This window comes from Ambystoma mexicanum, chromosome 3p (assembly GCF_040938575.1).
Source record: "Ambystoma mexicanum isolate Mex_15411 chromosome 3p, UKY_AmexF1_1, whole genome shotgun sequence".
NCBI classification, from domain to species: Eukaryota; Metazoa; Chordata; class Amphibia; order Caudata; family Ambystomatidae; genus Ambystoma; species Ambystoma mexicanum.
The window spans coordinates 1,170,036,136-1,171,189,568 of record NC_090925.1 but is presented as its reverse complement, the minus strand read 5'-3'; the positions used below and the strand labels follow the sequence as shown (position 1 = coordinate 1,171,189,568).

Here is a 1,153,433-nt window from a genome sequence, read left to right as displayed (position 1 = left end):
TCTTGATTGAAGCTGCAATTATGCTTCCCCATGAGGAGTAATCTGGGCAGGAAACTTCATTTCAAATAGGCAGGAAGGTTGCTCGTCTTATGTAAGATAGTATTAGCATTGGTTGGCTTGCAGAATGGTGAGCTGATTAATTGACCTTCCCGTACTCTACATTTCCTGTGCAGGAAGCCAATTTCCTCAGTACGAACAGTTCGATGTGAAGGTTGGTGGTGTCTTGGAACTCTGTCATGGACCCCTTCCACATAAAGAAGAGGTCATGATCTCCGTACCTTGAACAGTGAACTACGATTCACAAAAATGTCCTTGTTCTGTGACCAGGTGTTAGGAATCATTGTTCTTCTCAATCTGGGGTTAAAGTACCTAGGGAAAGAAACTTGCCTGCTCATTTTACACGCAAAAGGCAACCCTTGGTTGATCGTTTTGCACATTGCAGACGTCACCTTAAGCTACAACATTGAGCTCCGTTCCTCGCTCGTTACCGGTTACCCTGGCAACGAGGAGGACGCTTCTGGCGCAGAGACGCTGCCGTCAGCCGGTCACGTGACTAGGGCACGTGACACGCATAGAATATAGCCGGCCCCCTAACTACTGCACGGCGCTTCTGATTGAAGTGTTTGGAACCGCTTTGTAATTCTTGATCCCGTATCCTTGACCTTTTTTTTGCCTTTTGGATTTGCCTTGTCCGTGCACTTGTCTTCCTGCTTTGTCTCCCTTTCTTTTGCCCCCGACCTTGCTGCTGCCCATTGTTTACTGAACTCAGTCTTAGTTATCTGGACTGCTTCTGCCTTGTGATTTTGCTTTCCACTGTCTGCACGCTGCCAACCCATTTCTGCCTACTGGATTGCTCCTGCCTGGTGAGTCTGACCATCTGCTTCCCATTGCCTGCACGCTGCCAACCCATTTCTGCATACCGGATTGCATTTGCCTTACGACTCTGCTTCCCATTGCCTGCACGCTGCCAACCCATTTCTGCATAACGGATTGCATTTGCCTTATGATTCTGCTTCTGTTTGCCTGCACACTGCCGACCCATTTCTGCCTACCGGACTGCTCCTGCCTGGCGAGGCTGACCATCTGGTCTGCAAATCTACCTCCTTTGGACTCCTGGAACAGTTCACAAGAAGATCCCTCAACCTTCATTGCATCGGATATCAGAGACTAGAGACACTTCTTCTTCTAGGCGTCCTCGTGCCGTCGGGGTAGTTCTTGAATATCTGGATTGTTGGGACTCTCAGGCGTCCTCGTGCCATCGGGATAGTGTCTTGGACCTTGGACCTTGGACATTGGGAACTTAGAACTGGGACCACAGGCAGACTACAAAAATACCTCATGGTAAGAACCATTCCTCCTTCCACGTAGGAAGTACGAATTGTACCTAATGAATTCTTACTCATTGATTTCTCATTAGACTCTTGTTTTGTTCATGTGCTTACTTGCTTAGGCATTCCCAGGCTCTACTGAAGAAACCTCCGCTCCTTGCCTGTAATATCAGTGCTGACTACCACCGTTCAGGTTGGTGTAGTTGATATTCTGTTACCTTTGGTCATATTAGTATTCACAGTACTGATCTTGGTTTTTTCTCTATTATTCCCAGTTGGTGTCCACGGGTGTGTGTGTCTCCTCTTCCAACAATTTGATCCTTCTGCCTGTAAACCTTGAACAGCAGAGGGTTACAATTGTAGGAAGAATTCTACAGCGACTTCCAGGGTTTTCTGCTATTCGTGCTCCTACCGTCCTTGCAATCCGGTGGTGAGTACTAACATAATCAGAAGCCTCATAATGGAGACCACTGACGCCCTGGAAAATTTAGTCCGCCTTGTCTCAGAATTAAGGGCTGACATGACAGCTGCACATGATGCCACGCATCGTCGCATTGATGCTTTACAGTCTGCGACCCAACCTAGTGGGTCTGGTACAGGTGCTCAACCGGTGGCTTCAGGTTCTGGTTTTTTCGGTGCCCCGCCAGGAACCGGTTCCTGTACTAATGTCTACCCATTTTCCTTTAGCTGCCCCAGAAAGGTTTCATGGGGACCCCAAACATTATTGTACTTTCATAAACCAATGTCGTCTACACTTCTTGTGTCGACCCGCATAATTTCCTGATTCCACCACTAAGGCTGCGTTCATGTTGTCTTATCTGGGTGGTACAACGGCTGCTTGGGCCAATCCTCTTTTGGAAGAAAACAGTTACTTTTTATACGACTGTGACGCTTTGATTAATGCCATGGCTTGCGTCTTTGACACCAGATACAAAACCCAAGCAACTGATCTAGAACTATTGAACCTCCGACAAGGGGATTCCCCATTACTCATCTATCTGGCAAGGTTTAACCAGCTGGTGGCAGAAACTAGTTGGCCAGATGATAAAAAAACAGCTGCCTTTTATAAAGAGCTATCGGAATCATTGAAGGACACTCTAGCTACCGTTCCGGTAGTACCCACTGCTTTTCCTGAACTCTTAGACCTGGTACTGCAAATTGATGCCAGAAGGGCAGAAAGAAAAGGGGAAAAAAGACCTTTACCTCCTGCAACTACTCGCCCTGAAGTATCTACTAGCAGTGAAGCTGAACCCATGCAGATCGGGGCGGTAAGGTGCCCCCTCACTCCCAGTGAGAGGGAAAACAGGAAACAAAACAATCTATGTTTCTATTGTGGGTCTTCTGACCATTTCCTTAGGTCATGTCCTAAGAAACCAACCAAGAAGGTGGGAAACGCCAGCACTCGACAGTAGACGAGGTCCGTCTGTCGAGTTCTACACCTCTGGACCTCCATGTTGGTATTGGTTTCTCTCCGTTTTCTATCAAAGTTACTCTTTCGTTCTGCGATGGGAAACCATGGTCCGCCTTAGCCATCCTTGATTCAGGAGCAATGGGTAATTATATTGATATACAGTATGCTTGAGACTTTGGAATACCTGTCACCACCAAAGATAAACCAGAACCCGTCAGTGCAGTTGACGGTACCTCTTTAGTGTCAGGCCTGGTTACTGAAAGTACTATAGATCTACAAATGGTTAATAAAGATGGGCATAAGGAATCTATTGTTTCTGACTTGATTGCTGCTCCCCAATACAAACTAATACTGGGGCTTCCCTGGTTATCGTTACACAACCTTTGTGTGGATTGGCAAACACACAAGGTGTGTTTCACATCCGGGTATTGTGAGCTCCAATGTTTTGGTGATAATGGTAATCCAGCCTGTGGTCCATGTCGTCAACTTTCTGAGGCCGCCATGATAGTGGGTTCTATCACCAACCACACTATACCAGTAGAATATCAGGCTTTTTCGGATGTGTTTGACAAAACTAGAGCTGAGACCCTACCACCTCAGAGGCCATATGACTGCCCGATTGACCTGGTCCCAGGGGCTAACATACCCAATGGGAGAATCTACTCCCTTACTCATAAGGAGAATATTATCCTTAAGGATTACCTGGACAATGCATTACGCACTGGGTTTATCCGACCATCTCGTTCACCTGCGGGTCTCCCTTGTTCTTTGTTCCTAAAAAAGAGGGAGACTTGAGACCTTGTATCGATTATAGAGCACTTAACGCAGTTACCATCAGGAATCAATATCCACTGCCTCTGATAAACACACTCCTAGATCAAATAGGTACTTCAGTCTTGTTCACAAAATGAGATTTGCGGGGTGCCTATAATCTGGTTAGAATCCGCGAGGGGGATGAGTGGAAAACGGAATTCAAGACGCGGTACGGATTGTTTGAATATTGTGTCATGCCTTTTGGTTTATGCAATGCACCAGCTACATTTCAGAATTTTATCAATGATGTGTTTAGAGATATGATTGACCATTTTGTATTAATATATCTTGACGACATCCTGATTTATTCCCCTTCACGTCAACAACATGTTGACTATGTGACCGCGGTCCTTCAGCGTCTTAGAGAAAACAGTTTATACGCTAAAATTGAGAAGTGTATATTTCATGCCACTGAAGTGGAATTCTTAGGCTATGACTTGACAAACAAAGGGGTACTTATGAATCAAACCAAAGTCAGGGCTGTTTTGGAGTCGCCCAGACCCGCTAATGTGAAGGCTTTGCAATCCTTCCTAGGATTTGCAAACTTTTATCGACGCTTTGTTCGCTCATTCTCTGAATTGGTGGCTCCATTGACTGCTTTAACCGCAACAAACGTCCTTATCTCTGGTCTTCAGAACATCAACAAGCCTTTGATGCTCTTAAAGCGGCATTTACATCTGCCCCAGTATTGCAGCATCCCCATTCCAGTCTGCCATTTCATGTAGAAGCCAATGCATCAGGTATCGCTATTGGTGCCATACTGTCCCAACAATGTAACGACACGGGACTCCTTCACCCAGTGGCCTTTTTCTCTCGGAAACTCACGCCCTATGAGCGTAACTATACCACCACTGAGTGGGAACTCCTGGCTATCCGTGACGCTTTCAAAGAATGGAGACATCATCTACTGGGGGCCTCTCATCTGGTCCAGGTCTTCACGGACCATCGAAATCTGCTTGCTATGAAGTCAGTCAAATGTTCCACTTCACGACATGCGAGATGGCATACGTTTTTCTCAATGTTTGACTTTGTCATTACCTATCGACCAGGTCATCTCCATTCAAAAGCTGATGCTCTTTCACGGATGCATGATCCGGATCAAGAGGACAAAGAACTCAGTCCCCTCTTGTTGCCCACACAAGTTGTCTGTGGTTGTACTCCTCAACCATCCTTGAAAACATCTCTTGCTGAGTGGGTCCTAACCCAGCCCAACGAAATTCATGAATACAATTTGGATATTGTAAATTCCATGCCGTATATCCAAGGGCGTTTGTTCCTCCCGAACGATGAGACCCGTCAAACAGCCCTACAATGGTGCCATGATACAATGTTTTCAGCACATCCCGGTAGGAGAAAAACTTTAGATCTCTTACAGAGATGGTGCTGGTGGCCTACTATGCGGCAAGATGTACAAAACTACCTTGAGTTGTGTGCTATTTGTGCACAGTGTAAACATGTACCTGGTAAACCTATGGGGTTACTCCAGCCATTACCCGTACCACAACGCCCCTGGACTATGCTATCTATGGATTTCATAGTAGAGTTGCCGTTAGTACAGGAATATAACACAATCTGGGTAGCTGTGGATTATTTTACGAAAATGGCTATTTTTGTACCATGTTGTGGGCTACCGTCCGCACCGGTTCTAGCGGATCTCTTTATGAAGAACATCTTCCGCTATTTTGCTCTTCCCTCCATCATCGTGTCTGATCGGGGTACGCAGTTCACGTCTCATTTCTGGCGATCATTGACGTGTTCTTTTGGCATTGAGGATCGGTTTTCTAGCGCATACCATCCCCAAACAGATGGCCAAACCGAGAGACTCAATGCCACTCTTGAACAGTATCTGCGCTGTTTGATACTCCAACATCAGGAATCTTGGCTATCCGTCTTGACAGCGGCCAAATTTGCCTACAATAACTTGTTGCATACCTCGACAGGCACATCTCCATTCTGTGCTCTTTATGGACAACACCCACGTGCCTTACCCCATGACCCGGTTTTGTCATAAAAAAATCTGGCTGCTTCTGATTGTGTGAGGGAAATGACGGAAATTCATAAGAACATTGAAGCTCGTCTTCAGGAAGCTCAAAGTCACGCTAAACTCTTCGCAGACAAACACCGTTCGCCAGCTCCTTCATATCAAGCTGGCATGAAGGTATGGCTATCGACCAAGCATTTACGAATTCCGGGTCGACGTACTTTGTTGCCTCGTTTTGTAGGTCCCTACGTAATCACTCATGTAATCAACCCCTTGGTTGTCAGATTGTCTTTACCTGTCTCTTGGAAGATTCATCCTGTTTTTCATGTATCTTTGGTCAAGCCTTTTCGTACTGGTACTCGTCTCGGTGTTCGTCCCCCTCCTATTAAGGTGCAAGGTTCTGAAGAATACGAGGTCAAGGCCATATCAGACACCCGTCTACAGAGGGGAGTGCGTATGTATCTTATTGACTGGTTGGGTTACGGCCCGGAAGATCGCACCTGGGAACCTCTGGAGAATATCCATGGCCGGCGCCTTCTGGCACGTTTTCATGCCTCCAAGGGATTGGATATTGCATCGGGGGAGGATGCTGTTAGGAATCATTGTTCTTTGCAATCTGGGGTTAAAGTACCTAGGGAAAGAAACTTGCCGGCACATTTTACACGCAAAAGGCAACCCTTGATTGATCGTTTTGCACGTTGCAGACGTCACCTTAAGCTACAACATCGAGCTTCGTTCCTCGCTCGTTACCGGTTACCCTGGCAACAAGGAGGACGCTTCTGGCGCAGAGACGTTGCCGTCAGCCGGTCACGTGACTAGGGCACGTGACACGCATAGAATATAGCCGGCCCCCTGACTACTGCACGGTGCTTCTGATTGAAGTGTTTGGAACCGCTTTGGAATTCTTGATCCTGTATCCTTGACCTTTTTTTGCCTTTTGGATTTGCCTTGTCCGTGCACTTGTCTTCCTGCTCTGTCTCCCTTTCTTTTGCTCTCGACCTTGCTGCTGCCCATTGTTTACTGAACTCAGTCTTAGTTCTCTGGACTGCTTCTGCCTTGTGATTTTGCTTTCCACTGTCTGCACGCTGCCAACCCATTTCTGCCTACCGGATTGCTCCTGCCTGGCGAGTCTGAGCATCTGCTTCCCATTGCCTGCACGCTGCCAACCCATTTCTGCATACCGGATTGCATTTGCCTTACGACTCTGCTTCCGTTTGCCTGCACGCTGTCGACCCATTTCTGCCTACCGGACTGCTCCTGCCTGGCGAGGCTGACCATCTGGTCTGCAAATCTACCTCCTTTGGACTCCTGGAACAGTTCGCAAGAAGATCCCTCAACCTCCATTGCATCGGATATCAGAGACTAGAGACACTTCTTCTTCTAGGCATCCTCGTGCCGTCAGGGTAGTTCTTGAATATCTGGATTGTTGGGACTCTCAGGAGTCCTTGTGCCGTCGGGATAGGGTCTTGGACCTTGGACCTTGGACATTGGGAACTTAGAACTGGGACCACAGGCAGACTACAAAAATACCTCATGGTAAGAACCATTCCTCCTTCCACGTATATTGTACCTAATGAATTCTTACGCATTGATTTCTCATAAGACTCTTGTTTTGTTCATGTGCTTACTTGCTTAGGAATTCCCAGGCTCTACTGAGGAAACCTCCACTCCCCGCCTGTAATATCAGCACTGACTACCACCGTTCAGGTTGGTGTAGTTGATATTCTGTTCCCTTTGGTCGTACTAGTATTCACAGTACTGATCTTGGTTTTTCCTCTATTATTCCGAGTTGGTGTCCACGGGTGTGTGTGTCTCCTCTTCCAACAATTTGATCCTTCTGCCTGTAAACCTTGAACAGCAGAGGGTTACAATTGTAGGAAGAATTCTACAGCGACTTCCAGGGTTTTCTGCTATTTGTGCTCCTACCGTCCTTGCAATCCGGTGGTGAGTTCTAACACCAGGCCATCATCTCCTCCCACCATCCCATAAAGAGTTTGGCATAGGTGGGAGCAAACAATGCATCCATGGATGGGCCTCATGTTTGTCTGCAATAACTGTTCTAAAAAAGAAAGATGTTATTTCAAGGCTAAATTTCAACATTCCCAGGAACAACTCAGTGTGCTGCGTATAGTTTGTCGATCTAAAATCCAGGAAATATTTGCACGTGGTCAATCGTAGGTCATGATTTATGCTTGTGTACAGATATATGACATCGAGAGTTAGCAAAACATATGTACGTCCCCACAAAACATGTTCAAACTTTAAGAATAAATTAGTAGTGTCTCTCATATATGAATTCACCCCTGGCACAAATGGTGCAAGATGCTAATCTATTAATTGTGATGTGGGCTTCAAAAATACCTTTCATAGAGAACACAGTGGCTCTACCTGATGATTTAGTGTGGTTCTTGTGTATTTTAGGTACAAAACCACAAACAAAGTGGGGGTGACAGGCATTTAGAAATATCATGTAATTTTGGTCCCACAAACCCAACATCCTTCACTAGTCCAACATACCATGCTACATCTTCACTTTTTATATGGGATATGCAGTTAAACATATGTAACACAAAGTATCACTTAATTGTTTATTTTCCTCCTGCAGGTAAAATGTTCTATCCCAAACAACCCGCATTCTCACCCTCCTGATCTGTGGCCCTGATTACTATTGAAGTGTCCAAATTCAAACAAGCCACTGCTTTCCTTTGGCCAGATGCAAGGTGTTCTTGCAGTTCCGATATTGCAGATCAGCAATGACCGACCATTTTTTCACAGACATCTACACTGATCTGTGAGATCTGGTAGCAAAATATTGAGATGGGTTTCAATTCACTCTTGATTGTAACATCTGTTTCTATTCTAAACTGAGCTGCAATCTCTGCACGAGTGATGTCACAATTGGGCATTTTTCCAATGGTTGTTGAAAGGTCACATGGCAGGCAGATCTTCAACCTTAAGTACACTAATGCCATGATTAACTAACTCTGCTCCAGGCTGTGTGCCCTGGCCAATTTGTATCTTTCTGATGAGCTTAAACAGATGAATTATTGTATATGTGAAATCAAAGTAGCATTTGGGAGACAAAAGTCATCTAGGTTGGAGTACAGCTTCTTCAACCACAGTTAGAACTCTATTTGAGATGAGTAATTATGCATGCATACATATATCGGTCAACATAAGTGATAATTATGTGTGTGTGTGATGTTTATAGTTAATGTGACATCAAATTTTACATACAAGGATTTACTTACCTCTGTAGCTTTTTGGTCCCATTAATAAAAGTTCACTAATTTGGACATGCAGCTCATCTGGCCAAATCTGAACACTCATGCCATATTTGGCAACATTTCAACAATATTTTCATGCTGAAAATTATTGCTGGACAAATCTTTCTTCCATGGGCTTCAAACAGAGTCTGAACAATGCCATATTTAGAGCAAGAAACCTCGAAAATCTCGACTTGGGTTTTTGAGAATGTTTGCTACACACTTCGGCCTTCTGATGAAGTAGTACATGCTGTAACAATTTGGAAAATCACAACACCCAAAAACAAGATATTCACTTTTTAAGGACACAACACTTGACGATATTTACAGAAATGCGCAGCAGGTGTGGAACTGGAAGGCCAAGTTTATAGCACCACACAGAAAGGCAGATTTGTTAAGTCAACACCCAAGATGGAATGAATAATGAATGCTTGTATGTTAAGGTTGGAGGGACACATCAAACGAAGCTAATAGCAGCAAATCAACAAAAACATCTTAAACCACCATGCCCATCACGAAACACTTGTGCAATAGTCGGAGAACTAAAGTAATTGAGGAATGTACCACACAATTTATAAAACCATCTGCAGCACCCAATATATACACAGAAGAAAGTAAACACTGTACAACAAGACAACTACACACACGGACACACACAAACACACACACACACACACACACACACACACATTATATATTACAGCCTGCTTGCACAAACAAAGGAAGGTATTGAGGAACAAACTTTAATACACTCAAGAACTGCCCCCACATAACCCTGCTATTTATATAGTTTGTTTGTTTGTTTGTTTTATTATTTATAATGCGCGAGCATACCCAAGGGTATCAGGGCGCAACCTTTACAAGAATTTGCTAAGCTTACTTACAATAATCATAAAATATACATAATTGCAGTGGGGCAAACAAGTGTTATATACATAGCAGCAATGAGGCAAACAGGCATTACATACATGTAAACAGGTAGGCACACGTGGTTACAGTGTGTGCGGGTAGCGCGAAAGGGGGTAGACTTGGCACTTAGTTGTCTTAGTGGGCCTCCGTCTGCAGCCATGAAACTACCTTGGATCGGAAGTTCTGATAGGGCAGGTCCACTCTGAGATTAGGAGGCAAAGAGTTCCACAGTTTGGCTGCTTTCACCGGGAAGCTGTTGCCCCCTATGGTGGCACGTTTGAAGTTGGGGACGGAGAGGCAGTCTTTATTTGCAGTTCTGACGGGTCTCAAGGAGGACTGTCTATGGAATCTATTAATCAGGTAGATCGGGGCAGCATTATTGAGAGATTTGTAAGTGAGTGATGCCGTTTTAAGAGAATTTTGTCTCTGATGGAGAGCCAGTTGTTCTCTTGGCTGAATCCTGTAATGTGCTCTCTTCTGGAGATGCCCAGAGCTGCTCTAAGAGCGTTGTTCTGGAGAGTTTGTAGTTTGCTAGTGGTGGCCTTGGAGGATCCCAGGTAAAGGGCGTTACAATTATCAAGGCGGGACAGTATAAGGGCTCTGCCGAGTGTAAGGCAGCTAGTGTCCGACAGAAATGGTTTAGCTGCGCGGATTAATTTACACCAATATGCCATGGAAGATGCCAGTGAGCTCACTTGTCTTTTGAAGGAGAAATTGGAATCCAGGTAAAATCCAAATGTTTTGACCTCCTGTCCGACTTTGATGTTGTTCCCGTCGATTATGAAGGAATGGTAGGCCGGGCCAAGTTTCTTTAAACTGGACGCGGTACCTAGGATGATAAATTCTGTTTTATCATCATTTAGGCATAGTCCATGAGTGGCCATCCATGCCTGGATGATGATGTACACCCTATTTAACAAGGCCAAATCCTTTCCATAATCTCCAGAAAGCGGAAGGAGGATCTGGATATCATCTGCGTAGTTAGTGTAGGTGATATCGAGATGATCCAAATCATCGAAAAGGGGCTTGGTAAATATGTTGTACAGTGTGGGGGAGACACAGGAGCCCTGTGGTACACCACAAGTGATGGGTACAGGATCTGCTGCAGCAATAGGAGAAAAGACCCTCATGGTTCTACCGTTAAGGAATGATGTGATCCAGGTGACGGCCTAGGTAGAGAAGTGCGCTGATGAGTGGAGGTGTGAACATAGGACAGAGTGATCGACCAAATAGAAAGCTGCAGATTGAGGTCGAGGAGGAGGAGTAAGGCAACTTGCCCATTGTCTCTGAGCGTGTCGATCTGAGCTTTCAGGTCAATGAGTGTGGTTTCAGTCCCGTGTTGAGAACGGAACCCTGATTGTCTGGAACCTAAGAGGAGGCGTTCTTCCAGGTACTTCTGTATTTGTACCTAGGTGACCTTATCCAGGGTTTTTAGTAGGAAGGGAAGAGTCGTTATGGTAATTTGTGGGTGTGGTTGGGTCAAGTGAAGGTTTTTTTAGTAATGGAAGTACCCAGGATTGTTTTAAATTGGTGGGGATGGAGCCAGTGGCGAAGGAGGCATTAATCAATTTCGTGATAAAAGGGGAGAGGTCGCGGGCAGCGTCTTTGATGAGCTGTGCTGGGCACAGATCTCCCTGGCAATTGGATGGTTTCAAGGATAGGATGATTTTTTCTACTTCAAGTGTATTGACTTTGGAGAACTTGAAGCGGGTGAGATCTGTGGGCGTGAGCTTGTCTGGAATTTTTGAAGGGAGAGTGTCATTTATGGAAGCTTTTTTGTTGGAAATTTTACTTTGAAGGGTCACGATCTTGTTCGCTAAGGCACTTTGAATTTCTGAGCACCAGTTTTTGTCTTTGGTGCAGGTGTCAGGAGGTACTTTGGGGGTTTCTACTTCCTTAAGGATAGAGAAGAGTTTGTTCATGTTGGATTTTGCTTGGGATATGCGAGAGTCAAAGGAGGTTAGTTTAGCCAGGTAAATTTATTTTTTGTAAAGTGCGGCTAGTTTGGAAAGTTTGAGTTTGTTCGCAGCTGAAGGGGATTTTTTCCAAGTGGCCACACAATTTCTTTTTTGCTGCCTTAGATTTTTAAGGAATGGTGTGTACCAATTTTTAAGGTGCATTTTCGGTTTGCTTGGTCTGAGTTTGAGGGGGGTGATAAGGTTCAGCGAGGTGGCCATGATCTTGTTGTATTCTTCGACCAAGGTCTCTGGGTCCAGGTTGTCGGGCAGTGTGTTGAGTATGGGGAGTAGGTTTGGGATGAGTCTTTCTATTGTCATATTCTTCTTGTTTCTAGTGGGAGCAGGAGGGGCCCTAATGATGGGCGGAGGTGGAGGTCTGTCAGTAGAAAGCGTGAACGATACCAGGTGGTGGTCGGTCCAGGCTAGTGGTGAGATATTTGTGATGTTAGCTAGGCAATTGTGGTCAGCCACCCAATCAAGTATTCTACCTTTCGAGTGAGTAGGTGCCGTACTTCTTTGCGTGAAGCCTAGTTCAGTAAGAGTGTTAACTATAGTGCTGGCAATGTGGTCTTCCGGGTCATTGTAGCCCATATTAAAGTTCCCCAGGGTGAGAACTTGAGCAGAACTTTTAAGATTACTGGATAGAATAGAGTTGAGGTCTTCATTAAAGGTGCTAGTGGCGCCTGGCGGGCGGTAGATCAAATAGATATTGAGGGTTTGGGTATTGGTGAGTGGGACTTTGACTGATAGTGTTTCGCATGAGGGGACGTTGGTACATGTTGCTAGTTGCATGGTAAGACTACATTTATGGATAATGGTGACACCCCCTCCTCTGGAGTTGGGGCGATCTTGTCTCAGGATAGAGTAATTATCTGAGACTGCCAACATGAGCATGGGGCCTGCTGCTGGGTGTAGCCGGGTCTCACTAATGGCAAAGAAGTCAAGGTCTTCTTTCAGGATCAAGTCTGCGACTTCTGTAGCATGAGCTACTAACAATCTGGCGTTGATCAAGGCTCCATTAATTTTGGGGCTGGAAGTGTTTTTAGAAGTAGTAGTATGGCGCTTTTCCTTTGTTGATTCGGGAGTGTCCTGAATGGAGGAGTTGTGAGGGGGGTCTAGGGTTGAAGTTTTGGGGTGGGTTGGATGTTTTTGTAGAAGAACTAGGTCGAGGCGGCAGCGCTTTTGACTTCTGTATGGTGGGTAGTGAACGGGCAAGGGGCTCATAAATTATGGCTAGTCTGGCTTTAAGTCCTAGGTTCCTTTCTGTGGTAGCGCGAGGGCGACTAGTGGGTAACAGTGGCTGAGGGTCGTTTATGTCTAAGTATGATGCCTGGCTGTTAAGCATGGTTAGAGGTGGCGTATTGGGTAGATGTGGAGCCAACTTAAGCTGTATTGCAATGTTTAAGAGGATCAAGAAGCAGGCCAGCAAGTTGGTAGTGAATGGACACATACTAAGTGTTAATGGCAGGAATGTTAGGAAGCCGGGGAATAGGGTTGGTTGACAGCAGTAGACAAGTGTACATTTATAATGAACCTGGGTTAGAGGTACCGCAGTTAGGCTGAGATGCGCTGAGGTTATACCTGGATTAGAACTGGATACTTTAGCTAAAAGCACTAAGCGACACCTTCGTTTGAGCAATCACAATGTGGCTAGGGAGCACTAAATAACAACACAAGGTGGTTAAAATATACGGCGTAGCACCTAGATTTGAGGTAGGACGATATAGCTAAAATGCCTAGAGTAACACCTAGATTTGAAATAAGGAGGCAGAGTTGCTAAAAATGCTAGCATATTGACAGAAGGCTGAGCAGGAGTAACACAAGGCCTCACAGCGAGGCCACTAATAGTGGCTGAAGGGTGCTGTACACTTACACAACTACTTACATTACAAGGCAGACACCCAAAGTTATAGTTCGACGAGGATGTAGTAGGTTTAAGGTTTGGCCAAATCAGCGAACACGCAACGTGAAACGTCTGTGGAAACAACAGGTTGGCTTCTCCTGCTTGGGACAATTCAAGTCTTTTGGGGTGCAAATCTCAGTCCAGGGTCACTCCCAGGTGTAGACAAACAGTTCACAGTCAGTCACCGCCCTGAGGGCTTTAGGTTTCTCTCACCATTGTGTTGTCTCCTTGGATAAATATCTATGATTCTCTGTTTCTCGTCCTTGCCTCTTGGGGTCCTCTCTTCTGAGGGCTTCTGGCTGTGGCAGATGTAGGCATCCTGTGGCTCCTGCTGCCACAGGACCTTTTTTATGCAGATGCCATGAATCATGAAAACAAGATTGCAAAGCATCCTCCCAAACCTGCCTTTTCCTAGAGATAGCAGCTTGGGACTTGGAATGGGAACCCATAGCAAAGGGGACATGCACTGCATGCACAGCAGGAGCTGGACAGGCAGCCTGACACTTATTGTGTCTTCGTATGTTCTACATTTGTGAAAAAGTGTATATGCTTTTACAATGGAGTCTTTGGGACTCCTCCTACCTTTATCAGGTGGTACATTCAGGAGGATTCTATTGGAATCCATTGCATTGCAGCCAATATGAACATTGTATGCTGCCGGTAATAGGGCAGTATTTGCCAGGGAAAGCAGTAAAAGCAGGGGGCATGTTAAGTCTATCCTCCTAACCAACAACACCTGACAAATTGAAAAAGTCCAGTGGTTCAATAAAAACGGTGGGTAAGGTGTAATGCCACCTTTAAAGCCATTTTTACGAATCCGCAGGACCTGGAAGATGCCCCCCCTGATAACTTTAAACAAGAGGAGAGCTCACAGAAATTTCGCATTGTACCATGTCAGGTAGGAAATGATCAGCCAATCCTGGCTTTTAAGCTTCCATGCCTTTTCCATGTTTATTCGTTTAGTTCTGCACCGACTCTAGGGAATCAAAACTACAAGAACTATATTGGAATGCGGGGTGTGGCTTGGGCCGCCATGGAGTAGGACGTGCTTCCTGAGCAGCTCTGGAGGATCCGACATATGATCCGTGAAAACTACCTACAAAAACGCGCTATTGGGTCCAGGACTGACTCACATGCATGGGAACGTGTGCTCTGCACACTGTATAAATATCGAGTGAATCGTGTGTGTAATTCTGGACGAATCGCTCGGCGAAGACGGCTGCTGCTCGGTTCATTGTTACACAAGATGGCCGACAACAAAGGCAACGAAACTGAAGCACCCGGAACGGCAGAATAGAGAAGGCAGCCGTGCGGAGAGAATGATGATGGCGAGCGGAGACGGAGCGAAACCCCTGCGGCGGTAAGCCGTGTGCTTGCAATTGTGTCATGTCGGCCTGCGTGCTGACCTGGAAGGCAAGAGCCCTGGGGCAGCGGGGGTGTGAGGTAAGGGGCTGGCACACAGCATCGTGCAGTCCCGTTTGCACGCAGCGTGAGCCCAGGCAGCGCATTGCTAAATGTGCGAGCGGAGCAATCCCGTGAGAAACCAGACTGGGAGCACCGGGACACAGCATTGGAGAAAGGTGCACACCCACGAAATACGAGGCAGAGCGAACCCTGCGCAGCGCCACTGGAATAGGTAGGCTGCGCCACGATAGACATATGAAGTGCTCGCTCGGCACTGACTAAGGAGCAGAAAGTCGCAGTGAGAGGTGGCGGACGGTGCACGGCGGCTGCTTGAAGAGTACTACAGTGGCTGATAAGGGTGGAAAAGATGGTTGGGGCGGCACACCAACGCTGAATCGATATATAGAGCAGCATCAAGGAGGCCGCAGAATGACGGCACGAGCGGCTGTGAGCAAGAACAAGAATAAGCAACCCACAATGGATATTTTTGCCAAAACGCAACAATCTCCTGCGGCCATCGCGCCCAAAGGCTCGATGGCGGCAGCGGAGGGCACCACAGTGACTGAAAACCATCAGATTTTAGAGGCCATCACGGAGCTGAAAGACTCATGGGGGGTTGCAATGTCAGACCTGCGCACTTCCCTGGAGGCTAAAATAGACGCAGTAGGCATAGAAGTCACCCTGCTGAGGCAAGATGTCAGGGGGCTGGCGGAACGAACGAGCAGCCTGGAAAGTGTGGTGAAAACAAACACGGACACCAGCACCAACAACGCAAAGGAGATCCATGTACTCAAACAACAGGTAGCTAACCTGGAGTCTCCAGCAGAGGAAGCGGAAGGGAGAGCAAGAAAGAACAATATCCGTGTGGTGGGCTTGCTGGAGGGACAGGAGGGACAGGACCCGACAGACTACGTCGAGAACCTACTCTTACAAGGAATTGGGGCTGGAAACCTCTTGCAGGGATTTGCAGTGGAGCATGCACATAGAGCCCTTATGAGGAAGCCGAGGCCAGGGGCCCCTCCCCGGGCGATAATCGCCAAAATATTGAACTACAAAGATTGCGAGAAGATACTGCAGTACTTCCGAAAAGGTGGAATAATCGAAAGGGCTTCGAGCAGCATCACGGCGTATCCGGACTAGACTATGTTGGTCCAGAGGCAACGGTACAGCTATGTGGCAATCAAAAGAAGGCTACGCACAGCTGGGATAAAATATATGTTTCTGTAACCCGCGAAATTGAAGGTGGTGCACAAGAGCAAAATATATTTTTTTTACACTCCAGAAGAAGCAACAACATGGCTGGATCTGCAGGGCTACCCGGAACGAGACAAGGAAGAGGCCCAAGAAGGACACGATATGTGACTGGGATACGGTATGCATACTGTTAAGGCGTAGAGTGAGCACCCCAGGGGTGCCTAGATGAAGATTAAGATTAATGGGCACGGTTGAAGGAGGCTGATATTTTGATAGGATACCGCTGACCGTAACAGACTTGAAGGACTGGAATATAGTAGCGTGTATATATACGCAAATTGTGTAGCAATGTGTAGTTAACCCGAAGTGACATAGGAGCGGCAGGGCGAAAGCACCCTACCCCCTGAATTATAGTTGTAGTAGTAGTAGGTTAACCACTAGGGCGGCCTCACCCTGCGGAGCTTCGAGTACAGGCGAGAGCCAGAAAGAGCTAGATGCGGGGGAGCCTGAGATCCAGGGATGGAGCTGGGCAACAGTTGAGGGGAGTGATGTTGGGGAAGGGACGGGAGGCGGGAGGGAGGGGGAACGGGAAGCTTGGGGTGTTTTTGGTTAAGGGGAATTTGGAATGGGAAACGAGCCTATACAGATTGGATTGGAACATAAAGTCAGATTGCACCTGTGGGAGGGGGAACGGAACTTGTACAGGCCATGGGGGACCTTAAGATCCTTACATGGAACATGCCGGGGCTCAACAGCTACTTAAAAAGGAACAAAGTTATGTTGTACCTGCGCAGGCAGAAAATAGATATTGCATTGCTGCAGGAAACCCACCTTACACGAGAGAGGATGGACACGATAGCTGGGAAGTGGAAAGGAGTGCTGGTGGGCTCATCGTACTTTGCTTATGTGAGAGGAGTGCTTATTTGGGTGGCGCCACATGTCCCTTTTCAGCGATTGCAAGTGGTGGCTGAGACAGACAGGAGGATGGTTTTTCTGAGGGGACTGGTAGAGAACAGGGAGATAAGCATTGTCAACACGTATGCCCCGAACCAGAACACAGCGGCGTACATTAGAACATTGTGTGCGAACTTGAGCCCATGTGTAGGAAGCGCGATGATCTGGGGAGGGGACTTCAACTGCGTATTGAATCCGAGGGTAGACAGATCGGATGGAAAGATGGATAGACCGGCCCCTGCAGCCAAATCGTTACAGACATTGCTGGGTGACTTTGGTTTGGAGGATGCATGGAGAGTGAGGCACTCCCAGGAAAGGCAATATTCACATTATTCTGCCCCACAGCAGTTATCCACGAGGCTGGATTATGTCTTCACAACACCTGAAATGATAGCAGAGATCACACAAATAGTGTACAAGGCCAGGGTCCTTTTGGACCACTCGCCCCTGATTCTCGCATGGCAATACTGCTCCCCGAGAGCGAGGATCCTGACATGGCGCCTACGAGCGGAAGCGTTGCGAGGCCCCTTTTTTAGGGAGGACTTGAGGGAGGAGATTGTAAATTATTTTGAAACAAATACTGGGAGCGTGGATTCGGCGGGAACACTATGGGAGGCCTTTAAAGTTGTCATGAGGGGGGTAGCCATAGTTAAATCCATGGGCCTACAAGGTGGGGTTTTAGCCGAACTGCAGGAGACAGAGGAAAAACTAGAAGAGGCTTTAAGGGGTGGAGACGATACAGCAGAGAGCCTAGAATTGACACTTAGGCTACAGCAAAAATGTGCAGAATATTGTGAGAGATTGTGTAACCTCAATTATAAAAAATACGTAGAGAGACAGAATGCGAGAGGTGATAAACTGGGGAGACTCTTGGCGTGGTTATATAAGAGTGAGACCCCCAGAGTCACAATCAGGACTATAGAAAGAGAAGACGGTAGCGTAGAGGACACCCAGGAAGGAGTTCATCAAGCGTTCGTTGATTATTATAAGGTATTATATGTAGACGACGGGGAGAGTAGTCGTGCTATGATGGAAGAAACACTTGAGGACATGGGGTTGCCAAAGATAAGCGAGGAGGAGAGAGAGGAACTAGATACCCCGATTACCTTGGAAGAATTAGGGGAGGTGGTGAAGCAGCTGCCTACTAGTAAAACCTCAGGGACAGATGGACTCCCAAGTGAGTTTTACAAAGTATACATGGAAGAGGTCCTCCCCCCACTGTTAGAGATGTTAAACGAAGCGTTTGAGATGGGATGCTTACCGGAGTCACTGAGAGAGGCCTTCATAATACCGCTCCACAAACCTAATAAACCTGGGCACAGCTGCGGTTCCTATAGACCCTTGTCAATGCTGAATCAAGACAGCAAGATATTAACTGCTGTCCTAGCAAATAGACTGAAGAAGGTTATTGGCAAACGAATACACCCAGATCAAACGGGCTATGTCCCACATAGAAACATTACCAATAATCATAGGCGACTCCAGAGAATCATTGAGGGTGGCAGAGAAAGAGATGATGAAATGGCAAATGTGTCTTTGGATGCAATCAAGGCCTTTGTTTCAGTTAAATGGCCATGGCTGCTTGCGGCCCTGAAGTACTACGGGTTAGGGCCTGGATATGTAAGGTGGGCGAAAATATTATATAGCGAACCGCTGGCTAGAGTTAGGACAGGATCTGTGATATCGGAAAGGTGGCAGCTCAGCAGGGGTACTACATACTGGCCCTGGAACCTCTAGCAATATATCTGAGGCGGCAATATGAAACCATAGGCATTGAGGTGCAAGGGGAGCGGAATCTGATCTCCCTATATGCAGATGATATGCTACTGTACTTGCGATTCCCAGAAGAAAATCTCCAGTACATCCTAGAAGTGCTGGAGAGATACGATGTGCTGTCGGGTATAGTAGTGAACCCCCAGAAGTCCAGCATGTTCCCATTAGGGGGGTACATGGGATTCCAGCGGAGTGACTACCTGTATTGCAAGTACCATGGGCGGTTAGCACATTTCGGTACCTGGGGATAGATATATACCACACCGTGGAGGAGGAGCATAGGTGCAACACAGAAGTAGCCATTAAAAAAATTGAGAAGTGCATGCAATTTTGGGCAAAGCTACCCTTGACGATGATGGGGCGGGGAGCAATGCTAAAGATGGTGGTTCTGCCAAGGCTCCTACACTACTTCGGGAACGTACCGTACCTGATTCCTAAGAAGTTCTTCACCAAACTGAATAGCATATGTAGGGACTTTTTGTGGCATGGCACGCGAAATAGAGTGGCGTTATGGAAGCTGCAGAACTTCCATGACAAAGGAGGGATAAAGCTGCCGAACTATGAGGCATACTACGTGGCAAGCCAGTTACAATATGTCGCCAAATGGCTCTCTGACGAAGAAACCTTGGAATTTAGGCTGTTTGGGCGCGATTGTGCCCCTTTTTATTTGAAAGAGATGATGTGGGTACCCAGGGCGGAAATGGTGGGGCACCCTAAAATGATGCTACTGGGGTGGAAGGTGTGGCACAGGGCATGCCAGATGATGGATAACCCGTCCCGTGCTCTCCGCAGATACCACTGGTTGCATTGACGGGGGCAGACGTGCAGCTACGAATGATACTCAGAAACCACTGGGAACCGGCTGGGGTGGCAACAATGGGTGATATTTGGCGGGAGGGCTCTAGCATTACATTTGAGGGGCTGCAGGAAGAAACTGGGTTGCACGAGGGCCAGTATATTACGTATTGTAGAATGGTACAGAGGATTAAGAGAACATGGCCTCAAACTGTGTTGGAGGAAGAATCAGATGCCACCATAGACATGATATACGACATATCTGAAGGGGGCCATGAGATTTCCAGATTGTATGAAATGCTGATGTCTAAAGTGGGGAAGGAGTCATGCAGTTGAGACTAGATTGGGAAACGGAAGTTGGAGCCCGGATGGAAGACAGGATGTGGGAACGGGTGCAGGGGTATCATAAGAAGGTGTCTAGAAACGCGAGGCTGAAACAGATTCAACTGTGCATAACGCATGGGGCATATATGACGCCTTGGAGGATATCGAGGTTTGAAAATGCAGGACGGCAAGCATGCCCAAGTGTGATGAGGAGAACGCGGGCATGGTGCATATGTTCTGGTCATGCCCGATCATAGAACGTTTCTGGAGGGGAGTGAAAGGGAAACTGGAGAAAAAGGGGGTCAAGATTGTAGTGGATACAGTGTGGGCCTGTCTGCTGGGGGGGTTCCCAAGACCACAGAAGCTCAGGCATGTGAGTAAGCTGAGGGATCTGGCTTATGTGCTTGCAAAAAGGAGAATTGCCATGGGATGGAACACATGCCACGTGCCAAATGTGGAGGTGTGGTGGAGAGATTTGCAAAAATGGGCAGAGGCCGAAACCATGGTATGGCAAGAAGTGAGTAGCACAGGGGGGGGGGGGAGACTGAGTCCCTGATGGCCTGGAAATCATTGATAGCCAAACTGTTTGGGTCAATAGGTGACCCGGCGGAGCCTGTAGAAGAGGAGACCGTACCACAGGATGCGGAAACTGAAGGTTTAAAGCAATAGACTCGTAGAGCGGGGTGGGATAAGGGAAGTAGTGGCTAGAAGTTAAGAAAGTGTAATGAAACTGTTGGAACATGCACTGTTTGTTTGGTTTGTATTGTTTGGTTGTGTTTGTAACTCAATAAAATGTTTTTTTTTTAAAAAACTATATTGGAATGCACAATAATATGAGCTAAACAACAGAACTTGCAGAGCCTTTCAGACCTGGTAGGGGACAACTTGAAAGCCTTTTGGCTGCAAATGAGTCGGTGAGAAAAGTGGGGCATCATTTTCAGTGTTACTAACTTTACTGGCCTTTCACATGTACTTACATATCATTTACATCACATGCAAGTTAGCCCCTACTTCATTAACTGGTTCAACATTTGAGGGCTCTAGGGTAAGGAACTCCCCCAATGCATTTCTGTTGCACCTTAATATATTCCAATTGGACTGTGACTGAACCTGCTTTCTGGCAGGACATTTGGACTACTCTCCAATGATGTTAAAGCATCCCAGCTAAGAGGTGGAGATGGTAGACAAATGAAATGGGAGGGCTACCAGCGTGATGGTTCCTCTGGAAGGCCGGTGGGCAGAGGCAGGGCCATTGGTCTGCCAGGTCATGGCAATCCCATGCCTGCTGGCCTTTCAGAGGCACGAGCATGACCTTCCATTTCTCTGAGGAGAGGCTGTTGGGCGAAGAGGTCGTGGTGGTGGTGGAACAGATCTTTACTTGATGGAGACTGCATACTAATTCCACTGTAACATTATATGTAGGTGCTCTGGGAAGGCTGCTGGTGCTGCTGCAGCAGATCTGGTGTTGAATTGGTGTCAGGCCAGTCAGTGGCTTATAAAATGACTCCGCCTGGCTCCAAAATGGCGATGTTATTGTGAGGTTTTTCAAAGATATGTTGGATCCCGGCAGGTGTGCCTAATCTGTACGTTCAGAATATCTTTTTATTGTAGATGGAATGTGCTGTTAAAATACACAAAAATGCAACGTTTTGCTTAAAGAATCTGTGATTCTTTGCCTTCAGTCACAGTTTTTTCCCCCACCACCCCTCTACCCTACACCGGCTCCAAGCTTTAAATGTCGCCAGACCCTTAAAATCCAGGACCTGACATTAGTCTCTGGGCCCCATTTGCACCCACATGTCAGGGGCCTGAGCAAGGGCAGAAGTTGGGCTCTGGCAGTATTAAGCCAAACACCAGAATTTGCACCATGAGGCCGGTAGTCTGAATGGCCCTAGGGACTTTGCTTCCTCTCAGCCATCACCTCCCTGTCACTGGGTCCTGGCACAGATCTCCCAGCCCTCAATGTTGCACCCACACTCTCCTGCTTGACACTCTGACATGTGCTCCTACCTCCACCTTGCTGAGGCTCACCCATTTTAGGGCTTTGGTGGATCTAATACAGATCTTCTGCCCACAGGCCTTCAAAGGTGCTCTTAGACTCTTCCTGTTCCTCCTTCTACCCTCCTTCCTCTCTTCAATGTCTCCTCCTCTTCCTTCCGGTCTCCAGTATCTCCTTCACTCGCCTGCTGATATCTCCTTCCAATCAGGTTCCACTTCTGTAATCCTACACCTGGGATTGCCTTCCAACCTCCTTTCTTGTTTCAGTATTTCCTTCAACCTTCTCTTGATGTGCTGTTCTCACCTCCTCACTTGCTACAGGCTCTATTCTAAGCTCTGCTGTCTTAGATCCTACTCCCTCCTCTGTCCTACTTCCTCCAATCTCCACCATCTACTCCACCTTAGCCTCCTCTGTTCTTCTCCTTCCAACATCTTCCTCCTGCTTTACCTGAGCTACCTCTTCACTTCACCACCAACCAGCTCTGCACTCGATATCCTCCTTCCACCCGCACTATCCTCAGCACAACCCTGGCTTTATCAGGCCAAAGCCCTCCCTTGGGTTCGCCCTCCGTCAGAGTTTTTGCATCTTTGCCTGATAAATATAACTGTATGCAGGTTGGTGTTGCAGAAACCAGAGAGTTAAGTCAGCTGTTCTTGAGCAGGAGACACTGCCTTCTGTAGCTCCACAGACCAAGCCTTCTTTAGGCTTGTCAACCATCTTGGTTTTCATACTTCTAATTGTACAGCTGCTGTAGCTGTATCGATCTTGTTTACATAGTATTTCCTTGCTGAGCTCCCACAGTATTGACACTACGTGAAACAGCTTTGTCACACTCTTGCCCACATTTAAAGATTTGGTCAAACTCATACCTTGTTTCCCCTTCCTTACGTGGCCTCAAGTGAATGGGGATACATTGGTTTATAGCACGGTCCTGATTCTCATAAGCCGGTCACTAGACATTGGGTTTACCTATCTTTATGGACAGTCTCCTGCGCAGCCCTGGGGGGTATTGGGGTGGTCCGGGATCCCCATTGTACCTTCTTTGGGCCTAGCATATGGCACGGGAGGAGGCACCAGACCACCCTGACCACCCAATCAATCATCCCAGGGAGTGGAAGAGGACCTCTTTATAGTAGTCATGTATAAAACCAAAACTCGTGGTTGACAACTTGCTCAAGAGACAGACAACTCACAGTGATACCGGCAGAGCCACCAGAACACCAAATGCAAGGTCTGTGGGCCTTCCAGAGCAACATAACACTTATGCATACACACACACCCATCCACTCGTACATGCAACACTCGCAAATTGAGCATTAAACTTACAGTTCTCTCTCTTTATTTGACAGGATATCTCACAGAGGGACCAAAGCATCGACTATGTTAAGCCGAATGCCTGCACTTGCCCAGTGCTACAAATCCATTGCCCGGCACACCTATCACTCTACTACATTGGCACATTCGGCCCTTCAAATTCTTGCTTATATGCTGTCAGCAATTCACAGGCCGACAACAGTAGGCAGACATCACCTCACGAGTGCACTGAAGTAAAATATGTAGGTCCACAGCACCTCAAAAAGCACATGCATGCATCCATTTCCTAGTAACAGGGAACCCACTCCCATAATCACATTCCACCCAATCGCAAGATCGCGTAACTACATTTAAGTGACGAATATGTACTTTTAAAAGACGTGCATCACATCTTCACAGTGTGCCAAATAACACACCGAAACATCCCACACATGTTACCAAATGTGCAATTGCAAAAGACACACGGCACAATTCCATGGTGCATCAAACAGTACGCTGAAACATCATGCGCACTAACTACATTTTGTATTGTAAAACACACCAACATGTTCATCATTCAATTTATCATTGGAAATCCTCAGGACCACCTCTGCAACACTCACACACACACACACCACATTGCAAGACCAAATTGGAATGACTCATTTATATTTTCAAAAGATACGTCACACTTGCTCGTATGAAAAAAGCACACCGAAACATCATACAATAACCAAATTCACATTATTTATGGGCCATTTATAGCACTTGAGCAAACTATCAACAACATGTTACATGTGAACAACTGCACATATTTAACATCGGCCAAGAGAAAGGTGTTTCTTTCTCCCAGTATCCAGCGCTTTCCTCGCATATTCAAGGACTGCAGTTTGTTTATATAATTATGATGGTCCTAGATTATGTTGGCAAGGCTGTTTATTGAAAGGAAAACGTCAAAGTGCTTGCAGCACCGGATCTTCACAAGCCGCGCCGGTGCCAGTGAGCCCGCTTGCCGCATTGAAGGCCACATCTTCATCTGATGAAGACTCTGGTGAGATTCATTGTTTCAATACAAAAAACACACAAATAAAAACATACAACCTAAAAATAAAATACAAACCTTCAAATGATGTCTTCAAGGTATACATGTATCTTCAAGATCCCGTGGAGAAGGGCAGGGGCAACAACCCATAAATATGCATCCTAAGCACAGACACCACAAAGAAAAACACATATACAGGAACCGGACCCTCCAAAAAGACTTTCCACCTTAAAATACATGTAGAGAAAAATTTAACAGAGTTACAAATGTATGAACTAGTACATTTTCAAAAAAATCATCCCAGATTTTTCCATGGAAGTGTAGTTTTCCCTGTCTCTTGTAAATTACCTTTTCCATGTTTGCTAGGCAATTCATTTCCTCAATCCAGTCAACAGATTTCGGTGCAATTTGAGACTTGCAGCCTCTTAAAATCATTTTTTTGCATATCGAAGCCCCTCTAAATAGAATTTCTTTTTGAGGTAAAGAAAGCACCTCGAGTAAATCATCACCCCCTAAAACCATCGTTTTGAAATCCAAATCAATATCCAAATTTAGAACTTGCAAACACATTGTACAAACATCATCACAAAATCCACGAACTCGTAAACAATCCCAAAGCATATGTTCTATACTGCCCACCTCACTCCCACAGCTCCAGCAATTATCAGAATCCAGCATGCCTCTCTTCATCAACCTTTCCGGGTTCCACTACACTCTATTGAGGATCTTTATTTGTCTTGACCGCTCACACAAGCTGATTCAACAAAGTTTTATATTTGCACACATCTCATGCCACATCTCAGAAGAAATCTCACACCCCAACCTTCTACTCCAATCATCTCTTAGATCTGAATGTTCTTTATATTTAGTCACAATTTGATTATACACCCTACTTGCATTTTACGTCTTTGCAGATGTCACTAATCCAATTTATTCCACTAATAAACCATTCTGGCCAGAATGAAGTCTTTCCTTTAACAGGGATTGCAGGATTCAATCAGATAGAAGCATCAGGTGACTTTAAAGCCACCAAGCCCAACATTTCATACACATTTTTCCATGTTTCCCTCAAGAATTCAGTTATGGGGATTTTCTTACTATGCCTGTTGGTAGTCGTAAGGACTGCCTTCGGGGCAAGTGGACCCATTAGACTCACCTCAGCTACAGCCCATTTTTCTGGAGGATCTCGCAAAAAAAGGTACAATAAAGTGACTTGAAAATGGCAAATGATACGCTCTGAAATTTGGCACTCCAAGACCCCCCTTCTCCGTTGGGACTTGAAGCTTCCATAACTTAAGCCTTGGTGGCTTATCATCCCAAATAAATGATTGTAGTAAGCCATCAATCACCTTGCAATGTTGTTGACTTATTTTCATGGGAAGCATGGTCAATATGTAATTTATTTTTGGAGCAGTGTTCATCTTCAGAGCGTTTATCTTCAGAGCGTTCACTTTGCCCCAAAGTGATAAGTGTAATATAGACCACCTTTCCAGGTTCATTTTTAGATCTCTGCAAACATCCCCCATATTCTCTTCCACCATGTCACCTGTCACCGGCGTCAACCATACAGCCAGGTAGTTAATTCTTTTCACACACCATTGCAAACCCCAGTTAGTCACCAAAAGCTTATGATATGATATGATATGATATGGCATTTGTAACGCGCCTATACACAAGTGTTTCAAGTCGCGACGAGGCAGGGAGGGGGGAACAAGAGGAAGACAGACAACGATCCTACTAGGCCAGGTGTCATTCAGATCACGCAAGTGCAGGGGTAGGGGGAAGGGAAGAAGTGCAAGGGGAAGGGGAGGGGGAAGTGCAGTACAAAGTAAGTAGAATAAAAATAAATAAATAGGGCCAGCTGGTGGCAAGTGCAAGGTAAGTGCAGACAAGTGCTGGGAAGGGGGGGGCTGTAGGGATACAGAGACAGTCCCGCAGTGCAGGGGTTGCCAGGGAGGCAGTGCAAGTGGAGAGTGGCTGGGTCCAGGACCGAGGTCGCTGAGAGTGGCCCAGTTGCAGATTCAGTGCAGTTTCAGTGAAGAATTTATCAGGGGAGAGGGAGAGAGATAGCAGAAGCAAAGAGGAAGGTTTTGAGGTGCTTCCGGAACCGGAGGTGGTTCTCCTCAAGTTTCAGGGAGGCAGGAAGGCTGTTCCAGAGGGAGGCCCCTGCCGTGGAGAGAGATCTACCCCCAGCTCGTTGCTTCGAGAAGCGGCTGACCCTGAGGGAGTTGGAGACGGATGAGCGAAGGTCTCGGGAAGGAAGATATTTAGGAAGAGAGAGTTGAAGGTATTTAGGCCCCAGGCCCCAGAAGGCCTTGTGGACAATGCAGAAGGTTTTAAACTTAATCTTTGCAGCCACTGGGAGCCAGTGTAGAGATTTTAGTCCTGGAGAGATACGGTCCCTGGGCTTGAGGCCAAGGACAAGTCTCGCAGTTCTGTTCTGGATGAGTTGCAGAGGGCGGAGAGTGGAGGCAGGCAGATTAAGATAGAGGCTGTTACAGTAGTCCAGCTTCGAGAGAACCAGGGCTCGGGAGACAGTGAGCTTCTGAGGGAAGGAGAGGAAGGGAAGAATACCTCTGAGGAGGTGCAGCTGGTAGTGTGACTTCTTAGAGACGTCAGATATATGAGGAGGAAAGGAGAGTGTGGAGTTGAAGATGGCCCCAAGGTTTTTTGCCTTGCAGGTAGGAGCAGGAAGGGGGCCAAGGGAGGCTGGCCAGAGAGCTGCATGGAAGGAGGGAGTGGGTGTGCCGATGAGTAGGATCTCAGTCTTACTAGCATTAAGGCAGAGGTCATTGGCGGCACACCATTCCTGGATAGCAGACAGACAGTCAGAGATGAGGGAAGGAGAGGAGGAGGCCGAGGGTAGCCTGAAAATGAGCTGGGTATCGTCCGCATAGCACTGGAAGTTGGGGCAGAGAGCGGCGATGCGGTGGGCGAAGAGTGCCAGATACTGGTTAAACAGCCAGGGAGAGAGATTAGATCCCTGGGGGACACCACAGGTGGAGAAAAAGATGTCAGAGAGGAAGGACCCCAGTTGGACCTGGGAGGGTCGATGGAAAGGAAAGAGGTCAGCCACGCCAGAGCCTGACCAGTGATACCCAGGTTATCACGGAGACGGCTGAGCAGGATGGCATGGTTGACAGTGTCAAAGGCAGAAGAGAGATCAAGCAGAATGAGAACACACGGAGTGTTGGAGTCGAGGTTCAAGAGCAGGTCCTCACGGATGTTCAGGAGAGCAGTTTCCGTGCTTCTGGCAGCTCTGAAGCCAAATTGATGGTCATGAAGACTACCAACAGATTCAGCATGGAGGATAAGCTGAGTGATGGCCAGTTTCTCCAGGAGCTTGCCCAGGAAGGGAGTGATGGAGATTGGGCGATAGTTAGCCTGGCAGGAGGGGTCGGAAGAGGGTTTCTTGAGAAGAGGGTGCACAAGGGAGTGCTTGAGGGGGGATGGGAAGACTCCAGAGGCGAAGGAGTGGTTGCAAAAGTCAGCCAGGGCAGGAGCCAGGGAGTCAATGTGGTCCTTGATAGTTTTGGAGGAACAGGGGTGAACCTGTTTAGACGAGACTTTCATAGATCGAACTTGTCTGGAAACCTCGTCAGCAGAAAAAAGGGGAAAGGCAGAGAAGGAGGGAGGAGGGGTGGCTGCAGCAGGGCCAGAGGAAGAGCCGGGAAGAGAGGGAGGGAGGTGATAGGAGGAGAGTGAGGACAGGATGTCCTGAGTTTTAGAGATGAAGTGAGAGGCCAGTGCAGTGCAGAGGGCCTGGGAGGGGACAGGAGAGGTAGAGACTGCAGCAGGGTTGGCCAGCTCCTTGCAGATTTTAAAGAGTTCGGCCGAGTTGTTAGATGCCGCAGAGATGCAGGCTTGGATAAGGGCTCTCTTCTTGGTGAGAACGGAGAGCCGGTTTTGCCTTTGGAGCAGGCGGCAGGCCATTTTTTCAGAGGATGAACATGAAGCACGCCATTTCCTCTCTGCCACCCTGCACTTGAGTTTTAGGGTGACGAGATCCGAGTCATACCAGGAGTTACATTTGGCTTTGGGCTTCAGGCGGATTCTCATGACGGGGGCAAGTATATCAAGAGTATCAGATATAGCAGAGTGCAGCATGGAGAGGGCTGTGTCAGGGTGGGAGTCAGCCGAAGGGGGGGGGGGGCAAGAAGGTGGCAGCGAAAGCCTCAACTGACACGCGCTTCATGGGTCGGATGACCGAGAAGGTGGGTGGCAGTGACGAGGGTGGCTTTGTCTGTGGGGTAGGGAGGGTGAGGTTTGAGGATAGGAGAAAGTGATCACTCCAGGAGAGAGGAGTGGAGAGAGGGACGGAGAGGGGAAGGTCAGAAGAGATCAGAGCATCAAGAGTGTGCCCTGCAGAGTGAGTAGGCCCAGACGGGAGAATAGAGAGTGAGAGAGAGTCGCAGAGGTCACGAAAGAGTCCAGTGGGGGGACATGAGGCATCCAGGTGGATGTGGAAGTCACCAAGAAAGAGGAGTTGAGTGGTTGAGGACAGGAGTGAGGAGGAGAGGTCAGCCCAATCAGAGAGGAAGGAGGAAATTTGACCAGGTGGCCGATAGATAGTAGCCACGGTAAGGGAATGGCTAGGAGAGAGAGAGAGTCGGCAGACAAGACATTCAAAAGAGGAGTAGGTCTGCGTAGGAGTGACAGTGGCAGGAATCCACTCAGGGAAGATAAGGGCAACACCACCCCGTGCACGGTTGGGCCTGGGCATGGGGAGGAGCTTGTAACCGTCAGGTAGGAGTGTGTCAAAGCTGGTGGCAGAGCTGGCTGTGAACCATGTCTCAGTGAGACCGAGGACGTCAAGGTCCAGTTCCTCAAGAAGGCGACAGGTATCAGAGGAATGCTTGATGGCAGAGCGAGAGTTAAGAGTGGCAATGTGGAGAAGGTTGCTATCCTTGAAGAACTTCCGGGGAGGGGTGCAGATCAGAGGTACGCCCTGCGGAGGTGGAGAAGAAGGAGGTGAAGAAGGAGCACGAGAGGGGGCAGGGAGGGAGGGTAGAGGCAAGGTAGCCGAGGACAGAGGAGGGGGGACAGCAGGAGAGGAAAGGAAGTTGATGAGGCGTGGGAAGCGTCTATCAAAGAGGTGAAGGTTGGCCTGAGGGCCTTGGACCAAGACGGTCCTATTAGCGTAGACATTAATGATGGCCTTAGAGGAGCGGAAAGGGGCCAAGAGGACATCCCAACGGGTGCCACCATTAATGGGAGAAGAGGAGAAAGGAGAGAGCACAGAGACCATATGAAGGGTCCATAGGTCAGGCGAAGGCACGAAAAAGAGGATGTCAGTGAGAGTTTCCTTGGAGCAGGCACTAGTGTAGGTGTCAGCGATAGGGAGGCCTGGGTTGGAGACCAGGATGTCCTTTTTAAACTTTTTCCTACCAGATTTAGTGAGGAGAGCAGGATAGTCAATAGAGAAGCAGTTAGAGAAGATAGGCGAGATAGAGAGCACCAAGGAGTAGGAGGGAGTGGGGGGGGGAAGACAGACGATACGAGAGCACACAGTCAGGAAGTGAGCGGCAAGCACAAGTTTACCACATTTCAAAAAAAAAAACAACAGTAAATGCGTATTAGGTACACAGTGGAGAGGCCACCTAAGTTTGAGAATCCTGCGAGGGGAGAAAAACCCTAGTTTACCACATTTCAATATTGGGTAATAGGCATTTTGTAGCCAGCCACTTCGTGAAATCTTTCTACTGTATTAATCAGTATGGGTAGCGAAGTAACTAGATCTTGTAACACTAGCAGCAGATTGTCTGCATAGAACCATATTTTTTGTTCTACTTCTTGAAAGCTCAGACATCTTACACTAGGATCATACCTCAGAGCAATTGCTAGCGGCTCAATGGCCAAAACAAATAATAGTGGAGATAGAGGACAGCCCTGCCTTGTACCTCTCTGTAAATCAAAATAATCCAACAGCAATCCATTTGTTTTGATATCCGCTGTGGGATGAGCATACAACAAGGCAATCTATGAAATGTAGTCATCTCCTAAATTCATAGCACGTAAGACCGAAAACAAATATTCCCAATTAACTCGGTCAAATGCTTTTCCAGCGTCAAGAGAGAACACTACGATGTCCTCATCCAAGTTCTGGGCCTGCGATATTGTCATCAATAGATTTCTAATGTTGCTAGAGGTTCTACTTAACAAAGCCTGACTGGTCAGTGTGCACAAGTTTTTGCAACAAGTGATCAATACATAAGACCAACACTTTAGCTAATATTTTGTTGTCTGTATTAATCAAGCTTATTGTGCGATAATTAGATGGTAGATTACTCTCTTTACCCTTTTTCAAAAAAACTGAGATAGTAGCATGATTGGTAGATGCTGGTAACAAACCCACTTCCTTAGACTAAATGAACATATCTCTTAAAAGCCTCAGTGCCGACTCTGGCAGAATTTTGTAAAATTCAACTGGTAATCCATCCGTCCCAGGTGACTTTCCGGTGTTCAGTTTGCTGATGGCAAACCTGATCTCATCGGTAGTCACTGCTTTATTAAGTACAAGCTTATCTCCATCTGTAATTTTTGGAACCTCCACGCCATGCAGAAAATGTTCTCCAAGGCCCATAATACCTGACTCATTTTGGTATAAAGCCATATAGTATTCTTTGAAAACCATATTGATTTCACTAGGATTGAACGTAACCAGTCCATTTGCTCCCTTTATAGAAGTTATCCCTCCCTCAGATTGCTGTTGTCTAAGCCTATATTCAAGCCACCGATCGCATTTCTCTCCCTGCTCTAAGTATGAAGTATGAGCATTTGATTCTATATAATTCTTTCTCAGACCTTTCTGTTAGAATTTCGTTCAGTTCTTTCTTTAATCTTTTTAATTCTTTTTTGTTCTCCATACTACTTTGTCACACACCAACTCATTTGTAATCTCCTTGATGTATGCATCCAAGTTTGACCTCACTCCCTCAATTTTCTTCCTCTAACTACTTGACAAACCCAATACAAGACCCCTCATGGTACATTTGAAGGCCTCCCATGTAATATTATTGCTCAGCTCATCTAATTGATTCTCTGCTACAAAATTATCTGTCTCAGATCAAATTTTTTCTAGCAGTTCTTCATCTTGTAAAATAGAGGTAATTATTTTCCAAATACAAGATCTGTGAATTTCAAAATCTAATGTCAGGTCTAAAAACATTGGTGCATGATCTGTGACCACAATACTACCAATCTTACTAGATTTAAGATTCTCTGTCATCTTTCCTGCTGTAAGAAACATGTCAATGTGAGAGTATGTAGTATGGGAGCCACACAGGGATCATGATTTCATAAGTGGGACTTAACAAACCCCCATTTTCTCATAACACATCTATTTAATTCAACAACCTTACATGTACAACAGACATCAAATTACCATTAGAAGTCACTTACCCTTTTTAGTAGAGAAAGTCAATTCATGTTCCACTGGTACAGTTTCACCCCCACAATGTGCATAGTGCAACGCATGTTTACAGATACTTCTATACGATCCACCCAATCACAGACACAACAGAATCAACATGAAAGCCTGAGTGTTTTCCTTGCTTAAAACAGACTCCGCATTTTATCTATACATCATCAGACATTCCAACCTCTTTTATGCTACATTGCATGAACAATATAGTCGGATTGTGTGAAAAAAATGGCCACAACCAAACAAAATAATACGTGAAAAGATAATACTCCAAACATTTCCCAAAATCATCTGCACACACATTATTGGATTTAGTTTATGTTAAGTGTTAATGGTAGTTTTATAGATAATACATCTGAATGTTGGCATTTCCAAATTTTAATGACATCAATATTTTATGGCTATTACACTTAGTTTTTTATAATTCCCCCATTGAAATATGTATATATATCTAGATATATGGAAAGAAAACTTGTACAGCAGTACAAAAGTCAATGGAGTGCACTCCAGAAAGCAGTTCAGAGTGTGTAATCCACACTAAACATTCGAGTCAGGAAGTCAGGTTGCCAGGTAAAAAATAATATTTCTTTAATTCATATAATGTCAAGGACAAAGAAAGAAACACACAAAAACGACACGTTTGGCGGCTGACACACCGCTTGATCACGTTCAGGGTGTGAACACAGAGCAAGGACTTTTCAACTGGATTACTCTCTATGGTTCCGATATATAGAATGACACATTCGTGCAGCCTGCCAGTTGACAGGAGCCACCATCTTGAAACATTGCACATAACATGGTTATCATTGTAAATCCACATAAAGATGTACAGAAAAGAAGGCATGCAAGTCATTAAAGTGGTCAATCAATATGCCACACTTGTAAACGTTATTTATGTTAAAATTGCACAACCTCAATGTCATTTCCAAAATATGAGAGATAAACCCTCGAAATTCCGGCTTGCATAAAATGTATGCTGTGTAATATCACTGCATGTGTGCTGCCTGTTTGTCATTTACATTCCCAACACGGGAAGGCATACAGCAATTAGAACATGTGTTCCTGTACACAATAAAAAAACATTAAATAAAATGGACACATAGATCAGGTGAATGCACGACCAAGGTGACCATTAGATCTAGCCCCACAAGTCCAAGAAGTTGCCATATCAATGGAAGGTCTGTGTCTTACCGTATGCCTTCTAAAGGTCAATGCTGCAAGTTTAGTGTGTTAGCTGGCCAGATGAATTTAAAGGTGTTGAGTATATTACTCATTAAATATAATACTCACAGGGTTATAAGGTGCTTAAATTGAAATGCATAGTGCTCATGGTAATGCCATATTTAGGTTCCTATGTTGAGAATTACCTCTCAAAGTGCAGTTGCCTATTTTAACTGTCCGTGCAAATATGCACTATACAGCCTAATGCTGATAAATTGCAATGTGCATATAGCAGCTAAATAATGGTATTCCCTATATCGAGAATGACCTCTGAAAGTGCAAATGCCAATGTTTACTATCTGTGCAAATATGCAATATCCAGCTTAGTACTGAAAAAGTGCAGAGTGCATTTTAGCAGCTAAATGGTAGTATTCCCTATGTAGGGATACATAAAGTGCTTAGTGCATGTAATAGCAAGACATTGAAGAACCGTATTGAACATCACCTAGTAAGCTAGATGCTATTAAAGTACATAGATAAAAGCAAATAAAAACACCATAGAAAACATTAATGCATAGTAAAACACCTTAGATATTTGCTGACCGAATGTGCAATTTAAAAGAAGGTGGACTGAATGGATAGAGTACTTTAAATAATCAAGCTTCCAGTTAGCCTGTGTTCCTAAATGTAAAAGCAAAAACATTGCTCACCCTATATAAAGAAAGAAGTTTAAAATAAGATAGCAGAAAGAGAGATAATCGAAATTCATTCAATTACTTTTTGTGAGTGAAATATTGAATTAATGATCACTCAATCCATAATGCTAATGTGAAAGCTTTCCTGCTTCAGCATTATATAAGCCAATATGTATAATTTATCAATTTCAAAATGAATTCCTTTGAAACCACCAGTGTAAGAAACATTAGACATGCTAAAAATTGTGCTAGAGATTACAAAAAATTATTCTTATGAAAAAGTCTCTGTGGGAAGAAGAATGATGATAAGAAAATGCTGAAAATTATCTAGAATCTATGCAGGGTATTTTCATAATAGGTCCCAAATATAAATACAATCTTGATGCTTAAGTGTCTAAGAAAGTATAAAGTTCTTCATCCAGATTATGGCCCTTTGGTTTCTTTGTTTCCAGGTCTAGAATGTATTTGGTCTCAGATTGTCTAAGAAGAAGCTCCCAATTACCTCCAATGGGTGCTTTCAGGACAGGGTATATGCCAACATAGGAAAAGCCTTCAAGTGTCCTTCCATGTTTTCCTGAAAATGTAGAGCCATAGGGTATGTGGGGTCAATGTTTTTTATGGCTGTTATGTGTTGCAGTATCCTAAGCTTCAATTTGCCAATGGTACTCCCCACATACCATTTGTCACACGGACAGGTGAGTACATACACAACATACACTGTTTCACAGGTGATCCTCGATCTGATGATCACATTATTGCGTAGTACCGGATGTAGGTAACTTTTGACTTTTTTGGCAAATTTACACGCCTTGCATTTCATGCATTTCTGAAAGCCTTCTGTGTTGGCACTAAGCCAACCTTGGCCTGTTAAAATGGTTTTAGGGCTCATATAGCTGGATACTAGGTTATCCTTAAGCGAGGTGGAGCGTCTAAAAGTGATATTGATGTTATTACCCAAAAAGCTTCCCAGATGTTCATCTTGTTTAAGTATATGCCAGTGTTTCTGCATTATATAGCGTATGTTATTCGAGGCTTCACTATACATCAAGATGAGTCTAGTGTCTGTTTCATCTGCGTCTGCCTGGGTTTGAACTTTAGACATCAATAAGGTGGAGCAATCTTTTTCTTGTGCTTTTTTGTACGCTCTTTCCAACACTTTCTTAGGGTAACCTCTTTGTTGGAACTTCAAAGCCATGCTTCTGCATTCCTTATCAAAGGTTTCAAGTTGGGAACAGTTGTGTCTTGTACGAATAAATTCGCCATAGGGTATGCTCCACTTTAAGGCTGTGGGATGGTTACTTTTTGTATGTAAAGGTATGTTGGAACTTGTGGGTTTTCGGTAAAGTTCAGTCACTAATGCACCTTGTGCCACAGTTACAAGAATATCTAGATAAATGATAGCAGTCTTGCTGTCGGACTCGGTGAATTGCAAATTAAATTCATTCACATTTAGTGACTTAACAAACTCCAACCATTCCACAGTCGGCCCATCCAAAATTACAAACAAGTCCTCTATATAGCGTAACCAAAGTACGATTTTATCTGTATAGTGACTGTTAATAGGGGTCCAGACTGTAAACTTCTCCCACCAGCCCATAGTTAGTGTCAGGGCTGGAGCTATTGGCAGTGTTGTAGGGGACCTGGGAGGAGGTAAGGAGACTTTTGGTGGTGCCAGCAGCTTGTCCAGGCGTGTTCTCCATCCTTTTTGCAGGAAGAAGGCCCAAGGATGGAGAACCGCCCGGAAACTACATCTCCCAGCAGGCCGTGTGCTTCACGGACCTGCTGGGAGCAACAGGACCACACGCGCACTACTGCGCATGCGCGAGCCGTGCCCAAGAAGCACCGCTCGCAATCCTGGTCACCGGCAAGAGAGGACGTGTTCTTCCCGAGCTCCAGGAGGCACGCCTATGCGGGGCACCGCCCGCCTGCTACATCCCCGGCCCCGCGTACATGAAAAGCTAAGTACACGTTTTATCTTGAGCAAGCTCATTTATTCTGTTGGAGGGAGACGCGCTACGCGCTACAAGACCTAAGTTCCTAGGCTGATTTGAAGCACGGGAAAACCTGATCGCTAGTTGCATGCAGAGCATGAATACTAACCCTAAGTTGGAGTGGGCTAGTCGGTGAAGTAACCGCACCACTTAACAATCTTAAACCCCACAGGGAACGTTCTTAAGGAATGGCTTTTTCGCACGCACGTGCATTGACTTTGTTTTACTATTCACAGCCTGTTGTTGAATCGGATCCGGTGAGACGTATCACAGCCCATCAACACGAAAAGACCAAAGGACCTCGAACTCACGCAGAAGCCACTGCTAAGTGTTTAACACTTTGTGTGCATGTTATTTGTTTGCTGCCTGCACATGGGTTAATATGGGGTATTTGTGATTTGCATACCATTCATGATTTATTAGGCAAGCATTGTGAAATCAAACGTAACACCAGAGCAAATGGTGATTATAGGTTATAGGCTCCAATACAAAAGCCTTCCAAAAGAATAATCTCTGAGCTGAGTGTGGGATACTAGGATGTGAAAGTGTGTGAGGGCGGTGTACCTTCAAACGATTACCTGCAAGATCGGCACAGGAGTCGAGGAGTACATTACCCTAATTTCCCCCTACCCATCCACAGTTATTCCCTAAACCTCTTTCCGGTCATCCTGAACTCCCTCTACCCATCCACTCAATGGACCCTAACCCTCTTTCCCCAGAGGGTTGCGGAGGCCTGCGGTGTCTATTTCCCAGGTGCCAAAACTCAATGGGGTGGGAGGCGTTTGTGCTGCTTCTGCGCCTGTCAAGAGGAGTGAGGACCTGACAGTTAGATTGGCATATGAGGGAGCAAAGATCGTTCCCATGGCTGTTCCTTGCAACTGTGTACATAATAAGGACACCCAAGATAGCGTTCTGTAGTCCATTGTTGAATATCATTAAGAAGTGACCTAACGTTGCAGCAAAAACTATAAATCAAATGACCAACAATCACGTGGGCGCCTTCTGAATGATACTGGCATTCACAAGTACAATGGAGAATCATTTCTAAGTAAGTGCTATAGCCATACTTCTCTAGAAAACTGAAAATATTTAAGAAGCAACCGTTTAACTAACTGTGTGCACGTATACATATTGTACATTTTGCCTTATAGAACTGCACAACACAGGCAATTAAACCGGCAATCAACAGGAAGCCATGCGCTGAGTAGAAACATTCAACAGGACTGCAAGTAGTGGAAATGCAGCGCACTTCCATCCGCATAGACATCGGAAATCCAAGGTAATTATCCCCACTATACAATATAGGCGTTCCACTAGATGAAAAATGTTAAATGAAATGTCAAAAAGCACTCTGTGAAATCATTGGAAGTGGAACATAAGTGGAGAGGCTGTTGCGCTGTGAACGTTGGGCTGCTCGTATCATCTCTCCTGTTTGGATTACTTTGTTGTGCCTTGCAGTCGAAAAGACGAAGTTTGCAGCATGTGTGAACACAGAAACACTTGTGTCTTTTCTGTATGTAAGACTTTAGCTGGACTCTCTTGCCCCTTGCTTTCTATAGCATGTTACATGAACGTAAGTGGAGAGGCTGTTGGGCTATTCGGCATGGTTGCGTGGAGCAACAGGGTGGCAAGCTAGGTATACTAATGTGATTTCTGAAAATTGTGAAATGTTATGTGTACTGACCAGTATTTTGAGAAAGCCTGATTTCGGTACCTTGTGAAATTAAGTCAATCATAGTCTTATAGATCTTTACTGTCAACTGTGATTGGCTGGAAACAGCACCTAACTAGATCGGATCCTGCATGTATAATAATTGCCCAAGTTAAATGGTCCGTGTAATGAAGAAGGGAAACTGCAAATTGTGTACGCATCAAAGGACAGTACCCCTCACTAGGCGAGAGACAATGGCCAAGGCACGCCCTTTTGATGATATTTTATCAGCTCCTCTAATTTTTACCCCCTTGAGGGGCACTATGAGGATGGCTTTGGCCCTGCTCTTGCCCCCTTCCCCCCATCTTCAATGGACAGCACAATGCAGAACTTGAATGACGGAGAGGGATTGGGCAATGAGTCGATCTTATTGATTGAATCGAGAGAAGGGGAAAAAATGACTGAGGTTGAGGGTGGGTTGCAAGGACCTCAGCAGGCAGTGGCATATGGGGACTCCCAATGTCAAACAGATATGGATAACTCCTTATTGCCACTGTCACAGTACCCGCTGGGAAAAGAGGCTGAATGGGAATTATCTTCTGCACAACCAGTGGAACGGGCACCTCTATTGGAGAGTGCCCAAGAGGATCGCTTAAATGCTAAAATTCTAGAAGAACTATACTTGCATACTACTCTACTTAGGCAGCTCATTACTGCGGTGGAGAACAGAAATTGCCTGAATGTAAACTGTGGGACCAGTGAGTACCATCCATTAGGCCCCATTCATACTCAGTTAGCCAACACTGGGGCAAGGGCATGGATGTTGCAAAGTTTACGGCACCTGTATGTAGTAAAGCCATAATATTGGAATTGGGTTATACTGGAGAGGTTCGTCTGGCTGAGGTAGGTCTTAATTTATCTAATTCTGGGAAAGACACGCGGGCAGTGGGGGAGCCTACAGGTCTCCCGCAGAAGCAAGTGACACTGACTGGAAAAATAAACACAACAAAAAAAAGCCTCCACAGAAGAAAAATGATCTTGGGAACAAGCATAAATATAGGAAAGCTGCCAAGAATAATTGGCGCAACCTGGTGAGAGAAGAGGTTGCATCTCCCTCATCGGTTTCCTACATGGAAGTAGAGGGAGAGGATATTATTTTGTGTCGGGGTACTAAGGGCTTGCTGGCCCCTGATACCATTCAAGCCAATTTGAAAAACAAGGGCCTCAAAGACAATAAGGGCAGCAGAATAGTGGGTACTTTGTACCAAGACCAGTTAGCAAAGTGGAGTTTATTTGATTTTTTCTTAAAAAACTCAATAAAAAAGTGTCTACTCTTGGTGATTTTCCTCCGACCAAAGCTGCATCTTGTGAGTCCCAGATGTATAAAGATCCAACCACATTGAATGCTCAGGATATTCCTTCGAATGGAGAGTTGGGGCTGGCACGATGGAACAGCCCATTGGAACAGCAATTGGGAGTGGGGGACCCGAAAATGGCATCAGCCGCCCTGTGTTGGTCAATTCTTTGGGGGAGTTAACCTCCTGCACTTTAGGTAAAGGAGAGCACCTCCAATTAAATGGCCCTGGACGGCAAAGGCATTTGAATATCCTGGCTTCTGGGGGGGGGGGGGTCAGAGGCTCGGGAGACTGTTGACCTAGTAGGGGCACCTTCTCCTAAGCCTGAGACGAAAACAATTCTGGGGGGAGAAATGGTAATGGAACGTGTCATAAGAAAGGTTATCAAGTTGATGTTAGACAAACACAATACTGTGCAATTGATAGCTGAACACCTGGTATGCCCTAACGACAGTGCAACCATTACCGTTGTGATGAATGAATACCGAAAGGATTTGAAGGTGTCCTCAGATGTTCTTTTTGGCGATGTTGATGGAAAGGATGTGTATTCAGGTGCCACTGCTAGGTATCTCTCAGATGTGCGAGCTGGGGGGAATTTATTGCAAACGGCACCCCGATCTGAGGATTTGCTGTGGGGGAGGAATACAAATGATCTCCACAAAAATGAGGGCGCTGACATTGATTTGAGACCCCCCTACCCCATTATCCTGAAAACCCTAGCATTATAATGCAGTATTTATTCACTTATGGTGGACCGGTTTCGTTAAATCGTCCAAAGATTTTGGCTCTGTTCAGGGAAATCTCCAGCCTCTCCCTAGTAACTACTGGGGATATAAAACTTGTTGACTTTGTTCACCCTCAGAGATATGATTATGTTCGGGTGGTTTTTTACTCATGGTCAATTGTCGATATGGTACTAAAAGAAGTGGATACCTTCCACAAATGTGGCTATGATATGGAGAAAGTGGTAACTGATAGGGGGCAAAGCCGGGAGTCACTTGGGGTCCACGCACAAATAACTCTGCAAGTATGAAGGGCAAGCCTAGTGTGCAGGGGGCTGACGGTGAATCTGGATGGTTAGCTGTGACATTGCGGGACTCCATCTCGCAACTACAAGGATTCAAGCCTAACAGTTAACAAGTTGAAACCTTTGACCCTGGTTAGCTGGAATTCCAGGGGCAATTGGTTCCTCAAAAATTCACCAGAGATCTGTTCCATATTTAGGGGTTGTTCACTTATTTGTTTACAGGAAACTTGGCTCATTGAGCAACATGTGTTGGATGGATATATAATGCACTCGATTTTGGCGAGCAGGCGCTCGGTGGGTCGTCCGTCGGGGGGCTTGCTCAAGGCTGTTGATGTGAACATTGCCTCAAGTAATATTAAGACATATAGGATTCATGATTGGTGCCTTGTGGTATTGATTCGTGATAAGTGTAGATATTTTCAAGGTCAGTGTGATCTTTTCTTGATACATTTTTACTGGAGCCTGAATCTGGAAATCCAAGCCTCTTTAAAACAGTTGGGATGCATTATACTGTAGTGTCAGGAAATTTTCCCTAATATGATGGTATTGCTTGTTGGGGATATTAATGTGGAAATCCCTAGAACTGGCGCGCCATTGCCGCATGTAGAAGGAGTTGGCGTGCATCAGCGAATGGGAAAACGTCAACAGGGACGTATATGGGGACACTTTCTGGACACATGGGTTTTATATAATGCCAGAGATCTTTTGACGAATGACTTAGACCATTCTACTTGGTTCAGAGGTGTCTATTCGAGTTCTATTGACCATATTTTCTTCTCTGCACCAATGGCAATGGATTACAGGTTGCTGAGGACCACATATAGTGACCACTCCTTCCCCCAGAAGCTCATGGTATCTCAAGCTCTGGTTCTCTCTAGCTTGGACTATTGTAACAGCCTCTTTCTAAATCTACCTGCCTCTACTCTCCGCCCTCTGCAACTAATCCAGAACAGGACTGCGAGACTTGTCCTTGGCCTCAAGCCCTGGGATCGTATCTCTCCAGCTCTGAAATCTCTCCACTGGCTCCCAGTGGATGCAAGGATTAAATTCAAACCCCTCTGCATTATCCACAAGGCTTTCTGGGGCCTAGGTCCAAAATTCCTTCAGCTATCCCTCCGCAAATACCTCCCCTCTCGAGCTCTTCACTCCTCTACCTCCAACTCACTCAGGGTCAGTCGTCTTTCTAAGAAACAAGCTGGGGGTAGATCTCTGTCTTCGGCTGGGGCCTCCCTCTGGAACAGCCTCCCTGCCACTCTAAAACTTGAGGAGAACCATCTCCGGTTCCGGAAGCACCTCAAGACCTTACTCTTTTCTTCTGCCTTCTCTCCCCCTCTCCCCTGCTGATCTGTTCTCTCTTGGCACCATGCACCTGGCCACCCTCTGTCTTTTGGGCCCAGGTAACTGCTCATCCTGCCACCCTCCCGCACTGCCTCCGGGCCACCCCTTGCACTGGGCTCTGTATCTGTACCCATACAGCCCCCCCTTTTTCTTCCTGCACTTATCAGACCTACCCTGTCTGCTGCCTTAAACCTAGCACTTGCAAATTGCTGGCTGCATTACCACTGTTTGTTGCCTTTATTATTTATTTATTGTTATTTATCTGTTTCTCCTCTGCTTTGCACTTTCCACCTCTCCCCACTTCCATGCACTTTTCCCCTCCCCCTCTCCCATGCATTTGCGCGTTCTCAATGTCACTGGGCCTAGTAAGATCGCTGTTTTGTTCCCCTCCCTTGCCTTGTCGCGCTCTGAAACACTTGTGTACGAGCGCGATAGAAATAAAATATCAATCAATCAATCACAAGATCATACAGATAAAATTTGTGGGGGAGTGGGGAAAGGAGTGTGAAACTCTTCGTCAATCCAACCTGCAGGTTAATACAGCAAAAACAAGAATTATATGGCATAAAGGCAATGTTGAGAAATCAAATGCTGGATTCTTGTCTGACTTTAACACCTCTAGTTATGGGAAAAAACATATACTGTACACTAACGACTCTTTTTTGTCATTATGCGGGTAATGTAATTAAGCAGTCAGCCAGTCGATTTGCAAATACTGGTGTTCGGGAAAAACATTTGCATATCCATGATCATGTGATTAGAACCCTGAAGAATAACAGATTTAGGAAGCTTCGTTCCTTAGCAAAAACAAATTTTCCATTACACAAAAATTGGAACTAAGGAAAAAGATAAACAATAGGTGGAAATATAGGATAAAGGCTCAAAGGACAGCACTTTATCAGGCAGATGGTGAAAATATCCTTCGCTCTTTCAAAGATAACACGGCTAAGTCTTTTTGGGCTCTTATGAATAATCAAACTGCTAGGAATTCTGAGGCCCTCTCATGTTCCATCTCAAAACCACAATGGTCTGGACATTTTGGGGACTCTGTACAAACCCGCTCTGGGTACTTCGTCAATCCCCAATGGTGTATGGGATGCTGAGTGGCTATTCAAGATCCAATTGGAGGATATTAAATCGCTGATCCACAAGGCTTCAGCATCTAGGGCAGCAGGACCGAATGGTCTTGCAAATGTAATCTTTAAACATCAACAGGATCTTTGGGCGAAAATCTTGTATATCCTCTTCAATGACATTGTTAGGACACGCACAATTCCTTCTTCTTGGCACATTTCCTTTGTTGTGCCCATCTATAAGAAGGGCGATCGGTCTTGTCCTAAAAACTATAGGCCGATCACCCTTCTTGATGCAGACTTGAAGATATTCTCTGGAATTATCTTAAATTATCCTAAAGTATATCCATGAGTGGATTAAGACAAAGGACATTCTGTCTCGATTTCAATTTGGTTTCAGAAGAGGTGTGGGAACGGATGTTGGTGGCTGGTTGTTGAATGTCATGCAGGCAAAGGCTTAGATTTATCAATGGCATTTGATAAAGTGGAGAGATCTGTGCTTTGGGGAAAATTACATCGTTTAGGGATGCCCTTGGATCTTCTCTCCATATTAGTTCATTTACGTGAAGGGTCAAAGCTGCAGGTTAACTGTGAAAAAACTCCTAGGAGTCGTTATGGAGACAGTGCGCTTGTTAGTACCGCCAAAGGTTATTTTTGGAAAATAATGTTTGAAAGTAGATCTGCTGCGTCGGTACACTTCCATTGGGGCCCCCTACAAAGTACCAGGAAACATGAACAGTCAATTCCATACTGCATGCCAGGAGCTGTCACCAAAGAGCCACCATACATAACATCCCAGGAGGGCAAGAAGAAATTGTTCCAAAGATACTGATTTTGAAGTAGAGCAGACACAGCTGACTAATCGTTTTAAACAAAGAGGTTATCCATTAACAACAGTGTTGAAAGCATCTAAGAAATATGTTTCGACAAAACAAGCTGAACTACTTGTCTCCAAACCATCCACAAACAGTAAAGTCAGACACATCTCAATCATCACTCAGTTCTCCAGAGACTTACCGATTTTGTTTAAACTGGCTTTGAAACATTGGCATCTCTTACATCTGGATCCAGATTTAGCATCATCTATAACTGAGAAGCCCAAATTCACTTTCACTAAAGCTAACACTCTTCGGAACAGACTCATTCCTTCCTTTTTTGATTCCCCCAATGCCAAATCATCTTCTGTTTGGCTGAAACAACCAGTTGGCTTTTTTAAATGTGGCAACTGTAATTTGTGCCAATATGCCTACCAGAATTTCTGTGAATTTGTTGATAATATCGGGACCAAAATAACAATCAAAGATGTTATTAATTGCAAAACTAAATTTGTGGTCTATGCCCTAATGTGTGTTTGTAACAAGTTATACATAGCGAGCACCATTAGACAGCTGAGATTCCGCATTAGGGAACATCTCTCTAGTCTCAACAAAACAGACTCAAATTTACCTCTGGCGATACATTGGCAAACAGAACACCAATTGGCTAACAAAACTGATATTCGATTTATAGGTCTGATCAAAGCTAAAAGTGGTAAACATGGTGGCAACCCCCTGTTGAAACTGAGACAACTTGAATCCAAGCCCATTTGCCTTTTATGATGTACTACCATTGCCCTAAATACAGACCATGAAATGCATGTGTTCTTATAAATATGATGACATTGTTTCCCTTTCTCAAGTGGTACTAGCAAATATACTCTGTTAAATACATGTACAATTCATTATCACCAACAATAATGGTATACCTTCAACCATGAGGTGGTATATATCAGCAATGTGCCATTTACTGTGATGTCAAGATATACAAATTTTGCTATGCGCTGATTCAGATCACCCTATTAGGCCTTATAGCTATACATCTGTGCCAGTTGCTTTTTCCCCCCTATTCAATTTTCCTTACAATCACTTGCCCACCAACACAGATTTGCTCAGAATGAGCTATGTGGTATTTACTCTGAAGATATAACACATTAACATTGCTATTTGTGCAGTCGGAGCAGCTCATCTGGCCCTATATTTAGCCAAACATGATGTTGATTTCTCTTTCACTCTTTATCCTTTCGCTGACTTTCTATTCACATGTCTACTGAGACACATTGGGCCTCATTACGAGTTGCCCGGTAAAACCGGGTTCATTACCGGCATGACGGAATGAGCGTGTCCGTGCACGTATGAACCCGCTAATTGCGGGTCATCACGAGTGCGCGAGCACGCCCGTTCCCCCATGCCGGTAGTGGCAATACCGCATGCCGATAAAGGGCCTCCAAGCCCCTATACCGGCATCACGGGGCCCGCCCATTGCGCTACCGCCTCCCACTAACCCGTAAATACCGGCACGGTAATACCGTCATGTTATTACCGTGTTTGCAAAAAACGGACCCGTCATCGCGCAGGAACGGGAAATGGGCCGGCGGCCATCTTTAAAAACACAATCCATTGCCATCCTCCATTACTACCACTACACCCGTGTTGTTGAGTGCCAAAACACAACCAGGATGTCAAAGGCCACTGGAAAAAGCTCACAAAGGAAGAGGAAGCAGCGCTTTTCAGATGCAGAATTGACAATTCTAGCGGACACCCTACAACAGCATGCTGACATAATCCGAAACACGGATCTGAAGCATGCGGCCCAAACGCGTAAAAAACAGGTGTGGCAGGAGGTTGCACAGAGGGTAACAGCAGTGGGGTGCACCCCAAGGAGTGTCCGGGATTGCAGAAAGCGCTGGGACGACCTCCGCCTCCGTATCCGGAAGATCCTTGCGGAGAACCGGAGGGTGGCAATGGCGACAGGCGGTGGCACACACTCCCCTGTTAAGCTCACCACATGGGAGGAGATTGCAAGTGGATTCATCGATCCAGAATCCATAGAGGGGATCGGAGAGCAGGAGTTCGGGGCAGCTACCACAACAGAGGAAGGTGAGTGAACCATCACATCCACCAATAACAAAACATGATGTGACACAAGTGAGGTGGGAGTCCGATTAGGCAAGGCAATTCCTTTACCCAAGGCAACATCAACTCACTAACAGAATACTGATTGCCACCCCCTGCACCACATGCATGCTGCGTGAAATATGTAAACCCAACAGAGGTGCAACATGACCCATCCATGCCCATGTCCCCCCCACCTAGACAATCCATTGCCACCAGCCATGCAATCATTGCCAACATGTCCCCTCAGTACACCAAATGCCACACAACAGAAATGAAATCATGCCTGAATGTATCAAGATATTACACTGCAACAAATCACAGCTGCCATTTGGCAATCTCACTGATGACGTGCATCTCTTCTATCCCCCAGGCACCGATGAGGAAGGTGGAACCCAGGACAGGGGGGCAAGCACATCCAGTGCACGCAAGGTGACCAGGGTCACCGCAACCCACTCCTCTGAAAAATTGCCTGCGACCACTCCCAGTGTGCCACACAAGGCATCATCTCTGCAGGGTGCACCTGCTGCGATAGTGCCAGCTGTGCCACCGGCCACCACGGACGTCGTGTCCACAGAGGTGGTCGAAGAGGCCAAAGAATCTTTGGGATTGCCCAGCCCAACACCCATTGGCTCCCCCTCCCCCCTGTGGAGACAGAGAGCCTGGATGACCCATGTCTCCATGACTCCGACCTAGGAGATTCGGACATCGGCATTTTCGCGGACGACAGTGCCCAGGACGAGGGCCCCATGCAGGTGCCTGCCACCACCCAGCCTTCCACCACCCTGCCTTCCACCACCCTGCCTTCCACCACCCTGCCTTCCACCACCCTGCCTTCAACCACCCTGCCTTCCACCACTTCACCAGCCACCGGTACACCTGCGACAGAAACCACCTTTGAGTTCTCTCTTGCAAGGGTGGAGGCCCGCCAAGACGAGATGCTGCAGATTATGCGGCAACAGGTCATTGCCGGTAATGAGGCCATGAAGGCCATAGCCACGGCCATTGCTGCAAATACAGCTGCCGGGGAGGCGTCCACGTCTGCATTCAGGCAGTGCATGGGGTCACTGACGAGGCCCTACTAGCCAATATCAGGCAAGTGCAGCAGCCACACTATGGGTCTGCAAGGGGATTCACAATTGACACATCCACCACGTCAACAGCTTCCACCTCTGTTCAATCTAGCCCTGTGCGCTTAACGCGCAGGAGCGCACGGCGCATGGCCATGGAACCCCCAGACCCTAAAGTCGCCAAAAAGTGACTTTCAGAAAATTGGAAAAATGTGAGGAGTAACATTGGTGAAGGCAACACTGTTTGTTGCGCACATGGGGACATTTGGGATCTGTGGGGTGGGTGAGGGAGTTTGTTTTGGGATTGTGGGAGGGGGGAGTGGGCACAGTTTTGCACTTTCATATAATACACAAGTTTTCTGGAGAACAATCCCTGGCTGAACATTGTAATTTTTGGTGTGCATCCATTTAATGTGTTACGATGTTCAGTGTCCAAATTACAACATTCCCTTTGTGCATGTTCACATTGGGCCAGTGTCTGACTGACAAAAGTCATTCATGGTCCCTGTGTCTTAAAAGTATTCGTCAATTAGTGCTTGGCGTACAGCATGGCCGTCCTGTGCATCACGTACTGGCAGGGGGGCTCCTTCGCCTCCATCTCCATCCTCTTCATCCTCACCCGGCCCATGCATGTCAATGTCAGGTGGCAGTGGTACATTCCTTCGGACGCACATGTTGTGTAGCATGACACAGGCCATGGTGATCTTTGCCACTTTCTCAGGCCTCTACAGGAGTGCCCCACCAGACCTGCTTAGGCAGCGGAACCGCGCCTTCAACAGGCCAAAGGTCTGCTCAATCACAACACGGGTTTGAGTGTGCACACGATTGTACTCCTCTTCATGGCTGTTCTGCGGGTTCCGCACAGGGGTAAGAAGCCATGGCCTCAAGGGATATCCTCCATCACCTGCAAGCAGATACAAATAGGTGTGTGTCACTCTGAACGGACACCTTCAGGGAGCACGGTCATGGCAGCAGCTATTAGGTGTGAGCATGCACATGTCCCTGTACGTGTACCAAATAGTCACCTATATGGAATGTATACTGTAAAGAGGTGTGGAACACTGGATGGGGTTGAATAGATGATGCAGGGTGTAAGCACGCATGCTGAGGCAGATGTGCTGTGGCAGTGCGACAATGTTTAGCCTCCAATTCATGCAGTATACTCTTTGCTATGCATGGTCACACTGGCCGCATTGGCACAGTTGCCATCCTATTCAGTCATGCATTGCTTGCCATCACCATGGTGGCCTGGTTGTGCCTCTTACTTGTTGTCATCCATTTGCATCATTTGTGATATGTGGCCCAGTGATGTGTCATTTTCAGTTTGGCTGTGTCAGGTGAGGAGTGTTTAGCTCTGCATTCATTCTACACTCACTGGCTATTGCCACCCAGGTGTACTATCCCCCCCCTTTCCCACCCAGGTGTACTATCCCCCCCCTTCTGCATCCGCACACATGAGTACCCCACAGCATGGCCATGGGCCTGTTGTGCAACTCACCGAGCAGCCAGGCACGAGGTCCAGCATGTCGCTCCATGTGACGGGGTAGCGTGGAGTTGCGCAGTACCATGGCATCATGTGTGGATCCAGGAAATCGGGAGCAGCAATGAGTGATGATCTTGCTGGAGTCACATACCATTTGCACATTGATGGAGTGGTATTGCTTGCGATTGCGGTACACCGCCTCTGTGGCATGGGGGACTACCAATTCCACATGGGTGCAGTCGATGGCACCGACACAATTGGGCATGCCTGCCAGTGCATGGAAGCCTACTTTGGTTTCGGCTATCTCCTGGGCAGTCCGTGGTAGGGATATGTGGGTGCTTGCGTGCTTCAGGAGGGCATCCAGCACTTGGTTCGGCATGCGTGAGAATAGTGGTTGTGAAATGCCATGCAGCTGGCCCACTGTGTGTTGGTAGGTGCCTGTGGCCAGGAAGTGTAGCACAGACACCACCTTCAGTAGTGGGGGGATGGCAGTGCGTATTTGTATGTGGCTGGCAATGTCGTTCTGTATCATGTCCACTATGGTGGTGATGGTGTCACGGTCCAACCAGTACAGGGTGTGGATCTGCTCAGGGGTTAGGTTGAATGGGCTGGGTCTGGTGCGAGAGATTGGTGGCTGCCTACGAGGCGCTGGTGGCTGCGCTGGTGGTAATTGCTGGGCCTGTCTCACCCTCCTTCTCCTCCTGCGTCTCCTCTGTGCTGCCTGTTCTTGCTGCTGTTGTTGTTGTTGTTGTTGTTGCTGTAGTTGTAGCAGTATAGGCATGTCCTCCAGCGCCATGATTGCAAATGCTAGTGGTAGCATTTTGGTGTAGGAAGGGGTGTGGTGTGTGGGTGTGCTCCTTTTGTACTGGCCCACTCTGCATTGCCTACACCTGGGGGGGGGGTTGTGGTGTGTGGGTGTGCTCCTTTTGTACTGGCCCACTCTGCATTGCCTACACCTGTGGGGGGGGGGGTTGTGGTGTGTGGGTGTGCTCCTTTTGTACTGGCCCACTCTGCATTGCCTACACCTGGGGGAGGAGGGGTTGTGGTGTGTGGGTGTGCTCAGTTCATACTGGCGCAGCCTCATTTGACTCCACCTGTGGGGATTGTGTGCACCTGTGGCAGCTGCCTTGTATCTTGGTTGCTGTTTGCGGGTGGTCCGTGATGCCTGTTTTTCCGGCATCATGCAGCCCGTTGTTACCGTGTTCGCGATGCCGGTATTTGCATGTTTGCGTGGGTTGTGATTACCCCCTATTACCGGCATGCCGGTATTTACTACCTGAAGAGGCGCGTGTACGCGCCTATGCAGCTATTAGCGGCACCGTAAATAACGGTGCCGTTCATACCGGGTTTGCGGGTCAAAATGCTACGGAATGTTAAATGATGCCGGTATTTACATACCGGCATCATTTTTCCCTTACCGGCATGACTCGTAATGAGGCCCATTACGTGTATCAGCAGGCTTATACTTTACCTGATTTCGAAACTCCTCATGCTTACATTGCTCATGCTTACATTGCTCGTCTTTCTTTAACACTTGTTTATTTACTAATATGCGTTGCATGCTGCGTTGCGCGTGTGATGTCATCCGCATAATGTGCGTGTGACGTCGCACGCACGACTCACGTGTAACATAAGAACGCTGTGATAGAGCGTTTTACTTAGTTTCTCCTACATCCTTTAACTCAGCAGACTTGGCGCTCTTTCATCTGGAGAAGGGGATTGTGCCCCTAAACTTTACTCCACAGGTAAACATACTCTGCTACATTCAGCATATACAACAGATAACCGCTAGAATATCTACAGATAGATATTTTTCTGATATTCTTTTATTGAATTTGACTGACTGACAACTTTTTTGAATCGTTCTGCATACACCTCACGACTATTTGTAACTAAGGCCAAGGCTAAGTTTCCTGGCATTTGACCAGCCAAGTAATATAGCCAATCATGATGGGAACATTAACTTTTATCCCAAATATAACCTTATCCCTATCTTTCAAGGTGGTACCCTATATGTGCTCAAAAAGCCATATCACTACAGATGTTGATGTGCTTACTAGGACACGACTCAAATCCCATTGAGACGGTATACTTAATTCTCAACATTCATTATTCCTCAAACACTTGGGTCGTGGCCTATGTGCACAATGTACTATTTCTTCTCTCCATTCGACAGTGGTCATTTACCTAATGCTCACCATTACAAGGGTACTTATATCTCCAAAGGTACACTGTTATTGGTTCTTAGTTTGAACTATTTACTCTTCTCTCAGGTTATCCTTGCCCTTGAGGTGTTCCCACTTGCTCAAATTGGACTTTTCCTGCCCTGCCTTATCCTCGTCTTTTGACTTCTTTTTCACCACTACCTTTGCCATGTTGAGATTTGTCTTAACAGACCATGGCACCTATCATCATTTTTCTTGTGTTGAGTGCTTTTTCCTATCCCTTTGCATAATCCATGCCATCAAATCAACCACCGAAACATGGTATGACATTTATTTTATTTTCTATCTGATGTCATAACTATTTTTGCCTATACTGTAACTATGTTATGAATTACCTTCCAATGATTTACAATGATGCATATTTCCAATTGATTTTATGTTCACATCACGTGACTCACGCAATTATTATGTTTATATTCATTCTGTTATTTGGTTTTGATTATTGTACAGCCTTGATAGCGACCCGGAGGGTCGAAACACGTGTTGGCTGTTCCTGTTTCAATACATTTTGATGCAAACATAAAGATTGTATCTCTTATATCACAAGACCTGATGTGGAATTTGTCAATTTAACTTTGAATAACACTAATGATAATTCCCAGGATCTGCGTGTTGGACTTACCTTCAATCTTATTATCCAAAGCTGCAGGTTAGGCTGAACAATCAAGGCTGTTTATCATCTATGATTGATGCAACGAATGGTTTACGACAGGGGTCCGTATTTGCACCAACTATATTCAATCCCTATGTCTCAGATGCCAAACCAGAATTAGAAGGATAAAAAGAATATGCCAAAGCATACAAAGAAGTCCAGGACATTGCGCCTTTATAAATGCAGATGTCTTTTATTCTCATCTGTAATATAAGAGATGCCCTTCTAATTACACGTGTTTCGGCCCCTGATGGCCTTTTTCAAATTAGGGCTAGTATTATCAAACTGAAATAAGGTTAGATTTACAGAAAAATGTATTATTGCATAAATATTAGAGAGGAATACAGAAGAGAAATCATAAATACATTGAAAGTAATATGGTATAAGCACATCAAAGTAATTGTATAGATACCAAACAAAAACCATCATTTATATGTTATAAAAGAATTGTTAACCAGGAAGGGGTACAGAGGGGAGACAGTTACGCAACAGGGCAGACTGCTTACAGGATAATGGCAGCATACCTGAAAAACAGAGAAGAAGAAACCAAGAATCTATTTACCCAGAAAGGAGATATGACACATGCATTCTCAAACCTCAACATCAGCAAGAGGATCTCCGAACTAAATTAATTCGCTTAGAAAGAATATCGAAAAAAGAAATAGATAAATACTGGGAAAAAGTCTCTTTGGAAAACTATTCCAAAAATGATCAAGTATCACGAGGTCTCAGAATCCTCATTTTCCCCAATTTTAATAACAATGAAGATGCCGATTTAGCGGAAGCTTGGGAAGCAAACTTAAGTAATAGTGCCATGAAAATGATGGACCTACTTATAGAACATGCATCAAGGGAACATAAGAGGGCAATAGAAGGTATAGAGACCATTAAGAAGGAAATAAAAGAGATGAAATCTAAGGAGGAGACCAAACTGAGGAATTATGAAAAGATGTATGACATCTTACAAATATACTAATATGAAGTCAAAATCAGAAAATTAAGAAAAAGCTACAGAGATGATCGTGATTATAAAGAGGATAGAGTTTATACCTTTCAAACAAAATACGACAACTGCATTAAATCATCTTCACGTAATTCTACACCGAAAACGTCATCTGCCAGCTCAGAGGCAGACTCAGAACCGGACGCAGCAGATACTGAAGCACCACAACACAAACAGGATAAAGGTTATATGAATCAAATCAAAAGATATAAAAAGGGTAATACAATCCAACCACAGAAAACGGTCCGTTTTCAATTATCCCCAATGGTGAACACTGCAATCTTACCAGAAGGAGGAGAGGAAGGAGGGGGGAATGCAAGCGGCGGCGGACAGGAGAACACAGCGGAAAACAAAAGACTAACGAGGGCAACATCAAAAGAATCCAACAAATCCAAATAAGCAAAGACTTGGTACTTAATCTTTCTACAAGACCAATTTCAGCAGATGAGAGGAGATTGCTTAACAAAGGATTGTCTTTTGCACCGACACAGAAGTTCAATGATATAGATATACACATTGATTTGTTTAAATTTATACGCAAACTAAGACTGAAATTTTTTTTATTGGACCTAAAATCTATTGTTAATATGATTTTATGGAGAAAGTTGTCATTATTTTGGAAACTAATAACTTCCCCCAGGGACACCTTATATGATCTTTTGGTTCTGGTCTTCCCTGTGATACAACCTCTTCAGATCACCTTTTAAATCTGAAAAACAATTGTTTTGAATACCTGAATCATCAGTATTTCTCTTGATCTGTTAATGTTCAACCCAGTAAAAGTAAAAAAAAAGATTTGAATGGTGGGATTGGAGTGCCACTACAAAAACAGTAGTGGATACATGTCTTTATAAACATCTTGTGTGCGACACTGAACAACTGGGCATTCTTGAATCATATTTAATTCTGTTTCCAGATAAAGATGTCAGTCAGAAATGTATGCGCTTTAAATTCAATGTGATACCAACTCGCAAAATCTTACATGTAACAGATATGGCGGCTGAGTATCCGTTAACATGTAGATATTGCAATGCTGTAGATGTAATTGAAAATTTAGAACATCTAATGGTGGATTGTGTTACACTTAGGAATGCACGTATACAGCACTTAAGGAAATGCGTTACTTTTATCAGACTGGTTAACCTGGATCTGTTGTGGTAGAAAATACTGCATGGGGAAGGCAAGTGCTTAGAGCTTGCAGTAGTTAGGTTCTTAGAAAATATATGTAAATTGACAAATGAACATAAACTTACCTAAAGTGGCTCTTAAATGTCTGTTCTAATTGCTCTGTTGTGTAGGAAACTATGATGTCTAGTGTGTGATATGCATTAACATTTATGTTGTTTTAAAATCTGTTCTTTTCTCATGTTTTATACTTTTCTAAAGGTTATGTTTATAACCAAAAACAAATAAATAAATAAATAATATTAATCATTGGCCATTTGTTATAGATCCGCTGGGCTGACGTATTAGATGACCTTTCTCCCTTTCCTTGATTGGTTACCTGAAAAAAGCAGAAAAACTGATCAGCTTAGGAATTGAAACCTGATGCATCACGGGAAACCCCGGGAGGAACATTCAAGCTAATTAGATGCATAAAGACCGACCAAGCTAACTGGCTAGAAATGCATGTTTATTTGCTAAACTATTTCGGTCACATATTGGTCAGCCTCTGATAGATTAGAATTGTCATGTTTATGTAACATGAGATAATAATGGCAGACCTGTGACAACCTGAGTCAAATAACAAAATAACGGCAAGGAGAAATACGTCTGTGCCGAAGTGGGATAGTAAAAAGATATCGGGCAACCCACAGCCTCTGTAGTCAAATTCCTGGTGATAATATGCAGGAGGGAAAAAGTGAACATAAACTATTTTGTATTTTTTCCACATTGTGCAATAGAAGTCACCTGTAGAAAAACGTCATTCGGGAAGTGTAAGTTCACACATCACAAAGAAATTGATGCTCAGTGTTGTGCATACACATTACTGGTAATAGAGACAATACAAGGGTAAATTTTGTTTTTAACTAGGAGCATTGTTCTGGTTCTTTACAGTATCTGATGCACATGTATCACGCATTACAAGACACGTACAAGACACGTACAAGTCAAACACGTGCCATCAACAAGAAGTGTCCTGAAGACAGGTCTGAGGGAGTACGCAAACTAGATGTATCCATTAGCGTGCGATCCAGAAACACCACTAAGTGTTGACAAGATCTAAATTTAAATAGAAAGGGTTAACATACTAAGATGTGTCCCTCACTGTCAGTTCTAACCTCACTTTCTGCCTCTGTATTAGTAATAGATGATCGATAGATGTTGTGTTAGAGAAATGCTTGTCTTTTATATGATTTTAGTATGTTGTTGTAGCAACTTTATTTATACTGATTAAAATATGTATTTTTGTACTGGACCTTGTACCTCTGTCTAAATGATTTATGACAGATCTCTATACCTGTGTATGTGGACATCTGTGACCTGGGTGTGTGTAAACTGGGCATCTGTAGTGTGGAATTTGCTTTGTGACCACAAGTCCCTATGACATGGACCATATAATGAGCATAGGGGGAGTGAAGATCAAGCTGAAACGAGGAGCAATTTTACCAACGGTAAAACAGAACCAAAGAAGCAGATGAGGGTATTTATGAGACAATCGCAGCACTGATTGAGAGAGGCATCCTAGTACCATCGGAATCACCATTCAATACCGCAGTGTACCCAGTAAGGAAGGAGAAGGGGGGTCATGGCGTTTCATACAGGATTTAAGGCCTCTTAACCACATTGTTGAAGCAGAGTATCCTCTAGTTGCAAATCCAGTGACAATTTTGTGGAGCATTCCAGCAGAAGCTGCCTGCTTCACAGCCATTGATTTGAATAATGCGTCTTCTCAGTGCCACTACACGCAGACTCAAAAGACTTGACCAGCTTCATGTATAGAAACCAGAAGTGGTCACATACTCATTTACGACAAGGGTACTGAGAGTCACCATCTATCTTTAATACAGTGATACAGATGGACCTGAGCAACATACAAATGGAAAGCACAGTTTTGCAATATGTAGATGACATTTTGATCTGCAGCACAACAGAACAGCACTGTAGGAAGGGCTCAGTGTCAGTTACACCTCATGGTAGGGGAGTGCACCTACTGGCAGTTGAAACTCATCGTGTAGAGGACACATTAATTCTGCCAAAATAACTCTCAATTGTACAAAAGGACAGATTGAGAGATCTATTGACCGGAAGATGGTGATACGCCAACGGGACAAGAACGTCACAGGAAAGCTGGCTGCAAGAGAAACACACAGTCAGGACCTTAACCTTCAATGAAAGGTAGTACCAAAAGTATGAATCGAAATGCTCACTTGTGTGTTTCAGACAGGAGAATCACGCAAGCCAAAAAGGCTTCCAGTTCCCAGTTTACTCATACGTAACCCTGTAGGCAAAGGACGATGGTACTATGAAAATCTAATAATGACTGGTGATATGGCAATCCTACACTACAGTGGTTAAAGAATCATGTCTTACCATCAGAGTGCACTGGAAGAGTCGTTCTTGTGCAGCAGTGTTGAGAACTGGAGTGGTGAAAAGGTCCCCTATCCCGCCGGCACGAGGATGCCTCAAATGGAGTCCAAAGCTCCAGGGAAAATGCCTAACACCGACGGCACGAGGACGCCTAGCAATTAGACAAGTGCTCACTCAGGAAGTCTCTAGTCCGAGCACATGTAGTTCTAAGGTCTTGAAGCACGAAGAGGGCTCAAAATTCAATGGAGTCGATGACAACGTAACTAATCTGTGAAGCAAGAAATCCGTAATCAGTTCCTGGTTCGTAACATTCCTGGCGGTGATCGTAACAAATCGTAATCAAGTGCAGTCCGTAGTGAATTCCGGGTCAGATATATCCTGGCGTCATAGTAGTCAAGGGCTAAGGCAGAATCAAAGTTGGTAAGCAAAACAGAGTTTAAAGCCAATATCAGGAAAATGAAGAAACAAGGTAACGCGGCTGAATACAAATTCAGTAGCACCGCTCGAGGTTCTGGGCGGGGTTTATATCTAGTGTCACCTAACCTGCCGTATGTGGTGCTGCCGCAAGCGAGTGACTAGGAAACGGTGAGCTGGACGCCACCATTTCCACATCAACCCCCAATGCTCACGGAAAGACAAAGAGCGCGTTGGGCTTTTGCTGAGGCAGCGGTTTACTGAGCCATGAGACAGAAGCAAAGTGGAGGCGCGGTCAGGTTTGCGATGTGTATTGGATGATAGTGACTTCCTGACTACTGATTTCCTGACACTCAGTATACATGCTGACTGTGTTAGCTGACAAGGGATACAAGGTAGACAAAGCTAAGCTACAGTATTGTCATAAGGGGGTGCTATACATTGGACAGACAATATCCCAAAATGGCAGACAGATCACCCCAGAGAGAGCAGAGACAATACGCAAGACACCCAAACCCACGACAGTGAGGGAAATGCAACAGTTCTTGGGGTTATGCAACTACTGCAGAGCATGGGTCTTTGACTACAGCAATACACAAGGCCACTGTTAGGCACTCTGAAGGAAGCACAGAAAGGAAACAAGACACTGACATGGACTGCAGAGATGACTGAGTCATTCGAGGAACTGATGGAAGCAATAAACACAGCACCAGTGCTAGGGATCCCAGACTACAAAAAGGAATTCTTCCTGTTCTCACACACTGACGTTGTAGTGATGAAGGCAGTACTGACACAGCAGTCAGGCCTGGGACACAAGCCAATAGCATACTACAGTGGGCAACTCGACCCAGTAATCAGAAGACACTATCAGTGCGAATAAGCTTTGGTAGCTGCCGCATTCGCAGTGGAGAAGTCAGCAGCGATAACCATGGGGTGCACCAGCACTCTTTACGTGGAGCACGCCCTCGGTGCAATACTGCAGAAGCCCAAGAGCACTTTGACTACACTTTGACTACAAAAAGATCATCAGGATACGAGGTGATACTATTGAATGTGGTGCTGAAGATAGTGAGATGCCGGATTGTCAACCCAGCAACATTTCTAGCACACGTCCGCCAAGTAGGAGAATATGCACACGACTGTACAGCAAACATAGAGATGTTCAGTGGCACTCGCAAGATAGAGGAGCATGCACTTGAGGGGGGAGATGTGCTCTACATTGACGGGTCATCAACAGTTGACCAGGCAGATGGAGTCAGGCATACTAGGACTGCAGTGGTAAGACTGAAGGAAGACGGGACAAGTGAAGTGGTAGTCAGTGCGCGACTGTCATCCCATTATTCAGCCCTACTACTAGCATTGGAAAACAGCATTCAGAAGGAGGTGACAATCTATTCTGACTCCGCCTATGTGACATCACCAGTACACTCTGGCTCAGGAGAGAGTTCAGAAGAGCAGACGGGACTCCAGTAAAGCACACACTTTTACTGGGCAGACTGATTAAAGTAATTGCTTATCCAACACAGATAGCAATAGTGAAGTGCCAAGCACACACAAAAGGGGCAGATCCCATCTCAAGGCCAAATGTGCAGCATATTTTGGGGAGCAACGGGAGCCTCAAACGTGAAAGAGTGCAGCAGAAATATGGCACTTGGTACTTAAGGAAGGGTACAATGTGCTGCCAGAAGGGCAGATTATGGAGTTGCAGAGAGTTGCACCCAGGGAAGAGAAGGAGCTGGAGATAGGGAGAGGATGTTCAATGTCTCTGACAGATGCCCTATGGCGGCAGGATAACACAGGGTAAGTGGTGATGCCACTAGCATTATTGAACACTGCAACACACACTGGGAAGGAGGTCATTGTTACACACATTGGAGAAACATGGTTCTGTTCCAATTTGATGAAACACATGGCTGAATTTAGGAGCAACTGTTTGACTTGCCAGCAGTTCACAGCAGGGCATACTCTGAGAGTTGTGAGAGGAGCCATACCGAGACCAGTAGGCCCATTCCAGCATTTACACGTGGATTATGTCGATATGATCCAGGTCTGTGAAGGATACCGCTACATGAGAGTGGTTGTATGCCCCTTTTCCCGATGGATTGAGGCTGGGCCATGTTCACATACCGATGCCATTAGAGTAGCCAAGTTCCTAGTGAGGGAAGTCTTCCCATGATGGGGCGTGTGTGAGGTGCTGCGGTCTGACAATGGGCTTCACGTCTCCATCAAAGTGTTTTAGCACATCACAGCCATGTTGGGCATCCAACAAAAGTTTGTCTGTGTGTACCACCCGCAAGCAAATGGGGTGTGTGAAGGCCTGAACAGTCTCTTGAAAGAGTGCATAGCCAAGACACAGCAGCGTACCAAAAGGAACTGCCTGCACTGTTTACCTCTTGCCAGAAGCATTGCTAGGGGGGCTTCAGGGGGTTATAGCCCCGGGTATTTTGGTTGTAGCCCCGGATAGAATCTCAGGGTCTACAACCAAAAGCGTGCTAGCTCCGAGTCCCGACAATCCCAACATTAGTGTGGCCCTGGATCTTTTCCAGACCTAGCAACACCCCTGCCTCTTGCCTTGTTTGCATTGCGCAATAAGCCTGGGTCCGACCACCATTTAACGCCCTGTGAGGTAGTGACTGGATGACGCATTCATCTTACCCTGGCTCCTCCCACAAGAGCACTGAAGGATTGTGAGAACAGTGCAGATGTGTAGGGCAGCAGATGAATGACTATGTTGCTTCTTTCGTGGCTAGCGCTTCTTTTATCTCTCGCCAGATACAACGACACAGGGGTGGCCCAGAAGACAGGAAAGAGAGCAACTGCGACGGTGCACCACAAGACTCTAAGTTTAAAAACCCTGTGAGTGTGGGGGACATTGTCCTCCTCAGAAACTTTGCGAGGCGCTGCAATGCCCCCTGGTTCATCGGCCCGCAAGTAGTCAAGAAAGTGGCTTACCGTGCAGTCAAGCTTGAAGGGAAGACAGTTTGGAACCACTTGGCGGATGTCAAGCCCTACAAAGCAGAGGCCTCACCTGGCAACAAGGTCACCTTGACTGACAGGGCCGACATTCAGCACCTAGGAGAGATACAAGCGTGTTCTGAATTTACACGACCGAGAGAAGGGCCTCCAATGGCCACCCGCTCCCGACCAGCAGAAGTGGAGACTGGAATACTTGTGGACATCGATCAGAGTACACTGTCTGTATGTTATTTTACTTTTATGCACACAATATAGGTGAAGGCTGATGTTATTGTTGATAATTATCCATGTTGCCCTCTACCCGTCACCCATATACTTTCTCCAACCAATTTGTTCACGCTGTAAGGAGACCTAGCAGATTCCGAGCCTGATCCCCCGGAGTACACTATCTTGCCTTTATTGAATATTTGGCTCAAACATACCCTCAGCTTGAGAACGGTGATCCCCCAGTCCTTGCCTCTCTAAAAGACCCATCAGTAAGAAAATTGTGGGAAGAAGTGTTTGCCTTTGCCATCAGCGATTATTTGGTCGGCGAAGCTTAAGAAATATTTACACAACTAACAAAATAACACATTTCTTCGCGCATTTCAGACAGGCAACTATATCTTCAAGCTGTAAGGTTCAAGCAGCATAGTGGAAATGAGGGAAACAATAAAGAAAATTATTATTATGTTGTGTCTATTATTTCCAAGTGGGATTGATGGGATTTGTATTTTGGCAAATATATCTTGTTGCTATTGCTACCGCTGTACCCTCTACTAACATTCCCCCAACCCGAGCAGGTGGAACTACCATGTCAGGTGTACAGGAGAACACTGCTGATAAGGTAAGGAGAGGTAAGCGCAGTGTTGACACAGACATGAAAGGGGTTGACATGTATCTCACCAACACTGCTCGAGTGTCTAATAACACGTGGTACAAAAACATGACAAAAGTAGGTAAGGAAACCACTGGGGAGAGCTGTTATGTCTGCTCCTTAATACCCTATGCAATGAGTCCCTCCAGAGCGTTCCTGAACATACCAGCAGCCACAGCACAATGCCTAATGTATCTCTTGATGGTGAAAACCCGAGGAAGATTTCAAGGGGAGACAGCCCCCTGAGATGGATGTCTAAAGCAACGTTCCCGTATGAAGACAATCAAATAAAGACATTAGACATGATGAACAATTATTGGCAACTAGATGAGGCTGTACAGTACATAACTGATGGACCTGACAAAGGAGAAACAAAGATTATCCCTCTGAAGTAACTACCATGTCCCTGAACAAGAGTGAGAAAGACAGGAGGAGAGACTGGTTGTTGAGGAAGACCCCAGATACTAGTGTATGGCCGAGTATACACTAAAGATGCATGGCAGGACAGAGTGGTGGGAAGCAAAGCACTGACACTAACACAATCACCAGTGAATAAGATACAGGAGGAGAATGACAAGTGCCTGAAAGAATGGGATGTGAGTGCAACCTTACTAACATGGGTGGAGAATGAAGCTGGACCAATGCTGATAATACTTCTGAAGACACGAGCACTGTGCTAGCAGAATAATGGCAAAGTTGAGGTTGGCAGAAATGTGGGGTGCTTGAGCATTGAACAACACGCAGCTATGAAAGCAGGAACCGCAGTGCTGATGGATCACTATTGGGTTGAATCGGAGCATATTAGAAGCTGCCACCCAACTGGGGAGGTGTTTGCTCGTTGGTACACAACAACATGCCTTCGTTAGTCGTGCCAAGAAAGGATGTGAAGCTTGACGATTTCCCGAAGATGGACAATAACAAAAGAAGGTGATCGATGGAAGTGACACCAACAGCCAGGGCAGAGAATGTAGAGAATCCAGTAGGATTGAGCAGAGTAAAGAGAGGGGGAAATTACTTCTCAGAAACATCAGAGGCAGCACTAGACGAAGTTCCAGCAGAGCACATGCTGTTCAGCAGGATGCAAATGTTCTTTGCATCAATAATACCCTCTGTACAGGCGTACACAAATGCAAAGTGGTTGCAAATCACTCGCTGGGAGCTGATGATGACCATTCATTCTACAGTGAATGGGTTCAACGGAATAAAGGAAGAGCTCTGAGCAATAAGGTTGGTGGCGCACCAGAATAGGTACATTCTGGATCTACTCGCAGCTATGGAAGGAGGAGTTTGCACAAAGATAGGGAGTTCCTGTTGCACATTCATACATGCCAACGATGAAGATAGCGGAAACACTATCAGATGCAGTGGCAGAGCTGGCATGGATGCATGCCAAAATGGAAGAAGCAGAGGGACAGGAAAGGACCAGAGCTGCATAGTGTACATATGGTCCTGGATGCCATCATGACTGTCAGACTAAAGGTGATAATGGGAGCATTTGTGCTGGCAGCAACATCAGTGTGTGGGATCAAAATCTGCATGGCCAAGTGCAAGAAGACGGCGGAAGAAGCTATTGGAATGCAGATTCTGATGGACGTGAATATAGGAGGAACAAAGGACGAGATTGTGGTCGACAGAGACAAGATAAGAGAAAGAATTGCACAATGTGACCTGTTGCCAACCAGCTCAATGAAGCTGGACAACCCATTTGATGCAAAATACTATGAAGAAAAGTGGGTTTGGTCGAACCCTGAAGGAGTGTGCTGTTACATGAACTGGTCGTTCGACGACCACTCAAACTAATATGGGCACCTCGGAGGAATAACAAAGATATGGCAGCCAAGAGCAAAAGGACTGTCATATAAGGATGTGGTCGACAGGTTGACCAGAGGGGGGACTGAAGAGGGATGGGGAAGCTTACTTCCCCCTCCAACTAAATTCACGACACGGAAGAAGGCCAGAAAGCACTGCAATCACCCATTCTATTTTGGACGAATCCCCAATGATTGACAAGTATGTCGAGAGGTATCTCCTCAGCCAGCCACACTGACCAAGGAACATACAGATCCATCTATGTGTGGATGAGGAGCCACAGGCCGTGATTAAGGATACCTGTATGCACAGCTTGGACTAAACACCACGGAGCCATGTTTCTGACATCGTTAGAGACACTACGACATAGCAACGTTAGATATGAAGCACACATGCCCTCCGCACTCCGGGACACAAACTAGCACTTACATGAAGAACACGAGCGTACAGTTCTATAGTTAGAGGACACATATATGTACATACTGTCATTGCTTTACATTTATTGCCATTAGCCAAATGCAGCAACTCAGAAACCGCAAGAGACAAGAGATCCTGAGCACAGCTTGCAGATGCATACACGCGAATAACCCTATGGAGCTGCAGGAGCACCTATGGGACCTGACAGAGCCAAGTGTGACTAACCTATGGAAATATAGCATAGCATGGACACTGTAGAAACCGCATTATAAGGTTTAGGAAAATTACAGCAGGCCTCAGGCCTCAGAGCCAAAGTCGAGCTGAGCTGATTCAGGATGAACAGAGAGCAAGACGTGTGAGACAGGACCCACAGCCAAGGTCAACAGATACAGATAACATTCCAATCCCCAGACAACAAAGGGACCAGCTGCAGAAAGGACTAATAAATCCTTATAATTCAGAGCTGCACAGCTCAAATTCGTGGTCTCTGAAAACGTGACGTGGCCGAAGCGGACAGTGAACAGCGACCAGCGGTGCGAAAGGAGCACTGGTCCCAGGCCACTAGGCACTGACAGTGACAAGTATGCAACAATAGGCAACAAGTGTTGCGCCAATCAGGAGAGCACTCTCATGTGCTAAGGTGGTAAACACAAGCGACAATGCAGACACATAGTCATTCTTGTTACCTAGAAGAGGTACACAGTGAGCTGAGAACCTTTGTGGGTCCCATGCCTGGGGACGTCAGTTCTAGCCAATCACAGTTTAGTACCCTACGGGTGGGTAGCAATGGGCAAGAACCAATGGCAAGTCCACCATACTGCAACAATGTTATAGTTAGTGACTTGAGGTTGGAACAGGTCAGCCACCTGACATGTGAGGGCCAGTAGAATAAAATCTATAACGTCCACTATAGTTGGTAGAGCACTCAATACCCAATCCCCTGGTCTGATAGGTTTCCTGGAGAGAGGTCCAGGTTGTGACATAATTGGGTAGTAAAACCAGCATGGTGTGCAGGCCGAGAAAGAGCGAGATGTGCATGAATATTCTCTGTTCCTGTGCTGATCCCTGTTGGTTTTGCCTGTAATAAACCGCAAATTGGAACTTGCCGTTGACTGAGTCTTCCATGTATCCTGGGGGAGGGAGTTGGGCCCTCCAAGTGCACGGATTTCCAGTGTCTCTCTGGTATACCTGGAGGTCCTCCGTCAACACCTAACAAAAAGGGAATCACCCCAGTTGTATAAAAACAGGGCCAGGGGATTCCTCTCTCCCCTCTGTCAATGACCCTATGATTATTCGGTTCCATGTAATAAAGTCCCCGCAAAAATGTCTTCTGACAAAAAAGTTGCTGTTTTATGTGGCAACATTATTACATTGAACATGCGGGGGACACCCCTGGAACTCCAGCGTTTTTTTTTTTAAAAGGGGGGCAGGGGAAACCCCCCGCAACCCATCCCCATACATAATGTCAACATATATAATGTCGCCAATGGATTTTCCCGGTGACATTATGTATGGGGACATTATTACCTCATACCTATTATTCAGCCTATAAATATCAATTTCCGTCTTGTCCTGTTTCCCCTCCCCATTTCCAACATGTACTGGGACAAGGAAGAGGCAACTGAGAGTTAGAAAGATTACCTGTAGGAACAGTACTGTGCAGAGGAAGATGACTGGAGAGGCCTACACTACACCACTAGGCTGTCCCTTTAATATAGTCAGGCAGGGTCAAGCATTTGACACTAACCACACACACCTGACTCCAATTGACCCTCAGTTAGGGTATGAAAGGTAGAGTTCCGACACAGTAAATGAGCGAGCTGGGGTTGCTGGACGGATTGTGGAAGCCATGGAACAGGAGGCTACAGCAGGAGGCGCCCGGAGGATGCGGTGGAGAACTGGACGCCAGGATTCTGACTCAGTGTATCAGAGGGGTTGTAGCGTGGTGAGGGAGCTGTGTCTCCAGGAAGCTGGATTGGGGAAAGTTGTGACCTGTTGGCCACATTCAGGCCAGTTCTCGTTCCCCTGAGATGTGTACAAGTCCCAGGAGAGTCTGAGGAGCAGGACGTGAGACCTCGGCACACACATCCCAAGGAAACTACCCACCAGCGCCAAGCAACTCAGAGAGTTTCAATGAAAGAGAGAAACTCAGTAGCGTGGGGGAGGCTGGAGAGGGAGCTTTAGAAGATAAAAGTGCAAGCGGCAAGACAGTGACAGAGTGAGAGAGGAAAAGAAATAAAGGTGCATGAGCGGCACGAAAGAATAGAAATGGAAGCAGTGTAAATTGTATAAAGAAGGAAAAAACCAAGAGGGTGCGAGCGACCAGAATAGAAAGTCAAGGGAAAGTTTTAAAGATGCAAGCGCCACAAGGAGAGAAAGACAGTAGAAGTGTGCAAGTGGCACGGAAAGGCAGAAGGGGAAAAGGGAAAGTGTGCAAGTAGCACAGAAAGACAAAAGGTGCCGAAGGAAAGTGTGCAAATAGCAAGGAAATGTAGAAGGTGCCAGAAGAAAGCAAGAAAGAAAGATAAAGAGTCTAAGGAAAGAAGCTATGTATTAGAGTGGTCGCGCATGAGGAGGAGTAAAAGCCCTGCATTCTCGAAAGTCTCTGCTATTGCCCCAGTGTTAAAAGAGAAGGTGTACAGTGCCACTTGAGAGAAGGTGGAAAAAGCGGAAGCTACACTGAGAGTGAAGTGGGGGCGAGGTCCCCAAAGTGAACAAAAGGCTATTAAAACTCCACAGGAAGGAAATGTGCTTTAAGATGTGGATCCTGGCAAGATTAACTTTTGTGTTTTGTGTTTGTGAACTTTGAAGTGAATCATTTGAGACCTGAGGGGCCTATGCTTGGGGAAGGGAACCCTGAGAGGCCCAAAGGAAACTGTGAGAGAAATTGGTGCAACGAGTAAGGCCTAGGCTTGGGGAAGGGAACTCTGAGAGGCTTGAAAGGAACTGTGAATATTTATTTAAGTCAAGAGAGGTTTAGGCTTGGGGAAGCAAATCCTGGGAAGCCCAAAGGAAACTACGAGAGACATTGTTGAAAAGAGAGAGGCCTTGATCTGGGGAAGGGAACCCTGAGTGGCCTAAAATGAATTATGACTCTTAATTTTGGGAACCAGAGGGGTCAGAGCTTGGGGAAGGGAACCCCCAAGAGACCCAGAAACATTGTAAATGGTATTGTTCAGCTGCAAGTGCCCTACCTGGAAGATCCCAATGACAACCCTTTTGCGTTGAACTATTTTTAAACTGGCAGAACTAAATCTGATGGTAAGGCTACCTGAAACCAAACTTAGTTTGCATTTCTTTTTTCAACCACCATTTTTCATTAAGAAGACCTAACATCACATTTGTTTTAAGAGTGAGGGCAAGCATACGTTTTGACACAGACTTTGCTTTTGGACTTATGGACATCGACGACACTTAGAAGCATCAGTTGAGGGAGTAACCCCATTAGAGTTGGGGCCAGTTTGGCATTACACCAACCCTACAAAATTGCACACTAAAGATTTACAAACTGTTACTTCTGAGTCTGTGTCTCTCTTGATACCATGCCTGTTACACACCCGTCGCATGCATAGTTAGACAATTAAAGCACATATTTTAGCAGTGGATTTTTCTGGAGCCTATATTTCATGAGCTATGTGCAAATTCATTCACTTTTTTAAAAAAAATATGAAGGTGAACTGGTAAACCAGGCAGAAAAGGTGCAGGTCTAAAAAAAAACGTCCACAGAATAAAAAGAAGTTGGATACCTGGCAGACTATATGAAAGCTATAATCAAGTGGATTTAATCAAAATAAGTGCTCCTCAAAGCTCAGAACCAGCGTTGAAAACATGCTGGAGCACTTACTCTGATTAAACCCACTTGATTATACCTTGCAGGCAGCGCGCCACATATCTACTTTTATTTTTTCCTTCAGAAATCATGGAGGTATGGGTTGAAAAATCAGGCCAAATTTGACAAAATTACCAGGAGTATGAACAGACTGCGCAGCAGGATTTCTTAGAATTATAAACCGTTTAGTACATCTCTAAGTTAAACACCAATAGCTCTGTTCTGAGTATTTCACTTCTGTAACCACCTAAACAATGCGGAGAACTGTTCAGCAAAAGCTTTCAAGTCCCTAGCCAGGTTCCCCTTCTTTTTGCTGCTTTTAGGGAACAGACGTGTGTTTAAAACCCACGGAGCTATGTTGGCAAAATACGATGATCCATTATTCGGGGTAGAATGAAGAAACGAGTCGAGGTGCGGTCTTTTAATGAACGAGAGAGAAATCATGTTCACAATATTCCACATTGAGTTGTTTAAATACAGGAAGCGCGCGAGACAGCAATGACGGCCATTACGCAAGCCTGCTCCAACTGTACGTAAACATGGCTTGCTTGCTCTGTTCGTTCGTGGCCACCACAGAACGCAATAGCTTCAATACGCTCCGTTCAACGAAGCCGGTGAATGTGCCCTTTCTAAAGAGGACGTCAATAGATGTACATAGCAGATTGTCAATGCGAATGTTAACGTATTGTATTTTTAGAACTCAAGTTCACAAAAATGCAGGGGTAGGGAAGGCTTATGAAATGCGGTGGATAAGGGCAAATAAGGCGGAGTACACTGGGAAGGAGTTGGGGTGGATATGGACAAACAGGGGGGGGGTGGGTGGTAGGTCGGAACAACACAATAAAGGGAAATTGTGAAAAAAAAATGAGCAGACTAGTGACAATCAGTTAACCCTTTTTTCTTAAAGAGAAAAATCAGCAGACATGCATAGATCCCTTTTAACCACCTGAAAAATGCAGTGAATTCCAAAAACAGCATTTTCAAGATACAGTCCATATGCAATGCTTTTGAAACTTTTCACTTGGAATTTCCCCAAATTGACCATTCAAGGTAATGTTTATGCTTTCAAGTTCCTTCTACTAAAAAAACTCTTTGCACAGAAGATTCACGGTGTAGACTATGTATCACTGGATACACTCCTAGCAACATTGGATGTAAACTCATTTTGTTCCACATTCCAGATCAAGATGGAATTGTTGCATGCTAGAGATTTCTGCAAAATTAAACACAAGAGACACCCCAAACACGATCATCACAGATAGCACGAGATTCGTACATAGACACAATGGGCCTCATTATAAGTTTGCCGGTCCAGAACTACAGTACCGGTAAGCTTGCCGGTACCGTAGTTCCCGGACCGGCAAACTACGAGTTGTGCTCGCGGGTGCCTTTCAGACCTGGCGGGCAGAAAGGCACCCGCGAGCACAGCATGTCGGATGCACCGGCACCGTTATAAACGGTGCCGGTGCATCCAACTCCCCCATTCCCTATGAGGCCGAATGGGAATGGGGAGCATCTTTTTTATGGCACCCGCAAATGGCCAATTACCGGGTCCGGCAGGGCCGTATTGACCCGGTAATTGCCCATTTGCGGTCGCCCGAAAAAAAATGACACCGGCGGCAGCCGTGCCTGTATTACAGGCACAGCTACCGATGATGTCACAATGAGGCCCAATGTTTTGCTTCAGTGGAAGATATTTTCTACAAAAGACCAGAAAGGCCATGGACACAGAAAATGCCACCTCACTATGCTACCCTTTTCATGGCAGACCAAGAAAGAAGCAAATTCCAACCACAACAATGTCAAAAACCACTAACATACCTGCATACACTAAATGGCTTCCACCGATGCATCAAATTCACTGTGGAATATTCCGAGAAGACGAGCATACTCTTCCTGGATATAAGAATCTCAGTTGGAAGGAACAGGTGTATGCAAGAAACCCACGGACAAGAACAAATACCTGCACAGGCAAGTTTCAATCAAAGCCACACTAAATGGTCTGTTATCTACAGCCAGGCCATCCGGTACCAAGGCATATGTTGCAGTAGGTAGAAACAGGACAATCAACTTGCCACACTCCGTACAACCTTCATGCCAACATAATTCAGCAATACAAAATTAAAGGGAATTTGATAATGCATGTGAAATACCCAGAGAGAACTTGCTACAATACAGAGGCAGCAGAAATACAGAATGAATACCCTTGCTTATCTCCTATCCTCCAGCGCTAACACAACTGAATTGGATTGTTAAGGGCCCATACCAATGTTTAGATGGATCATGAGCTATGAGACATTTTCAAAGAAGCTATTGTAATTGCATACAAGCTACCGCGAAACTTCTCATGGTCTCCGACCAGGAGTGCATTTCCACTAGATAAAGAACCAAGGAGACCTGGAATGTAGCCTTGCAATGTTAGAGGATACAAAACATGCAAACGTATATTTGCTGGATCTGCCATAAAATGCCACAGAACCAAACAATACAGATACAAATGACATGCAACTGCAGATTATCAAATGTGGTGCACTTCATCAAGTGCAAGACATGCCCAGAAGTAAAGTATGTAGGTGAGACCTGCCAGGTCCTGGGTGAAAGGATGAACCTACATAGATACACCATCTCAAACCACAAAACAGATACACCATTGGGTTGCCACTTCAGACAGGATGGGCACATACATATTGCAGGATCTTTAAGGGATGAACGGTGGCCTCTTGAATACCGCACACAGATGAATGTGAGAGCTCAAGTACTTGAGGATGATGAACCTAAAAGAAAGAGGTGTGAACATAAATAACATAAATATAGGTTTTATTACACACTATGGCCTACTTCAAGTACGGATGCAGCAAGGCCATCACATGAATAAAGCCAGAAGACAACCCACAGTACCACCACTCACCAACAGCTGTTGGACACTACTATTCAGAACCCCTAATCGATGAGAACACAGGATATTAACAGCGGAATGCTTAAGTGTCGAAGTTCAAATGGTTGGCACCATTATCAACCATGAGGTACAGTGAGATAACAGCGAATATTGCACCAGTAAAAAATGTGTAATATGTTTTGCATTTGCCACATTACATGCAAGCCAAAAAGCCATTGTGAAGCTTGAGGCATAGTGAGATAACATTGGACACTGCACCAGTTAAATTCTGAGAACATATATTGTAGTGTCAAATTGTATACCAGCAGCTAAACCTTAGCAGCTGTATTGAAATCAATTTGCAGTTCAGACAATACATAAGAGGCTGCAAACCACACTTTAAGACTGACTGATGTATGTGCCTAACTTTAAGAGCATATTACATTAAACAGTTGTGTGTGAATAAGGTTTGGTTTCTTAAAAAGCAACTATTATCCAGAAAAATTAATGATTTTCAGTGAACATTGTTATGTATATTCCTCACTTTAAGTAGTTGTATGGTTCTTTAGGTAAGGCAGCTATCCCAAACCTGCACTCCATATACTATTTCTTCACCAAATGAAGATTAAACTGAAAATGCTCTTTGTTCACGTTGGGAATCATCTGTCCAGTTTGTGCTTCTCTGCCCCTCATTTCACTCTGCACCACCTGAAGAAGTCATCTAAGGCACTTCAAAAGCTAATGTATTGTTCGATGTCTGCATAGTATTTCTAGTTTATCCAATAAAGTATGTCAAAACCGGTTGTTTGTGTGACTATAAAACTAACAAATCCTTGTGGATATGTTACTATTATTAATGAGATTCCAGTGTAAATTATTACTTGTTTTATCAAAGTTTTATATGAACTATGAAATTGATAGTGCTCAACTGAGTATAGAAATTCCTTACAGAATTAAATATGACTAGAATGTGTTTTCAAACCTATTGCAACGGTGTGGAAGGAGGAGGCTGACACACAGGTCTTATGATTGTTGGCAGAGACTTTTATTAAACAATATAAGGGTTGGAGAAACACCTTTCTGACCGTAATACTAAGAGGGGTTTCCCTGCTTCGAAATAAAATTCTAGGGAGTTTGTCAGGATTTTCTTTAATCTCAAAGTTCTGTTCCACTCGCAAAAACAAAGTTCCAAAATGGTGCCACACATAATACTCTAAAAGGAAGGACAACCTTACTCAGAGGTTGTTGCACCCTCTGAATGTTCAATGAGGGTCTTCCCCTCTTTTAGTGTTCAAGGACAACCTTACTCCCAGGTTGTTGTGCCCTCTGAATGTTCAATAAGGGCCTTCTCCTCTTTTAGTGTTCAAGGACAACCTTACTCCCAGGTTATCGTGCCCTCAGAATGTTCAATGAGTGTCTGTTCCTCTTTCCTTCTCCTTGGTTTCACTGCCCACCTGTTACAGTTTCCTGCCAGGTATTGCGACTATGAAGAGTGATTTGCTCTCTCCTCACATCTGAGCGAGTCTTAGGCTTTGCATTCGCTGTATTTTCCAATTGCGTTTTCTTGCTGGATTACTGCTGCTTTGTCGTTCACAGCCAACCTGGTATTCTCTCCTCCCAGGTGCTGTGCATCTGAAGATTGCTTTGGCTCTCTCTTCATGTGGGTCTGAGCCCAAGACTCTCATTGGCTTTAATTGTGATCTTCTTGGTTTTCATCTACAACTACTACTGCTACTACTACTACTAGTACTACTACTACTTAATTCTTTGGTCATAGCCAGTCGGTGTACTCTCCTGCCAGGTATTGTGGGTATGAAGAATGCTTTGGCTCTCTCATGTGGGTAGGAATCCCACACTCACCTTGGCCTTAATTGTGATCTTCTGCTTTTGCTACTGCTACTACTATTCCTCCATTGTTCTCAGCCAGCCTGGTATACTCTGCTGCCATGTGCTGTAAGAATGAAGATTGCTTTGGCTCTGGGTTCACATGGCGTGCCCTTCTTGCTTTGCTTCTACTACGCTTTGGCACAGCCAACCAGGTGTACTCTCATGCCAAATATTGTGACTATGAAGATTGGTGTGGAGGCCGTGATTCGATTTATGGGTGCGGGTCACAGACTCGCTTCCGTGATTCTGCCTTCTCATAGCCTTCCTACCAACTGTCCCAGTCTCTCCAATCTCTATGGAGAGCTTAACTGTGCTTCTTAGTCGTTTGCGGGTGCTTCAGGCTTCCATGGCTTCCGTTGGCTGCTTCCACGGCTTCAGGCGGATCCGCGCTGACTCCTGGCATCTCAGCTGCACATCTGGGCTTCCCCACATGCTCCAGGCTACTTGACTGGATGGGTGCTCATGTTTCTGCCTCTTGCAGAACTTTGTCTGTGACAGAGCTTCGAGAGACACCGTTACCTGCAGGTAAGCTTACCGTTCTTGGTGTTCTCGGCTTCCCGTCTCGACTACAGGTGTCAGCATTCGAATCTCCCGCTTTCTCCAAGGAGGGCCTCTCCCTTTTGGCAGTCCTTCTTCCCTTTTCATTAGATGAAGGGCATTAGCCATTAAATGTCATCTAGTCCAATCACCTTGGTTCTACGGAACCTGCCATGTGGCTCCATGCCTGTTCCTCTTCTCAGTAGTGAGGCCTTCATTACTCAATAGGTTGTATTTTTTTTATGATATAGTTTATTTCTAAACTTTTCATTTCTATACATTGCATTCATAGTTACACATTTATACATTCAACAGAAAAAAATAAAATGAAATAAGAAAGAAACAACTTACAAAAAAATAGGAAAAATATCGTTCTTAGTTCGCTACATCCTCCTATGTAATATTTCTCCAAAATTGAATAATTGTATAAGTCAATTTCTTGTTAATTCCTAGCAGTATTTGTTCCCATCGTTCTTTTGCATTCAGCTGTAGCGTGGACAACAAGAACATTCCACTATACAACATACTTTTTTCCGTCAATTCTTCACATTCCATTAGTACATGAAAAAGTGTTTCGGTCTGAGTTTGTTTTTTACAAAATCTAAAAAATGCTTGTGAACTAAAAATTTGTTTGAATTTTAACAAGCGTTTAAGTGTAGGAAGCAAGTTGAGGCATAATCGCAAGAACATATCCCTAATATACTTATCAGGAAACAGTTTCAGGTAATTTGGGAGCTGGTTGACAGGCCTTATCTCAATATCACAGTTAAGATTCATGTGATATTGCCTCCTCACTTGCATTGTAAGTATCTAGTCCTTTTACATTATTCTTTTCTTCGCATGCTGTGGGCGCTAGAGCAACATTTCCATCGAGATGTCTGCCTTCTCAAGTTGATCTTCCATTTTGTTTTTCCAGTTGCTCAGCATATGTTTGTTAACTGTTGCAGCATTAGTACGAAGTATCTCGATAGATTGAATATGTTCATCACTCATAATTTTCCGAAACAAGTCAAGATGTTTCCACATTACGATGGATTGTAATGATTGTGTTGCAATTTTGTAGCAAATCCTAGCCATAGATTGTTGTTGCACTTCCTCGTCCCAGTACTTCTTGGGGAAGGGACATTGTCTACTCTACAGACATACATATAAGTGTGTGCGGTTATGTCTTGTGCATGGTAACAGGGTGAGGGAGGATGGAGTGTAGGGGAATAATAATGTGTATCTCCCAATGTGTTGTCCCTTGTCCCATAGGGGGTTTCCTTCCCCATGAGATCCACCCGCTGAGTACCACCCCTAGGGGGACTATCGGGTAGCAGCCTCACCTCCCTTGCCTCATGGGGCGGGGCTTCACCCATGTAATCAGTGATGACATACTGAGATGTGTTACAATATGCATTAAACAACCAAGCACATCTTTTAGTACATAGAAACGGGAATCCCTATCTACACCAGAATCATCACTTTCATTGTAAAACATAAATGCAGTTAGTCACTGTTTGACAAAATATAAAATCTACATGTATGTTTTTATATAGATCAATTTGACAATTTGCATTGCAAACATCACACCTGTGATGATTCACTAGGTGTCGTCACTTCTCCTTGGGGGAGCCCCTTCTCATAAGGCTGCTACTCATTAATCCCCTTAGGGATGGTATAATGCGGGAGGACCTCGTGGGGAGGGACTCCCCTACTGGGGACAAGAACGACCACTTAGGTAATAGATGGATCAACACCCAAACCTGGCTAAAAATATTACCCTTTCACACAGAGCCCTCTGACTGATACATCCATGTGCTATTGTGACATCATGTCAGTTTCCCCAACTGTGACAAAGAAGATCATCCGAGACATAAAGATCAGCACCAATGGAAGTACTGAGAAAAGGTGGCTCCAAGGAGCCATGAACAGTCATCCATGGAATGGGAGGAAAGGTTCTAGTGCTCCACGGGGAGTGCTCACCTAAGCAACATAAAAATAGACAAAGGACTCAGTGAAAAGGAGAACAGTCCTGGGTATAAACCAGCCAAGACGGAGAGCAGCATGGGAGACTGTCCAGCCCAGGAAAAGCAAGGAAGATGTGGAGGGTTCTCAGAAGAAGCCGAAAGCCGGCCTCTGCTGGAGACCGGAAGCAGGAGGAGAAAATCCCTTGCCTGGTGGTGTGGAGCTGGTCGGGAACGTGGCTGGAAACAGAGAAATGGTGGAGCGACCTGGAAAGGTGGACAGCGCCGTCCTGGAACAGCTTATCCATCGCTGGCCTGGAGGACAAGAACGAGGCACGTGGAGCAGGAGTCATAGAGACACAGACCACCCGTGCAATGCTCCCAAAGGAAGCAAGACCCCAGGAAGAACTGGTCTAGCGTCCGAAGCCAGTGAAGGTAACAGGTGTAACACGGGAACCGGTAGGGGTGCAGGGTCGGACTGGGACAAGAAATAGGCCCGGTCACCCAAAAAAACGTGACCCACTCCTCGCCTCAAAAAAGCTGCCCACCCCTCGCCTCATGACCCTTGACCTCTGATGACATAACCAGAAGTGATGTCATTTGACCCCACCCCAAAGTGACATCCCGGGAAGCGATCAAACATGACCTTTCACCCCTTGACAAAACAGGAAGTGGCATCAAATAGCATTGTTCCTAAGTACACTAAATTGCTGTGAATCCAATGAGACGTCCAAGGCCAAATGACAATATGTTATTATATAGCACTTACGCTTAAGCTCTTTTTTATAGAACAAATATGCCTACGATATCACCCAACCTGTGCTGGTGCTCATTTATCGACCTAAGAAGGATGAAAGGCCTTTTAAAAAAAAAATATATTGAAAAAATATATCTTTTTTTTCCTTTTTATTTTCTTCCAAACTGGCACAGCATGGCCAGAAACCGGCCCCCACTCCCCAGGGCCGATTTCGGCCCGGCCACGGGCCGAAAGGCCGAGGGGCCAATCCGACCCTGTAGGGGTGTAAAGATGGAAAAGGAATGCAAGTTGATTAAAAATAATGATACCAGTAATATTCCTTCTGGCAGTACTTGGCAGGAGAGTGAACCAAGTGGGCCTAGCATAAGAGGGATAAAGGCAAGGGTTTAGAACCCGAGCAAGGTAAGGGTCTGGGACCCAAACCAGCATCAAGCAAGTACCAAAGGGTATCTCTAGCCAGTGGCAGAGATAAGTCCACTGACCACCAGGAAGGGTCAGGGACCCTGTCCACAATTGCAGTGGGAAAGAGAAGCCCACTGCCACCAGGGAAGGGTCCACCCTAACAGTAGAAACACGAAAACCACTGGTCATATAAGAAGGGTCTGGAACGAGGGGGGCGCTGATGAGCCCAGCCAAAATGGCTGTGAGCTCCTCAACACCCCAATAAATCCGAATGAAATACGGAGTTTCCCTGCATCACCAACGGAGAATTCTGCAGCTCATCTATATCAGAAAACTGGGGGAACGTCCCCAGCAGGTTTGGAGGCTCAACATTGTGTGCAACGGGTGGCCGTAGCACCGTGCTCATCTTGAGGCCCTGACTGGCAGGCACAGAAGACCTCGGCTAGATCTCCTTAAGAGGGTGGGCAATGCGCATCTCCGTTGGCGTCACCCTTAGTGTGTTGTATATATCCATGGGAAACGGCAACCAACAGGTCGGCGCTTCTGTGAAGAGGGACAGCTGCTGCGCTGACAAGCATCGTGAAGCTGAAGGCAAGTGTAGCGGTGTGCGGCGAGCTGACACCGCCTGGAGGAAAACTCTGGATACGGGAGGCTGCCCTGAAGATAAGCCGACCTCCGTCGGGGAAGCGAGCCTGAGTGGAGGTGTGAGGATGGCACGGTGAAGTGGCCGGTGACAATGAGACTGTTACTGATTGAGGAGCCCTGCACAGTTGAGACCTGAGCTGGGTGAGTGGCCTACTACTCGGTGGCAAATGGTTAGGCTGGGGGGGGTGTGGGTGGGTGCAGAGAGGGAGTCTGGAGATTAATACCCCTGCACTTATTGTTTGTTGCACTTGCACAATCGCAATGTCACAAGGCCTAGAAGGATCGTTTGTCTTGTCTTCCCTCTGCCCCCCTTCCCTTGTCTTGTGGCGCCTAGAAACACTTGTATACAGGTACGTTATAAATGCCATATCATATGTAAACAAACATTTTAATGCAACTTGAAAATACTTTGATTGCCTTTACCCGCCATGCACAATAAAAACGATTTAAATAAAAAAAATATATAAATAAGTTGGAAAGCTGGCAGGTTGTTGCAATTGTTTTCAATTTGTAAGTAATGTTTAGAATGGAGTTCCATTTGTAAAACGATGGCGGGGATAGGACACCGGTTTCAACCAGCTTACCTCTTATCCCTACCACGAGCACCCAAAAGGCGCACGCCCACATATCAGGTGTCTCATCATCCGAGTCCTCCATCCACCCAAATGCCTGCAAGGCGCACCCCGCCACAAGGCGTGCTTTGGCCCAGAGGCTTATCTGTGATCCACAAGGGCTGCAAAATGGCAAGCAGTGGCGAAAGCTGTGAAACAGCCTTGAAAAAAGAAAAATAGGTATGAACTGGAATGATATAACTGTAAGAAGAGAATCCGAGTTTTGCTGTACTGTTATTTTTAAACCCGAAACTAAAATGGTTAAAATAATGACAACGTTAAATACATTTTTAAATTATGATAATCAGTTCTTAAGACTGTAGCTACTACTACTGTAATTTCCCCAAGACTGGCTGCCTCCAACTGACTAGGCCTTATCACAGGTTGGGCTTTAGCCCTTAAATGCGGTGGTAACGGTATTACTGCCGCATTTAAGGGCTGGCCCTATCACGAGTTGGGCGCTAAATCGGCTGTTTTACCTCCAGCTTTTTTCTGGAGGTGATAATCCCTGTTTTCCAATGGACCCAATCAGGAATGGGGATTTACTGTTAAGGCCCAACCCATGATCCGGTGGTAATACCACTGGGCCGGTCAGTGCTACGGCTATTACAGTCAGTGGTATTACAGCCGGGAATACAGTCCAACTCGTGATGAGGCCCTAAGCACGTTAACTTAGCCAGCACTACCCCAAGAGGTCTCTTGGCACTAACGCCTACATTTTTTGCATTATCTTTCCAATTGAATCATCAATTTCCCTCGCAAATTATGTTTCAGGTTTGAGCATATTTCAAGTTATTGATTTTCGGGGTGGATATTTTTTCTTTCTGGTGTGTTCTTTTTTCGTTATTTTGACTGCATAACAATACAGATTATATAATTTGGTACAGCAATACCGGCATGGGCCAGCAGGAATCACAGAGTCTGATTGGGGGGTGCGCTTCTGAGTGGGAGGCGCGCTGGCTTGTAGCGGTTTGTCAGAGTGATTTTAGTCTTATTTTGTTTGCAGTTATTTGTGCCACGTGAGGGTATAATTCCTTTGCCCAAGGATTATGTCCCACATCTAGTTTGATTTTGATGTGTCTGATGGTTATGTGAACTGTTTGCAGGCACTAGGTGAGGGGGAGTGGTGGCGTTCCATTTTCTAGGAATTGGGCATTGAGTGCTTGCTGCTTCATAGTTTACTCCTGGACCTCAATATACAGTATCGTGCCTGTATTTCTTGAATTTGTTAGCAAAGAAGAATTTGAAGATTTAGCACGCATATATGCAATATTTTTTTCATAAGAGGGGGGCGAGGGGTGCACTCTGGTTCCCAGCTTAGTATACCTTCCACAGACCAGTTGATCTTCTCCTCCAAGCGTTTTCATGCCTCTTGCACTCATCAGGGCGGCAGTCTGTTCATTTGTTGCTTGTTAATGCCAAATATGGCCTCAGGGGGTTCTGGTTGCTGTAGTCAATGCAGGTAGCCAGGAACCAACTCTCCCTCCAATTACACAGTGTAAATCCCACAGTGGAGGGAGGGGAGAAAACCAGCAGCATGGCTCTCCCAAGTGGGGCATGTATCACCCCGGTGCTGCCTCTCTGGAGTCCGGTACTCTCCAAAAATAATTTCAAACTAGGTGGGACGAGGGGCAGACTCTGGTTCCCAGTTTAGTATACCTTCCACAGTCCTTAGTATACCTTCCATCATCCTTGTTTGTATAATCGTCACCTCCAACAAAAGTCCTGTCTCCTTGGACATGTGAATGTCACATTCCTGTGACAAGAGCAATACCAATTTTGAATGTTGTTTCACTAGTACCAGGCCCTGCTGGCAAATCTAACACTCTACCTGGGTTTGAACGCTGCAATTCACTGGTTAGGGCAGTGACTTTTTCTCTTCGGTGCTATGGAAATGTCACATATGCGGGACAAAGCTATGACACTGCGAACGCTTCTGCAAAGAAGAGCGACCAGATATATTTATTTTTTATCATGGTTTTAACAAAAGATCATTTGGCCCTCATGCAGCGGTATTACTGTAAGCTCCCGCATTACCACAACGCTCAGCTACTAGTTGGGCAGAAAGTTGGAGGATTCACCTCCAGCTATAAGCTACAAGTAAATGCGCCAAATGGCTGCCCAATTTCGATGGAATTACGCTGGTGTAATTACTGCTGCAGTAATTTCACCAAAATGCCCCATGGAGACCTATGGACTCCATTTAATGGGGACTAACAGCACCACCGCCACCTGTAATCTGGCGGTAACATCACCCGGCCAAATGGCAGTAACAGTAAATCCGCTTGGTGGTATATCATGGATTTATCGCTGAGATACCAGCAGATTTATAATGAAGCCTAATTGTCATTACCATCACGCATTAGTTAGCATATGTGAAGTGTAAGTAGAAGTAAGACTCTGACACAGAGGGGTCATGGTTATTATTTGAAACTTTTATTTTGATGTAAAAAGGAAAAGAAAACCCTATCTCGCCCTAACTCTAAGAGGGGTTTCCCTGCCCACACTGAAATAACTAGCGTCAGAATGTCCAGAGCAAAAATCCCATTATCCTGTGTCGAAATCCTAATTCTGTCCACGACATTTAAGTTTAACCAAAATGAAAACAAGGTTTTTCCGGCCCCAAAGGGGGTGGATCCCTTCCCTCTGGGCAAAAGATAGTTCTGGAATCTTCAAACCTTGAAGTATTGGGGACTATCTCCCTTCCCTGGCCTTGTTCAGGCTTCTTGCAAAGTTCAACAACGGTTGGGGAAAACTCTGTTCCCTAGTTGGCACTTCTCTGGCTTCTTTTCTGTCTCTGGGTTCCTGACCCTGGTTGGCAGACCTGGTTTCCTCCCATCATGCTTTGGTGTTATCTACAGACCTAGTTTACTCGCCTGCCAAGTACTGTATTTATTGTTCATTCTCACAGAGCTCTTCATATGGGTGCAGGACCCAGACTCACGCTGCGGATTTCCTCCAGTACCTTGCTAAACCTGGCCCACTGTTCCACCAATTATTCTTCACCTGACAAGGCTTTCTAAGTGTCCATTGACTTTTGTTAGGGTCCCAGACCCATTTGTGTGGCTCTATGGGTTTACTTGCCCCCTTGGATTGTCCTTGTCACTTTACAGGGCCCCCGGCACCTCCCTGATTATAAGCATACCTGGGCTTGTGGTCTGTGATGTTCTCGGGACATTCTGTTTGCCTGCCATCAGTGGTGAGGCTTCTCCTGCTTCCTTCCCTCGTCGCTGGAGACCGGCAGCTCCGCCATGCCTGCTTCTTCCTTGTCGTTGTAGGACTGTTCTCCCACAGCAGTCGACCTTCGGGGATATTAGGAGCATCCTTCTTGCTGCTCACCGCTCTGTCCCTGCACGCTGAACCAGTTGGACAGCGTGCTCCCTGTTCGGTTCCCCATTCTGCCTTCCTTCGTCCCTGCGCGTACCTGATCTCGGAGCTCCTCCAGTGTGGGCTTGACGTTATGTCAAGTCCTTCTTTGCTTTTAATTTGACTTCTTCCAATTGGCTGTCGAGAACCACTATAATGGGCAAAGTGGTTCTGCCAGGCACTATTTACTGCTCCGCCCCTCCTCCTCATCCAGGTATTGACTGAGTTATGTTGTTGCAAATCTGTAGGAAGTTCGCTCAAAAATGTTACTGTCCTGATTGTTCGGGCATGTATTTTTAAGCATACTATAATCGACCTCAACACATTTTCCTATGCATCTTACCTTAGTTCTCCTCACTTTTACACATCTGAAAACAACGGGTTGGGCACTGCCATCTTGTGCTAATCTTATCCGTTAATGCATCGCCCTAAGTTCAAGTGCCCAAGAATACAGATCGCCCGCCCCTCAAACTGACATCACTAGACACTTACACCCCTTTTCACAATGCCAATGCACGTCTCATGTCAACGTTCTCTGTGCACAAGCTATTGACGTGTCTCCATAGAAATTCCAGGACGCCACTTTCTTCAACAGGTATAAACAGACCCTTTCTGAGCAGATAACATTGCAGTTGCTTTTTCAATCGTCTCACTGTATTTAGTTTCGATCCCCCGTGACTCGTTTCTGCTCTATTCAGCTATCTTGCTAGTACAACGCCCTTCCAAAAGGTACTTACACTAGCAGAACTGATTTAACTCAGTACTGGTGTTTTATTTATAAATGTGTCATATTATGTACCAATGCCTTCACCAAACCTTATGTAATTTCAAAATGTCATAGTTTGTGCCGATTGGGCATTTATTTTCTCTACGGGTATTTTTAACATTGCAATGTATTTTCGTCTCCTTCTTTACCAGTAGTTGCTAGATACAAACAAAAACGTTTACATTTTTCTGACTGTGGATTTTGTACTCATTCAATTTTCAGGAACTATGGCAACTATGGCAACAATGCAGCCCTGTGGGTAATTTGGGAGGGAGAACCGGGTCGCAACCGTTTAACTACAGCGTGCGATCCCTAACTATTCCTTTTATGAAAGACTGACTGGACCAATATTGTAATAGTCCAGTCATCACTAGTGACCACACTGATAAATCTCTTGAAGAATGTTCACCATTTTAAGGATTATGAACATAAACATGTCGCGATAGAGCTGAAGCCTAAGGGCATAGGTGATACATGCTGAATTTTGTACACCAAGTTATAGACACCATATTGGAGACCATAAATGAGATAAGAGTTGACTTGTGTCACTATTTTAATAATTGAACTATAAATTGAGTTGTGTGCTTTGAGTAGTTACCATCACCATTGTATTGTGTATTGTTATTTTTCTATATATATTTTTTATTCATGTTTTTATAATCTAATAAAATCTTGTCTGCTATGAAACTCCTACGATCTGACTAACTGCTGCACAATACAGGCTGTCTATGCTCTACCTCTATATATAAAAACAATGCAGCCCTACCAGTATGAGCCTGAATATTCTGAAGAGGAACTAATTGAAAGCAAGACATACCTCTACTGTAAATCCAGTTGGATGTGTCGGAGGCGGCCTCTGTTTCTCGCTGGAAACTCGTTGGAAACTCTTGGAGGCGCGGCTTGACACGCTGCAGCGGGTCCTTTCCTCGAGCGCTGAGCGGCCCCTCCATTGCAGCTTCCAGCTCCCAGCTCCCTGCTCCTGCTCTCAGGAGGCAACATTGGCACTTGGGGGCAATCAATAAGCAAGCCTTTATCGTCATTTCCCATACCATCCAGCCCAATTAAGTGCCTCCTGTTGTGCTCATAAAAACCAAAGGGCAACTCAGCGTGACCCTCCTGCTTGTCTGACACATGCCGCCATCAAGGAAAGGCCAGCAACCTGCCTATAACCTGCGCAAGCGCACCAGTAAGGCCGCAGCCAGTACAAACAGACACATAATGAGACATAATGAGCAACCCTAAATCTAAAAAACAGGAGCCCCTTACCACTGGAGCAATAATTAAATATTTTCCACCTACTGAGCAAGTGGCAAAAGCTTCTTTAACTATAAATGAAGCTGCGCCGGTTATTACCAATAACTCCGTCCCGCAGGACATTCCCAACTATGGCGACATAGACAACAACTCACTTCTTGAGCTATACCTTTCTATGCAGCGCTCTATGACCCCGGCGTCCACAAATCCATCCGGGATACTTCCTCAAGCCACAAATTTTTAACTTCCGCACTCCCCAAGGGAGCAATCGAGCATACTATCGGCATCTCCTAACCTAGCCATACATCAGGATCCATCTGTTGCTAGTAGCCGCAACAAATCCAACGACACAACATTGCCTAGTCCTACAGTCATGGCTGAGCTACAATCATCTATGGCCTCTCTACAATTTGCTTTGAAACTTCTTTTAAGAATGTGCGGTCGTATCCTTGAAAATACCCTAAGATCTTGCCCTGTCGACCAAACTAACACCAACACCAGCGCTGGGGATGTTTTAAATCCTACTTCTGTAGACGACGGTTTAATAAAGCCGGTGGCAGATCATGATACCAATCCCGCTGAGCCCAACAACTCAGACATGTTCTTCTCCCGCAAGCAACGCAGGCTTGCAAGAAGAGCGGCAATGCGTAAGAAGCCCTGCGCAGTTGCCTCTCCCCTGCCGCCAACCGCCGCTGCGCGGACTCTCTCTAAGAAAGCCAAAAGGAAAGCAATGAAGGCCATGAAAGGCAAAACCATTGGCCAAGGAATGTTAAATAGCTGGCTTATCCCAGATAACGAGAAAGTGTTCCAAGAGATGCCGAAATGTCTCTAGTCTTGGGGTCTTCCCAAATAAACAATGATCTGGACAAGATCTCTTCAACTCCTAACAAAAACCCTGCTACTGTTCTCCCGACTACAGTTATAACAACGACCCTGTCTGCAACAGAGCCCAACGCAACTGATCACACAGGCAATCGAATCTGCATCATTAAGAACCTGTACCAACAAAGTGAACGCAATTGGCTCACCAGATCTGATCTTATGACCAGACGATAGTCTGTGCCTCAGTTACGTGTTCTTAGATCAGAAGATTTTGAATATGTGGAGCCTTTACACTTGAAAAACTCTAACGTTCTGCTATCCACTGAAAATTCTTATCCACTGCGCAAATGATGCGAAACTACAAGAAGAGTCTATGAGTGGCGGACGTAGAGATCAACGCTGATCCTGACTTGGAAGATCCGAGCTGGCCAAAGCCAGACAACAAAGAGCCTATCCAAACTTCTGCAGCCTCTCCGCTACCTATGAGTGACCAAGTTCAACTAATTGAAAGAGAAAGAAGCGGAAACGATGGGGAATCGGATGATAGTTGGGAAGATGAATCACCGGAGCCACAGCATATTCACATGGAAGACAATTCGAACTGGTGTACCTGCAATCGTTGCAATGTCATGTCAACCGAGGTGGAGAACTGCTGCTGCCAAGAAAACTCTGGATGCTTGCCCTACATAGCTGCAGAAGGCACACCATTGCTATACGTTACCGAGCTACATGACTTCAGGGCAGCCTGCCTCACAAGGTCCGTGTTGTGGATTATGATGGTGCTTATGCACGAACTTCGTGCAACAGGTCGCCCTCAGAATCCAAGTGATGAGTAAATATACTCTTGATTTGACGTAATTTGACCACTGAGACGACCAACATTTCATGTTGTTCTCCTACATTGTCGTAACTTCGATCAATCACTGACAAATTAATTTAGTCTGTAAATTGAATACATTTCTTGCACTTATTCCAAATCAGAGTGTTCATAGCTTAAGTGTCTTTCACTTTTGATTAGAAAACACTATTTCTCCATGGCCCAAACTGTTCTGGCTTGAATGGGTGTTCACGTTTGTAAGGTGTCGATACTTCAAAGCACAAGTCAATTTTTTCAGCAAGCTACTTTTCTAAGGGCAACTATGCCATCGAATTTAGGATACATTTTCAAGTAAAGTGGTACACATATCTGGTTCATTCAATTAAAATATTTCAGTTTTTCTATCACAGTTGGTATAGGCTGGTGGCCTACTGTTAGTTTACATGGTGGATTCATGGGAGGCTTGGAGTCTGCGTTCGGCAAGTAATACCCACCTGTGTCGTTAGAGCCATTTGGCCAAATTCCCCAGTGGCAGCGGACAGTACAGACCTGTTGTCTCCAGACTCCCCTTTCCAGACCCCGCCACAGCAATCAACATACGTTTCTGTCCCTTGAACAGTGTTCCAGGCTTTTGTGCTCACCTCGTGCCCATCCATCCCCCCTCCAGTATCAATGGCAGTTCTCACCTGTGGCCGGGCGCTCGCAAGGTGGCTGGGAGGATGGGAACGCTCAAGGTGCCAAACACCATGTACACCTCAAAGGAATCTTCAGCACAGTGACCATTTTTCTCATGGCCCCTCTAGACCTGGTGTCTCCAGACTCCCCTTACAAAACCCTGCCCCAGCAATCAACATAAGTTTCTGTCCCTTGAATTCTGTTCTGGGCCTTTTTGCGCTCGCCTGATACACATCCATGCCCCCTCCAGTATCAATGGCAGTTCACACCTATGACCGTGCGCTCCCGATTGGGCTGGGTGGATGGAAACGCTCAAGGTGCAAAACACCATGTACACCTCAAATGGATCTTCCTCACAGTGACCATTGTTCACATGGCCTCCCCAGACCCACTGTCTCCAGACTCCCCTCTTCAAGACCCCATCCCTGCAATCAACATAAGTATGTGTCCCTTGAGCAGTGTTCTGGGCCTTTTGCGCTCCCTCGTCCACATCCATCCACCTCGTAGTATCAATGGCAGTTGGCACCTATGAACAGGGCCGTACTGAGCCATAAGATTGTCATGGGAAACCAAAGAAAACCTTGCCCACAGTTGGAAGTTGCTATTAATTCCATTTCGGACACTGTTTGAATAGACCAGAGGGGGAGAATTTGGAATGAATGTTGATGCAAATTGTGCATTAAAAAAATATGTATTCAGCAACAGTGTTCACTACTACTAGTCCCATATTGAAGTAACTCATCAAACTGGCCCACATTGCACAAAGAAGTGGGCCACTTGATTAAAAGAAAACAGCACATGCAAGCATTTTGCATTTATGGTCCAGCACTGGCCCTATTGCAATCGAGGCTGAATGGGTCTCAATGAACAAATCACACATTTACATACACACCCACTTTTCTAAGCCTTCTTAAACACCTTGACATTTACCAGGAGAACACCTCTGCAATCGACAAGGTATATCGTCATCGAGTTATCTGTTCCCCGGCTACCTGTTCCACAGCTACTTCTTCCACGGCTTGCTGAATCGGCTCCTACATTCGTCCAAGTAAAGGTAAGTCACCTATTTGGTTCTGTATGTTCATTGATCCCTGCTCTGAAAGTTTCAATCAATTTCCACCTAATGTACACAGTATTCTAATTTTCATTTACCTCAAAGACTTCACCATTATCGATTGTCTGATGTATTTTGTTCTCGCTAAATAGCACATTGCATCACTGTGCATTGTAACAGAATGGAATGTTTCCTGGTCCATGTTTGAAAGCATGTTTTCTTTTGGTGCTTGACAGTTCATTCAATGGACCAGTAATAAATTACATTTTGCGGCACAGGAATCAGTTCTGGCAAAAGTGATTGCGGTGTTAATTAGACTAGGTTACACAGTTTTTCTTTCTTTATTTAAAACAAACTTCACAGACAAAGATGTGTAATAGTTGCTGTATTCACATTCATACATTATTTGTAATAATGAATTATATTTTTTCTACAGATCTTACATACTTTTCAAGAATGTCTCCATGTATCATTTTCGGTTGCCCTTATGTGAGCCATGTCAAAGCTCTGGGCACAGTCCTGCATGTATACCCAAATATATCGATTTAATAAAATGGATAGATTAAAAATTGTGGATTTCCAGTGGACGAGGTTGAAAGTAGAGTCAAGGCTGTCTTAGGAGACGTGAGGGCCAATTGATTCTGCATCTGCAGCCTGCACTTTACCAATGAAATGTACGAACAATCAAAGAACACAAAAAATCATCGACCCAGAATTCTTCGTAAATTGCTTCCAAATGCAATTGCGACTCAATTTCGGCACACGCTGGCTCAGGTGAGTAGGGGACGATGAATTTGTTATGTTTGTTCAATGATCTCTCGATTAATTTAAAATAGTGTATTCAAAAGGTAACTTCATGAACGGTTTAGAGTTTTCAGTGTTTATTTCCATCAATGTTGCATTCATCAAGTTTCTCTAGTTACCAGAATCACCCAAGTTTTAAAATGTTTCACTTTAGACTACTTTCTCTATCTCCGCTTTCAGGACTCTCTCATAAATCAGTGAAATGTAACCCTCACTAAAAACTTCCATAGTGCCCTTAAAAAGTACCCTAATGTTTTCAAAATGTGTTGGTTGACATTTCCTTCTTTACGCAGAGCTCACTGATGGAAGCACAGACCCTCACCAGTGACGAAACCATCAACACATCTCATATCCCAATGAGCCCAACCGACATGCACAGAGTGATATTTAGAGCGTTGGATGTGGCCACATTTTTAAAACTAATGTACCTTTTCCATTGTACTCTTTTCTGACAATGTACTGAAAATGAAGGAGCAAGATTCTTCATCAATGACTTTTCCAGAGTCAACAGCAACCTCACTCGCCTATCAAGTAATTATATTGTACTAGTCCTTTATATGTGACTGAACAATACATGCATGTGTTATACTTGGAATTTAAACATATTGAACATTATTATGTATAGTATTAGTTAGTTACCCAATGTGGCATGTATGAGTGTCTCTCAGTATGGTCCATCGTCTGCATCTCATATTTTCAGTTTCATTTTGCTTTTACATCCGTAGTAAAACAAGTACTATGTTATAGGGGGATGCTGGAACTTCGACTACAATCACTTCCTCATGTGCAACAGGTCTAGAGTACAAGGTATGCATACTTACAGTTTCCTTGCTAAAACGAAAGTAAATCCTATCCTACAAAAGATATACTTTGAGACTGAAATGCTTGTAACCTTGCACAGTTTCAAACTTTTCTGATTTTGGTTATAACATTACACTTCCTCCCTAATGCAGAATAGATTTGAAAGGAAACATTACAAAGCAAAGTACTTTTGAAGGCAACATTATAATCACTATGTTTTGCAGGTGATCTCAGATCAAGTCCATGTGTTATCTCGGAAAGTTATCAGGTGAAATCTGAAATGTGTATTATGACCAAATCATGTACACAATTTACTAGGCTACGTTCATACGAATGTTCTATTTGTTTAGCAACAACAAACCTTATAGTATAAGGTTTGCAATCATTTTAAACTACTTTGTTAGGGAGTGCTCTGTGCGATGAAAGATTTTACATTTAAGTTCGATTGAAATTTAACTTTTTTTATGATTCTTCCCGCCAAGTAATGAACTGAAGATGTCGAATTTGAAGAGGCACGATGGATCCGAGGTATACATAACCAAGTATGAAATGCATTTGAGCATCACATTGGAATGGGATTACATTTTTATAATGTTGTAATGTTTTGAAGTCCATCAAGTTAGTTCTGTTTGTAGATATGTACATATGTTAGTTTGAGTTGAAAAGAAATTTGCTTGATTCAAACCATATAAAAACGCTCTTTTTCAGCTTGATTTTGCGGTCGGCAAAGCGAAGGTCACGGTTTCAAAGCAAATTAAGAAAACAAGGGTAAAGAACAAACCAGTTTTTTTGGAGAAGTTTTTAAGCGGATGTTTTAGTAATAGTATGGTTTTTAATTGGAAAATTGTATCTTCTGTATGTGTGCTATACATTGAGCATGTTTTTCTATAAATCTGTTAGAGGCCCATAAAGAAGAGGAGTATAAAGACTCAGACAACAACTGAAACCAAAGATGTTGCTTGCCAAATGGATTTCACAATGGAGCAACTGCTATTTGAGGCACAGCGTGGTCCAGCCCATATTCAGACTCATGATGCATATGTCCAGTGGCTGGAAAATGAATGGCATCTCATCTGCGAACCATACAAAGTTACCATGGACCATTGCTACTTTGTGGACAATCGACCAGATGAAACTGAAGACAATGAAGATGCATTGCAATTGCTTGTAGACCCTTTGACACAATCTACAACCTCCAAAAATATTCCACCCACCAAACATTCAATGTTACCTGTTTCTCCAATTCATGCAGAAATATCACAGCCTGAACTAACAGAGGCTGAAGCATCAATGCAATTGACTGATGAATTTGCTCAAGATCTCGACTTCAGTATGCCTCGTTTGGGGGATTGTCCACCACTGTCGAGTTGTAAAACACAGTACTGCACCACGGTTGGCTAGTAAAGGAGCAAAAATAAATTGGGGGTCATTACGAGTGTGATGGTAAGGGGTTAACGGCACCGGTAAAGGTGCCGGAGCCGTCAACCCCTTACCACCGCATTACGAGTCTGCTCGTGGGAACCCGCTAAAGATGCCTGGTTTTACCAGGTGCCCTTAGCGGGTCCTGTGAGCAGACCAGGGTGCTAACAACGGGCCCGTTATTAATGGGCCCGTTGTTAGCACCCTCCCCATTCCCATTGAGCCCTATCGGTGCTCTAATGGGAATGGGGATGGGTTCCTTGAATGAGTAATTACCGTGCCCTCCAATTTCGGAATGGCCCGGTAATTCCTCATTCGATGAACCCGGATCCGGTACCCAGTTACCTCCTACCTCGTAATGACCCCCATTGTATTCGTCTACTGCCTGCTAGAGATTGTACAAATTATTAAATGTGATCATAAATTAAGAGGGAGCATATGCGGGGGAGCCATTGGTGAATTTCTCTTGTGTATTACAAAGCACCAACCTGAAAATCCAGGTCAGCTGTATCCACCTCCATAATACATTTTCATGGTCTGCTCAACCGATGCTCGGTAAAGTGCCTGCTGGAAATGTACTTTGTTCAGCAGCTTTACTGTTCAGCGGATCAACTGCCAGTAGGATTTCCCTTATCTGTCCATTTATGGGTCTTGAGTTCCTTGCCAAAACCCAGTACTACAAATATCAGAGGGAATTCTTATTCCCCGCTATTAGTCATGCCTAGAAACTCGAACAGGTGTCAATGGACAGTATGTTCTCTGCCAAAAGTGTCAGGCTAGCTGGCGACGGACAGTGTGACAGTCCAGGATTTTCTGCTAAGTACTGCACTTACCACTTTCAAGACATGGAAAGTAAAATAAATTTGAGTTCGGTCATTGTGCAGGTGTCTGAATGTACATCGTCTGTGACCATGGAGAAACATGGTTTTATTGAATCCATCGAACATCTGGAATCCAGGGGAATGCACATAGACCTGATAGCCACTGACAGGCATGTTGGAATTGCAAAGGAATTGGAACTGCAAAATTGCAAATTGATGCTGAATGTGTGCAAACTGCTCTCGAATGAGAGCAGTTTCCTCACATTCAGCATCAATTTGATTTATGGCACGTTGCCAAATCAATCAATACAAAAATAACAGCTGCTGGTAAAAGGGTTCAGCAAACCTTTTAAAGTGGTCTCAGTCTATCATCAACCATCTTTGGTGGACCTCCAAAACCTGTGATGGATCTGTAGAAATTCTACTTAAAAAATAGTGTTCAACATACACTGATGGATAGAAAACCAAAATTTCCACGAATGTGCACATGGACCGTTATCAAAGAAGCAGGAATGCAAGAGGAAGTGGTTGGTGCCATGTTCCCCTCCACACAAAGCACTTGAGAAGATCATGTACGATAAAACACTTTCAAGAGACCTGAAGGGACTCACCGAATTCTGTCATACTGGAGATTTGGAGGTGCTCCATAATATGTGTCTAAAGTACAGGCCCAAAAGGTTGCATTCCGGCATAGACGGTATGGAGGCCAGAACAAGACTAACTGTACTTGCGCACAATGAGAACGTTGGGAGGGAACAGACGAAAACTGCAGGATCTTTCGCCATGCTTTGTTATCTCATAGCCTTTACAAAACAAAGCAAACAATGGTTGGCCAAGCCAATCTACCAGGAAATGTATTTTGGATTTGTGAAAGATCTGACATTGACTGTGTTGACCATGCATACTCATGGAATGTTTTGTTCCCAGGACACTTACAATGCCACTGAACATTGCAAAGAAGCATTGTCCTCCAAAATTGGAACTTGTTGAAAGGTTGACTTCCAGATTTAAATGATTTGTAGCTGTCTTCAAAATCTGCTCACAATCAAATTTTCGATATGGTATCCAATGTTTGGATATTGTACTTAAACAATCTAATGGTATTACACTTGCAATTTCAATGCTAGATAATGTATTAAAAAGTAAGTATTTATGGCGATATAATCAGGTTTATGATGCATTAATCTGTATCATTTACCTTTCTTTCATTTATATTGCTTATCCTCTGTCTAGAAGACACGTGTCTGCGGTTGTTATTGGTACTCTTGTTCAGAAGAGAATTGCCCTAGCATTTCGGTGCTGGACTGCCCATTTGGGTGGGAGAAAGACTGATATGCAAATGTATATTCCGCATCTGTGAAAGGTACACTAAGGCTTGGTGTCTGTCAAACCCTCTGCTAGACCCAAACCCCATGCACAAATGCAATCCATGGCACTTGTGCTGATGGCCTCCCCTTAACAGACGCAATAGGTCATTCCAATAAGGGATATGTTTTTATATGGATGAAGTGGAAGTGTGTCCAGTCGACACTATACGTTTGCTGAAAGGGCAATGGAACGGGGTAAAAAGTATGTAATCGCAGACATAAAATCTATCCTATGGCTCGAGTTGGCTACATGGATCAAAATCAAGACCCTCAGCAACAATCCCAAATTGTTCTTTGTCCAGAGACCATGCAATCGCCTACTTTTCTTCCCTAAATAGTACCATCATACAGCTGTACGAGCCTTTAATTTCAACTCCATGGTCCTCATTACGACCCTGGCGGTAAGTTAAAAATGATGCCGGTAAAGGATTACCGGCATCCCTTACCGCTAAGGCCGAGTATGACCCGAGATAGTGCTATAAGCGGCACCGTAATCAACGTTAACTGCGACAAGGGCGCGGGCATGCGACCTCCCATGCCATAAATACCAGCATGGCGCAAAGTGGGGATGAGTACGAGTCAAGCGGACATGCTCTTAACGCCCTTGCGAAGGCCGTAAAGTACCTTACCGCCATGGTGCTAATACCGCCATCGTGGACCAACCGTAAACGCCCATGTGCAGTGTTCCAAAGTGACACAGGTGCACATAATCAGCACAGGTGGAGGCAATACAGACTGGCCAAGCACAAAAGGAGCACACCCCACCCCTTCCCACACCCAGTCACACTCCACAATGATTCCAATAGGACTAGCAATGTTGGGGCTGGAGGACGTGATTGCAATGGAAGTGCTACAACAACAACACAACAAGCACAACAGGCAGCACAGAGGAGACGCAGGAGGAGAAGGAGGGCAAGGCAGGGCCAGCAAGCCCCACCAGCACAGCCAGTGCCACCACACAGGCAGCCCCCAATCCCACGCATCAGAGCCAGTCCATTCAACCTCACCACTGAGCAGATCCACACCCTGTACCATTTGGACCGGGACACCATCACCACCATCGTGGACATGATACACGACAACATTGTGTCCGTAGTAGTGGTAGGTAGTGTCCGTGCTCCACTTCCTGGCCACAGGCACCTACCAGCACACAGTGGGGCACCAAGTGCTTGATGCCCTCCTCAAGCACACAGACAACCACATTACCTTACCACGGTCTGCCCAGGAGATCTCAAACACCAAAGTGGGTTTCCATGCACTGGCCGGCTTACCTGGTTGCATTGGTGCCATCGACTGCACCCATGTGGAATTGGTGGTCCCACATGCCATGGAGGTAGCGTACCGCAACCGTAAGCTATACCACTCAATCAATGTGCAAATGTTATGTGACTCGAACAGGATCATCACACATTGTTGTGCCCGATTCCCCAGATCAACCCATGATTCAATGGTCCTGCGGAACTCCACAATAACACGCTACATGGAGCGACATGCAGGGCAGAGATCCTGGCTACTCGGTGAGTCGCATGTCATAGCCATGGTAATGTGAAGTGTGTAGGTGATTGAGGTACAGATGCATACTTTACCTGGCTGATATGGGGGGGGAGAGATGCATACTTTACCTGGCTGATATGGGGGGGGGATGCATACTTTACCTGGCTGATATGGGGGGGGGAAGAGATGCATACTTTACCTGGCTGCGAGTACCAGAGGGAATGGAGTAAGCTCATACCCCAAAGCAGCCCAGACTGGAGCTGACACCTGACCACATAATGCTAGATGTAAGCAGCCCTACCATGTGAATGAAGCTGTGTCCCAACCATTCCACAGCCATCTGCATGTGCACTATACCAAATCAGACCACATCCACCCTCAACGAAATTCAGCTACATGCAATGACTTTAGCCAATACACAGCACCAAACACCATCTACTGAAAGGCCAGTCCCCCATCACTGCGTACAAAGGAGTCACATGACGGTCATTAACATCAATACACCACTACACTGACACAGAGGCCCAACTAAATAGCATAACACCATTTGAAGTGCTCAGAGAGATCATCATGAGGCTGACAGCAATGGTGCCAGGATGAAAGCATTAATATCACTGGACATCTGCCAGATCACCAAAACAACCACTGTGGACTAACACAGTGCATGGGCACTCACAAGGTACAGGACCCCCCTGTGTACACCAGTTGATGGCTTGCAAAACAGTCTATAAGAGGAATACACATGTAGCAGTCACATCGTGTGACTCCATTCATGCATTGAAATGGGGTTCAAAGTAAGAGATGAATGCATGCCATGGTGTCACTTGATGAGGTAAAATCTGATGCTATAACTAACACATACATTGTTGCCCACATACAGGTGATGCAGGCTATCCCTTGAAGAGGTGGCTCCTTACCCCAGTCCGGAACCCACAAAACTGGCACGAGGAGGACTATAATCGTGCACATACACGAACCGGTGTGGTGATTGAGCAGACATTTGGCCTCTTGAAGGCACGGTTTCGGTGCCTCAGCAGGTTTGGTGGGGCACTCCTGTACCGCCATGAGAAGGTGGCAAAGATCGTCATGGCATGTGTACTGCTACACAATATGTGCATCAGACGGAATGTGCCCCTGCCCCCTGATGCTGATCTGCAACCACCTGACGAAGAGGATGAGGAGGGTGGGGATGGTGCAGCACCTCAGGGAGGAAGCGATGCACAGGAGGGACGTGCCATGTGTCAGACTCTGATTAACCAATGCTTCTAGCACACATGGACGGGGGGTGTCACATGGAGATGGCACTTGGGGCACTGGGTGTGTCTGGGACATGCACACTGTGGACTGTTCACCAATAAAGCACACGTACGCAATGAACAATGTCCACACATGTGATTTGTGCATAACCAAAAAGTGTATTGAAATGGAAAATTTAAGTGAACACACCCCTTCCCCTTCCCCCCTCCCCCCTCAACTCCCCAACACACCCACTCCCCCCTTCCACCTCCCCCCTTAACTCCCCAACACACCCACTCATCCCCTCCCCCCTCAACTCCCCAACACACCCACTCCCCCCTTCCCCCTCAACTCCCCATAACATGGTGTGGATGTCTGTGCTCAAGTGCATCATGTGGGATCGTTCCACAGGGCGGCCTCTATTGGCACCCCCCTCTCCCGGCACCCGGTGCACCCCTGTCTGTAGGCCACAGGTTCCTGCCCGATCTGCGGACGGGGCTGGTTCGGGTAGAACTGGCAGCCGAGGAGGAACTGGACTGCTCACAAGGACGCATGTCCCTCATAGTTTGGACATGCTCTGAGAGTACGTGCCACACCGCGGCTAGTTCAGAACAAATATCCTTGGAGGTGGACTCTAGGGCAGCCTTTACTGTTTCTGCACATTCACGCATTTCCCCCCTTGTGCTGGTGCATTCTGCCACATGCTGTGTCAAGAGGGAGGCCAGTTGTTGCCGCATGATGATTTCATGCATCGGGTCCTGGGTTTTTTGGACTGTGGATGATGCTACTGGCGTGTCCATTGAGCTGCTCCCCTCCTGCACATCTGCCACTGGGCATGGAGTGGCCGGCCAAAAGTTATCAGGAGATTGTCCCTGTATGCCATCGTCATGCTGGCTGCATGGGGACAGGTAGGGGGAATGAAGGGGGGGTGTGGGGGGACCCACAACAACATCAACATCCCCTTCATCATTGTCTGAGCTGGCAGCGGTGGCATCAGTCTCACCAATCGTGCTGCTTCCTGCAGACCCAGTGCCTTCAGTAGACACCACTGGGCGGATGGTTGTCGTTGGTGGTGCCATAGTGCCTGACTTGCTGCACATCGGTGCCGTGGACTGTGATGTGCTTGTGAATTTTGGCTGCTGTGGGGGTTTGATTTTTGCACCAGAGATGGAAGGACAGTGTTTTGGGTCTTCGGGCCTGGCCTTCTTGGCAGGTGTAGTGCCAGTGTCTTTGTCGGCACTGTCCGCATGAGAGCCTGTGGTAGACCAAAGGAGGGAAAGGGTTAGTGATGGGTCTGCGGACATTGAGCAGGCATTGAGATGGCTGCATTCATTTTGATTACTAGATTGTGCACATTGGAGGCAGTGACATACAGGTTGTCTCCCTCTTAGGTGGTAGAAGCATGGAGGCATGTGGGTGGCTACAGAAAGGGTGTGCATAATGCATGTGTACAAGGTGGAGGTCAGCACTGCCTGTAGGCAGTCTTCTGCTAATGTGTCATGTTGACCCTGTTAGGCATCATTGCACTTCCCAAAAATCTGGACTTCAGTGAGTTTTGCATGGCTGGATTTAAGGCACCTACCTGCGTCGCCTGATGTCGGGGCTCCTCTCTCCATATCTCCGACCCCCTCTATGCTCTCTGTGCCTATGGTTGCGGCACATATCTCCTCCCACGGCTGCATTTTGATTGGCCACTCAGCTCCTCCGCCAGTCGCCATGCCCAGATTTCTATTCGCTGCCAGTATACTCCTGACGCGGAGGCTTAGATCGTCCCACCTTTTTCTGCACTGTCTGGCATTTCGGGGTGTTGTGCCGACTGCACTGACTCTCTGGGCTACCATGGCCCATATGGCCTTCTTTCTCATGATCGCCGGTCTGGTCATCTCTGTTAAGAAGATGCCATTGGCATGCTCTTGTAGGGTTTCAGCGAACATATTTAACTCCTCCCTAGAAAAGTGCTCCTGCCACAGCCGATCTCCGTTTCTTTCCAGAACTTTAGGCATTCTGATGATTAATGGGTGTAGGAGAAGGTTTGTGGAGGTTATGGGGGTCAGGTGTCCACTGGTTGAAGAGGATGGCAATGGATTGTGTTTCTAAAGATGGCCGCAGTGCTCTTTCCCGTTCCTGTGCGGTGATGCAACTTCTGGATCCACTTATTTGCGGTCACCCCTAATTGCGGTTCACGCTATTTGCGGTGAGCGCTATTAGCGGTGACCGCTAATATCGATAGCTAGGGTGGCGGACGTGCTATTTGCACGGCATGCGATGCAGGTAAGTGGCGTTCTAAGGACTTTAGCGGCATGGCAGTGATTACAATGCTCGTGCCCGAGATGTTGTAATGTGCCGCTTTTAGCGGTATCTGGCCAGCACAGACACTTTAATTGCGCCATGCCGGTAATGACCGTTACTTACCGCCAGGGTCGTAATGAGGGCCCATAACAGTCAAATACTTCTCCAATTTGAGAGTGGGTGGCAGGTCTCTCTCCCCCGCAGGTGCCTGCCTTCCCAACAGGATCCATGCCCCTATCAGACTTCTGGAGCAAGCTTTACAGAGCTGCAAACTGGTAAAAATGCTACACCGCTTTCCCTTCACCAGAAATGACCCAACTGCTGCAGTTACCGCTGGTCTGATCCTCATGCTTCCCACAGGTTCCCTGATCCATCCTCCGCGTCAATACTACTTGACTGTACTACCGACCTCAACTAAATTGGCAAAGCTTGGTCCGGAATGTGCCAAGGGTCGTGAGTACTTGCATCACTTACCAGTTTCACCCTGGCACAACTGATCCCTTTTACGAACAAATATCCCCTAAAGGTATTCTTCGATCTTGGCTGGGTTAGCCTACGCTGCCTAGCTATTCTCACCTTTTGAAAACTGTTCTGCCGCTGAGGGCAGATCCTACTCAAATATTGGGAACAAATTCTTCATCGCCTCAAGCCCCTTCCTGACTTCATACAGCCTTCCCAAGAAGACACACTTTTTGATTAAACTTCGCGATCTGCGCTTTTACGCACAACTGTACTGTTGATCACAAGGCTTCCCACTTCTTGAGGCTGGACTAGAAAGTTAGGGAACGACTCTGAAGAATTGTCTAATGCTCCTTGTGTGTTAACCAACCCTTCTCTTTACAGACTGTGGCCCTGAATCCTCATTTGTCGCATTGGGAAACGTATTGAATATATGCGGTCTTGCATGATGGTAGAGAGGACTGCTTCACGTGCACAAGCGAGCATAAATGGACATGCACAAATTATAGTAAGAGCTGTGCAACATATGCCAGAAGTGTAAGTAACAAACAAATAATTCAAGAGTGGAAAAGGGATATAGTAATGATAGCCAGTTGGTATTTAGCGGTTACCAGACATTTGGTCGAAAAAATTGGTCGACCAGACAAATGGTCGAACCAATTTGGTCGAAAACCAAATGGTCGAATTTTTTATTTTTTTATTTTCACCCCTTTTTTTGGGGGGGGGGGTCCCCCCGAACCCCCTTTTTTTTCTAAAAACCCATTTTTGTAAAAAACGAAAACCCGAAAAATAAATATATAATTAAAAAAAAAATTCGACCATTTGGTTTTCGACCAAATTGCGTCGACCAAATGTCATTCGACCAGTTTTAGGTCGACCAAATGTCTGGACACCGTATTTAGCACACTAGGAGTAGGGGTATGCTTTGTGACATGAAACAGTGCTGGACAAGAGAGAGGTGGGGTTTCGATTTAATTTAATTTTCTTACAGTTTGATGTATCCCCAAGGTAACAGCAACACATAATTCTATGGATTGTTCTTACATTCTTGTAGCAAAACATATTTTACACAGCTGTTTGTAACTGTCCTTGGTTTTCTGAACTACTTGCCCGATGCTAAGACCCCCTGCCAATGATGCTCCCCAGTGAGGGAAGAGGTCCTGACAGCCCACACAATAGCAGATGAATTTTTCCCATTGTTGTAATTCTCTGCTGTTCATGTAATAACAGACAGAAAGGTCTAGCAGTTGGAAGAGGAGACACGCCCACGACTCACCGGCTGTAATACAAATGATCACAATCAGTATTCTTGGAACATATACTGAAAACCTCCACAATCCCCTAAATGACAGAACCAACCTGGATACAGTCTGGTAGTGTTGTACGGTCAATCTAGGGTGAAGGTGAAGTGTCCCCTGGATGTCCCAACAGAGAGCTCTAAGCAGATGAACCAGACAATGGTAGGGAACTAAACAAGACAAAACAGAATGCTATGGACAGAGAAGACAATGCTTCCTTACCGTAAAAACTGTCTGAAGACTGATGAAACCATTCCAAGTTGCATGTACACTGTTTCTTAGAAGAGCATGTCAGCAGGGTATAAATCCAGGTAACCTACCCCGATGGCACAAGGACGCCTAGATAGTCCCAGTTCCAAGTATACCACCTAATCCGACGAAACGACGATGCCTACAGCATCAACAGCAAGCGTCCCTAGTCCATGGTGCTTGTGATATTCATACAAATAACCAATGGAAGTGTCGATGTCTTGTGCTGGGGAGATGGAAATCTCAACGTGAGCTGAGAAGCAGTCCTTGTAGCTTTCCGGGTAGGCCTTGTGCGGGCAAATGTAATATCCAAACGTTAAGCAGGAAGGAGTCCGTGTAGCGATCCGTGTAGGCAACATGCGGGCAATTGGAAATGTTCAAACGTTATGCAGGCAGGAGTCCGTGTAGCGGTGCAGGTAGGCAATGTACAGGCAATTCGAGGGAGGGTATTAGCAAACAGCAGCAGGGGTACGAAACAGGAAAAGGAAGAAACATGATGAAGGGAATTCAGAATACACGGGGCAAGGAACCAATAAGAACAAGGGTACTAATTCAGGAATCGAGGCAAAGTAACAATACAGAACAAGAACCAAATGGGTCATAACTTCAATCAGAAGCGCCCGTCAGCTAATGAGGGCGGATTAAACATCCCGACGTACGCTTCTCTGTGCGGCGCAACCCTCAGCTGTAGGATCACTTCCGGGTGAATGCCGTGATCGAGCAAGTGCATTCTGTTGCCATGACGACCGGTACCAGGCTTAGAACGGGGAGCGTCTCGTAAACAAAGAACGTGTGTATTTTACTATAGTTCTTTGCATGAAAGAGTGACCCTGAACGAAACGCCTGATAGGCATTTTCTTATGAGAGTGGATGACCCTCTTCTGATTCCTGACACCCGAAGCAGCATCTTGTCCATTTTTTGTTCTGTTTGTGGCATTCTTTCTCAAAATCGAAACCTACCCGTCTCTGGCTTCAATCACTGAAAACAGGCTGCTATTGTTAATTGGCCTTGAGCGAAAGTCAATACCCACCAAAAAATTATAACATTTACTATATTGAATGTGGACATACGAAAATTTACTTTCCATTTCTGCAATCTGTTTTTTGGAGCGGTTACTCACTGTGACATCGAGAGAATGCAACTTCCTGAAATTATGTAAGCTCAACTATGCATAATATTTGTGCGATTAAAAACGGCATATGTGCTGTATGCGTAATGACTAATTCAGCGGCGTGCGAATGTGCGATTTGACCAAAAGAATTGACACAGTATGTTATGTTATGTTGAATGATATTTATACCACACACTATAAAAAAACGAGTGGGTAACTCGCGCTTTGTTTATCTTTCTAGTGATGATTGTTAATTGTATATAGTTTAAAGAGGTGTGAACAGAGGTAGGACTTTTGGACATATTGCTTACTGGCCTTGCACACTAGTATATTCTGTGCAGAGTTATGGGTTATTGGATGGACCATATTGTGATTATTAAGCTGGAAGACCCGCAACCACAACCTGTATGCAGGCTAATGATATACACACTGCTTTGTCCCGTGGGATACCCTGCTGTCACTGTTGCATCCTTGTGCACCATAAAGTGGGGATTGAGTGGGGGCAGAACCTTTTCTATAGGCACATGGTTCTCTTTTCGATCACTAATCTTACCACTTCCATTATAATGCCATCTATCTGTGGTTCAACAGAAAACGTTACTATCTCTGTCCTTATTTTCTGCCAGGGCCTGCTATGTGAAGCTGGTGCATCGGGTTCTCCATCCCATTGGGAGTTAGCTATACCTACTTCACAGTGCTAAGCTTTCATGCATGTCGTGGTCTCAACTAGTCCCCCATGTGGTCATGTCTGTGTTCATTCTGTGTGGTTTGTGTTTATGATTAGGTTTCATCCGGTTCTGAATTATATGGTAACTTGTTATATTTGACTACAGAAAGGCTACTAAAATATATTCTTTTATTATGTTATTTACACAGCTATATTGTACCGTTCTGCGCATGTCATAGTTTGCAGCTACTGACGGATGGATTCTTCAATGAACATTGGCGGATAATCATCAACAGTGCTTATTTCATTACTGTTATGTGGGGAAACCAACAGGGACCAATGTGCTCTTTGGCGGTACCAGCAATAAGGAGCAACCTGTCAGTGTTCATGATGTAAAAACGTGCTAAAGCAAAAGTGTTCTGCGTGAAAGTGCAAAGAATCCATATCATCTCACGAACGGAACACCATGTGCGTCATTGGAACATTTTGCTGGTGTAACATAAGGACACACAAGAATTGGAGTACAGGGATTGATCAATCGCTGATCGCAATCAGCATATCATGAGGAAGTCATAAAGAACATTGGAAGCATGCGATGTTCGCTAGCTATAACTTCTATTGCAAAAAGATATCATTCATTTCATGCACTTAATGTTCTCTTGTGAAGGTTCTGTGCAAAATAAAAGCACTTGTTACATTGCAGACTATTGATGTTGTCTTAAAAATAAATGTTTTGCTCTCCTATTTGGGACAAGGTAGCAAAGTTATGCGCTGTGAGAGGATGTGCGTGTTTATATTCCTGGTTCTGCGTTAAGTAACGTTATGGTGTGGGTGACGATGAGGCACGTTTGACTGCGCTGGGCACGAATGTCAAGAAAATAGGTGGAGCATATCGTTTGGACTAGTGATGTCAGTTTGGGGGGGGGGTGATCTGTATTCTTACCGCAAGGGCCCTTGAACTTAGGGTGATGCATTAGTGGATAACATTAGTACAAGGTGGCGGTGCCCAACCCGTTTTTTTCGCATCTGTAAAAGTGAGGACAACTAAGGTAAAATGCATAGGAAAAATGTTTAAGATTGATTACAGTAGGTTTAAAAATACAGGCCTGAACTATCGGGACAATACACTTTTTGAGCGAACTTCCCCTTTAAGGATCTTCCTCGTCTCAGTATTCTTCACTTCTGTGTTACTACAGAAATACATGGCATGGAAGGGTAGGGGTGAAAGAGAGGTGGGGTGTTATAGGACTATCGCGTTCTCCCGGTAAGTTTGTCACTGGGCCCACAAGCGGTTTCCCCTCCCATGAGATCCACCCACTGAGTACCACCCCTAGGCGGACTATCGGGTAGCAGCCTCACCACCCTAGCCTCATAGGACAGGGCTTCTCCTTTGGAAGCAGTGCGACATCCTGGGACTCGTCACATACCCTTCCCCTTATGAAGGTCACTTCATCTTCTAAAGAGGATGGTGAGATCTTCAGCCCTTTTACGAAGGGTGGTTTGGTCAGTTTCACAACCCTATATTCCTGCATCTCTACTTTTGAAATCTGGGCAACCCAATGATTAAAGTGTGGTATGATACTACCTAAGACTAATTGAGTAGGCAAGTTGTGAATCACAGTCACTTTAACCCATAGTTATTTTCCCAGGATGGTGAAAGGGATTTGTGTGTGGGGGGTATCTTTCAGTATGCCCCCGGACACTGTTGGTCCTTTCTTTTCCCATAATTTTCCAACTTATAGGGAGTAGTTCGGGTCATATCGAGTACCCCTTGCTTCCACTATCTAACATGGCCCAGTTATTTCTTCTATTAATGGTGGCCAGAATTCGGTAGGTGGTGTTATTCCCTGTATATAGGAATGTTTCAGTATGTTTCTTCTTATTTTTCTTCCCTTTAATGTGAGGCTTCCCAGATTTTTCTTTCCACTGATTTATTATTTCCCCGGAGTGAGCATATAGGATGCTTGCATAGGAAAATCCTGTATTTGGCTCCGTCAGTGGTCCCTCCAGTTTGGGTTTTGGCCCTGATGGTGAGCTGGGGCTCTTCAGTCTTTTTAAGTGGCAAGGCCTCGCAAGATGACCAGGCTTTTCAAAAGAGAAACACATACTGTCTCGAGTACGAGATACAGGTATAGAAAATGATATGTCTTCATCTTCTCCTCCTAGTATAAGAGTGTTCGTAGACTGTGAGTTATCCCTGGGCTTTTATGATATTGTCGCCTCACTGGATGGCTCGGGAGTCTCCCACTCCTGGGAAGAAAAAGGGTGTTTTAATAAGATATGTGGTTCTCCCGTCTCATCTGGTTCCTCTTGGAAATTAATTTGGAGTGGATCATAAAAGGAGGCAAAAGGAGTCTCTGGTTTACCCGCTGGAAAAGATGGATCCAGAGTTTTTCCCCTGCCACATGGGAGATTGTATTTGTTTAATCGGGGTGGAACTAAGGTACATCGGGAACGTCCCCTCAATATTTTGGGTGGGCGGAGTGGTCAGAGGCCAACTTTCTTTAACCTGTACCCGTTCCCCGCCTGGAATGCATACAGGTTCCTCAATGGAGGGTAATGGCGGTACTGTGGATTTAAGGGTGTCATTACTTTCTCTGGCAGATGTCATGACCAGGGCATCATTGACTTGTAGAGTTAGTTGGGGTTTGTCCCCAGGTGTTTTAACCTCTTTAGGGTACGCAGTGGTATTCTCAACCCTAATTTTCTATTTCACCAAGTTCTGTAGTGTTGTTACTCCAGTGGGAGGGGATTGAGGATTCAACCTCTAGAGCTTCAACATTTCCCATTCTCAGGGCTGAGGAACATTTCCAAGAGGTAAGGGAACTGGTAAGGTTGTGTAACACTCACCTGGTTCCCACGGGGGCGCTGGTCTAGTCTGGATTGCTGTGGCCTCTTCTAGCGCGATGCGCAGGACCCGGAACACCGATTGGACAGGACCTCCAAATCGTGCTTGCCTGGCCCGTAGGAATATCCTTCTGCAGATGAGAAAGGGGATTAACAGTCTGCAGAATAGTGTGCTAGCTTCCCCCTTTCCCCCTTCTTCCTCTCTAACTTCCTCCAAACCCCGGTTTAAGCTCACCTTATGGTTTGGAAGGATGAACTCTCCATCCTGCTTCTGGTGCAGGGGCGCGCGTTCGTCCAGTTACTTCACTGGTTTTCAGAATGGCGCTGGCAAAATCCACTTGACTTTCCTGAGCGATGCGCCGTAAGTATGAAAGTTCAAAGTTCAAGTGAGACCCCCTTCATGTTGTCTTTCTAACCTGTGATCTGTCCTTTATTTCAGGTGCAGAATGAAGGCGATGCGTTGAGGGGTTAAACTGCCGAGGTCAGTAGTGATGAGGGCGATCCCTCTAAATGTCCTTATCATTCCCCAGAAATGTCTCTTGTCCTTCCCCCATAGGGGCCGGGGTACGGTACCTGCCAACGGGGCGGCGCCGACCCGAAATGTGGAAGAAAAGCCGGTAAGTATTATGGCTGTTAATCAGGCTTTCCTTCTGTGTTCCTTCTGCTCACCTTTTGTTTCTTCCTCTCTCCCCTAGGTGCAGAGATGTGGCGTCCGATGCTGACAGCCGCGATGGAGCCGGGAGATGTCTCGAGGACAGGTGAGTGAAGCGTGGCGCTGCAGCAAGCAACGCAATGCTTTTAAATGGAAGTCTTTCTTCAGGGATGCTGGCGAGAAGATTCCGGATGCAGGTAAGAAGTTTGAAATAGTCCTTGGTTTTCACCTTTCTCTTCTCTTCCTTTCTTGCAGGTCTTCCAGGTTCGAGGCGGGCGTGGCTGGAGTCCAGGAGCAGGAGCAGACACGGTGAGCGTTAAGCTGCAGGAAGCAGAACAACGCGAAGCATGAGCTGCTGTCTGGGCGTGGCTTAAATAGCCTCCAAAGAAGTCCCAGGTATCCTTCCCCAACTAGGTATGTATCCTTCCCTGGCCACGCCCGAGTGAAAAAATAGTCCCTATGAAAAAATAGTCCCTTTCAGGTCTCAGGGAGGCCTGAAGCGTGCAGCATGGTCTGCATCAGGTAAGTGCACAAAACACCTCCCTTTATGAGCCTGGCGCCTATGGCGCCAGGACTGATGTCCAACATGAGCCTGGCGCCAAAGGCGCCAGGACTGAGTCCAAAGAGCCCCTATAAGGGGCCGCTGGGCTTTTACCCGAGGGCATAATGCCTGCTTCCGGGGGTGCTGGGCCTGGCCTGGTGCTCCGGGGGTAGGCATCATGACAGCACTCCCCCCCAAGTCCCCTCCCAAGGTCGTTCCTTCTGGAGGTTTCGATTTGTTTGGGAAATTCCGATGGAACCTTTTTACCAGCAGAGGTGCATGTACGTGATCACTGGGTTCCCAAGACCTTTCCTGAGGCCCGTACCCTTTCCAATCAATTAGATAGAAAAGTTTTGATTTTGAGATCTTAGAATACAAAATGTTCTTCACCTCGAATTCAGGTTCCCCATCTATCTGAATCGGTTGTGGTGGCTTTGTTAATCTGGTTCCTGGGTGCACTGGTTTCAAAAGTGACACATGAAAAACAGGGTGAATCCGCATGTTACCTGGTAGATCGAGCTTGACTGCCACTGGGTTGATTATAGCTTTGATTGAGTAAGGGCCTAAATACCTTGGATTAAAAGTTCGAGGCCCCTTGAGTGATAGGTGTTTGGTAGCCAACCATACTTGATCCCCTATTTGGTATGGAGGCGCCTCTCTTCGATGCAGATCCGCATTCTTTTTGTATTTCCCTTTCGCATGTTGCAAATGTGCAGTTGCATCCTTGAAGGCTTGAGTAATCGTAGAATGCAAATGGTCCACTGCGGGCATTTCAAGGCTCAGAGGTGAGTCCAAGTCTGAAGTACGAGGGTGATGTCCATATAGGGTATAAAAGGGGCTCTGACCAGTTCCAGAGTGTATCGAGTTATTGTATGCATATTCAGCCACCCATAAAATGTCCTTCCAATTACCCTCTGATTGGTGCAACATACATCGTAGATATTGTTCAAGGGTCTGGTTCGTTCTCTCCGTCTGACCATCGGTCTGTGGGTGGTGGCTGGTCGAGAGTCTTACGTCGATTTGTGCCAGTTGACAACACTTTTTCCAAAAATGAGAAATAAACTGGCTTCCCCGATCGGAGACTAGTATGGACGGGAATCCATGCAAACGGATGATATTTTCGAGGAATTCCTTGGCAAGAACAAAGGCTGAAGGTAATCCTTTCAACGGAATAAAGTGGGCCATTTTGGAAAATAAATCCACCACGACCAGAATAGTATTGTAACCATTACAAGAGGGCAGGTCCGTGATAAAATCTAGTGACAGGGTGTGCCAAGGTGCTGGTGGAATGTCTAAGGGCTGAAGAAGACCAGCGGGTCTTGTCTTTTGACCTTTGTTTTGGGCACAAACTCCACAGGACATCACAAAAGATTTAATATCCTTTCGCCAGGAAGGCCACCAGAATTGTCGTTTAACTTTTTCCTCTGTTTTGGCAATGCCAGGATGTCCTTCCATCAGGGTATCATGATGACGGGAAATAACCAGTTCTTGCAATTCCTTTTCTGGCAAAAATAAGCGTCCTTGGAAGTAAGGTAAGCCATCCTTGACTGAAAAGTTAGACCCCCTTTTGATCCAATCCTGCAAGGCTGAAGAGTCCAGGAACTGTTTCACTCGTGCTTGAATGTCTTCAAGGGTTTGTAAAGTGGTTATCCCCAAAATTCTTTGTTCGGGAATTATCGGCACAGGTTCTGAGTTTGTGTCTATTTCTCCCATTCCAATTCGGGATAGAGCATCCGCCTTACCATTCTTATAGTCGGGGCGGTAGGTGAGTACAAAATCGAACTCAGCAAAGAACAAAGCCCATCGGAGCTGTCGAGACGATTGAGCCTTGGCAGTTTTTAAATATTGTAAATTTCGGTGATCAGTGATCACGGTGATGGTATGCCGGGCGCCGAGGAGATAATGCCGCCAAGCCTTAAAGGCGGACTTAATGGCTAATAGTTCCTTATCGGTGATCGCATAATTTATCTCCGGCGGCGAGAACTTTCTGGACCAAAATGCTACGGGGTGCAGTTGGTTGGTTTCAGGGTCTCTCTGAGACAGGACAGCTACCATGGCTAAGCTGGACGCGTCGGTTTCGACTATATATGGGAGATCGGGACGCGGGTGCTTCAAAATAGGTGCGGACGTGAACTTAGCTTTCAACTCCTGAAAGGCCTGTTCGGCTTCCTCGGTCCATTCAAAACGTTTATTTTTTCGCAAGAGTGCAGTGATGGGTTGCACCACACGTGAAAACTCCGGGATAAACCTGCGATAAAAGTTGGCAAAACCAAGCATGCTTTGGACACCTTTCACCGAACTAGGTGATGGCCATTTGAGGATGGCATCCACTTTCCGTGAATCCATTCGGACCCCTTTAGGTGTCGGGATGAATCCGAGAAACTCAACCTCGGTGCTATGGAAAACACATTTTTCCAGCTTGGCAAACAGTTTGTGCTGGCGCAGTTTCTCTAGGACGGCCCTGACATGCTTTCTGTGATCAGATTCCGAAGAGGAGTACACAAGAATGTCATCGATATACACGACAACACAGACATCGATGAGTTCCCGAAGGACATCGTTCATGAAGAATTGGAAGGCTGCAGGCGTGTTGCACAACCCGAAAGGCATCACCTGGTATTCGAATAGTCCATATTTTGTACGGAAGGCCGTTTTCCATTCGTCGCCTTCTTTTACTCGTACCAGATGATAAGCCCCCCGGAGATCTAACTTGGTGTATACGCAACCGTCCTTCACCTGGTCAAGGAGTTCAGGGATCAGAGGCAGAGGGTAACGATTTTTAACTGGTTCAATGCGCGGTAATCGATACAAGTTCTAAGGTCGCCTTCTTTTTTAGGCACGAAGAACAAAGCTGAGGATGCCGGGGACTTTGACGGGCGAATGAAACCATTGGCGAGGTATTGATCTAAATATTGTCTCAAATGCAGATTCTCTGGTTCAGTAAGGGCGTAAATCCTGCTACAAGGGGGTTGTGCACCGGGCACCAGATCGATTTGGCAATCGTACGATCTGTGGGGAGGTAACGTGTTGGCTTGTTCCTTTTGGAAGACGTCCTGAAAGTCTTGGTACTCTGGAGGTAGTTGCACGGGTCAGAGGTTACTGATGCTAGATTAATCTTTGGATTTTCTGGGTAGCAGGTTTGTGCACAATCCGGGAAGGTTATTCTCTTCGCTCGCCAATCAATACGGTACCTGCCAACGGGGCGGCGCCAACCCGAAATGTGGAAGAAAAGCCGGTAAGTATTATGGCTGTTAATCAGGCTTTCCTTCTGTGCTCCTTCTGCTCACCTTTTGTTTCTTCCTCTCTCCCCTAGGTGCAGAGATGTGGCGTCCGATGCTGACAGCCGCGATGGAGCCGGGAGATGTCTCGAGGACAGGTGAGTGAAGCGTGGCGCTGCAGCAAGCAACGCAATGCTTTTAAATGGAAGCCTTTCTTCAGGGATGCTGGCGAGAAGATTCCGGATGCAGGTAAGAAGTTTGAAATAGTCCTTGGTTTTCACCTTTCTCTTCTCTTCCTTCCTTGCAGGTCTTCCAGGTTCGAGGCGGGCGTGGCTGGAGTCCAGGAGCAGGAGCAGACACTGTGAGCTTTAAGCTGCAGGAAGCAGAACAACGCAAAGCATGAGCTGCTGTCTGGGCGTGGCTTAAATAGCCTCCAAAGAAGTCCCAGGTATGTATCCTTCCCCAACTAGGTATGTATCCTTCCCTGGCCACGCCCGAGTGAAAAAATAGTCCCTATGAAAAAATAGTCCCTTTCAGGTCTCAGGGAGGCCTGAAGCGTGCAGCATGGTCTGCATCAGGTAAGTGCACAAAACACCTTCCCTTATGAGCCTGGCGCCTATGGCGCCAGGACTGATGTCCAACATGAGCCTGGCGCCAAAGGCGCCAGGACTGAGTCCAAAGAGCCCCTATAAGGGGCCGCTGGGCTTTTACCCGAGGGCATGATGCCTGCTTCCGGGGGTGCTGGGCCTGGCCTGGTGCTCCGGGGGTAGGCATCATGACAGGTTGCCATTTTTCCCCTCAGGGTTTATAAATATTATCAGGACCAAAGTCAGAATATAGTTCAGTCTGCGCTCTTGAAAAATGGAAAACATTTCTGGTGTTCTATACTCCCTAGATTGGTTCTCAGAGGGATTGCTTTCCCTTTTTCTATGAGTCTTGTTGGAGGGAGGTTTCCATAGGGTCACATGTACCAATTTTCCCTACAACTCACCCCTTTTGATCTTAATTGTGGTTGATGAAAAGTTCAAGAGGGCAAACTGAATTTCCTCTCTGGAGGACAGGAGAGGTAACAATTATAATTCTCTTATTTGGTCACATTCCCTAGTGGGGAAATGTACCTGTAGATCCAAAGAGAGTGTTGCTTTGTTGCTTCCCGGGAAGAGAGAATCTTGTGGACAAAAAGGTTTTAACTGTTCCCCTCCACAGTTTTCCTCACCGGAAGAATGGCCCGTGAGATTAATGGCTGAAAGATAATTCACATTCTATACCTTGGTTGGTTATCAGTAGTTAATAAGGGGTTAGTGATTTGGCATTTAGCTTGGTGAATTTTAAGGTTCCCCAGTTTGTATCAACCAGGCCAGAACCCATTGCTAACACCATATATAAGGTTGCAGAAGTAAGACTGTGACACAGAGAGGTCATGGTGATTATTAGAAACTTATATTTTGATGTAAAAAAGAAAAAGAAAACCCTATCTCGCCCTAACTCGAAGGGGTTTCCCTCGCTACACTGAAATAATTAGCATCAGAATGTCCAAAGCAAAAGTCCCAATGTCCAGTGTCAGAATCCTAACTCTGTCCCTCAAATCTAATTTTAATCTAAATTAAAATAAGTTATTTCCAGCCCAAAAGTGAGTGGCACCCTTCCCCTGGGCAAAAGACAGTTCTGGAATCTTCAAACCCTGAGGTATTTGGACTATCTCCTTTCCCCGGCCTTGCTCAGGCTTTTTGCACAGTTCAACAACGGTTGGGAAAACGTGTTCACTAGTTGGCCCTTCTCAGGCTTCTTTTCCATCTCTGGGTCCCAAACCTAACTGTCAGACCCGGTTCCTCTTCACCAGACACAGTTGCAAAAACAAAGATAAAGTTAAACAATTGTGGGAAAAAGACTCAGTTCCCTGGCTGGCAGACCTGGTAGACCTGGTTTTGTCCCACCAGTCACTGTGATGAAGGAGAACAACCTGGATGTACTACCAGGCTTTGGTGGGTCCCTGACCCTGGTTGGCAGACATGGTTCCTCTTGACCAGGCACAGTTGCAAAAATAAAGTTAAACAATTTTATGGAAAAGACTCTGTTCCCTGCTGACTGGCAGACCGAGTTTCATCCCACCAGGCACTGCGAAGAAGAACAACCTTGGTGCACTCCCAGGCTTTGGTGGGTTCCTGACCCTGGTAAGCAGACATGGTTTCCTCCCACCAAGTACAGCGACGAAGAGAAACAACCTGGATACACTCTCAGGCTTTGGTGTTATCTACAGACTTGGTTTACTAGCCTGCCAAGTACTGTATTTATTGTCTCACAGATCTCTTTATATGGGTGCGGGTTCCCAGACCCGTACTGCAGGTTTCCTCCAGTACCCTGCTAAACTTGGCCCACTGTTCCACCCAATATTCTGCACCTTATTAGGCTTTTTAAGTGTCCATTGGCTTTTGTTAGGGTCCCAGACCCATTTGTGTGGCTCGATGGGCTTACTTGCCCCCTCGGCTTGTCCTTGCCACTTTACAGGGACTCTGGCACCTCCCCTATCATCAGTGTACCTGGGTTTGTGGTCTGCAATGTTCTCGGGACGTCCCATGTGCCTGCCGTCAGCGGTGGTGCTTCCCCTGCTTCAGTCTCTTTTCTGCAGAGGTTGGCGGCTCCGCCATGCCTGCTTCTTCCTTGTCAGCATAGGACCGTTCTTCCATGGCTGCCAACCTTTGGGGATATCAGGAGCGTCCTTCTTGCTGCTCACCGCTCCATCCCTGCATGTCGAACTATCGGGTAGCAGCCTCACCACCCTGGCCTCGTAGGGGCTCCCCCTTCAGAAACAGTGACAACATCGTGGGATTCGTCACAGAAGGAAGAGCAAACTTCAAGAGAATCACAGAAAACATTAACAAACATGAACGGTACCAGTAAAAAATCAAACACATTACAAAAGGTATCCAATCAGTTACTTGAGGCTGACCACGTGACTCCAATGAAATAACTTCCCAACGCTCCCTCCCTCCAACCATCCCTTGACCGCACTAAGAGTGCTCAGACACCTGGCACCACATTTCTTGGATGCTATTTTAATCTCTCTAATAATTCAGAATCTTTTACCTTTTGACCTGATTATTTGCTTCATTAACATTTCAATGACTAATGTTCAAAGGATTGCTCCTGGTTGTACAAAAGGTGCACCAGATACCTATGAGCCGCGCTGTACCTCGTCCAGAATGCAGCACTCTGCAGGAGCCCCGAAGTGAGACTGAATATCGGTTAAAGGTGAATAGTTAGTATGAAATAATAACGCCCTTCCCCCAGCAGCCAACTATGCAATCTAGCCTGTAGTCCATCTAAGACCGCCGAAGATGTTTTCCTACCATCTAAGTGGGCATTATTTGGCCCAATGCAGTGCCTCCCCAACTTGTCTCACACTTAGATAGTGTGCATTCCCATTGTGGAGAGACAAAGGGAGATTGTGCTAGAACCTCACCCCTCCTCACCACTGTCACCTACCTCCCCTACCCCTCACTCCCCCTTTGCTTAAGCAGTGCCCTGATGCCTGAGGGTTTTGTGTGCTTTATTAATGTAGAAATAAATAAGTAAACCAGTGAACCCCACACCTGGCTGCTCCCTTTTACCCACTGGACTCTAACTCAGTTCTCATAACCATTTCTGGGTCACTTGCAGGAGGTCCTAGTATGTTGTCTAGTTTCTAGCATAATACATATGTTGGGGACTAAGTGTGCGAAATGTGTGTGTGGTCTAATTGAAGGTGTTACACCAACCCAGCAGGACCCATTATAAATAGAGACAGATCATTTGGACGCATTGAGTTCACATGTTGCTGTCCAGCCTCAGGATTGTCTGCCTTCCCAGATGAGTGTGAATTGACGGAGAAAAAAGATTGTGCATCTAAACTGATTTTCTCTTTTTCATCACATATCAGTAATCAAGTCACCTTCTCTGTATAATATGAGCTGAATTTAGGCACCAATTTCCCCAGGGATAGGTGTGCAAGTGGTGGTCTGTGGCCCTCCCTTGTGGTTACAATGGGATTAGTACCTTCAGCACTGATCCCATTTCGAGGCACTGAAGGATAACCAGCATAACACAACTCAAAGCTCTTTGATAAGAAAGCCCACTTCTGATTTTAGTTTCTCTCCATCGTATCTGCCGTCACTTGCTCCTGGTCTGGTAGCCGGCTGAGCTGAAAACGCTGTCACTGACCCACAAAGCAGTCCATGATTGGGGGCTTCGGTATCATCAAACACTTCCCAGGATACACTGATTCCATATCTCTCACATTGGGGCTATTAGTACATTCTACAGCACACACCAACAAGGTTTCCTTGGTGGGGTCCTATTTTATTTATTTGGGTTTATTTAGCGCTTCCACCAAAGTGCATTAAAAAAGTTTCAATAAATTGTAAAATGGTAATAGGTAATAAAAAATAGTAGCAGCATCATTAGGTTACATCTACATTCAAGCAGCGGGGAGAAGATGCTCTTTTAGCAATGAGTGAAAAGACTAAAGAGTAGAAGCAGAGCATAGAAGCTCAAAGGTACGAAATCTAGATTGAGCACAAGAAAGCGGGGATAAGCAAGAGAAAAAAATAAGAGGGAAGAGTGTGACTAGGAGTATACACACACACACACCAGAAGAATAAGAATAAGAGGGAGCAACGCCATGGTGACAGAGGCCCTGGGACCCAGTAGCCTTTACTGGGTCCACATTCAATCCGCCCTACCTCACCCTCAGTTTGTTTTCCATTGTCCTAAGTCAAAGCGCGGAGGGAGAGCCTCCCATAAGAAGAAGCAAAGGAAGCGAGTCTATAGAAGCCTTTTCAATGGGCAAGCTGAGCCAGTCCACATGCAGCAGAAGAACAAATATACATATTCTGCCACTTTCGAGCACTGCAAAGATGGACACCCTAGTTGTAGACTTTGCAAAGAGTGGGCCTTTCTAAGCCTGTCCAATACTGGAGGAACTGGTGAGTATATCTTTGTGGATATGAATTGAGCACCTCTCTTGGTAGATACTGTTTTTACTCCTGCATAAGTGCCTTCACATTGGATACCTTTAATTTAAACAGTTTTCTTTGGAAGTTACCATAACATGCCCACAAGAAAGGCCAAGGTTATATCCCCAAAAGAAAAGGGTGACAAGAAATTGTTCTCTATCAAAACGAAGGCCTGTTTCATGTCAGCAGCCTTTATGCATGTGCTAATGAGCTGGGTTCATTGTTGGCATCTTCAGCAGGTTGCCCAACCTCTGTACTTGATAAGGGTGCTCTTTCGATTCAGCCCACCATTACGTCAAGACTGCCCAGCCCATGCCTACTATCAGATTCTCATCTTCAGGCTGCAACACGTTTCAGTCCAGAAACCCCTGTAGCATCTACATTAGGCTGGTCCCACAGATGGCTTTTCATAATGGGGTTTCTCCCTGGATCCTTGGGAATTGTTATCTGAATCCATTGAAAATATTGCCAACATTATTGCCCAAACCTATCATAAGAAGAGTCTGGCTCTATGTCAATGTAGTGGCACCCAAACTTGATTTCAGCACTTTCTACATTCCCCAGGTTTCCATCCTGCAGCTTGGAGAGAGCAGTGGTCTAGGTGTGTTCATGATCTGTTATCACTTTATGTAAAGTTTCTTTGAATATTGCAAACAAGGCTTTGATGAAATTTTCAGCAGAAATGAATCCACAGGCTTTCCAATTCTTAGAGAAAAGCAGCCGCTCGTCCAAAAAAGGGTGACCTCGATAGGCAAAGGAATTGAACATAAGGCTAATGTTAGACACCAGTCCCTCCAACATTACTTCACCGGCTCACGACGCACACTACCGCTATTATCACCGACCCTATAATCCCAATTTTCCTAATTTCATAATACACCTATTGAATGTCAGATTCCAATGGTTCTACATACATGAAAGCTCTTCCTATGCAGATTGCACGCTCACCTTCCGTGTTCAGGGTCAATTCACCTGCTGAGTAATGGTTTTTCCTGACCCTTTGGCCTTGATGCTCCTGCTCCTTTTTAGATCACACAGAATGACTAACATTCCTTCTTTTTCAAATGGTACTTTTCAGTTCTTCACAACTCACAAAAAAAACGGTGATCCATTGGATACAGTATTCCCACGGTTTCCTGTCCACGGAGGCAAGATTATATTGCTGTGAGAAATAACAAGGAGAATCCGCGGGTCACCTTACCTTGGTCCCTATCACATGGGCGGGGATAATCACAGTTCTACACCACAAGCCAGTCTTGGAGGTCTACATTCCCCCACCCCATTCGCCAAGAAGGTGAGTCCAGCCCCAAAAGCTTTAACCTTGCCCAAATCCCATGTGGCGCCTGCAGGGCAATACTGGCACATCCCCTGTCATGATGATGGTTTTCTTGCTTGGGCTGGGGGGAGTGGTTCTGTTTTGTGAGTTTCTTTTCCTCTGGTTGTTCTCTTGTTCAGCACTGTGATGCTTTTTGAAGGTGAATGTTGAGCTTTATACGTGACTTTACTGTACCATGCCTCTTACTTTATTTATTTATTTATTTATTTATTTGCTGATATTGTACCAGTTGGAAAAGGGTGCCTGCCCCAGCAATACCTCCATTGTATACCGTGTACGATATCACAACTTTATATATGGCAGTTAAGGTATCATGCACCCAGTATTCAACACTGATGAAACTTTTCTGCATTTGTAGATCTTCACTGGAAGTTTGGATTCTGATATAATCCAGGCCAACTGGCGTTGAATGCTGTCCATGCAAGCACTAGTCCCTGGATTACATTTAGGGGGCTCAAGGTGGCCCGAGTCTGAAAAGACCATGGGCCTCATTACGACCCTGGCATTAACCAATGGCGCTATTAGCGCCATGGTTAATGCCAGTAATTTACCAGATCCGCCATGGTGACATGGGTAATTACCGCCCCATTCCAAGGTTGGCGGGGCGGTAATTCCCCATTTACCATTGGCCCTTCCCCATTCCCATTTTTGCCCCATAGGGCTCAATGGGAATGGGGAAGGCGGTAATTACGGTACCGTAATCACCTTCAAGGTCCCTTTGCGGGTCCTTACCTTAACGGCTGGTACAGACCAGCCGTTAAGGTCGGGCCCCGCAAAGGGACCTCGTAATCAGGCGTTAAGGGATTACCGGTACCGGTAGCCTTACCGGTACCGGTAATCCCTTAATGCCAGGGTCATAATGAGGGCCCATATGTTACAGTTCACTATCCTTATTCAGGCACTTGTGCAAGGACGGGCACCTCAAATGAAAATGGGATTCATATAAACAAAATAAAACTCATGATGTTTCTTACATGGGATTTGATTTCTTTCCCCTTCGTAAATGGTTCTCTTGTTCGAAGTGCCTTCCATGGGATGCAGGTTCATCTGGCCTATGAGGCAATTGGCCCAGTTCATACAGTTCAAGAAAGGATTCCCTCATCCCTCCTGGTGGTGCTGTTTTAGGATGACCTGAACTCTTCTTCTTGGTTTGAACTAAATGCAGGCTTTCCGGTGTCCTGTTCCCCATGACTTACTCTTATGTATAGTCCTGTGTGCCGTCAGGTCAGTAGACTTAGCCAAGTGAGACAACTATCGAGGGGTCTCTACTGTCTGGTCTGGGCCTTTTCTTGCACTTCCTCTAAGATCTCACATTAATTTCCCTGGCATCATCTCCTCCTACCATCTGGTCCTGATTTGGGCTGACATGGCCCAATGCAACCTGCCTGCTCTGAGTAAGTGTTGGGTCTCTTTCGGCACCTCAGTCCTTCCTTCGCCACCCAATATTCTTGTTTCTGCTTCTGCCACTCAAGCTGTTACTTCCTGGATTTTCTCTGGTGTGTAGTTTTTTGTAAGCCACACTGTGCAAGTGGAGCTGGGGTCCCAGTACACTGTGTTGCCTCCTACCCTCATCGCCCTTCTACTGATTGGCTGTGACTGGGGGGTTGTAATATCGTGAGGGCTAGGATTGGTTGTTATCACTGAGTGCACCAACAGCTACTTTGTCTCCCATTCACATCTTGGGTTTTAATAATTCTCCCATGACTATCACTGGTGATGCCTGTACTGTGCTGAGCTCTTAAATATTTCCGACATGCGATTAAGAGACTGGAAACACACTGGATAAGCTTTCAAAACACTTTGTTTAATGGATAGGGCTTGGAAAAAAGAAACATTCTATCCTTGACAATCTCTTGTTGGGGAACAATGCTCCTAAAACTGCCTCTTGTGTTGAACTAACAGTGCTAAAGATGCCACCCACTGGCAACTTTGTAACAGTGGAAGCACTGACTTCACCATAGGTGTGCACTTTAAGAAATGGGGCCTTTGGTGTACTAGATGAAGCTGTAACATTATCAAAACACTCTCTACTGGAGAAAAGTGTTACCCTACAAGTACAGCATTTCATCGAACAGAATAAAACCTTAGACCACTAACAATGAGACTTCCTCCCCAAGCAATGCACAGAGTCTGCTTTAATACCCATCTGGGGCAGGATTCTTGCCAACGCAGATGGACCCTCTGTAACCTCTGAATGGATGACGTGATAGTCCCAGATACATTGTGTTACAGAAGTCACATCTGCTTGATATAAAGGGATTCACCAATGGGATCCTATGTGGGAATACAGCCAATAAGGCTAACAACCCTCCCTCTAAAGTGGACACCCCAATAGTTTTCAGCCTAGTGGAATTTAACAAGAACTTTAGTGTCGCAGATCTGGGACAAGGCCCTGGAAGAGGACGATTAAGAACAAGTAGTAGTTTTAGGATTAATGTGGCCCACCTAGTAAATGTAGAGTCTTCTGAGATTTTTGGGAGCACAGTTTTCTCCGAAAGGACATTTGGAATCCCAGGTGGACAAGAGCCAGAGAATAAAGATGGAGTGGGAATAAATAAGATTAACAGACACTCATAGCATTGGGGCGGGGCCTGATCCTCTATTCTTTAACTGAAATTAGAGTCTGGCTGAAATAACATTCAGGATATGGTGGCCTTTATGCCTGTGGTCTTCTATGGGTGTGTTTGGGTTCATTTGGAAGGCACTATTTATGAAGCTCATCTCCAGTATGTGTTATCAGTGGATTGCTGTGCCATAAACATCTTGCACAGTGTAGACTGTACTTATGGCTGCATTCCCCCACCTGTATTGGAAAATAACAATGCCAAGATTAAGAAGAAATGCTGAAGGTGTGTTCTGTTACAACCATGAATGGAATAAAGCTGGGTGCTCTATACTAAAGAATTACAGGCAATCCTGGGCAAGAGGAAATCCTTGATATCATGGACCCCCGAAAGCTTATGAATCTTTATATTAAATTCTGACTTTGACTCCTGACGGTAGACATTGTGACTTTTAGGTAGTACAGTCTTCCCTATATTGCTGCCTATTGCAATCGTGACCGAGTCTCCCTTGAAACGCGGACACATTTTTCTTCTTTTGTCCTAAATATCACCCTTTCTTTTCAAGAGAACCTAATTTAGTGCAAAACGGTTTTTTTAGGGCATTACATTATTTAATGCGATCTCGGGTGCAGAGGAAAATATTGAGAAACTCATTTACAGTATTATGAAGAATAGTTCTCCTTTTTCACTTGTCCTTGGATCTCGATATTGTATTGGAAGAGACTGTAGAGGTGCATTTCCAAGAGGTGCGTTCATGTTATCTCGGGATTTAGCATTTCAGATTACTCCCATGTTTATGGACTAACTAATCTGAATAGTTTGTATGGTATTATGTATTTCTTTAAAATTACTATGTCATTCCCTTGTGAAATATTGGTGTCTTTTTTTATGGAAAGGCTAAGCAAATGAGTAAGTTGATTGTGTATGAAATGAAGATACACAACTAAACAACACTCCCTATAAACTACCAAATCTTGGGCAATGGTGCCAAGCATCAACATGTTTCATTCTACAGTACCTTCCTGCAGACGCTGCAAAGTTAGCACAAACCAATGCACTCCATATGCAAATACAGAAAGAAAGCGATTCAAGGGGGTTCAATCAATGTACTCTTCCCTGCTGTGACCGGCTGGTAAAATGACAACCTGTCATTGTATTCCCAGAACTGAGACTCAGGCACAAAATATTATTTAAGATTTATTATCCAGACTAAAAGAGAATGTGTAGGATGGTGGCACAGCCCAATGAACAAGTGTAAGGGAGGCATGGTATCAACAGTAAGACAGACACAAGTGACCACAGTTCAAGGGTGTTCATTGAACTTCAATTGGAATGAAAAACGCCTGCTAATCCTAAATCTAAAGATGGGAGCAAGCTACGACCATCAAATAATAATAACACAGTCCTAGTGGTGTCTTGCCAAAATAAAAGGGCCTATACTAACAAACCTATTGCCAATCCTTACTTCTAAATACAAATAGTGTGGGAAACAATCTCATGCAAAAGAAAAGTGTTCAAGAAATGATATCTGAGAATATTCAAGCCGTTGGCTTCCGTTTCCCCACATTTTCAGCATGGGACAAGGTGGCACACTCAAGCTTACCACAGTCTCTGGCTTCTCTACCATGAGGGTGCAGTTCAAAACTTCAACCTCATGGCCTTCTGTGCCAAAGTCTCTTTGCCATTTAAAGTCTCTTCTTTCAGAGGGTCTGATCCAACAAACAATGAAGTTCCTTTCCTTTTTGTATCACATATACACATTTTCTTAGGTGATGTACTATTCATCTCGGATACCCCTGAGCCGGTCTCAGTGCCACTTTAACACAATGTTCTCAGGATTTTCACGTATCCAATTTCTCGGGTTATTCACGGTTCATCCAGGATCCTCCTCCGCCGGGCTCAGATCTGATTTGACACACAATCTTTGATCAGTCTCCCTCTGCCGGGCTCGGAACAATTTATCTTTTGCAACACAAAACTTGCTTTAACCCAAAGCTTGCAATTGATCTCCCTCTGCCGGGCTCGGACCAACTTTATCTACTTTGTTATAAACTTTCTTTACTGTATCAACATCGAAGCCTTTCGATTGTGCGTAGGATTTTGTTTGACCCGTCGCAGGATCACTGCGATTCACAATCCTTTGCCATTCTTTAAATTCTGTCAACTCTCAGCTCGATAACTTACAGATACCTTTGATTGAGCACACATGCGGTGCCGGGCCACTCTGTCAAAGGTATCGCATCTTGGTTTCAAAGTTCATTCACTCATCTGCTGTTCAACTTTATTTGCATTGGTTATCACATGCATTTCATACAATGTTCTTTCCGGCATTTGACATACAATGTTGCCGCTTAAAACCTTGGCTTCAACACAGATCGGTCTTGTATCAGTCTCCCCAACTCACCGGCTCTGTTGATTTCATTGATGCTGCTCTGTTGTTGGAGCCAAGGACAGTACCACAGCAGCTAGCGATTCTCCCGCCTTGATTATCGACGTGGGAGGGCCCGGGTACCTCCAACACACAATGCAGGCTCCCACAGCCTAGTTTCCTAGCCTTACACTTTCTATTCTCGAGGTTTCAGGAAAGTAACGGTTCCTTGACGAAAAGCTCAAAGAAACTTCCCTCCTCGCGATCTCCTTCTGTTTCACCATCTTTCTCCTCTTGTTAAATGGGCATCTTCGAACTGTTTCCTGGTGTGCTTTGCCTTGTTCAGTGTGCTCTTGTGCTCTGCCTTTCATCCATGTGGGGAAATGTAATGGAAGTCAGGTGTGTGTGATGGTCAGTAATTGCCTGACCTTGTCAGACCATTGTGTTGGGACACGTCAGGTATACAGCTCGGGTGTTAATCCGTTTTCTCTCGTAGAGGGTTGTCTGGGAGACAGTGTTTGTGTTGTAAAAGGGGGGGGTTGAGGTCCTAAATATCCTACCTGGTGGGCTGTGGTAAAGGTGTTACAGGGAAGGGGATACTGTGTATCACAATCCGTTGTCCGACTCCCACTCCCCGAAGACCCCTCACCAAGGTGATCCTCCTGTACTGGTCCACGCCCAGGAACTGGATCCAAAAGCGATGACCTGGAAGACAGAGCCCTGGGTATTAGTGGGGGAGACACCTTCTGGTTTCTCACACAAGGCATCACAATGCTAGTGATGGGCCAGCCTTTCTCTAATAGTGGGTTGATAGAATAGGGTACTTCCCTCATGCTCCAAAGGTAGTTTGTCAAACAAATGTTCAGTCTCCCAAAGTTCCAAAAACGAACACAAAACAATCCATGCTCGGTGATATGGGCAAAGCAATGTGTTCCAAACGTTCCCCAAAGAGCAACAAAAGGTAAATGGGAATATTAAATGCTTCTCTCCTTTGGGGGGATGCCATAGCTCCTCGCAGTGTCAGACCGATGTGGGTTGTCCAGTCCACCCAGCCTTACGTCCCGGCATAGATATTCTCCAAGCTGCACTCACGGCTCATAGGCAACCAGATGCTTTCAGGATACTTCTGCTTGCCGTTTCTCAGGGGGTATCTTCTGCACTCTCCATTTGGGCAGGCAATGACTTCATGCCGGGCTGGACCCCAAATTGGTGCTTCTTGGTGGGTTTGATGCTTCATAGTGGGGTTTGGTGGTGAAGAGTGGCCCTACTCTCACCTTTTGCACTCTGCTTCTCTCGGGAGTCTCCCTGGCAAGGCATAAAAGAAACAGTGTCGCGTAGCAATTTTCTATGCAATTCTGTAGGTTTCCTAATTAAATCGGCACTTGTGTAGCAAACCTAGCTATTTAAGATTCCCAGTTCAATGAAAGCACAGATCACCCTGCATTACTTGCTTGCCTTCGGGGCACCCTGAACCCTCTTATCCCTGTTCACTGCAAGTTCAAAAGGACAAATGGAGAGTGAGTGCAGCAGTCTCGTTCACCCTTGTGTGCCAAAGACCTGTGTAAACATGCAAGAAAGAATTATTTTCTCTTGTACAAATAATTGCAAACCAGAAGTAATTGGGATAATACCTTTATCAAGCTGACTGTATATTGTCTGCCAAAGAAAAGTATGTGTTGACGTAATTGTTTTTAAATGCAGTCATTCAATTCAATTTTTATAAAAATGTAATTTGTAACATAATGCATAATAACTTTATTCCCTCTGTAAAACATTGCATTGTCTCCATGCTTTACAGTAAAGTGTAGGTTAGTGTATCTAAATAAAATAGTGCAACTAAATTTAATTTTGTTGGGGAAGATGCATCATATTGACAAGTGGGTACTTTTGAAAATGTACATGATCAAAAGACAGAATGTTGGTTACATGCAGCCTGCAACTGGTGTTCAACTCGCGAGCTGATCCAGTACTCCTTGAAATTCTCTCTTATCACCCTGTTGCATTATACCAGCTACCCTGATAGTGAAATGGCAGCCAACTACAATATGCCACCTAGTTTTCCCAGTCCTCTGCCTGCTATCCACTCTGCTTAGTCTCTTACTTGCTATCCTCTTACATAATAAATAGACAAAGCTAAGTAGAAGTTTATGCATAGCAGTGATAAATAGTTCCATCCAGTCTGGACATCTATAGATCTATTGCACTATCATCACTGTAGTTAGCCTCCAGAGCTCTCTTTTATCTAGGATTATGATTATATTATATATTCACACCTGCAGGAGAGAGAGCTGGCCAAACTGTTTTCAGAGCCTTTTTATCATATCTATTTGTGTCTATTCATGCAGTTGATAGTTTACAGACACTCATTCAGGGCTCGCAAAGTATTTTTTGCCCACTCACATAGTCCAGTAGATGTTAAGAAGGGCCAGTACCATTTGCAGGGGATGTTTAAAACTTTTATTTAAACTTTACTTTGTTTGAAGTAAATGTGAAATAAAGGTTTCACCGTGCAGAGTTGGCCTCTGGTTGGCAGCAGGGTGCCAAACTAACGTGGGATTGTGGTGACAGGCACTATTTCACAGAAAGCACATTTATATTTGTTGTCTTTTGTTGCCATGGGTCTAATGTATTTCTCTTTGGTCGAGTGGATAAACTAAGTTATTCGACTTGCAGGTCTGGTGGTATTTTAAAGAACTTGCAAGGTCGCACTTATCTCACAGGTTCCTTACTTCAGTCGTACACAAAACTGCTGCATTGTTCATTTTTATTTGTATGGTACAAGTAACTTCAGGTGGCATTAGAAATATTTGTACAACATTGCTAATCAAATGGGTTTGTTTGCTAATCAGGAATAGTTTAATTAGCAAACTCTGCTAGTCAATTTTGGAAAACTAATGTATGCCTTGCCCTGGGCTCCTTTTCTGCGCTCACAATTCCTGGGTTCTCCCTCCTGTCCCTGGTATAATCATGCCATCTCGTTCCTCCTTCTGTCTCTGTATACTCTCCCCTGGAGCAAGCTGCTCCTACAGACCCTCCATGGTTCTGGTCTTTCATTCTTTTCCTGGCCTGAGATGACCCACCTCTATCCCCCTATCTAGCTCTTCAGTTCCTTCTGATGGTATACTTTTTCTTTCTCTTGCAAACCCTCCTTCCTTTGAGGGTATCTCTCCTTCTCTCGGTTATCCTCGCTTGTAACCACGTCTTCTTCTGTGCCCTCTGCACACCAAACTTCTTTTCCTAGGTCTTGACTCTTCTTCTCCCCAAGGCAAACTCTCTAATTCAGTCTCCTTCTCCTCTCTTCTAAGATGATTTCAATATCTCTATTGTCCTGTCACCTGATGGTATCTTTATATTATTATTATAATGGTCTTTATTGTGTGCAGACCTGGCATCAAGAAGCAACAGGGCGCTTAACAGAGGTACACAATACAGATACATAACAGAGCGCTCCTGCTATCTGGCAATGTTTCTCTCCTTCATCGCCTCCTCCAACACAACACTTTCCACCACAGTCACCTTCCAAGTAAAGTTTCTCTCCCACAAAATACTCCATTCCTATGCCTTCCAGCTGGTATTCCCGGTATTACCCACTTTTGCCAGATGGCAATTTGATCGATATTATTTTGCTGCAGTTTTTGCCACTTTTTGTTTTACCACAAACTTACAGATGGTAAGTTAGGGTAAGATATATAGAAAGGGGTGGCAGTTTGTGAGGCTCTTGGTTTTCTTTGACCAACACAAGTTTTTCCACCTTGCTCCTATGTCAGTAACAAACATATGCTGTGGATTCTCCTTGGCAGACTTTTGGATTTGCCACAACTTGTATTTACTTTCTTCTATGGTGTATATTGTTTTCCACCACCTTGCTTTCACATTGTCCATTCAAGTTCAACAACTTGTCTTTCACATTTGCTTTGTTCATCAATACTTCTTAGCGGTTTTCACTACTACCACAATAGCATATCATTCACTTTCCACTCGTGCTGTAATTTCAAATTATTTCCATATCTTCTCTTTAGTTAGGCATTCAAAATAGGTTGTTGTATCTTATATGCATCATTTTGATCGCTCTTAGCAAATGTCCAATTCCAGCCCCTGGAGCACCCTGGTATGAGTATTCCGGGTCTTGCACTCACCAGGGCTTGTCTACTCCTCTGGGCGGCTTCCTTCTGTTCTCCAGCTACCACTTCACTCCTGGGTTTTCCATCAGGAGCTCCAATGGCAAGCGCTCGCCACCTGTGAACCTCACAGCAGCGGCTCACGTCTCTTCAGAGTCTTGTGTTCCCCAGCTCCAGCTGGGAACACGCAGAATAGGGCGCTGCAGGGGGTCTGACCTCTTCACAGCCTGTTTGGGTCGCAGTGCCTCTCTCACCCCTCTGCGATGAACAGCGTCCTCTTCACCGGCCCCCTCCAGCCTGCTCCTCACTCCTCAGGTGCGTCCTTTTCACCAGGCAGGTTCCCTCATGCACGCTACTGGGCTCTCATTTTAAGCACATGTGGCCTTTCAATGGTTACAGGTGCGAGTTGTCTGCCTGACAATACGTGTACCAATTAAATGGACATGCCTGACAGCCCAGGGTCATCTTCCTCATCTCAGTACAACAGTGTTGAAATTGACTAGAAGTGTGCATCACTTCTAGTTGCCTCTTCCTCGTCCCAGTCTTAAAGTCATATCATTGTGGGACAGTGTGTGTGTGGAAGGGATAAAGACTAACAATACCCTACAAAGACAGGGGGAGCGTAGGACTCATTCTCATACTGGAAAAGGGGATACCATGTCTCCCCTGAAGACATCCTCCCCCACTCCCCGAGGTTCCTCCACCCAGGTGATCCTCCCTCGCATATCCACCCCCGGGGGGTCAGGATCCAAAAACAATGGCCTTTCCCTGGCCACCTGAGAGGAAGATCCAAGAGGAGTAAATGGGAGGATGCCCTCAGGTTCCTCACATAGGTGCAATAATGAAAATGAGGGTTGCACCAGGTATGTGTCATGACCCTTGCCCCTGGCCCTCACTGGCAAGTCAGCTTTCCAGTTAGGGCTTGGTCAAAGGCCTTAAAGCCTCATCCAAGACTCTCTTGGAGTCAGTCCTGGCGCCTTTGGCGTCAGGCTCATAACCATCATGAAGCCCAACATTAGAATGGGACTATTTACTTGGGACTATTTAACTTGGGGGGGTTCAGCCAACATGGAGGCACACACATAGCTCAGTTACAAGTAACTGAGCTATGCGGTCTAGTCTTTTGGGTGTGGCAGGCCTGGGACTACTTTGGGTGTAGCAGGCCTGGGACTATTTTACCTGGACTACTTTAGGTGTGGCAGGCCTGGTACTATTTTACCTGGACTACTTGACCTGAGACTATTTAAACCACACCCAAACAGCAGAACATGCTTTGCGTTATTCTGCTGTGGGCAGCGTAACGCTCACCGTGCCCAGTTCTTTGATGCCAGCTTACCTGAAACCAAGGACCTGCAGAGAGAGAGAGAACACTACAAAACTTACCTGGAACAGCATCGCTGACTTCAGTTCCACTCACTTAAAGGTACGAACTCCATCATCGGGCACCGCATGCATCCTGGAATGCCATAACCTGGAAAGAGGAGAAAGAAAGACAGCATTAGTAAGCGTTTACTCACATTTCCTCCCGAATGAAGAAAGCCACACAATTCTTACCTAGGTAGTCATCTCCTGGTCAGTATCACTGCTGGAACAATACAGGGCTCGGCAAGGAACATCGCAACCTGCAAGGAGAGAAAAGACACAGGTTAGCAATATAAAAGGCGAAACAGCACCACGCATTGTGCATTACTCTCCGGACAGCATCGAGCACACCACGCTTTCGCCTACCGGCCCATGCTCATCTTCAAACTGCATGACAACACCAAAATACCTTTCCATACCTAAAAGGAAAGAAGCAAGACATTATTATTCGAACTAAGAGGAACATAAGAACTGCATATAAAGACTGTAAAGCAGCAAACCTACGGAGTCACAGCAGGCCTGGATTCCCACAGTGGGGCTTGCACCAGTGAAGTAATTTCGTCGCTGCTCGCCCCCCACATCTACGCGCGGAGCAGGATGGAGAATCCACCTTTTACAATATTAAGGTGAGGGGAAGGCCCAAGGGGGAGAAAGGGATTGAGGCCAAGGGAGGTGGGAAAACAAAGACAATCTGGTATTGAATCCAGCTCTCCTTTATTGCAGACTCATCTTTAACCAGTTCCCTTACCAAGGGACCGGGAGAGGGTTCCAGAGTGCAAATCATCCAACCAGGGCTGGGTGGCGTCCCCGTTGATACCTGGTGAGCATACAGTATTGCCACGCCCCCACCCGTTCCCGAGTATACACAGAGATTCAAGCTGAGAACTGGTCTATAAACAGTTAGTAAACACTAAGAGCCATGTAGTTACCATTGAGTATAGAATAGATTTTGTGACTAAAGTAGGGTGACAGGTACATTGCATTCTGCTGCACAAACAGGTAAGGAATAATCAAATGGTGGCACATGTAGAAACGAAGAACACTTGCACATAGACATGAAGAATACTTGCACATGGGCACGAAGAACACTAATATGCTAGAAATTAGGAAAACAAGATGGCAGAGAATGAACAGAAGTGCCACCATTGCTTGGACCAAACACTGCTAGGCCTCAATGCTGAAATACTGCTGCTGACATAAACACACTCAAAACAAGTTTCCAGGCCTCATGATGCTCAGACCAGCCCCAGACACCAAGGTCATGGGCTAAGTGGAGTTCTGCTTAGCAAGCTGAAACCACAGCAGATAATGTTTCCCAGGGCACACAGTTGCAATTATTAAGGTTATTTAGTTTCAGTTGGTAGCAGTGAGAAACAGACATATCCTTGAATGGCAGGTGCAAGTAGCTGCTATGCTAAATGATCTTATTATGAATGAAAAAACAGTGCCACAAGTGGCTGCCAAAGGAAGGCGCGCACACACGTTAGAATAACAGAAAATCCAACAAATAGATTAATTTGATCTACGAACAGTGGTCCTGAACCACGTGATCCCAACAATGACCATTTCTTCCCGGCCCAATTAAGATAGTGCACCTGCCACTTCCGTAGCACATCCAGACACAGAGACGACAGCCAAGGTCATGAACAAAGTGGATAGATAAGACCTCATGCCTGGGAACAGAGGGGAGTAACTTCTTTAAACTAGATCATATAGGTTTACCCATCTCTCCTTGCCCATCATGTAACTTGGCACTGTGCAAGGTGTTCGAGGTCGGATGAAAAAACGACTGGCCAATCAAGTCTGTTCTTCTTATCAAATAGTGTAGTAAAATGTCGACCAATGGCACATTAGATTCAAATGTATTATCTGTAGAGGGTTTACCGTAGGAGGGGTTTATAAGGTATAGAAGGAGCAATTATAAGGGGGCCACTTATAGATAAATATATATCCTATACTCTTCCATCCAATCAAGTATGAGAATAGAAGTTTGGTGTGATTGTGTTAACCATATCAATTGTGATGAATTCCTCTGTTAAAAATGGTTGTTTCTAAAGCCATTTCGACATTGTCCTTTGTACGCTCTCCCAACGGCCATTTGTTTTCAAATAAAGCTGGGTTTTCATGTGCACCTGGAGTTACTCCATTTATTGGTATATTTGGGACTATTTTAACAGAGGGAGATTTCAAGGGTCTCCCATGGCTCTGCGGTACTTTAAAAAATAAATAAATAGACAAACATTAATAGATCCATATTACCGACTATCTTGTCAAAGGTGACATCCATGTCTCCGCTCCTAAACAATTCATCTCACGCTCTTTCTAAAAAGCCCCCTGCTCTCCTACTCTCCACAAATACCAATCCGCTCCTGTAAGACCACCAGCTCCTGTAATCTGTAGAAGAGGAGCCAAATACCAGTACTTAAATCTCTGCCCCCATGTTGCCTATATGTTGGGAACCGAAAATTGCAAAATGCACAGAACCAGTGAGGATGCCTTTACCGCAAAGAATCCTTGAGACATGGTATCCACTGAGAAAACCTTATATGCATTCACAAAGAAGTAATGGCCTTCTGGAAAATGTCCCGAAAATGAATGAGAAAAAAAGACTGGTGACATCACACAAAACAGAACTGACGCACCCAGAAAAAACACAAATGAAGAAAGAATATAGACATTCTATAAGATCTGAGGATGAGGTGTTGAATTGAAACAACAATTCAGGATCGAAATGAAGATGCTTGTGCAAAAGAAACACTGAAGAAAATGCAAAGTCATTTTACAACTGTACCGATCCTGTAATGCAAGTAGACGAAGTAATCCTGAGGCTGGCTACGTAGTGACTAGGATGCACAAATGCGCCAATGTATCTGGATTTTCCACAATGCACTTTAGCAAACTCGTACCCTGTGAAGGGAAAGGGCTTGAAGTGTGGCGCAGTTAAAAATAGCTGATGGCGAAGGAGAATTCAAGAAAGACTGGCTGACCCAACAACAGCTAAATGAACGTGAGAAAGAAACAAACTTCTGTTTGAGGTGAAATGGAAAAACACTGAAGGTGCCATGAGTTCATCATTTAATAGTATTGTATGCAACAAAAAGCACAAAAACGTGGTCTGCAGTCACATGGTTAGATGGAAATAGACTGTGGGTCGAGCTACACCGAAACCAGAAGATAAGACCATGCAACACTCCCTTTTATTCTCAGGCACAGTGAGCTTCTGTAAGGCCAAGTTCAAAGCCTAATTGAATGGCAGACCATAGGAGTGATGATAGATGTTGGCTAATTGGGTGGGGAGGCTTGACCAGGCCGACCCTCGCAGCACCTGGGGTAATCAGCTTGCTTGCTGCTAGCAATTTGAATATTCCAGAGGGGTACGAGCATGCCAACCAATTATAGAGGGCCACGTACCAAAGAGCCCTATAGTTTGTGTAACCAATAGGGTGTCGAGTATTAGTATGACACGGAAGACGACTTGCACTTGGGATGGGCTTAGTTGTCCACCTGATCTTAGAGACCCAATCACAACCCCTGTCAGTATGGAACGTATTCATAGATGTTCACTATAATCCTATTATATCCCCAATTAGGTTTTCTTAGTTTGCCACGCAGTATGACATCAGTAGTGATGAATATTTAGTATAAGAAAGTTGTTTTTTCGGGGGCATGGCTTGGCAGCCATGCGGTGAGGAGCATGGCTCGCGAGCTCATGAAAGATCTTGCTTATTATCAGTTGAAGCTGGTGAAATACTGGGTAGAACACCAATAAAAGCATAGATACTGGTGTGGGAACGCACACAGAGTACCCAGGCAGCTTGCTGGGAAAAACCAGTGAGGACTTCGGGGAGAAAATCGTGGGCGAAGATTCCACCCGCGCACCCAAAATGGCCAACGCAAGCTCCAAGGCCAGCTGAGAAGCTGGCGCACTTTGGAACCGGGTGCACGTCGAGAGGAAGAGAAGCTGAGCGGAGCTTGGCTGGTGGGACCCCATCGGCTGGAGAGCATTGAGCTTGGTTGGACCCCCCCGGGCAACAGTGAGCCAGGGGTTGGTGAGAGAAGCCTTGTCACTGGAGTGGGGCTGCTGGACAATAGCGGTGCCGGATTGCCGGGCACCGGAGGCTGCAGAGAAGGGATACCCCGGCAGCCCTACAAGCTGAGGACGCCCCGGTCCGGACGGCGTGGGCTGCGTGAGTTGCTTCGCAGGATCTACAGAGCCCCTTCCATGCTCCTGGGAGTGTATAAGACCTAGCGTAGCACATGTCTGGTCAGGGGCCCACACCACCTTGGTGCCCCTGGCAGGGGCTAGTGCACGGAGCATCAGAGGGGCCCAGCGGACTGGAGGGTGTGTATGGTATGGCCCGCGTCCAAAGTGAATTGAGCAGTAACTGGAGGGGCCGCCTGTGCCTCTACAGTGGCCAGGACTGGCAGACAAAGACAAACGTGTCAGGAAGACACGTGGTGGCCGCGGGCGAATGCGCTGGCGAGCACTCAAACTCGCCCCAGGTGAGGAACTGCACGGCAACCACGGTGCGGGGGGAGAAGGAGGGTCTGGCAGGATTGCAGCCATCGGCCACGGGGACATTAACAAGAGGTGCCCACAGAGACATTAAAAATATAAGGAGTGGCGTGCAACATGGGCGTAGCGGATGGAAGCCCCAAGAGGGAGAATAAGAACAGCTATAGTGTGCGGACAAAGGAAGCCAGTCCGCACGGTGGGGAAGGAGGTGGAGGGCAAGGCCTGCGCTGCGCTGCCCGGACTGAAAGGATAGGCCACACAACGGCCAAATCTGAAGAAGCCGCATGGGCTTAGATCATCCTGGGCACACGCAACTTTGGGAAGCCCTCAGGCCCACCCAGCGCTCCATGGGATCAGCTAGCATCCACAAGGTATGGGGGCAAGACCCGCAGTAAGCTGTACATGCGGAGATTAACCCACGGGCCCACAGGCTGCTTGGACTTGTACCTAAAATGGAGGGGCATAACAGGAACACAAGTATGCACAAATAAGCCAGCTGCCAAAGCAAAGAATATCAGCGACAGGAGGAAACTGTGGGGTAACCACTAGAAGGAACACACACGGCGCGCAAGCACTCAGAAGGGCCATCAAGAGCAACATTGAAGGCATAGACCAGCGGAGGTGGGAGGACATAATCCTCTAGCTGCACAAGAAGGTGAGAAACAGAAGGTGGGAGTACCGCTGGGGAAAAATAGCACTCTAGGACAGAGGAGGTACCTCAACAAGCGGACAGGGCACCCCCCACAAAACGGTGGGAGCCAACTAAGGGGGAGGGCACAACCTACTTGTAGAGTAACGTTGCAGGGTGAAATAAGGTGCACAACCCAAGGAGACCTACACAGTGGAGGGCACAAGGCGGACTGTGTGCTACAAAACATCAGCATACAACAGGCAACGCCTCGGGCGAACCAGTGACTCAATGCCAGAACGAGACCCCCACCTGTGCCTCTGGGCTAGCTGCCACAGGGTAAAGACCGCGAGCCACGGGAGTAACGGGGCGCGGCGAAGGTACAACAAGATTGGTGGACGTGGGGGTACAATCCACTCACTGCGCACCACAGCTGCATGAGAGCAAGTGAGGCACAGTTGGGAAAACAAACAGCTGAGAGTGCTGGGGGTATGCCGGTTGGAGGAGCCCACCACCAGAATTGCCGGGACAAGCCGTGGTCACCCCTCTTCAACAAGAGGCCAACAATGCAGGGACAGCTGAGGGAGGGGTACCCAAATGGGGGTGGGTGGAGTGGCTCTCAAAGCCGACGGCCAAAGGCAGCAATGACTGGTGGACGTGGGATAGCATAACCCACTCGAGGAGCCACGCAGAGACCTCCCAACAAGGGAGTGACATTGGCAAGCATTTTGCTGAGACTAAGGCAAAGAAGAAGTTTGGCGAGCCGCCCGGCAAGGTGGAGGAGGTAAGGGGCGGGGTCATGTCAAACAGCAAAGAATGCCAAGCAAATCAAAAGGGGGAAAAGGCAGACAAACCAGCATTGCACCCTTTGCCAGTAAGTCAGACAAGGGCCAGCCTAATCCATCAGACGCTGCCATGGCCTCGTCCAGCGCTGTACAAAAGGAGGAGGGTGAGAGCGAAAGCCCAATATTGTAAGCCATAGTGGCCCTGAAGGCTTCCCCTGAAAACAAGCTAGAAACGACCATAGCGGCCCTGAAGACGTCCTTGAAAAACAAGATGGATACGGTAATGGTGGATGTGGGCCTCCTCCGACAAGATGCATGGAACCTGGCTGACCAGGAGGGCACGGCAGAGCAACAAGTCCAGCAAAACACCACTGATGTGGCAACCACCCAGACCCAAATGTCAGATGTACTCCAACGGGTGAAGATCCTAGAACAGAGGGTGGAGGATGCAGAAGGGAGGGCTCGAAGAAATAACAACTGCCAGAGGGAGAAGAGGGCCAGGACCCCACGAACTATGTGGAGAACCTCCTGCTACACGAGTTCGGGGCAGGGGTACTGTCCCAAGGCTTTGCAGTGGCGAGAGCACATAAAGCCCTGACCAGAAGGCCCCAACTGGGGGCTTCTCCGGGATCAATGATCGCAAGAATTATGTACTTCAAAGACAGAGATAAAATACTGACATTCTCTAGAGAAGGAGGGGTGATAACCAGAAATTCCTCCAGAATAACGATTTACCCAGATTATACCATCCTGGCGCAAAGACAACGTGCTCAATACGGACCCACCAAGGAATGCCTCAAGGTAGCGGGGTTACATTATATGCTGCTGTACCCAGCAAAACTGAAGGTAATACGAGAGGGCAGATCGTATTTCTTCGAGACTACGGAGGAGGCTCAGGCATGGATGGACCAACAGGGCATCCCGCAAGGGAGGCCCAGAAACGTCAACAATAACGAGGGTCCACCCCGAGATCAGCAGGAGTGAACCTATCACGGGATGATGGTCCAGACACTAAAGACATTACGCAAGCCAGCAGACATATAGCAAAAGGAGCAACGAGATTCATTATTCCCGTGGATGGAGGCGAGACACGCAACCCCAAGACTTTTGTTAGTTAGGATGTCAGTTTTAAGACATCACGCTGCCATGAGCCGGTCCCACCTCGGTGGTCAGTGCAAGAGAAGCAGCGAGGCCCGAGCAGGAGGAGGGTGGATGGGCGTTTGGTTACCAGTCATAGTTAGTGAGTGGTTAGACAGAATGAGTGGAGGCACAAGTGGGGAAGGCAGCACCAAGTAACAGGAACGAAGTGCAAATGGCAGGCGGACGCCACCATATCCTGCAGAAGGCCATGGGGGAAGCACAACAAGGCAGAAAACCTGCAACAAATCCACACGAGTGAGGCACAGCGGGGACAGGGAGGATGGAACAAGAAAACCCACCAACATACACAAGCTGACAGGCAGACCCATGGGAACAGAAGGGGCACGGGATAAGGCAACTAAACGGGCCAAGAGAAAATGGTCATAACCACCTGGAATGTCAGGGGACTAAACACCTACGTCAAGAGATTAAGGGTCTATGCCTGGCTGAATAGAGCTAAAGTACAAATCGACATGCTACAGGAAACACATTTGATGGCGGAAAAGCAAACAACGATAGCTAAGAAATGTGGAGGCCAGATGTATAACTCAACATACTCGAACTATGCCAGCGGAGTTCTGACATGGATAGCTCCGGGAGTCCCCTTCAAACTTATACGACAAGAGAGGGACAAGGAAGGCAGAATGGTGATTGTACATGGAATGTTGGAGAACAAAGATGTGTGCCTGATAAATTCATATGCACCCAATCACGATGCGACAGAATTTTACAAGACGATCACACCCCAGCTAGCCCCCTACAGAAGAGCAACATTCATATGGGCAGGAGATTTCAACTGCACGCTGAATCAGCAGGTGGATAGGTCCAACAGTAAACAGAAGAAACCAGTCATGCCGGCCAGGGCACTACAGAAGAGTCTAGACCAACTGGAACTGGAAGACGTCTAGAGGAAGGTACATGCTGATACCATGGGATACACACACTATAGCGCCACACACGGCACACACACACGCATAGACTACCTATTTACAGCAGGAGTCCCTTGGGGAATTTACGGGGATACATATTAAGGCAAGAACGCTATCCAATCACGCCCTGATGGTGGCAATATGGACATAGACATACAGGAGAGCCCCTATACCCACCTGGAGACTGAGGGCGACGGCACTGACAGATGAGGTATTCCAAGAGTATATCAGAGAGACGATATAGGACTACTTTGACCATAACGTGGGGAGTGTAGATAGCAATGGCACGGTCTGGGAAGATTTTAAGGTGGTGGTCAGAGGAGCAGCGATAGGGAAAGCGGGTGGACTTTGCGGTTCTATTATGGCTGAGCTAGGGGAGGTGGAAAGGGAGATTGAACAGGCAGAAGCGCAGGCAGGGGAGAAAGGGGAAGAACCGGAGGAGCTAACAGGGCTGCGATTGCAGTGTTGCACAATCTGGGAAAAATTGGGCAAATTGGACTATGGGAAGTAAGTACAGAGATTGCATGCTGAAGGGGACAAACCTGGTAGGCTTCTAGCCTGGCTTACTAAACAAGAGAACAGGCAAAACCAATAACCGCGATTATGGATGAGCAGGGCGAGGAAGTGAGGACCCAAAACCGGAATAATGGAGTGTTCTCGCGGTTCTATGAAGAACCGCATTCCAGGAAACAGATAGCTGAGGCGGGAGACATAACTGATGCCCTAGGGGAAATTCCCCTCCCCAGACTATCGGAGGAGCAGGGACAGACATTGGATGTTCCCCTTACGTTAGATGAGCTGACCGCCGTGATAGCAGACCTCCCAATAGGCAAGTACCCGGGACCGGATGGGTTACCTGGGGAATTCTATAAGAAATATAAAGACACCTTGGCCCCACTATTGCTAGAGATGTTTCAGGAGGCATATGAGAAGGGAAGATTGCCACAGAGCCTATCAGAATCGGTCATCATACCTATAGTGAAACCAGGAAAGCCACCTCTAGAGTGTGGCTCTTATAGACTGATCTCCCTGATCAATCAGGACTCCAAAATCCTGACCGCTACCCTGGCGAATCGACTTAAGCGGGTAATATCCACCCTGGTGCACCACGATCAAACGGGATATGTACCAAGGAGAAACACAACATGGAATATGCGCAGACTCCATCATGTAATTGAGAGCACGAATCGGAAACTAGAGGACTGCGGTGGCATCACTCGACGCCATAAAGGCATTTGACTCAGTGAACTGGGAGAGGCTCCTAGGGGCTCTCGCCCATTTCGGGATAGGGGAGGGGTACCTCCGCTGGATAGGGCTTCTTTATAGGGATCCTAGAGCAATGGTGAAAACGGGTAGGCATATCTCGGAGGGGTGGAAGATTGGTAGGGGTACAAAGCAGGGATGCCCACTATCCCCGATGCTACATATATTGGCTTTGGAGCCATTTGCCATTTTCCTTAGGGCAGAGTATGGGAACACGGGAATAGAAATAGACGGGGTGGTATACTTGATTTCGATATATGCAGATGACATACTCCTCTATGTCGGGAACCCGAGGGAAAAAATTCCGGATCTACTAGAAGCATTGGGGGCATTTGTTAGACTGTCGGGTATCATGATCAACAAGGAGAAATCCTTGCTCTTCCCCCTGGCGGACTTGAGAACGGCCGGCCCTGACCAGTTACTGAGTCTGGGAATCGCATGGACACCAACCACTTTTCGCTACCTGGGAGTGGATATACACCATAGCACCACAGCAGCGCACACGGCCAATACACAAGTGGCCTTAACCAAAATAGAAAAAGCTATGATGTTCTGGAAGACCCTCTTACTATGGATGATAGGAAGAGCAGCCCTGTTGAAGATGACGGTCCCGCCCCGCTTACTGTACTACTTCACTCATATCCCATAGAACATCCACAAGCCCTTCTTCAGATGGTTACACACACTGGCGAGGAGAGAGTTCCTGTGGAGCGGGGGGACGAACAGGATAGTGCTGAACACACTACAGAGGGATTATGAGAGGGTGGGTTCAGGCTCCGAGACTTTGAACGCTACTATCTGGCGGGACAACTCCAATTAGTTGTAAAATGGTTGGGGGTGACACGTCCATAGATACACTGCTTTTTCAGCCAGCAATACAACACTATTACCTGAGGGAACTCCCATGGATGGATAAAACTCTAACTAAACAACTCCCCACTATAGTTCAACTGGGCCTGACCCTGTGGAGGAGAGCGTGGAAGATACAAGGGACACGGGACCCCTACTCTCAACAAATCCCCCTTGCGGGACTAGTTGACATCCACACAGTGTCCCAGACTTCGTACCGAACGCAGTGGGAAGACAAGGGAGTGGCACAGACTGGAAATCTAAGGAAAGAATGGCAATGAGTGGATTTTCAGACTTTGATGGATGTACAGGGCGTACACAGCTGTTCTGACTTGAGTGTCGTGTAGACCGATGAGACCTCTGTCCCCAAGTGACGCACATGGGAACTAAAGAAACCCGCTGTGCGACCTTTGAGGCCACAGGTGGGAGATGACTTCCCAGATCCACGGAACCTCTGGAACACCGATGCTGCTGTCAAAAAGGAACGAGGTTAAGTACCAGGCAATAACAATACCTATTCAGTAAATCAAAGGATCTAAAAGGTCTTACCTATCGGGTGTTCGGAAAACCCAGGGAGCCTAGTAGAGGTTCGAGACTCAGATGATGCGGCAGTCCCTGAAATAGTAGGACCGTTAGATATCGTGGATGTAGGATCAGCCACCTGTAGGAGTGAAGTGGATCCGCAGAAGGGAAATGGCGTAGGAGTTCCGTGAAGTCCCAAGGGATGATCCAAAAGGCAAGTCAGGAAGTAGTCCAAAGTCCGGCAACAGGTAAACAGTTCCAAGCAAAGGTACAAAGGGTGTCCGAAGGAGTCCGAGGTAGAGTTCCGTGATCAACGTAACAGTGGAGCAGTAGGGAACGCCAAACAGAGTCTGAAGACAGCTGAGAAGCAATGAGTGTTCTGTCTCTCAGACCTTTATACTGTGTGTTTCTGGGTCATGTGACGTCTCTGGGTCATGTGACGTCCACCAAGGTCACGTGAGGAACGCCACTCTGGATCACGTGATCGACGTGGAGACGTAACACCGCCCCTTCTGCTATACGTTCTCCAAGGCAATTGCCAATGCAGAAAGGGTTGCAATCGAGCCCGTACACCATAGCTGGTACGGAGTTTCCGGTCCTTTGGGTTCACCGAATCCCTTGAGCCTCGAACCGTGGGAGGAGATGTTGGGGAAATGTGAGCAGTGTTCTGGTGTGTGTTCTGGTGTGTAGCGGACTGGTGTGCAGAGGATCGCCTAACATAGCCCCTCCCCAATGGCCCACGACCTCGTGGGCAGGACGGATGATCCCTATGGAAGCGGGCCACTAACCGAGGGGCGTCCAGATCCAAGGCTGAAACCCAAGAACGCTCCTCCGGACCGTAACCCTTCCAATCCACTAGATACTGGAGCCTACCCCTAAACCATCGGGACCCCAAAATGGCCGACACCTCAAAGACATCAGGAGAAGCCAGGGACACCGGCGCAACAGGGGTTCTAAGACGGACAGAGTCGGGACAGGGTTTGAGGAGGGAGACATGGAATACAGGATGGATACGCCAAGAACCAGGAAGCACTAGATGAAACGCCACCGGGTTCACAACCTGAGAGATCACATACGGGCCTACAAAACGAGGCAGCAATTTCCGGCAACCCACTAGACGAAGATGACGTGAAGATAACCAGATTCTAGAACCCACCACCAAAGGAGGAGCAGCTAGACGTTTGCCATCCACACGGGCCTTCATCGAAGCCTTCGCTTCGGTGAGATGGACCACAGTACTAGCATGTATCGCAGACAGATCCCCAAGACATGTCGTGGCCACAGGATTCGATGAAATAGAAGCATCAGGGACCGGCAAGACCTTGGGATGTTGGCCGTAGAGGGCGTAGAAAGGCGAACAACCCGTAGCTGAATGAGCCGCGTTATTGTATGCGAACTCAGCAAGCCGTATAACGGCCAACCAGGAGGTCTGGTGTTGCAACATAAGGCAGCGAAGATACTGCTCCATAGATTGATTCGTCCTTTCAGTCTGTCCATCAGTCTCAGGATGATAGGCCGAAGAATACCTGGTATCAATGCCCAACAATTTAGTCAACGACCTCCAAAAACGAGAGGTGAACTGTGATCCTCGATCGGATATAATGACCGAAGGGAGCCCACATAACATGAACACGTGTTCAAAGAACAAGTCCGCTAAGACCGGAGCCGAAGGAATACCCTTACAAGGAACAAAACGAGCCATTTTTGTGAATGTGTCCACCACTACCCAGATGGAGCCAAAACCTTGTGACTTGGGGAGATCGGTCACGAAATCCATAGACAGTGTATGCCAAGGTCTGGGAGGTACCGGAAGCGGAAGAAGTAACCCAACCGGTCGACCTCTCCGATGTTTAGCCTGAGCACACACCACGCACGAATTGACGTAACACTCCACATCGCGCTTCATAGAGGGCCACCAACACCAGCGCTTGAGGAGATCTAATGTGCGCTCCTGACCGGGATGGGCATTAAAAGGAGCATCATGAGACCACTCAAGGGCCAGATTACGAGTGTCAGGTGTGGGAAGAAACAGGCGGTCATGCACGAAAGGCAAACCATCAGAATACACGGGGTCCCATTCTCGCAACTGTTCGGAATGAATGCTAGTCCAGGTTCGGACCGAGTCTAATAATGACAATGAGGGTGTACAGAGACAGATTACATGACTCTTTCCGAGAACAGTGTCAGGGAAGGTTGGCAACTCGACCCCACCCGGGGAACGTGACAAGGCGTCTGCTTTACCATGTGATGTTCCAGGACGATGCATAGTACGAAAATCAAAAGAGGAAAAGAAAAGATGCCACCGAACCTGTCTGCTATTAATGCACTTCAATGAAGCCAGGTCCTGTAAATTTCGATGATCTGAGTATACAGTGATTGGATGTTTAGCCCCCAAAAGATGATGGCGCCAAACACGAAAGGCGTCCATGACAGCCAGGAGTTCCTTCTCCGTAACGGTGTAGTGAGTCTCAGTACTGGAGAACTTACGGGAATGGTATGCCACTGGGTGTAATTTGCCTGTTGTAGGACATGATTGAGACAATACCGCACCAAGAGCAAAAGAAGAGGCATCCGCCTCAACTATGAATGGGAGGTCAGGATTGGGGTGCTGGAGCACTGGTGCGGTAGTGAAAGCGGTTTTCAAAGCCTCAAAAGCCTCCTGATGTTCCCTCTGCCAACGATAGGGTACCTGAGGACTGGTCAGGGCCGTGAGCGGGGCAACGATTGTGGAGAAGGAGGAAATGAAACGCCTATAAAAGTTGGCGAAGCCCAAAAAGGATTGCAAGGACTTGAGTGTTTGAGGTACTGGCCACTCTAAGACTGCTCTGACCTTGGAATCGTTCATGGATAATGCTCCCGGAGAAATGTGAAATCCCAGAAATTCAACAGACGTTTCATGAAACTGACATTTCTCAGGTTTGGCAAATAAGGAATGTTTTCTGAGACGGGATAGTACTTCTCGGACATGTTTTACATGGTCATCAAGATTACGAGAAAAGATCAAGATGTCGTCCAAGTACACAACCATGTATACATCCAGTATATCCCTGAATATGTCATTCATAAAGCGTTGGAATGTGGCCGGGGCATTACACAGACCGAAGGGCATGACTAGGTATTCATACAATCCGTAACGAGTACAGAAAGCAGTTTTCCGCTCATCGCCCTCGCGAACGCGTACTAGATTGTATGCGCCGCGCAGATCAAGCTTGGTGAAAATAGAAGCATGTGATAAGTGGTCCAGAAGGGGTGTGATTAAGGGAATTGGATACCTATCCTTCTTTGTGATGGCATTAAGACGTCGATAATCCACACAAGGACGTAAATCCCCCTCTTTCTTAGGTACAAAAAATATAGGGCTTGCAGCTGGTGAAGTAGAGGGGCGGATGTGTCCTAAACGAAGGGCGTTCTGTACATACTCTTTCAATGCTAGTTCCTCCGAGGGAGATAAGGAATAAATCCTGCCCGAAGGAATAGCGGAATCAGGGATTAATTCGATTGGGCAATCATATGGTCTATGTGGAGGTAGTACCTCAGAAGAGCCGCGATCAAAAACTGATTCAAATGCTTTGTACTCAGACGGAATCCCAGACATCAACCCCCCAACGGTATGAGGAGTCACAACCTCGGATCCATCAACGCTCAGCGTGAGTTGAGCTAGAGCTCCCAAAGCCCGAGAAGGGGTGTCAATTGTTTGATGGGTCGGGAGAAAATAGTTCTGACAGATCTCGGATTCGAAGAGTACAGTGCCTGATTGCCAATTAATCAGCGGATTGTGTTCACGTAGCCATGGTATCCCTAATATGATACCGAATTGAGGTGTGGTGATTAAGTCAAAACTTAAGGTCTCTGTGTGAATGTCTTGTATGGTCAACAAGAGAGGTGCAGTTTGGTGTCTAACAGGACCAGAAATTAACGCAGAGCCATCTACGGCTTGAACAGGTTCAGGTCGGGTTTTTACCACTAAAGGTAGATTGAGGGAATGGGCTAAAGCAATGTCTATGTAATTTCCAGTAGCACCTGAATCAATGATGATTGTGACTGTATGAAGAAGGCCTGTAGAGGGACATAGTGTAGCGTTTACAGAGAGGGGTTGAACACAAGCAAAGGCAAGAGGGGTACCCGGAGATAGAGACTGAACACTCAACCTGTTCTCCGGATCTAAGGTCGAGCTGTCCGAAAAACCTGACTCTTCTTGGGACGTCGAGGACACTCTTTCACAAAATGTCCCGTGATGCCACAATAGAAGCATGCATTATCCACTCTTCTACGTTCCCTCTCAGATGTTGTAATAGGGCTACGTAAACCACCCACTTGCATAGGTTCTTCTGCACTGGGAGCAGGAGTACTGGTAAGTGTAGGATGGGAAGAAACCCCCAACTCGGATCTACGTTCCGATCGCCGTGCATCTACTTGCAGTGCAAGATCAACTAGTTCCGGATACTGAGTGGGCATAGAAGGGATCACTGCTAAAGCATCTTTCATTGTGTTACTCAACCCTCTATAAAAGACAACTGCCCGCTTGCTTTCTGGCCATGATGTTTCTGCAACTAGTTGATTGAACCGGGTGATGTATTCTATCAAAGTCCTTCTACCCTGAGTTAGTTCTAACAACTCCAAATCCCTAGACTGTGCCTTATGTCGGGTATCAAATACTCGAGACATTTCTAGAACCAACAGATCGAAATCATAAATGACTGGTTTATTATTCTCCAACAGGGGGTTAGCCCAAGCTGCAGCTGTCCCGGCTAAATAGGAAAGGGCAAAGGCGGCTTTAGCAGTGGAAGTAGGAAAGGCCAAAGGTCTGCACAAGAAATGTAACTTGCACTGATTAATGAAGGTCCTGAATTTCTTGGGGTCACCTTGAAAACGTTCAGGAGCGGCCAGGGGGGTAGGGGTTGGGAGTATCACCGGGGTTGGGACTGTAGTATTAGCCAAGGGAGGAGGTGTGGTTGAGGAACAAGCATCTCCGAACTCAGGGTCTACAGGAAGGGAATGCTGAACACTCTGTATGGAGTCTAACCTTTGGTGGATCACCGTATTTGCGGCGGCCATATCTGCCCTTAATACTGTAATCGCCTGGACTAACGCAGCTATGGGTTCTTCCGTGGATCCCTGCATGGTCTAACACGACTATACGGCTTCTCAGTCTGTTCTGACTTCAGTGTCGTGTAGACCGATGAGACCTCCGTCCCCAAGTGACGCACAGGGGAACTAAAGAAACCCGCTGTGCGACCTTTGAGGCCACAGGTGGGAGATGACTTCCCAGATCCACGGAACCTCTGGAACACCGATGCTGCTGTCAAAAAGGAACAAGGTTAAGTACCAGGCAATAACAATACCTATTCAGTAAATCAAAGGATCTAAAAGGTCTTACCTATCGGGTGTTCGGAAAACCCAGGGAGCCTAGTAGAGGTTCGAGACTCAGATGATGCGGCAGTCCCTGAAATAGTAGGACCGTTAGATATCGTGGATGTAGGATCAGCCACCTGTAGGAGTGAAGGCGTGACTTGGATCCCCAGAAGGGAAATGGCGTAGGAGTTCCGTGAAGTCCCAAGGGATGATCCAAAAGGCAAGTCAGGAAGTAGTCCAAAGTCCGGCAACAGGTAAACAGTTCCAAGCAAAGGTGCAAAGGTACAAAGGGTGTCCGAAGGTGTCCGAGGTAGAGTTCCGTGATCAAGGTAACAGTGGAGCAGTAGGGAACGCCAAACAGAGTCTGAAGACAGCTGAGAAGCAATGAGTGTTCCGTCTCTCAGACCTTTATACTGTGTGTTTCTGGGTCATGTGATGTCTCTGGGTCATGTGACGTCCACCAAGGTCACGTGAGGAACGCCACTCTGGATCACGTGATCGACGTGGAGACGTAACACCGCCCCTTCTGCTATACGTTCTCCAAGGCAATTGCCAATGCAGAAACGGTTGCAATCGAGCCCGTACACCATAGCTGGTACGGAGTTTCCGGTCCTTTGGGTTCACCGAATCACTTGAGCCTCGAACCGTGGGAGATGTTGGGGAAATGTGAGCAGTGTTCTGGTGTGTGTTCTGGTGTGTAGCGGACTGGTGTGCAGAGGATCGCCTAACAACAGCGGCCAATTCCTGATGAAGAATAGTATGATACAGAGGATCAAGAAGAGGTGGAGGACATTGCCGGGAGAGGGCGACAGCGAGGGAGTACTGGACGCATGGTATGACGTAGCGGAGGGTGGACACATGATATCCAGACTCTATAACAACTCCTGAGTAGCAACAATGAGAGGACGTGGCAGACAAGAGCCAGATGGGAAGAGTAACTTCACAGGACCTTCACTGATGAGGAGTGGAGCAGGACACTGAAGTACGCCAAAAAAGTCTCTAGAAATGCGAGATTCAGGCAAATGCAGCTATACCTCATGCACAGGGCATACCTCACACCCAAGAGAATGTTGCATATGGGACACGATCAGACCCGTAGCTGCCCACGTTGTGCGACAGAAGAGCCAGATATGACACATATGTTCTGGTCCGGCCTGGTGCTACTTAACTTTTGGAACACAGTCAAAATTAGGGCGGCGGCAGGAGGGATCCAAATGCAAGCGCAGTCACTGGAGTTGTATCTCCTGGGGCTGTTCCCGAGGGGCAGCAAACAAAGGACACATATAGCCAAAATGAAAGATCTAAAGTGTACCCTGGCGAAACGCTGCAGAGAGAAGGCATGGAACACGAGCACAGGGCCATCAGTGGAAATGTGGTGGGCAGACCTGAAAAAGTGGACAATAGTGGAAACATCAGTGTGGTCCAGAGCGATGCAGAGGGGAGAGGGGGAGAGCGAGGCAAAACTGCTTGCATTGAACTATCCCATCCGGGATCTGTTTGACAGCACAGATGGGCAAGACGCGACAGGCCCTAGCGGGTTGGAGGAGGATTGAACCCCGGTGACAACGAAAGCAAGGAAACTCGATGCGAGTTGCGGACATGCCACAAGGGGCCTAAAGCGGGAGCTAAAGATGATCAAACATTGAACACTATGGACAGATAATGAGAGAGCCGCACTGATGCGCCAAGGAGACGGATGATGGAGTGCGGATCCCAACACGAAGTGCCAGCAGTTGTTGATGTTTGTCTTTTATGCGTTGAAATAAATAAAGAGTTTAAAAAGAAATAAGAATGTTTTTTCATTAAATGCTTTCAGAGAAATTGAGCTAACGTCCGTTGATGTCCGTTGTAACACCCTGTTTTAGATAATTGTTAATAAAACAGCACTAAGTTTTGCCAACTTCCTGAGTCGGTTTGATTATTGATGTGTGAGTACATTCTGCATCCGGATCCATCTCTAAGTATTGTTACCTCGTCTTAAAGGACCCCAGGCCCCGGGGTTCAAATCCAATCACACAATAATTTCTGCCTCCTTACCATGTACCATTATCTGCTTCTTCCTGTTTTCCACCATCGCCCGCTCCTGGCATGGGGGTCTCTATAACTGGATTCGGCCAGGATCTGCTGATTTCCTCTTGCAAGCTCTCCAAAGGCTTGACACCGACTAATTGGTGTGTCTGCCTTTTAAAGGTGTATCCCCCCTCTTCCTGGTTGCACCTTTGCTGTGTTGGCTGAGCTGTCCTCCGATTGGGCCATGTACTCAGTGTGGCCTGCAGGGGGGCTGAGTTAAAGTTATCTCAATGTCAGACACCCTTTGGAATTTAAAACTGGCCAGGGATAAGTAGGTGCTCGCGCTCTGAAACACTTGTGTAGGAGCGCGATAGAAATAAAATATCAATATCAATATCCCTCCTCCCACTCTCCCCCGTAGCCCTGTTTCCAATGTGTACTTTAATCTGGATCCTTCTGTTCTCCCAAGGTGGGAAAATGTATTCTGGTAAGCCTGGGAGGTGTTTTGTTCAATTTGTTACTCCTGCCTGTATTAATCACAAAGAATGTCATACAGTATCTCACGCAATGCTTGCCAGATTGAGAGGAGAATGCATATTCAATTCTATACTTGCGCAAGAGATGCACTTTTGCTTTCCCATTTCATTCTGCTCCCAATGTGCAACAATGTATTCACAAGTCTCCACAAACTGTATGGATCGCTCAAACTTTCAGCCGAGATTCCCCCAGCAGCACTTTCGGAGGGATAAATGTAACAAACCCATTGCCTGGATTTGTCCAATATTAATGATTCATCTCTACCAATGAAGCCTTCTGTCTGTTCGTCATTAGATTAGTTCTGGCTGGAAGAAGCTTCCAACTCCCTCCACCCTTTGGTAGTGCCTTTTCCTGGCTCCTCCTGACTCCAGTGGCTCTTGGGGTCGCCAGAGTGGGCCCTAAGGCATGAATGTGAATGCCCCCTGCCAACAAGCAAGGGGCTTCATAACACTGTATATCAAAAAGAACATTCAATAAGCTTGCGAACAAAGTATGAAACATAAAAACACAACATAGCAAAGGAACATTGTAAGAGCCAGAACAGGCAGGATACACTTTACTGTGGATACTGTGAACACAATAATGGAATAGGGCACATCTATTATAAACACACAATTGACAACATATGCAGGTAAGCCAATCTAAAATGTTCTATTTGAGTGGTGGTGTATAGGAGAGAGTAAGAGTGGTATTGTGATATGATGGTTATGGTGGTGATATGGTGGTTCATCCGCTCCATCCCACTCCATCCAACTCCATCTGTTCTTTCTACCCCATCCGTTCTGTCTACCCCATCCCTTCAGTCTACTCCTTTCGTTCCATCTTTTCCTTCCGTACTGTTCACTCCTTTCGTTCCATCTACTCCTTTTGTTCCATCTTTTCCTTCCGTACTGTTCACTCCTTTCGTTCCATCTACTCCTTCTGTTCCAACTAGTCTGTCTGTTCTATCCATTCCACCTGCTCCATCCACTTCCGTCCCATCCACTTCATCCGCTCAATCTACATCGTCAGTCCCATTCTTTCCATCCGTTCCAGCCACTACATCCGTTCTGGCCACTTCATCCGTTCCGGTCACTTCATCCGTTTCATTCACTTCGTCCGTTCTACTCAGATTATCTGTTTTATTTACAATGGCGGTTTTAGTTTTCAATTTTCTTGATCGGTTCTCTTTGCTGGATTGTTATTTTTGATTCAGTAACCCAGGGTTTCTGTTCATTGTGTCCGTTTATATTGTTTGTGCTAAGAATCGATTTTTAAGGGAACAGCCACGTTTTCAGTAATTTGCGGAAAGACATGAGGTCTTTGGTGAGTCGGATGTGGGGTGGAAGTGAGTTCCAGAGTGGGGGGACAAGGCTGAGAATGATGATCCACCTAACATGACTGTGTTGGTTTTTGGTATCACTAGGAGGCGGGCAGAGCTTCATCTTAGAGTGCGCAGTGGATGGTAAGGTTTTAGTTTGTCCTAAAGGTATTGAGGTCCGGTTTTATGCATTGCTCGGTGAAAGATGCATACGGTTTTTAAGGTCACCCTTCGAGCAACCGGGAGCCAGTGGAGAGTTTTGAGAGCTGGGGAGGCGTGATCTCTTGGGCCAAGTGCTAGTAGCAATTTGGCTGCAGCATTTTGTACTCTTTGTAGTTTAGCCAGGTGGTATGCTTGGACTCCGAGGTAGAGGGGGTTGGCATAGTCCAGTCTTGACATTACAATTGATTGTACCGCGGTGAGTCTGGTGGGAAAGGAGATGTATGGTAAGATGCGCTAAGAATTTTGAGTTGGTAGTGGCAGGACTTAGAGACGTTGTTGACTTGGTGCAAGAGGGTAAGGTCAGAGTCGAGAGTGCATCCAAGGTTTTTTACTGAGGATGAGGTTGTCGGGGAGTTGCCCATGGATGCCGGCCAGGGTAGAGGTTCGGTGTGGCCACACACCATTATTTTGGTTTTTGGTGGGGTTTAAAAGGAGGTGGTTTTTTTGTCATCCAGTGGTCAATGTCAAGGAGGCAGGCAGCAAGGTCAGGCTGGCAGCTGGGGATTGAGTTATGGAGTTTTAGGATTAGTTGGGTGTCATCGGCGTAGTTGTAGCACAGGATATTGTGCGAGTGGATTATTCGTGTGAGGGTGGACATATAGAGGTTGATAGGCATGCTCCTTGTGGAACATCGGTATTGACTGGTCGGGCGGCGGAAACGAAGGAGGAGAGTAGGGTTATTTGGTTCCTATTGTTGAGGAAGGATGCTATCCACTTGAGAACGTTTCCATGGATTCCTACGGAGTGGAGGGATTGAGTGGTTGATTGTGTCGAAGGCGGCGGATATGTCAATAAGGATTAGTACAGCACATCCTGCAGAGTCTGCAGTGTTTTTAAGGTCATCCCAGATTGATGCCAGGGTGGTTTTGGTTCCATGTCGGGGTCTGAAACCTGATTGAGCGGGGTCAAGGAGATTGTTGGTTTCGACAAAGGCATTTAGTTGGGAGTAGGCGGTTCTGTCGATGAGTTTGGCAAGGTGTGATCTCAGAGGTGTGGAGATCAATCGGAAGGACTGGAGCTCCCAACACTGGAAAGGGGTCAAGCACGACAGATGGTCACGTAGCCTGACAGCTAACACCCCGGTGCGGTAGACTGTGGCTGCAGTTGGGGAGGAGTGCCCAGGGCGGGCTAGGCGAGTGTTGTTCCTGTAGGCTGTGTTAGGCCTGGCCTGCAGTGCGTGATAGGCACAATCTGGATACATGGACTGGCCTGGACACTGCAATTACACTGAGCAGCTGGGGCCTGGCAGCAGCCTGATTCAAGGATTGGGTGTGAAGGGGAGGTGGCCATAGGCACGAGGCTGTGGCCGGTGGATTGACCCTCGCTGCAGGCTGACTTTGAGCATTACTGAATTTGAGTGCCGGATTATCAGGTCAGAGCAGCCATACTAACTGGGGGTAACAGTCGGTGGTACATTGAGGGCAGTATCGGGGGTACTGTTGGGGGTGGACTCAGATTGATTACTGCCCAGAGCTGGGCGGTGGCGGTCTCGCTACAAGCAGTTTGAAAGATAGTAAAGGGGGCAGGAGTAAATTGCCTAAACAGAGACCACAGATGGCTGAGGATGATCTGGTTCTGGACCCACCTGGAGAGACAGTGACAATGAAGCAACTTCTGGCAGTGATTCAGGACTTGAGGGGAAGGTCCAGGCGGTGTCTGGTGAACTCTCTCTGGTAAGGGCGGACCTGCTGCAGCCACACAAGCACTTGAGGTCTCAGCAGAAGACGCAGAGGGTCGCTCTCGAGGGAGTAACATCAGAATCTTGGGGATCGCAGAAGGGGAGGAAGGTCCCAGTATGGAATTGTATCTTGAGTGACTCTTGGCAGACATAATGAAGATTAGGGGGCTTTCGATGTGGTTTACGTTCGAGAGATCACACAGGGTCCTGGGGAAAAGACCCCCAAATGAAGCACCATCAAGAGCCATCATAGCAAAAGTGTTATAGGGACTGAGACGCTATCTTGGAAGATGCACAGAGATCAGCAGCATACAAAATGGGTAACATGCGTAAATTGGTGTTTCCGGACTGTACCGAAACAGCACACATCCTACAATGCAGTGAGGAGGCTTAGAGACCTTGAGTACATGATGTTCTTCCCCAAAAAACAGAGTATTAGTGGATGGGTGCTCTCTTTTTTTCTAACGCCCGAATGAGGTGTGGGATTGGTTGGTCTCTGAGTATGGGGACGGAGCTACAGCAGGGCGCATGACGACTTGTGGATCAAGACCAGGAAAGGAGAGCATTTCCCGCCCTATGGGGAGTCTGAAGGTGGGACCTGGTGCCGGCAGAGCCTCTGCCAATAAGGATGGAACACTGGAACTGAGAGATTAAAAGACACCTCAGAATCCTGAACATGCCCCTGCACAGGAGGCAGCAATTGATGCAAGCCTGGGACCGGAGGGGGCAGAGACCAATGGCTGAAATGTGTTCAATGATTGTTCCGGGCTTGAACGCGCAAATGGAAGTTGCCTGGACACATTGACTTGCTGTGCAGGTTGTGCTTTATTGGGTTGCTGGTGATAGGAGGGGCACTGGGAGGTGCATTGCATTGGGGTGGTTGATCTGCGTTGTCTGGACTGCCCTGCCTACAGTGTTCGACCCTCACCCTTGTTACTGGACAGCTACTTGGAAGTGAGGGTGGGGGAGGGACCTCAATGTGAGGTTGAGTTTTGGTGATTTGGGTATAGGGTTGATTGGATTGCGTCCTGCATTGGGGATTGTGGGTGCAGGGTGGGGGTATAGAGGGATGTCTGGTATGGGGCGATTGTTATATGTTGGTTGTTCACTTGTCTGCTTTCTGAGGGCTGTGGTTGGCAATCAGATCCGAAAGGCTGGGGATTATCAGCAATGAACGGTTGGGATGGCCAGGTTGAGGATGCTTAGCTGGAATGTGAGGAGGTTGAATAACAGTCAAGAAAGGGAAGGTTCGCTCGTACCTTAATAGATACAACATTGATGTCACAATTCTGCAGGAGACTCATCTAGACACACACAGTTTGCAGGGAGTACAGATGCAGTGGAAAATGGTAGTGGTTGGTACCGTCTTCTCTACTTATGCAACGGAGGGTGCTTGTGTGCATCAGGCACATTGCACTGGTTATGGTTTCGCAAACATTGGTGGATAAGGAAGATATGTGGGCATTGTGGGGAAGTTAATAGGTACGTCAGTGTTTCTTTTAGAAACTTATGCCACCAATGTTGCTCAGGCTGATTTCTTTGACCAAATACAGGAGGTAATGGTGCATCAGAGGAATGTTTGGACCCTGTGGGTGGGGGAATTTAATTGTGTGCTGAATGGCACATTGGACGTGGCTAGTGTCACGGTTAGACAATTGATTACGGGGACGAGGGCTCTGGCAAGGGTGGTGGGGGATCTTTGCCTTAAGGACGCCTGGAGGGTGGTATATGGGAATGAGTGCAGCTACCCTTATTTCTCAATGGTCCATGCATCATATTCATGGATAGCCTATGCATTTGTGGGGAGGAGAAATTTGACCGGGTGTCAAATATGGAGTACCTGGATATGTCATTGATTGACCACTCGCCTATTGTCGTGGATCTGGTGCAGAAAGATGTCTGTCTACTCATACCCAAGTAGATGTTCGATTTCTGGATGTTAATGGTGGGTCAGTGTATCACTGGGAGACAGTATATGACCCTTTACTGAGCAAAATTGGGGTACCAGGGCACGCAGGTCTAGAGTCGGAAGAACTGAATGCTTTTCTGAGTGGGCTATGCATATTCACGAGTGTGGGGGTCTCTAGGGCCCTCAGACAGATGGTGAAGAGCCTGAAACTGAAAGTTGCATGAATGGATCAGGAACTGGCAAGGGGGAGGGTGCAGGTTGACATGTTAATTGCTGCGAAAGGGGAGCTAAGCGAAGTGAGGGAACGGTTGAATACACATACATATGCTGGATTTGTCACACAACAGCATTCTGAGAGAGGTAATTTGTGGACCAGGAGGGACAGTCATTACAGATAACATTGGGATTTGTGAAGCATTACAAGATTTTTATGCCACTCTATAACAGGAGACGGAAGGGTTTGATGCCTGTCGGGCAGCAGGGTGGTTGAGAGGAGCTGAGTTAACAAGATTAACTGATCGACAGAGAGAGCAGTTGGAGGGACGTGGATTTGCAAGAAGTGGCAAGAGCAATTAGCAATCTGTTTCAAGGTAAGATGCCCGGACAGATGCGATACCATTGGAAGTGTATAGGGAATATATTGATGTCCTTGCCTGTAAGTTACTCAAGGTTTTTCTAGAGGCTAAATCAATTGGAGGTGTCCCGGAATCCATGCTGGAAGCTCTGGTAATAACTCTACCTAAGGAAGGGAGGGACCAGAGTGTGCATCATACCGATCCTTTTCTATGATCAATGTGGACGTTACGATTTTGTGTAAGGTTTTGGTGGGCTGTTTGTCTCTACTTATGCAGACTTTGGTTCATGCCGTCCAGGCTGGATTTATCCCAGGGAGATCCACAGTGAATAACCTAAAGCGGATGCTTTTGATACTGGATAACCACAGACAAACAGAGGAGAGGTTAGCAGTAGTTAGTTTGGCCTCATACAAGGCTTTTGAGTCAGCATTCTGGGTATTTCAGTGGATGGTTTTGGAGAAAATGGGCCTTAGGGTCCGATTCATTGATTGTGTGAAGTTTCTATGTGCTTGCTCTTCATCCAGGGTTCAGGTGAACAGGTTATTTCTCCGGGCGACCCCTGTTATACAAAAACACACACAATTGAATGATTATTTAGAACATAAAGATATCTAATTTTAAGTTCTATACCAATGTTAAACCCTACATAATACAATACACAAGGGGATGTATATTGTCAGTCATCTAAGAGTGATTAAATGTGTCAACTTATATGTAAAGTGATATATATGTTTTTTCGTAGGGAATGTATTGGGTTCACTAACCTGTGGCGACGTTTTCACCTATATGTAATGAACAATAATATCTTTATGTTGTAAATAATTGTTCAATTGTGTGTGTTTTTGTACAACCGGGGTCGTCCTGATCTATTGTTTATATAGAGTTTGCCTTACCTGGAGAGATCAGGGAAGTGCCAGGAGCCCCTCTTTTTCTACAGGAGATTTCTCCTCCATGGATGGTGGGAAGGGGAAAGCGGTAGGGGTGCCCACTGTCCCCTTTGATGTTTGCATTGGTCATTGAACATATGGGGAGGGTGTATAGACACAGGTATGAGCACAAGGGTCTGCTGTTAGGAGGGACCAGACACTGTATATCCATGTATGCATAGGATGTGTTATTGTACAGCCAGAACCTGCAGATGAATCTTTGTCCAGCTATGAAAACAGTTGAAGAGTTCTGTGAGTTATCAGGATGGGTTGTCAATAAGTCCAAGTCAGCCATTTATGCGCTGCCAACCGAATCTAGCAGGGAAGGGATTAGGGTTAAGTGCGGATTGGGAGTGGATGTTTAGTAAGAATCTGGAGAAATTCATTACGACAATCAAAAGTCTCACAAGTTTTTGGATTAAGTTTCCCATCTCCATAATGGGGCAGATGCCATTGGTGAAGATGATTATGTTGCCCAGATTATTGGGTTTTTTTTCAAGCAATGCTGATGGTTCGGGGGCTGCCTGTTTACGATTGCTGCAACGCACCCTTACTAGGTTACTTTGGAAGGGGGAGACCCCGAGGATTTGTTGAGAAGCAGATGTAGACATCTGCAGGAGATCCCACCCCCTACCTCCTTTGTATTGGGGACATGAGATTGTGCCTTGCCTGACACCAGCTATCGTGCCAATAAAGCAGTGAGTATTTGGAAGGAGATACCCATTGGAACAACCCTGTCGAATGCACCCTGGAAGTGATGACAACCTCCAGGAGGATCTCCCTGAAGGAATATGAGAAAGAGCAAAGAAAATGAACTAATGACGTCATAAGAATGTGTGCACGATGTTCCGAGATACTGAGTGAAGACAATGTACGGATCCTAGAGGACAAATGACGAAGCAAAGAATCGAGTGAACTATCAATGTGGAAAAAAAGAAGATTACACATTCACAAAGTGCTTCAGAAAACAGGAGTTAAATAAATGTACAAACGCTGAAATGCAAGGTAGATCAAGTCATCGTATAGGCTAGCTATGAGTAGTGAATAGAATGCAGGCAAAGCTGCCATTGCACAGAAACTGGTCATTGGTATTATGAAATAAATAAGCCAGAAACCATGAAGAGGGAATGGAAAGCTGTGTCGCAGCAGAATAGCAGGCTAGTGAAGCTGCGTTGTGAGGCTATCTGGCCTGAAGTCAAGATCTTAGAAACCGAGATTAGCCATCTACTGAAGAATGAGTGTGCAGAGGATGAATCTTCTCACGTTAAGGTGCAAGCAAGAACACAAAGGATGCCAAGTTTTCATTCATTTAGAGCATTTAAAAACTGCAAAACAGACCAGATCATGATCTCTTGTCACGCGAGATAAGGATGGAAATAGAGTTTGAACTTGGAGTTCCAGACACGATAGCGAGTGCCCTCACTCGGTATGCAGTGATAAAATCGCAGCGAAAATGTCACCTGCACAAAAAATCGTGGCAAAAATGTTGGTGGTTTGACCTGTTAAAGGTGTACCCCATTACACCATTGAAGGGGAGCAGGGGTTTCGGGGGCGTCCCCCGCTCCTCTTAAATGGTAGAATGGATGCATGGGTCGCAGGGGTGTCCCCCGCATCCTTTACATGGATTGCGGCAGCAAAACCACAGCCTTTTTGCCGTGATATTTTGTGTCCACTGCCATTTTTGCTGCGATTTTAACACATGGAACCCCTCACTCTTGTGCATTCCCAAGACAAGAATACTCTGCAAGGCCAAGTACAAAGACAATTTCATGGCAGACGGCATGGGTGATGAGAGATGCTGGTCTAATTGGGTGGTGAGGGAGCTTCATGTCCTATCTCCCTGCACCTAGGTCTGTGCTGCTAAATGAACCAAATGCCCTAGACATGGCAAAAGCGTGCCAGCCCCCCTTATAGTTTTGAAGACCAATGAAACACAATGTAACTAGTGTTTCTGAAATTACATGTTTGTTGAGATTGAATTGAATTGATTGTTTATTTGCATAGCACCTGCAAAGACAGGTAGCTACGCTTACTACGCTTGACGGCAATTGAGGTAGAGCCTGAGTTAGCAGAAGAAGGGATGGTAAAGGGAAGAAGGCGGCAACCAAAACAATCACGCGGGCAAGAGGGTTGGTGGGGGGCACAGACAAACTCACAAGGGGCAAGGGGGTGGGTGTGGGGCACAGACATACTCAAGGGGGGGATGGAGGTGTGGGGGGAGCACAGATATGCTCATGGGGGTAGGAGGCAGAGACATACTCACAGGGGCAAGGGGGTGGATGGGGCACAGACATACTCATAGGGGCAAAGGGATTGGTGGGGGCACAGACATACTCACGGGGGCATGGGGGTAGGTGGGGGTCACACATACTAACGAGGGGCATGGGGGTGGGTGAGGGGCACAGACATGCACACGGGGGACAAGGGGTGGGTACAGGCATTCACGGGGAAGGGTGGGTGGGGGGTACAGACATACTCAAAGGGGGCATGTGGGAGTGTGGGGGCACAGATACTCATAGGGGCAGGGGGTGGGGCATGGACATATTCAAGGGCGTCATGGGGGTGTGTGGGGGCAAAAGACATACTCACGGGGAGCAAGGGGGTGGGTGGGGAGCACAGACATACTCATTGGGGCAGTTGATTGAGACGTATAGAAGCAGGAAGGACGGGGGAAGTGATTTGAAGACTTGCGGCAGGGGGCTCTTGGATGATTTGTAAGTGGGTGACAGGGCTATATCGTATAGCGAATTCAAGATTGCACACCTGTTGGTTCGCCTGAATGTTTTAGGAATTTGCCACGTTGATGGCTGGAGTACAGAAAGCTTGGGGTGGGTTCCCCAAGAAACATTGATTTCAGGGGATGTATGCAACTCTCCTAGGACTAGTTTAAGTGAGGAAGAACGTCTCTGAATTATATGCAGCAAACAGGGAGGAATGTGGTAACGCACCGGTGGAGCTCAGAGGTAAATGGGAAATGGACATGGGTGAGCAATTCTCAGATAGTGAGTGGGCCAGGGTACTTGGAGCAAGTGTCATGAATATCCAGAAATGCCAAATTCCAATGGTTACAACACAAAATAGTGCGTAGGTCATCCATTACTCCAGTAAGGGTAGCTAAAATGGTGAATGGAGAGGACCTGACTTGGAGATGTAGGAAAGAGATTGGGATGTCCTTACACATGTGGTGGGGATGTGATCGGGTGGTGGGATTCTGAGAGGCCACTGTTGTGGGGGCTTCAAACCCCCCACCCCAGCATACCACCAAGATGGCAGATGCCCCATAGACCATAACTGGATGACATCATCAATGTTACCATTAAGAGCCGGCATGGCTGAACACACACACATAGATGCGTTAGACATAAAGCACACTCATTCCTGCACAAAGCTACGCAGACACTTAGACTGTGTTACTCTTAGGCACGAATAACATGCTTATAGCTCACTTAGCTAGTTGCACAAGAACACACATAACTGCTCGTTGACGCCTAAAATCTACTAACAACAACAGCCACATAAATAAAGATGGAAACACAGCTGCATTGAAGTGAATGCAAGGCCCTGGAAAACACAGGGAGAGGCCTGACACACTGATTTCCCAGAGAAACTCAGACAGGGCTGGCAGTGTACTTATTGTGCCCAACCTTGACAAGGATGCAGAGAGAGAGTGTTTCGAGTTAGCAGAAAAGATAGGACACATGCAAGGGCAGGAATCTGAAATTCTTGATAAGTTCAAGCAGAGAAACTCAAATTTACGGTTGCTACACACGTGATCTGAACCTGGGGAACAAGGCCCATTTATTTGAGGCAGGCAGAGATCGTTGTTCCCACCAAACTGAAGACAGAAGATACAAAAGGTAACAGCAGGATATTGGAAGCTAGAATGTCCTTGCTCAAGGTCAGAGAAGTGGTAACCTCATTAGGAAAAGGCGGTACTCCGAGGCCATTCTCCCCACCCTTCATTGTGCTCATGTGCGGGTAATTGTCACAGATTTCCCCCTTTCTCACCTGACTTCGATGTTTGATGGAATTCTTGGAAGGAGTCTTCTTGCATACGGATCGGGTTTTGTACAACCCTGAGCGAGCGTCTTCTGGTTCCAGCGGGCATTCAGCGTTCAACGTCTAGGGGTACTTGGAATCTGCGGGAAGTCCAGGAAACGAAGGTGGTGTACTCGGAGGCGGTACACGAGATCCGGGAATCAAGGCAGAATAAGGAGGAAGGAAAGGTAGAGGGGGGAATTGGGGATCCGGGAACCAGGAAACAAGAGATTAGTTACAGCGAACTACGGCGCACACGTCTAGCCACTGCAAGCGGTAGCGTTGAGACGCGCAGGGCCGCGGGGTGTGGTCTCTTTATAGAATGTGCTACGTCTGACGTGGAGAGCGTTCTACATTAGACGGCCATGTTGGAAGTACTAAGGCATGCAAGCCCCGTTGTGTCAGGGACCAGGAAGTCAAAAAGGGACGCGTTCTATGGATCATGACAGCATGCCTCCTCCGAAAACCTGTCCCACCAGGTTTGCCCGGGTGTATGAGATGATACCGTCTGAGTAATCGGGGGGTATTCAGATTTGAGAATGGTTTCCATGTGGGTTCACTAGGAGAATATCCTTTCCACTCAACCAGGTATTGAAGTTGACCCCGTTTATACCTGGAGTCGCATATTCTGGATACTTCATATTCCAGTTGGTCGTCCACAACCACGGGGTTGGGTCTGAAGGACTTCCGGGAGGACTGGATGTAAGATTTTATCAAAGAAGTGTGGAAAACTGGATGACTCTTCTTCCAGGAGTCTGGTAATTTGAGTCGGAAGGCCATTGGGTTTATGATTTCCTTTATGCAAAAGGGGCCATAGTACCGGGGAGCCAATTTGTTTGGTTCTAAATGTCGAGGCAGTAGTTTCGAGGACAGCCAGACCTTATCACCCACTACATAAGAAGGTCCTGGTCTTCTCTTGGAGTCTGCATAATGCTTGGTGTGAGTTTGGGCCCTTTCTAAGTGTTCTTTGGCTTCCTTGTGTACGTTGATGAGAGTTTCAATCCAGGAGTCGACTGTTGGTACTGGTGTTGGATGTGGGAGAATGGAAGGTAGAACCGAAGGGTGGAATCCCTGGCTGCAAAAAAAAGGGCTGGTCTTGATAGCCGAGTGATCAGAATTGTTGTAGGTGAATTCAGCCACAGGTATTAACAGTGACCAATTGTCCTGTACCCTGGTGGAGAAACAACAAAGATATTGCTCCAGGGTCTGGTTCACACGTTCAGTAGCTCCATTAGTCTGTTGATGATAACTTGAAGAGAGGGCACGTTGGATTCCTAGTATACGACATAAGTGTTTCCAGAATTGAGAGATGTATTGAGGTCCTCTGTCTGATATGATCTTGGAAGGGAGTCCATGAAGTCGAAATATGTGTTCCAGGAAGATGCCAGCGAGTTCTGAAGAAGATGGTTACTTCTACAAAGGTGTAAAATGAGCCATATGGGTGAATAAATTAATGGTGACCAGGATAGTCGTGTATCCTCTGGAAGGTGGTAATTTCACAATAAAGTCCGTAGCAATGAATTCCCTGGGCCTTGTCGGTAGCATAGGTTGAAGTAGGAGACCCACCGGTCTCTTGTTATCATGCTTGTTTTGATTGCAGACTGCACAGGCTTGAATGTACAGTTGAACGTCAATTTTCATTTTTGGCCCCCAAAATTGTCTTTGTATTAGACGGAGGGTGTTGGTGATGCCACAATGTCCTGAGTGAAGGGTATCGTGACAGAGGTTTATAATCCGTTGTAGTTTCTGTGTGGGAATGACCAGACCATTATCCTTGAACAGATACCCGTCCCTTGTTCTAAGATTTCATTGATTCTTCCCCAAAAAGTCCTTCCAGATCTCAGAGGACTGGGTTTGCATCCGAATGTCTTCCTGGAAGCTGATTGCTTTGGCTACAAAAATTGTGTGGGGAAACATCTTTGGGAAGGACCGATCTTCAAGAATTTCATGGTCGGGACGTCAGGATAAGGCGTCAGCAATTATGTTCTGTGATCCGGGGACATGATGGATCTGGAACTGGTACTGGGCAAAGAAGAAGGCTCAACGGGTTTGACGACTATTTCTACATTCCAGAGATTGTAGAACTTGAAGATTTCGATGGTCCGTACGGACCTGAACAGGATGTTTTACTCCCAGAAGTAGGTGACGCCATTCTGTGAAGGCTTGACGGATGGCTAACAGCTCCTTTTCCAAGACAGAATAATGAGTCTCGCTGAGAGTCAGGGTGCGTGAAAGATAAGCAATGGGATGTTCTAAATTGTCCTCGAATTCCTGCTTTAAAACTGCTCCTATGGCATAGTTGGAGGCATCCGTCTCCACTAGGAAAGATCGATTAATATCAGGTTGAGCCAGGATGGGGGCTTGTGTAAACTCTGCTTTCAATCATTGGAATGCTTTATCTTGGGCTGATGTCCAGAGAAAGGGAGTATCTTTCTTCAACAATGTAATGATCGGTTGAACTATCTCAGAAAAGGAAGGTATGAATTTCCGGTAAAAGTTGGCAAGTCCCAGGAAGGATTGAATCTGTTTCACGGTAGTGGGAACAGGCCAAGATAGTATGGCTTTTACTTTTGAGTGGTCCATTCCAATTCCTTCTGGACTAAGGACAAATCCTAGATAATTAACAGTAGAGCCATGGAATAGGCATTTCTCGGGTTTAGCCAGGAGCTTGTGTTCACGTAGCCATTGTAAAACTGCCTTAACATGTTCTTCATGCTTAAGTTGGTCCTTGGAGTATATCAAGATATCGTCCAGGTAAACTATGACGAAGAGGAACAGCATATTCCATGGACACCCTGTCCATGAAACGTTGGAAGACCGCTGGGGCATTAGTGAGTCCGAAGGGCATGACCAGGTATTCAAAGTGACCAAAGAGTGTTCTAAAGGCTGTTTTCCATTCGTCACCTTCCCTAATACGGATCAGATGGTAGGCACCCCAGAGATCCAATTTCGTGAAAACTACAGCTCCGCTCACCGCTTCCAGGATATCTGAGATTAAGGGCAATGGGTAGCGGTCCTTGAGGGTGCATTGATTTAAGCCACGATATTCAAGACAAGGCCTAAGCTCCTTAGTGTCTTTCTTGGGAACAAAAAACAACGAAGCTCCAGCTGGAGATTTGGATGGTCGTATGGTGCCATTTTCAAGGTTGGTATCCAAGTATTCTCGGAGGGCCCTTTTCTCTGGTTTGGATAAAATGAACATCCTTCCAAAGGGAATCACTGCTGAGTGTTCAGTATCAATAGCGCAGTCTTCAGGTCTGTGAGGGGGCACGGCCTGGAATATGGCTATTGAAAACACGTCAGTGTAATCCTGATAGGCCCTAGGAACATGGATGATATTTGAAACCATGAATGGGCCTTGCTGGTTTGTCAGCGTACTTTCGGAAGATGTCGACGAGGAATCCAGGAATAGACAGTGAGACATGCAATGCTCTGAACAAAGAAACAAGGATCCTGCTGCCCAGATGATGTATGGGTTGTCCATCATGATGAAAAGAAATTGGAGAACCATAAAAAACTCCAACCTAACCGAACCGAACCCCTAGAACTCAGCAAACCACCAGCATCAACCATGGAAGAAGCAGATCTAGACAAAAAAGTTGCCCTACTTCATACCTGGATCGCAACAACCCTAGACGACATCGCCAAAGAAAAGCCCTTCACCCCATCACGTGAGAAAACCACAGCAAAGTGGTTCACCCCACTAATCAACGCCATGAAAAGAAAAAAACGAAAACTAGAATCTGAATGGAGGACCAACAACACCTCCGCAAACAAATTGAAATTCCTACAACAGATCCACTCATATAAAAAGGAAATACAAAAAGCGAAGAGGAAACATTACGACAACCGAATCTTCAGAGCACCAAACGCTCAGAAAGAACTATTCAAAATCCTAAACGAACTAAAAAACCCACCGGCTGCAACAACACGCCAATTCCATCGATGAAACTCTGCGAGGACCTCGGAGACCACTTCAAAAACAAAATAACCTCCATCCAACACACCATTCAAAACAGACCAAGCGATCACAGCGCAAACCCCACCGACACCGACGAGGAACACGCAAACAAGCTACGAAACTTCCCAGAAATATCAGTTGAGGCTTTCGTCAAACTGGTAAACCAAAGCAACAAATCAGGCTCTCCTGAAGACCCCTGCCCCCCAGACACATACAAAACAATTCTCAAACAAGGAACCCCTATGGAATACCACAGGAACCTCCTCAACCTCTCAATCTCAACAGGTAAAGTACCACAGGCCTTCAAATCAGCCTACATCAAGCCGCTACTCAAAGACACAACAGGAAACGTAGAGGTCTTATCTAACTATAGACCCATCTCCAACATACCATACATAGCCAAACTGCTAGAAATGTACGTCTACCAAACAATCCAAGAATTCATGGAAGAGCATCGCCTACTAGACCAGGCACAAGTTGGTTTCAGACCTATGAGAGGAACAGAATCAGCTCTCCTCTCAATATGGGACGACCTAAAAACAAATGCAGACTCGGACAACATTACCGCCCTGATTCTCCTTGATCTGTGTGCAGCTTTCAACACTGTCAACCACACCATCCTCATAAAGAGATTAGAAGGACTAGGGATAACAGACACTGCCCTACTATGGATCAAATCCTTCCAAACAGAACAGAAACAGTATGGATGAAACCTTTTAAATCCAAACCCAGAGACTCCACGTGCGGAGAACCACAAGTTTCTTCCTTCTCCCTGCTGCTATTCAACATCTAAATGTACCTACTAATCAAACTCATCAAAAAACACAGCCTAACATGCTACAACTACGTCGACGATACTCAAGTAATCTTCAACATACAAGCTACCCGAGAAGAAAACACCACACTAGAGAATTGCCTTTGTGACATATTCAGCTGGATGAACCTAAACCATCTCAAAATCAACCCAGGCAAAACAGAGATAATGATTGTATCAAAAAATGGAGGAGACAAACTACATCCCCTGGCCAAGAGAGCTCGGCACCACACCAGAACCATCATCAACTGTAAAAAACCTAGGGGTCCTGATGGATAACAATCTCACTCTAGAACCACAAGTAAACTCGGTAATCAAGAAATGTTTCTTCCTCCTGCGAGCAGCAAAAAGGATCCTACCGTTCCTGTCGTTCACCAACAAAACACTTACCATCATCGCTCTGATCATGTCCAGAGTAGACTATGCCAACAGCCTATACCTGGGCATGCCCAACGACTTCTAAAAAAACTGCAACGCATACAAAATGCAGCAGCCAGACTCCTCCTCAAGCTACCCCGAAGAGAACACATCACACCCTCGCTAAAAATACTACACTGGCTACCACTAAAACAGCGATTAAAGTTCAAGTCCATGTGCATCATGCAAAGAGCAATACACAAACAAGACGCAGAATTCCTAAGCGACAAACTACGCCTACATCAACCGACAAGAACACTAAGATCAAGCACCGACATATGCTTGGAACCAAAACCCTACAACAGGAAAAAACTGGGAAGATCCTCTTTTTCCCACCAGGCACCCAAAACTTGGAATGACCTACCTAAGAATATAGGGAACACAACAAACCACCTAGCATTCAGGAAACTCCTCAAATCATGGCTCTTCACAGGGTAACCACAACGGAGACGCACCAGAATGTGCAGACATTACAACAACGATGAAAATAACTCCAATCCTGGCCACTCCCAATCTAGACAAACACTGAAACCAAAGAACTAACCACTCGACAGAGCATAAGATATCATGGAAAATAGCCACAAAAGGAAGACTCCAGAGACTGATCACATACTTAGACCCAGACGAAAGCCCTCAAGTGACTGACCCACGTGCACATACCGGACGCACCATATCCAGACCGGCAGACGCATTTAGATAGAATTGAGAATATTAGCATGGCCACACGATGAAATTGTGGACATTGGCCTGCGTCGCATCTAGAGGGGACTTTGAATGCTAGCATGCCCGCCCTTAGATAGAATTATGAATATCAGCACGTTTACATTTAAATAGAATTGAGAATATTAGCCTGCATAGCATCTAGATAGGACCATGAAGGCTGGCATGCCCGCACCTAGGTGAAACCTGAATGCCAACATGCCCACACCTAGATAGATTTGTGAATATTAGCCTGCGTCGCCTCTAGATAGGACTTCGAACGTTAGCATGCCCGCACCTATGCGAATCCTGAAGACTAGCACAGGCCACACCAAGAATTGTGGACATTAGCCTGCGTCACATCTAGATGAGATTGATTGAAGGACAGCAAGCCCGCGCCTAGATGAAACTTGAATGTTGGCGTGTGCCACACTTGGAATTGTGAACACCAGCCTGCTTAGCATCCATATAGGGTTGCGAATGATAGCATGCCCTCTCCTGGACAGATTTCTAGACGCTAACTTGTGCCACATCTGGATGGGACTGTGAATGCTGGCTTGCCCACACCCAGATAGAATTCTAAACATTGGCCTGCGCCGCATCCAGATAGAGTTGCAGGGGTCAACTGGTGCCACACTGGGATAGAACTACAAATGCCAACATGCCAAAGGTCAGGTAACCCAATAACCAATATAAGCTCAAACTCTGCATACTAATCTCACTCAAAAAACTCACACAACCATCTCTCGCACAACAAGCCGCACGCACTTCACAACACTGCAACAACACATAAGCCGGACCAACAGCACACGCGGCCTGTCACCGATCCAATACCCGCACCAAAGCTCAGCATCTGGTGTGTACCGAGTTGAACTGCCAACAGAACACCACTCCTCTCTCTATCCTACTCCCGCTTCACCTTACTAACCCACCCCACCCAACCTTATTTACAGATCCGCCAGAGCGCCTGGGGACCAATTCCGTTGGTGACGGTGCCCGGTACAAATACCTTTAACATTTAACATTCTGTAACCAGGTCATACCCAGTACCATTGGGTAATGAGCAGACTTTATGATGTCAAATTTGATCACCTCACGATGATGGTTTATTGATAGCTGGATCTCTTTGGTCTGTAGGGTTATGGGTCCTGAAGAAAGAGGTCTTCCGTCGATAGCCTCTACAGGTTGCATGATGCCTTGAGTTTCATATGGAATGTGGTGGTTAAAGACCCAATCTTGATCTATGAATATCCCCATGGCTCCACAATCCACCAAAGCCAAAATGGGGTAGTCTCATTCTTGGATGGCGATAGAAAGGCCTGTAATATCACTAGATTGTTTTGTCCAGGAGAGTTCAAGGATGGAATAGATGTGGAACAAACATCTCTCTCCCGAAGCCTTGCTCCATCTAGGATCGGGAGCTGGCATTTCCCGGATGCCGTGGAGGGGCTAGAGGACACTCTCTAACTAGATGTTTATCCGAGGCACAATACATACATAACCCCGTGTGGATCCTTTGCATCCTTTCTTGCAGGGATATGGGTCCACGGAAAGCCCCTAGTTGCATGGGTTCTGGATCATTAACAGAGGCAGGAGTAGGATCAGACTTCGAGGAGGTCTCTATGGGAATTTTCGGGAAGGGCAACTTGGTTTTCTTCTTCTCTGCCTTCCTTTCCTGGATACGAAAGTCTATCTGCATAGCGAGATCCATAAGGGCCTGGAATTAACCTGGACGAGCCACTCTGGCTAGTTCATCTTTGATGTCTTCATTTAGCCCTCTTCGAAAAAGAGTAAAGCATGCTTCTGAGGACCAATCCGCTTCTTTAGCCAATTCTTTAAAACGTGTTACATACGTAAGCATGTCCTGGGGACCTTGTTGGAAATCGAGAAGACGTTCCTGGGCACTATAGACCTGTTCTGGGCAGTCAAACATGGTCTTAAGAGCCTGTATGAATCCGTCGTAGTCATCCAGGAGGGCATCTCCAGAATTGACTAAAGGTGTGGCCCAGGTTAATGCATTCCCGGAAAGGTGCAACATTATAAAGCCCACCTTAGCTCTGGGGGTAGAAAAGTAGGAGGGCTTAAAGGTAAGGTGGACTTAACAGGAGTCAAGGAATCCACAAAGGGTTTTTGCAGACCCATCGTATTTATCAACTATGCCGCCCAATAGTACGTTTTCCTTTGTAGCAGAACCACGGGACAAAACTAATTGTTTTAATGTGGCATTCTCCGCTTTCAGATTCTGTACCTTGGTCGTTAATTCTTGCATGCCGTGCATGAGATCTTGAACGGCCGCCTCCATGTCCGTATCGACTTCGGTTGTTTGGCGTCTCAATCTGTCACAGATTTCCCCCTTTCTCACCTGACTTCGATGTTTGCTGGAATTCTTGGAAGGAGGAGTCTTGCGTACGGATCGGGTTTTGTACAACCCCGAGCGAGCGTCTTCTGGTTCCAGCGTGCGTTCAGCGTTCAACGTCCAGGGGTACTTGGAATCTCCAGGAAGTCCAGGAAACGAAGGAGGTGTACTCGGAGGAGGTACACGAGATCCGGGAATCAAGGCAGAATAAGGAGCAAGGAAGGGTAGAGGGGGGAATCGAGGATCCGGGCTCCAGGAAACAACAGATTAGTTACAGCGAACTACAGAGCACACGTCTAGCCACTGCAAGCGGTAGCGTTGAGATGCGCGGGGCCACGGGGTGTGGTCTCTTTATAGAATATGCTAGTCTGACGTGGAGGCTGGTGGAGAGCGTTCTACATTAGACGGTCATTTTGAAAGTACTAAGGAATGCAAGCCCCGTTGAGTTAGGCACCAGGAGGTCCAAAAGGGACGCCTTCTATGGATCATGACAGTAATCTTCTGAAGCTGAGAAGGTTCATGCTGGCCTCTTGTACGTGCATAGCTCTCAACACACACGCTTTTGGCGGGTGTCACCCGCCTTGTAAAGGGCTGAATCACCCGCCAAGCTTCCTGAACGCCCATTCCTTCCAATGGGCGTCTCACCCGCCAAAAACAAAAGCGGGTGATTTCACCCGCCTAGGCAGCACAAATGGTTGAGAGCTATGTACGTGGTCCTAGGCAGAACTACCCAATATGGCCAGACCAATTAGATCATCTTTCCCCTATAGGATGTATGTCTGTCCATACTGTTCACCCAATCTCATCTCATCTGAAGTTCAGGAATGTATCCTTTGCTTGTGATGATACTGTGTAATAAAACCCCATTACCAGCTTGTAATGAGTTGAGCGCGCATTGGAATCTGCAGAGGTCTGTATGTCTATAGTTTAACAAAGGTAGCGGGCGCCCCTCTCTCGCAAGAACAGACATGATAACCTGTTCAGTGGTTATTAACCACTTGAGAGTTCGCAGCCACTGCTTTTACTCACTGTGCCTTTCACAGATGGGAAATATCCATTTGCATATCAGTCTTTGTCCTGCCCAGGGGCAGTCCAGCACCGAAATACAATGGCAACTCCAATCTGAACGAGAGTACCACCAGCAACCCCATACACGTGTTTCACCCTTGTTGGGGATCATCAGTGAGGTGAAGCTGATGCCTCTCTAAGCACAGTGAGAGGGAGACCACGTCTGGTTGCCCCCAGGAGACCTAGGGTTACCAATCCCAGGTTCCTTAAAAAATAGTTTAACAAAGGTAGCGGGCGCCCCTCTCTCGCAAGAACAGACATGATAACCTGTTCAGTGGTTATTAACCACTTGAGAGTTCGCAGCCACTGCTTTTACTCACTGTGCCTTTCACAGATGGGAAATATCCATTTGCATATCAGTCTTTGTCCTGCCCAGGGGCAGTCCAGCACCGAAATACAATGGCAACTCCAATCTGAACGAGAGTACCACCAGCAACCCCATACACGTGTTTCACCCTTGTTGGGGATCATCAGTGAGGTGAAGCTGATGCCTCTCTAAGCACAGTGAGAGGGAGACCACGTCTGGTTGCCCCCAGGAGACCTAGGGTTACCAATCCCAGGTTCCTTAAAAAATAGTTTAACAAAGGTAGCGGGCGCCCCTCTCTCGCAAGAACAGACATGATAACCTGTTCAGTGGTTATTAACCACTTGAGAGTTCGCAGCCACTGCTTTTACTCACTGTGCCTTTCACAGATGGGAAATGTCCATTTGCATATCAGTCTTTGTCCTGCCCAGGGGCAGTCCAGCACCGAAATACAATGGCAACTCCAATCTGAACGAGAGTACCACCAGCAACCCCATACACGTGTTTCACCCTTGTTGGGGATCATCAGTGAGGTGAAGCTGATGCCTCTCTAAGCACAGTGAGAGGGAGACCACGTCTGGTTGCCCCCAGGAGACCTAGGGTTACCAATCCCAGGTTCCTTAAAAAATAGTTTAACAAAGGTAGCGGGCGCCCCTCTCTCGCAAGAACAGACATGATAACCTGTTCAGTGGTTATTAACCACTTGAGAGTTCGCAGCCACTGCTTTTACTCACTGTGCCTTTCACAGATGGGAAATATCCATTTGCATATCAGTCTTTGTCCTGCCCAGGGGCAGTCCAGCACCGAAATACAATGGCAACTCCAATCTGAACGAGAGTACCACCAGCAACCCCATACACGTGTTTCACCCTTGTTGGGGATCATCAGTGAGGTGAAGCTGATGCCTCTCTAAGCACAGTGAGAGGGAGACCACGTCTGGTTGCCCCCAGGAGACCTAGGGTTACCAATCCCAGGTTCCTTAAAAAATAGTTTAACAAAGGTAGCGGGCGCCCCTCTCTCGCAAGAACAGACATGATAACCTGTTCAGTGGTTATTAACCACTTGAGAGTTCGCAGCCACTGCTTTTACTCACTGTGCCTTTCACAGATGGGAAATATCCATTTGCATATCAGTCTTTGTCCTGCCCAGGGGCAGTCCAGCACCGAAATACAATGGCAACTCCAATCTGAACGAGAGTACCACCAGCAACCCCATACACGTGTTTCACCCTTGTTGGGGATCATCAGTGAGGTGAAGCTGATGCCTCTCTAAGCACAGTGAGAGGGAGACCACGTCTGGTTGCCCCCAGGAGACCTAGGGTTACCAATCCCAGGTTCCTTAAAAAATAGTTTAACAAAGGTAGCGGGCGCCCCTCTCTCGCAAGAACAGACATGATAACCTGTTCAGTGGTTATTAACCACTTGAGAGTTCGCAGCCACTGCTTTTACTCACTGTGCCTTTCACAGATGGGAAATATCCATTTGCATATCAGTCTTTGTCCTGCCCAGGGGCAGTCCAGCACCGAAATACAATGGCAACTCCAATCTGAACGAGAGTACCACCAGCAACCCCATACACGTGTTTCACCCTTGTTGGGGATCATCAGTGAGGTGAAGCTGATGCCTCTCTAAGCACAGTGAGAGGGAGACCACGTCTGGTTGCCCCCAGGAGACCTAGGGTTACCAATCCCAGGTTCCTTAAAAAATAGTTTAACAAAGGTAGCGGGCGCCCCTCTCTCGCAAGAACAGACATGATAACCTGTTCAGTGGTTATTAACCACTTGAGAGTTCGCAGCCACTGCTTTTACTCACTGTGCCTTTCACAGATGGGAAATATCCATTTGCATATCAGTCTTTGTCCTGCCCAGGGGCAGTCCAGCACCGAAATACAATGGCAACTCCAATCTGAACGAGAGTACCACCAGCAACCCCATACACGTGTTTCACCCTTGTTGGGGATCATCAGTGAGGTGAAGCTGATGCCTCTCTAAGCACAGTGAGAGGGAGACCACGTCTGGTTGCCCCCAGGAGACCTAGGGTTACCAATCCCAGGTTCCTTAAAAAATAGTTTAACAAAGGTAGCGGGCGCCCCTCTCTCGCAAGAACAGACATGATAACCTGTTCAGTGGTTATTAACCACTTGAGAGTTCGCAGCCACTGCTTTTACTCACTGTGCCTTTCACAGATGGGAAATATCCATTTGCATATCAGTCTTTGTCCTGCCCAGGGGCAGTCCAGCACCGAAATACAATGGCAACTCCAATCTGAACGAGAGTACCACCAGCAACCCCATACACGTGTTTCACCCTTGTTGGGGATCATCAGTGAGGTGAAGCTGATGCCTCTCTAAGCACAGTGAGAGGGAGACCACGTCTGGTTGCCCCCAGGAGACCTAGGGTTACCAATCCCAGGTTCCTTAAAAAATAGTTTAACAAAGGTAGCGGGCGCCCCTCTCTCGCAAGAACAGACATGATAACCTGTTCAGTGGTTATTAACCACTTGAGAGTTCGCAGCCACTGCTTTTACTCACTGTGCCTTTCACAGATGGGAAATATCCATTTGCATATCAGTCTTTGTCCTGCCCAGGGGCAGTCCAGCACCGAAATACAATGGCAACTCCAATCTGAACGAGAGTACCACCAGCAACCCCATACACGTGTTTCACCCTTGTTGGGGATCATCAGTGAGGTGAAGCTGATGCCTCTCTAAGCACAGTGAGAGGGAGACCACGTCTGGTTGCCCCCAGGAGACCTAGGGTTACCAATCCCAGGTTCCTTAAAAAATAGTTTAACAAAGGTAGCGGGCGCCCCTCTCTCGCAAGAACAGACATGATAACCTGTTCAGTGGTTATTAACCACTTGAGAGTTCGCAGCCACTGCTTTTACTCACTGTGCCTTTCACAGATGGGAAATATCCATTTGCATATCAGTCTTTGTCCTGCCCAGGGGCAGTCCAGCACCGAAATACAATGGCAACTCCAATCTGAACGAGAGTACCACCAGCAACCCCATACACCTGTTTCACCCTTGTTGGGGATCATCAGTGAGGTGAAGCTGATGCCTCTCTAAGCACAGTGAGAGGGAGACCACGTCTGGTTGCCCCCAGGAGACCTAGGGTTACCAATCCCAGGTTCCTTAAAAAATAGTTTAACAAAGGTAGCGGGCGCCCCTCTCTCGCAAGAACAGACATGATAACCTGTTCAGTGGTTATTAACCACTTGAGAGTTCGCAGCCACTGTATGTCTATGTCTGCTTTTAAAATCTATTGTTAAAGCAGTAATTTGTCAGATTTCTGTACTCCTCTGTTTCTTGGGCATGGGGATTTCCCTTGAGCCGACCTCTGGCCTGTTTACTCCGCTTCAATTGGTAGCACAGGATGGTTGCAAACACCGAACGTGTGACTTCCAGGGATCACAAGGTGGAGTGGCAGGCTGTGGAAGTGATGGCGGCTTCCATGGGCTTCTGCCGATCCAGAGTTTTTATAAGTATAGATCCAGAAATCTGACAAACGCAGATGGGAGGGAATTGGGGGAACAGTTATGTTTTGTTGTCGGTTGTTTTGTGTTGTTGTGAAGAAAACCTGTTTCCAGGCGTTTAGCTTAAGGTTGAAGATGAAAAAAAGAAAAATGAAAATAAAAAGTATACCTGTATTCTAGGTATTTAGCTTGGTTTATGGATGAAAAATAAGAAAAGAAAAAGAAAGGATACCTGTTCTAGGCAGACAGCTTAGTTACGGATGATGTGGGTTTGTAAATCTTGTGTCTAGGCTGTAGCGTAGCTCCCTTAGGTCGCAGAAGGTGGTTTCTTAGTTTATCTCACAGAGATGAAATAAGTTAATTAAGGAGGATTAACCTCTTTTAGTGGTGTGATCTGAGGGGCATAAGGCGAGCGCAGGGAGAAATAGATTGGGAAACCATGAGATTTGTGCTGGAATATATAGGAATGAGTTAGATTCTTATCTATAACAGGATGAAGCAAAATCTTTTTCCAATAAAAGTCTCTTCATTCAGAGGGCCTGATGCGACAAACAAACAGTACGTTATTTTCCTCTTTCAGATTAGCACAAGTACCCAAGTTCTTAGGCGATACGCTATTCACCTCGGATCCCCCCTCAGCCGGGCTCAGATACTTTCAAAACAATGTTTGTACATTATTTATGCATCTAATTCCTTGTATGGTGTTCTTTCTCGTGTGACTCATGGTTGTAAGGAAGGCATGGTTATCAGAAGAACAACAGACACAAGAAGCATAATCCAAGGGTGTTTATTAAACAATTTAAGGGTCAGAAAAACACCTAATCTAAGGCTAAATCTAAGATGGGAGCTAGTTATAACCATCAAAATAAATAAAATGCTATCCAAGTGGTGTCATGTCAAACAAAATGGCCTATGCTAAAAAAAAAAAACTATTGCCAAATCCTTACTCTATATAACAAAAAGGGTGTGGGACATTGACATGAACCACCACGTATTTGTATGAAATCCACGACTGAAAAGCTGAAGACGGCCATATACACGTTATGTTGTTTGTGTTGTTGTGTCTTGGGGTATTGCAGGATTTGAGAGTTCCCTGAAATAATTGGCATTTTCACTTAAAGTATTGGGGTTTGCATAAGGGTTGGTGACGCCACACAACAGGTCGTTAATAGGATATAGCGTATTGGCAGAAGGTTGTGGCTCACAGTGGTGCACGGAGTTGTTGCTAAAGAAAAATTGAAAAGCCCTTTGAAGTTTTTCGAAAATGAAAAGCATGTGGCACCATTGGGCTGGGCTTAAGAAGCATGTGGAGGAATGGCAGACTGGCCTTAATGGCCAGAGGTTAAAGTGAAGGCGGCTTGTTTTTATGTGTTGTGCTTTGGGTGCACCCAGATATACAAATTGTGTGTGTGCTTTTTGTCCACGCTATGTCTGTTCTGATCTATGTGCTTTTTGTGTGTTTAGCTGCGTGACTGAGATGGAAAGCCACCACTTATGTAGAACGGAAAGAAAAAACAGAAAAAGAGAGCAAAACAAAGAGCGTTTGTAAAGGGCTCCGGTGTGAGCCCATATTTATGCCAAAGACAGGAAGTGCAGGGGAAACAGGGAGAGGGACATTGAAGCCAACTCTAGCTCAGCAGACGAGAGAACATGCAGCTCGTCTTTCAACCTGTCTTGGAGTAACATGAGATAAAATTAAGCAAGCAAAAGGAAAATGTATTAAGCATTTTGGTGGGTAATTGAAGTGTGATATATGGGGTCATCCTCTCAAGAAGCAACATTTTTGGGTGGAAGAGGTATGGGAGAAGCAGCACACGGACATATGAATATGGGAAGAGAAGAGTTTCTTGTGAATGTCGACTCTGATTACATGACAAACGATGGAAATGCAAGTTTTATGCATTAGGGGAAAAAATCATGAGACCCAGGCACTGTATTGGCCAGCATTAAAATGCAAGGTAAAGGAGACCTGTTTTGCTATCAATGATTGGGTGTTAACTTACATGTGGAGTTGACATGACAAGCTTGGAAAGGTAGTTTGGGGAGAAAAGAAGAATTTAAAATGGCAGAGGCTCAGAGAAGGGAGTCTTTGGAAAAGGTGGGATTTTTGGATCTTTGATTGACAAGATAGGGAATGGCTGGCATAAAGTGTAGGCCCCTTATGAGATGTGATTTTGCGAGGCAGAAGAGAAGAGGGTAATGAAATAAGTTAATTAAGGAGGATTAATCTCTTTTAGTGGTGTGATCTGAGGCGCATAAGGCGAGCGCAGGGAGAAATAGATTGGGAAACCATGAGATTTGTGCTGGAATATATAGGAATGAGTTAGATTCTTATCTATAACAGGATGAAGCAAAATCTTTTTTCAATAAAAGTCTCTTCATTCAGAGGGTGTGATGCGACAAACAAACAATAAGTTATTTTCCTCTTTCACATTATCACAAGTACTCAAGTTCTTAGGCGATAGGCTATTCACCTCGGATCCCCCCTCAGCCGGGCTCAGATACGTTCAAAACAATGTTTGTACATTATTTATGCATCTAATTCCTTGTATGGTATTCTTTCTCGTGTGACTCATGGTTGTAAGGAAGGCATGGTTATCAGAAGCACAACAGACACAAGAAGTATAATCCAAGCGTGTTTATTAAACAATTTAAGGGTGAGAAAAACCTCTAATCTAAGGCTAAATCTAAGATGGGAGTCAGCTATAACCATCAAACTAAATAAAATGCTGTCCTAGTGATGTTATGTCAAACGAAATGGCCTATACTAAAAAAAGAACTATTGCCAAATCCTTACTCTATATAACAAAAACGGTGTGGGACAATGATATGTATAACAAAAGAGTGTAGTACAAATTGAAATGTCCAAAAGGGTTTCTATAGTTCAGAACTGCTGAACTAGTGTGCTCCCTTCCCCAGGTTACATCACGGGACAAGGCATATCAGTGGCATGACTGTGAGCACCACCTAGGCCTATAGGCATCCGGAAGCAGTTTCTTAAAAAAAGGCAGGATCCTTCGAATCAATGTCTTTTGTTTTGCGTCACAAAACTTTCCAAAGCTTTCATCGTGCAAGAGTCTCCTCTTCCCGGGCTTCCTTGTGATAACCCCTTCGTTGGGTTCACCTTTGTTTTTAGACCACTTTTCAGTCACTTTAACAAAATTTACTCCCCTCTCTCTCTTGGCATCCCTCCGTCAGGTTCACACTTGCCTTTACAACATAGTTCACTTAGCTTTACTTTACAATTGTTCACTTCGTTTCCCACTTGTCAAAGACTTTCGACTGTACAAGGATTTTGCTTGCACCTTCTTATGACCACTTTGACTTTCTTTTACTTTGGTTGGCCTCCACTAAGGTATTTGCAGTCTTTCCAATTATCTTACTTTGAATCTTAACAGTTTCACTCTAGATGCGGAACCTCTCAAGAAGGTAATATTCTATTACCGGACCACTCTGTTATTCTTAGCATATTTCAGTCTTAAACACATTTACAATGTTGTAGGCTTCCCTCGCAGTTTTCTATGACTCATGCATTTTCTCCATTCATCATTCTGGTTACAATGTACTTTCGCTCATACAATTACAATTACAATTTCACGAAACCCTGCGAGCCTCATCAAATGCTTTGGTTTCTTTCACTTGATAACGCAAGCCGGTCTCAAGGTTCACTCACCGGTAGTGCTCGATACCATTCATCCAGCATTTCCTTAAAGCCAAGGCTATCAGCACAGCACGGCTCGCCTCCTCCCAACTCTGTCGTTCACCCGAAGGTTGGCCTGTCTTCACCTTGTGCATTAGCGGGGAGGTTTCCTTGGAAAAGTCTGCACAACCTTCACTCTGCAGCTGGCCCGACCACGGCCCTTCTCTCGGCTCTTGGCCCCTTCTACACTGCTTCCATAGTTGCTCCAATTTCACAGGATCTGCTCTCCTTCCGCTTTGCTGGTTCTGCTTGCCTTTCTGCCCTTACCTCTCAGGTGCTCTCATGCTGCACCTTTTATCCCAGTAGGGAAAGGGAACAGGATTCAGGTGGCAGTCATCAAGATTAAGTGCCTGATTCTGCCTGACCCTGATTTTGGGATGTGTCAAACAGGCTGGTTGTGTGTGAGTCTGTCTTTCTCTGAAGCGCTTTGTCCGTGCAGCAGTGTGTGTGTAGGAAAGAGGGGATAAGGTTCCTAGATAGTATATAGAATGAGGGTGTTCTACAGGGAAATGGGAGTAAAGATACTGCGTGTCTCCGCCAGGTCTCCTACTCCCACTCCCCAGGGACCCCCCCATCCAGGTGATCCTCCCGCACTTATCCACCCTCGGTGTCTGGATCCAATGGCGATGGCCGTGCACCGGCCACCTGGATGACAGATCCCAAGGGACTAGATGGTGAGACACTCTTTGGTTTCACCCCAGGCCTCCCTCAGTCATGCTCAGATCTCAGATCCCCCTCGGTCAGGCTCAGATTCCTTTTAACACAATGTTTATAACACAAACTTGCTTTAACCAAAAGCATTTAGCGGATATCCCTCTGCTGGGCTTGGACCATCTTCCTATACGATTTCATCAACTATCGAAGACTTTCAAATGTGCACTGGGTGTTTGCCTGGCCCATTGCAGGACCACTTCGATTTCACAATTCTTTATCATTCTTCATATTCGTCACCTTTTATCTGAATACTTAACAGAGACTTTCAAATTAGCACCCACATGGCATCGGACCACTCTTGTCTGCGGAATTGTATCTTGGCTTCAAAGTTCAATCACTCATCTGCTGATCAATTGTGTTCACATTGCTTGCCACAGACACTTCATACACTGTTCTCTCCAGTTTTCATTATACATTGTTGCCGCTTGCAACCTTGGCTTCACCACAGACCGGTCTCCCCAACTTACCGACTGTGCTGACTTCACTGGCGCTACTTTTTTGTAGGAGCAAAGGACAGTACCACAGCGGCAAACATTTCTCTTCACCTTGACTATTGACGCGGGAGAGCCCTGGGTGCCTCCGACACACAATGCAGCATTCTTCAGCCTCGATTCCTGGTCTTACATATTCTGTTCTCGAAAGTTCCTGAAAGTAACAGTCTTTTGTTGAAAAGGTCAAGGGCATTTCCCTCCTTGCGATCCTCTTCGGTTTTGCCAACTTTTGTCTTGTGTTAAACTGCCATCTTGGAACCACTGCTTCCTTGTGTTCTTTGCCTTGCTCAGTGTGTGTTTTCGTGCTCTGCCTTTTATCCATGTGGGGAAGTTTGATGAAGTCAGGTGTGTGTAATGGTCAGTAATTACTTGACCCTGGCTGAAAATAGTTTGGGACATGTCAGGTATGCGGCTCGGGTGTTAGTCCATTTTCTCCCACAGTCAGCGTCTGTGAGAAAGTGTTCATGTTGGGAAAGGGTGTGGGGGGGTTGAGTTCCTAAGTATCCTACCTGGTAGGATGGGGTAAAGGTGTTATAGGGAAGGGGATACCCCATCTCACCATACAGTGTCCTACTTCCACTCCCTGTGTACCCCTCACCCAGGTGATCCTCCCACACTGGTCCACCCAGAGGAACTGGATACAAAAGTGATGGCTGACTCCTGGCCACCTGGATGACAGATCCCCGGGGACTAGCGGGTGAGGCACCTTCAGGTTTCTCACATACCCTTCCCCTATGTGATGCAGCCACATTGGTTTCACAAGGGAACCGAGAAAGGAAATCTACGCTCCCTTGGTCCTTGCCTTTTCAGTGCCCCACAGTGAAACAGTAGGGTTGCAGGTCTAAGAACCATCACATGACTCAAGGGTTAGAATCTTTCCGCTGGCTAATCCAAACTAGTGGAGAATGATCTGTGACGAATGTGAACTTCCTTCCTAGGAGTTAATACCTAAGATGGGTAATGCCCCACTTGGTGGCAGGGGTCTCTCATTCCAGCCCGTGGTAACAGGAGCAGAGGTAGATGTCATTTTCTGTTAAGGAACATTCGGTTTCGAGGTAAAACAAGTGAAAAAGTTAGACTATTTACCCGGGGGAAGGATGACAGAAGTTATTTAAATAGTAGATTTCCTGTGGGTTGGGTGTTTTAGCTCGGGTCATAGATGACAGTATCCCTGTAAGGTTTAGTAAGGGAGCTTACAGATTGCGGAAGGTTATTTGTCGGGATATGTCTCCAGGAGGCAGTTACTTGTAAGGCGACGCTACAGGTACAGATTGAACACAAGAACATATTGATATAATCTGCTAGGACACAGGAAGACAACTGTGGGGTTTGTGTTGGGGTTGTCTGTACTTGTGGGCAACAGGGTTCTAGCATTATGCGCACTGTCATTTATTTCTTAGCACTACCTTGTTTAGTGAATTGGCGACATCACCCGTAGGTTTGTGCATAGGACTTGGAGAACACGAGGCAGTGAGGAATCAGTGTCAGGAAGCTTGAGATTGAATTACGAGGTTGTCCAGTGGCGGTGAACGGAAGGTGCATGTTGCAAGTGTTGTGGGTGTGCCCGAGGAGGCAGAGATTGTGAAGGGGCGGTGCGCAGAGCATGCCTGATAGGTGGTTGGGGAGCCAGAGAGGCTGGTAATAAATTGAAAGCATTGCGATTACTCTGTGTTTTTCCCTTAACAGCAGAATATCAAAATCCTCGATTTGAGGAAGAGCAATGTATCAAGGGAAGTGCGGGGGTGGCACACCCTTACAGCACCTGTGTAAGACCCTCCCACCTTATAAGGATAATATTCGTAAATATACCGTAGAATGGACTATAAGCACTGAGGGTAAATTAACCAAGCAGGCCCGGGTCCAGCGGGGAAGGGAGCAGGCACGACGTGTGTGACATGGAGTTCACCATGAAGCCTAACACAGACACGACTTCTAGGAGACTGAGTTTTGTGGACGACTTTTGTTGTGATATGGCCTCTGATTCAGATGACGGAACAAGGGACAGTGGGGACGAGGGGAGTGGGCGATTAAAGCCTCAGTCCACATTGGAAAGCACCGACAAATGTGTGACATGGAAAAGGGGGACCGGTTCAGGCGGAGCTAAGGGAGACAAAGACGATCGAACACCACGATTGGTGGATGAGTTCTGCAACATGCAAGACTTGGTCCCGGACATTGAGAGACTTAGCAATCTCACAGGACAAATAAAGGGGGAGATAGCTATAGCATGTTCTAAAGCTAGGATGACAGAGAGGTCTGACAACTGTGTGCGACTGCCCACAGGTGAGCGAATAGATGTATACGCTGACATTAGGGATGCCGACAGATCGGACTGACTAGAGGAGCGAGTGGGGAGGTAGGGTTCATACAATTGCTCCTACTGGAAAAGGGAGGGGGCGACCTCAATATATACCATGGAAACACATTGACAAGGAAAATGTGAGATTTCCTTCATTGGCCGTGGGTGCTGGGAAATGGATATACGAACTAGAAAGAATGACAGCAAGACAGAGATTAGTAAAGAGACTACTAGTGGTGATCCTCGGGGAAGCTGCTGATGATGCATGGAAAAGGGCAGGGTTTGCAAATTACAGAGCTGCTATATGGCACGCTTTAAGGACACAATACCCCGACACATCAGACAGTGCTATTATGGCCCGCAAGATGGGGGAGGACGAAGACCCCTTCCTTACACTATATTCAGGCGATCCAAGAGCTTCGGCGCCTTGAATCGCGAGACAAAACAGTAGCTTTATTTTACCACATATTGTGCAAGTGGCTGCCAGAACGGTAGAGAAGCAGCTCAAGAAGTTAGTAGGCATGGAGGCAAAACCTTGGCCAGAAATACAACTTACGATAGTACACCATTGCAGGATATTGCAAGAGAAAATAAGGAAGAAGAATGAGGAAAGGAAGCAAGAAGAAGCAAAGCTAGTGCAAAATAAACTACACCTTAGAAGGGGCGGTACTGACAAGCGTAGGAGGATTCATGGGGTGGGGGAACATGCAGTATGGGTTTCGAGGAAGAGGACAGCCACCCAGGGGACGCGTGTATGGCCTGCATAACATCACAACCAAAGGGGTCTCCCAGGAGGGTTTTGAGGATATGGGCAACAGGCACAGCAGGATCCAGGGGATTATGCAGGAGGTTTCGAAGGGCAAGGGAGGGAACCACCACAGTGCTGGTTGTGCAGACATATGGGGCCCACTTCAAGAGTTTTCAGAAGCAGGGGTATGCAACAGAATGGGGGAGCGCAATATCAGCAAGCATATCAAGGGGACCAGGACGAGAATTACGCACAGGACCAAGCACAACAACAGCAAGGACCAACACTGAGCACACACCTGCAGACACACCAGCCCATGACACTGATACCAAAGTTTCAAGCAGCCATACCACAGTATTTGCAATCACCCCAGACTAGAGGCAACATACAGCAGGTACCACAGATACAGAACAGCCTGCCGCCAAGCGATGGGACAATGGCATGGATAGACTCCATAGCAACAACCCCCAGTAGGAACCTGGGATGGGTCACCATGGTTGGGAACAATCCATTTTCCGGAAATGGGATGTCCTTATACCCTCAATAGGACAGCCCACAGACGGATTTGATGTGTTCAATCCTGTCAATCACACCCAGCTATGTGGAGGAACCACTCATAGGGGTGTGGGTAGGTGTCAAGACTTTCCTTTCTTGTAGACACAGGGTCGACTAGATCCTGCATCCTAGAGGGAAGTTATAGGTTGTCAGGCAATGCCATGGATCCTCAAGGATTCTATGGGGCTACAGAAGTGGTGCCGGAAAAAATAAATGACACCGGCACAGCTACCGCTACCGCCGGTGTTGTAATGAGCCCCAATATCTTCCTTTCTATAGGGGAACACGATTCATCTTTGCCTTTACTTTACTCTTGATAGATACCTGTAAACATACTAGGGAGGGACATTATGAGCAGACTTAACATGGCAATTTCATTCACTGACAAGGGGATAGTGTGCTCTACACCAGGCACACACGTTCTCAACGTGAGGGAAATTATTAAAGCATATTGTGGACAGAAGGTACCGAGGGGGTGCCAGTGGATGAGGAGCTGTTCCGATATGGAACTGAGATTGCAAATGCATGGCTTCCAGGGATTCAAGGGAAGATGTGGCGCGTGCCAAACAAGTATGTGTTCAGACCAGAGATAACATTGGATGAGGCAGACAATAATACCACTAGAGATTGAGGCAGTGATTGTGGGAGACGATTGGGTTGCAATACATGGGATGGACAACACAGGAGGATCATGGCGAGCAGTGATTACCATAGCGGAAGGGTACAAGTTGACAACAGTGACAGATGAAGACCTATTCAGAGACGACAGATCAGACCATGAGATGGTGTTTGACATGACTGTGACATGTTGGATAAAGATACACTACACAGAGGTACCGCAGAAGATCGCAATGGCCCTGAAAGCACCACCATCCTTCTGCGAGGAGGACTTGGCTAAGGTGCCTAATCCTATGGATTACTAGTCCCTATGATGTGGGGCTTTTGAAGGGAGGGGAGGAGTAAAGATCAAGCTGAAACCAGGAGACATTTTACCCAGAGTTAAACAAAACCTACTGTCAAGGGAGGGTGCATTTACGAGAGAATTGTAGCATTAGTGGAGAGGGGCATTCTAGTACCATCATAATCAACATGCAACACGGCGGTGTACCCAGTCAAGAAAGCGAAAGGGGGTCATGGCATTATAAACAGGACTTGCGCCCTCTCAATCATATTGTAGAAGTAGAGTATCCTTTGGATCAGAATCTGGTGACAATTTTGTGCAGAATTCCAGCGGAAGCTGCCTGTTTCACGGTCATAGACTTGAAGAATGCCTTCTTCTCTATACCACTACACCCAGACTTACAAGATTTGACTACCTTTATTTTTGAAAAAAGAAGTGGAAACATACAAGACTTCCTCAAGAGTACTGAGAGTCACCCTCCATATTCAATAGGGCCCTCCAGGTGGACCTAGGCAATGTATAAATGGAGATCATGGTCATACGGTACGTAGATGACATTTTGATTTGCAGCACAACAGAACAGTGAAGAAACAACTCGGTACACATGCTGACAGTGTTAGCTGACCAAGGTTACAAAGTGGACAAAACTAAACTACAGCACTGTCAGAAAGAAGTGCTATACAAATCTCCCAAAACAGCCTACAGGTGACTCCAGAAAGGGCAGAGACAACACGCAGGACAGCAAAACCCACGACAGTGAGAGAGATGCAGCAATTTTTGGGGTTATGCAATTACTGCAGGACATGGGTCTTTGACTATAGCACTCACACCAGGCCCCTACTGAGTGCTCCGAAGGAAGCACAGCAGGGACCCAAAATAATACAATGGACAACAGAAATGACTGAGACATTCGATGAGCTGAAGGAGGCGATGTGCACAGCACCAGTGTTAGGGATCCGAGACTACAAAAGGAATTATTTTTGTTCTCACACTCCGATGGGGGTAGTGATGACAGCAGTACTGACACTGAAGACAAGCTTGTGGCACAAGCCAATAGCATACTACAGTGGGAAGCTTGACCCAGTAATCAGAGGACACTATCCTTGCAAACAAGGTTTGGGTGCTGCCGGATTCGAAGTGGACAAATCAGCAAGCATTACCATGGGGTGCAACACCACTCTTTATGTGCAGCATTCCCTCTTTGCAATACTGGAGAAACCAAAGAGCACACTGACAACACAAAGAGCATCAGGGTACTTACTAGGGTGTTACTATCAAACCCATCACTTAAGGTAGCGAGGTGCAGACTCATTAACGTAGCAACTTTTCTCGCCAACATCTTACAGGACGGTGACTACGCACATGATTGCACAGAAAACATACAGGAATTCAGTGACACCCGCAAGGTACAGGACGACACACTTGAGGAGGGAGACGTGCTTTAGATTTATGGGTCATCACCTATTGAGCAGACAGATAGGGTCACACATACAGGAGTGGCAGTGGTGAGATTAAGAGAGGATGGAACCAGTGGTCAGTGTACGATCGCCATCACATTATTCAGCACGGGCAACAGAGCTAGTGGCCAGGGTATTGGCACTGGAGCACAGCAGAAGGAAGGAGGTGCCAATTTATACAGATTCTGCATACGTGATTTCCACAGTACACTCAAGACTGTTACAATGGAGGAGGAGGGGCTTCAGGATGGCTGAAAGGTCCCCAGTACAGCATGCACTTTTGTTGGGCAAGCTAGTAGAAGTAATACAGTATCCTGAGCAAATAGCCAAAGTGAAATGCCACGCACACACGCAGGTGGAGGACCTCATCTCGAGGGGGAATGAAGCAGCAAACGCAGAAGCAAAGTGTGCAGTATATTTTGGAGAGCTCCTAGAGATGGAAGCTTCATCACATGTTCGTGACTATGCAACGACAGTGATACTAAAGGAGGGGTACAATATATTGACAGCAGCACAAATAATGGTACTGCAGGGAGCTGCACCCAGGGAGGAGACAGACCTATGGACTAAGAGCGGATGTACAGTGTCTCCGACAGATGCACTATGGCGGCAAATTAACATAGGGAAAGTGGTCATGCCACAAGCATTGTTGTACACAGCACTGACACAGTTACATTACCCAACACATACAGGTAAGGAGATGCTTGCTGCCCATATTGGAGAAACATGGATCTGTCCTAATTAGGCGGAACACGTGGTTGAATACATGACCAACTGCCTAGTATGCAAACAGTTTACTGCAGGACATACATTGAGAGTTGTGAGAGGAGCCATACCTCGCCCAGTGGAACCATTTCAACACCTCCATGTTGACTACATCGATATGATCCAAGTGTGCCAAGGATACCGCTATATGATAGTGGCTGTATGCCCATTCTCTGAGTGGATTGAGGCAGGACCCTGTTCCCATCATAATGCCCTCAGGGCAGAAAAATATCTGGTATGGGAAGTGTTCCAACGATGGGGCATGTGTGAGGTCCTGCAGTCTGACAGTGGCCCTCACTTCTTCAACAAGTTGTTCAAGCATATCACAAGGTTGCTGAGCATTCAATACACATTTTCCTGTGCTTATCATCTGCAAGCAAACGGAATGTGTGAACGCCTAAATGGCCTTTTGAAGGAAAGCATTTCAAAAACCAAAAAGAGTACAAATAAGAACTGGCTCCATTGCTTACCCTCAGCATTATTTGCATTGCACAATAAGCCCGGGTCCAACCACCATTTAACCCTGCATGAGGCGGTGACAGGACGGCGCATGTAAGTTCACCTGGCTCCTCCCATTAGGGCGCTAAAAGAAGCAGAGTGTAGCGCGACTGTGTTAGGACAAGAAATGTTCAACTACATTACTTCCTTGATTGCTAGTGCGTCTTATCTCTCGCTAGATATGACACCAGGGAGGCCCTGAAGTCATCGGAGAACACAACAGTGCAATCAACCCAAAGGATTTGTTGAAAGAATAACCCGTTTATCCTGGGGACCACGTCCTCTTGCGGAATTTTGTCTGTTGATGGGACGTACACAGATTCACCGGCCCTTATACTGTTGAAGACGTGACTGAACGAGCAGTGAAAGATAAGAGCGAGACTAAGGGAATGTCGACTATTCCCAAAAGAGACAGTGAAGTTAGACAACAAGAACTATGGAGGAAAAGGAGTATGGTGCAACCCAGAAGGAGAATGCAAGTACATGACCTGGAACTTCAATGATCATCCAAACTACTATGGGCACCTCGAAGGACTGACTAAAATATGGCTGTCAAGGATAAAGGTAGTACCATACAGTGAAGTGGTCGACAGGTGGACCAGAGGGGGGACTGAAGAAAGGGTTCCAGGAATACCCCTCCTCACCCCCAGGAACAAGACAGGATGAGGAGTCGGGAACGCTGGAAGTCGTCATCTTATTTTGGACGAATCCCAAGTGCACCATTGTACACAGAAAGGTACCCCTCAGTCAGCCATTCAGACCTAATTTAGTGCATATATTTACAGGTATAGGGGAGACAACAGAGATTGTGGATGGGAATACCCTAATGAACAGCTCAATTAAACACCAAGAAACCACGCTGCTGATGTCATTAGTGACACCACGACATAGCAGCGTTAGTCATGAAGCACACTGGCAGCCCTGCACCACATTACATGAACACACATTCACATACATGAAGAACATGCTTACACAGTTCTATAGCTAAAGGATGGATACATATACATACTGTCAAAGCTTTTATTATTTTTGTCATTAACCAAATACAGTCACACAGAAACGCAGGGCAACAAGAGATCCAGAGCATGCTTGCAGATGCTTAAGGAAAATAACCCTATGGGACAACAGGAGTATATATATGGAGCCTGGTAGGACCATGTGTGATTAATTTATAGGTTACTTAGAATAACACAAGCATGTAGAAATCATATTGTAAGTCTAAGGAAAATTACAGAAGGCCTCAAGCCACAGAACACGAGACAAGATGACCTGACTCAGGCTGCACGGAATGCAAAGCAGGCTCACAGCCAAGGTCAAAGATACACGGTCGCATTCCAAATACTAGACGACAAGGGACGAGCTGCAGAAAAGGGGAATAAATATTCATAAATGCAGGCTCAAGGGCTCGATTCTGTGGTCTACAAGCACGTGATGCAGCCGAACCAGACAATGGGCATTCACCCGTGGTGCGAAAACAGAGCCGATCCAAGCAAACCAGACAAGGAATGAAATAAGTATTGCAACGTAGGAGCGCACACTCATAGGCAAAAGTGGTATACTACCAGTTACAATACAGACACAATCGTTTGACATTACCGTGAAAAGGTGCACAGAGAGCTGAGAACCAAATTGAGTCCCAGGCCTGGGGAGATCAGCTCTAGCCAATCATGAAATAGAAAATCTGGGGCGGATGGCAAGGGGCAAAGAACCAATGGAAAGCCCACTACTCTGGAACAATGTTATAGTTTCTTGGGGCGGGACAGGCAGACCACCTGACATGCGAGGACCAATAGAATAATCTCTATATGGTATTTCCATAAGGATTACCACTCTTGATATCCAATCATTTGTGGTGATAGGTTTTTTGGGGAAGGGCCCAGGGATGACGTAATTTGTCCACAAAACTGGGACGCACACCATGGAATACAGAGAAGTACTGGAGAATCTCGATTGACTTGTATGATCCCCGTTTCTTTTTTTATTAAAACGCAGTTATTACTTGCCATTGGCTGAGTCCTCTGTTTATTCTGGAGAAGGTTTTGAGCCCTTGAGAGTTGGGTGCACCCCCAGACGACCTCTGGTATACCCGGGAACCATCCCAAACACTACGATTCTGGAATTTTAGGGGTCCCCAATTTGTTTCAATTGAGTCACATCCCATCCCTGACACGACATGTAAGGAAGGCATGGTATCAACAGTAAGAATGACACAAGTGACAACAGTTCAAGGAGGTTTAATGAACATAACGCCTATCTAATCCTAAATCTACAGATGGGAGCAAGCCACGACCGTCAAATAATAACGCAGTCATGGTAGTGCCATGTCAAAATAGAAAGGCCTATACTAATAAACCTATTGCCAATCCTTAACTCTAAATACAAATAGTGTGGAAAAACAATGAAACAATGTTATGAAAAAGAAAGAAGTGTTCACAAAATGTCAGGACGTTCAGGTCGTTGGCTTCCCTTCCCCACATTTTCAGTACGTGACATGGTGGTACACTCGATCTTAGCACAGAATCTGGCTTGTCTAGCACAAGGATACAGTTCAATCATTAGCTTCAGGGCCTTCCGTGTCCAAGTCTCTTTTCCAATAAAAATCTCTTCATTCAGAGGGCCTGATGTGACAAACAAACAATAAGTTATTTTGCTCTTTCGATTATCACAAGTACTCAAGTTCTTAAGAGATTCCCTATTCACCTCAGATCCCCCTCCACCGGGCTCATATCCTTTCAACACAATGTTTGTACATTATTTATGCATCTAATTCCTCGTATGGCATTCTTTCTTGGGTGACTCACGATTCACCCCGGATCTCCCTCAGTTGGGCTCAGATCTCGGATCCTCCTCGGCTGGGCTCAGATGCCTTTTAACACAATGTTCATAACACAAACTTGCTTTAACCAAAAGCTTTTACCTGATATCCCTCTGCCGGGCTCTGACGAACTTCCTATACAATTTCATCAACTATCGAATTCTTTCGAATGTGCATGGAGTTTTAGCTTGACCAGTTGCAGGACCATTTTGATTTCATAATTCTTTATCACTCATCACATTTGCCACCTTTCAGCTGGATACCTAACAGAGACCTGCGAATGAGCACCCACGTGGTTCCGGGCCACTCTGTCTGCAATACCATATCTTGGCTTCAAAGTTCAATCACCCATCTGCTGATTGTGTTTGAGTCGCTTGCCACATATGCTTCAAATACTGTTCTCTTCAGTCTTCATTATACAATGTTGCCACTTTCAACCTTGGCTTCAACACAGACTGGTCTGGTATCAGTCTCCCCAACTCATTGGCTGTGCTGACTTTACTGCTGCTGCTTTGTTGTAGGAGCCAAGGACAGTACCACAGGAGAAAACGATTCTCCCTGCATTTACTATTGACGCGGGAGAGCCCCTGGTACCTTCCGACACACAATGCAGCATTCTTCAGCCTCGATTCCTGGTCTTGTTTCCCATTCTGAAAGGTTCCTGAAAGTAACGCCTTTCGTTGAAAAGGTCAAGGGCACTTCCCTGCTTGCAATCCTCTGGTTTTGCTGTCTTTCGCCTTGTATTAAACTGCCATCTTGGAACCGCTGCTTCCTCATGTCCTTTGCCTTGCTCAGAGTGTGCTTTTGTGCTCCGCCTTTTATCCGTGTGTGGAAGTGTGAAGTAAGTCACGTGTGTGCAATGGTCAGTAATTGCCTACCCTGCCCGGCATTTTATTGGGACATGTCAGCTATACAGCTCGGGTGTTAGTCCATTTTCTCTCACAGTGAGCTGTCTATGGGAAAGTGTTTGTGCTGGGAAAGTGGTGGTGGGAGGGTTGAGTTCCTAAGTATCCTACCTGGTAGGATGAGGTAAAGGTGTTACAGGGAAGGGGATACCGCGTATGGCTATTTAGTGTCCTACTTATTCTCCCCAAGGTGTTTCTGTCTGCCATTCCTGTCGTTTTGCTGTGGAACATTTTTGTTTTTGCTGCATACTCCCTGGAAGTCCTCTTTCTGTCTCTGCTAGTGGAGGCAGAAACAGCACCAGCTACAAAAATTCTACTGGAAGTGCTGCTGTGTGTTTCTTTCTGCCATTCCTGTCATTTTGCTGTGGAACATTTTCGTTTTTGCTGCAAACTCCCTGGAAGTCCTCTTTCTGTCTCTGACAGTGGAGGCAGAGACAACACCAGCTACAAAAACTCCACTGGAAGCGGAGCGCAGTGGTGCACTGCAGTGTGTTCAGTGTTCGCGGGCTCACGGGTCAGTGGTAGCAGAAAAGATTCTGTTTGAGCTCCGAACCATTTGGAGGGTAAGCGCTCCACTAACATATCCCCGGCTGGTAAATTCACTGCTTTTGTTCCCTCTATTGCATATAACTGTTGTACTGAGGACACCTTTCACTGCAACACTGGTTCGTAAGCTTTACGCAGCGTGAAGCTCGTTACGGGGAATGCAGTGAGTGAGTGCACTCTGTGGCACACCGTTTTTTTTGGAACTGAACTGAGGAGGAAGATTCATTATACTGAGCAGCGGTGGAAATGGAAAAAAAATGTGAAGGGGCTGGCTGTCGTTGGTACCCTTTAAGGTAAACTCTTTGCCTCCTCGCGGGAGCAGGAATGCCTCGAGGGCAACTATTCCACCTACTTTCATACTTTTTCTGTTGCTCCGTTATCTGACTCTCCTGTACAGAACTCTTGTTAGAGGCAGGGACGTAGAGGTGCAATCGGAGCACGGTGTACGCAGTGCTTACTGTGCCTGTGGGGTGTTTCCATTTACCTGGATTTATTGTCTATTAACGTTACGTCGATTGTGGACCCTTGGGTTGGAGACGTCATTGGACTTGTATCTGACTACTGATTACTGGAGACTGAACACTTCCCCATGCAGTGGGGGCTTTAGAGTAGTTCAAACTTACTTGCGGCTGGTTATCTGAAGCTTCATATCCTAACGTGAGGTGACTGCGGGCCTAGAGCCTTTGAGCCTTCTAGTTTTTTTTTATGTAGTGAAAGCTGCACTTGCATTGCATTGTGGAACCTGTAGTGAAGTGACTTTTGCAGTCATAGCACAAACTGTGATTCTGTGTGAACTGGTCATTTCTTCTCTTTGAACTAATCCACCTGTGTGTGAGGGTACTGCCGGGTGGTGTCTGCGGGCATTGCATATTGTGCTGTAGAGGAGGTCCCAAATAAAGCCTGCACTCCAGTCGCCCATTTTGAAGTACCATGAAAATACACACCGAAATACGTGACGTATGATGAGCAAATAAACCAGCAGTAGGGCTCTGCCCAGTGCCTGTCAGAAGAACAGTACCTATTGAAGACCCAATAACCAGACAACCATGGACAGTAAGGTACCCATTAAAAAACCCTACCAGCAAATTAAACGAAACAAAGATTACTTAAGTACTGTCCAGGAAGAAACCAAAAAGTCCTTAATGGAAGATGAATTGTGGCGTCACAAGGGCCTGGACTAATGCACAGATAGAAGAAATGACGACCAAAGGATGACGCAAAAAGACAAAACGCCATGAATAAGGATATCGTGAACCTAGAAGAAGGAAGCGATGTTAAAATACAAAGAGGATTAAGCTGTAAGCAGGATGAAGATATTCAACCAGCTAACGCCTGTCCATATGCTTGTAACCGCATGAAAGCTAAGAAAACAGTGCGGCTTGCTATGCTAAGTAGAAGAATAGAGCGGCAAGCGCCAATTGTACACAATCTACCTCAAAACGAAGCATGTTCTAGAAGTGCGAGTCCACTTTGCATGAAAAGCGGAACCAACCCAGGTTACTATAGGTCAAACACAAGAAGATTCATATTCTAGCAACACGAGGAAAAAGGCTGAATTGAAACTCGGCAGAGGCAGCTTGTGCCAGGGATGCCAAGGTCACATCAATAGAAGCTCTGAACGGTAGCTACTTTTAATTGAAGCTAAGAACATACTATCCTGCCTCTGAAGGATCGAGATAAGAAGGCGAAGGCAGGTGGCGGGTGAAACGTAAATCAAATACACAAATTGAGAGAAACAAGGCAAATCCATGGTGTGGTAGCATGTGACCATCCAAGCAAGAAGCAGCACGGGTTCACACCTACGCTTGGCATCCGCGCCCAGACAAAGATTTCAGAACTTTCACGAGACAAGAAGATGCAATTTCGAAGCCAACCACAGTGAACTAATTGACACATAGCCCATAAAGTGATGATTGATTGAAGGAAGGCAGGGTGAATTGGGGGACACCCTGCACCTGGCTGACCATTCTGCGTGCTGCTAAGCAAAGTGGAAATGTATGCATGGGGTTGATGCCAACCCAATCTCAATGGACCAAATAATCTAGGGTCCTATAGTTAGTAGAACCAATGGGATGTCGTACTTTTAGTGACGTCTACAGTAGTCAATTTTGAAGGAAGGGCTTAGACGCCTACCTGATAGTGTTTACCCAATCCCCTCACACCGTTACCATATACAGATATAGCACCTGTATTAAAGTTACCTTTTCCTAACCAATAGAATTGCATGTTAACTTTTGAGTGTTACACGTCAGAGTATGACGCGGTTTGAGTATAAAAATTATTTTTTGTATGAAGTTTGAGGGAGTTGCAGCGAGACGGACTATCGCATCACTATTGATTTCCATCTTTCCCCATTTTTTGTACTTGTCATTAAACTGACTCCCCTTTGCCAAACCAGTGAGTTGTCTTTATTGATTGGTGTTGGAGTAATAAATCTGCACCCCATCCATCTCAAGGTGCAGCTATCTTGTCTTAAAGTACTTTGGAGCAAACCCTGACTCTATGGGCCGGCCGGGGTCTCCCCAGTACACTAGGTAACAAGATCGGATGGTTTATCGACTATCAATTATGGATTAAAATAAGACACCTATTGACCGTCAACGTAAAGTAACTCTAGGTCCTCGGCAATATCACGAGTCTGATGCCATTCGGCTAAGTAGACCGTGAAGCTCCTCGTAGACAGTGGTAGATAAAGAAGAGACTGCAGTCAGGGCCTTAAGGGACCCGTTTTCCCAACACATCCCTTCCCATTCCTACGGGCAGCTGAGTGGGCGAAAAATTGAAGAAGGCGGTAACAAAGGCAGTGATCCCGAGTGTCAGGAATGGTACTCTGTCAAGAGTGGCACAGGGTACCCAGGTAGGGTTTGGGTGGCTGTGCTGAGGTAAGGTAGCAGATAAGCACACACAGCAGGAAGTTCAACAAGAAAGAAGAGTAGAAAACAGTAGCTGTGAGCCAAAAGGGGCAAAAGATACAAAGGTACAAACAAACTGGATTCCCTCTTGGGGTGTCTGCTGAAATGGGAAAGAGTGTTCCACGAACCTTAGGAAACTCCAGCCTTCTGCACAGATTTATATAACAGAGGCCCACGCTGTATGCTCATGGCTGGGAACAACAGCAGTGGGTGTCTTTAACACTGAAAACGAGACAAAGGAAGGGGCAGAGGTTGCCTGTCGGAAACCAACAGGCAAGCTCTGTACAAAGGTATTACATAAGACACATGAGAAGACAAGAACAGAAATATCCAGCGAAAAGGAAGTCAATGAGCAATCTAGCAGAAGGAAATGAAGGAAAGGCAGTTAGACTGAAGTAGATAACCTAAGGTAGAGTACAGAGGACTCAAGGAAGAGAACAAGGGAGCAGCAGTCAGGAAAACAGAAGGGCTGCAAAGTAGGAAGCAGGTCTGCAGACAAGAGTGGCACTAGGTGCAGGCAAACTGTAGTGGACTGCGGAGGACTGTAGTAGGCTGCAAGGCAGGAAGTCCAGAAGAACAGGACAGAGAGAGATAAGTAGTAGGCGACAGATAGAGAGCCCAAAAGAATAGGGCCGCGAGGTAGGGAGCCCAGAGGAGCAGGGCTGTAGGCAGCTAAGTGTAAAACAGGCTGGAAGGCAGAGTGTAGCAAGCCGCAAAGCAGGGAGCCCAGAGGACAAGGGCTGTAGGCAGCGGAGGGAGACAGGCTGCAAGGAACGAGCCCAGAGGACACGGGCTGTAGGCAGCGGAGGGAGCAGGCTGCAAGGAAGGAGCCCAGAGGACAAGGGCTTGGAGACAGCAGAGGGTTGCAAGCTGCAAGGTAGGGAGCCCAGAGGACAAGGGCTGTAGGCAGCCGGAGTGAGGCAGGCTGCAGGGCAGGGAGCCCAGAGGACAAGGACCGTAGGCAGCCGGAGTGAGGCAGGCTGCAAGGCGGGCTGCAGAGGACTAGGACTGTAGGCAGCCGGAGTGAGGCAGGCTGCAGGGCAGGGAGCCCAGAGGACAAGGACTGTAGGCAGCCGGAGTGAGGCAGGCTGCAGGGCAAGGAGTCCAGAGGAGCAGGGCAGCAAGGAGTGAACCCAGAGGAGCAGGGCCGCTGACTGTAGAGGGCTGCAGAGGACTGTAATAGGCTGCAAGGCAGGAAGCCCAGAGGACAAGGGCTGTATGTAGAAGGCAGAGGAGCGTGATCGGCTGCAAGGCATGGAGCCGGAAAGGGCACTGGAACAAAACAGGATAATGCAGCAACAGGAACAGCATACAAAGTAAAGGGTCAAGGCAAACAGGAGCGGGGAGAACTCAAGATGCAAGACACTGTGCTCCTGCAGGCAGCTGCTTATATACAGCCCTGCCCTGTTCTGAGGCAGGCTAATTGACAGCACCTGTAGCAGCACACCTGAAGACAATCTGCCTCCTCCCTCTCTGGTCCTGAGCAGGTGGAAGCAGCACTGGCCGCTAGGGCTTCTGGGGATTGTGGTCCCAATGACGATGAATGAGAATAGCCAGGAATTGAGGACTGCAGCAAGGTGCATTATGGTAAATGTAGTTAATAATATAACTAAATAAAATAAGAAAGAACCAAAGTTGAGCAAATGGAAATAAAAGACCAAGGCGTGAAAAGGAGTTGTTCAAGGAGTATTAGGAGGATAAATGAGTACCAAGTAGTCCATGATGGTTGCCAATGCGTGCGCCAGCGGCGCGGGCATGACACAGAGGGTCCAGAGACGAACCATGCGAACAGTGAGTGAAACAAAAAATGGAATGCTTTGGCAAATAGTGCATGCCTTAGAACAAGTAAAGGGAAAAGGTAACGGAAGGAGGGAAAACCAAAATAGTCAGAAGTAGAGAAGACTGTATATATACAAGGAAATAATGACTCGAGAATAATTAAATAAATAAACGTTAACGGGGAGGACACCCGAGATGGGAGAGGTTACCGGGGGAGACGCTCGAGAAGTGAGAGGATTTGCATTATTCCTACGCATTAATATAGCAGCTAGAAGAAACGTGTACCCAAGGTCCCACATAATGGGGAATGAATTGGCTACCACAACGTATAAAGACGTAGTGAAAGGGGTACGTTTACACTCCATGAAGGGATAATGATTAGAGGCAGAGATATCTGTGTCCAGCTGGTGTCCGTCTAGTCTGTCAAGCATCTGTCTTACATGTTTTGTTGTGACGTCATATGCAAAAAAAAATATTTTTTTTAGAACTGATTTAAAACATGTTGCGATTTAATAGCTGAGATAGAATCGCACAAGACTTGATGGTTTTTGAGTAGATTAGAATATAAAACATTTTGTGAAAATGTGGATTGGAGCTTGCAGTGTTTGGTGCTCGCTCATATTTTCAGAAGTTGTTTAAACCACATGAAAGCATTGACAAGTGTTGTATAAGAGGAAAGGGAACAGATTTAAGCAAGGACATGACTCCATTAGCACACTTATGTAAGCAGTTGCCAAAACACGCACCCAAGCTAAAGAAATACAGTACCGAGTGGGTTAAACATACCGCCCGCAAGATGTTTCTGCCGTGGCCTCAAAATGGGTCTTCATCTAAAGCCGTCTTACAACATATGATGACATATTTGCATGCCACATATACAGGCAAGAAGTTAGAAAAACGCCTTGCTGTTCTCGAGTTGTGGAGAATGTATGGACAGGGAAATGAGGAAGAGCCACCAACAGACTGGATACTTAATGTATGCATAGAGGGGGGTGTGATGCCTACCGCGCCACCTGCCCCACCCGAAACGAGAGTTGAAGAAAGTAAGGACAAGGGATTGTACCCCTTAAGAGAGCTTAAAGCAGCCACAGGGTACAGCAACCCCACATACGAGTCACCTTCACATAGTAGGGATGAAAATCAAGGGAAAGATAAGGACAAAAAAATATTACCTCCATAGTCCCAAGGGACAAGGAGAGACGTGATGACGAAAGAAGAGGTCAGGCACAGACAAGTGCGTCTCTCAACAAGGAAAGGGAAGGGAAGAGATGGAAGGGAAGCGGAGGTAGAACTGATGAGATAGCATTCGCAAAGGATGAATGGATGGGACGACAAATCTTATTGAAAGTTGATGGCAAAGGCATTGATGACGCAAAACAAAAGGAGACGTTAGATGAGAGACAGAGAAAGGGGAAGGAGGAGGAGTTAAGAGACGAAAGAATAAGAAGGAAAGACAGACAAAGGCTATATCGCGAAGAGCAAGATAGACAGCTCAATCGCAACCCAAGAGCAGCCAATGATCAAGACAGACAAAAACAGCAAAGGTTAGAGGAAGAGCAAAGAATACATGAGAAAAAAATAAGAAGACGAAGAGATGAGGAAATTCGAAGGGCAGATGAAAGTAGATATGAAAAGAGAAAGGAAGAAGATAGGGTCAGAGAAGAGGCGAGGAAGCACAAAGAATTTGATGACGATATTGAACGTAAGCGAAGACAGAGAGCATGCGATCTCGAGTATCTGGAGAGGGAGGTTAAAAAACCCGATCCAGTTGTAGACTGGGAAGACATTGAAGAATTCTTTCCTGCATACGATTCAGAACCAGGCACGTCTAGGGCAAATATTGAAGATGACTTCGACACCAGAAGCAGCGGAGAAACAATCGATAAAATATATGATGAAATGGGGCTAGATCAAATACCCCAAGGAGAGGGGGAAGACAAGCGCTTGGAAAGCACTCAGCTGTATAACACTGAGGATGTCACCCGAAGTAGTGGGAATAGGGAACTATACCAGGACAGATTAGAAATCAGTAGATACAATGAAGACACAAGAAGTTGCGTGAATTGGGGACTAACAATGTCCGACTGCGAAAGGGAGGAGTGTGAGGAAAACGAAGAAGAAAGGCGGAGTGAAAGACGACTCCCAAAGGAAAAAGGGATAAGATAGTCAGACACTAGTGAGTCTGCACCAAGGGCATCAGAGTCAGACACGCAGTCTGACCGACATGAAGGAATACCTCATGGTCAGAGGAGGGTGTCTTCACTGCCCTATGTAGACAGACTAAGGACATTGCCAGGTAGACGGAGATGCAGGAATATTACCCCTGCAATAGACAGGAGAACAATGAGAAAAGAGAAAGAGGGCTACGCATTCCAATTTCCGCTACTAGAGAAGGGGTGAATAAGACCACAATATATTCCATGGCCACACATGGATCGAGAAAACTTGAAAAACAAGCTTCCAATGCTGACATCGGGAGCCGGAAAATGGATACATGAGTTAGAAAAAATGACAGGAGGAAACACGCTAGCTATAGGGGACATTAAGGGCCTCCTTATCGCCATACTTGGTGAAAGAGCAGACAATGTGTGGACACGAGCAGGCTACCCTGGTGTAACCACAATTAATACCGCGCACAACGGAGCGCCATTTAACAATTGTAGAGCCGCAATATGGAAAGCGCTATGAGTGCTGTATCCAGATACTTCTGATATGGGAGCTATAATGACTCGAAAAATGAACGATTCTGAGGATTGGTTAATTTATATACAGAATATCCACGCATGGGTACTCAAGTCTCATGAATCAAGGACACAATCAATACCTGTGTTTTACCATATATTGTGCCAAGGGTTGCCAGAACCGGTGCAGAAACAACTCAAGAAATTGGTAGGAGTTGAGGCTAAACCTTGGGCTGAAATACAGTTGACTATCGCACATTATTGTAGACGGCTGCAGGAAAAGAATCACAAAAAGGAAGCAACTCGAAAGGGTGAGGAAGCGAAATTGGTGCAGAAGAAATTATCAAAGTATGCCCTTGAAGGAGCCATGATAACTAGCGCAGCTGAATAAAGCATGCAGCAGGTGGGTAGTCCACAACAAAATAATCAGGGTAACGTAGGGTTTCACCAACGGGGAAGAGGATTTAGGGGAAGAGGATGGCAGAGCAATCAGGGAGGTTTCCAAAATAATCAAGGAGGCTTCCAAAACATGCAAAATGGAAACCCGGATATGTCAAATGGGCAAATAACTCGACCACCGCCAGTATGTTGGCTGTGTGGAATGACAGGGCATTTGGCGGGCACATGCAGAAATCAAGGCATGATACAGAACGGCCAAGGAATGGGAGCAGGTATGGCGAATCCACCTGCAGTTTTAAAACAGGGCGTTGCACAGAATCACACAGTGCAACAACAAGCGGCAGGAGCGCAACAACGAGTACAACCTCAGAGCATGGGAAACTTTCCACAAAGACAAACCCAACATGCACCATTGCAAGTGTCACAGGCAATGAGCACAGGGCAGACTCCAAACCCTGGAAGGGGAAGTAACAATGGGAATGGGGGAAATCCACAAGTGCACAGTGGGCCAAACTTGTATATGAACTAGGACAGCTCAATGGAAACCATGATGTGCTCTATCCCATCAGTGACACCAGACACTCACAGGGAACCTATGGTGATGTCATTATAGGGGCTAAAGAATATTCCTTCCTAGTGGACACGGGTGCAACATGCTCGTGCATACGTGAAGGCAAGTTTTCCTTGTCCGGCGTGGCCATAAATACTCAGAGTTTTACAGGAGCTCACAGTCAAGTTCCCTTTACAAACGCACTCCCAGTCTCCATAGGCGAGTGCGAAATGAATGTACCTTTATTATATTCACGTTCCACCCCAGTAAACATTTTGGGTCGAGACTTAATGACGAAGTTAAACATGACAATCTCGTTCACGGAGGAGGGCATAGTCTGTTCCACTCCAGGAATGCACTATTCAAACGTATGCAAAATGATTAGAGCATACTCAGGACACATAGCCATGGGGGCCATACCATTGGAGCCAGAAATGTTCGCATATGGCATGCGTGTGCTTATGGCAGGATTACCAGGCCTTGCAAACAAAACCCTGAGAACCCCTGATGAGTTCCCATTTAGACCAAGAATACTGATGCTTGAGGAGGAGGGACAATTATTTCCCTTGATGATACACACAGCTGCAGTGCGAGGGAAAGTGGTTTTGGTTGACGATTACGATGATGAGGGCAGACAATGGTGCGCGATAATCGCCATCGAAGAAGGATATCGAGTGACTGACGTCACTGATGATGATCTATTTGAAGAACAAACGGATATAGGAGAGACAATGGTAGAAGTAAGTCTCACCTTTTTGGTAAAGATGATCAAGAGGGAAGTACCTGAGAGAATGATGCTAGCATTAAACCGTCCTGAATATTTTGACGGCGACATGGCCCAGGTGCCTGTCCCAGTATGGACTACAGGACCCTATGACGTGGGCCTCTTAAAGGGGGTGGGAGAAGTGAAAATTAAACTAAAACCAGGAGTAATTCTACCCAAGGCACGACAATATCCCATGTCCAGAGAGGCAGATCAAGGGATTTTTAAGACAATTTCTGCCATGATGGACCAGGGCATCTTAGTGAAGTCAGAGTCATCATGCAATACAGCGGTTTATTTGATCAAAAAATCAAAGGGGGGGTCTTGGCGTTTAATCCAGGATTTACGCCCAATAAACGATATTGTTGAGGCCGAGTTCCCTCTAGTCCCTAACCCATCTACAATATTATGCAATATACCCGTTGAGGCAAAATATAGTGACTCACAAGATCGGACGTCATTCACGTTCAGACAAATGCGCCTGAAAAGCACGACGCTGCCACAGGGGTACTGTGAGTTTCTGTCTATTTTCAACAGAGTCCTGCAGATGGATTTGAGCAATATTGCACTAGAAAGTGTTGTTTTAAAATATGTGGATGACATCCTAATTTGCAGCACCACAGAAGAGCAATGCAGGCACGATTCGGTTCAGCTATTGACTATACTGGCTGAGAAAGGATATAAGGTTGACAAGGAAAATTTACAATATTGTCAACAAGAATGCTGTATATAGGCCAGCTGATCTCACATGAAGGAAAGAAAGTGACCCCAGAAAGGGCTTAAGCCATACTGAACATGGCTAAGCCACACACGATAAAGCAAATAAAGCAAATAGAGAGTTTTCTGTCATGATTCCTGCCCCTCATGTCCCCAGCCCTCCAAGATGTCAGGCTGGAGCCAGGCCACGATCACCTATATAGCCCTCAAGGGCCTCTCCATCCCTCCAAAGACCCACTTGGAGTCAGACTTGGCGCTTGTGGCACCAGACTCACTCACTCCCATAGGATAACATTGGGAATTGGACTTGTAGTACTTTGATGGGGACAAGAAGGATGCCCCCACATATTTCGGTTCCCAGAACTGCATGTGCAGTCTAGTTTTTTGGGTGTGGTTCAGCCCAGATACACATGGGATACCCAGAGACTACTTAAGCCACGCCCAGGCTAAGAAACATGCTTTGTGTTTTCTGCACCTGCAGCGTGACACTCACCGTGTTCGGATCGGTCCCCAGTAGGGCTGCATCTTTCTTCTGTGCTCAGCTCCTGCAAGAACAAGAACACTGTTAGGAACAGCCTTACCTTGCGGCGCTTCTGCCCATCATTCATCGCTTCTTCTGTTCCGCGGGCATCTTCGGCGGTGTCATTCCCATCCCGACATGCCACTTCCTAAGGAAAAGGGAAAAGAACAGAAAAAAGGCATTAGTAAGCATTCAGCAAATCTTCGCTTATTTTTAAAGACTGTACGAGCTTCAAACGCTTACCTGAATCCCAGCCGCTGTGGGGGAACTCTGTCTCTTTAACTTCTCATCCATCTGCAAGAGGGAAAAGACACTCCAAGTTAGCGTGGAAACATCTAGAGTTGCCGCATACCGCGCTTACTCACCGCATTTCTTCTTCATAACCGGCATCCACGCTGAAAACGTTGCGGCACCTAAAAGACACCGAAAAATAACTCAGTTCAATACAAATACCAAAGGGTCGCATTGCGCTCTCACTCACCTTCAGCGCTACTCATCTCAGAGGCACGTCGCCATCCCCGGACGCCGGCCATCATCTAAGGAAGGAAAGGAACGAAGTTAGAGAACTGTTCAAAAGACTCATTATACTTACCTGTCGGACTCTTGCCACTGAAGTAACTAGGCAGCAACGAGCCCGCATCAATCAACGCGCCCCTGCACTAAAAGCAGGACGGAGAGCACACTTTCCAAGAAATCAAGGTGAGCTGTGGATCAAAGGGAAGGTTTGAACCCCAGGGAAGAAGGGGTTCAAGCACACAGAGACAATAGGGAGTTAAACTCTACCAATCCTGTGTTTCAGGCCCAGTCTCCAGTCGAGTAGACTCCAGGGAAGGGTTCCAGGTCGTAAGAGGTCAGAACAGGCTGAGTGACGTCCCCGTGGATACCAGGTGAGCGTTACACTTTCTAGGCCTGTGCAACTAACTATGTTAGGGCATGGGTCTTTGACTACAGCTCTTATACTAAGCCTTTACTTCAGGCCCTAAAGAAGGCCCAAGTGATGAAAGAAAAGATTGAATGGACTGAGGCCATGGAGAAAGGGTTTGCTGAACTCAAGAGAGTGATTTGTACAGCTCCAGTTCTCGGAATTCCCAATTATACAGAGGAAGTTTACCTGTTGTCACACACAAATGGCAGCGTCATGACGACAGTGCTCGCTCAAAGAACCTCGTTGGGGTAAAAGCCCCTGGCATACTATAGTGGTAATATGGACACAGTAATAAGAAGCCACTTCCCATGTAAACAAAGTTTAGCTGCTGCAGCGTTCGCCATAGAGAAGGCTACAACCATTGTGATGGGATGCTCCATGACGTTGTACGTCGAGCACTCATTATTTGCCATTTTAGAAAAACCAAAGGGCACATTGACATCTCAGAGAGCTTCTGCTTATGAAGTGATCATATCAAATCCATCGATTAAAATAGTCCAATGTAAGATAGTAAACCCCACTATGTTTATAGCAGAGCCAGTCACTGGAGGAGAGCCGATACACGACTGCGCAAATTATGAAGAATTCTACGATGACTCCGCCTATGTGACGTCAACAGTGCACGCAGGTTTAGCGTGCTGGAAAAGGAGGGGCTACGTCCGAGCAGACGGCACGCCAGTGCAGCAGACAGCCTTATTGGACAGGCTGATCAAGGCACTACAGCTCCCAGTGGGCATAGCGGTCGTGAAATGCGCCACCCACACGAAAAGGGACAGATTTTATCTCACACGGAAATCAAGCAGCAGACACGGAAGCCAAGCGTATGGCATCCAAAAGTGAGACGGTTATGGCAGTGGAAGCTGCCCATGCCAATGGACTGATGATGTATACATGAACCGCACCAGAGGGTTACAGCAATTTGGGGCAAACACAGTTAATGGAACTCCAAGGGGAGGCACCGCAGGAAGAGAACCACCTGTGGAAATGTCGAGGGTGTTCTTTAAACCCCTCTGACAGCTTGTGGCGACAAGACAGCACTGGTCAACTAGTAATGCCTGTAGCTCTATTAACAATAACACTGGAACAACTATATTACCCAGCCCACATGACAAAAGAGAATCTAGCAGCAATGCTTGTGGAAGACTGGTTCATACCGAATTTAGCAGAGCATGTTGCATTTTTCATAGTGAACTGCATAATCTGCCAGCAATTCACCGCTGGGCACACATTAAAGGTAATGAGAGGAGTCATCCCTAGGCCAAATGGGCCCTTTCAGCACTTGCACATCGACTACATCGACATGATTCAAGTATGTAACGGGTACAGATACTTAATTGTTGTGGTGTGTCCATTCTCTAGATGGATAGAGGCAGGTCCATGTACACACCCAAACTCTACCTGTGCGGCCAAATTCTTTGTGAGGGAAGTGTTCCCACGGTGGGGGTGTGTGCGAAGTCATGAGATCAGATGATGGCCCTCATTTTGTTAATACAGTGTTCGAGCAGATCAGATTGTTGCTTGTTATAAAGCACAAGTTCTCGTCGGCCTATCATCCACAAGGTAATGGATTCTGCGAGAAACTCAACAGCTTGTGAAAGGAAAGGATAGCTAAATTGAAGCTTACTCTAAAGAGTGGATGGCTGCACTGCCTTCCACTGGCACTGTATGCTCTTCGGAACCAACCCAGCTCTGACCATCATCTTACGCCACACGAGATAGCCACAGGAAGAAGAATGAGAACTCCCCTAACACCCTGAGATAGAGCTAGATGTGATGCCCAGTCAACAGGAGAGGTTTTAGGGTCCGAAATGCAAAACTATACGAACTGTATGACATCCTAATTTCAGACCAGAAGCAGCGATGACGAAAAGGGTGCAGCGCAGCACAGAACACAGAAGGAGACACTGAATCCAATGCAGTTCAAGGTCTACGTGTTCCACTCGTCTTCCTTGGAGATGACGTCCTTGTGAGAAAGCATACAAGGAAAAGGTGGGACGAGCCCAGATTCAACGGTCCTTTCATTATAGAGGACTGCACTCTGTCCGCTGTGAAGCTACAGGGCAGGAGAGCATGCATTTTCCTCTGTGAGATCAAACCCTACATAGGAGACCCCCGGCCTGCACCCCAATGAGAGGAATCGACGAGCAACGGGGAAGAACCACAGCACATGCAGACGAGATCCATGACGAGGAAGAAGGACGCATGACCAGCAAGACAAAGAAAAGGAACTTTTGCAAATTGTGGCTTAAATGGGACAATACCTCTAAGCAAAAAAGGGGATAAGGAGAAAAAAGAAAAAAAAATGGACACTCTGTGCATCCTAGTTGCAGGGTGAAGAAGAAAATTGCACGTGTAAGTCACAACACAGTCTGCTGACTTTGAACTTTTGACTGAGGCACGCTGAAGCCTTGATGAGAAAAAGGCTATGCCAAATTTTGACCAAGGACATTTACATTGGAAGCAAATACAGTATCCCGATTAGTTCAGCACTGAGACCTTATTCGAAATAACTTATGGTATCCCACAATAGAGATATCACAAAGGACGTGGTCACCTATTTCAACCTAGTGCTAAAATCATACCCGTCATTGATGGAGAGGCTCACATGTGTCACAGACTTTCTCCAAGATCCTGAAAACAAAAAAATATTTAGACAACTGCTTACTGTCATTGCTGAGCAATGTATTATACTCCCTGAGTACAGTGAGAAAGAAGCAAATGTTCCCAACACACGAAAAAACGAATGAGTTTATCATCACTCTGTTCCTTCGCATAATTGAAGACGGTCCAACCATTGTCGGAAACATGAAAGACACACGTACATTTCTCCGAGACCAAGCAAACACTGAACATTTAAGCCATCTATTGAATAAGATCATCATTTTGGTCGCACTCCACGCAAACGGACCGTGCAGACATTGTTTACTTCAAGGAAAAAACATATAACCCTGAACCCAGCAAGACAGGACAGATGTCCCTATCACCAGAAGACAGCAGATTGGCACACAATGTCCTTTTTCGCCTAGTAACTGACTTTCCAGAGCTAGTGGGGAGACCAATCGGTGTTGACGTCCTCACATTCATCAGAGATCCAGCTAATGTTGCACAAATGGGAATGCTCCTGCATGGTATCGTACTTCAAGTGGAACTTTCCAATCATCAGAGGAGCTATTTCAGGAGATTCTAAAAACTTTCCGCCGAGGGACAGATCAAGGAAGCAGAGTCAAGAACTTCACTTGTTATACCTGTTATTTTTCTTTCCTAGTCTTCTCATACTGATCAGTGTCCAACATGTCCTCAGGACTGAAGCAGATTAGAGGGGTGGACTGGGAACATACCGACTTTGAACATGCACAGTAAAAGGACTCACTGAAGTATTATTTAATTTGATTTTTTCCATAGTCTAGCAAAAGAACTGTATCCTGAAATAAGAGACAATTGTCACTCGCAAGAGGAGGGAACTTTTGGAGCACTAGACACTCATCAACACAGAACTCGAAGGGCGATAGTGGGTAAGGATATACTAACATTGACATTTGGCGAATGATCGAGATGGGGGTCCAGAGCAGCAACCTGGTCCTCCCACAAGGAGAGAGGCATCCCCGCTTCGCTGGAAGAAAATGCTGCTGCCTAACTTATAAAACTATAATGTACCTATGTATCATATTCATTATTATTTTACTGTCATTAACGATCAGAACTGCATTCTTTATTGGTGCACAAAGCGTTCCAATTTCAGTGCACCCACCTAATGATGCACGCATGAAACCCACAAAAGCACCCAGACCGTATATAGTCATGATGGTGGAGTGAATGAACTTGAAATGGATGTAATTAGCAACAATACACGCACACTTGTGGTAACGAATGAAAAGAAAAGCCAGAGACGGGGTCGGCAAGAGATGAATGGGATAACATCACTGAAAACTACAAGCATGCAAACACGGAATGTACACAAAACAGGCCAAGCATCAATGACTGCAGAACCACAAACCAAAGCAGTAGAAAGGAAGAGACTGCCTGCCATAAGGAACTTCACAGAAACGGTCATGAGAAAACAAGAAGAGTTAAGAGAAAAACCAACAGAAGCAGTCATATCAGAAACTCTTGAGAAAACAAGGGCCAACTCAGAAAAACTCTCCGCAAGGACACAAATGTTAGTAGACTTACTATTCCCGCACATAGCCAGAGCCAGGAAACTGCATGAGGAGCTAAAAAACAAAACCGCAGAGACTGTAGTACCCAGCATATATGTTCCAACACAAGGGAGAAGTACCAGTTCCACAGTGCAGCCATATACCGGACCAGTGCCAGGCTGGTGGGTATGGGCACTTGCATCCAGCAGGGAAAGGATGTATGAAGAAAAGGAAAGAGCTGCCAGACTCCTGTCCACTCAAATGGAGCGGATGAGGAAGCCTGCACCATAGACCATGATACCTGGGAACCCTCCAGCAAGAAAAAGCCATACAGATGCATTCAGAGATGTAGTAATAGCAAACTAATGAAAACCTCAAGAATCAAGAGGAGTATGCATGACGACGACAATGAACTGAATGATTACCTGGATAGCACAGGACAGCTGGGAAACAACATTTGGTACCAGCACATGAAGGGAATTGGGAGACGAAATTCGGAAGGGGAATGCTTCATTTGTACACTCCTACCTTACAGCATGGGGAAGTCCAAGAGCTTCTTGGCTGTAAAAATTGATGTCCCAACTGCACACTGTATCTCACACATAGCAATGTGCAACACCAGAGGCCAGTTCATGGGAAGTGATGCCTCATTGCTATGGGCAACTGAAACAGCTTATCCCGATGAAGATGATTATGTCCAGGACAGTAGGACGAGAAACAAAGCCCATACTAGGAATCATGTGATCAGGTATGAGAAGCCTGGAGTTAAAGGAACAGGAATAAGATGGGAAGTGAACCCAAAACGAAATGTCCAAAGAAAAACTCCAGAAGAGGCTTGAAATTCGATAAACAGAGTCCAAACGCAGATTTGGGGAACAGTGCTTTCACCAGACGGTTGGGAAAAAGGAGTAGTGGTCTGCAGAGCATGGATGGTCCTCCGAGCCTGCAAGGAGGCAATTGAAAACTCACAAAGACTGTGCAAACCACTATGGCCTAAACTTACAAAACTACTAACATGGGTCGAAGACAGAGGAGGACCCTTGCAGATAGTACCACTTGAAAGCCCGAAATTGTGCTTCAGGAACAATGGCACAAGAAAAATGGAGGAGAATCAGAACTGCGGATGCATTTTTAAGGCTCCAGGAATGACTCATGGGACTGCAGTGATCATGGAAAATTATTGGGCATGTGGATCCAAAGCATACATCAGACTGCCGGAAAACTGGGGAGGCATTTGCACAATAGTGAATGTCAACGTTCCAGCATTAGTGATCCCGAAAAGTGACCTGAATATTGACAGTTTTCCGAAAGCAGATGCTCAACTGAGGAAGAAGAGATCTGTGGAACTGATAACCCGAATGAAGAGAGAGAATGAATTCTCTGCTAAATCAGAAGAAGCATTTCATGCAATGCCATATGAACACAGGTTGTTCAGCCTCACCTCATCAGTGTTCACAATGATTTTCATGCCTCGAATCCAAGTTGAAGTAAATACTAAATGGGTGCAGATAACAAGATGGGAGTTACTGCAAACCATCAACATGACAATAAAAGGATTCAATGCAATCAAGGAGGAGTTAAGAGCCATCCGACTGATGACTCTCCAGAACAGATATGTACTTGACATGATCACAGCTATGGATGGAGGAGTTTGTGCAAAAATAGGAGAATCATGTTGCACATTTATACCTTCACACAAGGAAAATGGAACTTTAACAGAAGATATAAGTATGCTGACAAACCTGCAGAACCAGATGATCAAAGAAACCGACAAAGTTGATGATGACAGCTGGTTTGGATCACTGTTTTCATGGGTTCCACAATGGATGGCGGATGCATTCAAATTCTTGGGAGCCCTGCTAGTGATGATATTATTAGGATTTTGTGTCATCAAGATAATAATCTCGCAATGCCAGAAAACTGCAAAGAAAGCCATAGGGATGAAGATCTTGATTGATGTCAAACCAGGATGGAAACCCAGAGATCTGACTGATGAAGAAATAAGAGACTTTGTGAAGGCTAGCAAACACGCACCACAAGGTACAAAGTTTCTCTATCCCAGGAAACACAGAAATTATGAAGGAAGATGGATTTACTGCAGCCCAAATGGACAATGTCAGCTGATGACGTGGAACAAAGACAAACATGTAAGGACAGCAGGAAGCCTGAGAGGAGTAATAAAAATATGGACTCCAAAGAGACACTTCTTCAAACCATCATGTACAGACCTAGAAGATGAAGGAATGAAGAAGGGATGAACCCAGATGACGAAGTGAAGATGAATACAGAGGAATCAAGTAAGATGAATCCAAAGGAGGAAGTGAAGGTCGTTGATGAATCGCCCCGAGGGGGGGGAATGTAGAGGAGGTCCCAAATAAAGCATGCACTCCAGTCGCCCATTTTGAAGTACCAGGAACATTCACACCGAAAAACATGACGTATGAAGAGCAAATAAACCAGCAGAGAGCCGCAGTAGGGCTATGCCCAGTGCCTATCAGAAGAACAGTAGCTATTGAAGTACCAATAACCAGACAACCATGGACAATAAGGTACCAATTAAGAAAACCCTACCAGCAAATGAAACGAAATGAAGATTACTTAAGTACTGTCCAGGAAGAAACCAAAAAGTCCTTAATGGAAGACGAATGGTGAGGGCCTGGACTAACGCACAGATAGAAGAAATGACGACCGAAGGATGACGCGAAAAGACAAAAAACAATGAATAAGGATATCATGAACCTAGAAGAAGAAAGCAATGTTAAAATACAAAGAAGCTTAAGATGTAAGCAGGATGAAGATATTCAACCAGCTAACGCCTGTACATATGCTTGTAACCGCAAGAAAGCTAAGAAAACGGTGCGGCTTGCTATGCTAAGTAGAAGATTAGAGCGGCAAGCACCAATTGTACACAATCTACCTCAAAATGAAGCATGTTATAGAAGTGCGAGTCCACTTTGCATGAAAAGCAGAACCAACCCAGGTTGCTACAGGCCAAACGCAAGAAGATTCATATTCTAGCAACACGATGAAAAAGACTGAATCGAAACTCGGCAGAGGCAGCTTGTGCCAGGGAAGCCAAGGTCACATCAACAGAAGCTATGAACGGTAGCTACTTTTAATTGAAGCTAAGAACAGACTATCCTGCCTCTGAAGGATCGAGATAAGAAGGCGAAGGCAGGTGGCGGGTGAAACAAACATCAAATACACAAATTGAGAGAAACAAGGCAAATCCATGGTGTGGTAGCATGTGACCATCCGAGCAAGAAGCAGCACGGGTTCACACCTATGCTTGGCATCCGCCCAGACAGAGATATTGGAACTTTCTCGGGACAAGAAGATGTAGTTTCGAGGCCAACCACAGTGAACTAATTGACACATAGCCCATAAAGTGATGATTGATTGAAGGAAGGCAGGGTGAATTGGGGGACATCCTGCACCGGGCTGACCGTTCTGTGTGCTGCTAAGCAAAGTGGACATTTACGCATGGGGTTGATGCCAACCCAATCACAATGGACCAAATAATCTAGAGTTCTATAGTTAGTAGAACCAATGGGACGTCGTACTTTTAGTGACGTCTACAGTAGTCAATTTTGAAGGAAGGGCTTAGACGCCCACCTGATAGTGTTTACACAATCCCCTCACTCCGTTACCATATACAGATATAGCACCTATATTAAAGTTACCTTTTCCTAACCAATTGAATTGCATGTTAACTTTTGAGTGTTGCAGGTCAGATTATGACGCATTTGGAGTATAAAAATTATGTTTTGTATGAAGTTCGAAGGAGTTGAAGCGAGACAGACTATCGCATCAGTGTCGATTTCCATGTTTCCCCGTTTTTTGTACTTGTCATCAAATGGACTCCCCTTTGCCAAACCATTGAGTTGTCCTTATTGATAGGTGTTGGAGTAATAAATCTGCACCCCCATCCATCTCAAGGTGCAGCTATCTTGTCTTAAAGTACTTCGGAGCAAACCCCGATTATGGGCCAGCCGGGGGTCTCCCTAGTACAGTGCCTTTGAGCCATCCTTCTGATAGAGGGGTCTGGAAAGTCTTTCTCATTTTGACATGAGGGGACTGCGGGCTAGGGCCTTTGAGCCTCACTGTCTTCTTGTATTAGCAAAAGCCTCATTTTATTTACATTGTCTTGTACTGTGGATGCTGTAGTGAAGCGATTGCTGCAACTACAGCTTGAATTGCTATTGAACTGAAATCCTGTGAGACATGGACATCTCTCTTGTTTGAACCAAACAAACTTCTGTGTGAGGGCATTGCTGGGTGGCGACTGCGGGCATTCTGCCTTTGAGCCATTCAGCGTGGTTGCATGGAGCAGCAGGGAGGGTGGTTAGGTACATGAATATGGTTGTCAAGATTTTCCTTATTCTGTCTGTTAAACAGATTGCTTTCTTTGAAAAAATGTTTACACTGTGTGCTAACGAAATTATCATAAGTCTGTATTAAGCATATGTTACATACTGTGTCTGGCCAGTATTACCCTAAATCTTAGACTTAGGACTGTCAACCCATTATCCTGTAAAGTAATGGTTCATGTAATGAAGAAAGGAAAGCGTGAACTATATACATATCAGAAGACAGTTCCCCTAACTAGGCGAGAGACAATGGGCGAGGTACGGCCTTTTGATGATATTTTGTCTGCTCCTTTGATCTTTACCCCCTTAAGGGGAAACTATGAGAATGGCTATGGATATGCCCTTGCCACCTTCCCCACCGTCTTCAATGGATATAGTCATGCAGAATCTGAATGACGGAGAGGGAATGATTCGATCTTATTGATCGAATCCAGTGAAGGTGATAAGATTGCTGAAGGTGTGGGGGGGTGTTAGGCTTGCAGCAGCCTTTGGTTCTTGAGGACTCCCAATGCCAAACAGACATAGACAGTTCCCTTTTAGCATTGTCGCAATATCCACTGGGCAAAGAAGCTGAATGGGAACTGTCCTCGGCTCAGCAAATTCCTTTAGGAAATCTTGGGGAATGCTCCCAAGATGATAACTTCATTGTAAAAATCTTAGAAGAACTTTCTTTGCACAAGCTTCTTTTGGGGACGCTTATTAGTGCTGTGGACCATAATAATTGTTTGAAGGCTAATCATGGGAGCCCTGTGAACCAATCAGAGGTGGGTGGTGGTCTGGCCTGAAACAAAATGTTTTGGGGAAAAAACAAACATAGGAAGGCAGCCAAGAATAACTGGCGCAATCAGGTGAGAGAAGAGGTTGTATCCCCCTCCTCGCACAGATATGGAAGGGGATATCATGGGTATCAGGCAGGTAGTTGGGGCAAGCTGGGTGGAGGCTTGGCAGGCCTGGCATACGCACACAAAGAACCAATAACAAATCCCTCCTTTCATTCCTTCCTAGTGTTTGTAGTAACTTCCTGGTTACCACTTCCTGTTGTAAACAGGAAGTGCATGATAACTCATGAGCTCTCTAGTGTTTGGGTGTGGCTGGCTATATAAGCCACACCCAAGATTCTTCCAGTGCTTCGTGTTGCTTACTGTGAGCTGTATCAGCAACACACTTGCCGTGCTCTGATCAGCCAGCATCTGCTTACCTGCTCCGGATCATCCTGTTTCTGCTTACCTGCTCCGGATCATCCTTTTTCTGCTTACCTGCTCCAGATCATCCTGCTTCTGCTTACCTGCTCCGGATCATCCTGCTTACCTGCTCCGGATCATCCTACTTCTGTTTACCCGCTCCGAATCATTCAGCTTCAGCTTACCTGGTTCTTACTCCATGCCGCAGCTATCTCCAGTCAAGAGGGGACTTCTACACCGGCACCTGGAAGAACAAAGAAGAACAGCGTTAACACGCGCACATCAGTATCGTTGCGCATACTCACTAAATCTTCACGCGATACTGGAATCCAGGTTAGTTGCACGAGCGCACAGACCCCTGTAAGAAAGAAGAGACATTATTCATTGCGCTCGCCCCAATAACGCAGACACTTATTTCACTGCGCTCTCTCTCTCTACTTGGTGCATACTTACCAAAAGCCTCTGTGCCATTTTACCTAACCACCAATTCTCCAGTAGCGCTGAACCCGGACTCAAGGCGCTAATACCACATAATGTTTCCGGCAAGGGAAAGGGAGACACATTACCAGGCGCGCTCGAATTGAAGGCGCTGCGCAAACGTACCGTCAAACAATGACAATACGGACAATTTTGGACACTCAACATTCTCCGTGCAACGTTCACTTGTGGGAAGGACTTTCTAGCCAGTGAAGAAACTGGCGCCTTGAACCCTCGGCCTCACTGTGAAGGCATAAAACAGCGTTTGGCATCTGAACTCAGCCTACACACATTGGCACCAATCACATGAGTGAATCGCGCCCCTGCGAATGCAGGATGGAGCGCACACCCTACTAAAGATCAAGCTAAGCCCATAGGGGGACATCACAGCACACAGTAAAGAGAAGGGAAGGGCCCAAGGAAATCAGGTGAATTCAGGTCTGAGTGTACACCGTGTATTTGACAGGTATTCCTCTGGGTGAAACAGGGGAAGTGAAGACTCTGGGTCAAGGGAGGCTTGTCCATTGCTCCTGCAGAGACACAGGTGACTGTGACCGGGGATGACGCTTTCTGCGTAGGGATACCGAGGGCCGGGTGGCCCCTGAGACTATCCAGGAAAATATGAAAAATAAGGGCTGGCGGCATAACAAGGGCATCAAAATAACTGGTCCCATGCCTCAGGTTAAGGGAGGCTTATTCGATTTTTTCCCCAAAGGGCTTAACAAAAAAGTGTCTACCATTGGGGACTCCTCTCTGGCTAAGGTTGTCCTAAGAGAGAGAGTGATTCACAAAGAATCAACTACACCAAATATACAGAATATCCCCCCACTGCCTCGAACATTGAATGAAGAGAGGGGGAAGGCTGTCTCAGGCTACTGTAGTAGCAATAGGGTCGGGAGGACCGGAACATACCATTAACCAACTGCCCGGGATGAACCCTTTAGAGGAGCAACTTCTGGTAATACAGGTAAAGGAGACTTTATGCAATTTAACGGCCCGGGGCGAAAAATGCATCTGAATAATCCAGCCTCTGGGGGTGTTAAGAGATTTTAGGGTTTTACTCACTAGTTAGGGTAGGGCCTATGGAGGCCACATTGGAAAAAAATGTGGGGAGACATGGTAATTGAACGTGTTAGAAAAGTTATCAAGCTGATGTTAAATGAGCATGTGAATGCGCAATCTGTCCCTGAACCCCTCCAATGCCCTAATGATAGCTTTTTCTCTAGGGCTGTTGTGAAAGAGCCCTTAAGGGACACAAGGTTACCCTGGGGTGCTCTTGCTGCTGATACTGTGGTGCTGGCTCAACATTCAGAACCCCCTGCTGGGGGACCCCCCCAGTACGCAAGTAGGGGGGAGCTCTGTGCAATTGGTATATCAAATGGACGATCACCCGTGGAAGAGTAATGTTATTGATCCCCACACAAATATGGCAGACACTGTCGCTTTATGCCCCCCATGATACCCTGAAAATCCCAGCATTATTATTCAGTACTTATTCTCCCATGATGGACAGGCTTCATTAAACCGCCCGAATATTTTGGCTATGTTTGGGGAAATTTCTAGTCTATCACTAATAAGCTCTGGAGACATAAAACTAGTCGACTTTGTCCATCCTTTTAGGTACAACTTTGTTCAAGTGTTTTTTTATTCAGAGACAGTGATGCATATGGTATTAAAAGAACAGGATGCTATCCACAAATTTGGCTATGACTTCGAGAAAGCAGAAATGGAGAGGGGACATAATTCGGGGGCGTCTAGGGACCCCCAAATAAAGAATGTTGCAAGTATGAATAATAAGTACCGTGTGGAGAGGACTGATGGAGATTCCAGCCTTAGCTGGCTGGCTCTTACATTGCGGGAATCCATCTCACAAATCCAAGGCTTGAAGCTTAACAGTTAACAATACGATTACATTGACCCTGGTTATTTGGAACTCCAGGAGCAATTGTTTTCTCAAAAATTGTCCTGAGATCTGCTCCCAACTGTCTACAGGAGACCTAGTTTACCGAGCAGTATGTGTTAGATGGATTAATTGTGCATGCTACATTGACCCGTAAGGGATCGGTCGGGCGCCCGTCGGGGGTTTGCTCACGACTATGAATGTGAATATTGGCCCTAGCATCATTAAGATCCATGACTGGTGTCTGGCGCTACTGATTCGGTTTAACAGTAGACTCTTTTGTTGTCAGTGTGATCTTTTGTTGATCAATGTCTACTGGAGCCTGAAGTTGGAAATTCAATCGGCCCTAAAACAGCTGGTTCATATCATGCTGGAGTGTCTGGAAATGTGTCCTAATATGATGATTCTGATTGTAGGAGATTTTAATGCGGAAATTCCCAGATTTAATACTGTTGTGCACAATGGAGGGAGAATAAGCCCATCCCAGAGGACGGGCAAAACACAACAGGGCCTCTTATGGGGACTTTTCTTAGCAGCGTGGGGACTTCAGAATGCTAGAGATTTTCAGAAGATTAATTCAGACCATTCTACTTGGTTTAGAGGTGTATTCTCCAAGGTAATTGATCATGTCTTTTTTTCTGCTTCAATGATGAATTTGGTAACGGACTTCAAGCTACTTACTACCACTTGTAGTGATCATACGATTCTACAGTTCAAATTTGCGGGGGAGGGGGACAGTGTTTGCAACAATTTTTTTGATGCCAATCTACAGGTCAACGTTACTAAAACAAGAGTTATTTGGCATAAAGGTAATGTTGTAAAATTGAATGCCGTTTTCCTGTCTGACTTTAACAGCTTTAGCTAGGGGAAAAAACGTGTATTGTGACTATGTGGGGAATGTAATTAGCCAATCTATGGGCCAAAATGCAAAATTTAGTGCTCGGAAAATTCATTTGCACACATATGATCTGGTGGTTAGAACCCTTAAGAATAATAGAGCTAGGGAATTGCGTACCCTATCTAAAACTAGCTTTCCATCTTTCAGAAAAATGCAACTAAGGAAAAATATTAATAACAAATGGAAATACAAGATCAAGGTTCATCGTGCCGCGTTATATCAGGCAGATGGGGAAAGTATTCTTGCTTCTATGAAAGATAACACTGCAAAAACTTTCTGGGCTTTGATGAATAATCAAATAGCTAGGAAGGCCCTCTCTTGCTCTATATCAGAAGCACAACGGGTTGGCCATTTTGGTGAGCTGTATAAATCTTCCCAGGTTAAATCTTTACTTCCGGATGGTGTGCGAGATACTGAGTGGCTATTTGAAATCCTATCTTGAGGAAGTTGAAGAACTGATTCAGAAGGCTTCAGCATCTAGGGCGGCTGGACCTAATGGCCTTGCGAATGTTATCTTCAAGCAAAATCAGGGGCTCTGGGCTAAAATTTTGTATATCTTCTTCAATGACATTGTTAAGACCCATATCATTCCCCAATCATGGCATATTTCCTTTGTGGTTCCATTCTACAAGAAGGGCGATTGGTCTTGCCCTACAAACTATAGGCCAATCGCCCTTCTTGATGCGGATTCCAAGTTGTTTTCAGGAATTATTTTGAAGTACATCCAAGAGTGGATTAAGGCACACAGTATTTTGTCTCAATTACAGTTTGGCTTTAGAAAAGGGGTGGGAACAGACGCTGGTGGTTTGCTTTTGAATGTTGTGCAGGCAAAGGCGTGGACTAAGGATTCGGCACCCATTTACATCGCCTCCATCGACTTGTCAATGGCGTTTGATAAGGTGGATAGGTCAGTGCTTTGGGGAAAGTTACATCGATAAGGGATGCCTTTGGATCTCCTTTCTATATTAATACATCTCTATGAGGGATCAAAGCTCCAGGTCCGGCTGAACAATCTGGGTCGCTTAACCTCCAGCATAATTGCCTCCCATGGCCTCCGGCAAGGGTGCCTTTTTGCTCCCACCATTTTCAACTTCTAGGTTTCTGATGCCAAAAATAAATCGGAAGAACAATCTTTTGTTCCTCCCACTGTGGAAGGAGTCAAAATTAGTTGGACTGCCTATGCGGATGACTTTTTACTCTTGGACCACATCCCAATTGGCTTACAGCGCTTACTCTGTAGATTCAGGGATTACACTGTGGACAACAGTTTTGCTATAAATGAAAAAAGACAGTAATCATACAGCTGCATCCTATACCTTATATTAAACAGTTTTCGTGGTTTCTGAATCACATAAAGCTAGTGGTGCATCCTTGTTTGAGATACCTGGGTTACCCAATTTTTGGGTGTCTTCAGAAATCTCAATATATGGACTTCTTGGAGATTAAGGTAGCGCCTCTGATTATACAACTAAAAAAAGTGGACAGTAAATTCGGAAAGTTCTCTCTTGTGCCTACGCTTCGCTACTATAAATTGAAGATTTTACCCCATTTGTGCTATGGCCTCGAGCTGTTCCCAAAATGGATGCTCGCTGAATTTCCCAAATTCGAAGCTCGCTTACTAAGGGCATCTGTCATGTGTATCAAATGTGTACCTGTGGAAGCCATTCGTTATACATTGGGGCTCACCTCCATTGTAAATGTGATTATATGGAGAAAGATGATGTTGTTTAAGAAACTAATAACTTCTCCTAAGGACACTTTGTACGATCTTTTGGGTTGAGGTTTTCGATTTGATACAACTGCATCTGATTATTTGTCAAGATTGAGAATGGTATGCGTACAATATTTGAACCATCTTGGCATCTCCTTAGATCTTCTTATAGTTAACCGCCAGAAAGTGAAAAAGAGATTTGAATGGTGGGATTGGAGTGTCACTGTCAGAAATGTAGCTGCAACAGTCTTATATAAACATCTTGTGTGTGATTTTTAAAAACTGGGCACAATTGAATCCTACTTAACTCTGTTCCCTGATAAGGGCGCTCGACAGAAATATATGCACTTCAAATTTAATGTCCTTCCAAATCGTGAAATTTTACATATGCGTCATGTGGGGGATGAGTTTCCACTGATTTGTAGATTTTGTAATTATCTGGATGCAATTGAAAATCTTGAACATCTAATTGTGGATTGCGTCACTCTTACGAATGCAAGAATACAGTATTTTGGGAAATTTGCTAACGATACAGGAGTCGTCAATTTAGACTTACTTTGGTGGAAAATGCTTCATGGGAAAAGTAAATCATTACAGCTTGCGGTAGTTAGGTTCTTGGAAAACACATGAAAACTGTATACTGAGTAATGAATATGAGATAAGTGAATAAGCATGTTAAATTGTATGTTCACTGTATTTTGTGTTTTATTGCCTTTTGGTTCTCGTCTGGGTTTGTTTAGATTTGGGAACTATGTATAAGTTATTCATCTAATTTATTTAATGCTTTTTTTATCTGGTTGTCTTTTTGTATTATGCTTGTATCTTTTGTAAAGGTTATGTCTATAACCATAAACAAATAATAATAATAATAATAATAATAATAATAATAATACTCCCCAAGGACCCCTCACCCAGGTGATCTTCCCGCACTGGTACACCCCCAGGAACTGTATCCAAAAGCGATGGCCATCTGGATGACAGATCCCCAGGGACTAGCAGGTGAGATACCTTCAGGTTTCTCACATGACCAGCTTCTCCATGAGATTGCCCAAAAAAAGTGGAGATAGGGCGATAGTTAGCCGGGCAAGAAGGGTCAGCAGACGGCTTTTTTGAGAGGGTGCACAAGAGAGTGCTTAAGGGGTTGAGGGAAGGAGCAAGTGGTAAATGAGTGGTTGCAGAGGTCAGCCAAGGCTGGAGCAAGAGAGGCGATATTGTCCTTGATGGTTCTGGAGGAGCAGGGTAGCACCTGTTTAGAGGAGACTTTCATAGATCGGACAACTCTAGAGATCTCATCTTGTGCAATGGAAGAGAAAGAAGAGTATGGGGGGCCAAGGGAGGCAAGAGAAAGGGGGGGTGCGTGGGTGGGAACAGATGACAGAGAGGATAGGATGCCCAGAGCTTTGGAGGAAAGGTGGGTAGCCAGTGCAGAGCAGGGGGCCATATGTGGTCATTATACATGGACCAGAGGGGGACAGTTGTGGTGGCCTCAAACCCTCCCCCAACCCAGCATACCACCAAGATGGCAGATGCCACTCACTGAAGCAAACCCACAGACCATAATCGGATGACATCATCGAAGTTACCATGAAGAGGCGACATGGCTGAACACGCACACGTAGATGCGTTAGACATTGAAGCACACTCATTCCTGCACGAAGCTACGCAGACACTTAGGCCGCATTACTCTTAGGCACAAAGAACATGCTTATAACTCACTTAGCTAGATGCACAAGAACACACATGAACTGCTTGCTGACGCCTAAAAGCATCCAACATGAACCGCAATATAATTAAAGATGGAAGACACAGCTGCATTGAAATGAATGGAAGGCCCTGGAAAGGCTCAACACAGGGTGAGTCATGGCACACTGATTTCCCTGAGAAACGCAGACATGGCTGGCAGTGCACCTATCGTGCCCAACCTTGCCAAGGATGCTGAGCGTGTTCTGAGTTAACAGAAAAGATAGGACACCTGCAAGGGCAGGAAGCTGAAATTCTACATAAATGAAAGCAGAGAAACTCACATTTTTGGCCCCCATGTGACCTAAACCTTGGGAACAAGGACCAATTATTCGAGGCAGGCAGAGATTGTTGTTCCAACCAAACTGAAGACAGAAAATACAAAATGTAATACAGCATGATGTTGGAAGCTATAATGTCCTTGCTCAAGGCCAGAGGAGTCAGCGAAGTGGTAACCTCATTGGGCAAAGGGGGTACTCTGAGGCCCTTCTCCCCACCCTTCATTGCGCTCATGTGCTGGTACTTTTCTCAAGCTAAAAAGGCTTACGCTGGCTTCTTGTGGGTGGTCTTAGGCAGACCTACCCGATATGGCCAGACACATTAGATCATCTAACCTCTATAGGATGTATGTCTGTCCACACTGTTCACTCAATCCAGTCTCACCTGAAGTTCAGGTATGTATCCTTTGCTTGTGATGTGTGGGATATATTGACCCACTCCGCTATGCTATGCAGCATCACACTGCCAGTTATGGGGAAAGAAACAGCAACAATGGTGGCAAAACCCTTGTGTGTGCCAAAAACCTACAAAAACTCTGTGCTTCAGCACACAAAAAGAGGGATGCACAACCTGCCACCCATGGTGCATGTGCAGTGGAATAGAGCACACCCTGCAAAAATGTGCCAGTGGGATCCATGACCAGCAAACAGAGTGCAGAGAGAGAAGCAGCACTTTGCAAATGAAACCTAAAAATGTGCCTACAAATGAAATTTGCTTTGTTGCCAAAAACTCCAAAATGCCTATAACACAACACTTTTCAACATTCACAATCTTGCCTGGTGCTAAAATTCATGTATCAAATGAAACATTGTGAAACATACAAAATATGAAAAATGACAGGCTCTATGCCAAAATCTGGGTGCAGTACCCGGGCCTGCCTGAATGACAGCTGTCATTGGAGTACTAAGGCAGCTTTAAAAAGGCCTAAAACTCAAAAGTCTGCTGAATTACCAAACAAACAGGATTGTTGCCAAAAAGGAATGCAGATTTTAGTTGTGTTTTTTTGATTCCACAGATTTTAAGGCCAAGAAAGAAATGTATTTGTATGTGATACAAAAAATGTGGGTTTTGTTAGGTTTAAGAAGTAATTAGCTTGGCTTAATTTGAAAAAAAACTTGGAAAGCAGGGTTTTTTCCCCAGAAGGAGGGCCTTCCCCTCAGCAGAAACTCACAGGGAGGTGTTAATTGCAGGGTAGGACAGAATCTGGTCGACAGAGAGTAAAGGAACAATGACCAAGCTGCAGCTCAGGAAACTGGAAGTGTGAAAGGGGTCCTACATGGCCTCTGGGAGGAACAGGCCGGGAGGGAGATGTTCCTGGACTGCAGTGATTCAAAAAGAGGCAGAGCCAAGCAACCATTTGTTGCTAAACATGAACAAAGAACACATTTTAAAAGACTTATAACTTGCTATTCAAAATGGTGAAAAATATAAAAATGACAGCGTTGTTAATTTAATTTCTGGCTGCACGGGTGAAGAGGCGGCAGAACTGTGTGACATGTTCTGGGCAGGAATGGCAAGATATGTGATTTTATGCAAAAGGTATTACTGTTAGAATTGTAAAAATGTACACGCATATCCCTATGTTAAACACGCAAACTTGTGGAAATTTGCAGATAAATTGGATATGGTGTACATAGCGAAAACAACAACATTCTGTAGAAAGTTGATACCAGATCCTACAGCTGTGAGATTTTGATGAGCAGATACTCCATGAAATATGCAATCTGTGTATGTGATTTTTTATAGAGGTTGCACATGTGTAAATATGTATTTTGCCAAAATTAGACTTTTTGTTCCAGTGACTAGGGGGTGGATTCTCAGCATCATAAAATGATACCATAAAGATGACACTCTGTTTCTCTCCTCCTATCAAGGCAGAGAGTAGACTCAGACCCAATCACCTTTCACAGGGGCAAGCTTAGCTAAGCCAGCCCACAAACCCCCTTTGTGATGTCATTCTATAGCATAAACAGCAACAGCTGACAACGCATTGGGACTCTCTGATCCAGCCACTTTCCTGATTCCGGCGAAGCACTCTGATCCAGCTTCCTAAATCCAGCTTTACATATTATACCAGATCCAGATGCCAAAATCTCTTGCCAGCAATAGAGACTATTGATTTCCAGCAAGGCCCCAAATCTTCAAATGTATCCCCATCTTAAACCCATCCTATCTTTCATTTAGAACCAGTATTGTTAGAACTATCTTTGCACGGACTCTTCTCTCATATGTGTTCCTAAACCCTAACTTCCTATTGATTGATTAAGAAAGTAATTCCCAAACCAAACTGAAAGTAGAGTATTACACCTGAACTGTTATGAGCGGCCGTGAATTACCTTCCTGTGTGGCATTCTACTTTTTGGTAGTCTTTAATATAGCATAAGAAAACCTATCTGTCAATTAAAAGTGCATTCCTTTTTTCCAGATTTCAACTCCTACTTGTAGCCAACATCAATAGCTATCCACAGAACCCAAAACAGCACTGCAACTCAGTACGATTCTCCAGTTATCACAAATATCGGACAATGAAAAGTTTGCTGCGAATTTAAAGATTTGAAAGATTTTACACGTGTAAAATAGCTCTAAACTGCTTCCAACTTGGATTTTAAGATTTCAAATGTTTTCATTGGAGTAAATAATTGCTTGTGTTTGTGTGCAACTATTCAAAGTGGCTCCCATAAGAATTTAGAGCAATTTAAGTGTTTTTGACCACATTCAGTGTTTTTGCCCAGTCAATTCTAAAGACAATATTAAAAGCATTCTGACAGCTGGACAGTCACTTCTGCTTTTCTCTTGTGTTTGATGGGGGAAAGTGGGACTGATATTTTGTATGATTTGTGCTCTTCCAATTTGTGCTCTTCCTGAATACCTGCTCTCTCCTCCTATCTCCTTACGTTGCCTATTGGGAGGTTGAGGGGTGTTGCAGGGGTAACTGTTAACCACAGTGCTATCTGATCTGAACCAACACAAAAGTATTATTTTCTGTGCTGCAATTGTTTTGCTCATTACTTACTCCTTGTGTATTAAAGATATTATTCAGTGTTCTGTCACCCCATTGGTGAATGTTGTTTATCTATTAAAACATATTGTGATTACATTTGAAATACATAAATAAATATTTACCTTTGCAAACTAGCCTGATTCCTGGTTCAGTGTGACCGGGCAGGGTTCCAGGAGAAGGGTGTGATATGAGTGGTATATCGTTCAGAATACTGATCTTTCAGACAAAAATAAATAAGGATTTCAGTTGTGTATTACATGCTGGGCTTTGACTTGGGTGTGTGCCGATTGAAATCACTTACAGATGTCACTGTGTAATTAAACTCCATTCCACTCAGTAATGAGTTGAGAGTGCATTGCAATCTGCAGAAGTCTGTGTGCCTATCCCTGCTTTTGAAATCTATTATTAAAGCAGTCATTTGTCACATTTCTGGACTCTTCCGTTACTTGAACTTGGGGGATTTCCCTTGAGCCTACCTCTGGCTTTTTTACTCTGCTTCACTATCTGTTTGGAATTGTTTGAATTACGCGACGTGCAAGTCCAATTCATGATCAAACACTGCCTGCTAGGGTTAATTCCGAGGGGGAAGGACTAGTGAGGGAAAGCTGTGGCTAAGACCTCGACACTGGGCTTTCTGCTAGCCAAAAAGACAATTGCTATTGTATGGAAGGCACAGGGTGGACCAGAGACTGGCGCAGATCATTACGCTAATGGGTGAGGGCTGAGAGAGATTTGAGTGACCAAGTGTCGCCAAGGAAAGGAATTGAGTTGCGATACACAGTGTGGCATGGGATTTGGGATAAATTGGGAGTCAAATTCCATGACGCAGCAAACTAAACAGAATACTTTTATTGCTCGAGGGAGGAAAAAGAGAAGTTGGCAATGGTGACTGCGGGGGGGTGGGGGACTGTTGCCTTTCTCCTTTTTACAGTTTTATTGTGGCATTGGAAAGTGATTCTATCAAACAAAATACCATCATATGATCTATTCTGTACTACCGAAAGTTGAATATATGACACGTGTTTGTTATGAAAACTAAAATAAACGTTTTTTTAAAAAAACACCTCCTTTCTTCTGCCAGTTCTGACACCTTTGGATACTTGTCCTCTTAACATTATTAGACTTAACTTGAAGGCTGCTGTTCATCCACTTCTCCAACTGCTTTGCAGCTCTCTTCCATCTTGTATGATATGATATTTAATTTGTATTGCGCTCATACACATGTGTTTCAGAGCACGAAGAGGCAAGGGAGGGCAACAAGGGAGGACAAAACAACGATCTTAGTAGGCCCACTGACATGGAAAAGGTGCAAGTGCAGGAGAGTAGGAAGGGGGAAAGTGCAGAGGGGAGAGGTGGAAAGTGCTGAGCGAGGGATAAAAACAACAACAACTGGTAGTGCAGCCAGCAGGGTGGCAAGTGTAAGGTTTAACGTGCAGAAAAGGCCTGTCTGATAAGTGCCGATAAGGGGACTGTAGAGTTACAGATATAGAGCCAAGTGCAAGGGTTGCCAGGAAGCAGTGCAGGTGTGTGGCTGGGTGGGCAGGGACCTGAGCCCGAAATCAGAGGGTAGCCAGGTGCACAGAGCCGAGAGATCAGCAGGGGAGAGGAAGAACGAAGGCAGAAGCAAAGAGGAAAGTCTTGAGGAGCTTCCGGAACCACAGATGGTTCTCCTCAAGTCTCAGAGTGGCACGGAAGCTGTTCCAGACGGAGGCCCCAGCTGAGGAAAGAGATCTACCCCCAACTCATTGCTAGGAGAAGCGACTGACCCTGAGGGAGTTGGAGGATCAAAGAGCTCGAGTGTGAAGGTATTTACGGAGGGAGAGTTGCAGGTATTTAGGAACCAGGTCCCAGAAAGCCTTGTGGACAATGCAGAGGGTCTTGAATTTAACTCTTGCAGCTCCTGGGAGCCAATGAAGAGATTTCAGGGCTGGAGAGATACGATTGCAGGGCTTGAGGCCAAGGACAAGTCTCGCAGTCCTGTTCTGGATGAGCTGCAGAGGGCGGAGAGCAGAAGCAGGCAGATTTAGAAAGGGGCTGTTGCAGTAGTCTAGCCTTTAGAGAACCAGAGCTCTAGAGACAGTAAGCTTCTGGGGGAAGGAGAGGAAAGGAAGAATACCTCTTCTTAGAGACGGAGAGATGTGAGGAGAAAAGGAGAGTGTGGAGTCGACGATGACTCCGAGGTTCTTAGCCTCACAGGTGGGAGCAGGAAGAGGGCCAAGGGAGGCTGGCCAGAGAGTGACAGGAAAGGAGGGTGCAGGTGTGCTGATGAGGAGAATCTCCGTCTTACTGGCATTAAGGCAGAGTAGTTGGCGGCACACCATTCCTGGATGGCAGACAGACAGTCAGAGATGAGGGAGGGAGAAGAGGTGGCAGAGGGAAGTCTGAAAAGAAGCTGAGTGTCATCCGCTTAGCACTGAAAGTTGGAACAGAGAGCCGCAATGCGGTGGGCGAGGGTTGCCAGGTATTGGTTGAGCAGCCAGGGAGGAAAGAGGTCAGCCATGTCAGGGCCTGATCGGTGATACCCAGGTTATCATAGAGATAGTTGAGCAGGATGGCATGGTTGACTGAGTCAAAGGCAGAAGTGAGATTGAGTAGGATGAGTTCAGAATGGGTGTTAGAATCAAGGTTCGAGAGCAGGTCTTCACGGATGTTCAGGAGAGCAGTTCCGTGCGTCTGGCAGCTCTGAAGCCAGACTGATGGTCATGGAGACAACCAACAGAGTCAGTGTGAAGATTAAGCTGGGCGATGGCCAGCTTTTGCAAGAGTTTGCCCTGGAAAGGAGTGATAGAGACCGGGCGATAGTTAGCCGGGCAGGAGGGGTCGGCAGCGGGTTTTTTGAGAAGTGGGTGCACAAGAGCGTGCTTCAGAGGGGAGGGAAGACTACAGAGGTGAATGAATGGTTACAGAAGTCGGTCAGAGTTGGAGCAAGGGTGTCAATGTGGTCCTTGATGGTTTTGGACGAACAGGGAAGAACCTGTTTTGACAAGACTTTCATAGATCAGACTTGTCTGGAAATCTCCTTGGGGAGAACAGAGGAAAAGATGAGAAGGAGGGAGGAGTGGAGGGTACAGGGGGAACAGAGGAAATAGAGAGTGAAGGGGTGAGGAGGAGAGGATGAGAGGGTGGACAGGATATCCTGGTACTTTGAGATGAAATGAGAGGCCAGGGCTGTGCCAAGGGCCTGGGAGGTGACAGGAGAGGTAAAGACTGCAGCAGGGTTGGCCAGCTCCTTGCAGATTTTAAAGAGTTCGGCCGAGTTGCTAGATGTCGGCAGAGACGCGGGCTTGGATATGGGCTCTCTTCTTAGTACGGACAAGGAGCCGGTATTGCCTTTGGAGCAAGCAGCTTGCCAGTTTGTCCAAAGATGCACAGGAAGCCCGTCATTTCCTCTGAGCCACCATACACTTGCGTTTAAGGGTGACTAGGTCAGAGTCGTACCAAGAGTTGCACTTGGCTTTGGGCTTCAAGCGGATCCTCATGACAAGGGCGAGAACATCATGAGTATCAGAGATAGAGGAGTACAGCGTGGAAAGGGCTGTGTCAGGATGTGAGTCAACCCGAAGTAGAGAAGGTGGTAGCGAAAGCCTCAACTGACACACACATGCTGTTCCTTCTTCCTTTGAGTGTGAAATAAATAAATACAAATGAGGCAGCGGCTTTATGCTGGCGTACAGGATCATACACACTTGTACAAAGTATGCTTCTTAAACGTGATGAATTTACATGCAGTTTAATCTAAGAGCAGCATGTAATGGCATTACCCCTTGTTTTCTTATTAGTGAGAAAACAATGAATTCATCTATTCCATGCTGCACAGTCGCTGGCCCTATGCTATAATGAAAGCATTTCAGGTACTGTTTCTTGATCAGCATTTCAAAGAAGTAATGGAAAATCAATATCTGACACCTTATCAGGCTACTTGCGGTATATATTACATTGAGATACTTATCTTTTCCCAAACTAGGGCGGATCAGTTGAATCTTTTAACACAACATGTCTTATGAAAAAAAAAAGATTTATTTAAGTTATGGCAAATAATTGGATTATAATAAGATTGAGGTTGATTTGAAATGAGTCTAAATTATGTTTGTTATTGATTGTAGATTGTCATGAAAAAACACAAGATTTGGATCTATCACATGGGTGGATCCCTTCATTGGCACTTATAAATGATTTGGTCCTGATGAAGGCCTTTGCTACTAGTGAGAGATCGAGGAATCTACGAGGCCGAAATATGTGTTTACATTTTTAGAAAGAACTGTGTGTGGTGATGTTTGTCCCCATGTACCGAGAAAATAGGTGCTTGCCGTCTTAGTACGACAACCTTTGGTATGCTGTCTGGTATCAATGATGAAATTTGTCTGATGTCTTAGAGCATATAATTTCCCCATGTGCGATGAATGTGTTTTTTGTATAGCCTTTTTTAATGAGATAACAATAAAGAACATATATATTTTTGACACAAACCACCTCATCGACTCGTCCATGTTCACAAACTTTAATTAAATTTTGATTTGAAGCACAAAGGCGTGTAGCCTCTTGAAAATATTCCAGCCCATGGCACATGTTTTGCATAAATTGTATAATTTCTCAGCGAGCCAGGGCTGAGTAACCAGGATCCCCCCATTGTTGTTGTATATGTCATTCAATACAAGCAATGTAAACTGTGAAAAATGATTTCACACTTTAAAATTTTAAATACATAAAAGTACAAGATTTTAACCCTAACAATGTTGTGTTTATAGAGCATACTTATTACCCAAAGGCATCATACCTCAGAAGCAAAGTCAGAGGTGCAGTGGAAAACAGGCTACTCAAGCAAATCCTCCCATACCATACTCAATCCTGCCGGGCCAATTCAAGCATGCCTGCAGTTCAATCCCGACTGCATATCACCGATCCTGTGTACCTGGGTCTTCATACCTATCAGATTGGGCAGCTACAAATCATCCAAAATGCTGCAAAGTGTCTTATTTTGGCCTCCAAGGAGCGGGACCAGATGTCATCTATTCTGAGTGATCTTCTTTGGCAGCCCATAAAACACTGCATTTCCTTTTTGGAGTTAATACTGGTGCAACGCTGTTTGTACGCACGGCTCCTGCTTTTCTTTCCTCTAGCCTCCCCCAATATTGTCCATACAAAAGTGCCTTGCTGCTGAACATTCCTTGCTTCGAGCGTTTCTGGTTGGGCAGTAGTTCTTTTTTTACCCTAACCCTCCTTGTGGAATTTTCTCCCTTTCTCCCTTCGTTCTGAGAATCTGCTCTCTTTTCGTTAAGGTCATACAATTTGATCCTTTCTTCCACGCAAATCGATGCCAGTCACTGTGCCAGTTGCTGCTAAAGATCCCTGGCACCAAGGAACCCATTTGTGGGTGTACGTGCACTCTATACGCGTACTTTACAACTCACCATCAGAGGAAAAAGAAAGGACATCACAGAATTACAAAGACAAGCATTCCACACCTAACATGGTCCATAAAGATCAACATTGGAGCTATGTTATCAGTGTCTTTCCTCACAGCACCAATGTTTTAAAGAGTGGCTTTCAGGACGCCACATCTCTAGCCACTGTGCGCCTCAAGACTCCAATAAGAAACTGATAGGGGCATCCAACAGGCCCATGTTATAACAATCAAGTAGTACATAAGGAGCAAGCACATTCTGGGTCTTGTTAAATGCCCGCAGCTTGAACCTGCCTCAAGCACAGTCACGTTAGCCATGTTTCATAATTGTGACGATGATAAAAGTTTTTTTTTTTTTATAAAACCACATGTCAATAAATATTTTAAAAAATTCTTCCTAAGGCCAAGTAACCACAACAGTTAGTGCACGTCATGAAACACTGCTCTGCACGGACACCTTGCCTCAGAACAGATGATCACAAATAAGCACACTTCGACCACAAACCCCACCCTCAACAAACAATGCCATCAGAACAAGCACATAATAGAAACAGCACCTAAAAACAAAGCACACGCACTGTAATAATACCTCAGCGGGTGCCTGGGTGAAGCATTCAAGCAGGACACTTCATTGTATTACCGCTTGTGACAACTAGGTCTTTAATCCCCGCGGGTTGATGCCGAAATCAGAGTGGATGAGGAGTTGGAGCTGGTTTCAGGCTGCCAGGCCGGGTAAGCATGGTGTCTGCTGGGGCTGCTGAGACCACCACCACGATTTTCAAACGCCCCTCATTCAAGTGGCAAAGAACCTGGTGGACCGCGTCTCTGCTTCCCTGCCTAGTTCAACATGTTGAATGCGTGCATATCAAAAGCTCTACTACGAATGACATCAGCAAGGAAGTTCATAAAGAGATTATGAGACACTCATGTCACCATGTCTTAAAGGGGCAACGATGCAGATAGTGTTCTACTCAGACAAGCACACACGCTCCCCTGGCCTTTGGTGGGGTAGCCCTAAATAGAAACAAGAATTTCAAACTCTTTTAAACTTAAATGTCTCTATGTCACACAGTGGAAATAGGTTACATTGAGATAACTAGATGAAATAGGAAATGAAACATAGGTCGTGCATACAGCATTACTAAATTAACTGAATGGGTCTTGTTAATTTGCAACTCATCCGAACAGCATGATCCGACATGGGCAAAACACAACCCATCCCAACCATGTACTTCATACATTATTCTTAATAATAACATTTAGCCTGTATAGACACCCTAATATTATAAATGCCTGTATTTTGCAAAGTTCTGCTTGATTATCCGTAGATGATGTTGCTCCCCACTACCTCAGTGCTTCAAGGCCACACCAATGGCAGTTAAAGGCTGCATAAAACTCGGCATCTCTACTCCTGCTGTGCAAAGTATCTTGTTTGGGAGTCCGTTTGAAACATTTGTGCTTTCCCAGTTTTAATGCAGTTCTGGCTGTGTTTCCAGGGGCATGGGAAGCAGAAGAGAGATTGCAATAGGTGTAGACTGATAGGTATCGCTCTGACTTCCATTTGAAATAAGGCATTTCCCAAATAGATCTTCCATTAATCATGCCTTGCAGAGACAGCACTGGCCTCTTCAGACTTTCGCTGTAGGTCCATCAACACCATTGGTGTAGATGCCCTCCAACTCAGCCCATTGCACAATTTTCACAGAGGTTGCAAAATGAACCCCCCAAAAAGCATGATGCATGCATGATAGACGTGTTTCTGTTGTGTCTACCCTCCATAATGTTGACAAGTATGCAATTATTCTTCATCCCACTGTGGACGCACTTGTTTGGACCCAAGACAGTAATTATCTCCATTCTCTGTATATAAATTTGGCCTAATGGATCTCCCGGAAATCTCTTATAATAATGTAAATAGATGTGAAAATATATGAAAAAATACAATAGATGTAGACCGAAACAATCCTGCAGAGTAGCTATATGTTACACCGACGGTTACATGAAGGATGGCGGTGTTGAAGGGCACTGAACAGCGGATCAATGGTCAAGTTCTAATTAAAACACTGTAGTGGGCAAAATGTGCGAACACCCCTGTGCTACTTCGGGGCAACAGCTCGCCACACACTGCTGCCACCATATTTCGTCATATTTGGGGTTGCAGTTGCAACTCCCACTGGTTTGTTGGGGATAATTGCTTGCACTACCCATGGCAGATGTAGGATTTAGAAATACCATTCGACATAACATAGTAATTGTGTCTTGAAATGAGACCGCACATTTGTTTTAACTGTTTCTTTGGCCACATCCTCATGATCGTTTTCCTCTGATCCTCTAGGCTGTTCAGCATCACGCCACAGAAAATAGAACAGAATAGGTTGGCAATCAGCACAGGTGCTAGTCCAAGCAGTGGCCATTTTCTTGGGCTTGTTCTTCTGGTGGTGGTACCGGTTGGCGACTATCCTTTTCTTTATGTGCCAGGAGATCCATTGACCCACTAATAGCACTGGCAAATGCGCACCAATGACTCAAGTCACGTGTTGGTGAACATTTAAGATTTGGTGAGTCAGCGGCCTGGTAAATGGCTTCCTATTAGCATAGTGCATGCTTCATGCATAACAGAACGGGGCAGTGCCCAGCTTAACAAAGCCCTGCATGTGTCTGCAGAGTGCCCCTACCTGCAGAGGTGCAACAGGGCCAGAGCTGTGTATGCCCTGTGCTAGCTATTTAGTCGACAATAGCACATGTATTTGCATGTCTGCTCAACACGTTTGTTACCCCTGGTACCACTGCTGAGCCTGCCCCACTTACCCAAGCCACCCACCTTGATGTGGCAGTGCTGCTGATTTTTACAGGTGCAGTGCCAATGTAATGCAGGCAAACTGGGGCAGTGTGCGGGCATTGACAGCATGAGTGCCCAACACTGTCTCCTTGTGGCTTATTTATGAAAATGGATAACCAGCATAACAGCGCCTTCATTTAAGAACAACAAGCCTTTAATGGTAGGTGAAGGAATCCACCCACAGTTGGGCACAGGCGCTGGACTGGGTGGGATCTTGCAAAAAACATTTCTACTGGAAACCCATTATTAAAGCAGATTGACTGGTCAGATCAAGTCCTAATGACTTGCCAGGATAATAGACACCACTGTTCATATGCATTTTTCCCAATCTTGAAGAGAACGAGGTGCTTTATAGTGCGTGCTTTAGAGTTTATTTATTTGTGAGAAGGCACAAACGCCCATTAAGTTCATCGAATCTTACTACTGTGACTCAAAATACTTGGTACAATTGAATCCACTCCATAACTCGCCAAGCATAGTCCTTGAAATGCTTCTGTTAAGACGTGCAGCTTGTGCTAGGCCTCTATCGCTCTCTGTCAGTGTTTCAGGCCTTACTTACTGCTGTAGCTATACAAATTACTACTGCCTCTCATCTCAACCGTATCCATGCTCTAGCCTAACCTTTACCACCACATGGAAAGTACTCCACCATCCTCTCAGGTTAATATGAACTGTTGTTTCATCTTTCAAAAATATTTCTTTTCAATCTTTCAGACACGACATTTTGGGGCTTTTTACCATTACGATCGTAGGCCTGAAGAAGACTGAGCAGTGTACATATTGAGGGGGATACAAAACAGGTTAAGCTTGCATAGTGGGGCGTGGTTGTGGTAAAAGCAGATGGGGAAGAGGGGTGCACCTCACAGACATACGATCAAGATAAACACAAGGTAGCATAACAGTTTTGGTCATGACTATGCCATACTTATTTAGAAGTTAACTACACCAGATCAAGCAGACAGGCGTTTTTGGCACAGGTAAAATCACAGAGCCTCTGGTACAGGAGGAATACCTACCACAACCTTTAAAAACGACAGAATAAATAACAACCCTGAGGTCAATGGTATCATGTCCAGCCGAACAAAAGACTACTGACAACATTATGTCAATCACAAGTTGTCTACAGCATGCAGTAAAAAAGTCTAACTCAACAACCGAGAAGTGACCATCTGCAAACAAAAGCCAGGTCTCTTTTGAAACGAACACGATTACAGGTCAATTGTTTAAGGCATGTTAACAAATAAGAGGTACACACTTGCATTCAGATAATGTAAAATGTGCATTTCTTTTTCGACATGGGATGAAGCCTAAAAGCTACTGTACTTGCTAAAGGGAACACATAAAACATTCGGAAAAGTCTCTCTTGCCAGAATGCTGTGGGAACAGGAAAATTGACGTTCATATTGGTTTCAGAATATCCTGATACAGTCCAGAGAGGAGAAAAGCATTTACAGCCCTGTTCTCTGTATTTGCAAAACACAACATGGCATATGATGTTGAGTGACTATGACAGTTAATCACACAGAGAGTGCTGAGCCACAGCATGTTCATACGTTTGACAAAAATACACACTTTTCGTGGTTTGAAAGGCTCCTAGAAATGGCAAAAGAATCTTTGGCAATTCTGTTTTCGGTTTATTTTACGCTTTACAATTTTTATTTGCAGAACAAAGATAAACGTTGTGAAGGAACACATTTGTGATTCAGAATTGCATTACACGAGATCCATCATCCACACAGGACTTGAACGAAGGACTTCTCCTCACATTCCAGGTGCCAGATTACATCATGAACTGCTCTGGTCTTGGGAAATTGTGCAACAAGGCTCGGCAATTGGGCAATGACCTTTGCACCAATTGATGGGTGCAACGGTCATCTTCGTGCTGGTTGGTCGATGCAAGTAACTTTTATACACTGGCCACTTTGTGAAAAAGTTGTTGCAATACTTCCCTAATCATTTTATAGCTGCACTTAATGTACTGTAATTTGTCACAATTACATACATTGCACCATGCAGAGAAATGTTCCAACAGTGCAAAACGCCATCTTTGGACTGGTCAGTTGATGTAAACTTCGTTCTGCAATGGTTGCTGTGTGCGAGTGTCGTTTAAAAATGTACTAGCACCTGGGCAAAACAGTCAAATGTGCAATTTGTGAAATGTAGTGTCAGATTACATAAAATGCAATGGCTGTTGCATATAAAGAATTCTTTTTTATATTGCATTTTTTAAATTAATTTGCGCAAGCCGATATTGAACATGGTGGTGGTAAATTGGACCAGTTTAAATTATCCTTAATTTGTGGGAATTTTTTTTTAAAAAAGATAGTCAAGTGAGCACACTGTAAATATACATTAAACAAAAAAGTAACTAAAAGCATGATAGGTGGAACATGCCAATGAGTGAAAAGTACTATTATCCTGGTAAATAGTGCCTTGTGCGATCCAGAATCCTTCTGCAATACCATTTTTGCGCTGGTGCAGGACAACACTAAACCACTGCAATGTTAATTAATATTGGCCAGCCACTTCATTGATTACACTTCAGTCACAAAATTATTCCTTTGCAATGCTTTTCCTTGATTTGCATAGCCCACAAAATGCCATCTTTCAACAGACGCAGGAACGGGCATGCACGTAAAGAGCGCCTGCAATAAAGTCTTTTAGTACAGACAAACGCACAGGATGAACAAACTTAATTTGAAAAAGCGCATAAACTGTCACAGGACATTTAACAAAAAGAACTGTAGAACAATGATGATTACACAGAAGCAGCAGCCTTTTCAATGAACTGAGCCAGTTTGATGTCTTTTTTGGTCACTCCGCCACAATCGTGTGTGATGAGAGTAATCTGGACCTGGAAAAACATACAATAAACAAATTAGGTATGATATATGCTGGTAAAATGGAAGAAAAAAGTATGAAAGAGTAAAGTTTGCAAACACAAACGTTGACAGACAAAAGAGAAATAAGGAAGCTACAAATAATCAGGAGGAAGAGGTCAGGGTGTTTCAAAGGAGAATGCAGAGTATGCCATAATTTTAATATTAGAAGAAAACACTTTTTAAAAAGGTAGCGGGGCACATAGGTACGAGAGTAAGGAGAAGGACAGGTCAGCAGGTCATTACTCTAAATGTACTATGGGGGTAAAGAAAAGCAGTTAGACCACAGGAAATGAGGATGGAACAAGGGGAACTCAGGTGGGCAGCAGTGGGAATAATCTTCAAATGTAACAATAAATGATAATAAAAAAGCAGCAAAACAAAAAGGAAAATTACCTTAATGGTAAATCAGGTTCTATTAGTCCTGGCTCTCCCCGCCTTCCAAACTGGTTGGAAGCGCCTGCATTTGCGGGTGGATTGAAAAAAAGCAGCCTACAAAAGATAGCCATCACCTTAAGAACTTGTTACGTTTTGGAAGCCTTTAACATCCGTGCAACACTCCGCGTACAGGCCCCTGCCCTCCACCCCACGCCACCAACCACCACACCCAGTTCCATTATGTTCTTACGCCCTACACCCATGGAGGTTGTGGCAAATTATATGCTTTACTTGGGATGGTTGGGTGGGTGTGGAGGAGGGAGAGCAAGAACTAAGGGAACCCGAATAACCATGAAGGTAATTTTTCATTTCGGTTGTCCTTCTTGCCCTTCTACCCAACCGCGTCGGGCCAGACTAGAAAGCCTTTAAAAATGGAAGGTTGGCAGAGACAGCATATACTAGAGAACCTCAAGCAAACAGGCTGCAGAGCACCTCCTGGCCAAAATAGCCATATGTTTGTGAAATGCATCCAATGAGTAGTGCTTTCAAAATGCATGAAGAGTAGCTCAAGTGGCAGCCCTATACATTTCTGAAATATGGACTTGCTTTATAAAGGCCAAATATCCTGCCTTGGATATGGTAGAATGAGGCCGAAATCTCTGAGCACGCAAATGATAAGCTTTAGCTATACAAGAGACAACCCACCTGACAATATGTGTCTTAGCTGCTTTGTTACTCGAAGAAAGACCACCATAGGTTACAAACAACTGGCCAGATTTTCTAAATGCTCTTGTATGCGCTATGTAGAACTTTAGAGCCCTTGAAACGTCCAGATTGTGTAAAGTCACTTCTGCTGGAGAAGAGTGAGGCCTAAGATTGAAAACTGACAAATATTTCCTGATTCAAATGAAATGAGAAACTACCTCTGTTACAAAGGGACTGTTCAAAGGACGACCATGGTCCTGTGGAAAATTAGATGAGGCTCTTTGTATGAAAGAGCTTGGAGCTCCTTCACTCTTCTCTCTGACGTGACTGCCACCAGGAATTCGGTTTTTCAGGTTAGCAAATGCATTTCGCAAGTAGCCATAGGTTCAAAAGGGTTGTAGCGCAGCTAACTGCAAGTTAAAATCCCATTGAGGTGGGTGCTCTCGAATGGGTGGATACATATGGAGAAGACCTTCAAAATAATTCTGAATATCCTCATTCGGTAATCCTTGTTTAGGTAAGCACCTATTGCTGAAAGATAATGCTTACACAAGTCGATCTCAATTCCAATGGGCTAGGCAAGACATGAAAGACATAATTACCTTCACTGAAGCTTGAATCGAATTGATGTTCTGATCAAGCACCCAATAGCAGAAACACAACCATTTACTCTTATACTGTTTCCTTGTGGACTCTTTCCAGGCTGCTGTCATAATCTTTGTTTCCGAAATGCACATATGAGCAAAATCGAATTCTTCAGGAACCAGGCTTTTAGGTGTAGCAATTGTGGGGAGGGAGGCAGCACCTGTGCCTTCTGCTGAGTTAGAAGATCTCGTGTTAGAGGCAAATCCAACTGAGGAAGAATCACCAAGTCCAAGGGATCCACAAACCATGTCTAATGTGGATCAGTGGAAGCAGAGAAAAAGCATAAAGCGTCTTGTTAGACCATTCTATTTGAAGAACATCTCCTAACAAATGAAGACAGTCATCTCTGCAGCGCATACTGTGGATAGAGTGTATTGAAATGTGTTGTGAACATATCCACCACTGGAAACCGCCATCTGAGCAAAAACATGTTAGCCACTCAAGCCTTCAGTTTCCATTCATGAAGCGCAGATTCCATTCTTCTTAGATTGTCTCCCAACACATTCCTCTTTGGTTGAAGACAGGACACCATCATAAAAAGGTGATACACTAAGGCTCAACACAAGATTTAGTCCACCAGAAGGCATAGGTGACAGGAAATGCCGCCTTGCTTGTTTATATGAAACATGGTGGGAGCATTGTAAGTAAAAACCCGAACCACCTTCCCTTGAATGGAGGGTAGGAAAGATTTTACGGCACAGACAATCCCTTAGTTCCAGGCCATTTATGTGATCACTTTTGTATTGGTCTGACCAAAAACCATGAGTTGTAAAATGTAGACAATGAGCTCTCCAACTGTACTCTGAGGGGTCTGTTATAAATGTGATTTGAGGCATAGGTGGTTGGAATGGGAAACCAATCAGAAGGTTGTCTGAATTGCTCCATCAAAGTAATCTCCCAGTGATGCTCCAGAATTGAAATCGTCTTGCTAAAAGGATCAGGTAACTGACTCCAGCTGCTGGCAAGATCCCTTTGAAGGGTCTACATTCTTAGCATTAGCCTTGTGAAAGGAACCAGATAAATGCATGAGGCCATCAGGCCTAGAAGTCTCTAGAACCACCATGCCAACAAGGACTGTTGGCTCATAAATAGACAAATCCCCTGTTGAATTGTCAAAACCCTCTCCTGATTAGGAAAAACTTTTTTCAGGTGGTATCCATCACTGGCCCAATAAACTGGATCCTCTCTGATGGAATCAGGTTTGATTTGGCAACATTTATTGAAAAGTCCTAGTCCAAACAACGTATCACAGGTTGTCTGAATGTTTTCCATCACCTAGCCTGGGGAATATGCCTTTATAAGCCAGTAATCTAGGTAGGGACAGGAGTGCACATTCCTCAGCCTCAAGTGAGCAGCAACCACTGACAACACCTTTTTGAAAAATCTGGGGGCGGAGTTCAACCCAAGGGAAAACAAGTGTATTGGTAATGGTTTTCCCGATTGCGAACCTCAGGTACTTGCAGTCATCTTTCACAATTGGAATGTAAATATAAGTGTCTTGGAGGTCTCATGACAGTCAATGCGCTGCAAAGCTGTCAAGATCTGAAGCACTGGTACCATCCAAACAGTTTCCACAAGAAGGAACTGAAGGTGTGGTCTTCACCTCGGTAGCAAGGTAGGTGCCAAAACACACACCCAACCTGAAGGCCCTCTTACCAACATCAGACTCCTTCCTGGTCCTAACAAAGTCTTTGCTCGCCTTGGGTACTGGTCCTAGCTCTGACATGGAAAGAAAGTGGTTACGGAGAGACCTTGGGTGAATTCTACTCCAGAACACACAGGAACTCACCGGATGATGGATTCCCAAGCGAAGGATGCACACATGACGAGGATTTGTTGCAGAGAACTGCAGAGATGCATTGTTTGAAACCCATAGTGTCGTGAATAAGCGTCAGAGAGAGACACATCATCTGTATAAAACAAACAGTAAAAATTGAAAAAAAGAGTGAACGGCTTAAAGCAACACCCAGAAAAAGGAAGGCATCACAGAGTGCAGCAAATCCTGACCCGCTTTGTAGGCAGAAAATACAGGAACTGGGTGTGGCGGTTCGTGATGTGGGGTGGAAGGCAGTGACGTTCACATGGAAGGCCTCATGCGCGTGATAAGCTTCCAAAACTTTATAAATTCCCAAAATGACAGCTATCTTTTGTAGCCAGCTTTTTTTGCAGCCTGCGTATGGATGTAGGCTATCACAACCAATTGGGAAGGAGAGAGCAGGACGACAGAGATATAAGCTGTAACTTAAGAGGCATTGCAGTGCAAAGTACACAAACAGGCTGGCATTGTAACTGCAGGAAACAATTTACCTTCTGGTTTTGCCTAGAAGAGCCCAATTAGCTTTGCACCACTAAGTACCAGGTGCTACTTAGAAGCCCCCCGCCTCCCCCCGCTGCACCCAGCCAACTGGCACCATACAGATCTATATATAAATGACATATTGTATCATATCATATAAGTCACATTAACTGTGTTCTGGACTGTGTATAAATGAGAAGTAGGACACGTCTAGAAAGATACCAGTAGGAAACTTCTAGAAAACAAGTGAAGCATAATGGGTCATATATAAAGGACTAAAGCAAAACAAAAGGACCCAGGGTACTCCTCATTGATGACACCCAGTGAGGCTGAAGCATGTCTGGAGATGCTTGTGCAGAAGGGATGTGAGGTAGCAGTTTAGCTGGTTCACCCCTTTTGGGGTGGGATCCATCCTGATTTGCATATGCTTTTTCTCCTTTCTGTAATGGCTTAGCATGCTAAATATTTATGGTTTGGAGGGCTGCCCAGAGCGTGTCAGATGTTGAGATTAATTCTAAATCTTCCAGCCATCACCTTTTGATTTGCTATACTCCTATATAAGGGACAGCACAAATATAGAGTCAGTCTGATGTGGAAGTTAGATATATAGCAATGAAGCTCCTACTTCCCCAGAAGCAGCTTAAGCTTACTAGTGATGCATGATAGCAAGGAGCCGTTTTGAGCTCTTCCTCAACAGATCCCTATTGGATCCCTTACAAGGTGTATTTTCAAACACGTTTTAGAGATTTAATTCAAACTCTGGTGTTTTCAACTAAGTTTATAAACTAAAAAAACGAAACTCTAATAAATATATTTATAGTAGGACATGTTTGGGTAAAAGTTACACTTTTACATTGAAATACATTTTAGGTAATCATTTTAAATTGGTATATTTACAGTGTTAACTTCTCCCCATCAAAAATGGCACATCAGGATGCTGCAAGGATAACTACAGTTGAAATAGTAGAACCGATAGAAAACATTCCAGGGTTGAAAAAAATGCAAATGTTAGTGTTGGAATATGCATGTTGAAGCTTAGCTTTTGTCTTTTCAAGCAATTATTATTGTGGGCCAAACCTTGTTGTGTAACTTCTATATATAAAACCACTAAATATAACATGCAAAGCACATCACTAACCTACGGCAGGACAGTACAGAAAGTTATGCAAAAGCCTTGTATTGTGAGAGCAAAGACTTGTGCGTGTAGTGTTCAAATCCACTTAGCCTGTACTCTGTATTTGCCATCCTCGTCAGTATTCATAGAAACCTCTCCCAGTGAGGTGAGTGGTACCTCTGTTCATTTAGTCATGACAGACTAATATGAGGAGCCAGGAATGAGACACAAGTAAGTCATGGTTTTGGTAAAATACTTATTTAAAATGAAAGGGGGTGGGTACATGCCTCTCGGCCCCTGCTCGAAGAGGTGTCAATGTCAGAATGTCCAAAGCAAAACCGTACTGTGTCCAAAGTACTATTCTGGCCTTCACATTCTAGCAAAATTAACTTGAAGGTGAAAAGGGTAATGTCTTTGGCCTTGAGTGGTGTATAAATGTTCAAAAAGAAAAAATACGTAACTTCAACACAAAAGTTCCAGAAGGTCTATGGTTCCTTGTTCCAGAGCGGGATTCCCTTCCCCTGGATTTCTCTCCACTCTGTTGTATATTCAAAAGGAACAAGTTACTTACCTGTAACTGTTGTTCTCCAGCATGGGTCTGGCATGGATTCACATGCTCATGAATATTCCCCGTCGTCAGGCTGGGAATCCTCGGTAAAGAAAAAACCAGTATCAGTTTCGTTTCTGATCTGTCTTTCGTAGTAATAACCAATCACTGGTCTCTGCGTCATACTGACCACAGCCAATGACTGCCCTCTACCTAAGCACCGCCTCTGGCAGCCATCTTCAGATTTGGAAGCACGTGAAGTGGCAGTATGACCAAGTGAAGAGCCGCAGAGGGGTAGGCGGGAGGGTTCGCATGTGAATCCATGCCAGACCCATGCTGGAGAACAACAGTTACAGGTAAGTAACTTGTTCCTTCTCCAGCATGGGGTCTGGCATGGATTCACATGCTCATGAATAAAGAATACATAGCAGTACACACATGCACAACCACGGGAGGTGGCAAAGGCTCAACATTAAGCATCACATCAACTCAACATTAAGCATCTTACCTCCTCACCAGGCTCACCTCAGGCGAACAGGTTGCGCAGCACTGCTTGGCCGACCCTGGACTCCTCCCTGGAATCCCGGTCGACGCAGTAGAATTTCGTGAAGGTGTGCGTCGACCTCCACGTAGCAGCCCTGCATATGTCCAGCAGGGGCACACCAGATAGGAACGCCGTGGTAGCTGCGATCGCTCTGGTGGAATGGGCTCTCGGACGGCCAGGCAGCGGTCGGTTTGCCAACCGGTGACAGCACATGATACAGCCGGAGAGCCATCTGGAGATGGAAGCCTTCGAGAGAGCCTTCCCCTGATTGACAGGTCCAAAGTTCACAAAGAGTTGTGACGTCTTCCGAAAACCCTTCGTGCGGTCCACGTAGAACTTCAGCGCTCTAGCTACATCCAGCGAGTGCAAAGTCCTCTCAGCCGGCGACGAAGGCGACGGGAAGAACACAGGTAACACCAAGGGTTCTTTGAGATGGAAGTCCGACGGTACCTTGGGCATGAAGGAGGGGTGCGTCCTGAGCACTACCCTCGTGTCGTGGAAAGTCAAGTACGGGGCCTTGCAGGAAAGGGCCTGGATCTCTCCCACTCGTCGTGCGGAGGTGATGGCCACAAGAAAAGCTGTTTTCCATGATAGAAACTTCAACGGGGCCGAGTGCAGAGGCTCGAACGGAGGTCCCATGAGCTTGGTCAGCACCACGTTGAGCTCCCACGCCGGGGCCGGAGCCTTCACCGGCGGGAACGATCTGAACAGTCCCTTCATGAACTCCTTCACCAGACGATGAGACCACAAGGACGTCCGCCCCGTGGTTCTGGTGTATCGGGAGATCGCAGCAAGATGAATCTTGATGGACGCGTGTGCCAGACCAGCTTTGGCCAGCGTCAGCAGGTACGGCAGTACTTGGGGAGCCGTAATCCGTAGAGGGTTAATCTTCTGTGCGTGGCACCAGACAGAGAACCTCTTCCATTTGTGTCCGTAGCATTTAAGAGTCGAGGACGCCCTGGCCTTTGCAAGAACCTCTCTGCAATCGGCCGGTATGTCGCATCCTCCAAACTCTAGCGCCGCAGGAGCCAGGCCTGCAAGTTCAGCGACTTCGGGTCGTGGTGGAGGATGGCGCCTCCTTCCCTGGAGAGTAGATCCGCGTCCGCCGGCAGCTTGATCGGCGGGGACGCTGACAAGTCCAGAAGGTCCGGGAACCATATCTGCCTCGGCCACGCAGGTGCGACGAGGATCATCCTGCACCGTGACCTCTTGAGCTGGTTGACGAGCCGGATTAGCAGAGGCAAGGGAGGGAACGCGTAGAGGAACAGGCCCTCCCAGGGGAACGAGAAAGCATCGCCCATGCTCCTCGTCTGGGGAAACCTGCTGGCGAACCTCCGGCACTTGGTGTTCGTCGCCGTCGCGAAAAGGTCGATCTGGGGTGTGCCCCACCGTCGGAAGAGGCGATCCACCAGATCCTGCCGTAGTTCCCACTCGTGGCACGAGCGCAGCTCCCTGCTGAGTGAGTCGGCGATGGTGTTTTTTATCCCTGCCAGATGAAACGGCACCAGAAAAATCCCTTGGGCGACGGCCCAATGCCACAGGTCCTGCGCCTCCTTGGACAGCGCTGGGGACCTGGTTCCGCCCTGTTTCCTGATGTAAAACATGGTGGTGGTGTTGTCGGTGAAGATCCTCACCACCTTGCCCTTGAGGGACGGAAGGAAGGACCTGAGGGCCCAAAACACTGCACGGAGCTCCAGGACGTTGATATGCAGGGACTTCTCCGTCGGGAGCCAGAGTCCTCTTGCGTGCAGATTTTCGGTGTGCGCTCCCCACCCTTCCAGGGAGGCATCCGTGGTCACAGTCTCCTGGTGGGCTGGGGTCTGGAAGTCCATGCCCGCCGTCAGATGCGCGCGGGTGCCCCACCACCGTATTGCTCGTCGGAAACTCTCGTCGAGCTTGATCCTTTCCTCGAAGCTGCCCGTCGTCTGGATCCAGCGCGCATCCAGGAATTCTTGCAACGGGCGCATCCGGAGCCTGCACATGGGAATGAGGTAGATGCAGGAAGACATCATCCCGAGGAGGGACTTGATGGACCTCACCTTGGCCGCGTCGGCCACCAACATCCGTTGCACCTTGCCCAAGATGGTCCTGGTTCTCTCCTCCGACGGGGAGGCCAGAAGGGACACTGTGTCGAGCCTCGCTCCCAGAAACAGTGCGACTTGCGCGGGCACCAGGTGGGATTTGGCGTAGTTCACGGAGAATCCCAGGTCCGTGAGGAGTTGGACGGTCCTTGCCGTGTGGACCACGGCGAGCTCCCTCGTCTTGGCGCGGATGAGCCAGTCGTCCAGGTAGGGGTAGACGTGAATCCCCTCGCGGCGCAGCTGCGCCGCCACCGGTGCGAGGCACTTGGTGAATACCCTGGGTGCCGACCGTAGTCCGAAGGGAAGGGCTTTGAACTGGTAATGACGCCCTTGGACCACGAATCTGAGGAATTTTCGGTGCCCCTTTAGGATGGGAATGTGGAAGTAGGCATCCTCCAAATCCAACGACGATAGGAAGTCTCCTTCCTCCAGCTGACCCAGGACGTGCTGGAGGGTGACCATCCGGAACTTCTGCGCCTTGATGAACTTGTTCAGACGTCGCAGGTCTAGGATGGGGCGCCATCCTCCCGTCTTCTTCTTCACGAGGAAGTATCGCGAGTAGACTCCGGAGCCCCGAAGCCTCTTTGGGACGAGTTCGATGGCGCCCTTTCTGAGCATCGCCTTTACCTCCAGGAGAAGTTGAGGGACGTGAAGTTCTTTCCTGGCCACGGGGGGGACGCGCGGGCACCTTCTTTGAAACTCGAGCGCGTGGCCCCGGGCCAGGGCGTCCAGCACCCAACGGTCGGTGGAGATGGACTCCCACACGCTGACGAAGCCCGCCAGCCGGCCTCCCACCGGGGTGCTTCGGTGGGGGCCCGACCCCACGGCCGGTTCAATCCTGCTTGGACGCGGCCTTGCCGCCTTGACCTCCTTGGCGACGACGGCGGGGTCCGCTAGACTTGCCTCGTCCTCTGTAGGCCTCTTGCGACGACGAGCGGGCCGCTTGACGGTAGGAAGCGAAACCGCCGCCGGAACCTTTGGAGGCGCCCTTGCCTCCGCCGCTCCGAAAGGGCGTTCGTCGTTGCTGCAGGACTCCAAGGGCCCTGGCCGTCTCAGTATCCGCCTTGATGGCCTGAAGGGAATCGTCCACTGTCTTCCCAAACAGGTTGTTCCCGTCGAAGGGCATGTCCAGGACTCTGGTCTGGACGTCCTGCCGAAAGTCCGTAGCTTTGAGCCATCCACGACGTCGAAGGCAAACGCCGTTGCCCAGCTGGCGGAACCCAGTGTCGGCGATGTCCGTCGCCACGGTGATGGCGTGGTCCGACGCCACCTCACCTTCCTGCAGGATCTCAAGGGCCTCCGCCCTCTTGTCGTCCGGCAGAAAATCCAGCAGGGGAGCTATCTTGTACCAGAGCTCCCTGTCGTAGCGGGCCACGATAGCCAAGGCGTTGGCCGCTTTAATCGTCGTCGCTGCCGACGAGATGACTCTACGTCCCATAGCATCCAATTTCTTTCCCTCGCCGTCCGGCGGGGAAGTCGATGTGGAGGCCGCACCCCCCCCCGCTTTCTTCCTGGCTGCCGCGGAGACGACGGAGTCCGGGGTAGGCTGCGCCCGGAGGCATAGGGGGGCCGTGTCCGGGACCCGGTACTTTTTCTCGTACCGGTCTCTTCTAGCTGGCGTCGTGGAAGGGTTCTTGAGGAGGGAAAGGCCCTCATCCCAAATGTCGTCCAACAGAGGCACTGCGAGGACCGTCTTCCTCTTGGCCTCGCGCCGCTGATAAAGGAAGCCTTCCTTTTTCTTCTCCTCAGGGCAGAGTTGGAAAAGCTCGGAAGCCCTGGAGATCATGGAGTGGAAAGATCCGATCTCGTCGGGCGGAGAAGCCCTGGTGGGAGGCGACGACGGAAAATCCTCGTCGTATGCCTCGTCGTCCGTACCCGTCGCTGCCGTGTCAGTCCCCGTATCATCCCCTCGGGTGGACGGGGAGGAGGGCTGGACGGGGCGCGACGGTTGAAAAGGAGGTGGTGGATGGATCCTTCTTTTCTTGGTAGGGGGAACACCAGAAGGTCCCGGTTCTGGATCCCCCGACGGGAGAGGTTCCTCCGTCGGTAACGGTAGCCTCGTCCTTATCTCGGAGCATAAGGACTGTATGGCCAACAAAATGGCCGCCGAGTTGTCTTGCGGCGCTGGCAGAGGGGAATCCGACGGGCGAGCAGGGGCCCCGTCGGTATCCTCGAGGGTCCATTCCGACGGGCTGGCCTTCTTCCACGCCTAGGCCGTGGCTTAAGACCTCGATCAGCTCCTCTTCTGAGGTTGAGGCCGAATCTACGACGACGCCCTGCCCCCCCTTCTTCTTCCCCACGGAGGGTTTCACGGGGGTCCTATCGATGGGCACAAAGGAAGACTCCCTCCGCGGAGGCAGGGAGATTCTGGGCCCTGAGGTCGCCACCACTGGTGTAGCCACCACAGGCTGAGCCAGGGCCGCCGCGACCGTTTCGATAGAGGGCTTGGTCGGATGGATCAAGGCCTTCACCACCTTAGGTGCGCTCACCGCCTTATCCTTGAGGGAGGGGGCACTGCCACGCTCCTCCTCTGCCTTAGAGCTCGACCGGGGCCTCTCCAGGAGCTTCGCCGGGTGCTCGGCCTTCCTCTTACCCGACCCAGAGCGTTGGCTCGTGGTTGATGGTGCCGGGGAGGGTGCGCCCTGCCTGGCGCCCGTAGAGCCCGACCGTTCGGCGCTCCCGGTGCCAGCGGACTCGCGGTGCTTGGCCTTATGTTGGGCCCCCGTCGCCGGGGCGCCCTCAAAGGTCTTAGAAGACCGCTCGGATTTCTTCTTCTTCTCGCCAGACGGGCTCTTACCCTCCAGCCAGTTGGCGAGACGTTGATGGCGGTCCTTCATGGTCCGTTCCGACATGTTGCCGCAAAACGCACAGTCCTTCTCCACGTGCGTCTTGTCCTCATGAAGGCAGTAAAGGCAGAAAGAGTGTTCGTCCTCCTTGAAGACGTTCTGCAGCTGGCATCCAGGGCAGACCCTGAACAGCTTTCCGGGCGTCGAGCTTCCCTTCTCCTGGGCCATCTCCGAGACCGGGCCTGAGAAGCTTCTGGAGTCCTCCGAAGCGTAGCTCGACGAAATCTTCACCCTTGAGGGGCACAGATGAATCCGACACGGGTCCCCGTTGATCGGATGTAGGATCGGTGGAGCTTGAGGCTCTTTTGACCGAAAGAATCGAAGTTTTTTGTGAAAAAGCGCGAAAAATAGCACTAACGCTCGAGAGCAATAGCACGAGGATCCCAACACATGAACGTGCGGTAAAAATCTGAAGATGGCTGCCAGAGGCGGTGCTTAGGTAGAGGGCAGTCATTGGCTGTGGTCAGTATGACGCAGAGACCAGTGATTGGTTATTACTACGAAAGACAGATCAGAAACGAAACTGATACTGGTTTTTTCTTTACCGAGGATTCCCAGCCTGACGACGGGGAATATTCATGAGCATGTGAATCCATGCCAGACCCCATGCTGGAGAAATATCAGTTCCTTGAGTTTCTCTTGATCAACAACACAACTGATACACAAAAACAACTTGGCTCTTTGTCTTTTTCTTGTTGTACCCGTTCCAGACCGGCTTTCAGCCACGGTCATCCACTACTCATCTGAATGGTGGATGTGTTTTTGCAAAGAGTAAAGCTGGGAAGGAGGCTAGTATGTATATTGCATTTATTGACTGTGTAAATCGGGCAAAGCTATGGGGAAAGCTAAAAGCTATGGATTGTCCTTACTGGTTATTGGAAATTCTTATTTTATTCCATACCAATACAACTGCTAATGTGCGTTTGAATAACAATGGGTCGATTTCATCTTTAATCCAATTGATCAGGGGAGTCAAGCAAGGTTGTGTGCTTATATTTATCAGACGTGACAGATCGTTTACACGCACATTCTATTTGTCCTCCCACGGTGGTGGGGGGGGCACCAACATCTCTTTGCTGCTTTATGCTGAGGATTTGGTCATCTTTGATAACTTATTCTGTTATGAGAAACATGAGAAACAAATTGCAAGCTTACTGCTCTGAAAACGACTGGACCATTAATTTAAACAAAACCAAAGTGATGTTGGTTGCTTGTCGTAAGATAAATAGAGTAACAATGACCACTACACAGGGTAACATTGACTACACTAACAGTTATGTTTACCTGGGGCTTGAGCTTTCCTCTACTGGTGATTACACCTTAATAATGGAAGCCAAGGAGACCACCACAGGGCGCAGGCAAGATGGATGCCTGACCGTTAGGCTCTGTTCCCTGCCCTGGTGTATTGTGGAGCATCTGCAGAGTTTGGTGCCCAGGAACCGCCACAACGGCTCCTGGGACGGTGGAGAACATGCTGCTACTATTGGGTTGGCTCACTGAACCACTGAACTTCGACCCCATACAGAGGCAGAATCGGCCCCGGGCTGGAAGGCCGGTGGGTGCGAAGCAAGTGGTGTGCGGAGCAGCCTGTGAAGCAGCCTGGCACAGTTGGGCTACAGCCGATGGAAACCGTGAAGTGGCTGCCGGTGTAGCTTGGGGCCCCATAAGAGCTGCAGGGGCAGAGCTGAGCCCACAGCCCAACAAGGAGACTGAAAAGCCCTCTCATGGAGCGGCCACTAATTGGCGGGTGGGGATAGGGGTCTTGTGAGGAGCCCTAGATCCAAGAGAGGGCACTGCGGCCCAGCCCTCCCTCCCCGCCAGTGACAGGAGGACTCCACACGGGGAGCCTGGCCTTGAAACCATCACGGGGTGGTCCCAGTGGGCAGCGCAGAGACAGGTGTGGCCCGAGTTCCCATGCACCAAGAGCCAAAGGAAGCACAGTGCACCACAGTGGCCAGACTCCAGTTGAGGCACTGGCTGGATGACCCGGGTACCAGAGTAACCCTTTACAGGTGCACATAGGAGCTTCAGATTGGCGCTGGTGGAGTGCAAGGAGCACAGAAAGCCGACAGGGTTCGGGGGCACAGGTCCCATGTGTGGTGTCCCACTTAAACAGAGTGCAGCTGAGGAGAAGCGGGGGTGACCCACCCGCTCTGTGAGGGCGCTTACAATACCAAGACAGTTGCCCTGGAGCTGGGGGCTGAGTCAAGAGGACCCTTTGGACTAGGAGAGGACACCAAGGTGTGGGGACTGTGGCAAGGCAGGGGGGTAGCTGACTGGGGCAGGACAGCCTGCGTGGATGAGTTGGAAGGAGCAACTTGCACGATATCAGTACCTGGAGAGAGAGGCAATGGCGAAAGTAATGGGGGGTGGAGGACCTCATCCGTGTACCGCAGAGATTGGCACCATCAAGACGGACATACAAGCGAACCTGGAGGAGATACAGGGTATGAGAACTGATAATGGCAACAAAGTGGCAGACCTCTCGGCGAGGGTGATCACCCTAGAGGACAGGATGGAGGGCTTGGAGGGAAATCACACCTCGTCTGTGGTCCTTGAGACGCCGGTAGGGGCTGGCTCCAAGAAATGAAAAGGCGAGGAGGAACTCCGGCTCAAGGTGGATCAAACGGGGAGCGGCGTAACAAACTGCTTCTTTGGCCTGCGGGAATGCGGGGGAGGGGGAGTCCGTAGCTAGGATTGAGCGCAAGATCCAGGAGATTATGGGGAAGTTCTAGGTTCTAAGGAGGGGGGGAATGGTACATCCGGATAGAGTACACTGTGCGGGGGGTGGAGGCAGGGGGCCCGCTCGGTCCTTGCCCAGATGCACTACTACCGAGACAAGGTGGATGTTTTGGAGAAGGCCAGACGCATGGATGACATTGAATACGAAGGCTCAAAGGTGGCTATTTTCCAGGACCCCTCCCCCAGACACTCGCAAGGGGTAAGGAATGTTGCCCCTTAACCAGAAGATTTCGAGAGAAAGGGGTAAAGTACAGATGGGGATACCCTTTTGCACTTATCTTCGAGTGGGAGGGTGAGCGTGCCAGGTAGTAAAGGAGGAGGACATTAAGCAGGCCATTGATGAACTTATGGAGCATGGACCAGAAATATGTGGACAGGGGTGAACTTCTGGGCGCGATGAGGGACAAACAGCAGGAATTACACTTGATATCCACAGGGAGGATGGTTAAGCGGATGAGGTATACCCAGCAGAAATACTATGAGCAAGGAAACGCAACAGGGGTGTTCCTGGCAAATAGGGTGAGGGGTGATAGGGTGGCGAGGAGGATTAACAGGATACAGGGAGCAAACAGGGTCATGGTGGCGAAAGGTGAAGAGATCCCAACCCAATTTGCAGAGTTTTACTGAGGGCTCTATACTGAGTCTGGGACAGTAGGGTGAGAGGAGATTTGTCGGAATTTGGAGGAGGTGGGGTTACCCAGCCTGGCACCAGAGGACAGGGAAACACTGTATATGGAGGTGACGCGGGGAGGTGTTACTGGTAAATTCACAAGCTAAAGGCAGGGAAGGCCCTGGGGGAGGATGGATTCACTGCAGATTTTTATAAACAGTATCAGGACAGTCTAGCGGGACCTCTGGCTAAACTGTTTAACTCCATAAAGGGGGAGAGGTCCGTCCCACCAATGTTTCTCCACGCTCTGATCACGGTTATCCCGAAACCTGTTAAGGAGCCAACCAGCTGTGCCTCATATAGGCCCACTCCGTTACTCAATGTGGACGCAAAGATCTTCACCCAGGTGCTAGTGTCCCGCCTGGAGTCTTATTTACTGGGGCTAATGCACGCTGACCAGGCCGGATTTATATTGCATAGGCAGGGAGCGGACCATATGCGTAAAACGGTCCATATTCTCAATGCACCGGGGGTGGCAAGAGAGGGTGCCATATTGCTGGCCTTAGATGCTGAAAAAGCGTTCTACAGGGTAAACTGGGTCTTCATGGGGAAGTTCTAACGGCAATAGCACTGGGGGAGATGGCGGCAGTGGATCGCGGCCCTGTACTCAAAACCAACAGCCAGGGTGGTGGTGAATGGGATCATGTCGCAGGCATTCTAGCTACATAGAGGCACCAGACAGGGTTGCCCTCTTTCTGCTTTACTCTACGAATTGGTGATGGAACCATGGGCCAGTGCGGTGCGGAATAGTGGAGGGGATCAAGGGAGTGATGGTTGTGGGGCGTATGCATAAGATGAGCCTCTTTGCAGAGGATGTCCTCCAGTATATTACAGATCCATTGTCTTCGGTGCCGCGCCTTATGGAAGGCGTGGCGCAATATGGGAAACTATCAGGCTTTAAAGTTAACTTCGATAAGTCAGTAGCCATTCTGGTTGGAGGGTTGGAGGGAATAGAGAGAAATTACCTAAGGGAACTCCCATTCCAGCTGCAGGAAGAAAACTTTTGGTACCTGGCAATAAAGGTGTATAAGCAAGCAGGGGATCTCTACGCAGAGAACTACTCACTGTTCTGGTTAACAGTGTGCGAGGATGTGGAGCGGTGGGGTAGGCTGGGGCTTGCATGGATGGTGCGCCTAAATTGCATAAAAATTGTAGTATTACCCAAATTCCTGTTCCTGTTTCTGATGCTCCCGGTGGTCGTCAATGCGGTCCTGTTGAAATTCCTTTGGGCAGGGGCCAAACACTGAATCGCATATAAAAACATTAATCCTCCCAATGGCGGAGCGTAGGGTGGGTTTTCTGGATCTCCCGACCTACTACAAAGCAGCCCAGCTGCGGTTGCTGGTGGATCACCTAGACCCGGTGTCAGAGAAGCAATGGGAACTGCTGGATAACAAGGTATTGTTGCCCTTTTCCTAGGGGAGTGGCTGTGGGTTCCCCGATCCCATATTCCGAGGAGGGTGTTGCATCATCCCGTCCTGGAAGTTCTATGGGTTGTATACAAATTGTTTGAAAATCCAATTGTTCGAAGCTCAATTGACCGAATTGTGAAATTGTTACTTATATGCGGGGGGAAACCCCCTGCAACCCCACGATTTTTATATATATGGCCAATTGTGCAAAGGTCAATTCGGACCCTTGACTTTCGGCCAATTTGGTCATTCGAACAATTGTGTTCGAACAATTTGGGTAATACCGTTCTATGGACACTCTGGCGAGAGGGAGGTGAAAATAGATGGTTGTCCACATGGCCATCCTCCCTGAGTTGCATTTGGGCACCGCAATTGCGGCACAGGATTTCAATTATATGAAGTGGGGCTGAGTAGGGCGGGCCAAATATGGGAAGATGGGGCCTTCATCACAATAGAGAGGTTAGCAGAAAGCCTGCAGAATGGCACACTGTCCATTTTCCGTTACCTGCAGCTGAAGGGAGTTCTATTGGAAGATTGATGGGGGGAGAATCTGCAGAGGGTTTGACAGACTCCTGCTCATGAGGGCAGGCTCTAGGGGCCTCATAGCCAGACTATATAACGGAATATTTCTAGCGAAACCGAGGGACCCACTCCCAGCCAGGATTAGGTGGGGACATGATCTAGGGAGAGAGATTGAAGATACCCTATGGGCATTAATGTGTGGAAAGGTGGCCAGCTGGACGGCCTCCTGGCACTATCGGCATCAGGCCCTAAAAATCTTTCACAGGTGGCATTACCCACCAGCCGTGTTGGCAAAGATATGCAGGGGATACGTTCCGGGCTGTTAGAAATGTGGGAGGAGGAAGTGGGACTATGGTCATATGTGTTGGGGCTGCGGTAGGGTGCAAACATACTGGCGGGAAGTCTTGTCATGGATCAAGGGGGTCGATGGAATCAATAGGGAACTGTCTCCATGGCTGCTTCTCTTCAGGGTAATGCTGGAGACTGATTAAGGGGAGGTTGGGCACATGGTAAAGGTAATGTAGGTAGCAGCTAGATGCTGCCTTGCTCAGGTATGGGAGAGTCCAAGGATACCATTTGAAAAGGACTTCGTAGCCAAGGTACGAGCCATATATGACATGGAGTTCCTTACACATCTGCTTGACGAGTCCCTAACCAATTTTGAGGGCCAATGGATACCTTTCTTCAAAAAGTACGAGGGTTGAGAGGTGGGGGATTGTGAAGTGCTGGGAGGGGAAAGACTGCTGGGTTTGATGACATCTGGCCATGAATCCTTGGCCATTCAGCCACGGGAGTGACTTGAATGGGGCAAACCCAAGTGAAGCATAACCCGATGGTGGAATGATGGTGAATTCAGCTATGGTGTCACAATAGTATACACAGGGAGGAGTGCTTCCTTAGGGGTGGGGAGCCTACTGAAGAGGGTGTGCAGGCACTGCGTGGGGAGGTGGGATCGGGGCACGGAGGGGAGTTTGTGGGAATTTTGAACGTTACCTGCGGGGCAGTTATGGACTTGAGCTTGGGGACAGCATTGCCTGTCTGAGTTTAAAGAGTGGGGAGTTTAAGTGAGCAGGTCAGGTCAATGCAGCCAAGCTCATTCAAAAGTTTGTATTGTTATGATTGAAAGGTCAATTAAGTTTAATTCTAAAAAAAAAAAAATGTAAGCCAAAATCACAAAGGCAAAACAATTGTTTGGTTTAATATATTTTCTACCCAGACTGCAGGTGAAACTATTAAAGGTCTCTTAACCGTTTATAATCAATGTTTTTGTCCGGCAGTCCTGTATAGGATAGATCATTCCGAATGAAGAATCTGATATGGATAAACCACCTAGAAGCGCACTTCTGGCGGAAGATACGCAAATGCCCCACTCGGTTCCTATGGAATATTTGCAATTGGAATTGGGTATAAATTCTCTTCGGGGATGGTCCTTAGGAAGTAGGGTGTCCTTTATATTAAATCCAGGGTCTCTCCCAAATGTCCGATTCTTTGTGTGTTGGAGGATGGCTATGGTGGAACTATGGTGGTGTGTGAGTATGAGGAGTTAATGCACTGTGTAAACTCCCCCTTGAAGAGAGATTTTGTCGGATTTGCTGTAGGAAGGACATAGGCATGTCCTCCATCAGTGTGTGTGTTTAGGCCCTGCCTGTATCAAGGAGTTAGGGACGTTAGTCCATAACTGTGATACAATAAAATCCAAGTCCTTTTGGGCTTATAGCTTGAACTCTGATTCGATCTCTGCACTTTCGGAAAGGCAGCAGTTTCAATCTTTGGTCTCCTTTGGATGGTGCTTACTCCACTCGTGGCAGTCCTAGGAAGGTGAAACTTGGATGCCTCTCGGTGGCGACAGATGCAGTGGCAGAAGTGGGTGTCAGGTTTCAGGATTTCGCAGTTCACCATCTTTTGGATCTTCGGTGCTGCAGCCGCAGCAAGGACCTCTGGACGGCTTTTGGTGACCTGGACCCGACCAATGTAATGAACTACGAACCCTCACCAAGGCTGGACCCTCGGGATGTCTTCACCGGATGTTGGTGGTAGGAAGCCCACCGGTGGACTTTCCTCTGCACAAAGCAAACTGGAAGCTTCTTCAGTGGCAAAAAGTGATCAGATGTCATGTCAGGATTCTTTCATCAAGTGGAACTTTCACAGCTTTGGGTGTCAAGCAGCACTATGCCAGGATACCCCAGACAGAAATCTGGCTTCAAGAGGTCAACAGTCATCCGGAACCTGGGTGACACAACTGGACTTCTTCAACTCAAGATGTCCAAGCACTTTTTCGTCTGAACTCACGAAGACCCCTTCTCCAGAAGACAGGCACACATTACTGGCTTGCAGGGTACTTCTGATGAAGAGTAGCAGGTGCAAAATAGTCCCTTGTAGCTCAGGAAGAGGTCTCCTAAACAGGTCTTCTCTTGGATCTGTCCTTAGGTTATCTTAGTAGTTTTCGGGTTCCTTGAAGAAATGTAGCTGCAGACTGCGCCTAGGATTCAAGCTTTAGTTTCAGCTTCAGGATTCAGCTTCAGAACAAATTGGTGAGTGAGAGGTCCCCTGTTATACACATTTGGTCCCCATTCACTCAGGCTGAGCCAGGCTCAGAAGGCAATCATTCACAAGTGCATTAATGCAGGCAGGCAGCTCAGTCTCACAGGCATTCAAGCCATTCACTCCACCAAGAAAACCATAACAAAGATATGGATTGGGGTAAGCAACCAGCCTTTCAGCACACTGCACTGCATTCACTGCAGTTTCAGGTAGGGCTATCTCAGGCACTGTGTCACACAGACTACACCCAGACACCCACAACACAGAATGTGAGTTCACTTCAGACTCCATTCAGGCAGGTCCCACCCCAAGGGTGTACCAACAGTACACAGCCCCTGATTTATTGAGTCCCTCAACTCTGTTGATGAGTTTTTGGCACTTGTTGACAGCAAATTAGTAAAAGAGAAAAGTGGCATACATGGAGATGACACCTGCCCCTCAATCTCAAATTCCATCACTGAACAGGATCTATTGATCAATCAGCTTGACCGCAGAATGGATGAACTATTGGACTATTTCTCCCAGCAGCTTGGAAATTCATTTCTTCAACGGTAAGAGATGGTCGCCTGCTGGCACAAACAATGGCTTTGGAGTCTGGCACAAAGATACACTAGCAGAATTACTAGCTGTTCAATCATCAAAACACTCAAACATTCAAGTATGTTTACAACAGCAACAGCAAATGGCTAACTTAATTCAAAGTTGAAGAAGTGAACGACAAGTTGAAGACCCATTGACCCCAACAGTAGACCCAATTAATCTCTGCCAAGGTCCACGGCATAAGCAAGGGAACAAAAGAATAAATGTAAGCCATCTCCAAGCTGTCCAAAACCCAACCGTTACAGGCCCGGACACAAGCTCTGAGGCAGCGAACACCCAGCAGTCTACGAAAATGAACGGACATTAATCGGGATGTTGCCGCAAATGTAGACCTGATTGGTGCCACATTGAAGGCGCTGGCGAGGCCACTCTGGAGCAACCGAGATTGTGGCCCGTCACAAAAGCAATCAGACAACATGTGTAATGGTTTATTAAGGATTGAGTCCCTGCAAGCAGTTGGAGCCATTAGAGAAGAGCGCATTCAAGACAAAGCTTTACTAGAAAAAGGTTTGGATTTAATCAGTGACTTAGTAAACCAAGGGAGGCCAAGATATGCCAAAACTTCACCACCAAGAAGAAGCAAGCTCATCAAAACCTGCTCGAACAGGCATGATGTAATTGTGGTACCCTGTCCCAACATAGAAGAAATACTATTCCAAGAAGGGTAACGACCTCCCCTCTTTGAGGACGCAACAAGAGACCCTGGTTACAGGAGCCACAGAGCCCACTGTTGGTCTGATGGTGAAGGGGACCCCGGGGACCAGCAAAATCACCATCTATGCAAGCAACGCAGGGCTGGCATTAAAACATCCTGAGTACCGATCGAATGTACAGAGAGCTCCCTATATTCTTAATCCAAAACCTTATTATAATAGTAACTCAAACAGAAACTCTAATAGCACTTTTTAGCGTCCCGCCAAAGAAAAAGGAAAGTTAAACCCTGGTATAAGTGCACAGCGCACCAACTGGAAGGGTGGAGAAAAAAAGAACCTAATTTGCACTTTTGAGCGGGCTTGTGCCATGGAAATAAAAACGCATACAAAAGAAGAATGGACAAGGTTCTAAAGGAAAACCTGTGCATCAAAGGGAATTCTATTAAGATGATACCAATGATACCTATACTGTCTATGTGCTGTGGCAGATGCAGTATGAGAGCGACCTTTGCAGATGCAAGCATTAGCAGTACATTTTGGAACAAACGTGAAATGTTATAGTTGCTGGTCATTGAAGTCTTCTTAGATAAGAGTGCTCAGCAATAACATTGGTATCTCCCCCATGTTTGCGCAAACAATTAAAGAAGGCAACACTGCTGAAACAGACATTTATATGGTACCTATTGATCACCCGAAATGTCTTGGTCCAGCTGAATAATGGATAGGAGTCCCTCAGCTATGGAGAGAGCCCTGAGTAACTCAACAAGACCTGCTCTCTCTGCACAGGCCAAGGACCCAGTCTAAAATAGAAGCAATATATACGTCTTACAACGTATGTCAAAACGTTATTGAGCTCTAAATGTAGTTCAGATTCCCCTACAAACACAGTGCTATGGGGCAATAATTTCATGGAAAGTCCGAAGCATGTATTATCTGTTATACATTTTTATAATGCTTCCCAGCACAGATCCTCAGGATCGGATCTGACTTCGCTGTTGATCTGTTTGGATCATTTTAGCTTTGGCAGTCACTCTGAAGGCACACCATACTCACTCGCATCAGAAAGTGGTGATTTTAAAGTAAGGCATGGCGATTGCCAACTAACGCAGGAAGCCAACAAACAAGTTGATGGTGAACTAAACATACTTGCCCCATTTATGATAGATGGGAAAAGAAACAAAACAGGAGCACATTTTCGGCTACACCTAGTAGATTGCAGTTTGCAGTCCGTAAATGGAAGGCTACTGGCGGATCGGCCATGGCGCTATATACCAATAGCTCTTCCAGGTCTAGGTCAACAATCAACTATTTCATAGTTCATGTGCTCGACTGGCAACATTTGCAGGATCTAAAAATCGACCAACGCCAAGAGAGCGTTCATGATTCTATGATTTTATTGATCCTTTATGGTAACATTAACAATATAAACTACGATCACATTAATCTAGTGTGAAAACCCATGTGACAACCAGTAAAACAGACACAAGTGATTGAACAATGAATGCAGGTTGGGAAAACACCTAATCTAAACCTAAATCTAAACCTAAATCTAAGATGGGAGCAAGCGTCCACCATCAAATGAAAAATAAGGCAGTCCTAGTGGCGTTGTGTCAAAATAAAAGGGCCTATACTAAGAAACCTATTGCCAAACCTCACAACTAATACAGAACAAGGGTGTGGCATAGTTCTCAAGAAAAGAAAGACATGTATGTCAGGATGCAGTAGCCTGGTCCTCCCTTCCCCAAGTTTTGGACAGAGGTAAGATGGCAGCGTGGAGCACACTACAGTCTCGGCCTTCTCTGCACAGATGACAGTTCCAATGGCAGCTCTCAGGACACACTCTCGAGCTTTCAGCTATCAGGGCCGTCAATGGCCAAGTCTTTTTTCACTTGAAAGTCTCTTGCCTTCGAGGACCTGACATGTTCAAACAACAAAACACAAGTTCCTATAACAAATGAAAGTTCTTCATGTAACCATCACGTATTGTATTCCAAAATATATCACAGTTCCTTTATCAATCAACTTTGGGTGATGGCTTCACCCCTGGCCCTCCCTCGGTCGGGCGCTGACAACTCTTGCCTTTATATTCTTGGGTGTTGGATTCTCCCCTGAATATCCCTCGGTCGGGCTCGGACCCTTCTTTACTTCACATACACATCTGTCCAATATCGTTGGGATTCACTTCCCTTTCTTTCATAGTGCTTGTAGATCAAAGTCTTGATTGTACAGGGATTTTGCGTGACCCTCTGCAGGAGCACTTTGACCGATTTCGGCGGCTCTCCTATGGCATTCTGATATCTGTAGTTTCTCTCAGATGGAGATACCGGCCAGTCTCTCTTGAGTTTAGCACCCACGTGGTGCCGGTCTCCCTCTATAGCTGGTCTCCCCTTTAACACTTTTACAATTCAAAGTTCCTTGAACTTGCTTCAAACTTGCCACTTTGCGGTTCTGTCACTCAGCACAGCCCGGTTCTTATCGATTCTCGTCTTGACTCACTGGCTGTGATGAGCTGCTTGGCTTTTGGCTTTCCTGGAGTCAAGGCCGGTACCACGGGCGTGGAAGCTTCCCTCTATATTGCTTATTGGCATAAGCATGCCCTGTATACCGTTGGCATCTGCTGCAAGACACTTGTGCTATTGTATCTGGTCTTAGGCTTGCTTCCTCAAAGGTTCCGCGGGTCTGGGATGAAAAGGGCAAGGTCACTTCTCTCCTTGCCACCCTCTCGATTCCTGACGCCTTTCTTCTTTGCTGAACTGCTGCGTTGGATTAGCCGTCTTGTCGTACTGTCTGCCCTGCTCGCCTGGCTGATCCTGTACTCTCTTGCTCCAACTTTTATCCCTGTGGGGAAAAGGAAGAGCCGCCAGGTGTGTGTGATCTAGGTCAATTGCCTGACTTTGCCTGACCCTTGTATTGGGACATGTCAGGTAAACAGGTTTTACATTTTTCCACTGTCTTGGATATGAAAAAGTATTTGTGGCGGTTTTGGAGTGTCCGAGTATCCTACGGGACAGGATAGGGAAGGTTTGTGTAATGGGCGATAATAACAGGGATGAAGAACAGAACATAGGGGATTGTGGTAACGGTAGTATTCGGACATAGTAGATTGGGATTTTGGAAGAAGACAATCAGAGGGACAGGATTGGTATGGTTTGCGGTATAAGCAGGAATAGCTGTGGTCGTGGCATGAGCAAAGGGGCTTGTAGGAATCATAGTGCTTTGTCTGATTCGGTTGGGAATGCGGAAAATGCAGAAAATAATAATCAGAAGGTCGGGGAAACGAATGACTAGGATTATTTGGGCTGGGACCAGGAGAACAAACCTACTGAGAGGGATGTTTTCTGAGTGTACCGGGGTTTGGGGCCTTAAAGGATTGGTTATGTACGAAGGGGTTGTTGGATCTAAGTAAGGGATATGTTTTAGGTGAAAGGAAGGTTGAGGTGGTGCAACCTATAAACTCTTCAGGAAGCTCATCTTCCTCATCCCCATCTTCAGCATAATACTGCGTCTCACCTTGGATATCCCCCCAAACATAACCCTGTGTTTCCCTACCAAGGTGATCTTGCCCCACTGGTCCACCCCCAGGAACAGGATCCAACAGCGATCACTGTGACCTGGCCACCTGAATAAGGGATTCTCGAGGTCTTACTGGGAGAATACCCTCAGGTTTCTCACATGCCCTTCCCCTATACTGGTTGGACAACAGGGTTTCATGGGGAAATTGTGGTCCAGGTTTTCCAGCAAATCACTGCGATGTCTATCGTTGGGACTTTGAACCACTTCCTGGTTGATCAGGGTTTTCGTCGGAGATGATTCAAAGAGTTCTTTTACCTCTCTTTCTCTCTCGAAATTCCTTTCCTTTCCCTGAATACCCATTAGTTCCTCTCCTATCGCTTCAGGGCAGATTTATTTTGCTTGGCCCCTCGCCCCACAAAATAGGCATGCATCTAGCTGCGGGGTTTCAGATACATCTAGAGGCATATTAGATGTTGATTTTCTCTTACTTTTATTCAAGGGCTAAAATATTTTTTCACAATGTTATAATTCTCTAGATTTTGGCTCTCCCAATTAATATAGCGTTCTTCTTGCACCTTGTCGCCAGAAGCGTAATGGGGGGCCCCTGCAGCCCCCACAGTGTGGGAGGCCTCCATACCAAGGGGCCAAGCGGGGGCTAGGGTCAACCCTAGACCCCTGCAACATTGCTGCTCTGAATGCCGGACCCTGAGTGAGGGTGACGGTAAATGGTAGACACAGGACAACAGCAAGGCAAGGTAGTCGGGCAGGGCTGGTGCCTGCCTTGAACATTTGCTGCGCATGCGTGCACTGTACCGGTGCCACAAGCGCAGTGCAGCAAAAGGCAGGCCCTGCACCTGCCCTCTCTGCCCGACGAGCTGCAACATCTGCACGAGCCCTGAGCTGCACTATCGGATGGTCCCGGAGAGGAGCCCGTCAGTCGCTGTTGATGCTGTAGATCAGGCTGCCTCCCTCATTCAAGTTGATTCTAATATAGAAGATATTGCTTGTTTTTGCAAATCAACTTGGCGCTGAAAGATTGGTCATTGCAGACAGTCCCCTCTTCAATACTCAATGCTCTTGCAGGGAATTTCCACTGGTGTCTTGCATGTGGGGCAGGTTTTCTTTTAGTTTGGCCCATATGTGCAACTTTAGCTTCAGTGCCGCCCACTCAGGAGAAAATATGAATATGAGTGTAAAGTGGAAAGATTACAACCGAGGTATGGTGTGGGTGGGGGGCAAGGGTCATCTGGGAGCAAATGCAGTGTTTGAATGTGATCGGGGACTAGCAGGGGGACATGATAAGCTGCTGTGCAGGAACTGGGAACGGCTGCCATTTCATGTTCTGTCATCAGCGCTATAAGTGTTGGTGGTGCACTGGCCGGGTCTGGTAGGCATCAGCCGCCTGGCTGTCGCATAGACGTCAGAGTGTTATGATGTGCTTGGGTTCCAAAGTGAGTTTGTACCATCTCCCAGAGCACTGATACTAGTGTCTCCGGTGAGCGCGCGTCGCTGGACCAAAATTCTAAACAAGTTGCTGTTTAGGTCAAATGCAGATAGCAGCTGTGAGAGCTGACAGGAGGAGAATGAGGCTAGCAGGGCTAAGGTTATCTGGGAGAGAGTGGAGGCACGGGGAGTATTGTGGAGGCGTGATGGTCAGAACATGGATGTTACATGATAATAACTGACTTATTATTAAGCACACACTGCTCCAACCTGACCCCCAAGAAAATAAAGCAATGTAACACATACAAACCTCCTCCAATAAAAGTTATTTAACCACCTACCTATAGTTGGCAATTTGGTACCTATAATAGATGAACTGGCAAACCACTGATATAAAGAGTGTGCGATGTGCTGTGTTTATGAGCTGGAGAAACATAAGTAAATATACGCAGAGAGCTGTTGGTCTGAACGTCAGGCAGGGTGTACATTAGCTATAAAGGAATAGGTGAGTGCCCATCCTGTCCTCCGCAAGCTCCACTCAGGTAATGTCAAGTGCATGGACTGAGCATCCATCCCCAGGGAATCTTTAACATCCATAAGCAGCCAGTCAGCTTCACTCCCGTTGACCTTGTCAGCATGATAGGGGTCATGTTTGCCTCCAGAATGAACTTTCCTTACCCGAATTCCCTGCTGAATTAGGCACACACACAGTTTTCTTTCCCAAGCGCCATGTGTGTTCTTATTCACAATTCCTCAAATATGCTCTGCTTCGCTCGAGGAGAAGCACTTCCCATCGCCACTTTGCTCCGTTGTGACCCCTACTTCGCATTTGTAGCATGGTTTTCCTCATGCTAATTAGAAATAATGCCCATTATGTTTTCTTGTAGTAATTCCACAGTCATTGAAATGGTCTGCAATGCGTGTGACCAGGTGATAATGTATTTTGGATTTGAAAGATTTATGTATGGGAAAAGAAGATGTTTACTGCCTTCGGCACCCCCCCCCCGCCTCCACAAAAGATTAAAGGCCAATGTGGTTTGACACAGCCAGATCCTGGCCCTTTTAATAAATGGACAAGTTACTTACCCCTGGAAACGTTCTTTCGACTGGATGTTCCTCCAACGTATTCCTCATCTTTGACATGTTAATGTCCAGCTTTAGCTGCTTTGGAAAAAACTTTTCTCGGTAGAGTGCACCGTGCATCGATGGCGTAGAGTCGATGTCCCTCGAAGGCCTCCGTCGAGGGTGACGTCATTGTAGAACATATATAGCACGTGCAGCGCCTGTTGGTCTCAGTTCTGTTTTTCCTCCTCCTCATGCAGCAGCGATGCCCGCAAATACGGGCATGACAGTACTCAACCTTGGTGGAGCGGAAGCTGTAACAGCATGAGAAATTCTACAGAGGGGTAGGATGGGAGGGCGATGAGGAATACGTTGGAGGAACATCCAGTCGAAAGAACGTTACCAGGGGTAAGTAACTTGTTATTCGAATGGATTGTGTCCTCCAACGCATTCCTCATGTTTGACAGACTCCCAAAGCAGTATTAGAATTTGGAGGAGGTTGTAGAATTTATATATATTAAACATTTTCCAGGGCAGAACAAAATACTGCCTGCCAAAAGCAACATCTTGAGAATGGAAAGCATCCAGAGCATAATGCTTTGTAAACATGTGTAGTGATGACCACGTTGCAGAATCACAGATGTTCCTTATAGGAACTTCCCTTTGAAGGGATTTTGATGTGGCCATGCCCCTGGTGGAATTAGCCTGCAAACCTTCAGGAGGGTCTTTCCCTGCCAGATTGTAGCACTCAGAAATATCCAAATTGATCCACCTAAATAAGGTTTGCTTGGTAACAGCTTGACCCAACTTGTGTATACCTATGAATAGTTGATCATCAAACAGTAATTTGGAAATGTAAAAGTTTAGGGCGCTTCTAGGATCCAACCTATGATGTCTTTCTTCCTCCTTACCAGGGTTAGGAGGAGGGAAGGACAATTTTCTGGTTCAGATGAAAATCTGAGACAATTTTCAGTAAAAAAGAAGGTTTGACCTTCAAGACAACTTTCTCCTCGTAGAAGACTGTAAAGGGTGGCTTTACTGACAGTGCCTGCAACTAATTCACTCTGAGGGCTGACGTGAGAGCAACCAATAAAATGATTTTAAAGGATAACAACCTTAGAGGATACGTGTGCAGGGGTTCAAAGAGTGCACATATTAGGAACTTTAAGACCAGATTTAGGTCCCAAACTGGAACCTGCAAAGGAGAAGGGGGTACACATTAGTGAGCCCTTTCAGAAACCAGAGTCACCAGTGGGATTTTGAAATAAGAGCATTCCTCTGACGAGCACTTAAAAATGGACAGCGCTGCCAGAAACCTTTAATTGTACCAATCTGGAGTCCCGAATTGGCTAAAGATAGAAGGAAGGCAATACGTCTGGTGTTTTACGCAGAAAAGGATCCACATTCTTTTCCTTGCACCAGTTGCAAAACTTGTTCCAACGGCAACAGTTCAATGATTTTGTTGCTGGTCTTCTAGCCGAAAGCAACACCTCCATAACATCATCTGGGAGGTCCCAATCCATCTTTCTCAACCTTTCAGAAAACAAGCATGAAGGTTAAGAATGTTGACCTCTGGATGGAGAACCTGACCCTCCTCTCGTGAGAGAAGATCTGCTCTTTGTGGAAGACGTATCGGAGGACAGATGGACATGTCTAGAAGGTCCGGGGACCACGTCCTCCTGACCCAATCCGAAGCAATTAGGATCAATCGTTTCCTGAACTTTCTCAACCTCCTGATCACGTGAGGAATGACAGGGACTTGAAGAAACACGTATAGGAGTGGAAACTCCCAGTCCACTACGTACGCATCTCCCAGCGCTCCTCTTGGGAGAAATTCCCTTGAGCAATATGTTTCACACTTCCGGTTGGTCCTGGTCGCAAACAGATCTACTTGAGGGGTTCCCCAAAGGGTGAGGATCTCTTGAAGGACTTCCTGAGCTAGCTCCCACTCGTGGGAGACTGTGCACTACCTGCTCAGAGCGTCCGCTGCTGTGTTCTCCTGTCCGGCCAGGTGAACTGCTGATAGAGAGATTCCTTCTTGAATTGCCCAGTACCAGAGCTGCATTGCCTCTCTGCACAGTGGTAGTGACCCTACACCTCCTTTCTTGTTGAGGTAATACATGGACACCATCTTGTCTGTCATTATCAGGACATTCTTTCCCTGTACAGAGGGCAGGAAGGCATTCAGTGCTAGTCTGATTACCCTCAGCTCCAAAAGATTGATGTGTAGTTTGGACTCCGATGGAGACCAACGACTGCTGACTGTCAGATCGTTGGCGTGGGCTCCCCACCCCGTGAGTGAGGCGTCAGTCACTACCGAAATCTCTGGCCATGGTTGCCAAAAGGGTTCTCCCTTCAGAATATTTTCCCTGCAGGCCCACCACAGGAGATCCTGTGAGATACTGTCTGGAATCTGAAGTCGGTCTGACATTTTGCCTGAGAACTGGGACCATTGTCTTAGAGCCCACTGAAGGGATCTCATTCTCAGACGGGCTTCTGGCACCAGAAAAATGCAGAATGCTATGAGGCCAAGCAACCTCAAGAAATCGAATGCAGGAAGATCTTGGGCATTGTGAAATTTGGTAACCATCTGAAGAATGTCTCGAGACCTCATCTCGGTGGCAAGCTCTTTCCCAAGGATGTGTCTAAAACATCCCGATGTACTGGAGCTGTTGAGAAGGTGTCATATGAAACTTCTTGTAATTGAGGTAGAAGCCAAACCTGTGGAGAGAGTGGCAGGTGACTTTCAGATGATTCAGGGCGTGTTCGGGAGAATTTGAGGGCTCCCGATGTTTGTCAGGCCGTTTTCCCAGGCTTGAGGGCGCGTGGGATTTCGAGCGAGACCTATCATTTCCAGCTTGCTTTGAAGGCTCGGTAGGAGCATGACCTTGCTTGTCAAAGATTTTTAAAATTTCCTTTCAGAAAGCTTCTCATCCAGCTGGGGTAGATTTATTTGTAGGACATGCAACCCTTTCGGGTGAGTTGTCGGATGAAGACGTCGATGAAGGTGACCTCCAGGGCCTCCTCTTTGACTTTTTCGCCGACGACAAAGGGTGGTGGGAGCCACTCCTAGAGCGCTTTGCCTTCTTCTGCCGAGGAGAGTCATGTTATGTTATGGGTATTTGCACAGCGCATGTACGCCCGAAGGCATCATAGCGATGGAAACGGCAGCATCCAGGGGTTTAGAACGGTTGTAGGTGAAAGGGTCGACAGCAATTGATTCGAATGCAATAGTTTCGAGTCAAAAGGATAAAAAAAAAGGTTTAATTTTTTTTGTTTTTTTTCCACCCCCAATCACCTGTTTTGGGTGTAAAAAACACGTTTTCTTCCTATACGGAAGCCAAACCATAAAAATATATTTTAAAAAAGGCATTCAACCTTTTTTTTCGGTCCTTTTGTTTCGAAACTATTGTAATTCGAAACAATGTATTCGACCCTTTGACTGGACACCGTTTAGAACAGTAGTGTCTTTAAGCAGCAGAGATAGAGGAAGGTAGGAAGGTCATTCCAGGCCTTCGCAGCCAGCATTGAGACAGCCAGGCCACCTGTACTTGCCAGTCTGATACGAGGGACAGATAGCAAAAATGCAGACTGGGAGCGCAGGGCACAAGTTGGAACATACAGTGGAAACTTTTCCTGGATATATTCTGCTCCTAACTTGTAGAACGCCCGGTGAACAATACACATGGACTTGAAGAGGATCCTCTTTTCAACGGGGAGCCAGTGGAGCGGTCTGAGAACCGGGGTCATGTGTGCTCGAAAAGGGGATGTAACACAGATCTGGCAGCAGCATTTTGGAGCAGCTGAAGCCGATTGGTAAGATACTGAGGCTGTCCAAAATAAAGTGAGTTGCAGTAGTCGGTCGAGCTGAGCACCAGTGCGGCCACCACTGGGCTGTGATATTTGACAGGGACAAAAGGGAGCACTTTACGTAAAGTGCAAAGCTTGAAATGTCTGGATATGCACACAGCCAACACTTGCTTCGTAGTGGGTAGAGAAGATGAGATTATTACCCCAGGATTTTTTACTGAGACAGCAGGCAGGGGGCACGGGCCCAGGGAAGGCGGCCAGAAATCTGATGTCCAAAAGGAAAGAGGGCAGGAATTCCGAACAACAAGCACCTCCGTCTTATTAGCTTTGAGCTTTAGCCAGTTGGCCGACATCCATGCACCCAAGTCCTCTAGCATCTCCTCAGCCAAGCCGCAGTGTCTGAACAGGTCTCCTCTCGACTCGTTGGTCAAAGGCTTAGCAGGTCGGGGCTTAGGGGATTTGGGTATTCTTCCTACCTGGAGTTTCCCCTTCCGCTCCCTCAAGGCCTTTCCTGTCATGTCAACAACTGGCCGTGCCGTGGTCCTCCTCGAGGCCCCCCCAAGCAGACACGGTGCAGGTCGGTAAGGGACATCTTGGATCCGCAGTCCCGGCATTTTTTAAAACCGCTCTTCGCTGTTGGTGGTGTCGAAGATGAAGACATATCGAAGGATTTTCAAAGAATTTCTCAAAAAGAAGTCGTTAGACTAAAAGGGGCACAGATTCTCATAGTCGAAGCAAATGCTGTCGCAGAAAAACTGAACTATAGCCAACGGGAGCAGCGCACGCTATATATGTTCTCGGATGACGTCACCCTCGATGGAGGCTTTCGAGGGGCATCGACTTGGGTGCTTGCAGAGAAAAAAGTTTTTTCCGAAGCAGCTGAAAATGGACATTAACATGCCTAAGATGAGGAATACGTTGGAGGACACAATCCATTCGAAAATTGACATACTGCAATGGTTTAACCTCTGTTAAAAGCGCTTTAGAGAGATTTACAGTAAGCAAAACATTATGTTGGAAATATCAGGTATAAGTCGAGTCACTACTGTCTGCCCTAAACATGAAACACTTAACACGCATAGGCCCGTTTCAACCCGGGTGATGGCAGAGGTCTGGAATATGTATTGCAGAGGACTGAATTTTCTAAGTATTAAGGCTGGAGTGCCTGGTGACCTCTCTGAATTAATTGTGTCCACAGAAGTTACATACTTATTGCAGAATAGCTTTAGGGGCCTATGAAGAAGATTTACAATGTACAAATACATATATGGCTGCATATCATTTTATAGGCAGAATAACTTTGAGTACCAGATTTCTTCCTGGGTTCTTCATTTACAAGCACCCATCCCTCTTCATGCATTAATGTATAAATATAATATAAATACTGATAGCTGATATTTAAATGTATTTGAACTTGGCTTTATAGAGCGCCTTCTACAAAGGGCTGTACACAGTTAAAAATGTGTTTGCAAAAAATGAGCAAAGTGAAGTACAAGTGACATTTCATTCAAGAAGGAGGAATGTAAGATTTAAGCAAAGAATGAAAGGATGAGCCGGTAGGAGCAGAACAAACAGGGAAGGGAAGGGCATTCCAGAATGTAGGGGCAAAGGGTGAAAAAGATTGAAAAACGAAAGGCTACCAACCCTACCTGGGGACTCATAAAAGCAAATCTGATATTTCAGAAGTGGCCAGAGGGGGGAGGCTCTACTGTAATGGTGAATGCACATCCTCTTAAAGGGGCCTTATCCAAGTTGCTTGCGGCTGGGTGGGGTTGCTCAATGTAAACTAGGGGATCCTACTGCCTGTGCACATGCCTTAAATTACAGATGCAATATGCGTGTGCGCCAGTTGGGAGGTGGTAAATATGCACAGTGAAGATGGACATTGTAAGGAGGGAAGGAGGCTTCCTTGGTCCCTCTGTGGGCCAGGCTACCATGGTCTGCAGGTAGAGACTGCAACTACAATTGGAGGCCCTGGTCTCCTTGCAATGCACACACATGTGGGCATGTGTTCATGCTGACAGAGCAGTTCTCGCCGGACTTACGTCATTAGCGCGTGTCAATACAGGAAGCAACTAAAGCACGCTGTGCTGCATCCTTGTACAGCAGTGCTCTACACCTGGGACAGACCAATATTTTGTGATACTACCCCTAATATGTCCAAGTCTATTCCTGTGGTAAAACCATAATAAGACCGTACTATCTAGCTGTGTCTTTGGCATAGCAATAGTGTTCCTTAATCAGATTTCTTTTTAAAATTCTGTCACTGATGTCAACCTTACTACTGCCGCTGGGGGCAGTTCCTTGCATGAACAGGGCTCTCCATGTAGGAGAATATACATGTGATACTCCTGAGCCTTCCTCAACTCAATATTTGTCTCCTGGTTCTCCTCGAGACATGTCCTGGAATATGTTGACCTACCCAGCTATATTGGGACAGCTAGAGTATTTGAATGAATCCATCTCTACTGTCCCTCCTTCTCATTGTAGCAATATTTACGAAATGAAATTGATGTTGTATTTGAGAACAGATGTTCGTCAAGGTATGAGTGGGACAAATGGCTATGAGTGGAGCATAAATGTACAAGTGGAGCAAATTGTATGGGCGGGGCATATGGTGGTGGGCGTGGTCTTTTATGGTGGGCAGGGCATAACTTTTTCGGGGTGGAGCTTAGGGGGGCCCCATTGGGAGGTCTTGCAGGGGGACCCCCACATTTTGTGTTACGCCACTGCTTATCACTCCGATTTATCTCCTCTCTCTCTTGCTCCTCCTCTACCGTCCCCCTTAAATAGTAAAGCTGGAGTTCTGAGGTTTTAATTTCAGTAGAAGGAATCTCTAGGTCTCCTCTTGATGTTTTCTCAGGGGACACTTACCCTAAGGTTTCACATACAAGACTCTCTCAGGGTGTATTCCCAGAGAGAGCATGTTAAGCAATCTGGACTGCACATCTGGAGCAAAACCAGACTTTCTTAACCAGGCAAATCTGCGCATAACTGTACTACCCACCATGGACCTACTGATGCTGTCAGCAGTGTCGAGACCTGTCTGGAGGGATTCGTACATTGCACCTTTCCCATCCTTGACTAGATTTAAAAATCTGTCCCTTTCCTCCCCCTCGGGGATATGATCCGCCACTATTGCTACACATTCCCAAATAGCGTGAGTGAATCTGGCCAACGTGGACGTAGCATGTGCTGACTTTAGGCCCATACTCCCTGCAGAGAAAACCTTCTTGGCCCAAGCATCGTAACGCTCGTTATCTCTGTCTGGGGGAATAGTTGGATATGCGCTCTGTTTAGAGGTTGATGTGGCAGCTTGTACCACTAAACTTTCAGGAGTTGGATGCTTTGTCAAGTAACTGGGGTCACTACTGGACGCCCTGTATTTAGATGTACATTTTTTATTCACTGCCGAAATCAATTCTAGCATATCCCAATTAGAACTCACTCTCCTTTGCTATGCCACATGAAAAGGAAGAATAGGGCCCTCCTGGGCTCCCTTATCTAGGATGTCAGTTATATCATCCAGTTTGTATATTGGTGTTGGTCTTTTCCACCCCATATGCTCTACCACCCTGGAAATTAACTGTTTATAAGACCCTTTAGCAAGGTCAGTAGGGTCTGGTCTCCCAAACTCTAATTCTGGTGATGTATCTAGTCCACTTGCATTCTGTAGGGACTCCTGTACATTTTGTAGTCTTGATTCCTCTGAGATCAAAGGCCCAGGTACCACAGGTGTTCCATATTGAAGACCAAAAGGTCATGCATCTTCCAAAGAATGTCCTGCCTTCTCATAAATCGAAGAAAGTGATTCAAAAAGTCATTTCTTGATAATGGTGTATAACGATGTTGACACCAAAACCTTTGACACAGACAACGTCAAGAGCTTTCATGATCCGATGAGGAGTCTTTCGGAGCCGATGGCTTCTTCCTCAAGTAAGATTTGTCTCGGGTCGAGGGATCCTTCAACAGCTCTCAGGGAGATCTTTATTTGCCTTCCGGGCCCGCAGGTGCATGGTTTTTGCCCTTATCCTTTTTCTTGTTGAGTTTGTCGAACTGGGCATGGCTTTCATGAGTTTTTAAGGCGGTTAAGACTGCATTCTGAAAAACATGTATCATTTATATTCTGAACTTCCCCCACTCAGCTGTAGAGGCCGATTTCGAGGAACTCGACGACGACGGCGACCTATGGTGCCTTTTCTCCCGACCCTCATGAAGATGACGAGTGGTGAGAACCACTGCGTGATCTCGATCTGTCTTATTACGACGAGGAGACATTTTTCTCGACTCGTCTGAAGACATTTTTTGACGGGGTCAAAGGGTATTTTGACCTACCTGCCACAAATGTTTGTCTTTGATCTTTCAGGGCTTTCGCCATCATCGATAGGCAGGCCTTACAGTCAAAGCTAGCTTGAGAGGAACCGAGGAACCACAGATACACCCAATGGGGGTCCTTAAGGGAAATCTTTGCCCCCACAATCTTGGCACTTCTTAAACCCTGATCTCGGAGTCGAAGACTCTGATGATGATGCCATTTCTCAATAATACACTCGAAGATTCTCGATAGGGAACCGAAGGGTACCGTATCCGAAGCGATAACTTTCTCGGAAAAACTGAACTGAAGCCAACGGTGGCTGCGTGCTCTTTATACCATCAATGACGTTGACATCGAGACGGAGGCCTTCGAGGGACATCGATTTGATCCATGCGCAGCGCCCTCTGCTGGAAAACATTTCCGAAGCAGCTGAAGCTGGATATGGAAATATCATAAGATGAGGATTACATTGGAGGACACAATCCATTTGAAAGAAGTGTTCTCAAATAATATGTCAGGTTGCAGTAGACTGGGCCTCCCTGCCCCACATTTTGGACATGGGGTAAGATGGGAGCTTGGAGCACAGTACAGTCTCGGGCTTCTCCAACACGATTCAACAGTTCCAATTGCAGCTTTCAGCTATCAGAGCCGTCGATGGCCAAGTCTCGTTTCACTTGAAAATCTCTTGCCTTCGAGGACCTGACGAGTTCAAACAACAAAACAAAGGTTCTGTTAACAAATGAAAGTTATCTTCCAATGTTCGCTGGGTAATGGGTTCAGCCCTGGGTCCCCCTCTTCTGAGCGCTGACCCTTCTCAATTGTTTATCACAGTTTCACGTAGGGTGATGACTTCACCCCTGCGTTCCCTTCTTCTGTGCGCTGACCCTACACATATTATATTCCAAAGTATATCACAGTTCCTTTACCAATCAACTTTGGGTAATGGCTTCACCCCTAGATCTCCCTCGGTCTGGCTCAGACCCTCTTTACTCCACATACACAATTGTCCAATATCGTTGGCATTCACTTCCCTTTCTTTCACAGTGCTTGTAGATCAAAGTCTTTCGATTGCACAGGGATTTTGCTTGACCCTCTGTATGACCACTTTGACCTATTTCGCCAGCCCTCCGATGGCCTTTTGGTATCTGTAGTTAGTCTCAGATTGGGATATCGGCCAGAGTCTCTTGAGTTTAGCACCCATGTGGTGCCGGTTCTCCCTCTATAGCTGGTCTCCCCTTTAACACTTTTACAGTTCAATTAAAGTTCCTTGAACTTGCTTTAAACTTTCCACTTTGAGGTTCTCTCACTCAACACAGCCCGGTTCTTATCGATTCTCGCCTCGACTCACCGGCAGTGATGAACCGCTTAGCTTTTGGCTTTCCTGGAGTCAAGGCCGGCCCACGGGCACGGGAGCTTCCCTCGATCCTGCTCATCGGCATAAGCTTGCCTCGTGTACCATTGACACCTGCTGCAAGACACTTGTGCTATTGTCCACGTTCTTAGGCTTGCTGCCTCGAAGGTTCGGGTCTGGGGAGAAAAGGGCAAGGTCACTTCTCTCCTTGCCACCCTCTCGATTCCTGTCACCTTTCTCCTTCGCTTCAACAGCGCGTTGGATTAGTTACTGTCTACCGCGCTCGCCTTGCTCGTTCTGCACTCTCTTGATCCACCTTTTATCCCTGTGGGGAAAAAGGGAGGGCCGTCAGGAGTGTGATCTAAGTCAATTGCCGGACTTTGCCGGACTCTGTTTCGGGACATGCAGGTAAACAGGTTTTACATTAGTCCACTGTCTTGGGTATGAAAAAGTATTTGTGTTGTAAAAGGCGGAGGGGTTGGAGTGTCAGGGTATCCTATGGGACAGGATAGGGAAGGTTTGTGTAATGGACGAGAATGAACAGGATGAAGAACAGAATATAGGGGATTGTGGGAACGGGAGTATTCTGTCATAGTAGATTGGGTTTTTGGAAGTTGTCAATCAGCGGGCTGGGATTGGTAGGGTTTGCAGGGTAAGCGGGAATAGCTGGGGTCGTGACATGAACAAAGCGAATTGTGGGTATCGTAGTGTTTTGTCTGATCCAGTTGGCAATGCAGAAAATAATAATCAGAAGCACAGAGAAACAAATGACTAGGAGTATTCGGGCAGGGACCAGGAGAACAAACATACTGAGAGGGATGGTTTCTGAGTGTACCAGGGTTTGCGGCTTTAGTGATTGGTTATGTATGGTGGGGTTGTTGATCTAAGTAAGGGAGATCTTTAAGTTGCAAGGGAGATTGAAGTGGTGCAACCTATAAATGCTTCAGGAAGCTCATCTTCCTCATCCCTTTCTTCAGCATAGTACTGCGTCTCACCTTGGATATCCCCCCAAGGATAACCCCGGGCTCCCCTACCCAGATGACCCTCCCCCACTGGTACGCCCGCAGGAACTGCATCCAAGAGCAATGTCTGTGTCGTGGTCACATGAATAAGGGATTCTCAAGGTCTTACTGGGAGAATACCCTCAGGTTTCTCACACTAGGTACATTTGGCTGCGCCTCAATTCCCACTAGGAAGCACCTAAATTGGGCAGTATTTGATAGAGACTCTTGCTATGACAAAATTATAGCGGCCTGCCTTCCTATTATTGAGCAATGTTGTGCCACTGGTGGGATATACCCAGCACTCTTAGGTATTTATAAGAGTTTTATATATACCTGTCAATCTAAAATGACTATCATCTCTCACTCTGGGAATCGAAAAAACCCAAAATTAGCATGGTATAACAAAGAATGCAGAAGCTTGAAGTCCCAGCTTCTGAAATTGGCAAAGAGCGCACATTGAAATCATGTAGAGCTGGCCCTAGTGAGACTTCTATATAAAAACGCCCTACATCACGCAAAGGAGGCATAGAAAATTAAACTGTGGCACGAATTGGAAGAAGCAGCCAAAAAACCTAATAAAGTTGACTTCTGGAAACATGTTTCATCTGGTACTCGTCCTCCATGAGTTTCCCACCTCTTTAGCCTGGACTAATCATTTCTCAAAGTTGTTCGGTCAAAGGGGTGATGAAATAGCGGTGACAATAGACAGAGGCTGCGATACACCTTATGTAATAAACAACAGATCTGTTTTGGAGCTTCAGGTAGATGAACTAAGAGAAGCTCTGTTTTTCATTGCTCCTGGCAAATCCCCTGGCCCAAACAAGGTGATGACAGATATAAGGAAGGAGCATTTATTATGGGTCCCGGTATTCACCAACATCTCTAATACATTGTCGGTTACAAGTATCTTCCCAACAAGCTGGAAAGAATCAATAATAATACTGATATTCAAAAAAGGTAATACACTTGATCCTAGCTGTTACCGGCCCATATCTTTGATCGACGGTACAGCAAAAAGGCTGGGCAGAGTGATATATCCACGTATACTGAAATGGGCAAGAGAAAATTGCATATTGTCAGAGGAGCAATACAGTTTTAGGACAAGGGTTGGCACTGTAGAGTAAATTATGAATATTAGCTTTCTTCTAGTTAAATATACCAATGGGTATGGAAGCCCAGTTTATTTAGGATTTATGGACCTTAGCCAGGCGCTTGATAAAGTAAACCAAGAAATGTTGTGGCATCTATTTCATTCCATAGGCCTGCCAGCACCTATTATGAAAGCACTTATTTCTTTACACATCAGCCTGAATGCAGTGGTTAGGTTGGATAGTGTAGGAAAACTAACCACCTCGTTCGACTTATGTGGGGTTAGACAAGGATGTGTCCTTGCCCCCCTACAATTATAATAATATTGCTTCCAGGGCAAGCGTGTTGCCCTGAGATATCCTCCCTAACCAAACCTACATGTCTGCAGTTTGGCAAATGAACTAAACAAAGTCACAAAGGATACAGCGAGAGTAGGAGGGAGAAACATTACTGTCTTGCCCTATGCTGACTATGTTTTTTTGGCGCGTACTCCACTTGCTTTACAAAATCCTTTTGTTGCCTATGCTAAATACATGAGCAGTAGAGATCTGTCAATAAACAAAGAAATACAAGGTTATGCGAGTGGGTCAGCAGACCCAAAAACTACTCCCCACTCCTACTTTCGGGACAAAAACTTGACTGGGTGAAAAAATTCACCTACCTAGGGGTGACCTTTAATAGCAGATCGAATTGGTCAGATCACATTATTGATGCCACACAAAAATTCCCTCAGGCCTGCAGTGCTTTATATAGATATGGCTTGGAGATGGGTGGCTTCACCATTAAACCAACATTAGACATTTACCGTGCTAAGCCAGTCGCAGCGTGTATTTATGATGCAGAAGTGTGAGGTCTGTGTCCTACTCTATCAATCCAGGTCAAAGAAAACTATTCCTTGTGGAGCATTTTGGGGGATGTTGGGAGCACCACAACTTACTTGCTCGATTAAGAACTAAGCCTGGATTACATTACAGACCACATAAACCTAAACCGAGAGTTGTTTTGGATGAGAATATGGGCGAAAACCTCACCTGACACATGACATTTTTAAAGAACTGATGTCCTCTGACAATGGCAGGAAGATTAATTAACTGGCTGAAGAAACTGGGCAATACTTTTGATACTCTTGGTCTTCCAGGAATTTATGCTGCCCCAGTAAACATCTCTAGAGCCGACATTAAGTTAGTAAGGAAAAAATACATGAAGCTCAGAAGGGAGCAGCATACCCTTTACTGAAATTAAGAACTGGTTGGTCTCTAAGTATTTGGATTATGGATGTAGCAGGCTTAACGCTGAATATATGCATTGGTTTTTACTAAAAGCAAATAAGGAGTGTCTTATTTCATCTAAGCGTTGGCCGTCTATCACTAATTGGGGTCTGTGGCAGTATACACATGGTCCAGAAATAAATTATTGGCGGACCTTGTAACGTGATTTTAACTCATGATATGGTTCATTTTTTATTGTTATGTCGAAAACGTTTTTAATTCCAGTCCTAAGGATGCTAAATTGCAGGTCGACTAAAGAGGAATTGCAACACATACTCTCATTACCATCTAGAGAGGTAGCGGCAGCGGTTTGCATGTTTTTAGAAGGCTCAAGCAGCTTCTTGCGGACTTGTTACAAAATAGACTATGTGCCTCATTACGAGTAGTGCGGAATGGGTTTAACGGCGTCGTTAATGGTGCCAGCGCCGTTAAACCCACTCCGCACTATTACGCCGTCCCCTCGCGGGACCCGCTCTGGACGTCTGCTTTTTCCAGACGTCCATAGCGGGTTCCTCGAGGGAACCAGGGAGCTAACAACAGGTCTGTTTGCTCCCTCCCCATTCCCATTGAGCCCTATGGGGGCTCGAATGGGAAAGGGGAAGGACCGGGCCCGGGTTCGCTGAAGGAGGAATTACCGGGCCCTCTGAACTCGGAATGGCCCATTAATTCCCCATTCAGGGAACCCTGACACGATTCTGGACGCAGCCATGGCGCTAGTAGCGCCATGACTACCTCCAAAGTCGTAATGAGGCCCTATGTCTGCAATGAGATATCTATCATGGATTTTCTTATTGGAATTTTATTGTATCACGATTTAATTATTTTAAGTACTTAAAAAATGTGAATATTTCTATATGTTGTCTTTTTTGGAGCTATGCTTCGAAATAATGATAGATTGATTGAACACACAGCCCCTAGGAAGGCTCCAGTCACTCTGCCAGGACGCAGCCCCAGAGCCATACATGGTATTTCCACTCAACAGCCAGTCAGGGAGAATGGACAGAGTCAGGGCTTCTCAGGACTTTGAGAAACAAGGTAAAAGGCAATAGAAACCAAGAGGCCACAGTGGCCATCTTGCCTTTCTTCAGGACTCCATTGATTCCTATGGCAGGGCCTGGGTATCCCAAAAATGGAGGACACTCCGAGCCACTTCCAAGTCAGCATGTGGCTACCACCAGCCCATACCAAGCTCTTTGGGCAACACACAGGTGCCCAAAACACACAAAGGGGTACAAGCGTGTACCCCCACCTATTTTGTAATTTCCTTGTCACTTTATACTGTGTACACTGCTAAGTGTCGTTTTACTTTTATAGCAGTTTGTTTGAGTAGCTCTGTGTGTTATTTTTCCACTATGCCAGTTTGTTTGTAGAGCTTGTGCCCGGTTGCTGGGCAACATTATGTGTCGCTGTTAGTCCCTTTTCCCTGTTTTTTTATAAGGCGTTTCACACACTGGTGGGTTCTTTACCCAGCGTGCACCTTCATGACTGCCTTTTCCTTATAAAGTATTTCCCACTTTTGGCCAGCCACTGGAATTATGAAGTACATCCCCCTTACTTGCGTCTTGGAGAACTTGCCGGCTAGTGCTATTCGTCGTCCTGACCAAGTTCATTGTGGTACATTCAAGCTAGATTCTGTTCTCCCTCTGCTGGCGGGGCCACCTCATCGCCAATGTGTAGTGATGCAGAGGAGGTAAGCAGTAGTTTTACCACTTATATTTAATTTAATGAGTCGTCAGTATCCTAGCCATACCAGCACTTCTGGCTCATTTCTCAACCGCCTCTCCAACCATCATCCTGCTCCATCACATTCCAATTCCCATTCTCTACCCACAACAGAAATTGCATTCCACAATACCTAACCCCCATTTATATAGGGAAGAAGACACCTCTAAGCAATTGCTGTTTCTAGACAGCGTCCCATATAGGCTGACGTACAGAAGGCCATGTACAGAAGGCTGCTTCCTGGATGGAAGTTGGAAGACTTAGGGAGCCTTTCGAGGTAAGTGGGGTAGGATGGCAGAGGTGTGATGGCATGGCTTTGCAGATGCAATGCGGAGTCCCCCCTGAAATGGAGAGGGAGATGGAGGGGGTGAGGCAAAAAGACAAGCATTGCGTGGGGAGCAGGGGTGGCCTTCACTGCTGCCATCCGCACTGTCAGTGTTTTCTGTTTGGGTTTTAGACCCCCAAACCCTAAGCGCTTGCAGTCTCTAGTGTTAACTTGCCTTTTTCGTCCGGTTGCTGGGAAAGCACAGACTTTACATGATAGTGTCAGTGCATCATTACTTGAAGTTCACAACCAAATTGAAGTCACCGATAACAAGTGTAAGCTGAAGGGCAATACGATAGGAAAATAGTGCTAATCAATTTTGTTGTAACTTTGCCAACTCAAGCAAAACAGTAACAAAACAAGAAAAGATTAAGGGCCTGTTCACAGAAGTGTGTTTTAATGGCAAACGCTCTGCAAATAAGACACCAAACCTCAGCATAAAAAGATGGGTAAATAAGCTTGAGGCAAACATTTTTTCCTTAGCTAAAAACACAGCACAACAATTTGAATTGAGATTGTGTGTTACATCAAGTGATAGGAACATCAAACACACACCATAGTACTGATAATTTTATCCATCAAGAAATCCTGTGCCCCGGGACCTGATGGCTTATGCAATGATCTCCTAAAGATGAATGCTAGTACGTGGTCCAATCTGCTATATAGGCTGCTCTTGGCCATTAGCACAACAGGTGTTCTTCCTAAGGGTTGATGGGACAGCATTATTGTGCCAGTATATAAAAGACGCCCATTTAGCGATCGACCATTTAGCGATCGAAAGAACTACAGAATGTTGGCCATGCTAGATGCACTAGCCAAGATTGTTGCCTGCATCCAACTCAAGGAATTGAATACCTGGGTTGAAGACAACACCATCATCCCCTATAACCAGACTGTGTTCTGTAACGGAAACAGCACTATAGTTCACATATTAGCCTTTGTCACACATGTGTAAAGGGCCTGGCGGAAATATGAACAATCAAGTAATGTTGCATTCATCGACTTTAGTTCTGACTTTGATACAGTGCGAAGGGCAATTTTGTGGCAGAAACTGCAACATTGGGGGACATTTAGTAGTGCCCCCAGGACTACTAAAAATGATCATTACCCTTCATACTAATACCACGGTTAGAGTAAGACTCTTGCAATCTCTCCCTAAATAACTCCCTTCTAGAGCCCTTCGGTCGTTTAGCTCTAATTCTCTGCAGATCAGACGCTTTTCCAGGCAGAGAGTGGTGGGTACTACTCTCTCCTCCGCAGGTGCCTCGCTCTGGAATGGCCTCCCTGTCCCGCTCAGACTTGAGCCGGATCTCCTTAACTTCCAGAAGCTTCTCAAGACCTTCCTTTTTTCTTCTTCCTTCCCTGACAATGTCCCTTGTCTGCTTCTTGACTGGCTGCCCGGTTCCTTCAGAGTGTTACAGGGCACCAGGCCCCCCTAATCCAGTCTACCCTTGCACTCCGTCTCCCCTGACAACCCTCAACCTGCACTTGCTCCTCCGGGCCCCTACCCTGCATTAGCCTGGCTGGGCCTGCACTCTTGCAGCCCTTCCAGTCTCTTACCACAAACTTATCCGGTGGACCTAGTTTCCCCCTGCACTCCCTGCTTTCCCCTGGCTCTGACCACCTGGCCTCCCCTGGCACTTGCTTTTCTCATGGGCCCTGCAGCCCTGACTGGCTATCCCTCCCACCTACCCACCCACCCTGCACTTCTCTTTACTGCACTTGCAAGATCCATCACAAGGCCTAGTAGGATTGTTTTTGTTTTGCTCTCCCTGTACCCCCACCCTCTTGTTTTGTTGCGCATCGAAACACATTGTGTATAGGCGCATTATAAATAAATAAAATCCAGGCTAGTCATGGTACCTATTCCTACCTATGCAGGCTTAAAACAGGGGTGCATTTTAGCACCCTCCATGTCTAACTCGTATCTTGCTGACCTCTCCTCAAAGTTGCTCACTAAAAAAACACACCCACCTAGAATAGAGAAGGAACGGGTGCAATGGCTCAGATATGCAGATGATCTAATTCTCATTGACTACACTCCGAAGGGGCTACTAGACCAACTTAGCTTATGAATTCACGCTCCCAGACACTCACTTATTCCCAAAATAATGGAGCCGACCAAAGTGCACGAAGAACCAGCTTTAATCACTTTGGCCGGTAGAAGGTAGAAGCCATTCTCAAAGAAAATCAGTTACATGAAGGGTTATGAACCAAACACAATACATTGTCATAATTCAAAAAACAATACTTCAGTTTGCTAACTGGATGTTAGGACGCAAATACCTATATCCATCTATATATTACATGGCCTGCGGTAGCAGCCATGTAGTTATGGTTAAGTTGCTAAACCCATAGGAAGAGCACATTTTGGGTGGCTTATAACTTTGCTCCCCCTGGACGAATTCTCACCAAGCTTTGCAAAAAAAGTATATGGCCCACTCTGAATTGTTTTGCAAAGGCTGGTGAGGTTTGGTCAAGTGGGGGGGCAAAGTTATAGGGGGTCCCAAAATTATTTTTTTTACCATAGACATAATATAGATATATATATGTCAAACGTTGTGTGTGGGTTTGTAGCTTGGCAAAGCATTGTTCCTTATACAATTCCACACCAATCTGCACCACATTTTGCATAGATACCTATTAGTACCCTGCGGACATTACTAGCTGCATAACATCTGGACACCCCACCCCTTTTCCTGGATTTCAGCAAAAAAGGTACATTTTTTTGTGGGTTTATGGCCTGCCGACAAAGCCTTAACGATGTTCACAGGGAAGGGTAACAAAAAATGTATGAGAGGCGAATGGACCTGAGAGGCAAAGGTGAAGGCAGGTAGCATTCCAGAAGTTTCACAATTTTTGCCGCATCAGGTGAAATTACTTTTCCAGAGGATTTTTGAGAGGTGGTGCCTGCCGACGAAGCCGTAAACCATGTTCACCAAGAAGGGAACGAAAAAATGTTGTTTCTCAACCGGTCCTGACATGAGGAACAAAACTCGAAGTTCCTATGGGACCTCGAAAACCAGGTTTAAGGCCTTAAGATGCCCGATTTCGGAGAAAGTTGCACCACAATGCACTGCAATGAACTGCACCAAGCCAGGCTAAGGCAGAACAGCGCCCTACATGACCATTCATTTTCAACAATTAATGAGTGTTATCATGTCTGTCTACAGAACCCTTTCGGACAACGGGTACTTTTGCTAGTTATTATATTTATTATAAATGATCATTGGTCGGTCCCTCATCTCTGGATCCGCCCATGGTCCTTCCCTCGGAGACGTCACTTCAAGAACATCATCAGGACAAGGTGCTCACACTATTACAAAACTGGTGCGCCATTGGTCTGTGGTTAGTCATACGCCCTTAGATGTTGCATTTGTTCACAACAACTGAAATAGAAACGCTGCTGTGGGCTCAAATAACAAACATACTCCTATCTCGATTTCTTGCGCTGGGCCCCAATCTTCCAGACAGCTTGCTAACCTTGGACAGTTCATCATGTCCTCCCTCACGGCACACACTGTTGCATGCAGGTGCATGATTTAATTGAATCACAATTGTTACTTTATCGTGGTGCTGGGACAATGTGCATGGCCTACTTCTCTCATTTATTCATCTTGTGATGCTGGGACAAATGTGCATGGCCTACTTCTCTCATTTATTCATCTTGCTACGGTGTTCTCTGTGTGCACACTAAACCTCTTGTGCATGGCCTACTTCTCTCATTTATTCATCTTGCTACTGTGTTCTCTGTGTGCACACTAAACCTCTTCCACCATGGGGAGGCACTGTGTTTTCATCTTTCTATATCATCTTTGACAATGCTACTGCGTGCACCTAGCGATCAAAGCTTTGTTGCATATCTATGCTGAAACCCTAGGAAGGCCAATTCATGCAGTTTCAGCTCCCTATCGCGTTCTCCCTCCTTTCTCAACCATGGCATCAGCAATGTAACCTCCAGTGCTGTGTATTTAAACTATGAATCCTGCAGGGCCTTGCTCACTGAAAATAGCAGTCCTATGTACCCTACCTAGCTATGTCTGCCGCCATTTACTACGTTCCTCTGTATGCATTCAGCAACCTAACATTCCCTATAGCAGGGATCAAAATTGCGATTGTACAAGCAGGAGCTAAATGTAGATCCTGGATATCCAGCATTAGTCAGTGACCAGGAGCTACCACTGGGGAATGCAGAGCTAGTGCATAGCGTTCCTCGAATCTAACTTCCACATAAGATGCAAACATATAATTTCTGCCATTATTTATGACCCCTTATGCTTTAAATGTTATATAGATATGTCCTCATTTTTCTTTATAGATTGTCCCAAATGCACAGAGTTAAATCCAACTGCGTTTTAGCCTGGGGAGCTAACAGTAGCTCCTGGTGGATGGTGTTATCAGGCTAACCAGGCTCTTGTAGGCAACACGCAGGAGCTAAATAGCTGCCAGCTCCCCTCAATTTCGAAACCCTGCTATATTGCAGGACTAATTCCATATAGTGTGGCATAAAACAAACTCTATCCTGCTTGTGTTATATTTCGCTAAATAATCATGGCAGCTGCAGCATACTATTCGAGCTTCCTTATTCTATATGTCCTTTTTGTTTGGGGACTGCCGGGGCGTGACCTTGTGGGTCACTGGTCTTATCGTCACCATTACATTCCCCCCTGCTGGTCAATTTATTGACCAAAAACCTTCTTTCCTTCATCCCGTCATATCTTTCCTTTGGAACCCAAGCTCTACAAACCCTCCTCAAGCTTCCTCCTCTTTTTACATATTGTTCTGGGTCGCAGGTCAAAGCAGCAGTCACCATCCCCTTCACAGTCCACCCAGTGTTCAGTGTGGTTCTCGGGATCAAAAGAGGGTGTAAACCTAGTTCTAGGAGGTATGATGGGCCTTCTACTGGGACCATTCTAATTTCCTCTGTGCCAAGGGAAGCATCTGTTTGCATACCAGTGTGTACCGGGAAAGCAGCGCCTCCTAAAGTACCAAGACATCATGTGTGTTTGTACTTCTTTTTTTCCCTACTACTTTACAATATCCTAATACTATCTGTAGAACACAGAGGTCTATCATTAATACAATAAGAAGAGGCACTACTACTTGAAATATTCCCCAACCCCCATGAGAACATCCTAAAGATACCAGTCCTCATCTACTACTTTACTACTCTCCTTCTCCATAGTAGTATTGTGAAGGCATCATGAAGTAAGACACACACAACAGACTTAAAATTCAAACAAAAAGGTGTTCATTAACTTAAATGCCAGGATGAAGGCCTAACTTGCCCTATGCCAAGGTGGGATTTCCCTACCTGAACAAAACTAAGGAAAGTCTGAGTCAAAGAGTTCAACTTAAAAGTCTGTCTGTGTCCAAAACCAATCCTTGATCTCACAACTACAATGAACCAATGTATAGTGATGTCAACGTCAAAAGAAATAGTGTTCCACTCAAAGTTCTGAGCTTCTTCCAGCTCGCAGCTTTGTTTCAGCTCCCTCTTCCCCAAACACGAAAAAGTTCCATGAAAAAGTCTTATGGATACCTTCCTTAGGTTCAAATTGTTAAAGTTCAAAACCAAGCCTTGAGGTTCCCTTCCCTAAGTTTCAAGTAACACAGTTCAAAGTAAAAAGGGTCTTGAGACTCAGTTCTCAAGACACCAGATGGGTTTCTTCTGCAGTGGCTTCATTTGGCTATTTCACAGTGTCCTTATATTCCAACCAGGATCCCTGGATCATCAGCCCACACAGGTCCCATGGCACTTGCTCCTGTGTACCTTTACTTAGTTCCTTTTTTTAATTTTTTTAAAAGATTTTATTGAATTTTACAAACAACCAAACAATACAAACCAAACAAACAGTGCATGTTCCAACACTTTCATTACACTTTTTTAACTTCTAACCACTACTCACACTAACCCACCCCTTTTACGAGTCTATTGCATTAAACCTTCAGCTTCCGCATCCTGTGGTTCGGTACCCTCCTCTACAGGCTCAGCTAATGACCCAAAAAGTTCGGCTATCAGTGATTTCCAGGCCGTCAGGGACTCATTCTCCTCCTCCCTCTGTGTTACTCGCTTCTTGCTATGCCATGGTTTTGGCTTCCGCCCATTTTTGCAAGTCTTTCCATCACACCTCTATCTTTGGCACATGGCATGACTTCTATCCCATGGCAATCCTTTTTGCGAGCACATAAGCCAGATCCCTCAGCTTACTTACATGCCTGAGCTTCTGTGGTCTGGGGAACCCCCCCAGCAGACAGGCCCACACTGTATCGACTACTATATTGACCTCTTTTTCTTCCAGTTTCTCTTTCACTCCCCTCCAGAATCGCTCTATGATCGGGCATGACCAGAACATATGCACCATGCCCGCGTTCTCCTCAACACACTTGGGGCATGCTTGCCGCCCTGCATTTTCAAACCTCGATATCCTCCAAGGCGTCATATAGGCCCTGTGTGTTATGTACAGCTGAATCTGTTTCAGCCTCGTGTTTCTAGACACCTTCTTATGATACCCCTGTGCCCGTTCCCACATCCCGTCTCCCACTGGGGCCCCGACCTCCATTTCCCAGTCGAGTCTCAACTGCGTGACGTCCTTCCCCACTTTAGACATCAACATTTCATACAGTCTGGAAATCTCATGACCCCCCTCAGCTATGTCATATATCACGTCTATGGTGGCGTCTAATTCTTCCTCCAACACAGTTTCAGGCCATGTTCTCTTAATCCTCTGTACCACTCTATGATACGTAATGTACTGGCCCTCGTACAACCCAGCTTCTTCCCGCAGCCCCTCAAAAGTAATACTTGAGCCCTCCTACCAAATAATACCCATTGTTGCCACCCCAGACGGTTCCCAGTGGTTCCTGAGTATCATTCGTAGCTGAGCGTCTGCCCCCCATCAATACAACCAATGGTATCTGCGGTGAGCATGGGGACGGGTACTCCATCATTTGACATGCCCTGCGCCACACCTTCCACCCCAGTAGCATCATTTTAGAGCGCCCCACAATTTCCGCCCTGGGTACACACATCATCTCTTTGAAATAAAAAGGTGCACAATCACGCCCAAACAGCCTAAATTCAGAGGTCTCTTCATCAGAGAGCCATTTGGCAACATACTGCAACTGGCTTGACACATAGTACGCCTCATAGTTGGGCAGCTTTATTCCTGCTTTGTCATGGACGTTTTGAAGCTTCCATAATGCCACTCTGTTTCGTGTGCCATGCCACAAAAAGTCCCTACACATGCTATTCAATTTGGTGAAGAACTTCTTAGGAATCAGGTACGGTATGTTCCCGAAGTAGTGTAGGAGCCTCGGCAGGACCACCATCTTTAGCATTGCTCCCCGCCCCATCATCGCCAAAGGCAGATTTGCCCAAAACTGCATGCACTTCTTGATTTCCTTGATGGCTACTTCTGTATTGCACCTATGCTCTTCCTCCACGGTGTGATATATGTCTATTCCCAGGTACCGAAATGTGCTAACCGCCCACGGTACCTGCAATACAGGTAACCGCTCCGCTGGAATCCCCATGTACCCCCCTAATGGGAACAAGCTAGACTTCTGGGGGTTCACCGCTATGCCGAACAGCATAGCGTATCTCCCAAGCACTTCCAGAATGTACTGGAGGTTTTCTTCTGGGAATCGCACGTACAACAGCATGTCATCTGCATATAGGGAGATCAAATGCTGCTCCCCTTTCACCTCAATGCCTATGGTGTCATATTGCTGCCTCAGATATATTGCTAGAGGTTCCAGGGCCAGTATGCAGAGCATTGGAGACCACGGGCATCCCTGTCTAGTACCCCTGCTGAGCTGCCACCTCTCCGATATCACAGATCCTGTCTTAACTCTAGCCAGCGGTTCGCTATATAAGATTTTCACCCACCTTACATATCCAGGCCCTAACCCGTAGTGATTCAGGGCCACCAGCAGCCATGGCCATTTAACAGAGTCGAAGCCCTTGATCGCATCCAAGGATACGATTGCCATTTCCTCATCACTTTCTCTGCCAAACTCAATAATTCTCTGGAGTCGCCTATGATTATTGGTAATGTTTTTATGGGGGATGTAGCCCGTTTGATCCAGATGTATTAATTTGCTAATAACCCTCTTCAGTCTATTTGCTAAGACAGCAGTTAATATCTTGCCGTCTTGATTCAGCATTGACAAGGGTCTGAAGGAACCACAGCTGTGCCCATGTTTATTAGGTTTGGGGAGAGGTATTATGACAGCCTCTCTCAGTGACTCCGGTAAGCGTCCCGTCTCAAACGCTTCGTTTATCATCTCTAGCAGTGGGGGGAGGACCTCTTTATGTATACTTTATAAAATTCACCTGGGAGCCCATCTGTCCCTGGGGTTTTTCTAGTAGGCAGCTGCCTCACCACCTCCCACAATTCTTCCAAGGTGATCAGGGTGTCTAGTTCCTCTCTCTCCTCCTCGCTTATCTTGGGCAACCCCATCATCTCCGCATAATACTTTATAATAATCCACAAACGCTTGATTAACTCCCTCCTGGGTGTCCTCTACGGTACCGTCTTCTCTCTCTATAGTTCTGATTGTGGCTCTAGGGGTCTCACTCTTATATAACCACACCAAAAGTCTCCCCGGTTTATCACCTCCCGTATGCTGTCTCTCTTTGTATTTTTTTATAATTAAGGTTACACAATCTCTCCCAATATTCCGCACATTTTTGCTGTAGCCTAAGTATCAATTCTAGCTTCTCCGCTGTATCGTCTCCGCCCTTTAAGGCCTCTTCTAATTTTTCTTCCGTCTCCTGCAGTTCAGCCAAAACCCCACCTTATAGGCCCTTGGATTTCGCTATAGCAACACCCCTCATGACAACTTTGAAGGCCTCCCATAGTGTTCCCGCAGAGTCCATGCTCCCAGTATTTGTTTCAAAATTATTTACGATCTCCTCCCTCAAGTCCTCTCTAAAAAAAGGGTCCCGCAACGCCTCAGCTCGTAGGCGCCATGTCGAGATCCTCGTTCTCGGGGGGCAGTATTGCCAAGCGAGAATCAGGGGCGAGTGGTCCGAGAGGACCCTGGCCTTATACTCTATATGTACAATCTCGGCTATCAATTCAGGTGATGCGAAGACATAATCCAGCCTCGTTGACAACTGCTGTGGGGCAGAATAATGTGAATATTGCCTTTCCCAGGGGTGCCACACTCTCCATGCATCTTCCAACCCAAAGTCATCCAGCAATGTCTGTAACGCCCTAGCTGCAGGGGCCGGTCTATCCAACTTCCCATCCGATCTGTCCACCCTCGGGTTCAATACGCAGTTGAAGTCCCCTCCCCAGATCACTGCGCTTCCTACACATGCGCTCAGGTTCGCACTCAATGTCCTAATGTACGCAGCTGTGTTCTGGTTCGGGGCATACGTGTTAACAATGCTTATCTCCCTGTTCTCCACCAGTCCCCTCAGCATAACCATCCTCCCGTCTGTCTCAGCCACCACTTGCAATCGCTGAAAAGGGACATGTGGCGCCACCCATATAAGCACTCCTCTTGCATAGGCAGAGTACGATGAGCCAACCAGCACCCCTTTCCACTTCCCTGCGATCGTGTCCATCCTCTCTCGTATAAGGTGGGTTTCCTGCAGCAATGCAATATCTATTTTCTACCTGCGCAGGTACAACATAACTTTGTTCCTTTTTAAGTAGCTATTGAGCCCCTGCACATTCCATGCAAGTATCTTAAGGTCCCCCATGGCTTGTTACAGTTCCCTTCCCTCTCCCACAGGTGCAGTTTGACTTAGAATTCCAATCCAATCTGTATAGGCTCGCATCCCATTCTAAATTCCCTTTAACCAAAAACATACCAAACTTCCCGCTCCCCCTCCCTCCCGCCTCCCGTCCCTTCCCCAACATCACACCCCCCAAATGTTGCCCAGCTCCATCCCTGGAACTCAGCCTCCCCCGCATCTAGCTCTTTCTGGCTCTCGCCTGTACTCGAAGCTACGCAGGGTGAGACCGCCCTAGTGGCCAACCTACTACTACTACAACTATAATTCGGGGGTTAGGGTGCTTTCGCCCTGCCGCTCCTATGGCACATCAGATTGACTACACATTGCTATACAATTTGAATACATGTACACGCCACTATATTCCAGTCCTTCAAGTCCATTACAATCAGCAGTATTTTATCAAAATATCAGCTTCCTACAGCCCCCCCCCCATTGTTCTTAGCCTTCGTCTAGGCACCCCTGGGATGCTCACATGCCGCCTTAACAGTATGCATACCGTATCCCAGTCACTTATCGCGTCCATCTTGGGTCTCTTCCGTGTCTTGTTTCCGGCAGCCCTGCAGATCCAGCCACGTCGCTGCTTCTTCCAGAGTGTCAAAAAAATACATTTTGCTCTTGTGCACCACCTTCAATTTCGCAGGGTACAGAAGCATATATTTTATCCCAGCCGCAAGCAGCCTCCTTTTGATGGTGACATAGCTGTACCATTGCCTCTGGACCAACATAGTATAATCCGGATACGCCGTGATGGTGCTCGAGGCCCTTTCGATTGTTCCACCTTTTCGGAAGTACTCCATTATTTTCTTGCAGTCTTTGTACTTCAATATTTTCTCGATTATTCCCCGTGGAGGGGCCCCTGGTCTCGGCTTCCTCATAAGGGCTCTGTGTGCACGCTCCACTGCAAATCCCTGCGAGAGTTTGCCAGCCCCAATTCCTTGTAGGAGTAGGTTCTCGATGTAGTCTGTCGGGTCCTGGCCCTCTTCACCCTCCGGCAAGCCCACCACGCGAATATTGTTTCTCCTCGCTCTCCCTTCTGCTTCTTCTGCTCGAGACTCCAAGTTAGCCACCTGTTGTTTAAGGACATGGATCTCCTTTGCATTGTTAGTGCTGGTGTCCGTGTTAGTTTTCACCGCACCTTCCAGGCTGCTTGTTCGTTCCGCCAGCCCCCTGACATCTTGCCTCAGCAGGGAGACTTCAATGCCCACTGCTTCAATTTTAGCCTCCAGGGAAGTGCGCAGGTCCAGCATCGCAACCCCCCCCAAGTGTCTTTCAGCTCCGTAATGGCCTCTAAAATCTGATGATTATCAGCCGCTGTGGTGCCCTCCGCTGGTACCATCAGGCCTTTGGGTGCGATGGCTGCAGGAGAATGTTGTGTTTTGGCAGAAATATCCATTGTGGGTTGTTTATTCTTATTCTTGCCCACGGCCCCTCGCGCCGACATTTTCCGGCCTTCGTTGTGCCTCCCCGACCGTCTTTTCCACCCTTATCGGCTGTTGTAGTGATCTTCAAGCAGTCGCACCATCCGCCGCCTCTCGCCGCAGCTTGCTGCTCATCAATGCCGAGCGAGCGCTTCCCGTGCTTATCGTGGTGCGGCCTATCTGTTCGCACCCTCGGTGCCCCCGGGTTCCTGCCTTCCGGGTCAGCACACGAGCCATTGCGACACAAGGCTCACCTCCACAGGGGTTTCGCTTAGTCTCCACTTCGCCATCATCATTCTTTCCCCGCGGCCGCCGCCTCTATTTCGCCTCTTCGGCAGCCGCCATCGTTTGCCGAGCAATTCCTCCAGAATCCCGCTTACAATTCTCTCGGTCTCTATACAGTGAGCAGAACACACGTTCCCATGCATGTGTGGTCAATCCTGGAACCAGTGGTGCGTTTTTAGAGGTAGTTTTCATGGATCATATGTCGGATCCTCCGGAGCTGCTCAGGAAGCACGTCCTACTCCATGGCTGCCCAAGCCACCACTTAGTTCCTTTTATTGCCTTTTTGGCTTTATGGGTATTCTTGCACTTGTTTGGGTTCTCCTGATAGGCTCTGCCACCATGTGTCACACCCCCTTGCCAATCCGTGGCCTTGACAGACTGCAGTCACTCATCAAAGTTCACTGTGTGGCTCTCTTTAGCCTCGGATATATTCGATTTCAAAGTTCAAGTCAAAATGTGGTACAACATACATTTAATATTGTTTTACTTTCAGTTCAGCACTTATGTCGCTCAATTGTAAGATCTCATTCAGTACGTTATTTAATATACACTTATTTGCTTCAAAGTAAATTTTCCAATTAATTTGGTATTCAATATGCACGTATTGGTTTGAACGCACGGACGACCGATATCCATTTGTGATCCCTCAGAAGTGCCCCGGTGCCCACATGCCCTTGCGACACTGACCGGCTTGATGTTCGTCTTCCCGGTGGTTCCCGCAACCTCCTCCTGACTTTGGAAGTTAGGAAATCCACCGGCACAAGTCCCACTCGGTTTCCGTGCGATTCTCTGCATATCGGCTCCACAGCTTCTTCCTGGATGCAGGCAGTGTCCTCTCTGCACCAAGCTTCTCTTCATACGCAGCTCCTGCTACTCGCACCTGGAGATGAAGGCTCCCAGACCAGGGGAAATTACTCAGCCCGCTCGTTTTGGGTCACACAAATCCTTCGGGATAGTTGCCGGCGTCCTGGCTCTGTCTCTGGTGCACCACAGCTGCCTCGTCATAAGAGTCTACTGCTCCTCCTGTTGCTCCCCTTGTCATGCCCTGCCATGCTGGGCTGGTCTCCTCTTATACACCTGCAGTCCCTTGACAGGCTGCAGGTGTGGATGTCCCATTAGCCCTGCCTGACCACAATTAAAGGGATATGCCTGAAGGGACATGCCTAACCCTCACAGCTCCCATCAGGCATCTTCTTCGTCCTAGCACCAAAGTGGTGAAAAGGTGTAATCTTCACTGCTCTCCGTTGCCTCCTCTTCGTCTCAGTACTGTCAAGTGTCATATGTGGGAATATGAGTGGAGCTGGCTTATAATAGCCCATGGAAATTGAGGGTGGGTTAGGTTGGTCATCAATTAGAAAATGGGTATACCATGCCTCGCCCAAGGGCTCTCCACTCCCAAACCTCAAAGACCCTCCACCCAGGTGATCCTTCCTCGCTTCTCCACCCCCAGGGTCTGGATCCAAGAATGATGGCCTTTCCCTGGCCACCTGTGCAGAGGATCTAAGGGGAAGTAGGAGTGAGAATGCCCTCATGTTTCTCACAGTATGTTATGTGTGCAGGGCAGTTATGGCATCCGTCAAACTGCTGTTTTCTTCATCATTTGCTGGTGATAGCATACAGCAACTGGCCCCTATTCGTGCACAGACCCCTCCCTCCATAATGTTGAGGAGGTCCAACACATACCTATTCTGGAGAGCCATCTGTGTGACCACCCTTATTTCTTCCTTAATGGCATTCAGACCTTTTCCTGTGGAATTTTCTAGCTGCAATAACTCCCACCTAGTAATTTGATGCCACTTTGAATTTGCTGCCACCTGTATATCAAAGGTCAGCAGAGATGTAAAAAAAAACAGCACCTTTGCGGAACAGCCTGTATTTGGTCGGGATTGCTGCTAATCGCTGTGCAACTGTGAGAAATAATTCTCCCTCTTGCTCCTTTGTAACCCCAAACTTCTGATGGAGGTTGTTCTATTGCCACAACATGGCTCTGAGGCAACATTAATGTCGGTAAGTGTAAGGTAGTAAGAGAACAAATACCAATTTGGTGGAAGGTGCATGTGTGCCCTGTGCCACATGGCCAATAATGGTCCATTAATACTGTGGTGCCCAGTCGCATACCTGGCAGGTCCATGATACGTTTACACCCTGTGTTATTCCCCATTTGTTCTGTTCCAATTTATCTGAAACATGAGGAAGGGCGTACAAGTCTTTGTATGTGCATGGGTTCTGATTTCACATCCACCCAGGTGAGCAACCTTGCATATTTCTTCCATTCAGCTCGACATGTATCATTAAGAAATGCAACTGTTGCTTTGGCCATTCTAATCATCGTAAACATCTGAGGGGAAAACAGGTATGTGAAGAGGAACCTAAGGAGCAAAGCTGACACTTCTTAAACGCAAAACACGGGGGGCTCCTTTGCCTATGAAAGGTTTGGATTCACAGTACCCTGGACAGTACAAGGTATATCACACTGTCAAGCCAATTCAAACAATGTCAAAGCGAAGTGCATGGAAAATACAATCGGACTTCAATGGTTATTCATTTAAAATACTTACAATTTAATTTAGATAAAGGACAAGACTTTTGTTAAAAACAAACACCTAAAACAACTTACAAAGTGACCAGTGCTTCAACAAAGTGCTAAGTGCTAGTCACCAATGGACTGACGATGTGCAAAATCATACAATAGTTGCATCTCTCCTAGATACTACAATCACATTGGATAAACAAATGTACACAAATACATCATTTCAGGATTATTCAGACCTTAATACCCGAGTACATAGAACCACACAAAATGCATAAACAGAGAATATTGGTGAAAAGAAAATCAATTGTTCTCTATTATTGATGCTTTGGTCCAGAAGTACCTATAGTGCATCCCTCTCAAAGTCTTTGTACTTTCCTTGTTACTTGACAATAGTAACTGTTAAAACCCTACATGTTTCATTCCTATAATAGTTGGAATTGCCGTTAGGAACTTCTTCAGGGGAGCTAATGGGTCAGTGCAGAGAAGCACTCAAAACCCAATGTGGTGGTGACAACAAAAGAAGCTTGACACGTCGATATTGGCGTGACTGTGTGGGATCTTGATAAGGTCCCAGAGGACAGTCGAGCAAGGTATGATGAATGTCCTCGCAACTTTGTCTTGAATACAAAGGGTCAAATCCAGGCCAAACCTAAGTTCAAAAAGCAGACCACAACCTTATTAGTAGGGGGTCATTGAATTGGTACATCATACATCATTCAGATAATCAGATGTACAAAGGGGCTTACCGTCTATTAATGTCGGTAACTGATCCTAAAGAGGCTGCATTAATTCTCAGTATAGCAGTCTCTTAGTTCCCTAAAAGCATACAAAACACAAAGACACACAATCCTGTGAGCCCAACTGGGAAGCAAATTTGTTATTCATGTATATTAGGTAGAATAACCCTAAAGTGACACTTACTTGGCAAGTAATTGAAAGTTATACAGGATGGTTATCTTGTCCTATTTATGTGACGATGGAAACAGGAGGCGTCAGCCCGGAATGGTAATACAGTCCTGTAATATGGGTAACAAAGTCAGTGGTTTAATCTAAAGGGAGGTTCAATAAATAAGCTGCACGGGTATTGATTGAACGGTATACACGCATTTCACCGCAGTATTTTTCATCGCGTTTTTTTTGGGGGGGGGGTAAAACATTAAATATATGGTTGTGGGTGTAAGGGAATAAAAAAAAGGGGGGGTTTGGGTGGCTACCCCCCCAAAAAAAAAAAACGGCGATGAAAAAACCTGCAATGAAAAATACAGCGGCGAAATAACGTAGAACCGATTGAACATGCGTTTGCGGCAAGGTTAAATGACCTGGTCTACAAGGGCGTGTATTAGCAGAGATGGAAGAAAGAGCGAATCAGTTTTACTAACCAAACGTGCAGATTATAACTGCATAGAGTCTAATCATCGCCTCTGCGCTACATCCTATTATCCCTTCTACCCACCAAACTTTTGTAAACACTTGTCTAATTATGTGTAACTGTGGCCTTGTCCAGCACCACGGTATTACTGCTCCAGTGGCATTCATGCATTTTGTGAGATCTTGTGTTCTCTATATACTTCACCTCTATATGGTTCTTGGAGTGTATAATGCATGGCTATATTCTTGGATCCCAATCTTTCCGCCATTCTCTTTTGCTTAATAAAATCATCTGGAGACTCATTTCTTTCAACCCATTTAGCATAGGCCTAATGTCCCTGAAATAGTCCCCTCGTCATGGAAAATGCAAGATGAAGTAAGCAGTGTGCTGTGTATGTTGGTACTTCTTGAGCTACAAAGAGCATGGGGGCATCCCTGACGTGAGCAATGAGCAAGCAAACATAGCAACTCTCCTTCAATCGCTCCCTACCCACTTCGTGCATGTGGCTGTACAACATACTAATTTCTGAACAAAAATCTTCATAATGATTTCTCAATGATAATGATGGAATCCAATACTACGGGCAGGTAAGAATGACCGGGACACAGAGTCCAGTTACCCGTAACATTTGTGTTTAACATTATGATTGTGTTGGCTCTGTAAATCTTCGGCAATGAATGCCCAGTAGCACCTATGCGCTAATGTGATGATTGCGTTTACCCTTTTTTTGTCTGGAAATTAATGCCCGGCACTCCAAACACTGTGCCCAGTAGCACTTATGATCTAACGCTATGAATGGGCTGTCTCTGTCTTCTACCTGGTATGCACTACGCTCTCAGATCAGGGTATGTCTCTTGCAAGTTCAGTTCTTGTAAGGGGCAATGATGCATTGTCGCTCACAACACAAACCATAAACTAGAACGGGAATAGAAAGCCATCCGCTGTAAAGTAATACCTGGGACTCGGAACCCAGGACCTATTAGCACTTATGTTCTAACATTATGATTGGGCTAGCTTTGTTTCACTGAATTAACTACACTCTTAAATCGTGTGAGGACTCTTGCAAGGACAGGTCTTATAAGTTACGACAATGAGCTGTCTCCTACAACACAAACCGTACACTACACTAGGAATACTCATCCGTCGCTGCACCTACAAATGCCAGACAGGCACAGCACTAATAGCACAGCCTGGTTTTTGATGCTGGACCTTTCAGGTTCATTGAGTACACAACCACATATCTAGGAAGTACTCGTAATTCTGACAGAACTGAACTGGATCTAACTGCTTATTGAGAAGCTGTTAACCAACAAGCAACACAGGTAGACACAGTGATGGCGGACTGTAGATATGCAATTGCTTGGCCAAGTATAGCAGCAGGACTGTTACCACCAAAATGGCCTCTAACTTTTGCATCCCTTTGCCATGCCTAGACCTAAACACTGAACTCTAAAGCAGGCCTGTGAAGCAGCCAAACTCAACTCAACATTGATAATATTGTTAAGCCAGAGAGAGGTAAAGCCTTGCATGGCGAAACAGAATTGAGTCCACACTAGACCTGGAGAACTAAAGCACCAAACCTCTATAATAGGGAGCAAAGGTTAATTTGGCAGGGACATGGTAACACTTCCACTTGTACGGATACTCGTACACAGCTACCAATATGTGGACTCTCGCCACTGCACCAAAAAACAAAAGAATGCGGCTATCCCCCATGATTAATTTTTGGCCTAGCTGCGCACAATTAAACCACCAGACACACCTCAACAATCTTCAGAACGCAGCTATCCCCACGAAACAATCAGCATAGCTGCATATAAAATCTCACATACAAGGACCACCTCTGCTAGAATGCAGCTTTGGCAATTTGGCCTAACTGCACACATACTACTGTTCTCACACAAGCTCCACACTACTCCTAGCAGTAGAATGCAGCTACCCACCACACATTTCGGGTTAGCTGCACATATGCTGAGTGCACACACGCACTACTTACCACCCTACTTTCTCGACGGACCTAGACTGCGGCCAGCATTTGAAATCATACCAGTCATGAAAGGCGCTATACAAATGCCCAATAACATAACATATTTCTTCATTAAATATTTCTCTTTTTACTCTTACACTTCTGCTACTATTTTCTACTCCATATGTTTCTTCTTCTTCCTTCTTTATCAAATGTTGACTATATTCAATCCAAAGGAAAGCAAGAGAAAACAGGAAAATGACTACACGCATTACGATCCATAATAATGTAGTCATTGCTAAGTGAAGTCTCATATCGTGGAAAATGGAGACTGAGTCTGCATTGGTCACAGGACGTACAAAACGGCATAACGTAATGTTCATCATGAATCCTCTTCCTCTACTCCTTGCTTGATATCGTCGGATGGGGGGGCACTGCTGTTGCTCTTCTTGACGTCTCTTAGGTGGAGCCATGCCTTGCGGGCACAAATCTTTACAGCTGATTCAGTGACCCACTACACATTGTGCAGTCCTGTAAAATGGGTGGGGCGTTCTTCACTTGTGCACGAATAACAGTGTCTCCAGTGTACATTTGGTACAGCAGTGTTATCAATGCTGCTGTGTCTGTGAGCCCCTTTTGTCTGTTGTTGGTTGCGACCGGTCCCCCTGTCAAAGCTTTACCTGGCGAGAAATAAACCTCAAGGCATCATGCCAGTGAAATATGCATAGTATTCATCTCCTAATATAGCAGCAGAACTCTGGGCATTCGACAGGGCATGTGCAGGAACAAGGGGGATCAGTTATTCATCGGCCAGTAACCAACACATGCGAGGTGAGGTGGTGATCTGAACCTTGCTTATTACGTAAGACAAAAAGAGGCAGAGGCAAACAGTAGAGCCAATTTTTGTTAAGCGTACTTCTTAATTTAGCAATATATTCTTTTGGCAAGCCATTCGGTAGTTCCACCACGCTGTTTGTGCTGTATCTATCTTCCCTAGTCTCTTATGCCCAATGAAAAGGGAATCTCTTTGCACAACTCATTTGCAAAGTGTTGCCCATTATCTGATCACAAAACTTCACACACTCCCCCCACCGGGGCAATACCTTGCACACAAGGAATTTTGATGCTGATTTTGCATCTGCATGAGCACAAGGACCTCCCTCTATCCAGCATGAAAAGGGAGAGACCATGACGATCATATGATAGCCATTATCATAGTTTGTATAATATCAACATAATCTATAGGAAGATGCCAAAATGGCCCACACGGGCGGTTTAATATTGCATTCACCATCCTCAATGTATGACCTGCAGTACATTGCTGAAACACTACGCAATTCACAATAACATTTGCAACATGCTCATGCAAATTAGGAATAAACCAGCTTTCCTCCCAACTCTGATGCGACATACTCTCTGGATGCATGTGTGGGACAGTGTGTTGGTCTAATGCTACTGTCAACAATTCTAAGGGCATGACAGGCTTTCCAGCGATTTTCTGCCCCCATAACAGGTCTTTGGGAGACAATGAGCAGCCCCTCCTTGTCCACAGTTCCTGCTCTTGCTATGGTGCGCATCCCTGTAACTATTCTGTGTCTTAGGGGCAATGCATTCTAGTGTTCAGTTATTTGTGTCTTATTCACCCTTTCATCATTTGATAATGCTACTAACTCTTATGTGTCTGTCAAATATGATGCTTCTTTTGCTGCATCATTACCTCATGCTATTAAATCAATTCCATTTGAGTGGGCAGTGCATTTCACAATTGCTATTGTCATAGGCAGTGACCTGCATCAATCAATCTTGACAACAATTCCATTGAGACAGTCCTGGATGTACTGCAGATGTTATGTATGCTGAATTAGAGTAGATCGTCACTTATCTGTCAACATGCATTTGAGTAATGTGGCTGTAATCCTTTTCTTCCCACTACCTCAAGATCTCCATCTTTACTGTGTACAACGGATGCTCCTGTGTGTCTTAATCCAATACTCTTATCGGTCATCGACGAACTATCAACAAACATAATTTCTCCCCCCTCAAGTTTATTCTCCTTAACTTGGGTTATGTCATCATATGAACCTGTATATGTGGAGCAGTCATGTACATAATGGCCTTCTTCTACTGGTTCGGTGATGAAGGTTGCCGGAGTCACTGTGCGGCACCTTATAACCTTATATGCAAGGTTGCAAAGTATCACTTTGTGTCCGGACACTTGCTGTGTCGTGAGCGTGGATTTTGGCTTTTGCAAAAAGGGAGTGTGCTACAGTGTCACGGCACAACCCATCGTTATCAGATTTCGCAATAGCAAAGGCTGCTGCAGCCAATGCTTGTTTGCAAGGGAAATGCACCTTTGTTACTGGATCCAAAAGACCACTAATATTCAAGGGGTTTGTACCCCTATGAAGTTTTGTGTGCGAGGACAGCCATCATCGCATACTAATTTGAATGGGTAAATAAAAAGAACTCTCATAATTCGTTGTTGCTAAAACTGAGGCATTAGTGACCACATTTTTCAGCTCAACAAATACTGCTATCATTTCTTGTGTCCACTGAAGAGTAGCTCCCTCTTTCTGGTACTTCTTATAATGCTTCCAACAGGGGTCTGATATATGTAGAATAAAGGAAGATCCATGATTGGCAATAATCGCTCAACCCTAAAAAAATGTGCATTTATTTTACTGTAGTTGGTCTGGGTGTGTTGTGAATTGCTTGTGCTCTTTTGTGTGTCAACTTTCTCCTTCTGATGATATCATTTGTCCCAAATAAATAGCTTCTTTCTGGCAGTACTGTACTTTCTCCTTGTCCACCTTGTATCTCTTTTCTTCTAGTAATGTTAGAAGCACCACAGAATCTTGCCTGTATTGCTCCTCTGTGGTACTGCACACCATTAGGTCATCAACATACTATTTGACCATGCTTTGTGTTTGTATGTTAGCCAAATCCATGTGTAATACTCTGTTAAACACACTGGGGGATTCACAGTACCCTTGAGGTAATCTTGTATGCTGAAATATTTGCCCACGACACGTAAACCTGGTGAGATATTGTGAGTCTGCATGCAATGGAATGGAAAGGAAAGTATTTTTTCATCACTGTAAAATAGGTGGCTGTGGTGTGGTGGGTATGCTACACAAAATCATGGCTGAGTTGGGAACTAATGGAAACTCTGCTCCACAATACTATTCAAAGGATGCATATCTTTAATAAATCTCCACAACCCTCCCTTTGACTTTTTCACTGGGTACACAGCTGTATTACATGGGGATTCTGATAGTATTGTTTGACGGTACTAGACCTCCCCTCAAATTGAGCACTTATAACATACTAGGCTGATCAATGGTTCCAGTATCTGAATAATAGTGCTTTTTGAAGATAAAAGAGTGCATGTGGGGAGACACATTTTTGGGGTCAAAATTACTCAGGAAGTGAAGGGTGCCTCGGTATTACACCGTCATCATGAAAATGTAAAAAATATATTCTGGAAATTGGATAGAAAATGAGTTATGCTCAAAAGTAAATAACAATTCACTGTTTGGTAGCAAGGCTGAACAGACAGGGATGATTTAAAATGGATGCCAAATACAAAATGGCGCCTTGAGTGCAGGTGTCAAAAAGGCATGAATCATGCTTACATAGTAGAAGGTCTTTGGCAGCATCTCAGAGATTAACTTTGACCCTTTTCCGGGAAAAGCAGACATGATAGATAGTAAATCAGGTAAAGGCAAGAAAGTTACCAATTAGTACAGATCAACTTAATTAGTTGGCAGCAAACAAATTAGCAAATGGGGTTTTCCACAGTATAAGCCGACAATTAAAATTGGCAGGACCTCAAGAAGCAGATAAGGACTGTTTTTTGGCAGGAGTTAAAGGATGTGTAATTGTGTTTGGCTGGGTCTAAAATAAGCTTATCAGTCTATATGTCAGTCAGTGAGAGGTTGTCAATAATGAACTCATATGGGCTTTATGAGTGACAAATAAGCCAACCAATCAAAGATAAAGAGGGCTTAGCTGATTGCATGAGCTCTGTGTGCTTCCAGTGTGTCTTTTTGAACGTGTATTAAAGATGACTGTAAACTTGTACCCGGGTGTCTGTTCTTCCTTTGGTCCAGTGCCAGTGTCAGAGTCCACAAATGTCAGAATGCTTGAGGGGATGCAGAAGGACCTTTTTTAAAGTATTATGCCTTGCTGCAATAGTGCAGCAATGGTCCAAAACACTCCTTCGTCTGTCACGATGGACATGGGGTAGTTGCGTACTTGGGGTAATATCGTCCCTTTCTTCATGTAATTCTGACCGCTCCTATGCTTTTAAGGAGCCCTACTTCATGGGAATTGCTAGCCCTTTGCTCTTTCAGTACTTTCTCAAAATCTTCCTGAAAATGCGGTGATATTATTTTGGCCAATAATTTCCTTTGGGGGACCTCTTTCTGTTCTAATTTTAATTGACATAGAATGCATATTTTAAACACAAATTTTTCGTCATCATCCTCATCCTGAAATAGTTGTTCATCATCATGCCAATCAATCGCAGTGCTGGATCAATAGCTAAAAGACTTGTTTTGCTTATACCCTAGATATTCGCAGAGATTGTATGGGGCAGACTAAGTGATACTGAGTAATATTAATTGTGGTTTCTTCATTTATTGCTTCCCAGGTGAAGGGTGGTAAGGACACTGAGAAGTCCTCTCACTTACCCCCCTAACCTAGTATACTAGTGATATAGCCCACCAGTGGAGCCAAGGGCGCTATAACTGTAAATAAAGTTTTGGCTGTTTGGGCTGTGGACTCGGGCATACTCTGCTCTATCAATTTCCCAATGGAATTTCATAAGGACTAAAACCATATAGGTAAGGAAAATCAAAACCTATAATACACACAGCCTGTGGATTCAGTGAGACTGCGGGAGAAAATACTCCTTTGATCACGTGAATCCGGGAAGCGCCATATAAGTGAATGCTGATGACTGCAGAGCTTTTTGTTTGAGCCATCACTTTTCCTTTCCTTTCTTTTCTTTTTTTCTTCCTGAGCAACCAGCCCACCGAGTTGTAGCAGCTGCCTGTGTACAGGATACACGGCTTGATTGATACAATGAAGCTCAGGAGTAAATTGAATAATTCTAAAGCAAACAAAAAAGCTACAAATAAGGGGAATCCCTTGGCTATAAGTGACAAAAGCCCTCTTGCTACTACTGATAAGGGAAAAAAGATCACATTTTTTTTTTGTGGACAGACTGACGGCGCAAATCCATTCTGAACTACTTGTAAACACCCCTATCATGAGAGATGAGATAACCTTCCCAGCGGAGTTTGATAACAATAACTCCATTAAATCTATGCTACAGTCTGGAGGGCCAAATCTCGCATTTAGAGAGTTCTGGGAATTCAGGGCCGGCAAAGATATCTGAAGTTATTGCTGATCCAGTTCCCAATATTGAGGACATCTCTATTAATACCATACCAAATACAAATAAGGAAAGACTCTCATGCTCCCCTTGTTTGTCTGGATTGGAAAATACAAAAATGAAGATGCTAGTGTGGTTCAGGATAGTGTAGCATCAAGCCCAAACCATGACTGTAGTAAATGTAATATTGACTCTAAATTCAAAGATTTGGATGCCCATAATACGGCTACAAGTTTTGCACTTAAAATACTGCTATGGCTTTGCTATACTATGGCTGCTCAAACTAGGAGTAATGCAGAAGTCTTAAAAGAATTAGTTCAGGATAATATGTCAAACAAGCAGAAGAACAAGTTACTTCTTACCTGGTAACGTTCCTTCGATGGGATGTTCCTCCGACGTATTCCTTATCTTGATAGATCAACTCCATCTTGCTGGCCTCGGAATGTTTTTTTCAGTAGAGGGCGCTGCGCGTCGACATCCCTCGAGCCGATGTCCCTCGACAGCCTCCGTATCGGCGCTGACATCATCATGCGTATAAATAGACTTGCGCAGCGTCCTTTGCTCAGTTCCGTTTTGACGTTTAACAGTTGCTTTACATGAATTGGTTATTGACACTGAAGGAGCGTGAGCTGTAACTACAAGGGAAATTTTACTGAGGGGATGGATGGGAGGGGCGATAAGGAATACGTCGGCGGAACATCCCATCAAAAGAACGTTACCAGGTAAGAAGTTACTTGTTCTTCAAAGGGATTGTGTCCTCTGACATATTCCTTATCTTGATAGACTACCATAGCAGTGGTGTGTAACTGGAGGTGGGAGTAAAATTGCCATGTTTCCCTTCAAGAATGAACAGAGTGCAACACAGCTTTGCCAAATCTAGTCTCTTGGCTAGAGGAGGAATCCAGGTTGTAAAATTATGTGAAGGTATGTGCAGACGTCCTTGTGGCAGCCGCACATATGTCTCGAATCGGTACCCCTCTTTGGAGGGCCGAAGAGGCTGCGATACCCCTGTTTGAATGAACCCTAAGATTTTGAGGAGGCTCTTTCCCTGCCAGTTTGTAACATTCCAGAATGGCCAAAATAATCCATCTGGAAATGTTGTTTTGTTATCGGTAATCCCAATTTGTGCCCTGAGTAACCTACGAACAGTTGGTCTGCTTGCCTAATCCTAGCAAGTCTGCTGATGTAAAAGCTCAAAGCCTGCCTTGGGTCCAGCCTATGCAGCCTTTCTTCCTCTTTTCCCGTATGGGGAGGAGGATAGAATGAAGGTAAGGTAATCTTCTGAGTGATGTGGAATTCAGAAACCACCTTTGGGAGGAAATTAGGCTTCACTTGTAGGACAACTTTGTCTTTATGACAAATTGTATGAGGGGGTTTACAAGATAGAGCTTGGAATTCCCTCACCCTCCTAGCAGATGTCAATGACACTAATAGGACATTTTTAAGGGTGAGAAATCTTAGCGAGTGGAGTGGTTCAAAAGGAGTACCCATCAGGAAATGTAAGACTAAATTTAAGTCCCATAAGGGAACTTGGAATGGTCTTGGAGGATAGACATTGGTTAATCCCTTCAGAAATTGTATTACTAAGGGTAACCTGAAATACGATGGTTCCTCTGCAGTGCGCTTGAAGATCGATAGCGCTGCGAGATAGCCTTTGATAGTGCCAACCTGAAGGCCCGAATTTGCCAAATTGAGTAGAAAAGATAACACCGTTGGTGTACCACATGAAAAGGGATCGATATTCTTTTCTCTACACCAGCTGCAAAATTTGTTCCAACGGCAGCGGTATAAAGTCTTTGTTGCTGGCCTTGTGGCCAAAAGCAATACCTCCATGACGTCATCTGGGAGGTTCCAATCCTTGTATCTCAACCTTTAAGATGCCAAGCGTGAATCAAGAACCTGACCTCCCTTCTGTGAGAGAAGATTCTCCTTGAGTGGAAGATGAATTGGAGGGCAGATGGACATGTCCAGAAGGTCCGGGTACCATGTTCTCCTGGCCCAACCCGTGGCAATTAGGATCATGGCTTTCCGGAACCTTCTCAACCTCCTGATCATTTGAAGAATGACAGGGACTGGAGGAAACGCGTACAGAAGTGGAAACTCCCAGTCCACTACGAACACGTCCCCTAGAGCTCCTCACGGGGGAAATTCCCTTGAACAAAACTCACTTCCTGTTGATGCTGGTGGCGAACAGATCCACTTGAGGGGTTCCATAAAGGGTGAAGATCTGTTGAAAGACTTCCTGAGCTAGTTCCCACTCGTGGGAGACTGTGCTCTGCCTGCTCAGAGCGTCCGCCATCAAGTTTTTCTCTCCGGCTAAGTGAACTGCCGATAGAGAGATTCCTTCTTGGATTGCCCAAAACCAGAGCTGCATCGCCTCTCTGCACAGAGGCAGTGATCCTACGCCTCCTCTTTTGTTGAGGTAGTGCATGGCCACTGTGTTGTCCGTCATTATAAGGACATTTTTCCCCTGTACAGATGGCAGAAAAGCCTTCAGCCTAGTCTGATTATTCTCAGATCTAACAGGTTGATATGTAGTCTGGACTCCGATGGAGACCAAAGGCCGCTGATGGTCAAGTCGTTGGCATGGGATCCCCACCCTGTGAGTGAGGCATCTGTGACTACTGTTATCTCGGGCCATGGTTTCCAAAACAGTTCTCCTTTCAAAATGTTCTCCTGACAGGCCCACCACTGAAGGTCTCAAGCCACCTTGTCCGGAACCTGAAGGAGATCTGTCAATCTCCCTGAGAATTGTGACCACTGAGTTCTTACTGCCCACTGAAGAGATCTCATTCTCAGGCGAGCCTGTGGCACAAGGAAGATGCAGGATGCCATGAGGCCTAGCAACCTCAAAAAGTCGAAGGCTGGGAGACATTGGGCATTTTGAAACTTGGTGACCATCTGCAGAATATCTTGAGCCCTCACCTCTGGTGGCGAGGCTTTTCCCAGGGAAGTGTCCAGGACCGCTCCAATGAACTGGAGTCTCTGTGATGGTATCTTCTGTGACTTCTTTAAATTGAGGGAGAAGCCCAGTTTGTGAAGGAATTGGCAGACATAATCTAGCTGGATCTGAGCTTTTTCTGGAGATTCAGCTCTGATCGGCCAATCGTCCAGGTAGGGGTAGACGTGAATCCCTTCCCTCCTTAGACTTGCAGCCACTACCGACATTAGCTTGGTGAAGACCCTCGGGGCGGAGGTCAGCCCAAATGGCAGAACTTGAAATTGATAATGAGAGCCGCCAATTTGCCAACCTCAGGTATTTCCTGTGTTTGAGATGGATTGGCACATGGAAATAAGCATCCTGAAGGTCCAGAGATACCAGCCAGTCCTGGAGCTAGAAGGCCTGAAGGATCTGAGAGAGAGTTACCATCTTGAACTTGTCCTTCCTGAGGAACTTGTTCAATTCTCATAAGTCCAAGATAGGTCTCAGTCCTCCGTCCTTCTTCGGTATTAGGAAGTAGAGGGAGTAACAGCCCTTGTTCCTCTCCGCTACAGGTACCGGTTCTATGGCACCTTTCTCCAGCAAGTCTACAATTTCCTGCAAGAGGAGTGGATCTGGAACTTTCCGAGAGCTGTTCCCCGGTGGATGACTCTGAGGAATGCGTAGAAAAGGCAGGCAGTAACCTTGGGCAACTGTCTCCAATGCCCAAGCATCTGACGTAATAGCCGTCAGATGTTGAGTTAGCCTGCTCCCTACTGGTGTCTTGTGAGGAGAGTCCTCAGAGATATTTAGAGGCGGCTGATGCAGATGCCGAGGATAAAGAGGCACCTGCTGCTGCGGCTTTTTTATTTTTACCCCGTCCATCTCGGGTGAATCTTTTTTGACCTCTTTGAACCGACTGTCCTCTGCCTTTTCCGAATGCGGAATAAAAGCGAAAGGATTTACCTCTCCAAGAGGTTCCTGAGGGGCGATATGGCGTTTGACGGATTGCAGCTCCCAGGGATTTTGCTGCTGCTTTGGATGTCTAACTTTTCTAGGCTGTCATCCGCCTTCTTACAAAACAAAGAAGAACCGTCAAAGGGCATATTTAAAAGTCTGGCTTGTACATCTGAAGCAAATCCAGACTTTCGCAACCACGCAAATCTGCGGGTTGTAGTACTTGCCGCCATGGCCCTACTGATACTGTCAGCAGAATCAATGCCAATTTGAAGGGATTTGCACATTGCATCTTTACCATCCGTAATGATGTTTAGAAACGCTTCCCTTTCTTCTCCCTCTGAGAGGCAGTCAGCCGCTGATGAAGCACACTCTCAAAGTGTATTGCTGAACCTTGCGAGCGTACAAGTAGCGTTAATAGATTTCAACGCCATGCTACATACAGAAAATACTTTCTTAGCCATAGAGTCGTATCTTTTGTCATCCCTGTCCGGTGGAACAGTAGGGTATGCCGATCTACGGCTTGATGCAGTTGCTGCTTGAACAACCAGACTCTCTGGAGTTGGATGTTTAGACAAAAATTCAGGGTCAGTAGCAGATACCCTATATTTGGCTGATAATTTCTTGTTAACACCGGGATAACCTCAGGAGTTTCCCAGTTAGCCAATATTTTTCTTTGTAATGCAGCGTGAAAAGGAACCACGGGATCCTCCTGTGGGCCTTTAACTAAAATGTCTGTAAGATCATCCTGTTGGAATGCAGATGAAGGTGTAGACCAACCCATGAATTGTATAATCATTGCCATTAAAATTCTGTAAGGGGTCTCGGCATGTTCCCCTGGGTCTGGTTTAGCAAATTCTACTTCTGGGGAAGTATCTAATCCACTTGCCTCGTGTAAGGATTCTCGAAGGTCATTTAACCTATTTTCCTCAGAGGTAAATTCCTCTGGTTCAGGTGTTGTAGTTCTCTGCAACCCAAAGGGTCTTTCTAGATCCGAATCCTCCCCTTCTTCATAAATTGAAGACAAAGGTCTGAAATAATCAGACCTTGGAAATGGCTTAAATCCCATTTCCAGAGCAGAAGGGGCCAAATTTGTCATAATTGGTTGAGAAAAAGTCGGCGTCATTGATGCGGACGTTAAAGGCTTCGAAGACACCGAAAAAGGCGTTGAGAAGATCAGAAGAGGCCTCGAAGAGCTCGAGAGGATCGGAATCCTACTCGAGGTTGTCGATGACATTCTCAAAGTCATGTTAGAGGCCCTGGGTATGACCACTGGCTGTGAGGTAGTTACGGCCGTGGGTTTGTTCTTTTTCGGCGTCGAAGATGGCGTCAATTCGATCGACCTATGCGTCGATGAGCCCTTCGATAATGGCGTTGATGATGCAGATTTATGCGTCAAAGAAACTTTTGACGATGGCGTCGATGGCACAGTGCCTTTGCTCGAGGGTTCGTGACGCTCTCGAGTAGTTTCTTTCGCCGGGTGAAACGACTTGCAGCGTTTTGATTTTTTGGGTCTTTCACCCAGGGTATCACCCTCAGCTGTCTTCGAGGGGGTCGAGGCCGCTTTCTCGAAGACGCTAAGCATCCTTTTACGGAATTCCTCCACTCACCCTGAGAACTATGTTTTGTGGGGCAGGTGACTCTTTCTGGGGCAACAGAAGACGACGAGGAAGGGGATCTTTGACGTTTCTTACTTGAATGCTTGGATCTCGAAGAGTGGTGGGAACTGCTTTGAGACCTAGAACGAGAATGTTTCCTGTGTCGGCGAGGAGACAAATGTCTCGACTCTGCTGAGGAAACTTTCAAAGGAGTTTTAACTGTCTTACCTCTCTCAAGCTTCCCCTTACGCTCCTTCAAGGCTTTCGCCGTCATGGACATGCAGTCCTCGCACTCCGAACATTGGTGCTCCGATCCCAGGCACCACAAACAGATCCTGTGAGGATCTGTCAACGACATTTTCTTTCCACAGTCTCAACATTTTTTGAAGCCGGACCGTGGAGTCGTCGGTTCGGATGAGGAAGCCATTGAGTAAGAGTTGGTATTCTCGAGGAATAATGAAGAATATATCTGACTAACGAACTGAGCAACGCGATTCCGAGGCCCACGAAGCGCAGAAAAACGGAACTGAGCAACGGACGCTGCGCGAGTCTATTTATATGCACGATGACGTTGGCGCCGATACGGAGGCTGTCGAGAGACATTGGCTCGAGGGACGTCGACGCACAGCGCCCTCTACTGAAAAAATAATTCCGAGGCCAGCAAGCTGGAGATGATCTATCAAGATAAGGAATACGTCATAGGACAACACAATCCCTTCGAAAGAAGCCAATCTAAGATTGGAAGACTAAACATTAAATACCACAACTAAAGAAACATGTAAAGTCAATCTAGAATCCACTTTGGTAGAAATATTGGCTGGGAGCGAGGAAGAGAGCGAGAATGGTGCTCCTCTGTCAAGAAGAGAGAAACGAAAGAGAAACAGAGTAATACAAAACACGGCAAAGGATGAGATCATACTGGTCGATAAGGGAAATGTAACAAAAGTAGCAAAGGAGAACCGTACAAAAAGAGAGAAAAAGGGTGGCCAGAAATGCAAGAAAACATGCTGAAAAAATGAGTGGTAAAAAAAAAAGGGCACTCTTACATCTTGGGTGATTGAAACTGATAAGAAAATAATTTGCTCCAGTAAGCAGGCTAATACACAGCCAGAGGAATCCGAGAGGGAGGATAGTAGCAATGGCTCAGTCGTTGGCACCGATGATTCATCTATGAATAGCAGTTACAGTGAGGCGGACTCGATAGATATATCACTGCCTATTACAAAATCAAAGGTGAAATTTTCCAAGATAGCTCAAGAAAACTGGGCAACGCCACGAAAAAACAGACGCAAAGTCTACTAGGTCAAATAAGGTAGAGACCTCAAATGGACCCATGCAAAAAAAGGTTTTCACCATCTCACGTACAAATAAAGAAATTCCACTGTCATTAATAGGGGAGTGCTGCTAGAAGCCCTACACCAGCAATTGCAATTAAGAATATTGAAAAGTGGGGACTTTAAATTTGTGGAGGCCTGTAAGGGCAACTATAGTCGCATTCACTGCTACTCTGAGGCGGTGGTAAATCTTGTGAGAGAACATAAGGAAGAACTAAAGAGCAATGGTTATTTTCTGGACGCTAAAGAAAGTGAGGCAGGATGCCAAGATAGTAAATCTGTATATAATAAAAGTGCTAAAAATGTTCAGCAGCCAAGAGAACCTAAGAAGGGCAATGATATAAATAAGTCGCATTGGGAATGGCTATGTTCCTTTTTGCCTCCAGTATCTAATGGAGAATGAATAGACTCTACCATTATATCTTGGAACACTAGGGGCCATTCCCACCTTTTTTTCTGAAAATGGTTCTTTTGGTTTAATAAAGGATGCACTAATTGTTTTTTTTTTACAGGAAACATGGCTTTTGAAGGGTGCTGTGTTTGATGGTTTTAAATCGTATCATAATGCAGCAAAAAACAGAGAAAAGGGCCGCCCGTTTGGAGGTCTTACTATGTTAGTCTCTAATAGACAGAATGCACAAGAGAGTATATTGTCTCCAACTAATTCAAATGTGTTGATGGTGGTGGTTGATATGCCCAGTAATTGTAAAATCTTATTGGTTAATATATACGATCCCCCAGGACTGTCTCAAACCTTTGAGAGCCAATAGACAATATTCGATGCTCTGGCTAATCAATCTATGGCAGGAGGAGAACTGAATATCATACTTGGAGGTGACCTCAATGCTAATCTACTAACAGACGATATGGGCTTATTAACTAAAGCAGCTATTTGGAGAACTTTCATCAGTGAAAATACATTAAGACTGCTAAATGGAAGCAGCTGTGATAAATCTCCCAACACTGTAACATGGACTAACAACGCCTATATCTCTACACTGGACTATATATGTCTAAGCGATAACATGTTTGATCAAACTAAAATCTTTGAAACTCTGAATAATATTTTTAGCGACCATTATCTTCTGCAAAGTAGAATGGAATTGCACATAGCACCTCCTGTAAGAGATGCAGTGGGCGAGGTATACAGCTGTAGTAATGGCACCAGAATTCGATGGTCTGATACTAACTTGGCCAAAGACAAAAGGTGGTGTGAAACAATTGATCCAGAACAGTTTCTCTATGCCTCTGTGGACAATATAGTAGTCTGGTTATCTAATCATCTCTCTTTTCTGATGCCAACTCTAGGGAAGGTGTTTCCCCTGAAGAATGAGGTAATTCATAGCAGACTGTTTGATGAAAACATAAGGGATATGAAAAGGGAGAAGCGAAGAAATCAGAGACAAATTAATAAGTTATGCTCGAGTCCTGAAGCAAGTCAAAAAGGCAGAAGGGAGATTTGCAATAAATATTCTAATGCGATCAAACTATTGGACATCAGAGAAGAATGCCACATGGCAATCTGTGGTTCGAATATTAAATGAAGGTGATGCTAGGAAGTTCTGGGCTTGCTTTAGAAACATGAACAATGCAGGTAACCCAGAGCTGTTAATTCCTATTGACAGCTATACTTGTGTAAACTTCCTAACAAAAAAGTTTAAAGGAGAATCTTTAAAGCTTGATATTTGTCCTATAACCAATATGAACATATGCAGGGAAGATATTGTGTTAATAATTAAGAAGCTAAAGAGTTCTCGAGCCCCAGGACCCGATGGTCTATGCAATATCATTCTAAAAGAAAATCCGGAAATCTGGGCAGATATTCTATTAATAATTTACCAAAAAATGATCGATACGGGAAGGATGCCTAATTCCTATCATACCTATTTTTAAGAGTGGTTTACGCAATCTTCCTGAGAATTATAGGCTAATAGCCCTTACCGATGTCCCTAGCAAGATTGTCTGTACAATAATACTAAAGGAAATCAATAAGTGGATTGCTAGTGAAAACATACTAGACAAAGCCCAAACAGGCTTCAGAAAAGGATGTGCAACGGTAGATAATATCTTCATACTAAACACACTAAATGAGCAGGCCAACCAAGATAAAAATCTACCTTTATATGTACTTTTTGTAGATTTTACTTCCGCCTTTGATTCGGTGGAGTGGGGGCAACTCTGGAGGAAACTTAAAGCCCGAGCTATGCCTGCTAATTTGCTGCATTTCAGTATGATGATATATGATGACAGTAAAGCCTGCATACGCCTAGACAACCAAGGTACTCTATATGAACCCTTTAATATCTCAAAAGGTGTAAGCCAGAGATGTTCGCTAGCGCCCACTTTTTACAATCTGTTCATGTCCGATTTCAGTAACATCTGTAAAGATAAAATGAACGCCTTTCCCAAAATCGGCTCACATAAGGTGGGGTGGATCTGCCATGCAGATGATATCATAATCATGGACAATACGTATGTGGGCATTTGTAATAGTGCATCAGCCCTGTGTGAATATGCAGATAAGAATGGCCTCACAATCAACCTGAAAAAAAAATTTATGAGCTTTGGGGCCCATCGCTGCAAAAAAAAAAACCCACCATATTATGTTCATTGGGATTAATAAGGAAGGTTAACAGCTACAAATATTTGGCCAGGAAATATGTGGTGAAAGGAAGAAAAGGAACCCACTAGTCCAAAAGAGCAAACGAACCAAGATAATGGCAACCCTAGCGACAGTTGTGAGTTTTTCTAAGAAAACAGTGGGCTTTGGCCTACTGGAAATTATTAACATCTATAAGCAAAAGTTGGTTGCAATGTTTCTGTCTGCCTTGGAAGCCTCCTTTTCTGACTAGTTTGAATGGGCGGGTGTGACAGACGGTGTGATATGGAGGAGACTATTAGGTCTCTCTAATTATACACCCATCCAGGCCATCCGGTTAGAAATGGGGCTGATTTCTCTATCTACCCAAATTGATTATAACAGAGCAAAGTTATATATCAAAATAAGGTATGCACAGCAAGGCTCATTACTGCACATAGTACATGAAGGTCTAAAGGGGGGAAATATGGGGGCCCTGAATAACTTCCAGAAAAAAATCCAGGATATTTTTGAGAGAATTGCCATTGTCCCAAAATGGGAATATGGTGAAGGGGCGGTGTTGAAGTCCCTGAAAAATGACTTGGAAAAGTGGGACTGGGCCGACAGTAATGACAGGGTTGCCGAATTTGGTTCATTAGGGTCATTTGCAAAACTCCATTTCCTGTATAAAAAACCCCAGCTCTACCTAAAGCTTATGCCCTCAAAGGTCAATCAGAAAATCTTCTAGGATATGAGGTTAAATCGTCTTAATGTTCTGGGGATACGGGGGGCTTGGCTAAAAATCCTGGAGGAAAGGAGAATGTGCAGACTGTGCTGTAATGAAAATGAGAAAGAAACTATAAGACATGTGCTCACCTGCTGTAAGAATAGGAGTTCCATCTATGAGAAATATTTTGAAAAATATTTAGTAAAATACGAATATGATCTGACCTGCATTGCCAGTGAAAGGTTTTGGCTGAGATGCCTAGCAGGGTGGAACAGGAGCTTAATAATTGCAACAACCCAGATATGTAATGTGGCGAATCTTCGCCTTAGGCAGTTCGAAGAAAATGTGAAGTTACTAGCAGAATTATACATTTTTCTTCTTTCTGAGTTGGGGTAGTATTAAGTTACAATGTTTCTATTATGGTCACCCTTTGTCTAGAAGATGAATAGAACGAGATTTAGATATACTCAGGAACGATGTGTGTTTGGTTTGTTTTATTCTACAATTAGTTCATGTAAGGAAGGTGATTAATTTCCTTTTTAATAATGTATACTATTGGTGATTAATCTAAATGCAGGTATTTTTTTTAATGTATTTTATTGACTGAGTGTGTACTTTTCTATTTCTCTTGTTTCTATTTAAGTGTGTTTTGTATGTTTATTTCTTGTGAAAAGTTATTTTGAACTAAAACACAATAAAAAAATAAAAAAATTACATTCTTGTCCCTTTGGTGTGTTGTTTGCTGTGCTTTTATCTGCAAGGCATTTGGTTGCTGTTTCTGAATGTGGGGCTGTCGCTGTACTGCTACGTTTGGAAATATCTGTTGCTGTTTATAATCAAAAGTGTTTGTCAGGCGTATGGCATCTGCTGTGCTTGCGGTGCATTGTAGGGCTACTGTGCCTAATACTGCGGGGGATAAATGGGTACAGAGTGTGATACCCTCCCTCTGTGGCCATGAGGTGCTAATCCATATGGTGTAATTACTCTATTCCTACATCCTCTCGCATAATGTCCTGTCATTCCACATGTCCAACACTGTCTTCCAAAATACCCAAAGCCCCCAAAACTAGCTCTGCCTCCATCAAATCCACCTCTGAATGCATGCCCAAATCCATTTCCCCTACCCCTTTGTGAGTAGCCCCTTCTTCCTATGTAATGCATCTTTTCTCCCCTGCCTACATTACATGTCATTGGTCCTGCTTGCTGATAACTCAGTCTTACTGGCATTAATGCAGACATCACTGGCAGCACACCACTCCTGGATAGCAGACAGACAGTCAGAGATGAGAGAAGGAGAAGAGGTGGCAAAGGGAGCCTGAAAATGAGTTCAGTGTCAACCGCATAGCACTGAAGGTTGGGGCAGAGAACTGCCATGCGGTGGGCAAGCAGTGCCAGGTATTGGCTGAACATCCAGGGAGAGAGGTTAGACCCCTGGGGAACACCACAGGTAGAGATAGAGGAGAGGAATGACCCAAGTTGGACTTGGGGGGGCGATCAGAGAGGAAAGAAGTCAGCCAAGCCAGGGCCTGATCAGTGATACCCAGGTTATCACGGAGACGGTTGAGCAGGATGGCATGGTTGACCGTGTCAAAGGCAGAAGAGAGATCAAGTAAGATGAGGACACCGGGGGTGTTCGAATCAAGGTTGGAGAGCAGGTCTTCGCGGATGTTCAGGAGAGCAGTTTCCGTGCTTCTGGCAGCTCTGAAGCCAGACTGATGGTCATGGAGAAAGTCAACAGATTCAGTGTGAAGGTTAAACTGGGAGATGGCAAGTTTTTCCAGGAGTTTGCCCAGGGAAGGAGTGATGGAGATTGGGCGATAGTTAGCTGGGCAGGAAGGGTTGGCAGAGGGTTTCTTAAGAAGAGGGTGCACAAGGGAGTGCTTCAGGGGGAAAGGGAAGACTCCAGTGGCGAAGGAGTGGCTGTAGAAATTTGCAGAAATCACCCAGAGCAGGAGCCAGGGTGTCAATGTGGTCCTTGATGGTTTTGGAGGAACTGGGGTGAACCTGTTTTGACAAGACTTTCACAGATCGGACTTGTTTAGAAACCTTGTCTGGGGAGAACAGTGGAAAGAAAGAGAAAGAAGGAGAGGTGGCCGAAGAAGGGCCAGAGGAAGAGCAGGGAGTGGAGAGAAGAGGGGGAGAGGAAGAGAGAGCACAGGATGTCCTGAGTTTTTGAGATGAAATGAGAAGCCAGGGCCGTGCAGAGGGCCTGGGAGGTGACAGGAGAGGTAGATACTGCAGCAGGATTGGGCAGCTCCTTGCAGATTTGAAAGAGTTTGTCTGAACTGTTAGATGCCGCAGAGACGTGGGTTTGGATGTGGGCTTGGTCCGGACAGATAGCCGCTATTGCCTTTGGAGCAGGCGACAGGCCAGTGTGTCAGAGGATGTACCGGAAGTCTGCCATTTCCTCTCAGCCACCCTGCACTTGCATTTAAGGGTGACGAGGTCAGAGTCATACCAAGAGTTGCACTTGGCTTTGGACTTCAAGCGGATCCTCATGACAGGGGCAAGAACATCAAGAGTATCAGATATAGCAGAGTGGAGCATGGAGAGGGCTGTGTCAGGTTGTGAGTCAGCCAAGGGGGGAGAACAGGGGAGAAGGTGGCGGCGAAAGCCTCAACTGACACACGCTTCATGGGTTGGAAAACCGAGAAGGTAGGTGGCAGTGCTGGAGTAGGTTTGGCCTGAGCGGTAGAGAGGGTGAGCTGGGAGGAAAGGAGAAAGTGATCACTCCAGGAGAGAGGAGTGGTGAGAGGGATCGGAAGAGGAAGGTCTGAAGAGATCAGAACATTCAGGGTGTGCCCTGCAGAGTGAGTTGGGCCAGAAGGGAGAATAGAGAGAGAGAGAGTGGCAGAGGTCACGAAAGAATCTAGAGGAAGGACAGGAAACATCCAGATGGATGTTGAAGTCTCCAAGAAGGAGGAGTTGAGTGGTTGAGGCCAGGAGGGAAGAGGAGAGGTCCGCCCACTCAGAGAGGAAGGAGGAGATCTGACCAGGTGGCCGATAGATGGTAGCCACTGCAAGGGAATGACTAGGGGAGAGAGATAGCCTGCAGACAAGGCACTTGAAAGAGGAGTAGGCCTGCGTAGGAATGACAGAGTCAGGGATCCATTCAGGGAAGATCAGGGCTACACCCCCTCCAGAGTGGTTGGATCTGGGTGCAGAGAGGATCTTGCAGCCATCGGGGAGGAGAGTGTCAAAGCTTGTGACAGAGCTGGCCATGAACCATGGCTCGTGAGACCAAGGACATCGAGGTCAAGTTCCTCCAGGAGGCAGAAGATGTTAGAGGAGTGTTTGCCAGCTGAGCGAGATTTAAGAGTGGCAATACGGAGAAGGTTAACGTCCTTGAAAGACTTCCGGGGAGGGGTACAGATCACGGGGAGGGGTACAGATCAGGGGTACGCCCTGCAGAGGTGTAGAAGGAGCCCGATGGGAGGCAGAAGAGGAAGGAGGAGAGGGCAAGGTAGACATGGATAAGACAGCAGGAGGAGGCAAGAAAGCTGAGGAAGGAAGAGATGGGAAAGCAGGAAAAGACAGGAAATTGAGGGAAGCGTCTATCAAAGAGGAGAAGGTTGGCCTGAGGGCATTGGACCAAGACAGTGCCATTCAGGTAAACATTAATTATTACCCTAGAGGGATGGAAGGAGGCCAGGAGGGCATCCCACCTGGTGCCACCATTAATGGGAGAAGAAGAGAAAGGAGAGAGCACAGAGACCATATGTAGAGTCCATAGGTCTGGCGAGGGAACAACAAAGAGGATGTCGGTGAGGGTTTGCCTGGAGGAGGCACTGGTATAGGTATCAGCGGATAGGGAGGCCTTGGTTGGAGACCAGGATATCCTTTTTAAACTTCTTCCTACCAGACTTAGTGAGGAGAGCAGGATAGTCGATAGAGAAGCACTTAGAAAAGATAGGAGAGATAGAGAGCACCATCACCCTTAATGCCTTTAACATATTCTTCCTACAGTTATTAAATGGCGATCCGTCATGATGGTTAGCAATTGATGTTACTCCTGCATAACCTGCTCTCCTCCAAAGATCATCTCCCTGTTCTCAGCTAAAGTAATCCCTGCCTGCACTTCTTTTTTCTAATTCATGAATCCACTTGCCTGTACCTGCTGTGAGGGACAGTAATTTATTTATTAAATGATCCTTACCGTCTCGGGCCACGGCATGCATTAAGACAATCCCGTACCCATGTAACAAGAGAAAATGTGTACCCTTCTTTCTCCGTGTTGATACTGTAGACGAGGGGCCAAATCTGACCCTCATGCCCCAGGCAACATCTGTCCACATGAAGACAGAGAAAAGATAGATGTGCCTCGCTCTTAGGCCCGCAGTCATTGATGTATCACAGGTGTGAAAACGGTACTCTTAGACAATCATTCAGACCATACCCAATTGTTGATTTGGACGACATGGTATTGACATCAATCGATCAGGTCGACTGACTGGAGAACCAGAAACCAATAACATCATCAACAACATAGCCGCGCTCTACATGAAGTACATATCCATCTATTCATGAAGGTACACAGACCTGCACTAGTTTATTGCATATAGGTACAAAGCACATGCTTATGACCCACTTAGGCAGAGGACAAACACACATACATATTTCTATGTTCATATCCTTCGCCAAAGCTGAAACCGCAAGATGCAAAATAATTTGTGTATATAGCTTGCATATGCTTAAACTGCTACTAACATGGAGAAGCCATAAGGGGCACTATAGAAGTTATTGGCCATTAGACCCAGCAAGAAAGGAGACAAGTTCGAGAAACACAGACAAACTGACATGATCGCGGCAGCTCGAGGCGAGCAGAAACAGAACACCCAGCGAAGGACAAAGGGGAAGCAGGAAAATTCCAGTTACCGAGATAGTCAGACACCTGCACCTACCATCCTCATAATTATAAATGAGAGGGCTTAATTTCGTGGTCTTGACACATGTGACCCGGACAGAGAAGACCGTTACCCGAGAACCAGAGAAAAGATGATACAAGTGCTGCCCACGTTTGGTTAACTGACTGCACTATCACAGGTTTGGGAGATCAGAGAATAGCAACATTAGAGAATGTTTTGCACCTCCATGTTCTTTCTCATTACCTCGCTCCCAGGGTTGTGGGGACACACTCTGTCCAATTTAAATTCCCTTTCAGAATGGGGGTATCATTTGTTGTGAGGGGCAATGGTCTTTCGACGACGTTGTAGATGGGTGCTTAGGAGGGGCATCTGGACATGGCCAGCCAATCCCCAAACTAACCTATACATTATTTATATATATCTTGCCCAAACTGACCAATACAAATGTTCGATAGGTTTCCAGAAGGGAACCTGTATTTGTGACGTCACAACAGAATAAAACCTTTGTTTTTCTGTTGTAATCCCTGTTTGTTTGCTTATAAACGACAGTAACTTTGCCCCATGGCTGAGTCCTCTACTCTTGTGGCTACGAGTTTCTGATGGGCCCAAGTGTATTCTCCTTTTATCTGGGGTGACTGCTAAAGGAGCCTCATCCATGCTACACAATAAGTTCCCTGATCTCTTCCCTGTTATCATAGCCATGCGGCCTGGTAGCCACTGATGTCTGTCTCTATATAGTGATTCTCTCCTCGCATTTACTGGGGAAAGTGGGAGCGGGGGCCCTGGTAACTCCTCCTGATCCTTATGCTGTTCACCTTCTTCAGGATCATCAAATTCTTCTTCCCATTCATGTTCTTCATCCCCATGTACTGAATGATAAGCAATGCTGGTAGGCCATCCCACGCTCAGGACATCCACCCTCCTCTCGGTTTGTTGACCTGCTGTGTCCCTCCCCCTTGCGCATTTGTTGCCTCTAGTAAGCTAACTTGGGCGTCATCAACAGCTCTCCTGTCTATTTTAAACATCATTTGTCCTACTCTCCATTTATCTGGGGTTACCTCTGCTCCTTGTCCATCTCTTCTCCTCATTCTCGCTCTTTCTACATCTTCTTGCCTCTTTTGTAATCGCGCTTCTAAACTTTGCTTCACCTCGTGCTCTGGCTGTCGTGCAAGTGTACTTCTTGCGTTTTCCTTTACCTGTCCTGTCACTCTATCATTGTCTTCGTCATGGGGTATCGCCTAAGAATTGGTAAGAGGAGGAGCCATAGACGGCATGCGCTTTTCATCACGCTCCTTTTCACTGCTATTGCACTTGCTTTCCTCCTCTTTCTCAAACATCTTCCAGAGATTGCGAATGCTTACCTGTTTTTCCATTTTAGTTCCCTTATATGTGGCATCAGAAGCGCTTATGTGTGCTGTAGCACCTCCTTCATGTGTGTTCCCTCTATGGGCCACAGCCTAAACATTTTGCCTGTGGTCTCACCTGCCCATTCTCTGTTTTTAACTATTTTCTCCCAATATTGGGGGATTGATTTACACATGTGGACTAATGGCGAATCCATCATATAAAACAATATTTATTACTTATCAATTATAATACACACCATTCCAGCAGCGGCTTCCAGCATATCCCCATTTCTCCCTTAAATCAAATCACTGCTACCACTGTTTATTCTAATTCCAAAAACACTTATACAACAAATTCAACTCCCACCCTTCCATACTCATCATCAATAACAAAACCGCCATCTTACTAATTCAGAAACGACTAAACACTATTATTAACACAACCAATCTCAGGCCAGCCCTCACACCGGACCAACACAATATAATCACAAGCAATAAAATACTCCCTTTTAAAACCAAAAACCAGGTTCTCATCTGACCCCTATTTCTACACAGCATGCCATTCTCTGGGGAGTATCCTCCTTATATACAAAATTCTAAACTACACAACAATGTCTTCCCTCATTACACGAGGAGTATCCCCTTCTTCAATATCTCTTTATAAAACCTCTATTCTACAACCACGTGGCTTCGTTAGATCACTGAGATATTACTCCCTAGTTCACCTAAGATGTCTTCTTTTCTCCTCTTCTTCTTGTTTCAACATTTAAAAAAGCAACAAACCATACATATAAAAAATGCTGTTATTCTTCACACATGGGTATACTCACGTTCTAGGATTTCCAGGGTCCTCAGATGTCGAACCTCCCTCAACTGCCTGCACTCGTCTGGATCCAATGTGTTGGCTCGCGTGCTCGGGCAGGACACTCACAGAACTCGGCACCTGCCAACTTCCTTGTTTGTGCACACAGGTTCTGTTCTCGATGGGCCAACACCACTGTCCAATGGGTGTTGTTAGGAGCCTTTGACCCTCCGAAAACTCAGAAAATCTCGCTGTGGCCTCCAAGTGAATTCACGCTCCCAAACACTCACTTATGAAAAATAATGGAGCGGACCAAAGTGCATGAAGAACCAGCTTTAATCACTTCGGGCAGTAGACGGTACAAGATATTCTCAAATAACTTCAGTTACATCAAGCATTCTAAACCAAGCACAATACATTGTCATACTTAAAAAAAAAAATACTACAGCTTGCTAATTGGATGTTAGGAAGCAAACACCTATATTACTCTATATATTGTAAATGCTCATTGGTTGGTCCCTGATCTCTCAATTCACCCATGATCCTTCCCTCTAACTGAGACATCACTTCATGAACATCATTGGGACAACTTTGATTGGCTGGCACCACAATGTGCTGATACTTTTACAAAACGTGTGTGCCATTGGTACTTTTACAGCCTTGGATGTTGCATTTGTTCACAACAACCCAATTATATTTTAATATCAAAATGCTGCTGTGGGCCGAGATAACAAGCATTCTCCCAACTTGCTTTCACACACTGGGCCCCAATCTTCCAGACAGTTTGCCAACCTTGGACAGTTTGTCACGGGCCCCCTTGTGGCACACACTGTTGCTTGCTGCATTATATAATTGAATCAGAGTTGTTACTTTAGCGTGGTGGGGGCCAATGTGCAAGGCCTACTTCTCTCATTTATTCATCTTGCTACTTTGTTCTCTGTGTACACACTAAACCTCTTCTACCATGGGGGTTGTTGTGTGTTCATCTTGCTATATCATCTTTGGCAATGCTACTTGGTGCATCTGGCGATAAATTCTTTGTGTATTTTACTATGCCATCAACAAAAACCCTGGGATGGCCAATTCATGCAGTTTCAGCACCCTATCACGTTCTCCCTCCTTTCTCAACCATGGCATCCTCAGCCTTCCAAACACAGTTGCCGACAAACAAAATCTCTATTCAGCAATGTAACCTCCAGTGCTGTATATTTTAACTACGAATACTGCAGGGCCTTGCTCACTGAAAATGGCATTCCTCTTTTCACGTTCAATATTCTCATATGTACCCTACCTAGCTAGGCCTGCCCCCATTTACTAAGTTCTCTTCTCTGTGTATTCAGCAACCTAACCTTCCCTATATTGTAACAGTAACAACCTATGGTGTGACTATCCTGCTTGTATATATTTTGCTAAATAATCATGGCGGCTGCAGCAAACTATTCCAGCTTCCTTATTCTCTATGTCCTTTCTCTTTTGGAGCCAATAAGGATTCTTCGAAGAGACCACAGACAAATTAGCATTAAATATATCTCAAGGAGCTATCAAAACGTAATAGACATAGTTCAAACTTTTGATTATCTAGGGGTCATGACTGACCCTAAATTAAATTGGAATGTGCAATTGGAAAATTGGTGTTATGGTGCGTCAGCTGCTGGGGCATGTCAGAGCCTATGCTTTAAAATATTGTGGCTATTCTTTTAATTCGATCATCATAATTCTTATCCACAATGTTGTATGACTTGATGGTTGAGGCTCTGAGCATATAAAGAAACTTATGATAATGGAAAGCCAAGGCTTAAAAACCCTGACTAAAATCCCACTTATTCCACATATAAATATTCAATGGGCAGATTTAGGATTAGACAGTATAAATTCTGCAATTAATTCAAATCGGGTGAACCTTTACTGGAAGCCATCTATCCCTGGGCCCAATACATTCACGTAAATACTTATCAGTGGAATGGATCGCCTAATGAGTAAGGTCTGTCAGTGGTACCAGAGCCATTCAATTGATTCCACAAGTGTTGATTATACTTATTTTACTACAGCAACAAAAAGGTGGTATTATGGTGGTATTAACAGTTTTTAACTTAACTCAACAGGATATGTTTTTCTTGCAAGAGGTATGGTTATAGAAACCTACTCATAAAATAGGGTTTGATTCTATTCTCAAACATGCTGTTAAATGTGTAAAGATTTAACCTTCTGGAGTCCTTTCGGCCGCATTTAAAAAAGAACTCTATGAATTATAGTTGGTGTAGTGGAATGTGATAATTCTGATGTTTTATGTTTAACACTGAAATGGTTTGATCTGAGGTTTGAAAGATGCATTAGTTATTAATGTCTACCCGTCATCCAGATAATACCACATACTTTTGATAGATATAAAAGACTGTTTCTCATAGTAAATTAGTTAAATATATCTTTATCCAATGAAGTTATACTTATGGATGACCTAAATGTGAAATGTTCAGACTTGCTTAACTCGGAAAATTATGAAGACGTTTTCTTCTTTACCCTACATACCTCAAGCTCAATTGTTTAAGCAAAAGTCTAATCCTAAAGGCATATGGTGGGTTAAATTACTTCATGAATGGGAGTTACTGATGCTAAATGGATGCTGTAATAAAGACGTTCCTGGGCAGTGGTCATGGACAAATGGTAAACCACTAGCAAATTTCGACTATTTATTTATTTCTGCTTCTCTATATTCTTCAGTATGCAAACTGTTGATCAAAGAGCTATTCGTTAATGATTATTGCCTTTTAAGTGTTCTTTATGACTCAAACATTAAGTCAGTTGGGATTTACAAAAACCAACAAAGGGAAAATCGTATTATTTGGTCTTCTAAAAACATAAGATGCACTGCTTTTGTAAAAAGGAATTTTCAATTTGTAGACAGATTCCTGTTAAATGGTTGAGTAGTATTTTTCCTAAAATGATTAAAGCACAGTTTTCAACTTTAAATACTAGCAATTAGTTGATATGTCTATGGATATGTCTGATGCTAAATTCAAAATCAGTGGAAAAGCATGACCATACCATCCACAGAGATAAGAAAACACTATGTTGTGACCTAAGATACCTAAATAAGAGGGGGGCCATTTTTTTTTATGTTAGTACAAGAATCTTAAACACAAAAATATAAAAAGTGGTTGACCTACTACGAGAAGACCAAGATTACAAAGCAGTGGCAACATGTGTTTGGAGGAGGACTGGACTGTTTCCCAGCCTCTCCCTCACTTAAAAGGTCATCCGGCATGGGGAAGAAGGGCCAACAAAGGCAATCTTTGTCCAGGAGCACTGCATGAGGAGGGGTTAATTCCTTTCAGCTGTTTCCTGGCCTCTCCCTCACCTAAAGGGTCCTCAGCAGCAAAGCCACGGCAAAGAGGGGCGAACAAGAGCAGTCTTTGCCCAGGAGCACTCGAGGAGGAAGGGTTAATTCTTCTCAGCTGTTTCCTGGCCTCTCCCTCACTTAAAAGGTCCTCCAGCAGTGAAGAAGGGGGACAAGGGCAGTCTTTGCCAAGGGCACTGGAGGAGGAGAAGGGGTTCATTCCTCTCAGCTGTTTCACAGCCTCTCCCTCACGTAAAAGGTCCTCCGGCAGCGAGGCCGCAGCGAAGAATGGCAGACAAGGGCAGTCTTTGCAGTCTGTGCGGGCTGCAGGGCTGCAGGCCGTGGATGAACACTTTACACAGCTCCTCTCCGTGTTCTCCTTGGAGTTGACTATATCCTGGCAGATTATTGATCATTAATATGTTGGAGGCTGTAAAAAAACAGGACACTAAAAAACGTTAGAACTTGACTGGCATGGGTAAACTAGTTTTACAAGAAGCTCAACCAGCTCCTATTATGTAAGTGGATGACTTATTATTGGGAAGTTATGTGCCATGGAGCAGGTTGAGCCAAAGATTGTAATGCATGAATTAGAGAACTGGTTGGGCTCTTTTTCTGTTGAGGACATAGTATGAAAGGAGCCTTATCAAACGTTGTTTTAAAAGAATCTCCTGATACATGGAATAATATTATGAGTATTATATGCTAATGCTACAGGTGAGCCTGCTATCCCTTCTATAGGCCAGAGAATAAACTATCATTACTTTCCTATCACGTTGCTAGACTTTACATAAAAGATTTTCTCTGTTATGATCTCTGGGCTACAGAGCTGAGCCAAATACCTGTGAGGCAAAGTGGTTTTAGAAAAGACAGTGGCACTTGTCTGAATGGTTGTATATTAAATTGCATCCAATCTAGGACTTTGACTCCACAAACCCAACTCATGGGGGTATTCCTCATGGCCAACTCAAACTATTGATCCTTTTTCTTCCTGATTCTGTCATCTGCATGAGATTAAATACTGAAGGCTGCTTTACTAAAGGAATTTGTACCCAAAGGGTCTTAAGCAATGTTGCATAAAGTACTGGAAAACGTAGGGAAATGTCACACGTAGTGCGTATACGAACCAAATGTCATATCTATCCTATGTGGCCAACATAGTAGTAATGGATCATAAGCCGACGGCAAAGACCTTTAAATGCGATATGGGCACCATTCAGAAAACAATTATTTGAAAAGTATTGTCTGATCATGCGCTTCTTCTGAGAACTATAATTAGAACATCCAAGTTAATTTGGCACTTAATGCACTTTTAGAGGAAAAGAAAGAATGGGTGTGTATCTCTGCTTTTTGATAACCAGCACTAAATCAAACAAGGTACCGCAAGAGAGACCACTTGGTAAAGTAACAACCTTTGATAGCCAATTTACAAATATGTACTTCAGATTTTGAGATTTGGGAGGGTTTTCTTGGCAACCATTAGTTACAAATTACAAACAGAAAATCGGTCCTTTCATTTTAGATGATTTAGATGCCATTCCTGTTTTTCGATTTGAAGCGACCAAACCCCCTTTACGACTACATACCTTTTTAGGACTATCTAAAGGTTTGCCAAATTCAAGCCATCCATATTGAACTTGCCCTAACTCCACTGAATGCTGAGGTAGTGATAAAGAGAGTATTGCTAAACTAAGAATTGTAGAAAATAATACTTTATACAGTATTTTATGGCTTACTGCTAGTTCAGGCATTTGTTTCGACTGATTTTGCGAGGGACTGTGAGCAATTAATGCATTTATTTTGTTTTTAAAATCAAGTTTGTCATTTCGTAACACACCTAGTTGTAATTAAACCTCATATCTTCAAACAACATATGGCTCTTGTCGATTTGTAAATCCCCCCCCCCTGTCCCCATCCCACCACATGCATGGTCCAAAAGAACAGCACATATCAATGTCACAGCCACTTTCCACAGTACCAATCTCTCTTAACTTTCCCAAAGCAAACCTATGTCCAGATCTGGTGAAAAACGAAAAGCCACGTACCCTCTATGTCCATGCGAGCCTAATCAAGCAAGTAAGTGTGTGAGATACTTCATATTGTATATGGTCAGTGCTTTCTTCATCCACTCCTGCTCTGTGGGAGCACCCCCACACTTCTAATACTGCGCCACGCAGCTTCTTGATGCTACAAGTAGGGTGCGCACCATGTGGCCCTCCTCCCAGCCTCGTTACCCTCCACAACCCCAAACAATAACAGGCTCATTCACAGCTTTCTCTGTATCCCATCCAAGGCCTTGAGCCAGGCCAGAACTTCAGTCCAGTAACGTTGTATAAGAGAGCACCCCCACCACATATGATAGTAATCCCTTTGAGGGTGCCAACACCACCAGCACCTCAAGTCCCCCCCTGCGTACATCTTAGCCAGCATTGCTGGCAGGTAGTGCGAGCGATGGATTATCTTAAACGCCTGCATTCTATATTGTAGGGACAGCGTGGACTTCTTGAACCTCCTACAAATAGTAGTAGACATATGGTCCATGATGTCTATTGCCAGGTCGCTGGCCCACCTCACTCTCACTGGTAGGCAGTCAATAAGATCACCACGCCTCAACTCCTGGTATAATTTGGGTATGTGGCCCCTCGTACCCGCATCCTGCAGTAGGATGTTTTCAAAAGAGGTGAGGTCCCTGGGTAAATTTACCCCCATCTCGAACTTGTCATTGCCCCCTTGAGCTGTAAATAACGGAAAACTGAGAGCTTTCCTATATGAAGGCATTCCTCCAGCCTGGCCAGGGGTACAAACATACCTCCCGCCCAGCCCTTGAGAGGCCTACCTCATACCTGGACTGAAAGCGTAACGGATCGTCTATCAGATTCCGCAGTGGCATTGGCCATACACAACTAAGGGGCGAGGGCCACGTTGACAACCAACGGGTGACACCAGCCTCCCGTCACACCGGTCAGAAGACTGCTGCAATTCATGTTTTTAATTGATTAAGGACCAAGAGAATAGATCATCCATTCAATTTTTAGGAAAGGTATTTAGAAGAAAATAATGTTTTAGAAGAATGCAACAAATAGCTCACATGTGGACAAATTCATGTCTATGGTTGACTAGATTAAATGTTTGCCTAGATATTACGAAATTCAACTGTAGATTTTTAGGTTTCCAAGCAAATGGACTGCTAACGTGTTTATGTATTTTCACCTCAACTTGTTGAATACAAATGACATAGGTGCTCATCCAATAATAAATAGAAAAAAGCATATATGCAGATTTTGTTTGAATTAATTTGAAATCGAATCATTGAGGCATTTGTTGATTCACTGCTGAGCACTAAGGGGCCTGAGAATTACACTATTTAGTAAATGTGTGTGTAATGTAAATACGTTGAGTACTGATAAATTTTGAATAGGATTAATGCACGGAATCTAGATCTCTCTAATGTTAGCTGTTGATACATTCTGCAAAATATTTAAATTAATCAGTGTAAATTGAACTTGAAAGCATTTTTTTTTTTTAAAATGTTACTTTTTTGGCCTGGTATAAGACTTCGTTCAAGCCAAACACCAGTAAACAGATACATTAATTAAAAAAAGAAACAATCTTGGTTAATGAACTTGATTTGTATGAGGGATCGCGCAAAAGAGAAAAATGGGAACGGTCTGCCCTTTTCTATGTTTTCTTTAACTGTTTGATCGGCCTAGCACCTAGTAACAATTAATTTTGTGATGTGGCATTTATAAGCAATTATAAATCAACATTGATATTTAGGTAAGTTCCTATTTCAATCAGCACAATACATCTGCGGTACCGCAACTGACTATTCTTCCATACAAATTCTCTGCACTTTCTTCCATGCATACTGTTCAGTCCTAGGTCTATTTTATCCTGTGACCTGGTGCGATTTGTTTTTCAGGGCATCTCTGGCTTCTCTACAAATAGGCCTCACCACATGGGTAACAATTAGATTTCTTCCATCCTTTATCAAAGTTCTTATTTCTGATTTATTTCAGCAATCTGTGCCTTAAATTTCACAATACCACCCACTGGGTCTCTGTTAGTCTCTTTATTCTCCCCCACACTGTTTTTCTGATGTATTTTTGGCTTTTAAGCAAAGCCTTCTCCTTGTTTGGAGCACTTCTGGTGTGGGATTGACCAAATGGGATCCTGGGAAGACTTGAAGGGGCAAAATTCTTAGGGACCTTGGTCTATTCCTCATACTGATTTTCAACCATTCCAGGAACTAAACATTTCTTTATTCTATCGAGATGTGTTCATGCTATTTGCTAACAATTTAAGTTATTGTAATTCCTCCTGGGGTTGAATTGGGTCCCCATCTTTTCATTGTGTTGACTATGGCTTGCCTTTATCTGTGAAGTGAATAGTAACATTTTCCCCGGGGTTTGACATTTCTGCATTTTCTGTGCTTCTGGGTCTTTATCATCCTCATCTCCATTAAATAAATCTAAGCCAGCAACCAGATAAAGAATGGCGTTAATTTGTAATAGATAAAAAAATTGGCACAATGTCAAAAGCTTGATTCTACACACCTGATAGCAAAATAAAATCATCTAAACTAACCCCTTGTTTCCCAAGCTCATTTCCCTGTTAAGCCAGCTAACTCGGAACCCAGAGAGATGCTACCTGGGGGCTTTCCGTTCTTCCCCTTAATGAACCACTCTGATATGTTTCAGTTCTAGCAGTGCAGAAGTGTAGATGTCTCCAAAATGTACAGAGTGTTGCAGGAAACGTCTCTCAAGAGAGAAGGGCCATCTCTCTTCCTGAGGATTCCTCTTTAAAAACTCTTCACTCTGCTGTCTTCGCAGATATCCCTCATCCTTCCCTCACTATTCTTTATACACTGCAAATAAGCAGCTCATAGAGGCACAATACAATTTCTTTTACTTTTACTCCCTGTTTAAGGAATTGTGCAAATTGGGGGTAAAGTAGTTAGCTTCCTTTACATTTTCAGCATCCGGAGAACAAGGAGAGGGGGTGTATTAATGCGTTATGTAAGTGTTAGCAATGAAGAAATCAACCAATTACAATGTCTATGGGGGCAGCATCACTAAAGAGGCTGTAGTGGGCTGGAGCCTGGGTTAACTTTGGCCTTTTGGGGTAGTAAATCTTAAACTCTTTCCAGTGTGCATTGTGGCAGAACAACCCAAAATGACAATGCTTGGGATATATTTTAATGTTTAATGAGGCCTATTTCTGCACAAATTAAAGTTATACACGAGCATACAAGGAGCAAATGAATTGGAAGACGACTATGTAGTGAGACTCAGCGAGTTTGTTGTGACATGTACTTTCGAAGATCTAACTAACTCCATGATCAGTAACATGGCACAGGGCACATGAACAGTGCACAACTATGAGAAAAAGTCATATGATCCTTTGAATAGGCTGTTAGGGACAAAGGATAAACTAATGACTTGAGACCATAGTACAGTTCTCTGTTTGTTTTTAATCACAAAAGAAGGGACATGGTTGGTGCGAGAAACCATAAGGTTTCTCACCAGCTAGTCCTCTGGGATCGGTCATCCAGGTGGCCAGGACACGGCCATCACTTTTGGATCCAGTTCATGGGGGTGGACCAGGGCGGGAGGATCACCTGAGTGAGGGGTCTTCGGGAGTGGGACACCTGATGGCAAGACGTGGTATCCCCTTCCATGTAACACCTTTACCCCATCCTACCAGGGAGGATATTTAGGAACTCTTCCCCCACCCCTTTCCCTTCACTAACACTTTCACACGGACATCCCGCTCTGGGAGAAAACAGACTCACACAGGAGCATTGCACCTGACATGTTCCACTACTATGGTCAGGCAATTGTTGGTAACCACTCACACCTGACTCCCATTACGCTTCCCAATATGGATAAAAGGGGGGGGTACGAGAGCACACTCTGAGCGAGGCAAAGCACACGAAGGAACAGTACTTTCCCGATGGAGCTGATTGAGGAAAGAAAAACGGCGAACTAAGTATGGGGAGCAAGGAGGGAGATACCCTTGACCTTTCCAGCGAGAAACCGTTACTTTCCAAAGCCTTTCAGATTAAACATCGTAATGCCAGGAAACCAGACTGAAGAAACCTGTATTGTGTGTCAGAGATAACCAGGGCCCTCCTGCATGGCTGAGCGAATCGGGGAGGAACAGCAGCCGCCATGGTAACGTGCTTGGCTCCAAGATCAAAGCAGTGCCAGAGAGATCAACACAGCCGGTGAGTTGGGCAGACCGATGCAAGACTGATCTGTGTTGAAGTCAAGGCTGCAAGCGGCAACATTGTATAACGAGCGCAAGAATGAAGATTGGTAACGCGTGTGATGAAAGACGCAAGGAAAGCTTAGTTGCTGATTGATGTTTGAACATTAACGGAGAAAGATACAATACCAGTGAATGAGTGGTCCGGCACCGCAAGGGTGCTCAATCGAAGGTCTCTGTAAGGTATCCATCCAAGAAGTGGCAGAAACGAAAGTGTAAGATTGGGAAGAATAAGAAGTGAATCGAAGTGGTCCTGCGACGGTTTAAGCAAAACCCATCGCATATTCATTCACACATTTCCTCCTTTGGCTTCAAAGGTTCTGTCATTAACTGGCTCTCCTCTTACCTCTCCCAATGTTCCTTTGCTGTCTCTTGGGGTGGTCGATCCTCCACTACCTTCCCTTTGGACCATGGCTTTCCCCAAGGCTCTGTCCTGGGTCCCTTCCTATTCTCTCTTTACACTTCAATACTTGCCCCTATCATCTCCTCCTTCGGGATCTCTCACCATTTCCACGCTGATGACACCCAGCTGTATCTCTCCTTCTCTTCCTTTGCCCCTGATCTACATCTAAAGCTCTCTTCCTGTCTTACCGCCATTAAGAACTGGATGTCAACTCACTATCTTTCTCTTAACACTGATAAAACTGAAGTACTATTCTTTCCCTCTAACACAATTTCTCCCCCCACTACCCCTCCTTCCATTCATTTTCCCCCTTCTAACCTTCCCATTTCCACCCATGCTCGCAATCTAGGAATTTACCTCGATCCTTCCCTCTCTTTTTCCCATCATATATCCCTTACATCTTGTGCATGTCGCTACCACCTCTTTAACATCTGTGAAGTCTGTTCCTCTTTCACCTTTCATGCTACCAAACTTTTAATCTCCTCCCTCATCTTCTCTCGCCTCTTCTATTGTTCTTCCCTCTTCCTTGGTCTCCCTGCCTCCCACCTTGCCCCCCTCAAATCCATCTACCACTCTGCTATCCGCACCCTTTGACTTCTCTCTCCCCTTGACTCCATCTCTTACTCACTTTCCAACCTAGGTTGGCTACTTTCCACTCACAACTTGAGTCGCGCCTTGAAACACTTGTGTATAGGCGCGTTACAAATGCCATATCATATCATATCATATAACTTAAATTTTACTTCTTTTGTCTTGTCTTTAAATCGCTCCATGGCCTTGCCCCTCCATATCTCTCCTCTCTCCTCTCATTCCTCCCGCTCCCTTCGCTCCGCTGATCTCTTCTTACTTTCTGTTCCCCCGCCCCCTTGTGCCTCTTCTCTTTTCAGCTTCTTTCAGCTCCTTTTCCCTTTACACTCCTCTTTCTATCCGCTCCATCCCCACCTATTCTTAATTCCGTTCCTCCTTGAAATCACTCCTTCATCCCCCCCCCGACACCCTATTCTCTCTCTCCTTTTCTTTCTATCTCTCACTCCCTCTATTACCCCATCTCAGCTCTATCCACTCAACTCCTTCCTACCTATGATCTCTCTTCAGACTATGTAATTTACTCGATAAATCTCTCTCCCTCATCCTTCCTTCCCCTCCCGCCTCCCCTTCTCCTCCTTCTCATATGCAAATTGTTCTACATACTGTTTTTTGGTCTAGTTCATGTATATTGTTTGCTTCTACTGTTCTATGTTTTGTGTATTCTTGTTGTTAAATTGTAAAGCGCCTTGGATTAAGGCGCTATATAAATACAATAAATACAAATACATTCAAAAGTCTTTGATTTTTTTATACAAAGAGGATAAATTAGAAACTTAGATTACATGGTCCGAGCCCAAATGAGGGAGACCAATTGTGAACATTGTGCTAACGGGGTTCAAGCCCGAATGAGGGAGATCCATGGTCCGGCGTGCCCCGTGCTGAAAACGTGAGGAAGTGCAGCCAACTGCTCAACTATCCTGACATATTATTTCTTGAACGCTTTACTTTGTGCATACATTATTGTCCCACACCATTTGTATTTAGAAGTAAGGATTGGCTACATTCATCAGCTAGTATTGGGTAGGATCATTATGACCCCAGTGCATATCTGTGCTTTGCGGATGATTAATGATAATGGATGTTGGAGTTGTGGGAAGGAGAGAGGTATTCTGCTATATATGTTTTGGAGTTGTGAAAGAGTGCTGAATTTTTGGAGGGATGTCATTGATAGGATCGACCAAATCTGGAACATTACTTATCCACACAATCCCTTATCAGTCATCCTGCAGCTATCAAGAAATGGTCATGATATTAGTTGGAAAACATTGTGTTGTATTAATAAAGCTTTATTGGTGGCGACTAAACAGATATTAAAGGTTTGGAAGACAAGGAAGAAACCAACAGTGGAGGAATGGATTTTAGATGTGCAAGTTCTATCAAGGTATGAAGACTATGTATTATAAACAACACAAGGAAGCGTTTTATGATGAAATGTGGGGAAGTTTCACTGAACTTTATGGGTGACCATGGATTGAACTGTGTAGTGGAGTTGGTTTGCTTTCAGACATAATGAGGGGGATAGGGTGGGTGGGGGGTGGTGTCTCAAGTATTTTGTCTTGTCATGTCCTAGTCGTTTGTTGATGTCACATTAGTGCGCATGGTTATGTTTTAGGTTAGGTCTAGGACATTTTATAGATTATAGGGCTACAGTTTACTGTTTACTTTAAATTCTGCTTCAAACTATGGTATTGTTTATAGTCCAAAGACCTAAACTGTAAATATTGTTGCATTTGTTAATCTTTGTTTTTAAATAATAAATAAAGAGTATAAAAACCAAAAAAAAGAAGTAAGGATTGGCAATGGGTTTATTGGTATAGGCCCTTTTATTTTGACAGAGAATCCACTAGGATTGTGTTATTACTATTTGATGGTCGTAGCTTGCTCCCACATCCTTGGATTTAGGTTTAGATAGGCGTTCAACCAACACTGATTTTTCAATAAGCACTCTTGAACTGTGATCACTTGTGTCTGTCTTCACTGTTTGATACCATGCCTTGCTTACTGTGGGGAAGGAAATGGTATAGCAATCAGGTAGCCAAACAGATCGATAACATCCTTTAGGACCATGGTCCTTCGCCCTCTCTAGCTACCTGCCAGGTGGCTCAAGCAGTCACCCAAAGTCTCTGATTCTATAGTGCTGGATGATTTCTTCAAAGACTATGCATCTTTCCTGGCTGGGGTAGGGTCATATGGCTTTCGCATTGGTTCTCTTGGTATTAGTTCAGGCATCCTCACCCGGTGCCTTTTGGTCATTTAATGGAGGTTGTGTTAGACAGAAAATACACAGTTGGACCCCATTGACCCTGTCACAGAGTACGCTGAGGGACAAGGTCATGGTCTTAATCTGTCATGGGGAAGCAGAGACCCCTGCCAATGGTGGGCATACGAGGCCAGCAGCTCGAGCCGGTCCTACCCCAAAGGTGCAGTGGGGAGTTGGGGTGACCCCAATCCTTGACTGTCCTGTAAGTATGTTGTGGTGAAACTGCATTGGTAGCATTGCCTCAACCACAATGCCTTGCAACTTTTTTCGGCCATGTCTCTTTCTTTTCATTTCAGGATCACCGGTCCCAAAAGCCCAAGGGCGGCAGCAGAGAGAATCCGAACTGGAGTCCTATGAGAAACGGGAACACCATGCAGCACTAACTACTTATAATCATCTAGAGGTGTCCATCCAGTACCACACAAGCAGCAAAAGGAAAAAGAATTTTGGCAAACTTATGCATCAGGGAAAGACTGCACAGCAAGCATGACTGTTCCCTTCTGGCTTAGAGACGGTAAAGAGACTGAAAAGGGGCGGGGCTTACCAGAATTGGTTAAAGCTGTACCATGAAAACCCAACCCCTGCGACAGGATAAGAGGAAATGTTGCCCCTAGAGGCAGGTGACTGCAGCAAACAGTGAGAACCCTGGTGAGGATTGAACCAGAGAAGGCTTGGCGATAAAAGCCCAGCCAAACAGAACCAGGAAGACATGTGTTTGGGTGAGGTCAGGGGCCGAGAAGGTCGACCAGGTGTTGGAGAGCGGGGGAAGAGAAATGTGTTGCAGACATTTTAACAGTGACAGGTAAGATGTTGTGTGTGTGAGAGTAGTACCAATTAAGGTAGTGCAGAGAGAGAGAGGAGAGAGAGAGAGAGAAAGAGAGAGAGAGAGAGAGAGAAAGAGAGAAAGAGAGAAAGAGAGAAAGAGAGAGAGAGAGTGAGAGAGTGTGTGTGTGTGTGTGTGTAAGTGTGTGTGTGTGTGTGTGTGTGTGTGTGGCTGGACCACGGATAGAGAAAGGAAGGGGGGACAAGAGAAATAGAGTAAGCAAGCTAGAGAATGCCATGTGAGAATAGAAGGATGGAAGGGGCAGAGATTAGCGGTGTGTAAGATGGTGGTAGTGAGCTAAGAGAGGAACCAGCGAGTGGTGGTGGAGAAGAGATAGGTATAGTAAGAAGAGAGAAGGGTTGAGTCTCAGCAAAGGAAGGAGAGAGGGAGGGAGAGAGAGAGCGAGAGAGAAGGTGGAGGAGAGTGAGTGGGAATGTGGAGGAAAGTGTGTGAGAGAGGGCAGAGGAGAGGGGGAGCGAGAGAGAGAAATGACCTCCTGAGGGAGAGAGAACGGCGAGTGGTGGTGAAGAAGAGATAGGAGTAGTAAGAAGAGGGCAGGGTCGAGTCTCAGCAAAGGAAGGAGTGAGAGAGAAGGCAGAGGAAAGTGTTTGAAAGAAGGCAGAGGTGAGGAAGAGAAAGACAACCTCCTGAAGGAGTGAGAGAGCATAGAAGAGGGGAAAAAGGAAAACAAGTGAAGGAGTAGAAGGAATTAGCAAAGGAAGGAGAGAGAGAGAGAGAGCGAGAGGAAGACTAGTAAGATCACAGGGGTAGGAGGTTAGAGAGAACACAAGGGAGAGGAGAGGCAGGTGGGAGAAGAAGAGGAGAATGTGAGAGAGAAATACGGAGCAGGAGTGAGACTGGTTAAAGATGGATAGAAGAGCTGAGAAATATTTTGTTTGGAACCCCAAAAATAAGTGTCCATTTGGAAACTCCCCTGGGGGAGAAAGGGAGAAAAGTCCAATTCTCTTAGGCCCTCTCTTAGGGCAGATTAGATCTGGGCGGGAAGTTATGGCGAATAGGGATGCCTCAGCTAGGGTGGAGGAAGCCTACGGGAAGGTGGAGCACAGACAAGTGTGCACCTTAGACTACATCCACCATAACTCCCCAAGAAGCCCAATTTCATTAATAATAAATCCTGGTGAAAACATATCCTCTTTTGTCTGCGGATTATTGAGGGCATCTGTGACAGCTGTCTTGGAGGTCATCCCAATCTGTACTCTGGCTTAGCTTTAGCACTGCTGCGGCCCGTGCCCCACCAAACTAGCAGAACTCTTCCGAACCAGGCTTGATACCTTTCTCCTTCACCTTCCTTAACTTTCTACCTTGGACCCACTTCTCATTGCTTCTCTCTTTCTTGGGGCCATCTTCCACGACCTTGTCCACCTCGGTCTCTCCCTCGCCCCACTTGTTTCTTTGCCTTTCCTCTCTGAGTTTCTCTGTTTTGGGCCCTTGTTCTAGGTCTCTGTCTCTAACAGTGGTTTAATCCTGCCTGCTCTCCTTACTTTCACCTTTAATGTTCCACCTCCTCCTCTATATCTGCCCCTCTCTGCTCTCTTCTGTCCAATGATCATTCCCTCCTCCTTATATTCCTCTCTCGTTTGATATTCCTTCAAATTCTCAACTCTCTCTGTACTTCACCTCCTCTCATATTCAGCTCATTGTACTGTCCTCCTCAACTCCTCTCTCTCTCTCTCCTGGTACTTCCGCTTGCGCTCTTCTCTCACTCTCTATGCGTTCCACCTCCTGCGCTGCTCTCTGCAACCATCTCCTAACTCCTAAACTTTCCCTTTGACTCATTGTCTCCTGCACCCTTGCAGGGTTTCCTACGTGTGGCACCTCCAAACCTACTCTGCTGTCTACAGAGCCCATGATTTGGGTCTGCAAATGTTGACAACAAGAACTCTCCAATTTTTGTATTTCCAAGTCCTAGCTATTTCTATGGGACCACAATCGGGGCATTCAGGCATGACATACAGGGGGTCTCAAATAGAGTGGAGGCCAGGTAGATCTCCCTATACTGCCCAAAGCGAGCATCATCTTCATTTTACAGTTCCCCAATGTTTAGAGTTAGACTTTGAAAGGAACAAGTTACTTACCTGTAACTGTTGTTCTCCAGCATGGGTCTGGCATGGATTCACATGCTCATGAATATTCCCCGTCGTCAGGCTGGGAATCCTCGGTAAAGAAAAAACCAGTATCAGTTTCGTTTCTGATCTGTCTTTCGTAGTAATAACCAATCACTGGTCTCTGCGTCATACTGACCACAGCCAATGACTGCCCTCTACCTAAGCACCGCCTCTGGCAGCCATCTTCAGATTTGGAAGCACGTGAAGTGGCAGTATGACCAAGTGAAGAGCCGCAGAGGGGTAGGCGGGAGGGTTCGCATGTGAATCCATGCCAGACCCATGCTGGAGAACAACAGTTACAGGTAAGTAACTTGTTCCTTCTCCAGCATGGGGTCTGGCATGGATTCACATGCTCATGAATAAAGAATACATAGCAGTACACACATGCACAACCACGGGAGGTGGCAAAGGCTCAACATTAAGCATCACATCAACTCAACATTAAGCATCTTACCTCCTCACCAGGCTCACCTCAGGCGAACAGGTTGCGCAGCACTGCTTGGCCGACCCTGGACTCCTCCCTGGAATCCCGGTCGACGCAGTAGAATTTCGTGAAGGTGTGCGTCGACCTCCACGTAGCAGCCCTGCATATGTCCAGCAGGGGCACACCAGATAGGAACGCCGTGGTAGCTGCGATCGCTCTGGTGGAATGGGCTCTCGGACGGCCAGGCAGCGGTCGGTTTGCCAACCGGTGACAGCACATGATACAGCCGGAGAGCCATCTGGAGATGGAAGCCTTCGAGAGAGCCTTCCCCTGATTGACAGGTCCAAAGTTCACAAAGAGTTGTGACGTCTTCCGAAAACCCTTCGTGCGGTCCACGTAGAACTTCAGCGCTCTAGCTACATCCAGCGAGTGCAAAGTCCTCTCAGCCGGCGACGAAGGCGACGGGAAGAACACAGGTAACACCAAGGGTTCGTTGAGATGGAAGTCCGACGGTACCTTGGGCATGAAGGAGGGGTGCGTCCTGAGCACTACCCTCGTGTCGTGGAAAGTCAAGTACGGGGCCTTGCAGGAAAGGGCCTGGATCTCTCCCACTCGTCGTGCGGAGGTGATGGCCACAAGAAAAGCTGTTTTCCATGATAGAAACTTCAACGGGGCCGAGTGCAGAGGCTCGAACGGAGGTCCCATGAGCTTGGTCAGCACCACGTTGAGCTCCCACGCCGGGGCCGGAGCCTTCACCGGCGGGAACGATCTGAACAGTCCCTTCATGAACTCCTTCACCAGACGATGAGACCACAAGGACGTCCGCCCCGTGGTTCTGGTGTATCGGGAGATCGCAGCAAGATGAATCTTGATGGATGCGTGTGCCAGACCAGCTTTGGCCAGCGTCAGCAGGTACGGCAGTACTTGGGGAGCCGTAATCCGTAGAGGGTTAATCTTCTGTGCGTGGCACCAGACAGAGAACCTCTTCCATTTGTGTCCGTAGCATTTAAGAGTCGAGGACGCCCTGGCCTTTGCAAGAACCTCTCTGCAATCGGCCGGTATGTCGTATCCTCCAAACTCTAGCGCCGCAGGAGCCAGGCCTGCAAGTTCAGCGACTTCGGGTCGTGGTGGAGGATGGCGCCTCCTTCCCTGGAGAGTAGATCCGCGTCCGCCGGCAGCTTGATCGGCGGGGACGCTGACAAGTCCAGAAGGTCCGGGAACCATATCTGCCTCGGCCACGCAGGTGCGACGAGGATCATCCTGCACCGTGACCTCTTGAGCTGGTTGACGAGCCGGATTAGCAGAGGCAAGGGAGGGAACGCGTAGAGGAACAGGCCCTCCCAGGGGAACGAGAAAGCATCGCCCATGCTCCTCGTCTGGGGAAACCTGCTGGCGAACCTCCGGCACTTGGTGTTCGTCGCCGTCGCGAACAGGTCGATCTGGGGTGTGCCCCACCGTCGGAAGAGGCGATCCACCAGATCCTGCCGTAGTTCCCACTCGTGGCACGAGCGCAGCTCCCTGCTGAGTGAGTCGGCGATGGTGTTTTTTATCCCTGCCAGATGAAACGGCACCAGAAAAATCCCTTGGGCGACGGCCCAATGCCACAGGTCCTGCGCCTCCTTGGACAGCGCTGGGGACCTGGTTCCGCCCTGTTTCCTGATGTAAAACATGGTGGTGGTGTTGTCGGTGAAGATCCTCACCACCTTGCCCTTGAGGGACGGAAGGAAGGACCTGAGGGCCCAAAACACTGCACGGAGCTCCAGGACGTTGATATGCAGGGACTTCTCCGTCGGGAGCCAGAGTCCTCTTGCGTGCAGATTTTCGGTGTGCGCTCCCCACCCTTCCAGGGAGGCATCCGTGGTCACAGTCTCCTGGTGGGCTGGGGTCTGGAAGTCCATGCCCGCCGTCAGATGCGCGCGGGTGCCCCACCACCGTATTGCTCGTCGGAAACTCTCGTCGAGCTTGATCCTTTCCTCGAAGCTGCCCGTCGTCTGGATCCAGCGCGCATCCAGGAATTCTTGCAACGGGCGCATCCGGAGCCTGCACATGGGAATGAGGTAGATGCAGGAAGACATCATCCCGAGGAGGGACTTGATGGACCTCACCTTGGCCGCGTCGGCCACCAACATCCGTTGCACCTTGCCCAAGATGGTCCTGGTCCTCTCCTCCGACGGGGAGGCCAGAAGGGACACTGTGTCGAGCCTCGCTCCCAGAAACAGTGCGACTTGCGCGGGCACCAGGTGGGATTTGGCGTAGTTCACGGAGAATCCCAGGTCCGTGAGGAGTTGGACGGTCCTTGCCGTGTGGACCACAGCGAGCTCCCTCGTCTTGGCGCGGATGAGCCAGTCGTCCAGGTAGGGGTAGACGTGAATCCCCTCGCGGCGCAGCTGCGCCGCCACCGGTGCGAGGCACTTGGTGAATACCCTGGGTGCCGACCGTAGTCCGAAGGGAAGGGCTTTGAACTGGTAATGACGCCCTTGGACCACGAATCTGAGGAATTTTCGGTGCCCCTTTAGGATGGGAATGTGGAAGTAGGCATCCTCCAAATCCAACGACGATAGGAAGTCTCCTTCCTCCAGCTGACCCAGGACGTGCTGGAGGGTGACCATCCGGAACTTCTGCGCCTTGATGAACTTGTTCAGACGTCGCAGGTCTAGGATGGGGCGCCATCCTCCCGTCTTCTTCTTCACGAGGAAGTATCGCGAGTAGACTGCGGAGCCCCGAAGCCTCTTTGGGACGAGTTCGATGGCGCCCTTTCTGAGCATCGCCTTTACCTCCAGGAGAAGTTGAGGGACGTGAAGTTCTTTCCTGGCCACGGGGGGGACGCGCGGGCACCTTCTTTGAAACTCGAGCGCGTGGCCCCGGGCCAGGGCGTCCAGCACCCAACGGTCGGTGGAGATGGACTCCCACACGCTGACGAAGCCCGCCAGCCGGCCTCCCACCGGGGTGCTTCGGTGGGGGCCCGACCCCACGGCCGGTTCAATCCTGCTTGGACGCGGCCTTGCCGCCTTGACCTCCTTGGCGACGACGGCGGGGTCCGCTAGACTTGCCTCGTCCTCTGTAGGCCTCTTGCGACGACGAGCGGGCCCCTTGACGGTAGGAAGCGAAACCGCCGCCGGAACCTTTGGAGGCGCCCTTGCCTCCGCCGCTCCGAAAGGGCGTTCGTCGTTGCTGCAGGACTCCAAGGGCCCTGGCCGTCTCAGTATCCGCCTTGATGGCCTGAAGGGAATCGTCCACTGTCTTCCCAAACAGGTTGTTCCCGTCGAAGGGCATGTCCAGGACTCTGGTCTGGACGTCCTGCCGAAAGTCCGTAGCTTTGAGCCATCCACGACGTCGAAGGCAAACGCCGTTGCCCAGCTGGCGGAACCCAGTGTCGGCGATGTCCGTCGCCACGGTGATGGCGTGGTCCGACGCCACCTCACCTTCCTGCAGGATCTCAAGGGCCTCCGCCCTCTTGTCGTCCGGCAGAAAATCCAGCAGGGGAGCTATCTTGTACCAGAGCTCCCTGTCGTAGCGGGCCACGATAGCCAAGGCGTTGGCCGCTTTAATCGTCGTCGCTGCCGACGAGATGACTCTACGTCCCATAGCATCCAATTTCTTTCCCTCGCCGTCCGGCGGGGAAGTCGATGTGGAGGCCGCACCCCCCCCCGCTTTCTTCCTGGCTGCCGCGGAGACGACGGAGTCCGGGGTAGGCTGCGCCCGGAGGCATAGGGGGGCCGTGTCCGGGACCCGGTACTTTTTCTCGTACCGGTCACTTCTAGCTGGCGTCGTGGAAGGGTTCTTGAGGAGGGAAAGGCCCTCATCCCAAATGTCGTCCAACAGAGGCACTGCGAGGACCGTCTTCCTCTTGGCCTCGCGCCGCTGATAAAGGAAGCCTTCCTTTTTCTTCTCCTCAGGGCAGAGTTGGAAAAGCTCGGAAGCCCTGGAGATCATGGAGTGGAAAGATCCGATCTCGTCGGGCGGAGAAGCCCTGGTGGGAGGCGACGACGGAAAATCCTCGTCGTATGCCTCGTCGTCCGTACCCGTCGCTGCCGTGTCAGTCCCCGTATCATCCCCTCGGGTGGACGGGGAGGAGGGCTGGACGGGGCGCGACGGTTGAAAAGGAGGTGGTGGATGGATCCTTCTTTTCTTGGTAGGGGGAACACCAGAAGGTCCCGGTTCTGGATCCCCCGACGGGAGAGGTTCCTCCGTCGGTAACGGTAGCCTCGTCCTTATCTCGGAGCATAAGGACTGTATGGCCAACAAAATGGCCGCCGAGTTGTCTTGCGGCGCTGGCAGAGGGGAATCCGACGGGCGAGCAGGGGCCCCGTCGGTATCCTCGACGATGTCGTCGTCGTCACCTGCGTCGGGGTCCATTCCGACGGGCTGGCCTTCTTCCACGCCTAGGCCGTGGCTTAAGACCTCGATCAGCTCCTCTTCTGAGGTTGAGGCCGAATCTACGACGACGCCCTGCCCCCCCTTCTTCTTCCCCACGGAGGGTTTCACGGGGGTCTTATCGATGGGCACAAAGGAAGACTCCCTCCGCGGAGGCAGGGAGATTCTGGGCCCTGAGGTCGCCACCACTGGTGTAGCAACCACAGGCTGAGCCAGGGCCGCCGCGACCGTTTCGATAGAGGGCTTGGTCGGATGGATCAAGGCCTTCACCACCTTAGGTGCGCTCACCGCCTTATCCTTGAGGGAGGGGGCACTGCCACGCTCCTCCTCTGCCTTAGAGCTCGACCGGGGCCTCTCCAGGAGCTTCGCCGGGTGCTCGGCCTTCCTCTTACCCGACCCAGAGCGTTGGCTCGTGGTTGATGGTGCCGGGGAGGGTGCGCCCTGCCTGGCGCCCGTAGAGCCCGACCGTTCGGCGCTCCCGGTGCCAGCGGACTCGCGGTGCTTGGCCTTATGTTGGGCCCCCGTCGCCGGGGCGCCCTCAAAGGTCTTAGAAGACCGCTCGGATTTCTTCTTCTTCTCGCCAGACGGGCTCTTACCCTCCAGCCAGTTGGCGAGACGTTGATGGCGGTCCTTCATGGTCCGTTCCGACATGTTGCCGCAAAACGCACAGTCCTTCTCCACGTGCGTCTTGTCCTCATGAAGGCAGTAAAGGCAGAAAGAGTGTTCGTCCTCCTTGAAGACGTTCTGCAGCTGGCATCCAGGGCAGACCCTGAACAGCTTTCCGGGCGTCGAGCTTCCCTTCTCCTGGGCCATCTCCGAGACCGGGCCTGAGAAGCTTCTGGAGTCCTCCGAAGCGTAGCTCGACGAAATCTTCACCCTTGAGGGGCACAGATGAATCCGACACGGGTCCCCGTTGATCGGATGTAGGATCGGTGGAGCTTGAGGCTCTTTTGACCGAAAGAATCGAAGTTTTTTGTGAAAAAGCGCGAAAAATAGCACTAACGCTCGAGAGCAATAGCACGAGGATCCCAACACATGAACGTGCGGTAAAAATCTGAAGATGGCTGCCAGAGGCGGTGCTTAGGTAGAGGGCAGTCATTGGCTGTGGTCAGTATGACGCAGAGACCAGTGATTGGTTATTACTACGAAAGACAGATCAGAAACGAAACTGATACTGGTTTTTTCTTTACCGAGGATTCCCAGCCTGACGACGGGGAATATTCATGAGCATGTGAATCCATGCCAGACCCCATGCTGGAGAACTTCAGTTCCTCATATATTTGTGCGTTATGCTCGTGTTCATGCTTGCCAGCTATCAAGATGCTTTCCTGAAAGAAGACTAAGTGTGGCATACCACCGAATAGCTGCGCCATTAATATTTGAAACACTGTTGTGGCTGGCACAAAGATGCGACAGAGCCGGAGCGCCACCATCAATGTTACAAACGAGATAAGATGACAAAAGATCGATTTAGGTCTGATGTTCTACCAGCAGTAAATTAGAGAGCTGAAAAAGGTGTACAGTCCAGCTGTACTACATTGGGGAATTGTTCGGCAACGGATGATGGCATACACAAATGCTGTCATACAAATCTAGCAGGTTTAGTCATATTTCAATGCTGCGATTAGGTTTTCCAACGATCATCACTATGACAGACCAATCTGAACTCATCAGCAAAGAGAATGTAACGATGTTCAGAGGCTATAAATGTTTTGAACTGGGCTTGCATTCTTCGTGTGTTGTGCTAAAGGCAGGGTATACAGTATTTTATTTCCTCTGGGTCCTGCTTCTGGGGTGGCAAAGCAAGGACAGAGTGCCAGCATTTGCCCCTGAGAATACACGTAGCCACGGAGAGGCCCTTGAGAGCATTGGTGCAGAGCGCAGCCCGCTATTATTCCAGCACCAGCTCTGCTCTCCCTGAGCAGACAGACTAGGACATTATACTCCTGCGCATAAGGATTTCCCCTTTGGCGCAATAGAGCAAACTTCTAAATTGCTCCCACCTGTGACGTCCCAGTTTATGGTAGCGCGCATGTGCGGGCCTCGTTGTGGACCCACGCATGCGCAGTAGGAATAAACTGCGTCCGTGCGGCAGTTGCCGCCGGGACGCGTAGCAAGCAACATCGCGTCCCGTGTCCTCCTTACATGAGTGCGTGTGCGTATGCATGTGAGGGCCGCGGGGCCATATGTAACAACTGGCGACGAAGATAGGATTGCCGCCACAGCGTTCGCCCAACGTACGTGGGCGCACAATCTGCAACATTACGCGAGGACACGACGCGGACCGAGCGTGAACGTCCTTTCCTCCTCAGAGCAGTAGCGGCCTGAAAAGGTGCTTGTGCGCTGCTACCCAGAGAAGAGAGGGTGGATTTTTGGAACATTTGACTGTCCCCAACAACCTGGGGATAATCCCAAAAAAAAAAAAAAAAAAAAGCCAGACACAAGGGGAAAAGGCGACAGACAACAGCAGGAGGTACGTTGAGCCTTACACCAGCCATGTTTGCCGCGGCCTCTAACACACCCAGAGGTGCCTGTGCGACCTGTGAAGATGGCCAGTAGCGACGAAGATACAGAAGTTGCGACAAGAGCGGTGAGGACACAACAGGGGTCGCTGTTGCCAATGCAGGAGTTTGACACATCGGGGCCCCCGTCCAAACTAGGACCCAGGTGGCTACTATGGGTTAAGAAGCTTGAGATGTACTTTACAGCGACCGGAACCACCAACGATGATGCAAAATGGGCGACCCGTCTGTATTCGGCCGGGCTGGACATAATGCGCATCTACGAATCACTCACCCTGCCAGTAGTTACTTACAACACTGTCAAGACGGCGCTAGAAAACCACTTCATTCCACAGTCGAATGTCGACTATGAAAGATTTTTGTTCTGCAGAGAGAAGCAAAGGGAGGAAGAATCTCTCGATCAATTCTGCGCCAGACTGAGAGTGATGGCCAGCACATGTCGCTGGGACAACAACGAGTTGATGATAAGAAACCAGTTCCTCCAGGGCTGCAGCTCAGGTAAATTGCGGCGACAAGTGCTGACAGAGCCGGGGTGGGCACTACAGCAGATACTAGATAGCGGCCGGACGTACGAGCTGGCAGAATCCAGAGGAGCGAGCATGGACGCAGCGGTTAGGCCAAGCGCAGGGGAAGAAGCTTTTGCCATAAACAAAAGGACAAAGCTGAAGGATAAGTGGGTCCCGAAGACAACGGAGGACAGATATCCTACAGCAACCTGATCACTCTGCCAAGACTGCAGATATGACCTGCCACATGTAGAGGAGTGTCCTGCTAAAACAAGATCCTGTGGACGGTGCAATGGACCGGGGCACTATGCCCGCATGTGCCGAGCCCCTGCTCCTGTGCCTACACAGAGAGGCCCCGCGAGAGCAAGGGGCAGCGGTTTCAGAAGGCAGCGCAGCATCGCAACATCTCGAACAGAAGGTACGGAGGTTGCAACTTGCAGAGGAAGAGGAAGAGGAGGAGGAGGACGAAGAAGAAGTGTTTTTCATTTCAAACATTGCCTCAGAAAGCAAACGGAAGAGATAACCCAGGGGTGTGGTGAACATACTGGGCGTGCCGACGCAGATCCTCATCGACACCGGAGCATCCGTATGCGTGCTGGCGGAGGAACATTATCTAAGACTCCCAGGCCCGCCTGCACTGGACAAGTCCATGGCGAAGATATTCACTTTTGGAGGAGACACCCCGTTGCCACTCAAGGGTGTGTTCGTGTCACCGGTATCGAGAGGGGAAAACACCATCAAGGCAAAATTCTTCGTCACGAACGTTAGCCCTCACTCGCTACTCAGCTGTGCTGCATCGGAGGCCCTCAATTTGGTTCACTTTGCATATGGAGTATACCAGATTGACATCGAAACGCTGCTGGACAAGTTCTCGGGCATCTTTGAGGGAATAGGGAAGCTGAAAGCACCCCCAGTACGCCTACATATCGATGAGTCCATCAGACCGACAGCCCTCAAGCACCGTAGGATTCCGTTCCACCTAAGGGAGAAGGTGGAGGAGGAACTCCGATCACTCGTGAATATGGACATTATTGACAGAGTGGAGGGGCGGACACCCTGGGTGTCACCGATTGTGGTGGCTCCCAAGCCGAAACACCCCGGGGCAGTGAGAATTTGCGTGGACATGCGCCTCCCAAACGCCGCAATCAAGAGGGAGAGGCACTTTACTCCAACTGTAGATGACATTATCGGAGAGCTTAAGGGGGCAAGGGTATTTTCAAAGCTGGACCTACGAGCGGGCTACCATTAGCTTGAACTGCACCCGGACTCCAGATTCAAAACAACCTTCACGACGCATGACGGCCTATACCAGTTTAAACGCCTGAGCTTCGGTGTTTCGTCGGCTGCCGAAGTATTTCAGAACACCATCAGGGGGGCGTTGGCTGGCCTTAAAGGTGTATTGAACATGAGCGACGACATCTTAGTTTTCGCGGACTCGGAAAGGGAGCACATGAAGAGGCTGGAGAACACGCTCCAGAGACTGAAGAACTTAGGGCTCACCCTACATCGACAAAAGTGCGAGTTCTTCAAGGACCGCATTGGTTTCTTCGGATTCATCTTCCATGCGGCCGGTGTATCACCTGACCCGGCCAAAGTCAAGGACATTAGGGAAGCCGCCGCCCCCCCACAGCCCCCACGGAAGCAAGGAGCTTTCTGGGGATGGTAACTCACTGCGGGCGTTTCATCAAAGGGTTGGCGTCGCTGGCAGAACCGCTCAGAGTGCTAACAAGGAACGACGCCGCGTGGAAATGGGGTGCCAGTGAACAAGAGGCATTCCAGACCCTGAAAAACGCCCTATCCGATGGGGACACCATGGCATACTTCAACCCCAAGGTGGAATCGGATGTGGTGGTCGATGCGAGTCCAGTGGGAGTAGGGGGTGTGCTGCTGCAACCCGATGAACGCGGGGACATGCGTCCCATCGCCTATGCAAGTAAGGCCTTCTCAAACACGGAAATGAGATACTCGCAGATCGAACGGGAGGCGCTGGCCATCCTGTGGGGCTGTCGCCATTTCCGTTTATACATCCTGGGCAAACCTGTCGTGGTGGTGACTGACCACAAGCCGCTACTGCCCATACTGGCAGGCGTGTCATCCAAGCCGCCCCCCAGGATCGAAAGGTGGATGCTGGCCCTGATGGAGTATGGGGTGAAACTAATTTATCGACCAGGAACGAACAACCCGGCCGACTACCTGTCGCGCCACCCCAGCAAGGAAAACTCCGTCACCGACATTGGGGCGAATGAATGCCACGGGCTGCTGTGTCAGGTGGTGGAAGGGTCCCTTCCAATGGCACTCTCAAGAATTGCAATAGCAACGGAATGCTCCAATGACGAGGTCTTTAGCATCATCAAAACCGCCGTGAGGAGCGGTGATTGGAGGGAGGTGCTGCGCAACAATTCGCGCCGACAAGTAGAGGCCCAGAGAGACCTCCAAGCACTCTGGAAAGTGAGAGATGAACTCTCTGTCTCAGAGGATGGGCTAATACTTTGAGGGAGACAAATCGTCATCCCACGGGCACGGAGGACAAGGGTGCTCGAAATGGCCCACATTGGTCATCAGGGGTTGTCAAAAACGAAGGCTCGGCTGAGACCCAAAGTATGGTTCCCGGACTTGGAGGGGAGAGTGGAGAGCTTCGTGAGGAGATGTGTGGCATGCCAGGCGGCGGCCCCAGGAGACAGAGCCCCGCCGATAAGGTCGATGGAGCGCAGTAGCAAACCATGGGGGACTGTCCACGTGGACTTCGGCTCGACTGGTCGCGGCATGTACTTTCTGGTAGCAGTTGACCAATGGTCCAGGTACCCCGAGGTGGAAGTGGTAGAGTCGACGGCGACGGAGTTCGCGACGAAGGCGTTGGACAAAATGTTCGCCACGCATGGATTCCGGACCTCCTGTGCTCAGACAACGGGCCGCCGTTCACGGGCAGCCAGTTCGCAACTTACCTCAGGGAAAGGGGGATCCGGCATCGCAGAGTGTCCCCACTCTGGCCGCGAGCCAACGGGGAGGCCGAGAGAATGATGCGGACTCTTAACAAGGTCCTAAGAATTTCCGCCAGTGGCGGTGAAGACCTGGAGAGAAAACTAGTGGAGTTTCTAAGAGAATATCGCACGACGCCCCACCAGTCCACGAGAGTGGCTCCCGCCGAAGCACTGTTTGGACGATGCCCGAGGGGAATGCTACCGGAAGAGGAGGGCCGTCTGCCAGGGATAATCAACAATGAGGGAGTCCAGGAAGAACGGGCCAGGCGTAACGACAAAGAAAGTGAACGGAGGGGTCTGCAGGAAAAGGAGGTGCGAGTAGGGGACACAGTGCTGGTCAGAACCTGCCCCCCGAAGGGAAGCTGTACCTGCCATTTGAGCCGCGCCCGTGGAAGGTAACGCATGTGAAAGGCACGATGGTGACGGCAGCCTGCGACCGAGGAACAGTCACGCGCAACCGATCGTTCTTCAAAAGACTCGAAATGCCCGCTGAGAACGGGGCTCCGGAGGAATCCGTGGGTCGGGAGGAGCCACCTGGAGATCAGGAGGTTGAGCAGAACAGGGACTCCACTGGCTCTGAACTGGAGTGTGCCACTCTGCCCACCACCTCGCCAAGGTACCCGGTCCGCCGGGAGCGGAGGCTACCAGGGCATCTCAAGGACTACGTCCTGGACTCAGGTGACTGAACTGAGAAAGTGAGGTGAGACTTCAAGTTGTTAATGCGACCGCCCACATGGTCACCAGTTGTGCAGGGGTGTGCACACCCCGAAGGTTTACACTGTTTTGGTTAAAGTTGAAAAGGGATGTGACGTCCCAGTTTATGGTAGCGCGAATGCGCGGCCCTCGTTGTGGACCCGCACATGCGCAGTAGGAATAAACTGCGTCCGTGCGGCTGTTGCCGCCGGGACGCGTAGCAAGCAACATCGCGTCCCGTGTCCTCCTTACATGAGTGCGTGTGCGTATGCATGTGAGGGCCGCGGGGCCATATGTAACACCACCTATCTCATCATTGTATTCACCTCTTGCTATCTCGCAAACACAGCATAGTCCTTCAGTTTTCATTATGGCCTGCAAAAGGGCATGATTTAAAACTAGTTCGGAAGGAGGTCAACTAGGTCCCCAGAGCGAAGGGTATAAGAAGTAAGGGCATATTGACATCAATGAGGCCGAAACAAGCGCTGTGCCTCTGAGAACTACAGCACTCCAGACGTACTCGGCTTGGGCGCAAGCAAACACTCAAACGCACTGTTGTGCGGGGTACACACATTTGTATTGCCGCGATAGTGCCTTGCTTATATATATATAGTTCCAAAACATTTGAAGCAGCGGTCACTATTTTGATGTTTTATACACCCTAACATGCATTCACTGAGCTACTACACTTTTTTTCTGGGCATCTGATTTGTTTAATTAGCAACGTACAAATGCTTAAAATGTATTAATACGATTGTATACAATTGCACACAGTTATAGAAGAGAAGGCAAGGGTTTGAACTGAGAAGGAACAAAATATATATATGCACAACCTATTTCAAACGTGTAAAAAATAATGCATACTTCCTTTCCACAAAATCCACGAATCACAATCGGACAGAACTGAATCTTAAAACCTACACGCGAAAAGCTTAAATTATATTCCGAGGTCTCTTGGACTTTTCAGACAGCCAGACCGATCGCATCACTATGACCAATTTCCACCATAAGAGTCAGAGAGCCAGACATAAAAGGCCAATCAGAAGCGCTGCCAATCATTGCCGAAGGCCAGATTGAACAGTTCCTGCTCAGTATCAACCAAAAACAAACGTGCAGATTCACGGGCAATAATTACCAAAGGAAATGTATAATGGCAAAATAGAGCAATTAAGACGCACAAGTATTTAGGCTGCAGGAGGCCCAAGCTCCTGCAGTAGGTAAGAATCAAGGCCATCAAACTCCATCAAGAAATGTGAAATGTATACCTGCAGGGTTTCATCAGGTCTATAGAAGTTTTTTTAAAAACACCAATATGCAAAATATTTATAGTATCAAAGAGTGCACCCCGTAGAAACGTTGTATATGCTACATCATATTTTACTACCAGCCCAGTTCCAGTTCGATTTCATGCCTCCATCCAAACAGTGACGAGACTTGCGATGCATAGCAACATGAAGAGATTCACAGAAAACTTTAGCAAACGGGTTGCACACATGACATAGATTATAAAGTGTTTGTGTGTGCTGTGAAGCTCAGTTTGATGCAGCGTGTTCGAAGCTCAGATGGGCAATAGATACTTCTATAGGAAGAGACCATAAGTGATAAATTTTCTTTTCAAAGGAAGGAAAAAAAACTTTTTAATCAGATAGAACAATTTTGCAAAGCCAACTGAGACCAGTATTAAAACTATTTTAAAGCATAAAACAGCAAATGGGGCTTAACAATGTGAAGCCTGCCGGTGCAAAACCGGGTTGAAAAGCCAGCAAAGGGCCTTTTTTTGTGTAACTCTGTGGCGTTGGCATTGAAGAAAGGACGCTGCCGCGCATGCCACAGGGGGAATTCATTCGCTGCAAATTTGGAATCCCCGAACACTGTGTGCTTGTGACATTACACAACATGCCACTGTTTCTCCCTTGTGGAGCACAATTTGTAGGGCCTCCACTTGTTCTCTACAGGTTGTGATTTATAAGGAAAACTTTCTTCTCCTATGTGGGGGACAGTAATCCCTCTTAAAGGGAATAGACTTATAAACATAGTAAAGGGTTGAAGGCCAAGATGGTCCCCCGCTGACTTGACTGATCAGCAGCCCTGGGAGAGTGCTGGCGCACAAGGCAAGAGCATGCAGTGGCACTTTCCTCCCGGGCACAGATTACATAAAGTAGTACCATGGTATGTCGAAATTGAGATTTGATCAGAAGGAGCTAAAAGATGCTCCTGGGTATTGGGCATCACCCGGTAGGCTGGAGCTACTACAGTAGAACCAGGAGACAGTATAAACTGCACCGCAAATCTTACTTGTCCATGGGATGCAAACATTACATTTCTGTCTATGCGTGTGCTTGTGGAAGCTGAGCGGAGCAGGGTGTTTTTGCAGAGCAGTTGAGCAGTCAGACGTGCAGGCTGAGGGCTGAAGTTAGTGGACTAAGGTTAAACGATCAAGTTGGATTTAATTGCCTGGGTGATAGACTTCAGTAATACAGTGAGAACGGTCTGAAGCCTTATTGCCAGCTCGTCTATTTACATCAGTGTCAGGGAGCCTAGGTTTGGAGACTCGCACAGTCTTCTTGAACAGTATAAGGAGATTATTTGAGAGTGTAGTGCAAGCAGGGTCAGTGTGTAAGAAGTGGATTACTGCATGACTGGATATCATAGGTGAGTGGATAAGACATTATTCTAATTCAATGTGCGACCTGAGAAGCAAAGCAAAATGAGTGACTATTGTTAAAATGGTCGACCAACTTGAGGTGGCAAGAGCTTGAGCTTTACCTCCATGCTGAATCTGTTGGAAGTCTTCATGACCATCAATCTGGCTTCAGAGCTGCCAGAAGCACGGAAACTGCTCTCCTGAACATCCATGAGGACCTGCTCTTGAATCTCGACTCCAACACTCCGCGTGTTCTCATCCTGCTCGATCTCTCCTCTGCCTTTGACACGGTCAACCATGCCATCCTGCTCAATCATCTCCGTGATAATCTGGGTATCACTGGTCAGGCTCTGGCGTGGCTGACCTCTTTCCTCTCCAATCGACCCTCCCAGGTCCAACTGGGGTCCTTCCTCTCTGACATCTTTTTCTCAACCTGTGGTGTTCCCCAGGGATCTAATCTTTCCCCCTGGCTGTTCAACCAGTATCTGGCACTCCTTGCCTACCGCATCGCCGCTCTCTGCCCCAACTTTCAGTGCTATGCGTACGATACCCAGCTCATTTTCAGGCTACCCTCGGCCTCCTCCTCTCCTTCCCTCATCTCTGACTGTCTGCTATCCAGGAATGGTGTGCCGCCAATGACCTCTCCCTTAATGCCAGTAAGACTGAGACCCACCCCCTCCTTCCCTGCAGCTCTCTGGCGGGCCTCTCTTGGCCCTCTTCCTGTTCCTACCTGCAAGGCAAAAAACCTCAGGGTTATCTTCGAACCCACACTCTCCTTCTCTCCGCATATATCCGACGTCTCTAAGAAGTCACACTACCAGCTGCACCTCCTCAGAGGTATTCTTCCCTTCCTCTCCTTCCCCCAGAAGCTCACTGTCTCCCGATCCCTGGTTCTCTCGAAGCTGGACTACTGTAACAGCCTCTATCTTAATGTGCCTGCCTCCACTATCCGCCCTCTGCAACTCATCCAGAACAGAACTGCGAGACTTGTCCTTGGCCTCAAGCCCAGGGACCGTATCTCTCCAGGACTGAAATCTCTACACTGGTTCCCAGTGGCTGTGAGGATAAAGTTCAAAACCCTCTGCATTGTCCACAAGGCCTTCTGGGGCCTGGGGCCTAAATACCTTCAACTCTCTCTTCCTAAATATCTTCCTTCCCGATCCCTTCGCTCATCCGTCTCCAACTCCCTCAGGGTCAGCCGCTTCTCGAAGCAACGTGCTGGGGGTAGATCTCTCTCCGCGGCAGGGGCCTCCCTCTGAAACAGCCTTCCTGCCTCCCTGAAGCTTGAGGAGAACCATCTCCGGTTCAGGAAGCACCTCAAAACCTTCCTCTTTGCTTCTGCTTTCTCTCTCCCTCTCCCCTGCTAATTCTTTGCTGAAACTGCACTGAATCTGCAACTGGGCCACTCTCCCCGACCCTGGGCCCAGCCACTCTCCACTTGCACTACCTCCCTGGCAACCCCTGCACTGCGGGACTGTCTCTGTATCCCTCCAGCCCCCCCTTCCCAGCGCTTACCTGCACTTAACTTGCACTTGCCACCAGCTGGCCCTCCTTATTTATTTATTATTTATTTTATTCTACTTACCTTGTACTGCACTTCCCCCTCCCCCCCTTGCACTTCCCCCCTCCCCACTTGCACTTCTTCCCTTCCCCCTACCCCTGCACTTGCGCAATCTGAATGACACCAGGCCTAGTAGGATCGTTGTCTGTCTTCCCCCTGTTCCCCCCCCTCCCTGCCTCGTCGCGCCTTGAAACACTTGTGTATAGGCGCGTTACAAATGCCATATCATATCATACCTTTACCTCCCTCACTCACTCACCTAATTCTGAGTTTGGTGAACCTCAGACTCACCGAAAAATAACTGTCAAAATCAAAATTGCATCCAAAATTACAGCCTTTTTTAAAACAGTAAACAAAGGAAATAAACCACAAGGGCATGTTAATACAAACGCCAATTGTGAAGAGATTAATGACACTGACATTAGGGAAGTTAACACCAGCATCATCGAGGATGGTCCAATTGATAGCTTCCTAGACACTACACCCATTTTTAAAGAAATGGACACTACATATTCAGAAAGCAAAGAGTCAGATATTGAATCCGTAGTGTCCGAAGGAGAAGTCTATCCACCCTAGTAAAACCAAAAAACTAAACCAAGATCATAATGTATCAGAAATTATTGGGGTGGATAATATATTAACTGAATTTGGGCACCTATATGAGAACCTTTCAGATGGAATGCAGAAAAAGACGGAACTCTTGAGTAAATTAATTGTAAAAATAGAAGGTCTTGATATTGCTATGTATACTGTGAAAGAGGAGATGAAATCGATGATACAGATGTCGTCAAATCTGAATAAGAGTGTTTCACAAGCCAATGTTAAAAAAGTGCATAAAGATTGAGGATCAAAATCATCAAATAGTATGGTTGAGGAACTAGAAGATGTAGCATTGCCTCATGGTTCTTATGTAATGGGGAATTAAAAAGATTTAGCTACACTAAAGGTGAGCACTGCCATGGTTGCAAGTTAAGTAATTCCTTTGATATGCACACCTCAGGCTTCAGTTACTGTAGCAATATCTGAACACTGTGAACCAAGTGCCCCACGTGATAGAAATCATGGATACTCAAAACGAGACCCGTAAAACTGATTGTGACAAATCATTGGTTAATAAAAAGGGCGGGAAACATCTGAAAAAAACAAGCATTTGAAAGCCAACAAAAACAGTAGCAACTCAACGAGAAAGTTCCTAAGATCTATATCTATCCAGAAGGAAGCAAAAACCTTTATGGAAGAAACACCCAGCCAGTACATAGAGCAGACTTTAAGCAATAACAAGTTAATGAATAATTCTATTATTTCAACAGAAAAGGAACAGAAGAGGAAGTGATATAAGAGGTCCAAAAACAAGAAGACAAATTACAACCATAATTGGTTCTTATTTTTTTTTTAAATTAATATGATCAACTTAAGGATTTTATTGTGAGTACCATCAAGAAAGTGCATGTGAAGAACGCATTCATTTCTTAAGATGTTAAGTAAATGGCAAAAAATACAAAGCCTCAAATGTCTGATGTAGGTATGGAAACAGATTGGGGGATCTTGGTGGTGTAGGCGATATAGGTTTGATCTCCACTTTAGAGAACAACCAGGCTTTACTATCGTTACCCTCTACTTCAACTGGAAGACTTGGTACAAATTGGAAGAAAAAGAATGATTCACTGAGTAAAAAAACATTAGGATTAGTTACATTCAATGGGAAGTCCCTGAGGACGAGTGTTGAATTGCAAAATTGTCATAGAAACTGTACTGTGAAGGAATCAAAATACCAGGTCATCAAAGCAACAAAGAAAATATTTCTCTGTCTCGCTCTCCTCTGTCTATAGTTTTATATTTTTATTTTATTGATTTTGAAACATAAATCATAACAACTTGCAAACGTATAATCATTACAAACATTTCACATTCAATTATATGTCTTCAACCCTCCTACACAACTCCCCCGTCCTCTCCAGGCCTGCGTCGCACTCTATATTCTATTTCTTTTCTTGCTCATCAGCACCTCTCGAACAAAGATCGAAGGGCACCGATATTAGCCCTGCTAGTTCCAGTAAAAGCAAATTATTGATTGAACACGTGGGGGAAAATTCAGGTTGCTTTCCTATGAGTAGAAGAAATATCCTGGCTTTGTTCTCTGAAATTACAGCCTTGCCTCCCAGAGTCTCCGCAGAGTCTTGGGTGCCTCATTCAGAGACAACTAGATCCGCTATTAATTTTGTTGACTTCGAGATTGATGTTTTCAAATTTCTTAGGAAACTCAAACTTAAGAAATTCTTTGTGACTCAGGTAAAGACCTTTGTACCCAAACCTCAATTGAAACCAATAAGCACCCTGTCTATTGCAGATGTAAACGATATTGACACATTGGTGTCACTTAATCAAGAAGTTACATCGTCCAGGGACACCATTCACGAAGATTTGGAAATTCGTGTGAGACATCTTAACATTCGAGAGCTGAGACCTAACTCCAAATTCACACCACAATTTTTGTCAGAAAATGTGTTGGACACTTTACATAAAGCACTCATCTCTGATATACACAGTCATCTTGACAGCAATAATAAAAAGAGTTGCAGGAAGAGACTTAATCTTACAAGATCTGAATACAAAGCATTAGATAACCTTGCAAACGATAAGAGTATTACCATCAAGGAGGCTGACAAGGGTGGCAATATAGTCATCCTTAACACACGTGACTATATTGCAATGGGAAGAGAGCATTTATCCACACCTAATTGTTACTCTAAACTCAAATCCAGTCCTACCAGGAAAATTGTAACGGATCTGGGAAACCTGCTACAGGAATGGTATGTTAAAGGTTTTCTTACGGATGATAAGAGTTTTCTTTACATCCCTGAACCAAATATGCCAACACTATATTTCTTGCCAAAAGTGCACAAGTCCTTTGATAAACTTCCTCCAATCAGACCCATAATGAGTGGCATTAATTGGGCCACAGGGGGTTTATCCAAGTATTTGGATGAAGCATTGAAGCTATTTGTGTTGACTACATTGTCTTACATCAGGGATAGTACTCATGTTCTTCAGGCCCTTAAAACTGTTAAATGGAAACCTGATTATTTGTTAGCCACTATTGACGTAGTTGCTTTATACACCAGTATTGACCATAAGTTAGCTGTGAAGACGATTGATTATACTTTTCGTAACTCTTCCGCCTCTTATACGCAACATGTTGATCTGTTACAGGACTTTTAGAGATTTGTACTTTCTAACAATGTTTTCATATTTGATAATGAATACTTTGCACAACAAAAGGGAGTCGCAATGGGAACAAAATTTGCACCATCTCTTGCGAATCTCTTTATGCCGCAATATGAGGAGTCACATGTTCTGAAGAATGATGCATATGGTAGTAACCTCATTCTATGGCGGCGCTTTATTGATGACATCTTGATAATTTGGAAGGGAACACTGTCATCATTTGAGGTTTTCCTGGAATATACTAACAATAATTGCTTTGGCATTAAGTTTACTGGCAACTGCAGTCCCATAGAAATTGACTTCCTGGACTTGCACATCTTTATTGAGAATAATAACCTTTACACTACAACTTTTCGTAAACCAACGGAGGTGAACTCAGTATTGATTGCCCAAACTAACCATCAAAGGGCAACAGTTGATAACATAGCGAGTGGAGAATTTCACAGGGCGAGACGAAATTGTAGTAAGACCTCGGATTATATCAAGGAATGTAATATTCTCAAACAAAGATTTGTGAACAGGGGGTACAAAGAGCATGTCATCAATAAAGCAACGTCGAAATATGTTGATGTTCAACAGGATGACTTATTGGTGGAACGAGGATCACCAAAAGACACATCAACTCACATCGCCATCATTACTAACTATTGTAATGATTCTTCAATTGGTCAAGAAACATAGGCATATTCTCCGATTGAACAAAGATTTGGCACCTTTTGCATCAGAAAATCAAAAATTCACATTTACTAGCGCACCCACCATTAAACAGAAAATATGTCGTCCTTTTCTGGACACAACCAGTGGTGCTGAAGGTGGCTGGCTGAAAGCCAACAATGGATTATTTAAATGTGGTCACTGTAATCAATGTGCATATGCTTATGAAAATTGTCAAGCTTTTACTGACATGTTTGAAACTGTGGTAAGAATCAACAGTTTCATTACCTGTAAGTCATGTTACATCGTATATGCGATTGTATGCGTGTGCGGGAATTTATACCTTGGAAGCACCATCCGCCAATTGAGAGTTCGCATTAGGGAACATTTGGCACGCTTCAGGGCTCCTGAGGCCAAATCACCATTGGCCACTCATTGGCAATTAGAAGATCAATTACAAGATAAGGCTAACCTCAGATTTGTAGGTCTTATGAAAGCTAGTAGGAGCAAGAGAGAGGGTGATACTCAACTCCGACACAGGCAGATGGAATCTAAACTCGCTTGTTTCTTAAGGTATACAGAAAGGGGTCTCAACACTGACCATGAAATGCATGTCTTCTTATAATTTTAAATATCTTCATTTGGTAATCACATGAATTTTTAATGCAATGCTACATACTGAATCTGCCAGTATTGGCATGAGCCTGTTGAGTATGGTCACATTAATCATTTGTATTAGACAATCATAGGGGTGTACTCTTTCAGGCTCATGTTGTGCTTCACAACTGCATATTACTACACTACTTTATGAGCCATAATTTTATATACATTTAACAATGTATAATTTTTCATCGTAATATAGTTCTCTAATACAATAACATCTCAGGCTATGGTTTGTCATGTTTCACTCTTTTGACAATCGAAAGACTAGAGGAAATATTTCTCTAGACCACGTGTGAACAGCCCTCTACACTATGGTACTATACAATATATTAACAGGGTCACCTGTTTCCCTTGTGCCATTCGTGTCTATTCACTTGTATATGTTTATTTTACATAGAATCATCACATACTCTTTGTTATATATCAAAAATATCTTTTTATTAGTTTCACTCTAAAACATAGAATCTTAAAAAACAATGTATACACTCTTATTCTATCTAGACTGTGCATACATCAGTCTAAAACAGACAATACATTTTCACATCATAACACTATATTATAACAATATTCTGTGATCACTTCATATCTCAATATTTATGATTTTCATATTCAATGAATTCACACCATGGATCAATAATTTGAAACCCTCTCCAATTGAGACAGTCCACCTAAGTCCATACCACTTTCACCTATCAGTGCTTACTCCACTCATTCCACTCATTCACACTGCATTCAACCATGCTCCCAACATGTTTCTTTCCTTTAGCATTGATAATAATTTCATCGGAAATTCATCAGGGGTAAAAGAACCACATTAAATTGTCATATACAGTAGTCTGTTTTCTTCTTGGGACAAATGGGGGATCCACACTTAGTCCCTTCCTTTGTTCCTCTCATCAAGTGAATACACCGAATGGATGTCCAGATCACCAATATTCCATTCATTGGTTTCTGCTTTGCTACTTTTGAAAATCTTAGTTCTCACGAGTTCTCGTCTTCTTCTAGTTATTACACTTTTTCAGCCTTCTTGGGGCTTCCTTGGAAACATTCCCAGGGCTGATGATGATCTCTACATATCACTGGGTTGTGGGTTGTCGTTCCTCCTTTAAGTTGGTGGCTTCATATGTCCCAATTTTCGCTCACCCAACTACAATAACTGGGCACTGTTTTTTCTTGCAGCGTCCTCAAACTGTCAGCGTTCCTTCGGTGTGGCGACCTTCATTTCCTGTTTTTATCGGGAACTCTCTCCGTCATGTGACCATTACGTCATGTGGTTCCCTTGGTGGTGGGGAGGTGCTTTTTTCTATAACTCCAGTGTTTAGTATGTGTTTCGCCTACGGCCCCCTTTAATTGACTTCCATATCCGAGGTCTGCCTTCCCATGCTGTCACACGGCGTTCCTCTAGACGCCGCTTCCCCTTAGCTGTCGGAGGCATCAGCAGCTCCACTATCCAACGGCATTTCACCGACGGCATGTAATTTCCATTTTGTTTTTTTGGAGTAGGGGTACTTTCTCTGTGGTGGTGCAGGCAGGCGGCTGGGCTGGTGTGATCAGTTTTGGTAGCTGATAAAAGCCCCCCGAAACCGCGTTCCTATATTTAAACCGCCGCGGGGGACTGTGTGCTAATCACATGAATTTTTAATGCAATGCTACATACTGAATCTGCCAGTATTGGCATGAGCCTGTTGAGTATGGTCACATTAATCATTTGTATTAGACAATCATGGGTGTGTACTCTTTCAGGCTCATGTTGTGCTTCACAACTGCATATTACTACACTACTTTATGATCCATAATTTTATATACATTTAACAATGTATAATTTTTCATCGTAATATAGTTCTCTAATACAATAACATCTCAGGCTATGGTTTGTCATGTTTCACTCGCCTATTCTAGTCATCAGAATATCTACATTAGGAGCCCTCATGGTCTTGCCACCCATTTTTCATGTTTGTATTTAGCCATTCATGGCTGTATTGTTGTGGCTATTGGACATTTGCCTCCTGGGGCATATCTCGCCATATTGCGCTTCCGCGCAGATGTGGGATTGGTTTTCAGTATGTTGTTTATTATTATTGCCGGCGCATACGGCATACGCGATACGTCATCACGTTTCTCATGTTACTCACGTGACATCCAATGCTTGAATACAGTGCGGAGTATCGCTCCGCGTCCTCTGATTTTCTTGCTGGGATTTGTCCCTATTACATGGAACGCCGATATACGGCTAAGCCGCATCTCGTCGATGCGTCAGTCTGTGCATATCTTGTCGTGCTACGTGCAGTTTACATAGTCTGGTTATTTTCGTTATGGACATGGATGTGATACCTTCCTTTAATTCCAGGTTTTACATTAGTTAGAGCAATCGAACACAGAATTCTGCAGTTATTGGTATTACCTCTACATTGACAACTTTGCATTCGCCAGTCACTTCACTCAATAGAATGAACCACATCTGAAATTGACAGGTATGCCTTTTTATTGTTTTGCTTACATTTGCACGCACCATTTTACGTATTATTCAGTGAGACAATACTTTATTTATTTGAAATACAGACATTATTTGAACAGGGTTTGGACGTTTGGTAAGGATTTTTAGTTTTTTCTTGATAATATTTTTTCACTATTTTTGGACCAGGTGATACACACCACTTAAGGGTCAACGCATGATGGCACTCTTTACCTGATGGTATTTCTCTAACCTCACATACTATTTTAGGATATAGAAGCATGAATTTAGAAGTGGCAATTCTCCTGTGGCTCTTTTGTAGTTCTACTAGCCCATCATGCCATTGGTATTTCATTTTGAAATGTAACTTAACCCACACTATCTCATATCCAGTCACATACTTCTACAACCACTCATTGGCTATTTTATGGATTAATCACAGGCAATAAAATTTTGTTGATCTTCTTTGTTATACAAGCCTCATGGAAAACCCTTTTGTTTGATCCTTTTTTATGTGTAATCAACATTTATTTTAAATCCCTCCCTCCGCCACTGGACTGTGGTATGTGTTTTTCATTTATTACCACTTGGTGACAATGCAATCACACAATACTGTTTGTTATTTCATTTGATTGTTGATACTACACATGTTTTGCTATTTAAACTTGAATTGACTCATTCTTTGTAATTTTGTTTATGTGATTCATGCAGCCTTGAGAACGACCAGCAGGTCGAAACACGTGTCGGCTGATCAATCATTGAATAAATCTATGTTTTCAATACATTAGTTCTTATATTTATGGAAATGTCCATTCAGATAGTATTTTCATAATTGATCACGGATTGTGTTGATGTGAGCGCGTGAGCCCTACCCACCACCTTTAATTTGGACCGCTATTAACTGACTCCAAGATTCCAACCCCCCCCTTCTTCTTGTTCCATGTTCCTACTTATCGCCTCCTGCCACACCACTGTCTCAGCATTGGCCCATTTGAGCAAGTCTCTCCACCACATCTGCACAGCTGGCCTCATTTGTGCTTTCCATCCCATCGCTATTCTGCGTTTTGCCAGTATATATGCTAGGTTCTTGAGCTTGCTCACATGTCTAGCCCGTTTGGGTCTTGGGAAGCCCCCTAACAGACAAGTTATTGGGGATCCTACATCCAGGGTGATTTCTGCTTTTTCCAATGCCTGGGCTACCTCTCCCCAAAATCTGCTGATCTCTGCGCATGCCCAAAACATATGCACTAGATCTGCATTTATCTCCCCACACTTTGGGCATGTCTATATCTCTGTGCGATTGAACTTGGCTATTTTGTATGTGGTCAAATATGCTCCATGGGTCATGTATGATTGGATCTGTTGTAGTCACGCATTCCTCAACACCTTTTTGTGATACCCTTTGGCTCTAATCCATATCTCGTCCGACACTGGCTCTTGTAAATCTACTTCTCGCTTTTGCCTCGTATCTCCTCATTAGCTTCTGACCTTGGACATCAATAGCTCATATATCCGTGAGATTTCATGTCCCCCTTCCGACACATCATAAAATGCCTCCATCATCTCATCTGGCAGTAAGGGCGTCTTAGTCTCCGCCTTAGGCTCTTCAAGAGTCGGGAATGCGTGATGTGTTGCCCACGATGTATACCCGTATCTCCCATCAGTTTCCCTAAGTCCTTGGGTCTCCCTTCCTCCATCGGATCTCCCACCATAGCTAGCCCCATAGGTTCCCAACTCCTCCTCACGTTTAGCCTTACTTGTTCATCTACCCCTTCCAGCACCACTAGCGGGATCTGCAGAGAATATGGTGTTGTGTTCCCCGTCAACAGATAGGCTCTGCGCCACATTGCGCACCCTAGGCACAACAGTAGATGCGCACAGGTCATGCAAACATCGCGTAGCCATATAACTTTGTTCAAGAAGAACAGAGTGCTCTCCGCTCACAGTAACCTTGATTCGGGTGTTTGTTCATCCCACAGCCATTTGGCCACAAATTGCAGTTGGCTAGCCATAAAATATACCTCAAAATTGGGCAACTTTATCCCCCCTCGCTCGTGTGTTCTGGAGCTTCCACAATGACACTCTGCACCTTGAATTGCGCCATATGAATCTCCTGCATATGCTGTGTAATTTCCTAAAAAAACATTTAAGTATCGCAAACGGGATATTTGTAAAGTAATGTAGGAGTCTCTGCAGCACCACCATCTTCAGTAATGCTGAGCGTCCATCATGGACAATGGTAACCTAGTCCAATGTGATATTGTGTGTACAATTTTGCTAACCGCTTTCACCGTGTTATGTATATGTTCTATGTTAGGGTCGTGGTATATGTCCACCCCTAAGCACCGAAATATATCTACTTCCAACTTGATTGGTAACACCAGCAGTTTGTGTATAGGCTTCCCTACATATTTGCCTAAGGGGTACAGACTTGATTTCTGGGGTTTAATAGTTATTCCCGACACTGCAGCATAACGTTCCATCACATCCAGGACATATTGTAAATTCTCCCCGGGGTTCTCCAGGTACAGGAGCATGTCATCCGCATATAACAAAATCACATGCCTCCCTCTCGAGGTACTTACACCCACCTCCCCATATTGTTCCCTTAAGTAAACCGCTAGTGGCTCCACCGCTAGGATAAAGAGCATAGGGGACCATGGACATCCCTGCCTCATGCCCTTACTCAGCTGCCACTGCTCCGAGATACTGGAGCCCGTTATGACCCTTGCAATCGGTTCATTGTACAACAGCTGCACCAATTTAATGTATGTGGGCCCGATACTGAATTCTTTAAGGACTGCCAGCAGCCACTGCCATCTGACTGAGTCAAACGCTTTTACAGCATCGAGTGACACTACTGCTACCTCCTGTGACTTTCGCTGGGTATAATCTATTATGTGATGCAATCTCTTCAAGTTATTGGTAATGTTCCTGTGTGGGACATATCCTGTCTGATCTGGGTGTATGAGCTTATGTATGACTGGTCTGAGCCTCTTTGCCATGACTGCTGTGAGAATCTTCCCATCCTGGTTCAGCAACGAGAGGGTCCTATACGAGCCACATTCCGTCTTTGGCTTATTTGGTTTGAGGAGGGGGTTAATTATTGACTCCCTCAGGGACCAAGGCAATCTACCCATGCCTAGAGTCTCGTTGAACATTGCCAGTAATGGGGAAAGGATGTCAGCGCTATATTTTTTATAAAATTCTCTGGGGAGCCCATCTGTCCCTAGGACTTTATTGGTCGGTAATTCCTTTATCACATTTTCTAGTTCTTCTACCGTGATGGATGTCTCTAAGCTGTCTCTCTCCTCTTTATTTAGTTTGGGAAGCCTGATCTCGGACAATGCCTCTTGTATAGCCACCTCATCCCCTTCCATGGTTTCCTTATACAGGTGTATGTAATAATCATAAAAACACATGTTCACCTCTTCTTGGGTCTCCCGCAGCTTTCCGTCCATCCCCTTCACTCCTCTAATTGTCTGTCATGGGGTCTCATTTTTATACAACCAGGCGAACAGCCTCCCCGGTTTGTCACCCTATGCATGTTGTCTCTCGATGTATTTCTTATAGCTCAGTTTATCTAACCTTTCCCAGAGTTCCCTACATTCCTGTTGTAGGCGAGACACTACCTGAGCCTCTTCTAGGGATCTTTTCCCTATTCTCATTATAGTTTCTAATCACTTTATGTTTGTTCTAGATCCCTCCAAATAACATCTTGCAACCTTTTCAACTTAGCTATAGCCACTCCTCGCACCACTAGATTAAAGGCCTCCCACAGTGTACCAGCTGAGTTTACGCTGCTAGTGTTGTGCGCAAAATAGTTCACCTCGGCTCTCAAATGTTCTCGAAACCCTGTATCTTTCAAAGCTTCAACCCTGAGTCTCCAGGTCGTGATTTAGTCTGGGTGGTGGGTGGGGGGGGGGGGATTTCAAGAGATCCTGCCAAGTAACAAACAAAGGAGCATGGTCTGAAAGGACCCGAGCTTTCGAGTATATTCAGTCTTGTGGGTACATTGTTCTACATACATCAGCTAACTTAAATGTACTCAACATGATCTTTAAAGCTTTAGCTGGGGGGGTTGGATGTGCAAATGTATCATCTGATCTATCTCTAGTCGGGTCAAGCGTACAGTCAAAATCCCCTCCCCATATCACCGCACAATCTCTATGTGGACTAATCTTAGGATAGAACGACCTAAAATAAGCTGCAGTATCCTGATTCGGGGCATACATATTAATAACGCGTATTTCTTTATTTTCCACCAATCCCTGCATTATTACCCATCCGGTATCCAGGCATTGCATCGAATACATAGTATCGAATGCAAAAGCATCGGGAAAAGAAAATGTATCGAAAAAGTGAATTTCTTTGTAGGTAAAGGTTTTTTTTTTTTACTATAATGGGTTTTAAGGGGTAAAAAACAGGTTTTGGGGGAGACCCTCCAATTAAAAAAAATAATTTTTTCGATGCGTTTTTTCAATGGTTTTGCATTCGATGCTTTTGCATTCGATGCAATCACTAGGAACCTTTCCATCCTACCGTCTTTGTCTAGGAAGGTCTGAAGGATCTTGAATGGGACTGTCGGTGCCACCCAGATTAGTAGCCCTCTCGCATACGCCGAGTATGTTGAACCCAGGGTCACTCCCCTCCATTTCTGTGCTGGTGTGTCTTGTTTATCTTTGGTCAGATGTGTTTCCTGCAGGAGCGCCATCTCTATTTTCTGGCGTCTCAAATACGTCATAACCCAATTCTTTTAATATAACAATTCAAGCCTCCAAGCCTCTCACATTCCAAGTTGCTATTTTGAGTTCACCCATAATCACCAGTCATTTCCCCTACCCTCTGACCCTTGGCACCAGAATTCTTTTCCTCCTGTTCGTATCCGTAGGCCAACTTGCCTTCAACTAACCCTACTGCATGCCCTCCCTCCTCTCCAAACATTCCCAACATTTGCCCAGCTCCAAATCTGGATCTCAGGCATCCCTGCATCACGCTCCGTTCCCGGCCCCATGCTGGTAGTCGGAGAGCAGTAGGAAGATACTGAACTACTAGTATGCCAACTATTCTAAACTAATGTGGGGGATAGTGTGATTCCTAGCACCGCTTTAACCTAAGCAGCACCTGTGCTTCCTGCATTTAGCAAACAGTATGAAATGCCTTTATCTATCAACTTGAACATCCATGTCAGATTATTCTATGCTGCCCCAACCCAACTCTAAAGTACATTATTCACACAATGCAGATTCACGTATCGCTTCCACTTCCAATCTGGTCTTGTTTCTTAACGGTATATTGAACAAATCCAACCACTTATTCACATCCTCAGGGGTCTCGAAGAAAACAGCACGGTCCTTATGTAGAACCTTCATCCTAGCCATATCCAGCAACATGTATTTCAGATTGACAGCTTGTAAGCTCATCTTGACTGCCCCATAGTTCATCCTTTGTTTTTGTACCAAAAAAGTGTAATCTGGGTATGCGGAGATGGACACTGAAGCTCGGCTGATCGTCCTGCTTTTCCGGAAGTGTTCCAGGATTCCCTCCCTGTCCTTGCTATTCTTGATAAAGTATGGCTCCCAATCCATCCAAACTTGCATCCACATGTAAAATATAGGGCAGTTGGAGGTCAGCATACGACAAGATGGGCGCACCCGTAAGTTTGTTTCTACTGTAAACTCCTCAGTGAGCATTTCAGCTCCTTTTTCCAGCAGTAACATGTCTTCGATGTAGTTTGTCGGGTTCAGACCTTATTCGTCTTTGGGAGCCCCACTATCCGTACGTTATTCCTCCGTGCCCGACCTTCTGCTTCTTACGCTCTGTTTTCAAGGTTTCGCATCTGCTTCTTTGGAGGTTTCATTGCAGCTGCTTGTATTCGCCTTCACCTCTTTTTCTAGCCCCACTGTGTGTTCTGTTAATGCGCCGACATCTTGTCTCAGGAGGTTCACAACAATACTAATTACTTCGATCTTGAATTCTAGCATTGCTTTCAGCTCTGCTACGGCCTCCAGTATTTGATGGTCGATTTTCCCTGGTGCCTCTCCTTCGCGTGTCTCTTCTGCTGTCGTCTTTGAGCTGTCTTCACTTTGCCCTTATTTGAATTAGATGTCATTGTTGCGCTCCCTTTTTCAATGGCGCTCTCTTCTGCTCAGGGCCACGTGGCACAGTCACTTGTCTATAGCTGTGCTATGTTAGGTCACCCCCCCCGGTCACTCTTAACAGTACGTAATGTTTATGCCCTATTCAGGGTCGTTCGTGAGCTTGCCCCTGCGCCTTTCCTTTTCTCAGGTGTCTACCCTCGACTTCCTTTGCAGTTGGGGATCTCTTTCATATTCTGCAACTCCTCTCCTTGTCTATGTGCCCCCCTGTGGATGCTTCTGGGCCTTATGGTGGTATTTTGGTCTCTTTAGTCCTCCACAATTTATTGGTCACAGCCCTTTCTCTGTGCTCCCCTCCGTTCAGACTGAATATTTATGGTGCGTTCCAAACTGCCCAGGCGGTTACTCCTCTTCCATACTCGACATTGTGCACCGTTGTACCCTGAGCCCTGGCCCTGCCTGGTACGTGCCCTTACCAGCTCTGGGCACACCTGCTTCGGAAGTGTCGGTATTCTGCACACTGTGCTAAGTTCCCACAACCTTTACTGTAGGCCTGCTGCACATCTCCCAGGATACTGTCTCTTCAGCACCCCGGAAAATCAACAGCCCTCCATTTTATTTCTTACTTGCAGTCTGGGTGCTGCAGGTATCTGAAACCACTGGGGGCCCTACAGGTATCGGTCTGGTTTATGCTGTTGTGCACTTGCAGGACTACGTGCTCCAGAGCCTGTCCTGTGGCATCCGTGATTGTAATGGGCCAGATGCAGCCTCCTGATTGTCTCAGGCCATTTGTGTCTTTCTAGCTACATGCTGATTCGGCCACAGCCGCCTGTGCTAGTTCCTGGAAACAGATTCTCTTTTCTCTCAATGTACTATCTGTCTTTTACAGGGCTGTGTGGGCAGGTTTTATTTCTCTGATTGATTCTTCAGTTGTTCGCTGCAGCCCCTCTTTCACATGGACTGGGCAACCGTCATACTCTTGAATTCCCTCTGCTACATGCCCTGATTTAGTCCAAGTTTTCTACTCCACTCACTGTTTGCAGTAATCCGGAGGCTGTGTCCTTTATGCACACAGTGTTTTCATAGCTCCCTCATTGATTCCCTTTATGTGGCATGTCTGCCTGTGTTATGCCTCATCTGTGCATCCGCTATGCATAGGAATTCATAGCTTCCATTCACATGTGTTAGCCCACTGAGACAGAACCAGTTTGTATTCCTGACCGCGAGCGGGCCCAGCTCTCAGCTAGGTCTGCTTGGAATATTCACTGCCATTCAGTTCTGATGCCGTAGCTCTGAGTTCATGGGCTCATGTTTCCGTGCTTCCTCCAGCATTCGCTAATTCGCGGTGCTTATTACAGCTGTGTATCCCTCTCCCATCTGGTGTTTTTCAACCCATGTTGCATTTTTATTTGGCAATGATATGCTCCACTGTAATTTCTGTGCTCTCTTGACGGAAATCTCTGCCCCCACACCGCATCGGTTGGCCTCTGTCACGGCCACCCTGCAACCTGCATGTATACCCGCCTCTCTGTACTGTGGCCGTTTCCGAACCCTGCTTCCAAGGCTCGCCTGCCGCAATGCATTCCTTGCATCCGCTATTACTAGGGTCATGGCAATCCTGAGTTCACTACAAATTTATCCACTAAGCTCTGCGGTACATTGTTACCTCAGAGCTTGCACTCTCGCTTCCTGATGCCACTGCTCGTCAGCTTCAGCTGCACATGGCTTCTGGAGCCCCAGCGCCAGGACACGCAGTGCCTTCCGTGTCTGTCCTCAGCTTCTTGCCTTTCTCTCAATCTGGACTCCAGCTTCAGCAGGGGATCCTGGGGTGCTGTCCTGCAGGTCTGATTTCCGTCTCGCTCGATCACGCCTCTCTATGCAGCAAGTTCCAATCTACTCCTTTTCGTGGCACGGTGCAAGCGCTGATCTTTGTGTGTTTCAGGAGGCCCAACGTATAAATCCTTTGTTAATCCTTTGTTACTGTCCGGCCGCCATCTTGTCCTTATGTTCGGCGGAGACGCTTTGCTGCTTCTTTTGTATACATCTGCTAGTCTACTCTGCAAATCTCTGCCGAATTGTGCTTATAATATTCCTTGCCCATCCACATGCCTGCTGATGCTTTTTCATATGTGGGTTTCTTCGTGTAGATATATCTTTTGCTCAGGATCCTTGAGGATCCGCAGGAGCACTCGGAATCCCAACCTAGTCCATGGCCCTTAACCCAAATCCCCGGAAATTGTATCAAGGATAGTGTTTGATTTAATATGGAGTCAAGTTCATAGCTCAAAGCAATATAATGTTTTGATATCTCAGAGTGAGACTGCGGGTGTGGATATGGTCAAAACTGATAATACAATCTACTACACAGAATCCCCTACGGTAGAAATTGTAGTGACACTTAGTAAGGACAAGGAACAAGAATGATATATTAACCTCTTAAGTGCCAACAACGAGCTACCTCGTCCTTGACATTACGTTCGCAGTGTCAGTGTCAAGTGTCGAGATAGCTCGTCCTTTTTGGCACTTCAATACTGAAATCCAACCCCTGGGCTATGTGAGGGGGAGGTTCCTCCTCATGGCCCGGGGGGTTGGATTTCTTTCTGTTTCACGTCGGTGTGCGTAATGCACACCGACATGAAACAAAACATTTTCACGGCGGCAGCCATTTTCGGCTGCCACAGTGAAAATGAAAGTCTCCACCTTTCTCCCCCTCGATCGGCGACACTATTGTGCCGTTCAGATCGAAAGAGGTGTCGTTGGAAAGAGGAGACAGTCCCCTTTCCAATGACACCCTTTTTGAAGCATTGCTGGGTGCGGATCGCCACACAGAGTGCTCGATCCATGCCCATCAATGCCTCTAGACCACCAGGGATCCGTTTGTGACGTGGGGGGAGAGGGGGATGCTTACAATAAAGCAGCCCTCTACCCCCGGCCCCCAAAGCATGGGGCAGCAGGTATTGGGCCCCCTGGGGGCAGATGGGTGCCCATCTGCCCCTAGGGAGGGGGGTACAAAAAAAAAGAAAAAGTAAAATAAAACAAAAAGAAATACAGGTGGGGGTGGGCCCACTAGACAACCAGGCTGTTTTTATTGATGAAAAGGGGGTGGCCATGCCCCCCACCTTAAGTGGATGGGGGCACCTCATGTAGCCCTCCCTGGGGGCAGATTTCTGCCCCATCTGCCCCCAGGGACGGCTACATGAGTTGCCTCATCCATTTGGGGTGGGGGGGGCGAGGACCACCAGAAATCTTGGTGCAGGCCCCCTCAAGCATGGGGCCGCACATATTGGCCCCCCTGGGGGCAGATGGGTGATCCTAAAAATAAACAAAAATAAAAATAAAAGGAGATTTGGGTCAAGGCCACTAGACCACCAGGATTTTTGCTACAATGAAAGGGGGGTGGCCCTGTCCCCCCACCCTAAGTGGATGGGGGGGACGCCTGCATCAAAGATGCGGTCTGGTGTGCTAATATTCAAAAGGCCCTATAAGACAAAATAGCACTATTTCAAGCCAAAATCGAGTAAAAAAAATAACAGTCTTGCACGGAGTTCTGACTCGCACAAACCGTATGACCAGCATTTGCCCCCCTGCCTCCCAGGCTAGTTCTCTCCAGTTACCACTAACCAAGTCGAAAACATCATCAATGGATTAAAACCATCAAGGTGCCACAGAGATACCTGCCCAGCATCAGTCATCAAGGAAGGAGCAAAAGAACTAGCCCCTTTCATCACTACTCTGATTAATTCATCCTTCGAAAGCTGCTCAGTCCCGAACAAACTCAAAGAGTCCTGGGTTATGCCCATCTTCAAAAAGCCCAAACTAGACCCTAACATACCCACCAATTATAGACCCATCACAACAGTCCCTTTCGTCCTAAAAATACTATGTAGAGCAGCCGATCTACAAATTCAAAAGCGCCTGGAGGATAACAACTTACTGGGATTGCGCCAGTCTGGCTTCAGACCACGGCACGGCACAGAAACGGCCTTATTGGACTTAAAAATCCAAATGGATGAAACCAAAGACAAAGGAAAGTTGTCTATTCTGTGTCTCTCCAATGCTCTATAACATCTTCACTAAGCAGCTATTGACAACTTGGGTGTCACGTACACTAATTATGTGGATGACACCCAAGTCCTCATTACGCTCACTGGTTGCTATGAAGAAGACTCCATAATGTTAAACAAACTTTACCTTGAAATCCAGGCATGGATGGCTGCCAACAGCCTGTGTTTAAACTACGACACGACGGAGCTACTGATCATAGGATCTCAAGCCCACCTAAATAGACTTGAATCTCGCTATAAGACCTTTAATATTGATAGAAACATCATTAAAGTTGCCAAGGAGGTCAAAACGCTTGGTGTCTACCTAGACCCCACTCTCTCCCTCAAAAAACAAATTAACAGTACAGCATCTACCACTGCCTATATCAACAAATTGATCAATGCTTGTAAACCCTATTTATCGTCCAACAGCTGCCTGATGCTTCCTAGAGCATTAATACTGCCCAAACTGGATTACTGTAAACACTTTATTCCTAGGCTCGTCTGAACATAACTTCAATAAATCATAAGTCCTGCAGAATAAAGCACTCAGATTAGCTTGAAATATCCCTCGCTCTAACCACATCTCTGCCAAGCTTGGGGGGGCCTGCACCAAGATTTGTGGTGGCCCTCTCCCCCCACCCCAAAAGGATGGGGGGCATTTCATGTAGCCCTCCCTGGGGGCAGATAGGGGCGGAAATCTGCCCCCAGTGAGGGCTACATGAGTTTAGAATAGTTTATTATTTGTAGTGCGCACCAAACCCTCCTGGGGTAACTGGGCGCTAAGCATAGTAAATTGTTACAGGCACAAGTGCATAGAGACAGTGGATGCATAGCTTATTGACAATGTTTGCAGGTTGGTCAATCAATCCAGCGTTGTAATGAATACACAAGGGCAATACGCACAAATGACAGGAAAACAAGATACAACGGCCTACAGCCAATGTACCATCACCAAACACATTGGCAGCACCAGAGAGCCCCTGCAGGGTCCTCTTCCCTTCCCAGGGTGAAATTCTGTAACACAACCCAGGCAGAGCTCCAGGATAGTCGGGTTATGTCCCTGGCCTTGTTGGGCCATCTCCCATATGGGGCGGCCTTCCCCAAGTGTGGCAGCTGTCCCCGGGAGCCCAGGCAAGGTCCCCATCCCTTCCACGAGGGAAATTCTTTAACGCAGCTGAGCCAGAGCTCCAGGATTTGTCGGGGGTGATGTCCCTGGCCAAAGGTGGCCGTCTCCCATGTGGGTCAACCGCCCCCAAGTCCACTGGCAGTTCCGGCAGGGTCCATATTCTTCCCCAGAGGGGAAGGCTGTAACGCAGCCCAGCCCAAGCTCTAGGCTGGGCTTGGGGATGGTCGACCCACATGTAAAACAGGTGGCCAAGGCCAGGTACATGACCCCCAAACATCCTGGTATTCTGGCTGGCCTACGTTACAGCTTCTCCCCCGGGGAAAGGTTGGGGTCCCTGCTGGGGCTCCCTAGAACCGTTGCTGGGCTTTGGGATGGTCAAACCACATGGGAGACAGCCACCCAAGGCCAGGGACATCACCCACAAATATCCTGGAGCGCTCGCTGGGCTGCATTATAGAATTTCCATGGGGGGAGGGAAGGGGACCCTGCCGGTGCTCCCTGGATCGGCTGCTGTGCTTGTGGACGGTACACCCACATGGTAAACGCATGTCCAAGGCCGGGGACATCACCCCGACCATCCTGGAGCTCTGGCTAGGCAGTATTACAGAATGTCCCTCTGGGAAAGGTCAGGGACCCTGCCGGGGTTCTCCCTGGAACCGCGGCTGGGTTTGGGGATGGTCAAACCACAGGGGAGACATCCGCCCAAGGACAGGGACATTACCCCTGACTATCCTGGAGCTCTAGCTGGCGCTCCCTGGGACTGAAGTAGAACTTGTGGATGGTCAACACTTTTTCTTTTCCACCCATGTAGGAGCACCCATACATGTGAGGTACCGTAGGACATGTGTTGTTGACAGCGTGTTTCGGTGGGTGGGCAGAGGAAAATGTCTGAACATTTTTTCTTGTCACCAAATTTCGAATTTTGCTGGGGTTTGTGGGTATTAAATTGTGGGGAGATTCACCCTATTCAGACCTCTGTGAATTCCCATGGGTGTCTTCTTTTCGGAAACGCATGGGGTTCCCCGTTTACCTTGGTGCCTTTGACATCCTAGGCCGAAATCTTTAGATTGTCCACATGAGCAAAATCCCGCAAAATCTTCTCTACCGAAAGACTTGGGGTTACCAGTGGTTTAGCCTTTTTCCTTTGCGTCCAGTTAGGTGCATCCACACGTGAGGTATCTTTTTCATCGGGACACCAGTGGGAACGCGGGAATGTAGGACAAGTGATGTTAGCAGCAAGTTTTGGTGGGTGGGCAGAGTGAAATGTCTGAAAATTGTGTTTTTTTGGCCAAATTTCAGACTTTGTCAGGGATTGTGGGTAATAAATACAGGGGTAATTCTTTTCGGAAATGCATGGGGTTCCCTATTTTCCTTGGTGGCTGTGACACCCCAGGCCCAAATCTGTAGGTTGTCCACAAGGGCAAAATTCCTCAAAATCTGCTTTGCCGAAAGACTTCGGGTTACCAATGGTTTAGACTTTACCCTTTGCACTCAAGTAGTTTCACCCACACATGTGAGTTACCGTTTTCGTCGCGACACCTTGAGGACCTCGAGATGGTACGACATTTGTTGTGTTTGCGTGGTTTTCATAACGTTTTGACACATTTGCTGCTGCACTTTGTCACAAAATTCTGCTTTAGGCACTATACGCTTTTGTAACCTGCACAAGTCACCTACCCTTCAAAAGGTCTGCCTGTGCCCTTTCAAAAAATGTATGCGTGCCCTTCCTCACCACATTTGTTTTCCTTACACATGCTAAGTACATCTGTTTAGGCCGTTAGCATGAAAAACTTGTGTACCAAGCTCAGTTTCTGACTTGTGGAATGGTTTGTTTTGTGAAACATTACAAAGAATTTGTGATTTCCTAACTGGAAGAGTAGGGGGAATGTAGCAGAGCATTGCTTTTTCTCAAAATTCACAGAAGCCATTTGCCTTACCAGGCCAACCATGTCCACCACATAGCTGTCATTTTCCCAATTTTTCCCCAAGCCAAGGAATTTTTCCCTATATAGTTTTTGCCTGACCTGCGCAAATCACCCCTTCCTAAACTTGGAATTTTGTCTACTTTTCAGAAATGTATGCCCTTCTGTCCTCCCATTTAGCTTTCCTACCCTTCTCTTCCATTCCGTCCACGCACGTCCTATTAGAAAAAAAGGGCAAAATCGCCTACCTCTCACAAAACGGCTAGTAACGATATTAAAATATGTGTTTTTTGGTTTCCACTCAACCTGTTCTTGAAAGCCTGGAAAATGGTGAATTCAGCACAGCAAACCATTTGTTCCTAACTCTTATAAGGAAAAAGCCACAAAATGATCTAGATGGGGAATTTCGGAAGGTTTGCTGAAGCTGATTGTGGGATTGCACAGTAAAACCAATATAAAAATTAGATTGGATAGTCAAGGATCCATGTCGAAAGAGATTTTAACAGATTGTACATATTGGACTTAGAAGAGGAATTTATTTGTGCTGCTTTTGCATCCCCTAAAATTGATACATTTAAATATTGCTGTATGTTATAAGGTGATGCCATCATGCTATTTGACTGTTCTTCCCATGACCTACAGGGTTTGATGAATGCTTTTGTTCTTTATGCAAAAAATAATTCCTTAAGTATTAATTCAAGGAAAACTAAATATGATTAGCTTCTCGTATCATAAGAAAACAATTAATTACACCTGGTCTTTAAATCAAGGAAAAGTAGATTGCACGGATAAATTGATCTATTTGCGATTTCCTATTTTTAACACGCCAACAAAACTAAATGCCCAGGAAGACAAATGAAGAAGATTGATATTATATGGAACATTTTCCATCCTTCCGGTAATAAAGCACTATGAGGACAGAGTTTTCCCTAAAATGCTAAATGGGATTGAGTGGATACTGGATAAGCTTGAATCTTATGAAGCTCTAATGTGGAGGAATATCTTGAATCTTACTAACTGTATGCCTGTGGCTTTTATTAGATACGAATTGGGCTTATATTCCATGTCCTGCAGAGCAAAAGGGAGGTTTTTAAGTTTAACATATACATTTTTTAAACCAGTTAAGAATTCTTTTTATGAAGATATGAATTATATTGCTGAGAAAAAAACAAAACTGTACTATGCTGCATTACCTTGAAGCCAGTTAAAAAATGTTGGAAGATTTGGGTTTTCCTTTCACTGATTTGAGCACTAGCTTCATGGTTTTTAAAAAAGCTGTTTTTGCAGACGATTGGAGAAGAACTATTGAATCGATGCATAAATAGTTATATGAACATAAGAATGTTAGAATCTTACCTGCATACATGCGCCTCTTCCTGGAAAAAAAGCGCAGACAGGACTTTTTTAAGGTTTCGTCTCAATATTCTTTCTACACGTGAGGTGTTGCTAAGGAGAAAGAAAGGTCTTATCCGAAGAATTAAATTTTTGTAGATTTTGTAGGAATGTCGACAGTGTTGAAACATTACATCTTTTATTATGTGTCCTGCACTTAGTTTTAAGAGATCGTTGTATTTTAGGACATTTGTTTACAGACCAGAATTTTTATATGGTAAAGCACTCTGGGCATATTTAATGCGCCACAAAACACATTGTGTAAAGGCGTATTATAAATACCAAATAAAATAAAAATTATGATTGGCCATTCAAATACAGTGGTTTATGCTATTCTAAATTGTATGGAATGATTGAAATTGAAATGTAATGATTTTTAAGTAAGTGACTATGTTATTTTAAAATTTCATGAAATTATAGATATTGAATTGTAATTATGTCTAAGTAAGTTATTGTAATGTTTATTGCAACCATATAAAATAAATGAAAACATTTTTTTAAAAACTTCTGTCCATGATGTATGTTCCAGTCTGCTTTACATGTCCCTTAGATGTGCCCTTTGGTCACCTTTATTCATATTACCAAACATGCAGAGGTAATATCACATATGTATGTTTGTATGCCGCTGGTTGGTCTGGCGGAGGGTCAAAAGTAGCTCCTGGTGTCATGATACAACGTTGCAGTCCCTTTTGGACTACGTGGTCCATAAGACACTGCTACATTCCTTCCAAAGTGAGTCCAACATGGCTGACGCTAGTGCACCGCTACCGCTCTAGTGTTTCCAGGAGTTCGCCAGTTCCTTGAAAAGAGACACGCCCCCGCGGCGCCGGGCGTCTCAACGCTAACTTTGCGAACTTCGGCAAGTGTGGTCGTACCTTTCCCCATGTGCTTAATAGCGCCTTCTCCCTTCCAGGTACTCCCTTCGCTTATTTACTACCGCTCCTCCTCCCCGGGCCTAGCCGCCCGTAGCACTTACTCTTTTACCGCCTTAAGTACGTGTCCTGGTTCCTTCCTGGCTTCCCTCCTCCCGAGACTTTGCAAATTCTTCCTCATCCTTCCTGGAGTTGAACGCATACTCACCACGGTCGGAATTCACCTGCACGCTCGCAATGGAGGACACACAACCGTGTCTTTACAAAACCCGAGCTGTCCGGAAGAAGGAAAAACCCCAGACCAAGACTTCGAAAGATAAACAGGTGAGATTCCAGGCAAAGTGTGACAGTTTGAGACGCCAAGGATTGAATATTGACTCTACTATGGAAGCCGCAGTTCAGGACCTCATGAGAGGCATGCAAGAACTGACAACTGAAGTACAAAGTATAAAAGCCGAAAATGCAGCATTAAAACAACTTGTGCTCTCCAAGGATTTGGCGTTCCAGGAAAGTGCCATGGTAGGGGGTATTGTGGACAAATATGATGGAACAACCAAGGCACTGCGTTCCTTCCTTGATTCCTGTTTAGTGCACTTTACCTTCACACCATACTATTTTTTAACACTCAGGGCCAAGGTAGGATTCATAATCTCCCACCTTTCGGGGAACGCATTGGCCTGGGCAACGCCCTTAGTAAATTCAGGGGACCCACTCCTGGACAACTATGAAGGATTTGTGGATGCCTTTAAAACTATGTTTGCCCGACCAGAACAGGTATACAGTGCCCAAGAGAAATTATTCCCTATTAAACAAGGCACTCAGGATATGTAGTCATACGTCCCCCATTTTAAACAATTGGCCAAGGAGGCTGATTGGGCTCCAGAAGCCCGCTTCACTCTGTTTCGTCGTGGATTGAATGACAAAGTCAAGGATGAACTCGCCCGGGTGGCCCTGCCAAGTTTCTTCCAGGCTTTACTGGATTTGTCTTTGCAAATTGATTTCCGCATCCAGGAAAGAAAGGCTGAAAAGAAAAAAACACATTCCTTGCCAGCAAGAGCCCCCTTGTATTATCACAGTCCTAAAGAGACAGCTTCTAATCCTCTGCCGGATCCTGAACCAATGCAACTTGGCTCCTTACGGGGACCTATTTCTTCACAAGAAAAGACCTGAAGGATGAATAATGGACTTTGCATGTATTGTGCATCTGACAAACACTTTGTAAGAAACTGCCCGATAGCTCCACCTCGGCGTTAGGGAAACGCCAGCTCCCGATCTTGAACGGAGCCCAGCTGTGGGAGAAAGATACGTGCATCAAGTCTTCTCCAAGCAAAACCAGTCAATCCACAAATAGCCTGGTGATTCTTCAAGTGTCCCTGTCAATCACCAATAAGGAAATGTATCCCGTCCTGGCCCTGGTAGACTGTGGAGCAATGGGCCTATTCCTTGACCACGATTGGGCGCTGAAACACCACATCCCCTGAAATGCCAAAGATATCATACAGGCAGTCGAAGGAATCAATGGAAAACCATTATCCTAAGGGCCCATAACTCAACAAACCACGGAATTGCTACTAACTATAAACAATCATCGAGAGACTTTGCACTTCGACATTATAAAAGCTGCCCAGTACCCGATGGTGCTAGGTATGCCTTGGCTTCAAAGACACAATCCATTTATCAACTGAGCAGAAGGTTCCTTCTTCCTAGGATCAGAATATTGTCTTTCACATTGCCTTTCCCAGGGGACACAACCTCCTTCTTCGGAAGACCTGGAGTCTAAGAAATCGTCCATTAGTGTGTCTAATGTTACCCAGGTACCTGAGTCTTAGCAACAATTCTTGGATGTGTTCTCTTCAGATATCTTTCAAGGCTTACCTCCCACCGACCTGAAGACTGTGCCATTAAAATCGACGACTCTGCAGTCATACCATCCAGAAGGATGTTCATACTTTCGGAACCTGAGAAGAGAGCCCTACGTGAATACTTGGACACTAATCTCTCCAACGGCACCATTCACCCATCTAAGTCCCCTGCAGGGGCGTCCTTATTACCTGGATTACCGGGGTCTCAACCAATGTACTCGAAAGGATTGTTATCCGTTGCCACTCAGCTCAGACATCTTGGAAGCAGTCCGCGGAGCTGTTATTTTTACCAAACTTGATCTTTGGGGTGCATACCTTCTGATTCGAATAAGAGAAGGCAACAAGTGGAAAACTGCCTTCAGGACACCTTTCAGCCATTTTGAGTACTTAGTGATGCCAACTGGATTATCCAATGCTTCAGCAGTGTTTCAACGTTTCATAGATAGAGTATTCCCAGACATGCTGTTCCTCTTTGTTATCATCTATCTGGATGACATCCTGGTCTATTCCAAGAATCTCGCACTACATAAAGAACATGCGTCTCTGGTCTGCAAATTCTTCCTCATCCTTCCTGGAGTTGAACGCATACTCACCACGGTCGGAATTCACCTGCACGCTCGCAACGGAGGACACACAACCGTGTCTTTACAAAACCCGAGCTGTCCGGAAGAAGGAAAAACCCCAGACCAAGACTTCGAAAGATAAACAGGTGAGATTCCAGGCAAAGTGTGACAGTTTAAGACGCCAAGGATTGAATATTGACTCTACTATGGAAGCCGCAGTTCAGGACCTCATGAGAGGCATGCAAGAACTGACAACTGAAGTACAAAGTATAAAAGCCGAAAATGCAGCATTAAAACAACTTGTGCTCTCCAAGGATTTGGCGTTCCAGGAAAGTGCCATGGTAGGGGGTATTGTGGACAAATATGATGGAACAACCAAGGCACTGCGTTCCTTCCTTGATTCCTGTTTAGTGCACTTTACCTTCACACCATACTATTTTTCAACACTCAGGGCCAAGGTAGGATTCATAATCTCCCACCTTTCGGGGAACGCATTGGCCTGGGCAACGCCCTTAGTAAATTCAGGGGACCCACTCCTGGACAACTATGAAGGATTTGTGGATGCCTTTAAAACTATGTTTGCCCGACCAGAACAGGTATACAGTGCCCAAGAGAAATTATTCCCTATTAAACAAGGCACTCAGGATATGTAGTCATACGTCCCCCATTTTAAACAATTGGCCAAGGAGGCTGATTGGGCTCCAGAAGCCCGCTTCACTCTGTTTCGTCGTGGATTGAATGACAAAGTCAAGGATGAACTCGCCCGGGTGGCCCTGCCAAGTTTCTTCCAGGCTTTACTGGATTTGTCTTTGCAAATTGATTTCCGCATCCAGGAAAGAAAGGCTGAAAAGAAAAAAACACATTCCTTGCCAGCAAGAGCCCCCTTGTATTATCACAGTCCTAAAGAGACAGCTTCTAATCCTCTGCCGGATCCTGAACCAATGCAACTTGGCTCCTTACGGGGACCTATTTCTTCACAAGAAAAGACCTGAAGGATGAATAATGGACTTTGCATGTATTGTGCATCTGACAAACACTTTGTAAGAAACTGCCCGATAGCTCCACCTCGGCGTTAGGGAAACGCCAGCTCCCGATCTTGAACGGAGCCCAGCTGTGGGAGAAAGATACGTGCATCAAGTCTTCTCCAAGCAAAACCAGTCAATCCACAAATAGCCTGGTGATTCTTCAAGTGTCCCTGTCAATCACCAATAAGGAAATGTATCCCGTCCTGGCCCTGGTAGACTGTGGAGCAATGGGCCTATTCCTTGACCACGATTGGGCGCTGAAACACCATATCCCCTGAAATGCCAAAGATATCATACAGGCAGTCGAAGGAATCAATGGAAAACCATTATCCTAAGGGCCCATAACTCAACAAACCACGGAATTGCTACTAACTATAAACAATCATCGAGAGACTTTGCACTTCGACATTATAAAAGCTGCCCAGTACCCGATGGTGCTAGGTATGCCTTGGCTTCAAAGACACAATCCATTTATCAACTGAGCAGAAGGTTCCTTCTTCCTAGGATCAGAATATTGTCTTTCACATTGCCTTTCCCAGGGGACACAACCTCCTTCTTCGGAAGACCTGGAGTCTAAGAAATCGTCCATTAGTGTGTCTAATGTTACCCAGGTACCTGAGTCTTAGCAACAATTCTTGGATGTGTTCTCTTCAGATATCTTTCAAGGCTTACCTCCCACCGACCTGAAGACTGTGCCATTAAAATCGACGACTCTGCAGTCATACCATCCAGAAGGATGTTCATACTTTCGGAACCTGAGAAGAGAGCCCTACGTGAATACTTGGACACTAATCTCTCCAACGGCACCATTCACCCATCTAAGTCCCCTGCAGGGGCGTCCTTATTACCTGGATTACCGGGGTCTCAACCAATGTACTCGAAAGGATTGTTATCCGTTGCCACTCAGCTCAGACATCTTGGAAGCAGTCCGCGGAGCTGTTATTTTTACCAAACTTGATCTTTGGGGTGCATACCTTCTGATTCGAATAAGAGAAGGCAACAAGTGGAAAACTGCCTTCAGGACACCTTTCAGCCATTTTGAGTACTTAGTGATGCCAACTGGATTATCCAATGCTTCAGCAGTGTTTCAACGTTTCATAGATAGAGTATTCCCAGACATGCTGTTCCTCTTTGTTATCATCTATCTGGATGACATCCTGGTCTATTCCAAGAATCTCGCACTACATAAAGAACATGCGTCTCTGGTCTGCAAATTCTTCCTCATCCTTCCTGGAGTTGAACGCATACTCACCACGGTCGGAATTCACCTGCACGCTCGCAACGGAGGACACACAACCGTGTCTTTACAAAACCCGAGCTGTCCGGAAGAAGGAAAAACCCCAGACCAAGACTTCGAAAGATAAACAGGTGAGATTCCAGGCAAAGTGTGACACCTGGTAACTGATGGTTTCAAGCTAACCAGACTCTCCTCAGCTAGAGTAGAGCAGGAGCTACACAGCTCCCAGCAATTTCGAAACCCTGCAAATATAGGGGGTGAGAAGGAGATCATGGAAAGTTTTCATTTATTTCAACATTACATAGTACACATACAGGCAGCCTCCCACGATCTTTAGATTGGGAAAGAGCGACCTTTTAAACACACACAGCCAATGGACATAGTATGTCCAGTCTATGAACAGAAAAACATTCCCACCACATTTCATAGTCAATGGGACTGTTTGATTCAATGGTGCGCAACACAGCGAAAAGAACAGATTGCAACCACATTATTTCATATCACATGGAACACTAGGGAGGACAGTAAAACAAAAAGGAAAAGGGTTACCTTGTTATAGACATTAAACCATTCAGGGTGGTGATTCATTTTTTCAGCTTGGAGGGCCACACGGGTCATGAAGCCAAATGCCTGGAATACCAAAAAACAATTTAGAACAACACCCTGATACGACAATTGTTGATACTGTGCTTATTTGTATAGACCTATTGCAAAAACAATTGTGCAGGTTTCAACGTTATAGCTTCATTTATCCCAGTGGCAGGGCAGATCCCCCAGGCATCACATTTATCACGGGCAGATGCGCCAGTGCCTTTTCATTGGTGGATTGCTTTCTCTTCGATATGGGTGGCACAAAGAGCAATTCTGACCCAAGCTTGCAAGGTGCTAATATTATGCCTCATTTCCTTATTAGATCAATCCAATAGAAAATCACGACTACTGTTTATTACAAGGAGCAGTCCAAAGTCAGACATACTGTATATTGCAATATAATCTAATGCCAAATATTTTTCCTGGATATACAAAAATCGAGGCCACAGTACCATCAAAACGTAAAACAATCAAGTTGGCTCTAAATACGAAGCTATGGGCTTGGGGCATCCAGTCTGCCTTAGCTATATAGACAAACCACAAATAGCACATTAGGCAAAGCTAAAAGTCACAGGGCGATTTCTGAAATTAAAGAGGGCTCTAACAACCCGCTGTATTTTCGTTTCGTTTACACCCTTCCGTTGCAATCCCCGACGAGGGGTCGTAGAGGCAGTGCCAAAGGTTGCAGGGGAGTCACTAGGCGCCACAGCTGCAACAACTGGCGCCCCCTAATGACGTTCAATGCACACTGCGGACTCCCAACAAACTTCTACGAAACTTCAACCCTTTACCCCAACCTTTTAGAGTGGCTGCATTTGCAAGTAACTGTATGTCTCTCCTTCTTCTGGTTGGCACCCGGGCAGCATCAATGTTGTTTTTATGGGACATGGAACATGCGAGAAGTGTAGGAATGTATCACTTTCAGACACATCGCCTGCTGGGAGAGCTACTTGACATTGTGACGAATGGACTACTGCTCTGCAAGAGTACTGGAACGTGTAGTGTTAAAGATACTAAATGAGCATTAGGATAACACAACTACTGAAATTGTCACAACACTAAGGCGCAAGGAAAAACGTCACATCAATTTAACTATTGTACAGAATGATAATACAGACATATCGCATAATGTAGAACAGGTACAAAATAATACAGATGTAACACAATCTATAACAATGACATTTAACCTCCTGACATACTCCACCTTAAATGTAATTTCCGGACATAATCCTTCAACCAAACCGGCACTTTCTTCACCCACCCATGTTTACTTCCAACCATCTCCTCCTTCCCATTGACACCACTCCACACTGTCCACCTGTTCTTCAAGGACTTCACCCCTCTCATCACCAACCGCCAAATCTACACCTTCCCAATCACCATACACATCAACAACTGACTGCTCTCCCATATTGTCACTTCGACTTCCTTCCATAAGGTCCACAACCACAACTTTATCCATATTCCAAATAGATCAATCTTCCAATCTGACTGTGTTGGATAACCTCTCTATCACTCTTTTCGGTTCTGAGTCTTTAGACCTCCCTTCGCTACATATGTGCTTCTCCTGATCCTTACCCATGATCCAGGAAACAACTCGAACATGGAAGAGCTCACTTTCCCTAGCCTATTGTCATAGTTTTTATTATTCTTCTCTTTTGCTTCCAGCAATCTTCTTCTAACATACTCTTTAGTCTCCTCTTCCCTTCACACCCCACATCCTTCCAAACTCTTAAGAACTTTGTTCCCCCAACTGGAATTGAGTCATGCATTTGTTTCTCTTCCCCTCATCCACTGGAATAGCAAAACCTCTGTAACACCACTTGGAGCCACCCTGGTGTTCCATAATAATGTCAAGGTTCCCGCCACATTAATCCCATTCCTAACCGCTTGTTCCACATCACCAACAACCACTCTTACATCGCTCCACCAATCCACTGGATTGTGGAAGTTACAATGACGTAAACGTCCACTTCATACACTTACTTTTGGCATACTCAGCCACTTCAGCACACTTAAATTGAGCACCATTATCATTGAGTACTTCAGACGGGTATACCGCCCATCTAAAAACTTGCTCCATAAAACATACATAACATAAATCTCACTACTAGACACTAACCTCACCAATTTCACTTCTGGACGTTTCAAGAAGTAATCTACCATTACTATCATTAACTTGATCTCTCTGCCAATGGTATTATATGGTCCCAAATTCCAACCAATTTCCATGCATTTTCTGGAGGTGCAATGGGTAACAATTCTGGTTTGTGGACTCTCTTGCTTTACCTATCCACCATCACATCTATTCCGGGCCGCCAACATTTTTCTCTTAACTTCAGTTTAGTACCCGTTTTCCTTGGATGCCCCTCATGGGCTTTCTCCACCAACATTTCCCTAACACACACTGCAGCCACGAATACCTGTCCTCTAAGAAGCAACTCATCTCTCCAGGGACAGCTCTCCTCTCACTTCCTAAAATGCTGTCTGTGTACGCTGTGTAAACAAGGCATGGTATCAACAGTAAGAGACACAAGTGACCACTGTTTAAGGGTGTTTAGTGAACTTTCACAAGGGTACATCTAAACCTAAATCTACAGATGGGAGCAAGCTATGACCATCAAATAATAATAATGCAGTCTTAGTGGACTCTTGTCAAAATAAAAGGGCCCATAATAAAAAACCTATTGCCAATCCTTACCGCTAATTTACAAATAGTGAGGGGTAATATTCATGAAAAAGAAAGAAGTGTCCACAAAATGATATGACAGGATGATTGGGGCATGGGCCTCCATTCCCCACATTTTTAGCAAGGGGCAAGGCGGTTCATTCGAGCAAAGCACACACTCTGCCTTCTTTGACATGAGGATACAGTTCTCAGGCTCTTGATTCAGTGGGCCTGATGTACAAAAATAAGATACACAGTTCTTTTCTCCTTACAAGTATTCAACACGGGTGCTTCAGCCTGGATCCCCCTCAAGACGGGTTCAGATCCCTGTTATTTTACAACTGTTATTGTGGATCCCCCTCTCCCGGCCTCAGAGCGTACTTTTTACAAACTTCAGAGAATAATCGTTTTCACAGGTTTCTCACAGTTCACCCCGGATCCCCCTCAGCCGGGCTCAGGCCAATCCCAATTCAATTAGTCTCCCTCAGATAGGCTCGGACCAATTGCAGTTTACCTTGGTTTATCGAAGATTTTCAAATGTGCACACGATTTAGCTTGACCCGTTGTAGGACCACTTCGATACAAATGTCAGTTTTACAATACAGTTGCCATTCAGTTGGAAACCTAACAAAGACCTTCGAATGAGCACCCATGTTGCGCCAGACCACTTTCTATACGGTATCTCACTTGGCCTCCCAAAGCTCATTCCCTCCTTTGGTTTCCAATTATATTTGTGTCGCTTAGCAAATGCGTTTCATACACTGGTTTCTTTGGATTTCTTCATACAATGTTGCTGCTTGCAGCCTTGGTTGAAACACAAGCTGGTTTGGTGTCAGTCTCTCCGACTCACAGGCTGTACTGCCTTTACTGGTGCTGCTTTGTTGTAGGAGCCAAGGACAGTACCACATCGGCAATCGCACCTAGCAGCCTTGGTTATAGACGCGCAAGAGCCCCGGGCACCTTCGATGCACAGTGTAGGTTTGTTCAGCTTTAGTTCCCGGTCTTAGGCTTCTTACTTTCCAAGGTTCGCGAAAGTAACAGTCTTTAAAGGTCAAAGGGCACTTCCCTTTTTGAAACAAAACTGCCATCTTGGAACTACTGTTTCCTCGTGTGCATTCCCTCGCTCAGAGTGTGCTTTCATACTCCGCCTTTTATCAGTGTAGGGAAGTGTGATGGACGTCAGGTGTGTGTGTAATGATCAGTAATGGCTTGAGCTTGTCTGACCATTGTATTGGGACATGTCAGGTATACGGCTCTGGTGTTAGTCCGTTGTCGCTCACGGTGAACTGTCCATGAGAAAGTGTTTGTGTCGGGAAAGGGGATTGAGTTCTTAGGTATCCTACCTGGTAGAATGAGAAAAAGGTGTTATAGGAAAGGAGATACCGCGTCTCATCATCCGGTGCCCCACTTCTACTCCCCGAAGACCCCCATCCAGGTGATCCTCCCATACTGGTCCACCCCCAGGAACTGGATCCAAAAGCAATGGCTGTGTCCTGGCCACCTGGATGACAGATCCCCTGGGGACTAGCGGGTGAGACACCATCAGGTTTGTCACATACCTTTTCCTTATTCGAGGTGTATATGACTGGTCTTTGTCTAGGTTATTCATTTTTAAGACCTGGGAAAGAACCGGGGTGAGATATATCCAGGTATTCTTGTATATTCCACTGATTTATTTTTCTGACGGTATAGGAAGAGGCGAGGTGGATTTATTGGTCTCTCGAAAATAACCAACAAACTGGTCACTAGGGTTTGACTCTAGTTTTATGGGCTCTTTATATTTTGTGGGGGGTACAAGGGATTCCGTCTTTTCCCAGTCCCATATTCAAGAGTTTTGGGAATAGCACTTAGAGTGCTAGCAGTCTTGGGGTGAAAACTCTCTATATGGAGGTGGGGGTTCCTGCAAAAGAGTGGAAAATGTAGGGTAATCCCGACCCACAATGACTTGCTCGTGGAGTCCAGGAATGATGGCTGAAGATATTAAACAGGACTCACACCCGATGTTAAGGTACACAGATATTTTGGGGTATACTTCATTGTCCCCGTGTACACAGGTAACTAACTAGGGTAGCGTTCTCAAGGTCGTTGTTGTGACCAAGTCAGCTCTTATGGCGGTTTGCTTGCTACCCGAGTCAATTAACGCCTACACTTGCTTCCCATTCACGCAAGCCTTTTCATATGTGAAGTCAGCGGAGGACTGACAAGGACTGACAAACATATGCTGAAGGTCTCCAGTTCTTCCTTGCGTTCTTCCCACTCTTCGCGTTTTAAACAGCCTATTTCCATCGGTTCGTCTTTTCCATTTTTCAGACAGTGCCTGGCCAAATGCCCAATTTCTCTACATGAAAAGCAGATAAGCAGGGTGGTCTGCTCCCTTTACTTCCCTCCCTTTTACTTTTGTCTCTACTTTTAGGGTCAGATCTTTCGGCTTCTATTCTTTCCTTTGGTATACATTCCTTGTTTATATACCGCCCTCCTTATTTGTCTACTCCCTGACGTTGGGGTCAGTGGGTAGGTTTGTAACCTTTCCGTTCCTCACCTCGATGTACCGAGTGGAAGTATTTGGCTGCATCCGAGTGGTTTTGTGCCATTTCAATGGCTAGGGTAAGTTGATTTAATTGTAATGCAGCCTTTTGTAAAAAAAAGGGTGTAAGGAATTGGTGAATTGTTCCAATATAATAATTTAGATTCATTCTTCTAGGGATTTGTTATTGATCCAAAGGGCTGCAGTGTTTTTAATACATTCACTGGTGTCCAGTTAATATGTCGAATCCATAATGCCATATGACAAAAATGTACAAAAAAAATTGGCTGAATTTTTTTTTTCTTGAATGTAATTTTTTAATTTACATGTTTTTTTGCTTTTGTGCGTTAAAAAAAGGTAAAAAAATATATATATAAAAAAGGGGGTTGGGTGGCCATTTCGAACAGAAAATAAAAAGAAAAAGACATTTGAAATTTATTTTTAGCCATTTTTTTCGACATTTTTGCATTCGACATTATGAAATTCGAAAATGTCCCTATAAACCACGTTCACCCGTTTCAAGGGGGGTTTCTCCGGGTTTTAATCTAATGGCCCTCAATTTTTGCCGATAAAAATTACAAGTTTGACCCAATCTCTTCAAAAGCCCTTCTTGGATGGATAAAAAGGTGGGTCCCTGGGCAAGATTGAGTAGTTGGTAGGCAGTCTGTAGTTCACTTTTAAATAGGGGCCCGAAATAGCATCTTTTTAGGTTTTCTTCCCATCCTAACTCTTCGGCTAACCGTTCGAAATTCAGAAAGAAGTTCCCTAGATCTTTGTCTTCTAGGTATGGTTGAAACATCCCCTGTGCCTATGGTAGTAGGAGTCTGGCTTGCAACTCAACCAATTTCTTCAAGTTTTCTTGAAGCCTAGCTACGGCCTGCATTTCATGGGCCGTCAACTGGGCTATGACGGCTGCTAGGCCGGCCATTTCTTACGTTGTGGTAAGGGTTCCTTCAGTGTTTTTCTCTGAATCGGAAAAAAACAGGTTTCGACTCCTTCGGATAAAGTTTCAAAGTCGTCTGATTCATCCGAATCGGATTCTGCCGAAGCGAATGATTTTGGTAGGTTGGTCTCCAACCCTGATGGCCCTGCAACTGACGTTTGAGTACCCAAAAAAAGGGTTCAGGAGGGTCAGGGAGATGTAGGGCACTAGGTCTAATGAAGGTAAAGTCTGGTCATTTTTCAACATTATTCAATCCCACTATTGGATATCATAATGCGAGAGTGGGGGGGATATCTAATAGTACTTGAGTTTTAAATAACAGGTCTTGTTGACCCGCCAGGACTCGTAGTTGAGAGAGCAACACCTCTTTCAGAGTAGATACACAGAGTCCAGGAGTTCAACAATTCTATTTTCCCATTCTGGTGGTTCCACAATTATCAGCATGGATTTTTGGATTTTCAATGTTTATCAATTGAATCAGATCCCACTGCTGACACTATATGTAAGGAAGGCATGGTATCAACAGTAAGACAGACACACGTGGCCACAGTTCAAGAGTGTTTGAACTTTCACAAGGGTGTGATAAATGCTTATATAAACCTAAATCTACAGATGGGAGCAATCGGCGACCATCAAATAATAATAATAATGCAGTCCTAGTGGAGTCTTGACAAAATAAAAGGGCCTATACTAAAAAACCTATTGCCAATCCTTACCGCTAATTTACAAATAGTGAGGGGTAATGTTCATTGAAAAAGAAATAAGTGTCCACAAAATGATATGTCAGGATGATCAGGGCATGGGCCTCCATTCCCCACGTTTTCAGCACGGGTCAAGGTGGTTCACTCAAGCAAAGCACACAGTCTGACTTCTTCGACACAAGGATACAGTTTGTAAGTAATGGCGGTGCTGAAATTAAGATGAGGTGCCAACAACTGAATGCAGTAGGGGGCAGCCCCCTCCCCCACTTAAAGCCAGGCAGATACATTTGTATGGAATGATTTAGTATGATAAACGTGTGAAAATAGACTCCCAGGGTTAAAAGACATTAGTACCTTTAATAGTGTTGTGCATAAGGTCGAAAATGCTTTTATCATGGTTTAGTAAGTAGGCAAGGTACAGAATGCATAGCATAAAAATTGAGTAGGAAAATTATATGTTTTTTCCTATACCGAGACAGAAAATAACTCTGCCATTTATGTAACCAACAATGCCTTTAACTGACAATGCCTTTATACAAGTAAAATAATATATTTGACTCACTCCAGACAGTGGCAGGACAGTCAACCGAGAGTTGAATTATTCAAGGTCGCAGTGGCCTGCGAAAAACCAGATAAGCGCTGAAACCAGACAGTTAATTGGGCTGTGTCTGAAAATTTAGCTAAGGGAAACCGCTGCATGACCATATTTGGGGTAGAATGACCGGGAAAGTCCTAGGATGTGTTCCAGAATGTATTTCATTTTGAAGGTTTAAACAGATGAGAAATAATTGCCTTGTGTGCAAATGTAGTCGGCGGAGAACTTTGCCTAGACATGTTTAGAAAAGGTGGGGGTTTGAATCCTCTTTCTCTGACAGATATAAAAGGGAGCTCAGTTTTCAGTTTGTAGAGGGGTTTGTGTACTTGACAACAATGCTGTTTGTGGTCTATGTCGGCCTGGCATGAAATAAAACCTGATGAACCTGACTCTGCCTCCTTGCCTGCTGCTTGAATTGCTTTTGCTGAGATGCCAGAGGGTCCCAGAGAGTAACAGAGAGCCCCCGAGAGCAACAAAGGGCCCCAGAATGTCCAGGAGAGCCTGACAGAATGTGAAAAAGAGCACGATCAAGGTCTTAGCACTTCCAGAACAAGTTCTATTTCCAAAAACAGGGCCTTCTGTGAGGGCGTGGCTTGGGCAGCCATGGAGTAGGACACGCTTCCCATGCAGCTCCGGAGGATCCAACAGATTATCCGTGAAAACTACCTTTAAAAACGCGCCACTGGTTCCAGAATTGATCACACATGCATGGGAACGTGTGTCCTGCTCACTGTATAAAGACCGAGAGAATCGTAAGTGGAATTCTGGAGGAATTGCTCTGCGAACGACAGCGGCTGTTCGGTCCATTGTCACACAAGATGGCCGACGACAAAGGAAACGAAACTAGAGCACTCGAAGAGGACAAATAGAGGCGGTGGCCACGGGGAAAGAATGACGATCGCGAAGTGGAGACAGAGCAAAACCCGTGTGGCGGTGAGCCTTGGGTCGCAAAGGTTTGGGTGCTGACCCGGACGGCAGGAGCCCGAGGGCAGCAGAGGTGTGAAAAGATAGGCCACACCATGACAGGCACGAGAAGCACTCGCTCGGCTTTGATGAGCAACAAGCTACGGCGAGAGGTGGCGGATGGCGCGACTGCCTGAAGATCATCACAACAGCTGATAATAGAGGAAAAGACGGTCGGTGGGACACGCGGACGCTGAATCGCGATAGAGAGGCCCAACGAAGGCCGGAAAATGTCGGCGCGAGGGGCCGTGGGCAAGAATAAGGACAAACAATCCACAATGGATATTTTTGCCAAAACACAACAGTCTCCTGCGGCCATCGCACCCAAAGGCCCGATGGCACCAGCTGAGGGCACCACAGCGGCTGATAATCATCAGATTTTAGAGGCCGTTACGAGCTGAAAGACTCTCGGGGGGTTGCGATGTTGGACCTGCGCACTTCCCTGGAGGCTAAAATTGAAGCAGTGGGCATTGAAGTCTCCCTGCTGAGACAAGATGTCAGGGGGCTGACATCTTGTCTCAGTGGAAGGTGCAGAGAAAACGTACAAGTGGAAGGTGCAGAGAAAACTAACACGGACACCAGCACCAACAATGCAAAGGAGATCCATGTCCTTAAGCAACAGGTGGCTAACTTGGAGTCTCGTGCAGAAGAAGCGGAAGGAAGAGCGAGGAGAAACAATATCCGCGTGGTGAGTTTGCCAGAGGGTGAAGAGGGCTAGGACCCGACTAACTACATCAAGAACTTACTCCTACAAGGAATTGGGGCTGGCACACTGTCACAGGGATTTGCAATGGAGCGCGCACAGAGAGCCCTTAAGAGGAAGCCGAGACCAGGGGCCCCTCCACGTGCAATAATCGCCATAATATTGAACTACCAAGACCGTGAGAAAATACTGCAGTACTTCCGAAAAGGCGGAACAATCGAAAGGGCCTCGAGCACCATCACGGCGTACCCGGATTATACTATGTTGGTCCAGAGGCAACGGTACAGCTATGTAACCATCAAAAGGAGGCTGCAGGCGGCTGGGATAAAATATATGCTTCTGTACCCTGCGAAATTGAAGGTGGTGCACAAGAGCAAAATGTATTTTTTTGACACTCCGGAGGAAGCAGCCACATGGCTGGAACTGCAGGGCTGCCCGGAACAAGACACGGAAGAGACCCAAGATGGACGTGATAAGTGACTGGGATACGGTATGCATACTGTTAAGGCGGCGTGTGAACATCCCAGGGGCGCCTAGGCGAAGGCTAAGAACAATGCGCGTGCCTGTAGGAGGGCGATATTCGATAAAATACTGCTGATTGTAATGGACTGGAATATAGTGGCGGGTATATATATTTAAATTGTATAGCAATGTGTGGTGATGTGCTATAGGAGTGGCGGGGCACCCTACCCCCCGAATTATAGTTGTAGTTATAGTAGGTGGGCCACTAGGGCGGCCTCACCCTGCGGAGCTTCGAGTACAGACGAGAGCCAGAAAGAGCTAGATGGTGGGGAGCCTGAGATCCAGGGATGGAGCTGGGCAACAGTTGGGGAGGGGGGGGTGATGTTGGGGAAGGGACGGGAGGTGGGAGGGAGGGCGAGCGGGAAGTTTGGTTGTTTTTGGTTAAAGGGAATTTAGAATTGGATGTGAGCCTGTAAAGATTGGATTGGAATTTAAAGTCAAACTGCACCTGGGGGAGAGGGAATGGGACTACAACAGGCCATGGGGGACCTTAAAATACTTACATGGAATGTGCAGGGCTTAATAGCTACTTAAAAAGGAACAAGGTTATGTTGTACCTGCACAGGCAGAAAATAGATATTGCATTGCTGCAGGAAACCCACCTTACACGAGAGAGGATGGACATGAAAGCGGGAAGGTGGAAGGGGGTGTTGGTTCGCTCATCGTACTTGGCCTACGCAAGAGGAGTACTTATATGGGTGGCGCCACATGTCCTGTTTCAGCGATTGCAAGTGGTGGCTGAGACAGACGGGAGGATGGTAATGCTGAGGGGACTGGTGGAGAACAGGGAGATAAGCATTGTTAACACGTATGCCCCGAACCAGAACACAGCAGCGTAGATTAGGACATTGAGTGCGAACCTGAGCGCATGTGTAGGAAGCGCGGTGATATGGGGAGGGGACTTCAACTGCGTATTGAACCTGAGGGGGTGGACAGATCGGATGGGAAATTGGATAGGCCGGCCCCTGCAGCAAGGACGCTACAGACATTGCTGGATGACTTCGGGTTGGAAGATGCATGGAGAGTGTGGCACCCCCAGGAAAGGCAATATTCACATTATTCGCCCCACAGCAGTTATCAAGGAGGCTGGATTATGTCTTCGCATCACCTGAAATGATAGCGGGGATTGCACACAGAGTACAGGGCCAGGATCCTCTCTGACCACTCGCCCCTGATTCTTGCGTGGCAATACTGCCCCCCGAGAGCGAGGATCCCGAAATGGCGCCTACGAGCAGAGGCATTGCGGGACCCCTTCTTTAGAAAGGAATTGAGGGAGGAGATTGTAAATTATTTTGAAACGAATACTGGGAGCGTGGACTCTGCGGGTACACTATGGGAGGCCTTCAAAGTTGTCATGAGGGGTGCGGCAATAGCGAAAACCAAGGGCCTACAAGGTGGGGTTTCAGCTGAACTGCGGGAGACGGAAGTAAAATTAGAAGAGGCCTTAAAGGCCGGAGACGATACAGCGGAGAATCTAGAATTGATACTTAAGCTACAGCAAAAATGTGCGGAATATTGGGAGAGACTGTGTAACCTTAATTATAAAAAATACATAGAGAGACAGCATGCGGGAGGTGATAAAGCGGGGAGACTTTTGGCGTGGTAATATAAGAGTGAGACCCCTAGAGCCACAATCAGAACTACAGAGAGAGAAGACGGTAGCGTAGAGGACACCCAGGAGGGAGTTAATCAAGCGTTTGTGGATTATTATAAAGTATTATACAGAGAAGGTGGAGAAAGTTGCCGGGCTATGATGGAACAAACGCTTGAGGATATGGGGTTGCCCAAGATAAGCGAGGAGGAAAGAGAGGAATTGGACACCACGATCACCCTGGAAGAATTGGGGGAGGTGGTGAGGCAGCTGCTGTCATGATCACTGCTTCCAAGGAGTCAGGAACAGCCCAACATCCTTGGAAGCAGGCCCCTAACCGTTATCTTAGGCACCAGCCGGTCCCCACTGGGACCTTTTGGACCTTGTCCTGGCGCCGGTGGCACCAGGCTCATCAAAGTCATCGGTCCCGGCACTGGAAGCGCCGGGCTCATATTATGTATGAAGATGCTTGGGTGGACTTACCTGCAGCAGACCATGCTGCTTACTTACCAGCCACTTAGAAGTCCTCTGTGAACAGGAACTACTTTCTTACCTGGGTGGGGCAAGCTCCACTCCCTGGATACAGCACTGGAACTCTTCTGGAACTGGGACTCTTTTCTTACCTAGGTGGGGCCGTGGAGGAAGACGCCTCATCACTCCAAGGCTATTTAAACCACACCCGATAGATGAAACGTGCTTTGCGTTATTCTGCATCTGCAGCAGAACGCTCACCGAGTCTGTTCCAGCCTTTCTTCTTTCGATCCTGAACCTGCAAGAATTATACTTACCATTCCTGTATCCAGTCAACAACAGCACCTGCAAAGACAAGAAACAACAGGTTAGCAAGGCAAACTTTACACGCAGTGCTTACTCACCTGATCCATCGGCTGCGGCCATTTCTTCACGCTGCACCTCCGCCTGTGAAGACAAAAGCAGTGTTATTACTTACCGGCACTCCGCGAATTCCGGATTTCTTCACGCTACATCGCCGCCTGTGAAAACAAAAGAAGAGACATTAGACAGGTATTTACTTACGCCCATTGCGCTTGTCACAATAGAACGCCTCCAAATACTCCGGCGTCTCTTCAGCACGAACTAAGTAGCAAGGGAAAAAGACAGTTTGAGCGCTTGCATTTACTTACTCATTTCCAGGCGCTTCACTCCATCTTCCATCTCCAGAGTCCTGCAAGACAAAAAGCATTATACAGAGTCCTGTTCAATATTAACGTGCCACGCACCTAAAGACTATAAAGACTAAAAAGGTGTCCGGAAACTCACCGCTCGTGCAGTTAACGACGGTAACGATCCTCTGAGTTCAAGAGGCCTATGTTTCACCAGTAAAGGAACTGGCAACGGCACCCTGCACCAGACGCAGATGGAGAGTCCAGCATTCACCTATCTAAGGTGAGCACGTTGACCTGGGGGCTCTACGGAGAAGCTAGGAAGAGAGGGAGAGAGAGAGGGACATTCAACAACCCAGACCCTTAACCCCCATATTCTTTCACCTGCAGAAACCTCACCCTTCGAGTTCGACACACAGTGAGAAGAGGTTCGACCCCAGAAGCCAATCGAGTCCTGCACATCACTTTTCAAGTCGCAGACACCTTCCTGCCAAGACCAGCGCCTCCGTGGAAATCAGGTGAGCGTTACAGCTGCCTACTAGTAAAACCCCAGGGACAGATGGGCTCACAAGCAAATTTTACAAAGTATATATAGAAGAGGTCCTCCCCCCGCTGCTAGAGATGATAAACGAAGCATTCGAGATGGGACGCTTACCGGAGTCACTGAGAGAGGCTGTCATAATACCTCTCCCCAAACCTGATAAACCCGGGCACAGCTGTGGTTCCTTTAGACCCTTGTCAATGCTGTATCAAGACGGCAAGATATTAACTGCTGTCCTAGCAAATAGAATGAAGAGGGTCATTAGCAAATTAATACATCCGGATCCAACGGGTTATGTCCCCCATAGAAACATTACCAATAATCATAGGCGACTCCAGAGAATCATTGAGTTTGGCAGAGAAAGTGATGAGGAAATGGCAATCGTGTCCTTGGATGCGATCAAGGCCTTCGACTACGTCAAGTGGCCATGGCTGCTGGCGGCCCTGAAGCACTACGGGTTAGGGCCTGGATATGTAAGGTGGGCAAAAATTTTATATAGCGAACCACTGGCTAGAGTTAAGACAGGATCTGTGATGTCAGAGAGGTGGCAGCTCAGCAGGGGTACTAGACAGGGATGCCCGTGGTCTCCTATGCTCTGCACTGGCCCTGGAACCTCTGGCAATATATCTGAGGCAGCAATATGACACCATAGGCATCGAGGTGAAAGGGGAGCGGCATTTGATCCCCCTATATGCAGACGACATGCTGCTGTATGTGCGATTCCCAGAAGAAAACCTCCAGTACATTTTGGAAGTGCTTGGGAGAGCTGTCCGGCATAGCGGTGAACCCCCAGAAGTCTAGCTTGTTCCCATTGAGGGGGTACATAGGGATTCAAGCGGAGAGGTTACCGGTATTGCAGGTACCGTGGGTGGTTAGTACATTTCGGTACCTGGGGATAGACATATATCAAACCGTGGAGGAATAGCATAGGTGTAATACAGAAGTGGCCATCAAGAAAATTGAGAAGTGCATGCAGTTTTGGGCAAAGCTGCCTTTGGCGATGATGGGGCGGGGAGCAATGCTAAAGATGGTGGTCTTGCTGAGGCTCCTACACTACTTCGGGAACATACCGTACCTGATTCCTAAAAAGTTCATCACCAAACTGAACAGCATGTGTAGGGACTTTTTGTGGCATGGCACGCGAAACAGAGTGGCGTTATGGAAGCTTCAGAACTTCCATGACAAAGGAGAAATAAAGCTGGCCAACTATGAGGCGTACTATGTGGCAAGCCAGTTGCAGTATGTTGCCAAATGGCTCTCTGATGAACAGACCTCTGAACTTAGGCTGTTTGGGCGTGATTGTGCACCTTTTTATTTGAAAGGGATGATGTGGGTACACAGGGCGGAAATGGTGGGGCGCCCTAAAATGATGCTACTGGGGTGGAAGGTGTGGCTCAGGGCATGCCAAATGATGGAACACCCGTCCCCATGCTCACCGCAGATACCATTGGTTGTATTGACGGGGGCAGACGCTCAGCTGCGAATGATACTCCGGACCCACTGGGAACCGGCTGGGGTGGCAACGATGGGCGATATTTGGCAGTCGGGCTCCAGTATTACTTTTGAGGGGCTGTGGGAAGAAACTCGGTTGCACGAAGGCCAGTACATCACATATCATCGAGTGGTGCAGAGGATTAAGAGAATATGGCCTGAAACTGTGTTGGAGGAAGAATTAGATGCCACCATGGACGTGATATATGACATAGATGAGGGGGGCCACGAGATTTCCACACTGTATGAGATGTTGATGTCTCAAGTGGGGAAGGAGGTCACGCAGTTGAGAATAGACTGGGAAATGGAGGTCAGGGCCCCAATGGGAGATGGGATGTGGGAACGGGTGCAAGGGTGTCATAAGAAGGTGTCTAGAAAAGCGAGGCTTAAACAGATACAGCTGTACATAACACACAGAGCCTATATGACGCCTTAGAGGATATCGAGGTTTGAAAATGCAGGACGGCAAGCATGCCCCAAGTGTGATGAGGAGAACGCGGGCATGGTGCATATGTTCTGGTCATGCCCGATCATAGAGAGATTCTGGAGGGGAGTGAAAGAGAAACTGGAAGAAAAAGGGGTCAAGTTAGTAGTGGATACAGTGTGGGCCTGTCTGCTGGGCGGGGGGGGTCCCCAGACCACAGAAGCTCAGGCATGTATGTAAGCTGAGGGACCTGGCTTATGTGCTCGCAGAATGAAGGATTTCCATGGGATGGAAGTCATGCCATGTGCCGAAGATAGAGGTGTGGTGGAAAGACTTGCAAAAATGGGCGGAGGCCTAAACCATGGCATGGCAAGAAGCGTGTGGCACTGGGGGGGAGGAGGAGAATGAGTCCCTGATGGCCTGGAAATCACTGATAGCCGAACTGTTTGGGTCATTAGCTGACCCGGCTGAGCCTGTAGAGGAGGAGACCGAACCACAGGATGCGGAAACTGAAGGGTTAATGCAATAGACTCGCAAGGGGGGTGGGTTAGAGGGAGTAGTGGTTAGAAATTAAGAAAAGTGTAATGAAACTGTTGGAACATGCACTGTTTGTTTGGTTTATATTGTTTGATTGTTTGTAAAATTCAATAAAATCTTTTAAAAAAATAAAAATAAAAAATAAAACAGGGCCTTCTGTGCCCAAGTCTCTTTTATCATCAAAGTCGATTGATTCAGAAGGCCTAATGTACAAAAATAAGATACACAGTTCTTTTATTCGTTCAACACAGGTGCTTCACACTGTATCCTCCTTAGCCGGTCTCAAATCCCTGATATTTTACGATCGTTACTGCGGATCCCCCTCTTTTGGGCTCAGATACTTCCCCTTTTCAATTAGTCTCCCTCAGCCAGGCTCAGACCAATTGCAGTTCACCTTGGTTTATCGAATACTTTCGAATGTGCACACGATTTAGCTTGACCCGTTGCAGGACCACTTTGATACAAACTTCCATTTTACAATACAGTTGCCATTCAGTTGTATACCTAACAGAGACCTTGGAATGAACACCCACGTGCAACGGACCACTCTGTACACAGTATCTCACTTGGCCTCCTAAAGTTCATTCACTCCTTTGGTTTCCAATTATATTTGTGTCGCTCATCACATGCGTTTCACACACTGTACTCTTTGGATTTCTTCATACAATATTTCCGCTTGCAACCTTGCTTCAAACACAAGCTTGGTATCAGTCTCGCCACTCACTGGCTGTGCGGGCTTTACTGGCACTGCTTTCTTGTAGGAGCCAAGGACAGTACCACAGCAGCAATCGCTCCTCCCCGCCTTGGTAATCGACACAGGAGAGCTTTAGTTTGCAGCCTAGGCTTCTTACTTTCGAATGTTCGTGAAAGTAACCATCTGTAAAGGTCAAGGGTACTTCCCTCTTTGAAACCCTCTCTGGTCTCGCCTTCTTTCTCCGTGTATTAAACTGACATCTTGGAACTGCTGTTTCCACGTGTGCTTTTCCCCGCTCAGAGTATGCTTTCATGCAGGGAAGTATGATAAAAGTCAGGTGTGTGTAATGATCAGTAATTGCCTGACCATTGTATTGGGACATGTCAGGTATACGGCTCTGGTGTTAGTCCGTTGTCACTCACGGTGACCCGGCCAATGAGAAAGTGTTTGTGTCGGGAAGGGAGAAGGTGGGGTTTGAGTTCCTAGGTATTCTACCCGGTAGAATGGGGAAAAGGTGTTATAGGAAAGGGGATACCACGTCTCACCATCCAGTGCCCCACTCCCCAAAGACCACTCATCCAGCAGATCCTCCCGCATTGGTCCTCCCCCGGAACTGGATCCAAAAGCTATGCTGTGACCTGGCCTCCTAGATGACAGATCCCCAGGGACTAGCGGTTGAGACACCTTTAAGTTTCTCATCGCTTCCTTAACATCCTTCTTAGTGAGTCACTCCACTTGCGTACATTTGATAACCTCTCTTAAAACAGTGACACTAGCCCTCCTTTCCAGTCTTCTTTTCCAATAACCGCATGTTGATCAACAAACTCCTCTTCTAAATAGGCAACCATTTCCTCTCCTTCCCCATCCGTGTCAACATCCACTCTCTCCAATGGTAATCTTGACAGATAATTCACAATTTTGTTCTGTTACTCCGGAACATGGTCCACTGTGAAGTCATACGCCTGCAACCGCATGCACAACCTAGCATTTATGAGCTTTGCTCTCGTTTTCACCCTCAATACCTCTACTAACGGCTTATGGTCCACACGCAACATGAATCGCTGACCCAAACATATTTCCTAAAAAACACCACACGCATGCTAACAACTCTCTTTCAATAACCGAGTACCTGCTTTCACAATCAGTTAGCGCCCTGGATGCATGGCATATTATTATTTCAATTTCTCCTTCCCCTTGGGTTAATACTGTCCCTAATCTCCTGAAGCTGGCATCACAGATTCCTCTTCCATCTTAAATCCTCCCAGATTTTTGCATTAAATATTCCACCTTTTATCTCATTCATTGCTTCTTGGCACCCCACATCCCAATCAAACTCAACTACTTCTTCAACAATCTCCTGATTGACTGGTTTATCTCAGCGAAATTCTTTATGCATTAGTTGTAAAATTCCGACATTCCTAAAACCGATTGTACCTCATCGCTATTCTTTGGAAAAGGCGCATCTTTAATTGCTTTCATTGTGTCCTCTTTAGGCTTATATCCCTTACGCTAACCACATGCCCAAGATACTGCACTTCACTTGCCCTGAACTTGTATTTACTCACCTCTATAGTCAGACCTTTAGCTATTAACCTACTCAACACTTCATGCAACCGCCTATCAGGATCCGCTACACCTTTTCCAAATACCAAGCTGTCGTCCTAATACACTAGCGTCGTTGGTACCCCATTGAGGATCTGAGTCATGATCCTAGAAAGACTACTGGCATTGACACCAACACAAATGGCATCCTGTGGTAGCGAAAAAGTCTAAAATCAGTGATGAATGACGTTAGTGCTCTACTGTCTTCAGTCAAAGGTATTTGGCGATACGCAGCTGAAAGGTTCAATGATGTAAACAAGGTAGCATCTCCGTAATCATTGGCATCAGGAATTTGTCCACTATAAAGTACTTGTTCACATCCCTTAGGTCCATACACACCCTAATCATTTGTTTTCTTCGCCAATACAAAATGGGCTAACCCATTAAGCTGATTCAATGTGTTCAATTACCTCTTCTTTCACTAGCCTTCCCAACTCCATTTCCACTTCCCCTTTAACTGAAAGAGGAATCTGTCATAGCTTGTCACTTTTAGGATCTGCTCATTCTTTCATTACAATCCTGTGAGCAGTGCCCCTTAGACACCCAATCTTATTAGTGAACACTTCTGGGAATCCTTCCTCCTCTGTTCTGTTCTCCTTTACAAACATGACTAGTTGTTCTCTTCCCGAATCCAACCGAAATCCAAGGGCAGTCTGATCACGCCACCCTAAAAGGTCAACTCTCTTCTTCGCTACATGTATGATATGAGGTGGCATTTATAATGCACCTGTACAAAGGGGTTTCTAGGCTCGGCAAGGAGGGGCAAACGAGGGAGGACAAAATAACGATATTACTAGGTCATGTGTCATTCAGATTGTGCGAGTACAGGGGAGACGGAAGTGGAGAAGTGCCAGGGGACAAGGGAAGGGGGAAGTGCAGTTAACTCAAAAGTGCAGTCAGCGGGTGGCTCATAAGTGCAGAGTGGGTGGCTGATATGCTTACTACTGCCATCCTACACTTTCTACTCCACCACTGTAAACATTCCTACCATATTGATCCTTTACCCTTCAAAACCTCACGGTTTCTAATATTTGACTTCTGCATTCCTTTCAACCCATCCTCTTGTAGTTTTCTCCATCTACTCTTTGTTCTTATCAAGTATGGTGAACAGTTATCCACCATCACCTTGATAGAAAGTCAATTTACGCTTATTCGGACATTTCATCTTAGAGTAACCTTCTGCAGCCTCTGTACAACCAGAACCCTCTCTTCTTCATCAGAACTATCCTCAACGTCCTCCTGGAGGCATGATACTTTATTTTTCCTTCATCACGTAGCTGCAAAATTAACCGTCATCCCACAATTCGAGCGCTTCTGATAGAAGGACACATTTTAGAATTTGCTTAATTTGACACACCAAATTAAGCAAATTTGGTTATGCTCTTCTCATACTGCGCCTGCGTCATGGTTCTCCTATTTTCGCCATTAAATTCGCCGTTCTTATAAATCGCTTTCCTTGTCAGCACCTCCTTTCTTGTTTTTCTTAATCACTGCATTCAGTTCACCAGTTTCAGTCTCCATTTCAGCTGTGTCAGCTTTTTTCTTTTCCTTTATAGTCTTAGAACACAATTCGGTGTGCTACACTCTCTTTGCAACAGCTATCGCATCCTCCAGTGTAGGTTTTCCACACATCCAGAACCTCGCCGGCATGACTAGTTTGTTAGTGTGGATGATTATTTGGTCATTAATGAGTTCATCAGTCCCCATTCTAGCTCTAAAATCACAAGACATAGCTAGATTACTGAAGGCACGTAGGCATTCTTCCACAGTTTCATTGCTTTCTCGCGTCCATATGTAAAACTTTCATCTGTTGATTACTATATTTGTTTTGGGAGTATAATAATTATCCAACTGTCTAAGAGCCTTTTCATAAATATTCATGTCTCCCCCACCTTGATCATCTGTGATTGGCGGAATCTCGCTATACTTATTATGCCCTTCTGGGCCCAGCAAATGCAACAATAAAGACTTTTTCTTCTCTGGCCCCATGCCCTAATGTTCAGTCGTGCTGAAATAATTCCACTAATGTTGCTTCGAATCATTCCAAGGTATGGATGGTGTACCTGGATTGGGCAGATGTTTCCTCTAACCTCCTTTAGTACATGCCATACACGTTACACATCCAGGATGGCCGCCATCTTTCCTCCTCGTACAGAGGTCCTTTCCTATCCTATGTTCTCTTACGTGCGCGTCCACACACTATTACCCGTCTAAGTCAGTGGGTCAACTAGTGTGTCTCATGCCACATGCAGCCACCCTCCCAACTCACCAAAGTTCACTCTGCTGACAACATAGTAGGGCCGCTGGGTCTCTGCTTTGTGCAGGGTCCCTGCCGACCACCTGCCGCTGCCTCTGGTCCGCCTTGATGTGGTCCAAGGCCTACCATGTCTCTAAGCAAACTTGGGATCTGTGCAGATGGTCTGCTCGCCAGCACCTCAGGTTCAGTCTACACACGTCGCCAAAATAATCGAGGCATTGACTGCAAGACGAACTGGTAGAAAGTAAGTCTTTATTATCTTAAAAGACCCCACAGCCACCTCTGCAACCTTACAGCAACTGCCTTCCTCTTCAATTGACTCGACACTGCAGGTTCCACATTCTGGAGCATGGAACCTGGCAAGGCGCCTAAGATACTACACAGTGGCAGCAGCTCAAGGATTGAATAAGCTGGGAAACTGAAGGTGAAGTAGAGTCATCGGAGCGCGAAGATCGATGGGTCTCGGATGCAGAGAAAGCGCAGATATGACTTTGGTGTGGAGAGGGCTTGACTGTATAACACAGTGATGCGTTCCGGCAGCGCCAACTGCTCAGAGATGCTGGGAGACAGACAGTCAGAGTTGAGACAAAAGACTCGAAGATCGAAGAGGTTGAAGCCTTAGAGTGCAGCAACTCAGTGTCTCGAATGATCTTGACACGACTCGCAGCAGCTTTAATATGCAGGGAGAGCCAAAGGCAGATTTTCTTTGATCCTGGGGTGCTGTGAGGCCCTATCCATGGCCTTAAAGGAAAAGGGCAAGTCCTTTTTCTGTTCTTCCCAGCTGGAAAGGTAGCCAGAGACCCTTGCAGGTCTACCCCTTCAGTAGAAGAGTCCTGGGTACCAGTGTCTAGGCAGCAGGCAGGCCTTGTCAAACAGTCTCTCCAAATGTTCCCCTGAAGTGGCTGGGGTGGAGGAGGGTCTTGCTTCTTCTTTGGAAACCCTTATCTTCACCCAAATGCTAGGGGACCATGGGCATATTGATACCCCAGTATGTTTACAGTGAAATCCTTCCTCTTGCGTCAAATCATTATTCAACTAAGGAGGGTCAGGGGGTGATGGGGGGGGGAGAGTATCTCACACCCTTATTTAGTCATTTTGCCACAGAAAATTGGCCCATTTCAAGTCTTCTGTAAAGGGCCAATCTCAGCAGTGGTAACAAGAGTTTTTGCCCTCTGATGCCAGCTCCCACAGTGCCTTGATTGCAGAAAGTTGGGAGAGGGGACAGAAAGGAAATGTAGCCTAGATATTTTCAAGATAGTTGATTTCCTCTCCTCGATGCAACTTCTTCCTGTTATACCCTATACTCTTTCATCCTTTGTATGCATAAGATCACATAACTCCAGGTCATTATTCCCCTAAGCTTCATAGAAGCATCAGCTTCCAAAGCCAAAGGCAGCTTTTCTTTGAATTGGAGGTGCTGTGAGGCCCTATCCAGGGCATTAGCGGAAAAGTTTAAGTCCTTCTGTTCTTCCCAGCCAGAAAGGTTACCAGAGGCTCTTGCATTTCTCCCCTTTCAGCAGGAAGAGGCATATAGAGCAAGGATTTGAGGCTGCCACTTGGCAATCAACTTGGTAAGCGCCCCATAGATCAATTTGTCACAGTACTCAATGCCCTCACCACTATCACTTTTTTTTTTAGAAAAGTTTAATTACTTTTATCGATTATTCATGCCGTGGGCCATGACATCATAGAGATCTGCTACTGTACAATGGCATGCTTACTTCTGTGTTTGAGCCAGGATTTGCTGTGGATGGCCTGGTCCCTTTAAAAAAAAAAAGTGGAGCTACGGTACATTGCCTACTGAACAGGATGTGATCAACTGTGCTGTATTGAGATCATGCCCTCTTCCCAATGACATGTTACTGCATGCTACAGTGTATACTTACCTTTACATCTGTGTCCGTTCCACTTGGACAACTACTGTAAATTGAGGTACCAGAGAGCAATATGTTTGCAAACTGTCTCACTGTATTGGCTATGTCTGAGCCAGTACCCCCGGACCCCACAAGCATTCAATTTGACCTCCTCAATGTGGCCAGCCTCCCCACGCCCAACCGCCATCTTTCTGAGTTTACACCTTATCGTCCTGAAGCATTTCTCTTTTGCCACAGTGTCCCATGCTAAAACATGAGGGGCGGGGGAGTTGGGATCTGCGCAGTAGTGACTTATTTACTTTTGTGGTTTTAGAATGTGTGCAGCAGTGCCCCAATAAGAAATATCAGAACAGCAATTGAATAAAATAGATTTTTCAGTCATTTCAAAATGCTTTTTATTGCAGGGCACTCACCAATCCCCACCATGCTACCCACAACTTGTTCCACACTGACCCTCGCACATGGAGGTGGCCCACCACCATGCCTCATGTATGCTCTTGAAAGCCCCACACTCCCACTGGCCCAGATGCATGACTCAACAGAAGAGGAGTGTTGGTCCGACGTTGCAAGATTTACCACTGAAAAGCATTTCAGTTGAGTATGAGCGAGCGATTTTTGATAAGTGCAACCACTGCCCAAATCATCTGGTGCAGCTACTGTTCAAACATTTGGTGGTCAGTATCAACAGTGGTGCAAGTGGGACTGATAACAAGTCTGGCATGCCTCTTTTCACCTTCGTACATGCAAGATCAAAGAGGATCATTCACAAATGTGTAGGAATTGTCCTTCGCCTGGTACACGACTCCACAGTAGTGACAATGTCCTGAATGGCATATATAACTGGTTATGGCCAATAGAAAAGCTGTATTTAGCCACAGTCTCGAAGTTAGTGTTGTAGAACTGTACCAGGGGCACCCATCACTCGTTCAAGTTACTTAGAGTCCTTTCTCTGTCCCCGACATCCACCTACTCCCTGTGGTGAGAGGCATACCTCTATGGGGTGCCACAGAGATCAACACATATTTTATTTGATTGTTAAAAGTATTGGGGGGGAGGGGGGGTGTGTGGTGGTGGTGGTGGTGGTGGTGGTGGTGGTGGTGGGGGGGGTGGGGGGGTGTGTGTGTGTGTGTGTGTGTGTATATATATAAAAATAATACATTACTCACCGTAATCGTATTTCTGATGCTTGTATCTGCTTAGATTCACATGCTGTGCCTAGGCCGACATCTAGTGGAAGCTGCGGAGTATTACAGTTTGTTTTTCGAAACTCGAAAATGGGCGTCGGCACAGGGCGTGCCAGTAATACTATCCCTAGTGTGACGTCCACTGTACCCAAGATCCCTCACGCGTCTAGGATCCTCAGATTGTATTTTTTCTGACATGAGGTAGCATGAGGAGTAGCGTGAGTACAGATAATCCAAGCAGATAGACAGAAAGGTAAGACTACAAGCAATCATGCGCCTTCTCTCGGAGGGGAGGAAGGGTGGGTCGCATGTGAATCTAAGCAAATACAAGCATCAGAAATACGATTACGGTGAGTAATGTATCCCTTCTGAGGCTTGTGGAATCTGCTTAGATCACATGCTGTGCATAGATTAGCGAGCAGTACCAGAAGAAGGAGGTGGGATGTGAGAAGGGTCATGAGCAAATAAGTGTCTTAGAACCGCTTGTCCCACTTGTGTATCTGCCTTGGAATGGGTGTCAATGCAGTAATGCTGAGTAAAAGTGTGAATAGAGCTCCAAGTAGCTGCTTTGCAAATGGTGTCAAGGGGAACATTTGCAATGAAAGCCAGAGTGGCCCCAATGCCTCTAGTAGAGTGGGCCCTTGGCGTAAAAGGCAGAGTCTTTTCAGAGAGTGAGTAACACAGCTGGATACAGTTAATAATCCACTTCGAGATGGCACCTTTAGAGATGGCACCTTTAGAGACGCGATCCCCCTCTCTGCCTGTAGCCACGGAGACAAACAGTTGATCTGTTTTCCTTCGCGGTCTTGTTTTATTTACATAGTAGAGGACCGCCCTACGTACATCTAGGGTGTGTAGTTTCACCTCAGCCGAGTTGTGCGGGTTCTGGAATAAAGCCGGAAGCTCGATGGACTGGTTTACATGGAATTTTTATATAAATTTAGGTGAAAACCTAGGGTGTGTGCGTAAAACCAGTTTGTCTTTATGGATAGTAAAGAAGGGATCCTGCACTGACAGAGCTTGAATTTCACTGACCCTTCTTATAGAAGTAAAAGCTACTAAGAAGGCCGTTTTATAAGTCAGGTGTTTGAGACTGCTTTTATGCATGGGTTCGAAAGGGGGGCCCATGAGCTTGGCTAGCACCACATTAAGGTCCCACCCTGGCGGTGGGTTTGAAATAGGAGGGTGGAGTCTCTTTACTCCTTCCATGAAGGATTTAACTACTGGTACTTTCCACCACAACACCTTGCCGAGAGGGCTGCCAGGTGTACTTTCAGTGAGTTAAAAACCAATCCTGCATCTAGCAGGTGGAGCATGTATGTAACAATAGTCCCACATGGACTCCTGGGCAGAAAACATGACAGAACACACGATAAAAAGCAGTAAAGGACAAGGATTCAGAGGCCCTGTCCCTCTGATGCATTTCCAGCATCACAGTGAATAAGTCTATAGTGGGGAAACCCCACTGAGAGAAGAGATCTTCTACGACCTCTCTGTGAAGAACCCATTCGTGTTCCTCTGGGAGGGAGTCTCTGCTCAGAGCATCCGCTAGGGAATTGAGCTCCCCTGGAACATGTTGTGATGACAGGAAGATGTTCCATCTGAGTGCCCATACCCAGATTTTCTGGGCAAGCTTGGACAGATTTGGCGAGCTAGTCCCTCCTTGCTTGTTCAGGTAGAACATGGCTGTAGTGCTGTCCGTCCGGATTTGCACTGACAGGTTTAGTAGGTGGGGCTCGAACGCCTGAAGCGCTCTGAATACTGCCAGAAGCTCTAGCAGGTTGATGTGGTTCTTGGCCACTGAGTGAGACCAGAGACCCTGAGCCGTGTGGTGGAGATGGTGAGCTCCCCACCCTGTCAGACATGCATCTGTAGTGACTACTGCCTGTACTTCAGGATCGTAAAAGGGTTTCCCCTGTGCGAGATTTTCTCTTGTCCACCAGTGAAGGCTTTGTACCAGTGTTGGCGAAACGACCACCAGCCTGAGACCACTGTTTCGCCAACCATTCCTGCATGGGACGCATGCGCAGGCGCGCGTGGGGGACCAGATAAATGCATGACGCCATCATGCCCAGTAAACGCATTGCTTTGCGTACCGTTATTTGTTGACCGGACTGATAATGCGGAATTTGCAGTAGTATATTCCGAATTCTTTCTTCTGAAGGAAAGGTCAACCGCTCCTGGGTATCCAGGATTGCTCCTAGGAATTGTTTTGAGGTGCTTGGCACCAGGCTTGACTTCTTCTTGTTGATTGAGAAGCCTAACTTGTGGAGGAGGTTGATAGTCCTTTGAATGTTTGTCCTGCAAATTCCTGTGGTTTCCCCCGTTATGAGCCAGACGTCCAGATAAGGGTACACTGGGATTGCCTCCCTGCGTAGGTGTGCAGCCGCCACCGCCAGTACCTTGGTGAATACCCTTGGTGCTGAAGCGATCCCGAAGGGCAGTACCTTGAATTGGTAGTGCCGACTGTCCACCTTGAAGCGCAAGTACTTTCTGTGCGCTGGGAACATGGAAATATGAAAATAAGCATCTTTCATATCCAAGGTTGCCATGTAATCCCCCTTTTTTAGGAGGGGGATTACCTCTTGTAGCGTGGTCATATGAAATTTTTGGGGCTTGACATACTTGTTGGCAGGCCGTAAGTCCAATACTGGGCGCATTGTCAAGTCTTTCTTTGGCACAAGGAAGTAAGTTGAATAAATACCCTTGTTTACCTGGTGTCCCGGGACGAGTTCTATCGCGTCCTTTTGTAGAAGAATGGCGATCTCCTCGAGGAGAATCTTCTGATGTTCTAAGGAGTGTACTCTTTGTCGTGGAGGATGGTTCCGGGGACGCTGCAGTAGCTCTATACAATATCCCGTGGATACTGTTGACAGCACCCATCTGTCTGATGTGATCCCTTCCCAAGCCTGGGTGAAGTTTGAAATGCGTCCCCCTACTGGGGTTGCTTGAGAAGGGACCCTGAACTGAGCGTCACTGCTTTGGTGGAGGCGTGCTGCCCCCCTTGCTGGGGCTGCCTCTGCCTTTACCACAACCTCTCCTATTACCTCTGGCGTAACCCTGGGTAGACTGTTGGTTGTTGTTCCACTGTGTACCCTGCCCCTGGGAATAGTTAGATCCTCTCTGGGAATTTTGGCCGCGTGGGCGACGAAAATTACTATTCCCTCTCTGGTTAGGGGGTTTATTGGTTAATTGGCCAAGGGATTTGAGTGTCTCGTATTCGTCCTTGGCATTTTTCAGTGCGTCTTCGACCGCCTTACCAAACAACAGATCGGCTTCCACCGGTTTGTCTAACAATGATGCCTGAGTTTCTGCCTTAAAACCAGTCTGCCGTAACCACGCATGTCTCTTGACAACAGTACCTTCCTGCTATCAATCTGCCTGCGTTATCCGCGGCGTCAAAGGTTGCTTTCAAAATGCAACCAGACACGGCTCTACCCTCTGCGGAAATCCGAGCTAATTGGCCCTTTAACGGTTCAGGAGCAGAGGCTATGAGAGCCGCGACTTCTTCCCACTGATGGCACTTGTAGCTGGCCAACAGGGTGGTGGAGTTAGCAATCCTTGCTTGATAGGCGGACATTGAGGCTACCTTCCTGCCGAAACCGTATAGTTTTTTGCTCTCCTTGTCGGGAGGAGCTTCTGACGAAGACAAGGGTGTTCCAGCCCTCTTACGAGTGTTGGTAACAACTAGGGAGTCTGGCTTCAGATGTCCTCTTATATAGAGAGGGTCAGACTGAGCTGCCCTGAAAAGTTTTTCAACCCTGGGATTGACTGCTCTGGTGAGGTTTGGGTTCACCAGGGACGGATCTATTCTCCGCTGGATGGATTTAAGGATAGGGATGGTCTGGGCAACCGGCCTCCTTTCTCCCACTAACTCTTCTGCGAAGTCCCTTTCCTCCTGTACACCGTGGGTGTCAATGTGGAAATGTTCTGCTGCGCGAGTGAGAACCTCATTTAGGAGGGGCTGGTTATCGACCGGGGAGTCGGTAACCGGGGCTTCGTTCTCTACCGGGGAATCTACTCTGTGTGTTTCCGGGTCATCCTCTTCTTCTTCCTGGTCCTCATCATCCCCATAGTAGCCCGTCCCGGTTTTCTCTTCTATCATACCAAATTTTTGGTCTCCACAAAAGGAAGCCTCTCCTTGATACCGTGAGTATGGTGTTGCGTAAGGTTGTAGCTCGAAGGGCTCAGACCTCATCGGGGTTTCAAACCGGGCTTTCTTACTCGGGGGATAGGATCAGTAGAGCCTGAGGGAGTGGCCCCTTGTGGATCATACGAGAAGAAATGTTCTGGATTTTTATCATAAAAATCAGCCAAAGACATCATTCTTGACATGACCCTATCTATGTCTTCACTGGACCATTTTTTGGAACTGGGAATGACTCTCTCAGCAAGTCTATGGGATTTATCTTGAGTAGCTTTGCTGGTTGTGGACCTATCAGCAGACCTGGGCTTGTCTGTCTATTTAGGGGGGGTGGAGTGTTTCACAGGTGTGGAAGAATGTACAGGTAGTTTCTTCTGATGTTTTCCCCCCTCCCCGTGCGTAGAAAAATGTTTTCCCTGTCCCTTAGTGGCTCCGGAGTTTTTCGACGCCTGGCGTCGAGGATCGGGAGAGGTGTCCCTGTCCTTCGAGCGTGGGGCCTCGCTGGCTTTAATTGCGGGCTCTGCCTCCTGGAGCGCGGCCTGGGGGTGGAAGTCGTCTTCGTCTTCCGACAATCGAACTTCTGTTAGCCTAGGGAGCGAGGCACTCTTGGCAAGAGTGGATGATTGCCTGGAGTCATGCGGCGATCTTGATCGAGAGCGCCCAGAGGACACCGAATCGGACCGTTCTGTCTGTGCCTCTTTCCGAGAACTCGACGTCGTCGAGTCTCGGTTGGACTTAGTGTGTTTAGTGTGTGTTGTATGTGAAGCGCTTGCGTCGCCGGGGGTCTTCCCCATAGCCGCCCTGCCGGACGACCTTCCGAGGTCGGGGACCTGCGCTCGGCTGTCTTTCGACACCGTAATGCCCTCGCCGTCCGAAAGTACGGCGTCGCTGCCATCGCTGAAGGCGCCCTCCGCTGCCATGGCCGCCTGCCTGGCGTGGTGGGCCCAACGCTTCGTCGAACGGTCCTTAAGTGTCTTAGGTTTAAACCTACTACACGCTCTGCAGTTCTGTCACGCTCACCTGATTCCCACGGAGGCGCAAGTCTGGCTTCGAGCGCTGATGCTTCTTCTATGGTGAAGCGCAGGACTCTGAAGATGGACTCGCTGGCTCGCAAGAATATTCCTCTGTGCGTGAAAAGGGAGTATTACCTACTGACGGAATAATGCTCAGGCCTCCCACTCCCTTCCAACCCTCCACGATACCCTTCCTCGATTCCCCGTGAAGTCTCACCTTAGGGTCTGGAAGGATGAGTTCTCCATCCTGCTTCTGATGCAGGGGCGCGTTGAAACCCAGTTACTTCACTGGATTGAGGTTTGATGGGAGTTCAAATAAGCTTGACTATTCAGGTAAGGCGCTGTAAGAGTTCTGTAGCAAGTTCAAAAGTTCAAGCTTAATAATAATGTTTTATGTCTTTTTTCCCCGGCCGGGGTTCGGAATGCTGGAGATATGGCGCCGACCCGAAGTGAAACGTGCAGTTCCAGTAAATGACAGGTAAGTTCTGGATGAGCGTTCGGGTAATGTCTTTGCATTCGCTCATTCAATGTCTGTCTTTTTTCCCCATAGGGGCTGGGGTCCGGAATGCCAGGAAGCGGCAGGACCCGAAATGAAATGGGAATGACCCAACAGGTAAGTCTTAGAAGGAAACTGAGCTTTTCCTATTCCCTTACTTCTCTCATCTTGTGTTCTTGTCTTTTTCTCTCGAGGCTCTGGGAAGTGGCTGCAGATCCGGATAAAATAATAATAATAATAATAATAATTAGGCTTTTATATAGCGCTACAAACCCTCAGGTATCTGAGCGCTGCTTATTATTACCCACGGTGTGTGGTGCTCATTTATCGACCTCGGAAGGATGAAAGGCTGAGTTTGGCCCCGCCGGGATTCGAACCTGCGTTAACAGGCTCTGCACGGGTGTCAAAGCGGGCGCTCTACTCGCTGTGCCACTTGACCGGCTGCTGAAGATGGAGATGCCCAGGAAAGGTGAGTGAAATGCAGTGCTGCAGCGATCGAAGCGAAATGCTTTTAAAATGATGTCTTCCCTTTCAGGATCGTCGGTGTGAAGTCTCTGTGATGGAGCTTTAGCAGGTAAGGTCTTCTTTCTCTCCAATTCTCTCTTAGCAGGTGACCCAGGATGCTGACAGGCGTGGCTGAAGTCCAGATGCAGGAGCTGACACGGTGAGCGTCCAGCTGCGAGGAACAGAACAACGCGAAGCGCGAGTTTCTGATCGAGCGTGGTTTAAATAGCTTGGGAAGAAGTTCCAGGTATGTATCCTTCCACCGATCAGGTATGTATCCTTCCCCAACCACACCCAGGGGAAAGTAGGTCCACAGGTAAAGTAGTTCCATTCAGGCCTCAAGAGGGCCTGGATGTAGCAGCATGGTCTGCATCAGGTAAGTGCACCTTAAAACACTTGAACACATGTCTAGCTTTATGAGCCTGGCGCCTAAGGCGCCAGGACAGGGGTCCAACATGAGCCAGGCGCCTAAGGCGCCAGGACTGTGTCCAAAGGGCCCCAGCTTGGGCCCGCTGGCACTTACCTGCGGGAAATGATGCCTGCCTCTGGGGTTGCTGGGTCGGACCTGGCTCCTTGGAGGTAGGCATCATGACAAGTTCGCTTTGGGGTGGACCCTCGGCAAGCAGAGATTGCACGTGGCGTGCCTGTCGAGCCAAGGGTATTTGCGGTTGCAGTTGGGGCAGAATTGAAAAGGGGTACCCTCCATACGCACCTTGAGGCAGCGGGCTGTTAAGTGTAGGAAATGTATAAGGTGTACATATATACCAAGAGTGTAGAGTATGAACCACCCCCCACTCTCCCTACTTGCAGGGCCGAGGCCAGCGGCCTACCAGGCCCGGGCCGAGGCCAGCGGCCTTCCGAGGCCCAAATCCGTCGTGCAGCAGCCGACGGTCGATTTCTTCTCCAGCCGGCGTCGAGTGTCGAAGTTTGACGTTGGGGTGGGGAAGGATGTCAATAGATTAATATTTTAAAATTTTAGCAAAAGTATGGCTAAGGCCAGGGGACTCCGCAAGATACTTCCGACCAGTATGGCGGAAAAAAACTATCTGAGGATCCTAGACGCGTGAGAGATCTTGGGTACAGTGGACGTCACACTAGGGATAGTATTACTGGCACGCCCTGTGTCGACGCCCATTTTCGAGTTTCGAAAAACAAACTGTAATACTCTGCAGCTTCCACTAGATGTCGGCCTATGCACAGCATGTGATCTAAGCAGATTCCACAAGCCTCAGAAATATATATATATATATATATATATACATATATATATATATATATAAGTAGCCAATGGTTTCCCGGTCCTGGTCCATGCAAGGGTGTACTCTTCTCTTCCCCGGACCAGAAACAGTTCCCATGAATACCACCCCCACGCCCCAGCCCGCTGGGTAGGGAGGGGCGCTGCACCTGCCAAATAAAATTGCTGTAAACAGGAGACGGGCTACATCCTTAGTTCTTTGATGATTGACAGACACAGACGTCAGAGTGATTTTTTATAGAGACCCCAATGGGGCCCTTCTTTATTTAACACATCCTTATTCTTAACACCTGGACCTTAGGATTCCGCTGGTGTGAGCTCCATCCACGTGGGGACAAGCTACACCAGTTCATCCTTCCTTAGAGGGGTCCAAGGGATCCTAAGGATTTGCTTGCCGCAACCAATCCCCTTCCTAAACTCACTTACCACCCGAATGGAGAGTGAGGCCAAAGGATGGCCTCTGTGGGTGGTCTCATTTTGCAAGGCGTCCTTGGGCAGGCCGCCAATCTATCACACCACCTCACACCAGGCTCTCTACCCGCTATTTAAACTAATGGTCATCTGATCTATTCCTACTTAACAACTACCCTACTTAACATTTCCCGAACACCCTAACACTTATCATTTACCCCCATAACATTAATCACATATACAAACCACTACTCATACATATATGCAGAGACCCACAACATATATGCAACATAAAACACTATATTACAATGAGGTGACTGCTGCAGTCCAGTCACTGCTTCACAGTACCTTGCAGGTCTGTCCTTCTGGCGCTGTCTTGGGTGAAGGACTGAGTGGTTGGTTGCAGGCTGGGGGCCTGTTCACTGATGTCGCTGGTGACCCCCTCTGAATGGCCTTCTGTTGATATAACAGGCCCTGGCCCCTTGACTTCTTTCAGGATGACCCTGCCCACCACATGGGGTCACCCCACTGCCTGCGCTCTGGACACTGTTCTGGGTGGCCCCCTATGCACATGGGGAATGCCCACACTCACTACCGCAACCCGTGGTAAAAATCTTTATTTAGGGTCGGCCCTGTTGGCTGGGCGGCCCACCCGACATCACCACTGCGACACGGGCACCATCTCCCCCACAGGTGGCGTCCCAGTTGCTATGGGGATGTCGCCAGGTGCCAAAGCCTCCACCAGGCCCGCCCCGTCTGCAATGCGTTGCTGCAGTGCAGGGGGCGGGCCATGTCTTCACCCGGGTGGCTACGCTGGGCAGCCTGCTGCTTTCTTCATCAGGGCCACTCAACGGAGCGACCCAAGACTTCACCACCGCCTCTTCACCTGGGTGGGCCTCGGATGCCCACCGGGGACTTACATCTTCAATGCTCCACCCTCTGGGGTGGAGCGGGCTTCCGCTGCGCATCTCTGCATTCCCTCCCAGGCTGCTCCTAACATACGCAGCCCGGGAGGATTACCTTCAATGACATACCCGCCTCGCTGGCCATGTGGCGGGCCTTTGGTAGCATGACCAGGCAGACAGGTCGGGCCAGCCCCGCAAATGCAGTACTGGCTGGGCCGTTCTTAACGGGCCCGGACAGCCGCTGCCACGCTGCCCAGGCCTCAATTTACCCTGGGGCCCGTCCAGACTGGCCCCGGCTGGGCCGATAGGCACCACAGCCCATTGGCGGCCGAGCTGCTCCTGACACAGCAGCTCGGCCCCCCTGGTCACAGTCTCTGCGGTGGCTCCCTGTTGCGCTGACCGGCGCTTTTCAAAGGATTGAGGCCCCGCAGCAACCCACAGGTAAGTCTTTCTCTTTTGTTTCTCATATGGGTACAGATACCAGACTCGTACTGTTGCGTTGTATACGCTTGGTTCACTCTCTTGCCAAGTATACAACTCTCTCATGTTCTTCAGGGTCCCAGGCACTCTTTTTCATCAGGGTACTCTTGGCTTCTCATTTGTGTCCCTCTGACTTTCAAAGGTTAGGGTCACAGAACCTTTCATTGTTGACTTCTTAATTGCTTCAAGGTCCCAGACCCTCTCCTCCCAACTTCCGGGTTCACCCCGCTGCTTTCCCGGACATCTGGCACCTCCCGGGCAACCTGCATACCTGTCTGAGACTTTCATGTGGGTACCAGCAGTTCCCAGACAGCTGCATCCCTTCTCGAGGCTCCGGTAGCATTCGGGTATCCAGCGGGGTTTGCAGCGCTTCTGCAGTGTTCCATTGTTCTTCCTCAGAGGACCGGTCTCGCCCTCTTGGGACTGGACCAGATCAGCGGGCTGTGAGCACTAACTTTCCTACTCAGCTAGGTGGCTATCTCTGCTTCTGCTGGGCCAGTCCCTTCTTCAAGTGTTTGTCCGGGTCCCCACTGCCTCTAGATAAGTGTCCCGGTCTCCGCTTTTCTGACTTCTCCGGACTGGCTTCACTCCATCCATATGGTTTCCCCAGGGAGGGCTCCTTTCATACTTCGTGAGTCTCTGGCCAATTGGATTTGAGGAAACACTAGACTGCTCAATGAGGTTCCTATTGGTAATCCTCATGTCACTGCACTTCTCCCTCATCACAGTGCTTATCGTATGACTCCCTTCTTCCTTGTCCAGGTACTTTATAGGGGAAGGGGAAGATGACAACAAGTCACAGGCTTATTAGGGAGGTGGTTGTTCTTAGGGTTGTAGAAAGGAGGTCTAGGGCCAGGTAATTGGCAGGGATACCACTTTCTCTGGAGAGGGCCATCCCTAATCCCAGAAGGGGTTTCCGGGGGCTTCCTCCCCCAGGGGCATTATTGTACTCTGGACGCATTGCCCTGGCCCCATGAGAAAGCCCCCCCATCCTCCACCAGGAAGAATGGATGACATCTTCAGATTCCTCACTATATATGTATGAATGATACATTACTTAGTGTAATCGTATTACTGATGCTTGTATCTGCTTAGATTCACATGCTCTGCATAGTCCAACATCTAGTGGTACTCGCAAAGTATTACAAGATTTGTTTTCGAAACTCGAAATTGGACATCGACAGGGTCAGGTAGTAATAGTATCCTTAGAGTGACGTTTACTGTACCCATGGTGCTTCACACGTCAAGGTCCATCAGATTGTTTGTTTCTGAAATGAGGTTGCATGAAGTGTACCGCGAGTACAGATGTGATAAAGCAGAAACAGTGATAAACCAGAAAACATCGCCTTCAACTCCAGTAGGGGAGGAAGGGTGGGGGCATGTGACTAAGTAGATACAAGCATCAGAAATACAATTAAGGTGAACAATGTGTCACTTCTGAGGCTTGTGGACCTGCTTACATCACATGCTCTGCATAGATTAGTGAGTAGTATCTGGAGAAGGAGGTGGGATGTGAGAAGGTACAGCGGCAAATAAATGTTTTAGAACCACTTGTGAATCTGCTTGAGAGTGCCTGTCAATGCAATAATGCTGTGTGAAAGTATGAATGGAACTCCAAGTAGCAGCTTTGCAAATGGTGTCTAGAGGAATGTTTGCAATGAAGGCTAAGGTAGCTCCGATACATCTGGTAGAGTGAGCCCTGGGAATGAAAGGTAAATCCTTTTTGGATGGAGAGTAGCAGAGCTGTATGCACTTGACTATCCATTTGGAGAAAGCGTTATTTGATATATGATCGCCCCCTCTTCCAGGTGCTATGGAAACAAAGAGCTGGTCTGTTTCCCTTAAGGGTTTAGTTTTGTTCACATAGTACAAGACTGCCCTACGAACATCAAATGTATGGAGATTTCTTTCAGCTAAGTTGGATGGATTTTGAAAGAATGTAGGAAGTTCTATGGACTGATTAACATGGAACTTTGAAATTAACTTAGGTGAAAACCTAGGATGTTCTGAGGACAACCCTGCCTTTGTGGATTATAAAGAAATGGTCTTGTACGGATAAAGCTTGTAGCTCACCGACTCGTCTTATAGAGGTGATGGCTACTAGGAATGCAGTTTTGTAACTTAGATGTTTTAGGCTGGCTTTGTGCATAGGCTCAAAGGGTGGACCCATGAGCTTGGAGTGCACATTAAGATCCCAACCCAGTGGAGGGTTAGATATGGGAGGGTATAGCCTCTTAACACCTTCCATTAATGCTTTAATGACAGGAACTTTCCACCAGGACACCTTGTTTTGTGAAGTGATGTAAGCTGACAGGGCTGCCAGGTGTACTTTGATGGAGTTGAATACTAGGCCGGAGTTTAGTAGGTAAAGCACGTAATTTAGAATGTTAGCTGGGGTACATTCTGTTGGGTTTAGAGTTTATGACCTGTACCATATCACAAATCTCTTCCACTTACTGAAATAGCAGTGTCTGGTGTTGGGTGTCTGTGCCTCCTTTAGGATATCCATACACCTTTGTGGAAGATTTGAGTCACCAAATACTATGACTTCAGAAGCCAAGCTGCCAAGTTTATTAAGGGCGAGGGTGGAGGGATGCTCCCTTGTGTTGAGTTAGCATGTTGTATGGGCACGGGAGCTTGATTGGGGCACACATCGCCAGTCTGAGCAGATATGGAAACCAGGTTTGTCTCACCAATATATGAGCAGCCAGGATTAGAGTCACTTGTTCCTAGTGCATCTTTGCTCAGGAGTGGTGTCAGGAGGAAAAGCGTAAGCAAATTTCCCTAACCAGTTCATCCATAGGGCGTTCCCGTTGGACCCTGGTTAAGGAAACCTGGATGCGAAGTCTGGGCATTGCGTGTTTAGGCTTGTGGTGAACAAGTTTAATAGGGGCTGACCCCATTTTGAGAATATTCCATCTAGGATATACTTGTTGAGTTGCCACCCGTGTTCTTCTGGTAGAGGGTAATTGATTAGAGTGTCCGCCAGAGAATTGAGTTCCCCTAGAACGTGTTGAGAGGTTAGGAACATGTTTCGCTTGAGTGCCCACTGCCATACTTTTTGAGATAGTTTGGACAGACTTTGAGAGTGTATGCCTCCCTGCTTGTTTATATGGAACGTGGCAGTGGTGCTGTCTGTAAGGACTGGCACTGTTTGACCAGTAAGATTTTGCTGAAAGGCTTGAAGAGCCTTGAGGACTGCCAAAAGTTCTAGAAAGTTGATGCGTCTTTGGGCTGTAGCACATGTCCAATGGCCGACGAGTGCAGCGTCTGTAGTTAGAATCACTTGTGCTAGTGGAACGCAGAAGGGTTTCCCCTTTTGCAGGCTTACCCTGCACCACCAGCAAAAGGCCAGCACCAGGGTTAACATCCCATAGATCGTCCCATAAATCGCTAGCCTGAGACCATTGTTTCGCTAACCATTCCTGCGCATGTGAACCAAGTGAATGCATGAGGCCATCATCCCGAGCAAGTGCACTGCTATGCCTACAGTTATCTGTCAACCGCCCTTGTAGTGAGGTACTTGCAACAGCATGTTTTGTACTCTCTCGTTTGATGGGAAGCCAGCTCCTCTTTTGTCTTGCTGGCGACTAGACTTGATTTCTTTTCGTTGCTAGAGAAGCCCAAATTGAAAAAGTCTATTGTCTCTTGTGTATTTTGTTTGCAAATTTAAGGCGATTCCCCGGTAATCAACTACTGCGAGCACCTTTGTGAATACTCTTGGCGCTGAGGCGATGCCAAAGGGGAGTACCTTGAAACAGTAGTGAACTCTCGCTATCTTGAACCACAGATATTTCCTGTGTGCAGGGAGCATTGAAATATGAAAGTATGCATCTTTCATATCCAATGTTGCCATGAAGTCTCCCCCCCCCGTTTTAAGAGGGGAATTACTTCTTGAAGTGTGGTCATGCACATTAGTTTGCAGGGTGCAGATATCATTGAAAGGTCTTTCTTTCGCACAAGGTAGTATGTTGAATAAATATCCTTGTTTACCCGGTTTGCTGGGACAATCTCTACAGCGTCCTTTTCCAGGAGTGTCTTCACTTCTTCTAACAGTATGCACCGTTCTTCTGGTGTCATTTTTCTGTGTCTTTGCGGGTGGTTGGGTGGCTTTTGTACCATCTCGATGCAATATCCGTCTTCCACGGTGGACAACAACCACTTGTCTGACGTTATCCCCTCCCATGCGTGTATGAAGTGTGAAATTCGGCCTCCTACTGGTGTGCCATTGGAGGGGACCTGCAGCTGTGCGTCATTGTTTGGGAGGGGTGGAGCCTTTCCCAAGTGAGGGTTTGCCTCTTCCTCTAGATATTTTATTTCCTCTTTGAAAGCTAGAAGAGGAAGACTGTCCTTGCGATGGGCCCCAATTAGAAGACTGTCCACCCTGAGAGTATCCGAAACCTTCTACAGTTGAGAAGCCCTGTTGTACATAGTGTCATACTCCTCCTTTGCGCTCTTGAGAGTGTCTTTGAAAGCCTTAACGAAAAGTACATTAGGTTCCACCAGCATGTTAAGGAGGGTGGCCTGAGTTTCTTGCTTAAAACCAGACTGTCTGAGCCAGGCGTGGCGCTTGTTGAGCGTGCCTTCTGCGATGATGAGGCTTGCATTGTCTGCTGCATAAAGATTATTTTTGAGAATGCAGTTTGATACCTGCTTTTTTTTGTTTGTTTTAATTATTTATTTATATCGCGCCGAAGCCCGCGGGCATCAGGGCACGCACACAAAGACACAGACAGCAAAAAGAAGACGGGACAGCAAATTAATTGTCGCAATAGGCTAGTCATTTATCTAAATAGTCGTGTTTTTAGTTTCTTTCTGAAATCCAGATAGTTTGATTCTAATCTCAAATAGTATGGAAGCCCATTCAATTTTTCTGCTGCTTTTACGGCAAACGAGTGTCGAAGCCCATCCGTTCTTTTGGCGCCTCTGTGTCTGACCAGACCTTGTGCTTCAGATTTCAAGGTAACGACCCGGTTTGAAGATGGTTATCTGTTCCTTCAGATAGGCAGGAGCTAATAAGTAAAGCCAGTGATGTACAATGGTCATAGATTTGAAGGCAATACGATCTTCTACGGCTAGCCAGTGAAGTAACTTCCTGCCCTCGGAAATATGCTCTATTCTTGTTTTCCGTCTGATGGTTCTCACTGCGTTGTTTTGGATGGTCTGACATTGTGCGATGCAGCACTTATTAGCTCCAGTCAGCAAGGCGTTACCATAGAGAGGATTGTGGCCCTAGCGATGGTGCCACAGTTTTTTTCGCTCAAGAAAATTCTAATACATTCGAGCAACTTGGATAATACGGGCAGTTTTTCTTTAAATGGGCCACGTGTGCTTTGGCCCCAAGGGATGCCTTCAGATATACAACTAGGGAAGGAGGTATAATCCGAGTTAAGTTTGTCCCTAGCCTGTGATGAACCAAAGATCACAAGCTCGGTCTTGCTTCCATTTAAGCAGAGCCAGTTGGTCTTCATCCAAGCTTCTATGATGTAAATGTTGGCAATCTTGGTATTATCTGTGTTATGGTACCCACTCAGTTCAATCGCCAATTGGGTGTCGTCAGCATAGTTGATGAAAAACACCCCTAAGTTGGTAAGAAGGGTGCAGAGACACCGTAGATACAAGTTGACCAGAAGGGAAGACAGACTTTTTGGAGGTCCCCCAGTCCATATCTTCCTGTGAGCAGCTTGCCGATTGTTCTAAGGTTCTTGAAGTTTTTGATGGTCTAGCAAATCAAAGGCCGCAGAGAAGTCCAAAAGTACCAACATGCCAATTTTTCCTCTGTCCATGATGTTAAGCATTCTAGTTTGCAGGTCAAGCAAAGCGGTTTCAGTGCTGTGCGATCCTCTAAAGCCCGATTGCGGTTTGTGGACAAGGTCGTTTTCGTCCACAAATGCTTGAGGAGTTGCCTAGTTGCTGCCTTGACTAGGATCTTCAGTAAAAAATAGCAGTTTGTTATCGGGAGGAGATTGGAGGGATTGTGCTGGTCAAGTCCAGGTTTTTTAACCAGCGGGGTAACTGACCGTTTTAATAACTACTGAGACCTTATTATCTCTGAATGAAGCATTGATCATTCTGAGATGAAAAGGTGCAAAAATGTCTATATTTTCCAAGATTAATTTAGGAGGCAAGATGTTTTCTGAACATGCTGTTTGTCTCATAGATGAGAGAAGCGTCTTCATATCCTCTAGGGAAAGAGGGATAAACTTGAATTTGTTCCTGTCTGTAGGGTTAGGGTCTGAGTTTACAAGGGTGGATTGCACTTGGGAGTAAACGTGACAGGAGCTTATAGCCTCACATGCCTTTTGGATTTTATTGTGGAATGCAAGCTGCACCTTCTCACAGTCTTCCTGAGAGGGTTGGAATGGAGGCGGAATGGAATGGAGGTGCTTTCCCTCTTCGATAGTGCTGTGATTGTAGTGGTTCTGGAACTGCTTCAAACTGTTTAAGTCATCGCACTTATAGCAGCCATAACTAGCCAGGAGTGTAATGATGTTTGCAATTCTAGCTTGGTATGCTGCTGAGGAGGCAACTTTTCTTATGAGAATGTATAGATTTTCATGCTTTCTTTATCTGGCGGGGCCTCAGCTGACACCAGAGCCGTGCCAGCCCTCTTTCTGGTAGTTGTGACTACTAGTGAATCAGGCTTTAGCTGACCCCTAATATACATGGGATCCGTGGGTGCTGGCCTGAATAATTTCTCAATTCTGGGGTTAACCGCCCTTGTGAGGTTAGGCACGAGGAGGGAGGGCTGTATACGTCTTTTTACAGATTGTAACAGTGGGATAAACTGAGTGGCAGACTATCTGTCTCCCAGAATGTCCTCCACAAAGTCCTTGTCTACTTGTCCCCCCCCCCTTGCGTGTCAATACTAAAGTGTTGGGCAGCCTTCGGTAGCAGTTCATTTTATTTTAGTAGATTGTCTATAGGAGAATCTGCTACCGGCTGGTCTTGGTGGTCAGGAGACTAGATGACTTAGATGTCATCATCATTGTCATCATAGTATAGATCCGGACTGTAAAGGTCCCCTTGCAAGCCAGGTTCTTGTGACCCTAAGAGATCCAGCCCATATATGTCCTGAGAGGGGTCTTGGTACGCGGTGAGGCCTAGGGCAAATGTGCCAGGCTGTGGGTCTAGCCAAGGTTTTTTGGCAGGGTGTTGCTGTTTTGAAGCCTCTCGCTATGAGGCATCTCCAAGGGACATTAGTTCTTCTGGATGCTCGTCTATGAAGTCCACAAAGCAGGACATTCTTTTAATAATTCTGTTAAATTGTTCAGCGGTATAGTCACATAAAGGTGAGAAGCCTGACATGGTAGGGGTGGCTTGGGTGGGTGCTTGGTCCTTATGATGCATAGCCCCTGAGAGTTTGTCTACAGGGGAGGAAGATTCAGTAACCTGAGGGCTTTTGGGGGACAAAGGCGTTGAGAACTTTTTCGGTGAGCTTGTTTTTAAGAGTGCAGTAGGGACGTTTTTTAAATTAGTTCCTGCATTTTCGGCATATGTTTAGGGGAAGCAGATGTGCCTTTCGCCGCCTGTTTTTCGGCACGTGAAAGAAGGGCCTCTTTGTGCGCAGTGTCCGAACTGACTTTAGGTGCCGGTTTCGGAGGCCTGTCGTGAGGCGAAAGCATAAGCGTTGGCCCAGAGGACAGGAAAGATCTAGAGGCTTTTTCCAGGGACACTGCATGTGCCTCGACGTGTGATGATTTGGTCGAGTTGTGAGCCGTGGGTTATGTGTTTAATGTTCCTGGACGTATGTGTGCTATGACCACCGGACGTCATCTCTGTCATACAGCCGCCGGCCTGTTTATTGGAGTCGGGGACCTGCACATGGGGTTCTGATGAACCCCGATCACCTTCAGCATCACTGAGGACACTGATACTGCCCTCGCTGGAGTCCTCCGTCACGTCGATGGAGGCTTCAGCCTGCATTGCATGGATGACCCATCGGTTTGTGCGACGCTCTTAGTGAGTTTTCGGGTGGAAAAGTTTGTAGGACTGGCAAAGCTTTTCGGGGTGATTTCTAGGGAGACAGTAATTACACACTTGGTACGTGTCTTTCCACGGGAAATTTCTTTGGCAGTTCGGGCAAAATTTAAATGGCTTTTAGTCCATTATAAATGGAAAGGGCAGTTAGGGGAGGAAACCGGAAAAAGGACGGCAGAATAAGAAAGTTACTCACCGTAGTGACTACCTTACTCCTAAGTCCATAGTCCCCTTTCATCCATACTTTTGGGACATTCTGTCCTGTGGGACGGGACCGGAGCATTTTTGTAAAAAAGCATCAAATTGAAAAATGTGTCCTCTTTTTACGCTGGGTACCACATGCGGCCATAACCCCACCCTCCTTAGCTGTGCCCTGCGCATCGCCCTTCAGTCCTTTTCTATCGCCAGGTCTGAGACCATTTAAGCAATAATAGAGGATACTTATTAGAGGGGACGGCGGGCGGGCATATGGAGGAAAGGGTATTATGGACTAGGAGTAAGGTAGTCACTACAGTGCGTAACTTTGTTATACTCCTACATCCCGTCCCCTTTCCTCCATACATTTGGGAGATTACCAAGCACTCCTCACAGGAACAACAGGTGGATGGAACTCCTTTACTGAAAGAGGTTTTTAAGAACCGCCTGCTCGAACTGAGCATCAGCTCTGGAGCTCAGGTCTAAGCAGTAATGCTTACAAAAAGCTGATGGGGAAGCCCACGTAGCTGGTCTGGCAATGGTTTCCCAGGGAACATATTTTTGGAAGGCAACGGCAGCCAACTTGCCCCGCACAAGATGGGCATGAATTCCTTTTGGAGACTGAAGGCCCTGAACGGTATACTCCTAAGATATACAGGAAGCAATCCATCGGGAGATAGTTGCTTTCGAGGCTGGCTTTCCTTTCGGTTCTCTGAAGGGCACAAAGAGCTGGGAAGAGCTCTTCAGTTTAGATGTTCTGTCCAAATAAAACTTTAGGGCTCGTCTGAAATTCAAACTATGCAATACCCTCTCGGCATCTGAGGCTGTGCCTGGAAAGAAAACGGGTAACGAAATAGACTGGTTCAGATGAAAATTGAATACCACCTTTGGAAGGAAAGAGGGATTGGTCCAGAGGACAACCTTATCCTTGTGAAAGGTGAGGAATGGATGTTCTACAGACAAGGCCTGAATCTCGCTTACACGCCTTGCAGAAGTCACCGCAATCAGAAAAGCCATTTTCCACGAAAGGAACTTCAAGTCCACCATAGCCATGGGCTCAAAAGATTTATGGCATAAGGCAGTGAGGACCATATTCAGTTCCCACTTTGGATGCGGGTTACGCAGAGGTGAATAAAGATGCAATAGACCTGCAAAGTGTCTTTTAATGACAGGGTTTGTCAATGAAAAAGAGCAAGAGTCTGCAGACAGATAAGCGGCGATAGCCGACAAATAAGTTCTACAAGACAAGACATGTATGCCTGAAGTTGCCAGATGAGAAACGAATGACAGGACTGTGTCGATTGTAGCTTCTCTGGGGTCCAGCTGCTTTGCTAAACACCAGTGACAGAAACAGAGCCATTTGCTCCTATACTGAGACCTTGTCGAAGGTTTACTAGCCGCCTGGATAATACGCATATTATCCACTGAAAAGTTGAAACTTTCTAAAGATTTGAACTCAGGCACCAGGCCGCCAAGCTGAATGATTGTGGAGAGGGGTGCCACGACTGCTGATCGCTCTGGTGAAGCAGGTCGGGAATCAGCCTAAGCCTGGTTGGTGAGCAGACTGACAGATGCTGAAGCTCCGAAAACCAGAATCTGGCTGGCCACTACAGGGCTATGAACAGGAGAGTGCAATTCGTCGTGTTCCTGAGCTTGCAAAGCGCCCGGTGAATCAGAGGAAGAGGCGGGAAGGCGTAGGCCCTCATGTTGTGCCACGGAAATTCAAGAGCATCCCCCAAGGAAGAAGCTGTGAGCCCGTTCCTGGAAGCATAAAGAGGAAGTTTCCTGTTTGCTGACGTCGCAAAGAGGTCCACGTCTGGAGTACCCCAATGGCGAAAAAGGTCAGAGAGGATCTCCGTGTTCAGCTCCCTCTCGTAGCTGACCACTGCTCACCGGCTGAAAGAGTCTGCAGTCACTTTGAGCTGGCCAGGAATGTGCACAACCAGCAGCCAAACACTGTGCTGAATGGCCCATTCCCAAATCTGAATGGCTAGATCTACAAGGGGAGGTGACCTGGTAACCCCCTGCTTATTGATGTAAAACATGGATACCGCATTGTCTGTGTGGATACGGACCACTTTGTTCACAATCACTGGCTTGAAGGCTTTGAGCGCCACGAAAATCACCAGATGCTCCAGATAATTCGTGTGAAATTGTCTGTCTTGTGGCTACCACAGATCGAAAACCTGAAGATGATCAATCGTCGTGCCCCACCCGATAAGGGAGGAGTCCGTTGTAATGGTCGTTTGAGGGGAGGGCTCCTGAAAAGCAGCACCCACCGACAAATTGCTGGAAGATGACTACCATAGGAGATCTTTCATCATGCAGGGTGGGACCGGAATCATTTTGGTGTCCGGGTCCACTGCCTGAAGCCAGGAACTCCGAAGAGCCACCTGCGTGAGTCGCATTTTGGGATGAGCAAGGGGAAGAGCAAGCACGCACGAGGCCTAGAAGCCTCTGGAACCACCAGGCCGACATGCTCTCTGACTAAATGAAAACTTGACATATGGTTAACAGATCCACCATCCTGTCCACAGTCAGGTACACTCTGCAGTCGATCGTGTTCCAACGGAAACCCAGGAAAATCAGGACCTGAGAGATCGTCATGGAGGATTTCCGCCAGTTCACCGACAGCCCAAGCCTGAACAGGAGCTGAAGGAGAGACTGAAGATTGCTCAAGGCTTTCACTGGACAGGGGCCACGCAGAAGCCAGTCATTCAAATATGGATACACATGAATACCCCGTAGCCGTAGAAAAGCTGCGATGACCAGCATCATCTTCGTGAAGACACGCAGCGCTGAGCTGAGACCAAAATGGAGCACTCTGAATTGGAAGTGCTCCTCTCCCAGAGAGAACCGCAGATATTTCTGATGCAGGCTCCAGATCAGGACATTCATATATGCGTCCTGAAGGTCCACAACGCCGAGCCAGTCACCCTTCTGAAGAGAGCACTTTATTTGGCAGGGAGTGATCATCTGGAATTTCTTTTGGGGAAGAGAAAGGGTGAACTGGAAAAGGTCTAAAATGGTGCACAGCCCTGCCTGGTTGGGTTTGGGCACCGTAAACAGATGAGAGTAGAAGCCCTCCCCTCGTTCCACTAGGGGAACGGGTTGCACTGCCTTGAGGTCTAGAAGCTTCAGGACCTCGGCTCTAAAGGAGGGCGTCCCTGATTGCTGAAAGGGAGGATTGAAAGGTAGGGTAGGGGGGAGGGGCAAGCGGCAGCCTGCCTGAGCGATGGACAAAACCCATCAGTCTTCGTGATGGTTTGCCACGCCTCCAGATGAGATGAGATTCGTCCTCCCATCGCAGTCTTGTGGGAGGGCCAAAAAATATTTTTCAGACTTTTCAGCGGAGAAACTACCTGACCCTGAAGAGGAGGCTGAAGACCGAGAGAAAAACCAACCTCGTTGCTGTCTGACGGGAGTTACCTCTCGACGGATAAGTCCTACGAGACCTGCGGTCCTGGAACCCTCTGAAGCCCAAGCAGGACCGAGACTGGGATCCAGATCTCTGAGCGTTGACTGGGGGCTTCACTAGCACCGACAGAGACTTGGCAGTTTGCGTCCTCGCCTTAGTCTTTGTAATCTCGCATCCGTCGAAGAATGAAACAATTCTGCCATCAAAAGGCAGATCCAGAACTTTATCTTGGCCTCCGTCGAAAATTTTGTTGCAAGAAGCCAAGCTTGACGAGAGGTGACCACCCCCAACATGAGGCCTCGAGCTGAGGTGTCGTCATGGTGCGCAGCAGCCTCCAGCATATCCTTCGCCTAAACCCTGGCATCTGACGAACCTCCCTTAAAGTCTTCCAGCCTGTCACCAGGAATGAACAACTGGAAGTCTGCCAAGTCCCTCCACAGTTTCATATTTGCCGCCGCCAAAATGACCTCTGTGTTAACCTGACGCAGTTGCAGCGCAGAGTTGACAAAAACTTTCTTGGCTAAGGAGTCGAACAACTTGTCTTCCTTGTCCAGAACTGGAGCTGCGGCAGCAGAGGCCGCTTGGATTGCAGAGTGGCGGCCGCAACCACCGTCGAGGAAGGGAGCGGACATGACGCCAAGGCTACTTCATCGGAGGTGTGAAACCTGTAACGGCGTCAATTCTCTTATTTATATGTAGCCCAGTGTGGGGTTTATCACAGACTTTGCGGGCCTCGGCCAGAACGTCCTTCTGAAGGAACAGGACGGAGCACACATGTGGAGACAAGGTGGGCGCCGCCGAAAGCACCCCTCAGGTACTGGTATGTCAAGGAGTGACTTCATGTCCAGAACCCAGTCGTGGAATGCTCCGACAGAGCGGGGCTGGTCCTCACTATCCTGGTCTGCCTGAGGGTCGTCCAGAACGTCAGGATCCACTAGTTGCGATGCTACTAGCGTCAAATTGACGTCTCGCTCTGCTGGAGTCTTGTCAACCAGAGACAACGGAGGCAGAGGCAGAAGAGGTGGAGGCGGGCCAGGAGGTAGAGGTGGTACCGCTGCTGGAGCGACAGGTGCCGTCACTGGAACTGCTGGGGCAGGATGCGGCACCAGAGGGCAGATCTCCCTAAAAAGGCCTTTAAAGTACTCCCTCATGGGATCAGAGTTGATAAGAGTCTGAAACCTCCCAAAAAAGTATCCTCTGCTGAAACTTTAGGAACCAGGATGGGCAGGGGCCGCTCATGATGGGGCATACCCCCACGTAGTGAGGAAGGCTGCCAAGAGGGCCCGCCACCAACAGGGTATACATAGGATGGGCGGAACTGATTCACACCATCCCGTGGGCCAGGTGGTCCACTAAAAAGAAGTCTCCCAGCACCTGCCATCTATAGCGTGGGTGTGAGGGAAGAATCCAAAACGGCCGCCGCAGACCATGCGGGAAGGCTCGCCATTTTTAGGTGACACCACAGACTGGTCAGGGGACTTGATTGAAACTTTAGCCTTGACACAAGGATCCTCGGCAGAGCCGGTATTATGGGGCCTGGGATGTTTACTGGACATCCTGTCGTGACCCTTTGAGTTAGCCCCCAAGAGAGGAACCTCTGCCAAGCTGGTAACAGAGGAGAAACAGTATGTGACCTCTCCCTGTGCCCCCTCAACAGAACCGGTAACACTGCGAGTGCGGGAAAGTTGAGGAATCCACCTCACAGACAAGACCTTAACAGGTCTCACAGTTCTGTTGGTACACACCTTAGCCTCGATAAGAGGAACCTCGGAACAGAGTCCGTTCTTTATACGCCCCCCCCCCCCCAAGAGGGGCCTTGAACAGTGGTTTGGTACAGAAAGCCTCAACAGAGGCCTCAGGGCGCACCCCAGTGTCTGGGTGGGAAGCTCCACACAAGGAGACCTCAGAGCGAACTCCGGTACCCAACGCCTCAGCACGACTAGGCTGATTATTAGCACCTGATTGGTGAGCCTCTGATCGTGTTCTGGTATTGGCAGGCCCCTCGCGGGGACCCTCAGAGAAAACCCCAGTACGCCTATTAGTCCTGCGAGGCACCTCAGGAGAAACCCTGGTAGCAGAGCTTTTGAAGCCCCTCCCGGATCTGGAGGACCTCAGGAAGGGGTACCCCTGACCGGGAGTGCCCTGAAAAGTAAGGAACTTACCAGGCGTCTTTTCTTTCCGTCGATGAAGAGTTGAAAATGCGATGTAGGAACTCTCTGGAAGATCTCCTCCCACCGACGAAGACGACGTTGAAGTGACTGGACCGAAAGGGAGTCCCAGTAGAAATACAAGTCCCAATGGTGATCCGGTCCCAGACACTCCAAACAGAGAGAATGGGGATCCGCCCTAGCAAAGCGACTTTCGCAAGAGGAACAAGTGGCAAATCCCAAACGATCCGGCATAGACGGTGGACTACGCGACCACAGAACCGGAGCAGGAGAGAAGGACAACGGGAAAAGAAAAAAGGTCTTCCCGGTGATGCAAGTGCATCCAGCCCCGACCACGCGGAGAAAAGGACTGAAGGGAGATGCGTGGGGCAGAGGTAAGGAGGCAGGGTTATGGCTCTGTGCGGTACCCTGCATAAAAAGAGGACGACACATTTTTCAATTTGATGCTGTTTTACAAAAACAGAATGTCCCAAAAGTATGGAGGAAAGAGGACGTGACGTAGGAGTATATGCATTCTCTAAAAGAAGTCAGTATTAAAGACATCCCTCCTATATCCCTACTTTAAGGGCCGAAGGCCGAAGAGGCGCGTGAAGGCTGCATCTGGTCGTCGATTCGGTCAAGACGTTGAAGGGTTGTCAGTCGAAGGCCGTCGAGCAATTGGATGACGCTGCGGCAAAAGCAGACAATAAGGACAGAGAAGTGTACGAATAAACTTTTAACTAGTCAAAGGCATCAGCCTGGAAGGAACTCTGCAACAATGGCGGAAATCTGAGGGACCTCGACGCATGAAGGACCATGGGTACAGTACACGTCACACTAGGGATAGTATTACTACCATGCCCTGTCGACATCCGTTTTCAAGTTTCGAAAATAAATCTTGTAACACTCTGACTACCACTAGATGTCAGACTTTGCAGAGCATGTGATCTAAGCAGATGCACAAGCCTTAGAAATATTATATTTTATATATATATACACACACACACACACGCACACGCACACAAAGTGAAGAAACTTTGTTAAAGGGAAAATTATGGTTACGTTGCTTTATAAAAACCTGTGAAATTCAGTGAAAGGAAAGTTATGGTTGCAGCACAAAATCTGGAAAAAACACAGTCATTCGCCAGTTAGATTAACATCCAGTGGCACGTTAAAGATGACTAAATAAATGGCATCATCAATGACACCACTGATGACATCACATATCCTGTTTAGCCATCATCAATCCAGCTCTATTTTTTATTTTTTAATTGTATGTGGTACAAAGCTTAGCATTAAAACCTTTACAATTTCATTATCGTACAAAACGTTAAATAGAGGAGAACAAAGGAAGAAATAAACGATAATAACATCTTTCCACTTAAAACCTTCAATGAAAACAATACCCAAGGTTCATGAGGTCACTGTAGGGGAATTACAGCCGCGCACTTGGCCTGGGAGAATACTACTTTCCAAGTTTCACTTAATAATGTGAGATGGTATCCCCATATGTTCCCTTTGATCTCTTCATACAGAGGGTGGCCCAGGCTACCCCGTTTTCCTGAGGATAGGACTAAACTTCGAATTCCCCACGCAGAAATGACCTTCCAGTAACAACTTCCCTTCAACTCTAGGTAAGGAGGTTCAACTCTTTCAGGATTTCTACCACCACTGCGGTAAGATGTACTTCTTGTCCTGAGATCATTCTCTCCCAGAAATGCTCCGATAGGATTCCCTCCTCCTTGTCAGTAAATCTTGTTAGCTTAGCCAGCCTCAAGGCCCAGGTCCCTTTGCACTCCATTAGGATGTGGCAGAGTGACTGTAGTCTTGGGTTGGTACAGATTTGACATAGTTTGGCTGTATTCTCCTGTTTTCATATGGCCAGGATTCCACCAGTGGGTAGAAGATTCAGTCTTACCCGCATAATGTTAGTCCTTACTCTTGGGGCAGGATACTTCTCTAAATAACGGGGGAGGGAACCTATGTTTATTTTCTGCCGTCAGGAACGCGTTGCGTGGAGTGGAACTTCTCATCTTAGCTATGGTTTCGATCCAATCCATGCGTTCTAAGTCACGTTTTACCTTAAGGGGGTTAGTGATCAGGGTCTCCAGGTCTAAAACTGTTCTATCCAGGATAGATCTTACCCTGCCTTCCAACCCTGTCAAGATGCGCGATTTTGACCTTTTTAGATGTGCTCTAATGTCCTTGAACAAGGATCCTGGGCTAGGGTTTATTATCGCTCTGTAGAATGAAGATAATTTCCACTCCACTCAGCACTTTAATGATATAAGACCTAATTCAAACTAGAGGTTCCAACCCGGGGTACTCCGGGGAAAGTTAAGAGAATATTTCCAAATTCTGCCTTCTATTTTAGCCCAATTTATATTCCAGAGCGATGTTTTGGCTTCTAAACCATACAGGATGACCGATACTATTTTGGCTATATAGTATTTTATCATCGGCAGAATGGTACATTTGCAGTACCTCATCTTGATGTTTTTCATGTAAGGTATCAAATTCTGGGCTTTAGTAAGAATGTCATGCTCCAGATTGATTGGGCTAACATGGCCGTCCAGATCACGCCTTCCGGGGCTCTGCGCGTCTCATTGCTATTGCGACCAACCAGACATGTGCTCCGTAGCTCGCGGTTCTTCTCCTTTTTCCAATCCCGCTATCCCTTCCTTGTCCTCCCCCTTCTACTTACCTCCTGGATTCATGGCTAGCGTCCTTCCACTGCCTCCTGGATTCCTGGATTCGGCATCCCGGAAACTGAATGCATTCTGGATTCGGAAGAGAATCGGGCAGCCTTCTTCAAGACCCGGTCCATCCGCAAGAAGGCATCGACCAAGGACACCAGTAAAGAAACGACTCAGGTGAGAAGTGGGGGAACTCCTTGACAGTTTGAGACGCCACCCGACCGAACTTGATATTGATATGGAGGCTGCCGTGCAGGACCTGATGCGTAGTATGCAGGAATTATCAACCAAGGTACGAAATTTAAAGGCGGAGAATGCCGCTCTCAAACAGTTGGTCCTATCCCGGGATTCTGCTACAAAAGAAAGTGTCTTACTGGGCGGCATCGTGGACAAATACGACGGCTCAGCAAAGACCCTTCGTGCATTCCTGGATTCGTGCTTGGTCCACTTTACCTTCAAGCCCTATTACTTTTCGACCCCCAGGGCCAAGGTGGGTTTTATAATCTCTCACCTTTCTGGGAATGCCTTAACTTGGGCTACTCCCCTCGTTAACTCTAGTGATGCCCTCTTGGACGACTATGATGAGTTTATACAGGCCCTTAAAAACATGTTTGACCGCCCTGAGCAGGTTTACAACGCCCAGGAACGCCTGAGACTTTCAGCAAGGTTCCCAGGATATGCTCACGTATGTGACCCGATTTAAACAGTTGGCTAAGGAAGCTCACTGGTCCGCTGAGGCGAGCTTTACCCTGTTCAGGAGAGGATTAAACAAAGAGATTAAGGATGAGCTGGCCAGAGTGGCACGACCAAGCTCGTTCCAGGCACTAATGGATCTTGCCATGCAAATTGACTTCTGTATCCAGGAAAGGAAGACGGAAAAGAAAAACACCAGGGGAATTTCTCCCCTATCATTTGAGAATACCGTCAGAACCGTCACCAACCCAAGCCCAGTCACTGAACCAGAGCCCATGCAGATTGGGGCTTTTCGTGGACCCATATCCCCGCAAGAGAGAATGAGAAGAATTCATACGGGCTTGTGCATGTATTGTGCCTCGGATAAGCATTTGGTTAGGGAATGCCCTCTAGCACCCCCTCAGCGTTCGGGAAACGCCAGCTCCCGATCCTAGATGGAGCAGAGCTTTGGGAGAGAGATGTTTGCTCCACATCAATTCCATCCTTGAACTCTCCTGGACAAAACAATCTGGTGATATTACAGGCCTTCTTATCACCCTCCAAGAATAAGACTTATTTCATTTTGGCCCTGGTAGACTGCGGAGCTATGGGGATATTCATCGATCAAGAATGGGTTACTAAACATCAAATTCCCTACGAGACACGAAGCACCATGCAACCTGTGGAAGCTATTGACGGAAGACCCCTCGCATCAGGGCCCATAAGCCTGCAGACCAAAGAGGTCCAGCTTTCAATAAATCACCATCAGGGGCTGATTAGGTTTGACATCATTAAGTCAGCTTATTACCCCATGGTTTTGGGCATGCCCTGGCTACAGAAACACAATCCATATATCAACTGGACAGCGGGTTCTCTATTCCTAGGTTCAGAGTTTTGCATGTCCCCCTGCCTATCCCTGGAACCTCCGTTAACACACCCAAAGGAACCAACAAGGGAACAACAGACCTCACTCATGGTGTCTAATGTCATACACGTTCCTGAGGCCTATCAAGGATATGCTGATGTGTTTTCAACTGCCATAGTCCAGGCCTTACCCCCACACAAACCTGTAGACTGCGCAATAGATACAGAACCCTCCGCAGTGATTCCCTTCGGCATGATGTTCATCCTTTCCGAACCCGAGAAAAAGGCCCTAAGAGAATACCTGGATACCAACCTTGAAAATGGCACCATACGACCTTCAAAATCTCCTGCTGGTGCTTCCCTATTCTTTGTTCCCAAGAAGGATACCAAGGAACTCAGACCCTGCCTCGATTATCGCGGCCTAAATCAATGCACCCTCAAGGACCGGTACCCGTTACCCTTGATTTCGGACATCCTGAAAGCCGTGAGAGGCGCGGTAATATTCACCAAGTTGGATCTCAGGGGCGCCTATCATTTGATTCGTGTCCGGGAAGGGGACGAACGGAAAACCGCCTTCAGAACACCCTTTGGCCATTATGAATATCTAGTCATGCCCTTTGGACTAGCTAATGCCCCGGCAATTTTCCAACGCTTTATGGACAGGGTGTTTTCTGACATGTTGTTTCTCTTCGTCATTGTATATCTGGATGACATATTGATCTTCTCCAAGGACCCTATACAACATCAAGAGCACGTGAAGGCAGTCTTGCAGACACTTCGAGAACACAAACTCCTAGCCAAACCCGAAAAATGTTTGTTCCATGTAACCTCAGTTCATTACCTAGGATTTATCCTTAGTCCAGAAGGAATCGGTATGGATCCTTCAAAGGTAAAGGCCATACTGACCTGGCCTGCTCCTGCTTCCGTGAAACAAGTTCAATCATTCCTGGGCCTTGCCAATTTCTACCGCAAGTTCATATCTAACTTCTCCGAGATAGTACAACCGATTGTTGCTCTCCTGAAGAAAGACACTCCCTTCCTCTGGTCTACACCACAAGAAACAGCGTTGCAGCGTCTGAAGACAGAGTTTATACAAGCTCCTATCTTGGCCCAACCCGATACTAGTCGACCCTTCTTAGTAGAAACGGACGCCTCTAATTACGCCATAGGTGCGGTCCTGAAGCAAGAATTAGGAGATAAACTGGAACACACAATTGCTTATCTTTCATGAACCCTGACTCTTAGTGAAACACACTATTCAGTCCTGGAAAAGGAATTGTTAGCCATCCGTCAAGCCTTCCCTGAGTGGCGACATTTACTTCTGGGAGCTAAACATCCAGTTCAGATCCATACGGACCACTGGAACCTCCAGATTCTACAGTCTTTGGAATGTAGGAATAGTCATCAGGCGCGATGCGCCTACTTCTTTGCCCAGTACCAGTTCCACATCACTCATGTTCCAGGATCACAAAACCTAATTGCTGACGCCTTATCTCGACGACAAGACTACGAGCCCATTGAAGACGAGGCATATCCTCAGATGTTTTCCCCCAAGATCTTTGTAGCCCAAGCAGTCAACCTCCCTGAAGAAATCCAAGCTCAGACCCAATCCTCTGATCTGTGGAAGGATATATCCAAGAAAAAACAATGGAATCTAAGGGTTCGGGAAGGGTATCTGTTCAAGGACAATGTATTGGTCATCCCTACAAAAAGGCTACAACAAAGAATAATACATCTCTGTCATGATACCCTACACTCCGGACATTGTGGCATCGCCAATACCCTCCGTCTTATACAAAGGCAATTCTGGTGGCCTAGGATGAGATTCGATGTACAGCAGTACATTCAATCCTGTATTGTCTGCAGTCAAAATAAACATGATAACAAGAGACCGGCGGGCCTTCTACTGCAACCTAAACTGCCAACCAGACAATGGGAGATTATCGCTACGGACTTCATTGTGGAATTACCACCTTCGCGTGGATACACTACCATTATGGTTACCATAGACTTGTTCACTCATATGGCTCATTTTACACCCCTGCATAAACTGCCAACCTCCTCTGAACTATCAGGAATCTTCCTGGAACACATATTCCGTTTGCATGGACTCCCTTCCAAGATCATATCGGATCGTGGACCTGAATACATCTCACAATTCTGGAAAAGTCTCTGTCAATGCTTAGGAATCCAATGCACCCTTTCTTCAGGATATCACCCTCAAACCAACGGAGCCACAGAACTTGTCAATCAAACCCTTCGCCACCTCAGGATGACTGGTCCCTCCTGATACCCGTGGCTGAATTCGCCTACAACAATTCTGACCATTCGGAACTTAAGACCAGCCCCTTTTATTGCAGTCAAGGTTTCCATCCATCGGTCCTGCCTTCTGTTCTTCCTCAACCTACACCAGTACCTACAGTTGACTCCTGGATCAAAACCCTTGTCAATATACATAAGGAGACCAAGGAATTCTTGGAGAAGGCCAGAAAACAGATCAAGAAATATGCAGATTCCAAAAGAAGACCAGGCCCTTCTTATGCAATCGGTGACCAGGTCTGGTTGTCCTCAAAATTACTACCCTGACATCTACGGCCAAGTAAATTGGCCCCTCGATACCATGGCCCATTTCCCATCAAAGAAGTTATAAATCCCGTTTCTTATCGGATCAAATTGCCAGACTCCTGGAAGAAAATACACCCAGTCTTTCACACATCTTTGCTGAAACCCTACTATCCATCCTCCTGGAAACCCTGCAAACCTCCTCCTATACTGGTCGACAACCAATTGGAATACGAGGTGTCCCGGATTTGTGAGTCCAGGTATAGAAGGGGCCAGCTTCATTATCAGGTTGAATGGAAAGGATATCCCCCTAGTGAAAGAACCTGGGAGCCTATGCCAAACATCAAGGCCCCTCGACTGCTCAGAAGATTTCATCTCATTCACCTGGGCAAACCTGGAGGGAAAGGCCTTCGGAGGAGGAATGCTGTCATGAATCACAGAGTGCGCCCCTTTTGGGCTTCTTGGTCCCTGTCACAGCGGGCTTGCACTCATTAATACTCCCAACATGGCCGTCCAGCGTAATCCCTTCGCGCTCCATGCGCTGGACGTAGCCTTTTCTATTAATAGACCACGCCTTCCGCGGCTCTGCGCGTCTCAATGCTATTGCGAAGTAGCGACCAGACGTGTGCTGCGTAGCTCACGGTTCTTCTCCTTTTTCCAATCCCGCTATCCCTTCCTTGTCCTCCCCCTTCTACTTACCTCCTGGATTCGTGGCTAGCGTGCTTCCACTGCCTCCTGGATTCGGCGTCCCGGAAACTGAACGCATTCTGGATTCGGAAGAGAATCGGGCAGCCTTCTTCAAGACCCGGTCCATCCGCAAGAAGGCATCAACCAAGGACACCAGTAAGGACACCAGTAAAGAACGGACTCAGATGAGAAGGGGGGAATTCCTTGACACTTATAGCCAAGGTATAGCAGTTCAACTACTTGCTATATTATCTGCCCATTCAAGGACCAGTTATCAAACCTAATTTTCTTCTTTGGATGTTTAAAGACTAGGTCTTTGATTTTAATGGGTTTATAACGAGGCCATTTTCCGCAGCGTTTTCTCCCATTTTGGTCAGGAGTCTTTGGAGGCCCATGGCTGTTCTATCTAGCAGTACGATGTCGTCTGCATGGGCCAGCCAAAAGATCTTGTTTCCATTAAGGATTGGACTGGCCAATGCGTCCGGTTCTAGTTCTTGCCCCATGTCCGACAGGAAAAGGTTCAAGAATAAAGGTGCTCCCAAACACCCCTGCCTTACTCCTCTCTCTACTTTCACTATGTCTGACAGGTGTCCCTTATCGTCTAGGCGAACCCTCACAGTTGTATCTCTATGCAACTCCATCAATATGGCCAAAAAGGTCTCTGGGACGCCCTTTTGTATACATTTTCACCACAGCTTGCATCTATTTAACTGATCGAAAGCTTTAGATAAGTCGATCCAAGCCCCATATAATAGCAATTCCTCCTTCCAGGTGGAGGGCTCAGACTCAGGATCACCCCATTTAGCGCTGTGGACAACCCCTGCCTGAACCCTGTTTGAAATCGGGACAACGCCCCCACCTGATACACCCAGTGTGTAAGCTCCTTCACTACCAGTCTCAAAGATCTTGCTTTCTATGTCTAAAAGGGCAATAGGAGGGTTAACAGGATCAGTCCTATCGCCCCCTAAAGAATGGGATAACTACAGCTGTTTTCCATGATGGTGGGAACTGTTTAGACGTCAAGATCTTCTCAAAAAGTTGCCTCAGAAACCCTGACCAGAATTCTGGTTCGTTCTTGAGGACCTGGTAAGTCAGGCCGCTAGGGGTGGCAGCTTTGGACATTAAGGAGCCCCTAATTTTTTCCATGATTTCCTCCTCGTCCAAAGTCCGAACCCAATCAATGTCCAATGGCTCAATCTTCCCTTCCTCCCTGAGCTTCTTCAAAATTCTTGAGAGATGTTCCACCCATTTACTTGCCGTGACCAAGTTGCACAGAGAGCTATTTGATTGAGAATCCAATTGGCCCATGACGGACCAAAATCCTCTGGAATTCGTCTCCGCCAGAAGCTTTAGCATTAGTTCCCCGTCATTTTGTATCCGACCCATTCTATAATTTTTGGACCAGTGCCTATAGTTGCTCCTAATGCTGTTTGCTTCCTTTTTATACACCTCTAGACCCAAATCAAGCCTTCTTAGGCTTGATAGCTCACTTCTTACTGCTCTTTCTTTTACCTCGACTCCTCATCAAACCTGTGTAGATGTTGTTGCTCGACTCCAATAGATGGCATTTTTTGGGGCACGGTTGACCAGATGAAGTTACCATAATTTTCTGGCCTACAATGTTCTACTATAATGAAGTTTGGGACTCTTTTTGGTTCTCTGTTTAACTTTTTACCCCAAGCCCGTATTTCACTAGCCTAACTCATCCCTTAGCCACCTCCAGTTCCTGATTGTGTAACCTCTGAGGATATCCTGGAAGGTCTGGGAAGGTAAACTCTAACCTGGAGTGGTCACTGCCCCCTCCTGTTTTTCCTTCCAGTGATGATGTTATGGAGAAAAGGCTTGGTGTCACAGGTTTCCCCCTTTCTCACCTGTTTTCGCTGCTTGATGGATGCCGTTGCAGAAGTTTTCTTCCTTATGGTTCGGGTCTTGTACAAGCCCGCTCGGCCGTCTTCGGCTTCCAGTGTTCGTTCAGCTTCTTGTCCGTTATCGATAGTAAACTCCAGGAAATCCAGGAAAAAAAATAAGGAAAGCACTCGGAGGCGGTGCACGGATTCCGGGAGAAGGTTGGGTAAGAAGGAGAAGGGATAGAATGGAGCAAGGGTCCGGGAACCAGGAAGGCAACAAAGTTCTGAGAAAGCGAAGTACGGAGCACACATCTAGCCACAGCTAACAGTAGCGTTGAGACGCACAGAAGCGCGGGCGTGTGGCTAATTTATCGAGCATGGTGCAATGAACGTGAAGGCTGGCAGGCAGCGTTCAGTGTTTGCGGCCATGTTGTTAGTACAACAGAGTGCAAGCCCCGACGTGACAGGGACCAGGAGGCCCAGAAGGGGTGTGTCTGAAGGTTCATGACAGCATGCCTCCTCCGAAAACCCGTCCCGCCAGGGTTTGCCAGGGTGTATGAGATGGAACCATTGGAGTAACCTGGGGGTATTCAAATTGGAGACGGGTTCCCAAGTGCGTTCACTGGGTTTATATCCTTACCATTCCACCAGGTACTGGAGCTGACCACGTTTATATCTGGAGTCACATATTCGGGAGACTTCATATTCCAGTTGGTCATTGACAAGGACAGGGCTAGGTCTGAGGTTAGTCCGAGAGGTCTGGATGTATGGCTTTATTAGAGATGTATGAAATACTGGATGGATCTCCTTCCAGGAATCTGGCAATTTGACGTGGAAGGCCACTGGGTTGATGATTTCTTTTATAGGAAAAGGCCCATAATATCGGGGAGCCAGTTTATTTGGCCGTAGATGTCGACGCAGTGGTTTCGAGGATAACCATACTTTATCGCCTATCGCGTAGGAGGGCCCTGGTCTTCTCTTTGAGTCTGCATAATGTTTCCGGGCTCTTTCTAGCTGTTCTTTAGCTTTTCTTTGTACATTGATAAGTGTTTCAATCCAGGAATCGACTGTAGGAACCAGTGTAGGATGGGGGAGGATGGAAGGTAGAACCGAAGGGTGGAACCCTTGGCTACAGAAGAAAGGGCTGGTTTTAACATCCGAGTGATCTGAGTTATTATAAGCGAATTCAGCCACAGGTATTAAAAGGGACCAATCATCCTGGACCTTGGTAGCAAAACATTGAAGATATTGTTCTAAGGTTTGATTCACGCGTTCAGTAGCTCTGTTGGTTTGGGGATGATAGCCTGAGGAAAGAGCCCGTTGAATTCCTAGTATTCGACAAAGGTGTTTCCAAAACTGAGAAATGTATTGGGGTCCTCTGTCTGATATTATCTTGGAAGGGAGACCATGAAGCCGGAATATGTGTTCCAGGAAAATTCCAGTGAGTTCCGATGAGGATAATAGTCCATGGTGACCATGATAGTCGTTTATCCCCTGGAAGCTGGCAATTCCAGAATGAAGTCTGTAGCGATAACTTCCCAGGGCCTTGTTGGTAGTGTAGGCTGCAGCAAGAGACCCGCTGGTCTCTTGTTATCATGTTTGTTCGGACTACAGACAGAACAGGCTTGGACGTACAGCTTAACGTCAGTCTTCATTCTAGGCCACCAGAATTGCCTTTGTATGAGACAGAGGGTATTGGTAATGTCACGATGTCCACAGTGAAGTGTATCGTGGCAAAGGTTTATTATCCTTTGTTGTAGTTTCTGTGGGGGAATGACTAAGGCATTGTCCTTGAACAAATATCCGTCCTTGGTTTTCAGATCCCATTGATTCTTCCTTGAAATGTTCTTCCAGAGTTCAGAGGACTGGGTTTGTAAGCAGATTTCTTCCAGGAGGTTGATTGCATGAGCTACAAATATCATATGGGGAAACATCTTAGGGAATGTCCGGTCTTCAGGAGGTTCGTAATCAGGACATCGAGATAGGGTGTCAGCAATTATATTCTGCGTTCTAGGGACATGGTGAATCTGGAACTGGTAATGGGAAAAGAAGAAGGCCCAATGGGCTTGACGGCTATTTCTACATTTCAGGGCCTGTAATACTTGAAGATTTCGATGGTCTGTGCGAACCTGGACCGGATGTTTTGCTCCTAAGAGTAAATGACGCCACTCGGTAAAGGCTTGACGGATGGCTAACAGTTCCTTTTCTAAAACAGAGTAGTGGGTTTCACTGGGAGTTAAGGTCCGTGAAAGATAAGCAATAGGATGTTCCAGTCTGTCGTCAAATTCTTGTTTCAGAACTTCTCCAATGGCGTAGTTAGAGGCGTCTGTTTCCACTAAGAAAGGGCGATTGATATCAGGTTGAGTCAGGATGGGAGCTTGAGTAAACTCTGTTTTCAAGCGTTGGAAGACTTCCTCCTGAGCTGTTCCCCAATGAAAGGGAGCATCTTTCTTCAACAAGGCAATAATCGGTTGGACTATCTCGGAAAAGGAGGGTATGAATTTCCTATAGAAATTAGCTAAGCCCAGGAAGGACTGGATCTGTTTCACGGTGCTCGGACTTGGCCAGGACATTATAGCCTTTACCTTGGATTGATCCATTCCTATACCTTCTGGGCTAAGAACAAATCCTAGTTAGTGGACAGTAGGGACAAGAAAGAGGCACTTCTCGGGTTTTGCCAGGAGCTTGTGTTCACGTAGCCGTTGTAACACTGCCTTAACATGTCCCTCATGCTTGAGTGGGTCCTTCGAGAATATTAAGATATCATCCAGATACACGATGACAAAAAGGAATAGCATATCCGAAAACACCCGATCCATGTAACGTTGGAAGACCGCCAGGGCATTAGCAAGTCCGAAAGGCATGACCAAGTATTCATAATGACCAAAAGGTGTTCTGAAGGCTGTCTTCCATTCGTCACCTTCTCTAATACGGATCAGATGATAGGCACCTCTAAGATCCAATTTGGTGAATACCACAGATCCTCTTACTGCTTCCAGGATGTCTGAGATCAAGGGCAACGGATATCGATCCTTTAGGGTGCACTGATTTAGGCCTCGATAATCAAGACAGGGTCTGAGCTCATTGGTGTCTTTCTTTGGAAGAAAAAACAGTGATGCTCCTGCTGGAGATTTGGATGGTCGTATGGTGCCATTTTCAAGGGGAAAGTAGTAATTCTCCTGCTTTAGTTATTAAGATAATGGTAGGATCAGTTAGGGGTAATTTAGACGGTGGACAGATTCTTTTAAGACATTCACTGATGACTGAGGAGCACCTTAGCTAGTTTGTTAGGTAGGGAACACCCCATCAAATAGGAAGAGGTAGGCATGATCATTTTCTTTAATAAATGCACACTTGAAATGTCTTACAAGAGTCTGCATCCTTCTTTTGATCCGCCACACTACCAATATTGTTAATAGGTACTATGCAATCTTACTCTCCCAATTATAATTTGTAAAATATCCACAAATAGTCACGTATTGTCAATGACATCCCTCACCGTAGGTGACATCAAAAGTATGCAAAAACAGTATTGCATTTTTGTATACAAAATAATATTTCACTAAAATAAAAGTAATACACATTTTTAAGCATCATGTCTTTTATCTATATTCTAAGTTTATAAATGTTTTAAAATTACAACAGCATGCTTAGGATTGCACCATATATTGAAGTAAACTATTTTGAAACAATTCACTTCAGCAGCTGACAGGTATTGGAAATCTGCATTTTTTTGGGTGCGCACAAAACTACTTCATGCATTCCAGTAGGAATTACTCCCCATAAATAATATGAACAATTACTGTTGGTTTATTTAAAACAAGCATGTAACTTTACTAAATACACAACGCTTCTTTACAAGCACAATTAAAAGCACTCATTTCCGGTTTAAAATCACTTTTAGAAAACACTTTGTTATTTGGAAAAATGGACTAGATATTTAGTTACAAAAATATTATTGAAATCTACATTTCCCCCAAAAATGTTTGCCCCTCAAAACAATAAGGTATATTGTTTGAAATATACATATGAATGAATGTTGTATGAATGGGATAAGGTACCCCCACCATACGTTATAAGGATATTGCAAGTCACTGAGGTGTTTTGTGAACAAATAGAGGAACAAGAACAAATGCCTAGACCCTTTACATGGTCATAGTTGGGGGTATTTCATTCCTTATTATATATGGTCACCCACTGTCATCCTCTTTAACACCAGTTCACTTGCTTACTCTAATGTAGTAGCTTTCCCACTATGTTTGGATTTAAACAAGCTAATATGCAGCTCATAATGTTTTGCAGAAAAGTAGATTAAACAGTTTAATAAAATGCATTGAAAAGGACATTTTCTTGCACTTTAAAATACATGAAGATTCTTGCTCACGTCTTAAACTCCAGCAGTGCACAAACTAAACATTGCAAATCCCTACCAAGCAGATTGACAGGAGAGCTCTCGGAGTAAAGGAGGGGTGCCCGTACAACCTTCCCTCCTACCTTGACGTCTAAGTCTTTTGTCTAAGGAACCGTTACCACAGCCTCAGAGAATCCCTATCGACAGTTTTTCCTGATAGCGTGAACTTTCCTTCACTAATGCACGACTTCTCCGCTCCTGAGTCCACCTTAAAGATGAAATGTTTATTTCCTATCTCTGCCTGCAACAGTGGTTCCTCTTCTTGATGTAAGGTCATTGACAGTACTGGACACGCAAGTGCTCTCTGTGGGCTGTCCTAGTCGGGGTATGTGTCTGTTCTGGGGAACGAAAAAGGATTTCCCCCCACCGCTGTTGCTCCCCGATATGTGGCCGCTGCTCCGTTTGGTGCAGTTACAAATGGGAGTCTGCTCTCCATGGCTTGTTTGGTTGGGGTGGGGTTCATGTGGCTGTACGGCTTGCTACTGGTGTGGTGGGTTGTAAGAGCCGGGGATTTGGGGAGGCAATTGCATATATGCCTGATTAATCTCATACAGGATTAAGGACATTCCCTGCATAGGGCCTTGGGGGCTACCAGGATGATGCTACTCATAGGGCTGCTCTTTGTAGTTCTACTTCTCTCCCCGTCTGCTGCGACATTCTCTTGAAAAGTGTCCCCATCTCCCACACGACCATCACTGGCCTGGTCTGCCATCCCTTGGTCCTAGTCCACCAACTCCCCCTCCTATTTTCCCTCGGGATTTACCTCGTCCTCGTAGTAGCCCTACTTGCCACTGGGGCCCTGAAAAGTGTTGGCTTCCTCCCCACTGTCCCTGTCCACCCACACTGCTGCCATCCTCGATTGTGTTGCGACAGAGGCACACCCTTCCTCTCCGGTCTGCTCTGAGGGAGGCACTTTTGATATCACTGCTACTTTCACTAGTTTATTTTAAAATAGTTACGCTTCCTCTGCCTGCCGCCTCTGAATAGTTTCTTTCTCTCGCTCTTTGATCCTCCTACATTGCTGTACTATAATGCTTTTAATCTCAGGCCATCCCTTTGCTTTCAGCCCACCTTTCTTATCGAGCATCTACTGCACTTCCTTGGGCAGCCCCCTTTTCACAATAAAGTAAAACAAGGACGTTGATTGATCCCAGGCGCTGTCCATTTCTGCTCTCCACATCCCTTGGACCCTGATAATGTATTGCACAGCGTCTTCCACATCCCTCATTGTGCATTGCATTATTGATTGCAAGTTTGGGGTGTCTGAGAATGTGCGTTGGGTTGCACCCCATGCTCGCGCTCTGATGACACCCCATCATGGGCATCATTACTTAATGTTACTCCCGGGTACCCAGCTTTAATCCACACGGTCGCTGCCTGATCTCCTACTGCTGCTACTAGCAGGCACTTAATGTCTCCTATTGCTAGGCGTAACCCTGCCGTGGTTTTCTCGAATGCGTAAATCTATTTCCTCGCCCCCGCTGTGAGTTGCGGGAGGGCCACAAGGAGATTATTTTTGTCCATATGTGCCCAGGGGACACATTATAAGTTACTCATCATAGTGACTAATGTACTCCTAGTTCATAATCCCCTTTCCTTCATACTGTATGGGTGTCCCTCCCCAGGGACTGGAGACAGAACCTTTTTTACCAGAAGAATCATCTTCCCCTTTAAATTTAAATGTGTGTGGAGGCACGGCCCTGGGAGCATGCGCTCCCCTGACCCCGCCCACTGGTGCCACTCCTCAGTCCCCTTTGACGCGCCGACAATATTACCATTGCCTAATGACACCAATTTTATTAAGGGGGAGGACAGTGGACATAGTCCAAAAGGGGACTATGGACTGGGAGTACGTTAGTCATTACAGTGAGTGACTTATAATTACTCCTACATCCCATCCCCTTTCCTCTACACTGTATGGGCTATACTTAGGTAAGACAGCAGAGTGTGTTCTAAGTAGCACCTTGTCCTTATGAAACATAGTATAAGGCACTGAAGCAACCAGAGCCCGGATTTCACAGATTCGGCATGCCGAGGTAAGGCCCACCAGGAGAGCCGTCTTAACGGTGACTAGCCTGATGTGTGCAGATGCCATTGGTTCGAATGGTTTATGCGCCACGGCGCCCAAGACCACGTTGAGGTCCCACACAGGGTGTGGTTTCCTGATAGGCTGGTAAAGCCTGCTCAGGCCCGTCAGGTGTCTTTTAACCACTGCATTAGAGGATGAAAACACACCTTCCTCCGAGATCCTGTAGGCTCCAATGGCCGCCAGACAGACAGGTACCTGAGACACCAGGCTGAGTATTTGCGAGAACCTTGGTCTTGCCAGCCTCCACTGAGATATCACGATGATACTTGGTGCCGGGCCTCCCGGATTTTGCAGATTACCCTGTGTACGGGGGGGGGGGGACTCATGTCATTCCACTGGATCGGCATGGCATCACCCAGTCACCCAGGGAGCCCCTGCCTTGTCCCTGCCAGGACGCAAACTGGGGGCACCTCCTGTTGTACCAAGTGGCCAAAGAGGTCCACTTGAGGATGACCCCACCCGCCGAAGATCCCCTGAAGGACCTGCTCATTCAACTGCCATTCGTAGTTGTCTGCACCCAGCCTGCTGAGCCTGTTCGCTTCCAGGTTGGAGTTGTATTGGTGTCAGGTGTATGTCGTTTAACAGAGCCCACTCCCAAATGTCGACTGCTAGGGTGCAGAGGGTAGGTGACCTGGTGCCACCCTGCTTGTTGATGTAATACATGCTGGTAGAGCTGTTGGTCTGAATAAGGATCGCCCTGCCACTGATCATCGGGAGGAAGGCTTTGAGAGCGAGCAAGATGGCCATCAACTCGAGCCAGTTGGTGTGGGCCACCTGCTCCTGACAGGACCAAACCACATGGACGCTGTGACTGCCTAAGGTATCTTTGCAGCCCTCTATGGAAAAGTCTGTGGTGATGGTGACCTGAGGCGCTGGTTGACGGAAGGGCCTGCCTATCCGCAGGTTGCTGTCTCTGCTCCACGAGACTAGGTCCTGGCGGAGATGATTCAGGATGCTGACCACCTCTGCCTGTGAACCCTTCTCCTGGCTCCAGGAGGCTGCAAAGTGTAACTGCAAATGCCTCATCCTGAGCCTCGTATGCCACCATGATGCCCAGTAGATGTGGGTACCACAACGCAGAGGTCACTGCTCTGCTGAGAAAATGCCCTTTAGCACTCTTGATAGCTGTGATCTTGTCCTCCGAGGGGAAAATCCTGTCGGGGCTCGTATTCCAGATGAGGCCCAGGAACGTTAGACTCTGCGTGGGCTCCAACTGTGACTTCTTGAGATTGATGGAAAATCCCAGCTTGTGTAGTCTATTCATAATGGCGGAGGCAGTGTGGTGGACTGCCTACCGAGAACTTGCCCGACGAGCCAGTCGTCTAGGTATGGATAGACATGGTGACCCTGGGCCCTGAGCAGGCTGCTGCCACATTCATCAGTCTTCTAAAGACCCTGGGGGCCGAATTGAGACCAAATGGTAGAACCTTGTATTGGAAATGAAAACCAATGATCCTGAACCTCAGAAAGGACCGATGGGCTGCGAGATCGGGACGTGTAGGTAGGCATCCTTCAGATCCAGGGATCATATCCAGTCTCCTGCGCACAACGTCTCTGCTATAAGCGCTGGGGTAAACATCTTGATTTTTTGAAGAGGAAGGGAAAGATTTGAGGTGGAAAGGTTCAACACAACTCTCAGGCCAGCCTGGTTCTGCTTGTGTATGGTGAAAATCCATGAATACAAGCCCAGACTCCGCTGGGAGCCTAGGACTTCCTCCACTGCCTGACTCTATAAGTGAACTTCCGCCAAGAGAGTTGCTGTCCCAATCTGTGGGAGCGGAGTAGAGAAGAGGAGGGATAGGGAGCCGGAAGCCCGTGGATAGTACTGAGAGGATCCAGGGGTCCGTGGACCTTGTCCACCAGCGTTGGGAGTGAAGAAGAGCAAGCCTGCCCCCCACCGGAGACTCGTGGATCCGGATGGATGTGCCATGCCTTTTTTTCCCTCTGAGGCTGGGGCTGAGGAGGGAGACTAGAAAAAGCCTTTGTGCTGCTTGCGCCTATGCTGGCTCGGGGAGCTGTCCGGTTGCCTGCACCATCTCTCCTGGAAGCCCCTGAACCCTCCGAAAGACCCACCGTTGTCTGAGGGCTGGTGAGTCTGGCTATATACCTTGGGGGTGGTCTTAGTCAGGATTGATAAGGATTTGTCTGTGAACTGTTTTTCTTCTTATCAAGTTCCTCGTCCGTAGTGGAATGGAAAAGATCACCCCTTCGAAAGGCATGTCCAGTATACGCTCCTGGTCATCTGTTTTGCTTTTCGAGGCTCATGTAGGGGCCTCAGATTTCTGCACTCCTTATCCCGACCAAAAAAAAACAAACATTTGGAGGCAATAAAGCAAACCGACTACTGGTTAGAAAGATGAAATAAATGGCTCATTATAGGCCCTTTGTTCACACCCAATAAACATACACATAACTAACACATAAAACAAATTCGAAATTAAATATAAACAGGAACAAAGGTCATCACCATAGCATGGGTTGCAGAAGACAACTTCATCTCAGCTTCCTCAACACTGCTTAGTCCCAAGAGCAGGTAGGCAGAGAGATCACTCGTGCTAACGGAGTCTGAAGCGGAGCATCCTCCCTCTCAGCGAGACTTCATCACCCGGGGGTCCAGTTCTATATCTCTCCACTGCAAAATATCTCAGGTCTTCATTGGGATAAATCCCTGCTGCTTCATGGATGCATCTGCTCTTGGCTGAAGAGCAGACAGCAAGCATTGGGAGCACAGAGTGGAAAAATCCAGATAGAAGTGGAAACACCCAGTTCGCTCTCCCGTCTCCGTTCCCAGCACCCCTTATCGCTGCACCTGCGCAGCCCCACTCCCTCCGACTCGTCCTTCAGCAGACGAGACAACACACATTTCTTCCCGCTAGTTCATCTGAGATCATCCTGACCTTGCAACCGTTTGCAGAATTCACATTTACTGACTGAGACCACAAAAACGTATGCTTTCATTGCGGTGATGGAAGTGAATTTCCAAAATGGCTGCGTACCGGCGGCATGTTGTTTGGCTCATTTTTCTGCACACTCACTACAACATCAGGATTGAACTTTGGCATCCGTAACCAGGCCGTCCTTCTCAGTCAGTAGCAATACATGTGGCACGCCCTGAGGTGTCAATGTGAGCCACTGTTGACTCCATTATATCCTGTGCTACAATTTTGGCTTCAGCCAGCCCAGCCTTGAAGCACGCCTGGCTCTGCACAGGGCGTTCAGGAAGGAAATCAGCGATCTCTCGCCAGAGCCTTTGGTTGACAGCAGCCAACATGGTGTCAGCATTGGCCTGCTGAAGAGGAAGGGAAGTGTTGGAATAGATTTTCTTTCCGTATGCTTCCAGGATCTTCTCCTCCTTACCCAGGAGTAGAGAGGCTGATGTAACCAAAGACAATTGTGGCTTCGAGTACAGAGAAGCTGTGGCGATCACCAAGGAGTGTGGCTGGGGTGTGCCGACAGCAAGAGAGGGTCCCCCTCCATTTACCTAAACTTGCCTTTGAGGCGCATGTTGGTAGGCTCTGTAGAATATGGCTTGAGCCATTCTTTTTTGGCAAGCGCCACCACGTCCTTTTGCATTGGAATCCCCATTCTAGCCACAGGGCGTAGAGTGAGGACCTCTGCCAAGACTCCCGCCTCTGGTTGTTCCACCTCAGGCTGTGGGAGCCCCAAGTTCTCTGCCAGGCCCGCAAGCCATTCATGAAAGGCCGTGGCCGACAAGGGCATGTCGGTGTCCTCCTCCTCATCCGTGTCCACCAATGTGTCCTGTTGGTCCAGTGCAGCTGGAGGAGTGCTAGGCGCAGGTGGCTGTGGCGTACTGACAGGCGCCAGATTGCGGCAGCAGCTGATACAGGGCTGCTGTGACTGGCAGAGGCATGGAAGCCGGTGTCGTGGGGACTGCCGCAGGCAGCTAGGTCTGCGTTGGACCTAGAGACGCTGGACCCAAAGGCGGGGTGGCCGTGGCTGCCAGCGACAGTACCAGAGGGAGAATGTCCCCGATAACATCTTTGAGGATGATGCACATCTGCGGAGACCTCATGAGGGTCAGGAATTTTCTCAAAAAACCTGTCTTCACAGGCCGGCGGAGCGCTTGGTGGAGCGGGCGTGGGGCCCTGAGGTTGCTAAAACCTGGGCACACACTGTCTTGCTGTATGCCGGGTGCATCTGCCCTGCGATGCTGAAGAATATGCCGTGGGCCACGTGCCAGGCAATGACCAGTCCCACCTGGAAACTCGTTCCCCTACCTGGTCCCGAACGGGGGATGGTGTCGGGCGAGCCGCCATTTTGTCTGGCCCAGACCCCATTTTGTCGGGCTGCGTGCCACGTGCCTGTGTCATGCTGCTTACCGCGCTGGGCCCAGCCTCCTCCAGGACTCTTGGCGATGGATGTTGAGGCCTGGCCTCCTCCAGGACTCTTGGCGGTGGAGGTTGAGGCCTAACCTGCACCTAAGGACGGGGCCTAGTAGAGGGGAGTGCCCTCAGTTGTGGCACCGGTTGTGCTACGTACAGGCACGCCCTCAGACATCTGTCTGGTATTAGGGCGCAGCCCCTCGGGTTGAAATCCGGTGGTAGAACCTTGCGGTCCCTCAGCATAGTCACCGGTAGGGTCGCAACCCCCTCAGCCTAGTGGCTGGTAGCTAAAGCAGTCTCAGTGCCTGCACTGGCACAAGGATCGGATAGGTCCCTCCTGCTCGTGCGCTTCCTGTGGAAGGAGTCGCCATTGCGGGATGCTGATGAAAACAGTGCCCCTACCTTGTGCTTGACAAATTCCTTTAAGTCTTCAGAAGGCAACCTTCCAAAAAGCTCCCTCCACCTGGCTAATCTGTTCTTCAGAGCGCGTGGTGTCAGTGTGTCGCACGTGGTGCAGTCCTCCCAGCCGTGGTCAGAGCCAAGGCAGAGAGCGTGGGGGTCGGACATAGGGAAGAGCCCCTCACAGGCTGGACACCTGCTGAAGTCCGCCGACGTCAACATGTGCCAGGGAGGAGCGTGGCGCCAGAGGACAGAGGTACCTTATTAAAGACAAGAAAAAAGAAGACAAAAATACTTCTGTGGGGAAGAGCACATTGAATTACTGGGCCGGAAGCCTAACCCAGGAGTGCTGGTGAAAGCGGCCCATTCCCATCAACGTGGAAAAGAAGACCAGGGTGTGGCACTGGTGAGTCGGAGTCAGGGGAGCACATGCTCCCAGAGCCGCGCACCGGCAAGCAGCTAAATTTAAAGGGGAAGAATATTTTTCTGGTGTAAAAGTTTCGGTCTCCCGTCCCTAGCGAGGGACGCCCATACAGTATGGAGCAAAGGGGTCGGGACGTAGGAGTAAGTGGCGTCGACCTGCACCCTTGCGTATTAGGGGCATTTGTAATTTCACCTTTCCTTTCCCGCCTTTGATTGTGCCTCCCTTCTTCTGTGTCAATGCTATCCTACCAAACCTTTCCATTAATCTTCCCTCTCATAGGCTCTCTACTCTTGTTCCCTCTGTATCCCCATCTGCGTCATCAAAGTCACTCCAATACTCCTCGTCCCCTCTTCGGGATCCCACATTTTCATACCCCAGACTTTCTGTTTCTCCGTCCCATTCTACATGGACAGTTCTTATGGGTGTACTGTCTATTCTACACAGGAAGTGACCTGACTTCCATTCGTTCCCGGGTGGCTGTGGAGGTATCCCTCCAGGCAACTTGGAACCTCTGCCACCCGCTTTTTTTTTACAGGCTGCTCTCAGCCTTGCCAATTCTGTGTGTCGATGCTAATGCTACCTCTAGGTCTCTTGCACTTACCCTGTGTTGGTCAACACCTCTGGGGGTGCGACATAAGGTGGGGGTGGGACAGTACTTGGGACGGCCATTATAGTCTCTCCGGACACATATGCAGGTTGGTGTACCCTTCCGGAGGCCGCGTAGCTGGTGCGTATATCTCCTTTTTCATTTCCCCCTTTCCCCTAGATGCCTCTATATTCGTTTTTTGTCCTTTTCAGATGTCGAGCTCCCCGCCTCCCCCCATCAACCGCCTCCGTCTCTTCGAACATTCTCCAGAGGTCTGATATTTTCCATCTACTTTGTAACTGTTTCCCCTTATACTTAGCGGTCAAGTAAGTGGACATATGGTCCAGGGCGCATCGGTCAAAGTATCCCTGCTCGGGCCAGGAGCAGGGCATTCTCTCCCATATAGTCTCAGTCACCCATTGGCTCTGATACTTTCTAATTTTCTCACAGTATAGGGGCAAGACTTTACATATATGGTCTAGGGTTGTGTCCTTCCCCATGGTCGTGTCTGGAAAATGTCTTGTGTCTGGGTTATGCTAGTACTGCTGTGCTACAGTTAAACCAGAAAATACGTCCGATAACACTTAAAACATGTACCCTTTAATTGTGTCTCTAATACCAGTCAATACTGTCAAAAATGTTCATAACAAAAACAACATCAATTCACTTTCCCCCCTCCAACATTCCCCACTAGAGCTTCTTCATTCATTCCCTACACGCTCCCCTGACGCGCTGGCACACGCCCCTCCTTGGCCTCCTCCGTACATGTTAAAATACACCAACAAAATCAACTAAAATAACAAGCTAAAATAACAACCAGTACTACTCCTTTATTCCTAAACTCTCTAATTAAAAAAAGCTCCTACATTTCGGATGTTTTCCTCCTGCACTGGTCGAGGCAGTGCATAAGTGGCGCCACCTTCTCCCCTTGCTTGGGGAGGCTCACATACTCCTTTTTTCTTATCCTTAAAATTCTCCTTAAAAAATAAATTTGAAAAAGCCCAATAAGAAATCTCCAAAATCTCCAAACAACACTCCATTTTCACTGTCATTCACTGCATGTCGACTCTTTCTTTTCACGCTTTCTTTTCACACTGCTCTACAAACCCAAGCCTACTTTGTTATCCCTTGCAGGCTATACTCGCATGTTCATGTTCTCCCGGAAGTCTCAGTTCACGAGAATCATTAACAGGCCTGGGCATCTCCCTGGGGCCGTACCCCGCTTCAACAAGCACGCAGGAATTCAGCAAAGAAGGCACCCGCAAGAGCCACTCAGCGTATGTGTTTTGGGGCTGGTCACCGTAGGTGGGCACGGTCCTTCCTAATAGGCCACCTAGATAACCCCCACAATTACGGGGGCGATGGAATCATGTCATAAGGGTCACCAAATGAGCGCAAGTCCCTTTTTACATACACTACAGAAAAAAAAGACAACCCGCTGGGGAAATGAGCCAGGAGATAGCCTTGCAAGGGTAACAAGGTTTAAGTGCACAGAATAGAAATATAAGGAAAGGACTCTGCTGCTCAAGAGCGCTCTGACTCATTCCGCTAAAAACATGGGCTTAAAAAGCTCTGAACATGTTATTACATACAGTAGTAATGGTTGCACTGATTGGAGGCACCCAACACATGGGTCTGCTCCATAGGGGATGCCGGGCTGTAATTGGTTCTCTCCCATCAGTCTCAATCCACGCGGGTCAGCAGTGAAGGTCAGGGCACACACAACCAACTTTGTTTCTCTCTAAAATAAACATGCTAAGCCAAGTTATTATATCATTGTGGCAAGTACCTGGGCGGCAGAGGAAATGTGCCAGAGGGAAGGGGAGGATAAAATACAGTCACGCTGACCCATACGGTCAGTGCTTCGTTGATACCGCAGTTCCCACACTCAAGATCTCCACCTGGGGTTTTGATCTTTAATTTATCCCTCCCTGTACCTTGTGTTACAATAGATGTGTTTACATGCTTGGAGAAAAACAGCCGTGCATGCTTAGATCTTCGTTAGACACTTGATTTGTGTTGGACCAGGGGTGTTGTGCACATATTGGGGGATGCAAGGGTGGGGTTATCATGTCAGAGGTGTGGGGCTGGCTACGGACTCGCTGGGTGGGTCACAGAACGTCAGACTTCATCTACATCGCCATCCCCTTCCACCTCTGCCCACACTCAAACCATCTCTGTGGAAGACAGTTCCTCCTACATCATCACAGCATATACAAGAGGCAGTTGACCCGTACCTCCAATGGACAATTGTCCTTTGTAGATATTGTGATGTGCTAACTTGCTGGGTTTTTATACATAAATAGCAGAATAATTCAAATAATCTTACTCCCTGTGTACTCCTCAATGGTGTCCATGGACACACGGAAAGGTCTGCAGGCTAAATGATCAGAAAACAGAGTATAGAAACGCTATCAACACAAGTACTTTTTTTACTCTTTAATAGTGGCTTTTAAAAGATCCTTTTGGGTATTGTAAGAGTGCATAACCAATATATACAAGCAACAGGTTCAGGGTTAGACCTTATCACTGTATACTGGTTATTGTGAATATGATTTTCTCAGAAAATCTAAATTTCCAAGATTTGTAAGATGTACTGCATCTTCCCGAAAAATATTCAGTGCATCATTTCAAATGTTGGCGTTTTCAAAAGATGCTATCCCAAAAGCTCAAAAAATACACAGACAGCGTTATTCGTATTGTGCCTGGCTTTTTCAATTTGTAGGTAAAATAGTGCTGACCTTTTTGTGGTTTGTTGAAAAAGACTCAAAGCTCTAAATGTATCTTTCATGGGAAACTTCAAAGATATTCTATAAGTACCCGGCGAGGATCAATGAGCTTGTTGCAATTAAGCTCATTGGCCCTTGCCCGGGGCCTTACCTCACCAACAAGGCTCTGAAGCCTCTGCTTCTCGCTCCTTCCATGGTGGTAATTTTTTTTGTTTACTGTTTTTTCATTGGGTTGAATGGCCACCATGGAAAGGGAGAAGGGACTATGCCCCAAACCCTGGCAGGTTTTAGTTTTGCTTTTTTTTCCTCGAGTCGAGAAACGTTTGCAGCGCAATTTCTCAACTCGTGAAAAATTGCTATTAGTACCCCAGTACGACGTGCCGGGGTACTAATGACAATATGACCCTAAAAGGGAGTATTAGCTGGCGTGTAATGCCCTCCGGGCTTAGATAAAACCCTTGCTTTGCTCGGGCTTCTAACTACGGCCACAGGGGCCTTACCTGACCGGTAATGGCCCCCATCCTCGGGTCATATTGCCTAAGTAACATACCTTAAGCTATTCCCTCCACAATGAACAATAATCATTTGTGGATGTTTGCAATTCACCATGTCCTGCTAACACTTGATTCCACTTCATATCACAAACTCCATACCATAGCAACTTCAAATTTTCAAAATCAAGATTAGGTGCTATAAAAATCTGTTTAGCCACATCTCCAACCAATAAACCCAGGAATTTTCAACGATCCAGTCTTCTTGTTCAGCTCCATGCTTTCAGCAATACAAACAATAAATGAAATTCTTGCTGTCCTTTCCTATGCAGTCAAACCCCTCCTTCACAAACTAAATGCCTGATTGGCTGATTCTTCCAATGTCTGCAGATATCCACAGTGTCCATGACCACTGCATTCGTCTTCGCTATATGATACAACGCGCTTAATACCCAGAGGTTTCTAAGCGCTGACCCGGGGGTTCAAACCTGTGCTGCTCCATGCCGTCTTGCTTCCAGGGCGAGCATGTTGCCCTTGAGCTATCCTCCTAAGACTACACTACATGGTTTAAAAATGTGCCCAGGTAGCATGTGCGATCGACCTGCGAACAATCGCATGTGTCCACAGACATTGGGCAAGCGGGTACAGCAGTTCTTCTTCTCTTTCTACCCATATCTCGGTAACACAGCCTCATTTGCTGCATTCAAACAGTTCCAGCCCCATGCACCAATCACATCCACAATTCCTCAATCTAACCTTCTGACCCCACCTCTGTAGTTCAGACATACCCTTGAACTCAAAGTGCATTTGTGCTGTGATACAGAGACTGTTCTATCACAATCTACTTTTCAAACTTGTGCAGATTTCTCACTCAAGCATATACAGCCATCAATATACTTTGATTTTTCAATTTTAAAAGAAAAGACATATGCTACAACAATATAGCAAATACCTTCAAAATAAATACTATGGCACAACAGTACATTTTTACTGTATGCACAATTAAGCCCATCTAAACTATAAAGTGTGATTCCAAAACAGCACTTTCTTGAAAGTGCAAATAAAAGAAAATTAGTGAAATAATAATATCTAATCAAGCATTTAAAAACTATTCTGCTTAAATTGTGACTGCCCTACTACATGTGGCAGTGTGCAACTCCCTAAAAAGCTTTATAGATCGCAAACTATAGTAGAAAAAAAGAAAGCACTTCATATATACATACTGCACTATCACAAAACTACAAAAGGCCCTCATACGAAAATACAATCTATCAGCTTGCTTACAATATAAGTCAAACTAAATCTTTTTATCTGCAATCCAAAAAATGATTCACTGCAGCACCCAGCCCAGCTGTATAAAAATGTATATTTATTGATATGTACCCATTATAATTTACCTAACGTAATTCTACTTTGCATTAACCCATCTCTTTCTTCCTTAGCCCACCACCTTTCAAAATTGTACATTGGCCCCACCTCCTGCCTCCTTGAAACTTGAGGAGAACCATCTCCGGTTCCGGAAGCACCTCAAAACTTTCCTCTTTGCCTCCGCTTTCTCTACCCCTCTCCCCTGCTAAAATTACTGAAACTGCACTGAATCTGCAACTGGGCCACTCACCGTTCTCGGTCCCTGCCCAGCCACTCTACCCTGCACTGCCTCCCAGGCAGCCCCTGCCCTGCGGGATTGTGTCTGTATCCCTACAGCCCCCCTTCCCTAGCACTTGTCTGCACTTACCTCACACTTGCCAACAGCTGGCCCTTGTTATTTATAATGTTTTTTGCTTATAACCCTGTACTGCACTTTCCCCACTCCCTTTCCCCTTGCACTTTTCCCTTCCCCTCTACCCCTGCACTTGCGCGATCTGAATGACACCTGGCCTAGTAGGATCGTTGTCCGTCTCCCCCCTGTTGCCCCCCTGCCTCGTCGCGCCTTGAAACACTTGTGTATAGGCACGTTACAAATGCCATATCATATCATATCCCTCTTCCTCATCCCAGTAATCGATTAGTAATGTGTTGCATTACCCCTGAGCTCTCTTCCTAGTATTCCATTACAAATCTGTTGCATTCCCACAACCTCCCACTTCCTCATCCAACTACCCAACTAGTAATATGTTACCTTAACCTCACCTCCGTCTTCCTCATGCCAGTGCCTTATTGGTAATCTGCTACATTATCATTACCTCTTTGTTCCTCATCACAGTACTGCAAAACTCAAACTCTCTCTTCCTCACCCAATACCCCATTAGTAAGTGATTAGATAACTCCCACCTCCCTCTGCCTCATCCCAGTACCTCATTAGTAAGCTGTGCCATTCCCGCAACTTCCCTCTTATTCATGCCAATACCGAACTAATATGCTACATTATTCCCACCTCACTCTTCCTCATCCTACTACCCTATTACTGATCTGTTACACAAGCATTACCCCATCTTCATCACAGTACTCCAAAACTCAAACTCGCTCTTCTTTATCCCACTACCACATTAGTGATATATTACATAATGCTCTCCTCCCTCTTCCTCGTCCCAATACCCCTTTAGTATTCTGTAGAAAGATCCCTCAAATCCATCTTTATTGATCCATTAGCAATAGTATTCCATTGCATTACCTTCCAAGTGGTAGTCAATTACCGCCACCCTCTGCCTTAGTCAACACAGTACCCCAATAGTAGTGTGCTGCATTCTCCCAACTTCCCTCTACCTCATGCTACTAACCCATTAGTAACATGTTACATTAAGACCAACTTCCTCTACCTCATGCCTACCCATTAGAAATCTATGGCATTCTCACGCCTCCTTCCTCATCTCATGACCAAACTACTAATATAGTACATTAAACTCAACTCCCTCTTCCTCATGCCAGTACTGTATTACTAATCTATTTCCTTATCATTACCTCAGACATCCTCATCAAAATTCTCCAAGGATGAAACAGCCTCATCCTAAGTAATTAATTAGTAATCAATTAAATAACCCCAAACTCCCTTTTCCTTGTCCCAATATCCCATAACTATTAAGTGGCATTATAATCACTGTCATCTTCCTCACTCCACTACCCCGACAGTACTTCATTCCATGACCATGGATTACCTCCAGCTCTCTCTTCTTCGTCCCAGTACCCCAATAGCAACCCCCGACACTACCTCCACCTCCCTCTTCCGCAAAACAGTATCTCAATAGTCATTTTCTTGCATTCTCATAACCCTCTATTCCTCATTCCACTATCCCATAAGTGATATGTTATATTAACCCCAACTTCCTCTTCCACATCGCAGTACTGCATTACTAATTTGATATATTAGCACCATCAGCCACGCCCTCAATGCAGTGACTAAAAACCAAAACTCACTCTTTCTTATCCCTGGACCCCAATAGTAATTCACATAACATCCACCTCCCTCTTCCTACTACCTTAATAGTACCATACCCATAGCCTCTCTCTTCCTCATGCCACTACCCAATTTGTAATATGTCACATTCATCCCATTTCCCTCTTCTTAATCCCAGTACCCTATTACTGATCGGTTACACTAGCATTACATCCGTCTTGCTCACCACATTATTCCAAAACTCAAATGCTCTCTTCTTTATGCCACTACCCCATTGGTAATTAATTACATAACCCGCACCACCCTCTTCCTTGCCCTAGTACACGATTAGTATGCTGTAGCATTATCCCCACGTCCATCTTCCTTGCTTCATTATCCAATTGCAATCTATTGCATTACCCTGGCATTACCTTCAGCTGCCTCTTCCTTGTACAAGTACTCAAATAGTAGTCTACAACTACCCCACCTATGCCTTTGTGAACACAGTACCCCAATAGTAGTCTTTTGCATTCTCAAAACCCCCTCTTCCTTGTGCCACTATCCCATTACTAATGTGTTCCATCAAGCCCAACTTCCTCATTCTCATCTCAGTATCCCTTTAGTAATCTCGAGCATTCCCACAGCCTTTTCCCACTACCAAACTATTATTATGTTACATTAAACCCACCTCCCTCTTTCTCATCGAGGTATCCTATTACTAATCTGTTACATTATCATTATCTCCCTCTTCCTACTCACGGTACTCCAAGGCTCAAACTCCCTCATCCTCATTCCAATACCCTATTAGTAATCCACTACATAACCCACACCTACATTTTCATTGTCCCAGTATTCTGTGGCATTACACTGACCTTCATCTTTCTCTCTCTAGTACCCCAACAGGACCCCACTCCATGACCATGACATTACCTTCAGCTCCTTTTCTTCGTCACAGTTCCCCAATAGTACTCTATGCAACTACCTCCACCTCCCTCTTTCTCAAGACAGTACCCCAATATTAGTATTTTGACTTTCCACCACCTCCCTCTTCCTCATGCCGTTATCTCATTAGTAATAAGTTAAATGAACCCCAACCTCCTCTTCCTCATCCCAGTGCCCCATTACGAATCAGTTACATTATCACCACCTCCTTTTGACTCATCAGAGTACTCCATTAGTAACTGATAATATAACCCCCACCTTCCCCTTGTCATCCCAGTACCTCATTACAGTACTCGCAAAATGTCCTTGCCCACTAACAGAGCATGTGCACTGTCCTCACCATTCATGGTGAGTAATTTGCCATTTATTGAAAATAACTTTTTTTTCAGTAAATATCAAATACAAGTTTCACTGTGAGTGCCTGGTCATTGAGTGGCAACATTGTGCTAAATATGACATGTACTATTGTCGACATGCGCCATTTAACACAAAGCACTGGTGATATTTTCTAAATTGCAATAGGGCCAGCACATTTCTTTGGGGTCGAGTAAGTGAACTAAGTAGCTAGTCCTGAAGGACTACGGATATTTATAATAATTTTCATGGCGCAGTGCCCTCCTCCCCCGTGTGTGCGTATTTTAATGTTATTGTTTTTTAGAATCTGGGAAGAATATGGAATCTGCATTACTAATGGGGTACTGGGATAAATGTGAGAGTTTGAATCTTGGAGTAAATTGATGAGGAAGAGGGAGCAATGATAATCTAACAGATTAGTAATTGGTACTGGGATGAGGAAGAGGACGGTGAGGATAATGTAACATATTAGTAGTTGCGTAGTGGCATGAAGAAACCATTCTCACAACCTCTCTTTTCTCTATCCCTATTCCAGTGGCATGGTAAATTGTTTATAAAACAGCATACTGGTATTCACCTATAATGTCACACAACATGGCACTGTTTTCGCTCTAGTCCTCAACATCCTAAGAGGACTGGGCTGACGATCAAGTATGAAATATGTTGTTTTAGGGTTCCAGAGGTAACACATCGGACATATTCCAAGTGCCTTTGTGATCCATTCTAAAATGGGCCTAGCCACAGCTGTGAAGGACACTCCTAAACCCAGACACATGGAGGCACTGCATGTCTTCCTTGTCATAGTGGAATATTATTTTAAGTGGATTTGGGCAAGAAACAGTATCATCCAGGTGCTGGGATGGTGAGATGGTTGGCTGTTTGGTTAGTGGTAAAAAATGCGAAATCTTGTCACTTTGTTGTGATGGTTTAATTCAAACTAAGTGTGGATGAAACTGGTTCTTGCCCAAACCCACTTTTACCTTGCCAGCACGGAAGAGCACCATCTCCTAAGAACCTTTTGTTGGCAGCGGAACATACCATTAATTGTCATGATCAGCGCAGTGATCTAAACATTTTAGTGCTCTACCCATTCTGAATATTATTTTAAGTTTGTCCAAAACTTTGCATCCAAATGCACTCCCCAGGGGTCCTTGCTAAAGAAACGAGAACGAATGAGAGACTGCAAGTAGAACACTGTCAAGGCAACCACTCTCGGGATGTTAAATCCCCATGACAGGACGATGCGCACTATGCTCACTATGGACGCAAGTAATGTGGGCCTTGGCGCTGCCTTAAAACACTGGTGCAAGAGTAATGAGGTTGCAGCAGCCTTTTGGGAACAGAAGTGAATTACTCCACTGTCGAGAAAGAGACTCATCTGTCGATGGGCCATCAAGCACTTGAAAATGCATGTGGGGCATTCCCTTCATGGTGAAGACTAACCACAAACCCTGCATGCCCTGTCCATCAGTGGTGCAGCCTCATCCTCTCCAATAATAGGGTGGTGGGCCCTCTGGTTTACACCCAAAGGCCCACGAACGTGGTTGCAGGTTGCCCATCTCGGTTGCCTTTGAGTTCTGAGGTAGAAGACAAAGACCCGCGGGTGGTGAATGACCAAGTAGCCGTGGGTTCTGTCATTACCCGAGATGTTTAGAAACAAGAGGTTGCTGCTAACTCTGAATGAAAAAAGTCAAACAATATACTGCTCATGGGCAGCTTAGGAAGTCACCTTCTGCAACAAACTGAGCCTGGCCGGAGAACTCTTGTACGGTGGAAAAGGTAGTGTCTCTGCGGTGGGGACTAGGGGCAAGGCATGTCCCCCAAAATCATAGAGGTGGTCCATTGTGGCAATTCGGGATGGAGCATGACCAAAAACAAAGTATGAGAAAGTTATTGCTGGCCCAGATTGGATGGGGAGATAGAAGATAAAGTGAAGTTCTACTTACTGTGTGCCTAAAGCGACAAGGCTCACATCATCAGTAGCAGACTCTTTGCCCAGTCCCCGTATCAGAGGTCCCACCGCAGGTGCTGGCCCTAGACATCATAGGGTCAATTTCTGGTCTGGGCCCTGACCCATGCTATGGCTTTGTGTTGATGGATTACCACTCCTCAAGTGGCCAGCATTTCAGTGGTTACAGTAATGCCATGGCCTACAGTTTATTGAATTTCCTGGAACGTGTGTTCCAGGAGGAGGGGTTCCCAGCTATCATTTTGACCAACAACTGTGTACAATTCAAGTCCAGTATAGTCGAAGACTTGTTGGCCAAGGCGGTGTGTGGCATGAGGCCACAACAATGTACTACCTTAGACAAAATGGCCTGGTAGAAAGATTTAACAGAGTGGTCGAGGGGATTCTACGGTTGGCCGCAGCCTTGCTCATGGACGTGCTTGCTCTCTCCTCAAAGACGTATTGTGAGCTTAAGGAACTAAACCCATTCCGCCACTGGGGTCTCCCCATTTGTTGCCCTAAGGGGGCACAAGCCAGTGTGTGCTTTGGCGCCTGAATAGTCGAAAAAGTCACACTGTGTGAGTAAATCAGTAGAAGCTATTGATGCAGGCTGCATACAGTACAGTTATTAAGGTTTATTATTCACATGTGTTTGTATTTCATAAAGAGCATTAAGTATATTGGAGAAAAGAAACATTCTTATTTTCATACAATAGTTTATGGTCCATTATGCTATTCCAAATACAACATTGCCTTAGGAATGGTGCTTGAAATTCCCCAACGCTGGATGTACATGCTCCATTTAGCTCCCATGGTACGATTCAAAGCAATACACTTTTGCTGCATATACGATGTCACAGCAAACAAACTGAGGTGGTGTAAATGTGGAACACTTTGTGCAGCACTGCCACTACAAAATCCCCTCCTTGCAACATTACAAACCGTGTACACCTCTGGCACTGTGTCCCTCCCAGCCCACACACATTTCAACAGTGGTTGCTCTCCTGGAGCAGCAGAATACATATGCAGTTTGCTGTGACCTCTGATGGCTGGAGGAGAAGCGATCCAGATGCGGAGAGCTACTCAGGCTCCAGCTCAAAATAACAGGTGGGGCTGCTCACGGTTGTCTCCGAGGACAAACCTTTCAAAGGGGATGTGGCCTAGCCTTCTATGGCCCTACGCACGAACCCCTTCATTCTCTACGTACATCGAGATCCAATGTGTTTTCCTACTTCCCTGGTTTCTTTGTAAAATACACTATAGCTGACCGCACAATAAAAAATACATTTAAATATATGTTACATGGCACAAGGACTCCGGAAGCCAAATGCAATTCCGTTTTAATCTAGTGAAAGCCTCTTTTTAATTGCTTCCTTGTGGTAGCGTCAAAAATGATCGGTCTGGTGAGCAGACAGGCAGCAGGAGACATCTTGCAACATAATGCAATGACAGCATATGCTCGGCGGCGGCTCATTTACAAGGCTGCTTGTGGTATCCACTTAGCCACCATTTATTAGACAAAACAGAACAACAGATGCAAGCATAATGTATGTTCCTCCCCCTCATGAAAAAATCATGAAAAACATCATTTTTAAAACATCCACGACTCATCACAGCTAGCCCACCGATCTCCTGGTATCAAAATACATACACATTCTTAAGAGGAGACACCTTCAAATTGCTTTAAAAAAACAACTTGGTTTTCAAGTCAAAACAGGTTTCTTCCAAGGACCAAAAGAGAGGCCTAAGAAGTAAATTGCTGCTTTTATGAATGTGGTCTACTGAAGATGTGATTTACAAATTACTACCCGACCCTGAAATGCAAAGCACTGCGCTCCAATGAAAAATTGCAGCCATGTGCAATTTAATGTGAGTAAATTACCCCCAAACTATAGAAGGCCCTCCATTGCGTCCCAGTTACACGTCCCAGCGGCCTGCTGCATCACATCATAGTTTCTGCAATCCAGTCTCAATCGGGCGCCTACTGCCCTATGAACAGTGTAGCCCCTGGTTTTATGGCTCTGGCCGAGGTGCGCACACTTTAAAATTAACCCAGGCCATCAAAGGCTCACACTGGAACCCCCCAACCTCCCAGACCAACTGGTGAGGTGAGGCCTTGCGCAAACTGCAAATAAAATTGATGTTACTATAGTAGATAGGCCACAATCCTGTGTCGATAATGTTAAATATAACACATAGTACATTGAGGATAGGGTGGGAGGGTTGGGGGTTTGCCCCTTTTGGGCTTTATATAAAAAACATGTCCGCCTTCTTAAACTCTGTTGCCCCTTTCATTTCCCCACTCACCGATTGTTGTGTCATTTATAAAGTAGGAGATACTCGATCAAACAAAGCCATATGAACTTGGTGCATGTTCCTATGGACACTTTCCCTGGGCTCCCATCCCCTCACCCCCCACCTTGCCCTTTTTACCCAATACACAGTGGATGGAATGCATATCACAGTGGGTGATATAGATACCAATGGCAGCTGCAGTCTGTCCTTAAATGCCAATTCCCCGCATGTCAGTCATATTGTAAGTAACATGTCACGCAAATTACATAACCCTGTGAGCATAGTCCATCTTATCTGTTGCAATTCATAACACTGCCGATCTGCCGCTGGAGGCTGCCATATGTTAAAGAGATGGGCCTTGCTGGCTGTCAGTATCACTGCTGTGGCGGTGGTGTCATTGATTGTCCGGTGGAGCCCTGTTCTTTCCTCCATGGCAGTGCTTTCCTTGAGCGGGAAAAGTAGGATGCAGCGGACTGGGCTACAGCTAGTCCCACGACGCTCACTCTCCCTGTCCCTCCCCGAGGAGGAGCAGACTTCAGGGGCCCCTCGTCATGCTCAGGCTGCCAGTGCTGGCCACCAGGCAGACCTTTCCCGCAGGGCACATACTGGTTTGGGAACACCCACTCACGCAGCCACGAGGTGGGGTGTCTTCACCGGGCCACATACACTACATGGTCCGGGATTTCTGTCCTTCCCGATCCATTGGGAATGCCCTCCACCCTCCCGCCCCCGAGCAGGCTTTTGCTCATGTGGCCCCGAGCAGGACATTTTTTCACCCAAGCTGACCCCCACAGTGACTTCTAATATGTGCCAGGTTGCAGCTTACATACGCAGCCCATCTCACCACTCTCCCGACACGTTGGGGGCCACTCAAACATAAGTTTGGTAGAACTTCAGAGAAAAAAAATACTCCCGGCATTACCCTATGTGGCTGATGGGTTATTTCAATGATAGTATTGTCCGCCCAATACTTGATGTAGATGTATCCATGAACTCAGCTACTGTAATTCGAATAAAATTAAATCGGCAAAGTGCTCTCTGGACTCATTTCCTTGAAGGTTATAATCTTAAGCTTTTAAGCAGCTTTTGCCTGAGTGATGCTAATATGGCCTTTACCCGGTCTGCCGGCAAACGTGCGACAACTATTGATTATGTAATCGTAAACTACATTGGTTTGGCCCTGACTAAGATATGGGAATTGTATGACGGAATGAGAGTGATCATTTTCCCTTGTGTATTCTACTATTCCACTGAATTTTTCCTTAGTATATGACCTGAATGGAACATATGTTTTAATGAAGGTCATAACCGCATAAAGAATGTCTGCAAAGGTAACCTAGCGGCACATCGACATTTGGGTCAATTCATTCAGATATTTGAAGACTGTAGTTCTCTCACACATGATGGGATCATTGTCGCATTTGAAAATATGATCAAAGAAATTGGCGAAAGCTGTAGCGTGAGACACACTTATAAAACAACGTATGAGCGGTCCACTATTCCAAATAGAAAAAGTGTGTGTCATGATTAAAAAATTGTCGATGCAAAGAAATGTAAGTGCAAATTGATTGCCTCAGAACTGTATTCCCTGTTAGTTGTACACGATAATAAGCAGGCCGCTATGTACGTTGAATCTGTAAAGTGTCCGTACAAAAAATGGTTAAAAATGTACAAGAAAACCTGGTGAAACTGAGATTTGAAAACAAATAGCATATTGGGCGACCAAAAGATATAACACGGAAATCTGGCACATAATACGTGACACAAAGAAAAGAGAACTGCCGATCAATGGTGTGATTGAATCTGAATGGGTAAATCATATTAAAAATACCTTGAGTGCCTTAGGCCCACGCGAAATAGTTGTGAACATCCCTAACTGCACATGCACTTTACGATACATGAAAATCAGGAAATCATAGAACGCTTGAACAGTTCCCAAGCTGCGGGCCCTGATGGGGTGTGTAATAATCTGATAAAGTGCTCAGCCAAGAGTTGCGCCTTTGCCCTTTGGATTTTGTTTAATGTAATTGGACACACAGGGGTCATCGAAGAAGAGTAACATTCTACCTGTTCATAAAAAGGGAGCTTGGAACAACCCTGCAAATTACGGCCTCTTGGCTATGCTTGACATACCTGACAAGATTTTTGCAAGAGTTATGTTAGAAGAGCTCAACAATTGGATAATCAATAATAATACCTTGCCGCTAAACCAAACAGGCTTTAGAATAAAACCATCTACTGCTCACAATATCCTTATTCTAACATCTGCAGTAGAATACTCTCGGAGGAGGCATGACTCCAATATGTACTGCACATATGTTGATTTTAGCGCTGCATTCGATACTGCGAACAGGAATAAGTTGTGGGCTAAACTAACTAAATGGAAGATCCCAATGGGACTCCTCAAGATGTTGATGTTACTCTACTCCGATACCTCTGTATGTTTCTGCCTTGATGGGAAGGGAAAACTTTCCAAATCTATTCCCACCCATCAGGGAGTTAAACAAGGCTGTATGGTTGTGGCAACCCTTTTTAATCTTTATTTGGCAGATCTCTACGATGACCTTGATGGCCTATCATTATGTCCTACAAAAAATAGGGATAATTACCATAAATTGGTTAGCCTATGCTGACGATTTATTCTTACTAGACCACACCCCATATGGGCTTCAGAATCCAATTAATGCTGTATGTGAATATGTGAAAACTAATAGCCTAAACATCGAGAAAAGTAAAATAATGTTTTTTGCAAAACGAGGTAATGGGATAAAAAAAACACACATGGTCATTTGATGGTAAATTAGTCGAACAAGTAGTCACATAAAAATATTTAGGTATTGATGTGGATGACAAACTTATTTGGCAGCACCATTGGCAGGAAATCAAAATGGTAGTTAACACTATCAGTGCGTTTATTGGACGCAATGTAGGTTTTTACCGTAAAAAACATGTTGCTCCTCTATACTGCAAGAGTAAAATCGGACCTCTGATATGCCGTTGAGATATGGGGACACAAAAACTTGCCAGAGCAAAAAAAGATTGAAGCAAGTATACTGCGTGAATTGTTAAGGTTACTACAATGTACACATGTTGAATATTTCTTATTAGACTTTGACTTCCTCTGAACTGTGAGTGACTTCAATCTCAGAACAACTATGTGCTATGAAATATTGTCTACATTAGATAATGACACAATAGCAGTTTAATTTTATCTCTGCTTTTAAAGACGTAGATAACTGCTTGAAATGGGGTACTTTGGGGAAAATCATGTCCATGTACAAAGTTTGGAGAGATAATCATGAGAGTAATTCTCTTAGATCTCTCGTATAGTTTAAATATTGGATGAAAAACATATTTGAGAATTTTAATAATGAGGCTAATGTAGTTCAACTTGCTATCCTCAGCAACAGCGGCTGTTATTTGCAATACAGAATACAACGTATCTTAGCGCCAACTTATATTTTAGCATACCCTTGTTCGAATATTATTCGTCAGTACAGTACATTCTTATGAACTTTAATCGCTGCAAGAAATTCAAGGTGCAAAACTCAGAATACAGAGAGGAGAAAGGTGGTGGCGCCTTTGTGGCGAACACAAATTGGAAACACTTAAGCATCTCTTGGTTAAGTGCAAAAGTGTTACAGATTTGAGAGAAAGCTTTTTAAAATCCTATGATAATCATTTTAACTGTCCAGATCCATAGATGTTGTGGTATAATTTTATGGAAGGTCATGATATAAATGTAATATTCTTAGAAGTTTTATTGGAAGATTATTGAAATTTGAAATCAATTATCCTACAGAGTTTTAACATGTTAAACTGTATAGATCACGGATTGCTGCTCTTATCTGTCAAAAAGAAATGGATTAGGAATCTACTAGTCAAGCTATTGGTCAAACTCTTTACTTGTTGTTGTGCTGTTTCCATGTCTTGTATAGTTTTTATATTGTATATACAAAACTATGTGGTTATATGTACACTAAATAAAATACATAAATTAAACACATTCACATTTAATAAAGATGTTTAAAACCCCACCCCCTAATAAAACAAGACAGGAATGATAAAACCAATATCTTTGGCTGATGTATAGAGATTTGTAAAGCATTGGTATCACGTGCAGAGATATTCACACTATTTGTCATCTACTGATGTATGCCCACGGTGTATCATCACTTGTCAGTTATATGTTCAGGTACTCACGGACATATGACGCGTACGGCTATCATACACCAAATATTGCCATCGAAAGCTAAGGTATGCACAGCACTGACATGTATTAACAACAAACCCCACATTCCCACACCATGCAATTCCGTTATGCCCAATTAGCACTGCATGGCCAGATCCTTCTAAGCAGAGGTAGCACGCAAGTGCCAAATTCCATTATGGCTTATTGGAAGAGCAGTGACAGATCTCATTATGCCCAGTTAGTAAACTGCGACGGGTGTCGCATGCTCAGTTAGCAGAGTAATGCTAGGTACTATCACTACAACATAGCACAGCAGTGTCAGATTTAGTTATGGCGGTTAACGTTGCAGTCTTTGATTCCATTATGCCCAGTTAGGAAAGAAGGCCTAATTCCATAAATCCAGTTACCACAAGTTCCATATATCACTATGTGGAGGCAGATTCAACTATACCTTGTTAGCATAACAATTATTACCAGACAGTTATATCTTGTTTTGCCCAGTTAGTAAAGTAATGCCAGGTTTTCTTATGCACGATTAGCATTGTAGGGCCAGATACCTTTAAGCCCACTTATCGCAGTAGTGGCAGATTCGATTATATAGACCGAGCATAACCGTGCCAGAGTCTATTTACTATATTAGGGCAGCAGTGCCAGGTTACAATATACGCAATTGACAGAACAGTGCCGAATACCACCAGGCCCAGTGAATAGAATAAGATCAGTTTCCATTATGCACAGCAGAGCAGCAGCAGATCCTGTTATTCTCAGTTAGCCCAGCAGTACTAGAATACGTTATGGCCAGTTTTACAGTAAGGCCACATTCTATTATTAGCAGGACCAAAAATGTACTTGTCACTAACCGCCAGTGAATGAAAATTGACTGTTGGCGAGTAAAAACCAACATGCTTTGTGTATGTAAAGAATTGACAGGGAGATGGATGTTTTATGCTTGGCTAGGATTTTGCAACTTGAAACCTTTAACTTACCCCCCTGCTGTTAATATGGTAAGACTAAGGTTCATAGGCTCATTTAGTACAGTAAAAGCAGATTTCAGTAAGCTCAGTTACCACGGTATGGGCAGATCCCAATTTCTTTTTTATCTTTTTATTTTTATTGTGCATATTAGCCAAACAGAATTTAGACTTTTTACACAGTATATCAAAAGAAGACTAAAACATTTCCTTGTTATAAAATTATACAATCACATAATTAACTAATTTTAAAACTTTAAGTAGTCTCACTACTTCCATTGACAGAAAAACTTCATTGCCAGCAATTATTATTTCCCAGAAGTCATTAGGATCGGGCCATCTCCCTCTATCAAAGAACCTCTGCAGTCTCCCCTGAATCAAATCCCTTGTTCCCAGACAGAATAGAATTAAATGTTTCATAGTTTGTTTAACGTTTTCATCACATTCTTGGCATAAGTCCGATGGATACACACACTTATCACGAATATGCAGTATTTCTAGCGTCGGCAAGATATTCAATTTAAATTGAAGAATCCCAATATGCCCAGTTAGCACTGTAAGGCCAGAGTCCATAGTTCCAGTTAGCACCTAAGGATGGATTTCCAAGAGACAGATTTTGTAGGTCCAGTTTGAAAAGGAAAGATTCCCAGTTAATACCATAGTTCAATTAGCATGGTAAGGAAAGATTCTACTGAATCCATCTATCACACAAAAGACGAAAAAATAGACACATTGGAATCTGGCCTTATTATGCTATTAGCAAAGCAAGGGTTGATCCCAGTATGCCTTCAGGGGAACATTAATGCTGACTTCTTAGGTCCAGGTAGTACAGTGAGAGCACTTTCCCTTGGGCCCAATAAGCACCGCAAGGCCTGTGGAGTCTGCTGTGGGAGAGGATAAGGGGTCAAAATTAGGATTTGTTTACCAGGAGCGAAAAGAAGCTCCTGGGTATCAGGCATCACCCTTCAGGCAGGAGCTATGTCTGGGAAACCAGGAGCTAGTAAATAGTGCGTGAGATGCCAACTCTAACTTTTGTCCGGTATATATTAACCAACATGCTTTAAATGACTCTTAGGTGTTTCCTTTATTCTCTTTTATACACATTCACAAACAAACACAGTTAATATTACATAGCTATGTTTGTACGGCACCACTTGCTTGGGGAGTCACAAGTACCTCCTGGTAGCTCTTGGTTTCAATCTAACCAGACTCTTCTTGGCTATAACCAGGAGCTAAATAGCTCCCAGCTCCTGTCAATTTTGAACCACTTTCCAATTGCACCCTTCTCCTCAGGCTCACTGATAGTAATCGCACCACAGAGGTGAACATGGTGAACGTGGCTGCGAGCCATGCTTGCTTTGATAAGAGGCCTCAGCTTTTTTCTCAAACGCAATCTAGGTTTGTCAGAAGTTGCTGGTATGTCTTTACCAACGGGAGCAGGTGGTGGGATGGAAAGGAGTATATCCTAATCCCCTAAGCACTTTCAGGTGAGGCAACTCCCCTAGGAGAGAGTGTGGTGCATAAGGGGGGAGAAAACCGCACTATGAAACTCAGTGCGAAAGCAATATTCCACGAACAGCAGATGCTTGGCAGTAGGAGACGCATAGAAAGAAAAGCCATTTTTTAGTTATGGCGAACACCCAGGCTTGTGTGACTGCATTGTACCAGCCAAGCTCCATGCAAGGATTTCACTAGGCCCAACGCTGAATGCTCACCGCCAGTTCCCATGGTAGTCCATTTCCCCCATGTCCCTTTATTGTTGCAATCATTTAGTATTATTCAGGGGAACGCGCCCTGCAAGAGCATGAGACAATACCAAGGTCTGTGCAGCATCCATTCATCATCACTAAGCTGCCAGCAAGCATCTAACCCCCACTCAGCCAGCCCAGAGTCAGCCCCACACCACTGACCCGACCCCCACACCTCTGCATTCCATGATATGCAAGCGACCCTCCTGTCCCACCACAAATCAAGTGTCCATAAAAGATCAAAGCATGCGCGACTGTCTTCCTCCGAGCATGAAATACATCCTTTGCAACACGAGGTACAGGAAGGGTTAAATTAAAGATCAAACCCAGAGTGGAGACGTTGAGTGCGGGAGGTGCAGTATAAATGAAGCCCTGAATGTGTGGGGCAGCATGACTGTATTTTACCCTCCCTTCCCCCTGGCATCAACTCCCCAAGTTGCCCAGGTGCATGCCATAGTGATATAGTAAGTAGAATTAGCATGTTTAGTTTAGATGCACCATTGTACTTTATGAGTGCCTCAACCTTCATAGCGAAGATGAGCCAGGAAAGAACCAATCAATTGTAGCCTGGCATCCCCTGAGGAGCAGGTCCATGTGTAGGGTCCCACCAATTAGTGGCACCAGTTTGTACTGTATGGGTTGACGGTATTTGGCTTTTTAAGTTTCTGATTGTACTAAGAGAACCAGAGCGCTACTTCTTTGCTGATATTTTGTATTCTGTACAATCTAAAGCCTTGTTAACTTTGCAAGCTATCTTTTGGCCTATTTCCCTAGAGGGTTGTATTCACTCTGTAGTGTGCGTTAAAGGAGACTTGCCTTCACAAGCTGTGGATGGGCTTTTTCTGATTCTGGAGGCAGCAAGGGTGAAAGGACAGGTGAAAATGGTCAAGGGTCTTGTCGACCGAGAGGGAGGTGCCAGAGGTAGTAAGTGTCAGGGGTGCACTACGAAGGGTCCAGAATCCTGATTCTCTGAGGGTGGGATTGGGTGGCAGGGAATGGTACCATAGGTTTGGAACTACAGTAATGGTTAACATTATGATTAGAATGTTGTACTTGGGGTACGGCAACAATGCACTCTGTCTGCATGGAATACATTTGGTTGCACAGAGTGTCTGTTGCTAAGAGTAGAATGATTTGAAACTGTTCAATTTGAGTCCTGCAAACCACCATACTACTGTAGTAGTACAATACCACTTTTAGGTCTAAATATCCTTACTAGTTCTGAGCTTCTGCAGCTACCTCAGTGCAGTTACACATGCAGGCATCTTAGAGGCACACTCTGGTGTTAGAGCAGTTCCAAAACCAAAGTTCATCTATCAGCAATTCCTGGACGGGACTACTTCACAGGGGAACCTGGAAAGGAAATCCACATTGCCTTGGTCCTTTCTTTCCTATGTTCAACTGTGAAGCAGTAAGGTTGTAAGTCCAGAAACCATTGCATAATGTGCGGATTAGATTCCTATTCCTTTCGCTGACTTATCCATACAAGGGGAGAGTGATGAGTGCTAAGTCTGAACTTCCTCCCTAATCAAGAGTACTTGAGATGTAGGATTAACCATTTTATAGCTAGTGCTTCTAATTCCAAAATAGAGTAATTATTTTCCCTAGGGAAGAGTGTTCTACTGGCAACTAGTATAGGGTGTTCTAAGCCATCATGAGTTTGCGATAGGACGGCACCTAATCCAGTCAGGGAAGCATCTGTGTGCAGAATGAAGTCTTTGGAAAAGTCAGCTACTTTTCAAATGGTGTTTTGACACAGGATTTGTTTCAAGTTGTTGTAACAAATATTATACTCATCTTTCCACTGAAGTATTTGTGGTTCTACATTTTTAAGCTCAGCGGTCAGTCTGGAAGTTTTCTCAGAACATTTTGTAATGAACCTACGATAGTACCCTATCAATCCCAAGAAGGCTCTTAGATCTCTTTTGATTTTAGGTTTTGGTGCTTCGAGGACTGCTTTTACTTTTTCCTTCTGGGGTTGTACACTTGTACCATTCCCTAAGAAGAAGTCTAGGTATTTTACAGCTGACAGGGCCAATTTACATTTTTTGGGGTTGGCAGTTAGCCCAGTTTATGGTCTTCCCACATCTTGCTGTATACTACAATGTCATCAATGTTTGCCCCACAGAAGTTGGAATAAGGCTGAAAAATTCTATCAATTAGTCTTTGGAACATTGCGGGGATACATGGAGCTGAATGGGCAAGACATTAAATTGGAATAGTCCTAGTGGGGTTGAATAGGCCTTTTTTCTCGATGAAGCCTGTGTAATGGGATCTGCCAGTACCATTTTGTAAGGTCTAGAGTCAACAAATAGACTGCATCCCCTCATTTCTCTATTACGTCGTCAATACGAGGCATGGGATTGGCATCGAGGGATGAGATGGAATGTACCCTTCCGAAGTCTATGCAGAATCGCCAGCTCTGGTCCGATTTTGTCACCAATACTATCGGAGAGGAACAGGGACAGGAAGATGGTTCAATGATGTTGGCTTTTAACATACTTTCCACCTCTTTGATGACAATCTTTTTTGCAGGCTTCTTTCTGGTAGTCCGTACAGTTTCAGATGCACCACCTTACCTACAGGAGTACATATGTAATGGTAGGTTCCTCATACTTTTTTTTCACTAAAGACATCCTGAAACTGTACAATAAAATGGGTTAGATCTTCTTTCTTATTGTTTGTGAGATCCTGGGGCATTAGATTATCTATTTCTTGTGGCACTAAACATAATAAGATGGTAGAATGAGAGGCTGAGGGTTTTTCTTTCCACTATTTTAAAAGATTAACATGGTAAATATGAGTAATTTTGCTTCTATCAGGCTGTGATTCTCTGTAATTACATGTACCTGTCTGTTCCGTTATTTCACAGAGTCTGTGCCACTTTGAAACCAACTTATTTTCAGAAGTAGGCAGGAGGACTAGGACTCTCTGTCCAACAGAGAAAGAACTCAGGTGCATCTTTTTTTTTTTATCATAGTCAGGAATTTAGTTCAGACTCAAATGGAAAAAGCGCAATGGCAACAAAAGCTTTCCTAATGCCATATGTTCTCGCAACCTTCTGGCGGTCTAAGAGAGGGGTATTGTAGTCTCTTCTCGTTCCTTCCACCTTTCCCAGAGCATGTCCAAGACATCCCTAGGTTCTCGGCCATAAAATAGCTCGAAAGGGGAAAAGCCGGTGGAAGCTTGTGGGGGTTTTCTTACCGCAAATAAGGCCCAAGGGATCATGCGATCCCAATCTTTATCAACCAGTTTTCTTGGAATAGTTTTGAGGGTCTGACTGAATTGTTCCACAAGAAAATCCGTTTGAGTGTGATAAACAGAGGTTCTTAAGGTGGTAAGATGTAACAACTCTTTTCCCTCACCCATAAGCTTACTCATATAATGTGTACCTTGGTCTGTTAGGATTTTCCTTTGGGAATCCGACCCGAGAAACAAAAGGAAGCAGATGTTTCAGTATTTGCTGCGTGGTGTTATTTCTCATAGGAAGGTATTTTGTGGCATAAGCTACAATTACCAGGACATAGTTATTACCCAACTTAGAGGTTTCAAGTGGAGCAATTCTGTCCATTCCAATCCTCAAAAAAGGGACTTCAATTATTGGTGATGGATTCAGGGGGGCTGGAGTAGGAATATATGTACTGGTCTTCTGACGGATCTCACTTGCCCTAAATGCCCCCCAGTTAGATGTTTCAGAAAACAGACACAGACCCAAATGAACAGTTTAGAAAACCTTTATTTAACTTTAACAAAGGTTGGAGACTTCGTATCTGGCCCTATCTCTATAATGGGAGTAGTCTTGACCATCAAATTAAACTAAAGGATGTCAAAATCAGTCTGTCAAAATAATAAAGGCGTCCTTGTCAAACCTGATCTTGCCCTCACTTAATTCTACAACGATAATGTGTACAGGGTTAGGTCAAAAGAGTGAGTCAATAATATCAGGATGGCAATGGAGTTAAATAAAACTCCCTTCCCCAATCTTTTGTAATAAAAGTTCATTAGGAGCTTGGGTGGCTAGTTCACACAGTACAATGAGGTACAGTTCTTCCAGGCTTCCTCTACCTGGATCAGAATTCACACAGTTCATCAGCATACAGTTCGCTCAGGCTTCCCTCACCTGCTTTGGTATCAATTTCTGAAAACACAGTTTTCTAAGGCTTCCCTCGCCTGATTTGGCATCAACGAAAAATAGTTCACAATGGGGTTCCCTTGCCCAACAGTTCATCAATCCTTCAATGGTTTACTTGACAGACACTTTTGCAAATGCACAGTATTCGCTAGCGCTGTGCAGCACCACTCTATCAATGAGGCTTTCACCCAATCCTGCTGTTGGCACCTCTTTATTTCATAGTACAGTAACAAGAGACATTTGTAAATGTACAGTATCCTGCTCAGCCCTGTGTGGGACCACTCTCTTACTAAGGCCATCTATGCAGTTTGTGCTTCTCGTATTATATTTCAATTGGTCGTGCCACCGGAACGGTCTTTCACAATCTTTACTTCGTTGTGCCCTTGGAACTGTCTTTCACAATCTTCACTTCGTGGGTCCCAGGCCCTCTTCTTAATCCTCATTCCAGGCCCCAGACTCTTCTTAATTCTCATCATGGGTCCCAGACCTGCTTCTTAACTCCAAAAATATAACAGTTCTCATTTCACTTTCGCTCGTGCTTCGAGCCATCTGTAATTCACAATCTCAAAAGTCTCTCTTTACTCGTGTAAACGTACACGCGGCCTTACGTCACTTTGTTTCTTACACACTCGTTCAACAATGGACAATTGAAACTTTCATCTTCATTGCGTCTCTTGCCATATGTGTGTCCTCGCTTTGCCACATTGTATTTCATTCTCGCATGGCGCCTTTCACAAACAGGGCTCCCTTGATACAATATACAATATGATAGGTTATTTATAACGTGCTTAATACCCAGAGGTATCTAAGCGCAGACCCGGGGATTGAACCTGTGTTGCTCCGTGTCGTCTTGCTTCCAAGGCAAGCACGTGGCCCCCGAGCTATCCTCCCTTCTTCATGGAACTCACCAGCTGTGTTTCTCTTTATCGCTGGATGTGTGTCGAGATCAGGGTCTTCTCTGCTGCCCCTCCGACAACTCCCGGGCCTTCTTTTATGCCTGGGGGAACAAGCATTTGTACCAGGATTTCTCTTGAGTTTGTTTCCACAAGCAACCCCCTTCTGGCTCTTTGCAGACATGGCTCCCTCGTCACACTTTCTGCAACCTTTTCACCTCTCAGGCCCTCAGTGTCTCTGCACTTGTTCTCTGCTGACAGATTCTGGGGTCCCCACGTGACCCAGTTCACCTGCCTGGTCATCTTCCAACTCATGTACCTTCTATGGTTCCAAATTGATCACTTTGTGACTCTATGCTCCACCTCTTATACTCTAGGGTAGCCATCAATATGTTTCAGCTGTGTGTGATTGTGACTGAGGGCCTGACCCTGCCTGGCCTCATTACCGGGACAGGACCATTGCATATTACTAGGGGTAATCTTCCTAATCTCAGTCTTCCTCTTCCTCGTCTCAGTAGTTGGGCTGACACAGAATGGAGGGGAATTATGGGAGTTGTAGTATCCCATGAAGTTAGAGGGAGTATGAGGTAAACAATTGTCGGGAAATGGGGGATAGAATGTCTCGCCTTCCAGTGTTTCTTCCCCACTCCCGAAGGGCACCATACCCAGGTTATCCTCCCTTACTTGTCCACTCCCAGGGCAGGAATCCAATAGCGATGGCCCTTCCCTGGCTCCGGAATAAGGGATCGCTGGGGCTTGAGTAGTGAAACACCCTCAGGTTTTTCACAGCAGGGTCAAAGTAAAAGAATCATTGGCGGTTCAATGGTCACCTTCTATTAACTAATGATTGCATTAAACCCATACAGAGCAACAATATACATAGAGAAAAATGAAGAGACGGTTTCTGATAGGTCAACAGTTGGGATACTTTAAAAGCAACAATACGTGGCAAAATAATTAGTGAGGCACCATATAAACAAACAGAAAGATGCAGAGTTGCAAAGACTGGAATAAGAGTATAAAATGGCACAAAAAAACTATCACACTGTATTATAAGAGAGAAGTAATGACAGATGTGAGACGCGGTCCCCTGGATACAAGATAAACATAAGAGCAGAACAGGGTTGGTTTTACACTAGGCAAGCCTTTTTGGGAGCATGGGGAAAAAGTGGGTATTTTGCTAGCGAATCGTAAAAACAAGAATGCAGACTGGAGACAGATGGGAAACAGATGATTAGGAGGATATCTGTGGAGCATTTAGGATATATTATGAAAATGTATATGATGATGGTCAAATTGATGAGATAATGTTGAAAGATTTGGACCAGGTGGGGATTCCAAGTCTAGATGACAACGATAAGGCTTTTTAGATGCGGATTTAAGAAAGCAGGAAATGGTGGAATCGATGGATGTATTTTGGGGAGAGCCCAGGTGCAGATGGACTTCCAATTGAGTTTTGAGGCTATAAATGGATATTATTAGGAAAATGACAGTTATGAATTCAATGGAATCTGCAATGATTACAGTAATTACAAGACCTGGGAAAAGTCATACAGAATGTTGTAACTGCTGATATCAAACATTTGGTGAAACATTTTGCTAGAAGGTTGAATGGGCTCCCCCTTAAACTGGTCCATTAAAATCAGACACCCTTTTTAAGTGGACGGAATAGTTATGACAATATTAGGGACCTGGTAAATAATAAGCACCTAAACAATTCTGTGGGTACGTGGGCTGAAATTAGCAATGATGCTGTAAAAGACTTTGATTGGGTGAACTGGGTTTATTTACGGAAAGTCTTACTTAAAGTAAATCGCGAGCCACAGTTTTTACAGCTTTTTATGGATTATATAGTGGAGTAAAAGCATATCTAAAAATAAATGTATTTACAACGTGTTCACTTAATATTAAAAGACATACTCGACAGGGTTGTCCATTGCCCCCTCTATTTAATCTCTTTATTGAACCCTAGCAACCTTGATTAGAGAACAGCCTGATTTTAAGGAAATAGTAAATGGTAATTCAAAAGTACTACTTTCTGCAGATGACCTTTGGTGCTACTATATGATCCCAAGTGCTCCTTCAACAGGTGTTCAACTCATTTGGAAGAGTGTTGGATTATAAAGTTTATTCTTCAATAACTGAAATCTTCCTTATTATGACCTCATACCACAGAGGTTTAATGGTGGAATGCATGGGCCAACAAGGGTTTTCGATACCTGGGCTTTGCAATTACCAGAGATGTTAATCAGCTTCTAACTAATCATATTCTGATACGGCTTGTAGAGATAATTGCATTGTGGAGGAAATGGGAAAAACTGAACTTGACAATTAGGGAGTAAAGTGATTTTAATGGCATTAATGTATCCCCTAGGTTATTATATGTATTTAGTATACTTCCAAACCCACTTTCTGGAAATCTAGTATTGGACATTGACACTGTCAAAAACAATGTATTATTAGAAGGCTGAGGGTTACTCAGCAGTCTCAGAAGAGGCTATCAGATCTGAGTCTTTCCCATCCAATAGATGCTCGACAGTAAAGGTCAAGTCCTGCATCTCAGTTCCAGAGGTGCTGACATGTTGCTTGCCACATGGGTTTTGTATTTATTTCCCTTTATTGTTTATATAAAACCTTTACATGACGCATTCATTCATCTAGGGGTCAAATTACTGAACTTTGCCAATGACACCCAAATTATTTTCCAAATGATGGGGAAATTGGACGAGAATGCATACTTTATTCAGTCCATCTTTTAAAAAATCTCACTTTGCATGGTGTCAAATAGTTTAGGGCTCAATCAAGCCAAAACGGAACTAGTTTTGATTCCATCTTCACATATTATTTGGAAACAGCCCTCAGTTTATGTAGAGCCTGCACCTAAACACTGTTAAAATTCAGATTTTTAGAGATAATGCTTGACTCATCCCTGTCAATATTTGCACAAAGAAATAGAAAAGCATCTAGTCATAAATATGTCATCAAAACCTCTTACTTCTGCTCAAATGGAGACACTAAACTTAGGTATCTCATTTATACCTACCTACTTGTCTTCCTTCTTTGAAGAAGAAGTCAACCTATTCAAATTGATCAGAAAAATTGAGTTAAAGTTGTTCTTCCACAACATCGAAGACAACATACAGCCAAAAGTCAGACCAAGTCAGACCAAGATACCTGGAGATGAAGAACAAGAGTGATTTCCATCCTCAGGTTAAACTTCCACTCATACATTTATTCAAGCAGAAAACTATGAAAGATCTGAAACGTCTCAAATACGTTCTCTCCAAAAAATGCAATATCAGGAAACATCAACTAAAACTCATCAAACAACTAGCTGAGGACAACAACTTAACCCTTAAACAAGCAGACAAAGGTGGTGCCCTTGTCTTGATGGACACTTCACTCTACGATAGGGGATGCTCCAAACCTCTGGAGGATACCTGTACCTATATACCACTATACAGTGACCCAGTATTAGGTATCATCAACACTATTCAAACAACTGTGGACAAAGCTGAAACAATGGGCTGGATCTCTGAGAAAACGGCTGAGTATTTAATTCAGAAACACCCTTTAACCCTGGTATTCTATGGACCTCCTAAAATTCATAAGAATCTGACTCATCCAGCGTTCCGCCCAATAGTTGCAGGGACAGATCGCATTTTCCAACCACTTGCTATTTACCTTGACACTGCCCTTCAACTGTTGGTACAATCTACCAGTACATACCTCAAAGACAACTCATTTTTGAGAATCCTACAATCACTACAGTTTATAGAGGAAAACCTGTTACTCTTTACAATGGATGTGAACAGCCTATATACCTCCATTCCCCACTCTGAAGGTATTGAAGCCCTGGAGTGGTTCTTACTGGCACACAGACAGGTAAATATCCAAAAAGTCTTTGCTCTGGAATTATTAAACATCATACTTTACAATAACTATTTCAGACATAACGGACAATACTATCTCCAAATTTCAGGTACCTCTATGGGGTCCTCTGTGGCCCCATTTTACGCCAATATTTTTATGTACCACTACGAGAAAACTCATGTACTAGATAACCCACTTTGGAAGAACAATATAAAAATTTGGCTGAGATATATCGAGGATTTATTTGGAATATGGATAGGCACAGAAACAGAACTTCTGGAATTTTAGAACTATCTGAACACCTGCAACCCAAGAATCGGCTTCACAATCGAAATCGGTAAGCCTCTGTTAACTTCTTAGATGTTACAGTGGAACGCACAGGTACCACTATTAAGACCAAAATCTACAGAAAGCCCACAGATGTGAACAGTTGTTTGCACTATGCAAGTCATCACCCAAAACATTTGAAGGACAATTTACCTTACAGCCAACAGTTACGACTTAAAAGAATCACTTCAGATACCAATACAGTACAGGATGAAGACAATTCTATGAAGAAAAGGTTCCTGGATAGAGGTTTCACTCCCGAAACCATCGATAAAGCCATTGTACGTATAGAAGCTCATGACAGAGATGTACTCCTTCAAGGACATCCGAGGAAGGAAGAAAAAAGCCTGATACACATGCTTAAATACTCGAGCCAGAGCTTTCAAATGAAAAGAATTATACATAAAAATTGGGACTTGATCAAATCTGATGACACCCTGTCACAGCTATTTCCTGATCCGCCGATGATGGCTTACAAGAGGGGAAGGAACTTCAGAGATCAATTAATAAGAGCTGAGAAAACCAAACCATCATCCCAAATGACTTTGAGTAAACCTAAAGTTGGATTTTTTGCGTGCCTACATTGCCAACACTGCAATAAAAGGCGACCATATCCGTCATCCACACACAGGCAAGAAGATCATGCTCAAAAACTACGCAACATCCGACACAAAGAATGTTATTTATGCCATACGCTGTCCTTGTGGCAAATACTATGTTGGAAAAACAAACAGAAAAGCCAAAAACAGATGGACGGAACACAAATCATTTAAAACTGCAAATCCCCAGTTTTCAGAAACTTCTGTGAAATGAAACACAACGTTTCTCAAATGCGATTGGTGATATTGGAAGTCCTACGTCCATTAAGTAGGGGAGGACATTTACGCAAACTCTTGGCACAAAGGGAATTATTTTGGATTAACAAATTGGATGCAATGACCCTTTTAGGACTCAATGAAGATTATTACCTGGGTCCATTTTTATAATTCTACTTAAAAACAGCAGCGGGCTGCCAAGGGCTTATTTGGCTATTCCACAGCATGGTCCACATTAGGGAAAGCACTTGCAATACCATAGATGTTTAGCCAAAGATATTTACATCAGACTGTACACCCAATCCAACTGGGGTAGACATTTGGCTCATGATTAGACAAAAATACATGTACTTTCATTTTTACATTTATTTATATGTTTGAGGTATCTATTCTGTTCTATTTTATCAGGTCATGTATTGATCCAACGAGGCAGTCTACATACACCATCTTGACTTCTGTTTTGCCATGACTTTCTCACAAAATCTAGGTTACTCCACAAATTTTCCAATTATAATATTTATTAGTGTTAATAATTTTTTACATCTATACACCCTTGTAGCAATTTATTTTTGAACATTCAAATCACTCACGCACGCGCAAGTGATGTCATGACCTCCTTAAACTACACTTCGACATAGCCACAATCTTTCCAGATTTTTTTTATATGTGACCAATACAGTGCAAAATAGTTTTTACAATTATAAGCATTGGCAACCATACCTTTGCTCCCTTTACCTGACCACCTACGTCATTCGTGTAAGCGCGAGTGACGTCAAGACCTTTTTTAGTTGCACCATGATACAGCTACGTTACAATACATGACCTAAGTCATCATGTCATGTATTGATCTAACCAAGCACCCTATCTTGACTACTGTTTCGTCATGACTTTTGTCATGTTCTCACAAAATGTAGGTTACTCCACACAATTTTGCAATTATTACATTGATTCGAGATAATTTTTTACGTCAGGCCTCTTTAGACCCTTGCAGCAATCTATTTTGAACATTCAAGGCACTCACATATACGTGAGCAACGTCATTACCTCCTTTATCTACATTTAGACACAGCCACAATCTTTCCAGATGTTAATATGTGACCAATACTGTGCACAATTGTTTTTTCAATTATATGCATTGGCGACCATACCTTTGCTCCCTTTACTTGACCACCTACGTCACTCGCGCGTGCGCGAGTGACGTCATGACTTTTTGTAGTTGCTCCTTGACACAGCTATGCGTATAAAACTTTTGCGTACAAATGTACAAACTCTCCAGATTTGTACATATGTGCCTATTATCTTCAGGTATTCTACCAGTTTTTAAAAAAAATGACGTTACAATTATGCCTCCTTATTTTCTTTATTTACCCGCTTTATACGTCACTCACGCATGCATGAGTGACGAAAAGCCTTACAATCATTGCGGGCGCTGTTCGCGCGTGCGCGAATGAGGTCACGGCACTCCGTTATATCAAAATGGACACACTGAGATGTGGTCAGAAAACAGAGCTTCCGGACCACATCTCTGTTCGTTCCTGATTTAGAATTCTATGTACGAATTCTACTACACACAAGTAAATCTTTGGATGTACCATATCCCTGAGTTTTTTATTTTTTATTTACCTTTTTGTTCAAGCCCTGTAACTTATGCTCTCGCTCTCTTTCGTTTAGGAGAACCGAGATAGCTCCATCTTGGAGCAAGATGGACATTCTTTTCTGCACAACGCTCCCTCACATCTAAGCCTGATTGGGACTTTTTCCTGTCTTTTACAGTACTCTTCTTCAACTCCTAAGAAGAAGGGTGAGTAGCCTCTATAAAGTTTCTCCTTCCGAAAGAATGGCCTACACGTCTCACATAGAGCATTTAGTCATTTTATACTCTGATTTTGGAATTATTTAATGTAGACCCTTTACTGCATTGGATGAACACATGAGTCCTGCATGAGAGTTTTCCTTGCTCTCTCAAAATTGTCATCTGTTGACATCTATAGACATACAATATGCTTAAACATTTTTTGTATCTTACATCATCTGAGTGTTCAATTTATTGGTTGTCAGATTGGCATATTTTCTCTGATAAAGATTTATATACTTACACATCTTGGTATCACTAGGATCCAATTGGTATTTGCAATGGGATGTCTCTTTATGTTACAATGCTCTTTGAAGGCTTTGTATGCATGAGTTTCTGTATACCTCAACAATTAACTATAATGACCCACTTGCTCTTATAAATTTAAAATAACATTGCAAAATTCTGATTCATTTTCCGTTTTTTGTAGATACTTTTGAAATTCTGTTGAAATGTATGCCGCTGATGAAGAGTATATACAACTCGGAAAGCGTTGGGCCAACCAAACACAAATAAAAGAAGATTGTTTTTTATAATCAAAAGGAATCATTGAATATTTTTGTTGAAATTACATTATTGAATATCTTGGTCCAAACACCTATGCCGAAAGAATTAGTATTGGTAATTGGATGCTTTTTTACTATATAGAATATCCTTTAGGCTTTTGCCTCCTAGAAAGTGTGCAGGGGACGCAGTTTTCCATAATTTGAATCTCTCTGTTTTTTTTTTTATATTCGCACATGCCAGCACAGAAGAGGAAACGTACAAGGTAGCAGAACTGGCTTAGTTCAGAGTTGGGCAATCTACAGGTAAGACCTTGCTCTTGCTTGTTCCGTGTTTTTAGCCTCTTTGCCCAGAGGAGCAGAGAATGTGAAAATGGCCACCTTCAAATGCCAGAACGCTGAGGAACACCAGCAAATCTAGATCAGTAAAGCAAGAAGAAAGAAATGACCTAAACTTCCTGGGCTTTGCATTTAAAATCCTTTCGTACAAACACCAGGTGATGTAGGTTCCTTTATACCTGAAGCCAGATCTTGTACTGCAAATGCAATGGATAAGGTCACATTAGGAGTGGGATCTTTATATGCAAAGGCAAAATAATGCTTGCTTCCAGAGGTGGTGGCTTCAGCACTTTAAGGCTTAGGGCATCAACATTTTGTCAGCGATAGAAAGATAAAAATTGCATACTAACTTCTGGCTACAGAAATCTGGTTAGGTGGTTGGGACAAATTTGCAGTCTGAGAGGCGGGTTCCCCAAAAAGGACCTAATTTCACAGTTGGGAGTCAGGTCAAGTTAAATGTGACATGCAGCTCTTGCTTCTAAAAATCAGAGGCAAGAAAGCCCTTGAAACCCTATAGAGTCACCTGCTGATTGAAGGATGGTTGGAAGTAAAGAGGTGGCAGCTAGCACCAAATACGAAGTAACGCTCCAAAAAGGCTCAAGGTAAGGCAGGCTATCTCCTTACTTCTCTAAGTCAACATGGGTGCTAGTGGAATTATCTTAATTCTCTTAAGTGCAGAGTAAAATCTTGAACAGTCCTGATAGATTCAATACAGCAGGAATTTGAAGAATGCTTTCAAAGAGATGCTTCTCAAGAAATAAACAAATGAATAACAACAAGTTCATGTCATGTTCCCTATAATTCCCACCGTTCTTTTTAGTTATTTAAAAAGTACCAAAAAGCAACATAACATAATGTACACGTTTTCAAAAGTGAATAGATAAAATAATGGATTGAAACGTAAGAATACAACCGAATGTTTCAAAACACCAACCTCATCCTTATTTACATAAATATGCTCATAGCAGAAACAATGAATAATGTGTCTCTATAAATAGTGTGGAATTCTAAATCAGAATTCATTAGAGCAAGGAACCCATCAATATACATACAAATTACCCCTAAATTTACAAATGCCATTAAAGTACCATGTGCCAACAGACGTCTTTGCTCAGTTAACCAAGTTCCAAGATGTTACATAACCCAGCTATTCTCGGATAAGACAAGTAATCGGAACAGTCTTAATGAGCATAGAAAAGTACCAAGTGCTCCCACTACAACAACCAATAGATGCTTCCCAAACACAATGTATTTACTTTTAAGGTCTACAGGCAGCTGAAAAATGCAGGAAGCTCTGGTAGACACAAAGGGCCACAAATCAGTTAACCTCGGACATGAAGCAAACATATTGAACTCCTCATCTCTTGGACAAAGGTATCCATCCCTGCTTAGGAATGCTAACACCAAGTCTCAAACAGTGTAATTATATCAGACTAAAAATGCAGATGAACCAAATATCTAGTGGTCAGTAGCATAAGCAGGGTGTGGCATGAGGCGGAAGGCCCACCATCACTGACCCAGGGCCCAGCGTGCTGTTCTGGCCACAGCTCGGAAGCCGTTTAGGTGTCTAACTTTCTACAATGCTGATGTTATATTCGACACCAAGAAAACAACATTGGGTTCTCTCTAGTGGGAAAAACGATGTGTACATTTACATTTATAGATTTGAAACAAACTATGGCATTAGCAGATATTTATACAAAAACCCCATTAGTTACTTAAATGATAATTGCGGAAATTGATAAACACAACATTCAAACATCCATTCATGTCACAATCAAACCTATCATGTATACAAAAAGCATACCATATATATAACTTCCTGCAATTTAGTGCAGACTAGACGTGTTCAGAATTGTTACTGACAGCTGGAGGACGCATATTTGTTGCACAAAAACACCAAACATTTTTGCAGAGCTTCAAACGTGCACATTATGCAAATCAACAGCAATTGACTTTCACACAAGCGCCTCTGTGATGTGCATGTCTCGGGAAGATAGCTCAGCGGCAATGTGCTCTCCTTGGAAGCAAGACGACACGGAGCAACACAGGTTCGGTCCGCGCTTAGAAACCTCTGCGCATTAAGAGCCTTATAAATAACCTATTCTATTATATCATGTTAATACATCCTATTAAGAGGGTCTCACCGCGTCGCATAACTGGTTGAGTTTTGGCTTTTAGGTTCACATCATATTGCGTTCATTGGAGTCCTGTGTGTATGTAGTGTAGTAAACTGCTCAGGAATGCAAAGACATTTGCTAACAAAGCTAAGATTTATAAAGCTTGATTTGACAGCTTGATTTAAACATATTTTTATGAAAAACATTGTGAGTGAAGTAGTAGTGTGAGAAAAGTAGGCTGTAGCTTATTTGCGCAACTAGCTTTATTTTCACATTCAGTAGTTATTTTGCATGGCTATTACGGATGTATTTATTTATTGGCTTTATATATTGTGGAATTTGTTATAAGGCTATGGAAGACTGAATGACAAAGGGGGAGAAAATATGGAGAAAACGATGGGAAGAACTAATGTAGGAGAGCCCAATTATGAGGAGTAATCCCAGATCTCCAGGTTCACGTGTGTAGAACCCCAGAGATCTTTGCGGGACCCCCCTGCCCTATATGCAGCCAATAACATGACGGCCATTTAGGTAATAGTAACATCTTTTATTTACAATGCAGTGATGAGAGCCGATTCAAGCTCAAACCATGGCCTTGTTTTAGGAGTGTGCAAAAAATAAATACAATTAAATAATTTTAGTGTATGCCGACACCAGCCGTAGCTCCACATGCATAGGATGCATGCTCGCCCTTCTGAGAAAATATGGCTACACCACTCCTAGTGAATCCAAGGTTAGGATTATAAAGAAACTCAGTTTTGGAGTCCTGGTCAGGAAAACCTGCTTCCGTTTTTCCAGCACCCGGCCAGATTCCAGGGTATCACTTTGCAGAAAAAGCATAAAATACAGAAACAGACCCTCTCCCCTCAAGTTGTTTCTTGCAAATACATATCAAACAATCACTTTTACATTATGTTGCAAATCTAAAGTGCAAAGGTGAGTGTCATTTGAATGATTAGATTTACGTCTGCTCATCCCAATAGAGTAAGCAGAGAAAGAGGACATTAAGTAGAAAAGCCCTCCGAGAAGAAACTGGGAAGTCCTTTGTTGTACCAGAAACATGTAAACTAATGAATCCTGGGTGCACTTATCAGTAACATAAGCAGGGTGTGGCATGAGACACAAGGCCCCCTCACTGACCCAGGGCCCAAGTGGTAATTTTACTGCAGGACCCGGATAGTTGCATGAGACAGGGCTACGACTCAAGTCTTATCACTCACGACTAGAGTTTGTTTCAGGGGTCACTTTCAAGGCATCAGGTAATATTATCCCCACCAATAATATTGCAATATATATGGTCGTGTGGTAAGGCCGTAGGCAATATTATTAGTGGGGATAATTTATGGGGCAATTAGGAACGGGGGATGCAGGGGTGTCCCCTGCGCCATTAAAAAAGTTATTGGGGTTGCAGGGGTGTCCCCTGCAGGTTCCATGGCTTAGTATCGCCGCAAGAATATGCCGATATTTTTGTATGCCGATATTTTTGTGGGGATATTAACACACGGAACCACTTTCAAGGAAGCAGCTTGAAGTGGTCACAAAGCGGTTTGTAATACATGGATGTGAGAATAGCGAGGGATCTTTCTAGGCGGATGCTGGTGAATGTTCCTAGGGTACCGGAAGGAGTAAGGAAGGAGATTTGAAAATAGACTTACCTACGCGTGTTGCTATGGGGTACGAGCAGGATAATCAAGATGGGAATCCTTCCTAAATTGTGTAATATTTGTAATGCCTTATCACTCCTTTTAATGGGTATGGGAATAAAATGTATCCATAAAACTCAAGGGACTTTCTTGTGCGGTGAAGGAAGGATGATGAAATTTAGTCAGTGAGTACTGCAAATGCCACAGGGAGGCTTCGTCTGAGGGTGTTGAAGAATTACCATAGGGTTTCTTTGTTAAATGCTACTAAGTAGCGGAATACCCCGGGTTGGATAAAATGGGAGGGGAATATGCTTGACCTTATAGGTTAGACAACTTACTATCTATGGGAAACTCCTTTGTAGCGAGTGCAATCCCACCGACTATTTGATCCACTACTAGATCCCAATTCAGTCATAAATTCCTTCTGCTTCCTAACTGCATAACAAAAAGCTTTACTGGAGATCATAGGTAATGACAGGCATTAAGAAGGTACCAGATGTTTGGGCAGTCCCTGTGGTGAATTGTGGTGCCACGATCCCCACAAGAGACTTACCCAAAACTGCCTGGCAGTGGCAGTGGTGTTGCCTCTGGAGCAGGATGGCGATAGAAGTGGCACAGCTCCTAACACATGGAGGAATAAATGGGCATCCACCCCTTAACATGCCTGTGCTGGAACACCAGGAGCCAGGACCGCAGCGTCCTCTGCTCTGAGGGATGGAAGTTATTGAGAGAGGACGGCGGAGAAACACGGCAGGACCGCAGAGGAAAGGGCCTAGTCTTTTCCTTCGACAGCGCCAGGAGAAGTCCCGGATGTTTGGAACTCCATAGAGCCTATGGGAGGACCCGGGTTCAAATCCCCACAGAGAAAAATGGGGAAATGCAAGAGGTACTTAAAATACAAATAAAAACCTGAGCGCCAAGGATCAGACAAATAATATTTGAAAGGAGCCCAGGATAATAGAAGAGAACAAAAAGCAAATTAAGTGAATATACAATTGTAGTAATAGAAGCCCAACTGGCCAAGAAAAAAGGGAGCTTAAACACAGCAGGACCAAAGTGGAAATACTCTTGTCAGCCAATCCTGTAAGCAGAGCTATCCATCAATCAGCAGCCAATAGGATGAGGAGGAATCTGGCTATAAAAGCAGAGCCAGCTCATTCTGAACTTGTCTCAGTCAGGTTCCCTGTACTTCTCTCCAGGCGCTGCTACATGAAGAGGAGCTGTATCCTGAAGGAGGAGTTTCTGCCTGGGTGAAGCAGCTTGGAGCACCCTGGAGCATTGCCTTGAGGAACGTGATCGGCCCAGAGGGAAGAAGCAAAGTACCCCTGCAGCCCACCTCAGCCAAAAAGGTGGAAGTGCTGATCTGCCCAAGGAGCCTAAGAAGATGCGAGGGAAGCTGATTGATCCAAGGGGAAGGAGCCCAAAGGGTAGAAAAGCTGACCTGCTTGAGAAGAGGCAGAGGAATCGGACTAACCCAGGGGAAGAAGGAGAGCACCCCTACAACCAGAAAGCTGAAAGAGCTGACCTGCCTGGGAAGAAGCTAAGGCAGAACCTTGCTAAATCCTGTTAAAGAGAGACCAGGACAGAAGCAGGACCCCTGAGAGGAAAAGGGGCAAAGGCAAAGATCCCCTGAAGAGAAGGGCAACAATCAAGGTCCACTGAGGATGTGAGGGGCACAGAAGAAAGAGAGAAGAAAGGTAATGAAGATAAGGCTCCTGAAGAAAAGGGTAGTTACGCAGAGAGAAAGGGCAAATCATCCGAAGTGTGGCGATAGAGAACCAAAGCACAGAACCCAACTGATCCCTCGACTAGAGGTCCTGCAACTAAAAGGCAACTACAAGTCCTGCGTAAGCGTCCCTGTTTGTCCATCCGAGGAAACCATAAAGGAAAACCTCTTTTGAATTGTTGGACTTTTGTTATTTAGGGAAGGACTTTAAGTTAGATATTCTACCCTCAATACCTTTCACCCAAGAGAAAAACGTTAAGTTTACATTCTTCATTACACCATTTGATTTGGATATTCTGACTGCCCACTTTCAAGGAACATTTGATTCAGGAAACATGTATTTTAAATTAAAGGATTTGTTGTGACAGGCAAGTTGTCTTTACGGGTTTTAGTACTTTGCGGCACCATTTTACTTCATAGGTGAAGTACACCTTCAGTTTGTGTTCAGGGATGGACTTTTAAGTCACTTAGGTTTGAACCTTGTGCTTTATTCTTTAAACCCTGTTTTGTATACCCCTGCTTAATAAAGTATTTTCTTTAAGGAGACCCAAAGTCTGAGCCCTTCTGTTCAGCATGTCGTCACACTCATCACAGCCCAAAGAGTAATACGCTTGAATTCATGAAATGTAAATATAAGTTGTCAAACAGGTAGGAGTATAGATGTCAACTGAGGGGTCTTGGACCCAATTTGCTTGCTGAATGATATGTCTATACAAGGAGTAGTTAATGTTCCCCAGGTGTATGAACTTCTCATGTCAGATGGATGTTTGACCTGGAGTCCTACAGTTCATGTTATTCAGTGCAGAAGAGTTACCCGACTGGGCGTGAACACTTATTGGGGACTGAGGAGAAGGTTTATCCTCTAGTATTTTGAAAGGTATGAGGTGCACTGATGAGTAGTAAATGGGATGTTAATTTATGATACACAATACAGAGATTGTGTGTACATGATTGGTTATGTCAGACTGCATAGACTCACAGGGGTGTCCGTGCCCCATACACCAGCAATAGCCATCCTTGACTACCTGGCCCAGCCCTTGCAGCTGCCCTTTCATGGATGCTGCTGGGTATACAAAGCATTGATATAAACTAAGGAAGATTTTAAAATTGTGGAAATTCACCAACAAACCAGAGGTTGAGGATACAGTGTTCTGCATGGATCTCATGGCTAGGTATGAGAAGACCATCTAAAACAGGCTTGGCAGTCTCAATGATTATGAGATGCTGGGTGTGTTTAATGAACTACAGGTTTAATGTTTGCCCACGACATCCGTTGGCATGCTGAAAACCGGAGTTGGGCGTCTCTTTGAACCCGATTATTCTTACATGCTTTTGTCTTCTCGTATATGTTGCAACTGATTAGATCATGATTGGTCCCATGCGTGGTACCAAATGTATAAATGGCTCTTTTTGAAGAAGATTGGGCTGGTCCCATCTGTTTCTGTTCCCTTCTATGTTCTCCTATGTTTAGTGTTGGTCTGCTGTGTGGGCTTTAAGAATGTGCTTATGGGTTGCATTGAGCAGGAATTTTATTTGTCCTCTCGATACATAATGTGGAGTATCTTTGCGACTATGTTTTTGTGAATAATCCGTCTGTTCATGTACTACACTCATTAAAAACAAAATTAAAAAAAGAAATTAGGATATCCAAATACAAGCCCTCAGCCTTTTGCTGGCATTCCTCAATTACATAGGCAAGATGAATCCGAAAATAGTACGCGTGGGGGCTGAATGAAAGTAATATCCACTTTCATTTAGCTGTAAATGGTGCCAGAAATCAAATTTGTGCCTCGCAGTAAGCTCATAAATTGCCCTGCAGGAATTAGGTTAAAATTAATGAGTGCCCCAAGTGGACTTGCCCTTCATATAAATCCAGAGAAAACCTAAAATCCTAGCAAATAAGAAGCAAAAGACTTACAATAGTTTATTCGGAATAACATTATTCCATAACAGAAATACCTGCATATACAACGATATTTAAAAGAATGCCATGGTACATCATCTTTTTAAGAAATGTTTTTCCACCATTTGCAAAACTTGTACCTTTGTGCATCCCCATAAAGAAGTGCCATACTTTACTGCGGCTGTAGATATTATCGTATATATCTTGGTCATTACATTAATGGGCTGCATTTTACGATAAATTGGACAAATCTTCCATATTGCTGGTCTCATCCTGACGATTTATTTTTCCCAGTGGGACTTCGGCGATGGAGAACTTTTCGAACGAATGCCCATGTTGTCAAAATTAGATAGCTTTGGAATGGAGCTGCCATTGCTGGCCATAATCAGTACTTTTTTATTGGTCCTTGTTGCTGAACACACTAGTACTGCAAATGTGGCCAGGTTTGCTTGCATATTCAATGCATTGATGTATGCTGTATATCTATTAATTGCTGGAAAGCTCTTAGGGTTCGCATAATTAAAACAGTGTCGTCCACATATGCAAGCAGTGGCATAAACATATTTCCAATCTTCCGGACATCTGGATAAGAATGAGTGGCTGAGAATAATATCTTATAGCCACCTCTGGCGGGCTTCAGGTGTGGTCTTCGACCATAGATAACAGTTTCATTCTAAGCAAAATTATAGGCAAATATTGTAGGGTGAGGGGAGGCTCTGTCTATGCAGTTTTCCTGGATTTGGAAAAAACATTTGATGCTATCGACATGTACACACTGTGGAACAAATTGGACAACTGCACCAAAGACACCTTCTGATGCACTAATATACAAAATGCAATACTTGACAAAATATCATGCCTCCAAAAGAAGATCTCACTAATGAAAAGATCTTTGACTCTACCAGACGCCTCAACCGATACAAAACCCTCACCTCCAAAACAACATTTTCCCTTTCGACTTCAAGCCCGTCTTGGAAACTGAGGTAATCAAAATTATAAAAGGGCTCAAACCCTCTAGATGCCAAGGGACATCTGCACCACCACCATAATCAAAGACTGTGCTGAACCATTCGCTCCAATCGTCTCTTCGCTAATCAACTCCTCTTTCGCCTCTAGCTTAGTTCCAGCTAACCTGAAAGATGATTGCGTCCTACCCTTAAAAAATAAAATGACACTAGACTCTGAAACCCCTATGAACTATTGCCCTATTACTACTGTGCCATTCCTCCTTAAAATCCTGGACAAAGCAGCTTATCTACAAATCCAATCTTATTTGGAGACCAACACTTCTTGGGTCTTTGCCAATCCGGATTCCGACCTGGATATGGCACATAATCTGTGCTTCTTGACTTAAAGAATCAAATGGACAAATTTAAAGATGCTGGTAAACTTGCTCTCCTTCTCCTGCTAGACCTCTCAGTTGCCTTCCGTCTGGTTGATCACCGAATCCTGCGCCAACATCTGTATTCAGCAGCCCACTTTAATTCGGAAGCAACTGCCTGGATTTCATCTTTCCTCTCTAACAGATCTATGAGTGTTCTCCTCGCTATCATCGGCCCTTCCTGCTCTGGTCACGTGTGGCGTAACGCTGGGCTCTTGTGTCGTGCCTACACTATACAATATCTTCACGAAACAGCTCTTTGATCTTCTTGACTCTCAGTGTATCTCCTACACAAACTACGTAGCCCATACCCAGATCCTTCTACCCATCTTAGCAGACTGTAGTTCTAACTCTAAGCTACTGGGAGCCGTCTACCTACCAATCCAAGCATGGATGCCACTTCACTCACTGTGCCTCAACAAAGAGAAGACCGAGATGCTCTTAGCTCTCAATTCCTGCCGAATTAACTTGATGGAGCATACCAATCACTGATGGGCTCTCCATGCCAGTCTCACAGCAAGTCAAAACTCTTGGGATATACCTTGACCGAAATTTGTCACTGTCGAAGCAAGTAAATGCAATCGCCACTTCGGCGGCTTTAACCACAAAATTAATCAATGTCTGTAGGCCTTTCCTTTCCCATGACAGTTGCATCACCATTGCCAGAGCACTTATCGGGTCTAGACTTGATTATTGCAACTCCTTATTTGCACGCACCAGTGCCCGCAACATTAAAAAGTTGCAGTTCATACATAATATTGCATTGCGAACCGCCCTGAACATACCAAAAAAGACAATATCTCCTCAGCCAGAAAGATGCATTGCCTTCCCACCCGTGAACGTATTCTATTCAAAACACTGGCAGTTACAAACAAATGCATCGCCAACACTGTGCCAAGATACTTGTCTAACAGATTTAACAAAGTTCAATCAACCAGACCTACCTGATCCATCTAAATGCATCATCTCGAAGTCCCAAAGTTTAAACTGAAAAGATCATGAGGTCTCAGTTTCACAGTCATTGCGGCACAGAACTGGAATGCTCTCCCACCATCATTGAGATCAGAGCAGTCACACTGGGTGTTCCGCAAGCAACTAAAAACATGGCTCTTTGCATGGGACTTGCAACCCAGAAGCAGCATCTAAACTTGCTGCTGCCAATTACAACTGCGATCGATTACCTATGTTGGGAAGGGGGCAAACCCATCCCACCTCCTAGGCACTTTAAAGTGAGGCGAGCCCCATTGGGAGAACTATAATAGACTAGGCGGCGTTCTGAAAGTCCCCACAGATCATAATATTGTATTTGATTTAGACAGAGTGCACGTAAACAAGCAAACTCCATTTATGTAGATATTAGTGATTATAGTTAAAGCACAGGGCCTGCACGGCAATGCAGTAGTTAGTGTGTTAGACACAGGCTGTGAGCATGAAGGGGAAATCTGGTTAGGCCCAAGTGCTGATAAGAGAGGCCCACACCGCCAACTCTCACAGAAACCCTTCTTTGTTCCAAGATAGTTGCTAATGTGTTTGCTTTGAAAAGAATGTGCCCTGCAAGACCACAAGACAGTACTGGGCGCCTTGGTGTATGTGTTCTCACAAACAGGCAGAAGCAGGCTTCCGACCCTCACCCAGCGAACTACGAGTTATAACCCCTACAACTGCCCTAAGTTCTGAGACCCCTGAATTCCAAGACACTAGTTGACCCTAGACCACGACCATAAACCAATCAACCATAAAAGATCTGAGAGCATGATCGTCCCACCTTTATTTCATAATGACATGATTTGTAATGCAAGGTATAGGGTGGGATACATTATAGTTCAAAAGCAAGGGTGGAAGCCTTGGGAGCTGAGAACGCGATCAGGAGTGAGTGAAGTAAGTATGGGTCCAGTTTAACCTCGAGTCTCCCCCTGTGCAAGCCCTGGAGCATGCCAGGTGTACTGTATATTGATGGAGTCGCACTGTTCACAAATGTAGCTAACTGCTTCTTTGGCCTTAGTTCCCTGGAGACGATGAGCCCAGCAGACCCCGCGCGATGTAAGATGCACAGACTGCGCTGGGACCAATGACCTGGCATTCCCTATGGAGCAGGCCGACAATGTATATAGTCCCACCAACCAGCCACGAGGGTTGCACTGTATACAATGGCGTGATCTATGACCCTGTGTCTCCTTTTAATCTTCTGCTTGTATACTTTTTGACAGAACCTTCCTTGGCATCATTTTCAATGATCTGCAAATATGTGAGAATTGTGGTCTGGTCGACACAATACTGCAGGGCTTTCTATACTTCTGTACAACATAATCTAGCATTAGAAAGTGTGGATTATATGTTTAGGTACACGTCGGCATCTTTTTACCAACATCTTGAGATGGTGAAGGAATTTCGTGCATTTTCACTAGCTAACAATGTGTTCCTGTTTAATGGTGCTTATTACGTCCAAAAGGTTGGTATTGCTATGGGAGTAAGCTATGCACCGGCATTAGCCAACATATCCATGCACAACTTCGAGCAGCAATATGTATTGAGCTTCCAGCATCACTTTTGTAGGGGTTATATAGATGTTGTTATCATGGTGTGGCTAGGGACTGAAACAGAACTATTGCAATTTGTGTCATACCTTAACTCCAACAATTGGGACCTTGCTTTCACGCACACGAGTAGTACATCAATATTGATTTCTTAGACCTTAGAATAACAATTACCACTACAGTTTTTATTACTCAAACCTTTAGGAAACCAACATCGGTCAATTCACTATTGCATTCTAGCAGTTGCCATAAAAAACAGTGATCAAGAATATACCCAAAGGGGAGCCAAACGCAACTGTAGTAGGGAATGTTACTTTCTGGCTTAAAGCAGCGATATTAGACTCAGATTCGAGAAGTCAATGCGCTTGACAGGAATTTTTTTCTCACTCATAAACCGAAAGTACAAGGTATCAGCCCTCGAGCTACTAGATTTATCAGCAGGTATAATGCAGACAGACAATCTATATTTCGTATACTGCAAACACATTGTCACATCCTTACACTGGATAAAGATTTATCTAACTGCATAGACACTAAACCTCAGATCATATATTGCAAAGCACCTATGCTGAGAAATATATTTGGTCCATCGTTCATGTAGGAGACACGACAGATGGGCAAATGGTTAAAAAAAATCGCATAAGGGGGACTTTCACAAATGTGGAGGCTGTTCAATGTGCCCATACGCCTTTGACACTAATGAGATCAAGTTTGGAAAACTTGGAACGTATAAAATTGAACGGTTTATCAACTGCAATTCTAAATTTGTTGTTTATTGTATTACTTGCATCTGTGGTTCACATTATATTGGCAGCACAATATGAGTCCTCAAGGTCAGAATTCGGGAACATATGAGCATGATATACAGCCAATAGGCCAAATACCCCATAGCCAACCATTGGCAAAGACATCATCAGATGGATAACATTAAAGAATTGAGGTTTGTTGGTATAACACAGGCACCTGTGCCACCTCGTGGTGGCAACCAAGAATTAAGACAAATAGAGTCTCATCTTAATTGTAAATATAGAACAGTTTATACTGTCTTAACACAGACCATGAGTTTTCTGTATTTCTGTGAATTCAAATTAGGCATGTAACTATTTGATATTAATTTATATGCAGAATTGTTGATGTATATGTACCTATTCAATAATAACACCAGTGGCATACAATTAATGTCTGCTTCAGTGTGGTTCTGCAGTTTTTGCAAGTTTTAGTTAATTATCCTGAAGGATTTTCATATTGGGTATACTTAGGCCTATGAAACAAATTGTTATCAAAATATTGGTAGTAATGTTATTTCCAGTTGTATAAACCTGTAAACCTGTGCCAGGGCACCACCAGAGTCGAGCTGTTTGGAATAACCCTGTAATATAACTTGAGTTCATACTACATTACCCTAGAAGGGACCATATATCTACCGCCAGGAAACAGACCCATTGGCTGCACATTAAAGAGCATATCTTCTTTAAAACTCTGGCACTAACTCACAAATGTGTCAATCAAACAACACCCTGTATCCAACCCAAAGATTAAAAAAATCTGCCACTTCCAGACGAACCAGAACACTGTATACCAACAAGCTCACGGTACCCAAAATGAAACGAGGCGGCGCCAGCTTCCCATTCTTGGCAGCCGCACAATGGAATGCCCTTCCACTGCCCCTGAGAGCAGAAATCTCCCACATAGCCTTCCACAAATCCATCAATACACATCTATTCATTTAAATAACGAACTGCACGCTCACTTTTTCCCCGCTATGTCTGCCCTGACTACGGATATGAAACTGTTCTCCAATGCATATAAAGTCCCGACAAATGTTCTCTACAAATGCTTGATGTATACCTTAAATATCCTAGTTCTTTACTTACAAAATGTCTGATGTATGCCTCATGTAACTAAGCTCATCACATGCAAATGTATGTTCTATGCCTCATGTAACTAAGTCCACTAACTGTAACAGCGCCTCGATGCCTCCGGCTGTTTGCGTGCTTATAAATATAAACAATAAATAGAAAGGGTCTGCACAGTTTGGGATATATTGCCCCCACTACATCTATCCATATTTGCAATTCGCAACTAGAGCTTCTGACTGAGCATAATACACACTTCAAATTTGCTATTGTATAGTGCAGTGTTCGAACTAGACCTAACAAAGATGGCGGCGGCATTTGGATATGCAGGATGTCCGATATCCGCTTTCTCATTTGTATAATGCTGATGATGGAATAAGCGAATGAGCACATGAACCTACACTAGATGTCTGCCTAAAATCAGGTAATTTGCTTAAATAATAGATAGGGTCGGCACAGTTTGGAGTATATTGCCCCCACTATATCTATTCACATTTCTAATTCGCGGGATGGATATTAGCCCCACCCAAAATGGTGCACAATGTTTCGACAGACCACAAGTCCTGTTTCCATTTCCCATAATTGCATATGGAGTATTTGTATCAGTGAACTAGTGCAGCTTAATTAGACAATGTTTACCTTGGTAAGCAGCTAGAGACACGAGGTAGGAGTGGTCTCCAACATGACCTTATGTTCGCGATACTCAAGCCAATATAATTGTTTGCCTCAATGATGAAGTCTAATTTTACATTTGTCTACTCAGGGGTGCACCTCAGATTCAACCGAGCTTGTTACTTTTTAGCGGCGTACCAGCAGCACAGCTATAACTAGCTGGACTAAGAGTTCCTTTGGAGTCAGGTACCTTGGCTCTAAGTTTGGTTTCAGGCAGCTAATGCCTTATTACTTATGACATGTGGAACATTCTCCAAGCTCGAATGTTATACACTAAGACCTATGTTCCCTCTCCCCGTTTCAAAATAGGATTCGTACTTGAACCAACTCAGGTAGGTACACATGAGCACTGTGCATGTCACGCTGGCATTAGATATCTTCAGTTAAAGTCCAGATAACAATCCCCAAATACACACAGCGTGTATCGCACAGTACTGCATCTAATAACTGAATATTCTAAATATTCAAAGCCTTGCATGTTTAAATTTAGCTTGTTTCAACCACTCAGACCTGGTGTTGCTTTCCCTGGCGCACAGTAATAGAGGTCATCCCCTGGTTAAGTGCCCTCGAATGACATGTCACATAGTGACATGGAGTATAATGTTGTTTGTGTTCTTTAGGATTGCTTTCAGTTATTTAACATTAGGAATGTAATCGCTGTCACCAACTCTGTTTATTTATTGTTACTTTCCCCCTCCCTCTCTTTTGTCTTACGTGCCATTTTGGTGACTTGACAATATAATTGGTATGTATTATATGTGACTTATTTCTTTTCCTAATGATTACTATGTCAAAACAAAAATGCTCTGCCTGTACCCCGAATCTGTGGTTGTGGACATTCCTAATGTATGTTCATAACAATGTGCTGATGACATTGGATTTAATATAAAAGGCCAGAAGAAGACCGTGTGGCCGAAACACGTGTGGCCTACTCCTGTATTAAAGAAATTGAATATACAAATTGAGATTGTTCTTCGTATTTGCGCAGTGTGGTGTTGAAACTATTTTTGTTTACTGTTCTTTGTTGATGCACCTATTTTTGTAAAAATGAACACTTGCAAGAGTTTCTTGGGCCTTTTTCCCTAGCGGGTTGCATTTTTTCTGGTGTGACCGTTTAGCCGTTTAGGGGCGTGCCTTTACTGCCAAACTACAAGTACCACTCTATATTTCAATGTAACAAATATATGCATCTACTGTAAGCTTTCCCTTGTGACCTACTAAAATGTCTGTAACCTGCGCCAGCACCTTGATGCCTTCGGGTTTAGTGTGGTCTACAAATGCCAAAATAAATAAAAGAGGGATCCCGCCAGGATTACGAAGAATGGTCCAATTATGTAATGTGGATACCATGACAGCAATGAGGTATGGAGGATTAGGAATTAACAAACCATATTTCGAGACTAACAAGGGGGTAAAGCAGGTGCGTCTCCTTGTCTCCCTGCAGTTTATTCTTTTCGAAGCTGAGGAACAAAGAGTACAGCGCACTTCTCTATGCTGATGATAGTCATTTTGGCGTTAACCCCAGGTGGCCTGAATCAAGGGCTTCGTATTACCAATGACTTTCTGGAACACCATGAATGAAAACTGAACAAAAGCTAAATTAAATTTATGATTTTTTGGAAGAAGGGGAGACCATTCAGATGAGAGTTAAACAAGGACCCAATTGAAGTGGTGAACTCTTATGTTTACCTCGGTCTAAGGTTTACTAGGAATGGCTGTTGGACGGTACAAATTAAATACCAGACAGAAAGAGCAACAGGTAGACTTAAAGGGCTCTTAAGATTCTACTACCAATATGGAGCCCTTAGGTTCGACAAGTGTATGAATGTTTTCAAACTGAAAGTGTCTTCACTGATGCTCTACAGTAACACAATCTGGGGGCATGGAAACTGTAAGCTTATGGACATGGTACAGTAAAATCTTTGCGCCTAAATTCTGGGTCTACCGCCCAGGTGGTTGCTTTAAGATTTGAATAAGGGCTCCAGAGCATTACAGCTTTAGCAAAGATGTCTGACGTATTACACCAAGCTGAAAACTGGGGCTCTCGGACAACTCAAATGCAGTGGCAGGTTTCCTGGAGATGGAGGCCTCCATGAGCAGGTACAAATATGCCTATTATAACGAAGGAAGTAAACCCTGTACGATTTTGTTATTGGAAGTGGGGCAGATATATGTATGGGCAATTTGGTACCAGTTAAATCTGCAATATAAATCTAGTCTAGACAGAGCATTATCCCGTGGATGCAGATAGATCTAAATCCTTAGTAGTATGAACTCGCCTATAGGAAACAGGCTATTAATTATGGCTCAATTAAATGTACTCCGTTCTTTAAAAGAGCATGTTGGTGTGGTGTCTCACCGAAATGCCTGCTTGGTATGGGGCTTGACGAAGATCTGGCCCACTTGCTTTTGATCTGCCCACTCTATCGCTCAGAGAATATTGAGTGGTTAAAGCCATATTATCTGGAGCGGTATAGGACGAAAAGTCTGAATAAAAATTACCATCCCCACCCAAAGACCTAAAACACACACCACAAAAAGTTCTAACTACCAAAAGTTCCAACTTTTCATGGTATGTGTTTAGGTGTTTCTGTGGGGTCGGTATGGGGCTGCGGGGTGTCCCCTGCAACATCCCACTCACTACAGTGAGCGGGGGTTGCGGGGGGACACCCCTCTAACCCCTGCCCTGAACAAAACAAAAAAAGAAACAAAAAATAAAAGCCGGGAGCTGCAGCCGTTTCCCCCACAACACCCCCCTCACTACAGTATACAGTATAGTGAGCGGTGTGTTGCGGGGACACCGCTGCAGCTCACTCGAGCAAAAATAAATAAAGGCCGGGGGCTGCAGGGGTGTCCCTTGCAACACCTCGCTCACTATACTATACAGTATAGTCGGTGGGAGTTGCGGGGGACACCCCTGCAGCTGGCCCGAGCAAAAAACAAAAAGGACCCTGTGGCGCAGGTTACCGATCACAGAAGTGAAAGGGAACCGGCGCTGCAGGGACACCACACGTCTGAAGGAAAGGTAAATAGGGGGTGGGGGTGTGTTGGGGGTGTGAGTGAGGGTATGTGTGAGGGTGTGTGTTGAATCTGTGTGATTTGTAATGGAAATGTTCGCATGGGAAATGTACGAACATTTTGTATTGCGTACATTTCCCATGCAAACATTTCCGTTGCAGTAAAATCAGCCACGTACAAATCATGTAGCTCCATCTGGAGCATCACATTAGATCATGCTTGCTGAGAAACTGTGGGAGCTGTGGTTTCTGTACAATCTGGTGAGGGTTATAGGTAGGACTCTAAATAAAATAATGCTTAAGATACATACTCGGGTAACATGCTAAAGTCATCAAGGGCGGGTTTTGCTAAATTGATTAAATAACTATTAGTATATATGTTTATTGTTGCCTCCGAACATTAAAAAAAAGATGGCACAACCCATGGAAGGGCTTTGAGTGGCTGGAAGAGTGGGCTTAGTACTCTTGCCCTTTGTTCCCGCCACCTGATTGGCTAAGCGCCGTTGCCCGCAAGTGAATTGCTGAACTACCAGCTACAAGGCATGGTGTTCGATAAATACATCAGGTAATAACAAAAACGAATCTTTAGTTTGCCAATAATTTGGAGATATGAGGAAGTAATAAATAGTTGATATCGCTCGTTCACTCTTAAAGGTGTATGCAATTGGGCGATCGTCTGGGGGTTGGTCCATTAATTGGGCACAACCCCCATTCTGTATGCCAGTTGTTACGTATTAGGCCTTTGTTGCTTACCTGGGGGTCCAGCAATTCTCCTTCTGGAATACCCGAGACTAGGTCTTCTGCAGGATCAGCCAGTTCCATGGGCAGGCCAATCCTTAATTTTATATTCAGTTCACCTCCCCATACAATCTTTGGGATACCAATAGAAAATACTGTCCTCAATTACGGATTTAATTATGGAGATGCTATTTAATTTGCTAGACCTTTCAGGGCTATTTTATATATAAAGTAAAAGCATCAATTGACCATTTTTGAACAACAGTTCCAATACTTGCACACACGTTATGGCAAGCTGCCATAATGTCTCACCGTGATTTGTTGTTCGATTTTTTGGGATATGTAGAGTACCTATCTAATATTAACTAATCTCCAATCAAGGTTTTTTGCAACAATATCAGGTCAAAGACTGAGGTTTGATATAATCATGTTGTTATCAAACGTCCCTGCAGTGTTCCAAGAAAGAATGGAGAGGGTTAAGGAATCCGGAGAGTCAGTAAAAGGACTAGACATGGGACTTAACAAATGTTTTATGTCAAAGAGGTTTCATCGGGTGGAGTTAATATAGATTCTAGAACTTGAGGACTAGGTCTTGATGAATGGACAGTTGGCTATGTGACAAATCCTTGGATGTTGTCTCTTCTTCCCAAGAGAGTGCCCCTTCCCATGAGACCAGGGACATGAGGCCAAGGAGGTTAGGCCGCTACCCGATAGTTCCCCTGGGGGTGGTACTCAGTCAGAGGCTCTCATAGGGAGAGACTGCCCCTCAAGGGGCAAGGACAACCATCCAAGGGGAAAGCGGTTTGCCAACCCTCCACTCACCTCCAACCCATCCTCCTATCCCATTACTCAGCCCTCTATAGCCCACATTTCCATTTGTTTCTGCAGCATTGAGAATCTAAGGGTAATTGGGACGAGGAAGATTAGGGATGACTGTAGGAAGTGTTCCCTAGGAGGTACTGGGACGAGGAGAACATGCAGAGAACATACAGACAAAGTACTCACTAAAGTGTTGAGCCCTCCCTGGAGGAACCGCAAGTGTGAAGACAGGAGAAAGAGATGAGAGTTTTGATGCCGGTCCAAGGAAGAGGGATAATACAACCAGTTAGCGGACGGAAGCTTCAAGTGTTCCTGAAGCTTGGGTGGTGTGGAACAGTAAAGCCGCACAACCGAGGAGAAGTCAAAGACTGCAGAGCCGCCGCAGTATTCTGAAGTTCATGAAAGCCACAGGGAACCCACGGCTGCTGAGCGATGCCCAATAGAGGCCAGTACCCACGTGGACTACGCACAAAGGTACGCGGGCTGCCGGGAAGGCTTTGGGGACCAGAGAAGGCTGGCAGATATCGAGTGGCCACAGAGAGCCACCACACTTATGCTGGGATTGCTGGGGAGGCCCAGAAAGCAGAGAAAGCCAGAAAGGGTCAGCGGAGACACCCTACCCGAATTGTAAGAAGCAAAGAGGAAGGAGGAGGCCATCTTCCACATCACAGTATTTTTGGGAAAACTGAGATTAAGGAAAAGGGCCGAAAGGCCACCAAATTAAAGCGCCTGAGAATAATACCATACTTGGCAGTTTTTGTTTTCTTTTTTTCTGAGATCAGATGCCTCCCCCCGAGGTGCTTATACCCGCCTACCCATATTCTTCCCTTAAATAGACCGCCAGTGGTTCCAACGCGACGATGAAGAGCATCGGGAACCATGGACATCCCTGCCTCATGCCTTTACTCAGCTGCCACTGCCCCGAGACAGTGGAGCCTGTTTTGATCCTCGCTATCAGTTCATCATACAGCAGCCGCACCCAGTTAATGTATGTGGTCCCGATACCAAATGCTTTCAGGTCCGCTAGCAGCCAAGGCCATCTGACTGAGTCAAGCACTTTTACTGCATCAAGTGACACTACTGTTCCTCTCTCTGGGTATAATCTATTATGTGATGCAATCTCCTCAGGTTGTTGGTAATATTCCTGTGTGGGACATATCCTGTATGATCTGGATGTGTGAGCTTATCTAAGACCGGTCTAAGCCTCTTTGCCATGACTGCTGTAACAATCTTCCCATCCTGATTCAGCAACAATAGGGGTCTATATGATCCACATTCCGTATCCGGCTTATTCAGTTTCAGGAGGGGTATAAATATTGACTCTTGCAGGGACCCAGGTAATTAATCTGTATCTAGCGCCTCATTTAGCATTGCTAGTAGTGGTGACAGGCTGTTGGCCCTATATTCTTTATAAAATTCTGCAGGGAGCCCATCCGCTCCAGGGACTTTACTGGTCGGTAGTTCTTTTATCACATTCTCTAGTTCTTTTATCGTGATGGTTATCTCCAGGCTGTCTCTATCCTCCTTATTTAGTTTGGGAAGACTGATCTCAGTTAAGGCATCTTGTATATCCAGCTCCTCCCCCTCCGTGGTTTCGTTATACAGGTGTGTATAATAATCATAAAAACACTTATTCACTTCCCACAGACTCCACCAGACTGTCCTGCCTGAACTGCCGCCACCCATCAGCTCCTGCCGCCGGCACCATGCCTGCGCCGACCGGCCCACTGACTACCCAGGTACCGCTTCACTGACTAGGTCCCCGCCTCCTGCCACGCCGGCTCCAGTGGAAGGCTGGCTGGCTTCAGACTCCTTGCCTAAGGTTTGCACCCCTGAGCCTGCATACCTTCAAGACTGTCCTGCTTGGGGCCCAACCACCTTCCAGGCACTGTACTTGCACCACCCTGGCCTGCAGGCACTTCAGGACCTCACTACTTTGTCCTGACCGCAACTGGCACCAGTGGAGATAGATGTGTGTCCTGGATGGCAGTGTCCTCTCTGCCTGCTGCCACATCCTCAACAGCTCTTCACCAGTTACCCCTGCTGCACTGTTAAGACCACCTTGTCACCAGTGAAGTAATCTGTGATTCAAGCTTCATCTAAGGTTTATTGCCCGTGACACACAGCAGGTAAGTGACCTGCAAGGTAAGTAAAGTGGACAAAGACACTGGCCCATCCACTCCAGCCAGCTTACAGATCTAACAGACACCTTCAGAATCCACAACATCACTCATCCAACAATCTATGCTGACGTCACAGTGTTACTCCAGCATTTCAATGAGCCTGCAGATGCAACCCCAAACCCAAGAGACAACAGAAAACCATCATAGACCTAGAGGACGATGCACATGCTTAATTTGGCCTCTTTCTAATTCTTAGATGCAAATCAAGCACAAATCGTGACGCGCTACAGAGAGGAAGCAAGACTGTGGTCTGTCCCCTGACATCAAGCTGGACCATGAATTTCCCATTCATCACATGGCTTCCATTTGGTGATTAGAATACACATATGGTACTCCAGGAGCCTATCATTGAGACTGCACAGTGCACTCTTAGGCGTTAAAGGGTCTGCTGGCAACATCCTCTTCAATACTATTGGCCAGTCATGGATATCGTTGATCTGTAGGAGCAGCCTGAAAAACAGCAACAATATGGCAGGGACACCAAAGGGCCCAACTTTCTCTCACTCGCATTTCTTATACTTCATCTAGACAGCAAAACAGCCTTTTAGGGATCAAGTCAGTGCCTGGAAACGTTTGTACACAACCAGCAGTTGGAATTAGGATGCATTTCCTTCAGGTCTAAGAACATCAGGAGCAGCAGGTGCAGGTGATAAGCCACTCCACTTGTAAACACAAGTGGCCATAGTCTGATAAAAGAAGATCTGGAAACAGGCTCTATAGTAACATGTTTGGGTACTGGATAGACTTTTTGAATGGTAAGAGTGAAAAGGCAGAATACTTTGTGGTGACTACACCTAAAACGTATCACTAGACCTTGTTCAGTATATTCCTCAATACTGGACAGGTTCTAGCTCTCTCTGGCCGAAAGTTAGGGTGGGTATACAGAAGGTGACAGGCACAGGCCCCCTGCTGTTATTTCTTTCCATAGTTGTGAAAGCATGGATTTTAGGCATCTCTCCTAGCTGGAGAGTCTAATATGGAATTTTATGAGGCACTGAACAGCAGTACAGACTGTATGTGGCTACAGAATCACTGTTGACACTTAAGCACATGTATAACTGGGGGATAACTTAAACGCAAACTCAGTGGACCTCTGAAAGAAAACATGGCACTAAAATGACAGCAGATGTGAAAAAAGTGGTTATTTGTAATGTACATTGGGCCTCTATGGGTTCTTAGTAGTTGTTTGAAGCCAAAGTGGGTAGACTAACAAAATTTAGGACCAGAAACATGAGAAGCCCACAATACCACCACATTTATTTTATCACACAACATGTCTCTCAAACATCTTTGAGGTTTACCATTAGAGCCCTGGCAGAACAATATCTTAAGTTCGCCATCATACCCCTGGCAGCAGGCAGAGACTGGAACATATGAGAAAGGCTCGAGCATCATTTTTCCATAGGCGCTTCTGTCTAAAAAAAAATCTTTCATTACCTGCTGCCAAAAGAAACAAATGACTCTGTCTGGTGGTAGTTAAGAATGTGTCTTTAAGTAAACTGTTATTTCCATATCAAATTCAATACGATTGAGTGTAGGGTGCAACTCACTGGCCTCTGTGCAAGTGATTGAGATGAAGATTAAGGGCACATCCTATCCATCGCAGGATAAAAACTGGGAGTCATTTTTTTAAAACAAATCACTGGTTGCCTAGAACACCAAAAGTGGACTCCCACGCTTGTCCCAAGATAAAGATGAAAAAAAAGAAAGATAAGCATCTATAATACACGTACGAGCCAACATGCCCCATGTCAGGCGGAAGATGATCACTCAGACTGGTTATTTTTATTGCATCAAGGGACTTGTAGTTATGAATTTATATTGGGGAAAGCCAAATTACATGTCCGAGAATTAAATGACATGTGGCACGTACCCCAAAGCAGGACGGGGGTAATCAGACTACTGATACTAAAGGATGATTTGCTGACTTTACTATAAAGGTTCTCAAGAAAAGAGAACAACTTAAACATACATTAAATATGGTGCGATTCTCTTAGTAGAAACAAATGGGATTCCTTTGACCAGAGTCCCTCCTACCTCTGACTCCAAAAGTTCCCTTTGTCAGAGGCTCTAAGGGGGACCAGTTTCACCCAAATCCGAAAGAAGAATCATGCACAGAAGACAGGAATCAAATGAGTTCTAGAGACAAGAAAGGATAGTCTATCATTAAAGACAGGCCACAAAGAAAGTAAACAGAAAAGGGCAGAGGATACAACAAGGACAATCATACTTGGGGCCACCTGGGGTGTACACAGAATGGGACACAGTTTCCCCTAGTGTCAGGGGAAACTCTAGCTTTCTGGACAGGTTAACACAGTGCCTCACTCTCACTTTTCATAGAAAGTGCCTGGACCCTAAGGCATGTATATGTAAACAATACTCGCAAGACCCAAATCCTGTACAAGTCCAGCAAGAACAGAACAGTGACTGCCTCCTGGAATAGGAACTAGCCTGCTGTTACCAAATATGGCACAGTGGACAAAACTGAGAATTGACAATGAAAAGGAACCAAGCTTGCCTGCTGGAAAACCTACCAGCCAAACTCTGGGCAAAGGAATTACGGATGCTCAAGTGAGGGCAAGAAGAGCAACACAAACATTCATAGAAATATCCAAGGAAGAAAAGGAAGTTGAAGTAAGCAAGGTTCCAAACAGCATACAGGGAATTGGAGAATAAGCAAGGGGACTTACTTTTTATTTTTGAATTTATAGCAGCGCACACAGCCCTGAGGCATCTAGTTACAGTTACAGGAAAAGTTACAGCAACACAGTTTCAGGACAGTTATAAGATACATGATGCGAAGGCATTACCATGAGCGAAACAACATTGAAGTTTCTTTAGCTAATTAGAATAAGACATAACCCTGCCTTACTGGGTCCAGGTATGACCGTGGTCAGCGGGGTGGCACACAGCAAGTGAGAATATTAGCAATAATGTAATAGGTCACTGAAGTATATGAGTAATGCCATACTCAATTAGGTATCCTTAAGTGATTGTTTATTAAGGATTTAAATCAGGCAGCAAAGTAGAAGACGGACACCACACTGTCAGTCTCCAGCAGCAGGAACAACTGCTCTCTAACTGTCCCCACTTGAAACATTTAACATTCCTTCCTCCCATTCCATATTACCTCACACACCTAACATTCCATACAATCTATGCATGCACCAAGCTGACTCCATACTACACATTTTCACCCCAAAAAATAAAAAAACAAATACAAATAATAAGAACAACAAGGTAAGGAACAAGTTACTTACCTGTAACTGTTGTGGTCTTGCATGGCTTCACATGCTCATGGATATTCCCCGTCGTCAGGCTGGGAATCCTTGGTAAAAGAAAAAAACAGTTTCACTTTTACTTACAAACTGTCTCTCTCCTACAAACCAATCGCTGTGCTCTGCGTCATACTGCCCCCAGCCAATGATTGCCCTCTCCCTAAGCCCCTCCTCTGGCAGCCCATATTTGGTAGCACGTAAAATGGCAGTATGACCAAGAAGAGTTACAGATGGGCAGGAGGGAGGGTTCGCATGGGAATCCATGTCAGACCCACAGGTAAGTAACATGTTCCTTCTGCAGCATGGCGTCTGGCATAGATTCACATGCTCATGAATAAAGAATACATAGCAGTACATACATACACAACCACGGGAGGTGGCAAGGCTCAACAGAAGCAATTACCTCTGGATCAGGTTGACCTTTAAGCGAACAGGTTGCGCAGCACTGCTTGGCCGACCCTGGACTCCTCTCTGAACTCCCTGCTGACGCAGTAGAATCTTGTGAAGGAGTGCTTAGACCTCCACGTAGCAGCCCTGCAGATGTTCAACAGGGGCACACCAGACAGGAACGCTGTCATCACATCGACCGCTCTGGTGGAATGGGCTCTCATACGGCCGGGCAGTGGTCGGTTTGCCAACCGGTGACAGTGCGTGATGCAGCCGGAGAGCCACCTGGAAATGGAAGCCCTGGACAAAGCTTTCCCATGGTTTGCAGGACCAAAGTTCACGAAAAGTTGAGACGTCTTCCGGAAACTCTGAGTGTGCCACATAGAACTTCAGAGCATGTGCCACATTTACCAACTGCTAAGTCCTTTCAGCTAGAACTCCTCGTCAAGATCAATCCTGTCTGTAAAGCTTCTGGACACTTGGACCCAACGAACGTCCAAGTATACTTGGAAGGGTCTGGAGGCATTCTTGGAGGCATCCGCAACCTGCAAAGTCTGATCAGGTAGACACACAACAACATCATGCCGAGCAGCGACTTGATGGCCTGCACCATGGCGATCTTCAGTGCCAAAAGCCGTTGCACCTTGCCCAAAATGGGTGAGATCCTCCCTTCCGAGGGGGCCGCCAGGCAGGAACAATGTTGGGCCTGGACCCTAGGAACAGAACGTCCTGCAATGGAATCAAGCAGCACTTTGGATAATTCACAGAGAATCCCAGATCCATCAGCAGCGGACGGTCCTGTCCATGTAATCGACGGCGATATCCCTTGACTTGGCCCTGATGAATCAGTCATCAATGTATGGGTATACATGTATCCCTTGCAGACGTAGATGGGCCGCCATGGTGCCAGGCACTTCATAAACACCCTGGGCGCCGACTTCAGTCCGAAGGGAAGGGCCTTGAATTGATACTGCTTTCCCTGTACGATGAAGCGCAGGAACGGCCGATGCTTCTCGTGAATGGGGACGTGGAAGTAAGCATCCTCTAGATCCATCAACGTTACAAAGTCCCCTTCCTACAGTTGGCCAAGCATGTGCTGCAATGTGACCATCCTGAATTTTTGGGACTTGAACTTGTTTAGTCGCCGCAGGTTGAGAATGGGCCTCCAGCCCCCGGTCTTTTTTTTTAAGAAGTATCTGGAGTAAACTTTGGCACCCCGGAGTCGCTTTGGAACTCGCTCTATCGGCCCTTTTCTTAGCATGGCCCGTACCTCCGTCAGGAGCTGAGTGCTGCTCCTGCCGGGCTACGAGGAATCTGTGGACACCTTCGCTGGAACTCTAGTGTATGTGATGAAGTGCGCCAGCTGGCCTCCCACTGGGGTACATGGGTGGGGGCCCAACATCCTGGCCGGTTCAGTCCTGTTTCGGGCCTGCGTGCCGCCTTGGGAGCGACAACGATGGTGGCCACCTCCGAAAGCCTTCGAAAAACCCTGTAGGCCTCCTGGGTCGTTGGCGCTCAGAGGACGATCCTCTGCCAAAACCCTTCGACGATCTTCCAGGTTTCCCTCCTGAGGCACGAAAGGAAGGGCAATGTTGTTGAAGCATACCTAGTGCCCGGGATGTCTCTGCGTCGGTCTTGATGGCCTGCAACGACTCATCTACAGCCTTCCCAAAGAGGTTGTCCCGGTCGAACAGCATGTCCCCGAACATTGTCGGAACTTCCTGCCGAAACGTGGTGGCTTTTAACCAGCCACAACGACGGAGGCAGACCATGTTCCCCATATGGCGGAACCCCATGTCCGCAATGTCTGGGGCCATGGTGATGGCATTGTCCGATGTCATTTTGCCCTACTGGAGGATCTCCAGCGCCTCCACCTGCTTGTCTTTGGGGAGGAATTCCAGCAATGGGGCCAACTTGTACCAGAGCTCCCTGTCGTACCTGGCCAGGATCGCAAGAGCCTCCACTGCCTTGACCGTTGTTGCCACCAAGTAAATCACCTTTCGGCCCATCGCGTCCAACTTCTTTCCCTTGCTGTCCGGGGGAACAGAGGCTGAAAACGATGGATTTAAGGACTTCTTCCTCACAGCCACCGAGACGATCATGTCTGGGGAAGGCTGCGAGCGCAGGCGCTTCTTCAGCTGGTCTGTTCGCCAGGGCGCAGGCTGGATTTTTCATCAGCGCCAGGCCCTCATCCCAACGTCGTCCAGGAGAGGCACTGCCAGAATGGTCTTCCTCTTAGCCTCTTGATGCTGGTACAGGAACCCTTCCTTTTTGGTCTCTTTTGGTGGCAGCTGGAAGAGATCAGACGCGTGGGTGGAATGAACCTACTTTGTCCGGTGGAGACGCTCTCAACGGCAGGGAAGCACTGCCGACATCATTTGTGTCCATCTTCGCTGTGTCCATTCCCGTATGCCTAGGTGGTGTAGGGTACGTGAGGTGGTTGATGAGCCGGTGTGGGGTGCCGCTTCCTCTTCTTCGCCGGTGGGCCCAGTGTCACCAGGGCCCGGAGGTGCCGTCGGCATCCTCTTCTATATCACTGACAGAGTGTGGAGAGTGCACAGGACAGAGACATGTCCGTGGGAGGTGGAGCAGGTTTGCTGGACCCAGCGCCTACGTCGTCGGCGTCAGTTCCGTCATCATCCCCCTCGACGATTCCACCGTCGTCCTCCTCAGCATTTCCACCGTCTTCGTTCTCCACGTCCTCCAGGACCCTGTCAACAGACACCATGTTGTCTTCGTCCAAAGAAGAACTATCCGTGCTCTGGAGCACAGTAGAGGCCTCCACTGCCCCCCAACCTTTTTTGTGTCCTGAGGGGTTGCCCCCGGGGTCAGGGATGGCAGCCTTTTCTCCTGTATTTTCTCCATCGGCTTGGCCGAAGCCTCCCACCTGGGAGGAAGGGCCACTCTGAGCGTTGTCGGGGTCCCCTGGACTGGGTCAACCCCTTTCGCCTTCGAGAGGGTAGCTACCACCAGCTCGATCATCGAGGATGACTTCTCCTATACGACCTGGGCCTTCAAGGATAGGTCAGACACCTTAACCGGCGCCTTGGTCCTCTCCGGCTTCTGCCGCAGTTTCCCCGGGTTAGCCGATTTTCTCTTCAAGGAGGAACTGGAACGATGACTTGCGATGGAGGCACATAGTGGAGATGAGCGTGCCCCCTCCTCGTCGTGGGACCCGCTTGCGCGGCGACCCCGGACAGAAAATGACCTGCAGTGTTTGGCCTTGTCTTGGACCCCCACAGATGGGGGGGACCTCAAAAGACTTAGAAGCCCGCTCCTCGGACCGGCTGGTCCTCGGTGAGGCATGCCCCTGCTTGCCGCACGGGGTAGAGGCCCTGGCATTGAGCCACACCACCAGACTACTGTGTCGATCCTTGATGGTGCGGTTGGTGAATCCAAGCGAAATCTCAATCTGCTTCCTTGTGATCCAGATGGAGACAGTAGAGGGAGCGTTTGTTTACCATAAACACGTTCCTCAATCTGCAGCTGGAGCAGAGCTTAAAGAGAACCTCAGTCATCATTCTCCTCCGACATGGTCCGGCGTGCTGTGTAGGCCTGATGGCCTTCTGGAATCTTCGATGAAAACCCGACGATTCTTGCCCTTGAGGGGCGATGAAAGTGCAGAAGAATTCTACGGAGCAAAACAAGATGACTCCCGACACTTGAAAGTGCGGTAAAAATCTGAAGATGAGTGCCAGAGGAGGGGCTTAGAGAGAGGGCAGTCACTAGCTAGGGGCAGTATGACCCAGAGCTCAGTGATTGGTTTATATGATATGATTTGATATGGCATTTATAACGCACATATACACAGGTGTTTCAAGATGCGACGAGGCAAGGGAGGGGAAACAGAGGGAAGACAGACAGCGATCCTACTAGGCCAGGTGACATTGAGATCGTGCAAGTGCGGTGGGGGGGAGGGGAAAAGTGCAAGGGGTGGCAGTGCATAACATGGGATGAACAGTGAATTAATGAGGATAATACATAGAATAAATAGGATAAGAAGTGCAGCCAGCTGGTGGCAAGTGCAAGAGTAAGTGCAGACATCAGGTGTCAAGTGCTAGTAGGGGCTGTAGGGATACAGAAACAGTCCCCGAGAGCAAGAGTTGCCAGGGGGGTAGTGCAGGTGTGCAACTGGTGTGGGGGGGGGGGGAGACCTGGGCCCAAGATCAGAGGGTAGCCAGGTAAACCAGTGCAGTTTCAGATTCGGCCAGGAGATCAGCAAGGGAGAGGAGGAGAGAAAGCAGAAGCAAAGAGGAAGGTCTTTAGGGGCTTCCGGAACCGGAGATGGTTCTCCTCAAGTTTCAAGAGGCAGGGAGGCTGTTCCAGAGAGAGGCCCCAGCAGAGGAAAGACATCTACCACCAACTCGCTGCTTAGAGAAGCGACTAACCCTGAGGGAGTTGGAGGCGGATGAGCAAAATGCTCGAGAAGGAAGATATTTAGGGAGAGAGAGTTGAAGGTATTGCGGTCCCAGGCCCCAGAAGGCCTTGTGGACAATGTTTTGAACTTAATCCTCGCTGCCACTGGGAGCCAGTGCAGAGATTTCAGTCCTGGAGAGATGCAGTCCCTGGGCTTGAGGCCAAGGACAAGTCTTGCAGAAAGAGGCTGTTGCAGTAGTCCAGACTAGAGAGAACCAGAGCTCTGGAGACAGTGAGCTTCTGGGGGAAGGAGAGGAAAGGATGAATACCTCTGAGGAGGTGGTGTAGCTGGTAGTGTGACTTCTTAGAGACATCAGAGATGTGAGGAGAGAAGGAAAGTGTTGAGTCGAAGATGACCCCGAGGTTTTTGGCCTCACAGGTGGGAGCAGGAAGAGGGCCAAGAGTGGCTGCCCAGAGAGAGACAGGGAAGGAAGGAGCAGGAGTGCCGATGAGGAGAATCTCAGTCTTGCTGGCGTCGAGGCACAGATCATTGGCGGCACACCACTCCTGGATGGCGGACAGACAGTCAGAGATGAGAGAAGGGGAAGAGGTGGCTGGGGGAGCCTGAAAATGAGCTGAGTGTCATCCGCATAGCACTGAAAGGTGGGGCATAGAGTGGCTATGCGGCAGAGTGCCAGGTATTGGTTGAATAGCCAAGGAGAGAGGTTAGACTCCTGGAGAACATAACAGGTAGAGAGAGAGAGAGAGAGATTGTTACGCTCACCTGGCTCCCACAGGGGCGGCGGTCAGACCCGGTCAGATTCGGTCTCCACCCACGTGATGCGTAGTGCAGCGATGACTGACTGGATCTGCCCTCCCAATCTTGTCTGCTTAACCCGTAGAAATATTCTCCTGCAAGTGGAGAGATGGATTGAGTCACTTGTGGATTCAAGTGATGGCACCCCCACAGTCCTCCCCAACTAATTACCTCCAAAATGCCCTCACAGCAATCTCACCTTATATTCTTGAAAGATGAGCTCTCCATCCTGCGTGGATTTGCAGGGGTGCGTCGATTCCAGTTACTTCACTGGTTTGAAGGCTCGGGAGAGTTCCGGAGAGTATTGACTCTGAGGTTCCTGGTGAGGACCAGTAAGTATTAAGTTCATAGAGTTCAATATGTCCGATGTTCACTCTTGTCCCCCCCCTTCCTTTCTTGTCTTGCAGCTGGCTTGTGAAAAGATGCTCTTGTGGCAGCTGGTGGCGCTCAGGTAAGAGTCTGTATTACCCGGCGCTGTCCGGTAAACGTTGCACGAGGAAAACGTGTTGTTTTGTCTCTCTTTACAGATGCGGCACGTGAAAATATGGAGAGTCACAAAAGGATGCCTCCGGTGGTACATCAGGTAAGTCTATGGTGGTAAGAATTATATTTGTTGGTTGCCTCGGCTCACCTTGTGGTTTTCTTTTGTCTCCTAGGTGCCGAAGTTCGGCGAAGAAATGATGGAGGCAGCGCCGACCCGAAGGATGCTGTGAAGACTGGCGAGAATGGCACGGCTCTGCAGCTGGAGGTGCGGCGCGTGCAGAAATTATGTTCTTTACAGGTCCGGAGACAAGATGGATCCAGAATCAGGTGTGGAATAGAAATAAGTTTGTCTTCTAACCATGTCCCTTTCTTTCCTCTTTATTTTAGGAGCTCCGTATTCGAGGCGGGCGTGGCAGAAGACTGGATGCAGGCTGCAGGCACGGTGAGTGTTACTCTGCTGGATGCAGAATAACGCGAAGCGTGTGTTGCTGGTCGGGTGTGTCCCAGGTAAGAAGTCCCTAGAACCACACCCGAGTAAAAAATAGTCCCTGTAGAAAAATAGTCCCTTTCAGGCTTCATGTTGGATTGGAGTCATTTGCAGCATGGTCTGCCTGAGGTAAGTAATGACTATGAGCCTGGGACTGATTCCTACTATGAGCCTGGCACCTAAGGCGCCAGGACTGAACCCAGATAGCCCCTAGCCGGGGCTGCTGAGGTTTTACTAAATGTCTAGATGCCTGCTCCCGGGGCTGATGGGCTTGGTCCGGATGCCTGGGGGTAGGCATCATGAACGCCCTCCCCCCCGCCCCCCAAGGCCCCTTCTAAAGTTGTTCTTCCCCTGGGCCTTGGTTTGTCTGGGAAGTTCCGATGGAATCCTTTCACCAACCGAGGTGCATGGACGTGGTCACTAGGTTCTCATGACCTTTCTTGTGGTCCGTAGCCCTTCCAATCGATTAAATAAAAAAGTTTTGATTTAGCCATCTTGGAGTCCAGGATATTTTTTACCTCGAAATCAGGTTCTCCATCTATCAAGATGGGGTCGGGTGGTTTGGTTAATCTTGTTCCTGGTTGAACTCGTTTTAAAAGTGAAACATGAAAGACAGGATGAATGCGCATATTAGAGGGTAGTTCCAATTTGATGGCTACCGGGTTGATAATGGCCTTAATAGTGTAAGGTTCCAAATATCTAGGTTTAAAAGTCTGAGTTCCCTTCAGAGGTATGTGTTTTGTAGCCAGCCAAACTTGATCCCCAATCTGGTATTGTGGAGTTTCACTTCTATGTTGATCAGCATTTTTCTTATATTTCTCTTTTGCTTGTTTCAAATGTTCTGTTGCCTCTTTAAAGGCTTGTGTAATACTAGAATGCAAATGACTAACTGCAGGCATTCCTAAATGCTGAGGCGAATCTAGTTCTGAGGTTCGAGAGTGATGTCCATATATGGTATAAAAGGGGCTTTGTCCGGTTCCTGAATGTACAGAGTTATTGTATGCATACTCATTAATCCATAAAATATCTTTCCAATTACTTTCGGTCTGGTGTAGCATGCAACATAGGTACTGTTCAAGGGTCTGGTTGGTCCTCTCCGTCTGACCATCGGTCTGCGGATGGTGACTGATAACCTCATGTCAATTTGCGCCAGTTGACAACATTTCTTCCAAAAATGTGAAATGAATTGACTACCTCGGTCAGAGACCAATACGGAAGGAAATCCGTGTATTCGAACAATGTTTTCGAGGAACTCCTTGGCCAGAATTGAAGCAGAAGGTAATCCCTTTAGAGGAATAAAGTGGGCCATCTTGGAAAAAAGATCCACAATAACTAGAATGGTGTTAAATCCATTACATGGAGGTAGATCTGTAATAAAGTCTAACGATAAGGTGTGCCATGGTGTAGGTGGAATATCCAAAGGTTGTAAGAGGCGAGCTGGTTTTTTCTTCTGACTTTTGTTTTGGGCGCAAATGCCACAAGACATTACAAATGACTTTACGTCTTGTCGCCAGGTGGGCCACCATAATTGTCTCTTAATTTTAGCTTCAGTTTTTGCGATACTTGGGTGTCCTTCCATCAGGGTGTCATGATAATTGGAGAGGACTAGTTCTTGTAGTTCCTTGTGTGGTAGAAATAGTCGCCCTTGATAATAAGGTAGGTCATTTATGACTGAGTAGTCCGGGCCTTTCTTCACCCAGTCCTGCAGGGCTGTTGGATCGAAGAGTTGTTGGATCTTTACTTGAATATCCTCTAGTGTCTGCAGAGTGGTTATGCCAAGAATTCTTTGTTCTGAAATTATAGGCACCGGTTCCGGGTTCGCATATGCTTCTCCCATCCCTATTTGGGATAAGGCATCTGCCTTGCCATTTTTACAACCTGGTCGATAAGTGATCACAAAATCGAACTCGGCAAAGAACAATGCCCATCGAAGTTGACGCGACGATTGGGCCTGGGCTGTTTTTAAATAATGCAAGTTCCGGTGGTCGGTGATTGACGTAATGGTATGCCTGGCACTGAGAATATAATGCCGCCAAGCCTTGAAGGCAGATTTGATGGCTAATAATTCTTTATCGGTAACCGCATAGTTTAACTCGGGTGGCGAGAACTTTCTGGACCAAAATGCTACTGGGTGAAGTTGACCGGTTTCAAGATCCTTATGGGACTGGACAGCTCCCATGGCTAAACTGGATGCATCAGTTTCAACTATGTATGGAAGTTCGGGGGGTGGATGCTTTAAGACAGGTGCAGACGTGAATTTCGCTTTCAGCTCTTGGAAGGCCTTTTTAGCTTCTCCGGTCGACAAGAAGCGTTTGTTTTTTCGCAAAAGTTCTGTGATAGGGTGTACAACATGTGAGAAATCCGGAATGAATCTGCGGTAGAAATTAGCAAATCCGAGCATGCTTTGTACCCCTTTAACTGAACTGGGTGATGGCCACTTGAGGATTGCGTCCACCTTTCGAGAGTCCATTCGGACTCCTTTTGGAGTCAGGATAAATATTCAACTTCCGTAGAATGAAAAAACGCATTTTTCCAATTTTACATATAACTTGTGCTGGCATAGTTTCTCAAGGACTGCACGAACATGCTTCACATGGTCTAATTCTGAAGAGGAGTACACTAGAATATCGTCTATGTATACAACAACACAGACGTCAATGAGTTCACGAAGGACATCGTTCATAAAATACTAGAAGGCTGCTGGTGCATTGCACAACCCGAAGGGCATCACCTGGTATTCGATTAACCCGTACTTAGTGCGAAAAGCAGTCTTCCATTCGTCGCCTTTCTTTACACGTACCAGATGATATGCCCCTCGGAGATCTAATTTAGTGTAGATGCAAGCGTCCTTTACTTGGTCTAGTAATTCGGGGATCAGAGGCAATGGGTATTGGTTCTTAACCGTGATCTGATTTAATGCGCGGTAGTCTATGCACGTTCTGAAGTCACCTTCCTTTTTAGGCACAAAGAACAAAGCTGAAGATGCAGGGGACTTGGATGGACGAATGAAGCCCATTAGCAAGGTATTGGTCCAAGTATTGTCGTAGGTGAAGGTTTTCGGGTTCCGTAAGGGTGTAGATCCTACTACATGGAGGTTGTGCACCGGGTATGAGATCGATTTGACAATCGTATGATCTGTGAGGTGGTAGGGTGATTGCCTGTTCCTTTTGGAAAACATCCTGGAATTCTTGATATTCCTGAGGTAACTGCACGACTGGAGTAGCGACTGTGGCCAGGCCTTGAATTCAAGGTTTTTTTTGGGTAACAAGTATGTGCACAATCTGGGAAGGTTATTCTCTTCTCTCGCCAATCAATACAAGGATTATGTGTTTCCAACCAAGGTATCCCCAGTATTATTTGGAACTGCGGGGCTTTGATTAAATCAAACAAAATAGTCTCTCGATGCCCATCCTGACCCAATAGTGTCACCTCTGCGGTGGAACGAGTTACAGGCCCAGAGGCAATTTCAGTTCCATCGACTGTGGTGATGACATACAAAGTGGTCTTTTTGCAGAGAGATAGATTCATCCTAGAAGCCAACTCGTGGTCCACATAGTTTCCTATGGCCCCGCTATCAATATATGCCCTCACTGCGTGCATACGTGATGGCTGCCTTGGATCTATAAGGACCATTGGTATGATGAAGTGCGAGGTATGAGTATCCTTCTTCAAGCTCGGCAAGCGGACCTCTACGCTTGTCGGGCGTGGTCGTTTCCCGAATCAGGCTCTTTTTGATTTTTATCAGCAACTCCGACTACTTTTTTAGATGTTTTTATAGGGCAAACCTGTCGAAAATGTCCTGAGGCCCCACAGTACAGACACAATTGCATCTGCCGTCTTCTTTCTCTTTCCTTTTGAGTTAAAGGTCCCTTGACCCCCCCCCCCCCCGATCTGCATCGGTTCTGATCCATCTGTTCCTTTGAGGGTAACATTGGGTTTAACGAATACCCGATTCTCGAACTTAGCTCGATCAGCATTTCTATTCTGAAGTTGGTGGTCTAACTGGACTACTAAGTCTATATATTCTGCACAATCCTGAGGTGGGTTCACAACTTGGGCCAAAACGTCTTTGAGTTCACCCCGAAGTCCACGATGAAATAATGTAATTCGTTTTACCTCTGGCCATCCGGTTTCCACCACTAACCTATTGAAAGTGGCGATATAAGTTAGTAGATCCTAGTTACCTTGTCGTAATGATAAAAGTTCATTATCCAGGGCCTGTCCCTGTGAATGTCTGGCAAATAGTCTTTCCATGCTCAATTGAAAACCTTGAAAATCCCGAAGAAGAGGGTCATCCTGGTTAACTAATGGAATTGACCAATCCGCTGCGCTGCCACTAAGATATGATAGTACAAAGGCTACTTTGGTTTGGTCGTTCGGAAAAGTTCCAGGTCTGGATAAAAAGTGCAAGCGGCATTGGTTCATAAACACGGCAAACTTTTTTGGGTCCCCAGCAAAACGTTCGGGTGGAGCTAAAGGAATGCACCCTGGTAGAACCACTTGCACAGGATTGCTCGTTGAAACAGGAGTTGGATTCCCCCCCCCCCCCCCACCCCCCACGAGTCCAGGTAATGGTGTTTGCCCAGCTTGGTTTTGCAGTAATTGTCTAGCAAGATCATCAATGCGCTCCTTTGACACAATCAGTTCTCTCCTGAGGGCATTAGTCTCTTGGCGCGCGGAGTGCACTTCTGCCCTAAGTTCCCCTAACAATAGGGCTAGTTGGTCGGTTTCTGAGGTTTCCATAACGCCCGGGTGGGGATTTGTAGATAGGCTTCACGTTCTGTTACGCTCACCTGGCTCCCACAGGGGCGTCGGTCGGACCCCGACAGCTGCGGTCTCCACCCACGTGATGTGTAGTGCAGCGATGACTGACTGGATCTGCCCTCCTAATCTTGTCTGCTTAACCCATAGACATATTATCCTGCAAGTGGAGAGATGGATTTAGCCACTTGTGGATTCAAGTGATGGCACCCCCACAGTCCTCCCCAACTAATCACCTCCGAAATGCCCTCCCAGCAATCTCACCTTATATTCTTGAAAGATGAGCTCTCCATCCTGCATGGATTTGCAGGGGCGCGTCGATTACAGTTACTTCACTGGTTTGAAGGCTCGGGAGAGTTCCAGAGAGTATTGACTCTGAGGTTCCTGGTGAGGACCAGTAAGTATTAAGTTCATAGAGTTCAATATGTCCGATGCTCACTCTTGTTCCCCTCTTCCTTTCTTGTCTGGCAGCTGGCTCGTGAAAAGATGCTCTTGTGGCAGCTGGTGGCGCTCAGGTAAGAGTCTGTATTACCCGGCGCTGTCTGGTAAACGTTGCACGAGGAAAACGTGTTGTTTTGTCTCTCTTTACAGATGCGGCACGTGAAAATATGGAGAGTCACAAAAGGATTCCTCCGGTGGTAAATCAGGTCTATGGTGGTAAGAATTATATTTGTTGGTTCCCTCGGCTCACCTTGTGGTTTTCCTTTGTCTCCTAGGTGCCGAAGTTCGGCGAAAAAATGATGGAGGCAGCGCCGACCCGAAAAATGCTGTGAAGACTGGTGAGTATGGCGCGGCGCTGCAGCTGGAGGTGCGGCGCGTGCAGAAATTATGTTCTTTACAGGTCCGGAGACAAGATGGATCCAGAATCAGGTGTGGAATAGAAATAAGTTTGTTTTCTAACCTTGTCCCTTTCTTTCCTCTTTGTTTTAGGAGCTCCGGATTCGAGGCGGGCGTGGCAGAAGACTGGATGCAGGCTGCAGGCACGGTGAGTGTTACTCTGCTGGATGCAGAATAACGCAAAGCGTGTGTTGCTGGTCGGGTGTGGTTTAAATAGCCTCAAAAGTAGTCCCAGGTAAGAAGTCCCTAGAACCACACCCGAGTAAAAAATACTCCCTGTAGAAAAATAGTCCCTTTCAAGCTTCATGTTAGATTGGAGTCATTTGCAGCATGGTCTGCCTGAGGTAAGTAATGACTATGAGCCTGGCGCCTTAGGCGCCAGGACTGAACCCAGATGGCCCCTAGCCGGGGCTGCTGAGGTTTTACTAAATGTCTAGATGCCTGCTCCCGGGGCTGATGGGCTTGGTCCGGATGCCTGGGCGTAGGCATCATGACAGCGATGGAGGAGAGGAAGGACCTGAGTTGGATCTGGGAGGGTCGATCGGAGAGGAAGGAGGTCAGCCAGGCCAGTGCCTGATTGGTGATACCAAGGATATCACGGAGACGCTTGAGCAAGATGGCATGGCTAAACGTGTCGAAGGCAGAAGAGAGATCAAGTAAGATGAGGACTCAGGGTGAGTTGCAATCAAGGTTGGAGAGCAGGGCTTCACAGATGTTCAGGAGCGCAGTTTCCGTGCTTCTGGCAGCTCTGAAGCCAGACTGATCGTCATGGAGAGAGCCACCAGATTTTGAGTGAAGATTAAGCTGGGAGATGGCCAGCTTTTCCAGGAGTTCGCCCAGGAAAGGAGTGATGGAGATGGGATGATAGTTAGACGGGTAGGAGGGGTCGGCAGAGAGGTTCTTAAGAAGTGGGTGCACAAGGGAGTGCTTCAGGGGGGAGGGGAAGATTCCAGTGGTGAAGGAATGGTTACAGAAATCAGCCAGAGCAGGAGCCAGGGTATCAATGTGGTCCTTCATGGTTTTGGAGGAACAGGTTTGAACCTGTTTTGATGAGACTTTCATAGATCAGCAGACTTGTCTAGAAACCTCATATGGGTAGAACAGGGGAAATGCAGAGAAACATGAAGGAGAGGTGGCCGAAGAAGGGCCAGATCTAGAACAGGGAGTAGATAGAGGAGGAGGAGAGGAAGAGAGAGAGGACAGGATGTCCTGGATTTTAGAGATGAAATGACAAGCCAGGGCAGTGCAAAGGGCCTGCAAGGGGACAGGAGAGGTAGATACTGCAGCAGGATTGGCCAGCTCCGTGCAGATTTTAAAGAGTTCGGCTGAGTTGTTAGATGCCGCAGAGACACAGGTTTGGATGTGTGTTCTCTTCTTGGTGAGGAGAGAGAGTCTGTATTGCCTTTGGAGCAGGCGGCAGTCCAGTTTGTCAGAGGATGTACCGGAAGCATGCCAATTCCTCTCAGCCACCCTGCACTTGCGCTTAAGGGTGACGAGGTTGGAGTCGTACCAAGAGTTGCACTTGGCTTTGGGCTTCAAGCGGATTCTCATGACAGGGGCAAGAACATCAAGAGTATCAGATATAGCAGGGTGGAGCATGGAAAGGGCTGTGTCAGCGTGTGAGTCAGCCAATGGAGGAGGAGGGTGTGAAAAAGTGGCGGCGAAAGCCTCAACTGACACGCTTCATGGGTAGGATAACCGAGAGGGTAGGTGGCAGTGCTGGAGTTGGCTTGACTGAGCTGGAAAGAAAGGAGAAAGTGATCACTCCAGGAGAGAGGAGTTGTCAGAGGGGAAGATAGGGGAAGGTCTGAAGAGATCAGAACATCCAGAGAGTGCCCTGCTGAGTGAGTCGGGCCAGCCAACAAAACCGCCTGTGCCGCGGGGTACTTTGAGGGCCGTACTGTAGTTCCTGCCCACTCGTCGCCAAATGAAGAATTTGAGTAATGACATACTCAATTAGGTATCCTTAAAAGATTGTTTATGAGGATTGAAATCAAGCAGTAAAGTAGAAGACCTTACGGACACCACTCGTTCAGCCACCAGCAGCAGGAACCACTGCTCTCTAACTGTCCTCACTTAAAACATAACACTTAAAACATAACATCCTTCCTCCCATTCCATTTTTCCTCGCACAGATAACATTCCATACATTCCATGCATGCACCCAGCTGACCCCTTACTACAGTCACAATGCCCAAGCCGGAAAAGCCTCACCCACGGGGCTACATCGGCAGAACGAGGCAATTAAGTCTTGAGTTGGTACAAAATAATACACAGTAGCAAGACGGTTAGGGGATGTATAGTCGAAATTAAGCACCAGAATGCTCAGGACTGGAAAAAGCAGACTAGAAACTAGAAACTGGGATCAAGGAAATGAAAACTGAACTGAAGACTAGGGACAAGGAAACTCCAGATAGAAACTCTGGACTGCGAGAACAAAGACTGATCTGCAGACTGGTATTGGGAACTAACTCTGGACTGTAATCGGGGATTGAACTACAGACTAGAAAAAAGGAAACTACAGACTGTAGCTGGATTGGAATCAAGGGGACCACAGGCAGATATTGAGGACTATTGGCAGAGGACAAATAACTACAGGCAGGGAACAAGGGAACTGTGGGCAGAGAGCCAGGGGCTGAAAGCACAGGAGTGGGTAGACTGCATACAGAGAAGCAGGGGGAAACTGCAGGCAGAGAGTGGGAGCTACAGGGCAGAGAGCATTGAGCTGCAGGACAGAGAAAAGGGCTGTAGAGCAAAGGGTATCAGAACAGGAGCAGGACCTGGAAACACAGCAACACAGCTCAGTAGGCAATCGTTATTCAAAGCAGGAGATTCTGGAAACATGCTCAATAGAACACCAATGTGCTCTGGCAGTACTGACACACACTGGCAGAAGCAAACTTCTTAGCATCACCTAGAGCATCACACCTGAAGGTAACCTGCCTTCTCCTATTCTGGACTTGGTAAAGTGAAAGAAGATTTGACCTATAGGGCTTCCGGGGAATGTAGTTCTCAGATTGATGTATAACAGTAACCAGGCTTTGAGAACTGCCGAAGAACAAGTTACTTTCCCCTGGTAACGTTCTTTCGACTGGATGTTCCTCCCACATATTCCTCATCTATGATATCTTAATTTCCAGCTTTAGCTGCTTTCCGAAAATGTTTTTTTCTGGCCGCTGTGCGTTGAGCTGATCAACTTGATGTCCCTCAAGGGCTTCCATCTCGGCTGACGCCATCTTCGAGGACATGTACCACGTGCATCACCTGTTGGCTTCAGTTCTGTTTTTTTGCCACCTTATGCAGAATTAACAGCCTTGATAAGTGCCTTTAAATTATTAAACCAAAAAAAGAGTGCAAGGTCCAAAGCTTGGATATTCTACAGTGGGATAGATTGGGAGGGCGAAGAGGAATACGTGGAAGGAACATCCAGTCGAAAGAACGTTACCAGGGGTAAGTAATTTGTTCTTCGAATGGATTGTGTACTCCCACTTATTCTTCCACTATGATAGACTCCCAAAGCAGTCTTCGGTTCTTTTGGAGGAGGGAGTAAGAATTGAGAGTTATTCTTTGTCCAGAATGGAGCATAGTACTCCCTTCCCAAATCTTTCTTCATTGTTAGAAGTGTCCAAACAGTAATGTTTTGTGAACGTGTGGAAGGTGGACCAGGTAGCTGTCTCGCAGATGTCCTTTATCGGAACTCCCCAGTGAAGGGCAGAGGAAGTTGACATGACCCTAGTGGAATGAGCCCTTAAACCTTCTGGGTGATCTTTCCCAGCTAACCTGTAGCACTCCGAAATAGCCAGTATGATCTATCTGGATAGGGTCTGTTTGGTGACTGACAGACCTAGTTTGCGTCCTGTATATCCAATGAAAAGTTGGTCCTCGGATCGAGTCTATGGAATCTTTCCGCTTCCTTCCCAGGATGAGGTGGAGGATAGAAATCCAGATGCACAATTTTCTGTGCTAAATGGTAATCTGACCCAATCTTCGGTAGAAAAGAGGGTTTGACCTTAAGGACAACCTTATCCTTGTAAAAAGTGGTAAACCGAGGTAAACAGGATAATGCCTGCAACTCACTCACCCTGCGGACTGATGTTATTGCTAATAACAAAATGGTTTCGTAAATTAGCAGTCTTAAAGGGCACGAATGGAGTGGCTCAAAAGGAGCACACGTCAAAAACATTAAAACCAAGTTAAGCTCCCAAGTTGGTAGTTGGAATAGTGTAGGAGGAAACACATTTGTGAGCCTTTTAAGAAATTGAATTATTACGGGTATTTTGAAATAGAATACCTCTGCCGAGGTTTGCGAGAATATGGAAAGCGCTGCCAGATAACCCTTGATTGTTCCAATCTGGAACCCCAGATTTGCCAAATGTAGTAGAAAAGATAACACTGTAGGTGTATCGCATTGAAAAGCGTCCACATCCTATTCCCTACACCAGCTGCAGAACTTGTTGCAATGGCAACGGTATAGGGCATTTGTTGCTGGCCTTCAGGTCGAAAGCAAAATCTCCATTACGTCATCCGGAAGGTCCCGATCCTTATACCTCAGCCTCTCAGAAACCATGTGTGAAGGTGTCTTGACCACTGGATGGAGAACCAGGACCCTCCTCTTGCGAGAAAAGGTCCCCTCTTTGTGCAAGACGTATTGGAGATGGACATCTCCAGAAGGCCCGGGTACCACGTCCTCCTGGCCCAATCTGGGGCTATTAGGATCATGGATTTCCAGAACTTTCTTAATCTCCTGATGACATGAGGAATAACAGGAACTGGAGGAAAAGCGTACATGAGTGGAAATACCCAATACACAGCCCACTACAAATGTGTCCCCTAGAGCTCCTCTTGGAGGAAAATCGCTGGAACAAAACCGTTTGCACTTTCGGTTGACACTGGTCACAAATAGATCCATTTCAGGGGTTCCCCAAAGGGTGAAGATATTTAGATAGCTCAGAGCGTCCGCCGCCCGTTCTCTTCTCCGGCTTGGTTAACTTCTGATAGAGAGACTCCTTTTTAATTGGCTAGAAGCAGAGCTGCATTGCTTCTCTGCACAGTACTAGTGACCCTACGCCTCCTCTCTTGTTGAGGTAGTACATGGCCACTCTGTTATCTGTCAATATCAGGACATTCTTTCCCCTTACAGAGGGCAGACAGGCCTTCAGCGCTAGTCTAATTGCCCTCAGCTCTAAAAGGTTGATGTGTAGTTTGGACTACGATAGAGACCAACGACTGGTGATTGTCAGATCATTGGTGTGGGCTACCCACCCCATGAGTGAGACATCCGTCAATACTGTTGTCTCCGGCCATGGTTGCCAAAAAGGTTCTCCTTTCCACAATGTTGTCCTTGCAGGCCCACCACAGAAGGTCTTGTGAGACTCTGATTGGAATTTGAAGGAGATCTTACATCTTTCCTGAGAATTGGGACCACTGTCTCCTGAGAGCCCATTGAAGGTATCTCATTCTCAGGTGGGCCTCTGGCGCCAGAAAATGCAGGATACCATGAGGCCGAGCAACCTCAAATAGTCGAAGGCCGTAAGACGCTGGGCACTCAAACTTGGTGACCATCTGCAAAATGTCTTGAGCCCTCACCTCGGGTGGAGAGGCCTTTCCCAAGGATGCATTGTTACACTCACCTGGTATCCACAGGGGCACCACACGATACTGGATGGAGGTCTAAGCGCTATCCCGGACCCCTCTCTGCTTGGTTATGTGCCAGACATTGGGTAGCGCCAATAACAGGCGAATGGAGGGTTAAGATACTGGTTCTGTGATGGGTGGACTCCCACCTCCCTTTGGTCCAAATCCCCTCCCTTGGGGTTAGTGCACACCTTAGGTTTTTGTGCGTTGAACTCTCCGTCCTGCGTTTCTGTGCAGTGGCGCGTGGTTGGTGCAGGCTTTCTGTGGACCTAGTTGCTTCACTGGTCCTTATGTCGGGTCCAGACCGGCTGTGACTCCGACTCTGCTTGCTGTCTTCCAGGTGAGTTATAATGTCGTTTCCGTGTTTATTCTGTCTCTTTTTTCCCTCCGTTTTCTCTGTCTTCTCGGCATCTTGCTCCACTACGCTGTTCCCCAACAATGTCTCATTTTGTTTTCACAGGCATGGTTGCGGTCTCGGAGCGAAGACCACGGTGAGTTAATGATGCGCGGAGTGCTGCGCTGTTTATTGGTGTTAATTGCTAACCTGTGCTCTCTTCTCTTCTTTGTGCAGGCTGCAGTGATTTTCTGGAGTGATGAGCGATTGAAGCGCTGCTTGCCCAGGTAAGTGCTTTGTTCTGCTGTTTGGTGTGGTTTAAATAGCCTAGGTAAAGTAGTTCCAGGCCAAGCAGTTCTAGGACCAGCCACACCCAAAACACTAGACCGCATGGCTTGGTTCTAAAGAACTGAGCTGTGTAATAGGCCTCCATGTTAGATTAAGGTCCAAAACTGGTATTGCTTTATTCCGGATGATGAGCCTGGTGCCAAAGGCGCCAGGACTGACTCCATGTATGTTTCTGATGGAATAGTTTTTTTTTTTTCCACTTTGTATTTATTGGATTTATCCATTAACAACAACGACATATATTCAACTCAAGAACAAGTCCAGACTGGACAATAGAGAACACCCTCACCCCCCCTCCCTGCCCCCCCGAAACACCCACCCCCCAAACAATGAGCTACGCAGGGTTCAAAGATAAAAGAACAAAAGGCACCTCATGGTTGGGAGCACGACTCGGTACAATTAATGGCTGTCTGGAATTTTAAGGCCTTTGGGGCCGGTGAGAAGGGCTTTAGCCCCACTGCTGCCAGGGGGCAGTTATACCTGAGGGGTTCAGGGGCATGGATCGTGACATGCCTCCAGTACTGCTCCAATAAACTGGAGTCTCTGAGATGGTATCATGTGAGACTTATTGTAATTTAGGTAGAAGCCCCGTCTGTGGAGGGAGTGGCAGGTGATACTGAGATGTTCTTGGGCCTGTTCGGGTGAACATGCCCTCATCAGCGAATCGTCCAGGAAGGGTTAGACATGAATCCCCCTCTCGTGAGACTTGCTGCCACCACAGACATTAACTTGGTGAAAACCCTCGGGCAGAGCTCAGCCGAATGGCAGAACTCGAAACTAATAATGAGAACCGCCAATGGTGAACCTCTGGTACTTTGTGTGCTTATGAAGGATTGGCACGTGAAAGTAAGCATCCTGAAGGTCCAATGATACCATCCAGTCCTGAAGCTGAAGGGCCTGAAGGATCTGAGGAAGGGTAACCATCTTGAACTTGTCCTTCCTGAGGAACTTGTTCAATTATCTCAAGTCCAAGATAGGTCTCAGTCCTCCGTCCTTCTTGGGGATTAGGAAATAGGGAGAATATCATCCTTTGTTCCTCTACATCACAGGTACTGGTTCTATAGCACCTTACTCTAGCAGGGTCGAAATTTCCTGCAACAGGAACAGATCTGCAACATTTAGCAAAAGGTTTCCCGGTGGATGATCCCAAGGTATCTCTATAAAGAGGAGGCACTCAGTCTAGGCTACTGTTTCTAGTGCCCATGTATCCGAAGTAATACCTCGCCATTCTTTCAGATGCTGTGACAGTCTGCCTCCCACCGGGGTGTTGTGAGTCAAGACCTCAGAGTGTTTTTGAGGTGGCAGAAGCAGCGGCTGATGGTAAAGATGCCGCTGCTTGGGCAGGCTTAGCACCTCTCCCTCGTCCACCACGAGGGAATCTTCGCTGTTCTTTTTGAGCAGCCTCTCCTCTCGCTCGTCCAACTGAGGAGTAGTAGCGAACAGACCTACCCCCCCCCCCCCAAGATGATCCGTTGGGGTGAAAAGGCTGTTGCTGCCTGACTGCTGCACTTAAGGATGTGGATGCTGCCTTTGAGGTCTGCAGCTTTTCAAGGCTTTCATCAACCTCATTTCCAAATAAACGGGAGCTGTCAAAGGGCATGTTAAGGAGTCTGGATTGTACATCAGGTGCAAAACCTGACTTCTTCAACCACACAAATCTGCGTATGACAGTGCTTGCTGCCATGGCCCGGTGTCCAGACCTGATTGTAGAGACTCACACATGGCCTCTTTTCCATCCCTTATAAGTTTCATTAATCAATCTCTTTCCCCGTCCCAGGGATGTGATCAGCCGCCATCACTATGCAGTCCCATAAGGTGAATGTAAACTTTGCCAGGGCACATGTGGAATAAGCAGACTTTAAAGCCATGCTGCTAGCAGAAAAGACTTTATTTGCCCAAGAGTCAAAGTGGTTGTCATCCCTATCGGGGGGTATGGTTGGGTACGCAGCTTGCTTGGAGGCGGATGTGGGTGCCTGTACTACTATGCTTTCCGGAGTAGGATGGATTGACAGGTAGCCAGAATTGCTACTGGAAGGCCTGTATTTATTGGGCAAATTTTGGTTAACAGCAGGGCTGGACTCTGGAGCCTGCCAGTTTGTCGCAACCCTTTTGTGCAGTGGCACATGGAATGGTAAAATAGGGTCCTTTTGAGGACCCTTGTCGAATATATCAGTCAGGTCATCCTGTTCAAAAGCAGGAGCTGGTCTACTCCATCCCAGGAATTCCACCACTCTTGTCATTAGGCTCCTGTATGATGCATCTGCATGATCAGCTGGGTCTGGACTCCCAATATCTAGTTCTGGGGAGGTGTCTACTCCACTAGATGTCTATAGGGTGTCATATGGTTCCCTAACCCTAGTCTCTTCTGAAATAAAGCATTCAGGTATATTAGTATTCTTCTGAATACTAGTGGTATCCAATTGGAGACCACATGGAGGGGTATCATAAGAGGTGTCATAGCCCTCATCTATTGAAGTCAAGGACCTGAAAAAATTATTTTTAGGTAAAGGTTTAAAAACCTTTTGTTGGAATTGTTCATATAATGGTGCCGAAGAATGTGCAATTGGCGTCAATGTTTTTTGTACCAACGTCAGTTGCATCGATGGTGTCGACGGCATTGGCGTCGATAGTTTTGATGGCTTAACCTTTGCCTTGTGCTTCCAGGGACTTTGCCCTCGACTCGACGTTTTCTTCGACGAGTTCTCGTCTAGCCAAGTACTCGAAGACTCAAGGCTCATGACCCGGGCTCAAGGGCACGCAGGTTTTCGCCTTGGCGTCATGCTTGTCTTCAACCGTAGCATGGCCACTTTTCCTATGCTTCGAGGAGGTTGGGCCTGATCCTCGAAGATTTTGCACATTTTCCTACTAAAGAGTTCCCACTCCTCTTTGGAGGAAGATTTGGTTGGGCTGACTACGCTCCTCTCCGACGAATAAGACGACCCTTCTCTTTTATTTTTTTGAAGATGACGAGGAGTGTCTGCTCCTCGAGTGGGATCGTTTCTTCGATCTTTTTTTGTGAGGAGAGGAATCTCTCGACTTGTGGGATGACCCAAAGTTAGACGGAGTGGACGGGGATTTGGGGACAATCCTACCCACTGCAAGTTTAGATTTGCGCTCTTTTAAGGCCTTACCCATCGACTGACAGGATCGACAGTCGGTTAGATGCTCGACGCCCAGGAACCAGAGTCATATCCTACGCGGGTAAGTGATCGACATCTTGGCGCCGCATTTTATACACTTTTTTAAGCCAGTCTTCGGAGCATTCAGAGCAGAGGACGAGGCCATTTTCGATACGTTTCCAATTAAACTGAAGCGCAATGTTAATATCGAAACAATTGCATTTGCGGAAAAACAAAACTGAAGCCAACATGTGCTGCACATGGTATATGTACTTGACGATGACGTCAGCCGAGATGCAAGCCCTCGAGGGACATTGAGTCGATCACCTCGACGCACAGCGCCGTCTGCAAAGAGAAACATTTTCCCAAGCAGCTAAAGCTGGAAATGAAGACATCATAGAGGAGGAATACGTGGGAGGACACAATCCATTTGAAAGGTGCATTTTGGGATATGTAGTTTGTGCAAAGTAATATTAGGGTTCCAATAATGTCCAAAGCGCATGATATACTCAGAAATATGCATGTTCAGCTGAATTTTGATAATTTATTGTATGCCCCAGCAAGTTCACGGAGGGATACTCCCACTGTTTTGGTGGCAGAATCGTTTCACCTTTAACTCCTAAGTTCTAAAGCAAACAATCTCTGGATTTGCTCGATGGTGGTTTTGTCAGAATGGCAATTCTTTGGGACCCAAAGGCTTTGAACACCTGTCCAGTGGGCAGATCTTCTTCAAACGGACTCAACGTAACACAAAAGGTCTCTTGTAGGAAAGACCAAAAAGGAAAATGTCTACTTGCAGTCAACAAAGAGAATCTTATGTTTCTCCAGGTCTCTCCCTGGCGTCACTCACTGTCTCTGGGTTTCTTGGTTCCGATGGTGCCAAATATATTTTCTGTCCTCTGGATTTTATCTGGTTCCCTGCCAGTAGTTGATCAGGGACTTCTTAGTGGATTGTCCAGTGGGTCTTGGTCCTGAGCTCTTGTGGAGTCTACAAGCTACTGTGGACAGTGGTTTATAAACATAGGCAGGCCTCCACAGCTAGAAAGGTATTTTTCAGGTGTATTAAACAAGGAGGAAGGGCTGGATGGAAGGGATCAGGGCCTGTTGTTTAATCCCTGGCACAAACTGTTCTCTCAGGAATCTGTGCTGATGGTCCTGTCTGCCCAGTCTGAATTTCCTCCTTGCCATCTTGACACAAGGTCATGCATATGGGATCTTAAATTATTTCTACTTCAGGGACCTGGATTACTTCTGGCTCCTCAAACAGCCATGTCACACTTCACCACGTATTCACACCCACCCTGTAAGTAGTGGCATATTGCTGCTGCTCTGGGACCAAATAAGTGCATGCCCCCAATTTTACTCCAGTTTACTCTAAACCTGTTAGACTGCCCATCTTCAGCAGAGTATGACACTTCACTAGATTCTGCCAGCTTTTATCGAACTATGCCCCTTCAGACCCATCGTTTCAGAGTTTGGCTCCATAACAAAAGGACATTTTCAAGTCTGTGGGGATTGGGAAGTTACTACTCTGCACTCTATTCATTCAAGCATGTTATCGTGTATTTTATAATAGCTGAATGACTGTTTCCAGGCCTCGGATGCCCAGGTTTTGGCCAGGGCAGGGTGGTCTACAGTTGAGTGCACTAGAACTACTTTTTCAGACCATTTGGTTAGATCAAAGGATCATCTTTTAGAGGGATCAATCAAATCATAAGCTGTCTGACAACTGAACATAAGTGGGGGAAAATTAAAACAAGGAATTTTTGTTTCAATGCCGATACCTGGTTTCTCGTTATCTATCGTCACCTCGTGGGAAACTATACGGGTCTGTAAAATAAATATGTCAAGCAACATAACTAGCAATTTCTGCATATGATTTTGTCAATTGGTAAAGTTTACATATGAAATATATGTAGGTGACACAGGCTCATCTTTAAAACAAAATGTTTATTTAAAATAGCCAAACCTCCTTCTCAGGAATCTAATGAGACTTTATAGCTCCTGTTTTAGCAGGGAGCATAACAGTTATGGTAAGATAACACATGCTGTACCTCCAATCAACAAGGCTAAAACGTCATTAGATGAAAAAATCACAAATTCAAATTTGGAAACGCTGCCGGGGCAGAGATGCGTCAGTAGAGTAAGCAGTGTGAGAAGGTACTAGGAACCTTCAATTGAGCTTCTTATGGTGGAATAAGTGCGACTACTCCTAGGTGGAAAGCAACAGCACTCCTCATAGCTGTGCAGTGCTACAAGCAGCTTTTATAACAACATGGTACTCACATTATTGCCGTTTGCACTATTTTCCAAAATATCCAACATCCCAAGAATGAAACTGAATAATGGGTTCAACTTACCAGCACAGCATTGCCTTTGTGCTTGTGGTTTACTCTATGAGGCTTGCCAGCTTGCAATTGTGGTAGTTTAAACAGTTTGGTAACTCCTTAGAGTTGGTTGGACTTTACCATACATTAGAACATTCTGAGACTTTCGATGTAGATATGCTGCCGTTACTTGAGCTTTTGTTTGATATATTGACTTGAAAAGTCCCACCTTGTATATAAAATTCATAGCCTTTACTATTTTAAATGTTACATAAAAAAATAACGTATGCATTATGTGGCATACTTTGCAATTGTTCGCCTGGCAACAGGCAACACTTACTGTCTGAGTGCTGTTAAAGATGCATGATAAACCCAGAAAGTTTGGCATATGCCTGCTTAGCACTGGGCAAATTCTGCAAAGATGGCCAAACTGATACTGACGGGATATGTCAGATCTTTCTCCTTCACAGCTGGGAAACACTTGTAAAGGCATCACGAAGTAAGACACAGACAACAGATTCACGTTTCTAAAATAAATTATTTATTTTTTAAACGTCAGGATGGAGTAAGGCCTAACTTGCCCTATGCTAAGGTGGGATATTCTTACCTAAAGAAACTAAGGGTAGTCTGTGTCAAAGTTCAACTCAAAGGTTTGTCTGTGTCCAAAACCTATACTTGTGCACACAACTATAGATATACAATGTGTAGGGATGTCAGTGACCAAAGAAACAGTGTTCAATATAAAGTTCTGAGCTTCTTCCAGCTCCTAGCTTGCTTTTCAGCTTCCCTTCCCCAAGTTCAATACAGCTCCACAAAAAGACCAAGTTCAACACAGCACCAAAAGGCCTTGGTGTTCCCTTCCTCAAGAAGGCACCTTTCCTGGTTTCAAATTCAGTCAATACATCTGTATCAGCTTTCAACATGGATTCCAAATTCACTTTTTAACCTTTCAGGCTTTGCAACAATTCACTTAGCTTGCTTTTCTCTTTAGTAATTTTAACACTGTTTAGGCAAAACAGCATCAGTCTCTTGACTTTCCGTGATTCACTCCAAGTAGGGCTCACTCGGTATAGGCGGAGTTGTCAGGCCATACGGTCCACCCATCACAGGTCACACAACCGATAACCCTTGGCACTTTGTAATGTTCATTGATTCTCGACACAGGCTTCCTCTCTGCCTCTAGATCAGTAGTCCATATGTACTGCTGTTCAACTTTGACAGTCTCTTGACTCTGCCAACATGTGACTTTTGCACAACTCACTTTGTGGTGTTTATTCCTTGTCACCACCTTGTTTTCACTCTATCCAATAGTGCTAATCATTTGCTTTTCACTTGCTTCACAAGCTCTCATTACTGGCTTTCACTTGCCTTGTACTTTCACAATGTTCATGTTTGAGCGCTTTGAAACACTTGCCTTGTGTATAGGCACTTTATAAATGGTACGGTATGGTAATGTTTATTTGTAAATGCTTTTTATGTGTTTTCACTTCGTTTGTAAATGCATATTACTTTCATTTTACTCATGTGGTATTTTCACATATTTTACATATCTTTTCTTTAGTTTGTTATTCAATAACACATTAAGTACTTGCAGCTTGTTCGGTATTCAATATTTTCTACTCGGTCTCAAGACCTATTCATGGCAAGTTTTCAATCTATTGGCATCTTCCTTTGCCCACACCAAGCCTCTGGAGCGCCCCAGCCTGAGTGTTCCCTCTCTGTCACTCACCGGTGTACGGCCGCTCCTCTGGGTGCTTTCACTTTCCTCTGCGGCTCTCGCTCACCCCCCTTTCTCTCGTCGGGAGCACCGGGAAGCAAATGAAATGAAATTATATTTTATTTATATTGCGCTCGTACACAAGTGTTTCAGAGCGTGATACATCTTCCGAACCTTCTTGCTGCGGCGTGTTGGAGACCTCTGTGTCTCCCAGCTCCAGCAGGGGACATGCGACTCAGGGATCTCCAGTGTGCCCGACCCTCTCGCGGTGCATTCTGGCCTCGGTATCTTTCTCACGTGCCTGCATCACTCTGCTGGCTGCAGGTGCAAGTCCGTTGCCTGACCATAATTATTTTTGTCAATGGGATATCGCTGACCATTATAGTTGTGTTCCATAATCCTCTTCCTCATCCCAATACCAAAGTGGTGTTCACAGATGGAAATGTGCATTGCTCCTAGTCGCCTCTTCCTCGTCCCATTCTTAAAGGGATATGAATGTGGGACAGTTGTTGTGTGTGACAATGGTAAAGACTGGTAATGACCTACATTGGTTGGAAGAGGGTAGAATGTACTTTGACAATTTCTTGATTTAACCAGAAGAGGTGAATGTGTGTCTAGCCTGTCCATATAATAAGGTGTTCTCCGATAACATCCGAAAGCCAATGAAAAAAATGAATTTGCAAACAACAGAGGTACCTAAGAGCGCACAAAATAAAAAAGATGCACCTCTCAGCAACAAAACAGGGCTATGGGCTTGGCTGCCGAAAGTTCTTACTACACAACGTATGAAATAGCCATCCCTGAAGGTTGGCCCAGCGACAAGCGACACAACCAAGGAATGTCCAACTCAACTCACCCTTTGCTTCTGGAATACCCGAGGCCCCTCCCATCTGACGGCGCCAGGTGGGCCTAACCTAGGGGAATTCGACATCATCTGTCTCCAGGAAACCTGACTCCAACAAACACCAATGATGGAACAAGTTACTTACCTGTAACTGTTGTTCTCCAGCATGGGTCTGGCATGGATTCACATGCTCATGAATATTCCCCGTCGTCAGGCTGGGAATCCTCGGTAAAGAAAAGACCAGTATCAGTTTCGTTTCTGATCTGTCTTTCGTAGTAGTAACCAATCACTGGTCTCTGCGTCATACTGACCACAGCCAATGACTGCCCTCTACCTAAGCACCGCCTCTGGCAGCCATCTTCAGATTTGGTAGCACGTGAAGTGGCAGTATGACCAAGTGAAGAGCCGCAGAGGGGTAGGCGGGAGGGTTCGCATGTGAATCCATGCCAGACCCATGCTGGAGAACAACAGTTACAGGTAAGTAACTTGTTCCTTCCCCAGCATGGGGTCTGGCATGGATTCACATGCTCATGAATAAAGAATACATAGCAGTACACACATGCACAACCACGGGAGGTGGCAAAGGCTCAACATTAAGCATCACATCAAACTCAACATTAAGCATCTTACCTCCTCACCAGGCTCACCTCAGGCGAACAGGTTGCGCAGCACTGCTTGGCCGACCCTGGACTCCTCCCTGGAATCCCGATCGACGCAGTAGAATTTCGTGAAGGTGTGCGTCGACCTCCACGTAGCAGCCCTACATATGTCCAGCAGGGGCACACCAGAAAGGAACGCCGTGGTAGCTGCGATCGCTCTGGTGGAATGGGCTCTCGGACGGCCAGGCAGCGGTCGGTTTGCCAACCGATGACAGTACATGATACAGCCGGAGAGCCATCTGGAAATGGAAGCCTTCGAGAGAGCCTTCCCCTGATTGACAGGTCCAAAGTTCACAAAGAGTTGTGACATCTTCCGAAAACACTTCGTGAGGTCCACGTAGAACTTCAGCGCTCTAGCCACATCCAGCGAGTGCAAAGTCCTCTCAGCCGGCGACGAAGGCGACGGGAAGAACACAGGCAACACCAAGGGTTCGTTGAGATGGAAGTCCGACGGTACCTTGGGCATGCAGGAGGGGTGCGTCCTGAGCACTACCCTCGTGTCGTGAAAAGTCAAGTACGGGGCCTTGCAGGAAAGGGCCTGGATCTCTCCCACCCGTCGTGCGGAGGTGATGTCCACAAGAAACGCTGTTTTCCACGACAGAAACTTCAACGGGGCCGAGTGCAGAGGCTCGAACGGAGGTCCCATGAGCTTGGTAAGCACCACGTTGAGCTCCCACGCCGGGGCCGGAGCCTTCACCGGCGGGAACGATCTGAACAGTCCCTTCATGAACTCTTTCACCAGACGATGAGACCACAACGACGTCCGCCCCGTGGTTCTGGTGTATCGGGAGATCGCAGCAGGATGAATCTTGATGGACGCGTGTGCCAGTCCAGCTTTGGCCAGCGTCAGCAGGTACGGCAGTACCTGGGGAGCCGTAATCCGTAGAGGGTTAATCTTCTGTGCGTGGCACCAGATAGAGAACCTCTTCCATTTGTGTCCGTAGCATTTAAGAGTCGAGGACGCCCTGGCCTTTGCAAGAACCTCTCTGCAGTCGGCCGGTATGTCGTATCCTCCAAAGTCTAGCGCTGCAGGAGCCAGGCCTGCAAGTTCTGCGATTTCGGGTCGTGGTGGAGGATGGCGCCTCCTTCCCTGGAGAGTAGATCCGCGTCCACCGGCAGCTTGATTGGCGGGGACGTTGACAAGTCCAGAAGGTCCGGGAACCATATCTGCCTCGGCCACGCAGGTGGGACGAGGATCATCCTGCACCGTGACCTCTTGAGCTGGTTGACAAGCCGGATTAGCAGTGGCAAAGGAGGGAACGCGCAGAGGAACAGGCGCTCCCAGGGGAACGAGACAGCATCGCCCATGCTCCTCGCCTGGGGAAACCTGCTGGCGAACCTCCGGCACTTGGAGTTCGTCGCCGTCGCGAACAAGTCGATCTGGGGTGTGCCCCACCGTCGGAAGAGGAGATCCACTAGATCCTGCCGTAGTTCCCACTCGTGGCACGAGCGCAGCTCCCTGCTGAGTGAGTCGGCGATGGTGTTTTTTATCCCTGCCAGATGAAACGGCACCAGACACATCCTTTGGGCGACGGCCCAATGCCACAGGTCCTGCGCCTCCTTGGACAGTGCTGGGGACCTGGTTCCGCCCTGTTTCCTGATGTAAAACATGGTGGTGGTGTTGTCGGTGAAGATCCTCACCACCTTGCCCTTGAGGGACGGAAGGAAGGACCTGAGGGCCCAGAACACTGCACGGAGCTCCAGGACGTTGCTATGGAGGGACTTCTCCGTCGGGAGCCAAAGGCCTCTCGCGTGCAGATTTACGGTGTGCGCTCCCCACCCTTCCAGGGAGGCATCCGTGGTCACTGTCTCCTGGTGGTCTGGGGTCTGGAAGTCCATGCCCGCCGTCAGATGCGCGCGGGTGTCCCACCACCGGACCGCTCGGCGGAAACTCTCGTCGAGTGTGATCCTCTCCTCGAAGCTGCCCGTCGTTTGGATCCAGCGCGCGTCCAGGAACTCCTGCAACGGGCGCATCCGGAGCCTGCACATGGGAATGAGGTAGATGCAAGAAGACATCATTCCGAGGAGGGACTTGATGGACCTCACCTTGGCCGCGTCGGAAGCCAACATCCGCTGTACCTTGCCCAGGATGGACCTGGTCCTTTCCTCCGACGGGGAGGCCAGAAGGGACACTGTGTCGAGCTTCGCTCCCAGAAACAGTGCGTTTTGCGCGGGTACCAGGTGGGACTTGGCGTAGTTCACGAAGAATCCCAGGTCCGTGAGAAGTTGGACGGTCCTTGCCGTGTGCTCCACGGCGAGCTCCCTCGTCTTGGCTCGGATGAGCCAGTCGTCCAGGTAGGGGTAGACGTGGATCCCCGCGCGGCGCAGCTGCGCCGCCACCGGTGCAAGGCACTTGGTGAATACCCTGGGTGCCGACCTTAGTCCGAAGGGGAGGGCTTTGAACTGGTAGTGACGCCCTTGGACCACAAACCTGAGGAATTTTCGGTGCCCCTTTAGGATGGGAATATGGAAGTAGGCATCCTCCAAATCCAAAGACGACAGGAAGTCTCCTTCCTCCAGCTGACCCAGGACGTGCTGGAGGGTGACCAACCGGAACTTCTGCGCCTTGATGAATTTGTTCAGACGTCGCAGGTCTAGGATGGGGCGCCATCCTCCCGTCTTCTTCTTCACGAGGAAGTATCTCGAGTAAACTCCGGAGCCCCGAAGCCTCTTTGGGACGAGTTCGAGGGCGCCCTTCCTGAGCATCGCCCTTACCTCCAGGAGAAGCTGAGGGACGTGAAGCTCTTTCCTGGCCACGGGGGGGGACGCGCGGGCACCTTCTTTGAAACTCGAGCGCGTGGCCCCGGGCTAAGGCGTCCAGCACCCAACGGTCGGTGGAGATGGACTCCCACACGCTGACGAAGCTCGCCAGCCGGCCTCCCACCGGGGTGCATCGGTGGGGGCCCGACCCCACGGTCGGTTCAATCCTGTTTCGACGAGGCTTTGCAGCCTTGACCTCCTTGGTGACGACGGCGGGGTCCGCCGGACTTGCCTCGTCCTCTGTAGGCCTCCTGAGACGACGAGCGGGCCGCTTGACGGTAGGTGGAGAAACCGCCGCCGGAACCTTTGGAGGCGCCCTTGCCTCCGCTGCTCCGAAAGGGCGTCCATCATTGCTGCAGAACCCCAAGGGCCCGGGCCGTCTCAGTGTCCGCTTTAATGGCCTGAAGGGAATCGTCCACTGTTTTCCCAAACAGGTTGTTCCCATCGAACGGCATGTTCAGGACTCTGGTCTGTACGTCTTGACGGACGTCCGTAGCCTTGAGCCTTCCACGCCGCCTAAGGCACACGCCGTTGCCCAACTGGCGAAACCCAGTGTCGGCGATGTCCGTCGCAATAGTGATGGCGTGGTCCGACGCCACCTCACCTTCCTGTAGGATCTCCAGGGCATCCGCCCTCTTGTCGTCCGGTAGGAAGTCCAGCAGGGGAGCCAGTTTGTACCGTAGCTCCCTGTCGTAGCGGGCCACGATAGCCAAGGCGTTGGCCGCTTTAATCGTCGTCGCTGCAGACGAGATGACCCTGCGTCCCATAGTGTCCAATTTCTTTCCCTCGCCGTCCGGTGGGGAAGTCGATGTGGAGGCCGCACCCCCCCCCCCCGCTTTCTTCCTGGCCGCCGCGGAGACGACGGAGTCCGGGGTAGGCTGCGCCCAGAGGCACAGGGGGGCCGCGTCCGGGACCCGGTACTTCTTCTCGTACCGGTCTCTTCTAGCTGGCGTAGTGGAAGGGTTCTTGAGGAGGGCGAGGCCCTCATCCCAAATGTCGTCCAGTAGAGGCACCGCGAGGACCGTCTTCCTCTTGGCCTCGCGCCGTTGATAAAGGAATCCTTCCTTTTTCTTCTCCTCAGGGCAGAGTTGGAAAAGCTCGGATGCCCTGGCAATCATGGAGTGGAACGAACCAATCTCGTCGGGCGGAGAAGCCTTGGGGGGAGGTGACGACGGTAGATCCTCGTCGTATACCTCGTCGTCCGTACCCGTCGCTGCCGTGTCAGTCCCCGTATCATCCCCTCGGGTGGACGGGGAGGAGGGCTGGACGGTGCGCGAAGGCTGAAAAGGAGGTGGAGGGTGAATCCTTCTTTTCTTGGGCGGGGGAACGCCAGAAGGTCCCGGTTCAGGCTCCCCCGACGGGAGAGGTTCCTCCGTCGGCAACGGTAGTCTCGTCCTTATCTCTGAGCATAAGGACTGTATAGCCAACAAAATGGCCGCCGAGTTGTCTTGCGGCGCTGGCAGAGGGGAATCCGACGGGCGATCAGGGGCCCCGTCGGCACCCTTGACGATGTCGTCGTCACCTGCGTCGGGATCCATCCCGACGGGCCGGTCTTCTTCCACGCCAAGGCCGTGGCTTAAGACCTCGATCAGCTCTTCCTCCGAGGTTGAAGCCGAATCTACGACGACGCCCTGCCCCCCCTTCTTCTTCCCCGCCGGGGATTTCACGGGGGTCCTATCGATGGGCACAAAAGAGGACTCCCTCCGAGGTGGCAGGGAGACTCTGAGCCCCGAGGTCGCCACCACTGGTGTAGCCTCCACAGGCTGAGCCAGGGTCGCCGCAACAGTATCGATAGAGGGCTTGGCCGGATGGATTAAGGCCTTCACCACCTTAGGTGCGCTCACCGCCTTATCCTTGAGGGGGGGGGGACACTGCCTCGCTCCCCCTCCGATGGGGCCTTCGAGCTCGACCGGGGCCTCTCCAGGAGCTTTGCCGGGTGCTCGACCTTCCTCTTACCCGACCCAGAGCGTTGGCTCGTGGTTGATGGTGCCGAGGAGGGTGCGCCCTGCCTGGCGCCCGTAGAGCCCGACCGTTCGGCGCTCCCGGTGCCAGCGGACTCGCGGTGCTTGGCCTTGTGTTGGACCCCCGTCGCCGGGGCGTCCTCAAAGGTCTTAGAAGACCGCTCAGATTTCTTCCTCTTCTTCTCGCCTGACGGGCTCTTCCCTTCCAGCCAGTTGGCGAGACGTTGATGGCGGTCCTTCATGGTCCGCTCCGACATATTGCCGCAAAACGCACAGTCCTTCTCCACGTGCGTCTTGTCCTCATGTAAGCAGTAGAGACAAAAGGAGTGCTCGTCCTCCTTAAAGACGTTCTGCAGCCGGCATCCAGGGCAGACCCCGAACAGCTTTCCGGGCGTCGAGCTTCCCTTCTCCTGGGCCATGTCCGGGCCTGAGAAGCTTCTGGAGTCCTCCAAAGCGTAGCTCGACGAAATCTTCACCCTTGAGGGGCGCAGACGAATCCGACACGGGTCCCCGTTGATCGGATGGAGAGTCGGTGGAGCTTGAGGCTCTTTTGACCGAAAAAACGAAGTTTTTGAGCAAAAAACGTGAAAAAATAGCACTAACGCTCGAGAGCAATAGCACGAGGATCCCAACACATGAACGTGCGGTAAAAATCTGAAGATGGCTGCCAGAGGCGGTGCTTAGGTAGAGGGCAGTCATTGGCTGTGGTCAGTATGACGCAGAGACCAGTGATTGGTTACTACTACGAAAGACAGATCAGAAACGAAACTGATACTGGTTTTTTCTTTACCGAGGATTCCCAGCCTGACGACGGGGAATATTCATGAGCATGTGAATCCATGCCAGACCCCATGCTGGAGAAGGAAGGATATCAGATCATCCTAGCCTCAGCAGCCAGGGGAAGCAAAGGGCGCCCAACATCAGGTTTGATGACAGCCTGCCGTAACGGATCCGGAGTTCTAGTAGAGAAAACAGTCATGGCAAACCAATCGATGATAGCAGTACTAGTCTCTTTGCAAGACATGACTAAGTCAAATCTAAGACCAAGCTATGTTATCATAGTCAATTTATATTGGAATCCAGCAACAATTACCGCAAAAAGATTCATCGATCTATGTGACAATCTGCTTGTTGCAGTCACGACTAAACATCCCGCCACTGCCGTCCTAATGTGTGGAGACCTAAATGCCACCTGCAAAGAGCCAACGAAAGCAACGGCAGTCCATCAGGCGTCTGTACAACGAGGCAAAGAATGGCTAAAGTTCAGCAAATCGCATGGGCTACACAACCTAGATGATGCATTTCCGGCATCAGATAGAATACTAATGTGGGAGCGCCCACCCGCGGCCACAACTATCAATTTCATTTTCATTTCACAGCCACTACTCCTCATTACCAAATCTTACAAGGTGCGTCGCACATCAACGAGCGACCACAATCTACTCGAAACTACTTGGAACTTAAAAAGTAATAAGAACATGAAATTCACTACCCAAATTGTGCCCAATGCGCAAGGCACAAGGCTAAGAATAAATGCTTCAGACATTAGCAATGTGACTAACAAGTACAATGAACACAGACACTCAGCAGCCTCTGATGGCATTGACTATCAACCATTACTGATCCCGTACATCCGACAAAAAAGGGGAAATGGGCTTGCATGAAATCAGATCACCAAACAAGTCTATAACAAAGAACTTGTCGAGAAAAGGCGTGAATACAGAAGAGCGCTACGAGCAGCTCGTGAGATCACAAACCCAGACGTGTTAAAAGATATCAAAGATATAAAAGGTACAAAGACTGGGTAAGATTTCAAAGGCACAAATTACATCAAGCAGACGCCGAACATATAACCAAAACCCTAGTCAGCAACAACAGTAGAGGTTTCTGGACACTAATACGTGACGCAGATAAAACGCTGGATAACCATATTCTAAACAACATCAGTCACGATATTTGGGAAAAGCATTTTACCAAAGTATTTCGGTCAGCTGTCAGTCCTCTGTCGCAAGAGCAACAAGAAAATGGTGTAACGTGGATCAATCTAGAAAAAGAAGAAGACATTCTTGACGCCATCAAGAAACTAAAAAACTCCAGAGCTCCAGGCCCAGATGGCATTTCAAACGCAGAATTGAAAAGCCATCCCGAAGAATGGGCAAGCTTGATGAGCGCCATCTTCCGCCGGTGCACTGAAACACAATCTATTCCACAATCATGGACCAAAGCCATAATCATTCCGATCTATAAGAAAGGTAATCTACCAAATCCCGAGAACTTCCGACCGATTGCCTTACTTGATGTAATGGGTAAGGTATTCGCTTCATTGCTCATGACCAGATTTCAAGAATGGGCAGCCGGAGCCAAATGGAACGATCCCTTTCAGGCTGGTTTAAAAAAAAATGCAGGCACGACCTGTAACATCCTGGCATGTAGCACGTTAAAAGCTAAGACTCTACAAAACAAACACCATCTGTTCGTTGTATACATTGACTTTTACTCAAGCTTTTGATCGGGTGGAGCGACAGTTGCTATGGAACAAACTAAAAGCTTGGCAGTGCCCAGAAGTCATACTCGCCCCTATTCAAGCATTACACCACCGCACTTCACTGAGAGTACGACTGAATCGAGAAGGCGTACTATCAGATGAAATTCACAGTGAACTCGGTGTAAAACAAGGGTGTCCGCTGGCATCAGTGCTCTTTCTCACCTATATTGGTGACATCAAATGCATAGAAGACTCAACTAGGGCCTTCCCACCAAAATTAGGTCCAATGCAGATCGGTCATCTACTGTACGCGGATGACTTGACAATATTTGACCAGACAGAAATAGGGCTCCAGCGGAAACTCAGTTCTCTTCAAGTGTATGCTCCAAAAAATTACCTTGAAATCAACACGAGTAAAATGAAGGTCATGATTCTCCAACACTGCGAGAAAAAACAAAAAAACAACTTCAAATGGCATCTGGGAGAAACCAGCATTGAGACCGTTACAAAATTTAAATACCTAGGAGTGATTATGGACAGCTCAGGAAAAGAGACCGCCATGCAAGCAGAACCATATTCAAAGATCAAACAATTAGCTGCCCAAGCCAAAGTCATCGATGGCAAATTTGGAAAATTTTCCTTAGTGCCAACGCTAAATTTTTACAAAATGAAGGTGGTGCCGACAGTGACATATGGCGTAAAAGCAATGCCCACGATCCCAAAACACCTATGGTCCAAACTGGAAGCACTGTTCTGGCGCACAGTGCTACACCTACCAAATTCAACACCAGGACCTGCCATCAGACGAAAACTAAGTCTACTATCATTAGAATGCACAGTGATCTGGAATTCTATTATGTTGTACAGAAAATGCAGAATGGCCCACGGCAATGAGGTTTTTAGGTTGCTAAAATGTGAAATGGGCAGCAGAAATTGTGACATGCTAAATACCTGGAGAAACCAAAATCAAGTGGTTCTAAATAACATTGCATCAAATGATGAAGAACTCTTAAGCAACCCATGTAAAATCTTAAGGAAAATAAAAGATAATGATTGGTCCTCCACGATAGACAATGCCGCAAAACTAAAACTCCATCTACCTAGCAACATATTAAAAAGAAATGAGTTGCAACCCTATGTAAAACAATGCCCAAGCAGACAAGCACGGAATATAATTTTACAAGCACGGCTGAACTTATTCAAAACGAATGAGATCCTACATATTTGAGGACAGGCATCAACTAATGGTTGCCGCTTTTGTAAAACAACAAGTTACTTTCTTACCTGGTAACGTTCTTTCGATGGGATGGTCCGACGACGTATTCCATATCTTTGACTTGTAATCACCACAGCTGTGCTGCTTCGGAAACTTTTTTCGGCGTCTGCGTCCTGTGTCGATGACGTCGATGCGCCGTCGTCGAGGACCTCCTCCGACGTCCGACATCATCCGATGTGATAAGTAGGACGCACGACGCCCGTAGCCTCAGTTGTAGTTTTTTCCCCCAGAACGTGTGACATTAGTCAACTGCCAGTCAGGCACAAAGCCTTGCGGAACGTAAGCTGCAATCGCAAAAGAAATTCTGCAGCGGGGAAGGCAGGGCGGGAGCGATATGGAATACGTCGTTGGACCATCCCATCGAAAGAACGTTACCAGGTAAGAAAGTAACTTGTTCTTCGAGGGGATTGGGTCCTCCGATGTATTCCATATCTATGACAGACTCCCAAAGCAGTACCAGAGCAAGGAGGAGGGAAAGAATTTAGAATCAAAATTTAGAATAGCCAATCAAATAGCAGAGCAAAGGACCGCCTTGCCAAAGGCCAGATCCTGTCCTCGGATGGAATCGAGGGAATAGTGACGTACAAATGTATGTACTGAAGCCCAGGTGGCTGCATCACAGATGTTGCGAATAGGAACACCCCTCTGTAGGGCAGTAGATGCAGCCATACCCCTGATAGAATGGGCCCGCAAGCCAGCCGGTGGGTCCTTACCCGCCAAGGGGTAACACTCCGAGATGGCCAAAATAATCCAGCGAGACAAAGTCTGTTTCGTCACAGCTTGCCCCAAACGCTTTCCAGCGTAACCAATAAAGAGTTGATCGTCCACTCTGGCCCGGGACATGCGTGAAACATAAAAGCTTAAAGCTCTCCTAGGATCAAGCCTATGGAGCCTCTCCTCTTCCTTACCAGGATGCGGAGGAGGATAGAAGGCCGGAAGAACAACCTTCTGGGCCAAATGAAATTCCGTCACTACCTTCGGAAGAAAAGAAGGACGAACTCTAAGGACAACCCTGTCCTTGTGAAATACAGTGAAGGTTTGTTTAACTGAAAGTGCCTGTAACTCACTCACTCACTCTGCAAGCGGAAGTAACCGCAACTAAAAACACAGTTTTCAGAGTTAATAGCCTCAAAGGGCAAGAATGTAAAGGCTCAAACGGAGCACCCATAAGAAATTTAAGAACAAGGCTTAAATCCCAACCGGGCACCAGGAAAGGTGACGGAGGGAACACATTAGTGAGCCCTTTCAGAAACTGTGAAATTAAAGGGATTTTAAAGTAAGAACACTCTTCAGATGAGCGCTTAAAGATGGACAGCGCCGCCAGGTAACCTTTAACGGTACCCACTTGCAAGCCCCTGTGGGCCAAAGAAAGTAAAAAGGACAGAACCATGGGGATGTCACATGCAAAAGGATCCACATTCTGAACTCTGCATCAGTCGCAGAACTTACGCCAACGGCAACGATACAGAGACTTTGTTGCCGGCCTTCGGGCCGCAAGCAACACCTTCATCACGTCTTCAGGGAGGTCCCAATCCTTATACCTCGACCTTTCAGAAGCCAAGCGTGAAGGTTGAGGGATCTGACCTCTGGATGGAGAACCTGACCCCCCCTCCCGTGAGAGCAGATCGTCTCGGTAGGGAAGACGACGTGGAGGGCAGATGGACAAGTCGAGAAGGTCCGGGTACCACGTCCTCCGAGCCCACGCTGGAGCAATGAGGATCATCCGGGAACCGAACAACTTCCGTAACCTCCGCAGCACTTGCGGGATGACGGGGACTGGAGGAAACACGTACAGCAGCGGGAATGACCACTCCACCACGAACGCGCCTAAGGCTCCTTTTGGAGGAAATTCCCGCGAGCAAAACCTTTCGCACTTCCGGTTGACACTGGAGGCGAAGAGATCCACTTGAGGGGTCCCCCAAAGGGGGAAGATCTCCAGGAGAATCTCCTGAGCCAACTCCCACTCGTGAGAGATCGCGCTCTGCCTGCTCAGAGCGTCCGCCGTCACGTTTTCGTCTCCGGCCAGATGAACTGCCGAGATCGAAACTTCCTGCTGGATGGCCCAGAACTCGAGCTGCATCGCCTCCCTGCACAGAGGAAGTGACCCTGCCCCCCCCTTTTTGTTGAGGTAGTGCATGGCCACTGTGTTGTCTGTCAGGATCAGGACACTCATTCCTCGCACAGTCGGCAGAAAAGCCTTCAGGGCTAGCCTGACGGCCCTCAGCTCCAACAGATTTATATGGAGTCTGGACTCCGACGGAGACCAACGACCGCTGACTGTCAGCCCGTTGGCATGAGCTCCCCATCCTGTGAGGGATGCATCCGTCACAATCATCACCTCCGGCCAGGGAAGCCAAAATTGAGCCCCCTTCATCAAGTTGCCTTCGACGGCCCACCACAGAAGGTCCCGGGCGACCGAGGGCGGCACCTGAACCGGGTCCGACATCCTGCCGGAGGACTGCGACCATTGCGTCTTGAGTGCCCACTGCAAAGATCTCATCCACAGGCGAGCCTCTGGCACCAGAAGAATGCAGGATGCCATGAGGCCGAGCAACCTCAAGAACTCGAACGCTGGGAGCATCTGGGAATGCTGAAACTTGTGCACCATCTGCTGAATGTGAAGAGCCCTCACCTGGGGAGGGCAACACTGCCCCAGGGAAGTGTCGAGCACTGCTCCGATGTACTGGAGCTGCTGTGTTGGCGTCAAATGGGACTTCTTTAAATTGAGGGAGAAGCCCACCCTGTGAAGGGAGTGGCAGGTGATGGACAGATGATCAAGGACTTGCTCGGGAGAGCTCCCCCTGATCAACCAATCGTCCAGGTAAGGGTAGACGTGAATCCCCCTTGCCTGAGATGCGCTGCCACCACCACCATGAGCTTGTTGAAAACCCTCGGGCGGAGGTCAATCCGAACGGCAGGACCCGAAACAAAGTGCGAGTCGCCAACCGCGAACCTCAGGTACTTCTTGTGCTTGGGATGGATCGGCACATGGAAGTAAGCATCCTTGAGGTCGAGTGACACCAACCAGTCCTGAAGCTGAAGGGCCTGGTGGACTTGAGAGAGAGTAACCATCTTGAACTTGTCCTTCCTGAGGAGTTTGTTCAAACCGCGCAAGTCCATGATGGGTCTCAATCCCCCGTCTTTCTTCGAAATCAAAAAATAAGGGGAATACCATCCCTTGTTCCTCTCCGCTACAGGCACCAGTTCTATGGCGCCTTTCTCCAGCAGGGCTTGAATTTCCTGCACAAGGAGCGGATCCGGACTCTGCAAAGAGAGGTTCCCCGGTGGATTGTCGCGAGGCCTGTGCCGAAAGGGAAGACAGTAGCCGTGGGTTATGATCTCCAGAACCCACACATCTGAAGTAATGGCTTGCCACTCTACAAGATGCTGCGCCAGCCTTCCCCCAACCGGCGAACCATGGGACATGGCCTCATGATTGAGTGGGAGCGGCTGCAGCGTTACCTGAGGGCAAAGAGGCAACTGCCCGAGCGGCCTTGGCACCACGGGTACCCTGTCATCCACCTCTGGTACCCCTCCGTTGGCCTCTTTGACTGCCAGCTCCTCTCGCTTTAGTGAAGGACGAGTAATAGCGAAAGGAACCACCCCTCCATTGCTGTCCCCTAGGACGAAAAGGCGGAGGTTGGCGAACTGCAGCGCCCACCGACTTCGCTGCAGCTTTTGAGGTCTGCAACCTCTCAAGGCTCTCGTCAGCCTTGCTGCCAAAAAGGTGTTCACCGTCAAAGGGCATGTTGAGGAGCCGGGACTGCACATCAGGAGCAAACCCCGACTTCCGCAACCACGCAAACCTGCGTTTCACGGTGCTCGCCGCCATGGACCTACTGACGCATTCAGCTAAATCCAAACCCTACTGAACGGACTCACACATGGCATCCTTACCATCCTGGACCATAGCAAGGAAACCATCCCGTTCGTCCCCTTCGGGAATATGTTCAGCCGCTAACGCAACACAGTTCCACAGAGTGTGTGTGAAACGAGACAAGGCACAAATGGAGTTGGCTGCCTGAAGCGCCATACCACCAGAAGAAAACACTTTCTTCGCCCAGCCATCAAAACGTTTGTCGTCCCTATCAGGAGGGATGGTAGGGTACGACGCCTGCTTTGCCGGGGCCGTGGCCGCCTGCACCACCAAACTCTTCGGAGTGGGGTGCCTGGTCAAGTAGCAGGGGTCGCTATTGGCTGGGCGGTATTTTCGCGACAAGGATCTGCCCACCGCCGGGAGACTCTCTGGAGCAGTCCAAGCCGCCGCCACCCTTCTCTGTAAAGCCATATGGAACGGCAGTACCGGGTCAGTTGGGGGACCAACATCAAGGCTGTCCGTTAGATCATCCTGCACAAACTCCCCTGGGGGAGCAGACCATCCCAAGTACTCAGAAACCCTAGCCATAAGGCGTCGGTACGAGGAATCGGCATGAGAGCCAGGCTCAGGCCTACAAAACTCCACCTCCGGAGAGGTGTCCAGTCCACTGGCATCATGCAGTGACTGCCTCAAATCGTCAAACTGACTATGGCCCGAGACAATTTCATCTGGAACCTGACTAGGAACCAGGCCATCAGAATCCTCATCCACCTCTGAAATATATTCCAGGTGGCGAAAAGGCGGCACCCGAGAGTGCTTGCTCTTAACCAGAGCCTTCCTATGGGGTTCCTCCGACACGAAAGGCGTCGATGGCGTCGAGCGAATCGGCGCCGGCGTCGAGAGAACAGGCATCGGCGCCGAGAGGATCGGCGTCGAGGAAATCTGCGTCGACGTCAGATGCAACGCCGCCAGCATCGGCGGCGTCGACACAGCCCTCGAAGCCGGAGCCCCAAGCGTGTCCTTCGACGACCTGAGCGTCGACAGCTTCGACGACTTCCTCGGAGCTGGAGCCCCGAGAAAGCCTGTCGACGCCCTCGACGCCTCAGACGTCGATGTCTTCCTCGAAGACCTCACAGGTGCACATGGTCTCGAACACGTCGAGGACCGGGACCTGGAACAGGTACGTCGAGAACGAGTCTCCTTGTCCGAACGGGACCTCTCCCGTGACTCGTGCCGACCACTCTTGCGAGCGGTGTCTCTCGACCTTTCACGACCGACCCCACTCGGGGGCGCGGATGGCTTAGTACCCTGCGACTCAAGAATTGCCAGCATTTTCTTCCCGAAGGAAGCCCATTCCTCCGGCGTCGCACGGCTGGTGGGGTAAGCGACGTGCCGGGCAGAGTCCTCCGAAGAGGACCTGAAAGACGACCGTTGTCGGCGCTTCCGAGAATGCCTCGAAGAGGCTGAGGAGTGGCGAGACCGACTCCTAGAAGGAGACCCACGAGACTTCCGACGATGACACGGAGAGTCACCCCTCGAATCATCCGTCGAAAGCCCCGCAGATCTGGACTTCTGGGGCTTGGACACCCGACCTACCGACAACTTCTTCTTACATTTGCGTAAGGCTTTGGACGTGAGCGACTGGCAGTCGATACAGTCATCCGTGTCGTGGGCCTCCCCGAGGCACCAGAGGCAGGCGTCGTGCGAGTCCGTCACCGACATCTTGGACCCACACTCCCCGCACTTCTTGAAACCCGGACGCGGGGTCGAAGACGAAGTAGAAGACATCTTCACACGAAGGATTTTCACAAAACGAACAGGTTCGAAAAACCGAGAAGAACAGAACTCCAAAGAGTCGAGGCGTTAACCGAGATTCACGAAGCAACACGTTCGCGGAAAAAACGGAACTGAGGCTACGGGCGTCGTGCGTCCTACTTATCACATCGGATGACGTCGGACGTCGGACGAGGTCCTCGACGACGGCGCATCGACGTCATCGACGCAGAAAAAAGTTTCCGAAGCAGCACAGCTGTGGTGATTACATGTCATAGATATGGAATACGTCGGAGGACCCAATCCCCTCGAAATGATCTTTCTCCATCAAAAGAAACTTTAAGGCACCTGATCATGCTCTGTCCAGCCACAAGTGCCATCAGGCAACAATATCTATCACGAATGGCAGGCTTTGACATCCTGGCCGAAGAGGGCACTTGGTGGTGCCGACTGATAGGAGGCGAGAAAACTGCATGGCAAATTGCAATGGCCAAAATGACTGAATACATTGAGAATAACCTACTAAATGACAAAGGTGGTCATTAAGTGGATAAATAATCTCAAAACCAACGTACTCAGCTGAATTGAGACACAACGTCGAAGACTGTTATGGCCTTTGCAAAGCCGTGTAAAAGTCTTAAAGTCCGGTCTTGCGCTGATCGTCCGATGAAATGCTTAAAGAAATAATGTATTGGAAAATCTCATTTTGATTAAACAATAAATAAAAAAAATAAAAAAATAAGGTGTTCTCATTATTGATCTCCTCCCTGTTCCTATATACTGATACTTTACCCGAGGGTTATTTTGAAAGGAAGAAAGGGAGCAGAGGTCGACAGTCTCATATAAAGGCTTCAGGGACTGAAGATTCATTGTGAAATGGAAACGGGAGATGCCTCGTATTAACTAATGACATCCTCCTTCCATTCTCCAAATCTCCTCCAACCAGGTGATCCTAACCTCAAATATACACCCCCAGGGAATGCTTTTAATATTGTAAAATGAAGGTTTACTTATCCAGAAGGAGAGTCCTGATTTTTGTAATCGTTTAAAAAACGCATGTTATGTGTATTTGCACATGAATGGTTGTGTGTGAAAAATGATTGCTTGTCAAAATGTATGGCTGTGCTGATTAGAAAGAGCCCCTGTGAGAAAGGGGCGGTGGGGTAAAAGAAACGATTGAGGGCTCCGGCTGCTTTGCACAACAAAGATCACTTTGCCAACATATGAATGACCACAGATCTTTGTATCTGACAAACGTATCAGCAATAACAGAGTTGTGACACAGAATCGCTAAATACCTAAACCAGACTGGTTTTGTGTGTATTTCCTTTTTTAACAAATGTCATAATAAAGAAATAAAGATTTTGCATATATCACCCAGGTTTATAGGTTTGGACAGCAAATGATATGGAAGTGAGAGTGTATGACTGCTAATCACTTAACTCGTGCTGAGAGCAGTAAGGTTGTCATTGTGTTGTTGTGGATCGACGTGACTCAGAGAAATAAAATTAACTTTAATAAACAAAGTCTAGTTGTAAATAAATAAACATGCCACCCTAGGACAAGGCCTCGTTGGCCTAATTCTAAATACAACACTGCCTGTGTGTTTGCAATGACGGGGTCGCCCTTTGTTCTTGCTGTGATTTATTTTTTAAAGTAACCATAACTGCGCAAAAACAGCCCAACACCCTCACCCCCTATCCAGATTTGTACAGTAAGGTCTGAGGGGCAAATCAAACTTAAAATATACAGCAAATTGAAAACTGTTCTGCAAAACGCACAAGATAATCTTTCACACAAAAAACGCTGCAGGGGCACCACTTTTCATGCACAGTAAAGGCGGAGGGACACATGAAATTAAAAATATACTGCAAATCACAGACCCCAACACACACAGACACACACACACGAAATTCAGTCATGCACATTAGGGTACAAGCGACAAAACAAAATTAAACTTAATTAGCAGAATGAAAATGACCCCCAAGACATAAAAACATCCAAAGTCCTGAATACTGTTCGAAACCAGAGGTTGCCTCACCCACTAGTCTTCGGGGATCTGTCATCCAGGTGACCAGGACACGGCCATTGCTTTTGGATCCAGCTCTTGGGTATGGGCCAGTGAGGGAGGATCACCTGGGTGAGAGGTCTTTGGGGAGTGGGAGAGGGGCACTGGATGGTAAGAGGCGGTATCCCCTTCCTTGTAACACCTTTAGCCCATCCTACCAGGTAGGATATTTAGGAACTCTACGCCCCACCCCTTTACAACACGAACACCTTCTCATGGACGGCCAACTATGAGAAAAAAAAGACTGTTACCCGAGCAGTATACCCGACGTGTCCCAATACAATGGTCAGTCGAGGTCAGGCAATTACTGACCATCACAAACCCCTGACTTCCATTACACTTCCCCACAAGGATAAAAGACGGAGAACGAGAGCACACTCTGAGCGAGGCCAAGCACACGAGAAAACAGCAGTTTCGAGGCAGCAGCTGAGCAGGAGAGAAAAGATGGCAAAACCAAAGGGGATCACATTGAGGGGAATTCCCTTGACCTTTTCAAAACTGAACTGTTACTTTCCAAAGACCTCGATAATAGAAAGCGTAAGACCAGAAAACTAGGCTGAAGAATCCTGCATTGCGTGTCGGAGATACCCGGGCGCTGCCGCGTTATCACCAGCCGCTGTGGTACCGTCCTTGGCTCCAAGAACAAAGCAGCTTCAGTGAAGTTAACACAGCCGGTGAGTTAGGGAGACTGATACAAGACCGGTCTGTGTTGAAGCAAAGGCTGCAAGCAGCAGTATCGTATGGCGAGAGCTGGAACGAACATTGTTAAAACCCGTGTGATAAGAGACGCAAGTGAAGTTGAACTGCCGATTAGTGACTGAAATTTAAAGCAAGCTACAATACCTTTAACAGAGTGGTCCGGCACCACGTTGGTGGTCAATTGAAGGTCTCTGTAAGGTATCCAGCTGAGAAGTGAAAAGAACAAGTTACTTTCTTACCTGGTAACGTTCTTTCGATGGGATGGTCCGACGACGTATTCCATATCTATGACAGTAATCACCACAGCTGTGCTGCTTCGGAAACTTTTTCGGCGTCTGCGTCCTGCGTCGATGACGTCGATGCGCCGCCGTCGAGGACCTCCTCCGACGTCCGACGTCATCCGATGTGATAAGTAGGACGCACGACGCCAGTAGCCTCAGTTGTAGTTTTTTCCCCCAGAACGTGTGACAATAGTCAACTGCCAGTCCGACACAAAGCCTTGCGGAACGTAAGCTGCAAACGCAACAGAAATTCTGCAGCGGGGAAGGCAGGGCGGGAGCGATATGGAATACGTCGTCGGACCATCCCATCGAAAGAACGTTACCAGGTAAGAAAGTAACTTGTTCTTCGAGGGGATTGGGTCCTCCGACGTATTCCATATCTATGACAGACTCCCAAACCAGTACCAAATCAAGGAGGAGGGAAAGAATTTAGAAACAAAATTCAGAATAGCCAATCAAATAGCAGAGCAAAGGACCGCCTTGCCAAAGGCCAGATCCTGCCCTCTGATGGAATCGAGGGAATAATGCCGCACAAATGTATGCACTGAAGCCCAGGTGGCAGCATCACAGATGTTGCGAATAGGAACACCCCTCTGCAGGGCAGTAGATGCAGCCAAGCCCCTGGTAGAATGGGCCCGCAAGCCAGCCGGAGGGTCCTTGCCCGCCAAGCGGTAACACTCCGAGATGGCCAAAATAATCCAGCGGGACAAAGTCTGTTTCGTCACAGCTTGCCCCAAGCGCTTACCAGCGTAACCAATAAAGAGTTGATCGTCCACTCTGACCCGGGACATGCGAGAAACATAAAAGCTCAAAGCTCTCCTAGGATCAAGCCTATGGAGCCTCTCCTCTTCCTTACCAGGATGCGGAGGAGGATAGAATGCCGGAAGAACAATCTTCTGGGCCAAATGAAATTCCGTCACTACCTTCGGAAGAAAAGAAGGACGAACTCGAAGGACAACCCTGTCCTTGTGAAATACAGTGAAGGGTGGCTTAACAGAAAGTGCCTGTAACTCACTCACTCTGCGAGCGGAAGTAACCGCAACTAAAAACACAGTTTTCAAAGTCAACAGCCTCAAAGGGCAAGAATGTAACGGCTCAAACGGAGCACCCATAAGAAACCTAAGAACAAGGTTCAAATCCCAACCGGGCACCAGGAAAGGCGACGGAGGGAACACATTAGTGAGCCCTTTCAGAAACTGTGAAATTAAAGGGATTTTAAAGTAAGAACATTCTTCAGATGAGCGCTTAAAGATGGACAGCGCCGCCAGGTAACCCTTAACGGTACCCACTTGCAAGCCCCTGTGGGCCAAAGAAAGCAAAAAGGACAGAACCATGGGGATGTCACATGCAAAAGGATCCACATTCTGAACTCTGCACCAGTCGCAGAACTTACGCCAACGGCAACGGTACAGAGACTTAGTTGCGAGCCTTCGGGCCGAAAGCAACACCTCCATCACGTCTTCAGGGAGGTCCCAATCCTTATACCTCAACCTTTCAGAAGCCAAGCGTGAAGGTTGAGGGATCCGACCTCTGGATGGAGAACCTGACCCCCCTCCCGTGAGAGCAGATCGTCTCGGTAGGGAAGACGACGTGGAGGGCAGATGGACAAGTCGAGAAGGTCCGGGTACCACGTCCTCCGAGCCCACGCTGGAGCAATGAGGATCATCCGGGAACCGAACTTCCGTAACCTCCGCAGCACTTGCGGGATGACGGGGACCGGAGGAAACGCGTACAGCAGCGGGAACGACCACTCCACCACGAACGCGTCTCCTAAGGCTCCTTTTGGAGGAAATTCCCGCGAGCAAAACCTTTCGCACTTCCGGTTGACACTGGAGGCAAAGAGATCCACTTGAGGGGTCCCCCAAAGGGCGAAGATCTCCAGGAGACTCTCCTGAGCCAACTCCCACTCGTGAGAGACCGTGCTCTGCCTGCTCAGAGCGTCCGCCGTCACGTTCTCGACTCCGGCCAGATGAACTGCCGAGATCGAAACTTCCTGCTGGATGGCCCAGAACTCGAGCTGCATCGCCTCCCTGCACAGAGGAAGTGACCCTGCCCCCCCCTTTTTGTTGAGGTAGTGCATGGCCACTGTGTTGTCCGTCAGGATCAGGACATTCTTCCCTCGCACAGTCGGCAGAAAAGCCCTCAGGGCTAGCCTGACGGCCCTCAGCTCCAACAGATTGATATGGAGTCTGGACTCCGACGGAGACCAACGACCGCTGACTGTCAGCCCGTTGGCATGAGCTCCCCATCCCGTGAGGGATGCATCCGACACGATCGTCACCTCCGGCCAGGGAAGCCAAAACGTAGCCCCCTTCATCAAGTTGCCTTCGACGGCCCACCACAGAAGGTCCCGGGCGACCGAGGGCGGCACCTGAATCGGGTCCGACATCCTGCCGGAGGACTGCGACCATTGCATCTTGAGTGCCCACTGCAAAGATCTCATTCGCAGGCGAGCCTCTGGCACCAGAAGAATGCAGGATGCCATGAGGCCGAGCAACCTCAAGAACTCGAACGCTGGGAGCGTCTGGGCATGCTGAAACTTGCGCACCATCTGCTGAATGTGAAGAGCCCTCACCTGGGGAGGAAAACACTGCCCCAGGGAAGTGTCGAGCACTGCTCCGATGTACTGGAGCCTCTGCGTTGGCGTCAAATGGGACTTCTTTAAATTGAGGGAGAAGCCCAGCCTGTGAAGGGAGTGGCAGGCGACGGACAGATGATCCAGGACCTGCTCGGGAGAGCTCCCCCTGATCAACCAATCGTCCAGGTAGGGGTAGACGTGAATCCCCCCTTGCCTGAGATGCGCTGCCACCACCACCATGAGCTTGGTGAAAACCCTCGGGGCGGAGGTCAAACCGAACGGCAGGACCCGAAACTGAAAGTGCGAGTCGCCAACCGCGAACCTCAGGTACTTCTTGTGCTTGGGATGGATCGGCACATGGAAGTAAGCATCCTTGAGGTCGAGTGACACCAACCAGTCCTGAAGCTGAAGGGCCTGGAGGACTTGAGAGAGAGTAACCATCTTGAACTTGTCCTTCCTGAGGAGTTTGTTCAAACCGCGCAAGTCCATGATGGGTCTCAATCCCCCGTCTTTCTTGGAAATCAAAAAATAAGGGGAATACCATCCCTTGTTCCTCTCCGCTACAGGCACCAGTTCTATGGCGCCTTTCTCCAGCAGGGCTTGAATTTCCTGCGCAAGGAGCGGATCCGGACACTTCAAAGAGAGGTTCCCCGGTGGATTGTCGCGAGGCCTGTGCCGAAAGGGAAGACAGTAGCCGTGGGTTATGATCTCCAGAACCCACACATCCGAAGTAATGGCACGCCACTCTACAAGATGCTGCGCCAGCCTTCCCCCAACCGGCGAACCATGGGACAAGGCCTCATGACTGAGTAGGAGCGGCTGCGGCGTTACCTGAGGGCAAAGAGGCAACTGCCCGAGCGGCCTTGGCACCACGGGTACCCTGTCGTCCACCTCTGGTACCCCTGCGTTGGCCCCTTTGATTGCCAGCTCCTCTCGCTCTACCAAAGGACGAGTAATAGCGAAAGGAGCCACCCCTCCACTGCTGTCCCCTAGGACGAAAAGGCGGAGGTTGGCGAACTGCAGCGCCCAACGACTTCGCTGCAGCTTTTGAGGTCTGCAACCTCTCAAGGCTCTCGTCAGCCTTGCTGCCAAAAAGATGTTCACCATCAAAGGGCATGTTGAGGAGCCGGGACTGCACATCAGGAGCAAACCCCGACTTCCGCAACCACGCAAACCTGCGTATCACGGTGCTCGCCGCCATGGACCTACTGACGCATTCAGCTAAGTCCAAACCCGACTGAACGGACTCACACATGGCATCCTTACCATCCTGGACCAAAGCAAGGAAACCATCCCGTTCGTCCCCTTCGGGAATATGTTCAGCCGCTAACGCAACACAGTTCCACAGAGTGTGCGTGAAACGTGACAAGGCACAAATGGAGTTGGCCGCCTGAAGCGCCATACCACCAGAAGAAAACACCTTCTTCGCCCAGCCATCAAAACGTTTGTCGTCCCTATCAGGAGGGATGGTAGGGTACGACGCCTGCTTTGCCGGGGCCGTGGCCGCCTGCACCACCAAACTTTCCGGAGTGGGGTGCCTGGTCAAGTAGCAGGGGTCGCCACTGGCTGGACGGTATTTCCGCGACAAGGATCTGCCCACTGCCGGGAGACTCTCCGGAGCAGTCCAAGCCGCCGCCACCCTACGCTGTAAAGCCATATGGAATGGCAGAACCGGGTCAGATGGGGGACCAACATCAAGGATGTCCGTCAGATCATCCTGCACAAACTCCCCTGGGGGAGCAGACCATCCCAGATACTCAGACACCCTAGCCATAAGGCGCCGGTATGAGGAATCGGCATGGGAGCCAGGCTCAGGCCGACCAAATTCCACCTCCGGAGAGGTGTCCAGACCACTAGCATCATGCAGCGACTGCCTCAAATCGTCAAATTGACTATGGCCCGAGACAATGTCATCCGGCACCTGATCAGGAACCAGGCCAACCGAATCCTCATCCGCCTCCGAAATATAATCCAAGTGGTGGAAAGGCACCTGAGAGTGCCTGCTCTTAGCCAGAGCCTTCCTAGGGGGTACACCCGAGACACGGGGCACCTCCGACACGAAAGGCGTCGATGGCGTCGAGCGAATCGGCGCCGCCGTCGAGAAAACCGGCAACGGCGCCGAGAGGATCGGCGCCGACGTCGAGGAAATCGGCGTCGACGTCAGATGCAGCGCCTCCAATATCGGCGGCGTCGACACAGCCCTCGAAGCCGGAGCCCCGAGCGTGTCCCTCGACGACCTGAACGTCGACGGCTTCGACGACTTCCTCGGAGCCGGAGCTTCGAGAAAGCCTGTCGACGCCCTCGACGCCTCAGACGTCGATGTCTTCCTCGAAGACAGCACAGGTGCACACGGTCTCGATCGCGTCGAGGACCGGGACCTGGAACGGGTACGGCGAGAACGAGCCTCCTTGTCCGAACGGGACCTCTCCCGTGACTCGTGCCGACCACTCTTGCGAGCGGCGTCTCTCGACCTCACACGGCCGACCCCACTCGGGGGCGCGGACGGTTGAGTACCCTGCGACTCAAGAATCGCCAACATTTTCTTCCCGAAGGAAGCCCATTCCTCCGGCGTCGCACGGCTGGTGGGATAACCGACGTGCCGGGCAGAGTCCTCGGAAGAGGACCTGGAAGGCGACCGGTGACGGCGCTTCCGAGAACGCCTCGAAGAGGCAGAGGAGTGGCGAGACCGACTCCTAGAAGAAGACCGACGAGACCTCCGACGATGACGCGGAGAGTCACCCCTCGAATCATCCGTCGAAAGCCCCGCCGACTTCGACTTCCGGGGCTTGGACACCCGACCTACCGACAATTTCTTCTTACGTTCGCGTAAGGCCTTGGAAGTGAGCGACAGGCAGTCGACACAGTCATCCGTGTCGTGGGCCTCCCCGAGGCACCAGAGGCAGGCGTCGTGCGAGTCAGTCACCGACATCTTGGACCCACACACCCCGCACTTCTTGAAGCCCGGACGCGGGGTTGAAGACGAAGTGGAAGACATCGCTGCGAAGGAATATTCACAAACGAACAGGCTCGAAGAACCAGAAAGAACAGAACTCCAAAGAGTCGAGGCTAGAACCGAGAAACACGAAGCAACACGTTCGCGGAAAAAACGGAACTGAGGCTACTGGCGTCGTGCGTCCTACTTATCACATCGGATGACGTCGGACGTCGGAGGAGGTCCTCGACGGCGGCGCATCGACGTCATCGACGCAGACGCCGAAAAAGTTTCCGAAGCAGCACAGCTGTGGTGATTACTGTCATAGATATGGAATACGTCGGAGGACCCAATCCCCTCGAAAAGCAGATACATTTGGTCCAAACCTAACAGAGGGAGACTGATTCAAAGAGCAAATGAATGTGAATCGAAGTGGTCCTGCGATGGGTCAAATAAAATCCTGCGCACAGTCGAAAAAGTTTTTGATTTTGATTAAGTAGAGGAAGTTTGGATAAGTACATGAATTTGGTTCGAGCCTGGCAGAGGGAGGCCAATTGAAGGTTTTGCATTCAAGTGGGTTTGAGCTCGACGACGGGGGACCCGGACCGAACAATAAATCACCCAAAAAGGTGTATAAGTGAAAATCCTGAGGAGAAAAGAACAATAATGTTTTGTCGTGTAGGATCAGGGCCTCTGAAATAAGAGACTTTGAATGGCAAAGAGACTTTGGCACAGAAGGCCCTGATGTTGAAGTTTTGAGCTGAATTGTCGTGCTAGAGAAGCCAGAGTGTGCTAAGCTCAGCTGACCCAACCGCCCCACGTTGGCACCACGCTGATGTCCACCAATCCTGGAGCTGCTCATCACTGCTGCGCCTATAGTTAGTCGACGCCACCCAATCCCCACGACTATGGGCCCCAATAGTGTGTAGGACTCGTGATGTGGTTTTGTAATAAATAAGACTGTCTTTGCTATTGTCAGACAGAGCGCTCTCGGAGCTTTCAGAGTCCTTTGCATTCCCTATTTGACCAGATAAAAAACCTTTTACATTCACCTGCACTTGGTCTTGGTCTCATTCCCTTCTGGGGTGTGTCCTTAACTGCCTCTCATTGTGGGGGTGGTAATCCCTTTTGGGGACGCTTCCTTTCAGTGATGACCCCGAAAGCGTGATTACATTTTTAATTTTTTCATCGTCCCCTCTGGCACGTGAAATTCCGGGCGGCAGTGGAGACGCACGGTGCGCCTGCTCAAGAGAGCTGCCCGCCTACGGCAACTGGTACGCTTAGACGTGCGCATGGAATAGGACAAAGGGTATGGGGTCCCGCTCCAGAAAAAAACCTTTAGTACCGCTCGCCGGAGCCGGGGCGGTGAGGGAGGTGGCCACTGAGTGTGAGGCAGCGCCGCCTGGACGGACCCAGTCCGGAGAATCTCGAATCAAGACGGGCACGTGAGTATTGAGTGCAAGTGATTATAAAAGGTGAAGGGGAAGGGAGCCAGATTACACAAGGTCATTCAAGGGGTACTTGCACCTATTAATGCTACTTATATTTACTTTACTTTCTCTGCATATGGCCATTAGGACAAAAAAGGTGAAATAAGGGAAGATAAGAAGGGAACCTAGCTCTGCAAGGGGGTACAAGGCGCCGCCGCATAGTGCTATCTCAACTAGTACTGGGAATAAGTGAACACTGGAGAATAGGGAGACACGGTGTATACATTAGAAATTGCTATTTTCTTTCTTCTTCTACTTCAGTCGGGGTACCACAGTGGTGAGCAAAAGATAACAACTTTTAAAAGGATTAAGGTCAAATGATGATCTAGGGTAAGGGGACCTTATAAGGGAGAGAAGTACAGGGCAAGGAAAAAGGGGAGGGGTAAATGTTATGTGTTGTATGTTAAAAGCCTATCCCATGTTGCACATGCTAAGTTAACAATGTTTTAAAGAGTTGTAAAGAGATAATGTTGAATTGATGACATTGCGTAGCTCTATGCTATGGTCATTGTAAGTGTGACCCGGTAAGATCTGAATGTAGTAATATTGTGAGCAAGTACTTTTGTATATGTCCAAGAATTGTTTAAGATAAGGGTCGGTCGGTCGGACACACGGACACACGGACACACACACACACACAGACACACACACACACACACACACAGACACACACAGACACACACACACACAGACACACACACCCCCCCCTATAATCCACAGTGTTAGACACAAAATAGTAAAGAAAGATAAACACAGAGTATAATATGGGGGCGGAGACACCCCTGGCCCACATTTGTAAAAATCTACCTGGTTATGCAGATCGTATAAAAAAGTACCACGATCAGTGGGTAACAGAATTGAAAGGAGAAGGATTACCCCAGGTATGGGTAGAAGACGGATCATTTGATAAAAGTGTCCTAGATATGGTAGCCACATGTATATTCATGAAATAGAAAGGAAAACAGTTTCATAATAGAAGAGAAATATTAGACTTATGGAGGTTATTCGAGGAAGTGCCTCCACTCAAAAAGAAAGAGTCAGTACCTACCCTGCGCTCCACCGTTGACACTCCCCTAACAGTACATGAAAATGAAAGGGAGGATACAGGAAAAGAAGAAGGATCAATAGAGGTAACACGATTGTACCCCCTCCTAAATAAACCAGTGCCGGCAGAAGGTTATATTGATCCTACATATGTGCCCACCGCAGCCCCCACAGCCACCCCACGCCCATCTGCACCGCCACCATATGAGTGCCCCAGGCAGCGTGGGCAGGTAAGTACCCCCGCAGAAGATATTGAGAAGTTAACAGAGGACCTAGATTTAGGCTCTCAATGGCAAGAGATGAGTTATCTAGAATAAGAAATATATGTGAGCAGAGTGGAACAAGTGTTGCTAGAACTGAGCAAACACCTAGAGCACAGGCACTCGACATGTCATCTGAAGAACGATGGAAGAAAGGGGAAATACTGTTCAGGATTCAGGAAGAGCCAACTCGAATAATAGAACTGGGGCCACAGGAGATGGAAGAAAACACAGGTGAAGAGGGAATGGCTGCCGGGGGAATGGAAGAACTGTGGTACGATATTGAGGATGAAGAACAAGAAAGTGGGAGGTTGGGTGTGGCGATAGGAGGAAGACCAGGTAGAGGAGAAGAGACACCCCTGGAAAAGACAATGGAAGAGGAATGGACTGGAAGATTAAGGAATAGAACGGGAAGAATGGCAACGTTAGGAAAGAAAGGAGTGAAGGCGAGTACTGGCAGAACGACAAAGAGCAAACTACGACTCCCATTGATACATAGGGGAGGTGGGAGACTAAATTACATACCCGGGCCCAGATGGATAAAGCCAATTTATTAAAATCATTGCCCCCGCTATCAGGGGGGGCAAGTAAGTGGATATATGCATTTGACAAACATACCGTGGGAGTTCCATTGGCGGTAGGGGATGTTAAAAGCTTGCTAGTGTCGGAAGTGGGTGACCAGGCAGACATAGTATGGGCAAAAGCTGGTTTCCCGGGAGTAACACTGGATTGTGATCGCCATGATGGAGCATCCTTTAAACACAGTGCGTGCAAGGGTGTGGGATGCACTAGGGGAAACATTTCCAGACACACCAGATTTAAATTCAGTAATGCAGTGTACAATGAATGATGGGGAGGATGCTATGGATTTCATTTTTCGGGTGCAGTCAACATCCCTATTTTACTTTATAATAAAGAGAGGGATCCCAAAAGAGGTACAGAAGGCACTCGACAAAATAGCAGGGATCGAAGAAAAAGGGTGGCCAGAAATACAAAGCATAATAGTGCACCACTGTAAAAGAATAAAGGAAAGGGAGAAAGAAATAGCTCAAAAAAGGTTGGCGGATGATGCAAAGTTAGTACAAACGAAACTGGTGAAGGTCGCTGCAGCTGTAGCAGCACTCCCCCAAGACAGGGAGGGGGAAGAGGAGGAGGGACTGGTAGCAATACAAGGGAGGATGGCAGCAAATTGGGCAGGCAACGGGCAGCCACAGTGGAATGGGCAGGAGCAGTATTGAGGACCGCAGTGGCAAGCGTGGGCCCTGCGCGGAGGACGAGGTGGGCACAGGGGCCACAGAGGGGGTGGTCAGGGATACGGGGGAAATTGCAGGTATGGAGGACAAGGTCAAGGGGAGGCTAAGGGAACTGTTGGAATTGTGGTAGATGGGGACATTTCTCACGAGAATGCAGAAGCAGACCAAATATTGTGTATCAAGACGATCAACCATGTGGTCATCCTCACCCGGGGAGCCCCTTTGGGTACAAGGGCAGCCAGAGCAGGGGTATGTAGAGCAGCTAAGAGAACCTCCTCACAATGTACAACAGCATCCACAAAGCCGCAATCATATGCAATACACACAAGGTAACCCCTTTGCCATGACTGCTAACGGTGCACCTGCACCATACGGCGGGGTGGCAGTGGTATCAGGGAATGTCTTTAGTCAAGGGGAGAACACAAGACATCCAGCATAGGACAGCCTACAGGGAGCACTTGCGTGTCCTGTACTATCTACGACCTACAATGCAGCAGAGGAACCATTGATAGGGGCGCAGATAGGGAATAAACAGTTCATATTTGTGGTGGACTCTGGAGCTGAAAAATCATGTTTACGTGAAGGCCAGTTTCTGCTATCTAATCGTAAATTGGAGATGCAGGGGTTCTCTGGAGCTGTTGTCGAAGTTCCTTACACAGAAGATTTAGATGTCACCGTGGGGGGTAAGACAGTGAGGGCAACCCTACTGTATTACGAAATGTCCCCAATTAACTTGCTTGGAAGGGACCTTCTCAGTAAGCTTAATATGACTATCTCCTTCACAGAGAAAGGGATAGTTTGTTCAACCCCAGGGATCTGTCCCATGCGCGTAATGCTGGTGGTGCATGCACGAGCAACAGCACCAGAAGTGCGTGGCATACTGGTAGATCCCGATGTGTTTATTCAAGGATGAAAACATTTGCACGGGTAGTCCCCGAGTTGAAAAAGCTAGAATGGCAGGCACCCGCAGAGTTCATCTTCCGACCAATAGCACGCCCAGAGATTGTGCCAGGGACAGTGATGTCCTTAGATTTGCATGCAGTTTAAATCTCAGCTAAACGAATAGCCGTCATTGCAATGGATATACATAGCTGCGAGTGGCGCACAGTGTTGTGCATCAATACCGACATTGCATTGCAAGACCTGTCAGAAGATCTTTTCTCAGATTCAGAAAGTGATGGTGAGATAATAATGGACATAGCAATAGCCTGTGACATCATGATACAAGAGAGGCAGGTGCAAATACAGCTGATGGCAGTGGTGGGGGCACCGCCTTCCTTCTTTGATGATGATATGAAATTAGTGCCCAGTAATTTGTGGACCACAGGCCCCCATGACGTGGGATTATTGCATGGAGTCACCCCAGTTAAAATAAAACTCAAACCTGGAGCTATTTTGTCAAGGGTAAAACAGTACCCCCTGTCCCGGGAAGCAGAAGAGTAATAAAAGAGACAATAAGCGCATTACTGCCCCAAGGAATAATAGTACCTTCAAAATCACCATGTAACACTTGCATTTACCCAATCAAAAAAGCAAAAGGTAGGGCATGGAGGATGATCCAAGACCTACGCCCCCTTAATGACGTCATTCAAAAAGAGTTTCCTTTGGTCCCTAATCCAGCATCCATATTGCGCCGCATCCCCAAGAATGCATCACATTTCACAGTAGTTGATTTGAAAAATGCCTTCTTCTCCATCCCACTGGCAGAGGAGTGCAGGTATCTAACAGCCTTCACACTGGGGGGAAAGAGATACGGACATTGCAGGTTACCCCAGGGATACTGTGAGAGCCCCAGCACATTTAACCGCATCCTCCATGAAGATCTAGGGAACATGACAGCAGAGAGCATGATTATTCAATACATAGATGATTTGCTCATCTGCGCACAGAATGAGGAAGAATGCAGGAAAGATTCTGTCGCTCTCTTGACATTGTTGGCCCACAAGGGCTACAAGGTTGACAGAGGGAAGCTCCAGTACTGCCAACAACAAGTGTTATATCTGGGACAGCTAATATCACAAGATGGCAAGAAAATAATACCAGACAGGGTAGCTGCCATCACAGCAGTAAGATGGCCAAACACAGTGAAAGAAATGCAAAAATTCCTCGGCATGTGTAATTACTGCCACGCATGGATATTAGATTATGCAGCATACACGAGGCCATTATTGCAGGTACTCAAGGAGGCTCAACGAGAGAACACTGAAATACAGTGGTCAGCAGAAATGGGTGATGCATTTACCTCACTCAAGGAACTGATCTCTAGCGTGCCAGTGCTCGCGAACCCTGATTACGAACGCAAATTTTACCTGTTCTCCCACTGCAAGGCGATCCTCATGACAGCAGTATTGACACAAACAACATCCCTGGGGCACAAGCCCCTTGCTTACTACAGTGGCACATTAGACGCAGTAATGCAAGGACATTTCGCTTGCGAGCAATCCCTTGCAGCCGCAGCGTTCGCCATTGAGAAAAGTGCAACAATAGTGATGGGTTGCTCTGTGACACTATTTGTGAAACACTCAATATTCGCTATATTGGAAAGATCAAAAAGCACACTGACAACACAAAGAACAACTGCTTATGAAATAATCTTGTCCAGTGCAAAAATACACATCGTCCGATGTAAAACAATGAATCCAGCAAGATTCATTACAGAACCATGCACACTAGAAGACATGCAGGAACACGACTGTACTACTTACAAGGGGGAGGAAAAGGAAGGCCCGGTGGTAAGGGAAAACGCCCTAAACGAGGGAGAAGTATTCTTCATAGATGGGTCAGCATCAGTAAAAACACGGACACGGAAGAAAAACATGTGGGGGTGGCAGTTGTGAGATTAGAAGAAGGGGAGTACGAAGTGATAGTACAGCATCGCCTGCCATCCCATTACTCAGCCCAAGCAGCAGAACTTGTAGCACTCATCGAAGCATTACGTGCGGCAAAAGGGTGCGCAGTCATAAATTTACACAGACTTAGCTTATATGACCACAACAGTACACAGCGGGTTGGCACGGTGGGGACGGAGAGGGTTCCACAGAGCAGATGGGTCACCAGTACAACATGCAGAGCTCCTGAAGGAACTGATTGAAGCATTAAAAGAGCCCACCATAATAGCCATAGTGAAGTGCCAGGCCCATACGTCTATTACAGACGTCATCTCTTTGGGAAACGCAGCAGCGGACGCTGCAGCCAAGGAAGCCTCCTATTTAGTAAAAGAACGAACAGGTGAGTATCTAATGCATCAATATGTAGAGGAAGATCTCCCAGACGGATACAACACCATGCCCATGTCACAAATACTGGAGTTATAAGAAGGGGAAAGCAAGGAAGAAAAAGGGCTGTGGGAAAAGAGAGGTTGTAGCCAATCAGCAACAGATCTCTTGTGGTGACAAAACACGGGGAAGGTGGTTATGCCACTCAAACTCTTAGAGATAGCATTCCAGCAACTACACCTCCCAGCCCACAATGCTAAACAGCATTGAGCAGTACAGATTCAGGAAGACTGGTTTGTGCCAGGCCTCCAGGAACATATATCTAAGATGGCAATGGAATGCATGACATGCCAAATATACAATTCAGGAATGACCCTAAGGACACTGCGAGGAACAATACCCAAACCAGTAGGCACCTTCAGAGAAGTACATATTATTTATGCTGATATGGGAGAAAGGTGTAATGGTGCACGTTACATGATAGTGGTCGTTTGTCCATTCTCCAGATGGGTTGAAGCAGGGCCATGTGCACGACCTGATGCCAAATGCGCTGCAAAATTCTTAGTGAGGGAAGTATTCCGCGCTGGGGAATTTGCAACGTGATTCGCTCGGATAATGGCACACATTTTGTTAATGAACTTTTTAAAGCAGTAACAGCTCTGTTAGGAATTAAGCATAAGCTTTGCTCGATTTATCATCCGCAAAGCAATGGCGTGGTTGAGAAGATCAACGGCCTTCTGAAGGGTAGGCTGTCAAAATTGTGTTTTTCCTTCAAAAAGAACTCGGTGCATTGTCTGCCTCTGGCCTTATTCGAGCTGAGAAATCAGCCTAGCAAGGACCACCATTTGTCACCGCACAAGATCGTGACGGGAACACGCATGCACACAGCACACTCCCCACTCCGTACACATTCAGATGCACACAAAAGCGCCACGATACTAGGAGAAGAATTTAAGGACTATCTGACAAAACTCACCAGAGCAGCCCGCATGATATCAAGGCAGCTTGCACCACCATTTACACGAGAAGAAGGGAATGAGGCAGTAGCATTTGGCAAGGAGAACCCACAAGGGCAGTTAATGCCGGGAGACATGGTTTATGTACGAAGTTTCGTACAGAGGTGGAATGTCCCAAGATTTCATGGTCCTTATGAGGTGATATTTTGCACACCGACTGTGGTGAAGGTAAAGGGCTTGAGAAATTGGATACATTTGACTGACGTATGTAAAGCACATGACAGTGTCAGAGAGGAACAAGAAGAAGCACAGACGACAGCAGAGATCGCACAGTAAAATGAAAAGCAAAACGATCAATATTAAAACAAGTACAGAGTAAAAGAATGATAGCAAGAAAATGTACATTGGCGAAAATTGTTTTCTGTGCCAAATGGAAAATAAAAATGAAAATGTAAATAGGTTGAATTGTAATTATGAAATATCTGTCTGTCTCTCTCTCTCTTTCTCTCTTAATAAAATGAAGAGTTCAACTGTTTAAGTATGCTTAATGCACTTTTATGTTTTAACATATAGGAGTAACCATGGCAACGAACAGGCAGCCCGCAACGAATAACATTAGGGTAGTTGGAAATGTAAATAATGTATTCGACTTACGAAGATATTCGTATGAATGTGGCCTGTGTGGGTGTGCTGTTTTATTCTTTGCAATGATGTTTGGACTTATTACTTATTAATTCATTTCATTCATCTTTATCGAGATGAATGAGGGGGGAGGGAATGAGACTAACATGGAAAATGGAACCAAGGTGGTCAAAGAGGGCGATTCCTTAATATGGAACGGATTCCAGCTAGTATGGGGCTATGGTACAGTCCCGCCCAATGCACAGCCCTCAAATAACATCAACAGCAGCCTGAGTATAAATCCAACTCCACTCTCAAATGTCTCAGAATATAATGTTTACAGTCTAAATGATCGTAACCCCTCTGTCATATCATGGTTGTACGATACTACTGCCACACTGCCCTCACCAGAAGTTACCCCAACAGCGGAAACTAGACCACTGATAGGCGGAAAGGAAGAGAATGAAGAAACTGCAGAGTGGTTTCTGTCTCTATATGATGAATGGGAAATGGGGGGCGCGGGGAAAAGGGGGCCAATATCACATATAGCCCGAGAAGCAAAGAGCTACCTTAGAAGCAGTAGGAGGAAGAGGGAGGTGGGGAGGAGAAAATATGACTAATATTCTGGCCTGGGTCTAGACACAATAGAAGACCCCAGACATCCACACCAGTCAAACAAATGGTATGCAGACATGAGTTCCACCGCAAAACAGACAACTAACGAGAGTTGTTATGTCTGTTCCCTGATCCCCCACGCCTCGGGTACACCTAAGGTTCTGTTGCCTAAAAAATTGCCTCTTGCAGATGCCCAATTTCTCCTTCATCTCACTTTGTGCAGAATTAAGAACACCTTTCAGGCACAAGAAGTATCTTTTGAAATGCTGCAAAATGAGAAAACCTGTTCCTCAAGAGCCAAAGGAGTGATATCTTCGAAAGAACCTTTTTTCGTGATTAAAGGGACATTGTTTTTGGACAATAAATGGAAAGATGAAGAAATATCATGCAAAGCTGAAGCGCTGCGAGGACTGACGGTTTAAAAACTACAGTGGATCGAAAAAACGTGCACACCAGTTTGGAAGGAGCACATCATGAACTTGACCTGGGTGACCACCACAGAAAAGCCGTTCAAACTGCAGAAAGAAATATCATATGATCTGTGTTTCCAGGGTGAAGGGAAAAACTCAATGGGTGTAAATAAGAACTGTAACCGGACACTCACTATCCCAGAATAGAAGATAGGAACAGCAGCGCTTATGGACACTTACTGGGTCTGCGGCAAACAGGCGTATTTGCACCTCCTGCAATCCTGGAGGGGTACATGCTGCTTAGCAACGTTGCATTCAGCATTGATGGTGATCCCGGGGAGCCATATCAATGGGGGAAAAAGAGTGCCAGATGCCCACCGTGAGCAAAACACCCAGCCAACAGAAGAGCCACAACTGTATGCCCTGTCCCCCGGAAATGTGCAAGAGGTGTTATCAAGGCGGCGAAGATCATCCAACTACATATCCAAAGCCTCCTCAGAATTATTGGCGCAGATTCCAGACAAGTATTGATTGTTCAATTCTGCAGAAACGTTCTTCGCCTCACTCGTTCCAAGCATTCAGGCGCGGGCAAACGCAAAATGGCTCCAAATCACACGCTGAGAGCTGATCCAGCTAGCTAACAGCACTGAAGAAGGGTTTAACGTGATCAAGGTGGAGCTAAGAGCCCTGCGGTTAATGACCATGCAGAACAGGTATGTCCTACACCTGTTAATGGCGATGGACGGCAGAAAAATCGGGAGCGCATGTTGCACATTTGTACCTTCTGAAGACGCAGATAATGGTACACTGTCACATGTTATCGCAGCAGTGCACAACCTGGGGGAACGAATGAAAAACGAAGGTGGAGCAGACGCCAGCACCTGGTTCGACAACCTCTTCTCCTGGGTACCATCATGGCTTGGATTGACGGTCATAAAGCTAATGCCTGTCATGGTAATTTTACTTTTGATTTTTTTCGTGTGCCAGCGATGTTGCGCAAATGCAGTGCCTAATGGCGCAATGATGATGGTGACAATGGGCAACACTAGAGAAGTCGCACAGATCATGCAAGAAGCTCAAGTACAAAGAGGTGAGGACCCTGAACCAAAGTATAGAATGGTGACTTTATATTATGATGGGGACATAGTAGATCGGTTATATCACACCACAATAAAGGAGCACCAAGAACGGGAGTGGTATACAGAAGTATGGGTGGACTTGGAAGGAGATGGAGGATGTATAAACATGACCTGCACACCAGATGAATATGCTAGGAGGAGGGATATCCTGAGGGGGGGTGTAGAGCCTGGATGCCAATAAAAGGTACACTGGCATGGGACGCAGCTGTTGCAAATGAAAAAGAGCGTCAGAGGTTGGGCAAGTTACAGTATTCATTACTTAAGTAATGAAAGGGGGGAAATGTATGGGAGGATAGGTCCATGAGACACCCTCCCCAACATGCACCACCTACGTGAGGTTTGTGCCTCGTCAGGGCCCCCACCCCCTGTTACCGGTGCTCAGGTGACGGGTGGCTGCTGATCGACACACAGGTCCAATCGAGTTGCACTGTAACAGACCATGGACTCCATTTTGGGAGCGTCAAGACTCCATTTTAGATAGTAGTGACCTAAACCCCAATGAGGCAGCCTGCCTGTGAAAACTGCAGCTTGGCCCCCGCTCACTGTGCACAGAGAGCCATACACTCCCCCGGTGCCTCCACCCCATGGCAGATCCACTGAAGGCCCGTTCTCACGAGCAACCAGACACGAACAAGCATCAGAACAAACACTATCATTTACCTTCCACAGTACATCACTGTCCCCGAAGTGACCTGACTCGCGGTTCAAGTCTGGAAAATAACAAAAACTATCCCAATAGAACAGGCCTCGACCCAGCAACTAACCCCTAACATGTAAAATATATTGTGTCAACACCCTCCTCGTATGAACCCCTGTCGATGTTCCCCAAATGAAGTGTCACCCACACACCAAAGCCCAAAGATTCATAGGGTTGCTATGTGAATTATAAAAATAAAAGTTCATAAGTATTGGTAAAGTAAGAATGACCTCAGCCTGTGTAAGATACCATGTGCCTAGAAGACTCAATGAAAGGGCTTGATACAGCCCACCTAGTGCAAACTAACGAATGCTGCTAAGTACAAAGGAAGGAGGAAAAAGCATTACCGAAAATATGTGTGTGTCGTACAGTGGGACACGTTTAAATGCATGAACAAGAATGTAAATGTACTATCACCTCTGAACGTATTGCTTCTATGCTCCTGAGTACACAACCAAACCTAATGCTACCTCATATGTTATCCATCTGCTACCGTGTAGGATGTATTTAACCGATGTTCTGTGATGTATGAAACACTGCTAGACTTTCGTAGTTATATATATATGAAATAGTACATGAATGTATTAACATTAGAAATGTGTAATCATCCTAATATTACTAACTTTATTAACCGTCCCCCCCTCATGCGGTATAGTGTACAGCCCAGGCACAGAGAATCGCGCAGAGCCACAAGGCCATCTCCCCCTCCTCCTGCCAAGGTCCACCAGGGCTTGCTGGTACACGGGAAGCACAGCCTCACCTCCCCACATTCTGCTGCACCCGCTTCAAGTATTCACCTCCCCCATGTCCAAGGCCGCCATGGTCGGCCAAATGAAGTATTTACAACCTGGTCCTATACCCCACCGCCTCAAGGGGCCAAAGGTGCACCTTCACTGATCCAGTAGTATTCCAGCTCACCCCAAGTTAATGGGCCTTGGAGAATAGATATTCAACCCTGTACTAACATATCAAAGTAATTCTTCACTACATCAAACAAGACCAGAATGACATGGCAGCTCACCTCATGCCCTTAGACCAGACACCCAAGTTTATAACACCCGGTCAACAGGTCAGAAGTAACAGTGCCCTGATGTATTGGTAAAGCCTCACATTGCATGTGTTTCTCCAGTATCCTATTATCCCTTAGAGTAACATATTGCAGGATTTACAGGAGAACTGGAATCGTCTAAACGGATGATTGTGTGTGTGGCCACAAGGACAGAATGTTAGGGCAACCATCTATCAACGAAACTGACCGTGCCTGGCCTGGCAGCCCCACCCCGACGAGCCCAGCTGACGCATCCGCCCCACGTTGGCACCACGCTGATGTCCACCAATCCTGGAGCTGCTCATCACTGCTGCGCCTATAGTTAGTCGACGTCACCCAATCCCCAAGACTATGTGCCCCCTATAGTGTGTAGGACTCGTGATGTGGTTTTGTAATAAATAAGACTGTCTTTGCTATTGTCATACAGAGCGCTCTCAGAGCTTGCAGAGTTCTTTGCATGCCCTATTTGACTAGATAAAAAACCTTTTACATTCACCTGCACTTGGTCTTGGTCTCATTCCCTCCTGGGGTGCGTCCTTTACTGCCTCTCATTGTGGGGAGGGTAATACCTTTTGGGGACGCTTGCTTTCATTAGTATAGGCCCTTTAAGTTTAAAAGACTCGACTAGGACTGCTATATTATTATTTGAGTGTTGTAGCTTGCTCCCATCTTTAGATTTAGGATTAGATAGGTGTTTTTCAAACCCAATTGAAGTTCAATAAACAGCCTTGAACTGTGATCACTTGTGTCTGTCTTACTATTTGATACCATGGCTTCCTTACAATACATACACCCATTCAATCATATGCACTGAGAAGGGAGGGATACAAAGAAAGTAAAAATATGTTAAATGAAATGAGTCCAAAAAAATATTAAAAATAGCACAGTTACAAACACACATACATACATACGGGTCAGTTATGTGCAGTAGCAGCAAACTGACAAAATGTAATGGAAAACATTCTGTGAAATAAATATTATTCAGTAAAATGCATAAGATTATCTGACAAAGTGGCTGCTGTAAATGACAGTAGGGTCAGAGGACAAAACGCAATAAATATTCAGTGAAAAGTAGTCTGCTAAACACAAAAGAATCTGCCACATCGAACATAAATTGGTCAAAATAACTCAAATAAAATCATTTAACACTCTTTAACAAATACAAATCCGTGGGAATTGTTTTTTTTTAAATGTAAGCTTACTGTCCATAAGAGGTTCAAATCTATAAATGTTCGAAAGGTCACCTTTTAGGTTTAGTGTATTAATAGACACTAAACATACAATAAAAACCAAGAATAAAACCGACGCTATTGGAACCTAAACACACACTTGCAAATTAGAAGTAAAAACATAACATCAGCACACAGATTTATTGTTACAACGTACAACAATATACATTACAAATCTACAATACATTCTATTAACACACAAAATTAACCATTTAAATAGGCATAACAAACTTTGTTAAATGATCTCAATACATACACCCACAATCACACTGTATATTAAATCTACTCAAAACATACACACATTATTACTAAAATACTAGCTCACAACAATATCTACTCTTACTAACATCTTCAAACCACATTTCGTGCCAAACTAACATTCACAAGCAAAGTGTAAACTAACACACATAAAACAAGCGTAATACAAACCAAACAAAAAATACTATTAACATATTATGAACAATACAAAAGAGGAGGTTGAGTTAAGGTTTCAGCAATGTTGGTTTTATTGTATGTGTAGTGTTTAAAAATATGTTAAAACTAACATTGGCATTGCCAAAGTTTATAAATTGTATATGCTTACAAATGTTATATATTTGATAGTTAGTAACCTTAACATTTTTCTATTTGTATATAAACGAAGCTTCTTGACAAACAACAGGGCTATACCTCTGCCATATGATAGGACCAACTAACAACTGAGACTCTATGCTTGGGGTTATGTGACATCACATGGGAAAATGTAAACATTTTTTCTGCTTAACTTTTCTTTTGGTCCATGAAAGTTTACTAAAGTTGACAAGCGAGCAGTCTGTTAGTTCAAGCACACATTGCAAATGAGGTGGAATAGAAAGCACGTTTTTGGATAGGAAAGGAACGTTAAAAAGGGTGTTCTTTTCCACTAGATTTACCATAAGCTCACAAAAACCTTTTGGGGTGCAGATCTCGAAACCCCCACTTCTGTTGGAGGTTCTAGACACCTACCAAGTGGTCCATGACTCTACATTTTTGAAAATCGCAAAAGCTACATTTGAAATACATTCATGAATGCCCAGTGAACGCATTGTAGAAATCATACACACAAGGGATGTGAAACCCAGGACCAATAATTACACTCATAATAATATGCCTGGAATAACATGCAGGCAATAAAATTAGCACAATAGTCATTGGCAACTGGACCTGCATACAAGTCCACACCATGACCAATAAAAATATGCGCACAATAATATGCTCTGAATTAAACAGGCAATTACTATTCAGCACAACAGCCATTGCATGCAAGCCCCACAACATGACCAACAATAAGATGCTTGGAATATTACGCTTTGGAATGCATATGCGTACACTGGGGTCGCAGGGGTCCCCGCAGTCACTACAGTGCAGGCTTCCCATCACGCCATGTCCTGGGGGAAGGGTTGGGTGCGACAAACTTCTGAAAAAAAACCTTTCTTCCTGAAGTCAGAACGCACATACTCCGACTTCAGATAGAAAGAATTTTTTTTTTAAATCGGAGTGTATGCACTTCGACTTGAGAAAGAAGCATACATTTGTGGTGTTGCGCTGCGGCCTCACTGTGTGACAGGAACCATGAAGAGCTTCCTGGAGCCTGTCTGAGTTATGGAGGCTGGAGCGCTGAAGCTGGCTGCCGGAGCAGAGGCCTTCCTATGGGAAGACTGATTCGGGTATGGTGAAGGCAAGAAAACATTTGCGTGTGCATGCATATTAATGATGTATGTATGCGTGCTTGCATGCAAGGGTGTGTATGGGTTATGAAATGTGTGTGTAAATGTTACGCTCACCTGGTATCCACAGGGACGCCACCCAGCCCTGGTTGGATGATTTGCACTCTCGAACCCTCTCCCGGTCCCTTGGTAAGGCTCTGGTTAAAGATGGGTCTGCAATATAGGAGAGCTGGATTCAATACCAGATTGTCTTTGTTTTCCCACCTCCCTTGGGCCCTCTCCTCACCTTAATATTGTAAAAGGTGGGTTCTCCGTCCTGCTTCTCGTGGCAGGGGCGTGTAGATGTGGGGGGTGAGCAGCGACCAAGTTACTTCACTGGTGGAAGCCCCCCGGTGGGAGTCCAGGCCTGCTGCGACTCCGTAGGTTTGCTGCTTTACAGTCTTTGTATGCAGTTCTTATGTTCTTCTTAGTTCGAATAATAATGTCTAGCTTCTTTCCTTTTAGGTATGGAAAGGTATGTTGGTGTTGTCATGCAGTTTGAAGATGAGCATGGGCCGGTAGGCGAAAGCGCGGTGTGTGCGATGCTGCCCGGTGAGCAATGCGCGATGCGCAGCGCTGTTTCGCCTTTTATATTGCTAACCTGTGTCGTTTCTCTCCTTGCAGGTTGCGATGTTCCTCGCCGAGCGCCGTAATGTTCCAGCAATGATACTGACCAGGAGATGACTACCCAGGTAAGAATTGTGCGGCTTTCTTTATCCGGAGGAAACGTGAGCAAACGCTTACTAATGCTGTCTTTCTTTCTCCTCTTTCCAGGTTATGGTATTCCAGGATGCATGCGGTGCCAGATGATTGAGTTTGTACCTTCAGGTGAGTGGAAATAAAGTCGGCGATGGATTGAAGACAAGATACTGTTCCTTTTGTAGTGTTCTTTCTCTCTCTGCAGGTCCTTGGTTTCAGGTAAGCTGGCATCAAAGAACTGGACACGGTGAGCGTTACGCTGCCCACAGCAGAATAACGCAAAGCATGTTCTGCTGTTTGCGTGCGGTTTAAATAGTCTCAGGTAAAGTAGTCCAGGTAAAGTAGTCCCAGGCCTGCCACAGCCAAAAGACTAGACCGCATAGCTCAGTTCCTTGTAACTGAGCTATGTGTGTGCCTCCATGTTGGCTGAACCCCCCCCAGCCCCCCAAGTTAAATAGTCCCAAGTAAATAGTCCCATTCTAATGTTGGTCTTCATGATGGTTATGAGCCTGGCGCCAAAGGAGAGTCTTGTATGAGGTTTTAAGGCCTTTGATCTGGCCCTAACTGGAAGGCTGTCTTGCCAGTGAGGGCCAGGGGCAAGGGTCATGACAGTGAATGAGTGAGTGTATGATGTATGGGTGCACGTGTGAATGAGAGTATGGTGTGAGTAAAGGAGTGAGTGAATATTGTGTGAATTGGTGTCCGCGTGTGTTTGTGCTGGGCCAGCCTCCGGGGAGCTTATTTTTGTAGGCGGGGCGTGATAGGTGGGAGCACTACTATGACATTGTTTAATGGGCATCCATCCATGATAAAGCAAGCATGTTATGTGTTACTATGTGGCAAAAGCGACATTTAGTGAAGCCAGTCTAGCCGTTTCATACTGTGGGCATTTGTTACTGGGAATGTATAACATAGCAAACAAAATGGTTATTACCTCGCTAGATTGGCATTTTGGGGCAGCCAGTCTAGCCATTTCTTACTGTGACATGGCGTTTCTACTGGGCATCTCTAATAAAGCAAGCATGATGTTTTCTTAACATGGCTAGACTAGCATTTTAATGCAGCCAATCTAGTGGTTTCTTATTGCGACATTATATTTTATTATGGTCATCTATGATAAAGTAAGCATGATAAGTGATATTAGGCTAGACTGGCATTTTGGTGTGGCCAGTTTCTAAATGTTTTTCTTACTAAGGCATGGCATTTTTAATTAAAAAGCCAACAGCAGCATATCCATACACGGAGATACTCCCATATTTTGGCAGAGTCAGCCTTGACATTTTTTCGCATAGTATTATAACTGGCATTATGCACAAAGCAAACATGAGAATTTTCTAACATTGGAGCACCGACATATATTGGTGCAGCCATCATGGACATGCATGGGCACAGACAGCTGTAAAATGTTTTTATGCTGGCGTATATTGTGGGTAATGGCATCATTAAAATAAGTTGGGAAATGCTCCTGTGGACTGTTGGTGAGTTAATCTATTGCATTTGTGGATTGGAGTTACCCTAAAACAATTGCAAACTGTCTGGCTTTTTACCAATTTTTTTTACAAAAAATATGTGCAGCATAACGCACCATTTTAACCCATCATTCAAAAACATTTCTGTGAGCGTTTAAGTGGGGAGGAGAAATCCCTGTTGGGCTAAGCTCTGTCCCATTGGCATATTTGTGGGGAATGTTTACACCACGCCAACTAAAAAAAGACGCCGATGGGTGGTGGTAAGGTGAATGGGTATGAATGGTTGCATGTATGGCTAGGACCCAGATAAGGGGCAATGGAGCATGGACGTTTTCTTACACGTTTTAGTGGTATTTTAGGCAAAGCCAATTTGATAAATGTTATTACTTGGAGGAGGGCTTGGGATGGGTGGTTAATAGCACAGTGGGGGTGGCAGAATGGGCATTTACTCTTTGTGACATGGCATTTTTTTAACTCACATAAGAGGCAAGGCCAATAGGATGTCTGTTCTTAGATTGGAAGGGTTGGGGCACTTTTGCAGTCAGCAAGTACATGTGTTCTTACTGTGGCATTGCATGTGTTACTGGTGTTCAAGGCAAACTGAAGGAGTGTTCTTAAATAGTGGGTGGAGGCATTTGTGCAGCCAAACAAGGAAATGGTCCTTATTTCAGCATTTCATATTTTAATGGCATTGAGGGCAAACTCAACATGCAGAGTATTCTTTCATGGTGGCATGGAGGTTAGGCAAGAATTTGTGCAACAGCAATAACATTTTCTTCCTGTGGCAGGAGATTTTTTATGGCATTATGGGCAAAGCCATCAAGAGAATGTTCAGACATGGGGATACTGGAATATACCGATAGAGCCAGCATGAGCATGTTTTCTTGCGGTATCATTCCTGTGTGCAATATTACTGGCCACGCACACAGTTACCCTGGCACCTAAATGGGTGTAAGGGCAGGAGCAGGGCACAGCTCCCTTGCTTCTACACTAGGTGAAAGATTAAAACCCATACTTACATCTAGTGCAGTGCGGGGGATGCCTCTGAAGCAGCATGATCATCATGGTTGTCCATACCGGCACGGAGGGCGGTGCGGCCTGTGCTTTTGTTGATGAATGGGGGACTTAATAGGGAGTGAGAAGGGCCCTCAGCATGACTCGCAGGGGGACCTACATTTTTTGTTATGCCACTGCTTGGGCTAGAAGGTTTTGCAAACCCCTCAAATGAATTGCTGTCAGGCTCCCACGCAGTTGCTCATTTACTGCAGCATACAGCCTGCATTTGACCAGGCGTGTGTGACTGCTTACATTTACGATTCACCGTAAATGTAAGCAGTGGAATGAGCTTGAAGAGGGATCAGAAGGAGGGTTGGGCACAGGTGGGATGACGCTCTGGGGGAATCGGCGCTAAGGGCAAACAAGGGGTAAGGAAGGACCCTTTGCTCATAACATGAGTGCAGCAGCAAAGTATTTTAGGTCAATCATGTGCATTTGACTCGAAATATTTGGTCAACCCACAAAGAGAATGCAAAATAGAAAAATCAAACAAGCTTGTTCGCTGGGCCATTTTTTCCGTGTAGGGAATCGGCTAAGATAAAGCACCGGAACCAGACCAGCTAGAAGTGCCTGTCCTTCAGCATGTGGGGTAGCCTCTACCCTCACCTCTGGCAGGGGAGGCAAACTCAAAAGGGTAGTTGTATAACTCATTGGTGTTGACAGAGTATGCGTGGGCTCGAAAGCCTTTTGCTTGCACTCATTTGAACTAGTATAAATGCATGTAGTTGCTTATATATTCATACATGTAAAGCACTTTGATCAAAGAAGCGCACAAAAAAATGAACTGAAATGGAAACTTTGTAGACTAAAGAAATCCTGAGCACACCAACTGAAGCAAAGGGAGCGAAGTCTGTAAACGGCAAATAAACAAAACATGCATGCTGGATTTGCGAATTGGGAGAAGGGCTTTTTCTATGAAACAATTTGAGGTGAATGATGCGGGCCAAGGATCACATTATAAGACTGCATTAATGAAAGTCACTGGAATGCAGCTTCCTGAAAACTGCCTTTACTTATTTTCACTGGGATGCTTGCTTCCTAAACCTTGCTTCCCTTTATTAGGAATACAACGTCGCTAGCAAAAAGACACGTGTAAGCACTTTGCCAGCAGTTATAAAGTTCATTTCAGATAAAGCCTGTAGCTGATGGACTTACAAAAAAGGAGTGATAATCAGCCATTTTACAGTACATTTTTTTCCTATCCATGTATTCTTTTGCATCCCCAAATTCTGCTGTGTATAACGAATCGGACAAAAAAACGGCAGCTCTGGCCGTGTTTGTTAGGGGGGTCCTTCTTTTAAAGTCTTACTTTTCCGCACAGTAGAAATTCCGGCTCTTTTTAATTGCTCTACTTTTGGCAATTTTTAGTGGACATTTCCAAGAGTAACGGCCTGCTCGAAATCAAGTGTTGACTATGTTACTGACTGGATCTTGCTCATACACGAAAGAGACCAATAAAACAAAAGTAACATTTGCTGTACTTTATCAAATAATGTGTTCACCCAAAAATCTTGGCCACCGCTCTTCTCTGAACTCCGTTGCCTAAAGGTTATCCATGCCACAACAACGCAAGCAAGAGGCACAGCGCAGCTTGCACAGATCGTCAATGTACCCTACAGAGCACGACACTAATTTATTTATACAACACACTCATTTATTTTTCTTACAACTTTTGCATGTCAAGCACAATTACAGCTGTCACAACCAATCTGTGGTTGAGATTTGCCTTCTGTAGCTGTCGGCTGTCGCATTACAGGCATGGGGCAGCAATCCTGCTTATCTCATAGGACAACTCACTTTCGTGGAAGTAAGGTCCAATCTCCTCATTTCCCAAAGCGTAATTGAGTGCAGAACAGAAGGTATGTGCCCATAGGAGCAGGGTAGAGGTAATTGTCCCATTGCAATCTCCATTAGGCCTCCAACAACTTCCTTTAAAAATCAAATACCTCAGTGTCTCGTTCTCTGCGAAGCACCTTAGACATGAATGAGGCCGTCAGCCCCTTCCTAATAAAATACAATTGCCAATGGGAGGAAATGATATTTAGCTTTGATTATATAATCCTGTTTTCATTTCTAATCAGGTTTGGCATTTCTTCACGTCTTGAAACACGATCGAAATTTTACTCTAATTGGCGATCAAGGAAACTATCTGCTGATCAATTAGCGTAATTACCAGATTCCGGCAGCAGGGCCTACGTTATTTTTGTCTGGGGTCTGCACTATTTCAACCTCAGTTAAAAATAATTAAAATCACTTAACAGTCCGAGAGGCAGCATCGCGGTCAGACGTGGGTGTCACATGGCGACATGGTTGTTCAAGTTTGGTATACAAGTGTCCACATTTCTATCTGGAATAAAAGTCTACCAATGTCCATAAAGCGCGAGTTAGGACATGGTGCTGAAAGATACAGGTTTTCATATATTTCTTTTCTGTGTTGTACAACAGGCCAAGGCCAGGAACATTCACTTCAGAGCACCGAATCTACAAGTGTTTTCAAGAACGGAAGAGTTGGAGAACAAGCCTGTACTAGGACACATTGTTGCGAGTCACACAAATCAGTGCCTTGCATTTATTTTAGTTATGTGATATAGTGAGGACCTGCCAAACCACTTCATCAGCCGTGCTTGAAATTGTAAGTATATATCACCAGGTGATAATACAGAACTGCAAAAGTACAAGACTGCACTCTGTGTAATTTTTTATTTACATCTATTGTTTTTCACATTTGCTATATAGTTACAATTTCAAGCACACGTGATGAAGTGGTTTGTCCAGAATAAAAAAAATGGTGTTCAAGTGGAAAAGCTGAAATTAAAACCCCGGTATTCACTTTCCATGGTCAGTCACCTGGATATGAAGGCCTAATGCGTGTTTATGCTAATTTGGTTCAGGGTCCCTAGTCTCAATGTACTTGCTGCTGAGACAAGGTGTATTCATCACAGATTCCTTTTGTTCAACAATATCCACATAATTCGGTCTAGTTGGAATTCAGAATTACTGTGCTTTGCATATTTAGTCAACACACAGAAAATACAAAATCCTGTCATTATGCCACTTTCTGCAACAATCCAATCATGTTTCCAGCAAATATGGTCAAATGTCCATGTGACAGAATAAAGTCAGATGTCTGTATTCTGTTGCATAATTATATAACATTTTTGCAGAATATTTCAAATTGTTGTTTAAAGATAGTTTGCTAAATTCCCACATGAGTACCAGGATAATTGTGCTATAAAAAACGTTCCCCAAGAGCACGGACCAAAAATAAATGAATGAATACAAAACTGATTGCCGAACAACATACTTAAACATTTCTGATTTACAAGGGCTGACAGTGTTGCTTTTGGTTAACTAGCAGGTAACTCGCTTTTCACCACACAAACGAATTCCCAATACCAAGGTCTCGGAAGAGAAGGGGGTCAGAGAGGAGAGAAGGTTCGTAAGGCCTGTGAAATAAAACGTTTGTTACTCAAGTGATCGGTTGACATTGAAAAAGTCTGCAGCTCAAAGAAAAAAAAATATGCAATTAGTGCTTTGGCAATGCAGATGCAGCAATTGCCTGTGCACACCACTCAGCACACCTTCTTGCCTCACTCCGCCCCTCTGATGTCTAATTATTCATTAAGGTTTGAAAGTTGTATTGTGCCCAAGGAGAATACAATTTCACAATTCCGTGTGAGTCGGCCATGAGCATCCAGCTTCCACGCATCATTTAACACAACACATAACACACCAAAAAGGGGTAATGCGCGAAGGCCTCAAGAAGCCTCAAAGGATGAGGAAAGCCACTGTAATCAATCCAAGAGGAGGACATCCCTGGGTGGTTGATTTATCCCAGAATGCAGTGTGGCTGCATGAATAGCTGCTGACTGCGTACTGTAAGCACTCCATCAAACTTACACATGGAAGAGATAGAGTTTTATAGGCCTGTAGCATGCGGCCCATATCACACACACTCCCAAGACTACATCCTCAGTCTGTACCAATTAAGCAAACCATGATAGGCTTGGTCCTTCTTCAGACATGTCATCAGTGCACACAACGGACTACTTCAAATTCAAAGACAACGGCAGCCCCTACTCACCCTTACCATCCACGACATTCAAAAACAACAACCAGCAACTGCTCATTTAAAATATCTAGTAAGCTCAGCATGGTCAGCTCCCAACCCCATCCCAGATCCTTCCTCTTCATAATACATCGCTTCCCCAACCCTTGGTTGTGCCTTTGGAGCTATTCCGAGAAAATATGAACTTCTATTCCCACAAAAGAATGTAAAACCTGCTCCTAGGCAAATTTCGATTTCTGCCCACGTAACCGTTTGTCACCCATAGTCCCCATGTTTCCATTATGTAAAATACGCAGCCGTCAGCCGCAGCCCCTGCTCTAACACAAGAACCTTCCCACCATGATGCAGCCACAAAAATAAAGGAACTCTCCACCAGCCACTGGCCAGCCCAATAGAGCGATAACCCAAAGAGCCCTTCTCTACATCTACCACAGCTCAAAAATCCAGACTTTAACCCCAATGCCACGAACATGTCACTCTAATCGACAGTTGCACGGCTGCAAACTGTAAAAAATGATGAATATGTACTTCATGCCTCATTCTTCTAAGCACTGTAATAACAGGTGTCACTATTAGCCTATATTATGGTGCTCCATTAATTGACCTTGGGAGGTAGAATTACAATGATGAAAGGCAAGCTGCTTATTTAAAAGACCAGAGTTTTGCTTGTGTGCTATCCAGCCAGGCACTTTCACTAACCCTGCATGAACGTCCTCTGCAAGGCATACAAACAGGGCATCTCCCATCTTTAGGCCAACTAACTAGAACACATCTCACATCAAACCAAGGCAAGAAGGAACAAGTTACTTACCTGTAACTGTTGTTCTCCAGCATGAGTCTGGCATGGATTCACATGCTCATGAATATTCCCCGTCGTCAGGCTGGGAATCCTCAGTAAAGGAAAAAAATCAGTTTCAGTTTCGTTTCTGAACTGTCTTTCTACTAATAACCAATCACTGGTCTCTGGGTCATACTGCCCCCAGCCAATGACTGCCCTCTACCTAAGCCCCTCCTCTGGCAGCCATCATCTTCAGATTTGGTAGCACGTAAAGTGGCAGTAGGACCAAGAGAATAGCCGCACGGGGGGTTGGAGGGAGGGTTTGCATGTGAATCCATGCCAGGCCCATGCTGGAGAACAACAGTTACATGTAAGTAACTTGTTCCTTCTCCAGCATGGGGTCTGGCATGGATTCACATACTCATGAATACAAGAATACATAGCAGTACACATATGCACAACCACAAGATTGCTCCTGAGTTGTCCTGTGGCATAGGCATCGGTTGCGAGAGGAGCGACGGCTGAGGCGCGGGGACATCCGTTTCCTCTGCGGCCCGCTGCTCCTCATCGGCCCCACCGTTGCTCTCTTAGTGTGGGATCCCTCCCGTAGGACCTGACTTCCTCGAACTTCTTGTCCAGGATCTTTTTGACGCCAGCCAGCTCTTCTTCGGAGGTGGTATCTGTGTCCGTTATGGCTACCGTGCACCCCCCTCTCTTTCTCGTCCTGGGGTTTCAGAGGGGTCTTCTCGATAGGCTGAAAAGATGATTCCCTCCGGGGTGGCAGGGAAACTCTAGGCCCGGAAGTCGTCTCCACTGGGGTAGCCTCCACAGGCTTCGCCAGGGCCGCCACGACTCCTTCAACCGAGGCCGTCGCTGGGTGATTCAGGGCCTTCACGACCTTGGGTGCGTCTGGGGCCTTCACCTTTGGGGGAGGGTCACTGCCTCGCCCCCCCCCCCATTGGCTTTCTCAGTCAGGATCGACCGGGGCTTCTCCCAAAGCTTACCTGGGTTCTCCGACTTCCTTTTCCCTGAGCCAGAGCGTTGGATCGTGGTTGATGGTGTTGGGGACATCGTGCCCTGCCTGGAAGCCGAGGAGCCCGAACCAATGGCGCTCCCTGTGCCCGAGGACTCACGGTGCTTTGCCTTTTGTTGGGCCCCCGTCGCAAGAGCACACTCAAAGGTCTTAGAAGACTGCTCTGACGACTTATCACATGCCGCTGGGCTCTTCCCCTCCAGCCAGTTAGTGAGTCGAGTCTGACAGTCCTTCAATGTACAGACGGACATGTTCTTACAGAACGCGCAGTCCTCTTCCACATGCGACTTGTCGTCGTGAAGGCAGTAGAGGCACAGGGAGTACTCATCCTCCTTGAAGACATTCTGTAATCCACATCCTGGGCAGATCCTAAACAGCTTGGATCCAACAGGCGTTTTTGTCTCCTTTGTCCTGGGCCATGTCCACACGGGGTAGGCCTCAAAGATCTTCCGGAGTCCTCCAAAAAGAGAAACTCAATGAAAATTCGCCCTTGAGGGGCGCAGAAAAATTCCAAAACGGGTCCCCGTTGATCGGAAGAAGAATCGGTGGAGCTTGAGGCTCGAATTGACCGAAAAATAAGAGTAAACTCTTAGGAAAAAAGCAAAACGTAGTAAAAGCTCAAGAGCTAGAGCACGAGGACTCCCCAACACGTGAGCGTGCAGTAAAAATCTGAAGATGGCTGCCAGAGGAGGGGCTAAGATAGAGGGCAGCCATTGGCTGGTGGCAGTATGACCCAGAGACCAGCGATTGGTTATTAGCAGAAAGACAGTTCAGAAACGAAACTGAAACAGATTTTTCTTTCTTTACCGAGGATTCCCAGCCTGACAACGGGGAATATTCATGAGCATGTGAACCATGCCAGACCCCATGCTGGAGAACTGTGCTGATCACAGCAAAAATAAAGGAGGACTCTCCAGGCCGCCCCAAACCATTATGCTAGTTAACGTTCACACTCAGCTCAAACGTACATACATTCCAAATGACCCACTACCTTTGTTCAGGATAGACAATGGATCCCGGTAAAAACCATGGCACTAGGTTAACAAAAGAAAATGAGGCAAGAGAGATAGGCAGGAGTTGCCAACATGGTATACCAGTTGCTGAGAAAGAAAATAAACATGTGCCATACCTAGTAATGAAATATCAAGAGGTTAATGCTTTGGTGCTCACTGATGGAGATTGGAAAGTACCATCTCTGCATCATTGAGTTATGAAGTGTAGTAAAAGCTCATGTTTAATCTCACACCAGTATAGACGGGTGCCACTGTGCTGAAGAGTCAGTGTGTGCTGGTGGAGTGATTCCCAGGGATATGCGCCTGCCCGGGAAACAGCACAGATGTGGGTGGAGAAACCAAAACGGCATCAATGTTAGAGTTGGTGCTACCCAGTGGCACAGTGATCTGTAGCGATTCACAAGTAATGGTAGCTCAAGGACTTGGGACCACTGATGGGGGCGCTCCTGTCTCCTGGTGAAAGAAATTCTGGAGGCTTTAAGAGTCTTCTGGTAGCATCTGCCACCATGTCCTTGACGGGAGTTCTCTCAGCCACAGCTCACAGGAGCGATGCTCCAAAGCAGACAATTACAGAGTGGGCCCTTAGTGCCTGAGCCCACAGCACTTTTTGCGGGAGGCCCTGAAGGGAGACGGAGGAGGTGGTGGCTGCGCATGTAGGAGGACCGAGGCATAAAGGGGATGCAGTTGCAGAATGGTCTTGCTGCTCCAATAAAATAAAATCTAACTGCATGTTATAAAGGCATTCTTGAGATTTCATTTTGGAAAATAATTCTTTAGGAATAATCATTAAGGAATTTGAAGGGTCACTTGGATTTTAAAACATTGATTATGGAGAATGTTTTAGCACGCTATACATTAAAGGTGAAACCGTTCTGATCAGCAATAACATGATCCCCTACATACTCAAACCCACAACCCATATATTTTTTTTTCAAAAGGCTATAATTGCCAAAATCAGTATTTATAGCATGGCAAAAATTGTGTTATACTTTGACAGAGTTTGAGGTGCAGGGAGATTCTAGCCAAGACCTTTATTTAACCACAATAAAATTCCCAAGGACATATCTAGATACATGGTTGTTGATCCTTATTTGTAAACGCAAAGAACTCACCTGAAGGTGACAGACACACGGGAACATGACAAGATCTTCATTTTCACCACTGTTTCACTGTTTTTCCATTCATTGCATAGGTACCACCATGGTATGCAAAGGCCAGAAAAATCATTTTTTCTCAAAACTGCACTATAATCGCATGGCATTAGGGGAAGTTTCTGCCAGGTTGACAAATGATCTATGACCAAATGTACCATCTTGTTGAAATAATAAAAACACCTTGTGCAGGTCATTAACTGTAATAACGTCCCTGTGGTAGCTGTAATCGGTGTTATGAACAGGCTCTTAAGTATGAAACATAGAAACCTTGTTTTAAATTTACACATGGGCCCAAACCATAGCATACCAGAGAAACGCAATGGCCAAGCATTTACATTGGGTATTTATAAAAACACATACACTATATTTTACCGAAATCTTTTTATTCACATTAACATATACCAGAGATCACACTATGGAAAAACTAAATCTGCAAAGTGTTGATGGTTAAAACCCTAAGTGGACAAAGGATGATCACGTCAAGCACGAGGTCAAACTATGGCACACTACATGTAAAATCTCCAACTGCAGGCATTTAAACTTCAATCCTGGCAAGCTCCATATTTTGCAGGTCAATTAATACATAGCCACAAGCCGGAGAAACATTAACAGACTGCTTGTGACAGCCGAAAACCCACCAATATCCCAACAAAAGGATTGCAAGAGTGTTCTCATGAAGAGCAGCAGACAGGGGTAGGTACCACGGGCAGATGTGCATCACCACGTGGCTTAGCATATCCTCCGACTATGCAGCACATAACAGAGAATGGTCTTTGTGGACTGAATGGAGCTGAAAATATGGCTTGCCACTAGGTCCTACCGAATTACCCCTCATAGCCCAGTACACCTAAACCTACAGCTCTTGCTTTATCCTCTGACAGCTGATACTGCCTCAGCCTAGCTTCCTGCCCCATCCTGTCCAGCACTTGAGAACCTTGCACTTCCCTCCACCCCAACTGCCCCGCCCCAGCCACCCAGCGTTACCCAATTTTGTATGCACTATTGTAGTACACCATCTGTTGCATAGCATGAATGTACCACCTCTGCACGGCACAGGTATATTGTACTTACCCGTCACCATGCCGCAGGTTTGTGTCGTGCTCTTCTCCACTTCTACCACACTTCATGAGTTTCTTCTTGCATTTTTAAACCCACCGAAACATTGATGCGGTTTGTTAAACATACCCAGGGATGTCAGGCTATACCGCACGGTTTATGCCTAATGAAGGTACAACGAGCATGCGGTTGACGGGTGTCTGTGTTGGGTTTATAAAGCGATGTATAAAATAGTATAAGACGTGTTTCTCGAGCAAAATGAATTCTTTTGAGCTAAATTGCATACCCATAATGTATTGCTCAATGCCTCTGATTTGAAGGTCATCTTGCAGGCATAGCTACTGGGTGTTGCTATGGCATGTGCGACTTGTAAGCAGAAATGGCCTATTCTCTACATCTCCCTTTCTAATGTATAAAGTATCAAAAGGTAGCCGTGTTGAAGGCAGTGACATGTTTGGGATCTGAAACACTCCCTGTGTTTGTGTCCCTGTGATGACAATTAAAATAAAATATAAAACGGGACACATCATTGACGACTCAGATGTTTTCTTCCAAGTACTAATTGGTTAATGCTAACTAATGGCTACCAACTTGCCCTGTGTCATGGGCAACACCCCAAGACTGTCCTGTTTTTCGTACTTCATGCTGGGACGTGTAATTGTGTTTTTCCCATTGTTAGTATAGGCCTACAAATCCCAGGATGCAACGGGGCAAACTAGGCCTGGCTCCTGGTGTCAAGCATGGCACAGGGCAACTTGTCAGCTCTGCTAACTGCAGCAGTCTTCTCGGGCTCTTCCGGTACACCTCACGATTTAGGAGTAGGGCGACACTAGATAACTGGTTCACTTCTTCCAGGAGCCGCGATTGCAGCTTCCCTGCAGCGTGAAGGTGAGCGCTGGATCCCGTCGCCATGTTTATGCTGCTTACGGTAAATCCACATTGTCAGGCAACACAAATACCATACCCCCCCACAAACGCTGTCAATGACTTAAAGTCTTCGTCTAGCATTTTTGCTAAGAATCCCACGAAATATTCTACATTGGCCAATAGTTGAAATGCTGCTGTGCACCCAGTGAAGGATTCTCGATAACCTGAGCGAATGAATCGTTCCCACTCAGACTGTCAGGCACAGGCGAAATCAGAGATTACTACCTTCCACAATGGAACTTGGGCAAAAATCTTCACTCAAAACTGCATTCATATTTGAAGCAGCAGAAGTCCTATGTTGATGTCTTCCATACCTCTCAAACTAAACATGTTCTCAGGTAGAGACGATTCTTCCACTAACAGGTGAACGTGCTCACACTTTCAATACCAGAGAGAACTGGATGCACATTACAAAGAAACGGAATTGTCTGAGAGATTCACATTTGATCAACTGCCTCCTCCTTCCGGGTCACGCACAAAATATGTTAATTATGTTACACCTAGGGAGAAAGAAGGGTCTGCCATCTTGCCTCACACCTATCTCTAAGAGAATATATGCATTCTACTAGGTATAATTAGTATGACATACCAGAGATGTTGCTAATGTTGCAGCTAAGGAACAACAATCATACATGCCAACCCTCCCGATTTAGACGGGAGACTCCTGACTTTGCCGTGAAAAATGTTGCTACTTTTCACCTTCTCCAGCCTAAATTAATTCTAACCCTAATGCTTTCATATGGAAAAATGTACGTCTCCCGATTTCTCTGATGAAATCAAGTCCCAGGTGCGCCAGAATGTTACTATGTTTGCATAATACACATTTTTTTTGCTCAATGACACCACAATCATGTTGTAGTCCAGAAAGCAGTACCAGATATTCTTTCTCCATTTAAATGTTCTTTCTATCCAGATTTAGCAAAGTTTTATGAAGAAAATAAACGGTGAAATCATAACAGCAGCCCCGTTCTAAATCTCCAAAGAAATGCATGTTTCAAAAATGTATTACCTTACGAGAACATTTTGTGCGGGCCAAAAGAAATATATAATACCAGCTTGCGTTGACATTCTCAATGTTTCGCGATGCTCACACCACAGAATGGAACTATCATTTAATCATGCCATGTCAAAATGACTTCCACATAAAAAAAAATCTGCCATTCACAGTGTGCAGATCCTTATACTTAAGGTCGCTGGAAAAAACGGTGCTTTAGTGTTAAACGGATCCGTGCACTCTGCTTTAACTAACTTCAAGTAAACGTTCTATTTCTCTTGAACCTTTTGACAAAAATGATTCTTAAGTATTGTATGCCATTTGCAAATATTTATCTATATTTTAAGGAATAGCAGGCAATAGAAGTTCATGTTAAATTTCATACTCTAGTTACCATGCCAACATACAGTGATGTGCCTATAAAAAAATGATCCCAATTTGTTGATCTTGCAATGGATGAAACATACTGTAACGATCTTTATAATTTATGTCCTGTTGGGACACAATGATTTAAGTAACATAATGCAGACCAGCACCACCGCTAATCCAAACCACCTGACTAGATAAACAACCGTTTCCCTTCTCTCCACACTCCTAGCATTTCTGTTTATTGTCATAATTTGGTAATTTTGAGAACCAAATGGATACATGTGACCGACCGGCATGTTTGGGCTGGGGGTTTGGGGTGCTGATCCCGGTAGGGGAAACAGATAATGCACAGGTATGGGGAAGATATTGCAGCGCTCGCAGATCCAAGTCCAAGAATTCCCCATGCTCAAAAGCATTCGCTGTCAAAAAAGCTTGGAGCGAGGGGGCACACATTTTGAGTTCATCCACTCCAAATCAAACCAGGTGCAATGTCATAAACTACATAGTCCTGCTGTTACCATAGATACTGTAGAGCTTTAGAAAATAAATGACTAAACCTAAAACAGACACAGGTTATGCACAGAACTGGGCGCTTATGTAGCATGCAGATGCTGAATTGGAAAGCCAATCAATGCATACCTATGGCAGAAGCGAGTTCAGCTTGAGTCCACCAGCCAATCTACTTCGGTAAACAATATAGCCTGACTAGAAAACATACATCAGAAACTCACTTTTGAACAAATATTAAACTTTAACCATATGGGAAACGTATTACAAATTCAAATACACTATTGATTTCTTTGTATAAACCCACCCACATTTTGACTGGCTCTAAAATTGTTACCAACACTAACCTATACTGACTGGAATGATGTGCTAGACCTTGTAACGGCGGGCTGTAAGCTGTGTTACCAGCCCTAATTGGAGTTAGAGGCCCAAGAGTAGAGAGGAAGACATGGATATTGAGACTTCCAGAAAACTCCACTTCTGAAACAGAGTAGAGGACACTACCTTCTCATGAGGGGTAGGGCAAAGCCAGTTGAGGCATTTTCCCTGAAGGCCCAAGACCCGAGTCAAGTGAGAGGCTGAATAACCTTTCTTGGTAAAGTAGTCACTTCAACAACTCCACTAATGCGGGAAATCTGGGAACAGTTAAATACATGTTAACTCTCCACCCCACACTTTTTGAAAAGGACAAATTACTCACCTGTCCCCCTTCCTGGAAACTCCAAGAATGGATTACAACAGTCACAATAAACGTCTGCACAGCACAAAGCTTATTGCTTAATGATAAAGAAACCTAAAAATAGGGTCTGCTATATAAGCCTATAGCAGACCCTTTCTTTAGGTTTCTTTATCATTATCATCATTAAGCTTTGTGCTGTCCAGACGTTTATTGTGACTGTTGTAATACATTGTTTGGTTGTCAAATATGATGTAATATTTAGCAAAACTGTACACAGGCAAGACAACGCAGCACAAGTACAGAAGTGTGTTGGCAACACACTGCACTAACTTTGTAAAAGTACCTCTTCGTTGAACCTCTCGTACATTTCAAAATGTCACTTTAGAATTCCGGTTTGTATGGACTAATATAGGCTAGATTCAGTGACCACCTGTCACCATTGAACATGTAATGTCATTTAATATGCACTGAATATTTGCAATACATGTGTCCTCTTTTACACTACTTGCCGAGCTGGTGACAAGGTTTATTTTCTATTTTCTATTTTCTACACTTGATTTTCAATGTCTAAACATATGGCCTAATTAAAAAAGGACACTAATTGTTTTTCCAGTATTTGGATCAGAACCTTCCTCCAATGATGCATACTTATCTAGATGTATTGGCACTAATATGGAGGTCTGTTAGAATCACCACTACAACAATCTATTCTAGTACAAATGTTTGAGGACAGGACTACCCCCCTGTACAAAGTATCAGCCAAGCCTTTCCGTCCTGCCCGATCACAGGCTATCCCTTTTGTTACAAAGAAACCCAGGCGCACAGCTTATACAATACTGAACTTAACAGGGCTGTTGGTCGTTGCTTAAAAAATGGTGATCCAAGGAGCCCCCAAGCGAACAAGACTGGTGTTACGCTCACCTGGTTCCCAAAGGGACGTAGATCGAACCCAGACAGCTGCGGCCTCCACCAATGTGAAGCGTAGGGCAAAGATGACCGTCTGGACGGACCCCCTTAGTCTTGTAAGCTTGACTCGTAGAAGTATTCTCCTGTAGATGGAGAAAGGGATTTAGCCCCGTGGGTGTGAATGCAGACCACCCCCTGTTCCCGCTCTCCCCACTTGCCACCTCCGATATTCCCAATCAGTGTCCTCACCTTATGTTTTTGATTGGTGAGCTCTCCATCCTGCGTGGCATGCAGAGGCGCGTAGATACCAGTTGCTTCACTGGTTTTAGGTGCTGGAGTTCTGGACGATTATTGACTCCGGAGTTTGCCAAGATTAAAGAGTTCAAAATGTCCAATGTTCACTCTTGCACTCCCCTGTTGATTAGCGGCGACAAATCCTGTCTGGAGGTTGCTGGCGGCGTTCAGGTAAGAGTCTGTATCACCCAAACTATCCTGTAAAGTTGCGTGAGTTTAGCTCATTGTCTTTTCCTTCTTTCCTAGATGCGGCGTATTGAAGGATAAGCCTCCAGTGATAATCAGGTGAGTCTCGTAATAAAAGTGATTGTCTTTTTTGTCTCTTTAGGCTCACCTTGCTATTTTCTTGTCTTTTCCCCAGATGTAGAAGATCACCGAAGAAAATGACGGTGGCAGCGCCGAGTCGGAGATGCTCTGGGATGGTGAAAATGGAGCGGCGCTGCAGCTGGAATACGACGTGTGCCGAAAGAATGTCCCTTCAGGCTCGGAGTGATGCAAGATCCGAAATCAGGTAAGGAATAGATTAAAATCCGTAATCTAACCTCTTCTCCTATTTTCCTTTCTCTCCTAGGAGCTCCGTGTTCGAGACAGGTGTGGCAGAAGACTGGATGCAGGTTTGCAGGCACGGTGAGCGTTACGCTGCTAAATGCAGAATAACGCGAAGCGTGCGTTGTAGATCGGGCGTGGTTTAAATAGCTTCAAAAGTAGTCCCAGGTAAGAAGTCCCTAGAACCACACCCGAGTGAAAAGTAGTCCTTGTGGAAAAATAGTCCCTTCCAGGTCTCATGTTGGCCTGGATGCATGTGCAGCATGGTCTGCCTGAGGTAAGTGATGACTATGAGCCTGGCGCCTTAGGCGCCAGGACTGATTCCTACTATGAGCCTGGCGCCTAAGGCGCCAGGACTGAATCCAGATAGCCCCTAACCGGGGCTTCTGAGGTTTAAACAAATGTCTGGATGCCTGCTTCCGGGGGCGGATGGGCTTGGTCCAGCTGCCCGGGGGCAGGCATCATGACAACTGGATCACAAAAATCTGGAGATCATTCTAAGTTTTCAACCGAGTGGGAACTAGTACTGTCCTTACACAATGACTGTAGGGAATCATACTGGCAACAAAGACTATGTATAATGGGAATTAACTGAACCTCTTGCACTTAAGTATCTTGCCTGTAATGTCGCAACCGAAAAGGAAGGACGAGAGGGGTTAAGAGGGTGGGGGAAAGGGGCTGTTATGCTTAATGTATATATATATATATATATTTGTGAATGTTTGTTTCTATGTTCGGGCTTGGTTCCAGCCCCATAACAGTTGGTGGGCTGAAGATTTAGCCCGAGGTCGGGATACCAGTCTGGGGTCTACTGGCGATAGTGAAATCTGACCAACCCCACCCATTCGCCCTGAACTGGGCGGGGTCCGGCCCTGTGCCATCAGTATAGGTAATTTTGGGAGATTGACCATGTTGCGACTTATTCAGAAATAGGAAGTTAGGACACAAGGGTGTACTGGCGCGGGTGAAATTTGACGAACCCCACCCTTGTGCCCTGCACAGGGGTGGAGCGGGGTCCGGCCCTGTGCTATCAGTATAGGCAATTTCGGGAGATTGCCGATTTTGCCATTTTTCAAAAACAGGAAGTTAGGACACAATATAATATACAAGGCTATAGCAGACCCCCATGTGCATGTCAGCTACAGACTCAGACAACACCGGATGGGTAATACTAGTGTTTTTATATATGAAAATGCCAATAAACACACGTTTAAAAAAGTACATTTTAAGTGGTCTTGCCCAACATACAAATAGTTTTCCTATCATCACCTCATTCTTTTTAACTTACCATTTGTGTATACTGCCCACTGTAAATCAAATCATTGCTATATTTACCTTATGAGCACTAATCGTCAAAATTGCTGGGGACCAGTCAAGCACTAGGATGAAGTTACGCTATCAGACACAATTTCCAATTTCCTTGTTCACTTGTGTGGTTTGCCAGTGCAGACAGGGAGAGGGAGGATGGCGCATATTATACATAGAAATAGAATCAGGGGACTCGCCAGGGATGTGGTTGGAAAAAACACCCAGACGAAAATCAGGACACATTTCGCATATTTAAATAGATACATTGCTTTACTGCAAGAGACATCTTTCCGAAGTTTGTCACTTTAACTTAGCTAAGAACTGGGAAATAGCCTTTCCACCTGATAGGCTGAGTAGTGTGGGCTCGCTTTGCTCTTCTTACCAGAACCCTACCTAAATAATAAATCACAGACCAATTATGATTATGGAAAAGTTGTAGGCTGTAGGCATTTTATTTTCTTACAGAAAATACAAAACAACAAAAATCAATACACTGCCATATGCTTTTGGGCACCTTGTGTCCAGTCCCGAAGTTGCCCAAGGCTCCTCCTGAGTCCTTGTTATCCCTGGGCCTTCGTTCCTGGGCACATGCCGCCTACGACATGCTTTGGACCGTGTACCGAAAGAGTACTCGGCGTTCCCACTTCTGCCTGCTCCTTCTTTTTGGACCGTGTACCGAAAGAGTACTCGGTATTCCGGCTCCTGCCTGCTCCCTTCTTCTTCCGTTATTCTTGTAGGGTGGGTTGGGTGGCAAACGTTTTTCCTTCCCCTTATCCAGGCACTAAGAGCCTACCCGAGAGAGGTGAGCTCTTTACCTGGTTTGTGCCGCCTCTCCTTTTCTTGGCTTACTTATACACCCCAGGCCTTTTGTTCCTTCTTGGGGGCCGGGTTTCCCCCCTGGCCCCTTGCTGTTATATTTAGCACCTTCCCCAGGTGCTGCTTCCTGCCCTTTCCTGGGCTTTTGTTTCTTGTGGCGCCATTCAGACGCCCCTCCCTACGCCTACGCTTTCGCGCCGTTTCTCCCCACCCCACGCCTAAACTCCCAGGCCCTACATCGTCCAGCATTTCATGCGGCCTGGGGCAAAAGTCATGCATGCCACAGCGTCACCATGTAGCCATCACTGGAAGTTCCCCTCCAGTTCAGAGCCATATGCGCAATGCATTGTGGGTATCCAAATAAGCTAATACGTATGCTTTTAACTCCAGAAAAATGTCGTCATTTTATGGGGCAGCGCTAGGTTTTAAAGGACTTTTTCAACCGAAGTTGGACATCTCTCAAGGATGCAGATTAATGCATACGCGAGTCACCATTGTTAGGGATCATGAGTGCAGTATAGACTGACATACTTGTGATTGGAGCTTTGGGGAATGTTAAACAAGTACTAGGATTCAGGCTATTTCCAAACAGTATTTGGGTGTTCATATTGCTAGGCTTATCGCCAGGGATTGGCACACTATCAACGTCATTATGTACGACTACTGCAAAACAACTGTCACAAAGTGGACAGATGGATTAAGCCCCCCATTTCTCTTGCAGGCAGGGTGGCTTTGATCAAAATGGTCGTCCTGCACACACACCTGTATCTTTTCACAAACATCCTGCTGAAACTACCAAGCTCCTTTTTATAAGTTTACTCTTGCAACTGGTTAGGGCGATTTTGGCTGTGGGCTCCTGCTTAGCATTCGGGATACGCTAACATTTATGCCAAAGCTTAGAGGACTGGCATATGATATGGCATTTATAACGCGCCTATACACAAGTGATTATTATGGAAACGTTGTATCTTACAGTGCAAACCGGCAATGGGGGCCTGTGGTTCTGCCCTCATTCAGGTGCACAAAATGTGAAACCAGAGCGAACATTTGTTGCCCCCAACAATCTTGAGATATATCGTCTGAGCAGCCCCGAGCGGCACAAGGGTGAAATAAACCCTATGGCCACCACAATCTGGGCATGTAATAGGGTACACGTGACATTCTAAAAGCCGCTACTGAATACCTCACTTTTCTACTCCGAGAACTTCCTGGGGCACACCTTCACATGCAGCCCTGCAATAGTTACAGAAGTGTATAAATTGGAATTGGTGGCTGGACAAGAACAGGGAATTTATTACTGCAGCTTGGTTACTGCACTTATGACTAGCACTTGTGCCTCCTGGCCACATTTAGCCATTACCTAACAGCCTCCACTTTTCTTGCCTTGGCCCTGCAAAAGGTTAGCTGACTTGTTTCTACGTCCACTTGTTTGATGTTTGTTGTAACATGAATGACCTGCAGGTGCCAGAATTTTCATAACCAACAGTGCCTTAACAAAAGCATTAACCACATTGTGTAACCCATTATCATCTCAGATCTCTGTTACCAACTGTAACTAAGCAAACAACTTGGTGAGACAGGGTCAGTGGCTTGACTCTGTCAAGGGGAATGAGGGGCCACTCCCAACAAGCGGTAAGCGGCCTACCAGGTTGTTTGCCAGGGCTGATCCTAATCGAGGGGTAGGCTAAGGGGGAGGGCAGTCCCCTACCTCCCTGTGTGCCTTTTTTGCTCCTGTTGGTACCACAGTCCATCACCAGAAAAAGAGTGAGAAAATAAATATGCGGTGGCAGGAACCATCTTAAATAGCATTGATCAAATTGTGGGTCACCAGGAGGTTAAGGAGTCCTTAGCAAGTCCCAATGGCAGCAAGATATACAAGGGCCTTGGCCTTTAGGCCCTCATCACCAGATTAGGATAGATTGATAGTAGGGGTTACCAATTTCAAGTTTTCTTACACCACTGGGGAGTAGTGAATCCTGGGCTAGCATGGAGGGAGCCCATTGACCGCTGGGGGATCAATCAGAGACACCTATTAGTTAGATCAACCTGCAACTCTTAAAACCAAACTTGTGAAACCAAATAGAAACCCTTGGTGTTTCTGTGTTTTCCGGAATTGGTTGAATAATTAGCCTTCTGTGATATTGGGCAAGCAATCACATCCCATACATCCGATTTCTTCCGTACACAGCACATCTTTCTATGTCATGTTATGGTTTTCGCAGGCACAATTTTCCTAATTTCCCAAAACTCCAACTTGTATTCGAAAATATTGTTACAGGTTCAGGGACCTGCCCTGTCAAGGGGCGTGGGGAGCCTTCTCAACCAGTAGAAGGGGGCCTACAACTGTTTGCCAGAGCGAGTCCTGCCTCAGTGGTGGGGTGAGGGAGTTAGGCTGGCCTTAGCCTCTGTTAGTTTCTTCTGTGCCATATTGCAAGTGGGAAGCACCTCTTTTTTATCATGCCAGAACTGCCATATACAACATGCTGGCCTGTGTTTTCTCTCTCCTACTGCAGAACTCCCAAGCGCAGAAACTCGTACAGTGAAATTCAGAACATGCAACCCACCGGTGAGACATGCAGCGGCGAGCATAGCGGAACGTTGATCGCCGCAGACTGGTAATACAGACGCTCCTTCACAGGAGAAAACAAATTCTATCATTGACATTCACTGCACCGGGAGCCATTGCCAAACACCGGCAGAGCCCCATTCAGGAAGGGGGCGGGGCTTATGGGGTGCTTTGTGTACCTTTGTAAACTGACCCCTGGGTGAGAGCAAAGCCGAGATTGACCCTTGGAACCCAGTAAGCCAGTAAACCAATTGAAGGGGGAGGATGAGCCTAAAAAGGCACGAACAGCCGGGAGATTGTGGGTTGTTCGGGTGAGCTCAATGGAGAAGGAGGTGTACTAAGAGACCAGGCGGGGATACAATGGTGGGGCGGCGCATTGAGGCGACTAGGGGAGAGAGTGTTGAAGGTGAGTTACTGGTTGGTGAAAGTGGTACTTGGGTGTGTGAGTGCCTTTGGGTTGGGTAAGGTGAGTGAGACTTAGTGGAAGAGTAGGGAAATTCGTGAGATTGGGTGAGCCAGCTGACTGGGAGAGTGAAAGAAGGGTGTGTGGAAGGCAGAGTGGAGTGCAGACACTAGTAGAGAGTAGTGGGAGAGGAGAGTGGAAAGTAGAAGGAAGGAATAGAGGTGAGACAGAAAAACATCAGCATACAGAGGAAAGGCAGGTGGATAGAAAATAGAGTGGGAGGAAGAGAAGGGGAGAGGAACATCAGGATGAGGTCGTCAGAAGGGTAAGAACATGTGACAACTGGGTGGTCGGAAGGCATCAATTTCGCGTTCCTAGATTATTACCATTCTTGTGGGACCCTTGCTAGGATCCACCTACAAGACCCTGCCATGAGACAGATATATAAGGCTGTTGCCTTTAGGGTCTCAACATTAGCTAGTTGGAATGTAAATAGTAAGGGTTACCGATCTCTAGTGAACATCTTGGGAATTCTGGAAGAGTGGGCTAAGGGGCAGGAAGCCCATAGGACAAGAAAGGACAGCCCCGAGGTGGCCCCTTTTAAATTGATAATAAAAACCCTTGAACCTTTTCTGAGAATGCGTGTATTCTTGAGGCCATCCGTGACAATGTATCATCCAAGTTAATAACAAATGCAAGAACATATCTCTCTGTATAAAATGGGAGGCAACTTGGGAAGCGACCATTGAAGATGATTTGGAATTTGATTTTTGTTCAAAAGCAACATCTCTCTTTGAATAGCAGGTATACATTTCTACATGTTAAATGAATACATCAACAGGCCGATTCATGGAATTAATGTGCGCCGATAATTTCAGGGCAAGCGTGCGAAAGAGTGCGAATCGCAGTGCCAGTGCGAAAATCGCAGCGAAACCCGCGCACAGCGATTCATGGAAGTCTGTGCGCGTGGAAATCCATGGATGTGCGCCAAAAAACTGTTCGGCGCACGCTGGCGCACACGCCTTCAAACAGCGTGCGCTAAGTGCACAGCGAAAGCGCACATAGCGCGGCGCACACAACAAAAGTAGGCGTAACACGGGGCGTGACACACGGAATGGGGAACAACGTGTGAAAATATGGGTATCACGGGGAAGTACAGGAGGCAAGTGCGCGGAACGCCCACACGCTCGCCTACAACACGTATTCATGGAATCAAACGGGGCTAACGCGTGCGCCAAAAAAGATGCGCTAATCCGGAAACACGTACGCCAGCAGGAAGCAGGCGTACGTGGACCCGCGCAGCATAAAAGTGCACGCAAACAACAAACCAGCACAGACGCCAGAATGAATATACCGTTCCTAGCAGCAGTGGTCGTGGGATACCGCAGGAGGAGGATAGTCAGGCCCAGAATTTTCACACCCAGCACCAGCCTTTTTGGGATGCCTGATGACCAGGTGTATGGGAGGTACAGGTTTCCACCTCACATAATACTCGACCTGGTGAGTGAGTGGGAGGATGACCTCACATCACCCACCCTGTGCTCCCAAGCACTCAGCCCCCTGGAGAAGGTCCTCAATGTACTGCACTTCTTGGCCACTGGATCATTTCAGCGGACAAGTGCCATAGTGGGGGGGGGGGGTGTCACAGGCCACACAGTCACGCTGCCTGCACCAGGTGTTGGGCATTATGACTGCACGCCCATCAGTCCGCAGGCACATATACCTGCCCAGAACACCAGCTGAAAGGCAGGCTGTCGTCCAGGATTTTTACGGGGTGGCACACTTCCCCCAAAGTACTAGGTGCCATTGACTGCACCCATGTGGCTCTACGTCCTCCCAGGGCATCTGAGCACATCTATAGAAACCGCAAGCACTGGCATTCCATCAACATCCAGGTAGTATGTGATGCCAAGGGAATCATCACCTCAGTATATGCCAACTATCCAGGGTCCACCCACGACGGTTTCATTTACAGAATGTCAACCCTAAACCGGGACCTAGAAGCTGGGCGGCATGGCGATACATGGCTGCTTGGTGAGTATAAATGCCACAGCACATGCACGCATGTCAGATACTGAGTAATGTCACAACCCCACAAATGATACCCATCACCACCTCCCAGGGGACAGTGCCTAACCTCTGAGCACCCACATGACGCCGCCAATTCGGAACCCCACCACGCCACCCGAGGTAAGATACAACACAGCCCATATTGCAACCCGGGGCATAGTGGAGCGCACATTCGGAGTGCTCAAGTCACGCTTTCGCTCCCTTGACCGTTCTGGTGGGCAGCTGTTATATGCTCCCCCAGTAGTCTGCAGGATCATAGTGGCAGCATGTGTCCTGCACAACGTTGCAACACGCCGGGGCCTGCCAGTGGACATGGTGGTTCCCCCACATCCCCAACCACATGCACGCCCGGTGCGCATGGGAGGGGAAAGGGCACGGGGTGAGGCAGCCCATACGCAGCTGGTGGCTAATTACTTCACCTAAAATCACACCCCTGTGGAGTGCACACAGCCCTGGTACACACCAGCTGACAATCAATGATGAGGACATAAGGGACAGTCAACTGTCACAACCATACCAACCTGAGATTGGTCACCTGGAAGTGTTACATTGTGTGCATCCCTACCTACACAAACACCACCAATGCTGTGTCATCAAAAGACACGTCTATGCTGCTAAATTCATGACCCCCTTGCAAAATACAACATGATAACAGCGCCAGGTCACCCAACCCCTCCCCAGCTCCGCCACCCAACACACCATGGCATGCTATCTGAAAGCAAACAAAGCAATCCCCAAAACCTGACACAAGTGTCACAAAGTACACTGTCCCTAATGGAAACTGGCCACACACAATATGCTCCCAGTAATGTAGAACTAACAACACACATGACCAAATACTTACCAACAATACAATGCAGCAACACAACCTCAAACATAGGAAAAACATGACAGTACTAAGTTAAAGTAGTCGTAGTCTTCCAACCTGAATATGCCACCACATCGACCGCTTCCAACTGTAGTGTTGCAGCCTTCCAAATTTGTCAGTGTACTGCATAGAACATGAACTCCATCTCCAAAGTAGATGACCTTGTGAAGACATGAGGAATGAACCTGCAAATTTGGAGGAAGACATGGAAGCACATATCAATACACCATGCAGTGTACAATACAACAACAATACCCACTAGGCATGTATACACAGTATTGACTACAGACTGCCCCACAGCTCATGGGAGTCCAACGTCACTGTGTAATTCAATGTCACTTGGGCACACCCTTTGCAAGCCCATGGAAACGGGAAGCAGGAGGGGGGGGTGTCGCACGAACCCAAGTATCTAACCCAAACTCAGGACAAGCCTGCATGTGCCCAGCTGGAATACAGTGGATGCCCACGGGAGCCACACAAGGCAACACACTGTAAAAAAAAATTAAAAAATCAAAAATGGCCATGTGGGAGGCAGGGGGGGTGGGGGACCACCCAGGAGGTCTGAGGACAGGGTGCGCACCAACAGCCACCTGTGTGGATGTTGGGGAAAAAAAACACCTCCATGGGCTCATGGCCTGCACGGCTACGCTATTGTGGGAGAATTGCTACTGTCACCCTCATCACCCTCTGCTGCTGCATCAGGAGGTGGTGGTGCTATGGGAGGCAGCCCACGCAAAGCCCTGGTATGGTCCTCCATGGCAGCAAGCATGCGGGTGTTGAAGGTCTGATTCTGGAGGATTAAAGTGCGGAGATCCCCATGCACCACCTCACTGGTTGCATGCATTTCTGCACGCATGGCCTCCCGTGATGTCCGGATCTCCTCACGTGTTGCCTGCATCTCTGCTGAGAGCGAACGTGTGAGCCGCTCCAGCTGCTGTTCTGTCCTGAAATTAGTGGAAGCCTCAAGGTCAAGAAGAGTCTCCCTGAGGTTATGGAGTTCTTCCCTCAGGGCTTCCCTGTGGGCCTGGGACTCTATTGAGATGGATTGGCGCAGAGTCTCCAGTGCCGCCCGTCGGTCCCTTTTGGACGTCAACATGTCTTCCCTGTGTGATTGGCAAATGGAGTCTGTTGCCTGCTGTAGTTGCTCCATCTGCCTTTCAGGGGGGACAATGGAAGTGGCCACCCTCTCCATTGCTTGAGCCATCATCTCAACTGATGCTGCCTGTTGGGTTGCCATACAGTACATGGATTGTTCCCATACGGTATTGCCTGGTGGCATACGGCCACCGTGTCGGCGGGCACCACACCTGTTTGGGGCAAGGCGATCTGCGCCTGGCTATGCCAGCACTGCCTGAGGCTGCAGGACTGCATTCTCCCTCTGATCTGCTGGCCCAGGAACAGGAACAGATGTTGTGGAGTGTGACCCTGCATCCGTAACCGCCAAAGGCGGACTTACCAACACTGACATCCCCATAAAGGGTTCTACCCCTGGTGCAGGTGGGTTGGACAGAACAGAATCCCTGCCAGAAAAACTTACCTGCGACGGCACATAGGTCTCATCATCCGAATCAGCACCTGAATAGAGGTCTGGGGAGGTGCACCCAGAGACACCCCTGGACAAAATGGTCTGCAGCAAGATTGGGTTCTCACCCACCACCACACCACGTCCCCCACTGGTGCCCGGTCGTGCCTGAGAATCCTCCTTGGTCTGCACCATCTCCTCAACCTCAACAGCATCAAGTGCGTCATCCCCTGCAAAAACATGAAAGACAAAAAATGGAAACAGGCATTAGCACCATAGCACACAAATAGGCTTGACAAGCTACAGAACCAGTACATAATTTACACATGTCCCACATGACTATAACCCTCCCATGCATGCACTGTCACTGAGTTTGAAGGGGAGGCAAAAGGCAGACACTGATGACACCAAGATGGAAGAGCAACACATTTGCTGCATGCTGGGTAGCACTGCCATCACACATTGGCCTGTGAGTGGCATGTCCAATACACATACATGACACCACATGCCATCACACAGATGGCATGTACCATAGCCATGCTACATTCCACAAGTACATCCATATGTCAGTGAATGAGTACTGTCAGCCATCCATGTGAGATGGACATGATGAGATGAAAAATGCTACATAGTGTGACAAACTATGCATGTGCCACACACTGCAACACATCCAGTGTACAAAAATACAGTGATTGCAGGCCGATGTACACATCAATGGTTGTGCACTTCAACATGACAGGAAACAACTATCATGTTCCACATTTAAACAGGCCCCAAAAATGTATGTGATCAGGCCAATACTCAATCAGCCTGAATGGTCAAATCATTCACCTAACAAGGTAACACATGTGGGCCAATGTGGGGTTCATCAATGACAGAAGCAGGTCACATATGTGACAATAGGGCTGAGGAATGCGTAGCAAAAGTGGGAGAATTGAAACAATCAGCCTGAACGAACACTGAAAAATACAAACAATGTTGTTGCAAGATGCCACTTCAAGGGCAACTGCTGTAATGTTGCGCTAAATTACTACTGTGGGCAGAAGGGATACTGTCACACCCAAATCCAAGGCCGCTGAATGTTTTGGATGAAGCACATGGGTGACCCATACCACTCAGGCACACACACCCTCACCTGGCACTCAATCAGAACCCGTCACCCAAAACAACATACACATGGATTACACACACATGCATGGGCACTCACCGGACAATGCGTCGTAATCGGGTAGTTCTCCCACACCTTGGATCTGTTCCTCTGTGACGAAGGCCCCAGCAACAGACTCATGTTCAGTGAGTTTGTTGTCCTCTGGTGGAGACCCACTGCCAGTCACCAGAGTAGCGGCATGATTTGAGGCCAGCTTATTCTTTGCTCTGCGTTTCAGGTCATTCCACCGCTTGTAGCAATCATCAGCTGTGCACCTCACAAATCCAAGGGCACTTATGCGGTCTGCGATGGTCTGCCAGTGTGCCCTACGTTGACCAGGTGTGGTCTTGCACCCTGGAGTCACCAACATTTTGCGGCTATGTGCTGACACATAGGTCACAAGTGCATCAAGTTCCGGGTCATTAAAGCTAGGCTTCCTTGACGTGCCGGAGTGTGTAGCCATGTCTGGGGTCTCAGCCTGTTGTGCCAGAGCACCCTTCTTCCTCTTTTTTGAAGGTGGAGCGGAGCCAGAGTGGCTTACGCCACTGTGGTCAGTAGGGGCAGTAGCACCGGTGGACTGGGTAGTAGGAGTGTGGGAATGCACAATGACCATAGGTCTTGGTGCAGGCATTGGTTGCAAGGTGTTGTTGGCAGGGGGAACGTCAGTTTGATGGACCTGGACCCACACTGTCCTGGCTGGGAGAGTCAGAGCTGGGGCGGATGGAGCTGCAGCTGCCCCTGCAGCCTCCCCACCCTGCCTACTTGGGGCAGCAGATGACATAACTGCCCCAGATCCACGTGGCTTGGTGACAACAACTTGCACCGCCACACGTGGCCTAGACTTGCTGACCTGGAAGTCAGCCTGGGAGTCATCCAGTGCCAGGTCAGGTGCCACAATGGGCTGGTCCAACAAGGGATGAGCTGGGATGGTCTCAGCCACGTTTCCCTCAACCATGGGAGAGGGGCATGGGTGTCCCTGATAGGTCCTCCACACATGGGGGTATAGGGGCACCCTGCAAATCCCGGCCACGTCCCCTACCGCGCCCACCACGTCCACCTTTTGAAGGTCGGCCACCTTTGCCTCCCTTACCGCTTGGTCGCCTCCCAACCATGGCACTGATGTTGTGCGAATGGGAGGAGGAGTAAACTATTGTCCTGGGAATTGGGGGTCAAACGGGTAGGATACTAGATGGAATTCGTACCCTAGTGCTCTAACAAGGATGTCTGTGACCTCTGGGGGAAGATGACGGGTCACGCAAAGCACAGGCAGCCCAAAAACAAAAACTAACGTGCACGCAACCCCTCGTAGACCACGTGCTTGGAAAAATGAACCCGCACTACGCTGTGGCACCCAGAAACACAAAAATAAGCGTACGCGTAATACACGCAGCCTACAATGACCCCTGAAGGGGTACGCGACACACGGGGCAAGCACAGTTGGTAAATACGTGCGCGACTCACCGTCTGCCTGGAAAAAGAACATGAAAAAGAAGCGCATGTGCACGTTGGCAACACCCCCGCCAAAAGAAGAATCGTACGCTGTCTGAGGGGACAGGACAAAAGGAGAAGTGAACGCTGTTTGAGGAAACAGGCCCAAAAAATGAAGAAAAATGAAAGCTGTCAGAGGTAACAGGGAGTACGAACTAGAAACGCTGTGAAGTAATCGCGTGTGAACCGACAAGAAGTACAGATTTCACTCACTCGCTCTCCACGAAAAGCACGTACAAGGAAATGGCGTCCTACACGTAGCTTTTAAACCGGCCCACACGTACATGTCACATACGCGTGTACGCGGGCCCTTTCCTCTAATTACACACGATGACACTCGGACGTGCAGTTTTTCCACGTGGGCTCTGTCATCACATGCTATGAGGGAAACACCCCCGCGCGTTACGTCACAGACGTGCTTACGCACTAAGGGCCTTTGGTCCAATGAAACCGCGTACGTGTGCTGACGCGCTTATTCGCTAAGGGCCTTTCCTCGAATTACATGCAGACGTGCAAGATTTTCACGTGCCAAATCACTCCGTATCAAGCTGGCCACGCAACAACACACGGAAGACCACGCTCCTGCCCAGAAGGCTGAATTACTGCCCCCCAGAGCCCCGAGCACGCTCCCACCTGCCATCTGCTACTGCCCGACTGCCTGCTGCCCACGTGCCCTGCTATTTGCTGCCTGCACATCAGCCAGGGGTGCAGTTGCTGTGACCACCCCTGTTGGAACCAAAGACTCCCGACTGGTATACCATCGCTCCACAGCCCAGCCCCAGGACCCAGTTGCCCACTCACTCCTGCCTCTGGGGTTGCCATGTCGGGCACAACATCATCTGGCACCACTGGCAACCCCCAGCCAGAGAGGCAGAGGGCCACCAGCTTCACTGCCACCGAAGTTGGTGTCCTGGTGGAGCAAGTCCTGGGGCAGTATGATGCCCTCTTCGGAAGTTCGCGCGCCGACAAGGAAGGACGAACCAGGATATGGATGGACATCGTGACTGCCATCAACACGGAGGGGGTGGCAGTCCGCGATTTACAACATGTCAAGAAGCGCTGGGAGGACTTCAGGTCCAGGACCCTCAACAAGGCCCGGCGCCTCTTGAAGGCAGCGGATGCTAAGGGGCGCCGGGGCCACCTGTCGGAACACCAAATGAGGGTCCTGGAACGCATATACCCAGTGCTCCACGTCCAGGTCCTTGAGAGGCAGATCCGTCTGGAGTTGAGCGGTAAGTGTACATGCATACTGATTGTACGCTGTGCGTGTCGTTGTGTGCCTGTAGTGGGCAGGTTGCACATGTGTTTTTGTATGGCCATGTATGGATGTGTATGTACAGGGGGGTGATGCCGACACATGCGAGTCCTCTCGTGTGAGACAAATGGATGGTGTATGTGTGGGTAAGCATGCAAGCCAAATGCAGATGTGGGAGCACACATGTTTGAAATTCTGTGTATGTACGTTGGCATGGTAGTGGTGTCACACATGGATGGTGGTTCCTGCTGCATGTATCTGCATTGTGTACATGTGCATGTGTGTGTGTATTTGACAAGTGTGCAACTGTGATGCAACTTGGATGCATGTGACACTGGCATGTAGAAGGCTGAATGCCAGATGTGACATGGATGGCGATCTCATCACTGTTACAGTTGGTGGACATGTACACATACATGTAAGTGTGGTGGCGTGTGTGCATGTGTTGTGCACGTCCCGTGTTTCATGTGACGTCAGGCTCACCTTCGGATGCTCATGCTGTCGTATGTGTATGGATGGTGCTGGCTGGTGCGATATGGCTGTGGAATTGCTCATGTGTGTGAGTTGAAATGACATGTGTGTTGGGGATTGTGATGCCATGTCTGACGTTTGACACTGCCACTCATGTGCAACTGTCATGTGTGTATCAGTCCATTGTACAGTGCCCTGATGCTTGTGTTCTTTCTCTCCCTGTCTGCGGCGTCAACTGATGAAGACGGCGGAGAGGGTGCTGTGGAGCACAGCAGCAGGGATCGCAACGCCAGCTGGAGACGCAAGGCCCGGCTCCCCTCCCAAGTTGTCATCTCATCAGGGAGTGAGGAGTCCGGTGCCGCGTCCCAGGCAGCAGCTGCCGAGGGTAGGTCCAAGAGGCGGCGGTCGGAATTGGACTCCTCGGCAGCAGAAGGGGCACCTGAGACCCCACAGGGTCCGACGGAGGAAGATGGCACGGAGTCATCCAGGTTGGTGGGGGGTTTGGTGGAGGAGGAGGCCGTGGAAGGGACAGACACGGGGTCTGAAGGTGGGGATTCCACTGGTGCTAGTGGTGCAGTGCAGGGGCTGGGACAGGAGGCAGCACAGGCCGCCGCAGAGGTGCCTGTGTGTAATCCTGTCCCCGATCCTGTGACTGCATCATCCTGCACCAGCAGGGATGCCTACGTCCAGACACGTTTTCAGGGAGGGGATCCGCTTACAACAACTGGCCTTCCTCTCCCTGCGGACGTGGCTATCCGGGACTGGGTTGAGCCTGTCCTGAGTGGGATGGCGTTGCGTCAACGGGGCATGCGAGGTGACCTGCAGTGTTTTCTTGAGGACACTGCACGTCATCTCGAATGTCTTGTTGGCCGTGTTGACCTACTGGGGCAGGACACCAGGGCCGGATTCCTCCGTTTGCTGGACCTTTTTCTGACCCCCTCCTCACCTGAACCCCCTTTGCGCCAGTCGTCCTCCATGCCACCTTCCCACCCATATATCAGCTGGGTACCCTGTGGAGCTGCCTCTGACCCTGCGGCCAGTCTGGTGGAGGAAAGATCACTGCCACAGTCGGGAGTCGGACGTCCAGCAGGGGTGGCCACCTCAACAACTGCACCCCAGCCGGAGGAGGACGTGCAGGCAGCAAGAGCCAGGGCACAGGCACAGCAGCAGCAGCAACAAGGTGGGAGCCATGATGGCTCGGGGCCTTCAACATCAGAGGGGCAGGCATCGGCCAGAGGGACCCAGGACTGGAAGTGTCTTCCGTGTGGCAGCGGTTAGGCCATGTTATAGATGCGGAGCGGCAACGGGCGGAAGAGGCACGGCTCATGATGGTCAGGGTGGAGAACTCCATGCGTAGGGCTGTGTGGCGGGCCGAGTGCCTGTAGGCAATTCGCAGGGACCTGGAGGTCCAGATGTCGTCGTCCCTGCGAACCCTCGGGGCCATGGAAGAGGACCACCTCCAGGACATCGAGCAGGAGTTTGATGATGCCCTGGCCCGGGAAATCGGGAAGTGAGCCGTCGGACTAGCCCGCTGCCATTGTAAATAGTTTTTAGAGTTAGGTTTCCTTTTCGTTTTCCTTTTATTTGTGGTGAATGGACAATGCCACACAAATTTGTAAATAGTTGTATTTATAGGTAGTTTGTTAGATCGGTTTCATTTGTTTGGTTGGGCTCATGGACCCTTTTCATACTCCAACAATGGATTTATTTGAAATATTTTTTTGGAGTTTGCACATGGATTAATGTTTTTTTTTTCCACATTGGAATGTAAATAGTTGGACTATGGATTCATTTGAATTTTTTTTTTCATCATGGACATGAAGCAATTAATTTTCTTTTCCTTTCCTTTGGATTTGCGTTGGTGGAGGGAGAGTTTGGACTGTCTTTCCTGCAAATGTTTTGGGATTGGTTATGATTTTCATTCACTCATCTTTTGCACATGCTTTTCATTTAATTTTTGCTATTTTGGTATGCTTTCTTTTCATTGATTTATTTATGTACATAATACATTTTCAAATTTTAGTTCCATGTGTGGGATTCCCTCATTGGGTTGATGCATGTGGGATCCGTGCGCGTTTGTGCTGCCCCCTGCCCCCTCCCTCCTCCTCACTTCCTGGTCCTCCTTCCCCTCTCCCTTCCCGCCTCCCTTCCCCCCCTCAACCCCCTCCCCTTCCTCTCCCCCTGCCTTATATCCCACCCCCCCTGGGCAGCCCCTCTGCCGGCAGCCCCCTCGGCTAAGGGCACCCTTAGGCAAAGGGCGGCTCCTACGACTGCGGATCCCTGCGTCTGCAGGTGTCCGCAGGGGACGCCAGGCGCCAGTTTCGCCTTCTATCTCCAGCTTCTGCCGGCCCACACCACCTACACCTGTTCACCTCATGCTCATGGTGCCTTCACCTCACTGTCTTCCCCAGTTGTGGCTACTTGCGTTTCTTCTCCCCTCTCAGGCTTCTCTAACTTAGGTGGCCTCTCCACTGGGTGTACCTAATATGCATTTACTGTTGTTCTCTAAAATGTGGTAAACTAGGGTTTTTCTCCCCTCGCAGGTTTCTCAAACTTAGGTGGCCTCTCCACTGGGTGTACCTAATACGCATTTACTGTTGTTCTCTAAAATGTGGTAAACTAGGGTTTTTCTCCCCTAGCAGGTTTCTCAAACTTAGGTGGCCTCTCCACTGGGTGTACCTAATACGCATTTACTGTTGTTCTGTTGTTCCCTAAAATGTGGTAAACTTGGGTTTTTCTCCCCTCACAGGTTTCTCAAACTTAGGTGGCCTCTCCACTGGGTGTACCTAATAAGCATTTACTGTTCTCTAAAATGTGGTAAACTAGGGTTTTTCTCCCCTCGCAGGTTTCTCAAACTTAGGTGGCCTCTCCACTGGGTGTACCTAATACGCATTTACTGTTGTTCTGTTGTTCCCTAAAATGTGGTAAACTTGGGTTTTTCTCCCCTCGCAGGTTTCTCAAACTTAGGTGGCCTCTCCACTGGGTGTACCTAACATGCATTTATTGTTGTTCTCTAAAATGTGGTAAACTAGGGTTTTTCTCCCCTCGCAGGTTTCTCAAACTTAGGTGGCCTCTCCACTGGGTGTGCCTAATACGCATTTACTGTTGTTCTGTTGTTCCCTAAAATGTGGTAAACTAGGGTTTTTCTCCCCTCGCAGGTTTCTCAAACTTAGGTGGCCTCTCCACTGGGTGTACCTAATACGCATTTAACGTTGTTTTTCTGAAAAGTGGTCAACTTGGCCTTGCCGCTCACTGTCCTCGTGCTTTCATATCGTCTGTCTTCCCCCCCACTCCCTCCTACTCCATGGTGCTCTCTAACTCGCCTATCTTCTCTAACTGCTTCTCTATTGACTATCCTGCTCTCCTCACTAAATCTGGTAGGAAAAAGTTTAAAAAGGACATCCTGGTCTCCAACCCAGGCCTCCCTATCGCTGACACCTACACTAGTGCCTGCTCCAAGGAAACTCTTACTGACATCCTCTTTTTTGTGCCTTCGCCTGACCTATGGATCCTTCATATGGTCTCTGTGCTCTCTCCTTTCTCCTCTTCTCCCATTAATGGTGGCACCCGTTGGGATGTCCTCTTGGCCCCCTTCCGCTCCTCTAAGGCCATCCTTAATGTCTACGCTAATGGGACCGTCTTGGTCCAAGACCCTCAGGCCAACCTTCACCTCTTTGATAGACGCTTCCCACGCCTCATCAACTTCCTTTCCTCTCCTGCTGTCCCCCCTCCTCTGTCCTCGGCTACCTTGCCTCTACCCTCCCTCCCTGCCCCCTCTCTTGCTCCTTCCTCACCTCCTCCTTCTACACCTCCGCAGGGCGTACCTCTGATCTGTACCCCTCCCCGGAAGTCCTTCAAGGATGGCAACCTTCTCCACATTGCCACTCTTAACTCTCGCTCTGCCATCAAACATTCCTCTGATATCTGTCACCTTCTTGAGGAACTTGACCTGGATGTCCTCGGTCTCACTGAGACATGGTTCACGGCCAGCTCTGTCACCAGCTTTGACACACCCCTACCTGACGGTTACAAGATCCTCTCCGTGCCCAGGCCCAACCGTGCAACCCTTATCTTCCCTGAGTGGATTCCTGCCACTGTCACTCCTACACAGACCTACTTCTCTTTTGAGTGTCTTGTCTGCCGACTCTCTCTCTCTCCTATCCATTCCCTTACAGTGGCTACTATCTATCGGCCACCTGGTCAAATTTTCTCCTTCCTCTCTGAGTGGGCTGACCTCTCCTCCTCACTCCTGGCCTCAACCACTCAACTAACTCCTCTTCCTTGGTGACTTCAACATCCACCTGGATGCCTCCTGTCCCCCCTCTGGACTCTTTCGTGACCTCTGCGACTCTCTCTCACTCTCTATTCTCCCGTCTGGGCCTACCCATTCTGCAGGGCACACTCTTGATGCTCTGATCTCTTCTGACCTTCCCCTCTCCGTCCCTCTCTCCACTCCTCTCTCCTGGAGTGATAACTTTCTCCTATCCTCCCACCTCACCCTCCCTACCCCACAGGCAAAGCCACCCTCATCACTGCCAACCACCTTCTCTGTCATCCGACCCATGAAGCGCGTGTCAATTGAGGCTTTCGCTGCCACCTTCTTGCCCCCCGCTCCTCCTTCGGCTGACTCCCACTCTGACACAGCCCTCCCCACACTCCACTCTGCTATATCTGATAGTCTTGATATCCTTGCCCCTGTCATGAGAATCCGCCTGAAGCCCAAAGCCAAATGCAACTCCTGGTATGACTCGGATCTCGTCACCCTAAAACGCAAGTGCAGGGTGGCAGAGAGGAAATGGCGTGCTTCATGTACATCCTCTGACAAACTGGCCTGCCGCCTGCTCCAAAGGCAATACCGTCTCTCCGTTCTCACCAAGAAGAGAGCCCTTATCCAAGCCCGCATCTCTGCGGCATCTAACAACTCGGCCGAACTCTTTAAAATCTGCAAGGAGCTTGCCAACCCTGCTGCAGTCTCTACCTCTCCTGTCCCCTCCCAGGCCCTCTGCACTGCACTGGCCTCTCACTTTGTCTCTAAAACTCAGGACATCCTGTCCACACTCTCCTCCTATCACCTCCCTCCATCTCTTCCTGGCTCTCCCTCTGGCCCTTGTGCAGCCACCCCTCCTCCCTCCTTCTCTGCCTTTCCCCTTTTTTCTGCTGACGAGGTTTCCAGACAAGTCCGATCTATGAAAGTCTCGTCTAAACAGGTTTACGCCTGCTCCTCCAAAACTATCAAGGACCACATCGACTCCCTGGCTCCTGCCCTGGCTGACTTTTGCAACCACTCCTTCGCCTCTGGAGTCTTCCCATCCCCCCTTAAGCACTCCCTTGTGCATCCTCTTCTTAAGAAACCCTCTTCCGACCCCGCCTGCCCAGCTAACTATCGCCCAATCTCCATCACTCCCTTCCTGGGCAAGCTCCTGGAGAAACTGGCCATCTCTCAGCTCAACCTCTATGCTGAATCTGTTGGTAGTCTTCATGACCATCAATCTGGCTTCAGAGCTGCCAGAAGCACGGAAACTGCTCTCCTGAACATCCATGAGGACCTGCTCTCGAACCTCGACTCCAACACTCCGTGTGTTCTCATTCTGCTCGATCTCTCTTCTGCCTTTGACACTGTCAACCATGCCATCCTGCTCAACCGTCTCTGTGATAACCTGGGCATCACTGGTCAGGCTCTGGCGTGGCTGACCTCTTTCCTTTCCAATCGACCCTCCCAGGTCCAACTGGGGTCCTTCCTCTCTGACATCTTCTTCTCTACCTGTGGTGTCCCCCAGGGATCTAATCTCTCTCCCTGGCTGTTCAACCAGCATCTGGCACTCCTTGCCCACCGCATCGCCGCTCTCTGCCCCAACTTTCAGTGCTATGCGGACGATACCCAGCTCATTTTCAGGCTACCCTCGGCCTCCTCCTCTCCTTCCCTCATCTCCGACTGTCTGTCCGCTATCCAGGAATGGTGTGCCGCCAATGACCTCTGCCTAAATGCCAGTAAGACTGAGATGCTACTCATCGGCACACCCACTTCCTCCTTCCCTGCAGCGCTCTGGCCAGCCTCTCTTGGCCCGCTTCCTGCTCCTACTTGCAAGGCAAAAAACCTCGGGGTCATCTTCGACTCCACACTCTCCTTCTCTCCTCATATAACTGACGTCTCTAAGAAGTCTCACTACCAGCTGCACCTCCTCAGAGGTATTCTTCCCTTCCTCTCCTTCCCCCAGAAGCTCACGGTCTCCAGAGCCCTGGTTGTCTCGAAGCTGGACTACTGTAACAGCCTCTATCTTAATCTGCCTGCCTCTACTCTCTGCCCTCTGCAACTCATCCAGAACAGGACTGCGAGACTTGTCCTTGGCCTCAAGCCCAGGGACCGTATCTCTCCAGGACTGAAATCTCTACACTGGCTCCCTGTGGCTGCGAGGATTAAGTTCAAAACCCTCTGCATTGTCCACAAGGCCTTCTGGGGCCTGGGGCCTAAATACCTTCAACTCTCTCTTCCTAAATATCTTCCTTCCCGAGCCCTTCGCTCATCTGTCTTCAACTCCCTCAGAGTCAGCCGCTTCTCGAAGCAACGAGCTGGGAGAAGATCTCTCTCTGCGGCAGGGGCCTCCCTCTGGAACAGCCTTCCTGCCTCCCTGAAACTTGAGGAGAAACATCTTCGGTTCCGGAAGCACCTCAAAACCTTCCTCTTTGCTTCTGCTTTCTCTCTCCCTCTCCCCTGCTAATTCTTCGTTGAAACTGCACTGAACCTGCACCTGGGCCACTCTCACCGACCTCGGTCCTTGGCCCAGCCACTCTCCACTTGCACTGCCCCCCTGGCAACCCCTGCACGGACGGACTGTCTCTGCATCCCTTACAGCCCCCCCCGCCCCAGCACTTGTCTGCACTTACCTTGCACTTGCCACCAGCTGGCCCTATTTATTATTTATTTTTTTATTCTACTTACCCTGTTCAGCACTTCCCCCTCTCCCCTTCCCCTTGCACTTTTTCCCTTCCCCCTACCCCTGCACTTGCGCGATCTGAATGACACCTGGCCTAGTAGGATCGTTGTCTGTCTTTCCCTCCTGTTCCCCCCTCCCTGCCTCGTCGCGCCTTGAAACACTTGTGTATAGGCGCGTTACAAATGCCATATCATATCATATAATATCATGTGAAAATGTGGGTTTACACAATCAATTCCAACCAGTGTATGTGTGTGATGGACATGTGTTGATGTACATAGTTGATTTTTGGTTTGTGTCTTGAGATAGGCATGTCAGTGTGGAGTGGATTGGGAAATCATTGCGTCTCAAGAATGGGGTGGCGTGAAATGTTTTTTTTGGTGTAGAAGTGGGCCATGATTGTGCATCATTATTTTGTGTAGGGGGGACATGGATGGGGGCCTGCTGGCAGGTGCCCCTAACTGCTGGGGGGTGGGGGTTCAGGGGGACATGGGTGGGGCCTGCTGGCAGGTGCCCCTGACTGCTGGGGGGTGGGGGACATGTGTGGGACATGAGTGGGGGCCTGCTGGCAGGTGCCCATGACTGCTGGGGGGTGGGGGTGCAAGGGGACATGAGTTGGTGATCAGTGGTGCAAGCTGACATGTGGCTTGGCTGGGGGACATGACCAGGGGTGCGGGGTAGTCCCCTGTGGTGTGGGCTGCCTGCAGGGGCCGTGGAGGGAACACCTGGGAGGACCCACACTGCCAATTCACGTGTAGGACTCCCCGCGCACCCCTGAAATAAACGTACCCCAATCGCACAGGGCCTATCGCGTGTGAAACTTCCCGTGCACCCCAGAAATACATGTACCCCACTTGCACAGGGCCAATCGCGTGTGAGACTTCCCGTGCACCCCCGAAATACACGTACCCTGCTCAAATCGCGTGTGAGACTTCACGCAAACCCCAGTTATACACGTACCCTGCTCAAATCGCGTGTGAGACTTCCCGGGCACCCCCGAAATACACGTACCCTGCTCAAATCGCGTGTGAGACTTCACGCAAACCCCAGTTATACACGTACCCTGCTCAAATCGCGTGTGAGACTTCACGCGAACCCCAGTTATACACGTACCCCACTCGCACAGGGCCAATCGCGTGTGAAACTTCCCGCGCACCCCTGAAATACACGTACCCCACTCGCACAGGGCCTATCGCGTGTGAAACTTCCCGCGCACCCCTGAAATACACGTACCCCACTCGCACAGGGCCTATCACGTGTGAAACTTCCCGCGCACCCCCGAAATACACGTACCCTGCTCAAATCGTGTGTGAGACTTCACGCAAACCTCAGTTATACACGTACCCCACTCGCACAGGGCCAATCGCGTGTGAAACTTCCCGCGCACCCCTGAAATACACGTATCCCACTCGCACAGGGCCTATCGCGTGTGAAACTTCCTGCGCACCCCTGAAATACACGTTCCCCACTCGCACAGGGCCCATCGCGTGTGAAACTTCCCGCCACCCCTGAAATACACGTACCCCACTCGCACAGGGCCTATCGCGTGTGAAACTTCCCACGCACTCCCGAAATACACGTACCCTGCTCAAATCGCATGTGAGACTTCACGCAAACTCCAGTTACACACGTACCCCACTCGCACAGGGCCAATCGTGTATGAAACTTCCCGCGCACCCCTGAAATACACGTACCCCACTCGCACAGGGCCTATCGCGTGGGAAACTTCCCGTGCACCCCTGAAATACACATAACCTGCTCAAATTGCGTGTGAGACTTCACGCGAACCCCAGTTATACACGTACCCTACTCGCACAGGGCCTATCGCGTGTGAAACTTCCCACGCACCCCTGAAATACACGTACCCTGCTCAAATCACGTGTGAGACTTCCCGCGCACCCCCGAAATACACGTACCCTGCTCAAATCGCGCGTGAGACTTCACTCAAACCCCAGTTATACACGTACCCTGCTCAAATCGCATGTGAGACTTCACGCAAACCCCAGTTATACACGTACCCTGCTCAAATCGCGTGTGAGACTTCACGCAAACCCCAGTTATACACATACCCCACTCGCACAGGGCCTATCGCGTGTGAAACTTCCCGTGCACCCCTAAAATACACTTACCCCACTCGCACAGGGCCTATCGCGTGTGAAACTTCCTGCGCACCCCCGAAATACACGTACCCTGCTCAAATCGCGTGTGAGACTTCCCGCGCACCCCTGAAATACACGTACCCCGCTCAAATCGCGTGTGAGACTTCACACAAACCCCAGTTATACACGTACCCCACTCGCACAGGGCCAATCGCGTGTGAAACTTCCCGCGCACCCCTGAAATACACATATCCCACTCGCACAGGGCCTATCGCATGTGAAACTTCCTGCGCACCCCTGAAATACACGTACCCCACTCGCACAGGGCCCATCACGTGTGAAACTTCCCGCGCACCCCTGAAATACACGTACCCCACTCGCACAGGGCCTATCGCAAGTGAAACTTCCCGCGCACTCCCGAAATACACGTACCCGGCTCAAATCGCGTGTGAGACTTCACGCGAACCCCAGTTATACACGTACCCCACTCGCACAGGGCCAATCGTGTGTGTGAAACTTCCCGCGCACCCCTGAAATACACGTACCCCACTCGCACAGGGCCTATCGCGTGGGAAACTTCCCGTGCACCCCTGAAATACACGTACCCTGCTCAAATCGCATGTGAGACTTCACGCAAAGCCCAATTATGCACGTACCCTACTCGCGCAGGGCCTATCGCGTGTGAAACTTCCCGCACACCCCTGAAATACACGTACCCTGCTCAAATCGCGTGTGAGACTTCCCGCAAACCCCAGTTATACACGTTCCCCGCTTGCCGTGTGCTGTGTGGCAGCCCTGTATACTGGAACAGAGTTAGGGCAGCCCTTTGCGCTGGATTGGAGATTTTGATGGTTTTTCCTTGCGCGAGGGGCGTTCTTGGGGGCGTAACTGGCGCTGCTGCAGGGTTGCTGCGCCACTGTGCGGCAAGGCTGGTTTTGGTAGTTAAAATCCACGAATACGCTGTGCGCGGAAATGGATTTTAGCGCACACGGGTGGCGCAGAGATTCGCACGCGCACACTGTGCGCCAGCCGCGTGCGCCACTTGTGCGCTAATTTCTATGAATTACCGTGCAAATGTACTATGTAAATGCACTATACCTCACTTGAAATAAAAACACGCAATCCAACCTCTTCTTGCGCATTCCCAAGATATCATAGGGGTGACACAGATTTCTTTCTTTTAGCCTGGTCATGTCCATCAGTTCAAGATTAACTGGTCCTACGTAATTCAGAAGTTGTTGTCTATAACTGGTGAAACCCCAAGGCTTAATCCTCTTCTGTGCTTACTTGGTTTGACATGTACCTTATTGCAAGAAAAACAGTTTGCCACCCTCACATTACATAGTGCATACAAACATTGCAGTTTGTTCGCCGAGGCCAAAGTCTACAATGGGTAGTAGCTGGTTTAAACAATATTGGTTAATGAATCTGAACTAACTGAATGTACTGTCAACGTTCTCCACATGGTTAGCAGCCAAAAACCCTCTTCTTCTCATTTACAATTTACTCTTGTCAGTGGAGAAGGCAAAGGACAGCACAGTAAAGATGCCACAGATTTCTCATTCAAGTAAACTGGTGGTACCAGCAAAGGTATTTATGGATACTTTAGTGTTTATTGTTGCACACTTGTAGCTCTGCCCTTCACGTGTATAAGTCATACTCATACTCTTCTATTGCCTACAGTTGCAGTATATCTATATGTTGCAATAATTTCAATAAACTGATCTGTCGGAAAACAACTTGGAGTAATTGCAAAAATCATCATACCCATTGTCAATTCAATCCCACCACCTGAAACACTAAGCACTGTATTGCTGTACTGTTCATTCAACTATGATAACCGCTGACTTGTACATTGGTAAACACAAGAAAGGGGTGCGAACAAAAAGCGTGGCCAAGGCTAGGGCACTAAACAACCTAAACTAGGCCAATAACACACAAGAAGTACAATGCCCTATAGCCATGTTTTACAACATTTTCAAAAAAAGCAATATTTCAATGGATATAAAACACAAAACATCTTTATTCTTGTCTGTATTGTTATTCAAAGAAATTCAAAGTAACATGACATAATTCACCTAAAACAAAATGTTACAGTACTAATTAGCAATGTAAATTTGACACTGCGAGCCTTCCATTTATCAAACACACCTACTGCTTTCACAACACTCTTAGATACCAGACACAAACATAACATAACCAAACATAATCAAAGAAAGAAACATTAAAATCATATAGAGTTTTACGTAACTAAACAAACTGGATACATAGGACCACAAAGTTGTCTGCAAATTGGTAAAGGCAAAAGGACACTCGAGAAAGACCACAAGTGCGGGGCCACGCTGTGTGCAACCAGCTAAAATTGCACATTGGTTTAATGTTATGCAAACCGCATGCAACCTCCGTGTTGTAGCACGATTGCAACCAAAACTATGCATGGAATTTAAGAAACGCTGCATCTATTGGCAGTGCATTGTGAAGGGCAAGATAGTATAGGCTCTTCATAATAGTTTGTTCTGCAGAGCCGCGCTGCCAAATGAAGCAAAGGGAGACTTCGGGGGATCCCTAATTTGAACTCCCGTAGCCAATCCCTAAGTGGAGCGTGGCGTGCACTACAGCCGTTTCATATTGGCAATTCGCAGACCCAGGCAAGCGGGTCAGCAGGAGAATAATACCTTCGCTGCCTGCAGTTTCAGCTCAGTGTGGCCGGCATTGGGAGGGTGGCAGCGGTAGATGGGAGCGGAGACGAAAGCATGCAGAAAATCTGAGCGAACCTGTGTGAGCGTCAGAGGCTGCTGGAAGAGCGAGGTGGCTAGACAGACTGGGGCGGGGGGGGTAGGGGGGTGGAGGGGTGGGGGGCGGGCGGAATGTCACATATAGCCCTATAGTCAGCAGAATAGAGAAGGTTGGATAGACCTTGAGGGGAAGCATAAGAGCCAAGAATGTGATATACATCTGGAGGTGCGAAGAGATAAAGAAGATGAAACAGACCAAGAGAGAGGTGGGAAAGACCTAGAGAGCCAAGGATGTGGTAAAGCTCTTGCGTGGAAAGGAGGAAGCAGTAGAAGCAGGAAAGTCCCTGTTAGGGTAACCAGAGACAAAAGAGGTAGAACTCGAGTAGAGGGAAGGAGATAGAACAGAGACAGTGTTATAGGGCAGAGAGATCCAGAAACTGACAGAGAGCAGAAGGTAAAAAGACTCAAAGAAAGACCTAAGCATGATACTAACAAAAACAAAACCCAATAATTTTCTCTGAAGTACCAAATATGGATGGAAAAACAGGAATTTTTGCAGTTATAATAATAATATCTTAATAGAAATATCCCTTTTATAGAGCTTTGCAGTGGATTTCTCATACTTCTAAGTTCTGTAATAATGAGCGTTAATACCCAATTTAAGGTCCACAATGTATCGAATGTTGAATGGCTTACGTCTTCATGGGATGGAAACCCATGCAGAACTTAACTTGCTGAGCTATCTTTCTCACATTTATCTCATGCAGAGGCAGAACCTCATCTGCAGATCTGACGAGATATGTACCAGAGTAGCTATCATGAAATAATGCTCTGAAGTGAAGTGTTGTAAGAGATTCATATCCAGAATTGCGCAGTATATAGAAATCTAGTATTCATGTTCACTGAGAAACAAAAGCCCTTGGTCTATCTTTATTGGGAGACAAATATATGGTTCAAGCTCTTGGAATAGTCTTAGGTTGAGGGAATAGTCAAGGGGCTTGCCCACTGCAGACAGAGCGCACATGTTCTGTGCGATCGGCCTCCATGCCTCGAAAGGCAGGTGTAATTAAAGCCTCTTGTGTGGTATGTGAATTTTTTCACGTTTGCTGACCAGAAGGTGGCGAAGCCAAAGTCCTATGAAGAACCATGCTACTTATGTCCTTAGCCGTGTTGAGGGGGTCAGGAAGGGACCCCATGATTACAAAGGGTTAATGTTGTGCGTACCATATTGAGGACTGGGGGGGCAGCGCCAAATTGGGCACGAGGTTGCAATTTTATATGCATACAGTGTAGGTAACTATGGATAGTATATGTTACTTCAGTGTTATACAAAGTGATACATATGAGCTTGCATGCCATAAAATGTTAACCGCACTAAATGTAAAAACATACATGCGCAAAATACAAATACATGGGGAATTAATGAATCTCGCAAATGAATCAAAAACCACTGTAGTTGGGGCTCTTTTGCAAAAAGGCACTTTGACTTTTAAACTAGCTTTGCCAGGTTTTTAGAATTGTAAGGAAGGCTAGGTATCAACAGTAAGGCAGACACAACTTACCACAGTTCAAGGGTGTTTATTGAACTTCAAAAAGGGTTTGAAAAACGCCTACCAAATCTACAGATAGGAGCAAGCTACGACCATCAAATAATAATAACGTACTCCTCTTAGTGTTGTGTCAAAATAAAAAGTGCCTATACTAATAAACCTATTGCCAATCCCTACCTCTAAATACAAATAGTGTGGGAAATAATGTTACGAAAAAGAAAGAAGTGTTCACAAAATAATGTGTCAGGATGTGTTCAGGCCGTTGGCCTCCCTTCCCCACGTTTTCAACATGGGACAAGGCGGTACACTTGAGCTTAGCAGAGTCTCTGGCTTCTCTAGCACGAGGATACAGTTCAAGACATAAGTATCAGGGTCTTCGGTGTCCAAGTTTCCTTTCAAAGTATCTTCATTCAGAGGGCCTGATGCGATAACAAATGATAAGTTATTTTCCTTCTTCAGATTATCAAAAGTACTCAAGTTCTTAGGCGATTCGCTATTCACCTCGGATCCTCTCAGCCGGGCTCAGATCCTATCACCACAATGTTCGTACACTATTTATGTATCTAATTCCTCATTGGTCCTCTGTTCACTACAAGCCCAGTCCTGCTGTGGCTCCTTGTGTTTCTCACCGTGGGCCTGTTTCTTCCCTTGTGTTTCTTCAATTGTGGGTTTATTTTCTCTTGCAAGGTCTCTTCTACTAATGTCTTTTGTTGTCCTTTAACATTTGTGTTGTCTTCCTTTGCACGTTCCCTTCCTTGTGTTTGTTAATGTCGTTATCGCTTGTTAACATTCTTCTTTATCTTTGCTGGTCGTTCCGGTGCTGGGACCGTGTGCCGATCCAACTCCGACACATGTGATGAGTGTTGAGGCTGTCGACGCTCCGATGCCTGGTAAGTATGCTTTTGTTTCTGTGGGTGCGAGGCTTTTCTTGGAACGCGGCTTGGGGGTGACCCCGTTCTCTGGTGCTAACTAACCTTGTTCTATTCTTTCCCGAGGGGCCAGGTGGACGACTGTGCAGTATGGAGCTGGAGGCTTACGTACAATGGAGCAATGCAGCGCTGGAGGGAGTCCCGCTGCAGGCTGCAGCCTAAGGCTTTCTTTTTAGGTAAGTGAGAGCGGGTCCGGATCCTAATGCCTTCTTTCAAGTAAGCACGCCAGCAGGGTGAAAGCTGGGTCCAGATGCTAATGTCTTCTTCTTGGTGGTTGCAGATCGCCGGTCAGCACTTGCTGCCTAGAGGCAGATTAATGTGAAGCACAGCGTTCAGGAGGGGCGTGGCTCATATAGTCAGCCACACCCGAGTAACTCAGCCACACCCCAAACACTGGCCTGCATAGTGCAGAGGTTCTGGGCCTTTTCCGGCCATGTTGGAAAACAAGAAAGTACGATGCTAAGATCCTGTGCATTTCTCATGAGCCCGGTGCCAAAGGTGTCAGGACTGGGCCTAGGTGGGCCCTCTTGACTGTTTGGAGGAGTTGGTTTTCTGGCTGCGTGCCGCATATCGCGCCATTGCCCCTACTGTTGTCTTGGGGAAACAGCTGGCTCTGACAACCGTTGCAGGACACTTCGATTTCACAATATTTTATCACTCTTCACATTTGTCACCTTTCACTATTGCCCCGTACCCTTCTCCTTCTGTTACCAATTCCTGCTCCATCTTCTGATGTTACAACCTCTTTATTCACCCTCTTAGCTCCTACCAACACCTATTGGACCCTCTCTCTTACTGAGGTTACAGACACTTTCTTCACCCTCTTAGCTTGCACCAACTCATCTTGCTGTCCACTGAAGCCATTTTGACATCTTCCATCTCTCCACCCACTGCTTTCTCCAGCTCTCTCTAGACCACAGCCACCTCCAAACTCTAGCCTCCAGCTACTGATAGGCACACAACCTTGGGTGTATGGGGCCAGACCAAGCCTACAATTGATTGGTCTGTCATTTTAGAATTAATTCTCCTAATCCTAACCATTTCTTGTGATGCATGTGCTGAGCGGTGTCTCCGACCCCTCAAGTGTGTGTATTTAATGCTGGGGAAACACTTGGTAAGCAGTTAAATCACGCTGGGGCTTATTTTTGGGTTACCCATAATTACACGTCAGGGACCTATTACGTTTACACTATTGTGTAAACATCTCTGTAATTTTCTGCATTTGCACGAGCAAGTGCAAAAAGGGAGTGTAAAATGGTGGTGCACCAGCTTGTACACTGGGACATGCAAATGGAGTAAACACTGCAGGCCAGGTATGCATGGAAGGTACATTTACAATGGATCCCTATGGGTTTCCTAGTGTAAAAAGCAGACACGTTTGTAAGGGTGCAGGAGTAAGAGATCAACACAATGGTGGCATGTTTATTGCTATTAACTGTTATGAACTAAATGACGGTTGAGGAAAACATAACAATCCCTAATAAGAGAGGTTTCCCTGCCTTAAAGAAAAATCTAAGGAGTCTTGTCAAGAGTCCAGAGAAAACAAAATCCACTGGCGTGTCAAACCTATTTCCAACCCTTACACTAGGAATCTAAACTAAGCTGCAAGGTAAATCTTTGGCCCAAAAGAATGTCTTTCTTCTTCTGAACGTGGGTTTTAAAAGTTCCTTTTCAGCTAGTAAAACTAAGTTCAAATGGTGCTAAAACAAACTTCCAAAGGATATGCAACCTTATGCAAATAAGGTTGCCGGGTCCTCACAAGGCCAAGAGAATGTCTCCCTTCTCTTGGCTTTCCAAAATGTTCCGAAACAACATGATTTCTCTTCAGCTTCTTCAAAGTGCCAAGAGAGCGTCTCCCTTCTCTTGGCTTTGTACACTGTTCACAAACACCAGGGGGGATGATTCCTTTCCTCTGGTTCCAGCTTCTCTCACAGCCAACCAGGTTCACAAACCTGCCAGGTATTGTTACTATGAAGATGTCCATTGATTCAATCCTCATATGGATGCGAGTCCTAGACTTGCCTTTCTGACTTATATTCTGTTTTCTGCAATACTGGGTATACTCTCATGCCAAGTGTTATAAGGCAGTTTTGTAAATGTTAAAGTTCTCTTGCCCCTGTAAATGCCCCAGACCCTGTCTTCTAGATTTTGCTCGCCCTACTAGGTTAACTGCCCACTTCCTGGGACCCCTGCATCTCCTGACAAACAGTGTACCTTTTTTCCCAGTCCGCAATGGTCTTGGGTATTCCCGGGCACCTGTGGTCTATCATGGGGCATCCTCGACCTTCGTGGTCGTTATGCAGTCTGCAGCAACTCCACAGGTGAAATCTTCCTCTGGGGAACGTGACGTTTCCCTCTCGCGTTCTCCAGTCTGCTGCGGTGCCAGGAGTTTCTCCTCCCAGGTTTGTGGAGTGGTCCTTCAGCTCGGGACCTGCTCCGCTACTGCTTGCCCCTGCCTCAAGCGTCTCGGTCAGAGTACTTCCTTCTCTCGGGTCTCTGCTTGCTCTCGCGGCTGCTCCAGGAAGGGCGCAACGCCATTCCCAGTCCTTCCCCTTTTTTATACTCTGTTGTATTTCAGATTGTCCAAATGAACTAGACTGCGATGTTTGGTCTTGCACAGTATTCTGTATTCTTCATCTCAGTTTCCCAGTCACAGTATTGACATGGGTAGTTGGTGTTCTCCCTCGTCTCAGTTTAAGGTAAGAAATTGGTATTTTCTACCTTGCAATAATGCATAGAGATGGGAGGGACAGGGTTGCCATGAATAGGGTAAGAGGGTAAGGAGTGGATAATGGGTTATTTACATACCGCATTCTCCCTGTATCATCATCCCATAAGGGATTTCCCCACTCATGAGATCCTCCCATTGCGCACCACCCCTAGGGGGACTATTGGACTGTGGCCGCACCGCCCTGGCCCCATGGGAAGGGGCCCCACCTAATGGGAGAAGGGACGAGGTACAAGGACTCGTCACAGATTGCATGGGAATCCACAGCATATTCGCGAGCAAGAAAATGCATTCTGGCAGAAATGCTTGAGTATTTGTATGGCAGAGAGAAAAGGGGAGGGAGTATCAGAACCTACAATCCGCTCACTCTCTTCTCCTGTTGTGTATTATAGTCAAACAGGAGGTAATGCGTCTAGGACAATTGAGCATTATCACAAGCCATGTAGTGGTTTTATACACCACCATGTTAGTAAATAGCTACTTTTGAAATATATTATTGCTTTGAGCAAATATTTACAAATATAAATGGCTTTTTAACCAGCTCCTGTGCAAGTCGGAATTCGAGCCAAGCAATTGGATGTTTTGGAACATGGAAGGACATTGTCAGTACTGTAGCTCCTAGGATGCGATCCAGTGGCTGTTTTGTTTATATCAATAGTACCCGATGTTCTAATAAACAATAAATAATGCTCTAAAAGAATAAAACTGAAGCTTGATGTGGCTTCTGTGGCTACCGGATGAGACTGCAGAACATTATTTATAATTTGATAACTGCGCTCATGGCGAATCAAGAGAAGTCTGATCGTGCCGCATGTATAAAAAAATAGAAGTAATTTTGTTTATAATATTCCCGGGGAATGTCATGAACAAACAGGCTAGAAACTATAAAAGGCCAGTTTCTGGGCGGAAAGCTCAGAGCTGTTCAGAGATCCTGGGGAAACGCTGTCAGATTGAATGCACACAGAGCTAACGACTTGGAGAAGGCAGAAAAGCCCTTCTTTTTTCTTCACTGGATTTTGAAGCATTGGAATTGCATATTTCTCTCCAGGGGCTCAGAAAGCCTTTTATTTTAGGTTTTTGATAACTCTACTGCATTTTATCTTAATAAACATTTTTTCTTGATTTTTTTTAGAAAAAACAATAGAGCAAAATAAAAATTCCTAAATAATTACTACATCATAAACAACAGCGGGAATACTCAGTGGTATCTCTCTCTTGCCTCCCAGTCTCCCTTCACCTGATTCTCTCCACCTCATTTTCTCATTCCCTCCACTTGAGCAGTGTACATGTTTCCAATATAATAACCCCCTGTATTATGGGCCTCATTACAAGTATGGCGGTGTGGGAAAACATTGTCGGTAACAGAATTACTGCCATTTTTCCCGCACCGAGTATGGCCCTGGAGTGGAGGATTTACCTCCAGCACAATGCTGGAGGTAAAAACCTCCTGCTTTCTGCCAAAAATCGGAAGAATCGGCGGAATTACTGCCGCAGTAATTCTGCCAAAAATGCCCAATGGACTCTATGAGAATGGGGATTAACTCCACCACTTGTAATCAATTGGCAGCAACAGTAATTCAGTTTGGTGGTATTTTGGCAGATTTACATCTGGAATACCGCCTAACTTGTAATGAGGCCCAAAGTTCTTTTCAATAGCCAAGTTTTGTTTAAAATACGAAGTTCCTTTCCTCTTTGAGGGTTTCACTTGGCAATTGGATTGTCTTATGATTAAACAAGAGTCGTCACTCTTCAGAATAAAGCTGAAACCCTCAAGGATGGATAAAGCTTTCCACAAGCTCTTGTTCATCAAACGAAAAAATCTTTGTCTTCACTTCTCCAGTGAATATTTCAATATAACTCCTCTTCTTTGAAAAGGCAACTACTTCACACTTCTTTATAAACAACAATATTTTCATCAGCATGGTTGTACCACAGTTCATTAAACTTATTAGTGGCCTTGCCACTTTCTTTCCACAACAACCTTTCACCACAATGCAGTACTTAAATATGATATTCCTGGTCCACTAACCTGCCAGGACTACCACTAACAATCCCTTTCTTGGTGTACTCTCCTGCCAGGCTAAAACTCCCAACTCTACTACCAGTACTTCGTGATGAGGTTTACTTCACACAACAGCAAAGTCTTTCACTTTCAACAATATTGAGATTCGCAACAACTTCTATATGGATAAAACCCACATTGATGCTGTTTGTTCAACTGATTGGTTTGCCACAGGCAATGCAGGTTATGTTTGTCTCCCCCTTGACACTTTCCCCAAGGAGGGCTTCTCTTCTGCCACCTCTAAGTTTCTACGATCACACCAGGTAATTGCTGGTAATGTCTCTTATTCAAATTTCTCTCTTCAAGAAAGTGGTTTCTCTTGTTATTCACAATGGCCTTCCTTTGGCTTAGGCAATGCTGGTTATAATCTGGTTTATATATTGCCTTCTCTTGACTTGGGCAATGGTGCTTATAATCTTCATTCAATATTGCCCCCTCTTCACTTTGGCCAGAATGGTTACAGTGTTGGTTCAATATTACCCCCTCTTTACTTTGGTAATGCTGGTTAGAGTCTTTGTTAAATATTGCCCCCTCGTTACTTGGGCCGTAATGGTTACAAACATTCTTCTCCTGCTTCCTCTCAATATGAATATTGTGCCAAAAATATTCGCTTTCATTAGTTTGGTATTCAAAACGATTATATGTAGCAAGCAGTTTAATATGGAGCGCTCTGGGGTCACCTATCAAAGGCCAACTCACCGGTTTCTCCCTGCGCCTCTGTGTAACCTGCTGCAACTTCTTTAGTCTTCAGGTGGTATGATATGATATGATATGGCATTTGTAACGCGCCTATACACAAGTGTTTCAAGGCGCCACGAGGCAGGGAGGGGGGAAAAGGGTGAGGACAGACAACGATCCTACTAGGCCAGGTGTCATTCAGACCACGCAAGTGCAGTGGTAGGGGGAAGGGAAAAGTGCAGTACAAGGTAAGTAGAATAGAAATAAATAGATAAATAAATAAATAGGGCCAGCTGGTGGCAAGTGCAAGGTAAGTGCAGACAAGTGCTGGGAAGGGGGGGCTGTAGGGATACAGAGAACAGTCCAGCAGTGCAGGGGTTGCCAGGGAGGCAGTGCAAGTGGAGGGTGGCTGGGCCCAGGACCGAGGTCGGTGAGAGTGGCCAAGTTTCAGATTCAGTGCAGAATTTTGTGAAGAATTAGCAGGGGAGAGGGAGAGAGAAAGCAGAAGCAAAGAGGAAGGTTTTGAGGTGCTTCCGGAACCAGAGATGGTTCTCCTCGAGTTTCAGGGAGGCAGGAAGGCTGTTCCAGAGGGAGGCTCCTGCCGCGGAGAGAGATCTACCCCCAGCTCGTTGCTTCTAGAAGCGGCTGACCCTGAGGGAGTTGGAGACGGATGAGCGAAGGGCTCGGGAAGGAAGATATTTAGGAAGAGAGAGTTGCCGGTATTTAGGCCCCAGGCCCCAGAAGGCCTTGTGGACAATGCAGAGGGTTTTGAACTTAATGCTCGCAGCCACTGGGAGCCAGTGTAGAGATTTCAGTCCTGGAGAGATACGGTCCCTGGGCTTGAGGCCAAGGACAAGTCTCGCAGTTCTGTTCTGGATGAGTTGCAGAGGACGGAGAGTGGAGGCAGGCAGATTAAGATAGAGACTGTTACAGTAGTCCAGCTTCGAGAGAACCAGGGCTCGGGAGACAGTGAGCTTCTGGGGGAAGGAGAGAAAGGGAAGAATACCTCTAAGGAGGTGCAGCTGGTAGTGTGACTTCTTAGAGACGTCAGATATATGAGGAGAGAAGGAGAGTGTGGAGTCAAAGATGACCCCGAGGTTTTTTGCCTTGCAGGTAGGAGCAGGAAGAGGCCCAAGAGAGGCTGGCCAGAGAGCTGCAGGGAAGGAGGGAGTGGGTGTGCCGATGAGTAGAATCTCAGTCTTGCTAGCATTAAGGCGGAGGTCGTTGGCAGCACACCATTCCTGGATAGCAGACAGACAGTCAGAGATGAGGGCAGGAGAGGAGGAGGCCGAGGGTAGCGTGAAAATGAGCTGGGTATCGTCCGCATAGCACTGAAATTTGGGGCAGAGGGCGGCGATGCGGTGGGCAAGAAGTGCCAGATACTGGTTGAAAGGCCAGGGAGAGAGATTAGATCCCTGGGGAACACCACAGGTGGAGAAAAAGATGTCAGAGAGGAAGGACCCAAGTTGGACCTGGGAGGGTCGATTGGAAAGGAAAGAGGTCAGCCACGCCAGAGCCTGACCAGTGATACCCAGGTTATCGCGGAGACGGTTGAGCAGGATGGCATGGTTGACAGTGTCAAAGGCAGAAGAGAGATCGAGCAGAATGAGAACACACAGAGTGTTGGAGTCGAGGTTCAAGAGCAGGTCATCACGGATGTTCAGGAGAGCAGTTTCCGTGCTTCTGGCCGCTCTGAAGCCAGATTGGTGGTCATGAAGACTACCAACAGCTTCAGCATGGAGGTTAAACTGGGAGATGGCCAGTTTCTCCAGGAGCTTGCCCAGGAAGGGAGTGATGGAGATTGGGCGATAGTTAGCCGGGCAGGAGGGGTCGGCAGAGGGTTTCTTAAGAAGAGGGTGCACAAGGGAGTGCTTGAGGGGGGATGGGAAGACTCCAGAGGCGAAGGAGAGGTTGCAAAAGTCAGCCAGGGCAGGAGCCAGGGAGTCAATGTGGTCCTTGATAGTTTTGGAGGAACAGGGGTGAACCTGTTTAGACGAAACTTTCATAGATCGGACTTGTCTGGAAACTTCGTCAGCAGAGAAAAGGGGAAAGGCAGAGAAGGAGGGAGGAGGGGTGGCTGCAGAAGGGCCGGAGGAAGAGCAGGGAAGCGAGGGAGGGAGGTGATAGGAGGAGAGTGAGGACAGGATGTCCTGAGTTTTAGAGATGAAGTGAGAGGCCAGTGCAGTACAGAGGGCATGGGAGGGGACAGGAGAGGTAGAGACTGCAGCAGGGGTGGCAAGCTCCTTGCAGATTTTAAAGAGTTCGGCCGAATTGTTAGATGCCGCAGAGATGCGGGCTTGGATAAGGGCTCTCTTCTTGGTGAGAACGGAGAGACGGTATTGCTTTTGGAGCAGGCGGCAGGCCAGTTTGTCAGAGGATGAACAAGAAGCACGCCATTTCCTCTCTGCCACCCTGCACTTGCGTTTTAGGGTGACGAGATCCGAATCATACCAGGAGTTATATTTGGCTTTGGGCTTCTGGCGGATTCTCATGACAGGGGCAAGGATATCAAGAGTATCAGAAATAGCAGAGTGGAGCAAGGAGAGGGCTGTGTCAGGGTGGGAGTCAGCCGAAGGGCGGGGGGGGGGGAGAAGGTGGCAGCGAAAGCCTCAACTGACACGCGCTTCATGGGTCGGATGACCGAGAAGGTGGGTGGCAATGATGAGGGTGGCTTGGCCTGTGGGGTAGGGAGGGTGAGGTGGGAGGATAGGAGAAAGTGATCACTCCAGGAGAAAGGAGTGGAGAGAGGGACTGAGAGGGGAAGGTCAGAAGAGATCAGAGCATCAAAAGTGTGCCCTGCAGAATGAGTAGGCCCAGATGGGAGAATAGAGAGTGAGAGAGAGTCGCAGAGGTCACGAAAGAGTCCAGTGGGGGGACAGGAGGCATCTAGGTGGATGTTGAAGTCACCAAGAAGGAGGAGTTGAGTGGTAGTGGACAGGAGTGAGGAGGAGAGGTCAGCCCACTCGGAGAGGAAGGAGGAAATTTGACCAGGTGGCCGATAGATAGTAGCCAAGGTAAGGGAATGGCTAGGAGAGAGAGAGAGTCGGCAGACAAGACATTCAAAAGAGGAATAGGCCTGCGTAGGAGTGACAGTGGCAGGAATCCACTCAGGGAAGATAAGGGCAACACCCCCCCTGCATGGTTGGGCCTGGGCACGGAGAGGATCTTGTAACCGTCAGGTAGGAGTGTGTCAAAGCTGGTGACAGAGCTGGCTGTGAACCATGTCTCAGTAAGACCGAGGACGTCAAGGTCCAGTTCCTCAAGAAGGTGACAGATATCAGAGGAATACTCGCAGGGCAGGACTTCTGACAGCTCCGGTTATATTTCTGTGACCCACTCCTTTCACAACAGGAGCCTGCGTTGCTCCTCGTGTTCCCCGGTGCTCGGCAGCCACCGGAGCAGGACACAGGATGTGGAGAGCTTCTCTTTCCCGCGGGGCAGCCTGTCACAGCACTGGATCCCACTGCGCGACCTCTGCAGTTCAGCCTTCTCACTTCTATGAATCTTTTTGTACCATTATCAGCTACACACGCAGCGGTGGTCCTGGCGTCTTCCTTTCTCTGCCTCTGCTGCATACATGGTGTCTGAAACCTTCTCATACTGCTTCTCTCGGTCCGGACCTGAAGGGGGTTTAAGTAATCGAAATTCCCACTCAGGTGTAGATCACCAGATACACTAGACTGTATACAGCAGTTCTGTGCCCCCGAGCCACTCTTCCTCGTTCCAGTACCTATGGCATTATGGGACTTGAAGTACTAAAAAGTTATTTTTCTCCTTTTTATCACAGGTTTTGATTTTGCAATAGGCCATTAAGACTTTGATCAGGGGTTCTCCCAATTCTCCTGACCTGGGTCTCTTCCCATGTGATCCTCCGACAGAACACCAGCCCCAGGGTCAGGATCAGGAAGCGTCTGCCTTTGTCTGGCCACATGAGAAGGGTCCCAGGCCAGGGTCTTTGGGATGATCACCACGGATTCAGCACAGCCCATAGTGATCTGCAACAGGGAGTTCTCTGGGATCGCATCAGCCCCTTCATTTGCTGGTGCAAACACTGATTTATTCCAATTTATCCAATTTATGTTAAGACCGCTGTATTCCCCAAATTCCTGCATCATCTCTATGGCTCTAGGGCCTGTGCGCCGGGGGGGTTCCAAGATTTATTAAAAGGTCATCCATGTATTGGGATATGCTGCCTTCCCAGCCCCCTGGACAACCAAAGCCCTTGTGGTGGTGGTCTGCCCTGATTATTTCTGCTAGCGGCTTAATCGCTAAGAGAAATAACAGCGGAGACAGTGGGCACCTTTGCCAAGTTCACCTTTAGGAAGCTGTGGGATGTGAAGCCATTCACCCTAACTGTGGTCCCTGTGGTTCGCATATAGCAACTTCATCCATGCCATGTATTTTGCTCCAAATCCGGCCTTTTCCATAGTTTCCCATAGACATTCCCACTGTATTGAGGCAAATGCCTTCTCTAAATCCAAAGGCATAATGGCAAACGGGCCTTGTAATGCTTTCACCTTTGCCATCGCATTGTGTAACCTTTGCATATTAATTCTTGTGGCCCTGCCAGGGACAAAGCCACACTGATCTGAGTGTATCAGAAGGCCTGTTACCTGAACATGTCTATTCACCATAATTATGGCCAGGATTTTCGTTTCGCTCTTCAGCAAGGATATCAGCCAATATGAGGAACATAGCTCTTTCAGTTTCCCTTCCTTACGGATAACCACAATAGTGGCCAACCTCAAATCATCTGTTAGCTCTCCTTTATCCCTGCTTTCTGTAAAGATTTCTAGCATCAGTGTCGTAGCACCTTTACCCATTTGATTCCAGCACTCGAGTGGGATCCGATTCGGCACTGGGGTCTTCCTTGCCTACAATTGAGCAATGGCAATTCCTCTCTTGCTCGCTATCCTATCCTCGGTAGGTTCACCCTTCCCAAATATTCCCTAGTCTTCCTCTTATCTGGCCCCTCTACTTCCCGGTACAATTTTTGGCAGTAGCGGGCAAATTCTTCTGCTATCAAACTGCACCACATGTGGCTCTCTTCCCCGCTTGTTGCCATCTCTCCAATACATCTCAAGTCTTCCTCTCGTCTCTATAACCATGCCAACATTTTTTCTCCTCTTTGTCACCTGCTTTGTACACTCTGGCCTTGGATGCCCAGTAGGCCCGTCTAGTCTCATTCATTGCCACCGATTTATGGTGTGCTGTGACCTGCAGTAATTTTCCCTCTTTGCTCCTATTATTTTTTCCCCTCACATATTTCTATTTTTTCTCTTTGTTTTCTTTTTCCAGTTCCACCAGTTTTGCCAACTTCGTTTTCCGGTGCCCTAACCCTGAGGACTGCTTTATAGGCTTCCCAGAGAGACATTTGCTGTTCACTGTTCCTTCAGGTATTGCAATTTCCTTTTTTATTGCATTTATTTATTTACCCCTCAGCTCCCTCCCTTCAGTCCCTTCATTATATCCTCATTGCACAAATACTACTCCACTCCCTCAGCCCTCTCATTTCTTTTCCTGTTATCTTCACCAATAGTGGGGCATGATCCGAGATTCCCATTTGTAGGTATTCTGCATCTGTGGCCCGACACAGCCCTGTACATGGGAGAAAAGAAACCTGATCTATGTGGGATAGTGATGCATGTGCCCCGGAGTAGAACGGGAACACTTTATCCCCCGGGTGAAGTTCCCTCCAGACGTATCTCATCCCTGCCTCTTCGGTGAATGTGGCCAGCGTGATTTGATTTGAAGGCTGGGGAACCCCATTCACATGCGTTGTCCTGTCTAGGTCCCTGAACATCACATCGTTGAAGTCTCCACTCAGTATTGTCAAGTCTGCCCCTTGAGTTGCAAATAACGACTGAATCTCTTTCAGGAAGTCTGATGTGGGGTTGGTGTGTATATATTCAGTATTGCTACACTTTCCCCCCATAATTCCACTGAAATTATAATTATAATTGGTTATTTATAATGCGCTTAACACCCAGAGGTTTCTAAGCACGGCCTCAGGGATTAAACCTTTGTTGCTCCGTGTTGTCTTGCTTCCAATGCAAGCGTGTTGCCCCTGAGCTATCCTCCAGAGACCTGGATGTATCTCCCTTGCGGGTCCCTCTTTACTCTATCCACTTCTAGGGGGATAGTGTGCTTAATCATGATGGCCACTCCCTTGGAACCCCTGTAGTATCCTGACTGTTCCATCACCATGTACAGTCCCCTGCCCAGGAAGACGAATGAGGCGCCCATCAGATGCATTTCATGTAGTAGCACTATATCCGCTTTATACCTGTTTAGATATTTATAGAAAAGACCCATTTTTAGTTTGTCATTGGGGCGGTTTACGTTCCACGTGAGGCAATTCAAATATCTCCATTCCTTTGATCACTTTCAGCCATAACCTATATGCGTCATGTCCTAATACTGCATTTCTCCCTTGATTAACGTTTGTTTGGGGACCCTGGGAAGGGTGAGACCCCTCCTGTGATATAATTCCTGCCATTTTAACATTTCCAACAATCAACAATCTCTTTAAACCCCCTTGTGGAGAGTTAGATATGCTTATGGCCTCGGAGCTGTCACGCAAGCCTTTGTTATTGTTCGAAATAGGGAAGTCGTGTGAGAGCAGAGGAGGTTGGAATACAGAGCGAGAGGCCGCGTTTCCTCCTAGCGGGCTTGCATATATAAAAGTATTTCAATCACTTACTGCATCAGTGATTCCTTACAGTGGCAACGAGGGGAACGGTGAGCCCGCCACAGAGGGGAGCTGGACAGCAGGCGCGGACCACGATCGAGCAGATTCCTCATTGGGACCACAACCAAACGGGAGGCTGCAGGTGCGCTGTAGGGGCCTTCCGTCATCACAGCTTGAATCGGCCAGCTTGAATGGAGTTGGAAGGCACTGTGAGGTGCGTGGCATGGAGCTGCAGGGGGACAGTCTCCCGGGCCCTTTACTGAACTTCCAGCAGTTGCCGCACTGCTGCAGACAGGCGATCATGCCTTGGACCCGCCCATCCCTAAGCTCCATTGGCTGCCAGCCATCAAGGTGAGGAGGAAAGGGGGAGTGTGCAGGAGGGCACATCCAATGGGGGTGGTCCATTCATTTTAAGGTCGCTGGGTACTCAACTTCAGACCACAACAAAATCGAACTCTGAATCTCATTGGCCACTGGTTTTCAGCAAGTAATTTGGGAAAACAAGCCCAATCGCCACACAGTACTGAATAAGGAAAGAGAACAAGACCACAAAAGGGTCCCTGTAAAGGTTCAGCAAAAGGAGAGATACTAGTGAAGAGTACGTTGATAATTTCATTGCAGCTTTGAGATCTCTCAGCCATACGTGTGAGTTTGGCCCACTGACAGACTCATCATACGTTATCAGCTAGTTTGTTGTAATAATGACATGAAAATACAGGAAAGACTGTTATCGAAGGATGTGACACTGGAGACGGCAGTAGAAACAGCTATGAGCATGGAGCAGACCCACAAGTATATGACAACTATGAAAAGTGACAAACAAGAAGGAGAAGCAGCGGCAGTGAGAGGATTCAGAAGAACAAATGTTAATAAGGAAGTTAAATGTTATAAGTGTGGTAGCAGCCACCATATATCCACCAGTGTGTTTTGTCCTGCGAGGAACATTTCCTGGTTGAAGTGCAAGAAAAGAGGACACTTCACGAGGGTCTGTCGTGAATCTGGCAAGTACAAAGCATTGAGTCTGGCGGGAGAGTACCAGAACAGGAGGAGAATGTGGTGATACCGCAAAGTGGTCAAGCCAGACGTTTCACATAAGTGCACCAACGGATGTGTTTTTGATCAGCGGTAGGGTTGTTACAATGAAGGTGGACAGCTGTTCACTTTGGACTCTGATGTCAAGAGGAACATTTGAAGGTGGATTTCAAGGTGATGTGAGCAAATAAAGGAACACAGAATAGAACCATATGCTTATGGTATTGTGAGAATTGAGGTTTTGGGAGAATTCCAAGCATTCATTAAATACAGAAGTTGTGAATCGGAAGTGTATGTTACACAAGAGGGCTTGTCTCTTTTAGGATGGGGTGAACAGCGTAAACTGGGAATTAGAATACAGGCAAATGCTGAAGAACCAGTCGCAGTTGCGGAGGTCAGAGACAAATGGGACAAGAAATTTCCAATGGTCTTCCAAGAGGAATTGGGGATGCTGAAAGGAGTTGATCATGAAATTTGTTTAAAGACTGGGGCTATTCCAAAGGTGCACAAGGTGAGGCCAGTACCTCACGACCTCAGGGGTAGACTGAAACTAGAAATTGAAACATTATTGCAGAAAGGGATCATAGAGGAAAGTGAGAGCTCAGAGTGGTTGTCACCAGTGGTGGTTGCTGCAAAATGAAATTGAGACATAAGGCTTTGCATAGATTTAAGAGACATCAACAGAAACATCTTGATAGACAGATCCCTTGACGATAATTGGTGATAAGTTGTCGACTCTCAAAGATGCCAAGATATTTTCAGTGATTGACCTCTCTCAGGCTTATCACCAGATTCCCCTGAAGGAAGACTGTCAGCATCTGACGGCGTTTAGAACAACGTTCGGAATTTCAAATATTGTAGAATGCCGTTCGGACTTGCCTCGGCAGCAGCGGTATTCCAAAGGGTGATGGACACTATTATGGATGGAGTAAAAAGTATAGTGGTGTTTCATGATGATATGTTAGTCTATGCTAACTCTAAAAGTGAACATGATGAAATTTTGACACAGGTGCTTAGCAGGTTGTCTGAAGCTGGTTTGACAGTGAGAAGAAGCAAATGTAAGATTGCGGTTGACAGAGTGGAGTATCTGGGGCATGAAATTGACAAGCAGGGGGTGAGACCTAAGAGATGTTTGGTGGAGGCAGTTAAGTGTGCACCGGTGCCAACAGATAAAGACCAAGTAAGATCTTTTTTAGGGTTAGCCGAATACGATCATAAATTTGTAAAGGACTTTGCTATGGTGTCCACTCCCCTGAGGATGCTTCTCAAAAAGAGATCGAAGTATGTATGGACTCCAGAGTGTGGTGAGGCCTTTAATACTATTAAAGAAGCTGTGAGCAAGGCACCTTCGATTGGAAGGTTTGACCCCAAGGACAGGAGCGTGTTGGTGGTGGATGCAAGTATGTTGGGATTGGGGGCAACTTTGGTACAATACAACAAGAACAACCCAGAGAGAGTTATAGCGTTTGCATCAAGGGCACTGAGAGGTGCAGAATGTAAGTACTCGGTTATTGAGAGAGAAACGTTAGCAATGTTTTGGGCCATTCTCCACTTTAAATACTTTTTGTGGGGGAGGAGGTTCATTGTTAGGTCTGACCATAAACCCATGATGCCATTGTTTGAAAGTGGAAGATGGGCCTTGGGATCACCTAGGATAAATCGGTGGGGATCAGGGCTCCAAAATTATAACTTTGATGTGAGCTACCTACCTGGGAAAAGGAATGTGGTGGCGGATTGCCTTTCTAGGCTTCCAGTTGGAGAAGAAGCAGGATTCAAGAATGAGGATGCGGATGAGTCGGTTGTAGCAGTGAAAGGGGCTGTTGGTCAGGAAAGGTAGTTACAGGAACAGGATTTGGATGATGAACTTAAATTGAAGAGTGGACAGTAACTGGATGGCCAGAAAGGAAGGGGTTAGCTAGGAGGTTCGATGTGTGGTGGGACATTAAGGAAGATTTGAACATTTATGAGGACAGGCTAAGGAGGGGAGGGTGTGTGGGTCCTCCAGAGTCACTCAGACCTAGTTTAGTAGAACTTGTGCATCAGGGGCACCCAAGGGAAGGCGCCATGAAAAGGAAACTTCGGCAGAGTTACTGGTGGCCAGGGATTGACAAAATGGCAGAGAGACATCTGAGGGATTGTATGGCCTGTCAGACGAGTGATAAGAGAAAAATGATAAGGGAAACTCCATTGGTTCCTAATGTCATACCAGATCAGCCATGGACCAAGTTAGCAGTGGACATCATGGGTCCTATTGCGGGATTAGGAGAGGGTCTGAGATTTTTGTTTGTGGTGGTGGACTTTCACTCAAAATGGATTGAATGGGACGCTGTCAAGGAAGTCACGGCTAAGGATTTGATTGCATTTCTAGAGAAGGTCTTTCTTAAAGAAGGAGTGCCCACGGAATTAGTGTCAGATAACAGGGTACAATTTGTATCGGAAGCAATGAGGTGGTTTCTGAGCAGTTATGGAATAAAACACACTAGAACTGCGTTGTACCATCCTAGAGATAATGGCCTTGTAGAAAGAGTCAACAGATACTTGAAAGGGGGTTTGCAAATGGCTATGAGGTTGAAACAACCATGGAGAGAAGTGTTGAACCTGTTAACTTGGAACTATGAAACTACGCCACATTCGGTGACAGGGGTCTCTCCGTTTGTGTCCATTAAAGGCAGAGAACCTGGGACAAGACTTTGTCCAGGGTGGCTAGGGCTAGGGATGGCCAGAGTTGTTCAAGTAGATAAGGATCAGATTATAAGACTCATCAATATAAGTCAGGAGAAAAATAAAGAGTTGTTTGATGCCAGAGAAAGGGTGAAAGATCGGGAGTGGAAGGTTGGGGATATGGTCTATGTCAAAAATCCCAGGTTGGTGAATAAATGTGTAGAAAGTGGGTTTTTGGGTCTGAAGAAGATATGTGCGGTGAGAAAGAGTGTGGTCATCTTGGAAGGAGGAGAGGTGTGGTCAAAAGGAAGAATTGCAAGGGATTTTGATCCGAATGCTGAGAGGGGGCAGGGAGGCCTGTTAGCAGATAATGGGAGTGTGAAAACTGTTGCAGAAGAGAACATGAATGTAGTCAGTTCTCAAAGGACAAGATCAAAGCCTGTTTGGCTGAGTGACTGTGTATTAGGGATATATCATGATTTTGGGGGTGAGGTAACTGTGATGAGTTTAGGCATCTTTATTTTAGTGCCGTTCATAATGCTTTTTTCTTAGAATGCAAATTTAATTTCTATTTGTACTTTTTGTTAGTGGGCTCTCTTCATCTTTGTTTCTACTTGTGTGTAAAGCTTATTCCTTAGGGTGTAAGCTTATAATTTTTTTGTTTGAATTGTTGTTATTGTTTTTTTCTAAAGTTTTAATTGTTTGCTCCTTGGAGGGGGAGATATGTGGAGAGTTAGATATGCTTATGGCCTCGGAGTTGCCACGCGAGCCTTTGTTGTTGTTCAAAATAGGGACGTCGCGTGACAGCAGAGGTGGTTGGAATACAGAGTGAGAGGCCTTGTTTCCTCCGAGCGGGCTCGCATAAATAAAAGATATTTCAATCACTTACCGCATCAGTGATTCCTTACACCCCTCCTCCCTATGCATCTTCCCCAACTTGAAGCATCTGTCGTCCCTATTAAATAAAAGACCAGTCATCTCCACCCGAGGGTCAGGGTCAGACTAGATGGGGGGCTGCGCAATCGTCTGCTCTAATCCAACTTTGCGCTGCCATATCTTTCTTTAATTATTTCTTAAAAAGCATCTGATCCAGTACGTATTGGCCTCCGATTTACTTCTGCATTGTCCAAGCGCTCCTTCCTATATGATGTGGTATCTCGTCATTTGTCCTCATGTCCTTCCTTGTCCTGTGTTTGATTGTCCTCTGGCAACTTGACATCCTTTCTCTCTCTTCTGTCCCCCTGTCCCCCCCCGGTTTTCCTACTGCGTTGGGACCTATAACCTTGAGTGTTGCTGGGTACATTATGGCGTATTTGATCTCCTTTGCCCTCAGCTTCATCCGCACCATATCAAAACAACTGACACACCTTTTGGACTGCTTTGCTGAAGTCAGGGTATATAGCCACTCTCGCCCTGTTAACTTGTATTGTACCTTTCTTCCTCGCTGTCTGCAATATCATGTCTCTGTTCCGATAGTTCCGCTATCACCTGCCTAGTAGGGCTTCCCGGAGGAAGTTCTCCATTCAGCACCCTGCGTGCCCTTTTATGGAAAAGAAACGGCATAGCCCTGGGGCCAGTCCATTCCCTTATCCAGCCTTCCAGAAACAATTCCATGAAGGGCCATTCAGTCTTTTACAGGAGGCCGTTGATCAGTATATTACTTCTTTTCACTCTTCCCTCGGCATCATCCATTCTTTCCTCCAACTGGCACGTTTTCCTAAAGTAACTGTACCTTCGACTGTATGGGTGTTTTATCGTCGATGTCATAGATTCTTCTTTTCGTCTCCGCTACTCTTGCTGATACTTTATGATAGTCCTGTCTCAACAGCCTGCCATCCAACCCTACAGCATCAATTTTGTGCTGCAGCATCGTTCTTGCAACTATTCCTTTTTAATTGAGCTGTATAGGGAGGCACCCTTCAAATACAGCAGCTCAATACTCATTTAAGTGTTTTATTCATTTGGTTTATGTATGCATCATGGTCATATTCAATTGACACCAAATCTCGTTCAAGGCAAGAATCGTGTTCCCCCCTCCAAACACCTCGTCTATATGCATGCATGACCTAATGTACTAGGATGAGTAAGTTCGCCCCCGCCTTTTTTGTCCCCTTCCCAGGCTTGGTCACAAATGTAACACTGCACTTGCACTAGGAGAAACGCTGTCAGGCCTAGTAGGCTAATTTTTACTGAGAGATCATTGGAAAACTTCAAGGCCTAAGAATGATTACTGTACTCCCCTGTTACCTTCCCACCTTGAAACACTTTAATGCACTCCACCTGTGTATAAGTGCTATATAAATAACCAATTACAATTACCATGGCAGATTTTTTGTTATTTGTTTTACCATCGGATTTTCATTTTGCAGATTTGTGTGATTTTTGGATTGTACAGACAAGACCTCCTCCAGCTTCAGCTCTCAGCTCCCTATCACAGAGGACTGCAGCGAGTACGAGGGATGGTTTTACCCATTTTTAATATCACATTGAGAAAGAGGAGAGGTATTGAGAAGGCAGTTCATTTCATGAGGCTTTTTAATGAGAATTGATGAACATACAATTGTTTTTAAGGAGCTGTTATGGTTTGAGATGGATGACTCATCTTGAGTTGACGTATAGGGTAGATAATGATAACAGTGTCTTCATTAATAGCCTTGTTCATACTCAGTTTGTTATGTGTTGTTACAATAATAGTGGCAATGCTTTATCACTTATTTCGCTTAATAAAAAGAAATGCACTTCGCAGAAGCATGTGAGTTCATTCACTGAGTGTACTTTGAGAATCAATGAATTTGCATTTGTGCATGTGTATTAAGTGTTGGATATATATATGATACATTACTCACCGTAATCATATTTCTGATGCTTGTATCTGCTTAGATTCACATGCTGTGCATAAGCCGACATCTAGTGGAAGCTGCAGAGTATTACAGTTGTTGTTTTCGAAACTCGAAAAGGGACGTCGACAGGGTGTGCCAGTAATACTATCCCTAGTGTGACGTCGACTGTACCCATGATTCCTCAAGCGTTGAGGTCCCTCAGATTGTTATTTTCCTGACATGAGGTAGCATGAGGTGTAGCGTGAGTACAGTTGTATCCAAGCAGATACTATCAGACAAGCTCATAAGCATCCATGCGCCTTCTCTCCGAGGGGAGGAAGGGTGGGTCACATGTGAATCTAAGCAGATAAAAGCATCAGAAATACGATTACGGTGAGTAATGTATCCCTTCTGAGGCTTGTGGAATCTGCTTAGATTACATGCTCTGCATAGATTAGCTAGCAGTGGAAGTAGGAGGTGGGATGTGGAAGGTTCATGAACGAATAAATGTCTTAGAACTGCTTGTCCCACTTGTGTATCTGTCTTGGAATGAGCATCAATGCAGTAGTTCTGAGTGAAAGTATGTATTGAGCTCCATGTAGCTGCTTTGCAAATACTGTATAAGGGACATTTGCCATGAAAGCCAGACTGGCTCCAGTACCTCTTGTGGAGTGGGCCCTTGGCGTAAAAGGCAGTGTTTTATCTGATGGGGAATAGCACAGTTGGATACATCTGACTATCCACCTAAAAATGGCATTCTTAGAGATGTGGTCACCTTCTCTGCCTGGCGCTATGGAGACAAACAGTTGATCTGTCTTACTTAGCAGTCTGGTCTTGTCTACGTAGTAGAGGACCGCTCTCCTCACATCTAGTGAGTGGAGTTTTACCTCAGCAGAGCTCTTGGGTTCCTGGAAGAAAGCCGGTAGCTCAATAAACTGATTTACATGAAATTTGGAGATGAATTTAGGTGAGAACCTAGGGTGAGTACGTAAAACCAGCTTGTCCTTATTTATATTAAAGAAAGGATCCTGCACTGACAATGCTTGGATTTCACTAACCCTTCTTATGGAAGTGATGGCTACTAAGAAGGCAGTTTTATAAGTCAGGTGTTTGAGACTAGATTTGTGCATAGGCTCGAATGGGGGTCTCATGTGCTTAGCGAGTACGACATTGAGGTCCCAAACTGGCGGTGGGTTAGAAATTGGAGGGTAGAGTCTCTTTACCCCTTCCATAAATGCTTTGATGACCGGTACCTTCCACCATAAGACCTTATTATGGGAAGTGGTGTAGGCTGACAAGGCCGCCAGGTGGACTTTTAGGGAGTTGAGCACTAACCCTGCATCTAGCAAGTGGAGCATGTAGGTTAGATTGTTAGATGGAGTACAATCTATGGGGTTGATCTGCTTAGTCTTGCACCAGATTACGAATTGTCTCCATTTGTCATAATAACAGTGCGTAGTGTTTGGTTTTCTTTGATTCTTTCAAGATATTCATGCATCTTTGTGGTATATTGAGATGCCCGAACTCTATGACTTCAGGAGCCAAGCTGCCAAGTTCATTGATTGCGGTTGTGGGTGCACTGTTAGACCCTTGTGCTGGGAGAGAAGGTTGTACTGGCACGGGAGCTTGATGGGGTCGCACATCACCAGTTTGCGCAGATGTGCATACCACGGTCGTCTTGCCCACATAGGAGCAACTAGGATAAGCGTCATCGGTTCATTGTGTAACTTGTTCACCACCTTCCTCATGAGAGGAGTTGGGGGAAAAGCGTAAGCAAATTTCCCTGACCAGTTCATCCATAGGGCGTTTCCCTTTGGGCCTGGCTGGGGGAACCTGGACGCGAAGCCTGGGCATTGACGATTTTCGCTTGTGGTAAATAAGTCTATAGCTGGGGAACCCATTGAGAGAAGAGGTGTTCTAGGACTTCTTCGTGTAGACGCCACTCGTGTTCCTCTGGCAGGGGAATCACTGCTCAATGAGTCTGCTAGAGCATTGAGTTCCCATGGAACATGTTGTCATTAGAGGAACATTTTCCATCTGAGTGCCCATTTTCAGAATTTCTGTGCAAGTCTGGATAGATTTGGAGAACTTGTACCCCCCTGTTTGTTGACATAAAACATTGCTGTGGTGCTGTCTGTTAGGATCTGCACCGTCAGGTTTGTTAAATGGGGTTCGAATGCCAGAAGTTCCAGCACATTGATGTGGTTCTGAGCTGCAGTGTGAGAACACAGACCCAGCGAGGCATCCGTTGTGACCACTGCCTGTATCTGTGGGTCGTAGAGGGGTTTCCCTTTCGTTAGGTTTTCTTTCGTCCACCAGCGAAGATTTTGTACAAGTGTTGGGGAATGACCACTAGATCGTCCCACTGACCGCTTACATGAGACCACTGTTTCCCCAACCACTCTTGTATGGGACGCATGTGCAGGCGCGCGTGAGGACCGAAGTATATGCAAGATTCCATCATGCCTATTGCTTTGCGCACCCTTATCTGGCAGCTGGCCTGATAATGTGGTATTTGCAGTAACACATTTTTTACTCTTTCCTCTGAAGGAAAGACCAATCCTTCCTCTGTGTTTAGGATAGCTACTAGGAACTGTTAGTGATTGGCAGTAGGATTGATTATTTCTCGTTGATTGAGAAGCCCAATTGAAAGAGGAGGTTGATTTTTGTTTGGATATTTTGTCTGTAAATCAGAGGTGATTCCCCTGTTATGAGCCAGTCGTTCAGGTAAGGGTACACTGGGATTGCTCCCCTGCGCAGGTGCGCTGCCACTACCGCCAGTACCTTTGTGAATATCCTTTGAGCCGAGACTATTCCAAAGAGCATCACCTTGAATTCGTAGTGCTTGTTCGCTATCTTGAAACGCAAGAATCTTCTGTGTGCTGGGAACATTGAAATATGAAAATAGGCATCTATCATATCCAGTGATGCCATGTAATCCCCCTTTTTAGTAGCAGGATTACCTCTTGTAGCATAGTCATGCAGAACTTTTGTGGGTTGACATACTTGTTTGCAGGGCGTAAATCTAATACAGGGCGCATGGTTAGATCTTTCTTTGGCACAAGGAAGTTGAATAAATACCCTTGTTTACCTGGTTGGTTGGGACCACTTCTATGGCGTCCTTTAATAGAAGCGTTGTTCTTTATTCTAGAAGGATCCGCTGATGTCCCTCGGAGTGGACTTTCTGTTGTGGGGGGTGGTCGTGAGGACGTTGAAGTAGTTCTATGCAGTAGCCCCCTGCTACCGTGGACAGCACCCACCTGTTCGAGGTGATACCCTCCCATGCGTGGGTGAAGTTGGAAATGCGTCCTCCTACTGGGGATGCATGGGAGAGTACCTTGAGCGGAATGTCACTTGCTCTGAGGTGGGGTGCCACCTCGACCTGGGCCCCTGCCCCGACCACCACGACCTCTGCGTTGTACTCATGGGTAGCCCTGGAAGGCTTGTCCTTGATTATTGCCATAGGAGCCTTGGTCTTGATTGTAGGCAGATCCTCTCTGCGAATTGTGGCCCCGAAAACGGCGAAAATTACCGTTACCCCTTTGACCAGTAGGCTTGTTTGTGAGCTGACCTAAAGATTTCAGATTTCTACGAGGGGTTTCCTCACCTCAACTAAAGACTACAAAGGGGCTGTAAGAAGGTCAGTTTAACTTAAATTATCACTGTCATGTGTCAAAATCCCTAGTTCTATCCTTCACACTTATAACTAAAGTAGATATGGCTAAAGGGTTTACTTCCAGAACATCTCCCTTCCCCTGGTTTTGGTATTATCAACCCAGCAAAGTTCAAACAATGTTCACCGGGGGGAATGACTCCCTTCCCCTGTTGCAAGGTTCAAACAATGTTCACCAGGGGGGCATGGCTCCCTACCCCAGGTTGGCGTATTCTCAACAGAGCAAAATTCAAACAATGTTCACCAGGGGGAATGACTCTCTTCGCCTGGTTGCAAGTGTCCACAAATCAACAAAAGAAAAAAAAGCCCAACAACCCTTCTCTTGGGTCGTTGACGTATCCGGGGGAATGTCTCTCTTCCCCTGATTGAAAGGTAGCTTTAACACTTTGTAGGCAAAGGCCAGGGGGAATGACTCCCTTCCCCTGGCTGGATGCTTGTCCTTACTTCCTCCACTTGGATCAAAGGGAATACCTCCCTTTCCCTGCTTTTTTTCAAAAACTGATATCAGGAGGATGATTCCCTCCTCTTGATGCTTCTCTTTACAACTTGCTAATGTTGGGTGTCCTGACCCACGTTTGGACTATTATGCTGCAACATTTGGTGCTGTGGGCTTAGGAAATCCAAGATGGCGGAAAAGCCCACATTTGCGCCAGAATCCAGGAGAACCGTGCAGTTTTGCTCACACCAAAATGGCCCCCTGACCTGCCACCCACCAGTGCAAAGAAAGATGGTTCTGTTCAAAACCCGTTTTTAAGTCAAAAATTGCTAAGATCATGGGCTCGAAACCACCAAACAAAAATCCAACTATGGTTGAGTGTTTTACTTTACTCTACTACAGATCCACATCAATGCCATGTCAAGCAAGGATCATATACTATCAAGTAAAATCCTTTCCTTTTGAAATGTATTAATTCAAGACAGCTGTCAAAAATAGGTGCAGTACCGGCATTGGACACTGACCGGCGCTGGCGCTCTATAAATCCTGACAGGAGAGCTGTCTTGCAGAACTGTGCAGTGAACAGAAGGGAGTCTTATGTAATTAAAAGTTCAAAAGACATGCCTTTCCTGAGAACTCAACACCCCAGAGACCCACACCAGGAGGCAGGATATCACATGGCCCTGTTGATTGAGAGGGAGGGGACTTCCATGCAGCCTGCTGGACCCAACACAATAGACCCTTTCAATTGAATAGAAATGCAGATTAGGGTGTAGCTGGCAACAGCTGCCCTGCCAAGAAGGAGAGACATGTGATCCCTGACTCCCCCAGTTCCTAGGGGTGGGCCAGACAGGACTGTGGATTCATATTGCAGCAAATATATGTTTAAGTTAAATGCTTATAAAATCTTGTATTAAGCTCACAGACATGTACAATTTGGGGATCCTGAAAATGAAAAATGCCCTCACGATTTGAGCCCAAATTCCACTTTGTACGGTGTTCTGGGACCGAACCCCACTATTTATTAATATTGCAGACACTGTGTTTAGGATAGAGACAATGTAATTTCCAGTAATATGCTCAGGGAAGGGGTGCAGGTCTGTGTAAATTTTGAGGAAAAACCAATATGGTGAAAGTCACTAAAAAGCACAAAATGTTGCCATTTGTGAACCCAGGCTCTGAGAGGGATCAGAGTTGGGTGAGAGTGTATCTTAAATTAATCTGTAAAATGTGTATGTAATTTCAACGACGTGTGTATCTGGGAAACCTGTTAGTTATGAAAAATTCATTTTCTAAGTAAAAGCAAAGGGGCGTTTCTTCAATAGACTGTAAGACTCTGACTCACTTTGACACACTATCACTTCTCAAATCAGGTCACAGAGAATCCTTGACCTATCAAATCATGAGAGGGTTGGGCATGCAGAATGAGCCGACCCACCCACTTTCAAAACACATAAAAAGAGACTGCTTGGACAGGCAAGACATTAATTTTTCCATTTTCTTGCGGAGCATTTTGCCAGACCACACAACATCTAGAAGGAACATCCAGAACTTAAACTCCAGATAGACTACAGAACTTAAAGCAACGGCCTAACCCACAAGCTGAGAACTCTTCTCAGCAGACCTTCAGAATCCAGCAATCCAACCAAACTATTCTACAGCCGGGCGAGCTGTTGGATTCTTTGCCAAGAACTTTTGCCAGAACCGGTAGCAGACCCAGAAAGCAATGCTGTATCCAGAATCCACTTGATCCAGACCAGCAGAACCACAGACCAGACCGCTGTGAAGTGCCGACAGCAGAACCACTGACCAGACCAGACCAGAACCAGAGATCCAAACCAGAGAACCAGTACCAGAAACCGCCCGGAGTCCTTTCCAAACCTGCTGACCAGACCCTGACGGCCCATTTCAAATTCATAGTGTGAGTACTCAGCCAGAACTGTGCAAAACCAATCTCTTAGTTTAAAATAATCTAATTCAAACTATTTTAACCTATTTAGAACTGCATCATAAGAAATTGTGTGTCCATTCTGCAAAACTGTCATCTGTCATTCTGAGCTTTACTTTTATTTTGAGAATCTACCTCCATTAAATCGTCCGTATCGTTGGACGCACTCGGAAAAAAGTGCAGCGAATTCACAGTTTGTTTCATTTCAACCACGTCTAAAAATATCTGTCTTTTGCTTCCATTACTGAATCCCGTTTTCAACCTGATAACCATCCCTGAATCATTGGTGGAGCTGACCTGAACTGATTTAAAGTATCTCTCACTCACACAGAACCTCTAGAGGGAATTAAAAGCATTTTCAGCATATTTTTCACTTCATTGCCACCACATTTAAAAGGATCTTGCCTGCTTTAAAATCATACCTGTTTTCCTCTAAGCTCGCTGGGGTGAACTGGAAATTTGTATTGCATTTTGTATTCCTGAGAATTGTGTGCTCTCCTTCCATCTCCTTATCTTGCATAGGGGGGGAGGGAATTGTCAAAGAAAAAGTGATCATATTATCTTTTGTTGAAATCATATCAAGTTTATTTCTGTGCTGCATTTTTCCCTCATTGCTTTTCCTTGAAACCATAAAAGTATTTTCTGCTACCTTATCCTTCCTATACTAACTCCTCATTGATTGTAAAGAAGTGTGCTAGTGTCAGATTATCTATTGTTGATCAACATTATATTCATAAGGGTGCTATCAAATATTAATTTATTATAAAAGTGTGATATATATATTGTTTAATTTTTCCAATAAATCTTTTAAATTGCAAAACAAACCTACTTCTTGGCTCAGTGAGATCAGGGGGATTCATAGAGAGGGGTGTCATACAAGGGTTTATCATCCAGGGTATAACTTGCTATAAAAATATATAAATAAGGGCTTCCCTTGGGCGTCCCAGACAAGGCACTGGGATTGCTTGATTGGAGTCACTTAACACTAATCACACTAGAAGAAGGGGGAAGTAACTCCTTTCCCCTGGACACTCCAGTGTCTCCTCTATTTAATACTATAAAAGTTAAAATTATGCTTTGGTCCGACACCCAGGTTCTTCTTCTTTGAGTCGGCAGTGCTGCTTCATTAAACTGCTAAGTACTGCCACGAGGAATATGATTCGGTCTCTGTTTGGGCTTGGATCCTCCACCCGGGTTTCTCTGATTGTCAGTGGTTCTGTTCCTTCCACTGACATGAGTAAGATTTCCTCTGATGCACAAAAAGTCCTCTGGACTCTTGAGTCCCTGACCCTTCTCTGGAGTTAGATGGAGATGTTTGTATATCTATTGTTTTTTTTTGTAGCTCAAATAATGTATTCTCTGATTTTTTATAAAAAAGCTGCAGTGACCCCCGCCCCCACCAACATTGCCTGAAAGGTTGTGCTACATTGAGACCACCCTTAACCTGGGGAGTTCCTTCCCACCCCCAATCAAGGAGTCCTGCAATATACGCTTATGTATTTTTTTAGCGCTGGCCTTAAAGAAGCCTCATATAGAGTCACACAAATCTCTGCCCCTGTGCCCACGGTGAACCATGAACCAGGCCGGGTATAGGAAATATATTTGTATTTATTTGAATTAAAGGTAATAGAAATCACACTAAACTACACACGCTCCCTTCTTTGTGGCTCAAAATGAACGTCTTGTTAAACAAGTGAATCACATCAATGGGTTAGGAATAACAGATTACAATACTTTTCTTTCTACAAATTTCACTTCAAGAAATAATTAAACTGATCTCAATAATCAAAAAGAAAACAATTACGTATGCAATGCTGAGCCGTTTTGATTTTCCTGCACGCTTAAAGGGCTAGCAGTTTAGTTTTATATATTTGTGCAAATGCATATGGCAATTATTATTTCACTCACATTTTCGTTTTAAAATAAACCCAGGGTGATTTAGCAGTTTTTTTTAGACTCCCCCCTACTTTGGGGAAGTCTGACAGAAAAGTTGGGTTGATTGCAGAATTTTGGATTTCAGACACCTCTCCCCTTAAAGAGAAGTTAGGGATTTCTTTTTTTTACATTAGGGACGTCATCCCACTTCCTTTACGAAGTCAGGGTCAACATGACAAACAGGATCACCCAATTAAATTACAGTCTACAGTTTTCAGCGCACACCAGGAATGAGCTTTGTTAATTTCGAATTTTAACAAAAATCACCTTGCGGTGTTCCACAAAGGGGAATGAATTAAATTCATATTTTTAGTTAATTAGGTTAAGGATCTACACTGTTTTGCCCCCGGCCCAATATAAAGGGAAAGGTTTTAAGGCAAGCATACTCCCCCACAGTTTTGTTTCCCAGGGATCAGTTCTACTTAATTAGAAAGCCTCTGTTTAAAGATCAGGAAAGCCAGCTGCACTTCCGGAGGAGGGGGCAGGGGTATGGTCATGGCCACTGCATTCTCCAGGATGGCCCCCAGCACGCCACCAGAGGACCCAGTCAGATTTTATGCCTCCCTAGCAATAGACAGATCCACCCAGGTGCAATCTCCTTTGATGATTCCTTGCAGTTGTAAGACGGTGAGTTTTAGCATCTCTCCCCTTTCCTCATAGTGCATCCACTTTACATAAAAGCGATGGCACCATCAAGTTTACGATCTTGGGGAGTACCGTGCAAGAGTTCTCGCAAATAGGACTGGACAGTTATGCTTCTCTCTCCTACAAACTCCAGCCCATCTCTAAGGATTCGTTTAGGAGTCTGGAACAGACATATCGCAATTCCCATTTTTAATCGCATTTGTTCTCATGTCAAATGTTTTGGCAAAAACTAATTATGTATCAAAGACTTTGTGATTTATTAGTAACTGCCATAATATATATATTTTTACTCATTCAGCTAATCAGGATGAATTTAATAAAACAGCAGCGAGGGCTGCGCCATGTTGCACAGCCGTTTGGCAATTTCCTGCCGTTTTTACAAAAAGCATAATAGTTAGGAACATGTCCTTTATTACCCATATTCCTAATTTTACACTCCGTCCATGTCATGGGCCACTGGGCAAGAACCACAAGCTCCACTACATAAAAGGTCCAGTTGTACCCAGTCCTGGCACCTTTGGCACCAGGCTCACGAGAAAGTGTGCTCTGAACACTTTTATTCTGGTGCATGTGCTGTTTTTTTCCCCTGCAGGGCCTATGCGTGCCTCCAGGTCGGGCGTGGCCATAGGAGTGAATGGGGCCGCATGTGCAGCATTCTCCAGGAGTGGCAGGGTGGGGCCACAAGTCAGAACAAATGGGCGTGGCCCTGACCAGGCTATTTAAGCCTGCCCTGCCCACATACAAGCATTTCGTGTTAGTCTGCTTATAGCAGCGTAACGCTCACCACCGCCTGAAGCGCATCCTTACCTGATTCCAGCAACAATTGCAGCCTGAAGCGCATCCTTACCCGATTCCAGCAGCAATCGCAGTCGGAGCGCATCTGTCACGCTTCGTCCCTAGAAGCATTGGCATCAGTGGAGGCTGGGGGGTTTGTTCACTAACCGGCTGCAGGGGTCTAGTTTAACCCTAAGATGGCCGCCGGATATAGGCGGTTACCTCGGATACGCTTCGCGTTGTATCCGCCTAACGCCCCACGCTGCTTGTGCGTCTTGTTCGTGCTAGCGCTTTTGCTTTGGCTTGCTTGCTTATACTTTCTTTGCTTACACACTGTCCGTTTCGCTACTTCATCTACTTCTCGTTCTTTCTGATCTGTTGCTTTCTGTTCTTACGATTTCTATCAGGTACTTTTTTACTTTCATTTTGTGTGTTTTCCGGCCATGCGGTACTTCCGGGTTCTGTCTATCCACTACCTGACTTCTTTCTTATTTATTATTTCTATCCGGTCGCTGATCGTAGCTATCTACCCTATGCCACTTTGATCACAGTGCTTTACGCCATCTCTGTCTTTCCCTATTTTTCTTACCTGTGATAATCTTGACTCCATTTCCTACGTTTTCTGTCATCTCCTTTTCGGTGGTTAGGAATCACGTTCTAAAGCGCTCTCGCCTTCGTCCTATTGGTTCTGTCTATCCGTTCACCTTTCTTCAAGGTACTTTTTCTTCGTGCTCACCTCCGTACCCTCATTCTATTATTGCCTTCCCGCATTCAACTTCCTGGATCCAATATCTTGACGATCCTACACCTGCGACGAGATTCTGTAAGGGAGGTTTTGGCACGGCTGTACTCACTTCTGTTAAGAGACCGGAGGACATTCCCTTGCCACTGTGTTTCAGTGGTGGAACTTTGGAGGAATCTCTACTGTAGGAGGAAGGAAGCTTACCTTTCTCTCCTGGTTCTTAGGAATTCAAACATCAAAGGCATCACCTCTTCTGTCAACCCAGAACTGTTGGCATACCCAGGGTTTTTTCTGCCACATCGGCTTTTTCCCTGGACATTTTTGGGGGCTTGCTCCTTGGGGTCCCCCCTGATCTTGTTTCCCTGCAGGTCAAGGTGGCCTCCGAGGGAGCTTGCCATTATTTGCACTAGAAAAAGGAAAGAAAGACGAAAGAAACTAAAAAGAACCGAAAGAAAGAGGTATTGGACATCTTTAAAGAAGACTCAGGTGAGGAGAGGGAATGGGGAGGTACCACGGACATTGACAGCATCCTTACCGGAAACCAACAGCAACCGCAGTCAGAGCGCATCCTTACCTGATTCCAGCAGCAACCGCAGTCGGAGCGCATCCTTACCTGATTCCAGCAGCAACCGCAGTCGGAGTGCATCCTTACCGGATTCCGGCTCCCAGCCATAACACTTACTCGGGAGTCCACTTTTGGCCCGAACCATTGCAGATCCAGGCATCCTTCACCCGCCGGCAGATCTTCGAATAACAGTATTCCAGTCCAACATCACCAGACAATCCCTGCAAGAGAAAAAGACAAAACAAGGTTAGAAAAGCGATAAAGAAATTACGCTAAGGTCGCGCTTAGACCAATCCTTGCGCTTGACCTTAAAACCAAACTTACCACCAATGGGACATTGTGAACTCCCTTTTCTTCCATTGGGGCTCGCTTCTTGCACCACAACCACCGCTGGGCCTCATACCACCTATTGGGGAAAAGGGAAGACATTACAAAAAGATACGGACAACAACCAAGGAAAGACATTACAAAAGGATACGGACAATCATTATTATTGAAAGGATTCTTACCTTTGGAGTGGTTCAGCCACAGCCGGTCTTGGCTGCAATGCTCATGGACCAGTGAAGAATGTCGGTGCATTGAGAAGCAGGACGGAGAGCTCGCCATCATAATTAAAAAGGGGCAGTGCCAACAACCATCGCAGTCCACAACACAAGAGCAGGGGAAGAAACCTCACCAAGGAGAGCCAGTTCCAGGGAGGGCTACAACCGTGCCCCAACATCCCCGCACAGAGACCAGTGAGCTTAACAGTCCAGCAGGCCAGCTCTCACATTTGGAACACTTTCAGATCAGCCAGAAACACAACTTAGATGACCATTACAGTTCCCTGAGTCGCAGGTGGATGAATTTTATATCACTAAAATCGCCTGGAAATTATCTACAAAATGAAACCTACATGTAATTGGTATGACTTATGGTTGCTGAGAAAAGCGCCTAAATTATAATAGTCCTTTTAAATTAATAGTAAATCTTCATGTTGGGCAAATGGTAGCTCTCCTGCCTCCAGGCCATTTGTCTCTCTGGGGTAGCCCGTAGTCAGAGTTTGTATTAGTCTCTTTGGGTTTGAAGTTCTGCTGTTTGATGTTGGTGGCTACAGATCATAAATGGGAGATGCATATGCTACACTGAGATCCCCCACTGTACATAATGAGCCGTGCCGGCCCTGTGACGTCACAAGGCTTGTTTCTTATCTGAAGAGGGCCATCATTCCGATCTGACAGAAATCTATTTCTTGTATTTCTTTCAAAGTTCAGCTCCCCTTAATTGTAGCCCCTGTTTTCACACCTCTCCTCTACATTCCGGGCATGCACCAGCCAAGGCCATTTGTCTTTGCACAGATCCCCACTTTCAGGGACAACACCTTTCAGGCAGGCCACATTTTATTGCAGTTGCAAACAGCTGGGATGCAAGCCAGGCTTTCAGTGGGGGAAGTTCTTTGTGAGGTTTGACATTGTCTGACCATTTGTCCTAGGCTGAATGGAAGTCACAGATTGTAATTTCTAACCTCAGCCTTTATTCTTTGACATAGAGGACCTCATTACGACCCTGGTGCTGCCGGAATGAAGGGGGCCGATACGGGACCAGCCTCCTTCATTACGGGAGCGCCGATTACGAGCTTCCCTTTGCGGGACCCGGATCGGACGCCTGGTAAAACCAGTTGTCCTTTCCGGGTGCTGCGAGGGGAAGAGGGAGGTAATAACGGGCGAGTTGAATCTGCCCGTTATTACCTCCCTCCCCATTGAGCCCTATGGGGGCTCAAATGGGAATGGGGAATGGTTCCTGCAAGGAGGAATTACCGGGTCCTCCTATGTTGGAATGACCCGGTTATTCCTCATTGCAGGAACCCAGTAATGGAGCTCCATGGCTGCCTCCAAACTCGTAATGAGGCCCACAGTGTTTTTTACTGATCTGGGTTCACTTTGCTTTTGCGTTGAAAGTGCAGGGCTATCTGTCATTAATAAAATACACTTTTTATAATCTGCTGTTAGTTTTTCTGCAGAAAAATGGGTCTGAATTGTCACAGTGTACCCCCTTTTGATAGGTGACAGTTTCATAGAAAAATGATGCATTTTTATCTCAGCCCGCAATGTGATGTGCTTTTCCAATCTGCACTACATTTTGATTTTGCTTTCTCTGGATTTCCCTTGCGAAAAAGACACCCACATAGTCTGCCTAAATAGGCCTGATTTTGCCTGCAGGTTTCTGAATGCTGGCAGGTCATTTGCTGTGGGCCCTTCAGTTCCGTGAGTTGAGGCCTCTGATTACACCCCACATGTCTCCCCCCAACCCCTCTTCTTCCATAATTCTTATGTGGGGAAGAGCAGGGCAGAGTGGGGTTTCATCCGATGTCCCCTTTTTCTTTTTCTAATATTTCTGTTGGAACCAGTCCAGCTCAATTTCCTTCATTAGGGAGTGGCCACTCCAGCATCCCCTTCCATCTTTGGGTTGGGGTGTGTGGCACGGCACCCCATTTGTTACTTCTTTCGGGGGTCCTTAGGGTCCTCCCCTCTTGGCTCCAGGCTGGAAGTTAAGTAAGTTAGTTATCTAACAAAAGAAAGAAAAATAGGTTGAGGGGGCGCTGCTGAGCAGCCTACGTCATGGCTGCATTTCGTTGAGCCTCCGTGACTGCCCAGACTCCTTTGACTTGCCTGCAATCCAAAAGGAACACCTGCTGTCTGGAACATACATTTTTCTGCGCCGGAAGCCATGCAGCACCATCTCGCAGGAAGAGGAGGGGTGCCCGCATGGCCCAGCACTGAAGAAATTGCTGTTATGATCTGTGCAGCCTCGCAGGCTGACAAAGAGTGCAGCGGTGGCCTGCATTAGAAGTGTAGCCAATACCACGGTGGGAGCTGCAGGAGGCTCCTGCAGAGGGAAGCGGGGAGAGAGCGCAATGTTCCCGCTGCTGAGAGAAGACTTCTGGACACCGTGGCCGCACGCCACATACGAGAGCTGAAAGGCAGGCTTGAATGGGTGGAACAGCCTGGTATCAGTGGACGCTCAGGAGCTTGGCCCAGTGTCGGAGCGGCCTGAGAGCTGTAGTTTCCTGGTACGACGTGTGCAGTAGTGGTGCAGCCACCATGCTGCTGTCTTGGCCCTGGGGCCTGTTGGCAGGAGTGCATCCAGGCTGTAGACTGTTGAGGACCAGGGGGCTCTTGAAGAATAGTGGATGTGCCCCTGATATGTTGTGCCTATTCACTTGCTTGGCTGGTGACACTGCAGTAGGGGGCTAGTGGTGCAATTTGACACCTTGTTTTCCTTTCTTCTTTTCTGAATCTTTAAAACGGAGGGCCCCACGCTCAGTTCATATACAACCTCAGGAGCCGGTCACTGAAGTGTACGCTGCTGGCATGGACCCCCTGGTGGCACAAGTCAGAGATAACAAGTGGTGCACTGAAGACCTTGCTCAACAGGGGTCAAATTCCTTTCCATTATGCCCCTTGGCAGTGCGGGCGAGGGCACTTACTTTCCTGTTGCCAAAAAGAGAGAGTATTACTGAGTGTTTTCTTGCTGACCTGCTCACTGTTGTCAGTCACTGTCTGCTCTCGTCCGGCTGTCGCCATGACAAAGAGCGGGGGCCACCAGAAGAAGCAATCCAACCTGGAGGCATTTGCATGCCAGTCTAATAGACCCCGAGCCCAACTGTCTCCTGAAGTGACTGCGCAGGCAGGGCAAGATGACCGAGTCGCCCCGAACATTAAGCAGATCATTGAGAGCATGAAAGCTGGGTTTGCCACTATGACTGACAAATTAGATGCAACAACAACTAACATCAACACCCTAAATGGTAAAATGGAGATGGTGAGCTCCAGGATGATGGAGGAGGAGTCACGCATTTGGGTGGCATAGGACAATATTAGAAATCTAAAGACTCAAGTAACGGGAATGGCCAAAGATTTGAAGAGAGCCCTGCTCAAATGTGATGACCTGGAATCTAGATCCAGGAGGAATAACATCTTCATAGTGGGGCTTCCTGAGGGCTTTGGCCATGGTCCTATCGAGGAGGCAATGGAGGATCTCCTCAAAGTTGTGCTTGGACGCCAGGCCTTCTCGTCCACATTTGTGATTGTAAGAGCGCACAGAATGCCACAAATGAGGCAGAAGCAGGAGGCCCCTCCTCGGCCCATCATTGTGCGGCTTTTGAACTACAGAGATCGGGACACTGCTGCGATTGGCAAGGGAAAAAGGCCCACTGCGGCACAAGAACACCAGGATTCATGCCTACCCAGACTTTTCCCCTGATGCGCAACTGTAACGCAGGTCTTTTTTGGGCATCAAAAGACTGTTGAGAAAAAGGGTGGTACCGTATGCAATGCTTTTCCCAGCGCAATTGCGTTTACAACAAAGGGGAAAAGTCCTGTTTTTCACGGTTCCTGAGGAGGGTTCCTGAGGAGGCGGTGGCTATCATTGAGGCCAACATACCTATCCCTGTTCCGTCAGATGTCAACGAAGAGTCGGAGATGGTGGCCAAATGCAGGAATGCAGGGCGTGTAATGAAGGCCGCGTTGTAGGCTGAGTGTGATTGCGGTCAATCCCAGAGTTCAGTAGTGGCTCACTCCTTAATGGGGGTGCTTGAAAGGCCAGATATGTTGTTCAGTTACATGGGGCGAGTGTATGAATCTGTTGTTCTTATCTCCTAGATATAGTTGGGCGGATAGCATCAGTAGTGTCCCCCAATGCAAGGTTGTTGGGTTTGTTGTGGGGAGATGGTTGGGGTTAGGGAGGGGGCATAAGAGGTGGACTACATGGCCCTGGTTGGGGGGGCAATGAGAGTTGGGGGACGTGGGGGATGGTGGGGTAACATTTTTGATTAAGTGTTTTGGCAGGTGCACAATGCAGATCATTGATGTTTGCAAATGTGTTTATAAAAAAGATACGGCATAGGTTGCAATGCAATAATGGGCTCTTTACCTTCGATCGATATGGCCACTATTAACTTTGTGAGCTGGAATGTGCAAGGGCTAGAACTACTCCAAAGCCAGGAGGATAGAGTTGTATGTAAATCGGCATAATGTTCATGTTTTGTTTTTGCAAGAGACCCATATTCGGGGAGGTGAGAATGTGAGCTTTGCTAAATGGTGTGGGACCAAAAGGTTTTATACTAACTATTCTATGCAATCCAGAGGGGTCCTGAACCTAATCCAATTGAGGTCTAAGTTTGAGTTCCTGCACTCACATGTTGATACAGATGGATGCTATGTGATAGTGCACAATAAATTGATGGGAAAAGTGGTATTGTTGGTAAACTCTTATGTGCCCAACGTTGATGTTTTATGAGGACCTAGCCAATATTCGCATGTCTTACCCACTGAAACCGATTATATGGGGGGTGCATGAATACTATCTTGGACTAGTAGCGCCATCGCACCGGTAGGGCTCCCTGGCCATTGTCTAGAGCGGCAGGCTGCATTCTGTGTGGCATGACAGATCTTTGAATGTGTGACGCATGGCAGACATTGCATCCGTCGGGGCATAGATTCTTCTATTACTCATCGGTGCACAATATGTCCTCCTGGATAAATCTTTTTTGATTTCGGACTGCCTGGTGGGGGAGGCAGTGCTAGCGGATATCCTACCCCGCACGTATTCGGACCACTTGCCAATATCACTCACTTTACAATGGGGTTTGTCCTGCAGGGATCGCACAGCATGGCGATTTAAGTCCTTAGCCTTGCAGGATTTTGTGTTCCGAACAAGTATAGAAAAGGACATTCATACCTTCTTTCAAACCAATGATGAAAACGGAGTAACACAAGGCACGCTGTGGCAGACCTTCAAGGTATTCATAAGAGGGATTGCCATGTCTCGAGAGTTTGGGTTCCTTCGGGTCATTTGGAGGGATATAGTCTGTAGTGTGGATACACTCAAAACCTTGGAAAACCAATATGTGAGCAAAAGTGGGAGGGAAGTGAGAGGCAGTCTGCAGTCATTCACTGCCTGGAGGACCCATGGCTGTTGATGTGCTGCAAGTGGCTCCGCTCCCCAACACTTTTCAAAATCGGCATTGCACCGCGAAAGCAGCTGCGAACGTGGGAGGCAAGTGAGAGGCAGTCTGCAGTCAAAGAAGGAGACTGAGAAGCCCCAACAACAGTCTTCGTGTCTGGCAGGTGAGACCGGCTTGTTCTGACCTTTTGACGAGTGAACAATATTCATATGAGGGGGGAAAAACCAAAAGGTATACACTTCATTGCGGTACAAATCACAAAGTGCGGCAGCGACAGTCACTGTAGGTCTGGTAGCAGAGGGAGATGGAAATACGGATCAAGGGCTAATTACTAAGTTCTTTCCCCACCATCAGAACAGAAAACAATACAGTGAAGTGGCTGCCACGGCTGCAAATGTAGGAAAAAACGTAATTGACTTGGTAACGTCGGCCTCAGAGATGGAAGACGGGGTAACATGTGAAATCTCTGGGCCAGTACTCACAGAGATGAAGCGCAGACTAAGCTTACAGCAAGCTGTGCATTCGATAATCTTACAGAAGGAAATTGAGAAAAACACATCAATCTAACTGAAACTTTGAGTATGTCATCAGGTTTGTTCAATACTCAAGCACCCAGCTTTTCCAAGTATTCAGCAGACTGTGACTCTAAACTAGATAAGTAGGAATTAACAAAGAAGGACTGCTCCAACCTCCCCTTTGATGATAATGGTCTACCTGGTGAAGAATCTTCCAAAGTGGGACCTACTTTTTTGACGGCCTTAGACACTGTACTGCAGTTGTTCATTAGAATGTATGATACAGTGGTCTTGGAAGTATTTGTATTTTATTGAATTTATATAGCGTTTTAATCCAAAACGCTTTACAAGAGGAACAAAACAAGATACAACAAACATTAGAAACATCAAGCATTAGGTAACAAATTGAATCAAACCAGAAAACAGTACAAGAAACAATTTACATTATAGATGAGTATTGGTGAGAGAGAAGAAGGAATAAGGCATGAGAGGGAAAAAGGGATGAGTAGTGGTAAAAGCAGAAGTAAAGAGGAAGGAGGCAGTGAAAGGGAGAAGAATGGACGAGATAAGGATTAGAGATGCTGGAAGAAGGGTAGGAGGGAGTAGAGTGGAAGGATTATGGAGGTGAATGGAAGAGAAGATTTTAGAGAGGTACGGAAGATAGGGTAGGAGGGAATGGAACAGATAGAGAGGGGGAGGCGGTTTCAATGGAAGGGAGCGAGCAATTGGAAAGAGCTAGCGCAGGAAAAGGCGCAGGGAGAGGAGGAGGAGAGAGAAGAAAGAGATCAGCAGATCGGAGAGAACGAAAAGGAGTGTGGAAAGTAAGGAGGGAGGATAGGTAGGGCGGGCAAAACCATAGAGGCATTTGAAGACTAGGCAGAGGAAGTTGAATTTGAGCAGAGAGTGGAAAGGGAGCCAACCAAGTGAGGTGAGAGAGGAAGAGATAGAGTCAAGAGGTCAACTCTGTGGCTCTTGCTGAAATAAAGACCTTACTACAGTCTGAACCAATAAAACTCCAGGAACTTTCTTTAATAGGCACAATACAGGACACAAACAACAAACAAGAGAGCTACTACATGAGGAAAACTGACCCAAAAAGTGGGTATGAACCAAGAAGAAACCTGACTGTTACCTGCCACTTTGAAAAGGACCATTGCAGGCACCCCTACAGGAATTCAGCTTCCTCAGGTTGGGAATGGCATGCAAATTAATTCCCAGAAGTCCCCTGCCAGAGACCCAGATTCCAGGATTAAGATTCCAAACTGGAACTCTCGTGACTTTTTACTCCTTCATACAAAATCCTCACGTGGTACTTAGTCATGACTTAGTGTTACTGCAAGAAACTTGGTTGTGTAAGACTACAATGCTAGATGGATTCACGTTAAGTGTGCAGCCTGCAAAGAAAGGAGATAGAGGTCGTCTGATGGGGAGGTCAGGGGGGTTACTTGCAGCCATAAAATCCAGTATAGGGCGCTCCACAAAGAATTGGTGCTGTAAAACAGAGGCAGTTTTGGCAACATAATTAATTGACAATTGTTATGGAAAATTGGTACACACTATGGTGATTAATGTTTATTTCAATCTGGTATCCACTGAACTAGACATGGTGGTGGATGAAATTGAAAAGATTCTGATGAAGTGGCAGCGATTGCATTTGAATAGCCTGATAATTGTAGGAGGGGATTTCAACACTGAATGTAATTGTGAAATTGCTAAAGCTTGTTTATTTGAGGAAGAGACAAATACCATTTTCATCGAAGATGGCCATGTAAACAAAATAAGAATGCATGGGAAGATTTTGTCAGCCCTTTTTGCAATATGGGGTTTTATTCAGTGCAATCAGCTATTTGATGAGAAACAGTTAACCACACCAACATGGCATAACTTGGTTAGAACCCCTATCATAGATTATCTGTTTGTCTGCAATGTATCTGTTGCAGAAATATCTACATTTGCAATAATGCACTCGAGTAAAAGTGATCACAAAATGCTGCACGCACTGCTTAATGTGGGGCAGCATAAGAGTGAAGTAGAGGGCGGTCCAATTAGTCTGGTTGTAAAGGGAAAAGAAAAAATGGCAGAAGAAGTACCAAGCATTTAGCAAAATGGTGGCCCGATGAGTTAAAGGAGGACGTCACAAATCCAACGAAATTTCAATTGGTGCTGGGAAAACTGAGACCAGTAGAAAAGAAGAAAAAACAATTTAAGGGAGTACTGACACCTTGCAATCGTAACCTGTTTGATAAGGTAATAAATGAGGAAACAAAATACTGCAGAAGGCAATCAAAGAGCTTATAAGAAATAAAAAAGTTTACCAACAGTGGAAGTGAAATATAAAGTAGAAGGTCTTAAACAGGCTTATAGAAAATGGCTGAAAATGTATACATTAGAAGCTCATATTAGGAAGAATCAGGACCTTTTCAAAAACATTATCAAAAAAGATATGCATGAAACATGGAGAACCTTAAACAGAATGAGAGAGAACCAAGCCATCAGCCAAAGTTGTTGTGTCTCAGAGAAACACTGAATCGACTACCTAACCACAAAATTTAAAGTGGATATGGATGAAGGGGCCCCATGCGTAGATAATCATTTAAAGGGTTTGGAGGGGTCCTTGAGATTCGATAGAATAGATCTAGAAATCATCATTAGTCAGTTGAAAAATTCCCGAGCGAGTGGTCCAGATGGAGTTCCAAATTGAACGTATTAAGAAAATCCGATTCTGTGAGCTGCCATATTGTTTAGACTCTTCTCACAGATTGTTAAGAGTGCTACCTGTCTGAAGTCTTGGAAAAGCGATGTGACCGTACCTATTTCCAAGAAAGTGGACAGACAAAGGCTGGAAAATTACTGGCCCATTGCTCTTATAGTCTCAGCAGCATAGATCTTTGCAAATCTGTTGCTAAGGGATTTAAATGCATGGGGAGAGTCAAATAGAATCCTAAGTCGGCTTCAGAATGACTTTCGGAAAGGGACCGGGACTGGTATCAGTGCTCTAACTCTAAGTGCGTGTATACCTGACATAGGTGGCCAGTTCGGAAAGTCACTGTTCATAGCAGTGATTGATTTGGAGGCAGCCTTTGGCAATATCAACATCAAGAAACTGTGGGACAAACTAACAAAGTGGAATATCGATAAGGGCCTTCTGAAGATGCTTCAATTATTATACTCTGGAAATTCAGTAAGCGTAAGACTTAATAATCAGGGTACTATCTCTAGCTCAATACGGATTGGAAAGGGGGTGAGACAGAGCTGTACCTTAGCCCCCACCTTCTTTAATCTGTATTTGGCAGATCTTTGGGAAGAAAGTAAGAACTAGGAAAGTTATTCCCCTAGATGGAAAAATCTAAGAGTACATATATTGGCATATGCAGATGATCTGGTACTTATAAATTATATACAGGAGGGTTTACAAAGATTGTTGGGGGAGTGGGAGGCTATTTTAAAAACAATAATCTGATGGTTAAACCTGTGAAATCCTTTATAATGACCTTCATACAAAAACGCAACCCTAAGTCCTTTACATGGAAACTAAATGCAATGCTGGTTGCTACTGTGCAAACAATTCGATATCTGGGCTTCCCAATATCCTCCAAATGTTCCTCTATCATTCAGAGACAAAAAATGAAGGAAAAGGCACTACCATGTATATCCCTAATGAAAGTAGTGAGATATAAACTTTGCATGTTTTCACTAATCCCCCTAATTGAAGTGTATAAATTAAAGGTGACAGCAATGCTTCTTTATGGCTATGAAATGGTATCTTTTAAAAATCATAAATTGCTAAATTCACTTGAGGGAATGATTTGGAGGGCGGTCTTGGGTATCCCAAGTTCTATCCCAATCAGTGTAATTCGCCTTGAACTGGACATAGTATCTAGGTGGGCTCAATGGTTGTATACTAATTGACCTTTTCACAATTGACCTCGGGAGAAGTGACCTAATTTAGAAGGTCAATAAGGACATATATGCGGTGGGGAACCCCCCGCAATCCCACACCCAATCCAAAAACCCCTGCAACCCCCCACCCAATCCCCTTATATTATTTATAATCCAAAACCAACCCAATACATATATAACATAACTAAAATAATATAAAGGTCAATTGTGCAGAAGGTCAATTAGGACCACCATAATTAGGTCAATTGTGCAAAAGGTCAATTGTAAAAGGTCAAATTGGGTAATACCGGCTCAATACATGAAGCAAAGTTTGTCACTCCTATACAAGTTAAAGCTGTCAGAGATATCGAACATGGGTTTCTATTTGTTCAAGTCCCTAACACATGTATTGAATCCAAGCCCTTTTTAAAGGGATTTCCACTAGTGTTGTACAAGGTTTAAAGAGATAACGACGATTAAATGTACGGACTCCGATTATGTATAGAAGAAAAGATCTGGCCATGGGACAAGAGCACAGATGTGACGGATTTGGAAAGATTGAAGTTGTACAGGACCAAACAACTACTCTACATCCCTAAGTCTACTCTGAGATCTTACATTAAAAAAATTCCTTCACAAAAGCTAAGGGACTAACACCTCAAATTTAGACTAAATGTGTTACCAACGTTAGAGGTAATTGGACCTAAATTGGAAGTATCAAGAAGTTTACATGGTTGTTGAGCGTGTGGAAATGGAATCCTTGTTCCAGCTAGTACTTGAGTGCCCTGTTTTTGAGGATGACAGAATCAGATTTTTGGGCCCCTTTGTGCACTCAACAGAACAAGTTGTTATGCCATTGCTATGGGAAAGGTTAATGACAACATCAAATCAAACTTTGATATTAGCCTGGATTAAGTTCTTATTAACAATCTTTGGTACATTGAAATTGATTGTACAAGAGGGGGAGAATGATTGGCGAAGATACTGGGATCAAGCTTAGGTAATTTAAGTTATTCTGAAATTATTATGTAGAGTTGTCTTAATGAATTTTAATGCTTTTCTTTCCTTCCTTTTTCTTCCTCCGATTTCTTTTTTGTTTTATATATCAATTGTGGTGATCTTAAGGAGTGTGTTAGGAAATAGAGTGTAATTCCAGCAGCACCAGAGTAATTCAGTATTCTCATTCCAGAGTAAAACAATAATTCTCATTCCAGCAGCACCAGAGACCAAGCAGCCTGCATGCAGCCCTCCTCCCCCATCCGCACAACATGGTGCCTGGGGGGAGAAACATGGCCGCCGCCATGTTCAAGAACAGCGTCTGCACCAGGAAGGCCCTGGAGAGCCCCCCAGCTGATTGACTGTCCGTCGCAACAAGAGGAAGCGTGTCCCCAAGCCGGAAGGCGCAGCCGGCCCTGCTGTAAGGCCATCATTTAAGGTCACTACTGTCTCTGTCGGTCTCTGCTATCGAAGCGGAGACACAGAGAACAAACCTCTGCCCACACCACAACATGTTCCCGACACGATGGTAGCAGCCCTTGCATTACCATAGGGCCTTGGATCTGACTGCCCCTCTTCTGATATTCTATATGTATTCAGGAGCTGTTCGATATCGACAACTCTCTCCGGTGAGCACTCTTCTGTTTACCAGCCATGGGCTCTGCCTCTCCTCTAGTTTGCTCCGTGACTCTTTCAAAGTCTGTCTTGCCGCCTAAACCAACAGGGCATTGCATTGGTCTTTCAACAGCCATGCCCCATCTGTGCACTGCTCTATCTGTATCGATTTCTGATGTTTTGGCCTAATTCAAATCTAGGTGTGCCTTCATATTGACTCTTGTGCTTCCCATGCAAACCAGAACCATGTATGCTTCCATCTGTGCAATCTACAGTTGTACTGTATTAGTTATCTGTCTGATGCTTCTTATCCTGCACCTGTTGCATAGTTTTTGCCTCTGGGTAATTGTGACTGACTGCTAGTCTCCCTGTACCCTCTGCACTCTGCGCTCTGACCTACCTCGTCTTTCCCCATCATGCTTTTCCTTTCCCCTCTCCCCTCCCCTCTTATCTTTCCCTCATGTCTGTTTAAGTGCTAGTCTGTACACCTGCACCTATACTGTCCTAATGTATGCATGCCTGAAGTAGCTGCCTGTAACTTAAGGCAAGACTCTGCCAGTCTGTACACCTGTACCTATATTGTCCTTATGATGTATGCCTGCATGATGCAGCCCCCTACAACTGGAGGCGAGGGATGTCAGAGTATGCTCCCAACAACCTCCACTATGCTGTAATCATAATACGTATTAATACCTATGTACTTCAACATGCACTTACTGTAACTAGCGCCTAGATGCCTCTGGGCTTTGTGTTCTGAAATAAATGCAAAAATACATAAATACATTTCAATGTAAACTGAAACTCATAATAACAAAAATATAAAATTAAGAAATATGTGAGCACACCCACCCACAATATACTGGCCGAAATTAAGGCCCAATTGGAGGTAATTCAAATCCATGCTGACCAAGAGGTGAAGTATTATGAGAAACCCGTGGCGGCCAGGAGGTATGGGGAAGGGGATAGACCGGGCACAACATTGGCCAACCTGGATCGGTTGGAAAATGATTTGAAATATGTGACTGGGGTTCGAGATGAATCCCATGTGCTGCAACACTCTGACCAGGTGTTAAATGAAGCGTCACCTGGGCGCTGTGTACCTGATCTTCCTGGTGATTGACATGAAGAGGTAGCCAGTCTGTCAACAAATGCCGAAGCGAAGAAGTAGTAACATGGTGAACCAACCCAATAACCTCCTGGTGATCCAACAGTTATGGTCTGGACCAGCTCCCAACGCCACGGGACTGCACTTCTCTGATTAGTGTGACGTCATGACAGTACAAGCACTGGCAGGGAAGGCCACACGTTCTCCAGTAGAATTGCGTGGGTACCACGTAGGTGCAGAGCGCAGGTCTCAGGAGGCAGGGCGCTGGTCACAGGAGGCAAGGTACCAAACAGAGCCGCTAGGCAAGGCAATAACAAGGTCTCCAGTAACAAAAAGGTGGGCAACAGGGGCCCAGCAGGCAGGGAGACTAGGAGGCAGGGAACCAGGATAAATTGGTCTGGAAGGAGGGGTCCAGACAGGAAGAGAACCCCAAGAGAACCCAGAACAGAGAACAGGACCCAAAAACCCACCAAGAAATAATGGCAAGACCCAGGGCAGGAACAGAGACCCAGGGACAGACCAAGAGACCAGGCAGGAAAAAAGGCAGCACAGCAGAGTACCAGGCAGAACAGGAACACTGAAGAACCAAGGAACAGGAAGTATTCCAAGCGTATCCGCGATCAAAGACCTGAACGCATTGAGACACAATGGGCTATGTAAGTGGGTCCTAATAAGGGTCCGGGACTTAAACAAGGCTTGCAAAGCAAGCCTGTATTGTACCAAGGCCAGGTGGACTGCACATGCGCAGACATCTGCCCATGTGCAGTACTGTGAACATAGCTGCACTCAGAAAGCCAGCGATCGGGACCAAACGCGGCCGCAACACGCAGCACCGAGGCTAGACCCTGCATGTTGGAGCCCGGTGACCGCACCTCCCAACCCAAGTAAGTGGCGTGACACTATGCCCTCTCTCAGAAAGACCAGGAGCCCCTGGCTTCCAGGGATGCCTGAGAAAGAATTCACAAACCAAACGAGGGGCATGCAGAAAACTACAGGGCTGCCAAGGGTGATCACAAGCCGGGTAGCCCTTACAATCCACCAGAAATTGGAGCACCCAACGTCAGAACTCAGAGGTTCCTCGATCACTGATAGAGGCAAGGCGGGAGCAGGAGAGACCTTAAGTGTCCGTCACATATGGTTTCAGAAGTGAAACATGAAACAACTGGTGAATATGACAGGTGGAGGGTAACTGCAAGTGAAACGCCACTGGAGACAAACGCTTGGTGATCTTGAAGGGTCCAAAATAGCAAGGTGCAAGTTTGGTAGGCAGATTGCATACTGGGAGGTTTTTCGAGGGCAACCAAACCATGTCCCCAACCCAAAGCATGGGATTGGGGGAATGACTCTTGTCAGCCTGTGCTTTCATGCGCTTGCACGCCTCCGCAAGCGTACCAGCTGCCAGATTGTGTTGGTTCTGGATGTAAGTCACCATTTTGTCAGCAGATGGAATGATGCTGGGTAACACTGGGCGGAAAGGCAGCAGCTTAGGAAGCTGTCCAGAGGAACAAACAAAAGGACTAAGACCAGTGGCTGCATGTACTATAAGGAACTCATGGTGGCAACAGTAAAGACAGACACAAGTGATCACAGTTCAAATGTGTTTATTCAAATGTATGGGTAGGTTGGAAAAACGCCTAATCTAAACCTAAATCTAAGATCGAAGCAAGCTACTACCATCAAATAATAATAAGGCAGTCCTAGTGGCGTCTTGTCAAATAAAAGGGCCTATACTAAGAAAAACCTATTGCCAATCCTTACAAATAAATACACAAAGAGTGTGGGATAAGGTTCACAAGAAAGAAAGAAGTGTTCACAAATGGTAAGTCAGGATGTGGTAGCTGGGGGTCTCCCTTCCCCACGTTTTGAGCATGGGAAAATGCGGGACTCCGGAGCACAGCACACACTCAAACCTTCCCAGCACGACACTACAGTTCCGGTCTCAGGTATCAGGACCTCCGGTGGTTAAGTCTCTTTTCTACACAAAGTCGCTTGCCTCCGAGGACCTGATGTGTTCAAATTAACAAACAAAAAGTTCCTTTCCGTATGCATGTTGGGTGATGACTTTTCACCCTTGAATCCCCCTTCTTCCAGGCTCAGATCCACAAAAAGCTCCTAGCGATATCAGGACCTTCGGTGGTTAGCGCTTTTGCTTCCGAGGGCCTGGTATGTTCAAAATTATGAACTAAAGTTCTTTTCTGATTATACTTGAGTGATGATTCTTCACCCCTTGGCCCCCTTCTCCCGGGCTCAGACACTTCTTGAATGTTAGCCTCCCTTTGTTAGGTTCATTATGGCTTGGTGTCCAAGACAATTTCACCTTTTGTATTCACAAATCTTTATGCCTTTTTAAACAGTCCACTGTGGACATCCCTCTGTCGGGGTTTACTCCTGTCAACACACTGTTCATCAGGACTTCAGACTTTGCCCCTTTTCATCAGCATCCCTCCGCCGGGTTCACTCTTGCCAATCACACAGTTCTTTCTCTTTTCTCACTATGCAGGATTCACCAGTGTCTGTGTCAGAAAAGGGGGAGGGTGGGTAGAGTGTCTGAATATCCCATGTGGTAGGCTGGGGAAAAGGAGTTATAAGAAGGGGGATCCCGCGTCTCACCTGTCGGTGTCCCGCTTCTACTCCCTGAGGACCCCCCATCCTGGTGATCCTCCCGCACTGGTCCACCCCCAGGAACGGAATCCACTACTGATGGCCGTGTCCTGGCCATCTTGATGACAGATCCCCGGAGACTAGTAAGTGAGACACTTTTAGGTTTCTCACAGTACTGAGTTGTTATTTGCCACCCTCTGCAGCATCCAGATGTGCCAACCAATTGTCCTGAGTGGCATTGGCATAACACCACTGTGAAAACCTGGGATATACAGAGGCGATAGAACCAGACTACATACATTGGGTAAACCATAAAACAATAAGCGAGGACTTTGAAGACACAGAACCAACGCAGTGGGACAGGGTCATAAAAACAGAAAACCCATCCGAAGAGCCGACAGGTACTGATTTTTCCGACCCGAACTACAAAGATGGTAATGTGCGGGAGGACTGCAGTGGAAATACAGCATCAATGGTGTTGCTGAGAAAATGTGATAACCACATCACAGACCCGGCCAAGGAGGAAGTAAAACTCAGCACACAGCCACATGAAGATTTTGTGAGGGTTAAACGGCCGGGACGCCGTAAAAGCACCGGAGCACTGGGCAAGGTGAAAACTCCATATGAGTTACCCACAGAACGGCGTTTGTTGAACCAAAAGGAAAAACAAACACTAAGTCATGGTGAAGAGGTTGATGAAGCATATTTTAACTTACCCAAATCGCCAGGACAAGGAAATTCAAAAGGCAGCCTTGCCGTGCTGGTTCCATTATGGCGGCCGGCGTTCGAGAACGAAATGGGTGGGGCTTGTGGGGGGTTTATCTAACCTACGTTGGGTGGAGGGCCCTGATTGGACAATGAGACACCTGCCCCAATTTAAGGCGAACACAGAGAAGGGACTGACGGATACTTCTCCCTTCTATTGCAGAATCGAGTTGGAACCGAAGAAGAAGCCACTCCGTTACGTTGACCATATGAGGACTAATTCCAGGTTCCTGCCCTATCCATCAAGGAACCAAAAAACTAGATTCATTCTGGACTGAATTAAGGATATTTGAAATCCAATGTTTTTTTTATTTTATTTAAAAGTCAATAAAGATACCACTACACCATCTGGTTGGTTCGCTCCGTTTGTCCGTTGGTTTTGGGGTGATAACCTGATCTCAGTGCTCGCTGAATGGCAAGATTGGTACACAACTGTTCCAAAAGGAAGAGACAAACTGGGAGCCATGATCAGACAATATCTTCGATGGTAAACCATGGAGACGATATACCTTGTGAAGAAAACTGCGAGCCATCTGGAGGGTATTGTGGATCTTTGGGAACGGGACAAAGTGGGCCATTTTAGTGAAACAGTCCACAACCACGATGATACAGGTGTGTCCATCGGAAAGTGGTAGATCAACAATAAAATCAGTGGCAATGGAATGCCAAGGATAAGGTGGAACTTCAGTAGGTTGAAGGCGGCCCAAGTGTCTTTTCCTTGGGATCTTGGTTTGAGCACAAATGGGACAGGATTCCACATATTTTTTCAATTGACTGGCCCATCCTTGCCACCAAAACTGTCCGGCAATCAGTTCCTGGGTGGCTTTTACTCCTCTGTGACCACTGACAGTGGAATCGTGAAAGCTATGCAGAATTGCAGTTCAAAGGGTGGCAGAGGGAAAGTACAATTGATCCCAAAAGAACACCAGTCCATTACGTTCACATATGTGGGGCTTGCATAATAGCTCTGGCCTAGCAGGATCTAACAGGGTGTCCCACAAGATAGACCATAGATGAGGAGTAAGAGTGAGCAAGAAATGTTTGGGAGCGATCAGCGGAGCACCCATATCGGTTCTTTCAACATCACTCTCCAACGAGCGAGACAATGTGTCGGCCTTCAAGTTTTGGGCACTGGGAATATATGTAACTACAAAATCGTAATGGTAAAAGAAGAAGGCCCAACAAGCCTGTCCGGAGGTACGACACTGTAAAGAACGTAGGTACTGAAAGTTCTTATGATCAGTGCGTACCTCCAAAGGGAACCTTCTCACCCCAACAGGTGATGTCTCCATTCTTCAAACACAACTTTTATGGCCAGGAGTTCTTTTTTCAATTAATGCATAGTTCCATTCACTCGGGGATAGCTTGAGGGAATAATAAGCAATAGGCTGTTCAGTCCCAGAAACCAATAACTGTTGTAACAACACTGCCCCAACGGCAAAATCTGATGCGTCCTCCTCAACCATGAAAGGTATCTCGTTATTAGGATGCCGAAGAATAGGTGCTGCCGTAAACATCCTTTAGGTTCCTGAAAGCTGCATCCGCCTGGGAACCCCAGTAAAAGGGTATCTTGCTGCTGGTTAAGCGGGACAAAACCTCAGCCAAATGCGAGAAATTAGGTATAAATCTTCGGTAAAAATTGGCAGATCCCAAAAACCACTGAAGAGACTTCAGATCATGTGCTTGTTTCTAGTTTCGAATAGCTTTCAACTTAGCGGGATCCTTAAGAACACCCGTATAATACCACCTGTACTGCTAACCGCATACCCTACTCCATTCTTTCCAGATGAAAAATACACTGTTCTGCCTTGGCAAACAGATAGTTGCGGGACAATCTTTGCAGCACTTCTTTAACATGGCAAACGTGTTCCTACAGGTTCGTGGAAAAAATAAGGATGTCATCTAAGTACACCCAGCCAGTCATTTCAATCAAATCAGAGAAGATGTCATCCATGAACGTTGGAAGACGGCCGGAGCATTACACAGTATTCATAATGAACAAATGGAGTATTAAAGGCCGTCTTCCACTCATCCCCTTCCCTGATCCGCACCAGGTGATAGGCCCCCCTGAGATCCAACTTAGTGTGATTCCACGATATTGCAGATCAAGGGTAAAGGATACCTGTCCTTCCGAGTAATGTCATTTAACTGACGATAGTCAACACATGAACGTAGTGTTCCCTCCTTATTTTGCACAAAAAATACAAGAAATCCTGCTGGAGAATTGGAGGGTATGATGTATCCTTTCTTGAGGTAGTCCTCGATGTAACCTTGTAAGATCTCTTTCTCAGATGAAGATAGCGAATACATCTTCCTGTGGGAAATCACAGCATCAGGCAACAAATCAATGGCACAGTCAAAATGTATTTGAGATGGTAGAGGGATATCCCCAGGCTCTGCGAACACACTGAGTACATTTGAATAGTCGTCCTGGGGTACTGTTAGTAAGGAACAGAGATGGGTTGTCTTGTTTCCCAAGAAAGGAGTAGCAATCAAGGTAGTCTGAGACATACCAGAGGAACAGCAGTCTTGGGTGCAGCGTGTGGATGCAAACACCAGGATTTGCCTTCCCCAATTGTTGTGGGGATTGTGGTACAACAGCCATGGTAAACCCAGCACTATTGGGTATGAGGGTGACTTGATAACATCTAAGGAAATACTCTCTCGATGTTCGTTGATCCACATGAGCAGGGTCCCAGTGTTCTGACGGATGGGACCGGAAGATAACTGGGTCCAATTGATAACTTCCGCCACAGTAGCACTTTCCTTGTGGTTTAGCGGGATACTGATGCTAGCCACAAAAGTAGAATCTATGTAGCTGCTAGAAGCTTCACAGTCAAGGAGGGAGGCAAAAGTGTCTACACACCTGTTCTGCCAAGCAATCTGTATCTTCAACACTAACAGGGCGACTGGCTGCATGGGTTGAAGGATCGAAACGGGATTCAGAAGGACTGGAACAGAAGAAGGGCCTGTTGTTGCCTTCCCCATACACGACAGACCTGTTAGTTTTCCGATTTCCTTGGAGGACAGAAACCCAAATAATGACCAGCGGATCTGCAGTATCCACACAAACAAAGGCTTCTCCATCGCTTCTCAGACAAAGGGCCCCTTATTGCTTACAGTTGCATAGGTTTCCGTAGGACCTGGTAACCCCCGAAGAAACGGCTGGAGGTCTAGGGTATGTTCTCTCAGTTCTGCCCGTTCTCCTCGTCTTTCTGTCAGCCTATGGTCGATACGGAGCACTTGATCCACGAGAGTTTGTGGGGTGTCTGGTTCTGGTATGTGTAATAGCTCATCCTGGTTCTCCTCTCTCTGGCCTCGAATGAACAAGGTCTTCTGAGTGACTTCTGGCCATTATGAGTTAGTCACCAATTGTCAAAATTCGTATGTAGACTATAATGTCGCTAGAACACTGTCGAATGTCCGTCAACTGTCCGTCAACTGGTTCTGAGCTGCTGAGGCCAGATTTGGGGATTTGAAAACATCCAAAAACGCCTTTTCAAATGCTGTCAAGTTGTTAACGGTGGGGCTGTTTGCTGAAACTAGAGGAGCGTCCCAAACAAGCGCATTTCCTGTTAAATTGCCCAGGATGTATCCAATCTTGGCCCGAAATAAGTGGATCTAAACAGAAAGTGAAGTTTACAATGATTACAGAATTCAGGCACCCATCTAGGACCACCGTCGAATTTTAAGGGGGAAGTGTATGCCATGGCACTCTTGGCCTGAGGAGCGGTTCCAGCCTGTTGAACCACCAATTGCTGTCAGGTGTAGTTTTCTAGTTGTAGAGTGGTAATTTCCAGACGAAGAGCCAGTAATTCATCCCTGAACTCTTGGACCTTATCCATGTCCAGACTGAGAAAGAAGGCGTCTCAATCTGTTAAATGAAGCATCACGTGGGCGCAGCGTACCTGATCTTCCTGGTGATTGACGTGAAGCGGTAACCACTCTGTCAACAAATGCTGAAGCAAAGAAGTAGTAACCTGGGGAACCAACCCAACACCCTCCTGGTGATCTAAGAGGTAGGGGCTGGACCAGCTTCCAACGCCACGGGACGGCGCTTCCCTGACTAGGGTGACGTCAAGACAGTGCAAGCACTGGCAGAGAAGGCCACACGATGTCCAGTAGAATAGCTTGGTACCACATAGGTGCAGAGCGCACGTCTCAGGAGGCAGGGCGCTGGTCTCTGGTGACAAGGTGCTGGTCACAGGAGGCAGGTTACCAAATAGGCAAAGCAACAACAAGAATTGAGGTCTCCAGTAAGAAGAAGCAGGGAACACGGGCTCAGCAGGCAGGAAGGAAGACTAGGAGGCAGGGAACCAGGATAAAGTAGTCTGGAAGGAGGCGGCCCAGACAGCAAGACAACCCCACGAGAACCCAGAACAGAGACCAGGAACCAAGAACCCACCAAGAAATCAGGGCAAGAGCCAGGAACAGGCCAAGAGACCAGGCAGGTAAAAGGGCAGCACAGCAGAGTACCAGGCAGAACAGAAACAGGAAGTATTCCAAGCGTTTCCGCGATCAAAGAACAGAACGCATTGAGACGCAATGTGCTATCTAAGCGGGGCCCTAATAAGGGTCCGTGAGCCAAACAAGGCTTTCAATGCAAGCCCGCGTTGTCCCAAGGCCAGGCGGACTGCGGATGCATGAAAAGTGGAACACGGATGTCCGCGCAAGCGCAGACCCGTGAACATGGCTGCGCCCAGGAAGCCAGCGATCCGGACCAAACGCGTCCGCAACAAGCACCACCAATGGTAGACACTCCATGTCAGGCCCGGTAACCCTGCCTCCCAACCTAAGTAAGCACAGGGACACTAGGGTGTTAAGGAGGTATTTGCAAAATGTTATAACATGCTATAGCAGGAACAGGGAGGGCAACACCAGGTGGGCCTGCAGGTTCCCTTAGAGTCTATTCTGATGTCGATCCTTCGAAAAGCGCCAAGGAACAAACACCCCTTCTACAGTAGAAGAAATATTGCAGGTGATTAGTGACTTGCATAGGAATATATCCACGGGCCACGACGGGCTGACTGCAGAGTTTTATACTGAGTATGGGGCTTACAAGGACCCTACTGCTAAAAGTATGGGAAGAGTCTATGCAGGAGGGACAACTTCTGGGTCACTTCCAAAAGCTGCCATTATAGTTTTGTTAAAACCAGGTAAGCCCCGTGAAGAGTGCAGGATTTATAGGCCGCTCTCCCTTATAAACATAGATACTAAAATATACACAACAGTTATAACCAACAGATTGCTCCCCCTGAAGCCCTCATTGGTACATCGGGACCAGGCTGGGTTTCTCCCTAGTAGGTCCACTGCTTTGAACATCAGGAGGCTTTTTAATATTATGTCCTGCATTTCACCCAGTGCACAGGCTGTGGCGGTTGCCCTGGATGTGCAGAAAGTGGACATGGTGGCCTGGCCATATCTGTTTGCGGTGCTACGTAGGTGTAACCTGAGTGAACAACTAATTCAATACATCCGGCTCCTCTACACATGGGTCAATGCGACACAAGATAAACAGTTTGCTCTAGGTAGGGGCACAAGACAAGGCTGTCCGCTATCGCCCCTACTCTTCGCGCTGGCGATTGAGCCTATGATATATGATATGATCGGTTATTTACATGAGCCTATGATATATGATATGATCGGTTATTTACAGCGCACTTAAAACCCAGAGGTTTCTAAGCGCGGACCCGGGGATCGAAACTACGTTGCTCTGTGTCGTCTTGCTTCCAAGGCGAGCACGTTTCTCCTGAGCTATCCCCCCGAAACAATGTGGCCTATGTGATTCAGCATCACCATAGTCAGAGATATTTGGATTGCGGGCGGCCAGAGATCATCTCCCTGTATGCGGACGATGTGCTGTTGTACATCTGGGATCTACAATCTAATTTAGACCCTAATATGGATGACATAACACGGATGGTTTACTGTGAACTATGGTAAATCTGAGATGTTCCCCCTGACTAACAACACATTGCAACCTACTGGGACATTTCCCCTGAAGTGGGCGCTGGATAGATTCAAATACATGGGTGTTGGTGTTTCCAGAGACTGCGACCTACTACTGGCAGACAACTTTGTCACGCATGTTGCTTATGCGCATGCGAAACTGGATCAATGTGATAGGGTACTGCTATCCTTGTCTGGCCGGTTGGTGCCAATTAAGCTGATCATAGTATATGATATGAGAAGTCATTTAGAACGCGCCTGTACACAAGTGTTTCTAGGCGCAAGTTCTAGTGCCCAAGTTCTTGTACTGGTTTGTTAACATGCCAATGTGTCCGGCAAAACAGTACTTCAAAGACCTCCAAAGTGACATGTCTCGCTTCCTGTGGAACTCGGGGGCGGTGCGGAAAAAATTGGTGGACATCGTTAGGCCCTATAATAAAGGAGGGTTTTCTAAGCCGCACATGGAACTATACTGGCTTGAAGCGCAGGCGCAATATGCTAGCTATTGGTACGCAACTGAGGGACTCGCACCACACGTTAAGCTGGAGAAGGCAGCAGTGGGGAAAGGCAAAATGAAAACCTTGGTACTGGATACTAGCTACAGGGATGACTACCCATTTGATCCAGTGCAGGTGACGTTATTCGCCTGGAGAGCCCCATTACAGATGGTTGTCATTATGGCACCTCCCGGACCGCTCCCCGATGTGGGACGCTTCCCTGCAGGTGCATTACTCCAGGCTGGGGTATCAAGTATTGGGGGATCTGTTTCCAGGAGGGCAGTTCCTGACCCCCCCAGACCTGCTGGGAGGGGCACAGGGCACGCCTCCAGACTGCAGAGCGGCTCCAGTTTTACCGGTTGAGGGCAGCTCTGCAAAACACTTGGGTCTGTTGCCCAGTTGAACCGCCAGAGAATGCACTGCTTGTCTACATATCTGACTCCTACGGATGCTGTGGTCTGGTGGCTGCCTTGTATAAGGCTATATTAGACAGAAATCCACTGGAGGAAGATAAGTCTCGTGGGAGGTGGGCGGTTTAACTGCAGCTGGAGATAACAGATTAACTCCAGGCATCAATGTGCATGCTCACCAAAGCAATGCCACTGAATGCGAGCCTAAAATCTATCCAGTGTAGGTTTTACATATGTTAACAATACACACCACGTAAGCTGCAGAAGCTGTATCCCGAGCAGGATGGTGTTGCGGGGGAGGTTATATGTGCATATTTTGTGGGTCTGCCAAGAGCTGGAGAGGTTTTGGGTAGGCACTTTGAGAAATTGCCTATGAGTATGTTGTTTGGGAAGAGGCAGGGTGTTCCGGAGAAGCAGATGAGATCCTTTTTGAATGTGGGATGCATAGAAGCCAAAACGGTGTATACTACGCAAGTGGAAAGACTTACAGCCAGCCACTGTGACGACTGGCTAAGGGAGCTAACATGGATTAGTGCGAAGATGCATATGTCACTATGCAGCTGCTTGTATCAAGACGCAAAATACACATGGAGAGCATTTCGGTCATACTTGGCCAAAGATTCAGAGAGAGATGCAGAATACTATTGGTGTTTTACATAGCTATTGATATGATGTCTTTACCTGCGTTCACTGTTATCACGATTTGTTGCAAGTTGTTGTACCTGCCGAGCGTACTTTTTTTTTTTTTTAAAGAAAAAGAGGTTCAGTACCTTTTTAAAACATATTTCCCCTGAAGATGTACACAGAATTGACAAAAACAACAACAGCATACAATTATAACTCACTACATTTTCACCATTTCACAAAACCTTATTTATTTTCTTTCTCTTTACAATGAGCACTACATTTCTCTCTCTCTCTCTCTCTCTCTCTCTCTCTCTCTCTCTCTCTCTCTCTCTCTCTCTCTCTCTCTCTCTCTCTCTCTCTCTCTCTCTCTCTCTCTCTCTCTCTCTCTCTCTCTCTCTCTCTCTCTCTCTCTCTCTCTCTCTCTCTCTCTCTCTCTCTCTCTCTCTCTCTCTCTCTCTCTCTCTCTCTCTCTCTCTCTCTCTCTCTCTATATATATATATATATATATATATATATATATATATATATATATATATATGCACTACAAAAAAAACTTTGTAGAGGGGACGTTATGGTTAAGCCGCCCTAACAAAAACCTGTATACTTCACTAAAAAAAAACTTTCCACCTCCCCTTTATGCTTTAAATTAAAACCGAAAAAACCCTGAAATTCGACAGTTATGGTAAACTAAGCCCCCAACCCTGCCACCACCCCTGTGCACTGCTAACACTAACACCCAGACCATGAAAGATGTCATCTCAAATGTCAATGATGACATCAATGACATCACTTGTTTAACCCCTTTCTTTTCCTTCCCTGCCATACATATATATGTACAATCAGTAAAGAAAATGTCACTAAAGAAATGTTATACTTCACAGTGCAACCAAACACCACTGCACATTCCCCCATTATAGTAAGCTAAGCAACCATAACTCGCACCATCTACGTGCATTGCTAAGACTAACACCCAGGACATCAAAGATGGCATCACAAATATCATTGATGACATCACATGTGAAAATAATATTCCTAAAAAGTCCCTACCTACAAGGGGTTCTTTTTATTATGTTGGTAGCAAGATGTCAGGGGTGATTGGCCCAAATATGGCTGCGTTCTTCTGCGTTTGGTCCACAAATTTGCAATATTTGGGCAATACGGGAAAAAAGTATTTGACAATTTGGAAACATGTCCATGAACTTCGCGAGTCCTTCCTTCATTGCAAATTGCAAAAAAATTCCAGATACATGGCCTAAACTGTTTCCTCCACAATGAATGATCAGTATATCTGGAGGACGCTCTGTCAGTAAAGTAACACAAAAAGGTACCAAGTCCAGCCATCTCATGCCACGCACGCCATGCCAGTGCACTTCCGCATGTGGAAATCCGAGATTTGTAGATAAACTGCAGCTTTCTGCATGCACCTTCAACCAATGTATCCATGAGTCCCCAAAATCCATATAGTCTGTTTTCGAGCATGGAAAGCCATGGCTGTATAGTCTCCTGTGAGGGAGAAGACAGTCTTATTAAAGTACGTCAGTCAGAGCACACCTACTGAAAATTATAGATCAATCCCTAGCGCCGCTCATTCTCATTTACATGCGGCTCCACCCTTGAATCCTTGGTGGTGATATGTGTTGGCTGCTAACTACCGCCATGTTCGCGGACATGTACAGGATCAGAGCGTGACGACGGTCCAGTAAAGTACTATTCCCCTTTTTCACTTTTAAGGTAGGCTCTGAAAAGACCCGTTTATTTTTATTTTTGGCCAGATACCGTACAGACATCTGGTATTTTATGTATTTTTTTGTATTTTTTGTCCTTGCTTTACTCTTGCAAACATTACAGAACCTTCTCTAAAGCAAGCCTTACGTTCCAAAAGAACATCGCATTTCCCAAAGACAATAGCGCAACACCATCTCCTTCAAACTAATGCGCATTGCTTGGAGCAATGTTTTCGTGGCTGCAAAAAAACATACCAACTCGTAGCATGAATGCACGCATGCCGCGATTGATGATACACCTCCCGCTGCTTTGATCTGGACAGAAAACAGAAGTGTTGTTCCATTGTACTCTCTGGAGTAAAGCAGACAAAATTACTTTCGTTGTTGGGAAGATGGTCACGAGTGCTTCAACCAACTGTGCCAAATCTGCCAACAAAGTACGTGAAGTCAGGTATCCCAAATGGCAAGCGCCGTAGTGCAAAATAACCACATGAGAAGTGGTCATTCTACGCATGTCTATACAAACTTGCAGAATTGCCGCAGCATTGACATCAGTGTCAGCACTCCACACCACCTCCACTCCTCGCACATCGAAATGGTGTGCCACATGCCTACTCTCGGCATAGTGTTGTAAGCCTTGCACAAAAATGTCTCCAAGCATCAAAACCCTGACCCTCTCCACCTCTGCCATCTTCAGTGTGCGCACCGTCTTTCCACACAAAAGAGTAATGTGAACATCTGATTCGCTGATGCCTACAGTCGCCTTTCCATGCAGGATTTGCTGTAGAAACCCGTATGTGACATGCCCTACCAGCGGACAAGCGTTGCCTTTGTGCGGCACGTAACTCTTACCCAGTCCTTCCACCCTTTCTACAGCGGTACCAAAGCGAGTCCCTCATTGGACACAACTAAGCGGTCGCACAATCATCCACCAATCACATAGAACATTGCTAATTTTAACTCTGTCATCATCATTGCACACTTCAAAATGACTGTCGATGATTCTGAATGGAAGTCGCATACCATTGCAAAGCACCTACTTCACAAGCTACTGTGCAAGGATTGCAAATTACTACATACAGCTCCATACATGTCCACATGCATCAGTATAGAGCACAGGTATGTATATTTTAATCAGAACATGTGGAAGCCTTATGATTTAAATTAGACAAAATAATGCCGCTAAATGTCCATAGGGAACACATAACAACGCTCCCCCTTTAAAGTGCAAGATTGCCGATTTGTCATTTACAAATCGCACGACTGCTTACTGTCTTCCGCATAACCTGTACATACGTTGCAAGCATGCCTATTTAGGGCAGACCTCAATTTTGTATGTGAAAATGTCAGAGTTCTGTACGGCCTACAGTAATGCTACTTGCAATGTGATCGTATGAGAATAGTAAGCGCTCCTGATTGTAGTGCTGACATTTCCTTCTGAGGGTCTCCCGATTTTTCGACATCGTGCTTTTCATTAACAAGTAAAAAATGTTTCCCCGTCTAGTATTTTGCCCTTTCGCTTACAAACCTCTCTCCTATGCATAGTACACTTTGTAAAGAACAAGGCATTTCCATACCCTTAAAAGATTTAGTTATTTTGAAGGACTTACAAGTACCATATTGCAAGTACTATGCCAAGACTTCACAGAGTGAACTTAAATGTGCACGTACACTGGGTTGAAATATGAAAGTTAAATCCTCTGACGAAAGAAGCACAAGTAATGTCTGCAGTATCATCACTGCTGCAAACACACAAAGTAATTGATTTTGTTTTTTTAATTCGCAGTGAAGACTACTCTCCTGAGAATCAACAGCATCTACACTGCAGACGACTTATCCGAAGAAACCTGGTCATCTCTCACAAAAAAGTAAGTACAGTACAACCTTCATATTGTAACTACTCGTTAGAGAGGCTGTGTGGCTCATTTGTTTATTTTGGGCACCAAAGCAAGCACTGATTTGTAAACCATTCTACCTACAAATATCCATTTATTGAACAAATAATAACAGGCAGAATGGCTGACAAATCCCTGTGTGTTTGGTACTGAAATAACATAGGTAATCCTTAGAAGGTTAGATTGTGAAAAGAAGTTGCTGTAGCAAGTTTTTGGCATTTTGGTTATTAATAATGGATCTCGTCACAAGTAGGCCACTTTGTACTCTCATCTGAAGCACATTATAATAGTATACAAACAGTAAAGTAGCCTTACCAAATGATTGTTAGAGTTCACTGTACGTTGGCACACCATGACAAAGAGCTTCCCCATCAGACGTATGCACACATGCACACTGCACACATACATTGGACAACAGACCAAAGTATATTTTTTTTCAACTGACACCAAAGAATGCCTACCAAAAAGCAACTCCGTAGAAAGGAACGCAGAATTAGAGCAAAGAAAAATAAAGGTGCCCAATGTAAGCATTCACCTGTTGTAGAGTGTGTAGAGAATCTTGGTACAAACCAGTTAATGCAGTTGGGTAACATAATAAAGGAAGTCTCAACTACCGAAACTGTACCTCCTCCATCAAAAAGTGTCACAAAACATAGAAATGTTGGCAAAGAAATGGCTGCCATTACAGCTAACAATGTTCCTAATAATCCTGACAGTGTAAGAAGAACCCACAGTAAAAAAGGTATTTTAGCAAAAATCTTTCGTCACAGAGTCCTTCAGAATCTACTAAGAGGACCAAAATCATCCTAACCCCTTAAAACCTACCGTAGAAAGTTAATCCTACAAGCTCTCATGGACAGTGCAATCCTTCTCAAAAGGAAGTTGTTCATATTAGTGTTAAATAGGATGAAAGCACTAACAAAACTAAGTACCAAACTACAAAAGAAACTCAGCAACAGACAGAATGTGAACAAAAAAAATTTCTTGCATGTTTGTCGTGATGAATGAAGTCACACAACAACCACAGAGCCATTATTTTAATGAAGAAGCATACAAACAAAATCAAACAAACACAATTGCCATCCATAGCAGTGGACGAGGGTATGAGAAAATCAATACTACCATCATGGAACAAGAAACACTACTTACAAAACTATCTCCTGAAAACTCAGAATTACCTCTCGATTCAGTAGAACCACACCGTCCAGTATACAAATGGCCGTGCACATCAATGTGTGCCATTCCAAACAAAGCTTTCAAATCTTTACATCAGTTTCTCAATCAATATGTAAAAGATAAAGACATAAGTAAAATTAAAGTGCTGCAAAATATGGATATTTGTGCAGTGCGGAAAGTCACAGGACTAAAAGGACATTCATTAGCCTTCATTTCTGGGCCTATTTGCAAAAGTATCTTCCATGATATCAAAAGAATATCAGTACATCATTCCAATGTAAGAAATTTAGTGTATAAAATATACTATGCGAAAAGTCCAGCTTCAGAATTAGGCAATTTAAATACCACTCTTCTGCATGGTACACCCAAATACTTATAAGAAGAAATGGAGCGTATCCAGAAAAAGTATTTTGGAAGTGAGAGCCACGTAGAAAATGCAACAGTTTTAGAACATAATAGCGACAATTCTGCACATAGCAACCTTCTACTACACACATACAGAAATGAAATAGTAAAATGTAAAATGTCATCGGCTGAAGTACCAAACCACGTGTGTCTGTGTTGCCGCAGAACGTTTTACAAAAGGAACACAAAAAATGTGGACACAGCATACAAAATAGAAAAAAATGAAGACTCTAAATGGTTTGAATTAGCTTTGTAGCTTTTAGCTGAAAACAAATATGAAATAACTGAACGCCTAATATGTTGCAGTTACTGTACTGCAAAATTAGACAACAACCACACTCCTTCACGTGCTATTACAAATAATTTGGAATTGTTTCCATTACCAAAACTCCTGCAATAGCTCAATTTGTATAAGAGCATAATAATTCAAACAGTTCACCCATTTCAAGCAATTATATGCCTTCATCCAAAAACAGCAAAATTACCTTCCTCTGAATTGGTGAAAGGCATTTGTGGCAAAGTATTTTACTTGCCATTAGATCTAATGGAAAATGTACGCACTCTAGGAGTGGAATGTTCAATAGAGCATTCTTTAATAGTCTTGGTAAATGGAGTACCAACAAAGGACAAAAGAAATTGCCAACAATTAGTGGACTTAAACAAAGTTAGACAAGCATTGCCATATCTAAAAGACAATAATGAGTACTACAAGGAAATAAATATTGATGAAAGCTTAAGGCAAACAACTGAAATAATTCAAGAGCCATCAGAAACTGAACAATTCGAACTTCTAGATCCAGCTACATATTCCACTCTTTTGGACCATTACACAATTCATCCATTGCATTCCAATGAAAGCATAGATGATGCACTAGAAACTTACCAAATGCGACAAACCAAAGGGTCACCAATGAGTATTTGGGAAAATAGTATAGAAGCATGTGCTTTTCCACTGCTATGTCTTACTGGCAAAGGTGGGAGATACGATGATAGACCCACTCAGATTGGGGCGTCAGAACACTGCTCATTACGAATGTATTCGCAAGATCCCAGATTTAGACAAAATGTGGAATACATATTCCACTTACTCTATGAAAGTGAATTAGCAACACTATGTTATGGAGTTGCACACATTCTTAAATCTGGAACGCACTTTCAAAATATGTCAGCTACGCAGTTAATACAAAAAGTACAAGAAAAAGATGAGGTTTTACAATCAAGTATAACAAATTTGTTTGCAAACATGCGTGGTACAAAGGAATACTGGTTCACACGGCACGGAGACATGCGTTGGATGATCAGAAACCTTGGTTTGTTACGGTAAATTGTGCAGAATATGCATGGGAAGATTTACATGAGTTCCTACGCATAGCAAACAGCAACAAAAACAACATAGATATATTAACACCTCGAGAACTTTGCTCTCTAGATCGAGTTAATGTCTCAAGATATTTCCATCATCGTTTCATTGCAATGCTACACTTTATTTGCAATAAAACTGTTCCTCTGCTTGGAGAAGTGCAACACTTCTTTTGGAGAAAAGAATATCAAGCGAGAGGAGCACCACATATTCACATGCTGTTATGGTTCAAAAGGTGCACCGAAATTTGGGCACGACAGTGATAGCACTGTTTTGCAGTTTATCCAAAAATATGTCACATGTGAAATCCCTTCACAACAGACACATAATGAGCTGCATGGGCAGTTTTTACAATTTCAAAGACACAAATGTGGCAAATATTGTACCTTTAAATACAAAAACAAAGATAAATACTACACCAATTGCCGCTTTTGTTTTCCTAGACCAGTTACAGACACAGGTGAAGTAAACAACTTCATGTCAATCATTGCCTATTATGGAACGCAAACATAGATGTGCAGTACATTGCAGACAATTCAACTGCTGTTGCACGCTATGTTGAAGCCTACTTAACAAAAGCAGAAAAAACAGAGCTTCAAGACCTCTGGGATGAACTAGCATCAGACAAAACATTATCACAGAAATTGTACAGCCTAGGAATAAAAATGCTCTCTCATAGAGAATGTGGGGCCTATGAAGCAGCAGATCGTTTAACCGGCACTGCTTTGTATGGAAAATCAGACAACATAGTATGGCTCAGTCTTGGTCCTGCAAAATCTAGAAAAAGAGTGCTAAAATCATATGAGGACATAGAAACAATTGCCAGAAATGATCCCAACAGCCAAGACATTCTAAAAAACAATTTACTGGACACATACTATCCGAACAGGAGTACCACTCTGGAAAGTATGTGGCTATCACATAGCTCAAAACTTTGCATACAAAAATAATGTAAAACCCGATGAAAGCAAACGTAGATATAGAGTGACCGATTGTGAAGGGAGTTTAGTGAAACTTAAAGCAAGCTTAATTAATCATGTGAAATTGTCATTAAAAACTCCTCAACAGAAAGAACTATATTACATGTCGCTGTTACAACTTTTCAAACCATGGAGAAAAGAGGAAGACATACTAGATAATTATGAGTGCTATGAAGATGCTTTCAAAGCAAATGAAAGCACTATCACTGATGTGAACTTTACGCAGTACAAAACAATGTTACACAATGAGCAGTAACAGGAAGAAGAAATTCAGGCCCAACTAGACAAAAACTCTTCCGACAGTAGTCAACCTTCTGTAACAGGAAGTCAAGAACCATTAGGACAACCACTAATAGCAAATGAGGCTGAAGTTGCTATGGCAGAAGTAGAAAACAACATGTATCAGTATCAAGAAGATACAGAAGACTTAACTGTACAACAAGCAAAACTTAACAACGATCAGCGCACCATTTTTGAAGACGTAACAAAACAAATTGTACATGGTGTACAACATGAAAATAAAGAATGTACCTGCCAAAATTACAAACCTATACTGCTGTACGTCAGTGGTGAAGCTGGATCAGGGAAAACATTCTTAATCAAAATTATCAGCAGGTTCCTTCAACAATTGACAAACAACATACTGTCAGCTGTTGTAACAGCCCCCACAGGTTTAGCTGCCTACAACATAGGCAGTGTGACTTTACACCGATTACTACTGCTTCCAGTAGAGCATCAAAATGAATTAGACTACTACAAACTTTCTGCAGAAGCTGCAATGAAATTATGTAGAGTATTGAAACAAACGAAAATGCTACTAATAGATGAAGTCAGCATGGTCTCCAACTTAATGTTGGCTTTGATTCATCTCAGATTGCAAGAAGTGCTTAAATGTAATAACGAAGAACTCTTTCCAGGGAAACACATCATCGTTTTCGGAGATCTTCTACAATTGACACCAGTGAAAGGTGAACCGATTTTTAAAACCTTAGGCCACAAACTCTGCCGGAAAAACTGTTGGTAGCATAGGTAATGTTAACCTTTGGCAGCATTTCCAATACAGAGAGTTAACTGAGAACATGCGGCAATCTGCAGATCTAACTTATGCCAACATCTTAAAAAGTATTAGAGTTGGTGTATTATCGCAAGAAGCACAAGCTGTATTGAAAAAGCGGCATATACATGCACTTTATGGCGATAATGCATGTGCAACTGATGTTATAGAACAAATAGCACACAAAAATGTCACTTGTATGGCCTTAATGCCAACTCTTGCAAGCTGTTTCAAAATCAATGAAACAATGTTAAAGAAAGAAATGCAAGCAATAATAGAAATTAGCGCCACAGACAAACTAGACGTACATGGTATGACAGTACCCATGTGTGAGCAAGCCACAACAAGACTAAATAGTTTAGAAAATTCAATCTCCAACACAGCTGGGTTGGAAAAAATATTGAAATTATCATTACATTGTAGAGTAATGCTTAAACGTAGAGCAAGGGCTAGTTAATGGAGCACTGGGCACAGTTGTTGGCTTTCAATCATACCCACGTGATAGCAACATTCAGTTTGTAAATATTCCCTTTGATAAAGTTTCAGAAGTGAAAAGGATAGGGAGCACTCAATTGCTCGATTCCTTCTCTTCAAAGACATGTATGTACGTAGAGAGCAATTTTCTCTAACTCTTGCATATGCAGTTACCATTCATAAATCCCAAGGTCTTCCCCTAGAGAAAGCATTGATAGATATAGGAAAAACAGTGTTTAAGGAAGGCATGAGCTATGTAGCATTATCACGCTTACGTACACTTGACGGTCTATTGCTAATCTATTGCTAATAAACTTTGATTCAAGTAAAGTCAAAGCTGATAATCCTTGCATTCTAGAATACAATAGATTGCGTTCACTGTAAACCCCTCATCTGAAACAATACCCTGTTCCAGATAAAGTGAAACGTGGTAAAAGAAAAGTAAATGAAAGAGAAATGCAACAGAATGCAACAGCAAATTCCGCAAAGAAAAGAAAAGAAGCTAAAGTTTCATCAATTGCGGCGAACATAGAAGAACCCATTAGGGAATGTAAACCAGGCACGTCGCCAAAGAAGCAACAGAAAAACCGAAAAATGCACTCAGATACAGAACTTGCTGGCCCATTCAAATTTACAAATGAATGTGGGGTAAGTTGCTATGCAAATGTAGCAATGAATATTCTATTTCAATTGCCACCAATTGTTAACAATATTTACCTGCACAGCATAGACCAATTGTGTTTGCAAATGTTAGTGCTGCATAGAACTGCAACAAGCAATCCTGACAACACATAGTGTTCATGTAGTAAGGCAACAATTGGACGACTGTGCTGGAATGGTGAGATTCACTATGAACTCACAAGAAGATCCACAAGAATTTCTAATGTACATACTATTAGTATTGGAAAACAAAAGCATACCTGTAAATGAAATCTTCCAAATTTCATACATGTGGAAACAAACATGCACTCTCTGTAAGAAAGTCATACAGGAAGAAATCCCAAATGAGCGATTTGTGTATGTTTCCATACCAAATAGTGAGAGCATTCCATTTCAGCAACTTGTACAAAATGCAAACCATGGCAGATTATGTAGTATTTGCAATTCAGACAATCGCTCTACCTTACTGATACAATCACATAGTGCCTACATAATACTTTTGCTTCTACGTTATACTGCAGATGGCACCAAAAACAACTGCAAACTGACTGGATTCACACACGGTCAAGTGTCACTTGGAAAGGAAACCTTTACAACAGTAGGAATAATCTACCATGCAGGAGCTACAACCAATGCAGGTCACTACACTGCATACATTAAAAAGAATGGATGGTTTTAATGCAATGATAGCACCATTACTCTAAAGCAGAGGTTGTCAGCTAACCTGACAAATGTGTATTTAATGTTCTTGAAGCCAAAATTTTATGAATTAATGTGTACTTCAAAATTGTCAACAAAGTATGTGAAAGACTACAAACAGAATACGCCCACAGGTATCTAACTACCCAACAGGATGGAAGAATGACATAAATAAATGATTATCACAGATCATTGGAAACAAATGCACAGGTAGAATACGCCTTTAGCTATCTAACTGTTGTTAAAAATCGGCAGGAAGGCAACAAAGAAAACATTAATGGGAAAGATAAAGGTAACAGGATATGACAATGACACAAATGAATGAGTATCATAAATCTGTAGGAACAAATGCACAGTTAGAATACGCCTACAGGTATCTAACTGTTGTTAAAAATGGGCAGGAAGGCAACAAACATAACATTGATCAGAAAGATGAAGAAAACAGTGAAAGGAAAAAATGAAGTAGTTAGTACCATATGAAATGAAGTTTTTTTTTAATCCAACAAGGATTTGTTTCCCCAGACCCAAGGATTACAAAAGCAAACACAGAAACTGAGCACAATGGACAGTACACTGGTTTGTACACTAAATATGAGGGTAAAAAAAGTGGTCTATTATGCAATGTAGTAAATTTAAAAAAAAAATGCAAACACTAACACACCTTTTTCTTTCATCACAGAAATGGAAAAAGTGATACTTCCGCCAAGTACGATAGCCAATTAAAAAAAAGTATGTGAATCTGAACAAAGTAAGGAGTAAGTATATTGGCAGGCATTTTCTACACATGGGAATCTACACGTCTCATCTATGGTACTAATATGCTGCAGTGCCTGTAGACTGCCCTTCCATCTTTGGTGAGTAACCTACCACCTACGCCTTACAACCAAGGTACAAGGAGTAGAGTTCCTATCCACAACCATCGCTGCATATGGAAACCATGGTCCTTGTAAATGAGCTGCTTATAAATTTACTTTTCGGACCATCGTCTACAGCCATGAAGTTAAGACACTAGGGCATCAACACAACTAGCACATTCCACCACACCCATATTGACTTGTAACTCCACTGTTTATGACTTCATTCTTGAGTGCATGGGCTTTAGCCATTAACCCAAGCGTGCAGGGTCTCCCCACAACCGCCTCGGTGATGTATGGTAGTGGGGGTTATTCTATAGGTGTGTTATCCTTCAGCACCTCTGCCCAGAGGCTTCCCTCCTAGCTGTATGTCTGTAGATCTTACATGGGATGGGTGTGCAGTGTCTTCCAAGTCTAGTACTTACCACTTTGTTCTTGGCCATGCACCCAAGACTGCACGCACTCCCCACAACTTGCCAATCAAAACGCAACACTGCAGGTGTATGCATGGTTGGCACATGCGGCGGTGGTTGTGGCCGACGGCCATGCATCCAAGACTCTAGGCCCTGGCCACAACCACCGCAGCATGTGCCACCCATGGCGGCGTACTAATGAATATAATAATAGCCATTCGAAAAAATAATACATTCACGGCATGTTGTCAATTCCAATGTTCCCCAACACGACACGTGTCCTTACAAATGTAACAACTCCCCCGTGCACTGCACGGGCTGAAATACTGGCCTTATTGGACCCCTCATTTTCTGTGCATACAAGGAGGCCATAGAACATACGTCATTAAGTAGGTATAAGTGTACTGTGCGTACAAGATGTCCATAGAAATTACATCATGACGAACGACCCCCAGAACAAATGCATTGACCACCCATATCTTAAGACTCTAGCCCCTGGCCACAATAGCCATTGGAAAAAATAATGCATTCACGGCATGTTGTCAATTTCCATGCTACCTACCAATACGCGTGTGCTTTGAACAGTTACAAATTTCCTGCCCACTACATGGACTGAAGTGCTATCGTTATTACACCCCACATTTACTGTGCCTACAAGATGTCCATAGAAATTACATCATGACGACCGAAGAACAAATGCATTGAACACCCATGTCTTACTGTCTAAATCCTTTCCCAATGCTCTGTGACACAGCAAAATAGTTTCATGAAAAAAGCATGTGTACGCTGGTTGTTGCTCCGCTTTCCGTGGATCCAAGATGTCGGACGCATCCAAACCATCTTATGCAGAACACGTCTCGCAGCAGCCAATGGGCAGAGACGTTGCGCGTCCGCGGTCATGACGCCAGCCCCTTAGCCAATCGGTATCTTGTTCGTCGACCGAACAGGGAAGTGTGGCCGCGGAGCGAACATAGCTATCACTAATTATTACTACTTTTTGATAATTATAAAGAAACATACTGCACGGATGATTACCAAATTTACAAAAGCACGCTTTCTGGACCAAGCCCCTGTACCTGCCGCAGATTTTGTCAAAATCCGTCCGGCAGTTTCACCTGTAGCCGTGCGCAAAGTTTTTCCCCCATTCAGTCTATGGGAAAAAAAGAAGTTTTGGGACCCCCCTATAGCTTTGCCCCCCCTGGACCACAGATCTCCAAACTTTGCAAAAATATTCAGAGTGGCCCATATACTTTCTTTGCAAAGTTTGGTGAGGATTCGTCCAGGGGGAGCAAAGTTATAAGCCGCCCAAAAAGTGCTCTTCCTATGGAAACAGCAACTTAACCATAACTACATGGCCATGGTAGTGGCCATGTAATATATATATATATATATATATATATATATATATATATATATATATATATATATATATATACACATATATATATGTATATGATACATTACTCACCGTAATCGTATTTCTGATGCTTGTATCTAGATTCACATGCTGTGCATGGCCATCAAGCTGCAGAGTATTACAGTTTGTTTTTCGAAACTCGAAAATGGGCGTCGACACAGGGCGTGCCAGTAATACTATCCCTAGTGTGACGTCCACTGTACCCATGATCCCTCACGCGTGTAGGACCCTCAGATTGTATTTCTTCTGACATGAGGTAGCATGAGGAGTAGCGCGAGTACAGATTATCCAAGCAGATAGATAGAAAGATAAGACTACAAGCATCCATGCGCCTTCTCTCAGAGAGTAGGAAGGGCGGGCGCATGTGAATCTAAGCAGATACAAGCATCAGAAATACGATTACGGTGAGTAATGTATCCCTTCTGAGGCTTGTGGAGTCTGCTTGGATCACATGCTGTGCATAGAAGCGAGCAGTGTTAGAAGGAGGTGGGATGTGAGAAGGGTCATGAGTAAATAAATGTCTTAGAACCGCTTGTCCCACTTGAGTATCTGTCTTGGAATGACTGTCAATGCAGTAGTGCTGAGTAAAAGTGTGAATAGAGACCCAATCTAGCTGCTTTGCAAATGGTGTCAAGGGGTACATTTGCAATGAAAGCCAGAGTGGCCCCAGTGCCTCTAGTAGAGTGGGCTCTTGGCGTAAAAGGCAGAGTTCTTTCAGAAAGGGAGTAACATAGCTGGATACAATTGACTATCGACTTTGAGATTGCACCTTTAGAGACGCGATCTCCCTCTCTGCCCGTAGCTCCGGAGACAAACAGTTAGTCTGTTTTCCTTAGCGGCCTGGTCTTGCCTACATAGTAGAGGACCGCTCTTCGCACATCTAGAGTGTGTAGTTTCACCTCAGCAGAGCTTTTGGATTCTTGGAAGAAGGCCGGAAGCTCAATGGACTGGTTAACATGGAATTTAGAAATGAATTTAGGTGAGAACCTGGGGTGTGTTCGTAGAACCAGTTTATCCATATGAACAGTAAAGAAAGGATCCTGCACTGACAGAGCCTGCATTTCACTGACCCTTCTTATGGATGTAATGGCTACTAAGAAGGCGGTTTTATAGGTCAGGTGTTTGAGACTCGCTTTATGCATGGGTTCAAAGGGTGGGCCCATGATTTTAGCAAGCACCACATTAAGGTCCCATCCTGGTGGTGGGTTTGAAATTGGAGGGTGGAGTCTCTTTACCCCTTCCATGAAGGCTTTAACCACTGGTTCTTCCCACCACAAAACCTTGTTATGGGAGGTGGTGTAGGCTGACAGCGCTGCCAAGTGTACCTTGAGTGAGTTAAATACTAACCCTGCGTCCAGCAGGTGGAGCATGTATGTGACAATATTGGAAGGAGTGCAATCAACCAGGTTGATTTGCTTATTCTGTCACCAGATAACAAATCTTTTCCATTTATCAAAGTAACACTGCCTCATGTTAGGTTTCCTAGATTCTTTTAGGATGTCCATACATCTCTGTGGTAAGTTGAGATGCCCAAACTCTATGACTTCAGGAGCCATGCTGCCAGGTTCATTGAGCTGAGTTGAGGATGCACTGTTTGAACTTGGTGCCGGGACAGTAGGTTGTACCAGCACGGGAGTCTGATGGGTTCGCACACCGCTAGACCGCATAAGTGTGGGAACCACGGTTACCTTCGCCCACATAGGAGCAACTAGGATGAGCGTCATCGATTCCCTGTGCATCTTGTTGACCACCTTCCTCATGAGAGGGGTTGGTGGAAAAGCATAGGCAAACATCCTTGACCAGTTCATCCACAGGGCGTTCCCCTTGGAGACCTGCTAGGGAACCTGGATGCGAATCCTGGGCATTGCATGTTTTCGCTTGTGGCGAATAGGTCTGTAGTGGGGAATCCCCACTGTGAAAAGATGTCTTCTACGACTTCTCTGTGTAGATAGCATTCGTGTTCTTCTGGGAGGGGATCTCTGCTTGACGCGTCTTCTAGTGAATTGAGATCCCCTGGAACATGTTGAGATGACAGGTAAATATTCCGTCTGAGTGCCCATGTCCAAATGTTCTGGGCAAGCCTGGACAGATTTGGCGAACGAGTCCCTCCATGTTCGTTTATGTAAAAGATCGCTGTCGTACTATCTGTTAGGATCTGTACTGACAGGGTCAACAGGTGGGGTTCGAACGCTCGAAGCGCTCTGAAGACTGCCAGAATCTCTAGCAGATTGATATGATTCTTAGCCACTGAGTGAGACCAGAGACCCTGAGCTGTGTGGTGGAGGAGGTGTGCTCCCCACCCTGACAGGGACGCGTCTGTAGTTACTACAGTTTGTACCTCCGGATCGTGAAAGGGTTTCCAATTTGACAGGTTCTCTCTTGTCCACAAGTGAAGACTTAGTACAAGTGTTGGCGAAACGACCACTAGATCGTCCCACTGACCACTTGCCTGAGACCACTGTTTCGCCAACCATTCCTGCATGGGTCGCATGGGCAAGCGCGCGTGGGGGACCAGGTAAATACATGACGCCATCATGCCTAGCAAACGCATCGCTTTGCGCACCCTTATCTGGCGACTGGGCTGATATAGAGGAATTTGCAGTAGTAGATTACGAATTCTTTCCTCTGATGGAAAGGCTAACCCCTCTTGAGTGTTTAGGACAGCTCCTAGGAACTGTTTGAAGGTGCTTGGAACCAGGCTTGATTTTTTCTCGTTGATAGAGAAACCCAATTGGAAGAGGAGGTCGATCGTTCTTTGAATGTTTGACCTGCAAATTACTGGCGTGTCCCCCGTGATGAGCCAGTCGTCCAGGTAAGGGTACACTGGGATTGCCTCCCTGCGTAGGTGTGCCGCCGTCACCGCCAGTACCTTGGTGAATACCCTTGGAGCTGAGGCTATACCGAACGGCAGCACCTTGAACTGGTAGTGCTGACTGTCCGCCGTGAAGCACAAGAATCTTCTGTGCGCTGGGAACATGGAAATATGAAAATAGGCATCTTTCATGTCCAATGTTGCCATGTAATCCCCCCTTTTTGGGAGGGGGGATTACCTCTTGGAGAGTAGTCATGCGAAATTTTTGGGGCTTGACATACTTGTTTACACGGCGTAAGTCTAATACTGGGCGCATTGTCAAATTTTTTTTGGCACAAGGAAGTAAGTTGAATATACCTTTGTTTACCCGATTGCCCGGGACGAGTTCTATCGCGTTCTTTGCTAGAAGATTGACAATCTCGTTGAGGAGGATCTTTTGGTGGTCCAGGGAATGTATTTTTTGTTGTGGAGGGTGGTTTTGGGGGCGCTCGAGCAGTTCGATGCAGTATCCTGCAGACACTGTGGACAGCACCCATCTGTCCAATGTGATCCCTTCCCATGCTTGGGTGAAGTTGGAAATGCGCTCCCCTACTGGGGATGCGTGAGAAGGGACCCTGAGCGGAATGTCACTGCTTTGCGGGAGGCGTACCGTCTCTGCTGGGGCTGCCTCTACCTCTACCACGGCTCCTTTTGTTCCCCTGCCGTCACTCTGGGTAGTCTGCTGGTTGTTACCCCATGATGTACCCTGTCCCTGTGTATAATTGGAGCCCCTTTGGGAATTTTGGCCGCGTAGGCGACTAAAATTACTATTCCCTCTTTGATTAGGGGGCTTATTTGTCAATTGTCCCATGGACTTCAGAGTATCATACTCGTCTTTGGCAGTCTTTAATGCGTCCTCTACCGCTTTGCCAAACAGAAGATTAGGTTCCACCGGCATGTCAATTAGGGATGCCTGGGTCTCGGGTTTAAACCCTGACTGTCTTAACCTAGCATGCCTCTTAATGACAGTGCTCTCTGCTATGAGCCGACCAGCGTTATCTGCGGCGTCAAAGGTTGCCTTAAGGATGCAACCGGGCACGGCTCTTCCCTCCGACGCGATCTGGGTCAACTGACCCTTTAGTGGTTCCGGTGCGGAGTCAATGAGGGCAGCTACCTGCTCCCACTGGTGGCAATTGTAACTTGCCAGCAGAGTGGTGGTGTGGTACACGGAAGTGGAGGCTACCTTCCTTCCCAACCCGTAAATTCTCTTGATCTCCTTGTCTGGGGGGGGCCTCCTATGATGATAGAGGAGTCGCCGCTCTCTTTCTGGTGTTTGTAATTACCAAGGAGTCGGGCTTCAGTTGACCCCTTATGTAAAGTGGGTCTGACTGGGCGGCCCTGAGCAATTTCTCGATTCTGGGGTTTATGGCTGTGGTGAGATTTGGATTGAGAAGGGAAGGATCAATTCTCCGTTGGATGGACTTGAGAATTGGGATAGCTTGAGCAATGGGTCTTTTTTCTCCTACTAGTTCTTCTGCAAAGTCCCTCTCTTCCTGCGCCCCCCCGAGTGTCTATGTGGAAGTGCTCTGCAGCTCTAGACAAGACCTCATTTAGGAGGGGCTGGTTATCTACTGGAGAGTCAGTAACCTGAAGTTCTTTGCGAACAGGAGAGTCTATCCTGTAGACCTCTGCGACATCTTCTCCTCCCCGTCCTGGCCCTTGTCATCTCCATAATAATCCACCCCTGTTTGGTCATCCAACATTACTAAATCTGGATCCTCATCATACTGTTGAGGATCTTCACCATACTGTTGGTAGGGTTGTATGTAGAAAGGGTCTGAAACCAGGCCCTGAGTTGGAGTCTCAAACCGAGGTTTCTTACTAGGGGGCTGACGGTCCCTGGATCGTGAAGGAGTAGCATTTTCTGGGGCATAGCCAAGGAAATGTTCTGGGTTTTTAGAGTAGAAATCAGCCAGGGAAGACATTTTCCTCATAACCCTGTCTATGTCTTCACTGCTCCATTCACTGGAGCTGGGAATGACGCCTTCCTGAGAAGTGTTTTCTATAATGGTTTTGGACTTAGGGGCAGAAACAGGGGTCTTGGATTTTTGTTTATCTGAAGACTTCTGTTTTTCCCTATGTGTCTGTGGTGCAGAAGTGGGTTGAGAAGACTTTTTCTGCTGTTTACCCCCATCCCCTTGAGAAGAAGAGTGCTTCCCTGATGTTTTCACCTTCTCTGAGTTTTTCGACGCCTGCCGTCGAGATTCGGGGGTACTCTCTCTACCGAGTGTGCACGTCGGGACTCGGAGGCAGATGCTGCGTGGGCTGCTGGAGCCGACTCTTGGTGTGCGGCCTGGGGGTGGAGGTCGGACTCGTCTTCTGACGAACTTACCTCCGTGACTTGGGGAAGCGAGGCACTCCTGGCAACTGTGGATGGTTTCTTGTGTCATGAGGCGATCTCGACCTCGAACGCCCAGAGGACACCAATTCCGTGGACCGCTCTCTTTGTGCCTCTTTCCGAGAACTCGACACGTGGGTCGAGTCTCGGTTGGACTTCGAGTGTTTATGTGTAGTAGTTGTGTGTGTAGCGCTCTTGTCGCCGGGTGTGTTCCCCATAACTGCCCTGCCGGACAATCTTCCGAGGTCGGGGACTTGCGCTTGGGCGTCTTTCGACATCTCTGTGCCTGCGACGCCCGAAAGCACCGCATCGCTGCCATCACTGAAGGCACCCTCCGCTTCCATGGTCTCGAGTTTCCTGGCGTGGTGGGCCCAACGTTTGGTCGAGCGTTCCTTTAGTGTTTTCGCCTTGAACAGGCTACACGCTCTGCAGTTCGCCTCGGGGTGATCCCTCGGCAAGCAGAGGGGACAGGTGGCGTGTTTGTCAACCCAAGGATACTTGAGGTTGCACTTGGGGCAAAATTTAAATGGAGTGCTCTCCATATGCACCTATGGCAGCGGGCTGGTGTGTGTAAGAAATAATAAGAGTGTAGAGTATGTCTCCACCCCCCACTCTCCCTACTTGCGAGGGCCGAGGCCAGAGGCCTTCCAAGGCCCGGCCAAGGCCAGCGGCCTTCCGAGGCCCAAAGTCCGTCGTGCAGCTCTCGACGGTTGTTTGCTCTTCGGAACGGCGTCGATCTTCAATTTTCTCGACGTGGGAGTGAAAGAATGGGGAAGTTAATATTGATTTTTTGCAAAATGGCTGAAAGCCAGGAAACTCTGCGCAATGCAGCTTCGACTAGATGTCGGCCTATGCACAGCATGTGATCCAAGCAGATTCCACAAGCCTCAGAAATATATATATATATATATATATATATACACACACACACACACAAAACACATGCAATACCAAACTTTAATAATTCAAATAAATTAGGCAACTTGATTTACATCCGATTTTTCATTCCTCTGATGGTTCCTCTGCTCATCTTTCATTTGGCTCCTCAATCATTTGTAAAGCTGGTCTGTGATGACAGCTTTTCAACTGATTGATATGGACCCAAATAAAATAGGGAAATACCAAAGTGTTGCAAAGGGAAAGTAAAGTCAGAAGTATTAATAGGTATTTGTCCAGGGCAGATTGAGTTGATGAATTTCGAGTCCCAATCAGTCCACAAGGGGTGCCACTTGGAGTTCTAGCGGCTCAGTAGTGACCATCAGTTACAAACAGAAACACTTCATCAATGATCAGCCTGGGTCTAGCAAACTGAAGTTTTGAAAGACACACTAATTATCAAATGCCTTTTGTGTGAACAATGAAGGCTAGAATGAAGGCTAGCATCTGCCAGCCACACGTGTTCTGCTCTCTCCATTAATCCTTGGCCTGAATGGTTGGTGATCAAAATGAATACAAGGGATTGTGGGAAATGCAGTCCTTGGCATGAAAAGACATGCTGGCAACAATCTCAAAATACTCTGGGATCGAAAGAGAAATGTAAAATTCAATCCCAAGGTCTAAACACTGGAAAGGCCGGAAGACATAGCACCTAGAGGTGGGCAAAAGGATCTAACGTAGCCAATCGTGACAGTCTACCCCAGAAAGGAGCCCAAAATCCTGAATAGAGGGCATGAAGGAATGGACGGCAAATCTTCTCAATGCAAAAAACAATGACCGTTCAAGGAGAAGTACGCCCTACTTTTGTGTTCTGTGAAAATAATTTCACACAAACATTATTTAACATTCAGAAAGATTTCTACTCACAGCAAGCGAGACACTGCGGTCTCAGTCTCCCACATAACCACAATATGGGAAAACGAGAAGCAACGATGGAGAGAGGGGGGTGATATTCAGAAAATGGATTCTAGCTTGATACTTTTATGGAAAGCAAATGAAAACGCATTCTTGCCTCAAACCAATAAACCGAAAACCTGCCAGTGGCTTTCAGAGCACATGTAACATTTCAGAAAGCGTGATTGTTTGTGAAAGCAACGATTCTGATCAAAAAAACGAAATTGCAGCCAGTGCGAGCTCTGTACTTTCTCAATGTAATCCGTTCTGACAGGAAGCAGTAAGTGGAGATTCCTACTGTGAAAGGAGCAGATGTGAAAGGTCAGCGTCGGCCTACAACTTCAAACCCGTTAACGTGTAAAACAGCGCGCATTAAAGCCTGAAAAAGCTAACTGCTGGATTAACGTGCATCCACTAAGTGGGTTTGATGTGCTCTCGGCAAGTAATGCTTAACATTCATATATGTCCGCTGCAAAGATTTCACATTTTGCCTTTTTACCAACTCATTGTTTTTAAAATTCAAAAGACTGGTGTAAAAACGTCTTTCATTGAGCCGGGGACGACTCGCTAGTAGGCCCACATAATTTACAGTCTGTAATAGGTTGCTCCTAATGGAAACCACGCATACTGCCGCTATCCGATCCTGGTGCCTCTGAGGGCCTCCACATCCCGAATATGTCCTCAAAAGTGCCCGCTGAATCAGCGGATGTGAAAAAACACAAAATGGCCTAAAAGGAAGCCTCTCGTTTGAAAACGGTGCAATTCTGAGGGCCGCCACCTGGGGCCGACTTTCCAAACATTCTTCAGATAAACTGGGCAACATTCATGTCAAATTCTGTTCTAAACTGCTATTACCACTGCATTATCGCTACGCCCAATACCGAGTTTGACCGGAAGGTTGGAGATGTACCTGCAGCTTTGGAGGTAAATCTCCAGCTTTCTACCCATTATTGGCACTATTACCGCCGGCAGTAATAGCACCGCAAAACCCCATAGAGTCCAATGTACTCTTAAAAAATGGTGACTTGCAGCCATACCTCAACTCGGGATCCAACGCTAATAGCGCCAGACCGAGTTGCAGTAACACTATTTACGTTGGCGGTATGGCAGCACAATTACTGCCGGGATACCGCCAAGGCTGTGATGAGACCTATAGTCTATAACACCACCCTGTGTGGTTACCCCAAAACAAATAGTGCCATGAGAAAACAAAAATCACTTGAAGGGTAGTTGGTATATAGCAGGGTTGTCCAACTCTAGGCCAGGAAACATGTCGGATTTGCAGGATACCCCTCATTAATATTCATGAGATAAATGTGCATACAATGATTCTAAATGTATGCACATTTCTCTCATGAATATTAATGAAGGACATCCTGGAAAGCCATCAGGATTCTGGCCACTGAGGCCTGGAGTGTTGGACAACCCTGCTATATATACTATATATGTTATTTTGACTGAAACTGGAGTGCCTACCTCTTGTTAAAAAAAATCTGTTTTCCCTCCGCAGTGTCCGTTTATGCAAATATTTATCCTCTACTAATCCCAAATTATGTCACAGGGAGAGGGAGAGTGTAGAAAAAAAGACCATTTCAGCATCAGCAAATTTCCATTAAGAGGAATTTGGACCAAAACTAAGCCTTAAAAAGATCACTTTTTATAATCCATTCCTTACAAGGTTATTTGTGTTTATCCTTTTCCAAGCCATGACCACAACCAGTGATTTTGCTAACCTTCCTTCTATAGCAATTGTACACTAAAAGCTTTGCACGAGATAGAGGCAGCGCTGACAATGGGAAAAAATACTGTGGAGTGGGAGGGTGGGGCTGGGGCGAGGATAGTGCGATGAGGGTGTGGATGGGGATGTAAAAATAAAAGAACACTCAGTTATACGTGACTTAAAACGTGCACAAATCATACAATAAACCAACCTTACAATGTTTAACTCTTTAACAGTAGTGTATTGGTCAAAGAGCATGACTGCAGTATCCCCATCAAGAATGGAAGCCTACAATTACCAGCATGCAAATTAATGCGGGCCTACAAACATCTAATATGGGTTTTAATCCAATATCAGGACTGAAACAAGCACACCGACAAATAATGCATGCTACCAATACCTTCTCTGGTCATCATTTCAGCAGCATGCAGCGTTATGCACCACACCCCTATCTAACCCCCAGATACGGACACCTCTAACAGGGACAATAGGCTTCCAGTCCCCCATTGGCTGATGTGCATGCATCCATATCACATTAATCACACTTTGTTTTGCATTAAAGCATATGAAAGAAAAACGTTAATTTCCTCGGATTCAGAATTTGTGGGACAGAGGCAGTTTTTGACAGTTTCCAAATCCTGAAAAATCAGACCCAACTCTAGCACTGGCTAGGGGAGGGGGGATGAAAAAAGTGCATATGAGGAATCCATTTGGTGGCCTCATTTACAACCACATCTCTTTTCCAGTGAGTGAGGAACTCCACAGAGGGATAAAATCCCAATGTGAGTGAAGAACACCACACAATATTATTGGGCATTTGGTATTACATATAGATAGCCATAGAATGTCAGCGCCAGGGGCTGACCAGTTACTTAGCTAGGGCTATCAAAAGCCCCAAACAGAATTCTGAATCTGCCAGGGAAATTGCAACAGCAGAGACACCTGAAGTAGAGTCAAAGAGAAAAAGAAATTTACTGCAGCGAATAAAGCTGTGCTGCAGCAGGAGCCAAACCGGAAATGTCATCTGGTTAACCAGATAACACAAGTCAGACCAAAAAGGCGCCGGTAGCTGTATACTCTGCTAGGCTTGCACTTCCAAACTAGGGGATTCTGAGGTTACCAGACTGTAAAGACACAATCAGGGATATATAGGAGACTCAGGGAAATGAGGAGACATTTTCCCAGTCAGAATAGATGGCAGAAGAAAACGACTGAATCAGAGACCAATCTGTCCATGCAAAGAGAATGCCACAGGAATGTATGGCCATGACCCATCTCCCAAAGATCAAAATGGTAAAATATAGGTCTCCCGATTCCAGCCCCTATAAAATAAAAGCAAGATTAGACAAATTAGCAGAGACTGGACATTCATTGGTCAGGCAAATTTAGTAAGTTTGGCAAGTCTTTCTAGTCATTCCAAAACATAAGAAGATCAACAAGTATGGTACCGTTTTTGTTCAGTTACAGCTGCCCATCCGCTTTCACTGAGGAACAAAGAATATATATATATATATATATATACATACATATATATATACATATAAAACGCTTAGGTATGTTTTTGTACCCAGTTGATGAAATGCATCAGTGTTAGGTTGTCCTCTGCTGTCCCCAAAGTGCACCCACTTCAACAAGAGCTACCATTCCAGTGCACCCACTTCAACAACAGCTACCATTTCAACAAACAGATTGAGCACGGTTCTACGTGGTCACCTTCCACTATCGCAAACATTCGGCAGTTACTTCTTTCCCCCAAGTCTCTTCACAAAGGCCACGGCGGTTCCAGTGTCAATGAACAGTTAATTACCAGCTCAACGTTTCAGTCTCTAAAAAGCGAAACGCTGTAGGACGAATACCTGCTCCCAAGCTAAAACTGAAAGTAGGTACTGTAATTATGCTACTGTGCAATCTTATGCCATCACAGGGACTCTGCAAAGGAACAAGGTTGACAATTACATGTCTACAAAGGCACAACATAGAGGCCTGTGTGATCGATGGAACGTAGATACTGTCCCTATACTGGGCATACCTCTCCTTCCATGTGATACATTTAGCCTTTTCAATGCCCATTAATAAGTCACAGGGACCTACACCCTCTTCCTGGAAGCTTTCAGTGGTAATTCCGATATTTAAGAAGAGGGACACAAGTGACCCTATGAATTACCAACCGGCATTGCCCTTTAAGATATGCTAGAACACCAGAAGATCCCTAGGACACTGGAAAGTTGTTAGAAAATATCGGTAGATTACCAGAATGAGTATTTTGACTGTATGTGATCACAGATTTGTATGCATCAATTCCTGAAGACAAGTTGTCGAACTCAGAGGGGCAAGTTGACTTGTATTTTAAACTTGCTTTTCATTTAGTTCATAAATATTCATGACAGTTTTAACTTTGTTTCTCAATGCTTTTTTATCAAATTCCGCTCCTTTCAACATGGCACTTCATTCGCTTTCCACTTGTGCCATAATTTCAAATGATTTCCATATCTTCTCTTTAGTTCGATATTCAATATATGCCATTGTATTTCCCAAAATACATGCCAACTTTTTCATGATTCCTTATTTCTTCATTTGGGTTCCACGGTGGTGGAAGAAGACATACACCACAGAATAAGGTGAATACAAGTTGTGGCAAAGCCAAAAGACTGCCAATATACAAGTGGTGAGCAAGCCCCAAAACTGTCAAAGAGAAACCCCAGCACGTTAAGTACGGACACTGGTGCTAGGTGGAACACAGGTGTTAATCAAGTAGAACTATGAGCATCACAAAGTGCCATGGTTTATCGGTTGCTTGACCTATAATGAGTGAACCATGTGGTCCGACAACTGTGCCTAGACCAAGTAGCCAGACTTGGGAAAGAGCAAAGAAAAACCCAAAAGCAAAGGCTGCCTGATACAAGTGCTGAAGCATCTGTTTTATATGAGTCAAAAGGAGTGTAAACTGAAGCGGACTATATTGATAAAAATCAAGAGACTTGAACCATGTGGAACTGTGTTGAACTTGGGGCAGGGGACCCTGAGATACCCTGGAACTGTTTGCACTTGGGGAAGGAAACCTTGAGTCCTTTTGTTTGTGGAACTATTTGAACTTGGGGAAGGGGAAGCTGAAACAAACCTGAGCTGGAAGAAGCTCTGAACTTTATTTTGAACACTTTCTTTTGGTGCTGCCATCTCTACACATTGTGTATCTTAAGTTGTGAGGGCAAGTATAGGTTTTGGATACAGACAGACTTTTAAGTTGAACTTACTGACACAGACTATCCTTAATTTCTTTAGGTAGCGAAATCTCATTTTAGCATAGGGCAAGTTAGGCCTTAATCCATCCTGACATAAAATAAAGTCCCTTTTGTTAAGAAAGTGAATCTGTTGTCCGTGTCTTGCTTCATGATGCATTCACAGAGGATTATGGCATTGCCCTCCTTACCATGTTCAAAAACAAGAGAATACTGAAAAGCAGATGCACAACCATAAACCCACAAGGTTAGATCAGTCCCATCAGGGTGAGGGACAAACTCAAAATGAGTTGGAAAGAGTGTATAATACCAATATCAGAGAGCCTGTCAAGCCATCAGAGTGGCTGGCACCCATAATTGCCAGGAAAGCAAGCAATACAATTAAGATGTATGTAGACCTTTGTTTATCGCCACAATGTTGTGAATGAAGAGGCTGTACACATACAAACACACTCCGCCTATGTTTTGGAGATGTATTAAAGCGGCCAGTGGGCATTCAGCGGGCCCTTCAAAAGGAATGTATATAGAGGGGTGCCAGCATTCTGGCACTGAGATTCATTCATGCTAGTTTCTAGTCAGCAAAACACTGATCAAAAACCATGGTTGTTTTCCTATCATACACCATAGCGAGAGGCAACAATCAAGTTTTGTATGAGGGAAGGTAGTAGCTGCCTTCTGGCCGACTTCTGGCAAATAACGCTATGATTAAATGTGCCAACAATTCTTTTGCCCCACAGAGAATGTGCACACCAATACACTGCAACCCAAGCACCAGGACATTTTTACAAGAGGGCTAATTTTCTCATAAAAAAAGGTGTGTGCATTGGTGGTCCGAAGGAGGTACTAAATAATGGTGTCTGGCTTGAGATCGGGGAAGGAAATGGGGGTACAGCATGGGAAGGTGCATCAATGTCCTGAAAGAGGGATAGACACATTGGGGTAGAGAAGGTCCAATGTTGTCCAAGTGCCAAAGGGCCCAAAGCTCTAGGGTACTTTTTTCTACAATACATTTTCTCATTTGGGGGTGTCAAGATTGTAAATAAGGGAGTCTCAGTGATCTTTTGCTGGAGGGCATCAGGTAATGAAAGGTGTACATTGGACTTGAGAGGAATAAGAATACTGAAATGGGTTGGGGAGAAATCAGGTTGGTTGGAATTCTGGGACTAAACCTGGTGGGCAGATATCAGGCTGTTACATGTATGAGGAGTAATATCAGTGTGCTTTATTTTTTTTAAGATACTGAATTTTTGACAGCTGCACCATGCAAAAAAATGTGAAGTGCATGCGTGATTGGAATGCACAACACCCGTGTGTCACATAAGGTTATGTCACTTGCCTGTGAATGCCCGTAAATGTGGTGGTGTGCTTTAGACCACAAAACCTTCTCTTGAAATCTGCAGTGTAGACATGTGTGGGGATGCACTCACTCTATTAATCAATCCATGCTATATATGTTTGCGTTTTCATTTATCCCTCCCTCTTCCATCAGAGCCTCCCATAGCCATAACATGTGATGACCCGCCCCGTTCTATTAGAGCTTTTCACAACCCGATGCTGGGTATGATGGCTTTGCTAGACATCCCAATACCAAAGACCTCAGCTCCACAAGAGGGGGTACTTTCTGGGACTAGAGCAGAGGCCTCCACCTGCTCCTCTACACTCTTATGGGTACATTTCTAGAAAACGTGGTCGTCATACAGTGAAACCGCATTATCCTGAGAAAGAATGTTCTTTCCCCTTGTCAGTCTGGCTTCACAGATGGGTTTGGAACCAAGACCACTGCCTTGAATGGTTTATATAATATGGAGATGGGGTAAGGATCTGGACTGGTTTGATTCCTTTCTAGTCAATCAGTCTAAGTAGGTACAGCCTTTCTGGGTTCCTAGTGAGCTGATCCGGTTGTGCATACTATTTATTCTTTATATGGAACTGTTGTATCTGGGAGCTAGCTTAGTATGTAAATGACGCACAACTGTACTTGCAGGTGCCTTCCAAAATGTATTCACCCGCCTCACGAGTGGTTTTCAGGTGATTGGAAAATATATTTCTTCTCACTTCTCAAAAGTCAACATGTTTAAAACTGAAACATTTTTGTTTGTGCCAGATAATCCTTTATATACACTCTTGCCTGAATGTAGCAGTGTTCTAGGGTGCTTCCTCGCAACAACTTTTGTGCTCCATTCTTCTTTCTTATGTGCCACCTTAACTTGCTGGTGAAATCTGCTAATTTTCACATACTTGCATATAGAGAAAAATAAATATTTTGTCACTAGTTCTAACTCTAGTGACAACAGGAATGCAGTGATTTCAGGTTTTCCTCTGCCCACTCTCCTCACCTGAAGGTGGCCCATCATTTCCTGACCAGCATGGTCTCGGGGGTTAGGAAATGTGATAATGTTTTGTCTGTTCTTAATCAACTTCAATGGCTTCCACTTAAAGAATCCAGTTCGCGATGGCCAATAAAGCAAGCTCTCTAGACCCTAAATTGTACATTTCTGGAGGATCAAGGACCTTCACAGCCATGAGATCATGTGGTGTAAGGTTGCAGGATTTTGTAAGACTTACACTTTAAAGGAGCTGTTGTCTGTTAGAATGCTCTTCCAGCCAACCCCCCTTTCAGACAAGGCAGTACCTTATTGTCTTTTTGTAAATCTCCAAAGACCTGGCTCTGGGCACAAGCCCATTAATTCTCTAAGATGTAGGGTACATTTATTGTATTTAGTGGGTTGTACAGCACTCAGTCACAATACAGAGTTTGAACTATGTAAGAATTATAATCAAACAAATCTTAAAACATGCTGAGGGTTTGGAATATTTCCCTGCTGATCAAAAGAGAAGTAAACCTCAATATTTTTGTAGGACACATTTGTTTAAACAGCAACACTATTTCCGCATATTATTACATAACTCCTGCAAATATGAAGGTGAATGTACTTTTATGAAGGTGAATATATCAGACTGCCACTGTATTATCTAGTAACACGGTCATCTGCATAGCCCAACCACTGCCATTTGGATAAGACCATCTTAGGAGGATATAGAGCATAAGATTCTAGAGCAACAGCGAGATCTGCCAGATATAAATTAAACCGGGTAGGGGCAAGTACGCACCCCTACTTCAGCATAGTATAAGTAGCCATTGAATTACTTAGTTGTCCTGTTTTGCTGAGGCGCACAGCCATAGTGGTATTTGTATTTAAAGCAACTATCATTTTTGATAAACCTTCCAGTATATTCCTGGTTTGCAATTTAAGCCACAACAGGTGACGACAGACATTGTCAAAAGCAGCACTGAAGTCAATAAATGCCACATATGCTAGTCGTTTATGAGTCTCTGGCACACTCAATAGCAGTAACTAGTGCCAGGATATTAGTTAGAGTAGACATCCCTTTCCTAAATCCAGTCTGGTTAATCAGCAGAATGTTATTGCTCTCCATCCAGATACACAGCACACTTAAGACAAAAACAAATGCTTTAGCAGGAGCATTCAGCATTACAAGTATGCTGTAACTTCTAGGAGTTGTGCTTTGTCGTTTATAAGGCTCGGACACAGTGGTAACATGTTTCTCTTTTATTAAATAAGAAAGGGGTGGAAAAAGGTCTCTCTGTCCCTAGGGTTTCCCTGCCTCAAAGGAAACAAATGAAACTGACAGGATGTACGAAATTATGTGTCACTCATGTCCCAAAATCCTACTTCTGTCCCTAAGTTTAACAATCTGAGATAACTGTGGTAGGATGCTCTCTTTTCAAAGCACAAAGTGCTCTTCGTGTTTTCAACCAACAGAAACTTCCCAGTTCAATGACAGCGGAAAGAAATTGATGCAAACACCAAAATTCCAGCGATTTTTCACACAAATTTCCAAAATATATGGGGTTCTTCTACACACAAAATTCCAGTTTCGAAAATCAAGACCAAGAAAATAACTCATATCTTGGTTATGCTTAATCTCGTTTAGGTATCTTGCTAATGTCTCTCTTTGTAAGGTTACTATTTTCTACCCCCTTTCATGCTTCCCAGTTCGTTGTCGACTTGATCCACTCTCCTGCCAAGTACTATCTATTGCTCAAGTACTGGGACGAGGAAGAGTGGTGCTGCTTCCCTGCATTCAAATTCAGGGTTGTCTAATTCTTTCCATTGCTTTCCCAGATAGTCTGGGTGTATTCTCCTGCCCAGTGGCATCTTTCTTGTTCCGTGTTATCACAGATCTGGAAAGGGGGGAATCCCCGCCCCTGGGGAATTACTGCACCCCTTTGTTTCAGCTTCCAGAGCCCCTCTGGTCCTCTGAGCCTTTCTCTCCAGGGAAATACCTTTTTTGGGGTCTCTCTCAACCCTTCTCCCGTTTCCCATTGTGCTCGGTATGTACAGGACCTAGGGTGCTCTGCTCTGCCTTTTCGTGTCGGCAGCAGTACCACCTAGCGAAATGCCAGCTGTAAACGCCAACCACGTCCGTCTGTCGGCTTTCCATCTTCCCCAGAAGGCCACGGAGTGGTCTATGGCTTTGTCAGCTTCACAGGGCTAATTGCCTATATGCCATGGGGTTCCCGGCTCACATTACTTGCGAGGTTTCGGTGTCCAGCCTTGGATCGACAACGCCTCCACTTGCGTCCAGATCTCTTAGGAAAACCTTTTGCATCCCCAGCCCACTCTTGCTTGTTCAGACGTCCACGAACCGAACAGCGAGATTATGGTTCATTTTCGGGCACCCTCGTTGCGGCTCCTGCAACTCTCTCCCATATGTCACGCCTTCCAACTCCTCAGCTGCAGGACACTTCCACAGCTTCTCTGCTTCCAACTGCTGCTATAGCTTTTCTGCTTCGCACTGCTCTCTGGATCTAGTCCATCTTCCCTTTTTATTAGAAGTGGGTCTTTGACTGACATAGTCTAGACCGCTGATTGCAGTTCTCGTGTTGATTTGTTACATCCATATTCTGCTTCCACGTCTCAGTTTGAACACCATTATCCTCTATGGGATCTCCTCTGTTCTTCCTTGTTTCAATACTATTCAAATGTGTAGATGAGTATATTCTCCAGGAGAACATGGATTTCCAGGGTAACCGAGTTAATTGAGGATTGGAAAAAGAGTTCCCACCGTTACAATAAGGGACGATATCCTCAGAATCGTCACAACAGGTACAATTACATTGTGCAACCAACTAGCTGGTAGATGGCCAGTGGCACTTATAGAGGTAAATCATTTATCATGTGTCCTCATAAGATTCAACCCCTCTTGAGAAGTGCATTGCATAGACCATCAGGTGCTGGGGCTGTCAAACCTTTCAGGGACTTTAGCAGATTAATTAACTCAACAGCATTACCAGTGTAGCCCCACCTTGATGGAACTATTATCAAATATGCAAATATGGTGTGGGACATTACACCTAAAGTGGCAGCAATATAATGCTCCCAACTGTCTTTTGACGCACCTTCCACGAGAAGAAATTAGGGCTCATCACGTAATGATATCTATAATTCCTTGCCATTCATTGTTTCTGTTCACCCCTTTATGCTGCTTTAACCATCTTTTGTATTCATGTTTATTTAGATATTTGTACTCATATATATATTGAGGTTCTTTCGTAAGAGCCCTTTTTACTTTTACAACTTCATAGTCAAACTTATGTCTATGCAGTGTGTTAATCATGTTACTTACAAGTTACTCTCATCTAGATCATCTGTACTGGATGACTAACTAATCTCAAGCCACAGTCATCTACAGTCTGCTGTGGTCTATATTTGAGGGTTAAGTCATTAATGGAGCCCCAATCATAAAGTACCTTTTTGCTGGCTTCTTTCTTTATAAGGAGGTGCACCTCTAGCAGTCCGACTCCTTCCATTTGTATAATCCGTGGTTCAGTGCCAACTCTGAGGGGTCAGAAATGAGAGGCGGACACAAAATTGTACTATTTTAATTATCTGGCATCTTTATTAAAACAAATGGTTGGATAAAGGACTCTCTGTCCCTATCTTGAAGAGTTTTCCTACCTATGAAACTAAAACTAAAGATCAGTCTGTGTCTAGTTGTCAAGGAGAAATCCTCAGATCCAGAGGGATCCGGGGGGTGGGGGTGGGGGGGATGATACCCTTCCCTTGGATATTTGAACAAAAAAAGATAGATAGATTTAAGTGGGATGACAAAAATGTCTTTTTCAAGCAACAATTCCTTAAGGATGGTCCAAGTATTTCCTTCAAACAACAGTTTCCGATGGATGGCAAAAGGTGTCTCTTTCAATCAACAGTTCCTTGAGTATTTTAATACTAAATTCAGAAAAGTTCTTATGCAAACAATATGTTCCAGCTTTGGATTGAGTTCACAAACACAAAGGATCTTATTCAAACGAAAAACTTTCATGGATCTCCTGGTATATTCTCCTACCAGGAATCCCCTTATGCGTGCTTCAGATCCCTGGTGTACTCTCCTGCCAGGTATCTTTCCCACATTGGCTTATAGCTTCCATATACTTTGGGGGGAGGGCCTGGTATACTCCCTTGCCAGGAAGTCCCCCCTGGAGTTTTATAATTCCCCTTTAGTGTTCTCTGCCTGATGTACTCCTTTCACCAGGACTACTACTTTTATGTTTCACTGTTCTTTACTATAGCACAGTTTTACTACTTCACTATGCTTCTACTTCGGCAAACTGCACTCCGAGACGGGTAAAGGAGATTTATTAAAGCCTCACTCAGACTCTTTGATAAATGCAGAGGGAACAGAGGGGACACAGGCTAGTAGGGACACAATGGCTAGAGGCATTAAGAGGTCAGTGCCTCTATGGAAGCTATTATTTTGAAAGTAGAGAAGGTCCTCTATTGAGCCTCCATTTTACTCTATAGAACCCTAGCTTTGAGAAAGAGAAAGATCTTCACAAAACGAGTGAGACCATTGGGGCTTTGGATACAAGAGCTGAAGAGACTGATGGAAACATTGAAGATTTGCAAAGTTTCTGTGAAAATGTGGTCGGGCCATGATGCCACTTGGCACAAAGCTACGAAAAAAAAGTGAAAACCATAGCAGAATGACCAATTGCAGTGTTTGGGGGAAGCCTTCACTCCACCACAAGGCAAACATGTACTTGGGCTATCATTCAACCTTAAGTGAGAATCAAGTAAGGTCTGTATCGAACATTAAGACATCTTTCAGAGTACCTTTGAAGTCTAAAAGGGCACTGGACTCAGGGGGAGAGGCAGAGTCGCATTGGTATTTGGCATTTATATAGCACCATATATATCAGTGGTATGATCTCAAAGTGCTTGTAGGTTGAGCGCCCTTGAGGACAGCAGTGCAGTTCAGTCGAAAGAGTAGGGTAGAATACAGTGCTTGGGTGCACTCAGTATGTGTGCAGCCGGTGCGATTTGCGTGATGGTGGCGGCATCTGAACACTAGGTGTGGAGGTAGTGTGAGATCAGTCAATTGTGTGCAGTCAGACAGTTGGTCTCAGACTGCATTCAGGCAGCATTAGGCCTCTGTAGGAAGTTTATGTGTGCAGCTAGGTCCATTTATTCGTGGGGTATAGCTGCGTTCTAGCAGGTTGTTGAGGTGTTTGTGTAGAATTGTTCGTATGTGTGCAGCTAGGCCAAAATTGATTGAGGGATATAGCTTCATTCTATTGCTTGTTGGTGTAAAGTGAAGAGTGAGCATAGAGGTAGGAGTGGTGATTGTCAGGAGTGGATGGTGTACTCCTTAGAGCCCACTGGACCTGGTTACATTTTGGGTCAGGATGAGCTAGCTGTTTCATGGTAGAGGTACTCAGGTTGGACCGGGGTATGTTATGATTTGCACGATCACTGGGATATTATTCTCAGGGTCAGCATTAAGTGTTGGAGAGCCTGTTTTCATTAAACTCATGATTCTATAATTGCAGTGCGCTCCGGCGGGCATAAATCAAGGTTTACGGAAAAAGGCAGGTTTTTAGAGCTTTACAGAAGGCCATGTAGTCTTGGGTGTGTCGCATGTGAGGAGGGAGTGAGTTCCACAGAGTTGGAGCCAGGGACGAGTATGCAGAACCTCCAAATCTGGTTGAATTGGAAGCTGGAATCACTAGTAAGAGGGCAGTGTTTGACCTTAGGGTGCGTGATGGGCGGTAGGGTATAAACTTCTCTTGCAGGTATGCTGGGCTGGTTTTGTGCACTTCTCGGTGGGTAATGCATAAAATTTTGAAAGTGGCCCTTCGTCCAACATGCAGCCAGTGAAGGGTTCAGAGAGCGCAGGAGATGTGATCCCTGTGTCCCACTGTAAGGAGGAGTCTGGCGGCAGCATTATGGGCTCTTTGGAGTTTAAGTTGGTATGCGGGGTATCCAGATATAAGGAGTTGGCATAGTCCAGTCTCGACATAACAGTGGACATAATAGCGGCGAGTCTGTTGGGGTAGATGAGGTATGGGAAAATATGCCTGAGGAGGTAGTGACAGGATTTTCATACATTGTTGATATGATGGGAGAGGCTTAGGCCCGAGTCCATAGTGCAGCCAAGGTTTTTGACTACTTCAGAAGTAGGAGGCCGGTGTCAAGAGAGGGGGGGCAAGGGAGTGGTAGTGGGAGAAGGGCACCATGATCTCAGTTTTATCAGGGTTCAGAAGGAGGTGGTTTCTTGTCATCCATTGGTCAATGTCTATGAGGCTAGCATCAAGGTCGGGTCGTGGGTTGATGCTAGTTTTGGGAAATCTCAGGATAACTCGGGTATCGTCAGTGTAGTTGTAGCAGGTGAGGTTGTGCGCACGGATGATACCTGGTAGCGTGGTCAGTTAGAGGTCGAAAAGGAGAGCAGAGACGCAGGCGCCTTGTGGTACACCAGTGATCATGGTGCGTGTGGTTGAGAGAAAAGGGGAGAGGAAAGTGATTTGTTTCCTGTGGTTGAGGAATGAGGCAATCCATTTGAGTGGCGAGCCTCAGATTCCAAGGGAGTGCAGTCGATCGAGAACGACAGAATGGTTAACGGTGTCAAAGGCGGCTGACCAATCAAGGAGAATCAGTGCTGCACAGCTCTCCGAGTCCGCCAGGACCTTGAGATCATCCCAGATCGAGATCAGAGTGGTTTCTGGTCCATGGCGCGGCCTGAAGCCTGATGGAGTGGGGTCCAGGAGTTTGTTGGTTTCTACAAAGTGGTTGAGCTAAGAGTATGCGGCCCGGTCAATGAGTTTCGCCAAGAATCGGGTGTTGGAAATCGGCCTATAGGTCTTAGGCTCAAGAGAGTCAAGGGATGCCTTTTTCAGAAGTGGTTTGACATGCACTATTTTAAAGGCCTTGGGAAAGATACCAGATTTGAGGGAGTTATTTATTATGGACTTTGCTTGATCTCTCTCACATTTGGAGGAGAATATTTCTTTCAGAAGAGAGGCTGGACACGGCTCAAGCGGTGATCCAGAGGGTCTGCTGCCGGATAGTAGATCAAGGAACTCGTCACTCGAGATGGTGTTGAAATAGTCGAAGAATGGTATTATGGCAGTCGGAACAGTTGAGTTGGAAGGAGGAGGTGTTGGCCAGGGGGTGAGGGTGGAAAGTTTGGTATTAAAGGTTGCCATCCCGTCTAGAGCTGTGTTGCAGAAATGAAGGGAGATAGTGTTGCAGAGCGTTTGCATGGGCGTGTTGTCGGGGTAGATGTGCAGGAGGGTTTCACAAATTTGGAGAGCATCCTGTGGACCTCTTTGCTGCTGTTGTGACAATTCATGATTTGTTCACTGCACTAGGCCTTTCTGGCCTTTTGGATCTCGGATTTGTAATTGCGGTGGTGGTGAGCGAAAATAGATCTGCTGAGAGGTGTTTTAAATGTTCTCCATTTGCGCTCAAGTGAGTTGCTTTTGCTTTGAAGGTCTTCAGTTGGGGCGTGAACCATTTGGGGAACAGTTCTTTGCTAGAGGCTGTGGGGCGTGAGGGGGTGAGAGGAAGCAGTGATTTGTCGAGCCAGGAGTCAACGGATTCGGTAGTTAATGGTCCATGCAAGGTCGGCGGTGCTGGAAGACTGAGCAGCAGGTCTTTGTTCCAGCATTTGTGATCGTATGTGTAGGCAGGGTCGGTCTTGGGTAGAGGGGGTGGAGTGAGGACAGAGAATGGGATGGCAGAGTGGTCTGTCCAGGGTATCAGGTAATAATATCCCTATATATATATACGGTTGCCATATATATAAAAAGGTAGTGCAGACTTTATATAGGTGACCATATATGTAGGGACAGGGGAAGTGAGGGTTGCGGGGGTGGAAAAAAGGGAGCGGTTGAGTGGTTCTAGACTGTCGACCAGGGGTTGGATCATGGAGTACCCCAGTAGTGTGAGTGTTGAGTGGATTACCTGAATGGTAGCTAGTGAGGAACAGAGATTGTAGGCAAAGTCTCTATCATATCCAGGGGGGGGTGGTCTATATATGAGTAGGAAGCTATGAGTGCCTAATGGCAGTAGAGAGAATTTTGTGAGTGAGATGGAGAAGTGAGACTTATAGAGGATCGCTACTCTGCTACCTCTGGACGGTCTTTTGTAGGAGATAAGCGAGTATTGGTGCAAAATCGTCTGAGAACCAGGTTTCAGTGATTAAGCGGAGGTCAGGGTTGTCAGAGGATAGGAGGTCAAAAATACTGTGTCGGTTTCTCGCCACGGAGCGGGCATTGAAAAGGAGACAGGTGATTTCACCAGGCGTGGCCGTTTTCCGCTCATGTCAGGGATGGCTCGGTTGGATTGAGAGGCAGTGTGTAAGGTGTCAGTCGTTGCGATGTAAGGTGTGATCTGAACAGTGAGGGTGGCTGAGGCTGGCCGGGCAGTGGTAGCGGGGGTTTAGGACATAGGTGTTCTTTGAGGTGGCAGTGGGAGGGCTACGTTGATGGCGAGCGGGAAGACTAAGCGGGCGGTGGTAGGTATTAGTGGGATGGTGTTGGGTTGATCAGGAGGGGGATCGTGGGGGTGAGTGGTGCTTGTGTGGTGTGTGGGGTTAGGCGAGATGTTGAGAGTGACTCGTGTCTGGATGGAGTTAGGGTTTTAGGATTGCTGGGGAGATGTGGTGTTCAAAGAGGTGAAGGCGGGGAGTGGTGGGTGGGGTGGTGCTTACGGCAGGGTTGGGAAAGGATGGGAGGTTGGACTCACAAAGGAGTGATGAGGTATGGAGACTCTGGGGAGAGGGCCTGTCACCCTTCAAGGTGTTTTGAGAATTTGGCTGCAAGGGGAGTATGAGAGTGTGTCTGTGGGGAAAAGGGATGAAGTGATGGTTTTAGATAGGGCACAACAAGCTAGTTCGAGAGACGGAAAAGGGCCTGAGGGGTGAGGTCTGCGGGAGGGGGTCGAGGAGGAGCAGGGAGTGAAGAGGGGGCAAGGGCTCCATAGGTAAGGCAAGAGATTCGCCGAGCTGTGGGGAATTTGGGGGGTGCAGAGGTCTTAGAGGGGTTGTGCTGTCAGGTAGACTTTGGGATAGTGCTAGAGTGGTACTTCTGGTGAGGATTCATGGGATTGAGGAGGAGGGGATGGATGGGATGCATATTGGCTGTTGGATGGCGAGGATGGTGTGAAGTGGAGCTTTGGACGAGTGGGTAAATGGTAGCACAGGGGTAGAAGGAGTTTTGGCAGGAGCTCAGGGGTAGGAGAGGTGGGTAGAGCTCTAAATGAGTGGGTAAATGGTAGCTCTGGGGTAGATGGAGTTTTGGCAGGAGTAGGTAGGACAGAGAACAGGGGCAGGTCTGGGGGGGTTCTTACCAGACCCCACCAATGCCGCGGTAGTGGCAGGGGGGGTAGTGGTGGGTGGCTCGTGTTGTTTGTAGGGCCAGAGAGCTCCACTGGCTTGCGAGTTGGAAATTGCACTGCATGCAGAAATGGGGGTAGGAGATTGATCTCAGTGGAAGCCCGGGGGATAGGAGAGGTGGGTGGCTCGTGTTGTTTGGAGCGCCAGAGAGCTCCTCTGGCTTGTGAGTTGGAAATAGCGCTGGGTGTAGGAGTGGGGGGTAGGGGATTGATCTCAGTGGTAGCTCGGAGGGTAAGAGAGGTAGAGACGGGGGTGAGCTGGGGTGTGTGGGAAATGGGTGGGGAACAGGAGGTATTTGGCACGCCAGTGTGCTCCTCTGAAGAGTTAGAGGGGGTATGGTGCTTTGGGAGAGGGCAAGGGTGGTTAGAGTGTTTGGGTGGTTGAGTGCAGAGGTTGGAGATGGTGGGGTGAAGTGGCACATACGGGGTTTTATGGAAGAAGGTGCTAGTAGAGAGGGCAAGAGCCGGGCGGAGTGCATTATCGTTTGGCGGCAAGTTGGCGGTTGTGCGCAGAGGAATCGGGGCCGATACGTGGTCCTTGTTGTCGTGGAATTTTTGTCAGGTTGGACAAGTCAGCCATGGATGAGGGGTGGAGTACACCTAGATAGTAGGAGAAAGGCCTAGGTTTCACAGAAAGGCAGGCACTAAAAAAAATATACCCAGATTTGAGACACCTAGATAACGGGAGAAGGGCGTAGGTTTCACAGCAAGACAGGCAGTAGATAAAATATACCCAGATTTGAGATACCTAGATAATGGGAGAAAGGCCTAGTTTTCACAGAAAGGCAGGCAGTAATATAGCACCTAGATTAGAGAGGCCTGAATTTCATGATACGGTTTGGAAATAATGTCTTTACAGTGGATTCCCTGTTCTAGGTGATGGGTGAGAATGGTTGGTGCACTTCAATCTGCTGATAGTATTGTATGGTGCCGAGAATGCTAAAGTGGTTATTGGTACTAGTGTGACTGTGTGAGAAATTGGCCTATCTTATTTGTTGGTGCTGGTTGATGGCAGTCTGTCCTTTGTTTGACGTATCTGGGTACTGCAGCCGGTTGGTGCTGCCTGTTGGAAAGTGGAATTATGCCATTGCAACCACCTCGTAGAATGCGGTTGCAGGTGGGAGGAGGGTGATAGCTGTTGTTCGAGGGAACGTTAGGGTTTGATACTGTACACTGGGACTCTAGTGGGAGCACCGCTGGTCCTTTCCCTTGAGCTCAGCGTGGTCTACGAGCTAGGTGATGGGGTACAGTGGGTGTGTTTGGTTATACGTGTCGTTGATTCATTGGGGTTAGTTGCTATTATAGGTTTTTTGTGATGTTAGCGGGTGACTGCTTCCTCCTGCTGACACCTGCAGACACTGTATGGATCTGACCTCTTAGGAGCTGCCCTTTGCCTCGGGCCCTTAGCCGCAGGGCTGCTACGGGCAGAGGGCTGCCCTAGGGCTATACTATTAATTTGATCCTATGAGCCAATCAGGGGAGTGGACAGGACACAAGGCTGAGAGAGAACACGGAAGATAGGCAGATGGAAACAACAAGGTGCCAGAGCGCTTTTAACAACAAAATGCAGCAAAATGAAATAAACTGCAAGAGAGGTGCGGGGGGCCTCACCTTCACGTTGCCAGGAAGCAAAGTGGCATGATCAGGTGGCTCGGCAAGGGACTAGGTCCCCGGCGCGAGTCGGTGTTGGTGATACTCAATCAGGGGAGGGGCCGGGATACAAGGCGGGGAGAGAACGCGGAAGGGAGGTAGAGGGAAACAACAAAATGCAGCAAAAATGAAATAAATTGAAAGAGGGGCGCAGGGGGCCTCACTTTCACGTTGCCAGGAAGCAATATTGGTATTCAAGGATACAGATGCTACAGAGGGAGTGCTGAAAAAAGCATGAGACATGAGGAAATGGGCTATATTTTCAAACAGTGCAATGTTTATAGAAAGGAGGAATCTAAAAAATATTGAATCCTATCTGGTAGTCTATTTGAACAGGAACTATATTTTTCATGTTTGTCAGTTAGTGGGTTTCTCTCAGTGACTGTATTCTCTATTGAATGCTAAAGACTTAGCGGGCCACATCCTTAGCCCATTTACTAATTTCCTCGTCTGGCATTGTAGAGGGAATTCATCTGGCACTAAACATGTTAAGTGCAACTTCTTTTTGTTTACAATCTTCTGTTTCAAAATTGTATTTCTGCCCTAGTAAAGTTTTTTACAGCTACTATTTTCATAATGGTGCCTACAATGAAAACCACGAAATGTTGTAGTCATGGTTTGTTTACTTATCTTGTAAAGGTAAACAGCTTATTAAACACGTGGGATCAATCAAATTGGTTCTCAGATCTTCAACGTCAAACTATATACAGCAATAAATAAATAGCTAATTACATGGAGCAACATGCGTGCTGTGCATTTTGATTGTTCAAAGGGGTGTCAAGCTTAGCAAACAATGAGCCAGATTCATAAATATTTGCACTGGAGCAAACGAGGAGATCCCCATGGGCCGCTCTGATTTGTATTTGCTATCTTATATCAGATTCACAAAGGCAAAACCCGGAGCTGCCTGGACCACTTTTGAGATGTTCATGTACAAAGGCAATTCTATGTCAAGACCGGAGGCTCACATTATGCTTCTCTTTCTTTATTTCAACATGTAAAGAAAGCTCAGCAGCAAGATATTTTTGTGTACCTGACTGCATTAGATAATTTGCATAAAGAAGGTGCACAAAATATATAACAAAACCCATCATAATATGTCCATAAGTCTATGAGGAAAAAACAAGAAACTCCATTTCCCAGAAGACTTCCCTAAAGTTCATCCAGACGTCACCAACATGTGACCTTAGTCCTCCAATAGGTATCCGGAGATGTAACTTCCTCTTTCTTTGCTGCTCACAGCAAGAGATAAGTACATCATGTTCTAGGACTGTATTTATAGTCTATATTTATGTATTTTTATTTTCATATTATATTAATGGTCTTTACAGTACTTTAATGGTTGATGCCCGCATGCCTGCGTGCTTATTAATGTGTTTCAAGTGCTTTAATATGTTGTTTCTCTTAGGGACGCCTTACGCGTCCTCTTCGGCTTCCATGGTCGGTCTCCGACGCCAGCTGCTTCCTGCTAGCGTCGGAAGACAAAGTAAACAAAGATATTGCTTTTCTCCTTGTACGCCGCGTAGGCGTTCAATTTCAAGGGTTCGCTTCTGCGAACCCTCACGTGTAACAGTTCGCTCGCTTCCCTGGCCCAGCATGAGTCTCTGGAGCCTCGGGGAAGCAGCACTGACTCCTGTGTTTTGCATCTTGGGTCCTCTACTCAGTTTTCTGGCGCTGGCGAGTGCATTTCCGTTATGTGTTTATAACGGATTTGCGATCGCGAGCGTCAGAAGCTAAAGCCATATCTACTCTACATTCTTTTTCTTATATTTTTTTTTTTAAAAAGACAGATATAAACAACATTGAGCTAAGGACCCCATTGAAGCTCATTATATCTGCACAGTGGGCTAGAGAGAAGGCGTTCTGTGCCCACAGAGAATCCAAAAAAAAAATATAATAATAATAATTATATATTACAAAAAAAAAAGGAGGTGAGAAAGGTGCATTATAATTATAATAATGGCAGCTCAGTACTCCCCTCGTGCAGGCCAGGATTGGTCTGAGTTTGAGAAGGATACTTATCAAATAGATGAAGTGGCAATGGCAAAAAGCCTAAAAAAGTGTTGGGATCTTCTGTTGAAATCAGCATCAAAATAGCTGTATCAGAAATGCTCCTGCCTATTCAGCAGCGCCTGGACAGCATGGAGGAGCACCTACAAGAGGCCTCCCTACCAAGAAAAAAAGACACAAAAGAGAAAGCACCTTTCAGATGGGGGATGTATTCCAGCTTGCTTGACTAAAAACTCTCCGACCCCCCGCGAGCCAGCCAGAACCAGCCACTGCTGCCCTATCAGACGCCTTCTCCAGGCTGAAAAAGGCCTTTTTGGATAGGAAGGAAACCCCCCCCGATGGATCCTTTTACCCAGAGGAAGACAACAGGGGTACCAGACCCTCAAGCCCAGAGGGATACCGACAGGGCACTGATCAAGAGGGATATGAGATCGACAATCTCCCACCTCTTCAGATGAAGATGTGGGAACAATAGGGTCACAACCCTCAACTTCGGGGATTGCGGCAGCCCCCATCCCCAAGAAGCTAAACGGGAACATTCTCCTTCTAAGGGGATGTTTACGCCGGAAGATTTAGTACATCCCAGATCTACTGACTGGGAACCGTCATCGAGAACAATGGAATACATCAAGGCCAGGCTACGCAAGCCTCTAGATAAGGAAGTTAGAGCCAGACTCAAGGCAGAATGCCCACGTCCAGAAATTCAGGGCAAGGTGGCCCTGACTCCGGAGTTAGACTCTAAGAGGATTACATTCCTGGGCAAGAATGTAAAAGATCCATGAAAGGCATTGATCGTGCCTAGGTCCTGCCAGGACAGAGTATTAGACGTCACTGGTCCTCTGGCGAAAATGATAGACCTAACAAGCAGCCATCGATACAGGCGACCCCATTGATCCAGTGATTCTCTCAGGTTGGGCCCAAAGAGCCATCTGTTTGCTGGGAAACGCCAGCTGTGCCATATCTTCGTCGGCACTTTTACCGCTCTAGACAAGGCTCGAGCCTCCATCAAAAGAGTCTTCCCTCCCAAAATGTTCTTCAGGGCCGGACGAGGTAGAGGTCGCTCCTCCGGCCGGTACTCTTTTCATCGAAGACCTCAGCAATTCAGGGATCAACACAATACCTGGCAGGATCGCTAGAATACCTTCATTCCTTCAAGGGGGCGAGGAAGAGGTTGCGGTTAGAGAAGAGCCACTAGATACCCAGCCCAGCAACAAACCACAGGTCAGTGTGCTTATAGCAGCGCCAGTGCCGCAACCGCCTATAGAAGGGAGGATAGCTCTTTTTGTGCATGCATGGGATTCCTTATCAGGGGATGCATGGGTCAGAGACGCAGCTCGTGGTATGCGCCTAGAATTCTTCGCGCAGCCCTTTCAAATCTGTCGCCCTGCCCAATCACAATGTCCAAAGCGATGAGGAAGCACTAGACATGGAAATACACAGCTTAGCTTCAAAGCAGGCAATTCGCCCCTGCTCAAGCCAAGGCGGTTTCTTCAGCCCCATATTTCTAGTCTGCAGAAAGTACGCCCAGTAATAAACTTAAGGGCTCTCAACGACTTCACTGTTTACCGCCATTCCAAGATGGAAGGGATTCATATGCTCAGGGATATTCTGAGACCAAACGGCTGGCTTATGCGTCTGGACCTGATAGATGCGTACCGCGCGGTGCCCATACATCAGGATCACACAGGCTATCTGAGGTTCTCCTGTAAACACAGACTGGGAGTTCACGAGTTTACCATTCAGACTCTCCTCAGCACCTTGAGCTTTCACCAAGCTTCTGAGGCCTGTAGTGGCTCATTTAAGAGAACAAGGTGTGAGGCTGATAGTGTACCTGGACGACATTATTTTCATGGCCCAATCCCAAGCTCTGGTAGAACAACAGACCAGGCTGGCCATAGACCTGCTACACAGTCTCGGGTTCCTCATAAATTGGGAGAAATCGATCCTTTGTTCATCCAGGAACCTAGAGTTTCTAGGATTTGTAGTGGATACCCAAATTGCTCAGCTCTGTCTCCCGATGGCCAAAATACACTCCACCCGACGGGAGATTCTCAGACTCCTACAAAAGGATCTCATATCTCTTCGAGAGCTAGCGAGAGTAATAGGTCTTCTATCCTCTTCCATCCAAGCTATATCTCCCGGGCCTCTTCACTACCGGGAATTGCAGAGGCTGAAAGGTCAACATTTAAGACGCAGCCTCTCTTACTCCCAGCGTCTGATGCTTTCACCACAAGCGAGGATGGAACTCAACTGGTGGCTCACACACATGGAACCCTGGAACGGCCAAGCCTTTTTCGGATCTGCTCCAGATATAGTAATCAAGTCAGATGCCAGTTGCTCCGGTTGGGGAGCGAGATGCGGCCCAGTGGCCACAGGAGGGACTTGGTCGCCACAGTAACTGGAGATGCATATAAACTACCTAGAGCTCCTCGCAGGCTCTTTCGCAGTATGCTCCTTTGCCAGAGGCAGAGCGAGTTGTTGCATCTTGCTGGAGATACACAACATTTCCGCAGTAAGATACATCAATCATCTGGGTGGCACCAAATCACAGCCTCTAACGGAACTAGCCAAAGACTTTTGGCGTTTCTGTCTAGAACACCGGATCTCAGTCACGACAGAGTATCTCCCAAGCCTCACAAACATAGTGGCGGATTGGTACTCCCGCGATTCAGTCGATTACAGCGACTGGAGGCTCAACAGAGACATCTTCCTCCGCTTCCAGCAGGTTTGGGTCCCCATGTCCAAAGACCTTTTTTGACTCATGCCTCAACACTCCGTTACCAGTGATTTTCAGCTGGAAACCAGATCCAGCAGCGACCGCGACAGATGCATTCCTGCAACATTGGACCAAGGGGATCCACTATGCCTTTCCTCCTTTCAACATGATTGCGAGGACCCTGGCGAAGGCCCATTAGGAACAAACAAAAGTGGTTCTCATAGTGTCAGGACCACTGTCAGGGGCCACAAGCTGTGCCACAAGCAAGCTCCCACATTTACTCTAAGGGCCTCAAGACTTCTGCAAAAAGGCTCCTGGAGATAGTCCTGGCGCATCTGGCACCAGGCTCATGTACTGTAAGAAGATACTTACCAGGCTTACTTTCAATTGACTACATGGGTCTTTAAATCCAACATGGAAGCAACCACACAGCCTAGTTCTTAAGAACCAAGCCATGCGGTCTAGTGTTCTGGGTATGGCAGGTCTGGAACTACTTTCCCTGGTACTACTTTACCTGGGCTATTTAAACCACACCCTGACTGCAGAACACGCTTTGCGTTATTCTGCAACTAGCAGTGTGACGCTTACTGTGTCCAGCTCCTGGTCTTCAGCATCTTCCTGTAGTCCTGGAAGAACAAGATTATTCTGTCTTACTTTAGAATACACCATCCAGCACTCAGCATCTCAACTGGGCTGCTATCTGTGGAAACCGACAGAAGAAGAAACATCTCTCACCTGTGAGTACTAGCTTAAGGACTTCCGGCGAACCGCTACCACAGCTGCTGCTCGACATCGTGACCTGCAATAACGAGAAAAGGAGAAAACAATATTAGAACGCGTGCGCTTCCAAAACATTGAATTCCGTCAGTCTCACCTGAATTACATCGCGCTACGATCCAGAGCACCACAGCAACATCCTGCAAAGGAAAAGGAGACGAATTCAGGTTCGCTTTAAATATTTAACAACCGCACAGCGCTTTACTTATCTTAACGGATTCCAGGGGCCAGTTTTTTCATCGCACTCTCATCCACACACAGCACCACAGCAGCCTGTGAGTAGAAGAAGAAAACACAGGTTAGCTTTCTCTTACCTAAAAAGGTGCCTCTCCATCCAGCACACCAGCATCAAGACCTTCACACCTGAAAAGAAGGTGATAAAGACATTAAAAAATTCCTACCACAAACAGAACAAAGACTTACAATTAACAAACCTACCTGCCTACCAGCAGATTCGGGGTCACAGCAGGCCTGAGCCCAAGGAAGGCACACTGCACCAGTGAAGCAGCTTGGGCACCTCGCCAACAAACGTCAAGCACCCCTGCACAGGAAACGCAGGACAGATAGCTCACCCTACAAATAACTAAGGTGAGAAAGACTCATTGGGAAGGGGATCAGTCAGAGGGAGGTGGGAGATTCGCCCATTAGAGACAGTTATCACAAATCCTCGCTTCTGTAATTATAGATTCATTATTCAGCATTGGGCAACTACGCATCCAGGGTTACAGATCTCAGAGCCTTTCAGACGCCCCCGGGGATATCAGGTGAGCGTAACACATAGCCCCGGTCTGGACCTCTCAGACCTGATATCCAGTTCTTCAGGAACTTTCTTTGGATTTTCCAATCCTTCTACCCCGGTTTCCAGATCTCCTACTCGATCCATGAGGGCAGCGTCACCCCCTTCTCAGCAGATCCCGGATCTTAGCAGCCTGGAGGATTTCAGGTCAAGATGGAGAGTTCCCGGCATGTCACGCATGGCGGTCAGCCTCAATGAGGAGCGCTGGGCCCCTGCTACTCTCAAGAGATACTCCAACTCTTGGAGTACCTGGAGGACCTGGTGCCGAAACAGGATTACATCCAGTTTCAGCACCTATAGAGGAAATTCTAAATTTCCTGGCATCTTTAGTTGAAAGAGGTCTCGCCTACAAGACAGTTAACGCCTACCGCTCAGCTATTTCTGCAGGTCACAACCTCGTCCAGGGGATCCTAGCAGGAGAGCACCACCTAGTTTGCAGATTGCTCAAGGGTATCAGACTTACAGTCCGCCTCCGTCCCGCTATGACAAGCTTTGGGACGTTAAAAAAGTGATAAATCTTTTTCTGTCATGGCCGCATAATGAAGAGTTATCCCGCACTGCTCGATCCGGCACACTGACTACACTGCTCTGCCGTGTCTCATGCAGGAGGATTTCTGACGTCAGAGCCCTCGACCTAGCGGGCAGGACCTTTTCTCCTGATGGTATTGTGTTCCATATACATAGGAGGACGAAATGCAACTCAAGGGTGATTTCTTACCCCTGCTTTTAGGGACCAGCCCAAGCTCTGCTTAGTCAGATGCCTGAAGGTTTACGAGGAAGTTACAGCTCCTCTTAGGACCTCTCCTAATGGGCAGATATTGATAGCTCTGCGCAAACCGCACAAGGCAGTTTTCGCCCCAACCTTAGCATGCTGGGTGCGGTGGACTATAACACAAGCAGGAATCTCTGCACTTCGGAGCCAACTCCGTGAGAGGAGCCATGGCTTCCTAGGCCTTTCAGATCGGAGTCTGCCTAGAAGACATCACAAGGATGGCGGACTGGGCAGGCAAATCTATATTTAAGCAATTCTACCTGAAAGCGGTAGAACAGCCGGCATCCATTGTGGTAAGTAAGCTTCAAACAAGCATAATGTGAGCCTCCGGTCTTGACATATAATAAAGATTTTCCATAATAACTTACTAGAAAGTCTTAATTCTATTAAAGACATGGAGGCGAGCATTAGCCCACCCGGCGAGAAAATAGCGGCGTGTATTACGCTTGATAGTAATTATATGCATTACTATGGATTGTTGATAATTTGGAATTTATATATGTTTTTCAGAATAACTCACTGAATTTTCTCTCCCACCCTGCTAACGGAACTAGGGCTGTAATATACATGAAGTAATTCTACTCCTTTATCCCTCTCTTGACAGCGCCTGCAGACAAGTCCGCCTGATCGGCAGCTCGACCCAGTCTTCTTCTATGAGATGGCTACAGTTACAATTCTACTATGGATAGCCAAGTTTGCAACCTCGAAAGAGGAGTTACATCATGTTCAGGACTGTTTATGAGAGGATCCGGATACCTTTTGGAGGACTAAGGTCACATGTTGGTGACCTCTGGATGAACTTTAGGGAAGTCTTCTGGGAAATGGAGTTTCTTATTTTTTCCTCAGAGACTTATGGACATATTATGTGTTTTGTTATATATTTTGTTATATATTTTGTGCACCTTCTTTATCCATATTATCTATTGCACTCAGGTGCACAAAAATATCTTGCTGCTGAGCTTTCTTTACATGTTTAAATAAAGAAAGAAGCATAATGCTCGCCTCCGTGTCTTTAATAGAATTAAGACTGTCTAGTAAGTTATTATGGAAAATCTTTATACTCAAAGATGTACTCCGGGTCATCACAAAGGAGCTACACGCAGCTCCAGGTCTTCTCCATTTATATGGCTTCGTAAATCGTGCAAATCTGACATTGTCAATGGCAGCTCCTTATTTTCTCCACTGAAAATCATTGCGAATCAGCCCCAGTCCATGTAAACTGACCAGATTAATGTTCCAGGCATGTCATTGGTTGAAATCCAGCATCCATGGATTTATTCCCATTATTTTCCATGAATACGCTGGAATTACAGTATTCCAGTGGATTATCGGGTTCAACACCACTGCTATTTGTGCAATGAACAATACAAAACAAGTAAACATATAAATGGCCAGAGAGACACATATGTAGATAATGCAGAGAGACAGACAGGTAGATAGATCCAAACTTCTTGCAACTGAAACAATAAGCCTTTATCCGGAAATAGGGGGTTGGAAACACATACACTCCTGTCTAATTTGGTATTATAATGTAAACAACCTTGAATAGTAATAACTGGGAGAGCAATACATAGTGGAGGACCCTTGGCAAGATCTACAAACGAGATCTAGGACAATAAAAAAAGCATATGGTTGCAGCCGGCATAATAGCAATGGTAAGGAACTGCCACATTTAGAAAATACCCTTGTTAGCGCTGGGCATATGTTACTGTTGAAGAAACGTTCAAAGTTGTGTGTTGCAAATAGTATAAATAGGCTATGTTTTTTTATGGTGCTATGAACTACAGCGTATGGATCTCGTTATTCCGAGGTTGCGCACTGACATGGCACCCACACATGAAACTAATCCAGACCGAAGCTGAGAAGATTCACAAGCGGAGACCGCGTTTATCACAAAGGGATTGGTTTCGGGGCTTAATGTAGCCAGGTTGCTTTTGCTGACCTCCATTTAACAAATCAACTTAATGGGCAGTGGGAGTGCTATTAAAGCGAACAATGGGGTGATTTTTACTTTTAAAATATAGTTATGAAACAAAACATTGGATAACTTTGACAATACTGGAAATCAAATTAAATCTAGACATTTCTGAACAGTCCTGACAGGCATAATCCTAGTTACCATGTAAATTTATGGTAAGCTGCTGGGATATTAGCCGCAGGTGCTACTTTTAATATATGGGCCGCATCTGGCTGGGAATAGCATTTCTCTGAGGACTTAGAATGACCTCACTATCAGGCAATCGAAAAAACGACAAGGTCGGTACGGCAAATAAAAGGTAAAGATGTGGTTAATATTGTGCATGGACATTTTTGCAACTGTACACATCGCAATATATAGGGCAGCCAGCGTGTGGTAGGTATTAAAAAAACATGAAAACATTTCAGAGAAAAAAATTCTAGATTAAAAAATGGCCACACGAAAGAGCCGATAGCAACGTAGAAAGAATGGCAGGGAAAATATTGTATGGCCAACCAGTATTAAAGTGAAATAACCAAATTTGCAGATTCGAAAACCATGTGCACCCTTTTCTATTAATGAACTGGTCTGCAGCAATAACCCAACCATTTATAAATTGGTTCCTTGGTTCAGTAAAAGTAGTAACGAGACACGTGAGCAGGGGCGTTGCTAGGGGGGGGCTAAGGGGGCTATAGCCCCTGGTCTTTTGGTTGTAGCCCCGGATAGAATCTCAGGAGCTACAGCCAAAAGATTAGCTAGCCCCCAGTCCCAACAGTTCCGACATCAGCTTAGCCCCGGGTCTTTTCCAGACCTAGCAACTCCCCTGCGTGAGTGTGATTAAAGATAAAACTAAGACCGAACGGTATCGCAATTAAACATAAAACTAATACTGTTCCTTCCTAAGGGCGGCTAATACAGTTGTCTCGTGGCGGCAGGAACTGTCAGCCATCGGCAGGCTGCGCCTCAAAGAGCACAAAAAAGGGGGATTCGTTTAAGCAAGCTTTTCCCTATTCAGGATTACTTGAAGGTATGTCAATTCAGTATGATGCAGCTAGATTTTCTTTAAATGGCAGTAGCAACACAGCACGCTGTAAAAATATCCCCTGGATCCCAGATAGGATTCATTACAAATGTCTCTGCTTAAAGATTTCATCGATGGAGGTAATGGACACCTCCAATCGGGAGAGGAACACCGAGTAAAATCAGAGCACGCACATTCAAAACTAAACGGCAAACCGCCCACGGACAATAGGTTAATATGGCTTTAACAGCTCGGGTGTTTCTCCCTAAATCAAAGGAAAACGCACCACATTTAAAAAGTAGACACACGCCTCCAACAGGACAATAAATATCCGACGACACAATTCAAGCTGATATGAACTGAAAACGCTCATCGCATTTAAAAAAACGAATCTCCTTTAATTACGTCCATGTGCAATGATGCTCCCTTTGCAAAAGAAAGTATATCCAGTTTGCAGGGGTGGACTGGGAACCAAAAGAGGCACTGGAAATTATTTTCAAAGTGGCCCCATATTACACATTTTTAGCAAGCCCAAACATTTTCCTATGACAAAACGTGGACATAAAATAGGTTCCCACACAAGTGGTGTAGAGGCCTACTGGGAAATCTCCAGAGTTCCCAATTGTCCAGTCCAGCCTTGCAGTTACGGTTGGCAGTATGTATCCTGCGTGAATTAATGTTTGCAATGGGGTTTCAGGCCGTAAACAACAGCCGTAAGTTAAAATTGCTTTAAAAGAGGACGTGGAAGGAAGGATAGTAGCATTTTAAGACGCAAGGTAAATTAAAAAGCAGGTGGAGGGGAAATGAAAGTGTTTTTTTCTTTTTACATGAAAAAGATGCAGTCCATCACACATACCACCAAGGAATGAGTCATATCCCACTCTTGTCATTATCTCATGTGGGAGTTTCCTAGTCACATATTTCAAATGCTGAAGTGTAAATCTTTTATTGAATGCTCTTACCATAGAAGACTAGATGGAAAAAGTAAATTTTTCTTAACTCTTGCAAAAACCTGGATCTACTGGGTGTGGCTGATCTACAGGAGAAAGGAAAGGATCTAAATCATTGGGCACATCATAGAAGGCTTCACCCAGTACGCCACATTTTGGCGCTTGCTGTTTTGGTGCAGTGCTTTAGCCACGGCTTTAAGTGGGCCGGGGCCTGCCGGGGCCCAACGGGGCCCTGTCGGGGCCCACTAATCTCCCCTGGCAGCCCCGGCCACTACACGAAAAGGCATTTTTTTCTACAGCCTGAAGCTCTCGCTCATGTGCGAGAGCTTCAGGCTTCAGGAAAAAATGCATTTCAGCCATAATGGTGGCGCCGCACCTGCGCGGCATCCCTTTAATCAAGTGATGCCCGTGGGCCGGCGCCACCATTATGGAGAAAACGTGAGGCCGCTGTAAGCAGAGGCCTTGCTTTCTAAATACTGAAGCTCCCGCAGATTCGTGGGAGTTTCAGTCTTCAGGAAAAAGGCCTCTGCTTCCAGCGGCCTCACCCTTTCAGCCTTAATGGTGACGCTGCCCATCCCCAGCTGGCGAGGGGCAGCGCCACCATTAAGGCTGAATAGGCGAGGCACTGTCCCCTGCCAGGCAAGCCTATACAAAATAAATGCTGAGATCAGCACCCTCTCCCCCATAGGGGAGAGGGTGCTAATCTCTACAAAAGGCTGCCTGGCAGGGGTGCCAGTAGCCCATTGAGCCGGGGCTCGTCGAGGGAGCGTGGGACCCCCGTTGTTAGGCCACGCCCCCTCGATGAGCCCCGCTCGATTTGTAGTGCCACTTAAGGCACGGAGCCACAGAGCACCTTTTGGCACAGGCAGATTGGCTCAAAAGCCAATTCGGGCAGGCCATTTGGCGGGACCATCGTTAGACGGGGCTGACTTTAATTTAATTTAATATTTATTGTGCTATAGTTTAAACTATAAACTTTACACAAATTTAACACAACTAACATAATAAAAAATCTAATATACTTCAAATACAATTTTTAAATATACATGAATTGCAATACAAAATACTATGTTAAAAGAACAAATAATTCACATTATACACAGATATATATAAATTTCATACCATCTGTATGAGAATTGTTTCATAAAACCTATTCCTCTACAGAGTTATACCCAATCTTGTTTCGATTTGCAACCAAACAGTATACAGCGCTATTAAGAGACGTAGACTGTTGGAGTTGAGGCAGTAATGCCAAAACAGAGCTTCCCCAATATATGTAGTTTCATGCACATAACTGCCGAGAAGGGGGATAAAAGTGCCAACCATCTCCGAGCACTCAGTCAGCAAATGTTTTGCAGTCTCGAAATGCTTATGCACTTTACATAATCGGCAGATGCGTTCCTCGGCAGCCATGCTGTCTTTTCTCCCCGTATTGCTAAGGGTAGGTAGTTGTTCTAGGCGAAGCAGTAATATAAACCGTCTAAGCTTGGTAGATGGACAGATATTCAAGTATCTCTGGGGTTTCCTAAATTCAAATAGTCTATATTGCACAAACTGGTAGCTGCTCAAACTCTTAAGATGTTCAAAATTCTCCAGCCAATCCCAAAGATCGATACGTTTACTCAATGCTCTGTTTACTTTATCTGAGTATTTACCATCTCTGGATTGCCAGCCTATTTCAGAGAACAGATTGTTCACCTGATCAACAATTGAAGAGGTTGTTCCTTCCTTTATTATTTCCTGGTGTACCGCTAGTAATATGTCGTTACTTGTATCTCGAACCATTCTGAGATATAACGCGGCTCGCTTCTTTAGCACCAATGCCTTTAGGGAGGTTAAACCCAATTCTAATCTAAGGATGGCCATCGGAATTGAGGGAGGTAGACCAAGCACACGTCGCCAGAATTTACCCTCTAATATCTGAAGCCATCTAAGATCAGACTCTAATAGTGCTTCCAGGCCATATATTATCGCCGGAGCGAACACCTGTATATAGAGTTGCCTTATACCCCATAGAGTAAAGCCGCTATGGCTGATCGTAAATCTATGAAATAAGGCAGTCAACTGTGCAGCTTTAATACAGCGTGTTTTTTTGCATGCCAAATAATCCCCAGTATTTTCAAAGTCAATGCCTAAATAACGATATCAAGGGACATATGAAATATTCACAGCCCCTACTGTGAGTTGCACACGGGAGACCTTTTTTCTTGTGTATCTCATAATCTTTGTTTTTCCTAGATTAATGCTTAAGCCATTCTCTTCAGCGTATTCCCATAGTGCAACCGCAGATCTTCGCATCCCACTGATGGTGTGATCAAATATCACCAAGTCATCTGCGTATGCTAGTACTGGGCAGCTAGCTTTCCCAATTACGCATCCTTGCTTGACACCCCTGTTTTGTACAACATTTTGAGTTGTATGGCCATCTTGATCTAATTTCAGTTTAGCTGAATTATTTGAATGCAAGAGTTTTAAATAGTATATTAGGCCATCAGGACATCCCATTGTATACAGTTTGTTCCATAACCGACTACGGGGTATGGAGTCAAACGCCGCTGTGAAGTCTATATATAATGCGTAAAGCGGGACCGATCCAGTTCGTAAGGCTCTGGTTCGCAGTATGTCCATAATCAAGATGTTGTGGGCAGTGGAGTAACCTTGTCTAAACCCACTTTGGAATCTGGACAGTACTCCTCTGCCCTCTGCCCAGGATTGTAACTCCTTAAGCAAAAGTGAGGCAAATATCTTTCCAGTGGCATCAAGCATGGAAAGCAACCTATAGTTGCCTGGGTCGAGTCTATCGCCCTTTTTAAAAACTGGGATTAATATTGCCGTCTGCCATGAGCAGGGAATTTTACCTGTCTTTAGTATTTTCTGGAACAAGATGTTTAGCAGACTTGCCCAGAACTCTGGGTATGCTTTCATGACAACATTAGCCAAACCGTTGGGTCCCGGTGCTCTTGATGATTTTAACTCTTTGATTTTATTCAAGATGAGCTTGTACGTTACAGGGAATGGGGCCTCACAAGGCGGCCTACCCAATATTGTTGTTTCCTCACCCACCATGTTTCTGTTTTCTAGATATGTGACCCACACTCTCGCTTCAATAGGATTGACCAATGTCCCCCTCTGTGTACCCTGAGCCTCGCTTAAGAGAGACCAGATATTACGGGTCTTCTTTTCGCATACAGTCTTCACTAATTTTTGCCAAGTAAGAACCTTGTCCGCCCTTTTTTTCTCCATAATGGCCGATCTATATCTATTTTTAATCACTCTAATAGTCCGGTAATAGGCTTCCCCTGGGGCCATTGATTTCTTGACTCTGCGAAGCTCGGCTCTAAGATTACGCTTCATGTCTCTGATTGTTTTGTCAAATGGTAGTTTATTCCCAACACTATTTATCATACACCCCATAGGGGCCACAGCATGTTTGCCTGAAAAAGCACTAATCCAGTCTTCTATGGAATTGATGGACATATCATTGAATTTATGCGTCTCTTTAAGCACTACTATTCCCAAAGTTTCTGCCGCAAGTGCTATATTCTTATCTGACCAGGAAATCCTGGTTCCTGTCTTATTGACTTTTACAATACCCGTATTGCTAATTAAGGGCTGCTTTCGAGGAATACTCATTGTACATTTTAATACGGCATGATCGCTCCACACGTTGGGCATAACTATCAGATCGTCAATCAGCTCTTGAAGCCCTGGACATATATATATATAGTCCAATGTGCTGCTAGCAGCACCGTTGGACCAAGTATATTGTCCAGGGTGATCACTAGCTGTTCTGCCATTAAGCATTATCATGTCCAATAATTCAAACAGGGATTCCCAGGTACTGCCCTCAATATCTATTTTGTTATGCAGCATAATGCACTTCTCTTTCAATTTAGGATTTTGCATTTTGCACACCCGTCCACTCATATGACAATTGAAATCGCCCACAACCATTACTCCCAAATTAGTAGCTATAGGTGACCAGTTTGCCAACACATCCTGTAAAGAGTCTTGTAAGTGTTCGCTTAGTATAGCTCCAGGCGGATTGTAGAGATTTACCAACAAAAAAGAAAACAGAGTCTATGCCCTCAAGCATCACTTCAACTGCGAGTAAGTTGTTTCCGCAGTTAGAACCAATCTGCCTGGAGCCCAAGGTATTGGCCACTCCTATCACCAGACCACCAAAAGGCCGGCCTTTGTCACCTCTTTTAGCAGCAGCATGAAACAACGTGTACCCATCTAATACCAAAGGGTCCAATGTCCAAGTCTCTTGCAGGCAGAAACAGCTAGATTTATCAAACAATTTCACAGAGCCCTCTGGTGTAAGTAAATGCATAAAACCCCGACAGTTCCAGGATACAACCGATAGTTCTCATGATTGTTTTAGGATCTCAGGAAGGCCGTCAGCCAGCCATTTCAAGACCTGTTGGACATCAGACGCTTCTATTTTCTTATCCAACTGTATTTTGGGGCAGGGTGCTGTATTCTCAGCAACGGCAACCTATTCCTCCCGGCAGCTGGGGTCAATTTCATTTAAATCAACATCCACATCCACGTCTACTGATTTTAATTCCTCTTTATACTTTCTTAATAAATCTGCCGTGGCTGCAAATTTACAGTGGATGGCTGAGACATTTGGATTCGGACCTTTCAGTGGTTCAATGAATTGGAAGTCAGCTGAAATTAGTACCCGCAGTTGAGGGACTGAATATAATCTTGTCAAAAACTCTGATTGCGATAGCCATTTATTAACCTTGCGCTGATATAGATTTTTAATAAGGCAGATTTGGCTTCCTTTCTTCTCTTTCTTGTTGATCAAAGTGCCTGTTACTTCAAGGGGTAGATCTTCCTGTGCCGTCGGTTGACTGACTACCATGGCTGTATCTACTGCACTGCCATGGCTCGCCTCCGGCCCTTCCACGATCTCTGCACTTTCTTCATGGTCCACTGTCGGTCCCTGTTTGGGGAGAAGCCAGCTGGTCAGGTATCCATCGCGAGTTGCCTTTCTTTTCTTGGCTCTCGCGGCTCTTTTCCTACTCTTCTTAGTAGTCATTTCCCTCTCTTTCATCTCTGTCGATGTTGGTTGTGTAACACTAATTTTTTTGCCCTTGTTTGTTTTTCTTGCTAAACGCTTTTGTTTTTTGGAAAAAAATGGATCAGGTCTGTCTGACTCCTCGTTGGTCTCCAAGTTTTGTTGCTTATCCATCTCACTAGTAGCATGGATTGCCTCAGATAGGTTAGCCTCCACATCTTCAACCGAAATCGTTCTCTCCTTATTTCCCCTGATGAGGATGTCCATATTGGCTAGGATCCGCCCCGACATTTTCAGCAAGATCTTAAGTGCAAACTGCAGCGAGGCTACCGATGCCTGAATCTCCGCTATTTCGGCTAACCCTGTACTAGATTTGTCAATGCGGTCTATTACTTCATCAGGGTCATCTTCCATTGAGGCTAACGCCAAATTAGGAGATGCGGAGAGTCTCTCTGGTCGATCTCTGACCATGGAAGACCCTGAAATTATGTCCATAGGTTTACCTGTCGATAGACAGCTACTGTTATTAAATCTTACTTCCGGTTGTGGTGTCATGTTTCTCTGGATATTTAAGCAAAGGTCTAATAGTGAGTTATTATCAATGTCTTCAAAATTAGATATACTCAATATAGGATTGTCCCGTTGGTCGAGTGCAACTTCTTCAATTGTAGTTGAATTTATTTCACGAGGGGGGAAGAAAGAGGTAATCACACCTTGTTTGATCGGAGAGCTTTTTTTTGCTTTTATTTTAGGCATCAAGTTGTCCATCTCAGCCTTCTTGTTGGCAGGACCCCAAGCAACTGTTCTTGACTTGGTCTTCCTTAGGTTGTACACAGGATAATTAAGATTCTTGTCTGATTGCATTAGTGACGTCTCGAGTGGACTGTCTATGAGTGCCAGGACCACACACTACGACAACTCACAGTTTGCAGGGTAACGCCCACTTTATCTTCCCACTAGCAGACTGTTATTGTACTATCTCTGGATCAAAGGCATCAGCCCACAGTCTCCAGGTATTGTCCGCTTGGATTGCTAGCCGAGGGCTAGCTATTCTAGTAGGTCCACCTAACTTAGCACTATTAGTGTGTTGCACTGATTATTGCTATACTGGGCTAATTAGCCTCATGTGCTCAATGGGCTAAGTTCAGTGATTCTGCCTACTCTCTATTCATCTCCAAGGTTATGTGCAGACAGGTCCAGCGTAACCAGACCCCACCAGTGGGCAGCCAGGCTCCAGGCTGCTGCACCAGACAACCAGCGTCGAGAAAGACGTGAGGGGCAGCAGGCTGCAGTCTTGACCGGGATGGACCTCAGCCAGACCAGCCAAATACGGCCGCGGGGACCCGCCCCAGAGGTCAATCTGGGCCCACAAAGACTCCAAGCCCCCGTCCAGTCCACAACCCGGTGGGGCCGACCCCCACACTGCTCCCCAGCACGTCCAGGGAACTCACCACCACTCAACTGCGTCCCCCGAAGCTCCACAGCCCCGCTCTGCCGCTGCAGCTCCACGCCACCGCAGCGCTCGCCGGGCGACCAGGGCAGCACCTCAGTGGAGCCACCCAAGACCCTCAGCCCTCAGCCAAGCCGTATCGGCCACCCGGCCGAAACTCCGCTCCTCGCTCTTCGCTCTTCGCTCTTCGTTCCTCAGCCACCCGGCTCGGCTCGTCTGCCTCCTCGCTCCGCCGGAACTAGAGGAAAGGACCTCTATGGACGTATCAAGCCGCACCTCACGCTCGCACTCTGATGCGTACGCCAAGAGAGAGAGGCCGCCTCCGATACGATCTGTAAGTGAATCCTAAAAGTAAAAGTCTCCTGTGCCAAATGGGCTCTCTGCCACCCATTCTATCCATTTTACCCATGTAAATTGGATCACATGAGTGTGAAAGACAGTCGCCCCTACTTGCTCTTTGAAGCAGGTCTCAGCAATGAGTGAGGGAGGGAGCCTGCGAATCGAACTGTTACAGGAGTATCAGGAATTAATGTGATACGGCAGCCTGCCAGGTGTCCCGGTTTCGGAGGAGTCTCAGATATGAATGTTATGTGGGAGCCTGGAAGATGGCTTGTTACCCAGGAGTCTCACATATGCCTTCTAGGCAGCAGTCTGTCATATATCTGCTGTGCCGGAAACTGTCAGATGGGTCGGCTGGGCAGGAGTCAGATCTGTATTTTCTGCTGCAATATGTCAGTGAAGTAACCTAGGTGGGGATCTACCACCAGACAACAAGCACGAACCAGGTAAGTTACTTGTAGTTTCTTGGGCCCAGTTGTACAGGTACGTTTATAAGTACAAAGAAAGAATTCACACTGGCCCATCCACCCAGCTCACTCTCTATCTCCAACTGACACTATGGAATCTCTACACTCAAAGCTCCACACTCCACACGAACATTCCAACACTAGAGATTCCACAGCACCAACACTTTACCCCAGCACATTATGACACTTCTCACCCCGTTAGTTAACCCAACCCCCGGGCAGAACACTGAACAGAAACTGTGAGCCAAAAGCAACACACTGCTGCAAGGCACAAACCCGAACACAGTTCCTGAAAGCACAAACTGCACCCAACAATCTGCAAACCAGCCTACACCTACAGCACACAATACATAGCCACAAAAAACAATAGCAAACAACTACAGAGACACCCTGAACTACCTTCGTAGACAGATTGCACCAAGACAATAGAACCAGCTAAAGAGGCACCCTGAGCTACCCCCAGGCACACTGGAAACATAGCACAGCCCCTGCACTGGCAGAACGTAAAACTGCATCCAACAACCCACAACCAGCCTACGCCCATGGCACACACAATTTCACAGTCAAATGTACCATGCACTGCACTACCAGCAGAATGTACAACCAAAACACAATTCCTGAAAACATAATCTGCATCCAGGCACTTGCACATCAACCTACACCTACCGCACACCATTGCACAGCAAACATAACTGCACAAGAAATATACCTACTGCACAGCAAACAACTGCACAAAAAATACACCTACCGCACAGCAAATACAACTGCACAAGAAAAGTAAAATGCACTGCAACTACAGAAGTGCCCCGTGAACTGCCATTGTCGCCAAAGCAAAAGCACCCCAGCCACACTGAAAGGTGATGTCCACCGACCCCCACCGCCTCGACTGTAACCAACAGTCAACCGGTACAATGCACCACTCTACCAAACCACAACAGTAACCAACAGTTGAACAATACCAAAGGTACCATGCACCTCATGCACCTCACACAGCCCTATACCAAATACCCCGACTGTAGCTAACAGTCAACCGGTACCATGCACCACACCACCATACGCAGCCCTATACCGAATGCCCCAACTGTAACAAACCGCAGTCAACCTAAACTGCGGTCAACCCCCAACTGTAGCCAACAGCGAAAACCAACCACACAAACTACAAAACTCAGTCAACACCCACTACTTCGACTGTAACCAACAGCTAACCACAGTCAACCTAAACCACAGTCAACCCCCAACTGTAACCAACGCCTAAAACCAAGTGCACAAACCTCATGCACCTCACACAGCCCTATACCAAATGCCCCGGCTGTAACCAACAGTCAACCGGTATCATGCACCTCACACGGCCCTATAACAAATGCCCCAACTGTAACCAACAGTCAACCGGTACCATGCACCTCACACGGCCCTATAATGAATGCGCCGAATGTAACAAACAGCCAACCGGTACTATGTACCACACTACCAAACCACAACTGTAACCAACAGTTGAACAATACCAAAAGTACCATGCACCTCACACGGCCCTACACCAAATACCCCGATTGTAGCCAACAGTCAACCGGTACCATGCACCTCACACGGCCCTACAACAAACAACAACTGTTAGCAACATCACCCTGACTGACCGTAACCAACCGTTAAAACCCTGGCTGTAACCAACAACCCCTAACCTGCTGTAACCAACAGCAACCGACCAACTGTAACCAACAGCCCCAATACATCAAACACACAACCACACACGCAACATACACACACCCGCACCACCGACTGTAACCAAAACCAAGAGTCAAACACACCCAACACCTCCATCTATATAATGTGTTCATTAGTGTTTTTTGTGATTGTTTTTCCTGGTGGATGGAATTGTCGGGAGTGTGCGACTGTTTTGTACATATATATATATATATATATATATATAATGCAGGAACACCTTAGAACTATTGAAGTACCTTAACTACCCCAACTGCATGTCCCAAATGCCCACCTGTAAACAAACACTGTTAACATGAAACAAAATAACATTTCTGTCTCACTTGATAAAATGTATTCCCTGCACCCACATGTCCAAAAGCACTTGCAAAGATAAAACCCTGACACAGGTCCAGGTAAGTACACGGTATGCCAGGTTAGTACACCGTATGGCTTGAACCATACACAAGTGCCCCACCAAATACCCCAGCACCCTCAAGTCCAGATCCCCTTAAGCAAAGAAACACTGCAACATAACCTCAGAATAAACATAATGAACATCAATGGGGTATCCAGGCCACCACATGTACGCTCGCACACACGCTAAAAACACTAAACAACATAACAACAAAATCACTGGCCTCCCCAACACCTACCTGTCTCAGTCTTCATACGAAGTGAGGGCCTTCTTCTGCACATAGAAATCCCAAAGACCCAGGTCCAATTCCTTCAAGTTTTTCACCAAACCACTGCACCCCTCACAAAACTCCTCTCGAACGGCCTCACCCACTGCGCAGATGGAAGACATAATTGCCTCGGAAACATAACACCTTCTTTTCCCATGCTCCGGACCGTCATCTGCAGATTCACTGTCCACCAAACTCAAGCATTTCCTCCTCGTACCAGCTGGACCCTTAACATGCTCTGACATGACCAGAGACACCGCGTGACTGCTACAGACCCTGCCGTGACTGCCCCTGCCGCCGTGACAGTGGCTACTCACCCCTTTGATACTGTTCCAAGCCCGGCTGAGGCCGCTCCTGCCTCCTGCTCCCCGTCCCAGCTGAACCAAAAGGAAAACACATCTCGTTTCTCCTTGACTTCTCCCGGCGCCACCGTAACTCCACCATCCTCAAGTACCCTGAGTAACCAATCCGGAATGAGAACGCTGCGTTCCACAACGTCCTCATAACACACATTGCGCTCCAAACCAACATTGCGCTTCATCCGAATTTGCTGGGACGCCGCCGACATCATCATTACGGTTGCCGGCCCCTGACAACAAGAACCTCTGCCCCTCAAATGTACACCACATACAGCCAGGTCCTGCCGTGCCCCCTAGCCTGAGGACATACTCCTTTCTGTACCGCCCGGCACAGAAACCCCAAAAGAATGCTGCTGCACCTCCAATTAAAACAGCAGGGAACCTTGTTCAGGCGCCACTCGGCCCCAAGGCTCCTCCGAGGCTACCTCTGCCACCCTGTCGACTCCTTCGAGGATACCTCTGCCTCCCAAGGCTACCTCTGCCTCCCTGCCAACACTTTTTAACGAAAGGGATAGCCCCTGCTGTGGAAGGATAAGGGCTATAGTATAATAGAGAACGAAAAAAGCTCCAACCACAGATATATTTCTAAACACTGTCCTAATGGCGGGGTGTCTGTATGATTCTATTATGAAAACTTCAGGGTAGTGCTTCAAGTAGTAAGCTAAATATCCTTTTACATATATAGTCAAGTCATCAAGTATGGCAGAAGGCGGCGCAAATCCCTCATTCTTAGTTGTAATTAGATTCAATTTATTGAATGTTCTTGTTCACCAAAAAATCATGTACCATAGCTGGCTAGTTTGTGAAAAGAGAAATAAGACATAAATACAATGTTAAGAAAAGTAATTTCACAATGGATACTCTCGCTGTTCAATAATCACACAGTGAGTGGGTTAGTATCATCTAGGGGTGCAAAAAAACATTTGTGCACAATAAATGAGAAAAGCAAAGAGAGGAACAAGGTCTTTGCAGTTGTATCGACAGGATGTTTAATATTTGTACAACACTATTAGCAAGAATATACTGGCCAATTGTTTGGTCCCCATGTTGTAGCAAAGGCTGACTAGTAACCCCGCTTTCGGTTGGGTGCCCAACAGGGTAAATCTCACGGGTTAGACTAAATTTAGTCAGGGCAGAGCCAAATTGGTTTATTCAAAAGATGTATATTAATAATACACAGAAAAGGGGAAAATATTAGTAAGAAGGACCGATTTGTTGGTTCACAAGCAAGGCAGGGTGCACTAGTAGCCCAGCTATACTTAGAGGGACGGAAGACTCAAATCAGGGTGTCAATTGAATTGCATAAACAGAAGACCAAAACCATCGGTCTACGCCAGGGGGAGGGGCCCCCTATCTAGTTGCAAAGGTCAGTGGGGCACGTAAAGTGCTTGGCCTTGGGGCGTTTCGGCTGGAAAATGGAACGCCTTTGTCTGGGCCTCCGGTATGGGGATCTCTGTGGGTGGGAACCACTGGACTTCGCTGTGACGGGGCGGGATCCTGTATGCCACTGAAACTCAGGCATCCACATGCAGGGTAAGTCCGGCTGCCACGTTGTGGATGTAGCTACAGGGGGGTAATCAATTTTCCCGTCTGTGGTAAAAGGAATCACCTCAGGGGGTGAGAGTCTTTGTGGAAATCATAGTGGGTTGATTCCCAGTCAGGTGGCGAAGTGTGAGCTTGCTGGAGTACTTTTGACTGGCGATATCTGTCAGCATGCCTTGCATTTCACAGTGAAAAGCTGCGGTGGAATCCGGCCTCAGTAGTTAAGAAATGGTCCGAGGGTCTCTGTAGCGACTGGTACGTGAAGCTCTCCTGCAGCCGCAAGGCAGCTGTACTAACGAATGGTACACCAACACTGACACCAGCAGGGGAACCTGTTTCGTCACCCGGCCCACAGCTAGTCCAGCCGTGCCCTCGGGCTCAGGACTCACCCTCCGGGGCTTACGTCCGCACTGCTATCTGCCTGACAACACCTCTGGCGCTGCTCCAAGCACCGTTGCTAGTCCGGTATTCCTGAGCTGCCTTTTGCCTAGTTGTCCGCCTGAGAATGCCTCTTCACACTGCCCGGCCTGCGAGGTACCCTGCGCAGTGTAGCTGGTGAATGGGAACCTTTGGGGGCAGTGTCTTCCGCCTGCTGCTCCCACCACACAGCAGCTCCTGGTGCTGGCAAAAAGATTCTCGTCGCCAGTGAAGTAACCTAGGTGGTGTTCTACCACCAGATAGCACGTAGGAACCAGGTAAGTTACTTGTAGTTTACTGGGCACAGTTGTACAGGTAAGCTTATAAGTACAAAGGAAGAATTCACACTGGCCCATCCAATCAGCTCACTCTATCTTCAACTGACACTTTGGAACCTCTACACTCAAAGCTCCACACTCCACACCAACATTCCACCACTAGAGATTCCACAGCGCCAATACTTACCCCAGCAGATGACGACAGTCAGAACTCTATGCCGTAGACAATACAACATGTTTATTATGAAAAGTCTTTTTTGCAAAAATGGGCCTGTGCCAACATATTTCAGTTGGAGTTCTGTAGGAGTCTGTCAGATGGGCATTTGCAGCCTTCAGGGTCCCTAAGTTTGGCCACTTGGCGTCACTTGAATCTGCGGAGTGTAGTCCTCCCAAAAGATCAAGCCTGTATATGCCTCTCTTGCTGCACAGCCCCTTTGGAAGAAAATGTTCACCCCCCTATCAGATATGGGGCAGCATGAGCAGGGCTCTTCTCCACTTCAGTCTTTGCACCACCCCAAGGCCCAATGCACTCACTGCCAGGCAGCCCAGCTAAATGGCTGGATGTGGAGTCTGTTTCCTTTCCCCTTCCCCTGGGGACTGCAGGTAAAACGTTCCAGTAGATGGCAGTCACACCCCAATCACAGCTGCCCCGGGCGTGGCAATGGGCCCAAGCACACACATGGCTTCTCCACGTAATTTCCTTTTGTTTTCCCCTTCTCCAGGGACTGGCTTAGCGTCCTTTTATTTATTTCTTCTCGCCGCCGCTCGGCCCGGCATGGAGATGGACTCAAGAGAGACACGAGACTCCTTGTGCAAGCGCCTGCTGGCGTACCGCAACTGCGGGCTGCAGGCCCTTGTTATATCCGCCTTGCGTCCCGCTATGCGGTGACGCAAGGCGCTCAAATGAAAGCCACGCCCCCGCTCCGCGGAGGCAGTTCCGGAGCAGGACAACACCACCAGAGTGTCCGTGTCATTTACTGCTGCGCAGCCCGGCCCAGTTGTACGGGCCTACTCTCCCTGATTCCCGCCGACGCCTCGGTCGGATTCAGGGACGCAACACTGGCGACGAGGAAGCGAACACAACGGCACACGTGACGCCGCCGCCCTAGCCCTTCACAAGGGCGAAATTTTTGGAAACACGGTGGGGGCACCCAAACCCCGACCCCAAAAATTATTTTTTTAAAAAGTTTTTTTTGTGTGAAAATTCATCTTCTCTCATCTGTTGTCCTGGAACAACCTCAACCACACTGCCAAACTAGTCCGGGTAGCGCCCACACCACACTGCTTGAGTTTTTGGATGGGGGAAAAGGTGCAACATCACACCCAACACGTGGACACACACAGGGGAAACCGAGAACACTCCCAAGTGCGCCACAAGGGGAGAGCATGGCTGCCACAAGTGCACACAGAATATCAACATGGAGTGAGGCACGTCCACCCCCAGCCCCGGCACACCTTCCAGAATGGCCGCGAACCGGTCACTGTCTACGCCGCAGGCCCGCCCGCAAGGTGGATCAACTGTTGCACCATACCCTTTTACCCATACACTGACCCATCATCAGTTGGCCCACGATGGCAGTTGTGGTTACAGAAGTTTGAGATGGCAATGGAATGCAAAGACATTACTACATCGAGCAAATTGAGATCGCACCTACTACTGAATGTGGGGGATGAGGTATTACGCATCTTCAATTCACTGGCAATCACAGATGGCCTTGACATCTACCAGCAAACGAAGGACGCCGTGACGGCTCACTTCATGCCCCAGCTTAATCCAGATTACGAGACATTTATTTTCTGCACAACCATCCAAATGAAAGAGGAAACGCTGGATGCTTATCACACCAGACTCCGGAAGCTTGCAATCTCATGTGAATTCATGCACATAGAGAAGGAAATCTGACGCCGACTCATAAACGGGATTCACTCAGAAAAACTATGGAGGATGGTGCTGAGCGAGAAGGGAATATCACTGACCCGAATCCTTGAACTTGGCCGCCAGAGGGAGTTAGCACATGCCAGGGCGGTTCACATGGGCACGACCCTAAAGAAGTTACAGCCGGCCCTCACAACGGCAACCGTGGCCCACATCACAAATGGCCAATTCACGAGGGATGAGGCCAGTGGAAACAACACATAACCCGGAGGGCAACACCGAATGCCAGGACCCATGTAATGTGGGTTGGGCTGAGGGCCTCGCCACAGACGACGCAACTGCCCGGCTCAAGGTACCACATGCGGCGCATGTGGCAGGAAAGACCACTACGCCAAGGTATGCAGATCTTCAGGAGGGCCACAGCAAACACTGCAAGCACCCCAGGACAAGAGTGCAGGAAAGAAAAAGAAACTGGCCAGCGCCCGACGTGTTGAGACCACCAATTCCTCGACAGAGGAGGAAGGGGACGACGCAGCACATATCCAACAGGAAGCCACAAGTGAACACTGGAAAAAAGGAAAGAAAGTATACCTAGTTTCAGCTCTCAACTACGGAAGCACTACACCAAAAAGGAAACTGAGAAGACGAAAATGCCAGGTAGCGATCTTGGGCCAAAACATACTTATGACTATTGACATGGGGACATCCGTGAACGTCATGCCACTGACGACGTTCAGAAAACTACAGCTCCAACCTGCCCTGAAATCGACAGACACGCTACTATTCGCATACAGGTGCAAGACCCCACTGCCCAAGGCAGATTAAGGACCATCATCAGCCAAGGGGAAAAGTCACTGCAGTCAAAAATCTACGTGGTAAACGCAGGCATCTAATGCCTCCTGAGCGGTGACGCAGCAGAGGACCTGGGGTTGAAAAGCTTTATTTGCGAAGTGACCGACTCACAGGAAGTCGACAACATTCTTGAGAAATACCCGAACCTCCTCAAGGGATCGGATGCCTAAAAGGAAAGTCAATCAAGCTACACACCGATGAGTCAGTCCAACCGAGAGCAGTGCGACACAGAAGGACGCCATTTCACATACGCAGCCAAGTGGAAAAAGAACTGAGGGCGTTGGAGAAAGCGGGCATCACCGAGGAAGTAACCAGGCCCACGCCATTGGTCTCTCCCATGGTTGTCACCAAAAAGCCCAAACAACCACGGAAGGGGAGAATATGCATAGACATGCACCTCCCCAATGCAGCAATAAAGCGGGAACACCACATCACCCCGACCCTCGATGAGATAGTGGCAGACCTCACAGGATCCAAAATATTCTCAAAGGTCTACCTGAACACCGGATATCATCAGCTGAAGCTACACCAGGATTCCCGGTACATCACGACATTCTCAATGCACATCGGCGTACGCACGTACAAGCGTTTGAGCTTCGGAATCTCCTCGGCAGCTGAGGTCTTCCAGCAAACAATACAGGAGGTAATACGCGACATTCCAGGAGTTCTAAACGTCAGTGATGACATTCTAATTCATGCAGACAACGAAGAAGAACACATACGAAGGCTCCACATGCTACTCAGCAGGTTAGAAAATGCTGGTCTGACAATCCACAAAGAAAAATGAAGGAAGAAGTTTCTGAAGGAAGAGATCTCCTTTTTGGGTACACATTCAATAGCGCAGGAATCTCGGCGGACCCCAAAAAGTGGCAGACATCCAAGCTGCCACACCCCCCACCACAACAACGGAGGTGTGCAGTTTTCTAGGAATGGCCACCTACTGCGGAAGGTTCATCCCAAACTTGGCCACACTATCTGAACCTCTTCGAGAACTCACAAAAGGCAGCACGAAATGGGAGTGGGGACCCACCTGCCAAGAGGCATTCGAGCACATCAAGGCATCACTCTCGGCAGACACCACCATGGCCTACTACGACCCTGCACTGTCAACCAAATTGTACGCAGATGCCAGCCCCGTGGGTCTGGGGGCCATCCTCATACAAGTGGCCAAAACAGGAGAATCAATGCTGATTGCCTATGCATCCAGAGCACTGACACCGACGGAGCAAAGATACTCCCACATCAAAAAAGAGGCGATAGCTGTGCTGTGGGGTTGCCGCCACTTCCACCTGTACCTAGATGGCTGGAAGTTCAAGACCTACACAGATCACAAACCACTGCTCTCAATCTTCATGGGCACCTCGTCTCACCCCCCTGCCAGGATTGCCAAGTTGTTGCTACATCTCCAACAATACGACTTCGAACTAATAGTGGCAACCCGGCGGACTTCCTGTCGAGACACGAGAGCGGCAACACTGAGGGAGATACATATAGCGGAAGAGACAGAAGAACACATCTGCCAAGTGATACACACCATGAAGCCACGAGCAATCGGGCTTGAAGACATAGTAGAGGCCACGCAAAGCGACCCCTGCTGCAATCTGATAAAGGACACGATTATCTCGGGGGAGTGGAAGTCGTTCCTACGGAACATCCACAACAGAACAGTGGAAGCCAAAGAATTCCTCACGGGAGTCTTCACAGTCCGGCAGGACCTTTCCATCACGGAAGATGGACTCATCCTACGAGGAACCCGGATCGTCAACCCCCCCAAGCCTACAGGACAAAATAGTGGCGTTGGCACACGAAGGCCACCAGGGGATAGTGAGGACCAAGGCCTGGATAAGGCACCGCATATGGTTTCCCCATATTGATGGAAAAGTCGAGCGGCTAGTCAACACCTGCCTCCCATGCCAAATAACGGGGCCACCGCCCAATCCGGAGCCCATCCAATCAGCGGCGCGAGGGTCCGCGAGATGGGACACCATAAGCATAGACAAATACAGGAAGCAACCTACCTATTGGTGGGGATTGACGACCACTCCAGGTACCCGGAGGTCGAGATCATCAACTCCACGGCAGCAGAGGCGGTTATACACGCGATCGAAAAAAAATTTGAGACACACGGCCTCCCAAGGAGAATAAGGAGCGACAATGGCCCACCGTTCCAAGGAGAAGAATTCAAAAAAGACCTCATGGAACTCTACATCCGCTACCACCACATAATGCCGAGATGACCGCAGGCAAACGGCGATGTGGAACGCTACATGCGCACAATCAACAAGGTACTGCGTCTGTCGCGCGTCAACGCGAGCCCATGGCAGGTGGACTTATACCGATTCCTACGGAATTACAGAGTTAGACCCCACAGAACAACGGGAATACCGCCGGCAGACCTAATGTATGGCACAATCATTAACTCCTCCATGCCACACCATCCGAGCAGAAGCACAGACACGTTTGACCACAAGCGCACCGAACTAAGAAGAACAGGGGCAAACGCTCACATGAGCAACAAAAGGAATGCCAAGCGGTCCGACCACCGAGTTGGTGATCAAGTGGTCATGGTGAGGAACCCATCAAAATCTAAACTAGACACCCGATATTACACTGCCCCATGGACAGTAAGCCGGAGGCATGGCACCATGATAACCGCCAAAAGGGGGCAAAGACAAGTAACGAGAAATGCGTCATGGTTCAAGGCAGTGCCAAAGAATCTATGGACGGATGGTGAGTGTCCCCGGGAGGAAGAAGAGGATCTGCCTAGGGACGAGAGACATGAAAATCCGGAGGAGGGAGAGATCGTGGATGACAGAACAAAGGAACCACAGAGTGAACCAGAACTGGGTGAGCCGAACAGTGAAGGTGAGCAACCCGAGGGGAGATAGGGGGTTGCACCCAGGGGTGGAAGATATAGCCTAAGAACTGCGACCCGGCCCCCAGGCAGACTCAGAGAATATGAGTGGTAGAAGACCCCACTGAGAGACTAGTTGGCTGAGAAATGTTTAATTGTTATTGTTCAGTTAAAATAAAGGAGGAATGTTATATCCGCCTTGCGTCCCGCTACGCGGTGACGCAAGGCGCTCAAATAAAAGCCCCACCCCCACTTCGAGGAGGCAGTTCCGGGGCAGGACAACACCATGAGAGTGTTTGTGTCATTTACTGCTGCGCAGCGCGGCCCAGTTGTACGGTCCTACTCTCCCTGATTCCCACCGACACCTCGGTCTGATTCAGGGACTCAGGGACGCGACAGCCCTCACGTGTCTTACCCCTCAGTCCGGGGCTGCCTGCAGCGCTTCCCAAAGCTCCAGTATGGAAGCCTTCCAAGGGTGGGTGCCCCAGGCCACGTCCACTCACTGTTCTCAGCCGACGCCGCCTCGCCACACACGCGGCCAACACTGCTCCTCTCCCTGGCCCCGAGCAGCCCTCGGGCAGGCCGCACCCCAAAAGGCAAAGGGGCTTGGAACTCCTTGCTGCCAATATAGTGTCCCGAACACAGGGCACCGGAGCGGGATACACAAGATACCGGGATCACCCGGTACGTCAATCCAACTGCGATCACACAGCGGGCCAGGCCGCAGGGGGCACCCTGCAGGATCTGGAGCACCAGATCGCACACCAGTGCTGGGGGCACCAAGCAGACTTCAGCCTCGGCTCTGTGGGTACACAGGCCTGGGCTGGAACACAGACCGTGATCACACAGTCAAGTTGCCACTTCCTGGGTCTCTGCTGCAGTGCCTGCACATGCATGCAGAGGACCTTTTTATTAGCACGAGTCATGATAAAGTCATGACTCGTATTCTTAAAGGGGCGACACACAACACTGCCGGACACGTATTTCATATGGCATCTAACGCGCCTGTAAACAGCTGTTCGTCCGATGTATCTGTGCTGCAGGAACCCGTCAGCTATGCATTTGCTGAATGAATCAGTCAGATGTGCAGTTCATTTTCCACAGGTGTGCTCTGCACGTGCTTATCCCTCTGCATGAGTCAGATGTGCATTTTAGCCGGATCCCTCTGTACGAGTCAGTCAGCCTGCTCTGCCGCCACATTCAGAGGCGATGAACTGTCAGTAGCAGCTGCTGTTTTTAATGCACATGGGTTCATTATAAGAACATCAAAGCCACTGAGGCAAAACATGCCGGCGCCTAATAGTTCCTAAGGGTGTTAAGTGAGCCGGCGCTAGCCATGGCAGAGCCCCGTTGGGTTAAAACATCTCGTTCTGAGGCGGGAGGCCTGCCTGGGCTCACTAATGTCCTGTGGCAGTCCCGGCCACTACAGGACAAGGCTTTTTCTAAAGTCTGAAGCTCTCGCTAATGTGCGAGAGCTTCAGGCTTCAGAAAAAAATGCCTTTAATCTATAAAGTGGCACCACACCTAACATGGTGTTCTCACTGACACCCAATTGCCACAGATACTGGCTAGCTGCTGGAGCCACAGTATGCTTTGCTGCCTATTGGCTGATGGGAAATTATGGGGTTTGTCTCCTTGCCTTCCCTGGAGCAAAACCCAGAGGTGCACTGATGGGGAGGATGAAGTGCAGGCCGCAGACCCAAATGTGGACTCCAGTCCGTGGTGCATGGTATTTACATTTAGGTACAGACAAGGATGGTAGAGTCCAGTTCCAACAATGCTCATTTTACCAACCAGACATATAGCAATTTAAGATGCTGGTTGGCCTGTAACAAAATGGCACAGACACATGACATGCCATTTGCAACACTGTTTTATGCTCATGTCTGATGTCCTTGCATGAGCCCTATGATCAGCGATTACGTCACCGAGCTAGTATTAGAAGAGTCAGATAATGGTGGCATCCAGAAACAAACACATGAGATGACCAGCTGCAAATAACTCTACCGTACTTTGTCTTTTCAAAATGCCACAGTGTTGGGAACCAATTTGCAAGAATTACTGAATTTTTAATAGTCTCAAATTTTAAATAGGACAGAGCGAATTGGTAAATACATTTGCTCAAGGTTGCCCCCTCCTGTTTGTGACTACTATGGGTACACATTGAAAAAACAGAGACAGACAAGCCCTAACTGGGTGAGTGGGGAGAGTCTAGCTCAATATCTGACATATGGATATCAATATATGCTACCAAAATGACTGGATCCCATTTGCTTTCTTTTGGCAATATAGTAGATTGGTTTGATACATTTTTCAGCAGTGATACCACATGGGATTCTTTATAAAAGACTCTCACATTACTACAGAATCCAAAGCATTTGTTCATCATGGAGCGCATGTTCATTGGTCTATGCACATAAACTGTATTATAGGATCCGACACAAAGAGGACCAACAGTCCTGAAAAATGCAACTAATAACAAAGTGTGCAGAACCAGGTCAACCTTTTGACATGAACATCCAAGAACTAGCTGCATGCTCATTTTATTTAAAAAAGTGATCACAATCATTTTACATAAATATGCACACTCTGAGGGTAGGTGAATAAAATAAGTAGATTTCATTTGAATGTATAGGGTATAGAAGCATGCAATAAATGTATTTTAAAAAGTGGTGGTTAGGCTTTGTTTCGTTCCCTATTAGATAGGGGGCCATACACCGTACCCTATGGAAAGCAAAAGAATGTAAGGATAGTTGAGCTCTACCTTATGCCTGAAAGTGACTGACTGAATAAAGACATAGTTTCAGTCCCCTCCCCCCGAGGCAAGGCAAAGGGTATAGTATAATCTCAGCATGGCACGCTTTATTGTGTCCTTCTGAGGAGAACTCAGACTCCCTCTGTGCTATGCTACAACGTAATAGAGCAACCTGGTCCATAGTAATTTGAAATGTTTTAAAGGAGACACAGACTAGTCATCGGATGGCTTTAAAGATCCTGAGCACCTAACAGCAAGCACAACTCAGAGGTTGGCATGGCTGATCAATGGCAGCACGCCATTGTACTTGCTGTATTGTTATGGCTGTCTAAAAAAGGTATAATGATGAACGCACACCTCTGTCTTCACATTAACATGGGTGGTATTTTATGTGCAACAGTTTAAGATAGTTTAATTAATCTTAGGGGGAGAATATTGCAACGCTGGCATAATAGGTTGCTCCTGTAACTAAAACCAATTAAGTGCCCTCAACTTCAGGACACTTAATTGTTTTTTGTTATGGGTGTCTGTCATCTGCTTGATTCTCTCCTTCGGGAGGCCCTCACAGCAGGCACAGCAGGCACTGGCCCGGTCTTATGGATGTATAAGATTTGTAAAGCACAAACCTAGCTGGGAAGCAACTGTGCATAGGGGATGTGCCCAGGGGATTGCAAGTAAGGGTGTGTGAGTGGCAGAGGAGGTGGGACACAGAGGGAGCAGGCAAAAGTAGGGAGCTCAAGATAGGGAGATTTAGGGTTGGAAAGAGCAATCAGCGATTGGAAAAATGTTCTTTGAAGAGCAGGGTCCAACTATAAACTACAAGTGGATCCCCTGAATAAAGACAAAAAAACACAGGTTGGAAGTGAATTGAGGGACAAACAGCTCCTGGATAATGCACATACAGATGAAACAATCAACATGTGTCGTTAGGAATAGGGGTATTCAAGAAAGATTGCAAATCGTTCACAAAGGCTTTGTAAGGTTTCTCATAATGTTCACAGCCCACCTGGTGTACTTACTCTACCAGGTACTGTGAATATGAAGATGACTTTGTAGGCAGTCTGTTATTTGGTATGAGTCCCAGACCCGTTCTTTGCGATTACGACTCTTCTGACCTTTGGGGTTCCCACCAACCGCTCCAGCAACTCAGACATCTTCAGAATTCTTACAGGTGACCTCTGGTTGTCTGTGGGCTTCTCCTCTCCATTCTGGCTTCTCACTGTCTCTCCAAGGGTTACAGGGTCCTCGCTACGTTCCTCTGCTCCTGGGCTACGCGTTTCCAGCTCTCTGTGCACGGCAGCCCTCCAAGTCGGCTGGCTGTCTTGGTCTCTACCTCGCTCTTGGGTCCAATCACGGCAGAGCTACTGGGGATGCCTCTGGCGGTGGGCAAGCGTCTCAGCCTCTGAATTTGCAGCATCTCTGTTCCGTCAGTTCAATTTGAATCTCCTGGTTCCTACAGGACAGATCTGACAACTTGCGAAGTCCCTTTTCCCTTTTTATCATCGACATGAACTTGCTTGTTCCACGTTGTCTAGGCTGCTCATGTTGGTTCCGCAGGGCACTCTGCATTGCTCTACGCCTCTTCCTCTTCTCGGTATTGATGTTCTCACTCTCAACTGGATTACCTGTGTTCTTCTTCATCCCAGTTTCTGCATATGACTCACAGAGGTAGTCCCTACCAGTCCTCGTCAAAGTACTTTCAAGGGAGGTCAGGTCATTTACCCTACAGAGGTACATGGAAGTGTGTGGCCTTATGGGACTCTGTGTAGGGTAGGAGTAATGCGGAGGTGGGGATATGCTTGGGGCATACTGCATTCTTCCTGGACCGTCGTCCCAAGTCCCATGGGGGGATCCCTCCCCATGATATTCACCCGCTGAGTGCCACTCACAGGGGGACTATCGGGTAGCAGCCTCACCTCCCTGGCCTCATGGGAAGGAGCTGCCCCTGGGGAAAAGGGACGACATCCAAGGATTCATCACAATAGCCATGTAAAAAACAATGGAAATGTCAGATTGTTTGAAAATATTTCAGAGGAAAATCACTTGCAGGTCATTGAGGTCAAACTGTTGTGTTTATTAAAAGGTATGTACCTTCGCTTTGGAAGCAGTTTTCCAAATAGTAACCACCAAATCTTGTCAGGCCTTCCTATTACAATCCGTGTCAACCCACAAATATTTACAAGTTATTTGAGGCACTTTAATCTTTCTACAAATGGGGTTTGTCATCTTGCAAAAGCTTATTCGTGTTAGAAACAGTATTTCTGCCATTTGTAGCATGAGCTAATATTTTTTTTTCAAAAAGAAATCAAGCACACTCTGTTTTAAAAAACTAAATAATTTTGTACACACTGCTGCCCCCTTTTACCTCAGAGCTTTGACAAATATTACCAAAACGTACACATTCATTTCTTTCTTTCTTTTTTTAGATCACCCGAAACAACCACTTGAACATCTCTGCACTGTTTTGGGCCCAATTTATCTCTGCTACATAACAGCTGCAGCCTTCCAAGACATAATTACACAAGATGGATCCTTGTCTTTCAGTGGGGGTTAAATGGCTTGTGCTAGACCTGCAGGATTGAGCTACCTTGGTGTACCCGTGGGCAACTGGTGATCAGTGTTTGAAGCTGGTGTGCGTCTCATCAACTGGCAAGTGGATGACCCCCCCAAATTAAATGGTTTCCAGGTTTCGATCCAGTTCACCACTGTTATTTTGAATTGTTCATTAAACAGTACATCTTACACTTGTGCAATTCTTAAATTATTGTTTAATTTATTCCCCACCTTTACGTGTTTATTAAATATTATTTGTCCCCTTCTGTTTTTCAACACATATTGTTATTGGTGTGTTTTTATTACTTGTTTTTATGAGACACAGACTTTCACAGATTCAATTTTATTTTTCCAATTGGAGGACCGCATGTCCAAGAATACAAGGGGCAAAATGGTATGCAGTGCATTACACATAGCAAAGGCAGCCTGAGCTGCCGTGCTCCACTTCTTGATGAACATCCCCTTTTCAAAAGCGCCGTTTAGCTGAAAATTCCCTCTGTGATGAACTCCATTGTTTTTTTGAATGCATTTGGTAATGGGTACATTTGACCTCTGAGGTATTTAACACATGCAGCATTTATTAGTTTGTTTTAATGCATTTCATATTTTTTTTTTAACAGGTACCAGGGAATGTGTGCAGTATGGCACAAGTTATTTGCCTGTAACTAGTGTTCTGCAGCATGGGTCTGGCATGGATTCACATGCTGAGGAATATTCCCCGTCGTCATGCTGGGAATCCTCTGTAAAAGAAAAACGCAGTTTCACTTTCTGGGTCATACTGCCCCCAGCCAATGACTGTCCTCTCTCTAAGCCCCTCCTCTAGTAGCCATCTTCACATTTGGTAGCACCTAAAGCTGCAGTTTGACCAAGAAGAGCCGCAGAGGGGCAGGAGGTAGGGTTCGCATGTGAATCGACGAGAGACCCATGCTGGAGAACAATAGTTACAGGTAAGTAACTTGTTCCTTCTCCAGCATGGAGTCTGGCATAGATTCACATGCTCATGAATAAAGAATACATAGCAGTACATACATACACAACCACGGCAGGCGGCAAGGCTCAACAGAAGCAATTACTTACCTACTCACTAGGCTCACCTTCAAGCGAACAGGTTGCGTAGCACTGCTTGGCCGACTCTGGACTCCTCTATGGAATCCCTGTCGATGCAATAGAATTTCGTGAAGGTGTGCATTGACCTCCAAGTATTTATTTGCATTTTTAAAGCGCCCAGGGGCATCGAGGTGCTGTTACAGAATATTTTTCAGAGGTTTCAAAGCACGGACTCGGGGTTCGAACCTGTGTAGCTTTGTGTCGTCTTGCTTCCAAGGCGAGCACGTTGCCACTGAGCTATCCTCCCGGGACACGTAGCAGCCCTGCAGATGTCCAGCAGCGGCACACAAGACAGGAACTCCGTCGTAGCAGCAATCGCTCCGGTAGAATGGGCTCTGGGACGGCCAGGCATCGGTCCGTTTGCCAACCAGTGACAATGAGTGATGCAGCCGCAGAGTCACCTGGATATGGAAGCCTTGGACAAGTCTGTCCCATGGTTCACAGGACCAAAGTTCACAGGGGAAGGATCCTGAGGCAAAGGAGTGGTTGCAGAAGTCGGGAAGGGCCGGAGCGAGGGTATCAATGTGGTCCTTGAGAGTTTTAGAGGAACAGGGATGAACCTGTTTTGACGAGGCTTTCATAGATCGGACTTGTCTAGCGACCTCATCAGGGGAGAAGAGAGGAAAGGAAGAGAAGGAGGGTGGGGGGGTGGCTGGAGGAGGGTCAGTGAGTACCGACGGAGAGAGGAGAGGGGGTGGAGGACAATGTGGACAAAATGTCCTGGGTTTTTGAGATAAAGTGTGAGGCCAGGGCATTGCAAAGAGCCTGAGAGGCAAGGGGAGGGGTAGAGACTGGAGCAGGGTTGGCCAGCTCCTTACAAATTTTAAAGAGTTCGGCCGAGCTGTTAGATGCCGCAGAGATATGGGCTTGAATGTGGACTCTCTTCTTGGTAGAGACAGAGAGACGGTATTGCCTTTGGAGAAGGCGACAGGCCAGTTTGTCAGAGGATGAGCAGGAATCCCTCCATTTTCTCTCAGCGGCCCTACACCTACGTTCAAGTGTAGCTAGGTCAGAATCATACCAGGAATTACACTTGGCTTTGGACTTCAGGCGAATCCTCATGACAGGGGCAAGAACATCAAGAGTATCAGAAATAGAAGAATAGAGAGAAGACAGGGCTGTGCCAGGGTGTGAGTCAGCCAGAGGAAGAGGGGGTGGGGAGAAGGTGGAAGCAAAAGCCTCGACTGACACACGCTTCATGGGCCGGATGTCCAGGAAGGTAGGTGGCAGTGTTGGGGTAGGCTTGGCTTGGGGGGGAAGAGAGAGAGAGAAGAGAGGAGAGGAGGTAGTGGTCACTCCAGGAGAGGGGAGTGGAGAGAGGGATAGATAGGGGGAGGCTAGAGGAGATCAAGACATCAAGTGTGTGCCCTGCAGAGTGCATTGGGCCAGATGGGAGGATAGAGAAGGAGAGGGAATCGCAGAGGTCGCGAAAGAGCAATGTTGTGGGACAGGGAGAATCAAGGTGAATGCTGAGGTCACCAAGGAGGAGTTGAGTAGTTGAGGCCAGGAGAGAGGAGGAGAGGTCAGCCCAATAAGAGAGAAAAGAGGCGATTTGACCAGGGGGCCGGTAGAGAGTGGCAACAGTAAGAGAGTGGCTAGGAGAGATTGAGAGCCTGCAGACGAGGCATGCGAAAGAGGAGTAGATCTGAGTGGGAATTATACTGGCAGGAATCCACTCAGGAAAGATCAAGGCTACATCCCCTCCATGGCGAGTGGATCTGGGTGCGGAGAGGATCTTGTAGCCATCAGGGAGGAGAGTGTCAAATCTCGTGACAGAGCTGGCTGTGAACCATGTCTCTGTAAGACCAAAAACGGGAGGTGGCAGATGTCAGAGGAGTGTTTGACAGCAGAGCGAGAGTTGAGAGTGGCAAGATGAAGAAGGTTGCCGGTCTTAAAGATCTTCTGGGGAGGGGTACAAATCAGAGGTACGCCCTGCGGAGTTGTGGAGGTAGCCAGAAGATGGGCAGAGGAGGGAAGAGTGGGCAAGGTAGCCAAGGAATGAGAGGAGGGGACAGCCGGAGAAGAAAGGAAGTTGATGAGGCGAGGGAAACACCTTTCGAAGAGGAGATTTGCCTGGGGACCTTGGACCATGACAGTGCCATTTAGGTAGACGTTAAGGATGACTCTGGAGGAGTCAAAAGAAGCCATGAGGATTTCCTAGCGAGTGCCACCATTTATGGGAGAGGAGGAGACAGGACAGAGCACAGAGATCATATGGGGGGTCCATAGATCAGGCGAAGGAACAACAAAGAGGATGTCGGTGAGGGTCTGTCTGGAAGAGGCACTGGTATAGGTATCAGCAATAGGGAGACCAGGGTTGTAGGCCAAGATATCCTTTTTAAACTTCTTCTTTCCAGACTTAGTGAGAAGGGAAGGATAGTTGATAGAGAAGTAATTGGAAAAGATGTGAGAAACAGACAGCGCCATGAGTATGAAGAAAGGAGGCAGGGGGAGGAGAAAGCAGGTGCAGCGGTATGGAACAGTCACTGGGCTTGCAGGATTACAATCAATGGGCAAAGTTAAATGCAGAATTACACCCAAGTTTGACTTTCAAGTTAAATGCAGAATTACACCCAAGTTTAACATACAAGTTAAATGCAGAATTACACCCAAGTTTGACTTTCAAGTTAAATGCAGAATTACACCCAAGGTTGACATACAAGTTAAATGCAAAATACACCCAAGTTTGACTTTCAAGTTAAATGCAGAATTACACCCAAGTTTGACTTTCAAGTTAAATGCACAATACACCCAAGTTTGACTTTCAAGTTAAATGCAGAATTACACCCAAGTTTGGCTTTCAAGTTAAATGCAAAATACACCCAAGTTTTTATCTGGTATTTAGCTTTCTTGAATATGAGATGTTGCATTTGTTCAGGAATGCTTTTATTTGTGTTTTCGATCACTGGAGAATTGTGGAAATTGGGTGTTTGGGTTTGGTCTTCGTTTAGGCCAAGCAGAATATTTAGCTTCACCTTTGATTTGACCAATTGTGGTCTATGGCACCTTTTCAGGACTTTTCTATGCTGACTTACTTAAGGGAGGAGGTGGGGTAGTCCCTTTCTGCGTGTAGCTGGAAGGGATGTTCTGGAGGGTTGGGTGGTGCAAGCCCAGGAGTGTTTTTTTATGTTTTGTTTTTTACCTTGACTATAGGTTTAGGTAGTATTGCGTCATGTGAATACATCGCAAGGATTGGGAAACGAGATCTACTCATGTCTTACACTTATCAGAGGAATTTCAGGGTGGTATCTTGGAATGTGAACGGTGCATATTGTGCTGTCAAGAGGAAGGTGATTTTGAGTAAACTAGGGGAGATGGGAGTGGATGTTGCGATGCTTCAGGAGACTCATCAGTTAGATGCGGATATAGATAAGTGGAAAAAGGAGTGGGTTGGTGATGTTTATGGTTCGTCTTTCACTACTTGTTCTAGGGGCATGTGTATTCTTTTTAGAAGGAATCTACAGGTCACTGGAATGAAGTGTGTGAAGGATGGGGATGGGAGGATTGTATGTGTCACTGCACATATCCAGGATGTTCCGCATTGTTTCTGCAATATATATGCTCCGAATGGGGGTGATGGTAGTTTTTTTGTAGCTTTAGCGCAAATGTTGCAGAATGTACATGCAATTAATGTAATTGTGGGAGGGGACTTTAATGTTGTTTTGGAACCTGAACTTGATAAAAGTGTGGGGGGTGCGGACAGTGGCAATGATCTGAAAAGAACAGCATTGAAGAGGCTAATAGCTGAATGGAACCTCTCAGATGTATGGAGATTGCAGAACCCTTCATTGAGACAATATACATTCTTCTCTGCAAGGCATAATGTTTACTCGAGAATTGACCCTCTGGCCTCTGTACGCAATCATTCCGAAGGGGAGACATCAAATCACTACTTATTTCGGGTCATGCTCCGATCTCCATAGACTTACAATTGACCTTCCCTGTTCCTAAGTCTAACACCTGGCAGATGAATGTCACCCTATTGGACGGTGATGACGTTGTGGACAAGATAGTTCAAGAGGCGAGATTCTTTATATCTGTGAATTGGACTGGTGAAGTCAGGGTGGAGTTTGTGTGGGAACCCTTTAAATCGTATTGAGAGGTTTGTTGATTGGCTTGTCAAGCAAGAAGAAAAAAATAAGAGATGCAGAAGTGAAAAAGCTTAATGATGACATTCAGGATCTCGAGAGGAGTAATATGCAAAACTTTTCAAGTGAGACTTTAAGAGTTTTAAAGCTGAAAAAGGAGAGATTGGAAGATTTGTATTCTTCAAAGGCTGAGTGGTTACTTTTTAGAACCAAAAGCAAATACTTTGAAAAAGGTGAAAAATGTGATTGGCTTCTTGCACGTCGGTTGAGGGTTATGGATAATGGCAGATCTGTCAATGCTGTGGAGAGACAGGATGGGGTGGTGACTTTTGATCCTATGGAAATTAATGCAGCGTTTCTGTCATACTACAAAACCCTGTACACTTCAGAAATCGACTTATCTGAGCGTGCAATTTGCCGATTCATTGAGGACTGTCATTTGAAGAAAGTAAGTTCGGAATCTTTGGAGTGTATGGAAAGAGAATTGTGCGTGGAGGATCTCAGAACAGCAGCTTGTGTGTTGAATTCTGGGAAATGCCCAGGTCCGGATGGACTACCAGCAGAACTTTTTAAAATTTACCCGGAAGAGGTTTTTGAATTAATGCTAGAGATGCTATGTGCCTCTTTGAGGGATGGGTGCCTTCTAAGTTCAACAAGGCATGCTTCAATCTCTGTTTTTCTGAAGGAGGGACAATCACCGGTGAAAACTGGCAGCTATAGGCCAATCAGCTTACTGAACACTGACAACAAGATTTTCGCCAAGGCATTAGCTTTGAGGATTGAAAATGCTCTGATGGATATAATAGATGTAAGTCAATCTGGGTTTGTGAAAGGAAGGCATGTTTCAGATAATATGAGAAGACTGTTGCTGACTCTATATGAGAGCAAAGAACACCATAATGATGTAGTGACGTTATCCTTGGATGCTGAGAAAGCTTTCGACAATATTGAATGGACATATCTATTAAGTACATTGATAGGCTTTGGATTTGGGGATAACATGATCGGATGGATAAGACTGCTGTATTCGCAGCCAACTGCTTGTGTTCGGACTAATGGCATGAGCTCTGGCGTTTTTGAGTGTCATGCATGCTGGACGTGGTCCTACCTCCCACGCTCGTAGAACAGCTAGACCGTTCTATTCCAAATGGCGGTTGTTCGACACGTTGCCAGGAAAACGACGTTTGCACTTTTCACGTCGCTAACATCACGTGTATTCTGCTTCGTCACGTGAACTACGGCATTACGTATTTAAGCAGCGTGGAAACTTCACTCGCTGCTTCTGATCGAATCATTTGGCATTGTGTAGCTGATCCTCCGGTCTGCATCCTTGCAGGTTACTACAGCTAACTTTTTGCCTTCTATAGCGTGTTTTCCGCCACACGCTGATTCCTGGAGCTGTTTGGTTGCGTGTAATTCCACACGCGCACGCAATCTTCAAACGCGGCTGGCCTGGGCTGCGTGAATCCTGTTCGCATGTAAATCCACACGCGCACGCTATCTTCAAACGCGGCTGGCCTGGGCTGCGTGAATCCTGTTCGCGTGTAAATCCACACGCGCACGCTATCTTCAAACGCGGCTGGCCTGGGCTGCGTGAATCCTGTTCGCGTGTAAATCCACACGCGCACGCTATCTTCAAGCGCTGCTGGCCTGGACTGCGTGAATCCTGCTCGCGTGTAAATCCACACGCGCACGCTATCTTCAAGCGCTGCTGGCCTGGACTGCGTGAATCCTGTTCGCGTGTAAATCCACACGCGCACGCTATCTTCAAGCGCTGCTGGCCTGGACTACGTGAATCCTGCTCGCGTGTAAATCCACACGCGCACGCTATCTTCAAGCGTTGCTGGTCTGGACTGCGTGAATCCTGCTCGCGTGTAAATCCACACGCATATGTTGTCTGCAAGTGCTGCTGGCCTGGACTGCGTGAATCCTAATCGCGTGTAAATCCACACGCACACGCTCTTTTCTTCGCGGCTGTCCAGAACCGCGTGTACTTTGTTTATACCTTAAAAGGAGCTCTATTTCCAACTCCTGCACCTGTGTTGTTAACAGGGGGATTGATTCATTTCTATACTTTACACTACGTGGGAAGGAAACTCTTAATTGGAAGGTGACAGTGAACAGTACTTTGGACGCTATCCTGTGGTGCATTCAACCCGGTATCTAGCGTGAGCCTCGTTCCGTTCGGGATAAGTCTCCCTTACTAATCTTCCCTTCCTTGTCGTTTGTTCTACCTTGGATTCCTCAATAGACTCTGCTGGATTCATCTGCCCCAGACTCAAGGTCAGTGTGTGCATTCATGACATTTCCTATTCCACCATACCCAGGTCGGGGCAGTTATTCATGATACTTTATTTTGTTCTAGGCTGACTTCTTATACCTTACCCACGCCCTTTCCAGTGATCCATCGCTCTGCCTGTTTTACCAGTCAGAGAGTTGTATCATTGGGAAGGTCTTAACTTGACTTCACAACTATCAAAACGCATGAACAGGGATCCGGAAGACCCTACCACCTGTATCCTTTTAAGTACCGTATCCTTTTCAGTTAATACTTTGGTGCTTTCTGACATTGAGCTTGAGAGAGGCACGAGGCAAGGCTGTCCACTGTCGCCGATTTTGTTTGTGATCGCCATGGAATTGTTGGCTGTGAGGATAAGAGATGAGGATAGAATTGAAGGAGTATGCTATGGTGCAGCCTACCAGAAAGTTTGGCTATATGCGGATGACATGTTGTTGGTGGTTCACAATGTGGAGAGCTCCATTCCTGTGCTGATTGAGTTGATTGATGTGTTTAACAGGGTTTCCGGATACAAGATCAATTGGGCCAAGTCGGAAGCGCTGCCGGCATCAACCGCTTGCACTGTTTTGAGGATGAGAAGCTTTCCATTTAAGTGGTGTGCGAGTAAAATGAGATACCTTGGGATTTGGCTACACCACGTATAAATTATTTGCTTAGTGTGCTTCCCCTGGACGTTAAACAGGGTAATTGGAAGAAAATTGAGAGTTTGATCCAGTCTTTTCTCTGGGAGAACAAACAGCCACGCCTCAGATTGTGGAAATTGCAGCTGCCCTAAGACTGTGGGGGTTTGGAGGTTCCGGATTTAGAAAATTATCATTTAGCCTTTGGAGCCAGGCATCTGGTTCCATTTATTGAAAATTCTGAGGATGTCTGGACGCTTGCGGAATCAAGTCGTTCTTCTCCGTTGCCGCCTAGGGCCATGCTGTCCACAGTGGATGGAACTGGATATCGGTCATTTCCGCCGACAAAATTCCTGAGAACTTGTCGGAGGGAACTTTGGAAGAAGAGTAAGCGCAAGGTATGTGATAATGATTTCATCCCGATCTGGTTGAATCCAGGAATATTGCTGAATGGGAGGCCGCTATTGTGGCTGAACTGGCTCCTGAGTGGTGTACTATGGCTGAGCGATCTGATAGAAGACGGCAAATGGATCTGCTATAGGAGACTTGCACAAATTAAAGTTCTCAGGGATTGTACAATGGGAGAATACAGGAAATTGAGAGGTTTACTGCGGAACCAAGGTACAGCTAATGGTGGTGGTTGGCAGTTATGGCTGCCTGAATATAAGGCAAAAGGTGGTATGGCGTCCAAGGTGTATAGGCCTCTGGGCCAACAATATACGCCAGCAGAAGGATTATTATCTAAGTGGTCTCAGATCCTTGGCTCTGATATGTCTGTGGAGAGGAGGAGGTTTATTTGTAAAAACGTGACCCTGACTTCCGTTAATCTGGGAGAGCAATGCCGACAAATCAAAATTCTTAATAGAGTGTTTTGGACTCCCCAAATACTTCATGAGAGGGGATGATTGATTCAGAGGCTTGTTGGAGGTGTAAGCATGCAGTTGGCTCCTTTGAGCACTTGATCTGGGATTGTTATGAACTGAGGACATTTTGGAGGAACGTCACTGAGAAGATTAATGAGGTTCTATTGTTGCAAGAGGATTTTGATTACAACACTATCATCTTGGGTGAAGATGATAAAGTGGAAGAACTCACTTATTCACAGAAATGCTGGTTTTTCAGGGCTGCAAATTCAGCGAAGAAAATCATTTTGAGAAAATGGAAATGTGATGAGAGGCCGACCTGTTCAGAATGGGTGGAGGACTTGAGGCAGGTTGCCAGGATTGAGAAGGTTATTCTTCGCAGAAACAAAAAAATGAAATTGTTTGATCAAATATGGGGGGGATTTTTGGCATGCATGTCATAATAAATTGGTCTGTTTTGCATTTTTAATGCGAAGGTTGGGGATGGTGGTGGGGGTGTAGATTATTTGCGATTAATTCTACAGTTACAATGCTGATGAGTTTGATGTTCTGTAAGTTTTCTGTAAACTTCAATAAACTTAATAAAAAATAATAGAAATAAAAATAGAGGGCTATATAACGAAGCCCAGACAAACCAACTGAAACATGTGTCGACTAGTATCATCTGTTCTTGAACAGATACACATCTGTACAAGAAAGAGGTGTAAAAATACATTGCAAATAATTTGTCATATGGTTATATACATTATGAAACCAATTGCTTATGGAACAATAGGAGCACTGTATGAATGATTTGAGTGTGTATGCGTGATGGAGGGAATTGAATGGAGCTTTAATTTGTTATGTAATGGATACATGATTGGTGGAAACCTATGTCGGTTTAGTACCACTTAATGATTGTTAGAAACTGAAATAAATATATGTTTGTGAAAATATTTATTGACCAGTCTCTTATCATCTTCGATCTAACGGTCCATTTTTTGTATATACTCTATTCTTACCTGGAGGACCGTACAGTATATTAGGTACCCTTAAGTTTTGAAGTTGTTGAAGAGGGCCTGCCTCTAGATAATCAGTGTGAGCACCCAGCGCTGGAGGGTCATTAGCATGCAAGCAGGGAGTAGTAGCCTGCACAAAATGAGTTGATTTCCTCAGGATTGGTATGAATAACTCCACCTTTATCATTGATTGCAGTGATTGCGCAGTGATTGCCTAAGAGTCTTGGTCGCTGTGCAACAACCTTGCTAGAGTTCAGCAAGGCCTATCACTTTCACCATACTTTCTAGCGATCAGAGACTGCAATAAATACAATATTTCTGTCTGTCTATCATGGAGGCCAAGAGGGAAGTACAAATGACTAGACAATCCAGGTGTGTTTTCAATCCTTTAGTCTAATACACTAAAGCATCCAGAGCAGTAATCAAACAAAGGTTGTCCCTCCCAAAATTAAAGCAAACGCCACAAGTCCCACCCCACAAGGGGTTCTCCTGGACAAATAGAAAAAGGTTCAGGCTTTAACCCTCTTGACCCCAAGTTGATCAGTGTTTCTGGTTCAGCTATCTAGATGCAGTTTTTTCTGGGTCCCATACATTTATCACGCAGATTGATGTACACCAGGACCAAGTTCAAGTCAATTCCTTCCTGGCAGTTACTCTGGGTTATCTTCAACAATTGCAGATAGCATTCAAGCTTCTCGTGGACACAGTTCAAACCAGGACTTGTCTATGCCACCTACTTCTCCCACAGCCCTTCCTCTGCCATTCCCGATAAATCCCAGGTACCACTGGCATCTAGATTCCCCTTTACTCTGACCTTCCGGCGTGTCTCCTGCCTCCTCCTGCGTCTTCGACCTGCCTTAGGCTAATCAGGCCTCGTTTCTTCCTGTTCTTACAGGACACGCCACCTGATTGAACTCTCAATGCCACAGCCAACTCACTCACCTCTCTTTTGTTACCTCATCCAAACGTTCTCGGATTCTCCTCTTTCCACAACCCCTGTAAAATCATCCCTTTTGCCTCCAGTTGATGGCTCCGGCTCCAACTTCTCTCAGCCACATCATATTTCCACCGCCTCCAGTACTTTAACCCCTCCATCCACATGTAATATCCTTCACCACTTCTTCACAACCACTGCCTACTGCCACCTCCTCCGCTCTTATCCTCATCCTACAGATGTAACCTCCCAAAAACCTCATGTCACTGATGTATCTTCTTTCACAAGCTACGTCCTGTCACCTTCACTCCTCCAGCAACTCTTTACAAACACCTCCTGATGCTGCTTCACCACTGTCTTACCTCCTCCTCCTCCTCCTCCTCTCTCTTCGCTCCTTCTCCTCCAGCAACTTCCTCTCCTCTCTTTCACAGTCCTTGTAACATCTTTGCAACTGCTCTCACCACCAGGCACAACCTACTCCAGCAGTCCACATAACTAGGCTGTGCCAGCTGGGTTTGACAGCCAGATTCACTCTACATCTGGGTTGGATTAGGGCAGAGCTGTAGGCCTGGAGTGTTTTCACATTGTGATTCACTGGGTTCCCTCCTTTCTTGCGGTTGGCAAGGAGCTAGAGGAGGCCATCCTAAAATATCAGCTACTCTGGCATACATTTTGGATCTGCTATGTGTATGGGACTGGATAGAAAGAAGGCATTGTTTTTGCAAATTGGCTGCTCTCATTCTGTCCGTAAGTGAATTAACATTTGTGGTGTCTGTTGTTCCTGGAGCTGTCCTTTAGTTCTTCTGTGTTTTGTAGGCTGTCACTGTACTCGTAGGTTTGCAGACTGAGTAAAGACCTGAGGTTGCTGCAGGTGTGTTCAGGAACCTTCAGAAGCTTGTGGACTATATGGAAGGGCCGGCTGTGAACATGCAGGGGCTTATGAACTGCATGGTATTTGCGGATACCTTTGGAGATATTTTGGGGAACCCAAACTGTACCCTGGAAGAGGTTGTTCTTTAAAAGGGGAGAGGAGCAGGTCTCCCCAATTAATGGCATACCTTGGGAAGGAAGTCTGATATGTCCAATGTGACTGTCCCCTGTCACAATTCCCCAACAATGGTAGACAGCCCGGGAGCCCCTCCCTATTCTGCCCCGAGGCGCATCATCCTCTAGCACGAGGAGGCACTTAGCCCTCCAAGACCACTCTTCCATTTGTCTACATAATCAACAGACATCACAGTATGAGAGAACAAAACTCATCTAAACTTTGTTCTAATTGCATGGAGAATACATGCACGTTGACAAGTTAGATTTCTCATGAAAGCACCAAACCCTTTATCCTGTGAAGTAAACAGGTAATGGTTTTGAGAATCCCTTTCTCTGCCTCAATGAACATTCCTGGCAGTAACACATTGGGCTTCATTGCAAGTTTGGCAGTCTGGAAATAAGGGTGCCGGTAGCAACGTACCAGCTCCCTTTCCGCACCGCCAAACTAAGAGTCTGCCGGTAGGGGCACGAAACGCCCAGCAGACCTAAACTGCTGGGAGTGCAGGCCCCTACGAGCAGGCTTTTCACTGAAGCACCGGCACCGTTACTAACGGTGCCAGTGCTTCAGGTTTCCCATTCCCATGGAGTTCTATAGAACTCCATGGGAATCGGAAATAACCGTTCCGCAGCCACCTATGATATCCCAGTGGCACCGGGATGTCAGGCGGCGGAAATGGTGTTATGGGTCGGCGGTAGCTGCTGCCTACTGACGGGTTTTACTGCCAACCCTGTAATGAGCCCCACTGAAAGCCACCCATAGACTTGACTGCAATGGGAATGACCCATTACATATTTGACAGCCATATAATATAATAGGAAATAATTTGCGATTCCAGCTCACTCACCAATGAAAGGTCAGAAAGAGCAAGAGGCTCGAAGCACCAAGAGCTGGAAAGGATCATTTGTAAGTGGACAGCACTATCAAGCATGCAGGCCACCATATTAGTAGACGCCTAAACCAGGTGAATTCACAAGTGCTATTAGAATGAGTTCTCACGACAGTTCAGGTGAAGAACTCTCCAAAATTCTATAAGACTGAGGTGGGGCAAGGACGGACTCATGTCAAGGTAACCATAACTTGTCGCTGCCACACAATGTGCATGACGTTTCACAGAACATTAGAGATGCCATAACAAATGTCACCATTAATGGGATCCCTAATAACACATATGACCTATGGGAATGCTGATCTTTGATATTTTCAGTAACTAGTTCATCATCCTACTTGCTTTGGGATATGGATTTGGCATAGTTATCACCTTTGTAGTCTGCAGCAATGCCACTTTGCCCACATGGTGGTTTCACTTTGCCATGGGTGTGGCCTTTTACCATACCCTGTACACCCTCAATAGGCATAGCAAGTTTCTGAGCTATAGCTAACCTGCAGACCTTGTCTCTCATTAGAAATGGCCACTGGGCACAGACTGTGGCTATGCCCACTGGCTGGGCACGTCAGTAGCCCTAGTGAGTTCACAGATTACTCTTCACCCGAGATGCAATACGTGGATTCCAATAGCCCTGCAGGATGGCCAAACGACCCATGGTCCGGTTTCTACAAGTCCTGTAAAAATAAAAAAACACTGGATGCTGTGCCATTTTTGGGGCATGTTGCGCCCCTTTATGTCATTCCTTAGTCTTTGCCTAGGGTTGGGGCAGCCCAGAGGCAATATGCTAATTAAGAAAAAAGTGCAGCATGGGGTGTGAAGTGCGTTGCAAACATGGTGGGACTTTAGAAACATTTTCTTGGACCTTAACCAGTCACATTGGCTGTTTTTAAAACAGTCAATTTTGTTATTTCATACTAAAATATTACTTACTTTTGACAGGTGCGCAACGCAGTTTACCAATAAGTGCCCTGAAAACGACCCAGTAGGTCCTCGAACACTTTAGGCGAACCCATATATTACTAACATGATTTTACCCACCTTTTAAAGCAACCTCTGAACAAAGATGCACCAAACCACAAAATCCTCAGGAAGTTTTGCATATCAAGTCCAGCTGTTTGGGATGTAGTTGAGGGAAAACAGTGGTCAACCAGAAAGTGCATGGGAATCGCAGGTTTTGGGTCCCCCCATCTTCCCAACAACCTTGCCCTCCCTTGATAGAACAAGGTTTTGTGAACATTCGTCAAAAATATCAAAAATGTCTTATGGGAAATCCCACTTAACCATAACTACAAGGTCGTGATCTTTATCCCTATAATATATACAGGGTGACCAATTTCAAGTTGCAAGCCACTAGAAGACATGAATACCAATTTTCAATATGCACAATAATACATCATTTTGTACTTGTCAAGAGTGAATTATCAGCTTTAATCACAGATGTCAATGCACGACTCACTGAATCCCTCGTCGTACAATTGAAGTGCCGAATTCTGTATAATCTGAATTACATGGCAGTTTAAGGGATTTGCCGCACAGTCCGATGCCATAGAGTTTCTGGTGTCTTATTGGCGGCCGCACTTAGATGCAAGATAAGCCACAATGGCACAGCAAAGAAGGAGGAGTGAGGAGAGTAAAGTGGCAAAGGCCGACTCTGACTGGGGCAGGGGGCCTTTTCAGGGTTAAGTATGAAGGGTCCCATCTAGAAGAAAGAAAGCAGCACGAGACAGGGGTGGAAAGCAACAGGGACTCATTGACTTCCAACTGTCTGTCACTTGGAGATCAGAGACCATGGAGGGCAGAAAAGTGGATACAAGTGGAATGGGGTAAGGCCCACACATTTCTGGAGCGGCTACCATCAGTAGACCAGTGAGCCAGGAAGAGCACAGGTGCTGGAGGACAGGAGTGGGAGGTGGGCAAGATACCAGAGGGCGAGCAGGAATCAAGTAAAATGCTTCAGCTAGTTAAATCACTCATTGCGATCTGCAATGAATAAGGATTGGGCAACAGATAGAAAAACATTATCAGTTGCCAATAGCTAATGGCACATGCAAATTTCGTTGAATGATATATGTATATGTGTATATATGTATATGTTACATTTTTTAATTCATCCATAACACTGGGAAGTATAAACACTCACTCCATACCACTACAAATCCAACCTTAACACTCACTTCAACTATTGTATTGAAATAACCTGCCTGATACTGGAAGTGGGTGTTAATGTTGGATTTAAAGATGTATGAAGTGAGTGTTTATGCTTCGAAGTTTTATAGTTGAATTTGTAGGGGTATGGTCTATAGTGTATGAGTGTATGTTGTATACGTGTATGTAGTATAAGTGTTTGCCTTATGAAAGCATCAAACCAAGAGCATATGCTGCATAAGACATAAGGTTTATATTTCATACATTCCTGCCGTTTCCATATTGTATATTTCTTCTGTACATATGAAAATTAACATAAGTCAGTTGTGACTTTGATGTCAGTTTTTATACATATAGATATGTAAATGTACTTCATGTAAATTTCATGTACTTACATCTACTTACATGTTGAGTTAGAAAAGAACATGTCCATTAATTCAGCGCATCGCTTCTAGCCCTTCTATATGTAGACAACTGGTAGGCATAAGTGTGTATCAGATGTGCGTGTGTCGCAAGTGTGTGTGTGTGTGTGTGTGTGTAGGAAGAGTGTGTGTGCGTGTGTCCCCTAAGAGTGTGTGTTGTTAGATCATCTGGCATAAGTACCTGTGGCATAAGAGCATGTCTTGTAAGTGTCTCTGTAGTGTGTGTGTTGTACGTGTGTGTGCATAAGAGCTTGTCTTAAAACTGTGTGTGTCCTTAGAGTGTGTGTGTGTGTGTGTGTCTCATAAGTGTGGTGCAAGAACATGTGTGTCGCGAGTGCATGTGTCATTTGCTTATGCATTTTTGGTGTGCGTTTCACACTTTCGTAATATTGTACGAGTGTTTGTTATAAAGTTAAGAAATGCACATGCTCTGTACACCTCCTATACATAGGAAATCTCACATTCAAGTCAGGTTTGACTGAGTTTATTTGATGGGTTCAATTCAAATATAATAAAGGACGCATAATGTTTGCAAATGCTCTTTTACACACTTTCTTTTCCAAATCAGAGTTTTAAAAGGTGAAGAAAAATAATTTTTGAGACCCACAATGGCATTCACTACAGGTGTTAAACAAAAAGATTGCAAAACAATTATTAAATGGGCAAACGCTAATGAATTAAAGATATTTACGTACAACAGCATCAGTAATCGTCAAAAGGTACAATTCACAAAGTCATAAGATAACATTGCGAGAGAGGCGGATGTTATTTTAGGCAGAGTTGTGCGTCATATTAACCAGTGAAATTCTCCACAGCTTTCATAAGAATGCAGGTTTGATAAGGAACTGCGGTGGAATTAATAAGATATTTGCGAAACAGAGTGGCGTTATGGAAGCTCCAGAACTTCCATGACAAAGGGGGTATAAAGCTGCCCAATTACGAGGCGTACTATGTGGCGAGCCAGCTGCAATATGTTGCCAAATGGCTATCTGATGAAGAGACCTCCGAATTTAGGCTGTTTGGGCGGGATTGTGCACCCTTTTATTTGAAAGAAGTTATGTGGGCACCCAGGGCGGAGATGGTGGGGCGCCCTAAAATGATGCTGCTGGGGTGGAAGGTGTGGCGTAGGGCATGCCAATTGATGGGCAACCCGTCCCCATGCTTGCCGCAGATGTCATTCGTGGTATTGACAGGGGCAGATGCTCAGCTGCGACTGATACTCCGGACCCACTGGGAGGCGGCTGGGGTGGCAACGATGGGGGATATTTGGCAGGGGGGCTCTTGTGTGACCTTTGAGGGGCTGCGGGTGGAGGCTGGGTTGCACAAAGGCCAGTACATCACGTACCACAGAATGGTACAGAGGATTAAGAGGATGTGGCCCGAAACTGTGTTGGAGGAAGAACTGGACGCCACCATAGACGTTATATATGATATAGCTGAGGGGGGCCATGAGGTCTCCAGACTGTACGAGATGTTGATGTCTAAACTGGGGAAGGAGGTCACGCAGCTGAGATTGGACTGGGAAACGGAGGTTGGGGCCCAAATGGGGGATGGGATGTGGGAACGGGTGCAAAGGTATCATAAGAAGGTGTCTAGAAACGTGAGACTGAAACAGATACAGCTTTATATAACACACAGGGCTTATATGACACCTCGGAGGATATCGAGGTTCGAGAATGCAGGTCGGCAAGCATGCCCTAAGTGCGACGAAGAGAACGCAGGCATGGTGCATATGTTTTGGTCTTGCCCCATCATAGAGAGGTTCTGGAGGGATGTAAAAGAGAAACTAGAAGGAAGAGGGGTCAAGATAGTAGTGGACACGGTATGGGCCTGCCTGCTGGGGGGGTTCTCCAGACCACGGAAACTCAGGAATGTAAGCAAACTAAGGGACCTGGCTTATTTGCTTGCAAAGAGAAGGATTGCCATGGGATGGAAGTCATGCTATGTGCCGAGGATAGAGGTGTGTGGAAACCATAGCATGGCAAGACGTGCAGCAACGAGGGGGAGGAAGAGAATGAGTCCCTGATGGCCTGGAAATCACTGATAGCCGGATTGTTTGGGTCATTAGAAGACCCGACTGAACCTGTTGAGGAGGAGACCGAACCACAGGGTGTAGAATCTGATGACTCAAGGTGATAGACTCGCAAGGGGGGTGGGGTAGTGGGAGTAGTGGTTTGGGAATTTAAAAAGTGTAATGAAACTGTTGAACATGCACTGTTTGTTTGGTTTTATTGTTTGTTTGTTTGTTTAAACATTCAATAAAAACTTTAAAAAAAAAATGAATAAGATATTTATTCTTGAAGCAATCCTGGTGAGTTTACCGTAAAGAACCAAAAGCTTATGAAAGAGTGAAATGCAGCAGAGAAGCTCACATAATAAGAAACATTTTCCACTTCATTAGTTTGAGGAACTTTATTCTTTAGATACTGACAGAAAATGAGATGACAGGTGTGAATAATTTTGATGAATACATACATTGACATCGCAAACTACTCTGCCTTCCCTCTACTGTCTTAAATAACCTTTGAGGATATTACCAACGAACGGAAACTGTTTCAAAACATTTCACTCAGTCTTGCCAATTACCAAAATAAAATACAAAAAGGTTGAGACAACCTCCCAAGAGAGTATATTTATGAGAAAAACATGTCTGGTGTTGTTGCAATTGTTTGTGTAATTTTTGTGGCGTCGTGCAATACAAGAAACAAAGTACACCGGCACTTACCAAGCAAGACTCGCCATTCCTACTGTACACTCTTCTGATGAGCGAAACATACTATTTAGAAGATCACACACACCCCAAGCAGCCTGCTAAGAGGCCCTACATCAAGTGCGCAGTTCAGACCAGAATTTATATTGGTAGGACCAGCAAAGAACCCCATGATGCCACCTGGCTGGTGGCCCACAGGTGCCAGCCTACCATTTTCACTGTATTCCTCTTGCACTGGCCCTAATGAAGCAACCTCCTCTAATCCCTCACCCAATGCCCGATTCAATGAGAAATCCTTGAGGGTGTACACATTACGGGGAAGAACTACTGCTTTGCTTCGATGATAAAAATTACTGGCATACTGTAAAGAAAGGGACGCATTAGACTCTTAAAAAGGGCATCCCTTGAGGAGAGAATCCCTTGGGGCTCCAGGGCAGTGATTTGATAAGCAGACAGTGGGGAGCATGTCTGCATGAACCATTACTAGAGGCGCGAAATAGAAAACAGGAGGACTCAATCAATGCGTATCCTGTTCTTTAAAATGTCTTTCATCCAATCTCCAATGATTAAAGATGGACGCCACACTAGATAACCAGAAGCAGCTTCATAGGGAGTCAGGAGGCAGAGGGTAGCAGTTTACTTGTGCTTTGCCCCTGACTTTGCTTACCGGGATTAACAGATTGTTAAAGTAAATACCATGGGTTGATGCTCTTTAACAATACCTTTCTTGCAAAAACCTATGCAATAAAACGAAATGAGCTCTGAGGTAAAGTAAGGCCTATTACTTTAGGTTAGTCTGAAAAATCCAGCAGAGATGTATCTTTAACAAATATTAACCCTCCATGGTTCCCTCTTTAATTAGTCAAAGGTTTTGCATTTATAAAATGTTTGCTTGGTTTAACATATTTAATTTCCAGTTAAAGTTAGTTATCATTTGCTCCATTATGAACAGAGTCAATTCAAATCCATCAGTCAATTACAAATGCCTTATATGCATCTTCTCCATATCATCAGATAATCAGATCTAAAAAAACTAAATCTTCATAACCAGACCATTTTAAGAAACAACATATCTAATAAAATTAAATTGAAATGACAAGTGTTCACTTGTAATACTTTGATTCAGTATTATAAAGTCCCAACAGCATTTAGTCACTACATTATCTGATTTTTTGAAGTAATTAGTTTATTTTTTTGGCATTTGTTTATCTGGGAATGCAGAGAAGAAACTGCATATATACTTGATTAATAGATTTTAATTGTCTGTGTTAATCAAAGAGAAAGTGATTTATAACTGTAACTGAAAACCTTGGTTAAGGTGATCAGATTTAACGCAACAAAACCCCTGAAATTCAGCAATCTCATTTAGAGCAAGTCCACCTTATCTATGTGCCCCCTGTTGCACAGCGTATGACCATGATGATGGCCTCACTGATGACATCACTAATTACATCATACATGACACAACCAATGAGATCAATAATTACATTAAATGTGACATTACTGATTAAATAAGTAAGAATATTTTTGTTGACCTCTTCATACATATTTTATATGGAACAAGTTACTTACCTGTAACTGTTGTTCTCCAGCATGGGTCTGGCATGGATTCACATGCTCATGAATATTCCCCGTCGTCAGGCTGGGAATCCTCGGTAAAGAAAAAACCAGTATCAGTTTCGTTTCTGATCTGTCTTTCGTAGTAATAACCAATCACTGGTCTCTGCGTCATACTGACCACAGCCAATGACTGCCCTCTACCTAAGCACCGCCTCTGGCAGCCATCTTCAGATTTGGAAGCACGTGAAGTGGCAGTATGACCAAGTGAAGAGCCGCAGAGGGGTAGGCGGGAGGGTTCGCATGTGAATCCATGCCAGACCCATGCTGGAGAACAACAGTTACAGGTAAGTAACTTGTTCCTTCTCCAGCATGGGGTCTGGCATGGATTCACATGCTCATGAATAAAGAATACATAGCAGTACACACATGCACAACCACGGGAGGTGGCAAAGGCTCAACATTAAGCATCACATCAACTCAACATTAAGCATCTTACCTCCTCACCAGGCTCACCTCAGGCGAACAGGTTGCGCAGCACTGCTTGGCCGACCCTGGACTCCTCCCTGGAATCCCGGTCGACGCAGTAGAATTTCGTGAAGGTGTGCGTCGACCTCCACGTAGCAGCCCTGCATATGTCCAGCAGGGGCACACCAGATAGGAACGCCGTGGTAGCTGCGATCGCTCTGGTGGAATGAGCTCTCGGACGGCCAGGCAGCGGTCGGTTTGCCAACCGGTGACAGTACATGATACAGCCGGAGAGCCATCTGGAGATGGAAGCCTTCGAGAGAGCCTTCCCCTGATTGACAGGTCCAAAGTTCACAAAGAGTTGTGACGTCTTCCGAAAACCCTTCGTGCGGTCCACGTAGAACTTCAGCGCTCTAGCTACATCCAGCGAGTGCAAAGTCCTCTCAGCCGGCGACGAAGGCGACGGGAAGAACACAGGTAACACCAAGGGTTCGTTGAGATGGAAGTCCGACGGTACCTTGGGCATGAAGGAGGGGTGCGTCCTGAGCACCACCCTCGTGTCGTGGAAAGTCAAGTACGGGGCCTTGCAGGAAAGGGCCTGGATCTCTCCCACTCGTCGTGCGGAGGTGATGGCCACAAGAAAAGCTGTTTTCCACGATAGAAACTTCAACGGGGCCGAGTGCAGAGGCTCGAACGGAGGTCCCATGAGCTTGGTCAGCACCACGTTGAGCTCCCACGCCGGGGCCGGAGCCTTCACCGGCGGGAACGATCTGAACAGTCCCTTCATGAACTCTTTCACCAGACGATGAGACCACAAGGACGTCCGCCCCGTGGTTCTGGTGTATCGGGAGATCGCAGCAAGATGAATCTTGATGGACGCGTGTGCCAGACCAGCTTTGGCCAGCGTCAGCAGGTACGGCAGTACTTGGGGAGCCGTAATCCGTAGAGGGTTAATCTTCTGTGCGTGGCACCAGACAGAGAACCTCTTCCATTTGTGTCCGTAGCATTTAAGAGTCGAGGACGCCCTGGCCTTTGCAAGAACCTCTCTGCAGTCGGCCGGTATGTCGTATCCTCCAAACTCTAGCGCTGCAGGAGCCAGGCCTGCAAGTTCAGCGACTTCGGGTCGTGGTGGAGGATGGCGCCTCCTTCCCTGGAGAGTAGATCCGCGTCCGCCGGCAGCTTGATCGGCGGGGACGCTGACAAGTCCAGAAGGTCCGGGAACCATATCTGCCTCGGCCACGCAGGTGCGACGAGGATCATCCTGCACCGTGACCTCTTGAGCTGGTTGACGAGCCGGATTAGCAGAGGCAAGGGAGGGAACGCGTAGAGGAACAGGCCCTCCCAGGGGAACGAGAAAGCATCGCCCATGCTCCTCGTCTGTGGAAACCTGCTGGCGAACCTCCGGCACTTGGTGTTCGTCGCCGTCGCGAACAGGTCGATCTGGGGTGTGCCCCACCGTCGGAAGAGGCGATCCACCAGATCCTGCCGTAGTTCCCACTCGTGGCACGAGCGCAGCTCCCTGCTGAGTGAGTCGGCGATGGTGTTTTTTATCCCTGCCAGATGAAACGGCACCAGAAAAATCCCTTGGGCGACGGCCCAATGCCACAGATCCTGCGCCTCCTTGGACAGCGCTGGGGACCTGGTTCCGCCCTGTTTCCTGATGTAAAACATGGTGGTGGTGTTGTCGGTGAAGATCCTCACCACCTTGCCCTTGAGGGACGGAAGGAAGGACCTGAGGGCCCAAAACACTGCACGGAGCTCCAGGACGTTGATATGCAGGGACTTCTCCGTCGGGAGCCAGAGTCCCCTCGCGTGCAGATTTTCGGTGTGCGCTCCCCACCCTTCCAGGGAGGCATCCGTGGTCACAGTCTCCTGGTGGGCTGGGGTCTGGAAGTCCATGCCCGCCGTCAGATGCGCGCAGGTGCCCCACCACCGTATCGCTCGTCGGAAACTCTCGTCGAGCATGATCCTTTCCTCGAAGCTGCCCGTCGTCTGGATCCAGCGCGCATCCAGGAATTCTTGCAACGGGCGCATCCGGAGCCTGCACATGGGAATGAGGTAGATGCAGGAAGACATCATCCCGAGGAGGGACTTGATGGATCTCACTTTGGCCGCGTCGGCCACCAACATCCGTTGCACCTTGCCCAAGATGGTCCTGGTCCTCTCCTCCGACGGGGAGGCCAGAAGGGACACTGTGTCGAGCCTCGCTCCCAGAAACAGTGCGACTTGCGCGGGCACCAGGTGGGATTTGGCGTAGTTCACGGAGAATCCCAGGTCCGTGAGGAGTTGGACGGTCCTTGCCGTGTGGACCACGGCGAGCTCCTTCGTCTTGGCGCGGATGAGCCAGTCGTCCAGGTAGGGGTAGACGTGAATCCCCTCGCGGCGCAGCTGCGCCGCCACCGGTGCGAGGCACTTGGTGAATACCCTGGGTGCCGACCGTAGTCCGAAGGGAAGGGCTTTGAACTGGTAATGACGCCCTTGGACCACGAACCTGAGGAATTTTCGGTGCCCCTTTAGGATGGGAATGTGGAAGTAGGCATCCTCCAAATCCAACGACGATAGGAAGTCTCCTTCCTCCAGTTGACCCAGGACGTGCTGGAGGGTGACCATCCGAAACTTCTGCGCCTTGATGAACTTGTTCAGCCGTCGCAGGTCTAGGATGGGGCGCCATCCTCCCGTCTTCTTCTTCACGAGGAAGTATCGCGAGTAGACTCCGGAGCCCCGAAGCCTCTTTGGGACGAGTTCGATGGCGCCCTTTCTGAGCATCGCCTTTACCTCCCGGAGAAGTTGAGGGACGTGAAGTTCTTTCCTGGCCACGGGGGGGACGCGCGGGCACCTTCTTTGAAACTCGAGCGCGTGGCCCCGGGCCAGGGCGTCCAGCACCCAACGGTCGGTGGAGATGGACTCCCACACGCTGACGAAGCCCGCCAGCCGGCCTCCCACCGGGGTGCTTCGGTGGGGGCCCGACCCCACGGCCGGTTCAATCCTGCTTGGACGCGGCCTTGCCGCCTTGACCTCCTTGGCGACGACGGCGGGGTCCGCTAGACTTGCCTCGTCCTCTGTAGGCCTCTTGCGACGACGAGCGGGCCGCTTGACGGTAGGAAGCGAAACCGCCGCCGGAACCTTTGGAGGCGCCCTTGCCTCCGCCGCTCCGAAAGGGCGTCCGTCGCTGCTGCAGGACTCCAAGGGCCCGGGCCGTCTCAGTATCCGCCTTGATGGCCTGAAGGGAATCGTCCACTGTCTTCCCAAACAGGTTGTTCCCGTCGAAGGGCATGTCCAGGACTCTGGTCTGGACGTCCTGCCGAAAGTCCGTAGCTTTGAGCCATCCACGACGTCGAAGGCAAACGCCGTTGCCCAGCTGGCGGAACCCAGTGTCGGCGATGTCCGTCGCCACGGTGATGGCGTGGTCCGACGCCACTTCACCTTCCTGTAGGATCTCAAGGGCCTCCGCCCTCTTGTCGTCCGGCAGAAAATCCAGCAGGGGAGCCATCTTGTACCAGAGCTCCCTGTCGTAGCGGGCCACGATAGCCAAGGCGTTGGCCGCTTTAATCGTCGTCGCTGCCGACGAGATGACTCTACGTCCCATAGTATCCAATTTCTTTCCCTCGCCGTCCGGCGGGGAAGTCGATGTGGAGGCCGCACCCCCCCCCGCTTTCTTCCTGGCTGCCGCGGAGACGACGGAGTCCGGGGTAGGCTGCGCCCGGAGGCACAGGGGGGCCGTGTCCGGGACCCGGTACTTCTTCTCGTACCGGTCTCTTCTAGCTGGCGTCGTGGAAGGGTTCTTGAGGAGGGAAAGGCCCTCATCCCAAATGTCGTCCAGCAGAGGCACTGCGAGGACCGTCTTCCTCTTGGCCTCGCGCCGCTGATAAAGGAAGCCTTCCTTTTTCTTCTCCTCAGGGCAGAGTTGGAAAAGCTCGGAAGCCCTGGAGATCATGGAGTGGAAAGATCCGATCTCGTCGGGCGGAGAAGCCCTGGTGGGAGGCGACGACGGAAAATCCTCGTCGTATGCCTCGTCGTCCGTACCCGTCGCCGCCGTGTCAGTCCCCGTATCATCCCCTCGGGTGGATGGGGAGGAGGGCTGGACGGGGCGCGACGGTTGAAAAGGAGGTGGAGGATGGATCCTTCTTTTCTTGGTAGGGGGAACACCAGAAGGTCCCGGTTCTGGATCCCCCGACGGGAGAGGTTCCTCCGTCGGTAACGGTAGCCTCGTCCTTATCTCCGTGCATAAGGACTGTATGGCCAACAAAATGGCCGCTGAGTTGTCTCGCGGCGCTGGCAGAGGGGAATCCGACGGGAGAGCAGGGGCCCCGTCGGTATCCTCGACGATGTCGTCGTCGTCACCTGCGTCGGGGCCCATTCCGACGGGCTGGTCTTGTTCCACGCCTAGGCCGTGGCTTAAGACCTCGATCAGCTCCTCTTCTGAGGTTGAGGCCGAATCTACGACGACGCCCTGCCCCCCCTTCTTCTTCCCCACGGAGGGTTTCACGGGGGTCTTATCGATGGGCACAAAAGAAGACTCCCTCCGAGGAGGCAGGGAGATTCTGGGCCCTGAGGTCGCCACCACTGGTGCAGCCTCCACAGGCTGGGCCAGGGCCGCCGCGACCGTTTCGATAGAGGGCTTGGTCGGATGGATCAAGGCCTTCACCACCTTAGGTGCGCTCACCGCCTTATCCTTGAGGGAGGGGGCACTGCCACGCTCCTCCTCTGCCTTAGAGCTCGACCGGGGCCTCTCCAGGAGCTTCGCCGGGTGCTCGGCCTTCCTCTTACCCGACCCAGAGCGTTGGCTCGTGGTTGATGGTGCCGGGGAGGGTGCGCCCTGCCTGGCGCCCGTAGAGCCCGACCGTTCGGCGCTCCCGGTGCCAGCGGACTCGCGGTGCTTGGCCTTATGTTGGGCCCCCGTCGCCGGGGCGCCCTCAAAGGTCTTAGAAGACCGCTCGGATTTCTTCTTCTTCTCGCCAGACGGGCTCTTACCCTCCAGCCAGTTGGCGAGACGTTGATGACGGTCCTTCATGGTCCGTTCCGACATGTTGCCGCAAAACGCACAGTCCTTCTCCACGTGCGTTTTGTCCTCATGAAGGCAGTAAAGGCAGAAAGAGTGTTCGTCCTCCTTAAAGACGTTCTGCAGCTGGCATCCAGGGCAAACCCTGAACAGCTTTCCGGGCGTCGAGCTTCCCTTCTCCTGGGCCATCTCCGAGACCGGGCCTGAGAAGCTTCTGGAGTCCTCCGAAGTGTAGCTCGACGAATCTTCACCCTTGAGGGGCACAGACGAATCCGACACGGGTCCCCGTTGATCGGATGTAGGATCGGTGGAGCTTGAGGCTCTTTTGACCGAAAGAATCGAAGTCTTTTGTGAAAAAGCGCGAAAAAATAGCACTAACGCTCGAGAGCAATAGCACGAGGATCCCAACACATGAACGTGCGGTAAAAATCTGAAGATGGCTGCCAGAGGCGGTGCTTAGGTAGAGGGCAGTCATTGGCTGTGGTCAGTATGACGCAGAGACCAGTGATTGGTTATTACTACGAAAGACAGATCAGAAACGAAACTGATACTGGTTTTTTCTTTACCGAGGATTCCCAGCCTGACGACGGGGAATATTCATGAGCATGTGAATCCATGCCAGACCCCATGCTGGAGAATATTACACTTAATACTAACAATGTGACATGGAACAATACACTGAACCGAAGTTTGATACGAGTGCGTGTGGAGCATTCATTTGTAGTACTTCTCAACTTATAAACTTTAAAATAAAGATATGTAACGTTATACAAACGCTTTTAATTTCATGTATTCGTAAACAATTACAATACTTCATTGCAGGGAAAGTACCTGATTCTGGTAAATCTATTTCAGGAATTATAAACATAATATATTCAGCATATGTATTAGTAAAAATAAAATAAGAATAGTTAGAAGCAGAAACATGTTTAATAGCAACTGTTATGAAAATAGTCAAAGTTCACATTTAAATTTACGATTCTTCTTAGTGTAATAACATTACATAAAAACATTATTTTCTAAATGACAAGGTTTATAAAATATAATCACATACAAAAGAAAGTGCATGTGATGATATATAATCTAAGAATTCCAAGATTGGTTAATATGCAAAAGAAATCAGTTACTTATGCTACATAATAAAGATTTTCCATAATAACTAGAAAGTCTTAATTATATTAAAGACACGGAGGCGAGCATTATGCTTCTCTTCCTTTATTACCACATAAATGTGAAAGCTCAGCAGCAAGATAAATATATATATTTTGTTTTTGTGCACCTCATATAGCAACATGCTCATAACGAAGGTGCGAGTCAAAACATATATAATAAACAAATAAACATTAAAACAATCCAAGTCCATAGTATTTCCTCAGCTGAAATAGGAACTACATTTACCTGTGATGCTCTCCAAAAGGTCAGGTAGCATCCATAACCATGTGACCTTCTCCTCCAATGAACGTGGGTATATGTCCATAAACAGTCCTGAACAAGAAGTAACTTGCTCTTTCGAGGCTGCGAACTGGATTGTCCGTTCGTAACAACAGGCAATACAAATGCAGTCAACTGGAAGATGAGGAGTTGCACAGCTGATTAGCCGGACTTGTCTGTAGAGGCTGTCAAGAAACCAAATAGAGAAATACAATTACTCCTTGTGAATGGTAACCCTAGTTCCCTTGCGGGGTGGGAAGGAAAGATTATTGCATTAGAATACAACTATGCATGAAATCTCATTAAACAGCAGTCTGTTGCAATGCTTAATAAGTACTGGAGCGCAATGCGCAACCTCTTTCCTTCGCTGGGTGGGATAATGCTCGCCTCTGTGTCTTTAATAGAATTAAGACTTTCTAGTAAGTTATTATGGAAAATCTTTATTCTATGTCAAGACCGGAGGCTCCCATTATGCTAGTTCAAAGCTTACTTACCACAATTGAAGCAGGCTGCTCAACCGGTTTTAAATAGAATTCTTTGAACACTGATTCTCCTGCCCAATCTGCCATTGTCATGATGTCCTCTAAGGGAACACTAGCCTGGAAGGCTTTGGAAGCCATGGCACCTCTTATAGAGTGGGCGCCGAATTGAAGGGTGTCTATCCCTGCTTGCACTAGGGTCCAGCGCACCCAACGTGCTAAAGTAGGGGCTGATACTGCTCTGTGAGGCTTACGAATGGCTATCAGAAGCTGACCATTGGGTGAGGCTCTGAGTGAAGCTGTCACCGTCTCATAGGTTTTCAAACATTGAACCAGGCAAAGTTTGGGCTGTTCCTTAAAAGCTGGGTAGGAAATCACCCTTGAGTCGCACTTGGTCCTTCGTATATGGAAGACAATACCATCTGGAGTAAAAGACTTTCCCGCTAGGTCCAGAGCTCTAACGTCTGAGACTCTCCTACAGGAGACCAGACATAGCAAGGTAGTGAGCTTGCCCGAGAGAGCTGTACGAGTTAGCTTCTCGTTAGACGGCCAAGAGAGAAAGCGATTAAGCACTTGATTGACGTCCCACAGCTCATCATAGTGGGCTGGGGATGGAACCGTAAGCCGGACGCCTTTAAGCAATCTGCAAACGAGCTGATGCTCTCCAGCCGGAGCCCCTTGAATGTGTTCGTGACCCGCGGAAATTGCAGAGCGGTATGCATTCACTGTTCTATGCGCTAGTCCTCTTTCTACCAAAGAGGCTAAGAAATTGAGAATTTTCTCTAAAGGCGCCAAAACTGGGTTGAGACCCTGATCTTGACACCAGATTCTCCAAGCATTCCAGGAATTGGAATATCTCTTGAGTGTTGCGGGGGCCCAGCTCTCCTCAATAAGGTGAACTGCCTTGAGGGACATACCCGGGGTCCTCCATCTCGCCCTGAAATCCTCCAAGCCGCTAGAGTCAGCGACCCGGAGAGGAGCAGGGGGCGAGGTTGGTTCCACAGATCCAAAAGAAGATCTGGAATTTGGGGTAGAAGGATTGGAGAATCCAAAGAAAGTTCCAGAAGAACTGGATACCAAATCTGAGAAGTCCATATTGGTGCTACGAGGACTAGTTCTGTTTGGTCCAGACGGGCCTTCGCCAGGGTAGGGTGCTTGCTATCATTGAAAAGGGTGGGAAGGCGTAATGGAGCCCCTGTGTCCACGTTTGTAGGAAAGCATCCGTTTGCTAAAGCATCTGGGTCTGGTCTCCAGCTGTAGAAAACTGGGAGCTGCGTGTTCAGCCGGGAGGCAAACAGATCCTTGGACATTGGACCCCAGATCTGTTGCAGGCGGAGGAAAACCTCTCTGTTGAGCATCCAATCGCTGGAATCGGCGTAATGGCGAGAATGCCAGTCCGCTATCACGTTCCGGAGATCCAGCAGATATTCCGCTGTGACGGAGATTCGATGATCCAGGCAGAAATGCCAAAAATCCTTGGCCAGCTCTGCTAGGGGACGTGATCTGGTACCGCCCAGATGATTGATGTATCTCACTGCGGATATGTTGTCCATCTTTAGTAAGATACAGCAGCTCACTTTGTTTCTGGCAAAGGAGCGAACTGCAAAGGAGCCCGCAAGAAGCTCCAGGCAATTTATATGCATCTCCAATTCCTGTGGAGACCAGGTCCCCCCTGTGGTTACTGAGCCACTGTCAAAGGCATAACGGCCGGAAGAGCGACCCCGACCTCGACCGGCCCTGGATATTTTTTTTGAGGCAAAGACCCTCTTAATGGAGGCTTGGGCTTTGTCTAAAACGGTAAAGGTATCAACAAATTTAGCCATCTCTTTGACAAAAGGGTCTCCCAAGAGTAAACCCTGAGCGGCTGCACCAGACTCTGTATTTGCCAGTTCAGTGAGCTTTGAATCTATCTTGTAAAGGATGCCCTTCCGACATTCTGTGGAGATAGCGCAGTTTGCGTTTCCTAACAAACAGATCGCTCTCTGGACCCAACCAGAAATGATCACTGGATCGATAGGGTTGGATGAGTTAGAAGCCTCTTCCGCTAGGTCTAGAATTTTCGCCAATGGACCTGGGATGTCTTAAAGTTTATCTTGGCAAGACTTCCAGGCCCGGACGATGCCTTTTCTGGGATCCTTCACTTGCTTGCCCAAGAAGGTGATCATTTTCTGATCGAGTTCTGGAGTCAGAGCTATTTTATTTGGAATCTCAGGGCGTGGGCATTCTGCCCATAGCTTTGCCCTGACCTCTTTGTCCAGAGGCTTGCGCAGCCTGTGAAAGATGTAATCCGTTGTCCTGGCCGATGGTTCCCAGTCCGAGGATCTAGGATGTACCAAGTCTTCGGGATCGAACATCTGCTTCTCAGGAGGATGCTCACTGGAGCCTCTGGGGATGGGGGCTGCCGCAATCCCCGAAGTGGAGTGCTTGGAACCCTATACCTGGGCGTCCTCATCTGAGGTAGATAGCGATATCTCATAATATACTACTGTCTTTCGGCTGTCTTCTGTGCCCGGTTGATACCCCTCTGGGCTTGAGGGTCTCGTACCCCTGTTTTCCTCCTCGGCGTTAGAGGGTCCTTCAAAGGAAGGGGTAACCTTCCGATTCATAAAGGCCTTTTTCAACCTGGAGAAGGCATCAGATACTGCAGCGGTGGCGGGACTCAATTGGTTCGGGGGAGTCGGAGAGCTTCTGCTCTTGCGAGCCGGACTACATCCCCCTTGTGCAAGGTGCTTCCTCTTGCGAGATTTCTTTGCTCCAGGGGGAGATGTGCTCCACAAGCGTTCCTCCATGTCATCTAATCGATGTTGCATTGGCAGGAGCATGCCAGATACAGCTTTCTTAATACTGTGTTCAACAGTAGATCCCAATGCATTTTGCAGGCTTCTTTCTATATTTCTTTCTTTCGATGAAACATGAATCCTCCTCACCTTCTGACCAAGCTTGGTCGGACTGGGGGGAATACTGTGCTACCATAATCAGTAAAAGCACCTTACACCTTTTTTTGGTTTTGTTTTGTTCTGGGCTCACTGATGGCTCCTCTCAAAGCCCAGTTCTTATCTTTTGCAAGTACCTTAGAGAGATATATATATTTTTTTTCATTTATACAGGAGTGCCCCAATGCACTCCTGTCTCAATCTGCACTCCTAAGCAGTACTCTCAAGTAGTGTCAGGAAGTCACTTTCTGCTTGACTTTGCTTGGTTTCTCTCTCTCTTTTTTTTTTTTAAATATTATGGGCAATTTCTGAAAGGATTGAGAAGACTCCGGTGCTCGTGCAGCAACCATTATGCCGGCGGAAATGCTAACGGGAGCGCCGGAGTCACGAGAAAAGGACCAGGGAGAGCTGGAGCTCCCCCTGGTGGTGCGCGGACGGCACCGCGCTCAGAAGAGGCCGCACTGCTTTCCCTGGAGCTCACGTTATCTATATCGGGGAAGCAGCGCGGCTTCAGCACTCGTACATGCGGCACCCGCTGTAGCGTTTGGAAGACGCTGCAAGCGGATAGGTATGAGCGAAAACGTTCACGCTTGAGCCTCCGACGCCAGCAGGAAGCAGATGGCGTTGGTGAGGTAAAGGAAAGCACTGTTTCCAAGACAATAATTAACGGCAGGTACTACGCTCGCACTGAAATAATAATAATCATTACAAGCAAAGAAATCGGTGTCATATGGCATTAAATTTGATGCAACAATCACGTAAACAGTACTGAATAAGAGGTAACTTATCTCTTGCTGTGAGCAGCAAAGAAAGAGGAAGTTACTTCTTGTTCAGGACTGTTTATGGACATATACCCACGTTCATTGGAGGAGAAGGTCACATGGTTATGGATGCTACCTGACCTTTTGGAGAGCATCACGGGAAATGTAGTTCCTATTTCAACTTAGGAAATACTATGGACTTGGATTCTTTAAATTTTTATTTGTTTTTTATATATTTTTTAACTCGCACCTTCATTATGAGCATGTTGCTATATGAGGTGCACAAAAAAAAACAAAAATATATATATATTTATCTTGATGCTGAGCTTTCACATTTATGTGGTAATAAAGGAAGAGAAGCATAATGGGAGCCTCCGGTCTTGACATAGAATTGTATACCACACATTATATTTAAAGAAACAAGGGCAGAATACATTGACTGTGTAAGTATGCAATATGTACATATGTGTGATATTAAAAACAGAGTTGTCATATTTCAAAATGTAATTAATCAAGCCAGTGGCATAAGTGACGTCATGCATGATATAATTAGTGATGTCAACAGTAATGTCATGTATGATGTAATTAGTGATGCCAACAGTGATGCCATCTGTGATGTCATCAATTTGGTCATACGCTGCAAAACGTGGGGTGCATAGTTAAGGTGGACGTGCTCGAAATGCAATTGTTGAATTTCAGGGGTTTTGTTGCATTACATCTGATCACCTTAACTCTCTCTTAACCAAGGTTTTTTCACTGAATTTCAAAGGTTTTGTTGCTATGTATTGTTCACGTTAAGTCTGATCACCATAAATCTCTCCCAACAAGTTCCTTCTCTGAATTTGAAGGGTTTTATTATACTATAGTTTCTTTGCTATTATCGGCTAAAGGCCATGGCGTGGGCCAGTTCAGGAAAACAACTGGAGCAATATGTAGAGTGGCCACGGCGTAAGGCCATGTCTAGGAGGTCTGGAAGAAAGGGTCACAGCCAAAGGCCAGGGACAATGGTCATGGGCGAAGGCCATGGCTAGTGAGGGGGAAAGAAAAGTAGTGTTTTAAAAGATACAGTGGGCATGGCCAAAGGGCGTGATCACCGGCCACGGCCTAAGGCCCTGGCTAGTCGGCTCCAAATACATGTATAGTGGCCACCTAGTCGGTCCAAAAGAAACATATAGGGGGAACATGTACAGTGGACAGGACCGAAGGCCATGGCTAGAGGCCTGTAAAAAAAAAAAAAAAAGAAAAAAAAACCTATAATAAAACCCTTGAAATTCACTGAAAAAATCTTAGTTAAGGTGCAGTTAAGTTGATTTTACGCAACAAAAACCTTGAAATTCAGCAGATGCGCAAGTAATGACCAGCTTAACTGTGGGAAGCCCATAAGAACATGCATATTATAAGAAAAGGGATTCACAATAACATACAAAATGGCATTATGGGGGACATGGCATTACGGGAGACATCAAACGGGAGCGCACCGAGTTAAGCTGGTCATGACTTCTGACATACACTGAATTTCAAGGGTTTTGTGTTAAATCTGCGCTATATATATATATATGGGATACATTACTCACCGTAATCGTATTTCTGATGCTTGTATCTGCTTAGATTCACATGCTGTGCATAGGCCGACATCTAGTGGAAGCTGCGGAGTATTACAGTTTGTTTTTCGAAACTCGAAAATGGGCGTCGACACAGGCGTGCCAGTAATACTATCCCTAGTGTGACGTCCACTGTACCCAAGATCCCTCACGCGTCTAGGATCCTCAGATTGTATTTTTTCTGACATGAGGAAGCATGAGGAGTAGCGTGAGTACAGATAATCCATGCAGATAAACAGAAAGGTAAGACTACAAGCAATCATGCGCCTTCTCTCGGAGGGGAGGAAGGGTGGGTCGCATGTGAATCTAAGCAGATACAAGCATCAGAAATACGATTACGGTGAGTAATGTATCCCTTCTGAGGCTTGTGGAATCTGCTTAGATCACATGCTGTGCATAGATTAGCGAGCAGTACCAGAAGAAGGAGGTGGGATGTGAGAAGGGTCATGAGCAAACAGGTGTCTTAGAACCGCTTGTCCCACTTGTGTATCTGTCTTGGAATGAGTGTCAATGCAGTAATGCTGAGTAAAAGTGTGAATAGAGCTCCAAGTAGCTGCTTTGCAAATGGTGTCGAGGGGAACATTTGCAATGAAAGCCAGAGTGGCCCCAATGCCTCTAGTAGAATGGGCCCTTGGCGTAAAAGGCAGAGTCTTTTCAGAAAGAGAGTAACACAGCTGTATACAGTTGATGATCCACTTCGAGATCGCGCCTTTAGAGACGCGATCCCCCTCTCTGCCTGTAGCTACGGAGACAAACAGTTGATCTGTTTTCCTTAGCGGTCTGGTTTTATTTACATAGTAGAGGACCGCCCTACGCACATCAAGGGTGTGTAGTTTCACCTCAGCTGAGCTTTGCGGGTTCTGGAAGAAAGCCGGAAGCTCGATGGACTGGTTTACATGGAACTTAGATATAAATTTAGGTGAGAACCTAGGGTGTGTGCGTAAAACCAGTTTGTCCTTGTGGATAGTAAAGAAAGGATCTTGCACTGACAGAGCCTGAATTTCACTGACCCTTCTTATAGAGGTAATGGCTACTAAGAAGGCCGTTTTATAAGTCAGGTGTTTGAGACTACTTTTATGCATGGGTTCGAAAGGGGGGCCCATGAGCTTAGCTAGCACCACATTGAGGTCCCATCCTGGCGGTGGGTTCGAAATAGGAGGGTGAAGTCTCTTTACTCCTTCCATGAAGGCTTTAACTACTGGTACTTTCCACCACGATACTTTGTTATGGGATGTGGTGTAAGCCGAGAGGGCTGCCAGGTGTACCTTCAGAGAGTTAAAAACCAAACCTGCGTCCAGCAGGTGGAGCATGTATGTTACAACGTTGGAAGGAGTGCAATCAACTGGGTTGATTTGTTTATTCTGGCACCAAATAACGAATCTTTTCCACTTGTCAAAGTAACAGTGCCTTGTGTTTGGTTTCCTGGATTCTTTTAGGATGTCCATACACCTCTGTGGTAAATTGAGATGGCCAAACTCTATGACCTCAGGAGCCATGCTGCCAGGTTCATTGAGTTGGGTTCTTGGTGCACTGTTTGACCTTGTTGCTGGGACAGTAGGTTGTACCAGGCTGGGAGTTTGATGGGCTCGCACACCGCCATCCTGCGTAGGTGTGGAAACCATGGTTGTCTCGCCCACATGGGAGCAACTAGGATGAGCGTCATCGATTCCTTGTTCATCTTGTACACCACCTTCCTGATGAGAGGAGTTGGTGGAAAAGCGTACGCAAACATCCCTGACCAGTTCATCCACAGGGCGTTCCCTTGGGAGTCTGGCTGGGGAAACCTGGATGCAAATCCTGGGCATTGTTTGTTTTCGCTTGTGGCGAATAGGTCTATAGTGGGGAAACCCCAATGAGAGAAGAGATCTTCTACGATATCTCTGTGAAGGACCCATTCGTGTTCTTCTGGGAGGGAGTCTCTGCTTAGGGCATCCGCTAGGGAATTGAGCTCCCCTGGAACATGTTGTGATGACAGGAAGATGTTCCGTCTGAGTGCCCATATCCAGATTTTCTGGGCAAGCTTGGACAGATTTGGCGAACGAGTCCCTCCTTGTTTGTTCAGATAGAACATGGCTGTCGTGCTGTCCGTCCGGATCTGCACCGACAAGTTTAGCAGATGGGGCTCGAACGCCCGAAGCGCTCGGAATACTGCCAGAAGCTCTAGCAGGTTGATGTGGCTCTTGGCTACTGAGTGAGACCAGAGACCCTGAGCTGTGTGGTGGAGATGGTGAGCTCCCCACCCAGTCAGGCATGCATCTGTAGTCACCACTGCCTGTACTTCGGGATCGTAAAAGGGTTTTCCCCTTGCGAGATTCTCTCTTGTCCACCAGTGTAAGCTCTGTACGAGTGTTGGCGAAACGACCACTAGATCGTCCCACTGACCACTTGCCTGAGACCACTGTTTCGCCAACCATTCCTGCATGGGACGCATGCGCAGACGCGCGTGGGGGACCAGGTAAATGCATGACGCCATCATGCCCAGTAACCCCATTGCTTTGCGTACCGTTATTTGTTGACCTGACTGATAATGTTGAATTTGCAGTAGTAAATTCCGAATTCTCTCTTCCGAAGGGAAGGTCAACCCTTTCTGAGTATCTAGGATTGCTCCTAGGAACTGTTTTGAGGTGCTTGGCACCAGACTTGACTTCTTCTCGTTGATAGAGAAGCCCAATTCGTGGAGGAGGTCGATAGTCCCCTGAATGTTTGACCTGCAAATTCCTGGGGTTTCCCTCGTTATGAGCCAGTCGTCCAGATAAGGGTACACTGGGATTGCCTCCCTGCGTAGGTGTGCAGCTGCCACCGCCAGTACCTTGGTGAATACCCTTGGTGCTGAAGCTATCCCGAAGGGCAGTACCTTGAATTGGTAGTGGCGACTGTCCACCTTGAAGCGCAAGTATTTTCTGTGCGCTGGGAGCATGGAAATATGAAAATAGGCATCTTTCATATCCAAGGTTGCCATGTAATCCCCCTTTTTTAGGAGGGGGATTACCTCTTGTAGCGTGGTCATACGGAATTTTTGGGGCTTGACATACTTGTTGGCAGGCCGTAAGTCCAATACTGGGCGCATTGTCAAATCTTTCTTTGGCACAAGGAAGTAAGTTGAATAGATACCCTTGTTTACCTGGTGTCCTGGGACGAGTTCTATCGCGTCCTTTTGTAGCAGAATGGCGATCTCCTCGAGAAGGATCTTCTGATGTTCTAAGGAGTGTATTCTTTGTCGTGGAGGGTGGTTCCGGGGACGCTGCAGTAATTCTATACAATATCCTGTGGACACTGTTGACAGCACCCATCTGTCTGAGGTGATCCCTTCCCAAGCCTGGGTGAAGTTGGAAATGCGTCCCCCTACTGGGGTTGCGTGAGAAGGGACCCTGAACTGAGCGTCACTGCTTTGGTGGAGGCGTGCCACCTCCCTTGTTGGGGCTGCCTCTGCCTCTTCCACGACCTCTCTTGTTACCTCTGCCGTAACTTTGGGTAGACTGCTGGTTGTTGTTCCATTGTGTACCCTGTATTTGGGCATAGTTGCCTCTTTGTGAATTTTGGCCGCGTGGGCGACGAAAATTACTGTTCCCCCTCTGGTTAGGGGGTTTGTTGGTAAGCTGGCCAAGGGATTTGAGAGTCTCGTATTCGTCCTTGGCATTCTTAAGTGCGTCTTCGACCGCTTTCCCGAACAATAGATCGGGTTCCACCGGCTTGTCTATTAATGAAGCCTGGGTTTCTGTTTTGAACCCCGACTGCCGTAACCACGCATGTCTCTTGATAACAGTACCTTCTGCTATCAATCTTCCTGCGTTGTCCGCGGCGTCGAAAGTTGCTTTTAATATGCAACCAGACACGGCTCTCCCTTCTGCCGAGATCCGAGCTAACTGGCCCTTTAACGGTTCAGGAGCAGAGGCTATGAGCGCCGCGACCTCTTCCCATTGATGGCAGTTGTAACTTGCCAACAGGGTGGTGGAGTTTGCAATCCTTGCTTGGTAGGCGGACGTTGAGGCTACCTTCCTGCCAAACCCGTACAGTTTTTTGCTCTCCTTGTCGGGAGGAGCTCCTGACGACGATAAGGGTGTTCCAGCCCTCTTCCGAGTGTTGGTAACCACTAGGGAGTCTGGTTTAAGATGTCCTCTTATATAAAGAGGGTCAGACTGGGCTGCCCGAAAAAGTTTTTCGACTCTGGGGTTGACGGCTCTGGTGAGGTTAGGATTCACCAGGGATGGATCTATTCTACGTTGGATGGATTTAAGGATAGGGATGGTCTGAGCGACCGGCCTCCTCTCTCCCACCAACTCTTCTGCGAAGTCCCTTTCCTCCTGTACACCGTGGGTGTCGATGTGAAAATGTTCTGCTGCGCGAGCGAGAACTTCATTAAGGAGGGGCTGGTTATCAACTGGCGAGTAGGTAACTGGGGCTTCGCTCTCTACCGGGGAATCTACTCTGTAAATTTCCTGCTCATCTTCTACCTCCTCCAGGTCCTCATCATCCGCATAGTATTCAGTCCCGGTTTGTTCCTCCATAATTTCGAACTCCTGGTCCCCTTCAGGGAAAGGCTGTCCTTGGTATCTGGGGTGTGGAGTAGAGTATGGAGTAGAGTAAGGCTGCACCTCGAAGGGTTCAGGTCTTTCGAACCGGGCCTTTTTACTTAGGGGGATAGGATCAGAGGAGCCTGAGGGTGTGGCCCCTTGAGGGTCATACGAAAGGAAATGTTCTGGGTTTTTGTCATAAAAATCAGCTAAGGAAGACATCCTTGACATGACCCTGTCTATGTCTTCACTGGACCATTCTTTGGAACAGGGTATGACTTTAGTAGGCAACTTAGAGGACTTATCAAGGGTACTCTTGCTGGATGTTGATGTCCCAGTAGATTTGTGTTTGTCTGTCTGCTTAGGGTGGAAGGATGGTCTTACAGGAGTGGAAGGCTGTGCTTTCCGCTGTTTCCCCCCCTCCCTGTGCGTGGAAAAATGTTTTCCCTGCCACTTGGAGGCCCCAGAGACTTTCGACGCCTGGCGTCGAGGGTCGGGAGAGGTATTTGTGTGCTTCGAGCGTGGGGCCTCGCTGGTGTTAACTGCGGCCTCGGTCTCCTGGAGCGCGGCCTGGGGGTGGAAGTCGTCTTCGTCTTCCGACGATCGAACTTCCGTTAATCTAGGGAGCGAGGCACTCTTGGCAAGAGTGGATGATTGCCTTGCGTCATGAGGCGATCTCGATCGAGAGCGCCCAGAGGACACCGAGTCGGACCGTTCTATCTGTGCCTCTTTCCGAGAAGTCGACGTCGTCGAGGTTCGGTTGGATTTAGTGTGCTTAGTGTGTGTAGGGTGTGTAGCGCTTGCGTCGCCGGGGGTCTTCCCCATAGCCGCCCTGCCGGACAACCTTCCGAGGTCGGGGACCCTCGCCGTCCGAAATGGCCGCCTGCCTGGCGTGGTGGGCCCAACGCTTTGTCGAACGGTCTTTAAGTGTCTTAGGCTTAAACCTGCTACACGCTCTGCAGTTCGCTTCGGGGTGGTCCCTCGGCAAGCAGAGATTGCACGTGGCGTGCCTGTCGACCCAAGGGTATTTGCGGTTGCACTTGGGGCAGAATTGGAAAGGGGTACCCTCCATACGCACCTTGAGGCAGCGGGCTGGTAAGTGTAGGAATATATAAGGTGTACCTATATACAAAGAGTGAAGAGTATGTACCACCCCCCACTCTCCCTACTTGCAGGGCCGAGGCCAGCGGCCTACTAGGCCCAGATCCGTCGTGCAGCAGCCGACGGTCGATGTCTTCTCCAGCCGTCGTCGAGTGTCGACGTTGGGGTGGTGAAGGATGTCAATAAATAATTTTAAACTTCAATAATTAACAAAAGTATGGCTAAAGCCAGGGGACTCCGCAAGATGCTTCCGACCAGTATGGCGGAAAAAAACAATCTGAGGATCCTAGACGCGTGAGGGATCTTGGGTACAGTGGACGTCACACTAGGGATAGTATTACTGGCACGCCTGTGTCGACGCCCATTTTCGAGTTTCGAAAAACAAACTGTAATACTCCGCAGCTTCCACTAGATGTCGGCCTATGCACAGCATGTGATCTAAGCAGATTCCACAAGCCTCAGAAATATATATATATGCAGGCGACTCTGTACATTGCATGCTAATTCCCACTGCAGTCCTAGTTTGAAGTTTATTGAATAAACGAATATAGACGATGATGATGTGCATGGTTGTTTGCGTTACGTATATAACAAAGCATGGAGGTGACCACACATCATTCCTTATGGGGAGTTTGATTTGTACGGCCAGCCCCCTTTGCCTACTGCCGTCATTGGTATACTATGATCCCGAAACCAATGCTTCTTTGTAGACAATATTCCTAGTCTTTCCTGGAGGACATGGGTGCACAACATACGGCCCGCGGGCCAGTTGCGGCCCGCCATGCCCTTTTGACCAGCCCGCGAGGCACAAAGACTTTCCTAATGGAGGGCGGCCCGCGCGGCCGCCCTCCTTTAGCAAAGTCTTTGTTGTCTTCCGGGCCGGTGAAAACACTGGCCCTCATTGGCTCAGCACACACACGCATCACGTCGCTCCTACGAGCCACGTAATGCGTGTGTGCTGCACCAATGGAGGGCCAGCACTACGGCTGGCGTGGTCCATAAGGCTTGATGCCGGAAGGCATTTCAGCCTTGGACCACGCCAGTCGCAGTGCGATTCCAGCGTTCCAGCTTACCTGCCCTTACCTGCCTGCCTTCCAGCACGTCTCCGGTAAGTGGTCTGTTTGTGTTTGTGTGTCGGGTTTGTTTTGCTTTATGTTTGTGTGTGTATGTTGGGGGAAGGGGTGTCGGATGTGTATGAATGTTTGTGTTTGAATGTATTTTGTGTGTATGTTGAGATGCGGGGGTGGGAGGGTGTGTCGGATGTGTGTGAATGTTTGTTTGAATGTATTTTGTGTGTATGTTGAGATGCGGGGGTGGGGGGGTGTGTCGGATGTGTATGAATGTTTGTTTGAATGTATTTTGTGTGTATGTTGAGATGCGGGGGTGGGGGGGTGTGTCGGATGTGTATGAATGTTTGTTTGAATGTATTTTGTGTGTATGTTGAGATGCGGGGGTGGGGGGGTGTGTCGGAAGTGTATGAATGTTTGTTTGAATGTATTGTGTGTATGTTGAGATGCGGGGGTGGGGGGGTGTGTCGGATGTATATGAATGTTTGTGTTTGAATGTATTTTGTGTGTATGTTGAGATGTGGGGGTGGGGGTGTGTGTCGGATGTGTATGAATGTTTGTGTTTGAATGTATTTTGTGTGTATGTTGAGATGCGGGGGTGGGGGGTGTCGGATGTGTGTCAGATGTGTATGAATGTTTTGATTTGAATGTTTTTTGTGTGCTGAGTTGGGGGGTGGGGGTTCGGGTCTGTATGGGTGCTTGTTTGAGAGTTTGCTGATTTGGGGGGTGGGGGGTTCGGGTCTGTATGGGTGCATGTTTGTGTGTGTGCTGAGTTGGGGGGGTGGGGGGTTCGGGTCTGTATGGGTGCATGCTTGAGTGTGTGTGTGCTGAGTTGGGGGTGGGGGTTTGGAGTTGGGGGGTGGGGGTTCGGGTCTGTATGGGTGCATGTTTGTGTGTGTGCTGATTTGGGGGGTGGGGGGTTCGGGTCTGTATGGGTGCATGTTTGTGTGTATGTGCTGAGTTGGGGGGGTGGGGGGTTCGGGTCTGTATGGGTGCATGTTTGTGTGTGTGCTGAGTTGGGGGGTGGGGGGTTCGGGTCTGTATGGGTGCATGTTTGTGTGTGTGCTGAGTTGGGGGTGGGGGTTCGGGTCTGTATGGGTGCATGTTTGTGTGTGTGCTGAGTTGGGGGTGGGGGTTCGGGTCTGTATGGGTGCATGTTTGTGTGTGTGCTGAGTTGGGGGGTGCGGGGTTCGGGTCTGTATGGGTGCATGTTTGTGTGTGTGCTGAGTTGGGGGGTGGGGTGTTCGGGTCTGTATGGGTGCATGTTTGTGTCCTGGGGTGGGGGGTTCGGGTCTGTATTGGTGCATGTTTGTGTGTGTGCTGATTTGGGGGGTGGAGGGTTCGGGTCTGTATGGGTGCATGTTTGTGTGTGTGCTGAGTTGGGGGGTGGGGGGTTCGGGTCTGTATGGGTGCATGTTTGTGTGTGTGCTGAGTTGGGGGGTGGGGGGTTCGGGTCTGTATGGGTGCATGTTTGTGTGTGTGCTGAGTTGGGGGGTTCGGGTCTGTATGGGTGCATGTTTGTGTGTGTGCTGAGTTGGGGGTGGGGGTTCGGGTCTGTATGGGTACATGTTTGTGTGCTGGGGTGGGGGGTTCGGGTCTGTATTGGCGCATGTTTGTGTGTGTGCTGATTTGGGGGGTGGGGGGTTCGGGTCTGTATGGGCCGCATGTTTGTGTGTGTGTGTGCTGAGTTGGGGGGGGTTCGGGTCTGTATGGGTGCATGTTTGTGTGTGTGCTGAGTTGGGGGGTTTGGTTGGGTTGAGGGGGCCATGGGGCATAGTGTTTGGTTGGGGGTGAGGGACATGGGGCATAGTGTTTGGTTGGGGTGAGGGGGCCATGGGGCATAGTGTTTGGTTGGGGGTGAGGGGGCCATGGGGCATAGTGTTTGGTTGGGGGTGAGGGGGCCATGGGGCATAGTGTTTGGTTGGGGGTGAGGGACATGGGGCATAGTGTTTGGTTGGGGGTGAGGGGGACATGGGGCATAGTGTTTGGTTGGGGGTGAGGGGGACATGGGGCATAGTGTTTGGTTGGGGGTGAGGGGGACATGGGGCATAGTGTTTGGTTGGGGGTGAGGGGGACATGGGGCATAGTGTTTGGTTGGGGTGAGGGGGCCATGGGGCATAATGTTTGGTTGGGGGTGAGGGGGCCATGGGGCATAGTGTTTGGTTGGGGGTGAGGGGGCCATGGGGCATAGTGTTTGGTTGGGGGTGAGGGGGCCATGGGGCATAGTGTTTGGTTGGGGGTGAGGGACATGGGGCATAGTGTTTGGTTGGGGGTGAGGGACATGGGGCATAGTGTTTGGTTGGGGGAGAGGGGGCCATGGGGCATAGTGTTTGGTTGGGGGTGAGGGGGGCATGGGGCATAGTGTTTGGTTGGGGTGAGGGGGCCATGGGGCATAATGTTTGGTTGGGGGTGAGGGGGCCATGGGGCATAGTGTTTGGTTGGGGTGAGGGGGCCATGGGGCATAGTGTTTGGTTGGGGGTGAGGGGGCCATGGGGCATAGTGTTTGGTTGGGGGTGAGGGACATGGGGCATAGTGTTTGGTTGGGGGTGAGGGACATGGGGCATAGTGTTTGGTTGGGGGAGAGGGGGCCATGGGGCATAGTGTTTGGTTGGGGGTGAGGGGGCCATGGGGCATAGTGTTTGGTTGGGGGTGAGGGACATGGGGCATAGTGTTTGGTTGGGGGTGAGGGGGCCATGGGGCATAGTGTTTGGTTGGGGGTGAGGGACATGGGGCATAGTGTTTGGTTGGGGGTGAGGGACATGGGGCATAGTGTTTGGTTGGGGGTGAGGGGGCCATGGGGCATAGTGTTTGGTTGGGGGTGAGGGTCATGGGGCATAGTGTTTGGTTGGGGGTGAGGGGGCCATGGGGCATAGTGTTTGGTTGGGGGTGAGGGGGCCATGGGGCATAGTGTTTGGTTGGGGGTGAGGGTCATGGGCCATAGTGTTTGGTTGGGAGTGAGGGACATGGGGCATAGTGTTTGGTTGGGGGTTAGGGGGGCATGGGGCATAGTGTTTGGTTGGGGGTGAGGGACATGGGGCATAGTGTTTGGTTGGGGTGAGGGACATGGGGCATAGTGTTTGGTTGGGGGTGAGGGGGCCATGGGGCATAGTGTTTGGTTGGGGGTGAGGGACATGGGGCATAGTGTTTGGTTGGGGGTGAGGGGGCCATGGGGCATAGTGTTTGGTTGGGGTGAGGGGGCCATGGGGCATAGTGTTTGGTTGGGGGTGAGGGTCATGGGGCATAGTGTTTGGTTGGGGGTGAGGGGGCCATGGGGCATAGTGTTTGGTTGGGGGTGAGGGACATGGGGCATAGTGTTTGGTTGGGGGTGAGGGACATGGGGCATAGTGTATCTAGGGTCAATAAAATATATATAAGTTAATTAAACAGGCGAGATACAATAACTAAATAGAAATAAATTATAACAATGGAAAATGTGTAGTACAAAATGTAAGTTTGAAATGCAAATAAAAATCGTTACCCCTCAAAAACATTCTTTTTCCATGTGTTTAGTACAAATTGGGGGTTTAAAAAGCCTCCTGCCACGCCCTGCCTACCGCCCCGCCCACATTTACTTTTCGGCCCACTATAGCCCTCATGTAAGGTACTTTCGGCCCTCTGTCAAAATCAGTTGTGCACCCCTGCTGTAGGAGCTAGTGTGAACAAATTGTCTTTGTTCCTAACTCTGGAGCAAGCCACATAAAACTGACCATGAGAAAAGCATGTATCCTGTAAATCAACTCCAGCTACTTTGAGTTGGAGCGTTGAGATTGGGTAGCAACATTATTGGTGTCCCGATCTACAGCCGAGGCAGCAGCGACCTCACCATAAGTGCTGTACATGTAGGGCCGAAGCGTGTAAGCTTGAAGTGCAGTCCTCATATGTGGACGGCTGAGGCATGTAAGCTTCATACTGTTGAGATGGCCTACACGTTTCTGTAATTATCATGAGAGATTTCAAACGATGCGACGGACAACTTAATTGCAGACACTATTGAAGAGACATGCACTGTGTCACACGCATGACTTCAAAAGTGAGCGCCGCTAATGTCAGCTAGAAGGCTGATAGCGTGGAAAGTTTGGGTACAATAAACTGCTAAAGTGTATGTAGAACAAAGGCAGAACTACGGTGCGAAGAACCATATGGCAGTGGTTAGCATTGCAGACACTTGAAAATAAAAATTTGAAAATGTATATTTTATACTTTTTATATTGTCTACACCATGGAACCTACCCACATGCCAAATTCCAGGTTTATAGCATGTTGGGAAGTATGCTGCATTTTGAACAGACACACACACACACACATATGGCAGAGGTAAGCATTGCAGACCACTTTTATACCTTTTACATTATCTATATCAAGGAACCTACCCACATGCCAAATTTCTGGTTTGTAGCATGTTGGGAACTATGCTGAATATTTCAAACAGACACACACACATATATCTCAACATATGGCATGAGTAAGCATTGCACACCGATTAAAAAAAGAATAAAATAGAAAAATGTATATCAAACTTTTTTTACATTTTCTACACTACAGAACCTACCCACATACCGAATTTTAGGTTTGTAGCATGTTGGAAAGTATGCTGAACATTTTGGACACACACATCCACTTCCACATCTGGCACAAGGGTAAGCATTGCATACCGCTTATCTTTTAGACTTTTTACATCGTATACACCATGGAACCTACCCATATGCCACATTTCAGGTTTGTAGCATGCTGGGAAGTATGCTGAACATTTCGAACGGACACACACACACACACATATCCACATAAGGCAGGGGTACGCAAACATGTGAAAAATTTATATCTTATACTATTTACATTGTCTATACCATGGAGCCTACCCACATGCACATTACAGGTGTGTAGCATGTAGGGAAGTATGCTGAACATTTCAAACAGACACACACATTATCCTTTTTATATATAGAGAGATATGGCATACATTACTCACTGTAATCGTATTTCCAATGCTTGTATCTGCTTAGATTCACATGCTATGCATAGGCCGACATCTAGTGGTAGTCGCTGAGTACTACATGATTTGTTTTCAAAACTCGAAAAGGGACGTTGAATGGGCGTGTTAGTAATACTATCTCTAGTGTCACGTCTACTGTACCCATGGTCCTTCACACGTTGAGGTCCCTCTGATTGTTTGGTTTCTGACATGAGGTTGCATGAAGTTTAGCAAGTAAGCAGAAAGGTAGCTAGAGAAACAGCTATGCACCTTCGACTCCAGGAGAGGAGGAAGGGTGGAGGCATGTGAATCTAAGCAGAAATGTGATTACAGTGATTAATGTATGCCTTCTGAGGCTTGTGGATCTGCTTATACCCCTTGAATCCTGGTTGGGGAAAACTGGATGCAAAGTCTGGGCACTGTGCGTTGAGGTTTGTTGCAAACCAATCTAGCTGTGGATATAGTCCCACTGGGTGATGATATCGTTTAAAATATACTTGTGAATTTGCCACTCGTGTTCCTCAGGGAAAGGACTTCTGCTTAGAGTGTCTGCTAGAGCATTGAGTTCCCCTGGAATGTGTTGTGAAACTAGGAACATGTTCCTCTTGAGTGCCCACTTCCAACTATCTCAGGCTAACCTAGACAGACTTAGAGAGTGTGTTCCTCCTTGCTTGTTTAGATAAAGTATGTCTGTGGTGCTGTCTGTGAGGACTTGCACTGTCTGACCTACTAGATGCTGTTGAAAAGCTTGTAGTGCCTTGAGTACTGCTAGAAGTTCTAGAAGGTCTACGTGGTTCTGGGCTGTAGTCTGTGTCCACATGCCATGTGCTGTTTGATGAAGGTAATGGGCTCCCCCAACCTAAGAGTGAGGCATCTGTTGTTAGAATCGCTTGTACTAGTGGATTGCAAAGAAAGGGTTTTCCTTTTAGCAAGTTGTCATTGGACCACCAGCAACTACTAGATCGTCCCACTGACGGATTGCCTCAGACCATTATTTTGCTAACCACTGCTGCATTGGGCGCATGCGCGCGTGGGGAAGCAGGTAGATGCATGAGGCCATCGTCCCAAGCAGGCGCATTGCCTTGCGCACAGTTATCTGGCCAACGGCTAGATAATGAGGTACTTGAAACAACATGTTTTGTCCCCTTTCGTTTGAGGGGAATACCAACTCTTCTTGAGTCTTTATGATTGATCCCAGAAATTGTCTTACTTCACTGGAGACGAGACTTGCTTTTTCTCGTTGATGGAGAATCCCAATTGGAATAACAGATTGATTGATCTTTTGCTGTTGAGTTTTCATATTTGTGTAGTCTCCTCGGTTATTAGCCAGTCGTCCAGATATGGATACACGGGGATTGATTCTCTGCGTAGGTGCGCCGCCACCAATGCAAGCACCTTTGTGAACACTCTTGGAGCTGAGGCTATGCCTAAGTGGAGTACCTTGAATTGGTAATGTTCTCCCGCTATTTGGAAGCACAGATACTTTCTGTGCGCTGGTAACATTGAAATATGAAAGTATGCATCTTTCATATCCAATGTTGCCATGAAATCCCCATTTTAAGAGAGGGATTACCTCCTGCAGTGTTGTCATGCGAAACTTCTGTGGTTTGGTATATGTGTTCGCTGGGAGCAAGTCTAGTACGGTGCACACGGTTAAGTCTTTCTTTGGCACTGTTAAGGATTTCAATCAGGCGATACACACCTTGGTCTCGGCCTAGTACGCAGCGCACAACTGAAATGCTTTTCTCCTTATTTTATGCAGATTCAATTTGAGTTGGTACACCACTCGTGTCACACACCGTTTTCAAATACCCCGGGTTACGATGGATCATGAACCAGGCTGGTTGGTTAAATAAAATATTTATTTATTTAAACATTTTTAAAAAATCATAACATTTTTAATATGGGGCAGCAATCACCAATGGGGTGATAATTACAATGAGGATGTAAGCATTACACTTAATTAAACATTCTAGTGGAACATATACAAAACACCAGGGAATAGGAGCACTTTTTGATTTAGGAAAGATAGCACCCAAGTTAGGATTTCCCTCTGCAATGTTCACTCAACCCACAAATCAATTCTGAATGGAAAGAAAGGCACAGCAGGTAATCAGGAATAAGATGCAAAAAATGGAATCCAAATCCGACCTTCCCTCACCAAATAAGAGTGGAAAACGGATTTTAAACCTCTTGCAATGTTATGAAATAACACTTGAAAATGGACAAATAATTAATGTGCGGTTAAAACTTTAAGGTAAATACAATTTCTCACTAAAGCAACAAGGCATAGACACTAACAATCACCAGCAATGGATTACCAAACGCATACAATTGAAAACTGAGTGAAAAGTTTAAAACGGATGGCAGCAAAATGACACATTAAAAGTTGCATTTCCTTTCGATTTCCGTGTAACGTTACTAAACCGGTTTTTAATACAAACGGGTGAAATACTCTGATTTGGAGTGCAGTTTTTGGGTTGGTACAACGTAGAGGTGAGAACAGGTCTCTAGCTGGTGAATTGAGAGAGATTTGGAAGGTAGAGTGAGGTTCGTTTTTAGGACAATATAGCAGTGAAAAAGAGAAGATCGTTTTTTAAAAGTGAAAGGCAAAATTTACTTAAACTAGATTTAATGGCTAAGAAAAGAGGAACGCCACCCGTGAATATCAAAGTTACGCTGCAGTTGTAACCCTTCACACAGTGTACCCCTTTTCTTTAGGGAACATTTATTTATTTAAACACAATATCGCTAATGACCTATGATTTATGCAAGACAGAAATGAAGAGAAAAGTGGGGCTAGGAGATCAAGGGCAAGAACACAGAATTCTGACAGTTTTGACAAGTTACCAGGATAAGGATAGGATGGCTTAGAGATTGGGATAAGGACAAATGCAAGACAAAGCAGACTATGGATTTCTAAGGGGTAGGGATTATACTTACAGTCCACTTTTAGTTTGGGATTTTGGACCGTCAATGGCTCTGGTCACTACCCGGCAGCACCTAGCAGAGGGGAGCTGGGCAGGTCGGGTCACTGGATAGTAATCCTGGTCACTGGATGGCACAGGTACCTCTGGATGCAGTTAGTGGGCAAGCACTTAGTGAGCAGCAAGCCAGTCTGGTCCAGGATGCTTCCCAAAGAATACCACAGCTTTCCCCTTTTTAATGGGAATTTAGTGGGTTGATTCTGGACCAGTGGCCTTGCTGGGAATAGGATCAGCACTGCCTGGGTTTTGCAGTGGGCCCTGGAGTAGGGTCAACAATGCTTTCGCCTTGTAGTTTGGATCTGGACTCAGCAGGATGAATGAAACAGGAACGGAACGCCGGCGCAGGAAAATCAGGAAGAGTGTGGGTCTAGAGTCTTGTCAGGGACTCTTATTTATAATGCACAGTGACATCCTCCAAGTATATGACTGGGCAGGCTTAGCTAAGCACACCTCTAACTAATGGGATTGGTCAGGGGTGCTAGTCTCCACCTCGCTTCCAGATTTATGGTGTGAGTTTACAATGTTCCAAAACCTCCCACAGTTATTTTAGCCAAAATCTGATTTTGCCACAAACGGTACATTTATACATTTGAAATCTCTTAGCAAATTACATACATAGGTTACATATTTTGTGTAGAGCATAGCACTCCAACTCTGCAATCCGTGAGACATTGTTTCGCCCTTCTAAGACTTTTTGGTAATTTTGAGTATGAATGATTCAGCCTAAAATTCCAAAACTTTATACACATGTGTGGATTAACATAAGGGATGTAAGTATAAAAAAATTCACATTGGCATCATGGATACTTTCCTTGTAATCCCCAATTCTTTGCCATTTCCATTCCCAAAGGGTCAGTGAATTTTACCATGTCTTAAATGAAAGCCCAAAAAAAAAATCACTTATAAACTGTGAACCTTTTACATTTTTACAAAGTCTTGCTGCAGAGATAAACGTCTTTACCTTTTTATTCATAAATAGTCCTTGGAAGCAAATGGCAGTCCTTTGTCTGTCACTGGGCCATTTTTTTCTTTCTTTAGCTGCCACCAACGGTCATTTCCTCCATAGAAAGGTGGGCTTCATCTGGATTGAAGGTTTATTGCCCCTCACTTTGTACTTCCTTGTTCCTGGAGGTCCCATTGTCAGTGGGTTCAGCCTAGACTAGATTCTGTCCAACCTAATAATTATCACTGGGGTGTTAGTATCTGCTGAGAGAGGCCCTTCTGCGGGTAGCATCCCCCCAATCAGAAACCTATTTTTCTTTTGGAACTTCCAGAATCCAGCCAATATAGGCTAGCAGTTTTACTTTCTTATATTTTGGTCCTGAATTTGTTTGTTTGTTTGTTTATTTATTTATAATGTGCACCAAAGGTAACAGGGCACAGCAGTAAGAAGATGCAAATCTTACAAAGTTTCAGATAATTCCCAACAATGTCTCAGGTAATTCCCAAAATAAGCTCCTAGAAGTACAGGTAAAGATATGTTACAGACAGAAGAGATGACAAAAAGTTAAGATTATATACAGTTCACGTCTATACAATACCGTTCCAGCCGATATTTACAATAATAGGCATCATTGGCTAGGTATAATTTGTATGGGCAGTTGTTAGGGTTTGACTAGCCTTTAGTCAGATTAAGATGGGTGATGTATCTCTTTCTGAAGTGTAAATAAGATTGATCAGCTCTTAGCTCATAAGGTAGGGAATTCCAAAGTTTAGCAGCCTTCACAGGAAAACTGTTACCACCAATCTTGGTGAGCTTAATTCTTGGTACCACAAGGCAGTTAGACTTGTTGATTCTTGTTAGCCTGCTAGAGGTTCTTCTCAACAGTTTGTCTATTAAGTAGCTAGGGTCAGCATTATTTAAGGCTTTGTGGGTCAGGGAGGACATGTTTTACTGAATTCTATTGTGGGTGGAGAGCCTCTTGTGTTGACGTCTAGTCGAGGTAATGTGTACTCTTTTACTCATGCCCAGTGCGGCTCTTAGAGCATTATTTTGCAAGATTTGTAACCTCTGAATCGTTACTTTGTTGACACCACTGTAGAGGGCTTTGCAGTAGTCTAACCTGGAAAGGATTAATGCTCTAACCAGGATAATGCAGCTATCATTAGAGAGAAATGGCTTACCAGCTCTGATGAGTTTGCATGTATAAGCTGTGCTAGAAGCCAGAGCTTTCAGTTGTTTGTCAAAGGACATAGTAGAGTCGAGGTAAAAACATAGAGTTTTTACCTCCTTGGAAATCTTGATAAGGTTTCCATCAATGGTGAATGATGAATATTCGTGACCTAATATATTAATGTTGAATTGGGTACCTAAAATTATCAACTCTGTCTTGTCATCATTCAGGCATAGTCCATGAGTGGCCATCCATGCCTGGATGATGAGATATACCGTATTCACCAGCGCCAAGTCCTTACAATGATCCCCAGAAAGCGGGAGGAGAATCTGTGTATCATCTGCATAGTTAGTGTAGGTGATACCCAGAAGATCCAGATCGTCGAACCAAGGCTTGCTAAATATGTTGTATAGAGTAGGGGAGACGTAGGAGCCATGAGGTACACCGCACAAGATGGGGGTGGGGTCTGCAGCTGCCGAAGGGGAGAACACCCTCATAGTTCTCTCATTCAGGAAGGATTCTATCCATTTGATAGCCTCTGTAAAGATGTGGGCTGCTGAATCCAGGTGCTCACAGAGTACCTTATGATCCACCAAGTCAAAGCAGCTGAGAGATCAAGTAGTAAGAGTAATGCTCAGCTCATCAATCTGTGTTTTCAAATCTATTAAGGCAGTTTCTGTCCCGTGTAAGGGGCGGAAGCCAGACTGTCTGACCACTAAGAGTTTGTGCAGCTCAAGGTACTTTTGAATTTGCGTGTAAGCGACTTTATGAAGTGTTTTAAGCAGAAATGGTACCGTCGTGATGGGGCGGTAGCGATCAGGGGATCTAAGGTTTGCTTCTTTAGGAGTGGGAGAACCCAGGATTGTTTAAATTAGCCAGGATAGTACCAGAGGAAAATTAAGCATTGATCAGTTTGGAGATGAATGGGGAGAGGTCTCTGGCAGCGTCTTTTATGATCTGTGCTGGGCAGATATCCCCTTTACAATTAGAAGGCTTAAGGGATAAAATAATCTTTTCTACCTCTAAAACAGATGTTTTGGTAAAGTGAAATCTATTGATCTGGTCGGTGGGTGTATCACTGAGTGGAGGGGTATTGGCAGACTGTGGTATGTTCAGGGAATCTTTATTTAGTTTTATTTTATTTTGGAGAGTATTTATGTTGTTAGCTAGTGCTTGTTGAATATCTGAGCACCAGATCTTGTTTTTGTTACATACGTCAGGTATAGGTTTCAGGGATTCAAGTTCTTTTAGTATGGAGAATAATTCCTTCATACTTGAGTTAAATTTGGCAATGCGTTCATTGTACGAGTTCCATTTTGCCAGGCAGACTTTATTTTTATAGTGCGCAGAGGTAGTTGTTAGTTTCTTTTTGTTCTCAATGGAGGGGCACAGTCTCCAATCCGTTTCACACCCTCTCTTCAGTAGTCCTAGGTCCTTTAGTTGTGGAGTGAACCACTTGTTAAGGTGGGCTTTGGTTTTACTTGATCTTAGTTTAAGTGGAGCAATTTTATCTAAAGTAGTGAGCATAATTTTATTGTGTTCATGCACCAGGGTACTTGGGTCAAGGTTATCTGGCAGAGCGTTTAGAGCGGGGAGGATTGCAGGAATCACTTTATCTGTAGTAATATTCTTTTTATTTCTAGTTAGACACAGTGGGGCCTTGTGTGACGTCATTTGTTGGGGTCTAGTGATTAATGGTGTAAAAGATACAAGAGAGTGGTCAATCCATGGTTGAGGAGTGACGGCGGTAATGGCACCTGTGCAATTAAAATCATGCTTGTCCGCTGTTTCATTGAATCCTAAGTTAAAATCACCTAGCAACAGTAGTTGGGAGGTGAGTTTCAAGTTGTTAGCAAGTATACTATGCAAATCTTCCTCGAATGACCCAAGGGGTCCAGGAGGTCTGTAATTAGGTGCATAGTGAGTGATTGGTAATTGCTTAGAGGGAGTTTTACTGTGAGGCTTTCACAAGATTGCAAAATTGGGTGTGGGATAAGTCTCAATGATAGGCTTTCTCTAGATATCATGGTTATTCCTCCAACTCGGGTTCGATCTCTATCTTGTCCGGAGATAGTGTAACCGCCTGGTATGGCTTGTAGCAGCGCAGGTCCTGCAGCGTTATGAAGCCAGGACTCAGTGATAGCGAGGAAGTCCAGATTCCCTTCTGTGATTAGATCAGCTATGTCTATGGCATGGGCCCTGAGAGAGCTCGCATTTACAAGTGCTCCCTTGCGGGAGTGAGCCTCTGGTTTAGCTGATGTGTGAGGAGGAGTAGGAATATTGGGGATCTTCAGTCTAGAGTTAGATGTCCTAGTGTGATTCACCGTGGTATAGTGATCAGATAAGGGAATAGGCCGGTTGGTAGTATTATTTTCCATACTGGTGTGACAATTTGTTCTCTTATTTGTAGATGGTCTAGTTCTTGTGAGTGGTTCATACAATTTAGAAAGTCTAGCACGAAGTTTAAGATTTCTATTGGTAGTAGTACAAGGTATAGTATCATAATCTCCTGAACCCATGTCAAGTAGGTATTTAGGAGTGGCAAAGCAGGGGTTATTGACGGTCATATTTTGTAGACTATGCTGGTCTATTTCCGGGATGATATGCAGGGTCTCATTAAGGTGATATAAGGTCCTAGTGGCATGTATTATTGTCGCGACCATAAGGAAATAGGTAAACATGCTGGGGATAGGCTAAGTATAGAACTAAGTACAGTGGTCAAGTAATGTGGCACAGAAGCGATAGAGCGTTGTAGCACAGTATGCTAGATGCAGATCATAGTTTTAAGGCACAATAGTCTGAGTACAAGTCTCAGGAGATGGGGCACAGTGGTTAGATGCAGCTCTCAATTATTAAAAAAGTTAAACAAGCAGTTGAATAAAATAACCCATGCATGTATTTTCCTCAGCAACAAACCCCTTCACATTGCTAGATAATGGCAGGCTTTTATTCAACAGTTTACTTTTAAAACAGGCCTTTCTCCTTGAGTTTTCAAAGCCCATTTTTCATGTGTGGTGAAAAGCTGGCATTTCTTTTTTTGTAAATTCGGTTTTGCATCTCCCTCCCGATTCCCACACTATCTTGCAGCTATACTTGTTTCCTTGTATGGAGGCATTTGGTTTGAAGCACAGATACATTGAAAGTGACATGGTTCAGATAGCTAGTGTTTCTTTGAACTACTGAGCTTTGACACATTGTAAAGAAAATGCAAGCGTTTTCCCGTGCGGGTAAAAGTGGCATTCCTTGTTGATTTTTCTCAGAGTTGATATGACAGGGCCTGTCATTCAGAAATCATGCCTGGTTTTGCTGAAACACAATGAACATATACTCGCCTTGGCAGGGCCTTATTAATCACGGTAGTTTAAGGAAGAACAGAGGGAAACAGCGTCAGAGCAGCATCTTCTTAAAGGTGAAAAAGATTCCTTTTTAATACGGATTTTGGGCTTGCAGCAAGGCAGCGCTGCTTTTTCACTTTAATTCATCTGTATATGTCAGAATACACTGGCACGCTCCCTAAGAATGTCTCATTGTTCCATCCTGCCCAATGTGTGCTTCGCAAGACGGTGCAGGCATCTTTTTGTTGCTGCAAAACGCAGTTTTAAGGCCATGGTGCTCACAGGAGCCAGCGCAACCATTTTGCTGTTTCTGCGCAAATGCAGGTTGGTTTGGCATCCTTTTCCAGCAGAGGCTTTACTTCTTCTAGTGGTTTGAGTCTTTCTTTTGGTGTCATTTTCCTGTCTCTTGGTGGATGGTTGAGTCGTTTCTGCAGAAGTTCTATGCAGTACTTTCCTGCTTGGTGGGCAGCACCCACTTGTCTTATGTGATCCCCTCCCATGCATGGGTGAATTGAGAGATGCAACCTCTGACTGGAGCAGCATTGGGGGTGGGGACCTGAATCAGGAAGTCATTGTTTAGAGCTAGTGGAGTCTCTAGAGTCTCTAGTGGCGGAGGCCCTACCTCTAATTCTGGATCATTTGTATCCTCTTTGAAAACCGCCAGATGACTGTGCCTGTGAGTTGCCCCACAATGGTGACTGGCTTTCCTGATTATAACTTGAGGAGCATTGTGGACCTTGTCCAAGAAGAAATCTTCTCGTGTTAAACGCCCTTCTTTGGACAAAAGGCTTATTAGACAGTTGTCCTAATGATTTTAAGGGGTCATTTTCTTTTTTGGCACTTTTGAGTGCATCCTTAACTGCTTTGCCAAAGCGTTAGGTTTGATGGGCATGTTATGGAGTGTGGCCTGCGTCTCCACCTTGAAGCCCAATTGCCTTAACCAAGCACGACGCTTGATTAAGGTGCCCTGAGCTATAATGCAGCCTGCATTGTCTGCAGCGCCAATTCCTTTTTTTTTGTAATGCAATTAGCAGTTTGTTTGCCTTCTGTAATAGTTTTTGTGAGCTGAGATTTAAGCGGCTCAGGGACGGCTTCAATTTGCTGTTATAGTGAGTCCCAGACATGGCAATCATAACTAGCCAGAAGAGTTGCAATTGTTTGCAATTCTGGTCTGATAAGCAGCTGAGGATGCCACTTTCCTGCCGAAAGTGTAAATCGTTTTACTTTCCTTATCAGGAGGTGCTTCAGCGGAAGCTAGGGGTGTTCCTTTCCACTTCCTGGTTGTGGTGACGACTAGAGAGTCAGGTTTCAGTTGTCCTCTGATATAAAGTGGGTCAGTTGGTGCTGGCTTGAAAACGTTCTCAATGCGGGGGCAAGGGGTAACCGCCCTTGTGAGGATGGGTGTTAGTAGGGGGAATGGATGCGCCTTTGTACAAACTGAAGGATGGGTAGGAATTGTGTTGCTGTGATTATAGTTCGTAATTCTTGCAATGTCTTTTCCCTCCTCTATAGGTGTGAAGATGGCTGCCCGGAGTCGCGGTGTTTGGAGCGAGTCCAGTGATTCCCCAGAGGATGATGAAGCCTTAGAATTAGTTGGTAAGTTGGCTTTTAGGGTAGAACGGTAGGCTCAAGTATGGCGCAGCCGAGGTGTTAGTTATTTATGCGACTTCTAACCTGTTGTGTTCTTTTCTCTTGCAGGAGAAGTCTGGTGACGTCGAGCAGAGGCTGACTGTTCGGAGGCCAGTCCGCGGCTCAGGATGGAGGATTCCGCGAAGATGAAGAATAGAAGGTAAGCTCCCGCATAAATGAGCGTCCCAGAACAGGTGAGGAAGCACTCGAACTCCGATGACAATGGGAGTCAGGTAAGATGCGATGCGCTGCAGACTATGGAGAGCAGGAGACAGTTAAGATGCGCGTACAGCGATGGTGTAGCTGGAGTCAGGTAAGATGCGCCTTCAGCGATGAAGTATCTGGAATCAGGTAAAATGTGCCTTCAGCGAAGGAGTAGCTAAAGTCTGGAAGATGCACGACGAGGTGATGAGCAGGAAAACAGGTAAGGACGGCAGTAAGCGTTATGCTGCAGAAGGCAGACTGTAAGTGACTTCAATCCAGCACTCCAACTAAGTCAATGCTTAGTCTGGGATGCCCAATGGAAGCCCTTATTTATATATTTTTATGTCAGTTTTTAAAATCTGGATGATGAACCGTTATATAACGCCCCTCTCTTTGAATCTCCCCGACCTCACTGAGCCAAGAAGTAGGTTTGTTTTGCAAATTAAAATGTTTATTTGAAGAATTGAACAATATATATATATATATCACACTTTTATGAATAGAACAATATCTGAATAGGACACTTATGAATATTAACAGTGATCAGCAATGGGTAATATTACAATATCAACAATCTCTTTAATCAGTTAGGAGTAGGAATAGGAGAATAAGGTAGCAGAGAATACTATATATGAATTCAAGAAAATGCAATGATGGGAAAATGCAACACAGAAATAAACTTGATATGATTTCAATCAAAAGACAATATGATCACTCTTTCCCCTGTGACTACTCACTCCCCCCACTATACAATATGGAGAGATGGAAATTAGGGCACACAGGTTTCAGGAACACAATCAATAATGCAGTTCATCCCAGTTCCCCCAGCAAGCGTAGAGAAAACAGGTATGATTTTAAAACAGGCAGAAATGCTTTTGAATGGGATTGCAATGGATGGAAAAATATGCTAAAATTATTTTCATTCACTAAAGGAGATTCAGGATTAGTGAGGGTTACTTTGGATTGGTACAGGTCAACACTAGCAATGATTCATGAAGGATTATCAGATTGAAAACGAATTTCAGCAGTTGAAAACAAGGAACAGCTATTTTGATTAGTGGTGAAATTGAGCTAAATGGCAATTCACTGCAACTTTTCCGCGTGCGTGAAATGCGATTATGGAAAAACTATACTGAATTGGAATGTCGTTTTAGGTTTGTTGAAAGCTTAGGATCTTAGCTTCAAAATGACAGTTAAGTTCGGTTCTAGGACGTGCGGTTCAAAAGTTAGAGGTTTTTGTGAAGGTAGATTTTTCAGAAATAAAGTCAAGATTTCAAAAATGACAGATCGCGCTTTCAAGATTTAGCAACAAGGATAGGCTTAGACTAAGGAGCTATGAAGAAGCAAGACACTCAACGGGCAGACACCAGAACAGGGCGCCTCCGCTCTGATCTCTGTCCGCCAAAACACTTGTCCCTCTTCAGAAAATATCAGCGCGAAGATGATTATTGCTACAAATATCACAAACAATATAATAAGAAGAATTCAGGATGGACAGGTTTCTATAATGCAGTTCTGGATAAGTGGAATGGATGGAACAGTATTACTTTAAAGATGACTATGGACAGTTCTAGACTAAATACTCACTCCTAGGCTTTGGACTGGAATGGGCCTCGTCAAAGATCTGGTCAAGGGTTTGGCTTCACTCGTCACCGGATGGGTCTCAGACACTCTGGGTTCTGCTCTCAGCACTGCACTGCGGTCTGGGTGGCCTCTTAAACTGGATCTGATGGGTTCTGGATACAGCGCAGCTTTCTGGGTCTGGATCTTGGTTCTAGCACAGGGTTCTTAGCTAGAAGCAAAACAGCTCAGCCAGGATGTTGGATTTTGAGATGCCCCTTGGAAGCTTAAGGGTTAGAATCAGGTTGCTAGGTTCTACAGGCCTGCTGCAAAGAGTTCAGTTTTGGGTTAGGCCTCTGCTTCAGGGTTCTAGAGTTTGGTTCTAGATCCAGAGTCTTCCTGCAGGGTGCTGCCCCAAGAAATCAGTTGAGTAGTGGAAAAGTGTGTGTCCTATCTGTCCTCACAGTCCCTATTTTGTATTTCCAAAGTGGGTGGGGAGGCCGATTCTACAATGCCCAACCCTCTAAGGATTTGATAGGTTAGAGGCTTCCCTGTCCCCTGATTGGAGAAAGGATCAGTGTGTCAGAATGAGTCAGAGTGATGCTGTGTTTATGGTCCAAAAGAAATCCCTCCCTTTTGCTTTTACATAGAAAATCTATTTTTCCCGAAAAACATATTTCCCAGATACAAGTTGTTGAGAATACATAATTACATGACAGATTACTTAAGGTACATTTCTGTTCAATTCTTATCTTCCTAAGAGCTTTGGTTCAGAAATGACATTTTTTTTCACTTTTGGTGAGTTTCCCAATATTATTTCTGCACCAATTTTTAGACATGCCTGCACACCCCACCTGGACACATTTCTATCATTTTTCCGGTTCTTGGCATAAATACAGTAGCTACAATATGAATAAATTCCAGGGTTTAGTCTCAGAGCATCGCACAAAAGTCCAGCTTAGTCTTAAATTGTGAGGGAATTTTTCATTTTACAATCTCAAAGTTTCACATTTTTGTCAGTTCGGTACACTTTGTTATAAACATTTTTATAAAACACACATTTGCTTTCAATTCAATTTACATCTCAGTCTGGTCCGCCTCCTAGAGCTGGGCTGACTCAGAGGGTCACATGTCTTGTTTCCTGCCAGCAGTTTGTGGTCAGTTACACCCAAATTAGCATTCACTATTCAGTCCAAGGAATCTATTGTTCCTTTCTCCGGGCTGCAGAGAAAATATCCTCCCCTCTTGATTAGCATGCCAATGCGACATCCTCCTTCTGGTGGGAATGACAAGGTGTGAAGGGTTGTCAGGGGAAGCAAGCCTTTTGAAGTTTTAACTGCATCAGGTTACTTTCCGATTAAATTGTAACATAGTTCCTTGTGAAAAAATAACATTTATAAACTTAAAATAAGCAACATATCTTTAAATCAAGTCTTTTTCAACATGAAATCACTGTGTGGCACTCTTATATGGCATATTTAACTTCTGAAACAAAAACAAATTTATAGCAGTTCTCCTGTTAGAATTTTAAAATCGCCAGCACCTGACAGAGGCGAGTAACGGTACTACACCCATTTTGACAGCTGTCTTTCCATCAAGTATCTTTAAAATAGGATTTTGTTCTGAGAACATATGATTCTTGCTAACATGGTATTGATGTGGATTCTTGCAGTAAATGATGTGGAAAGAGGTTGGATCTTTTAGGTGATTTGTCAACCATGATTTTAGCAATTTTTGACAATCAAGAAAACGGATTTTCAAACAGCTCTGTGTTTCTTTTTCAATCAGCATTGCTATTTCCAAGTGGTTTTAGACTACTTTGTGGGTAGCCCAATGGTGGTTTTTGGCAGTGATCTCCTGTGCTCACTAAGATAGGCAAAAGTGGACGGTGGCCTATTTTTCAGGTTTTCACTGCGCAATTTCTGGTGATTTCTAGCAAGCAGCATGCTGTAACGCTCACCTGATTCCCGTAGAGGCGCCGGTCTTGACTGGGCGTATACCGTATCTTCAAAGGTGATGTGTAACACACGGCTGGCTCTTTGGGCTGGACCTCTGTGCACTGTATGTCTGACTCGAAGGGTAAGATGTCTTAGGTAAGTGAACGCCGTGCTCTCCATCTGCCTCGGGGCAGGGTGCTGTAACCAGTTTCTTCACTGGATAAGGGGAGCAGGCCTCTTGACTTCAGAGGACTGCTGTCCGTCGTTTACTGCACGAACGGTAAGTTTCGAGTAATTCTAATGTCTTTAAAGTCTTTAGTAATGATGTTTCTTGTTTTGCAGGGTTCCGGCGATGGCGGATGAGGGGCTGAAGTGAGTTGAAGATGGAGCCCGTGTGATGAATAGAAGCGCCTGGAAGCACGTAAGTAAGCGCTTGTTGCCTGCTTCACGATGCGCTCTAACTGTCTTTTTATTTTGCAGGTACAAGTTCGGAGTGGCTGCAGGGTGCCGGAATACCCACTGGGTTAGATGTGGAAAGGAGTAATGGCACGTGAGTATTAAAGTTCCCCAATGTCTTTAAACGCACCTTGTTTTGTCTTTCAGATGCGGGATGCAGCGCCGAAGGCCTCCGGAGCGTGCGAAGAGTTGGTAAGCTTTTGTCTTTCAGATGCCGGAATGCAGTGTGAAGACCTCCGGAGCGCACAAAGAGTAGGTAAGCCTTTGTCTTTCAGATGCCGGAGTGCAGCGCGAGGCGTTGGTGACAGCCGATGGACCAGGTAAGTGAAGAGCTGTCACTGAAGACCGTAATGCTAACCTGTTCTTTCTTGTCTTTATAGGTGTTGCTGAAGACTGGATTCAGGATGGTAAGCCTTTTTCCTTAGGCCCAGGATCAGATGCAGAAGACACGATGAGCGTTCTGCTGCAGAGGATGCAGAATAACGCAAAGCAAGATTCATCCATCGGGTGTGGTTTAAATAGCCTCCTGTAGTGCTTAGGTGTCTCCTTCCACAGCCACACCTAGGTAAGAAAAGAGTTCCTGCTTTCCAGAAGAGTTCCAGTGTTCTGAATCTAGGGAGTGGCTCCTGCCCCACCCAACAGGAAAAGTAGTTCCAAACAGAAGAGGATCAGAGGCTCAACTGGCAGGCAAGTAAGCAGCATGGTCTGCTGCAGGTAAGTCCACCCAAGCATTATGAGCCCGGCGCTTCCAGCGCTGGGACTGGGCATATTTATGAGCCTGGTGCCACTGGCGCCAGGACTGGGTCCAAAAGGTCCCAATTGGGACTGGTTGGCACTCGGAACCTGGGTTATGGATCTGCTTCCAAGGGAGTTGGGAAAACCCTGACCTTTTGGAAGCAGAGATCATGACAGTACCCCCCCTCAAGGCCCCTCCCAAACCGGGCTTCTCCGGGGGTTTTGGCTTGTAAGGAAATGTTCGGTGAAATCTTTTGATTAGGCGAAGAGCGTGGACATATTCAGCAGGTTCCCAGGATCTCTCTTGGGGGCCGTAGCCTTTCCAGTCAATTAGGTAAAATAGTTTAGATTTGGAGATCTTGGAGTCCAGAATGCTTTTGACTTCAAACTCGAGTTCTCCATCAACTAGGGTAGGTTTTGGAGATTTAGTTAGTCGGGTTTGAGATTGCACGGGTTTTAATAGAGAGACGTGGAAGACCGGATGTATCTTCATGTGCGCGGGCAAGTCCAACTTGACCGCTACTGGGTTTACTATGGTAGTGATGGAATAGGGACCAAGGTATCTTGGGTTGAATGTGCGTGGCCCTTTTAGAGGTAGATATTTGGTGGATAACCAGACTTGATCCCCTACATGATATTGAGGGGCTTCCTTCCGATGTTGATCTGCTCCTTTCTTGTATTGTTCTTTAGCCCTTTGAAGGTGAGAAACAGCTTCCTTAAAGGCTTGGGTGATTGTAGAATGCAGGTAGTCTACTGCTGGTGTTTCAAGATCTTGGAGGGGATCCAACTCCGAGGTTCGAGGGTGACTGCCGTACAAAAGAAAAAACGGGGTTTTCCCAGTTCCCGAATGGACAGAGTTATTGTAGGCATATTCGGCTGTCCAAAGGATGTCTTTCCAAGTTTTTTCAGTTTGTTGCAGCATGCAGCGTAAATACTGTTCCAGAGTTTGATTGGTCCTCTCGGTTTGTCCGTCGGTCTGAGGGTGGTGACTGGTCGATAGTCTCACATCAATTTGAGCCGACCGACAGCAACTTCGCAACTTCGCCAAAAATGAGAAATAAATTGACTACCTCGATCCGAAATTAGAACCGAAGGAAAACCGTGCAGTCGGACGATGTTTTCGAGAAATTCTCGGGCCAGAGTTGCTGCTGTTGGCAAGCCTTTGAGCGGAATGAAATGCGCCATCTTGGAGAATAAGTCCACGATTACTAGAATCGGATTGTATCCGGAGCATGGAGGTAGATCGGTGATGAAGTCCATAGAAAGCGTATGCCAAGGGCGAGGTGGGATGTCAATAGGGCGTAAGAGGCCTGCTGGTCTTTCCTTTTGACTCTTGTTTTGGGCGCATACTCCACAGGACATTATAAAGTCTCTGATATCTTTTTTCCAAGACGGCCACCAGAAGTAGCGCTTGATCTTTTCTGAGGTCTTGGCCATACCGGGATGTCCTTCCATTAAAGAATCGTGATAACAAGAGATTACTTTTTTCTGTAAATCTGTGCTGGGTAGGTATAATCGTTCTTGGAAATACAATAAGTTGTCCTTTACTGCAAAGTCCTTTCCCTGCAGATGCCAATTCTGTATGTCTGCTGGAGTTACAAGTTGCCTGGCTTTGTCCTTAACTTCCTCTATGGATTCTGTGGCGATTACACCCAGAATTCTTTGTCCGGGAATGATTGGTACAGGTTTAGGGTTGATCAAGTGTTCTTCCACTCCCATCCGAGAAAGGGCATCAGCTTTACCGTTCTTTGTACCAGGTCGATAGGTAATTATGAAGTCAAACTCGGCAAAGAATAATGCCCAACGGAGTTGTCTAGAGGATTGGGCTTTTGCGGTTTTCAAATATTGCAGGTTTCGGTGATCCGTAATCACAGTAACGGTGTGTCGGGCCCCCAGCAGATAATGCCGCCAAGCCTTAAAGGCAGACTTGATAGCCAGAAGTTCCTTGTCAGTAATTGTGTAATTGATTTCAGGAGGCGAGAATTTGCGGGACCAAAATGCCACGGGATGCAACCGATTGGTTACCGGGTCCTTTTGTGATAGAACTGCCCCCATGGCAAGGCTTGAAGCATCAGTTTCCACGATGTAGGGGAGTTCGGGGCGAGGGTGTTTTAAGATTGGTGCAGAGATAAATTTAGTCTTCAAATCCTGGAAAGCTTGTTCCGCCTCGGTAGACCATTCAAAACGTTTGTTTTTCTTTAACAAGGCAGTGATGGGCTGGACTATTCGAGAGAATTCGGGGATTAACCTGCGGTAAAAGTTAGCGAAGCCTAACATGCTTTGCACACCTTTTACGGAGGATGGTGATGGCCATTTGTGAACTGCATCGACCTTCTTTGAATCCATACGCACTCCGCCAGGTGATAATATGAATCCCAAGAATTCAACTTCAGTCACGTTGAAAACACATTTTTCCAACTTAGCGAAAAGTTTGTGTTGACGCAATCTTTCGAGGACCATTTTCACGTGTTTCCGATGTTCAGATTCCGATGAAGAATAAACGAGGATGTCGTCAATGTAAACAACAACACACACATCTATGAGCTCTCTGAGGACATCGTTCATAAAATATTGAAAGGCGGCCGGGGCATTGCAAAGTCCGAAGGGCATGACCTGATATTCAAATAGCCCATACTTGGTGCGGAAGGCCGTCTTCCATTCATCGCCCTCTTTTACTCGTACCAAGTGGTAAGCTCCTCTAAGATCCAGCTTTGTATATATGCATGCTTTTCTGACTTGGTCCAGGAGTTCAGGGATCAAAGGTAACGGATATCTATTCATAACGGTGATCTGGTTCAGGGAGAGATAATCTATACAAGTTCTAAGGTCTCCTTCCTTTTTTGGAACGAAGAACAAAGCTGAAGAAGCAGGGGACTTGGAAGGACGAATAAACCCATTTGCCAGGTATTGATCCAGGTATTGTCGAAGGTGAAGGTTCTCAGGCTCGGTGAGGGCATAAATTCTACTACAAGGAGGAGTAGATCCAGGTATCAGGTCTATCTGGCAGTCATAAGACCTATGAGGAGGTAGAGAGTTAGCCTGATCCTTCCGGAAAACATCTTGGTATTCTAGGTATTCGGGAGGTAACTGGGGAGTCTCTGAAGAAATTGCTGCCAGTGCAACACCAGGTGGAGGGTGACAAGTAGAGACACATTCTGGAAACTGGACCGTTCTTGATGGCCAATCGATCAGAGGATTGTGTTTCTCTAACCAAGGTATTCCTAGAATAATCTGAAACTGAGGGGCCTTGATCACATCGAACACAATCTTCTCATGGTGTCCATCTTGACTTACTAGCGTCACCTCTTGAGTGGTATGCGTTACTGGCCCGGAGGCTATCTCCGTACCATCCACCGTAGTAATGACGTCCTTTACAGCCTTGGGACAAAGAGTTAGATTCATCCTCAAAACCATTTCATGATCCACATAATTGCCGATGGCACCGCTGTCGACGTAAGCTTCAATTGCATGTAATAGATCCGGATTATCAGGGCTAATGAGGACCATAGGTATCACAAAATGCGAGGTCACGGAACTGGTTTTCACGCTCGGCAAGAGGACCTCTATTCTTGTCGGGCAAGGTCGTTTCCCTGCTCAGAGTTTGTAACTTTGGTAACTGCAGCTCCTACTGCCTTCTTGGCAGGTTTCACCGGACAGTCTCGAAGAAAGTACCCTGAGTTTCCGCAATAGAGGCATAATTGCAACTGTTTTCTCCTTTCCCGCTCCTTTTGTGTTAGAGGACCTTTCAGACCCCCTATTTGCATGGGTTCCCCGGAGTCTACTCATTTGGAAGGAGTTGGCGGTTTGGAAAATACTCGAGCATCAAACTTGGAACGATCGGCCTTCCTGTTCTGCAGTCTGTGATCTATTTGAACGACTAAGTCTATATAGTCCGAACAATCTTGTGGGGGATTCACTACTTGGGCTAACACATCTTTGAGCTCTCCACGTAGACCTCTATAAAACAGCGTAATCCTTTTGTCCTCAGGCCATTGAGTTTCCACTATCAGTCTGTTGAAAGACGCAATATAAGCCAAAAGGTCTTGATTACCTTGTCGCAACGAAAGAAGCTCATTGTCCAAGGCCTGCCCCTGTGAATGTCTTGCGAACAGTTTTTCCATACTGAGCTGAAAAGCTTGAAAATCATGGAGGACCGGATCATCTTGATTTACTAGAGGGATCGACCAGTCTGCCGCATTGCCACTAAGGTACAAAAGCACGAAAGCTACTTTAGCTTGATCAGTTGGAAAGGCTGCTGGCCGGCATAAGAAATGCAACCGGCACTGATTGATAAATACTGCAAACCTCTTTGGGTCACCAGAAAATCGTTCGGGCGGAGCCAGAGGTACATTCCCAGGTAGGTTGATCTGCACTGGATTCATAGAGGATGTAGAAGGAAGATTTCCCCCAGATGCGGGTAACGGGGTCTGTCCGGCTTGTGACTGTAGCAATTGTCTAGCGAGATCATCTGTTCGCTCCTTGGAAATAATCAGTTCCCTTCTTAGAGCGTTCGTTTCCTGACGGGCTGCATGCACTTCTGCCCTTAGTTCCCCAAGTAACTGGGCTAGCTGGTCGGTATCCGAGGTTTCCATAGCACCTGGACGGGAGTTTTGTGGTAGGCTTTGCGTTCTGTAACGCTCACCTGATTCCCGTAGAGGCGCCGGTCTTGACTGGGCGTATACCGTATCTTCAAAGGTGATGTGTAACACACGGCTGGCTCTTTGGGCTGGACCTCTGTGCACTGTATGTCTGACTCGAAGGGTAAGATGTCTTAGGTAAGTGAACGCCGTGCTCTCCATCTGCCTCGGGGCAGGGTGCTGTAACCAGTTTCTTCACTGGATAAGGGGAGCAGGCCTCTTGACTTCAGAGGACTGCTGTCCGTCGTTTACTGCACGAACGGTAAGTTTCGAGTAATTCTAATGTCTTTAAAGTCTTTAGTAATGATGTTTCTTGTTTTGCAGGGTTCCGGCGATGGCGGATGAGGGGCTGAAGTGAGTTGAAGATGGAGCCCGTGTGATGAATAGAAGCGCCTGGAAGCACGTAAGTAAGCGCTTGTTGCCTGCTTCACGATGCGCTCTAACTGTCTTTTTATTTTGCAGGTACAAGTTCGGAGCGGCTGCAGGGTGCCGGAATACCCACTGGGTTAGATGTGGAAAGGAGTAATGGCACGTGAGTATTAAAGTTCCCCAATGTCTTTAAACGCACCTTGTTTTGTCTTTCAGATGCGGGATGCAGCGCCGAAGGCCTCCGGAGCGTGCGAAGAGTTGGTAAGCTTTTGTCTTTCAGATGCCGGAATGCAGTGTGAAGACCTCCGGAGCGCACGAAGAGTAGGTAAGCCTTTGTCTTTCAGATGCCGGAGTGCAGCGCGAGGCGTTGGTGACAGCCGATGGACCAGGTAAGTGAAGAGCTGTCACTGAAGACTGTAATGCTAACCTGTTCTTTCTTGTCTTTATAGGTGTTGCTGAAGACTGGATTCAGGATGGTAAGCCTTTTTCCTTAGGCCCAGGATCAGATGCAGAAGACACGATGAGCGTTCTGCTGCAGAATAACGCAAAGCAAGATTCATCCATCGGGTGTGGTTTAAATAGCCTCCTGTAGTGCTAAGGTGTCTCCTTCCACAGCCACGCCTAGGTAAGAAAAGAGTTCCTGCTTTCCAGAAGAGTTCCAGTGTTCTGAATCTAGGGAGTGGCTCCTGCCCCACCCAACAGGAAAAGTAGTTCCAAACAGAAGAGGATCAGAGGCTCAACTGGCAGGCAAGTAAGCAGCATGGTCTGCTGCAGGTAAGTCCACCCAAGCATTATGAGCCCGGCGCTTCCAGCGCTGGGACTGCGCATATTTATGAGCCTGGTGCCACTGGCGCCAGGAGTGGGTCCAAAAGGTCCCAATTGGGACTGGTTGGCACTCGGAACCTGGGTTATGGATCTGCTTCCAAGGGAGTTGGGAAAACCCTGACCTTTTGGAAGCAGAGATCATGACACATGCTTTCCAGTGGCCATTATGATGATTCTGCTGCCAGCAATGCACAGTGATGTTGCAGGACTTGGATGAGTGGGTTGATACATCCCACAAGACTAACGCGAAGGGCCAGTATATGGGCGGGTTGGCCTTAAATAGGCTGTTCCCGGCCCCTCCCTTTGGCCCCGCCATGTGGCTCCACCTTGCCACTCCCAGAGGTTCTTGCACATGCTCCCCGATGGTCCTCTATGGCCACGCCCGGCCCTGATGCACGTGCCAAAGCACACATTTCTATGAGCCTGGTGCCACAGGCGCCAGGACTGGATCCATTTGGACCCTGTAGGTGATAAAGACATAGGCCCTTGCCCAATGGCCATGACAGCACTCCCCCCTCAAGGCCCCTCTCACGGGCGTTCTCTATGGTTCTGGTTTGGCAGGGTTATTACAGTGGAACTGTCTGATTAGTCGAGGTGCATGGATAAATTCAACAGGTTCCCAAGTGCGATCTTGAGGTCCGTAACCCTCCCAGTCAATTAAGTAGTACAGTTTTGATCACACTATTTTGGAGTCCAGGATGTCTTCAATCGTGTTCTCCTTCGATAATTTCAGGCGCAGGTGGTTTTTAAATTCTAGTCTCTGGCTTCACAGGTTTCAGGAGGGAAACGTGAAACACTGGGTGAATCCGCATATAGGTGGGTAGATCTAATTTTACAGCAGCAGGATTGATGATGGCCTTGATGGGGTAAGGTTGCGAGATATCTTGGACGGAAGACCTGAGGTCCTTTTAATGGTATATTCCTGGATGCCAACCATACTTTAATCGCCAATTTGGTAATGCAGAGCTTCCCTTCTATGCCTGTCAGCAAACTTTTTCTGTTGGTCCTTGGCTTTGGTTAGGTTCTTGGTTGCTTCATTAAGAGTTTAAGTAATGGTCTTATGTAGAGAAGTGATTGCCGGCATTTCTAGTTCATCAAGCGGATCAAAGGAGGACGTCAGAGGATGTCGACCATTCATGATATAGAATGGTGTTTGTCCAGTACTAGTGTGGATGGAGTTATTGTAGGCAAATTCAGTCAACCAGAGAATGTCTTTCCAAGATCCTTCCGTCTGCTGCAGCATGCACCTCAGGTACTGCTCTAGCGTCTGATTGGTCCTTTCAGTTTGACCATCGGTTTGGGATGGTGACTGGTGGATAGGCGAAGATCGATTTGGGGTATGTTACAACTCCTCCAGAAGGCTGAGACAAATTGCGTTCCCCCATCTGAAATCAGTACCGATGGGAAACCATGTAGTTTGATTATTTATTCTAAGAATACAGAAGCCAGAGTTCCAGCAGTAGGAAGCCCCTTTAGTGGAATAAAATGCGCCATCTTGGAGAATAAATCTACCACGACTAAAATTGTGTTGAAGCCGTCACAGGGTGGTAAATCTGTAATGAAGTCCATGGAAAGCGTATGCCATCGCGCTAATGGTATAGCCAATGGACGCAATAATCCTGCGGGGCTTGCCTTTTGGGATTTTTGTTGCGCGCAAACACTGCAGTTGCAATAAACTGGACCGTGTCATTTCGCCAGGTTGGCCACCAATAGTTCTTTCTGATTTTGGCCCGTGTTTTAGTAATTCCGGGATGTCCCTCCACTAAATGACTCGTGGTAATTTGCTATAATTTTGTTTTGTATTCCTTTGTCTTTAATGTATAGTCTCCCCTGAAAATAGGGTAAATTATCCTTGATGAGTACTGGTCCCCTTTGTTTAACCATTCTTGTTGGGCTGTTTGGTCCATTTGAGACTGGAGGTCGACCTTCAAGTCTTTCCAGCAGGCAGTTACTGCGATCTGGTTTTGAATTCGCTCCTCAGGAATGGTGGGTACTGGTTCTGATGGTATAAATGCATCCTCGTCCTCTCCCATTCGCGACAGAACATCTGCTTTTCCGTTACGCACTCCTGATCTGTATATAATAACAAAATCGTACTCTGCGAAGAAAAGAGCCCAGCGAAGCTGACGTGAAGATTGGGCCTTGGCAGTTTTTAAATATTACAGATTAGGGTGGTCCGTAATACCTGTGACAGTATGTCTAGCTCCTAGAAGGTAGTGTCTCCAGGTTTTAAGAGCGCCTTTAATTGCTAGTAACTCTGTCAGTTATGGCATAGTTAATTTCTGGTGCAGTAAATTTACGGGACCAAAATGCTATGGGGTGTAACTGCCCTGTGTCCGGGTCCTTTTGTGATAAAACTGCCCCCATGGCCATGCTGGAGGCATCTGTTTCAACTACATAGGGCAGGTCAGGTCCGGGATGCCGAAGAACGGGTGCTGAGGTTCAAGCCAATTTTAATTCCTGGAAGGCTTTTTCGGCTTCGAGAGACCATGAAAACTTTTTATTCTTTCTTAGTAAAGAAGTGATAGGATGAGGTTATAGGTCAAAGATTCGAATGCAAAGGATCGAATGACAAAAGGGTCAAATCTAAAGGACCTAAAACAAAAGGGTCGATTTATTTATGATTTCTTTTTACATTTTTTTTTGTTGGGGTCCCCCCAAACTCCTTTTTTTTGTAAAAAACACTTTTTTTTCCAAAACGGAAACCCAAAAAATTATTTTTTTTAAAAACTAAAATAAATTCGACCCTTTTGTTTTAGCTCAAATTGACTCGATCATATGGCATTCGATCCTTTTGGATTCGGATCTTTGACCGGACACCATAGGATGAACAATCTGAGAAAATCCCGGGATGAACCGCCATTAAAAATTGGCAAATCCGAGTACGCTCTGCACTCCCTTGGTCGATGTTGGGTATGGCCATTGAAGAATAGCTTCCACCTTGCAAGTGTCCATGTGAACCCCTCATGGGGTAAGCATGAAGCACAAGAACTCGACTTCCGTGACATGGACATTTTTTTTTCCAATTTGGCGAACAGCCGATGCTTACGAAGCTTTTCCAGAACGGCCCTTACAAGGCCCACATGATCTTCCTTGGATGCTGAGTAGATGAGAATGTCGTCGATGTAAACGAGGACAAAGACGTCCAACAGTTCGTGAAGTACATCGTTCATAAAGAACTGGAATGCTGCTGGACCGTTGCATAATCCAAAGGGTTGTTGGGATACCTACCACGGGCAGATGCTTCCGACCCTGGCGGTTGTACCCCAGATTCCGGCTGGCAGGTGGAGTGGTTCCCCGACGATCATCCGTGCTTGTTACCAAGAGACACGGACGCACGCCGGGGAAACCCGACATTGGCAGCGTGGGCTTGCTTGTCGAGCCTCGTTCTGCTGTCGAGGGACGTCGGCGCATGCGCAGTTCAGCATGCACTTCAAGCCTCGCTTTCATGGCAAGAGCTTCTTATTGCACTCGAGTACAGGAACGAATCGCGTCTTAACGCCGTTCGTTCCTGACACGCCGCTGCGCTCACCTTGCTGTTTGTTCCTGTACCTGCTATTTTCGTCCTTGGTCCGGGTTCCCTGCTGCCTTGTGTCCTGTCTGGCTACCAGTCCCTGTGCCTTACTTGTGCCCCGTTCTCCATTGGGATTCCCTCTGCCCACAGGGGCCTACCCTTTTGCCCCCCGGTTTCCCTTGGGGTCCTGCTTCCTTGGGTTCCCAGTTCTTGCAGGTTTTTTGGTTTCCCCTTGGGTCTTGTTCTCCCTTGGGTCCCGGCCATCTCCTTTTGGGTTCCTGTTTTCCCTTGAGTACCAGCCTTCCCAGGGGCTTCGGCCTTCCTTGGATCCCTGTTTTGTTTTGTCCCGTGATTCTCTGCCTGTGTCTCTGGGCCGGGGTACCAACTCCTGCTTGCTGCTGTTGTCCAATCTGTGCACCTCGATACTTCTGGCCATCCTTCTCTGCGACATCTTAAGGACTGTGTACTACAGGCAAGTTTCATCGTTGTACAAGGAGTATCCTTTCTTCAGTCTTCAGACCTGGACATTCCTGAGTCATCAACCTTCCCCGTCAGTGCTTGCACTGTCTTGGCGTCACGTTAATCCGCAGGGAAGTGTTTCTGTGGCGTCAATAGGCTGGCCCGGCCCCTCCCTTTGGCCCCGCCTTGTGGCTCCACCTTGCCACTCCCAGATGTTCTTGCACGTGCTCCCCAACGGTCCTCTGTGGCCACACATGGCCCTGATGCACATGCCTTAGGCACAAAGTGTGCAAAGTTCTATGAGCCTGGTGCCACAGGTGCCAGGACTGGTTCCATTTGGACCCTGTAGGTGATAAAGACATGGGCTCTTGCCCAATGGCCATGACACTTTTAGGAGCAGCTTGTTATATTGGAGCCGATTATATATGGGGGAGTCAGCCAACGGCTGATCCTGGTTGGCTCACGGCTGGATGACGTAAATATCGGGGTCATCATCATCATAGTATCGGTCCTGGTATACACTATACTGATCGCCCTGAGGACCTGGATCCTGTGAGTCTGGAAGGTCCACAATATATAAGTCCTGTCAGGGATCTTGAATATGTGAGGTGACAGGAGTTTGGGTAGAAGTGCTGGGTTCGGAACTGTCCAACCATAGCACTTTAGAAGGTGGTTCACCAGCAGACACCCTTTCACCATGTGCAGAACCCTGAGGGCTTCTAAATTCTTCTGTGTGGTGGTCCCTGAAATCTACGAAGCAGGATATCCTTCTCATCATCCTGTCAAAGTTCTCAGGTGTCCATTCAGTGGACCTTGGGAAAACAGGAGGGGCAGGTGTCTCTGTAAGGGATGTCTGCTTTTTCTGATGTAGTGCCCCTGATAGGAGGTCTTCAGATGGAGTGTAGCCACTGTCCTGTGAAGGATGGTGTGTCCATCGAAATTTTGGTGTTTTTTCTAAAAAATGTTTCGGGACATGTTTTTTAATGAGTTCTTGCATTTGTGACGCGTTAGAAGAGGGCGTCGAAGGTTTTGGTTTCGAAGCGTGCCCTTCGGCATGCAAAAGGAATCCTTTTTGGGCACAGTGTCTGAAACAGGCCTACTCATCACCTGTTTGGGAGACTATCATACGGCACAGAGGACAGAGATGATTTGGAATGAGACTTCTCCTTAGACACAGCATGGCCGTCAACGGTCGATGACGTGGTCAGTGTTCGGCAGGTGGTTTGTCTTTAGTGTGGCATTGAATGTGTATGCTCTTGCCGCTGGGTGTTTTCGCCATGACAGAACCGCCGGCCTGCTTAATGGAGTTGGGGGCTTGCAGCAAGGGGTTTTCCAGAACCCTGACCGCCTTTGACATTGCTAAGAACATCAACGCTGCCATCGCTGGATTCAACCACCACATCTATGAAGGTCTCGGCCTGCATGGCGTTGGTGGCCGAGCGGTTAGTGCTGCGGTCCTTTAAGGTTTTTGGTTGAAAAAGTTTGCAGGATTTGCTGTGCTTCTCGACGTGATCCCGGGGAAGGCAGTGGTTACACACCCAGTGCGTGTCCTTCCAGGGATATTTCCGATTGCAAGATGGGCAGAATTTAAAGGGCATATTTTCCATATTTGATGTGAAAGGCACACAGGGAAAAAGGGGAATAGAAAGAATCAAAATAGGCATTCTCTAAAAGTAAAGAAGTGTATGACCTTCCCCCACTCGCTCTACTGTAAGGGGGCTGAGGCCTGGTGAGGCCTGTGTAGGCCGCAGTCACTGTCCGTTGAGACGGGCTTGTCGTCGACGATGGGTCCGTACGCCGAGAGCCACCAAAGTTGTGTTTGGAAGTGGCAGGCAATGGCCAGTGTGAGAAACCTAGGGGTATTCTCCCATGTAAACCCTGAGAACCCTCTATTCAGGTGGCCAGGGGAGGGCCATAGCATTTGGATCCCAACCCTGGGGTGGACAAGTGAGGGAGGATCACTTGGGTAGGGTTGTATTCATGACGGTGCCCCAGGCGAGACAATAAGAGCAGAGGAAGAAGTCCTGGGGTATTCTGATTCTCTTATCCCTGATCCAGGTCGCATTACTCCAAATTCAAAGCCCATTATTCATGGTCCAAGTAAGAGGAGGAAAAGAGTTAAATACATGAAATCGGATGAGATGAAAGATCAAGTCCAACGGAGATAGGACCACAATATTAATATATGTTCATCTGTGGCCCATCCTGACCCAAGGGAATAATGTCAAGACCCAGGCTCACATAAGAAAACATCAGAGGGATGGAATACTCTGTCACAAAGGAAAGCCATTTTATTGAACAAAAACAAGGCTAGAGAATGTTTCCATCTCTGCTGTCGATCTCCCAATAGTATTCTGGTAAATGGAATTAACCATCAAACCCAATTGAATTTCCCCTCGTCCCTTTTTCCATCAGAAACCCTTTCCTCAGCTTTCATGGGATATTTGCAATCCAATTCCATCTCCCCATCCCCATTTCCGACAAATACTGGGAAAAAGAGAGTACATCTGTGAGGATTACCTGCGCAAAAAACCTGTGATAAACAAAAGGAAGACTGCCACCTACTACCAATAGGTTGTCCCATTAATAGGGTCAGGCAGGGTCGGGCATTTCATATCAACTACTCAGACCTGTCTCCACTTGACTCTTGTTTTAAGTAGAAAAGGTATGGTTTTGCACAATCAAATGAGTGAGCTGTGTATCCGGAAAGGAGCAGAGAAGCCAAGGAGCAGAGAGCTGAAGGGAGAGGGGCATGGGGGATCCGGAGGAGAGCAGCGTGCCGAGACACTGGCAGGATGCTTGTGAGGGGCTGCAGCGTGGCTAGAGAGCCGTGTCTCCAAGGAGCCGGAGTATGGAGAAGTGCTTGGGACATGTGCCAGTCGCAAGGGGGTCTGAGGGGTAGGTGGTGAGGCCCTGACCTCGATCCCATATGCACAGAGAACACTGCTCGCCAGCGCAACGCTACCCAGTGAGTTTCAAGCCTGAAAGCAAGAGAAACTCAGGAGTGTGCGGCTAGCTGGAGCAGGAAGGGAGAAAGACAGAATTTGCAAGCGGAAAGCAAGAGAGATAACAGAAAGTGAATGGAAAGCGAGAGAAATGCACTGACAGAGCAGAAAGGAAGAAAAGGACTTGAAAGTAGATAAGTGTGCAAGTGACCCAAAAGTAAAGGAAAGGTGCCAGTGAACACTGAAGCACTAAAGAGATCGGAAAAGAAGCAAAAAAACTTGAAAGTAAATAAGAAAGGCGTGAGACCCAAAAGTGAAGGAAAGGTGCAAGTGAGCACCGGAGAGCAAAACAAGTGTGCAAAATGCGCAAAAAGGAAAAGCACAAGTGCAAGGGTGCACGAAAGCAAAGAAGTGAATGTGCAAGAGGCACAGGGAAGAGAATGTGAACCCGAAGGAAGGTGCCAGGGGCGCAGCAAGGCGAGAGAAGAGAAAGGCAAAGAAGGTGCAAGTGTGCACGGCAACGTGGAAGATAACAAAGGGGTGCAGAAAGCACCTGAAAAAGGAAAGGATCAAAGAATAGCAAATACAGGAAAAACAGAGAGGGGCCAAAGATCAGAGTGGTAGCGCTTAGGAGGAGCAAAGAACCTAGCGTTTTCGAAAGTCTCTGATGTTACCCCATGAGAAGGTTGTGTATGAAAGGAACTTTAAATAAGAGAAAGGCACGTCTTGACAAGTTGAATTTTGTGTTTGGAACTGAAGGGGCCTGAGCTTGGGGAAGGGAACCCCAAGAGGCCTAACAAAGGAGAACCCTTATTTGGAAAAGCAAGGAGGCATAAACTTGGAGAAGGGAACCCAGTGAAGCCTGCAAGAAACTGTGTTATATTTTTGTTTTGTCTGCAACTTGGAAGGATTGAAGCTTGGGGAAGGGAATTCCCAGGAACTAAAGCCAATGGCAGTTGTTTGAACAGAGTGCAAGAAATCTGTGGAGAAAAGCTAACGAACAACGGTTTGCAAATATCACCGTCTCATTGGTTTAAGTCCTCTGCTGACATAGACAACGGGTAACCTTGCATTTGCTCTATCGACCTGAACTAGCGTAGCGCTTAACCCTATTGAGCTTGTGTCCTCCAGGATTTCTGAGTTCCTAATGAGGTAAAAAAAGAAAAACACTTATGTCCACAACCAATGCTTACTTTGTTTAGTCAAACATGGTTTGCTCTCGATCACTCTACACCCAAGGGTAGCCTATTGCGCTGGGCTGACGCAATGGATTTTTCAGAGTTGCAATGTCCGGGATGAAGCTCCCACAAAAAATCAGCATCCCCAAGTATATGAATACCTCTGATGGTAATGTGTGTGTTGAGGCCCCCTTGATGTTGGCAACATTTTGCGGGTCAACCGATAACCCTGTTCCCTAGGAGACATAGACAAATATTGTGAGGCCATGTTCTCGGATATAGAAAAATATTGGAGCCATTTGGGTGAGGTGCTCCTTTTCAGATGATGCATATCTTATTATATCATTGCTTACTTTCAGCACACCAGGTAATCCCGGTAGCATGGCTCATATTTTCTGTTGCTGAAATGATTCTTGAAGTCTCATGTTGGGAAACCTGGTATTGAGGTCTACCTTTGAAAAGATGATGGCCCTGAAGTCTATGATAATGTCATCCAGAATAGGTGTCGGTTGGTGCTCCCTCTTTATTGCTCAATTTGGCAGACACTTGTCTACACATAGTTAGCCCCTGTTCTCTGGCCCTGTCCTGTGGAAGGGTGTGCTCTTCCCTTTCACGGACAAGCGACAGTTCCTGTGGATACCAACATACCCAACGCCGTGGTTGCAGCATCAGCGTACACATGCAAACTAATTACTGCGTGCAGGCCCTTCCTCACAGCAACTAACAGTATTACCCTTGCTAGAACCCTAGTCATGGCCAAAATTGACCATTGCAATGCCCTCTACCTAGGGACCAATCAAAGAAATATCAACAAGCTCCAAGTAACCCAGAATAATGCCATTAGGGCTGCCCTCAACATCCCGAGGAAACTTCACATTTCTGACACAAGACAAACCCTTCAGTGGCAGCACAGAATCTTCCTTAAAACCTCAGCACTGACGTACAAAGCCTGGGCGAACCTCGCCCCAGCATATCTCACCAACCTGCTCTCTGCCCACACATCTACAAGATCCCTTAGATCAGCTCAAGCGCACACCCTATCCATTCCTAGATTTGATTTAAGCTCCAAAAAGCTGGAGGATCTAGTTTGCCTGTCCTAGCGGCCACGCTATGGAACACTCTACCTCCTTCCCTCAGAGCCGAACCCTCCTTCCAACTATTTAAAAGTAAAACCAAATGTTGGCTTCAGGGGTTGGACCATGATGCGCAGCACTCAGCCTAGCTACCTCTTGACCCGGTGATCTGGAGGGCTCTCCATTCTACCCTGCCCCTACTGTTACCTTACCTTAATGTGTAACCTTCCTTGTTCCTCCTTGGTAACCTCATTGGTACATTCACTTGCCTCTACCTTGTAATGTACATGTCCGTACTGTGCTGTGTACCAGCTGAATATTCCTCTGTATTCTTTGTCAACCTAGCCTTCAGCTCAATAGCTTATATGACTAATGGACAAAGACACCAGAGCTCATTTTTATGGGGATCCCAACGGGTCCCCTCTTAATTAAAACACCTTTGATCTTAAAACCTTCACCCTAGGATTCCATTGGTGTGAGCTCCATCTAAAACGAGACCAGCTACGTCAGCTCACTCTTCCTTGGAGGGGTCTCAGGGACCTTACCGTTGAGCCCCTCATTAATAAAGACTACTCCCTAACTCCCCCTACTTAACATTTAACATACCTAGCGATAATTAACTACACACACTACATTCATATTTATATTCACATACTACACAAACACAAAAGACACTATGTCACAATGGGGTGACTGCTGCAGTCTGCCACCCCCTCACAGTACTTTGCTGACGGTTCACTGAGTACAGGCTTCATGCTGCTCATTGTGGGTAATGCTGGTTTCCCCACTGGCTGATGACATGTCCTCTGCAGACTGGGGCCTGACCTCATAGATTATGCCTGGGGACTGACCCCCTTCTCTGGATTGGGTTTTGCCCCGCAGAGGATGCCTGGGGCCTAGCCCCTCCTCTTCTTTCAGGGTGGCCCGTCCACCATGTGGGACCACCACATTCACTGTGCAGCCTGCGCTTGTCGAACAGTCCCAAGCAGCCCCCTGTGCACATGGGGGACCGCCCACACTCAAAAGCGGTATTCATGGTATTTCAGGGTGGACCCCATTGGCAGGTGAGCCCACCGACATCACTGCAGCAACCCGGGTGCCATTTTTGTTGTCAGCGGCATCGCCGTTGCTATGCTCACTGCCACCCCAACGGCCTCCTCCTGTCCCATCCACTCAGCCATGCATCGTTGGACACAGGGGGCGAGCAGCATCTTCACCTGGGCGGCCCAGGATTTCTTCATCTGGGCCGCCCAACAGAGCAGCCTGGGACTTCACTGCCTCCTCTCTACACCTGTGTTGGCCGGTGAGGCCAACCCAGGACTTATAGGTTTACCGCTCCACCCTCTGGAGCGTCTCTGCTTCCCCTTCCGGGCTGCTCCTTGTATATGCAGCACGGGAGGACTTTGATGAAAAAATTGCCTCCCTCGTTAATCAGGCGGGTCTTTGGGGGCATGCTGGGCAGCCGGGTCGGCGGCGACCCCTACACGCAGTCCTGTCCGGGCTATTCTTAATGGGCCCAGGCAGCCACCGCCATGCTGTCTGGGCCACAAATGCCTCTGGGCCCGTCTGGTCTGGCCCCCACGTGGGTTGGCAGATGCCGCAGCCCCAGAGCAACCGAGCTATCCCTGGCATAGCAGCTCGGCTCCCCCTCCTCCTTCCCCTGGAATCAGTCTCTGGGGTGCTCCCCATGCACAGCCCAGTGCTGCTAGATGGTTTGAGGCCGTGGGGCGGCGCTCAAGGCAGGGACCCCCCACACAGGTAAGTCTCTCTCTCTACTTTCCTTTTCCACTCTCAACTGTCTTAACTGTCTTTTCTTTTTTAAATCCTCAGGATTCCTCTATGCCCTGCCCAGCCCATTCTTGGGCAGGGGAGTTATTTTCTATTATTTATTTCTTTTTCTTTTCTCCTGACATTCCATCCAGCCCCATGCTGGGCTGGATGGTTTCTCCCAAACAAAGACACACAAACAGAACACATAAAACACACACTACACTTTTCTGTGTGTGTACCATCAGATGGGAAAGCATGTAGCCTCACTAGCCGGACCCACAGGGCCACAGGCCACATCACTCCCCCCTTCGGGAAATCCCTGTACCCGGGAATGCCACTCACAGACACGCTAGGGGGCATTACTATCAAGACACCCCCGGCCCCTCAAGGGCCCAGACCATCTCAACTGTACCTCCAATGTAGGCCCTGTTTACTGTCAATATCCCATGCAAGGGTGTGCACTTCTTCCCTTTCCCGGACAAGCAACAGTTCCTGTGGATAACAGCACGCGCATCCATCAGTCCACCTGCAATGGGAGGGGTTCTGCACCTGCCAAATAAAATTGCTGTTCACAGGAGATGGGCTACATACATGCCGAGTTCTTAGATGACTAATGGACACAGACACCAAAGTGAATTTTTATAGGGATCCCAACAAGGACCCCTCTTTATTGAAACATCTTTGATCTTAAAACAGTGACCCTAGGATTCCCTGGGCGTGAGCTCCATCTAAACGGGGACCGGCTATGTCAGCTCACCCTTCCTTTGAGGGGTCTCAGGGACTGTCAGGATGAGCCTGCAGCAACCGATCCCCTTCCTAACCATAGGCAGCACCCACATGGAGTGTGAGGCCAGAGGATGGCCTCCGCGGGTGGTCCCATGTTGCTAGCTGGTCTCAGGCAGGCCACCAACCTATCCCGCTAATTCATGCCAGAGTACTTCTCCTCTACCCCCTACTTAATATAATGGCCATCTAAACGTTCTATCTCTACTTAACTTTTATCTATCTTAACATACCCCCTAATAATTACCTCAACTGCCTAACTCCCCCCTACTTAACATTAAACCTACTTAGCGATAAATAACTACACACATAACATACACATATATATATGTATTCAAACAAAGAAAACATTTAAGCGAATTGCAGCTTTCTGGGCGGCACTCTCCTCAATAATAAAGATCACCCGGATGCGAACAAAAGGATCTCCATCAAACGTCCTTTATTTTAGCAAATATAGTGGACAAGTAGCTAAAGAGAAAACAAAACAACAACGCGTTTCACCCTTACGGGCTTCGTCAGATTGTAGACAAACAACAGGCTTCTCTTTTTAAACACTTTACAAATAGAGAAGTCCTTCTTTGCTTTCCATTAAACAAAGTCATTGTTCACAGTTCATATTTGCCTGAGTGCCATCTTGGAATAGTCAAATACAATGAGAAATGTTGACAGAAAAATAGGTGTCTTGTGCCTAACTCCCCCTACTTAACATTTAACCTACTTAGCGATAAACTACACACATATACATATTCACATACTACATAAACACAAAAGACACCATGGGGCTAATTAAGACCATGCCAGTCTGTAAGAAAAGTGCTGGTATTTCCATATACCAGCACTTTTCCAGACCGGCAGAGTACAAGTCTTGCGGTGGGGGTGAACTGATTTACCTGCAGCAAACAGCTGGAGGTATATCAGGCTCCCACTGGCAAAAAACAGCAGGTATTTTCAGCACCAATGTTACCATTGCCGGAAATACCTTGCAACTCCCCCCATGCAGTCCTGTCGGACTCCATGGAATGCAGAATGACCGCTGTTCCTGGCACCTGGAATTACCGGGATATCCGGCACCAGTAACAGTGGGAATTACCGGCGGGATACCGGGAAACATAAAATTACCCGCTAAGTCACAATGGGGTGACTGCTGTAGTCAGCCACCGCCTCAAAGTACCTTGCTGATGGTTCATTGGGTGCAGTCTTCATGCTGCAGGCTGGGGGTAATGCTGGTTTCCCCACTGGCTGATGACAGGTCCTCTGCAGATTGGGCCCCGACACCACAGATGATGCCTGGGGCCTGGCCCCTCCTCTTCTTTCAGGGTGGCCCTGTCCACCACGTGAGGCACCCACATTCACATGCAGCCTGCGCTTCTCAAACAGTCCTAGGTGGACCCCTGTGCACATGGTGGACCACCTGCACTCACCGCCACACCTGCACTCACCGCCACACCTGCAGTATTTATGGTATATCAGGGTGGGCCCCATCAGCTGTGGGGCCCACCCAAAATCATTGCCACAACCCGGGCACCATTTTTGTTTTCGGCAGCATCCCTATTGCCATGAGGATGCCGCCAGGCTCACTGCCGCTCCGCGGCCTCCTCCTGGCCCGCCCCCTCAGCAATGCGCTGTTGGACACAGGAAGCCTAATTCTTCCGCTGTGTCACCACGGTGCAATCTTTCTAAAGCATCCTGGGTCACATAGACATGGCAGACATGGCACGCATCTCTTCGTGTTCAACATAGATCAGGCATTTGCCATCAACCTGCAACAAAAGAGAGCCATCATAAGTTAACATTCTCACCTGGGGTATTTCTGATAGAGGTCGCGATGACAAGTGGTTGAACTGGGATGTCGGCATGGCATTGACATTAGCTAATGCCCCTGTGTTAACGAGAACAGGATCTTGTTCGGCTTGTTTCTGTACCGTTTATTGCTACTGCTTTATTTTGGTTCTCTTGCCTTAACAGATTGCTGAAACAAATAACATTTCTGCCAATGCATCTTCTTCTTTCTGCGCGCTTACCTATGCCAAATCTCTCTGGAACTATTGTCTAATTTTCGTGTGGACGTGGGTGGTTAGTCATTGTTGGCCAGGGCGCTCTCAACACTTGCGCAAAATAATTGGGTTTGGCCCACTTTCCGCAGGTTAGTCCTGCTGCTGGTCATCCTTGTGTGAGTCTAAAGGGCCGCTGCAGATGCCACATGCAGTTTTTTTGGTGAGTTTGCCTGCCTAAAAATATGTTGCATGATTGATCTCTCCCTTTCGTTCTGCCTCTCTGTGGAGATTTGACCATATTTACTTCCTCAATGCAGAGCGATTTCATGGCTTCTTCAATGTGGGTAGCTTTGGAGGATGCCAATTCATGGGGCATACACAGCTCGAGGATCCTCTGCAATGATATGCCAGGTTCTCTTAATATTTGCCCAGGTAACTGGGTTGAGGAGTATTTTTGTATAAGTTGTGCCCATATTTCGTTCTCTCCATCATTTAGTGTGCAGGACATGGCCCCCTGTCAGAGTAGTGCAATGACATGTGGGCCACACTGACTGGCTTGACGCAACTGAAAACTCTGTTAATCCATTATAAAAAAACAGGCTGTAGTAGTCAGTTTAGAGCTTTCTTAGTTACAGCATAGGGTCCATCATCTGCTGGCAGAGTTTTGAATATTTTGTGTACTGCCTCTCCGGTGAAGAAGAGCAACATGTATTATTTTGTCTTCAACATCCATTTCACAGGTTGCCGTGAACATTTCCAGCCGTTGCCCATAAATCTCATCTTAGCAGGGTCACCACTTAAGTCCCTCTGGTACTGGCGATTCTTGAAATGTAGCATGTGCCCAGTGGTGTTGAGCTCTGATGGTCTGGCTCCCTTGCATGTAGGGGATAATGCTAAAAAGGATGGCACTTCATTATCGTCTTCATATGTGTCCCATCCAATCCAGAGACCGTCTCAGGTAGCTGTTGAAAACAATCATTGCATCTTCAGTTACTGTAAATTGGGTTGTCCAGTTGCCTGCCTTCTCCAGATGGAGAGGTGTCTTACACGGGTTTGTATCTGTGGTATGGCCCTCTTTTCCAAGTGCCTTTATGAAATTGGCATGCTCTCCAGTGGACCTTTAGTTTAAGGGGTCCAGCCCGGTGTCCCAACAGCATAGATGTGCAAGATTATGGAACGATGTAGCGGTTTCCAGTCGTTATTCTCATAATGTCAGGCAAGTCGCACGTGCACCCATAGGACGGCCAGCTGGCCATCACCCGATAAGCTCACACAGTGTGATAATCATGTAGTGGTCTGGGTAGCCATTGCTGCTGGTTCAGTGTGCGCAAATTCAATCAGCGGTGTTGTGGGCGCAGAATGGAGCTCTGCACCAGAAAGTTTCCTTTTTCCCAAATTTGCTTCCTGTTGCTTTAATGACCAGCGTGGTCAAGACCAGCCAGGTCTCACACACTCGGTCATCAGCCCATAGAGCACTGCTAAGCTCGGGAACAAGAAGAGACAGGAACACAGTGTGCTGGATAACTGCTGCACCCGACAGAGCAGGCTTTCTTTGGTTAACTCATGGCTACACACGTAGCTGGTGACAGAAGACCAGTTCTGGAAATGGGCACAATTTATTGGTGGAACCCGCCTTGCCCCGTTCGCACACACGGGTGGGGGCGGATTGTCAGTGGTGTGGGCGGGACTGAGGGGTGGAGCTAAGTGTCAAATGATGTGCATGCCCTGAATATAGGATGCTGGCATTCCTTCAAATGTGCATTCCTTCTGAGCATGCAATGCACACTTGGTATTGTGATGAATCTGATGATGTCATAACTCCTTTCCTGGAGGTAGCCTCTCCTCATGTGGCCAGGATTTGGCAGCCGCTACCTGATCCTGACCCTCGAGGTGGCTATTTGAGGGAAGATCACATGATGGGAGGCGGCCCTCAGGGGGAGGGGCAGAAATCATTAGGTAAGACATGATACCCCCCATTCCCTTTTAGGGACACCCCTTCAGTACCTCAGGCTCTCATGTCATATTGTGGCAGTAATCCAACACTTATTCATATCTTTTAAACATCACGCAATATCAGTAATAAAGACTGACACGACGAAGAGAGCAAACAGAATGAAGATTGCTCAGCTAGACCGAAGTGAGCAGTCTAGTGGCTGGAGAAATCTGATTGGCTCCAAACGGCTCCCTTTAGTAGCGTGGGAGTTCAAATATGGAGTTGTGGAGAAATGCAGAGAAATCTCACCGGCAGGACACTGCCGGGGAGCGAAGCTGTCAGGTGGACAGGCGAGCACAGAGATGCAGCAGAACCGTGGAGAAGACTTCCCAGCTCAGGCTGGGAATCCAGGAGGCGGTGAGCGAGTCAAAAAAGTGTCACAAAGAAAGAGGGAGGCAGCGTCTGGATCAGAGACGCATTTGCGCTGGCAGGGGAGACACTGAAGCGGGACACAAGGCAAAGGAGCTTTGGACTGGCAAGAGAAGCCAGAGGGACGCGTAGACCGCCACCAGCCACAGAGAAGCGCCGGCCAAAGTGGTGGGAGAGCGGAAGCTGAGAAGGACCCGAGCGGGGTCGGAGAAGACAAAGGAGCCGTCCTAAAGACAGTGGAAGTTTGGGGCTCCGGGAGGGAGCTGGAGAAGGCATTCCTGGTCCCTAACTGCAAGGTGAGGCAAATTCTCTATGGCCAACATTACAAACGAAGTTTCATAGTGACTATATTTGGGGAGATACAAATACACCAGTGATGAGGAACTTGGAGGAAAGCATATACCCTCCGATCATTAAAGTGAATGAACATATGAGACAACCGGGCAGAAGAGTACATCAGGTGTTTTGCGAGCCTGGGACCCGCAGCCAAATTGTATCAAGAAAATATATGAGAGAACATGGAAGGAGAGTATACCAGGTATTTTGCAAGTCTGGGACTCGCACCCAAATTGTATCAAGGAACTATGTGAGAGAACCTGGTAGGAGAGTATACCAGGTGTTTTGAAAGTCAGAGAATCCAAAGGAAGATTCATGCCCTTAGGATTTTGAATTGCATTGAATGTGGAAAAGACCTGGGGAAGGGAGTCATTTCCCCTGGGGTGAATTGCAATACCAAGAGGGAGGGGTTATCCTATTGGGCTACTAAGAACTTGCTTATTCTTTTGAACTTTTTGTTTTGGTGGAGAGGAACCCGGGGAAGGGAGCCATACCCTGGAACTGTGAACATTATTAATTGGGAACTTTTGTTGGATGTATACCTTTTTGTTGAACTTGAACATTAGTGAACTTTTCAAGCCAAAGACAATACACTTAACACCTTAGAGTTACTTTTAGAATGAGAGGGCTAGGATAGGATTTCGGACACAGGACATTTTTACTTTGGACATTTTGACACAGGATAGGCCCTTAGGTTTTGGGTGAGGTAGGGAAATACCTCCCAGATTAGAGACAGTGAGGCATTTTCCAACCCCTTTATTACTTAATAAAAGTTTATACCAATCACCATGTTTCCTCTGTGCCTGTCTCTCATTCCTGGTTCCTCACAGTATGGTGCTCATTGCTTCTGTCAGAATAGTCACCCTGACAGCAAAATGTGTGCAACGCACGAGACATATATACAGCTTTGGACAGTTTCATTGTCTAAGTTTGGGCTGTAGAGCAAAAGACGACTTTCAGATGAAGACTGTAAAAATGTGCACTTCTCAACTGCACGAGACACAGCCTCCGGGAGACTCATGGCAGTCAAGGGTAGAGAGCTTCCTCAAGTTGGGGGTGGGGAGGGAGTTTGGGCCTTTTGTCTACACGGACAGGCTCTCCAGCATGACAGTTTTGCTGGAGCGCAGTTTTGTCTTGTTCCGGGCCAATTCCTCCACTGCAAAGGACGACTTTCGCAGGGACGCTGTAAATCGCAAAAGTGCAAGCATATATTTGCAGCCATAAGGTTAAAAAAAATATAGTTCGACTAAGAGGTTCAGGCATTATGGAAAAGAAAATGTGGGCTGCGAATTAGAATCTCAAACTGCACTGATTTTATTCATGACCTGAACATAGCGTGTGTGGACCAAGCTTACAGGTGTTACACAATTTATGTCTGCCTCCTGTGTCTATGCTTATCATCTAGACGCCATTGTCTGAAACACATTACGATTTCCAAGAAGAAATTGAATTGTTCGAATCTGTTTTTTAAAATCTGTGAAATATTTTCTTCATATTTACAACATGCACGTTTATTTTCTCACAGTCTTGCAACGGTCTTGCCAGGACTCACCTGGTGAACGTTTGCACATGCACAAGGCAAAGTACATTAGTCTCCTGATGTGTATGTATGCGACCTGGATTCATTGGCGACTTTCTTTCGGTACCTAAAGCCCAGGCAACACTTTGTTAGAACTTTGTATTGCTAAGCTAAATAATCGTATGTATGTATAGTTTAAAATGTAGCCTTTAATCACTGAACCTAGGCACGAACATTTTTAATATGGTGTCGTTTTATTAACCCCGTGTACTGATCGCAATATTATTTGTAAAATTTAGAATAAAAAGAACAGTCTTCCATAATTTAGTGAATATATGAAATATACATCTTATAAGAAACATAGCCCCGTTAAACGTGGTCAAAAAAGATTCCGTTAACTGGTGTACATTTCTCTTAATCCTTGAAATTGGTTTTTCCTGATCCTTTTTTATTTCTGCAATAATGAAAGCTGTAAATTCAGAAGACCTTTTTCACCAGGTTGCAGTGAAGGTCTTTCGCCATCCGTGGATTATTAATAAACCACTGAGCTCGTTTGAAAATGATACCCTGCTGCAGTGCTAGGGGGTTTAAAACACATTGACCCCACATTCTGGCAGATGTGGAGAGCCAGTGGGAATAAATGTGTTAGTTTGGCTTGCAGGCCAGATCCATATTTTATAACTACTGGAATGAAAGTTAATCTAGGAAACACTGTCTTGAATAATCCCAATTGTGTTTTAGCCTTAATGTTCTGATTTTAGCTACTGCTGCAGATTGAGCAGAATTCATCACTTCAAGTAGCACAGTTTATAGGTGGTTATTACTTAGCAGGCATTACTTCTTTTCACGTTTCCTTTGCCTACTTTCCAAATATAAGCTCTTATAAAATAAATGTGAGAGAATCCATGACACCCCACACACACTTATCCTTCCCATCATTCTCTATTTGCCCTTTCATTTCACATGACTGTTTGTGGCAAGTGGATTCATATAATGAAAACTAGGGCCCGATTTGTATCCCCCTGAGAACACAGCTCACAGGTGTCATTTTAATGGGCAGGTCACAATCCTAGTGGGAGGCGCCTGCACCTCATATTGTGGCTCTCCATGGGTGTGCCCCTGACATTTGAATACTCACCGGCTCCTAGCACCCCTGTAGGTACCAACGGTTCTGTGCATGACGATGGTGAAATCCAGGGCTTAACTTTAAAAGGCCTTGCGTGGTGCATGAGGACTGCTGCGCTACATGTACAGAAGTACACTCATAGGTTGCCTTTGTGAATCTGTCTCATGCTTATTTAAATAATATATACGGTTGTGGATAAACACTTACTTTAATTAGGATTTGAAAGTAGAAACGTCTTTTGTTAATCGCTGTAACTGATCAAAACGACAATCCTTTTCTGTGTAAAGCTTTTCTGGCTGTTCTTAGTAATTCTTATTAGACAGAATCAGCTTTAAAATCAGTTTAAATCTGTAATAGTTGGTATGGTCTTGCAAACGCAGATCTCTCTGATCTAAATCGAGGGAACTCAGTTGGACGAGGGAGCGAAGCACAATCTATGGAAATGTTTCCAAGTACCAAGGCCACTGTGTGGCTGACACAGGTGCTGAAATTCAGGGACTAAATTTAAACTTCATAATGTAGACATTGTATACACAATATAAAAACAGTGAATAATATATTAAGGTTGTGAATAGTGCCCACATCTCATGAATTACGTTGTATACAAAATTACTATAACCTAGGGTTTACACAGTCAGTGCGTTGAACAGGAGAAGCGATGCAGGTAACTCCTTTCAATGCAATGTTGTCGATCCAACTGCAAAGACGCATGTTGAAAAAGGATGGCAGCCCACCACCAATGACTCATGAGATCCTAAGATTATATGAGGTCTTATTATGGAATGTGACAACCACTGTAACCCTTCTTTTGTAATCGTTGTATAGGCACAGGGCTGTTAGGTCTGGAAAAGATCAGGGGCTAAGCTAATGTTGGGACTGTCGGGACTCGGGGCTAGCTGTAGCTATATAGCCTTTTGGTTGTAGCACCTGAGTTTCTATCTGGGGCTACAACCAAAAGACACGGGGCTATAGCCCCCTCAGCGCCCCCCTAGCAAGGCCTCTGCATACGTCCCTTGTGGTGTGCAGTTATAATGTCGACTGCAAAAAGTCGAATGACAAAAATGTACAAAAAAATGGCTGAATTTTTTTTTTCCGAATATGTCATTTTTTATTTTACGTTTTTTTTCCTTTCGTGCGTTTAAAAAAAGGTTTAGAAAAAATGGGGGCATGCGGGTTGGGGGAACCCCCCCATTTCGAAAAGAAAAGACTTTCGACATTATCACTATAAACCGCCCCTTGCTACTACAGTAACACAACAAGATCTGCGCAGGTAGACTCAGTCCTATCCTCAGTATCGCATTTCATCCCCACTAGTTTTTTTTAATGTACATTTTACCGAAAAATTAAGATTAAAAAACTTGTCGAAATATATAAGGGGGATAAAGGGATTAAAGGGGTAGGGATGGGGTGTTGTAGGGATATAAATATAGGGAACAAAAACACATTTGATGAGTTTTGTCAATGTACATTTTTGGTAACATTTTTATAGAAAAAAACTACCGGCAAGTACATAGAACTCCTATGCACATTTGTGAAACCTAACTCAGTAGTCCTGAAAAAGCCCAAACTTTCAAATTGGTTCTGTTTCACGAAGACTACTCCCCTGTAATCTAACACAGAAATAAGAGACTCTATTTTGGAAAATAGTTGGGGAGCTGGGCAACAAGAAGTCTGTCCCCTGTGCACCAGCCTCGATTTCGTTGTCTGGATGACAGTCTCACCAACATTTGAACCACAGACACAAATGCTTCAAAAGAGCATTGTATTTGTCATGGGTCATCACGGATGATTCTGTTCATCCTAACACAAGTTGCAGTTGTCTTGGAGAGCATCTGGTACTTAGCTGTCCAAAACGAGCTCCATCTCCAGATAGAGGCTAGGCTCAGAATGTATTATTAGGTAAATAGTAGGCTAGTTATCAGTATTTGTATTTTATGTATGTGCCATTAATATAGTCTCTCTAGGGATCTGGGCTGTCGGAAATCTGGTTTTCTCATGATCGCTGTATGAATAGTGGCGTTTGCACTGTTCTGTGCGCTGGGAGTAGTTGCTTGGTGGTCTGCACATTGGTTACTGTCCAAAACCCTGCATGGATAGTGGCTTTTGCACTGTTCTGTGTGCTGGGAGTAGTTGCTTGGTGCTCTGTGCATTGGTTACTGCAGCCTAATATAAGCCCATAGTGTGACGTTCTGCAGGGTAGAGGGCTTACAGGCTTTGCTTATATTCCACTTTGTGTACTCTTAGCCCAATGTGAACAATGTCGTGAATCGCTAAAATATTAGAACTTTTCCTTCAATAATTAAAGTGATTGTATCTCATCAGATGGACCAACCATGATGAAGTTACAGGTAGGTTGAACCAGTTTGTCCACCAACGTGATGCAATTTGTGGAATTATTTACTTGGATTCTGCTATTTGTTTTGAAGTCTGCCTGTTACCTACCCCAATTAGGAATCCTTAGGTTTACCTGATCATCTTAAGCTAGCGTGTCATCTTCTGTCCTAGTTCCTGTTTTAAAGCCATGTGATCACTGAAATACCAAGTGCGTGCAGTGGGAACATGAACATAGCAAAACGGGGCAATAGTGTCACCAGCCTCTCTGATCATACATTTGTACTTTCCCACACAGTCCTCAATAGTTGTACTTTTGACATTCTAAGATAAATGGGTGTTTATAGACAATGTACTGAGTTCCATCAAACCATTCAACTGGAAGTTGACCCATGGTAATATTTTAGAGGGTTTGTGTGCCTGGGATATTCTGCAGAATCCCTCTCGGTCCATAGAAGATATGAAAAAAAACAATGTGTCCATTGGTTACAAGCCTTGCTACAATTATTAATACAACTGTGCCAGGAGGTAACCAATTGAATGACAGTGACAGTCAAGTGAGTGGAGTAGAAAAATAAAGAATGTAATGTGACAAATGTGCACAATACTACTGCAGCATTCTCTATTTTTCCCAGGAGCAGTAAGATATGCCTATTTGTGGATTTGAAGCAAGGAAGCCTTGTGCAACTTGGAAATATACAGCAGGTATTGTTAGATTTGGAATTGAAGGTTTTGTGGCTGTGCTTGCCGTTTGGCCATGACTAGATATTTAGTATGAAACTGTAGGTTATATAACAGCTTCTTGTGCTCAAAGAATACCATGACAACCAATCATTTTCAGCTTTTGTTCTTAAAATGGGTACATAAAGCAGTTGGGGTTCCCAGTCTAGGGGTGATCCTTGTAGCTTTTCCCTCTCAATCTCAATGGGTGGTGCCACCTCCTAGCCCACGCTCACCACTCCACAACTGCTTTTTCAGAGATCAGTTGACTACACCTGGGATATCCCTAATGTCACATTTTCTCCCTCGCCGTTAGGCAGGTCCAAAGGCCATGGCCTTATCTAGCAGACTGCCCAGGGGACTTGCTATGGGACCTAGCGGGTTAATTCCGTTATTCTGCTGCACTTCTAATGATGTAAATCTCTTAACCCACTCTGAACAAGCCTGCCTCCTCTCTTCCCCATCTTCATCCCTGTCTCTCTCTCCCTCCATCTCACTGTCTTCCTGCTCCCTCACTTTCTCCTGTCTCTGCCCTCCAACTGATAGCTCCTCATTCCCTATACTATTTTTGCTAGTCTTCACTCTCTCTTCTCACTGTCTCTCTACATGCCGTTGCCTGGCTTTACCACTCTCTCTCTCGCTTGACTCCTGCCTCTGACCACCAGCTGCCTTATGGTCTCTCCCTCCTCCAAATCTCCCCACTTCCAGCACCACCCTAGCCTCTAATGTCCTCTACCCTTCTGCCTCTCTCTTTCTTGCACTCTCTCTCTCTCCCTCTCTCTTTCTCTTCTCTCTGTCTCTACATGCCGTCATCTGGCTTTACCACTCTCTGTTGCTCGCTTGTCTGATCTCTTCACCAACCAACTCCTGTCTGATCTCTCCTTCTTCCAAAACTCCCCACTTCCAGCACTAACCCATCCTCTCCTCTACCCTTCTGCACCTCCCTCTCTCTAGCTATCTCTCCTGGTCTCTCAGCTTCCCTCAAATCTACTCTCAGCCTCCAACTCTACTCTACTATCCCTCTAGTACACGCTTCAGTCAGACTCTCACTCACAACCAAATTGTTACCACCCTCTAAGTGCAAACATCTTACCTTCCCTCTCTCAAAGCACGCATCAGTCTCCTTCAACTCCTCATCCACCTGCTACACAGGGATGCCATTTGAGGTTCGCCAAGCGCTGCAGCTGCGACCCCTGAGGTTTCCCTTTCTACCCCTAAAAAAACGAAAAGAAACTTTCTTTTTTTTTTTTTTTTTTTAAATGTGAGCTGCTGGCCTGTGGCCAGAGCAATGTGGCTCTTTGTTTCTGGAGTGGCTGGCTTTCTTGTTCAGGCCTCTTAAAAAAAACAGGGGTTCCAAACTGTAACACTTTGAGCAGTTACCCTAAATAAGAAGGAATAGGAATAACAAAAATGTTGTCTTTCTGGAATTCTGTACAATAATTGTTGGGCAGTCCACTCAACTCGGGGAGTCCCCAAGCCCCACCCAAGCCAGGTGGCGCACAACAAAGCGCTTTGCAGATTCAACTTTAGTGAGGCCTCTAACATCTATAGTACCATATAGAATACCCTCTTTACCACCAATGAGCTAAGAACCAGGCTATTGTATAGTAAGAATATATATTTCTTTAGGCTTTTACAAAGTATAATAGAACAGTCACCAAAACATAAGCCACCAACGCTGTGGCACTACACAATATCACAATTTCAAATTACTTGCACCAACTGAATGACATATTTCTAATGGACTTTCAAATACAACACACAGGTAAAATTACGAGATGGGCAGTCATCACTTTACATCTGATTTTTTGCAATTGAAACCCATAGAAAAATATAACTCACAGAGTTATTGCTTAGTTTGTTACCAGGCTCTTTTCTCCCAGCAAGCCCCATCCCAGGCATTCGTTATATCCGACCCCTTAATTTGAAGGCAAGGTACAGGGACTGGGAATACAGTAGGAACATTGGGCCTCATTACAACCTTGGTGCTAAGTGCACCAACTTTACCACCATGGTGTAAACTCCGTTTACACCATGGTGGATGGCGGATTTACCGCCCCATTCCAAGGTGAGTGGGGCGGTAAATCCCCATTTCCCATTTTCCCTTCCCCATTCCCATTTTTGCCCCATAGGGTATAATGGGAGTGGGGAAGGCGCTAATTACGCCGCCGTAAATTACGGCGGCGTAATTAGCACCATGGCAGGTTAGCGCCATGGATTTTAACGCCTGCTAAAAGCAGGCGTTAAAATCAGAATCAGGCGTTAAGGGTTAACGATGGCGTTAACCCTTAACGCCTGAGTTGTAATGAGGCCCATTGTTTTGGCTTTTTATTAGAAAGGCAGGTTTTGGGAAATAAACCCAATGGGAAAATCGTTTTGGCTTTTTATTAGAAAGATAAGGTCTGGGAATGAACTCTCTGGGAAAAATCGTTTTTCAACAAAAAGTGAAAGCAAGGCTTTGGGGATTTTGGTTCGGGAATACATGGGACATTTCATTTTGGGGATACTTGTTTAAAATGAATGGGAAGAGTCATTTTACACCCTCTACATTCACTTGAAAGGCAGAGATTTAGGGTTACTTCTTTTTGGGATTAAGGACATCCCCATCTCTACCGAAGTCAGGGGTTTCAGAAAAATGGTCACCCAAGTACTTATTGTCTATGCCGGCTCTAACACACTGGGCATGAACTTTGTTAGTTTCGAATTCTAACACTCATCCTCTGATTTTTGTATGTTTATTTATTTATTTGGTTATGTATATGACGCACCTAACCCAGAGGTATCTGGGCGCAAGTTTACAGGTTACAATTATGGAGCAAGAAGTTTAATTACATGTAACAAGGTGAATACATAATTTAAGCAAGGAGACATATTGTAATACATATACATAAAACAATGAACAGTACTGTTTACAGTGTGACGCTTGGATCTGCCTCTATGTAGGTACTACAAAAACAAAGATACAGTGTTAAAGCGATAGAGGTATGAAAGTTACAGTTGTGGTCCAGTGGCAAGGAAGCAACAACATTATCACTCCTGTGCGAATAGCCATGTTTTCAGTTTTTTGTGGAAGGCCCAGAAAGCTGGCTCAGCTCTTTGGTCTGCTGGCAAGGCATTCCAGAGTTTGGTGGCTAGTACTGGGAAACTCTTAACCCCCACTTTTTCTAGTTTGTACTTGGGTATAGTTAGTAGGATGACCTGAGAGGCTCTGGTGGGTCTGTTGGTTTGCTTGTGAACTTATTGTTTCAGTATTTTGGAGCTTTATTTGATAGGCACTTCTGGGTTAGTGAAAGAGTCTTAAAGGCAATTCTGTCCTTCACTGGTAGCCAGTGGGCATTTTGTCTGGCAGACGTGATGTGATTAGCTCTGGGGATGTTAAATGCTGCTCTTAGGGCATTGTTCTGTAGCACTTGAATTTTTTTTTTAGGTTACGACTTTTAGTCCCTATAGATAGGGCATTGCAGTAGTCCAATCTAGATAATATAAGTGCTATGGCCAGGGTAATACAACTTTCGGTGTAGAGGTATGGTCTGCAGGCGGTAATAAGTTTAGAGGTGTAGGCCACTGCAGATGCTGTTGCATTGATTTGTTTAGTAAGAGAGAGGGCTGAGTCTATATATATATATATATATAGGAATTGATTTAACTTTTATTAAATGTGCTAAGGGTCTACACAGTTTCATCCCATCCCCCACAATTTAATGGAAAGGATTAAGGCAGGCAGTTCCCAACACAATTCAATTTAAATGGATAGGGCGGTTTTCTATGGGGGATTTAATTAGATTTATATCCAATAACATGTGCCAAGGGTCTCTCCAGTTCCATCCCCCTACCCGCTATGCAAGATGGAGATTAAGGCTGGCAGATTCCATCCACACCTTTTCATGGGACCCCTTGGTTATGGGGCATCCAGGGAAACAGCAGGGCTCCTCTGAGGACAGCACAGATCGGTCAAAGGCTTCGGTCAAGGATCGTCCCCCGCACCCAGTCCTCCTCTGGCTCCTCAAATTGCAGGTCCAGCTAGCTTCTAGATTTCCCCCGTCTGTGTCTACCATGCAAAGTTTAAGTCCTTGCAAGTAAACAGCTTTTCTCCTGGCAAGGTTTACCCTGATGGCCTTGGTAGCTCTCCTTGCCTCTCTGCTAGTTGTTCCTTGCAAGAGTCCAGAATTAGACTACCTCCAGGAAAAGAGTGGAGAAGTTAAATGGAAAGTCACTCTCAGATTGAAAACTGATCTCTTATAGGACAGGTGACACTCGCAAATTATAATAATTCCCACATTATGGATTGGCTAGCTCTCACCCTCCCCTTCCCACCATATACGCCCACCGCCTGATGATAGGACGAAGGAGTTAGGAGGTGTGGATGATGGAGGCCGAGGGAGGAGAAAGATTCATCATCCCAATATGCCGGGTGGATTTACCTTTTCAGTGTTCCTAAAAATCTCACAACATGACAGCTACCTTAATTTTTCAGATAACTGCAAGCACATATATATTTTTGAGTTCTATATTTTATGGCGAGTAGGAAAATACTAATCTTATTTCGCTGCGTCCTTCCTGGGAGGAGCTACTGTTTTTTTCTATTTGCTCTTGAGCCGAAACAGTTACAAATCTGACACTTCAAGATTCAAAAATTAATTTCCCACTCATCTCACCAACTTTCAATTTCCTCGGAATTATGAGAAGGCCGGAATCATATCTTTCTTGATAACACAAATTGTATACATCACACAAAATTCATAATTACATGATACCAAGATGCTTCTTATCCCCTTTAAGCCCAGGATGAGTTCGCTTGGACACACAATTCTCTTTTTTATTAAGGAAAATGTAATCCTATGTTAATCAGCCAATGCTTCTCATGAGCCCTTCAGTTTCATAAAAGCCCCCACCTTTTTTGAAGTTTAATTTCTCTTCTGTGACCCGACACGAACATCTGTTTATCAGCAGGGTTTGTTTCTACACAGTATTTCAAGATCCATTAGTGGCTACAACGGCCATTTCTTGATGTTGAGTAGCCCTAAAAAGGTAATTTCTGTTGGCCATGAATGCACAGATAATGGGGAGACCGGACCTTAACTGTCATTTGTGCTGGCCAGCTTATCTACCCCATCACAAATCTGATCTAATTCCGAGCATTTACACTAAAAACCAGGCCTACTTTTCCTGGTGGGCCCAGCCCAAAGGTCTTGAGGTCAAAGTTTCAGAGGCACTGATCTTTCAGTTCAAAAGAAGCTACACACATAATTCTAACAGAATAGCATTTTAAATTGAAAAGATGTGTTCAACATGATCTTTTGTATCTGGTCCTGCTGTTTACAATACAATATTTCTTTACATACTATTAGAACAGGTATAAGTTCACTTTTGGGTATTATTCACACATAGGCCACAGTTACATAAGGAACCAGTGTTCAATTTTACACAAAACAAAACAGACCTTTCCCTTTAAAGGTTGTCATTTTATATGATGAAACTAAGTTTTTATTATGGGCAAATGCAAAATGCTTGGCTTCACTTTGGATTTCTAGATCACTGTCTTGTGCTGTATAGAAGTCAATGTCCTATGCTGTCTCTTTAAGTTGAAATTCTAACTTTTCGTATTTTAGGAAAACCAGCATTTCCAGCCACACATCCTTTCCCATTCAATGGGCATATCCAGCAGTTTTAAGCTCTCAGGTAGATTCCCTTTCACTTGAGCGCCTGTCCGTTTTAACACAGTGGAAGGAAGCTACTTCTTTCATTTCACTAGGCCATATGTCGGAAATCAATGTTTTGTACTGTCTTTTATATTTTTATGGGACTCTACATCAGCCAGCTTCACTCTCACAATAGGGGTCTAGGATGGCCTCTCAATCTCTGTCACTCTGTGGCTTTATTTTCACCCAACAATTGCTAGACTCATTAAAGGTTTATTTCAGGCACACTTCAGTGGGTATTTCACTGATCTAGTCTGTTCTTAAACACCTTCACTCAGTCTTTCATGCTTCTGAGGTCTATAAATGAGTACCAACACAGGTTGGGTGAAATTGTTTGTATATTATTATTATTATTATTATTATTATTTGTTCTATATAAACCGCTTAAGTATATGTGGTTTATAATTACACATCATTATCATTTGGCCTTGGACGTCTGCTTGCATTCACAATAATTTGGTAATATGGGCCTATACACACTGATATTAACGATACATATGGTGATCCATTTTTGTACGAAATGGATATCACATTATAGTGATGATAAAACCATATTTTTCGTAGTGTACTTCGGAACAATGCTTGTGATGCCACTTCCTGTTTTGTCAAGGGGTCAAAGGTCATGTTCCATCGCTTCCTGTGATGTCACTTTGGGGTTGGGTTAAATGACACTCCCTGTGATGTCATCAGAGGTCAATAGTCATGTGATGTCACTTCCGCTACCCCTGGCATTTTGGTGAAAATACGTCCCTGCTTGCTGATCTCTTTCTTAACCTCCTCCTCTTTGACCTCACCTGTAAACCTTTCACTCTCAACTGAATAAGTAGGTGTGAGGATGTGAGCAGGGTGGCCGACGGGATGCAGGACGCCTGGGCAGAGGAGCCCGCTGTACCGCGGGCGTGCGCGGCACAAACGCTGCCAGGAGTCGCGCTGATGGGGGGCATCGGGAGGTGTCCCTGTCGACGGGAACGCCTTGTCGGCGTTCCGCAGCGGTGCCGGCGTTGCGCCACAGCGCCGCGTACTCCCACGAGGACCCGGGCCACTAGCGCTGCGGCTGAGCAACCCGGGAACACGGCGTGCATCGGCGGCCTCTGGCGGCGAGCGGCGGCGGGGCTTGGGGAGTCGAGAGCCCGGCTCGTGCAGACCGCTCGGCGTCGGAGGAGCGCCGTACACGTGGTCAGGAACCAGACAGTGGGCGCAAACCAGAACCCCCTCCTTACCTCGAGCAGGACGGGCCTCCGGGGATCATGCCTCAAGGGAGACACCATGTTGGGGGGCGGGGTCTATGGAGAGGGCGTGTGTCAGACACGACCCAGGTGGGATAGCGACCAGGGAGTGGCTGACAACAGGGAGGGGGAGCCGGGACCAGGCAGCCAAGGTAAAGGAGGAGGAGGGGAGGGGGCAGCTCTACTCATAGAGGGTGGATGCTTAGGGTCCCCACCAATCAGAAAGGGGGGGGGGAAGTTGTCCCTGATTGGCCCTCTTTCCCTCCAAGCACCGGGTATAAAGGGGACTGGCCTAATGGCAGTTTTGTTGCTTTTTGCAGGGAGAAGGAGAGGAGAGTGAGAGCAACTGGTGGGCCTATCCGTGTCCGTGAGAACAGGAGACACTTCAAGGGCAGAGGAACTCCTGGTGCCTTTTACTCACAGTGAAGTAACTGTGGGACAACCTGGAGTCCAATCACCGTGGTTAAGACATTACATTTAACCAGTGTTCAATAAAGATCTGCAAAAACTCCACATCGGCTACTGTCCTGATTTCCACAGTAGGCTTTTTATAGTCCTCCTCTTCCTACTTGAGTGCTCCCGTCAGTCATCATTGGTTCCATGGACCAGCTGCTCCCCTGGCCCCATCTCTGAGCTACACCCTTGAGGACCAGTGCTTACCTTGGCAGTCTTCAAAAATCCCTCTAGTCGGCCCTTTTCAGTTTCCATTTTCCTCCAGCCAGCCATGTTGTCAGAGAGGTTGTTGGCTCTCTGTTTTTCTCCTGTCCTTAGTGATTCACTGTTCAAATAAGATTGGGGGGAGTATTCCCCAGTCTCCCCTGTTGCCGACCAGTGCTTTGCCAGTTCCAGTTTTGCTGCTGCTGTCCAAGTGCTCCCCTGCAGCTTGTCGGAGTTGTGGGATGGGGTGCATTCATCTTCTGATGGGGAGATCCCAGTCCATTCCCATTTGGGCAATGAATCAGTTTCTCCTGCTCGGCTCTTGCCTGTGGAGCCCATGTGCATTGTAGCAATCACGCCCCCAGTTTTCATTTTCTTTCTACTGCATCCCAGGATCTATGATCCATGCCAGGTTTCTGAGGAGTTTGGTGCATGCTAGTCATCCTTTTCTCTGAAAGAATTGAAAGAGTCCTGACCAAGACAGAGACTGATGGGAATTGGGTCAGAAAAAATGCCACCAATTGGCAAACATGGCTGTGGGTATACTGGGGTGCCGGGGACAGCGGTTCCCCTCAAGTCCTTCCTCTAACTTGACAGGATCGTACCCATGACTCCATCACATCACCATGCTCCTAAATAAGTGGGCCATTAGCGCAAAGAGAACGCACTGGCAGACTAACGCCAACAATGTAATACTTCTAACAAATGCCCCCAGAATAGGAATTCCGGCTGAGGCTTCACAAGAAATTAAAAACGCTAAAGAGGTTTGCACCCTAAGTATACAATGAGGGATATATTGACATATTCAACAGTATTTCCCCACATTACCAAGCTGCATTTGTGCAGAAACAGCAAAAAGGCTGTGCTGGCTCCTGTGAGCGCCATGGCCTCAAAACTGCATTTTGCAGCAACAAAAAGATGACTGCACCTTTTTGCCAAGCATACATTGGGCAGGATGGAACAAGGGGACACACTGAAAGAGCATGCCAGTGTATTCTGACATATACAAAAGGAAGAAAGTGAAAAGGCAGCACTGCTTTGCTGAAAACCCCAAAATCCCCACTGAAAAAGATTATTTTTCCACCTTTAAAAAAAATGTTGCTTTGACGCTAATTCCATCTGTTCTTTCTTAAACCAGTGTGATCAATAAGGCCCTGCCATGCCCAGGATATCTCATTGTGCTTCAGCCAAACCAGGCACGATTTCTGAACGACAGGCCATGTCAAACCAACTTTGAGAAAAATCAACAAGGAGCTTCACTTTTCCCGCACGGGAAAACACGTTAATTTCTTTACAAATGTATCAAAGCTCAGTAGTTCAAAAGAGACTCCGGCTATCTGAGCTATGTCAGTTTCAATGCATCTGTGCTGCAGACAAAACCCCTGCACTCAGGAAAATATCCATGGCTGTAGGACAGAGTGGGAATCTGATGGAGATGAAAAAACGAACTAAAGGAGAAACATGCCTGTTTAAAAAATAAACTGTTGAATGAAAGCCTGCCATTACCTAGCAATGTGAAGGAGTTTTGTTGCTGGTGATAATACACACATGGGCTATTTTATTCCACAGGCTTGTTTTAATTCAGGACCAAATATCAGAAAATAAAGGTTTTAAACCGCCATGGGTGAATTTGCAAGCTGTCAAAAACAGGTTATTCTGGTTGGCAGAGTTAAAGCTTCCAGCTAGGAAGGGAGCCACACCATAAACTCTCAGCAGAGACTAACACCCCACTGGTAATTACTAGGTTGGAAAGGATTTAGTCTGGGCTGAACTCACTGACAATGAAACTTCCAGTACAAGGAAGTGATAAGTGGGGAGGGGGCAATAAACCATCAATCAAGCTGCAACCCCCCACCTTGCTCTGGAGGAAGTGACAGTGGGGGCTACTGAAGAGAGAAAAAAAATGGTCCAGTGACAAAGGATTGCCATTTGCTTCGAGAGCTCATTTCATAAAGAAACTTTAAGGACTTTTATCTCGGCAGCAATTTCATAGTTTAAGTGATTTTATGGGCTTTCCTTTAAGACATGGTAGAATTCACTGACACTTTGGGGACAGAAATGGCAAAGTATTGCGGATTACAAGAAAAGCATCCATGCTACATATGCAAAGTTTTGTATATACATCCCTTATCCGCACCCATGTATAAAGTTATAGAATTTTGAGTAATATAAATCCCATTGAAAAGCGTGAAAAACTGGTAGAAGGGCGTAACAAGGTCTCACAAACTGGAGGATTGGACTGGCATTTGCTGCATAAAATATGTAACCTGCTTAGGGAAGTGTTTAGATGTTTCCACTGTATGAAGGTGCCATTTAGGGCAAAAATGGATTTTAAGTAAAGTAATTGTGGGAGGTTTTGGACATTGTAAAACTTGCATCATAAATCTGACATTTTCTGGAAATCCAACCAGCTGAGAGTGAGGCAGAGACTATCACCCTTGTCCAATCCAGTAGTTGTTCGAGGCATGTTTAGTTAAGCCTGCCCCAGCCATATGCTTTGATGATGTCACTAGAGCCCCTGACAAGACTCTAGTCAGACACTCTTCCTGAAGTTCCTGCGCCGCGTTCCTGTTCCATTCATCATCCAGATTCCAACTACAAGGCCAAAGCATTGCTGACTCTACTCCAGGGCCCACTGCAGAACCCAAGCAGTGCTGATCCTATCCCAGCAAGGCCTCAATTCTGAAATCTCACTAATCTCCCATTAAAAAGGGGAAAGCAGTGGTACCTTTTGAACCTGAACCAGCCTGGCTTGCTGCCCCCTAACTGTATGCCCGCAGCAATCCTGCCATCCAGCTGACCTTTAGTATCAAATGACCAGAATTGCCATTCCAGAAGTGCCATCTGGTGACCAGAACGGCCCAGCTGTTTTCCTTTGCCAGGCGCGCTGCCGTGTAGTGACCAGAACCATTGACGGTCCAAAATCCAAAAACTAAAAGTGTACTGTAAGTATAAATCACCACCCCATTGAAATCCATAGCACACCTTGTCTTGCCCTTTGTCCTTATCCCACTCTCTAAGCCATCTATCCTTATCCTGGTAACTTGTAAAACTGTCAGAATTATCTGTGCAACCCTGCCCTTGATTTCTAGTGCTAGCGCCATCTCTTAATTTCGTCTTATGTAAATCTTAAACCATTAGTCATAGTTCGAGTGATCGGACTGGTTTCCGCCAGGGTTGGACGCTGGGGTGACAGCGTTAAAGTCGCTAATCAACCTTGGATCTTACTGTGTCCATCTTTGGTGGTCTAGCCTGAATACTCTAGAGTAAAACCGTTATTGTCACAACTGATTTCCTTTCCTATTTCATGCCTTAATTTTACTCAAAGTGCACCCTTTTAGATCTTGCATAATTCATCCAGTTTCATAGCAAGAGACCTAGTTTCACTTCTAGAATATCCCTGGGATATACCTCTATCCACCAGCCCAAAAACCGCACTCCAAAACCGTTTGGGGTAATTTAAGGCAGGAATTGAAAAAAATGCAACTTTTACACGTGTCATTTTGCTGCAATCTGTTTGAAACTTTCCACTCATTTTACAACTGTATGCTCTTGGTAATCCATTCTTTGTGATTATTAGTGTCTTTGCATTGTTGATTTAGTGAGGAATTATATTTGCTTCAAGATTTTTAACACACATTCATTATTTATTTGTCCATTTCCGAATTTCATTTCATAACATTGCAAGGGGTTTAAAATCCGTTTTTCTCTCTTATTTGTGGAGGGAGGGTCAGATTTGGATTCCGTTTTCTGTTTCTTATTCCTGATTACTTGCTGCTTCTGTTTATCCACTCAGAATTCTTCTGTGCTCCAGAATTCTTCTGGAGTACCTTTAGATTTTGGTGGTCAGTACGTACCTGAAAAGGATGAATGGTTCCTTGTAATAGATGTCTCCATTCTTTGCATGCTTGCCTAATAGCCAGGAGTTCTCTTTCCAAGACAGAGTCATTTTGTTCACTTGGGCTAAGCGTACAAGAGTAGTAGGCGATGGGGTGTTCCAATCCATCCTCCTTCCTTTGCAATAGTGCTGCCCCAATTGCACCGCCTGAAGCATCGGTTTCCACAATGCAGGTTTTTGTTGTAGTAGGGATGAGTTGAAAGGTTGTATCCAGATGCATGCATATCATCATGACTGTGGGATGTAAAAATATAATAGACCACTCTGGTTTATGCTACAGTATATATGATTGCAAATAATTATGCAGGATAATCAAAGAGTTTTTTTTTATAGGCCTGTTGCAATCAAAACACACACACACACCATGAAAAATACATCAGTATTCCATTATCATTAGGCCAGCCCTTTTTCTGGGCTCATGTGCCCTGATTGGTAAGACTACAACAAATAATGACGGTCGGCTGCAGAGTATCCATCTGCCCATTCATCTGCTCCGTCTTGTAAATTTGGTCTCTCAACACCATACGATAATCAAAGCATTGCTGGAGGAGAGACATGAGCTGGGTGTTCTCTACCTTCTAAGCCAGGGCTTGCAGCTCCTTATTCTCACAGACCAAAGTGGAGGCAAGTGAGTCTCGCCAATATGTTCCAATGGCCTTATCGGCAACATGGCCTTACTGTGTTCCACCTTGTCTACTCAACCCATCTGGGTTCAGCGTCTCCTCATTCAAATTGTGCAAGGGGCATCGGTTTTTATGGCAGTTTTCTCAAGACTAATATGGCTTGCCTTCATTTCTCCAGTGTTCTCTCACAGTAATGGCTGTCTTCTTGACAGAGGAAACCCCATGTTTTCCGATGACTCCTCTATTGCACCCCAGCCCGTCGCGTGTTTCAGATAGTAGCAAGGCTCAATGCTGTAATTTTCAGGTACTCCATTACACAAGGGAGAGCACAAAGCACCAATATTTGCCTCCTTCAAATGTCCCAAACAGTCACTTCGTTAGTAGGAATGATCCACTATCGCTGGGACTAGGGCTAAGTCCCGGGAGTCGAACTTCCCAGAGCCTGCAGTGGATTCCATCATCCCACTCCTGATTGCCCCTTGATCCAGCATTTCTTTATTTTTTTTTTGTTCAAATCCTCATCTTTCTTGAATATTGGACTTCAGCACGATTGCACACCTATTTTTTCCTTAGCAAAATCGTTAACTTTCGTTAGCCAGCATGTTTCAGGGATTTGGAAATCTGATCCCAGATCATATTAACCAGATCTTCGTGTGTATCGTTGGTCTTCTGATGTGATAGAGTATAGGTGAAATTCTCACTTGTTCTTCAGTAGTTTCAGGGCCTATATTGGCTGCAATTTCTACTGCAGGCAGGTATTTGAAATTGTCAGTATCCCCGTATTTTCATCTCAGTGAAGTTTGTTTGCAGCCCTCAGATCTCACTCTTGTTGGCCAAGATGCCTCTCACTTTACTCCGATGTCCCACCCTCTTTTCCTCTATACTGATAGGAGCCTGTCCCACAGGGACAGAACTGGAGCCTTTTGCATCGCTAAAAACAACTTCCTCTTTAAATGTGGAGCACAGGCATGGCTGGGACTGGCCACCCACCCAAGCATACTCCTCCCATGGGCCTCACCCGCCAGTCCTTTTTACCGCTCACCGAGAATTGACGCTCTACACAAGTGCTTTTGTCACTTCATCTTCCCCTCATTAAAGGTGTTTACTTTTGAATTCCTTACACTGTTGCACCTCCTGCTTCAACGCCACTCCTTCGTTGTATGCCAGTGATAATAGGATTTGCCTCCTGGCCAGGACATTTCTGGCCTTGGAAACGCACAGTCTTTTTGAGTGGCCTTGGCCACCACTTCGACATTGCGTTCGGATCTTGGTTCCAAAGCATTTCGTTGACTAGTTAGTTGGTGAAGGTATCTTTTTGGCGGCTCCCCACTATGTTCTGTGAAGGAGTTCCTCAGGGGGCTTCGCGCTCAACTGAGGCAGGAACCTTTTTTTCACAGGCACCTCGGTGTCAAGGTCGTCTTTCCGCCGGCGCTGCATACCTAGTCTTTTTCGGTGAGCCGTCTTGACTGGACTGGATATGGACATCATTTAGAGCGTGGAATCGGTGTGGCACCCCCAGGAGAGAAAGAGAGTGAGAACCTGGTGTTTTGCCCCGACTCCCCAATTCATTGAGCGCTTGCCCTGTATGACTAAGGAGTTAGGAGAGTGTGAACACTGACGGGGCAAGCGAGGCGTTGGTTTGACCGCAGGTATGTAGACCCCCCAGAGATGTCCCAAAGATGGCGGGCTTGAACCTGGAAGGGACCAGGCCAGTAGGAGGATTACACAAGGTAAGGGTTGGCAAGTCGGGAGGCAGACGAAAGGCCAGTGGAAAGGATGGCCAGGCAAAGGATAACAAGGAAGGCCAGACAAAGAGGCAGGACAGGGCAAGAGCAGACAATACTAGACAGGCAGGACAGAGCAGGTTCAGGTAGGCAGAATGAGTAGGGCTAGGCAAGCAGGACAGGGCAAGTTCAGAGAGAAATTGCAAGACATGGCAGGGAAACCAAGGAAGGGCAGTGACACAATAAGATGTGTTAGGCTATCAGAAGAACAAGTTACTCTCTTACCTGGTAACGTTCTTTCGATGGGATGGTCTGATGACGTATTCCATATCTACGACAGTAGTCACCACAGCTGTGCTGCTTCGGAAAATCTTTCGCCGTCTGCGTGCTGCGTCGATGACGTCGATACGCTGTCCTCGAGGGCCTCCGTCGAGCCGACGTCACCAGATGTTATAAGTAGGACGCACAACGCCCGTAGACTCAGCTGTAGTTTTTTCCCAGAATGTGTGGCACCAATCTTCTGCCAGTATGATCACAGAAAGCCTTGCGGAAACGTAAGCTGCAATCGCATAAGAAATTCTGTAGCGGGGAAGGCAGGGAGGGAGCGATATGGAATACGTCGTCGGACCATCCCATCGAAAGAACGCTACCAGGTAAGAGAGTAACTTGTTCTTCGAGGGGATTGGGTCCTCCGACATATTCCATATCTATGACAGACTCCCAAAGCAGTACCAACGTAAGGAGGTGGGAAAAGAATTTAAAATATACAAATTTAGAATACCCAAACAAATTGCAGAGTAAAGGATCGCCTTGCCAAAGGCCAGATCCTGCCCATGGAAAGAATCTAGGGAGTAGTGACGTACAAAAGTATGGACCGAAGCCCAAATGGCTGCTTCACAGATGTTACGAATAGGAACACCCATCTGCAGGGCAGTAGAGGCAGCCATACCCCTAGTCGAATGTGCCCGTAAGCCCACCGGAGGGTCCTTACCCGCCAGGCGGTAACATTCAGAAATGCTAAGATAATCCATCTAGACAAAGTCTGCTTAGTCACAGCTTGTCCCAAACGCCTTCCACCGTAACCAATAAAGAGCTGATCGTCCACTCTGACCCGGGACATGCGTGAAATGTAGAAACATAAAGCTCTCCTAGGATCCAGCCTATGGAGCCTCTCCTCTTCCTTACCAGGATGCAGAGGAGGATAAAATTCTGGAAGAATAACCTGCTGGCTTAAATGAAAATCCAACACCAGCTTCGGAAGAAAGGAAGGACGAACTCGAAGGACAACCCTGTCCTTATGAAACACAGTGAAGGGTGGCTTAATTGAAAGTGCCTGTAACTCACTCACTCTGCGAGCGGAAGTGACCGCAACTAAAAATACAGTTTTCAGGGTCAACAGTCTCAAAGGACAAGAATGTAAAGGCTCAAATGGAGTACCCATCAGAAACTTGAGAACAAAGTTCAAATCCCAACCTGGCATCTGGAAAGGTGACGGAGGGAACACATTAGTGAGCCCTTTTAGAAACTGAGAAATTAACGGAATTTTAAAATAAGAACACTCCTCAGAGGAGCGCTTAAATATGGACAGCGCCGCCAGGTAACCTTTAATGGTACCCACTTGCAAGCCCCTGTGGGCTAAAGAAAGCAGAAAAGACAGAACCACAGGAATGTCACATGAAAAAGGATCCACATTCTTAACCCTGCACCAGCGCAGAACTTTCTCCAACGGTACAGGGACTTAGTTGCCGGCCGCCTGGCCGAAAGCAACACCTCCATCACGTCTTCAGGGAGGTCCCAATCCTTATACCTCAACCTTTCAGAAGCCAAGCGTGAAGGTTGAGGGATCTGAACTCTGGATGGAGAACCTGACCCCCCTCCCGTGAGAGCAGATTGTCTCGGTAGGGAAGACAAGGTGGAGGGCAGATGGACAACTTGAGAAGGTACCACGTCCTCCGGGCCCGTGCCGGAGCAATGAGGATCATCCAGGAACCAAACCTCCGTAACCTCCGCATCCCTTGCGGGATGACGGGGACTGGAGGAAACGCGTACAGCAGTGAAGGACCACTCCACTACGAACGCGTCTCCTAAGGCTCCTCTTGGAGGAAATTCCCGCGAGCAGAACCTTTCGCACTTCCGGTTGACACTGGAGGCGAAGAGATCCACTTGAGGGGTTCTCCAAAGGGCAAGGATCTCCAGGAGAATCTCCTGAGCCAACTCCCACTCGTGAGAGATCGCGCTCTGCCTGCTCAGAGCGTCCACCGACTCGTTTTCGTCTCCGGCCAGATGAACTGCCGAGATGGAAATTTCCTGCTGGATGGCCCAGAACCAGAGCTGCATCACCTCCCTGCACAGAGGAAGTGACCCGGCCCCCCCTTTTTGTTGAGGTAGTGCATGGCCACTGTTGTGTCCATCAGAATCATTTCAGACATTCTTTCATCGCACAGTCGGCAGAAAAGCCTTCGGGGCAAGCCTGACGGCCCTCAGCTCCAACAGATTGATATGGAGTCTGGACTCCGATGGAGTCCAACGACCGCTGACTGTCAGCTTGTTGGCATGAGCTCCCCATCCCGTGAAGGATGCGTCCGTCATGATCGTCACCTCCGGCCAGGGTAGCCAAAACAGAGCCCCCCGCATCAGATTTCCTTTGACGGCTCACCACAGAAGGTCCTGGGCGACCGAGGGCGGCACCTGAACGGGGTCCGACATCCTGCCGCAGGACTGTGACCACTGGAGCTTGAGAGCCCACCGCAGAGATTTGCAACCTGGCGTCTGGCACCAGAAGAATGCAGGATGCCATGAGGCCGAGCAACCTCAAGAACTCGAACACTGGGAGACTCTGGGCATGTTGGAACTTGTGCACCATCTGCTGAATGTGGTGAGCCCTCACCTGGGGAGAAAAACACTGCCCCAGGGACGTGTCGAGCACTGCTCTGATGTACTGGAGCCGCTGAGTTGGCGTCAAGTGGGACTTCTTTAAGTTGAGGGAGAAGCCCAGCTTGTGAAGGGAGTGGCAGGTGACGGACAGATGATCCAGTACTTTTTCGGGAGAGCTCGCCCTGATCAACCAATCGTCCAGGTAGTGGTAGATGTGAATCCCCCCCTTTCCTGAGATACGCTGCCACCACCACCATGAGCTTAGTAAAGACCCTCGGGGCGGGGGTCAATCCAAATGGCAGGACCCGAAACTGAAAGTGCGAGTCACCAACCGCAAACCTCAGATACTTCTTGTGCTTGGGATGGATCGGCACATGAAAATAAGCGTCCTTGAGGTCGAGAGACACCAACCAGTCCTGAAGTTGAAGTGCCTGGAGGACTTGAGAAAGAGTAACCATCTTGAACTTGTCCTTCCTGAGGAGCTTGTTCAAACCGTGCAAGTCCATGATGGGTCTCAATCCCCTGTCTTTCTTTGAAATAAAAAAATAAGGGGAATACCATCCCTTGTTCCTCTCCTCTACAGGCACCAGTTCTATGGCGCCTTTCTCCAGCAGGGATTGAATTTCCTGTGGAAGGAGCGGATCCAGACTCTTCAAAGAGAGATTCCCTGGTGGATTGTTGTGAGGCCTCTGCCGGAAAGGAAGACAGTAGCCGTGGGCTATGATCTCCAGAACCCACACATCTGAAGTAATGGCCCGCCATTCTACCAGATGCTGCACCAGCCTTCCCCCAACCGGAGAAGCATGGGCCTCATGACTGAGCTGAAGCGGCTGCGGCAGTGCCTGAGGGCAAAGAGGCAACTGCTCGCGCGGCCTTGGCACCTCGAGTACCTTATTTTCCACCTCTGGCACTCCTACGGTTGCCCCTTTGACTTGCAGCTCCTCTCGATTTACTAAAGGACAAGTAATATCGAAAGGAACCTCCCCTCCATTGCTGTCCCTTAGGACGAAAAGGCGGAGGTTGGCGAACTGCAGCACCCAACGACTTTGCTGCAGCTTTGGAGGTCTGCAACCTCTCAAGACTCTCGCCATCAAAGGGCATGTTGAGGAGGTGGGCTTGCACATCAGGAGCAAAACCCGACTTCCGCAACCATGCAAACCTGCGTATTACGGTGCTCGCCGCCATGGACCGGATGACACAATCAACCATGTCCAGACCCGACTGAACAGATTTGCACATGGCATCCTTGCCATCCTGCAAAATAGCAAGGAAACCATCCCGTTCCTCCCCTTTGGGAATTTGATCAGCCGCTAGAGAAATATAGTTCCACAGAGTGTGCGTGAAACGAGACAAGGCACAAACGGAGTTGGCAGCCTGAAGCGCCATACCCCCAGAAGAAAAGGCCTTCTTCGCCCAGCCGTCAAAACGTTTGTCGTCCCTATCAGGAGGGATGGTAGGGTACGACGCCTGTTTGCTGGGGCCGTAGCCACCTGCATCGCCAAACTCTCCGGAGAAGGGTGCGTGGTCAGGTATCAGGGGTCGCCACTGGATGGACGATATTTCTTCGGCAAGGACTTGCTCACTGCCGGGAGACTCTCCGGAGAAGTCCAAGCCGCCACCACCCTTCTCTGCAAGGCCATATGGAATGGCAGCACCAGGTCAGTTGGAGGACCTTGGTCCAGGATATCAGTCAGGTCATCCTGCTGAAAATCCCCAGGGGGGGCAGACAACCCCAGGAAATCCGTAACCTTTGACATGAGGTGCCGGTATGAGGAGTCGGCATGCGTGCCAGGCTCCGGCCTACCAAACTCCACCTCCAGCGAGGTGTCTAGACCACTGGCGTTGTGCAGCGACTGACGCAGGTCCTCAAGTTGACTATGACCAGAAACAATGTCATCAGGAACCCCTGCAGGAACCTCACCTTCCTCAGACCCCTCATCCACCTCAGAAATATAAGCCACAGGCTGGAAGGAGGGTACAGAAAAAGGCACGAAGACATGTTTAGCCTTGGCCAGCGCCTTCCTGGGGGTTGCCACCGTGCCATGGGGCACCTCCGACAAAGCCACCTCAAAAGGCGTCGATGGAATCGGCGTCAACGTTGAACGCGGCGCCGACAGCCTGTGGCTTCGACACAGGCCTCGAGGGTGGAGCCCCGATCATGTCTCTCGACAGCCTGGGCACTGATGGCGTTGACGACTTCCTCGGAGGCGGGGCCTCGAAAGAGTCCGTCGACGACCTCGGCGGCGTCCATGTCTTCCTCAAAGACTTCACAGGTTCTGGCGGTCTCGAGGGCGTTGAGGACTGGGACCTGGAACGGGCATGTCTAGAGCGACCATCCTTGTCCGACCGGGACCTCGAAGGCGCCCGGTGGTCGCGACGACTGCTCGAGCCCGAAGGCGGATGAGCGGTGTCTCTAGCATGGCCACGACCGGCATCCTCAGATGGCGCGGACAGACCGGAGCCCTGCGATTGAAAAATCGCCAACATCTCCTTTCGTAAGGAATCCCATTCCTCAGGAGTGGAATTCTTGTTGGGACAAGCAACCCGCCGACGGGCGGAGTCCTTGGAAGAGGACGGGGAAGGCGACCTGTGACGGCGCTTCCTGGAGTGCCTCGAAGAGGCCGGGGAATGGCGGGACCGACCCCCAGACCGAGAACCCCCGGACTCATGACAGCTTCTGCTTACGCTCCCACAAGGCCTTCGATGTGAGCGATTGGCAGTTGAATCAGTCGTTCGTATCATGGTCCTCCCCGAGGCACCAGAGGCAAGCATTGTGCGTATCCGTCAGCGACATCTTGGACCCACACACCCGACACTTCTTAAACCCGGGCCGCGGGGTAGAAGAAGCTGAAGACATCATACAATAAGCAATGAAGAAACAGGCTCGAAGAACCGAAAGAACAGGATACAGTAGAATCAAGGTGCGCCCGAGATCTCCGAAGCGAACACTTTCACGGAAAAAACGGAACTGAGGCTACGGGCGTCGTGCGTCCTACTTATAACATCCGGTGACGTCGGCTCAACGGAGGCCCTAGAGGACAGCGTATCGACGTCATCGACGCAGGACGCAGATGCCGAAAGATTTTCCAAAGCAGCACAGCTGTGGTGATTACTGTCATAGATATGGAATACGTCGGAGGACCCAATCCCCTCGAAATTGGAGTTTAAATGCTCCTGAGGTGTGAGATTAAAGCTCTCTGGTGCTTGATTGAGTTTCCACCAACCAACGCAAGTGTCGCTGCACCATGCATGCGCCAAACCAGAGAGCCAAGCCACTGCACATGCACGGTAGAAACATGGCAGTGCCCATGAAGCGCTGGCAACCCGGTCTGAGGTGCATCCCCAACCATCCAGCACTGCAGTTAAGTGTGTGTGGATCGATGTATGTCAATGTAAGTGTCTGTTGTGTGTGTGCGTGCTGTTTGTGGAGCAGGGCGTAAGGCGCGCAGCGTTGCGGAGTGATGATAGGTGCACAGCTGGCGCATGACACTCAACAAGGCAACTCCTTCACTGGGACCGCCACGAGCTGGAGAGCCCGGTCCTATATCTTGATATTTCACCTTTAATCTGCTGTTATCTCCATCTAACAACTCAATGTTGAAACTGCAATAACCCTGGATTTAATAGGATGCAGATTTAACAACACCCTCCGTCAACTGTCCTAGTACTATTGGAAGCTTGCAGGCATGCAATATTCTCAGCCAAAGTGCACTCTCTTGCTCTTAATCTTTTATATAAGACCCCCACGGCTTTTCTTGGTATTCCAATGGAGTAATGGGGTGTGTCCTACAGAAGGAATGCAAGTGCAAAATCAGGACCCACACAGTGACTCAGTTTGCCTGTTCTTCGCTGCATAGCAAACCATGAACAATTACTGACTGCATTCCAGGGTAGACTAAATGCACGCAAGCCAGGACAGCAGGCTAACTGGGACACCTGTTTTCAGGATGGTCGACAACCTTTTAAACTATTACCCACGGATTTGCAATATAGTAATCAGTAATACAAACACTAGAGGATGCACATTGGGATGCGGTGGGACAAGCGCTGGTGGAAGGAACGACCATGAGAGTGCTGGAAGGAGTAGGAAGGCAGTGGAAAGAGAGGAGCTCAAGGTAGAGAATAGAGAGCAGCAAGAAAAGTGGGAAGGATGAAGTCATAAGAGAAGGGCTGAAGACGGAGGAAAGTCGTGGAGGACGACAGAAATGGCCAGTGAAAATTACCAGCATTGGCCAAGCCAAAAGAGAGAAACGTTCTTAGAGGCATTGGGCTACACCAGCGAGACCAGAGATGGGAAGCAGGCAAGGTAGAAGAGTCCAATCACGAATGATGAAGAAAAAGAAGAAATAGTGGCCAGTTTCTTCAGTTCCTGCCTTATGATCTATGGCAGAAGGGGTGCCATAGCCCATGAACCTTGCACTTTTATTTATATTTACAGGGTATTTATAACGCGTCTAGACACAAAAGTGTTTCAACTTTGTGCTTGGAGGGGTTGGACTTTGGACTCTGTGCCTGATGGCATGGTCAACGACAGTTAAAGGCACCAATTTTTTTATTAGCCACCTGTGACAGAAGTGGGGCTTGCGCTGAACACTCTGGACTGTGGATCATGGTCTGTGGATTGTGGCCCCACCCAGGGCCACTGAGTATGCCGATACTTGTTTTACATGGAGCATTGTGGAGCACTATGAATCACCCTGAGGAGATTTGAGGAGTCCTCTATCACTGTCCCCGCTCCTAGATTATCTACTGTAGTGGTCAGATCCCAGGGTATAATGTGGCTTCTTTGTGGGCGACAGGGGGGAATTTCCACTATACGCAATTATGGTGGATTACCAACATCATTTAAACATTATTTAATATTACCTAATTCTGTGTAAACAAAACGTTTGCAGCCAGGAGGGGGAGTCGGCCTAAGGGTTCTCTCTGAGACAGTTGTGCTTCCATGGCTGAAACAATCGCCACTTGGGCAATGTGTGATCTGGGCTTTTTGGGCCTAGCTGGAGTCACTCAAGTCCTTGGGAACAACATAGTAGCTTATTCCATTGGACATGCTTCATTTGTATCCTTAACTGATATAATCCTACATCATTTAACCTATTCTGTGCACTCAATAGCATTTGACATTGCTAACAGTCAGAAGAGGGTGTCAGACTGGAGGGTGTACGCTGTGAGCCATAGGGCGTGCCTCACTGGAGTAACCAGTAGGCTGCTAGGTTTTTGACGCTATTGGAGTCATTTGAAAAATGTGTTTTAAATTGTAAAGCATATAGAAAAAGGAAAGAAATGTAAAGGAATTCCAGAAATATTTTTGGTTATTCTTGAGTAAAACATGTAGTATAAGAGTGAAGGATGTGCAGGAGTCCGCTGGGTTACTTGGGACGGCATCCACTGCGTTCTCCTGTTGTGGGGATGTTAGGGCACAACAAAAGGGATGCTTGAACATGAATAATAATGAACAAATCACACAAGAGCTTATTTTTAATATAGATTGATTTGTCTTTTTAGACAAATTTCAGATTGTGGCTGACAATATGTTAGTGGCTTTGTACATATGTTTGATTATTGACCATTTCATTTTATATCCATTCATGTATGTATTGATTAGATTAGATCATACTATTTGTGTCATGAAATATTTTGCTGATATTCATATATAGTTTTGTATTTTCAGATCAAGGACAACTAATATTATCAATGTACATTTTGCTGACACATTTTTTAATTTAAAAATTGATAGATAGCTGGCCACCAGGGGGCGCACAGGTACCATGCTCTCTGTGTGAGCTCCACTACTTCGGCCCAAGAAATGAATTGAGCCCCCACTTCTGGACCCCCCCATGGACAAAATCAAGTGGCCGATGTGTGAACACCCCCCCTCAGCAGGAGAAATCCCAGCGCGAATCAGGGTGAAATTCCCGACAAAATCACCATCCGAAGATTACGGCCTGCCAGACCCGGACTGGAGAAAACAAAACTAGGCAGGCACACGTGAGACGAAGGGTCCGGCAAAGCTGAGAAGCCATCCTGTGGCGCCGCGGACGCTTCGCCTATGTTCGACACCTCGCTTCGGCTTCGTGTGCAACACGGACTAAAGAGGATATTCCACCAGACAAGGAGACAGAAGAGGCGGGTGAGCCCAGCCGTCAAGGCAACTAACCTTCCGAGGTCCCTGGTCTGCTCAGCGCCATAATCGCATTGAGGGATCGCTTCGGAATCCACTCCTACTCAGGCACCGCACTGTCCTGTGTCTCGGGGTGAGCAGTACATACCACAACACCTGACTGCCTCACCGGCGTGGACAGAGGCTCCCTACTCGAGAAAGACCAGAAGTAGAGGTACTCAAGACGCATCCAGCGCCCCTAGGCGCTCCCTTGCCTACACAGCAGCTTTGACGTCCGGGGCTCTATGTCCGGAAGTGTCCCAGAAACCCAGTGGACGCGTGGGACTCCTCGAGTGAAGACGTCTGTGAGATGGAGCTCGATGGCGCAGCAGGTGTTTGAGCGGTGAATCACGATCAGTAGAGCTCGCACATCTTTACACTCCCACAGCCCCACGGCAACAGAAGAGGAATAATCACCCCACATACTCCCCTGCCAAACACTGGAGCATTCTGAGCACCTAGTAGGAGCCCCTACATGCAGGGATATTATATGAAAACACCCAGCTCCAACCCACCTCACAACGCCCCCTATGCAGACACAAAGGGGACAGAGCCCGGAGCACACCAAAGGGGCAACTGCATAAATTTATAGAACTTGATGAAACAAGAGCCGGAAGCCCCAACGTCTGCGCCGGAACAGCCTACACCGCCCTAAACATTTGCAGACCATTACCCAGCAGTGCCAGGAGAGGACAAACTTGGAAATACTAGAAACGCTCAACCTGGGGTTTCAGAAGACCCCTGTTAACCTAATAACTGAAACCTAGTTCATGGTACACAGTCCCACAACTGGGAGGACGTTGGTGGCGCACAGCGATTCCCACCCTGTACAGCCTCGAAGGAAGAATAAGGAGGATACTCTGCCTAAATCGTGAAAAAACAGCCATCCCCCCTTCCTCAGCAATATGAACAACTTATAGAGGGTAACCACACCCCAGACTAAGCACACCCAGGGTGAACTCAACAAAGGCCCCCTCCACCTCGATCCAATCCTGGAATCAGTCTGAAGGTATCCTTTCACAACCCAGAAGTTGTAGGATATCTTGGTTGGACACTCCTCTAAAAAAGCGGTATCGTAATTAACCCAACACACCATATAAGCAATTAAAGAGAAAAGAGGTGCAGGGAAGCTTGGCACTACACCCCATACCACGGAGACATTAGTAAACCACCTCTGTCCTAGCGCTTCCGACACCTACAACAGACATCCCACCACCAGCAACACTGGCAAATCTCTGAAGAAGGCAAAACTGACCGCTCTATTTCTGAGTATTCAGCAAGACTGCAATCTTCGCTCAAAACTCCTACCAGACCTTCTGCCAGTTTTGCCTTAACTAGAATGCTTAAGAATCACTATCACGTCTGTTCAAGCCTATATGAGCGTGAGACAAAAACTAGCCCTCTTCGCCTACCTTCCAGCACCTCCTCGCTTTGATAACCCTACCATGGCAACAATGGGCACCACAGGAAATTAATCGGTCGCCACAAGAAGAGACATTGCAGCCCTTCTGGGTGAAATCAAGAACATGGGGGCCAGCATAGGAGGCAAAATAGACAAAATCACACAACGTTTAGACAACATTGAAGAAAGACTCAATGGGGTGGAGAACAATCGAGCGTCAATAGATACCCTTGAAGCATAGCTCGAGCATGGGATAACGGACTTGGAGCAACGAGAAGAGGACTTTAAGCTTAAAATGGATGATTTGGAAAACCGGGAAAGACGGAACAATCTGCGCTTTTTTGGGATCCCGGAACGGGAAGGAGAAACTGAAAGCGATCTCAGGAAAACGCTCCATGACATCATTAAGCTCCTAGTCGCCGACGATGCGATAGACAAACCCAAGACAGAGCGGATCCATAGAGCCGGGGGCTCCCAGGGAGGACCAAGATAGGTCCTTGCCCAATTTCATCGTTATCAAGATAAGGCCAGGGTGCTTGAGAAGGCAAGAAGTGGCGAATTGATTACTCTTGGAGGCGCATAAATAACAATCTACCAGGACTTAGCCTCCTTGACATTGGCTCTCAGGCGGATGTGTGGCCCTCTCACAAAATGGTTGAAGGAACGGAACATTCGATACAGGTTGGGCTACCCCTTCTCCCTCTCCTTTGAACATGAAGGAACAAAGATACGACTAAGATCAGAGAAGGAAATTAAGGCATGCACCTCTGAACTAACTGGACCACGTGAGGAAGGAGGAGATCGGGAAGAGCCGAGACGAGAGGAACGAGGGTGGCGCATCCAAGGTCCCAGCAGAAAGCGGGTGAAAGGCTTGAGAAAATACCGGAGAGGCAATGTCTCCCCAGAAGGGGATAATTAAGTATGGTTGGACTCAATAAGCTTGAGACACCTTATTGCAAAAAATGTGGCCTGGTTAAGTGGCCAATTTAGTGACTCCAATATGGCCACATTTCCGACTTGTGAATTGGGGGGAACACAATGGGGGCTCAATTAACACTGAGGTTTTTCTTTATGTCAGGGGCTGTGCAGTAACGGCCCCCAATGGTGGTTCGATGCAGGGCTGGTGCTATCAACTTGGCTTGATCGGACGCCACCCACTGGGAAATGGGAGGGAGGGTGGAGGGAGGAGGGTAGGGAAAGGGGGTAGACAAAGGGGCAGGGTTGGAGCAACATCCCCACAGGTTTAAAAGGCGAGATATTGTGTGATGTATAACGGCCAGACGACTTACTGGTCGCAGAAAGAAAAGTCATTTCCCCCCAATATTACTCAATGGCAATGACATCTGATACAAGGGGAAGGGACTCCCTAAGGGTGGGAACGCTTTATGTAAAAGGCCTCAACTCACCAACTAAGAGATCACTGGTGTCCAGAAGACTCCGTAGGGCTAAGATAGATATTCTCCTATTACAGGAGACTATATATGTAAAAAGGGAAGAGCCACAAATCCTTGGGAAGCGTATGGGTACAGAGTTCTGGGGATCTGGACCACTAAGAAGAGGGGGAGCGGGGGTTCTCATTAGAAAAGGAATAGAGTTCATGGTAGCTAAGACATGGTCCGATGTGCCCTATTGGTGACGGGGACTATTGGGAAAACGCATGTAATGATCGCTACAATCTACTCCCCCAACTCGGAATAGGCTCGATTCCTTACTAAAACGATCCCTAAAATAATGCTCAAGGCCACAGGTCATATCATCCTGGGTGGCAAATTCAATCAAAGGGCGGATCCCACTATGGATCGGAAGAACAAGTTACTTACCTGTAACTGTTGTTCTCCAGCATGGGTCTGGCATGGATTCACATGCTCATGAATATTCCCCGTCGTCAGGCTGGGAATCCTCGGTAAAGAAAAAATCAGTTTCAGTTTCATTTCTGAACTGTCTTTCTACTAGTAACCAATCACTGGTGTCTGGGTCATACTGCCCCAGCTAATGACTGCCATCTACCCCAGCCATCTTCAGATTTGGTAGCACGTAAAGTGACCAAGAGAAGAGCCGCAGAGGGGTAGGAGGGAGGGTTCGCATGTGAATCCATGCCAGACCCATGCTGGAGAACAACAGTTACAGGTAAGTAACTTGTTCCTTCTCCAGCATGGGGTCTGGCATGGATTCACATGCTCATGAATACAAGAATACATAGCAGTACACACATACACAACCACGGGAGGTGGCAAGGCTCAACATTAAGCATCTCTTACCTCCTCACCAGGCCCACCTTCAGATGAACAGGCTGCGCAGCACTGCTTGGCCGACTCTGGACTCCTCCCTGGAATCCCAGTCGACGCAGTAGAATCTCGTGAAGCTGTGCGTCAGCCTCCACGTAGCAGCCCTGCAGATGTCCAGCAGGGGCACACCAGACAAGAACGCCGTGGTAGCAGCGATCGCTCTGGTTGAATGGGCTCTCTGACGGCCGGGCAATGGTCGGTTTGCCAACCACTGACAGTGCATGATGCAGCCGGAGACCCATCTGGAAATGGAAGCCTTCGAGAGGGCCTTCCCTTGGTTCACAGGTCCAAAATTCACAAACAACTGTGATGTCTTCCGAAGGTCCTTAGTGCGGTCCAAGTAGAACTTCAGCGCTCTAGCCACATCCAGCGAGTGCAAAGTCCTCTCAGCCAGCGACGAAGGCGACGGAAAGAAAACAGGTAGCACCAAGGGCTTGTTGAGATGGAAGTCCGACGGCACCTTGGGCATGAAGGAGGGGTGCGTCCTCAGCACTACCCTCGTCAGGTGCGGCGGTTTACACGAGAGGGCCTGGATCTCTCCAACTCGTTGTGCGGAGGTGATGGCCACAAGAAACCCCGTCTTCCACGACAAGAACTTCAACGGTGCAGCATGCAGAGACTCGAATGGCGGTCCCATGAGTCTGGCCAGCACCACGTTGAGCTCCCACGCCGGGGCCAGGGCTTTCACCGGCGGGAACGATCGGAACAGTCCTTTCATGAATTCCTTCACCAGGCGATGCAACCACAGAGATGATCGTCCTGGAGTTCTGGTGTAGCGGGAGATAGCCGCCAGATGGATCTTGATGGAGGCATGTGCCAGCCCCGCCTTGGCCAGCGATAGCAAGTACGGCAGCACTTGCTGGGCTGTAATCCATAGAGGGTTAATCTTCTGTGCACGGCACCAGACAGAGAACCTCTTCCATAGCACTTGAGAGTCGAGGACGTCCTGGCCTTTGCAACTACCTCCTTGCAGTCCGCCGGAACATCGTACCCTCCAAACTCTAGTGCTGCTGGAGCCAGGCCTGCAGGTTTAACGATCATGGGTCGTGATGGAGGATGGCGCCACCTTCCCTGGCGAGAAGATCAGTGTCGGAGGAAGTTTGACCAGAGGGGATGCCGACATGTCCAGAAGGTCCGGGAACCAGATCTGCCTCAGCCATGCCGGTGGGACGAGGATCATCCAGCACCGGGACAGTCTGAGTTGACTGATGAGTCATAGCAGCAATGGCAACGGGGGAACGCATACAGGAACAGGCCGTCCCAGGGGAATGAGAAGGCATCGCCCATGCTCCCCAGCTGGGGAAACCTGCTGGCGAACCTCCGGCACTTGGCATTCGTCGCTGTCGCAAATAAGTCTGTCTGGGGATTGCCCCATCGTCGGAATAGGAGATCCACCTGATCCTGCCGAAGTTCCCACTTGTGGCACGAGTGTAGCTCCCTACTGAGCGAGTCGCCAATGGTGTTCTTTATTCCTGCCAGATGGAAGGGTACCAGGAACAACCCTTGAGTGACGACCCAGTGCCACAGGTCATGCGCTTCCTTGGATAGGGCTTGGGATCTGGTGCCCCCCTGCTTCCGGATGTAGAACATCGTGTTGGTATTGTCGGTGAAGATCCTTACCACCTTGCCCTTGAGGGACGGGAGGAACGACCCGAGGGCCCAGAACACAGCTCAGAGCTCCAGGACATTGAAGTGTAGAGATCTCTCCTCCGGGAGCCAGAGGCCTCTTGCGTGGAGATCGCCGGAGTGCGCTCCCCATCCCTCCAGGGAGGCATCCGTCATCACCGTTTCCTGATGCGCCAGGCTCTGGAAGTCCATGCCCGCCGCCAAGTGCGCATGGTTGCCCCACAACCAGATTGCTTGTCGGAAAGTCTCGTTGAGAGAGATCCTGTCTTCGAAGCTGTTCGCCGCTTGCCTCCAACTGGCATTGTGGAACTCCTGTAGGGGACGCATCCGCAGCCTGCATAGGCGCACCAGGTAGATGCACGAGGACATCATGCCGAGTAGGGACTTGATGGACCTCACCCTGGCCACGTCCATGGTCAACAGCTGTTGTACCTTGCCCAAGATGGCTTTCGTCCTCTCCTCCGAGGGTGAAGCCAATCGCGCCACTGTGTCGAGCCTGGCTCCCAGGAACAGGGCGACTTGCGATGGTACCAGTTGTGATTTTGCAAAGTTGATTTAGAATCCCAAATCCATGAGAAGTTGGACGGTCTTCGCTGTGTGATCGACGGCAAGTTCTCTTGACCTTGCTCTGATGAGCCAATCGTCCAGGTAGGGGCAGACGTGGATCCCCTGCAGGCGCAGCCGCGCTGCCACTGGTGCTAGGCACTTGGTGAACACCCTGGGTGCCAACTTCAATCCGAAGGGAAGGGCCTTGAACTGATAGTGTCACCCTTGGACCACAAATCGCAGGAATTTTCGATGTCCCTTTAGGATGGGGATGTGGAAGTAGGCATCTTCCAAGTCCAGCGACGATAGGAAGTCGCCTTCCTCCAGCTGTCACAGCACATGGTGGAGGGTGACCATCCGGAACTTCTGGGACCAGATGTACTTGTTTAGACAAAGAAGGTCCAGCATGGGTCGCCACCCGCCGGTCTTCTTTCGGATGAGGAAGTTTCGCGAGTACACTCCGGAGCCCCAGAGCCTCTTTGGGACGAGTTCTATGGCTCCCTTTCTTAACATCGCTCGTACCTCCAGAAGTAGTTGTGGGACGTGGTTTTCCTTTCTGGCCACGGGTGGAATGCGGGGACACCTCTTTCGGAATTCCAGGGTGTGCCCGTGAGCCAGGGCATCTAGCACCCAACGGTCGGTGGAGATGGACTCTCACACGCTGACAAATTTCGCCAGCTGGCCTCCCATCGGGGTGCTTCGGTAGGGGCCCGACGCCACGGCCGGTTCAGACCCGTTTCGCCACGGCCTTGCCGCCTTGGCCTCCCTGGCAACGACGACAGGATCCTCCCGTCTTGCCACGTCCTCTGTAGGCCTCCTGCGACGGGGAGCGGGCCGCTTGGCGGTATGACGAGGAACCGCCGCTGAATCCTTTGGAGGTGCCTTGTTTGCTTAAGTGCTCCGAAAGGATGGCCGTCGCTGTTGAACACCCAAGGCCCAAGCCGTCTCGGTGTCTGCCTTGATGGCCTGCAGTGACTCGTCCACTGTCTTGCCGAACAGGTTGTTCCCGTCGAAGGGCATGTCCAGAACCCTGGTCTGCACGTCCTGACGGAAGTCGGTGGCCTTCAGCCAACTGTGCCGGCGAAGGCAAAAGCCGTTGCCCATCTGACGAAAGTCAGTGTCGGCGATGTCCGTGGCAACCGTGATGGCGTGGTCCGAAGCCACCTCGCCTTCCTGTAGGATCTCCAGGGCCTCAGCCCTCTTGCCGTCCGGGAGGAAGTCTAGCAGGGGAGCGATCTTGAACCACAGCTCCCGGTCGTAGCGTGCCACTATCGTGAGGCCGTTGGCCGCTTTGATCGTCGGCGCCGCCGATGAGATGACCCGTCGTCCCATGGCATCCAGCTTCTTCCCCTCGCCATCCGGTGGGGATGTTGAAGTTTACGCCGTCGCCACGCCGCTTTCTTCTTGGCTGCCGCTGAGAGCACCGAATCCGGGGACGGCTGTGCCCTGAGACACATAGGGGCGGAGTCCAGGACCCGGTACTTCTTCTCGTACCGGTCTCTCCTAGCAGGAGCCGTGGATGGGTTTTCAGGCGCGCCAGCCCCTCGTCCCAGATGTCATACAGTAACAGGATTGAGAGGACAGTCTTCCTCTTGGCCTCCCGCCGTTGGTAGAGGAAACCTTCCTTCTTCTGTTCTTCAGGGCAGAGCTGGAAGATCTCAGATGCCCTGGCGATCATGGCATGGAAGGAGCCAATTTCGTCGGGGGGCCCGAAGAGGTGGTGAAGGGAGGTCCATTCCGTCGTCACCACCGTCGTCATCCGTCCCCGTCGTTGCCATCTCCGTTCCTGTCTCATCCCTCAGCTCATCCCTCAGAGGAGGGGATGGGGTGAAGGTTGGAAGGGGGAGGAGGATGGACTCGTCCCCCTTGCTAGGCGGGCTCCCCGACAGACCAGGCCCTGCTGGGTTGTCGGTGGGGGGTAAGAGTATCGTTGTCCTTATCTCCGTGCACAGGTTCTGTATCGCCATCAGGATAGATCCTGAGTTGTCCTGCGGTAAGTGTACCGGCTGCAACGGGACTGACGGTTGGGCCGCGGGGTCCTACACGGTCCTATCTTCCTCGTCGGCCCCCTCGTTGCTCTCCTCGTCGGCCTCGTCGGGATCCTTCCTGTGGGCCCTGGATTCCTCGAACTTCTTGTCCAGGATCCTTTGGACGCTCGCCAACTCATCCTCCGAGGTGGTATCTGTGTCCATTAAGGGTATCGCGCCCCCTCCTCTTTTCCCTGCTGGGGTTTCACGGGGGTCTTCTCGATAGGCAGAAAAGATGATTCCCTCCGGGGTGGCAGGGAAACTCTAGCCCCTGAAGTTGTCTCCACTGGGGAAGCCCCCGCAGGTTTCGCCAGGGCCGCCACGACTCCCTCAATCGAGGCCTTAGCCGGTGTGAATCAGGGTCTTCAAGACCTAGGGCGTGCCTGAGGCCTTCACCTTGGGGGGAGGGTCACCGCCTCGCTCCCCCTCAGCTGAATCCGTCAGGATCGTCCGGGACTTCTCCCGAAGCTTACCCGGGTTCTCAGATTTCCTCTTCCCCGAGCCAGAGCGTTGGCTCGTGGTTGATGGCATCGGTGACAATGCGCCCTGCCTGGCAGCCGAGGAGCCTGACCGATTGGCGCTCCCAGTGCCAGCGGACTCGCGGTGCTTAGCCTTTTGTTGGGCCCTCGTCGCCAGAGCACCCTCAAAGGTCTTAGAAGACCGCTCGGATTCCTTCCTCTTCTCACCCGTTGCTGGGCTCTTCCCCTCCAGCCAGTTGGTGAGTCGAGTACGACGATCCTTCATCGTCCGTTCGGACATGTTCTTACAAAACGCACAGTCCTTCTCCCCGTGCGATTTGTCGTCGTGAAGGCAGTAGAGGCACTGAGAGTGCTCATCCTCAAAGACGTTTTGAAGCACGCATCCAGGGCAGCTCCTGAACAGCTTGGCTCCAACAGGCGTCATGCTTCCCTTGTCCTGGGCCATGTCCACGCGGGGTAGGCCACGAAAGATCTTCTGGAATCCTCTGAGAAGTGGAAACACAACGAAAAATTGTCCTTGAGGGGCGTAGAAAATTCCAAGAACGGGTCCCCGTTGATGGGAAGTGAAAACCGTGGAGCTTGAGGCTCGATTGACCATAAGAGTAAACTCTTTGGGAAAAAAAGCAAAACACAGTAAAAGCTCGAGAGCTACAGCACGAGGACTCCCAACACTTGAACGTGCGGTAAAAATCTGAAGATGGCTACCAGAGGAGGGGCTTAGGTAGAGGGCAGTCATTGGGTGGGGGCAGTATAACCCAGAGACCAGTGATTCAATTCTGAACTGTCTTTCTACTAGTAACCAAACTGAAACTGATTTTTTCTTTATCGAGGATTCCCAGCCTGACGGCTGGGAATATTCATGAGCATGTGAATCCATGCCAGACCCCATGCTGGAGAAGTCTAGCAACCCCGAGGTGAGAGATCGGACCAAGGGGGATCGCACAGAGTTTGCTGACATGATGGATGTATATGGAATGAGAGATGTGTTGAGAGGAATGCATCCAGATGAACGGGGTTACACCTTTTACTCCACCCCACACAACACCTTCACTCGGATCGACTATATATACTTCTCCAAAGACCTTTATAACATCACAACACAGTCAGAGATAGTCCCAGTTACATGGTCAGATCATGAACTGGTCGTAGCTGACACTCGGTGGGAGAACCTACCAGTCACGGGAGGGAAATAGAGACGTAACTAGAGTCTCTGGAAGGACCCTGTCTTTAAGAGAGAGTTGGAGACAAAGATTAGCGAATACCTTAAGTTGAATAATACCGGGGAGGTATCCAAACAGGTAGTCTGGGAAGCGTGGAAAGCTACCTGGAGAGGTGTCCTAATAAGAGAGGGGTCCCGTAAGAAAAGGGAAAGAAAATGAATCGAAAATAGACTCAGAACAGAGATTTGTCAGTCTGACGGGGAAGTTAGAAGAGAAGGGTTGATCCCAATAAAATCAATGAAGCAAAAAAGAAGAGGGAAGAACTGCGACTCTTGGAACATGAGCAAACAGTGGGCAAGCTCCGACTCCTGAAGCAGACATTTTATGAAAAAGGAGACAAAGCTGACGTACTGTTAGCTGCCAGAGTTAGGGAACAATGGGCTGAGCGAAAAGTGCTCTAAATAGTTGAGGAGGGGCTTGCCCCAGCCACGACCACTCGTACCATTCCTGTGTCCTTTGCCGCTTTTTACGAGACCCTGTACACCTCGGAAACAGACCCAGACCTATCGGATACTGAAAACCTATCTGTCCTCTATTAATATGCCTAAGATATCAGGTCTGGACTCCGAGATCTTAGAATCCCTATAACCGAACAAGAAATCCAAAATGCAATAAAGAGGCTAACTCTGGGCAAATCCCCAGGAGTGGATGGTTACACGGCCGGATTCTATAAATCCTTTAGTACACAACTCGTATCATTTATGGTAGAACTTTTCAACGAAATTCTAGATAGAGGTAGCCCCAGACTCGTTCATCCGAGCCCTTATTACGGTAATTCCCAAAGATGGAAGGGACCCCAAAAATGCTGGCCATACCGTCCCATCTCCCTGCTCAATGTAGACGCGAAAATCTATACTCTGGTTTTGGCCTCCAGATTAGGGACGCTAATGCCCCAACTCATCCATCCTGATCAGGTGGGCTTTATACTGGGTAGGCAGGGGGCTGATACAATGCGGAAGATCCATGCATCCCGGAATATGACCAACAAGCCTGCCCTTCTCTCGATTGAAACAGTGAAGGCCTTTGATAGGGTAGAGTGGGGATTTTTGAGGGTGGTCCTGCGCAAGGTGGGGATAGGCCCAAGGTTCAGAAAGGGAATACAGGCGGTGTATACATCTCCCAAGCATCTATATTTGTGAATGGTGAATACTCCAGATGGTTTGAACTAGAACGAGGTACTCAGCAAGGAAGTCCTCTCTCTGCAAATCTCTTCGCTCTTTCCCTGGAACCCCTGGCACAAAAGATGAGGGAAGACCCCCGGTGGAGGGACTGCAGCTGGGAGGGGTTGAATACAAGGTGGCCCTTTATGCCGATGACATACTGCTAATCCGATAACATCCATCCCCCGGGCCCTTAACCTCCTAGAAGACTATGGTCGACTCTCTGCTTTTAAAGTGAACAAAGCCAAGTCCATTCTGTTCCCCCTATAGGGCTCAGAGACAAACAAAGTTAAATTTTCCTTACTGGGTCTCAAGATTGAACACTCTAAGCTGAAATACTTAGGTATACAAATCACTAGAGACCTAGTTGACCTATATGAAGCCAACTTCCCTCCGCTTCTACAAACGTTCCAGGCAGATCTTACTAAATGGAGCAAGCTGACGATCTCTTGGTTAGGACGACTCAACGCCATTAAAATGGTCTGTCTTCCCCGGTTCCTGTATCCCATTCAAATGCTCCCTATCGTGATACCAGGGAATTTCTTCATAGAGGTCAAGAGAGCTATTGTGGGATTCCTCTGGCAAGGGAAAAAGGCTAGAATAGCATACGACACCCTAACACTTCCCAAGGACAAAGGCGGTGTAGGTCTCCCGGATCTTAAAAAATATTATGAAGCGGCCCAATTACGAGTGCTAATTCCCCATCTACGCAACCACAAAGAACCCCAATGGATCGCAATGAACAATCACTACTTATCACCGGCCACGGTTTCAGAGTGGCTATGGGCCCCCAGGAGAAAGCTCTATAATACTTAAAAACCACCCAATATTGAGCACCCTATGGGAGATTTGGAGAGAGGGTACAAGGATGCAAAAGGTCTCCACGTGGCAATCCCCATTGAGCCACTTATGATCCCCGGGAATTAACAAACACATTCCTAATGTGAGAGATTTCAAACATGGTATGAGGCAGGTCTGGAGAGGGTGACTGCTGAAAAAGGACTCCTTTGTCACACTTCCAGTACTGAAAGAAGCCCTACGTATAGGCACATTATCCATCTTTCAATACCTGCAGATTAAAGGTATTCTGACAAGAACAGAGTGGAGGGACAAGCTGAAGAGGGACCTTACCCCCTTTGAAATGCTATTGGACTCCAGGACAGAGATGAAGGGTCCAATATCCGCCATGTATAAGGAACTCGTAGAAGCGGGAAATGGGACTACGGAGCCACTGAGAGGCAGATGGGAGAGAGACCTAGGTGAACATATAAGCCCAGACATGTGGGGGAGAATGTGTAGAGCTGCCTCCCAAACATCCATATTGAGTCAATACAAATTACATGCCATCAAACTATTACATAGATGGCAGTACGACTCTCATAGGCTCTCTAGGATGTTCCAAACGGCTAGACCACGATGTTGGCGTGAATGTGGTGGTGTTGCTGATTATTGGGACATGTGGTGGGGATATATCCCCGGATAAAGGTATATTGCGACGAGGTCCTGGGTTGGATCAGAGACATAGACGGCATCCACAGAACCGCAGACCCCAATCTCATTCTATTTGGTCTCGAGAAATGTGAAGATGACTGGAGAAGGATTAAAGGTCTGGTTCCTCAGTTATTGCTAGCTCCCATGCCATACTGGTAATGAAATGGAAGTCCAGAACGGTCCCGAGTGTGAGCTAATGGGTTAATGTGGCCTCAAATATATCCATAATGGAAAAGATAACATCGTTCCTCCGTGGGAGATCTACACAATGTGAGGTTTTATGGATGGACTTCACGAGTAAACACATGTCAGGCGTACTAAAGTGATGGATAATAGTACTGATGGTAGAGGTCCCCACCTTCTAAGCTGATCTAGGCTGACGGACGCACAGGGTCAAATTGTAGAACATGAAATAGGAAAGGTTATGAAGACGGCATAAGAAGACTTACCCAACAGGGCAGTCCCCCAATGTACAAACTGTGACCACCTATAGACTCACACACACATGTCTCTAACGATGCTTGCTCGGGTCTTGGGGGGGTTGGAAGGGAAAGTCATGTTGAAGACTTGCAGTTCGAAATTGTTTGAACTTATGAGATAAATGTGTAGATAATAGTCTGAAAAGACTCTGATTCTGTTCTGTAATTTCTTGTTTGTATTTTCTGTTGTGACAAGCATTAATCAGAACTTAATAAAATTGAATTAAAAAAAATATATATTGATAAACTGCTGATGTTATGGCTAATCGCAAAGCCCAGAGCGAATCCAAAGCAGGTGATGCTAAGAAACCCTGTATGCACCTTTAATCATTTGAAGTATTTTTAAACAAAACCCCCAGTGCTATAGATGCCCACATAATTCAAGCAGAATGTACTCTTGGAAATGTAACGCCTGAACAATCTAGTCCTCCACTTACTGATGGAAGAAATGATATATGTGCTCCTCTGCCTCTGGTTCCTCCAAAGGACGTTACACCAACCTTGGAGAGAATAGGCCCAAAGACTAGTTTGAATAATGTAGTATGCCAGGATCAGAGCAAAGTAAAGGGAACGATTATGGTGGATGAGTGAGTACACTGGTGGAGTCGCCACATTCATTGGCACAAAAACGGTTTAAAGGAACATGATGGTGTACCTGTTACTGAGAAAAAAGAAGGATATAGGGAGAAAAGGGGGGAAGAGCTTTTGATATTGTCAAAAAAACATGAATAGAAATGTATTTGCCACACGCTCTAACAGTATGATGTCACAGTTTCTTGGATATTTCACAATTAGATTTCATTAGGTCAACTCTCTTGGGAATGTTATCTTTTATTTTTTTTCATTTTTTTTATTTCTTGTATAGCGCCCACACCCTGGGGTGCCAAGGCGCTTTAACATGAAAGGTTTCAGTGATAGAAAAACAAACATTAGTAGAGTACAAGGTCATAGTTAGTGGGCAGAAGCATGGTGCCAGCCACATATTGCATGGCGACAACTGCACGTATATGCGAGTTCATAGTCAGATGGCACATATATGGTGCCAGCCACATGTTGCATGGCGGTAGCAGGACATATAAATGCAGGCTCTTAGTCAGAGAGCAAAACATGGTGCCAGCCACATATTGCATGGCAGCAAACTATGCATGCAAGCTGGTCATAAATAGGTAAAGTACATGGAGACTGCTGTCATTACAACTTATCACTCTTCATACTAACAAAGTGAGAAATCTACATATACAGTCAATGTGCCGATCCCATGATGCAGGTGGCAAGTACATACAGATATATAGTTTTAATCAAATGGTATAAGCAAGGAGGCGAAGATAATGAAGTATGGCGGAAATTACTCACATGCATGTGGTCAGGTCCCTGGGGGCCCTCGAACCGACACACCTCGCCCCGCTGTGGGGGTAGGGGTTCAAGAGGGCAACCATGCAACCTAGGGGAGGGAGTGGGGTGCATACACACACACTAGCGACCGGGGATGGGATGCATACACACACTAGCAACCAAGGGGGAGAGGGGATACATACACACACACTAACGACCAATGGGGGGTGGGATGCATACACACACTAGCGACCGGGGGAGGGGGGAGATGCAATCAGAGGCACGGGCACGCAGCATACCGTGGTAGACAGGGGTAGACTGGGCCTTAGGAGTGGGCCTTGAGAGGAGGACCGGCCTTCCCATTGGGCCAGATGACATAGGCTCCAGCCAATCTGTGTCCCCAAGCAGCACAATGCCCAGCACTCCGGTGCAGGCAGAGGAATCCACCGTCTTGGAATGGCGATTCCACAAATGTAAGGCTGTTGATAATAGTGCAACATGGCACTGAAGTGGAAAGATAGCAGAGTTCCAAATGTTGTAACACTTCCCAAAACCAATACATGGCTGAGCAGGCAAAGTGAAAACAAAGGTCAATACATTCAGAACGCCGTTGCACGACTTCCGAACAAGCCCAATGGAGAGGGGCTTACCTTGGAGTCTGTAACATGGGAGCAGGAGAATAAAGAAAGACATGAGGAAAGAAGGCTGCAGTTGCCAAATGGCTCTATGTTGCCAAATACAAATAGAAAGCATAACAGCAAAGTACATTAGTTATTGATCACAGAAATAATCTTCTGACATCTTAAAAGTGCACCAACCTTTCACTGGGTGGGGTTCCATTTTGTGCCATAAAGCTAAATACCACGTTCACTTCAAATTAGGCTTGAAAACCCTGCTGCATTCAAAGAGAGCTAATATTTATCTTCACTAGTCTGAATGAAAATGTGCATATACTATAGATACAAATCAACTTACCTATAGCTCAAAATAAACATCAAAGAGAATAAATAATATATCGGTGAATACATCTACATTACCTCCACAGGCAACACTAATAATGCTAGTACTAACAAATGCATACAGGGCTGGAAAGTAGGATTTCAATAATGCTAAAATGTACTAATTACTTAACAGGCATTTTATACCAGGTTTGAGTGCAGAAACAGGTTTTGTAAGCAAGAAGGACACGTTGGATGGGCCCAGGCTCAAAGCAAAGGGCGGAAGATTGTATTACAGTCACTTTCGCAAACTCTGATATAGTTCATATATCCTGGGCCTAGTAGAAAATCAGAAGATCAAAAATTGACATACTACCCCTGTAATATTTATATAGACTGAATTCGACCAGGTCCTGTATAGCTATATAATAAAATGGAAAGATGACAAAGGAAATAAAAGCTATGAGGGTCATTACGAGTTTGCCGGTATCCAACCGGTGATTCTGTGGATACTATCAAACTGACCCTCTGTTTCCACCACCTGATATCCCGGAATATTACAGGTGGCGGAAAGAACGGTACATCCCCATTTCATGGAGACCCATAGGACTCGATGGAGGGGATAGATGGTATTTCTGACACCGCTAATGCCGGTGCTGGAAATACCAGCTGGTTTTTGAGCGGGGGCATGATTTACCTCCAGCTCCTGGCTGGAAGTAAATCAGTGTTCCCCACCGGCAAACTTGTAATTTTCCGTTCTGGAAAATTGCTGATCACGGAATTACCAGCAATTTTCCCGGACTGGCAAACCTATAATGGCCCCCTATTCGTCCGGTACATACCGCTTAAAAGTCTCACTTCATAGCAAGCACAAGCAAGTTACAGTACGATGCCCCCCCCCCGCCCACCCCTTGAGTTTTGGAAAAGGCAGTTTGATAAAGACCAGGGGACATTTCTTCTGTTGATGAACAGTTTTGAGGCACTATCATATTTGGATAATTTTTAAATAGGTGTAACAAATGCATAACTTTAAGAAGGCGAGTGTTCATATATGGATTTTCAAAATGGGGCACTACCCGAAGAGCGGGAAATAATGTGTTAAATGATAGAGGATGTATTGTGAATTTCAATTCTACAGCTTCTACAAGAACTTTGCTATAGAAAAAGGTAGTTACCCTTAAAGTTAGGATGTACAGCCGTCCGCTCTTCACCAGATGTAACAAATGTGGGGCTGGTATGTGTTATACTTATGTGGGATCCCCAGTTTGTGTCAACTCAATCCGATCCATACATGAGGAGTTAGAAATGAGAGGCGGACACAAAGTTGTAATGTTTTCTACATCAGACATTTTTTTAATAAAAATAAAAGAGTTGCATGGATTCCAAGATGGCCGCCGAGTGGAGAGCACTGTGACCGATGCTCCCCTGAACCCTGGGGCCTCCACAGACTATTCAGTGCTTCAGTGCCCTCCTCAGGCATGAAAATAGGAACATGGAGAAGCCCAGGCAGACGGGGGCCACAATTCCCACACCTCGGACTTAAAACATGTGCTCCAGAAGTTGCGAATATCGGTGGACCCCCTGGAGGCGGTCTCGTCGGCACTGGATGTTGAGGAGAGAGCGGATCGAGGTGACGGAACCAGAGGTGGTGGCGGGAGCCCCGCAGCAGTAAAGAAGGGAGCAATAACAGAAGAACGCTTCAAGTGAGCAGACAAGTACCCCAGCGCTCAGAGGCTTTGCGAGACACGACAGGGCGACAACCCGAAACTCCCCAGAAGTGAGCATAACAGTCCGGTATGGAGTAAACTGCGAGTGGCCACGGTCTGGGGCAGACAAAATTTCAGAAGGAATTACCTGGGACCTGCGCTCAACCTGACGGAACGTGTGGAAAGCTTGTAGCGGTAAGGAGCACAGGGAGAGGAGGCACAGTCATGCCCCTGAGAGCGGCGGCAGACCTTAGACAAAGCAAAACAGGTGAGTGCCAGCGGGGAGACCCCCGACTGGGTCTGGGGGGAAACCAGGGGTGAATCCAAGTCGAGGGCCCAAGCCGGACCACGCAGAACGAGGAAGGGGCCAGAGTCCACCTTGGAGGAGGCGAGGAGTCCAGACCAGGTAACCCGGAGGGCTGGGGGTTTCCACCATAAAAGAAAAGCTGTGAGCTGGCTACGACAGCAAAGAGAGGTCGGAGCACCATGTGTGGGAGCAGTTACCCTTAAGAGGGACAGGCAGAGAGGAAAGGCCTAACCCAACAGCCTGGGCTGGGGGAGACCTAGACACTCTAGCGGCACCAGTATCATACGACATAAGAGGCCAAGACCTCTCCTACTCCCGGAGGTGGAGGAAAGTGGGGATAAAACCAAGAGCAAAGGGGGGGGCGATTCAGGGAAGGCCCCCCCAACAGGCAAGTTGGCATAGAGTGGTGGATCCTTCCAATAGGACAGCATTACTCCACACCATTACAGGCACTTGGAAGGAACATGCGTAGACAAAAGCGTATCCCCGCCAAGCAAAAGAGGTGAAGAGTGGTCCCCACAGGGCTGGGGCCGGGAGAATAGAGAGCGCCATCTCCCTGGGAAAGGCTGTGCCTATTGACAACGTCTAAAACCTGATGGAAAGAACAGCCCTCACCCCTGAAGGGCCCCCGAAAACCTATGGAAAGTAACCTCCAGAAAATGTGGAGTAAAGAAGCGACCTCCCCCTAGGGAAACCCAAGAGGCCAGCAGCAAAGGGACCAAGGTGAGCTCCAGGAGAATGAAGGACTAGATCAACAAGTGACGGACTCACTCCTCAAGCAATATATCACAGAGTTTGGAGACAAAATCACGGAAACAGTGCAAAGACAGATGACTATAATGAGGGAAGACCTTGCCTCTGTGCTCCAAGCGATAAAAAGATGTGAACAAGATGGAGGAAAGGGTTGATACAAACGAGAGAGCCATACACAAGAGCCGACAGAAGATTCTAGGAAGATTGAGACCTGGTTAGAACAAATGGCAATAGCAACCCATAACCTGGAGCTTCAGACGGAAGATCTAGAGAACAGATCCAGGAGATTGAATATCCGAGTCAAAAACATGCCGGAAGAGGTGCCAGATAAAGACCTCGAGGGAGTGGTAAAGGGCGTCTTTGAGGACCTACTAGACACGGAGGAGACACTAGAACTGAGAATAGATAGGACCCACAGAGTCGGACCTTGCAGAACAGAACCAGGGGTGCGCCCCAGAGATGTACTGGCACCTCTACAGGATTACAGAAACAAGGAACAGATCTTACAACAGTCAAGAAGAGCCAAACAAATAACCTACAATGGGTCAGATCGGTTACTCTTTCAGGACCTATGCCAGACGACTCTGACTAAAAGGAGAAAAATTGTCCCGATCACCCAGGCACTTAGACAACAGGATATCAGGATATAAGTTAGAGATGGACATTTCAATTTGGCATGGTGTTTGAATGGCAGGGCAGGCAACATCGGCTCACCACCACGGAGGAAGGAGCAAGGATTCTGGGGATAGAGGAGGAAGACCAGGAGACAAGGGCTCCGTAAGCAAAGAACCAAGGAGGGGTGCAAAAGTTGGGAATGGTCAATGGTGGCAAAAACAAAAAGAAACAAGAAGGGGGATAACAACCCCAATTGAAAGGCCCTGCAATCCGAGGTAGTGGAGGAGAATAGATCTGCTAGGGCAGAATAGATCTGCGAGAAAAGGTTGTAGAGGTGCAAAGGGCTAAACAAGTACTATGCCTGGGGAGGGCGATAAGAGGGAAAAAGGAGGAGGACCCGAGGGCAGGGGGTGGGAGGGGAGGAATTTAGAATGGGTTGGGGGCTCTAGGGGACTCAACTCCCTTGGGGGCGATTTGGGGGAAGGGGTGGGGCTAGAGGCCGGTTGAGTTCCTCCAGCCAAAGGGAGGGGAGGGGAGGCAGGAAGGTGGTCGGGGGGGCAGGCAGGGCTGGGAGTCCAACCAAACTTGGGAAAGGGAACACAAGGGAAAGGGAATAACCTACAGAGATGGGAAGCTTCAATAAGCTAGGCTTGATATCCCTGAATATAAACGGCCTGAACTCCCCGGTGAAGAGGAAAAAACTGGAGGGGTATATGTGGAGGGAGGGGCCAGAAATAATTACACTGCAGGAAACACATGTACGGACACGGGACAGGGACCATCTGAGGGTGAAGGATTCTCCAATATTTTTCAGTCTACGGATAAGAATAAGAGGGCGGAATGTTGATAGCTCTGCGATGCATCCTGGACCTTACAGTAATGGACAGGGACGCCCTAAGGAGGTAGATAGCCCTACATTTGAAAGGGAGGGTTGGAGGGATTTACTCTGGTGACTATGCCCCAAATAAGGGTCAGGACACCTTTATTCAAAGTATCTTGGTTAGGCTGGAGAAATTTGCGAAAGGCCCCCTAATACTAACGGGGGACTTCAATATGAGTTGGGACCCAGGAAAAGAGATCGACAAAAAACAAAGGAACCCAGGGAAAACCCTCAAAGGAACTAGTAGAAAATGTTAAGAGGTTAGCCTTGGTGGATGTATGGAGGGAGAAAGAAGGGGACAAGGAGGGGTTCACGTTCTACTTGCACGTCCATCACTCATCTTCAAGAATAGTCTACATGTGGACCTCCAGGAAGCTCCTAGGTCGGGTAAGGGTCATCAAGGTAGGGGGGATCCTTTTATCTGATCACGCTCCCATATTGGTGCAAATAGCTAGAAGGCCAGGGTCCCCGAGTCTATGGAAATTGAGGTACCCGGGGCATCTGTTTAAAGATAGGATGTTGAGGAGGGAATTGGATGGGGAGATGAACTTCTTTGGAGACAAGGAGGCGGAGACTTCGGGGCAATTGAGATGGAATGCCTTTAAGGCTACTATTAGGATAAGAATCATGGCAATCAAGTGTTGTAGAGACAGGAAGTTTAGACTATTGGAAAGAAATCTAGAAGGGAAATTAAAGAGCGTAATGGCCAGGATGGGTGTGGGAGCCAGTGGGGCCACGAGAAGGGAATACAGAGCAATACAGGCCCAGTTGGAGATCATACAGGCAAGGGCAGCTGAGAAAGCATTGGCGTTCTTAAAACAGACATTTTACATAAAGGCCAAATAAGCGGCTAGACTGCTGGCTAGGATGCTAAGAAGGGAGGAGAAAGCTGGATTGTAGGGTGGGGGGGGTCCAGCACAGACACCAATGACATAGATCAGGAGTTCTTGAAGTTCTACACAGATTTATATAGTTCAGCTAAGCTTTTAGAACAGAGTCAAAAGGATTACCTAAAGGCAAAGGAGGTGGCCCAAATTACAACTCAAGAAAAAGAAGCACTAGAGCTAGATAACAGGGCAGAGGAAGTGCAGAGGGTCATTATGGCCCTCCCCATTAATAAGTCCCCGGGACCAGATGGTTTCAACACAGAATTTTACAAAATATATACAGAACTTTGATTCTGTATTTGGTCCCATTGTTCAACGACATGGGGTGGTAGGGAAGAATAACAGCTACCATGGAGGAAGCGAAAGTGGTCCTCCTCCCTAAAGAAGGCAAAGATCCGATGGTATGCGGCTCGTACAGGCCAATAGCCCTAATTAATACGGACGCAAAGATCTACACAAAATCCTTGGCTAATCGCTTGGACCAATTACTTCCAAACATAATTGGCCCCGGCCAGTCAGGGTTTATTAAGGGTAGAGAGACTAACTAGAGATAACACCAGGAGAATAGCTCACCTTATATGATGTAGATGAGATATACTCTTCAATGTTTACTCATAGACAACATCCCAAATACATCTGGGTGGATTTCTTAAATTATTTACAATATTTGTAATGCCCAATTTGATGTGCTGCAATGGGAACAGGGACTTGATGTTGCTGTCAGGCTTTCGTCCCATTGTCGCCTTGCTGTGTTGTCAGCCTAATTTGGCAGATTTTGTATGCTTATATATTGTCAGGTGCGCAGTGTGTTTTGGTGAGCCTGAGCCTGCCCAGGCTCTTTTCTGCTGCTACTGCCTTTGTGACTTTGGGAAGTCTGTTCTCTAGCTCTACTACTACTTCCAGGAGGAAGCAGTACATAATCCCCAGCACACGCGGAGCGCGCGGTGTGCGCAGTGTGTTTTGGTGAGCCTGAGCCTGCCCAGGCTCTTTTCTGCTGCTACTTCCTTTGTGACTTTGGGAAGTCTGTTCTCTAGCTCTACTACTACTTCCAGGAGGAAGCAGTACATAATCCCCAGCACACGCGGAGCGCGCGGTGTGCGCAGTGTGTTTTGGTGAGCCTGAGCCTCCCCAGGCTCTTTTCTGCTGCTACTGCCTTTGTGACTTTGGGAAGTCTGTTCTCTAGCTCTACTACTACTTCTAGGAGGAAGCAGTACATAATCACCAGCACACGCGGAGCGCGCGGTGTGCGCAGTGTGTTTTGGTGTTCTGGTTTCGGGCGAGGGCGAGGGCCTGAGGGCCCGTGTGCCTGCCATAATGGATGGTTCTTTGCACAAACGCGAGAAAATAGGTACCTGCGGAGACCGCTTGCCCTCCCCTCCACACACAAGACTGCAACTGCGACGCTGGAAGTCTGCCTCCGTCTCTGCCTCCATATCTAACCTGACTGACGCGAGCACTTGCCCACGTGTAAGTACTAAACTGTCTAGATATAATGAGCACTTGTCACACAATCTGGCCTCTGATGCGAGCAAGCAGACACTGAGTGCGACGTCACAATGCATGGCGAGCGATGGGAGTGCTGAGCTAGAGGAGAGTGAGCGAGCGCCTAGCGGCCATCGGCATAGTGGCCTCATGGACGACCGCGTGAGATTGGGGATCCCCTCCCACCTAAGAAAGGGTGAGTCACCCCTGGGTGGTGTCGGAGTTGCTTCTGCTCCGGGTTATTCTAGGGATAGCCCCTCTCCCCCCAAGTCCCTGACTGCCGCTCTAGTCAGCTGGACGGTGCTCGACCACACGGGCAGCTCCGTGAGCTCCGTGAACATTGAGAGCGACGCAAAACACAGACACGGAGTGCCCTTATTTGTGGCCGCTCCCTCACATGCTCCTGTCGTCATGCCTGTTGATTCACCTGAGGCCGACATCCGCAATACTGAGATTGCAGAGACTGAGGTCGCGGCAAGGCTGAGCCCAAGCTCTCTGAATGCTGTAATTCCCACTGATGCCCACTTCCTAAATTCCCCCTCAAACAAACCACCCAAACTGATGGTTTTGGCGTGGCGTGTCCACAATAAGAGAGGATGCCCAAAAAACGGTAGCGGTGTTGACAGCTCGGCCATAACCTGGAAAGAGGCCTTTTCGTCAGAGCTATGCTCTTCAGCACTCCCGTCCACTAAGAAAGCACATGGTCCCTCCTCATATGGAACGGATGAACTAGACTCTGCGAAGATGAACACCGTGCTGGAAGATGAAGTATTCTGCCCCCTCGACAAGCACTTAGCTGACTCCGACAACGGATGCGGGTCGCCAACATCCTATAAAAATAGAAGAGTCTCGATAGAAGTCGCAAACAAAACTCCACAAGACTTCTCTCAAACAAACAAAGCCTGCATCTTCACACCGAGAGGAGACCGGAGTCTAATTGATCAGCAGACTCAGCGGACGCCCTTGGCTCATAGCCATGAGACGCAGCCAGGAGACGTCTGGTCTACCACAAAGCTCGATGCTCTGCATAACTGGAAAATTGCTCTCCAAAATGAAGAAAATGCTGCCTGCCCGGATTCACCCCGTATAGCATGCTCTCAGGCTCGTGCTTCACAAAGACAGAGAACTGCAATAACACATTCAACTAATTCTAGAAGTGTCAAACAAAATCTGGCATACAACACTCGTGTACGGGACACTCATGTCTCTAACTCATCTTCCTCTGAGTCCTGTTCAACTGCCTCCTCAATCATAGAACGTGACTTTCCAAAAGTTAGGAGATCTAAATCTCACTTACTCAAAAAAGATTGCAACTCAAAGGTCAGGCTCGATGCGGACATCACAAAAGACCTACAGTCGGTCTTAATGTCAGCAACTGGAATTTCGCTTGCTCCATTTCTAAAACTGTACGAGCAATTAAATGACAATGTGAAGGATCTAACAACATTAGTGGCGCTCATGAATTCTAAAATAATCAACATGGAGAAAGATTTGCGCACCGAAAGAAAGGATAATGGAGCAATAAAAACAAACTTGACCTCCGCCCTGCAAACCTTAACAGAACAGAAAGAAAGCAATAAATTGGATAAAAAGCTTCTAGCAGAGGTCGCGAAAGAAGCCCTTAGCGTGCTAAGGCATCGACACTCGATGACACAGGACTCAAATCAACAACCTAGCAGGGACCACTTAGCTGCTCAAAAAATCACTAAGGTTCATTTGTCCACGGAAAATTCCGCTCACATTATAATGAATAATCGCTACATAGACCCTGGCGCACTGGTGCTCCATCCCAACATGGGCGTCACTGATAAAATTAATAACTCTGAAGAAACCACGGAAATACAAGAGAAAAATGACCCAATAACGCAGACCTGTCGGGAGGCCACCATTCTGAGAAGCGAAAAAAGTTCGCCGGATCCTTTAGTTCCCTATTCTCGGAGCATCCAAGGCTCACAACTTGAGCTTGAGAAATCTACGAATGAGGGCTTGGGCCCTAGCCTTGGAAGCATAAACACCAAAGCATCTACCCAATTGAGCTTTGCCAGTGTCCTGCAAAGCAGTAAGGCCTCTAACACTTTGGCGACCTTGGACCCGCAAAAACCCTCCTCGTCGGTCTCTCTGCCTGACACGTGTGACTCTCGCACACCTGAGGTGATTTTAATTCCGGACACCACGGAGCCCAAAATTCAAATATTCGACATATTCAAGGGGTCTGTACCCCAGAAACCTGACCATAAGGCGCTCCCATTAGGACCGCTGAAAAAAACTAAAAATCAAAGAAGTAAAAATCAAAGAATTGGCAACAACTCAAGAAAATTTCTTCGAAATTTAAAAACTGTCAACGTAACTGTTAACAACACTCGGACACAAGACAGAGTTCCAACAAAGAAAAAAGACCTCCCCATCGCAAATACTTCTGCAAAACATATAGACTCTGGCCTCCCCCTGGAACCTACGGAGGCCGATTCTATAGACTTAATCAACTTGTCTGTGTATGAAGACGCAGATTCAGCGGATAAGGGTCCTGAAACGGGTGATGAGGATGCGGTACTTGTGGATGCACAACCGGAAGCTCCAAGCGACGGAATCAACGCAGTGCCTATCCGAATTCTAGCGGGTGCGGCAAGAATATGTACATTTATCGAAAAGAAGCCTAAACAAGACGTGCCTCTTAAAACTACTTCAAGCCCCATATTCAAAACTTTGGAAGAAAGGCGAAAAGTCCTTGCCCAATCTCAGACGCTGTCTAATCCACTTCCAGAAAGGAAGAATGACCTGGAAGTGGGTCCGTGGCTTCGTAATAAATCAAAAGTCACACTTTCGGATGATTCTGCCTACAACAAAGACAACATAAACAGAGCAGGACTGGCCAGAACCGAGACCCTTGACATACGGTCTGGCTGTGAAAGAAATGAATGGCGCAGAGCGAACAGGGATGCCAACAGCGCTGGCGTCAATAGTCAAACATCTCACAAGCTGAGGCTTGAACGCATTGAAAATGGAGAGAATCTTATCCTAAATCGCACAAATGTTCTATGTCTCTTTCAACATGTGCCATCTCTCAGAACGATACGCTCTGAGGACATCAAGACGGTGGAATTCAAAAACGAGGACCAAAATGATAAAATCATCCTCCATTTCAGATCCAGAATTGTTTTGAATATTGTTCTGGCTGCAGGACCCGCTCTTATGTCTATGGGTTTCGATATCTTAGAAGTGTTAGAGCAAGCTAAACCCGAGCATAGAGCCGACACTCACAAAATCAAACGTGACTCGTTCTGTCAAGAACCGCCGATTGCAATCAAAATCATGGATAATGAGGCTCCCCGAAATATGAAAGCATTGGCAGAATGTGATCTGTATCCCAGCGCTGGAAGCCTGAAAAAGACAACGGACAGGAGTCCCCCTGAAACCATATCAGGGAAATTTCACATAGAGGATTCCATCAAAATTACTATTAAAGGAGCTGAACTGACTGACCCGACTTTTGTTGATGCACAAAGTCCACAAGAACAAAGTGGAACACAAAAGGATTGGTCTTGGCTGGCTGAAGCTTTGGGCAGACCTTCAAAGCGGTAACGCCAAATGGCAGAGGAGCCACGGGACCTTAAGATCGGATCCTGGAACACCAGGGGTTTCTCCCACCTACTAGAAGAACCCTGGCCGGACGCTCTAGATGTGGTCTGCCTTCAAGAGACGTGGATGACGAGTTGCCCAACTGCGGATGCCTACGAAATAGCTTTCAACCCAGCCTTTAAAAAAAGTAGAGGAAGACCAATGGCAGGCTTGTTGACTATTGTAAAAAAGAGTTCAGGCTGCCGTATTACAAGCTCTTTAATTCTATCACCTTTCATACTATTGTCAACCATAGCCCTGGATGGGTGTCAAACTGACAACTCGACTCTTTTCCATATATTCAATATATATTGGAATCACACTCAAGCCGGGTCAAGCTCCTTCATTGATACAGTCTCATGGAAAATCGACGACCTCATTCTCGATAACGAGTCAATAAATATAATAATATGTGGAGACTTAAACATCAACTGCCTGGCAACACGAATGAAAAATAACGAAGTCGTGCACGCACCTAATAACGTGGCCTCAAAATGGATGGGGGAAATGGAAGCCAGAAATTTAGCAATGCTCAATGGAAATTCTGTCGGCGACATACCAGCAAAACCTACATGGCGACGAGCAGACCAGAAATCTACCTTAGACTACTTCTTCGCCTCAGAAAAGATCCAACAAACCACCAAGACACTTGAGGTAATACCTATGATGCAAAGCGACCATGACATGGTAATCCTCACCTTGTCAGCCGCAAAGCAAACATCCCAAGAAAGATGGAAACATCGGATACTAGCTGAGCCAAACAGAGGTAGGCTAACACTGCTCCCGGCTGAAGTCTCCACATTTTCAGAATCTTTCATCAAATTAGATTGTGGAGTCGAATACGCACACTTATTACACCTGTTTGTGGAAAAAAAGCAGGGCCTGAGAAAACTTGGCTTTGCTAACAAACATAAGTTTGACGTCGAGATCATGAGAAGAAAGAGAGAACTACGCGCCTCCATCAGACTCCTGAGACTCAGAGATCCTACAGACGCAGAGCGAGGAAAACGTGTTGCAAAACAGAAATATAAAAATTGGATAAAATCTCACAAAGCTCTCATGTTCCAAAACGACGCCGAACTAATGATGCAAAAAATGAACAACAAAAACTCGGCAGAGTTTTGGAGACTTTTAAACAACGAAGGTGCCCCTCAATCTGCACTGATGTCAAACATGGTACCAGCAGCGAGTTGGACATCACATTTCAAAAATTTGTACAGCAAACAAGGGACCTGTCAGGCCCCTATAACACCAATTCTAACTAAATGGGACCTGACATTCCTCAAAGAAGACATTCTTCAGATAATCAAGAACGCCAGTAACTCAAGGGCCCCTGGCCCTGATGGTTTGACCAATGTAACCTTAAAACAAAATATGGAGCTATGGGCGGACTTTTGTGAGGAACTCTTCATTCGTATTTGCAGAAGACAAGAATCTCCAAAGTCTTGGAAGCAAGCAATAATTGTGCCTATTTTTAAAAAAGGAAACCGGCTTGAACCAAAAAACTATCGACCTATTGCTCTTTTAGACGTACTGGGCAAAGTGTATGCAACAATGCTGCAACAGAAACTTTCACAATGGATTGTCGAAAGTGGCCACCTGGATGAAAGACAAAGAGGTTTTGTAAGAGGGGTCGGCTGTGGCCTTAACCTCCTGTTGATAAACTTGCTGAAAATGGAAGCGATTAGAGCTGGGAGAAAGGTCTATCTCGCTTTGATAGACTTTTCCCACGCTTTCGACACCATCGATCGAGAGCTACTTTGGACGAAAATGTCTAACTGGGGGTGTCCCGAGAGTCTGCTAGCTGCCATCAGAGAAATCCACTCTGCTACCACCATTAGAGTGCGCCTTGACCAAGGAGGTTTGCTTACAGAAGAAATTAACACTTCTCGTGGTGTCAAACAAGGCTGCCCCCTGGCGGCAATCATTTTCAACCTTTTTCTCTCAGACATTGGTGTCGCAATAAACGAGCCACGATCGTTTTCTCCCATGATACACGGTTCTGCATTAGGATGGATGTTGTATGCTGACGATCTGATCTTGTTGGATTCTACCCCAATCGGCCTCCAGCGTAAAATAAATGCAGTCGAACGCTACGTGGAAAACAACGGTTTGATCATTAACAACTCAAAAAGTGAAATACTAACACTACAGAATTTGCAAACTGGATGCCACCAGAAAAACAACAAATTCAGATGGCACCTGGGAAAGGAAACACTAATTACGGTGGAAAGCACCAGATATCTTGGGATGCAAATTAATACAAATATAAACGATAGCCCCTGGATGGAGCTCACAAAGATGAAATGTCGACACTTAGCCTCCCAAGCCTCAATCTTAAACAAAAAATATGGAAAGTTCTCACTCAAGCCTGTGATAGCGTTTTATCAGCAGAAGGCTGTACCAGCCTTGATATACGGTGCAGAGAATGCCTTTGGATGCCCGGCGGACTTTTGGTCAACCCTGGAGCATATTTTTTGGGTAAAAATTTTACACCTACCAAACAGCACCCCCACATCCTGCATACGTTATGAGCTAGGCATGATCTCGCTTGAAGCCCGGATCATGTGGAACACCTTGGCCCTTTTCAGGAAAACTGTGTTGTCTGTAACAGCACCTCAATTCAAAATACTACGCAATCCTGGTAATGCTAGCCCAGACAGTATCCTAGCGTTGTGGTACAAAAGATGTCAAGTCCTGCTAACCACTCATGGAACGAATATTAAAACTCTTCAGGACAACCCAGATTTGGTGAAGAAAAAGATCTGGGAAGCTGACTGGATTCAAACTAGTGAAGACAGAAGAATGACCAAATCAATGAAGGACGCTCCAGCTGAGGCACGAGCATTCAACACACTACAAAACTACGTAGTTTTGTTTCCGGATAACGTTAAAAGGGCAACATACATGAGATTTCGCCTAAACCTTTTCAGAACTAAAGATCGGACAAAGAACTGGACAGGAAACGTCGTCGCAAACACTGTTTGTAGATACTGCAAAACCTGTGATGAATCACTTAAGCACCTTGTCTTATTCTGCCCATTCTTTAAACTACAAAGAACTAAACACCTGGGCCAACTAGTATCTGAGCACTCAATAAGGAATGCAGAAGAATGGTGGCAGTTGATGTTCTCTGGCTCCAACACACAACTGACAAGGTTGCTAACCGTGTTTCTGCAGGAAATTGAACGAAGCCTAGAGTTGAGGGACATCGAAGAGGAAGGCTGATGGTATAGGCCCGTATGGATTCTTATCAGCTCATCCGACGTCACATATGAAGACCTTTCTGGCCCTAGTTGTGGATGACAGACCTCTCATGATTGTATCCTGAAATATGATTTCATGTATGTTTCCGAAGGTGGAAATGGATGATGTGTCTCCTTATCTCCTTCTTCTTTTTAAAGGTTTGAATAAACCAATAAAAAAAAATAAAAAAAAAAATTGTCAGGTTGCCTCCTCTGTGAATGTCTATAAATCCAAGCCTTAAATAAAGTTTACAAAAAAGGTATCTTGTAAAGTTAGATGGTTGAAGCAGATAGTACACTAAACTATTATTGACCACTGGAGGGCACTGTGTATCAATTAGTCATAGAAGAAATATTTGGTCCTGGTGAAGGCATGTCAGTCAGGTACAAGAGCCAAAACATCCATGTCGACCTGTCAATTAAATCAACAATCAATCTTTTTGAAATCAAAACCCTTCATCCCCACCATTTCTCTATTTTTTATTGAAAGAACCTTTCAAATAAATTATATTTAAGTGTATAAACATTAATGGAAACAGTCTACCCAAAAAAGGATAGCATGTAGTCGACATATGTGTAGTTGTGCGCTTGTCTAGATTATGCTGATCTCTACCAGTTTTTCTGACTAGGCATCTCTTTTAATGAATGTATATGCTGTGGGTTGATTAATGAAAACAAAGAAGAATTCCCTGAGTACATGTTACATTTCCAGATACTTGACAAATTGGATTTATTACTGTGATGTAATGTAAACAGGTATTGTATAGAGCGGGCTCTGCAAATTATGGAGGTCTCTTTGTGTCTTACAAGCCCAGTAAACTGGGTAGGATTAATGTGTTGAAGATGGTGGTTCTCTCACAATTGTTGTATTATTTTATGACTCCCCCCATTCAAGTCCCAACCTATTTCTTTCGAGCAGTTAAAAAATACATGGGCAGATTCATTTGGAACAATAAAAAAACCAAGGATAGCTAGGAGGATGATGATGTTCCTGAGAAACAGAAGGGGGTGGCGGGGACCGTATCTGACATCTTGTTTTAGGGCAGCTCAGATTAGGATACTGAGGGACTGGTTGAAAGATGATCGGGGGAAATCTGGAGGGCAATGGATAAGGCATTAATAGGGAAAAACATTGAGGAGGTACTGTGGAAACCGAAGGGAGATCGAACCAAAAAAATGTACTACAGTCAAATATTGTCTGTGGAAGGCGACTCTTGGGAAGAAGCGATAAAAAGGGCTCAAATTACCACATTCGCTTCACCAATTACCCCAATTTTTGATAATCCAGGGTTTAGCCCAGGTCAAGGGGAAAGGGGTTTTGGAGCATGGCATGAGGGCGGTTGCCTTTAAGTTTAGGATATGTTCAGGGGAACAGAAATCAAAACGTTCCCCCAGTACAAGGAGGACTTTGGGCTGGAAGGTTTGATAGCTCCAGATAAGACACTGGGTTATGCATCCTTCAATCAAAGGGGCAGCTACGCGAGATTTAACCCCCAGTAAAGTGGGGGAATACCTTTCATAGCTAAAGGCAGGAGGTACAGAACGAAGCCCAGCACCTCACCTCCTCGAAGAGGGCCAATGATAATGGAAAAGACCTCAAATCCTATCTCCCTCTTTGGTGCCGGCATGGTTCTGTCATATCATTGGAGGAGTATGCCCATTCTCACACTGAGCCAAAGATGGGTGTTGTATCTCCTGGCACAACTGGTGTAAATACAATATTTGGCGGAATATTTCAACCTGGCTAAATTTCTATTTAGATACGATTTATGGCTGCCATACTTGCTTCACTGAACTGGAACGATTTCCTGTCTGCTATGCAGCCCATGTTTCTACTGGGCATACACAGGATCCACTTGCATGGAAACAATCTCCGTGAATTGTAGACTATGGCAGAGGGGGTTCTAAAGCAATGGAATATTGTATGCCCCCCTCAGAACAGCATGCAAACCCTAAAGCTTTGAATTTCAGAAGACTGTTGAAAAATGCAAGACTGGATCCATTATTTTAGAACTATCTTTGTGACAGGGAGGGAGAGCCACCACAAAACAGCATGGCCGGTTGAATTCGCTAGCTGGGTTTACCGAACCTAATCTGGGATTGGATGTTTACACCTCACCTGTTTGAATCTTCACCAGGTGCACCAAATTGTTTCTGAACATAGTTAATAAAATTAAAATGCAAAATGCAATGCAATTTGATGTGCATATTATTTTGAGTTCAGAGGCAGTATCTGCACATGCCCTTGCAATCTTTTTTTTTGTTAAAGCATCTTTTTTCCACATAATAGGGCAGCTGCTTTTCGAAAAGCCATAAAAAACCCATTGAACGTATAAATCACATGTGAAACGTAAATCTGAATTAATGTCGGTTCAACAGAGTTTTATTTTTTGTAGTTTTCCTTCTCGCGTACACGGGATTTGTTTTACATCATCTCTTGGGAGGAAATGATTTATTGTTAACTGCTTCGCTTTTTTGCCTGCTCCAGCTTTCAGTTCTGCAAACAATCAAAAACGATGATGGGTGAAGGGGTTTCAAGACAGGGCAACGTTACGAATGCATCCTAGGGAAAGTCGCAGGCAAGGAAGGTTCCTACAAGGAAACGTGTTACACGGTAAAAATAGAGAGGACGTGGGAGGGGCTCAGAGTAAGTGGAATAGTAGACGTAGGACTAGCTGCACCAAAGGCCGGAGGGACTTGCATGAAATGACAATTCCCCCAAACTCTAGCACCTGTTAATGCACAGTCATTTCTCCAAAACGAGGGTTGAACCGAGTAGATTAATGGAAGAGTGGTCCATCTTTGACGGGATTGAGGAAATTGCGCAAAAAAAGCGAAAATCAAAGTCAAATAAAAAAAAAAAAAGGTTTTGTGTAGGCATCGAATATGCATTAATGGCAGCAGTTCTAAAAGGTACGTGTGCTTTGATGTATAATAGCACACGCCAAAACTGTTACCTTCGCCAATTCTTGCGTTTTACAAGACTTCAGTGAAGGCAACGCATACTGCTTATAAATCAAGTGGCTGAAATTACACTTGGTTAATATATTTTCAGGGCTCATGTCGAGGTACACGCGGGGGGATGGAGTCCACGCACTTTATTCAGAGGGGGGACTCAGTCCCCCCCTAGGGAAAACAGAAATATTGGTTGTCCTCTTTGAATTTATGAATTATAGCCACCCTCAGGGATCAAACCACAGTCATCAGGTTTGTAGGCTGGACACTTCACCACTGCACTACATTACCTGATGAAAAATAACAAACTAAAGGGGAAATATCCCATTTCGGTACTGCAAGTCCCAGGGAAAACATTGGTACTGGTTCTTGGAGTTTAAAACATGGACACCTTTTAACATTTTCAAAAAAACTACTAGACGAAAATATCCTCTCTTGGTTTTGTATTTGTGTTGATTTTATGCCATTCGTCCTGTTCAATTTGGGTGGTTATGTAAAGGCAATTAAATTAAATTTGCATATTTCATCTTGATATGCACATTTCTGGCGACGTCACATCCCATTGCGTTTGCTGATGAGTCCCCCCCACTTTAATTTTTAGGACTTGACCCCTGGATATTTTTATTACAGGAGCAGCATATTTAAATCTTAAATTCAGCCATTAATTCTGCTGGAAGACTAGTTTGAAATATCACAGACAGGCATGTGGAGCACATAATTGGATATTGCTGCTTGAGAAAGCTATCTAAAAGAGATCCCAGGAGGATGTTTTGGGGGAAGGCAGGAAGTGGGTCGAAATTGCCATGGGCAGTAAATGGGTGAGCAAACAACACCTATAAGCTTTGTGCCCATATTCATATCCCATCTCCCTCTTAGCTTTACTCCCATGTAATAGTGTCAACTTGCAGGTGGGGCTTTAGCACAACTTAAAAGCCAAAACTTTAAAAAAAACGAACATAGCAAGGAACGTAAAGGCGAATGATAAAGGTAAATACTGGAAGTAAAACAACTGTAGGACTAAAAGGTCAAAGGGTCACACAGTACACGAAGGCAAATGATATTGGGGGAAGGAATAAAGGGGAACTAAATAAGGCTGCAATAATAAAATGCAAAGCAGAAAACAAAATAAATCGAATACATTGGAATTTACATGTCCAAACCTGCAGTAACAGTAATACAAAATAGAATGAAATACTAGATTTTCATACTGACATTTTCAAACTTGAAATGAGGTATTTCACAGTCAAGGATTTCAAAAATATGAACACAATGAGATTGACAATGGATTATTCTCGGCGATGCCTTTCAAATTTAAGTTGTCATTCTTAGGAAAGCAAAAAACATGGAATATTTCACCAATGGCAACAGATAGATACGCAGCACAAGCCAAGCTCCAGTGGCGATGTAGACCTGGGCCCAGTAAAGGAGCCTGGGTCCCTAGCAATAATAGAACAGGTCTCATAAAGATGGTCGCTTATGCGAGCTCTTCAACATGGGGGCGCTCTTTATATCGTTGGGATTCAATATAAAACAGGTGATAACTATTCAAATACAAAGGGTAACAAAAGGTCATCATGCTCTATATCTAAGGATAGCCAGCCTTCTACTTCGGAGTTCTCAAGGGTTCATATTCATCTGATACTACGTTTCAAAATATTTTTTAGTATGGGATGGTCGAATACCGCCAAACTCAAAACGAGACCCAAAGAGATGTAGTAAAAGGGGTGATATGATCCAGAATGTACCCTTCATGAAATTATCAAAGAGGTTACAGTTCTGGATACTTTGGAAGCACAGGAAGAGCATAGGAGGAGGATGGAAAGAGCACAAGCTGGCTTCAGCATGCAGAGACTAGCACCCTGGCTAGTCATTTCACTGCCCCTGTACGAAGCTATATTTTACAGGAGCTAACCATGAACGTCGACTCTTATGGCCCCAAAGGATAGGGAGTTACCAGGTAATAGTGGCAATTGATACCAGGCACCTCATGCCCCCACTCCTCTCCTCTGCACCTATGGGCTAGAAGGCGTCCAATGAGAATGCAAACCAGGTGGAGCGGACATATAAGCTTCTGTCCTGACCTCTACCAAATCCTGAGCCCAAAGACCTGAAAATCTCAGTAGACCATCGGAAGATAGAGAGGATGGTCTGTTGGCCAGGCACCCCACCTCCCCAACTGTCAACCTATTTTTGTTGCCCGTCTTCCAGCTCTGCAGATCAAACCTGCAGCTGACGGTAAGCACAGCAGGGGCTAAGAGCCTCCCAAGTTTTAGGGGGCATGTCCCGCACTTCAAGCCCAGAGCTTGTATGCTGCGGCTCGGGATAAACCCTGTGGCTTGACCTGGCTGAATAGCGTTAGACAATGTCGTGGCTACCTACCTCCTGTCCTGCTTCATGCCGGAACAGGAAGCAAGGGGAGCGCATGCCGCACTAGTCCATAAGCCATCACTGACCCCCCTCGCTGGGGAGGTCTGCACAGGAATTGTTCTATGATCAGTGCTATTATGGACTTACTTTTTGCCGGTAGGCCATGGGGCTCCTTGCACCTGCATCCTTAGGAGCCAACATCAACAGCAAGAAGCACAAAGTACTGTCAATAAAAAACAAATTCGAGGAATCTACCTTTTTTGACCGTCAACTGCACACCAAGGACAGTCACTTTGGACAATTGCTCAATCACACAAGTTAGGCTAGCAGCCATTTCTACCGAGCGTTCTGCAATTAGTATGGCCTTGTACTAGCATAGTCTTGACGGGCGAGGCAAGCAGTGGTGTACATGTCTGGGTTCCAGCAGACTGTGGTCAGCATGCATGGGTGGAAGGTGTGTGGTTGGATTGTAACTTGTGTCATGAGGACCAAAGATGTGCTCTAATAGTGGTACTGCGTTCTTTCCCCACTGCTTTCTGTGTCAATGTTTATGAGAATAGTGAGCCATACATGCAATGGAAAATGATATGTTGCTTTGTGCCATGGTCAGTGATGACAAAGCCGAGGTATACAGACAGAAGATCAAAAGACTGATCTCAGCACTGGTCACTAACGGAGAAAGTTCCTGATGCACTCTCCAAAATGATCACATTGCCAAGAGCATTCAAAACAATTGACCATGGCAATTGCCAAACAGTTATTTGGTCAAATGACTGGCCAACTCGTACTGAGGCTGCAATGCTCAAATAATCAGCTCAGCTAATTTAAAGCCATCACAGGAGGTGTAAGTGGCTGTGGCACACAACCGCAGGGCCTCCTGCATTTCTGCACAACTGCAATCAGGGCAGTACTTGGAATGCAAAATCGAGGGCTGGCTCTAACACAGAGACATTGCCTGATTTGCAGCATGTTCTCTGTTGGTCTTGCTTGCATCCAGTCTGCATACTGTTAATGCATCGGTCTGGATCGGGTTGTAGATAAATCATTAACTGTAAATAATACACTCTCTGACACAGTATATCAAGAATTCAATCAGCAGGTAAAATCACTTCAGCCGACAGTACAAATGTGGGATTCCGGCTGCTCTACATAAAACCAAGTAGCATTTTGGAACCATTTGCATGACCACAGATCTTTATATTTGACAAATATGTCTGTAATAGTGAGTCATGCATGGAATCCGCCTGAGCATGTAATGTACACTGGGCTTGGTGCTCATTGAATGTGTCACAACACTCAAACTAATAGTAAAGTGTCTGAAAACCGCAAACCTTATATACTCATTTGGACAGCCTCTGCTTTTGGGTGTGAGGCTAAGGCTGTCCTGCTTGAGCAGAGGGTGACTTCTTATTTTCCTAAATTAAATGCATTCCTTTCACAGCGTGTGAATTAATCAACGGGCCCTGCAAGCCTTGACTAGTGTAAGTCTCCTGAAACTCACTTTCGACTCCTGAAGATGGCAGAGGAGAGATCACCATGGGCGATTATTAGTGGTGGACAGAATGAAGTACAGCAGCACCCATGCTCAAGAGCAGTTTTTGGAGACTGCCGGTGCACCGCCACACCTTACCTTCACCCACTTTTAGCACAGACTGCAATATATGGTTCCAAGGTTTAGATATGTCACCCAGGATTAGGTCGAGCTCTGTGGTGTAGTGATTGAAGCTGCTGGAAGATATTTAGCTACAGGTAGTAGGCTGAAAAGAATCTGGTAGCTTGACACCAATAGCTGCCAGGAGGACTTATGACTTCCAGGACAACTGGTGCTATTTAAACATACCTACGTCTGTTTGGGAACCTGTAATTAAGGACTTTAAGGATAACTCTAGAACTCAATTTGTTGCTTACAATGTCCGATACCCAGTACGTGCTTTAATCTCCTGTTCAACAAATCTTCATTTTGATGCCTGTGGTGAATCCTAATGTTTCATTGAAAGTGTGTTTTATGATGCATAATTAGACTGGTTCCCTTCCTCAATATGTAAGCTGATTAAAAAGCCGTGGGAAAGAACGAAAATGGATGTTGTTACATTTCTGATTCTGCATTTCTTTGGGGTTTCTTTGAGATTCATCAGATACAAACGGACTGGCCTAAAGACTTGCCTAACATCTGAACACCCGCGATGTCGCCAAGCAGAAACAGCCCCTCCTGAGAAGTACACAGTGATGACGCTGCTGGCTGAAGTCCCAAGACTGCCAGAGGTTGCCTCGCAGAAACAGCCTGCTGTTACAAAATATACTTTCTTCCCCCTCTTCAGCAAAATTACCTTTGTTAGGATACGTGCTGTTAAAGGGTGGTGGATCGATGCAGCTATTACATCTTACATAAGGATGAGCCAGGGCTGGGAAGGGCAGAGCAGAAAGCAGCCCTCCTATGCACTGGTGTGTGTCTGCATTACAGCGCTTTTCACCCCACTTCTGGTCTCATGTGTATTATTTGTGACCGAGTGACGAGTGCCTGGAATGCAGGAAGTGGCGCGAGGGAGCTGGATGAGCACTGGTATCAGGGGGAGCAGGACGAGCCTGTAACAGATGTCAACAAAGAATCAGCCATGCCAGAGCCACTGCTGAGGGGGAACCCATAAACCTGCCAGAAAATTGGACATCCAAATGTGTATTAGGGGGTCTGATCTACTTGTCTGAATTTAGATGGCAGGTGTATGTCCTTTGATATATTCTGATAAAAGAGGCACGTAGCAGGAGTGGACTTTATGGCGTCGGTTAGATTTGGTACCCTTAATTCGCAAATCATGAATGTTTCTAAATATCTGAAAGAACCAGATGTGCAAATTAATAAAATGTCCTTACATTAGTGGATGCCGATAGGTGTACGGCTGAATCATATAAAGTAAGTGTACCAAAAAGGTGGCGTACTTGCCAGAATCATAGACCAAAGGCAACAAGTATATAAGAACTCCAAGTGATGAGTGTGATGCTGGTCCAGCTGAACACTAAGACCCTCTCACAGAAGGCATGCTCTGAGCTACTCACTGACGCTGTTTTAGGTCAGGTTTGAGTTTTGAATTTTTCAGTGTGACTGGCCGCACTACACTGTATTGGCTGTTACAGCAGCTCGGTTTTCATCAGGTTAGAGTACAACAAGCGCTGTTCAGATGTAGACACTTACTGATCAGGCTATTTTTATTTATAGAGATATATTATTATATATATTTTCTAGTGGTTGCTTCACCATGGTTCTGAAGGTCCTTTTCCACGCTGCACGGTTCTCTTTTGGGAGTCACTCACCCACTTGTTCTGGAATACAAAGCTGTTGTAGTGGGATCCCTATGTGCTAATTTTTATTATGGTATGTATGGTCCTAAATCGTTTTTAAATATTTAGGCTGCTAGCAGTAGTCTTTTTCTTTCTTTTTTAATTATTAGTTGCAGACAGTCGGCAATATTTGGTCTTTTCATGTAGTAGTTTATAGCCGTTTTTCTTGTGTGTTCCTTTACAGAATGGTAACATTCACCTCCTGAGGAAGACGTTGTGTTTACTACCACTACACATCGAAACCGGTCGAGAGATAAACTCTACAGGGATGCAATCTTTGCACTTGTTCCTCTGATCCAACCTGACAATAGATTGTCTAATAATTATTTCTATTGTTTGTAAACATTACAATAATGTGTGTTATTATTGGGACGAGTTATGAATTCCTTTTCCCCATAGGTTTTTAGTATGTTTCTTGTGTCTTTTAGCATTTTGGATGTATGTCACGGTATGATGAGTTGTGTGAGAATGAATGCACCATGAACGGCTTGTATGAGTGATGATGTTTTAGCTGACTTTTGTCATATTGTTGCTGCTGTTTTGCTATATTAAAGTGATTAGTGTATAATTAATTGTGATTTATTCACCAGTTTTCAATTTTGTATCACCTTAAATACATTTTGATACATTATTTCTAATAATATCCTTCTCTGGACATATTCTTTCTGTTTTTCTGATTCAGGAGGCCATACATAACTTTTCGACTAATGCATAAAACACATAAGAATAGATTGTCCCAGGTGGGAGGTAAATATAAATGTTAGAGACATTTTGGTTGAGAGTCGAACCTGTGTTGCTCTGCGTCGTCTTGCTTCCAAGACGAGCATGTTGCCACTGAGCTATACTACCTGCGCCTAATGCTGAAAGAGAATGCAGAGTCATGGAGGAAGGAGTACAGCCTGGGCCGTCTTCTATGATGCACTTGGACTTCCAATCTAAGCCGATTCCTCCCTGATAGTTTATACAGGGTTACAATGTCAATAATATCCACTATGGACGGTGGTGTTGGGGGGAGTAACCTTGCGGTATGGATGAATGTTTTTGCTTCGTTGCTGTACTATGTTGTGTCAGTATTACTATTGATAAGTAAGGGATACAGACGTTATAAGTGGTTCATTTAATTACTCTTGTGATCCTTTACTTAGTTTATAAAAAAAACCTCAATAGATAGTTAAAAATATGAAAACAAAGACAACACATAATCTCAGTAAGAACCCTAATGAATCCCAGGACAATGTAGGTATTTTGGTTTAGAAGAACATCACCAATGATCAGGAGCACAGTTTTGCAACTACCAAAATGATGCATCCGTCTCATCTTTCTGGTGCACGATGGCAGTGTTGACCTCGGTACTGGGAATGTCATTCTAATCTTTGCACAATCTTTCAAGTGAATCAATACATTCATGAAGGATTTTTCTGAAGACTTCTCTGATGGCCTTGTCCACCTGACAATCGGTGAACACAAAGCACATGCTAAAACAAGTATGCAGGCAGAGATAACAGACACGCACTCGGAAGACCACGAAGGACTGACTTTTCAGGGTGAAGGACAGGACCGGCAGTGTTATATAGCCAGGGACTAGTGTCCTTAATGAGCTCTGGACATAAGCAACTGCAGCTTAGTGGTCCTTGGAGAATCTGTGGAACAATTCCAGTTTGCCCGGGCCAGAAGAAAAGAAAATGGGCTGGTCATGCAGAATACCTACTTTGTTGTGAAAAGAAGGAAGGGCAACTACACTGTCGCTAAATGTTGTGTTGACACATTTTCAGAACATCTAACCCAATGCAACTGATGAAATCAGTAGAGGAGACTTCCATGTTAGGCAGATGTTGGGCGTACCCGTTGTTATTAAATATAAACCTCTTCCTAATAAGCTGCCAAAAGCCCAGACGAGCTAAAAAGGGTTCACTTGCAAAACTACTTTAAAAAAGCACAAGTGGCTACTACTGTGCAGAGTAGCCACTTGGCTCTGAGTCCAAATTATACTGGAAAGAGTAAAACAAAATGTCAGTGACAGGACAATGCTTTTTTCATTAGAGTATTCTTAAAGAGTGTGTCTTGGGGGTCGCTGTATAGATGATCGAAACATAACCTTGTCTGAAGACTGCCACATAGTCCATAGGGACCATGGATGAGGAAGAGTCTGACCATGGGCAAGAAACAGATTCTACATCTACATCAATGTAAAATCAACAAGAGGTTGCGAGTGCAGGACTGGTTCGTTGAGATGAGCAAACTAAGGCTTTAGGAAAGAGTAATTCTTCAATCTCGAAGTACAAAATATATATTTCATGAAATCGAGAATATCTTACTGGAGTCCTGTGAAACCTGAAGTGACAGCGGGCATGGATAGCCATCCAACCTCAGACGGCATGGTTTATGGTCTATTTGATAAGACATTTGCTTCATGACTTTCAGTCAGAATGTTGATAGCGGAAGGTAAAGTCATTCTTTGTCAATAGTTTGCAGGTTCTTATTCTTGAGAGGTGGTGGGGATGGAGGGCATGATTCTTTACGATCTAGTGATTGTTCTCATCTCGAAATGCTATTCATTCAAATGGTTCACGTTTATGGTTTGTGATGTTGTCACCTTTAGGGAAAACCCTGACAAAATTGATGCCAGAACCTAGCCTGGGGGTCTTCCAATACATGAAGTGTCCAATGGAGGCAGTGTAAGGCGGGTCAGTCTGGGGAAATATGCTTCATGGGAGACGAGAGTAACACCAACCCCTTCAGCTCAGAGCACAACCCCACACACACTGTGGGAAAACCCTGAGAAAATGGATCCCAGAACCACTGTTTGATATTCACAAGCAGGTGCTTTAACATATTGTGCAGTGCACAACCACTCTATGCACAGAGTGAGATTAAATAGACAGCACACATCAGGTACGTTTTTTCCGGCATGGACCATGTCCAGGAGCCAATTAGAAAATGTACAGCAGACCAAAGACAAACATGCAGCGAAAGCTCATCCTCTGCACTGAGCCAATGAAAACTGTAAAATAAACGGACAAAGGTACTGGGAAAACCAAGTGCCAGAGGTCTGCGGGCCACCATGACGTCACAGTCTGATCTCAGCATAGCGGTCAAGGGTCTTATAGCCATGAGCTGCGGAAGCCAGGACATTGCCTGTGTGGGCCAGGACAAAGGCTGATTTCCAGTCAATAAAGCAAGCACAACAATTGCGGACAAGTGAAATCACCTGCCATGCAACTGAGGAGGCGAGGGACCAATTAGGGAGATACCCATCACGCAGCCCTAGAAGTAGAAAAATAATGGAAGAACAGACCACAAATCAAGCTACTCATTGACACAGTCACTCAATCAGCACCAATATAAAAAGCACACGCTGTCTGTATTAGAGAGTAGAGAGTGAGAGGACAGTCAAAATAGCAGACCCAGTGTTGGCCAAGAGGCTACTTAGTAACAGGAAGAAAGGGAAGGAGATTGTTGGGCCAGTTAGGCCAGAGTTTAAGAGAAGCCAGTTTTCCAGGATAAACTAGGTTGCCTGCTGAGAACCTGGATCAAAAGACTTCCAGGGGCCAAACGTTGATGAAGTGGGATGCTCCAGCAAAGACTCCGGGGGCATTAGCAAGCCCAACCTCTAAATAGAGAAGCCTTGCACAACAGTAGAGAACCAAGGCGGCAGGGGGAAACACATTCTACCTAAAAGTAACCAACCAGGGAGGGGAATTCCTAGCACAGAAACATCTAGGGCAAGAGGGGCCCAGTATAGAGATTGCCCCCAGTAGCAGCTTTGAGGCCATTATAAAAACCAGAAGAAAACCAAAAACAAGGCAAAGGCCAAGGACCAAGCGCAAGGTAAAGACAACGTGAGGAATCTGCCACCTTAGGTCCTTTAGGTGAAGCCTTTACAATACATATATATTATTCTTTCTTCCTTGCACGGTTTTGCTTAGATTATCCACTTTTATGGTCAATGCTTGTCATGCAGATACTCCTACTAACCCTATTCCTGCCCCAACGGTCGAGAGGATGAACAGGAGTCTGGGGAGATAATCGCCAGCACTGGACGTCCAACCGAACCCGGGGACAGACCAAACCTTTCCTTGGCCACAAAAAAGCCTAGTGGTTAGGAGATACACATTTTGTTAATATCAGACAACATCAAGTAGGACTCTCAGTTAATAACATGTACCCTTCATTTTGAAGGTCAGAATAAAAGTGCTCGAAACTAGTCTCCACAATCTTAATGTTCTGTTCCCCCCCCCCATGAAAATATAGATCTCATTTTGAAATCCCAACGAAATAATGTATACATAATATGCAGCCTACTCACAAACAACTCTTCTTTGTAGAGTATCAGAAATAATTCTTTTCTGTATTGAAATGCAGCCTGCTCACATCTTCCTACAGCCACACAAATTATTTGAGACACGCAATATTAGAAACTCACATTTATACTTCTATTTTCTGTAAGGGTGGCATGGTGGTTGCTACAGACGTTTAATCACCAAGAAAATAAAGAGAACATCTACCTTTCCCTACTTCTATGAGGGGTTTCCTGCCTCAATTAAAGGCTAAAAGGGTCTTGTAAACTAAAGAGTCCATGTCTTCTGTCAAAATCTCTAATTCTGTCCCTGACACTTATAACTAAAGTAGAAGGTTGTGTCAGGAGAATGACCCCCTTCTCCTAGACTGGGTGGCACAGTTCTGGTTGCAAGTTCTTAACCAGGGGGAATGATTCCCTTCCCCTGGTCTCAATAGTTAACAAACAAATGACGGACAATCATATAACACTCTGTACCATAAAGTTCCCGATTTCTTCACTCCAGGGGGAATGACTCCCTTCACCTGGATCGCTTGTTCCAAACATAGTACTTGTCTTGCCAGTGGGAATGACTCCCTTTTTCTGGCCTCAAGGTTCTGTATTCAGTTCTCTTAATTGTCAAGAGAATACCTCCCTGCTCTCGACTGTGGCTTTTCTTCAACCTGAGGCAATGGCTCCTTTCCCTAGGCTTCTTGGCCCTTTCCCTGTGGATGTGGCACTACCAGGAGAATTACTTCCTTTTCCTGGTATCTTGGTTTTCACAGTCACTTTACTCTCAGCGATACTCAGGGGGAATGACTCCCTTCCCCTGACGATCCTGGTTTCACTGTTTTCCCCATTTCACAACAGTTCATGGACACGTAAGATCCTTGACCCAGGTTTCCCCACTGTAGCCCACAGGTTTATTTTCTTGGGTTGTGGGTGCTTCATCGCAAATAACACAACGTACAAGTAAGCATGACCACTAGATCTTTTGGGGTTACAGATATAGCACGTTATAGCAGTTATGCATGACTGAGCAATACAGTTCAAAGTTCACTTTTAATGCATAGTGGCTGGACTTTTGGGGGTGGGGAGGTGCAGTCCTTATAAAATTACCTATATGGTATACATGTTACTGACAATGTACTGATCCGGTCTGGGGTGTCATGTATACATTATACAGGCTTTCAAGGCCCAGTGAGCAGCAAGGACTTCTATGGGTAAAACCTTGCTTAAGGATGCATAGAAACACTGGTTGTGTGTCTAATATGAGAACTACATTTCTCTGCAACATACATATATTGGGGCACCAACACAGATATTAAGGTTTCACAGTATGGGGAAACCGAGTTTCCTCAGGGATGTATGGAACACTGGTCAGCCTTTTACCACTCCTCATGGAGAACGGTATCTCTGTTTAAACACTGAGATTTCATAAATGCACACCAGCGTGCCAACATGCTTTTGAGGTCAGTCCATGCTACCATGTTTTTCTAGAGCAGGTGCTAGGATTCTTACAACCCTCCATTTATACCTAAAAGATAGCGCACAGAACCATATTCGCACACTGCTTCTCTGGTGAGCAACGAGTCTGCGTTGAAACGGTCTACAGTCGATACCTTGAAGGTTCGTAATTGCCAGGAGCTGGGAGCTATTTAGCCACGTCTTCTAGCCAATGGGAGCCTGGTTAGCTTGAAACCAGTAGCTAGCAGGAACTACATTTGACTCCCAAAGCAAGTGTGGTATACACACCTAGCTATGTGATATTAACCGTGTAGGTGTGGGAAAATGTTTGAAGGAGAATAAAGGACATGTCTAAGGGCATTTTAAAAGATATTGTAGAATATGTAATGGACACAAAGTTAGAGTTTACATCTTGTGCAGATGTTAGATTCACTGCATGCTATGAAATGGCTCCCGTTTCCCCAGAGGTAGCTCCTGCCTAACAGTTGATCCCTGACACCCAGGAGCTGCTTTTTGCTCCTGGTCCTCAAGTCCTAATTTCAATCCCGGTTCCTTTCTGAAATTACCTCTGGCATAGGGCTTACTAGGAGTCTCAGAAGCCATCAGTCTGAAACCAGTGCAGGGTGCATCATTGCACTCATCCAATTACTCCAAGAGGGCACACTGGCACCATGTCACTAGGTTGTCTCTTCTGGCAAAAACGACAAAACACTGCAACCAAAAACAAATGAAAAAGTCCTTGTAAAAACTGCTGCTTCAGCTAATTCAACATTCGGTCCCTACCTTTACATAACTCACTTTTCTCCAACTGGCGACTTTGCCTTTACTCCCTGCTCTGAGCGTGTTTGCCCTCCTCTTTGTGGCTCTCCTCCTGCTGCTCCTACTCTCTGTACTTTATCCCCACTTCTCCCGCTGTCTGGGTCTCTCCTTTTCCTGCTGTCAGGAGTCACTCGTTCAAAAGATCTCAGTGCTATTTCTTCCGCTCCACATCTACCCCATCAAAAATAGTCTGAATGTCTTCTGTTCCATGCACAAACCATTTGGGACTCAAGTAAAGTGGCTGTTAGGTAGATTTTCCTTCTTGAGTGAAATGATCCCCACTTTGTGAGTCCCCCAGCATTTTTGCTGGACTATTGGACTTTTTGACTGAGTCTCCTGAGTGAGTGGGAGCCTTTTTCCACACTCACTCATTCTTTTACTCTAACCTTGAGAACCCTTTTTACCTCTTTTTGGTACTTTTTAATGGAGTTATGCTTTCTTCCATGTTGTCTGGTATCTACATTTTATTATTGCACCACGCAGCACTTTCTAAGCAGTGTTGCTGGAAGCTCCTTGAGCTTTCCTTTTTATTTTACCTGTGTTAACATGTGTTACTAGGGTAGGGTTACACCCTTTTGTCCCTCCTGTATTTTATTTTGTGAGATGAGCACACCCCACCTTATGTGGAGTGCTGAGGGGAAACATGTTCTCCCTTTTCTCACTGTTCCAGTAGCTTTTAGTTACTGTTACAAGTTCATCCCAAAGGCTGGTGGCAGTGTACATTCCTGCACAACTTTTGGGACTTTTATAGCAGGCTGCCTTCGCAGCTGCGGTAAGGGACAGTGGTGACCATTTGCCTAAAATGGTAGCTGTACTTTTCCATGCCCTGTTCATGAGGTCTTGCTCTTACTCGAGCCTTCTTCTACCTGCCTGGTTGGGTGAAGTCTTGATGGATCTTTTGTCTTTGGCGGGCTTCCCTTGGAAAGCCCACCAATACTCTGAGTACCTGAAAGGACAGGAAGTGGGGAGGGGAGGTGACCGAAACTCACCTGGTCTTTGTCCTGCAGTGTTTCTGCCTGAAACCAGTTTGTGCTGGGAGGCTGGCTGTCCTCATTGGACTGCCACCGCTCATGTTTGAATGAATGCATGTCTGTTGGTTGGTGGCCTCTGCAAGTTTTCCTGCATAAAAAAGGAGGGTACTGGAGCAGAAACAAAGTCGACAACAGGAACTGAAGATCTGAAGAAGAAGGATGTTCGTAGCCACTTCCAGCGACCGCCAGAGCCGCCCGAGTAACCGCTGCAGTCCCGACATCAACGTCTGAGCAACAGGGATGCCCCGAAGCAGACGACCTCCGCCTTGAACTGGTGGACCTAACCAGTCCCAAGATGAACTGCATTTTGCGCGCATGACCTGCAATTCACTAATGCCCAGGGTCCTTTGCTATTTTGCGGTGCAACCTCTTCCGAAGCACGGTTTTGTCTGAAACTGCAGGAATCCTCCTGGAACTCCAGAGAATCCCACTCCTGAAAGTACCCTCAGCCGAGAACCGTGAACCAGAAGAAAGTCTTCCGCATGACAACCATCCTTCAACCGAGCCTTGAAAAAGGCGCCAACGAGCCAGTGCTGGGAAGATCTCCTGGGCGTCCACTACTCGAGAGCAACCACCAGATCCATTGCACGTTCTTTTCTTCAGTCGCCAAGTCCAAGAAGCCCGAACCAGGGTCTGCTGTCGCCTCTCCTTGGGGACCGTCCTGCTGCACAAGCTTCTTCACTCAAAAGGTACTGTTCAGACCCTAACACTTACCAGGGCCCTACTTTGTTGTTCCTGTACTTCGGAGGGTAGCAGTTAAGCTGTTCCTTGCACCCCCCCCCCAAGGCCTACCTTGAGCTACATGGTGGTGTGGGGGGGCAACCCTTTGTGCTCTTTACTAAAGAAAGTTAGCTGCTACTCACCTGCAAACTTGAAGAAACCTTAAGAGACTGTGCCTTGTCTACGGCTTACCGGTCTTTCCTTCCTCAGCCCTTGGTCACTGGTTCTCAGTGCCACCTTGACTCTGAGACTCAGCTAGAATAGTGTTGTACTTCTTAAGATTGTTTAAGCAGGGGTTAAATAAAGTTACACAAGTTGGTCTAAAGTTTGCATACTTGTTTCAGAAGTGTCTACCACTTTTGTGTTACTTTACAAGTGTTATAAAGTATTCTTTATCCTTTTGATACTGCATATATTATGTATCTAATGCTACTGCGTGATAGTACGTACCTTACTTAAAAGTAATAAGCTTTAGTGTATATAAAATAAATGCTTATTTTTATATAACTTCTGGTGTATTAGTGTATCTCCAACTAAGTCTATGCTCAGAGTACTGTGTGCCTCACTACAGCCCACATCCCTCCTAGACTAAGCTGGACTGCCAAGCCATTGCTCCCAAACCTTTGAGTAGTTTAGGCTAAACCTAAGGGGTGTCCCCCTGTTCATCCAAGGTGGGCTTTCTAAAGTCGTGTCACAGACGGGACTTTGTCAAAATCCCCTATTAGTGGCGCAGGATTTGTTACAAGGTTTCTAAGTTGTTATACTTTGGGCAGGACTTGGGACCTCTGTGGGCCAGAGGGAGCCACCTGCTACGTGCAGCAATCCCCAGAGATTCCTCAGTCCTCCCTGTAGTATGTCCATGAAGTTGTGGAAAGTACCCAAGTGAGCCAAGTGACCAATCATGAAGGTGCCAGTAAAGGTCCAGGCCGGAGAGAAATAACACAGTGTGGGAAAGAGTCATTGGCACGGGGCCACAAACTAAGGCAGCCCACAGACCATTCTCAATGCAACAGTCTAGCCCCTGTGCGCAAATGAATCAGGAGCCATGACAAAGCATACACCAGCTCATGATACCCAAAGGCAATCGCGGACTGGTGCTTGTGGTTAAAAAAAAAAAAGAACTCTTTGCAAATTAACTACCTTGAGCATGCTCGTGAATAGCGCAAGACTGCTCCTCCAGCCTTCGGAACATGCTTGTGTACAGAAACACCTCTGAGGAATGCAGGGGTCATCATAACCGTATTGGCAGAGACCAAAACAGTGTACAGGATTTTTATAAAGTCTGACCACAGGGCTCGGGGCATGGGCCGACCTCCAAAATCAGGCAATTCTCTACAACTTTTCCAACGAGAGGAAAGACATGTATAGATGCATATGAGGTGGACACAATCACAAGGGACCAATACCAATCTGGATGGGGAAATCGACCTGTAAATCGGGACATTACACCAATCTTGCCATTAGAAACCCCACAATAAGGAGTCTGAAGCCTCTGAAGGTTGCAGGAGTTTGGACACCGTTCCAAAGGCAGGCATCCGATTTACAGAAAGGAGTGAGAGACGGAGTCAAAGGCAGAGCAACCTTTGCTTGTCCGGCAGCGTAGGCCGGCTACTTCGAGAACGACAACTGGGCCCTATAGTGAGAAAGGGCAGGATTAGGGCAGAAGTAAGGCTAAGTAAGCCTTACACAAAACAGTGCATAGAGTGTGGAATGAGCAAGTCATTGATTGAGAGCTCTCAGAAATGCAGCTGAGTTAATTGCCCAGATTCAGGTGAAACCTGCAAGCCCCACCGTCATAGCTCAAGAAGCTTGCAGTGCTAAACCTGGTTCTATGTCTTAATCCCGCCCATTGTAGTCTTCTCCTCCAAATGACTGCTCTGTTTTGGACGTTCCAAATCGACCTCCACAAAGAACATGATTATTTCCCTTTGGGGGGTTGCACCCCCCAGAAGCCGCTTTGTGCTGGTATTCCACACCAACTCCACACACACAGCAAACACCCCCTGTTGCTCCCCACACTCACCTGCTACCATGCTGGTAGTATTTTCATTCCATTGGGGTTTTCACACACCCCGAATTACCCTTTGTACTGCTCCCCCATACTCTCTTCCCCCATCCCCTGATCCACTCCCCCAATCCTCTGTTCCCCACACAAAATTATCTGCTCCCCTACGCCTGCCATCTTCCAGGACACTTCCTTTTGTGGTATTTGCTCATTTAGGCCGCACTTACTGGGTGGACATTTGAAAAGGCAGCCCAGGAAATGCAGAATACACTAAGATCCAGATATTGAGGCTTAAAAATACTACCCAGAAGTACCTGGTGCGGAGAACACCTATCCAGCACAGAATGTAAACCTGTAGGGCAAGTTGGGGGAAGGGAGCTACAAGATGTGCCCAGAGAACGCCTTCCTGACCTTCACTCCTGCCAGGGAGAGGCGTCATGAGACATGTGGCCCACAGTAAATTCGTCACTAAAGGCCAAGGGCACAATGTAAGACACATACCAGTCACCACCAGAAGACAGACGTGAAACAGTTCAAGCAAATCCGACGTGGCAGTCTAAACCTCCCTGGGGTTATGAGTGACTAATTGAACATCGTACTGGGTGGACACTCGGGATCCTTTTTCGAGACTATTGATTGAACTCCGGAAACTGGGTAAATATAGCTTATGTTTTCACTGGACTGTTTTCCCCCACTTTTTACTCTCATTGTACCCTTTAGAAACGTCCTCTTGTTTTTTGCACCCTTCTCATAGGCTCACTCACACCTCCCCCTTACGTCGTGATTAACCAGGAGTAAACGTTCCGACAGGAAGGCAAAATTATTGTTGGTTAAGCGCCTATCCAAGAGAGCTAGGCTTCATTTGATTTATGCCGATTCCGTTGTCCCTACTTTATTTACCTCTTAAATTAAGTTGTACAAATAAACCTGGTTGCCAATTCTATGTTGTTGTGTTCTGTCTCTCCTTCCTTAGTGTCCCAAAGACCCAAGGAACAACTTAAGAAATATAGCACCTCTAAGAAAAAAGGGATATTTACCTGCTGCAATCGCTATTCGAGATCCTTCACCATCATAGTCAGGCCTCCATAGTTTTCTCAGAAAGAGAAAGACTTCACAAAAACAGGATTTCTGGAAGTCTTTAATACCAGTCACACATCCCATGTCAGCTTTGGCAGAACCGATGGCTTTTGCTTCAGCTTAAAATAATGTTCAATATATAGACTCTGTGTTCCTTACATAACTGAGTAGGCCCAGGCGGTAAGGATGTGCCACTTCTGCCTTTCTACTCAAGCCATTACGATTTCCTGCAATTGGCACTCAAAGGACTCCTGGGTGTAACATTTTGGAGCCAGTCGTTCGTTTTACTGTTCTTAGGTGATAGGCCCCTCAAATCGGTCCTTTTTGGGCTAGTATTGGGGTAAACGCCTCTGGAGATTGCTCTTTGGAGACTGGCTCTGGGCTATAGGAAATAGGTCACAACAGAAAAAGGCAAGCCTCTGTCAGAAAATCAGAGATGACAGGGCAAGGCTTCATTTTGCTTGAGGTTTTTAGCAAAATAAACCTCCGGTTAGAACTTTTGATCCGTTTCCTCAGAATGAACAAGTAGTTAGAATGGCAGAGATGCTACAGGTTAACTTTGTTGCACGCATTTGTCTCGACTTAAGCAATAACAGTGGAAAAGAGGGCCTTTACCAGGCAGGAACGGATTGGAGACCAAATTAAAGGCCCATGTGAAGCCAGGGCATATAACAAATACGTTGCTAAACGGGAAAGACGCCCTGCAAGTGTGTTACAGCTTTCAGAAGTCGGGCATTTTACTAATAGACCCGATTTTTTAGATGAGCAATGGCATGCAAAGAGAGTGCAGGTCGTTTCACAAGTAAAAAAATAATGAAGATGATAACTGCCATAAAAATAGGGTAGGGAACCACTAGTAGTCCCGTCTATAGATCAACGGTCAAGGGAGGTGTGCAGCAAGAACAGGTCATGAGTTAGGTTGACTAAACTTACTGGGGTTGGTGGAGACAAGGAGTGGGGAGAAACACTAAGTGTAGGGGATCCAGAGAGAATGGAGCACCGGGTCTGGGAGCAGGTTTAGGGTGGATGCGTTGCGCACATGTGGCAGGCTGAAACTGGAAAGTCTAGTAAATCTGAGGGCTCAGACTTCAACCCACAGCATGAGGGAAGGACTAGATTGACAGGCCTCTAATTTACGAGGCCTAATTATGATGTCAGCAACCATTGACTAGGCCTGATTATTTCTCAGCAACCATTTACTGATTAATCAATAAAAGTCGGCAATGAGGGCAGTACCAGGTGGTAATGGCCAGGCTCCCTGAGGTAATACCCAGGGGTGCTAAGGGCAAGTTAAAAGTTAAAATCACACACCAGGGATGAGCATGCGAACTCAGGAGTCTTACACAGAAAAAAGATGCCCGCATGGAGATTAAAAGCTGGATTTACAGAAGCCCATCCTCGATTTGCATGGCATGATACGGTGGTTTATGCATGGAGTCAAAGAGTGGCTGCACAGTATCTAGATGTTCTCTCACTAGTCCTCCTGTGAGATTTGGTACACCATGGGCATATCTTGGCTGAATTAAAAAAAAATCTAAAATTGGAGTGAAAAGAGTAAATGGAAAACATCTCCGAAACGTTAGTCCTTTAACCCGTTTACTATTTTAGCTCCAGTCCTTGAAGGTTTGGGATTTTAAGACCCGAGGATGAACAACATGAATTCCCCCAGGGGCACTTTTGAATGAACACTAAGATATAGTGCAAAGGCGGCCTGGCGTCCGAGGCAGGTGCTGCAAAAAGTGGTGGTCCGGAAGATAAGGCGTTAAGTGTCTTGGGTCGGGTCACAGTCCTTCGGGAGGCAAGTCTTGGATCACAGATATGTGGCAGACGGGGCTTGTGCCATAACCAGCGAGGAGGCTGTCTAAAGACTTAACTGTGTGTCTGGTGTCAGTTATGCCTTTTAGTGCTCATTACAACAATGGCTAATGCTAATTAAAACAAGTGCCTATGCTGCACAAAGCATAGGGAACAGGAAGGTGCCCCATGCGTTGGAATAGCCCAATCTGCGGAACACTCCCATTCATTAAGTGGCATGATATTACTGCACTTTCAACTTTCGATTGAGGTTAGCCTATATGCACCAATTGAAGACTAATCTTACATTTTAGAAACCACTGCCTAAAATAACCAAAGCAAGTGCTTTCTTGTGTGAAAAATGTGCATCGTATACAACTATACTGCATACAACATATATGCCTTAAGAACGCATAAGGCATTACTCTTGTAACAAGGTATGCAGCCTCTGCAATGTTTACACTGCTAAAAACTGGCATACATCCCTGGCCTGCGACATCAACTGAAGCCGAACTTTTGTTATAGTTGTCCTTTCCTTGTCACTTGCCCCGAACATGAAAGAATAGAGGCAACCCCAAACAATCTTATCAGTGCCAGAAAGCCGGGTGGATTGCTCACATCTCACCTTTAAGGCTCAGTGTGGTGTACCGGCCAGAAACGTGCCTATTTGCACATACATACAAAGTATGTTACTGTAGTGCCTAACGCCCTGACAGGGGGCACCTAGACGCGCGATTTCACGAACGAAAGATGTCAATTACATTGAAAACAGTAAAGATTGGTGTCGCAGCACAATTATGAGCGTGGGGGAGCAAGTGCACACACTCACCTGGTTAAATGTTTTGAAGAGGAACTCTTTGTAAATGGCATCTCTTTGAGATAATTCGACCCATCCGGAAGTTTTGAGGTCGCTTAAAACTTGGGCTCTTTCCTCGGTTGTCAACCAGTGGGCCTCGGAAGTCTGCATTGCAAAAAAAACAAAGAACGTTTACAAAATTACCCAACAATAAATCACAACGGTTTATTCAAGGGGCGGATATTTAAACAATATACAGATTACCTATATTAGGACACCCCCAACGAGGTGATTCTCTAACATTAGATTGGCTCCGTGCAATGTACACTAAAGGTAATCCACTGAAAGCTGTTAATTGACATGGAGGGTTCAAGATCCAAGCCTCTAAACCGTGAACCAATCTCTGGATTTAATGGAGGTACAATGAGCTGGCGAATGCAGAGCGGTCTGGCATGAGCAAAGACTCAAACTAATAGCCTATCAGCTGAACTGAGAGGCGCGGCCATGAGCAGAACATACCATTTTAGAAGCGAGGCATGAACTCAAATCTATCAACAACAAACAGACGGCTAGATGTAGTCCTTGCTGTTTTCTTGTGCAATTTTGCAAATCACTGGAACGCTGCCTTCTTAATTGTACTGGGTGAAGTGTTTGTTAATTGGGTACATTTTAATAGTTGGCAACACACCCACTTTGAATAAAAAGGTATGGATACTGGTGCAATGCACTACATTGGTAGGGAGTGGTGCTGCATGGAAGTTTCAGCGCAGTCAGAGACACAAGCTGGGTTACAGGTGAAATGCACACAGACACATGAGCATTAGCTGGACCAAGAAACAAGGGTGTTCCCTCCTCCTTCCATTTACACCTGGGTGTACTAATGTTGTTAGGGTGACTGCTTCTAATGTTGCAGTACGTCTTTGTGCCTCACCCTATCCAACCTCAGTAAATTCAAGTCCCTAATCTCTGGCCTTCTGTGCAACAACAAAGGCTGAGAAAACTCTTAATAAATAGGCCAAAGGTCGATCCTAACTTCCAGGAGTATACCCAAGTAACTCAGATTAATTGCTTGAGGTGCTTTTCTGGGGTCTCCAGGTCCATTCGGATACACATTCAATTCTTCTAAATTGAAGTGAGGCTGAATGGTGACAACAGCTGGCGACTCGAAGATTTTCAAAAAGCTACTGCATCAAGAAATCTACCCACATACGAGGCGCGGATGTGTAATCGGGTGTCGCTTCTTCATTTTTTATCCATATTAACACCTCTGGTTTGATGATGGTCTTCCCAACAGGTTTTCCATAAGAGTGTCTACCTCTTTGGGTCCTTCAGTACTCCAGTTCTTGGGTCAGCTTTTGAATGATACCACCATTTGTTTTTTTGCCAAATTAAGGACGATTATGGCAGTTTACTAAATATCAGATTTTTTAAACTTCTTCAAATTCGTGCCTACTTACAGCAAATAGAGATTGGCGTTGCTCTCAAAGAAATCTCAAGGGAAGAGGCATGACATTTCAATATTATTAGCCTTCTAACCACGACATGGCTTAGACTCCGATCCTGGGTTGAAAGAGGGAAAACACATTTTCTCTGAAATGGATGGAAACGCAGAGGTCGAAATCTTTATTTGGTTACTACTGCAGGTCTGTTCCAGTGCTTCCAGATCTCACACACATCCCCATAAATCAGTCTGTTTCTGACAACGGCCAAGCTGGTTTGGCAAATGGCTTTTTGCCGGCCTCCACTTAAGCACATCTCAAGCCCATCACACACCTGCTTACAGTACTTGATATGCGAGAACCAACCTTCTGACACCAAGCTATAATAGCCTCTATTATTGTGTGCCCTGGTATTGGGTTACTTCTCCACACCGTGTCACAGATGGCAAAAGAATCACCACAAGTCTCAGAGATGATTAGTGAGTTTTTACTGTTTTCTTTGCTGGCCCTAGGGCAGTGCTACTTTCTCATGTCATACACTGACCCTTCACCATAAATCAGGCATCCCTCATCCCGGATGGTTAACCCCTACAATCTAAAGTAGTCTTTTCCTGGTGGTCAGGCCATTACAGCAGAACAACCTTTTCTATTTAAGGCTCCCCGTTAGACTTTCTAACTGCCCTTCTCTATCCAATGGGTTGTGTTCTAATGGGGATTGGAATGGCGCCTTGCAATTAAGCTAGTTTGATTGAGGATTTTTCTAGCATGCTCACGCGCACCTCTTCCTTTCTACTCTAATTGTTCCATCTCACTTCCCTGCCTCTCTTCACTGCTCTCCCAACCCTTTTTCTGTTCCTTGGATGTTTCACTCCTCCTACGTCTTGACCCCACCCTTTGATGTTACTCTTCCTCCAACAACTACTAGTCCCTCTTTGCTGCTACTATCTCCTCCACACTGCTCCTGTACTCCCCATTTCTACACCCCTCCCCCACACTCGTACTCCCCTCCCCCACACTTCTACTCCCTTCCCCCCACTACTCCCTTCCCACACACTACTCCCTTCCCCCCACTATTCTATTCCCTTACCCCACACTTCTAAATGAACCCAAATAACAACTGGGAGGAATTCACACCGCCAGGAGAGTTAGCCAATGGGGTCTCGAACCTTGAGAATAACTTTGAGAGAGTTGAGACAACCAATCTTAATTTTCCCAGCAAGTCTGTGTCTCAAAGGTTAGAGTCTGAGCGGTTCCACTCCGTTGAATCAAGAACACCAGACTCGAGAAGGTCGGAAAAGTGTGGGACCCAAACCCTTCTCAGTCCAAGGATGGGAATAACCTTTCATCCTTTAGTGGCCCAGGCCATTCTTCCTATATGAAAAACAGTGGAATAGCCATCATCTGTTCTGTCCCCAGGAAGGGGTATTCCCAGCTAGAGAAAAGGTCCTTAGACCTCTGGGTGGAGCCTCCGTCTAACATGGTTACAGACAGAAAGAAAGACTTGAAAATATTGCCTCTGTTCTCGTTTGAAAATAAGACTAGATTTTGTATAATTGAATTTTTCCTCCAACCCAATTAAAATCCAAAAGGGTGACTTGATGGGATGCCTTGTCTACAAAGCTATAGAAGAAAAACTTCACCAGACAAGCCCAGAAAATATTTGTAAAATCCAGAAAATAGAGGGGATGAGGGATCCAGATAAGAATTAAACTCTCTGGAAGACCAACAGCTGTAAATGACTTGTATTGTGTCTTGAACCTGTATGTATTTGTACAGCACTGTAACCAAGCTGAAAATGTACTTGTAGTTCCTTCTGCGCCCTGATACTTTCAGGTCTGGTGCGCACTATAAAAAATAAAACAAACAAACATTGAGGGGAAAGGTCACTCCACTTAAAGGGATAGTCCAGTAGAAAATGTTATTTAAAAAATAGATAGGCAACATTAAAAAAAAAAAAAAACACTAGCACTTTTTTTTAAAAAACTTCCTATGTAAAATGTTGAGCTATTCAAGCTCAAAATTCGCAAAAGCAAGCACATGGGCGCATCCATTTTGTGAAATGGATGCCCGCCTGTGCTGGCTTTTGCGGCACTAATGAAGGAATAGCCAGCCAGCTGTAGTAAACAAAAGCTACCGCTGGGTGGCTTTTCCTTCATTGGTGCTGTACGCGGAGGACGGGGACCGGAGACCAGAGTAGGAAAGCTGCAGCTGAATCTCGGTAAGTACTATTTATTTAAAAAAAAAAATAAGCACTAGCTGCGTTTTTTTTTCTAAGTTTTCTGGGCTGGAGGAGCCCGGAAAACTTAGAAATAAAACCGCAGCTTTAAAAATGTATTTATGTTTGTGGTCGCTTTTGAAAACAGATTTAGGCAGAAACACTGCAGCATTTAGCATTTCCCATTTGGGGCTCTCGGGCCCCCCGTGGGGAGCCTGAGAGCCCCAAATGGGAAATCAGATTTAGGCAGAAACACTGCAGCATTTAGCATTTCCCATTTGGGGCTCTCGGACCCACCGTGGGGAGCCCGAGAGCCCCAAATGGGAAATCAGCTGTAGGCAGAAACACCGCGGCATGTAAACACAACCGCGTTGTGTTTCTGCCTGCCTTGGCTTTCACTTTGGGTCTCCGGTGCTCCCCTGGTGGAGCACCGGAGACCCAAAGTGATAGCCACAGCAGGCAGAAACACAACGCGGTTGTGTTTGAAAACGCTGCAGTTTTTCTTTCCGAGTTTCTCAGGCTCCTCCGAGCCGGAGGAGCCTGAGAAACTTGGAAAGAAAAACCGCAGCGTTTTCAAACACAACGTTGTATTTATGTTTGCGGTCGCTTCAAAAGCGACCGCAAACATAAATACAACGTTTTTAAAGCTACGGTTTTATGTCTAAGATTTCCGGGCTCCTCCAGCCCGGAAAACGTAGAAAAAAAAACGCAGCGAGTGCTTATTTAAAAAAATAAAATAAATAGCACTTACCGAGATTCAGCTGCAGCTTTCCTGCTCTGGTCTCCGGTCCCCGTCCTCCGCGTACAGCACCAATGAAGGAAAAGCCACCCAGCGGTAGCTTTTGTTTACTACAGCTGGCTGGCTTTTCCTTCATTAGTGCCGCAAAAGCAAAAGCCAGCACAGGCGGCATCCATTTCACAAAATGGATGCGCCCATGTGCTTGCTTTTGCGAATTTTGAGCTTGAATAGCTCAAAATTTTACATACGAAGTTTAAAAAAAAAAGTGCTAGTATTTTTTTTTTAATGTTGCCTATCTATTTTTTAAATAACATTTTTGACTGGACTTTCCCTTTAAAGTAGGAGATAATTATATCACAGCCTTCCCCGCAGACCTTAAAATGGGTGAGTCAAAAGTGGAAGTTCAACCCACTTTTCATCATTTGGTTGCAAAACCTAAAAACCTATGAGCAAGGAACTTCCAACCCTAGTACCACCCCGAGACTTAGACATCCCCACTGAATCCATCAATGAATATCCAAATGGGGGTAAGTACAGTAGGAGAGAAGGACATCAAGAAATAACCTCCTTTGAATCCTCCTCTCCATTGGGAATCAAAATAGAAGATTGGGTGCTTTCCACCGCAGATCGAAACCCCTGTAGGGAAATGGGCGATTCAATACAACAGTGTCCTTTCATTAAGAAGGATCCCCTGTCTTTACCTCTTTACCATCTAGGAAGAAATAATTAGTGAAGAGAGAACCAAACCCTTTGTTGCCAATGACCTCTGCGTCTAATCTAGAGATGTGTCCACAGATGGAGAAGACATGGGAGATTTCCATTTTGACAAAAAGAAACAAATACCATCCACCCCAAAAATACTAAATCTCGTAAGAACTAGAGTAATTCGATGGTTCTGAAGATAGTGATCCCGAGGTAAACATTATGAAGAGAAGGAGTGAGAGTCCCTTTTCTTGCCCAGCATCATTAGATGTTGAGAGCTCCTGTTATTCATGTGGAGAAGTTAACCACATAGATGAATCATGATTGGCTGCCTGCCTGCTGAATGCCCTTCTGAGTGATTGGTTGCCTGAGTGTGACCCAGCAGAATGAATGAGAGTCCAAACAGTATATCTGGGGGCCTCTCACTGCTAGAAATAGTTCAGAAGCCGATGTCGAAACGATGCTTAATCTCGACTGAGCCCGAAAAAGAAGGCTTACTGCTGTTACCTTCACCGCAATCCGAAAGCTGTTGTGCTGTCGAAAATGATCCAAGAGAGGCCCTGGCTAGGAGACCTCTCCCCGAGCTACAAGGGAACATCGTGCACCGCTAACCTTCACCGAAGCTCCTTGGAAGTCAGACCCTCGACAGGCTGCCTACCGGAGACTGCCGAGGAGAACGAAGAGAAGCACCGGACATTCCGTCCACCGTCGTCGGCCAGGGTTCGCAAGTTTGCTACAACCGCTGGTGGCCCGCCAAAACTGTGTTGCCCAGAAGCAGGGACCGGTTGACGCTGTGCCGCTGACGACCATGGCTGCGACGCTCCACCTGATTAAGACACTTTGAATCCAAGGACGGTGGGTTTCCTGCCTTGCTGGGCCAAAGTTCTTCATAGACTCTTTGCAGTAACTAACTATCATCGTCGAGGTGCCCAGCATGCCTCATCTTCGCAGGATGTCCACGATCGATCGTCGAAGAGCATCACCAGGACCGAAGCTGCCGCCTCAACACCTTTGTTCATCCTTTCTTCGAGAGATCTCGACGATCTGTGGCTCCTGCCTAAAGGGAGCCGCTCAAGAAGAACCGGCAATGAACCGACGTCGAACTCTGCTATTCCAGGTACATGTGGTAGAACTATTTTAGAAGGAAATAAGACTCATATAAACAATATATGGACTGAGCTTGTATTATCTCTTTATTTACAGGTTGCCCAGGTGGGGGGAGCCTCATCCAGAACTGTACCTGGCGGTAGGCGGCCCAGTATTCTGCCTGTTGTTTGAACCAACCTGCTTTACTCCTATGCCTATTGTTGGTTCACATTATTAATTGATTTGTATGCTATTTGGACTGTCTACAGTTGATGCATTGTATTGGAATCAGTGCAATTGTGGTACCACATAGAAACTGTATATATTTACCATTTTAGATTAACTTGAGCACAAAGTGTGTTATTGTGAGTGTGTATATAATAGAAATCTTATTTAATTAAAGATCTGTGTTTTCACTAACATAATGTGGACATTCCTTTGTGGGTGCTTGGGGACTATACTGTACTTATGAACCAGCCTGCATCACCTCCTGAGAGCTTAAGCATTGATTGCTCATCCATAGCTACCATATAGAGAATCTTGGCTGGGGTCCTCTGTGCTCCCACTCTGCCATATAGAGAGCAGGAGTACAGACACCATCCTCCAGTCTTTACAAGGGTCCTTGGGGATTAGGAGTGCGGTGACCACAGGCGAGACATGGTATCCCCCTTTCCCTATTGAAGACCAACCTAACCCTGCCCCAGTCTTTATATGCTATTGTAAAACCTCTCCTCTCCTGTCCCCACATTTTACCTCCGACAGTACTGGGACGAGGAAGAGGCAACTAGGAGTGATGAACACTAAAACCTGATTTCACCACTCTAGTACTGGGATGAAGATGCCTGTGGAGTGCTTTAAAAAGGTCAGGCATTTTCCTTTAATTATAGTCAGGCAAGCCCAATTGAGAGTCTGCACCTGCAACCTGTCAAGTGGTTGCAGGTGTATAAAGAGACCAAAGGAGTAGCAAGGGGAGCAACAGGGAGCCCTGTGTGGGAGATACCAGTAGGTAACCCTTCTCGTGAGGAGGCAGTCATGATGGGACCTGAGAGGAAGCCAGGATGCTGGCCAAAGCCCCAGAGGACCTGTGGAGCCCAGGACGAGCTGGGCCGTTAAGCTGCCACAGGTGTCGAGCCTCCGTGTTGGAGAGAGAGTAGCCAGAGCTGCGAGCAAGGAAGAAAGAAGAAAGGGTGCCGTCCGCATTTGTGCCAAGGTAGCGGAGTCGCTGGCGTGTGGAGGACAGCATCCGGAATGCGGGCAGGGCTCGCAGAGGCCGGCCTGCCAACCTGAGAGGCAGAAAGGAAGAAGAAAATCCACTGGAAAGGAACACAGAGGACCGGTGACTGTTGGGGAGAGTCACTCAACACCGGGGCACTCCTAGAGGCCTAGGCACAGACAATTAAGTGCTGTATGAGCTATATTGAATCACAAAATTAATGAATACTTGAAACAGAGCTAATTGAATACCGACCTGAATGAACTTTGAAACAAAGCTGAATTATATATATTGAACACCGAACTGGATGAAAAGTTTATGGGCAAAGCTAATAGCGGATGAAAGCTAAACGGAAAAGTGCCCACTTTGAAAGCAACTTACGAAAAAAAGGCGCAAGTGTGAAAGAATGGTGGGGCATGAAAAAGACCAGAACAAAGTGAACTTTTATGAGTGAGGCAAGGCTAAAGAATGGCAAGAAGTGTGTGACAACATTATGGCAAAGCCAAGAGGCTAACCAGGAGAAGCCAGTAGGGTGTGAAATTGCACACAAAGCCAAGAGGCCGACAAAGAGAAGCTAAGTGAATGCTCATCTGTACATAGGGACAAGTACAGAAGAACCTGTGGGTGTTGGAGATCTGAGGGTTCCTGGTTGCGCGACCTGTGATGGGTGGACCATGATATGATATGATATGGCATTTGTAACGCGCCTATACACAAGTGTTTCAAGGCGCGACGAGGCAGGGAGGGGGAAACAGGGGGGAAAGACAGACAACGATCCTACTAGGCCAGGTGCCATTCAGATCGCGCAAGTGCAGGGGTAGGGGGAAGGGAAAACGTGCAAGGGGAAGGGGAGAGGGGGAAGTGCTGAACAGGGTAAGTAGAACAAAAAAAAAAAAATAAATAGGGCCAGCTGGTGGCAAGTGCAAGGTAAGTGCAGACAAGTGCTGGGAGGGGGGGGCTGTAAGGGATGCAGAGACAGTCCCGCAGTGCAGGGGTTGCCAGGGAGGCAGTGCAAGTGGAGAGTGGCTGGGCCAAGGACCGAGGTCGGTGATAATGGCCCAGGTGCAGGTTCAGTGCAGTATCAATGAAGAATTAGCAGGGGAGAGGGAGAGAGAAAGCAGAAGCAAAGAGGAAGGTTTTGAGGTGCTTCCGGAACCGAAGATGGTTCTCCTCAAGTTTCAGGGAGGCAGGAAGGCTGTTCCAGAGGGAGGCCCCTGCCGCAGAGAGAGATCTACCCCCAGCTCGTTGCTTCGAGAAGCGGCTGACCCTGAGGGAGTTGGAGACAGATGAGCGAAGGGCTCGGGAAGGAAGATATTTAGGAAGAGAGAGTTGAAGGTATTTAGGCCCCAGGCCCCAGAAGGCCTTGTGGACAATGCAGAGGGTTTTGAACTTAATCCTCGCAGCCACAGGGAGTCAGTGTAGAGATTCTGGAGAGATACGGTCCCTGGGCTTGAGGCCAAGGACAAGTCTCGCAGTCCTGTTCTGGATGAGTTGCAGAGGGCGGAGAGTAGAGGCAGGCAGATTAAGATAGAGGCTGTTACAGTAGTCCAGCTTCGAGAGAACCAGGGCTCTGGAGACCGTGAGCTTCTGGGGGAAGGAGAGGAAGGGAAGAATACCTCTGAGGAGGTGCAGCTGGTAGTGAGACTTCTTAGAGATGTCAGTTATATGAGGAGAGAAGGAGAGTGTGGAGTCGAAGATGACCCCAAGGTTTTTTGCCTTGCAAGTAGGAGCAGGAAGCGGGCCAAGAGAGGCTGGCCAGAGCACTGCAGGGAAGGAGGAAGTGGGTGTGCCGATGAGTAGAATCTCAGTCTTACTGGCATTAAGGCAGAGGTCATTGGCGGCACACCATGTGGTCTGATAACTACGCCTAAGTCAAAGACATTGTGAAATACACCAAGAAGAAGTACTGTGAGTGAACTGTTAAGGCAAACCAGAAGGAAGGTCAAGTGGACATACATTTGAGTTGAACTTTGAAAGACTGAAACAAATATCAGTCGCAACATTGAAATCTTGGAGAAGGGAACCCTGAGATTTGATGACCTGATAATACTGCCTTAAGGACGGAGCTTCAATACCCTTTTTCATTTTAACTGTGTTGCCTGGAACTTGGGGAAGGGAACCCCAAGGATTGTGTGGAACTGTTTTGATCTGGGAAAAAACAATCCCAAGACTTTTGTAGAACTTTCTTGAACTTGGGGAAGGGGAGCTGAAAGGGAAGCTAAAAGCTGGAACAAGCTCAGAACTTTGTGTTTATCACCATTATTGACATCCCTAAACATCATTAAGCGGTAGTTGTGAGGGCAAGCATAGGTTTTGGACACAGACAGACTTAAATTGAACTCTTTGGGCCTCATTACACGGATGGCGGTAAGGATTTACCGGTACCGGTAAAATACCGGTACCGGTAAATCCTTACCGCCTTACTACGAGGTCCCTTTGCGGGTTGGGGAATTTAACGCCTGCTTTTTGCAGGCGTTAAAAACCAACCCGCAAAGGGACTTTGTTGCTAATTACGGTACCGTAATTAGCGCCTTCCCCATTCCCATAGAGCCCTATGGGGCAAAAATGGTAATGGGGAAGGGCAATGGTGGAAGGGGGAATTACCGCCCCGCCAACCTTGGAATTGGGCGGTAATTCCCCTTGCCACCAAGGCGGTGCCGTTATTTTACCGGCATGAACCATGGCGCTAATAGCGCCATGGTTCACCGCCATCCGTGTAATGAGGCCCTTTGACTCGGACTTTCCTTAGTTTCGTTTAGGTAGGGAAATCCCACCACAGCATAGGGCAAGTTAGGCCTTCTACCATCCTGACATTTGATTTAATAAACCATTTTGCTTTGAACTTTGAATCTGTTGTCTGTGTCTTGCTTCATGATGCCTTCACATTGTCTCAGTTATCTGTATGTCTCGCCTTAAAGGGACAGATCTTCCTCCTTGTGCATAATGGAATAATTTAGTTTTGTCTTCAAAGTCTCTGGATCTTATAATGTCCTTCATATTGGATAGTCCCAAAATGCCACTATGGTGGATGGTCTAGGGAGTTCCTCACAGGAACGGGAGTCCTTGTGCCATAATGGACAGTCTCTCCCAGTAAGGTCCCACTTGCCCAGACGCCTAGGGAGGGTCTTGCAGAGTGGGCTCACCTCCCGAGCATCAAAGGGGACGGCTCCCCCATGGGAAGAAAGGACAAATACCCTTGATTCATCACAGTAGATAAGTTGGGGTATATGCAAATGACCTGATTTTGGGGCAAATGCATCCTTACTATAAAGCTGTTCAGTGCTGTACACATTCTTTTCCTGAACCCTGGTTGCATGTTTGATAACCTCCCAGAGTCCAGAGCCCAGTGTTAAAGCTCCTCAAGCAAAAGAGATTAGCTTTGTTGAGTCCAGCAATGCTATAGGACGATAGTTGTTAGCATTGGTGTGTTTCCCTTTTTTATAGATGGGTACAATAAAGCACTTATGCCATGATGATGCAAGACAAAGAGGGAGGGGATTTTGAAGAATAGTGGATATAAAAATGCCACCCATAAACCAGGATTACCTTCAAGCACCAGGCCACAGATTCCATCATGACAACTAACACTAGAGACGTTGGCTGTGCTCATTTTTTGTTCACTAGCTGAGCAAGAAAAGGAGTAACTCCATTTCCCCAATGATTCCTTAATAAATAAAGGAACGGAATTAGATGCAGAGCAGAATTTGCTTGCATAGAAAGTTGTACATGTTGATTCCAGGATGGGGTTTGCCTGGACATGATCTTGAAATAGATCTACATTATTCACGCATTTCCAAAATAGTTTTTACCAAAAACATTGCTCAACATACGTTTACTATTCAAGTGAATTGTGTCATGTTTAATCGAGTTGGTGCAGAATTGTTTGATCTGGCACCTTCTATGCAGGAATTCTGGAAACAAAATAGTAGTGTCGCTCTGCACTTCACTATTAAAGAGATTTTCCTCAAAAAGTATGTGTGTGGGAAAATCTTATTGCTGGGTATCGTCATGTGCTGCCAAAATTTCTGATATCTTCTCATATTATTGAATATTCGTCTTGATCCTCCCGAGATATCTAGCTCACTGCCCTTGATTATTTCCAGCAGTGAATCATTATATCTTCTTACATTACGAAGAGAACAAGATAGTCAGTTTCCAGAATTGTTAATTTCCAATACCATGAGCCCCTTAACGTAAGCACACAAGCAAGGAGCATCCCGACTCTAGTCTGGTAGGCAATCTATGAAACGAACAGCCGAAAATGTTGTCCACACCAAGAATGAGTCTCCCCAAAGGGACAGCCCATATGTCCTTTGGCTGCTTTTTTTCAGAATGGGCGAATACTCATGTTAGTGGGGTACGCTAGTTAGCCACACCTCTTGCAGCATAAAAATGTGAAACTGCAACAGGAAAAAAAAAAGTTCTTTATATTCCAAAAGAGGGAGTGACCTCGGGAATTCAAAGATATTTTTTTCAAGAAAAGATTCACCTCCGTGCCAATTTTACGACATCCTTGCCCAGACCTCCCCTATGCAGTGGAAACTGATGCTTTCAGCGTAGCTATGGGACCAGTACTCTCTCAAAGAGATCCAGAAACAGGCCAATTACACCCCGTGACCTTTTGGTCACGTAAATTATCACCACCAGAACTTAACTATGCAATTACAGACAAAGAATTGTTGGCAATAAAATCAGCCTTCAAAGCCTGGCGGCAGTGTCTAGTAGGTGCCAGACATACCATCAAAGTAATCACAGATAACCGAAACCTTCAATACCTAAAGTCAGCAAAACCTCAATTGTCACGACAATTGCAGTGGGCTTTATTCTTTGCAGAATGTGATTACGTAATAACATACCGACCGTGAGTTCGGAATGGGAAGGCTAATGCCTTGTCTCGTATGGGTGTTGAAGAAAAAACTAACAGTACCCTGGACCCTGTTGCCATCATCCCAAGTGATAAACTACTGGGACTCACCACCACATAGACTCTAAGTGAACTTCAAGATAAGATTCAAACCTTAATGAACCCTCAGATCTTGCAAAAATGGAATTCCCAAAATGAACATCACACGGTTCTGAATGGATTACCCTACTTCAGGGAACAACTATATCTATCAAATAAATATCTGCAAGAATTGGTCATGTCTGGTTATCACGGATCCCTGATCGAAGGCCATCCCGGAATTGCTAAGATTCAAGCCAAGGTTACGCTGAATTATTGGTGGCCAACCTGGCATAAGGACATTGCTCAATTCATTCTATCCTGTGGGGTATGTGCACAGAAAAAATCACAAAACCAGAAGGCCTTCTACAACCATTGTATATGCCACCGGCACCATGACATACTCTTTCTCGTGATTTTATTACGTGCTTACCACCCTTTCAAAGTTTTAATACCATCTTGGTGGTGGTAGGTCTGTTCTCTAAAATGGCACATTTCATTCCGTTCACAGGACTTACTAACCATACTAGTCTGGCAAAGGTATTTCTCGGACAGATCATAAAACTGCTGTAACGCTCACCTGGTATCCACGGGGACTGTTCTGACCTCTTACAACCTCAAACCCTTCCCTGGAGGCTATTCGACTGGAGACTGGGCCTGAAACACAGGACTAGTAGAGCTTAACTCCCTATTGTCTCTGTGTACTTGATCCCCTTCTTCCCCGGGGTCCAACCCTTCCCTTTGTTCCACAGCTCACCTTGTTTTCTTGGATAGTGTGCTCTCCGTCCTGCTTTCAGCGCAGGGGCGCGTTGATTGATGCGGGCTTGTTGCTGCCTAGTTACTTCACTGGCAAGAGTCCGACAGGTAAGTATAATGAGTCTTTTGAACAGTTCTCTAACTTCGTTCCTTTCCTTCCTTAGATGATGGCCGGCGTCCAGGGATGGCAGCGTGCTGCTGAGATGAGTAGCGCTGAAGGTGAGTGAGAGCGCGATGCGCAATGTACCCCTTTTGTATTTGCATTGAACTGAGTTATTTTTCTGTGTCTTTTCGGTGCCTCAACGTTTTCAGCGTGGATGCCGGTTATGAAGAACAAATGCGGTGGGTAAGCGTGGTATGCGGCGCCTCTAGATGTTTCCACGCTAACCTGGAGTGTCTTTTCCCTCTTGCAGAAAGGTGAGAAGTTCCAGAGACAGAGTTCCCCCAGAGCGGCTGGGATTCAGGTAAGCGTTTGAAGCTCGTACAGTATTTAAAAAATAAGCAAACATTTGCAGAATGCTTACTAATGCCTTTTTTTCTTTTCTTTTCCCTTTTCCTTAGGAAGCGGCGTGCCGGGATGGGAATGACACAGCCGAAGATGCCCGCAGAACAGAAGGAGCGATGAATGATGAACAGAAGCACCGCAAGGTAAGGTTGTTCCTAATGGTGTTCTTGTTCTTGCAAGAGCTGAGCGCAGAAGAAAGATGCAGGCCTAGTGGAGACCGATCCGAACACGGTGAGTGTCACGTTGCAGGTGCAGAAAACGCAAAGCATGTTTCTCAGCCTCGGTGTGGCTTAAATAGTCTCTGGGTATCCCAGGTGTCTCTGGGCTGAACCACACTCAAAAGACTAGACCGCACATGCAGTTCTGGGAACAAAAATATGTGGGGGCATCCATATTGTCCCCATCAATGCACTACAAGTCCAATCCCCAATGTTAAGAGGAGTGAGTGAGTCTGGTGCCACAAGCGCCAAGTCTGACTCCAAGTGGGTCTTTGGCGGGATGGAGAGGCCCTTGAGGGCCATGCAGGTGATCGTGGCCTGGCTTCAGCCTGACATCTTGGAGGGCTGGGGACATAAGGGGCAGGAATCATGACAACTGCATGGTTTCTCCTCAGTCCTAATCTCAGATCGGGGAAGCCAATTTGAATCAAATTTCTGGAGGAAATGCTGTACAATGGCACAAATCGATGTTCGATTACCCACTAGCTATGACCCTCAAACGGATGGACAAACAGAAAGAACAAACCAGACATTAGAACAATATCTACGTTGCATGCTGCATCAGGTGGAAGAGAGTTAGAAGGACTTATTATGGATAGCAGAATATGCGTACAACAACTCCATACACACCAGCACAGGACAAAGCCTGTTCTACACAATATATGGAAGATATCCATGTAACTCTGAACTAGACGCCCCCACGACCTTGGAAATGCCAGCGGTAAAGACGCTACACACTAGTATAACCCAAGCCTTCAAAAAGGCAAATGAACAATTACAGCAAGCCAAAGACAGACAGAAAATATTTTCGGACCAACACCGGAGGAAGGCTCCCGATTACCAGATTGGCGACAAAGTCTGGCTAGCATCAAAACATGTGCCCATTAAAGGAACCCGGACCTTTCTTCCAAGATATCTAGGACCCTATACCATCAAATCTGTGATAAATCCAGTAGCCGTCAAATTGGCCTTGCCACCAATCATGCATATTCATCCGGTATTCCATGTATCACTTATAAAAACCTGTCCAACCCGAGTCATAACACCACCCAAGCCTGTGCTAGTTGATGGAGAGCCTGAATTCGAAGTTAAGGACACCCTGGATTCAAAACGTACCAGATCTAAACTATACTATTTAGTGGATTGGAAAGGATATGGGCCTCAAGACAGAACATGGGAACCAAGTGAACATTTCCATGCACCACGTCTGATTAAGAAATTTCACCGGAATAATCCCACCAAACCAGGACCGGACAGGAAGAATACCATGAGAGGGGCCTTAGGAGGGAGTGCTGTCATGACCACTGTCAGGGGCCACAAGCTGTGCCACAAGCAAGCTCCCACAGTTACTCTAAGGCCTCCAGACTTCTGCAAAAAGGCTCCTGGAGCCAGTCCTGGCGCACCTGGCACCAGGCTCATATGCTGTAAGGAGATACTTACCATTACTTTCAATTGAGTACATGGGCCTTTAAATCCAACATGGAAGCGACCACACAGCCTGGTTCTTAAGAACCAAGCCATGCGGTCTAGTGTTTTGGGTGTGGCAGGCCTGAACTACTTTACCTGGGCTATATAAACCACACCCTGACTGCAGAACACGCTTCGCGTTATTCTGCAACTAGCAGCGTGACGCTTACCATGTCCAGCTCCTGGTCTTCAGCATCTTCCTGTAATCCTGCAAGAACAAGAACAAGATTATTCTGTTTTACCTGAGAACACAGCATCCAGCATTCAGCATCTCAACCGGGCTGCAATCTGTGGAAGCCAAGAGAAGAAGAAACATCACGCACCTGTGAGTACTAGCTTGGGGAATACCGGCGATCCACTACCACAGCTGCTGCTCGAACATCGCGACCTGCAATAACGAGAAAGGGAAAAACAATATTAGAAAGCGCGCGCTTCCAAAAGATCAAATTCCTTCGGTCTTACCTGAATTCCACCGCGTCAAGCCGTGCTTCCATCCGGAGCATCACAGCAACCTCCTGGAAAGGAAAAGGAGACAGGCTCAGGCTCGCTTTCAATATTACGAACCGCACAGCGCTCAAATTACCTTAAAGGATTCCTGGGGACAGTTTTTTCATTGTGCTTTCATCCACTCGCAGCACCACAGTGGCCTGTGGGGGTAAAGAAGAAGGGAACACCGGTAGACAGTAAAGGTGCCGCGCTTCGCGCTTTCACTTACCTCAAACACGTGCCTCTCCATCCGGCACATCGGCAGCAAGATCTTCACGCCTGAAAAGAAGGAGATAAAGACATTAACGAAATCCACCATAAACAGAACAAAGACTTACATTAAACAAACCTACCTGCCTACCAGCAGATTCGGGGTCACAGCAGGCCTGGATCCAAAGAAGGCGCACTGCACCAGTGAACCAACTTGGACAGACCGCCACTAAACGTCAAGCGCCCCCTGGACAAGAAACGCAGGACGGATAGCTCACCCTACAAATAATTAAGGTGAGAAAGACTCAGAGGGAAGGGGATCGGTCAGAGGCAGGTGGGAAATTCACCCGTTAGAGACAGTTCTCACAAATCCTCCCTTCTGTAATTGAAGATTCATTATTCAGCACTGGGCAACTCTGAATCCAGGGTTCTAGATCTCAGAGCCTTCCAGACGCCCCCGGGGATATCAGGTGAGCGTAACAGGTATGGCATGAGGACAGGGCACTTCAAATTATTTTCATGCATTTCAAGGTTTACGGTGAGGGCGGGGTGGGAGGGGTTGTAAAGGACAGTTTCAATCATGCTTGGGCCTGACCTGTTCAGTATTCAAGATGTTGGTATTACTGAGGCATACTACGTGGGAAGGGGGGGCACAGTTCAGAATTGTTGGGATAGCATTTGCATGGATATGATGCAAATGCACAGCTGGCATGCCGCAGTCAGTGAGGGGAGGTTGGTACTACACAGGCCCATCTGATGTTGCTGTGCCCATGCATTGGATGTGTGTGCTATGGTGCTTGCATGTGTCCAATGGTTGCCCTACTCGCTACTCTGGATCCCTGGTGTCGCCTACGTGCACTGGTTCAAGGTTGCAGTCGTGGGTGGCTGTGCTGTGGTCGATCACACGTACCGTACCCACTCACAGTGCCCGGCTGTCAGACATTCACACTGGAGATGCACTGGTGGCCTATTTACAATGCTATTTGTAGGGGGGTGGGTGGTGACTCACCTCCAGCCTCATGGGTGCCTGTGCCTGCCTCCACTCCTCCCACTTCCTCAATGGGTGACATCGCCATGGTCTCACTCCTGTGCTGTGCCAGCAAGCCCCAGACACGCAGGACGTTGAATCGCTTGCGGCACTCCTCTCCATCCCTGGGGACACGGCTCGCCGCAGTGACCTTCTGCTGATGTCTGTCCAGATGTATTTACGCCAATGTGAGCCTGTCTTTTCTTGTAGTGGGCCATAGAAATCATCCTGGTGGGAAATGACCTCCTCCACCAGTACTCACAGTTCTGAGTCTTAGGTTTGCGCACTGTGTCGAGGGCAGACTTGCCCCTCACATTCTCCTGAGACATTTTTGGAGGGTTGTTGGTGTGGATGGCTTCCAGAAGCTCCGATTTTGGGTGGATTGTGATTTTCAAAATGGGCAACGTTTTTTTCCCCGTTACGGTGATGACACATTTCCCGCTGCGCTAATAGCGCGTGACGCCGACGGTAACGCAGCCAGTACTCCCCCACTGAATGCTATATGCATTAACGCCCCTGGTCCGTGTGCACGTGCCCGCCAACTTGTGATGGGGTGTTTGCGCCACAACTCACGCCGTTAACACAAATACCGCTCGGGGGTATATGGGCCCGGATAACGCCAAACTTGTGATGAGGCCCTATGACCTTTTGAATCCATTTTCTTTTTGTGTTTCAGTACATCATGCTCTATTCACAAAGTAGATAACACAAGTTAATACAACAAAAGATTAAAATTGTACACATATAAGAATAATTAATACAATGCATTTCATTACTCGATCATTAAAAGATATAAAACAAATACAATCCACCTGGAAAGGAAACCACACTTCAATCAAAATCCAGAACAGGACACCAGATTAACAATCAAGAACAGAGGGAAGCTTGCATGCCTTATTTTGAGTTCATAGATAAAGGCTTGCCAAACCTTTATAAGGGCAATCGATCTGTTCAAGCTGCAATCCGAAGGACAGTTTAGCCAACACAGTTCATTTACGCACGTCGGCTAGCTCATCCGCAAATTGTGTGCAGTAGCCAATATAATATTTTAACAGAGTTGCACGAGGTCAGCGCATGTCTTAGTGATTCAATTGCCTTTTGTTCATCACATAGACTACACTTTCGCTCTTCATCAGGCAAATGCGACCAGGCACCTTTAACTTCCATCACGGCTAGTTTGTTTAATCGCATTAGCATGAAAATGCATCTAAATGTCGGGCTAAGAAACTGATATATATATTTTTGTGGTTTCCTATAAGGGAAGTACAATTTGGACAATGTGCACAAAGAAGATAGCCCCTCTATTTAGTTGTGATTCTCTGGCAGTCCCTCTCAAGGGCATTCTTTTTAAATGAGTAAATTAAGGCGCCCAACCCATCGGACCAGTCAGGACAGAACATCATTGTCTGAAAAAAAACTCTCATTGCTGGATCTAAATTTAGTTAACACTCGGCAAGATCCCTTTAACATTTCGCTCTTGAGCAGCAGGAGAACCCACTGCTTGTCTACACACATTATTTTAATAAATAGATAACCTTTATTTATGTTTATATACATATTCAGCGAAGTTAAACCAACCTCGACTCTAATGGCTTGTATCAGGGTCGCCATTTGGAGACCTAAAATGCATTGCCAAATATGACCTTCTAGGATACTGGCCCATTTTTCATAATCTGAGTAGGAACACTCCGTGGCATATGCAGTCCTAGTCATCAGTTTCTGACGACAGAATGTTACAATGCCAGGTAAGCGGTACCCAACACTGGTACTTACAAAATTCCTTATGGACATGATAGTTGCGATGGCCCTCAAGTGTCGTTTCTCAAATACCGATGATTCCTTAAAGTGAAATCCACCCTTATAACCAAGATAACCATAACTCTGAACTCTATGCATCAATCTTCATAGAGTCTCGATTCTCGCTTTATCTTTCAGGACCTTCCCAACATGCATACATTTAGATTTCTCCATATTGATTACCAGGTTGTCTCTAGTACATTCGTAAACAGCTCTTGCACTTCTACATATACTTACGTACGTGGTATCAAAGATAGCCAGCTCATCTGCATAAATCAGATACAAGATCTATGAAGCACCTAGCTGAGGGGGGGGGGGGGGGAGTTATGGACTTTAAGAAGGCTTTCTCCAATATCTGAGATAAAAAGGTTAAAGAAAGCAGCGTCTAGAATGCGCTCCTGCTTTACTCCCTTACCTATATTTACGGGAGGTGATAAATCGCCCATGCTATTTAGCTTGACCCAGGCTATATTATTTTCGTGCAACAGCTGACAGGCGTATAGTAGGTCCGGCGACATATTAGCTTTGTTAATTTGTCCCACAGCTTGCCACGGTCAATAGTATCAAAAGGAGATGTGAAGTCCACAAACAATATGTACAATGGGACCGCCTGTTAATACCTTGCCTGACGAATCATGAAGTATACAATAAATATTGTATAATTACAAGATAGAGCTTTTTTAAACCCCATCTGAAAGTGGCTTAGTACCTTTTTTTTCCAAGTATCCACGACTCGATATTATGTAGGATACATGTGAAGAATTTGCTGGGGCTGTCCAATAGTGATAGAATTCTATAGTTTGCAGTCATTTTCTTTACCTCGCTTAAATATTGGGATGCAGTGGGAGGACCTACATGAATCTGTAATAATACCAGACCCCCTTATCTGAGTCCCCTTAGGACTATATCACCCCAGAGTTCTGGATTTGCTAACATCACCATATTGGAGACCCTGTCAGGGCCGGGAGCTCTTGATTTCTTTAGTTTCTTAATAATAACTATTCGGTTCTCCCTATCAAAACCCAGACAGATCATTGGGCGAGGGTTCCTACTAGATGGTGTTGGCGCACTAAATTTTTCCACCAGGTATCTTTCCCAAACTTTTGTGCAATGGGATTAACCATAGGCTTCAACTGCTCTTCATCTCTGGTATTAAAGTTAATCCACATCTGCTTGTTATCGCCCTTTCTAATTATATCGTAAAGAGTTCTCCAAGCGGCATTGCAAGAAGACAAATTGTACGACTTCAGCCAGTTGCGGAATTTGTTTTTTAGTTTCCCGACTCTCACATGCATACTCTGGATGTCAAAGGCATTCAATCTCACTTTCCTAGTATCTTGTTCAAAGCTTGTCTTGCCTGGATTATAACTTTATCGTATGGATGGGGGATGCTTGCATCCTAATTTTACCCCCAGACAGCAACTCCTCGACACGAATGGGGAAGTGATTGAACTGATCCAATTGATAATTTCATTGGGGCAGGTGACATTTTCATACACCATTGTGCTGGTCCATATGAGTTGTAATTGTCTCAATATTTTTATCTAACAGCCGATTCAATTACGATCATTATTCAAATTAATTTCCCCCAGCCTTTCTTGGTCAATCTTCCCAACCTCTTCCAGAGCGACTGTAATATTCAGAATAGCGTGGTTGTTAAAATCGTTAAATGCCACTGACAACACTTCTAACATGCTACAAAGGGTACTACTCCCATATAAGTAGTCTAGGGTAGATTGCTTGGCCCCCATTCTCCATGGCATTGCTGCAGGGATATCACCTTTTGATGCTATATTGATCATCTGGAGGGTACGACATTCATTTATCGCCCATTGTTTTCAGCAGTTGTTTGCTGAAAAATGTCAGCCAAAAAAATCTCATCAATAAATAGGGGGGTGTGGGTAAGGGCATATAGGGGATAGGGGGAGTGGGAGGATATGGAATAAATAAAAGGGAAGGTGGAATTCGGGGGATAACCCCCCAAATAAAACAAATAAAAATTCAATGAGTTTTTCAGACAAAACATTTCAGCAAAAAACCCTGTGGAAACAAAAACAGGGATGATTGAACCTAACCACCTGGAGTTCCAAATCAAGAAAGAATTCAACCGATTAGCATGCAGTTCTCATTGCACACTCCTGTCTTTTCCGTAGTGGGGGTTGTGAAATGGCACCTTTTCGGTAACTGCGCACGATGCAGGGGGAGTTAAGATCACCCCCAATGAGCAGATCAAAATCTTGGTGATGTTTTGTATATGATGTGAGAAACCTCAGGGTGTCTCCCTAGCTAGTCCACGGGGATCTGTCATCCAGGTGGGCAGTTGTACACAAACTTGGGAGCCCTAGGCAGTTAATGGCAGGTAGGGCCAAAGGAACTAAAAGATTAACAAAAATAATCCTGCCTGCCCCCAAGGTATGATACAGGATTGGTTCTTAATTTGACCAAACTGTGTCAAAAATTAAGACATTTGTGTTCTTACATGTTTTAACCATCACTATGTCTCATGAGCACTCCAGTACACTGTGTATAAAATGTTAAGAAATGTATTTCTGTTGCCAAGAATATTACATTAGAACTTGCCGATGTACAAAAATAGAAAATAAAGAGTAAAAACATACAACTTCAAATGTCATGAGAAAATTAGTAGAGCAAGAACAGGAAAAGGGGCAGGGGGAGACCCAGTGAGGGGGTTGTAGAAGAGTAGGGAAATAAATAGATATCTTTAAAAGGAACCTGATTCAAATGTCCGGGTCACACATTCTTTATCATCCACTTTTTTCTTAAAGACACTTCAGAAGTGATAATGTAGTTCGCTAAATATTTTCAAACAAGAACAAGTAAGTGTAGGTAGAAATAATTTCTTTAAAATCATGCAGAGACAAGAAACAAAAATAGAGACATCTCTTATCGTTCACCACTTGCTCTTATGGTGAGGAGGGAATGGTCATTCTTCCGGTCTTCTGGGAGATTCAATCAAACTGTCCCTTTTATTTTTAGAGGACTGTCAAAGGTACAGAATCCTTGGGTCTGCCAGGAAGCAAGGACACGGACATGGCTATTGGATCCAGTTCCTGGGGGTGGACCAGTGAGGCAGGATCACCTGGATGGGAGGTCCTTGGAGAGTGGGAGTGGGACACCGACGGGCGAGACACTGTATCCCCCTTCTTTCAACACCTTTTCCCCATCCTACCACGTAGGATATTCCAAAACACTGTCCACCCACCCCGTTTTCCACCCAAACACTTTCGCACGACACAAAACGGACTAATACCAGAGCCGTTTACCTGACGTGTCCCAATACCAGGGTCAGGCAAAGTCAGGCAATTGACCAGAATCACACACACCTGACAGCCTTTTCCCTTCCCTACAGGGAAAAAAGGTGGAGCACAAGAGCACAGGACGAGCAAGGCAAAACGCACAACATAAGAGCTAATTCAGCATAGCAGTTCAAGAGGAGGAGAAAGACGGTGCAGACCGAGAGGGTGACAAGGAGAGTCGACCTTGCCCTTTCTGACTAAGGTCTGTGGAACATCCGCAGAGGGAAAAAAGTCTGCAAACAATAGCCAATGTGTATTGCAACAGATGTTAACGGTACACAAAACCTTCCTCCGCTGATTACCAAGCCAGGGAGAGACGCTTGTCTCTGTGGTACCAACCTTGACTCCAAGTAGAAAGAATGCCAAGCCGTTCATCATAGCCGGTGAGTCGAGGGGAGTGTCGATAATAAACCGAACTGTGTTGAACAAAAAGTAGTTGAAGGCTAAGTTGAACTTTGAAAAGCTAAAGATACTATTAACAAAGGAGGGGGTAACCAACAACAGAGAAGTCCGGCACCACGTGGGTGCTCACGTAGGAATCCCTGGGCGATTGCACAACGGTAAAACCTACCATAACCAGAAGACCCTGGCAAGAAGCGAAGAAAGGTCAAAGTGGTCATACAGGGGTCTTGTAAAATCCTCTGTACCGTTGAAAGTCTTTGACAGGCAAATAATTGTGAAAGCTAAGGGGAGTGAATCTTGCATGCTGAAGATTAGTACTTGAACAGTGTGTTACTAAGGTCGGCGAGAGTGAATCTGGCAGAAGGAAGCCGACAAACAGGGGCAAAGCCCAAAAAAACTGTTTAAAATGACATTAAGATTTGTGAAAGCGAGAAGTATTGCAAGAAAAGTGGAAAGGAAATATCCCCCTGGTCATCTGGGGTCTGAGCCCAGCCAAGGGAGGTCCAAGGGTGGAAAGTTATCACCCAAAGTTCATTGAAAAAGGAACCGTTTTGTTAATTTGTGGAATACAACTTCTGAGGGGTCTGTGCCCAGAAGAGGGACAATCAGCGGTAAAGCCATCACCCAAAGTGTTCGTAGAACAGAAGTTTGTGTTTGTTTGTTGAGAGCATCAGGCCTCGAAGGCGAGAAACTTTTATTGAAAAGAAATTGAACTATCGAAGAATCTTATAGCTGACAGCAGAACATCAGCAGAAGACTTTATAAAATGGTTGAACCAACAAAATGCTTACCTCAAAGTTACCCAGGAGATAAAGGAATTGGAAATTAATTTTTGGGATATTTCCATTTACTTTTCATTTTTCATCAAGCAGGAACTTTGAAGGTTAAACCATACAGTAAAAGTACGGACAGGAATGCATTGGTACATTTTGAAAGCCATCATGCTAAACACATCAAATGCAATCTCCCGTTTGGACATTTCTTGAGATTGAAAAGAAATAGCAGCCTTAAAGAACATTATGAGGACAGTGCTTTCACCCTTCAGGAAAAGCTTCTTGGCCAGGGGTAGCCTGAGAAACTAGTTAAAGCCTCTGCTAAACGTGCTTATAATAACAACCGGGAAGCACTATTAGAACATATCCGAAATTAACCTAAAAAGGATACTCCTCTAGTCTGTGTCAATACGTTTTCGGATTTGTCATACAAAATCAAAAAAAATGTATGAAAAAAAAGAGCAACCCCCCTTATTGCTTATAGAAAAAGCCAAAACATAAGGAATATCCTTATTAGAAATGACATTAAAGAAAAACCTGAGAAGACAGTGAAACAGACTATGCTGTGGGGTTTTCCAACAGTTACTGGACTCCACCCGTGCAGACAATGCACTATGTGTCAATATACCAGAGTCACTAAAGAAGTTGACATTGGAACATCTACCAACTGGATTGTCTCTGATTTTTGTAATTGCAACAGCACCAATGTGGTGTATATGATCTTGTGCCTGTGTGGTTTACACTATATAGGAAAAACCAACCGTAAATACAAGGCCCGCTTGATAGAACATAGGAGTTGCATTAAGACAAAGGTGTTTCAAGCTCCAATGGTAAAACACTTAATCGAAAAAAATCATTCCCACAAACGTTTTACATGGGTGATTCTGAAACGAGTACACGGTCGAAATAAGGAAGAAACTGATGAAAAATTGATTAGCCTTGAACAAAAACTCATCTTTAAAACCGAGAGTCATATTAGGGGTTTAAAGGAAGATATCGAATGGCATAATATAGGATCATTACATATCTAATTAGACATTTGGGGTGTTATGCCGTTTGTACAATGTGTCTATGCAAAAAAACCTTTTCTAAGAAGAGTTTGTTCCTTGTTTTTTGAATGATAATCTGTAAACAAAGCTATCTTGTGTTAGGCTATACTTGAACCACCTATGACTAGATGACTGTACCGGTCAGAAACATGGGGGTTATGCCCTTAATGCTGGACAGTCGGCTGAAAATATGGGATATTGTGATGCTGTGTAATTGCAATACTCATGCAAAGCATTTGATTCACAACCATGTACGGTGCCAGTCATTATTGTTAAAGAAAAAATAACTTGTTTGACCTTAGGGATTAGATGTGGCTTTTGTAAATTCAACAGAGGGTCCATTTGGTAACAATGTATATCTAATAGGTTTCTGTGATTCGAGACCTCTTAGAGTCCTTTCACCATCGATTATTGGGCCACAGAGCTTTTTTCTGACTAAGATCTTGCTAGTCCTTCTTCAGTCCTCATGCGCGTTGCAGTCCTTTTTCTATGACCACTATTGTCGTATGTGTGGGCTGGAATGAGGTATGTTCCTCATCTCCTGTGGGAACTTGTTAGTCCTTTTTCAGTTTTATAGAAGTCCCATTTCTATGACTTATTTTGCCGTCCTTTCGGAGCTAACCAGGTGCGATTCTTTTCACTGTGGCGGGCGTGCAACAGAGTAAGCTATATGCGGTATTACACTACGTGTTAACCATTGAGGTGTGGGCTACATTCACGAACATAAACACGAGTGAAAGAGGAGCACGGCTAGTGATACAGAAGTTTTGGAAACGCTCCAGTTGTGAACAGTTGCAACTTATGGTAAGCATTCTGTGGATGCCTGCATACATTTCTTGGTGCCGCTAATGGGGAGTGTTAAGGTAAAAATATCAGTTGTGGAAAAGTCGTTCAAGAATGCAACCTCTGGCACAGCTTGACTTTTTGAGTTTTCTGGCTCATCACTTCTTAGTCCAGTAAGAAATTGTCACCAGGTGATACGTAGTTAATAATTTTCCCCATTAATTGCTTGGTGGCTTGTGCTCGTTTTCCATAGACCACATTGCCAACAGAGGATTTTTGAATTTTCCAGCACTGCCATATATGTGAAGCTTGGTCTTTGGTGTGGGGAAACATCCCCTTTATAAGGTATGTGTGGTGGTTCTACTACCTGTGTTGTTTTTATAAAAAGTCAACATGCATGTTGAAAATCGTTAGAGATGTTTTTAATGGAATTGAGAGACTTCATAGTTGAGGGTTATGGTGTATCTTTTGATACAGGTCCATTCATCATCTACTCAAGTTTGAGGTATTTATGAAACCGTGCAATCCGAAGTAATAAGGATAAGAAAAGTCGGCATTTTGACACCACTCACAGCAGGTAAAGGTGCTTGTTCAGCCATTTTTCATGCTGATACACCAAATGCTGAAAAGATAGTTGTTGGATAGTTGTTGGATTTATGATAACAACGTGTGTAAATTGATGTAATGAATTTGTGTCTTGTTAGTGCAAGGAAGGTGACTTAGTTTTTTATCTGGTTTTTTAATAGTGGTTGAAAGATTGATCACCCTCAAGAGTTTGGGACACTGAATTGAAGAAAAGGATTCCCCTGATGAATGTCGGACGCAAGTTGGTCTCTGACAGAAACATGTTGGGTCTAAATTGGAGAACACAACAGATTTTGTTTATAAATTTTTGAATAATTGTAATGTTGTGTTGATGAAACTCACGTTTACTAGGTGGTGTCTATTTGTACATTTAGGGTAGTATATGTGTCCTTAATCCTGATCCTATGACAACAGTGCAAGAAAAAGAAACCTTTGTATATAAAATGCAACCATATTTTATGAAAAATATTTTTGTGTGGACAACAAGAATTGTTGTGTATTGAATGTTTAATGATCAAATTAAATAAAAACTGTATTTTCGATACTTAACACCACTGTGTGTATGTTTATAACAACCAGCGGTCACCAATAATGATTAGATAATGTATGTGTTTGATTCCATTTTTGGTAAAAATGTACCAAGTCAGTCCCTAGACAGTGGAATCAAAAAGGTGTACACAATTGAACTTGTGTGGTTAGGGATTTCTTTCCGCTTTACCTATATTGAAATGATGGTCTTGATTTATCAACACAGGTATTACTTTACAGAGTCTGTTTGCCAATATTGCTGGAAGGATCTTACTCTCTTGGTTCAGCAGTGATAGTGGTCTGTAGGATCCACAGTCCGTGTCTACCTTGTTAGGTTTTAGTAGTGGTATTATTAGGGCTTCCCTCATGCTATCCGGGAGGATTCCTTCCTCATAAGGCTCATTATACACCTTGGCTAGGAGTGGCGCCAACGTGTCCGCGTAGGCTTTATAAAATTCCCTTTTAAGCCCATCGGTGCCTGGAGCCTTCCCGGAATGCAACGTTCTGATGGTGGCTAAGACCTCCTCTGGGGTTATGGGTACCTCCAGTATGTCGGATTGTTGTGTATCTAGATGTGGCAGGACAATAGGATCTAGGGCATCCCGCAGGTCCGTCTCATTATCTATCTGGGGATATGCATGTACTGCTTCATAATACTCTGAAAAGACTGCACCTATGCCTGTCTGCGTATTTACTTCTGCTTGTTCTGTACTCCAGAAGGTGCATTTTGGGGATCTTCTTTCCTTTGTGTTTGTCCTAACGGGTTTATCACCTTGTGCGTGACTCCTCTCTAGGTATCTCACATAATTACATTTCCCCAGCCTGTCCCACTGCACCAGGCATGCTGGTCTCAATCTGATTTCCTCCTCTACATGTTCCTTGTCTGCTTTCGCCTCCTTCTGCAGTTCCAGTAATTTCTCTTCTATTTGTTTAGGTCATTCACAATAGATTTCTGGACTCCCCCTGACTGTGCTATAATTTCTCCCCTGATGACTACCTTGTATGCTTCCCAGACCATGCTCACCTTTTGCACACTTCCCTCATTTACTGCGATAAAATCTGCTGTACTTTTCCTGATGTGCTCATAAAAAGCTCTGTCTAATAACGATTTGCATCCCAACCTCCAGGTGGGTATGGGTGGTCTTGGGGCAAATACTCTCCATTTTACTGTAAGTGGGAAGTGATCCGAAAGGATCCCTGCCAAATATCCCGCCTCAGTGAATTCTGATGTGTGTTCATCTCCTGCAAACAAGTAGTCTATTCTTGTGTACATTTTATGTGGGGCCGAGTAATGGGAATATTATGTTTATGTTTATTGAGTTTATATAGGGCTTTAAGCCAAAGCGCTTCCCTATTATCACCATGTTGTACCCTCCATAGGTCTCTAAACTGTAAGTGTTTCAGGAGTGAGTTTAACACTTTGGCTGGAGGAAACAGACTTTTCTGTTTGGTGTCAGATCTATCCCTGGTGGGGTCCAGAGTGCAATTGAATGTTACGCTCACCCGGTCTCTGCCGAGGCGTTGGGGCATGGTTGCAGCTCTCACGGGGGTGAGGTAGCTCGGGTCCGACTTGGCCCTCTACGCTTATGTGGTGACTGGTGGTAATAGGTGATGCTGCTCGGGACTGCTCCTGCGTGGAGAATAGGGGGCGTGAGTATGCCAGCTCGTGCGCCTGATCCCCTTCCAGACCCCTTCTCCCAAACACTGGTACCCGTGGGATGCGCTGTCCCTGGAAAGCTCACCTGTTGATTAGTTTTGGCGAGCACTCCGTCCTGCTGCTTCTTGCAGGGGCGCTTGTATGATCTGGACCGAGTTCCTTCACTGGTCCCTTGCACGTGGTAGTCCAGTCCTGCTGCGACTAAGCCACTTTACTTCAGGTAAGTGTTCCTGTTTGCCTTTGTCTTTCCTCGTCTGTTTTTGTTGTATTGTAAAGTTTGTTGTCTTGTATTGCTATCCGTTCCACTTTTGATGCTTGCTCTTTTGCTTTCTTCTCTTGCAGGTGATGCTGCCGGCCAGGCAGAAGCTGCAGAGCTCGAGGCGACAGCCGGAGGGAATGAGGAACGAGGCTGCAGCGGTGCAATAGCTGGTAAATTGTTAATTAGGGTGCGCACAGGGTTCAAATGTGGCGCGGCCCTAGGATGGATGTTCTAACCTTGTCTTTCTTCTTCTTCACAGGGTCCGAGTTCGTGGATGCCGAGTACGGTGCTGCAGCGTCAGGATCAAGATCACTGAATGTCAGGAGATGAGTATGCAGATGAAGTGATGAAGCACCGGTTTCCTGGAGACGAGTATGCAGGAGAACGCCTGGTTTCAAAGGTAAGTAAACTGGTCCAAGCAGCGGTGAGCATCACGTTGTGCACAGTAACGCGAAGCACCGGCCTTAAGGATGGAGCAGCTTATGTAGCTGAGCTTCTGAAGCTATGCCCACCAGGTTCAGCCTGCCTGCCACACCCTGTCACACCCGATGAGTCAGCACATGAGGATTTTCTCTAGAATAAAGGCTTTCAGCTCCTGGAAAGTTCTTGTAAAATAAAAGCACTCCTGCACTGAAATAAAGTGTTCCTGCTCACATCTCTATATGAGCCTGCGCCAAAGGCGCCAGGACTGAGTCCAGCCAGGGCCCCTGTGTTTATAGGTCCCAAAGGGACATAAGTGAGTCAAGTGACCCATTGCCCCCATCACTAGATGGTGTGGTTTTTGTGTTCTGGGGCCTGTGGCCATGACATTGAAGTCCCCTCCCCATATCACTATGCCGTCTCTATATGGACTCATCATTGCATGCAACGATCTGTGCCGTCATGATTTGGAGCATAGGTATTCACAATACATATTTCTCGGTTCTCCATGTATCATGGCCATTCTCCCTTCGTTGTCCATCCTAGTGGTCAGGACTTCAAATGGTATGGACGGGTCTCCCCAAATGAGGACTCCCCTGGCATATGACGAATATGTGGAACCTATCGTCACTCCTCCCCAAGCCAACGGCAGGTTCTTTTGCTTCTGTGCATCTAAGTGCATTTCCTGCAATAGTGCAATCCTGACTTTGTTCCCCTTTATGTACATGCTTACTCTTCTGCGTTTAACATAGTTGTTTAGTCCCCTGACATTCCAGGTCATGATTTTAACCATTTCAGCCATTTTGTTTCCATACCCAGGGTAACCATGGGGCTTCCAGTCTGATGCGAGCTGTGGTAGTAATTACATGCAGTGTATAGACATATATGCCAGGACTCCCCCCGCCCCTCCCCGGTCCACCCTCAACTAACACCAAACCAAACTCAAACATAACTTTTCCAGCCATGCTAGGCACGCGAAGACTTCCCTGTTTCTGCTCCATTCAACCTGGTCGATAGCCCAGTCGACTGACGCCCTACGGGACGGACACTGTTCAGTAGCCCTAAAACCAACTTTTGTGTGAGTAGTGGGTCTGCACGTAGCATTCCCCCAATGGGTTTCTCTGTACTGCTACTACTTAAACTATCCATCACTTCTTTTCGTCTTGTTGGTGACTTTCCAATCGAATAGGAGCATGTCGCCCCTGCATGTATACGTCAGTGCCTCTGCAGGAGTGCAATGGAGGTCTACTCTGGATCTTCTGGCTCTCGTCTAAGTAGTGTAGTCTCTGAGATCTGAGCATTGTCCATCCAATCCTTTGCTTCCATCAGTGTCCCGGAGAAAAGTACTGTGCCATTGTGGATTACCTTTAATTTTGCTGGGTATATTAACATATACTTGAGGCCTGCCTTCCTGAGCCTTGCCTTCGCCGTGATGTATTGAGCTCTTCTCTTTTGGACTTGAAAGGTATTATCTGGGAACACCAAGATCTTCGCTGAGGCTCTTTATATTGTCCCTCCAGTCCTGGAGAAGGCAAGGATTTCTTCCCGATCGTTATAGTTCAAAGCCTTAGCTAATATGGGCCTGGGTGGTGCACCTGGCAGCGGCTTTCTGATGAGGGAGCAGTGCACTCTTTCTATCGTGAACCCTTGCGTTAGTTCCTCAACTCCTATTTCATGTATTAGTAGGTTTTCCATGTACGTGGTGGGGTCCGACCCCTCTGTTCCTCCGGTAGCCCCACAATTCTTATATTGTTGCAGCATGCCCGAACCTTCCGCATCCTCAGCTCCATCCTCCAGAAATTTGACTTTCTGTAGGAGGATGTCGATGTCCTTCATTGTTTGCACTCTGACCTCTGTGTTTTCTTTAACTTGTTCCTCCAATTTTCCGGTATGTTCTGCTATGGCCTGCATGTCTTGCCGTAACAGCCCCACGTTGATGCCCACCACATCAATTTTAGCTTCCAAGGTCGCTTGTAGCGCCGCAATAGCCTCTAGGATCTGTTGGTTTCCAAAATCTGCGGTTACCGTTGGGGAGACCCATGTTCTCTCTTTGTCTCCACTGTCCCTGTCCTGTCAGTGTGCTTGGCCTTTCGTGAAGGTTTACATTGTAGTCTGCTTTTCTTGGATTTATTTCCTTTGGTTGCCATTTTACACCATTAGCTTAATTTGGACTGCCTATATTCGTTTCTCCTGGGAGGACTATCTTCCTTTGTGGTCACTTGTCCTTAATCTTCAGTCTTGCGATGGGATGCGTGTACCCGTGCCCTTGTGTGGCCTGGGACCCCTTCCGTTGGTGGCCTAGTTCCGTTTCGCCAGCGTAGGTGGCTTCCTTGCAATGTGCCCAGCTGTATGTACTAGCCTCAGTGTTTGTTGTCGCCTACAACTCACTTGGAATCAGCATTTTCTCCTCTCCTTGCAGCTTGCTAGCCTGCTCCTCTGCCTGGTTTTGTGTTCTGAGTACACTGGTCTTTCAATGATCTGCCACAGTGCTAGTTGCGATAATGAAGGGTGCCTGACCTTGGTGCACTCTTCCAATATGTCCTCTGTGCTTCTTGTGCCGGTTCAGGCGGCGGATATTGGGGACGGCTATGATGGTCTGCGCCATTGTGCGAGCGCACTCTGCATTCTCTTGCATGTTTCAACCCTCACGTCACCTCCGTGGTCCCCCAATCCACTTTCTATCCCAGACTAAAGCTGTATTAGGGCATGCGTGTCTGCCTTTGGTCCAGGCTGTATGTGGCCGTTTCCTGTCTTCGCGTGCTTTCAGCGCCCAGCACCCTTTTACTGATAGAATTCTTATGATGTTGACTGTGTGTGATAATGCAACTCTATGGCAGTTCTTCTGCGTGGTGTTTCCCACCGAATTTGCGCCGTCTCAAAGTACGACACTATATTGTTTTCTCACTTGGGTGCCTTATTTCGTTTGTGCACTAGGGCTTATCTCGTATCACAGCGTGTGCACCGTTCTTTGCTGGCCCTCCTTAGCTGCGGTCGGGGTGTGCCGTTACTGGCACTCTGCCTTTACTCCACCACTGTTCACTTCTGAGGAGAGGGGGGGGGGGGGAGTCTACGCCTCCAGGGAGGTGTTCTTCCTTCTGGTCTATTCCGTTTAGCGCCTTCATATTGTGGTGCTAGGGTTTTAAGGGTGAAAGGAGCGGGGCCTCTTCAGACCAGGTTATTGTGCCAGCATGTGCCCCAAGCGCCTCCAGGCCCCCCTAATACCGGACTCCTTACAGCTGATCTTTTTTTTGTCTGTTTTCTTCCCCTCCTCTCCGCTCCGCTCCTCACTGGTCTCACCTTCAGCAGTCTCCTCCGTTGTTCTCCGGGGAAGGGTCACTGTCGCACGTGCCACTTCAGGTATTTATATGCTCCGTTTGTCTTGGTGCGCCTGCTTGCAGCCTCCTGGTACCATCCGGGTCCCCAGGTTATACTACCGGTCATCTTCTGTGCTGTCGGCGTATCCGCAGCAACCGCCTCTGCTTCTCCTTCACAATGCGTCTGCTTCGTCCCGGCTGCACCGCTCGCCAGTTCTCCGGTCCCCCTTTGTCCTTCTTAACTTCAGCTGCAGCCTTGTTTCCTCCCAGCTCTGCTGTTCCACGTAGCTGCTCGCTTTTTGGGTCTCACAGGCGTCCGTTACACATGTTCACAGCGTAACTGCTTCCCGTCTTTGTTGGTGCCACCCGGCTGAGTACATTTTGCTTTGCAGCCGCTCACTCGCTCTCCGCCGCCATTTTCTCCATGTCTCCCGCGGCTCAGCTCTGGCTCAATGTTTCTCGCTTTGTAGAGGCGTTTGAGGCGCACAACTCGACCACTAGCCTCTCTGGTGTTATTAGTAGCCGCTGGTCTGTTTTTTTAGTTCTACATTTATTGTATAAAGCTTCTCATTGGTCGGATCTGCAGGAGCCTCGAGTGAGCACATTTGCCTCACATGGCTGCTAGTCACGCCCCCTTGCCATTACTTTTCATAACCAATTACCCTTTCCACAGCCGTCTCCCGATTCCTGTATCGAGCGTCTGTTCTACTGAGGATGTCCTGAAGTCTTACCTTCAAACAATTCTGCTTAAAACCCCGGAGTTCTTTGGCCTTCACCAATAGTTCCAGTTGTATTCAGGTGGCTAGATACAGCCAAGATAATATTTTTCCTTGGGCGATATTATTCAAGCCAAATAAATTGGCTATTACTTTCGATAGCTTGAATAATTTAAATAGACAACAATCCGGAGTCCGGCAGTGAGTCCAGTCTGCCAAGAACTCTGGTTGCTTCGGTTGAACTTTTCTAAGAGGAGCTGCACCAACTGAATCCGGTGTTTGGAGTCCCCTTTCAGTGTTTACTACAAATACTGCCTCACCGCGCGGAGCGGAGTCCGGCAGTGAGTCCAGTCTGCCCAGAACTCTGGTTGCTTCGGTTGAACTTTTCTAAGAGGAGCTGCAGCGACTGAATCCGGTGTTTGGAGTCCCCTTTCAGTGTTTACTAAATACTGACTAACCGCGCGGAGAGCGGCGCGGAGTCCGGCAGTGAGTCCAGTCTGCCCAGTCCGCCTCAGTGCGCCTTAGAGCGTTCGAGCGTTCGAGGCTGATCGGCGTCTGGCGTCTGGTGCCTGGTCAGATGGAACTGCCCTCAGGCGAGGAGACCTTAGGTGTGGGGGCATACACGCGAAATCGTCTGCGGAAGCAAAATTCTAAAATGGAGCGAGGTAAGCCAAATTAACTTCGCCTTACATCGAACGTGTTGCCTCAGAAAGTAGATTTGCGTGCCTTTGACTGCTTAGCGGTGGAAACACAATCAGGGACTCTGTACGGAGCCGATGGGTCTCCCAGCATGATACAAATTGCATCACCCATCAGACAGACACTGTCCTCGACCGTCGTATTGCCACCATCAACGGCAGCCGCGCAGCCCGAGTTAGCCGGGTTAGCCGTGGTTGAGGCTGTAGTCGTGGCAGAGGCGGGAGCGGGGGGGGGTCGATGCAGCCGAAGCCGCCGACATCCCTCTTGCATCGGCCTACCTCGAGGCGAACAATAAAAATCAATTTGTCTGCATTGGCACTAAATCTGAAGTGGCTTTTCGCCAAACTGAAAAATCTCCAGTGCTGCTTGTAAAGAACCCGGCGTCCGAACCAAATGTACCAAAAACTTTAGAAGCTCAAACTGAGCATTCATTAAACAGCGGGACTGAATATACAACGCGCTTGCCTGTTCTCCCTGAAATCGTGTTAATCGATCTGCTGGAGCTTCCAACAACAGCATATTTAGACGCCTCCGAGACCTTCTCATTTGACATTACCGATGCTGATTTATTGGCATTGCGGTCTCCATCAGTCGGAAGCCTAAAATCTCCCGAAAAACAAACTAGCATCATGCAGTCCGATGCTATGTCAAAAAATACTGAGACGCAGCAAGGCTACACCAGCACATGGGACTCTCAAAAAATGGCCAATCCGTCTGACACGAGGCTTCACATTCAAAAAGGAGTTTCCCAACTGTACGTAACAACACAAGCATCAACATGCACTGCAAACAAGGTGGTTGGACGTGCACCAAATGACGTTAAAAACTGTGTATCGTCAGATGCTTGGGCAATGTCCGAGAATAAAATGCCCAAGTCAAAATCACAGCTGATACCTAATGCGAACACATCCATGTCTTTTGACGTTGTCGGGCGTGAAGCACGGCTAACTGCCCGACTCAAATCAGACTTTAATCTAATGCGTGAGCGCTTAAACGAAAGCTTCTCAACTAACAATGTCAATGTGCTAACTCCTGGTTGCAAGGCAAGCACTCTTCGCAAAGAAGCAAAACATACTTCTCAAAAAATGCTAACTCCATTACACCCTGGTCCCATAGTAGGTCCTTTAAACCTGGATGCATCTGATGACCACCAACGAAAAAATCGACAGAAAAAAACGGAGAATGAAAAACATGATGACCACAATGCCGATCAAACTGCAAACAACTCGACAGAAAATGGACCATTGGAATCAAATGAAAGTAAAGGTCCCGAAAACTTCATGAATTGCAAAGGAAACATCTCTATCGCGGCTGGAATTCAGATTCACAATAATGTCTTAGCGGCCACCTCAATAGCATTAATGCCATTTATGAAATTATATGAGACATTAAATGAATCTGTACGCGACCAAAATTCTATCTTGGCAGTGTTAAACAATAAACTGTTGACACTGGAAAAAGGCAACGAATACTTAAGCAATCGTTTGGACCTTGAAGCTGCATCAACTCATCAATGGCACTCTCGTCTAAACGAAATCACACGAAGGGAGGCACATGAAAAATTAGATCTCGCTGAAGCCCTAGTAGAGTGCACAAAGTGGCTTAGACATAATGTCGCTGTACAACCACTCAGCTATTTAACGAGGGAGCCTGTAGCCGGCAGTCGGTACCATTCTGATCACGGGCTGATGCCTACGCAACAAGGGAGCTGTGATCACCTACGGATGCAATCAATCGACCCTGAGAAAAATCTCAGACACTGAGATCAGCGGTGCAAAAACTGTAAACAAGAATGAGAAAACCATCCCACTCGAGAAAGCCCTGCCCTCTGTCGTGGAATCTACCATCGAAGTAAACAGTACAGCAGGCTCCTCTACCTCGACCGATGTTCAAAGAAGGCCTACCACAAGTAAAGAGGCATCAGATGTGATAGTTGGAGCAGGGCAAATTGAAGTGCTCCCAACATCACAGATTACACCGGCGAATCAAGCAGTACTAATAGAGAAGAAAATCTCCTTTCACAGGTACAGCGAAAACAATACAAACCATAAAAACATCAGATAAATTGAAGGTAAAACAATCCAATGCCCTGAAAACTGTAAAGAGAGGTCCGGCTCCAAAACGTCCACGAACTAACGAGGCAAAAAAATTCATAAGAAACTTGATCACACCGCCGCGGCCAGTGGCACCAAAAACCACTGTTGCGCCGAAAAAACCTGACGCCCAAGAAACTGTCATGGCGGGAACAGTTCGCCTCACAGATAACAATCAAATATCCACCAAACGCAGAAGAGATGACATCAGTCCATCAGTTGACCAATCCATAGAAGGGTCAATTGAACTTTGTGATTTATCAACCTACTAAGTTGATGACGAGCAAGAAACCGACGATGTCTCTAATGCGTGCGATTTGTCGGAAAGAGAACGGGTCAGTTCAAAACCATCTACTGGAGAAGAAAGAGATGTACATTCGGATCGCTATCCTTTAGGCCCTTTGGGTTATGGCCAAAAGAAGCTGAAAAACGGCGGGACATGTTTGGTATGAATAAGACAGAAATAAAGAGCAATCCCAGAGAATGCCTGAAAAATCGTTACTGAAACTAAACCCGAAATATACAAAGGTCCATACAAAAAATCTAAATAAACATGGCACTCAATGCAGAGTTGATCAACAGACATTATCTATAGGAAGTCTGTATAAACTGGAGCTCGAAAACATACTTGAAGATAAAAACGAAATAAACCTCAACAGAGCAAACGTGATGAGATTGCTGCACAACATACCTGCCTTGAGGAACATCCGATCCGACGATATCAGTATCGTAGAATATAAAAACGAATCAAGATCAGATTGGGTAATCTTGCATATGCGGTCTAAAACAGTAGTGCGCCCAATTCTTGATGCGAAAGATGACTTACTGTTCTATGGCTTTAATCTAACCACCGCGATAGAACCTCTAGTCCTTAATAAATCGACACACGGAATTGGCCAATGTTAAAAGACATCTGCTACAAAAAGGGAAGATCTGAGAAACCAACGTAAACAACAAACGACACAGGTCTCTGACGCAAATAGACGAAGAAACAACACATAAGATGACGAGGGGTCTAGGCACATGACCCAATTATTAACATCATGGAATACCAGAGGCTTCGCCCATCTATTTCACGAAGGAAGAGCTCATGACATCAAAAGCTTGTTTATTTGTTTTCAGGAAACCTGGCTTAGAAAGACGCCCTCCTGTGATGGCTATACAACATATCTAAATGAGGCTGGCAAAAACAAACTGGGACGGCCTTTCTCCGGTCTTCTTGCCATGATAAAAAATTTGTCAGGATGGGAAGTAATCGGCATCCAGAATCCGAATTTACTTGTTCAAGCAATTACCCTTGAAGCGTCTTCCCATACTCTACAAGGAATAGAAGAAAAACAACACTTGCTGTTGGTAAACACCTACTGGAATCCCGCAATGATCACTGATGATGACCATCTGCGATCAGTAACCACCCAAATAGACAGTTGCTATGCATCATTTGCTGCGCCATTCATATTAATCTGCGGTGATCTAAACTTTTCTTGGTTCAATAAATCCAATCAGCCCAATCTGGACGACACGCAAGTGATTCCAGCCGAAGGTTCTGATCGTAGTATGAAATGGACATACGAAATATCATCCCGTAATTGTGTGTTGTTGAATGGCTGCACAAAAGGAGATATTCCAGCTGCAGCAACGTTGCAACGTGATGACCTATCCAAAACTTTGGACTACATATGGGTATCTGAGAATTTGCATGCTTTGATTTCTGACCTACAAGTAAGAAATGCGTCCAATAGCGATTAGAATCCACTTATCTTATCTTGGTATATAGGCCCTACATCAACGCATCAAAGCTACCCTACTCAATTGGACATTAACTCTTCTCAAAATCGTTTAAGAATAAACAACAAGCAAATTGACATCATGACTTTGGCCTTTATGGAGGCTTGTTCTACAAATCTATATACAGAATATTCTCCTCTCCTGGATCAGCACAGAAAAACAAACAAGAAAACGATCAGAGACCACACCTATCCTTTTAGTCCAGAATTAAGCGAAGCGAAAAAACTACTCGCTAGTGACTTAAAAAAACTAAAATCTATCGGAGGGATTAACTTACCACAACAACTAGCCACCAGGCGTCAATATTATCGGAACTGGCTTTAAAATCATTCGAAAACAGGAACAAGCGGAACTAATGCTGCGCCTCCTAATCCAAAAAGACAGTTCCAACATATGGAAGATAATAAATAATGGCTGTTTGACTCAACCCAATTATCTAGCAAATGGTGTGAACGCAGCCTCTTGGACACTTCCCTATGGCGCAGTCTTTAACAACAATGGTGATGACACTACTTCAAAATTAAAAATAGAAGAGTGTAACTGGGATGTAAAAGAATCACTTGAGAACATTATACACGGAATTCAGAAGTTAAAGTCATCACGCGCCGCTGGCCCGATGGAGTATCTAACGTCATGTTAAAAACAAATAAAGCAAGCTGAGCAAACTTCATCAAGGTGCTATTCGATCAGACTGCCCATACATCTAAAATTCCTTATTCCTGGACAAAAGCAATAATCGTTCCAGTGTTTAAAAGAGGAAACAAAGAAGATCCAGCAAATTATCGCCCCATAGCGTTGCTCGACACTATGGGGAAGATTTTTGCCACATTCCTCCAAGAGAAAATTGGGCCAAATTGAACAAGATCTATGACGCGAGACAAACCGGGTTCACCAAAGGAGTCGGCGTGGAACTTAATCTGGTATTGCTAAACCCGGCTAAACTAAACGCAATAAAACAAAAAAAACGGTTGTTTTTAGCGTTTATTGATTTAAAGCAAGCCTTTGACTGTATAAACCGGAACTTGCTGTGGCAAAAATTAAAAATGTGGGGATGTCCAAATGACTTACTTGCCCCACTGATGGCATTACATGCCAAAACCAGCATCTGCGTACGTCTAAATGCAGAAGGAGAACTAACTGACGAAATAAAAACCACACATGGTGTGAAGCAGGGCTGCCCGCTTGCAGCCTTACTGTTCAAACTTTTCATTTCAGATTTACCCGAAGCCTTTTTACTAACAAGGTGCTTTCCTCCGAAAATCAACGGCATGCATGTAACGCATATAATCTACGCGGATGACATAGTGTTGCTTGATAGTACCGAAATAGGCTTACAACGATCACTGGTAGCACTGCAATCCTACGTAACGGCAAATCATTTAATGATAAATGTAAATAAATCTCAAGTGATGGTTTTTGGACCAAAAAACAACTCAAGAAAAGCGAGGTTCAACTGGCACATCGATAAAGAAATACTATCAAGAACAGAAGCCATCCGATATCTGGGTGTTTCATTCAATGTATCAGAGAATGGAGTTGGACAAATGAAATCATCTCGCATATGCAAATGTTTGCTTTGCAAGGACGCAAATTGCATTTAAACTATGGGAAATTCTCCCTTCAACCAGTGACGACTTTCTACCTCCAGAAAGTGATCCCAGCAATATGCTTTGGTAGCGAAACAGGGTGGAACATCAGGGCATGCCAATGGGCCCAAGTTGAGGGCTGCTTTTGGCGTAAAGTCCTCCAGCTACCACAATGTGTCTCAATGGTGGCCGTGAGACACAAATTGGGTCTTGACTCCCTGCACTCAACAGTATAATGGAAATCCATACTACTGCTGAGGAAAATGAGACTGCTGCCGGTGACAACGGCTTACACAATCTTGGCCAACAAAAAAAATGATACATCTGCTTCCATGCTAAATAGCTGGGAAGAGAACCTACTAGGCATCCTGGAAGATGCAAAAATAAAAATGCCTTTGGTTCTACAGTCGCCGAAACTGGCAAAAATAAAATTCATGCAATCCAAGTGGATTAAAAATGCGGAAAGGCAAGCAGCATTATCCACAGGCTTAGACCTCGGTATGTGTGAACAGGAAAGAGGCACTGTACCGAAATACCTGTCTTAGTTTCCGTCTCATTATCACCGGAATCAATTTCTAAGGCTTCGCCTTAATTTGTCCAACAATAAGCTATGCAAGAGGAGAATAAAAGATCCCATGATTACTGATGCTAATTGTCGCTTTTGTAAGCAGGAACTCGAATCCATCAAACATCTCATAATCGAATGCACACAGATCACTGAACAGCGCTCCCTCCATCTTGAACGTTGTGCCCCTAAAAATGGCAATATGGAAGAGTGGTGGTCATATTTGATAACGGGAAGAAACGTGCAGTTAACCTGCAACGTGATCAACTTCATGGACATGCTACTGATATAATTATTGTAAAACATTGGTTCAGCAGTAGAAGGATACTATCTTAGACGAATCATTATGCCCACGCTTGCATAACCCGAACGGAAAAATGTATTAATGCAATGACGTGGGCTGAGGATTATAAATGTATTTGACAAAAAGTTTGTTTTTCTTTACGAAACTAAAAGTCTACAAATAAATAAAAAATAAAAAAAATTACCCTATATTCCAAGCTGGGAATATAGCTAAAGAAGACTGCCATTACCATCGTAAAATGGACAATGCCATGTGTCTCATGGGATGGATACCCTGGTCGACCCCATTCAGCCCTTCACTCTCAAACTCATCGCTTCACCCGCACTTCACAACACTGCAATAACGAAAACAAACCACACATAATCTCAACCAACACCACATGACAACTACCGACCAAAAAACACACCTCCGCTCAGTGAAAGGTTGCTTTGAATGGAAGCTGCCAACAATACATCATAACTCTCTTGCTCTTTTTCCCACCCACTCCTACTAACATACCCAACACCCCCCCTTGTATTACAGATCTGCCAGAGCACCAAAAGACCACGATGGTGGCAACAGTGCACGGTGTAAGAACCTTTAAAGTAACATAGCATGGGGGCGTGGCTAGAGGCCATGGCGAGAGGTCGCACTCCTGAGAGGCTCCTGCATGATTCTGAAAAGACGGCGATCCTGGCACTGGGCAGCCACGACACTGAACATGCCTGGTGAAAAAGGGAGGGACAGCACACTGCATACAGCAGGACCGCCCGCAGAGGAGAGAGGACCGCACGGAGCACACACGCAGTGGCAGGACCTACCAGTAAGGTGAGGCAGCAGCGGACCCTCCTGCCCCCGCCCATCCTTCTCTACCCCCCCACAGTGTCGCCACAGCGACCTGAACACAAATGCAGGGAGAAAGGGAAAGAGGGCCACTGAGGAGCAGACTGAGACATCCAGAATAAGGATTGATGCCGGAGCAGACCACGGCATACAAGCCCTGGGCAGGCACCAGGTCACAGCAGGAACATGCCGGAGAGTAGCCTGAGCAGCTCTGAGGATCAGGACCACCACCTGCCCAGCCTCAGGCATAAGCAGGGGGTGGGGGGGCGTGCACCACCCATACTGAATCCACCCTCCCTAGGGGCCACTAGACATGCCACTGATCCGCAGCTATTGCTGCCATAAAGCGGGGGCATACAGACGCAAAGCTCCTGCGAGGACACAGCAGCGCAGCAAGGGCGCAGAAGAGCTGAAACTGGCAGCACAAAGTAGCGAACAGGGAGAAGGGCAGTGGGACTGACAGAGTGTCCGGTGACTCAAAGGAACTTGAAGAGGCTGCGCGCAAAGAGCGAAACGCAGCTGGAAACAGCTGCCTGAAGGGAAGGACATCTCAAGACCTCTGCGAAGAAAATGAAGAGACTCAAGACCCAAGATACTAGCAAGTTGGACACGTCAGTGGCGCCCCAATGGCAGAGAAGGCCAGAAAGGGAAGAGTCGACAGACAGTCATGGAGGCCTACACACAGAAAGAAGACGGAACGTGAAACAAGAGGAGTTACAAGCAAGCTCATCTGCACACATCAGGTGGGCGCACAAGAAGAAGGCCCCATTCTGGCGGCCATAGCAGCGTTAAAAACAGCACTGGAATACAAAATTGATGCAGTCATGGTAGATGTGGGCCTACTCCGACAGGATGTCAGGGCGCTTGCGGACCATCTGGAAACAGCAGAACAACAGGTACGAGATAACACAACACACACAGCTAGCACCCAGACCCAAGTGGCGGAACGGATAGACAAGGCGAAGGTTCTGGAGCACCGCGTGGAGGATGCGGAAGGAAGGGCCTGACAAAACAATATCAGAATACTCTGACTCCCTGAAGGAGAGGAGGACAGAGACCCCACGGAATACGTCGAGAACATGTTACTGCAGGAAGTGGGCCCAGGCACGCTAACAAAGGGATTTGCAGTGGAAAGGGCGCATAGATCATTGACGAAGAGGCCAAATCCGGGCACTCCCCCAAGACCAATCATAGCCAGCATCCACAATTATAAAGATGGCGAGACGATACTTGCCTTCTCCAGGAAAGGAGGAACTATCACGAATATACTGCCCTGGTCCAGAAGCAGAGGGCACAGTTTGGCCCGACCAAAGAACGGCTGCGGAAACCGAACTTCCACTACACATTGATATATCCAGCTAAAACGGAAGATATTGCATGATGGACAATCGCATTTTTTCAACAGCACAGAAGAAGTGCAATCCTGGATGGACGACCGGGGGATACTGCAACTCTCGAGAAGGAACAACAATGCACCATAACGAAGAACACTAAGCACAATATGAAACAGACTCTGGGGGCCATAGTGAAATGGTACGTGGGAGCAAAAGAAACTGAGACACCACAATACTAGCCAGGTGTCTATGGGAAGGTCGCCACAGCGGCAGCCGCATTCCCCAGTCGAAATTCTTGATGTCAGTTTCAAGACGTCAAGCTGCTGCACGCTGCCTGATGGAGAAGAGCCGGGAGCGAGAGAAGCAGCAGGGCCTGAGCGGAAACACTACTGTTGGGCCATTGTTTGGTTTGGTAAAGTTTTATTGGGAAGGGGGTTGAGGGGGGGGAGTAAACGGGGGAAATGTTGGGGGGGAACCGTTATGTTAACAGACAAGTGGAACCATGAACATTAGACATGCATAACTGTGAGATACAACAGGGAAAATAATCACCAGGGTGTGCAGAAGAGACACAGAGAGCCATTAGATGGCTTAAGCGGGTGGTGAGAACCAAGAGGCCCAGAAGCCAACAATAACCACGAGACCTGAAGGTGTGAATATAGTCACCTGGAATATAAGGGGCCTCAATAATTATATCAAAAAACTATGAATATAAGCCTACTTGTCCAGGAAGTGTGCACAGGCAGTGATGTTGCAGGAAACGCACCTAACAGCAGACCACCCGGCCACACAAGCGAGAAAATGGGGGGGCAAACTGTATGGCTCAGCTTTCTTGGCCTATGCACGAGGGGTCCTTGGCTGGATCGCCCCAACAGTTCCATTTCAGCTGTTAAGAGTTGAAAAAAGATGACGAAGGGAGAATGGTTGTTGTGCAAGGATTGTGGGAGGGCAGGGAGGTCTGCTTCATAAACACCTACGCCCCAAACCACGATGCCACAGGGTTATTTAGAGCACTGTATTCCAGAGTGTCCAAGTATAGACAGGGGACATGGGTGTGGGGAGGGGAATTTAACTGCACTCTCAGCCCAGTGCTACCTAGATCAGGACACTAAACACAAGAAGCCAGCACCGCCGGCCAAAACCTTTAGTGTCCTAATGCGGGACTTCAGAGTGATTGGACATATGGAGCGAGAGACACAGGAAAGAGCGAAGCTACTCGCACTTCTCAGCCCCCCACCGCAATGCACACGCGATAGACTACACGCTCACAGGGGAAGAAACATTGAGCGACTTTGAGCACATAACCTACAAAGCCAGGACACGCTCGATCATGCTCCGCTAATAGCAACATGGCGGAGCACAGCCCCGAGACCCTGAATACCCACCTGGCACCTGAGAGCAGAAGCCCTTTGGGACAAACTGTTCCATGGCTACTTGGGAACCCAGATAGAGGAGTATTTTAGAATTAATACGGGCAGTGTAGCACGGATGAGCACCATATGGGATGCGTTTAAGGTAGTGGTATGAGGAAAGGCAATAGGGAAATGCCTCAAGTCAGAAATACAGAAGGCCCTGGAACATATCGAAAGCGAGATAGCAGGCCTGGAAAGTACAGAGGGGGGGAACTAGACGAGACGACTGGTAGAACTGAGGCAAACATGTATGGGGGAATGGGAAAAGCTAGTGCGCCTTGACTGTGCAAAATACACCCAAAAAACCTACATGCACAGGGGGACAAACCGGCGCGACTAATGCCATTGCTATGCAAGCGCGAAGAACCGAGACACGGAATTGATGCCATCAAAGCTGCTAAGGGGGGGATCTAGTTCAAACCCAATATGGAATCAACAAGGTGTTTACTAGGGTCTACTAATCTCTGTACGCAGATGACAGGGTAGAAGGAGACAGTGATGTAGAGGAAGCACTGGGACAAGGAGCCCTACCAAAACCCAGCGAAGACCAGGTAGATGCGCTACTAACGCTAAAGGAAATACACAAAGTAATAAGAGACCACCCGACCTCTAAAACCCGGGACCAGACGAACTCTCACAGAAGTTCTATAAGGCATACGCAGACGCACTGGTGCCCAGACTACTGGAAGTCTTCACAGAGGCATATGAACTGGGTATGTTACCAAGCAGCCTGAGAGAGGCGACGATTATACCAATCCTCAAATCGGACAAACCGCTGCAGCAATGCAGATCATATAGGGCCCTCTCGATGGTGAACCAGGATTGCAAAATTCTAACGGCAATTCTGGCCAACAGGCCAAAAAGAGTAATAGGAGACCTATTACACGTAGACCAGACGGGATATGTCCGAGAGCGAACCACCACATGGAACCAGAGGAGGCTATACCATGTTATAGACAGCACAAACAAGCAGTCCGGGGACAAGGCTGTGGCCTCGCTAGATGCAGTCAAGGCATTAGACTCAGTCCTGTGGGACTGGATGATGGGAACTCTAGCACATTTTGGATTCAGCAAAGTCTTCCTGCAGTGGGGAAGATGGTAGTGCTCCCCAGTCTCCTGTATTGCTTTGCCAATGTGCAATATAGCATACCGACGACCTTCTTCCGAAAGCTGGACAGACTGACGAGGGAATACCTCTAGGAGGGAGGATATGATATATGATATGGCATTTATAACGCGCCTATACACAAGTATTGCAAGGCGCGAAGAGGCAAGGGAGGGGGAACAAAGGGAAGACAGACAACGATCCTACTAGGCCAGGTATCATTCAGATCGCGCAAGTGCATGGGAGAGGGGAAAGGGAAAAGTGCGTCGGGGAAGGTAGAGGGGAAAGTGCAGGAAGAAACAAAATAGCCCTGAGCACACTGCAGAGAGACTACGATACAGGTGGGAAAAAAGTTCCCCACTTTGAGGGCAACTACCTAGCGGGACAATTGCAGCACATGGTGCACTGATTGGGAGACGAAGCTACACAGGACAACCTGTTGTTACAGCCGCTGCTAAAGTTTCTGAAGGAAATACTGTGTGTGAAGGAGCAGCTGGCCTTGGAGAGACCCTCCAAACTATTGCAGCTGGGTAAAGACACGTGGCGCAGGTCTTGGAAATTCCTGAGTAGCCCAGAACCCTACTCTATACATGTACCTTTAGCAAGGATAGTCCGCGAACAGCGGGGTGCACTAGGACAGTACAGGAAACAATGGGAAGAAAAAGGCGTGGCCCCGGTACGGGATCTGGTAAAAGAAGGGGAGACAGTACCCTTTCAGACCCTGGTTGACGAACATGGCATTCATGAAGGCTAGTTCCTATTGTACTTAGGCATGGTCAAGAGAATTGAGAGTCGGCAGAATAAGGAAGGAGCCAATGAGAAATTGGACACCATGTATGATGTGGAAGAAGGCGGACATATGATCGCCAGAATATATGACCTCTTTCTGAGTAGCCTGGGGACAGCAGAGCTGAAGGTGCGTGGCAAATGGGAAGCAGATATAGGGAGAACCTTTACAGATGCAGAATTGGAGACCGCACTGCTTTACACAAAAAAAGTATCAAGGAACGCCAGATTTAAACTCACCCAACTGTACGTAACACAGAGCATACAGGACTCCACATAGGTTGTCTCTTGTGCGGGGGGAACAGACATGCCCAAGATGCACACGAGAAGGAGCGGACCTGATGCATATTTTCGGGGGGTACCCGGTAATCCAGAAATTAATTGGAGACATAGCAGAGAAGGTACAGCGAGGAGGCATGCAAATATAGACGCGGTCATGGGAACACTATTTGCTAGGCCTGTTCCCCAGGAGTGGGAGGAAGGATACACAACTCACTAAGATGAAAGACCTGGTCTGTATATTTGCGAAACGTAGGATAGCGATGGCGTGGAAATTAGCAGAAGGCCCTAGAATGGAAATCTGGTGGGCGGACTTGTCAAGATAGTCATTAGCGGAGAGAGCAGTGCGGCACAGAGCACTACAGAGAAGAATGCACGAAAGAAGTGAGGGAATCCGGGCATGGAACACTATGACGCAAACAATTTTTGCCCCGAAGCAGAGGAGGCACACCGAAAGTCCATGTTTAGGCTAGGTGGGTCGTCAGCGATAATGATGCATAATTTACTACACACAAAACTAAGAGACATTTTGCACAGAGGAAGGTGTTTAACCCAATAGCTCCATGAGTGCTCCATCTAAAGACTAAAAGTGACAGGAGGAAGCCGACACCCCAGAGTGATTCTCGAGGCGTTGGTACTGACCTGGTCAAATAACGATGTAATGATATGACGAAACTTGTCTGGTATTTATATTTGTTTGTTTGCTTACAAATAAAAACATGTTTAAAGAAATAACATAGCACATCACAACAAATCCTCCAAGTTGATCTCTTCAGTATCACACGGTGGGTAATAATGATGGTAATAAGTTACATTCTCTAAAAAGCCTTCTGAAACTGTGTTCCAGATGACAGTTGCGCTATATAAAACAATCTACTTATTATCTTCCTTCCAGTGTTATTTTTCCTTTGAGCAAACGGTTTGACTAGTTTGATTTTTTTGTAATTTGCTATCGATTTCTTTATGTCCACCAACTGATCAGTGTTGTTACCGGGCACGTCATGTGGGGGTCGCATGGTCGCAATTTGAAACCCCTGGGGACTCCCTTGCCACCCCAAATATTTAAAACAATAAAAAATAAATATATTTTTACGAAAAACCAGAACCTCCTGGTGTAGCGGGGGCCCCTGCAGCCCCGGCAGTGTGGGGGGGCCCACCACACCAGGTCTGGGGTGCCCCCGGCCCAGTCCTCACCCATCAGGGTGAAGGTTGGTCCGGGAGGTGCTCAGTATAGGTTGGCATTGGAGCCGACTGACATGTGGCACATGGTAACTCCAACCCCTTCTCCCTCGGCTTCCTCGCAGTTCGCATACAGGAACCTCTTGAAGTTTCCTGGTTCCTGTTTGTGAGCCGCACGGAGAAGCTGAGGGTGGCTTGGAAGGACAGACCTAAGCTGCAAGAAAAAGGTAAGAAAACCTTTTTTTCAAAATATGGTGGGTATTTTGCATGTGTGAAGTGTGTGTCAGAAGTATACATGTGGATGAATGAGAAGTAATGTGTGTTTTTGAATGTTCTGGCTGGGTGGGTGTGTGCCTGTCTAGAGAATGCAATGAGTAGATGTACCCACCCGCACTGTCTCCTGGCACACCCTTGCACTGGGGCCTGTATCTGTAACCATACAGTTCTCCCCCTCGCCCCTTTGTCTCTCTGCACTTACCAAGCTCACCCTGACTGTTGCCTCAAACCTAGCACTTGCCACCTGCTGGCTGCACTACTACTGTTCGTTGCTTTTTATTATTTATCTGTATTCCCTTGCTCTCCACTTTCCACTTCTCCCATTTCCATGGACTTCCCCCATTTTTCCCTCTCCCATGCACTTGCGTGTTCTCAATGTCACTGGGCCTAGTAAGATCGTTGTTATTATTCACCCTTGTTACCCTCCCTTGCCTTGTTGCGCTCTGAAACACCTGTGTACGAGCGCGATATAAATAAACTATTAATCAATCAATCAAGAGAAGGTGTGACTGAGTTACTGGTTGGTGAATGAGTATGAATGCGATGGTTTGTACTTAAATGTTGTGGGGGGTGCGTGCATCTGTAGAGAATGCAATGAGTGGATGTGAGAGAAGGTCTGAGTAAGGGACTGGTGGGTGAATGCGGTGTGAATGTGGTAGTGCATGTTTGAATGTTTGAATGTTGTGGGTGGGTGTGTGCCTGTGTGGTGAACGCAGTGTAAATTAATGTGAGAGGGGAGGTAAGGGCGAGTGACTGGTGGGTAAAAGGGGATGCATGTGTGCATGTGTGTGTAAGGCCCTGGGAGACCGGGGATCACTAAAGCATTTTTAACACATCTTTTATTGACTTTGCATGTTTTACTGGTATTTCCAGGCAAAGCCAAGTTCATATTTCTCATTACCTGGGTAGACTGGCATTTTGGTGCAGTCCGTCTAGCCATTGCTTACTGTGGCATGACATTTATTACTCAGCATCTTTAAAAAATGCAAGCATCATAAGTATATAAGTACATGATAAGTACATAAGTATATAAGTACTGTAAAGCCCTATATAAACTCAATAAACATAAGTAGTGTTACCTCGCTAGACTGATGTTTTGGTGTAGCGGACTGTATATATTTTTACTGTAGCATGACATTTTATTAACTGTGCATCTATGATGAATCATGCATGATGAGTCTTCTTATGTGACTAGAGTGGCTTACAGTGGAACCAGTTTGGACATGTTTTCATATTGTGACATGCCCCTTGTACCCCAGGAGCATGTTCTTACATAGGAGTACTGGCATACATTGGCAGAGCCAGTTTTGTACCCAGTGACTATACTATAAAAAAACATCTTAAAGCGAACATGAGTATGGTCTTATATGGGAATACTAGCATATGTTGGTGGAACCAGAATGGAAATGTACGGACAGAGCCAGCATGAAAATGTTTTTTATACTGGCATATATTGCCGGAACCGGTATGATAACGCATTGGGAAATGCTCTGTTTATTTTTGGTGACTTGCATCTACTACCCTACACTCTAAAAAGCAGATTGTTGGCGATTTACCCAAATTGTTGGCCTTCTGACAAAATGTTCATAGAAAGTGTGCTGTGTAATGCACCACCTATTATTCAAAACATTTTCTCAGGGGAGAGGGAAGAATCACCCTTGATCCCCTTAAACCCATTTTCGTTAATTCGGGCTCCATCGATACGCTCGGTCGCAATCGCATACTTGTGGCTAATATTTATACCCTCCAAAAAAACAACTCACCAGCCACCACTGGTGGCTGGTATAATTAGGACCAGGCACCACTGGCTTCTTTCTACGCTACGTGAAACACTTAAGCTTTGATTAAAACACATATTTACTTCTTTCACTTGCAGTAGTGCATGCCCCTGTAGCGGCATAATCATCATGGGCATTGCACACACGTGGTGATCTGGGCCAGGGTGGGCCCTGTGCTTTGTTAAGGTGCTTGCGGCCCCCACAGCATGGCTCACAGGGGGGGCCCCAAATGTTATGCTATGCCATTGTCTAACAAAGTGTTGTGTGCAGTGCGCGCCTTGAAGTCTGCCAACGAGTCCCCGGGTGAGAAGCAACTTGTGGGTGTTTTCAATTTAAAATAACTGTGTGGTGCCACGGATTTTTGTGTGCAGCAATGATATTACATTAAATGGTGGGGGCTTTTTAAATACTCTGGCACTCAGCATTATGCTTAGATAAACTACGGGCGGTCTTAGGTATATTGAAAGAACCTTTCCTAGGTATTATACCCCAGCAAAGATAACTTTATCAGGTGCATGCCCCTTTGTGCACGCAGAGCAGTCTAATAGGTCTCATCAATCGTAGTGGTAGCTGATTTATAGATACATTTATAACCAGGGGATTTTGTTGATACTAAATCCTGGTCAATTATTTAATTTTCAGGCCTTGCTCGTGCACAGGCATGTCATTTGGAGGTCTCCCCTGCTACCCCTACAATAACCTTGCTGCCCCTACAAATGTAAACAAACTTTCTTTTTTGCATATATGTAAGCTCCTGGGATTTGGCCAGTGTCATGTGGCTCTTTTTTCTGGAGTGGCTAGCTTTCTTGTTGAGGCCTCTTAAAAAAAAAACAGGGGGTTTCACAAGTTTTACACTTTCAGTAGTGACCCTAAATAAGAAAGAATAGGAATAATGCGCCCAGATACCTCAGGGTGAGGCGTGCATTATAAACAAACAAACAATACCAAGTAATTTGTATTTCTGGAATTCTATACAATAATTGCTAGACTCATTAAAGGTTTATTTCATGCATACTTTAGGGTGCGAGTCACTGATTTAGCCTGTTCTTAAACACCTCAACTCAGCCTTTCATCCTTCTGAGGTCGATAAATGAGTACCAACACAGATAGGTGATATTGTAGGTATATTTGTTCTGTATAAAGCGTCTAAGCGTAAGTGCTATATAATACCACATCTTTATCATTTGGCCTTGGACATCTGCTTGCATTCACAGTGGTAATTTGGTACACCCTTGTGCGAGATAATTAAATACTCCACTTTAAATAACATCATGGATTTTGAAAGTCAGCCTCTGAGCGCACCTGGCTGAAAAGTCTTGTCAACCGAAAATTACATTTTTTCCCGACACTTAACTTGTGCAAACATTATGCCACTAGATGGTGCTGCAAGACAAAGTAAAAACGTGTATTTTACGGTGCTAGTTCGCTGAAAACTTAGTACGAAAAACAGGTTAAAATAATCCAACTCATGCCTAAAACCCTTGCCACAGACGCACCAGCATAAACAACATCGAATTGCGATAGTGTGTCATCTTTGTGCACGCCATATTCGTCTTTCTGAAGCTATGGTCTGAAAATATAGAAGGAGCACTAAAAGCAAGCAATAGCAAATCTCCCTCGGTGGCATGCTAGTCCGATTGGTCAATAACCTATGAATCCCCACTAGTTTAGGGCCTGCAAATCAACTCTGGGGTCAACTTCCCCACACAGCCCCTCGCAGTCAGAGCGCTGATCCTGTCAAGAATAGATCACACTAACAGAATGTTCCTTAGAATCCCGGAACATTTTAATGAAGAAACTGCAAAGAATTCAGGACACAGCTGCAAGAATGACACTAAGGGCCTAATCCACAGAAGTGTTTTATAATGGAAAAACCAAAAACGAAAACACTGTGAATACCGGTGTTAGACTCAACCGGCGGGACCACACAAAACCAGAACACTACACTGGTAATGGATAAAGAAAACAATCACATTACACGCACTGTGCATTCCCCAGCTTGCCCTTGAAGGCTGTGAAGCTGAATTCGTCAAAAGGAAAATCGCACTCAAAGACACCATGCAAAGTCCAGCAGTGGCGCGCGCGCGCGCGCAGCAATATATGAGATGGAGGTTTACATTTCTTTAGCATGACACCAAACTCATTTCGGAAGGGAATTAAACACTTCAGGACCGCCTGATCTACCAGAAATCACTAACGATCCCATTACTTACTAACCTACAACTAGTGATGGAAATTGATGTTTTATTTTACAGGGGGAACCCTCTCATCCTTGGAGGGGCGCCCCTATGGGCGTTGCCCAATGCCAGCTCATGCAATATAGTATCTCTTCATAGTACCCAATTTGCATAAAATCAGAGCATTACTGGAACAGAACAATGTCCATATTTTTAAATTTGAAACATATCTTATAGTGATTCAGTAAGAAACACTTTTAAGCGAATAATGGAAGTTGGTCTCTGCCGTTTTCATTGGTCATACTAGTCAACACAAGAAAAGCAGTCTTTGCATTGCAGGACATATATACCAGTTTTGACAGCTGCAAAAAGTATGTGAGGCTTTCTCTGTTTCTATTTTCAGTTTCCAGTGCCCAGTCTACTGAAAGTGTCAGCTTGTTAAAACGTGGTGTTACAGGCTCGCCCTGCTCCCTCACGGGGCACTCGGACACAAATAATACACAGGAGACCAGAAGTAGAGAGAAAGGACACGTTATGCAAATAGACCCGCGCATGAGAGGGCTGTTCACTAGTGTACACCCCCACCCCTGCCCCCGAGGCGTGGCTCATCCTTATATACAAATGGAGTGGCTAAACACATTTTTTTATTTTTCCAGTTTATTACAAACTTTTTAAAAAATGTTTTACAAAATCTAAAATTGTTACCTTGACCTCATTACATTATCATCACCATTGTCATTGTTTCCCCTTTTACTGAAACAGCGTTAATTTACTTTGACGTTACTTTCTTTCTAACTGCTAGAATATATTGTTTCATTTTTATCACGAGTGAAAACTTTCTCCTCATCATTTCAACCATAATTTGTCAAGGTAGTCAATGAATGCACAAGTCAGCATGCAATTATTGCCAGACAAAAGAGCTAACCACCAGTCCTCTATATTTCCATTTAGTGGGGCAAACTTTCCTAGAAAGACATTTCTTTCATTCCTTGTAGCCAAACAGTCATTGACCAGATGCTTTAGGGACTCAACTGCAAGGTTACAGAAACGACAACGGTTATTTAAAGTATTCCCATCATGTTTTAGAAGTAACATCTCCTTGGTTGGTAACAAATTTAGGCGAAGTCGCAAGAACTGGTCTCAATGGTATCTTGATAGAAACTTTTGCAGATACTTCGGGATTTGATTTGCTCCTCGGGCTTCACCATCTAAATCTAATCCGGACACAAGTTTAGATCTATTCTTGATAGTATTGATCCAATCACAGTTTATGATCTTTTTCTTTACGACACACGGGTTGTCCTGGAGAGTCTCAATATTTGGTCCGAAGTGCTCCAGATATGTAGAAAACCTTCCCGACCACACCTTCAGCAGGCCTTGGTAAGGCTTTTCCAAGGTCGGATTTAGTTTTTGATACAGTGTTGCTGAAGGTTTCAATGTCATTTTTCTCATCATTGACAATGATTTCCAGAGCACTGTAGAGAATAGGGACTGTAAGCCAAGTTCATAATGAATAGCAGAGATTGATACACTGTTTGGTAGTCGAAGGACCTTACGCCAAAACTGTCCTTCCAACATGTTCCAAATCGCACTATTGATGTTAAAGCCAGCTTCACTGCCAAAGGTTATTGCGGCAGCTACCTTTTGACGGTAGAACACAATCCCTGGATTAAGTTTAAAATTACCAAAATCCACATGCAGTTTTGCAGCTTTAGATTCTTAGCTTTTGATTTCAAGTCTTCCGTCCACTGCCATTCTCTTATTGATTTATTAAAGAGAATTCCTAGATATCTGATAGTTTGTTCTTTCGAGTTGTTTTCCCGCTATGTACCATTTATAGTGTTTGCCCTTCTTTCCAAGATTCGAGCCAAAGACAACAATTTTTGACTTTTTTTGACATTTATCTCCATGTCATTTTTTTGCAATAAGCCTCCAAGTTGTTCAGTAGGCGCAGTAGGCCTATTTGTGTGGTATCAGCAAGCACCAAATCATCAGCGTATGTCGCCCAACTTATCTGATGTCCGTTTATTCTAGGTGGAAAAGAATTGCACTCCGATAAGGCTTCTGACAGGTCTGCAATATACAGTTTGAAAATTAATGCTGCTACAGGGCAGCCCTGTTGGACACCCCTTTCAGTTGTTATTTTGTCTGTCAGTTCTTCGTCAGCATTAATTCTCACTAGAATCGATGTATTAGAGTGGAGTTGTTTAATGACTTGGAATAAGTCTAGGGGACAATCCAACTTACTCTGTTTTTTTCCACAAGGTAGTTTCTATTCACCCTGTCGAAAGCCTGACGCAGATAGACAAACACCAAGAACTAGTTTGTATCACTTTTCATAGTTTCGAGTTTCAACAGATTGAGCAGTGTGAGATTCAGCTCAACCCCAACACCTTTGGTAAGGCCTGTTTGTCGGGCAACTATAATTCTTGCTTCGGTTACCCATTTTGCTAACCGTGACTGCAAAAAAGAGGAAAAGATCTTCCCAACGACATCTCTAACAAGGCAATCGGCCGGTAGTTGATTGCATCTGCTCGGTCTCCCTTTTTAAAGATTGACACTACTACCTCTGATTGCCATGATGTAGGGATTTTCTTTGTCAAAGAGATTTGGCTATAAAGGAGGCCCATTGCTCTTTGGTCTTGTTTGGCAATATTGGATAAACCGCCCGGGCCAGCTGCGCCAGAATTCTTTAACTTTGAAATTGCATCTTCAATTTGATCTTTGGTATGACTTACATTCCAGGAAACTGTGCTCCATACATTGCTCTTCATCTTGTGATGTAGGGTTTTTAAACACATTAGAAAAATTATTTACCCACGTCCCTGCATTGACTCTGACACTAATATTTCCTTTCTGAGTTAGGGAGCCTGCGTTTATTATTGCCCGTTTCTCTGCTCCTTCGTGCACATATTAGTTTTAACATTTCTTCCGCTCACTCTTGATCTCGAATTAATATAAATGAGATCAGCCAGTTCCAATAATGTTGCCAGCGTTTTTTCTTCTTTTCATAGTACGTTTGCATTGAACTGCCGATCTTGAACTTCTTGATGTCATTCAGCATTTTTGTCTTCTCTTCAGCTACTTTTTTACTATATGCATATTTGCGTTTGTGATGTTCAACTCTAAAACCACTTTCTGTTCTTTTAAATTGTGATAATAGCGGCCCATAGTCGAGGGTTTTTTCACCATTTAAGTCACCAGTTGATAGTTTCGTTATTACGTCTGCGATATCTTTCCGACTTATTCTTAGACGGTTTAAGCTTTGATTTATCTCTAGCTCACCCACATAATGATCTCCAGCTGGTATTTGTTTGATTTCCCAAATCAAATTTACAGCGTCATGATTGCGGTTTACCATGTTAGTTATAACCAGTTTTTTGATTTTATGGGAAAAATTTCTTGAAGCCCAAATGTAGTCGAGCTTTTTGTGGCAGTCATTCCTGTGCAATGTGTGTCGCGCCGGGATGTCGCTGCTTGTCTGGCCATTCAGCATTTCGCAATTTCTATTGGGCAATTCATTCATCCAGCGTTTCCCTCTACCATCTTTAGAGTTTCTATTCATATCTTTAAATTGTCCATTAGCACCGACCCAAGAAAAGTCGCCACACACGATAATCCATGGATCATGAAATTCCAACATACTGTTGTCTATTAATGACAATACTGATGACATTTTATTTCCTAGAAGATATTTTAGCGGGGTTCCAATATGTGTTCACAATCAGCAACTGCATCCTTAGACTGTTTTCGTTATAGGTCATTTGTATAGTTGTCCCCTGGACAAATATGTTTGGATTTGAAGATTTGATTACAGCCCAACTTGCATTATTTTTTACCATGGTTAGAAGGCCAGAAAACGGACGGCCGGTCACATATTTCATTGCTGCTTTCAATAACATTGTGTAGCCTTCACAGACTGGGGTTTCTTGCATACAAGTTTCCTTGAGGCAAATCAATGAATGATTTCCTTTCCTTAGCTCGTCATCTTGAAATAGATGCATGAAACCTTGCGTGTTCCAAGATATTAGTGAACACTCCTCATATGTTTCTGTTATGTTCAGCTAATGTTGTTTCAGACGACTTTCTTTCAACACGTCAGTCTTTGTGACTTTTCGTCTTCAAATCTGTTGGCATCACTATCGTATATTCTTCTCTCATATCTCTCTTTCAGAATGATTCTCCTTTGTTCATTTCCAGACAATCTGTTATCATTCGATGTCTTTCCGCCTCAAGCTTTTCCTGGCTGTCGCTTTTCAGGATCTAAGTATTCACTTATCTCGTAACCAAACATTAGCAACTCGTTTCTAGCAGCTCTTAAAGCAGTTTCTACCAATTGAAAATGTATGTGGAGTATCACCCAGTCGGAATGATTTTCTGACATGCATTCCACTATATCGATGTCTTCGGTCTTAATTGTTCTCAAGGGCACACAGTGAGAGGTATTATAGTGTTCCGTCTGTTGAGATTCACCTCGTTCTTTTTGCAAAGGACATTTTCCAATTGCAATTTTCTAGAGGAGTAAGATTTCTCTCTGTAGACAGAGTTTTCCTAACATATTTTTACTCCTTTCATTTGCGCCTGAGAGGAGGTGAATTTTAGATTTAGTTTAGAGATGGAATCATTGGACCTGACATCGCCTTGGGTAGTTTGAGCTGTCTTCCTGTGATCAGGCAAGGTCTTACCATTAAAAATTTGTACTTCATGTTTTTGGTTTCCAACCCCAAATTTAATGCGGGGAGAATTATCTTCTTCTTTCTCTTTGATGGATTCTAATGACACTTCCATGGATAAATCATTTATCACAGTGCCATTTGGCAATACTTCAGCATAAGTATTACACTCATTCTCCACCCATGAAACAGCACGAATAACAAAAAGGTACATTTTGGAGAAAAGGAGTATAGTCGCAGTTACGAAATGCCAACAATACCATGCATGAGAGATTCCATATTACAGGTCAGTAATGCAGGCCATCAAAAACCAAGTAAAAGGGCACAGCAGGTTAATTTTTCACACAAAACAAAATGGAAGTCTAGGGTACATCAGCATGTGAGGCTCCTCCAACCTTCCTTAGGGCAGTAGTCCTTAGTACTTCCCTCTCCTCTTCATGGCAACATTCACTCACAGTCTCTGGGCTCAAAGTACCCGCACGTCTTTCCTTGTTTCTCGTAGAGTCTTTCTCGCCCCATACTGGATCTGTCACGTTGCCCCACTGGTCTTCCTGGACTTTTGAAATACCTGGAACCACCAAACATAGTGCTCTCTGTCATCTGTGCAGGGGTTAGGCAGGCTCTTTCACAGGTGATGGCACACCAGGGTTATCAGGCATTTCCGTCCTGCCCATTTAATCCGTTTGGGTGCCCTGACCTCCTCTTCCACCACCTCAAGAGTCTTCACCAAGCCCATGGTCTTGGCCAGTCTCTCCTTTGTTGCCCCTTTTCTGGGGCCGCACCTCTCATTCTTGCTGTCATAACCCCTCACCAACCTCTACTCTGGTGTCTCTGGATCTCTGCTCTTCCTTGTCCCTTTTTTTCCAACCCTGCGGCTTCGCCATGCTCTACCTTCGCCTACTTCGTTTTCCATCACTCTATCCTTTGCAGTTCTAAGAAACTCACAGTCTCCTGCAAAGTCCCCCAAGGCTCTATGCTCAAAGATCCCGATACAGTCATTCAAGAATGTGCATACGAAAACCTGTTATACAGGAGAATAAAAAGCCTCCAGGACATTGGTTGTTTCCACTATAGCTTAGCCATCCTCTGGTCCTGGATGTCAACTGCCTATCTCAAACTTAATCCCTCAAAGTCCAAATTTGTCCGCATTGGCCCCCTGCTAAACAACACTTGTACAACAATATCTCAATAGAAAGATTTGATTTACAACTCTCGAATTCAACAAATTCCTTAGGCTTCACCATCGACTGTAGCCTGTCCTTGCAGAAGCACATAGCCAAGAAGGCCCACATCTCCACCCATCACAAAATCAAACCCTTCATCCCGTCGCAGGGCGTTTGGACCGTATTGCTGACCCTTGTGTTCTCCAACATCAATGAGGAAAACAGTCTCCAATTGCGCTCCCAGCCACTCAGCTTGCTCCCCTAACAAGCAGTCCACCACGTTGCAGCACACCTCATTGCAAGTGTGTAGAAATGTGACTGAATCACCTCCATCCAAATGCAAACTAGACTGCCTTTCTCTACAGGACAAGATAATGTTCAATGCTGCGTGTATCATCTACAAAGCAGTCATATAGAGCACACCAGCGTGCATGGTGGCTAAATTCCACATATCTGGTGACACACGCTCTCATGCAGCAATCAATGAACCCGCTCAAATTAAAATTCACCCACAAACGGAAGACACAGAACCAATCCTTCTCTTGCCTCGCACCCACCCATCTGGAACTAGATCCCTGTATTAGCTCAGAATGCCCCCCCAATTCTCCAGCTCCACAAATCTATCAAAATGTGGCTTTGTCAACAATACTGGACCATGGACTAATCCCAAAGGACGCGCAGATGCAACTCACATTAATGCACAATAGTTAAAGGATGCCAGCCCAATAGCTGGCTACCAACACCACGTACAGCGCTCTGCTGCTCTTAAGCTAGGTCTGCGCTTTACTCAATAAAATAAAATGTACTTTCCAGACCCTAAATCACAGAGCAGGTCGTGATCCCAGCCCCATGCTCTAGCTTCAAGTATGGGACTTTATCATTGGTCCCAACAGTATACTGAATGTTGGGGGCGGGGGGCAGTGTCTCAATTAATGTAAATAATGTGTGCATAAAAGATAAAATTTTCTAATGTGCTTGCTCAATAAGATTATCTCTCCAGAAAGTGGAATAAGCCTAGTCAAGTATGCATATCGAATTCTATGTTAGTAACACATCTCCGCATCTGAGTGAGGACTAGAACACGGATTATTCATATTTCAACTGCTTACCCCACAAGGAACACCAGAAAACGACCCTTCTGCCTTGTTTCATAAATAATCAAGTTATGTTTAGAGATAAACAAAGTATAAAGGAAAGAAATGAAAAAACGAACCCTAGATAAGCACAGTGCTCCCTAGCCTCAAATGTCCACACACAAGACATCCCCTCTTCACAAAGTTAACCAATAACTCCTGCACCTGTGATTCCCACTTTCCTCCGGGATCCTATTCACACTAGCATCTCAATGAATCTGGACCCCTGGTGCTCATTCTAATCAGCCGAAGGAGTTCTCAAAATGGGCAGTCTTATTTCAAGAAGCTAAGGACAGAACACTTATCATTGTCTAATTGTTCTATGAATTCACAGTGCACACTTAAAGAAATGTTAAAGATGCTAGTGATGGCATTTACATTTGTTTACCATGAGGAACAACTTAGACCTAGAGAACGAAACAATGTTTTGTATGGATGTCTATGTGCTTATATTGGGTATCTGCATATCTGTCCCTGTCCAAGAGAGAAAAATAATGTTTGGCATGCGTGTCTACATACCTAGCATGGAGTATCAGTGAATGAAAGCAATCTGCCCCATAAAAAGATAGTTAAGTAGAGAGGTTTAGAGTAACTTTCCAATGCACACAAGCTGAAAGGCATTTGTGTTCTTTTATTCTACGACGCTTGTGACATCTTTAGTTCGTCCACGTCCTGGCATCCTGCTGCTTATTTTTATTATTGTTTTGATTTATTTTAAACCATTTTAAACATACTTAAATCGTGTTGATTATTTTACAGAATATTTCTCGTGTGCATTATCTCTGCTCTTATCCTACGACGAAAACTACAAGAAACAACATTTCCCAGAGTCTCTTTAGTTCTCTCCGTATTTCTTCAGTCCTCAGGCACGTTCATTAGCGCCTGCGCGTTAGAGGCAAGCCGGTTAGTGACGGTTTATGTCCTGTTTGTACTAGTGTTTGGCATTTTTGCTTCAGTATGTTAGATTTTTCAATATCCCCAAACCCTCTTGTGGGCCCAGAACGTTCCCACACGACACTTGTTAGGAAGTGTATTGACGATGGTCTGTATTCCAACTCAGGTACTTTTTGATACTTCCCTTGCCCATGATACGGCGATAGAAAGAGCATTGCCAGAACACACTGTAACTAGTGATAGTGTCTATGCTGATTCTACCAATGTTTCCTCTTGCCAACTTAAAACACTGTCAGGGTTCCGCCCCGCCTGACAGACCTGTGCTCTCTACTCAGGCTGAAATAGACTGTGTAGTCTCTGAAGGCACATCTATGCAGACTACCCAGGCTCATGCTAATGCTTTACTTAACACCCGTTTCCCCAATAAACATGCTATAAACATGGGATACATTACTCACCGTAATCGTATTTCTGATGCTTGTATCTGCTTAGATTCACATGCTGTGCATAGGCCGACATCTAGTGGAAGCTGCGGAGTATTACAGTTTGTTTTTCGAAACTCAAAAATGGGCGTCGACACAGGGCGTGCCAGTAATACTATCCCTAGTGTGACGTCCACTGTACCCAAGATCCCTCACGCGTCTAGGATCCTCAGATTGTATTTTTTCTGACATGAGGTAGCATGAGGAGTAGCGTGAGTACAGATAATCCAAGCAGATAGATAGAAAGGTAAGACTACAAGCAACCATGCGCCTTCTCTCAGAGGGGAGGAAGGGTGGGTCGCATGTGAATCTAAGCAGATACAAGCATCAGAAATACGATTATGGTGAGTAATGTATCCCTTCTGGGGCTTGTGGAATCTGCTTAGATCACATGCTGTGCATAGATTAGCGAGCAGTACCTGAAGAAGGAGGTGGGATGTGAGAAGGATCATGAGCAAATAAGTGTCTTAGAACCGCTTGTCCCACTTGTGTATCTGCCTTGGAATGGGTGTCAATGCAGTAATGCTGAGTAAAAGTGTGAATAGAGCTCCAAGTAGCTGCTTTGCAAATGGTGTCAAGGGGTACATTTGCAATGAAAGCCAGAGTGGCCCCAATGCCTCTAGTAGAGTGGGCTCTTGGCGTGAAAGGCAGAGTTCTTTCAGAGATTGAGTAACACAGCTGGATACAGTTAATAATCCACTTCGAGATGGCACCTTTAGAGACGCGATCCCCCTCTCTGCCTGTAGCTACGGAGACAAACAGTTGATCTGTTTTCCTTAGCGGTCTGGTTTTATTTACATAGTAGAGGACCGCCCTACGCACATCTAGGGTGTGTCGTTTCACCTCAGCCGAGCTTTGAGGGTCTTGGAAGAAAGCTGGAAGCTCGATGGACTGGTTTACGTGGAATTTAGATATAAACTTCGGTGAGAACCCAGGGTGTGTGCGTAAAACCAGTTTGTCTTTATGGACAGTAAAGAAGGGATCCTGCACTGACAGAGCCTGAATTTCACTGACCCTTCTTATAGAAGTAATAGCTACTAAGAAGGCCGTTTTATAAGTCAAGTGTTTGAGACTGCTTTTATGCATGGGCTCGAAAGGGGGGCCCATGAGCTTAGATAGCACCACATTAAGGTCCCACCCTGGTGGTTGGTTAGCAATAGGAGGGTGAAGTCTCTTTACTCCTTCCATGAAGGCTTTAACTACTGGTACTTTCCACCACGAGACCTTGTTATGGGAAGTGGTGTATGCAGACAGGGCTGCCAGGTGTACTTTCAGTGAGTTAAAAACCAATCATGCATCTAGCAGGTGGAGCATGTATGTAACAATAGTGGAAGGAGTGCAATCAACAGGGTTGATTTGTCTACTCTGGCACCAGATAACGAACCTCTTCCACTTGTCAAAGTAACAGTGCCTTGTGTTTGGTTTCCTAGATTCCTTTAGGATGTCCATACACCTCTGTGGTAAATTGAGATGCCAAAACTCTATGACCTCAGGAGCCATGCTGCCAGGTTCATTGAGTTGGGTTGCTGATGCACTGTTTGACCTTGGTGCTGGGACAGTAGGTTGTACCAGGCTGGAAGTTTGATGGGCTCGCACACCGCAATCCTGCGTAGGTGTGAGAACCACGGTTGTCTTGCCCACATGGGGGCAACTAGGACGAGCGCCATCGACTCTCTGTTCATCTTGTTGACCACCTTCCTGATGAGAGGAGTTGGTGGAAAAGCGTACGCAAACATCCCTGACCAGTTCATCCACAGGACGTTCCCCTGGGAGTCTGGTTGGGGGAACCTGCATGCAAATCCTGGGCATTGTCTGTTTCCGCTTGTGGCGAATAAGTCTATAGTGGGGAAACCCCACTGAGAGAAGATATCTTATACGACCTCTCTGTGTAGAACCCATTCGTGTTCCTCTGGGAGGGAGTCTCTGCTTAGAGCATCCGCTAGGGAATTGAGCTCCCCTGGAACATGTTGTGATGACAGGAAGATGTTCCGTCTGAGTGCCCATATCCAGATTTTCTGGGCAAGCTTGGACAGATTTGGCGAACAAGTCCCTCCTTGCTTGTTCAGGTACAACATGGCTGTCGTGCTGTCCGTCCGGATTTGCACTGACAGGTTTAGTAGATGGGGCTCCAACGCTTGAAGCGCTCTGAATACTGCCAGAAGCTCTAGCAGGTTGATGTGGTTCTTGGCGACTGAGGGAGACCATAGACCCTGAGCTGTGTGGTGGAGATGGTGAGCTCCCCACCCCGTCAGACATGCATCGGTAGTGACTACTGCCTGTACTTCGGGATCGTAAAAGGGCTTTCCCTGTGCAAGATTCTCTCTTGTCCACCAGTGAAGGCTTTGTACTAGTGTTGGCGAAACGACCACTAGATCGTCCCACTGACCACTTGCCTGAGACCACTGTTTCGCCAACCATTCCTGCATGGGACGCATGCGCAGGCGCGAGTGGGGGACCAGGTAAATACATGACGCCATCATGCCTGGCAAACGCATTGCTTTGCGTACCGTTATTTGGTGACCGGACTGATATTGCGGAATTTGCAGTAGTATATTCCGAATTCTTTCCTCTGAAGGAAATGTCAACCCCTCTTGAGTATCTAGGATTGCTCCTAGGAACTGTTTGGAGGTGCTTGGCACCAGGCTTGACTTTTTCTCGTTGATTGAGAAGCCTAATTCCTGGAGGAGGACGATAGTCCTTTGAATGTTTGTCCTGCAAATTGCTGGGGTTTCCCCCGTTATGAACCAGTCATCCAGATAAGGGTACACCGGGATTGCCTCCCTGCGTAGGTGTGCAGCCACCACCGCCAGTACCTTGGTGAATACCCTTGGTGCCAAAGCTATCCCGAAGGGCAGTACCTTGAATTGGTAGTGCTGACTGTCCACCTTGAAGCGCAAGTACCTTCTGTGCACGGGTACATGGAAATATGAAAATAGGCATCTTTCATATCCAAGGTTGCCATGTAATCCCCCTTTTTTAGGAGGGGGATTACCTCTTGTAGCGTAGTCATACGAAACTTTTGGGGCTTGACATACTTGTTGGCAGGCCGTAAGTCCAATACTGGGCGCATTGTCAAATCTTTTTTTGGCACAAGGAAGTAAGTTGAATAAATACCCTTGTTTACCTGGTGTCCCGAGACGAGTTCTATCGCGTCCTTTGCTAGCAGAATGGCGATCTCCTCGAGGAGAATCTTCTGTTGTTCTAAAGAGTGTACTCTTTGTCGTGGAGGATGGTTCCGGGGACGCTGCAGTAGTTCTATACAGTACCCCTTGGATACTGTTGGCAGCACCCATCTGTCTGAGGTGATCCCTTACCAAGCCTGGGTGAAGTTGGAAATGCGTCCCCCTACTGGGGTTGCGTGAGGAGGGACCCTGAACTGAGCGTCACTGCTTTGGTGGAGGCGTGCCGCCTCCTTTACTGCGGCTGCCTCTACCTTTACCACGTCCTCTCCTATTACCCCTGCCGTAACCCTGGGTAGACTGTTGGCTGTTGTTCCACTGTGTACCCTGCCCCTGGGAATAGTTAGACCCTCTCTGGGAATTTTGGCCACGTGGGCGACGAAAATTACTATTCCCTCTTTGGTTAGGGGGTTTATTGGTTAACTGGCCAAGGGATTTGAGTGTCTCGTATTCGTCCTTGGCATTCTTCAGTGCGTCCTCGACCGCCTTACCAAACAACAGATCGGCTTCCACCGGTTTGTCCAACAATGATGCCTGGGTTTCTGCCTTAAAACCAGACTGCCGTAACCACGCATATCTCTTGATAACAGTACCTTCTGCTATCAATCTGCCTGCGTTGTCCGCGGCATCAAAAGTTGCTTTTAAAATGCAACCAGACACGGCTCTACCCTCTGCGGAAATCCGAGCTAACTGGCCCTTTAAGGGTTCTGGTGCAGAGGCTATGAGTGCCGCGACTTCTTCCCACTGATGGCAGTTGTAGCTGGCCAACAGGGTAGTGGAGTTTGCAATCCTTGCCTGATAGGCGGACGTTGAGGCTACTTTCCTGCCGAAACCATATAGTTTTTTGCTCTCCTTGTCTGGAGGAGCTTCGGACGATGACGAGGGTGTTCCAGCCCTCTTACGAGTGTTAGTGACAACTAGGGAGTCTGGCTTCAGATGTCCTCTTATATAGAGAGGGTAAGAATGGGGTGCCCTAAAAAGTTTTTCAACTCTGGGATTGACTGCTCTGGTGAGGTTCGGGCTCACCAGGGACGGGTCTATTCTTCGCTGAATAGACTTGAGGATAGGGATGGTCTGGGCAACAGGCCTCCTTTCTCCTACTAGCTCCTCGGCAAAGTCCCTCTCCTCCTGGACACCGTGGGTGTCAATATGGAAATGTTCTGCTGCACGTGCGAGAACCTCGTTCAGGAGGGGTTGGTTATCGACAGTGGAGTCGGTAACCGGGGTTTCCTTTTCTACCGGGAATCTACTCTGTGGGTTTCAGGGTCTTCCTCTTCCTCTTCTTGGTCCTCATCGTCCCCATAGTAGCCCGTCCCGGTTTGCTCTTCTATCATGCCAAAATCTTGGTCCTCACTGAAGGAAGTCTCTCCTTGATATAGTGAGTATGGTCGTGAGTATGGTTGTACCTCGAAGGGGTCTGTAGACCTCATCGGTGTCTCAAACCAGGGCTTCTTACTCAGAGGGATAGGATCATTAGAGCCTGAGGGTGTAGCCCCTTGTGGATCATATGAAAGGAAATGGTCTGGATTTTTATCGTAAAAGTCTGCCAAAGAAGACATCCTTGACATGACCCTATCTATGTCATCACTGGACCATTTTTTGGAACTGGGAATGACTCTCAGAAAGTTTTGGAGATTTATCTTGAGTAGATTTGCTCTTTGAAATATCAGCAGACCTGGTCTTGTCTGCCTGTTTAGGAGGAGTGGAGTGTTTCACAGGTGTGGAAGAGTGCAGAGGCTGCTTCTTCTGCTGTTTTCCCCCCTCCCCGTGAGTGGAAAAGTGTTTTCCCTGTCCCTTTGTGGCTCCGGAGGTTTTCGACGCCTGGCATCGAGGATCAGGGGTAGAGTCCCTGTCCTTCGAACGTGGGGCCGTGCTGATCTTGTCTGCGGGCTCCGACTCCTGGAGTGCGGCCTGGGGGTGGAAGACATCTTCGACTTCCGACGATCGAACTTCCGTTAGCCTAGGGAGCGAGGCACTCTTGGCAAGAGTGGATGATTGCCTGGAGTCATGTGGCGATCTCGAACGCCCAGAGGACACCGATTCGGACCGTTCTGTTTGTGCCTCTTTACGAGCACTCGACATCGTCGAGTCTCGGTTGGACTTCGTGTGTTTAGTGTGGGTGGTGTGTGAAGCGCCTGTGTCGCCGGGGGTCTTCCCCATAGCCGCCCTGTCGGACGACCTTCCGAGGTCGGGGACCTGCGCTCGGCTGTCTTTCGACGCCGTAATGCTCTCGCCGTCCAAAAGCATGGCATCGCTGCCATCGCTGAAGGCGCCCTCCGCTGCCATGGCAGCCTGCCTGGCGTGGTGGGCCCAACGCTTCGCCGAACGGTCCTTAAGTGTCTTAGGTTTAAACCTACTACACGCTCTGCAGTTCGCTTCGGGGTGGTCCCTCGGCAAGCAGAGATTGCACGTGGCGTGCCTGTCGACCCAAGGGTATTTGCGATTACACTTGGGGCAGAATTGAAAAGGGGTACCCTCCATACGCACCTTGAGGCAGCGGGCTGTTAAGTGTAGGAAATGTATAAGGTGTACCTATATACCAAGAGTGTAGAGTATGTCCAACCCCCCACTCTGCCTACTTGCAGGGCCGAGGCCAGAGGCCTTCCGAGGCCCAAATCCGTTGTGCAGCAGCCGACGGTCGATTTCTTCTCCAGCCGGCGTCGAGTGTCGAAGTTCGACGTTGGGATGGGGAAGGATGTCAATTAATCAATATTTTAGCAAAAGTATGGCTAAGGCCAGGGGACTCCGCAAAATGATTCCGACCAGTATGGCGGAAAAAAACAATCTCAGGATCCTAGACGCGTGAGGGATCTTGGGTACAGTGGACGTCACACTAGGGATAGTATTACTGGCACGCCCTGTGTCGACGCCCATTTTTGAGTTTCGAAAAACAAACTGTAATACTCCGCAGCTTCCACTAGATGTCGGCCTATGCACAGCATGTGATCTAAGCAGATTCCACAAGCCTCAGAAACATGATTACATTATTGATCATAGGATTGACCTTATGTGCCTAACTGAACCCTGGCTGAAAGACTCGAGTGGTCCAATTATTGATCTTCTAACTCCTAATGACTATAAATTCTATCGTAAAAATCGTCTAACAGGGAATGGTTGTGGGGTTGCGTTCATAGCATGTGAAGATCTGGATCTCTTTACTTCTCCAATTGATTGTGAAGACAGCGATGTGATGCACCTGAAAGTCACTTCCTCTGCTAACACTTGCACTGATTTTATTTTAATATACCGTACTCCGAGGAAACACACCAGATTTTTCAGAAACAATCATGAATATCTTAACCTCCTTAGATAAACCCAATCGGTCTAGCCTGGTTCTAGGTGATTTCAACAGATGGTGGAATAATTCAGAAGATTCTGAAGCGCTCACCTTGGAACACCAGTTTGAATATAATGGTATGACAATACACAACAGTGCCCCTACACATATCTTTGGCAACACCCTAGTCTGGGTTATGTCATGAAACATTCATCTGGACACCTTGGCGATTACTTCCCGTTTATGGTCTGACCACTTTTTTGTTACCATTGAGTTACACCTACCCGGGAAACCTGCTCCAAGGGCTAAAATCTCAAAAAATGTCGCCTTCCGTAACTACTGGGGGACCTCCACAGTTGTCTTAATAGCATTATGGCTGACACTCTGGACTCTGAGTCCCCCATTAGGCTAGCCTCATTGTATAGCGACCACCTGAGCTCCTTCCTGGATCAAGTGGCTCCTTGAAAATCGACTGTCATAAAAATGACTCTATACCCAAATCTTGGTTTACTCCCCTACTAGCTAGCTTAAAAACAAACAAACAAAAAAAAGACGCGCCCAAAGACTTTGGAGTAAAGATAGCTCTGCAGGTAATTTGCAAGCCTGGAAATCCTTAGGAAAAGTATACAGACAACAAATTATCGATGCCAAGGAAGATTTCTTTAACAATGAAATAGAGAAAGCTTCTAATTGTACTAAGCAACTCTTCTCTATTTTCAAATATTTAGAAAAACCTCACATACAACCTAACTTAGTGTGTCATACAGCTAGTGAGTGCCAGAATATTCAAGAGGCATTCCTTGATAAAATTAATGTTGGCAAGAGCTAGAATTGCTGATAATCTGCCCCCGGATGTCACACATTTCATTCCGGCTCCAATCCCAGAACCAATCTGTGATACAGATGATATGTTTAATTTCAACCTTGTCTCACTATAGGAAATGGAGATGATCTTAAAAAAGGTGCATCCTACATCATGCCCTAATGACATTATCTCCTCCAAATTTGTCATGGAAAATCCCAGTATCTTTATACCATTCTTTACCCGTTTCATGAATGCATCCTTCCTCCACTGCATAGGACCGGACTCCATCAAACAAGTGGTGGTACCACCTCTGATAAAAAAGATTGGGGTGACCAGTCTAATATTGGGAACCTTATACCCATTACTAACATTCCCTTTTTATTATAAATTATAGACAAAGTGGCCACCGGTCAATTTAAAAAATATCTTGAGACATCTAATACATTACACTCTAGACAATCTGGATTTCGGGGCAATCATGGCATGGAAAGCGCATTGGTTAATCTGCCATCACAAATGCTGGATATGGTGGACCAAGGTAAATCTGGTCTTTTTATACTTTTGGACCTATCCTCAGCATTCGACCTTGTAGATCATAACAGACTTATCAGATTTACAGGTCAATGCTGCATGCTCTCAGAATGATTCCATCATATGGTTTAAATCTTTCTTAGGTGACCGCATGTCCAGTATAGTCATGGGTAAAGCATCCTCTCCTCAATCCCGAATCACGTGTGCTGTGCCACAGGGTGCCTGTTTATCACCCTCTTTGGTCAATGTATATATAAGCTCCTTATACAAGCTATTGGAGGACTCTGGGATTGCATTTGCAAACTACGCATATGACACTCAGCTCCTCATAGAACTAACAGGGAATTACCTACTGGCGAGGCATAAAATAAGCAGTGTCGCATAGCAATTTGCTATGCAATTCTGTAGGTTTACTAATCAAATGAAAACTTGTGTAGCAGAGTTAGCTATTTAAGTTGCCCTCTTCAATGAAAGCACAGCTCACCCTGCATTCCCCTTGCCCTCAGTGCTCTCTTTGCCCTCTTTTCTCTGTTCACTTCAAGTGCTAATTGAGGGAAAGTGCACCAGTAATCATCTCCTCCACTTTTAAGTGCCAAAGGCATGTGTAGGAGTGCAAGGCCAGAATTTCTTTTATTTTTATTGTAAACCAGAAGTGATCGGGATGATACTTATTAAAAGCTTTTAAGCTTTCCATATCCTGTCTGGCAAAGACCAGTAGATGTCAAATTTATATCTTTTAACATGACAGTCATGCAATTCCATTCCTAAAATGAAAGTTGTTACATGATGCCTAATTACAGTATAGATACTGTAAAATACTGCATCATCTCCATGGCTTACAGTAAAGTTTAAGTTGGCATATCTGAATTTCATAGTGTCAACTTTTGAAAATGTACATGATCACATGCTTTTGATAGCAAACCTAGATCAGTAACCTGCAGGTTGCATACATCTTGCAACTGGTGCTCAACCCCTGGCCAAACCCATACTCCATGACATTCTATATTATCACCCTGTTGCTTTATACCAGGTACCCTGAAAGTGAAATGACCATAAACTACAATATTCCACCTAGCGCGGCCAGTTCTCTGCCTGCTATGCAATCCACTCTGCATAGTCTTTCTTTCCTCTTACATAATTAATACACAAATCGAACTAAATGCTTATGCAAAGTAGCGATCAATAGTTCCACCCAGTCTGTACATCTACAGATCTACTGCAATACCAAATGCTGTAATTAGCCCTAGAGCTTGCTTTGCTTTTTGATTGTGTTATATATTACCACCTTCACGAGACAGCTGGACAAACTGTTTTCAGGGCCTCTTTAACCCATCTATTTATGTATGTCCATTCATGCAGCTAACATTTTATATTTTACAGACACTCGTCTATGGCTTGCAAAGTCTTTTTTCCCAGTTGCACAGTCAAGTAGATTTTATGAAGTAGCATTTACATGAGATGTTTGAAACTTTTATTTAACATTTACTTTGTTTGCAGTAAATGTCAAATACAAGTTTCACTGTGAATGGCTGGCTTCTGAGTGGAAACAGTGTGCCAAACAAAGCGTGTTTGTAGTGACATGCACCATTTTACAGAAATCTAATTTTAAATGTGTTGTCCTCCGTTGCTGTGGGTCGAATTAATTTGTTTTAGGTTGAATATGTAAACTAAGATACCCGACCTGTGGGTCTAGCTAATGTTTAAAGAATTTGCAAGGTAGGACTCCTCCCACTAATGTCTTATTTCAGGGATACGCAAAACTGCTGTATTGTTGCTTATTTCATGTCTTTGGTACAACTAACTTCTGGTGACAATATTAGTACAACATTGCTAATCAAATAGGCCTGTTTGCTAATCAAAAATGTTTTAATTAGCAAACTCTGCTAATCAATTTTTGAAAACTCATTTATGCCTTGTACTGGATTTAGATAAAGTACAGTAGGTTTACAGCGTGATAACAAATTGGATGACTACCAACTTGTTATGTTTGAACAGCCCAAAGACAGAGTTTTAAATCTTTGGCACTTCCCAGGCCGGTGAAAAGTTAGACCTTCGATTTTCTAGCTTTCGGATTGAAGAAAATCTGATTAAAGTGCAAGATGTCTTTTTCGAGGCATCTTTGGGAGCTGAGGCCCAAGTAGACAGTGTTGTGAAAAAAATCTCAATATCACCTGCGGCTGTTGAGGCTTGTAAGGCCCTTTATTTCCCCTAAAAATGGCGAAACTCTCGTAAGGGCAGTAATAATGCTTAGATTGGATTACTGCAACATTCTTCTCTGCAGTGCCAATAAAATTAATTTACACAAAGTTCAGGTTCTTCAAAACGATGTGGTTCGTATTATAAAGCATGTCCCTAAAAAAGAGAGCATGTGTCCTGCTTTAGGAAGGATCTTCACTGGCTCCAGATTCCTGCCAAAATCACGTTTATATTTAACACCCAAGTGCACAGGTGTGTTTTTGGTCTGGCCCCACGCTACCTGAAAGAATGTGTTAAGCTGTAACAATCCTCATGCTCAACCAGATCTGCAGAAACGTACAGATTGATATGTCCTAGAGTCAAACGGACAAGAGACGGGTGGCGGTCCTTCCCCGTGCATGCAGCCAAGGCTCGGAATTCACTTCCAGCCAATCTTCGTACGGAACAGAGTTCTTCTGTATTTCATAAAAGGCTAAAGACCCTGCACTTTGCTTAACATATTTTCCTCTAGCTCGTCCTATGAGATTCTTGATTTATGATGTGTATGTCTGCGCATTGATGCCTATGGGCTTAAGTGCCATATAAACTTGTAAACATAAACATTAGGGTCTATCCACCTGGTATCTGATATAACATACAAAAGATTTTGTATATCACAGTGAAAAAGCAAATAATGTAAGTGTGCTATAGTTATTTAATAACTTTTCACACTATTCTTACAAACGTTAAAATGCCATATACAAAATGTGCAAAATACAATAGACTACAAATCGTCATGTTGACCAAGAAATTTCATACGTTTCATTGATAAATAAAGTCGGCCATTTTACCCTTTAAAATACTTTTTTACGATTCCAAGATGGCCGCCGGTGTGTGAAGTCACACTTCCCAGAGCTCCATGCCGGGCCTAGTAAAGGAGACTTTGAAGCAGGCAGATTATGCCGCAAAAAACATGAAATTCTTCCTTGACACCGAAAATCACGACAGAGAACAGTAGCGCAAGAGATGGAATAAGCCAAGGTGCACGCCAGAAAACGCTGACACCAGATCGGGTGTACTACAGGGGCGCCAGTGGAAGGTTTGGATACAATCCGCAAACCAACATCCACAAAGAGCCATATCCCGGAGACAAAGCACTGGCCTCGGTTGGGAAGGGGCCCCGCCGACATAGCAGAGGTCAGCTCTGTACTGAGGCAGACATTGGGCTGAAGTGAAACAGCCACCGGCTACCGTGGCCGCTCTGGAGGGAACAAAGGCAGAGCGGGAAGCCCGGACACTAAGCGGGAGGTGAGCCTTTGGCGGGATGCACACTTAAAGAGGGGTGGCGGGGGCCGCCAAACAGGGTGAAGGTGGGAACACAGGAAAAGATCTAATGCGCTCGAGACTCTGGGTCTACACATCAGAAGATCGTTATCCGGAAAGTAAAGGGAGATCCGAGCACCCCGAGCGGACTCTAGAAAATAACAAGCCTAGGTCCCCCCGGCGGCGGCCTACACAGCGCTGACAAGAAGATTAACAACACCTCTAGACTCTGCAAACTTAGCCCCTGTCGCAAGCTATGGCAGAGGATTAGGAGAGCACAACCTGAAATAAAAAGACACTGGTATGACTGAGGGGCTTCAGTACAGTCTGTGTGGCATATAAGATAGTAAGAGGGTGAAAGACACATAAGCATTGAGGCTCGGAGTCATGTTTATTGGCCCCTCATATGAAGGTAAAAGCCCACACAGATAGGGAGAAGCTCTCTAATTCATGTGCAGCACATGAAGTTCCTTTGGGATATTTACAGGTTCCAGGGAAACTAATGCGGTGAGCAGCGAATAAAAGCCTGATTCAACATAACTCTGGCTTCCATACACCAGCTTCGTCCAGAGACAAACCTCACCCTAGAGCGCCCTCGAAAAACACCACAGGAGGGGCATGCACAGTAGAGGAGCGAGACGATACCCGGGTGAAACAAGAAACCCAATATACAGCAAATAAGGTGGCAATACGGGCCGGGGTGGGGCCTGGTAGGGTGAGGGTGAGAACGGAAATTTGAAAAGAGAGCAGAGATCCTCTCCCCAGATACTCGTGCTCAAATCTGGCCCAAGAACAACGATAAAAACAATAAGAAAGCTGCAGGCAGTGCACCCCCCCCCACGTAACTCCTCCCCTCGACAAGAGTGCAATACCATACTGAGGCCACAGGACATAATATACGACTCCCAAGACCAGTCGAAGGCCAATTAACCCCTTCCAAAGCCATGGACGAAGGGGATACTGACCCCAGCACTACAGGGAGCAACTCCAGATGCTACAGATGCTAAAGGGGGCCAACTAGAGCAGTGCTGGCATTACCTCGAGGAAAACCCTTCAAGTGGGACAGAGAAGCAACACAAAGGAAGAGAGGGCCCCCAGGAGATCAGCGATATGGCACTCGATAGGGAGGATCTGGGGGATTGCATTAAGGGCCTGGAGGAGAGGGTGACAGCAACTTTCCATAATCAAATTTCAAGCCTCAAGGAAGAACTAAACAGTTCCCTGAAAGAGGTCAGAGAAGAAATCAACGTCCTAGGGAACAGAGTAGATGTTACGGATCAAGGCCTGTCAGAAATCTCCAATGATGCGCGGCAGAACTCAAATCTTTTAGAACAAATTGCTATGGCAACACACAATTTGGGAATTCAGGCGGAAGATCTTGAGAACAGATCCAGAAGGTCTAACATTAGAATCAAAAGCTAAAAACTGGAGTGCAACAATGCTTTGCGAACCTTCTGTCGGAACCTGCACCAGAGGACATTCGAATAGACCGCATCCACAGGGTAGGTCCAAAAAGAATGGGACCCAAAGATAGACCTAGAGATGTGCTGGTGGTGCTGGCCTCATGTGAAGTAAAAGAAAAAAAATCCTCTCTGCAGCAAGGGGTCAAATATCTATCACAGTTAATGGATAACACATTCTTCTGTTTCAAGACTTGGCTACGACTACGCTACAGAAAAAAAGAGCAAATTTCCCAGTGACAAAAGCACTACCCGACAAATAAATTCCATATAAGTGAACTTTCCCATTTGATATAATATTCCCATGGGACAGGAAACAACATAGCGCCACCACTTGCACTGATGAACTCTGAATTCTGGGGCTGAAGGAGGAGGAGGAGGAGGAGGCGGCCACTGTGGAGAAACAACGAGGCCCCCCCCAACCCCCAGGCAAGGAATCAAGCCATGGGATTGGATTATCTCACGTGGGAGGAGAGGAGAGAAACTACAACATCCTCTCACCAAATGGAGAGGAGAAGACGACCGATAAAGAGAAACGAGGGCTGAAAATCCGAGGAACAGAGTCGAGAAGATGCACTTTGTGCACACCAGTACGGGGTGTGGGAGGGAAATGTGTTCTAGTGCTTTGAGGGGGGGAGAAAAGAGCGAGCCTGGTTAGGGATAGCCTGACCTGGACGGAGGCAGGTACCTGGCTGCTACTTGGGATCTTCAGTAGGATTGTTAAACCTCATTATTTCCGGGATAGAACTTGGGCTGGCTCCCAAGTCTATTGGGATGAATCGCTGGATAACAGGCCTAGACCAGGAGTGGGAAGGAACAGAGTCGAGAAGATGCACTTTGTGCACACCAGTACGGGGTGTGGGAGGGAAATGTGTTCTAGTGCTTTGAGGGGGGGAGAAAAGAGCGAGCCTGGTTAGGGATAGCCTGACCTGGACAGAGGCAGGTACCTGGCTGCTACTTGGGATCTTCAGTAGGATTGTTAAACCTCATTATTTCCGGGATAGAACTTGGGCTGGCTCCCAAGTCTATTGGGATGAATCGCTGGATAACAGGCCTAGACCAGGAGTGGGAAGGGAGTGAAAAAGGGTTTTTGGGGGGTCAAGAGGGGTGGAAGGTAGGATTTGAAACACAAATGCTCCAAGAGACTCACATTAGAAGGGGAGACACCTACACCAATTTTCACAAATATAAAAAGCAAATGCAAAAGGGAAGACAGCTGGGGTTCTGATAGGCCTCAAAAACACACTGAGAGCTAAGGTGCTCCGCACCCAGCTAGACCCAAATGGTAGATCTGTTTTTATCTGAGTAGTTCTTGGAAGCAAGGAACTAACCATAGGAACAGTGTACACCCCCAACTCAGGACAAGAAACATTCATGCACTCTGTCCTTGGGAAGCTGGAAAACTTTGCGGAAGGGGAGACACTCCAGATAGGGGATTTTAATTCGGTCTGGGACCCCGGGAGGGATAGGAGTGGCCAACGATTACCAGAGGCCAGGGACCATCGAACACACTACGGGAGAAGTTTACAGACATGTCGTTGAAGGATTTCTGGAGAGTTAAAAAGGGGAGCGAGGTTGGATATATGTGTTTTTCCCCACATGCACCGTACTTTCTCCAGGATCTACCATGTATGTGGGACTCGTGGGGTGCTGGGGTCGCTAATGGAAATGGAGGTGGATCCCATCTCACTATCTCATCATGCTCCCAAAAGAGTCATGCTAAGGGCTGGGAAACGGGGCAGCTCACTGTGGTCTTGGACACTACCAAGGGAAACATTATACGATTCAGTTTTACGAGAAATGCTGAGAGAGGAGATTAGAGATTACTTTGAGATAAACACACAAGGAGAACCCATGGATAATGTTTGGGAACCTTTAAGGCGGTGCTCAGAGGGGAGACAATCTCACTCAAAGCACAGAGAGATAGGTTGGAAAAGGACAGAGGCCCAACTGGCCAATGCCCAAAGAGAAATTAGCAGTGAATAAGAACAAGGAGAATTATAAAAAGATAAAAGATGTCAGAAGACAGTTAGAACTGCTTCGGACGGGCAGGGCAGAGAAAACCCTGCCTAACCTAAAACAGTGATACTATATTAAAGCAAACAAGGTGGCCAGACTGTTAACGAGACAACTAAAACAGCGAACCTTTAATCATATTGACGGAATAAAGCAAACACATGGTTCAGTATTAATAGAAACTGAGGACATTATAAACTCCTTCTCGACATACCATAAACATCTATACTCCTCAAAGCGATCTGACCAGCCAACAATACAGGAACATCTACATAAGCTGCATATGCCAAAAGCAACCCCAGAGGATAGAGAAAGGCCAGAGGGAGCAATAACAGAAGAGGAGGTGGAAAAGATAAGGCTACTCCCAAGCAATAAAGCGCCGGGTTGATGGGTTGCCAGCAGTTTTTTTTAATAAAATTCTAAGTAAAGACCTTACACTGTTTCTAACGAAATTATACCATTCGTTCTGGCACAGCTTGAGTAGAACCGGCTCAATGTCGGAGGAAAAGGTGATCCTCCTTGATAACCTAGCAAAGATTTAACAATTTGCAGCTCCTACCGGCCCATAGCGTTACTAAATCTAGATGTGAAAATATACACAGGGATCTTGGCTGCCAGAATGAAAACCATACTCCATTATGTGATAGGTCAGGAACAGTCAGGCTTTATATCGGGCAGACAAACCTGGGATAATACTAGAAAGGTCATACATCTTATAGAGAAAACTGAAATCAAACAGATCCCTGCGACACTGATCTCCCTAGATGCTGAAAAGGCATTTGATAGGGTAGAATGGCTGTACTTGTTTGCGGCAATGAAACACAGAGTTTGGACCCAACTTTATACGAATGGTAGGCGCGAATTATAAAAAGACCCCTCAATATGACTATCCATAAATGCGCATTTATCCAACAGAATACAAATCGAGAGGGGGACAAGGGAGGGGTGCCCCCTATTTCCCCTCCTATATGCAAGATATTTAGAACCACTGCTATTCCCGATTAGACAAAATCAACCTATAAAAAGGTATCCCGTTCGGAGGGGGCAGGGGAATTCATAGGATACCTGCATATGCAGATGACATGCTGATGACATTGGTGGAACCAGAAACGTCAATCCCATTGCTGGTGGCAGTACTGGGGGAACAGGAAAAAATCTCAGGGCTGAAAATAAATATGACTAAGCCAGAACTGCTAGAACTGGGCCTATCAAAGGAGCAATCCACTACCCAGCGAAATTGCTCTCCCTTCAGAACTGCCGAAGGAAGGATAACTTACCTAGGGGTAAAGCTAACCACTAAAATTTCACACCTATATAAAGCAAACTACCCGGACATAATAAAGAAAACACAAGAAGATTTTTCCAGATGGACTCCCCTTCGAATATCATGGTTGGGACGTCTAACAACAGTTAAAATAGTGACTCTGCCCAGACCTCTGTATATATTTCAAAACCTCCCAATTGCAGTCCCACAGAAATTCTTGAAAACAACAAAATTCACCGATATCAAAATTGGTTTGGCAAAATAAACATCCTAGAGTATCCCTGGAATTACTAATGACTGCGAGGAATAGAGAGGGGTTGGGGCTGCCTAATATGAGCAGATATTACTAAGCGGCACAGTTAACAGTGGTGCGAGAATGGTTCACAGAAAGTAGAGAGGAAGGTCTGGGCCTGAATGGAGAGGGCGGTGGCAGGTGGACCATTGGCAGGTCTATTATGGCTGCCAGGGAAGGATAGGCCCCAGAGTGCCAGACTTAGCTCAGTGCTTTGGAAAACGTGTGACATATGGGACAGATGGCTAAAAAAAGGGTCATCCATCATCATGCCCCTTCCCATTTACAAGAAAAAAGGTCCACCTTGTTCAGGGGACAACAACAGGGCACACTATAAGCTGACAATTCAACAGAATTTAAGTGAGGTCAATATAGTATTTCACACAAAGTAAATAAATGTAATAGAACATAGTGATTATGTGAAGATGTAAATCAATCATGACAAAATAAAGAAATGATACATTGGATAATCATTACAATGACTTATAAAACATAAGAATGTGCGCATGTTTTTACACAAATCATGTGACATTGACAAATGAGAAGAGTCCTTTATACATGTAGGCAATACACAAATACGTAACTAAATAACACTACTATCTCCTTCAAGGATCACAGAGTACTGAAAAGGGTATGTAATGTTCAGTACCACTCCTCGTGTACATACTATATATTCAAGTATAATCAGTTGAGACACTGGCTGGGACAACCTGAGACATGACACGCTGCAACAAGACAACTGACTAGATTTGAAACATATATAATTACACACTCCGGGGACAAACAGTTAGTGTTGAACATATACTCGATACTACAGGACGGAAATACTCATAAGATCTGGCTTTACCAAATAGCCTGGGAGGGGACATTAGAAGAAAGTATCCCACACGAACACTGGGAAGAGCTGTGGAAGAAAATTCCAAAACTGACCAGGTCCATACAACTACGAGAGGCGTGGTACAAGATGATGCTACAATAACACTACACACCTCGTAAATTACACAAAATGTATACTACAGTATAACAAGCGTGTTGGAGAGGATTTAAAGGGGAAGGGGACTGGAAGCATATATGGTGGGACTGCACTAACATCAAGAGATTCTGGGATGACATTAAGGGACAGATAGAGCGCATGATACCGGAAGTGCACACCCTCTCTTTGAGAGACAAAACATGTGGGCTTTTGGACCCAGAAAAGCATTCAATTTCAAAACCACTAAAGAGCGCCCTGATGACACTAATAATAGCAGCTTGGCTGGTGATAGCCAAAAACTCAAAACAAACAGACCCCCCCATTCTGTGACAGATTGGCTACATAAACTATGGGAGATAGTGGCAATGGAGTGTTTCACATACAAGATACAAGGAGAAACAGATAAGTTCAGGAAAGATTAGGGAGAATTATTATTAGAGTACCTGAAGAGAGATTACATGCAACAATGGTGCCGGCAAAACATCAGAATATAGGGCGTAATGTGAACTCTCATGGGAGTCAGCTCTCATTCCAATGGAGCCTAGGACATGTCTACGACTACTGGAACTTATATTTAAGGACACTGCAAGTGGTCTACGGGTGCGTGGGGAGTTCTGAGATTGGATTAGATGTTATGAGTTGTTTAAAAGAAAATGGCAATAAAAATATATTTAAAAAAAATATTTTACAACCCTCATCTATCATAGTGAGTAATCGACAAAGAATAATTATTGCTATGATCCGTGACTGCTTAGTGACCATCTAACACTGACCTCAGAACATATCTGTCCATCTGCCCAAGAGAAGAACCAAATCTGCCCAGTATTGCTTTTCTCTTATTCTCAGACTGCTTGCAATGCATAAGAAGATGCCTTGCAGTTTCCTGTACAGGTGCTAAACATACATAATCCACAATACAACAACTCCAAAAGGAATATTTATTTAATCAGGGTCCCACTACCACCAAACAAGGAAGAGGATTAAAAAGGAGTAGCACAAATTCCCTTCGAATCATAAGACCTGTTGCATCTCCCCCAGGATATATGGTCTAGCTATTAAGTCCCAAATTAGTTTATATATCTTCTGGGTTTCTAGGCTTTCAGAGAAGTCCCACACTTTGGCTCTTGGCTGTAGTCTCTTATACAATGTAACAGCATCCACTTCCCAATTGGGGACCCAATCACTAGCTTCCAGAAATGCATTGCACTTGGCTCAAAAATGTTTTAGTAGCCCATTTTCCTTCTCATCTAGTTCCCTTCCAAGTAGTGCATAAATAGGAATTTATCGTTCCTTAATAATGTTCACATAAAAGCCAACGTTTCTTATCTTCCACATGGTATATAGGGAAGTGAAGCCGAACTCAAGCCGAATTGTGCTCACAGGCACATTATTAGGAATTTTCAATATTCTCCACAAGAGGACTCCCTCTAAGCACGTTATTTGATCTAAATTAAGGTAATCATATGCTTGCAATCCATACAATACAGTTGTGACGATGTATTGTGTATACACCAGAGCAAGACCCTTAATAGTGAATCCTGCCTGTGACTCAAGTAAATAAAAAGGAGTCAATTCTTTTGAAAATCTTACAAAGCCCAGTTGCTGTGGGGGTTTTTAGCTTGCCTAAATTAAAAGAATATCATAGAGCATATCCCCTTAGTTCTCTTAATGATTGGTTAACTGATGGCCTAGAGACCCTAATTGGGTGAAAATAGAAAAATCATGTATTCATCCAATTCCTCTTTATTGCTCCTTTTATATGAATAATATGTGGAAAATTGCAGTTACGCCTCCCTCAATTAGTCATGTCATAAAAGAATGGAAAGAAGGTTTTATTTGTGGGGGGAGGAGTGGACTATCTTTCATCCAAAGATTTCTGTCATTCAAAAAACCCAACTTTATTAATAAATAATTGGATGATCTTTTGTAAATAATGGCAAATGGCTATGTTTTGGATGATATTAAATTGCTAGAATTTGTTTTTTTTAAAATTTAAATACAAGCTGAACATGTTTGAGATTCAGAGCTATGTGCTATTAGAAATTGTTTTTGAGATTGGGTTTACGACTCTGAAAGCTATTGTACCTGATCCACCAGAATTATATAGGCCTTCTAGAGACAGGCTCCTCTGTCTGCTTACTTTATATACAGCTTTCTTACACCCACTAGAGAGAGGGAAAAAATGGAAATTGAACTACAGACAACAGTCGGATGAACAATGGACATTTGTTCGGAATTGTTAGACATTGTCTAATTTCTCCTCTCGCACTCTGCACCTTAACAACTTAGTGGAAGTCACGGTCTCACTCCACACACAAATATGTACATCACCTCTGCCAAAAGAATTAAGATACTTTTAAAAAAAAAAATTTGAACTTTAGTGTCCCACATAGCTTTCTATCTCCTTAAACACAATACCCCCTTTAGTCCATAGTATACGTTTGCTTCGCCCATACACATTCCATTTAGAGATAGGCGACTAGCAGGGTCTTGGTCACACTTAAACGGCTGAAATGCGCACACCCATAAAAGCACATCCCAAATTCTTCCAAATATTTGGACTCCTGTCCCTCCGTGGGCATTTAACCAAAAGCGAATTGGGACCATAATTATGGTGAAAGACTCTATACCGAATGGCAACATGAGTGAATTCAAAGGATAATACATTACCTACACTGTTCTCCTTGGAACATGTGGCACTGTAAATGACTGGATACGGATAAGTGTTGGAAATGTAATATCGAAATTGGAACATCTTTTCATATGTTTTGGTCCTGTGACAAGGTTGAACCTTATTGGAATGAAGTTTTGCAGCGCATAGATATACTATTGAATATTTAATTCCCGATATCTCAAATTTGCTGTGTTTGGGTTTGATACCACAAGCCATGGGTTTCACAGTTGGGGGCCCGATGGGAGGAGAGGGTGTACAGAGCACTCATTGTGGGCAAAATAACTGATTATAAGAGTATGGAAGAGTCTAATTAGGCTGTCTCTTGAAGACTTGATTATCAATATGCTTAGTCTCTCAATTAGAGAAAATATGTCTTTCCTTAAGAAGGATAAATTAGAAAACCTTTGAGAAATTTGAAATGCTTCTATTGAATTTTATGTTTAACATGGATGGACCAAATCCTCCCCTTTTTTGTCTTCTTTCTCTTCTCCCCTTACTATTATGTATACTGTTGTTGTATACGTTTTGTAAATAATTCTGTTTTTTAAAAATGGAAATAAAATGTGTTTAAAAAGAAATTTCCCACAGCACCCAATTTTCTCATGGCCTTCAGTTTTAGATGCTCATTTAGGGCCACATCTGACTTTTTGTTAATTATACAAGAAACCACGCTATATATATTCAGACACCCTTTCTATTATACTGGAGTTAAAAACAATTTTTCCTATTGGCCTCAAAGTACATTGTTTTCGTTTTTTTATAATTACTAGCAATTACTATAAAGTCTAGCATACTCGGTAAGTGCTGTGAGAGATCTGCAGAGTCCTACCCAGGTATGATAAAAAATGACCACATCATCAGCATACACCATCATGTTTAAAGGCTGGAAAGCTCCTAACTCCATCTAATGCACTTTTCAAGTAAGCAGTATAAAGGTTGAACAACCATGGCACCAACACACATCCTTGTTTCAAGCCAACATTGGTGTCCACAAGTTTGGTGAAAAGTCCACCGCTGTCCAGCCTTACTCTGACCTGCGAGTCGAAGTATAGCTGAATTAACATACTCAGAAAGCCAACGTCAATTCCCCAGTTTCTCAGTTTTCCCCAGAGAGTGGATCTGTTGACACAATTGAAGGCCCGACTAAAGTCTATGAATCCCACATATAGTGCTGGACCTACTCCTGTTTTTGCTCATTTTTTGTGTGTTGTCAGGATCAGTATGTTATGCACTGCTGAGCAATGTCTGTTTGACATATGTCAAGCAGGTCTTGCGTAATGGCCCAGTCACTCAGTTCTTTTAATAAGGTAATGGCCAATACCTTACTGATCAAGTCCAATAGAGCTAGGCTTCTATAGTTATTAGGGTTCTCCCTGCCTCTAGACTTATAAACCAGGATCAATAGAGAATGTTGCCATGATCTAGGGGTCCTATTGTTTGCCATTATACTTTGAAAGTAGTGATGTAACAACTTGGCCTAGAAAGCTGGATGATTTACCTTCAACATTATATTAGTGAGGCCATACATCCCAGTGTCCATTTATTTTTTTAGCGCTTTAATAATTTTCTCAATGTCATCTATATCTTATTTGTTTATATTGCAACGGGCATTAGTCTGCAGGGCAGGTTTTATCTTTTCTTTTTAGATTAGAATCTTTTATGTGTGCTATCCATTGTTACTCTTGTTTCTCATGGACATTGCCAACATTTATGTGGGTCTTTGGTTACTAATGCCCTAAGTAGGCATTTCTTTGTTTTAATTGATTGTTTATGTATTTTCAACCGTTTTGTGTGCTTACATTTCAAATGATCTAGGCTCCCCAGCTTCTCTGCTGTTGTGTAGCAGGATTTGTTATGTATTTCTCTGACTGCTAAAAGGAAAGGAGCACTGAGACACGCAATCAGAATGTCATATGTCCCCAATTTGGGAAAGTTCCGTTTTTGCACTCTTTTCAAGCACCAAACAGTTAACATCCCTGTTAGCCATCCTTCTGTTTCATAAGCAGTGTTTTCCCCCAGGCAATCCCTTTCCCAATTGAGGCCTATGTTCGTATTAAGGTCTCTTATTGTTATTTAACCAGCGAATTTGATTCCAATATTAATACTGATATCACCTTCCAATAGTTTCATTGCTTCCTTATGCAGAACTTTTAACCTTATGCACAGAATAGCATGGTCACTCATTTCCGTATCAGAGGTGTTGTTGCGTTATATTGAGACCATCCTTAACATGGGGTGTTCCTTCCCACTCCCAATCAAGGAGCCCTGCAATAATCACTTACGTTTTTTTGCATTGACCTTACTGAAGGTTCATATAGAGTTACACAAATCTCCCCCACTGGGCCCACAGCGAGCCGAGAACCAGGCCAGGGTATTTATTTGAATGATAAACAATAGAGATCACACTAAAACGACACACACCACCTTCTTCGTAGCTCACAATTAAACTTCTGGTTACACAAATAAATCGCACAAGTTTGTTGGGAAAAACACAAATCATAATACCTTATTTTATCCCATATCCCAATTATGACAAAAGCAATTTACATCTATAGTGCTGTGCAACTTTGATTTTCCTGTGTGCTTGAAAGACTAGCAGTTTGGTTTATAGATTGGTACAAATCCTGCCACAGCTTCCTATCCATGAACAAATCTTCCGTCTTTCTCAATGTTAAACAGTTCTTATCTGCTCTGCGCTTCCCGGAATTCCTCGGACTTCACTCGGCAGCCTTGTCCACTCACGGCATTCACAAGGCGAACCTCCCCCTTCAGAGCTTGTTCTGACAGCGCCTCCAAGAGCTTCCTCGGTCCACACTGCAGCTTGCTTCCATCGGATTGCCCGACTCGCATCGGGAGTAGCAAGACCCCATCTTTCTCAATGCTTGGTGCTTTTGAATGTCCCGGCACCTATCGCATTCTCCCAACAACTAGAGCGTGTTTCTTGCTTCTCGGCCTCTGCAATCTTCATCGCTCTAGTCCTCCTCATCGCAATATTGTCAGACATTTTCAAATAAGGATATGACAAAACTTTGCTATTAGTCATGTTCTCGTCTAACATTGCAATATGCCATGGAGGATTGTGGAGTTACGGGGGTGTTGTCTGGTTATAGGGTGGTACCATTTTCCACATAGCTAGTCCACTTCACTCCCATGAGGGTCGTCTCGCCTCATGTGGTCCTCCCCCAGTTTTACCTATTGTTTTACCCAGATAGCGGTCTTCAGGATCATGTAGCTTCTACCTTTTCCTAGCTACATGCGGAGAGACTTTCCCCGGGGAGGCAGTGATGACATTGCTAGATTAATCACAATACCGGCTTTTAGCTCTTGCTGATCGAATCTTATTTTCTATTCATGCACTCTCTTCTTCAAAACTATACACAGACTTGCCCAACCCTACCAATCGGCTGATCTCACTTCTTTCTCTTCCCCTCGCTCCCTACGATCAACCTCGGCTCACCTCTTTGCCACCTCTCCTTTCTGTTATCTCCCTCTTCTCAATCTCCTTACTATGGAATTATCTTCCTCTACTCTCCGCACTACTCCGACAATCACTATTTAAGTGCAACCTCCTAGCTTTCTTGCTTTCTGAAGAACCACTTTTATAGTGTCACGAGACCAGGAGCATGGAGGCTTTTGAACCGCTGGAAAGGCATCCGCCATCGAATGTGCCATCACGTTTCGCCACAATGTCTTTTGCGCAGTCTAGTCTTTTCTAACATGGCTGCCGCCGGGTTCCTTAATTCAGTTTGAATCCTGACTAGCGCACGTTGCAGCTATAGGTGATGTTTTCGCTACTCTTTGTTGCCTGCACTCTGGTGTTTTCTCCTTGGCAGTGCTCTGCCTGTGCTTTCCTTGCTTACCATTTCTGCCCTTCTTGTTTCTGTTTCTCCTTTGCTTCCTCTGACTTCGGCGCTTGCCGGTCTCTCTGTTTTCTTCTGCGCGTCTTTCTTTTCATGTGCAGATCTGCCCGCAGTGCTTCCCCGCTGCATTTCTGTCTTTCCTTTCTCGCCCATTCCTCATTGGTCCTTTCCGCTTACCTTTTCCTACCTGCTCCTTTCCGTCTTGCACATCGGTCTGGTTTTCCTTCAGTCCGGAACATCTATTCGCTTGTTTGTTTACCGCATTCGCGGTCATGTGTATAATTCACGGACAGCCTTCCCGTGTTCCTTACCTGATCTTCCTTTCTCCTTTTCTTTGTATCCTTTGGGAATACGGCTATAGTTCATTATCACTCTATTTCCTGGGGAGTCTCAGGAGTCCTATTTCAAGACCCTTTTTACCAGCCTTCCATGCGGACCAGTGAAACACCTACCTCCAGCTTTTTCCCTTACCTCATAAAAAAAAAAAAGAGCGGTTCCAGTTTGGAGAAGGAAGAAGGAAAGAGAACCGAAGAGAACCGGAGCCCGTCACTTCAGGTGAGGAGGAGGGAGGGGATTTCCTTACTGAAACCACCTCTTCAGAAAAAGGGGAGAGTGAAGTTATTGACAATCGTGACACATAGCATTCCAAGGCAGCAGATCTCCTAGTTCTCCTCTCCCCTACCTCTCTACGACAAACCCACAGCACTTATCGCTCACCCCATCATCCTAAACTAAGAACTTCCCCCACCATCCCATACCTAGATCATGCTCTACTGTCCTCGTCCCTGGTTCATGTTTCTACCTCCCCTGCATCATCTGGTCTTATAGCCATCTTTTCTCACCCATTATGAAGGACACTGGTCCTCTACTCTGTAAATCAACGTTAAATATTTTATAGGCATTGTTGTGTCAAAACAAACATTGCTTTCCCTTTAATTTCCATGAATAAATATTATATTTTAGACTTCTGTTGCGTTTTTTAAATATTTTTTGGAGCGCCTATATTGGTCTTAAATCTCTGGCTGCAATTTACACTAGTCATTTTGCAATACAACGCACATTACAATAAGATATTAAACGCATGTGACAAGTTAAAAAGCACTAATGTACACAAAGAAAAAAATCCTTCAGTAAACAAATGCCAACACAGAAATCAGCGAGCATGTGATCCAGAACAATGCTCTGCAAGCCTCATTCAACAGTTACAAACAAGCCTTGCTCAAAGGAGTAAGCAATCCCCTCTTGGGAGATGTTTTAGTGACTAATATTCAGTATACCCAGGACCCTACTCATGGAAACGGAATAGGAATGCTGGTCTGGGAGTGAATTTGGAGGTTGGCGAGAGAACTTCATTAAATTAAATAACCTGCATATAAATGAGATTTTCTCTCTACAAAGCACAATGTTCCAGTAGCAACAGGGTAAAACCACGTAATCACCTGCAGGATGCAAGCCAATGTGCACGGAACTGCAGTGCTCAGCTAAACTAAAACACATTTGTTGAAATAAAAGTGTTTTTTTTTTTTGCCCGCTCAAAGTAGAAGGAGGGTAAAAAAAAAAAAAGAAGATTCCTGAACGTTGCAAACCGAACAAGCATTAGCAAAGCAAGCCACGTTGGCTTTTGTGTAGCCTTGCGATAAGCATTTGCCAGGCATTGCCCCAATGGTTCCAATTGGACATAAGATGGCAACAGCTGAAATATGGTGCGATTACCTGGGCATGCCAGAGCTGTGTCTGGCAAATGTTTATTTAATACCTATACACAAGTCAAAAATGTTGGTTTTGCAAATGCTCGTTTTAACAGGACTTTAGGGCAAGAAGCAGACAATTAAGCCACTGACTCTCAGAAGACAGCTTAGAAAGAACATGAAGGCCAAAGTATGAATTTACTGCTTGGAATATCTAGCCCAAAGATAGCCAGGAAGGAAATTTAGTGGCTGGTGAGGGGTAGATAGTGGATGGAAACGGCTCTAGGGATTAGCATGGACAAATAACCAAACACCCAGGAGCTGCGTGTCCCTCCTCACATTCAATCCCCCCCCTCACCCCTCCCCAGAAGTATGCCAATGCAATTGTTTTGGTTTATAGGTGGCGCTGAAGTGTCACCTAATGGCTAAAACAAAAAAAAAAGTAGACATGTGTACCATGATAAATTCATACAATTATTTGGTCCGTCCGTCATGTTGTCAGGAAATCCAAAGTGTATAATCATGCAAAGGATTGTGGGTATGCAACCGTTTTAGATGGCCGTAGCCTGCACTGATCCATCTCTTCCTATCGTACTGTTCACAGCCCGATCGCATACATTAGTCTTCCTCCACACGGATATAAAAGTGGCCACTTGAGAGATCAACAAATCAGAGTCTGTTCTTCTGAATTCGCACATGAGCTGGGTATGGTTGGGGAGGGGAGCTTTGGTCAGGTCAGAGAATATAAGTCCTACAGAACAGGAAGCTATCGTGAGTTATGCTCAAAGCAAATCAAGTGTTGCTATATAGGTTACCAGAAAGGCCTCTCCTCATTTCATTCTTGTTCCTCCCTCCTTGTGACAACACTACTTTTCTGTGGCAATTAGGACTCTTATTCCTACAGGAAGGCCCTCCAACAGGCGGATAGCATTACCCTCTGCGTTTACTTACTTGTGTTTAGAAGGGTTTGGGGTGTTATATTGAGTACACTGGCTATACTCTGCGTATCATACCCCAATCTCCCCCATCCCCATCAGTGAGAGGTGGGATGTGTGCGTTTGCTAGAGCCACCACAGCCGCTGCCAAAAGTTACGAGACCAAAGGGTGGAAAATATCTTGAAATGGGGGATGTCTTATTTGGGAAAGCAAAATAAAATTATTGCATAAAGTTCATTTCCAATGATCCACAATAACAATGTTACACTGGTCTTACTGAACAAAGCACATTATAAAAACCTACAATAACCATATCATACTGGAGTCGATCTCCTACAGTCCGTATCCTGAAAAAATAATGCCAGACTCCCAAACACACCAGATTCTTTCCATAGGAAATATATGACAATGTGGGCTTCTCTCCACTGCAGGGGATTATACGTATATGGTGAAAAAGCTTGCTGAAGAATACTTTGCCCTAAAAACATGCCACGCATCCAAAATGCATGCGGGGGTATCAAGAGGGTATAACATGCCCGGTGTTACGCCAGCTGTGAGCTCAGCTAGCCTTTCTGGTTTTGCTGCTTCCATAGCAGACCAGAAAGAGGTTGGAACAGGTGGGTGTTGGGGGAAGAAGAGGGTAAGGGGTGTGAGGCAAAGGAAGGGGCTATGCAGGGCTCTATCGTCGGCATGACGCCGGCTTAGTGATGTTTGTTAGGCAGAAACCTGTGCAGTTCCCTCTGGGACCACTGCAAAAGATTTAAGACTACAGGTGTTTGGCAGTAAACCCACTTGGTAGCAGTCTGTACCACACAGATTCACTTGGTAGCTGTGGCTGAGCAGTCAGACTTCCCTCAAGAAGAGTTAGGCAGTATACAGAGTATTCACAATAGGTCAAAAGAACACAGTAGAACAAGTAAACACTGACCAGAGCTTGGTGTAAAAGAGATATAATTATTTATTTAAAACCACATCTAGTAAAACACACAGGCACTAATGTTAAGCAGTTCAAAAACCCGGTCACTAAAAGATATACACTCCCTTAAAAGAATATTAGACAAGTCTTAAGTAAAGCCCCACTTATTTTTAGACAGCGGTGAGCGCTTAATGCAGATGGCACTCTAATAATTCGTTTTAAAAGGGAGAGAAAAGCAGAGTATAATTTGAAACAGATCCCAACACTTTCACAAGAACACAACAACAGAGGAAGGTAAAGTAAAACCGTGAAGTTAGAGTTCAGAAGGCCGGGTCCACTTTAAGAGAATCAGAACGAAATGTGTCCAAGGTCACACGGTTGAAGTGCACAAAAGTCTCGAAAAGGTTCAGAAAGAGTTGGACCAAAAGAAAGGGACCAGTTAGATGATCAAGGCGGCCAGCCCAGTCCAGAAGGTTAAGGGATTATTATTACCTTGTAGCAATCTTTAGAAAGGGAGGCCTGGCGGACACAGTACCTTAAAGTGGTGAGAATGCTCCAGCGGGGGCAGTTGTTCCTGGCAGCGGATGCAAGTCGGTGCTTCATCCGGGGGAAGAGAGGATCTCGTCGGGGAGGAAGACAGGAGTCCGTTGCACTCCAGGGAAGAAACCAGCCGCAGAGTTCTCAGGTAAAAGGAGCGTTCCTTTGGTTCGCGGTCCAGTGATAAGTGGCTATCCGGTTGCCGGGGTGCTTGGCACAGGCAATTCGACCACAAGACGTCCTGCGATGCGAGGAAAAGAAGGTAAACTGGTTGTGCCCACCAGTCAGGGGAAGAAGCCTCTCCAGCCGGGAGATCTTCTCTGTCGTCGGAAAGTGGCGAGTCGGTTCTGCAGGGCTCCACCGGTGGTGTCGTCATGGCAGGTCGGCTCAGCTTCTCCCTCGTCGGATTCTCAGGTCCTGTGGCGACTTCTGAAGTTCCAGTCCCCAAAGCCCTGCTTTTATGCAGCACACCCCCATTCACTCAGCCTAGCTGTCAATCAAACATGCTAAGTGGTGAGCCGGCCGGCTCATCACTTGGTCCAATCACACCAGAGTGCGACTTGAGTTACTAAGGTAACTCAGTCCAGGGTGCCTAAACCCCCTTCCACACCCCCTGTGGTACCCAGACAGAGTGGCACCACTTTTGGAGGCTTCTGTGGAGAAGCCCGCCAAAAAGTGGAACAAAGGGCTTGACTTGGGTTGGAGTCACAGAAGAGAACACACACGCCATTTTAGAATCGAGTCCTTGCAAAAAATACCAACCGGCGAATTAATATTAAATAAATAAACCGGCGGTATGTTCGAGGCTATGAGAATTAAATAATTAAAGTTGGTAGCCTCGAACAATGGGAAAATCCCATAGGGATATATTCGCGGTCAAATATAAAAAGTAGTATCCACTGCCACCAGCCAGAACTCGATCAGGGGGGACGGAGACGTGCCCCCTCGACTAACAGACCCCGGGGCAATCGAATTGCCCCAACCAGTACGTCCACAATATGATGGTTTGTACCGGTTACTGTTAATAATTTGGGACTAGTAAAGCCAATGGTGACTTTACATGCCCTGGGAGACAGTAGTCAGTCCCATGGTATGGAGTCTATGGTGGGGTGTCACTATGACACCCGTGTCACTGCACGGAGGGTGCTGTGTAACACACATAGTAAAAACACATGAGACCCTATGGAGTAAAGGACCCCATAGCCCATAAAACACATTAACATTCAAAGGAACACCAAAAATCATGTCCAAGAGTGTGAAAAAGAGTCTCACTCTTGGCAGGAGAGAAAAAAACAAACTCCAGAAATCCAGCAAAGCTGCTGGGGGACTCACTAGGTTAGGAAATTCAACCTAAACAGAGAATTCTCCCCAACAATGTTCAACTGCATCAAGCCACTATCTTGATATTTACAAGGGACAAAGATCCCATTACCTCATCTGCGGAGTCCTTGTACAAGATCGATATATTTATTATCAAGCATATTCATTAAACACATACCTCTCTGCACTTACTGAGCCACCACCCTGACAGCACTTACAGCGTTATTGCCACTGCACTCTCCCCTCACCCACCCCCTCGCACTTCTCTTCTGTCCCCCTAGCATTTGTACGATCTGATGACACAAGGCCTAGTTAGATCGTTTGTTTTGTCCTCCATCCGTCTACCCTTCCTGGTCTTGTCGCGCAGAGAAATACTTGTGTACAGGCACTTTATTAAATTACTTATCATATCATATCATGTCTGTCACATTTGGAAAAACAAGTTTGACATTTTAGGAATCATTTTCAGAGACAGTAATGGAATAATCCTAAACAAAAACAAAAAAAGGGAAACCTCTTCAGGTGTCCTTATTCTCATTTGTCCTATCCAAACCTTTGTTATGTTGCAGACTGAGGAGAGTTAAATGCAATCTATGCCAGCCTTATGCAGAAAGGAAAGCGCTGCTAGAGGGGCAGAAGGAGCTGGCAAATTAACCTTGACTGCAAGTGAAGAAAGACAAGACATGACGGCATGGATTGCAACCAATGCTATTCAATCAGCAACATTACAAAATCAGCTAAGATGGTTGCATTTCTTTCCCAGTCATAAAACTGAGCTCCTCCGTTAACTTTTTCCAATAATTCATGCTTACCTATTTGCCATGCAGTTTCAAACCCAATTGTCTGCATGAATTGGTCCTTTACTTTTGCAAATTAATTTAACTGCATGGAACTTCCCAAATTAAAGGCATCTCTACAAATTCCACAAAAGAGCCTTTCTGTAAATGTTAAATTAATTATTGAGAATGATCTCATTCACGCAATGGTATGTAAGGAAGTTAAATTGAGTTCTAATTATATATATTCAGTAAGGGTAACCTTACGGATAGACATTGCTGGGCTCCTAAGATATCCCTCTACAGGAGGAAGCCAATTTTCTTTTACGACCACTTGACTCTCAATGCCCTATACAATAGATGGCACAAACTTTTTAATATCATCTAATTAGTAGGATAAGAGAAGAAAAACGTGCTGAGAGTCAAAACGGCATAAAGCACACATTGTTTTTGTAGCTTTTTGCTGTTAACATCTCAGTTTGAATCCTCTGCGACATAATTTTACTCCTAGATAATTAAAAGAACACACACGATCTAGAATCTGACAACCTAGACTCAAGGCATAAGACAACTGCTTCTTTGTTGTAAAACCACTTTTGATTTCTTGGTATTTGAAATTAAGTCATGTGCAGAAGCAAACTCATTTAACTTACTACTCTGTAAACCTTTTTGCAGTGTGGTCCAATAAGGCAATATCATTAGCATATGCCACATGGTTTAAATGATAGGTTCAAATTTTAAGAATATATAGTCTTCTTTTCTGATTGTTAATGCATGCGCTGGACTGAGTTTCTTGTCTAGATTAACAAGCTTTGAAACATTTTACATGATTAAATTGACTTTTCTTTTGTCTGTCAGGATGGTGCACTCAATATTTTAGGTTTTAACAATTTTCATCACGTTATGTGGCCATGTTATTGGGCAAGTAGTTTGGTCATAACATCGGGAATCGGTACCAGAACCTGGTGTAAGGGTGTTGCGAGTCGGACATAAGTTTGCCATGGTTTTGGTTAAAGACTTTTATTAAAGAAGGGGGGGGGGGGTGTCTGTAGTCCTGCTCTCTATATGGCAGAGGAGAGGCACAGAGGACCCCAGCCAAGATTCTCTATTTGGTCAAACGTGGGCGAGCAATCAAGGCCTAGCTTCTCAGCAGGTGATGCAGGCTGGTTCTTAAGCACAGTGTAGTCCCCAAGCACCCACAAAGGAATGTCCACACACTGTATTAGTTAAAACACAGTATTTAGGGGCGTGGCCTGGAGCGCCAGCGATGTGGCTGCTCCTCTAATGGCCTCTTCATGGGGACCGCAGCATTCATTGCTATGGCCCGACCTTGTAAAGGCTTGCCCTGGGTTGCGGAAAGCCGGAAGCCCTGTTAGCAGCAATCCAAGCTCGTAACGCGAGCAGGAACTCTGAAAACGCAGTAGGGGTGCCTGCCTGCGGCGACCGCCAGGCAAATCCAAAATGGCGGGCGCGCTGCTTTGGCCCCGTCTCTGTGGCCATCCATCAGTCCTCGTTGGCTCTGGAACCACGCTGGGGAGCCAGTTTACTAGATTCCTTCCCTGCTCTCCTGCAGATCCTGACGGCGCCAATTCAATATGCTGTGCCTTAGCCGCAGACGCAGCACTGATGGAAGCTCGGCTGGGAGCCCAGCCCGGACCCGGCCCATGTGGGTTGGACCTGACCGGGGCAGCGCCTCCAACCCAGTGCCTTCAGCCTGCCTCTGCCCTCCAGGTACCCTGACTCACCTGCCAACTCCCCGGGGGAACAACTTTGGGATGGGTCCGCAGCCCGCGGAAAGCACCGGTGACAACCTCCCGCCTCACCAGAGCCTACCCCCCACCCCCTCGCCCACGCTGCAGCAGTCTTTATCAGTGGGGCGACTGGTCTCCCCCCTGGATGCATGAGGGGTGAGGTCGTGGCTACGCAGCATTGCTCCTGGAGGGGGGCCCCCCAACCCCCAACCACCATCTGCAGCAATCTTGGTCTGCATGAAGAGGCCTCAACTCTGCTAATTTACCCCCTGCATGTTTGGGGAACCGCGGGGGGCACTCTATAGCCTTGCCGTTCCGTTGGAGGACCAGACAGTGCAGGGCTCCCATGCCACCCCAGCAAGGACAGTCATCGCTCTGACGGAGCCCCTGCTCTGCCCGCACAATGCGAGTGTAAAGGAGGTCCCAGACATGGCCTGCACCCCTTCCCCTCATTTCGAGCTACCAAGAGGGTACTCGCCAAGGTATGTGACGTATGAGGAGCAAACGAAACAACAGAGAACCGCACTGGGACTCTGCCCTGTGTACATAAGAATATCCGTATCAGTTGAAGCACCCATCACCAGACAACCCTGGGCAGCACGGTACCCTATCAGACAGCCATACCAGCCGCTGATACGAAATGAGGAGTACCTACACACGGTCCACGAAGAGACCCGAAAGCCTTAATGGAAGGCCAGTGGAAATGACACAAGGGCCTGTACAGATTCGAGAATGAACAAGAGCAGCTATCGAAGATAACACGCCAGTGCGAGCAACTACGAAATTGAATGGAATAGGCACAGAGAGGAGACAATGTTACAACGCCAGGAAACAGTGTTACGAGACGAGATGGAAGCAGCAGTCCTGTTAAACATGTGTAAATAGGCTTGAAACGCAAGATGCTAAGAAATCGATATTGCTTGCAATGCTTAGTAGAAGATAGAAGATAGAAGATAGAGCGGCAAACGCCAACCGGATATCTACCTCAATAAGGCACATTATTACAAGTGCGACTCCATTTTGTAAAAACAGAAAGGTACCCAGGCGGCCACAGGCCTGTCATGCCAAGTTTCGAAACCCAGCCAAAGACAATAGAAGGAGTCGAATCGAAACTCAACAAAGAACGGCTCATGCCTAGGAAATCGAGGTCAACCGGAGAAGGGGTGGAGAGCGTCAGCTCACAAGACTCCAACTTCAGAGCATACCAGCCTGCCTCATGAAGGTCAAGATAAGGGGGGCCCATGCAGTTGGCTAGGCCGACACAGAATTAAATACACTAAAAGCTGGAAACTGAAGCAGATTCATGGTGAACACACACGTGATCAGCCAGGCGCGAAGAAGTACCATCGCCTGATGGCATACAGGACCCGAGGATGCCATAACTTTTCCCGATAAGAGACTACAGTTTCGAGGCCATCCTTAGCCAACTAATTGACACGTCGCCCTAAAACACTGATTGATGGAAGGGAGGCAGGGTGAAACTTGGGACACCAGGCACAGGGGTGTCCATTCTGCATGCTGCTCATTAAAAGTGGAAATGTATGTCTAGGGGTGTAACCTGCCCAATCACAATGGACCAAGTTATCTTAAGTCCTATAAATATTGTAACCAATAGGACATCGTAGTTGTAGTGACGTCTATCACGCGTGATGTAGAGGGCTGGGCGTAGACGCCCACCCGATAAGCATTATCCAATCCGTATGCCCTATTATCATATACAGATATAACACCTACACTTAAGTTACCTTTCCTAACCAATTATATTGCATGTCGAGTTTTGTAAAGTTAGACGTCAATGATGACGAACATTGCCTATAAGAATCTCTGTTCAATTGAAGTTCGAGGAAGTCGGACCGAGACCGGTGATCGCACTACAGCTCATTCCCATTTGTTTCCCTGTTTGATGTAAGTATCATTAAATGGACTTTCCTTTGCCAAACTACTGAGTCCTCGTTATTGAGTCGTGTCGGAGTAAGTGAATCCTGCACCCTCTGTCCTCACATGATGCAGCTATCTTGTCTTACAAGTTCTAGAGGGTGAGTGCTGACCAATGGGCCCGTCAGCGAATTCCTCTCCTTGTGAACACAAGGCCTCCCCCCAGCCACACGATACGCACAGCACTGAAGGATCCACTAATTGAGGCCTGGATAATGGGTCCGGAGCAGTGACCACCCCCCCCTGCGACGCTTGAGCCACCTGAGGACTTCACCAGCGCGGGGGAATACCATCCGCCTCTGCTCCCCCACCCGTGCTGCAGCCTGGGGCGGCGCCCACTATCGCTGCTTCCCCCTCACATTAAAGAAGCAACCATCTCTGGCCCGGAGCCCTTCAGACACATCAAAGAGCCGCCCAGCCACAGCACAGACCCCCCCCCCAAGAGGATCCCGCCACTGTGGGTCGTGGACGAGACTCTCAAGGCCCAGAAGACCTGCCCCCCATCCCTCCAGAGCTCAAGCTACTCTTTCCCTGGAATCTTGGACCTTCCAGAACATCCGCAGCAGTCCTGCCTGGCAACATCATCTCTGTCAGCTTCCTGGGGCACCCCTGCCCACCTCCTATCATCACCACAACAGAGAGGCCTGACTCCCCTGCCTTCACTCCGGGAGCTCTCAGCAATCGGTGAGTAGAGCACCAACTGCCATCATAGCTTTGGATCCCCTCTCGCCCCCTGAGCCGTGCGCTGAACACCACCCCACCGCAGCAAGGGACCCTACGATCACTAACCTGACTGGCCACTTCCTAGGGTGCCCCGGCCCACTTCACTCCCCCGCGGCGATCAAAGTAAGATAGCGTGGTCCATCTTGGGACTTTCTACTGGTAAATTAGTGTCTCACCCACCAGCCAACAACCGTACCTTTGCACAAAACTCGCTGGGAGCTGTCGCTTGGCCTGGAACTATGGCTAAATCCCTGAAACCTCCCAAATCTGCAGATATTTCCACCATGCTTCTAGCAGCGGAAAAAGGGAAGAAAGCAGACCCTCCAAAACTCACGCCTCAAAAAACGCCATATGATAAAGGGACCCTCGTGACCAAAGAAGACCTCCAAGCTTTCATGTCCGATATCAAAGCAGAGTTCAGATCCTGCATGTCGGAGCTTACTGCAAAGCTAGAACAAAAAGAGCAAAGGGTCAGTGGCATCGAACACAGGATGGGGGAATCTGAAGACTTAGCCCAAGAACACTCCAACACTCTGGTTGAAGTGCAACGCACAATCCAGACCTTAAAGGAATGATGGTGCGCTCAGAAATGATAATTTATCAAATGATTGGCAATAGTCTAAAACATAGTTTAGACATATTTTGAATGGAATGCTCAAAGTGTTTACATGGGAGCATCCATTTTGTGATTTCAGGCAGCCTCTTCAGCTCTGTCCTTGCGGCACTAAACAAGCAGCAAAAGCCCCCTACTAGGAGCTTTTGCTTACTGCAGCCTGAGCAGAGCTGAGGAGGCTGCCTTCGCTTTCATTTTATGTTTTCTGTGCACCCCAAGCCCAGAGAAGCACAGAAAATGTAAAATGAAGGCAAAAAGCTGAGGCACACCAGGCGCACCAATAAAAAATAGAACGTTGTGGTATTTGTGATTGCTGTGGTTGGAAAACCATAGCAATCACAAATACAACAACGTTGTTATTCTGACAGCTGCAGCTTTTACGTGGAGTCTCCTGGGCTCCCCCAACCCTGAAGGAGTCCAGGAGACTCCCAGCAAAAGCTGCCGCTGTGAGAATAACAACGTTTTTGGATTTGTAAATACTGCGGCATTTGCAAATCCAAAAACGTATTTCTCGCCGCTGCAGCTTTCGCTTGGATTCCTCTGGACTCCCTCAGGGTTGGGGGGAGCCCAGGAGACTCCATGCGAAAGCTGCCGCAGTGAGAAGCACTGCAGCATTTCTAAACACCTGCGTTGGGTTTCTGCCTACAGCAGCCTTCACTTCGGGGCTCTCAGGCTCCACGTGGAGCCCGAGAGCCCCAAAGTGAAAGCTGCTGTAGGCAGAAACACTGCGGCATGGAAACACAACCGCGTAGTGTTTCTGCCTACTTTGGCTTTCACTTTGGGTCTCCGGTGCTCCCCCGGGGGAGCACCGGAGACCCAAAGTGATAGCCACGGCAGGCAGAAACACAACGCGGTTGTGTTTCAAAAACGCTGCGGTTTTTCTTTCCAAGTTTCTCAGGCTCCTCCGGCTCGGAGGAGCGCGAGAAACTTAGAAAGAACAACCGCAGCATTTTTTAAACACAACAACGTTGTACTTATGTTTGCGGTAGCTTCAGCTTGGAGCCCAGGGGGGCTTCAAGCTGAAGCTACCGCAAACATAAATACAACGTTTTAAAAGCTGCGGTTTTATTTCTAATGGATGGAAGGGAGGCAGGGTGAAACTTGGGACACCAGGCACAGGGGTGTCCATTCTGCATGCTGCTAATTAAAAGTGGAAATGTATGTCTAGGGGTGTAACCTGCCCAATCACAATGGACCAAGTTATCTTAAGTCCTATAGATATTGTAACCAATAGGACGTCGTAGTTGTAGTGACGTCTATCACGCGTGATGTAGAGGGGTGGGCGCAGACGCCCACCCGATAAGCGTTATCCAATCCGTATGCCCCATTATCATATACAGATATAACACCTACACTTAAGTTACCTTTCCTAACCAATGATATTGCATGTAGAGTTTTGTAAAGTTAGACGTCAATGATGACGAACATTGCCTATAAGAATCTCTGTTCAATTGAAGTTCGAGGAAGTCGGAGCGAGACCGGTGATCGCACTACAGCTGATTCCCATTTGTTTCCCTGTTTGATGTATGTATCCCTTTGCCAAACTACTGACCAATGGGCCCGTCAGCGAATTCCTCTCCTCGTGAACACTTGGTAGCAGAGGATGGTTACGGCCATCGATTATAGATTATCGATTATATAGTGTAAGACACCCTTAGACCGAAGGCACGAAGTAACTCTGGGCTTTTGTTAAGATCACAAGTCCTTTCGCCATTCCGGCTGAGTAGACTGAGAAGCTTCCCGTGGACAATGATAGAGTAAAAAATTGCAAAAAAACTGCAGTGGGTCTGAAGAAACCCGCCTTTCCAAGCATAACACTTCTCATTCCCACAGGCAGCGGATCGGACAAAAACCCTAAAAGCAGGAAGAGGAAGGGGTGGTGATCCTGAAGTTCCAGAGAGGAAATGATGCGATCGGTGAGTAAAGCAATAAAACTTGTTACTTTGGCAAATGTTGTGTAGGCATTAGAGCCAGTAAGGGAAAGGTAATGGAGGGTGGTGGAGAAACAATAAAATAGTTAGAAGTAGAGAAGACTGCATATATGTAGGGGGTAATGACTCGAGCATAAGAAATAAAACAAATAATATCAGGGGGGGACCTGAAGTAAAAACGTAAGGAATACCGGGGGGCACCTGAGCAAAAACGTAAAGATTTGCCTTGTTCCTGCGCTTTAAAGAGTGGTCAGAAGGAACGTGAACCCAGAGCCCACAGAGCGGGGACATTTAGGCTACGATAACGTTTAAAGATGTAATTAAGGGGGTTCGTTCAAATCCCATGGTGGGGTGGTGATTAGAAGGCAAGTATATGTATAACCAGCTGGTGTCTGTCTAGGCTGTCAAATGTCTGTCATATATGTTCTGTTGTATGTCGAATGTAAAATAATTGTATTGGTGATTGTTTTGGATTTACGCGATTCTGTAACTGAGAGGGAATCGAAATTGAATTGATGAGTTTTAAGTAAATTGTAGATACTAAATTTGGCGGGAAAAGGTTGGATTGGAGCTTGCGTGGAGCTTGATGTGGTGCTCACTCATACTAGTGGAAAGCTTAAAGAACTGTGTGAATATTTTTGGTGACAAAATTAAGAATGGAGGAAGTTAGCCACTTGCGCATTTATGCAAGCAACTGCCTAAGCATGCAACAAAGCTGAAGAAATATAGCCAGGAGTGGGTTAAGGGTACCGCAAATAAGATTTTTATGCCGTGGCCCCAGAACGGGTCACTCTCTAAGGCTGTTTTACAGCACATGACCACCTTTCTACATGCCACATATACCGGCAAAAAGCTAGAGAAGCGCCTTGCCATCCTCGAAATTTGGAAAATGTTCGAGCAGACGAAAGAGGAAGAACCACCCGCAGATTGGATATTAAATGTATGTACAGAGGGGGGTGAGATGCCTATCGTGCCACCTGCCCCGCCTGAGCCAGTGATCGAAGGGAGTAAGTCAGAGGGTCTTTACCCGCTAAGAGAACTTAAGGCAGCCATGGGGTACAGCAACCCGGCATATGAGTCGCCTACATACAGTACTGACGACATCAGAGAAAAGGAGCAGGAAAGTCATCTTGCCTTTGTCGTCCCGAGGGACAAGGAGAGGCGCGGCGATGGAAGAAAGGATCAGGCACAGACTAGTGCACCTCTCAATAGAGAGAGAGAGGGGAAACATGCAGAAAGGAAGTGATGAGTTAGCATTCGCAAAAGACGAATGGATGAAAGGACAGATATTATTGAAATTAGATGGAAAAGGAAGTGATGACGTAAGACCGAGTGAACGGTCTCATGAGGCGCAAAGAAAGAAAAAGGAGAAAGAACAGGACATGAGAGACGAGAGGGTAAGAAAGAAGGATATGTTGAGGCGAGAACAACTATATCGCGAAGAGCAAGGAATACCGCTCAGTTGCACACAATACGCAGACTACGAAAGGTACAGGCAGAACATGCTAAAGTTAGAGGAAGAAAGGAGAGTGCAAGAAAGGAAAGTAAAGAAGCGAGAGGACGAGGAAAGTAGAAGGGCAAAGGAACATAGAAATGAACGGATGAGGGAAGTAGATAAGGCTAGAGAAGAAGCAAAGAAGCAAAAGGTAATAGATGAGGAAGCAGAACGTAAGTACAGACAGAGGGCACGAGATCTAGAATATTTGCAATGGGAAGTTAAAAAACCCAATCCTGTAGTAGAATGGGAAGACATAGAAGAATTCTTTCCTGCAAGCGATGCGGTACCAGGTACAAGCGGGACAAATATTGAAGATGACTTCGACACCAGAAGCATCGGGGAAACGATTGATAAAATCTATGATGAGAAGGGGCTGGAACTAATTTCCCAAGGGGGAAGGGAGGATGAGCGCTTAGAGAGCACTCAGCTATATGACGCTGAGGAGGTCACCCGAAGTAGTGGGAGCAGGGGGCTGTCCCTAGACAAGCTAGAGATTGGGCATAACGAAGAAGATGCAAGAAGTTGTGTAAACTGGGAGTATTCAGGATCTGACTCCGGTGAGGAAACAGAGGAAGTGGCACATGACGAAGGGAGACGGTGCAAAAAACGTCTCCCAAGGGATCGAGAGGTACGATGGTCGGATGCTAGAGGGTCCACAAGTAGGGCACCGAAGTAGGCCGGACAATCCAGCCGACATGAAGAAACACCCCACGGTCAGAGGGGGCGTCGGTGCCTGCCAATGCGGACAGGTTAAGGGCATTGCCAGGTAGACGGCAAGGCGGGAACGCAACCCCGGCAATAGACCCGAGAACTATGCGGAAAGAGAAAGTGGACTGTGCATTCCAATTCCCATTGCTAGAAAAGGGGGGAGCAAGACCACAATATATTGCATGGCCACACATGGACCGAGAAAATCTTAAAAATAAACTTCCAATGCTGACATCGGGAGCCGGAAAGTGGATACATGAGTTAGAGAAAATGACCGGGGGTGTCACCTTAGCTATAGGAGACATAAAGGGACTCCTAATTGCCATACTTGGTGAAAGAGCCGATGATGTATGGAAATGGGCAGGCTACCCTAGGGTAACCCTAACTGACACCTCCCATGATGGAGCACCATTTAATAACTGTAGAGCAGCAGTGTGGAAAGTGCTGCGTATGCTATATCCAGACACATCTGATATGGGAGCTATGACGACTCAAAAAATGAAAGAGTCCGAGGATCCGTTGCTTTATATCCCGAATTTTCAAGACACGTGGGTGCTCGAAACGCATGAATCTTGGACGAAATCCATCCCTGTATTCTATCATATATTGTGCCAAGCGTTACCAGAACCGGTGCAAAACCAGCTCAAAAAATTAGTGGGAATAGAAGCTAAACCATGGGCCGAAAATACAATTGACAATCGCGCACTATTATAGATTGCTACAAGAAAAGAATCGGAAAAAGGAGGCAACGCGTAAGGGGGAGGAGGCAAAGCTGGTGCAAAGGAAGCTATCGAAGTATGCTCTCGAGGGAGCAATGCTCACCAGCCCGGCTGAACCAAGCATACAGCAAACGACTAACCCCTCGCAGAATAATCAAGGTAGCACAGGATTTTACCCGAGGGGAAGAGGGATTGGAAATAGAGGATGGCAGAGTAATCAGGGAGGGTTTTGAGGTAACCAAGGAGGGTTTCAGAATGTTCAAGGTGGTGTCCAGAACGCACAGATGGGCAGTCCAGCTACATTAAATTGACAAATGGCCCGACCACCTCCAGTTTGCTGGCTGTGTGGAGTGACAGGACATGTGGCACGCATGTGCAGAAGCCAAAGCATATGGCAAAACAGCCAAGGGATGGGGGCAGGCATGGTGAATCAACCTGCTATCCCGCAACAGGACAATGCACAAAATTATACGTGTAGCAGCAGGCGGCAGGCTTGCAGCAAGGTACACAGCAAGTGGTTCAACCACCGAACATGGGGAATTTGCCACAGGGACAACCCCAGCAGACACCGCCGCAAATGGCTCAGGGCACTAATTCCGGTGGGGGAATTAACCCTGGAAATGGGGGAAACCCACAAGTATACAGTGGACCGAACCTGTATATGAAATAGGACGGCTCACAGGATATTCCGATGTGTTCTATCCTATCATTGACACCAGACCCTAACGGGGAACCTAGGGTAAATGTCACCATAGGGGGGAAAGAATATTCCTTCTTAGTTGACACGGGTGCAACGCGCTCGTGCATACGAGAAGGCAAGTTCTCCTTGTCCGGCGAGGCTATAGATACCCAGAGTTTTACTGGAGCTCATAGTAGAGTTCCCTTTACTGATGCACTCCCAGTCTCTGTAGGAGCGTGCGAAATGAATGTACCTCTATTATATTCACTCCAGTCCCCAGTAAATATCATGGGTCGGGACTTGATGACAAAGTTGAATATGACCATCTCGTTTACTGAGGACGGTATAGTGTGCTCCACCCCAGGAATGCATTATTCAAACGTGTGTGAAATGATCAGAGCATACTCTGGACGTGCAGCCATGAGAGCTATACCGCTGGAGCCAGAGGTTTTCGCATATGGCGTACGAGTGCTTATGGCGGGATTACCAGGCCTTGCAGACAAAACTATGAGAACCCCTGATGAGTTTCTATTCAGACCAAGAATACCCATGCACGAAGAGGAGGGACAAGTATTTCCCTTAACGATACAACCTGCCGCAGTACGAGGAAAAGTGGCATTGGTTGAAGGATATGACGATGAAGGTAGACAATGGGGTGCGATTATTGACATTGAAGAAGGGTATCGAGTGACTGACGTCACCGATGACAATCTGTTCGAAGAACACCCTGACCTAGAAGAGACAAGAGTTGAAATGAGTCTCATATTTCGGGTCAAAATGATCAGAAGGGAGGTACCACAGAGAATGAGGTTGGCACTAATACGTCCAGAATACTTTGATAATGACATGGCCCAAGTGCCTGCCATAGTATGGACTACAGGGCCCTATGATGTAAGTCTCCTGAAGGGGGCGGGTGAAGTGAAAATCAAATTGAAACCAGGAGCAATTTTACCACGAGCGCGACAATATCCCATGTCCAGAGAGGCAGAGGAAGGAATCGCGAAGACAATCTCCGCCATGATGGAGCAGGGCATCCTAGTGACGTCAGAATCACCTTGCAACACAGTGATTTACCCTGTCAAAAAATCAAAGGGAGGGTCTTGGCGTTTAATCCAAGATTTACGAGTATTAAACGATATTGTTGAAGCAGAGTTCCCTTTAGTCCCGAACCCCTCCACAATTCTGTGCAACATACCCACCGAGGCAAAATATTTCACGGTGATCGATTTGAAAAATGCATTCTTCTCAATCCCATTGCACCGTGACTCGCAAGACTTGACATCATTTACTTTCAGACAAATGCGCCTGAAAAGTACGAGGTTGCCGCAGGGGTATTGCGAGTCCCCGTCTATTTTCAATAGAGTCCTGCAAATGGACCTAAGCAATATTGCGGTGGACAGTGTTGTTTTGCAGTATGTAGATGACATCCTGATCTGCAGCACCTCTGAAGAGCAATGCAGGCGCGATTCTGTTCAACTATTGACTATACTGACTCAGAAGGCATACAAGGTTGACATGGAAAAGTTGCAGTACTGCCAACAGGAGGTGTTGTACATAGGGCAACTGATCTCACATGAGGGAAAGAAGGTAACCCCAGAAAGGGCTGAAGACATCATGAACACGGCCAAGCCGTGCACGATAAAACAAATGCAAAGCTTCTTAAGCCTGTGCAATTATGTCCGACCATGGGTCTTTGACTACAGCTCGTATACCAAGCCCTTGATGCAGGCCCTTAAAAAGGCCCAGGCAACAAGAGAAGAAATTGAATGGAATGAAGCAATGGAGAAGGGGTTTACAGAACTCAAGGGGGCAATTTGTAAGGCCCCAGTTCTCGGAATTCCTAGTTATGCAGAGGAATTCTATCTGTTCTCTCATACTGATGGTAATTTTATGACGGCAGTGCTCGCACAACGAACCTCGCTGGGGTACAAGCCCGTAGCATATTACAGCGGGAGTCTGGACCCGGTCAGGAAGGGCCACTTCCCATGCGAACAAAATCTAGCTGCTGCCGCGTTCGCCATCGAGAAGGCGTCATCCATTGTGATGGGGTGCTCCATGACATTGTATGTTGAGCACTCACTATTCGCCATACTAGAGAAGCCAAAGGGCACATTGACGTCACAGAGAGCATCCGCCTATGAGGTGATTATCTCCAACCCATCGATCAAAATAGTGCGATGTAAAACCGTGAACCCTGCTACGTTCATAGCTGAGCCAGTCACTGAGGGAGAACTTGTGCACGACTGTGCGAACTACGAGGAATTCTATGATGAGATCCCCAGGGTAAAGGAAAATGCCCTGGCAAGTGGAGAGATCGTCTTTATTTACGGGTATTCGAGAATTGACCAAGAAGACGGACAAAGGTATACAAGTGTGCCCGTGGTAAAACACATAGCAAATGGAGAGTTTCAAGTACTCGTTAGTGCACAAATACCATCTCACTATCCAGCACAAGCTGCAGAACTATTGGCATTGATACTTGCCATTGAGAATCATGCAGACCAGGAAGTAACAGTGTACAGTGACTCCGCCTATGGTCTACAGTTCACGCAGGACTAGCGCGCTGGAAAAGGAGGGGCTACCTCCGAGCAGACGGCATGCCAGTGCAACACGCAGCCTTATTGGACAGGCTGATAAAAGCACTACAGCTCCCAGTGGGTATAGCGATCGTGAAATGCGCCGCTCATACCAAGGGGACAGATTTCGTGTCACGTGGAAACCATGAAGCGGACACGGAAGCCAAACGCATGGCATCCAAGAATGAAACAATCATGAACGTGGAGGTGGCACGTACCCATGAAAGAATGATGGTAGCATGAGCCACTCCAGAGACCTATAGCAATATGGGGCAGACCCAGTGTTACGCTCACCTTGCTCCCACAGAGGCGTCGATCGGAACAGGACAGCTGCGGTCTCCACCAATGTGACGCGTAGGGCCGAGATGACGGACTGGACAGGCCCACCTAGCTTAGTTTGCTTGGCCCGTAGGAATATTCTTCTGCAAATGGAGAAAGGGAATTAACCACCCGTGGAGTTGAGCGTAAATCCCCCCACCCCCGCTGTTCTCCCCACAGATCGCCTTTGATGTCCCCTCTTATAGTCTCACCTGATGGTTTGAAAAGATGAGCTCTCCAACCTGCATTGAGCGCAGGGGCGCGTTGATAACCAGTTGCTTCACTGGCTCGAAGGAATTGGTGAGTTCCAGAACAATACTGAAGCCCGAGTAAAAAATAGTCCTTAAGTAAAGTAGTCCCTTCCAAGCCTCTTGCAGCATGGTCTGCATCGGGTACGTTTTAATCTATGAGCCTGGCGCCTATGGCGCCAGGACTGACTCTCTATATCTGAGCCTGGCGCCATAGGCGCCAGGACTGGACCCAAATAACCCCCAGCAGGGGTTGTTGGGCTTGTTTAGGATAACTTGATGACTGCTTCCGGGGTTGCTGGACGTGGTCTAGGTCCCCAGGGGTAGGCATCATGACACCCAGCTAATGGAGCTCCAAGGGGAGGCACCACAAGAAGAGAAGAATTTATGGAAGCGTCGAGGGTGTTCTTGAAACCCCTCTGACGGGCTGTGGAGGCAAGACAGCACTGGTAAACCAGTAATGCCTGTCGCCCTCCTGAAGGTAGCATTAGAACAATTGCACTACCCCATCCACATGACAAAAGAAAATCTTGCCGCAATGCTTGCAGAAGACTGGTTCACGCCGAATTTAGCGGAGCATGTTGCATTTTTTATGGTGAACTGCATTATCTGCCAGCAATTCACCGCTGGGCACACATTAAAAGTAGTTAGAGGAATCATTCCCAGACCAAATGGACCATTCCAGCACTTACAGATCGACTACGTCGACATGATTCAAGTGTGCAACGGGTACAGGTATTTAATTGTGGTGGTGTGTCCCTTCTCTAGATGGATAGAAGCAGGCCCCTGTACACACCACGATGCTGCCTATGCTGCCAAGTTCCTGGTGAGGGAAGTGTTCCCTAGATGGGGGGTGTGTGAGGTAATGAGAACAGATAATGGGGCCCATTTTGTAAATTCAATTTTCAAACAGATTAGCTTGTTGCTTGGTATAAAGCACAAGTTTTCGTCAGCGTATCATCCTGAGGGGAATGGGATATGTGAACGAATCAACGGCTTGCTTAAGGAAAAGATAGCCAAGTTGAAGCTCACATTAAGGAAGGGATGGTTGCACTGTCTACCACTGGCATTGTATGCTCTTCGGAACCAGCCAGGCTCCGACCATCATCTCACGCGGCATGAAATAGTTACTGGTAGAAGGATGAGGACCCCTCTCACCCCACTAGACAGAGCTAGATGTGATGCCCAGCCAACTAGGGAGGTACTAGGAGAAGAGATGAAAGCCTATCTGAACTGTTTGACATCCAGCACCTTTGTCATTTCAGGCCAGCTGCAGCGACGGCGGAAAGGGGACAGCACAGCACAAACCACAACAGATAGTGCTGATGCAGGCGCAGCTCACAGCCTTTGTGCGCCCCTCGTCTTCCCTGGAGACAGCGTCCTCGTAAGAAACTTTACCAGAAAAAGGTGGGACGAGCCAAGGTTTAATGGCCCTTTTATCGTAGTGGACTGCACCCGGTCCGCTGTCAAGCTCAAGGGCAGGAGAGCCTGGATCTTCCTAAATGACATTAAGCCTTTTGTAGGAGAGATCCCTCCTGCTGCACCTAACTCCGAAGAATATACAGAGAAAGGAGAAGAACCTCAGCACGTGCAGACAAGATCCATGACAAGGAAGAAGAACGCATGAGCAGCAAAATAAAGGCAAAAGAACGCTGGGTGAATTGTGGCTTTTAAAACAAGACATTTCCTCAAAACCAGAGAAAGAGATAAAGGACAAAAAACAGACACTCTGTGCATCCTAGTTGCAGGGTAAAGAGAAGCACATCCAAAGCGACAACAACAGTGGTAAAATGAACGTTTTAAATCACGTCACGCCCAAGTAGTACAGGGAATCAAGACTCTGACAGACTGCTGATAAAATATTCTCTGAGAGCGTAACACAGTATCCTGAAGCAACCAGTATCAAGACTTTCTTTACATACCTAATGGTACCCCCCAGCAGAAGCCTCAAGTGGGATAGGCTCACGTACTTTCAATTGGTGGTGCTATCATATCTGTCACTCATAGGAAGAGAAACAAGTGTCACAGAATTCATTCAAGATCCAGATAACAAGAAGGTAATCTGGCAACTGCTGACTTGTCATCACAGAAGTTTTCACTGAGCTGCCTGAATACAGTGAAAAGTGCACAAATGCTCCCACCTCAAGTGATCATCGATGAACTGACCTATACCATATTTTTCTGAATCATAGAAGAGTGCCCAGGACTTGTCGGGAGAACCACAGATACCCTAAACTTCATCAGAAAGAAACAACAGGTTCCTGAACCAAGTGTGATACAAATGAAATTACGTGGTTGCAAACCACGCAGCAGGAAAGTGTAAAAACTGTGCGAATCAAAAGAAAAGCTTGTGATCAGGACCTAACCAAACAGGGCAAATGTCCCCATCACCCTAGGACACCCGGCTGGCGCACAATGTCCTGTTTAGACTAGTCACAGACTATCCGGAAATGGTGGGGAGAGCTGCAGATGTTGATGTCATCACCTTTCTTAGAGATCCGGCTAACACCCCACACATGGGCACACTCCTCCAAGGCATAATGCTCCAGATGGAGCTGTCCAACTTCCAGCGAGAGTTCCTAAGGAGATTCCAGTGAGACCTTTAGCCGAGGGACAGATCGAGAAGACAAAGACTGTTCATGCAGCAAGTAAGACCTGAGATCTAGAGGCTAGAGAATCAGAGCAAATGTCATTAACACCAGAAGACAGCCAATATGCATACCGTGTTTTCTTCCACCTCATTGAAAACTTTCCAGAACTAGTGGGTAGACCCAGAAATGTTGATATACCCGCATTCCTCCGAGATCCCGCAAAAACCACACAATTAAACAGGCTCCTGAGGGCTATTATAGCGCAAATAAGAAGCAATTATGGACACCCACTACTGAGGAGAGCCTTAGAAGGAGAAAATCCAAAATAGAACTTTGTTGTCATTGTTTCACCGTGGAGCAGATAGGGAAAAGAGACCCTGTTCCTCAACTTGTCGCCGAGAGACCAGACGAAAGGAGCAGACACAAGAACTTCGCCATCGTATTTTTCCTGTTCTGCATCCTTCTCATTTTTTTTTCTATTTTCTCATATATTGACTTCTGCTTTTATTTTTGTTCCTGTTGGTACAACATCTTATTTTTGCGATTTTGATTTGTTTTATATTTATCCATATTTTTATTTTTGTTCCTATTTTTACAACTTTATTTTTGTACAATTAGCTCATTCTTTCCTATTTTAGTCACACGTTCATTTTTATTTATATTTTATTTTTTATTGTTTAGTTTTCATGTTCACTTTTGTTTTTATTTTTGCTTTTATCTTTACATTTTATTTTTGTGTGATTTCTAGCAGTTCCATCTGTTCATTCCTTCGCATTGAACAGGTTCCAGCATGTCCTCCGGACCAAAACAAATTCGAGGAGTGCACTGGGACCTTACCTACTATAGATATGCATAATAAATGTGATGTATCAGAACTGCTAGCCTAACCCTTTTCCTTAGTCTAGCACAGGAAATGTACTGAGGACCCAGAGACTACCCACGTCACTCACGCGAGGGGGGACATTGGAGAAGCACTCGTCCCTCCGATAGTAACAAACTCTCGAAATACGAGACCAGAGCAAAAGAATGAATAAATAACTGACTATGAACTCATTCGAAATGGGGGCCCAAAACAGTAACTTGGTGTTACCCCCAACAGAAGGGCGCCCCCGCTTTCCTGGAAGAAAATGCTGCAAACTTTCACTCAGAACGATTATGTGTATATGTACAGTGATCATAATTGTTTTTCTATTATTAACAATCAGAACTGCTTTCTTTATTGGTGCAGGAAGTGTCCCCCTATCAGTACATCCCCTGGATAACGAACGTCAGGGGCCTACAAGAGCACTCAGACCCTATATAGTGATTCCAGTTACAAGAAAAGCTAATGATGAAGCAAATGACTTAAATTTGAATGTAATTAGCAGCTATACGTATACACATGAGGTGATTAATGAGAGAAAAAGCTGGAGACAGGGTCAGCATGGAATGAATGATAATGTAGCACTGGCCACGGCACGCACCCACACACAGAATCCACACAAACAAGGGCAAGTGTCAATGGCTACAGGGCTTCCGACGAAGGCAGCAGAGAAGGAGAGTCTTCCTGCAGAACCTTCGATTCCAGAGAATAGTGGAGATAACCAAGAAAAGCCAAGTGAAATGCCAAAGAAGGAGGAAATAGCAAAATCCCTCAAAAGAACAGAAGTGGCCACAAAGGAACTCACAGAGAAGACCCACATGCTAATAGAGTATTTGTTCTCATTCATAGTTCAAGCAAAGAAACTACACGAGGAGCTGAAAAACAGAACTATAGAAACTATAACTGCAAGCACACCTGCTCCAACGCAAGGAACAAGCTGCAGCCCTACAACACAGCCACAAGTTGGGAGGTTGATGAACCAATGGCGGTTACGGGAAGTTTATGGCAGACTGCAAAAGGGAAGGAAAGGAAGCACAAATCCTCCCCCTACCACAGCGATGCAGTCGAGGCAGCCTGCTGCATCGAGATACCTGAAGTGGAAAAGCAGCACAGATGCATTCAGAGACGTAGTCATAGCAAACTACAGAAGAACGCTGAGAATCAAGAGAAGCCCTCATGAAGATAACAATGAACTTAATGATTACCTGGACAGCACAGACCATCTCGGAAACAACATATGGTACCAACACATGAAGAAGTGGGACGAAGGCAGTCAGAAGGAGAATGCTTTGTTTGTGCATACCATACAGCATGGGAAAGTCCAAGATCTTCGTGGCTGTAGAAATTGATTTCCCTACAGCACACTGTATGTCGCATGTAGCAATGTGCAACACCAGAGGACAATTTATGGGAAGAGACGCCTCTTTGATATGGGCCAACGAAAATAATTACCCAGATGAAGATGGCTACGTCCAGGCCATTAAAACAAGAAACCGAGCACACACCAGAAATCATGTGATCAGGTACGAGAACCCTGGCGTCAAAGGATCTGGGATAAGATGGGAAATAAACCCAAGACTGAACGTTCAAGGAAAAACTGCAGAGGAGGCTCAAATCTGGAGGAACAGAGGCCAAATGCAGATCTGGGGGTCAGTGGTCTCCCCAGATGGATGGGAAGACGGAGTAGTAATCTGCCGAGCGTGTATTGTCCTTGGAGCATGCAAGGAAGCAATAGAGAATTCACAGAGATTATGCAAACCTCTGTGGCCAAAGCTAGTAAAGTTGCTAATATGGGTCGTAGATAGAGGGGGACCCCTACAGATAGTGCCACTGGAGAGCCCAAAACTATGCTTCAGAAACAATGGCACAAGGAAGATGGGAGAGAATCAAAACTGCGGACTAATCTTTGAAGCTCCGGGAAAGACACAAGGAACCGCAGTTATTATGGACCATTACTGGGCGTGTGGATCCAAGGCACACATAAGGCTGCCGAAAAACTGGGGAGGCATATGCAACTAGTGAACGTCCACGTTCCCGCACTAGTGATCCCTAAGAATGACCTGAAGTTGGACAGTTTCCTTGAAAGCAGATGCTCATCTAAGAAGAAGATCTGTGGAACTGATATCTAGGATGAAGAGGGAAAATTACTTTTCTCCCAAATCAGAAGAGGCATTCCATGCAATCCCGTTCGAACATAGGCTGTTCAGCCTCACCTCAACAGTATTCACAACACTACCCCTGCCCCACATCCAAGTTGGAGTGAATTCTAAATGGTTATAGACCAGATGGTAGTTATTGCAGACCATCAATACCGCTATAAAAGGATTCAACGCGATCAAAGAAGAGCTGAGAGCAATCAGACTGATGACCCTCCAAAACAGATATGTGCTTGACATGATCACAGCAATGGATGGAGGTGTTTGTGCAAAAATCGGAGAATCATGTTGCACATTCGTACCATCACACGATGAAGAAAACAGAACCCTAACAGAGGCTATAAGCATGCTGACAAGCCTGAAAAACCAGATGATCGATGAAAGCAACGAAGTAGACGATGACAGCTGGTTTGGAGACCTATTCTTATGGGTCCCACAATGGATGGCAGATATATTCAAGTTTCTGGGAGCTCTGCTAGCAATGTTATTGCTAGGATTCTGTGTTATCAAGATAATCATGACAGTGCCAGAAAACTGCAAAGAAAGCCATAGGGATGAAAATAATGATTGAGGTCAAACCAGGATGGAAGCCCAGAGACCTGACTGATGAAGAAATAAGAGACTTTGTGAAAGCCAGCAAATTTGCACCAGAGGGAACAAAGTTCACATACCCTAAGAAACGAAGAAGGTATGAAGGAAAATGGATCTACTGCAGCCCAAATGGACAATGTCAGCTAATGACGTGGAACAAAGACGAACATGTGAAGACAGCTGTGAGTTTGAAGGGAGTGATAAAAATATGGACTCCAAAGGGTCACACATTCACACCATCATGTACCAACGAAGAGGACGATGAGCATGACACTGAAGAAGCAAAAGAAATGAATGCAAAGGAGGTTGCAGAAGTGGTCGATGAACCGACCAGAGGTGGGAGTGTAAAGGAGGTCCCAGACATGGCCTGCACCCCTTCCCCTCATTTCGAGCTACCAAGAGGGTACTCACCAAGGTATGCGACGTATGAGGAGCAAACAAAGCGACAGCGAGCTGCACTGGGACTCTGCCCTGTGTACATAAGAAGATCCGTACCGGTTGAAGCACCCATAACCAGACAACCCTGGGCAGCACGGTACCCTATCAGACAGCCATACCAGCCGCTGATTCGAAATGAGGAGTACCTACACACAGTCCACGAAGAGACCCCGAAAGCCTTAATGGAAGGCCAGTGGAAATGACACAAGGGCCTGTACAGATTTGAGAATGAACAAGAGCAGCTATCGAAGATAACACAACAGTGCGAGTAACTACAAAATTGAATGGAATAGGCACAGAGAGGAGACAATGTTACAACGCCAGGAAACAGTGTGACGAGACAAGATGTAAGCAACCGTCCTGTTAAAAGTGTGTAAATAGGCTTGAAACGCAAGATGCTAAGAAATCGATATTGCTTGCAATGCTTAGTAGAAGATAGAGCAGCAAGCGCCAACCATGTATCTACCTCAATAAGGCACATTATACAAGTACGACTTTAATTTAATAAAAACAGTAAGGTACCTAGGCCGCCAGAGGCCTGCCAGGTCAAGTTTCGAAACCCAGCCAAAGACAAGAGAAGGGGCCAAATCGAAACTCAACAAAGAGCGGCTCATGCCTAAGAAACCGAGGTCAACCGGAGAAGGGGAGGAGAGCGTCAGCTCACAAGACTCCAACTTCAGAGCATACCAGCCTGCCTCATGAAGGTCAAGATAAGGGGGGCCCATGCAGGTGGCTAGGCCAACACAGAATTAAATGCACTAAAAGCTGGAATTTGAAGCAGATTCATGGTGAACTAACACATGACCAGCCAGGCGCGAAGAAGTACCATCGCCTGATGTCACCCAGGACCCGAGGATGCCATAACTTTTCCCGATAAGAGACTACTGTTTCGAGGCCATCCTACGTCGCCCTAAAACACTGATTGATGGAAGGGAGGCAGGGTGAAACTTGGGACACCAGGCACAGGGGTGTCCATTCTGCATGCTGCTGACTAAAAGTGGAAATGTATGTCTAAGGGTGTAACCTGCCCAATCACAATGGACCAAGTTATCTTAAGTCCTATAGATATTGTAATCAATAGGACGTCGTAGTTGTAGTGATGTCTATCAAGCGTGATGTAGAGGGCTGGGCGTAGACGCCCACCCGATAAGCGTTATCCAATCCGTATGCCCTATTATCATATACAGATATAACACCTACACTTAAGTTACCTTTCCTAACCAATTATATTGCATGTCGAGTTTTGTAAAGTTAGACGTCAATGATGACGAACATTGCCTATAAGAATCTCTGTTCAATTGAAGTTCGAGGAAGTCGGACCGAGACCGGTGATCGCACTACAGCTGATTCCCATTTGTTTCCCTGTTTGATGTATGTACCCCTTTGCCAAACTACTGAGTCCTCGTTATTGAGTCGTGTCGGAGTAAGTGAATCCTGCACCCTCTGTCCTCACATGATGCAGCTATCTTGCCTTACAAGTTCTATGAGTGCTGACCAATGGGCCCGTCAGCGAATTCCTCTCCTTGTGAATACAAGGCCTCCCCCCAGCTACACGATACGCATAGGACTGAAGTATCCACTAACTGAGGCCTGGATAATGGATCCGGGGCAGTGACCCCCCCCCGGCCCCCCTGCGAGGCGTGAGCCACCCGAGGACTTCACCAGTGCGGGGGAATACCATCCACCTCTGCTCCCCCACCCGTGCTGCAGCCTGGGGCGGCGCCCACTATCGCTGCTTCCCCCTCACATTAAAGAAGCAACCATCTCTGGCCCGGAGCCCTTCAGACACATCCAAGAGCCGCCCAGCCACAGCCCAGACCCCCCCAAGAGGATTCCGCCACTGTGGGTCGTGGACTGGACTCTCAAGGCCCAGAAGACCTGCCCCCCATCCCTCCAGAGCTCAAGCTACTCTTTCCCTGGAATCTTGGACTTTCCAGAACATCCACAGCAGTCCTGGCTGGCAACAACATCTCTCTCAGGTTCCTGGGGCACCCCTGCCCACCTCCTATCATCACCACAACAGAGAGGCCTGACCCCCCTGCCTTCACTCCGGGAGCTCTCAGCATCGGTGAGTAGAGCACCAACTGCCATCATAGCTTTGGATCCCCTTTCGTCCCCTGACCCGTGCGCTGAACACCACCCCACCACAGCAAAGGACCCTACTATCACTAACCTGACTGGCCACTTCCTGGGGTGCCCCGGCCCACTTCACTCCCCCGCGGCGACCAAAGTAAGATAGCGTGGTCCCTCGGCTGGCATCTTGGCACTTTCTACTGGTAAATGAGCGTCTCACCCACCAGCCAACAACCGTAACTTTGCACAAAACTCGCTGGGAGCGGTCGCCTGCCCTGGAACTATGGCTAAATCCCTGAAACCTCCCAAATCTGCAGATATTTCTACCATGCTTCTAGCAGCAGAAAAAGGGAAGAAAGCAGACCCCCCAAAACTCACGCCTCAAAAAACGCCAGATGATAAAGGGACCCTCGCGACCAAAGAAGACCTCCAAGCTTTCATGTCCGATATCAAAGCACAGTTCAGATCCTGCATGTCGGAGCTTACTGCAAAGCTAGAACAAACAGAGCAAAGGGTCAGTGGCATCGAACACAGGATGGGGGAATCTGAAGACTTAGCCCAAGAACACTACAACACTCTGGTTGAAGTGCAACGCACAATCCAGACCTTAAAGGAATGATGGTGCACTCAGAAATGATAATTTATCAAATGATTGGCAATAGTCTAAAACATAGTTTAGACATATTTTGAATGGAATGCTCAAAGTGTTTACATGGGAGCATCCATTTTGTGATTTCAGGCAGCCTCCTCAGCTCTGCCCTTGCGGCACTAAACAAGCAGCAAAAGCCCCCTACTAGGAGCTTTTGCTTACTGCAGCCTGAGCAGAGCTGAGGAGGCTGCCTTCGCTTTCATTTTATGTTTTCTGTGCACCCTAAGCCCAGAGAAGCACAGAAAATGTAAAATGAAGGCAAAAAGCCGAGGCACACCAGACACACCAATAAAAAATAGAACGTTCTGGTATTTGTGATTGCTGTGGTTGGAAAACCACGGCAATCACAAATACAACAACGTTGTTATTCTGACAGCGGCAGCTTTCGCGTGGACTCTACTGGGCTCCCCCAACCCTGAGGGAGTCCAGGAGACTCCCAGCAAAAGCTGCCGCTGTGAGAATAACAACGTTTTTGGATTTGTAAATACTGCAGCATTTACAAATCCAAAAACGTATTTCTCACTGTGGCAGCTTTCACTTGGAGTCCTCTGGACTCCCTCAGGGGAGACTCCACTCGAAAGCTGCCACAGTGAGAAGCACTTCAGCATTTCTAAACACCTGCGTTGGGTTTCTGCCTACAGCAGCTTTCACTTTGGGGCTCTCAGACTCCACGTGGAGCCCGAGAGCCCCAAAGTGAAAGCTGCTGTAGGCAGAAACACTGCGGCATGGAAACACAACCGCGTAGTGTTTCTGCCTGCTTTGGCTTTCACTTTGGGTCTCCGGTGCTCCCCCGGGGGAGCACCGGAGACCCAAAGTGATAGCCACGGCAGGCAGAAACACAACGCAGTTGTGTTTCAAAAAGGCTGCGGTTTTTCTTTCTAAGTTTCTCAAGCTCCTTTGGCTCGGAGGAGCACGAGAAACTTAGAAAGAAAAACCGCAGCATTTTTTAAACACAACAACATTGTACTTATGTTTGAGGTAGCTTCAGCTTGGAGCCCAGGGGGGCTTCAAGCTGAAGCTACCGCAAACATAAATACAACGTTTTAAAAGCTGCGGTTTTATTTCTAAGTTTTTCCAGGCTCCTCCAGCCCAGAAAACTTAGAAAAAAAAACGCAGCTAGTGCTTATTTTAAAAAATAAATTAGCACTTACCGAGATGCAGCTGCAGCTTTCCCGCCTGCAGTCTCTGGTCTCCGTCCTCTGAGTTACGGCACCAATGAAGCAAAAGCCACCGAGTGGTAGCTGGTTTTGTTTACTACAGCCGGCTGGCTTTTGCTTCATTAGTGCCGCAAAGGCAAGCACAGGCGGCATCCATTTCACAAAATGGATGCACCCTGGTGCTTCCCATTTTAAAGTTTGAGCTTCATTTGCTCAATACTTTACATAGGGACTTAAAAAATATATATTTTTTAGATATTTCTTTTATTATTGGCCATCTATTTGACCATTAATATTTCTGACCACACCATTCCTTTAATGGACAGAACTGAGATTCTCGAATACAAGCAGGAGGATCTGGAACATCGCGCCCGCCGCAATAACCTGCGTATTCGAGGTGTTCCCTCCTCAATCCCCGACAGGGAGCTACCCGAGTATGTGGGCAACTTCTTCCCGTCGCTGCTACCGAGCCTGAACGAAGCTCAGCTTCTACTCGATTGCACCCACAGACTGCGCCCACAACGAGGAACTGACTCAGATCCCCCCCAGATGTAATCACGAGAGTCCATTTTTATGCCACCAAAGAAGCCATCTCGCCAATAGGTCGCTCACACGATAAACTATCATTCCAGGGCTCCCCACTCCAAACATTCCAGGACCTTTCCTCCCTGACCCTGCAGAAGTGCAGAGTTCTGCACCCTCTCACGCTGTTCCGCCAAGACCAATAATTTGCTATTGGTGGCTATTTCCAACGGCACTGCAATTGTCGCACAATGGCACACCGCGAACCATCAGCCATCTCGATGACGCAGCATCAATCCTATGCCCCTGCTCCCCCTCCGGGGGATGGGGTCCTCCACCCCCGGCCAGAAGATAACCGAACAGGCCACAACTTCCCGCAAGCCAAGGCAAGCTCCCTGGACAAGAGTGCAGAGAAGCCGCAAACCTAAATGAAGATCAGCGGAAGGTTCAAAGAACACATAGCATCAGAACCCTGCTTACTTAATCCTGCTGCGGGTCCCATGCGGTACGTACCAAACTCCAAAGTGGATGTCACCATTTTACCCTTGAAGAGAAACTCAGCCTCTTTGACTGATGACAGCCTGGTTGGTTAGGGGATGCACCGATAAGTCAAAATCGGTCCCCCCAAGTTAAGGTTCTCCCTTGGAGGCCAATGTTAGAAGTTTGTTCCTCCCGTTGGAGGCTATTTGAAAACCCTCAGGAGAAACCAAATCAGCTTACCCCTCGCAACCATGGCTGTCTTGATCTCCTCCCAACCCCCCCTCCTACGTCAAGGGAGCTTAGAGGGCCAGCCCCCACATCAAAAACTGAAATTCACCACCCTAAATGTCAGGGGCCTAAACTCCCCTCCGAAAAGGAAATCCATCCTGCAAAGGCTACAGGACGAGGGAACCTCAGTAGCTTTCCTGCAAAAGACTCACCTGATGCCGGCGGACTTCTCCCACCTTCGCAGCAGACTTTTTCCCCTACAACTATTGGCTTCCAACGCCACCAAGAAGGGAGGCACCGCTATCCTTTTTGCAAAAGAGCTGAAACCGCAAATCCTAGACTCGCTACGATGCCAGGAGGGTCGCTTTATTGCAATAAAATGCATCATTTTCGACCCACTCAATACCCTTATCTCAGTTTACGCGCCGAACGAGCATCAGGAAGGGGTTTACCGAGACTTCGAGGAGGCCCTACTCACATTCATTGAGGGGCGAGTCATCATTGGGGGAAGACTGTAACAGAGCCCCGGACGCACTCAAAGACAGATCGCACCCCCCATCTTCCAGAGACCTAAAATTGGCAAAAGGCCTGCTCTGTCTCTTTCAGACCCTGGATGTCGTTGACACCTGGAGGGTGATATTCCCAGAGGAGGAAAATTTCACTTTCTATTCATATGGCAGTGAGGGACTCCATTGCCAAAACAATAAAAAATGTCTTTATGGAAAATCGCGACAAGGATACCTCCCCAGCCAACACCTGGGATGCCAGGAAGGCGGTGCTCAGAGGGGAATTGATCGCCAAAGACGCAGCCTTCCATAAGCGAAAACAGGCAGCCCGTGTCGTCCTGGAATCGGAAGTCCGGGAAGCGGAAGCCACTCACAAGCGGAAGGGTTGGTCCCCGAAATCCTACAGGGCTCTATAGGTGGCAAGAAAGAGGCTGGAGGAGCATTACACCGAAGCCATGGCACATCTACTAACCAGAACTAAACAATAGTATTATTTCAATAATAACAAAGCAAATAAGCTGCTGTTAAACAAACTGGCCAAAACAAAGAAAGGAAATACCATCCTGGGCCTCCGCGGCTCACAGGGCCGGTCCAATTCGCGGAACGCGAGAAGCTACGACTGGCAGTGGCCCACCAATGACTGCAGTCCCGAGGGACCAAAATGAACAAAAGCCCTATATACGGAAGACAGCCCTCCCACACCTTGCGCCCATGGTGAGGGAAGGACTCGAAGCCCCCATCACAAGCGAAGAAGTCGAGGAGGCCATAAAAAGCCTGAAACCTAGAGCCCCGGGCCCAGATGGGTTCTCCACCCGATTCTACAAACTCTTCCGTCCTCAACTAGTGGCTCCCTTAACCCGACTCTTTAACTCATTTGCTGCCACCGGAAGTATCACCCCTACCAGGGGTCCATCACGATCCTCATGCTCAAGCCCGGAAAAGACCCCAAGGACAACGGCTCGTATAGGCCCATCTCATTAATGAACCTGGACCCCAATATATACTCCAAGATTCTGGCCAAATGCCTTGCGCCCATCCTCCCTAGCATTATAGACCCGGACCAGACTGGGTTCATAACCCACAGGTCAACTCAACGAGAGACAACATCCGCAAGTGCCCTAAACCTAATAGAGGTCGCCAACCAGGAAGCGCAACAACTTGCCCTGCTGGCCCTGGATGCAACCAAAGCCTTTGACAAAGTGGATTGGACCTTCCTACGCCTCGCCCTCGAGGCCTTCAGCTTTGGCCCAACATTTCAGAAAATGGTCCTAGCTAACTATCAATCTCCCAATACCCGGCTGAGAGTCAATGGCCTCTTGTCGGACCCAATCCCTCTTACATGTGGAACGAGACAAGGATGCCCTCTGTCCCCCCTACTCTTCGCCTTGGCCATGGAACCCTTGGCCCAACGCATCCGCCGAAACCCTCAGATCAGAGGCCCTCAGGTAGGCCCTGCCCAACATAAGATTGCTCTTAACGCCTAAGATGTGTTATTGACCATCACTGACATTGAGGCATCCATGAAGGCGGCCTTGGCTGAAATTCGAAGGTTCGGGAGCGTAGCAGGCTTCGCCATCAATTTTGAGAAATCGGTGGCCCTGGGGGTGGGACTGGACCCAGGCGAAAGGGAAGCCCTAGAGAAACAAAGCCCATTCCAGTGGGGCGTCAAATCTATCCCATACCTGGGGGTCCAGATCCCGGCCCATCCAGCAAAAGTGTATCAGAAAAACTTTCCCCCATTGTTTGAGGAGATGGAAAAGGAAAAGGATCTCAACCGCTGGCTATCGCAAGAGATCTCCCTTTTGGGCCGCATTACAGCCTGCAAAATGAACCTCATATAACGGTTCCTTTACACCTGCTCCTTCCTACCCACTTCAATCCTGCTCCCCACCCTGCAGTGCCTTCAACGGAAAATGATCAACTTTATTTGGAGGGGCAAGAAAGCGCGCATCCCCCGGAGAACTATGATGGGCAGTGCGAAATTGGGAGGACTGGGGGTTCCAGACCTCCGTAAATATCAAATAGCAGCACAGCTGGCCCACATCCAAGCATGGGGAATCGCCTCGGGGTGCCCGAAATGGGTGGAGATCGAACAGTCCTGTCTCTCTCTCCCCCTCCGCTTTATCCCGTTCATCCCCACCGTCCTGTGCCGAACTTGGCCAAACATGCTGGCCTCCACTAAACATTCACTGAGGGCCTGGGATTGGGCCTGCAGACACAAAGATATCCCGGGGGACCTGAGCACATTCGCCCCAATCTTTCTTAACCCAGCCTTCTCCCTGGGCTTCTGCCCAACGAACTTTAGGAATTGGGTGGCAGGAGGTCTCGAATCGCTGGGGCAGCTCTTCGAGGGGGGCGCCCCTCGCACCTTCGAACAATGCAAGATAGCCTTCCAACTTGCGGAAACAGACAGGTTCACCTATGCCCAACTGCGGCACTGGTGCTCCCACCCCCAGACGTGAACTGAAGCGACGCGAGCCCCCGCCCCACTAGAGCTCACCGTAAATGACCTGCCATCCCAAGGGAAGATCTCGGCCCTCTATAAACTACTGCACAAGGACCCCTTCCACATTAAGCCCTCCTATATGTCTCAATGGGAGGCAGACCTGGGTCACGCTAGAGAGGACCAAACCTGGATGGACATCTGGTCGAGAACACGCACGGCCTCCCCCTGCATCACCAATTGGGAATGCGCACACAAACTGCTTCTACACTGGTACTTCCCCGCCCCTCCGCCTTCACCACTTCCAGCAGGCACTGAACCCGCACTGCTGGTGCCTTTGCAGCCTTCCAGGATCCTATCTCCATATGTGGTGGACATGTCCTAAGGTAAGAGAATTCTGGTCCCAATGCCTTGCCGCAATAAAAGATATCACCAATGTGACAATTCCACTGGCCCCCGAAAAATGTCCTCCTGGGGATCCCAATCCCAGGCTCCTACCCAAGAACAGGAAGGAAGGCAGCCCTGATAACCCAACTCCTGCTGGCAGCCAAAATCACAGTGGCATGCCCACAGAAGGCCCCCTGATGACCCACTGGTGGGTTAAACTTTGGGACATACTGATAGCCGAAAAGGTGACAGCAGCCAAAGCTGGCATTCTCCATCGCTTTATGAACATTTGGGCGCCGCTGTTAGACTATGACCAGAACTATCCGGCCCTGACTTATAAGCCATGCCTAATCGCGAGAGCCCTGCACTCAACCAGCGAGCATCCATCGCCTGGCCCGGCCTAATGAGACTGGGAGACAAGGCCCATCCGGGGATAACGGGGGAGGGACAAGGGAAATGTCAATTGATATGCATCACGGGGGGGCAGCAAGTAAATGTTGATGTATATGGTCACCTGTGCGCTGATTTATAAACAAATTTTAAAAAAACACAGTCTTTATATAAATAAGGTTCAAGGTTATATACACAATAACGACAAACCACTTTGTGCTCTGACAATTGTAAAATGGTAAATATATACAGTTGTAGGTGGTACCACTATTACTCTGATTCCATTAAAATGCATCAACTATACTCAGTTAAAATAGCATACGAATCAACACAACAAAACAATATCAACCATAGACTTGGGAGGAAGACAAGTTGGTTAGACAATTGGCAGACTACTGGCCCCTTTCCTAGACACAGTTCTGTATGAGGAGCCCCCACCTGGGCAACCTGTAAATGAAGATGCACTACAAGCCCAGTCCATATATTGTCTATTCAAGTCTTATCTTCTTCTATAATTCTGCAACCCAAATGTACTTTGCGTTGTAGAGTTCTTCATCAGGGAATCGACGGGCCCTTCTTGAATGCATTCCCTTTCAAGCAGGAGCCACGGGCCGTCGAACTTCCGAGATGAAGAAAGGGTGAACGTTGTCATTGAGGCAGCAGCTTCGGTCCTTGTGGTGCTTGTTGACGAGTGATCGAAAACGTCCTGCAACAGGGGAGGCGTGCGGTGCACCTCGATGACGATGGTTCGTTGCCACAAAGAGTCAGTGAAGAACTTTGGCCCAGCAAGGCGTGGGGTCGTTGCCATCTGGCGTCGGTGAACGAGACGGTACCATGGCTGGCTTCAGTAGCTTCGTCGGCGTTTGAGGTCTTCGGGTGGCAAGAAACTCACTGGCGGATTCTCCTCGGTCGTCGACGGCCTTGACTTTCTGTGGCAGGACGAAAGTGGTCAATGATGATGAACAAGGGAGTCCTTGGATCAAAATGTTTCTTGGGCAGAGGGAGCGCTGCGGCTCCGGTCGGCGTCGGTGATCGGCGTCAGCGGTCGCTGACGGTGGACGACTGTCCTGTGCTTCTCTTTGTGATTCCGTGGCGGTCCCAGTCTCCGGTCGGCAGCCTTTCGTAGGTCTGACTACCAGGGAGCTTTGGCAAAGATCAGCTGGTGCACGATGGTCCCTCGTAGCTCGGGGAGAGGTCTCCTTACCAGGTCCCCTCTTTGATCAGTTGTTGAAGACACAGCAGCTTTCAGATAACACAGAAGGGAACAGCGGTTCACTTTCTTCCTCCGGCTCGGCCTTGAGAGTAAGCATCAAGTATCAACTTCAGCTTCTGAACGAATTGTAGCAGTGAGAGGCCCCCAGATATACTAGTTGATCTCCCATTCATTCTGCTGGGACTCACTCAGGCAAGCAATCACTCAGAAGGGCATTCAGCAGTCAGCCAGCCAATCAGGCATACAGTGCATTCAGGCCATTCTCCTCCCTCTCAGACACCCACAACAAGGAATGTGTATTGTGACAAGTACCCAGCCATTCAGCAGTACACACTGCCTTCATACCAGTTTTGGGCAGGGCTGTCTCAGTCATTGTGTTTCATACCAGAAACCAGACATCCACAACAAGAAGTGCATATTGGTCACAAACTCCATTCACCCAGGTCCCACCCCACGGGCGTACCCACAACATACAGTCATTGGGAAGGCTCCAGCCAGTCTGGCCTGGACTTCCCTACAACACCATATATGGAACTTCCACCCAACAGCCAGTCAGGCGGAAGGGACCGAGTCGGGGCTTCCCGGGACTGTGGGAAAAGTAAGGTAACAGGCAATAGAAAGCAAGAGGCCACAGGGCCAATCTTGTTTCCTATCGGGAATCCACTGATTCCAACGAAAGGGCCTGGGCATCCCAAAATGGAGGATGCGCAGGGCACCTGTCAATTCAGCATGGAGGTACCACCAGCCCACACCCTGCTCTTTGGGCCACACACAGGTGCCCAAACACATACACTAGGAGTACAGGGTCGTACTCCCACCCATGGGTGCCATAAGGGAATCCCAAGGGTCTGTTCACCAAACCAAATACAGGAAGAGCTGCACCGCCAGGAGTCCCAAATGAACTCCTGTGCAGAAAACAAGTCAGAACATACATGATAAAGCAATAAAGGACAAGGATTCAGAGGCCCTGTCCCTCTGATGCATTTCCAGCATCACAGTTGGGGAAACGCCTCTCTGTCCCTGCTCTAGAGGAATTTCCATACCTAACGGAAAACAAAGGGTTTTTCTGCATCAGAATGTCAAAAATACACTGACCTGTGTCCAAACTTCTATTCTGACCCTCACACTATAACTATAACACTAAGGTGAAGGGGAAATGTCTTTAACCAGGAATAGTCCGTCAAAAGTGTTCATAACGAAAGAATAAATGGCTCCAACAAAAAAGTTCTCCAAGAACAATGTTCCTTGTTTCAGAGGGTGGTTCCCTTCCCCTGGATTCTTCCTTGTTCTTCAGTGTTTCACAAATAACAGTTCTCTGGGTCTTTCTTGGCCAACAGTGACTTTTACAAAAATAACTTGATATACTTCATAATTCCTTGTTAGCACAAGCCCTGGTCTAGTCCTGATATTACCCCCCAGGACTTATTTAGATCTTGTCCACATCCTGTTATGGCCTATAATACTCTCCTGCCAGGGCTTTTTACTCTTAAAAACTAGTGATTGCCTGGGATACTCTCCTGCCAGGGCTTCTTATTCTTGCACACTTGTAATCATGGCCTTTTTTCCAAAATTGCGTATTAACTGCGTTGTATAATGTATCTTCTTGATATATTATCTTACTCTGGCTTTCTAAGTGCTTGCATTGCACCCATTCATGTATCCGTAAGGGTTTTGTTTGTGGTTCCCTTCCCTTTGAATAATGCCCTTTCACTCGCTTTCTCTCTCTCTCATGTTGCATACAAATCTTTGCATTCGAAGTGCTCGCCGAATATGCCCCGGGGTCCCCACTGCCTTTGGGCAGACTCACCGGCTTTGAATGGCATTCCTGATTCTCCCGCGGTCAGCCAGCAAAGGATTTCTGTGTGTTTCGTTGCTGCGACCGCTTCTGCTTCTTTCTTCCGTCCCTCGCGGCTTCCATGAGTCTGGTCTGCTTCCTTCTCGGCTCCGGTAAGTGAAGCTCTGCCGTTGATCACCTGCAAATGGAGTCCCTGAACGGCAGCGTGTCCCGGTGCGGCAGCATTTTCTCGTTTCGATAGCAAGCCTCCTGACTCCACCACGCCAGCTTCAGCCTTTCTCCTTCTTGGTTTTCGCAGAGAGGTTCATCTCCCTCCCGCCTGCAGCAGACATTGCAAACTCTCTGCCTTTGCCCTTTGAACTTTCTGGGCTCAGGTGCACGCGAGCAAAACACTGGAGTGCTTTCTGAACTTGCAGCCTGCTTCAATCTGCTTTCTTTGATTGATCTTCTTCATCCCAGTATTTTTTAGAATTCAGGGACAGGTAGTTAATTGTTGCAAATTGATTCCGACAACTTGAATAAGTATTTTCAGAGGTTTCACAAGCTAGATCAAAAGGTAGAGAATTGGTCTATAGTTTTGGGCAAAAGGATTTCCTTATTCTCTAGAGGAGAATGAGTAGATGTATGACAGTAGGCCATGAGGGTATTAAATATGGGAAGGTTGTCTTCAAGGAAAAATGGGGTATAGCATGTCTCACCCGATGAAGCCATGACATCTACCCGGAGGTCGACTCCTTCCATGTGATCCTCCCTCATATAACCGCCCCCAGGATCAGGTAGCAGCTGCCATCCCCTGGCCACATGGTAGGAGGTTGCCGCTGGGAAATCAGTGACGACTCCACCGGGTTCATCACAGTGTCGAAGAAGGATGCCGACACAAGGTAGCATTTTGGTTGGCAAAGACTTATTTAACAGGAAAAGAAACCCTCATTATCCCCATCTTCTAATAGGGGTTTCCCTGCCTCGAACTAAGGGTCTGTCAGAATATCCATCGAAATGGATATCCGCCTTCCTCCGTCACAACCTACTATTGTCCCTTACACTACAACTAAAGAATAACTCTACTTTCAGGACCAGGACAATAACCCACTTCTCCTGTTATTGGCAAAGTCCCAAATACACCTCAGGCCTCAGTGGACCTCTCCCTGCCACTGCAACGAGGATGCTTTCCTCGGATGCTTAGTGTACTTATGTCGGCGGTCCCAGACCCTTCTCTGGTGGTCAGTGGTCTTATTGTTGCCACTGCGACAAGGAAGTTCTCCTCAGATGCTCAATGCACCCTCCCCAAGGGACCAGGGGAGAGCCTCTCAAGCCTGCTGTCTTACACCCCAGAGTCTCCTATGGGTCTCTCATACCTCCCATTACCTTCTTTGGGACTTCGGTACACCACCGGGACTTCCTAGGACTTGGGTACATCTCTCTGATTATTCAGGCTTCTCTGCTTTCCTTCTGTAGTATCACAGCGGCTCTGCACTCTACTGATCTGCTTGGCTCTCTCTTCCTGCTTTGTGTTCAGGTCTGATTCCAGCTGGATCCACAGAGAACGGCCCCAGGGCTTCACGAGTGACCTCCGCTCTTTGGGATCCCTGGTCAGCCGGCAGGATTTGAAACCCCTGCTCTGGATGGTTTCCACACCTGATGTCTCTCTCGGCTACAATTGACAAAGTCTTCAGTCCTTCTTCTCTTCTTATACAATGTTGCCAGTCCCACCTTAGCGGATTGTCTAAGTCCTTTGTTGTTCTTGCTGGACGAGTACCAGTACTAGCACAGTTAGTAATCTTCACGTCTTCTGTGCTCTTCTTAATCCTGGTACTTTCTGTTGGGGCTGTTTCCCCTGCACTACAGAAATATATGCATCTACTGTGAGGGGTCAGAAATGAGAGTCAGACACAAAGTGGTAATATTTTCAACATCAAACATCTTTATTAAAGAAAAGGGGTTGGATAAAGGCCTCTCCATGCGTATCCTAACAAGAGTTTCCCTGCCTAGGAAACTAAAACTAAAGATCAGTCTGTGTCTTGTCAAAATTGTAACAGCTGTCCTTGTGTCCAAAACATATTGGACTCCCACACTAAAATGTCCAACTAAAAAGTATAAGGAAAAGTGTCCCTGACTTTTGGTTACGCAAAATGTTCGAAGGTGAAGACACATTAGTAAATCTAACAAAAAATATTTTTCCAAAAGAGAAGTCCTTAGATCCAGAGAGTGGTTCCCTTCAGGAAGGATAGCACAATACATTTTTCCTTAAAGAGGGTTAGAATGTCTCTTCCAAGTAAAAGTTTCTCCAAGTTAGTGAAAAGGTATCTTTCACATAACTGTTATTTCAAAAATGGTCGAAGTGTCTCTTCCATACAACTGCACCACAGATGGTAAAGTGTCTCTTTTACACAGCTGTTTTAAAAAGTGGAAAAATGTCTCTTCCATACAACTTCTTCACGAAGGGTAAAGAGTCTTTTATACAACTGCAATAAAGATGGGAAAGTCTCTCTTTCATACAACTGCTTTAAAGATGACCTCCGGGTATGTCCTCAGTGGTTTCCTTAGATCCCCGGTATACTCTCCTGCCAGGTAGCCTTGCACAATGTCTCCTTTCCCTATACACATTGGGTGGATTTCCTTTTCTCCCCCCAAAAGGCGCACCTCCTGATGTGTCCAGTTTATCAAGTATTCTTTAAATATTCTCTTTACTTTTCTTTATCTTCTAGCATTGCACAGTAATACTCTTATACTGTCTATACTTTCTTGATTTTGGATTTCACTTGCCTCAAGCTCCCCTATATGACCCTCTTGCATTTGAAGGCTTGTTCAGATTCCACTTCTCAACTTCTTCATCAACACTTATTTGCTTAGGACAATGCTTGTTGCAACTTTCCCCCTATGAACTCTTCATGCATGGATACTTGTGCACATTCAGTTTTATTAAATTCACTTGGTCAGTATTCAAATGGCACTTTTAATTGTCTGTGTGCTTGTTGGTATACCCGAGGTTCCCACTATCTTTAGGCCAACTCACCAGTGTTTCATTGTGTCCACGATCTCCTGCACACTGCTGCAGCGATGTCTCACTGTGAGAATGGCAGACCAGTTTCCAGCTCTTTTGTCGGCCTTGCGTTCACTCGCAGGTAACGTGGCTACTTACCGCCTTCACTGCACCCGGTACAGCTTCCCCGCTGTTGCTGGTTTCCTCGCGGCTTCTCCCTGGAACATGCCATGCTCATCTGTGTCTCGCCACGCTGGTGACAAAGGCTGATGAATGGCAGCCCAGGATCACCTGCCTGTTTCAGCATGGTCTGCTGCAGCACATCTGCCTTTTCCTGCTGCTCTGTCCTTCGTCTCACCCAGACTGTGTATTCCCTCTCCAACTCCATGCACAACTTCTAATTGCCAGTGAAAGTCATCTTTAAAATGTTCCATGCAGCTGATGCATCCTACAACTAGCCTGTATGTTGTGCTTAGGGCTTCTCTCAATCCACATTAACTCCTTGTCCTACTTCTTCGTCTCACTACCTCGGGGACTATGGGAGTTGAGATCCGGCTTAATACAGTTTTTAAGGAGATTATGTTCGGGATTCTTGCCTAATACAATATCATCATGAATAGGTGATGTGATTTGTGTTTTAGGTACTTGTGAGGTATGAATGATATCCTGTGTAGGGATTTGACAAGAAGCGTTTTTGAATTTTACAATTGGAGGGATGTTTATAATGACAATAGGCCATCAGGGATTTTGGAATTGTAGGGTCTTCCTCACATGAAGGAGAGGAATACTGCGTCTCACCTGAGGAAATCACCACAGCTCCCCGACAGCCATCTCCTCTCAGGTGATCCTCCCTCATAATACCACCCTCAGGATCAGGTAGCGGCTGCCGTCCCCTGGACACATGGGAGGAGATCTTATCTGGGAATCAGTGATGACTCTGAAGTATTCATCGCACTACTCTCAGGGAAGTTGTTTGACATGGGGAAAGGGAGGTTAGGTAAGGTTGGCGAATGACGTTTGCAAACGGGCTATACCCTAGGTGATAGTGCTTATCCCCAGAGGGCGAGTCCCTCCCCATGAGGTCCTCCCAAATTAAACCACCCCTATGGGGACTATTGAGTAGCGCCCGCACCTCCCTAGCCTCATGGGAAAGGGCTCCTCTTTGGGGAGAAGTGACGATACCTTGCAAACGTCACACTGCTCTCCTACCATGAAGATGTAGTGAAGGATCGATGCCATGATGATGTAGTGGTGCATTTATCGCAAACCACGTTTTCTCTTTTACTTGAGAGTCTACTAGATTCTATCATAGGGGGGTGTGGCAAGCAGCTATGGTGCGAGGCAGCCTGGCCCGTGAGCTCCCGCCAGATCTGTCTAAATGATGACCCCTACACTCACATAAACTGCTCCAAAGTAGAGGAAAGTGCCAGTGAAGGTGGCCAGCAGCTCATGGAGTGTCTGAGTCGAGACGTGAACTGCAGAAACTTCTCCCGGACCACTGCCACGGCCCGACCGGCTGAAGTGCCTCAGGTGGAAAATGGCAGCCGCTGCCTGCAAGCGCAACTGAGCAGTGACACGGAGGTCGGGGCTCGGTGGTGGGAGCACAGGAAAGACAGCGTGCAGCTGGGCATGGTGCCACAGCGATTACAGAAGGAAGGCGGGATGGATGGTGGGCTGCCGTAAGAGCGGACACCTCAGTGCTCCGGTAGTGGTTGCGGGGAACAAGCTTGTGCAGCAGTCAAGACCGGAGAAACAAAGGCACTGTGGTGCACAGCGGGTTGCCACAGGAGCGCAGATTGAGAGGAGCAAAGCCCCCGGCATGGTGCTGGCCCAGGAGTGCAGGCTGCTTGCAAGTGAGGATAGCCACGGGTCGAGTGTAAAAGTCCCGAGCGGTGCTGCAGGCGAAATGGGGGGGCAGAGGTTAGAGGGGACTCCGCTTCACAGGGGAGCCGGCAAGCGCAGCACTAGCCCAGCAGTGACCAGGCAGAGCACCAGGAGGTGCAGGACGGCGGGAGACGCTGTGTGGATACAGGAAGTGTGAGAAGAGACGACCGCCCGGCTACAGGTGTAGGCCTGTGCAGGAAGAGAACAGCCAGGAGCACGGAGGAGACAGATCTCAGGACCAGGAGGTGAGAAGAACAGCCCAAGAACCACAGACCAGGGAAGCACACACAGAGGAGAGCTGTCCCACCAGGCCCGGGGCACCCCCTAGTCCTGTGCTACGGGGGAGGCATGCAAGCAAGAAACTCATTGCAACTTGGAAGGCTGCAGCAGAGAGAAGAGAGCGGCTGATCCCATGGTGCCTACAGGCGGGCGCTGCGAGCACAGGGGCCAAGACTGCTGAGAGCAGAAGGAAGGGCAGGCAGAAGAGCATAAAGGCTGGCTCCTCAGGGATTCACCGGACACCCTGGTGCCTGAGGCATCCTACGACAACTGCAGGAACACTGCAGCAAGAGCATTCGGGGAGCCCAGAGAGAGGTCTGCAACTGGAGTGCGGGGCATCCCATACCATGCTACAGGCAGTAGTCAATGACGTTTTACCACGCAGTAGAGGAGGAATTGCACCAGGGGCAGTGCCCATCATTGGGAAACGCTCCCCCTCGAGGAGGCAACAGACCTCGCAGGATCGGCTTAGATCCGGAAACATTAACGCACCACACCTTAGGGGTAAGGAGTGGGTGTGCAGCTGCCAGCCCTTGCACCGCCACAACAAGAGAACGCTGGGCACGAAACATAAGAGCAAATCTAGGCAAACTAGGATGGAAGCCTTCGCACGCAAGGGGGAGGGAGGCAGTAAGACCCCAAAAGATGGCTGCACTGCGGAGTTGGAGACAAATGCAGAGGAGAACCAAATACTAAAAGTTATCATGATGCTTCAAAACACTCTGCAGAGCGGAATACACATGGTCAGGATTGATGTGGGGCTGCTGCAGCAGAACATCCGGGCACTGGCGGACAGGGTGCAGTCGGTAGAGATGCAAGCTGGTGAAAATAAACAAAGTATAGCGGGGGCTCTGTCGCAAGTGCAAGAGCTAAAACTGAAGGTGACAGCATTGGAAAATAGAGCTGAGGATGCAGAGGGAAGAGCGCGGTGGAACAACATTAGGATATTCAGGCTGCCGGAGGGGACAGAGGGCAGGAACCCCATGACGTATGTGGAAAACATGCTGCTACAGGAGATTGGGGCGGGCACGCATTCACAGGGCTTCACGGTGGAGCGGGCCCACAGGTCTTTGGCCAGAAGACACCCACCTGGGGCACCTCCAAGACCTCTGATCGTGAAGCTCCTGAACTACAGAGACAGGGAAACGATGTTGTCGTTCTCAAGACAAGAAGGGATCCTCGAAAGGGGGTCTGCCAAAATCACGGTGTACCCTGACTACACATTGAAGGTGCAGAGATAGAGAGCAGCCTTTGGTCCCACGAAGGAGAGACTGCGGCAGGCGGGGCTGAAATACATGCTAATATATCCCGCCAAGCTACTTCTTTGAGGCCATGAAAGGGGTACATGCATGGATGGACACGATGTGTGTTGCCACCCTCCGGAGGAGGCCGGAGCAGCCCCGTGAGAGGTCGTGATGAGGCAGATGCATCTGGCCCCCCATAAGGAACATGCATTAGGGCAACACGCAATCAACAAGGAGGGAGGAGGAGACATCGCTCCTCTCTAGGAAGGTGGGAAGGAGACACGCTGAACTTGGGTCCATCAGCAAGCGACCTACTGGTGTGCTGTAAACACCCGACATTAGCTCTTGTTCCCCTTTTCTTTTTGTGGTGCCAGTTAGAGGCATCCTGCTGCTGCATACCAGACCGGCAGGGGAGCATGGGGCCGAACAAGTGTGAGAAGCAGTTGAGCCTGAACGGTCTAGGAACCATTGGGCATTTGTTGGAGATGTTTGGGGGGAGGTTATCAGTTGGGTTAAGTGACATGGTTACCGGTACTGCGACCAGCCCTTGTGCACTAATGCACAGCGCATGCATATATGTTAAGTTACCCCACAGCTCTGGTTGGGTAGGGGAAGGGGGAGCGGCGAAGAGGCAGCCCCTACACTGGGCTGCGGCTGACCGCCACACTAGACCTGGAACGAGAGAGTGGATAAGGGAGTGGACGGGGCAGGGCGAGTGGGATGCCCAGGTGGGAGGGGATCTGCACGACTAGGATGAGCAACATCAACGTTATTTCCTGGAATGTGATGGGGCTGAACAGCTTTGTCAAGCGAAATAGGGTACATCCATGCATACATACTTGAAAAGCAAGGGGGTACAAGTAGTCCTCCTGCAGGAGAGACACCTCACAAAGGCCAGGCAGGCCATGATAGCTAAGAAGTGTGGGGGGGGGGGAGTAGTGCACGGATCACCGTACCCTTGTGTGGGTGGAGCCCTTGGTACCTTTCAGGCCCCTGGAAAGCAAGTGCGACTATAAAGGGAGGCTGACTATTGTATACGGGTTCCTATAACAGAGAGAGGTTTGCATTATCAACACATACACTTCAAACCACACCACCACCAGTTTTTCAAGAGGGGCTCTGTGGCTGTAAGTGGGGGGTTTCAATTGTACTGGGAACCTGGTGCTAGATAGGTCAGATGCTAGGCACAAGAAGAGGGCGCCACCGGCTGGGGACCTTGCTGAGAGAGTTGCAATTGTGCAATATATGGAGACAACTACACAGGGATGGGAGAGGCTACTCATACCATTCAAGTCTGCATGGGGTGCATACACGTATTGATTACATATTCATGGGCGCTGAAACCATGGGTGAATTCGTTGCTGCTGACTTCAGGGCAAGGGTGCTCTCAGACCATGCACCCCTCACTGTGACATGGCAGAGAGCCGCGTGCACACCCCCAGTTCCGACGTGGAAATTGAGAGCGGGGGCATTGCTTGATGAGCACTTTAGGGTCCACATGGGAGACATGATAGTGGAATTCTTTAAACAAAATGTGGGGAGTGTGGAAAGTTCAGGGTCTCTGTGGGAATCCTTTAAGGTGGTGATGAGGGGGGGAGGCACTTGGCAAGATGCGTGGGATACGGAGGGACCTGCTGCATACTATCTTCAGCACGGAAGCATAGATCTTTGGCCTGGCTGTGCCATGTGGAGGAGAAGAGGGGATTATTAGCTCCATCAAAGATGCGAAGGGAGGAATAGAAAGCCCAGAGCAAGATTAATTCAGTGTTCGCCCGGTTCTATCAGCACTTATATGATGCTGGTGAGGAGGGCTTTGCCAGGCATTTAGGAGATGTGTGGATGGAAATTGAGATGCCCATTTGGGGCAGGTGGAGATGCTCCGTTCACTGTAGAGAGCTGCAAGCAATCATATCGCTGCCCTCTGGTAAAACGTCTCGCGCGGATGTGTTCCTGGCGGAAATCTACAGGGAGTTTGCAGGAGACCTTGGGCCACACCTCTTGAGGATGCTGGAGGAAGCATTTGAGGTGGGCGTACTACCGGCAAGCCTCCGAGAGTCCATTATAGTGCCAATACTCAAGCCAGACAAGCTGCTGCTGCTTGAGTGTGGTTCATGCAGACCACTCTCAATGATCAATCAAGATTGTAAAATGCTTGCTGCAATGTTGGCAAACAGACTGTGATGTGTGATCAGCACCTTGATACACCCTGAGCAAAACAGGCTACATTCCTGGGAGGAACACGTCTTGGAACTTGCGCAGGCTGCATCATGTAATACACAAAGGGGGCAGAGGCGGAATACGCAGTGGCCTCGCTGGACGGGATGAAGGCGTTAGACTCTATGAGGTGGGACTGGCTGCATGCTGTGCTGCGACGTTTTGGGGGTAGGACCACGCTTTGCGCGATATAAGCACCTGCCGTACACAAATCCATTGGCTCGAGTGCGAACTGGAAGACCAAACACGGGTGCCTGCTATCCCCCATGTTGTTCATACTGGCATTGGAACCCCTGGCGGCCTTCCTTGGGATGGACTACAAGGAAGCGGGCATACCAATAGAGGGCAACACATACGTGGTCTTGCTGTATGCGGACAATATGTTGCTCTACATACAGAATCCGGAAATGAATCTGCCATACATATTAGACATATTGGATGGCTTTTCAGGTCTATCTGGCATAACCATAAGTAAAGAGAAGTCGAGAATATTCCCACTCGCTGAACTGGCAGTCCTGGAACAGTGGCACCTACCGAATTTGGGGATGCAGTGGGCGGTGGAGACCTTCCGGCATTTGGGGGTGGACATTTATCATGACCCTAAGAAGGACCACAAGGCAAATGCAAAGTGTGGAGAGATCTACAGTTTTTTGGCAGAGTCTCCCGCTATCAATGATTGGTCATACTGCGCTGCTGAAGATGGCAGCGCTGCCGCACCGACTGTACTATTTTGTAAACATAACCTATATGATCCCGGGATTGTTCTTTCGCAAATTAGTCGGCATTAAGAGGATACATCTGGGGGAGAAGCAGGGCCCGAATCTTGCTGGGTACACTTAGGAGAGACTACAGGGACAGGGGTATCAGGCTGCCGCATTTCTAAGCATACTACCTTGCAGGTCAACTGCAGTTCATTATGACCTGGGAAGCGGACAAAGTCTCCTTAGACACTAGTCTGCTGCGAGATGAAGTCACATCATTTTACCTAAGAGAAGTGATCTGGGTGAGGGACGCTGGCTGGTTGGGTATGTCTGCGCTGGTGACACTGGGACAGAAACTGTGGCAAAGATTATGGAATAAGGTGGGCAAGCAGGACACATGCTCTGTTAATATACCCCTGGCATTATTATGTGGGAAGAACCAAAAGGAGGTCTGCAGCATTAGACTTCATTGGGAGCCAAATGGGATGATCACGCTGGGCGACTTGGGCTGACACGGTGTACTGCTGAGCTTCACAGAACTGATAGAGAGCTTTGACATACCAAAGGGTCAATTCCTGACACACCATAAGGTGACTAAAATTGCCATAGCCAAATGGCCGAACAAAAAGATGGGAATTGCGGGGGATGGCATGTTGGACTCCCTTTATGATTTAACCGAGTGGGGCCATCTAGTCTCCAGGCTCTATGACATGATACTGGACTCGTTCAGCAGACACAAACTCAGAGTAAGGGCCAAGTGGGAGGAGGACATAGGCCAAACCATTGCAGATGGGGAATGGGCTAAGGTGATATTGTATGAATGGAAGGTGTCCAGAAACGCCAGGTTTAAGCAGATACAGCTACTGGTTAAGCATAGGGCATACATGACTCCACGCGCCATTTCAAGGTACCCGGATGCGGGGAAACAAAGATGTCCAAGATGCATGACCGAATCAGCAGATATGCTGCACATGTTTTGGTCATGCCCGGTAGTCAGGGGGTTCTGGCAGGACGTTGCAAATAGGGTCTCAAACGGGGATAGAAATGCATGAATGGCCACCAGAGGCGTGCTTGCTGGGAGCGTTTCTGGGCCGGGCCACGGAGGCACATATAGCTAAAATGAAAGACCTCATCTGCATCTTTGCTAATTGCAGTGTCACACTGAAATGGAAGACTGCGGGAGGTCCCCGAATACAGGCATGGTGGGGAGACCGGAGAAAAATCGGTGGAGGCAGAAACAGTGGTGTGGCATAGGGCAGTGCACAGAGGACAAAGGAAGGTCAGCAATGATGTCACAGCATGGAATATATTGGTACAAAAGATGTTTGCACCTTCTGATGACATACCACCGTGAAGTTTGAACAGCATTAGTAAGAGACGCATTTAGCAGGGATGAGCGCAGGGTCCAAGTAGGGCTGAGGAAACAGCGAAGATAGGGAGGGTGTGGAGGGGTGCGGGACGGGACTAGCATGCAGTTTTGTTATTTTTATGTTTGAATGTTAAGGCCTCTATGCCCGGCACAGCGGAGTGCTAGTAAGTCAGCATGGGGTGAGATGGACTTGACGGAGGACAATAGACGCACACATCAAGGGTTTGAAACAATAATGTGCGCACGAACATTGATCGAAAATGTGTAAATAACTAACTCTTGAGACTACAGTGTACAAGATGTGATTATTTTCTCCCTCTTTCCTTTTCCTGTAGCACAGTGCTGTTTTGTTCTTTGTTATGTTGCATTTATGAGTACTCTTTTTGTTCTTTCTTGGTGGAAGAAATGCAAATAAAAAAATAACAAATAATGAATAATACATTCTATCGTAAGAGGTTTTTGACTGGTTTTCTGCATGAATTCGACCAAACGAATACTGGATATCTCTTGTTCTTCCCACTCCTCTAGATCATATCCAGTACTTCTCACAGATTTCTCCCATACACAAGTTTAAATGTCAAAAACCCTTGCAAGCACAGGACCCAAGGTAACAAAAGATTCCATTTCCATCCATCATGCTCATAACCTTTCTCAGTATATATTTTAGGGTGTTGCTAAACTGCTCAGCCAGGCCATGAGTCCGTGGCTGGAATGTGGAGTTTTGGATGGTTTTGATTTTCATATGATCCTTTGTTTCTCCCAGGACACAGGACATAGAAAGGTTTCAATGTTTCTTGAGGGAAAACGGACCCTGGTGGACGAAGGTATTAATACCTTCAGGATTTTCTGGGCGATATTAGTGCATGGCAGATTGGACTATGATGTATCTTTTATAAACTCTGATCAGGTTTGTGGAAGATCTATTCTGATAATAATCTTGCGATTAATTTGACTGTTTTTTTTATATATGGCAAGACATTTTAAAGATATTACATTAATTATGTGATTTTACAACAAGATCATCTGGATTGAAAATGTTTTTTTAATGTATAGATTTATATTGTATTATGTATTTTTTTTAAATTACGGTTCATAAAGGAAGCACTTCTGGGAAATGAGTTATGTAGTCCAGTTTGACCATAATGTACCTGAACTCACGTTTAGCTGGTTCAAGTGGTCTGATAACATCCACAGCTATACACTCAAAAGGCCACATTGAAAACTGACAGCAAATTTAGGAATTCTGACTCCAAAGTTCCAGCATGTAAAGCACTCTATTAATCTCAATTTTTCAATGTGCCCGAGGAGCTTGGGCTCCAGCATGTCATGTTATTTTCAATATCCACTTTCTTAATGTGCTCTAGGAACTCCCACTCAAAGGTGCAGCCTTTGTCACTTTCTCATGGGTTTGTTCCCTCAAGATAAACCACAGTTATTTCTCCCCAGTACCATGTTCCTCGCCCTGTATGTTACTTCTTGCCTCTGGAATTAATCCACTCATTTCCTCTTCTGTCCTTTTCCCTTCTTTTCATCTCCATATCAGGCAATCAGGACTCCTTCTACTGGATTCACTCAGCAAGAGCAGCAGGGGCCTCTTTTCGGCTAGTGCATTGCCCTGGTCTCAGGACCGTCAGGAGTTTTCACCTCATCCACAATGCTGTCAAGCAGCCCTATGTAAGACATGTGCTGATCCACCAAAGCTGGGCCTCGATCCTTGGATCTTCCATGGTCCCTGAGCTCACACCTGCATAACAGCTTTCCTCAGTCTCCCTGAGATTAATCAATCTCACTTCCAATGAAGACGTCGCCCTCTAGTTCCATGTGCCTTTTTTGCCATCCACTGTGCCACAAGTTGGATCATCTGTATCCAGGGAAAATAGACTTCTGACATGGTATTTTGCAGTACACTATAGGGGGCACTTCATCACGCAGGTAAGCAGTAGTGTGTCCTTTATTGTGCCCAATACATTGCATGTGCAAACACCAGTAGGATCCTTATTCTGCACTGCACATTACATGGAGAGCTGCAGCAGTTGCCTCATTGTTTAACTCGCAATGCATTAGGAAGGTGGCCAAGGTCTCTCATTGTGGCATTTACATGTCAACAGCTCCACGCAGTGAAGGACAGAGCCGCAGAGGCGAAGCCGCAAATAACAGCAGCTTAACCAATCCAGTTCCAAACCAATAAAAGAGAGCCGCCGCCAGAGTGTGGTTAAGGTAGGTCGTGCCTGGGGCCATCCTGCTATATAAGGAAGTAGTGTGGGTGTTTGGATGGAGAGGGAGGAACTTTAGAGAGAGCTGAATGCATGAACAAGAGGAAAGTGATATGGAGCAGAAGGAAGGTGGCTGATGAGAGGTGATCAGAGGGCAGTAGAGAGGTGTTGAAGAGTGAAGGTGCAAATCAAAAGGAGTGAGGGGCTGAACGGAAAACTTGTATGAGAGGGTAGTTGATAGGAGTTTTGGTGGTGATATCTAGAGAGCAGGTGTGTATACATGAGGGTGAACAAGAAAAGGTTGGAGGAGACATCAGGAGAAATGGAGCACAGCAAGGATGAGGTTGGAAAAAACATCTGGAAAATTGACTACAGATGAGGTAGCTGGAAGAGATGGCAGGATTTAGGTGGAGAGAAGTATTAAGGAGGAGCCCTGAAAGGTTCTTCTATCACTGTATAAAAATGGGCTGCTTTATCTAGCCAACAGTGTGTGCACGCATATGACTGTAGACCCCGAGTAAATGGTCTCCTAGAAGTCACGAATGTGAAGCGGAAGACATGAATCTACAGAACCAAGAGCCAAGAAATAAGTGTGGCGACACAAGCCACAAACACTGAGTGGTGAGGATAGATCACAGGAAGGGGTCCAACGACTGACGATTATGAAACCTTGACTTTGATGTTTGCTGCTTGAACAAAGAGTGATAACATCCTGATAAGTCATATATTTCCATATTTGACCCATTGGTGCAATGGTCCCTAATAAATCTGTATTATTCATCACGGCATATATTCACAAGAACATGATACATACAACGCTTTACAAAAACAAAAAAAACCTACTGCTGTCAACAGACTACTTCATGCTTCAAGTAACCATCCAAAACATATCATCCGTAACATACCTTTCGGAGAAATGCTCAGGAGCAAAAGAAACTGCACAGAAAATTCAGAATGTACTAAACATGTGTCGCAAACAATGGACAACTTTGGTCTATAAGAGCTACATAAAAACATTCAGCAGACCCAGACCAGCTTTTTTTACAACCTAATAAAAAGAAAAAAACAAAAACCTCAGCATTAAATACAAATTTCATCACAACGTACAGCTCTAACAGCACAGTCATAAGGAAAATGTTGACCAAAAGTTGGAATAGCCTACTCACCGATTCTGACCTGCGAAACACACTAGAAGACCACCCAACGATGATCTTCAGAAAAGCCCCCCAACATGAAAAACCAACTCAGTCCTTCACATTTTGAAATAAAAAACAAACCTCGAGCAACAACAATGGGAACCATGTGGCTCCAACAGCCGCTCAAAGGGAACTACAGATGTGGAGATTGTTCACTGTGCAAATACTCCGACAATGCAAAATCCAGAAACCAAACGGCACCACATATTACATCCAACAATTCATCAATTGCAAAAGCAAAAACGTGGTGTATGGCATCAGATGAACATGTGAACAACTATACATTGGCAGCACAATCTGAGAACTCAGGATCAGGATTGGTGAAAACATTAAGGCTATCAGAAAACAGGACTTAAGATCACCTCTAGCAACACACTTTACAGCTGAACACTCATCTGACGAACTTAAGAACTTAAGATTTTTTGGTATTGAAAAAATAAGGCTGCCCCCCCAGAGGGGGCAATATTGAAATCCTATTGAGGAAGAAAGAAGCCAGTTGGATCTGACTTTGGACACCTGCCATACAGGTCTGAATTCAGACCAAGAACTGTTTCACTTTTTATTTAAAAAAGGCACCTTTCGGTTCCTGACCGAGATCCTGACTCCGACAGGGCTCAAGAGTGGCATCACTGAAATATACAGGAAGGTGCAACTGCATACCCCTTTGACTAACACGATGCGGCGCAAGTGGGAGAAAGACCTCAATATCGAAATTGACAAGCAGAAATGGACGCAATACTGCAGGTTTACTAAACCATATCCCTTAACGCCAACCTTCGTCTTATACGCCAACCTTCGTCTTTTACAATTCAATATACTAAACCAATTGCATGTCACACCAAAAAAGATCGCCTAGTTTGACCCATCTAAATGTGCAGCTTGCCCCAAGTGTGGAATGGAGGGAGCAAACACGATTCATATGTACTGGTACTGCCCCCCGATTCATCAGTTCTGGGAGGAGGTAGCAGAGACAATGAGCGAAATACTGGACATCCATGTTCCGGCGACCCCGGTAAAGTACCTTTTCGGAGACATCGGAAAGGCCTCCATAAAAGTGCAAAGGCTGTTTGCAGTGGCGGGAGCGGTAGCCAAGAACCTTGTACTTCTGAAGTGGAAGTCCAGAACTCCCCCACCACCCAATCATGGCTCCGTCACCTGATCCTCACGCAGGAAAATGAGGAGATGTACGTGAGGGATGTGCAAACTTACTCTAGAGCGAAAGACATATGGGCCCCACTTAGGACATATCTGCACACGGAAACTAGTGATTCGGCAGAAGAGGAAGGGCAGATAGAGACTAATGATATTTAAACTGTGCCATGTAGCAGACAGGTTGTTTGAATGTTAAACTGAATATGTCACTCTCAGTTGAATGAAACAAATAGTTTGATATATGCCTAATGCCATGCTAATGATAAATAAAGGTTTAAAAAAAATAAAAGGCACCCTTCATGCTCTTTTCAACTTCCCTATGGATATTTGGAGAGCCACCCATCTCCCCTGAGTTTCCTGGTTTATTCTACATTCTCTTTTTCTATCTTTTACTATTGGTCCTAGCAAGACCAGACTCTGCATCAACCCGTTATTTCTTCTCACGGACCTGTCTTTTTTTTTTTAATCTTGATACCATTATCTGCATGTTGCATCCCAATTCGCCTTTATAACCTATCAAATCATTTTCGGGAAATGGACCTTGCACAGCTAGCTATTCTCACCTTTTCAATATGGCCGACGCATACGAACGGATACCGTCATCACGTTCCGATTCCCTACGTGTTCATATTACCACCTCCATACATAGCGGCCATCTTTGCTAAAACCAATACGGCAATCATATTGTGGTGACATCAAACAATATTCTTTATTTAATAACTGTCTCCCCCCACCTATTTGTTTCTATCTTTTCACAATTAATTCTGTATTCTCAACCACTTGTATCACCCTTCCAATTATTTCTTGTAACCTAGATCATGTTTAGAACCATCTCAATATGGCCGACGCACACTTACGTATGGCGTCATCGCGTTTTCCTCAAGGCGTCGACATCACCGCCGCCTATTTAAAGCAGCCATTTTCATTTCATCAAACATGGCGACCGCACCATCAACGAACACAGCAACATCTCGTATCCTTTTGATTCTACAACCGAAGGTAAATTGCTAACCGGAGACACATTCAATGTATTTTATGGAGACAGGATGTTCTACACATCTCTAGTGAGCACTTAGTTCACTAACTACAGAAAATGTGTTTTTCTATCTGTTGATCTTATAGGCTGCTCCACACTCTTAGAATCCTTCTTTCAAGCATGTTATAGGAACTATAGTGAATTGGAGACATAGCGATGCGACCTTCAGCTACATTATATAATTGAGACCTTCTCATCAAGCAACCGTGTACTTTTTTGCCTACACTACAAGTATGTACTCTTCACTACCTCTCTCTCTGCTGACTCCACAATATCAATAGATTCTTTTTCTCAACATGCATACTCTTGTCTTGCTTTCCAAGGCAAACTGTTTTCACAACAACCTGTAAGAAGAAATTATAAATATCAAAATACCATATAGCCAATCATGACCAGTACAGGACAAGCCAATAATTACCAGTACAGGACACTCTGACCCATCTTCCCCCTGAAGAACCGCTTCAGACCTGAGATGGGGAAACACGTGTCGAGGATTCTTTTTTAGCAATTTTCAACAACCAGCTCAATAAAGGACATGATAATTCCTTTTTAAGTATCCTCTGGGACGCGCAACACAAAGGATATTGAAGACATTGCATTTTGAGTAAATTGGAACTTTAACAAGGACCATCAGACAATTAGTGAATGTGAACTAAAGTAATCTGTCAGCATTTCTATTTTTCAAGTGATCAGCGCACCTAATCCTATGATTCAAACAATTGTGTTAAAATGTAAAATTGTTCTTTTGCACTACGATTACATTTGTTTTCATCACTCTCAAAAGCCTTAGGCCTCTATTTTTTGAAAGAGCGCAATTCCAAGATTCAATTAACTTTTTCACATTATTCAAATCCCTAACTTCAGTGCCCATCTCCTATTAATCCTATTCAGCTTTGTGACAGTAATGAATAGAAAAGCCACCCAATCTCCCAACATGTGGACTAATGTCATTGTGACCAAAAAGTTCCAGGTTAGAGCAGAGCCACCAAGTACTCTCTAGTAGCTCAAAGTGATGCTGTTAAAGATCTTTTAGCACAAGATGAAGACGATTCCACAAAGGCACCCGGGAATGCCTTAGAAGGCGATGCAGGTTAAATTGAACACTCTACCCACCAACTCTTCAACAAGTTAAAATGCTTGCTGAACGCTTGAAGAGCTGCTAGTTGGAATTGATGGATTAAAGTGGACAACCACATTTGGAAACTCTATTTCAGAAATTCCAAAATTTGCACAGGTTCACAAGACTATCCTGGATGCTCTTCAGCAGTTAAGACCATTTTGCAAAGGACTTCTAATAATGAGCAAAAGAAGATATCATGTTTGTTCGATGAGAATTAGGACTCTACAATGCCAAATCCGGAGACAATCCTGATGTTCTAAGCCTCAGTGCTTAATTTTAGGCCAGCATTTTCAAGCACAAAAGTTTTTTGGGCAAGACGGAAGGAGGAAAGATGTCATAGTCAACACCAGCAGGTATGATATGATATGGCATTTATAACAAACCTGTACACAAGTGTTTCTAGGTGCAACAAGACAAGGAAGGGAAGACATAGGGAGGACAAGACAAAAGATCCAACTAGGATTTGTGTCATTCGGATCGTGCAAGTGCGACAACGAGACGTGCAGGGGGATTGCAAGGGAGAGGAAAGGGGGAAGTGCGATCAGGGCAGCATGGCTCTGAGTAAGTGCAGCCAGGGCAACACAGCTCTGGGTAAGATCAGGGAGGCAGGGGGGCTGTAGGGGTTACAGTTACAGCCCTTAAGTGCGCGGTAGGCCAAGAGGCAGTGCAAAGGAAGACTGGTTGTGTAGGAGCCTGGTACCCAGTGAGACACTGAGGGAACTAAGCAACCATTTGGCGCAGCAGACAGGACAGTTAGCAGGGGAGCGAGAGATAGAGGGCAGAGGAGAAAAGGAGAGTCTTGAGCTGCTTCCTGAACTTCAGGTAGTCTGGCTCAAGTCTGTGAGGATCAGGGAGGGCATTCCAGAGGAAGGCACAGGCAGAGGAGAGAGTCTACCCCGCCACTCTCTGCCTGGAGAAGCATCTGACCCTCAGAGAGTTGGAGGTAGCTGATCGAAGGGCTCTAGAAGGAAGATATTTCGGAAGAGAGAGTTGGATGTAGTGCAGTCCCAGGCCCCAGAAAGCCTTGTGGACGATGCAGAGGGTCTTGAACTTGATCCTTGCATCCAGCGGGAGCCAGTGGAGAGATTTCAGGGCTGGGGATACAGTCCCTGGGCTTGAGGCCAAGGATAAGTCTTGCAGTCCTGTTCTGGATTAGTTGCAGGGGGCAAAGAGTAGAGGTAAGCAGGTCGAGAAAGAGGCTGTTGCACTAGTCCAGCCTGGAGAGAACCAGGGCTCTGGAGATAGTGCGCTTCTGGGGGAAAGTGAGAAAAGGTAGAATACCTCTGAGGAATTGCAGCTGGAAGTGGGCTTTTTTGGCCAGGTCTGTGATGTGAAAAGGGAAGGAGAGAGTGGAGTCGTAGATGACACCAAGGTTTTTTGCCTCACAGGAAGGCAAGGGTAGAGAGAGAGATGGAAAGTGTGAGCAGGGGTCCTAATGAGAAGGATCTCCGTCTTACTGGCATTAGGACAAAGATCGTTGGAGGCGCACCAATCCTGAATCGTGGATAGATGCTCAGGAATGAGCGAGGGAGGAGAGGAGACTGAGGGAAGCCTGAAAGAAAGCCGAATGTCATCTGCATAACACAGAAAGTTAGAAGAGAAGGTGGAGATCAGGTGGGACAAAGGGGCCAAACAGACATTGAAGAGCCAGGGTGAGAGGATAGAGCCAGGGAGGACACCACATGTGGAGAGAGAGAGAGGTGGTGGAGAGAAAGGATCCAAGTTGGACCTGGGAGGGACAGTCCAGCAGGAAGGTCAGCCACGTCAGGGCTTGATCCGTGATGCACAGGTTCACACAGAGTCGATTAATCAGGGTGGCGTGATCAACCGTGTCGAAAGCAGAGGAAAGGCCAAGGAGGATGAGGACAGAGGGAGAGCTGAGTCGAGGTTAGAGAGCAGATCGTCACGGGTGTTCACGAGATCAATCAGTTTCAATGCCTCTGGATACTCTGAAGCCAGACTGATGGTCATGGAGGCAGCCAACAGGTTCATTGTGGAGGGTAAACTGGGAGATGGGCAACTTTTCCAGCAGTTTGCCCAGGAAAGGAGGGATAGAAGTCAGGCGATAGTTTGCTGGACATGTAGGATCGGCAGAAGGCTTTTTTAGAAGGGGGTGCACAAGGGAGTGCTTGAAGAGAGAGGGGAAGATACAATGGGGAAAGAGTTATTGCAGAAATCGGCCAAGGCTGGAACAAGAGTGGCAATGTACCATGTAATGCTGGGCCAGTCGGGAGTCAATAGGATCAGTGGGTTTGCCGCAAAAACTCTTCGCATTTCTTTTTTGTTTTTTTGGGGAAAAGTTACCCTCTCAAACCTCCCTTCAAACCTATTTGCAATCTAGCCCCCGCATTCACCTACACCTTACATCCCTCTACCCACCCAACCCATGCTTTTTTATTTTGTTTTGCGGTAAACACTGCCAAAAAATAAAATAAAATGGACGTTGTACCAATCAGGGATCCTCTGTCTTGTCAGATCTTCAACACCATGTGATATTAGGGAATCGAGGAAGACAAACACCTGCCAGCCAAGTGAAGGATAGAGCTTTTGTTGCCTAAGAATGCTCCTCACTTCTGAGTTTTGTGCAAAATGCTAACAGCAGCATATTCCTTTCTTTGGTGAAGACATCCATACAGGGAGGACCCATCATTCTGGAAATGTGTCAGGATCCTACCCGCCTACCACCAAGCACTGCTGAATGTGCACTTCAGAGACTCCATTTATGACATAATTTCCATGTTAAAACATATGCATGAATTTATCTATTTTACAGCTGCAGTCTTGGAACATACTCATTTCATGTTCCTTTACGGGTTTTGTGTTAAACCAGCAGGTGCATTCTGGTAGATGTGTGCTTTCCAAGAGGCAAAGGTCTGGTGGAGGGACCGTAATTACATTAACTCTCAGCAGGCTGCTGGTAGGGGGGGCTTAATCACAGTCAGCTTCTAAAGGCTACGGAAGCCTCAAGTGGGCTGGATTGTGCACAGCTGCCTCAAACTGCAATCCGCTCTACCCTATGTGAGAAACCCAAGGGTATCCTCACACCTACTCCCCCCTGGATCCTCTTCTCAGGTGGCCAGGGAAAGGCCATTGTTTGTGGATCCTGACCTTGTGGGTGGAGATGCAAAGGAGGATCAGCTGGGTGGAAGGTCCTTGGGGATTGGGGAGAGGATATCCAGAGGCAAGACATGGTGTCCCCCTTTTCCAAGTGAGAACCAACCTCACCCTCCCACAGCTTTATAGGCTGTTGCAAACCATTTCCCCTCATTTTCTCTGATTCATTCCATTAGTACTGGGACGAGGAAGAGGCAACTAGGAGTAATGCACACTTTCACCCCTCTAGTACTGAGTCGAGGAAGAGGCCTACAGACTGGTGCGAGGGTCAGGCATGTCCAGAATACTACACTAATTATGATCAGGCAATTGGGCCTGAGGACTCACACCTGCAACCTGTCAAACGGTTGCAGGTGGCTAAAGGTGGAGCCAACAAGGTGTGAGGAGAGACCAGCACGAGAGAAGCCAGGCCAAGCTTAACATGTCTGCAGAGGGAGAAATCCTGTGGAATACGAGGCAGCCGAGAAGGGTCCTGTCGGGAAACCAGCAAACCGGCAAGAAGAAAAAAGGGAACTGTGGCGCCGAGGCCTGGAGGGGCTGTGCGAGGGCCACAGCTGTGGGAGCCTCACTAGACGGTGTCCGAAGCAGGAGCTGTGGGCTGAGAAAGAAATCTGATAGCTGCAAGCTACCGGAAACGTCTGCGGGATTTGGGCAGAGTTGCCGGCAACCCACAGAGAAGAGAGGAGCGAACTGCGAGCGGGGCTCGCTATCCACCAGAACGTGTATGAAGAGCAAGAGAAGACAACCACCCGGCGTAGACGCCAGGGACCGGTGAGTGAGGAAAAAGGGAACAATGGAACCGGGGCGCTCCTGGCACTAATACGTGGCAAAAGTTAATGCGGAAGCAACAAAATATGATAGGCAAAATACGGTGAACCAAAGTAAATTGTTATGATAAATACTCAAATGAGAAGAAGTGTGAGCAAAGGGATAAGAACTTTAATCTAATAGATACAGAACTAAAAGAAAGCATTTGACAAGCATATGAAAGCTTTTAAAAAACCAATGAACAGACGACAAGTTGGTGTGAAGAACTAATACAATACATGGAAAGCTAAGAACAAATCTCATGAAATACAATGTAAAGCAAGTATGGAACATTGCTGGGGAGTGTGAGAGCAATGTGGTGAAGGGAAAAGAGCACCACAAAGTGAACTGCATGACAAAACTCATTGTGGCAAAGTCCAGAGACTGGCAAAGAGGAAAACGCGTTGTGGCAAAGTCAAAAGGCTGTCAAAGAGAAAGCCAAGTGAGTATGAACCAGAACACAAGTGCAATTACAGAAGAACCTGTGTGTGCAAGCAAGCCTAGGGTGACCGCCTGCGTGACCTGTAAAGGGTGGACCATGTGGTCCGACAACTGTGCCTAGACCGGGAATGCCCTATGTGTGAAAGCCAAAGCAATATACAAAGAGCAAATACAAGTGCATGAAGGATTGCTGAAGTGAAGCAGAAGAAGGCAATCTGTATGAACTGTCAAGAACTACGAGTGTAAAGTTGACCTGCAACTGGTTTTGAATATTGAGAGAGTGAACCCAAGTACCAGTTGGCAAGCTGAGCAAGCGGATGTCTTGGGGAAGGAAAACCTGAGATATTATATGTTTTGGTGAGGACTTAAGAGAAGTGAATCCTGAGGATATTTTTAGAACTGTGTTGTCTTCTTGGGGAAGGAAATCCTGAGACTTTATGGAACTTTTTTGAACCTGGGGAAGCAGAGCTGGAAAGCAAGCCAGGAGTTGGAAGAAGCTCTGAACTTTACTTTGAACATTTTCTTTTATTACTGACATCGTTAGACATTGATTAGCTATAATTGCAAGGGCAACTATAGTTTCTGGACACAGACAGACTTAAGTTGAACTTACTTACTCAAACCTTCCTAACTTTCTTTAGGTAGGGAAATCCCACCTTAGCATAGAGCAAGTTAGGCCTTCAACCATCCTGACATTTAAGTTAATAAATCACTTATGTTTGAGCTTTGAATCTGTTGTCCGTGTCTTGCTTCATGATGCCTTCACGCCTATGCGGCTGTGGGCTAGAAGAGCTCTCATACACTCACTTTCAGCAGTAACAGTTGTTCTAGCAACTGCCTTTATTGGAAGTTCCTGCTTTGTCCTTTTGTGACCAGTTTGTGAACCTTTTCTGAATATCCTGTTTTTGATACTCAACCCTGATCTGCTGTTTTTGAACTTTTCCTTGAGCTCCTGCCTTTGACTACTGAATCCTGCCTGCTGTAGCTGATTCGTTGCAGTTCCTATCCTGTTTGCTATTAAAGACACCCAGTGCTACCAGTATTTTTGCTGCCTTTCTTACTTTCTTCAAACACACTATCTTAATGTGAGCTTTGCTCCCATACAGTCTCCTCCTGTTCTGCCATTGTTGTTTCCCTCTTTCTACCTGCAGTCCCAGTTTCTTGCTTTACTGTAATGTTCTATTATTCTACAATTTCACATATTTGCTGAAATAGCAGCAAACTGGAGTTTTAGGCTTTCCTGATTGCTTCTTTCCTGCTTGCTTTATTACTAGACTTAAGCCCATAGTTTAAGTGCCTTCTTCTTACAACACAGAGTTTCCTGGAATCCATGTATTTGTTGAGTTGGCAGTGACCTGTCTTGTCTAGAACCACAGCACTGAGTTTCTTGAACCACATATTTTCTAAGTTGACAGCACCCTACTAGCCCCGGAAACCTGTACTGATTCTTGGCCCAGGATTTTCTCTGTACTAGCAATCCTTTGTGCCTTCTAAGTTAGTGCTTGTATAGCTTCAAGGAGAAAGATTATACCCGTTTCTGGAAACTTGCATCTCTGGGTACCACCGAAGACAGCCATTTGTTAATTTGTTTCAGCGCAATATCCCAGAGAATAAGTGGCTAGAATACTTCATAGTGCTATACCCGGAGTCTAGTGGCACCTTGCTATACGATTAGAGCGCATGAGTCTTGGAATATTTGTTATTAATGTTAGAAATATAAAATGGGACTCAGTCCCTTGTCTATTTACTATGGTGGTGGCCAGCTTGTTTTTGTCACAGGAGATTGGGCTTGTGGAATACGCGTGGAGCCCGTCGCCCATAAAGCCGTACAAGAAATACAACTATTTGCACCCCGGACTGAAAATAGCAATCACTCACCGCTTAGTGAAGGCATACAGGGCCGGAAATTCCACAGAGCCCTTGCCAAGGCCCTCGCTTCACTCTGAACGACCTGGTCCTGGGCTGGCGGGCCGTTACTGGCCCTGTACACCCCTCTAAGCAGGGGTGATTGCTACAATATATCCTCAAAGCATGGCTCCTTAGAATGGCATGTATAGAAACAACTAAATGAAAATATATGGTCTAACCTCAAATGGAGCCTTGCTATGGTAGCATATAATGAAGGTTCTGTTTTAGGAGATGCAGTCAGTTGTTTGGCTTTTGTAGGTATCTGCTATTTTTAACTTTTTCATTATGCCTTCTTTCAGATAGTCAAGGTCTTATTGTTTTTATACCTTTGTACAAATGGTTGTACTTTGGACTTACCTATTTCTTGCTTTGTCATGCTTGGATCATTTTATTTCGATTATACGGTTTAACCATTGATTTTACATTGAATAATGGTGATTGATTGATACTATAGCTTATATGTACAACCTCTGACTACAGTCTCTGCTTTGCGCTTCTTTTCTCTGCCTATCCTGTGCCTGGTTATTTCTAGCCACTTTGCTTTCCACCTTCATCGCAAATTGTTCAACCGGTCTGCCTCAGCTCAATATCCGTACATCCAGAGTTGTTCTACATTAAGCTCAGTTAAGGGAAAGACTTCTGTTGCCTTCATTTAGTCCGTCAGAGTCTTACCTGTCTCATTATATGGTCTTCAGCTTTACCCTTAAACAGAATACAATCATCTCTTCAGCATGAACAACTCATGACAGTGCTGAATGATTGTTGTTAAGAGTTCTCTGCTGATACAAATCCAAAGGGCTTTTCCTAATCTCCATGGAGTTTCCTCATCATATTTTCAGTACATCTCGTTCTGATCAATCTGTGTTACACAATAGATTTGCTTCCCTTAAATTTCAATTTACTTACAGCCAGCTCCTGCCCCTGAAGTTCCTGTGACTGCCCGTTTCCACAATGTTCAGCCTGGTATGTACCCTGTTTATGTTCTATGTTAAGTGTTATCTCCCCTAATCTGCATTGTATACTCTATGGGCCTCATTACGAGTCCGGCGTTAACCAGGCGGTTTTATCACCTCGGTTACCGCCAGACTCATATTACCATTCCGCCTCCGTGACTCCCGGAAATACCAGGGCATTACGACCCTGGTGTCCCGGGTATTCCGGAGGCGGAATTCGGTAAATCCCCATTCCCAACTATAGGACTCAATGGGAATGGGAATTGGAAACACCGGCACCATCTCGTGATGGTGCTGGTGTTTCCACGTCCGCCTGCAGGTGAGCGGTGTTAAACCCGCCAGGTCAGACCTGGCGGGAAGATCATCTCCCGCCTACAGGACTCGGGATCGGGCGGTCTGGAATTAACAGTGGTGGCAGGTTTACCACCACTGTTAATTCGAGACCGCCCGACCTGTAATGAGGCCCTATATATTTTTTTGCCTGGTGCTCTCCGGCTCGACTCTTAACAAGATGTCCAGAAACAGAACTACATACAGGCAAAACTTCTGCATGATTCCAACATCAGTGATTGGATGATCTACTTTGGAATGTTCCTTCTCTAATAGCAATAAAGCTGATCATGCCTGACTACTCCCTCTGCCCTACTAGGTTCAGGGAGGTCGAACTGGTTCCCTGCACTGGTTGACCTAGGTATATACATATTTTCAAAGGTCAAAATAGCCTTGCTCACCTTCAAAGAAGTCATATTCAGCTCAATTCTGTTAAATAAAAGCCCCTGGAATGGGCCAGAGTAGAAATAAAATGATTCATCTATTTAACTATTCAACATATACCTTAAGTTTAAAAACAATATGTACACAAAACCAGAATAGTTATTTCTTAATGAGATAATAAACAAACCTAAAAATGGGATTTACAGCGAAAGGCGGTCTTGCAATATTTTCAACCCAAGTGTTGATCTTTTATCTAACAAAACTAAGCAACTACTAAATTATAATGTTTAATGAACCACAGAGAACACAGCTCCAACAGCAGGTGTTTAAAGCAACTGATGAAAGTCAACCGGTACATTACAGTGTTTGACTGGTCTACAGGTACATTAGAAGCCTCATTTGTCAGGCAAACGCCCCTGGCAGGTGAAGAGGGCTGGTGAAGAGTCACACACAGTGCTGAAAATTGACAAAATGTACTGCGGGAACTACCCGCCCCCCCTTTCATGTGGCTTGTCAGTGACTGGGCTAGATGGTCAGGGATGTGGGCGGGACTGGGGGCAGAGCCAAGTATGGAACGATGTGCGTGTCCTGAATTTAGGATTCAGGCTGCTTTGCATAAAAACAAAGTGCATTTTGGGAACATAACAATGACCACCAATTTATGAAACAGGTCTGTGATATTAATTCAAACATTCATCCTTCTGAACAAGTAAAATGTGGAAAAGCATGAGACATATATACAGGGTTTGATGTTTTCATTGTTTGAGTTTGAGCTGTTGAGCAAAGGATGACTTTCAGATTCAGTCTTTGAAGTTGTTGGATATCATAGAAAAACTGTGTCAGGCACTGTGTCTCTATGCGTGCAGCTGGGCAGCGATATGCAACTAACCCCTGACCGGCACAAGTTGAGGAAGCTGTCTGCCACTCACAGCAGTTTCCTAACCTCTGTGTCTCAGACACAGCAGCAGGAAACTTATGGCAGTCAGGGGCATAGAGCTTCCTCATCTTGCAGGTGGTTTGGGCCTCATGTCGGCCCAATTCTCCCCCTGCGCCCCCATTAGTTACACATCAGGTAAGCCTATGAGATACCAGTATGTCTGGGGCATGGACAGTCACATGTTAAGCTTGTGCTTCTGATTAGTTTTTAAGGCTGGGGATGAAACATTTACAGACTCACTTATGCAAATACAAAGGAAGCAGGTTGAGTTACTTCTTCCTTAGCCTCTGACTGATCGCTAGGGTTAAGAAGGAGTCATTCACATGTCATGCCCAGCACCCGTTGGATTAAGCAAGAGCGAGCACAGAATATGGGCACCCTTGAAATGCTAGTACATCTGGCGCATTCCAAAACATATTAGGCCAACTAATGTTATCAGTTGCATTTCTTACTGACAGTCCCACTGGGTTATTAGTATACACCAGCTGCAAAACATGTTGGAATTGGATTTATAGTGCTTTTGTTTTTGGTCTTCTGGCAGAAAGCAACACTTCCATCACGTCTTCCGGAAGGTCCCAATCTTTCTATCTTAACCTCTCGGATGGCAGGTGTGAAGATTCAGAATTCTGATTCCTGGGTGAAGAAGACTTCGAAAGAGTGACCATCTTGAATCTGTCCTTCCAGAGGGAGGAACTTGTTCAAGCATCTCAGGTCCAAGATGGGTCGCAGTCCTCTGTCTTTCTTGGGAACCAGAAAAGAGGTGGTGTACCAACCATACTATTGTTCAGCTACAGGTGCCTTCTCCACTGCACCTTTCTCCAACAAGGCAAGGATCTCATGTTCAAGGAGCAGAACTGTTTCCTCAAGAGATTGTTCACGTCGGGGACAATATGTTTTTTTTGTAGAAATGGGAGACAGTACTCTTGGGCCACTGTCCCTCGTGCCCATGCATCTGAAGTAATGAGATCTAATTCTTGCAGATGCTGGGTCAACCTGTCTCCCATCAGGGTCCTGTGAGAAAAGTGTTGTGGTCGAAAGAAACACCTTTTGGGGCTGATGCAGAGGGGCAGGGAGCAGGTGGCTGCCCAAGCAGGTTTTCCTTCACTGCCTCTGAGGGCACGTGAGAACCACCTTTGTACTCTCTGGGTAGCCTGACCTCTTCCCCTTTGGGTAAAGGAGGAGTGGTATCGGAAAGAACTCCCTCTACAAGACTGTGTAGGCAGGTGTTGTTGTGGATGATGAATGGCTGCCCTAAAGATTTTGCAGCAGCCTCATAAGGGTGTACCTTTTCTAGGCTGTCGTCAGCCTTAGGTCCAAAAATGTTGGACCTATCGAAGGGCATGTCCAGGATCCTTGATTGGACACCATGGGCCAACACAGACTTGTCTAACCACGCAAATCTCCTGATCACTGCACTCAAGCCCAAACACAAGCCAATGCAGTCGTACGCATCAAAGCCTGACTGAAGGGACTGGCAAGAAGCTTCCTTATCATTGATGAGGTTTTTGACGCCATCTCTTCTCTCCCCTTCAGGAATGTTTTTCTGCTGCCTAGGAAATGGCATTGCATACTGAATAAGTGTATTTTGCTGGCACCCAAAATGCATTGATGTCTTTCAGTGCCATGATTCCAGCAGAGAATACCCTCTTAGCTAGTGCGTCATATTTCTTACCATCCCCATCCGATCAGATGGTCGGATAAGCTGCGCCAATTGAGGTCGAAGTAGCCGCCTGCATCACCAAACTCTCTGGTGAAGGGTGCTTGGAGAGTTAGGGTCAACAGAGGCCTGTACTTCTTCACCAACGTCTTGTTTACAGCAGGAGTGGTGTCTGGTTTTTGCCAGTACTCCCGAAGTGCCATATGGAAGGGCAGCACAAGCTTCTTAGGAGCGCCTCTATCCAAAATGTCAGTAAGATCATCATGGGTAATGTCCTTAGCAGAACGCCCACAACCCAAACACTTTATCACCCTATTCTAGGCTGCATTAGGTTGGGAGTGTATGTCGGAGTGTCAAATTCCACCTCAGGAGAGGTATCCAGACTACTGGCTTCTTTCAGACAAGTGGCTAGGTGCAAGACCAACTCTTCTGGAACATTGGGAGTTCCAAAACGTTCACACTTGGAAGGGTATGATGCCATCTTCCTCCTCATCTTCCACGAAGATGGACCCAAAAGATCTGAAAAAATCCATCAGATTTCGATTTAAAACTCTGCTTCAAGGTCGTTGTCAAAGGGCCCTTAAAATTTGACTCCATCGAGGAGGAATTCACAGAAGCATTTTGCTTTGATGAAGTCTCTGTGGTACGAGACGACATCCATGAGGTCTTCAGACTCAGGCTTTCAGGCATGTAGTTTGAAGCTTTGCTGTATTCGCAGTCGTTCTTGAAGGATGCAGTGGGTTTAACAGCCTTTTTCGGCTCTTTTGAGGAAGCAGGAGGGGCTGCCTTCGACAAAAAGACCTCCATTGTCTTTGACCTCTTCCCCACTCTGCTGTAGAAGCGGTCTTACCCACAAAACGTACCGGATGATTGTTGGGCAAGGTGTCTTGAGGACGAGGAAGAATAGTGTGGATTCTTTGACTTATTCCACGACGACTAAGGGGAAGAATAACAGGAATCTCTCCTGGATGTTGACTGTTTATAATGTTGAGATCATGCCTTGGGCCATTCTGAAGATTTGTTTCCGGTGGAGCTTCTACTTTCAGAAGATGTTCTCTTCAAAAGGTGTGGAAGACAGAGACTTAGAAACCGACCGACCTCGGATGAGCTTCAATCTTCTCTCCTTCTTGCTGGTCATCGATTGGCAGAAGCCACACTCAGTGACTTCTTGTTCTTCGCTGAGGCACCAGAGACAAATCCTGCGCAGATCAGTCATCGACATCTTCGAATCACAGTCCACATATCTCTTGGAGCCTGTCTTCAGCGTAGAAATTGTGTAGATTTTACTCCAAAAAGGGTAAAGACATTAGTCGAGAGATTTGTTGAGGCGAGTCAAACCGTTCGGAGAGCGTGCTGTAGAAAAATAGAGCTGAAGTAATGGGCGAAGTTTGTGATATATTTATATGGTCATAAACGTCACATCCGTACGCGGGAATGGAAACCATCGAGGGACATCGATGCTACCCAGCGTCCTCTGCTGTCGGTATATTTCCCAGACTGCGAGCATGATATCAGTATACCTAAGCTGAGGAATCCGTGGGAGGCCACAATCCATTAACAGTGTTATTACGTGGCTGTACTTGCATTTTGGTGTAGCCAGTCTAGCCATTTCTTATTGTGGAATGCCAATTTGTATTGAGCATCTTTGATAAAGCAAGTATGAGAAGTGTTATTTCGTGGCTAGACTGGCATGTTGGTGCAGCCAGTATAACCATTTCTTACTTTGGCATGACATTTTGTTTTGGGCATCTTTGATACAGCAAGCATAAGTGTTAATTTGTGGCTACACTGGCATTTTGGTGAAGTCAGTCTGGACATGTTTTCATACTGTGGCATGGCATTTTTAATGGTAAATAATGGTTTAATGGGGATACTGTCATATAATGGCAGAATAAGCATGGGCAGGTTTTCCTGTAGTATCATTACTGGCATTATGTGCAAAGCAAATCGGAGTATGTTCTTATATGGGACTACTGACATATATTGGTGTAGCCAGCATGGAAATGTATGGCCACAGCCAGCAGGAAAATATGTTTATACTGCCATATATTGTGGCCAAAGATCTATATATAAAATGCTTAGATATGGTTTTGTACTCAGCTGATGAAATGTAATCAGTGTTAGGTTGCCCTCTGCTGTCCAAATGGCAAATTTCACCTCTGTGTGCCCTTCCAATTCAACAACAGCTATCATTTTCACAAACAGGATGAGCACGCTTCTATGAGGTCACCATCAACCTCAATGGAACTTAGATACTGTTCTTATACAGCGCATACCTCTCATTCCATCTGATACAAATAAGCCTTTCAAATTCCAAAGAAGACGGTTACCTATACGTTTAGCCTTTTCAATGACCATTAATAAGCCACAGGGACCTACGCCCCCTTTCTGTCTGGAAGAGATCGTGGTAATTCCGATATTTAAGAAGGGGGACGGAAGTCACCCTATGAATTACCAACCAATACTGACCTTTAAGATATGCTAGAATGGCAGATATTATACTGGGAATGGATAGTATCATGAAAATGTGTTGGGGAAATGCTCCTGTACACTCTTGGTGACTTGCATCTATTGGATTTTTTTCATGAATTACACTACAAACCCAAATGCAAACATTTTCCCCAATTGTTTTTAAAAAAAGAATTATTGGTATGTAAAATGCACAATTTTAAGCCATTATTTTAAAACATTTCTTTGGGGGTGGGGGAGTCCCGCCTAACCCCTCGATTGGTTCGGGCTCTTTCGCCCTGGCATATTATAGGGGACAAATTTCTGCTCTGCCAATGTAAAAAAATTCACCAGCCGCCACTGGGATTTACAGCCAGAAACTGAAAAATGTAAACAATTCTACAAAGGCAACATGAGATTCCTGCAATCAATGCTAAAGAACCAAGGGAGCAGTTGCCTCCTTTCCCCTCTACTAGGCACTTGTAAGTGATATTTCATCCATTAGACTTTCCTTGACTATCATTTGAAACTGAGGTATAAGTGCTGTTGCATCCGCCCTGCGTCCCGCTACGCGGTGACGCAGGGCACCCTAATAAAAGCCCCGCCCCGAGCACGGGAGGCAGTTCCGGGCCAACCTACGCACTGTGTGCTGCGTGCTTTCTTCGCTCCTGCTGGAGCTGTGACATAGCAGCCGCGCAGCCTACCATCCTCACTGATCCAGTCTCCCTGCGCGCAGAGCCGCGGAGGCAGGATCTAACAATGGCGACGAGGTGATTTACTCAAGACACACGCGCTCGGGGCTCGACAGGCTCCGGATGGCTCACGGCTATTGTGAATCAATGTTTGGACACCCGGTGGGGGAGACATGCACGTGAAACCCCACCCACAAAAAAAAAACAAAAAAAAATATATATTTTTTTTTCCTCCTTCACCAGGGGAGAACATCCCCCACCTGCATCAACCTGACCCAACCTACAAGGGGCGGCCTACCAAGACGTGGAGGCGGCAGGTCTCTCCATCTGCCTCCCAGGAGTGAGAAGCTCCAGAAATCGTCGGAGGAGGCCCATAGCTGATCCACATTGACTTGGTCAGCGCGAGTGCACGTCGTGAGTGCCGGATATCGCAACTGCTGCCCACTTGAACAATCGAAGGGATAGCCCAGGGACCTGCACCCGAGGTGAGGCAAGCATACCACAGCATGGCGACCGGAACATCCACCCCCAGACCCGGCACACCGTCAAGATTGGCCGCAAACCTGTCGATGTCATCACCACAGGCTCGGCCGCAAGGGAGTTCCTCAGGATTGATCCAACCTTTTGACCCCTTCACAGACCCGTCATCAGTTGGCCCCAGGTGGCAACTATGGATCCAGAAATTCGAAATGGCGATGGAATGCAAGGACATAACGACTGCCAGGAAGAGGAGGTCGCACCTGCTGCTACACGTGGGGGATGAGGTACTATGCATATTTAACTCTCTAACCGTTGACGATGGCCAGGACGCATACCAAAGTGCAAAAGATGCCCTGACGGCGCACTTCCTCCCCCAATTAAACCCGGACTATGAGACCTTCATATTCTGCACCACCATTCAGGCAGAAGAAGAAAAGCTGAAATCCTACCACACACGGCCGAGGAAGTTAGCCATGTCCTGTGAATTCACAAACGTCAAAAATGAAATCCGGAGGCAACTCATCAATGGCATCCAATCGGAGAAACTGAGACGGATGGTACTTGGTGAGAAAGGCATCTCCCTCACACGGATTCTCAAATTGGGTCGACAAAGAGAACTGGCACATACCAGGGCTGCCAACATGGGGGCAACGCTACAAAAACTGCAGCCCGCCCTCACCACAGCCATGCTGTCCCATGTCACCAACAGACAACTCACGAGGGATGAGGCTGGTGGCAGCTACGCTCAAAACAGGTGGCAACCACGTGTCCCAGGTCCCACAGATTGTGGATGGTGTGGTGGACCGCGACATGGTCGGCAAAACTGCCCCGCGCAAGGAACAACATGCGGGGCATGTGGTAAGAAGGACCACTATGCGAAGGTATGCCGGTCAGTGGGCACCACGGCACAGCCCCCGCAGAACCCTCAAGAAAAGAGCGGGACCAAGAAGAAGAAGCAGGCCAGTGCAAGGCGAGTCGAAACTGCCAACTCTTCGACCGAGGAAGAGCGGGATGATGTCTCAGGCACGCAACATGAAGCCAGAAAGGAACAATGGAGAAAAGGGAGGAAGGTCTACCTAGTGTCTGCGTTAGATCAGGGGCAGACAACACAGAGAAAGAACCTCCGAAGGCGAAAATGCTTGGTCACCATTCAAAATCAGCAAGTATGGATGACCATCGACACGGGAGCCTCTGTTAACGTCATGTCCACAAGCATGTTCCAGACGTTACAACCACAACCGGATCTGAAGGATACGGACACACTTCTGTTTGCGTACGGCAGTAGGAAGCCTCTACCGGTCGTCGGCCGGTTCCGCACCACTCTCGTCCACGGCAAAAACAGACTATGGTCGAAAGTGTACGTCGTGAAGGCGGGGATCGAATGCCTTTTGAGTGGGGACGCGGCTGAAGATCTGGGGTTGGTCAAGTTCATCTGCCAAGTCGATGAAGTGCAAGAAGTCGAGAACATTTTGAAGCACTACCTCAAACTGCAAAAGGGGATAGGGTGTCTGAAAGGGAAGACCATCAGACTCCACATTTATGAATCGGTACAGCCGAAGGCAGTGAGACACAGGAGGACACCGTTCCACATGCGCGAACAGGTGGAGAAAGAACTCAAAGCGCTGGAAGAAGCCGGAATAATAGAGGAGGTGACTGGGCCTACACCATCGGTCTCCCCGATGGTAGTAACAAGAAAGCCCAAACAGCCCGGCAAAGTCCGGATTTGCATAGACATGCGTCTCCGAACACCGGCATCAAGCGGGAGCACCTCATCACACCCACATGGCCGACCTTAAGGGGTCGCGAGTGTTCTCCAAAGTTGATCTGAAGGCAGGATACCACCAGCTAAAGCTTCACAGAGACTCTCGCTACATTACCACATTCTCAACACATCTGGGGCTGCGGAGGTACAAACGCCTGAGTTTTGGGATATCTTCAGCGGCTGAAGTCTTCCAGCAAACCATTCAAGAGGTCATCCGGGACATACCTGGTGTCCTCAATGTGAGCGACGACATCCTGATTCACGCACATGACAGGGAAGAACATCTCAAGAGGCTCCAGACGCTACTGGGCAGGCTAGAAGACGCTGGATTGACCATACATAAGGAAAAGTGCGAATTTCTCAAATCTGAAATCACATTTTTTGGGTACAAATTCAGCAGCACAGGCATTTCCCCCGACCCCCAGAAGGTTGCAGACATTCAAGTGGCAAGCCCGCCGATGACACCCACTGAAGTGCGCAGTTTCCTTGGCATGGCCACCTACTGCGGTAGGTTCATCCGAAATCTGGCCACTCTCTCGGAGCCCCTACGCAAACTGACCAAACTGAACACCAAATGGGAATGGGGCAGAGTAGCAGGAGGCTTTCGAAAACATTAAGGAGTCCCTGTCCGCCGACACGTAAATGGCGTACTATGACACCGAGCTCCCAACGGAACTGTTCGTGGATGCGAGCCCCCTAGGGCTAGGGGCCATCCTCATGCAGGTCACCAAAGAGGGGGAGAAGAGGCCCATCGCATACGCATCAAGAGCTCTCACGATGACAGAACAGCGGTACTCTCATGTCGAGAAGGAGGCCATTTCCGTGCTATGGGGTGTCGTCATTTTCACCTATACCTCTATGGACGGAGATTCACGGCGATCACAGATCACAAACCCCTATTACCCATCTTCATGGGTACGTCGTCACACCCACCGGCAAGGATCACTAAATGGTTGCTGCACCTCCAGCAGTACAATTTTGAACTGGCCTAACAGCCAGGAAGTGGAAACCTGGCGGACTTCCTCTCAAGGCACCCTCGACCGGCAACCTCACAAGAAGTCCAAGTGGCCGAAGAGACTGAGGAGCACATATGCCAGGTAGTGCGAGCTATGAGGCCAAAGGCTGTCAGCATCGAGGACATTGAGTCTGAGACCCACAAAGACCCATGCTGCGACCTAGTGAAGGACGCCATCATCTCAGGCGACTGGAAGTCCTTCATGACAAACACCCACAACAGGACAGTGGAAGCGAAGGTTTTTCTCTCCGGGATGTTCACCGTAAGACAAGACCTGTCGATCACAGAGAGCGGACTGCTGCTCAGGGGAAATCGGATTGTCATCCCACCGAGCATACAAGATAGAATGGTGGCACTGGCCCACGAAGGACATCAAGGGATGGCAAGGACAAAAGCTTGGATCTTGCCTACCCTGCCAGATAACCGGGGCCCCGCCTGCACCCGAACCCATTCAGTCAGCGGAACGTGGTCGTGGCCGGTGGGATGCCATCAGCATCGACTTCTGCACACTACGGGAAGGCCGCCTCTACCTCCTGGTGGCCATTGACGACCACTCCCGATATCCCGAGGTCGAAATAGCGGAATTCACAGCAGCGGAAGTGGTCATCCCTGCCATGGAGAAAATGTTTGCAACACATGGTTTGCCCACCACCATCAAGAGCGACAATGGTCCCCCTTTCACAGGGGAGGAATTCAAACAGTATTTGCACGAACTGAACATCAAGTACCATCACATTATGCCGAAGTGGCACCAGGCGAACGGCGATGTAGAACGTTTCATGAGGACCCTGAACAAAGTACTAAGAGTGTCAAAGGCGAACGCCAGCCCGTGGAAGATTGACCTATACCGGTTTCTGCGGAACTACCGGGTCATCCCTCACAGCACGACGGGTGTCCCGCTAGCTGACCTCATGTTCGGCACAGTAATAAAATCCTCGATTCCACATCACCCCAGCAGGACCCCGGACAAAGTCAATGAGGAGAGCACGGAGAGAAGGAGAACGAGTGCCAACGCACACATGAGTGTCAAGAGGAGGGCGAGACCGTCCGACCACCAGGTGGGCGACCAAGTGGTCATGCTGCGAAATCCGACAAAGTCAAAACTGGACACCAGATACGATGAGCTCCCATGGACTGTCAGTGGCAGGCAAGGGACCATGGTGACGGTAACAAGAGGACGCCGCCCGGTGACAAGAAATGCGTTGTGGTTCAAGGCGGTGCCAAGCAATCTGTGGACCGATGGAGAAGGCCACCAGGAAGATGAAGCATCTCAGTCCAAAGAAAAAGATCCCGCGCCCCTCCAGGGCGAGGCAGCAGCGGGTGACAGGACGTGGGAGCAGTGGAGCGAGCCGGACATGGGTGAGCCGGACAGAGAAGGTGAGCCACCCAATGGGACAGTGGGGGTCAGCCCCAGAGGAGGGCGCTATAGTTTGAGAACTGCCACGAGACCGCCCGCCAGGCTCAAAGACTATGTATGGTAGTCTGCCCCCTGTGGACTGTGAGCAAAGAGGGTCTTTGTATGTGAACAGTTTAAGATTGGTTTGATTTGAAGTCTATAGCATATTTGTGTTTAGCGTTAACTTGTTTGAAATAAAGGAGGAATGTTGCGTCCGCCCTGCGTCCCGCTACGCGGTGACGCTGGGCGCCCTAATAAAAGCCCCGCCCCCGAGCACAGGAGGCAGTTCCGGGCCAACCTACGCACTGTGTGCTGCGTCGTTTCTTCGCTCCTGCTGGAGCTGCGACAAAGCGGCCGCGCAGCCTACCATCCTCAATGATCCAGTCTCTCCGTGCGCAGAGCCGCGGAGGCTGGATCTAACAAGTGCCATCTCTTCTGGTAAATACCACATTTAGCCACACATTATTTGAAGCTTTTCCAGTAGTTATGTATTTTTGAGTTAAAAGAATGCAGTCTCTTGCTGAGTGCATAGTGCATTTTTGCAATTGTTGAGCGCAAGTTAACTTTTTAGGGTGTATAATGATGCAACACTTTTAATTTCTTAACCCTACTCTGAAAATGCTTAATATCACTTTCTTACCAGCTTGTTAAATATATGTATATTTAAACCAGTTTAGCCTGATGCCCCTTATTTGATGTGACACCGCCCAGCCGCCCCCCTTTTATATTTGTCTCGCCTCGTTTGCCCCGGCTCCCTAATACTGATGTCTAGTGACGCCAATGCTTACGAGCTCAGATGTTCCTAATAAGAATGTGACGATTGGCTAGCGTACACTTGAGGAGTAGGAGCAAAGCTCTAATGCTTGTACGTAGCTGACCTGTGTACAGTCAGGACTGCGGGACGTTATAAACCACTATCTCACACTCACCATCGTGGAAGAGACTCTTGAAAAGTTTACAGCTGAAGGAGAGTTCCGTATTCCAGGAGGTGCCAACACCACCTGACAGACTCTGCTTGTAAACACAGCCCAACGCATGGCTTCTCAGTAAAACGTAGAGACCGGTTTCATTGAAATAAAAGACCGACTAACACCAAACCAACACGCCCATCACAGCACAGCACACGCACCCAGATCTCGGATGAGAGCAGAGAGATATGCTATATAGTCTCAAAATGACGGAATAAATCAGCCTCTTGCTAGTTCAAACCGTGTTTATTGAAATATATTTTCTATAAAACGTTGGTAGAGAGCTTTGAACAATCTGAAAATAAATATAAATATTTCTTAAACAGAAGCGTCAAATGTATTCGATCATCAAATACATGCATAACGTCTTCATTCTAGGTGTGAGAGATTGCATATATTTCAACATGGCTGCTACTAAATTGGAGGGAAGTTACCGGATCTCGCGCCTTTCCACGGAAGCACTTAAATAATTATGCCTAATGTAAACACTTTATAGTAGATCCGCCTGGTCAAACTGTAGCAAAGCGCCGACAATTGACAGGAGGGAGGCACGTTTTATACAATAGTCTCTTCTCTCAAAGCAAATATTTAATATTACCTCCACGTCCCCCATCCTCGTCCCAGTACTCATGCTTGAGAACATTCTCTGTCCAAAAAGATGTAGGATTTTTCATGTTTCAAAAATACTTCGCATAACAATTAGTTAACAGAAAAATACAAACATACATTGGTGGCACCACTGGAGCATTCTAAAATATACAACCAATCAAACAGCACAACATGGAAAGATGTTCAAATGTTTAAAATGTATAATTCTGGATGGTTAGTTAACACCAAATTCAATTACCTAACTTCACAGAAGGTAATCGCACAGAGCTGGCAGGCAACGTTAGCCACTGCTCTGTAGCAGCAACCCGGGCAGTACATATTTATTCCCGCAAAGCACAGTCTGAAATGCAGATGCTGTGTGATGGTGGCACGCTCTGCCACTTGCCTTCACTGGTGGTTCACCTAAGGTCTGTCCCGGCCATAGTGCAGGGCAGAGTCATGTTGCTGCCAGGTCACTGGATTGGTCTGAGCCCATCACTTAAAGTAATCACTTACCCACCCCACAGACAGACTAACTGATGTTTTGCATGCTTTTTCCTGGCCCGATCTCAAGCAGTGTTCCTTAGTCACATGGTGAATGATAATATAACACCACTATCGAATTAGGGGATAATGCTCGCCCAGCCGGGGGTACTAAGCCCAATACATTTGATACAGACCAGCCCCGGTATCGCCCAGAAACCAGACAGTCGGTAAACTAAGAGAAAGAATATACCTACCCAGTATGACAACCTGATACATATAACAAAACTACAAGGATTATGAGACTTACAACCCACTAACCAAAACCTCAAATATCTGCATTTTTAATTCACACAAAAACCCACACAACCACCTCTCTCACAGCAAACCGCACAGACTTCACCACACCAACAATCAACACATAGATCGCAACAACAGCATGCAAGGACTCGCTTCGATCCTATATGCACAGCCAAGCTCAGCGCACAGTGAAAGCCAAACTGAAGCTGCCAACACCACCTCTCACTTTCCTACGCCCTCTTTGCCCACTAACCCCCCCCCCCCATTTTATTTGTTTACAGATCCCCCGGAGCACCTGGTGATGGTGCGCTATAAAAATACCTTTAACATTAACATAAATGACCTGACCATGTGAAAAGCAGTAGGATCTGTCACTCAAATCTGTAGACGGTAGGACTGCTTAAAAATCAGTAGCCTACTGCCTAAATCAGTAGGGTTGGCAAGTATGAGTACTTACTTGTGCAGTCCCAACCTCCCCCTCAGGAATCCATTCCATCTTTTTAGTTTGGTCTATTCGGTGTCTTATAAGCCAGAACTATTGCATTGGAGTACAGATAGGGAGAAATGGCATATGAGGAGGGACACAACGATTGCAGGTGTTTGGATATTAGGCCACCTATCGACTGCTCATGGCCATGGTTATATCCATGGCCATTCCCAGCCAGTTCTGCCCCTGGGCACCAATGAAAAACTGTCCCACAGTTGCAAATGGCTTTTCATTCCTTTTGTGACACTATTTGAATAGTACGCAAGGGAGAGTTTTTTGACAAAATGTAATGCAAATTGTGCATTTTAAAGAATAAGATTCAGCAACAGTGGTCAAAACAACTAGCCGCATGATGAAGTAACTTATCAAACTGGCCCACATTGGCCAAAAAAGTGGTCCACTTTGACCCAACAAACTGTCCCACATTAGTATTTTGCGTTTTTGGTTCAGCCCTGGGCCTATTGCTCTATAGGCCAGTCCAACCCTGCATGCCATCCCTCCCAATTTAAGCGGGAGGCTCCAGACTTTCGTATTAAAATTATTACTATTTTTTACGTTGTCCCTCCTAAAATAAGTTTAGCCCAATGCGATCCAATGGGAGAATTTCATTCTCCCTCTTTCTCTGACAAAATCTCGCTCCCAGGTGCTCCAGAAAGCAGACATGAATGTCAAGGGAACTCTCTGAGCTGCTTTTATCAAATCTTACCATCAAACGTTGCACTCGAAGTGCCAACCAGTGTTTTTTCAAAGCAGTCTTCTGAGAGTTAACGACTTAATTGGAGATGTAAACGCGCTAATGGTGTAATAGAAATGTTTTAACCAGGAACGGCTTCAGCCACTCTTTATAGGCACTATGTGTGCCCGTCACTGAAGTCCTGTTAAAACAAGCATTGACAAAGCCAACAGTTCGGCATTTGCAAGGCATTTCTATTAGATGCCGATGCGCTCGCACCATTTTTCACCTCCTACCATCAACAGCCAGTTAATATCATTATGGCAGTGCCGGGCAAGTGCCTTTCCAATGCCTACACACGTTTGGCATTGCCAATGCTTGTTTTATATTCCACCATTCCCCACTCTCTCTACTGAGAGGACTAGACTCTCATCCACCACAATGTTCAGTTTAAATTTTCCTGTCATCTGACAGAAACTCTACAGCTCTTTTGATCCGCTCCTTGCTGGGCTCGGAGGGGCACCTGGTTTGAACCCTTCTTCCTGAGCTGTGCAATGGATGATTGGGAGCTGGGGAGGCTTCCTTCTGGGCCCTCCTGCTGGGCAGGAGGCCTGATTGAAGGTTTTTAGTGGTATTTGCTGAGTCGGCGTGGTGGTTCCTGCCAGGGTGGCCTTTCCCTGCTGCAGCCCAGGATGGATATCGATAAGTTGGGTTGGGGGCTGGAGCTGGGCCTACGGCTTCCTTGAAGGAGAGAGACTGGGAGCGCAGCTCCTGCACCCCAGTGTGGGCGGGGAGCTCCCAGGGGTGCCTTCCATTTCACCTTTTGCCATCAGGCTTGGACTGGTGCATAGCGCAATAGGGCAATGCGATGTGCCAGCCTATGATTCTAAGGTGGGCCAGTTTATTTGCCAGAATGGACCACTTTTTTGGTCAGAGTGGGTCAATTTCATAAGTTACTACACTAATTTTAACCAATGTTACTAAGAAAATATGTTTTCAAATCCATTATTAGCAACATATTTTCCCCAAAACACCCCCTTGGCTAGTAGTCAAACAGTGTGTTCTGGATAGTAACATACATGCCTACCCTCCCGATTTAGGCAGGAGACTCCTGACTTTTCAGTGAAAAATATAGTTTTTTTTCATGTTCTACTGCCTAAATATTTTCAGCGCCAATGTATTCCTATGGGGAAAATAACATCTCCTGATTTCTTACACAAAACCTCACTCCTAGGTGCGTCGGAATGTTTTTATTTTTTATTTTAATTTTATTACATTTGTTATACGCCCAGACCCGGGGGTATCACGGCGTAGTTACAGACAATGGGAGAATGCAATCTTAAAGCGAACACAGAAGTACACAGTAATAACAGTCAATAATATACAACAATATACAAAATAGTCAGATATTATACAACAATATACAAAATAGTCAGATATGTACAGTTAATTGGTGCGGATTAGTGCTCTGGTTCAGTTAGTACTTGTTGAAAAGCCAAGTCTTCAAAAAGCTTTTGAATTTTGGGAAGGATGTTTCATTCATAATGTGGGTGGGTAGAGCGTTCCAATGTCTGGGGGCCAGTGTTTTGAAGCTACTACCCCCTGCTTTCTCTCTTTTGTATCTGGGGGTTTCAAGGTATGCGTCTTTATTGGACCTGAGGAGTCTGGTCTGGGGCTTCTTCATGACTGTGTTGTTGAGGTATTTGGGTGCTTTGTTGGCCCTGCATTTGTGAGTGATGCTTAGGGTTTTAAATATAATTCTAGCTTGGATGGGGAGCCAGTGGTGGTCTCTTCTGGTGTTAGAGATATGTTTAGATTTGTTGATGCCTAGGGCTGCTCTGAGGGCTTTGTTCTGCATGAGTTGAAGTTTGGCTATGTTGGCTTTGGAGGTGCCAAGGAAGAGGATATTACAATAGTCTAGCTTAGACAGTATGAGTGCTCTGGCTAGAGTAACGCAGTTATTGTCTGAGAGGAATTTACGGCTAAGGGAGATGAGTTTGGAGGTGTAGGAGGTGGACGAAGCTGTGTTTACTTGTTTAGACATGGATAGTGTTGCATCTAAGTAGACGCCAAGGGTCTTGACTTGTTTAAGAACAGGGATTATGGTGCCATCGATGGTGAATGATTTGAAAGCGGGCTCAAGGGTATTGATTTTGCTGGAGGAGCCTAGTATGAGGAGCTCGGTTTTGTTGTCGTTGAGACAAAGGCTATTATTAGCCATCCAGTTTTGAATGAGTGAGTAGATTTGGTTAACCAGGAGTGAGTCTTGTTCGTGATTGCCTGAGAGTGGAATGAGGATTTGGGTGTCATCAGCGAAGTTAGTATAGATGACACCCATGGCATCCAAAGCTGCGAATAGTAGCTTGGTATAGGCATTATACAGAGTGGGGGATAGGCAGGAGCCGTGCGGCACACCTGCAGGGAAAGGCACCGGGTCTGCTGATTCTTTGGCGATGGATACTCTGGAGGTCCTATCTGCCAAGAATGATTTGATCCAGTTGGTGGCGTTCTGAGCTAGGTTGAAGTTGTTTGCTAGAGTGTTACAGAGTTTATCGTGGGCAACCAGATCAAAGGCCGCTGAGAGGTCCCGGAGCATCAGTAGACAGAGTTTACCTGCTTCTCTAGTGGCATCCATTTGGATCTTCAGATCAAGGAGGGCTGTTTCTGTGCTATGGTTGGGGCGGAATCCTGACTGACGATCTCCTAATAGTTGATGGTGTTCCAAATGGTTCTGAGTTTGGCAGTAAGCTATTTTATCAATTATTTTTAGGAGAAATGGGACCTTTGTAATAGGTTGGTAGTTGGTGGGTATTGACGGGTCCAGGGATGTTTTATTTAGATACTTTTTTGTATCACCCAAGCTTTTTTGATACTGGTGGGGACTGTGTTTGTGAGGAAAGAGGCATTGATGAATTTGGTGATGATGGGTGTAAGGGTGGGGGCGCAGAGTTTCACTAGGTGGGAAGGGAATTGGTCTTCTTTACAGTTGGAGGCTTTGAGTTTCGTTATGGTTCGTTATGTTGGCATGTATGTAGTAATGAATTGTAATGTGTGATTGTGGGTCACTTTTTCCATTGGTGCCTGGACCGATTCGATGTCCAACCCTGTTTGGTCTACTACTTCGAACAGCTGGGAGACACTGGCCCGCAGGCCGTGGTCAGACACCTTATCTACTTGCAGGCTTGGGGTCGGAACTAGGCAAATTTTGTCCAGTCAAATTCTCGTCCACCAGAAATTTCAGCACTCCATTGGGCTGCATTTGGTGATTGCCTGAGTGGGATGCACCTAGGCGCATAGCGCGCTCTTTGTAGGAGCAATCCTGCCTATGGGACTAGTCCCTAATTAGCCGGCCGTTGCTTCACAGGTTTCACTTGCTGTGTGGTTCCTGCTTTTAATTATGGGCAGGTGCTCTGGTACTTTCAGGGTTTCTGCAGTTTGGATGGAAGTGCTGTCTCTCAGCTCATGTTCTGGGTACTCTGCTTACTCTACTTACTGCTTTGCTGGGGATCTGCTTGACTGGATCCTTTCTGGTGCATTACTGGTCTTATACTGGTGCTCTGCTGGAACGTTGGTGGTCTGTTGGGCTGCGCTATAACGGCTCCAAGTAAGCGCATGACTTAACGAAAGCATCTGTCATCGGAAGAGCACTCAGCTAGTGCACTCTCTTCTGTGACTGGAATGGAAAAACGTGTCTCCTTGAGTCATGCAAAGGTGCCTAAGGTGTCTGAAGAGCAGTTGGTCTGTATTTGCCAGGAAGCGCGTCTCCAGGGGATGTCCTGGAGATCATAGGTGCTGCGGTCGCCTTCGTCCTCTTCTCCTTCATAGGAGGAGTCTTCATCTTTCTTGGCGGCAGAGGCTAGTGATGCCACGGAACCCTATAGGATGTATTTGGACAAGAACGTTCTGACGGCAGCACATGTTCAGGTGGCGGGCAACATGGGTTTTAAGCAAGCACCCCTTGTTGCGCCAGGCGTGCCTGGTGCCCGACCTTCTCCTCTGCACTTTAAACATACTATCAAGGTGGGGCTGCCTTTGCTGCCTGCAGGCCTGGATTGGCCTGGTGGGAAACCAGGAGTTTTCCCGGTAGGCCTCTGCACCCTGGGCCTCTCATGTGCTTCAGTAGCAGTGGAGTGCCTGATTTTGCATCTATTTTTTAACAAACACTTTAAAAAAAATGTTTCATTGCTGAATTGAAGTTACGTATTCTGGGCTGAGCTGTCTTTGTGAGAGTGCTACTGTCAGGAAAGCCGGAGCAATTTGTCCTGCAGCTTCTGCAGCTTCGGCTCTGTAACTGACACACAGAGTGCTGGAGACTTTGTAGAGGGACCAGAAACTAGCAGAGCTTGTGTTGCTAGGCACCTGAGCTAGAATGTATCTGTTCTGCCTACCCAGCCTGCACGTTCAAGTTTCTCATGGGCTGGTTGAGCTGGGGTCGTTGCAGACAAAGCATGATCCCTTGCTGGCTGCTCCATCAGACACTGTGAGCCTGGCTCATCTCCGTTGTCTTGTGCGATGGACTGGCAACCAACGGATCTCAGGTGAGAGTGTGCTGAGAATAAACAGTAAATATAGTCAGATTTCGAAGAACATTATGCAATACATAATTTCTAAAGTTAACAGTTTCATAGGTGCGCAAAAGTGCTCACTATGGGCCATGATTATCACCTCATTAAGGCATAATATTGCACCACTTTTTTCAGTGACAAATTAAAGTAGGGGAGAGAGGAGCTAGCATAATTGGTTGGACATGTAGGTTTTAATTGAAAATAACCACCCCAAATACTAAGACAGAAGAGTGAACCAGAACATGAGCATTCAGTACGGGGCAACAGAGGGGTCGGGGGGTACCAGTGACACGAATCTGTAGAATGTCTGGAAGAGTGGTTTCAGTGCAAAATAAAACTGAAAGGAGGAAAAAAACAAAAAAGGGTGCATGCATGGGGAATGGCACCTGTAGAAAAGAGTGGGATACAGTAAATAAGAGAGTGAAAGAAGTACATTACTGCAGAAGCGAAAGGGTTTAGGGGGAGAATAAGGACCAAGGAGAAGACGAGTGCATCAGCGAGTGGGGCAGAGGGGATTTAAGTTCAAAGGAATGAGGCGCACTGCAGTTTAAAAGAAAGGGGTACAGGCAACAATGGATTAGTATGCAGGAAAGAGTTGAGTCTTGGAGAGGGGCACAGAGAAGACTAGGGAGCATAACTGAGTGTAGATAAGGTAGGGGAGTGTACGCAGTGACATCTTTATGGGAGGACAAAAGGGTCTGCTACAATGGGGTACCGCCCTGGGGATAATTGGCTATTTGAAAGCTATTCGTCATTGCACATGATTTACACTACATAAATTACAGATGTCATGATGCATAGTGCGCTGAGGGCATGAGCCTTCTCCATAGCCACTGTTGGGAGCTAACTTCCGATTTTATCATTTAAAACTATAAAGTGTTCACTGTACATGGGTCTGCAATTGTCGCTCTCGAAAGCCTATCTGCTATAGAGTGAATTCTCAATGATGAGTACTCCTGGGAATCGTAGTCCAAAATTGTGGTGAGCTGCATCTTCCAGACAACCGCAGATATAGTTTGTTAATTTGCTATATCACAACTTGAGTAGTGTTTTCTCCTTTCTTAGGGGAATGCATTGATCACGTGCAATAACCAAAGTTAAAATGCTTGTTGGTAAATTTGAGTGACACAATGGATTACAAGGTAGTTGAGAGCAAGGGTAAAAATTATAAGTTGGAAGCTACTAGCCAGGGATAAAAAGTCACTTGCCCCCTCAATTGTCCACATATACCAACACATAATTTCTTACTTTCCATGCTTCATTTACCACTAGACAATGGCTAGTTGCAAGCGCTCATTTAGGGTCCTAGTTCAGTGTCGTAATCACTTGTTCAAGAGATCTGAGTTCACATGCCAGATTAAAGTACCAAAAGCCAGCAAGGGGACTCTCTTTTGGAGGTTGATAGCTCGTGTAAATGAACGTTGGTGCTATTAACATCTACTGTGCCAAAAAACCACTTACCTGCACCAGAAAGCGGTTATAAAAACTAACATAGCATCCGAAAGGAGCTGGTCTAGAGCTTGGTTCCTCTAAACAAGCATTGATAAAACTGGCTAGCCACCCCAACGAAGTGCATAAAGCTTTGGTTGGGACTGAAAGAGGTGGAATTGTGTAGAACCTGTTTTGTGGCTTTGCTACCTGACACTACTGTGATCTTCGACAAACCATTTTATCTCACTGTGTACTCTGTTGGTTTCTGGGAAAGGTTTGCCTTTTCACATTCTTATGGCACTGTTTAGCGAGTTACCTTTAATTTCTTATTATGCTGGCCATTTTAGTGAAAGGCATGCTACACACGAGAGCTGACCAAATGTCAGAGGCCTTTCAGATCAAGTTTTTGAACACAAAAATCAGTTTGTTTTCTACAATTTCACATTGTTCTTCACATTGTTTAATAACAATCTGCAAGACTGACAAACAATGACTATAAGCATGTGGCCTTATCACACATGACCTGAGAGAGCCCTACCTGTAATTAAACGTGCGTCCTGTAGGGTGAACACAAATGCCCGAGGTGAATGCATACCTTATTGACCTATCTTACTGCAGAGAGAGGGAAAAAGCACTAGAGAGATGTGTGGGGAGACAGTGATGCAGGTGCATGTTGTATGGGTTCCCTCTTTGTAGCCAGTTTTGTGAAGTAGTGAAATTGTACTGACCAGTGCCATCTATGGAGCCCTATGCCCCGCCACCCCCCAGCACCAAAGTCTGGCTCTGCCACTGTGAGTAAACTTAATAAGGATCAGCAGCTTTGCAGAAAGCTCTGTCTTCTTACTGCAACCAATGGTGCAGCATTCCTGACTCCAGACTGTACTCCAGTGGGAAAGCTCGAAGCAATAAAAAAGTCTTCTAACGATCCCTGAGTCAAGTTTGTTTTGCTTGCATGGTGTGTTTTCGTCTTTCAGCTTTCCCCCTAGTAATTCTCATTACTTCCTATCTCTCCTATTGCTCTTTTCAGTGGATTTACTACAGGTTTCCACTTGAAAAAGGGAGGATGTGTCATAGATTGTATTCACAAGAGCCACTGCCTTGCAGGCAATTGGATGGCAGGGGGGCCACGTTCCGCCCCCTACCACCGTCACTGTTCCTAATTTGAAGAAAACAGATACTCTCTGGGAACAAACTACATTTTACAGCCTGCAATATACAGTGCTGAGTGGGAGCAGCAGCTTTACCACATAGTGTAAGCCTACTGGTCACCAAAGCTGGTGCGAAAGCTGCAAATAGCCAGTGAGTTACTACCCAACATCTGTGGCCATAGCTTTTTCCTTGATTCTGGGGCAATAACTGCACACTTGGGTTGTGGAAATACACTACTAGTTGCTTTACGCCGCACTGCTGCTTTTTACTACACACCCTCCAAAAATCATTGGTGCCTTTAATTCAAGAGCCAAGCAAAATTTCCCGAATTCCCCATAGGCATGGACAAACACTTGGTATGGCACGAAATGAGAGACTCTCATCCAAAGGCTGCCATTGTTTTTAAGGCAGGATTCAAGGGTCCAACCCTCTGCTGTGCCACATAAACTACAGGTGTAAACATTTAAATGTTCTACACTCTGTGGAAAGCGCTGCAAAGGTGCATCGGTCCTGTATGAAAAGTGCCGCTCTCTGGTTTCCTGCCACCACCTGGTTATAACAAGGTACTAAGAGCAACTATGCTACTGAATTTCCGTAAACATGCATTTCCTTTTAATGTTTCATTACCATGGACCACTTTGGTGGGTATGCAGATTATCAATTTACACTTTCATCCCCACTATCAAATGTTCCAAAATGCTTCTGTGTGCTCCTGGTTACCAGGCATCTATTCAATTTTGTTCATTTGTTATTCACATGTAAGTTATATACCCCAGTTCATTGTGCAGTACAATGCGCATTTTCAATACATTGCTATGCTTGGGCGCTCATGTTAATTTGGGGGAGATGATAATGCCCCTCCAATGAAATTATTAACCAGCCACCACCAACTTTGAATCATTTAAAATGTCATTACATTTCCAGGAACCTCCAGAGACCACCTCGTCCACCAACACCAAAAGTTGCCTCTGCCTCTAGCTGAGACCTCTTAGGCACTTCTAAACAACATTCAGCCTCTGGTTGCCCCAGGAGCAACTAGACTGAGTGGATGAGAGGAAGGGCAGTAAGTACCTATATGAGATGCCAGCCACCAATCCTGGCCACATGCATGAGCTCCAATTCTGGACTGCATAGGGTAAGGGATATGGATAGGGTGGCCTTTAAGGACTGAGAGAGGTGTTTCAGGGATTCTCTTTTTCTATATGCCTTGTGCAAACATTGAGAATCGGGGACATACTTGTCAGCCAGAGCTGTGAAGATATTTGGTCAACTTTCTGAAGTGCAGAAGGGGTTTAAATCGTAGCTCCACCCTATCAGTTTGTGTGATCCTGGGCAAATTATTTGATCTCACTGTGCCATATCTGTAAAAATTGGCACATAAGGTATCTGATCTATGTTGGGGCGGGGAGGCAGGATACCTGTCATGGAATCCTTTGCTTGAAAGTGCACTCTTTTGAACCATTATATTCATGTTGTGCTGGTAGTGTGAGTTGGGTTAACTTGCTATTCGTGCTCGGTGGAAAATGAGGGCCACTTTGAAAATAATTTCCAGGGCCACTTTTGGTTCCCAGTCCACCCCTGGCTTCCAGAGATCAAAGAGGAGCTTCTGGAAAGACTGAAAGGAGTCGGAAAAGGTGTCAGTACCCTGCTTCAGGTCCATGCTCTGCCATAGGCGTTGCTGGGGGGGCTGAGGGTCCTTTGGTTGTAGCCTCGGATATAAGCTCAGGGACTACAACCAAAAGGGTATACCTAGCCCTGAGTCCCGCACCTCCCGATATTAGCTTAGCCCCTGATCTTTTCCAGACCTAGCAACACCCCTGCTCTGCCCTTTGCAGGGGGAGGACACATCGTTGCCCCACTCCCTGCAGGGGTTCGTCCTTTGCCCCATGCGTGCCCGTAAGCCCCCACCCTGAAAGGACCACACAGCACACACGTCCTTTCAGTTCGGGCTTCCCGGTCGCTCTGCCGCGGCCGGGAACGCCCCGTTTATTTATGCAGCACGCGGCGGCGTGCAACGTCACACCGCCGCGTGCGCGTCCCACACGGGGCAGCGCCACACTCCTCCTTTTTCGGGAGGACACACAACTGCTTTTATTACTAATGTCAGCCGCCCGGGTCCCCTTATTCTGGCAGACTGTCCAAATGTCCCAAATGTCCCAGCACGTATTCGCTGAGGTAAGCGGGTTTCCCTCGCCCAGCCCTCTGGGGGTACCTCCCACTTACCTCCGGCACGGGAAGTCCTTCCGCAGCAGTTCCCCGGACAGGGGAATGCGGTGTGCCCAAGGGAACTCCGGCGTCCTCCGGCACCTCTGCCAACTCCGGGTCCAGTGGTGGTTCAGTTCGTGGATCACCCAGTTTCTTAAAGAAACTGACGTTTCGGGTGACGGCAGATCTTCCATTCGAGGCCGTCACCATGGATCCTTTTACGGCTACTACGTCCAATGGCTCCGGCTCATAGGGGAGCGAGAGCTTCCCATGGGGGTGTCTGTTGCGAATGAGCACCTCGTCTCCCGGTTCCAGCCATTGGGGGCGAAGACCCCTTCGCAAGTTTTCCTGGTCAATCCTGTCAGCCTCAACCTGCTGGTTGTCGATCACTCCCAGCTCCTTCTCCCGGACCTCTGGCAGTAGGCCCCGGGGACATCGCCTGAACAGAGCCTCCGCAGGGGCTACCCCCCTGGAGGCATGTGGGGTGGTGCGGTACACCCGCAGGAATTGGTATAGGGCTCGTTGGAGTGGCTGCTCTTGTCCTTGGGCAATCCTGAAGGTCTTATTGAGTGTCCGCATCAGACTTTCAGCGTCACCATTAGCTCGGGGCCACAACGGGGATATCTTCCTGTGCTGAATCCCGCAGCTCTCCATGAACTCCGAGAACCGCTCACTTTGTAATGGCGACCCATTGTCCAAGCACAGAATGAGGGGAAAACTATGGGCCGCAAACACCTTCTCTACGGCCACGACCACGTGCTCGAAGGCCACCAACTCCACAAACTCCACCTCCGGGTATCGTGAGTACTCATCAACGATTATGAGAAAGTGGGTGCCTATGGACGTCGACCCAAAGTCCGCATTGACGACCTCCCAGGGCCGGGTCCCCCGGGGCATCGCCTCAATGGTCGGCTCTCGTTGTATGGGAGAAGCCACCTGGCACCACACACAGACCGCCACAAAGTCATCCACCCTTCTCTCCAGTTCCGGGAACCAGACCTTCAGCCACAGTCTCGCCTTGATCGTGGCGGCGCCCTGATGTCCATGGTGGGCGAAGGTAATTACCTCCTTTATCTTGGATTGGGGGACCACTATGCGATCACTTCGGAGCAGGAGACCCGATTCCGAGAAGGACAGCTCGTCCTTGACCTTCCACAATTGCTCGAGCCCTGTCCTGGCCTCCTGGGTCCGCCCCGCCAGAGCCTCCAAGATGGACTTCCAGGAGCCGTGCTGCATTGAGTGCTTTAGGATCTGGAAGCACTCATCCTCAGCCGCGGCAGCCTCCAGCTCCGACAGGGGCATTGCATTTGGCGTGGCCCCCTCCACCATCATTCGAACGTGGTCGTCGGCCTCCTCCGCACAGGTGTCGTACTCCTCTCCCCTGCGCACTCCAGGATGCCGGGAGAGGTAGTCTGCTGCGTTGTTGACCCCTTGTCGATACACCAGGGTAGCTCCATACTCAAGCAAGGCAAGCATCCACCTCTCAATACTAGCCGGGGGCTTCGAGGATGCCCCAGCCAGAATGGGAAGCAGGGGCTTGTGGTCTGTTACCACGGTCACTGGACGCCCCAAGACATAGAGTCGAAAATGTCTGCAACCCCAGAGGACCGCCAGTGCCTCCCGCTTGATCTGGGAGTATCGTTGCTCCGTTTCCGAGAGCGCCTTGCTGGCGTATGCCACTGGGCGGACGCTCCCGTCCCGGTCCACCTGAGTCAATACAGCCCCCAGGCCGAACGGACTAGCGTCCACAATGATCTCTGACGCCAGCGCCGGGTCGAAAAACGCCATGGTGTCCTCTGCTGTTAAGGCGCTCTTAATGTCCTCAAAGGCCGACTGCTCAAGTGGGCCCCACTGCCAGATTGACTCCTTCTTCGTCAACGCCCTGAGCGGCTAGGACCTTGAAGCAAGGTTTTGAATGAAGCGCCCACAGTATGTCACCATACCAAGGAAGCTCCTCACGTCGGACACCGACTCGGGGGGCTGCGCCTTCTTAATGTCCTGGACCTTCCTCGGATCGGGCGACACCCCCCTTCCTTGAACACAAACCCGAAGAATTCAATGGAAGGGCTCAGGAACTCACATTTGTCCCTATGAAGGGTGAGGCCCAGCGACTGCAGCCTCTCAAAAGTCTTTCCAAGCCTCCTCAGATGGTCCACCTCTGTCCTAGCGAACACCAGAATATCATCGCTGATATTAAGGACACCCTCCAGATCTGCTAGGGCGCCCCGTATAATGTTCTGAAATACTTCTGCAGCCGATGACACCCCAAAACTGAACCTCTTGTACCTGTATAGCCCACGGTGGGTGGTAAACGTTGTTATGTACCGAGACTCGGGGTGGAGGACAACCTGATGATATCCTGCTCGTAGGTCTAACTTGGAGAAGAAACGGGCCCCTTGTACTTCAGCGATAATGTCATTGATGGTAGGGGTGAGATGCCGCTCCCTCTTGATGGTCTTGTTGGGCAGCCTCATGTCCACACAAGTCCGGACAGAGTCAGATTGTTTAGGTTTTCTAGCCACAACAATAGGGGACACCCAGTGCGCCGGGCCCTCGACCTTCTCGATAATGTCCAGACTCACCAGGTTGTCTAACTCCTTGTCCACCTGCTCCCTCAGATGGAACGGTACCCTGCGGTGCTTCAGGGCAATGGGCTGTACGGAGTCATCAATGTGCAGCCTGACCGGGTCACCGGTCATCTTTCCAATGCCGTTGAAGAGGGCAGCGTACTTATCAAGGAGGTCATTGATGTCCTCCAAGTACACCGAGTACGCGAAACTGACAATTCCGAGAGCTTCGGCAGCAGCACAGCTTAGGAGAGTGTTGTTACTCACAGGGGTCACATAGAACCGAGCCCTGATCCGGGAGCCCTCATGCTCCTCACTTGCCACGAAGGCACCGTCCAGCGGTATTGGTTGTAGTCCTCCAAAAGCGAATCTGTGGGCTCTCGGCGTAGCCAAGTCCGGGGGCGGGTCAAGGGCGTCATAGTGTCCCCTAGCCATTACATTGACCGAAGCCCCCGTGTCCACCAGCACCGGGACCGGAGAGTGGTTAACCTCCACCACACACCTCGGCTGCCTCCTGCTCTTCCCCTTCAGGACTCCCACACTCGAAACAAAGAAGATGTTCTCTTCCTCTTCTTCATCTGCCTCATCCACCTGGGCCTCCTCTTCACCTTGGTCTACCTGGGCCACATTTGGTGGTCGGCTCTGGCGTGGAGTCCACGTCCGGGCCGGACCTCTCGGTACCATCACGGGCAGGGCCGCCTTGCACACTCTAGAGAAATGGTCAGGCAGGCCGCACCTGCCACATGTTCTTCCCGCTGCAGGGCACTCCGTCTGGTGGGGAAGGTCATAGCCACACTTCTGGCACGACTCCCCTGATCTTCCTGCTCTGTCCCGGGGTCCTCCGCCAGGCCTTCTCATTCCTCTGCCGCCTCGCCACACAGCACACGCCTCCTATGACTTTATTGAGCGGGACCCCGCCTCCATCTTGCTTGCGCGAGCCTCTGCCACCTCATGACATTGGCCCAGTTCCAATATGCGGGGCAGAGTGATGCCTGGCTCTCTCAGGACCTGCCTCCTGAGCTTGCTGGAGGAACACGCCTGAATCAGCATTGTGCGCATCATGTCCTCCGCATCCCCCCATGCACAACCCAGGGAGAGGCGGCGCAGGCGACCATAAAAGGTGTCCAGTGTCTCATCGTCCTTTTGTTTGGCCGACAGCATAACAAATCTCTCATAGTCCACGTTGGCAAGGGGCAGAAAGTGCGCAAGGAGCACGGCCTTGGCCGCATCATAGGATTGGTCCACCGGAGTAAGCGACACAAAAATTTCCTGGACCGCAGGCCCCGCTGAGTACAGCATAGTGGCCACCATGCTGTCGTCGTCCGTCACCTGAGCAGCCCTGAAATATATGTCAAGGCGGCTAACCCACCTCCTCCACCGGGGCCCCATGCTGGAAGGTGGGCCCGATGTATCAAATTCGGGGATGGGTTGCAGGGCAGCCTGGGCTCGTGCCTGAGCCATGACGGGGAGTCCTTGCTGAGCACCTGGCTGTGCCACCGGTAGCACCTGGGGTACAGGAGCCTGAACACCTACTTGCGGGGGCAGCTGTAGAGCCGCCGCTGGTTGTTGAACTGGAAGCACTGGGGGCTGCAAGGCCTGCTGATGTTTTGCCGCTTGGGCACCGTCCTGAGGAAGCTGTACGGCTACGGCGGCCTCACCCTCCTGATCATCAATGTCACTCATGGGCTTGAGCGCACAGGCACCCCCACCTAGTGTCCTGAGGGCCGCAACTCAACCACCACCATGCAGACAAAACCTCCCCCCCTCTTACAGGCACAGCAACAGTCCAACCTGGGGGAGAGGTGGTGGTGACTTGTCCCTCGCTCACCTGGGACAGCTTCCAGCCACAAGACCAATGGAAGAGAAGAAGACACCCACTGCAGCCATCCTCGTGATGATGAAGGGGACAAAGAAGAAGCCACAGCGTCCTGATGAGGAAGGGGACAAAGAAAAACGCTGTGTTTCCACCTTGCCGTAGTCCACAGGGGTGTGGATGTTCCAAAAATTAAGCTACAACTGTGGAGTGGACTAAACAGGCCCTGCCATGTTAGTCCTTCCCCTAGCTTTCACTCGACGTAGGAGTCCCAAAACTGGAGTAAAATTCACAAACCAGGCATGGGCGTGCAGGTTAGTCTGCCTGCAAGCAGAATATCAAAAAATTAGACCTGGATCACCTTCACCCTCCAAACCGGAGCCTGATGAAGTTCCACGGCCTCAGAGACAAAATGGCCGCCAGCCGCGTGTACGATCCGCAGCCACGGCGTGAAACGAAACATCCGAACGTTCCGTTTCAAGGAAAAATCCCAGAATGCCTTCACCGCCGGGCCCGGGCTTCCGTTAACACTCGTCGCCACTGTTGGGGGTTCATCCTTTGCTAATGCGTGCCCGCAAGCCCCCACCCTGAAAGGACCACACAGCGGACACGTCCTTTCAGTTCGGGCTTCCCGGTCGCTCTGCCGCGGCCGGGAACGCCCCGTTTATTTATGCAGCACGCGGCGGCGTGCAACGTCACGCCGCCGCGTGTGCTTCCCACACGGGGCAGCGCCACAGATACGATTCTTTCCAATTTGGTGGTTTGCTTTTTAATGGCAGTGGAGGAAGCTGTTGTACATTACCAGGTGGACAAAAAGGCTGATTCTGCTCTGAGACGGTCCTATCCTGGGTTCATATGGCATTCTGGCCAGCTACTTATGCCTCTTACATGGCTGAGACTTCGCTCGGTGGATTTCGGCAGCTGGCGAAGCTGGTGCAGGAGGAGGCAGACTGTGCACCACAGTTGCAGGCTATGCAATCCCAGGTGGAGCTTCTCTCAGATCTGGCTTATGATGGGGTTCAGGCGGCAGGGACCATGGGGGCTGCAGTGCCTGGCTGCCCGCACTTACACCTCCGAGATTACCATTTTGATGGGCCTGAAAAGGCAGCAGCGCTGAAAATTCCCTTTGAGGGGAATCTGCTGTTTGGCGACTCCTCTGAGGATAGGGTACATTGTGTATTTAAAGCTGACAAACACTCTGACAAGGTGGGCAGGTGCTCGGACACTAAGACCAGGCCATTGGAGTCTTGGGGGCGCAGGAGGTTTCAGAGGGGCCCTGTGTCAAAGGGCAGTTTATCAGAAGTCATATGAAGTTGTCTCATAAGGCTGGCAAGCCTTTCTCTCCGGGAATGTCACAGAGGTCTTGATGCCAAGTGTGTGCGCTGTTTCCTGGGTGAATAGGATTTTCCGGTGGGGGTACAAGATCCAATTTGCCTCCTCTTGCCATGTGCTCGTGGGCATTGGTGATACCAGTGAGTAGGAGGGCGACAAGCACACTAGCCGTGACTCAGGCGGTTTTAGACATTTTTCAAGAGGTTCCCAGGAGAGAGAGGGCTCAGAGCTTTTACTTCATAATCTTTGTTATCCTGAAACCGTACTGCAATTTCTGGCTGGTGGTGGACCTGAAGAGGTTAAATGTGTTTGTGCAGACACAGCACTTCAAAATGGAGGATTGTTCCCTTGATCAAAGTATGTGACTTTCTGGCTACCCTAGACCTCCAGAACGCTTACTTTCATGTGCCCATTCGAAGGTTGCGTCACAAATATCTGAGGTTTATGTTCAAGGGGAGGCATTTTCAGTTCAGTGCTCTTCTGTTCGGCCTCAAGACTGCTCCCAGGGTCTTTAACGGTGGTGTAACAGATGCCCCTCATTCTGATTTTATAAAGACATTGGGCCTCATTACGAGTCCAGCGGTAGCCCTGCCGGAAAAGGCGGCAGGCTGCCGCCGGACCGGTAATTCCATTCCGCCTCGGTGATTGCCCGAATCACCGGGGCATTACAACCCCGGTGACCCAGTAATTCTGGAGGCGGAATTCTGTTAAGCCCCATGGGGATGGGGACCATGGAAACACTGGTTCTATCTATGACAGAGCCGGTGTTTCCATGTCCGCCTGCAGGTGGGTGCTGTTACTCCCGCCAGGTCAGACCTGGCGGGAGTGACACCTCCCGCCTGCAGGACTCGGAATGAGCCGGTCTGGAAACAACAGTGACGGCAGATTTACCGCCTTGGTTGTTTTCGGTCCGGCTGACTTGTAATGAGGCCCATTATTTCCATTACTGTAATGGAAATAATGTCTTTATGACGGCAGAGTGACTTCAAAAAGAAACTATTTATTTTGTAAGTCACATGGCTCCGCCACAACCCCCCCCCCACCCCACATGGTGGCAAGGAGGCCTCCAGCTGATGATGGGATCAATCGTTCCTGCTGCATGGAGCTGGAGCTCTTGTTCCCTGTCCAGGTTCAATGGATTGAAAGGTAAGAAAATGTATTATGTGTAAATGTGTGTGCGTGCATGTAAGTGTGCATATGTATATAATGTAATGTGTATGAATGAATGAGTGCATGATGTATGGGTGGCTGCTTGAGTGTTCATTTGTGAGTTTATGGTAAAAGTATGCACATGTAAAATGTATGGGTGCATGGATGTGAGTGTGTGAGTGTATGGTGAATGCTCTGATGACTTACCCGCAATCTTCATTACTCATAGTCCAGCTCTTCCTAGTCACAGTACTTGTGTATGATGCATGTTACTTCATACACAAGTACTGGGACGAGGTAGAGTGACATGGATGTATTGCCTGGCTTAGGTGCCTGTAATCTTCATTGCTCCTAATCCAACTCTTCCTCCGAGTACTTACCTATGAGGCAAGGTGCATCATAGGTAAGTACTGGGACGAGGAAGCGGGAGGTGGAGGTAATGATGTGTGCTTGTATTTAATGCCTGGGTTACTTATTGGTAATCTTTATTACCCATAGCCATACTCTTCTTCGTCCCAGTACTTGTGCATGATAGTAAGAAAACATGTCTTTGCTGGCTATCAAAATGACCCACAAATGTAAAAACACTCATGTTGACATTCCCCTTTTTGGCAGTATAAAATGCCATTGCATAGTAAGAAAGCATGTCTTTGCTGGCTCACAAATGCCCCCTCCTCCTACTGTGAGGAACTCATGGTGACAACAGTAAAGACAGACAAAGGTGATCACAGTTCAAGGGTGTTTATTTAAACTGTATGCAGGGTGGAAAAACGTCTAATCTAAACCTAAATCTAAGATGGGAGTGAGCGTCGACCATCAAAAAAAAATAATGCAGTCCTTGTGGCATCGTGTCAAATAACAAGGGCCTATACTAAGAAACCTATGGCCAAACCTCACAACTAATACAAAAAACGGGTGTGGGATAGTTTTCAGGGAAAGAAAGAAGTGTTCACAAATAATATGACAGGATGTTGTAGCTTGAACTCGCTTCCCCACGTTTGAAGCACGGGTAAGATGGGAGCTTGGAGCACAGCACACACTCAAGCTTTCCCAGCTCGAGTTAACCGTTCCAATGGAAGCAATCAGGAACTTCGATGGCCAAGTCTCATTCATCTTGAAAGTCTCTTGCCTTCGAGGGCCCGAGTTATTCACTAACAAACAAACACAAAGTTCCTTTCCACGGTTCACGTTGGATGATGGCTTCACCCCTGGGTCCCCCCCTCTTCTGGGTGCAAACCCTTCACTTACGATTCTCGATGTCTTTTTAAACAGTTCTTGTGCACATCCCTTGCCTTTATCAACACACTGTTACTCGGGTCTTTATTTTTTACCCCCTTCTCGTTAGCACCCCTCTTCTGGGTTCACTCTTGCCGATTTCCCATTCACTTTCAATGTTCACGGGACTCCTTCCCCTTTTACTTTCACCATGCGGGATTCACTTCCCTTTTACTTTCTAACAGTTTGCAGATCAAAGTCTTTCGATTGTACAGGGATTTTGCTTGACCTCCTCTACGACCACTTTGACCTCTTTCGGCGGCTCTCCTATGGCCTTCTGGTTTCTGTAGTTGTACTCAGATGGGGATCGACTAGAGTCTCTCATAGCAACACCCAGTGGTGCTGGTCCCCTCTGCAGCTGGTCTCCCCTCAACACATTTACAGTTCTTTCACAGTTCATTGAACTAGGTTCAAACTTTCGTGGTCTTAGACTCTCTTCCAGAAAGGTTCTGCGGGTCTTGGAAGAAAAGGGCAAGGTCACTTCTCTCCTCGCTGCATTCTTGTTTCCTGACGTCTTTCTCCTTTTCTTGAACGGTTGCGTCTGGTTAGCCGTCTTGTCGTGCTGTCTACCGTGCTAGTACTGTGCTCTCTGGCTCTACCTTTTATCCCTGTGGAGAAGCAAAAGGGCTGTCAGATGTGTGTGATTCTGATCAATTGCCTGACTTTGCCTGACCCCTGCATTGGGACATATCAGGTAAACGGCTCTTCTGTTAGTCCGTCCTCTGGTGTGTCGTGTGAAAGTGTTAGTATCGGAAAAGAGGGATAGGGGGCAGTGGTTTTGAATGTCCTACGTGGTAGGATGGGGAAAAGGTGTCAAAAGAAGGGGGATACTGCATCTCACCTGTCGGTCTGCCACTCCCAGAGGACCCCCTATCCAGGTGATCCTCCCTCACTGGTCCACCCCCAGGAACTGGCTCCAATAGCGATGGCCGTGTCCTGGCCACTTGGATGACAGATCCCCAGAGACTAGAAAGGGAGATACCTTCAGGTTTCTCACATGCCCTTCCTCCATGTGATGTAGCCATGTTTGCTTCACAGCGGAACCTGGAAAGAAAATCCATGTGTCCCAGGTCTATTCCCTTTCGGTGTTCCACTATGAAACAATAGGGTTATAGGTCTAGAAACCATCGCATGACTCGAGGAGTGGACTCTTTACGTTGCTATCCACACTAAGGGTGAGTGGTCTGTAACTAAGGTAAACCTTTGTCCCAATAGGTAATATTGAAGATGGATAATGGCCCACTTGATAGCTAGGGCCTCGAGTTCCACCACACAGTCATTATTTTCATGGGGGAATAACTTGTGACTGGTGTATAGTCAGGAATGTTCTAATCCATCGCAACCCTGGACAGGAGGGTTCATAACCCTGTAAGAGAGTCGTCTGTCTGAAGCACAAATTCTTTTGAGAAGTCAACTGCCTTTAGGATTGGATTTTGGCATAAACTCTGTTTTAAGATGTTATAGCATAGCTCGTCTTTAGCATTCCAATGAAGTTTCTGGGGTTCAGCATTTTTAAGCTTATCTATTAACTGGGCCGTTTCGTTTGAAAAGTTAGGGATAAATCTACGGTAATATCCTACTAGTACAAGGAAGGCCCCAAGATCTCTCTTAGTCTTGGCAGTTAGAGTATCCAAGATGGCTTTTACCCTTTCATGTTGGGGCTGTACCCTTCCATTCCATACGAAGAAACCCAGGTATTTCACCGCTGATTGGGCCAATCTGCACTTCGCGGATTAGCAGTTAGGCCAGCATTCCTGAGGACTTTCATGATGGTATAAAGATGGATAAAATGGTCCTCCCAGGTTTTACTATAAATGACAATATCATCAATGTATGCTCCACAGAAATCAGAATAGGGCTGTAGGATGTTATCCATAAGGCGTTGGAACGTAGCTGATGCACTGTGTAGGCCGAAGGAAGGACTTTAAATTGGAATAATCCTAAAGGCATGGAAAATGCAGATTCTTCCTTATCTGGCCCGTATACGGGGCCTCGCCAGTGCCCCTTTGTCAAATCTAGAGTGGACAGAAAAGTGTCCATTCTGAGTTTATCAATTAGATCCTCGCTGCATGGCATGGAATAGGCATCGAAGCCTGATATGGCATTAACTTGATGGAAGTCTATACAGAATCTCCAGGAACGGTCAGGTTTATTGACTAACATGATAGGAGAGGACCATGAACTTGAGGAGGGCTCAATGATATTAGCCTGCAACATTTTGTTGACTTCCTCGATCACTATTTGTTTTCGTGCCTCTGGTAGACAATATGGTTTTAAGTAAACTACTTTGCCTTTTACGGGTTCAAATATAATGGTATGTACCTTTTACTCTTCCTGGTTTTTCTGAGAATATATCAGGGAATGAGACCACTATGTCTTTAAAATCTTCTCGCTGTGGGACAGATAACTCGGAGGGAATCAAGTCAGAGTTATCTATATCTTTGGGAACCAGGCAGGCTAGTACTTTGGCACTGGTGGCTGATGGGTTCGCTTTCCACTCTTTTAGAAGGTTGATGTGGTATAAGTGGACTTTCTGTTTTCGGTCTGGTAGGGCTATTTTATATGTCCATGTTCCCGTTCGCTCCATTACCTCGTAAGGTCTGTGCCATTTGGAAACAAGTTTGTTCTCTGAGGTGGGTTAAAGGACTAGTACTTTCTGTCCAATGGAGAAAGATATTAAATGTACTTTTAAATCATAATTGGCCTCCTGTTGGCTCTGGGCTTTTCCCATGTGAGTACAAACTAGGTCCCGAACCAACTTCATCTTTTCTCGCATTCTAGAGGCGGTTTGGGATATTGGGAGCTTCCTCTTGTTCTTCCCAGGTTTCTCGGAGCATGTCCAGGACATCTTTCGGTTTGCTTCCGTAGAGTTACTCAAAGAGAGAGAACCCCGTGGGAGCCTGTGGGGTTTTCCTTACTGCAAATAGTGCCCATGGGATCATTCGATCCCAGTCTTTCCCGTCCTTGTCTACCAATTTCCTGAGAATTAGTTTCAGGGTCTTATTAAATCTCTCTACTAGACCATCAGTTTGCAGATGGTACATAGAAGTTCGCAACATTGTGATGTGGAGTAGCTCTTTGACTTCGGCTATAAGCTTACTCATAAAATTTGAGCCATGGTCGGTTAGTATTTCTTTGGAGAAACCGACCCTAGAGAAATATGGTAGGAGATGTTTTAGGATCTGCTGCATGGTTTTATTTCGCATTGGGAATGCCTCTGGATATCTGGTTGCATAATCCACAATTACTAGGAAGTACTTGTTACCCAATTTATATGTTTCTAAAGGCCCTATTATCCCATACCAATTCTAGAAAAGGGGACTTCTATGATCGACAACGGGTTCAGAGGGGCAGATACTGGGATGTGGGGGCTGGTCTTTTGAGATATCTCACAGGTTTGTATGAAAGTTTTTATATCGGCGTACATACCTGGCCAGTAAAACTTTTTCGATAATATGCGCCTGGGTTTTAATGTGTCCCTAATGCTTCCTGTGTGATGGGAATGTGCGATTTCCAGCACCACTTTTCATGGCTTTTAGGTATTACTAGTTGGGTTTTTATAAAACCTTCTGGGAGGTTTTTCTTCGGTAAAGTAGCCCGAGTTGTAAGAAGAAAAAGGGACTACCCTTCTCTATGCCTTCCTCTTCTGGGATTGCTTGTAAAAAGGTTTCAGTGAGAGCTGAATCATTTTGCTTTACAAAGGCTTGATCGCGATAGATAGTGGGTTCTACTCCTTTCTTATCTTTGATGTTAAGCAATTTATCAGCTTCCCCAAAGTCTTAGTTACCTCTTTTGGTTTTATCCAGTTTGCTTTCTTTGAATTGAGGAAACAGAGCCCTTTCCAGAATTCCCTGCGCAATTTGGTCTCCCCGGTGCACCTCAAAAGGGATATCGCCATGATTCTGTAAGAGAACCTTCATAACTCTCCGGAAATAATGCCTGCTAAGATGTCTAGCCCCAATTTCCAAGCTAAACCAGATTTTGGGGCTATTGTATGTAGCACCCCAGAGGGGGTATCAACACCAAGCCTGCAGGAATGATTCATCTTTTCCCAGGGGGATAGTAGCTTCCCTCCTGCTGCAGATATGAAACCTCATTGATTCCTTGGTGGCAATGGAAAGGTTAAAGGCTCTCTAACTAAATTTTTGAAATTGTAGGGTCCCCCAATTTGTTTTAATTGAGTCACATCCCACCTCTGACACTATATGTGAGGAACACATTGTGACAACAGTAAACACAGACATAAGTGCTCACAGTTGAAGGGTGTTTATTTAAACTATACACAGGGTGGAAAATGCCTAATCTAAACCTAAATCTAGGAATGGAGCAAGCGTCGACCATCAAATGAAAAATAAGGCAGTACTTGTGCCGTTGTGTAAAATAATAAGGACCTATACTAAGAAACCTATTGCCAAACCTCACAACTAATGCAAAATAATTGTGTGGGATAGTTTTCAGGGAAAGAAAGAAGTGTTCACAAATAATATGTCAGGATGCAGTAGCTTGGAACTCCCTTCCCCACCTTTGAAGCACAGGTAAAATGGGAGCTTAGAACACAGCACACATTAGCGCTTTCCCAGTACGAGTTAACAGTTCAAACAGCAACAATCAGGACCATCGAAGGCCAAGTCTCATCCCTCTTGAAAGTCTTTTGCCTTCGAGGGTCTGAGATATTCATTAACAAACAAATGCAAAGTTCTTTCTCACAGTTCACGGTGGGTGATGGTTTCACCGTGGGTCCCCCCTCTTCTGGGTGCAGACCCTTCACTCACAATTCTCAAAGTCTTTTTAAGCTGTTCTGGTGGACATCCCTTGCCTTTATCAACACACTGTTTCTCTGGACTTTAGACTTTGCCCCTTCTCGTTAGCACCTCTCTTCTGGGTTCACTCTTGACGATTTCACATTCACTTTCAATGTTCATGGGCCTCCTTCCCCTTTGACTTTCACCATGTGGGATTCACTTCCCTTTTACTTTCACCATACAGGATTCACTTCCCTTTTTACTTTCTAACAGTTTGCAGATCAAAGTCTTTCGATTGTATAGGGATTTTGGCTAACCTCCTGTATGACCACTTTAACCTCTTTTGGTGGTTCTCTTACGGCCTTCTGGTTTCATTAGTTTTACTCAGATGGGGATCGATCCGAGTCTCTCGGAGCAACACCCATGTGGTGCTGGTTCCCTTTGCAGCTGGTCTCCCCTCAACACTTTTCCAGTTCTTTCACAGTTCATTGAACTAGGTTCAAACTTTGCCCCTTTGTGCTTCTCATTCAACACAGTCTGGTTCTTATTGGTTCTCCCCTCGACTCACCAGCTGTGATGAACTGCTTGCCTTTCGGCTTTACTGGAGTCAATGCCGGTAACACAGTAGCAGGAGTTTCCCTCGCTCCCGCTTATCAGTGTTGACACGCTCCATATACCGTTGACATCTGCTGCAAGACCCTTGAGCTACTGTTCGCGGGCTTAGGCTTTCTTCCCCAAAGGTTCAGCGGGTCTGGAATGAAAAGGGAAAGGTCAGTTCTCTCCTCGCCGCCCTCTCGTTTCCTGCCATCTTTCTCCTTCTCTTGAACTGCTGCGTCTGGTTAGCCGCCTAGTCGCGCTGTCTGCCGTGCTCGTACTTTGCTCTCTGGCTCCACCTTTTATCCCTGTGGGGAAGGGAAAGGGCCGTCAAGTGTGTGTGTGATTATGATCAATTGCCTGACTTTGCCTGACCCCTGCATTGGGACATGTCAGGTAAACAGCTCTGGTGTTAGTCCGTTCTCTGGTGTGTTGTGTGAAAGTGTTCATATCAGAAAAGGGGTGGGGAACAGAGGTTTTGAATGTCCTACATCGTAGGATGGGAAAAAGGTGTAAAGAAAAAAGGGGATACAGCGTTTCACCCGTCTGTATCCCACTCCCACTCCCGGAGGACCCCCCATCCAGGTGATCCTCACTCACTGGTTAATCCCCAGAAACTGGATCCAATAGCGATGGCCGTGTTCTGGCCACCTGGATGACAGATCCCCAGGGACTAGAAAGGGAGGCAACTTCTGGTTTCTCACACTACCCATATATAAGAACAACTCTGCATGAAGGCTTTGGCATTAAAACTAGAATAAAATGCCTTAAGAAACAAAATGGCTCTACATGAAGAAATGAGAAACGACATTAAGAAAAGAAATCACGAGCGAACAATGGACATACGTCTGTCAAATCATCTCCAAATGGAGACGGGCGATCCAGTCAAGAGAGGCGTGGACGAAAATGATGATACAATGGCATTACACCCCGGAAAGAGTTCACAGAATGTTTACCACGGCACAAAACAAATGTTGGAGGGGATGCGATGAGGTGGGCAACTGGAGGGAATGCACAGTAATACAAAGCTTCTGGACAGAAATAAAATCCCAAATGCAGGAAATGTTTAGGGCAGAAGAAGATCTTGGAGAAGAGGTATGGATGTGTGGCATGTGGGATCCCAAGGCTAGAACAATGACGAAAACACAAAAGAGGAACTTTATGGCACTCCTCACAGCTGCATGGTTAGCAATTGCTCAAAAATGGAAGCAGAAGACACCTCCAACCAATTTAGATTGGCTGCAGATAGTATGGTAATTTGTAGCAATGGAAAGAATCATGTACAATACACAAGGGGCACTACAAAACTTCGCAGACGACTGGGCAGTTGTCAGGGAATATCTACATAGTGACTATATGCTACAGTGGTGCCCACATAGAATACGTATACTCGACATGTTTGCAGGGTGAGACCAAGACTCTAAGGGATGAACATGGAATGTATAACAGCAGGACTGCCGGTGGGAGGGGGGAGGGTAGATGGAGAGGGGAGAGTAGAGGGCGGGGAGGGAGGGGGGACAATGTTAAAAGTCCCACTGTTGATGTTTATGGAAATACGAATAAAAACACATTTAAAAAAAATGGCATGCCATAGTGAGGAAACATGTCTTTGCTGGCTACCACATATAGCCCCGATGTGAGAACACTCATCATGGCGGCTTGCATGGCAGTTTAAAGTGGCCTGCCGTAGTAAGAAAATATGTGTCTGCTGCAGGGCACAAGTATAGGGGCCACGCAGGTGGACATGTCTGCCCAATCTATTCAGAGGGTGGACACCGTTCCCCCTGTGTGTTTTCAAGTAATTAAATCTTTTGGTTTCTGCTGCCACTTTAACAGTGCCTTGGCCAGGTTTCAAACCCAACTCACGCGTCTGGGAGACAAGACCACAAAAATTGCTCAGGGTGAAGTTGTAAAATGTCTTGTATAGATATTCTGCTATACATGACATGTTTTCTTACGGATCCTTACACATAAAAAGTGTGCACCTTTTATACATAACCAACAATGTTTTAGGAAAATCTGTTATCTTGGCAAATGCTTATTTGTCTTGTGCACTTTCTTCATGTGGGACAGACAAACTGAAAGAAATGTGTATATTTCACTTCAGGATATGTTCACTTCTTGAGGCGTCACTTCCCATTTTGTACATCACCGTTGTGGCGCTGCCCGATGACAGGCGCGCACGCGGCGGCGTGACGTTGCACGCCGTAGCGTGCAGTTTAAATAAACGGGGCGTTTCCCGGCCGCATCAGAGCGACCGGGAAGCCCGAACCAAGACAGACGTGTCCGTCCATGTTCTTGGGGCCGGGGCTTGCGGCGAAGCGCGCGGTGGGCGCCAGTCACCCTCAACAGTGGCGACGAGTGGGGGTAACAATGCCCGGGCCCGGCGGTGACATTTTGAACAATTTTTCTCACCGAAACGAGGTCGAAGGACAGACTTCGTTTCATGCCGCGGGTAGTGCGTTTGCCCACGCGGCTGGCGGCCATTTTGTGTAACGGCTGTGGGACTTCAAGGAGCTCCGGTTTGGGCCCTGAATCGACCCCAGGCCTAATTTTTGGACGCTTTAGTAGCTGACAGCTACATCTACACGGAGGTGTGCATGTTTGGTGCATTAACTTAATTTTGGGTTTACTACGTCGAGTGGAAGATAGGAGAAGGCCTATCTTGACTGGGCCTGCTGCATCCAGTCATCATCCTGCTACTAATTTTTGGAAAACCGAAAGGCATCCTGCTTTTTCGTCCCCTTCATCATCATCCTGGTGAACCCATCTGTCTTCATCCTCTTCATCATCGCAGAGGTGGCAGGACTCACTGCATCCTGGGGTGGTCCATGCTGAGAGTCATGGTGGGCTGAAGACTTGAGCTGCGGCCCCGATCAGCCTCATGGGGGTGCCTGTGCGCTGAAGCTCATGAGTGACACCGAAGACCAGGACGGAACACACGGTGTGGCGGCGCAGCTTCACCCTCGTGCACCAGTGGCCCCACAGGGTCTTCTACCCCCGATGCAGCAACCAGCAGCTCCAGGAGACGGTCAGGCGGCGGTTCCCGCCCTTCAGCCCCCAGTTCAACCGGCTGTTGCTCCGGGTGCTCAGCCGGCAGCGCCTGCCATGGCGCAGGTGCGTGCACATGCTGCCCTGCAGCCCATCCCCGAATTTGATGTGTCAGGCCCACCATCCAGCCTGGGGCCCCGATGGAGAAGGTGGGTGGACCGCCTGGACATGTATTTCAGGGCTGCGCAAGTAGTGGACGATGACACCAAGCTGGCCACGATGCTGTACTCGGCAGGGCCCTCTGTCCAGGAGATCTTCGAATCATTGCCACAAAGGAACGGAACCTATGATCATGCAAAGGCCGTCCTCCAGGCATACTTTCTACCCCTGGCCAACGCGGACTATGAGCGATTTGTGATGCTCTCTGCCAAGCAAAAGGATGATGAGACTCTAGACACGTTCTACGGGCGCCTGAGGCATCTGTCACTCGCCTGCGCCTGGGGCGATGCGGAGGACATGATCAGGACCATGCTCATACAGGCGTGCTCATCAGGCAAGCTCAGGCGCCAAGTGCTGAGGGAGCCGGGAATAACGCTCCAGCGCATCCTTGAGCTGGGAAGGAGCCACGAGGTGTCAGAGGCGAGAGCGGCAAGAATGGAGGCCGGGTCACGCCCCATAAAGACTGAGGAGGTCTGCGCGATGTGGCGAGGGGGAAGAGGTGCTAGGCGGTATGGCGGTGGCACACGGGACAGAGCTGGGAGGGCAGGAGAGATTTGCCAAAAATGCGGATACGACCTGCCTCACCCAGCGGAGTGCCCTGCAGCTGGAAAGACATGTGGACGATGCGGCCTGCCAGACCACTTCTCAAGGGTGTGTAGGGCGGCTTTGCCGGTGCTGGTGCCAAGCGGTCAGGGCCGAGCAATCGCCACTCGCCAGGGTCGGCCATCCAATGTTGCCCAGGTAGACCAGGGCGAGGAAGAAGCTCAGGCAGAAGAAGCAGAGGAGGAAGATGAAGAGAACATTTTCTTCGTTTCAAGTGTGGACCTCCTAAGAGGCAGAGATCGACGACAACCAAGATGCGTGGTTGAGGTGAACCAGTCTCCGGTCCCTGTACTCGTGGACACAGGGGCATCGGTGAACGTCATGGCCCGAGAACATTACAACGCCATGGATCGGCCGCCCAGGCTGGTCACGCCAAAGGCCCGCATCTTTGCGTTTGGTGGCGTGGAGCCCATCCCTCTGGACGGGGCCTTTGTGGCAAAAGTGGAACACGATGGCTCCCACATCACAGCCCGCTTCTACGTGACGCCAGTGAGCAAGAACACCTTGCTGGAGGACATCAATGACTTGCTAGAGAAGCATCAGGCCCTATTCAAGGGGATTGGACAGATGGTCGGAGAGCCGGTACGGCTGCACATAGACGAGTCGGTACAGCCGGTGGCCCTCAAACATCGGAGGGTACCTTTCCACCTCCGTGAGCAGGTAGATAAAGAACTGGATAGCCTCGTCGATCTAGACATCATCGAGAAGGTGGAGGGACCGACTCCCTGGGTGTCCCCCATAGTGGTGGCAAGGAAACTCAAGCAACCGGGCGCAGTCAGAATCTGCGTAGACATGAGAATCCCCAACAGGGCCATCAGGAGAGAGAGGCACCTCACACCGACACTGGATGACATCATTGCGGAGGTGCAGGGTGCCAGATTCTTCTCGAAGCTAGACCTCAGGGCCGGATATCATCAGGTTGTCCTCCACCCCGACTCAAGGTACATTACCACCTTCACCACGCACCGGGGACTGTATCGCTACAAGAGATTGAGTTTTGGGGTGTCCTCGGCCGCGGAAGTATTCCAGAATATCATTCGGGGTGCCCTGGCTGACCTTGAGGGTGTCCAAAAATAAGCGACGACATTCTGGTCTTCGCGAGGACCGAGGTGGCCCACCTGAGGCGTCTGGCGAAAACATTCGAGAGGCTACAGTCGCTGGGACTCACACTACATAAGGAGAAGTGCGAGTTTCTGCGCCCATCCCTGGAGTTCTTCGGGTTTGTGTTCAAGGAAGGGGGGGTGTCGCCTGACCCCAGGAAGGTACTGGACATACAGAAGGCCCAACCACCGGAATCTGTGTCGGAGGTGCGAAGCTTTTTGGGCATGGTCACTTACTGTGGCCGGTTCATCAAGAACCTGGCGTCCAGATCTGAGCCCCTCCGAGCCCTGACAAGGAAGGACACTGTCTGGAATTGGGGTCCGCTGGAACAGGCGGCCTTCGATGACATTAGGGGCGCCCTCACGGCCGAGGACACGATGTCATTCTTCGATCCTGCCCTACCATCGGAAATCATCGTCGACGCTAGCCCATTCGGCCTGGGGGCAGTGCTGACTCAGATTGACCGTGATGGCGGCGTCCGGCCAGTCGCCTATGCCGGTAAGGCGCTGTCGGACGCCGAACAACGCTACTCGCAGATTGAGCGTGAGGCTCTGGCTATGCTGTGGGGATGCCGCCATTTCCGGCTCTATGTACTTGGACGCCCGGTGACGGTGGTCACCGACCACAAACCACTGCTGCCGATCCTAGCGGGGTCGTCATCCAAACCGCCGGCAGGCATTGAGAGGTGGATGCTGGCCCTTCTAGAGTATGGGGTGACCCTGGTCTACCGGCCAGGGGTAAACAACGCGGCTGACTATCTGTCCAGACACCCCGGGCCGCCTGGAGAAGGAGTTCGTGACGTCTGTGAGCAGGAGGCGGAGGAGCATGTTCAGGTTGTGGTGGAAGCGGCCACGCCGAATGCCATGCCTCTCCAGGAGCTGGAGGCTGCGGCGGCACAGGATGAGTGCTTCAGAGTATTGAGGCAGTCCATGCAGCAGGGCTCCTGGAAATCTGCGCTTGAGGCCCTGGCGGGTCGCACTCAGGAGGCCCGGTCTGCTCTTGAACAACTGTGGAAGGTTCGTGAGGAACTGTCCTTCTCGACGTCGGGCCTGCTGCTTCGGGGCGACCGGATTGTGGTTCCCCAATCCAAGGTGGGTGAGGTGATCGCACTGGCACACCGGGGCCACCAAGGGGCTGCCAAGACTAAGGCCCGCCTCCGGATGAAGGTGTGGTTCCCCGAACTGGAGCGCAAGGTGGACGAGTTTGTGGCGGCCTGTGTCTGGTGTCAAGCAGCATCACCCCTACAGCGGGAACCGGTCATCGAGGCAATGCCGAGAGGGACCCATCCGTGGGAGGTGGTTCATGCCTATTTTCGGTCCACCACCATGGGCACCCATTTCCTGGTCCTGGTGGACGAGTACTCCCGCTACCCCGAGGTGGAGTTCGTCGAGTCCGTGCGTTTGAACACGTGGTGGTGGCGGTGGAGAAAGTGTTTGCAGCTCACGGATTCCCGCACACGCTGTGTTCGGACAATGGGGCGCCCCCAACAGCTGGAGCCGGGCGATGAGGTACTCATTCGCAATCGGCACCCGCATGGGAAACTCTCCTTGCCATATGAGCCTGAGCCGCTGGATGTCGTAGCTGTCCGGGGCTCCATGGTGACGGCGTCGGATGGACGATCGGAAGTGACGAGGAACGTGAGTTTCTTTAAAAAGATCAGAGACCCCAGGACTGACCCACCTCCGGATCCGGACCTGGAAGGAGCCCTGGAGCCCGCGGGAGATCCACCCTGCATGCCGGAGTCTCCGATGCGAAGTCCGCAGGCGGACCGATCACCCGTGCCGGAGGCGAGCAGGAGGTACCCCCAGAGGGCTGGGCGAGGGAAACCGGCTCGCCTCACCGATTATGTGCTGGGACAATTTGCTGAGGATCCAGAGGGTGAGAAAGCCTAGTTAAGGGGACCCGGGTGGATGCTAATAAAGGGGTGCTCCTGGGACAGAGTTTGTGTGAGTTTTGTTTGCGTTGTCCCGTTATCATAATGACCTGTTTCTGTTGCAATGTTTCACAGTGTGTAGTGAACAGTTTAGGAGGGTTGTTGGTTCTCCCCGAAAAAGGAGGAGTGTGGCGCTGCCCGATGACAGGCGCGCACGCGGCAGCGTGACGTTGCACGCCGTCGCGTGAAGTTTAAATAAACGGGGCGTTTCCCGGCCGCATCAGAGCGACCGGGAAGCCTGAACCAACAAAGACGTGTCTGTCCATGTTCTTGGGGCCGGGGCTTGCGGCGAAGCGCGCGCGGGGCGCCAGTCACCCTCAACAACCGTCCCCCTACTTATTTTTGGGACTTGAGCCCTGCTTTGCTGCCTGCGCGCAACTGTGCCACCCCCTGTCTCGCATGCAGACACACACACACACACACACACACACACTCACACAGATTGAAGCCCATTTACACAGGCAGTCACGCACCTGTACAGCCCCTGCATGCACGCATACAAACATCCTCCATTCACACGCTCGCCCATTCAGCAGTCATCTGCATTCATTCACATATTTACCAGCACCTTTATTCATGTAATCACAAATTCAAAAGCATTCATACACTTTTCCGATACACCAAACCCAGCTCACTCGACCCACAGAGATCTTCACGCATATATATCCAGCTCTCACAAACATGCACACACATTCACAAACACACAATCACTCGCATCCATGCATGCATACATACACACTTTATATGAAAAAACAAATATATATATATATAGCTTACTTGTTTGTTCATCCTAACTCACATGAAGGTACAGGAACGCTCCCTGGCAATTTCCATTCCATGGATCAGTGCCCCAACCAGCATAGCCGTTAGGCCATGCAAGGCTGAGGAAGAAAAACGCCCCAACCTTGCATGACTCATCTTCCATGCGAACTGGGTTGCTTCAATACTGCACAACACAGTTGACCCATGAGTGGTCTCTCAAATGCTTTTTGCAGCTGAGGGAGTGCTCAGGTTTTCACTGGGCTGGCTTTGGTTCCTCCATAATGGGTAGGCAGGTTGACGCCCCGACCGTATGGAGGAGCCGCCCTTGTGACCAGGCCCTTAGTGTATGTTGGAGTACCAGCGTGGGACCTTCCTTTGGTGTTGCATGCTTTCCAAGATTCAATGTTTGAACTCATGGAGTCAGTAGACATCAAGTTTCTAATTTGGAAGGCTGTGTTTCTGGTGGCCATTACCTCTGCCCACAGGTTGGGACAGATTGGGGTGTTGCTGCATTTGACATTGTTCCTGTGGGTCCAGTCGGATTCGCTTATTCTCCTGTGTGATCCAGGGTTTCCTCCAAAGGTTCTCTCTAAATTTCACCAGGCACAGATCATTCTTCTTCTGTCCTTTTCCCCCAATCCCAATTCTCCAGAGGAGGAGCAGTGGCACAAGTTGGATGTCAAAAAGTTATTGCTGACATATCTTGACAGGACTGCTGCCTTTAGGCAGTGTTGGGGGTGTGTCCCGACCCCCGGCGATACCCGTAAACCCCCCAGCACACAAGGACTCACACGACACACGTCCTTCTGGCTCGGGCTTCCCGGTTGCACTGACGCGGCCGGGAACGCCCTGTTTATTTATGCTGCACGCAGCGGCGTGCAACGTCACGCCGCCGCGTGCGCGTTGTCATGATCACAGGTTAGTTTATTTTCCCATACTTGTCCTAAGAGTTGCAGGTTTATAGGGAATTTATTCGCCCTAGCTAGTTAGTGATTCTAACTCCCCATATTAATGGTTAGTTGAGTTTCTTTAATGGCCGCTAGGTAGCGCCTCTGGGTCAGTTAGTTAGCGGGTCTAGTTGTTTTCATGTGCCAGCTATTTAAGCCCCGCCCCTCAGGAGGCTCGCGCTTCGCGTCGTTTGTCTGAGTTCAGACTGAACGCTCGCCGCGTACCTCCGTTCCCTGTCACCGCTCAATAGACCTTGTCCACAGTTTATTCCATTCATTCCTTGAGTAACTTTAATTAGTTATCAGCTCCCTTCCTGTGTTTATCCAGCTGCTGCCGTTCCCGGCTCAGTCCTGTCATAGCGGTCTCCTCATCTCTCAGTTCGTAGCAGTTTTCTCTCACGCAAGTACACCAACTAAGTGCAAATGCAATTGCTCCGTTATCTGATACATTGAAATCGTGTATAAATGTTAGTTGGATTCCTCACGCATTTTCAGAATATTACGTTGTTTGTAGCGGGTTCGCGCCCTTTCCTGTGGAGTTTTGTTTTGGAAGCTGATTTTCTAGTCAGATAATTTTGGTCACACTAAGGTTCATATTACGCTCGTTAAAAAGGTGTTTTCCATTACCGTCCCGTAGTGTAGTGAGGTCGTTTTTTCGGTAATTCTACACTTGCATCACACCTCAGCTTATGGCCCCTTTTAGGTCCAAGTAGCATAGGGTTTCTGTCATTTGTTTAGTGCCATTTTAGTCCATTTCAACAGAAACTATTATCCAGTATCCCATTCTTCAGGACTTGCGCCCCTGTATAGAACAGGATGGAGAGCTCAACAAATTAAATACCAAGGTGAGATATTTGCTGGCCCCCATATTACCAGTTTTGATTTTCTGTTTTACGAGAGAAGACTAAGGAAGGGAAAATTGTTATTTTCTCCACAGAAATTCAGTGTCTAGTTCCCAGGAAGGTAGAAGTCAGTTGGAGTTCCAGAAGGTTCCCGCAGAGTTTTCAGGTGAGCGTTACAGAACGCGAAGCCACTTTAAAAAAATACTCTGCCTGAACATTATGGAAACTCCAGAAGTAGACCAGTTGGCTCAGTTATTGGGAGAACTAAGGGCTGAGGTCCATGCAGCCCGCTCAGAAACCAGTGCTCTCCGGAGAGAATTAATTGTTAACCGGGATCGCACTGAGGAGTTAGCTCGTCAGATGTTGCAAGCCCAAGCGGGTCAAACTCCCTTGCCTTCTGCCAGTGTTTCTGCCCCCATTTCAGTCACGCCTCCCTCACCGGTTCAGGTAATTGTTCCCGGCAATATCCCATTAGCTCCTCCTGAACGCTTTCTAGGAGATCCTAAGAAGTTTGCGGTTTTTCTCAACCAATGCCAGCTTCATTTCCTCTGCCGCCCCGGGGTATTTCCTTCTGATCAGGCCAAGGTAGCGTTTATATTATCCTATTTGGGTGGTTATGCAGCTGATTGGTCAATCCCGTTAGTAAATAGGGATGATCCGATTTTGAGAAATCTTGCAGATTTTCAGAAGGAGATGGAGAAATTGTTTGCACGTCATGCTCAGGGTCAGGCTCTGGATAATGAGTTGCTTTCACTTCGCCAAGGCAACCAGGAATTGTTGGCATATGTAGCAACGTTTAACAGATTGGTGGCAGAAACAAATTGGCCCACAGAAAAAAGAACCACCTTATTTCAGAGAGGATTACGTAATGAATTGAAGGACGTCCTGGCTCAGGTGGTGAATCCTCCAGAAGGAATTGCAGAATTCATTGATCTAACGGTACAACTTGACCAAAGATTGCAAGACAGAAGAATGGATCGCTCTCGTTCAGAAAACAGAACTTATTTTGTGCGCCCCAAGGAAAATCAGTTGAGAACCAGTTCAGAGAGTTCCGTTGAACCCATGCAGTTGGGAGCCGTCAGAGGACCGATATCACAAGCTGAAAGAGACAAGAGACGCCAACAACAGTTGTGTCTTTACTGTGGTAAAGCTGGTCATTTTCTCAAGGAGTGTCCTATTAAACCTTCCAGGAAGCCAATTGGAGGTGTTAACCCAGACAAGAAGGACTCGGATTCGGAAAACTCCAGTGCCCGACAAGTGTAGAGGTCAACTTGTCGAGCATGGAAAAAGGTTTGGTGACCTCACATTTTGTTTTTCCCATTACCTTATCCAGTACGAAACAGCCCACCAGAATGCAGACCTTGCAAGCCTACATCGATTGTGGAGCAGTTGGGAATTATATGGATATCGACTTGGCAACTAAGGCGGGTTTTCCTCGTGTGAACAAGCACGAAGCTGAAAATGTATCAGCAGTCGATGGTACGCCTTTGGCTTCAGGTCCTGTTACTCAATGCACAGAGAACCTTATTATGTGTTGTCAGGGAAAGCATGAAGAGAGAATCACGTTCGACCTTATTAGCGCTCCTCAACTCCAAATTATACTTGGCTTACCCTGGTTGGAGAAACATAACCCAAGGATTGATTGGCGAACTCGGTCTTTGACCTTTGCTGCTGAGTGTAGAGAATCTTGCTGTAAAACAAACACCCAGGGTGATTCCCGTTTAATGGAGAAGGTCTCTGTATCAACGTTAGGAGTCATCGGTTTACTACCTCCCGAGTATGCAGAATTTCGAGACGTCTTTGAAGAGAAATTGGCCGAGAAGCTTCCTCCACATCGGCCCTATGATTGTCAGATTGATCTTCTTCCTGGGAGTGAAATTCCGTGTAGTCGGATTTATTCACTAACGGAGAAAGAAGATGCTCACCTAAAGAAATACTTAGACCAATACTTAGCCAACGGTTTCATCCGACCCTCTAAGTCTCCTGCTGCTTCGCCTCTTTTTTTTGTTGCCAAGAAAGAAGGCGATCTCAGAACTTGCATTGATTACCGAGCACTCAACCAGATTACTGTCAAGAATCGATATCCTATTCCCCTCATTTCAAATTTGTTGGACCAAATTAAAGGAGCTCAGATATTCACCAAGCTGGATCTTAGAGGAGCGTATCACCTAATCCGAGTGAAGGAAGGCGACGAGTGGAAGACTGCTTTTCGCACAAAGTATGGCCTCTTCGAATACCAAGTCATGCCATTCGGGTTATGCAACGCTCCAGCAGAATTTCAGTGCTTTATGAATGACGTTTTGAAAGATTTGCTTGATGTCTGCGCAGTAGTATATATTGACGATATCTTGATCTTTTCAGCAACCCCCGCGGAGCATGTGAATCACGTTTCAGCAGTTTTGAAAAAATTGCGAGAGCACTCCCTTTTTGTGAAGATGGAAAAGTGTTCATTTCATGTTCCTGAAGTAGAGTTTCTAGGGTTTGTGCTGTCCTCTCAAGGAGTGAAGATGGATGTTCGGAAGGTAGAGGCAATTCTTTCATGGCCAGTTCCAACTTCGGTGAAAGGAGTCCAAAGTTTTTTAGGCTTTGCAAATTTCTATAGAAGATTTGTGGAAAATTTCTCGCAGTTGGTTCATCCAATCACGTCATTGCTTAAAAAGAATCAGAAGTTTGCCTGGACCCCAGAGGCCACCATTGCTTTTCAGACCCTCAAGTCCAAGTTTACTGAGGCCCCTATTTTGAGACATCCACGTCCTGACTTACCTTTTATTGTAGAGACAGATGCCTCGAGTGCTGCCATGGGGGCAGTTTTGTCGCAACGAGATCCACAGACTCAAGTTTTGCATCCAGTGGCGTTTTGGTCAAAAAAAATTTCAGCTGCAGAACAAAATTATACCATTACAGACAGGGAACTGTTGGCAATCAAGTGCGCCTTAAAGGAATGGAGACATTATTTGCTAGGTGCCCAACACACAGTCACCATCCTTACTGACCACCGAAACTTGCAGTATCTCCGCTCAGTCAAGGCCCAATCGGCTAGACAACTGCGATGGGCTTTATTCTTCGCAGAGTACGACTTTGTCATCACTTTTCGGCCAGGAGTTCGAAATGGGAAGGCCGACGCCTTGTCCCGGATTGGCAATGAAGATGAGACCTCTGTTCCCCAAGTTCCAAACAACATCATTGCTGGAGACAGGGTTTTGGGATTGCTAAACACTCCAGACCCTTTTTATGAAGAACTGCTGAAGGAAGTCAAGAGGAATGTGGTTCCTGAAGAGCTGCTTACCTGGACAAATCGAGGCGATCAATTCACCCTGCAGGAGGATATCCCGCATTATCAAAATCGCTTGTACCTACCTACAGAAGAATTGAGAAGACAAGTGATTGCTAACTACCATAGCTCCTTGATTGAGGGACATCCAGGGGTCACCAAGTCTTTGGAAAAAATCAAGAGACACTACTGGTGGCCTACATGGCGCAAAGATGTCATTCAATTTATTCAAACCTGTGGAACCTGTGCACAAAATAAGAATACTAAGAAAAGACCGGCCGGTCTTCTTCAACCTTTGGATGTACCACCGAGTCCTTGGCATACCGTGTCAATGGATTTTATTACCGATCTTCTTCCATGTAGGGGTTTTGACACCATTCTAGTGGTGGTTGACTTATTCTCCAAGATGGCACATTTTATCGCAGTCCAAGGACTCCCGACAGCTTCTGGATTGGCCAAGATTGATGTTCGACTATCCACCAGCCATCATCCCCAAACCGATGGTCAGACGGAGCGCACCAACCAGACCTTAGAACAGTATTTACGATGCATGCTTCACCAAACAGAAGACTCTTGGTTGGATATATTGTGGGTGGCAGAATATGCTTACAACAATTCAACTCATTCCTCTACTGGGCTTACTCCATTCTATACATTACATGGCAGACATCCTCGAACTTCAGCCTTTGACCCTCCAGAACCTTTAGAGATGCCTGCTGTGAAAACTCTCCATGAATTCATCTCTACGGCCCACACTAGGGCTCAAGCTAGCTTGTCCGCAGCCAAAGAAAGTCAGAAGAAGTTTGCTGACCGCCATCGAAGTGCAGCTCCTAGGTTTCAAGTTGGAGACTCTGTGTGGCTATCCTCCAGAAATTTGATGTTGAAAGGTTCAAAGAAATTTCTTCCTCGATTTTTGGGTCCGTTCTCCATAGAAGCCATCATCAACCCAGTGGCAATGAAATTGACCCTTCCTCGGAAGATGCGAATTCATCCAGTTTTTCATGTGTCTTTACTGAAACCCGTAACGCCAGATACTCGTTTAGAACCAGCTCCTGCTCCTGTTGAGTTTGAAGACAATCAATCTGAATATGAGGTGAAGGATATTTTAGACTCCAAGATGGTCAGGCACAAGGTTTTTTATCTGATTGACTGGAAGGGTTACGGTCCCTTAGATAGATCCTGGGAACCTAAAGAAAACATACGTGCCACTAGATTGTTAAAAAGGTTTCATCAGAATCACCCCAATAAGCCGGGAGGAGAGTCCTTGAGGAGGGGTACTGTCATGACCACAGGTTAGTTTATTTTCCCATACTTGTCCTAAGAGTTGCAGGTTTATAGGGAATTTATTCGCCCTAGCTAGTTATTGATTCTAACTCCCCATATTAATGGTTAGTTGAGTTTCTTTAATGGCCGCTAGGTAGCGCCTCTGGGTCAGTTAGTTAGCGGGTCTAGTTGTTTTCATGTGCCAGCTATTTAAGCCCCGCCCCTCAGGAGGCTCGCGCTTCGCGTCGTTTGTCTGAGTTCAGACTGAACGCTCGCCGCGTACCTCCGTTCCCTGTCACCGCTCAATAGACCTTGTCCACAGTTTATTCCATTCATTCCTTGAGTAACTTTAATTAGTTATCAGCTCCCTTCCTGTGTTTATCCAGCTGCTGCAGTTCCCGGCTCAGTCCTGTCATAGCGGTCTCCTCATCTCTCAGTTCGTAGCAGTTTTCTCTCACGCAAGTACACCAACTAAGTGCAAATGCAATTGCTCCGTTATCTGATACATTGAAATCGTGTATAAATGTTAGTTGGATTCCTCACGCATTTTCAGAATATTACGTTGTTTGTAGCGGGTTCGCGCCCTTTCCTGTGGAGTTTTGTTTTGGAAGCTGATTTTCTAGTCAGATAATTTTGGTCACACTAAGGTTCATATTACGCTCGTTAAAAAGGTGTTTTCCATTACCGTCCCGTAGTGTAGTGAGGTCGTTTTTTCGGTAATTCTACACTTGCATCACACCTCAGCTTATGGCCCCTTTTAGGTCCAAGTAGCATAGGGTTTCTGTCATTTGTTTAGTGCCATTTTAGTCCATTTCAACAGAAACTATTATCCAGTATCCCATTCTTCAGGACTTGCGCCCCTGTATAGAACAGGATGGAGAGCTCAACAAATTAAATACCAAGGTGAGATATTTGCTGGCCCCCATATTACCAGTTTTGATTTTCTGTTTTACGAGAGAAGACTAAGGAAGGGAAAATTGTTATTTTCTCCACAGAAATTCAGTGTCTAGTTCCCAGGAAGGTAGAAGTCAGTTGGAGTTCCAGAAGGTTCCCGCAGAGTTTTCAGGTGAGCGTTACAGAACGCGAAGCCACTTTAAAAAAATACTCTGCCTGAACATTATGGAAACTCCAGAAGTAGACCAGTTGGCTCAGTTATTGGGAGAACTAAGGGCTGAGGTCCATGCAGCCCGCTCAGAAACCAGTGCTCTCCGGAGAGAATTAATTGTTAACCGGGATCGCACTGAGGAGTTAGCTCGTCAGATGTTGCAAGCCCAAGCGGGTCAAACTCCCTTGCCTTCTGCCAGTGTTTCTGCCCCCATTTCAGTCACGCCTCCCTCACCGGTTCAGGTAATTGTTCCCGGCAATATCCCATTAGCTCCTCCTGAACGCTTTCTAGGAGATCCTAAGAAGTTTGCGGTTTTTCTCAACCAATGCCAGCTTCATTTCCTCTGCCGCCCCGGGGTATTTCCTTCTGATCAGGCCAAGGTAGCGTTTATATTATCCTATTTGGGTGGTTATGCAGCTGATTGGTCAATCCCGTTAGTAAATAGGGATGATCCGATTTTGAGAAATCTTGCAGATTTTCAGAAGGAGATGGAGAAATTGTTTGCACGTCATGCTCAGGGTCAGGCTCTGGATAATGAGTTGCTTTCACTTCGCCAAGGCAACCAGGAATTGTTGGCATATGTAGCAACGTTTAACAGATTGGTGGCAGAAACAAATTGGCCCACAGAAAAAAGAACCACCTTATTTCAGAGAGGATTACGTAATGAATTGAAGGACGTCCTGGCTCAGGTGGTGAATCCTCCAGAAGGAATTGCAGAATTCATTGATCTAACGGTACAACTTGACCAAAGATTGCAAGACAGAAGAATGGATCGCTCTCGTTCAGAAAACAGAACTTATTTTGTGCGCCCCAAGGAAAATCAGTTGAGAACCAGTTCAGAGAGTTCCGTTGAACCCATGCAGTTGGGAGCCGTCAGAGGACCGATATCACAAGCTGAAAGAGACAAGAGACGCCAACAACAGTTGTGTCTTTACTGTGGTAAAGCTGGTCATTTTCTCAAGGAGTGTCCTATTAAACCTTCCAGGAAGCCAATTGGAGGTGTTAACCCAGACAAGAAGGACTCGGATTCGGAAAACTCCAGTGCCCGACAAGTGTAGAGGTCAACTTGTCGAGCATGGAAAAAGGTTTGGTGACCTCACATTTTGTTTTTCCCATTACCTTATCCAGTACGAAACAGCCCACCAGAATGCAGACCTTGCAAGCCTACATCGATTGTGGAGCAGTTGGGAATTATATGGATATCGACTTGGCAACTAGGGCGGGTTTTCCTCGTGTGAACAAGCACGAAGCTGAAAATGTATCAGCAGTCGATGGTACGCCTTTGGCTTCAGGTCCTGTTACTCAATGCACAGAGAACCTTATTATGTGTTGTCAGGGAAAGCATGAAGAGAGAATCACGTTCGACCTTATTAGCGCTCCTCAACTCCAAATTATACTTGGCTTACCCTGGTTGGAGAAACATAACCCAAGGATTGATTGGCGAACTCGGTCTTTGACCTTTGCTGCTGAGTGTAGAGAATCTTGCTGTAAAACAAACACCCAGGGTGATTCCCGTTTAATGGAGAAGGTCTCTGTATCAACGTTAGGAGTCATCGGTTTACTACCTCCCGAGTATGCAGAATTTCGAGACGTCTTTGAAGAGAAATTGGCCGAGAAGCTTCCTCCACATCGGCCCTATGATTGTCAGATTGATCTTCTTCCTGGGAGTGAAATTCCGTGTAGTCGGATTTATTCACTAACGGAGAAAGAAGATGCTCACCTAAAGAAATACTTAGACCAATACTTAGCCAACGGTTTCATCCGACCCTCTAAGTCTCCTGCTGCTTCGCCTCTTTTTTTTGTTGCCAAGAAAGAAGGCGATCTCAGAACTTGCATTGATTACCGAGCACTCAACCAGATTACTGTCAAGAATCGATATCCTATTCCCCTCATTTCAAATTTGTTGGACCAAATTAAAGGAGCTCAGATATTCACCAAGCTGGATCTTAGAGGAGCGTATCACCTAATCCGAGTGAAGGAAGGCGACGAGTGGAAGACTGCTTTTCGCACAAAGTATGGCCTCTTCGAATACCAAGTCATGCCATTCGGGTTATGCAACGCTCCAGCAGCATTTCAGTGCTTTATGAATGACGTTTTGAAAGATTTGCTTGATGTCTGCGCAGTAGTATATATTGACGATATCTTGATCTTTTCAGCAACCCCCGCGGAGCATGTGAATCACGTTTCAGCAGTTTTGAAAAAATTGCGAGAGCACTCCCTTTTTGTGAAGATGGAAAAGTGTTCATTTCATGTTCCTGAAGTAGAGTTTCTAGGGTTTGTGCTGTCCTCTCAAGGAGTGAAGATGGATGTTCGGAAGGTAGAGGCAATTCTTTCATGGCCAGTTCCAACTTCGGTGAAAGGAGTCCAAAGTTTTTTAGGCTTTGCAAATTTCTATAGAAGATTTGTGGAAAATTTCTCGCAGTTGGTTCATCCAATCACGTCATTGCTTAAAAAGAATCAGAAGTTTGCCTGGACCCCAGAGGCCACCATTGCTTTTCAGACCCTCAAGTCCAAGTTTACTGAGGCCCCTATTTTGAGACATCCACGTCCTGACTTACCTTTTATTGTAGAGACAGATGCCTCGAGTGCTGCCATGGGGGCAGTTTTGTCGCAACGAGATCCACAGACTCAAGTTTTGCATCCAGTGGCGTTTTGGTCAAAAAAAATTTCAGCTGCAGAACAAAATTATACCATTACAGACAGGGAACTGTTGGCAATCAAGTGCGCCTTAAAGGAATGGAGACATTATTTGCTAGGTGCCCAACACACAGTCACCATCCTTACTGACCACCGAAACTTGCAGTATCTCCGCTCAGTCAAGGCCCAATCGGCTAGACAACTGCGATGGGCTTTATTCTTCGCAGAGTACGACTTTGTCATCACTTTTCGGCCAGGAGTTCGAAATGGGAAGGCCGACGCCTTGTCCCAGATTGGCAATGAAGATGAGACCTCTGTTCCCCAAGTTCCAAACAACATCATTGCTGGAGACAGGGTTTTGGGATTGCTAAACACTCCAGACCCTTTTTATGAAGAACTGCTGAAGGAAGTCAAGAGGAATGTGGTTCCTGAAGAGCTGCTTACCTGGACAAATCGAGGCGATCAATTCACCCTGCAGGAGGATATCCCGCATTATCAAAATCGCTTGTACCTACCTACAGAAGAATTGAGAAGACAAGTGATTGCTAACTACCATAGCTCCTTGATTGAGGGACATCCAGGGGTCACCAAGTCTTTGGAAAAAATCAAGAGACACTACTGGTGGCCTACATGGCGCAAAGATGTCATTCAATTTATTCAAACCTGTGGAACCTGTGCACAAAATAAGAATACTAAGAAAAGACCGGCCGGTCTTCTTCAACCTTTGGATGTACCACCGAGTCCTTGGCATACCGTGTCAATGGATTTTATTACCGATCTTCTTCCATGTAGGGGTTTTGACACCATTCTAGTGGTGGTTGACTTATTCTCCAAGATGGCACATTTTATCGCAGTCCAAGGACTCCCGACAGCTTCTGGATTGGCCAAGATTGATGTTCGACTATCCACCAGCCATCATCCCCAAACCGATGGTCAGACGGAGCGCACCAACCAGACCTTAGAACAGTATTTACGATGCATGCTTCACCAAACAGAAGACTCTTGGTTGGATATATTGTGGGTGGCAGAATATGCTTACAACAATTCAACTCATTCCTCTACTGGGCTTACTCCATTCTATACATTACATGGCAGACATCCTCGAACTTCAGCCTTTGACCCTCCAGAACCTTTAGAGATGCCTGCTGTGAAAACTCTCCATGAATTCATCTCTACGGCCCACACTAGGGCTCAAGCTAGCTTGTCCGCAGCCAAAGAAAGTCAGAAGAAGTTTGCTGACCGCCATCGAAGTGCAGCTCCTAGGTTTCAAGTTGGAGACTCTGTGTGGCTATCCTCCAGAAATTTGATGTTGAAAGGTTCAAAGAAATTTCTTCCTCGATTTTTGGGTCCGTTCTCCATAGAAGCCATCATCAACCCAGTGGCAATGAAATTGACCCTTCCTCGGAAGATGCGAATTCATCCAGTTTTTCATGTGTCTTTACTGAAACCCGTAACGCCAGATACTCGTTTAGAACCAGCTCCTGCTCCTGTTGAGTTTGAAGACAATCAATCTGAATATGAGGTGAAGGATATTTTAGACTCCAAGATGGTCAGGCACAAGGTTTTTTATCTGATTGACTGGAAGGGTTACGGTCCCTTAGATAGATCCTGGGAACCTAAAGAAAACATACGTGCCACTAGATTGTTAAAAAGGTTTCATCAGAATCACCCCAATAAGCCGGGAGGAGAGTCCTTGAGGAGGGGTACTGTCATGACCACAGGTTAGTTTATTTTCCCATACTTGTCCTAAGAGTTGCAGGTTTATAGGGAATTTATTCGCCCTAGCTAGTTATTGATTCTAACTCCCCATATTAATGGTTAGTTGAGTTTCTTTAATGGCCGCTAGGTAGCGCCTCTGGGTCAGTTAGTTAGCGGGTCTAGTTGTTTTCATGTGCCAGCTATTTAAGCCCCGCCCCTCAGGAGGCTCGCGCTTCGCGTCGTTTGTCTGAGTTCAGACTGAACGCTCGCTGCGTACCTCCGTTCCCTGTCACCGCTCAATAGACCTTGTCCACAGTTTATTCCATTCATTCCTTGAGTAACTTTAATTAGTTATCAGCTCCCTTCCTGTGTTTATCCAGCTGCTGCCGTTCCCGGCTCAGTCCTGTCATAGCGGTCTCCTCATCTCTCAGTTCGTAGCAGTTTTCTCTCACGCAAGTACACCAACTAAGTGCAAATGCAATTGCTCCGTTATCTGATACATTGAAATCGTGTATAAATGTTAGTTGGATTCCTCACGCATTTTCAGAATATTACGTTGTTTGTAGCGGGTTCGCGCCCTTTCCTGTGGAGTTTTGTTTTGGAAGCTGATTTTCTAGTCAGATAATTTTGGTCACACTAAGGTTCATATTACGCTCGTTAAAAAGGTGTTTTCCATTACCGTCCCGTAGTGTAGTGAGGTCGTTTTTTCGGTAATTCTACACTTGCATCACACCTCAGCTTATGGCCCCTTTTAGGTCCAAGTAGCATAGGGTTTCTGTCATTTGTTTAGTGCCATTTTAGTCCATTTCAACAGAAACTATTATCCAGTATCCCATTCTTCAGGACTTGCGCCCCTGTATAGAACAGGATGGAGAGCTCAACAAATTAAATACCAAGGTGAGATATTTGCTGGCCCCCATATTACCAGTTTTGATTTTCTGTTTTACGAGAGAAGACTAAGGAAGGGAAAATTGTTATTTTCTCCACAGAAATTCAGTGTCTAGTTCCCAGGAAGGTAGAAGTCAGTTGGAGTTCCAGAAGGTTCCCGCAGAGTTTTCAGGTGAGCGTTACACGCGTCCCGTCATCGGGCAGCACCACACTCCTCCTTTTTTGGGAACACAACAACAAATGCCTTAAGGCCACACACTGCAAACCAAATGACAATACTACTACAAAACATCAAATAACAAATCCAAAACTCCCCTTTATTAGCATCCAACCGGGTACCCTTACTTAACAGTCCCCGGCCTCAGATCGATCAGATAAGTGTCCCAACACGTAGTCGCTGAGGTGAGCGGGTTTCCCTCGCCCAGCCCTCTGGGGGTACCTGCCGCTTACCTCCAGCACGGGTGATCTGTCCACAGGCGTTCCCCGGGCCAGGGACTCAGGCATGCAGGGTATCTCTCCACCGTCCTCAGGGACCACCAGCAAGTCCAGATCGGGGGGGGGTCAGTTCTCGGGTCCCCTAGCTTCTTGAAGAAGCTCACATTGCGGGTGTCAGAGGACCTTCCGTCCGAGGCAGTCACCATGGATCCCTTGACTGCCACGACGTCCAACGGCTCCGGCTCATACGGAAGGGAGAGCTTTCCATGGGGGTGTCTATTTCGATTGAGGACTTCATCGCCTGGCTCCAGCCGCTACGGTCGAAGCCGTCGCCTGATGTTCTCCTGCTCAATCCTTGTTCGCCGGTCTGCCTCGACCTGTTGGTTGTCGATTACCCCGGCTCGTTCTCACCCACCTCAGACACCAGCCCCCGAGGACAACGCTTGAACAACGCCTCTGCCGGGGCCACTCCGGTGGAGGCATGATGGGTGGTGCGGTACACCCTCAGGAACTGATAGAGGGCTCTCTGGAGAGACTGTCCCTGGCCCTGGGCAATTCTGAAGGTCTTGTTCAATGTCCTCATCAGCCGTTCGGCTTCGCCATTTGCCCTTGGCCAGAGGGGGGTGATCTTCCTGTGCAGTACCCCGCAGCTCTCCATCAGCTCCAAGAACCGCTCACTCTGGAACGGCGCCCCGTTGTCCGAGCACAGTGTGTGTGGGAAACCATGGGCCGCAAACACCTTTTCCACGGCCACCACCACATGTTCGAACGCCACTGACTCCATGAATTCCACTTCGGGGTATCTGGAGTATTCATCGACAAGCACCAGGAAGTGGGTGCCCATCGTGGTGGAGCCGAAGTCCGCATGAACTACCTCCCAGGGTCGCATCCCCCGAGGCATTGCTTCTATTACTGGCTCTCGCTGCAGAGGAGATGCCGCCTGACACCAGACACAGGCCGCCACAAAGTCATCCACTTTCCGTTCCAGCTCCGGGAACCATACTTTCAGTCTTAACTGGGCCTTGGTCTTGGCGGCGCCCTGGTGTTCACGGTGGGCAAGAGTGATTACATCCTTCACCTTGGATTGAGACACGACAATGCGATTGCCTCTGAGCAGCAGGCCGGACGCTGAGAACGATAGTTGCTCCCGGACCTTCCACAGCTGCTCCAGTCCGGTCCTGGCCTCCTGAGTGCGCCCTGCCAGTGCCTCCAGCACCGACTTCCAGGAGCCCTGTTGCATGGAGTGTCTCAAGATTTTGAAACACTCATCTCCCGCCGCGGCTGCTTCGAGCTCCTCCAGGGGCATCGCATTTGGTGTGGCCACCTCCACTACCACGCGGAGATGTTCATCGGCCTCTTCAACGCATGTATCATGGTCTTCCCCCCAGGCGCACCCGGGTGTCGAGAGAGGTAGTCTGCCGCGTTGTTCGCCCCTGGCCGATACACCAGTGTGACCCCGTATTCCAGGAGAGCGAGCATCCATCGCTCAATCCTTGCCGGCGGCTTGGATGACGACCCAGCTAGGATGGGAAGCAACGGCTTGTGGTCTGTCACGACCGTCACCGGGCACCCCAGGACATATAGCCTCAAGTGTCTGCAGCCTCAGAGCACCGCCAGCGCCTTGCGCTCGATTTGCGAATACCGTTGCTCGGTTTCCGACAGCGCCTTGCTGGCATAGGCCACCGGGCGGACACCCCCATCACGATCAATCTGCGTCAGCACGGCGCCCAGGCCAAACGGGCTGGCGTCCACAATGATCTCCGACAGTAATGCCGGGTCAAAGAACGCCATGGTGTCGTCCGCTGCTAGCGCAACCTTGATGTCATTGAATGCCGCCTGCTCAAGCGGGCCCCAGTGCCAGGTGGTATCTTTCTTTGTCAGTGCTCTGAGCGGTTCCGATCTGGAGGCGAGATTCTGAATAAACCGGCCACAGTACGTAACCATGCCAAGGAAGCTCCGTACATCAGAACCCGATTCCGACGGCTGCGCTTTTTTAATGTCCTGGACCTTCTTGGGATCTGGTGACACCCCTCCCTCTTTAAACACAAAGCCGAAGAACTCGATCGATGGCCGCAGGAATTCACATTTTTCCTTGTGGAGGGTGAGGCCAGTGACTGCAGCCTCTCAAACGTTTTCGCTAGCCTCCGCAGGTGGTCCACCTCCGTCCTGGCACACACCAGGATATCATCACTGATATTCAAGACGCCCTCTAAATCTGCAAGGGTGCCTCGGATGATATTTTGAAAGACTTCCCCCGCCGAGGATACACCAAAACTCAGTCTTTTATAGAAGTACAGACCTCAGTGCATTGTAAACGTGGTGATGTACCTCGATTCGGGGTGAAGGACCACCTGATGGTAGCCCGCTCGGTGGTCCAGCTTGGAGAAGAAGCGAGCGCCCTGCACCTCGGCAATGATGTCGTCAATCGTCGGGGTGAGGTGCCTCTCCCTCTTGATGGCCTTGTTCGGCAGCCTCATGTCAACACAGATTCGGATGGCATCTGGTTGTTTGGGTTTCCGCGCCACAACAATCGGGGACACCCAGGGAGTCGGACCCTCCACCTTCTCAATTATGTCCAGATTGACTAGATTGTTCAGCTCTTTGTCCACATGTTCACGAAGGTGAAAGGGTACCCTGCAATGTTTCAGGGCGATGGGCTGCACAGATTCATCAATATGCGACCTTACCGGGTCACCGGCCATCTGTCCAATCCCTCTGAATAAAGTGGCATACTTCTCCAGCAGGTCATTAATGTCCTCCAGATAGACGGAGTACACAAAACTGACGATGCCGAGGGCCTCCGCCGCTGCACAGCTTAGCAAAGTGTTTGTGCTTACCGGCATTACGTAGAAGCGTGCAGTGATCTGCGAACCATCATGCTCCACCTTCGCCACAAAAGCATCGTCCAGTGGGATAGGGTCAAGACCCCCGAAGGCAAAGATGCGAGTTTTAGGTGCGACCAGTTTGGGAGGCGTGTCCATAGCGTCATAATGCCCACGGACCATCACGTTGACTGACCCTCCCGTGTCCACCAAGACTGGGACTGGAGACCGATTGACCTCCACCACACACCTCGGCTGTCTCCTGTTCTTTCCTTTCAGGACCCCCACGCTGGAGACAAAGAAAATGTTCTCTTCCTCCTCTTCGTCTGCTTCTTCCACCTGGGCATCCTCTTCACTCTGGTCTACCTGGGCAACATTCGGCGGGCGACCCTGGTGAAGGAACCCGGACCGGGCCGGGCCTCTCGGCACCATCGCAAGCATGGCCGCCTTGTACACCCTCGAGAAGTGATCCGGCAGCCCACACCTTCCACATGTCCTTCCGGCCGCTGGGCATTCCGTTGGGTGAGGCAGGTCGTACCCACACTTTTGGCAGGACTCCCCCGCTCTTCCAGCTCTGTCCCGGGGTCCAACACCAGGTCTTCAGATGCCTCTGCCACCACGCCACATGGCACACACCTCTTCAGTCTTGCGGAACGCGAACCAGCCTCCATTGTTGCTGCCCGAGCCTCTGACACCTTGTGGCACCGCCCCAGTTCTAGGATGCGCTGGAGCGTGGTTCCGGGCTCCCTTAGTACCTGTCTTCTGAGCTTGCACGAGGAGCACGCCTGGATGAGCATAGTTCTGATCATGTCGTCCGCATCCCCCCATGCACAGGCCAGCGACAGGTGCCTTAGGCATCCATAAAAGGTGTCCAGAGTCTCGTCCTCTTTCTGTTTTGCGGACAACATCATGAAACGTTCGTAGTCCACGTTGGCAAGGGGCAGAAAATGTGCCTGAAGCGTGACCTTTGCCTGGTCATAGGATCCATCCCCAACTGGAAGTGACTCAAAGATTTCCTGGACCCAGGGCCCTGCTGAGTACAACATGGTTGCCAGCCTGCTGTCATCATCTGTCACTTGTGCGGCCCGAAAGTACATATCCAGGCGGTCAACCCACCTCTTCCATCTGGGCCCTAAGCTAGAAGGCGGGCCCGAGACATCGAACTTCGGGATGGGCTGCAGGGCCGCATGTGCACGTGCCTGGGCCATGGCAGGAAGTCCTGGCTGGGCAATCGGTACTACCACAGGCGGCGCTGGAGGCACTGGGGCCGGGGCTCCTGCTTGAACCAGAGGAGGCTGTTGTACTGCTGCTGCTTGTCCACCGTCCTGATCCTCAGAGTCACTCATGAGTTTGAGCGCACAGGCAACCCCAGTGTGGAGATTGGGGGCCGCATATCAAACCTCCAGCCACGTCCAGGCAAAAGAAATGTCCAACCTGGGAGCGAAAATGGCGATGGCACAGTGTCCCCCTTCACAGGCAATCACCTGCAGCACAGTCACAGCCACCAGACCTGAAGATTAGCAGGATGAAAAACGAAGAAATACAGCTGCAGCACTCCTCCCTGATGATGAAGAGGATGTAGAACAGCAGAGTCACCAGCCAGATGATGAAGAGGATGAAGAAGACCCCAGTCTTCAGCTGTTCCAAAAATTGAGTCAAGAAAGAAATGTGGGCTATACAGGCCCAGCCATTGTAGCCCTCTTCCTTGCTTGCACTCGACGTAGGAGACCCAAAATTTGAAAGAAAATCAAAAATCGGGCATGGGCATGGAGGTATAACTGCCTGCTAGCAGTGTGTCCAAAAATTAGGCCTGGATGCCACTCACCGCCCAAACCGGAGCTCAGTGAAGTTCCACGGCCTGATATGCAAAATGGCCGCCAGCCTCGTGGGTGATGCACGGCCTACGGCTGGAAACGAAATGTCAGCACGATTACGTTTCAGGGAAAAAATTGCAGATTCCATCACCGCCGGGCCCAGGCATCATCTCCCCACTCGTCGCCACTGTTGGGGGTGTGTCCCGTCCCCCAGCGATACCCGTAAGCCCCCCAGCACACAAGGACTCACACGACACACGTCCTTCTGGCTCGGGCTTCCCGGTCGCACTGACGTGGCCCGGGAACGCCCCGTTTATTTATGCTGCACGCAGCGGCGTGCAACGTCACGCCGCTGCTTGCGCTTCCCGTCATCAGGCAGCGCCACAGGCAGTCAGATAGTTTGTTACGGTTGGGGGTCCAAAGCCTGGCATGAGGGAGACGGTCCCTGCTATTAGCTGATGGATTCTTCAAGCGATTGCTTTGGCCTATTGAGTGGTACAGGTTCTCTTACCGGCCTCTATTCAGGATTGCTCGAATAAAGGAATGGCAGCACCATGGCAGAGGCACGCGAGTTTCTATTCAGGACATTTGCGGGGCAGTGACCTGGGCCGGGCCAAATACTTTCATCAGACACTGTTGCCTCACCTTGCATAAGATGGAGTCGACCTCCTTCAGGGAGGTGATGTTGATCATTGGTATGCATGTTCAAGGGTGATATGTTGTTGTGGCTGGTAATAAATTGGTGATGGGATATTGGAGCAGCAGTCAGAATGGTCTGTGTTTTTCTTCATGGATCATTTTTCACCGCTATATTTGGTATGCCTCACAAATAAGTACTGATATGGAGGGATATGGTGGAAATTAGCGGGTTGCTTGGCAGTCATCTTCATTACTCCTAGTCCTACATTTCCTCGTCACAGTACCTGCCTCTCCCGCCCTGTTGAGTAGTGAAAAAGGCCATGATGTGTTAGGGGGTATTGAACTGACACTTTCTGGTGGCTGGAAGTCTTGTGCTCTCAGTAGAGAGTAGTGGGGCATGTACGGTATATAAAAAAGAATGGATTACTGATGTGGAGGTTGGGACCTCTGACGAGGAAGAGTATGAAGTAATTTGCCCATTACCCATGAACAAGGTTGGGCAAAGCATGTCTGGCTTTCTCTCACGCCAGTGGCCAAAGTGCAACAGCATATACCCACTTGTAGCCATATTGATAGCAACGTTAATACAGAGTTTATGTTTTAGTCATATGTCAGGGCTCAACTCCTAAAACAAAATGTGGTGTGGGGGGACTCTGACGTGCGCAGTGGTAAGTGACGTTATAGGAAATTAACAAATCCTAAAGGGAAACATGCTAATTTCATTCAATTTGTTTTTCCAAACTGAAGAAGGTGCACAGGACAAATAAGCAAAGAAAACAGATGTTATTATAACAATGCTAGTTGACTATAAAAGGTATGCACCTTTTAGGTTTAAGCTTCTGTTTCAAAACATGTCCTGTATAGCAAAATGCCAACATGAGTCATTCAACATGTACATGCTAAGAGATTCTTGTGTGTCAGTGATTGCACGTACCTTAACGGGTTGTTCCCGATCTTTGGTGAGAAAGGGTCAGTCCCTGTTGGTAGCCAGTTTTCCCCCAGGTGTTTAATACTAAAGGGTAAGTGGCCCCACGGAGCGGCAGCCAGAGGAAAATACTTGCTGTGGAGAAAACCTCTCTGATGCTGACTACTGGCAGATAGTGAAAGCTTAAAAACGGCTGGAGATGGGTATCAGCCAGAGAAATAGCCAAGGCTGGGGGTGAGCAGCAGCAGCGAGGACCCAATGCTGCAGGTAAGTGGCAGCAGCAAGGTAAGGCCAAGTTAGCAGGTAAGCAATGGCAGCAAGTGAGGATCCAAGGCTGTATGTAAGTAGCATAAGGCAGAATAACAAGGCAGTTAGAGAGGAAGAGAGCCATGATGATCAATAGGAGGGAGAAAAAGGTGGAATAAACCAGCAAGGAAAGGTAAGGGAAACATAAGGAGCTTCTTACTTGGAAAGTTGGGACGCAATAGGCATCAACTTCTTACCGCTGATATAGCCAGTGCTTGACTGCCTGGCACTGTGGTCCAGAGTGCCATCTTGCCGTCAAAGTAAAATGTCAGGACACTGCCCCACGTTGGTGGCATGCCGTGGTGCCATCTTGTAATGGGCAGACAGCCCCATGATACAGTGAGTACCCATACGCCATCAGTTCAAAATGGACCAGCGTATCCTGCGAAGATGCATTCAATTGAGACTAAGTGTCTCACCTCACAATCGTTAGACCTGGGTTCGGCCGTGGCACTGTTACTTCAGGTGGAGGCAGCCAAATGTGTTATTTTTAATTCTTTGAAAACACTGTAATGAATCTGATGTTGTCATCATTCCTTTCCCCGAGGTAGCCTCTCCTTTTGTGGCGAGGGGACGGCAGATGCTTCCTGGAAGGACCACATGGGGAGCCGACTCTCGGGGATGACATCATCGGGTAAGACAAGTTAGTCCTCATTACCAGATTGCTGGTAAAACTCGCTGGTAACCGGCGGATTACCAGCAACCCCGTAACACTGTTACCACCACCTGACATCCTGGTGCTACCGGGTTATCATAAGGGAATGGGGACACTGAAGCACCGGCAACATTCTTAACTGTGCTGGTGCTTCAGTGAAAAACATGCCGCTAGGGGTCTGAACTCCCGGCAGGTCAGGCCTGCTGGTAGTTCAGTGCCCCTAACGGCATACTTAAAGTTTGGTGGTCCAGAAAGGGTGCCGGTACGTTGCTACTGGCCCCTTTATTTCCAGACGGCTGGGTATCCCCCTTCTAGAAAGATATATCTGGTGGGGGCGCACAACAGTTTCAATATATTTTAGGTAGAATCCTGTTTGAAAATGAATTCGATACAAATAACAGAGAACTTCTGGTGCTACAGGTATGTGCTCATGGCTAGTGAAAACTAAAGTAAGCAGATCAGAAAAATCAACTAAGAGGGGCTGGGCGCTGTTGCGCTGAATAGGAATGGCCGCCTGATCGCGCCGCTCCATCCTGAGCGACATCCTTATGATTTGAAAATCCTTGCCGGTGCCGAGCTTTATTCTTCAAAGCAGCAGAACTGGTAGCGGACACCACTGAGCGGCAGCTGCCAAGTTTCAATGGCCCGCCCTGGGGCCATAACAGAGATATTCGCTTTCTTCGGATCCCCGACGGCAATCAGAGCCGTCGGGACTCCACCGACCTCAGGGGTGCTGCTTCTTGGGCCGCAGCCAGGGGGAGGGGCCTCTCCTGCTTTCTTGCCCCAGACAATGCAATTCACCCATGGGCCCTTACGATTGACCCAAACAGCTCCTCCAGCGCTACTGGCTATCGGTACAGGGGGGAAAGACTGTATCCACTGCACGGACCTGCTCACCACACATGCGGGTCTTCACGCAGGCTTCACACCACGGCCCCGTCAGCCCACCTGAATACTGACCTGCCTGCTCCTTGATGCGGGACTGAAGACTGTTCACAGCACGCAGCATCGGAGTGACTATGGTGCCTCACCCTGGTTCTGGGACGAAGGGATTGATATCTGCCCGAACACAGTCGGCGCCTGAGACTGCGTCCCACTGGATACCTCCATGGGAGGCAGGATCTCGTTGACTCAAGAGACAATGCTTTGAGGCCTTGTCGGGGGGGAGGAGCCTCTGCTGCCCCTGGCCCAGTCTGCGCAGCCTTTTGTGGAGTTCCCCGGCAACTGAAACAATATCTTACTAGTCATTGGGACCTGGACACATGGGGGGGTGCACCCCCTCTCTACCTCCCACCTGCCATTTCGTGGGTCCTCTAGAGGGGCCTGTGACCCGGTCTTCACTAACCTTCCGTGCCTTGGGGGATGGACCTCCCGCCTTGCAACCGTCCCGCTGCCCAAGTGACAGTTGCTGCAGCCCAGCTGATTCACCTCGCATATGCTCTCCACCATTGTTCGGGGGGCCCAAGGTTGCAACGCTTCATCAAGCAACGGCGGACTCATCAGCACGGACCTGCCTGTGCTCCGATTATCGACAGTGAAGAAGCAGGGCCACTGCTACGGTAGGTCTGAGCCACAGAGCGCTGCATTAAGGAGACTGAGGGGGTCGCTCACTCCTGGCCTCAGCTTCTACAGCAGAGGGGATCCCTCTGCCCCTCTGCATGCATGATTGGCCTCATCCTAGTCGCCATACTCTGGGCAACGGAGGGCCCCCACTCACTTCACTCAATTTGCTGACCCCATGCGGGTCCCCTGACCTGACTCTGGTTCTCCCCAGCCACTGGCCTTACCTCATGGAGTGGAGCCATGTGAGACCTGAGGGGTGGTTCCAATTTTGGACCTGACAAAAATAAGCTGGACCACACAGGAGAGACTGCAACCCCTCCTATTTGATGCTAACCGCGATTAGTCAAATTTCTACATCAACTGGCACAGAATACTACAGATCGGACCTATATGGACAGTCCTCGCATAGCGTTCCAGGGAGCCCGTCCGATGATTCACACAGCCTGCTCCGGTACCATATAGATGCTGTTTATACGAAATCAGTCTTGAGGCCCAACCTCACTGTGACCTGGTTCCCCTTCAAAGGAAACACACGTGTCGGAGGGACCTACTCTGTGCCCTCCACAGCTGCTCCATAAAGGCTCTGGGCTCCACGCACCTGCCACCTGACACGTTCACATCTTCCTCTTGCTCCCCGATTGCCTCTGCACCCGCCTGGTGTCCCTGGGTCCTGCACCCCATCGGCCAGCTTAAGTGCACTGCTGGAGGACCACCCTCCTGCAACTGGTATTTTGGGAGATCGCCTCAGACACCTCCCTCTATACCTTGTCACCAGTCGACCCTACAGACCCCGTGATGCGGTCATGACAAAAGGAGCCAACAAGAAGCAGAGCTCTATCAATATGTTCACAAAGGGAGCACTGAAGCCTAACGAAGTCCCCCCTGAGGCTGAATCTCCCCTGCCTGCACCCTCTGAACCCACAGAGCTTCAGAAAATGATGGACTATATGCGCAAGGGGTTCAACGCCCTCCACTCGAAGCTTGATGACATGAGCGGCACAATTAGTTCAATTAAAGCCCGGATGGAGAAGACTGACACCAGGGTGGCGGAGCTGGAGACCAGGGTTGGAGTGGCTGAATATGACATTGGTGTGCTCTGCGCTGAAGTGGCCATGCTCTCCAAGTAGGTCCAAATGGTCAGCAAGAAGAACGATGACCTAGAATGGCGATCCAGGCGAAATAACCTACGCATCATTGGTGTCCCAGAAGACAAAATAGACAGCCCTATGGAAGAATATGTGGAGCGCCTCCTCCTCAACATATTGGATTCCTCGAAGTTCTCACCACAGTTCGCAATAAAATGGGCCCATCACACCCTGGTGGCAAAGCCCAAGCCTGGCGCTCCCCGCCGCCCCATTATTGCAAGAGTATTAAACTATCGAGACAGAGATACCCTACTGTGGGCTACGAGAGTCAAGAGAGAACTGATGCTGGGCTCAACCAGGATTCATCTATACCCAGACTTCCCTGTAGCTATCCAACAAGAGCGCAAAACTTTCCTAGCCATTAAGAGAAAGCTACGTGAGCTGGGGGTCAAATACTCCCTGCTGTATCCGGCGAAATTGAGAATTGAACACACTGATTGAGTCTTCTTTTTTGCCATCCCAGAGGAGGCTTCCAAATTACGTCGATGACCACTTCCCAGACTGAAGGTGTACAGGTCTCTCCCCTTCTCACCTGTTTCTGTTGTGTACTTGCGACCTTCTGGAATTTCTTCTTCTTTACGGTCCAGGATTTGTATAGTCCCGAACGCCGGTCTTTGGCGTCCAGCGTGAGAGTAGCAGTTCAGTTTCCCGGAGCGTTCTACAAGTCCAGGGTAATTCCAGGAAGTAATTAAGGTACGCTCGGAGGCACGGAAGACTGTGAATCGAGCGCGGAAGGATTTCCAGGAGATTGGGGAGGAAAGGGAACAGGAGGGAATTCAAGGGACTGGGAACAAGGAATCAAACGAGAGCCCCGATCGAACTCCGGCTAAGCACGTCCGACTACAGGTAGCGGTAGCGTTGAGACGCGCAGAGCCGCGGGGGCATGTCCCTTTTGTAGGATGAGCAGCGTGGAACGCATAGACCGATCCAGAGTATTCTGTTCCGGGCGGGCATGTTGGAAGAATAACTGCATGCAATCCCCTGCGAGTCAGGGACCAGGAGGTCCAGAAAGGACGTAGATGACGGTTCATGACAGTATGCCTCCTCTGGAAACCAGCTCCTCCGGGTTTGCCCGGATGGATCAGATTAAATCGTCGAACCAAACTGGGAGCATTCATTTTTGACACGGGTTCCCAGGTACGCTCACTGGAGGGGTAGCCTTTCCATTAAACCAGATATTGTAGTTAATCCCGTCGATATCTTGAGTCACAAATCCTGGAAACCTCGTATTCCAGTTGATCATTTACAATAACAGGGGTAGATCTAGGAGCTGTTCGGGATGACTGAATGTATGGTTTAACAGAGAAGTGTGAAAGACTGGATGGATTCTTTTCCAAGATTCAGGTAACCGAAGTCGAAAGGCCACTGGGTTGAGGATTTCTTGTATGGAAAAGGGGCCGTAGTATCTGGGAGCCAGTTTATTGGGGTGCAGGTGTCGAGGAAGGAGCTTCGAGGATAACCAAACCTTATCCCCTACTGAATAGGAAGGTCCAGGTCTTCTTTTAGAGTCAGCATAACATTTGACATCTTCTCGGGCCCGTTCTAGGTATTCCTTAACCTCCTTATGTACTGTTATGAGGTTTTCAATCCAGGAGTCTACTGCAGGTACTGGAGTAGGATGTGGGAGTACGGAGGGTAGGACTGATGGATGGAATCCTTGGCTACAGAAGAAGGGACTGGTCTTGATAGCTGAATGATCTGAATTGTTATAGCCGAATTCAGCCATAGGTATTAGGAGTGACCAATCGTCCTGAACTTTGGTGGCGAAACATCGTAGATATTGTTCGAGAGTCTGGTTCACACGCTCCGTGGCTCCATTGGTTTGTGGATGGTAGCCAGAGGATAGGGCACGTTGGAGTCCCAGAATACGACATACTTGCTTCCAAAACTGAGATATGTACTGAGGTCCTCGGTCTGAAATGATCTTGGAAGGCAACCCATGAAGTCGGAATATGTGTTCCAGGAAAATTCCGGCAAGGTCTGATGAGGAAGGTAGTTTGGTAAGGGTGTAAAATGAGCCATATGAGTAAACAAATCAATAGTGACCATGATTGTTGTGTAGCCTCTAGAGGGTGGTAATTCCACGATAAAATCAGTGGCGATGACTTCCCAGGGTCTTGTTGGTGTTGCTGGTTGGAGTAGGAGTCCGGCTGGCTTCTTATTATCGTGTTTGTTCTGATTGCAAACTGCTCATGTTTGGACATGGATCCTAATATCATCCTTCATCTTGGGCCACCAAAACTGTCTTTGTACTAGATGGAGAGTGTTGGTTATCCCACGATATCCCGAATGTAAGGTATCATGACATAGACTTGTGATCCTTTGTCTGAGTCCAGGAGTGGGAATGACTAGGCGATTATCTTTGAATAGATACCCGTACTTAGCTGTGAGATTCCATCTGTTATTTCTCTTGTGCTCCTTCCAGAGGTCCGAAAGTCGAGTTTGGCCTTGGATATTCTCCAGGAGGGTGAGTGCTTGGGCAACAAAGATCGTGTGAGGAAACATCTTTGGAAAGGTCCGATCCTCAGAGTTTCCATAGTCAGGACATCTGGAAAGGGCATCAGCAATTATGTTTTTTGATCCAGGGACATGATGGATGTGGAACTGGTACTGGGCAAAGAAGAAGGCCCAACGGGCCTGACGACTGTTCCTACACTCCAAAGATTGTAGAACTTGAAGTATTCGATGGTCCGTACGGACCTGGACTTGATGCCTAGCTCCCAGGAGTAGATGTTGCCATTCTGTGAAGGCTTGGCGGATGGCTAGCAATTCCTTTTCCAAGACAGAATAATGAGTCTCACTGGGCGTCAGGGTTCGTGAAAGGTAAGCAATGGGGTGCTCCAATTTGTCCTTAAATTCTTGTTTTAGTACTGCTCCTATGGCGAAATTGGATGCATCTGTCTCCACTAGGAATGGTCGGTTAATATTGGGTTGAGCCAGGATGGGGGCTTGAGTAAACTCTGTCTTTAATCGTTGGAATGCCTTGTCTTGATCTGTAGACCAGAGAAATGGAGCATCTTTCTTCAAGAGAGCAATGATCGGTTGAACGATTTCAGAGAAGGACGGTATGAACTTTCGGTAAAAATTGGCAAGTCCCAGGAAAGATTGAATCTGTCTCACAGATGTGGGAGCCGGCCAAGATAGTATGGCTTTTACCTTTGAAGGATCCATTCCAATTCCTTCTGGACTTAGGACAAATCCTAGGTAATGAACAGAAGTGACGTGAAACAGGCATTTCTCGGGTTTAGCTAGGAGTTTGTGTTCACGTAATCATTGTAAGACTGCCTTAACATGCTCTTCATGCCTTAGAAGGTCCTTGGAGTAGATCAAGATGCCATCCAGGTAGACGATAACGAAGAGGAACAGCATGTCCGAGAACACCCTATCCATGAAACGTTGAAAAACTGCTGGGGCATTAGCAAGTCAAAATGGCCGAAGGGAGTTCTAAAGGCTGTTTTCCATTTGTCACCTTCCTTTATTCCAATGAGATGGTAAGCACCCCTTAGGTCTAATTTTGTGAAGATTACTGCACCTCTGACTGCTTCCAGGATATCCGAGATGAGAGGTAGAGGATAACGGTCCTTGAGAGTGCACTGATTTAGACCACGGTAGTCCAGACATGGTCTGATTTATTTGGTAACTTTCTTTGGAACGAAGAACAATGAAGCACCCGCTGGAGATTTGGACGGGCGTATGGTGCCATTTTCCAGGTTAGTTGTCATGCCTGCGCCATGGGCACATCCATTTATGCTCCATTTGGACTTTGCTGCTTAATGATTATTGTCAACTAACTACGCATACCATAATGCACCTGGCCGCAAGCATTGTTTCCTGGCCGTTCCTATTGGTTTTCTATGGAACTACACCCCCCAGAAGCCTTAGAGTCTGGTCCTGCTTCCACCAGCCCAGGAACAGAAATGGAGGTGGCCGATTGCCTGCAGGTGTGATTCGCCAGGTGAAACCAATTAGCCTGCCTCTGTGCTGGGCGAGGCAGTATATAAGGCTGCCGTCGGCAGTGGCTCAGCCTCTTGCATTGAGAGTCCTTCCTCCACCTTTCGCGTCTGTCTTCGGATCCTTGTATGCTGTTTACCCTCACTCCTGCTTGGACCCTGCCTTGTTGCTTACTCCACCCTGCTGCCTCCAGCCATAACCTTCCAGGCTACCTGCCTTGTTGCTTGCTCCACCCTGCTGCCTCCAGCCATAGCCTTCCAGGCTCCCTGCCTCTCAGCCCTGCTCCTCTGGGCTCTCCACACTGCAGCTGATCACGCTCTGCTGCCTTCCAGTCTCCGCCCTTGCCCTGCCGGGCTCTCCACATTGCAGCGGATCACGCTCTGCTGCCTTCCAGCCTTCGCCCTTGCCCTGCCGGGCTCTCCACATTGCAGCGGACCACGCTCTGCTGCCTTCCAGCCTCCGCCCTTGCCCTGCGGGCTCTCTACATTGCAGCTGATCACGCTCTGCTGCTTCCCAGCCTCAGCCCTTGTCTTCTGGGCTCCCTGCTCTGCAGCCTACCTCACACCGGCTGCCTTAGCCCTTGTCCTCAGGGCTCCCTGCTCTGCAGCCTGCCTCTCTCCGGCTGCCTTTGCCCCTGTCCTCTGGGCTCCCTGCTCTGCAGCCTGCCTCTCTCCGGCTGCCTTTGCCCTTGTCCTCTGGGCTCCCTGCTCTGCAGCCTTCCTCACTCCGGCTGCCGTAGCCCTTGTCCTCTGGGCTCCCTGCTCTATAGCCTGCCTCTCTCCGGCTGCCTTTGCCCTTGTCCTCTGGGCTCCCTTCTCTACAGCCTACCTTTCTCCAGCTGCCAACAGCCCTTGTCCTCTGGGCTTCCTACTTGCAGCTTATCACGCTCCGCTGCCTACCCCCTACCTTTTTCCCCGCTGGGTCCTCGGCCTAGCAGCCCTCTACAGCCCTCTGCAACCTTCTACATTCGGCGGCCCTGCCCCTCAGGGTTCACTCCTTACTGCCCGGCCCTTCTGGGATCCTTGCCGTGCAGTCTGCTTTACTCTGTTGCCCTAAGCCCTTTTCCTCTGATATTTCTACCTTACCGTCCCACTCCTGTGGGCTTACTCATTGCCTTCCTGCTCCTCTGAGCTCTCCACCTACCCTTCTGTCCTCTGTCATCATATCCTGTTACTCGACTTTCCCTTCATATCCTTCTGCTAGTTTGCTATCATCTCCTTTCCTGGATTTGTCTGTTGTATCTTCTCTTGTACTATTTGTAGACCCTTTGTACAGAGCTTGTCTGCTGGTTCCCATCAGTCAACCTCTGCCCCTTCCCTTGTCTCGTTTCTACATCACAGACACCCATAGCTGCTGTTCCAAGTCATGAGCAAATAGCGTGGGCCTCTGTTATAGCAAACTGTGCAGAAGGCTAGAGTATTTCCAAGGTTCGTGGAATACTCTTTTCCTATATCTGCATACACCCCAAGAGGGTATTCATTCTGTATCCTTTCCCTTGCTTCTCTTGCCCACTCTTCGCTCCCTTTCCTTTCCGCTGTGTGTGTTCCTATCTGTCCACTTTATTTGGCACACCACCCAAACCCTTTCTGGGTGTCCTGTGCCGCTCTTAATAGAGTGCCATCCTTGACAGAATGCAAGAGCTAAACATTTCTTATTCCATTGGCCGGAAGGGCACACACAGACCAAAGATGCTTTCCTTTCGAGTTAAGAAACCTTTGCATAAACCTATGGTTTCCCTAAGGACAGCAAACAAGAAACTTAGTCTAAAGGACAGTCTCGCCTTACAAAACAAAGATTTACAAGCACGGTATTATACTCACTGGCTTGCTGACCCTTCTTCCATGTACAATTATTATGACATTTGCGACTTTGATCCGCAGTCCTTATCTGTTGCAGAGCTACAGCAAGAAAATGAATTCTTACAGATCTTGTTAGTCCAAACAGTGGAAAACTCTCCTGCGTCTTCTGACAAGCCTTCTAACACCGCAACAGCTAAGGACATATCACCCATTGTGAGAGAATCTAAACCAGAATACGCTGTTGCCAGTGTAATATGCGCAAGATCAGCTTGGCAAGCTCCCCAGAATGCTGGAAAACCTTATTCGACAGGACAAGGCAGTCATTATCCTGAGGTTTGTGCATCTGGTTCCGGGTACAAAAGACCTATACTAACCATCGGTTGTCTTAATACTTCCACAGTATCTATTAACCACAATAACCCTAAGGTCAGTCTTCCCATTGCTACAACCAAATTTTCTGCCACACCCGCTTCTGAAGCTGTAGATCAAACTAATGATACTTACCTGCTACACAAACAACTCCTACGACTTAAAAGAAAGACCGAAGACCTTTATGATGACTTTGTTTATTTGTATCACAAGAATCTTATGAAGGGACACAAGTCACCAGACCTTCTGACACTATGTCCAACACCTGACATCTTATCTTTTGAGATCGACATGATAAGGCCTGGAACTGCCATACAGAAAAGTATACAGACTTTTACCAAGCAGATGGAAGACCTACATATAGCATATGTATCCCTTCTAGAGATTGACACAGCTCTTTCACCTTCCAGTCACAGAAACTCAGGTTGTTGTACTGACAGAAAAGAATTAACTCCTCCGGTGGGTCAAATCACGCACACAGTCATTACACCACAAGACAAGGGTGGTCTACTGATTGAAAATCCCTCTGAGTCAAAGGATGATTCCGCCCTCACCCTTGCCTATCGTCCAGTACTCACACCTACAACCTCCTCTGCAATGACAATGGCAGCTGAAGAGACTGGCACAGTTCACACCGAGCATTCTGAAGTGGCAAGCGGGGCTTGCCAAAGTGTGGCTGTGCTATCAGACATCACTCTCGAGCAATTAACATCTTCTGTTTCTTCGATACCCCCTGAATCGCCAGTGGTTGTGGTACCCGATCTACCAGTAGTTGCAACACCTGATCTGTCTGTAGCTGCTATAGCACTCGAACTTCCTACTGCTATTCATGATCTGCCTGCTGCTGTGGTTCCTAAAACCCCGGACACATTTGAGACTCCTGAAGTCCCTGCTACAGATCTTGAGGTTGCTATAGCTATTGTGAATCCTGAAACTACTACTCCAGTTGTTCCTGCTGGTATATCTATAGCACTAAGACTGCCAGACTCTACTCTACCAGTCTCAGGTGCTTTCCAGCCCGCTGGCTCTCTCATGACTCCCTTACACCTAGTTGTTACAGCATCGATACCCCCTACAGCCATCCAAGATCTCACCGCTGCTGTATCCTCTGAACTCTCTATGGCTAACCCAAATGTTGTCATTTCTACTTCGGATGTCTTGGAAAACCTTCCTAAAGATACCAACTCTGCTGTACCTATGGCTCCACTTTCCAGCATCATACTGTTGCCCGTCAAGGCAAAATCTATCTTGGAGCCTGCAGCAGTTTTTCGCAGTTCCTCTCTTCATGCACACACAGTTGGGGTCTGTGTTCCAAAGACTTCATCTTTTCTGAATTCTACATCAAAGGTTCAGAACATTGGTACCGGCTCCGTCATTCAAGACTCTCACCTTACAACTCGTTTCTGGTGCCTCATGATGTGTCTTTTTGGAGTAAGACTCTTGTACGGTGGAACAGACACTCTTCCTACAGGTCGGTCTTCAGGGAGCCTGGAGAGGGGCCTGGAGAGGGGCATACTGTCATGCCTGCGCCATGGGCACATCCATTTATGCTCCATTTGGACTTTGCTGCTTAATGATTATTGTCAACTAACTACGCATACCATAATGCACCTGGCCGCAAGCATTGTTTCCTGGCCGTTCCTATTGGTTTTCTATGGAGCTACACCCCCCAGAAGCCTTAGAGTCTGGTCCTGCTTCCACCAGCCCAGGAACAGAAAGGGAGGTGGCCGATTGCCTGCAGGTGTGATTCGCCAGGTGAAACCAATTAGCCTGCCTCTGTGCTGGGCGAGGCAGTATATAAGGCTGCTGTCGGCAGTGGCTCAGCCTCTTGCATTGAGAGTCCTTCCTCCACCTTTCGCGTCTGTCTTCGGATCCTTGTATGCTGTTTACCCTCACTCCTGCTTGGACCCTGCCTTGTTGCTTACTCCACCCTGCTGCCTCCAGCCATAGCCTTCCAGGCTCCCTGCCTTGTTGCTTGGTCCACCCTGCTGCCTCCAGCCATAGCCTTCCAGGCTCCCTGCCTCTCAGCCCTGCTCCTCTGGGCTCTCCACACTGCAGCTGATCACGCTCTGCTGCCTTCCAGTCTCCGCCCTTGCCCTGCCGGGCTCTCCACATTGCAGCGGATCACGCTCTGCTGCCTTCCAGCCTTCGCCCTTGCCCTGCCGGGCTCTCCACATTGCAGCGGACCACGCTCTGCTGCCTTCCAGCCTCCGCCCTTGCCCTGCGGGCTCTCTACATTGCAGCTGATCACGCTCTGCTGCTTCCCAGCCTCAGCCCTTGTCTTCTGGGCTCCCTGCTCTGCAGCCTACCTCACACCGGCTGCCTTAGCCCTTGTCCTCAGGGCTCCCTGCTCTGCAGCCTGCCTCTCTCCGGCTGCCTTTGCCCCTGTCCTCTGGGCTCCCTGCTCTGCAGCCTGCCTCTCTCCGGCTGCCTTTGCCCTTGTCCTCTGGGCTCCCTGCTCTGCAGCCTTCCTCACTCCGGCTGCCGTAGCCCTTGTCCTCTGGGCTCCCTGCTCTATAGCCTGCCTCTCTCCGGCTGCCTTTGCCCTTGTCCTCTGGGCTCCCTGCTCTACAGCCTACCTTTCTCCAGCTGCCAACAGCCCTTGTCCTCTGGGCTTCCTACTTGCAGCTTATCACGCTCCGCTGCCTACCCCCTACCTTTTTCCCCGCTGGGTCCTCGGCCTAGCAGCCCTCTACAGCCCTCTGCAACCTTCTACATTCGGCGGCCCTGCCCCTCAGGGTTCACTCCTTACTGCCCGGCCCTTCTGGGATCCTTGCCGTGCAGTCTGCTTTACTCTGTTGCCCTAAGCCCTTTTCCTCTGATATTTCTACCTTACCGTCCCACTCCTGTGGGCTTACTCATTGCCTTCCTGCTCCTCTGAGCTCTCCACCTACCCTTCTGTCCTCTGTCATCATATCCTGTTACTCGACTTTCCCTTCATATCCTTCTGCTAGTTTGCTATCATCTCCTTTCCTGGATTTGTCTGTTGTATCTTCTCTTGTACTGTTTGTAGACCCTTTGTACAGAGCTTGTCTGCTGGTTCCCATCAGTCAACCTCTGCCCCTTCCCTTGTCTCGTTTCTACATCACAGACACCCATAGCTGCTGTTCCAAGTCATGAGCAAATAGCGTGGGCCTCTGTTATAGCAAACTGTGCAGAAGGCTAGAGTATTTCCAAGGTTCGTGGAATACTCTTTTCCTATATCTGCATACACCCCAAGAGGGTATTCATTCTGTATCCTTTCCCTTGCTTCTCTTGCCCACTCTTCGCTCCCTTTCCTTTCCGCTGTGTGTGTTCCTATCTGTCCACTTTATTTGGCACACCACCCAAACCCTTTCTGGGTGTCCTGTGCCGCTCTTAATAGAGTGCCATCCTTGACATTAGTATCCAGGTATTCTCGGAGAGCCTTCTTTTCAGGTTCAGATAATATAAACATTCTGCCGAAAGGAATCACAGCTGTGGGTTCGGTATCGATGGCCTGTGAGGAGGGAGAGCTTAGACTGTTGCGGTCGAAAAAACATCAGAAAAGGCTTGGTAGGCCCTGGGAATCTGGGTGATGTTAGAAACGGTGACTGGACTTTGTTGGTTCACTTGAAAGTCTCTAGAAGGCTTTGGTAAGGTATCCAGGGATAGGCAGCGAGCCATACAAAATTCAGATCCAAGAAACAGTGAGCCGGCTGCCCAGTTGATGTAAGGATTGTGCCTCTGCAGCCAGGGCATCCCAAGAACCATCGGATAATGGGCTGATTTAATGAGGTCAAATTTGATTCTCTCTTGATGGTGATTAATAGAAAGTAGAATCTCTTTAGTCTGAAGGGTTATGGGTCCTGAGGAAAGAGGCCTTCCATCAATTGCCTCTACTCGTTGCATTGTAACTCAGCTTTCAAGTGGAATGTTATGAGCAGTGACCCAATCTTGATCTAGAAATACACACATAGCTCCGCAGTCAACTAATGCCAGGATGGGGTAGGAGTCTGTCTTAGAAGGCGATAGTAGGGCCTGCAGAACCACAAGGTTATTTTGTCCAGGAGAGTTCAAGAATGGAATTGATGTGGAGCAAAATTCTCTCTCCCGACACTGTGCTCCATCTAGGATCGGGAGCTGGCGTTTCCCGAACGCCGTGGAGGGGCAATGGGACATTCTCTCACAAGATGTTTATCGGAGGCGCAATACATGCATAGACCAGTATGGATTTGTCGCATCATTTCCTGAGGGGTAATGGGTCCACGAAAGGCTCCTAGTTGCATAGGTTCTGGGTCCGGGGTAGAAGGAACAGTTGACTCTGCTCTAGGGGCATGTTCCGTGATGGTCTTTTGGAGACTTGCCTTAGACTTCCTCTTCTCTGCTCTTCTTTCTTGGATTCGGAAATCTATCTGTAAGGATAGATCCATAAGAGCCTGGAAGGAGCTAGGGCGGGCCACCCTAGCGAGCTCATCTTTTATTTCTTCGTTCAGCCCCCTTCGGAAGAGTGTAAAACTAGCTTCTGGAGACCAGGCTGCTTCTTTTACAAGTTGTTTGAAACGAGTAACATAGGTGAGCATATCCTGGGACCCTTGTTCGATTCTCGAGTAGTCTCTCTTGAGCACTATACATCTGCTCTGGGCGATCAAACATTTCCTTAAGGGCTCTCACAAAGCTATCATAGTCATCCAGGAGAGCGTCGCTTGTATTGATTAGGGGGGTTGCCCAAGTCAATGCATTTCCAGTGAGGTGTGAAATCATAAAACCCACCTTTGCTCTAGGAGTGGAGAAGTAGTAGGGCTTGAACATGAAGTGAACTAAACACGAATCAAGGAAGGCGTGGAGAGTCTTGGAAGAACCGTCATACTTGTCCACTATTCCACCCAATATTACATTTTCTTTGGTTGCGGAATCACGTGATAGAACTAGCTGCTTTAATGCTGCGTTCTCTGCCTTGAGGTTCTGTACCTCCATTGTTAATTCCTGCATGCCTCGCATGAGGTCTTGAACAGCGGCTTCCATCTCTGAATCTGTATCATTTTTAAGGCGTCTCAATCTGTCACAAGTCTCTCCTCTTCTCACCTGTTTCTGTTGTGTACTTGCAACCTTCTGGAATTTCTTCTTCTTTACGGTCTGGGATTTGTATAGTCCCGAACACCGGTCTTCGGCGTCCAGCGTGAGAGTAGTAGTTCAGTTTCCAGGAGCATTCTACAAGTCCAGGGTAATTCCAGGAAGTAATTAAGGTACGCTCGGAGGCACGGAAGACCGTGAATCGAGCGTGGAAGGTTTTCCAGGAGATTGGGGAGGAAAGGGAACAGGAGGGAATTCAAGGGACTGGGAACAAGGAATCAAGCGAGAGCCCCGATCGAACTCCGGCTAAGCACGTCTGACTACAGGTAGCGGTAGCGTTGAGACGCGCAGAGCCGCGGGGGCGTGTCCCTTTTGTAGGATGAGCAGCATGGAACGCACAGACCGATCCAGAGTATTCTGTTCCGGGCAGCCATGTTGGAAGAATAACTGCATGCAATCCCCTGCGAGTCAGGGACCAGGAGGTCCAGAAAGGACGTAGACGACGGTTCATGACAGAAGGCTGCCTCATAACACCCAGCGAGCCCAATTTGTATTTCCCACACGGGAGGCTTCCGTCACTACCCGGGAGACCGGCACTTAGCCCGCCTGCCCGACTACCTCCTGTGACGTATTAGTTTTGTTGGAACAATTTGCGACCAGTACAGATTTCATCCATGGTCAACATTATCCTTGCTGAGTTCTGAATTGTGCACCACGCTATGTTATTTTTATGCTCATAGTTGGAGTAACGGCCATCACTGGCTCAAGAACAGGCCCACGGCAAAGTTGCTACAGTTCAGTTGAGTTGATGGGTTTCTGGGGCATCACCCATTTGGTTGGGAGGGGGATGGAGGGGGGGTGAAAGGAAAGAGTAAAAAGTTGGAAAAACTGCTTGACACGTGACGGAGGACTCGAGATTCATTCTACTTCCAAGATAACAACATCAGCACACCATCACTTCCAGCCATGGAACATGTCCCTATATGGGCATGCCTCCACAAACACGTGCCTGACGACTAGATGTCAGATGAATGCATTGTTTGTATGAGCTGGAATATCATGGGGCTCGGTAATCCGACCAAAATGCGTAAATTACAACTATATGTGGGACGCTACAAGGAGAAGGTACTTTTTTTACAAGAAAGTCACGCATTGGCCGGAGCGTGTGAGGGGTTTGCTAGGTCATGGGGTCCCCAGCTGTACTACACTACCTATTCCACCCAAAACAAGGGGTCATGATACTAATTCATAAGTCTCTCAAATGTGTACATAAGGTAACACATGCCGATCCCCTGGGACACTATGTATTATTTTTCGGTTCGCTCCTGGGAAGGGAGGGGGTCTTGCTTAACATCTACCGTCCCATTGTAGATGATCCCGAATTTTTTTCCCATCTTTCCTCTCTACTGGTGGGATTCCCCCTCATTCCTATACTCTGGGGAGAGACTTCAATACCATCGTGGATGTTGATCTAGATTGGTCCGGCACCAGGCCCCGCCAGCGTACTAAAACTGCTAAAACCATCATTGAAATGCAATCACAACTGAGTGTGGTTGATGCGTGGAGGTTGATGTACCCCACCTCCCGACTCTTTTCGTTTAATTCCTCGGTCCATGACTGTCACTCACGTATAGACAGAAGGCTAATCTCTAACATTCTCGTGAGAACTATTGCTCAAATGGCCATCCTACCCAGAACCTTCTCAGACCACTCTCGGGTCAATGTGGCATTGAAATGGGGCGAGGGCTGCGGTGGGCCCCGCTTGTGGAGACTGAAACCTCACGCCCTGCTAGATACGGTATTTGAGTCTGAACTCAGGTCCAGTATAGACGACTTCTTCATGCTGAATGCCTGGTCGGTGGGATCTCAAGCCACATTATGGGAGTCATTTAAAGCCTATTTCACGGGTATTGCATTATCCAAGGAGGCAGGCATCCTTAAAGTAATTCGGTGGACCATTGGGGAGAGCGAATCACTCCATTCGGGACTTGAGACTCAGTATGCCGCATCTCCATCCACTGCTACGTTGGGCGAGATAGGCACGGCTCCGGATACCTTCCGTGAGTGAGCCAAACGCCAGCGTAAGTTCCTTGGCGACCCCAGGGTTGCTCGGAGCTATGGGAGGGGGAACGTCCTGGATGCCTTTTAGTTAGATTAATCTCTCAAGAACAGGGGCCGCCCCATATCCCCGCCATTGAAAGGGAGGACGGCTCATTGGCACTCTCGTCTAAGGACATTAATGACGAATTTCGCTCCTTCTACGAAACCCTCTATGCTAACACTGATACTGCCCCCGTTGCTGACATTGAGTCCTTATTGGATGGCTTACGCCTATCGACGCTATCAGCAGAAACTAGAGATTCCCTTGACTATCTGGTTAGGGCAGAGGAGCTGTCCAAGCCTTAGACTCTCTTTCTTCCGGTAAGGCACCAAGTGTGGATGGGCTTACCACTGAATTGTACTAGTGCTACAAAACTCACCTGGTCCCCCATCTGCTCGCTGTTTGGGAAGAGGTGTGTGAGGTCGGTAAACTCCCCCCCCCCCCCTCGGGGAGGCGATCATCTTGGTATTACTTAAGCCTGGCAAACCGGCAACACAATGTGAGTTCTACCGACCGCTGTCACTCATCAACTGTGACGTGAAAATATTTGCCAAAGTACTTGCCCTCCGGCTGGCCCCGTAAATGTCATTCATAGTCCATCCGGACCAGTCCGGCTTCATACTGGGACACTCTACCTCCCTTAATCTTCGTCGTCTATTTAACATTCTTGCCCGGATTGACCCGAACACACAGGCGGTGGCATTCACCTTGGATATGCAAAAAGTATTTGACTCGGTCTCCTGGCGATTCCTGTGGTAGGTGCTTGAGAAATGCAACTTCCGCCCCCTGTTTCATATCCTGGGTAAAACTGCTCTACGCTTCCCCTGTGGCTGTAGTCCGTCCTGAAGATCGGTTCTCTGCCCTATTCGAGATAGCTAGATGTACCTTCTCGCTGTTAATATTCGCATTGGCCATTGAACCTCTAGCGGACCGGATCCATCAACGACACGCACAAAGGAGTATCAGACTCTATGGGGCTCCCGAAATCATTTCTCTCTACGCGGACGATGCTTTGCTTTACATTCACTCCCCTGAGGACAATCTGGCCACTATACTAGATGACGTCATCCCCTTTGGGAAACTCTAAGGCTTGAAAGTCAACTGTACCAAATCCATATTGTTCCCGTTGACCATCGCCACAGCTGCCCCCGGAGATCTTCGTGGGTTCACATGGTCCCAGACAGAGATCACCTATCTTGGGGTCTCAGTCATGCGTCACCGGATCCCCTGTATGAGCTCAATTTTGGTAACTACCTGCCTTCTGTGGCCTGGAAGACAGCCAACTGGGCCAAATTACTGACTGCACTAGCGGGGAGAGTGCCGGTCCTCAAAATGATAGTTTTACCCCAACTCCTCTACAGATTCCTGAACGTGCCACTCAGGCCAAGTCGTGAGTTCTTCAAATTGCTGACCCGGAACATTAACACCTTTTTGTGCATTCCGGGGCTGTTAGTCTGAAACTAGACACGTTAGCTACCCCTACCACTCTGGCTGGGTTTAGTGCCCCCGACTTCGAGGACTACTGGATCGCTGCGCAGGCTCACTTCGCAGCTTTCTGGTTTGACACTGATGAATTCCCCCCCCCCCCATGTTAAACTCGAACGCCTGGCGGCTGGCAATTTAGACATGCGCTCCTTGGTCCTCCCTTCCCTGGGCCTCAGGTCCATGATAGTAGCATGGAACAAACTCTGTAGGAAGACTGGCACCCCACACCCCTTTCATGGCAACTTCCCCCTATGGAACTATCTCCCTGGCTCCCCTCAGGTGGATCCCGCGACGGTTCACCGTTGGGTTGATGGTGGCTTTTCCACTGTTCGGGACACATTCACCCTGGTAACCTTCGCGGAGTGGCCAGACCTGTCTGATCCCTTACGCGGTAGACCTTCTTGCTGGCTCCAATACGCTGGTTTCCGCCGAACTCTCAAAAGCAGATGGCCGGTATTCTCTTCGACCCCCCTGATGACCCATTACTATCTGAGATTATGATGGGGACCTCTACCAAAGGGCGGGTCTCCAGACTTTATGGCCTTCTTCAGGGCAGAATGATCCTTTCTTGGGAGGGACTCAAGGAGGTATGGAGCAGGGATCTAGGCGTCCATATAACAGAACAGTGATGGGAGTCTATGTGTGCCCATACACGGGATGTCTCCCTAAACTACAAATTTAAGTTCATCCAATTTAAAATCCTCCACAGGTACCACTACACTCCCGTTCGGCTTCACCACATGTCAACAGATCGTCCATCCGAATGCCCGAGGTGTAGAATGGACAATGCCGACTACATACATATGCTGTGGTCCTGCCCAAAACCTTTTCTCATTCTGGTCAGAAGCGTGTACACCCTTATCCCAAATACTCGCATGCACTATCGCTCCATCACCCTTGACCTGCCTCTTTCATGAATTCCGTTGTATGGGCCGTGACTCTAAGAAACTAGCTGGATTATGTATGCTGCTTGCGACCCACTGTATTCTACTCATCTGGTTGCACCCTAGACTCCCCACGCTTAACCAATGGCTTCAAGCTCTCACCTGGGCCTCAGATACTGAGGAGCGTTGGACGAGTTTGCAGCCGGTAGTAAGAAGACCCCGAAACATCTGGACCCCCTTACGCTCATATTTGCCCGCCCCCCGAGTGATGACGAAGTTAACACTGATGATCCCCAATCCCCTGCGCTTTCACAGTTAACAGACGCTGGGTATTGGCGATGGGCAAAATGAGAAGCCCAAAGGTCATAAGGGAACCTGAGTAGTGTATCCTTCTACCTGGAACAGTAGCAGAATGGATATGTTTATTGTAGTGTACTGAAATGGGGTCTAATGCTCCCAAGGAGAATTCCCAACATGGTGTTTCCAAGACTCACATTCTTTTTTTTTTTTATAGAACATGGTAAACAACATACAAATATCAATTGAAATGTGCGATAACCATGTACAATTTTTCTCCTCCCTCCAACAATACTTTGACTTTAAAGTGAACAAAACCTCCTTTTTCCACTTCCCCCCTCGCCCCTCCCTCCTGGAACAGTGTCTCTTCCCATTTATCTTCATGTTTTTCATGCTCAGAGCATCATTGTGTATGGCTCACAGTATATACATTTATATTTCAAAGTCCAAACTCTATGCATATGGCGCAGGCGGTAACCCCGTCAGGAGGTCTCCAGGTGGGTGCTCGTCGCATTATGGCTTTTTGCCATTTGTATTTTCAGGCGTTCTCTACAATCTCACCTACAATTCCCTCCGAGTCGACTCCTGGAAGGAGTTAAGCATGTACATATTTACAAAATCACTCCACATCACTTCATATTGTGCCACCCTCCCATGAAGTGCTGTGGTAATTCTTTACATTGTGAAAATGTTTGTTTGCACACTGATCCACTCTTTCTTACTTGGGGCCGAGCTCGCTTTCAACTTGATCACCAAGCAGGCGCATGCAGCAAGCAGGAGTGGGCCCCCCACCCCAGTCATTCTCCTCATCTCGCCTTCACAATCTTCTAAACCGAACAATACTATGAGTGGTGCAGCCACACAGGGAATGCCATCTACCTGTTTGATCCAACCGAGGACCTCATTCCAAAACATTTTAACCCAGGAGCACCTCTACCACATCAAGACTCACCTTCTAAACTTCAAACAGTGTGTAGAACTGGTCACGGAAAGGAAAGCAGCTCAATGAGCAACCTCTGTGATAGAACTTGTTGCCAAGCCAGATCAGTCATGGAGGTTCTGTATTGATTTCAGGAAGGTGAACGCAGTGCCCCAATTCAACAGTTATCCTATGCCAAATCTAGACGACCTGGTTGATTGATTGATTGATTGATTGATTGAATGGGAGCTGCTGTTTTCCTCTCCACGATTGATCTGACTAAAGGTTACTGGCAAGTACCTGTCAATCCAGTGGACAAGGAGAAAACAGCCTTCTCCATCCTTATGGACTATTCCAATTCAAGGTGTTACCCTTTGGACTTCATGGTGCACTAGCCACATTTCAAAGGTTAATGGACCAGGTCCTTCAGCCACACTCCTCTTTTATATCGATGATATAATCTTTCACAGTAGAGCATATGCACCATCTCTATTTAGTCATCAGAGCACTAAGGAAAGCCTTCCTGGAAACCCGAAACAAATGTCACTTGGCACAGTCATCAGTCAAGTTCCTCGGTTTCCTTTAATCCTTACCTGAATTCCCGATCCATCGCGCCTTCGAGCTGGAAGAAAGAAGTTATTTTATGCGCGTCGCCTCGCCTGCTGCAGCGCTGCGCTGAACTCACCGGCCTTCGCAGCATCTTCACATTCCACCGCATCCTCCTACATGTTCCCGCCGCACTCCGGCATCTAAGGAGAAGACAAGAACAGCAAGGTGAGCCAAGGGAATACACTGAGGAATATTAGTTACCCCCCATAGACTTACCTGATTTTACCACAGGGGGTACTATTCCTCTTCACGGGTCGGCGCAGCTTCCACTGCATCTTCGCCGAACCCCGGCCCCTAAGGGGAAACAAAAGGACAGCAAGGTGAAACAAAGGGACTAACAAGGGGAACCCTCCTCACCACAATAGACTTACCTGATTTTACCGCGGAGGCATTATTCCCCAAGACTTCATACTTTCTCTCAGCGCCTGAATAAGGGAGAAAGCAACAGGTTACATATTGACATTATTTTATCGAACTGTGTTGGAAAATACAAATCCTTACCAGAATACTATTGGTTGCCACGAGGAACTCTTCATTAGGGTCAAGTTGCAACCTGCAAGGAATCGGACAAGAGTGAAAGTCAGGCATTTGAACTCTTACGAACTTTATACTTACAGCGTCTTGCCGGGAATCTCAGAGTCAATATTGTTCTGAAACTCACCAATTCCTTCGAGCCAGTGAAGAAACTGGTTATCAAAGCACCTCTGCACTAAAATCCAGGATTGAGAGCGCATCTTTTCAAACCATCAGGTGAGACTATAAGAGGGGACATCAAAGGCGATCTGTGGGGGGGAACAGCGGGGGTGGAGGGATTTACGCTCAACTCCACGGGTGGTTAATTCCCTTTCTCCATTTGCAGAAGAATATTCCTACGGGCCAAGCAAACGAAGCTAGGTGGGCCAGTGCAGTCCGTCATTTCGGCCCTACGCGTCACATTGGTGGAGACCGCAGCTGTCCAGTTCCGATCGACGCCTCTGTGGGAGCCAGGTGAGCGTAACACGCAGAGAGGTTGCAGGAAAAGAACCGGTGAGCCCAGGGAAAGGGTTGGGAAACCGAAGCACTGTCAGGCAAAGTAACAGAAGCCCTGGACAGTGGGACTGTGGTCAGGAACCCATAGTACAAACTTGGGGAAGACAGAGAAGGGAAAACCAAAGAGACATTGGGTCTCATTACGAGTCCGGCGGTAACTGTGCCTGAAATTCCAGCAGGTTACCGCCGGACTTGTATTACCATTCCGCCTCCGTGATTCCCGGAATTACCGGGGCATTACGACCCAGGTGACCCGGGAATTCCGGAGGCGGAATTCGGTAAATCCCCATTCCCATTGAGTCCCACAGGACTCAATGGGAATGGGGAAGTGGAAACACCGGCACCATCTTGTGATGGTGCCGCTGTTTCCACATCCGCCTACAGGCAGGTGGTGTTAAACCCGCCAGGTCAGACCTGGCGGGAATGACACCTCCACCGGCAGGACTCGAGATCACCCAGTATGGAAACAACGGTGGCGGCGGGTTTACCGCCACCGTTATTTCCAAACCGGGTGACTCATAATGAGGTCCATTGTGTGCATAAGAAAGTCCTGGCAAGACAGTATACCAGGCAAAGCGAAGTGTGTGAAGCAAACTGCATAAGAATGTCTTGGCAGGAGAGTGTACCAGGCAAAGCCAAGTGTGTGAAGGGAACTGCATAGGAGAACTGCATAAGAAAGTCTTAGCAGAAGAGTATGTCAAGCCAAGTGTGTGAAGTGAGTTGCATAAATGTCCTGGTAGGAGAGTATACCAGGGGAATGAACTGTATAAGAAAATCCCAAGGGAGAATCATGCTCTTGGCATTGTGAAATACACTGAATGTTAAAGAGAACCTGACAGGGGAATATACCAGGTGTTCTGCGACCCACACCCAGATACATTTCCTTAGGATTGTGAATTATATTGAAAGTGGAAAGAAACCGGGGAAGGGAGTCGTTTCCCTGGCAGTGGATTGTGACACCAAGAGGAGGGAGCTATCCTCTTGGTTTACAAAGAACTTGATTATTATTTTTGAACTTTTGTTTTGGAAGAGCGAAACCCGGGGAAGGGAGTCATTCCCTAGAACAATGAATATCAATCTGTTCACCCTTTTATTGGATTTATAGCTTTTTGTTGGATTCGAACATTTTGTGCACTTTCAATGCCAAAGACCTTAGAGTTACTTTTTAGAATGTGGGGGCTAGGATAGGATTTCAGACACAGGAAATGTTTTGCTTTGGACATCTTAACACAGGAAAGACCCTTAGTTTTGGTTGATGTAGGGAAATACCTCCCAGATTAGGGGGTTCCATGTGATAATATCCCCACAAAACTTTCGCCAAAGATTTCGCCATACAGAGTGGCGCAGTTTTTGTGGCAATATTACCATATGGAACCTGCGGGGGAGATCCCTGCAACCCCCACATGTTTTAAAAGGGAGTGGGGGACACCCCCCGCTCCCATTTGCCCCACATATTATCCCCATAAATAATGTTGCCTGTGCCGTTTCCCGGCGACTATATGTATGGCGACATTATTTATGGGGATAATATTACCTGATACCGATTAGGGATAGTGAGGCATTTTCCAATCCCTTTATTATTTAATAAAAGTCTTCCACCAAAAACCATGAGTCCTCTGTGTCTGGGTCTCTCATTCCTGGCTCCTCACATATGGTGTCAGGAGTGGAATCGGGTTCAGTTGACACAAACTGGGGAACCCTCAGATTTGAAATACTTAGTCACTGACCTTCTGATCCATAAGTAGATACATCAAATTATATTGGGTTTGACCTATGCAGTAGCAGGGGAGAATTGGTGCAACTGTGAAGGCATCAAGAAGCATGTGTAGGGAAGTCAGCAATAAAATAAATAGTGTTCCAAACAAAGTTCTGAGCTTATTCCAGCTCCTCGCCAACTTTTCAGCTGCCCTTCTTCAAGTTCAAGAAGGTTCCCCACAACCTCGGGGGTCACTTCCCCAAGTCCAAAACAGTTTCACAAAACCTCGAGGGTTCCCTTCCCCAAGACAGTTGCGCAACACCTTGGGGTTCCCTTCCACAAGTTCAAGACAGTTCCACAAAACCTTAGGGTTCTCTTCTCCAAGTTCAAGACAATTCAACAAAGCATTGGGGTTCCCTTCCCCAAGTTCAAGACAGTCTGATGATTCGTATTCACAACAGTTCCAGATCAACTCTATCCTTCTTCTAGTTTCTTTATAACTTTTCTTTGTTTCGCCACCTTTTTTCGCTTTCACAATTAGGGTTCCCTGGTCTAGGCACAGTTGTAAGACCACACGGTCCACCCACTACAGGTTGCGCAACCAGGAACCCTAGGCTTTCCAGCCTTTTGGCTTTGCCACAATGTGTCACCTCTCCCTTGCCAGTCTTTGGAATTGCCACACTGTCTTTATGCATATTATTCACTTCACGGTGGCTTTGTTTCCCCACCACTTTGATTTCAGGTTCTTTCACTCTTTTCTATACTTGCAGAGTTCTGTATTTCATATGACTCTTGCTTTACATTTACAATAGGCAATATCTGATGTTCACATGTTCTGGTCATCAGATTATGACTCTGCCAAATGCTTTCATTTGACTCAATATCTGGTAGCATTTACTTTGCGGCTTGCACATTATATTGTACTTAATTTCCTCCCAACCTGTGGCTTCGGGTTGGTTTCATTGTGCACATGCTTTTGCGTTCACTCAGCAATCTCATTCGGTTTTCCCACAGCCCCCAGGAGTGCCCCGGTTTGAGCCATTCTCCCGCCTCACTCACTGGACCTTGGTGTCTTCTCTGGGCAGCTGTGCTTCTTGTCTCGGCTCTGCCTGCACATCTTTCTGCAACCGCGAGCCCTGATCGCACTTCGGTCTCTCTCAGTATTCCGCCAGCAGCTCTGCTTTCACTCCATGGAGGCTTCTCTCTGCCGCTCCCACTGTGCAACTCCAGCCACCGCCAGCTCTGCTTTCTCTCCACAGACACTAGTGGGTATTTTGGCTTCTCTCTCTTCTGTATCCGAAGCCCCTGTGGCGCAGCTCTGACCATCAAGGCTCCCTCTTTTGTGTCTGTCTCGCGCCCCGCTTGGTCCTGGACTCTAGAGTTCCCTGGGGTTGTCTGCCAGTGTCCTGTCCCTCCTGCAGGACCCATCACAGCTGCCTCGTCGCATTCAGGAATCCCTGTTGGTCCCTTTGCTGTTGGTCTCCTCCCTTCTTATACACCTGCAACCACTTGACAGGTTGCAGGTGTGAGTCCCAAATTGGAATTTCCTGGTTGTAATTAGTAAAGCAGTTGAGACATGCCTGACCTTTACAATACTCTGCAGGCCTCTTCCTTGTCTCAGTACTAGAGCGGTGAAATGACTTACTAGTGTTCACTACCTAGTCCCAGTACCATAGTGGGTTGAATGATGGAAAATGTGGGGAGATGTTACAATAGCCCATAAAGACCGGGGGAGGGTTGGGTTGGAGAATGGGGAATACCATGTCTCATTATTAACCCTCCTCTCTTTCACACCTTTCTGTGGCTTCTGGATGTATAATATTTTCTGATGCAACCCTAGCCAGAGGAAAATGTGAAGGCATCATGACGTATGACACAGACAACAGACTTCAAGTTCAAACAAAAGATATTTATAAACTTAAATGTCAGAATGGTTGAAGGCCTAACTTGCCCTATGCTAAGGTGGAATTTCACTACCTGAACGAACCTAAAGAAAGTCTTAGTCAAGGAGTTCAACTTAATAGTCCGTCTGTGTCCATAACCTAGTCTTACCCTCACAACTAGAACAAACAAATGTGTAGGGAACCAATCCTGGGGTTCCCTTCCCCAAGTTTCAAACAACACAATCCAAACAAAAGGTGTCTTGAGTTTTTGTTCCCAAGACAACACATTTAGGCCGCTAAGTCTCAGGGTTCCCTTCCCCAAGACTTCAATGTCTCACAGAGGTTCCTTGGTACTTGCTCTTGTGCACTAGGTCATCTTTACTTGATTCCTATTGTTGGCCTCTGTGCTTAGGGTGTGCTTTTAGGCCCCTCTGGATTCCCCTTAGTCGCCTAGTGGCTCTGTCACCGTGTGTCACACACCCTTTCCCAAACAGTAGCCTTGCCACACTGCATTCACTCATTAAAGTTTGCTGGTTGGGGTTTCCTTCAGCCTTTTATGTATTCAACTTGAAGGTTTAAGTTCATTCATTGTGCAACATGCATTCAGTTTTATTCAATTGCAGTTCAGAGTTTAATGCAGTCCTATGTTGCTTAATTATGTTCAGTGTTCAAAGTTTATTTGTTTGCTTTAAGGCAAAATTTCCCTTTAATTCGGTATTCAATATGCATTGGCTTTCTTTAGTTGTAGGATTCTCTGCAGTTCGGAAATTCAATAATTTCACAGTTCACACGCTTTATGTGTTTTACTTTCATTCCTTAGTCGAAGACTTTGGATAAAGTTCCTTCTTTTCCCCAAGACAGGCAACCGCTTCAACAACACATTACTTGCTTAAGAAGGAAGGATTCATAATGTTCGGAGACTTTAAAAAACATGCTTGTTTCTTTAATAAGACATGCAACCACTATGATACATTGTATACGTCTCTGGTTTCATAAAGTAACGCTTGGTTACTCTATCTTGGAAACTCACCAGCTTACTTTGAAGTCCTTTTCCGTGTCGCGTTAACACAAACTTGCCGGCTTCCGTCCAGGAGTTCGTTCTCTGCCCCTATGAAACTCTTGTGCTCTTCCAGCGCCACGAGAGAACAAGCACTCCCTTCGATGGGATGAAGGACGACCCCATATCTGGTCTCCTTCCTTTGCCTTGCCTCTATCCCACAGGGCTTCTGCTCCCACGCCACACTCACCTGGACCCTCAGCTGCTTCATTCCCCAGTGTGCTTCTCAGGCTGCAGAACGGCTCACTATGGCTCCCATCAGCATCTCGCCTCTCTCCCTTTACCTTACTGTCCACAGCTATTTTATACACCTGTGTTGTGTAAAAGAGTTAATAAGACATGTCTGGTCTTTGCAATGGTACTCCTCTGTGGTGTAACTACATATTGGTGTGCATAACTCTTAGTCGTCTCTTCCTTGTCCCAGTATTGTCAAATGCCACATTAGGGAAAATGAGGGGAACTGGCTTATAATAGCCCATAAAGGTTGGCAGAGGGTTAGGTTTGTCATCAATGGGAAAAAGGGGGGTACCATGTCTCGCCCGAGGGTTCCCCACTCCCAATCCTCAAGGACCCTCCACCTAGGTGATCCTCCCTCGCTTCTCCACCCCCAGCGTCAGGATCCCTGGCCACCGGCACCCTCAGGTTTCTTACAGAAATGGCTAACAATATCCCATAAATGCTTCTGGGATTACTAGTTCATTATGGGATGGGAAGGGGGAGTGCCGCGCTCCCCTCAGGGACATCCTCCCTCCAATTCCCAAGGACCCTCCACCCAGGTAATCCTCCGTCACTTCTCCACCTCTAGGGTCAGGACCCAAAAGAGATGGCCATTCCCTGGCCACCTGAGAAGAGGACCCATTGGGAGTAGATACGAGAACACCCTGAGGCTTCTCACACATCCCACCGACAGAATGTTAATACCCATTGACCTGCTTCTAGACCCCCTCCTCCCAGGCACTTACATTAGGTTAGCCTGTAAATCTGGCCTAGATGTCTTAGCAGGCGTCATATAGAGCGCTCTATTCCCCAAAATGGAGGAAATTAGGGGTGTAGATAAAACAGAGAGGGAAAAAGGGCTTTGGGGAAGCTGAGATCATTCCTGATTTAGCATTTGCTCAGCAGAATTACCCCCTGCTAGCAGAGGCTTTCCTACATGTGGTGTCTGAAGAAGAGGGAAGACAAAAGGCGGGGGGGCATTCTTCTTTCTAAGGCATTGGCTAGTTGACAGAGGGGATCTCAGCTCTCATGGTACTTCTAGAACCCAGATTATGATGCCTAAAAGTCACAAGAGGATGGTACTGGACATTGCCCACTCCCACTTAACCAGTGGTCACATAGGAACAGCCAAGACACAGGGGCAGGTAATAAGCCGTTTCTATTGTCCTGGAATCTATGCTGATGTAGAAAACATTGTACTCCCCTGTGCACCCAACTACCTCTCCCAGCTCTGCTCCAACCTTTGCCTATCATTGATGTGCCCTTTTCTCGCATAGGTATGTACATAGTTAGGCCCCTTGAGCCATCTAGATTGGGAAATTGTTCAATCTTGGTAATGTAGATCATGCAACTCGCTAACTAGAGGCTTTTCCCTTACGTAATAATACATCCCAACACATTTTGAAACACCTGATCCCATTTTTTCACAAGTTGGTTTCCTGAAAGAGATCCTAACATATCAAGGGACTACCTTTATGAGTCGGTTAATGGCAACAGTGAAGGATATCTTATACATTACAACTCTTAGGACCTCTTTCTACCACTCGCAAACCAATGGATTAGTGGAACATTAAAAAAAAAACATAAACATTTCATTAGGCAATTGGTTGGGGCTAACAGCAAACATCGGAGTACTATTATACCCTGGGCCCTTTTTGCTGTCTGAAAAACACCACAATCCTTAACAGGGCTTTCACCATTTGAGTTACTGTATGGTAGGGAGCCACGGGATGTCCTTCACATGTTAAGGGAGACCTGGGAGGAGAGAGAGGAAGCCCTTTTACCACACTCACAAACTGCCCAAAGGTTGAAAGAACACATGACCACTGTGTGAGTGATAGTCCAGGCTCACCTGACTAAAGCTCAAGAAACCAAAAGACCTCTCATGATAAAAAGGATCTACTTAGGTAATTCTCGATTGGACATAAAGTTGTTCTCCTGCCAACATCTGAGAATAAGATGTTGTCTAAATGGCATGGACCCTATGAGGTGATTGAACAAACTGAGCCATACAACTATCGAGTTTCCGACCAGATAGGCGAAACAAGACTGATATCTATCATTTAAACCTCCTTAAGGAATGGATTTTGGATCCAGTAGAAAACACAACTGTGTTTACAGAGGAGTTGGATACAGATACTTTGATTCCTTCCCACTGTGAGGAGCCAGGAATGGGACTCGGACACAAGGGATTCAGGGTTTTGGTCAAAGACGTTAATTAAAATAAAATGGGGTGGTGTGGAAGTATGACGCGGGAGTCAAGGTGTGTTGCTGAAAGTATATTTATTACTAGAATAATTCAAGTGCAAAAGTCATTAACTGAAAAGTTCAACGGTTTCCTTCACCGTAGGCTCTTCTTCCCTTGTGGGTTATGAGAAAGGGGACTGTCTCCTAATGCGTGAGGTCCGGATAGGCCCACCACTCTGGGTCGGCTCCACTCTCCGTCTCGGCGTCCTGTGGAAATGACAGACAGAGCTGGTTAGAATTTGCGGGCTTTTATCCTTCCCTGAGGTTTCAAAGCCCCACCAATCAGCAGGGTTTAGGACCTTCCCCGTTGTGATTGGCTGGGAAGCCGTTGGCCCGCCTCCCTTAAAGCCAGAACCCGCCCCCGTCACTTCCGCCTGCCCTTGTAGCATAGTGGGAGGTCCTGTGGTGCCTTTGCCCGTGCCGATGAAGTGCCGCTGGGACCCGAGCACATACGGGTGGGTTCCGGCGTTCGTGGCCTCTCCTGAACTTTCCCGCAGACTGTGCCGCCTATGCGCGCTCTCCCGCTCCTGCACCCCGGCTCCGCTTGACGTCTGCCACTGGTCATGTTGGTTGCGGGGGCTTCCCTGTCACTGCTTCCGCCCCTCTCCTGGCCCGGGCTGGCGAATCCGTAACGTCGGCTGCACCGCGCTGGAACTCCTATACGGTAAGCAACCATCCATGCTGCAGCTCGCCACTGCTGCTCCTTCGCTGGTCTTGTCTCTGTGTTGTTTCCCGTGTCCACCCGTTTCCCGGGAGTTGTCAGTTCCACCCCCCTTGTCCATTGTAGGCACCTCCTTACAGGTGGGGAAATGCCTCTCTGTCCCTGCTCTAAGAGGTGTTTCCCTACCTAAAACCAAAAGAAGGGTCTGTCGATGTCAGAATGTCCAAAGCAAAACTGTCCCATGTCCAAAGTACTATTCTGGCCCTCACATTCTAACAAACTAAACTTTAAGGTGAAAAAGGTAATGTCTTTGGCCTTGAGTGGATTATATATGTTCCAAAAGGAAATGTATAACTCCAACACAAAAGTTCCAAAAAGATAGAGTTCTTTGTTCCAGAGGGTGGTTCCCTTCCCCTGGATTTCTCTTCCCTTGGTTGTTTATTCAACAATGTCAGTTCCTTGGGTTTCACTTGAGCAACAACATAACTGGTATGCAAAATAACTTGACTCTTGAACCACTCTTCTTCACCCATGCCCCCTTGCACCTCTTTCCTCAGGCCCCAACTCCCTTGCTCCCCTTTCCTGGGCCTCTAGTCCCCTTGCACCCCTGTCCATGCCCCCAGCCCTCTCACAACCTTCCCCTTGACTCCCAGCCCCTTGCACTTTTTTCTCATCCACCAGCCCCCTCATACCACCTTTCTCAGGTCTCTTCAATAGTGTCTGCAATTAAGTTGTCCGTCGCATCGTGTCAAATCGCTCATGATAATTACAGAAACGTGTAGGCCATCTCAACAGTATGAAGCTTACATGCCTCAGCCATCCACATATGAGGACGGCACTTCAAGCTTACACGCTTCGGCCCTACATGTACAGCACTTATGGTGAGGTTGATGCTGCCTCGGCTGTAGATTGGGACACCAATAATGGTAATACCCAATCTCAACGCTCCAACTCAAAGTAGCTGGAGTTGATTTACAGGATTCATGCTTTTCTCATGGTCAGTTTTATGTGGCTTGCTCCAGAGTTAGGAACAAAGACAATTTGTTCACACTAGCTCCTACAGCAGGGGTGCACAACTGATTTTGACAGAGGGCCGAAAGTACCTTACATGAGGGCTATAGTGGGCCGAAAAGTAAATGTGGGCGGGGCGGTAGGCGGGGCGTGGCAGGAGGCTTTTTAAACCCCCAATTTGTACTAAACACATGGAAAAAGAATGTTTTTGAGGGGTAACGATTTTTATTTGCATTTCAAACTTACATTTTGTACTACACATTTTCCATTGTTATAATTTATTTCTATTTAGTTATTGTATCTCGCCTGTTTAATTAACTTATATATATTTAATTGACCCTAGATACACTATGCCCCATGGCCCCCTCACCCCAACCAAACACTATGCCCCATGGCCCCCTCACCCCCAACCAAACACTATGCCCCATGGCCCCCTCACCCCAAACCAAACACTATGCCCCATGGCCCCCTCACCCCCAACCAAACACTATTCCACATGGCCCCCTCACCCCCAACCAAACACTATGCCCCATGGCCCCCTCACCCCAACCAAACACTATGCCCCATGGCCCCCTCACCCCCAACCAAACACTATGCCCCATGGCCCCCTCACCCCCAACCAAACACTATGCCCCATGGCCCCCTCATCCCAGCCAAACACTATGCCCCATGGCCCCCTCACCCCAACCAAACACTATGCCCCATGGCCCCCTCACCCCCAACCAAACACTATGCCCCATGGCCCCATCACCCCAACCAAACACTATGCCCCATGGCCCCCTCACCCCCAACCAAACACTATGCCCCATGGCCCCCTCACCCCCAACCAAACACTATGCCCCATGGCCCCCTCACCCCCAACCAAACACTATGCCCCATGGCCTCCTCACCCCCAACCAAACACTATGCCCCATGACCCCCTCACCCCCAACCAAACCCCCCAACTCAACACACACACAAACATGAACCAATACAGACCCGAACCCCCACCCCCCAACTCAGCACACAAAAAACATTCAAATCAAAACATTCATACACATCCGACACACATCCGACACCCCTAACCCCCGCATCTCAACATACACACAAAAGACATTCAAATACAAACATTCACACTCCCCCACATCTCAACATACACACAAAATACATTCAAATACATTCATACACATCCGACACCCCCCCACCCCCGCATCTCAACATACACACAAAATACATTCAAATACAAACATTCATACACATCCGACACACCCCCCACCCCCGCATCTCAACATACACACAAAATACATTCAAACACAAACATTCATACACATCCGACACACCCCACCATCCCCGCATCTCAACATACACACAAAATACATTCAAACACAAACATTCATACACACCCGACACCCCCCCACCCCCGCATCTCAACTTACACACAAAATACATTCAAATACAAAAATTCATACACATCCGACACACCCCTCCACCCCCGCATCTCAACATACACACAAAATACATTCAAACACAAACATTCATACACATCCGACACACCCCCCCATCCCCGCATCTCAACATACACACAAAATACATTCAAACACAAACATTCATACACACCCGACACCCCCCCACCCCCGCATCTCAACTTACACACAAAATACATTCAAATACAAAAATTCATACACATCCGACACACCCCTCCACCCCCGCATCTCAACATACACACAAAATACATTCAAACACAAACATTCATACACATCCGACACCCCCCCGCACCCCCGCATCTCAACATACACACAAAATACATTCAAATACAAACATTCATACACATCCGACACACCCTCCCACCCCCGCATCTCAACATACACACAAAATACATTCAAACACAAACATTCATACACATCCGACACACCCTCCCACCCCCGCATCTCAACATACACACAAAATACATTCAAACACAAACATTCATACACATCCGACACACCCCCCACCCCCGCATCTCAACATACACACAAAATACATTCAAACACAAACATTCATACACATCCGACACATCCTCCCACCCCCGCATCTCAACATACACACAAAATACATTCAAACACAAACATTCATACACATCCGACACACCCACCCGGCCCCGCATCCCAACATACACACAAAATACATTCAAACACAAACATTCATACACATCCGACACACCACCCCACCCCCGCATCTCAACTTACACACAAAATACATTCAAATACAAACATTCATACACATCCGACACACACCCCCCCGCAACATACACACACAAACATAAAGCAAAACAAACCCGACACACAAACACAAACAGATCACTTACCGGAGACGTGCTGGAAGGCAGGCAGGTAAGCGGCAGGTAAGCTGGAATGCTGGAATCGCACTACGACTGGCGTGGTCCAAGGCTGAAATGCCTTCCGGCATCAAGCCTCATGGAGCACGCCAGCCGTAGTGCTGGCCCTCCATTGGTGCAGCACACACGCATTACGTGGCTCGTAGGAGCGACGTGATCCGTGTGTGTGCTGAGCCAATGAGGGCCAGTGTTTTCACCGGCCCGGAAGACAACAAAGACTTTCCTAATGGAGGGCGGCCGCGTGCCGCCCTCCATTAGGAAAGTCTTTGTGCCTCGCGGGCCGGTCAAAAGGGCATGGCGGGCCGCAACTGACCCGCGGGCCGTATGTTGTGCACCCATGCCTTAGATCCATTCTGTGTGACCAGGTATTTTTTAAAGCTTGTCAGCTCTCTCCTTAGTTTATCTCCCCACCGCCCCTCAGACAGAACCCCCTTCAATTGCAAGAAATGGAAGGGGTACAGTTTACGAAGTACCAGTTCTTCCTCCAGTCTACTCAGGGAAATAAAGGAGCCCCCCTCCAACATTTGCCAGTGGCTCCTCAAGCCCTTCTCTGAGTGGAGGAGCCCAGATACAGCTCAAAGGAACCTGCAACATTGTTAGCCATCTATTGTCCCCTCCCTCCCTTCATATGGACCACAGGACCTCCAGGATCGGGTGGTGCAGCACTCTCATCGGGATACCAGCTCTGCTAGGATTCAGAGCTGGGTTACCCTATAGTACGTCACCAGGCCAGGGAATCCCACTCCCCCCTCCTCCTTCGGCAGGGTTAGCATCCTGTAGGCAATCCTGTGTTTAGCCCCCACCCAGAGAAGCCTCAGAATTGCTTACCTGTAAGCCCTGTGGCAGAAGGGCTGTGTTGGACCTGTTTAGCTGTGGCGGCTAGACTGCTTCTCTACTTTCTTTTTTGTGGATCGTTGTGGTGAAGAAGCTGAATCCCCTCCTTCCCTCTCTCCCTCCCTCCTTTCCCTCATCGAGATGCCAGCACGAAAAAAGCGGAAAGCGGAAAGCGAACGGTGAAAAGGACGCCGTTGCTTTAAACGCCTCACCAACACAAGGATTCCCCTGCTGTGACGCGCTAGTCACGTGACATTTTCCAGGGTATATTTGCATACACAATCCGCCCTTGCGGCGTAAACCCTGTGGCAGAAGGGCTGTGTTGGACCTGTTTAGCTGTTTGGCGGCTTTGGCGCGTGGCGTGTCTTACACCCGACGCGGGGAAAAAAGCTTGCCTGATACTTGGTTTGACCAGGTATCGAGAGGAGTCCGGAAGTTGAGCCTTGGCAGCACCATCTTGCCTGTGACTGTTACCATCTGAGGAGCTGCACGACGCGACACAGTCCGCCTTCTACTTTGTGCTGCTTTTTCTGATAAACATTTGTGGCGCTCAGAGCGTGGCAGACGATTCAACCTCATTTCAACTGCTCCTAAGCGTCCCTGCGCCTAGGCGCAGTTGTAGTAAGTCAGCATAATGACGCTGACTGCCGAAAATGCAGGCCCCCAGACACGTAAAAAAACTCTCCAACATTGGCGTATGCTCAATCCTTGGACGACGATGAAAGCTTCAGGCTGCAAAAAGGTAAGCAAAATTGCAAGGCGAACCTTACTTGCTTCACTTACTCTTCCCGCAGCGCTTTCACATGCCACACCGGCTTGTTCTCTTGGTTCGCAAACACTAAATCCTCCTCAAGATGTGCAAAACACTCTAAGCATCAGTGAAGAATCATCATCTTGCAATGAAGCCCACATCTCCCATGCAATAACTGACCCTTTCACTGCCACTGACATGGTGGTCTGGGATCTTGTACATCATATACATAAGGGAAAATACACGAATCCTTCTGTAAATCCTATTCACAATCACCTAGCTTTAATTCAAGGAAAAGGCCAGGTAAACGGGCGCGCAAGTCCTGTGCCTGCAATACCCTCTCATGGTATCTCTGCTAATCTGATGCCGTCACCCATAGCCACTGTTCAAAACGAAGATGAGGCTTCGCTGACTGTTAAGTCTCCAACTACTGCAAATGCCTCTCATTCAATTCTTAACTCAAGAACTACAATACAACCGAGTACAGACGCGATCTGTGTCTCTCAACTACAAGCACATCTAGTAGACCATGACACAGTCTGCGATGTAATAATTGCAACGACCTCAAATCCCTCCCAACCCACGGATTCCAACAAACACGTTACGTTGCCTTTTATGGTGACTGATGACGAACTATTAACCATCTCAAACGTCTTGGCCTCTCATCCTTTTCCGGAGACTGAAAATCTCTCACACCTAAAACTTCCATCTCTACAGGTGAAGTCACCCGGGGCGGCTATATCACCAAATTCAGGCTCTAGTGTTTCAACCTTAGCATCTAGTAGCCAGTCCCACCTGCCTTTGTCATACTTGATACAAACAGGAGTAGAGTCCTTAAATCACCATGATCGACTGTCAGCGCTAAAGAAATCCTCCCTTGACCCAAATCACAAGTCCTGCAATCTTCTGGTTAGACCGATTGCATTGTCTAAGGAGAGCCACCCGTCAACGATCAAAACGCCTGATGCTCTCGCCCAAGGCAATCACAGTGGATATGCATGCCAGGCGCCAGAGGTTTCTGGCGCTCCTGTTGGTGGTCCACATCGACACCCTTTAGATTCGACCACGCAAACTACGATATTAAAAATATCTGATTTGGACTCAAGTTCTTCTGCAAGAGCGTGTCGCCTGCAACGAATCGCAGAAATAAAATCTAAAATGCATTTCCCCCAAAAATCAGATCACCAGCAAGCTATTCAGGCAAGTACGCCTCACCCATTGAAGGAGTTTGTTTATGGAGACACCCATCTGTCCAACTTAACAAGAACTTTATCACCAATCAATGCAAAGTTCCACCTGGACTGCTCAAACGCGTCCTCAAGTGAGGATCAACCCTTGACCAGCAAAGCCTTGTCCGTGAACATCCCAATGGAAGCTCTTACACAAATTCATAATAACATTCTTGCGGCATCAGCAGTGGCACTGGCTCCGTTCACTAAATTATACAAAGCTCTACACGGGCAATTAAGTGAACAAGGCGCAATCATCCAAAACTTGGTCCAAAAAATAGAAAAAATTGATCATTTCACGAATTTCCTTCAAACAGAAATGGAAAAAAACGCTGAAATATCCACAAGATGGCAAGAGCGGCTAGGTGATTTGGCCGCTAGACATCACTGTCAAAACGACACTTTATCAGAAGGTCTTTTAGATGCCGTGAAATGGATGAGAAAAATGCTACTCATTATACTCAAACCCTCGTCCCTCCTGTCACGGCCCCAAATACTTTAGTTACTCAAAATGTGGATGCAAGACTATCAAATGTTATAACCTCTGATTCAAATTCTGCAGTGTTGATTTTGAACGAGGTCCACCCTGCCTTACCTCAAAATCAATCTTCTCAATCTGTATCTGAGCCTCCCAGCGTAGTCGAAAACATTAGCGGGAGGGTTGACCGACCACAAAATGATTTCCCACCAATGAAAGATACTAATGAGATTCAAGAGGTTTCCGCTGGTTCAGTGATTTTCAAACCTACTTCGTTCGATATCTTCAGTGGCCAAGCTAAAACTCTAGAGTTAACCAAAACTCATATAAACGGTCCTAAGCATGATGGCAAATGACCAATTAAATCTGGATTAAAAGATGCACAACAAAAAAATAAACGCACAAACGTCAAAAAATTCATAAGAACCTTGACAACACCAAAAAAAAACAGTCTGTTTGTACGGGACAATGTGAAACCACATGCTGAATTAACACAATCTCAAGGGACAGTCCAAGCAATTGATAAAAAAAAAGTCATGTCTAAATTACCAACTAAACGCCGTCGTTTGAACACGGACTCTGAATCCTCGGATTGCGCCGGCGAAGTTAGCTCCATTGACTTATGCAACTTATCTACGTACTCTATCAGAAGCGAAATTAACAACTACTTTTCTTCAGCAGCTTTGGCACCAAATGACAAAGGAAACCAGGCAAGGAAGAAATTCCTCCAGAACCAAAATGTGACTAGTCGTCACTCTAGGGAACCCCGAAGGAGGGAAAGTCCTACTAACTTAAAGGTCCTGCTTTCACCTGCCAGTTCTAAACTAAACCCGAAGCTAACAACAAATCAAAGGAAACATGATCCACACTTTCGCTCAAGAGCACACGACAACCTAAATGCAAAATCTACAACAAGCTCATGGAAGCTGCGTCTTCAGAACATTTATTCTGATGGAAACGAAGTAAACCTGAACAGAGCTAATGTGTCATGAGCTTGGGTCATGCCCCCAGATTAGCCTCTAAGAATTTGTGGACCACGGCTTATCATGCTTGGTCTGTAACAAGGAAAGAACCATGTTTAGGCTATATGGCAAAAGACACTTCCTCATTACCTAAGATGGCGGCCTAGTGGTTCTATGGGAAGTGATAGTTATGGTCTAGTGCTTCACACTCGCAGCATATATAAGCCCCTCCCCTCACCTGCTCCGCGCTTCGCGTCGTCTGCTTTGCAGTGTACGCTTACCGCGGCGCCAGTTCCAGTCACAGTTTTTCCTCAGCCCATTCTTGTAATCTCCTGACCTTGGTTCCATAGTTTTCCTTTGAAGTTAGCCGTGTACATTCCCGTCATTTCCACAGTATTCTATGGTGTCTGGTTTTAGTCAGCATTCTCGGAAGTTGCCTTCACGTTTGCCTCAGCACTGTTGCCGCGCTCATTCTTGTCAGCGGAACATGTTGTGAATCTCCCTCAGCAGTTTGAAGTCTGTTGTCTCGTCAACCAGCATTTATCGCAAGTATTGGCTGTTAATGTTGTTGCGCCCTTGTTTTAGCGTGCGTTTCCAGTCAGCTGAGTTACATTGTTTTTTTTGGCAGCTGTAATAAGTTGTTCCCCAGCCTTTTACACACGCTATGTAGTACTGCAATTCGGTGACAAAGTTTTGAGTTGTCATATCTTGGGTGTTACAATTTCTTCCAGTCAGCAAAACTAACTAGGGTCATATTGTTTTTTGAGTTTTATGTACAAAAGGACAATACAATTTCTCAGCAGTTAACATTGTTCTGGCCATTTGTTCACACGCACATATAGTTGTTCCTCATTTGTTGGGTTTGGTATGACTAGGTGTTCATGCACGTCAATTGTTAATGGAACGGCTTAATTGTGCTATTCTTGCCAGGGATAGTTTCTAACTCCTTCTCTATCCCTATTACCTCTCCCTCGTATATCACACACTCTAGCGATCCTTCCTTCCCTCAGAAAATTACATTTCATCTCCATTCTTCAGAACAAGCGCCCCTGCGTAGAAGCAGGATGGAGAGCTCACCAACAAATAATTACAGGTAACGCCCCCTTAAGTGTTAGAGAGCTAATTACTGAATGGGTGTATTAGACTAGCATATTAAGGATTGCTGAATGTTTCTTCTTAGATAACCAGACTACATAGATTAACAACGCACACTAAGAATAGTACAAACAGAATTTCCAGAGAAGTGCTCCCGCAGAGTTTATGAGGTAAGCGTTACAGAACGCGAAGCCGTGCTGAAAAATACTCTGTCTGAGCATTCATGGAAAATACAGAGATGGATCAGTTGACTCAACTTTTGGGGGAATTACGAGCTGAAGTCCACGCAGCTCGGTCTGAGACCAATGCCCTTAGAAGAGAGCTGGTGGTGAACAAGGATCGAACAGAAGAATTGTCTCATCAGCTGTTACAGGCTCAAGCAGGTCAGGTACCGCTACCATTAAATAATTCACAGGCTTCTGCATCTACGGCGCCCCAGGCTCCAGTCCAAGTGGTCATTCCTGGAAACGTTCCGTTAGCTCCTCCTGAGTGCTTCACAGGAGATCCAAAGAAATTTGCTGTGTTCTTAAATCAATGCAGATTACATTTTTTGTGCAGACCTGGAGTGTTCCCCACAGACCAATCAAAGGTGGCTTTCGTGTCATCTTATTTGGGCGGCTATGCAGCAGATTGGTCCATACCCCTTGTAAATAGGGATGATTCGGTGTTGCAAAACTTCCAGGATTTTCAGAAAGAATTGGAAAGACTTTTTGCTCGACACACTCAAGGGCACGCGTTGGATGGCGAGTTGTTGTCATTGAAGCAAGGCAATCAAGAATTGCGGGCCTATGTGGCCACCTTTAATAGGTTAGTGGCAGAAACCAATTGGCCTACGGAAAAAAGAACAACTTTATTTTATCGAGGTCTGCGCAGTGAATTAAAGGACGTTTTGGCACAAGTGGTGAACCCACCGGAGGATATCAATGACTTCATTGATTTAACTATTCAGTTAGACCACAGGTTACAAGATCGTAGAACTGATCGCACTCGCCTAGACAATCGAGCGTATGTGGTTCGCCCAAGAGAATCAATTGCAAGATCAGGCCCAGAAATTCACTCTGAACCCATGCAGTTGGGGGGAATTCGAGGCCCGATTTCTCAGACGGAGAGAGAGAGAAGACGTCAACAAAAGTTATGTCTATATTGTGGTAAGGCGGGTCACTTTTTAAAGGACTGTCCAGTAAAACCGGCACGAAAACCTTTGGGAGGAGTGGGTCAAGATCAGAAGGACCAGAATTCGGAAAACTCCAGTGCCCGGAAAGTTTAGAGCTCAGCTTGTCGAGCGTGGATAAGGTTTCAATGACCTCCCACTTTGTGTTTCCAATCATCCTATTTAGTCATGAGTTTCCCACAATAAGACATAAGTTGACTGCTTATATTGATTGTGGGGCTATTGGCAATTATATGGATCTTCACCTGGCTAGCAAATTGGGATTTCCCTTAACGAATAAGTTAAAGGCAGAAAATGTATCCGGGGTCTATGGCACTCCATTAGTGTCTGGTCCGGTTACACAATGCATTAACAACCTTATTATGCTCTGCCAGGATGGACACACAGAGAGGATCTCTTTTGACCTGATTCGAGCTCCCCAGTTCCAGATTATCTTGGGAATACGTGGTTGGAAAAGCATAACCCATTGATCAATTGGTGAACTAGAACTTTGGCCTTTGCTCCTGACTGCCAAAACTCCTGCAATTCTATGGAAGGTTCAGTGGAGATAATGCAACAGGAGGGGTCTACGGAAAACACTTTAGGTCTTATAGGCTCCTTGCCCCATGAATACCGGAAATTCCAAGATGTATTCCAAGAGGAAAAACAAGCCGAAGTGTTGCCCCCTCACAGACCTTACAATTGCCAAATTGATTTAATTCCTGGATCCCAGCTTCCGTGCAGTCGAATTTATGCTTTGACAGAAAAGGAAAATGTCCATTTGAAAACTTATTTGGATCAATATCTGGCTAATGGATTTATCAGACCATCTAAATCCCCAGCAGCATCACCCCTATTTTTTGTCCCCAAAAAAGAAGGAGCTCTAAATCAAATCACTGAAAGAATCGCTACCCTCTTCCACTCATTTCTACATTGTTGGACCAAGTAAAACAGGCGCAAATCTTCACTAAGTTAGACCTCAGAGGTGCATATCATCTAATTCGCATAAAAGAGGGAGATGAGTGGAAAACTGCATTTCAAACCAGATACGGGCTTTTTGAATACATGGTGATGCCTTTCAGGCTGTGCAATGCTCCAGCGGCCTTTCAATCCTTTATGAATGACATTTTCAGAGATATGTTGGATATTTGTGTGGTGGTTTATGTGGACGACATTCTAATCTTTTCTGATGACCCTTTGGAACATGTCAAGCATGTGACTGCTGTTCTCCAACGACTCAAGGAAAACTCTCTGTATGTTAAACTGGAAAAATGTCACTTCCACGTTCCAGAAGTTGAGTTCTTGGGGTTCATTTTGTCGGCACAAGGAGTCAAGAAGGACAACCGAAAAGTTGATGCAATTCTCACCTGGCCTGCACCCACGTCTGTTAAAGGAATTCAAAGTTTTCTAGGGTTTGCAAATTTTTATCGACGGTTTTTGTCTGATTTCTCGCGATTAGTTCATCCCATTACGTCCTTACTCAAGAAGAACAAAAAATTTGATTGGACTACAGAGACAGATGAGGCTTTTAAAAAATTAAAGGAAAGATTTACCGCAGCCCCTGTCCTCCAGCATCCCCGGCCGGATCTTCCGTTTGTGGTGGAAACAGACGCTTCAAATGTGGCCATGGGAGCAGTGTTATCACAGCGAATCCGGACTCCCACGAATTGCATCCTGTGGCCTTTTGGTCTAAAAAATTCTCCTCTACAGAGCTCAACTATACAATTACTGATAAGGAATTGTTGGCCATTAAGTGTGCCCTTAAGGAATGGAGACATCACCTACTTGGGGCAAGACATACAGTTACCATTTTTACGGATCACCGCATCGTGCAGTGTCTCCGCTCGGCTAAGGCACAATCCTCCCGTCAACTACGTTGGGCCCTCTTTTTTGCCGAATATGACTTCGTCATCACATTCAGGCCGGGGTTGCGAAATGGAAAGGCAGATGCCCTATCTCGTATTGGAAAAGGTGAAGAAGCTTATGTGCCTCCCATTCCTGTGGAAATTATTTCTGGGAAAAGGTGCTTGGAGTTGTGGGTACAACGGATTCGTCTTGGGAGAAACTGAGAGAGGAAGTCAAAATCAGCATGAACACCGACGAACTGCAGAAATGGGAGGCAAGGGGTGAAAACATCAGTGTTCTGGATGGGTTGCTATTCTATCGGAATCGCCTGTATCTGCCCACGCCCAGGCTGCAAGTTCAAGTAATTTCCGACTATCATGGAGCCTTGCTGGAGGGTCATCCTGGAATTACCAAAACCATGGAGAAGGTGAAAAGATCTTATTGGTGGCCCACATGGCAAAGAGATGTAGTTCAATTCTTGAACACTTGCGGAAATTGTGCTCAAAACAAGAATCAAAAGAGTAAACCTGCTGGCCTTCTTCAACCGCTGAGTGTGCCACCTGCTCCCTGGCATACTCTCTCTATGGACTTCATCACAGATCTACCCAAGTGGGATGGGTATGATACCATTTTGGTGGTGGTGGATCTTTTTTCAAAGATGGCGCACTTTGTAGCATTGAAGGGTTTACCTACAGCCTCGGCTCTGGCTAAAACCTTTTTGGAGAATGTAGTAAGACTCCATGGTTTTCCGTCAATAGTAGTTTCTGATCGAGGAAGCCAGTTTGTTTCTAAATTCTGGAAAAAATGCTGCGAACTAGCCAAGGTGGAGGTTTGCTTGTCCACCAGTCATCATCCACAAACGGACGGACAAACCGAGAGAACTAATCAAACCTTGGAACAGTACCTCCGATGTATGTTGCATCAGTCTGAAGACACCTGGTTTAATGTCTTGTGGGTAGCTGAATACGCTTACAATAACTCTATACCCGCCTCCACAGGTTTGAGTCCATTTTTTACCTTACAATGCCAGCACCCTCGGACGTCTGCCTATGATCCTCCTGAATCCTTAGAAATGCCAGCTGTGAAAACTCTGCACGAAAAAATTGCCACCGCCCTGGTCAAGGCACGAGAGCATTTGTTTGTTGCCAAAGAGGCCCAGAAGAAATTTGCTGATCTAAAAAGAAAAAACACTCCCGATTACAAGGTTGGAGATTTAGTGTGGCTGTCTACCAAAAACTTAACATTGAAGGGGTCACGAAAATTCGTCCAAGATTTCTGGGACCATTTACAATCGAAAAAGTGATTAATCCAGTGGCCTTGAAATTGACACTTCCCAAGAACTTGAAAATCCATCCAGTGTTTCACGTTTCCTTGTTGAAGCCAGTCAGCCCGAATACCAGAATTCAAGAAGCACCAGCCCCAATGGAAGTTGAGACTGATCAGCCAGAGTATGAAGTCAAGGCTATTCTGGACTCCAAGGTGGTGCGCAAGAAGTTGTTCTATTTGGTGGATTGGAAGGGGTATGGTCCTCAGGATAGAACATGGGAACCCCAAGAGAACATTCATGCGCCTAGATTGCTGAGAGCCTTTCATAGAAATAACCTGTGCAAGCCTACAAAGGGGGATTCTGGCTTAGGAGGGGTTTTGGGGGGGAATACTGTCATGAGCTTGGGTCATGCCCCCAGATTAGCCTCTAAGAATTCGTGGACCACGGCTTATCATGCTTGGTCTGTAACAAGGAAAGAACCATGTTTAGGCTATATGGCAAAAGACACTTCCTCATTATCTAAGATGGCGGCCTAGTGGTTCTATGGGAAGTGATAGTTATGGTCTAGTGCTTCACACTCGCAGCATATATAAGCCCCTCCCCTCACCTGCTCCGCGCTTCACGTCGTCTGCTTTGCAGTGTACGCTTACCGCGGCGCCAGTTCCAGTCACAGTTTTTCCTCAGCCCATTCTTGTAATCTCCTGACCTTGGTTCCATAGTTTTCCTCTGAAGTTAGCCGTGTACATTCCCGTCATTTCCACAGTATTCCATTGTGTCTGGTTTTAGTCCGCATTCTCGGAAGTTGCCTTCACGTTTGCCTCAGCACTGTTGCCGCGCTCATTCCTGTCAGCGGAACATGTTGTGAATCTCCCTCAGCAGTTTGAAGTCTGTTGTCTCGTCAACCAGCATTTATCGCAAGTATTGGCTGTTAATGTTGTTGCGCCCTTGTTTTAGCGTGCATTTCCAGTCAGCTGAGCTACATTGTTTTTTGTGGCAGCTGTAATAAGTTGTTCCCCTGTCAGTCAGCCTTTTACACACGCTATGTAGTACTGCAATTCGGTGACAAAGTTTTGAGTACATATCTTGGGTGTTACAATTTCTTCCAGTCAGCAAAACTAACTAGGGTTATATTGTTAGCGGTTGGAAGTCTTCTCCATTAGTTAGCATACACCACAATACGCACAAAGCTAGAGTTTTATGTAAAAAAGGACAATACAATTTCTCAGCAGTTAACATTGTTCTGGCCATTTGTTCACACGCACATATAGTTGTTCCTCATTTGTTGGGTTTGGTATGACTAGGTGTTCATGCACGTCAATTGTTAATGGAACGGCTTAATTGTGCTATTCTTGCCAGGGATAGTTTCTAACTCCTTCTCTATCCCTATTACCTCTCCCTCCTATATCACGCACTCTAGCGATCCTTCCTTCCCTCAGAAAATTACATTTCATCTCCATTCTTCAGAACAAGCGCCCCTGCGTAGAAGCAGGATGGAGAGCTCACCAACAAATAACTACAGGTAACGCCCCCTTAAGTGTTAGAGAGCTAATTACTGAATGGGTGTATTAGACTAGCATATTAAGGATTGCTGAATGTTTCTTCTTAGATAACCAGACTACATAGATTAACAACGCACACTAAGAATAGTACAAACAGAATTTCCAGAGAAGTGCTCCCGCAGAGTTTATGAGGTAAGCGTTACATAATGTTCTAAAACTATTCGCCTGCGTTCCTCAACTCAGAACAATAACCACTGATGACATCAAGATTGTGGAGTACTCAACAGAAAAAACAACTGACCAAGTATTACTACATATAACATCGTCTGCAGTAAAAAACATCTTACTGCAAGCAGTCGAAGAACTGCTAGTATATGGATTCGATATTACCCTCGAACCTGACTTGTCAATCCAAAAAGAAGTTCCGACTAGTCAATTAACCGCAGGAAAACCTCAAAGTTCAATCTGTCGAACATCCTTATGGAAGTCATTATCTTTTTTCCACAGACCACAAAATGACATGTACTACAAACAAAGCAATAGAGGATCCAGACAGAAGACCCAGCGCGCCAATAACGACACTCAATAACAATGAGCGACACAGATGGAGCTAAAGCTACTTTCCTGGAATACCCGCGGATTCTCTCATCTGTTTAATAACTTCACAGAATCACTCGATGGAGTCTTCACAATTTGCCTTCAGGAAACATGGCTACGCAATGCTCCCAATCGAGACGGTTTTACTACTCATTTGAACCCAGCCAAAAAAAACACCAAGGGTCGACCTTATTCTGGCCTAATCACCTTATTAAAAATTAAAAACTGGATGACTCCCCTTGAAGCGGTCAACCCTAACCCATGTGTACAGGGTACGTTAATTCAAATTGAGAAGAAGAATTCTGGAACACACAGCCATCTACTCATAATCAATAGTTATTGGAACCCGGAAATGATTACAACCATGGACTTTATTGAATCGATGACAACTCTGATTGACGACGCTTTCCTTAATTATCCAGATCTTTCTGTGCTCATATGCGGCGATCTGAACTGTAGCTGGTTTCGATTTAACCATCAAACGATGGAAAATAGTGTTATATCCGAAGACGAAGTACCAGAACGAGGGAAACTATGGTCACAACCACTTTCGTCGCGAAATTGTCAGATGGTTAATGGCAACACAAAAGGAGACCAACCCTGCAAGACAACCTGGAAACGATCTCTACTTAGAAACACTCTCGATTACATTTGGGTCTCCCGTAATCTATTTGAAAGAGTGGTTTCACTTGAAGTAGTTCAGAAAGACGTAAGCGATCATGATTTGCTTCGTCTATCTCTGGATTTTGAAACATTGACACAACCAGAGCCTTATAAAATGCCACTGGCCATAAACGCAGCCGGAAATTGGCTGAAAACCTCCGGCACAAAAATTCAGCAAATAGCGTTGCATCTTGAAGACTCAAATGATGTGGAATATGTTCCTTTTTTGTTTGCAGGTTCTCAACAATATGCTAACTCAAAATCCCACGGCCTTATGTCGAAAAATCTTTATAGTTCTGAAATAGCAGCAGCCAAAAAGTTAATGAGGAAAGACCTACGAATGCTAAGAAAAACACATGGTAATCAAATTGACATTCAAAAAAGCATAAAGGCTCGACGTCAGGTATATAGAAATTGGCTAAAATCCCACTCTGTCATAATTGATCAAAATAGAGCCAAAATCATGCTAAAGGTAATTATTACAAAGAACTCCCGAGAAATTTGGGCTATCCTAAACAAAGGAAATACAAAAACTAGCCCAGTTATCTCAAATGCAATTTCAAGCTCTTTATGGGTGGATTATTTCACAAAGGCTTATGAACAACCTCATCAAATTTCCCAAGTTCACTGTCTGCCCTCGACTAAAGAATGGGATATAACCCCATCACATGTTGATCTGGAATTAGCAATTCAAAAACTAAAAAATTCGAGGGCAGCAGGACCTGACCAAATATCCAACATCATGCTAAAAAAACACAAGCATCATTGGGCCAAATTTATGGAATCTTTGTTCCGTCGAATTTCAATCTTGAGGAAAACACCTGAGTCCTGGGCTAAGGCAATAGTGGTACCAATTTATAAGAAGGGAAATCGAGATGATCCGTCGAACTATCGTCCAATAGCCTTGCTTGATACCATGGGTAAAATCTTCGGCTCGTTTCTTCGTATGAAGTTGACTGCTTGGGCACATAAGGTGAAACAAGTGGACTGTCGACAAACTGGCTTTAGGAAAGATGTAGGCGTTGATGCCAATCTGACCATACTAACCATCTTAAAACTTGAAGCCCTAAGAACGAAAACAAACATTTTTTTTGCCTTTGTCGATTTGAAACAAGCTTTCGATGCAGTTCATCACAAAAAATTGTGGGCTAAGCTAAGTGAGTGGAATTGTCCATCTCAGATTCTTGATCCTCTTATAGCGCTCCATTCCAACACCTCTGTTCAAGTAAGAGTGAACTCTCAGGGTGACCTGACTGACCCAATTACCACGTATAAAGGAGTCAAGCAAGGGTGCCCATTAGTGGCCAATCTGTTTAAAATATTTATCTTTGATTCACCAAAATGGTTGGACGCTGCACACTGTTTTCCCCCAAAGATCAATGCAAGGCCAGTTAATTGCCTAGTCTATGCTGATGACATTGTGCTGATTGATCGCACTCAGATAGGCTTGCAAACTCTGCTGTCGAAGCTGAATGAATATCTAAAAGTAAATGATCTGCAATTAAATACAGGAAAAACTAAGATCATGTGTATTGGCAAAACTGTTTCACGGAGAGATAAAAACTTTCGATGGGCCATTGAGAAAGTCCCGCTAACCATCGTGACATCTATACGATACCTAGGAATAATGGTTAACAACTCCATCTGTGAATCGGCCTGGACAAATGACCTATTGGAAAGAGCAAATACACTCGGCATTCAAGGTGCAAAAATCAATAAAGATTATGGAAAATTCTCAATTGAACCACTAATAACATTTTACCTGCAGAAGTTTATTCCCACTATAACTTTTGGTGGAGAGTCAGGATGGAACCTTGATTATCGGCTATGGCAGAAGCTTGAAGGCAGGTTCTGGAAACGTGCATTGGGGCTCTCAAAAGACACTTCAATGGTGGCCCTGAGATATGAACTAGCCTTGAGCTCACTTCATATGACAATAATTTGGAAAAGCTTATCCTCTCTGAGGAAAATGAAGCTTGGTCTACAAATCTCAGCATACAAAATCTTTAGTAACGATAACGTAAGTACACAATCGTGCTTACTTCAATCATGGCAATCTGTCTTGACAAATATCATGGAAGCTGCCAACATCAGTATCGAGGATCTAATCGATCGCCCACAACATGCAAAAAAAAAACTTGAACTTTGGGATTGGATTCTAACCTCTGAACATTGCGCATCACTTAAATCCACTCTACCAGGCTCCAAGAACATGTTGAAATGACACTCTCTTCCGAAATATTTATCATCTTGTCCCTCTAGTCATCATCGGATCCAATTCTTGAAAGTTAGAATGAACGCCCTCGCCACAAGAGAAACCCTCTGGCGACGACGAGATAAATCCATCGAGTCCGACATATGCAGATTTTGCACAACAGGAGAAACCGAGTCATTAAAACATCTTATAACTGCATGCACAGGGCTCAATATTTCACGTGAACTACATCTTGGTTCCTACAAACCAATTTGTTATGATCCAGACGACTGGTGGGAACCTGTCTCGATTGGGAGAAACATCATGCTTACATGTTGTATAATAAACTTTTTAGATACGATTTTGGTCCATGAACAAAAAGAATGTTTACCAACAATATGTTCAAACTCAAGTGCAAAGACTTTTTGAAAACCCTAATTCTCTTTAATGTCATGTTTTTGGGTGCGGCCCACATATGCACTCTTACTGGAGCTGATTAGCTGAACTTTGGAATATTGTAATGTAACAAAAGTTTGATTTTATTTTGAACTGAAGTTTTACAATAAAATTGCCACCTGCACCTCAGAGAAAAACAATGCAGGTATTATTACAGGCAAACTCTGGAATAAGAACAGAAATTTGGGGAGGACCACCATCTTTATACAATTTAAACGCGCCTTCCAGGACAGTCCCACTCCCGCCCATCTCTCCATATCCTGCTTTATAATGGACCAGAGGGGGAGGAAGTTTCTAGGAAACAGATCTTCGAAGCGCTGTGTCACTTGTACCCCCAGGTATTGGAAATCGTCCTCCTGTGCCCTGAATGGGAGCCCCATGATATATTCCATGTCCCCGTCAGACATTCCACCTACCAGGTAAGCCACTGATTTTCCCAGGTTGATTTTGAACCCTGAGGGACTCCCATAGTACTCTAAACATTCCAACAAGGGGGGGAATTGAGTGGGATGGTCTAGTAATGTGGAGCAGGGCATCATCCGCAAAGAGACTCGCCTTACATTCAACGACCTCCAACGTCACGCCTCTAATCACTACATTGTCCCTGACCGATGCTGCCCACGGCTCCATTACCAATGCATATATCAGCAGGGATAGGGGGCAGCCTTGGAGCGTGCTGCGCTGCAGTGAAAAAATCAGTGATTCAATCCCGTTTACCACCACCCTGGCAGTCGGCTTTGATTATAGGGCCGACATCCAGCCTGTCCATCTGTGGCCCATCCCTAGCGAGCAAAGACCTCCCCCATGAAGACCCCGCTCACCCGGTCAAAAGCCTTCTCGGCATCCAGACCCAGCAGGAGTACTCCCTCCTCCCTCACCACCGGCCCATTTAGGATGTGCAGCACCTTTTGCATGTTGTGTACCCCTTGCCTGTGTAACACAAAGCCTGCCTGGTCGGGATGAATCAGTCGGGGGAGGTGTGACTCCAAGCGCAACACCAGAATTCTTGCGAAAATCTTGGCATCAACGTTAAGGAGGGAGATCGGCCTGTACGAAGCACAGTTGGCTTGGTCCCACCCTGGTTTCAGGATGACTGCTATTAAAGTCTGCAGAAACATTGGGGGTATTGGGTCCTCTCCTGCTTAACAGTTCAGCAAGGGGTGTTGCCAGTGGGGCTTGGTACTGCTTATAAAAGTCAGCCGTGAAGCCATCATCCCCGGGGCTTTCCCTGTTTTCAGTTTTTGGATAGCCCCCAATACTTCTTCCCAGGTTATCTCACCCTCTAAGGCCTCCCTTCCCATCCTCGTGAGCCTGGGGAGATTTCGCTCGGCCACATACTATGTGTCTCCCCCACTGCTCGTTCTGCCGGTTTGGAATACAGTTCCCCATAAAAATCTGCAAAGCAGGATATAATGTCCCCCCGCCAGCCTCCCCCCTGCATCTTGTATTCCCTCTATCCTCCTTTCCGCGCTGCAACCCCTCATCCTATTTGTCAGGAGGGTCCCTACCTTGTCCTCCCTTTCATAGTATCTTTGTCGGGTGCATTTCATCTTCTTTACGACTTCCCCCATCAAGCCTGTGTGGAGTTCCTGCCTCTTGTCCCTCATCTCCAGCAGGAGCTCGTCCCTGTCTGCATCCTGTTGGGTCAATTGTGATCATAACGTTCTCAGATCCTCACATAGCTTGCCTTCAATGAGTCCCCTTTCCTGCTTCCTACGGGACCACTCAGCGATAAGCAGTCCCCTGAAGGTGGCCTTGGCTGCCTCCCATATCGTTGCCATACTCATCCCCTCTGTGTCATTAGTTTCAAAGTAAGCCTGAATCTCCTTCCCAAAGAATTCCTTGAACACCGGGTCCCTCAGCAAGGTGTCATTGCACCTCCACCTAAAGTCCTGGCGGGGCTCAGAGAGCCTCCAATTCGCCACCACTAGCTCGTGGTCTGACCACATAATAACCTCCACCCTGGGTGCCCCAACCTCACCTTCTTATTTTTTGGGATCAGGAGGAGGTCAATCCTCGTGTACGTCTGATGCATGGGGGGGGAATGTGTAACCCTCTGGGCTTGGCCAGTGTTTCCTCCATACATCCACCCAGAGGTGATCCTGCAGGAGATCCTGTAGGGCCAAGTTGTCCTTAGTGGTCCGCTTTGTGCCCGTCCCCTTCGCTGACCATCAGTCCAACTTGGGGTCTGAACCAGGTTGAAGCTCCCCCCCAGCACCATTGCAGCCTCCGCCCAGACATCCATCAACTTAAACACCTGACACAGTAATCCCACCTGCCCCACATTGGGTGCGTACAGGGTAGTAAGCGTGACTTGTGTTCCCTCATATGAACCTTTTATGCCCAAGAATCGTCCCCCAAATACCCTCCTGACCTGGATCCCCGCCTGACGGAAGGACCTGCCAAGCAGTATGCCCAACCCCTCCTTATTTGAGTTCCTGTGAGAGGCATAGAAATTCCTGGCAATTTCTTTACCTTTTAGCTGCGTTTCTACCCCCTGCCGGTTAATGGGTCTCCTGTAGGAAGAGGACCGCAAGCTTCTGTTTGTGGAACATATCACTAGTCAGGGATCTCTTATTTTCAGAGTTCAATCCCTTCATGTTCAGCGTACATACTACCACCTCAACCATATCCCTTCCTTACCCTTCGCCTGTTACCCCTACCATGTCCTATGAGGTGCAGAGCCTTTGTGCCATAGGAATTCCATTGCTTTAGATTCCCCTCCCCACTTCCCCCTCACCCCACCCATGCCCCACCTCCACTCCCCTTACATCCCACCCTCCCATGTTTTGATCTGAGGGGTTCAACCCCATGCCCCTGTCATGTTGGGCACACTTGTCGAACCATCAGGGACCCGTCCCCTGCCATGGACATAAAATTGAGCAGTCCCACTGTCCCCCTTATTCCTAAACCATCCAGGGGGGGTGGTACCCCCTCCCAAATCTGAATTAAACCATAAACCGGCTCACCCAACTCCTGGATCCCAGACTCTAAGCACTGTGTGCCCTCCACCTTAGCACAGGTACCAATATCCAGAACTGCTGGCCGCTCTTTCAGCAGCCGCAGATGTTCTCCCCTGCAACCTTTTCCGCTTCAGTGAAACCCCCGAAGGTGTTCCATGGTGACTCCCAGGAAGCCTGAGGGCCCTGCATAAGAAGCTCTCCTTCCCCTTTCAAGAGTCGTCACTCTGCTTTGGGGGGTGATGAGTTTCTGGAACTTCCGGACTCCCTTTGCCCTGCGCTTTCCTCTCGCCGACTCTGGGCCTCGGGGGGCCCGGTTAGGTTCCAGTCCATGACCGCTGCACTCCGATATGGACCCTTCTCGACGGCCCACCAAATCCTCTGTGACCCATTGTATCTCCTCCTCCGTCACCAGATGGTGTCTCTCTCCCTCCCATTCGAACATTAAGGCAAAGGGGTAGCCCCAACGGTACCTCACACCTTTCTCCTGCAACCATCCAGTGAGGGCCCCGCTCTTCTTCCGCCTCAGTACCATGTGGGCCAAGAGGTCCTGAAAGATAGCCACCCTCGAGTCGCCATAGTTCACCTTCTTCATGCGCTTTGCTTTTTTGAGGATCCTCATCTTGTCCCCGTAGTAATGCATGCGTGCCAGGACTGACCGTGGACTGCGGGCTCCCCCACCAGCTCGGTGCACCTTATGTACGGTGACTGTCTCACCATCCCTGGAACCAAGGACTATTCCTATTATTTCTTGAATCTCTTTATCCAGGCCCACTGGTGATTCACCCTCCACCTCCTGCAGCCAGAAGAACCAGAGGTTATTCGTCCCTCTCGGTTTTCAATGCTGTCCACCTTGAGGCGCAACTCCTCCTCGCGTCTCTCCATTTCCATGAAGCGTGCCTCCATTTGCGTCTCCAAGAGTCCGGTGGGGGCTTGGTTGGCTTCGACTCAGTCCATTCTGTCCTCAAGAGTGACCACCTTGGCCAAGAGGTCAGCCAGCTTCGCCCCCATATCTGTCCTCATCCCTCTGATCTCCTCCAGAATAGTCTGTATGTCACTTTTGATGGATCCAAGCTCAGCTGGAGCCGGGGCGAGTCCTCTGTCTCCTCCTGCCTCTGCCATGGTGTCCTCACCTTGATACTGAAACCTCACCAAAGCCCCCTTCCAGCTCATAAGGTCCTCAGGTCGACACCTCTGGTGCCCCCAGGTGGTGATCAGGGGGTTTGCGGGTTTGGACCCAATTATAGCTGGCCCGGGGTACCAGAGTTCTTCCAGAATTCAGGGTGCCCAACCATGCCCCGGCATTCTCGATTCTCTCCGATTACTCAGGGCTGTGTGCCCGGGTGTTTGGAGGTGGGCCCCCTCAGGCGAGAATGGTGAGTTCCCAACATTTCAGTTGTGGCACATTGGGGGCACAATTAAAGACCTCGCCTATGCTAGCCCTCATCGCTCCCCCCCAGGGCCTCAGGCAAAGTCCCTCAGCGATGTCCCTCCGCAGCACACAGACACCCTAGGATTGGACCTCACTGCAGGTTCATGTGTTCGGCAGGGAAATCATGTCCAATGACAGGGGAGCTCCCAAGAAGCCGGGCTTTTTCTCCACTGTTGAAACCTTTCCAGTCCCCGTTGTTCCTCTTAGCCCAGGTGCATCTGAGGAGGGGGCACTCACCACCTGATCAATGCTGTGTACCCTCTCCCCTTCGCACCCTTCCCAGGTCCGGGCGGCGTAGCACGTCACAGCAGATGTTGTGTGGGGATAGCAGATGCTCTCCCAGGTCACTGTGGAGCACCACAGCTGCCTCTCCTTCCGGCACTCTCCAAAATGTTCACAGCGCGGCAACTTCCTGTTTGGGCACCCCCTGCTGTGGCCCATTATACATGGCACCGCTCCTCCCAGGTGGCGTCGGTGCCGGAAACAGCTGTGCCTCGGCCATCCACACCTGCACCTTGCCACACACGGCCTAGAGTCTGCAGGGCCTGCACTGCCTACCCGCGACCTCCTCAAGGCGACCCGGCACACACCTCCTCATTTCCCCTACTGTCGCTGGGTTCCTCCGGTCTCAGCATCACAATTCGGCGGCTCCCCCCACCCCGGGTCCACTATACATAGCACCAGCCTCTTCCAACGGTTTTGGAGTCGGGAGAGTGGTCACCCAGCTGCTGGCACCCGCATCACACCAATGGACAGCCCCGGATGCAGAGGGCCTTCACTGCCCACCCGCCACAACTCCAAGGCGGGTAGGTAACTCCTTCTCCTTTTCCCTGTTGACGCGAGGGTCCGACTGGTCTGCAGCTCCGTCCCGGGCTCCCGTAGTGATACCACGCCCCGAACACCACTCTTGGCACCACTTTGGCGGGGGGGCAGCACAGTACGGCATGGGCCCGGCGGGGTCCGCCTCAGTGTGGGAGCACCCTGGTCAGCAGGCTTGGGGCAGCTCCAGTTCACCCTCCTGGGCTCCACTAGGTGAGCACAGTTTCCCCCTTCGAAATGTCGTTCCTTCAGGAGCTTAGGAATTGCAGGGCTCAATATCACCACAGTTAGTCCAAGGGTGGGGACGGAGCTCCAAGCTCAGGCAGCCATTTTGCCTGCGCCCCCTGGTGGCCTCTGAATTACCATCTTAATTGAATTAATCCGGCCAAGCCATGAAACCATGTGACAGCACCAGTATTGAAGAAGCTTCTGAATCTCTGCTAACATCAGGTGAAAATTGGCAGAATACAATTCCCCAAGTGATCGTGTGATGTTTACTCCCAACACCCGAATACCTTTCAGTTTCCAACAAAGCTGTGGCACTTCCTTTGCTTTGGACACTTCGCTTTGTGTGAGCCAGAGATTTAAATTTCAGCCTTTGTAATATTAATTTTGAGACCAGCTATTTTGCCTAACCTTTCTAATTGGGAAAGTACCGCGGGTAATGAGGTTCCCAGATTAGTAATCTCCAAAAGCATATCATCTCCGTATGCCATCAATTTATGAGTATCCTCCCCGAAGATATGCCTTGCATTGTGTCCGATTGACAGAGCTGTGACAATAGGGGTTCTAAGTGTATAGCATAGAGAAGAGGTGAAAGGGGACACCCCTGCTTCGTTCCTCTATGGAGGGTAATCTCTGGTGTTAGATGACCATTTATAAGCAATCTAGCCGAAGGGTTCACATAATTAGCATGCATCATCGCTAGAAACCTAGGACCAAAACCCATTGCGGTTAAAGTGTTAAACAAGAAGGACCACTCCACATGGTCAAATGCTTTTTCAGCGTCTAATGATACCAATATGGCCCGTCCTTCTTCCTTGCCACCTTTTTCAATAAGATGACAAATTCACTGGATGTTATCATGAGTTTGTCTCCCATTTATAAATCCCGTCTGATCGGGATGAATGAGATTGGGGATAATGGCTTCCAGTCGATTAGCAAAGATTTTTGTATATATTTTTGTGTCAATATTCATAAGAGCAATTGGCCGTACGACCCGCACTTTACTGGGTCTTTCCCTGGTTTTGGAATTAAAATTAGTTTAGCCTCTTCCATTGAATTTGTTATTTTGCCGCTCCTGCAAAGAAATTGTAAAGGTCAGTTAATTTCGGGACAAGGGTTGATCGAACTTTTTATAAAAGGAGGCAACATACCCATCTGGTCCTGCCGACTTATTTATAGGAAGATTAGCTATTACGTACATCACTTCTCTCGGGTAATATCATTGTCTACAAGTACTCTGTTTCCAATATTTTCTCCAATTGCGTTGATAACAGGTAGTTTTTTTTGTCACAGTTGATCTGGGGAGTCTGATTTATACAGGGCCGAGTAGAATGTTTGGAACTGAGTAATGATTTCTTCCGTCAACGTCATCTCTTTCCTTGTGTGTCTTCCACCCACTGTAATGTTTGCAACGCCATTTTATGTTTTAATTGTCTGGCTGACATTCTATCCGCTTTATTTGCCTTTACATATACCCTCTGCTTTGAATACAGTAAGCTTTTTTGTGCTTGTTTGGTGTGTATCAAGTCTAATCTTGCCCTTGTGCTTCGGTATTGCCTTTGGAGATCCAGCAATGTGTCTACCTCCATTTGTTTACTTTACCTCCCCCTCCAGGTCCATTTCAAATTTACACCTAAGCTTCCCCCTATGTGCTTGTATTGCAATAAGTTCCCCCCTAAGGGTCGCTTTAAACGCATACCAAACCATATCTAAACTTGCTTCCACTCAGAGTTTGGACTTTAAAAAGCCAGTTATCTTGCCATCTATTTCATTGCATAGGACCTGATCTGACAGTATCTCCTTGGGAAATGTCCAGCTCCAAAGTGTGGGAATGACTGTAGGGAGATTGAGATCAATCATTAGGGGGGCATGGTCTGAAATGGTGATTGTGTGGGTATGAATTTGTATCACTCTACCTATCCTAACTAAGGCCCAGAAATCGTCAGTCCTTGAAAAGGATTTGTGAAAGTGGGAATAATAAGTATGTGCCTTTTCGTCCCCCTTCAAGGTAAGCCAAATATCTTTAAGTGTCTACTGGTCAAATTTCTGTCTTAGCGCTAAGGAAGGTAGGGGGCGAGCACTTGGTAATAGAGCTGTCTCGTACAGGGTCCCATGCAATGTTTAGATCCCCCATCAGAATCACTTCACTTCACCCTGAGCAAATTGTTCCAGACTAGCTAATGCTGTCTTCAAGAAACCCTCTTGCCTGGTGTTCCGGCATACAAACAAACCAAAGTTAGGATCAGTGGTCCTATCTTCACTGAAAGAAAGAGGAACTATCCTGCTTTGTCAACTTTTACTTTCAGAATAGAAACCTGTGTGCCCGCCCTGAAAGCTATCAATACCCCCGCTGTCTTGCCCTTAGTGGTGGCCTGCCTAAGTATCCCCTCAACCGTCCCCCCAACTCCCAACTTCTACCCTCACCCTCCCTCCCCCAAAAGACCCCCCAACTTTCCCCTCCCCCTGGTGTAGATCATCCCTGCTACTGTCTCCTCGTACTCCTGCAGGGTATTCTTAAACCCTCTGTGTAAGTCTTTTATAGGTTTCCTAGATGAGCTTCTACTGTGCCCCAGCCTTCCAAATATCTTTCCTGAACTGAGATAATGTACCTTATTTCGCCTTATCAGTTCCATCCAAGCAGATTAGGGTCTTCTTAGTCCTTCAGCTTGTTGGGGAATGCTTCTATGCCAGGGAGAGACCCTTTGGGCTTTCGTTTGTTTCCAATGTCGTGGGCCCTGGCGGCATATGCCCAGGATGCAGTGCTTTGATCCGTCTGTTCTTCCTGGTCCTGTCGCAGAATATGGGCCCCCTCCTCCTTAGTTGTAATACAATACTGTTTACCCTCCCAGGTAAATAGAAGACCAAATGGGAAGCTCCATCTATATAGTATCTTCTGTGTTTGCAATTGTTGCAGGATCTCTTGCATATCTCTTCTTTTTTGAAGTGTAAGTGGAGAGAGATCTTGGTACAACTGAATTTCATTACCGTTAAGTGTGATCTGTGTCGCTTTTCTGGCTTCCCGTAACAATTGTTCCTTCTGGGGGTAACATGCCAATGCCACCAAGGTGTCTCTGGGTCGGGCGGCTGAATATTGGTGCTTTGGGCCTATCCTGTGGATCCTATCTTTAGGAACTCTTACCTCTGCTTCCGTGTTCAGTAAATCTTTGAAAACTCCTGTAACTTCCTCCCTCAGGGCCGAATCGCTCACTGACTCTGGAATATTTTTTATGTGAATGTTGAACCTTCTCAATCTATTCCCCATATCCTCACACTGCAACTCGATATTATGTGCTGCTCTTATGTGTTGCTCGTGCCAACTGTTCGAGGAGCTCTTCCGACTTTGTGGATTCCTGTGCAAAGTCTTGTAGTACCTTCTCATCAGTGTCTGTTCTTTCTTCAAGATATGTCTTTTCGTATATCAGCTAAGGCAGATTTTAATTCTGTAGTGAAGTTATCGAATTGCAATTGTAAGGATGTAGAAAGTTTGTCCTGAAATACTTGAAAACATTGTTCCATATCTTCTTTCGAAGCTGCCATGTTGGTCTACGTACTGATCCCCTGTTCCTCTGGCAATTAGCATATGTGGTCTGTGTGTTTCTGAGTTCCACCCGACCTGAGCCAGCAGGTTCTAATGGGATTATCTTTTGGGGGTGGGTGGGAACATGGAAAGGCGCTCCTTTCTTTTCTCTTTGGGCCCTGGCCTTGACCAAATGCACCCCTAGAGCTGTGCCTACTATTAAGTAATAGTTATATTTAGGTGCATTCGTTACTTTCCAGCTGTACTTTGAAGTTCAATCCTTCCTGGAAATATCCTGTACTGCCAGAATGGAAGGGAGATCTTCCCTATTATCAAACCATGTCCCAGCATAGCAGCCCGTAAAAATGCTTCTTCCTCCGGACACGCAGGATCGATAGCAATGAGCCTCCCTCTCTAATGTGGCAAAATGTGCCTTAATATCCTGTGAGGATTGCCTTGCCTTGTTGGTACTGTGTGGATGACATGAGTAATCCTATAAATTACGAGGATCCTTACCAAATATATGTACCATGTGCAAATATTCTCTCTGTGGTTCCACACTCTATTGTGACCCACCTATGGCAGCCATTAGCCCTCCTATCAGGCCCACTAAAAATCTGGATAGAAATACAGTTGTTCACCATAGGACCTGCTATTTGTAACTGAGTCTTTTGCTGCACTAATTCCTGTTAGCTTGCAGCGTTGTAGAAGCTTACTGCAGCCCAGATGTTGTGCTTCCGCATTCAATCTTCTGGGCGTCTGCTCCTCTCAACTCCTGTTGCACCGAGCTCAGGTGAGTCCTGATGGGGCGAAAAGTGAAGATTATTAACTGCATATGTTGCGGAAGCCTCACCCCTTCTACACAGCTTGCCAATCCCCTGAGGGCTCACATATCAATACGGCCCACAAGGTGAGGAGAGTGGGGGATGCTCACCAAGTCTACGTTACAGGATCCTACCCGTTACCAGTGGGGCCTGCAGAATCCTGTCGGGGAACTCAGCAAAGTATCGGGTGGTGCCCAGAGTAAAGTTCTCTCATCCCGTTACGAACCATGTAATTCAGTGGTCGAAGTGTACGAAAAGAAGTAGTGGAGCTATGTTCCCTCCTGGCCTGCACCCACTCCCCACAAACCCCATCATCACGTCCCCTCCCACACACAATACACATCACCAAACACTTGCACCTGCTGTTTAAGGGAACGTTCAGTGCAGTGCACTGAAAGGGCAAGTTTCAACTTCTTCCTACACTTTTATTTTAAAACGAAACCATTCCAGAACGGTTTGTTTTTAAAATAAAAGTATAGAAGCTGTCAAACGTAATTTAAAAAAGTAGAGGAGCACCGCTCCCGCTCACTTCGACCACTGATGTAATCGGGCTCCCACAGGGGATGTCAAAGTTTCTCCATGCCGACTCAGTGACCGGGCGGGGACTGCTGCCCTCCGTCTTCTGTGGGAGAGTCCAAGTGCGGTGCGAAGCTCGCCTCAGTGCCACTCCGTCTCAAAACCATCTAAACGATCCTTTCCAGGGGCAATCCTCACTTCCACTGTCGCCGATTATGCCTAGTACACGTTTCCCATGCTTCTTTATGCCTTAAAAAGCTTTCTTTGCAGGTATGAGCTTATGATGGGGCACAGAGCTCAAACTGTCATTCCTTCAGTACTTGGCAGCCATCTTGGAATCAGTAATCTAGTGTTAACACTAAATCGATCTATGCTGAACATTTGAATGGCTGTGGTTCAACCTGTGCTATCGCATCCTTACATTCATTCCTAAGACTGATAGAACAACACTGTCTGTTTTTGATCAGGCCATTCCGTTTCTATTATTAATCCATTGCACTGCGTAACATAGGTCACTTGATCTTTGGTTCCCTGTTTGTGACACATTACGTCTATCGAACAGGCAGCCTAATTCAGTTTTTAACATACCCCAGTCATTCAATAATGGGTCATCTTTCTGTACCAAAGGAATACCCCAAGCTGCCCTATCGGCTGTCAGATAAGAAATAACTAAGGCTGAAGGGGGCACTGTTGCACGCAACAAAGATTGCCGCCTGATTGCTGAGCTCCTCTCGGGCGGCAATCCTTTCGAAAATAAATCCGATCTCGGAACCGTCTGAGCTATCTACACTGACAGTGCTGCCTTCTCACATCCCCAGGAGCCCCAGGGTGGAAGAACGGGAAAAATCGGACCCACCCGTATCAGAAACCGAAACTATGCAGCATGAAACACTGGGGCTGTGCGACGAGCTGACATATGGAACCAGCAACTCCTTCCAAGAGACTGCGGCTCCAGTAGAAC

At 46.7% G+C, this 1,153,433-nt stretch overlaps 1 protein-coding gene across 3 annotated transcripts; it reads right to left on the bottom strand.

The window, feature by feature from the left end:
* Positions 1-221,141: 221,141 nt before the first annotated feature.
* PCBD2 (pterin-4 alpha-carbinolamine dehydratase 2) lies at positions 221,142-1,041,762 on the bottom strand. Of its 3 annotated transcripts, XM_069652577.1 has the most exons (5): positions 1,041,606-1,041,762; positions 883,683-883,814; positions 362,651-362,731; positions 225,925-226,045; positions 221,142-222,382 (listed from the first exon to the last, which is right to left on the bottom strand). In XM_069652577.1, the coding sequence occupies exons 1-5, from the start codon at positions 1,041,711-1,041,713 to the stop codon at positions 222,309-222,311; spliced, it is 516 nt and encodes a 171-aa protein (XP_069508678.1). In that variant the 5' UTR covers positions 1,041,714-1,041,762; the 3' UTR covers positions 221,142-222,308. The 3 variants fall into 3 exon arrangements, with proteins under 3 accessions (XP_069508678.1, XP_069508680.1, XP_069508681.1); XM_069652579.1 differs by lacking the exon at positions 225,925-226,045; XM_069652580.1 differs by lacking the exons at positions 221,142-222,382; positions 225,925-226,045 and adding an exon at positions 278,539-278,611.
* Positions 1,041,763-1,153,433: the final 111,671 nt, after the last annotated feature.

Excerpts from the sequence above, each read along its gene's own strand:
- PCBD2 (XM_069652577.1), bottom strand. The coding sequence starts at position 1,041,713 with ATGCGTTGGGCTGTGTTTACAAGCAGAGTCTGTCAGGTGGTGTTGGCA. Across the intron at positions 362,732-883,682 it reads TCTTCAAAACATTTAACCAG|GCATTTGGCTTCATGACCCG; the intron begins GTGAGTGTGTGC and ends TTGGTATTCCAG. Across the intron at positions 226,046-362,650 it reads GGTTTAATGTCTATAACAAG|ATGATGTGTCTCTCTCTGAC; the intron begins GTAACCCTTTTC and ends TGTTTTATACAG.